Source organism: Typopeltis vanoorti, chromosome 4 (assembly GCF_054136105.1).
Source record: "Typopeltis vanoorti isolate ZY-2024b chromosome 4, IOZ_Tvanoo_1.0, whole genome shotgun sequence".
Classification (NCBI taxonomy): domain Eukaryota; kingdom Metazoa; phylum Arthropoda; class Arachnida; order Uropygi; family Thelyphonidae; genus Typopeltis; species Typopeltis vanoorti.
In genome coordinates, this window is record NC_143552.1 from 4718327 (window position 1) to 5629617 (window position 911291).

General features: G+C 36.4%; 2 protein-coding genes across 3 annotated transcripts; both read right to left on the reverse strand.

Moving 5' to 3' along the window:
- Positions 1-36097: 36097 nt before the first annotated feature.
- On the reverse strand, positions 36098-788742 carry SMC5 (structural maintenance of chromosomes 5). 2 transcript variants are annotated; one of them, XM_090391623.1, is made up of 25 exons: positions 788508-788742; positions 783439-783633; positions 743798-743897; positions 740174-740299; positions 724263-724475; positions 694401-694562; positions 630209-630280; positions 586292-586353; positions 550654-550732; positions 540896-541013; positions 517196-517350; positions 445723-445931; positions 415729-415909; positions 379080-379141; positions 341418-341484; positions 324229-324330; positions 293113-293304; positions 275716-275838; positions 246686-246808; positions 229569-229664; positions 176138-176365; positions 139208-139387; positions 94744-94839; positions 79037-79160; positions 36098-36946 (listed from the first exon to the last, which is right to left on the reverse strand). In XM_090391623.1, exons 1-24 carry the CDS (start codon positions 788597-788599, stop codon positions 79038-79040), a joined length of 3156 nt encoding a protein of 1051 aa, XP_090247749.1. In that variant the 5' UTR covers positions 788600-788742; the 3' UTR covers positions 36098-36946; position 79037. The 2 variants fall into 2 exon arrangements, with proteins under 2 accessions (XP_090247749.1, XP_090247748.1); XM_090391622.1 differs by having other exon boundaries at positions 36098-36950.
- Positions 788743-841797: 53055 nt separating this feature from the next.
- On the reverse strand, positions 841798-852520 carry LOC150107085 (uncharacterized). Its single transcript, XM_090390989.1, has 2 exons — positions 852179-852520; positions 841798-842726 (listed from the first exon to the last, which is right to left on the reverse strand). The coding sequence occupies exons 1-2, from the start codon at positions 852414-852416 to the stop codon at positions 841879-841881; spliced, it is 1086 nt and encodes a 361-aa protein (XP_090247115.1). The 5' UTR covers positions 852417-852520; the 3' UTR covers positions 841798-841878.
- Between the last annotated feature and the right edge of the window lie 58771 nt (positions 852521-911291).

Sequence of the window (911291 nt, forward strand, 5' to 3'; positions counted from 1 at the left end):
TCTTACTATTCCTAAAGTATGGGAAATTGTCATACAAAATTGTGTTAAATAATTATTATTTTTTTATATTTTTTTTAATTTTTTTCATTTTTACTTCTGTAACACGTTACGCGCGTTTAATGAGATTCTATTGTAAATATGCACCCTAACTGCATGTTATTCCTATTATTGTTTTAAACTACTGTATTGATAATGTCCTAAGATACTTAGGATGAAATATTTACAATTAAATAATTTTTACTGTGGTTATTATATATGTTTATTTTAATTATGATCGCACCACAGGTTTCGTTATTTAAAAAACTTTCTGCAAAGTCTCCCACCACTATCATTTTCCAGCCTCATTCGGGAAAACATACATCTCCCACATATCACACTGGACAAACTTCCTCACATTAAAGTTTTTGAATAAAGGCATCGTATTTTTGGACGCCATTATTTTTCGTATTGGAGCCATGTGCTATTCTATGAAACGTATCTATAAAATACTAAGTTAAATAAAACGGTATTCACACCAAAATCACACAGACACAACAAGCTACCAAAAATAAACAATACTACGTTAAGATTTAAACCAATATTCCAATTTTCTCTCAAAATTATAATTAGCTTTCGAGAGCTCTCAGAAAGCAGTCTAACTTAAGTACTAACCTAAACACTCTTAAGAAACGTTTCTTTTTAGTACTATCTACCTGTTGCAGATGAGTGCACGATTCAATCTGATTGGCAACCAAGTATTTCTGGTTGCCAATCAGAAATACTTGGCCTACTTTATAATTAGTGATAATCAGAGATTATCACTAATTATAAACAACATCCGATGAAGAGATGAGTTCACCATCTCGTGGTAACTAACCCTAACACCCTATGTTATTGTCTGAAATAATGTGGATTCTATGATCGATTGAGTTTACGGAACGAAAAATATGAGTTTCCTGAAACAAAACCTGCTTGACCGTGCCAGGGAACGAAATTCTTCGGTAAGTAGAAGAAAAGCTTTTTTTTTCCCAAGCCTTTCTTCAACACTAATTGATGGAGGAAAGACTTAGAAAAACTTCCTCTAGTCAGCGACTACAACCGAATTTAAGTCATTCTTCAGGCGGCCTACTGCAAAGAATGCAAATGCCACTTCACTGAGACTATATAATAAAACCAACAATAAATACATACATCATAGTAAATAATATTAACGATATATGCAGATGTTCTTACCTTGAGGGGAAGCAATATTAGTTACAATTATTTCATTTTATGAAATTACTTCAAGCTATTCTATAGTCCTGCAAACTATCATCGTTTATATGTAAGTTCATTCGTACTTTCATTTGATGAATTTTTTATCATTATTTTATATTTAAGATTTATTTTGATCGCATCTGTGACACGCTATGTATTTCCCATACTTATTTCTAATTACATGAGAATAGTTATATCACATAGAGCCTGTGTAGCTCAGTAGAAGTGGCGTTTGCACTCTACAGTACTTGACCGCATGTCGAAAGATTTTCGAATCTAGTCGCCGACTAGAAGAACTTTTTCTAAGCCTTTTTTCGACCGGTTCCAGAGTTAGTCAATCTCTGGCACGGGCTAGCGGGTTTTTCGTCCCGTAAACTCATGAAAACTGGCTGTCGAAGCCACACTATTTTCTGACATTAAATATAATGTGTTAGGGTCAGGGACCACCAGATGGGGGGGATTTACTAGCAGCCTTCTTCACTGCATGCCAAATAATTAGTGACAGCCTTTTGCCAGCTATCTTTGATTGGCTACTAGTGCTGATTGAACTGCCCACTCAGTCCCTAAAAGTTAGATAGGACTTAAAAATGGCCTCGCCTACTCCCTATATACAGGAACAAAAAAAGGCGTTAGCTGATTTTTTTTTTTTTAGTTATATCACATTATTACATTTTTCAAGTATACAAAACAATGTAAACTTCATCCATTTGTTTTCATGTTATTAATAATTTAAAATTGAACTGCACAACCCCTCATGCTCCAAAAGTTAGGGCTAATTATTTATTATTATATTATTATTACGTGACACCTCAAGGGAGTCCAAGGACTCATCGTGACAGGGCACACTACTGTACACTACTTCGCTAAACACATGTCATCCTCTACACTGCTAATTAAATTCTCCACTACTACTATCAACGCCATCTATCGCCCATCATCACCAACAACAAATAGTCTCACCTACTTCCTATAGGGCAGTGGTGTTCAACCTTTTTTACTACCGAGCTACTTTTCTATAATAAGTTATTAGGCGATCTACTCTCTTATATAGATCACGTTCCCCCCAATCTGATATCTGATTATGCACAAATAAACAACTAAAAAAAATACACAACTAAAAACTTCATTTGTGTATTTAAAAATTTATTTATCACTTTTAATTATTTTAATACAACAAAAGAGCCTGTGTAGCTCAGTGGATGTGGCGTTTGCCAACCACGGCGCTTGGCCGCACGAAGGAAGACTTGGTTTCGAGTCCAGTCGCCGACTAGAGGAAATTTTTCTAAGCCTTTTTTCGACCGGTTCCCGAGTTAGTCGATCTCTGGCACTGGCAAGCAGGTTTTTCCTCCCGGAAACTCGGGTTTTTCGTCCTGTAAACTCAAGAAAATCGACCGTAGAACCCACATTATTTCAGACATTAAATATATTGTGTTAGGGTTAGGGACCACGAGATGGCGGCACATTTGAGCCGTCTCTCTTCACTGTGTACCGCTTAATTAGTGATAGCCTTGGGCCATCTATCTCTGATTGGTACCAGTGGAGATTGAACTGCCCACTCAGTCTCCCAAAGTTAGATAGGGCTAAATGGCCTCGCCTACTCCCGTATACGGGAATAAAAAGGCGTTAGATGATTTTTTTTTTTTCATTTTTGATAATACAACAAATATTTTAATACAACAAAAAATATATATATTGGAATAAAATATTTATTTCTCTACTTTGGAAAACCAGTTATAAAAAACAACAGATTGATTACAAAGTCACAAGTTACAGAAAATGCTGGTTGATTAAAAAAAAGAAAAAAGTTAATGTGAAATTTGGCATTGTTTGGACTTCGCAATACTTTCGTAGTCAAGTTGATATGAAGAAGTGGCCAATCGCAGACAATCATACAAATGATTATTTGTAATTTGATTTCTTAATTGATTTTTTATGCCTGTCATATTTGTAAAATCGGATTGTGACAACTATGTCGATCCGAAACACGACAGAATTTTTCCCGCAATATCAGTTAATATTGGAAATTTTTCATGTGCATACTTCCAAATGACTTCATTGTTTTGATTTTAAATATAAACTATTCTGGATGTTTATTATCTCAAGTTCTACTACAGCTTGGTTTATATCAAACCACCCACTAATTTTATTTGAAATTTCTGTGATGTTCAAGTTTTCTTGAAATGGATTATTGATAAAAGATACGATCATTTCAGTTTAATTAAAATCTTTAATTAAAATTTAAATCTTGAATTTATTTCTTCCTCAACTAATTCTATTTCACCAATAAATTCTTTTAAATCATAGCGAAGCATTTTTTGATTTTGTTCAAAAAATGTTAATAAATATGGGAGATATCTAAATTCGCGGTCATTTTTTTCTTTAATAAAAGTAAGTATTGTTGAAAAGTTTTTATTGAACTTAACATGTCAATTAAATTTTTATCTCTACCTTGTAACTCTAAATTTAAATTGTTTAATTTCGTACAGAAATCTACTAAAAATGATAAGTGTAACAATCATCTTTTATCACTCAATTGTGGACAAATATCTCATTTTTTATTAAGAAATTTTTTAAATCGTTAGTTAATACAAGAAATATTTCAAAAAATTGACTTCTGCTGAGCCAGCGAACGTCATTGTACAACAGAAGTTCCCTAACATCATCTGCCTGTAATCCAAATAACCGCCGTTGCAGGGCTTCCTCGAACAGAATTTACAATTTTAAATGTAATATCCAAAACATTTTTTGTGTTTAATCTTTTACTACACAGTACTTGTTGGTGAATAATACAGTGGAACGTTAAAAAATCTGGATATTTGTCATCGTTTTTACATAATGAAATGAAGCCTGATTTAATACCTATCATTGCAGGAGCACCATCAATAGTATCAGACACAAGTTTAAAAAGCGGAAGTTTGTGTTGTTTAACAAATTCATCAAATGCCGAAAAAATGTTTTCTCCCCTGATCCTTCCCAATAATTGTATACTTTTCAAAAGTTCTTTACTTGAATAATCTTGAAATACCATTAACTGAGCAATATCAGTAAAGTCGTTTGATTCATCAAATTGTAATGAAAACGCAACACACCGGTGAATGTCTGACATTAACCTGGCCTGGAAACATTTCTCCGGCAATTGGAACTCTTCCTTTCGGCAATTTGAAACCTTGTCTGCGGTCTAGAAGTAGTCTCTCTCTAGCGCCGTCTCGAACCGAGAAGCTCCTTTCTGGAAGCAGGAAACTCTTCTCTCAAGCAACGTGGATCCGGGCAGTCTCTCTGACGACGACTCTGGACTGGGCAGCCTCCTCTCTGACAGCAATTCTGGAACTGGAACCCCTTCTGCTTGCTTCAGACCCTTTTTATTAGGCCTCCTCTGAGACCTCGCATCAAGTTTAGCAACCCCTAAAGTTTCGGTATGAGTCTTTCTTCTTAGGTTTCAAGTTCACCACGCCTTTTGTTCTCCAATTTCTTTGGATTGTAAGTTGTTGGCCATGGGAGAGTTGTTTGAACTCTATCTGACTGACTTCAGAGATGTTTACACTTAGAGCCTTCAAGTCTATCTCATACATACAAGTTTCAATAGAAATCTTTCTAATGCCTCCATGTACAGATTCGGCGACAAGAACATTGCCTTTGTTTTTAACACTCTAACATATTCTTATTAACACTTTCATTGCCAAGCTGAAAATTGGAATTTCGTGTGGTGGCCAAATTTTTTTTATTTTTTTATTTAGTTAGCGACGTCTGCGCGATAACGCGTGATCGGCCGTTTGGTGAGAACTCGCAAGGCGCGATATCGCGTGATTGGCAATGAACGTGTTAAAGCAGTATATACAGTTAGCTTCAAAAGAGTTATTTACAAACACATCAAATACAAACTATACCGAGACAAACAAAGTTTATTTTTTTACAATATTCACATGGAACTTAACCTAAGTAAAAAATAGATGTAATGTGCTTTGGAATATTTAATATTTAATATTCCAAATAGCGAGCCGAGTGAATACGATTATAAGCAAAGTTTAAAAACTCGATTGTAGCAATCAAGTTTTTACACTTTGCTTATAATCATATTCACTCGGCTCACTGTTTGACTTTCACTGATCCAAATTAATTCATTTACCCGGACTTATAAGAAAATTACTGATTTGAATAATTTTAACGAAAAATAAGTAAACAATAGCAATACACTTAAAGCGAATTAAAAATAATACAAAATAGTGATAAATAAATATTATGTTTTCAGTTTTAATTAAATTTGTAAGTAAGGAGGAATACATAAGAGATCGACCAAAAATCGCTCCGCGGTGTTCAACCCGTCGATCGCGATCGACGGGTTGAACACGCCTGCTATAGGGTAATAAAAGGGGTTAGCGAATTTTATTATACTTTTTATAATAATATAAATTTTAAATAATTCTAGTGCACTATCATTAAGTACACATTATAAGATCTTAAAGTTCATTTAGTATTCTAGATATTTTTAGATGATTTTGATGATTTGTTTTAGATAACCTGTCTCTCTCTTTATCACACACACAAGCAAGCATAATAAACATACAAGGTACTCCTCTTGAGCTCATTAGGTCTCCCATACTTTTGCAATGATCTTTTTCAAAAGGACAGCGTTCTTCATTGTATCCTGAAAGTTTGATGGAACATTATCGTGGTACCTCTACTGCCTATTACTTCATACATATAATCACACCTGTGTGTCCAAGTAGTACACATGGTTATAATAATTATGATTATATGTACTCTACTTAGCTTCTTCTCATTTAATCAAATTAGTACATTTTCATTTATTATAGGAATCTCTGGCATTCAATGTTTCACAAAACTCCAGATATCTTCACTTTTTTACAATAATTTATCATATGGTAAACTGTTTCTGTTTCTTTACAAAAGTGGCGAGTTGCAGGGACACCTATTAGTGTGCGGTTTGCCACAACCTCTGTTTTGGCAAAGCAGACATGTATGATGCACTATGACGAAAATATTTTATGGAATGGACTTATTAGAAGTCGAAATAAATACATTGTTTACAAATAGGCTTAATATGATCTCTCCTGATTATTGTTGTCAGTGCTGAGTTATAGGTATAATGATTCTACGAAGATCAGCCTATATTTTAGAGCTGCGTAGCTCAATCGGCGAAGCCTCCCTCCCGTCATTGATGTGAGCAAACTTTACATGGTCTCTTTCGATGAAAGGTGAGTTAGCCGGTCTCATGCCGTGGTAAGGTTTTTTTCTCCCGGAAACTGGGGTTTTTCGTTTTCCAGAACAGGCAGACCGGCCAAGTGAACGCATAGTCAGGAACATTTAAGACCTAGCCATAGGCCTGATTCGTCAGCTATGTAGTCCCGAGCCCAGATAAAATTAGGTGGTATTAAGATGGTACCGCACCTCCCCATGAAAGGTGCTCACGGCCGTTGTATCATCATACGAAATAAATAAAGGCATATATTTCTCGTGATTTAGTATACATTAACTTATTTTTACTGTAATTATCTTCTACAGATATGGCTTAGCCATTTCAATGAAACTCTAGGTGGTCTTTGTTCAATCGACCGAAGAGACATTTTTTGTATATCAGTAGTATGTTTTTTCACTGCAGTTATGGTTATCAGTGTATTCAAGTTTGCATTAACTAGGTATAGATTTCTTGCTTCTATTTCGTAGAAGGATTTTGCACGACACATTCTTTCACATGTCGGAAAAAGTCAACTGTTCGTGGTATGAGATGTTGTTGTGTGTTTTTACCACCAATAAGTTAAGTATATATTACAGATACATAATAATTTCATTTTTTGATCATACGATTTAGCAACTGAATTTACTTTAATTTATAATTAAATTTTTAATTCAAATTCATCAATTCATAGTACGGTGTTGTTACAGATCGAGTGGATAGGTTGCTAGCGACGAAGAAATGCATCACCGAAAGATGATGGGTTCAAAAAGAGTTATCTTAATGATGTATTTAATCCAAACATTGAATGAGTGGCAGAGAGATTTCACGAAAAGAATGAAACTGAATTTATTGAGCTGTTGCAAACAACTTCCTCAATCATTATATGAAAGAAGGAACTAGGGGTCAGTGAGCTCTGCTTACAATGTCAAAGGGGCGGTTTCAGCTAAATATGTAAATATCTGCCACCGGTTGGTAACAGTGATTATGCAGTAAAGACCTTTCTGATTGGAAATATTCCATTTAGAAAAGGTTACGTGCTGAATTTCAATGGGAGGAATTAGGACCAATTATTATTATTAAAAAATCTCCATGGAGTCAAGACTCATCGCGGGAGGTCCACTGTTATACACACAGTTTATCATACTGTGCCTTAAATATATTCACTGTCTCTGCACACGCCACACTCTCGGGCAAAGCATTCCAATCACTCACCACTCTCCATGCAAAAAACCTGCTCCTCACTCCCTTGCTCACACCCTCCTTATACAGCTTCCAGGAATGACCTCTTGTTCTCCTGCTATCCTCACCCATTCTGTGCAAAACCTCCCCGACGTTAATCTGGTAATAACCACTCAACAGCTTATATGTCTCAATCATATCCCCCCTCCTCCTTCTATCCACCAATTTCTGCAAATTGCATTTTGTCAATCTGTCTTCATACTCTACATTCCAGAGACCAGAAACCACCTTAGTCAATCGCCTCTGAACTTTTTCCAACGCAATTTCATCTTTTTGAAAACCAGGTGACCAGATCTGTGCACAGTAATCCATATGTGGCCTGATCAAAGCCTTATACAAAGGAACCATAACATCCTTACTTCTACAAGTCAATGTCCTGCGCATCATTCCCATTATCCGCTGTGTTGTCTTCACTATTTTAGTAACATGTCCCCGAAATTTTAGGTCCTTGGCTACAATCATTCCCAGATCTTTCATTTCCTCTACCTCTTCCAAGATATTCGCACCGATTGTGTACTTTACATCCCATCTCTGCTTCCCAAATTTCAAAACCTTACACTTTGAGACATTGAATTGACATCCCCACTTATTTACCCATTCAGACAGTGTATTCAAGTCCTCTTGCAAAGTTACGGCATCCACACTACTCCTGATAGCTCTGCCCAACTTTGCATTATCTGCAAACAACTGCACATCACCATTCAGACCTCTCCAGATATCATTTACATACAAATTAAACAGCAATAGACCCAAAACAGACCCTTGAGGTACACCCACCACTAGTAACTTTCCTCTTCTGGGATATCGCTCCTCCATATACAACTCGCTGATACCTATCAGACAACCAATCTCCAATCCAGTGAACCAATCTACTGTTCAGCCCCATCCGCTCCAATTTAATTACCAGCTTGTCATGTGGCAATTTATCAAACGCCTTTGCAAAATCTAAATATACCACTGTATATGCAATACCCTTATCCAACGCATTTGTCACTTTATTATAAAAAGTAAGCAGGTTGCTAAAGCATGATTTTCCTTTAGTAAATCCATGCTGGCCACCAAAGAGTATTTTTCTGTTGTCAACCCATTTCTGAACTTTATTCCTAACTAACTTCTCTAATACCTTGACCACAACTCCAGACACACAGACTGGTCTATAATTCAAAGCCTTACTCTTATCACCTCCCTTATGAATCGGAACAATTTTACCTTCTTTCCACTCTTTTGGAACTTGACCCAGTGAGAGACTGATGTTGAAAAGATATACAAAAGCTGTTGTTAACTCTCTGGCACATTCCCTCAAGACACGTGGTGAAATAGCATCAAGTCCCACAGCCTAATTTACATCAAGTCTATTCAATTCCTCATATACTTCCTGCTCACTTACTAGCAGTTCTTCCTCCTCCTCCTCTTCTCCCACTACTTTCAAGTTCTGCATGATGTCACATTCGCAAGAGTGAAATACCTTTAGAAATTGCTCATTAAATATCTCAACTATATCCTCCGCAGCGGTTATCATTCCTCCGTTTTCACCAATCAATCCCATTCTACCATAATCATTCTTTCTTCTACTGGCGGCATATCAAAAAAACTCCTTAGGATTTTTTTTGGCCGCTTTAGCTAACTGCTTCTCATACTGCATTTTTGCTATCCTTATCAAGCTAGTCACCTTCCTCGCCTGCTCTTTGTACTTCTCATGCAACTGGTTGTTATATATACTCATTTTGTGTTTCTTCCATAATACCTTCTTCTTCCATATTGCATACCTTATTTCTTGATTCATCCATTTTACACCCACTCTGTTTACCCTCTTGACACACGGAATACACTCTGATATTGCCTCAACCAAATAGTTCTCGAGTATGGCCCAAGCAGCATTGATATCCTTTCCATCAAGTTCTTCTTTCCAATTTATTATCGCAAGCTGTTTCCTGAGCTTTTCGTAATTACCAGTCTTATAATTCCACATATATCCCTTTCTAACAGACGTCCTCGAATGACTGGTCACCCTGCACGTGATCACCTCGTGGTCACTCTCACCAACTGGTGGAAGATTTGACACCTCATTTATAATAACATCATCTGATGAGATGATCAAATCCAATATTCTTGATTCTCGTGTACCCTTCGTTACGTACTGCCTAAGGTAATTATCTTTCAAAAACTCCAAAAATTCATTTTCTTTACCCCCAGATGCAGTCTCTTGCTTCCAATCTATATCACCATAATTAAAGTCGCCCATAATGATAACTCGTTTCTTGCTAGGTAGGCCAATTTGCCTATACATTTCTATCTCATTACCTTCCATATTACCAGGTCTATAGCAACACCCAACTAAATATTTCATCCTGTTAACTTCTACCTCACACCATACGGCCTCAAAACCGTGACCACTATTTGCACCTTGCAATTCCACCTTAGATGGGCACAACTCATCTGCTACCATTAACAGTACTCCTCCTCCCTTTCTTCCCTGTCTATCTTCACGAAAAATATCATATCCGTTCATCTCTATTCCTATCAGGATGTCATCGTCATCTAACCATGTCTCACTTATACCAACAATTTTGGGGCGAACAGACTCGAGCAAAGCAACAGTTTCGTTCCTCTTATTTCGAATACTTCTAGCATTAGTGAATAAACATAATAAATCATTACTGCTTAAGTAATGATTTATTATGCTACATAAATAATCATTACATTAAGGAATATGTCGGGTGCCATGGTGTCGGTTGTTAGAAGGGAAAGATATAAAGAATACGTGGAAGTGTTTAGAAAATACTTAAATTATGTAATATCAGAACGTTCCATAGAGTTCGAAGAATAAACATACATGTAAATTTCCATTATTTATCTATTTATTTACGTAAATAAACAGTACGAATGAAATAGATGTGCAATCTTTTTAAGCAAGGGATTCGTAAGAAAGAGATGATTAGGAAGGTATACCGTTTGTACGTGGGCTGTTCAATAAGTAATAAAACTAATTTTACTGTGGCGGAACCACTCATCACAATATTAATTTCTAATGGAATAAAGAAATGTTGCTGTATGTATTAACAAAAGAGGTTGATAGATGGCGTATACGGGCGGATGTGCCAGAGTGTCACGTGACTAAACGCAAGCTTGTTTCGGCGCGCCTACGAGCCGCGACCAGTCGTCAAAATGGAAGCGTCCTTGGAACAGCGTTATGCGATTAAATTTTGTTTGTGTTTACCAAAATCGGCATCGGACACTTTTAACATGATACGCGAAGCTTTCCACGATGAAGCAATGTTGAGGGCAAGTGTTTTTCGCTGGCGTAAAACTTTTAAGGAAGGAAGGCAAAATGTGGAAGATCTTGAACGTGAGGGAAGACCTTCAACGTCCATCACATAGACAACGATCAACAAAGCAGCGATTATCAAGCACGTCAAAAGGAAGCGTCCATTGCTGAAGAATGGCTTCTTATTGCACCACGATAATGCAAGGCCACATATTGCTGGTTGTGTAGTGGACGTTTTGCAGAACAACACAGATATCTTACCACACTCTCCATACATTCCTGATCTCGCACCGTGCGATTTCTGGCAGTGTCCTCAACTCAAGAAACCACTAAGAGGCCGCCATTTCGAAAGCAACAAAGCATGTGTAAAAACTGCAGAGGCGGTTTTGAAAGAACTCTCAAAAAACGGACTCTCACATGTGTTTAAGAAGTGGACGCAACGTTGGGACAAATGCATCGCGTCTCACGGTAGTTACTTCGAAAAAGACCATGTAAATGATGACGATTAAAGGTAACCTGTTTTCTGTATAAATATAGTCTTATTACTTATTGAACAGCCTACGTATGAGAATGATCTCAACGCATGCCAGTCGCATGGAAAGCTAAGTCTGAGTGTAAAAAGAAACTGACTGTAAACTAAAGCCAACCGAAAAGAATTCTATTGTTATACTGCAAGTAAAAGAAAGAATGGATATGAAACAACAACGCTACTGAATACAAATGGGATGCCAGTGAGAGATGTAGAAGAGATTGTTCAAAGACAGATTCGCAGTAAATCAGCCTGGATCCCATCTGTATTCAGTAGCGTTGTTGTCGTTTCATATCCATTCTTTCTTTTACAGATTGGCTGTAAATCAGCCTGGATCCCACGGGCAGCTTGTGCATAGGCACTGAGGAATGCAGCACCCCCCAATTTTTGTTGATATATAAATATATTTATTAATTTTTTTATATTTACTTGTAATATTTAATTTTATCATCAACAATCCTATACAATTATATTATTTTGTAAAAAAAAATAATAAAGGTCCATCATGCAGCACTTAGGAGGGCGAGGGACGCTAGCGGCACTGTTTTCTACAGTGCAATATTGTTACGCTCGGAAGCATATGTACGTCATAGCGAGATGCGAGCTATTAGCGTAATGCGGCACTGTCGGTCGTGCAGTTCCACTATTTTTTATATGCAATTTGCCCCAGTAGTAGAGTGTGTGTTAGTAGTGCTTATTGTTTACTCCGTTTCTTTAAATATTTGGACATTACAATTAAAGACATCACATTTGTTACAGTAATTTTTAAGTAATTTTGAATAATAATAAATTGTATAATTTTATCGATAATAAACAATACTTTTTCATGAAACAAAACAAGAAGAATGTATTTTATTTTTAAGTAATTTTGAATTATATCTAACTGTATAATTTTAACCATAAAGTTTAATCCTTCTTTTTTTAATTTTTACCATAATTTTGATATTTTATCCAAACACATATACACTGTACTTACAGTGTGTATGTATATTTCGAAAGTTGCAACACCCCCACGATTTCAAGCCACGAGCCGCCATTTCTGGGTCCTAAAGGAGTTTCAGCTGAAATGACTATTCTTTTGAACAGGCTATAATACCATGTCTCAGAAAAGGGAATATTAGAAGAGTGGAAGGAATAAATGGTAATACCATTGCACAAAGGTGTTGCTAAAACTGGTGTATCCAACGATCGATCTGTTGCTGCCTCTGGAGTGTCAGTAAAGATTTCGGAAAAGTCGATGAAGGCTCGCATACAAAACAAGTGAAAGAGAACCATGCTTTCCAATGAACAGCATGGGTTTACTAAGAGAACTTCATGTTTGAGCAACTTGCTCACATTCTACCTAATCTAGCAATAAATACTGTTACAAATTGTACAGCTCATAACCGTTAATCTATCAGTAATTGATCATTTACGAGTTCTCGGCCTCCAACATAGATGGTAACACAACCAGAAAAATTAATTTTTTCTAAATTGGTACATCTGTCATAAGCATCCATGTGAAATTCCAAGTCATTCTATCAAGGAGTTTTTTTATACAGCTGTCTGAAATCAAAGTGTTGTCTGTATCCCTTGAAATGGATAAAATTGAATATGGTGCGGTTATAAAATTCTTTGTGAAATGTTTAACGCCAAAAGAAATTCATGTGAAGTTCATAAAAATTTATGGACAATCTTCTTCTTCGTTTTCAAAAATTAAGAAATCGGCTGCCGAGATTAAACTTGGCCATACCAGCCTCGAAGATGAACCACGTGAAGGACGTCCAAAAAGTGTAAGGACAACTAAAATGATTGATCAGGTGCACGATATGGTATTGGATGACCAGCGAGTCAAAGTGCGTGATATTGCTGAGACTATAGGCATTTGAAAAGAACGTGTAGAATATATTTTGCATGAAGAACTGCAAATGAAAAAGCTATGCTAGATGGGTGCCACACCTGCTTACAGCAGATCAAAAATTCACTCGCATAAAAATTTCTGAACAGTGCTTGAGCTTTTTTTAAGAAGAATAAAACTGATTTTGTTTGTCGATTTATTACTATGGATAAGACTTCGATTCACCATTACACGCGAGAATCCAAACAGCAGTCAAAACATTGGACAGAAGCCGGTTGTTCTGCGCCAAAGAAGTTCCATCAGCAGGAAAGGTCATGGCGTCGGTGTTTTGGGATGCTAAAGGCATTTTGTTTATTAATTATCTTGAAAAGGGTAAAACAATAACCAGGGAATGTTATTCCGATCTTTTAAGCAGGCTAGACGAAAAAATTCGTGAGATAAGATCGGGTTTGCAGAAGAAAAAAATCATCTTTCATCAGGACAATGCACCTGCCCACAAAGGTGTGTTGACAACGGGAAAATTAAGGGATCTGCACTATGAATTGTTGGAACATATTCTCCAGACTTGGATTCCTCTGACTTCTATCTCTTCCCAAAACTAAAACTAGCTGGCCTGGCAGGCCGAGCGGATACGCTATCCGCTCGGCCAGACAATCAATAACATCCATTCCCAGGGCGGGTTCGAATCCTGCCCTGGGAATGGATGTTAGTGATTGTCTATGGAAATACCAGTAGTTGTCAGCGGTAGGTGGCGTTGGTGCAGTTGCCATCAGTTGGTGACTGAATAAAGGACACAAAATTTATAGGGCAGGTGCCCTCCCTCAATGAGTTATTGGACTCCCTGTAGGTGTCAAATAATAACCACCTTACCGGCCATTATGGATCAAATACGCATCCAGACACGCTTTGTATCAATCATATATTTCAATGAAATATCAATGGTATTACAATTTTAATATGCACTTCGCATCCATGGTAGCTTGGACGTATATATATGTCTTGGCCGGCAGCGTGGTTTTAATAAAAAAATAAAATAAATTAAAAAAACTCTTCCTCGCTGGTCAGCGTTTTTCATCGAATCAAGAGGTGACTGCAGCTGTAGAGGGATATTTTTCAGATCTTACCGAGAACCACTACAGGGACCGGATAATGGCTCTGGAGCATCGCTGAAATAAATTCATTAGTCTTAAGGGAAATTATGTTGAAAAAAAATTAAAAATTATAATTTTGAAATTATAAATTCGTTTTTCCGTTGTTAGGCCGAAAACCTTTCAGGCCTCCCTCTTACAGCTTTCAGCACATACGAACTAGATATGTTACGTGCATATAGTAGTAACAGTGTTCGAAATATTCCTCTTTTGCTTACACTTCTGTGAGGCCATATATCGATTTCATCACATATAAGCGGCAAAGGTTGGTCGATTGGCAGAGTCTCTGCTACTAATTGCTTAGTTAAATAAGTTTGAGAGCGGTTAGTAGTTGGAAGGGGACCAATCATTCGATGCTGTTGGCACATTCTTCGTTGATGAGTCTTTGGACTCCCTGGAGGTGTCAAATAATAATTTTCTTTTTATTTTTTTAATAATAATAATTTTTTTTATTGTTCTTTCAAATATTTACATATGTACAATGATCATCTATTCAGTATATTATTTTACAAGGTTCAGCACTTTGTGCTACATATAATGATATTTAAATAGTAATGATGATAACAGTTTTTTTTTATATAACAATCATAATAATAATTTACAATTATATTGTTCAGAGTTATATAAGTTGTATAATATTACATGTTGTGGTTTACTATTTTTTTTTTTTCAAGTTTGAAAAGGTGTGATTATACAACAGTATTTACACATATGCAATCTAAATATTATGTGTCCTTATTTTCACAAACATACGGTGTAAACTCATGATTTACTTTTAAAATAATTTTTTTTTTTTACATTGCATACATTTGTTACAGTTATTATATACATTACATACATTTGTTACAATTATTATATACATTACATTCATTTGTTTATATATGATACATTACTTACATTTGTTTACATGTGATATTTACATTACATGCATTTGGTTACATATGATACATCTTGGATGAGAACTAATTTTTTTTTCCTTTCATCCTCGAAGCTTAAATGTAAGCTTATCTGAGGATGACACCAGTTGGTTATTATGTTTTTTTATTTTTTTTGCTGTGTTAGGATGCTACGGAATTTATGATTGAGAAATTCGCGCGCGCGCACTCACACACACACGCACTCACACACACACACGCACCCCCCCCCCCACACACACACACAATAAATTGGTATGTGCTGATGCGTCGCTGAACTGGAAGCCTGAGCGAATATATTGTGTTTCATTAAGTTTGTATGGCGTTTTGGGTGCGTGTTTCTTGTTCGTAGTATGACCGTAGAGCTCTTTTCAGGCTATTGTAGTGTGTAAGGTTTCTGTATTCAAAAGGTAATTTGTTTATCATGTCTGGGATGTAGAAGTTTCGCGTGGCCTTTCCGTAGTGATTATTGTATTTATATGTGATATAATTAGTAGTCTGAGGTCTTGTTATACGGTATGTATTTCTAACTGTCCTGTAGTTGGCATCGAAATAATGTTTTAGCAAGGCTGCATAGTGACATAAATGTTTTGCTGTCAGTATTTTGTGTTCTGACATTGCAATGTTTATAAGGTCGTGATATTCTCTTTGTTTCCAAAAGATCAGTTTTGTCATTTTGTACTGTAGCGACATTAATCTGTTTAATTTGTAGGGTGCACAGAAAGCATACGTTGTTATAGCGTATCTTAGTATATTTTGGCTTAGTGCTTTGTATATTAGTGTTTTTAGGCGTATGGGAACTATGTCTTTTAATCTGTAGAGTTTGCCACTTATTGTTCGGAGTTTGTTGTGTAGATGTTTAATATGGCTATTTCAGTTCATATCTGCATCGAGGTAAATTCCAAGGTATTGTATTGTTTCAACCTGAGTGATTGTAGTGGTTTTGCTGTTCTGTGTGTTTTTTGTGTTGGAAAAGTGGATGTTGGATGGTTATATATTTGTTATCAACTGGTCGAGTCAGTGGATTTCTGAATATCATTAATTTTGTCTTTTCTGAGTTTAGGTGTATGGAGTTTTTCGTGAGCCAGTCTATGAGCAGATTTATGTCATGTTGCATATTTGTTTGGGCTATGCTTGCGTTATTATGGATGGATATTATTGCTGTATCGTCTGCGTATTGGAATATCTTACCTTTGAGTGGTAACTGATTAATATCGTGCGTGTAAATGTTGAATAGAGTTGGGGAGAGTACAGCTCCCTGTGGCACTCCACAGGTTACTGGTAGCTCTCTGCTTCGGTTTGATCCGATAGGTGTGATATGCTTTCTATTTTGAAGGTAGTTTGTAAACCACCTGCGAAGAGGCCCGTCTATTCCAACATGCCTCAGCTTTTCTAACAAGGTTTGATGTGTGAGTGTATCGAATGCTTTGGTTAGATCTATAAAGACTACCATGGCTATTTTGTTTTTGTCTAAGGCGGTATTAATTACGTCTGTTAAGTCTTCCAAGAGAGATGTTGTTCCCTTATTTTTCTGAAACACATATTGTGTTTTAAGGATAATATGAAAGATCTCAGTGTATGCTGTGAGTTTCTTCAGTATGATCCGCTCCATAATTTGATTGATAATTGGTAATGTTGCTATGGGTCTGTAATTGCTGATTAAATTTCTTTTCCTTGTTTGTATATGGGTGTAATTATGGCGGTCTTTACCATACTTGGTATCTGTCCTGTTTTAAATATTTTATTTATTAGTTTTAGTAGGATAGGACTTAAACTAGTTGCATGTTGCTTTATATCTTTAGGTCTGATACGATCTATTCCTGGGCCTTTGTTTGGTTTGATTTGATGTATTGCTGAGAGAAGTTCTGCTTCTTTTATGGTTGGGAACCATAATGTCTGTTTTGATCACGGTCCAAGTGGAGGATCTCGTTTTGTGATTGGGAGTGGGAATATTTCTGTGAAGTTCTTGGATGGAGTCCGCAAAGTATTGGTTAAAGTCATTTGCTAGTTGTTGGATAGGTTTTGCGTCTTTCATGAAGCTGTGTTTTATGGTTTCGGAGGCAGTGGTGTTGGAAACAGAATCTAGCATCTCATTAATCAGATGCCAGGTTTGTTTCATGTTGTATTGTGCGGAGGTTAGTTTATCTCTGTAGTAGCTTCTTTTTGCATTTCTGATTTGTGTTGTAAGGCGATTCCTTGTTATCTTATATTCAGTTTTTAAAGTTGTGTTATTTGGATATCGCTTTAATTCTTTCCATAAAGCGTCCTTTCTGTGTATTTCTAGGATTAAGTTTTGTATTATCCAAGGATTTTGTGTTGTTTTTGATCGAATTCGGTCTTCCTTTGTAGCTTTCTTATATATTTCCTCCAGTGTGAGTTTAATGTTGTTGTATAAGATATCTGCTGAATCTGATGCCAGGTGTTCCCAGTCTGTTTTTCTTAATTCGTGGTTGACTATTTCTTCGTCTATTATTGTTTTCTGTCGTTTTTCTTCTGTGGGACATTGCATGGGTATTGTCTTGGTGTGCAAGTTTAGAGCGGTGAAGTAATGGTCTGCTACTTTGCACTTTATGACTAATGCAGTGTAACTATTTGGTGATGCTCGGACGTTTATATGGTCTAGACAGGTGGCAGTGATAATATTTCCGAATATTTCTTCTCTAGTACATGATGTTATTGTTGGTATTAGATTGTACATGGATAGTGTGTCTAGGTATTGTACAGTGTTGTTCTGGTTTTCATTTGCAATATTTATGTTTATGTCGCCAATTAACATTAGGTGTTCGGTTGAGCATATTTCTCGGCTTAAAAGCCAGCAATTGAGTTCGTGTAAGAATTTTATCATGTTTAGGTTTGGTGGCCTGTAAATAGCATTTAGTATTATGGGATGCTGTGTATTCGTGGTATTAATGATTTCGAGGCAGAGGGGTTCAGCATGCTCAAACTGATAGGCCATTTCTTTTGCTATTAATTTTTGTTTCATAAATATTAGTATTCCACCCCCTCTTCTTGTTTGGCGGCATGATCTATGTTGTTGGAAGCCTGGAATTTGGAAAGCAGTCGCTTCGTCATTAGCTATGGATACTTCTGTAAGAATCAATATATCAATAATATCAGTGTAATTCCTCAGATAAGCCTGTAATAATAACCAATATTTTCGGATGCTTCTGATGTTAATATGCAAGATTGAGAGACCTCTCGCTTGTACTGTGTTTTGTTTCCATGCATCAAGAGATTCGAAAGTACAATTACTGATGTATTCTGGTGTAATTACATCTATCTGATGGTTCACATTCATTTTCGTTGTGTTGAGATCTTCTTATAGAACTAAGTTAGAGTCTTTTGTTTCACTCTGGCAACCTGTCTATATCTTCCGAGCTTTTTATTTGTATAGTCTTTGAAGTCTGTGACTTTCTCAGGAATATTTTGCCGTCTTTGATCCATAAAAATTGATACTTTTTTTTCTGTTTTTTCCTTTCTTGCTTGATACAAAAGATTCTGATTGAAAGGTGTTAAATATTCAGATAGAAAGATTGGTGTATTGTCTTGCGATGTATTTAAATCCTTGACTACTGTTTTTTTCAGTCTGCTGGCTTTTATGATTGTCTCTTGTAGCCTTGCTTGTCAGACGAACTATGACTGGTGCCGGTCGTGGCGAACCTTGTTTTCTGTTCTTCCTGGGAAACCGATGTATGGTCTGAATATCATTATGCTGTAAGGGGATGTCAATTGCATGGCCTAACTTTAGAACTACGTCTCTGAGATTTTCTGTGGATTCGGTTTCTGGAAGATCGTTTATGACTATGACAAGGTCTTCTTTATGTTGTTGTTGGTTTAAAACTTCGTATTGTTGTTTCAGGGAATTAAATTCTTGACGGAGTTCAGATGTGTCTTTTATCAATTTGTGCTGCCTCTCAGATAATGCGTTAATGCTGGTTTTAATGTCTTTTACCGTTTGTAAGACTTCTTCGACTTTTGAATTATTAAATTTAACAAACTCTTCATATTCGCTAATTGTTTTTGTTATTTCTTTATTCTGTTTATCAAATAGTTCTTGGACAAGCTCTACCAAGCTGGCTTTTATATTTTCTAAACCTTTTTCTAGTAATAAATTAACGGAACTCAAATTATAAGACTCACCGGTGTTTTGTTGTCTGTTCAGTTCATCGTCCGAGTCTGCCTCCGGCGTAATCAGTTGCGTCGTGGGTGGTGACGTTTCTTTGTTCTCTCTACAGTTCTGGCATTTCCATTCTTCTCGTTTGGCATTGGATTTGCGTTGCCAGGTTGTTTCAGAAAGTCCGGAGCATCTAAAGTGAAGATTCTTATGGCATTTCCTGCAGGTTATGTAACATCCGTCGGACGGCAATTCCTTCTGACACCTGTTGCACTTCATGACTCTCCTTTCTTCCTCTGGACAGCTGTAAAGATGGCGACGTCCTTTGTTCTGTACTCGTTAGCAACCGTGGTGTACGCTTCAATTTTTTTTTTAGCACACTCAGATTTTGGGTTCCACTTGGCCGATTTCGATGAATTATATGTCACTGTCTTCAGCGTGACAAGTAGAGTTTCTTTATGGCACTTTTAAATTAAAAACAGGAGTTAGAACTACATTAAAACTATAAAAACGGGACGAGCGATACGACCACGCAACCGTTCTTATGCCTACACAGCGCCCTCTGTGATATAATAATAATAATAATAATAATAATTACCTCCAAATGAAACGCTGCCAGTGTTTGCGCCAAATCCACCATCAGGTTGGCGATGCTGTGATATTCTTTTTTTGCAGGCTACTTCTTCAAGCTCCGACTACAATTTGAAGTCCAACGGATTGGAACTTCCAGACAACCAATCAGATGGTGATATGTGCCCTGGCATTCTCCTTCAACCACTCTTGTGTGGTCCTCGCTTTGTGTTCAGCAGATGAATCGTGTTGGATCATCCATTGCCTACCGTGAAAGGCGCTGTTCAGTGACTATACCAAAGATTCCATCACAATATCTTGATACACTCTAGGGGAGGTTTGACACCCGTTCTCACAAAAATGCAACTTTGATACACCTACTTGATATGTCTCCCCGCCAAACAAGAACTGATGCACAGTGATGTCCTCTCCAGATCCTCAGTACTACTATATGTGCTGTGTGACCATCTCGGTCATAAACGACTCTTTAATAATGAAAATCTCATCTTAGATATCTCTGTGTCTGATGTTCGTGTACCGCTGTAGACGTGCCTTTGATTTTTATCACCCTTTGCCACATAAATTGTGGTGTTTAGATGTGTCCAGTAGAATCACGTTTACTAACTGATGACAAGGGGTGAACGTCATCAGTTAGTAAACGTGACCTGGACCTCTACGTTCATCAAACGCTCATCTCTGGCAGCATCCCTTTTTGAATTCTCACAGGATAGCAACGGAGACATGCCTTCAGAAACAACACAAGCTGTGGCGTTCTAATACAGCATGGTCTATGTGTTCTTTGGCAATCAGATACGTCTTATGTATCGTTATATCAGTTAATAGTCCGATACACAAACATCTTCCTTATGTCGAGTATTTTCTTCTTCTTCTTCAACCTTCTAGTTCTGTCCACTGCTGGACGAAGGTCTCCCCCATGATTTTCCAGATCACTAGGTTTTCTGCCTCTCCCATCCGTGTCACTCCTGCAATGTGTTCCACTTCATCTCTCAACCTTCTTCTCGGTCTTCCACTTTGTCTCGTTCCATTCCATTGGTCTCCACTCTGTTGTTTTTCTAGTCACTGCTGAAAACAGTGACTAGAAAAATTTTTCAGCCCATCTCCACTTAGCCTGTTTAATGTATTTAACAATATCCATGACACCTGCTTGAGATCTTATCCAGATATTTGTCTTCCTATCTCTTAATGTTATTTTTAGTATACTTCTTTCCATACGATGTTGTGTTGTTCTCAGCTTTTTGTTTAGGGCTTCTGTTAAAGTCCATGTTTCTCCTCCATATGTTAGGACAGCAAGTATGCACTGCTCGAAAGCTTTCCTTTGTAGACTCACAGGGATGAGTCTAAAAAGGAAATTCTCTTTCTTCTGAATGTCTCTCATTTTCCCATAAGCAATCCATCCATCCAATGTCAGTATTTTAAGCATGTTTAAGTAACAGGTGGCTTGATTCCAACCTTGTCAATGTGCTATTACAGCTACACTTTTCTTATAATCTGTATGTTATCCTGTACAGCTACACACACCACTAACAGAGCCTGACTCATGCAATCCTGTGGACGTTGTAGCAGTATATATGGCAAGACTAGGTATAATAATGTTTACCTCTGATCATTTCGAATTTCGCTAAGACTTTCGATATAACACAGCGTTGAAGACTATTGCATTATTTGGAGTATATACTACATTTTTTGAATAACAGCTTCATTCATGTCAAAGAAAACTAAATAAAATTTTTATTAATCCTATATATGTCGCTCAATATGTGATTATTTTCTTTCAGGGAAAAGGCACAAAAGAAAAAAAAAACCAAAAAAAAACAAACAAACAAACAGGTAAAACATTTAAATTCTGAATTCAAGAAATATTTGTTAATATCATCCCTCTTCCAGACTGCAATGTGTTGTTAAAAGGATGAGTATTCTCTAACTTATACGAACATCTGAACAAATGCCAAGTATCCTTTGCAGAAATAATTTGCACACCACGTTCAAATCAGAACAGAAGCTGTCTTCTTTTATAACTCTTATAAAAGATACATTATCACCTTTATCCTTGCCCTGTTTTGTCTTCTTTACTACTTCGGACAGACTGTCCGTTCTGCTGCTATTAGAATCGACTCATATCAAGATTATATAAGATTTTTGGAATCTGAAGGTTTAGGCTTTGCTTCTTGTGCCATCAACGCTAGACACAAAGTTCAGTGGAACCGTATCAAGATGCTACAGTACAATATTAGTGTAGCATCTCAGTCCGCGCGGTAAGCCTAGTGTCTTTGCTCTTCGCAACCATATGCCTCGGAAAGGAGTGTCCCAGGTTCGATTCCATTGAAGACGTGAGGAACTTGAGGATCTTCCAAAGGCATAGCCAAGTTAGCCGGTCTTGGACGCGGGCAGTAGGGTTTTTTTCGCCAGTTTATCTGGCGTTTTTCATCTTGCACGCAGGCAACCGGCCGCGTGAACGTACGCTTCTACAGCCAAAAATATACCCCCCCCCCCAGCGGCAGACTAGGCGACAGGTCGGTTGGGAGTGGTACTAACAAGAAGTCGCATCTAAGTAACATGCGAACCCTGCATAGGAAGAGGGAATAACGCGTAGTGAAAGAAGAAATACTAGTGTTTGCATCTTGGTACAGACTATTTCTAAGATTTTCGGAGTGATTGCGGTTAATTTTTTATATTCTTATTTATGTATTATATTTAAATTAATTAATTATATATCTAAAGGCCTGTGTAGCTCTGTGGAAGTGGCGCTTGTATTGTCTTCGCTAAGTAATCTAAAGATTGCCTACCGGAGCAATTTTTTCCAAACCTTTGTTCGACCCTTTCCCGAGCGTAGTCTATTTCTGGCACGGGCGTTACAATGATAATAAGAATAATAATAATTAAACGAAAAAACAACTTGCAAGAGACACAGAAATTAACGTAGTGATTGAACTCACAGGAAATAATGTTTTATTTATCAGAATTAGGGTCACCTGGACCACATACACGATTTTCAATGCGCTGACCTTTCTTGTGTACAACAAATTGAATCTGGTGTGTGACACGCTATAGAGTTGAGCATAAGGAGTTGGATTGGATTTTCATAACAGCCCGTTTTATGTTCCCTTTCAAGACATGCAAGTTGGGAACGCCACCAACATACACAACGGATTTCAAATACCCCCACAGCCAAGTCAAATGGAGTGATGTCTGGGGATCGAGGCGGCCATGCCGTCAGAAAGAACTGGCTGATATCCCTCTCATTACTGAAATGCTGGCGTAAAAGGCGCTGTACTGTGAACGTGCAATGTGTGGCAGTGCTCCATCCTGCATAAAAATTATGGACAAACATTGTCTTTGCTGCAATGTATGGAGGTCGACTGTATCATATATCAAGTTTGCGAGCTTGGCACGAGCGCTTGGACTAGTACTGGTCTCCGTGTCGTCGAACACTGTAGTGGCAACGTCTATTATTGTCCCTTCTTGCACTGCTCTGCTTTTCGTCCTCTGCCAGGTCAGATGATCCAGTGATCCAGTTTCTTCAGATTTCTTAATGATAGCTCTCATGCTACAGCTGACATAGGACCTGTATGCAGGTTATGAAGCCTTCTAAATTCCCGAAGGGCAGCTGTTTAAGGTAAAACAACTTAACAAGTAAAGCACACTGAGGCAAAGTAGGACGCATATTGAGAACAATTCGTCAGTCATTCGAATAACTGCCTGAACGTTCCCAATTCCTTTTAAGTGAAATTTGTGGCGCTGCTGTCACGTACGTACAGTAAAATTTGCATAATCCTTTTTACCTGCGTTTACTGCAAATATTTGACTGCTTTCGGCTCCGCCAGCGCCAAAATTTCCCCTATTGGGACTTTTGACACTAAATCTTTTTTTTTCGCGGAATTCATCTCCCCCATGCCTTCGAAAGTCTCAATATAAAATGTGGTGTCATTCCGTGTATTAGTTTTAGCTACAGATACCTCCAAAGGAGGGAAGTTAATTTATGGCCACCCTGTACATTGTTTAACCCCTTAACGTACCAATTAAAAATCAGAAAGCGGTCGTTTTTCTGCCAATTTTTTGGGCGAGGGTGATTTGCTGGATCAAATTCATCATTATTTGAAAAATAATGATCAATTTGTGCAAACGCAAACGAAAAAGCCGATACACGCCGTTGGCAACTTTTCTTGGCTGAAAGGAAAAAGGCCAAGATTGTCCAGCGTCTATATTCGGTTGTATTTATATGTGAAACCAAAATTCAAAATCAATTTTGGTGCAATAAACAAAAGACGTGTCACAGACGTCTTTGTATGTTAAGGGGTTAAGAATGAACTTACTTTCATCGCTCATCTTTTTTTTGTTCTCGATGCTGAGGTATTGGGAAAATGGTTTTAGATGGGTTTGTGTATATATATATTGCTTTCATTTGGTATGTAGTAATTTCCCAATGCCGTAATTTTCTTATATGAACCGGTATCCTTTAGACATTTTAATGAACATTCTAGGTGGTCTTGTTTTGATCAAAGGAAGAAAGTTGATGACTTGGTCCAGAAGCACTTTTGTAGAAAAGCAATTGCGTAGTCGTGGTATAATTTGTTATATGCTTTAACTGCAGATATTTCTCTCATTATTAATGTTTTAGGTGTATATTATCTAGACCTCCAGCTTCTACTTCGTGGAAGAGTATTGGACGGCGCATTGGTTCATATTATGAACCCCATATGTATGTTACAAAGAGCCTATGAATTTTATCTGCCAATTGTCTGTGGTATGGAATGTTATGTATTTTGTACAACAGTCGAGAGGCTAAGTACATATTGCAAATTCTAGCTTTGCCTCTCAGAGAAAGGTGTCTAGAATTTTTTTTTTTTACTTGGTTAGACTATAATAAATTGCCTTTAATGCTTTAATGTATAATGCTATGCATTAAGGGAAGAGCCTTTACCCAGACCGGTTTCGACCTTTATTGAGGTCTCATCAGTGGGAGTCAGACCCAGAGGTGGTGATACTAAGGTGGCAGAAATGGAGAGGTCATATTTACCTATACAAGTTGCCAAAAGGTGTCTCACCTTATTATTAAATTACTCTGGATTTAGAAAAATATATAGAAAGATACCACTTCTGGGTCTGGCTCCCACTGACAAGACCTCAATAAAGGTTGAAACCGGTCTGGATAGTGGCCCTTCCTTAATGCATAGCATAATATACGTCCGCATAATGCTTTGAGATGTGCTTTGCATTATGGGAGATACTAAGACAAGTAGTGATGAGATCTTGGTCCACCTTTACCACGAGTTGCCTCAGTCCTGAAGATACTTCAGGTGCAAACTTTGCTTGCTTACACTTGAATAAAGGATTAAACTAAATTTATTATACATCTTGGCTCTTTATCGTATAAAGAGCCAAGAGGCTATTTTTTTTTTTTTTCTGGCGGCGTAAATTAAGTTAAGGGAATAATAAATCCCATATTATTTTAAAGCCGGATACGAAACTCGGAGATCGAAATCTAATTGTTTCATGCCGAAGAACTATCGGCGAGTCCAAGCGTAAGTCAACACCTGGGTAGTACAACACTAGGGCAACTCGGAACAAAGGTGGAGCAAGCTCCATCACTATCCTTAATATTTTCTCATAATGTAAAACGTAACTCTTAGGAGATGTATTACTGTTTTACATTATGAGAGGTCACTACCCAGACCGGTTTTGACCTTTATTGAGGTCTCATCAGTGAGTAGGTCGACTTGCATAATACCAAGGTTTAAGTGAAACGAACTTACATACTCCTACTATACGATTTGCCAGAACGGTGTACCCATATATTATTACTACGATAAAGAGCTAAGAGGCTATTTTTTTTTCTTTTTCCTGGCGGCGTAAATTAGGTTAAGGGGAAAACAAATCCCTCATTATTTTTAATCCGAATACTATCGTATAGTAGGAGTACGCAAGTTCGTTTCACTTAAACCTTGGTATTATGCAGGTGTCTACCTACTCAGTGATGAAATCGGTGCGGGCGGACCTGGCTCTGAGTGGCTCCGCTTGGAGGCAGGTATTTGCCTGTCTCTGAGTGGGGCCACCGCTGAGATTATGGCTCTACTTGGTGGTGGGGTGAGCCTGCCACTGGGTAGAGCCAATGCTGAGTTCTTCTTGGTGACGGGCTGAGCCTGTCACTGAGTGGAACAACGCTGAGATGGTCTTTCGGGATCGCCTAATTTTTAGAGCTTGCTTCACCTATACAAAGGTCGAAACCGGTCTGGGTACTGACCTCTCCTCATAATGTAAAACAGTAATACTCCTAGCAGCTGCGTTTTACTTTATGAGAAAATATTAAGGAGTGATGGAACTTGCTCCACCTTTGCTCCGAGTTGCCACAGTGTTGTAGTACCCAGGTGTTGACTTACGCTTGGACTTGCCGATAGTTCTTTGGCATGAAACTCTTAGAGTTTGATCTCCGAGTTTCGTATCCTGCTTTAAAATAATGGATTTATTATCCCCTTAACTTAATTTACGCCGCCGGGAAAAAGAAATAAAAAATAGCCTCCTGGCTCTTTATTGTAGTAATAATATATGGGTACACCGTTCTGGCAATTCGTATAGTAGGAGTATGTAAGTTCGTTTCACTTAAACCTTGGTATTATGCAGGTCTACCTACTCACTGATGAGACCGAAATTTATTATAGTCAAACCAAGTGGGAAAAAAAATTCCACCTTTCTCTAAATCGTGAGTAATTTAATAATAAAGTTAGACACCTTTTGGCAACTCATATTGATAAATATGACTTCTCCATTGCTTCCACCTTAGTATCATCACCTCTGGGTCTGATTCCCACTGACGAGAGCTCAACAAAGGTTGAAGCAGGTCTGGATAGTGATCCATAGCATTATTCATGTTTACAAGGAGATGTGCTTTGCATTATGGGAGATACTAAGACAAGTAGTGCTGAGAGCTTGGTCCACCTTTACCTCGAATTCTGTCCTGAAGATACTTCAGATGCAAACTTTGTTTGTTCACACTTGGATAAAGGATTAAACTAAATTTATTACAGAAAGGTGTCTATTTTGCCTATTATAAATAAGATAAATAAATCAGCCAATACCTTTTATTCCCTTACAGGGAGTAGGCAAGGACTTTAAACCCTATCTAGCCATTGGAGACTGAGTAAGCAGTTCAATTTCCACCGGTTACAAATCAGAGATAGCTGACCCAAGTCTATCACTAATTATAGGCTGGCAAACAAGTGCTGCCATCTCTTGTTACCTAACCCTAACAGGATGTGTTACTATCTGAAATAACGTGGGTACTACGGTCGAATTTCGCATATTATTATTATTATTTTAATATGACTTCATACAAATATTTCTATTGATCTACACGTCTAGGCCTCCAATTTTTATTCCTAATACTCACACGTATTTTTTTCAGTTCTGAACAATCTGGGTTCAGATTGTTCAATTTGGTTTCCCATTCTTGATTTCATTGTTTTTGTAGAGCTTCCCGGACTTGTCTATTTAAGTTATTCAGAGTTGTTTTATCTTGTGGGGCTTTTGTTATGGTACCTCTTTCTGGCTCTGTTTTTCAGTCTGATCAGGTCCATAATTTCCTCAGGGATCCAACCACTGGAGTGAAAAGCTATGGTTTGTGTAACTGAAGTTAGTGCTTTTTTAATGTGGTAGTGAAGTTGTTGATGGCCAAATCTATCTCCTCTTTGTTATGGATAATGGGTGCTGGGCCAATGTGGTCTGAAAGTTTTGGAGAGCCTTTCCCAAGATATAAAGGAGTGCAGATAAGAGAATTGTTCTTGTGCACAGTGTTTGAGCAGAATGGAGTTGTGATCAGAGGATAATTTGTTTAGCGTTTCCAGTTGGTATTGATAGCTGATTCCCTTATAAGGAGAAGGCAAGGCCTTTATACCCTATCTAGCTTTTGGGGACCGAGTGGGCAGTTCAATCTCCACTTGTAGTCAATCAGAGATTGGCTAGCACATGTCTATCACTAATTATAGCAGCCACAGATCAAGAGGCTGGAAAACAAGTGCTGCCATCTCTTGGTACCTAACCCTAACAAGATATGTTACTGTTTGAAATAATGTGGGTACTATGGTCGATTTTCTTGAGTTTATGGGATCTAATTCCTTCTAAGCTCTACACATTTCAGCTCAGAGAGATGGAGCTGTCTGTTCTGTGAAGTTTCAGGTACCTTGGAACACATATCTAACCTGTCCAGCAAACACAGCGATGATCACCTATATCCTGATACTGCCTCTAGCACCTGTAAATACGCAGGCAGCCAAGAAGATCACTGGAATTTAGTCCATACAGAAGAAAACAGACACAGAATATACAATTTCCTCTTCATCTGCTAAGGTCATCATTTACAGCTGCTACCTAAAACACACAAGAAATAACCAGCATCCATCCATCAAGGAATCGGCACAAACCCCCAAGTATAGTCTACGACGGAAACTACAAAGCAGGCTTTCACTGGAACTTGGAGGCAACTTTTTTTGAACTTTTCACCAGAGTCAAATCTGGGGAATAGGGTGGATATTCCTGCAGATCCCTTAATTTTCCCATTAAGGTGCACTGTCCTGATGAAAGATGATGTTTTTCTTCTGCAAACTGAGTCGTTTCTGACGCCTAGTCTGGTTAAAACATCGGAATATTCCCCAATTGTTTTACCCTTTTCAAGATAATTAATAAACAAAATGCCTTCAGCATTCCAAAACACTGATGCCACAACCTTTCCTGCTGATGGAACCGACTATCTTCTTTGGCACTGAACAACCGGCTTCTGCCCACTGTTTGGATTCTGGTGTGTAATGGTGAATCCAAGTTTCATCCATAGTAAAACATTGACGCACAAAATCAGTTCTATTCTTGTTAAAACACTCTGTTTAGAGATTTTCATGCAAAAGAAATTTTGATCTGGTTTGAGATCCAGCGCAAAGCTTTTTCATTTGCAATTCTTCATGCAAAATATATCCTGCACGTTCTTTTGAAATGCCTATATTGTCAGCAATTTCATGCACTTTGACTTGCCGGTCATCCAATACCATATCACGCACCTGATCAATGATTTCTAGTGTTACACTTTTTGGACGTCCTTCACATGGATCATCTTCAAGGCTGGTACGGCTCTGTTTAAACTCAGAAGCCCATTTCTTAATTGTTGAAAAGGAAGGAGATGCAAACGTTTATGAACTTCGAATGAATTTCTTTTGGCAGTAAACCTTTTACAAAGAATTTTATAACCGCAGACAACACTTTTGCTTCAGCCAGCTGTATAAAATAACCCACTTGATAGGACTTGCAATTTCACGTGGATACTTATGACAGATGTACCCAGGGCCAGGGGAAGCGGGCATTCAGAGCATGCGGGCGCCGCTACAATGGGGGCGCTGCCGCCAGGGAGCGGTTCATAAGTTAATTTTTAAGGAACAAAATTTTTATCATAAAAACAAAAAATTCTCAGAATGATCAATATTAAAATAAATAAGGCCGGATACACCGAATAAAAATTTAAAAAAAATGTATACTGCCGCCTCTTTGATCAGCCGGCTGTTTACAATTTGCAGCTAGAGCAGGCTAAATGCTTGCCTGCAGAATGTTGTCTACTGCAATCTATCGAAAGTGAAACGAAGAAACGGTTTTTATGCGCAGAAACAAATTTTCGTACAAAACATTTGTTGCTAGTTAACCAGTCATATGGTACGCATCTCAGTAGGCTACTGACAGTAGCGCAGTGCCGACTATTATTTCGTCTTTGTGTCGTGTTGTGTAATAATTTCTTGTGGGTATAAAATAGAAATGGAATCAAAAATTAAAAAAAAAAAAACTTATTCGGTGCACAAAATCGTAAGCGTAATGCTGCGAAATTTGTTAAAATATTAAAATATTGTGATGCAGATTGTTACCAACTCGATACATCAGAAATCAGAGTTAAAGAACCGTGCACATCATCCAGTTTTCATGAAAGTACTATTGCAACTATTGAACATGATTTAAGTGAAAAATAGTTAGGATTTAGTGAACTACAACAAGATTTAGTTGTAGTTGACCAAGAAACTAACACATTACTAGTCTCTGTAAATTTAGAAGATCCAGGTGAATGGGGAAATATTGATGAAAAATTACGAGCTGTTTTAATTGAAATGGGGCCTGTTCAAAAGAAAAATATATATCCCAGATACATATGGTCGTAAATTTGGCGACACATATTATAATAAAAAAATGGAAAACGGGAGCTCGTGCCAAGAACATGGGTCATTTATTCCGAAATTTTAAATTGTTTTTTCGCTTTTGTTGCAAACTTGTCACACCTACTAAATCAACTGAATCACCTACTGAGTCTTGTAGAAGGTTATAACGATTGGAGAAATGTAAGTACAACTTTACATAGACATGAGACTAGTTTAACTCACATGAAAAATTTCTTTAAATGGAAGGAACTTGATAAAAATTAAAAAAAACAAACAAAAAATTATTGATTTCCAGACTCAAAGCATTGGACGGGTGTTTTAGAACGCTTGACTGAAATTATAAAATTCCTTGGTAGTCGAAATTTTGCTTTTCGCAGATCATCTGATAAATTATATGAAAGGAATAACGGCAATTTTTTAAAATTAGTCGAACTGTTTGCTATGTTTGATCCCGTTATGGAAACTCATATTGAAAGGGCCCTACAACGAATACAATAGGGTACACTGTTTGAGTAAAGACAGTCAAAATGAAATATTGGAAACTTTAAGTAACGCAATCAGGGATACAATTTTATTATAAATTCGAAAATCTAAATATTATTCCATAATTTTAGACTGCACACCTGATGCAAGTCTAAATAATAAAGCGAATAATAATGGTCACAAATGACCATTATTATTCGCTTTGTTTCCTGTGACAATGGAATTGTCAAGATCAGGGAAAACGTTTTAGGTTTTGCAGATATATCAGATTCGAACGGACGTGGTTTATGTGCAACAATAATGGAACAACTGGAAAAATGGAACATTCCCATTGAAGACATGCGAGGTGAAGGGTATGAAAATGGGGAAAATATGAAAGGGAAAAAATATGGGCTCCAAAATTTGCTTTTGAACAAAAATCCTCGAGCGTTTTACATGCCATGTGCTGCTCATACTCTAAATTTAATCATTAACGATGCAGCCAAAGTGGATTCAGATACAATTAGTTTCTTTGCAATTATTCAAGAAATAAAAAATTTATTCTTATTCTCTTACAAACGTTGGACAATCCTTTTAAAGTTCGTAAAAAAACTAACATTGAAACAGCCATCAGAAACGCGATGGGAAGGTAAAATTAATGCAATGAGCCCTCTACGATATCAGTTAGGAGAAATTGACGATGAACTTTTTGAAATTTTAAATAATGAAAATTTAATAATGAAGCACAAACATTATGTGCTAAAATAAAGGAGTACAAATTTATTTGTTCTCTTATAATTTGGCATGATTTACTTAACAGAATAAACCCTGTGAGTAAAATGCTTCAAGACAAAAATATGAACATTACACTTGCTGTAGAATCTATCGAAAACTTAAAAATATTCTTACAAAAGTATCGACCAGATACAAATTTTAAAGAAGTTCTAAAAACGGCAAAAGAACTGAGTGAAGAGGTGGATGTAGAACAAGAATTTAAAACTGGTACGGAAGTTCGACGACGAAAGAAGACACGACAATTTGACTACGAACATCATGACGAAACGCCACAATTGCCAGAAGATAAATTTAGAGTGAATATGTTTTATACACTTCTAGATGTTGCAATGTGTTCGTTAATAGAACGTTTTGAACAACTAAAAACATATTATGATAATTTCAATTTCTTGTATAGATTACTACAAATTAATAACGAAGATTTACGAAAAAATTGTGACGATTTAGAGATTCTCTTGAAGGACTGAGACAATAAAGACGTAAATGCAATAGAACTATATGACGAGTTTTGTGCTTTCCGGGATATTTTTCGGAAGGATAATTTAAATATTCAAAAGCCCTTTCGATATTCTTAATTTTATTGTGTCCAATAATTTATCTTTCCCTAACTTTTCAATTACTTTAAGAATACTATTAACCTTACCTGTTAGTGTAGCGAGCGGTGAACGTTCCTTTTCCAAGTTGAAATTGATTAAAACCTACTTAAGAACAAATATGTCACAAAAAAAGGCTTGTTAGTTTGGCGTTAATAGCTATTGAAAATGATATATGTGCGGAATTAAACGTTAAGATCATTATTTCTAATTTTGTGAATATGAAATCAAAAACCTTGAAATTTTAATAAAAAAAAATGCAAGTATATTTTATGTAATTTAATTTATTTTCTGTTATTCTGTAAAGATGTCATTTTTTGAATACTTATATTAAATGTTCTAATTATTTCTGAATTCTTTTCTTATTTTCTCATCTATTTTGAGTTTCTTTTATTTTTCTAAAAGATAATTCCACTTATAAAAATTATTACAAGTTACTAAGAATTTAGTAACTTGTAAAATGCAAGAATTTTTTAAACTTTAGTTCAAATAAATTTTAACTTTAATTAAAATTCATTTTAATTTTGTTATAGATTCGGGTCGGTGAGAAGGCTATAATCCCTGTATCATTATATTCAACGATTAAAGTGAAGTGGCTTTATCAAAATTTGCTTTAACTTTTGAGAATTTTTTGAATATTCTGATTTTTAACGATTATCCCGCCTAGCCAACACCCCCGGTTCGTTACATTTAGCGAACCAACGTGTGTGTGGCTGTTCCGTCAAAATTTATTTAAGAAATTTCAAATAATTTAAATTTTTATTATTGTAAAAGAACCACACTCTCTCCCGGATCGTTACAAGGGGCGCTTAGATAGAAATTGCATGCGGGCGCCAAAGACCATAGCGTCGGCTCTGGATGTACCAACTTAGAAAAACAAAAAAATCGTGCTGATAGTATTGCCATTTATGGTCGAGGCTGAGAACTTTGACTACCCATGTATGATAATGGCATGAACTAAAAATTTAAAATCGTTACCAACAAACGCATCTAGAGAAAAAAACTTTATGGACACTTGATGTTAAGGAAACCAAGATCCAGAAATAGTACAGACAATGTAGAATTTGTAGAAATGTGAAAGTCAATAAAGAAATCAAAAATTACATAAAAACACAATAGAAAACATTTGGCAAGTTTAATTTAATTCTGATTTTGTATGTTCTACTAATGTACCCTCTCTTCAATAGGACTTTTATTATGTTTTGTTGACTTGAACTTCCTGTAATTCTATTATAGAAAGTTCAAGTGAACAAAACAATGAAAGTCCTAGTGAAGAGGGTATATATTAGTAGCAAAAATCAGAATTTAAATTAAACTTGCCAAAAAATTATATTCATATTTAATCCATTATCAAAGTTTGTGCATGAAGTATCTTCACAACATGACTACATGTATATAGAGGCTAATGACTTCACACTAACTGTCTTACTATTCCAACGTTTCCCGGAATTTTCCTACGACGGAACACTTCACAAATCCTGAAATTTTCACAGAACACCTTGGTTATTTTGTAATGTATTAATACTTAATTATGGCATAATCATAAAGAGTATTAGTACACTTATGTATACGGTGTGAGATGTTGACAAATATAAAATTACATGACTAATGAAATCTTGTAGTCAGCAACGTTTGGTCGATTGGTAGAGCCTCTGCTACTAATGGCGCACAAAAAAAGTTAAGCAAGTTTGAGCATAGTTAGTAGTTGGAAGAAGACCAATCGTTCGATGCTGTTGGCACACTCTCCCTCGATGAGTCTGGACTCCCTGGAGGTGTCACATAATAATAATATTGTAGTTTCCTCAGGCGAACATCATTAAATAAATTTGTGCTGATTTTCATTAACATATCCCATTCTGATCACCAAAAATTTATAATATCATTATAAGTACTTACGAGTGAATGTAGACTTTTTCTCCGGTGTGCTGGTAGTTTTCCCCTCCTTTTGTACATCCTGGAGATAGGCTTGAGGTGGATGAATCACTATTTGTTGCATCACGAACACCTTCAATACGAGAGATTTCTTAACACCAAAATTAAACAAAGTCCCTCACCTCTTATTCATATTAAAAATTAAAACTGTAGGCCTATTACTTTTAAAAAATCACGGCACTATGGTTTCGAAACAAGCATTTTCACCCTACAATACGAACTTGTGAAGAAAGTATTCAGTATTACTAGATTTGAGAACCAGATATTGACTACCTTGATCTTCAATTTCAGCGGAAAAATTTTCTTTATACTTCCTTGCTGCTTGGTCACTAACATTTGCAACACAGATGTTATTTTGCTCAGTTTTGAGAACAGAGGATACACTGCCCATTGTTGTAATCGGCTTGCAGGCAATTTTTATGACCAGTCATAAACAACGATATTCCCTTTCCCGAATTACTTCCATGCTTAAAAATACACGGCTTGGTCTGATATCACGGAACACAATTAGGGAAACCCTGTACTATTCCATAATAAAAGCACACATCCTCTTGGATGTGTTTAATGCTATGCATTATGGAAGAGCATCTACTCACCCATTTACCCAAACATTTACTGACATCTCATCAGTGGGTGCCAGACCCAGAAGAGATAGCAAGGTTGAAATAATGCAGAAGCTATATATTTTCCATATAGAAGTAGTGAAATTATTTTTGCAATACGCTTGATCACACAGTTGTAGAAAGTTTTTTTCACTTGGTTAGGAATTATTTTTAATTTAATTTATAACCACTGAAACAATTCTCTACAAAATCAGGAGTTTCACAGTTTCATAACATCATATTAGTTTAGGATATCTTCAATTTAGAGATATCAGATTATCTTACTTTTTTTTTTTAATTTTTAGCAATGGTGAATTAAAAAAAAATAATAAAATAAAAAGGAAAGGAAAAGTGTTAGTTTTATTATATATGTAAGCATTTCACCAAATGTATCAGGTAACCAAAAAAAGCTCATGCAGTTTTTCATAATAAAAATTAAACAACTGTAGAAATTTTCATAAAATGTGTTATTCATTAAAATAAGACTTGAATGCTAAGACTTGGAGACAAGCAGATTCCATGCTTTCAAAACAAGAAGCTGATAATTCAGCTTGCAGGAACAATGCTTTCACTGTTAACTACGGCACCATTGGTTCCTAGATTATTTTGATGAACAAAATATTCCTTAAATTTATAAATCAAGTGGATATTAAATCCAGCATTATTTCAAAGCCAAAGCAGAAACTATGAGTTTTGTACGAAATTTGAACAGAGAGCTTATGGGAATACACTCACTAGCATTTATGAGTTGCCCTAGCATGGACTTCATAGGAGACACGATCGCTTTGCTCAAGCATCCATATATTCGCCTTCTATTGGTCCATTTTGATAAGGTTTCACTGGCTTGACAGCTGTTTCGAACTGGTTGGTTCTCCTCAGAGACCAGGTGGACGCTTGGGCAAAGCGATCACATCTCCTATAAGGTCTGCGCTAAGGCAACTCATAAATTGTGGTGAGTGTATTCCCGTAAGCTCTCTGGTCAATTTTGCACGAAACTTTCACAGTTTCTGCATTTGGCTTTGAAATAATGCTAGATTTAATATCCACTTGATTTATATAATTTTGCTTCAGCAAAATGAAGCCTTTTGGCTCTTTATTTTATTAAATTCCTTAAATTTCTTCTTTAAACTGCTAAATAGAAATAAACCTATAACTGCAAAAATGAATTGCTGACATTATTAAAAAAAATCCTAAGGTCTGAAAAGAGTCTCTTTCAACGCCACCTTCATGGAATCAATACATTCAGATTCTCATAAAGATTGCCAAGCATACACTAATAGTTCTAAGCTGTACTTTCTCTCCTGCTCACAGAGAGAAAGAAACACACACACACACACACACACACACACACACACACACACACACACACACACACACACACACACACACACACACACACACACACACACACACACATCCTAAAGTCCAAATGGTAAGTTTAAACTTTGTTTTAATTAATGATACACACACAAAGCAAGCATGCTCCTTTTAGTTTATTATTTTCTGCAAATCATAAAGTCAGAGAATCATAACTAGGATGAAATTTAGAACTATGATGAACTTTAGAGAATAATTTTATATATCAAAAATACTGTCTCAGTATAAAAACAATTACATCATTCAATACACAAGTAATGAACCAATACTTTGGTTGAATAACAGTAGAATTAAAAAACCCACCGTCAGTAAAAGTTTATTAAGTTCATGTCTGAAATTATCTGCTTTGTTGAAGCAAACAGACTGCCAAAGGTGGTCACTTTTCTAGTCAATCAGTATTCACCACAAAGAAAGAGGATTCCTGTAACTTCACTTGAGGTAATTCATCTCATTCACAAACACACCTAAAACTACTTGATTCTGTATGAGAACTGTTAATTTACATGTTAATATGCAAATTTTGCTTTATTGTGAGTGCTTCTTTTGTTCAAAGTTAAACTAATAACTGACAACATGTAAGCAGAAAAATCAAAATACATCACACAATCTTATGATTCTTCCTACTCTTTGTAATACAGGCTGTTAAGAAGACAAAATTTAATCATAATAAATATTCTTGCTGTGATTATAAATTTAAACTGTCAAAAAAATAAAATAAATAAAGCTATTTTTTAATTTTTTATTTTTAAGTGCAATCTCAATCTTCGGTTCAGTTAAGCAAACCTGAGATTCACACAGGTACACCATACAACCAATAATTAGGATTAGGAACACAAGATCACCAGAGTTGGCTGCCATATTCTCGTGTGCTTCTATTCCAGAATCAACTATTACACCAGCCTGTTTATAGATTTCCATAAAGTCAGGGATATAAGAGAACTGCTTACTTCCTTAGGGGAAAGAAAAAGAAAAGAATTAGAGGATTTTATTTCTATTAATAAAATTACTCTATAGTAATTAAAATTAAATTAAACATTCTAAATTCTTCTTCTTCTTCTTTGGTGCTTCAATCCGAAGATTGGTAGTTATAACAGTACATCACAACATCCTGTTCTGTGATCTCCTCATAACTTCTAGCACCAGTTAGCATCATTATGTTATTTATATATGAAATTCTTGGTCTGCCTCGTGACCTCTTTCCTTCTACAGTCCTCTATATTATTTCTGTAATCAGTTCCCCATGCCTCAAATGGTGTCCAATTAGGCTTTTTCTTCTCTTATTGATGTGTTTCATTAATGACCTCTCTTCATGAACTATATTTAGAACTTCTTCATTACTTTTCCTTTCTATCAAACTAATTTTGATCATTTTTCTCCAGCACCAAAGTTCAACTATCTCCAACTTTTTGATGTCTTGTTTTGTTAGAGTCCAGTCCTCACAACCATATAATGATGCTCCATATGTATGTTTTCACTAGCCTTTTTTTTTTTGAGCTGGATGCCAAGTCCTTTAGTGATAAAAAATGTTTCTTCTGTTGTAGAATGCTTTTTTGCTAGAATTATTTGTGCTTTAATATCTGATTGGTTTCTTCCATCTTCTGTGATAAGACTGCCAAGATATTTAAAAGAGGATACCTGTTGTATCAGGTTATTATTTATTTCCAGGTTTATTTTCATTGGATTTGCTTTACTTGTAATTAATAATTTTTTTCTTATAATTAATTTTTAAGCTGTATTGTGTGAAAATTTCTTCAATCTTTGTCAGGGTGGTTTTCAGTTTGTTTTCATTATCAGCTATAACTGCTATATCATCTGTGAACCATAGCCAGTTAATATCAATTCCATTTATCTTAATTCCTGTTTCTATTAGTTCTTTCAATTTATTTATTGCATCTTCAATGTAGAGATTAAACAGTATGGGTGAAAGAGAGCACCCCCGTCTTACACCTCTATGTATTCTTGCTATTGCGGTTTTTGTCTTATTGTTGGCTGTTTCTATTAGAATATTTCCATTATTATAAATTATGTAAAATAAAACATATCTGTGTTCCCAGGATTAGGACAACTTATGCTAGTACAGTCTAAGTGGAAATCTGGCACTAAGAACATCAAAAAAACGTCCATATAAATGCACAAGAAGTCCACACAACCAATTTAACAGGCAGAAGAAACAGACAACTGTCTCTAAATAGCAAAAGTGATAGTAGCACTATCTGTATTTTTATCATACAAAACCTAGCAAAAAAAACCAGGTTTCTAAATTTAATTAATACAAAATTTCAAAGATGGTAACATCCACACAAAATATATAACACCAGACATACAAACCTTGATTAGGCAACATTAGAATTATCATAGGCAGATATCTGGATTCTAAGCCAATTAAGAGTTAGGAAATGGTTCAGAAAAGTGACCAAGGTAGTGTTAGGTCTGGCTAACTTATTATAACCAAAACAGAAAGAGGCGGTATGAAGGAATATCTATCACCAAATATCTTCTTGTATATGGGTATGAAATCATACTACCTAAAAGAGATCTAAGTACAATATATAGATCATCAAATGAAATGTTAATGATTTTTTTCCCTCTGCTCAAGTTTCTGTCCATTCGTGGTACTGATGCATGTAATACTTTAAAAACTAATTTTCTGATAATAATAAATTTAGTTTAATCCTTTATCTGACCGCGCGGTTAGCCTAGTGGCTTTGCACTTCGCAACCATATGCCTGGGGAAGGAGTGTCCCAGGTTCGATTCCCGTTGTAAACGTGAGGAATTTGAGGATCTTCCTCAGGCATAGCCAAGTTAGCCGGTTCTTGGGCGCGGTCAGTAGGGTTTTTTCCGCCAGTTTATCTGGCGTTTTTCATCCTGCGAACAGGCAAACCGGCCCCGTGAACATACGCCTCTACAGTCAAAAATATATCCCCCCCCCCAGCGGCAGACCAGGCGACGGGTCGGTTGGGAGTAGTACTAACAAGAAGTCGCATCTAAAAGTAACACGCGGACCCTGCATAGGAAGCGGGAATAACGCGTAGAAGAAGAAGAAGTTTAATCCTTTATCCAAGCGTGTGCAAACAAAGTTTGCGCCTGAAAGTATCTTCAGGACTGGGGTAAAGTGGTACAACACCGGGCAACTCCTTGTAAAGGTGGAGCAAGCTACCAAAACTCCTATCTCAGTATCTCCCATAATGCACAACATATCTCCTTGCGGATATGTATAATGTTATGCATTAAGGGAAGGGGCCCCTATCCAGACTAGTTTCGACCTTTATTGAGGTCTCTTCAGTGGGAGCCAGGCCCAAGTGGAGATACCAAGGCAGAAGCATTAGCAAGGTCATCTCCTCTTATAGGAGCTGCCAAATGGTGCGCCACCTTTTTATTAAATTACTCTGGATTTAGAGAAAGATGTTGAAAGTTTATTTTTCACTTGGTCAGACTATAATAAATTTAGTTTAATCCTTTATCCAAGTGTGTGCAAATAAAGTTTGCGCCTGAAAGTATCTTCAGGACTGGGATAAAGTGGTACAACACTGGGCAACTACTTGCAAAGGTGGAGCAAGCTACCAATATAGCATACTCCTATCTCAGTATCTCCCATAATGCAAAACACATCTCCTTGCGGATATGTATAATGTTATGCATTAAGGGAAGGGCCACTACCCAGACTAGTTTCAACCTTTATTGAGGTCTCTTCAGTGGGAGAAGGCCTGAGTGGAGATACCAGGAAGAAGCACCAGCAAGGTCATTTGTTTGCACACACTGATAAAGGATTAAACTAAATTTATTATAGTCTGACCAAGTGAAAAATAAACTTTCAACATCTTTCTCTAAATCCAGAGTAATTTAATAAAAAGGTGGCACACCGTTTGGCAGCTCCTATAGGAGGAGATGACCTTGCTAATGCTTCTGCCTGGCTCCCACTGAAGAGACCTCAATAAAGGTCGAAACTAGTCTGGATAGTAGCCCTTCCCTTGATGCATAACATTATACATATCCGCAAGGAGATGTGTTTTGCATTATGGGAGATACCGAGATAGGAGTTTTGGTAGCTTGCTCCACCTTTGCAAGGAGTTGCCCGGTGTTGTACCACTTTACCTCACTCCTGAAGACACTTTCAGGCGCAAACTTTGTTTGCACACACTTGGATAAAGGATTAAACTAAATTTATTATAGTCTGACCAAGTGAAATATAAACTTTCAAAATAATTTTCTGATAGCTTGACCACCTTTCCAGTAAACTTTATATGATAGCCATTTCAAAAGTTCTGTATGCTGTACTCCTGTTGTTAAGATAAAACATTTAACGAAATGTGTGGTTCTTCCATTCTGTCTTATAATTGCTAACTAACATCTGGCTAAGTCTATTTCTTTACAAACCCCCCCTTTTTTTTTTGTTGATGTGTCTTACAAGCTTGGGTCATGTTATCAAAAACCTTATCAGTTATAGTTCGCCCACCGATTAGAGATCCTTTGACACTTCTGCGCATGTCAGAAAAAGGAGAATCCATTCTGATAATAGGATAATCAGTCTATATTGTTTGATGAGTTGTTTATTATTACAGGTTGGAAAATTAACTTCTCTTTTATGATTATTGTAGTTAACTATGTTGCTAGTATAACAGTTGGAAAGTTTTATCTATAAAGCACGTGATTTCCCGTGTTGGCAACCTAATTCGTACATCCTTCATTTCTTTCTCCCCTTCAGCGTGAATTGACTATTCTTGGCAAGATGCCAAGCAGAGACCTACAAACAGTGGGCAAATAATATAATGAAACATTTTGTAAGAATGGTTCTTTTCATTTAGGGAATACATCAAAGTTTAGAGGATTCATTTCAGGACGGTGCAGAAGTGAGGAAAGCACTTCCCATCCATTATTTTCCATAAGATTAGATACTCCAAGTGAAATATCTGGCTTAGTTACTTTACAATACCTGACCCGAGTCAAATTCTTCTTCTTTTTCCATTTTGAAGTTGTCTTTCAGAAAACAAGGGTACTACTAATGATAGTGGTAGAACTGCTGGAGCAAAGATAAATTTTATTTTTTTGGAATAATTTTAAAGAATTATATGCATTTCTCCATAAATTTATTTAATTAGTGATAACGAGACTGAATGCATATTAATTATCGAGGGTGTTAGAAGGTTTTATAGCAAATTTTGTGTATAACAGTTAATGAAGGCAAAAATCACAACAAGAACCAGAACAACCAGATGCATAGTGTGAAAATCAAGTGTGTTGAGCCTGTCAGGAGTGTAATATGCATACAAGAGGCATGCACGAATGTGGTAGATGTGTCTGTTCAGAGATTAAACAAGAGAAGAGAGTTTGCAGAAAGTGTGCAAAATCCACAGCTAATATTAATTGGCTGTGGATTTTTGAATGAAAGTTGGGAACTGAAAGCGAAGAATACCAGATAAAAGGCAAAAGGCAGTGATGAGTGTAAGACTGAGAATGATAGCGAGAATATAAGTGTGGATGAATACAGACATGATGAAAAAAGGAAAAGTGAGCATAAATATGGAAACAGAAGTGAGCCTGACCAACAGAGAAAGATCTGATGTGACTGCAAGAACAGAAGAAAGTATGTCTGGTGTAGTGATAGTGGAACAACTGCTCAAATGCAAGAACTGAAGAATGAAATGATTAAGATGAGAAATGAGATGTGGCGTATACAGAATGAAATTAGATGGATGGTGGATATGAATGGAAGAATTTAAAGGAATAATATGAAAGATAATGGGGAGAAAGAGATAGCAAATAACTCAAGGGTTGCACTAACTAGTCTAGCCATAAATACTGTTACAATTTAAACAGCACATAAACCTTTAATCTATCAGTAAAGCATTTACAGCACTCAATGTTCAATATGTCCCACTTTTGCCTTCAAGCATGCCTGAAGTCTGTGAGGCCACATATCCACCATATCCGCTTGTTGGACATCCACCTTCAGGTTGTCGATACTGAGGTGTCAGTTCTTGCAAGTTACTCTCTTTCAAGCTCCGAGAACAATTTGAAGTCCAACGGATTCAGATCAGGATTTCCAGACAGTCAATCGGATGGTAATATGTGGTCAGGCACATTCTTCTCCAGCCATTGTTGCGTGGTCCTCACCTTGTGTGCAGGGGCTAAGTGCTGTTGGTAGGTCCACAGCCTACCATGAATCAAGGTGTTGTTCAAGGGCCATACCACAGGTTCCAGCACGGTGTCATAAACTTTGGCAGAGGTTTTGACCACTTTCTTGCAGAAATCCAATTTGGATATTCTCTGATACATCACCCCAACAAACCATAACTGACGCAGACTGATGACCCCCCCCCCCCCTGAATTCTTGGTACTAGGGCTTGTGCTGTGCAACCATTCGGGATATATATATCTGATCATTCTGGTTGTTAAATGACTCTTTAATGGTGAAAAGGATATCTGTGTGTTGTTTGCATACTGCCCGAGAAGTGCCTTTGATTTTTATACCTTAGTGTGGTGCAAGGAAGTGTCCAGGAGAATAACGATAGGCTCTTACCTGCAGGTTATCAGTTAGTACTTGTGACATCATTCTCTTTGAAACAGTCATTGCTTGTGACATCACTTTCTGAATTCTCCCAGGATTATGGTGAAGGCATGCCTTCAAAGTCCTTACAAGCTATTGCTTCCTAACGCAGCATGGTCGACCTGTTCTTTGGCAGACAGATATATCTTGTGTATCATTATAACAGTTAATAGTCTGATATAAAATGGTCGATCTGTTCTTTGGCAGTCAGATAAGTCTTCTGTATCATTATAATAGTTAATAGTCTGATATACAAACATAGTCTGATATACATCATACTGATCCTGATTATTTTTAGCATGTTGAAAATAAAAGGTGGCTGCATCCCATTCTTGTGAAGTGCTATTAGAGCTACACAGTTGTAATAATCTCCCCACTGCATGTTAATCCATACAGCTAGACACTCTCTTTCTCTCTCTCTACTGATGAACATGCAAATGTTGGATCACTAATGGAAGTGGACATTGTAAGATTCTATCATAAAAGATGTGGTGGATGAGAGGGTACTATAAAAATCTCACATAAATGTTTTGCATATTATGTTTATTTTTTTTACAGTTTTTACGTGTGTTTGGTGAGAATTTTATTTAAAGAAAAATACATTTTTTTTATATGATAAAAATAACCTAAAAGTATATTTGTGATTTGTTTCCATTTAGTAAATAAAGCAGTTATATGCTTAGTATTATCGGAGTGCCACGTGGTTAAGAGGTTAAGTAAAATAATTTAATAAGTCAACTTGCTTACTGTATATTGTAATCCTTAGGAAATAGCACAGAAATGTTTTATGTACATTAATTTTAGGTTTGTGTTATGGTAGTGTTTGTATGTCACTATTATTGTACAATGTGCAAGCACAGTAATAACGGCAGCCATGCTGTTACTTGAGTTTTACTTTGAATCTTGTTAATGGACATGGGCGTTAGTTGTTGTTTATAGAACAGCTATTGTTTGGTAACAGGAATGGTAGAAAGAATAAAAAAAAGAGTAGGCAATCAAGGAAGCAGAGCTGAAGAGGTTTCATAAACTGCCGAGTTAAGTTCTGAAATCTCAGAAAAGTTTTTATATGCCTTTTGAATTACTTTCCAAGGATATGGAACTGTGAAGCTAATAATTGAAGTACAATATAATATATCAAGCCTTTGTATATGGGAATATTTTATGCTTAATGAAAGGCAAGTGATATATGTTCCAAGGAATAATATGGAATCTATGGTAAAAAGTATTGGAAAATGAATTTGGAAATGCTACATTAATGTATTCCTGTTGTTTTTTGAGATTTTTCTTCATGCTTACTTCAGAAAATTGAAAGAGACATGCATTAAAGGAAACTTCTATATATGGCCAAATGAGACTACAAAATGTTTAACTGAATGCTATTTTTAGTTTGTTTTGTAAAATATTTCATGTATTCTCTCAGTAACTGTGAAAGTTAGAATACGAGAGCAAATTATTGAGCCCATTTATGTTAATTAAAAAATGGCCATTTAATTATTCTTTGTGTATATGTTGTATATTATCTGTTGTAAATAATTATGTTTAAAGTAAATATTTTACTTTATTTTTATAATTGTGCTTCATTCTTTAGAACACTACATGTGATCCTGAAGTCAATGCACTATCATGGATATGATTCTGGACCATTCTAACCAGTTAAAATAAAATTAAATATATTGTTATCTATACTCCACGACTATCTTTATAGGTTGGACTTAGATGTCGAATAATGTGGAGCAGATCAAGCTCACACATTAAAATATAACAAACAGTACAAACATCTGTGTTCAGTAGAGAGAGAGAGAGAATGAACAAGGTTAGGTGTAGGAATGTGCGAGGAAGTTAGTGGTTGTTGTTGGAACGAATGATTTGGTTGGGCATAAGAAGAATGCGAGGATGAATATCAGGAAATTACTGAGGAGAGTGAAAAACAGTGTGGCAGGTAGAGTAGTTACCCAGGTATGATAATGATGAGCTCCAGCAGAGAGCAATGATCTTGAATGAGTGGGATGAGTTTGAGGGATGAATGAAACTGTATAAAAGTGATGAACTGCATGGATGAAGAATGGCATCTGAAAAGGCTGCTGCTGGAAGGAAGTCTAATGAGTAATGTGAACAAGGTATCAATGGAAGTCAGAATTGATGTAAATGAGCAAGAGAGACTGATGCGACGGTGGATGGAGATAAGAATACTCAGAACAGAATGTAAGTTGGACAGGGAAATGGGGCCGGGGAGGTTGGAAACAATGTAAGAAGAGTGGATTCTTAAAGCAGTAATGAATGCACATATGAGAATTGTTAGCATAGGAATGGAATGGCCTGGAATAAATGCCGATGGTTGAGTTGGGGAGGGGGAGGCGAATATAGGACAAAGTGTGCAGACAGAAGCAAATATTGAGAAGTCACATGATTAGGACTTGTTATAGACTAAAAAAAAAAGGAATTGTTATGCTTATTTAGAAATGCCAGGAGTATCAGAAATAAGGGAGGTGAAACTGCTACATTGATTCAGTTTATCATCATCAATTTCGTGATATGTATCCTCAAGGGATGTTCATGCTGTTCAATAATTTTCCTCCAAATTAGTCTATTACATGCCAGCATTATAACATCGTTGTATCTAACATTTCATTTTTTTAAGGCACTTCTAACTGAATCAACCCACCTAGATCATGGTTATTCCTCTCGGTCTTTATTCTGGCAAAGAAAACTTGTATTGCTAATCTTTCCTCTCCTATTCTGTTTAGGTAACCATAACACCTGAGATTATCTCTGCTCACACATTCTTCAATGCTAACAATGTCAAGTTCCTTTCTAATATCTTCATTTTTAATATGATTTTGCCATTGCTGCCATCTGTTCAGTCTTCTAATTTTTCTCGGTACTCTCATATCTCTGGTCTATAGTCTGATCAAGTGTTATATTTCTAACTCAACTCTCAAATCCATAACTTAAAACTGGTTTGAACACTGTCTTATATACTGCTAGTTTAGTGTGTTGACTAATTTCTCTCTTATTCCATATAAATTTATTCAATTGGCAACTCACCATATCACCTTTGCTTATTGTCTTGCATATTTCCAAAATTAATTTGCCATCTTCACTAAAAATTATGCCTAAAATAGCTGAAATATTTTACTTGTTCTATACTCCACCATTCAGAATGCAGCTGAAGTTTTCTATGTTCCTGCTTATTTTCATAGTTTTGGTATTTTTATGGCATTTTCATACCAAATTTGTTACAGCTGGAGACTGCAATGGATATATTTAGAAATACATCATCTGCATAAAGCAAAGAGCTAAGTTTGATATCTCTGATTCCAATATCAGGTTTAAGGCCACTTTCTTTCATAATGAGATCCATATAGATGATGAATAAGAGTACAGATAATGTGTATCCTTGTAATGTTACCTTAATTTTACATCAAACAATCTTCCTGCATTTCCTTCAATTCTAAATGCTGATTTACAACTTAAATATAGACTATGTATTGGCATGTATAATGGTCTACTTCCCTATATAACTGTAGTGTTTTGAAAAGCTTTTCCCTGGGCACCTTGTCACATTCCCATAATTTTTCAACTATTTGTTGTAAAGTGAAAATCTGATCCTGACAACCTCTGTTTGGCCTGAACCCAGCTTGTTCTTCTCTAAGCTTCCATTCCACAATTTTTCTTAACTTTTTCTGAAATATATTTGCATAAATCTTACCAGGAACACCCAGTAGAGAAATCTGTCTGCAATTCTCACATTCAATTTTATTTTCTGTTTTATAGATGAGTACTATGAGAGATCTACTTTTACTTTAATCATCTGAAATTCAACCCTCTGACCAGGCCTTCTGAAATATGTAGTGTAGCCACTGCAAAACTTTTGTACCTCCATATTTGAGTATTTCTGGTCAAATATCATCTATTCCAGCTGCCTTTTGCCGATTTCAAGTTTTTGATTGGTTTTACCACCTCAAGTATTGATATGTACTCCTGTTTGCATTCCCCTTGAAAATTTTCTACAACGGTAATGTCACTGCTTGTTTTGTTTAAGTCGTTGAAAGTAATTACTTCGGACATGACATCTAGGAAAACTGTATTTCAGTTTTCATGTCACTTTTTATGATCTATATTCCTTTTAGAGTACACTTTCATTGGCACTTATTTTTTGATATTTATCTATATTCTTGTCAAAGTTCTTCCCACTTTTGTTTATATACTTTTACACATAGCTTAGCTTTTTTTATATATATATATATTTTTTATTTCTGTGATATTTTAGAGGACATATGCAGACTTATTTGCTAGGAACATTTGGTATGCTTACTTCTTTTCCAGGACTGCTTCTGAAAATTCTTGTGTCCACCATGGTGTTCTTAATTTTCTATCCTTACAAACAACTTCAATGCATACCTCCCTACATGAATGAATCAATGTTTTCTTTAGAGTTTGCCACTGAGACTCTATGGTTTTGTCCTTGTTTTCAGTTTACTTTTAAGAGATGCTGAAATTTAATTATTTCTAAAGCTTTCTTAAATACTTTCTTTTCATGTCCTTTGTACACACTTGTATCCTGAACCAGAATGAAGATATCTATCAACAATGGTGGCAACAGAGAGGGCGCTAGTGGGTCAAGCGCTACGAACGTGTTTTGAAGAGCTCCTGATTCAGATAAGTTTTACTAGGAATAATTAAGTATATATGCGTAACTGTTTAAGTAAGAGCGGCTGTAAACGTTGTACGCTACCAATATTATTAGTGTGGGTTTTTTTTTCTTGCTTAAACTAAATACGAAAACGTTAATACTAGACCTAGTAACCTGCAGAGAAAAAAAAAAAAAATGGCGGCGGCATTGTCATTCCATGATTTTAATTTGGATTTCAGTCGGTTCGTTAAGTGTGAGGTCTGTTATATGTATTCCTTCGATTACATAAATGATTTGTGGATGTTTAGTGCGGATGGAAGAAGGGTGTGTGCGAAATGTGACCTGAACGAGGAATTGATGAATGCGAATATGAAGTTGATGACAGAAAGTGCTAGTACTGATTGTGTTGCGAGTGCACGTTTGAAAGAGGATGGCGAGAAAGACAGGCGAAAAAATGTTAAAAAATCAGGAAAAAAGAAAAAGAGCGATTTGACAACCGTAACGGATGTTAAAAGGGACGAAAGTGAGGCGGAAAGAAACGAAATTGAGAGAACGAATGAAAGTAGAAATGGCGTGGTGCAGAAATCGCAAGTAAAAAAAATCGAAAGAATGAATGATAGCGAAAAAAGAATGACTGATGGCGAAAGTTGGACGCATGTTGGAACGAAAGTACTGAACCAAAGAAAGATGAATGACAGTAAAAGTGAGAAGAATGATAGCGAAAGTTGGACGCATGTTAGTCCGAAATTACGGAAACAAAGAAAGATATGTGAGAGTGAAAGTGAGAAGAATGATAGTGAAAGTTGGACGTATGTTGGACCGAAAGTACGGAAACAAAGAAGGATGAATGAGAGGGAAAGTGAGAAGAGGGGGTCGAGAGTTAGAAAGTTAGAAAGATTTAATGATAGAGTGAATGTGTCGCGAGGTTCAGAAGGTGAATTGGATTGGATGAAGCAAGAAATGAAATGGATGCGGAATGAAATTAAGAGAATTCAGGTCAAAACTATTAAAATAAATCATGATGGCATGAAAGAGTTAACAAAAGATGAGCGAGTGGCGTTGTATGGCGACTCCATTATTAAAGGTGTGCTAGAGGATAAAATGCACAAGGTATGTTTTCCAGGCGGTAAAATGAGTAGAGTGATTGAGGCATTGAATATGAGGCAGGAACGAGCAAAAGAGTTAATTGTATTAATTGGTACGAATGATTTGAGAGAGAACAAAGAGCATGTCAAAATGAATGTCAGGAGACTGCTTGGAAAGATAAAGGAGAATAGTGTGACAGGAAGGGTGGTCAGTGTGTTGCCTAGGTATGATTGTGGTGAAATGAGGCGGAGAGCAAGGATTATGAATGATATTCTGGCTGAAATGTGTGAGGAGATGGGAGTACAGTTTGTTAATGTGTGGAATGAGTTTGAGGGACGAAGTGAGCTGTATGGGAGCGATGGACTGCATTTGAGTGGTTATGGTGTGAGTCGCTTGGAGAGACTGCTGCTGGAAGGTAGAGAAGTGAATAGAGAGAATGAATCAGATCGAGAGGGGAGTGATGTGGAAGAGCAGGAGAGTAAGACAGGAGAGATTCAAGGAGTGGAAATGAATGTGGAAGTGAGTGGTATGAGTATAGAAAATGAGAGAATGGGTGTGCAAGAGGAGCAGGGAAACGGGGAGGCTCAGGGTGGACAGGGATACACAGCGTGAGAAAGGTGGATGCTCCAAGAGGAGGTGAGAGAATGTGTAGGCAGGAAAGTAATGGGATGATCAGGGATCAAAAGGAAACAGATGGAATTGCAAAGGGTTCTAAAATGAAGAAGCAGAAAGGGAAATGGCCCCAGTCCAGCATGGAGAGATCACATCGAGTGAGTGGTATCAGTGGAACTAGCTGTAGATCCAGAAACGAGTTGTTGTGTTTGTATACCAATGCTAGAAGTATAAGAAACAAGGCAGATGAAATGGTTGCACTAATTGCGTCTGTGCACCCAGAGATTGTCAGAATAAGTGAGACATGGTTAGATGAGGATGACATCCTGACAGGAATAGAGATGGAAAGGTATGATGTGTTTCGTGAAGATAGAAGGGGTAAAAAGGTAGGGGGAGTGCTATTGATGATAGAGAAAGAGTTATGTCCATACAAGGTAGAGATGCAAGAGGGAAATGGGGCCAGTGGTTTTGAGGCAGTATGGTGTGAGATAGAGGTGAATAGAATCAAATACTTGGTGGGATGTTGTTATAGACCTCGTAATGTGGATGGTGGTGATAGTGAAATGTATAGTCAAATAAGCCAAGCAAATAAGAAAAGGGTGATTTTAATTATGGCAATATAGACTGGAATGAAGAGATAGCAACTGGAAGTAAAGAAAATGAGTTTCTTGAGTTTTTGAGGGATAACTACCTCAGACAGTATGTAACAGGGGGCACAAGAGGATTAAGGGTCTTGGATTTGGTCATCTCATCGGAGGATGTAATTATCAATGAGGTATCAAATCATCCACCAATTGGTGAAAGTGACCATGAGGTGATTACTTGGGTGGTTGCCAGCTGTGCAAGGACCCCTGTGAAAAAAGGGTATATGTGGAACTACAAGGGAGGTGATTATGAAGAGCTCAGGAGACAGCTTGCAGTTGTAGCATGGAATGAGGAGTTAGCTGGAAAAGAGATCAATGCAGCTTGGGGGATTTTCAAAAAATATTTAGTGGATGCAATGTCTAAATGTATACCACGGGTGAGAAGGTTAAATAAGTTAGGTGTGAGATGGATGAATAAAGAGATTAAGCATGCAATACAGAGAAAAAGGGCATTGTGGAGGCAGCATAAGAGAAGTGGAAGTAACCAATTTCATGAGTTCTACAAAGACCAGGCAAGGAGAGTGACTTGGTTGGTGAGAGTAGCTAAAGAGAGGTATGAACAGCAGTTAGCTAATGAAGCTAAAAAGAATCCTAGGGAGTTCTTTCGATATGTAGCCAGCAAAAGAAAGAATGATTATGGAAGGATGACACTGATTGGAGGAAATGGTATAAAGACAGCTGTTGCAGAATGTGTGGTGGAGATACTTAATGAGCAGTTCATAAAGATCTTTCAATCTTGTGAATGTGATTTCATGGAGAGATTAAGAGCAGTTGATGGGGAGGAGAGACTGACTGTAAGTGAGCAAGAGGTGTTTAGGGAGTTGAGTAAACTAGATGTAAATAAGGCTGTGGGACTTGATAATATATCACCGCATATTCTGAAGGAATGTGCCAGAGAGTTGACACCTGCCTTGACATATTTTTTTAATACGAGTCTTGCACTTGGTCAAGTCCCTAAAGAGTGGAAGGAGGGCAAGATTGTGCCACTTCATAAAGGAGGTGATCGAACTCAAGCATCAAACTATAGGCCTATCTGTGTGTCAGGTGTTGTGGTTAAGTTGTTGGAGAAGCTTGTGAGAACTAGGATCCAGAGTTGGGTTGACAACAATGGTATAATCTTTGATGGACAGCATGGATTTGCTAAAGGGAGGTCGTGTTTTAGTAATCTACTTACTTATTACAATAAAGTGACTGCTTCCTTGGACAGAGGAGAAGGATACACAGTAATATACTTGGATTTCGCAAAAGCTTTTGATAGAGTACCTCATGATAAGTTGACAGTCAAACTAGAGCAGATGGGGTTGGATATTAGATTAGTGCATTGGATTGGAGACTGGCTATCTGATAGGTATCAACAAGTTGTGTATGGGGGTGCAATATCCAGGAAAAGGAAAGTCACTAGTGGAGTGCCTCAGGGATCTGTTTTAGGGCCATTACTATTTAAATTGTATATTAATGATATTGGCGAAGATTTGGATGGAGATATTCAGTTGTTTGCAGATGATGCAAAGTTGGGACGAACCATAAAGAGTAGTGAAGATGTTGTGGCCTTGCAAGAAGACTTGAATAAATTGAGTGATTGGGCAAGCAAATGGGGATGTGAGTTCAATGTTGCAAAATGTAAGGTTTTAAAATTTGGAAAACAAAGATGGGATGCAGAATTTATGCTTGGCGAGAATATATTGTTGGAAGTAGAGGAAATAAGAGATCTGGGAGTGATAGTGGATAAGGATCTAAAATTTAGGGGACACATCGCCAAAATTGTGAAGACAACACAAAGACTTCTGGGAATGATGAGGAGGACACTGACGTGTAGAAGTAGGGAGATTCTTGTTCCATTGTATAAGGCTTTGATTAGGCCACACATGGACTATTGTGCCCAGATTTGGTCACCTGGTTTTCAGAAGGATGAAGAGATGTTGGAAAGGGTCCAAAGGCGGCTGACTAAGGTAGTTTCTGACCTCTGGAATGTCGAGTATGAGGAAAGATTGAAAAGATGTAATTTGCAGAGTCTAGTGGAGAGAAGGAAGAGGGGAGATATGATAGAGACCTACAAGTTGGTAAGGGGTTGTTATAGGATCAGTGGTGGAGAAGTTCTACAGCGAATAGTGGGAGATCAGGGGAGAACCAGAGGTCATCCCTGGAAACTGTATAAAGAGGGTGTGAGTAGGGGAGTGAGAGGCAGGTTTTTTTCGTGCAGAGTTGTGAATGATTGGAATGCCTTGCCTGAGAGTGTGGTGTCTGCAAGGAGTTTGAATGTGTTTAAGACCCGGTATGATGAGATGTGTGTGAGATAAAAGGACCTCCTAGATGAGTCTTTGACTCCATGAGGTCTTGTTTAATAATAATAATAATAAACAGTCAATGAGACTTTTCTTATTTCTTTTCTCCATGTGAACTTGTGCACATCTTTATGTTGGAACATGATGTTAGTAATCACTAGTCTGCTAGTGATTACTATCATCATATCTGCTGGTCTTCTGCTCAGTGCGTTCTGAGCAGAAGCCCAGCAGATACTTCTTCTTATTCCTTCCTTCCTCTTTTACCTTGCAGTGTCAAGGAAAATATTGGAAAAAAGATACTTATTATTATATACCATTATTGTTAGCCTTATTCTTTTCTCCAAAACGTTATTATATTCCTGGTGGGATTTGTTTCCTCCTCTGCTGCTTAGATCTCCAATAAATACCACTTTTTTCATTTTCTTTATATCAGCTGCTCTAATGACTCAAAAAATCCTTCTACTTCTTTCCTTAAGAGAAAAATTGATGTACACACCTTCTTTCCTTAGGTGTGTACATCAATCTGTGGAACTATAGACACAGATTGAGTTTATTTGCCCAAACATAATTGGAATAAGTGAAACATGCTTGGATGAGAATGATACTTAGGTGGCAATAAAAATGGGAGGGTATGCTGTCTTTCATGAGGAAACATAAAGGTAAAAAAAAAGGGACAGGGGGAGTGTTGCTGATGCTATCAGGAGAATAATGTCCATACAATATTGAGATACAAGGGGAAAAAGTAGCAGTGGTTTCGAAGCAGTATGGTGTGAGGTGGAGGTTGAGTGTAGTATGAGAAGAGTAGCCATTCAAGCTATGAAAAGACAAATATGGGAGGGTGATGCTAGTTGATGGCAAATTACTACTCAAATTATTACTCACAATGAAATGGGAGTTATATTAATTTTCTGCATACATATGATCAACAGACCAAACTGAACAATGCAGGATTTCCAGTTGCAAAGAGAGAAAAAAATGGCTTGAGAAAAACTTTATTGTGCATTTGGTATAAAATTATGAGGTGGCTACTTCAGAAGGGCGTGTCATCAGTGTTAACCACGTTCTTACCATATCTGGCACTGGTCACGTTAGACTCCTTCCTCAGTCATCTCAATAGCCTACATCCAAGAATCCAGTTTACTATGGAAAAGGAAAAGAACAATTGTTTACCTATCCTAGACACCTTAGTCACACGCCTGCCTAATGATACACTTGCCTTCACTATATACAGAAAACACACTGGCAGATACATTCACAAACTCTCCCACCACCACCCCTCACAACAATATGGCATCATTAAAACTCATACCAAGAGAGCCCACAATCTTTGTTCCAGTGGAACCGCCCTTACTACTGAGCTTAACCACATACACAGCACTTTCCTCTCCAATGGCTACAGCGAACACAGTATCAAAAAAAAATCAGTTCCTCCCCCATTCCCCATCCTTCTTGTCAACAAGATTTTAAAAATGCCATCACCATACCCTATATCCGTGGCACATCTGAAAAAATAGCCAAGATCCTAAAAAAAGTACAACCTACACACAGCATCTAAGACCTACCGCAAACTTGCTACCCTTATCCGTTCTACAAAAGATCAGCTCCCTCCTCTCACGCTGCCTGGAGTTTACAAAGTACCCTGTTCCTGTAAGCTGGCGTACTTTGGACAGACAGGCAGATCAACATCCATCCGCCTGGAGGAACACAAGTCTTACATCTGTAAACACAACTATGGCCATTCAGGCTTGGCTGACCATGTTTTGGACACCACCCATAGAGTATCATGGAAGAAAACCACCATGCTCCACCACAGCAAATTCAAGAGAGACTTTTCTTAGAAGCAGCAGCTCTCAAAACCCAACCAAATCTTAATAAATACGGTTGCATTAAGCTTCCGAAGATTTGGGAAACACTCATCACCAGAGGTCCCACCTTACATTCTAGGCCACCACCCTTAGAGGGCGCTCCACCTAGATAGGACTTTAGTGTCACCCATGTGGTTGGGCTTAGTATTGTATGATATTCGTGTGCATGTTACATTAATTGTTTTTGTAATCCCCGTAGATGTCCTAGTGACTAGGACGAAATATAGGAAGTATTAAATTCTATTTTAATTCTTTTTGAGTGTTGTAAAAAATCCATTAAGCCTCCAACATGAAGACAAAAACTACTCAGAGAGAGAGAGAGAGAGATGGATCAAGAGGAGTGTTCTAGGGTCTAGAGTCATTGCTGTTGTTAACAATACTCATAGCATCCAGCTAGCAGTGAAAAAACACTTACCAAATTTGATTGTGTGGCTGCCTGTATCCCCAAAACACACATACACATCAACAACATCAAGAAGGAAAAAAATAAATCAATTATCAATTTACTGAATTCACTAATATTTTGCTAGTTTACTACCCAGCATCTTCAGAGCACAAATTTTAATTGTGACAAGCACACAGACACTACACTAAAACATTATAAACAATTCAATTTGTAATTGACACAGAGATAATGTTCTAAGCTGACCCTATGGGGCCAGTTAACCATAAAGTTAATTTAGAGAAGTCAGGTAATCTGTCCTGAGAATGATTGCCTCCAAGATTGAGATTAGGGAGATGCTTCATAGCAGATGCTAATTCTAAAAATAGTCTTTTGGAACTCTAGCAACTTCTGTATAAAACTAATGTTTTCCTCTATTTATTCTATGTGAGGGAGTATCCATAGCATGGTCTACTAGTCCATGATCACATGATCATGGTCTATGATCACAGATGGTATTTTTGTGTTCTTCAAGGAGGATGTAAAGGGGATAATTACTTGAAGTAGAAAGTAATGGAGGGAACTCATGGTATGAGAGTGTTGGATCTTGTTATAGGGTGGAAGACCTGTTCCATAATTAAGGCAGCTAAACTGCCTCCAACTGGAGAAAGTGATCATGTGGTCTTGACTAGGGAGGTAGCAAAACATGTGGTAATTCCAGTTAAGAAAGGGTATGTGAAACTTTAAGGCAGGTGATTATGATACACTTAGGAGACAGCATGAAGCAGTATCCTGGCATAAAGCTCTGCAAGGAAAGGATGTCCACAGTCCATGGGGGACAGTCAAGGGATATTTGTAGGAAGCAATATCACACTGTATGCCCCAAAGGCAGGAGGTTAAATTGGGTACGAGTTAGGTGAATGAGTAGTCTCATTAAGCATGAACTGCAAAAAATGTGGATATATAAGGAGAAACGTGACCAGCTAACTCGTAAACAGTACAAGGAACCTGCAAAACATGGGGGACAGTCAAGGGATATTTGTAGGAAGCAATATCACACTGTATGCCCCAAAGGCAGGAGGGTAAATTGGGTACGAGTTAGGTGAATGAGTAGTCTCATTAAGCATGAACTGCAAAAAATGTGGATATATAAGGAGAAACGTGACCAGCTAACTTGTAAACAGTACAAGGAACCTGCAAAAAAGGTGACCAGCATTGGTAAGGAAGGCAAAATTAGATTACGAGAAGAAATTATCCGAACAGGCAAAAGGAATTTCCAAAGATTTTTTTGTTATGTGAACAGTAGGAGGAAGAATGACTATGGAAGGGTAACTTTAATGAGTGCAGATGGCAGAGAGGTAACAGAGGCAGATGAAACTGTAAAGCTACCAAGTGATCATTTTGCAAGAGTATATCATTAAAGTGAAGATATTGTTATAACAGGAACTGATAATGCGAAAACAGAAGTTGATGAATTAGAGGTACTTAGGATATCGCAGATTCTGAATGCATATACAGCTGTTGGATTCTGAATGAAGAGAAATTAAAATTATTAATACTCCCTTCAGAATTCAACATAATCCACCATATCAAAGGCTACATTTGTAGATATTATTTAATGTAAATCTCTTATTATAAACTATTATTCTTATAATTACCTTTGAGTTTTTTAAATTTAATTATTTGATCTAGGATATGTGTTAATAATGGAAAGGACTCTGTATAAAAATAACGTTCAGATTATTTTATTTATTCCTAAATTAATAGTAGAAGAATTTGTGTTCATCATATTTAATTGTATATTATTTGAATTGAAAATTATCAATTTTATTTAGTTTCTGTATGTAAAGGTAAAGTGTTATGTAATGCTTATCTTATGTACTGCTCTAATTGTTGTCATGGAGACGGAGTTAAAAGTAGAAAGCGCGAGCGTAGCAGCGCGTGAGTTATGGAGGTGAGATGGAATTGATATGAGCTAGATGGTGAGAACAAGTTTTGGTTGGAAAAAGGAGTGAAGGTATATAAACAGAAAGCGAGAGTAAACAAAGAGCAGTGAGTCGACAGTCAGTCAGCTTTAGAACTGAGCAGTCAGTCAGTCACTAGAACTAGAGAACTAGGGACTGAGTACAGTTGGAGCACTCAGCACATGAACGGCACTCAGAACAGTACAATAGAGATGAGGAAATAATTTATTAGCAGCACGAAGTTAAATAAGAGGCTGTAGTACAAAGAATTAATGCTGTAATCAGATTATGAAGGATCGAGATGTAAATTGGCAACTCAGAATATTGACATGGAATTCTGAAGTCAATGTTGTATTCCAGAGCTTTCAAGGAAGGCAAAATTAGAAAGCTGATTCTATTGCAAAGTAGTATATGAGAAATAAGTAGATTTAGTAGTGAAAATGTAGTAGTACAGACAAATCGGCCCTTCAGAACACACGCAATTTACAGACAAAAAATACTAGTTGTGGTGGAGGTGGGCGGTAGAGAGCGTTGATGGAGATGATTCATAGTAGAGGTTCGGTGTAGTGGTTGAGATTATAGGTGTCCTCCTGCGATGAGTCTTTGGACTCCTTGGAGGTGTCACGAATAATAATAATAATGTGTCTGCATTTGTGATGTGCTGAAATTAAAGATTAAGTTAATTTAAAGAAGATTACTTTTGAAATGTGTAGCTCCAGTGTGATAATTAACTAAAGTTTTAAGTGTGCCTCAGTGAATAATATGTGCAAAGATTTATTCCGGTAAGAACAGTTGTACTTTATAGCATTTTAGAGTGAAGTTATAAGAATTATCTCCTTCTGTTAAATCCTACTTTTAACTGTGGTGTTTGTGCTGAATTTTGCCGAAGCTAGACGATTAATAGTCTTCCCCCCCCCCTTAAAGTGATAGCTATCACTTGACTGAACTATGTGATTTCTGACTAAGGGATAGATAAAGAATAAAATTTTTAAAATATTTGCTGTGAATTTCAGTGGTAATGAACTTTAGAACTATCTTTGATTATTAGGGAGAAATTAGATTTTGAAACTCAGTGTTTAATACCAAAAGTTAAAGGAAAGCTGTGAGTTGTTGAATAGAGTTAATTTTGCATTATCTTGTATCCAAAGTATACTTATGTATATATTATATAACAATTAAATGTTTTGTTTTATTGATTTCAATTTGTTGTTAGCCTGATTCTTTTCCACTGCACCGTTCATAAAATTATCGGACCTAGTGGGAACCTTAAATGTTAAATGTAAAATTCGGCCTATATATAAACATTAGACTGCTAAAGTTAATTAATATTTGATTACACTATTTTGCATAGACTAATCTGAATATAAGGTGGCGCAGTATAATAGAAATTTCCCTATATTTGGATTAGTAATCAACATACAATTAATTAACTTTAATAAAAACAACGTTAAAACAAGATGGCGGATCAAAAGACAGTAAGGACGATCCAACACAGCTGTGGGATTCGGCGGGGATATCAGAAGAGAATATGCAGGGAAACTGGTGATGACTTTCACTAGGCTGTTTAATTTAAGTCTCAGTTCTGGCAGAGTTCCGAGAGAGTGGAAGGAGGGCAAAATAATTCCTTTCCATAAAGGAGGATCTAAGTCTGTGGTAGCAAATTTTAGTCCAATCAGTATCTCAGGAGTGTTGGAAAAGTTGGACAAAAAGAGAATTTAGGAATGGATTGATAAGTATATGATACTCTATGAGGGGCAGCATGGCTTTATGAAGGATAGGTCGAGCCTTAGTAATCTATTAACTTTTTATAACATGATGATACTGCTGGATTTTGTAAAGGCATTTGACAGGATACCACATGGAACTCTAACTGCAACAAATAGGGATGGATATAAAACCTGGTGATATAGATAAAAGGGTGGCTGATGGACAGACATGAAAGAGTAGTATATGGAGGAATAGAATCCAGGTGACTTGTGGTGTGCTGCATGGCTCTATACTTGGACCACTGATGTTTAATTTATTTGTACATAAATGATAGGAAATAATTTGAAGGGATATATTCGGTTGTTTACTGATGATGTAAAGTGTTGGGGAGGAGTTAATCAAGGTGATGTAGAGAAATTGCAGGATGATTTAAACAGGCTGACATCATGTGCAAACATAATGGATGTCAATTTAACGTGGAAAAGTGTAAAGTTATGCAATCTGGCATACAAAGATTACAAGCTGTGTACTGCATTGAGGGAATTGCACTCCAGGAAAATGATGAAGCCAGGGATTCAAGCGTAGTGTAGATAGAGAGTTGAAGTTTAAAGGACATATTGTTTAAGTCACCAGGATAGCTCACAGGATTAGTTGGTAACTGAAGAACACACTAACAGGCAGAGATAAGACAGTTGTCATTCCTCTTTATAAAACATTAATACAACCACATCTGGATTACAGTGCTCAGGTTTAATCACCTGAGTTTCTCGGCAGATGAGGAAGTGGTAGAGACGATCCAGAGGCTCTCATTTTACACAAATTATGGACTCTACAACCGTGTTATAAATAATTATTTTAATTTCCTGGCAAAACAATTCTACCTACGAAAAGAAGGCACAGCCATGGACTCAATATTATCCCCTCCCGTTGTTAACTTTTACATGGAACATTTTGAGCAAAGTGCTCTAGATTCCTTTCCTTTAAAACCCAAAGTCTGGTTTAGATACGTTGATGACGTTTTCACTATCTGGTCCCATGGCCACCAGATATTTTCCTCAGTCACCTGAACAAACAACACAAACGAATACAATTCACAACTGAGAATGAAAAGCAGAATATACTTGCATTTTTAGACATTTTTCACACGTCTTCCTTCTGGTAGTCTTTTCCTTCACTGTTTACTGGAAACCAACACTTACTGGCCAATATATATACAAAAACTCCTACCACCACCACCCAACACAAAAACTAGGGGTCATTAATAGACTAAAAACCAGGCCTTTGAAGATTTGCTCTAATGAACAAGCACTTAAAGATGAATTAAAAGTTATCAGCAATAGATTCCTAAAAATGATTACAGCCAAAATGCTATCAACAAAATTCTGTACAAGACCTCACTTAAAAACAAAAATAAACAAGACTACAATAAAACTGTAACCGTTCCATACATTAAAGGGATATCAGACAAAATAAACAGAGTACTACAGAAATACAACCTTTAATGCCACCTTTAAACCTCTTGCAAAATTAAAGAACTTACTCAACTCATCCAAGGATTCACTCCCTCTGCTGGCCCACCCTGGAGTATACCGTATTCATTGCACCTGTAATTTGCCCTACATAGGGGAAACAGGACACACAATTCCTATCAGAAAAAAAGGAACATAAATGACATATTAAATACAATAACTATGGTCAAGCTGGTCTTTCTAATCATGTCCTGAACACTTTACATAGAATTGAGTGGAAAAGCACCTGTTGTTTACATCATACCAAAACATAGTATGAACGTAAATTTAAGAAAGCCTGTGAGATTGTTATCAATCACCCTAATCTTAACAATAATGATGATCTAAAAATCCTAAGAATATATAAGCCACATATTCTACCCACTTAACCTTTCTCCCTAAGAGTTAATTATAAATAGGAACATAGGTAATCCAGGATCTTAAATGTGATATAACAAATTAGGACATCATTTTTACTGTAACAAAACTATCTATATGAAAGAATGTTTCTCTGATGCTGTCTTAAATAGAATATAAGCTTTGATTGTAGTTATTTTATTTTATTTCATTTATTTATTGTAATTTTATTTTATTTTCACTAGAGGTCAGGCCAGTAAAATAACCATGATCTCTTCAGCATACTGTGTGAAATGTAATTTAGCTTGTCTCTGCATATATATGTGTATACTCTAGATGATATCCTTAATATGAAAGTCAAAACGTCGGGAAATTAAAATAATTATTTATAACATGGTTGCAGAGTCCATAATTTGTGTAAAATGAATCACTTTGGTTACAGTGTAACACTAAAGGAAAGGATCCAGAGGCGAGTGATCAAGATGGTGAGTGGTCTATGGAATGCTCCCTATGAGGAATGATTAAGGGCGTGTGGATTGCAAAAGTTAGTTATAGGCAAAAATGGGAAGAATATGATAAAAACGTTCAAGTTATGTAAAGGATTTTGCAGAATTGATGAGGAAATGCTTCAAGAAAATTTGGTGGGAAAACAGAACAAGAGTCATCCCTGGAAGTTGGGTAAGAGTGTGGTTAGTATGGGCATGAGAATGAGATTTTTTGCTCGGAGAGTGGTGAATGAATGGAATGTGTTGCCCGAGTCAGATGTGAGTTTTCTGTCTGTTATTGGTTTCAAGGAGAGGCATGACAGATATCGTGTTGATAGTTTGAGTCTTCGATAATGAGTTTTAGGACTTTGGAGGTGCCCATGCAGTAATAATAATAACAACAACAACAATAATAATTATAATAACAATAAAGTTAGTGTTTTAAGTTTAATCATACTAACTTAGGTGTGATAACTGTGGCCTTCCAATTATACAATATTTCAACTATGAACTTTAAAATGCTTAACTGCTGTACAGGCATCCCCACTCACACAACACATATTCCATACTACCATAGCATAGCAAATCACTGCATTTCTTTTTTTCACTTGTAGAATGCATGTGAGGGTATAATGTTTTTTTAAGCAGTCCTATACATGCATAAATGATGTAAATAAAGCACTTATATATGTCAGATATAAAAACAAAAAATTTAGAATCATTTTTGAAATTGAAAAAGTTATTCTGAATAGCCTGGCTTAAGGGCTTGCCAGCAAGTTGGGTCATCAATCTACACCATTAAAAGTTTTTCCAATTCGGAAATAATATTGTCATGTTAATGGATGACTGTAGTATTAACTCTAACAACAGCAACTGTTGCAATTATAACATCAGCAGTGAAAGGAAAGTTAGCTCATATCCTATCTCAGTATTTGATACACCACTGTCACCAAATTTAATAATTTTAATCTTAGTGTGTAAAGTAACAAGTTTACGTGACTTATTTTTTCACTGGCGCAATATCACCCTATTTGAATTTTATCTGCTATTATTAACAATAATAATGTAATAAACATTACTGTTGGTGCTTAAGGGTCAAAGCTATATAACTAAGAGGAGACCTCCACATAGCCTTTAAAAGGAATGTGGGGGAACCGATCAGGGGTTCTGACCTGATATCCAATCCTCACCTCCTCGTGGTGCACCCTGTTAGGTATCTACCTGGATACTGAACGAACGAGGATGGGCTTGCAATTTGGGATTTAGTCAAGCAAATTTTATTCTTATTCGTTTAAACCAAAATAAAAAATTATGGTACAACATGACAGAATTTCATGCTGGCTGGGCATCGTGCAGTTAAACAAAGCCCCCGTTGTTTTTGCCAGAGAACCAGGGCAAACAGAAAAAAGTCAGCTACTGGAACAAATCCTAAAACCCATCCCAACTCAATATCACAAGAGTTCAAGATTGGTACTATCAACATAAGAAGCCTGAATGGCAAAGAAATAGAGCTAGCTGAGGAATTAGATAAGTACCAGATTGACATAATAGTGGTGACTGAAACAAAAAAGATAAAAACTGGTGAGATCTTTCTGAACAATAAATACAAAGTGTTATATTCAGGAAATGACACTCAAGGAAAAGAAGGAGTAGCCATAGTATTCAACAGTAAATACGAGGCTAATATTCTTGAATGGCTGGCAATCTGAAGTAGAGTGATGTGGGCAAATATCAGAATGGGGAACTGAAAAAATGAGACTTATTTGTACCTATGGTCACACAAAAGGTTCTACTAAGGTAGAAGTGGAGGAATTTTTTGAGGCTTTAGAGAAAGCAACTGGCACAATGAAAAAGGAAAAGCTGGTCCTTGTTGGGGATCTAAATAGTAGAGTAGGAAATGATTGTCAGACATACAAAAATATTTTGGGAAAATTTGGAGAAAAGAGCAAAGCTAATAATAATAGCAAATACCTCTTGAATTTCTGCTAAGGACATGGCCTGCTTATTACTAACACAATGTTCCAACATAAAAATGTGCATAAATTCACATGGAGAGAAGAGGCAAGGAATAAGAAAAGTCTCATTGACTATGTATTGTTGATAGTGATGTTTTCTCCCTGGTGCAGGACACCATAGTGTACAGAGGATTTGAAATTGGAAGTGACCATTTAATCATGAGCAAGATAAAATTGAATTTCATAATGAAAAGAAGAACATGTAAGAAAGTTTTAAAGCGAACAAAAGTTGAGCAGCTCTCAGATTTCAACTGTAGACTAAAATACACAAACATGATTGAAGAAAAAATGAGAGTTTGAGAACAGGAACCAAACCTTGGAGATTCAGTGGCAAGCCCTGTAGAAAACACTGATTAATTCAGCCAGAGAGGCATATGATGAGGTTGTCTACAAGGATAGAAAAATCAGAACTCCATGGTGGACACAGGAAGTTAAAGAGACAGTGAAAGAAAATAAGAAAGCATATCAAAATTCTGTAGCAAATAAGTCATTTATGCTCTTAGAGCATACAGAGAGAAATGTAAGAAAGCTAAACACTGTGTAAAACTAGCTAAACAAAAGTCATGGGAGGACTTTTGGTAAGAACGTAGAAAATAAATATCAAGAAAATGGCCAGATATTCTGAAGGTTGTTGAATAAGCTCAGAAATGGAGGAAAGAGTTCTGTAAAAGGAATTAAAGATGATAAAGGGGACATGAAAACTGGAGAAAAAGATATCCTTGAAATATGGAGTAATTACTTCAAAAAATTGCTAAATGAGACAAGCAATGGCACAGTGGTAATAAACACTGTGCCAAGCATGAAATCAGGAATACATATTCATACTTGAAGTAGAAAAAGCAATTAAAAGCCTGAAATGTGAAAAGGCAGCAGGAGTAGATGATATTGAACCAGAAATGCTGAAGTATGGAGGTATAAAAGTCTTATAGTGGCTGCACTGCATAATTCAGAAGGCCCGGACAGAGGGACAAATTCCAGATGATTGGAGTAGAGCTCTCATAGTACCCATATATAAACAGGGGAAATAAAACTGAATGTGAGAATTACAGAGGTATTTCCCTACTGAGTGTTCCTGGTAAGATATATGCAAGTATACCTGAGAAACAGTTGAGAAGGATTGTGGAAGAGAAGCTTGGTGAAGAACAAGCTGGATTCAGGCCAAATAGAGGATGTCAGAATCAGATTTTCACTTTACGACCGATAGTTGAGAAATCATGGGAATATAACAAAGATCTGTATTTAAGTTTTTTAGATGTGGAAAAGGCATATGACAAGGTGTCGAGAGAGAGAGAGAGAGAAGCTCTCTCAAAATGTTCGACTCAATACAGAGGAGGGCAATTAGACTTATCAATGATCCATCATTTACCAACTCTCTCCTCCCACTTTAACACAGACGTTTTTGTCTCTGCAGTAAGTATATTCTACAAATATTTCTATGGGAAATGCTCATCCGAAATAACATCAATAATTCCCCCGCTCAGTACTAAGCTCATTGGAACATGTACGGCTGCTGCTGCACAACATCCCTTCACAGTACACCTAGAAACAAACAGAACAAATTTCTTTTCCTCTTCCGTCATTCTGCAACTGCTGCCCTGTGGAATAGTCTCCCACCTGCTGTGTTTCCCAACTAATACAATTTAAAGTCATTCAAATCAAATGTAAACAAATTCCTTCTTTCCCAACACGCACCACCATACACGGTACTACTGTACAATAGGTTGACAAATCAACCTCCTGTGTATGGGCCCAACATAAAAAAAATAAAAATAAAAAAAAAAAAAAAAAAAAAAACGCTAAAGTTATATGGTATCAGTGGGACATTATATCAAGCAATATTTAGTCTTTATGTGAGAAATCAGCAGTTAGAATTGAAGGAAGGAAGTAACGATGTAATAAGCATTTACAGGAAGATGGGTTAATGTTAAATCTGGTATCAGACAAGGATGTACGTTATCTCTTCTGTTATTCATTATCTATATGGATCACATTATGAAGGAAAGTGGTAGTAAACCTGATATCAAAATTGGATATGTTAATGTCAGCTTTTTGCTTTACGGATGATGTTATATTTCTAAATAAACCTGCTACAAGTCTGCAAGATTTACTTACTAAATTGAATAACTGTTGTAGTAGATATGGTATGACGGTCAGCATTAAAAAGACAAAGATAATGAAAATAGACAGAAATACTGAAGATATCAACTTCATTGTGAATGGAGATTCAATAGAACAAGTAAAACATTTCAGCTGTTTAGGCACAATTTTTAGTGAAGATGACAAATAAAGTATGGAAATAGACAACAGAATCAACAAAGCTGGAATGGTAGGCAGTCAACTGAATAAATTTATATGGAATATGAGAGAAATTTGCCAAAACACTAAATTAGCTATGTACAGGACAGTATTCAAGCCAATTTTAACTTATGGATCTGAGAGCTGGGTTAGAAGTAACTCAGCTCTCAGATCATTAACACTTGATCAAAGATTAGAGACCGCAGATATGAGAGTTCTGAGCAAGATTATGGGCATGAACAGACGGCATGAATGGCAATATCATATTAAAAACGAGGATATTAGGAAAGAACTTGCCACTGTCAGCATTTAGGAATGTGATCTAATCTCGGGTGGTATGGTTAAACAGAATCGGAGAGGAAAGATTAGCAAAACAAGTGTTTTCTGCCATTTTGGCAGGAAAAAGACCCAGAGGAAGACCAAGATATAGGTGGATTGATACAGTAAAAAGTGCCTTAAAAGATAGAAATATAAGATCTGATAATGTTGGAGTCTTGACAGGTAACAGACTGATTTGGAAGAAATTTGTAGATAGGAAGTTAGTAATGATGCCAATTTTTCATGTAGTACTATCATATCCTGTATCATATTGAGGGTATATATCAGGAATTTGATGACGAAGACGATGTAATAAGCATTTATAATTCTCAGCAAAACACAAAAATACAGAGATGTAGTGAGTAATCATGCTGTAAATGAAAAGTTAATGAAAACTGCACATCATGGGTCATAGTGCTAAAACTGTCTTATGAGCAAATGCAGTGTCATATAAAGGAGAACTGGTCATAATTGAGGAGTAGTGCATGAGCAGATCAACTTAAAGCAAAGCATCATAATGTTACAGTCATTTTCCTTTGAATAATACTGAGATGTCATAAATTGGCTTCCGAGTTTCATTCTCCACTGTAATATTGTTGACTCTGTATACTTGTTGTTTGCATATTGTGCAAATAGTTATATTATAGTTATATTCATTTTCAAGCAATCAAAGAGGTTTCTCACACCATGTAATAGGGTACCATATTTCTTACATATTATATATTACAACTTACATATTTCTGAAATGAATCTATGCTGCATCAGTTTAAATAATTATTTAAACAGTTTTAATAACCCAATGCACCTGTATGTCATAACCTTGTTTCATCATTCAAATTTGTGATATGCACTCTCAAGGGGATGTAGGATATTTGTTAGTATTATATGAAAAGTTTACATCATTAATAACTTGCTGTCAGCAATTTTCCTCCAAATTAGTCTAACAAGATTCCAGTATTGTCAAACTTCAGATTTCAACCTTCTACAGCAGTTTTAACTGCATCAACCCACCTGGATCTTGGTTTATTTCTTCTGGAACTTTTTCCTGTCACTCTCACAACCCATCATCAATTTCCTAACGTGTACCTTCAAGGGGTGCAGAGGATATTATTACAATACTATTATTATTATTATTTAGGCCCCCAAGGAGTCAAAAGACTCATCGCGGGAGGTCCTTTCTAGGAAACACAAGTCTATCAACACCACTCCTTAAACTCATTGACCATTCTCGCTCTCACCCTCTTGCTCAGTTTCCTTTCGTAACTTCCAGGGATGGCCTCTTGTCATCACTCCTTCCCACTGTTCAACCAAGTGAAAGTACTCCTCAGTGTCAATCCTATAACCACCTCTCAAAAGTTTAAAATTCTCAATCATATCACCTCTGCTATCCACCAAACTCTGCAGTCCACATTCCCTCAGCCGATCCTCATAACTAACATTGTACAATCCTCAAACCATCTTTGTTATCCACCTCTGTACCCCTTTCCACAGTTAATTTATCCCCTTCAAATCCTGGGGACCAAATCTGAGAACAGTAGTCAAAGTGTGGTCTGATCAGGGTCTTATACATCATCATCATCATCATCATCATCAAATTCCTGCCATGTACCCTCAAGGGGTGTACAGGATATGACAGTACTACATGAAAAAATTACATCATTACTAACTTCCTATCAACAATTTTCCTCCAAATCAGTCTGTTACTTGTCAAGACTCCAACATTATCAGATCTTATATTTCTATCGTCTAAGGCACTTTGTACCGTATCAATCCACCTATATCTTGGTCTTCCTCTGGGTCGTTTTCCTGCCAACCTGGCAGAGAACACTTGTTTTGCTAATCTTTCCTCTCCCATTCTATTTAAGTGACCATACCATCTGAGATTAGCTCTGCTAACACATTCCTGGATGCTGACAATGTCAAGTTCTTTCCTAATATCCTCATTTTTAATATGATATTGCCATTGATGCCATCTGTTCACGCCTCTAATCTTTCTCAGGACTCTCATATCTGCGGTCTCTAGTCTTTGGTCAAGTGTTTTACTTCTGACCCAGCTCTCACATCCATAAGTTAAAACTGGTTTGAACACAGTCTTGTATACAGCTAATTTAGTGTTCCGACTAATTTCTTTCTTATTCCATATGAATTTATTCAATTGACTTCCCACGATACAAGCTTTGCTGATTCTGTTGTCTATTTCTATATTTAGTTTACCATCTTCAGTAAAAATTGTGCCTAAGTAGCTGAAATGTTTTACTTGTTCCACAGGTTCTCCATTCACAACACAGTTGACATTTTCAATGATTCTGCCTATTTTCATTGTCTTTGTCTTTTTATTGCTGACCTTCATACCATATCTATTACAACAGCTATTCAATTTAGTCAGAGAATCTTGCAGACTTGTAGCGGATTTATTTAGAAGTATAACATCATCTGCATAAAGCAAAGAGCTGACATTAACATCTCCAATTTTGATATCAGGTTTAATACCACATTCCTTCATAATGTGATCCATATAGATAATGAATAACAGAGGGGATAATGTACATCCTTGTCTCACACCAGATTTAACATTAAACCATCTTCCTGTACTTCCTTCAATTCTAACTGCTGACTCATAACTCAAATAAAGACTAAGTATTGCTTGATATAATGCCCCATTGACACCATATAACTGCAGCGTATTGAATAGCTTCTCTCTTGGTACCTTGTCATATGCCTTTTCCAAATCGACAAAACTTAAATACAGATCTTTGTTATATTCCCATGCTTTCTCGACTATTTGTCGTAAAGTGAAGATCTGATCCTGACAGCCTCTATTTGGCCTGAATCCAGCTTGTTCTTCACCAAGCTTTTCTTCCACAATTCTTCTCAACCGTTTCTCAAGTATACTTGCATAGATCTTGCCAGGAACACTCAGCAGGGAAATACCTCTGTAATTCTCACATTCAGTTTTATTTCCCTTTTTATATATGGGTACTATGAGAGTTCTACTCCAATCATCGGGAATTCGTCCCTCTGTCCAGGCTTTCTGAACTATGCAGTGCAGCCCCTGTAAGACTCTTATACCACCATACTTCAGCATTTCTGGTCGAATATCATCTACTCCTGCTGCCTTTCCACATTTCAAGCCTTTGATGGCTTTTTCTACTTCAAGTATGGATATGTATTCCTGACTGCATGCTTGGTCAGTGTTTTTTATCACTGTGCTGTCATCACTGCTTGTTTCATTTAGCAGTTTTTCAAAGTAATTACTCCATACTTCAAGGATATCTTTTTCTCCTGTTTTCATTTCACCTTTATCATCTCTAATTCCTTTTACAGCACTCTTTCCTCCATTCCTAAGCTTCTTCAACAACCTCCAGAATATTTTGCCACCTTCTTGATATTTATTTTCTATATTCTTGCCAAAGTCCTCCCATGACTTTTGTTTAGCTAGTTTTACACACTGTTTAGCTTTCTTACATTTGTCTCTGTATTCTGTAAGAGTAAAAGCTGACTTATTTGCCAGGAACTTTTGATATGCTTTCTTCTTTTCCTTCGCTGCCTCTTTTACTTCCTGTGTCCACCAGGGAGTTCTGATTTTTTTATCTTTGCACACAACCTCACCACATGCCTCTCTGGCAGAATCAATCAATGTTTTCTTCAGAGTTTGCCGATGAATCACCAAGCTTTGATTTCTGTTCTCAAACTCTTTCATTTTCTTTTCAATAATATTTCTGTATTTTAGTCTACAGTTTACATCTGAGAGCTGCTCAACTTTTATTCGCTTTAAAACTTTCTTACATGTTATTCTTTTCAATATGAAATTCAATTTTATCCTGCTCAAGACTAAATAGTGATCACTTCCAATTTCAAATCCTCTGTACACTCTGGTGTCCTGCACCAGGGAGAAAACATCACTATCAACAATAACATAGTCAATGAGACTTTTCTTATTCCTAGCCTCTTCTCTCCATGTGAATTTGTGCACATTTTTATGTTGAAACATGGTGTTAGTAATAACCAGTCCATGTCCTGAGCAGAAATCCAACAGATATTTGCCATTATTATTAGCTTTACTCTTTTCTCCAAATTTTCCCAAAATATTTTTGTATGTCTCACAATCATTTCCTACTCTACTATTTAGATCCCCAACAAGGACCAACTTTTCCTTTTTCATTGTGTCAGTTGCTTTTTCTAAAGCCTCAAAAAATCCTCCACTTCTACCTTAGTAGAACCTTCTGTGGGACCATAGGCACAAATAAGTCTCATTGTCCAGTTCCCCATTCTCATATTTGCCCATATTACTCTACTTGAGACTGACTGCCAATCAAGAAGATTAGCCTCGTATTTTATGTTGAATACTATGGCTACTCCTTCTTTTCCTTGATTGTTATTGCCTGAATATAACATTTTGTATTTATTGCTCAGAAAGATATCACCAGTTTTGGTCTTTTTTGTTTCAGTCACCCCTATTATGTCGATCTGGTACTTATCTAATTCCTCAGCTAGCTCCATTTCTTTGCCATTCAGGCTTCTTACGTTGATAGTACCGATCTTTAACTCTGGTGATGTTGAGTTGGGGTTTGTTTTCAGATTTGTTCCAGTAGCTGACTTTTCGCTGTTCGCCCTGGTTCCCTGGCGAAAACAACAGGGGCCTTGTTTAACCGGGCGACGCCCCAGCCGGCATGAAATTTTGTCATGTTGTACCATCATTTTTTATTTTGGTTTAACCAATAAGAATACAATTTGGTCGGCTAAATACAACGGAATGATAACTTATTTCTGCAGGTCATATTGCAGCAATCCCCAGGGTTACCATCACCACCTTTGCAATGTCCCGTGAATTTCAGGTTTCTATCAGTCATCAACCCCAGATCTCTTGTCTCACCTACTTACTCCAGTACATCTCCTCCAACAGAGTATGCAGCGTCCCATCGATGTGTCCCAAACCTCAAGACCTAACCATGACTACCACATCTATACTATTACTAATAACTCTTCCCAGCTTCACATCATACGCAAACAACTGAACATCCTCCAGCAATCCACTGACAATGTCATTGATATAAGGTTAAACAATATAGGCCACAGTACTGAGACCTGTGAGACCCCACTTGTAACCCTCTGTCTCCTTGAAACTTCCACCATACACAACTCTCTGATACTTATTGGACAGCCAATCCTGAATCCAGTTGACCAACCTGACATCAAAATCCATGTGCTGCAACTTACATATCAGCTTATCACGTGGCACCCTGTCAAATGCCTTCACTAAATCCAAGAAAATGCAGTATATGCTTTCCCTCATCTACTGGTCTTGTAACTTTATTATAAAAGGCTACCATATTACTAAAACAAGAGCGCCCCCTCACAAATCCATGTTGACTCTCACAGATAACATTACCCTCATCTGCACAATGTTGTATACGGTCCCTAACTAATTTCTCTAAGATCTTAACAACTACCGATGACACACAAACTGGCCTATTATTAGACACTTCCAGTCTGCTACCGCTCTTATGCAATGGCACTATCTTACTTCCTTTGATTTCCGGGGCACCTTTCTTGCAGCCAGTTTCACTGAAAAATCAGGTTCAAAGGAGCTGTCAGTTCCTTAGTACATTCTTTCAAAACTAGTGGTGAAATACCATCGCTCCCTATAGCTTTACTGACATCTAGAGTACTCAGTATTTGGAACACGTTCTCCTCCTGCCCCTCTAAACCCCGAACCTGCCCTATCCATGTAGTATTAAAATTTACTCCTCCAGGATGAAATACACCAATCTTCTTCTACAGCTTCTCCCACTTAAGTGGGGTCACTGTTTGTTATGAGTCTCCTCCACACCTTCCTGTCTTGCGCTGTCACCACATCCAAGTTCTTCATCTTCAAGTCCTCTTCTACCAGCTCCCTCCATCTCTTCTTTGGCCACCAACGCTTCCGCCTTCCTTGCACATCCATCTGCATGACCATTCTTCCCACATATTCGTCCTCCCTCCTCATTACATGACCAAACCATCTCAACCTTGCCTCCTGTATTTTCGCTCCTAAGTTCGTAACTTTCACTGTTCCCCTGACATAGTCATTTCTCAGATGATCCTTTCTGGTCACACTGCACATCCACCTAAGCATTCTCATCTCTGCTACTTCCATCCTGCTGATGTTATTTTTCCTCAGGGCTACAGTTTCTATAGCATATGTCATAGCTGGCCTCACTACTGTCCTATAAATTTTGCCTTTCAGATTGATCAGCACCCTCATCGCATAACACTCCAGCCATCTCCCTCCAGTTCCTCCAACTTGCTTGTATCCTGCATCCCACTTCCTTCTCAGCTCCTCCATCTTCTTCCACTGTTGAACCTAAGTATCTAAAGTCTCTCACCTTCCTGATGACATTTCCATCCAGCTCCAGATCTGTCTCCTGGCCACCACCCACTGCGCAACACATATACTCTGTCCTACTTCTGCTCAGTCTCATACCTCTCTCTTCCAGTACTTTTCTCCATCTTTCCAGTTTAGTTTCCGCTTCTTCTCTTGAATCTACACACAGCAGGATGTCATCTGCATACAACATTGTCCAAGGAGCATCTTCTCTCACCTCCTCTGTTACCACCTCCATCACAATATTAAACAGAAACGGACTTAATGCTGACCCTTGATGCAAGCCAACTGTTACTTGAAAACTTTCTGTCTGTCCCAAACAGGTCCAAACACTTGTCTTCACATTTCTGTACATTTCCTCCCTCAGACACCTCCAGACTTCTTGCCTTGGCACTCTATCGTATGCTTTCTCCAGATCAATAAATACCACATGTAGCTCCCTTTGTTTCTCTCGATATTTTTCCATCATCTGTCGTAACCCAAAGATAGCATCTGTTGTTGATCTACCAGGCACGAAGCCAAATTGTTCCTTTGCAATCTCCACCTCCTCCCTCAATCTACCATCAAGAACCCTTTCTAGGATCTTCATTGTGTGGGACATCAACTTTATTCCTCTGTAATTTTTACAGTCTTGTGCATCCCCTTTACCCTTGTAAAGGGGATGCACAAGAGTATTATGGAGGGATATAGTTTCGGGTATAGTTTCCTGTTGGCAAACTTTCATGAACAGGTCCCACAGCAGGTCAATTTCCTCTTCCCCCAGTGCCTTCCATGCCTCCACTGGAATTCTGTCGGGGCCCACCGCTTTTCCATTCCTCATCCTCCTCATGGCCTCCATCACTTCCATTCTACTGATGTTCTGCACCATCCCCTCAGAAGGCTGCCCATCTCCTCTGTGAGTCCTTGCATTTTCCTCATTCAAAAGTCCCTCAAAGTATATTTTCCATCTGTTTCTTATGTCCACATCCCTCCATAATACTCTTCCTTCAGCATCTTTGATCTGCCTCACATGTAAGATGTCCTTAGCTGCTTTATTTCTACATTTCGCTAGTTGGTAAATTTTTCTCTGTCCTTCCTTTGTTTCTAATTGATCATACAGATCTTGATATGCCATGGCCTTCGCCTGTGCCACAACTCTCTTGGCTTCTTGCTATCTCTCTTTGTACACCTCTCTGTCCTCTTCCACTCTTGACTCATCCCACTTCTGCTTTGCCTTCCTCTTAGCTGTCACTGCCACTTGTACATCATTATTCCACCACCAACCCTCTTTCTGCTCTCTAATCTTTCCAGATGTCTCACCGAGCACCTCGATTGCACAGCTCAGGATAATTTTTGAATTATGTTTCCACCAATCTTGTACACTTTCCAGTCCATCCGAAATCCTCTCTAACACTCTCTCCCTAAAACGATTCCTCACACTCTCCTCTTTTAAGCGAAACCACTTAATTGTCTTCATCCCATGGCAACCAGAAGTTCTTATCTTCGATCTTATTTTAAAGCCTGTGCACAGCAGTCGGTGTTGTTGTGCTACTTGATCTGTTGGAATTACTTTACAATTTGTCACAACCTTAAGATGTTTTCTTCTAGTCAAAATGTAGTCAATTTGTGAGGTGTTGTTACCACTTCTAAATGTTATCAAATGTTCTTCCCTCTTGAAGAAAAACGAGTTCACAATTGCCAGATCAAACGCTACTGCAAAGTCCACAACCCTCTCTCCTTCCTGGTTCATTATTCCCACTCCGTGGCCACCATGCACCCTTTCACAGTCTCTATTCTGTCTTCCTATGTGATGTGCCGTTCAAGTCTCCTCCGACAATCACCATCTCATTTTCTTCCAATTCCCTCATTTCTTCATCTAACACGTTCCAGAACTCATCTTTTTCCTCTGCTGTACAACCAACTTGCGGGGCATATACACATAATACGACCACCCGCTCTTCTCCAAGACCCAATTTCATTTGCATGATCCTGTCGTTCCTTCTACCCACGTCCAGTACTTCACCCTTCATTCTGCCACACACCACAATTCCTACACCATTTCTTCCCTCGTTATTCGCTCCAGAATAGAACTATTTATATCCATCTCCCAGTTCCTTTGCCTTTCCCCCTTGTCTCCTGCACACATAAAATATCCAACTTCCTCTTCCTCATCATGTCTGCCACCTCTCTTCCCCTTCCAGTCATGCTTCCAACATTCAGTGTTCCACTCGCAACATCCTCTCCACCTGCTGGGCTCGCTTCTTTAACCGCACCCGCCCTTGATGCGGTAGCCCTCGTCCACTTCTCACAGCTGTAGGGCGATGTGGCTGCGCGTCGCTTAAGGGGTACGCCCTAGCCCTTATATCATTTTCTTTTCGACTCATAATCATAGTTTGAGTTGGCACTGAAGTTTTCCGACCAGATGCCCTTCCTGACATCAACCCTCGCATTTATCCGGGCTTGGGACCGGCACCTATTGAGGCTAGCTTGCCTCCTTCGGTGGCTGCATAAGACGAAATGACTTAGCATGATGAAATACACCAATAAAGTGTTCAATTGAACAATTCCACTATGTCCTCTGCATCAGTCACTCTATTCCCATTTTTATCCCACAATGTCATTCTTCCACAATCATTTCTCCTCCTACTGGCCAGATAGCTAAAAAATTCCCTAGGATTTTCTTTGAATCTTAGGACCAATCTCTTCTCATATTCCAGTTTCGCCTTCCTTACCATACTAGTCACTCTCCTGGCCTGTGTCTTGTATTCTTCATACATCTGCTCTTCTCCTGTCTCCTTATATCTCTTCCATAGCCTCTTTTTCAAATGCAGCTCCTGTTTAATATTGTTTGTTATCCACTTTACACCAAATTGTGTCCTCTTCTTCACTTGTGGAATACAGCTTACTATTGCTGCTAACAAATATTCCTTCACAATTTCCCAAGCACTAATGATATCCTGGCCTTTCAATTCCTTCCTCCATAAAACTTCCCCAAGTTGATGTCTAAGACTATTGTAATCATCACCTGCCTTAAAATTCCACATATATTCCCCTCTCTTTGATACTCCTGCATGTCTATTCATCTTCCATGTCAAAACAACATGGTCACTCTCTCCAACTGGTGGGAGAGATGTCATCTCAGTTATCATCAGCTCTTCTGATGCTATGACCAAATCCAAAACTTTTGAACTTCTTGTTTTCTCTATTACATGTTGCCTAAGATATTTGTCCCTCAAGAATTCTAGAAATTCCATTCCCTTTTTACTACATGCATTTTCCTCTTCCCAGCTTATACTGATGTAGTTAAAATCTCTAATAACTATCATTCTTCGTGCACTTGCCAAGCTCAACTGTCTAAACATCTCCTGGTTCCCACCCTCTGTGCTCCTTGGTTTGTAGCAACACCCCACTAAATATCCCGTCTTGCCTATCTCTACCTCACAACATATGCTTTCAAAATCATTAGTGTCACTGCCTTCCAAAGCCTCCACTCTTAGAGGACATAAGTCGTCACTTATCATAAGCAGTACTCCACCACCATGTTTTCCCTTTCTATCCTGCTGAAAAATGCTGTACCATGCTACTTCTATTCCTGTTATTATATCCTCTTCTGTCAATCACATGCGAGTGATCCCAATAATCTTTGGCCAGGCTGATGCTATCAGTGCCGCCAATTCCTCTCCTTTATTCCGAATACTCCTGGCATTAGTATAAAGCATAAAAATGCCACTATTTCTATACCCAGTATTATCCCCTCTAGACTCCACTGTGTTCAGTGCTACCTGAAGTTGTCTCCCTTCTCCCAAGTAATGTTTCACACAAGAGGCCATCCCTGCTACCATCCACCTTGAGCATTCTAGTTTCCCTGCATTGACACACTGACTCGTTCAGAACAGCAATCTCTCCAGATGCCTAAGTCCTTCCTCATTCAAATGGAAGCGGTCTTTCGCATACAATTCCTGTCTGTCCACAAACGCTGTCCAAGCATCCAGATATTCCAATCTTCTCTTCTGACACATTCTAGCTATTATGTTATTCAATATAACTGCTCTTCTGCTCAGCTCGTCACAATCATACATAGGCAACACACACACACACACTACCTTTCCTCTCTGCGTCTTCTTTCGTACTACCTCAAGCAAGACTCTCATATTTCTCGCTGCCCAATTTACATTACCTCTCAAGTCATTTGTTCCTACCATCACAATCATCTCATCCACTCTTTCACCCCTTTTAATTGCCACAGACACACTTTCTATTGTTCCTCCAGGCAAACACTCCTCACGCATCCTATCTTGCACACCACGGATCATTGAGTCACAGTACATTACACCTCTTACCATTCCTTCTCTCCTACTGTTTTCATTCTCTCCTCTTCTATCATTCCCATAACTCTCTCTCTCATTCCCTCTCTTCCACTTATCCTATTCTCTCCTCTTCCATCATTCCCATAACTCTCTCTCATTCCCTCTCTTATACTGCTCCCATTCTCTCCTCTTCTATCATTCTCTCTCTTGCACTTATTCTATTCTCTCCTCTTCTATCGTTCACATAACTCTCTCTCATTCCCTCTTTTCCACTTATCCTATTCTCTCCTCTTCTATCATTCCCTATCTTCTACTGTTTCTATTACTCTCCTATTCTATCATTCCCAAACCCCTCTCTCATCCCCTCTCTCTTACTGCTTCTATTCTCTCCTCTTCTATCATTCCCAAACCCCTCTCTCCTACTGCTTCCATACTCTACTCTTCTATCATTCCCAAACCCCTCTCTCCTACTGCTTCTATTCCCTCCTCTTCTATCATTCCCAAACCTTTCTCTCACTCCTACTCTGATTAGACTTGCATACATCTCTTCCATTCTCCTAATCTCATCTTTCACACTTCTCATCTCGTTCACAAGATATTCCACCTCCTCTTTCAGCTCATCTATCCCTTTCTGCATGTTAGTCACTCTTACTCACCATTCTTTTACAGAATCAAAACCATCTCTGTAAACTTCACAGTCATTCAAGCCTTCCACACTCCCGACTGTTATTTTCTCATTTATACTTCGCTCGTCATTCTCTCCTATCACACTACTCGTCTCCCGACATTCATTTCCTGTCCCTGAAGCAAATAGGTCGGTTATCAATATATCCAATTCATTAATTTCCTCCCACTGTCTGCATTTTGCACATATACACCCCCCCTTCTCTCACCTGCCACATATCCAACTCCTGGGAAGCATACATGCCGCAATCACTGCATGCCACAAAGTCCCTTATTATATTACATATAATAGAGTTCTTAAATGAAGGAGGACTCGGTGACATTCCATTTATGATTGCAGTTGTTTCCGCCATCATTCCTTACTGCCAAGTATGTAACTATTAAACTAACTGCAAAAAAAAAAAAAAAAATATACGAACACTGTACCACACACATATATATATAAATAAATAAACGCTAAATATAAACATATATATATATATATATATATAAATATAAAGCTATATAATCAACTATACTAGATAGTAAAAACTTATCTTCTCTTCCACCGCAATGGTGCCGACTGTTACCTGGGCTTCTGGGTAACCTAATTAAACTCGGTAACAACGAAACTCCAAAAGCAGAACCACTAAATAACGCTTGTGTTACTGAGAAAAAAAAATGCTGCACAATTCGCAAAAGAATTCACACTATACACCGTTTAAAAAACACTTTTCCCTACCACCGCTCCCGATACATGCTTCAGCGACCCTAGTGTACTCAATACTACATAATTAAATTTCCACTAACTTTATATTAATAATGAAAACTTTATTAATAACTTATTTTATATTAATGATGTATTAATAATCATTAATCTACATTAATAATGTAAACATAACAAATGAGTTTTCCTAACCTTTCTTCTTCCATTCTGTTAAAGTGAACCATATTACCTGAGATTAGCTATGTTCAATACATTACTGAATGATAACATTATCAAGTTTCTCCCTAATATCTTCAAGATATTAGGGAATAACTTGATTTGATTCTACCACTGATGTGATTTGTTTGTTTCCCTAATTTTTCTCAGAACTCTCATATCTGTAATCTCCAGTCTTTGATTAACTGTTTTACTTCTAACTCAACTCTCAGACCCTTATGCTAAAATTAGTTTGAAATACTCGTTTCAAACCAATTTTAGTTTAGTGTTTGACAAATTTCCCTCATATTCCACATACATTTATTTAATTGACTCCTCATGACACCAGCTCTGTTTATTCTATTATCTATTTACCTATTTAATTTACCATCTTTATTAAAAAATTATGCCTAAATAGCTGAAATGTTTACTTGTTATCCATTCAGAATGCAGCTCAAGTTCTCTATATGCCTACCTACCTATCTATTTATATAGTTTCCTCTCTTTACTGCTGTGTCTCTTTACAGCTCAAGTTTTCTATATGCCTACCTACCTATCTATTTTTATAGTTTCCTCTCTTTACTGCTGCTTTTCACATCGCATTTGTAACAGCAGAATACATATTTATTTATTTTAGTCAGAGAATCCTGCAGATTTGTGGTGGATTTTTTTAGAAATATAACATCCTCTGCATTTTAAAGTAGAGAGCTGGGATTAACATTTTCAAATGTATTATCAGGTTTAATGTGATCTCTGTCTCATATATGATTTTACTTCAAACTATCTTCCTATATCTTCTGCAATTCTAATTACTGACTTTACTTGCTAGCAACTTTTGATATGCATTCTTTTTCATAAGTCCCTCTTGAATTTCTTGAATCTGTCATGGAGTTGTTCTGATTTTTCTCTCCTTGCAGACTTCACCTGGATGAATCAATGTGTTTTCTTTGTTTTCTTTAGAGTCTGCCAATGAGTCTCCAAGGTTTGATTACTGATCGAAATCTTCATTTTCTCTGCAATAATATTTGTATAATCTATAGTTCACCCCTGAAAGCTATTCAACTCTGATTCTTTGTAAAACTTTCTTAGATTTTTTCTTTTCAATAAGGTATTCAATTTTTTTCTGCTCAGAACAAAACAGTGATCATTTCCTATTTCAAATCGCTGCATATACAGGGGATTTAAAATGTCCTGAGCAGTGTGAAGATATTGCTAACCACAAATAACAGACTCAATGAGAGTCCCCATCTTTCTTTTGAATCTTCTCTCCATGTAAATTTGTGCACATTTTGATGATGGAATATTTTGTTACTGATGACTAATCTTTCATGAACAGTAATTCAGTAGGAACCTATTATTATTAGTTTTGTCCTTTTCTTCAAATCTTCCCAACACATTTCTATATGTCTGATATTCATCTCATCTCATACTCTGTTGTTTCGATCCTCAACAAAGACCAGCTTTTTCTTTTTTCTTTAGTGGAGGAATTTTGTTTCAGTAATCCTAACTGAATGTCAGTGTGGTACTTCTCTATTCTTCTTTTCTGTTGATACCTTTTATTTATGGTACCTATATTGAACTCTACTGATGTGGAGTGTGTTTCAATATTTTTTGCTGTTTGCTATGATTCCCTAATGAAAACAGTGGGGAGACTTGTTTAACTGGGTGATGATCCAGTCAGCATTACTTTACATCTTGTTGGAAAGTAATGCTGTTTTTTTTTTGTCTTTTGGTTTAAGCAGATACAGGTCTGGCTAAATCCCAAACTTCCAATCCATCCTTGTTGATTCAGTATCCAGGCAGATAGCTACTAACAGGGTGCACTTAGCTCTTAGGTCAGAAGCTCCAGCTGGTTCTTTGCATTTCTTAAAAGGCTATACGGGGACCTACATAGTTATTTTCTATTTTATCCATAAGCAGCCTTGATTTTTAACTGATATACAAATAACATGAAGAAGAAAATGATTTACACATGTTTATAAAGTTACACAAATGCATTTCTTCAGACAAGTCCTTAACGACAACGTTAAACAATGGCAAATTTTTACTTCTCAAATAGTATCAACAAATGCCTCATACATAAATGTGGTGAAAAATACTTGCATTATATATTTTCACGTCGATGCTTGAAGGCTTCGATATTCCAGGTTTCATGAGATAATATATCAGCTCCATTGTGTACAATATGAATTTTCATTGTATCCGAGTAGTTCAAACCCTGAAGAAGCTATAAAAAAATTAAATAAAATACTTAACTATAAACAAATAATAATTTAAAAAAAATTCGATATGTAGCTAGTGGCAGGTATAAATGAAATGTCAATAAAGTAAATGTCAAAAATAAAATAAAACTAGTCATGGCAAATGGAATATTTTAAAATTTAGAAGCTATTTTGTCTTCTTTGATTAACTATGAAAAGTTAAAAATCGTGTTGCAATAATTTTACATTAACAGCTTAATAACTTATAATTTTTTGAAAAACAAATGAACAAAAAAATTATTATACAATGAGTAGAGTAGCCACTTTTTTTTCTTTTAGTTTTCCATCCAGGTCAACCTTTGTTCCATGCCTATCATATTGCATATTCCATACCTATCATACTGCTCCTTGAATCCACTCATGGTCAGGGAACTCACAACCAATTCTGGCAATACGTTCCACTAATTCACCACTCTCCACACAAAAAATCCACTCCATACACCCCTATTAATCATGCCATTATACAACTTCCACGGATGGTCTCTAGTTCTCTGACTATTTGTCATATATTGAAAAATTTCACTTGCATCAATTTTATAAACCCCCTTTAATATCTTAAAAGTTTCTATCATGTTCCCTCTTTTCTGCCTATCAATTAAACTTCGTAACCCACAAACCTTCAACTTATCCTCATAGGGAGTATTCCGCAGACCTGTCACCACCACGGTCACCTATCTCTGTATCTTTTTGACCACCTCCTGGTCCCCAAGAAACCTAGGTGACCAAATCTGTGTGCAGTAGTCAAGATGTGGCTGAATTATAGCCCCATAACCCAAGTTCCTAGCCTCATCAATTTTTTGCAATCCAATACCATTAACATATGCAACCTTTTCAACCCAAAGTGCATAACCTTACATTTTGTAATATTAAATCAGGGGTCACAAACTGGTGGCCCACGGGTCGGATACAGCTTGCACCTTAATGATTTCTTTTCTAAAAATCAATGTTTCTAACATCCTGTGGGGATTAAAACAGAAAAAAAATTCAAACTTCTAAATGTTTTATGACAGCTTTAAACAAAAGTAAAACTTATTACTACAATTCTTTGTACCATGTTTCAACAGAGGATATTTTCGAATGTTATCACAACAAGTGATGCTGCTGTTAAATGTAGTTACGTCATAAGTGAAAAAATTGCCTGGGCTTAGAAACTTTTTACCGATGGAGAATTTATTAAAAATTTTAAGTACAGTATTTTATTTTAAGTACAGTTGAAACTTTTATTTTAAGTACAGTCAAAATCATATGTCCGGAAAAAAAAGCAAGCGAACATTGTGAGACAGTTTTTGAGCAAAAACCAAGTTTGTGTGTTGGATCACTCGCTGTATTCACCTGATTTAACACCCTGTGACTTCTTTCTCTCTCCCCAGACTTCATTTGCTGACGAAAGGAAAGCGATACGACACCACTGAAAACGTTCAGGCGGCAGTAACCATGACCCTCAACAGTATTCCAAAAATGATATAAAAAACTCATTTAACAAATTAATTGACTGTGTCAAACGCTGTATCGAAGCTGAGGGAGAGTAAATTGATTGAAATAAATGATTTGAATAATTATAATTGGCCTATGTTTTATTTTCTATCAAAAGTTCGGTTTCTTTTTGGACGAAGGGTGTATTTCGTGTTTTTATTTATTTATTTCTTGCTGTTTCATAATTCAGAGTTTTAATTATCTTTTAATTTTTATAGTATGTACACAGATACAAGACCCTTCGACACTTCTGTGCATATCAAAAGAAGGAGAATCCATTCCGATAATAGGGTAATCAATCTGTATTGTGGGATGAGTGTTTATTATTACACATAGGAAAATTAGCTTCTCTTTTACGATCATTGAAGTTCTTAAAGTGGTAACTATTTTGCTTGTATAATAGTTGGAAAATTTTACGTATAAAGCACGTGATTTCACGTGTTGGTGACCAATTCGTACATCGCCTTATTTCTTTCTCCCATTCAACATGAATTGACTCTTTTTGGTAGTCTGCCAATGAGAGCTTTTGTTTCTGTGGTCGGACTAGATAATAACAAGATAATTAGAAAATAAGACATTAATAGCCTACTCTTTGTATTTCAATGGCAGCTTCATTTTATTGCATAAGAATGGTTAATCATATTTCTCCATCAAACTTTAGGAGCTACATGACACATCATCAGATTTTTTATATTGAACCTCAGTACCCCACTCTTTTTTATGAAAAGGCATTCTAATTTGTAGATACCAGATACTTCTAGGTAGTAACGTTGAATCATTCTAAACAATCCTACAGCTAGAATAATTAATACATGTTCTGTGAGACCTTACTTAAGACATTTCATCAGGTGATATAAGATGGGTGTTCAGACATGTCAATTAAAAACCGAATGGCCTGTTTATGCACAAGAGGATAAGATGCAGTTACATGGAATTCGATAGATGCCAAATAGCAACAAAAGAGAATATTTTTCTTAGGAGGAAATAAAGATAGGATAACTTGGTGATTTCAACTTACAAACCTAAAAATAGGTTTCTATGTGGCTATAATTTGAAATTTGTTATGACCGCAGGCCACTGACTCAGAAATTGGCAAATAAGTTTGGTTGTGATGATTGAAAGCAGCAGTATGCTTCATGGTAGAAATTTCTTGGTGAAGAGATAATATGCTGATGTTTGATGAAAATATGAGGTGCTACCCAAACATTCAGGGAATTTGAATAGTGTGCACAAAGTAATTGTAGTACAGCCTTCTACCACTATAAGGGGGTAAGCAGTACCCTTTTGTGAATCAGTATGCCAACAGCTGGCAAACTGAGCAGCTACATTCTTGGGTTATGTGTATTTTTTAACATCGTATTTTAGTAGTTTGGCAATTTTCTTCTCCATCTGAAATGGTGGATTTTAAGGAGCAAAGAATCTGAATCAAATTTTCCCCTCAACCTCACAAAACTACTGCCGAAACTCACAAAATATTAAGGAAGTATTCGGATAATGCTATGAGGCAAAACAAAACTGTTCTGTGGTACAAACAAAGGATGAATGAACATTTGTCTACGACATGAGTATTCTGAATGAACAGTCTGGACAACACCAGAAACACTGCAAAAGTGCATGAGGCTATCCTTGCAGGTCGTAGGACTGTTGCATTCACTGCATTTTGAACATGAGAAGCATTGGTGCAAAATTTGTGCTGAGCCTGACTGTCCAGTAGCACAAACAGATCCTTGCTTCAAAAATGCAACAGCCATTCTCCACACCCCTTCTTATTCACCTGACCTTGTTCTCCCCTGCAATGTTTCCTGTTTCCCAAAGATGAAATTCTGGCTGAAAGAGCATCGTTTTGACAATTGAGGAGATTCAGGAAGAATCGAGGAGGTGATCAACAGTCACACTTGAAGATTTCCAGGGATGTGTGGAATCATGAAACTGCTGAGATCGCTGCATGTCCAATGGGACCACTTCGAAGGAGACAGTGGAAACTAGGAGTGAGGGTCAGTAAATTTTTTTTTATGGTTAAATTCTCCAAATCTTTTGGTAGCACTTTATATTGACCAGAAAAAAGTAGGCTAGTAAACAGGACTGGCTCGTTATTTTGCTGGGCCCTGTTCAAGATATGAATATATGGGGATCCACCTTTCTTGAAGGAGGGAAAAAAAAAAAAAAGAAATTTTGGGGACTGAAAAAATTTTAATTCTCTTCTCAATTTGCACACATTTATATCACATTTTGGATAGAAAAACAAATATAATTCACAGATGCAAAAGTATATTTATCAAACCTTTTACATGTCATAACTTGCAAAGAGGCAAGTTAAATAGTTTTAATTAGTCGTACTTGTTTTTTTGACGTCAGTTGATATTATTAGCTTTTTCATATCCAATCAATATAATTGACAAATGAAAGATTGTAAATAATTTTGTTATATCCTCAAAATTTATATTTTTAGCTGTTTCATATCCAATTTTTAAGTAATATGGTATTTCTTTACTGAAATATATATCGGGACCTCACAGAGTCTATGCCCACACAATGTGCTAGATATGGTAAAGTATTAGTAAAGAAGGCTAAATGTATTAACAGAATAATATTCCTAAAGCACAGTAAGATAGTTCAATTTATTCCTACCCACTGTAAATTAAAAGAAGTTTTAAGTCTCAAAGAGCTGATTGGATTTATTTAAAGGCCAGTAGGTCACTTCTAAATTATCAGCTACATAAAGTAAAAAAATCTCCTGCCATCTTAAATAGAGAAATTGTTGATATCAAGAATGCTCTAGAATCTGTATTAGTGGTTGAAACTTTTAACACTATTTTGTGCATATCATCAACTTCATACCTAAAGGTTTTTAATGCTTCTTGTGATAAGTTAAACTGTAAGTCTGATGCACTGGTGAGCCTCCCTATATCCATTACTAATTTCTGTAATACAGATAGAGTAGTTATCAATGTTTCTGACCGTCCACTAACAGACAATGAACATCTTGTTTTATCAAAAGGACATAATTTAGCAGTTGCTCAGAATAAGGTACCCCTGATGGATTTTTTTCATAGCATAGACAGAGGTATTCGATCCTTATCCAAAAAAACAGCTAACAGGACAAGTTTTGAATGTGCAAAAATTCTTTTTAATGCCAAGCCTCTTCATCCTAATCTGTCTTACTCTGAATGAATGAAAAGCACTGAAAAATAATAATACTTGAATTATTATGAAAGATGACAAAGGGAAGGCTGTGGTTATTCAAGATAGAAGAGAATATGAGAGAAAAATATCTCTACTGCTCTGCAACTATTCAACTTACAGGCCCCCTCACATCGGATCCTACCAGTAGTCAAATTAAAAAGACTTAATTCTCTTAAAGATAATGTATCTGTATGTGATGAAGATTAAAAGAAAAAACTTGAAACCTCTTTTGGTCATCACCTAGATTGTATGGTCTTCCAAAAATTCATAAACCAGGCATTCCATTAAGACCAGTTGTAGATTGTATAGGTTGTCCCACTTATAAAATTTCAAAATTTTTATCAAATTTACTCACTTCTTCAACGAGAAGAACTGCTACTCATATAAAAAATTCTTTGGATATTATGATTAGTTTTAGATGTTGTTTCATTATTTACCAATGGCGTCAGATAAAGGATTATCTGACACTTGAATTACTGCAACAAGAATTTCCTTCAGACATCGTTAAAATATTTGATTTTGTAATGCATTCTGGTTATTTTTTCTTTAAAAACAAGTTATATCAACAAATTGAAGAAACAACAATGGGCAATCCTATTTCACCTGCTATTGCCAACTTCTATATGATGCACTTTGAACAGTGCTCCATATAGAAGTTGTTATCTGGAATGGCTCTTCTGATGAATTACAATAGTTTCTTTCAAAATTAAATGCACTTCATCCAAGGATCCAGTTAACCCTAGAAGTAGAAGTAAATAAGTTGTTAGCCTTTTTAGTTCTTTTAATTCTTCGCCAACCAGATGGTAACCTACATTTCTCAGTCTACAGGAAAGAGACTCATACAGGCCATTATATCCATTCTGACTCTCCATCCCAGTCAAAAGGCAGGAACTCTTAAAACACTGGTTCATCGAGCCCACTCTTTTTGTTCTTCAGAGGAACTATTACAGAAAGAATTGCAATATATTATTTCCTCTTTTCTATCTAATGGATATAAGAATTCTTTCATCCAAAGGGCTTTAAGTAGTTTTGATATATCTTCTTCTTCAAATAAAGAAGAAATAATGCACATTACTATCCCTCATGTGCAAGGCATCAGTGAACGAATAGCAAAAGTTTTAAAACCACTAAATATTTTTGTTGTCTTTTGACCCATCCTGCATGGTTAGCCTAGTGGCTATGCACTTCACAACTATATGCCTGAGGAAGGAGTGTCCTAGGTTCGATTCCAGTAGACGACATGAGGAGCTTAAGGATCTTTCTCAGTCATAGACAAGTTAGCCAGTCCTGGGCATGGATAGCAGGGTTTTTTCTGCCAGTTTATCTGGGAGAAAACACAGCCATAGGATATAGTACGGCAAGGAAGGCAATGGGAAACCACCTTGCTCATAATCATCTCCGTAGTATGGTAGCATATAGCTGCCCTCCTCCCAGCCGTATGGCAGAAGGGAATAGAATAGAATTCGACTCATCAGAAAACTCACCGCCTTTCTCACTTCTCCAAAGGACAAACTTTCATATCTAAGTCATTCAGACATCTACCAAATTCCTGCCTCTCGTGAGTTATCTTATTACGGACAAACAGGAAGATCTGCTTTTATTCGGATAGAAGAACATAAGACGTATATTCAAGACCTTGAACCTGAACAGTCTGGACTTGCAGAGCATGCCATCAACACTAGACAGAGTTCATTGAAACAGACAAGAGTCCTTCACGAAAGTTGGTTCCTCATGGAATGGTTTTATAAAGAAACATGTGAAACTTGACTCCCTCCCTCCCACTTTCACATAAACATTTAGTCTCTGCAATTTGTATATTCTACAAATATTTTCATGGAAAATGCTCATCTGAAACAGCATCAATAATTCCCCCACTATGTACTAAACCCATTGGAACACGTGCAGCTACCTCCTAACATCCCTTCACAGCACACCTTGAAACCCACAGAACAAGTTTCTTTTCCTCCTCCTTCATCCCTGCTACTGGGGTACTGTGGAACAGTCTTCCCCCTGATGTATTTTCCCAAGGAATACAATATACAGGCTTTTAAATCGAATGTCAACAAGTTTCTCCTTTCCCGTCCCACTACCCATATACCAGGGTTTTTTCTGCCAGTTTATCTGGGAGAAAATACAGCCATAGGATATAGTATGGCAAGGAAGGCAATGGGAAACCACCTTGGTTGGCTGATCAACCTAAAGGTTAATCAGCCAACCTCTCGTATATGGGCCCAACATAAAAAAAAAACAAAAAAACTCTCTCAACTTAAACAGATCTGATGGTCTACATCTATTCCTTTTGTGGGAGATAATGCAGCTCATCTTTCCTAACTTTTTTTTTTTTTTTTGTGTGTGTATATATATATATATATATATATATATATATAATGTTATTATTATTATTATTTTTTTTAAATAAGTTAGGAAACTTAATGACCTTTTTTTTTTTAGTTATCTTATGTGAGCTACTTAGGTGGCACCCTTTGGAATTTGTCAGTTATTGTTTCATTAACCTTATTACATGTACTGAAGATGGCTGTGAAACTCAGGCAAAAATTCTACTAATAAATAATATTTTACGTGATTTAATTCCGTTGTTATAATTTTTAAGTAATCTATTCGATCACAGAAGAAATTATGAAATAATTAAAACAGGAATCAGTAACAGAAAAAATTAAAAAATATAAACATAAATAAGTGAAACACATTGAAAGAATGAAACAGAAAGATTATCAAAACAAGCCTTAAATTACAAACCATTAGGAAAAAGAAAACCAGTACGTCCTCTAAAGAGATGCAATGATGATGATGTCTATGGCTGGAACAGGCCACTGCAGGCCTAAATCCTTGAAAAGCATGATGATGATGATGATTGTCTCAGTAATGGCAACTATGTTCTTTTGCAATTTTCCATAAATAGATAAATGTGCATAAGGAATGTAAGCTTTTACAAAGATGTGTGTCATGTAATGTAAACTTGTAGTGTAATGAAATGAAAAATTCATTATGTAACCCATGAAGAAACACGCTTCATTGATTTTTGAAGTTGTCTTTCAATTATCTTCATGTTGGAGTGACAGTAAATATGATTAGATACACACATGAATTAAAGAATAATCATTTTTTTTTTATTACACCAAAGTTTTTGGTGAAAAATTAAACAGCCATCATCAGTGCATCAGCATAATTGCAAGGTGAAGCTAAAACAAAAGAACATTAACCCCCCAATCGGCCACGACGTCTATAGACGTCGAGATAAATCTGGATACGAAATAGGTGAAACACATTGAAAGAATGAAAACAGAAATATTATCAAAACAAGCCTTAAATTACAAACCATTAGGAAAAAGAAAACCAGTATGTCCTCTAAAGAGATGCAATGATGATGTCTATGGCCGGAACAGGCCACTGCAGGCCTAAATCCTTGAAAAGCATGATGATGATGATGATTGTCTCAGTAATGGCAACTATTGGCTCACTAATGCCAACTCTAAAACCCACTGAATAACATGGATAAGAAGTGCAATTTGGTGTCACTATTTCATCCACCTTGGCCGGTAGGGAAGTTAATCCTTTACAGAACTGAGCCACATGTAGAAATGCCACCATATGATGGTTACAAAATTAAAAGATTTGAAATACAAACTTAACAAATTTTGATAAATAAGATGATTGAATGACACATCTTATTAAAAAAAAGTGAGGGAAAACACGTTATTCATCATCATAATCAAATTCCTGATATATACCCTAAGGGGTGTACTGGATATGATAGTACTACATGAAAAATTTACATCATTACTAACTTCCTATCCACAATTTTCCTCCAAATCAATCTGTTACCTGTCAAGACTCCAACATTGTCAGATCTTATATTTCTAACTTCTAAGGCACTTTTCACCACATCAATCCACCTATATTTTGGTCTTCCTCTGGGTCTTTTTCCTGCCATCTGGCAGAGAACACTTGTTTTGCTAATCTTTCCTCTCCCATTCTGTTTAAGTGATTAAACAGAATGGGAGAGATTAGCTCTACACATTCCTGGATGATAACAATTTCAAGTTCCTTCCTAACATCCTCGTTTTTAATATGATATTGCCATTGATGCCATCTGTTGAAGTCCCTTTTCTTTCTGAGAACTCTCATATCTGTGGTCTCTAGTCTTTGGGCTAGTGTTTTACTTCTAACCCAGCTCTCAGATCCATAATATAAAATTGGTTTCAACACTGTCATGTATACAACTAATTTAGTGTTTTGACTAATTTCTTTCTTATTTCCATATAAATTTATTCAGTTGACTTCCTACCATAACAACATTATTGATTCTGTTTTATATTTCCATATTTAATTCACACCATCTTCACTAAAAATCGTGCCTAAGAGTAGCTGAAATGTTTTACTTGTTCTATAGCTCCATTAACAATGGAGTTGATATTTTCATTGTATTTGTCTTGTTATTGTTGACTTTCATACCATACCTATTACAACAGTTATTCAATTTAGTCAGGGAATCTTGCAGACTTCTAGCGGATTTATTTAGAAGTATAACATCGTCCACATAAAGAAAAGAACTGACATTAACATCTCCAATTTTGATATCATGTTTAATACCACTTTCCTTCATAATGTGATCCATATATATAATAAATAATAGAGGGGATAATGTACATCCATGTCTGACACCAGATTTAACATTAAACCATCTTCATATACTTCTTTCAGTTCTAACTGCTGACTTACAACTCAAATAAAGACTAAGTATTGCTTGATATAATGCCCCACTGACACCATATAATTGTAGCATTTTGAATAGCCTTTCTCTTGGCACCTTGTCGTATGCCTTTTCCAGATCGACAAAACTTAAATACAGATCTTCGTTATATTCCGATGATTTCTCGACTATTTGTTGTAAAGTGAAGATCTGATCCTGACAACCTCTATTTGTCCTGAATCCAGCTTGTTCTTCACCAAGCTTTTCTTCCACAATTCTTCTCAACCGTTTCTCAAGTATACTAGCATAAATCTTACCAGGAAAACTCAGTAGGGAAATACTTCTATAATTCTCACATTCAGTTTCATTTCCCTTTTTATATATGGGTGCTATGAGAGCTCTACTTCAATTACCTGGAATTCGTCCCTGTGTCCAGGGCCTTCTGAACTATGCAGTGCAGTGCAGCCACTGTAAGACTTATACCTACACATTTGAATATTTCTGCATTTCAGGCTTTGGATGGCTTTTTCTACTTCAAGTATGGATATGTATTCCTGATTTCATGCTTGGTCAGTGTATATTACCACTGTGCTGTCACTGATTGTTTCATTTAGCAGTTTTTAAAGTAATTACTCTATACATCAAGGATATCTTTTTTTTCTCCAGTTTTCATGTCACCTTTATCATCTCTAATTCCTTTTTCAGCACTTTTCCTCCATTTCTGAGCTTCAACAACTTCCAGAATATCTTGCCACCTTCTTGATATTTATTTTTCATGTTCTTACCAAAGTCTTCCCATGACTTTTGTTTAGCTTTCTTACATTTGTCTCCGTATTCTCTAAGAGTACAAGCTGACTTATTTGTGAGCAACTTTTGATATGCTTTCTTTTCCCTCACTACCTCTTTAACTTCCTGTGTCCACTATGGAGTTGTGATTTTTCTATCTTTGCAGACAACCTCACCACATGCCTCTCTGGCTGAATCAATTAATGTTCTCTTTAGGGTTTGCCATTGAATCTCGAAGGTTTGGTTTCTGTTCTCAAACAACTTTCATTTTTTCTTCAATAATGTTTGTGTATTTTAGTCTACAGTTCATATCTGAGAGCTGTTCAACTTTTATTCACTTTAAAACTTTCTTACATGTTCTTCATGTAATTCAATCACTATAAAATTTTTAGTTTTGGGTTTAATTGTAATCTCATTTGACTTTGTAACCACCGTATGGTGGCACTGCATCATGTGGCTCAGCTCTGTTAACAGGATTTATGTTCTTTGTTCTAGCATCACCTTATGCTGATGCACTGATGATAGTTCATTAATTTCTGTCCAAAATATTTGCAATAATAAAAAAATATTATTCTTGTATCGAATTATCTTTAAATTGTGAAGTGAATTAACAACAATTACCTACTGTGGGAGGAAGCTGTTCAGTGACTGAGTTTAACTTTGATAGCAAAGAATATCTTGAGGAACAGCCTCTTCTTGAGGATATGGCCGAGATAATGTGCTTTCCACTCCTACTTATACCATTTGGACAAAAAAAGATTTTAATAAAAACAGGAAAGTGTCTCCTGATTCGAAGATTAAAGAAGTCTTTTAATATGCCTTATCTCCAGGCTGTGTCATAGGCTTTTTCCATGGCAAAGAACACTAAAAGCATATGTTCTCAATTTCAGGAAAGCATCTCTTATACATGTTTCTAAACGATATCTTACAAAGATGCCTGTGTTGGATCCATTCCTGGATTTCGGAATAACAATTGACTTATGTCAAGAATCTGGAAACTGTTCCTCTGTAAACATTTTGTTGTACAGTAAGAGAAGGAGATTGAAGTTGATTTCTCATCTCATAATGAATGTGATTAGGTCCTACTGCAGTGGAATGAGAGAGAGAGAGAAAAAAAAAACAGTTCTATTTTTAGTCCCTCCTTAACAAGTGGCTGATTGTACAAATATAGCCCATTTGTAGAAAAGTTTTGTCACTGTCCTTGGGTTCAGCAACAATACATCTATTATGATCCAGTGTAGACAAATGGTGTGTTTTATATCTAAATTTCATTTTCCAAATTCTATCCCATACAATTTTTGAACTTGTTTCATTACCAGATGAAATACATTGGCTTGAAGAATGCTTTTGACTCTGACATCTAACATAATGTACTTTTGCATGATCATGTTTGAAAGCAATGAGATAAAGATTATAGGTTCTATTGCACAATATGAGCAGGAAGGCATATGAAAGAAGATAACTGACTCTATTATTAAGAAGGGAGAGGTAATGATTGTAGACCATTTGCACGATAATACAATCTCGTCCATTCATGTTGCAACTACCCCGCTATATTTTTTGACTTGCCACCTTCTTGGCATAAGAGGATTTCAAAACAAGTGTGGTGGTGCCTAACTTTCCTTTTTCCTGCAGATTGTTGTGACCATTAAAGTTTGATCCATGAGAAGTATGGGCTGAGGCAGTTGCAATATAAGATTATCAAGTTCAATCTGATTAATTCATAACCTGATGGTAAATATATCGTGAACATACTGTAAAAAGAAATTGCATGGATAGGCAAACACTACTGCTTATAGAGCAGTATTATGGTGTATATGATGGAAAGGAGTATGACTGCTCACTAACATAGCTACTCCACCATGAACATCACCATCTCTAGTTCTATCCAGATGAACAACAGTGAAATTCTTTAAAGGTGGGAGAGTCCTCACTAGCCTTTAAATATGTTTCCAGCAGACAGAAACAGAATGACTTGTGTTTTTTGCAGCATAATCTTGACATCATCAATATTCTGCGAAACCTACGACAGTTCCATTGTAAAAATTTTCCAATTGTTTTGGCATTATAGACTTGTCCAATTTCTGAGAGGCTGAGAGTTCACTTTTGTCAGGTTTACATTCATCAACTGATTTTGAGAAATATGGATAGCTAGTCCATCTGTCTCTGAAAAAAATGTTCAATACATCATCTGATGTGCCAAAATCATTTGGAAGGTCTGATCTATTTTCAGTGGATTTTTCAGACCTTCCCTCCCCTGAGGAGAGAGGGAGGGTCTGGCAGTTTATCTTTCAGTGATATGCTTGTCCAAAATTTTTTCAACTACTGGGTTCTCATTGAATGGAACCATTTTTGGGACCATTGTTTCAGGACTTAGACCATAGATCATGCAACTCATGTACTTCACAGAGAAACACTTGTGATCATAAAGTTTGGGTATTGTAAAATTATCAGATGGCAGAATAGACATACAAGTTTGAGTAACTGTTGATATTTTTTGACTTGACACCTTCTCAGCATAAGAGGATTTCAACAAGTATGGTGGTGGTCAACTTTCCTTTTTTGCATCCTGGTATGACATATTTTGTTGTGTTTTAATTTTGTATTTATTTTTCTTCCTTCTACTTCTAACATACATGGGAGTAGGCTGAATGATTTCTGTAACAGTTGACACATTTAGGTTACTTTGCACAGCAAGATTTATCACCATGCTCATTACTACCACATCAGGTGTAGGTGGCAGAGCCATAACAGGCAGTTTGGGGATGTCCATATTTCTGATATTTAAAGCATCTCAGTGTATTATGGATGTGTAGCTTAACAAAACAATTGGGATACCCTACTTTTACAGAGACCTCTTATTATTATTACATAACACCTCCAGGGAGTCCAAAGACTCATCGAGGGAGGGCACCTGCTCTATGACTCTCCGTCTCCACTAACTGCAATTACCTTCATCATCTACATCAGTAACATCTACCGATGACCACTGCCACTAATTTCACAGACAATCACAAACATCCATGCCCACGGCAGGATTGAAACCTGCAGCCTTTTGGCTGGAGAGCAGATATGCTTACCACTCGGCCAACCAGGCAAGATTTATGGTTATCAAAAGTAAGATGATGTTCCTGGTCAGAACCAGGTTACCAGAATGCACTTCATGTCTGTCACTTTTTAATCATTGAGCTCTGAACATATCTCCTCATCTGGAACATCAAGTTCCCATTCTACTATCTCTCCTCTAGGAGGGTTTAGTGTTTTATGTTAGTGTTACCATTTATTCCACCTGTTAATGTTGCTATAAGTAGTATTTCTGGGTGTAGCAGACATTACAATTCCGCAAGAATAATATCAGAACATACTTTCTTAACTATTTGAAGAGATCCTGACAGTGTTTCTAAACCCTTCTGAATAGAGAAGGATGACATTTTTCCTATTGGCTTTTCACCTGTTGCATGGATGATCAAGAAACACTGGTACATTTATACTGGTATCATGTCTTTTGTTTTTTATTTTTGTTATCAAACAGTGTACCTGTGGTATATTACTGCTTGGCTGAGATCATTGGTAGGGCCTCTGAAAAATGTGAGAATGAAGAATTCATACTCAAGGGGGTTTTTATATTTGCAACCAGAACTCCCAAATCCACTGTAGAGCCACACATGGATGTACACTCTCCAGCAAGCAATAAATGAGCTTGGAAGTGGAACACCAGAGTTAATTTGGATGCTATACCAGCATCCAAATTAACTCTGGTGTTCCACTTCCAAGCTCAGGTAAGCCCACTAGCCAATTGATTACTGGATGGGTCATCCATCTTGCTGAAGCAGAGGCCAAAGTAGTGCAAGACTAACAGGATCTCCCTTTCTGGATGCCCACATGTCACAGTGCACAGCAGCACTTTGGATTTCAGTGGTGATATTCTGGAATACAGGACAGTAAACAAAACTCAGGAAAATTAGAGTGAAGAATATCAGAAGAAAAGCAAAGAAAAAGAGAGAAAAGGGCCAGTACCCACTACATTGGGAGGTCCCCTCTACCATGAACAGGTCTCCCACGTGAAGAGACCTCCTTATGGAGGACATCATGCAAAATAATTTGGACTGGTGAAATTTGGGCAGTAAGTTGTTGAGACTGCCAATTTTAAGTCTGGGAAAATAACAGGTCTGGATTGATACATATAAGTGATATATGTCATTAGTATGAAGGCTATGAATACTGGTCAAGTGAATTTTTATTTAATCCCCCCCACAAATGATTTTTTTTTTAGTCTATTTTCATTGTATGTCTAGTATTTTCTGTAACTTTTATAGAGAAAGCAGTGCTCCGTTATTCAACAATTACTACTACCGATGTATATCAATCAAAGTATAACTTTTTTTTTTTATTATGACAGGAAGTTTTGCTCTAATTTTAAGATACCGTTATTTATTTAAATTTTATAAAATTATTATTATTATTATTATTGTTCCGGGAAACTCCAAGGAGTCGACAGACTCATCGAGGGAGGCCCTAACATCATGTCTGGAACAACTATTCAACATTCACACAGTATCTATCATATCTTGCCTTGAACTCATTCACGGTCGTAGCACCCACAACAGACTCTGGAAGCTTATTCCACTCATTCACCACTCTTCAAGTAAAAAACCTAGCTCTAACACCCTTGTCAACCACGTTCTTGCCCAGCTTCCATGCATGGCCCCTAGTCCTCCCACCACCAGTCATATTTTCAAAAATATCTTCTGGATCAATCTTATAAAAGCCCTTCAGTAATTTGAATGTCTCAATCATATCACCCCTCCTTCGCCTATCGTCCAATTTCTGCAACCCACAAATCCTCAACCTATTCTCATAAGGTTCATTCCACAGTCCTGCTATCATCTTGGTCACTCGTCTCTGGACCCTCTCCACTTCCTCCCCATCACGAAGAAACCCTGGTGCCCATAACTGGGCACAGAAGTCCAGATGGGGTCTTATCAAGGCTCGATACAGAGGAACAACAACTTGTTTGTCTCTGCATGTTAAAGTATTTTTCATAAGCCAAGTGATTTGGTGAGCTGTTTTTGTCACTTTTGCAATGTGCCCCCTAAACTTCAACTCCCTATCCACCAGCACTCCCAAATCCCTGGCCTCATCAATCTCCTGGAGTACAGTTCCACCAATGCAATATACTGCTGCTGTTCTTTTCACCCCAAAGTGCATAACCTTACACTTTGCCACATTAAACTGACATCCATTTTTCCTAGCCCAGTCCTCCAAACTATCCAAATCATCCTGTAAAATTTTGACATCCTGTGCACTCACAATTGCTCTACCCAACTTTGCATCATCAAAATGGTACATTTAATCACCAAACACACCATAAGAAAAAATGGGAACAATTTACTCACCTTAGGTGTTAACAAAAAATACTGTGAATTACTTTCATAACATGATGTTGAAACCAACAATTCAAAAACTTTTCTTTCATTGGCTGCATCCATTCCCTGATATTAAAAAAAAAAAAAAAAAAAAAAAAAGGGAAAAGATACAATACATTATTTTATTCATTTTTCACACGATTATTCATTTTAATACAATATACATTTACTGCTCATTATATTATTATGACTGTTTTTAATAAGCATTAATTTCTTTTAATAAGCATAATTGATGAAAATACAAATGAGAAATAAATAAAAGAATCTGATGAAAAAGTTTATTTTCATTCATTTTTTTTTTGTTTCTCTGAAACAAACACTGTTCAGTATCAAAAGTATATTTAATTATTGTTATTTTTTTATTGCATTACTCTCTCTGGATCCCCTTTATGATATCTAGCAGTAATAAGTCATGATATGGATATTCCAGATTTCCTGGTATCCTTCCTCTCTCTCTCTCTCTTCATGCTATGCTGGATTAATGAAACCTTTTCCCCTAGTTCTATGCTAATAGCTTGAAATTTCAGGAAAGTACAGTGGTGTAGCTGGGGACTCTGTCTGCCCCAGGCGGCACTTTGAACCTTACCCTATACGTCATTTTGATGTTTTGTAGTATTTTTGGTGTGTATTGAGAGGGGCGGCAAACTCAGGGACCACTGAGTTTGCCGCCCCAAATGCTGCTGGGAAAATAAGAAATGAATTTTTCAACTGCAGTTCCAACTAAACACTGCATTTGTTGAGGCTGTTGTTAATTTGGATGCTTGCTATTTCCTACCAATGCTATTCCCTTGTATTCAGTTTGCACTTCTTTCCAACTTCACTGTTCTGTTGAACTTTTCTATATGAAATCAATTTCCTAATGATCTATGCAAACCCCCCCCCCCCCCCCATCCACCTTACGCTTGTTAAGTTTTGATCTGAATTTATTACAGTGACACTCAAAATAATCTATCTTTGCATAAGGGATTTGGCCAAATATGTGGAGTTAATAGGATTTTTCCAAGTCAGCACAACTTTCGTAATGAATGCTTTTGGAAACTACACCAGGGTAACTGACTCTTTGTGGTCTCTCTGGTATTATCCAGACTACATACTCTATTTGTAAGTGGACATGGTATATTCCGGTAATTGGACTACATTTTTTTTTTTTTAATAAGCTATATAAAACACAATGAATTAATAAAAGACCCGACAAGTTTCGTAAATCATTTGACTTACGTCTTCAGGGGTAAAAAGTAACTGAAAGTTAAAACAACAAAAAAAGAGATTAACAGATCTAATGTCTGTATCTCACACATGCATACAAAAAGAACTTCATGTATCGAGATTGTTAACTCAGTAATATGCAGATATGCAGACACAGTTGAAAATTGAAAATATTTAATCAGGATGGATTAATTACAGATATTTCGATTCACATATCGTGAATCATTGTCAATGTAAAACAGAAACCAAAATATTAAACAACAGTGAGGGTATGTGGAGAATGAAATCTCTCTTCTTATATGGAGTCACAAGACGGCCAGGGAAAAAGCAATACTAGTATGATCAATTGAAGTGTGCATGTGTGTGACTATAAAAAATTGAAATGTATGTGTTATTACATGTAACACATACACTTCAATTGATCTTAACAGTACTGTTTTTAACTTGTTGTCTGATGACTACATATAAGGATACATTCCATTCTCTATATACTTTCATTGTCGTTTAATTAAAAAAATTTTTTTTTCCTGAAAAGAGAATACAAATACACATTATATCTCAGTTATCCCTTAATGCTTGGCACAAAGGCCTGTAACAGACTGGTCATTTTGCTTCATAGACAAATAATTAATGCTATGATAGGGCAGTTTAGTTTTTTTTTTTTTTTTTAATTTACTATTCTCTCTCTCTCTCTATATATATATATAATGATCCCACATGTGAGCAGGTGGTTGCAATAGTTTAAGGAGAAAGAAGTAGTCCATTAATATCTTTCTTAAAAAGTTGTGGATTGTACTCACTGGAAAAAAAAAAAAACAGTATTGAAGAAAAGAGGTCAGCAGAATGAAAGAAGAAGAATTTTGTTTGGTATTCCCCCCACCCCCCCCCCCCCCCACCCCCCCCCCCCCCCACCCCCCCCCCCCCCCACCCCCCCCCCCCCCCACCCCCCCCCCCCCCCACCCCCCCCCCCCCCCACCCCCCCCCCCCCCCACCCCCCCCCCCCCCCACCCCCCCCCCCCCCCACCCCCCCCCCCCCCCACCCCCCCCCCCCCCCACCCCCCCCCCCCCCCACCCCCCCCCCCCCCCACCCCCCCCCCCCCCCACCCCCCCCCCCCCCCACCCCCCCCCCCCCCCACCCCCCCCCCCCCCCACCCCCCCCCCCCCCCACCCCCCCCCCCCCCCACCCCCCCCCCCCCCCACCCCCCCCCCCCCCCACCCCCCCCCCCCCCCACCCCCCCCCCCCCCCACCCCCCCCCCCCCCCACCCCCCCCCCCCCCCACCCCCCCCCCCCCCCACCCCCCCCCCCCCCCACCCCCCCCCCCCCCCACCCCCCCCCCCCCCCACCCCCCCCCCCCCCCACCCCCCCCCCCCACTTGGAAATATTTTATACCAGGGGTGTCAAACTGGCAGCCTGCGGGCGGCCCCCGACGCCTCAAGGAAAGATTTAAAAAAAAGGATGGTTGCTTTTTATAATAAAACAGAAATACCGTATTTACTCGAAAATAACTCGCCCTCACATATGACTCACACCCCTGAACTCTGATTTTAATTTATGAAAAAAGAAATTAGAAAGTTTTGCATGTACTGTACATCGCACACGAAAATAAAGTTTAGCCATTTGCACGTCGGGATGATAACTCGCTCCCCGCGGTAAACAACACGCCTTCCCCAACTGCAATTAGAGACAAATGGTATAAAAACGACACTAACGAATCACATGTCCCCTCCCACATTAACCATGCTGTTTAGACTTAAGCAAAACCATATGTTTCACCTGCAAACACAGTATCTAACTAAAATCTATTGTTTTTAGTTAGATGTGTGTGAGTGCCCCCACTAACTCAAACACAAAGCTGCAATAAAATTCGTAAACGTCTTAAAACTAAGACATATAGAGTGAATGTTGTTATGAAAGTTTCAGATATTATGGAATTTGGTTGAAGAGAATTAGCGTTTTGGCTCAATAATGTCGGCTTGACTTTGTATTTTGGTAACGCGATCTTTTGTTAATACTGCACCAATCATATACACATCTTCATAGCTGTTCTATCTCTATTGGCCTACCATTGCTGTCTATTTGATGTTCTGCTTTCACTTCTCAAACATTTGTGAAGGGTGTTCATTATGTATCTAAAATCTTGTAAATTACTTGGAATAATGGGAAAGAAGATGACGCTATTTGGATAGATGACTTTGACAAAGCACACAAGGAAACCGCTCTCGAGGTTGGAAGTAGCTATAACGAAGAGGAGATTCTTGGTAAGTCATTCCCATTTTCAGTTTTTTTTTCTGAAAACTTTAGTTTCTAAAAATCCCCGCATATATCTCGGATTTTTTAGCTTTAATTTTTGGGGAAAAATTGCGAGTTATATTCGAGTAAATACAGTATCGATTTATTCGTTTTCATAAGACATTTATGGATGCAATGACCTGTTATAATATAATTGCAGTAATAAAAATTTATTCACAATTTCAATCCGATCATAATCAATCGTAAACTATATAGTTACAATATGGATACAACAACATGCTATAATATAGTTGCAATAATAAAAATTTATGTCGCAATTTCAATGTTAGATCCGATCCTAATCAATCGTAAACTATATTTATGCTTTCATTATTAATTTACAGCACACTGCTGGTATTGTATTGAAAAAGTTGAATTCTATTGGCTACCAGCTGTTCACCTGAAAAGGCAGCATACGCACTCATGGGAATCCAGCTATGAGTTTATAAGTGCCTACTACAGTCAATCAGTGCACCTTCAGCGACAACCTAGCAGTGAGAGAATCCCTTTTATTATTATTATTATTTTTTTTATTTGTAATAGTATCGTGCACTGGTCTACAGTTTTGTGTGTTTTTATTGAAACATTTTTATAAAAATTGTTAATAATGTTTTATTCACCGAGGCAATGTCGCTTTCCAAGCCAACAAGAAAAAGAAAAATTGCTGATGAGAGGAGAAAATTTCAAGAAAAATGGAAATTAAATTACTTCTGCACTGAAACAAAGGACAAAATTGTGTGCATTATTTGTAAAGAAACAATTAGTGTCGCCAAAGAATATAATATAAAAAGGCACTACGATAAAATTCACAAAGAACAATATTCACGCTTTGAGGGTAAAACAGAGAGAAGAAAAATTTAAATGTATGAAGAATTCACTTCAAAGTCAACAACAAGTATTTTCAAAAATGATGAAAGATAATGAATCAGCAGTGAGAGCCAGTTATGAAATCAGCTATTTATCAGCAAAACATTCCGAATCTTTTGGTGACGGTTCCTCGGTTAAGGAGTGTATGATAAAAGCAGCCGAAAAAGTATGTCCCGAAAATGTGCAAGTATTTCGCGATATTTCTTTGTCCAGAAATACTGTGATCGAAAGAATAACCGAAATGGCAGATAATCTGCGTGACCAGTTGCAAGAAATATCTGCAAATGTACAGTGCTTTTCAATTACATTTGACGAAAGTTTCGATATTCATGACGTGGCTCAAGTTGCTTTGTATTATTATTATTACCCAAGACCTCATGGAGTCAAAGACTCACCTGGGAGGTCCTTTTATCTCACACACATCTCATCATACTGTGTCTTAAACACACTCAAACTCCTCGCAGACACCACATGCACCTTACAAGTCTTCTTGTAAGGCCACAACATCTTCACTACTCTTCATTGTTCGTCCCAACTTTGCATCATCTGCAAAACAACTGAATATCTCCATCTAAATCTTCACCTATATCGTTAATATACAAGTTACACAGTAATGGCCCCAAAACAGACCCCTGAGGCACTCCACTAGTGACGTTCCTTTTCCTGGATATCTCCCCCATACACAACTTGTTGATAACTATCAGACAGCCAGTCTTCAATCCAATGCACTAATCTAATATGTAACCCCCATCTGCTCTAGTTCGACTATCAATTTATCATGAGGTACTCTATCAAAAGCCTTTGTGAAATCTAAGTATATTACTGTGTATCCTTCTACTCTGTCCAAGGAAGCAGTCACTTTATTGTAATAAGTAAAACATGACCTCCCTTTAGCAAATGCATGCTATCCATCAAAGATAATACCATTGTTGTCAACCCAACTCTGGATCCTAGTTTTCACAAGCTTCTCCAACAACTTAACCACAACACCTGACACAGAGATAGGCCTATAGTTTGATGCTTGAGTTCGATCACCTCCTTTATGAAGTGACACAATCTGGCTCTCCTTCCACTCTTTAGGAACTTGACCAAGTGCAATACTCGTATTAAAAAAATATGTCAAGGTAGGTGTCAACTCTCTGGCACATTCCTTCAGAATACGCAGTGATATATTATCAAGTCCCACAGCCTTATTTACATCTAGTTTACTCAACTCCCCAAACACCTCTTGCTCACTTACAGTCAAGTCTCTCCTCCCCATCATCAACAACTCTCAATCTCTTCATGAAGTCACATTCACAAGATTGAAAGATCTTTATGAACTGCTCATTAAGTATCTCCACCACACGTTCTGCAACAGCTGTCTTTATACCATTTTCTCCAATCAATGTCATCCTTCCATAATCATTCTTTCTTTTGCTGGCTACATATTGAAAGAACTCCCTAGGATTCTTTTTGGCTTCATTAGCTAACTGCTGTTCATACCTCTCTTTAGCAACTCTCACCAACCAAGTCACCCTCCTTGCCTGGTCTTTGTAGACCTCATGAAATTGGTCACTTCCACTTCTCTTATGCTGCCTATACAATGCCCTTTTTCTCTGTATCGCATGCTTAATCTCTTTATTCATCCATCTCACACCTACCTTATTTAACCTTCTCACCCTTGAAATACATTTAGACATTGCATCTACTAAATAGTTTTTGAAAATCCCCCAAGCTGCATTGATCTCTTTTCCAGCTAACTCCTCATTCCATGCTACACCCGCAAGCTGTCTCGTGAGCTCTTCATAATCCCCCCCCCCCCCTGTAGTTCGACATATACCCTTTTCTCACGGGGGTCCTCACACTGCTGGCAACCACCCAGGTAATCGCCTCATGGTCACTTTCACCAATTGGTGGATGATTTGACACCTCATTTATAATTACATCCTCTGATGACATGACCAAATCCAAGACCCTTAATCCTCGTGTGCCCTCTGTTACATACTGTCTGAGGTAGTTATCCCTCAAAAACTCAAGAAACTCATTTTCTTTACTTCCTGTTGCTATCTCTTCATTCCAGTCTATATTTCCATAATTAAAATCACCCATAATGATCATCCTTTTCTTATTTGCTTGGCTTATTTGATTATATATTTCACTATCACCAACATCCACATTACCAGGTCTATAACAACATCCCACCAAGTATTTGATTCTATTCACCTCTATCTCACACCATACTGCCTCAAAACCACTGGCCCTATTTCCCTCTTGCATCTCTACCTTCTATGGACATAACTCTTTCTCTATCATCAATAGCACTCCCCCTCCCCTTTTACCCCTTCTATCCTCACAAAACATATCATACCCTTCCATCTCTATTCCTGTTATGATGTCGTCCTCATCTAACCATGTCTCACTTATTCCGACAATCTTTGGGTGAACAGACGCAATTAGTGCAACCATTTCATCTGCCTTGTTTCTTAAACTTCTAGCATTGGTATACAAACACAACAGCTCATTTCTGAATCTACAGCTAGTTCCACTGATGCTACTCACTCGATGTGATCTCTCCATGCTCGACTCTGGCCATTTCCCTTTCTGCTTCTTCATTTTAGAACCCTATTCAATTCCAACTGTTTCCTCTTGATCCCTGGTCATTCCATTCCTTTCCTGCCTACACATGCTCTCACCTCCTCTTGGAGCATCCACCTTTCTCACATTGTGTACCTCTGTTCACCCTGAGCCTCCCCGTTTCCTGCTCCTCTTGCACACCCATTCTCTCATTTTCTATACTCATACCACTCACTTCCCCATTCATATCCACTTCTTCAATCTTTCCTGTCTTACTCTCCTGCTCTTCCACATCACTCCCCTCTTGATCTGATTCATTCTCTCAATTCACTTCTCTACTTTCCAGCAGCAGCAGTCTCTCCAAGCGAGTCACACCATAACCACTCAAATGCAGTCCATCGCTCATATACAGCTCACTTCATCCCTCAAACTCATTCCACACATTTCAGCCAGAATATCATTCATAATCCTTGCTCTCCACCTCATTTCTCCACAATCATACCTAGGCAACACACTGACTACCCTTCCTGTCACACTATTCTCTTTTATCTTTCCAAGCAGCCTCCTGATATTCATTCTGACATGCTCTTTGTTCTCTCTCAAATCATTTGTACCAATTAATACTATTAACTCTTTTGCTCACTCCCGCTCAAATCCAATGCCTCAATCACTCTACTCATTTTACCGCCTGGAAAACATACCTTGGGCATTCTATCCTCTAGCACACCTTTAATAATGGAGTCGCCATACAACGCCACTCGCTCATCTTTCGTTAACTCTTTCATGCCATCATGATTTATTTTAATAGTTTTGACCTGAATTCTCTTAATTTCATTCTGCATCCATTTCATTTCTTGCCTCATCCAATCCAATTCACTTTCCGAATCTCGCGACACATTCTCTCTATCATTAAATCTTTCTAACTTTCGACCCCCTCTTCTCACTTTCTCTCTCATTCATCCTTCTTTGTTTCCATACTTTCCGTCCAACATACATCAAACTTTCACTATCATTCTTTTCACTTTCATTTATCTTTCTTTGTTTCCGTACTTTCGGACTAACATGTGTCCAACTTTCGCTATCATTCTTCTCACCTTTACTCTCATCTTTTTTTGTTTCAGTACTTTCAGTCCAACATGCGTCCAACTTTCGGCATGTTTTTTTCGGGCTTGTGACGAAAATATGAATAATACTGAAGAGTTCTTGGAAATGATTCCCATCCATAGAACCACTACAGGGGAAGACATTTTTGATGCTGTGTGGGGCATTTTTGAAAAATATCAACTTCCTCTGAACAGGCTCGTAGCAGTGACAACCGATGGTGCTTCAGCAATGATAGGCAAAAATAAAGGTTTTGTGTCGAGACTTGCAGCAAAGTTAAAGGAAATGTATCCAGGCATTCCAAAACTGCAATTGTTCCACTGTATTATTCATCAGCAGGTCCTGTGCTCCAAAGTGTTGGAAATGAGCAGTGTACTTAAGCCTGTGACAAATACAGTGAACTTCATTCGATCCAGAGGACTCGATCACCTCTAGTTTGCACAATTTCTAAAAGACTCGGAGAATGAATTTGAAGAGCTACTCATTACACTATTCGTTGGTTATCTTGTCATAAGGTTCTAAAAAGATTTTTTTTTTTTTTTTTTTTTTTTTTTACTTTTAGAGGAGATCAAATTGTTCCTAGAAATGAAAAATCATGATGTTGCATTTCTGAAGATCAGACATGGGAACAAGATCTAGCATTCTTAGTTGATATTACAGGACATTTGAATGATTTAAATGTCAAACTTCAGGGGAAAGATCAGTTAATAACACACATGTATGATGCACTGGCAAGTTTAGATGTAGGTTAGTTTTGTTTTAAAATCATTTAAAAGAGAATATTCTAAATTACTTTCCTATGTGTGAACAGTCGAACAATAAGAATCAAAGTTTTACCTTTTCACAATATTGTCCCAAACTAGAAAAGACAGAAGAATTTGATAGGCGATTTAAAGATTTTAAGGAGCAAGAAGAAGTTTTTTTGCTTTTTACGGATCATTTTTCCTTTAATTTTGAAAAAGCTCCTATTTGTATTCAAATTGAACTTACTGATTTCCAAAATGATTCCATTCTAAAAGTAAAATACCAAGAAGTTGGTGTACCAAAAATATACAGTTATTTAGGTCAAAAATATCCGGAAATAAAAAAGTTTGCAGCAAATATTCTATGTTATTTTGGAAGCACCATTTATGTGAACAATTATTCTCACGTATGAAAGGTAACAAAACATCCCACAGATCAAGATTAACCGACGTCAACCTTTCTGCCATAATGAAGGACGTATTCTCAAAATCTTTGAGTCCAAATTTTGACAGGCTGGTTAATAATAAACATTGTCAAGTATCGGGAAAAAAATAAAATACTGAAATTAAATTATTATAATTATATTATGCAAGTATATATATATATATATTTTAACCCGAAAATATTATAATTTTCTCCCAAAAATATTTTCAGTAACATTTAAAAATTTAAAATATAGTCCCCCCCCCCCCCACGCAAAAAAAAGAAAAATATGGAAGTATTTTATTTCAATGCAAACACAAAAAATTTCAAACTAACAGGAGGCTCTGTAAATTTTTGTGATGGTTATTAATGAGAGTTTATACTTTTTTTTAGAATGTATAAATATATAAATATTTGATTTATTCAAATAAAATTTAATTTCGTTTTAATTTGAATTAAATGCTATCTATTGTAAATATTAATATAATAAAAATATTCTTTATATTATTATTTTTTAATTTTTTTTTTGAGTTGTCATAATCATTATACTATTATTTTATGTCTTGTATTGCTTAGAATAAATAAAATTTTTGTTATTAATTTTCCAATTTATTTATATTCATTTTTTCACTTCCCTTCGATTCTAATTAGCGCAGGTTTTTTTAGTCTAAAATTTTTTGCAGCCCACTTCAGATACAGTTTTATAGCAAATGGCCCGCGGTCCAATTTGAGTTTGACACTCCTGTTTTATACTATTCTCTATTATCACCGCTATTAATATGAGAACTCAAATATCTTCTTTCATCGCATAGGTTCAAAATATTTTTGATTATCCAAGGTTTATTTTCCTTTTGTATCCAAGGATTTCTTCAGCTGTCTCAGTTATCTTTTGTGAGAAGTATTTGGTTTTATATTTGATATTATTATATTTCTTGAAGCTTGTGTCAAAAACTTGTTTTAATATAGTATATTTATTTCGTGATCTTTTAATTTTTTTATATTATATCTTTTACCAGTTGATTTTGTAGGTAATATTTCTCTAATTTTCATATTCACAGTTGTGATGACCATGTTGTGGTCGCTGCCAATGTCGGCTCCAGGAAATGATCTGGTTCTTGTGAGGTTGATGGAGTTTTTAAATCTTGTGCTTACAAGGATAAAGTCAATTTGGTTGTGTGTTTTACCACCAGGGGAATTCCATGTCCATCTTCTGGAAGGTTTATGGGGAAATAGAGTGTCAATAATGGTGAGTTCATTTTGTGAGTCAAAATTGATCAATTCAAAACCTCTTTCGTTTGTCTCCCCATAGCAATAGGGCTCGACAAATGGGAGATAATCCTTGCTGATGTCTGTTCCAATATCACCATATACCAGTTGGCAAAAGGTGTCAACACCTTATTAAAATTCTCGGGATTAGAAATAGTCGATGGAAGTTTTTTTGCTTGGCTATGCCAATTACATATTTGGTTTAATCCTTTATCCAAGTATAAACAAACCAAGTTTGTGCCTGAAATATTTTCAGGACTGGGGCAACTCGTGGTAAAGGACTTGACTTACTATCCCATAATGCAAAGCACATATCCTTATGGGTATGTAAAATGCTATATATTATGGAAAGGTCACTACCCAGATCAGTTTCGACATTTATTGAGGTCTCGTCAGTGGGAGTGATCCTTTTCGTGATGCATAGTATTTTACATACCCATATGCGCTTTGCATTATGGGATACCAAGGCAAGTGATCAGAACTTATACCACCTTTACCACGAGTAGCCTCAGTCCCAAAAATACTTCAGATGCAAACTTTGTTTGCTTACACTTGGATACAGGATTAAATCAAATATGTAATTGCTATATTCTCCACTCTTTGATCATGTGTTTTATTTCTAACCCAGCTTTCAGAACCGTAAGTTAACATTAGTTTCAACACTGTCTTGTACACAGCTAGTGTCTGACTAATTTCTCTCTTATTCCACATAAATTTATTCAGTTGACTTCCTACCAGACCAGCTTTGCTAATTCTGTTGTCTATTTCCATATTTAATTTGCCATCTTCACTAAAAATCGTGCCTAAACAGCTGAAATGTTTTACTTAGTTTAGTTGGTTCTCCATTCAGGATGTAGTTGATGTTCTGATTGCTTCTGCATGATTTCAACTGTCTTTGTCTTTATTGCTGATTTTCATATCAAATTTATAACAGCAGCTATTCAATTTAGTCATGGAATCATGCAGACCTGTAATGGATTATTTAGGTGTATATCATAAAGTAAAAAGCTGAGGTTAACATGTCTAATTTTGATAGTGGGCTTTGATAAAGAGAGAAAATGAACAACAGCTCAAATAATGTGCACCTTATCTCCCACCTGATTTAAGATCAAACCATCTTGTTGTATGTCCTTCATTCTAACTGTTGACTTACAACTCAAATATAGACTATTTGAGTTGTAAGTCAACTCAAATAGTCTATATTTATAATGCTTGATATGTCCATTTACAAAAATAACTATAGTATGATGAATAGCTTTTCTCTTGGTACCCTGCCATTTCCAGATATCATCATCATCAAATACTTGCCATGTACCCTCAAGGGGTGTACAGGATATGATAGTACTACATGAAAAATTTACATTATTACTAACTTCCTAACTAAAATACTCCTCCAAATCAGTCTGTTACTTATCAAGACTCCAACATTATCGGATCTTACATTTCTATCATCTAAGGCACTTTGTACTGTATCAATCCATCTATATCTTGGTCTTCCTCTGAGTCGTTATCCTGCCAACCTGGCAGAGAACACTTGTTTTGCTAATCTTTCCTCACCCCCATTCTGTTTAAGTGACCATATCACCTGAGATTAGCTTTGCTAACGCATTCCTGGATGCTGACAATGTCACGTTCTTTCCTAATATCCTTGTTTTTAATATGATATTGCCATTGATGCCATCTGTTAATGACTCTAATCTTTCTCAAGACTCTCATATCTGCAGTATGATTAAGTTAGTATCATTTTGGTTAAGTGCTTTACTTCTGACCCAGCTCTCAGATGCATAAGTTAAAACTGGTCTGAACACTGTCTTGTATACAGCTAATTTAGTGTTCTGGCTAATTTCTCTCTTATTCCATATGAATTCATTCAATTGACTTCATACCATACCAGCTTTGTTGATTCTGTTGTCTATTTCCATATTTAATTTACCATCTTCAGTAAAAATCATGCCTAAGTAGCTGAAATGTTTTACTTGTTCTACAGGTTCTCCATTCACAACGCAGTTGACATTTTCAACGCTTTTGCCTATTTTGTCTTTTTATTGCTGACCTTCATACTATATCTATAACAACAGTTACTCAATTTAGTCATGGAATCTTGCAGACTTCTAGCAGATTTATTTAGAAGTATAACATCATCTGCATAAAGCAAACAGCTGACATTAACATCTCCAATTCTGATATCAGGTTTAATACCACTTTCCTTCATAATATGGTCCATATAGATAATGTACATCCTTGTCTCACCAGATTTAACATTAACCCATCTTCCTGTACTTCCTTCAATCCTAACTGTTGATTTACAACTCAAATAAGGACTAAGTATTGCTTGATATAATGCCCCATTGACACCATATAACAGTAGCGTATTGAATAGCTTCTCTCTTGGCACCTTGTCACATGCCTTTTCCAGATCGACAAAACTTAAATACAGATCTTCGTTATATTCTCATGATTTCTCGACTATTTGTCGTAAAGTGAAGATCTGATCCTGACAGCCTCTATTTGGCCTGAATCCAGCTTGTTCTTCAGCAACCTTTTCTTCCACAATTCTTCTCAACCATTTCTCAAGTATACTAGCATAAATCTTACCAGGAACACTCGGTAGGGAAATATCTCTGTAATTCTCACATTCAGTTTCATTTCCCTTTTTATATATGGGTACTATGAGAGCTCTTCTCCAATCATCGGGAATTCGTCCCTCTGTTATTTGCCAGATTTTTGATATGCTTTCTTCTTTTCCTTCACTGCCTCTTTTACTTCCTGTGTCCACCATGGAGTTCTGATTTTTCTATCCTTGCAGACAACCTCACCACATGCCTCTCTGGCTGAATCAGTCAGGTTTTTTTTTAAAGGTTTGCCACTGAATCTCAAAGGTTTTGTTCCTGTTCTCAAACTCATTCGTTTTTTTCTTGATAATGTTTGTGTATTTTAGTGTACTTAGTCTATTTTAGTATTTTAGTCATCTGAGAGCTGCTCAACTTTTATTTGCTTTAAAACTTTCTTACATGTTATTCTTTTCAATATGAAATTCAAGACTAAATAGTGATCACTTCCAATTTCAAATCCTCTGTACACTCTGGTGTCCTGCACCAGGGAGAATATATCACTATCAACAATAACATAGTCAATGAGACTTTTCTTATTCCTGGCCTCTTCTCTCCATGTGAATTTGTGCACATTTTTATGTTGGAACATGGTGTTAGTAATAACCAGTCCATGTCCTGAGCAGAAATCCAACAGGTATTTACCATTATTATTAGTTTTGCTCTTTTCTCCAAATTTTCCCAAAATATTTTTGTATGTCTCACAATCATTTCCTACTCTGCTATTTAGATCCCCAACAAGGACCAACTTTTCCTTTTTCATTGTGTCAGTTGCTTTTTCTAAAGCATCAAAAAATTCCTCCATTTCTACCTTAGTAGAACCTTCTGTGGGACCATAGGCACAAATAAGTCTCATTGTCCAGTTCCCCATTCTCATATTTGCCCACATTACTCTACTTGAGACCGACTGCCATTCAAGAAGATCAGCCTCATATTTAGTGTTGAATGCTATGCCTACTCCTTCTTTTTCTTGACTGTCATTGACTGAATATAACATTTTGTATTTATTGCTGAGAAAGATCTCACCAGTTTTTGTCTTTTTTGTTTCAGTCACCCCTATTATGTCGATCTGGTACTTATCTAATTCCTCAGCTAGCTCCATTTCTTTGCCATTCAGGCTTCTTATATTGATAGTACAGATCTTCAACTCTGGTGATATTGAGTTGGGGTAGCTTAGGGTTTGTTCCAGTAGCTGACTTTTCGCTGTTCACCCTGGTTCCCTATCGAAAACAACGGGGGCCTTGTTTAACCCAGCCAGCATGAAATTTTCCCGATATGCAAAACTTAAATATAAATCATTCTTATATTCTCATGATTACTCAACTATTTGTCTTAAAATGAATATCTGATTTTGACAATTTCTATTTGGCCTGAACTCAACTTGTTCTTCTGCAAGCTTCCCTCCCATAATTTTTCTTAGCCATTTGTCAAGTATACTTGCATAAATCTTACTAGGAACATTCAGTAGGGAAATTTCTTCTATAATTCTCACATTCAGTTCTATTTACCTTTTTATAGATGGTACTATGAGTTCTACTCCAGTCATCTAGAATACAATCTGCTGGCCAGGCCTTCTAAATTATGAAGCATGGCCACTGTAAAACTCTATACCTCCATATTTTAGCATTGCTAGTTGAATATCATCTATTCCCACTGCCTTTCCACATTTCAGGTTTTTGATAGTGTTTTCTACTTCAAGTATTGATATTATTATTATTAGACACCTCCAGGGAGTCCAAGGATTCATCGAGGGAGGGCACCTGCTCTACAACTCCGTCTCCACCATTCAATCACCAACTGACTGCAACTACACCAATGCCATCTACCGCTGACCACCACTGGTATTTCCACAGTCAATCACAAACAACCATGCCCATGGTGGGATTTGAACCCTCAGCCTTTTGGCTGGAGAGCGAATACGCTATCCGCTCAGGCAACCAGGCCAGCTGTTGATGTGTATTCATGTTGTGTTTTTGTGTTTTACTAAATCTTTCAAAATAATCACTCCAAACATCTAGAATATATTTATCTTCAGTTTTTTATCATCACTAATTCCTTTTACAGCATTCTGTCTATTTTTAAGCTTTTTCAATAGTTACCAGAATATTTTGCACCTTCCTGATATTTATTTTATGTTCTTGTTAAAGTCTTCACTTGACTTTTGTTTATCTAGATTTTACACAATGTTTTGATTTCTTATCTTTTTCTCTGTATTTTCTCATAGCAGAACCTGATTTACTTTCCAGGAACTTTCGATATGCTTTCATCTTTTCAAAATAAATCAATCAATGTTTTTTTCAAGGTTTGCTACCAAATCTGCTGGGTTTGTTCTTGTTTTCAAAGTATTCCATTTTTTTCTGAATACAAGTTGTGTATTTGAGTCTACAGCTCACGTATAAAAGATGCTCAACATTAAATATTCATTTAAAAATTTTCTTACAAACACTCATCACTTCAATTTTATCTTGCTCAAAACTGTTAGCATTTGACTTGTGATGATGAATGGATCTTTATCCTCAAATCATTAATTAATGATGAGATCCCACAATGTCCTATTCTTTTATCTATAATCTTTCTGCTATTTAAATCAAAGACCTACTACAGATGAGTGCAAATCCAGTGTATAATTTTATTTGATGAAAGTACACTAACCTTAAGAAATCCATAATACTTCTAGAATATTACCTGGATGATTTTAATAATTCTGACCTCTAAAGTATTCTTCAATGTGTTTTTTCTGAAAGCTAATTTCAATACTAGTAAAACTGAACTGATTCATGTTTTATTTCTTGAAAAAATTCTTGCAGTCTTGCATCACTGATTTTTGGATAAGATTTTTTTTTTTTTTTTTGATATATTTGTTAGCATTTTCATATCACAAATATCACCTCTTTCAATATCCAAGAAATACAGTTTTTTTCCTTTCATGATGGAAGTTATATTTGGTCTTTTTTTAAGATTAACACATACTATTTGGATTACAAGACCATAGGTTTTAATACACATATATACAAAAATGTCCACTAGTTTCGCTAGCTGTAAGTGACTAACTTTGTCAAGACGAGAAGGTAAAAAAACTACTAGTAAATTCAAAAAACAACAACAACAAAGGAATGCAGAAAAGGTTAACAACCGTTAAACAAAATTGGGTTCGCGTGACATGATACGCATGAAGCATGAGGAGTCAGTCATTTTTACAAGTCGCATTACATAATTTTTGGCGAAATTTAGCTCTGCTAAACTTAATGAGTTAATCAGATTTTTCCACGTCCTTTAATATAACCTCTTGGTTATGATTAAGTTTACATCCTGTTCGTAGGACTACTGCAGCTTTTTTAAAAGTTCGACAACTGTAATCCTCTTCTATATATGGCATGGAGCTGTTATCCCAATCTATTGCGTGGTTTGAAGTTGAGAAATGATGTGCCAAACCTGAGGTCTGTTGTGATCGACATCTCCTACATGTTCCTTCTTTCTAATTTCTAGGCTTCTCGAAGTTTGGCCTATGTAGGATAGTCCACACGTGCACTGTATGATATAAATACCCGCATATTTGAAGAAAGCTACGTTGTCTTTAGGGATCGTAAAAACTGTCTTGTGGTACTCATCGGTTTAAAAACAACTCTAATGTTATAAGGCTTTGTAATTCTAGCTATTTTTGTGGAGACTGAGCCAACATAGGATAAGACAATGGATGAAACGTACTGAGTTGCTATACGTTGTTGTTGGAGGTTGTTACTGTATAGAATTTTATTGATTATGTTTTGAGGATTACCATTCTGTGATAGAGATTTAGATATAAGGGAAAGTTCTGTACATATGTCTTCTTGTTCTGTGATTATATTTCGGTCTCTGTTTCTTAGCATATGTATAATGCTGCGTTTCTGTGTATGGTGATGATTAGAAGAATAATAGAGATACCGTCCAGTATCTGTGGTTTTTCTATATATTGTAAGTTTGATATGTTCATTCATTTTTCTTTTAACTAGTACATCTAAAAAGGGTAGTTGACAATTGTTTTCCAATTCTAATGTAAATTGATTTTATGATGGAAAGAGTTAATTTTTTGGAGGAACTCATGTAAGCTGTCTACTTTGTCCTTCCAGATAATAAACACATCGTTGACATATCTCCACCAAACTGATGGTTTTGGGTTTATTTTAGCTAGAATGTCATTTTCCAATTTCTTCATGAATAATAAGTCCGCACGTGGTGGTGACAGGGGACTGCCCATGGCTAAGCCTTCTTTGATAAACTATATTGTTAACTTTGAAGAAATTGGTTTTTTTCTTTCATTAAAGGTATTACTATACCTCTGAAGGAAACACCTATCAACTCTACAATTACAAATCCATTCAATGATCAGAACTAACAAAGGTGACCCTGATGACTATCTCTACCTATCCTGAAACCTTAATTTTCTGCAGCTCAAATGGTAGAAAAATGAGGTCATCTTCCTTGGTTCTGCAATATTCACAATTCAGACTAGCTTCCAATTCCAGTGATGAAGAGTTTTATTTTATTTTGTTTTTATTATATATTGAATCTTAAGTCAAAGCTGTATAACTGAGAGGAGATCTCCACAGCCTTCAAAGGAATATGGAGAACCGATCTGGGCTTCTGAACTAATGTTCAATCCTCACCTTCTCGTGGTGTAAATTGTTAGGTATCTACCTGGATACTGAACGAACGAGGATGGGCTGGCAATTTGAAATTTAGCCAACCAAATTGTATTCTTATTGGCTTAAACCAATAAAATGATGGTACAACATGACAGAATTTCATGCCAGATGGGGGGCATCGCCCAGTTAAACAAGACCCCCTGTTGTTTTTGCCAGGGAATCAGGGCAAACAGCAAAAAGTCACCTACTGGAACAAATCCTAAAACACACTACAACTCAACATCACTAGAGTTCAAAATCAGTACTATCAACATAAGAAGCCTGAATGACAAAGAAATGGAGGTAGCTGAGCAACTGGGTAAGCACCAGATCGACATAACAGGAGTGACTGAAACTAAAAAGACAAAAACTGGCGAGATCTTTCTTAGCAATAAATAAAATGTTATATTTAGGCATTGACAATCAAGGAAAAGAAGATGTAACCACAGTATTCAACACTAATTATGAAGCTATCTTCTTGAATGGCAGGCAATTTCGAGTAGAGTGATGTGGGCAAGGAACTGGACAATGAGACTTATTTGTGCCTATGGTCACACAGAAGGTTACAAGTTGAGGAATTTTATAAGGCTTTAGAGAAAGCAACTGACACAATGAAAAATGCATAGCTGGTCCTTGTTGGGTATCTAAATAGCAGAGAAGGAGATGATTATCAAACAGACAAATATATTTTGGGAAAATTTGGAGAAAAGAGCAAAGCTAATAATAATGGCAAATACCTGTTGGATTTCTGCTCAGGACATGGACTGGTTATTACTAACACAATGTTCAACATAAAAATGTGCACAAATTCACATGGTGCAGGACACTAGAGTGTACAGAGGATTTGAAATTGGAAGTGATCACCATTTAGTCTTGAGCCGTATAAAACTGAATTTCATATTGAAAAGAAGAACATGTAAGAAAGTCTTAAAGTGTATAAAAGTTGAGCAGCTCTCATATGTGAATTGTAGACTAAAATACACAAACATTATTCATAAAAAAAATGAAAGAGTTTGAGAACAAGAACCAAACCTTGGAGATTCAGTAGCAAATCCTGATTCAGCCAGAGAGGCATCTGGTGAGATTGTCTACAAGAATAAAAAAAAAAAATATCAGAACTCCATGGTAGACACAAGAAGTTAAAGAGGCAGTGAAGGAAAAGAAGAAAGCATATCAAAAGTTCTGGCAAATAAGTCAGCTTGTGCTCTTAGAGATTACAGAAACAAATCCAAGAATGCTAAACACTGTGTAAAACTAGCTAAACAAAAGTCATGGGAAGACTTTGGCAAGAATATAGAAAATAAATATCAAGAAGGTGGCAAAATATTCTGGAGGTTGTTGAAGAAGTTTAGGAATGGAGGAAAGACTGCTGTAAAAGGAGTTAGAGATGATAAAGGTGACATGAAAACAGGAGAAAAAGATATCCTTGAAGTATGGAGTAATTACTTCGAAAAACTGCTAAATGAAACAAGCAGTGATGACAGCACAGTGGTAAAAAAACACTCAATAGGCATGCAAATGGAATACATATCCATACCTAAGTAGAAAAAGCCATCAAAAGCCTGAAAGGATGTAGAAAGGCAGCAAGAGTTAGATGATATTCAACCAGAAATGTCAAGTATAGAGATATGAAAGTCACTGCATAGCTCAGAAGGCCTGGACAGAAGGACGAATTTGAGATGATTGGGGCTCACATAGTACCCATATATAAAAAGGGAAATAAAACTGAACATGAGAATTACAGAGGTATTTCATTACTGGATGTTCCTGGTTAGATTTATGCAAGTATACTTGAGAAACGGTTGAGAAGGATTGTGGAAGGGAAGCTTGGTGATGAACAAGCTGGATTCAGACGAAATAGAGGCTGTCAGGATCAGATTTTCACTTTACGATACACCATTGAGAAATCATGGGAATATAACAAAGATATGTATTTAAGTTTTATAGATCAGGAAAAGGCATATGACAAGGTGCCAAGAGAGAAGCTATTCAATACCCTACAGTTGCATGATGACAGTGGAGCATTATATCAAGCAATACTAAGTCTTTATTTGAGTTGTAAGTCAGCAGTTTGAATTGAAAGAAGTACAGGAAGGTGGTTTAATGTTTAATCTGGTGTCAGACAAGGATGTACATTATCCCCTCTGTTATTCATTATCTACATGGATCACATTGCAAAGGAAAATGGTATTAAATCTGATATCAAAACTGGAGATGTTAATCTCAACTCTTTGCTTTATGCAGATGATGTTATACTTCTAAATACATCTGCCACAAGTCTGTAAAATTCCCTGCCTAAATTGAATAACCGTTGTATCAGGTAGGGTGTGAAGGTCAGCAATAACAAAACATCATCATCATCATCATCATCAAATTCCTGCCATGTACCCTCAAGGGGTGTACAGGATATGACAGTACTACATGAAAAAATTACATCATTACTAACTTCCTATCTACAATTTTCCTCCAAATCAGTCTGTTACTTGTCAAGACTCCAACATTATCAGATCTTATATTTCTATCGTCTAAGGCACTTTGTACCGTATCAATCCACCTATATCTTGGTCTTCCTCTGGGTCGTTTTCCTGCCAACCTGGCAGAGAACACTTGTTTTGCTAATCTTTCCTCTCCCATTCTATTCAAGTGACCATACCATCTGAGATTAGCTCTGCTAACGCATTCCTGGATGCTGACAATGTCAAGTTCTTTTCTAATATCCTCAATTTTAATATGATATTGCCATTGATGCCATCTGTTCACGCCTCTAATCTTTCTCAGGACTCTCATATCTGCGGTCTCTAGTCTTTGGTCAAGTGTTTTACTTCTGACCCAGCTCTCAGATCCATAAGTTAAAATTGGTTTGAACACAGTCTTGTATACAGCTAATTTAGTGTTCTGACTAATTTCTTTCTTATTCCATATGAATTTATTCAATTGACTTCCCACGATACCAGCTTTGCTGATTCTGTTGTCTATTTCTATATTTAGTTTACCATCTTCAGTAAAAATTGTGCCTAAGTAGCTGAAATGTTTTACTTGTTCCACAGGTTCTCCATTCACAACACAGTTGACATTTTCAATGATTCTGCCTATTTTCATTGTCTTTGTCTTTTTATTGCTGACCTTCATACCATATCTATTACAACAGCTATTCAATTTAGTCAGAGAATCTTGCAGACTTGTAGCGGATTTATTTAGAAGTATAACATCATCCGCATAAAGCAAAGAGCTGACATTAACATCTCCAATTTTGATATCAGGTTTAATACCACATTCCTTCATAATGTGATCCATATAGATAATGAATAACAGAGGGGATAATGTACATCCTTGTCTCACACCAGATTTAACATTAAACCATCTTCCTGTACTTCCTTCAATTCTAACTGCTGACTCACAACTCAAATAAAGACTAAGTATTGCTTGATATAATGCCCCATTGACACCATATAACTGCCAGCGTATTGAATAGCTTCTCTCTTGGCACCTTGTCATATGCCTTTTCCAAATCGACAAAACTTAAATACAGATCTTTGTTATATTCCCATGCTTTCTCGACTATTTGTCGTAAAGTGAAGATCTGATCCTGACAGCCTCTATTTGGCCTGAATCCAGCTTGTTCTTCACCAAGCTTTTCTTCCACAATTCTTCTCAACCATTTCTCAAGTATACTTGCATAGATCTTGCCAGGAACACTCAGTAGGGAAATACCTCTGTAATTCTCACATTCAGTTTTATTTCCCTTTTTATATATGGGTACTATGAGAGCTCTACTCCAATCATCGGGAATTCGTCCCTCTGTCCAGGCTTTCTGAACTATGCAGTGCAGCCACTGTAAGACTCTTATACCACCATACTTCAGCATTTCTGGTCGAATATCATCTACTCCTGCTGCTTTTCCACATTTCAAGCCTTTGACGGCTTTTTCTACTTCAAGTATGGATATGTATTCCTGACTGCATGCCTGGTCAGTGTTTTTTATCACTGTGCTGTCATCACTGCTTGTTTCATTTAGCAGTTTTCCAAAGTAATTACTCCATACTTCAAGGATATCTTTTTCTCCTGTTTTCATGTCACCTTTATCATCTCTAATTCCTTTTACAGCACTCTTTCCTCCATTCCTAAGCTTCTTCAACAACCTCCAGAATATTTTGCCACCTTCTTGATATTTATTTTCTATATTCTTGCCAAAGTCCTCCCATGACTTTTGTTTAGCTAGTTTTACACACTGTTTAGCTTTCTTACATTTGTCTCTGTATTCTGTAAGAGTAAAAGCTGACTTATTTGCCAGGAACTTTTGATATGCTTTCTTCTTTTCCTTCACTGCCTCTTTAACTTCCTGTGTCCACCAGGGAGTTCTGATTTTTTTATCTTTGCACACAACCTCACCACATGCCTCTCTGGCAGAATCAATCAATGTTTCCTTCAGAGTTTGCCACTGAATCTCCAAGGTTTGATTCCTGCTCTCAAACTCTTTCATTTTCTTTTCAATAATATTTCTGTATTTTAGTTTACAGTTTACATCTGAGAGCTGCTCAACTTTTATTCGCTTTAAAACTTTCTTATATGTTATTCTTTTCAATATGAAATTCAATTTTATCCTGCTCAAGACTAAACAGTGATCACTTCCAATTTCAAATCCTCTGTACACTCTGGTGTCCTGCACCAGGGAGAAAACATCACTATCAACAATAACATAGTCAATGAGACTTTTCTTATTCCTAGCCTCTTCTCTCCATGTGAATTTGTGCACATTTTTATGTTGGAACATGGTGTTAGTAATAACCAGTCCATGTCCTGAGCAGAAATCCAACAGATATTTGCCATTATTATTAGCTTTGCTCTTTTCTCCAAATTTTCCCAAAATATTTTTGTATGTCTCACAATCATTTCCTACTCTACTATTTAGATCCCCAACAAGGACCAACTTTTCCTTTTTCATTGTGTCAGTTGCTTTTTCTAAAGCCTCAAAAAATTCCTCCACTTCTACCTTAGTAGAACCTTCTGTGGGACCATAGGCACAAATAAGTCTCATTGTCCAGTTCCCCATTCTCATATTTGCCCACATCACTTTACTTGAGACTGCCTGCCATTCAAGAATATTAGCCTCATATTTTGTGTTGAATGCTATGGCTACTCCTTCTTTTCCTTGATTGTTATTGCCTGAATATAACATTTTGTATTTATTGCTCAGAAAGATCTCACCAGTTTTGGTCTTTTTTGTTTCAGTCACCCCTATTATGTCGATCTGGTACTTATCTAATTCCTCAGCTAGCTCCATTTCTTTGCCATTCAGGCTTCTTACGTTGATAGTACCGATCTTTAACTCTGGTGATGTTGAGTTGGGGTTTGTTTTCAGATTTGTTCCAGTAGCTGACTTTTCGCTGTTCGCCCTGGTTCCCTGGCGAAAACAACGGGGGCCTTGTTTAACCGGGCGACGCCCCAGCCGGCATGAAATTTTGTCATGTTGTACCATCATTTTTTATTTTGGTTTAACCAATAAGAATATAATTTGGTCGGCTAAATCCCAAATTGCCAGCCCATCCTCGTTCGTTCAGTATCAAAGTAGATACCCAACAGGGTGCACCACGAGAAGGTGAGGATTGGACATTAGGTCAGAAGCCCTGGTCGGTTCTCCGCATTCCTTTAAAGGCTATGTGAAGGTCTCCTCTCAGTTATACAGCTTTGACCCTTAAGCACCCCATAACAAAACATAGACAATGAAAATAAGCAGAAGCATTGAAAATATCAACTGCATTGTGAATGGATAACTATAGAACAAGTAAAACAATACATCTACTTAGGAACAGTTTTTATTGAAGATAGTAAATTAAATATGGAAATAGACAACAGAATCAACAAATGTGGTATGGTGGGAAGTCACAACTGAATAAATTTATATGGTATAAGAGAGAAATTAGTCAAAACACTAAATTAGCTATATAATCAGTTTCTCATGGAACGCCTTTATAAAGAAGCATGTGAAACTCTACTTCATTCTCTTAACTTAAACAGATCTGACGGCTTACGTCTATCCTCTTTATGGAAGATAGTACTTTACAAATCAGCTAATCTTTCCTAACTTTTTATTGTATTGATTTTTTTTTTTTTTTAGGAAAATTATTTACCTTTTTTGTTATCTTACAACAGCTACTTAGGTGGCGCTTTTTGGAATTGTCAGTTATTGTTTAATTTGAGCTTAATCTACTGAAGATGCCTGTGACACACAGGTAAAAATTATACTATTAAATAATCTTTGTATGTGAATTTTTTCCGTTATTAATCTCACGGTATACCTCTTTTAAAACTTATTGCTAGACTTCACGGAGAGTCTATTTACAAACAATCTGCTAGATACGGTAAAGTATTGGTAAAGAAGGCCAAATGCATTAACAGATTAATATTCCTTAAATGATGTAAGATGGCCCAGGTTATTCCAACCTGTTGTAAAATAAAATAAGTTTTTAGGATCCCCAAAAGCTTATCGGATCTACTTCAAAGCTAGTAAGTCTCTTTTAAATAATCAGCTACACGAAGCTAAAAAATATCTTGCGCTCTTAAATAGAGAAATTATGGATATAAAAAATGCTCTGGAATCTGTTTTAATGGTTGAAACTTTCAATACCGTAATGCGCATATCTTCGAGTTCTTACTTAAAGGTCGTTAATGATTCTCGTGACAAGCAAAAAAGGAAATTTGAATCATTGGTCAGCATACCTTTAACCTACTGTTAAATAATCTTTGTACATGAGTTTTTTCCGTTATTAATTTTGTATTGATATGTCTACTCACGGAATACCTATTTTAAAACTAAATTAGCTGTATACAAGACAGTGTGGATCTGAGAGCTGGTTAGAAGTAAAACACTTCACCAAAGACTAGAGACCGCAGAAATGAGAGTCCTTAGAAAATTTAGGGACATGAACAAATGGCATCAATGGCAATATCATATTAAAAACGAGGATATGAGGAAAGAACTTGATATTGTCAGCATCCAGGAATGTGTTAGCAGAGCTAATCTCAGGTGGTATAAAATGGGAGAAGAAAGATTAGCAAAACAAGTGTTCTCTGCCAGGTTGGCAGGAAAAAGAACCAGAGGAACACTGAGATGTAGGTGGATTGAAATGGTAAAACGTGCCTTAGAAGATAGAAATATAAGATCTGGTAATGATGGAGTCTTGACACGTAATAGATTGATTTGGAGTAAAATTGTAGACATGAAGTTAATGATGTAAATTTTTCAGGTGGTACTATCATATCCTGTACACCCCTTGAGTGGCACATGTCAGGAATTTGATTATTATTATTATCTGAGACCTCCATTGATTATTATTATTATCTGAGACCTCCAGGGAGTGAAGTTCTGATTGAGGAGGCTATAAATCACCCAAACCAGCTATCATACCTTCCCTTAAATTCATTCACACTAGGTGCACTCACTACCCCTATGGGCAAATTATTCAACTCACTCACTGCTCTCTGGAGAAAAACCTAGCTCTTACACCTTTCTTGAGTGCAAATAAATTTAACTTCCATGGATGTTCTTTCCCCACCTTCCATATAACGAAAAATTTCATCAGTTGATATCCTATAACATCCATTCAAAAGTTTATAGATTTCTATCATATCACCCCTCTTTCCCTGTTAACTCACGTCTGCAATCCACATACTCGCAATCTGTTCTCATAATCTAAATCCCATAATCCAGATATAAACTTTGTAACTCTGCTTTGCACCCTTTCACAGCATTTTTATCCCCTTGGAACCCAGAGACCAAATCTGCACACAATAATCCAGGTGTGGTCTTATCAAAGCCTTATAAAGAGGCAAAATTACTTCCTTATACTTACATGTCAAAGTTCGCTTGAACATTGCAATTATCCTCTTAGTTCTATTTGTAACTCTACAATAAAGGAAAAACATCATTTCAGAATTGTACTGGAAGACTATAATGCTAGAACTGGTATACAACAATCAGATGAAAGATCAATGGGAAATTTTGGATATGGCATGAAAAACGATAGAGGAACAAGGTTAACAGAATTTGCAGAAAAAGAAAACCTGTATATCACAAATTCACTTTTCAATAAAAAAACACATAGAAAGTGGATGTGGAGAAGTCCAAATGGAAAAACTAGGTGAAAATGACTTTATTCTCAGCAATAAGAACAACATCTTTCAAGACTGCTCTGTTATAAACACCTTCAACCAGTGGCGGACTGGCCAGGATGTCAACTAGTCCGATGGCAAGTGGGCACCCTTAAACATTAGATCAATATGTTAAAAATGTTAATGCCCTTTTAGTAGCTTGAAAATATAATAGAAGTTCCAATATTATAACTGTATGCAACTAAAATTTACATTGTATTGCTATTTTAATAAAAAAAAATTAATAAAATCATTTTTCGAGGATACTTTATATTTAAGAATATAATAAATAACTCTGAAAAAATACTTCTGATTCAGGTTATGCGAGTGGCTGATGCATATATTATATAGGCTTGGATCTTTAATAGTGTTACTGGGCAACGAAGCTTAGCTGGGAACCCAGCTTGAGATCGTGACGTGCAACTGGAGTCAACTTTGTATCGAGCTATTGCATACATTGCAAAGACAACAAATATTTTTCATTGCATTGGCCTCACTTTGAGTGTGCTTTGTCAGCTCTTCACCTCATTCTTGTTGTTTTTTTTTCAGATTTTCGGATCACCGTGTAAGTTTAAAAGAAAGGATTCAGATCATCCATGGAAATGATACCCACAAGCGCTGCAATCGCTATGGTAAGTTAAAGATTCGTATTTCCTTCCTGATCAATCAGGTGGCCTTTTTAAAGAGATGCAGAGACAATAACCTTATTCCTTTCTGCATCAGGCTAAAAGAGAAATTTACGTCTGCTAAGGCACTCCGTATTTATGACCGCACAGAAAAAGCAATGCTCAGAGAACAGATCCAAACAGCCTGCCAAAACCTAGCTACAACACAGAATCTGGTTTCAAAAATGCAATCCGAACTATCGAACTATATTAATCCAGACATTCTACAAGTACTGGAAAGAATTACAGACAATTCGGCCAAATATACCCTGGAAAAGAATAAAGAAAAACTCAAGACCAAATTCCACAGTTTGAAACAACGGCACAATATGGCGGCCAATCACAGGAATCCATCCAATCAGAACACCAACAATGAACAACAAACATGGGAAACAAGGAGTGACCAACCACCAGCAAGCAAGAACCACGTGATCAACCTATCAAGCCACACCCTGAACAACGGCGAACTTATGCTACTGAATAAAGGACTTAACTACGCAATAGCACCTAAAAAGGTAAACAAATTGGATTTTATCTACCACATAGAAAGAGGTATCAGATCCCTACCTAACAATATAGCAGATAAAATACGACTAGAAACTAGTAATGTCCTAAACACTAAGAAAACCAAACAGAACAATCTCACAAAAACAGAATTAGCAGCAATTAAGTCATTAAAAGCCAAACAAAACAAAATAATAACGAAATCGGATAAAGGCAATGCCACTGTCATCCTTGACAAGTCAACATACGTACTTGTAGCCGATAACAACACGTATAAGCTGGTAAATTATAACCCAACAAAAAGGATAAAACAGAGAAACTACTCAAGTCCGTCACTACTTGGCCACCAGACATGGTTAAAAAACTCAGACCCCACCACACCCCCCCCCAGAATATATGGGGTCCCAAAAATACACAAACAAAATGTGCCCCTTCGACCAATCGTGGAAGGAATAGACAGTCCCAATTACCACTTAGCCAAGAAATTAGCAGCAACACTCAAGGAGTTGGTAGGTCATTCCCCTTCCCCCCCCCCCCTCCTACATAAAAAACACATAACACTTTATAAACAAAATTAAAAACATAACACTTGACAAAGACGACTTATTAGTCAGTTTCGACGTCTCTGCCCTTTTCACTAATGTCCCCATCAATGACACAATTCTCCTACTACAGAACAAATTTCCGCCCGACATTACGGCCCTCTTTGCTCTAAAGTCCGGTTACTTCGAGTGGCAAAACAAATTTTACCTACAGAAAGAAGGTACAGCCATGGGCTCACCACTATCTCCCCCCCCCCCCCCATCGCTAGCTTCTACATGGAAACCTTTGAGCAAAGGGCTCTTGATTCTGCCACGCTAAGACCGACAGTCTGGCTTACATACGTTGACGTGTTCGCAATCTGGCCACACGGGCGACAAACGCTAAACGCATTCCTTAGCCACCTGAACAAACAATACGAATGCATACAATTTATCATCAAAATCGAAATCAAAATTCGCTCCTGTTCCTAGACACATTAGTCACACGTCTTCCTTCAGGCAGTCTATCCTTCACGGTCTACCGAAAACTGACACACACTAGCCAATACACACATGCTAATTCATACCACAACCCATCACAAAAATATGGAGTCGTTAACACCCTTAAAAACAGAGCTACAACAATTTGCTCTAACCAGCAAGCCCTGAAACAAGAACTAAAAATCATCAGCGACACATTCATAAATAATGGCTATAACAAAAATATTATTAATAAAATACTCCATAAAACAACAACAAAAACAAATCTAGATTACAGTAAAACCATAGCCATCCATACATTAAAAGGTTATCAGAAAAAATCAACAGAATTCTACAACATTATAACCTCAATGCCACCTTTAAACCACCCACTAAACTTAAAACCATATTCAACTCCTCTAAGGATCCTCTCCTCCCATTAGCACATCCTGGAGTCTATTGCATCCGCTGCACCTGTAACTTACCATACAATGGTGAAACAGGACGGACAATCCTTATACGCAAGAAAGAACACATTAGACACATTAAATATAGCCATTATAGTGAAGCAGGCCTCTCAGACCATGCGCTCAATAGCTTACGCCAAATCAACTGGAAAAGCACCCGCTCTTTATACCACACAAAAAAAACCCGGTATGAAAGGAAATTCAAGGAAGCCTGCGAAATCTTGATAAACTATCCAAATATCAACAACAAAGATGATGAAAATTCCAAGGATGTGGATGGCACACATTCAGCCTACCTAATTTATAAGATCCAGCATAAGTCAGGACTCTAGCCAATCTTCAACTAGTATTAGAAACCATTCCATACCAACTGGCTGGAATGTACAGGTATAATCATGATGTTAATATATGTATATAGATAGTTACTTGTTGTTGCGCCCAATGTATTTCTACAACCAACAGATAACACTAATAATAGGACTCTAGGCATTGATGTATAATTTTTTTTTTTTTCCCCACCAGAAGTCAGGCCAACAATTGTTGTAGCGGTTGGTCAGTATCTTTAACAAACCAGTTTGATTGTAGTGTAGCTTGTTTTCTATGTATAGTTGCATGCTCCAGAAGATGACCTTGACATAAAGGTCGAAACGTTGAATGTAGATTTTAGTTATATTAAACTAAAGTTTTTATTCAAACACGGTAGTTGTCTCCATAATTTTCAAAAATGCAATCGTTCTTGTTGTGTTTTATAAAAGATATTTATTTAATTAATATTTTTATATTAATTTAAATATAATGTATTTTCATTCTTTGTATAAAATTAATATAAAAATACTAGATAGTAAATATATTTAAGCTGCAGTCTCAAATAATAATATATACGCATAATGCAAGTTCAATAAATAATGATACCTTTTATTTACTCCATAGTTAAAATTACTGTGACTGTTAAAATTGTTGTTAATAATAGATGCATCTATAAAGCATATTTCTACTGATGTGTTCTTGCAGCATAATTGGAATTGTAGATGTTCATTTTTATCAATGTGGATTATTTTAATTAAATTTTAATTTCAGGAATATTACCCCTACCAGCATGGAAAAGAAAAAGCATAAATCTGGACCACCGAAACACAAAGCGCGACAAGAAGTAGAAAGGTAGGAATTAGCCAAGTGATGCTGGTCTATTATAGATTTTATAATATCACAACCACCATTCACATCAATGTATAGTTCCACAACAAATAATCAAGAGGCATGAAACAATACTCATGGTGATGACGCAATGACTTGTGAGTTATAATTTTTTAGCTACAGTGCAGTTGATGGCAAAATATGACCCCATTATGGCAGCTAACGTTTCTGCAGTGCAAAACATCTACACAAAGAATCAAACGATTAGAACAAGAAGGAAAGGCTCAAAGTAAAGGCCGTGATGGACGTTAAAAAGAAGTACCTGAGTAAAACAACTATTAACACATTAATCCAAATTATGGAGAATATGATAAAAGAAAGAATTAGTTGTGAAGTTTCTCAAGCAAAATATTATGCTATTCAAGTTAATTCAACACAAGATAATTCATCCATCAATCAGTTTGGCATTATTATTCAGTATGTGCTTAAAGATGTTATCTGTGAGTGACTACTTCAGTTGTGCCAAGTAATGATGGTACAGAACATTTTTTGATCTATTAACTGAAACATTACAGCATCTTAAAATTGATCCTAAAAATGTTTATCTGATAGTACAGATGGAGCTGCAAGCTACCATGACCAGTATAATGGTTTACAACGTACAATTACTGATGTGACTGATCAATATATTCATATATGGTGCTATGCTCATGTCTTGAATTTGGTGATAACTGAAACAACAAAATGTTGCATGCCTGCAGTTTCTTTTTTCAATTTGGTCCAGAATTTAGCAACTTTTGTGAAAACATCATACAGGAGAATAGCTGTGTGGACAGAAGTTGTTGGAAAACATCTAGGACAAGAAAAAAATGAAACAATCTAAGCTAATGGGTGAGACAAGATGGTCAGGAAAATCCAATGCAGTAACAATTATATGTGTGTGGACATTTTGATGATGCCGCTTTCACTACTTTTGTAAATCTATTGAGATGCTTATCAATGATACAAGATTCAGACAAGTTTGATGCAAAAACAAAACAAGAAGCAAATGTTTTAATTCAGAGTTTTCTAAAGTTTGAAAAATATTGACAGCATTTACTTGTGTATATTTGAAACTACAGCCCTGTTATCAAGTTATTAAAGACAAGTGGTTTAGATATGTTTACTGCATGGAGTTTAATAGATTCAGCTAAAACAAAGTTGAAGAACAAACATAGCATTCACAGCAAGGCACTGAATTTATAAATAAATGTAATGACAAGATTTCACAGTTGAATATGGATGAAAATCAAACATTGGAAATTGACTCTTTGGAACCAGCATTGTCAATTAAGAGGTAGAGGAAGAAGAAAAGAATGGCAGATGAGCTTAGAGATGATGAAGGAAATTCCTGAGATTCTCTAGCTGATTTTCGAGTAAATGTGTTTAACCTAATAATGAACCACATTGTCCAGTCACTAGATTCACGCTTTGTACAACACAAAAAGTTGTATAAAGATTTATCCATCTTGGACCCAACAAAGTTTAAAACTATTACATAGAAGGGCCTTGAAGATGAAACATTGGAAGGTATTATTAAGCTGTCTCCCCAAATCAGCAAAGATCAAGTAATACTGAAATTACTTTCTTTTCCTTCGAACTTTGATGTATTAAAGCTATTGCTCAATGATGGTGAGAATACGGATTTCAGTTGCAACAATTGTAACATTTGTAGCACTTGCCCATCGTGTGTACTAAAAATTCTGGCATCCAATAAACTTCATGACAAGGCATATGATAACCTTTATGAACTATGAAGTCATCTGCACACTATCAGTTACTCAAGTCCAATGTGAGAGGACATTTATTATTATTATTTCGGGCGACTCCAGGGAGTCCTTAGACTCATCGAGGGAGGCCCTAAACATCATGTCCACACAACTAGATGACATTCTCACAGTATCTATCGTACCTTGCCTTGAACTCGCTCACCATCATAGCACCCACAACAGACTCTGGCAGCTTATTCCACTCATTTACCACTCTAAAAGTAAAGAACCCAGCTCAAACACCCCTGCTAACCACACTCTTGCCCAGCTTCCATAGGTGTCCCCTAGTTCTCCCACCACAAGTCCTGATCTCAAAAATATCCTCTGAATTAATCCTATAGAATCCCTTTAGCAATTTGAATGTTTCAATCATATCTCCCCTTTTCCGCCTATCAACTAGTTTCTGCAACCCACAAATCTTCAACCTGTTCTCATATGGTTCATTCCATAGACCTGCTATCATCTTAGTCACTCGCCTCTGGATCCTCTCCACCTCCTCCCCATCAAGAAGGAACCGAGGTGACCAAATCTGGGCACAGTAGTCGAGATGAGGTCTTATCAAGGCTCGGTACAGAGGTGCAATAACTTGCTTGTCTCTGCTTGTCAAGGTATTTTTCAACAACCAAGTGAGTTGATGAGCTGATTTAGCTACTTTTGCAATGTGCCCCCTAAACTTCATCTCCCTATCCACCAACACTCCCAAGTCTCTGGCCTCATCAATCTCCTGGAGTATAGTTCTGCCAATGTGGTATACTGCTGCTAATCTTTTCACCCCAAAATGAATAACATTACATTTTGTCACATTAAAATGACATCCATTCTCCTTAGCCCAGACCTCCAATCTATCCAAGTCATCCTGCAAGACTTTGACATCTTCTGCATTCACAATTGCCATACCCAACTTTGCATCATCAGCGAACAAATGAACTGTTCCACTTAGATCCTTCCCTATATTGTTAATGAACAGATTAAACAGCAGTGGTCCAAGAACAGATCCCTGCAGCACACCACTAGTCACAGGCCGTCTTTTGGACTCTACTCCTGAATAAACTACTTTTTGATATCTCTCCATCAACCACCCACCTATCCATCTCACCAACCCAATATCCATTCCCATATGTTATAGTTTACGGATTAGAATTCCATGTGGTATCCTATCAAACGCCTTTGCTAGGTCCAGCAGTATCACCGTAAACCCATTTCCCTTATCCAATTCAGCCGTCACCTTGTTATAAAACTTGAGCAAGTTACTGAGGCATGATCTACCCTTCACAAAGCCATGCTGTCCCCTGTACAGTATCTCATTTTCATCAATCCATTCCTGTATTTTTCCCTTGACTACTTTCTCCAAGACCTTGACAACAACTCCTGATATGCTGATCAGTTGGTAATTTGCAACCGTAGTCTTGGATCCTCCTTTATGCAGTGAAACTATTTTCCCCTCTTTCCACACCTTTGGAACTAAACCAGACCTGAGACTCAGATTAAACAACATGGTCAAGGGCACCGATAATTCCTTAGCTGCTTCACGCAAGACTAGTGCTGGTATACCATCATCCAATCCCACAGATGTATTCACATTAAGGTTCTGTAATAGACTATTCACCTCCACTTCATTCATCACAATTCTCGTATAAACTAATGGTTCCTTCATTTTTTCAATGTCACCACCTGGATGGTATACTTTTGCAAAGTGTGCGCTCTAACTTCACTATATCGACTGATTCAGTGACCTCCTTACCATCGTCATTCCTTAAAATCATTTTGCCGTGTACAGTTTTTTTCTTGCTTGCAGCATATTGAAAGAACTGTTTGGGATTCTCTTTTGCTTGCATAGCTAGTTTCCTTTCATATAATAAATTTAGTTTAATCCTTTATCCAAGTGTGAACAAACAAAGTTTGCGCCTGAAAGTATCTTCCGGACTGGGGTAAGGTGGTACAACACCAGGCCAACTCGTTGCAAAGGCGGAGCAAGCTACCAACACTCCTGTCTCAGTATCTCCTATAATGCAAAACACATCTCCTTGCGGATATGTCTAATGTTATGCATTAAGGGAAGGGCCACTACCCAGACTAGTTTCAACCTTTATTGAGGTAGAATGGGAGTTCATATCTCATCATCATTGCCCTCTTTAGAGTCAAAAAGTTGTGCTGAGAGCCAGCTTTGATAGTAAGAGAGGAGTAGAAAAGATAGAGTTGATAGTAGTAGGTAGTTAAAAGAGGCTTCAGTCGATCTACTTGGCCACACTCAAGAGTCATCGCCAAGCAGATGTCTGACATTTCCTCCCTGCATCCGTTCTTTTCAGCTCTCGACGGCCAGTCATCTCTTCAGATGTCTGGCCGGCGAAAGGAGTGAAAAACAAATGAAAGAGGCCACTTAAAAAGAAGAACTGAGAAAGGACACAAGAAGTTACATATCACTAATAGCAAAGACAAAAGGAAAAAAACAACAACAACAACAACTGGGTGACATGAAAGACCAATTTAAACTGAGGAGAGTGGGGGAAGAGCCTGGCCTGGGTGAGGCAGCCCACAAGGAGCTGCACCGCCTCGGTGTAAGCCTTCGCAGCCCAGGTTCTCAGGATACCCCCTCCCGTGTGGACAAAATTTAAACGGAAACAAAACTTAAAGGAAAGGTTTTTTTTCCCTCCCTGGCAGATCGATACTAGGAGTCGACTGACTTGTTAGGCGAGGTTTAAATCCTCCTCCTCCTGTCTATTGTTGTGGGTTTTAATGATGAGATCTGCTAATTTTGTCTCCACGGACGTGGTTTAGCATGTAGAGGCCTCTGTGCAGTGCTAGTCCCATGTCGTCCTCTGCATCGATAATTTCATTGATCTCTTCAGGAGTGATTTCATCTATATTATCGACAAACACATCGATCCATTCTGCACTGACGACTCTTGGCCCGTTTTGTCCTGTGAGTATCAGTTAAATGTCTCTGAATGTTTCTATTGCTGTTCGTAGTATCGTCTCCTCCTCGGGGAAGTCTTTTAATAGATGCAATATAGGTGCATTGGCCTTTGCGTGAGGGAACTTTGTGGGTTCTGATATTGCCTGGAATTCCTCTATGAGATTTTTTTCCAGGATTGTGGGATTCTCCTATGGGTCTTAGATCGTCTCTTTGTTCCTGTTCACCTGTTTCTAAATGGGTGTCTGTTTTATTTCCTTTTTCTTCCTCCTCCTCTGAACTTGACGTTTCTACTGGGCTGTCATAATTTGGTTTGGTTCTTTTATTTTCTTCTTCTTCTGGTGTGATAGGTCGTTTGGTGGCATTGGTGTTAGTCTCCGTTTCCATTTCATCCTCGGTTTCGATGATTTTTCTAGCATTTCGTTTTTCTTTTTTCTCTGTTTTTCCTTCTGTCTTGTTGCCAGTGGGTGGTTGAATTTTGTCATTTGTTATCACCATAACTGGGGTTGTAAGTGCTGGGAAAATGTCAGGATCTATAGTGGTAGTTTCCATCACTGTCTTATCTGCAGTCAGGTAGTCATGACTTGTAGGCTCTGAACTCTTGGTTGAAATATTTGCTGGGATTGGCGAAATGGCACCTCCTATTCTCTCGGTGTGTGTCCTGCTAGGACAAATGTTGACTTTGTGGGTAGTATCCTTGCATTTCAGACAGGGTGCTTCACACTGGGCTAGCGCATGTCCTGCCCCCATGCAGTTCCTGCACTTGTTCTTGGGGCAGTCTGCGCCTAAGTGTTCCAGTGATCTGCACCGAAAGCACTGTCTTTTTACGCCTGGGTAACTGACCATTACCCTGGCTGACCCGATCATGACAAAGTTTGGGATTTCTGCCTTCATCATGATCGAGAACGAAACTTCTCCTGACTTCCACTGAGGAAAATCACCGTCCGTGCCAATTTTTATATCCCGGATGGCTCCCCATTTCGAGAAGACATTTACTATTACATCCCTGTCTTCTTCTAAATATTCAAGCGGGAATCGATCAATTTTAACTGTTTTGTAAATGCTTCCCACCACAAAAGGATGATAAAGTTTCCCTTTGCATTCTACTCCATTCAGCAGTTTCTCCCGTGTTGCAACGTCTGTGCAAACAACCTGAAATCTTCCACCCCCATAAGGTGTGAAACCAGAAATTTTGTCTGCCCCTACTTTATCAATAATGGTTCTAGCAAACGTCCTCTTCTCGATCTCTGTATCTATTTCGAACCCGAGGGTTCTTACCCTCGGTAAACCGAAGACATTATTTAACGAAAGAAAGGAAGAAGACTTTCCAAGGATAGTCTATTCCTATAAAATAGCGGAATGCCGTGTATAGGCCTAAAAAAAAAAACACAAAAAGAACAAAGGAATCTTACCAAGGCAGGACCTCAATCGGAGCTCTCTTTTTGGTTCTCCTAACCTGTTGCTGGAATCCGCTGGAACGGATTTGAAGGAGGACTGGAACATGGAGCTTTCTCTCGGGGCCGCTGAAAACAGGTCTCTTCAGTGGGAGCCAGGCCCAAGTTGAGATACCAAGCAAAAGCATTAGCAGGTCATCTCTACCTATAGGAGTTGCCAAATGGTGTGCCACCCTTTTTTAATAAATTACTCTGGATTTAGAGAAAGATGTTGAAAGTTTATTTTTCACTTGGTTAGAGTATAATAAATTTAGTTTAATCCTTTATCCAAGTGTGAACAAACAAAGTTTGCACCTGAAAGTATCTTCAGGACTGGGGTAAAGTCCTGAAGATACTTTCAGGACTTTACAGGACATCTTTCTCTAAATCCAGAGTAATTTATTAAAAAAGGGTGGCACACCATTTGGCAACTCCTATAGGTAGAGATGACCTGCTAATGCTTCTGCCTGGTATCTCAACTTGGGCCTGGCTCCCACTGAAGAGACCTCAATAAAGGTCAAAACTAGTCTGGGTAGTGGCCCTTCCCTTAATGCATAACATTAGACATATCTGCAAGGAGATGTGTTTTGCATTATAGGAGATACTGAGACAGGAGTGTTGGTATCTTGCTCCACCTTTGCAACAAGTTGCCCTGGTGTTGTACTACCTTACCCCAGTCCTGAAGATACTTTCAGGCACAAACTTTGTTTGTTCACACCTGGATAAAGGATTAAACTAAATTTATTATACTCTAACCAAGTGAAAAATAAATTTTCCTTTCATAATCCACTTTTGCTTTTTTTACCACACTCGTTGCCCTTCTGACCTGCACTTTATACCGTTTGTGTGCCTGCAGGTCACCCCCCCCCCCTTCTTTAAATTCCCTCCACAGTTGTTTCTTTTTTTGCAGCTCAAGCTTAATGGTGTTATTCATCCATTTAACCCCTACTTGTTTTACTATTCGAACCCTAGGTATACAATCAGCCATAACCTCCTGTAAATGCTCCTTGACCACTTCCCATGCTCTATTGACGTCCAGCCCTTGCAGTTGTACATGTCATGGCACTGATCCAAGCAATCTCCTAAGCTTGTCATACTTGCCAGCACGGTAATTCCACATATACCGTGTTTTAATCGAAAATTCCACACCTTTAGCCACCTCCCAGGTCAAGACCTTATGATCACTCTCACCAATAGGTGGCAACATGGTCATATTCATTACAGTGCTGGCAAGTACTGTAATGAATATGCATTCAAATGCAGGCCATCCATCTTGTATAAGTCCTTTCGCCCATCAAACTCATTCCACACCACACTGCCTGCATAACCTGCGCATAATGTCATTTGCGATTATGGCCCTCCTTCTAAACTCCTCTCTGTCATACTGCTGCAACAGACTCACCATTCTAACTCTGTCACTATTTTCTTTTGCTACCTTTAACAATACTTTCAAGTCCTCTCTCATAAAAAATTTATCACTTTTCAATTCATTCGTACCTGCCACAATTATTAATTCTTTCACCCTCTGTTTTTGCACTCTAATACTCTCACTTACATATTTAGGCCTGCAAGGATTGAAAAGACTCATCGCACGAGGTACTTCCTAGGAAACACAAGTCTATCATTGTGGGAAGTCCGTCCTAGAAAACACAAAAGTCTATCATACCACTCCTTAAACTCATTGACCGTTTTCGCTCTCACCACTCTATCATTCAATGCATCCCACGGTTCAACTGCCTTCCATGCAAAGAAACCACTCCTCACCCTATTGCTCACAGTTTGCTTTAGTAACTTCCTGGGATGGCCCCCTGTCATCACTCCTTCCTGCTGTTCAATCAAACAAAAGAACTCCCCAGTGTCAACCCTGTAACCACCTCTCAAGTTTAATAAAAGTCTCAATCATATCACCTCTCCTTCTTCTATCCACCAAACTCTGCAGTCCACCCCTCAGCTGATCCTCATAACTAACATTGTACAGTCCAAAAACTGTCTTTGTTGTCCGCCTTTGTACTCTTTCGACGGTTAATTTATCCCCTTTAAATCCTGGGGACCAAATCTGAGAACAATAGTCTAAGTGTGGTCTGTTCAGGGTCTTATACAATGGAATAAGAACACTTTTATCTCTGCAGGTCAGCATCCTTCTCATTATTGCAGCAATCCTCTGTGTTACCTTCACAACCTTTGCAATATGTCCCCTAAATTTCAGGTTTCTATCAATCATCAACCCCAGATCTCGTCTCCCCCACCTCCTCCAATAGAGTATGCAGCATCCCATCGATGTGTCCCAAACATCAAGACCTTACATTTTGCTGCATTAAACGGATACCTGTCTAGCTTATTCAAATCCTCTTGCAGAAACTACCACATCTTCACTATTACTAATAACCCTTCCCAGCTTCACATCATCTGCAAACAACTGAATATCACCCTGCAATCCACTGACAATGCCATTGATATAAAGGTTAAACAATACAGGTCCGAGGATTTAGCCCCGTGGGATCCCCACTTGTACCCTCTGCCTCCTTGAAATTGCCACACCATACACAACTCCCTGATACCTATCGGACAGCCAATACTGAATCTAGTTGACCAACCTGACAATCAAATCCATGTGCTGCAACTTAAACATCAGCTTATCATGTGACATCCTGTCAAATGCCTTTGTTAAATCCAAGAAAATGGCAGTGTATGCCTTTCATCTACTGCTCTTGTAACTTTATTATAAAAGGCTAGCATATTACTAAAACAAGAGTGCCTTGTCCAAATCCATGTTGACTCTCACAGATAACATTACCCACATCTGCCCAATGCTGTATACAGTCCCTAACTAATTTCATCAAGATCTTCACAACTACTGATGAAACACAAACTGGCCTATAACTAGACACTTCCAGTCTGCTACTGCCCTTATTGTAATGGCACTATCTTACCTTCCTTCCATTCCCTGAATACCTTTCACGTAGCCAAACTTTCACTGAAAAGCCAGGTCAAAGGAGCTGTCAGTTCTTTAGTACATTCTTTCGAAACTCGTGGTGAAATATCATCCAATCCCACAGCTTTACTGACATCCAGAGTATTCAAGTATTCGGAACACGCTCTCCTGCTGCACCTCTAAACCTCAAACTTGCCCTATCCCTCTAGTATTAAAAGTTACTCCTCCAGGATGAAATATACCAATAAAATGTTTATTGAACAATTCCACTATGTCCTCCGCATCAGTCACTCTATTCTCATTTTTATCCTACAATGTCATTCTTCCATAATCATTTCTCCTCCTACTGGGCACATAGCTAAAAAATTCCCTAGGATTTTCTTTGGATCTTTGGGCCAATCTCTTCTCATATTCCAGTTTCGCCTTCCTTACCATACTAATCACTCTCCTGGCCAGTGTCTTATATTCTTCATGCATCTGCTCTTCACCTGTCTCCTTATATCTCTTCCATAGCCTCTTTTTCTCATGCAGTTCCTGTTTAATACTGTTTGACATCCACTTTACTCCAAATTGTGTCCTGAATACAGCTTACTATTGCTGCTAACAAATATTTCTTCACAATTTTCCAAGCACTAATGATATCCCTGCCTTCCAATTCCTCCCTCCATGAAACTTCCCCAAATTCATGTCTAAGACTATTATAATCACCTGCCTTATAATTCCACATATGTTCCCATCTTTTTGATACTCCTGCATGTCTATTCATCTTCCAAGTCAAAACCACATGGTCACTCTCTCCAACTGGTGGGAGAGATGTCATCTCAGTTATTATCAACTCTTCTGATGGTATGACCAAATCCAAAACTCTTGAACTTCTTGTTCCCTCTATTACATGTTGCCTAAGACATTTGTCCCTCAAGAATTCTAGAAATTCCATTCCCTTATTACTACATGCATCTTTCTCTCCCCAATTTATACTGCTGTAGTTAAAATCTCCCATAATAATCATTCTTCTTGCACTTGCCAAGCTCAACTGTCAAAACATCTGCTGGTCCCCACCCTCTGTGCTCCTTGGTTTATAACAACACCCCACTAAATATCCTGTGTTGCCTATCTTTACCTCACACTATATGCTTTGAAAATCATTAGTGTCACTGCCTTCCAAAGACTAGCTAAAGATCATAAAGACAAGGCTAAGAAATTCGCCGTCTGAAGAGAACTTGGAATCATACATGTTGCTATCCACTGAAAAGGAATTGTTAGATGAAATGGATGCAGAAGCAATTATTGATAGATTCGCATAATCATCTAGTGAATTCAAAAGATTGCTCTTAATATAGTGGACTGGATGAAATATGCTTTTGAACTACCTGTTGATGTGTAAAATGTTCAGTACAAGAAAACTATTTAAAAATATCCACCATTTATTTAAAATTTAAAAAAATAATAATTTAAAAATTCAATTATAACAATCTGAATTTACATTTATTATCTACTGTATATTGCCAGTAATATGTACAATAAATATACACTGTAATTACTAAAAAAATATACATTCATTTCCGAAAAATTTTAATTGTACCTTATTTCCATAATTTAAATACATAATTCCACTTATGTATTTTTTAAAAATTTTATTTATTTCTTATAAAAATTAAATGATAGCCTTATAGTTGTGGGTGGGCCCCCTTTGTCTCATGGCAATCAATATTTTTAGACCCAGTCCTCCTCTGCCTTCAACATTGGAAGTGACTATTGTATGGTTCGCAGTAAAATCCAAATAAAGTGCCAAAAAGAAAGAAGAAAGATGCTTCAAAGATCAAAGCAAAACTGAGATGTTCACAAACTCAGCATTAAAAAAGATATATTCCAGCATGAACTAAACAATAGATTTAAACATCTTATTATAGATGACAATGCTGATCCACCAGAAAGTAATGACATTATTACACAAAACAATGCTCACTTGAAATAGCTGGTACCACAGAACAGAAACAAGACAAAATATCTGAAGAAACAAAACTGCTTATGAAAAAATGAAACAATCAAATAACCTACAGAATAAAATTGAATACACTAAATTGTGGAAAATGATCAGAAAACACATCACAGAAGAAACAAGAAAATTAAATTGTAAACTTATACAACAAGCGATTGAAAACAACTGTAGTCTCTAAAAAGCCAAATGCCAATTGATGAACAGCAATAAACAGATGGCTGCAGCCAAACTACAAGATAGGACCATAACCAGAGATAGATATGCTAGAACAAAAAGAATTGAAGAATTTTACTCAGTATTATAATTATATCAGGATGATAAATTAAATGAAGAAGAAGACAACTACGAAATAGCTGAAGTACCACAGATTCTAGCAGAAGTTATGTGAAGTATCCAAATCTTGCAAAATGGAAAAGCTGCAGGTGAGGATGGAGTTATAGCTGAACTTCTAAAAAACAGGTGGAGAAATAATCTACAAACTCTTAACAAAACTATTTACTTTATGCCTGAAGAAAAATGATGTACCAAGAACATGGAAGAAGGCTGCCCATTCTGATACATAAAAAGGTGAGTTAGAAGACTTGATGAACTACCGACCCAACATTTTATTATCAGTGGTTTACAGTCTTAGCTCATAGGCTTTGTACAATTCTAGACCAGCACATCAAAAGAACAGGCAGGCTTTCGAAGTGGCTTTAGTACAATGAACCACATTCAGCTGTACAGCAGATTATTGAACAGTGTAATGAATATCACAGTTACCATTATGTCTTGGTTTTATTGATTATGAGAAAGCCTTTGATTCACCAAAAACTTGTGCAATACTTAAAGCATTACGAAACCAACAAGTGGAGGAGCCATACATCAGAACCATCAAATCAGCATACACCAATGCCACAGCAGCAATGGAAACATCTCTACTGTAGAAATACAGAGAGGTATAAGACAGGGTGACACAATCTCTCCAAAATTATTCACATCATGCCTAGAAGAAATATTCAAACTTCTTGATTGGGAAGGGAAAGGTCTGAAGATAAATCGAAGATATTTAAGTCATTTATGCTTTGCAGATGACATAGTTATCTTTAATAAATTTAGTTTAATCCTTTATCCAAGTGTAAGCAAACAAAGTTTACACCTGAAGTATCTTCAAGATTGAGGCAACTTGTTATAAAGGTGGACCAAGCTCTCATTAAGGGAAGGGCCACTACCCTGACCGGTTTCGACCTTTACTGAGGTCTCGTCAGTGGGAGCCAGACCCAGAGGTAGTGAGACTAAGGTGGAAGTAATGGAGAAGTCATATTTACCTATACGAGAAGCCAAAAGGTGTCTCACTTTATTATTAAATTACTCTGGATTTAGAGAAAGATGTTGGAAGTTTTTTCCACTTGATTAGACTATAATAAATTTAGTTTAATCCTTTATCCAAGTGTAAGCAAACAAAGTTTGCATCTGAAGGTGGGGAAGTATCACCACCTCTGGGTCTGGCTCCCACTGACGAGACCTCAATAAAGGTCGAAACCGGTCTGGGTAGTGGCCCTTCCCTTAATGCATAGCATTATGCATGTCCATAATGAGATGTGCTTTGCATTATGGGAGATACTAAGACAAGTAGTGATGACAGCCTGGTCCACCTTTACCACGAATTGCCTCAGTCCTGAAGATACTTCAGGAACAAACTTTGTTTGCTTACACTTGGATAAAAGGTTAAACTAAATTTATTATAGTCTAACCAAGTGGAAAAAAAAACTTCCAACATAGTGATTTTTACTTCAACTGTGCATAAATTACAGAATTGTATCCGTGAACTCCAAATTGCTAACAAAACAGCTGGCCTAAAGGTAATCCTAAAGAAGACCTAAGTTATGTCCAACCAGAAGCAATAAAAATCAATAATGAGGAAATTAAATGAGTCGACCATTACTCGTGACAACAGATATCAATGCAACAAAATATCATGGACGAAATTAAAAGCCGCACGATGCTTGGGTGGAAAGCATTCGGAAAATTACATTCAATATTCAAAAGCCAACTACCATTATGCCTGAAAAGAAAAGTTTTTAACCAGTGTATTCTTCCTATATTGACATATTGCTGTGAAACATGGACACTAAATGCAAAGGAAATTCAGAAATTAAGAACAACATAATTTAGTATGCTTGGTATCACAAGACTAGATCACAAAAGGAATCGTGGTTGTTTTTCCTCTTGTGGAATACAATCCAATACTTGTTTTGTCCATCAATGATCTTATCTTCTAGCAATATGCCAGCCCATTGCCACTTCAGGTGCTTCACTCTTCCTATGATGTCAGAGACCTTGGTTTGGTTTCTTATCCATGTATTCCTTTTATGATCTAGTCTTGTGATACCAAGCACACTTCTTTCCATACTAAATTGTGTTGTTCTTAATTTCTGAATTTCCTTTGCATTTAGTGTCCATGTTTCACAGCTATATGTTAATATAGGAAGAATACACTGGTTAAAAACTTTTCTCTTCAGGAATAATGGTAGTTGGCTTTTGAATATTGAGTGTAATTTTCCAAATGCTTTCGACCCAAGTTTTGTGCATCTTTGAATTTCGTCCATGATATTTTGTTCCACTGATATCTACTGTCGTATATGTAATATGTACATAAAGAAGCAAGTAATGGACTACTTGTTTAATTTCCTCATTATTGATTTTTATTACTTCTGGTTGGACATAACTATTGAACATAACTTGGATCTTCTTTAGGTTTATCTTTAGACCCGCTGTTTTGCTAGCAATTTGATTTGTTGTTTTAAGGATACTTGCGACATAAGACTGAATGATATAATCACGTAATCACAAGAAAGATATTTATTTAACCAATTAAATTGTGTTGTTCTTAATTTCTGAATTTCCTTTGCATTTAGTGTCCATGTTTCACAGCTATATGTTAATATAGGAAGAATACACTGGTTAAAAACTTTTCTCTTTCAGGACGTTCTCTTGAAAAAAGAATCCAAGAACATCAATCATCCATTCTTCACAATAAACCTGAAAAGTCTGGTTTGGCTCAACACGGGATTGAAACTGACCACAGCATCCTTTGGTCCAAGATGCGCCTCTTACATAGATCCCGTTACAGGTTCGAACGTTTGTTCAAGGAAAGCGTGGAGGCCTTGCTCCATCATCCCAACCTGAATCGTAATGACTGCATATCTATATCAAAAATCTGGGAAAGCCTAATCAAGATTACTCATTAATTTTTTTTTTTTTTTTTTTTAATAGCAAATTCAATCATGTTTCTACTTCAAAATATTTCGTTTCATACTTAGTGATATAACATCACGTGGCATGTTCTAATTTCAACGATCTATTGTTAGTATTCTAGCTTGTATATTTTTTAAACTGTTCTTGTAATACCACCGACGATGGTCTGCTATTTCCAGACCGAAATATTTGGTTAAATAAATATCTTTCTTGTGATTACGTGATTATATCATTTAGCAATTTGATGTTCATGGATACGATGGTTATATATATATATATATATCTACTCTATATATAAAAAACAAAGATAAGCCGAAATTTGAAACGTTTTTATGTCACTTTTTTGTCTTACCAGCTCACCAGTCCGGAACTCGGGAGGGAGCACCAGAGGGGGGGGGGAGGTGCCCCCCCCTACCGCGCGTGTGTGTGTGTGTGTGTATATATATAAATGAAATGCTCAAAGTAAGCACACCTGGTTAATTTCATCAACACAGCGAAAAGGAACTTTTGTCAGTTCCTGCAGAGCAATAACATACAGAATAGTTGTTACACTGCACTCTCCTCCACTATGATATGCCTGGTTTAATTCTGTAAGCTTGTCAGCATCACGAAACTTAACCTTGAGGCTAATTCCATATTTATCAAAATCCTCCTATAATGGGAATAACAAATTAGCTAATATCTGAACAGTGAATTAGTCATAGATTCTCAAATAACAAGCTATACAATAAAAAAATAATATTAAGTATCCGTTATTTCAATTCGATAAAAGGATTAAACAAACATAGTTTAAAATGGAAAGTTTTTATTTATTTATTTTTTAAGTGTATTATGAAAAATGTGTAAGATGCAGATTTGAAACAGTTTTATTCATCCAAAGAGTGTTATGTATGATCTTTCAATAAAAGGATTTTTATTCGAATTCACTGATACGGATTTAACATGCTTACAAAAATTTGTTGAGACATCTCATTTTGAAAAGATTACAAGGAATAATCTTGTAAGGAGGCATACCTTCCACAGTGAATCATAAGACTCACTGTGGAAGGCCTAAGACAAAAGAAAGTATCACATTAATTCTTAAACTCATGGCTTGCGCTCTCACCATCTTTTGAGGCAATGCATTTCATTCTCTGTACAAATAAACCTTACTTCTTACCCTCTTACTCACCACATCTTATTGTAATTTTCAATACATGGAGAGTGGGGGAAAAACAACGGTCACACCTGGAAGTTGTCTACTAAGAATGTGTTTTCAGTAAGGGTGGACTAGGTTTTTTACTTTGAAAGTGATGAGTGGAATGGAATGCCAGAGATGGTTGTGAGGAGATCTATGATAGGTATTGTGTTAATGGATAGAGTGGGTCTGTTGCGATGAGTCTTTTGACTCTGTGGAGGGACCATATAAAAAATAAAATAATTTTTTTTTTTTAAAATTTTGGTTTAACCAATAAGAATACAAGTTGGTCGGCTAAATCCCAAATTGCTAGCCCAACAGGGTGCACCACGAGAAGGTGAGGATTGGACATTAGGTCAGTAGCCCTGGTCGGTTCTCCACATTCCTTTAAAGGCTATGTGGAGGTCTCCTCTCAGTTATACAGCTTTGACCCTTAAGCACCCCAAAATAAAATAACAATAATAATAATTTCCAGGGATAGCTTCATGTCTTTGTTTCTCTCCCTTGTTCTACTGCCTCATCATCTCCTTTCTACCAGGCTCTGCAGATTATCTTCCCCTGGTCCTCATAATGAATGTTCTGCAGTCACAGTATTTTTATTTTATTTTTTATAAATATTATTTCTGTAAATTCCTATTTTCCTAGAGAAATTTAGAGTAGTAATTTTCCTAAAATTACTACTCTAAATTGATCTTTTAATATTTATGGCTATTTTGTCTATTTTCTTAAGGAGTACCCCTTGTATAACGTCACTGTTTTTTTTTTTTTTTTCCTTACTATTATTTAAGACACTAATTATATTTTAAAACCATAAATGAAAAATATGGAAGGAATAATTTTGGACATACCTTCTGTAGGATGCTCGAAGTTGTCTTCTTTTGGAGCGGCATCATTTTTATTGTATAATGATAAAAATTATATAACAACTGCAAAATATAACTGAAAGGAAGGGGATGGTAGGGGCAAAAAATGTTTCAGTAGAAACATGTTGGAGCTAAAATGCAAAAAATCAAAGATACGTGAATTAAAAGACAAATTTCCATGGATGGATTAAAAAAATTTCTGGAAAGGGAGAAAGATAGAATATAACGATTGAAGATTAAGAGAGAATTTCCCTTTTTTCTTTTCTTTTTATCTCCCTCTGCACCCTCTCCACTGTTACTTCATCCCATCAAAAATCTCTTGACCAGATCAGAACACAGCAATCCAAACATGGCCTAATCAAGGCTTTATATAACAGTACTAGCCCTGTTATCTCTTCTGAGGTCAGAGAGATTTTAGAATAGACTTGCACTTAGCTGCAAAAATATGGTCACAAAAATAATTACAAAAAAAGTAATAAAAAATGCTGCTTCCCCCCCCCCCCCCCCCCCACCTTCTGCTATCTCCAGGGATAGGCGTACCACACTTTGGGAAACACTGGTCTAGTGAATTCCATTCCAAGTATACACAAATTACACAAGTATACTCCTAAGAATTCTCACTATCATCTCATTCATTATCACTCTGTTCTTGTTGCACAATCCCTAACATTAATCTTTTATCTCTCATTACCTAATTCGTAGTGCATCTCAGGTCATTTGTATCATTGAAAGTTTATTTTTATTATTATTTTTTTATTTTTTAGTCATTTGTATCAACTATCAAAATCGTCTCAACCATGTTCTCAACCTGCCATGTGTTTAGCAATCACCATGCCAGCACTCTTTTAACACTCTACTCTGCACGCTCTCAATTACAGAATCTCCATAAACATTTTTCTCTTAATGACATTCCTAACTGATTTCACACTTGCTTTCCTTTGTCTCACACTTTCCCTCCTCATCTCAATACATTGCACTTGCTCTCTCACCTTCCTCTCAATTTCTCTTCCTGTCTGCTCCACACTCTCTCCCACTATTATGTCTTTCTCTCACACCTACTCTTTCACTCTTGCAACAGTTCAACTCTGAATTATCCTAATCTGTCCTGACATCCAGCTTAATTAACACTTCAGGCTTTCCATTTCCTTCCTGAACATATGTATTATTTCTCCACATATCCTATGTTTACTCATACAAAGGCCATCTACTGAAAAACCTAAATATTTTAAATTTTATAAATACCTCAGTTACATGGATTTTAATAAATTTAGAATGAATGTTAGAATATGTCCACTTCGTTCAAATTTTGGTGTCAATCAAATATCATTGTAATTGGCAAAATGATTCAAATTAATATAAATAATTTGTAGTAACTGAAGAGATTTAGTGAATTAGTTATTTCATTCACAAATTTCATGTAGTATTAAGTGAGTACTAAATGATTCAGTTTGTGTTCTCAACTACTTTGTATCAACAATATTCTTCCAAAAACGACTGTTATGTATTCATAAATTTTAGTCTTCTAGATTTTGAACTTTCTCAGGGTCTTTTTTCTGCCATCCTGGAATCAAATGTTTGCCTCAACTGCTTTAAGGGAATGTGCACTAGACATATTTAGAGATACTACAGAGATAATACATGTAGAAAAATATAGAATTTTATTCAAAAATTCCACAATATTTCATCTATGGACATCATCTACAAGACTCTTCAATTTTTGCAATCCGATTTTCTAGAAGACATTGTTGGCTTATTTAAATTCAGCATTAATGTCAATTGGTTTTCATGATGAAAACGTTGTTCAAACAAATTGTAGGAACAGTAATAGGTAGTCCTATCTCACCAGCTTCAGATGATTATTTTATTCAGTATCCAGAAAATCAACTCTTTCACACTATTTTACTCAACCTCATATATGGCTGCATTTTATTGATTATATTGAAAGTTTATTTTTCACTTGGTTAAAGTATAATAAATTTAGTTTAATCCTTTATCCAAGTGTGAACAAACAAAGTTTGCGCCTGAAAGTATCTTCAGGACTGGGGTAAGGTGGTACAACACCAGGGCACTCCTTGCAAAGGTGGAGCAAGCTACCAACACTCCTATCTCAGTATCTCCCATAATGCAAAACACATCTCCTTGCGGATATGTCTAATGTTATGCATTAAGGGAAGGGCCACAACCCAGACTAGTTTCGACCTTTATTGAGGTCTCTTCAGTGGGAGCCAGGCCCAAGTGGAGATACCAGGCAGAAGCATTAGCAGGTCATCTCTACCTATAGGAGTTGCCAAATGGTGTGCCACCCTTTTTTAATAAATTACTCTGGATTTAGAGAAAGATGTTGAAAGTTTATTTTTCACTTGGTTACAGTATAATAAATTTAGTTTAATCCTTTATCCAAGTGTGAGCAAACAAAGTTTGCGCCTGAAAGTATCTTCAGGACTGGGGTAAGGTGGTACAACACCAGGACACTCCTTGCAAAGGTGGAGCAAACTACCAACACTCCTATCTCAGTATCAGTAGCAAACTTTGTTTGCTCACACTTGGATAAAGGATTAAACTAAATTTATTATACTCTAACCAAGTGAAAAATAAACTTTCAACATCTTTCTCTAAATCCAGAGTAATTTATTAAGGGTGGCACACCATTTGGCAACTCCTATAGGTAGAGATGACCTGCTAATGCTTCTGCCTGGTATCTCCACTTGGGCCTGACTCCCACTGAAGAGACCTCAATAAAGGTCGAAACTAGTCTGGGTTGTGGCCCTTCCCTTAATGCATAACATTAGACATATCCGCATGGAGATGTGCTTTGCATTATGGGAGATACTGAGATAGGAGTGTTGGTAGCTTGCTCCACCTTTGCAAGGAGTGCCCTAGTGTTGTACCACCTTACCCCAGTCCTGAAGATACTTTCAAGCGCAAACTTTGTTTGCTCACACTTGGATAAAGGAGTAAATTAAATTTATTTGTTGATTATATCTTTGCAGACTGGTTCTACTAGAAGTCAGAATTGCTTCACTTCCCGGAAAAAATAAATTCTTTGTACCTCCGTACATTCACTATTGAATGTGAATCTAACAACCACCTACCATTTTTTTGGATACCTTAATAATACTGTAATTCAAAAGAGTACAGATGATGTGCTCTTCTGATTCCCTTTGTTAGATGAATTGAATAAAATTAAAAGTAATATGATGTTTTATAGATACAATGAAACTACCATTCAAAAAATAATTGATAATTATCACCCGCCAACCAGACTACAATCTGATGTGAAAAGAATTTCAATACTCTACCTTAAACAAACCTCTGAACAAATAGCATGGATTCTTTGCAAATTCAAGCTACACACACTTCCTTCAAACCAGCCCAGAACCATCTTCCTTCTTACCATGTACAAAGGATATATTACTGCATCTCTCTTTACCAGGTGTCTATCAAGTATCTTGCTCATGTCATCTTTGTTACATTTGACAGACTTGCTACTTGTTTTGATTAGCATCCAGGAATATCTTGACTATATTGCATTTTTGGAATCTGATAAGTCCAGCCTTGCTTCTCTTGCTTCTAACACTAGGCACGTATTCTTTGGAATCAGGCAAAGATTCCAGTAGGTCCAAATTTGATAGTCTTTTCCTTGAAACATGTGAAACACTATGAAATCATTTGAACATTAAGTGCTCTGGCTGTATGCAAATTTCCAAGTTTTGGGAAGTGATGCTATTAATTGTTCATAATTTTTTATTTGTTTATTTATTTATTTTAAAATCTATGCTACTTTTACAAGTGTTCCTTTGAATTCAAATAGTGTAATCTATCAACTTATGAAATGGATGGTGGGCTGATGTATTGTGGATATAATGACCTGAAAAAGTTGGTTCTCAGTAGACAGCAGTGGAAATGGATCAATCTTGCCTACAGTGGATGTGTATATCTAGAAAGGAAATACCTTTTGATGGTTCTTTTCCTAGTGTGAAATTAATACGAGGATGTAGGGTGTTGATTTTTTGCAGAAATGAGTGTAGTTCTGGTTCTGTGCAACTCCAAACTACAAAGATGTTAACAATATATCACACCCAAATTGGTGGCTGTGGTACATCCATCTCAAAAATATGGCATCATAAAATCCCTAATAGCAAGAGCACACAATATTTGTTCTTCTGAATAATGCCTAAAACAAGAACTGGGAATTGTCAAAGAAACAGCCTTATTAAATGGATATAATCCAAGAATAACCCAAAAAACAATTGACCACTCTCTATACAGCAACCCAGACAAGAAGAAGCCTACAGGACTCCTATATTATATATTAAAGGCATCTCCGAAGATGTGACAAAAAATTATGAAAAAATATCAACTCATTGCTATCTATAAACCCATCAACCAAATTCATCACCTGCTATATTTCCAAAGGACAAACTCTCTGCACTGATGCTGCCTGGCTTATACCAAGTACCATGTTCATGCAACTTGTCTTACTATGGACAAAGGAGATCTGTCAATAAATGTATCTCTGAACATCAAGATTACATCTGGCTTATCAAACCTCACAAATCTGGCTGGCACAACATGGAACTGAAAATACTAGCCCGAGGATTCAATGGGAAACACCAAGCTGTTGCATAGATGCATATCTGTGTAGTGGTGGAGACTGAGAGTGGTACAGTAGGTGTCCTCCCACGATGAGTCTTCAGACTCCTTGGAGGTGTCATGAATAATAAATAAATAATAATACTCTTGCTAACTACCCTCTTACTTAGTTTCCATGGATGGCTCCTAGTTCACCCACCATACCTGTTCTGAAAAATTTTCTCTGAATTAATCTTGTAAAAATCCTTCAGTAAATTGGCACTAGTGAGCCAAGCGCTGTGGACGTGTCTAAGAAGAGCTCCTGATTGAGATAAGTTATTCCAGGAATAATAAACTAAGTATGCGAAATTGTTTGAGTAAGAGAGGCTGAAAACGTTGTGCGCTACTGGTATTATTAGTGTGGGGGATTTTTCTTGCCTAAACTTAATTACGAAATTGTTATTATTAGACCTAGTAACCTGCAGGGCAAAAAAAAATATGGCAGTGGCATTGTCATTCCATGATTTTAATTTAGATTTCAGTTGTTTCGTTAAGTGTGAGGTCTGTTATATGTATTCCTTCGATTACATAAATGATTTGTGGATGTTTAGCACGGATGGAAGAAGGGTGTGTGCGAAGTGTGACCTGAATGAGGAACTGATGAATGCAAATATGAAATTGATGACAGAAAGTGTTAGTAACGAGAATGTCACGGGGAACACGAGTACAGGTTGAAAGAGGGGCGAAAAAATGTTAAAAAATCAGTAAAAAAGAAACAGAGCGATTTAAAAAAAAACGTAAAGGATGTTAAAAGGGATGAAAGTGAGGTGAGAATGGTGGAAGAAAATGAAATTGAGAGACGAATGAAACTAGAAATGGCGTGACACAGAAATCAAAAGTGAAAAAAATCGAAAGAATGAATGATAGCGAAAAAAGAAGGAATGATGGCGAAAGTTGGACGCATGTTAGACCAAAAGTACGGAAACAAAGAAAGATAAATGAGAGTGAAAGTGAGAAGAGGAGGTCGAGAGTTAGAAAGATTGAATGATAGAGAGAATGTACCACGAGATTTGGAAGTTGAATTGGATTGGATGAGGCAAGAAATGAAATGGATGCAGAATGAAATTAAGAGAATTCAGGTCAAAACTATTAAAATAAACCATGATGGCATGAAAGAGTTAACGAAAAATGAGCGAGTGGCGTTGTATGGCGACTCCATTATTAAAGGTGTGCAAGAGGATAGAATGCACAAGGTATGTTTTACAGGCAGTAAAATGAGTAGAGTGATTGAGGCATTGGATATGAGGCAGGAGCGAGCAAAAGAGTTAATAGTATTAATTGGTACAAATGATTTGAGAGAGGACAAAGAGCGTGTCAGAATGTATATCAGGAGGCTGCTTAGAAGGATAAAAGAGAATAATGTGACAGGAAGGGTAGTCAGTGTGTTGTCTAGGATGATTGTGGAGAAATGAGGTGGAGAGCAAGGATTATGAATGATATTCTCACTGAAATGTGTGAGGAGATGGGAGTACAGTTTATTAATGTGTGGAATGAATTTGAGGGACGAAGTGAGCTGTATTGGGGCGATGGACTGCATTTGAGTGGTTATGGTGTGAGTCGCTTGGAGAGACTGCTGCTGGAAGGTAGAGAAGTGAATAGAGAGAATGAATCAGATCGAGAGGGGAGTGATGTGGAAGAGCAGGAGAGTAAGACAGGAGAGATTGAAGAAGTGGATATGAATGGGGAAGTGAGTGGTATGAGTATAGAAAATGACAGAATGGGTGTGCAAGAGGAGCAGGGAAACGGGGTGGCTCAGTGTGGACAGGGGAACACAGCGTGAGAAAGGTGAATGCTCCAAGAGGAGGTGAGAGCATGTGTAGGCAGGAAAGGAATGGGATGACCAGGGATCAAGAGGAAACAGTTGGAATTGAATAGGGTTCTAAAATGAAGAAGCAGAAAGGGAAATGGCCAGAGTCGAGCATGGAGAGATCACACTGATTGAGTAGTATCAGTGGAACTAGCTGTAGATCCAGAAATGAGTAGATGAAATGGTTGCACTAATTAACTGTTCACCCAAAGATTGTCGGAATAAGTGAGACATGGTGGGAAGAGGATGACATCCTGACAGGAATAGAGATGGAAGGGTATGATGTGTTTCATGAGGATAGAAGGAGTAAAAAGGGAGGTGGAATGCTATTGATGATAGAGAAAGAGTTATGTTCATACAAAGTAGAGATGCAAGACAGAAATAGTGCCAGAGGTTTTGAGGCAGTATGGTGTGAGATAGAGGTGAATGGAATCAAATATTTGGTGGGATGTTGTTATAGACCAGGTAATGTGGATGGTGGTGATAGTGAAATGTATAGTCAAATTAGCCAAGCAAATAAGAAAAGGGTGATCATTATGGGTGATTTTAATTATGGCAATATAGACCAGAATGATGAGATAGCAACTGGAAGTAAAGAAATGAGTTTCTTGAGTTTTTGAAGGATAACTACCTCAGACAGTATGTAACAGAGGGCACACGAGGATTAAGGGTCTTGGATTTGGTCATCTCATCAGAGGATGTAACTATAAATGAGGTATCAAATAATCCACCAATTGGTAAGAGTGACCATGAGGTGATTACCTGGGTGGTTGCCAGCAGTGCGAGGACCCCCGTGAGAAAAGGGTATATGACGAACTACAAGGGGGGGGGGATTATGAAGAGCTCAGGACAAAGCTTGCGGGTGTAGCATGAAATGAGGAATTAGCTGGAAAAGAGATCACTGCAGCTTGGGGGATTTTCAAAAACTATCTAGAAGATGCAATGTCTAAATGTATCCCAAGGGTGAGAAGGTTAAATAAGGTAGGTGTGAGATGGATGAATAAAGAGATTAAGCATGCTATGCAAAGAAAAAGGGCATTGTGAAGGCAGCATAATAGAAGTGGAATCAACCAATTTCATGAGGTCTACAAAGACCAGGCAAGGAGGGTGACTTGGTTGGTGAGAGTTGCTAAAGAGAGGTATGAACAGCAGTTAGCTAATGAAGCCAAAAAGAATCCTAGAGAGTTCTTTCGATATGTAGCCAGCAAAAGAAAGAATGATTATGGAAGGATGACATTGATTGGAGAAAATGGTATAAAGACAACTGTTGCAGAATGTGTGGTGGAGATACTTAATGAGCAGTTCATAAAGATCTTTCAATCTTGTGAATGTGACTTCATGGAGAGATTGAGAGCAGTTGATGATGGGGAGGAGAGACTGATTGTAAGTGAGCAAGAGGTATTTTGGGAGTTGAGTAAACTAGATGTAAATAAGGCTCTTCATGACTTATTTTTCACGGTATTAGCAACACCACAAACACTTTTAACAACAAAGATGTTTTATTAACGCTTATATTCTGCCTAGACGAACATGAAAGATATATTCGCTACTATTACTATGGCAAGCCGGGTCTGGCAGACCATGCTTTGGACACTCCTTCACACAGGATTAAATGGAGGAAAACAAATGTGCTATTTAGGAATCGTTATAGATCTGAAAGATTATTTTTTGAGTCAGCAATTGCTTTGAAGAATTCTCCTGACCTTAACAAATATGGTTGCAATAATTTGCCAAAAATTTGGGAGATGGTTATCCTAAGAAAAACTCCTGGATAATTGCTGTGGTTTTTTTTTTTTTTTCTTCCCTTCCTTTGTTAGAGGGCGCCAAAAATAGGACTTTCGATCTTTTGTCTTTTGCAATTATATTGTTTCACTCACTCACTGTCGCGTTTACATGTGTGTTGTGCTCTGATGATGCTGAGTTGAAAATCAGCGAAATATAAGCGTTAATAAAACATCTTTGTTGTTAAAAGTGTTTGTGGTGTTGTTAATACCGTGAAAAATAAGTCATGAATAACCATCAACACCTAAGCTTATCTGTTAGAATGTAAATAAGGCTGCGGGACTTGATAATATATCACTGCATATTCTGAAGGAATGTGCCAGGGAGTTGACACCTGCCTTGACATATTTTTTTAATACGAGTCTTGCACTTGGTCAAGTTCCAAGGAGTGGAGGGCAAGATTGTGCCACTTCATAAAGGAGGTGATCGAACTCAAGCATCAAACTATAGGCCTATCTGTGTGTCAGGTGTTGTGGTTAAGTTGTTGGAGAAGCTTATGAAAACTAGGATCCAGAGTTGGGTTGACAACAGTGGTATTATCTTTGATGGACAGTACGGATTTGCTAAAGGGAGGTCATGTTTTAGTAATCTACTTACTTATTACAATAAAGTGACTGCTTCCTTGGACAGAGGAGAAGGATACACAGTAATATACTTGGATTTCGCAAAGACTTTTGATAGAGTACCTCAAAATGGATATTAGTTAAGTGCATTGGATTGGAGACTGGCTGTCTGAGAGGTATCAACAAGTCATGTATGGGGGAGGGGGGGGGGTGCGATATCCAGGAAAAGGAAAGTCACTAATGGAGTGTCTCAGGGGTCTGTTTTAGGGCCATTACTGTTTAACTTGTATATTAATGATATTGGCGAAGATTTGGATGGAGATATTCAGTTGTTTGCAGATGATGCAAAGTTGGGATGAACCATAAAGAGTAGTGAAGATGTTGTGGCCTTGCAATAAGACTTGAATAAATTGAGTGATTGGGCACAGAAATGGGGATGCGAGTTCAATATTGCAAAATGTAAGGTTTTAAAATTTGGAAAACAAAGATGGAATGTAGAATTTATGCTTGGCGAGAATATATTGTTGGAGGTAGAGGAAATAAGAGATCTGGGGGTGATAGTGGATAAGGATCTAAAATTTAGGGGACACATCGGCAAAATTGTGAAGACAACACAAAGACTTCTGGGAATGATGCGGAGGACACTGACGTGTAGAAGTAAGGAGATTCTTGTTCCGTTGTATAAGGCTTTGATTAGGCCACACATGGACTATTGTGCCCAGATTTGGTCACCGGGTTTTCAGAAGGATGAAGAGATGTTAGAAAGGGTCCAAAGGCAACTGACTAATGTAGTTTCTGACCTCTGGAATGTTGAGTATGAGGAAAGATTGAGAAGATGTCATTTGCAGAGTCTGGTGGAGAGGAGGAAGAGGGAAGATATGATAGAGACCTACAAGAAGTTGGTAAGGAGTTGTTATAAGATCATTGGTGGAGAAGTTCTACAGAGAATAGTGGGAGACTGGAAACTGTATAAAGAGGGTGTGAGTAGGGGAGTGAAAAGCAGGTTTTTTTTGTGTAGAGTTGTGAATGATTGGAATGCCTTGCCTGAGAGTGTAGTGTCTGCAAGGAGTTTGAGTGTGTTTAAGACATGGTATGATGAGATATGTGTGTGTGTGATAAAAGGACCTCCCAGATGAGTCTTTGACTCCATGAGGTCTTGGGATAATAATAATAATAATAATATAAACATGAATGTTTATACAAAGAATGTGCTGAAACTCTTCTTCATTGACCTAACTTTGATCATAACAATTGCATAGCTATTCTAGAAGTGTGGGAAATTGTTATCCTCAATTGTATTAAATAAATCTGTAATTTCTTACATTTTATTTTTAACTAATTTTAATTATTTTCAACCTAATAGTTTCAATCCATGAACACACAACTGTACACAGAGGTATTCCAATTTAATACAAGTGTTATTATGTATTTGTTTATTTAATTCCTTATTGTTGTTTGCATTGATGATGTGCTACATAATGTTAAATGTGATATGCAAGACAAAACATGAAATATTTACATAATAAATTTATTTTTACTATGGTATATGTGTGATTCTATAGTAAAGTTATATTTTTCATACACAAGGAGTAGAAAAGTGCATCACCTAATTATTATTACAACACTCTAGATCAGCAAAAGTAGAAGAAAGTTTTTTTATTTGGTTTCAAAGTAAATTTTGTTTGACAAGAAATTATATTCTTGAGTAAATCCTTTATCCAAGTGTAAGCAAACAAAGTTTGCAGTGAAGTATCTTCATGAATACGATACTTGTATATAGAGGCTTGTGTCTTCCTAAGGCAAATGATGTGAAGTCAACACCAGCTATATATACAAGGAACCTAGTCTTGAAGATATTTCACATGCAAACTTTGTTTGATTATACTTGGATAAAGGATTAACTAAGAACACGGTTTCATGTCAATCATAATTTACTTTGAAATTGAAATGAAGAAAATTTCTCCTGCTTTTGTTGATCCAGAATATTTTAATAATAAAGTGATAAACCATTTTTACTACTTGTATATGGAAAATAAGTAGGCTATTCAATAAGTAATAAGACTATATTTATACAGAACACAGATTACCTTTATTTGTCATCATTTACATGGTCTTTTTCGAAGTAACTACTGTTAGACGAGATGCATTTGTCCCAACGTTGAGTCCACTTCTTAAACATATGTGAAAGTCCGTTTTTTGAGAGTTCTTTCAAAGCCTCCGCAGCTTTTACACATGTTATGTTGTTTTCGAAATGGCGGCCTCTTAGTGATTTCTTGAGCTGAGGAAACAGCCAGAAATCGCACGGTGCGAGATCAGGACTGTATGGAGGGTGTGGTAGGATATCTGTGTTGTTCTTCTGAAAAACATGCACTACACAACCAGCAATATGTGGCCTTGCATTATCGTGGTGCAATAAGAAGCCATTCTTCAGCAATGGACGCTTCCTTTTGACGTGCTTGATGATAATCGCTGCTGTGTTGATCATTGTCTCTGTGATGGACATTGAAGGTCTTCCCTCACGTTCAAGATCTTCCACATTTTGCCTTCCTTCCTTAAAAGTTTTATGCCAGCGAAAAACACTTGCCCTCGACATTGCTTCATCGTGGAAAGCTTCGTGTATCATGTTAAAAGTGTCCGATGCCGATTTTTGCAAACGCACACAAAATTTAATCGCATAACGCTGTTCCAAGGACGCTTCCATTTCGAAGACTGGTCGTGGCGAAACAAGCGTGCATTTAGTCACGTGACACTCTGGCACATCAGCCTGTATACGCCATCTATCAACCTCTTTTTAATACAGACAGCAACATTTCTTTATTACACAGAAATTAATATTGTGATGAGTGGTTTCGTCACAGTAAAATTAGTCTTATTACTTATTGAACAGCCCACGTATATGACTTCTGCATTAATTAAATCTTGGTATCGTCCCGGGTCTGGATCCAACTGACGAGATCTGAATAAGCTGGTTGCTGCTGCATGAGACTGGTGAGAAAGGAAAAGTGATAGCCTTTGGCTATATGATGACATAAAACAGATGAGACCTTTTTCTCTATCTCTCATACTATCTATCTATGTCTTTTCTTTCTCCTAATGCTATCAGGCTCTTTTGCAACTGTATAGCAAAAGATCAGCAAAAGTAGAAAAAAGTTTTTTTACTTGGTTTCAAAGTAAATTTTGTTTGACAAGAAATTATATTCTTGAGTAAATCCTTTATCCAAGTGTAACTACTCTAGGCCAATGATGAACTCCTATTTTTCACTCCAATAATCTGGCTCCCAGTGATGGTAACTTGCTTCCCATGGAGTAGAGGTTCTGCTCGGTGGCTGGGTTTTGCCTGTCACTGGGCAGAACCCACTGCTGAGTTTCTTGTCCTGGAGTGATTCAGGTCAAGAGTAATGAGTTTAGTAGTGATTCTTTAGTGTCATTCAGTGAGATGTAGAGTGATCTTATAGATCACTCAGAGGTTTTGGAGAGATATCCCCACACTTTTAACATACCTCACTTAAAGGAACACTCTGCATTATGGCATGCTAAGTCAATTAATGTGAAGTTAACAGCCTATGCATACAAGTTACCTAGGTGTGAAGATATTTCAATTGCAAACTTTGTTTACTTACAAGTGGATAAAGGATTAAACAAGAATATGATTTCTTGTCAAGTATAATTTATGTTTATGCTGCTATTTGGGATTATGCCCAAAACATTTTGCAGTGGATAGCATATCCGCTCTCCAGCCAAAAGGCTGTGGGTTCGAATCCTGCCGTGGACATGGATGTTTAAGATTGTCTGTGAAAATGGTAGTGGTGGTCAACAGTAGATAGATTTGGTGTAGTTGTGGATGGTGGAGATGTAGATTTGTAGAGTAGGTGCCCTTCCTCAATGAGTCTTTGAACTCCTTGGAGGTGCTACGTAATAATAATATTAACAATTAGACTTACGAAATCAGTGTATCGTGTCTCTTAATTGCACTTATTCTTCTGTATGGTTTGGTGGGATGAAACTGTGTAAATTTATATGGGGGACATTTCATAAACAGCAGAACAAATGTTGAAGTAGTGCTTTGATTTTTATAAAATACTACATCATCATCACCATCATGAACCATGGGCTCACTGCCCATTGGTGTCCAATGCCTCCATCACTATTTTCTTCCACCTTTCCTTGTCTGGTGCACAGTGTGTCGCAGTTTCTATACATCCATTCAACACCAGTCCTTTATGTCGTCTATCCATTCTCTGTAAGGTCTACCTCTTCTGTTCACACCATCCATAATACCAAACAAATGCCTTTATCTTCCAATCCTCACTCATTCTGCAGATGTGTCCAAATAATTGCATCTTCTATTTTATAATCTTCTGCATTAGATTCTCCTTTGGTTGTATCTTCCAATAGAGCTCCTCATTTGTGACTTTCTGTACCCATCCTATTCTTAGAATCTTCCTGTAACAAGTTCTTTCAAATGCCAAAATTCTTTTTCTTGATCATTATTTATTATCCACGTTTCAGATCCATACAGTACACCACTAAAGATGCATCTTTCCAGCACACTTAGTTTTGTTTGCAGGCTGATCACTTTACTTTTCCAGATGATATCCATGGCCTTCAGATTTGTTCTTCCTTTGCAATCCTGATCTTTATTTCTTTTTTACAGTACAAATCATGTCATCTTACTTCCCAAATACGTGAACTGTTCTACATTTTCTATATCAATTCCATCCACTTGTAGCCTTTGTTTCATGTTCTTCTCACCAAATACCATTGTCTGTTTTTTCCAAGTTCATAACAAGCCCAAATCTCTTTCCTTCCTCATTTAACAGTTTCAATGTTTTTTGTAGTTCTCTTTCTTCTTCTTCCATAATAACAATGTCATCTGCAAATCTCAGTTTGCCAATTTTCTCATCCCATGTACCGACATTCCTTTTGCACCTTCCTTCATTTTATCCAATTATATATTTGGTTTAATCCTTTATCCAAGTGTAAGCAAACAAAGTTTGTGCCTGAAGTATTTTCAGGACTGGGGCAACTCGTGGTAAAGGTGGAATAAGTTCTGATCACTTGCCTAAGTATCTCCCATAATGCAAAGCACATCTTGCAGACATGTATAATGCTATGCATTAAGGGAAGGGCCACTACCCAGACCGGTTTTGATCTTTATTGAGGTCTCATCAATGGGAGCCAGACCCAGAGGTGGTGATACTAAGGTGGAAGTAATGCAGAAGTCATATTACCATATACCAGATGCAAAAAAAAGTGTCAACACCTTATTATTAACATTCTCTGGATTAGAGATAGTTGATGGAAGTTTTTTCACTTGGCTATGCTACCAATTATATATTTGGTTTAATCCTTTATCCAAGTGTAAGCAAACAAAGTTTGTGCCTGAAGTATTTTCAGGACTGGGGAAACTCATGGTCCATCTAACTCCTATCTGATTAATCCTGCCTTACCTTAGATACACAATTTACTATTGCTTCTTCTAGATGACCCTTAACTATATCCCATGCGCTACTAACATCATTACCCTGCAGTGTTTTATGCCATGGCACAGATTTAACTTTCTTCCTAAGATTGTGATAATCACCTGCCTTGTTTTTCCCAAGTCGAGACGACACGATCACTTTCACCAATTGGAGGCAATGTGGTCACATTCGTTATGGATAGGTCTTCTGATCTTATGACCATGTTCAAAATTCTCCTGTCCCTAGTCCCCTCCATCACATGCTGCCTTAAGTAATTATCTCTTAGTAGGTGTATAAATTCTATTTCCTTCCTGCCATGTGATATTTCTTCCTTCCAGTCTTTATCTCCATGGTTGATGTCCCCCATAATAATCATTCGACCTGTATTCGTTGTACTAATTTGCAGTCTTCCAGATCACCTGTGGAACTCCCTGAAATATAGTAACATCCAACTGTATATTTTGTCTTACTGGCCTTAATCTCGCACTACACTGCTTCAAATAGATAGCTACCCTCCTGCCTGTCTCCTATTCTTTTTAGCTGCAATTCATCTGCTATCCTTCAGCACTATCCCTCCTCCTCCCATCCCATCTTCTCTATCTTCCCAGAAAATACTATATAAGGCAAGAGGATTTTATGACATATCACAACAAATCTTAAGGGAATGTTCCAGGAAATTGGCAATGGCATGCTTGTTTTTTTTTTTTTTTTAATGTTGTGCTTATACACAAGAGGTTGGTTGATCAACCTATAGTACATTAGTAGCATATATGAGTAGTGGGTTGGAAAGGAGGAACTTGTTTACATTTGATTAAAATGACTAAATTGTATTCCTTGGGAAACACAGCAGGTGGGAGACTGTTCCACAGTGCAGCAGTTGCAGAGATGAAGGAAGAGGAAAAGAAACTTGCTCTGTTTGTTGGTATCCGGAGAGTTTGCCGAAAAACAGTTAATCGAAAGACAATTTATCAAAAAAGCAATTTGCCGAATAAACAATTCATCAAAAATCAGTTCATTGAACAATAGTTAATAGAAAAAGCAATTCATCGATCAGCAGTTAATCGAAAACACAATTAATCGAAACTCAACTGATCAAAAAACAACAATTCATTGAAAATACAGTTCACCGAAAAATGAATTATAAGGCATGTGGGGTGAAGATGTGTGTCCATTTTTTTTTTGCTTTGAATTGTTTTGAGAGGGATATATTTATCAGGTCACTTATATATGGTAAACTACTATTTATCTGACTTCGTTCGGAAAGTGATTCTTTTGTGGGGCATACTGGTTACAGTGAATGATATCCACTGAGGCGGATATAGTTGAGATGTTAAATGAACATTTCATAAAGGTATTTCATCCTCGTGAAAATAACATCCTATTGTTGAATCTTGAATGAAAATTTTATTTTTAAATTTGGTTTATTCAGGATTCAACAAGAATTGGAAAACAATTAAGAGATACTTGAGCTTTAGTATAGAAACTGATTGTGAAAGGGGTATACGGAATGAATAATTTATGTAATGATACAAAGCATGAATCAAAAATGGCAATTATTCTGTGTGAAGAATTATGTTTTAGTTAATTGTAACGGCCATAATATGTTCTATGTGAAACGTATGTAATCTAAAGTTCAAGGTGCTTGGGTGAGCGCTACACTTGCAGCAGTGTAAATTATCGGAAAGCGCCTCGCACTCGAATTTGCTGACCTAAGGAAACGCGGTGACCCAGATGGACTAGAGAGAAAAGAAGGTGAGTGTCGGGCGAAGATTTGTAAGAAAAAATAGGGTGCTAAAGGTGCGAAATAAAAAAGGTTAGCTCCGCCTTGCAGAGCTTTTTGATCGTGGCACTTTCGTCCTTGCTTGAGTCATGACCGCTTGGTTTCTGACCTGCTCTTCTCGAACAAGCGGTTCTATCTCACCTTGTGATGGATCCAGGGTAGACCATAGATGTACTATATCGGCAGTCGTAGTTCCCATATTCGTGACCACGATGTGGAATAGAATCACCAGCCGTGCTGAAAGGGACAGACGAGAAGTACACCATATATGACCACGTGCGTAAAGGTAATTCTACAATGTTCTAAACTAAGTTTTCAAGGAAGGAGAACCCAGTGCTGTATGCAGAAAGCGGACTATCTTGGTAAAATAATGTTTTATTTTCCCTTATGTTAGAAGAGAAGCATGCTGTAAAATAAGTGTGAACTGCAGTTAAGTATTAAGTGTGAACAAACATTCTAGTGAGGAACTTTAGGTGATTAGCATTAACTGCAAAGGTCTAGCTCTAGAGGTATCTTTGTCTCAGATCGTGAGTTAGGTAGAGTGTGATAATTATGATTTGCAGCCTTTAACATAGCTTGATAGGATAAATTGAGAAGATTAGAGTTTTGATATATATGTATTGTGTACAGTCAAATGTACAGTTAAAAGGAGCCTATGCTAAATTTCCAATTAAGTTCTAAACATTAATGATAGCTCCTCACCTGAGTATGACTTTAATCTAATAGTGAGAATGAATGTAACTATGTACAATTTAGTGATCTTAATAAATGTTTTTTATGTTTTAACCTGAAATTAGCCTGTGCCTGCCTGAATTCAACTCATCGCTCATAAATTCGGAACCTAATGCGGAGAATAATTGAATATTTATAGGCCACGATTGCAAACATCACTGAGTATAATTAGTTAGATAAATCGGTGCTTAAGGATAAGTGTAGGGATAATCACCTCTGTATAATTTCTGAGAGAATTTCCCTGGTTAAGGATTCCTCCTAACCTAAGGATACTGGCTGGCACAGCAAAACAAATAAATTTGCCAATATCAGATGGGGAAACAACTCCAGACAGTAATTACAAGAGACTTGTCTCCAACAAGGAAATAGGCCCTTTGTCTGAGAGTTCAATACACTTGGTTACTCTAAGTAGTCGGCCAAATAGATAGATAGCCTTTGTAGTTTAGCACCATAGCTTGTGTTAAGATAGGATTATCAGGGTAATCAGTTTAAGGCAGAAATAAAGTAAATCGATTAACACAAGGATGAGATACTGAATATAGATATAGAATAAAAATAAAGAATTGTAGATATTGAAAGTAAAGAAAGTGAATAAAATATAAATACATTGTTAAATATAACACTATAGAACTGGAGGTCAGTAGGGAGGGAGGAGGAACACTGATGGTAAGTGAGTTGGAGGTATACATGAGGAATTCAGTAAACTCAATATCAAGCATGTAGGACTTGTTGATATATCGACATGTGTCTTTGCGATAGCTCAGAAGAGGAAGTCACTAGTAATGTGGTGAAAGGACCAGTTGAAAGTAACAAGCTGTATGAGGGGGGGGGATGGAAAGTTCTGATAAACACCTAGAACAAAAATGATGTTAAAGCATCTGATATAAACCACAAGGAAGCCCATATCTTAAAACCCGTTAACACCTATGTTTCCTGAAATTGTAATAATTATTGTTTTTCATTTAGGATATGTAAGAAAACATGTTAGTGGTTTTGAAGAAATTCAAAAACACAGAGGTGCAGGCCATCAGGTTTTTTGTGCTGCAAGAAAAGTCTGTAACTGAGATTCACCAAACATTGTGTGAGAATTTAGGGGACTGTGCCTTCCAGTAACCAACAATTCAAAGCTGGGCATCCTGAGACACAGATGCTCCCAGGGAGGACTGATAAAAATTATGTGCCTCATACATTTATTAATGGACAAATTTTACTCCGATTCGGTATTTGAAACTATTGCAAAAAATTGTCGAACTGTTCCAGTTTTCAGTTCAGCTATATTCGGGGCTACAAAGAAAAGTGTCGAAATTATGTATTATAATAACTCGCTGACTTAGCAGAATTCACAGAAGTTTTCAGTACAAGAAGCTGTCTGCACGGTTCAGTTTTAGTTCCAAATGGATCACTTTTATCATAACATTTCGGTAAAGAAGTTCTGAAATGATATTAGCAATTCCGCTCTGGATGGATGAAATTTAATGAAATTTTTAATTTCAGTCGGATTAGAGTTATTGTGACAAAATTTGGTAGAACAAAATGTCTTCTCTACAGATAAATCGCTATCTGCACAATGAATCAGTATGTACACTTACATTAAATGTTCTAAAATGCAAGAAAATAATTATTACGTTTCAATGACCACTTCCATATGTTGTCTGTATCATGAGTAACATTCCGTATTGTTACTGAACATTTTTAAACAATACTTTGCAAGAAAAATGATTTTTCGATGAATTATGAAAGAATTCATCGAAAAATTTTGGATGAATTGTTTTTTGGATGAATTGTCATTCGATGAATTGTTTATTTGGCGAATTGCTTTTTCGATGAATTTTCCTGTAACCCTGTTTGTTTCTAGGTGTACTGTGAAGGGATGTTGAGCACTAGCTGCACGTGTTCCAATGAGCTTAGTACTGAGTGGGGAAATTATTGATGTTATTTCAGATGAGCATTTCCCATGGAAATATTTATAGAATATACATACTGCAGAGACCAAACGTCTGTGCGAAAGTGGGGGAAATGAGTTCTGTAGGTTGAGGTGAGTTGTGTAGGGTAAGGTTTATCAAATGTAAGCGAGGAGTAGTGTGCTGTTGTCTCAAAACTGTGTACTCGGTTGCAAGTCAACTGTAGTAGGTTGCTGATATATAGCAGGAAGTTGCCGAGAGGAAAGAACCTTGTGGAATCCCAGCATTAATTGAATGGTGAGAGATAGGGAGCCATCCAACGGTCACATCTCGAAATAGAAAGGTCACTAATGGTGTGTACATGGGTCAGTTTTGGGGCCATTGTAGTTCAATTTGTATATTAATGATATTGGTATGAGTTTAACTAGTAATATGCAACTGTTTGCAGATTATTAGAGAGAGAGAGAGAGCAATGCAGAGTCAAGTGGATGTTATGGACTTACAAGAGGACTTGAATAGACTGCATGAATGGGCAGGTAAGTGGAACTATCAGTTCAATGTTGCAAAGTGTACACTTGGTGGGGAAGGAAGTAGAGGAGATAAGAGATCTCGGAGTGATGGTGGACAAGGACCTGAAATTCAGGGACAATACTGCACAAGTTGTGAAGACATCACATCGATAACGGCAATGATGCAGAGGACCCTGACATGCAGAAATAGAGAGGTTATGATACCACTGTATAAGACCTTGAACAAGCCTCATATGGATTATTGTGCACAGATTTGGTCGCCAGGTTTTCATGGTGACATGGTGAATATAAGCTAGTCAGGGGTTAATATTGCATCAACATGGAGAAGATTTTTCACAGAATAGAAGAAGAACTAGGACAAGAGGTCATTGCTGGGAACTGTATAAGGAGGGTGTGGGCAGAAAAGTGAGGAGTAGGTTCTTTGCATGGAGAGTGGTTGGCGAGTGGAATGCATTGTCTGAGCATGTTGTGAATGTGGACCCATTGAATAGTTTAAAGCATGGTTAGATGAGCATTGTGTGCAATAGTGTGTGCCTCCCATGATGAGTCTCCGACTCCATGGAGGTCAGATGTTAATAATAATAATAATAACAATAATACTAAACCCTTCACATTCTATCCCTGTAATTATATCATCTGCTGTTAGCCAAGTCTCACTAATGCCTATAACTTTTGCTAAGGTTGCACTGACCAATGCCAAAAACTCCCATGAAGGCACCCATGAAGTGAGTGAGTGTTAGAATGACCAAGTGAAGAATCTAGTCTCTCAATCAAAAATATTGAATAAGGTAGGTGCTTAAGTTTCTCTGAATTTGCACTTCAGCAAGCTCAGTGAACAAAGTTCTCTCTAAACACCTATCAACAAAACCATTTAGATGTAGTCCACGAGTATGTACAAATCCTTCTTTCTGTCAAAAACAGACCACAAAACCTACATTAATCCTCCTGCACAATCTATGTATAGACTAATTGGCTATCAATGCCCTCCTCACACCACATCGTACATGATCAGTGGAGATACTTGTGGAGACCAAGAATATTTATTAATCGAATCAAGTGGCTAGCACATTTCCCAGATCTCAATCCCATTGAACACATTTGGAGGAACACAACAGGGAGATGCATTACTACTCGAAATTCCCCTTCAGAAAACGAACAAGACCTTATCCTTGCTCTGAAGGAGAAGTGGGGCAGTTTGCCTCAAGAATTCCTGAATCACTTGGTGCTAAGAATGGTATGACATTGCGAAAGTTACACCACGGTTTGGGGTGAACATATTCCATACTGAAATGTCTCTTCACATAATTTTCTGTAAGCACTGTACATTAATTCCTTAACTGTCCTTAGGAAATTTGTAACTTTTGCCAAAAATGCATTGCTATTTAATTGCATGAAATTTATAACACATATTTGTGTAATATAATTTATTAGTATGCTGGCAATACATTTATGTCCACATTTGACTACAGTCATGAAAATTTTTTCATATACAGGTAAAAATGTAGTTTGTCCTTAGCTTTTGGACACCAGTGTATCTATGTCTGGTGTTCATTTCTTACTATGCTGTTTTAGATTGTCAACAAGAACCAGCTTTTTCTTTGTGTGGTGCCTTCTTTACAATGACATGAAAAATTCCCCTACTCCTTCCAGAACTATCTACAGGACCACAGTCACAAAGAAACTGTACTGCTCCATTCCTACTCTGAAATCTAACCACATCACTACTTAAAATTGTCTGTCATTCAAGATGTTTATCTTTAGTGTTCATTGCTATAGCTGCGTTTTATTTTCCTGCTCACTATTGCTGAACATAATATTGATGCAACTAGATATTTTAAAGAAACATGTTGTAGACATTATTATGAATAAATAACAGTCAGCACATGTAAATAAAGAAAAAAGAATGTAGAAGTTATTACTCCTATATAGTAAGAGTAACAAATGAGTAATAAACATAGCAGTCACGTATACACTATTAGAGTTCAAAAGGTTCAATGGTTAGTTTTTATTATTATACAGGGTATCTCCATTTCTCCATGGAGTCAAAAAGACTCACTGCAGGAGACCCACAATAACCATTATTTAATACAATACCTATCATACCTCTCCCTAAACTCATTCACTATAGGAGTACTCACAACCTACTGCTGGCAATCCATTCAACTCATTACTCTCTAAGCAAAATATCTAGTCTGTACACCTTTAACAGCCACACACACACACTTACACAACTTCCAGGGTGATCCTTGCTGTCTCCTACACATCATGCATTGAAAAATTTATTTTCTGTCAATCTTATTGAATCCCTTTAGTAACTTATAAGTTTCTAACATGTCCCCTCTTCTCTGCTTGTCTACTAAACTCTACAACCCATACACACCTTCAATCTAGCTTTGTAGGGAGCATTCCACAGATCAGTCACCAGCATTGTCACTCATCTCTAAATCCTCACCACCATAACCTCCTGATGCCTAAGAAACCCAGGTGACCATATCTATGCACAGTAGTTAAGATATGGTCAATTCACAGCCTTATAAAGAGGAAGATTAACCTTGCAATTTTACTTGTTAATGTATCCTTCAACATCCAAGTAATCCTTTGAGCTATTTTTCCAACTTATGCCATTTGAAATTGAAATCTCTATCCACCATCACCTTCAAATCCCCAGCTTTGTCAATTTCCTGCAATCCATTATCATCAACATAATATAAAGTATATAGTCTTTTCATCCCAAAGTGCATCACTTTACATTTGACAACACTGAATTGATAACCATTATCCTTTGTCCCCAATGCTGACGATGATAAATTTATTTAAATCATCCTGCAGGATATCTACATCATGTTTATGAACTATTATCCTCCCTAGTTTTGCAGTGTCAGTAAACAACCAAATATTCCCACAAAAGTCATTCCCTGTATCACTAATATAGGAATTAAAGAGCAGTGGCCCTAGCATAGAGTCCCCTGAGGTTTTCCACTAGTTATTCTTGTTCACCTTGATTTCACCTCACCATATACTACTCTCTGAAGTCAGTCTGCCAGCCATGCAAATGTCACCAGCTTCCTATCCATTCTGATTTGCTCCAGTTTACGTAATAGTTGAAATATCACAAGTTGAAATAATAACTATAATAATAATAATAATAATAATAATAATAATAATAATAACAAAAATCATAAATGACACATTTCTTATAAGCATACTATTTAATAAATAATAAGACAACATAAAATCAGTGCAGAAAAACAAATGTAAAATATGTGCATAAAACAGATGTAAAAAGTATAAATTAAAATTCATAAAACATGGATTTTTAAAACATATTTAACATATTTTCAATAACTTAAACCAAAAAGCATATACTTTATATAAGATGGTAATGATTAATATTCTATAAAAACTTAAAAACTAAGCTGATGAGACTAATAAAATCTGCCTAAGTATGTAGGTAGGGCCCATAGAGATTATAAAAGTGACTTAAAATAATGACAGTATTCATTTTCAAAATGACAGCAGTCAATTAAAATGAGTGATGGACAGTCCAGAGTCACAAAACTCATACATAGGCATGTCATCACCCCTCATATGGAAGGAGCAGGTGAGATGACTACGACCTATGCAGAGCCATGCAAGAATAACTTCTGCTGTTCAAACCCAGCACAGGCTACACTAACATAATTTAATTTCAGGCTTAATTTGGTAGAGCTTATTCTCTCCCTGTTCCAAGATAGCAGCTACTGGGATAGGAGTTTACTTTTGATAATCTGTGTACAAGCAAATAGTGGATGTTTGAGAAGTGAGCTGACCTTGCTGAAGTATCTGAGGCCTCATTTTCCTGAATCCCAAAATGGCTTGGAATTCAACAGAAGTGTACATTAAAGTATAGGTTCAATAACTAAATGAGATGGTACTGAATTCAAGAGAGCACCAGATGTTGCAGGAGCTCTGGTCTTATTATTGCCTGAAGAGAACTTAGCAAGTCTGAAGATATTATACACCTTTGATAGAGGTAAAATCTGATGTATTTTAGTGCAAGCTCTATTGAATACAGCTCTGCTGTAAAGCTATTACACTCTAGAGGGATTTGTGCAGATATAATATTGTCTGGAAAAATTGCTGAAGATCCCAGTAGGTCCTCCAAATTTCAACCATCTGTGTAGAATGGCACAAAATCAGAGTATTCAGTTCTATGAACTTTGAAGAACTACTGATAGACAATAGCAGGGTGGAAAATTTCGGTGAAAGAAAAGCTACATGCTGGCATGTATGATTACCATGGTGGAAGTGAGTTTGGCAGTTTCCGAGCTATATTGTCTACTGCTATTTCTAGAACTTGCAGGAGAAATTTTATAATTCTTTTATATGTGGGATGCTCGGGCAGGGATTTTATTTTAGTTACATATAGCAGAGACAGCTGCTGGCATTGAAGCAACAAAAATGCTTTGTGTGCCTTGACATACAGACTAATTGCAATTCTGATGGCTTGATGGTGAAAGGGTCTGGCCATCACAGTATACTACTCTCTCTGGAAGAAGCAGACTTGGGACTGATAATTAAGTACTCATCTTATCAATGCCCTAAATAACTGAAGCAATACATCTGTCAACACCCCCCAGAGGGTGGAAGATAGCATGCATAGAATGTTCCATGCTTTAAAGCACTTGTCTCATGTGAGGGAGGAAAACAAGTTTGTGGTCAAATATCAGTCCCAAGAACTTGGCTTCTGATGCAATTGGGATTAGTGACAGTCTTAGTTGGAGTTCTGAGTCATGATGAAGATCACATTGGCAAAAGTGAACACAAACTATCTTCTGCTGTGAAAATATGAAATCCCATGTAGAAAAGCGGGTATCACAGGGAAAGTGATCACTCCCAAATAGGTTGCCATCAGTTTCCACTAACAGATAGTAAGTCAATAACAGTAAATGTTTGGGTAGGCATGTGGTAGAAGGTGCTGTTGAGCATATGTTCAACAACTCTTCTGATATCTGCTTGGGTACTACACAGTGCTTTGTCCATTTAAATTCTCCATTAAAAGTATCAGGGGGGGGGTGATAACTGTGATATGACATCATCATCAAGGTCATCTTGAGAAAAATCTGTGACAGGAGGGAGGTAGATGCAGAATAATGTTATATCTCTGACCAAGAGTCTTACAGCAACTGCTTCTGCACAGATGTTAATTGGATTTGTTGGAAGGGGGGGGTATGGTTACCCACAAGGATGGTGACTTCTCCGTAAACAGGTCCATCTCTTGTCCTTGCCTTACAAATAATGGTAACATTATGGAGAGCAGGATCATCGCTCTGTTTCTGATATGTTTTCGTAAACAGAAGCATATTGGTTTATACTTCTGCAAGAGAGCCTTGATGTCATTTATGTTTTGTTGGAATCCACAACAATTCCACTGTAGGAATGTTTCTATTATTTCTTTTTGGTGGTATCACTTAGCTTGTTATGATGATGTATATGTGGTTTTGTTTTCATTGGTCTTGGATTTTTTTCTTTCATCTTTTTTTTTTTTTTTTTTTGAGAACTGTGGATAGCCAGTAATTCATAATTTCTTCTTCTTGAAAAAATTCCAACAAGACATTGTCAAATTCCACTTCCTCAAGGGATCTCAGTATACTGATTGTTTTATCTTCCTGAAGGGGAGAAGAGACATCAATGCTATCTGCTGATGGGTCAGATAATAAAAGGTCTGGAAGCATATATTTAATCCTCTGTGGTGCACATGCCAATGTGTTTTTTTTTAATAAGAGGATTTTCATGTAGTGGTACACTTTTTGGCATATTCATGAGTGATTCCATAATAATTTCTCTCTTTCATTCGCTCAAAAGAGATAGCAAGCAAATCATATGGTAGTTGTGACAAGGCAAGATTGACATCTTTGTCAATGTCCTGACTGAAACTTTCTTTACACTTGCCTTTTTAGTGTAAGAGGGTTTAACAGATGATGTTGCTATTGTTGTGGTATAACTGCCTCTTGGCCTCCATGGTATGTGATGCATTACTTTGTTTTCAACTTTTGTATCTCCTTTACATCCTTCCACCTTTAGCATGCTTAGGAGTATGACAGATGGTCGCCCTCATAGTTTGAAGATTTTAGTGTTTTGCTCTTACAATCTTTATTTTCATGTTCTTTACTGCCACATCAGGCACAGATAGCAGAGCCATGACAGGCAGCTTGAGAACAACTGTATCTCTGACATTTAAAGCACTATAAAGAATACAGCTATAAGAAGAATAAGACTCTTCTTATGGCTGTCCCTCCTTGGTCCGTGAGTTTGGAACATATCTTTTCATCAGAAACATCAAGGAGGTTTTTGATGAAGAGATATTATGCCTCTAGAAAAGTTTAATGTTTAGAGGGTGGTAAATGTAATCAGTATTCCCTTCTGATAGATGCTGCATGGAGTAATTTTTCTGATTGTGCCACTGTAGCTGCTTCAATAAGGATATCTCCTGAATGAAGTTTCTTTACATTTTTTGGAGATTTTGTCAACCCTTCCAAATGCTTCTAAATGAACAAAGGTGATATTTTTCCAATTCATTCACCTGTTGACTGTATGATTAGGAACAGTTTCTATTTTTTTGTTTCTTACTTAAGTTTTTTGTTGATGATTCTATGGTTTCTGTACCTGGTTGGGCCTTGGCAAGGAACCGTGATAAACAAGAGGATGAAGAAGTGGTTATTCACAGGAGTTAAATTCAGCACCAGAGCTCTCAACTCACTATAGAGCTACAAATGGACACCCACTCACCAGCAAGCAAGCAGACAGTGCTCAGGAGTGGAATGCCATAACTAACCCAAATGCTATACAAGCATCAGAGCAAGCCTTGGCCCTGTTCCTGAACCATAAGAAAGGAGAATTATTGCAATGTGCTTGACCCTTGCAGGCAAGCCCACTGGTTGATTGATCCTGGCCAGACCATCAAGAACCACCCATCTTTCCTAAGCAGATTAAAATAGCGCAAGACGACCAGGATTCCCATTTCTAGATGTCCATGGGTTGCATCATATGGTAGCAAGGCATTAGATCCCGGTGATGGTGGTCTGTAAGACAAGATAGTAATAAAGACTCAGGAGAAGTAGAGTGCAAAATATGGTAAGAAATGTATAGACAAAGAATAAGAATGAAAAGAGCCAGTACTATCACAGGTGCCCTCCACCACAAACAGGTGCCTCACATGGGGGAGGTACTCAGCAGTATCATGGCATAACCATTTCTTTTATCCAATTTTACTGTCACTTTATTATGAAACGTGAATAAATTACAAAGGCAGGACCTATTACAAAGCCATGGTGCCTACCACAGAGTTCACAAATCATTCCCGAATTTTACCTTTAACTAACTTTTTTTAATACTTTAACACCACTCTTGAGATATTAACTGGTCTGTAATATGTTACTTCTATCTTGAAGCAATCTTTATGTAATGGAACTATCTTACCCTATTTCTGTTCCTGTAACCTTGTTACAGGAACAGAAATAAACAACTCTGCCAGAGGCAATGCAGCATTCACATTGATATTTTTGCAATATGTTGAGCAGCTCCAATTTGTCGTTCTCATATCAGTAACTGCAAAGTCTCTACTTAGATGATACACTCTTGCAAACTGATCGCCTTGTAACACAATTAATTCTTCTACTTTCTGTCAGTTTCCTACCAAGTTATCCTTCCATAATCATCCTTACTTTTATTTGCTATATAACAAAAGAATCTCTGTTTTAAGGCCAAACTGCAAAAATGTCATCCATATATCTAACCCAAAATGAAGGTTGAGGGTATATAGATTTAAAAAAGGATGTCTTCTAAATTATTATTATGATGATTATTATTAAGAGACACCAGGGAGTCAGAGACTCCCTGGTGTCTCTTAATAATAATCATCAATTAATTAATTCTTCAATGTAACACAATTAATTCTTCTACTTTCTGTCAGTTTCCTACCAAGTTATCCTTCCATAATCATCCTTACTTTTATTTGCTATATAACAAAAGAATCTCTGTTTTAAGGCCAAACTGCAAAAATGTCATCCATATATCTAACCCAAAATGAAGGTTGAGGGTATATAGATTTAAAAAAGGATGTCTTCTAAATTATTATTATGATGATTATTATTAAGAGACACCAGGGAGTCAGAGACTCATCGAGGGAGGCCACATACTACATACACCAGCTATCATACTTATTCTTGAATTCATTCACACTGCTTGCACTCACAATATCCAATGGCAATCCATTCCAATCATGCACCATCCTCTGATAGAAAAATCTAGCCCTCACCCCCTTCTTTGCAGCCTTCATTCTCAGCTTCCAAGGATGCCCTCTTGTCCTTTCCCCACCCTCCATAAATTGGAAAATTCCATCAATTGAAATCCTGTATGACCCTTTCAGAAGTTTGTAAGTCTCAATCATATCACCCCTCTTTCTCCAATTTGCTAGTAGCTACAATCTACAAATTCTCAATCTCTCTTCATAATAGTATTCCACAATTCTGATATCATTTTTAACACTCTCCTCTGTACTCTCTCCAACATATCAGAATCACAATGGAAACCAGACCTGTGCACAATAGTCCAAGTGAGGCCTTATCAAGGCCTTGTAAAGAGGCAAAATAACATCCTTATCTTTATATGTGAACATTCATTTCAGCATTGCAATTATCTTTTGAGTTGTATTTGCAATATTGCCGGCATGGCCCCTAAACTTCCTATCTATTAGCACTCCAAGATCCATAGCTTCATCAGTTTCTTATAGCCTAATCCCACCGATATAATATGACATTGAATATCTAATCATGCCAAAGTGAATGACTTTACATTTACTGACATCCATTTTCCCATGCCCACAATTCCAGCCTATTCAAGTCATTCTGCAAGTACTGCATATCAGCAAATAGCTGTATGTCACTTGTCAAATCCTTCCCAATATCATTAATGTACAGATTGAATAACAATGGACCAAGCACTGATCTTCGTGGTACACCACTTGCTATTTTTATTTATTTATTAATCTTTGTACTGGTTATGGGCAGTACTACCCTTACATCATGTCAGACATCTCGTCCAGACATGATATAGGCCTAAGCCTTTACAAGTGTTTTACCCTATGCCTGTTCTAGTTATCATTGTAGTCATTCTCTAGTGGCAATGCCATGCCACCAGTGTGCCCTGTAGGGCCCTCAAGGAAAGAACTTTTATATCCTTCTGCATAAGTCCAAGCTGTTTTAAGTCCTTGTAACTATCTGCACTCCATACGCCATGTAAAGAGATGGTGGCACTGGTAAACGTCAGAGTTGCCCCATGCTCCTCCTATACCTTACTAACTAGATCTTGGTTATTTTTATAATAGTTTACTTTATTATTATGGCAATAGGCTAGTGGGCACCCTGTTCCCACCACCTGGGCATCAACTACCCAAATGTCACCATCTCTTTTAATCACTAAATATGGCTTATGCAAACCCACGGAGGTTCTATAACGTAGTTCCACCGCAGTCTCCCAACCTTTTGTTCTTAAAGCGGTTGTTCAGAATGGAGACCACGGCATCATGGCTCTGCATGTAGACCCCATGGGTGCGGAAGCAACACTCGGCTATATGAGACAATGTCTCACACTGTAGTGGCAGCCAGTCCTACAGTTTGAGTCGTCACTACCCCCATCGAGCTGTGCAGGCTCAAGTAGGCAGGGCATTGATCCTCGTCCTGATAAGGTCAATATACTCGAACTCAGGGAGGATCTGGTGCCATCCCCTACCCAATGATGCTGGGGAGGCACCAGATATGACTCTTTTAAAGGAGCACCATCAACAGAACAGTGCAACAGAGATGCCCACCTCTTGTGTTCTGCAGGTGCTGACTCGATTAAAGTACCTTGATAATAGGACCAGCCTTTAGCCAGCCTAAAGTCATCTTGTATTAATTGGCTATAGAAAGCCTCTCTGCAGATAGGGAAAGAAGATAGTTCTAACTGCGCAATTTTTGACAGCAGGCATGGGATCAGCCATCTAAGTGATGGAACCCTGAACCCACCATCCTTTACCCTTGCATGGAAATATGCAGTAGGAGTGTCAGGCGGCAGTTGGAGCCATGATCTCACGGCTGAATGGATAGCCCTGTCCATTCAGGACAGTACCGAGATATATGTCCTACCAACTTGTGGTAAAAGCGAGGTAAAACCTTGCAGACTCAGATCCCCTATATACCAATTTTTAATATCTGTCATTCAGCCGTCCTCTTATCCTTGCTAATATTGTATAATCCAAACCCATTTTCTCCAATGTATGCAACAGTCCACCATGCTGTATTCTGTCAAAAGCTTTAGCAAAATCCAAAAGTATCATGGTGTATCCATTCCCCTTGTCTAGTTCAATGGTAACATTGTTATAGAATGTGAGCAAGTTGCTAAGACATGACCTTCCCTTAGAAAACCTATGTTGTTCATTGCAAAGTAGAGATTCACTGTCAACCCATTTCTGAATGTGAGCCCTAACCAATTTTTCGAAAATCTTCACCACTACTCCTGAGATACTAATTGATTGATAGTTGGATACATCGGTCTTTGTACAACCCTAGTACAATGGAATTACCATACATTCCTGCAGAATTTTCCCTGTTCTGAGACTCATATTAAACAGCCTGGTCAAAGGCCAGTTCAGCTGAACACTCTTTTAGCACATGTGCTGATATTCCATTAGTCCATATTGCTGAATTCTTATTCAATTTTTGCAAATTGTAAAAATGCCCCCCAAAAAAGTTGGCTAGAGCAGGGGAAAGTGGACTTCCCACGGCAGTAACTTCTAGTTGGTTGTAGAATTGGTTTTGACACAAGAAATATCCGGAGTGCATTACGAATCAGAATAATTTTATGATATCTTGTAGGAAGATGTCAGTGAGTAATTGCAAACTATTTTTGGGAGGTACATTTATGAATAGAGATTCTACATTGAAGCTCACCATAAGATCAGTAGGTTGTAAGCCGACATTTTGGATAAATCGGATGTTCTATGAAAAAGAGACTACAAGAACATCAGTCTTATATTCTTTACAACAAATCCGATTAGTCTGGATTGGCACAACAAGGAATAGAGACAAACCAAAATATTCATCATCATCATCAAGTTATCTTTATAGAGGATATGATAATACTACATGAAAAATTTACATCTTTACTAACTTCCTATCTACAATTTTCCTCTAAATCAATTGTTACCTGTCAAGACTACAACATTATCAGATCTTACATTTCTATATTCTAAGGTACTTTTTACCATATCAATCCACTTATATCTTGGTCTTCCTCTGGGTCTTTTTCCAAGCAACCTAGCGGATAACACTAGTTTTGCTAATTTTTCCTCTCCCATTTTGTTTAAATGATCATACCACCTGAGATTAGTTCTGCTAATACATTCAGGGATGCTAATAATGTCAAGTTCTTTCCTAATATCCTCATTTTTAATGTTATATTGCCACTGATGCCATTTGTTCAAGCTCCGAATCTTTCTCAGGACTCCCACTACTGAGGTCTCTGGTCTTTGATCAAGTGTTTTACTTCAAACCCAGCTATCAGATTCATAAGTTAAAATTGGTTTGAACACTGTCTTGTATAGACTAATTTCTCTCTTATTCCATATAAATTTATTCAGTTGACTAAATGTCAATTTATTCAGTAGCTGAAATGTTTTACTTGCTCTATAGGTTCTCCATTCTTTTTCTTTATGTTGTGCCCATACACAAGAGGTTGGTTGTTCAACCTATAGTACATTAGTACCGTGTGTGGGTAGTGGATTGGGAAAATCCACTACCCATACACAATGCAGTTGATATTTTCAGTGCATCTGCCTATTTTCATTGTCTTTGTCTGGTTATTGCTGACCTTCAATACCATATCTATTAAAACAGTAATTGAATTTAGTAAGAAATTCTTGCAGATATGTATTGGATTTATTTAGAAATATAACATCATTCGCATAAAGGAAAGAGCTGACATTAGCATCTCCAATTTTGATATCAGGTCGAATACCACTTTCCTTCATAATGTGATCCATATAGATAATGAATAACAGAGGGGATAATGCACATCCTTGTCTGACAGCAGATTTAACATTAAATCATCTTCCTGTACCTCTTTCAATTCTAACTGCTGACTTACAACTCAAATAAAGACTAAGTATTGCTTGATATACGAAGGTGGTCTGAAAAGTTCTCAGCCTAACAATGAAAAAACTAATTTATAATTTCAAAATTATTTTTATTTTTTAACATAATCTCCCTTAAGACTAATACATTTATTCCAGCGATGCTCTAGCACCATTATCCCATCAGTGTAGTGATTCTCAGTAAGATCTGCAAAATAATCCTCTACAGCTGCAATAGCCTCTTGATTCGAAGAAAAATGCTGATCGGCGAGAAAGAGTTTTAGTTTTGGGAAGAGATAGAAGTCGGAGTGAGCCAAATGTGGGGAATAGGGTGGATGTTCCAACAATTCATAGTACAGGTCCCTTAATTTTCCCATTGTCAAAACACCTTTGCAGGCACATTGTCCTGATGAAACATGATTTTTTTTCTTCTGCAAATTGGGTCTTTTCTCATGTATTTTTTCATCTAGTATGGTTAAAAAATAATATTCCCTGGTTATTGTTTTACCCTTTTTAAGGTAATTAATAAACAAAATGCCTTTAGCATCTCAAAACACACCGATGCCATGAAATTTCCTTTTGATGGAACCGACTTTGTCTTCTCTGGTGCTGAACAACTGGCTTCTGCCCACTGTTTTGACTACTACTGTTTGGATTCTAGTATGTAACAGTGAATCCAAGTCTCATCCATAGTAATAAATTGACGCACAAAATCACTTTTAGTCTTGTTAAAACGGTCCAAGCGCTGTTCAGAGATTTTCATGTGTGAGTGTGTTTGGATCTGCTGTGAGCAAGTGCAGTACCCATCTTGTGCAAAGCTTTTTCATTTGCAATTCTTCATGCAAAATATATCCTACACGTTCTTTTGAAATGCCTATAGTCTCAGCAATTTCATGCACTTTGACTTGCTGGTCATCAAATACCATATAGTGCACTTGATCAATGATTTTTGGTATTGTTACACTTTTTGAATATCTTTCATGTGGATCATCTTCAAAGTTGGTATGGCCATGTTTAAACTTGGCAGCCCATTTCTTAATTGTCGAAAATGAAGGAGAAGAGTACCCATAAAATGTTATGAACTTCAAACAAATTTCTTTTTGCATTAAACTCTCTTTTATGAAGATTATAACAGCATGATACTCAATTTTAATTATTTCAAGGGATACAGCCCACACTTTTGCTTCACACAGCTGTATAAAACAAACTACTCGATAGAATGAAATAATTTTGAATGGATGCTTATGACAGATGTACCAACTTAGAAAAAAAAAATCGTGTGGATAGTGTTGCCATCTATAGTCAAGGCTGAGAACTCTTCAGACCACCATTGTAACGCCCACTGAGACAATGAAATTGTCAGGTTTTAAATAGCTTCTCTCTTGGCATCTTGTCACATGCTTTTTCCAGATCTACAAAACTTGAATACAGATCTTTGTTATATATCCCCATGATTTGTCAACAGTTTGTCGTAAAGTGAAAATCTGATCCTGACAGTCTCTATTTGGTCTGAATCCAGCTTGTTCTTCAGCAGTCTTCTCTTCCACAATCCTTTTCAACCATTGCTCAAGTATACTTGCATAAATCTTACCAGGAACACTCAACAGAGAAATACCTCTGGAATTCTAATATTCAGTTTTATTTTCCTTTTTATATATGGGTGCTATGAGAGCTCTACTCCAATCATCAGGAATTCGTCCCTCTGTCCAGGCTTTCTGAACTATGCAGTGCAGTCACTGTAAGACTCTTATACCTCCATACTTGAGCATTTCTGATCAAATATCATCTACACCAGCTGCCTTTCCACATTTCAGGCTTTTGATGGCTTTTTCTACTTCAAGGATGGATATGTATTCCTGATTACATGCTTGGTCAGTGTTTATTACCACTGTGCTGTCACTGACTGTTTCATTTAGCAATTTTTCAACTCCATACATCAAGGATATCTTTTTATCCAGTTTTTATGTCACCTTTATCATCTCTAATTCCTTTCACAGCACTCTTTCCTCCATTTCTGAGGTTCTTCAACAACCTCGAATATCTTGCCACTTTCTTGATATTTATTTTCTATGTTCTTACCAAAGTCTTTCCCTGACTTTTGGTTAGCTAGTTCTACACAGTGTTTAGCTTTCATACTTGTATTCTCTAAGAGTACAAGCTGACTTATTTGCCAGGAACTTTTGATATGATTTCTTCTTTTCCTTCACTGTCTCCTTAACTTCCTGTATCCACCTGGAGTTCTGATTTTTCTATCCTTGCAGACCTCACTATATACCTCTCTGGCTGAATCTGAGTCTCCAAGGTTTGGTTCCAGTTCTCAAACTCTTTCATTTTTTCTTCAATAATGATTGTGTATTTTAGTCTACAGTTTACATCCAAGAGCTGCTCAACTTTTATTCGCTTTAAAACTTTCTTACATGTTCTTCTTTTCAATATAACATTCTCTAGTCCAAAACTTGCCTACACAGATGTCGGTATAAATTCAAACGGCTATTGAAAGAGAGTGCTGAGGTCTTGGAATGACTGCCCATCCTTGTCAAAAATATGGGAAAGTTTGATCCGAATAACACATTATTATTATTATTTTTTTATTAAGACCTTCTAGATACTACATCTGTTTCTGATGATATCTTTAGTATGATTTTATGAATTATGTTTTTTGTATTACATTGTAAATTTATATATGTAATTTATTCTGCACTCTTATGTTTACCTTTCTTCAGTGAAATGATATCATGATTAGTGATGTAACGTAACTCGGCTCGCTCTAATTTTGAATGATCAACTGTTTGACTTTTACCTTGTAAAAAACTATTTTCTCTCAAGAGAGTTTTCTCTCTGATGATAGTGTGTTATTTTCAAACTGAAATATCTGGCAGTATATTAAATATATACTTTTCTTGTGCTAACGTGGAATGCACTGCCTGATAGTTGTGAGAGCATGAACGGTCAATGAGTGTTATAATAGACTTTGTGTTTTCTAGGGTAGGCCTCCCACAATGAGTCTTGTGACTCTATGGAGGCCTGAATCATGATAATAATAATATCACACTGTGTATGTACAGAGCATTTGAAGGGTTACAATGAACTAGTGGAATACCAAATTATTTTATTTCTTACACAGCAAGAACAGAGAATTTCAGATTAGAAAAGATCATAAAAAATCTTGAATTTCTCATGAAATATTTTTACCAATTCTGGCAATTGCAAATTTTAAAATTACAATTTTTTTTCCAGGAATTCTCAGGAAGCTATGGGGTACTCTATAATGATGAGGAAATCTGAAAAGTCAAGCTGTCCACCTGGACATATAGTGAATGACCAAAGAGGAAACTGGAAATCCAAAAGCGGATAGCTGACTATATGATGATAATTTAGTTAGTAGACTTTCTGTGTGCATTTATGGTATATTTGCCTATTTATCTGCATAGCTATACAAAATATTTGAGCAGAGATTTTATTTGTGTTAAAAATTTGGTTATCATTTTATTTTTCGTTATAAAATATAATAATCTGTAGTTCTTACCCTATATATATATATCACCCAGCTCTTGATGTTCTTAATGTTTTTCATATACCAACAGATAACTTTGAGTCTCAGTGGTTTGATAGGAAAACTCAATTTGCATTACAGACAATAATGAACTTTTTTTGTACTCTTTTCATAAGAATTATACATTTTTATAAAATATGTGTTCATATTTTCATTCATTTTTTTAAAGTTCTGCATTCTTATACCCGGCTTTTTAAGATGTGGGTGCTAAAGAAGCATTTGGCTGCAATAAGAAATCAGTTAAACAGAATTATAGAAAATCTTCAGGTAACTATTTTCAAAATTGTAAATTCCATAATTTTCAGTAAATGAATTTTCAGTTTATTAAATAAAAGTGATGGAATATATTGTCAGCAATCACAAGATACCTATGAATTATCAGTACACAGGACACTAACTGAAGTGAAAGCCAGATATGAGAATGAGAGAGAGATGTTTAAGTTCATAATGCTATAGTAGATGTGGAACTTACTGGATTATCACTTTTGTTGAGAGTAACTTCTCCAGCACATCCCATACTGGCAAAGAACCTAGTAAAATTATTATTTACTTTTGTAACTAAATTCTCAAGTGGGTGCAACCATCTTTCCTTCAACACTTCTATTTCTTTCTTCAGTTTTTTAATATCATTCTTCTTGTCATCTCTTTGCTTTTTCAAAATTTTTACATTCGATTCTGCTGATCGACATTCACTGATTATCTGAAATCAACAAATGATAGTGAACACTGCAATTAACAATTTGTATCTATTTTTGTGAAATCAGTTAAACAGAATTACAGAAAATCTTCAGGTAACTATTTTCAAAATTGTAAATTCCATCATTTTCAGTGAATGAATTTTCAGTTAATTAAATAAAAGTGATGGAATATATTGTCAGCAATCACAAGATACCTAAGAATTATCAGCACACAGGACACTTACTGAAGTGAGATTGCTTATAGACAAGAACAGAAATAATGTGCAGCAAGTGTAGTTATTTGATTTAGCATTTTAACAGTATTATCTTTAAACACATACTATGGAAAAAAATTATGAATTTATTATATCCATCTACTTGTAGTATTTTGCTGGATTGAATTATTTCCACTCTATATTTGTAGTGCTGCAGAAACATGAAGCACTATAAATAGTAGAGAATAGAAATAATTCTAAATGTTTAACAGAAGCAGCAAAAACTAAAGCCCCAGCAAGAATCTTCTAGAGAGAGAGAGAGAGAGAAAGAAATTATCCAATTTCATAATTAATGTGGCTACATTAATTATCCAATTTCTGGATAATTAATGTAGCCACATTGGTTGAAATCAAAGGAATAATGCACTGTTTCAGCCTATTCCAAAAATAACCATTCAGAATTACAGTGAATGCTTCACATAAGATCAGAGCCTTCGTTTCATTCTGTGTCAGGTGATGTTGAAAGGATAGTTGCTAAACTGACTTGTTGTAATCATTATATAAAGTAGAGTCAAAATATTATGACCATCCTTGTTATTTTACAAATGACCATCGTACCCTAGCAGGCAACATTTGCATAACACTGAAAACTATTATATATAATACTGGAGATGCGCAATGCATTATTCATTTCAAGTTGCTGACATGGGCAAAAGATGTCAGATTTTGAAAAAGTCATGATTGTAGGTTACTGGTTGCGCGGTGGCAGCATCCAGGAAATTCCCAATATTGTAGGTTGTTCACAGAGTGCTGTACTTAACTGTTCCAAGAGTGAAAGGATACCGGGCAGAAAAGCAGTTGCTGGACACTTATGCTACACTGATACCTTAAAGAGAATGCATATTGTCACACCAGGTGTGAGCACAGAGAAGAATTGTTGAATGGCAATGTTCCAACATATCTTCTTCTGTATGGTACTCTGAAGTAGGCACAGTTGATTACACCTGAACCCAAACACTAATTTCTAGCCATGATGTGTGAACAGGTAAGTGGTAAGGCAAAAACGTGGGGAAAGGAACTGCACCTATATCATGGTCCAGCAGAAACAGGCATGAGGTGCAAGAATTATGGTAATGGAAAACATTTTCTTGGTAATCTCTGAGCCCTGATACCTGTAGACCAAACTATGAATACTGTGAAATACTTATCCACTGTTACACTCCTGATAAGATACAATAGATAGGTGAGGGATGAGTCTTACCAGATAGCACAGGTGTGTTTCAGCAGAATAATGTACCTACTACATTGTTACTGGCATTGTTTTAGAAAAAACTGGAACATGACAGTGACTTAGTATTACCATGGCCACCAAATTCACTGGATATGAATTCCATATATATGTCCAACAAAGATCTTAAAGAGACAATACTATATGGTGTAGTGGCAGTTCTAGTAGTAAAAGGAGCCTACAAACTACTGGATGGTGGACAAATATCATTTTATACATTTCAGCATGTGTTAAAGGATAGAGGTTATTCACAGGAGCAAAGTTCTCCAAATGTATAGTTCCACTTTTTTAATAAAAAAACAACAACTTTTATTTCATTATTATTTTTTTTTTTTATGGGAACCCATCCATGAGAGGTAAGATAACCTATAGTGTACTGTGATGGGCAAGAAGGAACTTGTTTGCCTTTACCTTGAAAAGTTGTGAATTATATTCCTTGGGAAACAAATAAGATGGCAGACTGTTCCAGAGGGCAGTAGTGTAGGGGATGAATGAAGTAAAGGAGAAATTGTTCTGTGAGTTTGGAGATGCACTGGGAGGAAATGATTAGATTCTACATGCATCTGAATGGATTTGAAAGAGAGTGGGAGTATTATTGACACCGATTCTGATGAACAGTGGTGTAAAAGTCTTTCTAGAAGAGTTTTGCAGCCACTGTTCATCAAAGGCCATAGAAGTCTCTGTTTATTTATTTATTTAATGTTATGGCTCACACATGAAAAGTCACATTGCATTAATCCTTAACATATATATACATAATAATAGACATATGTACTACGATGAAGAGCCAAGAGGCTATTTTTCCAGCGTTGTAAATTAAGTTAAGGGCATAATAAATCCCTCATTATTTTAAAGCAGGATACGAAACTCGGAGATCGAAATCTAAGCGTTTCATGCCAAAGAACTATCGGCGAGTCCAAGCGTAAGTCAACACCTGGGTAGTATAACACCAGGGCAACTCGGAGCAAGCTCAATCACTATCCTTAATATTTTCTCATAATGTAAAACACAGCTCCTAGGAGATGCATTACTGTTTTACATTATGAGGAGAGGTCACTACCCAGACCGGTTTCGACCTTTATTGAGGTCTCAACAGTGAGTAGGTAGACCTGGAATACCAAGGTTTAAGTGAACAGAACTTACATATACTCCTACTAACGAATTGCCAGACTGGTGTACCCATATATTTTTATTACTATGATAAAGAGCCAAGAGGCTATTTTTCCGGCGGCATAAATTCAGTTAAGGGGATAATAAATCCCTCATTATTTTAAACCCAGATATGAAACTTGGAGATCGAAATCTAAGAGTTTCATGCCGAAGAACTATCGGCGAGTCCAAGTGTAAGTCAACACCTGGGTAATACAACACCAGGGCAACTCGGAGCAAGCTCCATCACTATCCTTAATATTTTCTCATAATGTAAAACACAGCTCCTAGGAGATGTATTACTGTTTTACATTATGAGGAGAGGTTACTACTCAGACCGGTTTCGACCTTTATTGAGGTCTCAACAGTGAGTAGGTAGACCTGGAATACCAAGGTTTAAGTGAACAGAACTTACATATACTCCTACTAACGAATTGCCAGACCGGTGTGCCCATATATTTTTATTACTATGATAAAGAGCCAAGAGGCTATTTTTCCAGTGACATAAATTCAGTTAAGGGGATAATAAATTCCTCATTATTTTAAACCTGGATACGAAACTTGGAGATCGAAATCTAAGAGTTTCATGCCGAAGACCTATCGGCAAGTCCAAGCGTAAGTCAACACCTGGGTAGTACAACACTAGGGCAACTCGGAGCAAAGGTGGAGCAAGATCCATCACTATCCATAATATTTTCCCACAATGTAAAATGCAGCTCCTAGGAGATATATTACTGTTTTACATTATGAGGAGAGGTCACTACCCAGACCGGTTTCGACCTTTATTGAGGTCTCATCAGTGAGTAGGTAGAGCTGGAATACCAAGGTTTAAGTGAACAGAACTTACTTATACTCCTACTAACGAATTGCCAGACCGGTGTGCCCATATATTTTTATTACTATGATAAAGAGCCAAGAGGCTATTTTTCCGGTGGCATAAATTCAGTTAAGGGGATAATAAATTCCTCATTATTTTAAACCTGGATACGAAACTTGGAGATCGAAATCTAAGAGTTTCATGCCGAAGAACTATCGGCAAGTCCAAGCGTAAGTCAACACCTGGGTAGTACAACACTAGGGCAACTCGGAGCAAAGGTGGAGCAAGATCCATCACTATCCATAATATTTTCCCACAATGTAAAATGCAGCTCCTAGGAGATATATTACTGTTTTACATTATGAGGAGAGGTCACTACCCAGACCGGTTTCGACCTTTATTGAGGTCTCATCAGTGAGTAGGTAGAGCTGGAATACCAAGGTTTAAGTGAACAGAACTTACTTATACTCCTACTAACGAATTGCCAGACCGGTGTGCCCATATATTTTTATTACTATGATAAAGAGCCAAGAGGCTATTTTTCCGGTGGCATAAATTCAGTTAAGGGGATAATAAATTCCTCATTATTTTAAACCTGGATACGAAACTTGGAGATCGAAATCTAAGAGTTTCATGCCGAAGAACTATCGGCAAGTCCAAGCGTAAGTCAACACCTGGGTAGTACAACACTAGGGCAACTCGGAGCAAAGGTGGAGCAAGTTCCATCACTATCCTTAATATTTTCTCAGAATGTAAAACGCAGCTCCTAGGAGATGTATTACTGTTTTACATTATGAGGAGAGTAATAATAAATTTAGTTTAATCCTTTATCCAAGTGTGAGCAAACAAAGTTTGCGCCTGAAAGTATCTTCAGGACTGGGTTAAGGTGGTACACACCAGGGCAACTCGTTGCAAAGGTGGAGCAAGCTACCAACACTCCTATCCTAGTATCTCCTATAATGCAAAACACATCTCCTTGCGGATATGTCTATTTTGTTATGCATTAAGGGAAGGGCCACTACCCAGACCGGTTTCGACCTTTATTGAGGTCTCTTCAGTGGGAGCCAGGCCCAAGTCGAGATATCAGGCAGAAGCATTTGCAGGTCATCTCCACCTATAGGAATTGCCAATTGGTGTGCCACCCTTTTTTAATAAATTACTCTGGATTTAGAGAAAGATGTTGAAAGTTTATTTTCCACTTGGTTAGAGTATAATAAATTTAGTTTAATCCTTTATCCAAGTGTGAGCAAACAAAGTTTGCGCCTGAAAGTATCTTCAGGACTGGGTTAAGGTGGTACACACCAGGGCAACTCGTTGCAAAGGTGGAGCAAGCTACCAACACTCCTATCCTAGTATCTCCTATAATGCAAAACACATCTCCTTGCGGATATGTCTATTTTGTTATGCATTAAGGGAAGGGCCACTACCCAGACCGGTTTCGACCTTTATTGAGGTCTCTTCAGTGGGAGCCAGGCCCAAGTCGAGATATCAGGCAGAAGCATTTGCAGGTCATCTCCACCTATAGGAATTGCCAATTGGTGTGCCACCCTTTTTTAATAAATTACTCTGGATTTAGAGAAAGATGTTGAAAGTTTATTTTCCACTTGGTTAGAGTATAATAAATTTAGTTTAATCCTTTATCCAAGTGTGAGCAAACAAAGTTTGCGCCTGAAAGTATCTTCAGGACTGGGTTAAGGTGGTACACACCAGGGCAACTCGTTGCAAAGGTGGAGCAAGCTACCAACTTTGTTTGCTCACACTTGGATAAAGGATTAAACTAAATTTATTATACTCTAACCAAGTGGAAAATAAACTTTCAACATCTTTCTCTAAATCCAGAGTAATTTATTAAAAAAGGGTGGCACACCAATTGGCAATTCCTATAGGTGGAGATGACCTGCAAATGCTTCTGCCTGATATCTCGACTTGGGCCTGGCTCCCACTGAAGAGACCTCAATAAAGGTCGAAACCGGTCTGGGTAGTGTCCCTTCCCTTAATGCATAACAAAATAGACATATCCGCAAGGAGATGTGTTTTGCATTATAGGAGATACTAGGATAGGAGTGTTGGTAGCTTGCTCCACCTTTGCAACGAGTTGCCCTGGTGTGTACCACCTTAACCCAGTCCTGAAGATACTTTCAGGCGCAAACTTTGTTTGCTCACACTTGGATAAAGGATTAAACTAAATTTATTATACTCTAACCAAGTGGAAAATAAACTTTCAACATCTTTCTCTAAATCCAGAGTAATTTATTAAAAAAGGGTGGCACACCAATTGGCAATTCCTATAGGTGGAGATGACCTGCAAATGCTTCTGCCTGATATCTCGACTTGGGCCTGGCTCCCACTGAAGAGACCTCAATAAAGGTCGAAACCGGTCTGGGTAGTGGCCCTTCCCTTAATGCATAACAAAATAGACATATCCGCAAGGAGATGTGTTTTGCATTATAGGAGATACTAGGATAGGAGTGTTGGTAGCTTGCTCCACCTTTGCAACGAGTTGCCCTGGTGTGTACCACCTTAACCCAGTCCTGAAGATACTTTCAGGCGCAAACTTTGTTTGCTCACACTTGGATAAAGGATTAAACTAAATTTATTATACTCTAACCAAGTGGAAAATAAACTTTCAACATTATGAGGAGAGGTCACTACCCAGACCGGTTTCGACCTTTATTGAGGTCTCATCAGTGAGTAGGTAGACCTGGAATACCAAGGCTCGTATCCGGCTTTAAAATAATGAGGATTTATTATCCCCTTAACTGAATTTATGCCGCCGGAAAAATAGTCTCTTGGCTCTTTATCGTAGTAATAATAATATATGGGTACACCGGTCTGGCAATTCATTAGTAGGGGTATATGTAAGTTCGGTTCACTTAAACCTTGGTATTCCAGGTCTACCTACTCACAGATGAGACCTTAATAAAGGTCGAAACCGGTCTGGGTAGTGACCTCTCCTCATAATGTAAAACAGTAATACATCTCCTAGGAGCTGTGTTTTACATTATGAGAAAATATTAAGGACAGTGATGGAACTTGCTCCACCTTTGCTCCGGGTTGCCCTAGTGTTGTACTACCCAGGTGTTGACCTAAGCTTGACTCGCCGATAGTTCTTTGGCATGAAACGCTTAGATTTCGATCTCCGAGTTTCATATCCAGCTTTAAAATAATTAGGGATTTATTATCCCCTTAACTTAGTTAGAGACATGTACTATAATAATATATAATACAGTAATAAAAGAGACATTCAAGAATAGACTACAACTGTATGTCTAGATTGATAATCCAGTCAATTGCACTTGGTATAGCATGGATAAAGTCCAACAGGTTTCTATTGTATGCACGTTGGGCACATTCTACTGTAATATGATTAATTGTCTGACAGGGTGATCCACAATCACACCTAGGTGAGGCAATCATGCCCCATTTGTAAAGGTGGCCTGCACATCTGCCATGATTGGTGCAGATTCTGTTAAGGGTTTAGTAGTTTTCCTAGGTAGGCCAAAACCCAAAGCCATCTGTGTTGGGCCCACTGATTCAAGGAATTCCCCTGTTGAAGTGTTATGCCAGGAATCTTTCCACTTCTTCTTCATGTTAAAACTTGCCTCTGCAAGATTTTTCTCCAAATCACTGTTAAGATTGACTTTAGCCTATTTATTTCTAGGGATGGGATGTGTTTGTGGATTGGGAGAAGGTACAAACAGCAGAAATTGAGCACCTATTTCAAAGTAAGCAGAGCATATATGTGAGTGAGTGAGAGAGAGAGAGAGGGATAGTTAATCAGTCTGAATGCCCTTTTCTGTATGGACTCCAGTATCCTTAGGGAACTCTTAGGACACCATGCTAGATTTGAGAGCAATGTTCAATAGTCAGATGGATTTGGAATTTGCCTAAAGTTAGAACTCATTTGGAGATAATGCCTCAAGAAAAAAAGCAAAAACAAAACCTAGTTTTTTGAATGCAGAGGAGGCAATGTTCGCCCAAGAGAGATTAATTTTAGTAAAAATAATCCCAAGAAAATAAATCTCACAGAGTACAGAGATTTGGATATTGTCAAAAGTAGAACTGTAAGAGAAGAATTCTTTTTTTGTGTGTGAAATAAGGCAGAGCCGAATTTTGCTATCACAAGGTTATCCAAAGGTTAATGATGAATGTTTGAATTTGAGATAGTAGTGGTTAAGATTCTGGTGGTTGCAGTGATTTTAGTGTGGAAGAGGTGGTTAATCAGTCTGAATGCCCTTTTCTGTACAGACTGCAGTATCTTTAGGGAGTTCTTAGGAACATCACTCCAGGATGTGAGAGCAACGTTCATTAGTCAGGCAGATTTGGGATTTGTATAAAGTAGCAGGAGCATTCGGAACAATCGAGGAATTTTTGGCATTAATTGGTTCATTCTGGCCAAAGGTTATTAGCATTAGTGAGACATGGCTAACGGAAGATGATATAGTTAGTGGGATAGAATGTTAAGGATATAGTGTGTTCAGTGAACCGGATTGAGGGAAAATAATGGGGTGAAGGAGTGTTATTGATGACAGCCAATGAACTGCAACCGAACAGAGTAGCAATTCAACTGCAGGCCAGTGAAAATAGCACATTTAAGGCTATCTGGTATGAGATTGGGGCCAGCAGAACAATATACACAGCAGGATGCTACTATAGATCAAGGGATGGAAAAAATGATGGCGATAGTATGCATTGGCAAATAGACTCAATGAGTGGAAAAAGGGTAATTATTATGGGTGATTTCAACTATGGGAACATAGACTGGAAGGAGGAGAGACACATGGGAAAAAGGAAATGAAATTTATGCAGTTACTAAGGGATAATTACCCAAGAAAACATGTGATGAAAAATACAAGGGGATAGAGAGTGCAAGATCTGGTAATTGCATCTGAGCATTTATCTATTAAAGACGCAACTATTCTACCTCCGGTTGGTGACAGTGATCATGCGGTCCTCATTTGGGAAGTGACTAAGTTTATGAATGTTCCATTCAGAAAAGGTTACATGCTGAACTACAAAGCAGGAAATTATGACCAATTGAGGAGTATACTGAGTTCAGTGGGATGGGACCGGATGCTGGATGGAAAGAATATTGACAGTGTATGGGAAGCATTTAAAAAATACTTAAATGATGCGATATCAGAATGTGCCCCAAGAGTTCAAAGAATAAATAGAGTAGGAGTCAAATGGATGTGTAATCTTATTAAGCAAGGAATTCGTAAGAAAAGGACGATGTGGAAGGATACCGTTTGCATAAGGATGACGTCCGTTATGAACGTTATTAAGCAGCAGGCTAGAATAGTCACAACTGTTGTACGTAAAGCAAAGTCTGAGTATGAAAACAAACTGGCTCTGCCTGCTAAAGACAATCCACAAGAATTCTATTGATATGCTGCAAGTAAAATAAAGAATGAATATGAAAGAAAATAAAGAATGAATATGAAAGAATAACTCTTATAAATCCAGATGCCGTGAGGGTTACAGATGCAGAAGAGGTTGTTCAGTTAATGAGTGCCCATTTTGTTAAAAGCTATCAAACCTGGTGATCGCAACATTGAGCTCACTATTACGTCTTCACTAGATGAAGAAATGAAACTGTGTGAAGCCGAGGTTTTAGAGCTGTTGCACAAATTGAATAAGAATTCAGCAATAGGGATTGATAGAATATCTGCATGTGTGCTAAAAGAGTGTTCAGCTGAACTGGTCATTCCTTTGACCAGGCTGTTTAATATGAGTCTAAGAACAGGGAAGATTCCACAGGAATGGAAGGAATGTATGGTAAATCCATTGCACAAGGGTGGTGCAAAGGCCGATGTATCCAACCATCAACCAATTGGTATCTCAGGAATGGTGATGAAGTTATTGGAAAAATTGGTTAGGGCTTGCATTCAGAAATGGGTCGACAGTGAATCTCTACTTTGCAATGAACAACATGGGTTTACTAAGGGAAGGTCATGTCTTAGCAACTTGCTCACATTCTATAACAATGTTACCACTAAACCAGACAAGGGGAATGGATACACCATGATACTTTTGGATTTTGCTAAAGCTTTTGACAGAATACAGCATGGTAGACTTGCATAAATTGGAGAAAATGGGTTTGGGTTGTTGTGGCTTGCACATCCCCTGAGACACTTCACAAGTTTGGCAGTAGGCGGCCTACTAGGGGCGATTCCTGGACACTTTTGGGTGACTGACTGGCCTGCTATGTTATTCCTCCCTTCCAGGGTTAGCAGTCCTGGTAGGGTTTAGTTTCCTTGCTTGCAATAATTCATCAGATGAAGGCTCTGACTCTTGTAAGGAAACTCGTCGAGTGCGATTCCAGATGTCTGTTTCTTGTTTGGAGGTGATAATGCCACCTGTCCCACGGCACTCTCAGGAAGAAAGTTAAAAGAAAGCTCTGCAAGGACTATCATCAATCCATTTCTTAAAGTTCTTATCATGCTTGTTACGAAGGTCAAGGAGTTCCAAATCTCAGACACTTCGTGTGTCAGGTCTGCAATCGTGTATTCTCCACAGCAGTTGGCCTTGATGTGCATCGCACCTCAAAACATCCAGCCGAAGCCAAAGCTGCAATAAGAACTGAGCGTGTTAAAGCATGTTGGACTGCAGAAGAAGAAAAGATCCATGCAACTCGTGAGATCGAGTTGACGGCTCGTGGGATAAAGAACATCAATGAGGCTTTATTTAAGGTGCTTCCATTAAAATCTTTGGATGCCATCAAGTGTCATAGATGGAAAGCCAGTTACAAAGCCTTAGTTCAAGAATTGGCAGCCTATCCGCCACAGGGAGGGACAGGTAATATGTCCTGTCCCTGACTCTCCATCTTCTAGCCACCATCCTGCTGTTGAAGAAGAGGCTTTGGTTCTCAGACTGACATCATTTCTAGATGATCTTCTTCTTCCGGAATATAACCATCAAATTCTTAAATCTCTCATACAGACTCACACTCTGGGAATGGATATCACAGATCAGTTAAATGACTACCTCCATGCTGAATTCTCCGAACACTTCATGCCTCATTAACATCAGCCTACATCTCATTCTAAAATGACTTTATCAAATAGGGAGCAGAGGAAGAGGGCCTATGCAGCTATGCAGGCCCTCTATAAAAAGAATAGAGGACAATGTGCCAAGACCATCCTTGATGGTGCTTCCCCTCTTCCTCTAGCAGACTTACATGATGATTTTGTTAAATTCTGGAGTGCAGTCTTTTCAGCTCCACCTCCACACTTCCCTGATGATGACCCACCTATGATATTGAGGTCCATTCCTGCCCTTCAAATATACCAGCCTGTCTCCATCCAGGAGATCAAAGAAGCTCTTCCATCTAATTTCTCTGCTTCTGGACCTAATAGCTTTCCTGCGGCTAGGCTTTGGAAGGTGCCGTTGAAGATTCTTTAAGACTTATTGGGCATTCTCCTCTCCAGTAAAGCAATACCACCATACCTACGCACTTCAAGAACTATCTTCATTCCGAAGAAAGAAACTTTAAGCTGTGCATCAGACTTTAGACCTATTACCATCTCCCCTGTGATACTTAGACTCTATCATAAAATCTTAGTTAAATGACTTCGGCAACATATACAGCATGATTATAGACAGAGAGCATTTGTCCCTTCGGATGGCTGTGCCGAGAATATATATCTTCTCTTCTCTCTGATTCCCGCGACCGCCTTAAGCCATCATATAGGCATCGCTGGATCTCCAAAAGGCCTTTGATAGCATCTCCCTTCCTGCTCTCCTTCGAGCGCTGTCTATTGCTGGATGTCCAGAACCCTTTCTTTATCTATGTTATGGAGCTATACTTGGATAGCTCCATCAACAGGATCCCGTGCGACTGCTATTCCCGCAGTGCGGGGTGTTCGTCAGGATGATCCTCTATCTCCCCTTTTCTTTAACTGTGTCACAGATGAGTTTCTTCACTCTCTTCCTAGCCATATCGTCTATTCTCTAGGTGATTCTTCTTTTAATGCTATGGCCTTTGCGGACGATCTTATTCTCGTAGCCTCTACTAAGGTAGGCTTGCAGGAAATCCTTGACCGGGCAGTTGACTTTTTCTCTATTCGAGGCCTTTCTATTAATGTAGAGAAGTCCTGCTCTTTAGCTCTTGTCCCCTATGGTCATGACATGCTTTGACCATCCTGGAAGAGTGGAGATGCCTCGGTATCATTTTCACCCCAAAGGGAAGGTCTTCTGTCCCTTCTATCCTAGAAGCTGGGATGGCTTCTTTGAGGAAAGCTCCTTTCCCCAGCAAAGACTGTTTCTCCTTTCCCACTATCTCCTACCTCACTTTTACCACAAGTTGGTGCTTGGTAGGACATATATCTCACTACTGTCCCGAATGGACAGGGCTATCCGTTCAGCATTGAGATCATGGCTCTGACTGACCCCTGACACCTCTACTGCATATTTTCACGTGAGGGTGAAGGACGGCAGGGTTCGAGGTTCCATCACTTAGATGGCTGATCCCATGCCTACAACTGTTCCAGAATTGTGAAGTCAGAACTATCTTCTTCCCCTATGTCCAGAGAGGCTTTCTATAGCCCATTAATACATGAAGACTTTAGACGGGCTTAAGGCTGGTCCCATTATTAAAGTACTTTAATTGAGTAAGCACCCACAGAACACAAGAAATGAGCATCTCTACTGCACTGTTCTGTAGATGGTGCCTCCCCAGCATGATTGGGTAAGGGATGGCACCAGACTCCTCCCTGGGTTCGAGTATATTGAACTTATCATGCCCACTCGAGCCCACACAGCTCGATGGGGGTAATAACGACTCAAACTGTAGGGCTGGCTGCCACTACAGTGAGGAAATTTTTTTTCCTCACTGTAGTAGCATTTAGTTTCATATAGCCCAGTGTTGCTTCCACATCCATGGGGGTCTGCAAGTGGAGGCATGACGCCGTGGTCTTCATTCTGAACAACCGCTTTAAGAACAAAGGTCAGGAGACAGCGGTGGAACCACATTATAGGATCTCCATGGGTTTGCATAAGCCAGACTTAGTGATTAAAAGAGATAATACATTTGGGTAGTTGATGCCCAGGCAGTGGAAACAGGGAGCCCACTAACTAGCCTATAGCCATAATAATAAGATAAACTATTATAAGAATAACCAAGATTTAGTTAGTAAGATACAAGAGGAACATGGGGCAACTCCGACGTTTACCAGCACCACCATCTCTTTACATGGTGTATGGAGCGAAGATAGCTATAAGGACTTAAAACAGCTTGGGCTTACACGACAGGATATAAAAGTTCTTTCACTGAGGGCCCTAAAGTGCACACTGGTGGCATGGCATTGTCACCAGAGAATGACTACAATGATAATTAGAATAGGCATTGGGTAAAACACTTGCAAAGGCTTAGGCCTATATCAAGTTTGGACGAGATGTAAGGTTAGTATAGTCCGACCACATAAGCGAGAGCTGTCGTTGGAAGACTACCAAGAAGAATCAATTCATGTTGAAGGGGGAAAAAGAAATAAGGCGATTACGAATTGGTCACCAACACGCGAAATCACGTGCTTTATACATAAAATTTTCCAACTGTTATACAAGCAAAATAGTTACGACTTTAAAAACTACAATGATCATAAAAGAGAAGTTAATTTTCCCACCTGTAATAATAGACACTTAATACGGATTGATTACCCTATTATCGGAATGGATTCTCCTTCTTTTGACATGCGCAGAAGTGTCGAAGGGTCTCGTATCTGTGGGCGTACTATACTGTCCATAACCAGTACAACAAAAAAAAAAGTGTATCAGTGCTTGGTCCACTGTTATTTAGGGTTACCATACGTCAGCATTTTTGCGGACATGTCCGCATTTTGATAATGAAAATATCTGCCGGTGTTGTCACAATGCCAGTGTCAAAATGCTCTTTTCACTAATACAAGCTCAGTGGACCAAGGAAAGAAATAGGCTTACCATAGAATCTGTGAAATGACTTCATCATCTTCAACAACCATGGGTCCAATGCCCGTAGGTGTCTGCTGCCATCCTGATATGATTCTTCCATTGCATTCTATTTTGTGCAAGATGACTCAGTTTGTGTATAGAGTTTCTGCACCATTTGATGATGTCATCGCCACATTCTCTGTTTGGTCTTCCTCTTTTGTTCTTTCCTTCAATCATTTCAAACAGCAATGTTTTTAATTTTCTCTCATCATTCATTCTACATATATGGCCAAATAGACGTAGTTTCCTTTTGATTATTTTCTGGATCAGGTTTTCTTTTGGTTGTATTCGTCTGTAGATTCCCTCATTGTTCACTTTCTGTATCCAGTTTATTCTCAAGATCTTTCTATAGTACTTCCTCTCAAATGCCAATATCCTCCTTTCAGATTCTCCCAGGAGTACACAAGCCTCACATCCAGACATTTTACATGTAAAAATATGCATGGGCTGCAAAGTTATGTAGTAAGTCTAATTCTTTTTCATGTTTCATAAGACTTATGATGACATTTAAAATCTCATATTTTTGTGTGTTCTAATAAGCATACTCATCACATCTAATTAATGAAAAGCTTACAAATGTAAAGATTTCAAACATATGTCTTTCTTTTTGTGTTAGATGTTCGTGTCCAGAACGAGTTGGTCAGGCAATGAGATGTCAGCATTTTGGCATTTAAGAATATGGTAACCCTACTGTTATTCAATCTGTACATTATTAATGATATTGGGAAGGATTTGACAAATGACATACAGCAATTGCAGAACGATTTAAATAGGTTGGAATTGTGGGCATGGGAAAATTGGTGTCTGTTCAATGTGAGGACACGTAAAGTCATTAACTTCAGCATGATTAGATATCCAATGTCGTATTATATTGGTGGGATTAGGCTAGAAGAAACTGATGAGGCTAGGGATCTTAGAATGTTAATATATAGGAAGTTGAAGTTTAGGAGCCATTGTGGCAAAGATTGCAAATACAACTCAAAAGATAATTGCAATGCTGAAATGAACATTCACATGTAAAGATAAGGATGTTATTTTGTCTCTTTACAAGGCCTTGATAAGACCTCACTTGGGCTATTGTGCGCAGGTCTGGTCTCCTGGTTTCTGTTGAGATTCTGATATATTGGAGAGAGAGTACAAAGGAGAGTGTTAAAAATGATATTAGGATTGTGGAATACTGATTATGAAGACAGACTGAGAATTTGTAGACTGCAGACACTAGCAAACAGGAGAAAAAGGGGTAATATGATTGAGCCTTACAAACTTCTGAAAGGATCATACAAGATTTCAATTGATGGAATTTTTCAATTTATGGAGGGTGGGGAAAAAATGAGAGGGCAACCTTGGAAGTTGAGAATGAAGGCCACCAAGAAGGGTGTGAGGGCTAGATTTTTCTCTCAGAGGGTGGTGCGTGATTTAAATGGATTGCCATTGGATGTTGTGAGTGCAAGCAGTGTGAATGAATTCAAGAATAAGTATGATAGCTGGTATGGTAGTATGTGGCCTCCCTCGATGAGTTTCTGACTCCCTGGAGGTCTCTCTTAATAATAATAATGAATATGACCATATTGCCACTAAATGGTAAGAGTGATCATATGGTCTTGACCTGGGATGATGTGGCTAAATGTGTGGAATTTTCAGTTAAAATGGGGTATATGTGGAATTAGAACTGGTAAGTACAGCAAGCGTAGGAGATTGCTATTGCATGAGAAGTGGTAAAGGAGTGTTCGGGGGAGATAATGACACACTGCATACCTAGTGTCAGGAGAATAAATCAAGTGGGGTTAAATGGATAAACATCATCATTAAGTTGGAGGAGCTGCAAAAAAAAAGAAACAATTGTGGAGGGAATTTAAGGAGAAAGGTGATCTGAAGACACAATGAATAGCACAAGGCACAGACCAGGAGGATAACTGGTATAGTAAGAAAGGCAAAAGCAGATTATGAAAGGAAGTCAGCAATGCAGGCTAAAGAGATCCGAAACAGAAACAGTTCTTTCGATATGCTGCAAGTAAAAGAAATAATGTATATGGCAGAATGATTTTAATGATTGCCGATGGTAGGGAGGTAACTGAATCAGTCAAAACAGTAGCATTACTAAGTGAGCACTTTTGCAAGAGTATATCATCCAGATGGTGATATTGCAGGAACGCGAGAAAGAGCCAAAAGCTTATACAGGAACTGAGGTAAATGAAATGGAGGGACATAGCATATTCTTCTTTTTTCTCAGCCCACTGTTGGAAGAAGGCCTCCCACTTTTTTGACCACTTCTTTCTATTTTTGGCAGTCTTCTTCCAACTCTTGTCCTTACCTTTCCTTTGTTTCTTCTTCTGATTGGTATCCAGTTTGTAATCTCCTTGGTCCAGCATCCATCCTCTCTTCTCATTACATGGCCTACCCACTTCCATTTTCTGGTCTTAATATGAGTTAGAATGTCATTTATCTTGGTTTGCTCTCTAATCCAAGAGTTTTTTTACTTTATCTTTTAAGGAGATCTCTAGTATGTTTCTTTCAAATTTTATTTGAGCAATCTTCAATTTGTTTCCTAGTCTGTTTTGTTAGGTTCCAGGTCTCACTACCATAAACCATACCTGGTAATAAGCACTGATCGATTTCTTTCCATTTTAGGCACAGTGAGATGCCACTCTTAAGAATGGAACTTAGTTTTCCAAAAGCTGTCCATGTCAACTGTATTCTTCTATTGCAGTGTTTCTCAAACTTCAGATATCCATGAACCCCTTCCTAAATTTTCATTATTACCAAGTACCCCCTTATCAAAATAATAATAATAATAATAAATAAATAAAATAAAGTATATTTTGTTGTAAATGTCTACTTGAATTTAGATGGACACGTAAATAAAAAATATGCTTTATTTTTAATAGAACAAAACTGATTCATATAACTACGTTTTTTATCAATCGCTATCGTATGCTCTTCACGTTGTTGTAAGCTTGCAATGTACGTTCATATACGAACTTGAAAGATGATTCACGAGTGATCGCCTGCGAATATGCAAACTATTCAAATGAAGCAGTTATCACAATTTCAGTAGGAGAATTTCTCAATATATAGTTTATTGAGAAATATATACAATAATTTTTTTTTTTTCTCAATAATGATTCCATGAGTTAATGATGCATAGTCGAAAATGCCAAGTACCCCCTGAAGACATTTCATGTATGTGAAAACGGTGACAGGGTGTCCCCTTGCCTAACTCCTCTTCTTATGTTGAATTTAGGTTTCTTGTACCACAGCATTATGGTTGTAGTAGAATTGTTATATAGGTTTTAGAAGTTTGATGTTCTGGGGTTCAACACTTTGTTTCTTTAGGCTGTTATTAGATCATTTGTCTTAACTGTGTCAAAAGCTTTTTCATAATCTATGAAAGCTAGACAAAGGGGAATGTTGAATTCATTACATTTATCTAATGTCTTAGTGTGTGGATACTGTCCATGGTGCTGAAACCAGATCTGAATCCAGTTCTACTGATTGATTACCTTCTAGTACATGTGTTATCCTGTTTGCTATGATTTTTGCAAGGAGTTTATAGAATGTTGGTAAGAGGCTTATTGGATGGTAACTTTTTTATTTCTTCCTTGTCTCCTTTTTTTTTTTTTTTTTTCTCAGTAACACAAGGTTGATGCTGTTTCATTCCTCTGGGGTTTGTCCTTCTTCTAAACTAGACATAGATTGAGAATATTCAAAATGTAAAGGGTATATTATCTCGCCTCCATATTTTATTAGTTCCATGGTGATGCCATCATTGCATAGTGCTTTGTTGTTTTTCATTTGTTTCAGTGTAGTGTTTCCTTTAGTTCCTTAATTGTTATAACTAAAATAAGGTTGAAGCTTTGTGTTGTGCGGTGTGGTACTAATTGGTATTTTTGAGTCATATAACTCTGTAAAATTCTATAATTCTATTGAGTAGTTTTTGTCTGTCCCTAGTGATCGTGCTATCTTTGTTTGTGATAGCAATGATATGTGTTCGCCCTGTGGTCATGCTCCTTCTTAAAACTTTCATGTTTTTGTTTTTTTCTATTGTTTCTTTGATTTTTTGTGTTATATTCACGTATATCTGATCTTATTTTCTTTCTTAAGGTTTTGCAAAATTCTGTATATTGGAGTGGGTTTCATGATTAAGAACAACATCTTTAAATCTGTAATGGGGTGTGGCACATAAATAAAAGAATAATACTTATTAAATACCACAAAGCCTTTTAACATCATAATTATCCAGGTTTATGCCCCTACATAGACTCACAATTATGAAGAAATAGAAGATTTTTATAATGACTTACAAAAATCTATAGAATATGTCAAATCAAATGAGATACTCATAGTGATGGGTGACTTGAATGCAAAGGTTGAAGAAAGGGAAGAAAATCTGGATTTGGATTAGGCAAAAGAAATGAAAGAGGTGAGAAATTGATACAATTCTGCATTCAACACAACTTACACATAATGAATACTTTCTTTCAACATCCAAAGCGCAGACTATATACTTGGACAAACCCAGATAACTCTATAAGAAACCAAATAGATTTCATAATGATAAATAATAGATACAAAAACAATACAACCAACATTAAAAACATACCCAGGTGCTGAAAAAAACATACAGGTTCAGACCATAATTCTGTTGTGTCTACTTTAAAAATTAAACTAAAAAATATTTCTAAAAACAATCATACTCATAGTATGATTGTTTTTAGAAATATGATACTCATATTTCTAAAATATGAGTATCATATTTTAGAAATATGAGTCTCATTTCTAAAAATGTTTTTAGAAATGAGATACTCATAGTGATGGGTGACTTGAATGCAAAGGTTGAAGAAAGGGAAGAAAATCTGGATTTGGATTAGGCAAAAGAAATGAAAGAGGTGAGAGATTGATACAATTCTGCATTCAACACAACTTACACATAATGAATACTTTCTTTCAACATCCAAAGCGCAGACTATATACTTGGACAAACCCAGATAACTCTATAAGAAACCAAATAGATTTCATAATGATAAATAATAGATACAAAAACAATACAACCAACATAAAAACATACCCAGGTGCTGAAAAAAACATACAGGTTCAGACCATAATTCTGTTGTGTCTACTTTAAAAATTAAACTAAAAAATATTTCTAAAAACAATCATACTGCAAGACTTGACAGCTCCGAATGTACCTGACAGCATAATGGTGTTTAACTCAGAAATTAGGAAAAAATTACATCATGTAGGATATAAAGCAGAAGACAATATACTTTGTAGCACAGGGGAAATTGAAAACAGGTGGTCATATTTTAGAAGTGCAATATATGAGACAGCTAACGAGGTTATTTAAAAAATTAAATACAATAAGAAAAAACCCTGGATGACTGAATCAATACTAGAACTTATGAATGAAAAACGAAAAAAAGAAAAGTACACAACAGCATAGAATTCTCAGTAAAATTATAAAAAATGAATGCAGGAAGGCTAAAGACAAATGGCTAAATGAAAAATGTAAAGAAACAGAGGAATTGGACAAAAAATACATTACTATAGAAATAAATAAGTCAATCCAAGCTCTGACAAATAAAAAGAAAAATTTCAATCATAATCTTTGTACATAGCATTAGATGTGTGCTTTTTTGTAGATGACCTAGTTCTGCTTAGCTCTTCCACAGATGACCTCCAGCGGACCCTGGATAGGTTTGTAGCTGTTTGTGCAGATGCCGGAATGAAGATCAGTGTCGCCAAAACTGAAACATTTGTGGTCTCAAGACAACCCTCCCAGTGCACTCTACATGTAAGTGGAGTCCCAATGAGGCAGGTGGAGAAGTTTAAATACCTTAGGTCCATATTCACGAATGATGGATAATGGGACGTAGAGCTAGATACTCGAATTGGCTTAGCAAGCTCAATATTGCGGGACCTTGGCCATTCGGTAGTAATGAAGTGGGAGTTAAGCCAGAATGCAAAGCTGGCTGTCTTCAATACAGTCTATGTCCCCATCCTCACCTATGGTCATGAGTGTTGGGTAATGACCGAAAGAATGCAGACACGAATCCAAACGGCCAAAATGCGGTTCCTTCGAGGGGTTGCGAGGCTGACAAGACTCGACAGAGTCAGAAGCTCTACAATTCGGGAAATCCTCAATACTCAACCACTGCTTCTCCGTGTTGAGAGATCACAGTTATGTTGGTATGGGCACCTGGTCAGAATGCTACAAGAGAGACTCCCTCAGCAGGCCCTCTTTGCCAAGCCAGAGGGTGGGAGGCCATGTGGAAGGCCAAGGACTCGCTGGATAGATTATATCCAAAACCTTCGGTGGACAGGTTTGGGAATCCCACCAGAACACCTGAGCTTGGTGGCAGAAGATTGTGACCACTGGAAGTTCCTCTTGCAGCTGTTGCCCCCACAACCCAATTAGGAAGGGTGGGCCTTGAAGATGTATGTATGTATCTTTGTATAAAAGATCAAATTGGAAAAATACTACTAGAGACATAAGATATCATAAAAAGATGGAAGGATTATGGAAAAGAACTGTTTAACTCTGTCGCACAGACGCACCAGATATACAAAATATGGATGGTGAACTAATTACATATGTAGAAATAGAATACGCTCTAAGTCAAATGAAAACAGGTAAAACACCAGGTCCTGACCAGATCCCTATCGAATTGTTAAAGAAAGTAAATGAAAATACACTTAATGACCTAAAGGTTATTTTTAATAACATCTATGATACAGGATACATCCCTGATGATCTAAGGAAATCCATCTTTGTCACTATTCCCAAAATTCCAAGAACTTTTGAATGTTCAGAATATAGACTAATAAGTTTAACAAGCCACGTTACAAAATTACTGCTGAGAATAATCCTAGCAAGAATAAAAAGCACCTTGTCAATAGAAATAGAAGACATTCAATCAGGTTTCCAAAAAGGCAAAGGTTTAAGAGAAGGAATTTTCAATTTGAAAATATTACGTGAAAGAAGCCGTGATAACCAGAAAAGCATATATCGTTGTTTTATTGATTACAACAAAGTATTTGATTCAATAGATCACAAGAAATTAATACATATCCTACAGAATAATGGGTTAAAAGGAAAAGATCTACGTATAATTACAAATATATACTGGAATCAAATGGTCTCAATAAAATATAAAATTGCATATTCTGACAACTTTGAAATCAAAAAAGGAGTAAGACAGGGATGTGTCTTATCACCCTTACTGTAATATATATAGTGAGCAAATTTTTAAAAATATTTCAGAACTGAAGGGTGTAAAAGTCAGGGTTAGGAACTTCAACAATTTCAGGTATGCAGATGACACAGTCCTTACAACTGAATCTGATCTTCAAAACTTAGTCACAAAAATTTACAACAGAAGCTTAAACATGGGATTAATTATTAACCCAAAGAAAACAAAGTGCATGATTATATCAAAAGAACCAATAAATAAGAAACTAAACATAACTGTTAACAAAAAGAAAACTGAACAGGTTTTTTTTTTTTTTTTTTTTTAACTATTTGAGACAAATGTTTATGGAGGAAATTCCCTTAAAGAAATAAAAAGAAGAATAGAGATAGCAAGAAAAGCCTTCATTGATATGAAAACTGTTCTAACATCCAGAGACATTAATATAGACACAAGAAAAAGATTAATAAAATGCTATATCTGGTCAAGCCTTGTCTACAACAGCGAAATTTGGACTCTAACTAAAGAAGCAGAAAAAAAAACTAGAAGGTTTGGACAGGGAAAATGAAAAATGAAGATGTTTCAAAGACAGCAAAAATGAAAAGAACATTAATAAAAATAATTAAAGAACAAAAACTTAAATATTTCGGACATCTAACTAGACAAGAAAGCATTCAGAAATTAATATTAGAAAGGAAACTGGATGGAAAAAGAGGTAGAGGTAGACCCAGGAGAATGTGGTTTGAAACATTAAGGACTAGACTGGCTTTAATTACCATAACTGTTTCAGAGCAGCAAAAGAGAGGAAAACGTTCCGTGGCATGGTTGCCAACCTCCTCCTTCTAGGGGATGACCCTTGAAAAAGAAGCTTTCTCCAAGTTCTCTTCAAATGCATTAATATTGTCTAACTTCCTTTAACAGTTCCATTTGAAACTCTTTTTGTTTGTTTGCAATTATGTTACTGTTAATTTGTTTTTTGTTAGCAGCAACCAGTTTCCTTCTTTCAAGTTCAGCTCTATTTCTGCTCTAATTAATCTATGATCGCTACCTGTTCTGAATTTGGGTATCAAACACCTTGGATGATATGTTTTTTGTTGTAAGCATATAATCTATTTCATTTTCTTGTTATGCCATTGGGGCTTCACCAAGTCCATTTACATTTGTCTGGATTTATTATTATTATTCAGGCCTCCATGGAGTCAAGAGACTTACTGCGGGAGGACCTTCCTAGGAAACATAAAGTCTATATACCACTCATTGAACTCATTAACCGTTCTTGCTCTCACTACTATCAGGCAATGCATTCCACAGTTGAACCACCCTCCATACAAAGAAACCACTACTCACCCTCTTGCTCACAGCTTCCTTTCATAACTTCCAGAGATGGCCCCCTTGTCACCTTACCGCTGTTCCGCCAATTGAAAGAACTCCCCGGTGTTAACCCTGTAACTGCCTCTCAAAAGTCTCGATCATATTACCTCTCCTTTTCTATCCACCACGCTCTGCAGTCCACATTCTCTCAGCCGATCCTCATAACTGATATTGTAACAGTCCTGAAACCATCTTTATTATTTACCTCTATACCCTTTCCATAGTTAATTTATCCCCTTCAAATATGAGAACAATAGTCTAAGTGTAGTCTGATCAGAGTCTTATACAACGGAATGATAACTCTTATCTCTGCAGGTCAGTGTCCTTCTCAGTATGGTAGCAATCCTCTGGGTTACGTTCACCACCTTTGCAATATGCTCCTTGAATTTCAGTTTTTCTAACAAACATCACCCTCAGATCTCTTGTCACCCCTACTTCCTCCAGTACAGCTCCTCCAATTGAGTATGCAGCCTCCCATCAATGTATCCCAAACTGCAAGACTTTACATTTTGCTGCATTAAACCGACATCCCCATTCATATACCAATCTGTTTAGTTTATTCAAATACCTTTTGCCGGGATGCCACATCTACACTATTACTAATAACCCTGCACAGCTTCACATCATCTGCAAACAGCTGAATATCCCCTTGAAATCCATTGACGTCATTGATATAAAGATTAAACAATAGTGGTCCAAGTACTGAGCCCTGTGGAACCCCACTTGTAACTGTCTGCTTCCTTGATATTGCCTCACCATACACAACTCTCTGATATCTATCAGACAGCCAATCCTGAATTCAGGCGACTAACCCGACATCTAAACCCATGTGCTGTAACTTAAATATCAGATTGTCATGTGGCACCCTGTCAAGTTTGTTGCAATGCCTTTTGCAAAATCCAAAAAAATGGCAGTGTATGCTTTCCCCTCATCAACTGCTCGTCACTTTATTATAAAAGGCAATCATATTACTTAAGCAAGAGTGCCCCTTAAAAAATCCATGTTGATTCTCACAGATAACATTACCCTCATCTTCCCAATGCTGTATATAGTCCCTCACTAATTTCTCCAAGATCTTAACTACTGATGTTACAAAAACTGGCCTATAATTAGATACTTCCAGTCTGCTATTGCCCTTATGCAATGCTATCTTACCTTGCTTCCATTCCCTGGGTACCTTTCCTGTAGCCAGACTTTCGTTGAAAAGCCAGGTCAGGAGAACTGTCAGTTCTTTAGCACATTCTCTCAAATCCCATGGTAAAATACTACCCACTCCCACAGCTTTAATGACATGCAGAGTACTCAGTATTTGGAACATACTCTCCTCATGCACCTCTATACCTCGAACCTGCCTTATCCCCCTAGTATTAAAACCTATTTCTCCAGGATGAAATACTCCAATAATGTCTTCAATACACAACTTCACTCTATTCCCATTTTTATCCCACAATGTCATTCTTCCACATTCATTTCTCCTCCTACTGGCCACATAGCTCAAAAATTCTTAGGATTTTTGAGCTATGTGGTGAGAAAGTTTAGCCTTTCTCACCATACTAGTCACTCTCCTGGCCTGAGTCTTATATTCTTCATGCATCTGTTCTCCACTCCTATCCTTATATCTTTTCCAAAATCTCTTTTTCACCTGCAGTTCCCGTTTGATATTGTTTGTCATTCACTTTACACCAAATTGTGTCCTCTTCTTCGCTTGTGGAATACAGCTTACTATTCCTGGTAACAAATATTCCTTCACAATTTCCCAAGCACTAATGATATCTTGCCCTTCCTAATCCTCCCTCCACAGAACTGTCCCAACTTGATATCTAAGACTATTATAATCACCTGCCTTAAAATTCCACATATGTTCCCTTTTCTTTGATACTCCTGCATGTCTATTCATCTTCCAAGTCAAAACCACATGGTCACTCTCTCTCTCTCTCTCTCTCTCTCTCCCTCCAACTGGTGGGAGAGATGTCATCTCAGTTATTATCAACTCTTCTGATACTATGACCAAATCCAAAACTTTTGAACCTCTTGTTCCCTCTATTACATGCTGCCTAAGACATTTGTCCCTCAAGAATTCTAGAAATTCCATTCCCTTATTACTACATTCATTTTCCTCTGCTCAGCTTATATCACTATAGGTAAAATCTCTCATAACAATCATTGTTCTTCTTGTACTTGCCAAGCTCAATGGCCCAAACATCTCCTGCTCCCCATCATCTGTGCTACTTGGCTTGTAGCAACACCCCACTAAATATCCTGTCTTGCCCAACTATACCTCACAACATATGCTTTCAAAACTATTAGTGTCACTGCCTTCCAAAGCCTCCACTCTTAGAGGACATAAGTCATCACTTATCATAAGCAGTACTCCACCACCACCATGTTTTCCCTTCCTATCCTGCCAAAAAACGATGTATCCTGCTACTTCTATTCCTGATATTATATCATCTTACGTCAACCACATCTCCCAATAATCTTTGGCCAGACTGATGCTATCAGCGACACCGATTCCAGATATATCCTTTATTGCGGATACTCGTTGCATTAGTATAAAGCATAAAAATGTCACTGCTACTACACCTATCATTATCCCCTCCAGATCCCACTGGACTCAGTGTTACCTGATGTTGTCCCCCAACCACCCATTCTCACAAGAGGCCACCCCTGCTACCATCCACCTTGGGAATTCTAGTTTCCCTGCATTGACACACCGACTTTTTCAGAAAACAGCAATCTCTCCAGATGCCTTCGTCCTTCCTCATTCAAAGACAAGCAGTTTCTCACATACAGTTCCTTTCTGTCCTCAAATGCCCTCCAAGCATCCACATATTCCAATCCTCTCTTCTGACTATTAAGCTATTCATTATTACTGCTCTTCTGCTTAGCTCGTCTCAATCATACCTAGGCAACATGCACATTATCTTTCATCTTTGTGTTTTCTTTTGTACAACCTAAAGAAAGAATCTCAGATGTCTCACTACCCGATTTACTTTTCCTCTCAAGTCATTAGTGTCCAGCATCACAATCATCTCATCCTCCCTTTCACCCCTCTTAATCGCCATAGCCATACTGTCTATTGTTCTTCCAGGCAAACACTCCTCTGGCATCCTATCTTATACATCACAGCTCTTATTACTCTGTTCCTTGATTGCTCACCTGCATCCCTTACTCTCTCTCTCCTCTAACTCTTTCTCTCTCTGTTCCCCTACTTACCTGCTGTCCTGGCATCACTCTATCCCCGGTATCAGCACTGCCTTGTATACTTCTCATTCTCTCTCTCTCTCTGACTGTTTCCACTCTCTCCTCTTCGATCATTCCCATACCTCTCTCTCATTCCCTCTCTTCTACTGCTCCTATTCTCTCCTCTTCTATCATTCCCATAACTCTCTCTCACTCCTCTCTGATTCACCTTGCATTCATCTCTTCCATTCGCCTACTCTCATTTTTCAAACTTCTATCTCATTCCTGAGACATTCCACCATCTCTTTTAGCCCACCCATCACTCTCTGCAAGTTAGCCACTCTTATTCACCATTCATCCTCCAAACCATGACCATCTCTGAAAACTTCACAATCGTTCAAGCCTTCCACACTCTCCACTCTTATTTTTTCATTCATATTTCGCTCGTTATTCTCACATATTACATTACTGGTTTCTCGAAAATCTCCCATTCCTGAAGCAACAAGGTCAGATATTTAACATCTAACTCAGTGAATTCCTCCCATTGCCTACATTTTACGCATATATGCACTCCCCTTCTCTCACCTACCATATATCCAACTGTTGGGATGCATACATGCCACAAAATCCTTTATTCTGTTACACAAAATAGAGTCCTTGAATGGAGAAGGACTTGGTGACACACCATTTGTAATTGGAGCAGCAGCAGCTGCCATCATTCAAATTGTGCCGAGGAACTACTACAACTAAATGCTAAATAGTACTACAACAAAACACTAAATACTATGTTATATGCTCTACTGTAAGCTAATTTACTTAATCGATACTATAAGTATAAACTATACTTAACTATACTAAATAATGAAAACTTAGCTTCTCTTCCACTGCAGATGTGTACGACTCTGACTTTGCCTTCTCGGGACCCAAAAATAACACAATATATAAGCAACAACTAAATTCCAAAAGCAGCACCACACTATACACCTTTAAAACTGTTTTTTTTTTGTACCACAGCTCAAATCCACCACCATGTTCTTTAGCAACTCTAGCGCCTAAGAAAAAATCTGCTAATAAATTTTTGCTTTTATTTCTATTTCCTAATCCAAATTTGCCTATTGCATCTCTTGTTTTTCCAATTTTGGCATTGAAGTTCCCTATTATAATCAGACAGTGGTGTAGCTAAGGGGGTAAGGAGTGGGCGGTCCGCCCCGGGCAGCACTTTGAACTTTTGCAGTTAATTCTAAAATACAGTCTCGAGAACTCATTTCCAAATATTGTAATACTACTGTGAACTTTCCTCACAATTGCAGTAAGTGTTGCTAGTTGTGAGAGGAGTTTTTTAAAATAAAATTTGATTAAGAATTACCTTTACTATGAAATAGACTTTGCCAATGTCATCGACGATTTTGATAGCAGAAAAGCAAGAAAAATAACATTTTAGAATGTTGAAAGAAAAGTTTTACTTCAAAAATAAACATAGTGTTTTAATTTTTTTCCCTATACGTCATTTTGACTTTCTGTAGTATTTTTGGTGGTATTGAGAGGAGCGGCAAACTCAGGGACTGCAACAGCTCTAGCTACGCCACTGTGATCAGATATTGCTCTTTGTTTTGATCTACCGCTGATTGTAATTGCTCAAAAAACATTTCAATCTCTTCTTCTGTGTAGGAGAATAGAATTGAATTAATTTAATTTTATATCTTTTGCTCATTATAAGCATAAGTGTCATGATTCTTTTGGAAATAATTTTAAATTCTTTTATTTTACTTTTTATCCTCTTGTTGATTATGAACCCTACTCCACTTGTTAGTTCAATCAGGTGCTCCCCTATTCTTTTTGTTTCACTGAGTCCTATGATATCCCAATTTATATCGTTGAGCTCTTCTTCAATCCAAAGGTTATTGTTGATTTTTGTCCTTTTCTGGTTGGCTTTTCCCAAATTTATTATCTGTTTTTATCCTACCTGGTGGGTTTGAGATAGTAACTTAATGTATTTGGGAATGATTTGTCAGAGTTGGCAGATTATGCCCATTTTGGCCTTGGCAAATACGGCTCCTCTTTTTCCTTACTGTCATTGTGGTGGTAGTGGGTTGGTCTAATCTTCCATGCTGACCGGGCATATATTTGGAGATGCATTTTATACCTACTGCCAGGTTTTTGATCTTTGTTCTCTCTTCACCTGTTACCATAGGCAGGGGTCCATGCCAGGAACTGTCAGCTGGACTGGCTGAGTCCAGGGGAAGAGGGCTTGGGAGGGGGAGGGGGGGTTTAAGAGCCCAAGCCCACAGATGTTCATAAGCTGAACCGTCCTGCTCAGTTTCACATTAATTAATGGTACTCACAGGGGCACCACGTAAAGGTGCAGGTAAGGTTCTGTAATATGCTATGCATATTACAGAACCATAATGTGAATATAGCTGTGGGATTGGATGGTATACCAGCTCAAGTTTCATATGAAGTGACAAGTGACCAAGATGGTAGTAGGGCTATGGAATGAACCTTACGAGAACAAATTAAAGATTTGTGGGTTACAGAAACTGGTTAATAAGCAGAAAAGAAGTGATATGATTGAGGCATACAAATGACTGAAGGGTTTTTACAAGATTAATTCAGAGGAAATTTTTCAGAATAGGTATGGTGATGGGAAAACTAGGGGCCATCCATGGAAACTGAGTAAGGGTATAGTTAGCAGGTCAGAACTAGGTGTTAGAACTAAGTTTTTTGCTTGGAGAGTAGTGGATTATTGTTATTATTATTGTTTCATAAATTCTGTGATATATATAAGTTTTTTACATTAGCTAGCATCAGCTTTTGTTTGGAAGAGTTTTGCAGCAATAGTGCATAGCTTTTGTTGGAAGTTTTTGCACTTGGTTACACTATAAATTAAAGATAGCATGAAATTATATACTTTGTTTAATCCTTTATCCAAGTGTAAGTAAATAAGTTTGAGCCTGAACTATTTTCAGTACTGGGGTAACTCGTATATAGAAGCTAATGACTTCACATCACTTGCCTTAGTATCCCATAACTGGGTCTGGTTCCCACTGATGAGACCTCAATAAAGGTCAAAACCAGTCTGGGTGGTGAACCTTCCCACAATGCATAGCATTATACATACCCATAAGGATATGTGCTTTGCATTATGGGATACTTGTCTGCTTACACTTGGATACAGGATTAAACCAAGTATATAATTTCTTGGTATTTTTCATTTATAGTGCATAGCTTGTTATGAAGGCAGACTATATGTTTAGTCCATTTAAGATAGCTGTCTATGTGCGGTGTTGTATTGTTGAGGTTCAGCATGTGTTACGAGTGTGATTGCGAAACAGTGGCAGATCCCGTGGTTAATGCAATGGTATGTGTTATTGTATATCGCCAGTAGTGTAGGGGGCATGATTCTTGGGTTCTTTATGATTAGCATTTGCATTTTAGTTTTGTGTACCATACCTGAATTGTGGCAGAAGTTGGTGGTTACTTTGTTTAGTTCATGTCGTGCTTCGGAGTGTTTAATATATGTTTGGACTGTTAGTAATGCTGAATCATTGACATACAATGCAAATGCAAGCAAGCTGTGTATGATGTAGCAGTGCCTCAAAAAAGGAGGGTAACCAGCAGCATGCCTCAGTGTTATGTTCTTGGGCATCTGCTGTTTAACTTGTTTGTAAATGATAATATATATCATCTAGGAACCTTCAGTAGTTTGCTGATGATGCAAGGTTTGGAAAAATGTAAGTAGCAGCAGTGCTGATGTTAATTCCCTCCAGGAAGATTTGAATAAACTTTTGACTTGAACAAAGGATTGGAGTTGTAGTAAGTTCAAGGTGTTGTATTTTTGGAGTGCAGAAATATAAGGCTGTGTACTATACTGCATGAAGCAGTGGTCAGATCACACATGGACTGTTGTGCTCAGATATGGTCACCTGGTTTTCATTGTGATGTGGAAACACTGGAGAGAATTCAGAGATGAGTTTTTTATTTTATTCATGTGGAGTTCCCCCAATTTCTCAACTGCTCCTTAGGACTGGTTGAGCTCTCCTAATGAGGGATTAAGTACTATATCCTATGACTGTAACCTGTGTGTTCAGGGGGACCAGTTTGCCTGCTTGTGGGATGAAAAATTCCATATAAATGGGGGGGGGGGGGAGACCCTACTGTCCATGCCCAAGACTGGCTAACTTGGCTATGGCTGAGAAAGATCCTTAAGCTCCTCGCATCGTCGCCAGGAATCGAACCTAGGACACTCCTTTCCCAGGTTGTGAAGTGCATAGCCACTAGGCTAACTGCACGGACAAAGATGAGTGACTAAGACAATATCAGGACTCTGATTGCAGAGTTTCGTGGATAGGAGGTAAAGGGGTAGTATGATAGATGTTCAAGTTAGTGAGAGATTTTATTGGATTGATCCAGAAGGGATTATAAAAAGAGTAGAAGGCTAGGAAGAACTAGAGGCCATCTCTGGAATTTATGTAAGAGGTAGTGAAGAGGGGATGTGAAAAGTAGATTTTTTACATGGAGTATTATGAGTGAATGGAATGCATTACAGGAATATGTTGTTAATGCAGGGAGTATTAAGGATTTTAAGATTCAATATGATAAATATGTCAGGAGAATGAACCTTCCATGATGAGTATGTCAACTCCACAGAGGGTGTACTACTACCGATAATATATTTGACTTTGTATGGCCAAGTTGTGGACATTGTTTATGTATATGTTAACACGTTCGCTGCCATGCCACTTTGGCATAGTCTGTTCCCCTACGCGAGCAATTTCACTTCTTCAAGGTCAGTACGGTAATCTCGTTGCCAGCGGTAAGCATCATACGAGTATGCTCATAGTTGGCTTGTGCAGAGCATAAACCATCTATGAGAATACACAGTTTTGATGGTAGCTCCACAAGCCAAGCATTTTCACTTCTTCAAGGTCAGTACAGTAATCTCGTTGCCGGCGGTAAGCGTCATATGAGTATACTCGTAGCTGGCTTGTGTAGCTGGTTTACCAACTACGAGTATACTCGTAGTTGGCAGCGAACATGTTAAATAGTGTCGATGACATTATTGCTCCTTGAGGGACTCTGTGCTGCATCGGTATTTCCCAGCTATGATGCATGCTTATTTTTGTTACTTGTGTTTTGCCTATGAGATAACTCATAAATGAGATATGCTGTGTGCCTCTTATTTTGAATGAGTATAGTTTGGGCATCAGTATTTCACGATCAAGTATGTCAAAAGTTTTGGTTAGATTGAAAAGTATGAGCATAGCAAATTTGTTTTTATGAAGAGCTTTATTTAGTGTTTGTAATATCCTTCAATAACATTGGTTGTGATTTTCGTTTTCTGGAAACCATACTGCTTTTGTGGGATAATGTTATATTTCTGTAATTAGTTTTGTAGTCTTATATATATTACTTTTTCAAGAAGTTTAGAGATGACAGGAAAATTAGCTACAGGTCTGTAGCTATTAATGTCATTTCGTTTTTCCTGTTTGTAAATAGGTGTAACCAGGGGCAGCTCGTCTATAGGGGCCAGGCCCCACCTACATTTGTATAACTAGCCCAATAATTGTAGTTTTAAAAAATACGTATCTTATAATTATTATTTTTTTTATCTATTTCCAACACGTTTTATTGTTTAATAAAAAAATTACTGTAGTATTTTGTGGCAATATTGTATAATGCGACTTAGTACGGTCTCTGGGGACAGCCACGACAGCAGACCCTATTTTATACGTGTAGAACACAGGGCATGTATGAGGCACGTGCACTAGCAATCATATTTGTTTACTGGGCGTAACGCTTATCTTGGGGCCAGTTTAGTCTGGCCCAGTCACTGTGTTGGCACGTAAGTACATAACACTTGCTTCTTTGATTGCGAAGCACGTGCACTAGCAAGCATGCTTGTTTACTGGGCACAACACTTATTTTGGGGACCGTTTAGTCTGGCCCAATCACTGCGTTTGTACGTAAATAGTGCACTATTCTTTCATTGTCTTATTATTTATTCTTGTTGTTGATCTGGTTTATTGTTTCTACTAAGTACTACATATTATGTTACTTTGTAAAAAATAAAATTTATGATTTTTCTTTGACTTTTATGTGTTTATATTTATGGGTTCTATTAGTCAATCTTAATTAAGCAATTTTAACTTTTTAAAATTAAAATTTCAACATTGATTTATAAAATAAATAATAGAAATAACTTTTTTTTTTTTAACACTTGAAAAATGAAAACTCGAAAATATTTTGCAGGGCGGCCAGCTGGAGTCGAATCAGCGTCTGTGGATTTCCGGTTTATTGATCCAGTCCGCTGAGCTATTCCCGCAACTGCAGATCTTTTGAGTTTTCGTGTTATTAATACGTTGAGCCCGTATATGTTACAGCCTACAATTTAAAAAAATTAATAGCTCAATGCATAAGTGGATTCTGACTAAACATTACTGTAATAGAAATAATAACTATAAACAATAATAGAACCCACTATATAAATATAAAAAAATTAAGTTGTTTTGGGCCCCTGGCCCCACTTGTTTCTATTGTCACCAGCCGCCGCTGGGTGTAACCATCACAGTTTTTAGGTTGTTTGGGAATAGTGATGATGCTGAATATCATGCTCACTTGTTTCAGGAATACAGGATTTGGTTGTTCAAAATGTGTTAAGGAGTCAGTGACTCAGATTTTGTCAACTGCTGGACTGGTCTTTCACTTTATTTGAGAAAGTGCATCTTTCAATTCTAATTTGGATATGGGAGGAAAACACATGCTTTGCTGTTGACTTTAGGTTAACAGTTTTGTGTTAGGCATAGTTGGGCAAAGTATATTTTTTGAATTGTGTGATGTTTGTGAAGGCATAGTTAAATGATTCTGAGTTCTTTTTGGTTCTTCTCTTGATTGAATTTTTTGGTCATTTTTCTGGGTTAATAGTTCATTAAGTAGAACATTTCTACTTCATATTGACACTGAATTTCTGAAATTAGCAGAGAATTTTTTTACTCTCTTCCATAGCAATTTTTTTGTGCAAAAAGGTTATCCTCATTTAACCATGGATTATTTAGTGCTTGTCTCCAGTTTATTGGGTGTTTTGTTGCCATTCTGCATATTTTTGTAAACAGGAATTTGAGACCATCGTATAGTTATTAGATCATATACATTAAGAAGTCTATTCCAGTTTGTGTTTTTTATACAGTCATCAGGGATGCTCTGGTGTTGAATTTTGCAGCATGAGTGGGATGTAAAGGTGGTATTGTAGAATGAAGTTGCAATAAAGTAGTGGATCAGTAATTTTGGTTGTGATTATTGATATGTGTTAGCAACAGCCTGTATGTTGATGTGATCTATGCATGATTGTGTTAGTGAATTGTTTAGTATTTCTTTTCTTGTTGGAGCTTAGGCCGGGCATATGTTTTAATGGCTTAATATGTCAAGATATGGGTTAGTGCAGCATTTCCCAAACTATGTTCTGCGGAACACCAGTGTTCCATGAAAAATTATGAAAATTAATATGAGCCTGGAATGGTTTTAAATGCTGTGACAAGTTCAAACATATTTGAAAATCAGACACTCCTCACTTTGCGTGTGGATTGTGCTATTAAGGCCAGTGGGCGCTGGCTTGACTCAACCGCCCGCGGCTGTCAACACCTCTGAGCATGAGTGAAGTATGGAGGTATCTATTCTAGGAAACATGCGGTCACAAGCAAGGTCAATGCTATGAGCTGCGACGCGGCACGTCTGTAGTGTGTGCTGGTGTTCCATTAAAATTTCAGGATTTGTCAAGTGTTCCGTTGTAGGAAAAGTTTGAGAAACCCTGGGTTAGTGGTTGGAGAGCCACAGTCAAGGATATTTATGTTAATGTCATTTAGCCATGTTTAATTCTTGAAGGAAGCTGAGTTGTTTGTGCCTGTGAGTCTGTACATCGTGTTTATCGTGTATTCATGGTTGTGTGTTGTTAGTAATTTCCAACAGTAATATTTCTACATGTTCAAAAGAGGTTATGGTTTTACTGATGAATGCCATAATGCCGGCACCTCTTTTTTGTGGTCTGTATACATAAGGTGCAGGACTGGTAATTGTTAATGTTATATGCAAGCTCTCCTGTATCACAAACTCTAATCCCTTCTCTTCACACAGCTCTGCCAACATACTAGTCATGATTTTTGCTCTCTGTCTGCACTCTTCACTAGCATACCATGGCAACACACTGACTATCCTATTTACCACATTGTTATCTTTTGTTCTCCTCAATAACTAACTATATCCTTACATTCTTCTAATGTCCAACAAAATCATTTGTCCTGGCAACCACAACTACTAACTTTCTTGCTCATCTACTTCTCATATCCGATGCATCAATTATGCTACTAATTCTCCCTCCAAGAAAACATACCTTGTGATGCTCTCATTTACCAGACCTTTAATTATGGAATTTCCATATACACCACTACTCCTTTGAGTAATTCATCACCTGTTTTTTTTCTGGTTTTCTTCTTTTTATTCTTTTGCACTATTTCATTCCTATCCACTATAACTTCTAATCTCACTGGACATATTTTTCATCTTATTACTCATTCTAGTCAACTAATTTTTCAAGTTTTGCTTCCTGGCAATTACATTATTGCTTACTCCTGCAATGTTGCTCCCTCTCAATCTGTCATTCATTTCTTTCATTTCCTGATTCCCACTTTCCTTCACTTCCAACAGTAAGACTTGCTTTTGTTTCATCAGCCATGCTCTTTTACTTCCATACTTTTGCTTGCTTTCATTCCATGGTTCATACAGCCTTTTGCTTTACAGTAATGGTTGCCTTTTTCCATCAGTAAGTTTCACATTTGGAAATAACTTTGAGTCCAACAAAATATCACAGTTTTGTGATTATTTATTTATTTATTTATTTATTTATTATTTATTTCATTTATTTTTTACATAGTCTGGAATAACTGTTCTCGAGTCCAAGCATTTCTATTCTCATCAACTTTTTAGTCTCTTTACATTCTGCTACATATGTGCTGCACACAACAATGAAATGTTTTTGAAAAATCCATGCTCCTAATTAAGTTTTTAATTTTTGTCCTACGTGGCATGCAGATCTCATTTGTACTGGCATTTTGTGGTTATTTCTCACAAGCTTCAAAAATTAATAAAAGAAACATTTGTACCAATCACATAATGCTCCACAATTCTGCAGTTATGATAAGTTACGAAAAATAAACAAAATTATACCAAAACAAAATCAATGTCGCTTATTGGAGGTGTGAAGTGTTTGAAAAAGTTCCATGTGTGGACTCTAGAACAGGGCTCCAGATTATGCAAAAATTAAATGAAAACTATAAAAAAATACAGATACAGTAGAATCTGCTTATTGTGATCATGGATAATATTATCAATCGGATATTGTTATCAAAATCAGTTGGTCACCGTTTAAAATGAATTAAAAATAATCTGCCTATAATAATCAAAGTTCCAGTTATTGTTATCAAAATCCTCAAATGTTTAGCCTTTTGCATTTCAGAATTCTAAGAAATAAGGGTTAATCAGGAGAAAATTTGACGAAGATCAATTGTCGAAATCTGACTTTTTTTTTGTTAATCTTCCTTTAATCTTATATCTTCCAGGCAAATGCAGGTGGGTAATCTTAATTTTCTGTAAATTTTAAATCATCTTAAATCTTCCAGGCAGGGTGAGGGGATATAAATACAGTCTAATTGTGATTTTTTGAGTTTATTTGCGCTCTCTTTCAGTAAGTGAATTTGACTTTAAATGCTCGTTAAAACTGTCCTTAGCATTATGGCAGAAGCAAGTAAAAAACTTAAAGATATATCTTTTCAAGAAAAGCAAAGAATTTTTTGTTGAGTGCTATGATAAGTTGCCCAAAATGAGTGGGCGTAGTGCAGCTGTATATTTAAAAATTTCCCAACCACTCTTGTGTAAGATCTTAAAAACAAATCAACATTGTAACTTGGCTCTTACTAATGAGACAATAGATAAGAAGAGAGCCTGATCTGGTAAGGATATTCAAGTTGAATCAGCATTAGAAATTTGGTTTAGTAAAGTTTGTGAAAAAGATGCTTCAATTAATGGTGTTACACCCTGATAACTTAAGAATGTGAAGATTTCAGTTATCATGATGTAACAAGAGAAGAAATAAAAACCCTGTATAGATAACTAAGTAAACAAGCTTGTTCCTAGGCAAATATCGTTAAGAGCCTTTGAAAGTAACGAATACAAAAAATAAAAAGAAAGAAAAACATGCTTGCATCCAAGTGAAAAATATAGCTGAAATTGTTTGTTGAACTAAATAAAAAAAGAAGGGAATTTTATTACAGTTGTGATATGATAAAATAAGGTTAAGTAAAGCAAAGAAGATTAGTCATAGGATTTTGTATGTGAGAGGCTAGTTTTTACACTTAAAATAAGAGATTAAAGATTCCAGTTAATTCTTAGAAAATTTTGGAAAGGGGATTAATTTAGTATAGATGACATAGAGGTTAGCTTAAACAAAAACTAAAGCTCAAGGTCATAATTCCCGAATTGAAACTTCGGCACGTGTCAATCGCGTGCACACGATGTTTTGGCAAAAAAAAAAGCCGCTCTAATTGGTCAGTGAAATCGACGGTAGGGATCATCGTATATAAGGGTTGTGTATCCTTGGTGGGGGGGAGGTTCCTAACCCTATAAGGGTTAGGAACCCCCCCCCCCCCCAAGTGGCTTTTTTCCTCAGAGTTTTCTTCATGAGTCTTCGTATAGGTCTCAAGCGGTTTTCCTGAGTGACAGGTTAGGAGTTTTCTCTGCCCGACACAATAAGGAAACAAAGTCTGTGGGATTTCGATTCCGTGTTCCTATTGTAAGAAATGAGGGATGCCGTTTAGTTAAAAAGAGAGCAGATAATGTCAGTGTGTTTCATCGTCCAGTGATCATAACGAGAGAAAGAAAATTCTATAAAGAAGTCAGTGCCAAACGTGGTGAATTTCATAGCCATAGAATAGATGATCCTATGTGTATCCTTGATTGAAGAATATAAGGTAAAGATTGTGAAGGCACATCAGCCAAAAGAACTTAGGAGTGATAAGTTATAGAAGAGTTCATCCTAGGAAGGTAAAATATCAGAAAAAGGTAGAGACCAGTGTAGAAGAACCAAGTCAAAGGGTACTGTAAAAATCTCGTGTCAATTCAAATCATATGTGACTGTAGTCATTGTTCAAGTACAGAACAGTTGAAAGGATTAATGAGAATTATACCAGGACTTTAGTACATGTCAAACTAGAATAAAAATGAGCTTGTTACTATTAATATGTATTCATGTGCCTAGAGATTTATGCATTTACATTGTATTTTAATTAAGAGAGTTTTAAAGGCCAAAAGTGTGTATTAGCTCAGCGAGAGGATAATTTTAATCCATATTGTCTTAGTGAGAAAATTAGAGTAACTGATTATATATGTCCTAGAAAATACAGAATTATAGCGTGATCAAACCAGTAAGGGGCTAGACAAAGGATCAACTAGTTCTAGGACGTTTGTATGTATGGAATCTGTTATGGCAATATGATCACAATTCTCATGTAGGATCTTACCTAATACTTGTGTTTAGCTAGTGAAAATTTGTATTATATATTCTTAGTATCGAAATGAGTTTTTATTTGATAAAGACTGAATTGTGCCATGTTTAAGAGTTCAATAAACTTTTATTCATTGAAAATACAGTTGTCTGAGATTGCTGCTCAATGCACCACTTGTAACAGCATACGAACCTAATCACGGGAGGGATTTTGTTAAGTTACGAGATAAAGGTCACGACTGCATATTAGTCTCACACTCAGACATGTTTTGGTAATTGCTCCTTGTTTTTGAATTTTATATCTTAAACTAAATGTTCTAAAAGGTGCAGTATAAAATAAATATTTAGGGACACTAAGGGGAGAAGAAGAAGCTCGAATAATTGTATTTGGGTGATATCTTGTATATAAATAAGATTTGGACAAAAACAAGTAGAGTTTCACATGTAAGGATAGTTGAAAGCCTAATAATCGTAAATTGGAACACAACAATGGGCCTTTGATGCCTCAAAAAGCAGAAGAAATTGCAAAACCAATGGAAAAAGAAAATTTCACCACAAACTGATGGATGGTTGAACAGGTGGAAAAAGTGAGAGAATATTGTGTACAAGCGTGCGTATTGATGGTTAAAGAAAAAATGCTGATTTTTTTATCAGCTGATGTATGGATTAAGACCAAGTGGCCAAAAATTATTGCTCAATATTTTCTCAAGGTTATTTATAAGTGGTGCTTAAGGGTCAAAGCTATATAACTGAGAGGAGACCTCCACATAGCCTTTAAAGGAATGCGGAGAACCGACCAGGGCTTCTGATCTAATGTCCAACCCTCACCTTCTCGTGGTGCACCCTGTTGGGTATCTACTTGGATACTGAACGAACGAGGATGGGCTGGCAATTTGGGATTTAGCTGACCAAATTGCATTCTTACTGGTTAAACCAAAATAAAAAATGATGGTACAACATGACAAAATTTCATGGCGGATGGGGCGTCGCCCGGTTAAACAAGCCCCCCCCCCGTTGTTTTCACGAGAGAACCAGGGCGAACAGCGAAAAGTCAGCTACTGGAACAAATCTAAAAACAAACCCCAACTTAACATCACCAAAGTTAAAGATCGGTACTATCAACGTAAGAAGCTTGAATGGCAAAGAAATGGAGCTAGCTGAGGAATTAGATAAGTAAGTACCAGATCGACATAATAGGGGTGACTGAAACAAAAAAGACAAAAACTGGTGAGATCTTTCTCAGCAATAAATACAAAATGTTATATTCAGTCAATGACAGTCAAGAAAAAGAAGGAGTAGGCATAGCATTCAACACTAAATATGAGGCTGATCTTCTTGAATGGCAGTCGGTCTCAAGTAGAGTAATGTGGGCAAATATGAGAATGGGAAAATGGACAATGAGACTTATTTGTGCCTATGGTCCCACAGAAGGTTCTACTAAGGTAGAAATGGAGGAATTTTTTGAGGCTTTAGAAAAAGCAACTGACACAATGAAAAAGGAAAAGTTGGTCCTTGTTGGGGATCTAAATAGCAGAGTAGGAAATGATTGTGAGACATACAAAAATATTTTGGGAAAATTTGGGGAAAAGAGCAAAGCTAATAATAATGGCAAATATCTGTTGGATTTCTGCTCAGGACATGGACTGGTTATTACTAACACCATGTTCCAACATAAAAATGTGCACAAATTCACATGGAGAGAAGAGGCTAGGAATAAGAAAAGTCTCATTGACTATATTATTGTTGATAGTGGTTTTCTCCCTGGTGCAGGACATCAGAGTGTACAGAGGATTTGAAATTGGAAGTGATGACTATTTAGTCTTGAGCAGGATAAAATTGAATTTCATATTCAAAAGAATAACATGTAAGAAAGTTTTAAAGCGAATAAAAGTTGAGCAGCTCTCAGATGTGAGCTGTAGACTAAAATACACAAAGATTATTAAAGGAAAAATGAAAGAGTTTGAGAACAGGAACCAAACCTTGGAGACTCATCGGCAAATCCTGAAGAAAACATTAATTGATGCAGCCAGAGGCATGTGGTGAGGTTGTCTGCAAGGATAAAAAAAACCAGAACTCCCTGGTGGACACAGGAAGTTAAAGAGGCAGTGAAGGAAAAGAAGAAAGCATATCAAAAGTTCCTGTCAAATAAGTCAGCTTGTGCTCTTAGAGAATATAGAGACAAATGCAAGAATGCTAAACACTGTGTAAAACTAGCTAAACAAAAGTCATGGGAGGACTTTGGCAAGAATATAGAAAATAAATATTGAGAAGGTGGCAAAATATTCTGGAGGTCGTTGAAGAAGCTTAGGAATGGAGGAAAGCGTGCTGTAAAGGGAGTCAGAGATGATAAAGGTGACATGAAAACGGGAGAAAAAGATATCCTTGAAGTATGGAGTAATTACTTTGAAAAACTGCTAAATGAAACAAGCAGTGATGACAGCACAGTGGTAAAAAACACTGACCAGGCATGCAGTCAGGAATACATATTCATACTTGAAGTAGAAAAAAGCCGTCAAAGGCTTAAAATGTGGAAAGGCAGCAGGAGTAGATGATATTCGACCAGAAATGCTGAAGTATGGTGGTATAAGAGTCTTACAGTGGCTGCACTGCATAGTTCAGAAAGCTTGGACAGAGGGGACGAATTCCCGATGATTGGAATAGGGCTCTAATAGTACCCATATATAAAAAGGGAAATAAAACTGAATGTGAGAATTACAGAGCTATTTCCCTACTGAGTGTTCCTGGCAAGATCTATGCAAGTATACTTGAGAAACGGTTGAGAAGAATTGTGGAAGGAAAGCTTGGTGAAGAACAAGCTGGATTCAGGCCAAATAGAGGCTGTCAGGATCAGATCTTCACTTTACGACAAATAGTCGAGAAAGCATGGGAATATAACAAAGATCTGTATTTAAGTTTTGTCGATTTGGAAAAGGCATATGACAAGGTGCCAAGAGAGAAGCTATTCAATATGCATTAATAAGGAAATATGATTTCCCTTATTGATGCGTTGCATTTGATAGCAATGCCATGGAAGCAAGTCTCAGAGAAGACTATCGAAAACTGTTTCCAAAAAAAGGTAGATTTTTTTAAGACAAACTCTGAAACTCCTTCTTCTGAAGAATTTGAATATCTTACAAATGAAATTTTTGATAAAACCCCAGACAGTATGTCAAAAGAGAAATTTGAAACTTGGTTGGATATTGATAACACCTCAAAGTGGTGACTACAATGACAGTTTCAGGAATATGTCAAGCTGCTTCTGATGAGAAGTTTAAACTAATAGAAGAAAGTGAATCTAATACAAGTATAGAAGAACAAATTTTAGAAGCTCCTCCAATCAATTCAAGAAGCTGTATGAATACTTCATCATGGTGTGCAACACAGAGCAACAAACATCAAAAGGCATTATGAGTATGAGCAATTTATTCAAAAACTACTATATTCAAAGACACGACTGACAACATTAGATAAGTTTCTAAAATAAATTTTAAGTTGTTGTTTATTAAAAAGTTGTTTATAACAAAAAATTAAATAATGTTCATAACAACAACTTAAAATTTATTTTAAGTTGTTGTTATGTTGTTATGCACTTTTCACTGTATCAATCCACCTATATCTTGGTCTATACCTGGGTCTTTTTCCTGCCAAACCTGGCAGAGAACACTTGTTTCGCTAATCTTTCCTCTCCCATACCACCCGAGATTAGCTCAGCTAACGCATTCCTGGATGCTGACAATATCAAATTTTTTCCTAATATCCTCATTTTTAATGTGATATTGCCATTGATGCCATCTGTTCATGTCTCTAATCATTCTCAGGATTCTCATATCTGCAGTCTCTAGTCTTTGGTCATGTGTTTTACTTCTGAACCAGCTCTCAGATCCATAAGTTAAAACTGGTTTGAATACTGTCTTGTATATAGCTAATTTAGTGTTCTGGCTAATTTCTCTCTTATTCCATATGAATTTATTCAATTGACTTCCTACCATACCAGCTTTGTTGATTCTGTTGTCTATTTCCATAATTATTTTACCATCTTCACTAAAAATCGTGCCTAAGTAGCTGAAATGTTTTACTTGTTCCACATCCGTTCACAATGCAGTTGACATTTTCAACGATTCTGCCTATTTTCATTGTCTTTGTCTTGTTATTGCTGACCTTCATACCATATCTATTACAACAGTTATTCAATTTATTCAGGGAATCTTGCAGACTCGTAGTAGATTTATTTAGAAGTATAACATCATCCGCATAAAGCAAAGAGCTTTACATGGATTAACATCTCCAATTTTGATATCAGGTTTAATACCACTTTCCTTCATAATGTGATCCATATAGATAATGAATAACAGTGGGGATATTGTACATCCTTGTCTGACACCAGATTTAACATTAAACCATCTTCCTATACTTCTTTCAATTCTAACTGCTGACTTACAACTCAAATAAAGACTTAAGTATTGCTTGATATAATGCCATATTGACACCATATAACTGTAGCGTTTCGAATACCTTCTCTCTTGGCACCTTGTCATATGCCTTTTCCAGATCTACACTACTTAAATACAGATCTTTGTTATATTCCCATGATTTCTCAACTATCTGTCATAAAGTGAAAATCTTATCCCGACAGCCTCTATTTGGCCTGAATCCAGCTTGTTCTTCACCAAGCTTCCCTTCCACAATCCTTCTCAACCATTTCTCAAGTATAATTGCATATATCTTACCAGGAACACTCAGTAAGAAATACCTGTGTAATTCTCACATCATCCATCAGGATGATAATTATGAGTAATGAGAAGAGAGGTAAAGAGTTTGAGTTTTTAGATAATTTTGATATGCTGATGGATGAAATTTTGAAATTCATTCTCTGAAATTATGCTGTTCAAAATGAACCACACAGAAATTGACCAGGTTTTTTGAAATAAGACTAGACATGGTTGCTCCTTCAATTTCTTACTATATTTTGTTTTGTATGTAAAATATCCAGATTACACAACTAATTCGATAAGCTTGTTATGCAATATGAGAGGTAAATTTCTTCTTCACAAGTTGAAGAGGGCATACTGATACACAATGCTGAAATATCAGAGCTCATCATTAAATCATTTTCGGTTAACTTGGTCATTAATTTTTTCAAAACTGGTAATTAGCTTACCAGTTTTGAAATTTGTAGTTCAGTTCTCCTAATGTAGGCTTCCCAAATTTGGGAAGCCTACATTATGAGAATTTCAGCCCAATGGCAAGTCAACCCAATTAGCCCACTAGGGGGGGGGGGCACCATTAGGACTTTAGGAACAATATTAGTTTCTTGCCTTCTTCCTCGTTTGTTTTTGTTAGTGCCTGCGTGCACATACCATATTTGTATGTTCCTGAAGATGGCAATGTGACGTTGCAGAAATATTGAAGGTATTCATTAAAGTTTGTTTTAATTAATATCCGTTGTTAATTCCTTAAGCTAATTACCAGTTATGTATGACCAATGTATAAGCCTTGCTACAATAATTTTTTCAAAATAAAATCAGTATTGTATAATCAAATATTAAAAGTATAAATTCAGGTAACCAAACATTATTTTAAATTTTGAACTTTAATAAGTAGGACCCCTGATACAACTAATAATAGAAATTCCAGCTAATGAACTTTCAAATCCATAATTTTAATTTCTTGGTGGTCTACCAAGAAAAGTATGGAGTTGGGCAGTCTTCTTATGCAAAGAAGTTGTCTAAAATTCTAGTTGACAAGCTCAGGTGTTGAGTGTTATTTATAACATATTTTAATGGTATTGCAACACCACAAAATTAATTTATAAAAGGATGTTTATTAAATGGCTTATATTTCACTGAGTTTCAAACAAGCATCTTCAGAGAAAAACAGCATGCTACAGTTTATGCATGAGTAAGTGAAATAATTCAAATTGTAACAGACAAAAGACGTAAAGTCCTAATTTGGGACTCTCTAATGTTGAATAAAAGAAGTATTACAGTTAAGTAGGAGCTAATCCTAAAATGAGTCTCTCAAATTTTTGGAACTTTAATGCAACCATACTGGTTAAGATTAGGAGAATGCTTCATAGCCATTGCTGACACCAAAAATAATCTTTTTGACCTGTAAAAATTTCTATAAAGAACACTGGTTTCTTTCCATCTAATATTATGTGAAATGTTGTCCAAAATATGGTCTGCCAGTCCTAACTTCACATAAAAATGGTAACAGATCATGTTTATCAATAGTAGGCTAAATCACAGGGAACTTTAGGATATGCCACAGGATTGAGTTTTTCCCTAAAAGAGCAGATCAGAGTTGCTAATTTGATATGTGATTTGAAAGTGGCATGAGGGTTGTTTGAAGGTGTGAAGGTTATATTTTATTAGTACCTTGGCTATCTTTTCAGATGCACCTCAGATATATAGAATAGAAATAGTGGTCCAAATGTTTAGGCTTATAATATGTTGATTCTCATGCATTATAATATATGTTAGATAATAATTAAATATTTTAATTATCACTTCCTATATTTTGGCAAAATTTAACTGACGTCTTCAGGGATTAATACATCAGTATCAAACATATGCACAAAGGTACACCTCAGTAACAAAGATGGAATAGCAGAGATGCAAGCTGGCTTAAAGTATATAATTACATCACCTATTGGCTTGGTTGGATGTTCTTGGTCGCTGGGCTGAATGTTTGCAGATGAAGGCTTCCATTTGAGAGGCAGTTTCATAGAACCACATTTGTTTAGGTTGGGATAGCTGGTAAGAGCTGCAGCAGATTCAATGAAAAGTCTCTCAAATTTAAATTTGCTTCGGTGGAGTAAGATGACTTTTTTCCCCAATGAATCATCCTGTGTTTAATATCCAGGAGAATGGTTTGTTAATCCTGAGTGGCCATAGTGGCAGAATCAGATGTAGTGTTCTGATATATGGATATTAGCTGTCCTGCCTGTTTGGCCATAGTATGAATGGTTACAGCTGCAGGTACCTGGTACATTTCAGGTAAATCCAGCAGTTGTAGTTGGCCTTCAGGGAAGCAGATAAATGTCACTAGTTTTCTTCGCAGTTCATAAGTGGTCACAAGATTGTGCTTTTTCAAAGATCTTGGCTACTTTTGCTGGGATAGCATAAACATAAAAGATGATGATGAATTTGATGTAATCTATATTTGAAGGGGGGGAAGGCATGGGTACGTGGTGTTAGAATTATCTTTAGCTGGCTTCTTTATTTGGCTAATGGCCAAAAATTTATGGCCATTAGTGTTTTTTTATATGGATACTGCACCATACAGCAGTACAGACTATACATAGCATTTAACCATGCATACTCTAAGCTTTAAATTTAAATTGCAGTTACACAGTGTTGATTTCATCAGGAAAATTTTTTTCTTGCCATTTCAATTCTAATTTTTATTTCCATTTCTGGATTGCATTCTTCCTTTAACTAGCATCGGAGATATATAGATTTCGCCACTCTTTCTATTTGTTTTCCATTTAAAGAAAGTGCTGAATTAAGAATTGGTTTCTTGCTTATGACCAGGAATTTAGTTTTGGTGATATTTATTCTTAATCCTATTTTTTCACTCTCTTCATTCACCGGTTCCAGAAGAGTTTGAAGATCCTGAATATTGTCGTGATTTTGAAAATCCTGATGAGACATCCGATATGCTGATGCATATCGGATGTTTGATGATTTCACTATTTACATTAATTCCTTCCTCTCTTCCTTTTAAGAGTTTTTGAAATATGGCTTCTGAGTATATGTTAAAAAGGAGAGGCAACAGCACACATCCTTGGATTGTGTGGTGAGAGCAATGTTTTGCTCAAATAAAATTGCACTCACAGAGAGAAATAGTGTCAGAGGAGAGAGAAAGTGAGGGAAGCAGTTGAGCAAGGATAGAACAGAGTGGTAAGAGGTATGATGTATGGAGATTCAATGATCCATAGGATGCCAGAGGTATGTTTACATGTGACTATGGCAAATTAAGCCAGGTGAAAGAGTGATGAGATGATTGTGAGTGATTAAGGGTTTGAATGACTTGAGAAGCAGTGTGAATCAGGAAGTGAGAGATCTGAGTTTAATGCTTGAGGTGGTAGGGTAGAATGAAACATGGAAGATAGTGTATGTGTTAACCAAGTATGATAATGCAGAGCTGAGGAAAAAAAAAAAAAAAAAAAAAAAAAAAAAAAAAAAAAAAAAAAATCAATGAATGACATGACAGCCACAATATGTTTAAAGAGGCCTGAATTATGCAGAGCTTGGAGTGCATTTAAGGACAGAAAAAAATTGTATATGAGAGACTGCCTGCATTTCACTGAGAATGGTTGTAGGCATCTAGGAAGAATGGTGTTCTCCGAACAAGTGAGAGTGTTGGTGCACGAAAATTAAAATTATCATTGTGTATGGTAGCAGTGATTGCCTCTTGTGGCAATAGTCGCTTGGGAGAAGAGGAAAACACATGGTGTCAGGTAGAATCCAGTGAAGTCTGTAGGGAATAATGAAAGGTATAGAAACCCTGAAAATGTGTTGATGGTTCTTTATACTAATGCCAGGAATATCTGGAAAAAAAGTAGAGGAATTAGTGGCACTTGATAGCAAATGCAAAAACTTGTAATGAATATAAAATGATCAATCTACTGAGTCATGTTCTCAAAATGTTTCTGAAAATATTCAAAAAAAGAATATACAGAAATTGTGAAGACACCATCAGTGATACAAAATTTGGTTTTAGAAATGGTTTGGGAATGAGAGAGGTTCTTTCCTGTTCTCAAATCTTATTCCAAAAATGTAATTCCAAAACAAGGAAGTATTCATTTGTTTCATTGACTTCAAGAAAGCATTTGAGAAAGTCCAACATACTAAAATGATCGAATTATTAAAAAAGAACTGGATTAGATGGTAAAGACATCAGGATCATTGAAAACTTATAATGGAACCAAAAGGCATCTGTTCAAGTTGATGAAATTATTACAGACTCCATTAACATCAAACGAGAAGTAAGGCAAGGATGTGCGCTGTTGCCTATCCTTTTTAACATAAACTCAGAAGCCATATTTAAAAAAATCTTAAAAGGAAGAGAAGAAGGAATTAACGTAAATAGTGAAATCATCAAAAATAAAATGAGACATTCAATATGCATCAGCATATCGGATGTCTCATTAGGATCCTCAAAATCAGGACAATATTCAAGATCTTCAAACTCTTCTGGAACCAGTGAATGAAGAGAGTGAAAAAATGGGATTAAGAATAAATATCGCCCAAACTAAATTCATGGTCATAAGCAAGAAACCAATTCTTAATTCAGCACTTTCTTTAAATGGAAAAACAAATAGAAAGAGTGGCAAAATCTATATATTTCCGATGCTAGTTAAATGAAGAATGCAATCCAGAAATAGAAATAAAAATTAGAATTGAAATGGCAAGGAAAAATTTTTTCCTGATGAAATCAACATTGTGTAACTGCAATTTAAATTTAGAGCTTAGAGTATGTATGGTTAAATGCTATGTATAGTCTGTACTGCTGTATGGTGCAGAAACTTGGACTTCGAAGACAACATCGATAAAAATACTTGAAGCCTATGAGATGTGGTTATACAGACAAATGTTAAAAATCTCATGGACAGCAAAAACATCCAATCAAGTAGTACTGGAACAAATGGGGAAATCACGAACTTTTAGATACCATAAAAAGAAGAAAAACTGCATATCTTGGTCACCTACTTCATAATGAAAAATATAAGAACTTCAATTGATTATAAAAGGGAAGATAAATGGACGAAGAGGACAAGGAAGATGAAGAAAATCATGGCTAGCAGACAGACAGTGGGCTGACGTGAACTCTCAGGGACTCTTCGATTGGCTGAGGATTGCTCAAAATTTGCCAAGGTGCTCATCAACCTGCAATAGGAATGGCACTCAAAGAAGAAGCAGATAGCTTCAGCCTGTTCAAAGATTATTGGGATCAGTGAGACATGGTTGATGGAAAATGATATACTGACAGTAATCAAATTAATCATCATCAGACTTTCACAGAATCAAGACTCAACACGGCAGGTGCTGCTGTCATGTGCACAGCTCATCATACCTTGATGTACATGCATTCATTACACTATCAGACAATGCATTCCAATCACCCACCACTCTCCATACAAAAATCCATTCTCCCCCATCCCTCAACTCATATCCTCCTTATACAGCTTACAGGGATGGCCTCTTATTCTCCCCTTATGTATCTAGACATTCTATGAAAAATCTCATCCACATTAATCAGTTAATTACCCCTTACTACTCACATCATTCTCTGCATTGTTCCCATAATCTGATGTGTTGTCCTCAAAATTTTAGCAAAATGTTCATGAAATTTCATATCCCTATCCACCACCAAATCCCAGATGTCATTTTCTCCACCTCCTCTAAAATAATCCCCACCATTCCTATATTCTACATCCTATCTTTTATTCCCAAATTTTAAAATGTTAAACTTTGCTACATTAAACTAACATCCCAACACAATCGCCCATTCAGACAGTGCATTCAAGTCCTCTTGCAAGGCTACATTTTGTTTACTTCTCATGACTCTCCCCAACTTTGCATCATCTGAAAACAACTGTATATCACAATTTAAGCCTCATCCAATGTCATTTACATACAAGTTAAACAACAGTGGCTCCCAAACCATATCCCTCAGGCACATCACTAATGATTTTCCTCTTCTGAGATATCATTTCCATATACAACCTGCTGAAACCTATCAGACAGCAAATCTCCAATCCAATACACTAATCTACTGTCCAACCGCATCTGTTCCAATTTAACTACTAGCTTGTCATGTGGCAATTCGCAAAATCTAAATATACTAGTATATGAGGTCTGACACAGAAAAAATGAGACTGTGCCTGTATCTCTTTTTAATTAACAAATTGAGAAAATCAATTATGATATCCTTCAAAATAGTTCTCTTCTGAGTTGACACAGCTCATATAATGCTGCCAACATTCAAAGCAATTGTGCAGATCATTTTCTGAAAGGCTGTCGATGATCTCCGTTTTTTTTTTTTTTGCTTTCACATCTTCTACCGACAAAAAAATGCATTCCTTTGAGCACCATCTTGATCTTTGGGAATGTTGTCATCGGTAACTGCTGTTCGTGGGTGGTCTGGGCGATCATCATCTTTCACGCTTTCTCTGACTTCCAAAAATCGTTTGTACCATTCAAAAATGTGTGCACAAGACATGCACTCTTCACTGTAAGCCTCAGTCAAAAATTGAAATTTCTGTCACGGATTTCTTCAATTTCACAAGAAACTTGATGTTAACTCGCTGTTCACTCTTGCATTCCAATATTTTCTGATTGAGGGTACGAAAATTGTCTATATCTGAACATGTGTCCAATCATACTAAGTAAAGCGATGGAGTTGAGCCTTGTCTCATGGTGAGAGGTTAGAACATGCTCTATAAGCATCTCTTTGTCTCTCCCCTCCCACTCTCCATTCCCAAGCTATACGATTAGTCTCGTTTTTTTTTTTTTTTTTTTTTTTGTGTGTGTGTTGGAGCTTGTATATGCATTTCCCTTGTCCAATGTATTTGGCACATTGTTATGAAAAGAAAGCAGGTTGCTAAAACACGATCTTCCTTTAGCAAGCCTATGATGTCCATTAAAGAGAATTCTGCTGCTGTCAAACCAGTTCTGAAGCCTTGTCCTCACTTGCTTCTCTTGACTAGAAGTCCAGAGAAGCAGATTGGCTTATAATTCGAAGACCTAGTCTTATAAACCCACTTTTATAAAGTGGAACAAATTTTCTCTTTTTTCACTCTTTTGAAACGTGGGTCACCAATCTAAAACTTACCTTTTTAACATAAGTTAAAGCTGTTGTTAACTCCCTGGAACATTCCTTCAAGATACATGGTGATATACCATCAAGTTCACCTTGCTGACATCAAGTTTACTTAATTTGTTACATACCTCCTGCTTACTCACCATCAGTATTTACTCCCACCTGTTCCCACTGATCTCAAGTTCTGCATTATGTTACAATCACAAGGATGGAACATTTTAATGAACTGCTCATTTAAAGCCTCTACTATACCCTCCTTAGTGTTCATCATCCTCTCATTATCAGTGACCTACACTATCCTCCCATAATCATTCTTGCTCCTGCTGGCTACATATAAAAAAAAACAAACTCCCATGGATGTGGTGTTATGGTGGTAGTGTATTTAGTGGCATCCATGCAGTATTCTCTACTGTGATATCTAGAGCTTGTAGTAATGCTTTTATTTGTAAATAAAAGATGTATGGTAGTCTGATAGGTATTGCACAGATGTTCCCACAATGGAGAAGAAAATAACTGGCTGCATGGAATGGTCTTCATGGCATTTTATTTTGGCAGGATCTAGTATGGACAGTTGCTAATGTTGAAGTGACAAAGATAGTCCATCTGTTTTCATGTAATGAGTAAGGATAGGTGATGATCAAAATGCTCCAGTTACAGTTTTAATTGCTTTTTCAACATCAGAAAATTAAAACTGCAACTGGAATATTTTATAAAAGTTCAGATTTACACTACAGAAAACCATTTGTATTATAATTATTATTAAGCGTGACCTCCAGGGATTTGTCAAGGAAGGCCACATATTACATGCACCAGCTGTCATACTTGTTCTTGAATTTATTTTCATACTACTTGTAAACACAAGTAGTATGAAAATAAATGGCAATCCATTCCAATCACACACCATTCTATGAGAGTGAAAATCTAGATCTCACCCCTTTCTTGACTACATTAATTCTCAGCTTCCAAGGAAGCCCTCCCGTCCTTTACCTGCCCTTCATAAAATAAAAAATTCCAATAACTGAAATCCTGCATGACCCTTTCAGAAGTTTGTAGGTCTCCATCATATCACCCCCTTTTTCACCTGTTTGCTAGTTTCTGCAGTCTACACATTCTCAAACTGCCTTCATAATCAGCATTCCACAATTCTGATATCATTTTTGACATTCTCCTTTGCACACTCTCCACTGTATCAAAATCACCAAGGAAACAAGTAGACCAGATCTATGCACAATAGTTCAAGTGAAGGCTTATCAAGACCTTGTAAAGAATCAAAATTATATCCTTATTTTTACATGTCAAAGTTCATTTTAGCATTGCAATTATCCTCTGAGCTGTATTTGCCATCTTTGCTATATGGCCTTGACTTCAACTTCCTATCCACTAAAACACCAAGCTCCCAATCCTGATCAGTTTCTTCTAGCATAATCCCACCAATATAATATGACATCGAATATCTAATTTGACCAAAGTGCATGAGTTGACGTTTACTAACATCAAACTGACAGCCATTTTTCAATATCTATAATTCCAGCCTATTTGAATCATTCTGCAAGTACTGTATATTAGCCACAGTTCTGATTACCCTGCCTATCTTTGAATTATCAAAAAATATTATTATTATTATTACTATGATTATACAGGCACCTCCATGGAGTCCAAAGACTCATCGTAGGAGACCCAATCTATCATACAAATAGGGGTATGTCACTTGTGAAATCCTTCCCAATATCATTAATGTGCAGATTATATAAAAGGGGACCAAAGACTGATCCTTGTGGTATACCCAACACTAGTTACCCTAAATCTCGCAGACTCACATCCCCTATATACCACTTTTTGATATCTCTGTCAGTCATTATCTTATCCACACTAATATTTTATAATCCACACCCACATTCTCCATAAGTATCACAGTGTATCTATTCCCTTTGTCTAATTCAATGGTAACGTTATTATAGAATGCGAGCAAGTTGCTCATCTTTTGTTTAATCAGTTCTCTCTCCCCAGATACACTGTAGAGGTTACCTCTCCTGTCTGTAACTCAGATCAAAATCACAGACTGTCCTCCTTCTACCTAATTCCTATCTCATCTCCTTTGGCACTACTTCATAGTCTAACAATATATTGCTTCCACCCTTCTGAACCAAATACATGCTCTGAGTGATTAAATTATCCTCTGGGTGCAAAGGCCTTTATCCACAATTTCACTCAAAATTCTTGTTCACTTTCCAAACACCGATTCAACAGATGTACGAAAAGAAGTTGAAGAAATAAACCATCTTATGGTAGGTGGCTTGCAGCAAGAACCTTGGCTTCATATTAAGCATATGCTGAAGCATACAATCATTGCAAAACATCCAAATCTGATTTTATTAAGACCAAAGCAGAAAACTTGGCTCTCCTGTATAAATGAAAGTTGTGTTTTCTGGTCCCTTGAAAAGGCCATCATTACTTTATCATACCAGAAACTCAGCACCATATGCTTCCTCTGGTTTTTTGGAACAATGAAGAATGCTAAATAACTTGGACACAAAAAGTCTACTAGTTCTGAGAGCATCTCTCTAACTGCACTCAAACATTGTGATCCAGAGCTAAGACGTCCTTTATGATCTCTACAAACTCCTATACTCAATTGGCATCCAAATGAATGGAGGGAAGCATATATCCATCCTATTTTGCCATCTTATGACCAATCACCACCACCTCGATCCTTTCTGAAATATTGGAGTAAGCAACTTCTACACTGCCTAGATGGCCCATCAATATAGAAGGGCCAATCTAGATCCACAGCTGACCTTGGCTTACATCACACCACCAGATGTGATATGGAAATGTTCTGAAAAACAGACTGTTGCTTTTGACATTTTCAGGGTTTCTGTATTTGGCAATGATCACCTACATTGCCATACTTCAGTATAGCAATGTAAGTGGCCTGGCTGGCCGAGTGGTTAGCGTATCTGCTCTCCAGCGAAAAGGCTGCGGGTTCGAATCCCGCCGTGGGCATGGATGTTTGTGATTGTCTGTGGAAAAACCAGTGGTGGTGGTGGTAGATGGCGTTGGTGTAGTTGCGGTCAGTTGGTGGAGACAGAGCTGTAGAGCAGGTGCCCTTGATGAGTCTTTGAACTCCCTGGAGGTGTCTAATAATAATAACTAGCTAGTCAGCTTTCTTGCTGGTCATGGTCATTTTCTGGCTGACATGTTGGATGCTCCCTTTCTTAGAGCTTCATCCTAAATGTTGTAGTAATTCAGGGCTCAATTTTATCATTTCCCCTTCTTTCTGATATACACAAACAACTTGTTCTCAATCACCACTACTCCTAACATTTTTGAAGAGTGGAGAACATGGTACAACATAGTTTGTCAAACGACAAAGTTTGATAAACTATGCAGTGTTCAGATCCCAAGCTTCAAAATCATCTGCAACCAGTGCCTGCTTTCAGATCAGTGTTTGCATGCAAACACTGATCTTCATACATCTTTTAATGGGGCAAGGATAAGCTGGTCACTGTCAATGTCACATCTCTGCAAAAGAGATCTTGGCTCACTTTCTCTTATCCTCAGTATACAGATCTGAACCTGTCTAAATCATTAGACAGGTTTAGATCTCTTTACCTGGATGGAAATTTATCTCCTGCTTCTTCTGGCATAAACACATCACATCAATTGCTTCCTCAGCTTCTAAAAACCTGGGATTTCTTTCACTCAAGATGCTAATTTTTTGCGCATGAAGCTGATGATTCCATACAAATCCCAAATATGCCTATCCTTAGAATACCACTCACATGTTTGTGGTCATGAACCTAAAACTTCACTAAAAATTCTGTGCTGTTCAGAGAAGTATAATTTGGCTCATAAAGGATCCCTCTCCTCACAGGCTCACTTTGATATCTGAGAAATGCACTTTTTCAGTGTGTTTCTTCTACAAGCACTTCCATGTCACTGCTTCAGTGAACTAGCAACCATCATTTCTACACTTTCTGTTCAGCCTGTTAAAACAACAGTAACCGTTGCCAAACATTTTTCTTCGGTACATGCGTTTGTGAACTTGCTTCCCCTCTTCCTCTTTTATTCCTCTGGACCAGCTTAAAGAATTTTCATGAAGCATTTTCCAACAACTTCAAAATATCAGCAGATTTCCTCTCTCTTAATTCTTACTTGCACCCCATACACAGCACTGATATGATATAAATTCGAAAGGCTGAAACAAGCTAATTTCATTGTGCTGATCTAGATATTCTGGGAAAATTAGCATCAATAATATATCAATATTTACAAGATCATTTTTAGATTAAATTAAAATTTAATCACCATATTCCCTTTGGCATTACATTTTTTGAATGTAATAGTGAACTCTAGAAGTTACTTTGTGAAAGATTAACAATAGTGTTTGCCAATCAAATTTAAGTATAAAATATTTTATATATATGTAACTTATGTCAAGTTACATATATATGTAACTTGACATATTAATAAGTTTGACAATTTTTTTTTTCATTTTCATTTGTTTTAGAGAGACTACTTTAAATTAACAACCACATATATTGAAAATAATTTGCTGCAGGGCTTAATTTAATGTCTAATGTTTCATGGTATTAGCCTAAATGTTAGTAATGTGTGGGAAGATAATTCTTCCTTGTCAAAACTACATTTTACATTGTTTTTAAAAGTAAACTTACTGCTCCATCTGTCTGAGCAAGACAATCAACTTTTGCTTGCTGTTCATGAATTTGATTGTCAATATCCACTAAGGATGAAGGCAGCTGCAGAAATTTCTAAAATGAAAATATTTCAAAGATTTTATGCCAAATAAGATTTTATAACAAATATAAAAGATAAACAGCAAGAAAATTCATGAATTCCTAAAGTACCATTAGTATATTTTTGAAAGAGATGTTTTCAAATTTATACATTTATAAACATTATTTTGGCAAATAAACAATGATATTCAATGTTATATAAATAAGTAATTAATAATATAAATAACTACAGGCCTGGATGATAGAATGATTAGTGTATCTGCTCTCAAACCACCATTCTACTTATAGGCGGCCAGAAGTGGCTTGAAAGTTCAATGATTAGTCTCTGGAACAGTTTCCAGATTATGAATAAAATATAAATAAAATTGAAAACAGTTCACACAATGTCTGGATTTAGTATATACTGAAATTAAGCGTGCATTTAATTAATCATTTTTTTTTAACAGCATTCAGGTAGCATTGCTCTGTCTCTCTTATCTTCCAGGATGGGGGGGGGGGGGCAAAGTCAGCACTGCATTTTGTTCCTGTAGCATTTAATACAGAATATCGCGTTCTGTGGATACTCAAAACGGTTCATCATTACAGAAAACAGTTATAGGTAATGGGTTTGGAGTAAGAGGTCTATACTAAAAGCTACTGAGTTGATATATAACTTATTTATTAAATGCAAATTTATTATATTTTAGAATTGCAGAGTAGGAAAAAAAAAAGTGTTGCATTTTTTATATAATTTAAATGCATGGAATTATACTAGATATGATATGCAATAAACACTAATTAATAAAATAATTCTGCCACTGAATAATCAACAAGTAGGCAAAGTTAACTTCTTAGAATGAAATGATTACTGTAAAGATATAATGGAGTGATATAACGGTAGGCTTGTTAGGCAGGTTGATTTCAATAATAATCAAACACAAAACTAATGTTATAAACAATAAATTATCTGTGTAAATAAATTTATATTAGCATAATTTGTAATGGAGGCCCACAGAGTCAGCAAATACTGACTGCAAGAAGCCTTACTCAATCAGCTGCATACCTATTATATTACACTTTAACCTCATTTACCATATTCACTTTCTCAACACTTTTCATTAATCAATGCATTCAACTCACATTTGTAACAACTTCTTGTCTATTATACTCAAAGAGATCCTCTAATGATTATCCCCACATGCTTTCTCCACTTCCGTCCTATGAATAAATCTTTCCATATATTACCTAAAAATTTAATGTCATACCATCACATTTATGTGTGGTACAAAAATTACGAAATTAAAAAATGTAAACATCATTAAATGCAATGAGTAGTGAGAGAACAGTGACAGAAAATAAGTGGAAGGAGTGCATCATGAATGCATTGAATTAATGTAGGGAAAAAAAAGCAGTCAAATCTAAAAATATTTAAAAGAAGTTGCAGAAGATGTTTGATGATATTTTTGACAAGAATTGCTCAAATATTATTAGCCTTGTGAGGAAATTTGTAGGATGAACCCTACAAATTACCCAGCTTTGTTCTGGTAGTAAGGCTTATACAATTAGTTATTCACAGTGCTATTATTTACAAAAGTTACAACATGCATGATATATTACTTGGAATAAATTTTATGATGGTGGTCTCTGAAATGTTCTTGGCCTAACAATGAAAAAGCAAATTTATAATTTCAAAATTATTTTTATTTTCAACATAATCTCCCTTAAGACTAATACGTTTATTCCAGAGATGCTCCAGCGCCATTATCCTCTCCCTGTAGTGGTTCTCAGTAAGATCTGCAAAATACTACTCTACAGCTGCAATCACCTCTTGATTCAAAGAAAAACGCTGCCCAGCAAGGAAGATTTTTTAGTTTTGGGAAGAGATAGAAGTCAGAGGCAGCCAAATCTAGGGAATAGGGTGAATGTTCCAACAATTCATAATGCAGATTCCTTAATTTTTCCACTGCCAAAACACCTTCGTGGGCAGGTGCATTGTCCTGATGAAAGATGATTTTTTGCTTCTGCAAACCAGGTCTTTTCTCAAAAGTGGCTTGCACAATTCCTTTCTGATATTCTGAAAACAGGAATCCTATTAAAACAGTTTAAAAAGACATAAATTACTGCTCTCCTAAAACCTGGTAAGCCAAAGGATCAAACCCAGAGCTACAGACCTATTGCATTACTTCGATTCACATATCCCTAGAAAGGCTTATTTTTAACAGAATTAACCATACTATTATGGATTGAATACCTATAGAACAGACAGGTTTTAGGCTCAACTGTAGCTGCTGTGATCAGGTTCTTTGACATAATTTATAGGAGCAGGCTTTCAAAAACAGCTGCAGCATTCATCAATCTCACAGCAGCATATGACACTCTCTGTAGGGAAGGTCCAATATATAAACTCATTAAAGGAAAACAAATCAGCAAAGAAGAAAAAAACCTAAAAAATGGTCTACCTCAGAGATCAGTGTTAGTCCCTAATTTCACTTGAATAACAGGCTGTCCAGCCCTGATCTTCAGGTATCACACTAGAATGCACACTATCCCAAGAAATACACGGAGAATACAGTAGCTAAAACCAAGACTCAAAACAACATCATTCATAAACTTAGTGGTCCTCTTAGGAATTCTCTGCTACCACTTTATGCTCATCAGCTCTAGGTTCAGTGTTCTCTGTAGCTAAATACTATTCACATGTTTGGCTGAACAGTCTACATACAGAGCTCATCAACACCTAGCCTTATAACACACTACAGCTGATGTTTGGTGCAATCAGAACAAATACTGATTTCCTGCCTTGTGCACCATCTTGCCATCGTATCTCCAAAGATCTCATGCTCCTATGAGAGAATCATCCCTGTGCATGAGGGCATTCCAGACTTGAGAATGAACTGATTAAAATCTAGGTGACCACCAATATGCAAAGTAGAAAATTTAGTCACCAATAAGATGAAAAGCCAAACGGCTATTTTTTTCTGGCGAGGTTGATCAGTTAAGGGGATAAAAATCCCTTATTGTTTTTCAGCCAGTAAGCGAAACTAAGATCGAAAACTACGATCTGAACATTTCATGCTGACGAACTGTCAGCGTATCCAAGCGTAAGTGACCACTTGGTAGTGCCACACCACGGAAACTCGTTGCAAAGGTGGAGCAAGATCCCTCACTGTTCTTGATATTTTCTCATAATGTAAAAACACACAGCTCCTAGGAGATGTAGTACTGTTTTACATTATGAGGAGAGGTCACTACCCAGACCGGTTTCAACCTTTTTTGAGGTCTCATCAGTGAGTAGCTAGACCTAGAATATCAGAGTTTAAGTGAAAAGAACTTACATACTTTTGCTATACGATTGCCAGAAAGGTGTGTCACTATATTATATTATAACCTAGTATAACTAAGATGAAAAGCCAAACGGCTATTTTTTTCTTTCTGGCGAGGTTGATCAGTTAAGGGGATAAAAATCCCTTATTGTTGAAATAATTAAAAATCCTCTTATTGCATGAAACGTTCAGATCGTAGTTTTCGATCTTAGTTTCGCTTACTGGCTGAAAAACAATAAGGGATTTTTATCCCCTTAACTGATCAACCTCGCCAGAAAAAAATAGCCGTTTGGCTTTTTTGACCTCTCCTCATAATGTAAAACAGTACTACATCTCCTAGGAGCTGTGTGTTTTTACATTATGAGAAAATATCAAGAACAGTGAGGGATCTTGCTCCACCTTTGCAACGAGTTGCCGTGGTGTGGCACTACCAAGTCACCACTTACGCTTGGATACGCTGACAGTTCGTCGGCATGAAACGTTCAGATCGTAGTTTTCGATCTTAGTTTCGCTTACTGGCTGAAAAACAATAAGGGATTTTTATCCCCTTAACTTAGTCACCAATAATTTCATCTCCAGAGAAGAATGGGCACTGCTGATCCTCAATGACAAATGGGTTTGAGATATTAATAACCAAACTCCCATTTTTGTTTTGTATTTGCTCACTTAAACATTAAAACTTGAGCTTGGTTCTTGGTTTTATTCGTTGACCAGATATTAATAAATGATATACACAAATTATCAATAAGTTTCGCCAGCTATTCTGTCTGGCTTCTTCAGGACAAGTATAACGGTACACACACACTAACGTTTGCTAGTAAAAAAGAAGAATGGAGAGTAGTGTCTCAGTCGTTGTTTATTGAGTGCGTTATATAGTTTTTAGCGAAATGAAATTCTTGTAAGCTGAGTGAATTTATTAGGCTTTTCCAGATGTCTTTCAAAATCATTCCTTGATTTCTGTTTAAATTTTCTCCAAATGGCATACAACTGCGGCTTTGAAGTTTCTACATCTTCTATATAAGGCATGGAGCTGTTATCCCAATCGATGGTGTGGTTAGAGATCGAGAAGTGATAGACTAATCCTGAAGTTTCTGTTCTGTTCTTATTCACATCCCTCATATGTTCTTTTTTTCGAATTTCCAGGCTTCTAGATGTTTGGCCTATGTAATTTAATCCACAGGAACATGGGATGTTGTATACACCTGCGTATATTTGAAATATTTGAAGAAGGCATTAATGTCCTTAGGAGATCTTAAAATGTGGCATATAGTTATGACAGGTTTGAGGACAATTGAGAGATTTCCTTACAAAAATAAATTCCTTCCACCAAAGTTCACGTTAGAGCTTGAAAAGAATAACCAATTGCTTTTTCTAGATACACTAATAAAGAAACAAGAGAATGGACAAATCCAGCTCACAATCTATCGAAAACCAGCAGACACTGGATGTTACCTGCACTTCATATTGTCTCACCATATTGCGCAAAAACTCAGCATAATACATAAGCTTAAAAATAGAGCGACCAATATTATTTCAGAAGAAAAAGATCTCCTTGATGAACTCACTCTCATATCTCAAACACTAGTAAACGATGGTTACCAAAAAAATATAATAAAAAAGATTCTTCATTGAAACCCTCCACAGCAACAACCTCCTGTTGCGCAATATACATTGTTCATCGTCATCCCTTATGCAGGCTCAGTTTCAACAAAAATAACCAAACTCCTGAAGTATTTCAACCTCAGAGTTGCTCTCAAACCTGTCAAAACTATACGGCACATTTTAAGATCTCCTAAAGACATTAATGCCTTCTTCAAATAAGCAGGTGTATACAACATCCCATGTTCCCGTGGATTAAATTACATAGGCCAAACATCAAGAAGCCTGGAAATTTGAAAAAAAGAACATATAAGGGACGTGAACAACAACATAACAGATACTTCAGGATTAGTCCATCACTTCTCGATCTCTAACCACACCATTGGCTGAGATAACAGCTCCATGCCTTATATGGAAGAAGATTTTCAATGTAAAAACTTCAAAGACACAGTTGTACTCCGTTCAGGAGAAAATCTAAACAGAAATCAAGGAATGATTCTAAAAGACACCTGGAAAAGCCTAATAAATTCACTCAGCTTACAAGAATTTCATTTTGCTAAAAACTATATAACGCACTCAATAAACAATGACTGAGACACCATGCTCCATGCTTATGATGTTACACGTCAGTTTTAATTTATTTGACTGTATTACTCCATTCTTCTTTTTTACTAGCAAACATTAGTGTGTGTGTGTGTGTGTGTGTGTGTGTGTGTGTGTGTGTGTGTGTGTGTGTGTGTGTGTGTGTGTGTGTGTGTGTGTGTGTGTGTGTGTGTGTGTGTGTGTGTGTGTGTACCATTATACTTGTCCTGAAGAAGCCAGACAGGATAGCTGGCGAAACTTGTTGACAATCTGTGTGTATCATTTATTAATATCTGGCCAACGAATAAAACCAAGAAAAAAGCTCAAGTTTTAACCAAACTCCCATTCTTCCCTGTAAGACATGCTTGACTGAACAGGATTCACATAAACCACTGAAGAAGTGCAGACTTGCTATTCAAGTGGAGAACATATGTTTCTCTTCAATTTTGCTGTAGTGCTCCTAAAAAGCCAATTAGTCACTTCATCACTAAATGCATCTGTGTGCTCATCTATGTGACTGATCAGACTTCCTCCAAGTTGTGCCACTGAAATGAATCACAAACTTGTAATTATAGTTTTTATACTTATGATCATGTGCTTTTTTTTTCTATTCTTTTTACTTAAACTGTATGAGCCAAATGCTAAGGAAATAATAAATAAATCTAAAAATGGATGTTATCTGATCCAACAGCAGTCAGGTGGCATTTAAGAAAAACAACTTTCATCACTTCTCTCATCAATGGATTGAAGTAATTCTTGTGTATCACAAAAAGAGAGAGCAAAATGTGTGGCTTTTTAGCTTTATATCTATCAGCAAGGAGATGAGGGAAGGAGGAAGGATTAAAAGATACTGCTCGTGTTTTAGCAAAACTCTTCTCAAGAGTGTCAACAATTCCTGCTAGGTTGTCAATTGTGCATTCATAACATTCAAAGATGGAGAACTGGTGGATGTATATCAGCCTTTCATTTTCAGGATTTTGTCCCAGACTTCTTTGCTATTGGGTGAAATTGTTATGGAAGATGTGTATTGCTTTCAGGGTTCCTTTTGACTACTTTATATTCTTCATGCAACCGTTCACTACACACTGTTTTGTAACTCCTCCATAACGACTTCTTTTGCCACACTGCTTTCTTGATTTAGATATTCATCCATATCACTTCTACTGTATTTATTTGCTCAACTCTTGAGGACTGATATATCTTCATCAGACTTGAGCACGTTTGAAAGCAGTGAAGTTTGTTGTTGGGAGTTATCTGTGAAAGATACTTAAGCCTTCTTTTTCTTCTGTGCTTCTTCAGCTGCTGTGCAATCAGCATTCCATTCTGATTTAGTGAAAACTGGAAACTGAATGGGTGTTTTGGGAAGTGCAGTTGTGAAGCCTGATTAATGCACTGTTGCATGATTCACTATATCACAATAGGAGATAGTGCAACAGAATTCTGCTGGAAGGAGAAGATGTGCCAGTCAGCTCTTGCTTAAATTTCCATCATGATATCTGGGATGTAGGAAGGGTTGCCCACATGCAAAAGTGGATATCATGGGAAAGTGTTTCATTAGTTACACTCTTAAACAGCGGGATGAGAGAGGTAAGCAGACAGTTAATTCAATAGCAGTGAATACTTGGGTAGGCCAGGAGAAAAATGTGTTGCTACTTGTATTCAAGAGAAAGAGATTACTGTTAAGCACACTTCAATAACTTTTCCCCTAATGTTATTTCAGGCAATACCCGGACAGAGTGTTGTGTCTGTTTAAATTCCCTCATTAAAAGTAACCGGATGATGTCACAGCAACGTGCAATCATCAAGGTTGTCCTGAGAGTTATCTGCAGTTGGAGATAAGTAGATGCTGTATACTGTTATAAGAGATAAGTAAAGTTTTGGAGAGACAGGGTTGGGGCAACAATCCAGGAGGCTAAGGTTTGTTTCAAACTGTAGAGCTATGGGAAGAAGGAGTTAGCATAATTATTATAATTTCAGTAACCTAAATGGAGTCAACACACTCATCGTGAGAGGCCCACTCAACCAGCAACACGTCTGTCATAATGAACTTTAGAGTTATTTACACTCCTTGGATTTGCAACACACTTAGCAATGCATTCCACTCAACAACAACTCTCCACGAAAAAATATACTCCCTATACCTTTCTTTGTCACATCTTTGCAGAAGTTCTAGAGATGGCCTTTCAGTCTTCCTATCTTAACAGACACTCTTTTTATAATTCTTTCTGTATTATCTGGTAGAATCCCTTAACTAATGAGATGTCTATATCCTACCTCCTGTTTCCCTGATATCTACCAAACTCTGTAATCCACATTCCCTCAAATGTTTTGCATAACCAACCGTCCAGTGTTCCAATATCACTTTGGTCATTCATCTTTTGACCCTCAGTAATGTTTCCACATCACAATGAAAACTAGGCAACCAAATTTGAGCACAATAGTCGATGTGTATGTAGTCAGACCAAAGCCTTATATGAGCCATTCACAAGCCAAATCGATTAACTCCACTTTTTAAATTTTTTTTTCAATTTTAGTGTCAAAGCACTTGATTGACTCCTAACTTTTTATATTCATAAAAACTAATAATCGGGATTAACACCACTAAATGACAAAATTTTTGTTGGCCATCGAATAATAAATAATTTATTTCGGAAGTCAATCTAATTAACTCCATACTCTAATGTAAATCGTTGCAATAATGCAATTCAAATGCAGAAGCAAGTACTTGATGATAACGGTAAATTGTTTAGTGCTGTCTCATCACAAAAAAAAGTAAAATAATTAACACGCTAGCTGCCACGCTCCTCGGGCGTAGTTTGTTACCACACGAAAAGCGCTTTCACTCCTTCAAGGTCAGTACGAATAATCTCGAAGCCGGCGGTAATCGACATGAGTATATTCATAGTTGGCTTGTGAAGCTCATATACCAACTACGAGTATATTCGTAGTTAGCAGCGAACGTGTTAATCAGTTACAGCCTAACTGCCACAGAAGTAAGTACTTGTGAATTTTAGTGTCAGTTGATTTTTTAAAAAAAGAAAAATTATACCGTTATGATATCAAGATGAATGAGACTAATAATTATTTGGATGTGGAAAATGATGAATCTGATGGTTCTTCAATACGATTTATCAGCAGAAAGCTCAACTCATGAAAACGTTTATGTATTTCTTCAGATTTGTCATCTGATTGTAGCAGTGAAAACATTACAACAAAAAATTCGATTGGGCGGAAAAGAAGTTGTAATCTCCAAATAACCAAAAGCATAGAAGAATAAAAGGTTTGGATACAGAAATAGAAGGGAAAATTTAATACCTGCAAAAACATTTGTAGATGTAATATGCCGATGTCGTCAGAAGTGCAATGAAAAAATTGCTTCGGATGAAAGAGAAGCTGCCATGGAGGCATTTTATAATTTAGACAGTCAATTTGATCAAAATATTTTTTTAAGAGGTTGTATTAAAGTTAACGAAATAAAAAGAAGGCGCCCGAAGGATAGCAGTAAAATGCCAAGATCACGTTCTTTCACATATTGTTTTCGAAATAGCTGAAAAAAGGATATTTATGTTCGCAAAAAATATTTTAAGGATACTTATCAGACTCAAACTTTATAGCTTATGAGAAAGTTCGCACAAGGATTTACCTACCAGAATTTAGTTTATGTGTCTGTCAGGATTTGCTTGTTGTCCCCTCAACATCCAACTTAAGCTCTCACATTATATTAGGAACAAATTTCTTGGCAAAGTATCAATTCTCCTGTAATTTTTCTAAAAGGGAAATATCCCTAATGAACAGGAAAAGAAGTATCAGAAGAAATAATAGTCATATATATGATGGAACAAGGCGACAGACAAAAAAGTTTTATTTACCAAATGAATTGGAACCTCCTACTAAGGTAAAGTCATCTGTAAGTAAATCAACTGAAAAGGATGGTGATGTAAATTCTGATGTGCTTTATCAGACCGAAACACAACTTCATAATGATGAACCATCAGAGCAACAAATATCCATGCCTGAATCAGATGTTGGCACTGAAAAATCAACTAACAGTTAAAGTTAATTTTGCCAAGGTAATTGCTTTACATAATAGAATTAGAAATTTGAGAAGTCAATGGAAATACAAGGAAATGAGTGATCACAGAAGGAATACCAAAAGAAAGGATTACCAAGGCGTGAGACAACCGAGACAAGGTGTTAGTGACAGAGAACAGAGTTTCTACCCTGAAAGGACATTACCTCACTATAAGCATAAAGAACAAATGTTTCCTTATGTTAGAAACAGCAAGGATCCAAAAGGAAATGCAGAAAGAAATAAAAATATAAAACATGATAACAAATCTGGCTTGGTTCAAACTAGGTACTATACTACTTAAGAACTCGAAAAGGAGAAGAGAAGTCTGATTCCTCCACCAATGAATCTTATGTGAAAAATTTTTCTTTAAAGAAAAATTTTTCAGAGAAAGAGTAGGCCTTTGTTAAATTGTGAATGAAGATATTTTATATATTATAATACTTCATTCACATTTAACATAATCCACCATGTCATAAGCAAGACTTGTAAATATTATTTGTTATTAGTCTCTTGCTTACAATATGTTATTCATATAATTGCTTTGAGTTTTGTTTGTTATTAATTAATTATATAATCTTAGGATATGTATTTGTAATAAAAAAGACTATATATAAAAATGCCATTCATTTTATTTACTTTTTTTGTGAAATTATTATAAAAAACTGTGTGTATATAAATTTAAATGTACCTTATGTGAACTGTGATATATATATATATATATATATATATTTTTTTTTTTTTGTTATTTCTGTAAGTGAAAGTAATTTTATGGAATTCTACTGATTGGCTGCTGATGGAGAAACGGAGTTATTTTTAGATAGCTCGTGCTGAGAGCATGAGCTACTGTGTATAAAGAGAAAAGTCAGTTGATATAAGCTGAACTGGTTAAAAACCGGATTTTGGTGGGAAAGAGAGAACGTAGTTGATTGGAAAACAAAAAGAGAAGCCCTGGAGGCATAGAGATCAGTAGTGAGTGGCAGAAGGGGAGTTGATATATGCCGAAAATCGTCTAGGAAAGGAAAAGGAATTAATAGGCATTTGGAATTACTTCTATAGGAGTTCTGATACTTCAATAATTTCCTAATGGTTAGTGGAAGAATAATGCAGAACTGAAGTCAATACATAGAAGAAAATAAGGAATCAGTAAAATAACTTAAACCAACTGCATCAAGACTTGTGTATTTCTGTGTCTATAATTCAGTTATTATAGTGGAAGATTTCTTTGAATTGTGTTGCCGTAAAGTAAAAGTCAACCAGAATTTGAAATGTGCCTATGCGAATTCGATGTGTAGAAGCAGTAATCCGGTAAGAGTTGTCCTTTCTATAATCTGTGAATCTATAACAGTTAACTCAGTCGGATATATTTTTATCTTAGCTGTGATGTTATGTCAAAGGTCGGATGTTAGATGTACTAAAGTACTTTCCCCTCGAAATAATAAGTGTTATGTCGATCTATTAAGTGTTAGCTGACTGAGAAAGAATATAGTGTAGCCTGTCATAAGATTAGTTATTGAACATTTGGAAGGTTAAACTTTTAAGAACTATTCTCAACTTGACTGACTGAGCATAAAGAACTGAAAAATGAATGTTTGATAGTTAATGGATTGTAATTATTCTGAATACTTTAAACTGAGCTAATATATTTGATTTAATTCATCTAATTGGGTAGAGAGAACTATATGTGAAAGAATTACTGATGCTTTAAGAATTAAGAAGTGTCAACATTAGCCATAATCCTCAAACCTAAATAAGAAGTTACTAATATCTGAATATGAATTTTTGTAATTGTTCAATTTGATAACCTTTTGCAGATAGTTATACTTGAATGTATATGTTGTACTATTCCACATTAAATGTTTTCTTTTGTCGAGTTAAACTTGGTGTTTGCCTGATTTTCTTTCATTGCACCGCTCATAAAATTAATCGGACCTTTGCGGAAGCCTTAAAAGCTATTAATAACCTCGGCCTGAAAATAAAGTGATAATATAAGTATAGTTGATGATTGATTCCTCTATATTATTTAGACTAATCTGAATATAGGGTGGTGCAGTATAATATAAATTTCTTTATATTCAGATGAGCATCAATCAACAACTAATGAATAAAGACGGAATTTAAAGAGGTAAAGATAAGATTAACAAACCAACAAAAATGGAACAGTCAGTTAGGTAGGACGTTCCAACAACGACTGTTGTTGTAAAGAACAAGCTTCGTCTTTGATTGATCGGCGCGGTCGCCATGTTCCATGCAATAAAATCGATGATACATGTTATAAAACATACAGACTCATTTCCTGCCTACACTAGTCACTACACAAGAGCTCACAATCCAACGTGAAAATATTTAAATTCAGATCTAAATATTAAGAAAATGTACAAACTGTAAATCGCGCAATGTGAAGATGAAGGTATAGTACTAGTGAAAGAAAAATATTACTACAAGGTATTCTCCACTAAATTTAATTTACATTTCAAGCAACCATCTAAAGATACATGCCAAACTTGTGATTGTTTGCAAATAAAAATTCATCTTCAGATAGTGAGGGAATTCGGATGGCAAAACTTGAAAAGTACACTCACTTACAAGAGGCTGAACAGGCTCGTAGTCATATGGCTGCATCCAAAGAAATTTTTGTTCGGATGATGCCATCAAATAACAAATTTGATGTTATTTTCTTCGACTGAGAAAAAGCTTTAGCCTTTCCTAAACTTACTACATTGGTAGCTTATTATAAGCGAAATTTATATGTTTATAATTTCGGTTGCCACGATTTTAATAAAAATATAAGTCACATGTTCGTTTGGCCAGAAACTGAAGGATCTCACAGGTCTCAGGAAATTTCATCATGCCTAATAAAGTATATAAAGACTTATGCTAAAAATTATGAAAAAATAATAACCTATTCAGATTCCTGTACCGGACAAAATAGAAATATCAAAACTGTCTCAAGTTTATCGAAATTGGTTCAAAGTACAGAAATAAGAGCTGAATCAATTCAAATGAAATTTTTGGTAAGTGGACATAGTTATTTGCCTAATGATTCAATTTTGCCATTATGAGTCATATGTGAAAATAATTCAAAACATTTTTTCACCAGATGATTGGTACAATATCAAAACCAGTAAAAAGAAAGCACCATTTACTGTGGTTCAAATGACTCATCAGGATTTTTTCTCAACAAATCTTTTATAGAAAATTCTATCATTAACAAAAAAGTAACAGTTACCAGTAAATTGGCTTAAAATGCACTGGATAAAATTAGAAAGGTCGAAACTCCACGTCATGCAATTCAAATATGACTTTAACGAAGATTCAGAATTTCATGCCATTAATATAAGAAAATCTGTAACAGGTAGATCACTGGGTCTGAAAAATGTAGACCAGCCTTTGTTATATCCTACAGGTAGAACTGTGACAAGAGAAAAGAGGAAAGATATGATGGACCAGTTGAAATTCATTCCTCCTATTAATCGACATGATGGGACCTCAATACAGCTGACAAAGAAGACATCATTTATATTGCTGATGAATCAATTTAAACAAACTAATAATAATAATTGTAACAGTAACAGAATAGTTATTATTCATTTGAAAAATCTTTAATAAGAAATGTATGATAATGAAGATTTTCTGTAATAAAAAAATAATTTGAAGACTGAATTTGATGTTATTACTTTTTTCACTTGCCAAATCGATTAACTCCCTTAGTCACGCAAAAATTGTAATAATAATAATGATTACTCCAAGGATATTCTATCTTATACATTTTATATGTCGTTAGATAAAAGCTACATGAAAAACTGGTAAACAACGTTGGTTATAAATAGAGAAGAAATTGGAGAGGTAAACATAAAAACGGGCATCTTTCAATGAGACTCATTATCTCCTCTATTGTTTATATTGTCATTGATCCCCTTAACTAGAATTTTAAATAAAACTGCTCATGGTTATCAAACTGCGCAAAAGAGTGCAAAGATATTTCAAATAATACCGTCTACAATGTTTATTTGAATTTATATTTTAAAAGGAATTTTAAAAAACAATGTATATTATTTTATCACTTTTCTTCACTTTTTGTTTTATGGAGTTAATCGATTTGGCAAGTGAGCGGCTCATATAGAGGCACCACTTCCTTATCCCTACATATTAATGTACTCTTCAACATAGCAACAATAAAATGTGCTCTCAGAACTTTAGTCCACTGTTTACCATCACTCAAATATCCCGAATCTCATCCACTTTCTGAAGTCCAGCTCCAAAATCTACTCAAAACCTGTCCTCTAGATAGCTAGTGCACCTCACAATGAAGAATGAGATCACCATATTCCAAATCGAACATTTCACAATATTCTCTGAATTCTCTTTTGTTTAATCCTCTTGCTGTAATTTTATTCACACATTTCGCAACTGGTAACATGACATGCTGCAAATTGAACATTTTTCCAAAAAGTGACTCTGCTGTATAATGAAGTGATATTTTAGTAAAGGTTGACAGAAAACGTTTTCAAGCAAAGCTGTAGTCCCAGTGGCTTTACCCATCATTCATAGTGCTCCATCAGTACAAAGACTGATCAGTCTACTAGAATCTACTTGTAGATTTTCTAGACATGATTTCACTTTCTCAAATATGTCTGATTCTCTTGTTTTTCCATGAAGCGATTCAAGACCAATAAGATCTTCAAAAATGTTAAAATTATCATCAATTCCTCTTATAAAAATGCTTAACTGAGTTACATTACATATATTATCAGATACGTCCAAAGCTAAAGAAAGTACAAGCAGCATGATTTTTTTTTCTAAGTTGATACAACCGTCATAAGCACCCATGTGAAAATGCAAGTCATTCTATCAACTGGTTTGTTTTATGTCTGTATCCCTTGAAAGAGATACAGACAAAAGAAATTCATTCGAAGTTCATAAAAGTTTATGGGCACTCTTCTCCCTCGTTTTTGACAATTAAGAAAGAGGCTGCCGAGTTTAAAAACGGCCATACCAGCCTTGAAAATGATTCACATGAAGGACGTCGAAAAAAGTGTAACACCACCAGAAATCCTTGATCAGTGCACGATATGGTATTGGATGACCGCTGAGTCAAAGTGCATGAAATTGAGACTATAGGCATTTCAAAAGAACTCGTAGAATACATTTTGCATGAAGAATTGCAAATGAAAAAGCTTGCGCAAGATGGATACCGTGCTTGCTCACAGCAGATCAAAAACGCACTCGCATGAAAATCTCTGAACAGTGCTTGGAGAACTTTAACAAGAATAAAATTGATTTTGTGAGTCGATTTATTATTATGGATGAGACTTCGATTCACCATTACACACCAGAATCCAAACAGCAGTCAAAACGGTGGAAAGAAGTCAGTTGTTCAGCGCCAAAGTTGGTTCCATCAGCAGGAAAGATCATGGCATCAGTGTTTTAGGATGCTAAAGGCATTTCGTTTATTAATTATCTTGAAAAAGGGTGAAACAATAACTGGGGAATATTATTGTGATCTTTTACAAAGACTAAAGAAAAAAATCACAAGAAAAGACCAGTTTGCAGAATTAAAAAATCATCTTTCATCAGGACAATGCACCTGCCCACAAAGGTGTTTTGGAAATGAGAAAATTAAGGGATCTGCATTATGAATTGTTGGAACATTCACCCTATTCCCTAGATTTGGCTGCCTCTGACTTCTATCTCTTCCCAAAACTAAAAATCTTCCTTGCTGGGCAGCGTTTTTCTTTGAATCAACAGGTGATCGCAGCTGTAGAGGGGTATTTTGCAGATCTTACTGAGAACCACTACAGGGAGAGGATAATGGCACTGGAGCATCGTTGGAATAAATGTATTGTCTTAAGGGAGATTATGTTGAAAATAAAAATAATTTTGAAATTATAAATTCGTTTTTTCATTGTTAGGCCAAGAACTTTTCAGACCACACTGGTATACGCGTATCCCGAAAACAGAAAGGTCACTAGTGGTGTACCGATGGGTTAGTTTTGGGGCCATTGTTGTTTAATTTGTATGTTAATGATATTGGGATGGTAACATGCGATTGACAGAGTCAATCGCATGTTATGGCCTTACAAGAGGGCAATAATCAATCCATATGACGCCTTGACCCCAAATCTGTGCACAATAATCCATATGATGCCTTGATCAGGCATCATATGGATTATTGTGCACAGATTTGGTCACCTGGTTTTCTTGGATATCTTGGAAAAGGTCCAGAGAAGATTCACAAAGGTGGTCAGGAGTGTTTGGAAAGTGGAGTACAAAGACAGATTGAGAGAATGTAAGTTGCAGAGCCTCATGAATAGGAGGAAGAGGGAGGGGATATCATTGAGACATAAGCTAGTGAGGAGTTGTGTCGTGTCAACATCGAGAAGATTTTTCATAGAATGGGAGAGGGGGCTAGGACAAGAGGTTATTGCTGGAAACTTATAAGGAGGGCGTGAGTAGAGGAGTAGGTTCTTTGCATGGAAAGTGGTTGGTGAGTGGGATGCATTGCCAGGGTATGCTGTGGGTGTGGATACACTGAATCAGTTTAAGTCACAGTTGGATGAGCATTGTGTGCAATAATGTGTACCTCCCACAATGAGTCTCTGACTCCATGGAGGTCAAATGTTAATAATAATAATAATTAAGATCATGTCTTTTATTATGTGAGAAAGTGTTTTCACAAACAATGTACAATGGTTTTCCCAACAGATTCACTATAAATAAGAACTCATTTTCCCACTGTCCACTGAATTCATGTTTACTATCAGGTCCTGTTTTTCTTTGGCTCATTTTCTTTTGCACTGTGATGGGTAACTGAATGTAAAAACAAGGTTTAGTTTTCAAAAAAAGTACAAACTGGCAAATGTTCATAAAGGACAAATAAAGCACAGCCCCGTAGCGAACGAGTATCAGTTGTAAACTGACCGACATAAACCTGCGATGCACTGCTGTTGCTAACACTTGGCATTTCAGGATCAAATAAGTGAATGTGCAAAAAGATGTGCATGAAACAATAAATCGCTGAAAATAATGACTAAGTTTTAGCTTTTTTTCTACAAATCTGTTTTTGGTTAATACTTTTGTATAAATAGCTACTTTTTATTATCACTGGGATCCAATGCACTACTTCTGATTATTCAATGTGCCACAGGTTGGCCACCCCCTGGTCTATAGCAATAAGCGCCATGTGTATGCAATTATAAAAACTAAAAGATAAAATTAGACAACAAACTTATGCATAGTTAAGACATTACAATTTACTTGTTTATTTTTTGAAATCATAAGCATGATAGCAATCTCAATTTGTCGACTTGATAGTTGAATGAAATATGAAATTAAAATTTGGCTCCAGTTGGTTGGAAAATAAACACAAAGTTGAAATGCCAGTTTTCAGACTAATGAGTGCTAAGATTCATTCAAAAGGAACTGTAAGTATATACTATATATAAACACAATCATTAAAGTTAAATCAAATAATACAAATATACCTGTTTCAAATGATCTGGAACATCATCGTTTATTAATCCACATTTTTTTTTAGCCATCACAAGTAGCTTCTCAGCATTAGATTTCATCTTTTTATGCAATATAGCATTTTCTTGAAGTTGCTCCTAAAGAAGAAACCATTTTTTTTTTTGTTACTATTACTTAAACAATAACAACAATAAGAATATTCTTTCTTTTTATTTGAATATTATAATAAAATATCATATACTATCATAAAATGAAAAAAAAAAGGATATTGGATTCATTTTTAGTGAATGAGTGTTTGCTTGTTCTTTCATGTACCTATCAGAGGAAAAAGCTTACTTGTCATGAAAGGTTATTCAGGGTGAATAAACATAAAGATAACAAGCAAAATGCAAAATATATATATATATATATATATATATATATATTGTTTTATGAAAAAATTGAATGACTAGAACCGAGATTTAATTAAAAAGGTTTTAATATAAACACACTACTAGTTTCGGCCTGTAACAGCCTTCTTCAGGTGACATTATAAAAGAAAAAACACTAAACATTGAGGATTAAAAGACTATGAACAACATAGACAGTCTTTATACATAATTAGCATGAAAACGTTGTAGTTGTATTTGAAGCTGTTCTTTCATTTGTTGCATTGTTGGAAGAGTGCGTGTTTGCTGCATCACGTGAATGCAATGCAACAAATGAAAGAACAGCTTCAAATACAACTACAACGTTTTCATGCTAATTATGTATAAAGACTGTCTATGTCGTTCATAGTCTTTTAACCCTCAATGTTTAGTGTTTTTTCTTTTATAATGTCACCTGAAGAAGGCTGTTACAGGCCGAAACTAGTAGTGTGTTTATATTAAAAACCTTTTTAATTAAATCTCGGTTCTAGTCATTCAATTTTTTCATAAAACTATGTATGTTAACCGAGTCAATGATCATTCTGTCATATATATATATATATATATATATATATATATATATATGAAACGTACTATTAACTCGGGGTTGGGATATGTTCATTTTTTAAATTAACTGACTTAAACCCAAGAATTATAACACAATGACATTTATTTGAAAAAAACGCAACATGTTTCGTCAAAAAATGTTGACGTGGTAGCACTCTTTACCAACGTTCCGACACAGGACGTTCTCCATATTTTAAAAAACAAGATTTCAAATAAAATGTTCTCTCTGTTATCTCACTGTGTAAACTCTGGCTATTTTGAATTCGAAGGTAAACTATACAAACAGGTCAAAGGATTAGCTATGGGAAGCCCTCTCTCTCCTGTGTTAGCCAACATTTTTTTCGAAGACTTTGAAGAAAAGGCGATCTCCTCTTTTACTTTAAAACCAAAAATTTGGCTTAGATATGTGGACGATATATTCCTCATATGGGAGCATGGTACTGAGAATCTTAACAAGTTCCTCGACCACTTAAACAACCGCCATCAAGATATAAAATTGACTATGGAGATTGAAGAAAATAGTTCCATCTGCTTCCTAGATGTTAAACTCACCAAGACGCCTGAATCAATTAAAGTCTCTATTTTTAGAAAGCCAACACACACAGACAGATATTTGCATGCGTCCTCCCATCACCATCCAGCGCAAAAGTTGGGTATTATATCAACTCTAGCGAATCGTGCAAGATCTGTACTGTCAGATGAAGAAGAACTAAAAAAGGAACTACAACATCTTAAATGGACCTTTAAAAACAATGGCTACTCTCTAAAAAGTATTAACAACCAATTATCCCGCCACCAACGTAACAACGTAGAGACACAGGACGACTCCAAAGGTCATATCGTCTTGCCATATATCAGCACACTATCCAAAAAGCTGAGCAGAATTCTAAAGAAGTTTAACATAAAAACGTGCTTCTCGACTCTGCCAAAAATAAGATCACGCTTCAACAACTATAAACAACCTCACAACCTTCTACAATTCCCAGGTGTATACAAGGTTACTTGTGAATGCGGAAAGCCTTACTATGGACAGACAGAAAAATCTATCTTACTACGTCTCGAAGAGCATCAGAGAGACATTGCCTATAAGAGAACCAGAGCTACTGCTCTGTCGGGCCATGTCCTGCTTTCAATAAACACGAACAACGAAGGCCACCAACATGAAATAGATTGGACATTGACTTCAAACCTACACATCAGCCATGATGAAATAGAGCGCCGCATTGTAGAGTCAAGGGAAATCACCTTAGACCCTTTTCATTTGAATAATAATCTTAGCTATAATTTGGCAGACTCTTTCAACTCTACTATTAGATACTGGAGATCGCGTGATTCCACACACGCACAGGTGTACAACAATAGAACTTTAACTCGGACTGTAGTTCAAGCTCATAACTGTAATTTACAGTCGAATATTATGGCTTTATAGTTGTATAGCTTTAGAGTGTGTCAATGTTAATTTAAGTGTCTTTTATTGTCTTTCTATGTTCTTATCGCCTGAAGAAGTCATTTTTGACGAAACATGTTGCGTTTTTTTCAAATAAATGTCATTGTGTTATAATTCTCGGGTTTAAGTCAGTTAATTTAAAAAATGAATATATATATATATATATATATATATATATATATATATATACATACACACATATAAACCCAGTACACAAATTTGGTCACTGGGTTTTCATGGCAATGAGGATATGTTAGAAATTATCCACTGTTTAACCACATATTCAGCCCACTTAGTATCTAGAATACTTTAGGAAATTATTCCATACCAATTGGTTGAAATTTATATGTATGATTACTTTTTTTTTTTTTAAATATATAAACTTGCTGCTCTCCAGCCCAACTCTTAGTTTTGTAACCTAATAGATAATAATAATAAGAAGACTCTAGCTTTGATGTAGTAAAGGTTTTTTTTTTTTTCCTACCAGAGGTCATGCCAATTATTGTAATAAGAGTTGGTCAATAACTTTAGCAAACCATGTAGATTGTAGTGCAGCTTGTTTCTCGGTATATATTGTGTATGCTCCAGAGGATGACCTTGATATGAAGGTCGAAACATCGAGTGTTGATTTTGATTTATATTAAAATAAAGTTTTACTCTATAACGGTAGTTGTCTCCATAATTTTTCAAAATGTATCCACTGTTTAAAAAAAAATAGAATTAATTAAAATTTTCTAGCACTGTTCAGAGGCAACTTGAAGTTAGGTATTTTAAGGTGATTTAACTGATGATTTCCTGACACAATTCGGGAAATCATTTAGTTCTTGTTGAGAGAGAGCCATGTGAATGAATGATAATGGTAGATTGTATAATCCATGAAAAGAGTTTTCAAAATAGAGCACAGAGGCTTTGTCTCTATTGATGTTGTGTGTGTGATGCGAGAGTGCAAGCTAGCAATGATTTTTCCTCTGTTAACCACACTGCTTAGATGTTCCATCTTTTCTTTTCTTTTTTTTTTTTTTTTTGATTTCTGCAAGTTTTATATGTGTAGGGATATTACAAGGATTTCTGCAGACCTTTGGATGGAAATGCTAGTGAACAATGAGCTGATCTCAAAGCTCACTAAGATATCAGTACCAGTAACAATTCGATTTTCAACAGAACTTTAAAAATAGGAAGAGTTTTTTTTTTATGTATGATGTGGTATTGGAGAAGGGGGAAGAGTTCTGTAACTGTTTGGATAATTATAGCAGGGAGAAGCAGTAGTATCTACTATGGGTCTTGGGGTAAATTGGACAAATGAATGGGGGATTCAGTTTAGTGCAGCTAGATGTAAAGACTTGAAGTTTGGGATACAACAATGGGAGGCTGCATACTCTATAGGAACTGTACTGAAGAATAGGGTTCATGAATTTCAGGTAAGCTGTATAAGAGTAGACAGCAATTGAAGGGTTTAAGTTTTTTTCTGATATCAGGAAAAAAATTTTTCTGAGTAGGCTTTTTATTTTTAATTTCTTGATATGATTAGTGGGATCATAATCTAAAAGTCTGTACTAGATACTACTGATTCTCCCTGCTATAAAATATCCAAACAGTTAATGAAATGTCTTTCCTCCTTTAGTAGTCATAAGACATCATAACATATAGAACTCTTCCCATTTTAAAAAGTTCAACTGAAAATCTAACTGCTAATGATTCTGACATCCTAGTGAGCACTGATATCACCTCACTGTTTGCCAATATTCCTTTAAATGACACTTGATTTATTTATTTATTTTTAAACATGATTCAGACCCATGAAAGGTTATTACTAAACTTATAGTACATTTGTACCATGGGTGAACTAAGGATTCCCACCCACCCCCATTTTTATCAATCACTTTTTGTAATTTTATATTTATTTTTGCAGTCTCTGGAAACCCCGCTCTCGATACCAAACATGGAACTTTTTCAAGCCGCTTTAGGCTTTCAAATAAGTGAGGTGTTGGTCATACACACTGGGTGATACAATTCATCTCTCAACTAACTATTTTAATCAATCACTTTTTTGTAATTTTTTATTTATTTTTGCAGTCTCTGGAAACCCCGCTCTCGATACCTAACATGGAACTTTTTCAAGCCGCTTTAGGCTTTCAAATAAGTGAGGTGTTGGTCTTACACACTGGGTGATGCAATTCATCTCTCAGCTAAAGACAATCTAACATTCATGCCCATGGCAGGATATGAACCCATGACCTGTTGTTGGAAAGTGGGTATGCTAACAACTTGGTCAATCAGGCCAGCAAATGATTACTTTTAAAAAAAGTTTTTTTTTCTCCCCTTGATTTAATAGACCTCTTTTTCCTCTGCTATTTATTCCTGTTATTTCTCTTGGAAAAACAAAAGTTATAAACAGATCTCAGCTCTCACCCTGCACTATCTTCACAATTTTTTTTTAATAGAAGATTTTGAAAAAAAAAAACATGCTCTTTATTCAGCTCTTCTCAAACTTTCTATCTCATTAAGATACGCAGATGATGTGTTTTCTATTTAGTTTCATGGTCCATAAACAGTTTCCTCTGTTACCTCAATAGTCATCATCCTAGATTCCAATTTACAATGGACAAGGAAGCTAACAATAGTCCAGCCTTTCTAGACACCTTATTTACCCCACCCCCAAGAATGGTTGTTTGCAAACCTTTTGTAGATTTTGTGCAGTGGATAGGCTAAGGATTTTTTTTTTTTTACTATTTCTATCGATAATATATATATATATATATCATCATCATCATCATCATCATCAAATTCCTGCCACGTACCCACAAGGGGTGTACAGGATTTCCTATCTACAATTTTCCTCCAAATTAGTCTTTCACTTGTCAAGATTCCAACATTATCAGATCTTATATTTCCATCGTCTAAGGCACTTTGTACCGTATCAATCCACCTATATCTTGGTCTTCCTCTGGGTCGTTTTGCTGCCAACCTGGCAGAGAACACTTGTTTTGCTAATCTTTCCTCGCCCATTCTCTTTAGGTGACCGTACCAACTGAGATTAGTTCTGCTAATGCATTCCTGGATGCTGACAATGTCAAGTTCTTTCCTAATATCCTCATTTTTAATATGATATTGCCATTGATGCCATCTTTTCATCCCTATGATCTTTCTCAGGACTCTAATATCTGCGGTCTCTAGTCTTAGGTCAAGTGTTTTACTTCTGAGCCAGCTCGCAGATCCATAAGTTAAAACTGGTTTGAACACTATCTTGTATACAGCTAATTTAGTGTTCCGACTAATTTCTCTCTTATTCCATATGAATTTATTCAATTGACTTCCTACCATACAGCTTTGTTGATTCTGTTGTCTATTTCCATATTTAATTTACCATCTTCACTAAAATTCGTGCCTAAGTAGCTGAAATGTTTTACTTGTTCCACAGGTTCCCCGTTCACAACACAATTGACATTTTCAACAATTCTACCTATTTTCATTGTCTTTGTGTCTTTAATGCTGACCTTCATACCATATCTATTAAAACAGTTATTCAATTTAGTCAGAGACTCTTGCAAACTTGTGGCGGATTTATTTAGAAGTATAACATCGTCCGCATAAAGCAAAGAGCTGACATTAACATCTCCAATTTTGATATCATGTTTAATACCACTTTCCTTCATAATGTGATCCATATAGATAATGAATAACAGAGGGGACAACGTACATCCTTGTCTCACACCAGATTTAACATTAAACCATCTTCCTGTACTTCCTTCAATTCTAACTGCTGACTTACAACTCAAATAAAGACTAAGTATTGCTTGATATAATGCCCCATTGACACCATATAACTGTAGCGTATTGAATAGCTTCTCTCTTGGCACCTTGTCATATGCCTTTTCCAAATCGACAAAACTTAAATACAGATTTTTGTTATATTCCCATGCTTTCTAGACTATTTGTCGTAAAGTGAAGATCTGATCCTGACAGCCTCTGTTTGGCCTGAATCCAGCTTGTTCTTCACCAAGCTTTTCTTCCACAATTCTTCTCAACTGTTTCTCAAGTATACTTGCATAGATCTTGCCAGGAACACTCAGTAGGGAAATAGCTCTGTAATTCTCACATTCAGTTTTATTTCCCTTTTTATATATGGGTACTATTAGAGCTCTATTCCAATCATCGGGAATTCGTCCCTCTGTCCAAGCTTTCTGAACTATGCAGTGCAGCCACTGGAAGACTTTTATACCACCATACTTCAGCATTTCTGGTCGAATATCATCTACTCCTGCTGCCTTTCCACATTTCAAGCCGTTGACGACTTTTTCTACTTCAAGTATGGATATGTATTCCTGATTGCATGCCTGGTCAGTGTTTTTTACCACTGTGCTGTCATAACTACTTGTTTCATTTAACAGTTTTTCAAAGTAATTACTCCATACTTCAAGGATATCTTTTTCTCCTGTTTTCATTTCACCTTTATCATCTCTAATTCCTTTTACAGCACTCTTTCCTCCATTCCTAAGCTTCTTCAACAACCTCCGGAATATTTTGCCACCTTCTTGATATTTATTTTCTATATTCTTGCCAAAGTCCTCCCATGACTTTTGTTTAGCTAGTTTTACACAGTGTTTAGCATTCTTGCATTTGTCGCTATATTCTCTAAGAGCTCAAGCTGACTTATTTGACAGGAACTTTTGATATGCTTTCTTCTTTTCCTTCACTGCCTCTTTAACTTCCTGTGTCCACCAGGGAGTTCTGATTTTTTTATCCTTACACACACCCTCACCACATGCCTCTCTGGCAGAATCAATCAATGTTTTCTTCAGAGTTTGCCACTGAATCTCCAAGGTTTGATTTTTGTTCTCAAACTCTTTCATTTTTACTTCAATAATCTTTGTGTATTTTAGTCTACAGTTCACATCTGAGAGCTGCTCAACTTTTATTCGCTTTAAAACTTTCTTACATGTTATTCTTTTCAATATGAAATTCAATTTTATCCTGCTCAAGACTAAATAGTGATCACTTCCAATTTCAAATCCCCTGTACACTCTGGTGTCCTGCACCAGGGAGAAATCATCACTATCAACAATAACATAGTCAAAGACTTTTCTTATTCCTAGCCTCTTCTCTCTATGTGAATTTGTGCACATTTTTATGTTGGAACATGGTGTTAGTAATAACCAGTCCATGTCCTGAGCAGAAATCCAACAGATATTTGCCATTATTATTAGCTTTGCTCTTTTCTCCAAATTTTCCCAAAATATTTTTGTATGTCTCACATTCATTTCCTACTCTGCTATTTAGATCCCCAACAAGGACCAACTTTTCCTTTTTCATTGTGTCATTGCTTTTTCTAAAGCCTCAAAAAATTCCTCCACTTCTACCTTAGTAGAACCTTCTGTGGGACCATATATATATATATATATATATATATATATATAATCTCAGCTTTAACCCTGCACTATCTTCACAATTTTTTTTTTTAATAGAAGATTTTGAAAAACATGCTCTTTATTCAGCTCTTCTCAAACTTTCTATCTCATTAAGATACGTAGATGATGTGTTTTCTATTTTATAAAAAGAGGTCTATTAAATCAAGAGGATAAAAAAACTTTTTTTTTAAAGGCAATCTCCTCAGCTACTCTTAAACTAAAAATTTGGCTAAGATTTGTAGATGACATATTTCTTATCTGGGACCATGGCACCGATAACCTTCAGTCTTTTTTAAATCATTTAAACAACTTCCACCAAGATATCAAATTAACAATGAAGGTTGAAGAAAATGGATCTCTTCCCTTCCTGGACGTAAGACTTACTAAGTCATCTGATTCTATTAAAATATCAATCTTTAGAAAATTTACACAAACAGATCGATACCTGCATGCATCCTCACATCACTATCCTGCACAGAAAGTGGGTATCATCTCAACCCTGGCAACATCGTGCGAGATCTATACTGTCAGATGATGAAGATCTAAAAAATGAGCTACAACATCTACAAAGAACCTCCACAAGTAATGGCTACTCGTCAAAAACTATTAATAAGCATCTATACCACCGCCATCAAAACAACTCAGAAACACAAGACAATCCAAAAGGTTATATCTCCTTACCATATATCAGCTCGCTCTCCACGAAACTAAGAAGAATTTTAAGAAAGTTCAACATAAAAACCTGTTTCTCTACTCTTCCTAACCTAAGATCGATTTTAATCAAATACAAACAAGCTCACAACCATCTACAATTCCCAGGAGTGTACAAAATCATGTGTGACTGTAGGAAGCAATACTATGGCCAAACTGAAAAATCCATCCTCCTATGTCTAGAAGAACATCAGAGAGACATTGCCTACAAAAGAACTATTGCAAGTGCCCTGTCAAGCCATGTACTGTTTTCGGTAAACACAAATGATGAAGGCCGTCAACATGAGATTAAACTGGACAACAACCTCAAACCTTCATATATGACATGTCGAGGTGGAGCGACACATAGTCGAGTCTAAGGAAACGGTTATGGACCCTCATCACATAAATAATAACCTTGGCTATAATCTACCGGACTCTTTCAGCTCTGCTATCCGATATTGGCAAACGCGTGAAATCAGATGCACGCAGCTAATTAACAATAGAACTTCAAGACGGACTGTAACTACAGTTCAAAGCTAACTGATTTTATAATAGTCGTTTTATAGTGATACGATGTTTCTTATAGTGTTTACTTGCTTTCTATGTTCCCACGCCTGAAGAAGTCCAACAATCCAATGAAACATGTTGCGTTTTGAATAAATTTAATTGTTATTCTAGTCTTGGTTATAGTCAGTATATATATAAATATATATATATATATATATATATATATATATATATGTATGTATGTATTTTTTTGTATTTTTAATTCATTTTTTACCAAACTGGGAATCCTGCTCTAGAGACCAGGCATAGAACTTTTTCAAGGCACTTCAGTATTTGACTTCTTTTAAGTTCATAGCTTAAACATCAATGTGACAAGAAAGTGTTTGCTTGTTTCCTTGGGTAGAGACAAGAAATTGAAGGATGAGAACTTCGAGTTTTTCCTGTACGACACGACTTGGCATTCTGGAGGAGTGGAGATAGTTTGGTGTTCTCTTCTCTCTGATAGGATGTTCCTCTTTTTCATCCATTCTAGGATCTTTTCTTTCATCTCTCTGTAAAGCTTCACTTAAAGTTTCACACAAAGGCTCTCCATTCTGAATTACTTCCTCCTTCTCAGTTTATCCGTGGCTACGTCTTCCTCACGATGTGCCACTAGCATTTTTTCACGCCACTGTAAACCACGGAGGTCTTGGTATTCCCCTGATGCAATGGTTAGTGCCTAGATTATGCCAATCCAGATTAGAGAAATTTTCTATCTTTTCTTCAGAAGTATGTCTTGCTGCTTCCAGGACTTCATATATTAACCACACTACCGGCCAAGACATATATATACGTCCACATTTCCATGGATGCGAAGTGAATATTAAAATTGTAATACCATTGATATCACATTGAAATTTATGATGGATACAAAGCGTTTGAGTGTGCATATTTGATCTTTAATGGCCGGTAAGGTGGTTAAGGATGATTATAAACAAGCCTCTGGATGGATGCTTAATGGGCTTTAATGTTCCACCATTCAGTAGATGGAGTTGCATTACAAAAATCTAAACATGTTCCCCTCTCAGATCAATGGATCAAGGATGGAACTCACTTCCTGCCTGGTTTTGAATATATAGATTTAAGTGCGATGGGAATTGATAACCTTCACTATAGGACTAACACTGGATTGAGGAACTGACCTTGTAGTCAGGAGAGGAGATGAGTCAGTCGTTACTGATGTACAAGTTGCGAGTGCTGAGCAACCACTCACTACCCTCCATCATGAGTAAGTTGCCTACTATGCTGAAAACCAAGACTTGGTACAGCTACTTCAGGAAGAATACAAAATTTACCCCTGCAACTGTATCTTTTAAAGATGTATGATGTTAGGGGATTTATGTGGACTTACTAAGGTTTTTGATTCTTTCAAGCTAATTTCAAGATACTCTCTTTTCATGCCTTGCAGGACACATTGTCAGCATGGAAGACTTACCAGGGAATGGCTTCTCGAATTCCCAGGTCTGGGAACGAATAGCATAAGATACTGTTGGGACCTAGGCCTCTTTTGGTCCTATATGATCCTATGTACCATAGTATGTAACACTGTTTCAGTGCAAAGTTAGAAAATAAAAGCATCGAATAAGCAGGTGTCATTCAAACACTAATCCATGGAGCCTATAACCTTTGTTCCAATGAGGCAAGTTTCGCAGCAGAACTCAATCTACAAAACACTTTACCTAATGGTTACAGTTTCCACAGTATCAAAATAAATAAATAGATAAGTAAATAATCAATCCTTCCCCCAATCAACGACCTTCTCTCCAGAAAGAATTTAGTAATGCTATCACAATCTCTTATGTTCAAGGTACATAAAAAAATTGCCAAAATCTTAAAGAAATAGCCTTTGCACTACTTTCAAGACCTTAAAACTAGCTATCCTTACCTGCTCCACTAAAGACAAACTTTTTCCACTCTCAGTTCCAGGTGTATATAGAGCTCTTTTTCCTACAAGTTGGCCTACTTGGGACAGACAGAAGAAAAGCTACCACCCGCATGTAAGAACATAAAAAAAAAATGCAACTACAGTAAATCTGACCTTGCATGACCAAAATGACCATCATTTTCCATCTTAGTAAATTTAAAAGCGAGAGATAATGTTCTCAAAAAGTAGCCTGATTTGAGTAAATATGGCTGAATAAAATTTCCCAAAATATTGGAAACACTAATACTTCAAGTCCCTAGCTTACATCCTAGGTTGCTGACAGGTGTCCACAGAGTGTACCTCATCCAGTTAGAAATAAAGTTTTTCATCCACGTGTCAACACTTAGATTTGTGTTGCCTGTGTGTGTGTGTGTGTGTGTGTGTGTGTGTGTGTGTGTGTGTGTGTGTGTGTGTGTGTGTGTGTGTGTGTGTGTGTGTTACAAGTCAGTTTCTTTGTATAATCTCAAATTCTCTGTATACTCTTGTGTCATGAACCACTTGGAAAATTTCATTACCAACAATAACATAGCCAATGAGACATTTTAAACTTCTTGATTCTCTTCATGTGAATTTATGCACATCTCTACACTGGATCATGGTGTAAGTAATAACTTCCATGTCCTGAAAAGAACCAGTAGGTATTTATCATTATTATTAGCTTTGCACTTTTCCTCTAATTTTTTCCAAAACATTTGAAAAAAAAAAAAAAAAAAATTGATTGAGAGTTGCTGAAGAACGTAGTAGCATATTTGAGCTGTGCTAAAAGAAAGTGTTTTTAAACGGTGTATAGTGTGACTTCTGTCACAAATTGTATTGGATTTTTTTCAGTAATATAAGTGGTGTTGCTTTTGGAGTTTAGTTGTTGTTTATATTGTATTACTTTTTGGGTTACCGAGAAGGCGAGGTCAGAGTCAGATGCAACAGTAGAGGAAGAAAAGAAGATAAGTTTTCGTTATTTAGTATAGTTAAATATAGTTTATACTTATAGATTCACATAAGTAAATTAGCTTACAGTAGAGAGTATAACATAGCATATGCTAAATACTAAAAGCTATACTATAACATAGTACAGCGTTTAGTATGTAGCATTTAGTTGTAGAAGTTCCTCCGCACTATTTGAATGATGGTGGCAGCCGCAGCACCAATTACAAATGGCGTGTCACGAAGTCCTCACCCATTAAAGGACTTTATTTTGCATAACATACTACAGGATTTTGTGGCATGCTGTGCTTGTCGTATGTATGTGTCTAGCAGCTGGATATGTGGCAGATGAGAGCAGGAGGAATGCATATATGCACAAAATGTAGGCAATGGGAGGAACTTAGTGAGTTAGATATTTGTGTCAGAGTCAGGAGAATCTCAACCTAGAGAGACGAGTAGTGTAACAGAGGGCGAGAATAATGAGCATAATATGAATGAAAAAATAAGAGTGGGGAGAGTGGAATGCTTGAATGATTGGGAAGTCTTCACAGATTGTCTTGATTGGGAGGATGAATGATGAGCAAGAGTGGCTAACTTGCAGAGAGAAATAGATGAACTGAAAGAGGAGGTGGAATGTCTCAGGCATGAGATGAGAAGTATGAAAGATGAGATTAGGCGAATAGAAGAGATGAATGCAAGGCAAATCAGAGTAGGAGTAAGAGAGAGAGTTATGAGAATGATAGAAGAGGAGAGAATAGAAACAGTAGAAGACACGGAATGAGAGAGAGAGAATTATGGGAATGATAGAAGAGGAGAGAAAAGAAACAGCAGAAGAGAGGGAATGATAGAAGAGTCAGAAATGGAAACAATCAGAGAGAGGGAATGACAGAAGAGGAGAGAAGAGTCAGAAATGGAAACAGTCGGAGAGAGGGAATGAAAAGAATGCAAGAGAGTGCTGGAATCAGGGATAGAGTGATGCCAGGACAGCAAGCAAGTAGGGGAACACAGAGAGAAAGGGTAAGAGGGGAGAGAGAGAGAGAGATGCAGGTGAGCAATCAGGGAAAAGACTGATAAGAGGTGTGATGTATGGAGACTCGATGATCCGTGGTGTGAAAGATAGGATGCCAGAGGAGTGTTTGCCTAAAGGAAAGATAGAAAGTGTGGCTATGGCAATTAACTGGGATGAAAGGGTGGATAAGATGATTGTGATGGTGAACACGAATGACTTGAGAAACAGCGTAAATCAGGTGGCGAGAGATCCAAGATTCATGCTTGAGTTATACAAAAGAAAATGCAGAGAGGAAAAATAGTGTGTGTGTGTGTTACCCAGGTATGATAATGACGAGCTGAGCAGAAGAGCAGTAATAATGAATAGCATAATAGCCAGAATGTGTCAGAAGAGAGGACTAAAATATATGGATGTTTGGAGGGTATTTGAGGACAGAAATGAACTGTATGCAAGAGACCACTTGCATTTGAATGAGGAAGGACTTAGGCATCTGGAGAAATTGCTATTTTCTGAACAAGTCAGTATGTCAGTGCAGGGAAACTAGAATTCCCAGTGTAGATGGGTGAGGGGTGGCCTCTTGTTGGAATGGGTGCTTGTGGGAAGACATCAGGTAACACTGAGTCCAGTGGGGTATGGAGGGGATAACCATAATTGGTGGCACTGATAACATCAGCCTGGCCAAAGATTTTTGGGATCTCTGAGATGTGGTTGACGGAAGATGATATAACAACAGGAAAAGAAGTAGTAGGGTACAGCATTTTTCGGCACAATAGGAAGGGAAAACACGATGGTGGAGTACTGCTTATGATAAGTAATGACTTATGTCTGCTAAGAGTGGGGGCTTTGGAAGCATGCAGTGTGAGGTAGAGATGGGCAAGACAGGATATTTAGTGGGATGTTGCTACAAACCAAGGAGCACAGAGGGGTGGGAAGTAAGAGATGTTTAGGCTGTTGAGCTTGGCAAATGCAAGAAGAATGATTGTTATTTGAGATTTTAACTACAGCAGTATAAGTTGGGAAGAAGAAAATGAATGTAGTAATAAGGGAATGAAATTTCTGGAATTCTTGAGGGACAGATGTGTCTTAGATAACATGTAATAGAGGAAACAAGAGGTTGAAGAGTTTTTGGATTTGGCCATAGAACCAGAAGAGCTGATAATAAATGAGAACATCTCTGGCTATGGGAAAGGTACCCAAGGGATGGAAGGAAGGTAAGATAGTGCCATTGCATAAGGAGTTAGCAGACTGGATGTGTCTAGCTATAGGCCAGTTTGTGTTTCATCAGTAGTTGTTAAGATCTTGGAGAAATTAGTGAGGGACCATATACAGCATTGGGCAGAAGAGGATAATGTTAACTGTGAGAGTCGACATGGATTTTGGTTAAGGGACACTGTTGCTTTTAGTAATATGATTGCCTTTTATAATAAAGTGACAAGAGCAGTCAATGAGGGAAAGGGATATACTGCCATTTTTTTGGATTTTCAAAGGCATCTGACAGGATGCCACATGATAAGCTGATATAGTTCGCCCACCATTTCTAGATCCCTTCTTGGCTTGGTGCCAAGAATAGTCGATTCATGCTGAGGGGAGAAAGAAATGAATAATGTACGAATTGGTCGCCAACATGCGAAATCACGTGCTTTCTTGTCTGTCGCTGTACTAGTACAGCGATTTTTGTTGTTCTCTTTTTGCATTATTTTTTTATTATTAATTTGTATGATGGATCCAGTACAATCAACAAGTTCTATTGTTACACGTTTCAGCAGCTCTAGCAAAAGAATATTGAATAATGTGCTGATATTCTGCGAAAAAGAATCGTCAGAAGGCCGTCTTCTTGTTCCCCTTTCTCAAGTCATAAAACATGCAAGTGCAATTGCAGGCGTATCGGGGTCAACTGTTAAAAGAATTCGTAGGGAATCAAAAGGTGAAGGTAAGCCAAAATTTAAATCTCCTAAAAAAAAAAAAGCGCCAGAGAAAGAAAACCATCGAAACCGTAGCTTTGAATGATTTTGATGTAGACATTATAAGAAGAGCTATTCACGAATTTTACGTGGTCGAGAAAAGAGTGCCAACTGTTCCGAAATTGATTCCTGTGCATAAAGAAAAAATTAATTTTCCTTGGAAAAGAGAAACTTTAAGGAAAATACTTCATGAAATCGGATTTTGTTTTAAAAAGTCCCAGAATAAAAGGAAACTTATCATGGAGCGAAGTGACATTGTTTTATGTAGAACGCAGCATTTGCACGCATTAACACTCTACGTACATTTTTCCAACTGTTATACAAGCAAAATAGTTACACTTTAAAAACAGCAATGTTTGTAAAAGAAAAGCTATATTTTCCGACCTGTAATAATAAACAAGCTCAGTTTGTTTATTATTACATCAATACTTGGACCACTATTGTTTAACCTTTATATCAATGACGTTGTCAATGGATTTCAAGGGGATATTCAGCTGTTTGCAGATGATGTGAAGCTGTGCAGGGTTATTAGTAATAGTGCAGATGGGGCAGCTGTGCAAGAGGATTTGAATAAGCTAGACAGATGGACGAATAAATGAGGGTGTTGGGTTAGCGCAGCAAAATGTCAAGTCTTGAAGTTTGGGATACATCAATAGGAGGCTGCATACTCGATTGGAGTAGCTGTACTAAGGAAGTAGGGGGAGACAAGAGATCTGGGGGTGATGATTGATAGAAAACTGAAATTCAGAGAACATATTGCAAAGGTGGTGAAGGTAACCCAGAGGATTGCTGCAATACTGAGAAGGACAATATTGACCTGTAGAGATAAAAAAGTTATTGTTCCATTGTATAAGACCCTGATCAGACCACACTTAGACTATTGTTCTCAGATTTGGTTCCCAGGATTTGAAGAGGATAAATTAACTGTTGAAAGGGTATAGAGGCTGATAACAAAGACAGTTTCAGGACTGTACAATGTTAGTTATGTGGATCGGCTGAGGGAATGTGGACTGCAGAGTTTGGTGGATAGAAGGAGAGGTGATATGATTGAGACTTTTAAACTGTTGAGAGGTAGTTACAGGGTTGATGCTGGGGAGTTCTTTCACTTGTTTAAACAGTAGGAAGGAGCGATGACAAGGGGCCATCCCTGGAAGTTACGAAAGGAAGCTGTGAGCAAGAGGGTAAGGAGTGGTTTTTTTTGCATGGAGAGCGGTTAAACCGTGGAATGCATTGCCTGATAGTGGCGAGAGCAAGGATGGTCAATGAGTGGTATGATAGACTTTGTGTTTCCTAGGAATGACCTCCTACACAATGAGTCTTTTGACTCCATGGAGGCCTGAATAATAATAATAATAATTTCCTACCCTGCTGTTTAGATCTCCAATAGGGACAAATTTTTCTTTTTTTTTGTATCAGCTGCCTCCTGTGGTACCATAGTCATAAATAAGTATCATTGTCCAATTCTACATTCTGCTATTGCCTGCCATTCAAGGAAATTATTCTCATATTTATTGTGGAATACCAAAGCTAATTCTTTCCTTCTTTTCTCTGACTATTACTGCCTGAATATAACATCTTATACTTATTGTCCTGTGTAGCTCTGTGAAAGTGGCACTTTCATCCTCTGTGCTATGCTGTCTGAAGATAGATTTAAGTTCAAGCCTAGTCGCTGACTGGAAGAACTTTTTCTAAGCCATTAGTCGAGCTCTGGCATGGGTAAGTGGTTTTTTCTTCCAGAAACTCAGGTTTTTTGTCCTGTAAACTCAAGGAAGTCAACCATAGAACCCACATTATTTCAAACAGTAACACATGCTGACAGGGTTAGGTACCAAGAGATGGCAGCACTTGTTTGCCCATCTCTTCATGGTTGCCACCTATAATTAGTGACAGCCATGGGCCAGCTATCTTTGATTGGCTACCAGTAGAAATTGAACTGCCCACTGTCTCCAAAAGCTGGATAGGGTTAAAAGGACATACTACTTCCCTTAAGGGAATAAAAGGCATTAGTTGATTACACAGGTCTGCGATGGAAAAGTTGTCTGAGAAGTAATAATCGATTCTTATAGATTTTTAGGTGCTGAGTTCAGAAAAAAATTCCATCTCCCACCAATCTTACCCAATTTCTAATTTTATCGTTTTATTAGTAGTATTTGGATTTAAATTCAGTGCATTGGTATTTATTTTCATTCTCCTTTATTTACAGCTAATTAGTTATATAAGTGCTTTTTGGAAGTGCCTTTTTTATAGTAAATAAAGAAATTTCCATTAAACTTCTCATTTTTAAGATAGAAGAGAGAGGGAGGAATGCAGATAAAAGTGCAGGTGGCTACTTTGAACCTGATGAGTTTCCTGTCGTCACAGGAAATAATGCCTTTTACCTGTGGTGTACAGATATATATACAATTAAAAAAGTTAGGAAAGATTAGCTGATTTAAAAAGTACTATCTCCCACATACAGGGATAGACGGAGACCATTGGATCTGTTTAAGTAAGGAGAGTGAAGTAAAGTTTCGCGTGTTTCTTTATAAAGCAGTTCCATGAGGAACCGACTTTTGTGAAGGACTCTTATCTTGTTCCAATGAACTCTGTGTCTAGTGTTGATGGCATGCTCTGCAAGTCCAGATTGTTCAGGTTCAAGGTACTGAATATAAGACTGGTGTTCTTCTAGCCAAATAAAAGCAGATCTTCCTGTTTGTCCGATAACCCACAAGAGCAAGGAATCTGGTAGATGCCCGGATAACTGAGATGTGGAAGCTTGTCCTTTGGAGAAGTGAGAAAGGTGGAGATTTTTCCGATTGGTCGAAAGGCAACAAAAGTATTTAGTGGTTTTAAAACTTTTGCTACATTCACTAATGCTTGCACATAAGGAAGATAAATAATTCTTCGCCAACCAGATGGTAACCTACATTTCTCAGTCTATAGGAAGTAGACTCATACAGGCCATTATATATCCATGCTGAATCTCATCACCATCCCAGTCAAAAGGCAAGAACTTTTAAAACACTGGTTCATCGGGGCCCACTCCTTTTGTTCTTCAGATGAACTATTACAGAAAGAATTGCAATATATTATTTCCTCCTTTTTATCTAATGGATATAAGAATTCCTTCATCAAAAGAGCTTTGAGTAGTTTTGATATATCTTCCTCTTCAAATACAGAAGAAATAATGTGTATTCCTATCCCTTATGTGCAAGGCATTAGTGAACGCATAGCAAAAGTTTTAAAACCACTAAATATTTTTGTTCCCTTTTGACCAATCAGAAAAATCTCCACCTTTCTCACTTCTCCAAAGGACAAACAGGAAGATATGCTTTTATTTGGCTAGAAGAACACCGGTCTTATATTCAATACCTTGAACCTGAACAGTCTGGACTTGCAGAGCATGCAATCAACACCAGACAGAGAGTTCATTGGAACAAGACCAGATTCCTTCACAAAAGCTGGTTCCTCATGGAACAGTTTTATAAAGAAACATGTTAAACTTTACTTCACTCTCCTAACTTAACCAGATATGATGGTCTACATCTATCCCCATTTGTGGGAGATAGTACTTTTTAAATCAGCTAATCTTTCCTAATTTTTTAAATTGTGTATATACATATATCATTTATTTATTTATCTTATATTAACTACTTAGGTGGTGTCTTTTGGAATTGTCAGTTATTGTTTAATTAGCTTTTTACATGCACTGAAGATGCCTGTGATATACTCAGGCGAAAATTCTACTAATAAATAATATTTTAAGTGAGTTAACTCACTTAAAATATTATTTATTAGTATAATTTTTGTAGAGTAGAGTAGACAATTAAAATATTATTTATTAGTAGAGTAGACAATAATTGAAATTATAATAACTCCGTTATTATAATTTCAATTATTGTCTACTCACAGTATTTCCTTACTGAAACATAAACTTTACTTAATGTTAAGCCAATTAGGATCATTTTAGCTGTGACGTTAAAGTGACATTAAAATGTCGCATTAATATCACAGCTGTCCAAGTGAATTTGTGATAAGTACCCAAAGAAACTAAAGATGACCACCCAGAATAAACTACAGATTGTTAAAACATAAACTGAGTACCATTTCTTGGAAAGAAATTAAAAAATGATATTAATTATTCTTAGTTCAAATTCATCAAAATATACTGAACTATATTTCCTCAAGGAAACAGAATCAGACCAATGTTACTGTAATTAATTTTTAAAATATGAAGGCAATGCCTGTGTTGGATTTTTCACACAGAGATGGATTATCAGCCCTCAAGTAAATAAGAATATGTAAAATGACTCTGACATACATGAAGCAAGAACAACTTCCTCTTTTCACACTGACTAGAATGCCAATGCTTAATTTCAAGCTGAATGTCATGTAATTTGTTTGTAAATGCTTCCTGCCATATGACTACCACTGGGCAAGCTTTGATTTTATAAAGTATCCATAGTCTGTATATCGTACTGTTAAACATTAACTGAAAGGTCTGATGAAAAACTGATCTAGTAGCTGCAGTCTTATTTCCCTTAATTCCAATGTGGCTGGGATTCCAGCACAACTAAACATCAAAATTAACGGTTTTCATTTTGTATAACAGGTGTAACCTCAAACAGCACTAGTGGTGAATTATACATAGAACAGATAGCCTGTAAAGAGCTCAATGAGTCTGTATCAATTACACACGTTTGGTAGCAGTTTTCTTTCATATGCACAAGTGCAAGCTGAATGGCATGAAACTGCTGTAAACTTACTGTGGTTAGGTGGGATCTGGTTGGAGATAGTAATGTCAGGAAACACAGCAGCACTGCCAACACAGCTGTGAGTTCTCAAACCATCAGTATACACAAGCATGAGATCATAGCGGACTGCTCTGTGTGTCTTTTCTCTTACTTGATGAATGGGTGCAAGATATGTAAGCCTCCTCAATGTCAAAGATGTCCCAAGGACTTGAGTTTCTGTTGCTATCGCTTGCTGAAGTTGTCTTTAAATTACCCTCGTGTTACAATAGTTACAGTAAATGTGAAGTCATCAACATTAAGAGCATTGTCTACAGTGGGAGGAAGCTATTCCATGATTGAGTTAACTTAGAGCAAAAAGTGTCACATTTATGACAGCACTTTGGGGAACACCCTGTTCTTGATGATATGGCAAAGATAGCATTCACTCTGATATGGAAAGATTGCCTGGAAAGGAAGTTTTTAATAAATACAAGAAGGTGTCCTCTCCGAGGACACCATAATATGTCACATCTCAAGGTTTTATCATTATATGTCAAAGAAAACTGAAAACACTTGTTCTTGTTTCAGGAATACATCTCTTATACAAGTTTCTAAATATACCAAATGGTCTAGAGTTGAACCACATCTATGAAAGCCACATTGTGTATTGGAATGAAAATCAGTGTATGAAAAATGGCTTCCACATTAACCTAGTAACAACCCTTTACCAACTTAAATGTTTCAATCATCTCCCCTCTACAGGCATGAGACTGCCAATAGTGATCCTCTCTGCACATAGTTCAGTGGGATATGGGTCAGGAACAACCTTCATTAAATGCTTCGGTGAACTGCTGCACACAGAACGTTCTATTTGTCTGTACAAGCCTCCTCAGAAGCCAGCAATCTCATTCTTGACAGATGGTCTTCGGACCAGAGTTATGCCTCTTATGAAAGCAATGTCAGTTATTTTTTCACTGATTAAACACCCAGGATATCTCACTTTGAGAAACCAGTCAGCTCTGCTGTTTTCAAAATCGTGGCTTCAGCCAGACTGGCACCCACACTAAGCCCTTTATGAACTCTGAAAGATCCTTTGCTTTTCCCATTGTGATCAATGCTATTGATGATTACTGATCAGCAGCATTCTTAAATAGTTGTCTAGAAAACATGGCCAAGTATTTTGTATACATGCCATGTTAGTAACATTTTACACATATCTGCATAAAGGTTTCTAATTCAGTGGCCAGTACGTGCATGACAAGAACCGGAAGTGAAACATCAAAGTAGGAACAATTCATGGAATCAATTATAAAGCAGGATTAGCAGTCAGAAAATCAAATTCTGCAAATAACCAACATGGAAACATGAATTCAAATGCTGCAAAGGGAAAGCATAACAGCAAACTTCACAGTTTCCAGATCCATTTCACAAATTCAAGCAGTCTTTCTTAATGTCGATCACTTTCTTAATGTCAACAACAACGCTGAACTCTTCAAATACTTTCTCTAAATGTTGATTTTGTTCAATCCAACATTCCTAACAATGAAGACATCTTCCTCAGAAACATTTGTTCATGACATCAGCTGGCTGACCTCTTTCCAACTGCACAGATTAAGCAGGTAGAGTGACTGAGACATTTGCAATCACAAATAATTTCATGCAAACTGTTCACATGCCCAACAGACAATCCCAACCACTCCCCAAACATCCTGGATCTTTCCTCACTAGTGACCCATATAAGTATGCTGTTAATGTTGTCTGTGCTCTAGGCAGATAAGACCACAATGTACTGCAAATCTCTTCCCACATGGAGCAACACATACACAATAGTGTTTGCCGGTTTTTTAAAAATCAGGTTTAAAAACCCGTCTTTATTTTTTTTTTTGGATAAATTTGTAAAATTCGAAAACTGGGTTTTAAATTTAAAAAACTGGTTTTAGATACTAGAATTATAAAAATTAATTATTTAATTAAAAACATTAACATTTTGACTTGAAGTCGCCTCGGGCGCAAGCATATTGTAGTAAAACTAATCTTCATGAGTCATGCTAATGTTTGACAAGCAAATACAGTTACTGATGTGTTACATAAAAATAAAGAAATTGCTGAAACCGATGTACATGTTACAAGTGAGGAATCTGAAGATGACTATGGCGAGGATTTTTTAAATTCTCTTGATCTAGATAACGAATGTAGTTTCTCTATGTGTCTGACAATTACAAATAATCAATTTCCCAAATTAGAAAAATTTGCAAATTTTTTAGAAAATCTCCTGTAAGAGATAGCATCCTTCAGAATTATGTAAAACAAGAAAAAAAAAGGAAAGTAATTAAGGCTGATTCTTGATTGTCAAATGAGAAGGAATAGTTTAGAGGTTATGAATGAAAGATCATCATCATCAAATTCCTGCCATGTACCCTCAAGGGGTGTACAGGATATGACAGTACTACACGAAAAAATTACATCATTACTAACTTCCTATCTACAATTTTCCTCCAAATCAGTCTGTTACTTGTCAAGACTCCAACATTATCAGATCTTATATTTCTATCGTCTAAGCCACTTTGTACCGTATCAATCCACCTATATCTTGGTCTTCCTCTGGGTCGTTTTCCTGCAGACCTGGCAGAGAACACTTGTTTTGCTAATCTTTCCTCTCCCATTCTATTTAGGTGACCATACCACCTGAGATTAGCTCTGCTAATGCATTCCTGGATGCTGACAATGTCAAGTTCTTTCCTAATATCCTCATTTTTAATATGATATTGCCATTGATGCCATCTGTTCACACCTCTAATCATTCTCAGGAATCTCATATCTGCAGTCTCTAGTCTTTGGTCAAGTGTTTTACTTCTGACCCATATCTCTGATCCATAAGTTAAAACTGGTTTGAACACTGTCTTGTATACAGCTAATTTAGTGTTCCGACTAATTTCTCTCTTATTCCATATGAATTTATTCAATTGACTTCCTACCATACCAGCTTTGCTGATTCTGTTGTCTATTTCTATATTTAATTTACCATCTTCAGTAAAAATTGTGCCTAAGTAGCTGAAATGTTTTACTTGTTCCACAGGTTCTCACAGTTGACATTTTCAATGATTCTGTCTATTTTCATTGTCTTTGTCTTTTTATTGCTGACCTACATACCATATCTATTACAACAGCTATTCAATTTAGTCAGAGAATCTTGCAAACTTGTAGCGGATTTATTTAGAAGTATAGCATCATCCGCATAAAGCAAAGAGCTGACATTAACATCTCCAATTTTGATATCAGGTTTAATACCACTTTCCTTCAAAATGTGATCCATATAGATAATGAATAACAGAGGGGACAATGTACATCCTTGTCTCACACCAGATTTAACATTAAACCATCTTCCTGTACTTCCTTCAATTCTAACTGCTGACTTACAACTCAAATAAAGACTAAGTATTGCTTGATATAATGCCCCATTGACACCATATAACTGCAGCATATTGAATAACTTCTCTCTTGGCACCTTGTCATATGCCTTTTCCAAATCGACAAAATTTAAATACAGATCTTTGTTATATTCCCATGCTTTCTCGACTATTTGTTGTAAAGTGAAGATCTGATCCTGACAGCCTCTATTTGGCCTGAATCCAGCTTGTTCTTCACCAAGCTTTTCTTCCACAATTCTTCTCAACCGTTTCTCAAGTATACTTGTATAGATCTTGCCAGGAATACTCAGTAGGGAAATATCTCTAATTCTCACATTCAGTTTTATTTCCCTTTTTATATATGGGTACTATGAGAGCTCTACTCCAGTCATCGGGAATTCGTCCCTCTGTCCAGGCTTTCTGAATTATGCAGTGCAGCCACTGTAAGACTTTTATACCACCATACTTCAGCATTTCTGGTCGAATATCATCTACTCCTGCTGCCTTTCCACATTTCAGGCCTTTGACGGCTTTTTCTACTTCAAGTATGGATATGTATTCCTGACTGCATGCCTATTCAGTGTTTTTTATCACTGTGCTGTCATCACTGCTTGTTTCATTTAGCAGTTTTTCAAAGTAATTACTCCATACTTCAAGGATATCCTTTTCTCCTGTTTTCATGTCACCTTTATCATCTCTAACTCCTTTTACAGCACTCTTTCCTCCATTCCTAAGCTTCTTCAACAACCTCCAGAATATTTTGCCACCTTCTTGATATTTATTTTCTATATTCTTGTCAAAGTCCTCCCATGACTTTTGTTTAGCTAGTTTTACACACTGTTTAGCTTTCTTACATTTGTCTCTGTATTCTGTAAGAGTAAAAGCTGACTTATTTGACAGGAACTTTTGATATGCTTTCTTCTTTTCCTTCACTGCCTTTTTAACTTCCTGTGTCCACCAGGGAGTTCTGATTTTTTTATCCTTGCACACAACCTCACCACATGCCTCTCTGGCAGAATCAATCAATGTTTTCTTCAGAGTTTGCCACTGAATCTCCAAGGTTTGGTTCCTGTTTTCAAACTCTTTCATTTTTTCTTGAATAATCCTTGTGTATTTTAGTCTACAGTTCGCATCTGAGAGCTGCTCAACTTTTATTCGCTTTAAAACTTTCTTACATGTTATTCTTTTCAATATGAAATTCAATTTTATCCTGCTCAAGACTAAATAGTGATCACTTCCAATTTCAAATCCTCTGTACACTCTGGTGTCCTGCACCAGGGAGAAAACATCAGTATCAACAATAACATAGTCAATGAGACTTTTCTTATTCCTGGCCTCTTCTCTCCATGTGAATTTGTGCACATTTTTATGTTGGAACATGATGTTAGTAATAACCAGTCCATGTCCTGAGCAGAAATCTAACAGATAGTTGCCATTATTATTAGCTTTGCTCTTTTCTCCAAATTTTCCCAAAATATTTTTGTATGTCTCACAATCATTTTGTACTCTGCTATTTAGATCCCCAACAAGGACCAACTTTTCCTTTTTCACTGTGTCAGTTGCTTTTTCTAGAGCGTCAAAAAATTCCTCCACTTCTACCGTAGTAGAACCTTCTGTGGGACCATAGGCACAAATAAGTCTCATTGTCCAGTTCCCCATTCTCATATTTCCCACATTACTCTACTTGAGACCGAATGCCATTCAAGAAGATTAGCCTCGTATTTTGTGTTGAATACTATGGCTACTCCTTCTTTTCCTTGATTGTCATTGCCTGAATATAACATTTTGTATTTATTGCTCAGAAAGAACTCACCAGTTTTGGTCTGTTTTGTTTCAGTCACACCTATTATGTCGATCTGGTACTTATCTAATTCCTCAGCTAGCTCCCTTTCTTTGCCATTCAGGCTTCTTACGTTGATAGTACAGATCTTTAACTCTGGTGATGTTGAGTTGGGGTTTGTTTTCAGATTTGTTCTAGTAGCTGACTTTTCGCTGTTCGCCCTGGTTCCCTGGCGAAAACAACGGGGGCCTTGTTTAACCCGGGCGACGCCCCAGCCGGCATGAAATTTTGTCATGCTGTACCATCATTTTTTATTTTGGTTTAACCAATAAGAATACAATTTGGTCGGCTAAATCCCAAATTGCCTGAATGAAAGATTTATAACATTAAAAGAATGTGTTGTTTTAGCTTTGAATGATATTGGTGATTCTCATATATGGAATGAAGCTCCATATCCTAAAATCATGGAGCTTCTTAAAGTGTTGTGACCAGTATATCTAGCAACTGAGACCTTAGGGCGAGATGCCAATTTATTAACAAGTGAAGGCATATTTGAATTTCTGTTAAATGAACTAAAAAATTTAAAGACTGAAATTAGTTCCAAATTATTAAATGCTTTAGAAGTATGAATTCAAGAAAGAAGACAAGTTGGATTGGTAACCCTTCTGCTACATTTGCAAAATCCACAAAACATTTCAACAAAGAAATGTAGTGTATTTTCACTAGCTTCAAACTTGATATTATTAAGTTATCTGGAAAAATATTGTCTAGAATATACCCAAATTCTTGTATGGAAACAGATTCCGATGATGAATATATTGGAGACAGAGAAACTATTAATTTTTTTTTTTTTGGGGGGGGGATGCTCTGAAAGAAGCCATGGAAAAATCAATTCATAGGTTTCTTGAGCACATTGAGGTCACTACCCAGATTGGTTTCAGCCTTTATTGAGGCTTCATCAGTGAGTAGCTAGACCAAATGGTCTGAGTAGTGACCTCCCACCATAATGTAATAACAGCATACATTTCCTAGGAAATGTGTTTTTACATTATGGAAAATACCAAGAATAGCGATCAGAACTTTACCACCTTTGCTGCGAGTTGCCCGAGATTGTACTATGTACTAGGACTACTTGCATTAGCTCACACTAGTAATCGCCGATACTTTTCTAGTTTACTATATTCGGCATGAAACTCTCCGATTCCAATCTTTGAGTTTCTTATTCGGTTTTAAAACAATGTGGGATTTAATATCCCCTTAATTTAAATAATGTTTATATCGCCGAAACGAAGCCTATTGGCTCTTTATATTTAATTATTATTTTTTTACTGCTTTAATTATATGATACTGGAATTCGAAAACCGGATTTTTCAAAAGTCGTTTTTTGTATAAACCCTAATACACAACAAATCACATCCATGCATGATACAGCATTGGAATAAAGTCAAGTGGGATGGTGAGATTACTGTTGCCTGCTATACAATCCAAACATATCTGTAGAATGAATCACCAAATTATTATTATTATTATTATTATTATTTTTTTTTTTTTTATCAGCATAGAAACTTTTATTCCCTCTTCCAGCCTAAATTTTTGTCCCCTGTTTAAGCACTGGTTCTCCCACTGGTGTGCCATGGCTGTACAAAAGAAGAATCAAGCATACTGCAACTGGCTTGCATCCAAAATAACATCTTCCTATACTTGTTACATCATGCTTAAGGACAGCTGCAAGAAAACTGACCACACTGACCAAATGGAAGAGCTAAAAGCAGGAAACTTGAATTCTTCACAAACAGCAACCATGCCTTCAATGCTCTATGCAAAGTTATTGGCCATAACTTCTGTCCAACACTACTCCCACCACTATTACTTCCAGATGGGATGTATCCCCCTGGCTTCCTACTTCACCTTCAATTCTTAAATAGCTAATCATGGTAAATGTACCCCAAACCTTCCAAACACATAATAGTCAATGCCACATTTGACCTTTCAACTAGAAAGATATCAGAAAAAGTTTGCTCAAATTGGATACCAAACAGTTTGTTGGCCCTGATGGCATTCTTCTGATTGTTCTAAAGATTTGCTACCTTCTTACATTTTCTTGATCTATTGGGATTTATCCTGCAGTCTGAAAATTAGCTAATATACAACCTTTTTCTAAGAAAGATGACAAATCTTTACTTTCAAACTACTGTCCAATTTCTCTCACCTCAATTCTTTCTAAAGTAATGGAAGGAACCATTAACACCCAACTCCTATGCTACCTTGAATATTATCATCTAATAAATGACCAACAGTATGGATTCTATCACTGTCTATCAACAGGAGATCTACTAATGTATTTCATCCATCCATCACTAGAAAAACACCATCGGCAGGTTACAGATGAATCTCAAGTGGTTGCCCTTGATCTATTCAAGGGTTTTGACTGAGCTCAAAGTTCTATTAAGTAAACTCGGATCATTTTCGCCACTAGACCAGAAATTGGCATGGAAGTGAAAATGAAAGTAGAGTCACTGCTTGTTATAAGCAAAACTACAGTTCCTGTAATTTCGAAACCAAATTAGAACTTTACATTATTTGTTATCTTCCCAATGAATAGAATAAACTAAATACTGCTAAAAAATATACAATGAAAATTACTTCAATAATAGTAAAACTATTACGATGAACAAAAGTAAGGTTAAAGAATTTAAATTGACCTTTTTCTTGAGTAAAGTTTTATATACAGGTCATCTTATTTCACAGGGAGGCCTAGAATTTATTCAGGTAATGTACTGTCTCTTTTCCTTCTCCAAAGATTGTTAAACAAGCTAGGCACTCTGTAGAAATGTTAATTTTTTAACTGAAAATTTCTAATTTTTCTTTTATTTGAACATTCTAACTTAAATTCTTACCTCATAAATCAGGATCTAGAAAATAAGTCTGTATCTTTATCTGTTTATTTTATATCAGATAAAATAAACAGAATATTACAGAAATACAACCTTAAAGCTACCTTTAAACCTCCTGCAAAATTAAAAAAACTTACTCAACTCATCTAAGGATCCACTTCTTCCACTGGCCCACCCTGGAGTATACCGAATTCACTGCACCTGTAATTTGCCCTATATAGGAGAAACAGGACGCACAATTCCTATCAGACAAAAGAAACATAAACGGCAGATTAAATTTAATAACTATGGTGAAGCATACCTGTCTGATCATGCCCTGAACACCTTAGATAGAATTGACTGGAAAAGCACCAGTTGTTTACATCACACCAAAAAATGGTATGAACGCAAATTTAAGGAAGCCTGTGAGATTAACAACCATCCCAATATGAACAATAATGATGGTCTAAAAATCCCAAACATATGGAAGGCACATATTCGACCCACATAACTTTTCTCCCTAAGAGTTAATCATAAATCCCTGCAGTGTAAATCCAGCAGTAGCGATGTCTTGTATTTGTGTTAATAGCACAAATAACTTTTGTTTCATTTATGGGGAAGTGATGTTTGCAAGCCAGAAAAAGGCTATCACTCCATTAGTGAAAAAGGCATATTAGCTTTATTTTGGATATAAGATAGGGTACCAGGACAAGGCCTGGGTCCCACACATATGCTATGGTACATGTGCTAGAAATCTTCCAAAGTGGCTGAAAGGTGCTAAAGTGTCGATGCCATTTGCAGTTCCTATGGTTTGGAGGGAACCAAGCAATCATGCAAATGATTTTTACTTCTGCATGATACCACTGGTTTCGTGAGGCATTACGAGGAAAAGTAGCGGAGAATAGTGAACCCAAATATACCATCTGCTCTCTGACTAGTTTGGCATGGCAAAGGACTTTCTGTTCCTGAACCTCCGAAAGAATTTTCCCATCAATTCTGCAATCACTGCAGATTTCCTCACGAACCGTAGCCAATTTTGCATTTTCATTATTATATTCGTGTTCATTTCTTATAGATTTCAGCACCTTGAAATCTATAAGAAATGACTCAATTAATCTGGGGGGGGGGGCATGACTGCTGAAAAATTTTGCTGTCTAGTGAGATAGCAAAATTTGAAGCAAAGATGGCAGAAAAACCCAACAAAGACTTAAGAGTAGGGACATCTTGATATATATATATATAAACAGACAATTTTGAGAGAAACTGTCTAACAAATGAAACTGATTATAAAGTATTATCCTGGATTCTCATAAAAGCTGGTACATTCCTGAAGAGTCAAAATTGCCAATGATGGCATACAAAAACATTTATCATTTTATATTAACTACTTACATGAATGAGCTGCATTTCTGAGGATTTTGATTCCAACTCTTGTTGATAGTTTAACTTTTGTCCAGCCAGTTCAGAGTAAAGGAAGCCTTTCACTATTTTCTTTAACTGAAGCTCAATGGACTCCTAACAAGTAGCAAAAAATAAAAAAATAAAATCATAAGGGGCTATGACATTAAGTCATATAGGGTTGACACTAAGTATAGAAACAGTATATAAACAATATATTACACAGCACTTCAGCAGAACTTTTTTGGGGAACAGATGAGCATGGGGTAGAGGAAATGAATCAGAAGATACATTTTCACAGAATATCAGGCAAAATAAACTTGTTTACGAAGGAGCATCCCAACGACATCAAACAAAGAACAGATCAAAGGAGTGTATCAACATATAAAACAAATACTTATTTCAGTACTGATAAACAGAAAATAAAAACAAGATCATGAAATTTAGAGAGAGAGAGAAATTCAGCTAGTGAATTGCACATGCAGTTTCTTCTTCTTGATAACATTAATGTGTATTTCTGGTAGTGGAACATTTCCATCATGAAAAACACAAGTTTGAACAAATGTTAATTAGTCCTCTAGATCAAGGAGCAGCAAATGGCAGCCCACATGCGGCCCAAACGTGCATTTTTGGCAGATCATAAAAGGTTGACAATACTTGCACGGCATGTGGCCCATATGTTGAATTATTAAATACAGGTAACCCTCATATAGCATGGATGTTAGGTTCCAAAATCGTTTTTTTTTAAAATTATATAAACAACAATGACATATCCAACAAAAACAATATTTTTATTTAATTCAGGTAATTCATGTAATTTAAGAAAACATAAACTATGAGACAAATACGTAGTATAAAATTATAAAAATTACAAATTGTACATAATGCATAAATGTTTTAGACACAATAAAATAAAGCACATATTTTAATCATCATCACTGTCTTCAGAAATAATGTTCCGTAGATGTTCTTTAAGTGGCCGGAGGTCATCATCACTTGAAATCTCTTGGACACCATTTGTATAATTCTCATTGCATACTTCGGCTGGTTTAGTCATCAAGAAGTCAGTAATAAGACTTTGCTTTCCACTATGCTGCAATTTTTTATTAAGTTCATAATATGGCGCTAAACAAATATACGATTGTCTCGTGAATTTTCCCGAGCACTCCAATGAGGGATCATTATCCGTAAAATAATTTCCTAACTTTCTTGCCAAGTCCAATACTTCTGTTAATTTCTTTAACACGTTCATTGCCAAGCTGAAAATTGGAATTTTGTGTGGTGGTGGCCAATTTTTTTTTACTTGATAGCGATGTCCATGTGAAAAAGCGTGATTGGCCGACCGACGAGAACTCGCATCACGCGATATCGCGTGATTGGCAATGAACGCGTTTAACTGAATTCTTTAGCGGATTCATCACAATCAGAATCTTCGGCAGAACTCCAGCTGCCATCTATTAATTGTACCAGTTCCTCCTCATTTAAATCTGTTTCTCCATCAATTAATTCACTAATTTCGTTTTCAACCATATCGCAAAAGCCCTCTCCACCAAAAATGTGTGCGACGTTTATTATATGACGTAGCTCGGCATCCACTGGAGGTACGAAATTTTGTTCCAAGAACGGTTTCAGGCCATATTTTTTTCCAGCAAGCATTCAGCGTAGAGGGTTGTAATTCCTTAAAGGAGGACAGAGAAATAATTTTTACACAATTCAATATTGAAAACTCTTCCCATGCTTGAGGCAGTGTCATGTTTGGATTAGATTCCATTTTTTCCAAAATTAACTGAAATGTTCGTCGAATATAATATGACTTAAATATTCATATTATTCCTTGGTCGAGTGGTTGAATAAGTGAAGTAGTATTAGGCAGCAAAAAAGTTATTTTAATATTCGGATGGCTTAAATTTGTTGGGTGGCCTGGTGCGTTATCTAAAATTAGTAGAATTTTGAATCCATATTCTTTTTCTTTGTGTAACTTTCTACATCGGGTACAAACACTTGAAAAACCAATTTTCAAACATGCTAGCTGTAACCCATGCCTTTTTGTTGGCCCACCAATAAACAGGTAAGGTGGACTTGTCAAGCCCTTTCATCGCACGAGGATTTGCGGATCGGTTAATAAACATTGGTTTTGTCGTGTAATCACCTGATGCATTACTACAAAACAGTAGAGTAATTCTATCTTTGGAAACTTTGAATCCAGGAGCTGATCTTTCATTTTTATAAATATAGGTGCGTTTTGGCATTTTTTTCAAATATAACCAAGATTCATCCGCATTGAGCACCTGGGCTGCACTGTAACCACCTTCTTTAATGATTTTTAAAAGTTCTGCTGGGTATTTCCGGGCAGCTTCAACGTCTGTTGATGCTGATTATCCCTGGACTTTAAGATTATACAAAGAAAACTGCTTTTTAAAGTTTTCGAATCAAACCTTACTGGCACAAAATCCATGCTGAGAGATTTCTTCTGAAGAATCTTGATCGAGTTCTTTTAAATGTTTATAAACTTTGAGAGCTTTTTGCTTAATAAGGTGACCATCCGAAGGAATTTTCTTTTTAGTGCAATCTTCTATCCAAATCATTAGAGATTTCTCAATTTTTTTTATTAGAATATCGTGAACACGAGCAACGCGCTTTGCACTTACCGTTGACCCAGCAATAACACTTTCTCAGATTTTATGTTCATTTTGTTTGATTGTTTGAATTGTTGATTCCCTTAAATTCAGAGTCTTTGCAACAACTCCTGGTTTTTCTCCAATTTTCAATCGATCCAAGATTTTAATTTTTTCTCCGAGAGAAATGAATTTCCTCTTTGATGTTGGTTTTTTCCCCTTTCGTTGCAGTTTTAGTGGCCATTACAATAAAAATAAACATTTACATAAAAAATAGCATTATATATGTATGTAACATACCAGAAAATAAACTGCTCAGCTTGAGAATAACACACTTATGATTTTAAATGTGCTTTCCTGGCAGAAAATGAAGACAATTTTCAACAATAAACACTTTATATAGTCAACCCTAGATGGCGAACCTATGGCACTCATGCCAGAGGTGGCACGTCTGAGAATTTTGCTGGCATGTCAACGATTTACAGGTGATATCCTTTTATACGCTTATAAATTATTCAAGTTTTTTTTTTTTAATTGTTACAATATGTACAAGCTGAATTTTGTTTTACACAAGACAGCAGCTATAAAGACATGCATATGATTGGTGCGGTATTAACAAAAGATCGCACGACCCAAAGACAAAAGCAACCGACAAGTGTTGGGTTGAAATGCTATTTCTCTTCAATCGAATTCCATAACATCTGAAACTGTCATAACAACATTCACTATTAGTTTTAACATATTCACAACAAGGTGTCATTTATCGTTCTGATGGAACTTCTCATCTGACTAGCTCAACTCACACAAACGTTTCAACCCTTGGTTGAATTTTATGGCTTCTAGGCAGGCGAACTCACAAATTAATTATATGGCATGTTTCAATTCTTTGTAGTCTTTTATTTTAAGTTAGCCTTTGTGATCTGACATCGAGAATTTCAAATGCAATAAAACAAACACTTATTTCATAATTGAAAAATTGGACAATAGTTTTTAGTTAGATACTGTGTTTTGGTGCAACATATGGTTTTGCTCAAGTCTATACAGCATAGTTTCTGTGAGAGGGGACATGTGATTCATTAGTTAGCACCGTTTTTATTCCAGCTGTCTCTAATTGCACTATTTGTTGAGAATAACACAGACTGCAAAAGCCTCTGTACAGTACCTTATTCAGTGATACAATAAAACCAAATTCGATACTTATAACTACTTGCGCGATACAGGCAGACACAAATTTAATGAAGATAAAATTTGATTTTGAAGTCCCACAGTGAAAAAATATTAAAAAAAAATAAAGGGTTACTAGAAATTGAAGACCGTGTTATATCGAAACAGCGTTGAACAAGGGATACTATAATTTGTAGACCGCGTTATATCGAAACCGCATTGTATAAGTACCACGTTATACGAGGGTTACCTGTAATCTATTTTTTATATTTATTATATATTTATATATTACAATATTATAATTATATTAATATTATAGTTATATAATAATTAATATAATTATTATTATATAATAATTATTATATATTAATAATATATTTATGAATAATAAATTTAAAATAATTTTTATACCTATATTTGCAACTTTGCATGAGTCAATCGTGTGAGTCATCATGAGTGGAGATAACAAAGGTGACTTCATCTGACGACAACAGAGATTTTGCCACTTTTACAGTTGTGTTCCCTGGTCCATCTTTTAATATAATTCAATAACATCAACTATTATTTTCAGAGGATATATATTTGTTAGAAATAATTTCAAAAATGGGTTCAAGAAAACGTAAAATTGCAGATGAGGGAAGAAGGTTTAATGATGAATGGAACAGCAAGTACTTCTTTATTGAAAATGGAGGTAAGCCTCTTTGCCTTATTTGTCATAAAAGTGTTGCTGTTATGAAAGAATATAATATTAGATGTCATTACGAGAATGAACATGAAAGCCAATAAAAGGATTTGAACTGTGAACTTAGAAAAAATCAAATTAATAAATTACAAGCTTCTTTGACTGCTCAGCAAAACATATTTCAGAAGCAAAGTATTCATATTGAATCGGTTGTTCATGCTAGTTATGATGTAGAGGAACTGGTTGTGAAAGAAGGAAGCCCTTACACAGATTCAGAATTTATTAAACAATGTTTATTAGCTGTAATTGAACAAATATGCCCAGAAAAGACATTATTTCAAGATATTAGTTTATCTGCCAGGACTTGTACAAGGTGAGTAGAAGAAATCAGTACCAATTTATATAAGCAGCTTAAATTTAAAGCAAAATCATTTGATCGTAATGCTCTGGCAATGGATGAAAGTACTGATCTAATATACACTATGCAGCTAATGATATTTATTCGAGGCATCGATAGTGACTTTAATGTTCATGAAGAATTGGTCAGTTTGTGTAGTTTAAAAAGATATTACAGCCAGCAATGATTTATTCATAAAAGTAAAAGAAACTATTGATTCTTTACAGTTGGACTGGAAAAAATTAAAAAGTGTGACAACCGATGGTGGAAGAAATATGTGTGGCTCTAACACTGGTGTAGTAGGTCAAATTTGTATGGAATTACAGAATTTAGGTTATGATAATCCAATGGTGTTCCATTGCATCATTCATCAGGAAGCACCATGTTGCAATATAAGACATTATGCACATTGCGATATCAACTGTAAATTACATCCGACGCAAAGGTCTGAAACACTGCCAATTTCAAGAATTCTTGATAGAAATAGAATCGGTGTATAAGGACGTTATCTACTACTCAGCTGTTAGATGGTTAAGTAGAGGTGCTGTGCTAAAAAGATTTTTTAATTTACGTGAAGAAATAGATATTTTCATGACGGAACATGAAAATACTGTCCCACAACTATCAGATAAAAAATGGATTATGCCTCTTGCATTTATGTGAGATATTACAAATACCTTAATGAACTTAATTTGAACCTGCCAGGCCAAGGTAAATTACTAGCAGAACTGTTGTCTGACATAAAAACTTTTGAAGGCAAACTATGTCTGTTGAAGAAACATATGATGGAAGAAAATCTACATCATTATATATGTTGCAAATCTGCATCTACAGTTGAATGGTAAACACAAAAAAAAACTTTTGTTGGTATTATTGCAGAGCGACAAATGGAATTTTCAACAAGACTTGTGGATTTTCATAAAAATAACCTCGAAATGCGATTATTTTTGAACCCATTTAATATTGACATTGATGATGTACCAAACCAACTGCATATGGAAGTTTTGGAATTACAACACAATAAAACATTAAAGAATGCATTTTCGTTAGAAAATATCCCAAAATTTTATCGACGCTTATCAAAAAAATTCGAAGGATTAATCAATTTTACAAAGAAGATGATAATTACGCATTTGGAAGCACATACATTTGCAAACAAGCAATTTCTGCCATGAGTTTTAGAAAAAAATAAATTTTCTTCTCGACTGACTGATGAATATATGCATGCTTCAAATTTGCACCTCAGGTTATAAAGTGAATATAGATATTTGGCTAAGGAATAAACAATCACAAAAGTCACATTAAGCAGGGAGACACATATTGTGATGCATAAACTATATTACTATCTTTTTACGTGATAATAATTTTTCATTAAGTTTCATATCTTATGCTTTAAATATTTCTGTGCTTTTTTAAGACTGATATAATAAAAATTGATATAATTTTTATTATTATATCAATGAGAGTGGGTCTTGGTTCTAAATGTTTCTATGAAGAATCATGTTGCAATCAATGCTCAGAACTCTGAATTCAATACGCCAGTCAAACAATGGCGTTTTTTACACATTATCCTATGCATCACTTTACGGTCACGTTTAGTGAGTGTGATGGGTTGTCCACTGCAGGTAATACTTGCAGTTGACTCACTGCACTTCCATCTCAATATAGTATCATTGACTGTTGATGGTATCACAATTTTTCAACAGATACACCTGCAACATGGCATCCTATCACAACGCCTGTTCAAACTCCGTCAGTTCACTTCTCACAGCCATTTCACCCAGAAACAGTTGCACTGACTTTGGAGCATCATAATCCTCCAATTTATACCAACTACAAACATGACTCGTTACTCACCTTGCCCATGGGGTTGCCACTGACTTCTTTCCAAGCAGTGATATATAAATAGTGGTCTTTAGATGTCCATCTTTCAATACATAGTATTCCTGCAATTATCTGAACCTAGGAAGAAATCAATTTGCAGGCTAGATAATGGAAGGGTTGGGTAACTAAAGATATAGTTACATAATGCTCTATCACAGCCGGTTAACAAACTAACCCATTCAAGGCTGGTTAATTAAAGGTTCAGTTATTTGTAGGTGAAAAAATTGAGAGCATGCTATATATATTTCATTTTTTTTTCTATTTATTGATTTATACATCAATGAGTATAAGTGCTTGTATTTTGATGCTTTTTGGTCTGCCAATTTTATATATACACAGGAAATGTTTCTCTAATTGTCCTGCACCTGAATATCCCCATTCAAACATCCCCTATCATAATCATGCAAATTAAACAGCAGCTGTCATAAAACAGAACCTTGAGGCACACCACTAGTGACTTTCCTCGTCTGAGATATTGCTCTGCCATACAGAAGTTGTTGATACCTATCAGACAGCCAATTCGATGCACTAATCTAATATCCAACCCAATCTGTTCTAGTTTAACTATCAACTTAGCATATGGCAATCTATCAAAAGGCTTTATAAAATCTAAGTATGCTACTGTATCCATCTCCCTTGTCCAATGCACCTGTCACCTTATTGTAATAAGTAAGATTACTAAAACACGTCTATTAATAAAGCCATGTTGTGCACCAAAGAATCCTAGTTCTCACTAACCTATCCAGCACTACTTTTAACTACAATATCTGAGACAGAGATTGGCTTATAACACATTCGCAAGGAGGAAAGACCTTTACGAACTGCTCATTTAATATCTCAACTATCCATGGCAGCAGTTATCCTTATGCTATATTTTTCAATCAATGTCATTTTTCCATAATCATTCTTTTTTTGTTGGCTTCAAGAAGAAATTCCTAGGCTTTTTTTTGGCTTCAATAGCTAACCTTACCAACTGAGTTAACGTCCTCGTCTTTTCTTTGTATTCCTCATGGAACTGATTATTACATTGATTTTATGTCTTCATAAGATGAGTATAATAATCAGTCTTCCTCTGTACTGCATGCTTAATCTCTGTATTCATCCATTCACACCTACCTTCTTTAACCTTCTGACCCCAGAATACATTTAGACATTGCTGCTACTGGATAATTCTTCAATATCACCCAAGCAGTACTTTTCACCTAACTCCTCATTCCATGTAACAACTGCAAGTTGTCTCTTGAGCTTTTCATTTTTACCAGCATTGTAGTTCCACACATATCCATTCTTCACACAGGTCATCACATGGCTGGCAGCCATTTTGAAGTGATTACCTCTCAGGTAATCACTTCATGCCCCCCCCCCCCACCCCCCAACCAGGAGATTTGACTTCTCAATTATGACATCCTCTGATGAGTTGATCATATCTAAGTCCCTCAATCTTCATGTGCCCTCTGTTACATACTTCCTGATATGTTGTCCTTCAAAAACGAGAAATTCATGTTCTTTACACTGAGATTCTATCTCATCATCCCAATCTATACTGCCCTATTGAAAATAGTCTTTAATAATTACTATTTTCTTGGCTAATTTATATATTTATATCCATTCATAGTGGGGGTTGGATGGCTCTGGTGGCCCATTCTGTAAAAAATGCCACTATGTAAAGTATCGGGTAGTCTCAATATGCCCGGAACGGTAGTGTCAGGTTGATGTAGCAGGCCCTGCGGTATTCAGTCCGTGACTGCTATAAAGAAACTCAGCGCAGAAATTGCTTGAATATTGCTACTTGGAATGTAAGAGGATTGAATAAATGTGGGAAATTGGCTAATGTGATGAGAGAGATTGAATATTAGTATACCAGGAATAAATGAAACCTTTTGGCAAGGATAATCAGATTTTGAGTCGAAATTTTCAAATGGCAAGATATATACAGTATATACGTCAGGTGGTGAAATATCAAGGAGAGGTATAGCATTCATTGTAGAGAAGAAAATTAATGAAAATATTATCCATGTCATATCAAAAAATCAGATAGAGTAATGGCAATTCTAGTGAAGTCTAAACCTAGAGATATGCTGATCATTCAAATATATGCTCCTACAGAATGGAATGAGGAAGCAGAAATAGATAACAACATGTATGATGAAATAGAATGATGTATAAAGGAAGTTGGAGGCAAGAAAGATTGAGTTATTTGTGCTTTGAGTGACTGGAATGCAAAAGTTGGATCAGAGAGAACATTTACACATTCGGGTCCATTTGGACTTGGAATTCAGAATGAAAGAGGACAAAAACCGATTGATTTCTGTAACAAGCACAATCTCATCATAACCAATACTTATTTTGAGCAAAAACCAACAGCAAGATACACATGAGAAAGTCTGGATGGAAGATACAAAAATCAATTACTACATTGTGGTCAGTACATGTTACTTCAATGGAATACGTAACTCAAAGGTGATGTCAAGTGCAGACTGTGAATCTGATCATAGACTGGTCTTAATGAAGATGAATATTTGCCTGAAAACAATAAAAATTAAAAGAAGTCAACCCCTAAAATGGGATCTGCAAATAGTACAAAATCCAATAGTAAAATCAAAATTTAACGAAAATGTTTCAGAACTGCTATTTGAACGGTTGCAAAATGAAAATGAACCCTCTCAGGGGAATAGACTACAAGCAGCTATCATAACATCTGCTAAAAACCACATCAATAAATAAGAAGAAAGAAAAAAAACCATGGATAACACAAGTAATCAACCTTATCGATGAAAGAAGAACGGGGAAAAGAGGAGCAAATGAAGAAAGATTAAGATATAAAACACTGAATAAAAGAATCAACAGTTATGCAGAAGATTGAAAGAAAATTGGATAAATTGGCAGTGCACTGAGATAGAAGAATCACAAAATAGGAACAAAACCAAAGAAGCATTCCTGAAAGTGAAAGAACTTAGTGGAAAAGCAAAGTGTACGCAGTCTAATAACATCAAGGACAAAGATGGAAACATAATCATTGATAAGAAAAAGATAAATGGAAGATGGGTGGGGTACTTATCAGATCACTATGATGATGATAATGGTAACACGATAGATGATTCACGACACCTTAAGTAAGACGTAACAACAGATACCACTCTACTGACAAGAAAGGAGAGAGACCACGTAATTAAGATTCTTCCTAATAATAAACCCCCTGAGGCGATAATATCCCAGCTGAGCTGCTGAAAGCTTTGAATGGAAATAATAACTATTTAGTGGAATCCATTCAGGACATCTATAAAACAATAGAATTACCTGAAGTTTTTACAACATCTATCTGCATACCATTTATAAAGAAAAATAATGCACAAAATTGTGAGGATTACAGTACTGTGAGCCTAATATCCCATGCATCTAAAATTATTTTAAGGTTCTTTCTAACAAATTGAAAGAGCCTTAACCAGTGAACAACAGAAAGGCTTCAGAAGAGGAATGGGAACCATTAATGCTATCCTGGAACTAAAAATACTAATAGAAAGATCACTTGAAAGAAATAGGAACATTTACATATGCTTCATAGACTTTCAGAAGGCTTTTGACCCAGTAAAACATAATAAAATGTTCAATATATTAGATAAATTAGACATAGAAGGTCGTGTACTTAAGATTATAAAAATGATTTACACTGAACAGAAAATGCAGCAGTTTAACTCTGAGGCTTCTGCAGTGAAAATAAAAAGAGGAGTTAGACAAGGTTGTATCCATTCACCAAATCTATTTAATATTTATAGTGAGATAGTGATGAAAAAGATTGAAAAACAAAAAACAGGAATTAGTATCAATGGTATAAAATACAACAATCTTAGATATGCTGATGATACCATTCTAATAGCAGAAAACAGAAACAAATTAATCAAATTACTGCAGCTACTAATCGTAGAAGGTAAAGAGTTTGAATTAGATATAAATGCAAAAAAAAGACCAAATTTATGAAAATCTCAAAAGAAAACAGATCCAACCAGAAATATTCATAAACAATATGAAAATTGAACATACCACAGAATACAAATATTTAGGCACCTACTTTACTGCAGATGGAAAACAAGATAAAGAAATAAAAATAAGAACAGCCATAGCTAAAGATGCCTTGTGGAAAAAAAAGAACATTAGTGTGGCCAGTTTTCACATATGGAAATGAGACCTGGATATTCAAGAAGAGAGTAAGACAATGGATAATGGCCTTTGAAATGTGGTGCTATAGAAGAGCTCCGAAAATCTCATGAACAAAACATGCGACAAATACAGATGTCCTACAGAGAATGAGACACAGAGATCTTTATTAGAGGAAATGATCCAGAAAGATGAGATTGGTGGAACATGTACTAAGAGGTTCAGTAGGACAGAGGATACTAACAGTTTTAGAAGGAAAAATTACAGCAAAAAACGAAGGACATGGCTTGAAGATATAAGACCACAGAGAGGATCACATGGCTATACAGACACAAAAAGGAAAGCCACCAACAGAGAGAACTGGAAGGAGGACATGGTGCTGCACCCCCTTCCCCCACTGAGGAAGCTACACGAAGAAGAAATTTATATATACATTTCATGGACACCACCCTCCCCATTTATTACTAGGTTTATAGCACCATCTGACTTCCACACAAGATGCATAATATTTTGTTGATTTGAGAATTAAAGTGTTTTTCTTACATGCTTAATTTTGCATGTAGTAAAATTTTATTAATTTCTTGACACACCATGCTGCCAAATTTCCAACTCTTGTTTCTATCTTGCACGGGCAAAACACCTTTCCCATCATCAACAGTACTCCACCTCCTTTTTTACTATTTCTGTCTTCTTGAACATTATCATCACAAACAATTTTTAGGTGAAAAAAAAATCGATGGAACAATCCGTTTCTTCCCCTTGTTTCTGATCCTTCTATAATTTGTATACAAACATAAAAGTTCATATTATTATTATTATTAGATCTCCATGGAGTCAAGGACTCATCGTGGGAGGTCCTCCATCAAAGACATAGCTCATTATACCATGATACGAATGCATTCACTACTCCACATTTACCACACTTCCAGGCTCTACACAAAAAAAAAAAAAAAAAAAAAAAAAAAAAAAAAAAAAAAAAAAAAATCCTCACAGCCTTCTTACACAGCTTCCAGGGATGGCCTCTTGTTCTCCCCTTGTTTCCATCTATACAATGAAAAATCTGATCCACATTAATCCAGTAATAATACTTTGTTAATTTCCATGTCTGAATCATGTCCCACTCATCCTTCTAGACTTCATCATCACTAGACTGCAATTTGCATTCCCTCAATCTGCCTTCATACTCTACATACCCATACAATGGGGTTCAGATAACCTCATAAATTTCAATGCCAATAAAACCCAGTTCTGTACTATTTTCCATAAAAAAGAACCATTTTCCACAGTATCCTTTTTGACGATACCCAAATTTCCAGACAGTCTGAGATCTCGCTTCTTGGAATCATCTTCACATCAAACCTCTCCTGGCATAAACATATCGCAACTATTGCATCCTCAGCCTCAAAACAACTAGGATTTCTCTTTCGCTCAAGACGTTACTTCATCCCCAAACAGCTATTAACATTATACAAATCACAAATCCGCCCAGCTATTGAATACTGTCCCACATATGGGGGTCGGGCCCTTAAAAGCTCTCTCAAAATGCTTGACTCAATACAGAGGAGAGCAAATTATTTATCAATGATCCATCCCTTACCAACTCTCTCCCCCCACTTTCACACAGACATATGGTCTCTGTAGTATGTATATTCTACAAATATTTCCATGGGAAATGCTCATCCAAAATAAGATCAATAATTCTTCCGCTCAGTACAAAGCTCATTGGAACATGTGCAGCTGCTGCACAACATCCATTCACAGTACACCTAGAAACAAACAAAACAAGTTTCTTTTCCTCTTCCTTCATCCCTGCAACTGCTGCACTGTGGAACAGTCTCCAACCTGCTGTGTTTCCCAAGAATACAATTTAAAGTCATTCAAATCAAATGTAAACAAATTCTTCCTCTCCCAACCCACTAACCATACACGGTACTAATGTACTATAGTTGACCAACCAACCTCCTCTGTATGGGCTCAACATAAAAACAAAAACAAAAAAAAAACATTCTTGAGACCATACCTTAGTCAATCATCTCTGAACCCATTCCAACATATCTTCATCCTTTTGAGAAGCTGGTGAACAAATCTGCACACAGTAATCCATATGCAGTCAGACCAAAGCCTTCTACAACATTATCATAACATCCTTACTTTTAATCTGCTATGCCTGTCCTCAAAATTTCAGGTCCTTATCTACTTATACCTACATACGATTTATATCATTTACATACAAATCGTATTTACATACGATTTGTATGTAAATGATATTGGGAAGGGCTTGGTGATACAGGTGTTTGCTTGTGATGCAAACTTGCATCCCATCTGCACTTTCCAAACTTTAAAACCTTACACTTTGCTGCAGTTAACAGGTAGGGTAGTCCCATTCATTTGCTCATTCAGAAAGTGTATCGAAGTCTACAACATCCATTGCATGCTACCTCACAGTTCTTTTCAACTTGCATCACAAGCAAACACCTGTAGATCATTCAGAAAGTGTATCGAAGTCTACAACATCCATTGCATGCTACCTCACAGTTCTTTTCAACTTGCATCACAAGCAAACACCTGTATCACCAAGCCCTTCCCAATATCATTTACATACAAATTAAATTTCACCTTAGGATACAACACTGGTGACTTTCTTTCTTCCAGTATATAGTCCCTCATACCAGTGCACTAAACTACTATCCAATCCCATCAGTTCCAGTTTAATTATCAGCTTGTTATGTGGCAATCTATCAAAGACTTTGACAAAATATAAATATACTACCATGTATACTTCCATTTGTCCAAAGTAGAGTACCTGTCACCTTGTTATAGTAAGTAAGTAGACTGCTAAAACATGGTCCTCCTTTAGCAAACACACACTGTCCATCAAAGAGAATGTTATTGTCATCGACCCAATTCTGAATCCTGGTCTTGATTGTCCTCTCTAACAGCTTTACAGTAACTCCAGACCAACAGATTGGTCTGTAATTTGAAGCCTTAGTCTTATCACCTCCCCTTTATGAAGTGGAACAATTATGCCCTCTTTCTACTCCTTTGGAAGTTGGGCAAATCTAAGACTCAGAGTTGAAGAGGTAAGTTAAAGTCATTGTTAACTCTGGATTCTCAAGTCATGTAGTGATATATCATCAAGTCCTATGGCTCTAATGGCATGAAGTTTACTCAATTCTTCATACACCTCCTGCAATCAGTGGCTTCTCCTCCTTTCCTACTGCTCTCAAGTTCTGCATAATGTTACTTTCATGAGGATGAAATAACTTTATGAACTGCTCATTTAACATCCCTGCTATATCCTCCATGTACGGGAATGATAGTGGTTATCATTCTGCCATTCTCTCCAATCAGTATCATCCTTCCATAATTATTCTTTCTTCTACTGGCCACATATTAAAAAAACTCCTTAGGATTCCTTTTGGCTTCTGTTACATACTGCCTAAGGTAGCTGTCCCTCAAAAACTCAAGAAATTCACTCTGTTTTCCCAGATGCTGTCTTGTCATTCCAGTTAATATTATCATAATTAAAATCACCCATAATGATCATCTTTTTCTTATTAACTAAACCAGTTTCCCTATACATTTCCTTCTTACTGCCCTCCACGTTACCAGGTTTACAGCAACACCTGACTAGATATTTCATTCTGTTCATCATACCATACTGCTTCAAAACCACTGCTACTGTTTGCTCGTATCATCTTCATCTTAGCTGAAGTTGATACCATCAACCCCTCATCTACCATCAACAGAGAAAACCCTCCCTTTTATTTTGCCTATCCTCATGAAAAACATATCCATCATCCATCTGTATTTTTGTCAGAATGTCATCCTCATCAAAACCATGTCTCAGTTATTCCACCAATTTTTGATGAATATACTCTTATTAATGCTACAATTTCATTTCCTTCATTTCGAATATTTTTGGCATTTGTAAACATACAAACTAACTTATTTCTGGTTCTATAACAAGCCTCCCCAACCTCAACTCCTCCATGGCCATTCATCTCTATCATCATTGATCTTACACTTCTCCTCAGACCTGTTTGTTTCCCCATATTTCTAATCATCCCAATCATTTTTTGTACAGCCATATTTGCTCCTGTAGCCATCAATCACGCATCTCACACAATGTCTCCCTGCCTACCCCAATCTCTCCAGTTTCCCTGTTTGTCTTATGTTCCTTCTCATTCATTCTTTTCTTTCATGTCAACTCGCCTCTGAATTCCAAAGCTCTCCTACCCTACTTACCTGTTTCCCCATGTTGCCTCTACCACCTGTTGTTTCCTCAGGTCTCACATTCAATCCAGTCATCATTCTCTCTTGCAGAAACAGTTTTTCCAGCTGACCCACACAAAATCCATTTAAGTGTAGCCCATCTCTTTTATATAGCTCCATCTATCCCTCAAATTCATCCCACGCATTCACAAAATGAATTCCTTTTTCTTCATTTATCTTAGCTAGCATCCCATTCATAATCCTCATTTGCCATCTCATCTCTTATCAATATCTGGGCAACACATTGAGTAACTTTCCTACCACACTGTTATCTTTTATTCCCCATAGTAACATCCATCCTTACATTCTCTTTGTTGCCATCCAGGTAATTTGTGCCTACTAATTATTTTGCTCTCTTCTTCCTCATATCTGGTGCTTTAAACACTCTGCTCAATCTACTCCCTGGAAAGCAATCCCCATGCAACTTCTCAATTACTACACTTCTAATAATTGAATTCCCGTACACGGTCACACTCAAATCATTGGAAACCTCTTTCACATTGCCATCTTTTATTCCACCCTTCCATACATATATATATTATTCTCCTCATTTTATTCCACGGTTATCTCATCTTCACCAACTCTGCTTTCATAAAATTTCCTAAATTACCTTCTCGCTGCTCTTCACTATCTATACCAGGTCAATAGCAATTTAACCTGTCCGTTTACCTTTCACATATGCTATCTTACTGCTACTTTCAATCACCTCATTTACATTCTCATTCACATTTTTTTCATCATCGTTTAACCTAGAACTCCATTCACCACAACACTTTGAGTTTCATGGCATTCACCATTAACTTCAGCTAGTTCATTTTCTCGATTCCAAGAAGTCTTGCATTTCTGGTTCATAAAACAACTATGACACACACACACACACACACACACACACACACACACACACACACACACACACACACACACACACACACACACACACTCTCTCTCTCTCTCTCTCTCTCTCTCTCTCCATTGTCACTCTCATATCACAATATCCATTTTCTCTTTACATGAATACATAGCACACACATGTGCACACACATTTCACAAAATCCCCCTATGTTAAACCCCCTACAAAATGTCTTGGCTCAATCTATTCATTGTTCTCATTTGCAGTGGCACCATAAATAACACTATGTATCATATGGTATAGATATATCAAAAAGAATAACACAAGTTCAACCACACACTCATACACAGGATACTACAACCAGTAATTATCAAAAATATGAATTTAATATTAAAACGACATATCTGCAAGCTCACGTTCATGTGGTCAGTCTACTTCGCCCCACCTGACAGAAACTTTCTGGATCTATAATAATTTGCTTATACCACTTTTTAGATGTGACTTCTCTATAGCTTCCTAGAGCCATTCTTTTCCCTCTCCTTACTCATCCCAGAACCCTCTTCAAACCAGATTGTGTTCCCCCCCCACATCCCAGGCCATTCCTTCTTGTCTACTCACATTTTCACTTTCTCTTTGAGCACTGATCTTTCTCATGCTGTGTGCTCTTCTGTTCACCCTGAGAGTCTCCATTTTTTCAGATTCTATAAAACTGTTAAATTCTGTAGGATCTGAAAAAGGATAAAATTACAGAAAATAGTATTACAGTCACTGTACCTTACGATCTTCTCTTGTAACAAATAATAATAGCTAACTAATTTGAGATACTGTGTGTAGAAAGCTTTAACTGATTTTGATTCAAGTATTAATTTCTGATGTTTAAATTCATGGCAATTCGGCTCACAGAATGAGGACGAATTTAATTTATTATCTGCAGCTATATCTACACTAATGCTTATAAAGTTTGCCGCAAACTATTGGCAAACAAAATTCTGAAATAGCTAGAAAACTGCATACACGCTTATCACATGTTCTTCAGTATTTTCAAAGTGGGATACAAGATGAAATCAAATTATTTCCCAGGCTCAATTAAAGTTACTGTAGTAAGCAAACAGACAAACAAGTCAAGTTTGCACCTGCAAGTGTTGCAAGTCTAGCTGACCCTGCACGTAATGCAAGACCAAGGCAACTCATGGTAAAAGTAGAAATAAGCTCTGATCATTAATCTTAATATTTACCCTTAATGCAAAGCACATCACCTGGAGGAGATGTATGATGCTTTGTATTAAAGGCAAAAAATTGGTTAAAAACAAAAAATGTCTGAAAAATTAGTATAAATTTATGCATTAATCTTCAATAAAGTAATCATACTCACTTTTGCACTCTGAGTAAAGTCAAACAGAAGTTCTGCTCTATTCCTATTTAACCTCTCGATAGTTTCTGTTTTCTTTATTTTCTCAGCATTAATGTCTAATTTCTGCTTTTCTAGCATAGCAATCCTAATTAACCTCTGTTCGCGTTTTGCAGCCAGAGTTTTCTTGACGTCACGTTTATACATTAATTCACGCTAAAAATAAATGCATTCAAATATGTTATAAATATTAAACTGCTCTGAATTGAAGGAGAGCAAGAGCATATATAATTGATAACTAATGGAAGTATTTACTGTGAAGGAACAAAATGAATAACATTAAGGAATATACTTCTTTCTTTTAGGGTTACACGGCGATCAGCACTCATATTTGTAGATTTAAGGACTCAAAAACAGACGTGTTGAACAGATTATTTTATTAATTACAAATAAAATAAAACTTGACGTTTCGACCTCTATATCGAGGTCATCATCGGAAGAATACAAGTGTATACAGAACCAAGCTACATGCTCATGCTTTCTATATCAGTAAACTAAATCTACGTAGTTAATAAATCTTTTTTCTAGCCTGACCTCTAGTGATAGAAAGGAAAAACAAAAATAAAGAAAGAAAGAAATAAAATTATATATAAAAAAAAAAAAAAATATATATTATAAATAGATAAATGCAACTACAATAAACTGTTAGAGTCCTCATGTATTAATATTCTGGATAGTTACAAAATTATTTCTTTCAGTTGCTATTGAATGTTCTAAACACTTCACCAGGTCAACAGGTTGTCTTCTTGTAGTGGGAATTTTTCTAATGCTAGTTTAGGATGTTATACAGGTTGTAGATGGGTCCTCCACATACTCCAAAATGATGGCCTCACCATTTCAAGAATGTGGAGGACCCATCCACAACCTGTATAACATCCTAAACTAGCATTATTTTGAAAGTTTATTTTCCACTTGGTTAGAGTATAATAAATTTAGTTTAATCCTTTATCCAAGTGTGAGCAAACAAAGTTTGCGCCTGAAAGTATCTTCAGGACTGGGTTAAGGTGGTACACACCAGGGCAACTCGTTGCAAAGGTGGAGCAAGCTACCAACACTCCTATCCTAGTATCTCCTATAATGCAAAACACATCTCCTTGCGGATATGTCTATTGTTATGCATTAAGGAAAGGGCCACTACCCAGACCGGTTTCGACCTTTATTGAGGTCTCTTCAACATCTTTCTCTAAATCCAGAGTAATTTATTAAAAAAAAAGGGTGGCACACCAATTGGCAATTCCTATAGGTGGAGATGACCTGCAAATGCTTCTGCCTGATATCTCGACTTGGGCCTGGCTCCCACTGAAGAGACCTCAATAAAGGTCGAAACCGGTCTGGGTAGTGGCCCTTTCCTTAATGCATAACAATAGACATATCCGCAAGGAGATGTGTTTTGCATTATAGGAGATACTAGGATAGGAGTGTTGGTAGCTTGCTCCACCTTTGCAACGAGTTGCCCTGGTGTGTACCACCTTAACCCAGTCCTGAAGATACTTTCAGGCGCAAACTTTGTTTGCTCACACTTGGATAAAGGATTAAACTAAATTTATTATAAACTAGCATTAGAAAAATTCCCACTACAAGAAGACAACCTGTTGACCTGGTGAAGTGTTTAGAACATTCAATAGCAACTGAAAGAAATCATTTTGTAACTATCCAGAATATTAATACATGAGGACTCTAACAGTTTATTGTAGTTGCATTTATCTATTTATAATATATATATATATATATATTTTTTTTTTTTTTATATAATTTTATTTATTTCTTTTTTTTATTTCTTTTTGTTTTTCCTTTCTATCACTAGAGGTCAGGCTAGAAAAAAGATTTATTAACTACATAGATTTAGTTTACTGATATAGAAAGCATGAGCATGTAGCTTGGTTCTGTATACAGTTGTATTCTTCCGATGATGACCTCGATATAGAGGTCGAAACGTCAAGTTTTATTTTATTTGTAATTAATAAAATAATCTGTTCAACACGTGTATTTTTGAGTCCCTAAATCTACAAATATGAGATTAAGGAATATAGTAAGTTGATAATATAGATGGATGTTTTAAATTTTGCTTTATATAAGGGAAAAAAAATTGAAAGATATATAATTCTATAAATGCAAGTGTGTTTCTCCAATAGTATCTGTTGCTTTCTTTAAAAACATGAATACAAAGTGAAACTATTAAGAAGAACAAAAATTTTCCCATAATAACATTAAACATTGCAGCATAGCTGGCAGAGTGAGTGTGTCCGTTATTCAAACAACAGTTTGTGGGTTAGAATCCCACTGTGGGAATATGGATGAGCTTCATAACACTGGTGTGAGTTTAACACCATCCTGCTTATTTAAAGTAATGGACTGGTTTGAAAAAAAAAACAAACAAAAAAAAAAAAACTCATTACTATTATGACCTTTTTCTTGACCACTAGTATTAATAAATTAAAGACTTAATTCTGTATGTTAGTCAAGTAAATAATAGTTTAATATTGGACGTTTCACTGACTAATATCTGTCAGCATTTTCAAAGGATACACTGGTAAGCAATAGAAAGTAACAAAAACTAGGAAACTAACCGACAATTCTAAAAATTATATAAAGTTATCACTGTGAATGATAACAATAAGACACGTGATACAATACGCGCGTCGCAAGTACAACGTTTTTTTTTGTTGAGATATTTATTGTAATTTTCATGAAAGTTCATTTCTTTTTGGTTAAATGATCTGATTAGTTTTCCATATATCTGGTAGGATTAGGCCTTGATTCTTATTTAAGTTACCTGTTGAACGAGCGACTGTAGCAGCTTCTTTGAATGTTCTGGAATGGTAGTTTTCTTCTATGTAGGGCATATGACTCATATCCCATTCAATATTATGGTTGGTAGAGGCAAAGTGGGAAGAAAGGCCTGATATATCTCGTCTGTTATTCCTTACATAGCCTACGTGTTCGTTCTTTCTTATTTCAAAACTTCTAGATGAGATGTCTGTCTAATGTAATTGATACTGCATGAACAGGGTATGCTATAAACTCCAGAGTATTTACAGAAAGGATGGCTATTGTTCGGTGATCTTATAAACTTTTGAATGGTCTCAATAGGTTTGAAGGTTACTCTGATATTATATGGTTTTAGAAGAAGAGCTAATTTTTTGGATATGGTACTAACAAATGGAAATGATGTATTGGGTTTCATCTCGTTGTCTTTGCGGTATGTCATTAAAGAGAATCTTGTTGATGATTCTTGTAGGGTAGCCATTAAGGGATAGATCTCTGGATATTTTCATTAATTCTTCTTGTAAGTCACCAGGATCTGTGGTACACTGTCATGAAAATTACAATAAATATCTCAACAAATAAAATGTTGTACTTGCGACACGCGTCTTGTATCACGTGTTGTATTGTTATCACACAGAGTGATAACTTTAGATAATTTTTAGAATTGTCGGTTAGGTTCCTAGTTTTTGTTACTTTCTATTGCTTACCAGTGTATCCTTTGAAAATGTTGACAGATATTAGTCAGTGAAACGTCAGATATTAAACTATTATTTACTTGACTAACATACAGAATTAAGTCTTTAATTTATTAAAACTCATTACTGTTTAGATGGTGGTGGGATTCACATAAAAAAATAAATAAATAATAAATGATTAATTTCTATGACTGCATATTCTGAAACATTAATTTCTAATGTTTTAATTAACATGAATTTAATCTAATTTCCTTTAAAAGGAAATTAGATTTAAAAAAAAAAGCGAAAACATTCATTTAAAAAAACTGCAGTATCAATGACATTAGCTAATTCTTTTTGACTTCCTAACTTCAAAGCTTGATTTCAATGTGCATAATTCTAATTGCTCCCTTTTTTGAATTTCACTGACCAAGCTGGAAGAGATTTTTGCTGCAAACAATGACTTAAAACAGGCCATTCATCTCCGTACCCAAATTCCCAACAATCCTCTTCTCTCATTCAATACTCTAGATCTTTTCTTAACTAGTTCTCCTTCCATGTACTCTCTCTTCAGGTGACTGCTCCTCTTGGCAATTCAGACTACAATCTCATTCATGTTTTTTCTCTGGTGGAACATCCTTCCTTCAGCCATTCATAACCTCATGTGCTCTGGCATCACAACAATGCCAAGTGGGAGGACTTGCATGACTTTTCCTTCTCTTTTCCATATTTAGACTATTGTTTTCATTCTTCAGATCCAATTACCTGTTGCGATCATGTTACAGAAATAATCCATACTGGAATGGAAACTTTCATTCCTCAATCTATTCAAATTCTCCAACCCATATCTAAACCACAGTTGTTCAAAAAGTGTGACAGAGCTGTCCAAGAAAAGTAAACAGACTTTCACAAGGATAAATTCAGAAAACTTACTGCTTCTGGCATTGGCAGTCACACCTTCTAGTCCCTCGCCAAAGCTGTTGGGCACAACTTTTGTCCACTTGTGCTACCTCATCCTAACGTAGCATTGTAATGCCACATAAACACAAAGCTGATGTCTTGGCTTCATTCTTCTCTTCCAACTCCTACTTAGATGACCATGACAAATTACCTCCTTGCTTGCCTAGTACATTGCATCTCATGTTTCCTGTGACCCTCCAGCAAAAAGACATCAAAATATTACTGAATAACTTGGATATCATAAAGGCAGCAGGTCCAGATGGAATTCCACCCATTGTGCATCAGTAATTTTCTTATAAGTCCGGGTAAATGAATTAATTTGGATCAGTGGAAGTCAAACAGCGAGCTGAGTGAATACGATTATAAGCAAAGTGTAAAAACTCGATTGTAGCTTAAACAGACTCTTTGTGAAGAATTCTGGCAATCCATTCCACTCACTCAATCCTTGTAGGGAGTATTCCACAAACCTGTTACCATCTTGGTCACTCGTCTCCGAATCCTCTCTACCACCTCCTGACCAAATCTGTGCACAGTAATTGAGATGTGGCAGAATCATAGTCTATAAAGAGAGATAATAACTTTCTATCTTTACTTGTTAGTGTGTTTTGAAACATCCAAAATCCTTTGAGCTATTTTACCAACTTCTGCAACTTCAACTCTTTGTCCACCATTATCCTTAGCCTCATCAATTTCCTGCAATCCAATATCATCAATATGATACACCATATGCAACCTTTTCAACCCAAAGTGCATAACTTTACATTTTGTAACATTAAATTGACAATCATTATCCTTTGCTCACAATGCCAATTCATTTAAATCATCCTGCAGGATATCTACCTCACCTTTATGAACTACTGCTCTCTCCAGTTTTGCATCATCAGAAAACAACTGAGCATCCCCTCTTGAATCTTTCCCTATGTCACTGATATACAAATTAAAGAGTAGTGGCCCTTATTACCAAACCCTGAGGTACTTCACGTCACCATTATTCTCCTAGATTCCACTCCACCATATCTACTCTCTGGTGTCTGTCTATCAGCTCTCTCCCATCCATGCTATTAGCCTCATATCCATTCCCATTTGCTTCGGTTTTTGTAATAGTTTTCCATGTGGAAAACTATTCTGTCAAATGCTTTGGGAAAGTCAAGCAGTATCGTGGTGTAGACATTACCTTTATCCAATTCTACCTCATTTCATTATAAAATGTGAATAAGTTACTAAGACAGGACCTACTCTTTACAAAGACATGCTGCACACTATAGAATATCACATCCATATCCACCCACTGTTGTATTTTACCTTTCACCAACTTTTTCAATACTTTTAACTACTTCAAATTTGCAAACGACTACTATTTCCACAACAGTTCAAGAAGAATATCAGCAGATTATTCTACTCCTGTCCACACATGGCAGTTATATTCTATAAGCTCTTCTACCTTTCATGTGTGCGTGTGGGAGAAATATAAAAAACTGTACTTATCCATCCTACTTTTCTTTACTTAATCCTCCCTCTTCTGCCTTTTATGGTGTCGAGGTTTTTTCAACTTATTAACTGCAACCATAACTCAAGGATAAGGTGGTTAGCCCTATGCCTCATGGTGTGTCCTATGTCTGTAGATGTGCATGTTCATGGGATGGGCTTGCCAGTTCTGGGGATGAAAAACCCAAGTTTCTGGGTGAAAAAAAAAAAACCCACCTCTGTATGAGACCAGGTAACTCACCTTTTGTTGAAAGAGACCAGAAAAAAGTTCCTCACATTACTGACGGAAATTGAATCCAGGTCTATCCGAAAATAGGGGCTTCGTCTATGTCGACTGAGGCTCCCTTAACCATCATAACACCTTATGTCTTCCCACCAACAAAGGATAAACAACAAGAAATGTCAAATGCTGAACGAATTCACATCATTGATGGGAATCTAACCTATTTCTTTCTGACCAAAGGGCTTCATCTGTATCGACTGAGCTACAGGGGCTCTCTTAACCATTATCCTATATCTTCCCACCCACAAAGGATAAACAACAAGAAATGTTGAAAATATGCTGAATGAATAAAAACAACGAAAACATATTGAATGAATGAAATTATGAAAACACATTACGTATTATTTAATAAAAATCAAGCACAAAATAATATTCTTTAACCAACTCCAAAATTATTAAAATGGCAGAGAATGTTAATTTATTTACTAATGGATATATGATCAACATCCTCACAAATGTTCTCATGGCGAGAGAGAGACACGAAATATTGGAATGCCTGCAAGGATAAGGTGTGGAGTGGAATCTTTGGGCCTTCAGTTACTATAGCCCCTCAATGCCATGTAGGAGCAAGCTGGATAATCTGGGCACTAATGAAATTCAGACAGAGAGAAGCTCTTATCAGTACTGGCTTGGGGGTGATAACAGTGTTTGAAAGGCTCAATTTTTGAAAAATTACAAGCATGATCAGAGTGACTGTAACAGCTATAATATTGCAAGATGGAAGATATTAAATCCTCATGATTTTATCTTTCGAATAGATGTAATGCATCACAGATTAAAGAGCTTTAGTCATGTAGAAGAAATTAGACCTGTTGTGGATTCTGCTGTAATATAACTACAGGGAAGAACCTACTAAAAACAATCATCTGTAAGATGAACTCCAATAATGTGCTTTATGAAGATGACTCAAAGAGACTGCAATAAGTCATCAATTCCACCTGACTCAATGACTGCAGTTCATCTGAATAGGATCAATCTAATAGCCACCAGAATGTTATATGATATTGGAAAACTTAATAGCCCCATTATGTCAATATAAATATTGACATAATGGGACTTAGTGAGACATGATGGGGAAAAAATGGAAAAATTGAAAACTTCATCTAGTCTGGAGGCTAAAGAGGTGTTGGAGTCATGAAGAAAAATAATGAATTTTCCAAACGAATTCATGGATACCTGTAAAACAACCACATTAATCAAAATTATTGGAAAACCTTTTAATACTAATATTCTCTAGATATATGCTTGTACTGACAGTCATTGTGATGAAGAGGTTGAAGAATTCTATGAAGAGTTACAAAAGCTAATAAAATAAAGAAAGAATATTCTATCATTATCGGAGACCAATATGCACAAGTTTAATCTACAGGAAAGGAAGTATCCTGGTAATTGGTAACTTTGGACTTCGTGATATAAATGATAGGTATATGGCTAATTCAGAACAAATATCTTCTTTCACCAACCAAAAGGATGAGTATATATACCTGAGAAAGCCCAAATGGTAAAACCAGAAAGCATGTCAATTATATAATGATTAGGAAAAAGATTTCAAAATAGTATTGTATAAACATACAATGGACCCAAGTAGTAGATGTAGCCTCAGATCACATTTCAGGTGTTTGCAAATTAAAAACACTAATAATAGAAATCATGAATATTTCCTGGTCTGAATTTTAATAACTTGCAGAATGATACAATCAAATATCAGTGTGCAACAAAAATTAAGTTGTTTTGAACACATTGGAAAGTCTAATTTAGAACATGAAAATGAAGCTGATAAACTAAAGAAAACAAAAAAGAATAACAGAAAAATTTCAAGGAAACTGTTTGAGATGCTACTTATGACTATATCCTGCAAAATGAACAAAATGGAAGAAAACAATAGATAGACAAATGAAAGTATATTAAATATGTTTGGGTAAAAGATGATAAGCAAAAAATAAACCAGAAAATAATAAGGAAAGCACAAAGGGAGACCAAAGCTACTTGACTTAACAAAGGTAAAGTAAATATATAAATAAAAGATATGACAAACAGGGAAATGAATGATCACACAGAACTTGTCTTACACCACATTTTATATCAAACAATCTTCCTGTTTACTTCATTTCTAACAGTTTACAGATTATTTATGTATGCATGTGCTATACACTGTTTGCTTAACATTCCTTTTACATACATTTAAAACAGATTTTTTCATTGAGACCTTATCATACATATGCCTTTTCTGCATCTTACAAACTTAAGTACAGACTCTGGTTAGATTAGCTGTCATCTTATCTGGAACACTGTCTAGTGAAATAACCCCTATAATTCACATCTTCCATTTTATTATCCTTTTCATTAATGGGTACTATGAGAAAACTAATCATCCAGAAGTTTACCTTTTGACCAGGATTTGTAGATTATGCAGCATATCAAAACTAAAACTACAATACCTCCATAGTTAAGCGATAGCAGTTCTCTATATTTATTAATTTCATCTACTGAAGCATCCTATAATATAAGATTGTGAATGAGATGAGAGTGATGGTACAAATAATCTGAGGAGTGTGAAACAAGTAAGAGATTTGAGATTAATTAAAGTTAGGAACTGCGCAGAAGAAAAGTGCAATCAATGGAAGATAGTGACTGTATTGTGCAGATATGATAATGTGGGTAAAGCATAATTTGGCAAGATAGGAAGGGCAAATGCCAAGAATGAGTGCAAGCAATGAATACTGCTTCTGATAAGTGATTAGTTGAGTCTCTCAGAGTGGAGAATTTGGAAGAAAATGGTCATGTGGAGATGGCAGGACAAGATATTTAGTGGGATGTTGCTAGAGGCTATGGAATACAGAAGGTGATGAACAGGGAATATTTAAGCAGATCATTTTGGTGAGTGCAAAGTGACTGATCATTATGGAAGATTTTCACTATCTGTCCCTCAAGAATTCCCAAAATTCTTGAGAAACAAATTTCTCTTGCAACATGTAGTAGAGGGAACACAAAGATCAAGAGTTTTGGATTTAGCAATTGCATCTGATGTAAGTGGAATGTCAAGTCTCCCCCCCCCCGCCTCCCACACACACATGACAGAGAAAGAAATATATGTCGAATTGTAAGGCAGGTGTCAATCTTAGAAATTAGCTTTGGAGATTCCATGGATGGGAGAGATACCAACAGTGCAGTGGGGCATAAGTGAAGAAGCAGTTATCAACAGCAATGGCAAACTGCATTATTATTAACATTTGACTTCCATGGAGTCAGACTCATCATGGGAGGCACACACTATCACACACACACGCACACAAAGCTCATCCAACTGTGCCTTAAATTGATTCAATGTGTCCACACTCATACACATGTGAGTGTATATGAGGAGAATGTTTTTAAATACAGTCATACCCCGACTTATGTGAATACGGAGTTACGCGGTTTCACATATGTACATATTTCTGTCCCGCTTCATGCCTCACCACGTATCTTTCAGGCACCGGCCGCATTCGCCAGTGTTGCACATGCCGTGAACGAGCATGGTCTCCATTCATACACGATTTTTATAGTTTACAAACCTTGCGATTGTTTAATGTTATGTTCTTGATAAAAATTTTATCACATAAAAAATAATAACGTCGTCCAAAGGAAGCAAGTCCGATTCTTCTATAGCTAGCAAGAAAAGAAAAACATCGACTTTGGAAACAAAACTCAACATTATTAAGGATTTTGAAGGCGGAATGAAAATTTGTGAGCTAGCAAAGAAGTTTGATCTACAGGAATCCACAGTAAGAACAATTATAAAAGAAAAGTTTACAGATTTTGGAGGACATAGATTCTAACGAGGAACGAATTGTAGCCACAAGGTAAGGAATAAAAAAATCATTAGCTTGCTATGAAGAAATTTTGCATGACAAGAAAAAGACATTATGCCGTCAGACAAATCTATTAGATTTTATGAAACCATTGACATCGAAATAACTTTCTTTTCTTTTTTTTTATGTACGAAAAACTACAATTGTGATTATATTTCTTAAAAAAATCTAGGTGTTTTTGTAAACCTTTGGTCCCAATTAACTAATATTTTGTATGTTTGTATGCAAAATTATACCCGAGTTACGCGAATTCGACTTTGCGCTTTTTGTTGGTCCCAGCTACTGCGTAACTTCGGGGTATGACTGTACTTGAAATAGGAAATGATCACCTATTAGTTTTGCGCAGAACAAAAGTGATTATCACACGAAAAGAAACTATCTGTGAAAGTCTGAGAAAAAGAGTCAAAGAAGAACTGTAGATTCAAAAATTATTATTGGAAAAGAAAATGAGCCTGAAAAAAAAAAACCAATGCAAAAATATAAAGAAAACATTGATTGGTCAGGCAGAGAAGTATGAAGCAAAGCTAAAGGAGGAAAAAAGTGTACAGGGACTGATTCGTTTAAGTGGTCTCTAATATGGAAGCTGCTAGACATAGCTCTCCACTTATTCCTATCTTGCACACCTCTAAACATCTATATGGTACTTTTGCCTATCCATTATTCAATGTCATTCATATAGTGATGTCTTGGTTTGCCCTTCTTCCTCTTCATTACTGTAGTTTTTCTGATATGGTCACCTTGGACAGTCCTCCTCTTAACATATGTCCAAAAGAATTTCATTTTCATCTTTCTGATCTCATTCAGTAATGATGTGCTCTATCAAGCACTTCTTTATAACCTTTTCTGTTCAGCTAATTTGCATCATTCTACTCAGTAACCACATCTTCAGCCATCAGTCTTTATTCCATATATTTTCCGAAAGTGCTATGCTTCTCAGGTGTACGTTAGTATAGAATATACACAGAAAGTCAATTGTATTTTTGTATTTATATTAACTTTTCTGTTTAACGTTAAGAGATGTTTTAGCTATTTGCATTCTTTTTATTTTTTGTTCACATTTTCCACCATCAGGAATTAAACTTTCCAGATATATAAATAATCTATCTATTTGTTCATTATAGGGTGGCCTTTTAAAGTTCAGAATTTCATCTGTTACTTTATTGGTGATTATCAATTATTTATTTATTTATTGTGTGTTTTTCTGTTCAAATTTATCATAGCTCTCTGATAGTTTATGAACTATATTTTGCAGATCCTCAACATTCTCAGTGATTAGTACTGTGTTGTCCGCATATCTTAAGTTACTTATGTTTCTTCCACCAAGTGAGATGACTCCATCGCTTCAATTTCAGACAATATCCCAAACAGTAATGGTGATAATATGCATCCTTGTCAGACTCCGCTTTTGTATATATTTAATCATTGTGAAAGTGTACTATCTATTTTTATTGAAGATTGTTGATTATAGTATATGTTTTTTCTTATCCTTAAATCTTTTGAGTCCAGACCAATGTTTTCAAAACTTCCAATAAGTTTATGAGATGAAGAGTGCCACATGTTTTTTTCAAAATCCTTGAAGCAGAGATAATCCTGCTTGTACAGAAAGTGAGTTTTTGTATATCCTTCTGAGGTTAAGTACTGCATTGATCGTGCATTTTCACTTCCGAGTCCATACTGTTCTCTGGTTATTACAGTGATCCTTGAACAATGTGAGAGTAAGTTGGCGTTGGATGGGTGAGTGACTGTTGAGCAAGAGTACATTGCTTGATGAGAGAGAGAAGGAGAACACATGAAAGAAGAGGTTGCAAGATTGGAAATGTAACTAATGCGTGCTGAACAAGAATAATAATGCGAGAGAGTTATGGGAAAGACTGAAGGAGAACCAAGAGATGAGAGGAAGGTCAGATTGTAAAGGAGCTTGGGTTGACTGGAAAACAGGTAAGCGAAAGTGCAAGAAAAGAGGCAGACAGAGTGAAAAGAGCAAGAGAGGAGTATGTAGATGATCCAGAAATGTATGGAATAGTGGAATGTATTTAATATATTTCTCCCAGTGTTCTAGGACATTGGATACTCATCAAACAGTACATTTCTCTTTTATGTTTTTTACACACATTTTCTCCCTTTTCTTTCCTGAGAAGTCTTTTATCTTGTATTCTGTAAAATAAAAATGTCTAAATTCAATTTCATTTCTGAGTTCTCTTTATTTAATTTCCTATACTTACAACATAGACTAGAGACTGCAAATATGAGAGATTGCCGAAAGATGTTGGAAATGAACATATGGCATGAATGTCAGAAAGGAACTTGATGCTATTAAAATTTATTAATGTATCACAAAGCTAATCAAAGACGGTACAGTCTGTTAAACCGAATGGGAGATAAAAGATTAGCAAAAACAAGGGTTTGAAGATCTTGCCAACTGTGATTTGGGATTCGGAGAGTTCAAGGATATTCGGTGAACATCATCAATTCTTGACTCTGTGGAAAGATTTTTTTTTCTTCAAATTTTTGTTAATAATACTGAGTGAATTTATTTTATAAGTGTGCAAGATAGACGAAAACATATTTCCTTAAATTAGATATAACTATATTGTTGGTATGGCACCAATGCATAGCAGAACAATGGTGGCCATGATTTCTTTGTTGGGTGAGCTAAGTTTGTGTGATTTTGAGCAGTGTAAAATTTGCACGATGTACTTGTAATGAAAGTTGAAAGACTTGTGGAAGGAGAGCAAAAACTGATGAGAGAGTGTGTAATAAATGATTTAAAAGTGAATATGGAGAGAACAATTCATGTGAAAGTAAAGAACATTTAAATTTTCTGGTCATACAAGACCAGAAAATGTAAATATCAGTGATAATACCAAGTGAAGTGGCAAACATTCAGGAGAAAGTAGAGGACCTGAATTAAGAAATTGTGGGCTTTGTATGTTGTCCTTCATAGGACAAAGTGTGAGATTGAAAGGCTGTAGAAACAGCAAGAGATCAGTCAAACTGAAAACAGAAAAAACAAAGGCCAAAGCCAAAAAGGAAAGTGTAACAATAATTGAGAGAATGAGCAAACAATGATTTACGGTGATTCTATAATAAGGGAAGTTCATGAAAGTGCTACAAAATTTTGTTTCGCTAATAGAAAAATGATTAGTAATGCTGTTAGAATGCAGAAAGTGAAGGTGAAAGAATTGATTGTTTTGAATGGAACCAATGATCTAAGAGGTGAGAAATACTGTTTGAAGGAGGGTGTCAAAGAGTTGTTGGAAGAGGCAAAAAAGAAGAGTAAAATTTGTGAGTCTTCTGCCACACTATGACAGAGGCAAATTGAGAAGTAGAGTGATGATAGCTAATGAATCAATATATAGGTTGCGCAGAAGGAAAGATGTAGAGTTTGTGGACCTATGGCCCGAGTTTGATGGATGGAAAAATTTGTACAATGCTGATGGATTTAAATGGATTTGGAGTTAGGTGTCTCTATTGAATTTTATTCAGTGAGGTTGTGGAAGCTCGAAGTCAGGAAAACTGAGGCAATTAGGGCAGATGCAGAGGAGTGTGTGTACGAAAGCACCTATGAAGGGAATGTGCATGTGAATAAACAAAAAAAATGGAATCTATTCTCTCAGGCAAAAATATTGAATGGGGTAGTCAATTCAAAATGTAAAGGTGCTTGGGGGGGCCACCTAAGGAGGATGTTACAATTTCTATATATACTAATGCTGCAAGCTATCAGGAATCAGAGGGAAGAGTTTTTGGCATTGGTTGTGCAAGTCATCAAAAGTTATAGGCATTAGTGGGGTATGGCTATAAGCAGATGTTATAGGAATAGAATGTGATGGATTTAGAATTTTCAGGGACGATAGAGTTGACAAGATGGGAGAGGGGAGGGGGAGAACTGCTGATGATCCAGATGAATTGCAGCCAACAAGATTAGGAATCATTCAATCAGATGGCAGTTTTTTGAGTTCAATCTGGTGTGAGATTAGGGCCAATAGGACAAAATATAAAACTGGTTGCTGCTATAGGCCAGAAGGAGCCAGGGATGATGTCAAAGATATGAATCAGCAGATTAGTAAAATAAGTGCAAGTCAATTAATTATTATGGGGTTCATCGATTTCAGAGACAGACTGGAAGGAGGAAAAGATCACATGGCAGGATGGAAATGGAATTTATACACTTACTGAGAGATAAATAATGAAGCAAAATGTGATGGATGGAACTCAGGGTATGAACTCAGTACTGGATCTTGTTATAGGGTCAGGAAACCTGTCCATAACTAAGATGGCTACACTGCCTCCAATTGGGGAGAGTGATAACATGGTCTTGACTTGGGAGGTAACAAGCATGTGGAAATTCAACTTAAGAAAGGGTATGTGGAACTATAAGGCAAGTGATTATGATACATTTTAGGAGGTGGCTTGAAGCAGTGCCATGGCATAAAGATGTGCAAGGGAAGGAGGTTCATAGTACATGGGGGATAGTCAAGGGATATCTGGAGGAATATCAGACTACATACTCAAGGTCAGGATGGTAAATCGGGTAGGAGTTAGATGGATGAGTAGTATTATTAAGCATGAGTTGCAAAAAAAAAAAAAAAGTTGTGTAGGATACATAAGGAAAAAGATGACCAGCTAACTCATGAACAGTACAAGGATCAGGCAAGAAAGGCTACTAGCATGGTAAGGAAGGCAAAATCAGAATATGAGAAGAGATTAGCCAAACATGCAAAAGGAAATCCCAAAGAGTTTTTCTGTTATGTGGTAAGTAGGAGGAAGAATGACTATGAAGGATAACTTTAATAAGTGCAGATGATGGTAGTAAGGTAACAGAGGTGGACAAAATTTGAGCTACCAAGTGATCATTTTGTGAGGGTATATCATCCAAGTGAAGATATTATGACAAAGGTGGCAGGGGATGAAGTGAGAACAGAGGTTGAAGAATTGGAGGTACTTAGTATATTGCATATTCTGCATGCAAATATAACTGAGTAATTGGATGGGATATTGGCTCGCATTTTAAGAGAATGTGTAGGGGAACTGGTGATGCCTTTGACTAGGCTGTTTAATTAAAGTCTCAGCTCTGGCAAAGTCCCAAGAGAGTAGAATGAGGGCAAAAACACAGGAGGATCTAAATATGTGGCAGTAAATTATACACCGATTAATATTCCAGGAGCAGTGTTAAAAGTACTCAAAAGGTTGGTCAAAAATAGTATTCAAGAGTGGGTCGATAAGAATATGATAACTCTGAGGGACAGCATAGTTTTGTGAAGGATCAGTCATGCCTTAATAATCTACTAACATTTTATACAGTGACAGCTGAGTGAGATAAAGGGAATACCTACATTATGATACTGCTGGATTCTGCAAAAGCGTTTGACAGGATACCACATGGAACTCAGTTACGCACAACAACATTTGGGGGATGGGTATGAAACTGGTGATATGGATAAAAGTGGCTAATGGATAGATACCAAAAGCAAGTACACAGAGGAGCATAATCCAGGAGAAGGTAGGTGATTAGTGGTGTGCCACAGGGCTCTTGGACCATTGCTGCTTAATTTGCATATAATTGATATAGGAAGTAATTTGAATGGAGATATTCAGTTGTTTGCTGATGATGCAATGTTGGGTATGATAGAGTAATAGTTAATAAAGGTGATGTAGAGAGCTTATAGGATGAATTAAATAACTGATAGTATGGGCAAACATGGAGTAACAGATGACCAAAAATTAAAACATTTCTGTAAAATGAACAAACACAATGGTAAAAATATACAACTTCACAACAAGTCAGCTTTTCCCAATGTGTTGCAAGATGCCTCTCATTTTTAAACTTACCTGTGCATATGATTATCTAGATAGGAAAAACAGCAGGATGAAGACAATATAGAGAATGGTAGTCTCCAAACCAAAGCTACTTGTCTCAGGTTTTACTTATCCATTGTGAAGCTCTTCACTTTTTCTGAAGATGCCTAATGAAATTGCAGGCTGATTTTGGATTAGTCCATTATCAATCTACAGATGTCCCAAGTTGATCCCCCTCCCATGATCATTTGGCCAGAATTATAGCAAACACATTGAAGATTTGCAACACTGGCTTACCAAATGATAACTGATAATGTGATTATCTGGTGTTGCCTTACATACACATTTTTAATCACAAAGCAACAACCAGTCCAAAAATGGCTTGTGTCACGATGCAGAAGCCACGACAACCCAAATGTAGTTGAAGTTTGCCAATAGTTGGTAGTATGTGTGGAATCCATCTGCCAATTTTTTATGTAACTAATGAATTTTTCCTTTTTTTTTTTTTTTGAGAGGTCCGAAAAACTATAACACATGTAGGCACTGTTGTGTTGTAAGCATAGGACAAAGTGATGAGAGACAAAGGAATCTTAATGTATGTATGTATGTATTTTTTTTGAACAGTTGGAAATTGTAGTCATGCAAAACTGTATGGGAAATGCTGTTCAAATAACACTTGGAATGAAAAAAAATAAGATGAGAAATTAGTTTGATAACATTTAAGACTCAACTATGTATGAGGGTGGTCTGACAAGTTCTCGGCATCAACCATAGATGGCAATACTACTGGCAAGATTATTTTTTTCTAAATTGGTACATCTGTCATAAGCATCCACGTGAAATTGCACGTCATTCTATCATGTATTTTTTTTTATACAACTGTTCGAAGCAAAAGTGTTGGCTGTATCCCTTGAAATGGATAAAATTGAGTATCGTGCGGTTATAAAATTCTTTATAAAAGAAGGTTTAACGACAAAAGAAATTCATTCAAAATTCATAAAAGTTTATGGGCACTCTTCTCCATCGTTTTCGACAATTAAGAAATGGGCTGCTGAGTTTAAACGTGGCTGTACCAGCCTCGAAGATGCATGTGAAGGACGTCCAAAAAAGTGTACCAACACCAGAAATCATTAATCAAGTGCACGATATGGTATTGGAGGACTGGCGAATCAAAGTGTGTGAAATTTCTGAGACTATAGGCATTTCAAAAGAATGTGCGGGGTATATTTTGCATAAAAAATTGAAAATGAAAAAGCTTTGTGCAAGATGCACTTGCTCACAGCAGATCAAAAGGACACTCGAATGAAAATCTCTGAACAGTGCTTGGAGCGTTTTAACAAGAATAAAACGGATTTTGTGTGTTGATTTATTACTATGGATGAGACTTGGAGTCACCATTACACACCAGAATCCAAACAGCAGTCAAAACAGTGGACAGAAGCGCAGGTTGTTCAGCACAAAAGAAGACAAAGTCAGTTCCATCAGCAGGAAAGGTCATGGCATCAGTGTTTTGAGATCATAAAGGCATTGTGTTTATTAATTATCTTGAAAAGGGTAAAACAATAACCGGGGAATATTATTCCAATCTTTTAACCAGACTAGATGAAAAAATTCGTGAAAAAAGACCCGGTTTGCAGAAGAAAAAAATCATCTTTCATCAGGACAATGCACCTGCCCACAAAGTTTGATTTGCCAATGGGAAAATTAAGGGATACCACCCTCATATGTTTGTTGGCTAGTAGCTGCATGCTTATTTTACTGTCCTTATGTGAATCTCATTCATGAAAGTTAAACCTGTAGCATATTAGAACAGTGGATGAGTTAATTATTAGTTCCATCAGGTGATGAAAAATGTCTACCACTTAACAACTTTCTCAAACATTCATTCTGCTGAGCAATCCAAACTCACAGACTGCAGATATGCAATCCACTTGGCCAATCAGGCTTGCCAGTTTAGAAGAATGGTGGAAGCCATTTTCTGGAGGCAAACCCTAGAAAACACAGAATAAATAAATATTATGAAGAAACAGAGCATCTATGATAAATGGATAATCTATCATGTATTATTAGAGATGTTTAGTCTAGTACTTAAAATGTGAGCACAGCAGCAGTTTAAGAGATTTTGGATCTATATATATATATATATATGCCTATTTCCTATTACCTATAGGAAAGTCTTGCAGAACCAGTTAATGCTAGAAGAGAAATCTGATATTCTGAATATTTTAAGAAGTAAGCCAGATTTTAAGAGAAATAAGTAAGACCTTCCTGATGAGAAGAAAATGGTTTCATCACTAACATGGAATATATTAGCAAGCATCCATCAAGCCTGATTGATATGCCCCCCCCCCTTTAATAAACAAATCCACAAGATGGCCTGGTGTTTAGCAGAAAAGCAATGAACACTAGTATGATAGCCATTATGATTATGAATGCATTTTACTGCATTCAACTAGGTAAAAAAAAAAAAAACTGATATAGGTGAAATTATAACTGTCCAACCTTTTGGATACCGAAGTCCATCATTGAGATTCAGACCTTTTACTTTTTTTCAGGGAGCTATTTTTTTTTTTTTTTTTTTTTTTTTTTTTTTTTTTTTTTTTAAAGTAAGCATCCATATGAAAGGTCTCAAGTCAGCACTATGTGTGAGCAAGTAATAAAAAACAAAACTGTTAATGTGTTTCTTGAAGAGTTGGAGGTTGTATAAATTAGGGAAAATCGTACAGGGAAGACGTCTACAGGACAGAGGTTTGTGAAATGAAGAAAAAGGATGCAAAGTTGGTTTGGTGAGTCTGAAGCTGAAAAGCATATGGATGTTCATCAGTAGTAGGCCACATTCATATATGATTAAAGGGAAGTGGAGTAAAGGATGTAGTCAGTTCTGAGCAGCACCATCCATCCACAGAAGTACACAAAAATGAGATAATGCAGAAAAGAGAGCATTTATGGAAAGGCAATTAGAGTATCATCTGTTAACTAAACAGCTCTCTTCTGGATACAATCTAGCATACTAAGAGAAGTTTTAGTGTGCCTCCTTACATACTTTTGTAAGAACAATATCTTGTGGTTTTACAGATTTGGGATATAAGAAGTGTTTGGAGTCAAGTAGAAGAGAAGAACAGAATGAAAAAATAATACCAAGTTTTTTTTTTTTGGAGGCTAAAGAGGCTACAGATGTGATGTGCTTATGCTAAGATATCCTGCAGGATGATCTAAATAAGCTGGCAGTGTGGACAGGATAATGATTGTCAATTTAATGTTGCAAAATGTAAATTGCACTAGATGAAAAGATTAGATACTTTATACATATGAATGGTAATGTTTTGTCCAGAAGTGCATCACCTCACATTGGGCAATATTAAACTGACAACAATAATTGACACTATCGTTCTCCAACACTGTCAAATTTATTTAAATCATCCCGTAGGATATTTCCATCAGCTTTCTCAACTATTGCTCAGCCCAATGCATTGTCAAAAAACAAAATCCTTAGTGTCATCAACTGTAAGTAATTGACGAGGCCAGGTATTTGAAGTGATGATACACACACACAGTTGAAGTCCAGAGGAAATAATGCAAAAGTTGGCAAAACAGCTCAAAGAATTACTTGGACATTGAAGAACACATTGACAAATAAAGATAAAAGCTCATTATCCCTCTTTATCAGACCATGATTTGATTTCTTGGGAGATCAAGGAGTGGTGGCGAGGATCCAGGGACGAGTGACTAAGCTGGTCACAGGTCTGTGGAATGAGGATAAACTGAAGGTGGGGGTTGCTGAGTTTACTTTACAGGGAAAAGAGAGAGGACATAACAGAAATACAAGTTACTAAAGGGGTTCTATAAGACTGACACAAAAGAAAATTTTCAATACATAATGAGTAGGGAGAGAACAAGGAGTCAACCCAAGGATGTCATGTAAGAGTGTGGTTAGTAAGGATGTCAGGACTAGCTGTTTTGCTTGGAGAGTTATGATAGGTACTGTGTGAATAATGGTTAGGGGTGGGTCTCCTGCAGTGAATCTTCTTACTCCATGGGGATTACCGTTATAGTAAGTAATGGCATGTCCTCATCACTGCATTCCTCCTGAATATTTTCAACAACCATTCTGCCACTTCTTGCTTAATTTAGCAAACTTTCTAAGTGATTATTCCAGACATCTAAGTTTTCATGTTACATTTATCATCAGATTCATTTGCTCTGTGTTGAGACTCCAAAAAGAGCCTTTTCATTTTCACTACATCACATGTCATCTGAAGTGACTCGAAAATATTGTATTTTTTATACTGGAAGTTTCCAATGACTGTAAGTCTAAACAAGATCGATGAAGATGTCAATTTTCCTTTCTGAAATCAATCTGCTTGCATTTTTTTGAAAAACTTCTTCACATTAAAATTCATCTTCATGTTCACCCAGATTATAATTAATATTCTCTAGTGCCAGAATAGGCACTAGATATCATTATCATAAAATTCCTGATATGTCCCCTCAAGGGTTAAAAAGGATATGATAGTACTACATTAAAAACTTACATCATTACTAACTTCCTATCTACAATTTTCCTACAAATCAATCTATTACCAGTCAAGACTCCAACATTATCAGATCTTATATTTCTATCTCGAGATGGAAGAGAAGCTTGATGAAGAACAAGCTAGATTCAGGCCAAATAGAGGATATCACAATCAGAATTTTACTTTAAGACAAATAGGTGAGAAATCATGGGAATATAACAAAGACCTGTATTTAAGTTTTGTAGATTTGGAAAATGCATATGACAAGGTGCCAAGAGAGAAGATATTCAAAACCTTACAATTGTATGATGTCAATGGGGCATTATATCAAGCAATACTTAGTCTTTATTTGAGTTGTAAGTCAGCAGTTAGAACTGAGAGAAGTACAGGAAGATGGTTTAATGCTAAATGTGGTGTCAGACAAGGATGTATATTATCCCCTCTGTTATTCATTATGTATATGGATCACATTATGAAGAAAAGTGGTATTAAACCTGATATCAAAATTGGAGATGTTAATCTCAGCTCTTTGCTTTATGCAGATGATGTTATACTTCTAAATAAATCTGCTACAAGTCTGCAAGATTACCTGACTAAACTGAATAATTGTTGTAATAGACATGGTATGAAGATCAACAAGACAAGACAATGAAAATAGGCAGAAGCATTGAAAATATCAACTGCATTGTCAATGAAGAAACTACAGAACAAGTAAAACATTTCAGTTACCTAGGCACAATTTTTAGTGAAGATAGTAAATTCTTCTTCCTTTTTACCTCTTATACCTTGCAGTGTCAAGGGTTTTCTATTCATTTATCACAACCATAACTTGAGGATAAGGTGGTTAGCCCTATGCCTCCCAATATATCTTATGTCTGTAAAAGCGCTGGGTTCTCAAGGACGGTTTGTCTGCTTGCGGGATGAAAAACCCCAGATAAACTGGAGAGAAAAATCCTGCAGTCCATGCCAGATAACTTGGCTATGCCTGAGAAAGATCCTAAGCTCCTCAATGTCAGCGATGGGAATCGAGCCCGGAACACTCCTTTCCCAAGCAAATGGTTTCGAAGTGCATAGCCATTCGGCTAACCGTGTGAACTCAAGAGTGTTAGCCGAGCTAATCTCAGATGGTATGGTCATTTAAACAGAATGGGAGAATAATGCTTAGCAAAACAAGTATTCTCTGCCAGGTTGGCAGGAAAAAGATTCAGAGGAAGACCAAGATATAGGTGGACTGATATGGTAAAAAGTGCCTTAGAAGACAGAAATATAAGATCTGATAATGTTGGAGTCTTGACAGGTAACAGATTGATTTGGAGGAAAATTATAGATAGGAAGTTAGTAATGACGTAAGTTTTTCATGTAGTACTATTATATCCTGTACAACCTCTTGAGGATACATATCAGGAATTTGATGATGTTATTTCTATCTTCTAACAATCCACCTATATCTTGGTCTTCCTCTGGATCTTTTTTCCAGAAAGAAAAGATTAGCGAAACGGTTTAGCTAATCTTTCCTTTCTCATTTAAGTGACCATACCACCTCAGATTGGCTCTGCTAACACACATTCCTGGATGATAATAATGTTAAGTTCTTTCCTAATATACTTGTTTTTAATATGATATTGCCACTGATGCCATCAGTTCATGCCTCTAATCTTTTCCAGTCTCTAGTCTCTGGTCAAGTATTTTATTTCTAACCAAGCTCTCAGATCCATAAGTTAAAATTGGTTTGAACACTGCCATGTATATAGCTAATTTAGTGTTTTGACTAATTTCTCTCTTATTCCATATAAATTTATTCAGATGACTTCCTACCATACCAGCTTTATTGATTCCGTTGTCTATTTAGATATTTAATTTACCATCTGCAATAAAAACTGTGCCTTGACAGATGACATGTTTTAGATATCCTTATAAATCTGTATTTATAATGATATTTTTTGATTGTGTTTTATTTGCTTCAATTATATCAATATTCTATTTGTCTAATTTCTTTGCTAGTTTGACTTCTTTTGGTTTAAGGTTCTTATAATGATTATGCCAATCTCCAACTCTGTTGAGGTTCTTCTAGTAACTGATAGTTTTCACAATTTTCCCTGATTCCTGACAAAAATGGAAAGGAGAAAACTTGTACTGGGTGAAGTGTCCCAATTGGCATGATATCTGATTATGAGGTACCATCCTGATTTGTATATAGTTTCAAGCCAATACTGAATACAGTTGGGCAGGCTAAGTTCCTCAAATTGTCTGCCCAAACTCATTCTTTCAAGAACCAAATGGTTACTTACTAACAAGGCACATCACTTGACGGTAAGGATTGCCGTCAAGTGATGTTAAAAACACAGTAGATTTTTTAATCCTTTTTTTTTTAATTCATCCAGAAGTCTCTTCTCAGTTTTGAGCCTTCATAGCATTGACCTGTAATCAATTTCGCATGGAAAATGCCAGGGCTATCGAGCATAACCAAAAAATAATGATGACAAGAATTTCTAACAGAATGTATAGTGCTCTTCCTAGTAATAGCAACTTAGAGAGCTCATGATATTTAAGTGACTAAGAGAAAATATATAACAGAAATTAGAACTAGTTAATTTTAATCTTATCAATTATTTTCTTCCAGCAAATATTCATCACAACCAAAAGGAATCATTCAGAAAGTGAGGTGAAGAATAAATCTTGTTCTACCAAACGTTTAACATGAAATTATTAATAAGTTTTCATATAATATGAATTTAACAAAAAAATTATCACATGACTGGAAGAGTATAAGTAACTGATTTAGATAGTATTAGTATTACTTCCAAGAACCTCTGGAGCCTGAAGACTTGTTGTGGGAAGTTGAACACTCACCAACCACAATACTTCCATACTTTGGCTTGAAGGTGTTCGGTGTTGGAGCACTCACAACCCATTTTGGAAGATATTCATTCCAATCACCACACACATACACTTCAAAAAATTTCCTTTTCATTTTCACACTCATATGATCTATGTACACTTTCCAGGAGGGATCTTTCATTCTCCAGTCGCCCATTATCTTATGCAATAATTCTCCTTTATCTGACAGCCTCCTCAGAAAACTTATACATCTCAATCACACCACATACAACACTATCCTCTACTAACCAAGTGATGAAGACACCACTCCAGTCTATCCTCATAGTTAATATTTCCGCGTGCTAAGACAGGTTTATTTATTTGCCTCTGCACTCTCTGTTTCCATTTTGACAATGCAGCCTGGTGACCAGATCTGTGCACAGGTTGCCTTATATAGTGGATTTATTATTATTACACGGGCACCTACATGGAGTCCGAAGACTAATCGCGTGAGACCAGGTCTATCATACCTCTCCTTGGACCCATTAACAGACAAAGCACTTAGCCCAGCGTTAGAAAGGTGGGGTGTCACAGACCCCAAAGATTTTAAATTGACTAACTTTTTTTAACAACACATGGCAGTGAGTCATGCCTCAGTATAGCTTCCCCACCCGTAACTTGATGACATAGACGACAGGCTGTTATGTGCAAGCAAGTTTAGTGTGCAGAGGTGTAAAGTGTGACTATATTTATTTCCGAAACGTAATTTGTTTTCATGTACTAAAATATCATTGTTACTACTCTGTCTTCTATATTTTTTACATACTAACTATAAGCAAATACATTTTTGTAAATATTTAGAGGGTATTTTGAGAATAATATCTTTTTTTTTTTTACAAGATGAGTTATAAGCAAGAAGAACAGAGGTTACGTCAACTTATAGTTGACGTAATTATAATAAAAGTAAAAATAAAGATGTTTAATTAGTTCAGTATTTTAGGGTAACAAAAATTTAATTTTGTGGATCTGTGTTTTTATTCTGTAAAATTACAGGACACTTAAAGAATACGTAATCTAATATTGATTAAAAAGATATGGATTTCTATAATACACTACATTATTTGGGTGGATCTGTGGGACCCATCTTACCACTTTTGTTACATTTTCATACCTCACCAGCACCGGGTTAAAACTAACTCTGGCAACCCATTCCACTCATTCACAACTCTACAAGCAAAATATCTAGTCCTCACACCCCTGCTAACCTACCTTTAATTCAACTTCCAGGGATGACACTTTGTTCGGGTCACTCTAGCCAAGTGCTGAAATATTTTCCCTGCGTGTATCCTATAAAACACTAGTCCTCGCACCCCTACTAACCGTACCTTTAATTCAACTTCCAGGGATGACACTTTGTTCCAGTCACTCTAGCCAAGTGCTGAAATATTTTCCCTGCATCTATCCTATAAAACCCTTCAGGCAACTTAAATCTTTCAATTATATCCCTTCTTTTTCTCTTATCAATCAACTTCTGCAATTCAACACTTTCAATCTATCCTTATAGGGAACATTCCACAGGCCACTCACCTCTGAATTCTGTCCACTGCTTCCTCATCCCCAAGAAACCCATGGAACAAGACGTGAGCATGGTAATCCAGATGCAGGCATATCAAAGCCTTATAAAGAGGAATAACAACTTCCTTATCTCTACTTGTTCAATAGCCAAAGTGATCTCCTAGGCTACCTTTGCAATATATCCTCAAAACTCTCTTTCTACAACCAACCCCTAAATCTCTAGTTTCATCTATTTCCTGGAGCACAGTGTCATTTATGTGATACATGTCAGGTAATCCATTTAACCGAAAGTGCATAATTTATATTTCTTGACATTAAACTGATACCCATTATCTTTTGCCCATACTGACAACCTATTTAAATCATCCTGTAAGCTCTCCACATTACCTTGATTAACTATTATTCTACCAAGAATTTCACATCATCATCAAACAACTGAATATTTCCTTTCAGGTTATTTCCTATATCATTTATGTACAAATTAAATGGCAATAGTCCCAGCATCTGTCCAGCAGCCACCCTCTTATCCACTTAACCAATGTCATATCCATCTCCATTTGTACTAATTTGCATAATAGAGTTCCATGTGGTATTCTGTCAAATGCCTTTACAAAAATCCGACAACCAGCAATACAGAAAATTATCTTGTAGCTCTTTTTTGACTGTTACTCTATTACAAAAAGTTAGTAAATAACTAAGGCATGACCAACTCTAGTTGGCCCTCATACAGTATCATATTTTTATCTACCCATTCTTGAATTCTCTTTTTTACCAATTTTTCTAGTACTTTTATCACCACACATGAGATAACGATTGGTCTATAATTTGCTACTGCAGTCTTAGAAACTCCCTTATGCAAAGGAATTATTTTGTTCTATTTCCACACCCTTGGAACTTGACTAGAGCTGAGACTTAAATTAAAGAGCCTAGTCAAGGGCATTGCGAGTACCATTGCACATTCTCGCAAAACCCTAGCTGATATCCCATCTAATCCCACAGCTGTATTTACATTGAGATTCTGCAATATCCTAAGAACCTCCAATTCGTCCACCGCTGTTCTCACATTAGTGTCTGTCACATAGGTTAAAACAGTAACCTCACTATTTTTTGGTTTTGTACCCTCATGACCATCATCACTCATTAAAGTTAACCTTCCTTATTCATTCTTCTTCTTACTTGCCACATAATGAAAGAACCCTTTGGGATTTCCATTTTCCTGCTTGGCTAGATTCTTCTCATAATCTGATTTTGCCTTCCTTGCCATACTGGTCACCTTTCTTGCATGAGCCTTGTACTGTTCATGAATGAGTTTGCTTGTCACCTTTCTCTTTATCCACTCTCGACAGCATTTTCTTCTTCTGCTGCTCATGCTTAATGATATTGCTCATTCCTCTAACTCCTAACAGATTAACCCTCCTTACCCTAGGTATACAATTTAATACTGCTTCCTCTAGATAACTCTTAACTATATCTCATGCACTACTAAACATCCTTACCCTGCAGTGTTTCATGACATTGTACAGATTTAAGCTTCTTCCTAAGCATGGCATAATCACCTGCTCAACAAATACATCTTCTTGATAGACTATTCCTCTTCTTTTATAATCTCCCATGTCAAGATCACATGGTCACTTTCACTAATTGGAGGTAGTGTTGTCACCTTCGTTATGGATAGCTCTTCTGATCCTATGACCAGGTCCAATACTCTCCCATCCCTAACCCCCTCCATCACATGCTGCCTTAATTATATCTTAGCAGGTGTATAAATTCTATTTCCTTCCTGTCATGTGAGCCTTCCAGTCTATATCTCCATAGTTGAAGCCCCCATAATAATCACTTAACCTGTACTCATTGTACTAATTTGGCGATGCATGCCTTCCAGGTCACCTGTGGTGCTCCCTGGTCTATAGGACTCTCCCACCTGTTACCTATTCTTTTTGGCTGCAATTCACCTGCTATCATCAGCAGCACTCCTCCACCCATTATCATCTGTATCTTCCCTGAAAGTACTAAACCCTTCACATTCAATCCCTGTAACTACATCATCTGCTGTCAGCCAAGTCTCACTAATGCCTATATCTTCTGTCTCGGTTGCACTAACCAATGTCAAAAACTCCTTCCTCCTGTTCCTGATACTTCTGGCATTAATATAGAGAAACAGTATCCCTTGATTTTCGCACAACAATCGCTACTTTCTGAATAATACTATAGTTTATAATACCATATCCTAGTTTCCTTCAAAGTACTGTCCATGTGAGTCAATGCACTCGTCCCAATGTTTTTTCACTGCTGGAAACAGTTCTGGAACTGTTTAACTGGAATACTGTTTATGGCCTCCAGTGACTTTTCTTTCACTTTGTCACATCAACGAATTACTGCCCTTTCATGGTTTTCTTTACTTGTGGGAATAAAAAAATGGTCACATGGAGAGAGAGAGAGAGAGATTGAGTAAGTAGGAAGGTTTTTAATCCTCTGTGAACAAATAAGGCATAAATTTAGTGGACAGACACTTCATCTGCAAATCTTCTGTTAATATTCGCTGGCACAAACTCCACGACAAATTTGTCTCCTCAGAAACTTGCTCAACGATCTCTCGACAATCTTCATTGATTGCCTGGAAACCTTTATGATGTTTTCATAATTTCTGCTTGTCGAAGGTCAGCTTTCAACTGACATGTCCCCATTTTTGAAACATGAAAACCACTCGTAGACCTGCGTTTAACCTAAAGCGTCATCCTTAAAGGCTTGCCGAAGCATAACAATAATTTTTGCTGCAGTTTTACCCCCACCCCACCAACAAAAAAAATTTCGCGCACACTCTGTTCCATGTGGTCAGCAATCACAAAATCACCAAACTTGCTCCTAAGCACTAACAAAAAAAAAAGCCAGAATAACGAACCAGTTCACACAGGATGACACCACTTGTCAGACTGGCATGGAAAACTGCAAACTCACAATGCCTTATGGCATCATCTAACTAGAAAATGTGCACGTACTAAGTTCAGATTCCAGTTCTTTTTGGGTACATACATTCACTATATCGTCAGCAGATATGATCAGTGTACTACCTCCAGTAACTGAAGTTTGTCTTCCATACTTATCCTTTCTTCTACTAGTGAATGTGGAATACTGTAGGGCTTTCCTTTACTGTTGCAGCCAATCTGCTTTCAAATGTTAATTTCTCCTCACTTGCTACACTCATTACCTTCCTAGCCTGCACCATGTTTATTAATTTATAAAAGAGATATTTATTTAATATTAAAAAAAAAAAACTTAAAATGTGACAAGTTACTTCGAATGATTCACAAAATCTATATACCACTCATTATTACTGCAGAAAGGCATGGCTGCTATACATAATGTTTGGCACATGTTTAACAGAAATAGCTTAGAGAGATAAACTACTTAGCTACAATGCATCTTCGATTATGTTTTTACTCATTTTTGGAGAAAACATATGCTTTAAGAAAATATCAGGACTTTCTATAAATTAGTAAATTTTAAAAAAAATGTAATTGCAGAAAAAATATTCTACAATTTGCCATAGGTGTCCTTTAATAGATTCAAATTTATATATTCCATGACAGATTTTCAGTCTTTTGTCCTGTTTCCTATTACTCACTACATACAGTGAGATTTTGTTTCTTTTCAAAAATATGCAGTAGATGAGGGAAAGGCATATACTGCCATTTTCTTGGATTTTAGCAAAGGTATTTGACAGGGTGCCACATTATAAGCTGATATTTAAGTTGCAGCACATGAATTTGGATGTCAGGTTGGTCAACTGGATTCAGGATTGGATGTTCGATAGGTACCAGAGAGTTGTGTATGGTGGGACAGTTTCAAGGAGGCAAAAAGTTACAAGTGGGGTCCCACAGGGCTCAGTACTGGGACCTATATTGTTTAATCTTTATATCAATCACATTCTCAGTGGATTGCAGGGGAATATTCAGTTGTTTGCAAATGATGTGAAGCTGGGAAAGGTTATTAGTAATAGTGCAGATGTGGTAGCCCTGCAAGAGGATTTGAATAATCTAGACAGAAGGGCAAATGAATGGAGGTATCAGTTTAAAGCAGCAAAATGTAAGGTCTTGAGGTTTGCGACGCTTCATACTCTATTGGAAGAGTTGTACTGGAGGAAGTACGGGAGACAACAGATCTGGGGTTGATGATCGATGGAAACCTGAAATTCAGGGGACATATTGAAAAGGTGGTGAAGGATTGCTGCAATCCCGAGAAGGATGCTGACCTGCAGAGATAAAAGAGATCATTCTGTTGTATAAGACCCTACTCAGACCACACTTACACTACTGTTCTCAGATTTGGTCCCCAGGATTTGAAGGGGATAAATTAACTGTGGAAAGGGTACAGAAGGAGATAACAAGGGAGATAACCGTGGAATGCATTGCCGGATAGAGGAGTGGTGAGAGCGAGAATGGTCAATGAGTTTAAGGAGTGGTACGATAGACTGTGTTTCCTAGGAAGGACCTACCGTGATGAGTCATTTGACTCCATGGAGACCTGATTAACAATAATAATAATAACATATATTTTGATGCTAAACATCAAAATATATGTCTTTGGGAAGAACATAGAAAATAAATATCAAGAAGGTAGCAAGGTATTCTGGAGGCTGTTGAAGAAGCTCAGAAATAGAGAAAAGAGTGCTATAAAAGGATTTAGAGTTGATAAAGGTGACATGAAAACAGGAGAAAAAAAAAATACCCTTGAAGTATGAAGCAATTACTTCGAAAAATTGCAAAATGAAACAAGCAGTAATGACAGCACAGAGGTAAAAAAACACTGACCAGGCATGCAGTCAGGAATATACATCCCTACTTGAAGTAGAAAAAAGCCATCAAAAGCCTGAAATGTGGAAAAGCAGCAGGAGTAGATGATATTCGTCCAGAAATGCGCTCAAGTATGGAGGTATAAAATTCTTACAGATTCTGCAGTGCATAGTTCAGAAGGCCCGGATAGAGGGACAAATTCCAGAGGATTGGAGTAGAGCTCTCATAGTACCCATATATAAAAAGGGAAATAAAACTGAATGTGAGAATTACAGAGGTATTTCTCTACTGAATGTTCCTAGTAAGATATATGCAAGTATACTTGAGAAACAGTTGACAAGGATTGTGGAAGGAAAGCTTGGTGAAGAACAAGCTGGATTCAGGCCAAATAGAGGTTGTCAGGAGCAAATTTTCAGTTTACAACAGATAGCTGAGAAATCATGGGAATATAACAAAGATCTATATTTGAGTTTTGTGGATCTGGAAAAGGCATATGACAAGGTGCCAAGAGAGACACTATTTGAAATGCTACAGTTATATGGTGTCAATGGGATATTATATCAAGTAATACTTAGTCTTTATTTAAGTCGTAAGTCAGCAGTTAGAATTGAAGGAAGTACAGGAAGATGGTTTAATGTTAAATTTGGTGTCAGACAAGGATATACATTATCCCTTCTATTACTCATTATCTATATGGATCACATTATGAAGGAAAGTGGTATTAAACCTGATATAAAAAATTGGATATGTTAATCTCAGCTCTTTGTTTATGCAGATGATGTTATACTTCTAAATAAATCCACTACAAGTCTGCAAGATTCCCTGACTAAAATGACATTGAAAATATCAACTGCATTGTGAATGGAGAAACTATAGAACAAGTAAAACATTTTAGCTACTTGGGCACGATTTTTATTGAAGATGGTAAAATAAATATGGAAATAGACAACAGAATCAACAAAGTTGTTATGGTAGGAAGTCAGCTGAATAAATTTATATGGAATAAGAGAGAAATTAGCCAAAACACTAAATTAGCTGTATACAAGACAGTATTCAAGCCAATTTTGATTTATGGATCTGAGAGCTGGGTCAGAAGTAAAAAACTTGACCAAAGACTAGAGACCGCAGATACGAGAGTCCTGAGAAGATTAAGGGTGTTTACAGATAGTATCAATGGCAATATCATATTAAAAATGAGGATATTAGGAAAGAACTTGACATTGTCAGCATCCAGAAATGCGTTAACAGAGGTAATCTGAGCTGGTATGGTCACTTAAACAGAATGGGAGAGGAAAGATTAGAAAAACAAGTGTTCTCTGCCAGGTCGGCAGGAAAAAGACTCAGAGGAAGACCGAGATATATACGTGGATCGATACAGTAAAAATCGCCTTAGAAGAAGACAGAAATATAAGATCTAATAATGTTGTAGTCTTGATAGGTATCAGACTTATTTAGAGTAAGATTGTATATAGGAAGTTAGTAATGATGTAACTTTTCGTGTAGTACTATCATATCCTGTACACCCCTTGAGGGTATATATCAGGAATATCAAATAATATAAACTCTTACCCTTCTTTTTCTTAAATCTTCTTGCTCAATATTTATTGTTTTGCCTTTTTCTAAATTTTTCTCGTAACTGGATCTAATTTCTTTCAACTCCTGCTGAAGAATCTAAATAAAAAATAATACAAAAAGAAAGAAACTGCATATTTTTAAAATGTTTATGAAAGAAACACAATGAAGTTAATAAATCATCGTCCTTCACAATTAAATATAATTCAGAGTAAATATAATTAAGAGAAATTCATGCCCACCATAGCTGTATTTCCTTCTCAGAAAAATAGAACCTAATGTGAAATCTAACTGGATAATCATTTTTTTTAAATTTTTTGGATTATTTGTTAACATGTATAAGTGAAGATTACACATACTTTTATGTTATGTCAGTTACTGCTCAATTATGGCAGGCTGGATTTAAAAATAAATAAATTAATTAATTACATAAAAAATATAATAAATTGCAATTTGCTGAGATGATTAAGGGTCAATGCCAGATAACTTGGAAAAGACAGACCTCTACATACTTAATGCCCAATCCTCACTTCTACGTGAGGCACCCCATTAATAGATTATTTATTTATTTAGCTTATGGCATCACACACAAAACTTACAAGATTTCTAAAGAGGACTTTTTTAAACTGACCCCAGAATCCCTGGAGTGGATCTAGGATTTAATGATTAAGCTCTGACTCCTGATTCTTAATTTTGATGTTTAATCATTTCAGCCTAGTGTACCCCTTTTAATATGATTTTTACAATTGTTTTATGTAATTTCTATATTATTCTGAGACCTGTATATTGTATGCTAAATAAATAAATTACAAAATAAAAACACAAGCCCAATTTTCGGGTCTAAATGTTGCAGCCATGGAATTGTCTCAGGAGATGCAGCAAAAAAGTCTTCTTGATTGCCTCTGAATACTCAAAGTGGACACTCATTAGTAATGTGATAGTCTGATTTTCTGACCCATAATTGCATCAATCATGGTTGTTCTGTCTTGCCTTCTTTTCAGTCTTCTGTCCTCCTTCATTAAGGATAATCCAGATGTTACAGGGGAAGCTCAAATCCTGCAGGTGTTTACCAACGAGGAGAAGCTGACACACCACAGGAGCCCTGTTAATCCATAACAAGTGCCATGCATTTACTCTTTGTAGTTAAGAGAAGCAAGTATATTAGTATATTCAACTGGTGAACATCTTAATTTTTAATCGATTGAATCCAGTATTAATATCACAGTGAATAGGAAAAGATACATCCTCCAATATGGTATTGAACTCTTGTAGTAGGTTCCGATTTCTCTTTACGTGAGGTGGTTTTATAAGACTTAAAACGGGGAACCAAAATAAAGATGTTGTCCTAATAGTATTGCTTATAATTCGCTTGTCTGATTTAAAACTGTATTGATTTTACTTGTGTATCGACTGTTCAGCCAAACTGCTGAACAGTATTTGGCTGTTGAATATACTAATTCCAGTGCAGCAATATAGTGAGTAGCATTTCCAGGATGTACCAGGTGACGTGATGAGAATATTGTTCCTTGTTTTCAGTTAAGCAGTCATATTCATAACATCTTTATTAAACTAATGGAGAAATTTGGAGAAACTCAAGTGGTAGCTATAATAAATTTAGTTTAATCCTTTATCCAAGTGTGAGCAAACAAAATTTGCACCTGAAAGTATCTTCAGGACTGGGGTAAGGTGGTACAACACCGGGCAACTCGTTGCAAAAGTGGAGCAAGCTAACATCACTCCTATCTCAGTATCTCACATAATGCAAAACACATCTCCTTGCGGATATGTATAATGTTCGTTAAGGGAAGGGCCACTACCCAGACTAGTTTCGACCTTTACTGAGGTCTCTTCAGTGGGAGCCAGGCAGAAGCATTAGCAAGGTCATCTCTACCTATAGGAGTTGCCAAACTGTGTGCCACCTTTTTATTAAATTACTCTGGATTGAGAGAAAGATGTTGAATATCCGCAACAAGTTTATTTTTCACTTGGTTAGACTATAATAAATTTAGTTTAATCCTTTATCCAAGTGTGAGCAAACAAAGTTTGCATCTGAAAGTATGTTCAGGACTGGGGTAAGGTAGTACAACACCGGGCAACTCGTTGCAAAGGTGGAGCAAGATAACATCACTCTTATCTCAGTATCTCCCATAATGCAAAACACATCTCCTTGCGGATATGTATAATGTTATGCATTAAGGGAAGGGAACTGAAGATACTTTCAGGCACAAACTTTGTTTGCTCACACTTTAATAAAGGATTAAACTAAATTTATTATAGTCTAGCCAAGTGAAAAATAAACCTTCAAAATCTTTCTCTAAATCCAGAGTAATTTAATAAAAAGGTGGCACACCATTTGGTAACTCCTATAGGCAGGTAGAGAAACTAGTCTGGGTAGTGGCCCTTCCATTAATGCATAACATTATACATATCCGCAAGGAGATGTGTTTTGCATTATGGGAGATACTGAGATAAGAGTGATGTTAGCTTGCTCCACCTTTGCAACGAGTTGCCCGGTGTTGTACCACCTTACCCCAGTCCTGAAGATACTTTCAGGCGCAAACTTTGTTTGTTCACACTTGGATAAAGGATTAAACTAAATTTATTATAGTCTAACCAAGTGAAAAATAAACTTTCAACGTCAAGTAGTAGCTCTCTATATTTCAAAGGCATTTGGCACAGGGACCTACTTAAATTGCCATTCTATAGTCTGCATTCCTCACTCTGCAACTGGATTGCCAACTTTCTCACTAGTCGCACACTGCATGTCATGGTGGACAATTTACTCTCCTCAGATTTCCCCACCAATGCAGGATTACCCCCAGGGTTCTGTTCTTTGACCTACTCTGTTGCTCTTGTATATAAATGACATGCTTTTTCAGACTTCCAATTCTATCCATAGCTTTGCAGGTGATAGTACACTCCATTCCTCCTTTTCATTCAACAAACCTTGCAGTGCTCAAGTATTAGAATCCTCAAGATCTACCATGAGCAGTTACCTGAACTCAGATGTATTAGCTATAACCCAGTGGGGCAAGGACAACTTTGTAAACTTCAGTGCGACCAAAACACAATACTCTCTGATCTCTCACAAGAAAGAGCTCGCATTCCTCCCCCTTACCTTCAGTAATACTGAGATATCCAAACATGATCAGATTTCTCCATTCACACTGATCTGCAACTCTGATATTTCCTGGCATAGTCACATTTCAACTATAACTTCTGCAGCCACCAAAAAAACTTTGTGTCCTTTTTTGCATGAGACACTACCTCACACTTCCACAGCTGCTAACTCTATACAAATCCCAAATCCATCCATTAATTATCCCTTTCTCACATACCCACTTCAATCCCTCTCTCATAGATGTTCAGTTTCTGCTGAACTGGCCACTATTATTCCTCTACTCTCTTCCAAAATCATTAAAACAAGAGACACTGCTGACCAACACCCCTTCACAATCCATCTTGAAACTCACCAAACCAACTTCACTACCTCCTCCTTCATAAAATTTGCTTCTGTCCTTTGGAACAGTCTTCCCCACTCTGCCTTCCCCAAAGATTATAACCCTCAGCTGTTCAAGTAAAATGTGAACAGATTCTTCCTTTCTTCTATTCTTCTTGCCCACAGAGCACTAATGTGCTATAGGTCTTGTGGCCTTTCATACGTGGATTAGATATAAAAAAAATTGCACAGTTCTATCAAAAATAATACTATGATACCTGGGATTAGGATCATAAGGTAAACATGTCCCATTTCTAGTCAAGTTATCCTTTCTTTTAGTGTTGCACGGTGATCAGCATTCATATTAAAAATTATGGACTTTACAACCGTGTTATAAAAAACTTTTTTAATTTCCCGACGTTTCGTTCTTCATATTAAGATCATCATCTGGAGCATATACAAATATACAGGCCAAGCTAAGTTACATTACATACAGTAAGCTAGAGAAACAATGATTACATCACAGGTTATTCTAATGGCATGACCTCCAGTGAAAAAAAAAAAAAAAATTAATTATTTAGAAACTACATCAAACTAAATTCTATTTATGATAACATGAATAAACATTCTTTCTTATAAATAGTTTTCTTTCAGTAACAATGATGTCCTATTTTTTTAGCATTACAATTGTTATTTTTGATTTATGATCCTGGATTAACTACAGTCCGTTATTTATTGTGTACTAACTACAGTCCTGTTTATAGTTACTCTTAGAGAGGAAGGTTCTGTGGGTCGAATATGTGCCTTCCATATGTTTGGGATTTTTAGACCATCATTATTGTTCAGATTGGGGTGGTTGATAATAATCTCACAGGCTTCCTTAAATTTGCGTTCATACCATGCTTTGGTGCGATGTAGACAACTAGTGCTTTTCCAGTCAATTCTATGTAAAGTATTCAAGGCATGATCAGAAAGGCCAGCTTCACCGTAGTTATTATATTTAATATGTCATTTATGTTCTTTTTGTCTGATAGGAATTGTGCGTTCTGTTTCCCCTATATATGGTATGTTACAGATGCAATATATACAGTATACTCCAGGGTGGGCCAGCAGAGGGAGTGGGTCTTTGGATGAGTTGAGTAAGCTTTTTAATTTTGCAGGAGGTTTAAAGTGGCTTTGAGGTTGTATTTTTGTAGTATCTGTTTATTTTATCTGATGTCCCTTTAATGTAAGGAACGGTTATAGTTTTATTGTAGTCTGGTTTATCTTTGTTTTTTATTGAGGTCTTGTAGAAAATAATATTGTTAATAGTATTTTGGCAGTAACAATTTTTTAGAAAATTAGTGCTGATAACTTCAGATTCATCTTTCAGTGCATGTTCATTGGAGCAGATTTCCAAAGGCCTGTTTTTTAGAGTATTAATGACACCTAGTTTTTGTGTTGGGTGGTGGTAGGAGTTTATGTGTATATATATTGGCCAGTATGTGTCAGTTTCCAGTAAACATGGAAGAAAAGATTGCCAGAAGGAAGATGTGTGTATCTAGAAACAGAAGTGTGCTCTGTTTTTCAATCTCAATTGTGAACTGTATGCGTTTGTGTTGTTTGTTTAGGTGGCTAAGGAAAGTGTCTAGTGTCTGGCAGTCAAGGGACTAGATCACGAAAACATCGTCAACGTATGTAAGTCAGACTTTGGGTTTTAAAGGAGAGGAATCTAAAGCATGTTGCTCAAATTGTTCCATATAAAAGTTAGCAATAGGGTGGACTAATGGCAAGCCCATGGCTGTGCCTTCCTTTTGTAGGTAGAAAGTGTTTTGCCATACAAAATAACCAGAACCTAATACATGCGCAAAGAGAGCTGTGATATCTGGAGGGAATTCGTTCTGTAAAAGAAAGATTGTGTCATTGATTTGTAAAGAGGGCAGAGACATCAAAACTGACTAATAAATCAACTTTTTGTAATGTAATACCTTTGATTATGTTATGAAGTGTTGTGTGTTTTTGATATAGGATGGGGAATGACCTACCAACTCCTTGAGTGTTGCAGCTAATTTCTTGGTTAGGTGATAATTCGGGCTATCTATCCCTTCAACTATCGCTGGAGTGGTGTGTTTTGTTTGTGTATTTTCGGAGCCCATAAATTCTCGGGGAACGAGCGTAGTGTGGAAGTAGTTTTTTGACAATATCTTCGGGCCATGTAGTAATTGAGTTTAGTAGTTTCTCTGTTTTTTTTTTATTTTTTATTCTATTCGTTGGATCGTATTTAATGAGTTGGTATGTATTATTGTCCAAGACTAGCAGATTCATTTTTTCTAAATAAGTGGTTTGGTTTATAATAATGGTAGCACTTCCTTCATCGGCTCTAATGTTCGGATTTGATTTTAATGATTTCAATGCTGTTAATTCGTGTTTTGTTAAGTTGCTTGTTATTGTTTTGTTATGATTTATATTGAAAATTTTGGCGATTTCCAAACATATTTTGTCTGCTATGTTATTTGGGGTGAATCTTAAGCCTCTTTCAATATTACAAAGATTTTCAATATTACAAATCCAGTTTGTTTATCAATCTGGGTGCTACAGCAAAATTTAGACCTTTGTTAAGTACCGAGAGTTCATCTTTGTTTAAGGTGTGGTTGGATACGTTAACTACATTACTGTTACCTGCAGGCGATTGGTTGCTCCTCTTGTTTCTTGCTTCTGGTTGGTTGTTACCATTCACTGTGGAGAAATCTGAATATGTCCATAGATTTTGTCGATCTTTTAGTCTACAAAATTTGAAAATGAGATTTTCTTTCTTCATTTGAAGGATATAGTTCGCCGTGTTGTCTGTAATCTTTTCGAGCATCATCCAAATATCTGCGTTCAAGTAACTTGAAAGTTCAGATTTTACATTTTGTACCTGGTTTTGAGTAACTGCTAAGTTCTTTCTAGTAGTCTGGATCTGTTCTCTGAGTAGTGCTTCCTCCATGTGGTGGCACATTCTTTGCGCCTTTGTTGAGGTAAATTTTCTCTTTAGTTTGATGTAATTCGGAATGATATTGCTTTCCCTACATCGTTTTAAAAAAGCCAGTCGATTGATCAAACCAGAAACATGAATCTTCAGCTTACCATATTGATTGCATCACTTGTGGATCAAATCTCCATGAATTATCATAATCCTTTCTTTTAGTGTTGCACGGTGATCAGCATTCATTTTAGAAATTATGGACTTTACAACCGTGTTATAAATAACTCTTTTAATTTCCCGACGTTTCAATCTTCATATTATAATCATCATCTGGAGCATATACGAATATACAGGACAAGCTGAGTTAGATTACATACAGTAAGCTAGAGAAACAATTTGATTTGATCACAAGTTATTATACTGGCATGACCTTTAGTGAAAAAAAAAAATTTAAAAAAATACAAATTAATTAATTATTTAGAAACTACATCAAGCTAAATTCTATTTATGATAACATGAGCAAACATTCTTTCTTATAGATAGTTTTCTTTCAGTAACAGTGATGTCCTATTTTCAGCATTACAATTGTTATTTTTGATTTAGGATTCTGGATTAGCTAATAATCCCAAACATATGGAAGGCACATATTCGACCCATGGAACCACCTTCCTCTTTAAGAGCAACTATAGATAATCTGCAGATAATCCAGGATTATCTACAGGACTATAGATATACAAAATAATAACAATTATACAATTGTAACAATTTAACAATTGTAATGCTAAAAATAGAACATCACTGTTACTGAAAGAAATCTACCTATATGAAAGAATGTTTGCTCATGTTATCATAAATAGAATTTAGCTTCTAAATAATTTATTAATTCGTAATTTTTTTTTCACTAGAGGTCATGCCAGTAGAATAACCTGTGATCAAATCATTCTTTCTCTAGCTTACTGTATGTGATGTAACTCAGCTTGTCCTTTATATTGGTATATGCTCCAGATGATGATCTTAATATGAAGATCAAAACGTCAGGAAATTAAAAGAGTTATTTATAGCAGAGTTATAAAGTCCATAATTTCTAAAATGAATGCTGATCACTGTACAGCACTAAAAGAAATGATTATTTTTTAAACCCATTCTTTGTTCTCACCACCCTGTTAGGCCATTCCAAAGGTCTAACCACCGTCCATGCAAAAAAAAAGGCCAATCTTCACACTCATGCTCACCATTTGTCCTTGCTACTTTCTTATCTTCTGCAATACAAAAAGTAACTACTTCTCAAGAGTTAACATGTTTAAATCATATCACTATCCTTCTATCTAACCATGCAATCTGCATGCCCTCAGTCTATATTGAAAGTTAACGCTGTACAGTTCTGATAACATTTTTGTTATCCAGCTTTGCAACCTTTATAAGGTTCATTTATTTTCCTCAAATCATGGTGATCGAATATGAGCACAACAATCCGGATTCGTCTTCTAATTAGTCTATTCCACAGATATCCATCCTTTAGTCTGGAAATTAGCCCATATGCAACCTATTCCTAAGAAAGGTGACAAATCTTTGCCATCAAACTACCATTGAATTTCTTTCAAAAGTAATGGAAGGAACAATCAACATACATCCAACTGCTACCTTGAAGACTTTCTTCTAATAAACAAACAACATTATGGATTCTGTCACTGTGAATCAACAAGGGTTAGCCAGTTTTCTGACCAAGACACTCACTTCAAGTGCTGGTGGATGGCTAATTATTTTCTAACTATAATAACACAAAGCTATGTTCTTTCACGCACCTTCTTCCCTCTATATACAAGCTGACTATCAATTCAGTACAGTTTTTTTTTTAATGATGACAGCACACTGTACTCCATTTCATTTGATAAACCTTGCAAAACACAAATCACCATAACCTGCAGAACTTTAACCTCTACTATCTTAAATTCTGATTTTCAAAACATTCATCAAATGAGTTTGGATAACCTTGTCAATTTGCCTTTTTTTCCAATCTCACTCTCGACAATACCCAAATCTCTACTCAAGGTGAGATTTACCTTCTTATAATATCTCTCTGCAACGGATATAAATGTTGAACAATATAGCTCCAATGGTAAGCCCTGAGAGACTCCACTTATAAGTTTCTGCTTCCTTCATAGTGCTCTCTTGTATGCAGCTCTATGATATCTAACAGTCAATCCCCCTATTAAATTCACTAACCTGATATATAAACCAATCTGCTCTGACTTATATATCTCTTTATCATGTGGCACCCTGTCAAATGCCTTGGAAAAATCAGAAAAAATGACAGTGTATGTCTTGCTCTCATCCGCAGCTCTTGTTACTTAATTATAAAAGGTAACCAGATTAATAAAACAAGAGTGTCCTTTAACAAAGCCATTGCTGACTTAGGCAAATAATATTGCCCTCACTGCAAAATTCTGTATATGAATTTTTATCAATTTCTCCAAAATCTTTACAACTACAGAGGAATTGCAAACAGGTCTATAGCTTAATACCTCCATTCTACTACGACCCTTATGCAATGGTACTATCTTACCCTCCTTGCACACTCCAGAAACCTGCCCAACTACAAGACTTTCATTAAACAGCCAAGTTAAAAGTATAATCAGTTCCATAGCACATGACCTGAAAACCCTGTCTCATTGACATTTAGTGTACTCAGTATTCAGAATACATCTCCATTCACTTCTAACGCTACACCACTCATTTACAAGGGAAAAAAAAGCCTACTGTACCAGGATGGAACACTAAAAAAGAGATCAATAAATAGCTCAACTGTCATCTGTTTTTGTCACATTTTCCCATCTCCATCCAGCAAGGTAATGTCCATCATAATTTTTCCTCCTAGCCATCATGTAGCACAAAAACTCCTTGAGATTACATAAGTTAAGGGATATTGTTTCTTAGCCGTTATTGTTTCCAAGCGTAAGCAAATACCTGGATAGTGCAACACCTGACCCATTTGGTAGTGCAAACTGAGGCAACTCATAGTAAGGGTGGGGCAAGCTCCGATCACTATTCTTGGTATTTACCCATGATGTGAACTTAGCTCCTAGGCGCTGTATTACTGTCCTACATTATGAGAGAAAAGGTTGAAACCCAGACCGGTTTCAACCTTTATTGAGGTCTCATCGGTGAGTAGGTAGACCTAGTTAATACCAAGTTTGTAGCGAACAGAACTTACATCCCTTCTATGAGAATTGCCAAGAAGGTGTCCTAATAAATTACTAATTATATGAAGAGCCAAAGTAAGTTCAATAATAAGTTCATGTCGCCGAATTGAAGCCTTTGGCTCTTCATATAATTAGTAATTTATTAGGACACCTTCTTGGCAATTCTCATAGAAGGGATGCAAGTTCTGTTCACTACAAACTTGGTATTAACTAGGTCTACCTACTCACTGATGAGACCTCAATAAAGGTTGAAACCGGTCTGGGTAGTGGCCTTCTCTCATAATGTAGAACAGTAATATACAGCTCCTAGGAGCTAAGTTCACATTATGGGTAAATACCAAGAATAGTGATCGGAGCTTGCCCCACCCTTACTATGAGTTGCCTCAGTTTGCACTACTAAATGGGTCAGGTGATGAACTATCAGGTATTTGCTTATGCTTGGAATCGCTGAACTTTATATAGTTTCTATATTTGGCATGAAACTCTGAGTTTCTTATTTGGCTAAGAAACAATATGGGATGCAATATCCCTTAACTTACATAAGTTCATGTCGCGGAATTGAAACCTTTGGCTTTTCATATAATTAGTAATTTATTAGGACACCTTATTGGCAATTCTCATAGAAGGGATGCAAATTCTGTTCACTACAAACTTGGTATTAACTAGGTCTACCTACTCACTTATTGCCAGAAGTTCCCGTTTCCAATTGAGAGAGTTGCAATTCACTCGTTCTTCTTTTTGTTTGTTTTTGTAATTTCTCATGCTATATCCCAGTTCTTTTTTTTTTGTTCACTTGTGTGTTTTCTTTGTATTTGTTGTTACCTCTTTCAACGGTCAGACATCTGAAGAGATGGCTGACCGACAAGAGCTGTGAGAACAGATGTAGGGAGATGATGTCAGAGATCTGCTTGGCCCAGACCTGTTAATAAGTTTAGTGTGGTCAAGCAGGTCGACTGAAGCCTCTTAAATACCTACTACTATCCTCTCTACCTTTTTCTCTTCCTCTCTCACTATCTGCTGACCCTCAGCACAACTTTTAGACTCCACAGGCTGGTGATGAAAGATATGAACTCCCATATTTACTCACTGATGAGACCTCAATAAAGGTTGAAACCGGTCTGGGTAGTGATCCAAGAATAGTGATCGGAGCTTGTTCCACCCTTACTATGAGTTGCCTCAGTTTGCACCGCCAAATGGGTCAGGTGTTGCACTATCCAGGTATTTGCTTATGCTTGGAACCGCCGAACTTTATATAGTTTTTATATTCGGCATGAAACTCTCCGAGTTTCTTATTCAGCTAAGAAACAATATGGGATGTAATATCCCTTAACTTAAATAAATTCATGTCGCCGAATTGAAGCCTTTGGCTCTTCATATAATTAGTAACTCCTTGAAATTCTCCTTGGATTGCAGCACCAGTTTCCTTTCATATTCTAACTTTCTCTCCTTATTATACTAGTTACTTTCTTAGCCTGAGCCCTATATTTCTCATGCAAACTAAAAACACAAATCACCAGCTGTGATTTATGTTTTATGTTTTCCATCTCTCTCTTTCTTTGTATGACTTCCATAATCTCTTTTATTTCTAAAATTCCACTTTCATTTCTCGTCATCCATTTGACTCCAAATCTTTATCTTCTTGACCCTTGGTATACAATCTGCCATGGCTGTCAACAATCTTTCTTACCCACTCCTATGCACTAATGACCACTCTTCTTTAAAATTCATTAATCAACTGTGCTGCTGCAAGCTCGTTTCTATGATAGTTACCTTGCCTTGTAACTTTTTATATTTGGTCACTTAACACTAAGAATGAGATATTTTCCTTTTGGATTTATTAGTAGACCATAGTTATTCATAAATATACAGTTGTCGACAAGTTTCGTCAGCTAATTCTGTTTGGCTTCTTCAGGACAAGAAAATAGGTACACTAACGTTTATTGGTAAAAAAGAAGAATGGAGTAACAACAGTTAAATTAATTAAAATTGAAAATGATGTGTAACATCAAGAGCATGGAGCGTGGAGTCTTAGTCATTGTTTGTTGATCGCATTTTATAGTTTTCTGCTAAGCTTAGTGAATTTATTAAGCTTTTTCAAATGTCTTTCAGTATCATGCCTTGATTTCTGTTCAGATTATATCCTGTCCAGAGTACCACTGCAGCTTCTTTAAAGTTTCTATATCTGAAATCTTCTTCAATGTAAGGCATGGAGCTGTTATCCCAATCAATGGAGTGGTTCGAAATCGAAAAATGATGGGCTAATCCTGAGGTATCTATTCTGTTGTTGTTGACATCCCCTACATGTTCTTTTTTTCAAATTTCTAGGCTTCTTGATGTCTGGCCTATATAATTCAGTCCACAGGAATATGGGATGTTATATACACCTGCGTACTTGTAGAAGATACGTCCTAAGGAGATCTTAACATGTGTCGTGTAGTTTTAACAGGTTTGAAGGCAACCCTGATGTTGAAAGACCTCGTGAGTTTGGCTATTTTTGTTGAAACTGAGCAGGCATAAGGTATGACAATGGATGATGTATACTGCATGACCAGAGATTGTTGCTGTGGGTTGTGTCTATGAACAATCTTTTGGATTACATTTTTTGGGTAACCATTGCTAACTAGAGTTTGAGATATGAGAGAGAGTTCATCAAGGAGATCTTTTTCTTCTGAGATAATATTTGTTGCTCTATTTTTAAGCATACGTATAATGCTAAGTTTTTGTGCATGATGGTGAGAAGATTTGAAGTGCAGATAACGTCCAGTGTCTGTAGGTTTACGGTAGATTGTGAGCTTGATTTGTCCATTCTCTTGTTTTTTTTATTACTGTATCGAGAAAAGGTAATTGATTGTTATTTTCCAGCTCTAACATGAACTTGATTTTTTGGTGGAAAGAATTTATTTTTTTAAGGAACTCATGTAAGGCATTTTCTGTCTTTCCAAATAATGAAAATATCATCTACGTATCTCCACCAGACTAATGCCTTCAGATAAATTTTGGAAAGTATGTCAGCATCTAGTTTTTCCATGAACAGATCCGTCGAAGGAGGTGACAAGGGACTGGCCATGGCTAAGCCATAAGTTGTTCATACATTATATTATTTATTTACTTTAAAATAGTTTGATTTGAGAGAATGGTGGGAAAAGCTGAGCAATGTCATGTGGATAGAGATTTTCTATGATCATGATAACTTCTTACTGGTACATTTGTGAATAATGACACTATGTCTAGGCTTGCAAGCATGTCTGTATTTGAGATGTTAATACCTTTTAATTTTTCAGTGAAATGCTTAGAATTCTTTATAAGAGTCCGATTTCTTTATATTATCTTTCAAAAGGCCAGCTAGGTATTTGGCTAGTAGATATGTTGGAGAATTTCTACTATCGACGATCGGGCAGAGCGGAACTCCAACTTTGTGAACTTTTGGTGCACCAAATAGGTGTAGTAATGGGTGTAGAGATTTTAGATTTCGCTGTAATTCCGAAGCCCACCTAGTCATGTTACGTATTAGGAGATTAGTCTCTTTTTGGTTTTTCATAGTTGGATGTGATAGATAGATGTGTCTGAAACTAAATCACAGATCTTCGTTATGTAATCCTTAGTATTCATAATAACTGTTGAGTTGCCTTTGTTTACTTTTATGATGATCAAATGCCCTCTCAAACTTTTTTTAGGTTTCAGAGGGCTCTTCTTTCAGTGGAGGTAATATTACATTTCGGTGGTTTTGATATAGAAAGGATAATGGTACTTTTTAATCTTATATCATTTGCTACTATTTCTGAGAATGAAGAAAGTCCTTTTCCAATGTTGCTTATGAAATCTATCTTTGGGATATGATTTGGAGCTATGGTGAAGTTGAAACCTTTTTTTAATATGTCCGATTCCTGTTTAGGAAGGGTGTAGTCCGAAAGGTTGAAAATAGCTTTATCATCCGGGAGACATGGTCTAGAGTTGCATTTTCTTTGATAAAGTCTATTGAATTTTTTAATTTGCGATTCTTTACTGGTTCGAAAAACTTTGTTGTAACTATTTTGCACCATGCTGTCAAGTATGTTCCAAATGTTATTATCAATGTTGTTAGAGTTGTCATCGAAGAGATCTAAGCATTTGAGGTCTATTTTACTAAGTACATAATCTGATGTGCTGGAATCTTTCACGAAGTAAGACTAAATAAGTTTTAAAGTAAATTCATTTTGCTCTTATTGATTTTATCTGCTCTTTAATACAATAATTAGGAACTCAGGAATGATATTAAACTGTCTGTATCTTTTTAGGAAGATTAGATGGTTTAACATTCTCGCTTTTTTGCCTTTTAGTTTTTCAAAAAAACGTACCTTGTGCTTTGTATAGCCATCTAGATGATTCATTGTAACTTTTTATATTTGGTCACTTAACTCAAGTATGAGATATTTTCCTTTTGGATTTATTAGTAGACCATAGTTATTCATAAATATACAGTTGTCGACAAGTTTCACCAGCTAATTCTGTCTGGCTTCTTCAGGACAAGAAAATAGGTACACTAACATTTACTGGAGTAACAACAGTTAAATTAATTAAAATTGAAAATGATGCGTAACATTGAGAGCATGGAGCACGGAGTCTTAGTCATTGTTTGTTGATTGCATTTTATAGTTTTCTGCAAAATTAAATTCTGCTAAGCTTAGTGAATTTATTAAGCTTTTACAAATGTCTTTCAGTATCATGCCTTGATTTCTGTTTAGATTATCTCCTGTCTGGAGTACCACTGCAGCTTCTTTAAAGTTTCTACATTCGATTCCTGTTTAGAAAGAGTGTGTTCCGAAAGGTTGAAAATAACTTTATCATCCGGGATCAGTTCATGGAAAAACTAGAAGCTGACATCATCTCCAAAATAAAAACAGAAAACAAAGAAAATGCCTTACATGAGCTCCTTAAAAAAATAAATTCTTTCCACCAAAAAATCAAGTTCATGTTAGAGCTGAAAAATAACAATCAATTACCTTTTCTCGATGTACTAATAAAAAAACAAGAGAATTGACAAATCAAGCTCACAATCTACCGCAAACCTACAGACACTGGACGTTATCTGCACTTCAAATCTTCTCACCATCATGCACAAAAACTTAGCATTATACGTATGCTTAAAAATAGAGCAACAAATATTATTTCAGAAGAAAAAGCTCTCCTTGATGAACTCTCTCTCATATCTAAAACCCTAGTTGGCAATGGTTACCCAAAAAATATAATCCAAAAGATTGTTCATAGAAACAACCAACAGCAACAACCTCTGGTCATGCAGTATACATTGTCATACCTCATGCCCACTCAGTTTCAACAAAAATAGCCAAACTCACGAGGTCTTTCAACATCAGGGTTGCCTTCAAACCTGTTAAAACTATACGACACATGTTAAGATCTCCTTAGGACAGTATTGCCTTCTACAAGTACGCAGGTGTATATAACATCCCATGTTCCTGTGGACTGAATTATATAGGCCAAACATCAAGAAGCCTAGAAATCTGAAAATAAGAACATATAGGGGATGTCAACAACAACAGAATAGATACCTCAGGATTAGCCCATCATTTCTCGATTTCGAACCACTCCATTGATTGGGATAACAGCTCCATGTCTTATATTGAAGAAGATTTCAGATATAGAAACTTTAAAGAAGCCACAGTGGTACTCCAGACAGGAGATAATCTAAACAGAAATCAAGGCATGATACTGAAAGACATTTGGAAAAGCTTAATAAATTCACTAAGCTTAGCAGAAAACTATAGAATGCGATCAACAAACAATGACTAAGACTCCGCGCTCTGTGCTCTTGATGTTACACATCATTTTCAATTTTAATTAATTTAACTGTTGTTACTCCATTCTTCTTTTTTGCCAGTATACATTAGTGCACCTATTTTCTTGTGCTGAAGAAGCCAAACAGAATTAGCTGGCGAAACTCGTCGACAACTGTATATTTATGAATAACTATGGTCTACTAATAAATCCAAAAGGAAAATATCTCATTAGTCACCTGCCTTATAATTTCACACAAATTCCTCTGTTTTGATACCCCAATAAGCCTATTCTCTCCAAGTGAGGGTTACATGGTCACTCTCATCAATGGGGGACAAGTATGACATCTCAGTCACAATCAGATCTTCTGATGCTATGAACAAACCCAAAGCTCTTGATCCTCGTGTTCCCTCCACTACATGCTGCATAAGACAGGTGTTCCTGAAGAAATCCAAAAATTCAGTTCCCTTATTACTGCATGCAGTCTCCTTTGCCCAGTTTACATAATTATAGTTGAAGTTTCCCATAAAGATCACTCACTTTGCACTTGCCAAAGTAATTTGTCTAAATATTTCCTGCTCATCACTTTCTATATTCCCAGGTCTATAGCAATATCCCACTAAATTAACTTATATAAACTTCTCTCTCACACCCTATATTCTCAATGCCATTAGTATTATTTCCATTGTGATTCTCAACCTTGAGAGGGTGCAAACCATCTCTTAACACAAATAACACTACATCACCATGTTTACCTCCTCCTTCCGAAATATGCTATACCCTTAGATTTCTAGCCATGTTAAAACAACTTCCCTATATAGCCAAGTTTCCCTGATACCAACAATCTCTGGAGACTGAATTAATCAATGCCACAAATTCATTCCCTTTATTCCTGATGCAACTAACCTTTCTACAGAAAAACCAGTGCATTTCCAGTATTCATAACAGCTAGTATTACTTCCCACATATCCCACCTGGGTCTGTAATATACATCTTCTCATTTCTGAGGCAGCTATTCCTACATGAGGCTATCTCTGCTACATTCCACTTGTGCAATTCTATATTCCCTCTCCCAACACACTCATTAGCCTATAAAACAGCAGTCTCTCCAAATGCCTATGCCCTTCTGTATTCAAACATAATCCATCTCTTGCATATTACTCTCTTTTATCCTCAATTATGATGTGTATATACATCCATACACATATGGATGCAATGTGTATATTGAAGTCAGTATAACTTTCGGATATTACAGAAATAATATGGATACAGGACACAAAGCGTATATTTTTGATTTATTTTATCTGTATGGCTGGCTAGATGGTGGTTAAACATGAATTTAATTTTTTCCAAGTATAATTTATTTTATATGCCGGACAATACAGATGTCCAAAAGGTAGTGTGCTGTATATTACTAGATAATTGGGCAAACTGATGTGAAATCAACAGCCTCTGTATAAAAGTAATTTAGATGTGAGGATGTTTCCCTCTTGATTGGGTAAAAGGATTAAACATACTATGAAAAACACTTACATGCCAGTGATAATCAGTGAAACAGTTGATTATAGCAGAGACTGCGCTATTTAATAAAATATAATTAAAAGATCACTGCTGTGCAGTTCTGATAAATCTCTTTCTTAGGTTGTTAGTGTGCAAGTTTATTACAATAATATTTATTGCCAGGTGTGAGAGAGAGAGAGAGAGAGATCACTATATTATTTAAAAAAGAGCAAAAAAAAAACTGCTAATTAAAGTAGATTCATGTCTATGAATCTACTTTAATTAGAACAAATTTAATAAACTCATATTCTTAATTAATAATATATCGTACCTGTATTTTTATCTTCAATTCTTCTATTTCTATCTGGTCAGTTGCAGAAGCAAGCCACTTTGGTTCCCTGTCAATTATTAAAAATAAACGTGATTTAATCTGATATCATCAAATTCCTGATATATACCTATAAGGGGGTGTACAGGATATGATAGCACTGCATGAAAAATTTACGTAATTACTAACTTCCTATCTACAATTTTCCACCAAATCAGTCTGTTACCTGTCAAAACTCCAACATATCAGATGTTAATATATCTATCTTCTAAGGCATTTTTTACTGCATCAATCCAGCTATATCTTGGTCTTCCTCTGCGCCTTTTTCCTGCCAACTGGGCAGAGAATACTTGCTTTGATAATCTTTCCTCTCCCATTCTGTTTAAGTGACCATACCACCCCTGAGATTAGCACTGCTAACATATTACTGGATGATGACAATGTAAAGTTCTTTCCTAATATCCTTATTTTTAATATGATATTGCCATTGATGCCATCTGTTCAAGCCACTAATCTTTCTCAGGACTCTCATATCTGCAGTCTCTATTCTTTGGTCAAGTGTTTTACTTCTGACTCAGTTCTCATATCCGTAAGTTGAAATTGGTTTGAACACTGTATTGTATACATCTAATTTAGTGTTTTGACTAATTTCTCTCTTATTCCATATAAATTAATTCACTTGACTTCCTACCATACCAGCTTTTTTGATTCTGTTGTCTATTTCCATATTTAATTTACCATCTCCACTAAAAATCAAGCCTAAGTAGCTGAAATGTTTTACTTGTTCTATAGGTTCTCCATTCAGAATACAGTTGATATTTTCAATGCTTATTCCCATGATTTCTCATCTATTTGTCATAAAGTGGAAATCTGATTCTGACAGCCTGTATTTGGCCTGAATTGGGCTTGAATTTCACCAAGCTTCTCTTCCACAAATCTTCTCAACAGTTTCTCAAGTATACTTGCATAAATCATACCAGGAACACTCAGTAGAGAAATACCTCTGTAATTCTCACATTCAGTTTCATTTCCCTTTTTATATATGGGTATCTTTCTATCTTTCCATATTTCAGGCTTTTGATGACTCTTTCTACTTCAAGTATGGATATGTGTTCATGACTGCATGCCTGTTGAGTGTTTTTTATCACTGTGCTGTCATCACTGCTTGTTTCATTTAGCAATTTTTAGAAGTAATTACTCCATATTTCAAGGATATCTTTTCCTCCTGTTTTCATGTCACCTTTATCATCTCCAATTACTTTTACAGCACTCTTTTCTTCATTTCTGAGTTTTTTAACAATATCCAGAATATCTTGCTCCCTTCTCGATATAAATTTTCTATGTTCTTACCAGGGGTGCTTAAGGGTCAAAGCTGTATAACTGAGAGGAGACCTCCACATAGCCTTTAAAGGAATGCGGAGAACCGACCAGGGCTTCTGACCTAATGTCCAATCCTCACCTTCTCGTGGTGCACCCTGTTGGGTATCTACTTTGATACTGAACGAACGAGGATGGGCTGGCAATTTGGGATTTAGCCGACCAAATTGTATTCTTATTGGTTAAACCAAAATAAAAAATGATGGTACAACATGACAAAATTTCATGCCGGCTGGGGCGTCACCCGGTTAAACAAGGCCCCTGTTGTTTTCGCCAGGGAACTAGGGCAAACAGAGAAAAGTCAGCTACTGGAACAAATCTGAAAACAAACCCCAACTCAATATCACCAGAGTTAAAGATCGGTACTATCAACGTAAGAAGCCTGATTGGCAAAGAAATGGAGCTAGCTGAGGAATTAGATAAGTACCAGATCGACATAATAGGGGTGACTGAAACAAAAAAGACAAAAACTGGTGAGATCTTCCTGAGCAATAAATACAAAATGTTATATTCAGGCAATGACAATCAAGGAAAAGAAGGAGTAGCCATAGTATTCAACACAAAATACGAGGCTAATCTTCTTGAAAGGCAGTCAGGCTCAAGTAGAGTAATGTGGGCAAATATGAAAATGGGGAACTGGACAATGAGACTTATTTGTGCCTATGGTCCCACAGAAGGTTCTACTAAGATAGAAGTGGAGGAATTTTTTGAGGCTTTAGAAAAACCACCTGACACAATTAGGTCCTTATCGGGGATCTAAATAGCAGAGTAGGAAATGATTGTGAGACATACAAAAATATTTTGGGAAAATTTGGAGAAAAGAGCAAAGCTAATAATAATGGCAAATATCTGTTGGATTTCTGCTCAGGACATGGACTGGTTATTACTAACACCATGTTCCAACATAAAAATGTGCACAAATTCACATGGAGAGAAGAGGCTAGGAATAAGAAAAGTCTCACTGACTATGTTATTGTTGATAGTGATGAAAGACCGGTGAATGAACCAGGAAGTGAGAGTGCATTAGTAAAAAATATCCAAGAAAAATGCAATCAGAAGTATATCTCAATACTTAAAGTATATAAAAAAAAAAAAAAAAAAACATTAACAAGCAGCTGAAGTAGATGATGTTGACCAGAAATTTATTTATCTGATACAAGGATACAATAAAAGATAAAAGCACGTAAGTGCTATGGCAGTTTCAGGATTGAGAAAGAAAATCTATTGACATTTTTCTTGAATAGCTGCAGATTGAGGTTGAAAGATTGAAAAAGAAGAAATTTACTGATATTTTTCTTGAAAGGCTAGAGGCTGAAGTTGCTGAGAAACATTACAAAAAAAGCTGTTCCAGAGAACAGAGGAAAATGGAATAACTGAGAAAGAGAAGCATGTCTTCAGTTGTTATAAAAATGGATATTTAGTAGCTACTGCTCTTGATTTAGCAGGACCAACAGAAAGCAGATGAATGATGTTTGCCAGTGAATTGCAAACAGTGACCATGGACGTACCAGTAGAATAGACACTTAGGTAAAATTTTGCATGAGATAGAGGTTGAAGTGAATCTGTGTTGGAAGGGGGAAGGTTCATCTGTGAGCCGAATTGCCTTCCTCCAAATAGCAAGCATTGAATATTTTTAGGGTGGTTTTAGAATCAGAACCCCTCAAATGTGCAAACAGTAATCTAAGAATGAGCAGATTTGGAATTTTCCTAAGATTAGTATCTGGGTGGGTGAAATATAGTTTCTTGAGCAGAAAAGAATACTTACTATTTATGTGATGTGTTTATGCGAGGAAAGGCTGGAGGTAAATGCCAGTCCAAGAGGGATATAATTCCATGTGGGTGAATTGTGTATTACTGAAGGCTAGGGAATGAGAGAAAAGGCAGGACTGAATTTTGGTGGCACTACAGGCGACCAGATTATTCTTTCCCCACTGAAGGATGATATGGAAATCAGTGTTTAAAGGATTGGTTACAGATGATCTTGAAACTTGGGATATCTGAGAACTATGTGGTTTGTCAAAACAGTAGGATTTATGGAGTGTACATTAGCAAAGTTGTGAATAGGATTAGTGGCAATTGAGAGTAGGTAGTTTTCATATAAATGAGAAAAAAGGTAGATGACAGAACAGAGCCCAGAGGCACTCCTGCACAGCCTTAAAAAAAAGAGAGGATGCCATTTGCTAAAGAATGCAGTGAACAACCAGAGAGAAAGCTGGCTACCTAATTACAGTTGTGGCAAGCAGACTGTAGGAAGGTAGTTTGCAAAACAGGCCTTGATGCCAAACTTGAATAAAAGCTGTGGAAATGTCAAAGGAAACAGCATGTTTCTCCAAACCTTTCCATGGCATGTATCCCACTGTGGGTGATGAACACTAAGAGATCAGCTATGGATCTAGATTGGCAGAATCTATACTGCTGGGTCTTGACAGAACAGAGCCCAGTGCCTCTGTTCTGTCACCTGCATTAACTTCTCTGGGTGGAGAAGTTGACTATTCATAACTTTCTCCATTATTTTTGAGAGGTCTGAGATGATGCCACTGGTCAGTAGTTAGACAGCAGGCTCTTATCTCCCTTTCAAGAAGAGGTTGGATATGTGATTATTTCCATGTATAGGGATAAATGTTGCTCAGTATAGAAGTGAGAAGGTAAATTAGTATTTTTCTCATGTCTTTTTGTTGAAAATCCACCCATGTGGTATGGAAGAAGGTACTTTGCCTTTATCTACAGGAGTATGAGGAAAGCGTGATGCATGCCAGATGGTCAGCTTTATTTTGGGTGCTACAATACTGGTACCAACTTGATGATAAGTGGAAGTGAAGATGAGCAGAAGCTGCATCTGATGACTTCTGCATGGGATCAGAAGCATGGCTTCCATTTGGAGAGAAGGCAAATATTAGTTTATATGAAACTGGATTTGCTGATCTGGTTTTCTTTTATTGTGTGTTTCAGCACATGCTGAGTATGAAGCTTTGGTTTCCACTGCATGACATCTGCAATTTTTTTTCTTCCAATTGCTGGCAAGCGAGCGGCTTGGAAAGTGGACAAGAATTTTGGGTAGAATTGCAGATGAAGGAAATGCCAGTGAGGATAATATCTTTAACTTGCTCATTGGAATCTGGGTCAGAATAGCAGAAGCAATAGTCAGACCCCACTTGGTACTTTTGTCGTACCAAAGAAAATCAGGAGTGTGGTTAGGGGAGGGAGATTCAAAACTTGCACAAGATTGTGATCTGAGGAAAATTGAGAGAACATGCAATGCTACCTATAAGGTGTATCTGAAAGGAGCAGTGGTTAAAAAATATCAATATCAGAGAAGGTTATCAGGAATTTGGGTACGAAGATATGCACTTTGTATCAAGTTACTGCTTATAACAAAAACTTCACGTATTGCTGGACCAGTGTTGATGAACAAGGGCAGCTAGTTTGAGTTGTGGATGTTAAAATCACATAGGAAGATGCTTTCACTATTTCAATAGCTGGATTATATCAAATAATTAGTCACATGGAGCCGATTTGACCCCAATTTAAAGTTATGATATTTCTTTAATTTCTCAATATTTCTCATTTAATGTTTTTTTATTTATCATAAAAGTTGATTATGGTGAGTGAGGCAAGTCCACATCTTCGTCGTGCTCCCCGGGACCTTTTGTAGGGTACACTCCCTACAAGGATGCTAATGGACCTCTGTGAAGAACAACAGACAAATCAGCGGAAGAGGATTCATACCCCAATGGTGAAATGTGCAGGAAAATTAGATTCAATCCTCTGATAAAGGGAAGCAGCTTTGTCAGTATTGACACAAGGTCGAAGTCAATATGATGGTAAAGTTTGTGATTAGAAAATTGCAGAAGGCAATACAGTTTGTTGTGTATGTCTGTAATACTGCAGAGCAGAAAGCGAATGGAGAAACTACTGCTCTATTATCTCCAGAGTAACCACTATGGCAAGCAAATCTACACAAATGGCCCCAAGTTCCCCGCATCCCTTAAATGTGGTGCGAAGGATCTCCAAGCTCAAAATGATGTGTCCACTAAATCTAGAAACCTGGAATGTCAGAACCCTGTATGAAGCAGGTAAAAAACAATATCAAGGAAATGAAAAGACTTGGAATTGGGATTTTAGGAATGAGTAAAGTTAAGTGGCCAGGATCAGGTAAAACCCAAGTTAATAACATGACAATGTACCACTCTGGAAGAAGTGAAAACAATCATCAAAACAGAGTTGGAATAATATTAAACAAAGATTCCAATAAATCGCATCTTTATCCCTGAATCAGACAGGATGATGTTATTAAAATTGAAAGGTCAACCACTAGATATTAATCTTATACAGGTCTATGCTCCTACTGCTGAACAAGAATGATACCAAGATTGAAGAATTTTATGATCAAGTAAAAGAGCTAATGAAATATACAAAGAAACATGATATTAACATCGCAATGAGTGATTTCTATGCTAAAGTTGCGAAAGGTAGAAATGAAGATATAGTTGGCGAACATGAACTGAGAACAAGAAATGAGAGAGGAGACCATCTAATTCAATTCTGCCAAGAAGAGGAACTAATAATCACAAACACATGGTTTAAGCCATCCTGAAGGCTATATATTTGACCATCACCATAATAATGCAAATATAGTCAGAAACCAAACTGATTACTTGCTAATTAATCAATGATTTAAAAGTTCCATAAAGAGTACAAAAACCTATCCTAGTGCCGATCATAATCTGGTGAGAGAGTTAAAACTTAGACTGAAAGCTATACTTAAGAAACATCAACAAAAAAGGTTTGATCTAGGAAAGTTAAAAATCCAAGATATAAGAAAAAACTGAGTCAAGATCTGAATCAAGAGATAGACTTATCAAGAATGATAATGTCATGATAGGTGATGAATCATGGGACAAATTAAAATCTCTCTTCATAGAAAAATGTACCAATACTTTGTGCCCTGATAAAGCAGTAAAAAAGAAAGATCAGATAATTGACGAAATTCTCTCTCTTATGGATCAACACAGATCATGTAAAAATCATAGTGCAACATAAAAAAAATAAAAAAAAAGGTTCTGAAAATTATTAAAGACAAGATCAAAGAAGCAAAAGAAATCTGGATGAATGAAAAATGTAAAGAAATAGAATTTCTACAGCAAAAACATGACAGTTTTAATCTACACAAAAAGCTGAAAGAGACCTCAGGTATTATTTTCTTTCTTGACTACTTGTATAAGAAACTATAACATATTTTAGGAATGTTAGTCAAGTGGGTAATATTTATTATCCTACTAGTTTCACTGATTTTTGATATCGGCATCTTCAGGGATACAATTGGTATGCGATATGAAGGTAACAGACTAGGTTTTAACTGAGAGTTCTAATTCATACAAAATTAGTACAGTGCGAGACAATGCGCGTCTTGGGAACATGATTTATTTGTTACGAGACATAATGTAATTGGCATGAAAGTTCATTTCTTTGATGTTTAGAGATCTAATTAAAGTTTTCCAAATTTCTGGCAGGAATGGACCTCGATTCTTATTTAGGTTTCCTGTTGAACGGGCGACCATAGCAGCCTCCTTGAAGGTTCTGGAATGGTAGTTCTCTTCTATATAGGGCATATGACTCTTATCCCACTCAATAAGATGGTTGGTAGAGGCAAAGTGGGAAGAAATGCCTGAGATATCTTGTCTGTTGTTTCTAACATAGCCTATGTGCTCCTTCTATCTCGTTTCAAAGCTTCTAGAGGTCTGACCAATGTAATTAACACCACAGGAACAAGGTATATTATACACTCCAGAGTACTTGTAGATGGATGAGGGTCTTTCGGTGATCTTAAAAATTTTCAAATAGTATTGACCAGCTTGAATGCTACTCTAACATTGTGTGGTTTTAGAAAGATAGCCAATTTTTTGGATATGCTGCTGACAAATGGAATAGTTATAATACTGATGTATTGGGTGTCATCACGTTGTCTTTGTGGTATATCCAAAATGAGAATCTTGTTGCAGTCTTTTAGGATAACCATTTAAGGATAGCTCTCTGGATATTGTAGTTAATTCTTCATGTAAGTCATCTCTGTTTATGAACATTCCAGTTGTGGAAGTCATCAACATCTTAGACAACTTGTTCCCAAGAAACATCACTACGTTGTTCAATCATTGTTTAACTTCGAACTATTTTGTTTGGCAAAAAACCGTCTACAAACAACTTACCAAATTAATCATGGGTAGCCCCTTCTCTCCTTCTTGTGCTGACTTATTCATGGAAGACCTAGAGATAAAATCTTATCTCAAATTACCCCAAAACCTGAAACTTGGTACAGATATGTAGATGACATCTTTATCATTTGGAATCATAAGAAAGAAGAACTAATGGATTATCTCAACCAAATCAATAGTTTCCGCCATACCATCAAATTCACATTAGAAATTGAAAAAGATGAAAAATTTCCATTCCTAGACATCCTTATAAAGAAACAAACCAATAACAGTACCAACCTGTCTGTGTATAGAAAACTTACGAATACTGGATGTTACCTCCATTTCAACTCGTCACATCATATATCCCAGAAACTTAACATTATCCATATGCTTAAGAAAAGAGCTATACAGTACACCACAGACCAAGATGACTTACAAGAAGAATTAACTACAATATCCAGAGAGCTATCCTTAAATGGTTATCCTAAAAGACTCTGCAACAAGGATTCTCTTTTTGGATATACCACAAAGACAACGTGATGACATCCAATACATCAGTACTATAACTATTCCATTTGTCAGCAGCATTTCCAAAAAACTGGCTATCCTAAATGCACACAATATTAGAGTAGCATTCAAGCCGGTCAATACTATTCAAAAATTTTTAAGATCACCGAAAGACCCTCATCCATTCTACAAGTACTATGGAGTGTATAATATACCTTGTTCCTGAAGGAGGCTGCTATGGTCACCCGTTCAACAGGAAACATAAATAAGAATCGAGGTCTAATCCTACTGGAAATTTGGAAAACTATAATTAGATCACTAAACATCAAAGAAATGAACTTTCACGGCAATTACATTATGTCTCGTAACAAATAAATCATGTTCCTGAGACACGCGCATTGTCTCGCACTGTACTAATTTTGTATGAATTAGAACTGTCAGTTAAAACCTAGTCTGTTACCTTCATATCGCTTACCAATTGTATCCCTGAAGACGCTGATAGCAAAAATCAGTGAAACTAGTAGGATAATAAATATTACCCACCTGACTAACATTCCTAAAATGTGTTATAGTTTCTTAGACCTCAGGTATATTTAAGAAAAAACAACGACGTAACCATCGAAACAAAAAGGGAGAAATAATATCTGAAAAGGATGATAAAATAAAATAATGGGTGAAATATGTAGAACTCTTTACTGATAACAGACAATACCCAGAAAATACTTATGAACAGATGGAAGGGCCATGCATTCTAAGATCAGAGGTAGAATGTGCACTAAACTCAGCTAAAAATGGTAAAGCCTTAGGCCCTGATAGAATACCAGTATAAATAATAAATTTAATATAAGGCAACAATATTACTATATTAGTAAAGCTATTTAATAAGATCTATGGAACAGGTATAATCCCCCAAGAATGGTTGCAGTCGACCTTCATCATGCTACCTAAAAAAAGCAAATGCGTAAACTTGTAATAACTATAACTATAATAACTATAGAATGATAGTCTAATGAATCATGTTTTGAGAACATGACTCATTAGAAACGTGTGGACAGACTTATGTGTTCGTCGAACATGTTGTTTATTATTTTAACGGTATAATAGAACACAGAAACTAAGTAAATAATTAATTTATTCACTTGATGCTGATATTTCGCTGGTATTATAACCAGCATCTTCAGAGCACAAAAACACTGTTTGTCACAATACGCGAGACTAAAACAACATGGTGTACATTAACAAAATTGTAGCAGCAACACAAAGACTAGAGTCCTGATTTTGGCGCCCTCTATCTGAAAAAAAAAAAAAAAAAAAAAAAAAAAAAAAAAAAAAAAAAAAAACGCTATCATATATTGCTAGAGTCCTAGAAAAGTGCTAGTTTCTTCTTAATATGACTGTCTCCCAGATCTTCGGCAAGTTAATACAGCCATATTTGTTGAGATTTGGGGTGTGTTTTAGGGCTTCTGTCGCCTCTAAGAACAATCTCTCTGATTTATATGGGTTTCTGTGTAGTACTTTTGTGTTTTTCCAGTTGATCCTGTGTGCAGGGGTATCCAGAGCATGGTCTGCTAGGCCCGACTTCCCATAATGATATTTCCGGACGTATCGTTTATGTTCGCTGATGCGGATATTCACAGTTCTTCCTGTTTGACCGTAGTAGGCTTGATTGCATGAGCAATCAAACCTGTTTGACCGTAGTAGGCTTGATTGCTCATGCAATCAAGCCTACTACGGTCAAACAGGAAGAACTGTGAATATCCGCATCAGCGAACATAAACGATACGTCCGGAAATATCATTATGGGAAGTCGGGCCTAGCAGACCATGCTCTGGATACCCCTGCACACAGGATCAACTGGAAAAACACAAAAGTACTACACAGAAACCCATATAAATCAGAGAGATTGTTCTTAGAGGCGACAGAAGCCCTAAAACACACCCCAAATCTCAACAAATATGGCTGTATTAACTTGCCGAAGATCTGGGAGACAGTCATATTAAGAAGAAACTAGCACTTTTCTAGGACTCTAGCAATATATGATAGCGTTTTTTTTTTTTTTTTTTTTTTTTTTTTTTTTCAGATAGAGGGCGCCAAAATCAGGACTCTAGTCTTTGTGTTGCTGCTACAATTTTGTTAATGTACACCATGTTGTTTTAGTCTCGCGTATTGTGACAAACAGTGTTTTTGTGCTCTGAAGATGCTGGTTATAATACCAGCGAAATATCAGCATCAAGTGAATAAATTAATTATTTACTTAGTTTCTGTGTTCTATTATACCGTTAAAATAATAAACAACATGACTCATTAGACTATATGTTTCTGAAAATAATTGAAGAATTAATATACAGAAAATGTGAAGACACCATCAGTGATACCCAATCCAGCTTTAGATATGGTTTGGGAACAAGAGAAGCTCTTTTCTTTTCTCAAATCTTATTCCAAAACTGTAGAGAACAAAACAAGGAAGTATTCATTTGCTTCATCAACTTTGAGAAAACATTTGACAAAGTCCAATATACTAAAATGATTGAATTATTAAAAAAGAATTGGATTAGACGATAAAGACATCAGGATCATTGAAAACTTATATTGGAACCAAAAGGCATCTGTTCAAGTTGATGACATTATTACAGCCTCCATTAACATCAAACGAGAAGTAAGGTAAAGATGAGTGCTGTTGCCTCTCCTTTTTAACATATACTCAGAAGCCATATTTCAAAAAATCTGAAAAGGAAGAGAGGAAGGAATTAATGTAAATAGTGAAATCATCAATAACATCCGATATGCTGATGTTACAGCTCTACTGGCTGACAATATTCAGGATCTTCAAAATCTTCTGGAACTAGTGAATGAAGAGAGTGAAAAAAATGGGATTAAGAATAAATATTACCAAAACTAAATTCATGGCCATAAGCAAGAAACCAATTCTTAATTCAGTACTTTCTTTAAATGGGAAACAAATAGAAAGAGTGACAAAATTTAAATATCTCAGATGCTGGTTAAATGAAGAATGTAATCCAGAAATGAAAATAAAAGTTAGAAAAGAAATGGCAAGAAAAAACTTTTTCCTGATGAAATCAACACTGTGCAACTGTAATTTAAATTTAGAGATTAGAGTATACATGGATAAATGCTATGTATAGTCTGTACCGCTGTAGTGTAGAAACTTGGACTTTGAAGACAACATTGATGAAAAACAAACACAAAAAAAACTTGAAGCCTTTGAGATGTGGTTATATAGACAAATGTTAAAAATCCCATGGACAGCAAAACCATGCAATCAAGTAGTTCTGGAACAAATAGGGAAATCACGTGAACTTTTAGATAACAACAAAAAAGAAGAAACTGCACATCTTGGTAACCTACTTCATAATGAAAAATATAAGATGTTTCAATTGATTATAAAAGGGAAGATAAAGATAAATGGATGAGGAGGACAAGGAAGATGAAGAAAATTTTGGCTGGCAAATAGACAGTGTACTGGAATGAGCTCTCAGGGACTGTTCAGAGTGGCTGAGGATTGATCAAAATTTGCAAAGCTGGTTACTGACCTTCGATAGGAGATGGCACTCAAAGAAGAAGAATGGTGAGTAAAATGAAATAAACAAATCATTAACATTTTTATTCAGTCTTAATTTTCTATACAATTATTGCATATTACTGAAGAATGCTCATGGCAACAAAGCTCAGACATTTTTTTACACTTTGACCATATTTTACGATCGTTAGATCTTGGACATATTACACAGCGGCCCAGAGGAATATCATATCACTCAAAAAATACATCAATAGTCACATGGGATGAGAACGTCAGAAATCACTCCTTACTCCACAACCCATTGCACTGACAGCCGGCATGTGACTGATTCAGCATGAAGGTAGCAAGAAACTCAACTATTCGAAATTGCAACAAATATTCATACTTAGCTTTGTCAGAAATTGAACTAGAATGACGACTGGGGTCAAATAAACCCCATGCGATTAATTAAATGTTAAATAAGCTAAATAACTACTATACATACTAAATTTGGTATGCAAATCTACAATAAAAAGAAAATGGCTATGAAAATAGACAAGATCACCAGAAACTATAACAGCATCTTGAATGAGAAACCTAAGGAATAATTAGAATATTTTACCTACTTCACTAAAAACTGTTCCTACTTTAGGAACAATTTTTAGCGAAGATGGTAAATTAAACAGGAAAACAGACAGCACATTAAGTGAAACTGTGAGAAGTTAACTGAATAAATTTATATTTTATAATTTATAGGAGCCTCTGTGCAGAGGCTCCGACAATACCTGTCATAAGCAGTATAGGTTCAAAAAAAAAAAAAGACAAGTTCAGCCATTACAGAACATTGAACCTAATACAAAAGAGAAAATCAGATTTATAATTTTTACTGGAGAAAGAGAGATATTAGTTACAATTTCTCTCTAATAACTTTTCAAGCTTAATTTATTTATTTATTCGTATGGAGTTAACTCCCTTTTTCTCCCCCATCCCTATTGGGGCGAGTCAACCCCCCCCCCCCCAACCTCATGGGGGATTAAGTATTTATGGCTGTAGATCCATGTGTGTTCACAGGGCCGGTTTGCAGGAAAAAACCCTACTGCCCACGCCCAAGACTGGCGCACTTGGCTATGGCTGAGGAAGATCCTCAAATTTCTCACGTCTTCGACGGGAATCGAACCTGGGACACTCTTTCCCCAGTCATATGATTTTGAAGCGCACAGCCACTAGGCTAACTGCGCCGACTTCAAGCTCAATACAAAGCAAAATTGAATCATATTTTAACTTATAGTCTGAGAGGTGGATTTGACTAAGAACTGCTAAGTTTATGACATGCAGCTCAGCACTCTAATTACTGCTTTTCACCAGAAAGAAAGAAAGAAAGAAGGAATACATTCATAAAATACAGTATTGGATCCAATTGGATCCATGACTACGATCACTACAGGTCAAAGTGAAACTGTTCTCTTCTATACGCATGCTAAAGATCACCTGGTGGGCTGAAACTACATATAAGAAGCAATTTCCTAAAGTTAAATGTTAAGCAGCAGCTTGGTGGAATGCAAACAGCTAGCTAGAAATGGATACTGGGCAGTAGATGGCGCTGTGTGCTGATGGTAGTGGTGTCGTGTAGTTGAAGGATTTACATAATGTCTACCATTATGTAAGGGAGACAGTTAATTGTAGTGGAGTAGTGTGCCCTCCTATGAGGAGTCTTTGAAGGTGTAACGTAATAATAAGAATACATCTTCCAGAATGGAAGGGTATGACCATATGAGGATGTCATCGACTGCAAAGGTTCACAGCACTTATAATCTCTTATGACATGGAAACCAAATGCCATAGTATTAAATTACCAGATTACCAATAATTTTTACTTTTTCAGTTACTTAGTATCAAGTCAGAAGTATCATGCTCAATTAGGTAATGTCTTTAACTGAAGAAATATTATTATAATTATGATTCAGGCCTCTGCAGAATCACAAGACTTAATGTAGGAAGCCCATCCTAGAAAACATAAAGTCTATCATACCACTCCTTACTCTCACCACACTATCAGACAATGCATTCCACAATACAACCACCTTCCATGCAAAGAAACCACTCCTCACCCCTCTTCACAACTTCTTCCAGGAATGACCCACTTGTCCTCGCTCCTTAACTCCATTCCACCAAATGAAAGAACACCCCGATATCAACCCTGTAACTATTCTCAACAGTTTGAAAGTATCAATCATATCACCCTCTTCTTCTATCTACCAAACTCTATAATCCACATTCCCTCACTCTATTTTCATAACTAACACTGTACAGTCCTGATACATTTTTGTTATCTGCCTCTCTCTGCACTCTTTCTATGGTTAATTTATCCCCTTCAAATCATAGGAACAAATTAGAACACAAGGGCCCAAGTGTGGTCTGATTAGTGCTTTATACAATGGAATGACAACTTATCTCTGCAGATCAGCATCCTTCTCATTATTGAAGTAATCCTCTGGGCTTCACCACCTCTGCAATATGTTCCTAAAATTTCAGATTTATATTAATCATAACCACCCCACATCCCCAGATCACTTACCTTCCCCACTTCCTCCAACAGAGTATGCAGCCTCCCATTGATCCATTCCAAACTTCAAGACTTTACATTTTGCTTTATATTTTGCAGGGAACTGGACAATGAGACTTATTTGTGCCTATGGTCCGACAGAAGGTTCTACTAAGATAGAAGTGGAGGAATTTTTTGATGCTTTAGAAAAAGCAACTGACACAATGAAAAGGGAAAAGTCGGTCCTTGTTGGGGATCTAAATAGCAGAGTAGGAAATGATTGTGAGACATACAAAAATATTTTGGAAAAATTTGGAGAAAAGAGCAAAGCTAATAATAATGGAAAATATCTGTTGGATTTCTGCTCGGGACATGAACTGGTTATTACTAATACCATGTTCCAACATAAAAATGTGCACAAATTCACATGGAGAGAAGAGGCAAGGAATAAGAAAAGTCTCATCGAGTATGTTATTGTTGATAGTGATGTTTTCTCCCTGGTGCAGGACACCAGAGTGTACAGAGGATTTGAAATTGGAAGTGATCACTATTTAGTCTTGAGCAGGATAAAATTGAATTTCGTATTGAAAAGAATAGCATATAAGAAAGTTTTATAGCGAATAAAAGTTGAGCAGCTCTTAGATGTGAGCTGTAGATTAAAATACACAAAGATTATTGAAGAAAAAATGAAAGAGTTTGAGAACAGGAATCAAACCTTGGAGATTCAGTGGCAAGCCTTGAAGAAAGCCCCGATTGATTCAGCTAGAGAGGCATGTGGTGAAGTTGTCTGCAAAGATAGAAAAATTAGAACTCCATGGCAGACACATGAAGATAAAGAGGCTGTGAAGGAAAAGAAGAAAGCATATCAAAAGTTCCTGGCAAATAAGTAAGCTTGTGCTCTTAGAGAATACAGAGACAAATGCATGAATGCTAAACACTGTGTAAAACTAGCTAAACAAAAGTCATGGGAGGACTTTGGCAAGAACACAGAAAATAAATATCAAGAAGGTGGCAAAATATTCTGGACGTTGTTGAAGAAGCTTAGCAATGGAGGAAAGAGTGCTGTAAAAGGAGTTAGAGATGATAAAGGTGACATGAAAATGGAAGAAAAAGATATCCTTGAAGTATGGAGTAATTACTTTGAAAAACTGCTAAATGAAACAAGCAGTGATGACAGCACAGTGGTAAAAAACACTGACCAGGCATGCAGTCTGGAATACATATCCATACTTGAAGTAGAAAAAGCCATCAAAGGATTAAAATGTGGAAAGGCAGCAGGAGTAGATGATATTCGACCAGAAATGCTGAAGTATGGTGGTATAAAAGTCTTAGAGTGGCTGCGCTGCATAGCTCAGAAAGGCTGGATAGAGGGACGAATTCCCAATGATTGGAGTAGAGCTCTCATAGTACCCATATATAAAAAGGGAAATAAAACTGAATGTGAGAATTACAGAGGTATTTCCCTACTAAGTGTTCCTGGCAAGATACATGCAAGTATACTTGAGAAACGACTGAGAAGAATTGTGGAAGAAAAGCTGTGTGAAAAACAAGCTGGATTCAGGCCAAATAGAGGCTGTCAAGATCAGATCTTCACTTTATGACAAATAGTCGAGAAAGTATGGAAATATAACAAATATCTGTATTTAAGTTTTGTCGATTTCGAAAAGGCATATAACAAGGTGCCAAGAGAGAAGCTGTTCAATATGCTACAATCATATGGTGTCAATGAGGCATTATATCAAGCAATACTTAGTCTTTATTTGAGTTGTAAGTCAGCAATTAGAATTGAAGGAAGTACAGGAAGATAGTTTAATGTTAAATCTGGTGTGAGACAAGGATGTACATTATCCCCTGTGTTATTCATTATTTATATGGATCACATTATTAAGGAAAGTGGTATTAAACATGATACCAAAATTGAAGATAATAATGTCAGCTCTTTCCTTTATGCAGATGATGTTATACTTCTAAATAAATCCGCTACAAATCTGCAAGATTCTCTGACTAAATTGAATAACTGTTGTAATAGATATGGTATGAAGGTCAGCAATAAAAAGACAAAGACAATGAAAATAAGCAGAATTATTAAAAATGTCAACTGTGTTGTGAATGGAGAACCTGCAGAACAAGTAAAACATTGCAACTACTTAGGCACGATTTTTAGTAAAGATGGTAAATTAAATATAGAAATAGACAACAGAATCAGCAAAGCTGGTATGGTGGGAAGTCAATTGAATAAATTCATATGGAATAAGAGAGAAATTAGTCGGAACACTAAATTAGCTGTATACAAGACAGTGTTCAAACCAGTTTTAACTTATGGATCTGAGAGCTGGGTCAGAAGTAAAACACTTGACCAAAGACTAGAGACCGCAGATATGAGAGTCCTGAGAAAGATTAGAGGTGTGAACAGATGGCATCAATGGCAATATCATATTAAAAATGAGGATATTAGGAAAGAACTTGGCATTGTCAGCATCCAGGAATGCATTAGCAGAGCTAATCTCAGGTGGTATGGTCACTTAAACAGAATGGGTGAAGAAAGATTAGCAAAACAAGTGTTCTCTGCCAGGTTGGCAACAAAACGACCCAGAGGAAGACCAAGATATAGGTGGATTGATACGGTACAAAGTGCCTTAGATTATAGAAATATAAGATCTGATAATGTTGGAGTCTTGAGAAGTAACAGACTGATTTGGAGGAAAATTGTAGATAGGAAGTTAGTAATGATGTAATTTTTTTCATGTTGTACTATCATATCCTGTACATCCCTTGAGGGTACACGGCAGGAATTTGATGATGATGATGACATTTTGCTGCATTAAACCGACACCCCGATTCATTTGTTCATTTCTAGTTTATTCAGATCCTCTTATAGGGATACCACATCTGCACTACTCTTCCCAGCTTTACACCATATGTAAACAAATGAATATCTCCATGCAATTCACTGACAATGCCATTGATATAAAGATTAAACAATGAGCCCTGTGGGACCCAACTTGTAACCGTCTGTCTCCTTGGTATTACTCTCCCATACACAACTCCCTGATACCTATCAGACAGCCAATCCTGAATCTAGTTCACTAACCTGACATCTAAGCCCATTGCTGCAACTTAAATATCAGCTTCTCATGTGGTACCCTGTCAAATGCCTTTGTAAAATCCAGAAAAATAGCAGAATATACTTTCCCTCATCAACTGCTCTTGTCACTGATAAAAGACAATCATATTACTAAAGCAAGAACATTCCTTAACAAATCCATGTTGATTTTCACAGATAACATTACCCTCATCTGCCCAATGCTGTATATAATCACTAATTTCTCCAAGATCTTAATGACTACTGATGAAACAAACTGTTTGATTCTATAGTTTGACACTTACAGTATGCTACCAGCGTTATGCAATGGCACTATCTTACCAATACCTTCCATTCCTTGGGTATCTTTCCCATGGTCAGACTTTCATTGAAAAACGTCAATGGATCTGGCAATCTCAAAACTACACTGTCACTCTCTCCAACTGAGGGCAGAGTTGCCAGATCAGTTATAATCAGCTCCTCTGATGCTATGACCAAATCTAAAACTTTTGAACCTTGTGTTTCTTCAAGTACATGTTGCATAAGACATTTGTCCCTTAAGAATTCCAGAAATTCCATTCCTTTGAATGCCATTTCCTCTTCCCAAATTATCCTGCTATAGTTTAAATCTCCCATAACAATCATTCTTCTTGTATTGCTAAGCTGAACTGCCTAAACATCTCCTGCTCTTCATCCTCTATGCTCCCTGGCTTGTCGCAATACTCCATTAAATATCTTGTTCTGCCCACCAATACCTCACATCATATGCTTTCAAAATCATTAGTGCCACTGCCCTCCAAATAGTTTAAATCTCCCATAACAATCATTCTTCTTGTATTGCTAAGCTGAACTGCCTAAACATCTCCTGCTCTTCATCCTCTATGCTCCCTGGCTTGTCACAATACTCCATTAAATATCTTGTTCTGCCCACCAATACCTCACATCATATGCTTTCAAAATCATTAGTGCCACTGCCCTCCAAATCTTCCATTCTGAGAGGACATAAGTCATTACTTATCATAAGCAGTATTCTATCACTGCTTTTCTCTTTCTATCCTGTTAAAAAATGCTATATCCTGCTACTTCTATTCCTGTCAGTATATCATGTTCTGTCAATCATGTCTCAGAGATCCCAATAATCTTTGGACAGACTGATGCTATCAGCACCACCAATTCATCTCCTGTATTCCTTGTACTCCTGGTATAAAGAATCAAGGGACTGTCACTGATTCTATACCTATCATTATTCCTTATACTCCTGTTATAAAGAATCAAGGGACTGTCACTGATTCTATACCTATCATTACCCCCTCTAGACTCCACTGGATTGAGCATTACCTGATGTATATACCCCCCCCCCTTTTCCCAAGCACCTATTCCCACAAGAGGCCTGCTACCATCCACCCTGATAATTCTAGTTTCCCTTAGATTGACACACTGACTTGTTCAGAGAACAGCATTCTTTCTAGATGCCTACATCCTTCTCATTCAAATGCAAACCATCCATCACATACAGTTGCTCTCTGTCCTCAATTGCCCTCCATTGAGGACATATGTATTTTGGTCTCATATGTATTCTCAATAATAATAATAATAATATGTAATATTTTCTAAAATAAAGTGCTAAAAGGCTTCAGTTTGGTATACTAATTTATATAAATCAGGTGGATATTAAATCCAGCATTATTTCAAAGCTCTCTTAAGGTTTCTGCCTGAGGAGAACCATCCAGTTCAAAACAGCTGTCATCATCATCATCATCATCAAATTCCTGCCATGTACCCTCAAGGGGTGTACAGGATATGATAGTACTACATGAAAAAATTACATCATTATTAATTTCCTATCTACAATTTTCCTCCAAATCAGTCTGTTACTTGTCAACACTCCAATATTATCAGCTCTTATATTTCTATCGTCTAAAGCACTTTGTACCGTATCAATCCACCTATATCTTGGTCTTCCTCTCGGTCGTTTTCCTGCCAACCTGGCAGAGAACACTTGTTTTGCTAATCTTTCCTCGCCCATTCTGTTTAAGTGACCATACCACCTGAGATTAGCTCTGCTAACGCATTCCTGGATGCTGACAATGTCAAGTTCTTTCCTAATATCCTCATTTTTAATATGATACTGCCATTGATGCCATCTGTTCACGCCTATAATCTTTCTCAGGACTCTCATATCTGAAGTCTCTAGTCTTTGGTCAAGTGTTTTACTTCTGACCCAGCTCTCAGATCCATAAGTTAAAACTGGTTTGAACACTGTCTTGTATACAGCTAATTTAGTGTTGCGATTAATTTCTCTCTTATTTCATATGAATTTATTCAATTGACTTCCCACCATACCAGCTTTGCTGATTCTGTTGTCTATTTCTATATTTAATTTACCTTCTTCAGTAAAAATTGTGCCTAAATAGCTGAAATGTTTTACTTGTTCAACAGGTTCTCCATTCACAACACAGTTGACATTTTCAATGATTCTGCCTATTTTCATTGTCTTTGTCTTTTTATTCTTGACCTTCATACCATATCTATTACAAGAGCTATTCAATTTAGTCAGAGAATCTTGCAGACTTGTAGCAGATTTATTTAGAAGTATAACATCATCCGCATAAAGCAAAGAGCTGACATTAACATCTCCAATTTCGATATCATGTTTAATACCACTTTCCTTCATAATGCGATCCATATAGATAATGAATAACAGAGGGGATAATGTACATCCTTGTCTCACACCAGATTTAACATTAAACCATCTTCCTGTACTTCCTTCAATTCTAACTGCTGACTTACAACTCAAATAAAGACTAAGTATTGCTTGATATAATGTCCCATTAACACCATATAACTGCAGCGTATTGAATAGCTTCTCTCTTGGCACCTTGTCATATGCCTTTTCCAGATCGACAAAACTTAAATACAGATCTTTGTTATATTCCCATGCTTTCTCGACTATTTGTCGTAAAGTGAAGATCTGATCTTGACAGCCTCTATTTGGCCTGAATCCAGCTTATTCTTCACCAAGCTTTTCGTCCACAATTCTTCTCAACCGTTTCTCAAGTATACTTGCATAGATCTTGCCAGGAACACTCAGTAGGGAAATACCTCTGTAATTCTCACATGCAGTTTTATTTCCCTTTTTATATATGGGTACTATGAGAGCTCTACTCCAATCATCGGGAATTCGTCCCTCTGTCCAGGCTTTCTGAACTATGCAGTGCAGCCACTGTAAGACTCTTATACCACCATACTTCAGCATTTCTGGTCGAATATCATCTACTCCTGCTGCCTTTCCACATTTCAAGCCTTTGATGGCTTTTTCTACTTCGAGTATGGATATGTATTCCTGACTGCATGCCTGGTCAGTGTTTTTTACCACTGTGCTGTCATCACTGCTTGTTTCATTTAGCAGTTTTTCAAAGTAATTACTCCATACTTCAAGGATATCTTTTTCTCCCGTTTTCATGTCACCTTTATCATCTCTAATTCCTTTTATAGCACTCTTTCTTCCATTCTTAAGCTTCTTCAACAACCTCCAGAATATTTTGCCACCTTCTTGATATTTATTTTCTAGAGTCTTGCCAAAGTCCTCCCATGACTTTTGTTTAGCTAGTTTTACACAGTGTTTAGCATTCTTGCATTTGTCTCTATATTCTCTAAGAGCACAAGCTGACTTTTTGACAGGTACTTTTGGTATGCTTTCTTCTTTTCCTTCACTGCCTCTTTAACCTCCTGTGTCCACCAGGGAGTTCTGATTTTTTTATCCTTACAAACAACCTCACCACATGCCTCTCTGGCAGAATCAATCAATGTTTTCTTCAGAGTTTGCCAATGAATCTCCAAGGTTTGATTCCTGTTCTCAAACTCTTTCATTTTTCCTTCAATAATCTTTGTGTATTTTAGTCTACAGCTCACATCTGAGAGCTGCTCAACTTTTATTCGCTTTAAAACTTTCTTACATGTTATTCTTTTCAATATGAAATTCAATTTTATCCTGCTGAAGACTAAATAGTGATCACTTCCAATTTCAAATCCTCTGTACACTCTGGTGTCCTGCACCAGGGAGAAAACATCAGTATCAACAATAACATAGTCAATGAGACTTTTCTTATTCCTAGCCTCTTCTCTCCATGTGAATTTGTGCACATTTTTATGTTGGAACATGGTGTTAGTAATAACCACTCCATGTCCTGAGCAGAAATCCAACAGATATTTGCCATTATTATTAGCTTTGCTCTTTTCTCCAAATTTTCCCAAAATATTTTTGTATGTCTCACAATCATTTCCTACTCTGCTATTTAGATCCCCAACAAGGACCAACTTTTCATTTTTCATTGTGTCAGTTGCTTTTTCTAAAGCCTCAAAAAATTCCTCCACTTCTACCTTAGTAGAACCTTCTGTGGGACCATAGGCACAAATAAGTCTCATTGTCCAGTTCCCCATTCTCATATTTGCTCACATTACTCTACTTGAGACTGACTGCCATTCAAGAAGATTAGCCTCGTATTTTGTGTTGAATACTATGGCTACTCCTTCTTTTCCTTGATTGTCATTGCCTGAATATAACATTTTGTATTTATTGCTCAGAAAGATCTCACCAGTTTTGGTCTTTTTTGTTTCAGTCACCCCTATTATGTCGATCTGGTACTTATCTAATTCCTCAGCTAGCTCCATTTCTTTGCCATTCAGGCTTCTTACGTTGATAGTACCGATCTTTAACTCTGGTGATGTTGAGTTGGAGTTTATTTTCAGATTTGTTCCAGTAGCTGACTTTTCGCTGTTCGCCCTGGTTCCCTGGCGAAAACAACGGGGACCTTGTTTAACCGGGCGCCGCCCCAGCCGGCATGAAATTTTGTCATGTTGTACCATCATTCTATATTTTGGTTTAACCAATAAGAATACAATTTGGTCGGCTAAATCCCAAATTGCCAGCCCATCCTCGTCCGTTCAGTATCCAAGTAGATACCCAACAGGGTGCACCACGAGAAGGTGAGGATTGGACATTAGGTCAGAAGCCCTGGTCAGTTCTCCGCATTCCTTTAAAGGCTATGTGGAGGTCTCCTCTCAGTTATACAGCTTTGACCCAGCGAAACCTTATCAAAATGGACCAAAGAAGGTGAATATATGGATGCGTGGGCAAGCGCTCATGTCTTCTAAGTAGTCCGCACTAAGGCAACTCGTGAATGCCGGCGAGTGTATTCCCGTAAGCTCTCTGGTCAATTTTTTATGAAACTTTCATAGTTTCTACATTCAGCTTTGATATAATGCTGGATTTAATATCCACTTGATTTAAATAATATGTAATATGTTCTTAATTTGAACTTGTTCATAGTTCAGTTGCTTCTTTCTGAAAGCAGATCTGAGCTCTGCTTTCAACAATCCTAAAATGGAAAAGTATAATCCAATCAATGAAGTCTGTGTCAGGTCAGCCTATTCATGTACCAAGAATTACTTATGGTTCTGAGTATCATGAATTTTTAACAAGCATGGTACTAAATTCAACATTCTAGAATATCTGTTCATCAAAAATTTTTCTTTAAAGGTAGCAGCTAAGTCAGGTGCTTCTCTAGTTAGTTTAAAGTTTTTCATGAATGTGTAACGTTTCCCTGCAATTTTTGATTTTATTATAATGAACAGTTATCATCAGAACTTTTCATAAATTTTTTACAGAATTAGCCAAAGTAAACTGAGCTCTAATATTTTCAGAAATACCTCAATACTAAGAATGTTTACACATTTCATAAATCTTTAATTTTGCCAAGCTGCACAGTGCAACCAATAAAAGTACCCTGTTAATAAAGTAGACAAAAATGCAAAATTCAAAAATGAATCTTTAAAAATTTTTATGAGGTGTATATATGTACTCTCACACCTACTTAAGAATTTTTAAAGATGAAAGCATGACAATCTATATTGCATTGTATCTATTAAAATCAACAATAAAAGTATGAGGGAGACATTTGTAGAACGTTTTTTCACTTGCTTACAAACTATAATATAGTAGGCAAGAAATTATGTTCTGGTTTTAATCCTTTACTCAAGCATAAGTAAACAAAGTTTGCTCATGAAGTATCTTCATAACTAGTGTACTTGTAAATGTTAAAAAATACCAAGTAATTTTAAACCTGGTTTTACTCCATTTCCCAAGTAAGCAAACAGACAAACAAGTCAAGTTTGCGCCTGAAAGTGATGCAAGTCTAGCTGATCCTACAGGTAGTGCAAGACCAAGGCAACTCGTGGTAAAGGTGGCATAAGCTCTGATCACTAATCTTAATATTTACCCTTAATGCCAAAACACATCTCCAAGGAGGGGATGGATGCTGTTTTGTATTATAGGCAAGGGGCCACTACCCAGACCAGTTTCGACCTTTATTGAGGTCTCATCAGTGGGCGCCAGGCTAGAAATACCAAGATTTAGTAATACAGAGCTTATAAGTATTTTACCAGAACAAGTTACCATAAGGTCTTATTAAATAAAAATCTCTGGAGAAGATATAAATGTAGAAAGTATTTTACCGTGGGTATAATAAATGTTAAAAAATACCAATTAATTTTCAACCTGGTTTTACTCCATTTTCCAAGTAAGCAGACAGACAAACAAGTCAAGTTTGCACCTGCAAGTGATGCAAGTCTAGCTGATCCTACAGGTAGTGCAAGGGTAGTGGCCCCTTGCCTTTAATACAAAACAGCATACATCCCCTCCTTGGAGATGTGTTTTGGCATTAAGGGTAAATATTAAGATTAGTGATCAGATCTTATGCCACCTTTACCACGAGTTGCCTTGGTCTTGCACTACCTGTAGGATCAGCTAGACTTGCATCACTTGCAGATGCAAACTTGACTTGTTTGTCTGTTTGCTTACTTGGGAAATGGAATAAAACCAGGTTTAAAATTACTCGGTATTTTTTAACATTTATTATACCCACGGTAAAATACTTTCTACATTTATATCTCCTCCAGAGATTTTTATTTAATAAGGTTAAAACACCTTATGGTAACTTGTTCTGGTAAAATACTTATAAGCTCTGTATTACTAAATCTTGGTATTTCTAGCTTGGTATTTCTAGCCTGGCTCCCACTGATGAGACCTCAAGTAATTTCTAGCTTAGCTCCCACTGATGAGACCTGCCAGTTACCAGAACCCGAGAGAGAGCTCCTATTCCAGTCCTGTTACAACGAAGGTGCCATTGCTTTGGATTCCAGTTGCCATTTACAAGATCCCGAGAGAGAGCTCCTATTGCAGTATCCTTCGGTAAGAACCCTTACAGTTTTTCTTTTGGTGGTTTTTCTTGCAGCCTCGTGCCAAACGGTACAGGCCTGTCTTAAGGTCTTCCCTTTTCAGAGACTCAACTTTCTTTTACTGTGGGAAAAGTATTTGCCTTTAAACAATGTCTAAATTCTTACCAAGAGTTCGTACTCTCGGGATCGAAATTGACCCAAGCATAGAGAAAGCAATGTTTGTGAGAGCTCTTCTCAATGTCATGAAAGCATTTACGGGCTTACCCCTTAGGGGGGGGGGACGATTCCAAACAACATAGAGACAAGAGAAACGCTCCTTAAAGGTGTAGAATGTGAAGGGAAAAATACCTACCCTTCCTAGTCGGGAGTATTTTAAAATCCGTAAAAATTGACAGGTTTCCTCTAGAATATCTAGAGAAAGGGGAGGAAATCATAAAAACCATTTTCTCCAAGTGGGGGACTGTCCGAAACGTAACAATCGGACAAGACACGGATATCCCAGAGTGGAAATCAGGGGAAATAAGCATTTCAATCGAGATGAAAACAGAGGTCCCCAACTTAATTTTTTTAGGCTCAGCAAGAGTAATAGTCAATTATCCAGGAGTAAGAAAACAATGTTTTCGGTGCACCGCTTTGGGCCACCTTAGCGCTCACTGCCGAAAAACAACACATGCCACAACTGCTTATCGACAGAACACACATTGAATCAATGCGAGTCACCGTGCCGTAAATGTGAGAACACATCCCATAAAATAGACGTTTGTCCTAACAGGACCCTTGCAGAAAGAGCAGGAGGTGCCATAACACCTGCGGCAGTAGCCATTCCAGTAATCAGTCCTAAGCTCACAACACAGGACTCTCGAGCTACCGGCCAAACAGTAAACGAGCCACAAACAACTGAATCAGAAGTTTCCAGCCCTACAACCCCCAGCTAATGCGACGACTATGTTAGGAAACCAGGCAATAAGCAGGAACAATGCAGGAGGAAAAACTAGGAAGAAAAAGAAACGGAACACTAAGAAATCTCACACCATTGAAATGGAAAGCAACAATAACAGCACAGAAACAGAGGAAATGGAAATCAATACCAGTTCAACAAAACGACCCATCACGCCAGAAGAAGGAGAAATGAAACGAAATAAACAAGACATTGAAAGCCCAATAGAAGCCTCAAGTTCGGAAGAAGATGAGGAAAGAAATGAGATAATAACGCGAAACAACACAGAAAATGAGGAAGAAACCTCATCAGAAGAGGACACAGAGCAAGGAAACGATCCAAAACCAGAAGATACAAATACCGGTTCTTCTCACCCCATTACAAAACTGGTAGAAGGAGAAAATCCTCCATACGAAAATTCAAATAACAAGATAACAATATAATTGTTATCTTGTTTCAATTATTCAAATTTTTCAATAATTCAAATTCAAATAACAATATAACAAGACGAATCCTACTCGATCTTAGGGACAAACCCGAGATAAGGAACAAAGTCCACACAGCTATACAGGAAAAAGGAGACGCTTGTTTGCAATGTAAAGGCGAGCTAGATAATCTTAGTATATGGATGAAGTGGGATAACTTCAATTACCACCGAACGAAATGGAATGAAAGCTTGAAGAGAATATAGAAACTAAATGATGAAGAGTCAGTACACGTACTCACAGTGATGGAAAACGTGGTAAAATACTTTGAGGTAGCGATTAAAAATTGGAGGGCAAATATGATCTAAAAAAAAAAAAGCCCCTTCTTCTAAGTTTTTTCTTTTGGTTTTGTTTCTGTGTATTCACACTTAGTCCAATTAGGAGGGGGCAGACCTAAGAACTTGAGCTGCGAAGGCCTACAGCGAGGCGGTGCAGCTCCTTGTGGGCTGCATCACTCGGGCCGGGCTCTTCCTCCAACTCTCGGTTCTCTGGTTGATAAAGTCCACCTCAATACGGATCCCGCTATCGCAGTTTTTTTTTTTTTTTTAATTTTTTTTTCAGTTGAAAGGTATAGTTTAAGAATATTCTAAGTTCCAAATTTTAACAAACATTTTTCTTTATTTTCTTAGGGGGTTACGAGATAACGTCTCCAGACACCTTGATTAATGTAATCGAAAGTTATATTTTTTCGGGTAAAATGAAATGTAAACTTTAAGTTTTTTTTTTTCGAACAGGTGTAAGGAGATTATGTTTTACAGACCTTTTAGCCACAACCTCTGGGTTATACAGCTAAACAGGTTGACTGAGGCCTCTTTTTACCTCCTACTATCCTACTCTATCTTTCTTTAACTTCCCCTATTACTACCTGCTGACCCGCAGCAATCTTTATACTCCAAAGGCCGATGATGAAAGACATGAACTCCCATTCTACCTCAATAAAGGTCGAAACCGGTCTGGGTAGTGGCCCCTTGCCTTTAATACAAAACAGCATACATCCCCTCCTTGGAGATGTGTTTTGGCATTAAGGGTAAATATTAAGATTAGTGATCAGAGCTTATGCCACCTTTACCACGAGTTGCCTTAGTCTTGCACTACCTGTAGGATCAGCTAGACTTGCATCACTTGCAAGCGAAAACGACTTGTTTGTCTGTTTGCTTACTTGGGAAATGGAGTAAAACCAGGTTTAAAATTACTTGGTATTTTTTAACATTTATTATACCCAAGGTAAAATACTTTCTATAGTGTACTTGTATATAGAGATTACCAACTTCACATCCATTGCCTCGATATCCTATAATGCAAATACAGTATGGGAAGGATTGCTACCTAGACTGGTTCTGATCTTTATTCAGGTTCATTAGTAAGAGCATGACCCAGGAAGATACTTCAAACACAAAGTTTGTTTGATTATGCTTGGGTAAAGGATTAAAACAAGAATATAATTTCTTGTAAAATATAAGGAGGTGGGTACAAGGTTTAATTGTGAAAAGATGCATGCGTGGAGTGGTGCAGAAAGAAAAGTAATTTTTTCAAATTTATTTAATGATATTAATCTATTGGAGCTTTTTTTTTTTTTTTTTTTTTTTTTTTTATATGATTGTGTGTAGATTGAGTTGTTTAGATTTTAAGGAATACTTATATGCATGGATTAAAGTAGATATTTTATGAGTCTTTGAACTCCCTGGTGTCACATAATATTTTTAGTATTGCACTAGTGTGTATAGTAGAACAATGGCAGCAGAGACAACTTTGCTGGGAGAAATTAATATGTGGGACTTTGTTCAGTGCAATATGCGTGAGATGTATTCATCATGAAATTCAAAGATTTTTGTGCAAGGAAAGTGACTGATGAGTGAATAGGTAGGAAGTGTTTTGTGCGGAAGTGCAAGCTGTGTGAAAAAAATAGTTTATCACAGTACACAAACAGCAACAATTAGGTAACAGTGGCACCAGTTTAAAAAAAAAAAAAATAGTAATGAAGAATACAAGAAATTAAACTCCTAATCAACTGTATTTAAGAAAGAGAGAGAGAGAGTTAAAAAAGTATTAATTTGAACCTAAAATGACTGTCTCCAAGATTTTTGATAAATCAAAACAGTCATGCTTTTGGGGAATAGTTTAAAACTGTTGCTGATTCCAAAAACAGTCTCTATGACTTATGACTTCTATGTAGTACTTTTTCTTATCTCCATTTAATTTGTGTGAAAGGATCCAAGGCATGGTCTGATAGTCCAACTCAGTAGCGCACTCTCAGGATTTAATCTTGGGGGAGGGGCTGAGTTGAGTAGACAATTTGAGAATTCACACAACATTGCATACGACCTATGACTGAACATCTGCAGTGATCACCAATACATGATACCCATGATCTCCTTTAACCCAGTTCGGGCAAACGAAGTAGTGCTCAGTCCTCAAGAGCACTACTTCGTTCGCCTTGCGTTCACAGCGGCCGTGATTCCCGAGAACCATACAGTATTCCCACCTCATGTGGCCGCTAATTCATAAGCAGTATAGAAATAGAAGACAGAACATAAATAAAAAAAAGAATTTTAATTAGGAAAAGATTTTTAGAAAATTTTCTAGTGATTTTTCGTTTTTCTTTTGGGGAGGGCCAGGGGCCCCTTGGCCCCCCTCCCTGGGTGTGCCACTGGTCCAACTTGCTGTAATGATGGTGCCGAATGTATTTTTTATGTTCTCCAAGATATCTGCTTCAGAAAACAGATCTCATTGTTTGTATATCTTTCCTTTACATGTGAAATAACCAGATGCGAACTAGATGGGACATCCATACCCTCCCCTTAAGCCAATTTCTATGTTGAATACTTAGAAAATCAAGCAATCAGTATAGATGTGCTTAAATCAGTGGTTTGGTCAGAGCCATACTTATGCACAGGTGCACAAAGCTCTAGCTAGGGATCCCAAAAATTAGGACCAATTTAAGGGTCCCAAACAATGAGATTTAAAATTATAACTAATTAAAACTGAACATAAAAAAAATATGATTGTTTTCTGTTAAATTTCCTATATCACTATAATATACGTATAGCTCAGAAAACGGATGTTATTGCTTCAAGTCAATATCTAAATAGATCACATGTCCCTCTTTTTTTTACAATGTTTAAAATATGGCAGGAAAATATTCACGTGTGCAAGCTAGTTTGAAACAGCATTTTAAATTCAGTGTGGCAGTCACGCTTTAAATTTAGTGGGAATAAATGCTGTAGAATCATGTTCTAGTACACTATTTAAATTTGTTCAAAATGTATATAATATCTTTTTTTCTTCTTCCAATAGAAGATGGAATGTATTAAACATTTGGGTGAAAAATATTTGTGACACATAATGAGGTGCCAGAGCCAATGCTGTTTCTGCTTGAAAAAGTAATTACAGATTAATTAAAGAAGCATTGATCAATCTGTTAGGTATCAAAAAATATGTATGGAGCTTAGAGTATAATAATTTGAACAAGACATTTGCTGAATATGAAACTTTATGAACATTACTAACCATACTATGGAATTCAATGATGATACAATTGAATGGAACCAAGCAAATCCTTACAGAATTCTAAAATTAACTTGTTGGAAGGTATAAAACTATTAAAGTCGTTAAATGGGTTCATTTTAGAAGTAAGAAATAATTTTGAATAAAATATTGAAGAAAGGGCCAAACTATTAATAGATGTGCATTAACTTAAAGATGAAAAAAGAAACTATATCATACATACATTTTCTTTTTATAAATGAAATGTATATATGATGATACAAATAAAAACCAAGTTTCCCCCTCAGGGAAAAGAAAGGTTTTTGTTAAATACATTATATGTAATTTGTGATAGATTGGTTACAGGGCTAAATCGTTAATGTGAGGCATATTCAGAAGCACAGGATAATTTTCAGGTATTTATTAAATTTAAAATTTGGCCGAAAATGATAAATTTAAAGATGAATTCATCCAGTTTCTTGAATACATACAAAGGGAGTGGGGGCTGGAAAGTTCTGATAAAAACCTAGAACAAAAATTAATTAATTTTGTCTTCTTATATACCCTAAAAGAAAAAGAACAAGTTATTATCATGTGATGAAACATGGGGGTTAAAGAGTTTGTTGAAGATATGTTCTTTCTTGTGGTTATATCAACTACTTTAATATCATTTTTGTTATAGGTGTTTATCAAAACTTTCCAGGCAACCCCCTCATATAAGAAATACTTATAATACATTAGACATGTACAATCATTGTCTAATATGGGAACAATACTGAAAATTTCACTAACAATGTCCATTAGTAATGATAGTAGCGATCATTCATTTGCTGTTCTTAAAAGGGTGAAAAATTATTTACGAAACTCTTTAAAATGTCAAATTTATCACTATTATTTATTGAAAATAACATGCATAATTTGAATTATGATATATTTGCAAAAGAAAAGTCTAGGAAAAAAACATTTCTAATGTCTTTATTTAGGGTTAGTTTAACATTTAACATAAGTTTTTTAAAATAAATATAATGAAAGTTTTTTGTATATTGATTGTTTTTATTTGTCTTTATTCATTTTGTGTGTGTGTGTGTGGGGGGGGGGAAATATTACACATGATGTACCACATTGATGGAAACATATTCCAGGAAATTGACAAAGCTAGGGATTTGATGGTGTTGGTAGATAGAAATTCAAAGTTCAGAGGGCATGTTGCTAAGGAGGCCAATGAATATCATAAGCTTACTTGATTATTGAATACAGTAACAAGCAGAGAATTATCATTCCCTTTTATAAGAATTTTGATATAGCTACATCTGGATTACTGCACCCAGGTCTCTGATCACCTGGGTTTCTTAGGTTACAGACAAGCCTAAGACAAGTGATTAAGATGGCAAGTGGTCTTTGGAATGCTCCCTATGACAACAGACAGAGTTATTGAATTGCAAAAGTTGGTTGTTAGGCAGAAAAGAGGAGACACGATAGAAATATTTCAAGCTACAAAAAAGGGTTTTAAAGGACTGATGTAGAGGAAATAATTCAGCACTTGGCTAGAGGCAGCAGAACAAGTGGTCATCACTAGATTTTTGTCAACTGCCTTCTCTAAAGACTTGAAAATTTTTCCACTTCTTTAGTTAAGATCTTTTGTGGAACTATTGGCAGAAATAGTTTTATTGTACAATGTTCCATTCTGAATCCCTTTGAAACCATGCCAATTCAGAAATATAAATTTGTGTTTAGTGCTGATAGCTATAACTAATGGTTCTTTACCCTAATCTCTATTACCCAATTATATTTATTATTTAGTAGAATCTCACCTGTTATCTTCTATGTCTTGGTAACACCAATTATGTCAAGATGATTCATCACCAGTTCTGAGCTGACTGTCTTCCATTAATACTTCTTAAGTTGATAGTGTTCACCTTAAGTTCATTAACATTTAGTTTGTTACAGCAGCTGATTTTTCAGTGTTTATCCTGGCTACCTGATGAAAACAGCAAGAGAACTATTTATCCTACTACATCCCAGAAATGATGGTACGATATGATACCATCATTTTCTTCCTTGGGTTAAGTCAATACAGAATACAGAATTTGGTTGGCTAGGTGCCAAACTGGCAGCACATCCTTATTCAGTATCCAGGTAGATGCCTCTTAATGGAGCACATCACACCACATGTAGGTTAGGATTGGGTGTTAGATCAAAAGACTCAATCAGTTCTTCAGATTTCTTAAAGGCTTTGTGGAAATTTTCCCACCTCTGTTCCCCAAATAATTTCCCTAATCTCACATTTTATATAGAATTACAACTGGAACTCAAAATATCTATCTCTACAGGTGTTTGACTAATGCAGATTTCATTAATTACAGAGAGTGAACTACCTTTCTCTTTACACTAGCCAATTTCGTGATTTTCTAATTTTCATAATAATATAATGATTATCAGCTGGTTGCCTCTTCAAGGTTTCTGCCTCAGTTATCAGCAATAACCGAGGCAGAAAGCCCAGCTATCAGCAAAATTATCACTAAAAAAGATTTCCCTTAATGCATCATCAGATTATTCAAGTTTACTATCAATGCCAATAATTTTACTTGCCATATATTTTTTTTTTCTGCTGAAAAAATGTTACAACATGCAGGTGTCAGCAACTATTCAATAATGGAATTAAAAATTTGTTGTCAGTAGTCTGGCTAACTTGTTCAAGTTGATCACAAATATAATTTAAACATAACTCTTTTATGGTTACACGGTGATCAGCACTCATATGTATGAATTTAGGGACACAAAACACGTGTTGGAAAGATTATTTTACTGATTAATAATAAAATAATAATGACGTTTCGACCCCTGTGTTGAGGTCATCATCAGAAGGATACATGTGTATAAGAACCAAGCTACATGCTGTTGCACTCTATACAGGTAAATTACATCTATGTTGTTAACTAATCTTTTTTCTTAGCCTACCCTCTAGTGATTAAAAAAAAAAAAAATTACCAATAAAAACTACAATAAACTCTGCTAAAGCCCTCACGTACTAGGATTCTTCTGGAATTATACAGTTTATATTGTTATATTACGATTATGTCTTCTGGATTTGTACAGCACAGGTTGCTATTGATTGTTCCGGGGAAAGAAAAAAAAAAAAAAAAAAAAAAAAAAAAAAAAACACTTCACCAAGTCTTCTTGTATTGAGATTTTTCTTCGTGGTTGCTATGAAGGTTGCAGATGGGTCCTCCACATTCTTGGAATGGTTAGACCATCATTTTTATTCAGATCATGTTTGAGCAGTTCACATGCTTCCTTGAATTTCCGTTCGAACCAGGTTTTGGTGCGGTGTAGGGACTTGGTACCTTTCCAATCAATTCTGTGATATGTTTGGAGTGCATGGTCAGAAAGGCCGGTTTTTCCAAAATGGAGGTATTTTATGTGTCATTTGTGTCCATCCTTTCTGATCGGGATGGTTCGCCCTGTTTCCCCTATGTATAGCATGTTACATGTGCAATCTATTTTGTAAACCCCTGGGTGAGCTAAGTGTGCCAAGGTATCCTTGGAAGAACTGAGTAGATGTCTTAATTTTGCCGGGGGGTTTAAAGGTGGTTTTGATGTTGTATTTGTGTAGTGTCCTATCTATTTTTTCTGAAATGCCTCTAACATATGGTAAGCAATAGCATTCTTGAAATCTTTTTTGTTATTAGTGGTATCTTTGTGGAGGATCTTGTGAATGGTTTTTATCCTGTATCCATTTTTTATAAAGGTATGTTTGATGGTCTCATATTCATGGTTCAGAGCCTGTTCATTTGAACAAATGGTTTGAGCTCTGTGTTTAAGGGTGCTTATGACCCCTAGTTTTGTGATGGGTGGTGATAAGAAGTTTTGTGTATGTACTGGCCTGTGTGTATGTGTGTAGGTTTGCAGTAAACTGAGAAGGAGAGACAGCCTGAAGGAAGACGTGTGACAAGTGTGTCTAGGAAAGGAAGAGAGTTGTTTTTTTCTATTTCAATGGTGAAATGGATGCATTTGTGTTGTTTGTCCAGGTGTCTAAGGAATGTATCTATTGCTTCTTGTCCGTGGGGCCAAATGGCGAAAATATCGTTGACATATCTGAGCCAAATTTTGGGCTTTAGGCACGCCAATTCTAGAGCTCGTTGCTCAAAGTCTTCCATATAAAAGTTCACTATTGGGGGGGAAAGTGGTGAGCAATGGCTGTATCCTCTTTTTGAAGGTAAAAACTGTTTTGCCACGCAAAATATCCGGAGTGGAGTATGTGGGCCAAGAGGGCTGTGATGTCATGTGGAAATATGTTCTGTAAGAGTAAGATAATATCATTGATTGGGACATTGGTGAAAAGGGAAGTTATGTCAAAGCTGACTAATAGATCTTGGTCGTTGAGCGTAATGTTTTTAATTTTGTTTATGAATTGTTGTGTATTTTTTATGTAGGAAGGGGAATGACCAACCAATTCCTTGAGTGTGACCGCTAATTTTTTGGCTAAGTAGTAATTCGGACTGTCGATTCCTTCCACAATTGGCTGTAATTGCATGTCTGTTTTGTGTACTTTTGGCACGGCATAAATTCTTTTAATTGTTTCTTCCGGCCACGTGTTAACTGATTTAAGTAGTTCAGTAGTTTTCTGTTTGTTGCGTTGCATGGGGTTGTAATTTACCATTTGGTAGTTGTTGTGGTCTGATACTAAATGGTTCATTTTTAAAATGTAGGTTGTCCGATTTAAAACAACAGTGGCATTCTCTTTATCTGCTTTTGTGATAATAATGTCACAGTTATTTTTTTTAGGGATTTGATGGTCAGTTTTTCCACTTTGTTTAGGTTGCTGCTGCTTAATTTTTTGGTTGAATTTAGCAAAACAAGCAGTTTCCATGCATATTTTGTCAGCTAATTTTTTTTTTTTTTTTTGTAAGATTCCTCCCTGCCAATTTAGCTGACAAAATATGCATGGAAACTGCTTGTTTCCATGTGTAAACAATAACCGGGGAATAATATTCCCCGGTTATTGTTTTACCCTTTTCAAGATAATTAATAAACAAAATGCTTTAGCATCCCAAAACACCGATGCCATGACCTTTCCTGCTAATGGAACCAACTTTGTCTTCTTTGGCACTGAACAACTGGCTTCTATCTCCACTGTTTTGACTGCTATTTGGATTCTGGTGTGTAATGTCAAATCCAAGTCTCATCCATAGTAATAAATCGAAACATTCCTTTTAGAATTAAAACATTCCTGTTCAGAGATTTTCATGTGAGTGTGTTTTTGATCTGCTGTGAGCATGCATGGCACCCATCTTGTGCAAACCTTTTTTTATATATCGTACATGTTCTTTTGAAATGCCTATAGTCTCAGCAATTTCACCCACTTTGATTTGCTGGTCATCCAGTACCATATCGTGCACTCGATCAATAATTTCTGGTGTTGTTACACTTTTTGGACGTTCTTCACATGGATCATTTTCAAGGCTGATACGGCCATGTTTAAACTTGGCAGTCCATTTCTTAATTGTCAGAAATGAAGGAGAAGAGTGCCCATAAACTTTAATGAACTCAGGATGAATTTCTTTTGCCATTAAACCTTCTTTTACAAAGAATTTTATAACTACACAATACTCAATTTTATCCATTTCAAGGGATGCAGACAACACTGTTTTATACAGCTGTCTGAAGCAAAAAAACTACTTCATAGAATGACTTGCAATTTCACATGGAAGTCATTCTATGAAATTTTTTTTCCTTAGGAAAAAAAAAAAAAACGTGCCGATAGTGTTGCCATCTATAGCAAGCATAATGGTATTATACTGTTTCCAAACTGAGGAGGATTGTGAAAATAACTTCACAATTAAATATTTATAATTGCAAAACTTTATTTGTTACATAGTAGGGAAATTTATATTGATTTTATCAAAAAGGTATATTTAAATTTCACAATTAGAACAAATGGAAATCTCGAGACCAGTGGCAGGGAGAATAGCATGATGTAATAACATTATTTTAAACAAAAATCAATGCCATAGTGAAATATACTGAAATGAATATATTCAGTGAGAAAGAGAGATAACAGGGAAACCAGCCAGCCTTAAGGACGATGAAGTATTCAAAATCACCTAGTATAGTAGAGAGGTTCAAGGAAGAGGATGGGTGTAATAAGTATAGAGAAATGACATTATCACATCATTGTTCATTTAAGAAACTCTATAGCTTTTACAAGTAGATTTCTCTGATGGCATCATTAGATTATTCAAGTTTAAAATCAATGCCGGTAATTTTACTTGACATAAATTATTTCAGCAGATCGAGGGTACTGCGATGGGTAGTCCAATATCATCTGCTTTGACTGATTATTTTATGGAGTATTCAAAGAAGCAGATTTCTAACACCATTTCTACTTTACCTCACATTTGGTTACATTTTATGGATGACATCTTTGCAATCTGGTCTCACTCTGAAAGAGAACTACTTAAATTTCTGGATAAAATATTCCTTATACATTTACATCAAGTTCAACTATTGAATGTGAATCTAACAGCAGTCTCCATCAATATCCACACATCTTCACATTGTCATCTTTCACAAAAATAGGTATTATTAAAGGCTTAGTACACTGAGCATGCACAATATGTTCTTCGAAGTCTCTTCTATTAGAAAAATGAAATAAAATAAAACTTACTCTATTTCTTAATGAATATGTTGGACCTTGATAGAGAAAATATTTGATAATTATCATCCCTCTCCCAGATTGCAATCTGATTTTAACAGGATCCACATACTCATCTTAAAGGAAGATAGAGTATGTGGATCTGAACAAAGAGCAATGACCCTTTCAAAGATATAATCAATATATCACCTTCAAACCGGCTTGGAAGATGTCATCTTTCTTACCAATTATCAAAGATACTTATCACTTCCATACTTGCCTGGCATTTATCAAACTCTCTGTTCTAATCATCTTTGCTACTTTGGACAAACTAGCCATTCTGCTAGGATTAGAAGAAAATCTAGATTATATGTTTTGGGGATTTTAGGCCTTGCTTCTCATGCCATCGATGATTGACGGAGTTAAATGAAACCATATTAACCTGCTACACTACAGTGGGTTCAAATCTGATTATCTATTTTTTGAGTATCGTGAAGCTTTATACCTCTGTCCTAATCTTATTCGGAGAGATTGCATACCTATCTCTAAATTTTAGGAAGTGATTGCTGTTAATGGTTTATAATTTTTAAAATTAATTAATTAATTATATATCTATCTCGACTTGTCTGAACTCTAATGTTTCCTCCTATTGAACAGCTGAGACACATGATATACAAATGTTGCATGATTCATTCTTGTATTCATATTTTAAATGTCAATTCCATTTCTTCTGTCTTCTTCCTGAATGAAGCTCATGACATATTGAGTTAAATATATAGGAGTAATAAATTGTATTTATTTTTTTTCTTATATGTGTGATGCCATTATTTAGAACATTATACTAGAGCTAACTTGACTATTTAGCCAGTACAGGAAAAAAAACACTCCCTCAACACAAACAAAAAAACAACCCAAACCATGAAACCAATATCAGAAATGCAGTCACCAAGAACCAAACACTTCTGGCCTATGGCTCTTGAGAACTACCCTAATATATATCTACTATCTACCTTCGTCATCTCAAAAAACCCACGACCTCCAAAATACAACCCCCTCCCCCAAGTCCCCACATCAGAAACGCATATTCACCTGACACCACCTCAAAAAGCACTCATGCCTTCACAAAATACTCACACACACATGCCCTCCTCAAAAAATACCTTCCCCCAAATATCCACACATATGCTCCACCTCAAAAGAAACACCAACATACAAGACCACATGCATCATAAAAAAAAATAATAATAAATTCCATTTCCTATTATAATATACACACATAAATAAAAAACAGGATAATAAAAATACAGTAAAATATACTATAACAGTAAAATATACAACAACAACAACACAATCAAAATAATATTGCAATAAATTTCCAATAATTATTTTGCCAAAAACAACATTAAAAAGTAAAATATGTTAATAAAATGAATGCCTAGTTTTGTACATCATTATTGTGTACTTCTTCATATTGATACAAAAAGCACAAATACAAAGACATATTAACAAGGAGATTTCTGAATTTCAAACTGTCATTTTTTAATTCATTCAACATGTGACACATGGATCAAAAAATCTTATGAAAAACAAATAAAAATAGCACAACATATAATATTACATTCGAAACATATCTATCAAAACAAACATAAAAGATCTTTAATGACATATACTAACCCAATTTCTGAACTGTTTGTTGATACATTGTGATTACCATATCTGGAAACTCTGGAAACATACTGAAAAAAAAAATAAATAAATAAAATAAATAAAATAATAATAATGAAAAGAATACTAAATTAGAAATATAGTCTTGATATACTGCTTATGTAGAAATGAAATATAATTTTAAAAATGCTCACAGTAATGCTAATACGAGGGTAGTCTGAATGGTCCTTGACCTAACAATGAAAAAACGAATTTATAATGTCAAAATTATTTTTATTTTTCAACATAATTTCCCTTAAGACAAATACATTTATTCCAGGGATTCTCCAGCACCATTATCCCGTTCCTGGTTCTCAGTAAGAACTGCAAAATGAATTTCGCAGATTTTACTCTACAGCTGCAATCACCTCTTGATTCAAAGAAAAACAGTGACCAGCGAGGTGGTTTTAGTTTTGGGAAGAGACAGAAGTCACAGGGAGCTAAATCTGGGGCATAGGGTGGATGTTCCAACAATTCATAGTGCAGATCCCTTAATTTTCCCATTGACAAAACACCTTTGTGTGTAGGTTCACTGTCCTGATGAAAGATGACTTTTTCTTCTGCAAACTGGGTCTTTTCTCACAAATTTTTATCATTTAGTCTGGTTAAAAGATTGGAATAATATTCTCCGGTTATTGTTTTACCCTTTTCAAGATAATTAATGAACAAAATGCCTTTAGCATCCCAAAACATCGATGCCATGACCTTTCCTGCTGATGGAACCGACTGTCTTCTTTGGCACTGAACAACTGGCTTCTGTCTACTGTTTTGACTGCTGTTTGGATTCTGGTGTGTAATGGTGAATCCAAGTCTCATCCATAGTAATAAATCGATGCACAAAATCAGTTTTATTCTTCTTAAAATATTTCTTTATTTCTACATCTAAATTAGAATTATCTCTTTTTCAGAAAGAGAAGTTAGTCTTGAAGTACAAGAGCACAATCCATTTGTAAAGCAATGATTCCAGTATACATTCATAATAATAATAAAATAAGAATCTCCCAAAAGCTTAGGAGATTCTTATCTTATGTAACCATTAAAGAAAAAGTTTTAAAGAATTATTTTATATTTTATTAAAATTAATTTCAAGCACACAGCAACAATTTTTAATTGATAATCCACCGACTGTTATGTACTTTGTATTCCATTTATTTGAACTGTTTGTTCTAAACTGTTGATGTACTGTTAATTTCATTATGAAATATTTGTACCTTTATTTCATTCAAGTTAATTACTGTGGTTATCGTGTAATTTATTATTTATAGTTATGCCACAGGTACCTTTAAAGATTAGACAGTATATATTCAGATATTTGATTATGTACTTGATTGCTAATGCACACCAGAATTATGAATTTAACTCCTATTCTTCACCTCCTCCTTTCGCTTTTGTCCCTTCCTTATAATTTCAGAAGAATGCTCAGCTGAAATATAAAATGAATAATAATAATACAAAAAAAATTATAATGGAGTAAAAATCTTGACAGCGTCAGCAATACACAATTACAACACTTTGAACTTAGTATTTGTTTCTTCAGCATGACATCAGAAGATTATATATGGCAGTCATTAATGAAATAAATTCTTCAATAAGCAAAATAAAATTTAAACAAAAAATAAAATGTGAATAAATAAAGCAAAATATAAAGAGAGAAACCCAGTTTGTTTTTGTGAAAGTGACACTATGGTTTGTCCTGGAGAAATGAAGTGCTATCCCAGAATTGTCTTCTCTGTTGTTTACATTGCCTACATGTTCTTGAGGTTAGCAGTTCATTTCTCCAGGACAAACCATACCATAGAATGGGACAAAAGCTCCATGCCCTATTTAGAGGAAGATTTCCGCTCCCGAATCATAAAAGAAGTCATAATAGTAATCCATTCTGAACACAACCTCAATAGAAACCAAAGATTAATTCTAGCTGATATTTGGAAGACCCTCATAAGATCTTTAAGCACGCCAGAGCTAAATCTTGCTTCCAATTACAGAACATTCCTACATAACAACAGTTGACTTCATACACGCTCCATGCATGTAATGTACGCATTCTTCTGTTTTTTGTAAAAAAATACAATTGTATTCGGTTCATTCCTTCATGAACAGTTTCAGTGTTTAAGTTGTTTTGTATCTATTTTATTCACCCTGAAGAAGCCAAACAGCTAAGTTGGCAAAACTTGTCGGTATATTTTACTTAGTATCAAATAAATTACTTCAACTAATATAAACACAGTTGATGTCAATCTTTTCCATGACATCCATTCTCTTTAGCCCGATCTGCCAATCTATATCCAAATCATCCTGCAAAATTTTGACATCATGTGTATTAACTATTGCTCTACCCAACTTTGCATCATCAGCAAATAACTGAACAGTTCCTCTCAGATTCTTTTCTATATAATTAATGAACAAATTAAAGAGCAATGGTTCAAGAACAGAACCCTGCAAAACACCATTAGTCAAAGGTCTTCTTTTTGGAGTCTACTCCTGAATAAACTACTCTCTGATATCTCTCCATCAACCACCCTCCCTATATCCATCCCCATGTGCTGCAGTTTGCTGATTAGGAATCCATGTAGTATCCTGTCAAAGGCCTTTGCAAAGTCCAGCAGTAAGTGATACTGCTGGACTTTGGAAAACACTTTTCCAAAATTTTGGTTTACCCCAGTGTTGAGAAACACTGGAGTAAAAACCCATTATGCCAGTGTTTCTCAACCTCCTTTCATGTGTGCCCCATTTTTTAATATAAGCTTTTGTGCCCCCCCAACTTTCCCCCTTTGCAATTCTTGTGTGGAGACACTGAAAAAACCCATAAAAGTTAGCAAAACAAAAAAAACTAGGAATTAAAATTTTTAAATATTCATACAAATTTAAATATGCGATCAAGTTGTTTGAAAATTGTATAGATCTGGCATCACTGTACAGACCGCTGAATTGTATTGGCCTTTCAGAAAAATTCACGATTTCATCATGAGAACTGTTGAAAATGCTGGAAATGTTTCTATGAGTATAAATAAGGCTTGAAATGGCAAGACGGCAGTAACACTGTAACAGTGACCAACACGAGAGTGAGAAGTCAATGGTCGGCATTATTTTACTCTTATTCGCAACGACTGTGATACCTGGTATAAAAACAATCTTTTCTAGTGTAGAAAAATTAATAAATTTTTAATTGGACATAAGCAGGCATCTGACGACTGTGGAGTGTAGACATCAACAAATTCAGGCTCACAGAAAGTATGCAGCAGAATATATAGATTTCTGTTTCACAAAAGACTGAAGTAAATGATAAAGAAAGACCACTGTGTGTTACTTGTTTGAAAATTTTGGCAGCTGATAGCATGAAACTGAATAAACTTAAGACATTTGGAAACACTTCATAAGAAGTATGTTAAAAATCCATCAGAGAGAGGTGTTTGCTGCCAAACTGAAATGTTTTGAAAAGCAAAAATCTAGCATTAAAAACACTTTGTCTGTAAATGAAAAAGCTTTACTAGCTTCTTACAAAGTTGCATATAAAATAGTTAGGTGCAAAAATGCCCCACACTATTGGAGAAGACCTAATTCTGCCAGATGTGATTGATATTGTGGAAACTATGTTTGGAGAAAGTTTTATTAAACAACTACAGTGCATACCTTCATTAAATGATACCATTGCTTGGCAAATTGGTGACATATATGAAGATATGCAGCAACAACTTTTGTCATAGCTTTGTGACCAATTATTTTCAATTCAAGCTTGGCAAGGCAACAGATAGAAACAAGGATTGTCATTTAATTGCTTATGTTTGATTTTGTTATGGATTATCAGCAGTTGAGGATTATTGTTTTGTAAACCAATAGAAAGAAGAGCCACAGCACCAATGTCCAATATTTTGAAAAATTCAAAATATTGGACGATTTTATATGCAAGGCAAATATACAGTGGAAAAATGGCATTAAAATTTGCAATGATGGTGCTTGAGTTATCCGGAAGGTTTAAAAGTTTACAAGCCCTTGTCAGCGAAAAATCCCCACAATGTATTTGGACACACTGCATGATTCATAGAGAAGCTCTTGCTGCAAAGGAAATAAGTCCTGGTCTAAACATTGTGTTAACAATAGTTATAACCATGGTGAATTATATAAAAATGAGACCCTTAAAATCAAGACTGATTTCTGAACTTCGCAAAGACATGGCTGGAGCAGAACATTCAGCATTACCATTTTACTATGAGACAAGATGGTTATCACAGGGAAAATGTTTGCAATGTGTTTACAAATTAAGAGATGAAATAGCACTCTTCTTGGAAGAGGAACACGAAGTAGAGAAGTTTAGAGACTACTTATTTGTAATGAAATTGAGCTACTTGGTGGACATATTCGAGAAACTATTATATTAAACCTGAAACTCCAAGAAAAAAATACACCCATCTTAGTGATATGCAACAAAGTTAATACTTTTTGTAAAAAACTAGTTATGGAACAAAAAGGTAAAGCAACAAAAATTAGAAATGTTTGCAAATGTGGATGAATTTATCAAAACCTACAAGGACGAAGAGCAACACATCCAAGTTTTATTTGCAACTATTGAAAATCATTTAACAATATTGACGAAGAATTTTAGAAAGTATTTTATAACCGATGACAACATAATGGCAATGTACGAGTGAGTTAGAAACCCATTTCAAATTTTCCTTGAAGGTTTCTCAATTGAAGAACAGGAACAAATTATAGACTTCACATCAACTGACAAAATCAAAAGATAATTTCCATCTAAATTGTGGTTTGAATTTTGGGCCAGCATTGATGAATTTTCTGCACTTAAGTCAAGAGCTTTTTGTGCACTTTTCCAGCATCTTATCTTTGTGAAATCAGGTTTTCTGCAGTGGCTATCTTAAAACCAAATTTAGATCTAAGCTAAATATAGAAAGAGAACTAAGGGTGTTAATTTCCAATGTATCACCATCATATGAAAAGCCTTGCTCTGCAACACAGGCCCAAGGAAAACATTACTTTTTAGATTCATTGTTGTTTAGTTTTAATTAGTTGCTTGGTATATTTTGCAATATTGATATGTTCCCATAAGCATAACTAGTTTATTCAATACAGTGGATTTTATACATTTTATAATTTTATTTTCAGTGTATTTTATGGTTTTGTTTTTATATTGTTTTTGTGTCAATAAATAGTTTCATTAAATGCTTTTGTTTCAATAAATAGTTTCATTAAAGGCTTTTGTTTCAATAAAGTAGTTTTTCAGTTTTCCCTTTGATTTCCACTTTCTTCACATCTCCCTTTAGGTATTTTGCACCCCCCCCCCCCAAAAGGGGGGTGCCTCATAGGTTGAGAATCACTGCATTACCCTTACCCAATTCAGCCGTCACTGTATATTATAAAACATGAGCAAGTTACTGAGGCATGATCTACCCTTCCCAAAACCATTCTGTCCCCCATACAGTATCCCATTTCCATCTATCCATATGTTTGTTTTGCTGGACTGTGTTATTACATAAATATTACATACATAAACTGTGTTATTCATGGTGTCATGGGGAACATGAAGAAAACTGAGATCTAGATATTGTGCAGGGAGTTTGACGTGGGAGATTTTGTGAAATAAGTGTGCGCGCGTGTGCACGTTATGTATTCATTGCCAAGAGAAAATAGATTGTGGTATGAGAGTGGCAGTGGGCAGAGTGTGCTGTAATGCTGTGAAGAGCTGAGAGTTAGATAACTACTATTATCAACCATGAGCTGCTAACAAAGAAAGTGCAGAGGATTGGATTTGTGGTTATATTGTGAATGGTCGTGTAATTTAGTACTCGGGTAAAATTGGCGATTTTGTGTGTTTTATTGTGTTTTTTCATTAGAACATTTGTGTATTAGTGTAGATGTTCGTGTTTTTTGAGTATTTAGGGTCTTTATAACATTTTTATTGTGATACTGTCAGCATGGCACCAATGTGATGAACAATGGCAGCAAAGACCATGTTGTCCAGTGATTTGAATTTGCAGGATTTTATTCAGTGCAGTGTATGTGAAATGTATTCATAAAAAAAATTAAATAATATGTGGAAGGAAGTTGAAACTGGAGAGAGAGTATGAATTAAGTGTTTTAAAAGTGGGTGTCTGTTAGGTGACGAGAATGCAGCAAATACCGATGGTAAGATAGAAAATTATGTTATTAATGTCAAACGTCAAGCCGTGGAAATAAAGGAGAACAAAATGGACATTAATAAAGAAATAGCACACTTGAAGGATAACGTTTATAGGGCAAACCGTGAAATTGAAAAATTGTAGACATGGCAAGAGATTAGCAGGGCTAAAAAGAGAAAGAACTGCTTTCTTGTGGTCCAAAGGAGTAATAAAGACCAATCCAACAAATTAAGGAGAAAATTATGTATGGAGACTCAAAGATCATGGGAGTATTTAACGAAAGTGCAACAAAATCCTGTCTCCCAAGGTGCAAAAATTCACAATATTAGCCACGGCATCTGGATGCAAAAAGGTAAGTCGAAGAAAATGATTGTCATGGTTTGTACAATGATTTGAGAGGCAAGAAGTATTCACTGTAATGTTCTTTTCGACTACTTATTATATATAAAACACATAAACTAGGTTTAACTGGTCAGAAGTTTTTTTTTAATGTAAAGTAATAGCCTACTAGTTTCACCGACTTGACTGTTGACTTCATCTAGGCATATAAGGTGACAAAACAGCTTAAAAAAGATCCAAAAACAAGCTAAGGATATCAGGTTAAAACATAAACGAATGTTAAATATTATCTAAATTCAAATAAAACGCTACACCAAACGCATGGAGTGTGTATGTTATCATTCATTGTGAGGGAGGATATAAAGGATGTTAGCAGAGGCAAAACTGAAGAGTGAGAATGTGAAGACTGTAAGCCTCCTACCACATCATGATCAAGGCGAACTGAGGAGGAGGGGATTGGTAACCAATGAGTCTATATGTAGATTGTGCAGAAGGAATAGTAAAAATATCATAATTTACAATTATGAATCTTTTTACAATTGTTTCTCTTTTCTAATATATCATTAGTTTTGGTTTCGTAACACGTATATCGGCACTTGCAAAGTGCCTGTTAGTGATATATTATTGTAAAAATGAAATGTAAAGCATTTGAAATTGATGTAGTTACTAGATTCTGATAGTTTTTAATAATTTTTAACTTTTTTTATTGTAATATAAAACTGTTAAGTATTGAAATATTTGTTGTGGTTTGTGAAGACATTCTGTTTACACTAACAGAGACAAATGTCAGCCATTATATGTAACTGCTCATCTGCCATTTACAAGGAGTCTGCATGCTTGCCAAAGAGATCGATGGGCGATTGACAGCTGACAGAGAGAGCGTTCGGTATCGGAGAATGAGAATGGCAACCAGAGAATGCTGTTCTTATGAAGTTTTTAAGTTTTATGTGACAGTCGGGAGAATATTAATAGAAGATTCCAAAATGGAATCGTAGAACTGTGAGTCTTTAAACTGGAGGAGTTGAGAGTGTTAACAAGTATTTAGTAAATAAAATAAGATATTGCAGTTGATGTTCTAATTGAATGTTTGAGGAAATGCTGAATAGAAAGTTTCATCTTCTGTCTTAAGGTCACCGGATTACCATGGAAAAGGCAATTGCTGAAATCTGAAACTGTAAAGAAGTTTAACATGAAGAGCTTGATTTAGATATGTTGTTTATGAAGAAGTAGAAGAAACTTCTTTTTCTGATGCATAAATTAGTAAATTGCATCAAATAGAACTACACGAGGTAAGAATATTTACACTTCAAGTGAGAGAGGAGGAATAATATTGTGCTACATAAGGGAGATAAAAAAAGTATCCCACAGAAAGGAAGAAGAATATTTTTCATTTTTAGAAAGGGCTTAACAAAGAAACTAACTCTGATGTACATTTTTGTTGTGAAAACAAGGTGTTTAGTCTGGTACATGTGATTAAGTATATGTCAAACAATCCAATAATAGAATGAGTCAGAGAATGAATGATTTTAATATTTTTGGATAAGAAAATCTATAAAGTGTACATTTATTTTAGAAGGACTTGGATCCAGTTAATTTTGTAGTTATTTATGTAATTTTATTTAAAATGTAAATATATTGATTTAGTTTCATTAAACGTATATTTTTTTTATTTGGTGTTGAGTTAGTGATTTTCCATACTCTAAAAGAAATATTTAAAATTCATTGCACCAATTCGAATTGAACCTTTGTGTAATTAATAAACACTCAGAGTATAAAAATCTCTTTACCGAGATAAAATTAATAATAAATAAACAAAATTATGTAGGATTTGTTGGTCTGTGTTTGATGAAAAAAAAAGGATTTGTACAATGCATATGGACTGCATCTAAATGGTTTGGTGTTGGATGCCTGGAGAGAGCTTTGTTTACCGAGCATTCTGAAGCATGAATTTGCGTGAAGGTATCCATGAGGTGAGTGGGTGTGAGAATAACCAAGTATGGAATTTAGTCTCTCAAGCAAAAATATGGAATAGGGTAGTCAATTCAGAAAGTAAGGTAGGTTGGAGCCTAAATGGATGCTGCAGTTTCTATATACTAATGCCAAAGTATCAGGAACAAGAGGGAGGAGTTTTTGGCATTGTTAGTGCAACCTTGCCAAAAGTTATAAGCATTTGTCAGATTTGGCTCAGCAGATGATGTACTTACAGAGATTGAAAGTAAAAGGTTTAGTATTTTTAGGGAAGATAGAGGAGGATAGAGGGAGGAGTACTGCTGATGATATCAGATGAATTACAGCCAAAAAGAATAGGAGACAGGCAGGAGGGTGGCTGTTCATTTGAAGCAATCAGGTGTGGTAATAAATCCAGTAAGATGAAATATACAGTTCGTTGTTGGAATAGGTCAGATAGTTCCACAGATGATCTGGAAGACATGCATTGCCAAATTAGTACCATGAGTACAGATCAAGTGATTATGCGGTCTAGACTAGGGAGACTGTAAAAGATGAGGAATATTCTATCAAGAAGGGGTATATGTGGAACTAAAAGACATGCTTAGGAAGAAGTTTAAATCCGTACCATGGCATAAAACACTGCAGGGTAAGGATGTTAGTAGTGCATGGGATATAGTTAAAGGTCATCTAGAGGAAGCAGACAATGTAGCTGGAATGTAACTCACTGAACGTTACATTCTTCAACAATCTGCACATTGTTGAAAGTTTATTTTTCACTTGGTTAGACTATAATAAATTTAGTTTAATCCTTTATCCAAGTGTGAGCAAACAAAGTTTGCGCCTGAAAGTATCTTCAGGACTGGAGTAAGGTGGTACAACACCGGGCACCTCATTGCAAAGGTGGAGCAAGCTAACATCACTCCTATTTCAGTATCTCCCATAATGCAGAACACATCTCCTTGCAGATTGCATATATATATAATGTTATGCATTAAGGGAAGGGCCACTACCCAGACTAGTTTCGACCTTTATTGAGGTCTCTTCAGTGGGAACCAGGCCCAAGTGGAGATAAGAGGCAGAAGTATTAGCAAGGTCATCTCCACCTATAGGAGTTGCCAAACGGTGTACCACCTTTTTATTAAATTACTCTGGATTTAGAGAAAGATGTTGAAAGTTTATTTTTCACTTGGTTAGACTATAACAAATTTAGTTTAATCCTTTATCCAAGTGTGAGCAAACAAAGTTTGCACCTGAAAGTATCTTCAGGACTGGGGTAATTTATTATAATCTGCACATTATACTTCTTAAAAGACAGGAATCGTAAAGTGTGTAATTCAATAAGCTAAGACTAATTGTCCAACTCTCAACTATCGAACAATATATGAAATTAAATGGCTTCTCCAAAAGGACTACACAGTATCTGTTTGACTCCTACAAACTAACCCAAACAACAAGGAATCAACATGTCGAGTTCCAATCCCATACATCTATGGCATTTCAGAACAGATTTCAAGAATTCTGAAGAAATATGATTTAGTAGCAACTTATATTCCTATTAGTAAACTCTCAACATATTTCCCCTCTTCTAAAGATAAATGCTCATCTATGTCTCTTCCAGGTGTATACCAAGTTCAACGTGACTGACATCTTTCCTACTTCGGAAACTAGATGATCAATAGAAAAAAGAATACAAGAACATCAATATATATTTTCCACAAAAAATCCAATAAGTCTGATTAGCTCAACATGAAATATAGGCAGACCATAACATTCTTTGGTCTGAAACATGCCTTCTACATAGATGTCGGTACAAATTTGAACGCTTATTTAAGGAGAGTGCTGAGACCTTGCTTCACTGCCCTAACTTGAATCAGAATGACTGCCTATCCTTATCAAAAATATGAGAAAGTTTGATTTGAATTACACATCATAATTTTTTTTAAAATTATATTATATATACATGTTTGATTGAAGATTTATTCAGCTTGATATCATATTTAAAAAAATTTTTTTAATGACTAGAATGAGGTTTAAATAAAAAACTTTAATTACACTCCTAGTTTCGTCTAAACTTAGATTTCATCACGTGTGAGATAAACATAAATACCAGTTACCAATCTAAAGGAACTGTTTTTTTTAAAACACAAAGTAACATATCTAACACTGAAAAGAATAAAGGCTAGAGTTTAAATAGAACAATGAACTCTGACTATCATTATGCACATGCGTGCATATAAGGTCTCGAGAGCACCAATATTGAATGGTAGAGCTGTGAGAGTCTGGCAGGTTGTGCTTAGGTTGTTATTAATATGGATGGGATTGATGACTATCACCTTAGACTCTAAAATTCTTCTTTCTAACTCGTTATGACATCTGTGTACGTTGACAGTTTCATCCCAGAGTATCTGATGTGGAAAACCTTCATCATTTGAGTTCAGTGAAAATAACACGACTTGACAAGGCACTGGCTCGAGTTCTGTTGTAGGTAATGTCTCGTTTGCGTTCCTCTAACCAAAGTTCGATAGATTTCTCTGTGCGATAGATTATTCCTTGAGACTGCAGTAAGCCATACTATGGACAAACAGAGAAATCTATCGAACTCCAGTTAGAGGAAAACAAGAGAGACAACATTACCTACAACAGAACTCGAGCCAGTGCCTTGTCAAGTCATGTGTTATTTTCAGTGAACCCAAATGAAGGTTTTCCACATCAGATACTCTGGGATGAAACTGTCAATGTACACAGATGTCCTGACGAGTTAGAAAGAAGAATTTAAGAGTCTAAGGTGATAGTCATCAATCCCATCCTTATTAATACAACCTAAGCTACAGTCTGCCAAACTCTCACAGCTCTACCATTCAATATTGATGCTCTCGAGACCTTATACGCATGCATGTGTATAATGACACAGTCAGAGTTCATTGTTCTAGTTAAACTCTAGCCTTTATTATTTTCAGTGTTTCAGTGTTAGATACATTATTCTGTGTTTTAAAAAACCAATTCTTTAGATTGGTTACTGTTATTTATGTGTTTATCTCGCAACTGATGAAGTCTAAGTTTAAACAAAACTAGTAGTGTAATTAATTTTTTATTTAAACCTCGGTTCTAGTCATTAAAATTTTTTAAAAAATATATACATATATACATACATATATTTAATACTAATTAAGACCAATAATGATATTATATGAAGATAGGTTTTCAAGAAACCAATGAGATACTACACCTGATGATCTGTTTAGCGCAGTGTGCCGGCTCGAGGGTATGTGGTGCCCCTAGGCCAGTTTTATCAATCCACTGTAAGACAAGACAGGCATCATAAAATTCTTTATTGTTAAAAGCAGTTTAGAGTTATTGCCAAAAAAAGGGCATATAAAGCATTTTGGGAGGCACTGCTCGTACCACCAATGCTTCGAATAACACTATTACTTTTTTTACGATGTTGGCGAGGCCGATGCCTCTTGTGCTTTAGCCTAGATCCGGCCCTGGTTTAGTATATTATATATGCATTTTATTTTACATTTTTATGATTAAGCTTTTCTTCGGTGAAAGCATAGCACAAGTGCCGACTTAACATCACACAGTTTGTTCTATTTTGAATAAATCAATTGTTTGCATTCTTCCTTGTAAAAATATATTTTTTAAGCCCCTGACGATAGTATGTAATTTCAGACTGAAATATATGGCAGTAATTAAATAAATAATACTTTTATCTTGTGTTTACATGTATATATTGTAAAGGATAAAATAGTTGAGTTACTGAGTGAACTTTGCAGGGGTATATTATTCTAGTGGTTACTACTTTTACCTATGTAACAGACATTAATGTGGGAACAGAGGTAGATAAATTGGAGGTTCTTAGGATATTGCAGTGGGATTAGATGGAATATTAGCTAGGGTTTTTTGAGAAAGTGCAAGAGAACTGACAATGCCTTTAACTAAGCTGTTTAATTTAAGTCTCAGCTCTGGTAGAGTTTCAAGGGAGAGGAAAGAGAGCAAAATAATTCCCTTTCATAAGTGAAGTTCTAAGACTGCAGTGACAAATTATAGATCAATCAGTATCTCAGAGATGGTGGTAAAAGTACTAGAAAAATTAGTCAAAAAGAGAATTCAAGAATGGACAGATAAAAATATGATACTGTATTAGGATCAACATGGCTTTGTGAAGGGTCGGTCATACCTTAGTAATTTATTAACTTTTTATAATAGAGTAACAGCTGAGTTGAATAAAGGAGATTACTACATGATGATTTTGCAAAGGCATTTGACAGAATACCACATGGAACTTTGGTATACAAATTAGAACAATGGGGAGGGATATGACGCTGCTTAAGTGGATAAGAGGGTGGCTGCTGGATAGATATCATGGAGGGGCAGAATCGAGGCAAAAACAGGTGACTAGTGGTGTGTCGCAAGGTTCAGCACTAGTACCAGTGCTGTTTGATTTATACATAAATGATATAGGAAATAACCTGAAAGGAAATATTCAGTTATTTGCTGATTATGCGAAATTAGGTAGAGTAAGTCAGTATGGGCAAAAGATAATGGGAATCAGTTTAAAGGCGAGAAATATAAAGTTATGCATTTTGGGATAAATAGATTACAAGACATGTATCACATTGATGGCACTGTACTCCAGGAAATAGATGAAGCTAGAGATTTAGGGGTAGTGGTAGACAGAGAGTTAAAGTTTAGAGGATATATTGCTAATGTAGCCCATAAGATTACTGGGCTATTGAACACATTAACAAGTAGAAATAAGGAAGTTGTTATTCCTCTTTATAATCCAAATCTGGATTACAGTGCTTTAGTCTGCTCCCCTGGGTTTGTTGGGGTTGAGGAAGTAATGGAGAGGATTCAGAGGCAAGTGACCAAGATTTTGAGTGGTCTGTGTTCTCTATGAAGATAGATTGAGGGTGTGTGTGTGTGTGGGTGGCAGAAGCTGGTTGATAGGAGAAAAAGATGGGATATGATAGAAACATTTAAGTTGCTTAAAGGGTTTTATAGAATAGATGCAGGGGAAATGTTTCAGCACTTGGCTAGAGGGACCAGAACAAGGGGGTCATCCCTGGAAGTTGAATAAAAGTGTGATTAGTAGGGGTGTGAGGACTAGATTTTTTGCTTGGAGAGTTGTGAATGAGTGGAATGGATTGCCAAAGTCAGCTGTGAGTGCTTTGTCTGTTAATGGATTCAAGGAGAGGTATGACAGATTGGGTCTCATGCAATACGTCTTCAGAATCCAAGTAGGTGCCAGTATAATAATAATAAAAGGAGAAAGGTGACCAGCTAACTCATGAACAGTTGAAGAATCAGAAGACTTGTCCATAACTAAAGTGCCTACATTGCCTCCGATTGGGGGAAACTGATCATGTGGTATTGACTTGGGAGATACCGAAACATGTGGAAATTCGATTTAATAAGGAGTATATGTGGAATTATAAGGCAGGTAATTATGATACATTTTTTTGGAGGCAACAATCTCCAGAGAGGATCAGATCTTCCTGCTTGGACTAACATTTACCCCTTGTGCTCTTTCATACCCAGCCAACTACTATCTCTATATAAAACTGAAATCTGTCCATCCACTGAATACTGCTCATAGGTTTGGGATGGTGTGCTTAAAACCATCCTTGACATTGTTCATATGAGATAAATTTGGCTTGCAGATGATCTCTCTTATACTGAATTCAACCTCACAGATGCAATGTTGAACCAATGTGGTAATTCTACAGATACTTCTAGGGTCACTGCTCCACTGAGCTGGTAACTATCATTTCTCCACCTGATGGCGGAGAAATGATAGTTACAAGAACAACTGTTGCACAGCATCCATTTTCGGTGCAACTGCAAGCACAATAAATCTACATAATCACTTCTAACCTATCTCTGTCATCTGGAACAGCCTTCCTCATGAAGTATTCACAAACAACTACAACTTGACATACTATGAAAAATATCAATAAACTTATCTAAATTCTTACCTGCATCTCACATGTGGCAATCGTATGCTTATAGGTTCTTAACCCTGTCATGTTATGATATCAACATAAAAAAAAATTTATGCAGTGCTATAGAATCATGTATTCTCCTTGAGGTTTAGATATCAGGAATTTGATAATTCTTGTACTATAAAAGATATATTCGTACTATTCTTCTTTGACTTCTGTCTGAAGAAATTCTATGTTGCTGAACGATACATTTTTTATCTGCAAGTGTGACAGTTGTGGTGCTGAGAGAGGAGGAGGGCACTGATACAACATGTATACTTGTGACATTGTGCTGAGTTTTAAATCATGCAAGAGGAATATAATAGATTTAGTTTAATCCTTTATCCCAGTGAGAGCAAACAAAGTTTGCGCCTGAAAATATCTTCAGGACTAAATATAGTGTTGTACTATCTTATCCAGTAAGTAGTGCAACACCAAGGCAACTCGTGGCAAAGGTGGAGCAAGCTACCAGGCACTTCTAACCCAGTATCTCCCATAATGCAAAACACATTTCCTATGTGGATATGTATACTGTTATGCATTAAAGGGATTGGCCATCTACCCAGACTAGTTTCGACCTTTATTGAGGTCTCTTCAGTGGGAGCCAGGCCCAGAGCTGGAGATACCAGGCAGAAGCAGTAGCAAGTCATCTGTGCCTATGGGAGTTGCCAAAAGGTTTATCACCTTTTTTTAAAAATTACTCTGGATTTAGAGAAAGATGTTGTTGCACTACTTACTGGATAAGATAGTACAACACTATATTTAGTCCTGAAGATATTTTCAGGCGCAAACTTTGTTTGCTCTCACTGGGATAAAGGATTAAACTAAATCTATTATAGTCTAACCTAGTGATAAATAAATTTTCAACATGCAAGAGGAAGTTCTTAAACACTAGATAACAATTCTATAAATTTTGTTTTAATAAGTGGAATGTAAGCCATGAAAATTAATTAAATTTGATATGGATTTTAGTTATAGTAATTTTTAAAAACATACAATTTTTGCAATGGTATCAGGCCTTTCTTCAAATTAGACATGCCATGTGCCTACAGCCTGTTTGGACGAACATTCATAGAGCCTTAAATGAGTGAAACAGCACTAAGAAAGAATTAAAAATGATATTTACTTTTTCCAATATTTTGTTTCAGTTACTGAGACATTGTCAGGGAGACAATATGAGACTTGTAAGAGACATAAAGGAAACAAAAAATTAAGTGAAACATGTGGAGCCTCACTGAGTTAGGACTCTAGTCTTAACTCTGTGGGCACCTATTGGTGGCCAAAGATGTAAACTGGGATCTCAAAGTATTAGTGATTCCCATATTTTGGAAAGTTTAATGCAACCATATTATTCAAATTAGGCTGATTTCTGAGAGCAGCTGCCAGTTAAAAAAAAAAAAAAAGTCTTTAAAATTTACTGTAATGGAGCATGGTCTGTAATGCTAGACTGACCATAACCATAACTGCAGATGCTTTTTGTCTGTGTGCATGTGTTCTTCCATGTAGATGTTGGCTGACCTTCCTGTCTGTCCATAGTGGACCAATTTGTAGGAACAAGGCTCTTTATATACTCTCAGCATTGAGAGCGGAGAGAGCTGATCTTTAGTAGAATGGATAAGGGTAGCAAGTTTGTGATGGGGTATGAAAGTCATGCAGAGATTGTATTTCTTTTGAGTTCTGCTTTGCTGTGGGTACAGCTCGCTGTTACCAACACAGTCATAAGCTCACTGCAGTTGGAGTTTTCAGATATACTGAACACTGAACCATTCTTTTCCATATTTCAGAAACCTATGCTCAGAAAGATTTCTTAAAAATAAAACATCAACACATTGAAAAGTACAACAGTCTTTTGGATTCTAAACCCATGCTTCTAGTTTGACCTCTTCATACAGTAGTTAATATGTCGTCAAAATGGCTTAGTGATGTTGCCATCAGTGTCAGCCATAATTTTGCTGTTTCTCTGAAGTAAGTACCAACATTGAATGCAATATCTGTAACTTAATTCTAGAGATGGCTAACAACATTAGGCTTGATGTTGCCATCATTCTTTCTAGATCTTCATCTATTAAAAAATAAAATAATCTATTACCTTGCTCTCAGAACTCTCAAGAAACTATGCAAAGGTAGTCATCACCAGAACTGATAAGGGGAATGCTACTGTTATTCTTCATACCAGTAAATACAACAGAAAAATGGAAATCATTCTCAAAGACCACTCTGCCTACAGACCTTTAGATTAAATTTCCACTAAATCACAGATCAAACAATTGAAAAGTCTGCTCAAAAAGTTTTTTCCTGGCATTTTGGTTCCCACCCACAAAGGGTTATTAGTAAACCTATAGAACATTTGTACCATGTGAGTTTTTTTCTTCCATTTTTATCAATTTCATATATTTTTTTGAATTTTTTATTTATTTTTACATAGCCTGGAAACCTCTAGAGAACAAACTGGCCTCCAAAATAAGCGTCTGAAATTAAGTGGGTGTGAAATTCATCTCCCACCTAAAGACAATTACAAACATTTGTGCGCATGGCAGGATTTGAACCCACAACCTGTTGGTCGGAGAGCAGGTATGCTAACCACTCAGCCAACCAGGCAAGCCCCAAAATACACAGAACTAATTTATCCCATAAGCCCTATTCCCCATGCTATAAAATTAGCAAAACAATTAGCTAGCTCTCTTAAACCCCTTCCTCTCACTGGTCCTACCACATCCTATATAAAAAACTCTATTTTAAAACTTCTATTGAGAATATAAGGTTAAATATAATACAGATATTTTGGTTAGCTTTGCACCTCACAGTTCACCAACATCTGTTATTAAATGACACCTTATCACTTATAAGAAAAAGTTTTTCCTCACGATATTACTGATCTCTTTTCCTCTGTGATTCATTCTAGATATTATTAAGATATGTAGATGATGTGTTTTCCATTTGGCCTCATGGATCACACACATTAGATACATTCCTCTATCATCTCAACAGTCTTCACTCTACAATAGGAACCTAATAATAGTTTAGCCTTTCTAGACACCTTGGTAAACATGTGTAGCCAATGGTAACCTGTCCATTTCAGTATACAGGAAGTCCACTAACACAGACACATACAAACATGAACTTTCACATCACCTCCCCATCACACACACACACACACACACACACACACACACACACACACACACACACACACACACACACACACACAAATTCAACAATACAGTATTAAAACACTACTAACAGAGCCTATAACCTATGTTTCAATGAGTCCTCTCTTACAGCAGAACTTAATAATATACACCACACCTTATCTCCTGGCTACAGTTAGTACAGTATTAAAACAAAAAATCAATCCTTACAATTCTCAACCTTCTCTTCAGAAAGATTTTAGTAATGCTGTCATTATCCCCTACTGAGGCACTTCAGAAAAAATACCCAGAATCTTGAGATAATACAATCTCTTCATGGCTTTAAAAACTAGCTACCCTTATTCTATTCTAATGATTAATTCTCTCCTCTTAGTGACTGGAATATATAAAGTGCCCTGTTCCTGCAAGTGGGCCTACTATGGATAAACAGGAAGATTAGCTAACACCCGCATAGAAGAACAAAAAAACTACATCTGCAGTTATGCAGATGTAGTATATGCAGTTATGAGTATGGTCAACTGGGCCTTGAAGACCATGTTCTGGATACAGCTCATAGAATCAACTGCAAGAAAATCACCCTGTTCCATTGCAGTAAATTTAGAAGAGAAATGTTGTTTTTGAAATCAGCAGATGCGCTCAGAAATTGGCCTAATTTGAATAAATATGGTTGTATTAAATTTTCCAAAATATGGGAAACACTAATAATTTGAGATCCCAGTTTACATCCTAGGATGTCAATAGGTGCCCACAAGGGCACCCCCACCTAGTCAGGATTCTAGCCATTCGTCCACATGTTTGACTTAATTTTGTGTTGCCGTGTGTGTGTGTGTGTGTGTACTACAAGTTTCATATTATACTCCTTTACAGTATCTCAGTGATTGAGATGAAATATGGAAGAATTCTCAGTGCTGTTTCACTCCACTAATCCTCTTACATTAGTTTCTCCCAGCACTTAAGCCTTAACGTTCGGATGAATAGTATATGAGTGCTGATATCCCACCTGTCAAATTGCCAAATCTTCTTGTGGTTAAGCAATAGCTCTAGACTCATTCTCTTGAACCTGTATCTCTTCATCTAATGCACTATGTTACATACATCAGATTGATAGATTCTGGGGAATCCTAGTCAACTGGCTCTGGTTGTTGGGACTATTTCATAGCTTATTAAAATGAGTGAGTTTTTACCACTACTGTCCAATTTATATGTTGATAATATAGTGCAATGTTAAAAGGATCTCTCTTTAAATTTTCTTTGGACTGAATATCAATTTCATCTGGAGACACTCATTTAAACAACTAAATATCTTTGGCCAGTAGGTAAGTGACATCCAGTAATAGCTTCTGATTAGAGTGCTCTGAAAGTTCAATTAAAACTAGATTTGAAAAGTCAGTTGTAATGAGATGTATTAGATGTAGTTTTCATTTAGATTAGTTTTAGTATTAGATATGTTAAAATCTGTGTATTGTATAACTGGTAGTGCATAGTTTACACAGCACCAATGTAACTAAAACAGCAGCACTTGAGTCCTCTTTATTTCAAGATTTCAAGATGAGTCTTTGTGCAGTGTGGTATTTGTTAAATATTCTTTAACCACCTTACTGGCCATTATGGAAATACGCATCCTCATATGCTTTGTATCCATTATATATTTCAATGTAATATCAATGGTATTACAATTTTAATATGCACTTCACATCCATAGTAACTTGGACGTATATATACATTCTGGCCGGTAGCAGTATTAACACGACTTAGAGCACTCTGGTTTGAAATCAAGATTAGCAAAAGAGAGAGAGAGAGTGTGTGTGTGTGTGTGTGCACATGCCATGCACGAAATCCTTTCAGAGTGAGTGCTGGAAGTGCGAGATGAGTCAAAAAAGTGAGTTAAGTGGTAGATGCAACAGAGAACAGGTGTAAAAATGTGAATAAATACAGAGAGAGAGAGAGAGAGTGTACAAGTGATTAGTTGGTTGTAATGTGAGAAAGACAGTACTGTTATGTGGAGTCCTGGATGAATTTAAATGAAGAGGGGATCTGGTGAGCTAAGAAAGATAATGGTACAGTTCGAAAGAGTAAGAATGAATTGCAAGTGAAGAAAAAGGAATGGCCAACTAAGCAAAAAACAAGAGTAAAGAGAGAATTTTGTGTGGTAATTCTACACAAAATTCTCTCTAAGATGTGACTGAGGCTATTGTGATCCAAAATAAAATGAAATAGATGATCAGTTATTATCAGTTATTATCTTTAGTAGGTAATAAGGAGCCTATTGTTATAGTAAACAAGAAACCAAAAATATGGAGAACAGAAACAGATCCTGGAAATGTGGAGATGATCGCCCACCAGGTGTACCAATGCACACAACACAGGTTATCAAGACCCTAAAACATTGTTATAGTTGGGAAGAGGTGAAGTGGCTTAATATCAACACTCTGTCCTTATGCATGCAATCACAGATATTACTTTTTGATTCTAATAGTGGTGGTTTCATTACGTTGAGTTCGTAGAACAACCTGGATGATTCTACAGATGGCTAGTTGTGATAATAATATCCATTACTTGTAAGATTACAGTTTTCCTAGAGCATACCCAGCACACAAAGGCAGGCTTAGGTAGTTAAGTTAGTATGTAAGTTAGCTTTAACTAGGTAAGGGTGGAGATTCATGTTTGGTCAAGTCTTTATCAGGTTAATGTGCATGTTAAACAAGCTGCATCAGTGGCTGGCACTGACCTAGTGTTAGTGAGGGATGTTTGGGGTCAGCGGTCAAGTATGAACTGAATGCCATTAGGATATCACACCATATGCATTGAAGACTGTACATCTTTAAGTCTTTAATGTAAGATGACTTAAACCCTTTAAGTCAGAATCTCATCTTGTCGCTACAGCAATACTGTACATGCCTCATTCAATGAAAGGTAGCACTAGCCAGAGTTGATTTTGTGTCTGGTATGGTGTGATCATTCTGGTGATGAGGTTACATGACTGCTACTTGCTACACTACACCACTTAGGTGCGAAATGAGGGAATCAAATCATCTACAGACAATTTAGGTATTGATCTGGATGGAATATTTAAATGAGCAGCCAACATCCTGTGAATTAAGTGTGTATTTTGTGGATATGTACCAGAATGAGTTTGATGAATGAAAGGAATTATTTTTTCGGTCATCTAGAAGGAGTCAGAGACTCATTGAAGTAGGCCCACACTAACAACACAATATTTATACCTTTCTTTGAGCTTGTTCACCAACAAGACACACATAACCATGCCTGGGCAGTGGGCAAAAGATCATGGATGTAGCTATGGGAGTAAATGGAGTTGAGATAGGTTGATTGGTAAGACAGTGTATGTAGATAGGAGTGAGTTAGCAGTGGTGAGCAGTAAGACATCGGACGACGTGCAAGGATGTGAAAATGTTTGGGGTTCAGTGTAAATAGCACTGAAAAACAATAAAAACATGACAGCAGAGTTGGCAAAGATGAGGCAAGAGATTAACTGTATGAGGAATGAACCAAAGAGAATTATGGATTTGCATAGGAATGTGAGGAAGAATGAAAGATTTGAAAGAAATATTGATTGATTTGAGAGTGACAACGTATGGAGATTTAATGGTAAGTAGTGTGTTGAGTGAAAAAGGTGCACAAGGTCTGTTTTCTGGGAGGTAGAATGAGCAGGATGGTTAAACCACTGGATAAGAGGAGTATGCAAGCAAAATGTTAGTAGTACGAATGATTTGACTGGTAACAAGAAGAAGAACATAAGGAGGAATAACATGAGGCTATAAAAGAAAGTGAAAGATAACAGTGTGGTTGATATGGAGTCAGTGCATTTGCACAGGTAATGATGAGTTGAGAAGGTGAGCAAAGGAGTCCATTTTGTGAATGTGTGGGATGGAGGAGCAGATAAAGTTGTATAAAAGTGATGGGCTATATTTGAATGGATTTGGTGTGAGCCAGTTGGAGAAACTGTTGCTGCAAGAGAAAATGACTGAAGTGAATATAAGACCTGAGGGAAGCAAGAGGTGCTGTGGAAGAGTAGGAGAGTAAGGTAGGCATGTTTGTGAACAGAGAGGTAAGTGGCACAAGTGAAGAGAAGGAACACAGAGCAGACAAGGAAATGGGAGAGGTCAAAGGGGACACAAAGACACTGCATGAGAAGTGTAGATGTTGGTTTAAGGAGCAGATGTGTGAGTGTGCAGGAAAGGATAAAGATAGTCAAGGATGTGGGAGGTGGTGATTTTGGTCTTGAAAGGAGTGTAATATTACATATGATAGATGGGGATGTGGAGAGGTCATATACAAGAAGTGAGGTCAGTGGACTTGTTATAGAAACAGAAACAAGATAGTGTGTATGTTTACAAATGCTAGAAGTACTTGAAACAAGGGAAACAAAATTGTAGCATATCATTCATCCAAAAATTGTTGGAATAAGTGAGACATAGTTGAATGAGGATGAAACTCTGAAATTGGAGGGATATGCAGTCTTTTGTAAAGACAGAGAAGGCAAAGGAGTTGTGCCAATTTATGAAGGAGATGCAAGGAGCAAATAGTGGCAGTGGTTTGAAGCAGTATTGTGTGAAGTGGAGGTAGACAGGATGAAATATTTAGTAGGGTGTTACTATAGTCCTGGTAATGTGGATTGGAGTGAGAAGGAAATAGATGAATTGGTCTGGCTAATAAGAAAAGGGCAATCAATATGGGAGATTTCAATTATGGTAATATAGACTGGAATTAAGAGACAGCAGGAACCAAAGAGAATAAATTTCTTGAGTTTTTAAGGGACCATGAAGTGATTACTTGGGTGGTGGCCAGCCCTATCAGAACTTTTGTGAGAAAGAGTTATATGTGGAACTATAAAACAGGTGATTATGACAAGCTCAGGAGGTGGCTTTAAGCGATATCATGGAATGAGGAATTAGATGGAAAGGAAATCAATGCTGCTTGGTCCCTACAGAGGCAATGACTAAGAGTATTCCATAGACTAAATAAGATAGGTTTAAAATGGATGACTGAAGAGGTGAAGCATGCAATCTGGAAGAAAGAGGCATTGTGGAGGTAGCACAAGATGAGTGGCAATCAATTACATGAGGGGTTCAGAAAGCAAGGAAGGTGACTCAGTTGGAAAGGGAAGCAAAAGTGCAGTATGAGCAACAGTTAGCAAATCAAGCTGAAAGAAATCCTAGGGAGCGTTTTTTTATATGTGGCAGTAGAAGGAAGAATGATTGTGGGAGGATGATGTTGGTCACTGATAATGGGAGAATGACGAACAGTGAAGAGGTTACAGTAGAGGCATAAAATTAGCAGTTCATTAAAGTATTCCATTCTTATGATTGTAATATAATGCAGAACTGGAGAGAGCAGTGGGAATGGAGGAGAAACTACTGATGGTGAATGAGCAGGAGTATGTAAGGAATTGAGTAAACTTGATGTCAACAAGGCCACTGGAGTTGATGGTATATTACCATGTGTTTTGAGGGAATGTTCCAGGGAGTTAACAACAGCATTAACTTAACTTTTTATCATGAGTCTTAGAGTGGCCCAGTTCCAAAAGAATGGAAAGAAAGCAAAATTGTTCAGCTTTATAAAGGGATGTCTAGGACTTCAAATTACAAGCCAATCTGCTTGTCTAGAATTGTGGTCAAAATGTTGCAGAAGAAAGTGAGAAAAAAGATTCAGAACTGGGTTGACAGCAGTAGAATTCTCTTTAATGGACAGAATGGGTTTGCTAAAGGAATTTCATGTTTTAGCCATCTGCTTGCTTACTTATAACAAGGTGACAAATACATTGGACAAAGGGGATGCATATACAGTAGTATATTTAGATTTTACAAAGGCTTTCAATAGATTTCCACCTGACAAACTAACAGTTAAATTGGAACAGATGGGGGTTGAATAGCAGATTAGTGCACTGGATTGGAGATATAAATTGGCTGTGTGTAGGTATCAGCAGGTGTGTGCATGCAGGAGTGATATCCCAGAAAATCACTAGAGGCATTCCCCAGGGGTCTGTTTTCAGGCAGTTGTTAATTTGTATGCAAATGTCACTGGAAAGGGCTTAAATGGTGATATACAGTTGTATGCAGATGATGCAAAGTTGGGGTGAGTTATGAGAAGTAGGACAGATGTAGCTTAGCAACGGGACCTGAATAGATTGTCTGAATGGGCAAGCGTTTTGGGACATCAGTTTAATGTAGCAAAGTGCAAGGCTTTAAATTTGGGAAGAAAATGTGCAATGCAGAGTATAGGATTGATGGGGATATTTTAGAGAGATTTGGAGAAGATGAAAGATCTGGGGGGTAATGGTGGATAAGGACATGAAATTTCATGGACATTTTGGTAAAATTGTGAGGACAACACAGCAGATGACATGGGAATGACATGAAGAACATGGACGTGTAGAAGAAGAATGTTTTGATTCTATTGTAGAAGGCTTTGATCAAGCGGCATATAAAGTACTCTGCACAAATTTGGTCCCCTGGCTTTCAAAAGGATGATGAGATGTTGGAGAGGGTTCAGAGAAGATTGATGAAGTTGTTTTCTGGTATCTGAATGTGTAATATGAGGACAGATTGAGAGAATGCAAATTACGGAGCCTAGTGGATAGAAGAAAGTGGAGAGACATGCCTGAGATGTATAAGTTGGTAAGGGGTAATTACCAGATTAACATGGATGAGGTTTTTCATCGAATATCTGGAGATGGGGAGAGAACGAGAGGCCATCCCTGGAAGGTGTATAAGGTAGGTTTGACGAGTAGATCTTTTGCATGGAGAGTGGCAGATGATTAGAATGCAATGCCTGAGAGAGTGCTGAGTGAAAGGATAGGGAATGCATTTAAGTCGAGGTGTGATGAGCTGTACATGTGAATGTGGGACCTCCCACGATGAGTCTCAACTCGGTGGAGATCTGTTAATAATAATAATTCATCACCTTCTAAGCAAAAAATCTAGTCATAGCACCCTTGTTAATATCCTACATAAAATAGGAGTGATTCCTTTGTTCCCTCCCTTGCTGCCATCTATTGAATAAAAAAGTCTTCATCATCAATCTTATAACACACCTTTAATAAACTATGTTTCTATCATGATCCCTCTTTTATTATTATTACGGGCAACTCCAAGGAGTCCTTAGACTCATCAAGGGAGGCCCTAACATCATGTCAAGAACAACTATTCGACATTTACACAGTATCTATCATACCTCGCCTTGAACTCATTCACAGTCATGGCACCCAACAGACTCTGGCAGCTTATTCCACTCATTCACCACTCTCCATGTAAAAAACTAGCTCTAACACCTTTGCTAACCATACTCTTACCTAGCTTCCATGTATGGCCCCTAGTCCTCCCTCCACCAGTCCTATTCTCAAAAATATCTTCTGAATTAATCTTATAGAAACCCTTCAGTAATTTGAATGTCTCAATCATATCACCCCTTTTTTGCCTGTCAACCAATTTCTGCAATCCACAAATCTTCAACCTGTTCTCATAAAGTTCATTCCACAGACCTGCTATCATCTTGGTCACTTGTCTCTGGATCCTCTCCATCTCCTCCCCATCAAGAAGAAACCCTAGCGCCCATATCTGGGCATGGAACTCACTGCATGGCAAACATGGTAGCAAGCTGTTGGATCCCAGTGACCTTGGTCTGGAAGACAAGATATTAAAATAAGAATTAAAGGAAGTAGAGTGAAAGCAAAAGGAATAAAAGCATAAATAAAGAATAAGAATGAATAGGTCTAGTACCATCACTGGGAGGTCCCCTCAATCAAAATTTGGTTCCTCAAATGGAAGGGCATACTCTAGGAAGTTGTGGTGGTAAATAAAGGAATCACACTTAAGACACTGCATCAATTGTGAAAGCTCCACATAGAGAATTGTTATCACATTTAGTATGATTCCAAGAAGCAGGGATAACAATTGTTGTGACAAACTATTTCTGGAATGTTAGGCACAAAGAAAGAGCAACTGTGTTCTGTACACATTTACAAACAGGTATTGTTCGTAACATTGAAATAGAAATAATAATTATGAAAAAGAAAGTTCATTAGAGAATCATGAACCCTACTTTGTATCCTGAGTGTGAGGATCAATAAAAAAATTTAAATGAACATGATATAATTAGATTTTATGATGGTAAGAAGTTGTTTATTCCTTCATTCATGTTTGAAGTTGAAAAAAAAAAGTAAAAAGCACACTTCACACTAATGTGTGTGCGTGAAGTGTGCTTTTACCAACTACCAACTATTCTCTTCATGGCCTGTGGCATAAGACTCATCCCCATGCTATAACATCTCTTGCAAGCAATTCTCTCCTTCCAGATCTCCCATTCAGTCACTTTCCTCTCCTTTACTATAAGTTCATTTCCAAGGTAGTTTGTTAGTTCAGACCTTTCTCTTTTCCGTTTTGCCAATCCACTTCATGCAAGTCTTTTTATTTCACTGGAAATACTGTTTGCTATGATATTGCATTGTTGTAGATAAAACATTCTTAGTCTTTAATGGAAGCTGCTTGTTTGAAAATTATTTTAATTTTTTTCTGCTTATTTGTCAATTTCCATATCTCTGATCCAAACAACAACAACAATGTCCTTGCATTGCTATGAAGATCCCTTAATTTGGCTACATTATAATGTTTGCATGATGTTCATATAAGAGGGTGGTCTGAAAAGTTCTCTGCCTAACAATGAAAAAACTAATTTATAATTTCAAAATTATTTTTATTTTTCAAAATAATCTCCCTTAAGACTAATACATTTATTCCAGTGATGCTCCAGCGCCATTACCCTGTCCCTGAAGTGGTCCTAAGTAAGATCTTCAAAATACCCCTCTACAGCTGTAATCACCTCTTGATTCAAAGAAAAACAATGACCAGCACGGAAGAGTTTTAGTTTTGGGAAGAGATAGAAGTCAGAGGGAGTCAAATCTGGGGAATAGGGTGGATGTTCCAACAATTCATAGTGCAGATCCCTTAATTTTCACATTAACAAAACACCTTTGTGAGCAGGTGCATTGTCCTGATGAAAGATGATTTTTTTTCTTCTGCAAACTGGATCTTTTCTGACGAATTTTTTTTGTCTATTCTGGGTAAAAGATTGGAATAATATTCTCCGGTTATTGTTTTACCCTTTTCAAGATAATTAATAAACAAAATGCCTTTAACGTCCCAAAACTTCAGTGCTGAACAACCGGCTTCTGTCCACTGTTTGGATTCTGGTGTGTAATGGCAAATCCAAGTCCCATCCATAATAATAAATTGAGCACAAAATCAATTTTATTCTTGTTAAAACGCTCCAAGCACTGTTCAGAGATTTTCATGTGAGTGCGTTTTTGATCTGCAGTGAGCAAGCATGGCCCATCTTTTGCAATTCTTCATGCAAAATATATCCTACACGTTCTTTTGAAATGCCTATAGTCTGAGCTGTTTCATACACATTCACTCTCCGATCATCCAATACCATATCATGCACTTGATCAATGATTTCTTGTGTCGTTACACTTTTTGGATGTCCTCCATGTGGATCATCTTCAAGGCTGGTACAGCCATGTTTCAATTTGGCAGCCTGTTTCTTAATTGTCAAAAACGAAGGAGAAGAGTGCCTATAAACTTTTATGAACTTCGAATGAATTTCTTTTGGCATTAAACCTTCTGTTACAAAGAATTTGAAAATCGCACGATACTCAATTTTATTCATTTCAAGGGATACAAACAACACTTTGTTACAGCTGTCTAAAGCAAAACTACTTGATAGAATGACTTGCAATTTCACATGGGATGCTTATGACAGATGTACCAACTTAGAAAAAAAAAAATCGTGCCAATAGTGTTGTAATCTATGGTAGAGGCCGAGAACTTTTCAGACCACAATCATATTAGTAAGTCTTCTGAAAGCAGTATTTCTGTGAATTTTTATGATATATCCGAGTCCATGCCATCTTCAGTCAACATTAGCTGCAAGGGAGATAAAATTCCTAACTTCTGCTGTGTGTTGGTCAATTTCAATTTCTCTTTGGCATTTGCTGTTCAACAATAAAAACAAAGAACCTTTGTTTTTTTTTTTTGGCCCAACTTTTTCTGCTGTCATATCAGTGTTTAGATGAAACCATAAATTATATCATCTGCATAGTCTAAATCTTCTAAATGTGACAAATGCCATTTTATTCCACTCTTTATACACGTAACCTTTTTCATATTTCAAATGGTGACTATGTTACAAGCAGTCCAGACATTATATAACCCTGTCTCAACACTAGTCTTTATCTAAAACCATTCTGACATCATTTGTTGTGGATAACACCATAGTTTTTACTTTCTTCATACAACTAGTTTATTGTTCTAACATATTTATCAGGAATTTCATAGTTTCTAATAATCATTTATAATCTCACTCTATTAATGCTTCCAAAAGTTCTGGCAAAAATCTATAAAATTTAGGTATAAGATCTAAACTATGCTCTGTTTAATTACAGGCCTTGAATTAAAAATGTGATGTACATTAATTCCAACTGTACATTGAAACTAATCTTCTAAAAAATGTCTTAATAACTTAAGTCTTGTAGAACTTGTGGTTCTATTATTCAAAATTTTACAAAACATTTCTGCAGACTAACTTCCCTCGAGTTAGTGAAACTGCCTATTTTTGGAATTATGGTTACTTCTTTCAATCGTATGGTATTTTTTCACGCTCCATTCTCATATTAAAGATCAATTGTAATTCATCAGCAACAACTTCTTTAGTTGTATTAAATATTTATATTGCTATATTGTCACTGCCACTTACTTCTCCATACTTCATCTAGTCTATTACCTTCTATATTTCGGTTTTATATATTGGTTCTTAAATACAAACTGATAGGCAGTTCTTGAATGATATAGTTCGCCCACCAATTAGAGATCCTTCGACACTTCTGTGCATGTCAGAAAAAGGAGAATCCATTACGATAATAGGATAATCAGTCCGTATTGTGGGATGAGTTGTTTATTATTACAGGTCGGAAAATGAACTCCTCTTTTATGATTATTGTAGTTAACTATGCTGCTTGTATAACAGTTGGAAAATTTTACCTATAAAGCATGTGATTTCGCATGTTGGCGACCAAATCTTACCTCCTTCTTTTCTTTCTCCCTTTCAGCATGAATCGACTATTCTTGGCAAGACGCCAAGCAGAGACCTACAAACGGTGGGAGAACTATATCAGTTAATTAGTTTTCCACACTACAGTACTGTAATGATCATCAACTATAATGCCGTGTAGTCCTAATATCCTTGCATTAACATTTAGTAGGTTTGAAATACATTTTAGAGGTTAGCAAGAATTTGTTAAGGGGAGTTTTGCCTTAGCAATTTACATTGTTTCTATAATTAACTGTAGACTTGGATAAAAAGTAATAACTATACACTGTTATATTTTTCAAAAGCATCTGACTGAACAACTACACTCAGTCCACCAACTACAATGAACCGCAACTACCATCATCATCTACATCAACGCCATCTACCACAGACAATCGCAAACATCCATGCCCATGGCGGGATTTGAACCTGAAGCCTTTTGGCTGGAGAGCGGATATGCTAACCACTCGACCAACTAGGACAGTACATGCAAATCTGTTAAGCTAAAGCTAAAACAAATGGGAATGCATACTGTATTAGTGAGATGATTAGCAAGTGTTTATCAGACAGGCATCAGAGAGTAATGTATGGTGAAGTAAAGTCAAAAGAGTGACCAGTGGTGTACCACAAGGCTCTGTTCTTGGTCCATTGTTGTTTAATCTGAAAATGATACAGGAGACAATTTTCAGTGATATCCAGTTGATGCTAAGATGGGAAGAGCTATAGTAAATGAAGATGATATAACGATCCTGAAAAATGATTTTAATGTGCTGTCACTGCAGCAAAAGGATAATGGTGTTTCTTTTAATGTACCAAAATGTAAGGTTATTCAGTTTGGAGTGAAAAAGTTTCAGCCTGTGTATTTTATTGACGGGGTTCCATTGCTGGAAATTGGTGAGGTCAAAGATCTGGGAATTATGGTTGACAGGGAAGAGGTTCAGAGGTCACGCTGCAAAAATTTGCAAAGCAGTTGAGAAGATCACTTGGATCCTCAAAAATACTCTGATCTGTAGGGGACAGAGAAGTAATTATTCCTCTTTATAAGACTCTGATATGTTCGTATCTAGACAATTTTGGTTAGATTTGGTTATCCGGGTTTCTTGGAAATGTGAAGGTGGTTGAAAGGATTCAGAAGCAGGTGACAAAATATGGTTTTGGACCTGTCGAATGTTCCATATGAGGATAGATTGAGAATTTATGGGTTAGAAAAACTGGCGGATAGAAAGAAAAGAGATGACATGATAGAAACATTCAAGTTGCTAAAAGTTTTTATAGACTGGAAGTAGAAGAACTTTTTCAATATATGCAGGTTGCCACAGAAAAAGAGATCATCATCATTGGAAGTAAAGTTTTAATTAACAAGGTTGCAAGATCTAGATTTTTTTTCTTCTTCTATAAGAGTGGTGGATATGAGTGGAATGAGCTGCCTGAGGTCGTTGTCAGTTCTTCAGCAATTAATCAGTTTGAGGAGAGTAATGATAGGTACTACTGTGTTAATAATAATTAGGTTCTTACTCCCATGGTGAAATTCTGGCTGCATTGTAGGTGGCACAATAGGTATATTGTCAATGATGTTTGTGGGCCTCCTAAAACAACTATTTGGACTCCATGGAGATACCCATTAACAATAATGTTTTCTTAGCGCCCATTCATATGTGTCTAGACCATGTATTTAAGTCTCATGCAATTCTTTATTATAATGCCACAGTCAAATTAATTATTCACAGGCACTATAATGTTATACGTATGATGAGTTTAACATCAGATTCCTTCTACACGTACTATCATCCAAAAACTGTGGCAGAATTCTGAAAATATTTAAGTTATGTTTTATACTGTATCAAACACCATTTTCATACTACACCATAACTCCTACAGAAGACGAAGCATAATTAATGATGTCTTGACAACACAGAATTAGGGAACAAATAACCAAGTAAGAAATTTTTTCAAAATGCTGTTAAATTAAAAAGATCACCATAATTTACACAGTGAATAATTAACATGCCTTAAAAGTCAGGTTCTGGAAAATTCAAAAGAAAAAATGGTTTTGCTAATCAGATTGCATTATTTAAGTTGAAAAATATGAATTAGTTCAAGAAAGGATTTATGAATTATATAGTATCTATTTATTAAAAGAACACGTAAGACCACAGTAATAACTTTTAATTAACAAAGGTACAGATATTTCATACTAAAACTAATAGTACATCTTCAGTGTCACACAAACAGTTATAGGAATGGAATACAAGTAACGAACATTCAGTGGATCACCTATTAAAATACAGTTGTTGCCGCGTGCTAGGAAATGATAGAAAATAATAATTAATCTTTAAGATAATTGGTTTTTTTATTGATTACATAAAATAAAAGTCTCCCAGATCTTCGAAAGAAAGAGACAATCATTTCGATTTAAATTCGCACGGTGTAAAATAGCTTCACAACTTTCTTTAAAAAGGCATTCATATTTGAACCTGCTATGGAGGAGAATAGCTTTATCCCACTGGATATTACGAGTAGTGTTAATACTCTGCTGTGCTAGACCAGACTTCTGAGGTTTGTTGTATTCAATATAATATTGATGTTCTTTAACACGTTCGCTGCCAACTACGAGTATACTCGTAGTGGGTAAACCTGCTTCACAAGCCAGCTATGAGTATACTCGTATGATGCTTACCGCCGGGAACGAGATTATTGTAGTGACCTTGAAGAAGTGAAAATGCTTGGCTTGTGGGGCTAGCATCAAAACTGTGTATTCTCATAGAACGTATATGCTCTGTACAAGCCAACTACGAGTATACTCGTAGGACGTTTACCTCCGGTAACGAGATTATCGTACTGACCTTGAAGAAGTAAAACTGCTCGGCGTAGGGGAGCAGACCATGCCAAAGTAGCATGGCAGCGAACGTGTTAATTCTTTTTTCCACAGAACGGCCAGTTTGTCCAAAATAGGAAACATCGCATTCACATGGTATTTGGTAAATGCCAGCCAAAGATAGAGATGACAGTTTATCCTTTGTAGAAGGCAATAAAGAGGAAATTTTGTTATTCTGTCAAGATACGGAATGCATGTAGGCAGGCTGGGCTGGTGGCGTGTGCGAAGTGTCAATATACACAGGTGCCGAAGAAGAAAAGGCGCCTAAAAGATGTCAAAAATATGAGATAAGAGTTTAAACGAACAATGAATGGTACATATAATTATGAATGTACATCGTCTTCCATTCGGGCCCCTTCAGATCTTCCAGAAACGAACAAATAAATTCTGAAATTGTATCCTGGACCAGATTATATCACTGTAATTTTTGATTAAAATTTACGAAAATATACATAAAATAGTTCTTTATTTTTAATGTATCATAAATCAACTTATGATTAATTGTTGAGTTCCATGTAAGGGCCGTATCCTAATTTTAATTGGATCGGATGCATGTGGTCCGGCCCTAAAAGTCGACTTACTACTGATAACTGATTCTTCTCAATATTCGAGCCTGTTAGAGCAGCATCAGCGAAATAATCGGCAAACTCTCGAGTCCAATGCAAAACATTCTTGTAAAATTCTCTTATCTATTTTCGTTGATTCTTCAAAATTAATTTATTTATTAATGCAAAATTAATGTAAAAAATATTTGAATAAATCTCTTAACTTTATATTACTATTTTATATTATTTTGAAAATTTATATAACTTGAAAAAATTTGTATAAGCAGGACTAATCCGTAGGTAACATCATATTGTAAAGCGGTTTTCATTTGCTTTTCATTTCCTGTTCGTTTTATTCACACTCTATTCAAAAAAAACATTTTTGGAAAGGCGCCAAACATTAATTGCACACACAAGAAAAATACTATGCGCTGGTCCTTCATGTAGGAATAACTGCAAAATCAAGGCCTTTTGTCGTTTCCATTTTCGTTTTCCCTTTTCCATTCCAGGGTCGTTTCCCATAGATTCAATCCGATTATCTTTTTCTGTCAGCTTACAAGTAGGATTATGTTCTCCATAGCAGGGGACTAGCCTGACAATGGAATAGTTCAGTGGTAGGGCTGCTACCTTAAGGCTTCTGAACTAGCCTTCTTCCGAATTTAAACCCATAGGAGGAATAGGGTATATTGAAGGGGAAAGAGTAGATTATAGAAGAAATATAGTAAGGTTTATAGAGAGGGCATAGTTGTAAGGCCAGAAATGAAAAAACCCCATGGCCCTCGAGTACTCTAATAGCATAAGGTCATAAAGTAAGAAGAGTTGGCTGATTAGGCCTTATAGGAAAGATTAAAGTAAGTGGATCTTCCTCAAAGTAGAAGAAGGAGAGGATAGATCCAGCTAGGGGTCCATGGGAGTGCCGCTTCCCTTACAATCAAGATGATTGCCCCTTATGGGGCAATCATCTTTCATATAAGAATGAAAACAGAAAGATTACCAAAGTACAAGCCATTAGGAAAAAGAAAACCAGGACGTCCTCTTAAACGATGACTTCTAAGGCTGGAACAGGCCATGCTAGGCCTAAATCCTTGATATGTATTATGATGATGATGATCAAGGCCTTTTGCTAAAGCACTGGTTTCGGCATCGGATAAAGGGCGATCAGAAATATTAACAATCCATTTATTAGTAGAAGTGATGTCAGAGGCTAAGTTTTACTTTTGCTTGTGATATAAAGAATTATATTTTTGCATAAGTCTGTGAAAATTTCTTTCGTAAGAACGGGTTAAAGATTGTTTTGGTAAACAAAGAACAATATCTAGTAATTCATCATTAAGAACAGCTGAAGTTCCTTCTTCGAGATCTGAAATATACTTAATATTAGAATCTAATTCTTTCTTGGCAGTACGAAGTTGGTTAAATTAAGGAAAAACTTGCACAAATGTAAATAGAGTTGTTTCTTTAAACCTAGCAAATATAGGAATAACTTTCGTGTCACGACATTTTTTGAGGAAGGCAATCCATGCTTGAAGCTTACCTTATAAAACAGATAGTTTTCATAACTTTCATGTTTGCTTAGTAAATTCTTCCCCGTGAAGGATGATGATTCTTATTTTTAGAGGTACCTGTGGCATAGTATAATTATTAAAAGAACACTTTTAATTAATAAAGGTACGGATATTTCATACTAAAAATAGTACATCTTCAGTGTCACACAAGCAGTTTATAGGAATGGAATACAAGTAACGAACATAAAATAAAAGGCGTTCATATTTGAACCAGCATCTATGGAGGAGAATAGCTTTATCCCACTGGATATTATGAGTAGTGTTAATACTGTGTGCTAGACCAGAGTCTGAGGTTTGTTGTATTCAATAAAATATTGATGTTCTTTAATTCTTTTTTCCACAGAATGGCCAATTTGTCCAAAATAAGAAACATCGCATTCACATGGTATCTATTAATAAAGAGATAGTAAATAGTATCTATTACTGCTGGTCATTTTATAATTTTTCTTTTATTGTGCCACCCAATTTGAAGACAGTATCCCAAGTATGAAAAAGTGCCCATGACAATCCCCCTAGCTGGAAGAACTATCCTCAGCTGCTTTATTTTACAACAGCAAAAAATTAAAAGGGATGGTCACAAGCAGAGAAAGTCCAATCTCATCTGTACAAGGAGTATGGAGATGCCATGAAACCACTAAAAGTGACTGACTTTAAACTTGGGGGAGAGAGAGAGAGAGAGAGAGTGGGGGGGGGGAGCAACATGATAAATTTTGACTTCTAAGTGGAGGTATTGAAGAAAATTTAAAAATGCATTTATAGAGCCTAACAAAAATATGAATTAAGTGTTCCTTTTCTCTGACAAGGTTGGACCTCACAACAGTTTGTGCACAAGGGATAGAAGGACAATATTTGGCAGGACCGATTGTCCTTTATATGCCCAAAGCACAAATCTGATGCTCTCTGACTAAAACACATGGCATATCAAATAAGCATATCTAAAGCATATCAAAAGTTCCTGGCAAATAAGTCAGCTTTTGCTCTTAGAGAATACAGAGACAAATGTAAGACAAATGTAACACTGTGTAAAACTAGCTAAACAAAAGTCATGGGAGGATTTTTGGCAAGAACATAGAAAATAAATATCAAGAAGATGGTAAGATATTCTGGAGGTTGTTGAAGAAGCTTAGAAAAGAGTGCTGTAAAAGGAAGTAGAGATGATAAAGGTGACATAAAATGGGAGAAAAAGATATCCTTGCAGTATGGAGTAATTACTTCGAAAAATTGCTAACAGGCATACAGTCAGGAATACATATCCATACTTGAAGTAGAAAAAGCCATCAAAGGCTTGAAATGTGGAAAGGCACCAGGAGTAGATGATATTCGACCAGAAATGCTGAAGTATGGTGGTATAAAAGTCTTATAATGGCTGCACTGCATAGTTCAGAAAGCCTGGACAGAGGGACGAATTCCCGATGATTGGAGTAGAGCTCTCATAGCACCCATATATAAAAAGGTAAATAACACTGAATGTGAGAATTATACAGAGGTATTTCTCTACTGAGTGTTCCTGGCAAGATCTATGCAAGTATACTTGAGAAATGGCTGAGAAGAATTGTGGAAGAAAAACTTGGTGAAGAACAAGCTGGATTCAGGCCAAATAGAGGCTATCAGGATCAGATCTTCACTCTACGACAAATAGTTGAGAAAGCATGGGAATATAACAAAGATCTATATTTAAGTTTTATCAATCTGGAAAAGACATATGACAAGGTGCCAAGAGAGAAGCTATTCAAAAATGTTACAGTTGTATGGTGTCAGTGGATCATTATATCAAGCAATACTTAGTGTTTATTTGAGTTGTAAGTTAGCAGTTAGGATTGAAGGAAGTACAGGAAGATGGTTTAATGTTAAGTCTGGTGTGAGACAAGGATGTACATCATCCCCTCAGTTATTCATTATCTATATGGATCACATTATGAAGGAAAGTGGTATTAAACATGATATCAGAATTGGAGATGTTAATGTCAGCTCTTTGCTTTATGCGGAAGATGTTATACTTCTGAATAAATGTGCTACAAGGTTGCAAGATTCCCTGACTAAATTGAATAACTGTTGTAATAGATACGGTATGAAGGAGAGCATTAAAAAGACAAAGACAATAAAAATAGGTAGAATTGTTGAAAATGTCAACTGTGTTGTGAACGGGAAACCTATGGAACAGGTAAAACATTTCAGCTACATAGGCACGATTTTTAGAGAATGGTAAATTAAATATGGAAATAGACAAAAGATTCAACAAAGCTGGTATGGTAGGAAGTCAAATGAATAAATTCATATGGAATAAGAGAGAAATAGGCAGAACACTAAATTAGCTGTATACAAGAGAGTGTTCAAACCAGTTTTAACTTATGGATCTGAGAGCTGGGTCAGAAGTAAAACACTTGACCAAAGACTAGAGACCGCAGATATGAGTCCTGAGAAAGATTAGAGGTGTGAACAGATGGCATCAATGGCAATATCATATTAAAAATGAGGATATTAAGAAAGAACTTGACATTGTCAGCATCCAGGAATGCATTAGCAGAGCTAATCTCGGTGGTATTGTCACTTAAACAGATTGGGCAAGGAAAGATTAGCAAAACAAGTGTTCTCTGCCAGGTTGGCAGGAAAACAATCCAGAGGAAGACCAAGATATTGGTGGATTGATATGGTACAAAGTGCCTTAGACAATAGAAATATAAGATCTGATATTGTTGGAGTCTTGACAAGTGACAGACTGATTTGGAGGAAAATTGTAGATAGGAAGTTAGTAATGATGTAAATTTTCATGTAGTACTATCATATCCTGTACACCCCTTGAGGGTACATGGCAGAAATTTGATGATGATGGACTGAATAACAGCTGTAAAATCAGCAATACCCCCCACCCCCAACTATGAAAAAAGGTATGAACACAGAAACAGTGTTCCAGAACACAGTTTCTGTGTTCATACTTTATAATATATTTATAATATAATTTTTTTAAAACTTACCAAGTAATTGTCGGCAAAGAATTTCATAAATTCTTTTTTAGCAGTTATTGCTTCTGCTTTCTGTTTGGTGTATGTATTTCCAACAGGTATGTTATGAATATTATAGTTCATACAGAGATAGCACATTACGGGATCTGGAGCATTAAAAAGTTCCTTCACATAGTTATAAAATCCGAAATGGCTGTAAAAATAAGACGTAAAAAACAGACCTTTCAAAAATAAATAATAATATAATACATAAAAGAAAGAAAGAATATCTTGATTCAATAAACTTACACTATGACTTTATGAACAGAAGAGTATCATTTACTCCTTTATTCACTCTGCACAAAATTAAAAACATTGAATTACTTTGGAAAACATTATTATTTAATTTTATAAATAGCTATCTAGAATTACTGAGAAATCGAGGAGTAATGATACTAATTCAAAATACATATATTTTTTAAAAACTGCTTGAGCAGTTCTTTAATTTTGTATGGTATTTAAAGATTGCATGAAGATTGCATTTGTGTAATACTCTGTGTAATATTTGTGCAGTATTTTTTCTATTCAGTACTATTTAAGAAATGGCTATGGTATTATTCTAATCTATATTATTTTTCTTTACTTTGTGAAGAATTTCATTGAGAAACATAGCCAGGCCAAACAATGATTACATCATCGACATATCTGAGCCAAATATGCCGTGTTCCCATTGAACGGTTTTTTTCATTTACTCAACTAGAAGATTATCTTACTCACTTTAATAATATTCGCCCTTAGTTAAATGTACTGTTGAAATTGGAGGTAAACACGTCTTTCTCAATTTTAGGCATACTTGTAGAAGTATTCCACTAGAGCCCACTCAATTTTTCAGTGCATATAGGAAGCCAACAAAATAGCAGGATATCTGCATGTCATATCCCATCACCACTGAACAAAAAAGTAGGCATCATTCGTTTCCTACATGAAAGATCTTACCAGTCTCCACAAATATAGATAAAAGAAACAAAAATCTTGACTACTTAAGAACAATCCTACCTACCCTAGAACAATTACAACATACTATTAGTCAACAAATTTCTATGTCTATCTCATAAAAAATCAGATTAACATGAAAAACAAGGCTTTAGAGGAACAATTCTTCCTTATATATATATACCATCAGTCACATCCAAATAACATGCCTCCTATGTCAACAATAGAGGTGACTTTTTACTCACTGAACAAGAGCTTAATCTTCTGAAACCTTGCCATCAACCTCACAGGATACCTGTTGTCTACAAGATCAACTGTACCTGTGGTTTGCACTACATAGGACAAACAGGCAGGTCGGGAGAAACACATGCTAAACCAAACACGTGGAGGACTTAGAGAAGCAAAGGAAACACAAATCAGGACTAGCAGCATATATAATTGAAATCAAACATCAAGTATTACAGCAGTAAACTAAAATGCTCCACGTAGATTAAAGATTTTAATCAAGGGCATTCAAGGAATCAGCTGAAATAATTAAACATCCTAAACAGTGGGGGGGAAAAAAAGATGATTGTACATGAAGTCTGGTCTTATTTAATTCAACATGAAACCATGCAGTTACTATCAGTTCAGTAGACCACAAACAAGCAAACATCATCATTACAATTAGGCATTTTACATTGTAATTCTTTTCTATAAATATTTCATTATGCACGTAATAACCTGGTTTTAGTTTATCCATGTATTTCTCTTGATGATGCGGAACAAGAATTTTCACAAAACAAGTCAGCTGATTAATAAAATTTATTATTAAGAGAGACCTCAAGAGGCAATGACTCATCAAGCGAGGCCACATACTACACTCACCAGCTATCATATTTATCCTTGAATTCACTCACACTGCTTGCACATAAAAAATCTAATGGCAAATCAATTCCAATCACACACCACCCTATCAGAGAACAATTTACCCCTCACCTTTTCTTAGCGGAATTCATTCTCAACTTCCAAGGATGCTCTCTGTCCTTTCCCACCCTCCACAAATTGAAAAATTCCATCAACTGAAGTCCTGTGTATATGACCTTTTCAGAATAAGTCTCAATCACATCACCCCCCCCCCCTCCATTCTCCTGTTTGAGAGTGTCTGCAGTCTAGAAATTCTCAATCTATATTCATAATCAGTTTTCCACAATCCTGAAATAACTTGTAACACTCTCTCCACTGAATCAGAATCACAACGAAAACCAGGAGGCACGACTTGAGTACAATAGACCAAATAAGATCTTATTAAAGAGGCAAAATAACATTCTTACCATTATATGTGAAAGTGTTCGTTTCAGTATTGCAATTACCTTTTGCATTGATTTGCAATCTTTGCTATATGGCCCCCTGAACTTCAATTTGCACTCCAAGATCCCTATCCTGATTGGTTTCTTCTAGCATATTTCCACCAATATAATATGATATTGGATATCTAATCACGGCAAAGTGCATGATGACTTTGCATTTACCGACATTGAACTGACATCCATTTTACCATGCCCACCACAATTCCAACCTCTTCAAATTATTCTGCAAGTACTGCATAACAGCAGTATTTTTGATTATCTACCTATCTTTGTATCATCATCATCAGCAGCAAATAGCTGTATGTCGTCTGTCAAATCCTTCTCAATATCATTAATTTACAGTTTGAATAACAGTGGACCAAGGACTAATCTTTGCAGTACACCACTAGTTATCTTAAATTTTGCAGACTCATATCCTGCATATACCACTTTTTGATATCTGTCAGTCAGCCTTCCTGTTACCCACGCTAATATTTTTAATCCAAACCCATAATCTCCAATTTATGAAACAGTCTTCCATGCTGTATTCTATCAAAAGCATTAGAAAAATCCAAAAGTATCATGGAATATCCATTACCCTTCTCTAGTTCAACGGTAACATTATTATAGAATGTGAGCAAACTGCTAAAACATGAACTTCCCTTAGTAAACCCATGCTGTTCATTGCAAAGTAGAGATTCATTGTCAACCCATTTCTGAATGCAAGTCCTAAACAATTTTTCTAAAAGCTTCACTGTCACTCCCGAGACATTGATTGGTCGATAGTTGGATACACTGGTGTCTGCACCACCCTTGCACAATGGGATTACATGCATTCTTTCCATTCCTGTGGAATCTTCCCTGTTCTGAGACTCAAATTATATGACCCAGTCAAAGGAATAGCCATGACTAAACATACACACGTAACCACAACAATAAGATTTTTTAATAAGTAAATATTTCGTCCTAAGTATTATCATAGGGCAATGTCAGTACGGTTAATTCAAACAATACTAGGAATCACATACAGTTAGGATGCATGCTTACAATGGAATCCTTCCATGTATGCAGTAGCATGTTACAGAACAAAAAAAATTACGTTAAAATGAGATAACATATATAAATTATTTTACATAATTTAGGATGACAATCTCCCAGAATTTAGGGACATCCTAAACTAAAAATCTGGAACTACACTTGTTTCTAGATAAAACCAACCTTCTTCATCCTCGCCTCAAATTCACGCTAGAAAAAAAATCTGCACAGTGTATCGCCTTCCTGGATGTACACATCCAAAGAAAAAAAGATGATTCTATCTCCACTTCTATCTATCATAAGTCGACATTTTCAGGTCACTACATTCACAATTCTTTGGCTCATCATCCATTTCAAAAATTTGGCATCATTAAATCATTAGTAACCAGAGCACACGACATCATTCTTGATTCAAATCTTGACTCTTTTTTTTTCTTATGTCTAGGTTTTTTTTTTTTTTTTTTTAGCTTTACTAGATAAAAACTTTTCTATTTGTAACATAAATGATGCCTAATTAGGATTTCAGTTCGTTGTGGATTCTGGTCCTCTGAAGAATCTTTAATCCAAGAATTGGAAACAATCGAAAATACATCCATACAAAATGGATATAATCCAAAAAAAACAACTCAAAAAATCATCTCAAAAAACAACTCAAAAAATTAGGATTCCATTTTAATGCCCTAGGCAAATCCTATGGGAAGTCCGTAGGATTCCCATACCTTATGTCAAAGGTTTCTGTGCTTGGGCGGTTATTATGTAATTTGTATATAAATGATTTAGGAAATGGCTTTAGGAGAGATATTCAGTTGTTTGCTGATGTTGCAAAGTTGGGTAGTGCAATAAAAAAATCAATCTGGCAAAATGGGCAAAAGGTAATAGATGTCAGTTCAATGTGGAAAATTATGAAGTTATGCATTTTGGGATTAAAAGATTACCAGCTGTGTACCACATTGATGGAACAGTACTCCAAGAGATTGATGAGGCTAGGGAATTGGGGTTGTTGGTGGATAGGGAGATGAAGTTCAGAGGTGTCCAAGATTGCACATAGGATTACTTGGTTATTGAAAAACACACTAACATCCAGAGATAAAGAGATTATTATCCTCTTTTATAAGGCACTGATACTTCCACATTTGGATTACTGTGCTTGAGTCTGGTCACCTGGATTTCTTGGAGATGAGGAGGTTGTGGAGCGGGTTCAGAGGAGAGTGACTAAGTTGGTGAGTGATATAAAAAAAATGCTCCCTACACTGATAGATTGAGAGCTTGTGGATTGCAAAGGTGTGTTGATAGACGAAGAAGAAGAAGAGGGGATATGATAGAAACATTTAAGTTAATAAAAGGTTTTTATAAGATTGATTCAGGGGAAATATTTCAGTTGTGTGATAGTGATGGAAGAACAAGAGGTCATCCCTGGAAATTAAGGAAAAGTGTGGTTAACAAGGGTGTGAGAACTACATTTTTTGCTTGGAGGGTGGTGAATGAGTGGAATGCATTGCCTGACTCAGATGAGTGTTCTTCATCTGTAAATGAATTCAAGAAGAGGTGTGATAGATATTGTTTTGATAGTTTGGATCTCCCACGATGAGTCTACCAACTCAATGGAGATACCAGTAATAATAATTTTGATATTGCATTGTTTAAGTATTTTTAAATGCTTCCTATGCACTGTCGATATTTTTCCTATCCAGCAACCGATACCATTCCAATGAACTCAGTATACTCCTCAGTTGGTCATAATTTCCTGCTTTGTAGTTCAGCACGTAACCTTTTCTGAATGGAACATTCATAAACTTAAGTCACTTCCCATGTGAGTAACGCATGGGCACTGTCACCAACGAGATGCAGAATAATTACGTCTTTAACTAAGACACCACCTGACACTATAATAAAATCTAGCACTCTTTGACCACATGTTCCTTCAGCCACATGCTGCTTGAGGAAGTTATGTTGCAACAGCTCAATAAATTCAATTTTATTCTTCTCATGAGATTTTACTGCTACCAAATCAATGTTTGGATAATTAAAGTTCCTCATTATGATTACCCTTTTTAAACCCATTGTCTCAATTTGGTGATGCATTTCTTCACAACAATCAACCAATCCACTAGGTTTGTAACAACACCCCACTATGTAACTGATCTTGTTAGATTCCATCTCACACTAGATGGCTTCAAATTCACTTCCCCATGAAAACCTGTTACCATTATTGTCATCATTGTTCTCAACACTTGATGGATTCAAGTCATCTAATATTAGCAAGATGCCTCCTCCTCTCCTATCCTGTCTATCCTTCTTAAAATACTATACCCTTTAAGCTCAATACCATTAAGTATGTCTCAATCTGATAACTAGGTCTTACTAATGCCAACAATCAGAGGTCCCAACATACTGATCAAGACAACAAGCTGCATGTTCTTTTGCATACTCTTGTCTGCAGAATGCATGACATAGTAGAACAACTTGCAGATTTCTATTCTCTAGTGCCTTATACATGTTGACATCTTTGCACATGTTTGATGGGTATGAACTCTAAGAACACAAAGTCAAAATCGTTCTCGTAATCATTTCCATGATAATGCCCATTCCTGTCATTATATAAATTTATTCTATCTGATCTGTTTCTTTCAAGTGTAATAATAACAGAAAAAAATTGAAGATTTTAACTACAACAGTATAAATTGGGGAGAGGAAGATGCATGTAGCAATAAGGGAATGGAATTTCTAGAATTCTTGAGGCAACATGTAATAGAGGGAACAAGAGGTTCAAGAGTTTTGGATTTGGTCATAGCATCAGAAGAGTTGATAATAACTGAGATGACATCTCTCCCACCAGTTGGAGAGAGTGACCCTATGGTTTCGACTTGGCAGATGAGTAGACATGCAGGAGTATCAAAGAGACGGGAACGCATGTGGAATTATAAGGCAGGCGATTATAATAGTCTTAGACGTCAACTTGGGGACGTTTCATGGGGGAAGGGGATTGGAAGGACAGGATATCATTAGTGCTTGGGAAATTGTGAGGGAATATTTCATAGCATCAATAGTAAGCTGTATTCTACAAGTGAAGAAGAGGACACAATTTGGAGTAAAGTGGATGACAAACAATATTAAACAGAAACTGAATGCAAAAAAGAGATATGGAAAAGATATAAGGAGACAGGTGAAGAGCAGATGCATGAAGAATATAAGAGGCAGGCCAGGAGAGTGACTAGTATGATAAGGAAGGTGAAGCTGGAATATGAGAAGAAATTGGCCCTAAGATCCAAAGAAAATCCTAGGGAATTTTTTAGTTATGTGGCCAGTAGGAGGAGAAATGACTGTGAAAGATTGACATTGTGGGATAAAAATGGGAATAGAGTGGCTGATGCAGAGGACAGTGGAATTGTTCAATGAATACTTTATTGGAGTATTTCATCCTGAAGGAGTAAGATTTAATACTAGAGGGATAGGCAGGTTCCAGGTTTAGAGGTGCAGGAGAAGAGTGTGTGTGTTCTATTGAGTACTCTGGATGTCAGTAAAGCAGTGGGACTGGATAGTATTTCAACACGAGTTTTGAGAGAATGTGCTAAAGAACTGACAGAGCCTTTGACCTGGCTTTTCAATGAAAGTCTAGCTGCAGGAAAGGTGCCCAGGGAATGGAATGAAGGTAATATAGTGCCATTGCATAAGGGGGGGGGGGTAGCAGACTGGAAGTGTCTAATTAGAGGCCAGTTTGTGTCATCAGTAGTTGTTAAGATCTTGGAGAAATTAGTGAGGGACCGTATGCAGCATTGGGCAGATGAGGGCGATGTTATCTGTGAGAGTCAACATGGATTTGTGAAGGGACACTCTTGTTTTAGCAATATGTTAGCCTTTTATAATAAAGTTACAAGAGCAGTAGATGAGGGAAAGGCATATACTGCCATTTTCTTGGACTTAGCGAAGGCATTTGACAGTGTGCCACATGATAAGCTGATATTTAAGTTGCAGCACATGGGTCTGGATGTCAGGTTGATCAACTGGATTTAGGATTGGCTGTCTGATAGGTATTAGAGAGTTGTGTATGGTGGGGCAGCTTCAAGGAAGTAGATGGTTACAAGTGGGGTCCCACAGGGACCAATACTGGGACCTATATTGTTTAACCTTTATATCAATGACATTGTCAGGGGATTGCAGGGGGATATTCAGTTGTTTGCAGATGATGCGAAGCTGGGAAGGGTTATTAGTAATAGTGCAGATGTGGAAGCCCTGCAAGTGGATTTGAATAAGCTAGACAAATGGGCAAATGAATGAGAGTTGGTTTAATGCAGCAAAATGTAAGGTCTTGAGGTTTGGAACACTGCATACTCTATGGAAGGAGCTATACTGGAGGAAGTAGGGGAGACAAGAGATCTGAGATTGATGATTGATAGAAACCTGAAATTTAGGGGACATATTGCAAAGGTGGTTAAGGATTGCAGAGGATTGCTGCAATCCTGAGAAGGATGCTGACCTGCAGAGATAAAAGAGATCATTCCATTGTATAAGACCCTACGTGGATAGAAGAAGGAGAGGTGATATGATTGAGACTTTTAAACTGTTGAGAGGTGGTTACAAAGTTGACACTCGGGAGTTCTTTCGCTGGGTTGAACAGCAGGAAGGAGTGATGACAAGGGGCCATTCCTGGAAGTTACGAAGGGAAACTGTGAGCAAGAGGGTGAGGAATGGTTTCTTTGCATGGAGGGTGGTTGAACAATGGAACATTGCCCGATAGAGTGGTGAGAGCTAGAACAGTCAATGAGTTTAAGGAGTTGTATGATATATTTTGTGTTTTCTAGGAGAGACTTCCCAAGATTAGTCTTGATAGACTTTGTGTTTCTTAGGAAGGACCACCTGTGATGAGTGTTTTGACCATGGAGGCCTGAATAATAGCAGTAATAAGCTCTTCAATGATATTTTAGTGAGTTTTGTAGTTATTTCCTTTTAATGTGACACTGTGACCAGCATACATTTTAGTAAAATTATGGAGCCTACTACCATGTTAAGAGTAATATCTGCAATTTTGCAATGTTTTGATCTTTATATTAAAGTTGTCTGGAAAATACACATATACTCAGAGAAACAAATTACATTACAATTCAAGTAGCAAGCCAAAATAACACTAATCTGGTCACACATTACTATACTGACCTGACCTCTAATGGTGAAAAAAAAAAAAAAAAAAAACACACATCAAAGCTAGATACTATTTTACATAGCCAGAGATCAAATTCATATTACCCATTAATAACAGAGCAACAGTGGTAGCCTAATCAATATATAAAACGGGGGCTTACACATAATAACAAATTATGTGCAAGATCATAGAATATTACACTCCTAATTATTATGAGCTGTTAAAACAAAAACGTTAGAGTCTGTAGCTCAGTAGTACCCTTTGGTAGGAAAGATGTGGGTTTGATTCGTCAAAAATTAGCTTTTGGCATTCCAATGATTTGGCATGAACCGAAAAATCATGTAGATGATTGCTATTTTTGTTTAGTTCAGACTTCTAGTTATAATAAGAAGAATAAGAAAAAAATTGTGTATCCAAATCTCGACTCAGCAATTCGGCCAGTTGCTCATTCCAATGAAACAGCCATGCCAATTTATAAAGGACTTCCTTTACTTGAGAACGAGCATGTTCGGGATATGCCAGATGTTCTTGAGGAGCAAGACCCGGATGTTGATTTAGACAATGAAAATTTAATTTCTAGTTCTGGGCCACAACGTTTTACTCAAGCGGAATTGAACGACTTAGTAAAAGATTTGGGCCTATCAAAGGAATCATCGGAATTGTTAGCTTCAAGATTAAATGAAAAAAAACTTACTGGAGCAAGATACAAAGATAACTTTTTATCGTAGCAGGGAAAGTAATCTTGTACAATATTTTAAACACGAGTGTGGGTTTGTTTACTGTAACAATGTGTCAGGTTTACTAACTGAAATGAGTGTTGTACAATATCATCCAAATGAGTGGCGTTTATTTATCGACAGTTCAAGCAGAAGTCTCAAGTGTGTCTTACTACACAATGGGAATGTATATGGCTCAATTCCTATTGGCTATTCAGTCCACTTAAAGGAAACATATGAGGACATTAAAAAGGTTCTGAAGTTATTAAAATATACAGACATTAACTGGATCATCTGTGCGGATCTTAAAATGGTGAACATTTTACCTGGCTTTCAAACAGGATATACAAAGTTTCCGTGTTTTCTATGCTTCTGGGATAGTCGAGCTAGAAACCAACACTGGAGTCAGAAACATTGGCCTCTTAGAATATCCATAAATGTTGGAGAACAGAATCTTATAAATCAACCTTGAATTGACAGAGAAAAAAATCATTTTTCCACCTCTACACATCAAACTAGGTCTTATGAAGCAGTATGTTAAAGCTTTAGATTTACAAGGTGACTGTTTCCAATACATATGTGAAAAATTTCCACGACTTAATTATGAAAAAATTAAAGCCAATGTATTTGATGGACCGCAAATTAGAACTTTAACGAGAGACCCAAATTTCATCAACTCTATAAACGAAATTGAGAAAGAGGACTGGACTTCATTTATGATGGTTGCGAATAATTTTCTTGGAAACAAAAAACGTGCAATTACAAAGATCTAGTGGAAACAATGCTTGAAAATTTCCAGCACCTAGGTTGCAACGTGAGCATAAAGCTTCATTTCCTATACAGTCATCTTGATAGATTTCCTGAGAATTTAGGTGCTGTAAGCGATGAACAAGGTGAAAGATTTCATCAAGACTTAAAAACTATGGAAGATCGGTACCAAGGAAGATGGGATTCTCATGATGGCTGACTACTGTTGGAGTATTCAAAGGGATTGCCAAAACAGAACACACAGCAGAAATTGCTACAAACAAAAATTTATTCCCTGAAACTCATGTGTAAGTAAAATTGTTATTTTTTTATAAATATCCTTGTAATTTTTAATGAATATTGTTAAGTAGTTATGTATCTAATTATTGGCCTCTCTAGCATTCAAAGCGCCAGTACGTGCCATTGCAGGTTCTTATGCATTTATTCGTTTACTAACAAGCAAGAGTGGTGAGCGCTTCGATTCTGATCTGCGCACCACTTTGAATAATAGGCTATATCTTTGGGAATTTTTCGAATTTCTTGATAAAAAGTTAGGAACAGATTTTTAAAAGTACATACTTTCAGAAAATAATATTAAAAAATCAATTTTTTGATCCTCTAAATAGTACTGCCTCCTTAAAACTATCAAAAACTTACAAATTAGCAAAAAGAAAATGCCATAGAGGAAAAACCTGATGTGATAGAGAAAAATGGGTTTGATATTTGAAATCAGTGAACCCAAATCAGTAAAAAACAAGTCTCATATAAAAGTCAGCAAAAATTGTGTTGGACTGTGTTATAGTAGGATGGGACTGATTGGTGAAAACAGAGGAATGATAACCGCTGTAGAGGATATACTTGAGATATTTAATGAGCAATTTATGAATGTATATCATTCTTATGAATGCAATATCATTCAGAACTTGAAAGCAGTGGGAAAGAAGGAGGAACTGCTAGCAAGTGAACAGGAGGTGTATGAGGAATTGAATAGATTTCATGTAAATAAGGCTGTGGGACTTGATGCTATTTCACATCAAGGGGAATGTTTTTGATTGAGGATTGAGGGAATGTTCCAGAGAGTTAACAACAGCTTTTGCATATCTTTTCGACATGAGTCTCTTACTCGGTCAAGTTCCAAAAGAGTGAAAAAAGGTAAAATTGTTTCATTTCATAATGGGGTGAAAAGAGTAGGGCTTTGAAATATAGACCAGTCTGTGTGTCTGGAGTTGTGGTCAAGGTATTAGAGAAGTTAGTAGGACAAGATTCAGAATTGGGTTGACAACATAAAAATACTCTATGGCAGCCAGCATGGATTTACTAAAGGAAGATCGTGCTTTAGCAATCTGCTTACTTTTTATAATAAAGTGACAAATGCGTTGGATAAGGGTGTTGCATATACAGTGGTATATTTAGATTTTGCAAAGGCGTTTGATAAATTGCCACATGACAAGCTAACAAATAAACTGGAACGGATGGGGCTGAACAGTAGATTAGTTCGCTGGATTGGTGATTGGCTGTCTGATAGGTATCAGTGAGTTGTCTATGGAAGAGCGATACCCAAGAAGAGGAAAGTTACTAGTGGTGTATCCCCAAGGGATTGTTTTGGGTCCATTGCTGTTTAATTTGTATGTAAATGATATTTGGAGAGGTCTGAATGGCGATTTGCAGATGATGCAAAGTTGGGAAGAGCTATCAGGAGTAGGGCGGATGCTGTAGCTTTGCAAAAGGACTTGAATATGCTGGTTGAATGGGTAAATGAGTGGGGATGTAAATTCAGTGTTGCAAAGAGTAATGTAAAAATAATGATTTTTGTTTTCTTTAATTTTTTATTGTATTACTTGATTCGAAATATATTCGATACTATTTCTTATCTTATTTAACTTCTTGTCAGTCGTAGTCTAAGTTGTAATATCATTGCTTGGTCTAGTCTTATCACCTTTTAATCTTTTAGTCTACAATTTATCCCCCCCCCCTCAAGGTTGTAACTATGCTACTTTAACGAGTGTGCAGTATAGATTTAGGAACTGCCTCTAGCTGGAGCCAATTCCTTTATCTAACTAACTGGCTTTCTCTCAAACTGATCTTTAAAAATTTATTTATATTAACTGTGGCTATCTTTAACTTTACGGACACAGAGATTCTACCTTTTTATGAGAAGTGCATTGGTTGGTCAAAATCAGGCAAGTTTTTTAACAAACAAAACAATTTATTCATACCAAGACATAGTAATTACAAATTAAAAGAGAAAAGATTTCATACATATCAAATTATCAGGCTCTTATCAATTCTGTCAAGTAACAAAGCAATGCATGTGTCTGGTTTTTACTTAAATCAGTACTTCTAGCCTTTAGCTTAGAGACAATGACAAATATTTACGTTCACATATATGTCAGACACGTGGTTAGTTTCATACACACTGCTAGTGGGAAAGATATCCCACTAGCAGTATTTCGACGATGATAGGAATACTGTATCGTCCCTGCCGTACAATAATCTTACTTGATACATTTCTCAGCCAGTTCAGCTTCCACGATCCTAGAGATCACGAATATAACCTTCTTCTTTCCCATTAGAACTGCAAACAGACATTATTCCACGGCAGTGATGATACGGCATTCTTGGAGATCATTTAAGTAACTTTGTGAGAGAACTTTCTGGAACAGGCTGATGCCGCTGTTACATATCTCCTATCATCGTCGACATACTGCTAGTGGGATAACTTTCCTCATCCTTGGAATGGTTGGATACGGGAATCTTCGTCAAAGCAACACCAGAATAAGTCAGGAACAGAGACAGCCAGAGCAAGAGCCAAGCTAAACTAAAAAGAGCAAGGAGCAGAGTGCCTTCCTTTTTATTCTCCCTTGACAGCCTTGGAACTTCTTTAGATCGACTTCCCCAGAAGTTCTTCGGGGTACCCCCCCCCCCTACGAAATCGCCGAGTCATGGTGGGAAAACTCCGTAACTTGCTGACCTTCGCACCTGGTTATAGCCTCAGGCATACATTCTAATTCTGTCTGGGCTATCTCTTTGTTTGTACAATATTGGCAGTCAAATAACTTAGCAATTAATTCAAATATTTTTACAGATTACATATTGGTGGTTAAATAATTTAACAATTCATTCTGATATTTTACCAGATTACATAAAATACTTATGAAAATATGTTAATTAAACTACAAGTATTTTGTGTTGACTTTCTTTCTCAAGTAAAATCGGTATATAAGAATTTTATACAAAATTCTTTCTATACAAGATTTTGAAATTTGGTAAGCAGAGATGGGATATAGAATACGCAATTGGTGGAAATATCTTGGAATTGGTAGAGGAAATGAAAGATCTGGGAGTAATTGTAGACAAGGATTTAAAATTTCAGGGACATATTACAAAAATGGTGAGGACAACACAGCAGATAATGGGAATGATGTGGACGGCACTGACTTGTAGAAGTAAGGATGTTACAATTCCTTTGTATCGGGCCACATATGGATTATTGTGCACAGATTTTGTCACCTGGTTTTCAAAAAGGTCAAGATATGTTGGAAAACGTTCAGAGACTAGTGATTAAGGTGGTTTCTGGTCTCTGGAATTTTGAATATGAAAAGAGATTGACAAAATGCAATTTGCAGAAATTGGTGGATAGGAGGAGGAGAGAGAGAGAGAGGATATGATTAAGACATATAAGCTGTTAAGAGGTTATTACCAGTCAATTTCGGGGAGGTTTTGCACAGAATGGGTGAAGATAGGAATAGAACTAGAGGTCATTCCTGGAAGCTGTATAAGGAGGGTGAGAGCAAGGAGCAGGTTTTTGCATGGAGAGTGTGGTGAGCGTAGAGACAGTGAATATATTTAAGGTGCGGTATGATAAACTGTGTGTATAACAGTGGGCCTTCCATGATGAGTCTTTGACTCCATAGAGGTTTTTTATAATAATAATAAACCCAAGTATCAAATTGTTGGAATACATCCTAGCAATTGTTTGTCAAATGTCTGTATGCAAATGAGTAAATACATGATGAAAAACAGAGGAGATAATGTGAACTCTTGTTGCAAATCTGATTTTACCTAAAACCATCTTCCTGTATTTCTGTCAATTCTAATTGTTGACTTACAGCTTAAATAAAGACTATGCATTGCTTGACATAATGTCCCATTTATACGATATAACTGAAGTATTTTGAAGAGCTTTCCTCTTGGCACCTTGTCATATGCCTTTTCCAGATTGACAAAATTTAAATACAAATCCTTGTTACATTCTAAGATTTCTCAACTATTTGTCTTAATCAGAAAACCTGATTCTGACATTTGGCTGGATTTTTGGTCAGAATCAAGCTTGTTCTTCACCAAGCTTCCCTTCCACAATTTTTCTTAGCAGTTTTTCAAGTATACTTGCATAAATCTTATAAGGAACACTCAGTAGTAAATACCTCTGTAATTTTCAATTTTATTTCCTTTTTTATAGATAGCTACCTATGAGAGCTCTGCTCCAGTCATCTACAAATCAAACTCTGACCAAGCCTTCTGAATTATACAATGTAGCCACTGTGAAACTTTTATACCTCCATCATTTCTGCCCAAATTTCATCTACTCCAGCTGCCTTTCCACACTTCATACTTTTGATGACTTTTTTTACTTTAAGTATGGATATATATTTCTCACTGCATCCCTGTTGGGCATTTTCTACCATCATTGCTTGTTTCATTTAGCAGTCTTTCAAAGTAATTACTTCATACATCAAAGATATCTTTTTTCTCCAGTTTTCATGTCACCTTTATCATCTCTAATTCCTTTTACAGCACTCTTTCCTCCATTTTTGAGCTTCTTCAAGAAAACCTCCAGAATAGCTTGCCAGCTTCTTGATATTTATTTTCTATGTTCTTACCAATTTATTTAACTAGTCATGGGAAGACTAGTTAAACAAAGTCTTCCCATGACTTTTGTTTAACTAGTTTTACCTAGTGTTTAGCTTTCTTACATTTGTCTCTGTATTCTCTAAGAGCACAAAATGACTTATTTGCAGGGACATTTCATATGCTTCCTTCTTCTTCTTTTCCATCACTGCCTCTTTAACTTCCTGAATCCACCAGAGATATCTGATTTTTTTATCCTTGCAGGCAACCTCACCACATGTCTCTCTGGCTGAATCAATCAATGTTTTCTACAGATTTAACAGGGATGCTTAAGAGTCAAAGCTAGATAACTTGGATGAGACCTAACATAGCCCATTAAAAGATGAGGAAAACTGACTGGGGATTCTGACCTAATGTCTAATCACGACTCTCTCATGGTGCGCACCTTTAGGTATCTGGTTCTAGGAAAATTCACCATAAACATTTATGCGGTAAGACATTTTGCATTAATTTTTGTAAATAATCAATGGATGATAAAGGGTATTATAAAATCATTAAAAAGGCAAATCTTTATTAATTTATTAATAAAACACATAAAGACCACAGTAATAACTTTTAATTAATAAAGGTACAAATATTTCTTGCTGAAATTAACAGCACATCTTCAGTGTTATGCCAACAGTTAAAAGAATCTTTAACTGTTTGCATGACACTGAAGATGTGCTGTTAATTTCAGCACGAAATATTTGTACCTTTATTAATTAAAAGTTATTACTGTGGCCTTTACGTGTTTTATTAATAAATATACTATGCCACAGGTACCTCTAAAGATCAAAATCTTTATTAAGGTGAATGTCAGTGACATAACATAATGAATTCATTTAAAAATTGTGCAAATTAAAAGAGATGCTGCATAAATAATTAACTTTTTGCTGCAGATCATCAGTTCAACAAATCCATCCGTAACATTGCTCACTGGAAGAAATTATTATTATTATTCGTGACGCCTCCAAGGAGTCCGAAGACTCTTGTCTTCGTATAACTGATTTGTTTGTATGAAAAACCCAAGTTTCCGGGAGAAAAAGCCCTGCTACCTCGTATGAGATCAGCTAACTCACCTTCGATTGAAAACATCCATAAAAAGATTCTTCTCGCCATGACGAGAATCGAACTTAGGCCTTTACCAATCGAATGGTGCAACGTACGGTCATTCTTCCAGTTGTGCTACGGAGGAGCTAATGCTTGAAGCATTTAATTTTCATGTTGAATTTAGCTTCTGTTTGATAGCGTAACTTCAAACCAATGGCAACAATGTTGCGATAAAGATTTTGTGCCATACGAAACAAGCAACCTGTTATAGTTGTTGTTGTTGTCAATATGTTAGAAAAAATGTTGATAGTTGCTTTCTCAAAGTCAATCATTAATGTTTCGGGATATAATGATGAACGTAAGCCCTTTAAGGCACTGAATAATTTGCTGTAAGTTAATTCTGATTTGCCAGGAGGCAAAGTAAAAAGCCGCCATGGAATCCTTAGGAGTCTCATGATAGTCCCAAGCCTGGATAAAGGAGGAGGGTCGGTCAGATAAGTATCGCTGCTCTGACTGTAAAGAAAAAACATGATTGTTATCTGATGCCTATACGATCAATAGCTACAACATGCAGGCTCAAACATCAACTGGATCACAAAGGTCCGCGCTACCAATCGAGCAATTGGGGTTGGAGCGTAAAGTGGGATACCGAAAGGAAACAGAAACTAACAGAACTAATATCAATAGGAACATGGAATGTACGGACACTTTGGATGTCAGGAAAACTAGAATTACTTCGTGAGGAAATGAGATATCGGTGTGATATACTAGGATTGGTGGAGATGCAATGGATCAGGAGAGATAAATGGATGCAAAGTCAGATGGTCAGGGCACAACACCAAGCATGCAGCAGGAGTTGGCTTCCTTCTTAACAAATGCGCTAGAGGCACTGTTAGGCTACAAATCAGTCAATGAACAAATCATAGTGGCAAGATTTCAAGCAAAACCATTTAAAATATCAATAGTCCAGATATATGCACCCACATCTGACAGCACAGATGAGGATAGAAACAATACCAGAGCAAGATGTACTAATTATCGAAGGAGATTAGAATGCCAAATTCAGAATAGATAATGATGGTTGGAAAAGTGTCATGGAAAAATATGGTTTTGGAGAAAGAAATGAACGAGGTGAAAAAATGTTAGAATTTGCTGTGGACGAGATATGATCTGTAACACAAGTTCCAGCAAAAGTAGTGTAGAAAATGGGTGCGGTGATCAAATAATAGGAAAACCAAGAACATAATCAATGATTATGATTAAAAGAAGATGGATGACATCACTACAGCAGTGTCGAACTTTTCAAGGAGCAGATAAGGACTCGGATCATAGTTTAGCGATTGCAAACATGAAGTTGAAATTAAAAAGAAAATATAAACCCCATCATCAGAAACGAAGAGACACCTGAAGAATAAGTGAAGCAGAAAAAGGAAGAAGGTACAGAACAGTGTTAGAGGAGAAACTTAAAAGTGTGGACAAAGAAAATCTAAAAGTGAAAGGAGTAATGAAGGCGATAGAAGATTCAGTTGAAGAAACAGTACCAGAAGAAGAGAAGATCAAGAAGAAACGGATTAGACAGGAAACACTGAAGTTAATACAGGAGAAAATAATGTTGAAGAGAAGAAGGGATACATCTGAACAAATAGAGGAGCAACATAGAAGAAAGTGTAATGAGGTGAAAAAGCAGTTAGAATGGATAAGATGAAATGGTTAGAATTCCGATGCAATAATATAGAACAGTACTATGGAGAGCATAAAACTAGGGAGGTGTACAAAATTATTAGAACCATTAATAGAAGGTGGCAACCAAAACAGACCCCAGTTAAAGATGAAAAAGGCAGTGTATTGATGAATAAAGATAAAATTGTACAGCGATGGACATACTGTAATGAGTTATATGAAGAAAAACTAGATTTAGATAGCATTGGGAAACTGACTGAAGAATTGAAGCAGATATCACCATCAGGTAATGAGTATGATATGAATATTTTAAGAAGAGAGGTAGAAAAAGCAACAGGACGGCTAAAACACAACAAGAGTCCTGTAATAACATCACTGGAGAAATGATTAAATATGGTAGTAAAAGTATGATGACAGGAATGCACCAACTGTGTAATATGGTATGGAAAGAAAGGAAAATGCCAGAGTAGTGGGTGAAATCGATATTAGTGACATGGAAATAGGCTAGAATGTAAAAATGATAGAACAATTGCCTGAGTCATCTTGGTAAAGTGATGATATTGACAGAAAGATTGGGAACACAATTGGAAGCATACATTGCAGATGAACAAGCAAGATTTAGAAAAGATAGAACTACAATTCAACAGATTTTGACAATGCAGTTAATTGCAGAGAAAGTTAGGGGGGAAAAAACATATATACTTGCTTTGTTGATTTTGAGAAGGCATTTGACAGTATCGACCAGAAAGTGACATTAGCAGTGCTAGAATCCTATGGGATTGATAGAAAACTAATAGCTATATTAAAAGATGTTTATCAGAAGGGATAGCAGGGTTTTTCCCACAGTTTATCTAGGGTTTTTCATCCTGGAAGCAAACAAACCAGCCCTGTGAACATACAGGCTACAGTCATAGGATATAGTACTTAATCCCTCATTAGGAAGGCTCAACCAGTCTTAAGCAGTGGTCCAGGAACATGGGAGGAACTTCAAACAACTAAAATAAAAATCAGAATGCTGCAACTGCATTCTGAACAGGTGATAATTTGAGAAAATGGTTTAGAACAAGCAGAGGTACTAGACAGGGGGACCCAATATCACTAAGCATTTTCATTGCACGTTTAGAAAGAGCAATGGATAAAATGAAGGAAGAATGCAAAAGGAATATCAGTGCATGGGATGAGAATTAAGAATCTGAGATTTGCAGATGACGTTAATATTGAAGAAGACCAAAGAGAACTACAAAAAACACTGAAACTGTTAAATGAGGAAGGGAAGAGATTTGGACTTATTATGAACTTGTATAAACAAAAACAATGGTATTTGGTGAGAAGATCATGAAACAAAAGATACAAGTGGATGGAATTGATATAGAAAATGTAGTATGGGAAGTAAAATGATGTGTGATTTGGACTGTAAAAAAGAAACAAGATCAGGACTGCAAAGGGAAGAACAAATCCGAAGGTCATGGATAACATCCGGAAAAGTAAAGTGATCAGCCTGCAAACAAAACTAAGAGTACTGGAAACATGCATCTTTAGCAGTGTGCTGTATGAATCTGAAACATGGGTAATTAATAAGAAATCATGTAAAAAGAATTTTGGCATTTGAAATAACTTGTTACAGGAAGTTTCTAAGAATAGGATGGGTACAGAAAGTCACAAATGAAGAGCTCTATTGGAAGATACAACCAAAGGAGAATCTAATGCAGAAGATTAGCAAATGGAAGCTGCAATTATTTGGACACATCTGCAGAATGAGTGAGGACCAGAAGATAAAGACATTCATGTTTGGTATTATGGATGGTGTGAACAGAAGAGGTAGACCATACAGAGAATGGATAGACGACATAAAGGACTGGTGTGGAATGGGTATACAGAAACTGCGACACTGTGTACTGGACAAAGAAAGGTGGAAGAAGATAGTAAAGGAGGCATCGGGCAGTGAGCCCATGGTTCGTGGTAACCAAACACTAAAATTCTCCCTTCTTCATCACTACTGTATAATAAAAACTGCTCACCATTTTCTAGAAATTTATACTCGTCTGGAACTATAAATCCACTTCTTTTAGTTAGGATAGAGAGAGAGAGCTTGGCCTTTCTTTTACCTCCATCTAATATTACAACACAAATTTGCTAAAGACAACATCAGAGATGAAGGTAAGCACACAAGCAGACTGTCAGTTAGAAAGCTTAATTTTAAAGAAATTACCTTCCTCTAACCAGTTGGTTGATAAGGTCACCAAACTGTTAGTTAAATTTTTACGGCAGAAACGTCTTACGCCGAATTTTCCGACCACATTAGGTATTTATAAGGATACTGAAGAAATGGGGATTGACTTGCAATTTGGAATTTAGCCAGCCAAATTGTATTCTTACTGGCTTAAACCACAATGTAAATGTATATTAAATATTTAGTGGAAACAAATGAAAGTGTGCAAAAGAACAGGATGAAAAAAAAAAGGTTAAAAGAGATGACAAGTGATTCAAGAACAGCGGTGTATGGAGAATCTAATGTTAGAGGATTTGTTAATGAGAGAGTCAATGGGGTCTACTATCCAGGAGGGAGAATGAGTAAGATAATTCATGCTTTAAACATGAGGAGGAAACGAGTAAGATAATTAATGGCAATTTGGGGAAAAATGATTTAAGTGGACATAAAGAGAATAAGGCGAATATCAGGGAGTTATTTAGGAGAGTGAAAGATAACAGTATAGTGTCAAAGGTTTTTAGTGTGTTGGCAAGGTATGATAATGATGAGTTGAGATGGAGTGCCAGAATCATGAATGGTACGCTAACAGAGCTGTGGGAGAAGAAGGAAGAGCACTTGTGTATGTATGACATGTAACTGAGGGAAGAATGGAATTATACAGATGTGACGGAGTGTATTTGAATGGCTCTGAAGTGAGTGAACTGGAGAAACTGTTGCTAGATGGAAGTGCAGTGTGTGATGCAAGCAAGAGAAAGAGATAAAAATGAAAGATCAGGAGAGTACTGAAGAGACAGAAGTGCTTAGCAATGGAAACAGTAATAGTGTGAAAGATGAAGAGAGAATGAGAATGCAAGAGGAACAGGGATATGGCATAGGAAGAGCGGATGTGGTATGAATGTATGCATGGGGTTGATCAGAATAGAAATGGAATACACTGGGATTTGAAAACATGTGGTAAGAGCAGGTGTGGTGGGGGAAATCTAAACCAAGAAGTGGCTTTGGTAGGACTAATTATAGACCTAAAATGAACTGCCATGTTTGTTTCCAAATGCCACAAATATTGGAAATAAGAAAGATGAAATGGCTTAATTGATTGAGTTTATTCGTCTCAAAATCATTGGAATAAGTGAAACATAACTGAATGAAGATGATCCTAATGGGAATAGAAATCGAAGGGTACAGTGTTTTCCATGAGTATAGTAAGGGCAAGAAAGGGGGGGGGGGGCTGATGACAGCAGAATATGTCCATATAAAGTAGACATGAAAGAGGAAAATAATGGCAATGCTTATGAGGCAGTGTGCTGCAGGTTGACAGGAAGACATATTTAACTGGATCTTTCTATAGGCCAGGGAATATGGAGAGCAGTGATAAAGAAATGTATAAACAACTTGGTTTAGTGAACAAATGAGGGGTGATTATTATGGACACTGTTAATTATGGTAGTATAGATTGGAATGCACAGATAGCATTTTGGAACAAGGAAAATGATTTTCTTCAGTTCTTGAGAGACAACTATCTCAGGCAGCATGTAGAGGAGGAGGGCACATGAGGATCGAAAGTTTTAGATTGATAATTTCACCAGAGGATATAATTGTGAGCGGGGTTACTCCAGTCGGATAGAGTAATCATGAAGTGATCACCTGGGTTCTAGCTATCCACATGCAGACATCCGTGAGGAAAAGATATATGTGGAAGTACAGGGCTGGCAATTCCAACAAGCTTAGGAGACAACAGATTGGAGCTATACCATGGAATGAGGGGTTCAGCGGTAAGGAAATAAATGTGGCTTGGGAACTGACAAAGAAATACAGAATAGAATCATTGTGTGAATGTATTCCAAAGGTTCAAAAGGGTAATAAGATAGGTGTAAAATGGATAAATGAAGGTATTAAGCATGAAAGCAAGAATTCACTTTGGAGGCAGCACAAGATGAATAACGGTAATAACCAGTTACGTGAAGAGTATAAAGAACAAGTCAGGAGAGAGAGAGAGACTCATAAGTAAGGACAATAAAAGGGCAGTATGAGCAGAAATTAGCAAAAAAACAGCTAAAGCCTTTTTATTTCCATATAGAAAGTAGGCAAGGCCGTTTTAGCACTATCTAACTTTTGGAGACTGAGTGGGCAGTTCAACCTCCACTGGTACCCAATCAGAGACAGCTGGCCCAAGGCTATCATTGATTAAGCAGCATGCAGTGAAGCCATCTCGTGGTCCCTAACACAACATATTTAATGTCTGAAATAATGTGGGTTCCACGGTCGATTTTTTTGAGTTTACAAGACGAAATACCAGCTTGCACATGCCAGAGATCGACTAATCAGGCCAAGAAACACCCTAGTTTTTCTTATATATATGAGAAGTACAAGGAAGAATGATTATTATAAGATGGTGTTAATGGGTGAAAACAATAGAATGGTAACTGCTGCAGAAGGCATTGCTGAGGTACTCAGTAACCAATTTCTAAGAGTATGGTTTAACTATGAGTGAACAGGAGGTATACGAGGAAATAAATAAACTTGATGTCAATAAGGCAAAAGGATTTAATGTCATATCACCACACATAGGAGGGTTCCAGGGAAATGGCAGTGGCACCAATGGCATTCCAGTTTAATAAGTCATACAACAGCACAGGTTCCATCATCATCAAATTCCTGCCATGTACCCTCGAAGGGATATACAGGATATGATAGTACTACATGAAAAATTTACATCATTACTAACTTCCTATCCACAATTTTCCTCCAAATCGGTGTTAGTTCTCAAGACTCCAACGTTATCAGATCTTATATTTCAATTGTCTAAGCCACTTTGTACTGTATCAATCCATCTATATCTTGGTCTTCCTCTGGGTCGTTTTCCTGCCAAACTGGCAGAGAACACTTGTTTTCTTAATCTTTCCTTGCCCATTCTGTTTAAGTGACCATTCCACCTCAGATTAGCTCTGCTAACGCATTCCTGGATGCTGACAATGTCAAGTTCTTCCCAATATCCTCTTTTTTTTTAATATGATATTGCCATTGATGCCATCTTTTCATACCTCAAATCTTTCTCAGGACTCTTATATCTGCAGTCTCTAGTCTTTGGTTAAGTGCTTTACTTCTGACCCAGCTCTCAGATCCATAAGTTTCGATGACCTAATGACTCCCTGGAGTTGCCCGTAATAATAATAAATAAGTTAGAACACTGTCTTGTATATCAGTGTTCTGACTAATTTCTCTCTTATTCCATATGAATTTATTCAATTGACTTCTTACCACACCAGCTTTGTGGTTTCTGTTGTCAATTTCCATATTTAATTTACCATATTCACTAAAAATCTTGCCTAAGTAGCTGAAATGTTTTACTTGTTCCACAGGTTTTCCATTCACAACGCAGTTGACATTTTCAACGATTCTTCTTATTTTCATTGTCTTTGTCTTTTTATTGCTGACCTACATACCATATCTATTACAACAGTTATTCAATTTAGTCAGGGAATCTTGCAGACTTGTAGCAGATTTATTTAGAAGTAAACATCGTCTGCATAAAGCAAAGAGCTGACATTAACATCTCCAATTCTGATATCATGTTTAATACCACTATCCTTCATAATGTGATCCATATAAATAGTGAATAACAGAGGGGATAATGTACATCCTTGTCTCACACCAGACTTAACATTAAACCATCTTCCTGTACTTCCTTCAATCCTAACTGCTAACTAACAACTCAAATAAAGACTTAAGTTTTGCTTGATATAATGATCCACTGACATCATACAACTGTAGCGTTTTTGAATATCTTCTCTCTTGGCACCTTGTCATATGTCTTTTCCAGATAGACCAAACTTAAATACAGATCTTTGTTATATTACCATGATTTCTCCACTATTTGTCATAAAGTGAAGATCTGATCCTGACAACCTCTATTTGGCCTGAATCCAGCTTGTTCTTCACCAAGCCTTTCTTCAACAATTCTGCTGAACCATTTTTCAAGTATACTTGCATAAATCTTACCAGGAACACTCAGTAGGGGAAATACCTCTGTAATTCTCACATTCAGTTTTATTTCCCTTTTTTTATATATGGATTCTATGAGAGAGCTCTACTCCAATCACCAGGAATTCATCCCTCTGTCCACACTTTCTGAACTATGCAGTGCAGCCACTATAAGACTTGTATACCACCATACTTCAGCATTTCTGGTCGAATATATTCTACTCCTGCCTTTCCACATTTCAAGCCTTCGATGGCTTTTTCTACTTCAAAAAGAACCTCAAAAAATTCTTCCACTTCTACCTTAGTAGAGCCTTCTGTGGGACCGTAAGCACAAATAAGTCCCATTGCCCAATTCCTCATTCTAATATTTGCCCACATCACTCTACTTGAGAATGCCTGCCATTCAAGAAGATTAGCCTCGTATTTTGTGTTGAATGCTATGGCTACTCCTTCTTTTTCTTGATTGTCATTTCCTGAATATAACATTTTATATTTATTGCTCAGAAAGTTCTCACCAGTTTTGGTCTTTTTTGTTGCAGTCAGTGCTTATCTAATTCTTCAGCTAGCTCCATTTCTTTGCCATTCAGGCTTCTTATGTTGATAGTACCGATCTTCAATTCTGGTGACACTGAGTTGGGGTGTGCTTTAAGGTTTGTTCCAGTAGCTGACTTTTCGCTATTCATCCTGGATCCCTGGCAAAAACAACGGGGGCCTTGTTTAACAGGGTGATTCCACAGCCGCCATGAAATTTTGTCATGTGGTACCATCATTTTGTATTTTGGTTTAAGCCAAGAAGAATACAATTTGGTTAGCTAAATCCCAAATTGCCAGCCCATCCTCGTTCGTTCAGTATCCAGGTAGATACCCAACGGGGTGCACCACGAGAAGGTGAGGATTGGACATTAGGTCAGAAGCTATGGTCAGTTCTCTGCATTTCTTTAAAGGCTATGTGGAGGTCTCTTCTCAGTTATACAGCTTTGACCCTTAAGCACCCCCGCACAGGTTCCAAGGGAGTGGAAAGTAGGTAAAATTGTTCTGTTACATAAAAATGGACTGTGGCTACATTCTTATAAGCCAAAATGTATATCTGGAGTTGTGGTGAAGCTACTAGAAAGATTGGTGAGAACTGATACAGAAAGGGATTGATAATGGTGGTATTCTCTGTGGTTGTCAGAATGGGTTTATAAAAGGGAGATCATGTTTTATTAGCTTACTTATGTACAATAACAAGGTGACAAATGTCTTGGACCATGGAGATGCCTATACAGTGGTATAATTAGATATTGCAAAAGCTTTTGATAGACTGCTACAAAACAAGCTGTCAAATAAATTGAAATGGATCAGATTAGATAACAGACTTCTGAGTTGGATCAGCAACTGGCTGTCAGATAGGTATTAGAAAGTTGTATATGGACTGAAATAAGAGAGCCAAAAAGGCTTCTCTTCGGCGAAGCACAATTATTCAAATTAAGTGAATATTGAATCTGACATTATTTAAAAGCCGAATAGAGAAACTACAAGAGTTTCATGCCGAATATAACTACGCTTGGATCCACTGAAACTTTTATAGTTCCTATATTCAACATGAAGCTCTTATAGTTTCTCTATTCGGCTTTGAAATAATGTTGGATTCAATATCCACTTAATTTGAATAGTTGTATATGGAGATGCAGTATTCCAAAATGGAAAAGCTGCAATTCTAGGAAATTGGCAGACCTGTTTAAAAAGAGTCTTACAACAGCAGAGGTTCAAAGCGAGTGGAAAGAAGGTAAAATTGTTCCAGTGTAAAGGTGTTGATAAGGCTGTGTAAGAAAGCAAAACAATATGTGAAATTAGCTAAACAAAAGTCATGGGAAGACTTGATAAGAACATAGAAAATAAATATCAGGAAGGTGGTGAAATATTCTGGAGGCTATTGATAAAGCTCAAAAATGGAGGAAAGAGGACTGTAAAGGAGAAAGGAAAACTGAGGATAATGATATTCTTGATTATGGAGTAATATTTTGAAAGATACTTTGATAAATGAAACAAGCAATGACAGTAGAAAACACTCAATAGAAATGCCAGTTGGAATATACAGGGTGTTCGGGATAAATTTGACAGTTTCGTAAGGAAAAAGAAAATCTTCTTTGTATCTATTAAATTTAATGAATTGACAAAAAACATTACAGGCAGAGTTAATTACAATACTATCAACAAGATTTACTCAAAATAACCACCATTAGCATTGATCACAGCTTCAATCCTGCTTCGGAACCTCGAACAAGCTGATGCTACAGTCTCCCTGGGAAGGGCCGCAAAAACTGTTTTAATTTTATCCATTAACTGGACTTTTGTATTACTGGAAGTGCGATTGGTGTCTTTTTCAACTGCGCCCCATACAAAATAATCCATGGGGTTAAGGTCTGGGGAGTTTGGAGGCCAAACATTTGGACTGGTGAAGTCATAGAAATTTTCAGACAACCATTTTTGACTTTTCCCAGAGGTGTGGCAAGGGGCCGAATCCTGCTGCCATACATACGGCCTACCATTGGCTACCCTTGTTATCCAGGGCTTGACTACAGTGTTTAGCAACTCCACGTAGCCATCTGAAGTCAACCTGAGGCCCTCTTGGAAAAAATGCGGAGGCATCACATTGCCTTCGGAGGATACACATCCGAAAACCATCACAGTTTGGGGAAATTTAGTCTGCATTACACGAGGAATGTCCTTTGTATTGTATGCAAGCCATCTGTTATTCTTCGTGTTGTGTTTTTGATCCTGGCAAAAGTTTTTCTCATCGGAAAAGAACCAGATTTTGATGGCCGGCACGAATCATCATGATACAAGTTATTCTCTTCCATGATTCAGGTGGGTTCCAGCTATCCATCCTTTCTGACATCTTGTATATGAATGAAGAAGGGTCCAACCTTTTAAATGAAGAGAAGTGTGTGTTAATACATGTAACTTACGGAAAAATATAATTAATTATAAATATGTCAAATTAATCCCGAACACCCTGTATATCTGTACTTGAAGAGAAAAAGTTAGCACAAACTTGAAATGTGCAAACGCAGCTGTAGATGCATGAGTAGATGAAATTCGACCAGAAATGATAAATATGAGGTATAAAAGTTTTACAGTGGCTGCACTGCATAATTCAGAAAGCCTGGTCAGAGGGTTGAGTTCTGGATGTTGGAGTAGAGCGTTCATAGTAGCCATCTATAAAAAATGGAATAAAGCTGAATGTGAGAAGTAAAGAGGAATTTCTCCACTGAGTGTTCCCAGTATTCTCGAGAAATGGTAAGAAAAATTGTGGAGAAGCTTTGAGAAGAATAAGTTGGGTTCAAGCCAAACAGAGGTTGTCAGGATCAGATTTTCACTTTAAAACAAACAGCTGAGAAATCATGATAATTTAACAAGGATTTGTATTTAAGTTTTGTAGATCTGAAAAAAGCACATGACAAGGTGTGTGCCCAGAGGAAGGCTGTTCAAAACGCTCCAATTATATGGTGTAAATGAGATAATGTATCACACAATACAGTCTCTATTTAAGTTGTAAATCAGCAGTTAGAATTGGGTATCAGAAGATCATTTGATGTTTAGTCAGGTGTATGACAAAAGTGTACATTATCTACACTGTCATTTATCATCTATATGGATGAATAACTACAGTAACAAATTTGGTATGAAAATCAGCATTAAATAGACAATAAATATGAAAATAGGCAAGAACAATGAAAAACAACCATATCCTGATTGGTGACCTATAGAACAAAGAAAACATTCCAGCTATTTAGGTACACTTTTTTAGTGAACATGGCCAATTAAATTTGGAAATAGACAACAGAATTAGCAAAGCTGGTATGGAAGGAAGTCAACTGAATAAATTTATGGAATAAGAGAGAGATTAGTCAAAACACTAAACTAGCTATATACAAGACGATTTTCAAACCAAATTTACAGTCTGCTAATCTTGAGAAAGATTAGCATTAGCAGACTGAACAGATGTATCAATGGCAGTATCATATCAAACACTAAGATGTTAGGAAAGAAATGGACATTGTTAGCAGTACTAATCCTTAACAATTGTTCTTTGCCAGGATGACAAGAAAAAAGATCCAGACTAAGACTAATATGTAGGTGGAGTGATACAGTAAAAGCACCGTAAGAAAGAAATATAAGATCTGATACAGCCATTCTGGGTTTGCTGACTATGCTCTAGATACCTGCCACAGAATACGCTGGAAGAAAGCCACTTTACTACACCTCATCAAATATAAATGCGAAAAGATTTGTTCATGGAATAAGCCTCAGCTCTAAAAAAACTTTCCAAACATCAACAAATTTGGGTGCATGACACTGCCCCAGATTTGGGAAGCTTGCATCATGAGATCAGCCGAACAGCCAATACAACCCAATTTAGCCTGCTAGGGGGCACCTTTAAGACTACAGGAACAATGTTAGTTACTGTAGTCTTAAAGTAACTAACGTTGTTCCTGTAGTCTTAAAGACTACAGGAACAACATTAGTTACTCTCTGTGGCCTCATTTTTTCTTTGTTACTGCCTGCATGCACATACCGTAGTTTTTATGTTCCCATGAAGATAGCAATGTAACATTGCCAAAATATAGGAAATATTGATTCAAGTTTTCTTTTAATTAATATTTAGTATACATTGTAATTTCCTGAAATAAGTTAATAGCCATGTGTTACCAATGTATAAGCTTATCTACAAGAAAGGAATAAGATCTGATAATATCAGAATGTTGACAGATAACAGGATAATCTGGAAGAAAATTTTTGAAAGGAAGGTTTGTAATGATGTAACTTTTCATGCAGTACTAGCATAAGATTCTGTACACCCCTAAGGATATATGTCAAGAATATGCTGATGATACTTAGATTGTTCAAAAGCTTTTGATAAACTGCCACACGATAAGCTGTTAAATAAATCGAAACGGATGGGAATAGATAACAGATTTCTGAGTTGGACTGATAACTGGCTGTCAGATAGGTATCAGAAAGTTGTATATGGGGGTACCACACCACTAGTGATCTTCCTCTTCCAGGATAGATCACTAGTAGTGTGGTACATGGGTCAGTTTTGGGATCATTGTTCAATTTGTATATTAACAATATTTGGATGGGTGTAATTAGTGATATGCAGCTGTTGGCAGATGATGCAAAACTGGGAAGAGCAACGAAAAGTCAAGCAGATGTTAGGGCCTTACAGGATGATTTGAATAGATTGCATGATTGGGAAGGTAAGTGGAACTGTCAGTTCAATGTTGCAAAGTAAAGGTTTTGAAATTTTGTAAGCAATTATGGGAAGCAAAGTATACATTTGGTGGGGAAACTTTAAAGCAGGTAAACGAGATGAGAGCAGTACTGGAGTGACCGTAATCAAGGATCTGAAATTCAGGCACCACATTGCACAAGTTGGAAAGATGTCATATCGATTAAATGGAGGACCCTGACGTGCAGAAATAAAGAGGTTAGGATGCCATTGTATAAGGCCTTGATCATCCCTCATATGAAGTATTGCACACAGATTTGATCAGCAAGTTTTCATAGTGACTAGGATATGTTAGAAAGGATGCAGAGAAAATTCACTAAGTTGGTCACTGGTCTTTGGAACATGGAGTACAAAGAGAGATGAAGAGAATATAATTTCAATGCTTTGTGAATAGGAGGAGAAAGAGATGGGGGGGGGGATATGATTGAGACATAGAAGCTAGTCAGGGATTGTTACTGGGTTGATATGGAAGAGATTTTTATAGAATGGGCAGCGGGGGAGTGTTGAACAAGATGCAATCTCTCGAAACTGTATAAGAAGGGTGAAAACAGAGTAGTCAGAAGTAGATTCTTTACACAGAGTGGTTGGTGAGCAGACTGTATCATCTGAGTGTGTTGTGAATGTAGATGCGCTGAATTAGTTTAAGGCATGGTTCAATGAGCTTTGTGTGTGTGTGTGATAGTGTGTAGCTCCCATGATGAGTCTGACTAAATTAAGGTAAGATGTTCATAATAATAATAAATTCTAATCTAATAAACCTACCATGTCTTTTGAATTCTTGTTTCTACTTCCATTTCTTTAATCATCCTGAGTCAACCAAGTGCTGAAGAGGCTAATAATGTTTGCTTAAGAAGATACATTGGCAAGAAATGTTCTTACTAACTTTAAAAAAAACTTTTTTTTTACAAGTTTTATATAAATTTTATATGCTTTACTTAAAACTTCAATTTATTCTAATTTTGGCAAGCAAAACACATTAAAGATCATACCTAATTTCAGTTAAAGATCTTCTTGGCTTGAATTTATTTATTTGAACTGAAGGTGCTAAGACAATATGAATGGGCAGTGCTTTTTCATCTCTAATTATTTTCATGAATAATTCCAAGTCTTCTTTATCTTCTGCCACAAATGATTTCATATCATTAGCAGAAATTGAATTTTCAACATATTTTGAAAATTTTCGATCAGATACGTTAACCTAAAAAATATACTAATCAGTTATCAAAAGCATCAGTATTCATTATATTTTATAAACTATTCAGTATTCACTCTGTAAAAAAATAAATAAAACAATCTTTGGATGATACATACTTTTTGTGAAGATTTTTCATGAAGATCCTCTAATTTAAAATCAATATAACATGGCATGCTTATTTTGTTAAGGTGCACCTCTCTGTTTGAACAAGGCTTTGGCCTGTGATTTAGTGATCAAGGAAGAGTGTTTGCATGGAGGAAAAATAGAAAGAGCTGCTATGGCAATTAAGTGAGGTGAAAGGGTGGATGAGATGATTGTGATGGTGGGCACGAATGACTTTCAGCATGAATCAGGTGGAAAGAGAGCTGAGGTTCATGCTCGAGGTTGTATGGAGGAGGACTGAGAGAGGAAAGATTGTGTGTTACCCAGGTATGATAATGTGGAGCTGCAGAAAAGAGCATTAATAATGAATAGCATAACAGCCAGAATGTGTTGAAAGAGGCTTGGAATACATGGATGATAGCAGAGCATTTGAGGACAGAAGATAGTTTAATGTTAAATCTGGTGTCAGACAAGGATGCACATTATCCCCCTCTGCTATTCATTATTTATATGGATAATATTATGAAGGAAAGTGATATTAAACCTGATATCAAAATTGGAGATGTTAATGTCAGCTCTTTACTTTATGCAGATGATGTCGTACTTCTAAATATATCTGCTACAAGTCTGCAAGATTCCCTGACTAAATTGAATAACTGTTCTAACAGCTATGGTAGGAAGGTCAGTAATAACAAGACATAGACAATGAAAATAGCTGGGAGCACTGAAAATATCAACTGCATTGTGAATGGAGAACCTATAGAACAAGTAAAACATTTCAGCTATTTAGGCACAATTTTTAGTGAAGATAGTAAATTAAATATGGAAATAGACAACAGAATCAACAAAGCTGGTATGGTAGGAAGTCAATTGAATAAACTTATAGGGAATAAGAGAGAAATTAGTCAAAACACTAAATTAGCTGTATACAAGACAGTGTTCAAACCAGTTTTAACTTATGGATCTGAGAGCTGGGTCAGAAGTAAAACACTTGATCAAAGACTAGAGACTGCAGATATGAGTCCTGAGAAAGATTAGAGGTGTGAACAGATGGCATCAGTGGCAATATCATATTAAAAACGAGGATATTAGGAAAGAACTTGACATTGTTGGCATCCAGGAATGCATTAGCAGAGCTAATCTCAGGTGGTATGGTCACTTAAACAGAATGGGCGAGGAAAGATTAGCAAAACAAGTGTTTTCTCTGCCAGGATGGAAGGAGAAAGATCCGGAGAAAGACCAAGATATAGGTGGATTGATACTGTACAAAGTGCCTTAGAAGATAGAAATATAAGATCTGATAATGTTGGAATCTTGACAAGTAACAGATTTCAGGAAAACTGTAGATAGAATTTAGTAGGGATGTAAGTTTTTCATGTAGTACTATCATATCCTGTACACTCCGTGAGGGTACATTTCAAGAATTTGATGATGATGAAGAAACTGTATGTGAGAAACGGATTGCATTTGAATGTGAAAGTACATAGGCATCTGGAAAGCATGCTGTTCTCTGAATGAGTCAGTGTGTCAATGCAGGGAAATTAGAATTATCAGGGTGGATGGTAGCAGGGGTGGCCTCTTGCAGGAATAGGTGCTTGGGAGAATACATTGGGTAATGCTGAATCCAGTGAAGTCTGGAGGGATAATGATAGGTAGAGAAATAGTGACATTTTATTCTTTATACTAATGCCAGGAGATCAGGAATAAAGGAGATGAATTGGTGGCACTGATAGCATTAGCTTATCTAAAGATTTCTGGGATGGTTGGCAAAAGATGATATACTAATAGGAATAGAAGTAACAGGATACAGCATTTTTTGACAGGATAGGAATTGAAAATGTGGTGGTGTAGTACTACTTATGATCAGCAATGGCACTAAAAGAGATTTAAAGCAGAATATATGAAGAATATAAGATTCAGACCAGAAGAGTGACTAGTATGTTAAGGAAGGTAAAACTGGAATATGAGAAGAGATTGGCTCTGAGATCCAAAGAAAATCCATAAATATTTTTTAGCTACGTGGCCAATAGGAGGAAAAATGATTGTAGAAGAATGACAGTGTTAGATAAAAATGGGAATAGTGTGACTAATGCAAAGGTCATAGTGGAGTTGTTCAAAGAAGACTATTGGGGTATTTCATCCTAGAGAAGTAGGTTTTAATACTAGAGGCATAGGGCAGGTTCGAAGTTAGAAGTGCAAGAGGAGCGTGTGTTTCAAATACTGAGTACTCTAGATGTCAATAAAGCAACTCCCTTGATCTGGCTTTTCAATGAAAGTCTGATCAAGGGAAAGGTACCCAAGGAGTAGGAGGACAAGATTATGCATTGTACAAGGGTGGTAGCAGAATGGAAGTGTCAAACTACAGATCAGTTTGTGTTTCACCAGTAGTCATTAAGATCTTGGAGAAATTGGTGAGGGATCATATACAGCATTGGGCTGATGAGGGTAATGTTATCTGTGAGAGTCAACATGGATTTGTTAAGGTACGTTCTTGCTTTAGTAATATGACTGCTTTTTATAACAAAGTGACAAGAGCGGTTGATGAAGGAAAGGTATATTCTGCCATTTTTCTAGATTTTACAAAGGCATTTGACAGAGTACTACATGATAAGCTGATATTTAACTTGCAGCATATGGGTTTAGATGTCAGGTTAGTGAACTGCATTCAGGATTGGCTATCTGATAGGTATCAGAGAGTTGTGTATGGGGGGAGAAATATCAAGGAGGCAGATGGTTACAAGTGAGGTCCCACAGGGCTCAGTACTGAAATTGTATTGTTTAACCTTTATATCAATGACAATGTCAAGGGATTGCAGGGGGATGTTCCGTTCTTTGCAGATGATATGAAGCTGGGAAGGGTTATTAGTAATAGTGCAGATGTGGTAGTCTTACCCGAGAATTTTGCTGGCACTTCAACGATTTACATATGGTATCCTTTTATACGCTTATAAATTACTCAACCTTTTTTTTTTAATTGTTACAATACGTACAAGATAAATTTTGTTTTACAGGAGGGAGCAGCTATGAAGACATTAATTCTATTGGTATGGTATTAACAAAAGTTCATGCGATCCTTTAAAGACAAATGGAACCGACAATTTTTGAGTTGAAATGCTAATTCTCTTCAACCGAATTCCATAGCATCTGTCATAACAACATTCACTATATATTTCTTAGTTTTAAGACATTCACGACGGGGTGTTGTTTATCGTTCCGACAGAACTTCTCATTACCGGCGGGCTCAACTCGCACAAAGTTTCAACCCTTGGTTGATTTTTATTGCCTTGTTTGCTTTTGAGCTGGAAGGGGAACTCACACAAGCATTATATGGCATGTTTCAATTCGTGGTAGAATTTTATTTGAAGTTAGCCTTTGTGATCTGTCATAATGACATCCAGAATTTCAAATGCAATCAAATAAACACGTATTTCATGTAACTGAAAAATTGGACAATAATTTTAGTTAGATACTGTGTTTCGGGTGCAACATATGGTTTTGCTTGCCTATACAGCATAGTTTCTGTGAGAGGGATACATGTGATTCATTAGTTAGGCTCCGATTTTATTCCAGCTGTCTCTAATTGCACTATTTGTTGAGAAATATATTACACACACTGCAGAAGCCTCCATACCTTATTCAGGGATACAATAAAACTATTTTTTTTTCTTGCATCGTATATGGCTGTTGGGGAGGGCGTGTTTTTTTTTTTTTTTGTGTGGGAGGTATATATGCAAAACCTTTGTTTTTTTTTTTGTAAAGTGAAATCAGAGGTGCCAGTTATACGCAAAGGCAAGTTATATTCGATGATAAGCTTTCACCTACAAGTTAACATCCTTCTGCTGCTTCCCCTGCTCCGCTGACTTCTATGGTGAGTTACAATGCATAAATATTTTTCTCCCTACCGTTTTTTTCTTCTCAAGCCAACATCATTAAAATCAATTTAATAATACAATCATCAATAATTTTATACTGAATAATATTATAAATTTTTGGTGATCAGAATGGGATATGTCAATGAAACTTACCAAAAGTTAATTTAATGATGTTGGCCTGAGGAAACTACAATATTGTAGCATTAGTCCTGTTATTGATAACTAATTTAAATGCGTACTTTTATATTTGTCAACATGCTACACCATATACATAAGTGTATTAATGCTCTTTATGATTATGCCATAATTAATTTTCTCCTCTACATATGCTTGAGTCATTATTTTCTGAAATGAATTTTATAACAGACAGTTTAAGAAATAGAATGATTGATGAATCTAGTTCCACATGTATATTACTAAAAGTGACAAAATATGAACCTGATATAAAGCATTTGGCATCTAATGTACAACAGCAAAAATCTCATTAATAAATTGATATATTGATATTGATAATTTAATAAATTGATAATAGGTTCATATTGATTTGTATGTGACAATGTGTATGTCAAATTATGAGTTCATTTTTAAGAAATTCTATGTTAATTTTTAAACTTGTCTCAATAAAATTCTGCAATTTATTTTGTATTAATTAATGTTAATTAATTGATTAGTGTTGTATTAATTAGTTGATGTGCCCGGCATGTCAGCAACTTGATTTGTAAATTTTTGGCACGCAGACATAAAAAAGTTCGCCACCACTGGGATAGGTGGTAAGCTGAATGGGGATATCAGTTTTATGCAGCTAACTGTTAAATCTTGAAATAATGGAATACATCGATGGTAGGCTGCATACTCTGTTGGAGGAACTGTGGAGGAGGCAGTGGATCTGGGGGGTAATGATGACAGAAACCTGAAATTCAGGGAACATACTGGAAAGGTATTAAAGGTAACCTAGAGGATTGCTGCAATACTGAGGACACTGATCTGCAGAGATAAGAGTTATCGTTCCATTGTATAAGATCCTAATCAGACCACACATGGACTATTGTTCTCAAATTTGGTCCCCAGAATTTGAAGGGGATAATTTAACAGTGGAAATGGTATGAAGACAGATATCAATTATGGCATTAGGACTGTAAAATGCTAGTTATGAAAACAGGCTGAGGGAATGTGGACTACAGGTTTTGCAGATAAAAGAGGTGCTATGATTGAGACTTTTAAACTATTGAGAGGTGGTTATAGGGTTCTCACTGAAGAGTTCTTTTGTTTTGTGGACTAGGGGAAAAGGAGCGAGGACAAAGGGTTTTGGTGGAACTCTGAGCAAGAGAGTGAGGAGTGGTTTATTTACATGGAGGGTGGCTGAACCATGGAATGCATTGCCTGATAGAATGGTGAGAGCACAAATAGTTAATGAGTTCAAGGAGTTGTGTAATAGACTGTGTTTTCTAGGATGGGCCTCCCACAATGAGTCTTGTGACTCCATGTAGGCTGAATCATAATAATAATGGATTTTGAAACTAATAAGTTTGGGTGGGCATGGAGTACTTCATGTTTCTATCTTCATAAACTGCAACGTAACTGTAATAATACTATTATCAATAAACTGTTTAAAAGAATAAGAAACAGCACAACCACAAAGAATTAAACATGACAACTGTAAAGCATTAAAATATGAAGGTTATAAACCAGGGGTTCATACATGCACAAAGTATTTCAAATTTTTTGAAATACTTTGTGCAGTATTTTACTGCACAAAACTTCCTATTCACGGATAATACAGTGGAAGGACAAAGTTTGGAAATGAATGATCTCTCTTGCAGAGTGCAATAAATCTGCTGATATTGCCAACCATTGCTGGTGCCCCATCAGTAGTTATTGCAGATAGCTTGTGCAAAGGGCATATCGAATTGGCATATATTCTGAATGCATTATAAATATATTCACCCGTTGTTCGTCCTTTAATGGGTAATATTTTCAGTAGATCTTCTTTTATAGTGAAGTTACTAAATACCATTCTCACCACAACTGCTGTGCTGTGTCTGATACATCTGTTGACTCGTCAAATTGTAAAGAGAACCAGTTACATATTTCCAAGTCCATTTTAACTGAGTTTGTATGTCCATTGAAATTACATGTATTCTTCTTGTGACAGTGTTATTTGACGATTGTAAATTTTGTATTGCTGACATAATCTCACGTTTGTTAGAAAATCCCTCAAATAAACAATCGGCACCAGTCAAAAATGCTTCTTTTAACAACTTGCCATCTTGGAATGGTTTTTTCTTATTTGCGAGCATGTGAGAAATTTTTAAAGAAGCAATGGTGGCATTTTTAGATGTTACCATATGTCTAGTGAAAAACCGACTGTTGGGCAGACAGGTTCAATTTTAGTTGATTTATTTTTTTCGTTCTTATTTCAGATTTAAGTGGATAATTCGTATTAAAGGTGGCATGCATTGTCTGGAAGTGACATTCAACATTATGTTTTTTTGGAATTGCAATGCTACTGTTGCACAACAAACAAACACAATTATCTTTAAAATTAACGAAACATGTCGCCTCCCAGTCAGTGTTAAAATTATAGGTTCGTTGTCTTTTACTTGATTCACTCATTTTATGATTAAAAATCAAAATATTTCAAAAATTTAAGTACAAGATACCATTAAAATTATGTATTCAAAGTGGCATATAACTAGCAACAGATAATGAACAACTTCGAATGCACATCTACTTTACATTGTATGCGTTTATACTCTTCATATGTCATTAACACATGTGTCATATAGCATGACATGAATTGTTGCGTGATGTGCACATGATTATTTCAAACTATACGGCACACGGTTGAACAGCGGCGGACACACACAAATTGGTTGACGGGTGCCATGGTGCCCGCGGGCATAGGGTTGGGAACCCTATTTTATGTCATTTGGTTTCTAATGCTTTTAAACAATTTATAAATAATAGTATTATCTCAGTTAAGTTCCAAGTTTATAAAGAGAGAAACATGAAGTACTGCAGAAGCACCCCAAGGCACATCTGCAAATGCATTATCTATGTCATAATAGTTTTAATCATTAAATCACAGGTCAAAGCCAGAGCATGCAAACATGTGATTATCTCGATGAAGTGAAACAAAAGAATTTCACAAAGATAGTTGAGAAAATCTTAATAGTTTCTTATTCTATGTGATGCTAGACTTTTGTGAAAAAATATGGAAAAATATTCCTAGCATGTCCTCTCTCCATAGAAGCCCATGAAATGATAAAGGAATTTAATTTTTTAAACAAACTAATGCTGATGAAAATCTGCTAGCAATAAATCACACATCTTTGCTCTTAAGCAGATAAGTTTAATAAAAACCTTAAGATTTTGATTTATTTAGAATATTAGTTTAAACAATTAATTAAATGCGAGCATGGTATCACTGTATTTTTATATATATTTTTATTGTTTTTAAATTTTTGTGTTGAGAGAATACATACTACACACATCCATTATTTTAACAAAATGGTGCAGCCAACACATATATACATGTATGCAAACTTAACTAAATGAAGCAGAACACAGTATGAGTTTAAAAATTTAAGAATAAATATACATCTTAAAAATTATGGAAACAACTACTGTATTAGAGTAAAACTTCAGTTTAACATTAACCAAAATAATCACCCAATGTTTAGAGTGATTATTTTACTTAAGGTCACAATACGATCATCATCTTAATGTTTCCATAAATTTTAAAATGTATTCTGATCACCATGTAAGCATGAAGGAAAGGATTAAGAATAAATATCATTCTGAAGTTTATTTCTCTAAACTTTTCTTTCCAATTTTATTTAATGTAAAATTTATTTCAGGAATTTTATTTAGAATAGCTAATGAAAATATAGGAAATTTTGCCCCATCTCTTGAAAAATGAAGAATTTTCAAAACTTCTAATTTGGAAAGATTAATCCATATCTTCAATGGTGAAGCTCAGGAAAATGTTAAGATATTTTATGAAACTGTTGATACAGTGCAGTCTCTTAGGAAAATTGTGAGATATATAGTTGCTAATTCTAAAAGCAAAATTACAAGTAAAAGCTAAAAGATTTGATGACATTTCCAGAAGAGTGAGGTAGGCTGTTGATTATGCATCCTTTAACTCTTTAATTGCTTCAGGATTTTTCCAGGAAATTGGATATTGCTCCTAACCTCTGGAAAATTCACTAGTATGTTCAAGAAGCAAAAGGAAACTGCATCTCAATTTTATGACAGGTTCACTGGCACTATTTATGGGTTTGATGTAAAGGCTTGTGACAATGACTTCTTAGAAAGAATACTTCCACTGTACTTTCGATTTAAAATGGTTTGAAACCTGAGTTGAAAAGAAGTGTCTATAATAAGGGTACTGATACAATAGAACAGGGATTAAATGCAACATAATCTGAAGAGAATGCTAATGAAAAATGTTACGCCTTCAAAATTACAAGAAATTTCATCTAACATTTGATAGAACATGTTGTTTATTATTTTAACGGTATAATAGAACACAGAAACTAAGTAAATAATTAATTTATTAACTTGATGCTGATATTTCGCTGGTGTTATAACCAGCGTCAAGTTAATAAATAATGAAATATCAGCATCAAGTTAATAGTGAAATATCAGCATCAAGTTAATAAATTAATTATTTACTTAGTTTCTGTGTTCTATTATACCGTTAAAATAATAAACAACATGTTCGACGAACGCATAAGCCTGTCCGCACATTTGATAGAACAATACAAGTGACAATACCGGATTAGTAAAATGTAATACTAGATGTTATAAATATATATATCTTTATAAATCTTCAGAAATAGAAAAACTAGAAAATAGGGATATTTCTGAATTTGTCTTAATTACAAGAGAAATATCTAATCTAAGAGAGGATTTGAATAAAAGAATGGACACAAAGTTAGAGTTTTTTGCAAAACTTCAAGGAGAGCTTCTGTCAATGATTGGAGATCTTTTCAAGAAAATTCTAAAAGGAATAAATGAGAGGAATATGATCTTTTGATAAGGGTAAAAGAAAGCAACTGAAAAGGAAGAATCTGTTGTTACCAATGTAATGAAAAAGGTCATAATTTTGCACAGCAGATTTTTCAAAATACCATAAATCAACAGATCCAATGTTGGTACATACATAGTTTATTCACAATATGATGCAATGTGAAAAGAGATTTATATTAAAAATTAAATATTGCAAATTATAGTCTTCCAGGTCTCTCTAGCTTGAGCTAACTGGTAGATATCAGATGGAGTTTTGCAGTTTAGCCTACTGATGGTTTCACATATGTATTATCAAAATTAATTGCATGGTCTTCCTCTACTGTGTTTGCCATCTTCTGGTTTGTACAGGATGAGGGATTCCAAAAAGGGCAAGACTTCAGGATGTCTGAGTTGATGCCCAAGCCATCTGAGTTGTAGTTTTTTGGCTATACTGACAAGTGGTTCTTGCTTAGCCAGATTTAGCACAGAAGAGTTAGTGACACGGTCCATCCAGGTGTATCCAAGGATCAGTCTGAGACATGTAGTTCCAAAGGAGTTAATTAGATCTGTAGTTTTTTTTGGTGCTTATTGTCCAGGTTTGAGAACCACACAAGAAGATGGATCTACTGGTTGCATGGTATAGTCTTAATTTTGAATTTAATGATACTAATGATGATTTTCAGATGGGTGGAGTTTGTTATGGAAGACTAGAGCCAGTGGTTTACGTTTTCTGATATCATTTTCTGCATTACTGATGTACGATCCAAGGTATCAAAAGTCCTTTACTCTTTCTAAGGGTTTATTGTTGATAAGAAGTATAAAGTTTTCACAACCTATTGAGAATACTTTGGACTTTTGGATGTTGATCTGCAAACCAATAAGTTTAGCCTGTGCCTCTAGTAGACTGAGATGTTTTTGTGCATTTGTTGGTTCTGCATCAATAAGTACATCGTCAGCAAAGCTAAGATAAGTTATTTGCATGGTGTGGGTGGATGTTTTAATGTTAAAACCAAGATCTTCTGTGTTGATGGTCCGGAAGATGTAGTCCAAGCATATTAAAAACAAATAAGGTGCAAGTACATCACCTTGCAGGACTACTCCTGTTGTCACTGGAAATGATTCAAATGTTTCTGTTTTAAAGATTACTGTAACATTGTAATCTTTATAAGGTGCTGAGATTGCTTGTATGAGTTTTGAGGGTAGACCATAGAAGATGAGTATTTTAAACATTGCTTCTCTATTAATGAAGTCAAAGGCTTTTTTGAAGTCTATAAAGGTTAAAATGAGTGGTAAGTTTTTTCACATGAACCTTCTATGACTCTTCTGATGCAATGTATCTGTTCTAATATACATTGTCTTTTTAGAAATCTATCTTGGTTTTTTTCTTAAAAGTGGTGTTAAGTAAGGTTCTATTCTACTGAGTATCATCCTATTGTAGATTTTAACTGTGGTTGATAGCAAAGTAATACCTCTGTAGTTATCCGTTCTATTAAGACGGCCCTTTTTGGGTATAAGGACAATAAGGCCTTGTTTCCATTGTTGAGGTATTATTCCAGTGTTTAAAGCTCGATTCATTACGGCAAGGAGATCGGAATATGTATTATACCCAGCATTTTTGAAAGCTTCTGCTCTAATTCCATGAATTCCTGGGGACTTTACTGCTTTGGTTAGATCTATTGCTATTTTTAGTTCCTTTTCAGTGAAGTCTTCACAATTTATTTGTAGAGTGGAGGTGTTAGATGCTAGCTGACTTGAACGTTGGGGATTATCAACATTCAGTGATTCTTGAAAGTAGCTTTTCCATTCTTTCATCAAGTTCAAATTTACCGATAGCTGTCTACCATTTTTGTCCCTGTGTGACAAATTTCCACTTCTTTTTGTCTTATGGTGACAGATATAATTTATCATTTGAAAAGTGTTTCTAGTATCCACAATTTTATTATAATTTTCAAGTTCCTCACAGTATTTATTTATTTGATTTTCTTTGTTTCTGGTCACTAGTTCATTGACCTTATTATTTAAAATGTCTCTAGTTTATCTTTATTTCATTCCTGTCTAAGTGGTAGAGTTTCCTTGCTTTATTTCTTTCATCTATATATTTTTCAGTTTCAGGGGTAATCCATTTTTCCCCGAGTCTTTTTTGTTGCTATTTTCAAGAATTTTGTCGGATGTTATGTTTATTGCTTCAATGATACCCTTATACTTTTCATTAACTGGATCTTTAAGAATGTTTTCCATACTGTCTTCTAATGTGCTGTGGAAAGATGCTGCAATTTGTGGGTTATTTAGTTTGTCCCAGTTATATTGTTTCTTTTTAGGCTTGTTATTTTCAGAGGCTTTTAGTGAAAGTTTAATGTGAGCACTGATTATTCTGTGGTCAGAGTTTAGTAAAACCATGTTATATGCTCGACAGTTCTTGATTGATCTGATCCACTTCCCATTGATTAGTATGTGGTCTATTTGGGAATGAGAACCATTTGGATGTTCCCAGGTCCATAGTCTTTCTTTTGGATGGGGAAATTTGGTTTGGGTGATTACCATGTTATGGCTATTGCTGAAGTTCACAAGAGAATGTCCATTATTATTTGTGGTTTCATGATAAGTGTATTTACCCATGTGTTTAGTAGTATTGGCAATGTCTTTACCAATTTGGGCACTAAAATCACCACCAATGAGTGTGATGATTTTCTATAGGCACTTAATACTTTAATAAGATTAGGTAATACTTGAACTCTGGGAAGGTTTCTTCGTACAAGAATTCTTCTGTACTAGGACTCTGGCTGGCACAGCTATATCAAACAAATTTTGTCAGAGTTCCGAAAGGAGAAGCGGCCCTAGAGAGATAGGTTAGAGATTTCAAGCTTGATAGGTATGACAGGGATAAGGATAGAGAAATAACAGAAAGGTAACGACGTAACAATGCTGCAGCAGTCGACAGGATGTGTTTGATCCATAAAATAAAAGAATTTGGTTGATCACAGTGAGTTGGTCTTAGTCTCATGCACAGCGATCAGGAAAATTTTGGAAGGAAACATTGAAAACTGAACTTTGTAAGATAGTGTAAACTAAAAAGTACAGGTATGTCTCTTCCGTCGAGCTCCAAGTTAAACGATTCAGAATTCTTTAGGACCATAAACCCCCAACAGATTTTTCCTCGATTCTCCGGAGACGACACAGATGATGTCAGGTCATTCTCTGAATATATAGAAGAGCTTAGAAAGATTGGGTGATGGAGTGACTTCCAGCTGCTTATTCTGCTTCACAGCAAGTTAGTTGGAAGGGCAAAAATTTTCCTCTACTCCTCACCAATCCTAAAAGAAACTTTGGATTACCAGAGGTTTAAGGAAATCCTAATTTCCCAATTTTCTGGGTGAAAAATATAGGACCTAACGTCTGGAAACTTCAAAGGATGATACAGAAGGAAAAGGAAAGCGTCTCTGATTTTCATAACACGTTGCTTACCCTTGCTAGTACTATGAGTGTGTCCGACGAGGAAAAACATCACTTTGATTGGGCTGTTTTTTTAACACTTCAGAATTGGCTTAAGGCGGGAACTGAGGGAAACAGCTTTTTGGGAAAGGGGTAAACTGTTTGAAGAGTTGTTACGAAGCAGTAAAGGAAAGAGAACAGCTGCTTGGGGATATTTGTCCAGCAGCTGCAGTAGGACCAGTTAATGTGATCAAAGAAAGTAGAGACACTGGTGGGGATCCAATCCTATAAAACAGGGATTGGAAAGGAAGGAAAAACAAAAAGTGCAGAGGAATAGAAGGAAATAGGACTGAACCAGTATGTAGTGTTGCTGTTGGTGCCTGTAATTTTGGCGAGGTTTGCTCCTTAGTCAGGCATGAGGTGGAGAAGCTGCAACAACCAGTTATAGAGCGTCTTGACTCGGCCATCAGTCAATTGACAGGTCCTCCCAAGGATCAGGAGACTCCTTCCTTTCAAGAAGATATGGTAACAAAACTTATTCACAGAGAAGTTGAAAGATTGCAACAACCAGTGTTAGAGAGAATGGATTCCCTGATGCAGAAGTTGACAGAACTATCTGCCAGGTGTGAAACGAACTCTCCTTTGTCCTTGGATGGAGAAGACAAAAGGGGTTTTTGCCAAAAAGTTCCTAGGTGTTACAATTGTAACAAATTGGGGCATCTTGTCCAAGACTGTTTTATTACACCAAGAAACACGAGGGAAAAGTATCAACCAGAAAGAACATCACATATTTGTACTAGGCAATTTGACAAAAAGAAGCAACAGGGCAAGGGACATATCCCTGGGATAGTAGTAAATGGAAGAATTTGTGGGAAGGATTTTGGGACACTCGTTGACACTGGTTCCCAAGCTTACACAATATCTGAGAGGTACTTCTCAGATATTGTGAGAGGTACCTCAAGGAACTGGAGCCCTATGTAAAGGGAAGAATAAAGCGGCTGAGAAAATCCATCATAACTCTTAGGGATATCCGCTTCCACAACGCACGTCACTAAGACTAAGGATAGGACTGCCGGAATTGGGTTTATATAAATGGCATAACTTCCTAGTCCTACCCAGAAACTTGCTCTCTCATCTAGCGTTGATTCTAGAAGACGATTTTCTGAAAAAACATGGTTTCTCATGCGACTATTCTAGAGAAGAAATTCGTTTCCATGGAAGAAGGAATATCGCTGTGACAAATCAAAACTATCGAGCCGTTCCTCTGAACAACAAGCATTCATGCATAAAGGATGCTGAGTTGAAAAGGAAAGAGGAGAAACATGAGGTTTGATCTCAACCAAGATCAAATGAGACTATCCCACCAAAGGAGAAGGAGGAACCTGGTGCTGGAAGTAATGATAAAGTCAGGGTGTCAGAAGATAACGAGATCACAAGCGAGGGACAGTAGGAGGTAACCACATCAGCGATGGTGACAATGCTGAGAGAGATCACAGTAGGGCAACAAGTGACACATATCGATATCTAGCAAGGCAGGACAAGCAGAGCAACGTGGTTTGCATATGTCAAGTGACCTCTGAGAGCTCAGAGAATGCATCCTGGCCCAAGCGAAATTTTGATTTGAGGCCCAGACAAAATGGAAGAGTCATCTCCAGAAAAAGGAGGGGAAACTAAAAGGAAAATTTTCTTGGGGAGAATTTTTTTAGAAAGGGGGGGGGGCTTCCTTAGATCTTGAATGAGGATTATTTCAACAAAAGAATCATTCATTCAAGATTTAACAAGAAAGACAATTCTGAGCTAGAAATACTTGTATTATTAGTTAAGAAAGCAAAATATAAAAGAAAACATGTCAGAATTACCTTAGAAAGAAGTAAAATAGAGGAGGAAATTTTACATCTAAATAGAATTATATTGTTTAAAGTTATTGAAGTCAAAATTATACTCTATGTAAGAATGTATGTCTAAGTGCAAACAACGGTCCAAAGGTTGCTAGCTAGCTGCGTACGATGACGTAATGTCCGAAGCGAAAACGTTTGTGGAAGGTGAGCTGAACTCGCGTTCGGAGAAAAGAGCGCTTTTCAAAAAGCAGAAGTGTGGTGCAACCATGTAGGGGGCGAATAGGAGAGTGCAATGAGAGAGATCCTCCAATACGAAAAGAGGGCACTATAAAGAAGAATAAAAGGCAAGTTCATGCGGTTTTTAAGCCCCGTTTGTTCTGTTCCTGTTTTCTCATGTGGACAAGCAGAGTGCTGCCCGATCGATAGTGCCGGAAGTAATCTCCTTCCGGGTTGCTAGCTGAAGGAGTTGGGCATGCTATACGTGAGTTGACGGCAGACATCAACTAGGGCCATCAGTAAGAGTTGACCGATGCGAGACAGCAGAAAAGTTCCCCCTCTGAAGGATGGCCGAGATGACGACATCGATCCGGTATATGAACGTTTGTCCAGCAAAGTGCAAGGAATGGCGATTTGTGTCGATCAGCGTAACCTCAATGTGGACACGACGCGATAAAGCAGAAAGATGTCTAACCACAAAGGATGGACGAAAGAAGCGTGATATCCTCTCAGGACACTGGTAATGTACAGAAATTTCCTTATTCATGTAACAATTAGTATTGGAGTAAAGAGAGAAGAAAAGATTTCTAATTGAAAGGAAAGAGAACTTTTAAGTGACTTTTGTGCTCAGTAATGTGTTAATCATATTGGACTAGTAGTCTGAAAGCTTGAGAGTATGCAACACTCAGTTGAACGTGAATTGATATTTGATAGTGAGCTTTAATTAGAATTTTGAACTAGTGTTTTATGATGAATGTGTACTTATTTAACCTAGAGATGTAAATAGTGTAATTGATATTTAGAATGTTCATTATCGCTTAGCTAGTGAATTAGAATTTAGATATGACATACCTTTGATGTGTGGAAGTTTATTTGTATGCAATTTGATATTTAATAAACATGTTTTTCCATGCAAGTCTGAGCATGAGACTGATTTTACTGCTCGCTAAATTTTAAACCTGTGAATAAGAAGAAATTAAGAAAGTTTAGAAAGTTTTTAGGCCAAGACTGCAAATGTTGAATTTTCTATAGGCACTTAATCCTTTAACAAGATTAGGTGATACTTGAACTCTGGGAAGGTTTCTTCATACAAGAATTCTTCTGTACTAGGACTCTGGCTGGCGCAGCTATATCAAACAAATTTTGTCAGAGTTCCGAAAGGAGAAGCAGCCCCAGAGAGATAGGTTAGAGATTTCAAGCTTGATATGTATGACAGGAATAAGGATAGAGAAATAACAGAAAGGTAACGACATAACAGTGACATTGTGAACTGGGATGTTCATGACAGTTTCAGAAAGATCTTTATAAGAAAGGTCTTTGTCTTCTAGTGGAGCATATGTGGATATTATTGTCAGTTTTGGGTTGGTACTTATGGTTATGAGGAGAATTCTTTCAAACACTTTTTCAATTGATGTTACTTTTTCTGCTGGTTCCTTCTTGAGCATTACTCCAACCCCTCCAGTACCATCATTGTTTGCCGAGTTATAAATAAATCTCCATTTTTTGTCAGCTGATGATGTTTCATTCACTTCATGATTGTCAGTTCTCCACCTATGTATTTGTATACATATGTCTATGTTGACTTTTTCTGCTCCTCTAAGTAGCTCATAAAATTTTTCAGTTTTCTTGAGTGTCTGTGTGTTATATGTTGAGAATATGAGATTAGATTTCCATAATTTAATTTGATCACACTTTCTTGTACCTTTATTCAACCAAGAACTTCCTGGAAGGCTTTGATCCTTGGTATGCATAGTAACTGTATCAGCAGTTGAGTCACAAGTTTGCGTGGAAGTAGCTGATGTTATCTCGTTTCCCTTCGTAATCATTTAATATCTACATATTGGGTGATTGGCCCTAATATGTTTTACCAATTTACCTTTTATCAATGTTGGTAAACAAAAGAACTCTCATTTGAATGTATTGCAAACTCATACACCACATAAACATTATTCAGAGAACAGCAAGAATTTCAGATCCTACTAACAATACTAAACGCTTCATTACCTTAGTGTCTTTTAACCCAGTGCCTCTGAATATTGTAGATGCAATTATTGTAAGAATTACATGCAAGGTACACTTGGAGGCAACATGGCTTTGTAAAAGGTAGGCTTTGCCTCAGTAATTTAATCATAATCAATTTCTATATATGTACCCTCAAGGGGTAATCCACTATGACAACATTACATGATTAACTTCACGTTATTATTAATCTCCTTTGCAAAAATTTTACTCAAAATTAGTCTACTACCTGTCAGCACTCCAATATTGCCATATCTAACATTTCATGCTTAAAAGGCATTTCTGAATGAATCAATCCACCTTGGCCTACCCCTGGGTCTCTTTACTGCCATCTTGGCATCAAACACCTGTTTTGCTAATCTTTCCTCGTCCATTCTATTTAAGTGGTGACATGTCCTTAGATTAATAACTATAAAGTATCACATATGCCACAGTAAATAACTATTTTTTATTATGTAAATATTTCATCTTATGTATCATAAGACATCATCAGTACAATTTTTGAGCAACAATAGGAACTGAATTAAAAAACAGTAGTGCACATACTTAGATTGGAATTCCTCTACATATGCAGTCTGTTCATGGCTTAAAACTAATAGGCTGAAATTAAAACAATTCTCCAAACTTTGGGAATAGTAAGAGAGTCATTTTGATTAAGATTAGGTCTATGAAGTAAGGCTTCATCACTTTCTTTATATAAACATTCATGTTTATATATAGATCTATATATAAACTACATTATATATATATATATATAACTACATATATATATATATATATAGCAGCTTAGTATCATTCCACTAAATCTTATGGTTAGCGTTTTCAATTCTATGTTGTGCAAGGCCAGATTTATGGGGTTTGATGAGATGGATGTGGTCTTGATGTTTTCTGAGATAAGTTTATTTATAGATCTCCCTGTTTGTCCATAGCAAGACAATTTACACAAACATGGTACTTTGTATATGCCAGGTAGCATCATTGGTGAGAGTTTGTCTTATAGAGAAGGTAACAAGTTGAGAATTTGGTTGATGGGCTTATAGATAGCAATGAGTTGCTATTTTTCATAATTTTTGCCAAACATTCAGAGATGTCTTTAATATATGGTATAAGACTCCTGTGGGCTTCTTCTTGTCTAGTCGATTTACAGGAGAGTGGTTGCGGCTGTTTCTTTGACAATTTACAATTCCTGTTTTAGAGATTCTTCTGAAGAACAATTCTTGTGTGCTCTGGATACCAAAGATTTTATGATGCCATATTTTTGAGATGAATGTGAGCTGATGTAGTGTGGATATAACGATCTGAAAAATTTGGTTTTCGGTAGACAGAAGTGGAAATTGATCCATCTTGCTTACGTTGGATATGTACATCAAGAAAGGAAATACTGTTTGATGATTCTTATTCTAGTGTGAACTACAAGAATGTAGAGTGATGATTTTTTGTAGAATTCGTAGAGTTCTGGTTCTGTGTGGCTAAAAACTGCAAAAATGTGATCAATATACTGCCGTCACATTGTTGATTTTGGATCAAGGGCAAAAATTCTTTCTTCTGGGTATTCAAGTAAAAAGTTGGCTAGATTAGGTGATAAGGGTGAGCACACTCTGTTCCTTCGTCTTGCTTATATATTTTGTCTTTTCACGTACTTTTCAAAAGTACGAAGTGATGGAAAATTTGAATAATAATTTCACTAAGTCAGATGGAAATTTTTTGGGTTAGAATTTCTATATTCTATATATATTATCTATCTTCTCAAAACATGCCATGCAACACTTCCTAGAATATATGGTTCACCAAAATTACATGAAAATAGCTGTCCATTTAGATCAATTGTGGATTCTATAGGCAGTCCCACATGCTATTACATTCTGTTATACCACAGAAAGTGATATAACAACAAATAGCAATGTTCCAACACACATACAGTAATGAATTTATCATTTGTATTCTGTTTTATCAATTATATTTAACAGTTTTGAAGTTATCGAAAAGATCTAATATGTGCAATTAATTGCTAATAGGCTTTTGTTTGTAAAACTTTCATGTACCACTACCTCAAATGATGCAAGTCTTACGACATACAAAACTTGTCGGGTTTAACTGCTTATTTTTTTATAAACTCCGTGTTTATATTATAATGTAGCCTCAATACCGAAAACTTCCCACAATTCTGGAGGGTACTGAAAAAGATGAAGGTAACATGAAAACTGAAGATAACATATTCACAGATGTCTGCAGTAATTTATTTTTTAAATATTACTGCCACACAAGATTGGCAGAAGGACCTATAACAAATCAATGCTATGTGTGGGCAACAATTACTTGGGAAGATTGTTAAATGAACAAGTAGTGGCAGTATGATGGTAGAAAACAGTCAAAAAGAATTCAAGGAGAAGGACATAGAAATAGTTGAGGTTGAAAAAGCCATCAAAACCGAAAAGAGAGATAACAGAGTAGTTGATATTCAAGAAATTATCAAGTATGGAGGTATGAAAGTTTTACAGTGACTACAGTATTCAGAGGGCATGGTCAGAGGGTCAAATTTCATATGAATAGAATACAGCTCTAACAGTACCCTTCCATGGAAATAAAACCGGAAGTGAGAATTTCAGAGAAATTCCCTTGCTGGATGTTTCAGGTAAGATTTTTACAATCATACTTGAGAAGAAGTTAAGAAAAAATTTTTAACATACGAGATTTGGCTATTAAATAATGAGACGTTGCAAAAATGTGGTTTACTATTACAATTGTACAACTTAATTGTTATCTCCTTCAACACACCCCGCTTATCTATCAATAGATGGTTGCATACGAATTTTCCATTGTTGGAAGCAGTGCTGCAAGTAAGGTGGATGGTCAAACACTGGGATCTTCTTATCAGCCAGATACTGCTTTACAGACAGTGCACTGTGGGCTGGAGCGTTGTCCTGATGGAGAATCGAAGCGTTGTTCTTCCACAGATCGAGATCTCTTTTTCTCTCAGCGTGGCCAGAACCTCAAAGTAATAATGTTGGTTAACTGTCTGACTCTCTGGTACCCATTCAACCATTACCACAGCACTGATATATATATATGTGTGTGTGTGTGTGTGTATATATATATACACATATATATATACATTAAAAAAAACGATCAGCATTGGCTTCGGTTTTGACTTGCTTTTTTTTTCATTCTCAGTGACATGGGAGTTTTCCAGCGCATCGATTGTTTCTTTGTTTCTGGATAGTACTAGAAAATCCACGTCTCATCACATATGATCTTCTCCTGCAAGTCCATCTCCGCTGTCAGCCAGACTTGCAGTGGATGAGGTAAAGGAGAAAACAGCAGTGCTACTGAAGCAGATAACATCTGATGACTTGCAACACTGCTTCCAACAATAGAAAATTCATATGCAATGGTGTATAGATAGAGGAGGGGAGTATGTTGAAGTAGATGACAATGTTGTACAATTGTAATAATAAACCACATTTTTGCACGTTATTTAATAGCAACACCTCGTAGAGCAATACAAAGCCTATATTTGATTTATAAGTCAGCAGTAAGAACTGAAGAAGGGAGAGAAAAATGGTGTGAGGTTACATCAGGTGTGAATCAAGAGGATATACATTATCGCCACTGGCCCCATTTGGTGAAAAAGCCAAGGGTGGTGAATCTGTATCACAAATGTCCATTTGTAAATATATATATATACAGTAAACCCTTGCCGAGCGCGGATTTGCAGAACGCGATTTTGCACATAGGTGTTATCTTAATCGTTTCCATTTAATTTGTCCAATGCTAGAATTTCATTCATACACAGTACGCTGCAGAGCATCAGCCAACAACCCTGCTTGGCGCTGCTTGCTAGCTGAGTCACCCAGGCCGAGTTGCGAACATTTCACTCACATTAGCAGAGCTGTAATCACGTATTTATCAGTGTTTATCCTCTTCTCTTTTTGCATTTGTATTTCTTTTAATTTCAAAAATTCAATATGACATCTAAAAGGAAGAATGAAGATGATAAAGCAGCAAAAAGACGCAAAGTTTTGACATTATCTCAGAAAGAAATTTAGACAAGTTGAAAAATGGTACACGTGTTTCATCGCTTGCAAGAGAACTAGCTATAAACGAATCAAGCATAAGAACAATACAGGAGAATGAAGAAAATATTTGGTCTAGTGTCAAAGCTTCAGACGATACTTCGGCAAAAGTTGCTCAAGTTTCAAGAATTCCACAATTGGAAAAGATGGAAAAATATTAATAGCTTGGATTGACAATCAAGTAAACGAAAAAGGCTCAGTTGTGGATAGTGTTGCTATTTGAAACAAAGCTTTAGATTTGTTTTCTTTCGTTTTAAATAAAGATGGCCAATCGTCAGAGAAAATTGACTTTCAAGCAAGCAAAGGTTGGCTTGAAAACTTTAAGCGTCGTTTTAATTTGCACAATGTAAAGCTTCAGGGAGAAGCTGGCTCTGCAGATAAAGCAGCAGCAGAGAAATTCAAACCCCAATTTTTGAAATTCATTGAAGAGAGGGGTTATGTTCCGCAACAAGTTTTCAATGTGGATGAGACTGGCCTATTTTATAAGCGAATGGGACAACGAACCTACATCAAAAAGACACAAAAGGTTGCCCCAGGTTTTAAAGCTTTTAAGGATAGACTCAGTTTGCTTTTTTGTGGAAATGCATCAGGCGACTTCAAGTGCTAGCCTCTGTTCATTTATCGAACTAAAACGCATGCAGGGAAAAAATTTTGAGCAATTGCCCGTTGTGGGAAGTGGAATAGAAAAGCTTGGGTAACAAAGCCCTCTTTAATAACTGGTTTGAAAATTCATTCGTTAAAGAAGTCAAACATTACTTAGAACAGCAAAACCTGTGCTTTCAAGTTCTCCTAATTCTCGATAATGGTCCAGGACACAATGCTGAAGCCCTCACAACATTGCACCCAACTGTAGAGGTTTTATTCCTCCCACCTAACACCACTTCCTTAATCCAACCAATGGATCAAGGGATCATAAAAACATTCAAAGCCTATTATGTCAGGCATGTTTACACCTCTGCAAATAAAGCACTAGATGAAGGAAAGCACGACACGCTAATGGCATTTTGGAAGCGATTCAACATAAGCCACTGCATAGAAATGATTAAACTTGCATGGGAGCAAGTGAATTCATCAACATTGAATGCTTGCTGGCATCAGCTCTGGCCAGAAGTTGTCAACAATTTTAAAGGATTTTCATCGATTGAAAATGAAGCCAAAGAAATCGTACAAATTGCAAAAGCTATTGGCGGTGAAGGATTTTCAGATATGGAAGAAGGAGAAGTCAAAGAATTAATTGAGAATGACGATCGAGAAATGACGAATGAAGAATTAGATTATCTTGTAACACCAGCCGACAGTGAAGAAGATAAAGTGCCTTTAACTTACAAGAAGTTAAAAGAATTGTTAAAAAAGGCACAGGAACTATCTGATTTTGTAATGGAGATTGACCCAAATGAAGAAAGAAGAGGACACTTTATGAAAGGCATTGAAAAACTCTGCACTCGTTACCGCGAAACTTTTAAAGAGCTGCGTCAGTAATTGTCCCAAGCAAAAATCACTAGCTTTTTAAAAAAATAACTGTATTATGTACCTACTTATTTAGCAGTAATAAAAATCCTTTCAATTAATATTTGTTTCATTTTTCCTTTTTAATTACAACATATTTAGGTTAGTTTAAATTATACATACACACTTTCTTAATTTGAACTATACCTAACACATTTTTTCATAGAAAGTTAACTTTGTGAACGAGATTTTGAGGTGCGCGCAACGTATTAATGATGTAACCCCCACGTTCGGCAAGGGTTTACTGTACATATATATGAAAAATTAAACTTGCGTAAAAAATATTAAAAACTCCTTCATAAAGATAACAGTTTTCTGACTTGTATATGTAGATCTACCACTGGCATCAGTCAAGCACTGTATTTTCAATGCCCACCCCCGAAGCAGCGATAGCTCTTGGCTTCCTTCACTTGTTCTGCCATTGCAAAATGAAACTGATCAAATTTCTGTTGTTGTTTTTTTTTATATCAAGAAAACAATTCCAATTATCAGATTCATTAAATAACTTACTTTTATTTTTATTCAACTCCCAATGATAAAAGATGGTAAGCCTATAGTACATTAGTACTAAGTGGGTTAAGCTTTTATAATTACATTCAATTTGCATTTTATATATAAAAATCCTTCTCCGTCTTTGGGGATACAGCAGTAAAGCAATTCATCAGGATGGCTTCCATAACATCAGCATATGGATTTGACAAAAGCTATCGACCTGGTGTATGCAACATTGAGTTCACTGCTACCTTTTCATTGAATGAAGAAACTAACTCAGGTGTATGAAGAGGAGGTATTACAACTGTTGCACAAACAGAATAACAATTCAACAATAGGGATATCAGCATAGGTGCTAAAAGAGTGTTCAGCTGAAGTGGCTATTCCTTTGATCAGGCTACATAATTTGAGTATCAGAAAAGAGAAGATTCTGCAGGAATGGAAAGAATGTATAGTAATCCCACTGCACAAAGGTGATGCTAAGACTGATGTATCCAACTACTGACCAATCAGTATCTCAGGATGGGTGGTGAAGATTTTGGAAAAATTGGTTAGGGCTTGCATTCAGAAATGGGTTGACAGTGAATCTCTACTTTGCCATGAACAGCATGGGTTTACTAAGGGAAGGTCATGTTTTAGAAACTTGAGTACATGTTATAATAATGTTATCACTGAACTAGATGAGGGGAATGAATACCCTATGATATTCTTGGATTTTGCTAAGACTTCTGCATAAATTGGAGAATATGGGTTTGGATTAAAAACATTAGCGTGGATAAGAGGATGGATGGCTGATTGACCAATATCAAATGAATGGTATACACGGGATGTGTCTGCAAGATTTAAAGTAGTTAGTGTACCACAAGGATTAGTCCTTGGTCCATTGTTATTCAATATGTATGTTAATGATATTGGAAAGAATTTGACAGGCAACACACACACAGCTATTTGCTGATGATGATGCAAAGATAGATAGGGTAATCAGGAATGCTGCTGATATACAGTACTTGAATGATTTGAATAGGCTGGAATTGTGGGCATGGTAAAATGGATATCAGTAAATGCAGTCATGCACTTTGGCATACTTAGCTATCCAATGTTGTATTATATTATATTATATTAAATAATATAATATTTATATTATATTATATTGGTGGGATTATGTTAGAAGAAACTGACCAGCCTATGGATCCTGGAGTGTTAATAGATAGCAAGTTCAATTCAGCCATGTAACAAAGATTGCAAATGCAACTCAAAAAATAATTGCAATGCTACAATGAACTTTCACATGTTAAGATATGGATGTCATTTTGCCTCTTTACAAGGCCTTGATAAGAACTCATTTGGACTATTGTACTCAGGTCCTGGTTTTGGTTGTGATTCTGATTCAGTGGAGAGAGTGTAAAGGAGAGTGTTAAAAATGGTATGATTGTGGAATACTGATTATGAAGACAGACTGAGATTTGTAGACTGCAGACACTAGCAAACAGGAGAAAGAGGAGAGATATTATTGAGATTTACAAACTTCTGAAAGGGTCATACAGGATTTCAGTTGATGGAATTTTTCATTTTATGGAAGGTGAGAAAAGGACAAAAGGGCATCCTTGGAAGCTGAAAATGAATTCTGCTAAACAAGGGGGTGAGGTCTAGATTTTTCTCTCATACAGTGGTGCATGATTGGAATAGATTGCCATTGGATGGGGTATGTGCAAGCAGTGTGCATGAATTCAAGAATAAGTATGGCAGCTGGTGCATCATACTTATTCTTGATATGTCATATCCTTGCAGACAAGTATAGTGCTTTGCATTACGGAATACTAAGGCAAATGATGTGAAGTCATTAGCTTCTATATATGAGTTGCCCCAGTCCTGAAAATGCTTCAGGCACAAACTTTGTTTGCTTACACTTATAGTATAACCAAGTGGAAAAACTTCCACCAACATGTTTCTCCAAACCTTTCCATAACATGCCAGTGGCGAGTGATGTAGGCTAGGATATCATCAATTGATCTGGATTAGTGGAATCCATAGTGGTGGTTGCTGATTAACTGGTGAGCTTCTAAGTAGTGAAGAAGTTGACCACTGATAAGTTCTCCATTAATTTGGAGAGGATTGAGGTGATGGCAAATGGTCAGTAGATGAATGGCAGGCTTCTGTCTCCCTTTCTTTGGAATTAGTTGGATATATGTTAGTTTCCAAATCTGTTTTAGATGCCAGCTGAGTATAGAAGATTGAAGAAACAATAGCAGATAGGTGCTCTGGAGTACATTTAAATACAATAGGGAGAGCCGCTATGAGGACCAGATGACTTTTTAATGTTCGGTTGTCTAATATTGTCCTTCTTGTCTTTCTGCCGAAAGGCCACTGGAGCCACATGGTGCACGGCTGCTGGTGAGAAAGGAGGTGATTTGCTTTCATCATCCAATCAGCAGTCAGAGGAGAAGAGTGATGCTAGAAGACCAGCTTTCTCTTTAAGTGCTGTAACAGTGGTGCCATCTGGATGGGTGGGAGCACAGGTGAGCAGAATTTGCATACAACTTTTACGAGAAACCAGAAGGGATGGCTACCATTTGGACAAGAGATGAGCTACTACCTGCCTTAATGAAGTTGGATTTGGATTTGTTGATAGCTGATTTATAATATTGCATACTTTGCACAGGCTGTATGAAGCTTGGTTTCTTGATGCAAACCACCTGTTTTAAGCTGAGTCCCCCCCCCCGAGTGCTTTCATACTACTTCCGTTGAACCAAGAATTGAAAACTGAAAGGGAATTTTTGATGGAATGAGTGTCGAATGCCTTCATGCCACTGAAGATGATTTCTGTGACTTGCTCAATGCAGGTGTCTTGGTCAGAAAAGCAGAAGCAATAGACATATCATGGGAAAGAAGAGTAGCAGTTCTGGAGATCATCCCCACTTTGTAGTGCCAGAGGATAGGAGGATGGGTGTGATCAGAGGAGTGGCATTCTATAATATTGGAAACTTGCACAAGATTTGTGGTCTGAGTTGCTGAGAGGAGAAGTAACATCTACATGTGTCTACAAGGGGAGCTCTGTAATAAAAAGAGCAAGGGTATAGGGAAAGTAGAGGGGATTATCTGGAATTCAGGTAGGTAGCTGTGCAAGATTTGCATTAGATGAGTGCTTGTAGCAAAAACTTCTGCATCAGGTCCAGCTAGATTGATAATGATAACAAAGTAGAGTCAGTTGGAGTTGTGGACATTCAGGTGACCTAGGATGATGACTTTGCTGTTTGGATAGCTGGATTGTAGATGGTAGAATTTCATGGAGAGGAAGGTGAAGAAGTCTTTTGGGATAGCTGTCCCAGAGTTGGAAATTTTATTGATTACTAAAGGAAACTTTATTGATTTGCGTTTGTACAGAAATGGATCCAATAATGTTCATTTTATTTAGGAATCTCAGTTTGGTACGCCATTTCTAACAGTTGATATGATTTCTTCAGAAGCTATCATACAGAAGGCAAAGGTGTTGGAGTTGTGAAAATCACAAAACTATAAAGGTTTTTAAGGAGAATGCTGATACTTTCATATAGAAAGTTAATTCCTTCTCAAGTGATGATATAATTTTTAGTGTCATATTCAGTGGAGTTTACTGTTACTTTCATATAGAAGTGCCTTGAATGAAGAACAAGATATGTTTTGATCAGTGTTCTGTGATTTTAAGATGCAAGAAGAATTTGCCTCATGTTGCTGTCATATAGAGAGCAGTTTTTATGTTAGTCTATGTCCTATGTGAGTTCAAGAAGGAATAATTTCTGTAGAAAGCAAAGAAAGTGAAATTGCAAAAGTTTTGTCCACAAGATTAGTTTTGGTTTATGCAATTGTAAGTTGTGCAGATTCAAATCGTTTTCTTATTGTGATTTGAAGAATACACTGACATTTTCGTAGTTAAGTGTTGATTTTATGTTGTGTGTGTATATATATATATATATATATATATCTGTGTTTTCCATAAATTAAATATTTTTATTTAGTTACAAAGAGTGCAAAGACTCAATCTCTTAATTACTTAAATAGGTTAATTTTAGAGGTTAAATTAGATATCCTGGGATACAAACCAGTGCACAAGGTTAATAAAGTTTGCTTACAGCTGTTTCTTTTTTATTTTGAATTTAAGAATTTTACCTACTCTGAGTGTGTGGAGGGAGAAAGTAAAAATAACCTCCTCCCAACAGATTTGGCAGGATTCCTTTGGATTATTCAAATCTTCACATGCATAAAACCAGTTATTAGCAGATTCTAACTTTTTTTAAATACATCCACTATGTTTTCTGTCATACTTGATGTTCCATCACAGAAAATTAAAATGATGTAAATTCATTCCCAATTTTTTCAGTTTAATTTATGTTAAGCAACAATACATTTTTCCAATTCAGTAAATATATCTAACCCAATTGTGTATGTACGCACACACACACAGATTTAAACAACACAACAAATCCTAATATCATCCATAATATCATCTTGCCACACACACATCTGGCATAAATTAAAAACATTGTGCAACTTGAAATAATCAGTGCTTTCATCAAGCTGCACCACAAAATCTATACCAGATTGTAACTCCTTAATAAGTACTGCTTCCAAAGTTTTTGCAATATTACATATTCAATGAGATGTGAAATTGTAGTATCACACAGAGGTATAGTTTTTACTTTATTAGCTGATTTATCATCAGCTGTGTTAGCCATTTTCTGTTTTGCCATATAGTGCAACTAAATACAATGATAATAAGGCTTGTTATTATTAATAGTGATAGAAATACTAAGAAACTGATAACTGCCTTTTTTTCAAAAAAAAAAAAAAAAAAATCAACTAACGCCTTTTTATTCCAGTATATATTGGGAGTAGGCGAGACCGTTTTAAGCCCTATCTAACTTTTTGGAGACTGAGTGGGCAGTTTAATCTCCATTGGTACCCAATCAGAGATAGCTGGCCCAAGGCTATCACTAATTAAGCAGCATGCAGTGAAGAGAGATGGCTAAAAAGTAATGCCATCTATGAAAATTTTAACAAAGGGCTCGCATTGTCCAGCAAAAAAAAAAAAAAAAAAAAAAAAAAAAGCCCTTATAATACTTATATTGCAACTTTGTAGAGCTTCTGACAGATATAATTCCTGTAGAATATCAATCATTAATGCTAGATCTTTTAAAAATTCCAAATTGAGAAGTCGGTTTAAAAAGCCCTTATATTTATCGTTCGATGCAAAATGCTTGCATAAAGCTGGGTAATTTCTCCACAAAGCAAGAGCCGTTCGTAAACTGCAATCTGCCCATCGTGGTCCAAACACATGGTCGATCTTTAAAATTTCGATACTAAGGTCTTTTGCAATCATATTTAATTCTCGTTGATTTTTTGGCGATTGATGATAAAAAGCATATAATTTAACCATAAATATTTCAAAATGATTTATTTCTTTAATGTTTTTTTTCTAAACCTCTAATGCTAAGTGTAAACAATGAACACAATGTTAAATCACAACATTGGGAATTTTTTTTTCAATATTGCCACTATTTACATTTCTAGATCCAGCAGTCCAACATTATTATTATTATTATTCAGGCCTCCAAGGAGTCAAAAGACTCATCGAGGGAGGCCCTTCCTAAGACATAAAGTCTGTCAAGACTCATCGAGGGGAGGTCCCCCCCTGAGAAACACAAAGTTTATCATACCACTCTTTAAAGTCACTGACCGTTCTCGCTCCCACCACTCCATCAGGCAATGCATTCCACGGCTCAACCACCCTCCACACAAAGAAACCACTCCTTACCCTCTTGCTCACAGTTTCCTTTCGTAACTTCCAGGGATGGCCTCTTGTCATCACTCCTTCCCGCTGATCAACCAAGCGAAAGAACTCCCCAGTGTCAACCCTGTAACCACCTCTCAACAGTTTAAAAGTCTCAATCATATCACCTCTCCTTCTTCCATCCGCCAAACTCTGCAGTCCACATTCTCTCAGCCGATCCTCATAACTATCATTGTACAGTCCTGAAACCATCTTTGTCATCCGTCTTTGTATCCTTTCCACAGTTAATTTATCCCCTTCAAATCCTGGGGACCAAATCTGAGAACAATAGTCCAAGTGTGGTCTGATCAGAGACTTATACAACGGAATGATAACCCTCTTATCTCTGCAGGTCAGTGTCCTTCTCATAATAGCAGCAATCCTCTGTGTTACCTTCACCACCTTTGCAATATGTCCCCTAAACTTCAGGTTTCTATCAATCATCAACCCCAGATCTCTTGTCTCCCCTACTTCCTCCAGTATAACTCCTCCCATAGAGTATGCAGCATCCCATCGATGTTTCCCAAACCTCAAGACCTTACATTTTGCTGCATTAAACTGACACCCCCATTCATTTGCCCATCTATCTAGCTTATTTAAATCCTCTTGCAGGGCTACCACATCTGCGCTATTACTAATAATCCTTCCCAGCTTCGCATCATCCGCAAACAACTGAATATCCCCCTGCAATCCACTGGCTATGTCATTGATATAAAGGTTAAACAATATAGGTCCTAGTACTGAGCCCTGTGGGACCCCACTTGTAACCCTCTGCCTCCTGGAAACTGCTCCACCATACACAACTCTCTGATACCTATCAGACAGCCAATCCTGAATCCAGTTGACCAATCTGACATCCAGACCCATGTGCTGCAACTTAAATATCAGCTTATCATGTGGCACCCTGTCAAATGCCTTCGCCAAGTCTAAGAAAATTGCAGTATATGCCTTTCCCTCATCTAATGCTCTTGTAACTTTATTATAAAAGGCTAGCATATTGCTAAAACAAGAGCGTCCTTTCACAAATCCATGTTGATTCTCAGAGATAACATTACCCTCATCTGCCCAATGCTGTACACGGTCCCTCACTACTTTCTCCAAGATCTTAACAACTACTGATGACACACAGACTGGCCTATAATTAGACACTTCCAGTCTGTTACCACCCTTATGCAATGGCACTATCTTACCTTCCTTCCATTCCCTGGGCACCTTTGCCAAAGCCAGACTTTCATTGTAAAGCCACGTTAAAGGTATTGTCAATTCGCTAGCACATTCTCTCAAAACTCGTGGCGAAATACCATCCAGTCCCACAGCTTTACTGACATCCAGAGTACTCAGTATCTGAAACACACTCTCCTCCTGTACATGCTGTGCTTTTCACTTCATCATTCTTTCTTCTTCTAATAATAAAATGATTCATTTTGAGAATGATTTTTTTTACTAGGTTGATGAAAATATTCTATTATCGCACAGTTGAAAGTTGTCACTTTCAATAGTCATTTCAAAAAAATGCACTGAAAATTCATAAAGGAGATTGACCTGACTGCTAAATGGATTTTTTTTAAAATACTTATGAAGACAGACCCCATAAGAAGTTTCTAGCAAAGGTCATTGTAACAAATTTCCCCTCAACTATTTGACCCACCAATGGATCCTGTCCCACAGGTTGAAACTGTTGCACTATATTATGTTCAGCTGGCATCCATCCAACATCATGGAAGCAAGCCCATATATGATCAGTACTTAAAAAAAGATGATATCTACCATTAAGCTATCAACAGTCAATTTTTTTGATATCTGGAGAGCTGTTAGCTAAGTAGTGATCATCGATATGGATTTTTGCCAATACAGATCCACAAGAGATCTCTGGGCTGACATCACCTACCCCTGAATACATGCCATGATAAGGGCTGGAGAAATCTGCACTGCTGCACTTCAAATTTCCAAAGCATTTTATGAAGTCTGGCACTATCTCAGCAAACTGCCATCATATGGACTTCCTTTGTAATTTTTCCTGAGTGAAAACTGGCATTCCTTTAGAATGCCAGTTTTCACTCAGGTTGTTTGTAAATGTTATGGAGAAGGAGTTCTCTATTACTTTAGATTCTAATTTCAGGAATAGAATGAGTGAAATGACCAAGTAACACTGAACATTGATCTCTGCAAAAACATCAATGGAATGAAAACAACCTAGTCAACTTCGAACACCTCCAAAACAGTTTTTTTTAAAAAACCTTAGATCTTTCCACTTACTTTTGATAATGTTCAGCTCAACAGTCAAGACCAGATCTTTCTTCTTGTACTGACTCTTACTCTAAACCTTTCCTAGCATAATCACCTCACATGTACAGCAGCCTCAGTTTTGAAAAAACCTGGCACCCTTTTTCAATCAAGATAGTACTTCTCTTCTGACCAGTACCCACACATGGCATTTATTTACTATAGGTCCTGGTGAGAGATTACTCATATGTGGTAGTTATTACATATATACATAAGTATTCTTTTTTTTTTTTTTTTTAATAATAAAGTAGAGGGGATGTAAAAAAATATTGTTAACTAAAATATAGTTATCTACATAGAAATATAATTAAATTTTTATTGCAGCAATTACTATCTTTGATATACATCCATATAAAAATTATACCTCTATTTCAAAAAAAAAAAACAAATCATTTGATATTTAATTACATGGAATGAGTATCTTATTATATGCCAGAAACAATTCTGGCAAATGTCATAAAAAAGGTAGGACCCCAATGATCCACGTGGATTGTATTATGAAGGGAAGTTGCATTAGGCCTGATATCAAAACTAGAGTTATTCAACTCAGCTCTTTATTAATGGAGATGTTATGTGAAAAACAAATCCATTGTAAGTCTGAAAAGACCACAGAATGAGCAAAGCCAATATGATAGGGAGTCAGCTGAATAAATTATATGGATTAAAAGTGAGAAATTACTCAACACACTAAGTGGCTGTATACAAGGTGATGTTGAAACCAATTTTAACTTATGCTCTTGATAGATGAGTTAGAAATAAAACACTTGATCAAAAGCTATTTTTCAAATAATGATTTCAAGCATGTAAAGAAATCTAAAATTTATTAAATACTCCTACATAGTTTGATTAATGTAACATTGGCATCATTAAGGGAGAAAACAGAAGAACTAGCTACAAAATTTCAAATATGAACACAAGAATGAGTCATTCAGCATGTGCATACTTCCACATGTCTAGGTCACAGTTGTGCAAGTCGGAGGAAACACTATTAAAATTCCAGAAAAACAGGTACAGTTGTGCATTTTAAAAAAATATATAAACAATTAATTGTAATTACTTCCCAAAACTTACAGATAAGCAGACAGTTCAATTAAGATTATGATGAAGTAGGGAAACCTAATGTAGTGCAACAGCTTTCATTTTGATTCCAATGAATTGTGTGGTATCAATGGCATGAAAAGCAAGGCCTTATTTATTTAGAATATGCTTCACACACATAAAAGTTACATTACGATAATCTTTATATATAATCATTTAGTGTAAAATAGACAAAATACTTAACCATGACATAAAACCTCTCAGGGGACCCTGTAACCCCTAGAGAGCGCGTCCCCTGGATGGCAGATAGGGGAAGCCCACCATGTGTGTGTGTGTGTGTATATATATGGTGGGGTGGTCCGAATATACTGAATAAGGACTCGTAGACCAACAGGGGGCAATCATCTTGATTGTAAGGGAAGCGACACTCCCATGGACCCCTAGCTGGATCTATCCTCTCCTTCTACTTTGAGGAAGATCCACTTATTTTAATCTTTCCTATAAGGCCTTAGCAACCAACTCTTCTTATTTTATGACCCTTATTTAGAGTACTCGAGGGCCATGGGATCTTTTCATTTCTGGCCTTACAACTATGCCCTATCTATAAACCTTACTATAATTCTTCTATAATCTACTCTTTCCCCTTCAATATACCCTATTCCTCCTATGGGTTTAAATTCGGAAGAAGGCTAGTTCAGAAGCCTTAAGGTAGCAGCCCTACCAGTGAACTATTCCATCGTCAGGCTAGTCTCCTGACATGGAGAACATAATCCTACTTGTAAGCTGACAGAAAAAGATAATCGGATTGAATCTATGGGAAACGACCCTGGAATGGAAAAGGGAAAACAAAAAATGGAAACGACAAAATATAATACACATAGCAAACTGGAATGCCTTTTCGTTTATCACTTTATTTTTGTACTTGCCTTAAACTTATTCTTGTCCCCCCTTTTTCTGTTGTTAGTTAGACCTCGTGTTGTAAGTGTATCTAATATAACAGTCCCTGATCAATCACACAATGTCAATTAAGAAATTTATTTATTCGTAATGACTGCACCACTTAATTGACCTTTATATGTTTGAAAGTCAGGGCGAGAAGATTACAAAATTAATTTAACACTTCTATACAATTTATTTACATGCTAGTCGTGGCTCTTTACTAAATTCTATTCCCGCAGGCTCGTTAATATTTTCGGGATAGTGCATTGGCTAAGGAATGAGAACCAGGTAGTTACAAAACAAAAACATATTCATTATCAAACTAAATGATGCGATACAGAGCACATAAAAGTTAATTAAAGATTAACTTAATCAAAAGCACTTTTACACAAAAATTTACTTGCTATCTGAGCAACAGAAACTATAGTGCTTTCACTAGCAGAAAATAACGTAATCACTTAAAAGATTAACTTAATCAAAAGCACTTTAACACACAAATTTACTTGCTATCTGAGCAACAGAAACTATAGTGCTTTCACTATCAGAAAAACTCTGGTTTGCCTCGATATAAAAGTGTCTTTTATGACACAACTTGGCTTACAAGTATACATAAGTATTCCAGGAGGGATTACACTCAACTTTCTTCCAATATATTCAAAACTTAAATGACACTAATTCAGACACTATCACAATCAACCTGTGAATTAGACATACTTAACAATACATAATTTGCCATTATTTCACATTCACTTTTTCTGCTAGTTAACAAGTAACCTCTCTCAATCCTTTACAATTTCGAGTTGCATAACATACTACAACACATTAACGGCTGACTTGCTAACAATCTCGAGAGGAAAAGTCTGACATACATTCCGTTACACATTGGAACTGGAACGTCCTTCATCCAGGAGATCCTCGAGAACTTTTGTTTGTCGGATGCGCTGGGGTTCTGCCATAGTTACCAGGAGCCTAGAGGGAGCTGGCAGCAGTGAACATCAGGTGACGACGGCGGAAAAATAATTCTCCTGGATTGCAGGAAGGAGCACCCGCAGACCCCGTAGGTGAAGAGCCAAGGACCAAAAAACCCAGAACCACCTGCTGCATTGTCTTTTATTCTATCTTCAGTCCTTTGTTCTTAATACGGAGTATTCCAGGATTAGAAAGAAGCAATGAAAGATCTGACGTCACTGCTGGCCGCCAGACCTTAGGATTTTGGTGGTATTCAGTGCTAATCCAGCTTAACTCCTATTAAGCTTTTTCAAACAAGTCTAAAGTGCAGGTGCATTCTAACAGTAATTTATTCTTTCATATTATTACAACTAACTAAGTACATGTTTTTCTTATAATTTCAGACAAAAAAAATTATAAAATATTTAACGAAAATTCTCTAAAAAAATTAAGTTCTCGCAAGATTTTACAATACACCTCAGCATGTGTAAGTTGTGTGTTTATGTATGTGTATACTTAAGTTTATGCATGTATGTATGTTTAGAAGTGAATATCCTTGTCTGTGTGTTTATACGTACGTAGATGCATTTGAGATGATGGATCCACGTATCTATTTTTATACGGACATACGCATGGTGTGTGTGTTGTGAATGGATTCACGTATTTATGTATATGAGTAAATATATGTTTATACATACTTATGCGTGGTTCCGTATATATGTTTATAGAAACATACCCGTTTGTTGTAAATAGATGCAAGTATCTGTGTATACACGTACGTAAGTAACGTGCATGTGTGTAATGAATGCATGTGTGTTTAGAAGTGAATTTGTGTGTGAATTATGTGAATACAGAAGTGCATGTGTGTTGGCAAAGTGCACAGGCCTGAACTTGTCAGTAATGAGTCAGGACGCTTCCCGATCAACTGGTGCATAATCCCGTTGCCACATACTCTGCCTAGTCATGCATGGAGACTGCTTTCTCTCTGTATGGATGTCATGTCTATCTACTCACTGCACATCCATAATTATGAAGACTCTCACAAACAATAACAGTGACACTGCAAATGTATCCCATCAAAAAAGTGACGTCACAACTTACAAACTATGAAACAATCTCTTCAGTAAAAATCACTTTCGCACCCATTTTACTGACATCCATGGCATTTACAAAAACATAAAGAATGTTCACCATCATATGCAGTCTTCCAGACCAGACATCTTATTCCTGATAGAAACTCAGATTGCAGCAACATCTACCACCAAAATCTGAATACGATGTATCTATGAATTGAAAGAATATGGATAAGAAGTACAAGCCAGCCATTATCTTCATTACTTTCCTTCACATAGCTGTACCTTAAAGATTATTAGCAATAGCAAAACATGCATCCTTGTCATATACTGGGTAACTGGAATCTTAAATAGCTTTTTGCACAGACAAAATGTATACAAAATGTTGTGAATGATAAAATAAGAGAACCTTTTGTACTGTAATATACAAATTTTATTATCAACAATAATAACAGATGGGTTATCAATAAGAGGAAATTTTAATAATTTTCTTCTCATAAATACTTTATCTCTGTGGAAAACAAATGTCATAATCAATGCTTTAGTGTTAATTGGATCTAATCACTTAGCCAATAATGCATTTTATTTCTTCTCAAAGAACTGAATGTTAGATAATGATTTTAGTGAAACAATTATTTTATAAACTAATCAAACTTCCAAATCTTAAATTTAAAAAATGGTTTTCATGTGTTCTAATTAAGTTTGGTTTTTTGTTTATCCATAAGTGTAGTTAGGAGAAATGCTTCACAGAAAGATTAAAATTCTGCACTTTTACAAAATTTTTTTACTTTATAAAGAAAACAAACATTTTTAGTCATAACATGAAAGATATAATAATTTATAATGTGATCTACAGATCTTTGCACTTCAGTTTTGGCAATTTCCAAGAATTGCTCATTTCAAACTAAAATAAAAGGCTATGAAATAAATTATTAATTTACTGCTAATTTAGATATTACATGGCAGTTTTGAAGTATATGGGTGGTCTGATAAGTTCTTGGACTCTACCATAGATGGCAACACTATTGGCACGATTTATTTTTTTCAAAGTTGGTACATCTGTCATAAGCATCCATCAAGCAGTTTGTTTTATACAGCTGTCTGAAGCAAAAGTGCTGCCTGTATCCCTTGATATGGATAAAATCGAGTATCGTGTGGTTATAAAATTCTTTGTAAAAGAAGGTTTAACGGCAAAAGAAATTCATTCGAAGTTCATAAAAGTTTATGGGCACTCTTCTCCTTCATTTCTGACAATTAAGAAATGGACTGCCAAGTTTAAACATGGCCGTATCAGCCTTGAAAATGATCCATGTGAAGAACGTCCAAAAAGTGTAACAACACGAGAAATCATTGATCAAGTACACGATATGGTATTGGATGACTGGCAAATCAAAGTGGGTGAAATTGCTGAGACTATAGGTATTTCAAAAGAACATGCATGATATATCTTGCATGAAGAATTTCAAATGAAAAAGCTTTGCGCAAGATGGGTGCCGCACTTGCTCACAGCAGATCAAAAATGACTCGCATGAAAATCTCTGAACAGTGCCTGGAGAATTTTAACAAGAATAAAACTGATTTTGTGAGTCAATTTATTACTATGGATGAGATTTGGATTCACCACACACCATAATCCAAACAGCAGTCAAAACAGTGGACAGCAGCTGGTTGTTCAGCGCCAAAGAAGACATTGTCGGATCCATCAGCAGGAAAGGTCATGGTTGGTGTTTTGGGATGCTAAAGGCATTTTGTTTATTAATTATCTTGAAAAGGGTAAAACAATAACCAGGGAATATTATTCTGATCCTTTAAAGAGACTAGATGAAAAAATTCATGAAGAAAGATCTGGTTTGCAGAAGAAAAAAAATCATCTTTCATCAGGACAATGCACCTGCCCACAAAGGTGTTTTGGCAATGGGAAAATTAAGGGATCTGCACTATGAATTGTTGGAACATCCACTCTTTTACTCAGATTTAGCTCCCTCTGACTTCTATCTCTTTCCAAAGCTAAAACTATTCTTTGCTGGTCAGCATTTTTCTTTGAATCAAGAGGTGATTGCAGCTGTAGAGGAGTATTTTGCAGATCTTATTGAAAACAACTACATGGACCTGATAATGGCTCTGGAGCCTCTCTGGAATAAATGTATTAGTCTTATGGGAGATTAGTATTTCAAAAGGTATTTCAAAAGAACTGATCATTTCAATTCTATTTCAACATTATGAAATAGAATTGAAAAATAGAAATAATTTTGAAATTATAAATTCGTTTTTTCATTGTTAGGCCAAAAACCTTTCAGACCACCCTCGTAGTGTTACTTTTGCTACTGTTTTTCAACCAAAATATGTATGCGTGCATGATTCAAAAGTGAAATTTCATTTTGAAAATGTTCACAACAGCAGATTTTTAAGTTATTTAAGGTAAGGGATATTATATCCCATACTGTTTCTTAGCCGAATAAGAAACTCAAATAGATTCATGCCGAATATAGAAACTATATAAAGTACGGCGATTCCAAGTGTAAGCAAATACCTGGATAGTGCCGCACCTGATCCATTAGGTAGTGCAAGCTCCAATCACTATTCTTGGTATTTACCCATAATGTGAACTTAGCTCCTAGGAGCTGTATTATTGTTCAACATTATGAGAGAGAAGGTCACTACCCAGACCGGTTTCAACCTTTTTTGAGGTCTCATCAGTGAGTAGGTAGACCTAGTTAATATCAAGTTTGTAGCGAACAGAACTTACATCCCTTTTATGAGAATTGCCAAAGAGGTGTCCTAAGAAATTACTAATTATATGAAGAGCCAGAGGCTTCAATTCGGCGACATGAACTTATTTAAGATAAGGGATATTATATCCCACATTGTTTCTTAGCCGAATAAGAAACTCAAAGAGTTTCATGCCGAATATAGAAACTATATAAAGTTTGGCGAGTAATTTATTAGGACACCTTCTTGGCAATTCTCATAAAAGGGATGTAAGTTCTGTTCACTACAAACTTGGTATTAACTAGGTCTACCTACTCACTGATGAGACCTCAATAAAGGTTGAAACCGGTCTGGGTTTCAACCTTTTTTGAAATTACTGTTCAACATTATGACCTTCTCTCATAATGTTGAACAATAATACAGCTCCTAGGAGCTAAGGTCACATTATGGGTAAATACCAAGAATAGTGATCGGAGCTTGCTCCACCCTTTCTATGAGTTGCCTCAACTTGCACTACCTAATAGTCAGGTGCAGATTATATCCAGGTATTTGCTAACGCTTGGAATCACCAAACTTTACATAGTTTCTATGTTCGGCATGAAACTTTTTGAGTTTCTTATTCGGCTAAGAAACAATATGGGATATAACCTCCCTTAACTTAAATAAGTTCATGTCTCCGAATTGAAGCCTCTGGCTCTTCATATAATTAGAAATTTATTAGGACACCTTCTTGGCAATTCTCATAAAAAGGATGTAAGTTCTGTTCACTACAAACTTGGCATTAACTAGGTCTACCTACTCACTGATGAGACCTCAAAAAAGGTTGAACCGGTCTGGGTAGTGACCTTCTCTCATAATGTTGAACAATAATACAGCTCCTAGGAACTAAGTTCACATTATGGGTAAATACCAAGAATAGTGATCGGACCTTGCTCCACCCTTTCTATTAGTTGTCTCAGCTTGCATTACCTAATGGATCAGGTGCAGCACTATCCAGGTAATTGCTTACGCTTGGAATCGCCGAACTTTATATAGTTTCTATATTCGGCATGAAACTCTTGGAGTTTCTTATTCTGCTAAGAAACAATATGGGATATAATACCCCTTAACTTAAGTAAGTTCATGTCGCCGAATTGAAGCCTCTGGCTCTTCATATAATTAGATTTTTAAGTTATATTTTCACCACAAAATCCCCGCCCCCATTCACCCAAAATAAAATTCTAGCTGCTATATAACCAATCTGTGCCTTTCTTTTATTGCTATTTTCCAAGATAACTGTACCAGATAATTTTTTGATATAGAAACTAAGTTGTGATTATTATAAATCAGGAAAATGAGGTCCTCAGTAAATGGAAAAAATTAATTTTTACAAAAATACTGTCAGCCTACAAAAGCAATATCATAATAAATGTCTACTAATCAAGCAGAAAGATGAAAAAATAAATCAAGAAATTTTATTTCTTGTTCTATTTTTATTTTATTTCTTGTTTTATTTTTATCAAGAAAGAAATGCATAAAAGACACTCAGCTATTCCTTGGGGCTTTTTAATGTGTCTAGTGAGACACATTCTTTCCTGTTACTCAACAGGTGGTCAGTAATATCTCTGTTAACTTTCAGCCTGTTACGCGAGTAAAGAGGAACATCAGTTAGTATATCAAAGACAACTGATTATAGACATGACAAGCAGCTGCTGTAGTAGCATTCAGGATAAAAAAGGGAAGTTTGAGAGATCCAGAAAAGTTGGAGTCTTCACCTATTCTGAAGACTACAATTTTGCCTGTAGTTTAGATGTCTTCATGCAGAAGATGGATAATCATCATTAAATGCACACTAGCTCCAACGTTTCCATTCATAAGTAAGCCGGGAACTGCCAAAAGTTGATTCCAACAACACTTTAGGGTTTCTAGATGATAATAATCTTTCCTTCATAGTGGAACAGACTAACCTTAATGGGTGTCAACATCAACAAGTTGACTACAGTCCACATTCTCATACTAAACTTAGGTATACTATTTAGTATACTCAATCCAATAGATATCAATATGCTACTAACATTTATAGCACTCTTAATTCTGCAAGGTATACTGAAAAAGCTCACTATCGAAATATAATGGTCTAAAGAATGGATGCTGAACACAATGTTTTTTGATGTCATGTCTAAGAAATAATTCAGTCTCATCATGAAGTATTTGCATTTTCAGAATAACAAGGGATATGATCAGGCAACACATCTTTACCCAGTGGGTAAAGATGTGTTGCCTGATCATATCCCTTTATAAAAGTCCTTTATAAAATTTTTGTTTTTTAATTTATTATAGTCCTTTATAAAATTTATGATTTTTCAAAGAAAGTTCATCAGAAATTTAGACATTCTTGAGAGAGAGAGACTTAAGTATCAATGAAAGCTTTATGCCATTCAACAGCACACTGAAATGTCAGCAGTATATTCCCCCAGATGAGAGCAAAACATGGGTATGCAGAAAAGCAAAAAATCAGAAAGGAAATATCGTGTCTTAATTTATAATTTACACAAAATTATTTCTTGAATGGTATGGAACAAAAAATGATCCTTTTCAGGGCAATAAAAAATACTCAACCTTTCAGAACAATAAATATTGACAAAGGGATGCTCGAAGGCATTGATTCTAGTTCTTATGAAAGGGATTTTTTTTTTTTAATATCTTCATAAAAGACACAGTAATATAAGGCATTGTTCTTGTTCCTCTGAAGTAATAGGACATTTTTCAGAGACAAAAATGCAAATTGAGATGGGGTACTTAATACCTAACAGGTGCAAACACATTTTTGTGTCACACCTAGAAAAGAGAATACAAGAACACCAATCTAGCATTAGCTACAGGAAATCTGTAAAGTCTGACTTGGCACAGCATGGAATAGATACAGACCACCATAGGATATTTCCTATGGTCTGAAACATACTTACTTCACCTGTGTTGCTATAAATTTGGAGTTTAAGGAAAGTGCTGAGGCCTTACTTCAATGTACAAACTTAAATCAGAATGACTGCCTCTCATTATCTAAGATAGGGGAAAGTCTTATTCTAATCACACATCACTAAAAGTTTTTTTTTTTTTGATACAGTTAATGAATAATTAATAATACAATGTTTCTTACATAAAGCAACACAATAACTGAAGAATCATCATCAAATCCATGATATATTACCCTTAAGGGGCATACAGGATATGATAGTACTGCAAAAAAAAAAAAAAAAAAACTTTAAATCATTACTTACTTCCTTATCTACAATTTTCCTCCAAATCAGTTTGTTAACTGTCAAGACTCCAACATTATCAGATCTTAGATAGAAATATAAGATCTGATAATGTTGGAGTCTTGACAGCTAACAGACTGATTCCCCTTGAGGGTATATATCAGGAATTTGACGATGATGATGACTCTTCAGTTATGCCATTGTGTTGCTTTATGTATAACAACATGCAGCTCTTATTGTTTAAATTCAATCAATTGTTCGTATTCTACCTTCTAGATCAATATCATTGCCACTTATGATAGTCTGTAATATTCAGGCAAAAATATATGGCTGTAAATAAATATTATTACATATTTTCTTTGTGTTTTTGCGTGAATTAAAGAAAAGTAATATACTAGCGTAAGGTCCCCTTCACAATGGACAAGAAGATGTCTGCACTAAATTTTGTGAGCATTGGAACAAATAGATTTATAGTGAACTATCCTGAAGTAGGGACAGTGCCTGCATTGCAGTTCTTCATATGATCACTTCAGTGGTAACTGCCCCAAGGCTAAATGCTTTAACTGTATGGTGATCAGACATATAGCTAATCAGTGTCTCAAAAAATGCAAAAGTTCTGAACATTTCATTACTACCCATCCTTTTACAACCTTTGCCGAAAGAGTGGCATCACCAAAAGAGCCAATTAGAACGGCATACATATTGGAGAGAAATAAAGAAGAGATCCGGATCTTCCAACAATCTAATAAATATGACACTTTCAAACAACCTATACTTAGCAAAAGCACAAAAAAGTGCATGAAATTATAAAGATGGAGATGGTTGTGGATAGTCAAATGAAAACTCCTCAAATTCAGAAGAGTTTATGGACTATGAAGAACCACCTCATTCTGATAATGGGAGAGCAAGATATACAATTAAAGAAATTTAATAAAGTTTATTGATGTAAAATTTTCTGAGCATGATTATCAATACATAAAAAGAAAATAAACTAACTTCCAAATCAAGAATGGTAGCGATGAAACTGAAATAATGGCAAGCAACCAGAAAAGAATTTACAACAAGCAGGCTACACAAATGCACCTTCATACATTGAGGACCTCATCAGGTTCATCCAAAATCTAGAAGTTAAAGATTTATCAGTGACACTTCACTAATCGTTATTATCATCTGACCTCCACGGAGTTAGAGATTCGTCGTGGGAGGTACACACTTTTACACAAAACTAATCCAACTGTGCCTTAAACTAATTAAATGCGTCTACATTCACAACACACTCAGGCAATGCATTCCACTAATAAACCACTCTCCATGCAAAGCACCTTCTCCTCACTCCTCTACTCATACTGTCCTCATACAGTTTCCAGGGATATTCTCTTGTTCTAACCTACCCCCTCTCCCATTCAAAGAAAAATCTCTTCCATGTCAACCTGATAACAACCACTGATTAAATCATGTCTCAATCATATCCCCCCCTCCACCTCCTATTCGCAAGGCTTTGCAATTTACATCCTCTCAATCTGTCCTCATACTTCACATTTCAAGGACCACTGACCACCTTTGTGAATCTTTTCTGGGCCCTTTCTAACATATCGTCACCATGAAAACCTGGACCAAATCTGTGCACAATAAGATTATTTATCTTATCTGGATAAGATATATCCAGAGTATTTTAGTAATAAGGTCCTTGGGTCATTCTGTAATATCTGAAGGGATGCAGAAGGGAGAATCTTGATAATAGACTGGAAATACTGTTAATGTGTAATGAGGTTTATAAATGTTTATGCTCCATCCAATGGAACAGTTAGACGAAAATTCTTCCAGGAATTGCAGTTATATGGTGCTCACTACATAATAGCAGCAGGAGATTGGAATTGTAATGAAAACCCTACATTAGACAAAATAGGAGGACATCCCAAAGTAGAAAAGTGGGATATATACACAGTTAAAAATGTCTTGACAATGCTCAACTAGCAGACATATGGAAGATTCACAATCTTAATCTCCAGGCTTACGATACATGAATCAAGGTACTGCTACCCATTTTGATCAAATTTATGTCTCCTCTTTCCTTAAAAACAAGGAAATTCAATAAAACAACCTGACATTAACATGTCATATCATAATCCATTTCTAGCTAAATTCAACCACATCAAACAAGTAGAACTAGTGGCTCAGATTTGATGGAAGAGGACTTTGCTGCAAGATCAGTTTTTTTTTAACATGTCCCATACATTCTCAACGGAGTTCAGATCTTGGCCAGGGAAGATGATGGAAGTTGCTGAACCACTGTGGAACAATAACTGCCCAATGGACACCAACATTGTTGTACTCAAAACAACCATCACCTGCAGGATAAAAAAGTCAATATTACAGGATGGACTTAATTGGCAGCAATATTCAGATATTCCATGGAAGATTCCTGACCTTCCAGCAATGTCAGGGAATCTGTTCTGTACAAACAGAACAAGTCCCACACCATGACAACACCTACAGAACCTTGAGCTGTGCTTACAAGGCAAGTGGGTTCATTACTTTATGAAGTTCTTGCCAAACTCTCTGCCTACCATCAGTACAGAACAAGGTTTACCTTGACTTGTTGGACCACATGACATTTCTTCCAGCATCCAGTCACAGTGTTACTGGCACCACTGCAGAAGCTTCCCAGTTCTCTGCAGAAATCAGTTTTTTTTTCCTTTTGCACACTTTGAGAGGTTGCCTAGTCTCAAAGCTACAGCAATATTTTTAATAACATGATAAATATGGAATGCCTTCCAGATTGCATGAGAGTTTGATCATTTCCTTCAGTGACAAAAATTACTTGTGAAAAAGTTCTCTGTAGAAAAAAACCTTAACTACTGCAAGTACTCCCTGATCCATCAGTTGGATCAATAAAGTAGTGTTTGGAGGAAGAAACATGACCTTGATCTTGGGAGTGAAGATCACCGATGTAAGGTGGATGACCTGGAGCATTATCTAGAATTAATAAAATTTTAAATTCCACATTTTTCTTTCACAGAATAGCTTTCCATTTCACTTGCATAACATTTAATTAAAGCATTCTCAAACAATTCTTAAGTCACCCACGGCTTATTGCTCTGATAATGAAGGAGTATGCTTCCCAATGTTTTCGAACACTCATGGTTACTCACTGTGCCATATCACAAATGGTTTCAGTTTATATCCAGCCATATTACCCCCCCCCACCTTCCCTTAACAGAATCATAATATGGTCTTTAAGAGCTTTGAAACCAGGTACAGATTTTAGCTTTTTGTGGATGAATATCCTCTCGGGCATTTTTTTTCCGAAAACAAGGTGGTCTCATCCATATTAAATATTTGCATGGCAAATAATTTGCCTCAGTAATAATTTTATCCAATTTCTCCACAAACTCCTTGACAGCCTCCTCATCGGCACTTGCAGATTCACCATACATTTTCACATTATGCAGCACAAAATATGCTGCTTGAATCTCATGAACCAACCGGAAGAAGTGTTGAATTCGTAGTCGTAATCGAGCCCCGCTTTCTCCTTCGACATGTTGACTTAGCAGTTATGGTCATAGTGCTAAGGAGTATGTGCTTTTGGTTAAGGTCCTCCATCCATGATGCAAGTAACTTTTCCATATCACTGATACAACCTTGTCATTGGTTTGTCACTATTGTCAATTTAATGGAAGCAGATCCTTTCACAGCCTCGATTTTATCCTTATTTTTCAAAATGATCGGCACTGTAGAATGAGACCATTCGAAGTCATGTGCAATCACATAGTTATAAAGCAACATGAAGCTTACCAGCTTCATGTTGCTTTATAACTTCCAACGTCATTTGAAGATCAATTGCTCACCTCTTTTTCTGTAATTCTTTACTACAGTTTTTTTATTGGGCATATAGGGGCCAATGTTACACAAAATATGCTGCCGCAGAATACGTTTTTGCCACTGCACATGATGCATTGTTGATAAATATAAACTTTTTACTTTATGCTTGCTTGTGTCTTGTTCGAAAGTATAGTGGAAAATGTTATTTATTCCCTTATGGGGTCATGTATGTATCTTCGAGTGGATGTAACACAAGCGGACATAAGTCAAGGGATGACCTGCACTTGCATAAATCTTAACAGGAACACTCAGTAGAAAAATACCTCTGTAATTCTCACATTCAATTTTATCAAATGTTTTGGTCTATTGCTGCACACAGGAATTTCTGTTTATCTGTATAAGCCTTGTCTGTCAGGAACAATGGCAATCTCATTCCTGACAGACTCTATTAGGACCACAGTTATGCCTCTTAGACAAGCAATGTGGACTATTTTTTCAATGATTAAACACCTGGAATATCTCACCTTTTGAGAAACCAGTCAGCTCTGTCTTTTTAAAATTGTGACCCCAGGCAAATGGGCACCCACAACAAGCCCTTTATCAAACTCCAAAAGATCCTTCGTTTTTCCCATTGTGATCAACATTATTGAAAAAATGAATGCCCAACACATTACAGATTATGTAATGTGTTGGGCATTCATTACAACAGAACAGGGGTTCTTTTTTTTCTTCTTTTTCTTTGAGTAACCTTGCCTGTTAGTAATGGGAAAACAATTTTTAGAATCAATGATTACTTGTAGAAATTTTATTGTTCAGACAGATGATTTTTGTATTTAAAAAGAAGGGGCAGCTCGTGCATAGGCACTGCGGAACTGCAGCACCCCCAATTTTTCTCGATATATAAATGTATTTATTAATTTATTTATATTTGCTTGTAATATTTAATTTTATCATCAACCATCCTATACAACTCTCTTATTTTGCATAAAAAAATAATAAAAAATCTTGTAGCACTGTGTTTACCACAGTGTCATACTGCTACGCGAGCAAGCATATCCACGACATAGTGAGATGCGAGCTATTAGAGTAATGTGGCACTGTCTGTCGCGCAGTTCCAACTGTTGTTTATATGCAGTTTGCACCAGTAGTAGAATGTTCATTGTTCTTGTTGTCTTGTCCTTTGAAGAGTCTTAGGTGTTTCCATGTGCTCCTTGAACTGCTTTGGCTATGTCGATTATTTTGTTTGTATAAAGCTGTTGTTCAGGATTAGGATCTATTTCTTGCAAGGTTGTTGTAATTGCTGGACAGGTAAAGATGTGAGTGGGTGCCAGTTCAGTATTGGGGCAGTTATTGCAGTTTCTATATGTTCTCATATCATCTGTATTGATCTTCATTCCTCTATAATGTCCTGATCGTAGTCTTGCTATCATGGTGGGGATCTTTCTGTCAGCACGGACTTCGGGAATTTGATGTTGTATCACTGATTTCAGTGTAATTAGTTTAGCTTTTGCTAATGCATTAGCACAGCAAGAGTTATCATGGTTGAGTTCTCTGGCCTCTTTTGCTAATTTATCAGCTGCTTCATTGTAATCAATGCTGTATTGATCTTCATTCCTCTATAATGTCCTGTTCGTAGTCTTGCTATCATGGTAGAGGTCTTTCTGTCAACATTGACTTTGGGAATTTGATGTTGTATCACTGATTTCAGTGGAATTAGTTTAGCTTCTGCTAATGCATTAGCATCAGCAAGAGTTATCATGTGAATTTCTTTGTTGAGTTCTCTGGCCTCTTTTGCTAATTTATGCTGCTTCATTGTAATCAATGCTTACATGAGCAGGAATCCATTGCAAAATGCAACTTTTTCCAAAACACTTTAGTTGATTCAAGGGTTTATGGGTGTCTTGTGCGAGCTTGGTATTGCCATTTTTGATTGCCTCCATAGCTGCTCTTGAGTCACTGTAAATTATAATTCCCTCAGATTGTTGAGATGATAATTTTAAGTAGGCTTCGAGTGCTTTATTTATTGCATAAAGTTTGCTGGTAAAATTGGAAGCAATTCTCCCAGATCCAACTTTTATTGAAAGTTTTTCGCCTTTCGGGAGTAGAAGGAGAACACCAGTGCCTCCATTAATCATACTGGTGTCTGACAATCCATCAGTATAACAAATAACCTGTTTGGAGGATGAAAGAAGGATGATAGTATTTAGGCCTTTTTCTTTGAGCATTTCTTTTGATTCTTTTTTTGTACAGAGTTTGGTAAGGTTTAAATTTATGGAGGTATTTGGATGTAAAAGACTGGAAAATAGAGGTTCTTTGTTTATGTGGGCATTTAGCTGCTCAAGACCTGTTTCCTTCCTAATAATGTCATTATATCGTAAAGTTGATGATCTATGAAGTCTGCATTTTTGATTCCAATGTTTATAAGTTTTTAGGGAGATATGATCACTTGGTAGCTTCTGATATTATTTATAAATTTTATGGTGGCAAATTTTCGTATGTCCTCCAGCATCAGAGCCCAACATTCCTGTTGGTCTCTGATGTTGTTAGTGGATGAGACTGCACCAATCATAATCTTGCATTCTTTTGCTTGTATTTTGACTAATTTTTCCTTTACTCATGAGGCCGAAGGTTACCAGATAGGTGCTGCATATTCCATTATTGCTCTTATTAATGTAGTGTAAGAAGTTTTGAGGATTTTTGGTTTTGCACCACAATTTGTTCCACAAAGCCTTTTTTTAGTATATTTAATTTTTTTTAGAGCTCTGTTGGAAGTGTTAGCGATGTGTTGTGCAAAACGTAATTCCTGATCAAGCATAATACTAAGGTATTTTGGATTTGCGACTTTTTCAATTAGCTTGTTGTTGATCATGACTCTGGGCCTGTAGGAATGTCTATTTCTCCTGTCTGTACTAAAGGTACTTAGTTTTGTTTTGTCTGGGTTGATTTTGAGTTTAAGTTCATCTGACCATTTTTCTAATCCTCTCATGGATTTGTTTAAAATTGCCTCTGATTCTTTGATTTTTGCACTTGTGTGCCAGATGGCTATATCATCTGCATAGCAAGTTACTTTGGCGTCTTCTGTAAGGTAGGGATGAATGTTATTGGCATATAAAAGGAATAGTAAGGGACTGACTATAGAGCCCTGGGGACACCAGCCCGGGTTCTCCGCTCTCTTGATATTGCTGTATTGATTCTAACATTGATCTTTCTTCCTCTAATGAAATCAGCAATCCAGATTAAAGCATTTCCTCTAATTCCAATATCATGTACTGTTTGTATTAATTTTTTGATCCAAACACAATCAAAAGCAGCAGTCATATCAAGGAATATGGCAGTTAAATTAAGGGGATAAAAATCCCTTATTGTTTTTCAGGTAGTATGCGAAACTCTAAAGATCGAAAACTATGATCTAAGCGTTTCATGCCGACGAACTATCGGCGAATCCAAGCGTAAGTGACCACTTGGTAGTACCACACCAAGGCAACTCGATGCAAAGGTGGAGCAAGCTCCCTCAATATTCTTGATATTTCCTCATAATGTAAAAACATCCAGCTCCTAGGAGATGTAATACTGCTTTACATTATGAGGAGAGGTCACTACCCAGCCCGGTTTCAACCTTTTTTGAGGTCTCATCAGTGAGTAGCTAGACCTAGATGATATCAAAGTTTTAAGTGAAAAGAACTTATATACCTTCGCTATATGAATGCCCGAAAGGTGTGCCACTATACTGTATTATAACATTATAATTAAGAAGAAAAACCAAACGGCTATTTTTTTCTGGCGAAGTTGATAAATTAAGGGGATAAAAATCCCTTATTGTTTTTCAGCCAGTATGCGAAACTCTAAAGATCGAAAACTATGATCTAAGCGTTTCATGCCGACGAACTATCGGCGAATCCAAGCGTAAGTGACCACTTGGTAGTACCACACCAAGGCAACTAGACGCATACTGGCTAAAAAACAATAAGGGATTTTTATCCCCTTAATTTATCAACTTCGCCAGAAAAAAAGATAGCCGTTTGGTTTTTCTTCTTAATTATAATATGTTATAATACAATATAGTGGCACACCTTTCGGGCATTCGTATAGCGAAGGTATATGTAAGTTCTTTTCACTTAAAACTTTAATATCATCTAGGTCTAGCTACTCACTGATGAGACTTCAAAAAAGGTTGAAACTGGTCTGGGTAGTGACCTCTCCTCACAATGTAAAGCAGTATGACATCTCCTAGGAGCTGGGTGTTTTTACATTATGAGAAAATATCACGAATAGTGAGGGAGCTTGCTCCACCTTTGCATCGAGTTGCCTTGGTGTAGTACTACCAAGTGGTCACTTACGCTTGGATTCGCCGATAGTTCATCGGCACGAAACGCTTAGATCATAGTTTTTCGATCTTTAGAGTTTCGCATACTGGCTGAAAAACAATAAGGGATTTTTATCCCCTTAATTTATCAACTTCACCAGAAAAAAATAGCCGTTTGGTTTTTCTTCTTAATTAGAATATGGCAGTTGCCTTTTTTGTTGGTTTATCCTGAAATGAGTCTTATTATTATTTGGCAGAAGTGGAATAATTGATCTGCTGTTGAATGATGGGCTGTATAGGCAGTTTGGTAGTAGTTAATTTTCTTATTTTTTGCAAGCCAGTGCATGAGCCTGGAGTGTATGATTCTTTCAGCAATTTTACAGAGTATGCTGGTTAATGCGATAGGTCTATAGCTTTGACATTCTGCAGCATTTTTGTCAGGTTTCAGGATGGGTACAATAACTGATTTTTTCCATTCTTTTGGAAGTTTGCCTGTTCTTTCTCCAGGAGGTCTTGAGAATTTCCAGAAGTTGTTCTTTAGCGATTTTGCCAAGGAGTTTGACCATGTGACCAAAGATAAGATCATTACCAGATTTATTAGGTGCAGTTTTCTTGATTGAGGAATTTAGTTCACTTAGTGTTAATTCTTCGGAGAAGATGTCATTAGTTTGGTATGTTCTTGCTTGTTTTAGTATTTTACTTGTGAGTTTATTGAGGGTCTTGTCCTCTCTGTTATACTGAAGTTTGGAGTTGTTGTAATAGGTTTTTGCCAGTGTGTTTGCAATTTCTTGATCTGTAATAGTTTGTTTCCCAGCATTTATGATGAAGTTTGTTTTCTGTTGGTTCTCTTCTTTGATATTGTTGTCTAGGATGCTAATAATGTTCCAGTGTTGGCTATCTTTTCTTGGGTCCAGGTTACTGCAAAGCTCTACCCATTTCTCTTGTTTGCGCTTCCAAATTTCTTGCTCTATTTTATGTGTTTTATGTGTCCATTAATTTCTTTCTGGATTCATCAGTTTTATTAATCCTGATTTGTTCATTGATATTGTCTCTTTCTGTAATCATTGAATCAACATTGTGATCTTTCCAGTATGGTATCCAGGTATTTTTCTGTTTGCCTCTTGGTACTGTTGCTTTGGCAGCTTTACTGATATGTGTAAAGTAAGGATTTGTAATTTTCTGTCAAGGTTTCCAGAAACAGGTTCATCTTGACAGAGGCTCTCCAAAATTTGAGTAAACCTTGTCCAGTCAGCTTTTCTGAAGTTCCATGTCCTTTTGATTTGCTGTTCTTGATCAATCTTGAAGTTTAGTGTTGTTATTTTGGGTCTGTGGTCACTGATGGCATTTTCCAAAATTTTCCATTGTGCACTTGATGCAATGCTATAATAAATAAATGTGATGTCAATAGCAGTTTCAGTTCCTGTAGTTTTAGAGAGATAGGTGCTCTCTCCATTGTTAATTGTTGTGGGTTCCAAATCTGTAAAGAGATCTTCTAATTGTTGACTTTTATGGTCTAAATTGGGGGAGCCCCACATTGGGTTTTTTGCATTTAGGTCACCAAGTATGAAGGTTGTATCAGTTGGAGCTTTGATTAGCTTTTCAATGATATTTTTATCAATATTTGTATTATCAGGTTGGTAGACATTTGTGATTGAAATAGAATAGTTTGGTAGACGAATTTCAACAGCTTGAGCTACCGTTGAACTGTTATTATTTAAATATTGATTTAGAGTGATTTCTTTGAATTTGATTTCTGGAATCTTCAAAAGGATAGCGAATCAGCTATCTACTATTTCCTCTCTATCCTTCCTAAAAACTGTGTATCCTTTGATGCTGAAGTTCAGATTTTTGTTCAGTTTTGTTTCTTGCAGACAAGCAATATGGATATTGTTTTTGTAAAGCATATATTTAAGTAGTGCTTATCGTGTTTACTCCATCTCTTTAAACACTTGGACATTACAATTAACCACCTTACCGGCCATTATGGATCAAATACGCATCCTCATATGCTTCGTATCCATCATATATTTCAATGTAATATCAATGGCATTACAATTTTAATATGCACTTCGCATCCATGGTAGATATACGTCATGGCTGATAGTGTGGTTAAAGACATAACATTTGTTATAGTTTTTATTTTAGAACATTATTGGGGTTATTGACAATTATGACCTAAGAAATGCAATCTCAAGAAATAAGTTCTGTCACATTAGTGACTAAGTGAACTACAAATTCTTCAACAGTCATACAAACATCAAGGAAAAAGTTATTGACCTTTTCACTCGAAACAAAACAAGAATGGATTTTATTTTTAAGTAATTTTGAATTATACCAAACTATAATTTTATCGATAATAAACAATATTTTTTCATGAAACAAAACAAGAAGAATATATTTTATTTTTACGAAATTTTGAATTATACCAAACTATAATTTTATCGATAATAAACAATATTTTTTCATGTTTAATTTTTTTAAAAAAATTGTCATAATTTTGATATTTTATTCAAACACATATACACTGTACTTACAAGGTGTATGTATATTTCGAAAGTTGCAGCACCCTCACGATTTCAAGCGATACAAAATGTTTTGCTATGTGGTATACATCACCACATCAGGCAATGTTCACCAAGGAGAAATAAAATTCTTTTCATTTTTAATGAGAGATTTTTTAAATGGTTCCACCCTCTTAGTTCACTCTAGTCTTATGGTCAACTGCAGGGATGACTGGAGAGCAATCCCAGGTAGCAAAGGCCAACTCAAGGCAGTTAACATAAATAAGAATAATTACCTGGGTATTAGTCATCTTTGCACTTTAGTTTCAAGTGGACATTTGGTTGTTTAGCTACATGAGACTGGTGAAAAAAAAAAAAAAAATGATAGCCTTTGGCTAAATGATGATAGAAAAGAGCAGAGACTTTTTCTTTCTCTCTCTCATACTATCCATGTTTTCTTTTCTCTCTCCTGATACTAGCAAGTGCTCTTGCACCTCTATACTAACTACTCGAGAGGCCTGTAATGAACACTCCTTTACTTTTTCACCTCAGTAAATATCAACCAGTCTGTGTAGTGGCCCTTCCAATAATGTTTAACATTATATACAGGGTGTTCGGGATAAATTTGACATATTTATAATTAATTATATTTTTCCGTAAGTTACATGTATTAACACACACTTCTCTTCATTTAAAAGTTTGGACCCTTCTTCATTCATATACAAGATGTCAGAAAGGATGGATAGCTGGAACCCACCTGAATCATGGAAGAGAATAACTTGTATCATGATGATTCGTGCCCGCCATCAAAATAAGGATATTACGACTGCTGCCCAATGCTCCCTGAATACAGTAAAAACAATCAGGCATGAACTAGAGACTTGCAATGGTGACTACGAGGATGTAGCAAGAAGAAAGATCCCTAGCAGACGATCTGATTGCGTTCGTACAGCAGAATTCCTCGCAAATCTGCAGGAACAGGTGTTGAAGAACCCTGGCATTGGAATTCGGGCTTTGTTCGTGGAGTTGCTAACTGTAGTCAAGCCCTGGATAACAAGGGTAGCCAATGGTAGGCCGTATGTATGGCAGCAGGATTCGGCCCCTTGCCACACCTCTGGGAAAAGTCAAAAATGGTTGTCTGAAAATTTCTACGACTTCACCAGTCCAAATGTTTGGCCTCCAAACTCCCCAGACCTTAACCCCATGGATTATTTTGTATGGGGTGCAGTTGAAAAAGACACCAATCGCACTTCCAGTAATACAAAAGCCCAGTTAATGGATAAAATTAAAACAGTTTTTGCGGCCCTTCCCAGGGAGACTGTAGCATCAGCTTGTTCGAGGTTCCGAAGCAGAATTGAAGCTGTGATCGATGCTAATGGTGGTTATTTTGAGTAAATCTTGTTGATAGTATTGTAATTAACTCTGCCTGTAATGTTTTTTTGTCAATTCATTAAATTTAATAGATACAAAGAAGATTTTCTTTTTCCTTACGAAACCGTCAAATTTATCCCGAACACCCTGTACATATCTGAAAGGATGTGTTTTGAATTATGAGAAACCAAGGCAGTTAATATGAAGCCAATAGCCTCTGTACAAAAATAGCCTAGTTCTTAAATTACTTCATGTTCAAACTTTATTTAGTTACACTTGGATAAAGAATTAAACAATATATAGTGTTTTGGCAAGTTTAATGTAATTTATAACCAAGTGATTCTTCAGAATTATATAAATATGAAGAAATAAGGTTTAAAGAAAGACTCATTATTTTTAAATTAAATCTATTCAACAAGTAACCTATACAGAAGGGAAAAAAGCAATAGTATCACTATCTTTAAAAAAGGTAATAGATATGATCCTAAAAATTATAGAGGTATAAGTATTCTAAATTCCTGTTATAAAATATATAGCAGAATTTTAAGTAACAAACTAATAAAATATTCGAAGACTTTATTTTAGAAGTACAACAACCATGTATAGACCTGGAATTTTGTCTAAAATTCATTTAGATAATAGAGAAAAGAAGAGAAAACAATTTAGAAATACATATCTCATTTACTGACTTTGAAAAAGCATTTGATAAAGTTAAAAGAAGTATTTTATTTATTAACATATTAAAAGAAAGACAAATACCAAATAATATTCTAAAAACTATCATAAGTATATATGAAAATAATCAATACAAATAAGATTAAATTATTAACTATCCAGTCCAAGAGAGAGATAAATCAAGGAGTCTGACAGGGATGTCCCCTTTCAGCAAATCTTTTTAATATTTATTTAATAAATTAAATAACAATAAAATGGAATAAAAATTTCCATCAAGGTAGTAAACTTTCTCCTACTGTGAACTTAAACACTCTCTTTTTTGCTGATGATCAAATAATAATTACAAATTCTGAAGACTAAATTTAAATGAAATAGCCAAAAGATTATGGAATGATTAAAAAAAAAAAAAAAAAAAAAAAATCAAAAACGATGGCCTTTAAAGGACAAGATGTAATAAGAACTAAAATAGCAATAGATAACGAGATTTTAGAACAGGTGAATTCGTTTAACTACCTAGGATGTATCATTACGTATGAAAATGAAAAAGACAAACTTAAAAATTGCAAAATATTTAAAAGTAACAGGTGTAATTAACTCTATATTTAAACCTATCCTAGTTCAAAAACAAACTAGACTAAAAGTATACGATACATTAGCCCTATGGAAGTGAAATCTGAACAACAAAACAAAAAGACAAAGATTAATAACAGGTGAAATGAAGTTTATGAAAAAAAATATGAAGCATACACTATTCGATCACAAAAGAAACAAAGAAATTATGAAAGAATTAAACCAGGAATTTATAATAGAAAAAATAAAAATATATAAACGTAAATGGATGGGAACATGTTGAAAAATGAAAACAGAAAGACTGTGTTCAGATCTTGAATGAAGGCTCTATTACGAATAGAACTGCTCCATTCAAGATTTAACAAGAGAACAATATCAAGCAAAAGCACACTTGTATTCTTGACAAAACAGACATAATATGCGAAGATGTAGATATTAACTTTGTTTATAAAGGAATTAAAATATAAAAGAAGAAGTTCAATCTTAAATTAAAATGAAATTGAAGGAGGAAATAAATATTAAATTCTACTATGTTTAAGGTTATTGTCTAAAATAGATAGAATCTTAAATTGTTAAAAAAAAAAAAACATCGATGTTAAACTATGCCATGTATAAAGTCGTGTATCATCGTGCGAACGAAAGTTCAAAGGTTGCAGTTTGACCACCAAAGATGATGTAATGAGCGATGAGTAAGCATTCGTGGAAGACGCAAGAAATTTGTGTAAAATTTCTTGCGTCTTCCACGAATGCTTACTTCACCAAAAAGAGCGATGCACATACAGCAAGGAGGTGACGTCACTCGGTGACAGCAAATTGTCTACGATGCTCTCATAAGAGAGCGTTGTAGACAAGTTTGGAGTGCAGAAAGAGGCGCTATAATGGGGGTTTAAAACGAATTGACATCATTGAGAGGGGCATTTTTTGCTTCTTTTACAATTTTCTCCTGGTTCCTGTGATGTTCCCCGGTCACGTATGCCCTCCCAGTGGTCTAATGCTTAATGTTCCCGAGCGGATCAGCATGCCTGATATCCGACAAGACGTGTGAAGATGACAATGCGGCAGCGTTTCCCATTACTGAGCGATGCAAATTGAAGAAAATATAGCACGAGATGACGGCAGTGTTCGAGTCATAGACCATTGGTGTGGATCTATCCGCTGAGAAAGCAGCAAAGGATTCCTTTAAAGGTAAAACATGTTAGAAGCGGCGATGCAAAAAGTTCGTAAGCCCAGAAGAAACATGTGGATAATTTGAGACGAGCACGTGGCGACAATCCATCGTACACAGGGACAATCTACAACAAAGAACAGACGGAAGGATCGAGAAATCATCGAACAAGGTGGTAATGTACAAATCTTCCCTTTTATGAGTTATCTACTGGTGACGAAAGTGTAAAATGGACAGAGTTTAGAAGAGAGAGAATTTTGAGACAGTTTCCTGTGTTATGTTAATCAAATTGGACTGGTAGTCTACGTTCGTAAGTTGTCTAGACCAAGTTTAATGTGTATGGGTCGATAGTAGCAGTAATCTAGTTTAATACCGACATTAATGTTTGTGATATAGATGAACATAAGATCTTCATGCGTATGTTTGAATTGTAATAATAATATGATTATTATTATTACCCTGCTTTACTTGTATTTTATTAATAACCTTGATTTGCTTGATTATATGTGTTGTTTAAATTGTAATGTTCTCAGATAAATAATAAATATGTTTTTCCCATGTATACCTGAGTTTGTCTGAGTAAGAGATGAATTTTACCACTCACGAAAATATCGACCCTATGTTTAGAGGGAAAAAGGGGAATTTAAGATTGTCAAGGCCATGACTGTATACTGAGATCTCAATCTACCTTACTTAATCGACATAAGATATTACTTGAATTCTGGGGAAGTTTCTTTGGATAAGAATTTCTATCCTAGAGTTCTGACTGGCGCAGCATACACAAATAAATTTTGTCAGAGCTCGAAGAGAGAAACAGCCCCAGAAAGTCAGTTTAGAAGCTAGATCTCATTAGGCACAAGGAGAACAATAGAAGTAAAATATTTAAGGAAAATATTTTACCTCTAAAATATAACGACGTAACAATTGCCAAAACAAGTTTTAAACGATGACTTCTAAGGATAGAACAGGCCACTCTATGCCTAAATCCTTGAAAAGTGTGATGATGATAACCAAGTGAAAAAACTTTCTACAGCTCTGACAAAAGTTCTCTAAAATATATAATCTTCAGAAAGGCTAGTGAGCAATGCTCAACAGATAAAGTTCATGTTACTGCATAATATTCAAATGTTGTTTTGCATAAAATCCCAGTTTTTTTTTTATCAGGAGAAAATCTGCTACAATTGAAAAGTGAATTGATTCACAGAAAAATCTCATATATATAGGTTCCAATATATATATATATATATATATATTATATATATAGGTTCCAATATATATATATATATATATATATATATAGGTTCCAATATATATATATATATATTATATATATAGGTTCCAATATACAGGGTGTTCGGGATAAATTTGACATATTTATAATTAATTATATTTTTCCGTAAGTTACATGTATTAACACACACTTCTCTTCATTTAAAAGTTTGGACCCTTCTTCATTCATATACAAGATGTCAGAAAGGATGGATAGCTGGAACCCACCTGAATCATGGAAGAGAATAACTTGTATCATGATGATTCGTGCCCGCCATCAAAATAAGGATATTACGACTGCTGCCCAATGCTCCCTGAATACAGTAAAAACAATCAGGCATGAACTAGAGACTTGCAATGGTGACTACGAGGATGTAGCAAGAAGAAAGATCCCTAGCAGACGATCTGATTGCGTTCGTACAGCAGAATTCCTCGCAAATCTGCAGGAACAGGTGTTGAAGAACCCTGGCATTGGAATTCGGGCTTTGTTCGTGGAGTTGCTAACTGTAGTCAAGCCCTGGATAACAAGGGTAGCCAATGGTAGGCCGTATGTATGGCAGCAGGATTCGGCCCCTTGCCACACCTCTGGGAAAAGTCAAAAATGGTTGTCTGAAAATTTCTACGACTTCACCAGTCCAAATGTTTGGCCTCCAAACTCCCCAGACCTTAACCCCATGGATTATTTTGTATGGGGCGCAGTTGAAAAAGACACCAATCACACTTCCAGTAATACAAAAGCCCAGTTAATGGATAAAATTAAAACAGTTTTTGCGGCCCTTCCCAGGGAGACTGTAGCATCAGCTTGTTCGAGGTTCCGAAGCAGAATTGAAGCTGTGATCGATGCTAATGGTGGTTATTTTGAGTAAATCTTGTTGATAGTATTGTAATTAACTCTGCCTGTAATGTTTTTTTGTCAATTCATTAAATTTAATAGATACAAAGAAGATTTTCTTTTTCCTTACGAAACTGTCAAATTTATCCCGAACACCCTGTATATATATATATATACATTTATCCCGAACACCCTGTATATATATATATATATATATATTATATATATAGGTTCCAATATATATTATATATATATATATATATATATATTGGAACCTATAGAATATCAGTGCTATACGTGAGGAAGCAAGTGGAAAAAGGTCGTGTATGAGATTTTTCTGTGAATCAGTTCACTTTTCAAATGTAGCAGATTTTCTCCTGATAAAAAAAACTGGGATTTTATGCAAAACAACATTTGAATATTATGCAGTAACATGAACGAAAAACACGAAGCTCCCATGTCAGTGCAGCTGCGTTTGGGAGAAATGTCTGTGAGAAGGGAACTGACTGAGTTTGAAAGAAGCATTGCGATAAGATGCCATGTTTCCAGGCCTGTTTGTTCAGTGAATCAGAGATACCATACTGAGATGGAAGGAGAGTGAAAACTGCTATCTTTAGCGGATGACCCAGCACGCTAACCAAATGTGACTGTAGGGTGCTACGAAATTCAATACATAAAACCGCCATTCGTTGGCTGACATGTTGAAAATTGAGTTCCAAGCATCAACCAGAACATAAATATGCACAAAATATTCAGAACAGAGGATATGAATATTGTATTTCCATGGTAGGAACACTTAAGCGATGTTTAAGGGTCAAAGCTGTATAACTGAGAGGAGACCTCCACATAGCCTTTAAAGGAATGTGGAGAACCGACCAGGGCTTCTGACCTAATGTCCGATCCTCACCTTCTCGTGGTGCACCCTGTTGGGTATCTACCTGGATACTGAACGAACGAGGATGGGCTGGCAATTTGGGATTTAGCCGACCAAATTGTATTCTTATTGGTTAAACCAAAATAAAAAAATGATGGCACAACATGGCAAAATTTCATGCGGCTGGGGCATCGCATGGTTAAACAAGGCCCCCGTTGTTTTCGCCAGGGAACCAGGGCGAACAGCGAAAAGTCAGCTACTAGAACAAATCTGAAAGCACACCCCAACTCAACATCACCAGAGTTAAAGATCAGTACTATCAACAAAAGAAGCCTGAATGGCAAAGAAATGGAGCTAGCTGAATAATTAGATTAGTACCAGATCGACATAATAGAGGTGACTGAAACTAAAAAGACAAAAACTGGGAGAGCTTTCTGAGCAATAAATACAAAATATAATATTCAGGAAATGACAATCAAGGAAAAGAAGGAGTAGCCATAGCATTCAACACAAAATATGAGGCTAATCTTCTTGAATGGCAGGCAGTCTCAAGTAGCGATGTGGGCTAATATCAGAATGGGGAATTGGACAATGAGACTTATTTGTGCCTATGGTCCCACAGAAGATTCTACTAAGGTAAAAGTGGAGGAATTTTTTGAGGCTTTAGAAAAAGCAACTGACGCAATGAAAAAGGAAAAGTTGTTCCTTGTTGGGGATCTAAATAGCAGAGTAGGAAATGATTGTGAGACATACAAAAATATTTTGGGAAAATTTGGAGAAAAGAGCAAAGCTAATAATAATGGCAAATATCTGGATTTCTGCTCAGGACATGCACTGGTTATTACTAACACCATGTTCCAACATAAATATGTGCACAAATTCACATGGAGAGAAGAGGCAAGGAATAAGAAAAGTCTCATTGAATATGCTATTGTTGATAGTGATGTTTTCTCCCTGGTGCAGGGAGAAAATTGAGGAATTGAAATTGGAAGCGATCACTATTTAGTCTTGAGCAGGATAAAATTGAATTTCATATTGAAAAGAATAACATGTAAGAAAGTTTTCAAGCGAATGAAAGTTGAGCAGCTCTCAGATGTGAACTACAGACTAAAATACACAAAGATTATCGAAGAAGAAATGAAAGAGTTTGGTGAAGAACAAGCTGGATTCAGGCCAAATAGAGGCTGTCAGGATCAGATCTTCACTTTACGACAATTAGTTGAGAAAGCATGGGAATATAACTAAGATCTGTATTTAATTTTGTCGATCTGGAAAAGGCATATGACAAGGTGCCAAGAAAGAAGCTATTCAAAACACTGTATGATGTCAGTGGATCATTATATCAAGCAATACTTAGTCTTTATTTGAGTTGTAAGTCAGCAGTTAGAATTGAAGGAAGTACAGGAAGATGGTTTAATGTTAAATCTTGTGTGAGAGAAGGATGTACATTATCCCGTCTGTTATTCATTATCAATATGGATCACATTATGTAGGAAAGTGGTATTAAACATGATATCAGAATTGGAGATGTTAATGTCAGCTCTTTGCTTTATGCAGACGATGTCATACTTCTAAATAAATCCGCTACAAATTTGCAAGAATCCCTGACTAAATTGAATAACTGTTGTAATAGATATGGTATGAAGATCAGCATTAAAAAGACAAAGACAATGAAACTAGGTAGAATTGTTGAAAATGTTAACTGTGTTGTGAATGGGGAACCTGTGGAACAAGTAAAACATTTCATCTACTTAGATTTTTACTGAAGATGGTAAATTAAATATGGAAATAGACAACAGAATCAACAAAACTGGTATGGTGGGAAGTCAATTAAATAAATTCATATGGAATAAGAAAGAAATTAGTCGGAACACTAAATTAGCTGTATACAAGACAGTGTTCAAACCAGTTTTGTGAGAGCTGGGTCAGAAGTAAAACACTTGACCAAAGACTAGGGACCGCAGATATGAGAGTCCTGAGAAAGATTAGAGGTGTGAACAGATGGCATCAATGGCAATATCATATTAAAAACGAGGATATTAGGAAAGAACTTGACATTGTCAGCATCCAGGAACGCGTTAACAGAACTAATCTCAGGTGGTATGGTCACTTAAACAGAATGGGCGAAGAAAGATTAGCAAAACAAGTGTTCTCTGCCAGGTTGGCAGGAAAACGACCCAGAAGAAGACCAAGATATAGGTATCCTGTACACCCCTTGAGGCTACACGTCAGGAATTTGATGATGAAGATGATGGTGGTAGGAACGCAATATGCAAGCAGCACATTACCTGAACTAACATGCAGCACCACCTTTAGTGGTGGAAAGAACATGAATGGTTGGACGTGGAAGCTCGGAAGGCTGTGGTTTGGAGTGATGAATCATGCTACATTCTACCAAGCAGATGGACGGGCACTGGTGTAGCGGATGCCCAGTGAACGTCTTTTACCAGAGTTGCAAAGTTCAAGTTCACCCTTTTTCCAGGGTGAACTTGATTCTGGAGTGTTGATTGTTCAAGTGTGTCAGAAAGGAGAGGAGTGTATCAGAGCCATGTGGCCAAATAGCGAACACATCGTCAACGTGGCGAAGCCATGTGGTTGGTTTTTGTGGGGCAGAGTTTACGGCTTTCTCCTCAAAAGTCTCCATAAAAAAGTTGGCCAAGGGTGGGGAGAGTGGTGAACCCATGGCTATCCCCTCTATTTGTTTATAGAATTTTCCTTGCCAAACAAAATAACCCACGTTCATTCATTGTGAATTGAAATAGAGCTGAGATATTGGGAGAAAATTTAGCTTGGATTAGCTCTAAGGTTTCTTTGAGTGGGACAATTGTGAATAGGAGGAGACATCAAAACTGACCATTATGTCAGTATGTTGGAGTGTAAGGTTTTCTATGCTGGCTTTGAAGTGGGCTGAGTGTTTTAGGTGTGATGGTGTGTTGCCAGCATAGTGTGTGAGCGCTTTGGGAAAATGTTTAGCTAATTTGTATGTGGGAGAATCAATGCCATCCACTATGGGACGTAATGACACATTTTCTTTATGTATTTTTGGGAGTCCATATATATGGGGGGGCGGGGGTTATGGAGTTCAACAGTTTTAATTTGTTAGTGACGTCCACAGGCTAAGAAGTGGCCTTCTTAAGGAGCCTGTGGAGTTTTCTAATTTGTGAGTTGGTGGGATTGTACTCAATAGAGAGGTAAGTAGCCCTATCTAATAGTAGAGCATTAAGCTTACCTGTGTAATCATTTCGGTTAAGTACTACTGTGGCGTTACCTTTATTTTAAGTTCCTGTGAAGATGGCAACATGACATTGCCGAAATATTGTAAATATATATTAAAGTTTAATTTAATTTATATCCTGTGTACACTGTAAATTCCTTAAATTATTTAATAAGCATGTTTAACCAACGTCTAAGCCTTTCTACGAGGATTTAATTATTTTATTTCATTCCTTGATGGGTAAAATGAAGTTACAGATTTTGGATACTGAAACATGAAACAAACTGCAAAAAGTTTCAAATATGAAATTAGACAAAAAAGTAGACATATACAATTTAGCTACTGTAACTGGTTATTCAGGGAGGAGAATACAGTAGTGAACAAATTAATCTGAACACTCACATTTTAAAGAAAAATTTTAATTCTGCAAGAAGTATAAAAATTAAACTCCAACTTTACCTAATAAATTATATGTGTTTCTCTGTTCCTAATAAGTTTATTAATTCACTTAGGCATGGACTCTACCAACGTAGAACATATTTTTCTTATTTCTGCATTTTGAAACTATCCTTTTATAATGGATTGTATTAAGTTATCCTTTGTATCACAATTTAATTTTCGAGGTCTCTTTCTCACTATGGCCCACAAATTTTCTATCATATTAATGTCAGGAGAGTTACCTCAATTGGATATTTGAGGAACTCTTTCACTTTTTCTGAAGTGCGGCATGGACTGAGATCCTGTAAGAGTTCTTTGTCTTTCCGGATCTGTGGGACAACTCTTTTCTCCAATATTTTTATGTGTTGGTCACTTTTCATCATGTGTAAAACAACACGAGAAGATCTATTTAGTTGGGTGTTTAGGATCTTGTTGGGCAGGAGAAGTCTTCTCAGCTGCTGATTTGCAAATGTAGAGTACTCATCCTTCTTGGAAAAAATGGCTCTCATCTGAGAATATGACTTTCTTCCATTTTTCAACAGTTCAATCTTTGGAGCCTCTTTTTCTGCCTAGTCTTCATGAACAGTTTCTTTTTTTGGTCTGTGGACAGTCCACCCAGTTTCCAACAATCTTCGATGGACTGTCATATCAGAAACATTAATCTCACTAACTGCCAAGTACAGAAGAAAATCTTGGATTCATTTCGCTTTTCCTAACTAGTAAACAATCTCGAGTAAGTGTGGTTTTCCATCATTTTTTGTTAGGAAAAGAGGTACCTGTCTGATAATGTTGGAGTCTTGACAAGTAACAGACTGATTTGGAGGAAAATTGTAGATAGGAAATTAATAATGATGTAATTTTTTTTCATGTAGTACTATCATATCCTGTACACCCCTTGAGGGTACATGGCAGGAATTTGATGATGATGATGTGTACCTGTCTCTCTTTATCAATCACATTAACTATACCCAAACCAACACCACACTCACTGGCAATTTGTCTTTGAGTCATGGATGTGCTGAGAAAAGAGTACATATTTTTGAACTCTTTCTTGGAAATGTATCCATTTTATAGTCACACAAAATGAATAAAATACTATGAATATCAATTTGTTTACACCATTAAAAATGCACAACACTATTAATAAACATCATAGAAAATGTTAAAACATGTAGTACTAAATCAAAATAGTGAACTGAAACCAAAACTGAAATTAATAAACCAAAAACCAAAAACTTGACAAAAATTCAACTTGGATTCGGTTTGGATTAATTTGTTCACTACTGTATGTTTAGAATACTTCAAAATAAACCTAAAATTTGAATAAATTCTGTATAGGATGTCTCAGATTTTTTTATCATGCATTTTACAGCAGTTAAGCAACAGTATTATTGAAAAAAGCATTCTACAAATAATAATAAAAATAAATAATAATCTTGATTCATTTTTCAACTCTTCATTCATTTGAAATATTACGGAATATAAATTATTTTAAAATATTTTGATATGATATTTTAAAGTAGCCTTGATATAACAATGTAATGAAATTTAACTTAATTTGTTGTTCAAAGAAGGGAATTAACAACAGATATTTAAATCTGTAATCATAGTTCCATATGTTGGAATTCTGCAAAAGTAGTAATGTTCAGTCACATTTATTTCAATAAATGTTGATTGATAACATCATTTTTTCAGATATTTTAAAGGGAATTGTTTAACTCACATTTTGGAAAATGGCGTGAAAATAATCAGTTAATCTTTTTTTTAATCGGTGAATAGTCCGCTTTTTCCCCCGTTTTTCTACGTTTTTGAGTGCGAAATTGTTTCTCTGAATACGAGTGTACTTCAGTGGTTGTTTTTTTGGAAGTTAGTTGCTGTCGCGATACAATACATGTTGGTACCGTCGGAATCGAACGCGTAACGGTGGAAGACAAAACGAAGCTAAGTTACTGTATTTAGTTATATTTCGTTTATTTAATTATATTTAGTACTTTAAATGTTCTGATGTTTGTACTTTTTTCCCCTCTTATTTATTAATTGAATAATTATTAAAGATTACGCTACTCGGCAGTAAGGAATGATGGTGGATTCAGCAGCAGTCGCAAGTGGCGTAACGCCAAGTCCTCTGCCATTTAAAAACTCAATTATTAGCAATATCATAAAGGACTTTGTGGCATGCAGTACTTGCGGCATGTATGCTTCTTGGGAATTACATATGTGGCTTGTTAAAGAGAGTGGAGAGCGTATGTGCGCCAAATGCAGGCAGTTGGAGGAAATAAATACATTAGATATATCGATATCCGACTTTGTTGCTCCAGGAACGGAGAATAGGAAGACAAGTAGTATGATAGGAGCGAATGAGAAAATAATAGTTGATAGTGTGGAAGGTGTGAGTGACTGTGGAAGTTTAGGAGATGGTTTTGTATGGGAGAGTGAATTTAGATTAAGAGTGACTGACCTGCAGAGGGAGATAGATGAGTTGAAAGAGGAGGTGGAATGTCTAGTGAATGAGAGCAGAAGTATGAAAGATAAGATTAGGAGAATGGAAGAGATAAATGCAAGGCAAATCAGAGTAGGAGAGAGAGAGAATTTAAGGAGTATGAGTGAGAGGTATGGGGGTGCTAGAAGAGGAGAGAATGGAAACAGTAGAAGAGAGGGAATGAGAGAGGGGTATGGGAATGCTAGCAGACGAGAGGATGGAAACAGTAGGAGAGACGGAATGAGAGAGAGATATGGAAGTGCTAGAAGAGGAGAGAATGGAAACGGTAGGAGAGATGGAATGAGAGAGAGGTATGGGAATGCTAGAAGACGAGCGGATGGAAACAGTAGTAGGAGAGACAGAATGAGAGAGGGATATGGAAGTGTTAGAAGTGGAGAAAATGGAAACAGTAGGAGAGAGGGAATGAGAGAGATGTATGGGAGTGCTAGAAGAGGAGAGAATGGAAACAGTAGAAGAGAGAGGTATGGGAATGAAAGAAGAGGAGAGAATGGAAACAATAGGAGCGAGGGAATGGTAAGAGGTATAATGTATGGCGACTCAATGATCCGTGGTGTTCAAGATAGGATGCGTGAGGAGTGTTTGCCAGGAGGAACAATAGAAAGGGTGGCTATGGCAATTAAGAGAGGTGAAAGGGTGGATGAGATGATTGTGATGGTAGGAACGAATGACTTGAGTGGTAACGTAAGTCGGGCAGCGAGAGATATGAGATTTTTGCTTGAGACTGTACAGAAGAAGACAGAGAGAGGAAAAATAGTGTGCGTGTTGCCTAGGTATGATAATGATGAGCTGAGCAGAAGAGCGGTGATATTGAATGGCATAATAGCGAGAATGTGTGACAAGAGAGGACTGGTATATGTGGATGCTTGGAGTGCGTTTGAGGAAAGAGAGGAGTTGTATGCGAGAGACCGTTTACATTTGAATGAGGAAGGGCGTAGGCATCTGGAGAGATTGCTGTTCTGAACGAGTCAGTGTGTCCCAGGGAGGATGATAGCAGGGGTGGCCTCATGTGGGAATGGATACTTGGGAGAAGGGAGACAATGTCAGGTAACACTGAGCCCAGTGGAGTCTAGAAGGGATAAGGCTGGGTATAGAAACAATGGCATTTATATGCTGTATACTAATGCCAGGAGTATCCGGAATAAGGGAGAGGAATTGGTGGCGCAGATAGCATCAGCCTGGCCAAAAATTATTGCGATCACTGAGACGTGGTTGACAGAAGAGGATATAAAAACAGGTATAGAAGTCGCTGGGTATAGCATTTTTCGTCAGGATAGGAGGGGAAAGCGTGGTGGTGGGGTGCTGCTTATGATAAGTGATGACCTATGTCCTCTAAGAGTGGAGAATTTGGAAGGAAGTGAGACAAATGATTTTGAGAGCGTATGGTGTGAGCTAGAGGTAGGCAAGACAGGATATTTAGTGGGGTGTTGCTACAGACCCAGGAGCACAGAGGATGGGGACCAGGAGATGTTAAGACAGCTAAGTTTGGCAAGTGCAAGAAGAATGATTGTTATGGGAGATTTTAACTTCAGTAGTATAAATTGGAGAGAGGAACATGCATGTAACAATAGGGGAATGGAATTTCTAGAATTCTTGAGGGACAAATGTCTTAGGCAACATGTAACAGAGGGAACAAGAGGTTCAAAAATTTTGGATTTGGTTATAGCATCAGAAGAGTTGATAATAACTGAGTTGACGTCTCTCCCACCAGTTGGAGAGAGTGACCATATGGTGTTGACATGGAAAATGAATAGACATGCAGGAGTATCAAAGAGACGGGAACTTATGTGGAATTATAAGGCAGGTGATTATAATAGTCTTAGACGTCAACTTCGGGAAGTTTCATGGAGGGAGGAATTGGACGGCCGGGATATCACCAGTGCGTGGGAAATTGTGAAAGAATATTTGTTATCAGCAATGGTCAGTTGTATACCACGAGTGAAGAAGAGGGCGCAATTTGGAGTAAAGTGGATGACAAACAACATTAAACAGGAACTGCATGCGAAAAAGAGGCTATGGAAGAGATATAAGGAGACAGGTGAAGAGAAGATACATGAAGAATATAAGGCACAGGCCAGAAGAGTGACTCGTGTGGTAAGGAAAGCAAAACTGGAATTTGAGAGGAGATTGGCCCTAAGATCCAAAGAAAATCCTAGGGAATTTTTTAGCTATGTGGCCAGTAGGAGGAGAAATGACTGTGGAAGAATGATATTGTGGGATAAAAATGGGAATAGAGTGACTGATGCAGAGGACATAGTGGAATTGTTCAATGAACACTTTATTGGAGTATTTCATCCTAGAGGAGTCAGTTTTAATGCTAGAGGGATAGGACTGGTACGAGGTCTGGAGGTACAGGAGGAGAGTGTGTTTCAGATACTGAGTACTCTGGATGTCAGTAAAGCTGTGGGACTGGATGGTATTTCGCCACGAGTTTTGAGAGAATGTGCTAGTGAATTGACAATACCTTTAACGTGGCTTTACAATGAAAGTCTGGCTTTGGCAAAGGTGCCCAGGGAATGGAAGGAAGGTAAGATAGTGCCATTGCATAAGGGTGGTAACAGACTGGAAGTGTCTAATTATAGGCCAGTCTGTGTGTCATCAGTAGTTGTTAAGATCTTGGAGAAAGTAGTGAGGGACCGTGTACAGCATTGGGCAGATGAGGGTAATGTTATCTGTGAGAATCAACATGGATTTGTGAAAGGACGCTCTTGTTTTAGCAATATGCTAGCCTTTTATAATAAAGTTACAAGAGCATTAGATGAGGGAAAGGCATATACTGCAATTTTCTTAGACTTGGCGAAGGCATTTGACAGGGTGCCACATGATAAGCTGATATTTAAGTTGCAGCACATGGGTCTGGATGTCAGATTGGTCAACTGGATTCAGGATTGGCTGTTTGATAGGTATCAGAGAGTTGTGTATGGTGGAGCAGTTTCCAGGAGGCAGAGGGTTACAAGTGGGGTCCCACAGGGCTCAGTACTAGGACCTATATTGTTTAACCTTTATATCAATGACATAGCCAGTGGATTGCAGGGAGATATTCAGTTGTTTGCAGATGATGCGAAGCTGAGAAGGATTATTAGTAATAGCGCAGATGTGGTAGCCCTGCAAGAGGATTTAAATAAGCTAGATAGATGGGCAAATGAATGGGGGTGTCAGTTTAATGCAGCAAAATGTAAGGTCTTGAGGTTTGGGAAACATCGATGGGATGCTGCATACTCTATGGGAGGAGTTATGCTGGAGGAAGTAGGGGAGACAAGAGATCTGGGGTTGATGATTGATAGAAACCTGAAGTTTAGGGGACATATTGCAAAGGTGGTGAAGGTAACACAGAGGATTGCTGCTATTATGAGAAGGACACTGACCTGCAGAGATAAGAGGGTTATCATTCCGTTGTATAAGTCTCTGATCAGACCACACTTGGACTATTGTTCTCAGATTTGGTCCCCAGGATTTGAAGGGGATAAATTAACTGTGGAAAGGATACAAAGACGGATGACAAAGATGGTTTCAGGACTGTACAATGATAGTTATGAGGATCGGCTGAGAGAATGTGGACTGCAGAGTTTGGCGGATAGCAGAAGGAGAGGTGATATGATTGAGACTTTTAAACTGTTGAGAGGTGGTTACAGGGTTGACACTGGGGAGTTCTTTCGCTTGGTTGATCAGCGGGAAGGAGTGATGACAAGAGGCCATCCCTGGAAGTTACGAAAGGAAACTGTGAGCAAGAGGGTAAGGAGTGGTTTCTTTGTGTGGAGGGTGGTTGAGCCGTGGAATGCATTGCCTGATGGAGTGGTGGGAGCGAGAACGGTCAGTGACTTTAGAGAGTGGTATGATAAACTTTGTGTTTCTCAGGGGGGGACCTCCCCTCGATGAGTCTTGACAGACTTTATGTCTTAGGAAGGACCTCCCTCGATGAGTCTTTTGACTCCTTGGAGGCCTGAATAATAATAATAATAATAATAATAAAACTAAGAGATTAAAGGTGAAGTACAATAATTACAACATAAAAGAGAAAGCAGGTAATCATATTTCATTCTTAAAAAATCTCAAAGGGATCACAAAAGGGACAAAGTCAGAATCCTAGAAGGAGACCTATATATCACCTTTAAGGAATACTGCATTATTTTCAGTAAAACATCTTCCAAAGAGAATTTGTCTTTTTTTAAACAAGGGCAAGCAGCATCTGCGAATTAGTATGCCAAACGCCAGCAATCTGAGTGGCTGTTGGCATACTCATAACTCTTAGGCTATTTAAGTGGTTCGCCAATATTGTTCTCTTGGAGAAGACTTCAACTTCATCTTCAAGCTCATAACAAGTGATGAATGGTTTACAGTTATGACCATGAGACAAAGCAAGCGACCAATCACAGTGGAAGTTGCCAATTGACTGTGGATGAAAAAAGCACGTCAAGTTTTCAGCAATGTCATGTTTTTTTTTTTTTTTTTTTTTTTTTTTTTTTTTTTTTTTTTTTACAACCAAGGCACTGCCAGAAGGAATTCTTTCCTCCTGGTCAAACAGCCAATTACAAGTTTTACTATGAGGTTTTGAAGCACCCGAGATAAAGCATTCAGCAAAAATCAACTAGAAAAATGGAAGAAAGACTGTGTTCTCCACCATGACAGGTGCACCTGTCATGGTGGAGAACACGTTATGTGTTGTTCAACAATTCCTGACTTCCATGAACATGATAATCCTCATTGACTCCACCTATCCTCCTATTTGCCTGACTTCTCTCCCTTCGATTTTTTTCCTGTTCCCCAAGATGAAATTCCAGCTGAAAGGGAGTTGTTTTTTGTTATGACTGATATGATCCTGACAGAATAGCCAGAGGTGCTTCATGCAGTCATGCTAGAGGATGTCCAGAGATGTATGGAATCATGGAAAAATTGCTTAAATAGCAGTTTTTCCATGAAGTAGTCCCTGTTATACATGCACAACAGGGACTACTTCAAAGGAAATGGTGGAAAAAACTAGGTAAGTAATTTTTTTATAGTCAAATTCCCCAAACCTTTGAGTAGCATCACTTACAGGAAATTCCAACTAACACAGTTAATCCATTAATGTCTCTAACAGTAATGGATTAAAGGAGGAGTACAATAATTACAAGATAAAAGAGAAAGCAGCTCATCACATTTTATCCTTAAAATATCTCAAAGGGATCACATAAGAGTAAAAGTCAGAAATCTGGAAAGAGAACTCCACATGACTTTTAAGGAATGCAGATAACCATCTGGGCATTCTGAGCTACTGTCCAATACTCACCTTCACATGGGGTGCCCCACTAGCAGTATTCACTGTGTACTGAATGAACGAGGCTGTTTGGAACTTAGCACACCAAATTATACTCTACTGGCTTAAACCAGAAATAGACATCATGGTACATAATGAGATGTCATGCTGAATGGAATGTCACCCAGTCAAACAAGGGCACCCATATTTTTGTCTGAAGACCAGGGAAAAGAGTGAAATGTCAGCTACTGGAACAAACTCTGACTTAACATCTAGAAGAAGAAATCAAACATAAAAAAAGAAAAAAAAAATTGAAGATGGGAGCCATCAACATAAGGAGTATTAATGGAAAAGAAAACTGAATTTGCAGAACTGGAAAGGTCCCATGTGGAGATAACCAGCAGTTTTGAGACACAAACAGGTGAGATCATATTAAATAAGGGTGGGGTGTTATATTCACACAAATAGCAATCAAGGAAAGGAAGGAGGGGTGACAGCATTCAAAACCAAACATGAAGATATACTTCTTGATTGAAAGCCAAGTTCAAGTAAAGTTATCTAAGCAAATTTCAAAATGGGGAAATGGACAAAAAGAACTTATTTGTGCCTATGGACCCACAGAAGGTTCTCCTAAGGAAGAGGTGGAGGTGTATTTCCAGGCAGGCAGATCACATAAAGACAATGGAAAAACTAGTCTTTGCTGAAGATCTAAATAGCAGAAATGAGATGAATCCTACCAAGCACATAGAAATATTTTGGAAAGATCTGAAGAAAAGGACAAGGCTAATAATAATAATAATGGTAAGCACCTACTGGATTTCTGTGTAGGATACAGATTATCATTGCTAACATCAAGTACTTACGAACAGTTGTGAAGGGTTCGCTAGAAGAGAAGACAAGAAATAAGAAAACCTTCATTAACTACATTATTCTTGATTGCAGTGATATCATCATGCTCATTCAGATACAAATGAACAGAGGATTCAAAATTGGTAATGAATATCAACACCAAAAAGAACAATACATAAAAGGAGGGAGAACATTGGATCATACCTTGAAGTTAACTAAGGATTTGGTCATTTCATACAAATTATGAAGACTACAACTGTGTTAGAATTAATTGCTTCAATTTCCTGACGTTTTGACCTTCATATTAAAGTCATTATCTGGAGTATAAACATATATACAGAGACAAGCTATATTACATTTCAAATAGTATGCCAAAGAAACAATGATTTGATCAATCATTATTCTACTGGCAAAACCCTTAGTTTAAAAAAAAAAAAAAAAAAAAAAAAAAAAACTAAATCAAAGCTGTTCTATTTATAACATCATCAGAGAGCAAATTCATATAGATAGTTTTATTACAGCAAAAGTGGTGTCCTAATTTAACATGAGTTGTTATATTAGAGTTATATAAGATCCTGGATTACTTACAGTCCTATTTATAATTACTGTACGCCCAAGGGTCTGGGTAGTGACCCTTCGCATAATGCATAGCATTATATGTTTCCACAAGGAGATGTGTTTTGCATTATGGGATACTAAGGCAAGTGATGGGAAGTCTTACATTCTTTATACAAGTTGCACTAGGTGCAAACTTGTTTGCTTACACTTGGATAAAGGATTAAACCAAGTATATAATTTCTTGGTATCTTTAATTTAATGTATAACAATCGTGTTATATCTAGGCAGAACAAAAACAGAAGAGTTTAATTATATCATAGCTGAGGTGTTGTGCCTAGACAGCAAATCTATTATCCTTCATTCCTGTAACTTTTCAAATCCCTTTCAAGAATTTTTATAATAATAATAATAATAATAATAAATATTTGAATACTAATTTCTATAAATGCATATTCATGTGAAATAGACAATAGAGTTCAACAAATATTGAAAATTATTTATTACCAGTGTCATTATAGGTTCATGAATTCTCTTTTTAAATTTATCTCTGTTCTCTCGTAACCATTTAACAGCTTCATAGGAGGGTTTATGCATCTTTCGCAAGATTTCCAATCGAAGAAAAGGGATATCTTCGAGGTTTTTAATTTTACGTTCTGTTACTATAAAAGTGAATAATTAAGAATCATTAGAAGACAGAAAAATTAATGAAAAGGAAGTATTACTAAAAACAAATTTAAACTGTTGATCAACTGAAAACACATTTCTATTAAACATTTATAATTTTTGCAACTACTGATAGAAGATTTTTTTCATAATGTAAAGAATTAATGAATTACAAGATCAGATAAGAACACATACTTTTTTCTTTGGTGTCAAAAGGCAAATAGAATCAATGTTGATAAGTAATTTCTGTATGTTTTTTCACAAAATTCCACATCATCTCTGGATCCTCCAGAGATGATGTGGAATTTTGTGTTACATCTATAGATGTAACCAACTGTACATAGACAAAATGTACAGTTTGTTGTAAAAGTGTCGGTTCAAAAGTGTGACTCAATGTCACACCAGACTTTCTCAAAAAAATGCTACCAAGTATATTGGTAGCATTTTTTTGAGAAACCTCTCACATATCTCCTATTCTTATTGGCTGCGATTAATCTGCTATCATCATTAATACCCATTCTTATCTTCACTATCCTCCCTGAAATTACTAAACATTTCACATTCTATCCCTGTAACTGTATCATCTGCTCTTAACTCAGGCTCACTAATCCCTATAACTTTGGCAAGGATTGCACTACCCAATGCCAAAAGCAGTTCAGAAATATAACATGAAATGCATAAAGCAAAAAGTTAAGTTTGATACCTACAATTCTAATATCGGGCTTAATGCCACTTTCTTTCATAACGCAATCTACATAGATGATGAATAAGAGTGGAGATAAAATGCATCCTTGTGATGCATCTGATTTTACATTACATCATCTTCCTGCATTTCCTTCAATTCTAACTGCTGACATACAACTATATATTGCTTTGTATAATCTTTCATTTACCCCACATAATTGTAATGTTTTCAATAGCTTTTCTCTAGGCACCTTGTAATATGCCTTTTCCAGATGTACAAAACATGTTCCCATTATTTCTCTGCCTTCAAAGCATCTATTGGGCCTAAATTCTGCTTATTCTTCTCAATGTTTTTTTCTATAATTTTTCTCAGCTTCTTTTTCAAGTATACTTATATAAATCTTACCTGGAACACTTAGTTGAAAAATTCCCGTGCAATTCTCACATGCAGTTTTATTTCAAGTTTTATAGATGATAACTATGAGAGCTCTGCTCCGATCATCTGGAATTTAACCTTCTAAGTAGCTCTGTGAATTATGCAGTGTAACCACTACTTTTATACTGCCATATTTGAACTTTTCTTCAACTACTCAAGTACACAAATGCCATCTGCTGCCTTTCAGGCTTTTGATGCCATTTTAGATCAAGCATTGATATGTAATTTTGTTTGCATTCCTCTTGAAAATTCTGTACTATTATTCTGTCACTGCTTGTTTTGTTTACCAGTCTTTAAAAGTAATTACTCCAGACATACAGAATTTTCTTATCTTCAGAATTCATATCTTTATCATCTTTGATTCCTTTTACGGTACTCTTTCCTCAATTCTAAACCTTTTCAATAGCCTCCAGAACATTTTGCCACCTTCCTAATATTTATTTTCTACATTCTTACCAAATTCTCCCCATGACTTTTGTTTAGCTACTCCACTCCAGCAAGTTCAAGAATTGAGCAAAATTCAGGACTACTAATTTTTCCATGCAGCTAACAATGATTTCTGGCACAGATTCAATCAATTTTGCCAATATTATCTTCCATAGTTCTTTTAATGTTGGCAAGACATTAGAACCAGTCCAATCACCATGAAAAATGTTTAGTTTGCAATGACATGCTGTGCAATGGTTGAAAAAATCAGGTGGGTGGTGGTAAAAGTGAGAAGTATGAAGATGTATGAAAAGTATTATTATTATATAGGGCAACTCCAAGGAGTCGACAGACTCATCGAGGGAGGCCCTAACATCATGTCAAGAACAACTATTCGACATTCACACAATAACTATCTGGGCACAGTAGTCTAGATGGGGTCTTATCAAGGCTCGATATAGTGGAACAATAACTTGTTTGTCTCTGCTTGTTAAAGTATTTTTCAGCAACCAAGTGATTTGATGAGCTGATTTAGCCACATTTACAATGTGCCCCCCTAAACTTCAACTCCCTAACCACCAACACTTCCAAATCCCTGGCCTTTTGGTGGAATTGGTGGAACACAAGTACGGTTCCACCAATGTGATATACTACTACTAATCTTTTCACTCCAAAATGCATAACCTTACACTTTGCTACATTAAATTGACATCCATTTTCCCTAGCCCAGTCCTCCAAACTATCCAAATCATCCTGCAAAATTTTGACATCTGCACTCACAATTACTCTACCCAACTTTGCATCATCAGCAAACAAGTGAACACTTTCTCTCAAATCCTTTCCTATATCGTTAATGAACAAATTGAAAAGTAGTGGTCCAAAAACAGAACCCTGTGGCACACCACTGGTCACAAGCCGTCTTTTGGACTCCACTCCTGAATAAACCACTCTAAACCATCAACCACCCTCCAATCTATCTCACCAACCCTATATCCACCCACATCTGCTCCAGTTTACTGATTAGAGTTCCATGTGGTATCCTGTCAAAGGCCTTGGCAAGGTCCAGTAGAATCACTGTAAACCATTATCCGTATCCAGTTCAGCCGTCACCGTGTTATAAAACGTGAGCAAGTTACTGAGGCATGATCTACCCTACGCAAAACCATGTTGTCCCCCATACAGGATCCCATTTTCATCTATCCAATCCTGTATTCTTCTCTTGACTAATTTCTCCAAGACCTTGACGATTCCTGATATGCTAATCAGTAGGTAATTTACAACAGCAGTCTTGGAACCTCCTTTACGCAGTGGAACTATTTTCCCCTCTTTCCATCCCCTCGGGACTAACCCAGACCCGACACTCAAATTAAACAAAATGGTCAAGGGTACTGACAATTCTTTAGCCACTTCATGTACAACACAAGCTGGTATACCATCCAATCCCACAGATGTATTGACATTGAGGTTTTGAAATAGACTACTCACCTCCACTTCATTCACCACAATTCCCATATAATCCATTGGTTCATTCATTTCTGTAATGTCACCACCTGGAAAATATATTCTTGCAAAGTGCTTGCTCAGTAATTCAACTATATCAACTGGTTCGGTTACCTCCCTACCATCAGCATTCTTTAAAATCATTCTGCCATATACATATTTTCTTTTACTTGCAACATATCGAAAAAACTGTTTAGGATTCTCTTTAGCCTGTATGGCCAATGTTCTTTCGTAATCCTTTTTTGCTTTTCTTACCACACTCGTTACCCTTCTGGCCTGTGCTTTATACCGTTCATGTGCTTGTCGGTCACCGTTCTCCTTAAATTCCCTCCATAGTTGTTTCTTTTTTTGCAGCTCAAGCTTAATGGTGTTATTCATCCATTTAACCCCTACTTGATATATTATTCGGACTCTAGGTATACAATCAGCCATTGCTTCATACAAACACTTCTTAACCGCCTCCCATGCACTATCAACTTCTAGCCCTTGCAGTTGTACATGCCATGGCACTGACCCAATTAATCTCCTAACCTTGTCATACTTACCAGCCCAATAATTCCACACCTTTAGCCACCTCCCAAGTCAAGACCCTATGATCACTCTCACCAATTGGTGGCAACGTGGTCATATTCGTTACAGCCAAATTTTCAGATGTAATTACCAGGTCAAGCACTCTCTGACCCCTAGTATTTTCCATTACATGCTGTCGCAGATAGTTATCCCTTAATAACCGCATAAAATCCAATTCCTTCCTCCATGTGTCCTCTCCTCCTTCCAATCAATGTCACCATAGTTGAAATCTCTCATAATAATTACCCTCCTTCCACTCATTTCTTCTATTTGCTTATGCATACTATCTCCGCCATCTATTCTATCACCTAGTAGCAGCACCCAACTGTATATTTAGTTCTGCCAGTTTCAATCTCACACCAAATAGCCTCAAATGTGCTCTTTTCTCTATCCTGCAGTTCCACTTCTATTCTTCTTGGCTGTAGCTCATCAGCTATCATCAATAACACTCCTCCCCCCATTTTATTCTCCCTGTCACTCCTGAACACACCATATCCCCTCACATTCAATCCCGCTAGCTGTATGAATCCCACTAGAAGTATGAAGATTGAACAGGAGGTGCCAAGACACTAGCCAATGAATGATCACCTGATGTTCAAATCAAATGCCTTGGGAGACATTTATCTGATGCTTTAAGAAGAAATGTCTCCTATTTTCAATAAACTTCTTAGTGTGTAAATATCTCTTTACAGCTTGTGCAAAATAATTCACAAACCAATAATGACAAATTTCATGAATCACCGCAGGCTTTCAATTACTACTCGCAAACATTATTGAGAATTAAGGCTAACATATTTCAGTGCTTCAGGGTTCCTGAATGATAGATAAAGAATGGCTTCATATGAAAGTCTCCCAAGGCATTCAATTTTAACATCAGATGATCTTCAATTCTTTCAATGGCTTGTGTCCTGGAAGCTCTTGTTGACTCTTCATGATGTACGAGGGTGGTCTGAAAAGTTCTCAGACTAGACTACAGATGGCAACACTATGGGCATGATTTTTTTTTTCTAAGTTGGTACATCTGTCATAAGCATCCATGTGAAATTGCAAGTCATTCTATCAAGCATTTTGTTTTATACAGCTGTCTGAAGCAAAAGTTTCTTCTGTATTCCTTGAAATTGATAAAATTGTGTATCGTGCAGTCATAAAATTCTTTATAAAAGAGGGCTTAATGCCAAAAGAAATTCGTTCGAAGTTCATAAATGCTTATGGCCACTCTTCTCCTTTGTTTTTGACAATTAAAAAATGGGCTGCAGAGTTTAAACATGGCTGTACCAGCCTTGAAAATGATCCATGTGAAGGACGTCCAAAAACTGTAACACCACCAGAAATCATTGATCAAGTGCATGGTATGGTATTGGATGACCGGTGAGTCCAAGTGCATGAAATTACTGAGACTATAGGCATTTCAAAAGAATGTGTAGGATATATTTTGCATGAAGAACTACAAATGAAAAAGCTTTGCACAAGATGAGTGACGCGCTTGCTCACAGCAGATCATAAACGTACTGGCATGAAAATCTCTGAACAGTGCTTGGAGCATATTAACAAGAAAATAACTGATTTTGTGCATTGATTTATTACTATGGATGAGACTTCGATTCACCATTACACACCAGAATCCAAAAACAGTCAAAATAGTGGACAGAAGCCACTTGTTCACTTCACCAAAAAGCCTCACTTTTTAGTGAAGATAGCAAATTAAATTTGCAAAATAGATAAAACAGACTAATCAAAAATGATATAGGCAGGAGTTAACTAAATAAATTTATAGGTAACAACAGAGAGATTAGGTAAAACTCTAAACCACTAGCTAAAAAAGTGTGCAAACCAATTTTAATTTATAATTTCTGAGAGCTGAGTTAGAAATACAACACTTGATCAAAGATGAAAGAAATACAAATATGAGAATTCTCAGAAAAAATATAGTTAACAAATATCATCAAACAGACCATATTAAAAATAAAGATATTAGAAAGGCCTTTGACAGTGTCAGCATTCAAGAATGTAAAAGGAAAGATTATCTGAGATGGTATAATCAAACAAAATGGGAGAAGAAAGGATAGTAAAACAGGCATTTGTTGCCAGGATGATAGGAAAAAGAATGAGAGGAAGGTCATGATCTAGATAGATTGTACAGAAGTGTCTTAGAAGACTGAAATATAAGAAGCAATAATATTTGACCTAATATGTAATAGATTAATTTGAAGGATAACTGTCAATAGGAAGATGATAATGAGGTGTTTACTGAACAGACAGCAATGTAGGTGCATTAATGCAGCTGAGTGAAGCAGAAGCCTGAAATACTGCATGTGACAATAATGAAGACCCAACAAAAAATAAAATAAAATTTGAAGAAAACTGTTAATAGGAAACTTTATGACAGTACAGGAAAACCTCTTTTAATGCAATTAATTAATCCATCAATTACTGCACGCTAAGCAAAATCATGTTAAGCGAATACAATAAACAACAGGAATAATTATAATTCATCCATCAGTTACCATAAATTTGGGAAAAAAATTATAGTATAGGCTATATTAGATGATAAAAATCATCCAAGTTAATAAAAAACCAATTGCTTAAATTTTAATTTAATGTCTAAACATTTGATTGAGATACTTTTTTTTTTACAAAAAAATTAAGTAAAGATGTATGAATAGTGCTCAACTTTTTCATCTTGTCATGGAATTTGCGATAGCTGGCAACTGCATTATCAAGATTTTAGCAGACTTCGAAGCTTCTTTCCATATCAGGATCGGCATCAAACAAAATTTCCTTAGCATGCTCAATGTGATTGAAAACTAGCTCAAGTTCTTCGGCAGTTAGCTTCTTAGTTGTAACATTCTCTTCTTGTTTGCACTCCTTATCTTCATCATATGCATGCTGTTCTTCTAGTTGAAGGAGATCATTCTCATTTAACTGTTTTGAATGGGAATCGAGCAAGTTTCTCATATCTTCATTATCCAGTTAATTAAATCCAAGTTCTTTTTCAATTGTGCTGATTTCTTCAATAATGTTATATCTTGGTAATAATAGATTAATAATAATAGGTTATATCTTGGTTTGATAATGTTAACAAAGCCTATGCATTGCCTCATATCTTAATTATCCAGTTCATTAAATCCAAGTTCTTTTTCAATTGTGCTGATTTCTTCAATAATGTCATCATCATCAAATTCCTGTTATGTACCCTCAAGGGGTGTACAGGATATGATAGTACTACATGAAATAAAATTACATCATTATTAATTTCCTACCTACAATTTTCCTCCAAATCAGTCTGTTACTTGTCAAGACTCCAACATTATCAGATCTTATATTTCTATCATCTAAAGCACTTTGTACTGTATCAATCCACCTATATCTTGGTCTTCCTCTGGGTTGTTTTGCTGCCAACCTGGCAGAGAACACTTGTTTTGCTAATCTTTCCTCGGCCATTCTGTTTAAGTGACCATACCAACTGAGATTAGCTCAGCTAACGCATTCCTGGATGCTGACAATGCCAAGTTCTTTCCTAATAGCCTGTTTTTAATATGATATTGCCATTGATGCCATCTGTTCATGCCTATGATCTTTCTCAGGACTCTCATATCTGTGGTCTCTAGTCTTTGGTCCAGTGTTTTACTTCTGACCCAGCTCTCAGATCCATAAGTTAAAACTGGTTTGAACACTGTCTTGTAGACATCTAATTTAGTGTTCCGAATAATTTCTCTCTTATTCCATATGAATTTATTCAATTTATTTCCCACCATACCAGCTTTGCTGATTCTGTTGTCTATTTCCATATTTAATTTACCATCTTCAGTAAAAAACGTGCCTAAATAGCTGAAATGTTTTACTTGTTCCACAGGTTCTCCATTCACAACACAGTTGACATTTTCAATGATTCTGCCTATTTTCATTGTCTTTGTATTTTTATTGCTGACCTTCATACCATATCTATTACAACAGCTATTCAATTTAGTCAGGGAATCTTGCAGACTTGTAGCGGATTTATTTAGAAGTATAACATCATCCGCATAAAGCAAAGAGCTGAAATTAACATCTCCAATTTTGATATCATGTTTAATACCACTTTCCTTCATAATATGATCCATATAGATAATGAATAACTGAGGGGATGATGTACATCCTTGTCTCACACCAGACTTAACATTAAACCATCTTCCTGTACTTCCTTCAATTCTAACTGCTGACTTACAACTCGAATAAAGACTAAGTATTGCTTGATATAATGCCCCATTGACACCATATAACTGCAGCGTATTGAATAGCTTCTCTCTTTTTGCACCTTGTCATATGCCTTTTCCAAATCGACAAAATTAAATACAGATCTTTGTTATATTCCCATGCTTTCTCGACTATTTGTCGTAAAGTGAAGATCTGATCCTGACATCCTCTATTTATCCTGAATCCAGCTTTTTCTTCACCAAGCTTTTCTTCCACAATTCTTCTCAACCGTTTCTCAAGTATACTTGCATAGATCTTGTCAAGAACACTCAGTAGGGAAATACCTCTGTAATTCTCACATTCAGTTTTATTTCCCTTTTTATATATGGGTACTATGAGAGCTCTACTCCAATCATCGGGAATTCGTCCCTCTGTCCAGGCTTTCTGAACTATGCAGTGCAGCCACTGTAAGAACTCTTATACCACCATACTTCAGCATTTCTGGTCGAATATCATCTACTCCTGCTGCCTTTCCACATTTCAAGCCTTTGATGGCTTTTTCTACTTCAAGTATGGATATGTATTCCTGACTGCATGCCTGGTCAGTGTTTTTTTACCACTGTGCTATCATCACTGCTTGTTTCATTTAGCAGTTTTTCAAAGTAATTACTCCATACTTCAAGGATATCTTTTTCTCCCATTTTCATGTCACCTTTATCATCTCTAATTCCTTTTACGGCACTCTTTCCTCCATTCTTAAGCTTCTTCCACAACCTCCAGAATATTTTGCCACCTTCTTGATATTTATTTTCTAGAGTCTTGCCAAAGTCCTCCCATGACTTTTGTTTAGCTAGTTTTACACAGTGTTTAGCTTTCTTGCATTTGTCTCTATATTCTCTAAGAGCACAAGCTGACTTATTTGACAGGAACTTTTGGTATGCTTTCTTCTTTTCCTTCACTGCCTCTTTAACTTCCTGTGTCCACCAGGGAGTTTTGATTTTTTTATCCTTACAGACAACCTCACCACATGCCTCTCTGGCAGAATCAATCAATGTTTTCTTCAGAGTTTGCCACTGAATCTCCAAGGTTTGATTCCTGTTCTCAAACTCTTTCATTTTTTCTTCAATAATCTTTGTGTATTTTAGTCTACAGTTCACATCTGAGAGCTGCTCAACATTTATTCGCTTTAAATCTTTCTTGCATGTTATTCTTTTCAATATGAAATTCAATTTTATCCTGCTCAAGACTAAATAGTGATCACTTCCAATTTCAAATCCTCTGTACATTCTGGTGTCCTGCACCAGGGAGAAAACATCACTATCAACAATAAAATAGTCAATGAGACTTTTCTTATTCCTAGCCTCTTCTCTCCATGTGAATTTGTGCACATTTTTTTATGTTGGAACATGGTGTTAGTAATAACCAGTCCATGTCCTGAGCAGAAATCCAACAGATATTTGCCATTATTATTAGCTTTGCTCTTTTCTCCAAATTTTCCCAAAATATTTTTGTATGTCTCACAATCATTTTGTACTCTGCTATTTAGATCCCCAACAAGGACCAAATTTTCATTTTTCATTGTGTCAGTTGCTTTTTCTAAAGCTTCAAAAAATTCCTCCACTTCAACCTTAGTAGAACCTTCTTTGGGACCATAGGCACAAATAAGTCTCATTGTCCAGTTCCCCATTCTCATATTTGCCCACATTACTCTACTTGAGACTGACTGCCATTCAAGAAGATTAGCCTCGTATTTTGTGTTGAATACTATGGCTGCTCCTTATTTTCCTTGATTGTCATTGCCTGAATATAACATTTTGTATTTATTGCTCAGAAAGATCTCACCAGTTTTGGTCTTTTTTGTTTCAGTCACCCCTATTATGTTGATCTGGTACTTATCTAATTCCTCTGCTAGCTCCATTTCTTTGCCATTCAGGCTTCTTATGTAGATAGTACCAATCTTTAACGGGTGGTGATGTTGAGTTGGGGTTTGTTTTCAGATTTATTCCAGTAGCTGACTTTTCACTGTTCGTCCTGGTTCCCTGGCGAAAACAACGGGGGCCTTGTTTAACCGGGCGACGCCCCAGCCGGTATGAAATTTTTTATGTTGTACCATCCTTTTTTATTTTGGTTTAACCAATAAGAATACAATTTGGTCAGCTAAATCCCAAATTGTTAGCCCATCCTCGTTCATTCAGTATCAAAGTAGATACCCAACAGGGTGCCTTTAAAGGCTATGTGGAGGTCTCCTCTCAGTTATACAGCTTTGATCCTTAAGCACCCCTTCAATAATGTTAGATCTTGGTAATAATAGATTAATAATAATAGGTTACATCTTGGTTTGATAATGTTAACAAAGCCTATGCATTGCCTCCTAATAAAAGCATAAAAATAAAAAATGATCTTTAGATATTTTGTATCCTACTTGAGATGCTTCAGTTATAGCTAGGAAAGTTTTTGTCGGCATACGCTTCCAAAACAGACCAGTTTCATCAATGCTGAATATTTGCCGATCGCTGTAATCACCCTCCTGAATTATCCTTTGCAATTCTCCAGGAAATTTTGCCACAGAATCTTTATCAGCACTAGCAGATTCCCCAGTTATTCTTATGTTATACAGTCTAGCTCGATTTTGAAAATGGTCAAACCATCCTAAACCCACAGTAAATCTTTCACATTGTCTTGGCAATTTCACGCCGGTCATCCGATCGAAGGTGAGTTAGCCAATCTCATATGGAGGTAGAAGGGTTTTTTCTCCCGGAAATTAAACAGACAAATTCCCTTCAGAACACACGCAATTTACAAACAAAAAATATACTACTTGTGGTGGTGGTGGGGGTAGATGGCATTGATGGAGATGATTGGTAATAGGGGTTCAGTGTAGTGGCAGAGACAGTTGTATAGTGGGTGTCCTCCTGCAGTGAGTCTTCAGACTCCTTGGAGGTGTCACGATAATAATAATACCATATTGTGCACTTCAATGATTTCTGGTGTTGTTACACTTTTTGGACTTCCTTCATATGGATCATCTTCAAGGCTGGTACAGCCACGTTTAAACTGGCAGCCCATTTCTTAATTGTCGAAAATGAAGGAGAAGAGTGCCCATAAACTTTTATGAACTTCGAAGGAATTTCTTTTGGCATAAAATCTTCTGTTACAAAGAATTTTATAACTGCACGATACTCAATTTTATCCATTTCAAGGGATACAGACAATACTTTTGCTTCAGACAGCTGTATAAAACAAACTACTCGATAGAATGACTTGCAATTTCACATGGATGCTTATAACAGATGTACCAACTTAGAAAAAAAAAAAAATCATAGCGATAGTATTGCCATCTATGGTCGAGGCCAAGAACTTTTCAGACTACTTTCGTAGAAAAAAGTTTACATTGATTGATTTAGATAGGTAGCTATGTGGTTAAGTTGACTGCAAGGATTAAAAAAAAAAAAAGAACATCATGGTGGACACAAGAAGTTAAAGAAGCAGCCCTGGAAAAGGAGAAAGCATACCAAAAGTTCCTAGTAAATAAGTCAGCAAGTAAGGATACATGTAAAAGTAGCTAAACACAAAAGTCGTGGGAAGACTGATAAGAATATACAAAATAAATATCAGGAAGGTGGGAAAATATTCTGGAAGCTATTGAAGGAGCTTAGAAATGGAGTAAAGAGTACTGTAAAAGGAATCAAAGATGATAAAGGCGACATAAAAACTGAAGACAAGGATATCCTAGATGTCTGGAGTAATTACTTTGAAAGTCTGTTAAAGAAACCAAGCAGTGACAGAACCATACCTAGAAAATTTTCAAGATGAATTCAAAGAGGAGTACACATCAATACTTTAGTAAAAAAAAGCCTTTAAAAACTTGAAATGTCAAGAGGCAGCTGGAGTAGATGATATTTGACGTATTTAAAGTATGAAGGTATAAAAGTTTTGCAGTGGCTACACTGCATAATTCAGAAGGCTTGGACAGAAGGTCGAAATGATGCGCTGACTATCTCTTCTGGTGATGAAAGTGATTTCACAAAAGTTGCCGAATATTGTCTAATAGTGATAATAATTCTGATAATAATCTTGTTATTTTTCAATAAAATTAAATGAGTAAAGCTTAAAAATAAATTTAGGCATTCTTATTTTCCTGAATTTTTATAAACTTTTTTATCAGATTTCAGGTTTATTTTAATTCATTGCTTCGTTTTTATGCGTTATTAGAAAATTAAGGAAAGTATCCTTAATTTTTCAAAGTAAGTTAGGGGTTTTTCGTGCGATTTTTTATATGTGGTTTTCTGTGGAACTTATCTACCACATAAAAAGAGACCCGAATGTGTGTGTGTGTGTGTATATATATATATATATATATATATATATTTTTTTTTTTTTAAATATAGATTTCATCAGGTATTCATAAAGGAAGAGAATAGTAATAAACATTGAAGTATCTAAAAAATGGAAATTACAGGTAAAAATTGCCACACATAATTGATACATAAAAAACTTATTTTTTCAAGTTGTTCTAACAGGCGTGCCATTGATTATTGTAAGTGTGCATGCAGGCTCACGTGAACGCCAATATTGAATAACTGCATCATGGCTATCTGGGATGTTATAACTCAAATTGTTGTTTAAATGGACAGGAAAGGAACAGGCCAGAGAAAAGCAGTGGTAGAGTGGGGAATATGACTGGAAGAAGACATGGGGTGGACATGGGGTGACACTTTCACTCACACACACAAAGGTAGTCAACATGATATGGTTATTGTTGCCACATTGTAAAAAATAGTTTTGAAGTTAGTTTGGTCTGTATTCTAAATGGAGGAAATAATGGGGGAGCACTCAATATAATTTTCTTTGTTTTTTTTTTCATTGCCAAATATTCCACATCCAAAACGAGACCGTTTTCCAATGATTACAGCTTTCTTCAATTGTAGGAGTGTGATGCAGGATTTCCCCTGATTCTACAATTTTTCTCTCAAACTCATCATCACAGCGAAAAATATTTTCTGATCTATCCCAGCAAACGGAGTGGCTTTGTTGATCATCATCAGGACTGTTTGAAAAAAGAACATGACTGGATAACGCAGTTGCATGTGATCTTTTGTAAGAGATGTCTCTCTTATGCTCTTCTATATGTTGTTCAATAGATTTGTTAGTTTGTCCAAAAAAAAATAATATATATATATATATATATATATATATATATATATAGCATAAATATGAAAAATAAAAAAAAGGAGGGAAGAAAGGAAGTCAAGAATGGAATAAAGTAAAAGGCAAAAAGAAAAAAGTAAATTACAACTGAATGACCAAAGTTGCACAACCACAAGGTACATACAAAAAATAATTGCTTTCTCCATACAGCTTCCAGAAAATTTTAATGAAAATCAGATCATGGTGTGTAAAAATGTGGAGAGATATGTATGGACACTGACAAAATTATAATTTGGACTCAGAAAATCTCATCATAATCACTCTCTGCATAAGTTTAAGGAAACCCAAAATTAGTACAATTATAAGCCTACCTACTTACACACGTGCAAATGTAAGAGGGTATGCATGCAATCTAATCATGTGCAGATAGCACTTCATAATCCTGAATATTGATAATACATTTCACATAGCTTTAACAATAACTTATGTTTATGACAATGTAAAGAAAATTTGAACTTATATCTAATAAATTGAACATTAATTGACAACAAATACTTCCAATCCATATTTTAATGAATTACAATTTAATTAAATCTAAATCCACAAATATATACACTTTAGAAAATCGATAAATTCTTTACGAAATATGAAAAAAATATATAAAATGATGGTTCATGGAGTCACGCCACGTATGGCTGCCTAGCGAATGATGCAACAACTGAACTGGACAAAACTCGTACGTCAGTATATTGTGGAGATAGACGGCTTGAAAATAGGATGTTTATTTCATTTTCTTATTACTTCTATTTCCTTCTTCAACCTATTGGTTCTGTCCACTGCTGATCGAAGGTCCCCCCCCATGGTTTTACAGACCACTCGGTTTTCTTCCTCTCCCATCCATCTCACTGGCAATTTGTTCCAGTTCATCCTTCCACCTTCTTCTCAGTCTTCCTCTTTGTCTTGCTCCATCCACTGGTCCCACACTCTGTTGTTTTTCTAGTCTATCTCTCGTCATTGTATCTGGCAATATTGCCAGCCCATCTCCACTTAGCCTGTTTAATGTATTTTACAATATATGTGACACCTGTCACATATATTGTTGTTCTCAGATCTTTGTTTAGGCTTCTGTTAAAGTCCATGTTTCTCTCCCGTACATTAGGACATGAAGTAGGCATTGGTTAGTAATCCTGAAAGGTAACAACTGTCCCAAATATACATATGGGTAACTTGTTCTTTTTCATGGTTTTCAAAGTTGAAAACCATGAAATAGAACAGTTTTTTTTTTCCCCTCTATTTATTTTTAATCCAATATTACTCTGGAGGCTTCATTTATCAAGATTATCTGCTATTAGGACAACATCACCTGCAAATTTCAAATGATGTAGCCTTTCTCCATTTATGTTTATTCCTTTTGTTTCCCAATCAAGGCTTCTAAAGACTTCTAATGCAGCTGTAAAGAGTTTTTTATTATTTGAGGGGAATCTTTCCTATTTTGCTGTGTCATTTCGTCTTGTGCTAACAGGGCATTATCAAACACTGTAACATGATCAGGCCATCAAAAAATGTTCATACCGCATCATCCGTCGTGCGGGTTGAGTATTGAGGGTTAGGAAACCCTCAATACTCAACTGCTGTTTCTCCGTGTTGAGAGATCACAGTTACGTTGGTTTGGGCACCTGGTCAGAATGCCATAAGAGAGACTCCCTCAGCAGGCCCTCTTTGCCAAGCCAGAGGGTGGGAGGCCACGCGGAAGGCCAAGGACTCGTTGGATAGATTATATCCAAAACTTTGGGTGGACACGTTTGGGAATCCCACCAGAACACCTGAGCTTGGTGGCAGAGGATCGTGACCATTGGAAGTTCCTCTTGCAGCTGTTGCCCCCACAAGTCAATTAGGAAAGGTGGGCCTTGAAGATGTATGTATGTCCTTATTATTACTAAAATAGTTGATAGTGTTTGTTTCTTTATTTGTTTCTGAATTTTTATTTGGTATTGCTCTACTTAATAAAATTTATTATATTAAATTAAAATATACAACTCAGCAGACGAAAATTTGGAAAAACCATCTGTCCTACTTGAAGAAGTAAAAATGGCTATCCACCATATGAAAAATGACCGATCACTAGGAATTGACGGTATAAAATCTGATGAATTAAAAATGGGTGGACAAATACTCTTTAAAGCTGCAAAAAGGTTTACCTGATATATACAATTAAGCAAAGTACCTACTGAATGGAAAACATCCAAGACCATAATTCTGCATAAAAAAAAGGTAATAAAGAAGACATCAGTAACTACAGACCCATCTTTCTATCAGCACACACACATAAAATATTTGCTAGAGTCATCCTAAACCGAATACAAACCTCCATCAACAAAAATAGCTGCAAAGAACAGGCTGGTTTCAAAAAAGGCTTTTCAACAATAGATCACATTCAAACTATTACTCAGCTAACAGAAAGATGCAGAGAATACCATATTCTACTTTGTCTTCTTTTTATAGATTTTAATGAAAGGCATTTGACACTGTTGAGCATAATGCAGTATTCCAAGCTTTAATAAAACAAAGTAGAAAAAGCATACATCCAACTCATAAAAGATATCTATAAAGAAGGCACAACAAATATCACCCTTTTCAATCACCCAATTAAAATTAACTTAAGTAGAGGAGTATGTCAGGGTGATGTCTTATCACCTAATCTCTTCACATCTACTCTGGATAGCATCATTCGAAAAATTGACACGAAAGATGGAATAAATATTGATGGTGAAATGTTAAATATCCTATTATTCGCTGATGATGTGGTATTAATATCTCTCACCCAAACTCTTAGAATCAATGCTGAATAACATAAGCCAAAACTGCAAAAAAATTGGATTGGAAATACACCCAGACAAAACAAGATGGATGAAAAACAAATACTCTAAAGATCATACAATCACTCTAGATTCTCACATCATTGAAAAAGTTGAAGAATACATCTACCTCGGCCAGTCCATAAAAATGAATAATGATATAACAAATAAAATAGCAAAGAGAAACAGAGCTGCTTGGATAGCCTTCAATAAAATAAAATCAACAATTACCAACCAAAACATAGATATAGGAATAACAGCTCATCTTTTCAATAGTCACATCTTACCAGCATTAACTTATGGCAGTGAAACATGGAACACAACTTTAAAAGAAGAAGAACAAAGCTTAATAACAACTCAACGTGTAATAGAAAGAAGAAGTGCAATATAAACAAAATAGACCACGTAAGACACACAGAAATCAGGACTCATGGATATAATAAAAGCAATCTACAACAGTAAAAGAAGATGGGCAGGATATCTCGCCAGAATGAGAGACAACAGATGGAGTTACAAACTGGTATATGAGAGATACCAAAAGGAAACCTGGAAGACCAATGATTATGAAAGTAGGAAGAAAATGGAAAAGAAAGGCCCAAGACAGGAATAGCTGGACTCTTTACGACCTGCACTCATGGAGAAATCCTGACTGAAATCACAGGTCCATCAAGGTAATACAACTCAGCAAAGATGTTGGATATGTATTTATTTATTTAATTATTTTTTAAGGTGAACGCTGGGGTTGCGTGCCAGAAAAAATCCAGTTGTCGTACCACGTTTGGTGCTAAGAACTGCCTTAGAAGAACGAAATGCTAGATATGACAATATTGTAGTGCCTACAAGTAATAGACTAATTTGGAGGAAAATATTGATAGGAGATTAATAATAATGTAAACTTAATCACGTAGTGCTGTCATAGTAACCTGAACACCCCTTGGGGACACATATCAGGAAATTGATGATGATATCTGAGCATGTCTAGGACCTGGAGTGCATGTTGCACTCCAGGTGTCATTCCACATTTCTGGGTGTTCACGTTACTATGACAGCACTACATGATTAAGTTTAGATTAATATAAATCTCCTATTCACGATTTTCCTCCAAATTAGTCTATTACCTATCAGCACTTCAATAGTGTCATATCTAACATTTCATACTTCCACGGCACTTCTGAGTGAATCGATCCACAGACCTTTTTCATCCTCTGGGTCTCTTTCCTGCCATCTTGGCATCAACCATCTGTTTTGCTAACCTTTCCTCATCCATTCTATTTAAGTATAGCAGGGATGAAAATTCAGGGTGTGGTAGGTATGAGCTGCACATTGAATACCTCGACTATGTCCTCTTTTACCACTCTCTCACTTTCATCCATTAACACCTTAATATAATCATTCTTCTTTCTACTTGCCACATATCAAAAAAAAACTTAAAGGTTTTTTTGGCCTGATTTGCTAAATTTTCTGCTTGTAACACATTTCTGTTACACATTATCATGCTTGTAACACATTACCAAGTGAGTCACTCTCCTGTCCTGCTCTTTATACTCTTCATGCAACTGATTATTACCATTATTGATCTTGTGCTGCCTCCAAATTGCCTTCATCCAGATTTCATGTTGAATCCCTTCATTCATTCATTTTACAGCTCATTCATGCACTCAGAATACATTTGCACATTCATCCTGTTATGCATTTCTTTGTCAGTTCTAAGAAGCATTTATTTCCTTACTGCTCAACTCCTCATTCCATGCTATAGCTCCAAGCTATCTCCTAAGCTTGTCATAATCACCAGCTTTGTAATTCTTCATATATCCTTTCCTCACAGACATCTTCATATGGCTAGCCACAACTCAGGTGATCACTTCACGATCATTCTCACCAACTAAAGAGAAGTACAAAATCCCACTCACGATCATATCCTCTAACGATGATCAGATCTAAAACTCTTGATCTTCCAGTGCCCTCCCTTACATACTGCTTGAGATAGTTGTCTCTCAAGAACTCAAGAAATTCATTTTCCTTATTCTCAAATGGCATCTATATCTATTCATTCCAATCTCATAACTAAAATCACCCTTTACTTGTTTACTAACCAAAGTTGCTTATACATTTCTTCATCCCCCCCCCCCCACCCTCCACATTCTCTGGTCTATGGCAACATCTAACTAAATATCTCTTTCTGTCAACCTCCACCTCACACCACAGTGCCTCAAAACCATTGCCACTATTTTCCTCCTTCATGTCTACCTTATGTGGACATAATTTCCCTGCTACCATCAGCAATACTCCCCACCCCCCTTTCTTGTCCTTTCTATACTCCTGAAAAACACCATACCCTTCCATTTCTATTCCCACTAGGATATCATCTTCATTCAACCAAGTCTCATTTACTCCAATGATTTTGGGGTGAATAAACTTATTCAGTGACACAATTTCATCTCCCTTATTTCTGATACTCATGGCACTTGTAAATAAACACAGCAGTTCACTTTCAAGTCTATAATCAATCCTACTCAAGCCACTTGTTAGTTGTGATTTCTCCACTGCACCACACCTGCCCAATCACTTTATCACTGCTTACCACATATATATGCTCAGTCTCAACTACTCCATTCCCATCGCAGTCTATTCCATTTCTACAATGAACAATCATCTCCATGCATGTATGCATTCTCTACTACTTCCAACTTCCACTCTCCCTGTTCACCCGGACTTCTCCCCCATTTCCTTGGTTTTTCTTGCATTCTAGTTTCCTCTTTAGCTCTCATACTACTATTGTTTTCATTGACAAGCACTTCAGTCAGTGCCACTCTCCTGATCTTTCATGTAACCTGTTACTTCTGATCTCATGTTTGCATCACACACTGCACTTCAATCTAGCAGATGTTTTTCCAGTTTACTCACTCCAAAGCTATTTAAATGCAATCTAATCATGTCTGTATAATTCCATTCTTCACTCAGTTCATGCCATAAACTGCACCCCATTTTCCTCACACAGCTGTGTCTCTGTCTCAAATCACTGTCATATCTCAGCAGGCAATACACTGAAAACCTTTCACACTCCTGAATAACCTACTGATACCTGCCATTATATTTTCCTTATGTCTACTTAAATCATTTGTCCTCACAACCACCACTAATTCTCCCTCCTGGATAGCAAACCTTATGGACTCTCTCATTAATCAATCCTCTATCAACTGAACCTCCATGCACTGCATTCTTGAATCATTCGTCACCTGTTTTTTCTTTCATTCTATTATTTTGCCCTCCATTTGTTTTCACCAAAATGTAATATCTCTCCACATATTCATCATTTCTTTTTCTATTTTGAGTAACTCATTCTTCAAATCCTGCATTCTAGCAATTTCATTCTCTGTTGCTCCTGTAATCTTGACACTTCTCATTCTGCTGCACCTTACTTTCGTTTCCTCTTTCTTTCACTTTTGTACTTTCTTTCACTCCCATATCATTTAATTTTGCTTCTTCTTTTTTGCGTTCAATTATAGTAATAGGAATTTGCTGTAGGTGGTTAATGAAGCTAGAGACATATGGATAATAGTGGACAGTGAATTTAAGTTCAGAACCCACATTGCCAAGTTGGTTAAGATATGATAATGAATAACTATAATGTTGAAAGGAAAAAACATTAACACACATGGCGATTAAGAAACAATTAAAAACGTCCAGTATCAGTTAACATCACATCTGGCTTGTGGAACTTTGCCTACAATGGAAGACTAAAGAGGAGTGTAGCCTTAAAAACTTGAGAAACACAAGGAGAGTATACGACAGAAACAAAACTAGGTGATGGGGGCTCTTACAGGATAGATACAGAAGAAATTTTGCATCTCGTGGCAGGTGGTATTTGGGAGGAAGAATTCGAGGTCATCCCTAAAGCTGAGGAAGGGTGTGAAAGTCAAGTCTAGGTTCTTTACATAGTGTGTAATAAATAAATGGTATACGTTGCTAGCAGACACCATGAGTGCATCTTTAGTGTTTTTAATAAATTCTTATGGAGCAGTACTAGTACCAAGGAATTACACTTCTGATGATTTCCCAACTCTCTGAAGAACCCTACATGTAATCTTCTTCTTCTTCTACAGCTTCTCCCACTTAAGTGGGGTCACTGTTTGTTATGAGTCTCCTCCACACCTTCCTGCCTTGGGCTGTCACCACATCCAAGTTCTTCATCTTCAAGTCCTCTTCTACCAGCTCCCTCCATCTTTTCTTTGGCCGCCCACGCTTCCGTCTTCCTTGTACATCCATCTGCATAACCCTTCTTCCCACATATTCGTCCTCCCTCCTCATCACATGACCAAACCATCTCAACCTTGCCTCCTGTATTTTCGCTCCTAAGTTCGTAACTTTCACTGTTCCCCTGACATAGTCATTTCTCAGATGATTCTTTCTGGTCACACCGCACATCCACCTAAGCATTCTCATCTCTGCTACTTCCATCCTACTGATGTTATTTTTCCTCAGGGCCACAGTTTCTATAGCATATGTCATAGCTGGCCTCACTACTGTCCTATAAATTTTGCCTTTCAGATTGATCGGCATCCTCTTATCGCATAACACTCCAGCCATCTCCCTCCAGTTCCTCCAACCTGCTTGTATCCTGCATCCCACTTCCTTCTCAGCTCCTCCATCTTCTTCCACTGTTGAACCTAAGTATCTAAAGTCTCTCACCTTCCTGATGACACTTCCTTCCAGCTCCAGATCTGTCTCCTGGCCACCGCCCACTGCACAACACATATACTCTGTCTTACTTCTGCTCAGTCTCATACCTCTCTCTTCCAGTACTTTTCTCCATCTTTCCAATTTAGTTTCCGCTTCTTCTCTTGAATCTACACACAGCAAGATGTCATCTGCATACAACATTGTCCAAGGTGCATCTTCTCTCACCTCCTCTGTTACCACCTCCATCACAATATTAAACAGAAACGGACTTAATGCTGACCCTTGATGCAAGTCAACTGTTACTTGAAAACTTCCCGTCTGTCCCAAACAGGTCCGAACACTTGTCTTCACATTTCTGTACATTTCCTGCACCAACCTGACATATTTCTCCGGTACCTTCTTCTCCCTCAGACACCTCCAGACTTCTTGCCTTGGCACTCTATCGTATGCTTTCTCCAGATCAATAAATACCAGATGTAGCTCCCTTTGTTTCTCTCGATATTTTTCCATCATTTGTCGTAACCCAAAGATAGCATCTGTTGTTGATCTACCAGGCATGAAGCCAAATTGTTCCTTTGCAATCTCCACCTCCTCCCTCAATCTACCATCAAGAACCCTTTCTAGGATCTTCATTGTGTGGGACATCAACTTTATTCCTCTGTAATTTTTACAGTCTTGTGCATCCCCTTTACCCTTGTAGATGGGAACAAGAGTACTCTCCCTCCATTCCTCGGGTATATTTTCCTGTTAGCAAACTTTCATGAACAGGTCCCACAGCAGGTCAATTCCCTCTTCCCCCAGTGCCTTCCATGCCTCCACTGGAATTCTGTCGGGGCCCACCGCTTTTCCATTCCTCATCCTCTTCATGGCCTCCATCACTTCCATTCTACTGATGTTCTGCACCATCCCCTCAGAAGGCTGCCCATCTCCTCTGTGAGTCCTTGCATTTTCCCATTCAAAAGTCCCTCAAAGTATATTTTCCATCTGTTTCTTATGTCCACATCCCTCCATAATACTCTTCCTTCAGCATCTTTGATCTGCCTCACATGTAAGATGTCTTTAGCTGCTTTATTTCTACATTTCGCTAGTTGGTAAATTTTTCTCTGTCCTTCCTTTGTTTCTAATTGATCATACAGATCTTGATATGCCATGGCCTTCGCCTGTGCCACAACTCTCTTGGCTTCTTGCTTTCTCTCTTTGTACACCTCTCTGTCCTCTTCCACTCTTGACTCATCCCACTTCTGCTTTGCCTTCCTCTTAGCTGTCACTGCCACTTGTACATCATTATTCCACCACCAACCCTCCTTCTGCTCTCTAATCTTTCCAGATGTCTCACCAAGCACCTCGATTGCACAGCTCAGGATTACTTTTGAATTATGTTTCCACCAATCTTGTACACTTTCCAGTCCATCCGAAATCCTCTCTAACACTCTCTCCCTAAAATGATTCCTCACACTCTCCTCTTTTAAGTGAAACCACTTAATTGTCTTCATCCCATGGCAACCAGAAGTTCTTATCTTCGATCTTATTTTAAAGTATGCGCACAGCAGTCGGTGTTGTTGTGTTACTTGATCTGTTGGAATTACTTTACAATTTGTCACAACCTTAAGATGTTTTCTTCTAGTCAAAATGTAGTCAATTTGTGAGCTGTTGTTACCACTTCTAAATGTTATCAAATGTTCTTCCCTCTTGAAGAAAAACGAGTTTACAATTGCCAGATCAAACGCTACTGCAAAGTCCACAACCCTCTCTCCTTCCTGGTTCATCATTCCCACTCCGTGGCCACCATGCACCCTTTCACAGTCTTTATTCTGTCTTCCTATGTGCCCGTTCAAGTCTCCTCCGACAATCACCATCTCATTTTCTTCCAATTCCCTCATTTCTTCATCTAACACGTTCCAGAACTCATCTTTTTCCTCTGTTGTGCAACCAACTTGCGGGGCATATACACATAACATGACCACCCGCTCTTCTCCAAGACCCAATTTCATTCCCATGATCCTGTCGTTCCTTCTACCCACGTCCAGTACTGCACCCTTCATTCTGCCACACACCACAATTCCTACACCATTTCTTCCCTCGTTATTCACTCCAGAGTAGAACAATTTATATCCATCTCCCAGTTCCTTTGCCTTTCCCCCTTTCCACCTTGTTTCCTGCACACATAAAATGTCCAACTTCCTCTTCCTCATCATGTCTACCACCTCTCTTCCCCTTCCAGTCATGCTTCCAACATTCAGTGTTCCCACTCGCAACATCCTCTCCACCTGCTGGGCTCGCTTCTTTAACCGCACCCGCCCTTGATGCGGTAGCCCTCGTCCACTTCTCACAGCTGTAGGGCGATGTGGCTGCACGTCGCTTAAGGGGTATGCCCTAGCCCTTATATCATTTTCTCTTCGACTCATAATCATAGTTTGAGTTGGCACTGAAGTTTTCCGACTGAATGCCCTTCCTGACATCAACTCTCGCATTTATCCGGGCTTGGGACCGGCACCTATTGAGGCTAGCTTGCCTCCTTCGGTGGCTGCATAAGACGAAATGACTTAGCAAGATAGGAAAGACTCACCCCTAGCCCTCGAATACTCTAATAGCATCAGGGGGAAGGAGCAAGGAGAGGAGAAAGAAGCAAAGAAAGAAGAGGAGGGACCAGTCTACAGAATAATATAACAGATATATATTACATGAAGTAAGGCATGGTCCAGCATCAGGTACCTCAGGTTTGCCATGCCCGTACTCTAAAGTGAGCCCTTGAGGAAAAGAACCCTACATGTAATAACAATGCTAAACAAACAAAATTAACAGAATATAAAAGGTCACTTTACACTTGATGAAAACCACTAAAAGAAAGATGAATAATCTAAAAAGGCATCTTTTATATATTGATTACGATAAAGCATTTGATAAAGGACATCATAATTTGCATAAATTTACTCATCTCCCCAAAATATGAGGATATGAAATGGAACAAAATTTGGAGCCAAAATGAATTTCTTTTAAATACAGTAAGACTATTCTTACTAGTTATACAAACAAACAATGCATTTTTGTGGTACTTTATTTTAATCTTACATTTAAACTCTTCTTCTTTAGTTTCCATTAAACCTCTTATTCCTTCATTTTCTTCTTCAACTATATCAAGCTTCTGACTTATTTCTCTCAGTTTTTTATCAATTTCATATATTTCAGACTGAAAAAGAAGGAAAAAAAAAAGGAAAAGTTAAAGTATACTTTTAAAAAGTTAAAAACATAAGATAGTGGGGGGAGGGGAAAGATTCGTGTTGGTGGGTGTCAGCAACTGAGCATCATTCCACCTGAACTTTTGATTACGTTGCTTATACACAGTAAATATCAGGACCTTCAAAACACAAATGCAAATCTATATGCACTTGAAAAATATAATGTGGAAACAAATTATTTAAAATAATTCTGAAGTCGATGCTTATTTCTTTTTTTATTTTTATTTATTTATTTTCCATAATTACTAACCTATCTTCAATCAATATCTAATAACAGCACATTCTGAATCTCCGATTCACATGAAAAATCAATCATTCCAATCTGTTTATTGACAGTTTTATTAATCCTACCAGTCAAAAAGAGTTACCATGTATCTTTTAGGATGGAATCTGAAAAATGAAACTTCAGTCTTGATTACATGGGGATTCCCATCATCATTTGCTGACAATGTCTTCTTTTGACCAACGTAAAATGGTTTGCAACTTTCTTTAAAAAGGCATTCATATTTCACGAAGACATAAGAACCATATATCTATTTTGAAAGTAGATAAAGGAAAAGCTGTAGTGGTAATGGATAAGACCAACTGTGAGAGGAAGATAGACTGCCTTTTACAGAATACTTCCACCTTTCAAGAAACTAGTCATAACCCTAAAAAAATAAATAAAAATAAAAAATAAAACAAGCTGCTTGATGAAGTTGTTATTTAGGATCAAAATACTTTGGATAAATTATGCATCCATTTTGGAAGAACTCCTTGTTTATATGATCTACCAAACATTCATAAAGGTTGTCCAGTAAAATCCATCATGAATTGTACTGACTTCCCCACCTACAGAATTGTTCAATTTCTCTCACATTTATTAACCATCCATATCAGATTATCTAGATCATTCATCAAGAATTCCACACATTTTCTTGAAAAATAAGAATTTCAAATATAAGAGTCAGATTTGTTAATCATCTTTGACATTGTTTCCCTCTTTACCAACATTCTGTTATCTGATAATAAATTAACAGTGTCAGTATACTATCAGATAAACTGACACTGTTTACCTGATTCTATAGCAAATTCAAAAGAATTTGCTATAGAATCAGGATATTTCAGCTGGAAAAACAATATCTATAGACAGGTTGAAGGCACTGCCATGGGTGGCCTGCTGTCTCCACCTTTTTGAAGCATCTGGAAGATACCTTTTTCTCATCCATTCATCCCCAACCCTCTCTTTGGTTTCGTTACGTTGATGATGTTTTTGCTGTTTGGTCTCATTCTGAAAATGAACTTACTGCTTTCCTACAATGGATCAACCACACATTCAATTCACTATGGAAAAAGAAAATGCTGGTAGTTTACTATTCTTGGACATCCTTCTTACTCACACAGCCTCCAGTATTCTTTTGTCAACCAGCGTTTATAAAAAATCTACATTTATTGGCAGATACATTCATCAAAAGTCTGCTAACCATACCTCTCAAAAAATTGGTGTTATCAAGTCTTTAATTAATAGAACACCTAATGTGTGCTCCTCTCTTTCAAGCTTACAACAAGAACTTCTCACTATCAAAATGTTCATGGAATTTAATAGTTACAATCCTAATCAAATCCAACAGATAACTGACTCCTATGTTCCAACACAAAAGGATTCAACAGACCACAGAGTTCCAATCCCTTATACTTCTAGTATCTCTGAACCTATTGGTAGAATTCTAAACAAGCACCACCACCACGTATTCCCACATATTTTCCTATCAACAAAATTTCTCATCTCTTACCGTCTATAAAAAGACAAGCTGTCACCTCTATCATTAGCTGGTGTTTACCAGATACCTTGTGAATGCGTTTTGACATACTTTGGGCAGACAGGTCATGCTGTGGAAAAAAGAATTAATGAACATCAATATTATACTGAATACATCAAACCTTAAGTCTGGTCTGGCACAATATAGTATTGACACTAAACACAGTCTGACCTGGTTGGTCGAGTGGTTAGTGTGTCCACTCTCCAGCCAAGAGGCTGAGAGTTCGATTCCACCATGAGCATGGATGTCTGCAATTGTCCTACACACTGTATAGAAAGGGAATCTGTGACCCTACCACTAATTCTTGCAGAAGACTTCACTCCCAAAACCCCAGTGAAGTATGGAAGATCAATACGGACATCTCCATAGAAGCAGTTTTAAATATGAATGCCTTTTCAAAGTAAGTTGCAAATTCTTTTACCTTGGGTATACATACGTTCAAGATACTGTACCAAACAATTTTATAAACTTGGTTTTAATCCTTTTTCCCAAGTAAGCAAACAGACAAGTACCTGAACATAGTTCAGGTCAGAAGCAACTTGTGGTAAAGGTGGAGTAAATTCTGGTCACTTTCACTTAGTATCCCCCACCAATGCAAAGCACATCCCCTTGCAGAGATGTACGATGCTATGCATTAAAGGAAAGTGCCACTACCTAGACCGGTTTCGACCTTTATTAAGGTCTCGTCAGTGAGAGCCAGACCCAGAGATGCCAAGGTTGAAGAATGAGAGAAAGATTAGAAGGTTTTTCACCTTGGGTATACTGTACGTTCAAGATACCAAGCAATTTTATAAACTTGGTTTTAATCCTTTTTCCCAAGTAAGCAAACAGACAACTAAGTCAAGTTTGCACCTGAACATAGTTCAGGTCTGAGGCAACTCGTGGTAAAGGTGGAGTAAGCTCTGATCACGTTTCCTTAGTATCTCCCCCAATGCAAAGCACATCCTCTTGCGGAGATGTATGATGCTATGCATTAAAGGAAAGGGCCACTACCAGACCGGTTTTGACCTTTATTGAGGTCTCGTCAGTGAGAGCCAGACCCAGAGATGCCAATGTTGAAGTAATGCAGGGCTTATAAATTCTACCTAAACAAGTTGCCACAAGGTGCTTTGATATTATCAAATAAAAATCTCAGGATGAGAGAAAGATGTAGAAGGTTTTTTACCTTGAGTATACTATACATTCAAGATACCAAGCAATTTTATAAACTTGGTTTTAATCCTTATTCCCAAGTAAGCATCATACTTCTCCGCAAGGGAATGTGCTTTGCACTGGGGGAGATACTAAGGGAAAGTGATCAGAGCTTACTCCACATTAACACGAGTTGCCTCAGACCTGAACTATGTTCAGGTGCAAACTTGACTTACTTGTCTGTTTGCTTACTTGGGAAAAAGGATTAAAACCAAGTTTATAAAATTGCTTGGTATCTTGAACTCATAGTATACCCAAGGTAAAAAACCTTCTAAATCTTTCTCTCATCTTGAGATTCAGGGTCTCGCTCCCACTGACGAGACCTCAACAAAGGTCGAAATTGGATGCTTGGGTGATAAATGGCAATGCTGTAGCCCATGAAGTTTTAACTGAGGCTCGGCTGTTGCTGTTACCCAGGTCCTGGGGGAGGGGGGGGGGTAATAAATGGCAATGCTCTAGCCCATAAAGTTAATTGAGGCACAGCTGTTGCCCCTTGTATGAAATATAAGCGAATGAGCAGCTCTGCTCTGTGGTGGGGTGAGCCTGCCACGGTGTAGAGCCAACCGGTTCTGAGAGTTCTCTGTGGCAGGGCTACTGAGGGGAACAACGTTCAAGTTTGACCTGTACTTGAACATTCAATAAAGAATGAAACCGGTCTGGGTAGTGGCCTTTCCTTTAATGCATAGCATCATACATCTCTGAAAACGGATGTGCTTTGCATTGGGGGAGATACTAAGAGAAAGTGATCAGAGCTTACTCCATCTTTACGAGTTGCCTCAGACCTGAACTATGTTCAGGTGCAAACTTGACTTACTTGTCTGTTTGCTTACTTGGGAAAAAGGATTAAAACCAAGTTTATAAAATTGCTTGGTATCCTGAATTGGAACGATTGTCTCCCCCCCCCCCCCAAAAAAAAAGTTTGGGAGAGTCTCATTTCATGTAAACATTAAAAACAGTTTTAACATTAATTATTAATATATTAATTTCTAGCATGCAGCAACCATTTTTAATTAGTAAATCGACTGCTGTATGTACCTTGTATTCCCATTTCTTTAATTTGTTTGTTTCTATGCATTGATAAAGTAATGTTATTTTTAGTATGAAATACTGTACTTTCATTTCATTCAAGTTAATTACTGTGATTATCGTGTAATTTGTTTATATATGTGTTCAGTTAACTCCTCACCAGTTTTAATATGCGCTGTTATCTATTTCAAATTTAATTTTGCATCTTCACTAAAATGCTACTTAAGGGTCAAAGCCAGGTAACTAGGAGGAGCATTTCACACAGCCTGCAAATAATGCAGAGATTGATAAAAGTTAATGACCTAATGTCCATATATTACATTCTAGGTATGCCTCTCGAGTAGACATACATTGATACAGAATGACTGTATCAAGGTATGTCTAATTTTCTGTTTAATTTTTTTTTTTAAATTTTTACCATAATTTTGATATTTAATCCAAACACGTATACACTGAACTATATTTCAAAGTTGCAGCATCCCCACAATTTCAAGCCACGAGCTGCCACTGGATCTCTTTTCCCAAAGGATCTCACATTATTATTAGTGTAATTCTGGCACAAACTCTTCATGGAGTGTCCATTTCAACCAGTAAGATTTCTAGAGCCTCCATAGCTCAGTTGGCATAGATGAAGCTTTCTGATCAGAGAGACTTCGGTTTGATTCCTGTCTATGATGTGAGAAACTTCTATCTCATAAGGAGGGTAGGTTTTTCACCTAGCAAATCAGGTTTTTCATCCCTCAGAACAGACAAGCTGGCCCGTGAACACACACACACACACACACACACACACACACACACACACACACACACACACACACACAGGTATATAGTCATAAAATGCATATTTAATCCTTCATTAGGAGGGCTCAATCTGTTCCTAAGGGACAGTTTAGGAAAGGGGGGAACCACCACATGAATAAATAAGTAAGATTTCTTAATTGCAGTATTCTTCTATCATGATGTGCACTGTTCACACTGGCAAGAGTCAGTTTTTGGATATGGGCTGGTCTTGTCTAATAAAAATATCATTGTATTAATTACAAGAAATCAAATGCAGTACATTTTGAACACAAAATTTTTGAGCCATTCCTGGAATTATGTTTCATTATTCACATATTTTTGCTGCAAGTAAGGAGGATGGGAGCAGTCATTTTATAAAGACTATTTGTTTATTATATTTTTATTCATGCTATTTCTTCAAAGAATTATTGTATATCTTATAATACAACCAGTACTGTGTAGGCCAGGCCTGCACAACATACAGCCCATGGGCCGCAATGCTATTTATTTTGGCCCGTCTGCCTGATTGAAATTAATTAATCATACAGGGAATAGGAACTTAGATTTGAATTAAATTTTTACTAGGACTCAGCATGTTTATGTTCATGCGATTAATGTCACAATCATGTTTCTTTCAACTTGACAATAAATTACATTTGCAGTTATTCCCACTGTCGTATTTAATAACAAATTATTACAATCGCTTCGAGGTTTTGTTAGAGCTAGTGTCGCTGACGGGAAATTCAAAGTTACATCTCCATGATAATGACTTGAAAACTCATTATTGCGAGTTTTTCATCATTAGTTTTTTGTAATTAATATTGTCAATCTCAACACAATAAGCTAAATTAAAAAGCATAAAATAGATTCGGAACATCGAGCATTTAACCATGAGTGGACAAACAAATATTTTTATAAGTTGTTTAAGGACACATTAGTGTGCATTGTTTGCGGGAATCTATTGCTGTGCCGAAAGAGTACAATCCAGAATCATTTTGAAACAAAATATCCTAACCTTGGCAAGTTAGATGCAAGTGAAAAACAAATAAAAGCAGCAAAGTTATTGAAAGTCTGCAGTGAGCAACAAGCCTTTAAAAAAGTGACATCTGCAAATGAAGTTGCCACAAAGGTAAGCTTAAAAATATCACAAGAAATAGTTTGTGCTTGCAAGTCATTTACTAAGGGAGAGTTGATTAAAAAAAGTGTCTGATGATTGCCGTTTCTGAACTGTGTGCTGATAAGAAAAATAATTTTGAAAATATCGGTTTATTCCGTATGACTGTTCAGCGCAGGGTGGCTGATGTTGCCGAGGATCTTAAAGATAACCTGCAAAAATCAGCTAATAGTGAATTTGTCTCTTGCTACGGATGAAAGTACTGACGTGAAAGATACTGCACAGCTTTTAATATATGTAAGAGGCGTTAATAAGAATTTTGAGGTGACAGAGGAGCTTGCTGGTTTGTGTTCAATGAAAGGAAGAACAGGAAAGGAAATCGCAGAAAATGTAAAGGTGTGTGTAACCGAAAAACTATCCTTAAATTTTAAGAATTTAGTAGCAGTTTGCACTGATGGTGCCCCATCTATGTGTGAAAAAAAATGTTGGTGCTGTAACATTTATTGAACAGTATGCAGGTAAACCACTGACAAAATTTCACTGCCTAATTCATCAGCAGGTGTTATGTTCAAAGGTTTTGCAGTTTGATCATGTGATTAAAGTAGTATTTGCTCTGGTCAACTATATTCGAGCTCGGGGTTTGAAACACAGAATGTTTCAGGCATTTCCAAAAGAAAATGATACAGAGTATGGGGATCTACCATACCCCACTGATGTACGGTGGTTGAGCCGTGGTAAAGTTTTGTCACTCTAAAAAATGAACGAGTTGAATTTTTGGAATCTCAAGAAGATATGGAAAAATTCTCAGAAATAATGGATGAAGAATGGAATCAAGATTTATTTTACTTGTGAGACATTTTAGGTCACTTGAATGACCTTAACTTACATCTTCAAGGAAAAAATAAGTTTGTTTTTCAGTTAATGTCTCCTATAAAGGCATTAAAAATGAAACTAAGTTTGTTTGAAAATCAACTTGCTAAGGGGGATATGTCACATTTCTTAACTTGTCGACAGAATATTCCATCAGAATATCATTCAATGGTGGGTGGAAAATATAAGAAGCACATATCACTTCTAAGTGAGGAGTTTCAGAAAAGAATGCCATTGGATAACGAAGATGAAATCCGCATAAAAGTGATTAAGGATCCATTTTCTGTCGAAACAGGAAATCTACCTTTCAAACTCCAGGTGGAAGTTATTGATCTCCAGTGTTCTGAAAACTATCGGGTCAAGCATAGGGAGAGTACTTTACAACAGTTTTATTCTATTTTGGATCAGGATAATTTAAAAGTTTGTTGGATACTGCCTACCAGGTATTTTGTATGTTTGGGAGCACATATACTTGTGAACAAATATTTTTGGTCATGAACTTGAACAAAATCAAACAGTGTTCATCTTTAAGTCATATCAATTTAGAGGCCATATTAAGAATGGCCACTTCAAACATGACACCAAACTTTGATAAAATAGTGGCAATAAAGAAATGCAATGTGTCACAATGTGACATTCAGTCACTGATATTTCACTGAGAATAAGTGCGATATTCTCAGTGAAATTATTAGTAAATTTTGTGTTTATGTTTAAGTGGTTTTTATTGAGAAATTTTGCAACTATATCTGTTTGTAAATAATTTTGATTATAATTTTAATTGTAACTCTCTAAAAAATTTAAATATGCATATTAATTAGTATTTACTGTAGACCTACTAACAAATTTACTTAAGTTTAGCTGCAGTAAACTAGTCTAAGATTCAAGGTCTGAAGTGATCTGGCCCTTGATCAGGTAATCCAAGTTGGGTTTGGCCCTCAAAAAAAAATCAAGTTGTGCAGGCCTGATGTAGGCTAAGGATTAGTGAATTCAGAAAACCTGGCTGTACAAAGTTTTCAAGCCATTTCGGCCTTTAATAAGCAAGGTAGTAAGATAATGCAGCAGGTTTAAAGGACTTTTTCCTCTATGCAGTAATAATTAGATTCATTTGAATATATCTATCGCATTAGTTTTATTTTTTTATTAATACAATACAATAAACATATGATGTGCAGCTCTCAGATTTCTGAATTTGTTACTGTTGCTTTTAATAGATATGTTCCTAACCTCTCATAAATAACCAAAAGGCCATGGTTAGAGAGGAAAGGGAGAAACTGAAACAAACTGCTCATCTTGATATTAGGTCACATTTATATTTGTTTATCAAGAAAATTCATCTGATTAAATTATCTATAGGCACTTTGTTTTATGAAGTGAACAGTTTTGCATATTATGTTTAATGACTGAACACATTAAAGTACAGTGGTACCTTGGATTGAGAGTAACTTGGTCTGCGAGTGTTTCGCAAGACGAGCAAAAATTTTTAATAAATTTTAACTTGATAAACGAGCGACGTCTCGCAATACAAGTACTGTATTACCTATACGCTTTGTCTGCCGAGAGTCACATGATCACAAGCCGCTCGGGATTGTGGGTAATCTTTTCGCATGCACGGTCTCAATCGGCATACCTCATTCATAGTCAACATTCGTGCTAGCATTGTGACCATGTGTGTGTGCGTAAATCATTTTTTTTATTTTGTATCCAAATGTAATGACCATTCTTTATTAACTGTACTATGACAATGGCCCCAATGAAGAAAAGGGTTGAAAGAAGTGGCATGCATCCATACTGTTGTGAGGCACGGAGAGGCTGCAAGTTCGGATGCAAAGGCAGCTGTGGCGTTCGTTGCCGAGTTTCAGAAGCTCATGGTTTCCGAGTGTTACCTGCCGCAGAAAGCTTTTAATTGCGATGAGACAGACAGCAGTCCACTGTATGCAAAAGAATTGCTAATCTAATGCCCATCTCATTCTGACTTTGAATGAATCATTCACTGAGAGTTTTTGCTCTCTTAAGTTTCTTCCAAATCTGGTTCCCAGTGAGGAGAGTTGATTTCGAAGGGTTTGCCTTTAGAGAGCATTTTGAGTCTCCAAGGAGACAGTTTTCTGGCGTGGCCGTGAGGGGACTTGTCGGTGGATGCTTATCCCTGGAATATGAGTGGTTCTGCTCAGTGGTGGGGGTGAGCATGTCACTGAGTGGAACCAAAGCTGAGTTGACAATCTTTTCAGTCACTCGTAGGGAGTGGTCCAGGGGATCACCTATTTTTTTGCCGGCCTGGTTGGCCAAGTGGTTAGCATATCCACTCTCCAGCCAAAAGGATGCGGGTTTGAATCCCACCATGGAAATGGATATTTGTGATTGCCTGTGAAAATACTAGTGATGGCAGGCGGTAGATGGAGTTGGTGTAGTTGTGATTAGTTATAGTTGGAATGAGTACTGGAGACAGCTGTGGAGTAGGTGTCCTCCCTCGATGAGTCTTTGGACTCCCTGGAGGTGTCACGTAATAATAAATAAATAAATAAATAATTTCAGTATGAAATAAGTAAAATATCAAATACACCCATATAACTAAGAGTTTTTATTTACAAAATGTTGATTTAATACTGTAATATTTTAATTAAAAGAGAAACATGCAACAATATAATGATGAAATTTAGAAGATACACTTTCTCAGTGAAAAAATTTGATTTTGCATATCAAAAAAGTAAGGATTATCATATATTTGGTTAAACTTTAAAAAAAATTTTTAAAAGCAGCATATCGGGAAATTAAAAGTAGTAAGAAGAAAATTAAACAATAAAAATATGCAACCTGAAAATTGGCATTATTTTCTTCTGCTTCAGCTAACTGTCTGTCTAATTCCAACACTTCTTGTTTCATATCATCTATCCTGTAAGAAAAAAAGTTTATCTTTAATGGCAAAAACACTATGTAACAAGACATGAATGAATATAAAAGTAAAATCATAAGAAGATTATTAATGATTTCAATATCATGTACCAAAATAGCCTTAAAGTACATGAACACGAATAAATACATTATATACATTATTAAAAAAAATTAAAAATACATCAAAAAAAAACATTTGGAAGAGCAGAGTAAATCAATAAGGCATAAGAATTTGCAATGCAATACTGAAAGGGACCCTGTTGCAGTAAGCTCTCTGAGTAAAGTATAAAGCCTCAAGAAAATGAATAATCCAACACACACTACTGAACAAATATCTGGCACAGTGGAGATTCTAGATGTATTATTACCTACTATTTTTAACTCAAGCAACGAGAAAAACATTTTTACTACAAACATATCAATTTTCATTCTGAGAATAATATTTACTAATTTTTTGAAACTTTGTTTTCAAATGCAATATAAGAATTTATACTGACACATAACTGCCAAAATTTTCCCTTTGTCTCACATATAATAACTTCATTGATGAGTGAAATACAAAAAACAGTTTCATTAAACAAAACACAGCTTTGCAGCATGGTGGAAAAAATTATCGCGATAGATCTACATTTATAGTTCAATGCACAGATACTAAGATAAAAAGAAAATACATTCACGATAATAAATTTAGTCAATCCTTTATCCAAGTGTAAGCAAACAAAGTTTGCACCTGAAAATATCTTCAGGACTGAGGTAAGGTGGTGTAACACCAGGCAACTCTGAGCAAAGGTGGACCAAGCTCTCATCACTCCTTGTCTCAGTATCTCCCATAATGCAAAGCATATTTCCTTGCAGACATGTATACTGCTATGCATTAAGGAAGGGCCACTACCCATATCGGTTTCGACCTTTATTGAGGTCTCGTCGGTAGGAGGCAGACCCAAACGTGGAGATACTAAGGCAGAAGCAATAGGAGAGGTCATATTTACCTATACCAGTTGCCAATAGGTGTACCACCTTATTATTGAATTACTCTGGATTTAGAGAAAGCTGTTGGAAGTTTATTTTTCCCTTGGTTAGACTATAGTAAATTTAGTTTAATCCTGTAAGCAAACAAAGTTTGTGCCTGAAAATATCTTCAGGACTGAGGTAAGCTGGAGTAAGATATTTTCAGTTAAGCACACTAACATCATTTTGTTGCATCTTTTTGATGATATGTTAATGACAACTTGTAGTGGCTGTTAAGAACTACAAAAATTACAATAGATTTCTGAGAAATATCAAACAGAATACTCCATAGTTCAGGTTTGAGAACAGAGGAGAGTTCAACTTGAAGAGAGCTAACAAATGTATTAATAGTAGATAATTTAGCATGAGTAGTGGCGATTTGTTGTATTTAATTTGCCAAAATTTGGTAAACTTTAATTCTTAAGCCTCCTGCCTAACATCTTCATCTCTCACAGGACTTTAGTCGGAATTTATTCTAATCTCATTTCTTCCATTTGTTTCACGTGTATTTTTGTGTGTGTTATTACAATTTTAACATTGTATTCCTGAAGAGGTCTATGACAGACAAAATATTGAAACAATTAACCCTGTTATTTAATTATTTCTCTTTGTGTTGTAATTATTCCATTTAAGTGTAAAAAAAAATAGTTTATTCATAAAATATCTCAAAGAAACTTGAATGTGTATTTTGCATTTCTATTTTCATTCTTTTTTTTTTTTTTTTTTTTTTTGTTGTTGTTTGTTTGGACCTTCAAGGGGAAGGAGAGAAAATATTTTCTTCGAAAGAAAATATTTTCTCTCCTTCCCCTTTATCGTAATGATCTGAGAGATGCTCAAAATTTGTGCTCTATAGTTAACTATAGTATCATCTTTATAGTTGGCCATACTTGTCAACATCACTCCTACAACATAAGTTGATATACATCAGCGGCGTTGCATGCCTATTTAGGTGGGTGTGCTGTCATGTGGCTTATACAACTCACACTACAAAAGTCACATCAATTTGATGGTATGATTGCATTTTTATCGATGTATGAAAGCTTTAAGATTACATGCCGCATCAGTACTCATCTTAATTGGCACAATGCAATTAACTGTTAGGATAACTTGAATAATGTATCAATTAATATGATTTTAAATATGGAAAGCAAATAGACAATAGCTATGCTTCTCAGTGGCATTTACGTGAGAAGCAGAAAGAGTTTAGGCTATGTGGCGAGATTAGATTATTATTGGCAAATACCAGAGTGACATGGATAATTTGAGTTTTGATAGTATTTTTCAATATAGCCCTATAATAGACACAGAAATCAAAAAAGTAATCACTTGGAAAATTATTTAGCCTAATTGAATCAAAGAAAGGCTGAAATAAATCATTTTACTTACACTCAAGTTCTAACCTCCATCAACTATAATTAATCATCCACTCCGGGAAAGCTCTGGTAGAAAACAGGACATTCAGTAGATCAGTGTCCTAAACACGTCAGTTCACACTTAATGCATGAAAAACAGATAAAACTCAGAAAAACTAAAACGCATGACAAATGACAATGTTTAGTTGCATTGGTTGACACAATAACCAATCACACAATCACAGCCACTTGATTTTTGGGTGCTGCTAATGTCTCAGCACACACCCTGACTCGCCTTCTGGGTAATTTAAAACTACTGGAACGCTAAGAGTTTGACCCGTGCACCATCTACACATGTGCTCAAAGGGCTCAAATGTGTCCATATTTGTGACTGCACAACCCAGGCTATTAAGACGAATGTGATGCAATGTTTGCGCATAGAAAAGTGTCCTCTTCATGAGGCATTGCATATTGCGTTTAATTTTAGGAATCACACGAAGCCAAGAAACAATTAGGGGATACTTTAACAAGAATAAATGTAAAAACATAATATTGGTGATATTGCTATTCTGAATATAACACTGAATATAAGTCCCTGATATATATATATATATATATATATATATATTGCTCATTCTAAAAAGGAGATAAAATCAATGATCAATTCACTCAACTGCTGTAACCTTAGTTTTCTCAAAAATAACAATTGTTAGAAACAACGGGTAATATTCCCTCTCATTTTTGCCAACTCCTGTGTGCACTAAATGTAACATTTCTCATCGTTAATGTTGCCCCTTTTTCATCTAGCTATGGCCTGTAAAATTGCAAGCAATAACTTAATTTGGTTACACCTGCATAGCTACAAAAATCCATCACAGTTTGATAAATTCAAGCAAGTGTACTGAACACTCTAAACCAGTGTTTCTCAAACTTCAGATATCCACATACCCCTTCTTAAATATTTATTATTACCAAGTACCCCCTTATCAAATAATAAATAAATAAAGTATATTTCATTGTAAATGTTTATGTTATTTAAATTTATATGTTCATGTAAACAAAATTATGATTTATTTTTAATAGAACAAAATTTGGAATAGGTTCCTCTTCATTTCCCGTCCATGAAAATCCACATTTCAAGTACAGTAATTCATATCATACTTACGAAGATTTTTCATCTTCTTCCTTGCTGGTTTTCTAGAGATGCTAGACAACACACCCTTATCAATTTCATTTGATCCAGATGCAATATCAACATATTCTTGTTGCTTACAGCTACTTGTATTTGCTATATTGCTCTTTTTTGTGGGTTGAATCCATATTTAATGATCCATACTTAAGAATTACCGTATTTACTCAAATAAAACTCTCACTTTTTTCTCCAAAATTAAAGCTAAAAAATTGTGGTGTGAAATACATGTGGGGATTTTCAGAAACTAAAGTTTACAGAAAAAAACTGCAAATGGTGTGATTTACCAAGAAGCTCCTACTTGCTATCGCTACTTTAGGCATAGAGAACAGTTTCCTTGTGTGCATCGTCAAAGTCATCTACTCAAATAGTTTCATCTTCTTTCTCATTATTTCAAGCAAAAATTACCAGTAATTTACAAGACTTGAGATACATAAAAGAGCAGCTATGAAGAAGTGCATATGATTGGTGCGGTATTAACAAAGGACTGCGGGAACCAAAGACAAATTAGCATTTCAACAGTTGAAATGATAATTCTCTTCAACCGAATTCCATAATATCTGAAAACATTCACTATATATTTCTTAGTTTTAACATGTTCACAACGGGGTGGTGTCAAGCAAAACCATATGTTGCACTGCCAACATATGGTTTTGCGTGAGTCTATACAGCAGTTTCTGTTGGAGGGGAGATGTGATTCATTAGTTAGTGCCGTTTTTATCCCAGTTGTCTCTAATTGCACTATTTGTTGAGCAATATAATGATTCCCTGCATTAATGATGCATAGCCGAAAATTACCACATACCCCCTGAAGACCTTTCGCATACCCCCCAGGGGTACGCAAAAGGTCTTCACGTACCATGCTTTGAGAAACACTGCTCTAAACGAATCCCTGTGCAACTTATTGATGTCAGTAGCCTTTTGTCCACACAGTAGATGCTAAAAGTAACTAATTAAACTGTATTATGTTGGAATGGGTTAGAGCACTTGTTCCCAAAGTGGACTGTACCACCCTTGGGGTGCTGGAATGATCCAGAAGGGCAGTAGTTGTCTCATGAGCAAAAGGAGATGTTGAATTCCAGTAAGGAAGTGGTGAAAGCATAATGGACAAAAATTAGGCGCTAAAAAAATTTATCATCAAAAATTTTGATGATATAACTGTTGTATAATGTAAGTAAAGTTCATAACGGTCACTTTATTTTCCAAGGAAACATACAAATGCAAGTTGCAGCCAATCAGTGTTGAAGTCTGATGACAGGTCTTCACAAGCAAAGTGTGGCGGGAGCACACTTTCAAGTGATCGGGATTTTACAAAGTCCAGTACACATCGGCAGGAACATGTGCATGTTATGATTTGTTCACTGTATAATACTATAAATATGTAAGATGTATGAAATCAGTTTTACATTGTTTCTGAATTGTGTTACAAGCATTGTAACACAATTCTGAAACAATGTAAAACTTATTTATTTCATGAAAGAATTATTTCATGCATTAGAAGAGTTTTTTAAAGAAAAGAAATCCCTCTGAAAAAATCTTGTGAGATGCTACCAATAGTGCTCCAACGATGGTAGGGTACCACCGCTGTTTTATTGCATATTTGAAGGAGGCAGTGCCAAATGCATTCACTATACACTGTGTGATTCATCATCAACATATTGTTGCCAAATACCTGAGTGATCGCCTACACAGGTAATTACACATTATGTAATTACAGCAGTCAACAAAATAAAAGGTCATTCATTGAATGACAGATTGTTTGGACAACTTTTTATTGAAAACGATGAAGAATTCAATCACTTACTGCTCCATACAGACGTCCACTGGCTATCAAAGGCTGCTTGAATCGATTTTATAAACTCTGACTCAGTGCTACAAGTTTTAGAAAACAGAGATGATTCTTTATGAGACAACTTGATTAATTTCAAAAGTGATATAGCTTATTTGACCGACCTGTTTAACAAATTTAATGAAACAAATCTAAAGCCTCCAAGACGATCAGTTGAATTTAATAAAACCATAAACTGTTATTTCTGTGTTTGTGTCAAAACTTCTCTTGTACAAACAAAACTTAGGATGAGAAGAATTCAGCCAATTTCCAAATCTATCAACAGTGGAAAAATGTGATGAAGACGTGCTCAGCACTTGGAGGCTCTCCATTGCGATTTCAACCAGTGATTTAAATTCTTGAAATGAAAATACTCGATTCGGTTTTGGACCTTTTTTCAAGTACAAACACAGAAGAATCTTTACAATTACAAGAACTGATAGAAGTAACAACAAATGAGGAATTGAAATTAAAATTCAAAAACAGATACCAACAGTTCTAGTTGCAAAAACAGATGCCCATACTTTATCCTGGATTGTGGGGCTGTAGTAAAAAAGTTTTTAATCGCATTTCAATCATCATATTTAGTGGAACGTGGGTTCAGAGCAGTCATAAATCTTAAGTAAAAAAAAAAGAAACCAACTGCAAATAGCGTTGATCGCAGCGATTTAAAAATGCTGCTGACAAATATAGAGCCAAATATCAATAAATTGGTAGCAGCAGCACACCAGGCTCATCTTTCTCATTAGGATTATTTTTAATATTACTGATTTATTTACTACTTTATGTGCAATACTTACATATGTGCAATTTGTTTGTTTTCTTAATATTTAATAGTGTTATTAAATTTTCTGCTCCAACTTGTCCTATGTTTACATGCAATTTATGTTTCTTTTGTTGATTTCAATAAACAGTTTTAAAATTTCAGTTCTAGGTGTCTTATTTCCAAACTTCAAAAATCTCTATTAGATGCATAATAAAACACAAATTTGTTTCTATATCTATCTGTTTGTTTGCTTAAAACTGGAGAACTGCCGATCTGATTTTCATATGTATCAGGTAGAGCTGGTCAGGTCTTGGAAAGTAGTTTCCAGCAGAATGCTGAATAATTTTTTTTTTTTTTTTTGAAAAAGGGAGCAGTCAGCCAAATAAGTTTGAGAACCACTGGGTTAGAGTGGAGACACTGGAGAAATTACCTGAGTAAAATAAGTGACAAGTGATTTGTCTAATTCGTTTTTATTGTACATTCACACTGTAAATAAGAAATTCTGAAAAGAAATAATTTGTGCATAGAGTTACTAATATGTGCACTCCCCTTCTGACTGGTATATGCATGCACATGTGCACAGCTTAGAGGGAACACTGACAACAGGCATTACTTCATCATCACTTAAGATAGATTCAAGGGCAGATTTCCTGGTCGACATTTCTCACCTAGCCCAGAAATTTGATTGGCAGAATGGATAGCAGCGGTGGATAATAAAATGCTCTTCAACCAATGGGTTGCATTGAACCGCTATGGACATAATAATTGTTTGTGAAGGTCTTTAGGTGAAAGATCAATTTCATTTTCCCCCTCCTCTCCTAAATGCCCTGATTGTAGAAGGCGAACAACAGAAAAGTATGCGAAGGCTTTAGGGGTGAGGTATGGTGGAGAAATCTGGACTCTGGGCTGCTATAGATGCTATGAAAGTTTGGTTGAACCCTGAAAATCTGGAAAACTTAAGCACTGGTGAATTTCTGATAGATGCAAGCAGCACTTTTTCATTACTAGCTTGAGAGTGAAGACAACTAACAGGACTCAATTCCTGAAACTTATAAACATAAACAGAATGGCCATAAAGGCTGTAACATAGAGCAATGAAGAGATTTGAGTCTCCCGATCTCATCTTTCTATTGCACATTATACAGTTTTAATCATACAAAAAAAATAGCCCCCCCCCACGGCAAATTCTGCCATATAGAACTTCAGGAAGAAGATGCTAAAAGTGAGAACCATGGGATTAACTCCAATAATGTAGTTTACAAAGATGACTCAAAGCAAATGGAAAGGTGATTATTGAATCAAGTCCATCTGAAAACCATGATTAGGATCAATATGAATAACAATCCAGAATGACAGAATGCTATACCAAACTGGAAAACTTTAGAAATTAAGAAAGATGTTACATTATGAATAGGCATAAACAGTTACAATACAAGACTGAGAAAGTTAAGAAACTCACGTGGTTTCCCTCAACATTTCAAAGACATTCGACCAGGTTTGGTACATGGGCCTAATTAACAAACCGCCATCCTCACTCTATAACTAGATTGCCAACTTTCTCAATGATTGTTCACTATGTGTCATGGATGATTTATTCTCCACAGATTCTCCCATTAATGCAGGAGTACCCCGGGGCTCTGTTCTTTCACCCACTCTCTTACTTTTGTATATAAATGACCTGCTCTCTCAGACTTCAATCTTATCCATAGCTTTGAAAATGACAGTACACCCCATTCCTCCTTTCCATTTGACAAACCTTGTAGTGATCAAATATTAAAATCCTCAAGATCTACCTACATCACAGATCAGCAAGGAAAGCCTTGTAAACTTCAGTGCCACCAAAACATAGTCCTGTTTGATCGCTCGCAAGAAAGAGCTCACATGCCTTCAATAATACTGTGACATCCAGGCACAATCAAATCTCTCTCTCTTCTTGAACTGATCACATTTCAACTATAGCTTCTGCAGCACCAAAAAAACTTAGTGTATTTTTTGAACAAGACACTACTTCAAACCTTCACAGCTGCTAACTCTATACAAAGCCCAAATCTGCCCAGCCCAAATATGGGAGTATTGCTCCCATATTTGGGGTGGTACACCAAACATTCTCTCTAAAATTGCTCAATTCTGTCAGAAGAGGGCAATCCAGCTAATTAATGGCCCCTCTCTCTCACAGATATTCAGTTTCTGTCTTGTGCCTCTTCTACAGAAACTTTCTTGGATAGGGTTCTGCTGAATTGGCCACTACTATTCCCATGCACTCCTCCGAAATCATTAAAACAAGAGCCAGTGCTAACCATCACCCTTTTACAGTCCATCTTAAAACTCACCAAACCAATTTCACTGCCTCCTGTTTTATTTCCTTTACTTCTGTTCTGTGTAACAGTCTCTCCCACTCTGCCTTCACCGAAAATTATTACAACCCTCAACTGTTCGAGCAAAAATGTCAACGGATTCCTCCTTTCTTTTATTCCTCTTACCTCACACATGGCATTAATGTGCTATAGGTCATGTGGCCTTTCATGTGTGAACTAGATAAAATAAAATAACATATGGAGTTTTAACAATATCATTATTATTCGTGACTTATTTTTAACGATATTAACACCACCACACAATTTTACCAAAGAGATGTTTTATTAACTGCTTATATTTTGCTGAATTTCAACTCGGCATCATCAGAGCACAACACACTTGTAAACGCGACAGTGAGTGAAACAATACAATTGCAATGGGCAAAAGATCTAAAGTCCTATTTTTTGGTGCCCTCTAAAGGAAAAAAAAAAAGCTATGCAGGAGTTTCTCTTAGGATAACAGTCTCCCAAATTTTTGGCAAATTAATGTAACCATATTTGTTAAGGTTGGGAGAATTCTTCAAATCCATTGCTGACTCAAAAAATAATCTTTCAGATCTGTAACGACTCCTAAATAGCACATTCGTTTTCCTCCACCTAATCCTGTGTGAAGGAGTGTCCAAAGCATGGTCAGCCAGTCCTGACTTGCCATAGTAATAGTAGCGAATGTATTTTTCATGTTCTTCCAGGCAGATGTTAACTGATCTTCCTGTTTGCCCATAATAAGCCAAGTCACAGTCACAGGGAACTTCATACACTCCTGGGTGTGCTAATCAGTGAAGTTTATCCTTAGGCGAGCGAATCAGAGTTGCTAGTTTGACAGGAGGTTTAAAAGTGGTGCGAAGGCCATGTTTCATTAATACTTTGGCTATCATTTCTGATGTACCTCTGACATAGGGAATAAAAATGGTCATGTTGTGTTCTTGTGTATTGGGAAAGGGCAGAGTAATGGGCCTATGTAGTATTTTATCTATTTTGTAGGGATTATAGCTGTTGGCTAAGAACGTATGGCGCAGATATTGGAGTTATGTGGTCAGAGCTATATCGTTAGAATAAATGGCTCTGTGTGTAAGTGTTTTTAAAATGCCATACTGTTGGACTGGATGATGATGTGATTGTTTATGTAGGTATCTTCCTGTGTGTGTAGGCTTTCTGTAAATGGAAAACAATAGTGATCCATCTAAAAGGCGGGTAAGTAATGTGTCAAGAAATGGTAAACAGTTATTAAATTTTTTTTCTACTGTGAAGTGGATTTTGGGGTATTGGCTGTTTAGGTAGGTGACAAACGCATCCAAAGTGTCTTGTCCATGGGGCCAGATGGCAAACACATCTACATAGCGTAACCACACTTGTGGCTTGTATATAGCTGTGGTAAGATTAATGGTACTGCATGGTAACTTTGCAGTACCATTAATCTGTTTGTAGAATTTTCCTCCCCATGTAAAGTACCCTGCATTCATAGTAAATTTAAATAATTCAAAAATATCAGGGTTAAATTTAGACTTGATTAAATCAAGAGTGTCTATAAGTAAATAAAGAGGTGACATCAAAACTAACCATTATGTCTGGATTTTTTAGGATAAGATTTTTAATCAATGTTTTGAAATAGACTAAATTTTTCACAAAAGCAGAGGAGTTGCCAGTAAGGGGGACAAGCGACTTGGCTAAATGCTGGGCCAGTTTATATGTGGGACTATCTATGCTATCGACTATGGGACGTAGGAGGATATTAGTTTTGTGGATTTTTAGTAATCCATAAATATGAGGTGGCTTAACATGAATTGGTTTTATTTTCCTGATGATTTCTTTGGGCCATGACATCACTTTTTTCAGTAATTTTCGATCCTCTTTCCTTTGAGACATCGTGGGGTCTCGATGTATAATTTGATATGTCGAACCATCACATAAGAGATCTTGCATTTTTCTGTTATACACTTCTTGATTCATGTTAACTGTTGCATTTCCTTTATCGGCTTTTGTAATAATAATATTTTTATTCTAATATAACTGTTTTAGGGCAGTTATTTGATTACATGGCATGTAGCTTTTTGGAGGTTTAGCCTTGTTTAGAACACTTGCTATATCTATCATGTTGGAGGCTTAATGGATTTTTTACAACACTCAGAAAGGATTAAAACAGAATTTAATACTTCCTATATTTCGTCCTAGTCACTAGGACATCTACGGGGATTACAACAACAACTAATGTAACATTAGCACCAATATCATACAATACTAAGCCCAACCACATGGGTGACACTAAGGTCCTATCTAGGTGGAGCGCCCTCTAAGGGCAGTTGTAGGTGGCCTGGAATGTAAGGTGGGACCTCTGGTGATGAATGTTTCCCAAATCTTCGGAAGCTTAATGCAATATTTATTAAGATTTGGTTGATTTCTGAGAGCTCTCAGAAATCAACCAAAAGAGAGACTATCCTAAGAATAGTCTCTCTTTCTTGAATTTGCTGTGGTGGAGCATGGTGGTTTTCTTCCATGATACCCTGTGGGTAGTGTCCAAGACATGGTCAGCCAAGCCTGAATGACCATAGTTGTGTTTACAGATGTAAGACTTGTGTTCCTCCAGGCAGATGGATGCTGATCTGCTTGTCTGTCCAAAGTATGCCAGTTTACAGGAACAGGGTACTTTGTAAACTCCAGGCAGAGAGAGAGAGGAGGGAGCTGATCTTTTGTAGAACGGATAAGGGTAGCAAATTTGGGTAGGGACTTATATGCTGTGTGTAGGTTGTACTTTTTTAGAATCTTGGCTATTTTTTCGGATGTGCCATGGATGTAGGGTATGGTGATGGCATTTTTAAAATCTTGATGACGAGAAGGACGGGGAATGGAGGAGGAACTGATTATTTTTTTGATACTGTGATCACTATAGTCATCGGAGAGGAAAGTGCTGTGTATGTGGTTAAGCTCAGTAGTGAGGAGAGTTCCACTGGAACAAAGATTGTGGGCTCTCTTGGTAAGAGTTTTAATAATGCCATATTGTTGAGAGGGATGATGATGGGAGAGTTTGTGAATGTATCTGCTTGTGTGTGTGTGTGTGTGAGAGAGTTTTCTGTATACGGTGAAGGCAAGTATATCATTAGGCAGGCGTGTAACTAAGGTGTCTAAGGAAGAGTAAACAATTGTTCTTTTCCTTTTCCATACTAAACTGGATTCTTGGATGTAGGCTATTGAGATGACTGAGGAAGGAGTTTAACGTGTCTGGACTACGAGGCCAAATAGAGAACACATCATCTACATATCTTAGCCAGATAGAAGGTTTGAGTGGGGCTTAGTCCATGGCTCGTTTTTCGAAATCTTCCATATAGAAATTGGCAAGAGGGGTGGGGGGGGGGGGGACCCATGACGGTCCCTTCCAAGAAAAATACCCACAATTAATGGCAAAGGAAAAGAGATCTAAGATGTCAGACGGAAAAATGTTTTCTAAGAGAAATAAGGTGTTCAGTTAAGGGAATATTGGTAAGCATAGAGGAGATATCAAAGCTTACCAATATGTCTGCATTATTCAAGGTTAAATTTTCTATGAGGGCTTTAAAGTGGGTCGAGTTTTTTATACAGGAAGTGGACCTTCCAGTAAGGGGGGGGGGGGGGGGTCAGAGAGTTGGCCAGCTGTTTAGACAGTCTGTAGCAAGGTGCATTGGTGGCATCTACTATAAGTCTGAGTGGGAAATTGGGTTTGTGGATTTTTGGTAAACAGTATATTCGGGGGGGGGGTTATGTTTTTTCATGATGTCAGGGGGCCAGGAAGAGACTTTTTTCAGTAAGATTTTTAGTTTCTTAACTTGTGTTTTTGTGGGGTCGTGTTCTAGCGGGATGTAGGTAGCGCAATTCGGGAGGATAACATTCATTTTACGATTATATTCACTAGTATTAAGAACGACTGTGGCATCCAATAATCCAGTTTACTATGGAAAAGGAAAAGAACAATTGTTTACCCTTCCTAGACATCTTAGTTACACGCCTGCCAATGATACACTTGCCTTCACCGAATACAGAAAAACCACACACACAGGCAGATACATTCAAAAACTCTCCCACCATCACCCCTCTCAACAATATGGCATTATTAAAACTCTTACCAAGAGAGCCCACAATCTTTGTTCCAGTGGAACTGCCCTCACTACTGAGCTTAACCACATACACAGCACTTTCCTCTCCAATGGCTACAGTAATCACAGTATCAAAAAAATAATCAGTTCCTCCCTCATTCCCCATCCTTCTCATCAACACAATTTTAAAAATGCCATCACCATACCCTACATCTGCGGCACATCTGAAAAAATAGCCAAGATTCTAAAAAAGTACAACCTACACACAGCATATAAGCCCCACCACATATGATATTTGTGCTAATGTTACATTAGTTGTTGTTGTTGTAATCCCCGTTGATGTCCTAGTGACTAGGACAAAATATAGGAAGTATTAAATTCTGTTTTAATCCTTTCTGAGTGTTGTAAAAAAATCCATTAAGCCTCCAACATTATGTCCTCACAGCAAAGCCTCTACACACGAATTGCTATATCTAGTCACACATTACTGGCCATTTCCAGCGGAAGATCGTGGATACCCGATTCTACTTTCATCATAATTTGTAATTTAGGAATTTGTTTGGGAATGACGGCAAAGTTATGCCCTTGACTGAAAGAGTTCTAGGCTTCTTCAGTGAGTGTTTCCGACGATAGGTTTACAACCACATGGTCTCATTGAAGTTGCGGTCGGGACTTTGTATGTTGGAGCTGTTGTAGGAGTTCATATTTCTTCAGGTGTCTGCTTTTTATTTTTGTAAATTCTTTTTTTGCTGCAACTTCGGAGATGTGATGTAGGACAGTCCACATTTCAGGATTTAACACGTTGAGTAGTTCTTGTTGTAGAGCAGTGATAGAGCTGTTTAGCTTACTAAGTTCTATGCAAGTAGTGCCAATTTGTTCTAGGAAAAGCGCTAATCTCGCCCGGCGATAAATACGATGTGACTTTCTGATTGTAACATTGCTTTAAATTTCAGAAAAGATGGAATGATATCGTTGCAGCGGCATCGTTTAAGGAAGGCTAATCTGTTCAATTTTCTGGACAATTTCAACTTAACGAATTGTCGCACTTTATATACAATATCTTCTCTATGAAAAATAATCAATCTAACAGATAAGTTTAGGTGGTGACGGATATTCGTTACTTATTTTTAACGGTATTAACACCACCACACAATTTTACCACAGAGATGTTTCATTAACTGCTTATATACATTCGCTACTATTAGTATGGCATTACTATTACTACTACTATTACTATAAAAATTTTGTGGTACAATTGCAATGGACAAAAGATCTAAAGTCCTATTTTTTGTCCTATTCTAAAGTCAGAAATAAGTCAGCTCCTAAGCTTATTTGTTAGATTTATCATTATTATTACGGGTATTTAAATGGAGTAGTAGACTCATTGCAGGAGACTCAAACAACCAAAACAATATCTCTTCTTGAATTAATTTACAGACGAAGAACTCACAACTGAGTTCTTCGTCTGTAAAGGCAATGTATTCCACTCATTCACCTCCCTCCAGGAGAAACACCTCGTTTTCACATCTGTGTTAACCACACTTTTTCTTAATTTCCAGGGATGACCTCTTGTTCTTCCATCACTATCACACAGCTGAAATATTTCGAAAAAAGGTGTTTATAAGATTAATGCAGGGGAAATATTTCCCCCTGCATCAATCTTATAAAAACCTTTTATTAACTTAAATGTTTCTATCATATCCCCCGTCTTCTACACTTATCAACCAACCTCGGAAATCTACAAGCTCTCAATCTATCAATGTAGGGAGAATTTTTTACATCACTCACCAATTTAGTCACTCTCCTCTGAACCCTCTTCACAACCTCCTCATCTCCGAGGAATCCAGGTGCCAGACTTGAGCACAGTAATCCAAATGTGGAATTATCATCATCATCATCAAATTCCTGCCATGCACCTTCAAGGGGTGTACAGGATATGATAGTACATGAAAAAATTACATCATTACTAACTTCCTATCTACAATTTTCCTGCAAATCAGTCTGTTACTTGTCAAAACTACAACATTATCAGATCTTATATTTCTATCGTCTAAGGCACTTTGTACCGTATCAATCCACCTATATCTTGGCCTTGCTCTGGGTCATTTTCTTGCCAACCTGGCAGAGAACACTTGTTTTGCTAATCTTTTCTCTCCCATTCTATTTAAGTGACCATACCACCTGAGATTAGCTCTGCTAACGCATTCCTGGATGCTGACAATGTCAAGTTCTTTCCTAATATCCTCATTTTTAATATGATATTGCCATTGATGCCATCTGCTCATGCCTCTAATCTTTCTCAGGACTCTCATCTCTGCAGTCTCTAGTCTTTGGTCAAGTGTTTTACTTCTGACCCAGCTCTCAGATCCATAAGTTAAAACTGGTTTGAACACTGTCTTGTATACAGCTAATTTAGTATTCCGACTAATTTCTCTCTTATTCCATTGAATTTATTCAATTGACTTCCCACCATACCAGCTTTGCTGATTCTGTTATCTATTTCTATATTTAATTTACCATCTTCAGTAAAAATCGTGCCTAAGAAGCTGAAATGTTTTACTTGTTCCACAGGTTCTACATTCACAACACAATTGACATTTTCAATGATTCTGCTTATTTTCATTGTCTTTGTCTTTTTATTGCTGACCTTCATACCATATCTATTACAACAGTTATTCAATTTAGTCAGGGAATCTTGCAGACTTGTAGCGGATTTATTTAGAAGTATAACATCATCCGCATAAAGCAAAGAGCTGACATTAACATCTCCAATTTTGATATCATGTTTAATACCACTTTCCTTCATAATGTAATCCATATAGATAACGAATAACAGAGGGGATAATGTACATCCTTGTCTCACACCAGATTTAACATTAAACTATCTTCCTGTACTTCCTTCAATACTAACTGCTGACTTACAACTCAAATAAAGACTAAATATTGCTTGATATATAATGCCCCACTGACGCCATATAACTGCATTGTATTGAATAGCTTCTCTCTTGGCACCTTGTCATATGCCTTTTCCAAATCGACAAAACTTAAATACAGATCTTTGTTATATTCCCATGCTTTCTTGACTAAAGTGAAGATCTGATTCTGACCGCCTCTATTTGGCCTGAATCCAGCTTGTTCTTCACCCAGCTTTTCTTTTACAATTCTTCTCAACCGTTTCTCAAGTATACTTGCATAGATCTTGCCAGGAACACTCAGTAGGGAAATACCTCTGTAATTCTTACATTCAGTTTTATTTCTCTTTTTATATATGGGTGCTATGAGAGCTCTACTCCAATCATCGGGAATTCGTCCCTCTGTCCAGGTTTTCTGAATATTGCAGTGCAGCCACTGTAAGACTTTTATACCACCATACTTCAGCATTTCTGGTTGAATATCATCTACTCCTGCTGCCTTTCCACATTTCAAGCCTTTGATGGCTTTTTCTACTTCAAGTATGGATATGTATTCCTGATTGCATGCCTGGTCAGTGTTTTTTCCGACTGTGCTGTCATCACTGCTTGTTTCATTTAGCAGTTTTTCAGAGTAATTACTCCATATTTCAAAGATATCTTTTTCTCCTGTATTCATGTCACCTTTATCATCTCTAACTCCTTTTATAGCACTCTTTCCTCCATTCCTAAGCTTCTTCAACAACCTCCAGAATATTTTGCCGCCTTCTTGATATTTATTTTCTATATTCTTGCCAAAGTCCTCCCATGACTTTTGTTTAGCTAGTTTTACACAGTGTTTAGCATTCTTGCATTTGTCTCTATATTCTCTAAGAGCACTAGCTGACTTATTTGACAGGAATTTTTGATATGCTTTCTTCTTTTCCTTCACTGCCTCTTTAACTTCATGTGTCCACTTCTTGTTTTTTATCCTTGCAGACAACCTCACCACATGCCTCTCTGGCAGAATCAATCAATGTTTTCTTCAAGGATTGACACTGAATTTCCAAGGTTTGATTCCTGTTCTCAAACTCTTTCATTTTTTTTTAATAATCTTTCTGTATTTTAGTCTACAGTTCACATCTGAGAGCTGCTCAACTTTTATTCGCTTTAAAACTTTCTTACATGTTATTCTTTTCAATATGAAATTCAATTTTATCCTGCTCAAGACTAAATAGTGATCACTTCCAATTTCAAATCCCCTGTACACTTTGGTGTCCTGCACCAGGGAGAAAATATCACTATCAACAATAACATAGTCGATGAGACTTTTCTTATTCCTTGCCTCTTCTCTCCATGTGAATTTGTGCACATTTTTATGTTGGAACATGGTGTTAGTAATAACCAGTCCATGTCATGTGCAGAAATCCAACAGATATTTGTCATTATTATTAGCTTTGCTCTTTTCTCCAAATTTTCACATAATATTTTTGTATGTCTCACAATCATTTCCTACTCTGCTATTTAGATCCCCAACAAGGAACAACTTTTCCTTTTTCATTGTGTCAGTTGCTTTTTCTAAAGTCTCAAAAAATTCCTCCACTTCTACCTTAGTAGAACCTTCTGTGGGACCATAGGCACAAAAAAGTCTCATTGTCCAGTTCCCCATTCTCATATTTGCCCACATTACTCTACTTGAGACTGACTGCAATTCAAGAAAATTGGCCTCGTATTTTGTGTTGAATACTATGGCTACTCCTTTTCCTTGATTGTCATTGCCTGAATATAACATTTTGTATTTATTACTCAGAAAGATCTCACCAGTTTTGGTCTTATTTGTTTCAGTCACCCCTATTATGTCGATCTGGTACTTATCTAATTCCTCGGCTAGCTCCATTTCTTTGTCATTCAGGCTTCTTACGTTGATAGTACCGATCTTTAACTCTGGTGATGTTGAGTTGGGGTTTGTTTTCAGATTTCTTCCAGTAGCTGACTTTTTGCTGTTCGCCCTGGTTCCCAGGCGAAAACAACGGGGGCCTTGTTTAACTGGGCGATGCCCCAGCCGTCATGAAATTTTGTCATGTTGTACCATCATTTTTTATTTTGGTTTAATCAATAAGAATACAATTTGGTCAGCTAAATCCCAAATTGCCAGCCCATCCTCGTTCATTCAGTATCAAAGTAGATATCCAACAGGGTGCACCACGAGAAGGTGAGGATTGGACATTAGGTCAGAAGCCCTGGTCGGTTCTCTGCATTCCTTTAAAGGCTATGTGGAGGTCTCATCTCAGTTATACAGCTTTGACCCTTAACCACACCATGTGGAATTATCATTGCCTTATAAAGGGGAAAAGTAACCTCTTTATCTCTGAATGTTAGTGTGTTCTTCAATAACCAAGTAATCCTATGTGCAGTCTTGGACACGTTAGCTATGTGTCCTCTGAACTTCATCTCCCTATCCACCAAGACCCCCAAGTCCCTAGCCTCATCAATCTCTTGGAGTACCATTCCATCAATGTAGTACACAGTTGATAATCTTTTAATCCCAAAATGCATAACTTTACACTTTTCAACATTGAACTGACATCCATTACCTTTTGCCCATTTTGCCAGCTTATTAAAATCATCCTGCAAACTCTCAACATTAGCTTGATTTTTATTGCACTACCGAACTTTGCATCATCAGAAAACAATTGAATATCTCCCTTTAAGACACTTCCTATATCATTTATGTACAAATTAAACAATAACGGCCCAGGCACACCACTGGTCACCTGCCTCATCCTGGTCTCTGCTCCTCCATACACTACTTTCTGGTATCTCACCATGAGCCATTCTCTTATCCATATCACCAGTTTATTATCCATCCCCATCTGCTCTAATTTGCACAATAGTATTCCATGTTGTAACCTGTAAAAAGCCTTAGAAAAATCCAGAAATATCGCAGTGTAGCCATTCACCTTGTCCAGCTCAGATGTCATTCTGTTGTAAAAAGTTAATAAATTGCTAAGGCAGGATCGACCTTTAACAAAACCATGCTGGTCCCTTATAGAATAGCATAAGCAATTTATAAGCAACATCACAATACCACAAAGGACATTGTGGCATGCAGTACTTGCGGCATGTATGCGTCTCGGGAATTGGATATGTGGCTTGTGAAAGAGAGCGGAGAGCGTATGTGCGCAAAATGCAGGCAGTTGAAGGAAATAAGTGCATTAGAAATATCGATATCCGACCTCGTTGCTCCAGGAACGGGGAATGAACGTAGGAAGACAAATAGTGTGATAGGAGAGAATGAAAAAAATATATATATGAATAAGAAAATAATAGTTGATAGTGTGGAAGGTGTGAGTGACTGTGAAAGTTCAGGAGATGGTTTTGTTTGGGAGAGTGAATTTAATTTAAGAGTGACTGACCTGCAGAGGGAGATAGATGAGCTGAAAGAGAAGGTACAATGTCTTGTGAATGAGAGCAGAAGTATGAAAGATAAGATTAGGAGAATAGAAGAGATAAATACAAGGCGAATCAGAGAAGGGGAGAGAGAGAATTTAGGGAGTATGAGTGAGAGTTATGTGGGGTACTAGAAGAGGAGAGAATGGAAACAGTAGAAGAGAGGGAATGAGAGAGAGGTATGGGAATGCTAGCAGACGAGAGGATGGAAACAGTAGGAGAGATGGAATGAGAAAGAGATATGGAAGTGCTAGAAGAGTAGAGAATGGAAACAGTAGAAGAGAGGGAATGCTAGCAGACAAGAGGATGGAAACAGTAGGAGAGATGGAATGAGAGAGAGATATGGAAGTGCTAGAAGAGTAGAGAATGGAAACGGTAGGAGAGATGGAATGAGAGAGAGAGGTATGGGAATGCTAGAAGACGAGAGGATGGAAACAGTAGTAGGAGAGACAGAATGAGAGAGAGATATGGAAGTGCTAGAAGTGGAAAAAATGGAAACAGTAGGGGAGAGAGAGAGGTATGGGAATGCTAGAAGAGAGAATAGCAGTAGAGGAGAGGGAATGAGAGAGACCTATGGGAATGAAAGAAGAGGAGAGAATGGAAACAGTAGGAGAGAGAGGTATGGTAAGAGGTATAATGTATGGTGACTCAACGATCCGTGGTGTTCAAGATAGGATGCGTGAGGAGTGTTTGCCAGGACGAACAATAGAAAGGGTGGCTATGGAAATTAAGAGAGGCGAAAGGGTGGATGAGATGATTGTGATGGTAGGAACGAATGACTTGAGTGGTAATGTAAGTAGGGCAGAGAGAGATATGAGATTTTTGCTTGAGACTGTACGGAAGAAGACAGAGAAAGAAAAAATAGTGTGCGTGTTGCCTAGATATGATAATGATGAGCTGAGCAGAAGAGCGGTGATAATGAATGGCATAATCGCGAGAATGTGTGACAAGAGAGGACTGGTATATGTGGATGCTTGGAGTGCGTTTGAGGAAAGAGAGGAATTGTATGCGAGAGACCGTTTACATTTGAATGAGGAAAGACGTAGGCAACTGGAGCGATTGCTGTTCTGAATGAGTTAGTGTGTCCCAGTGAGGATGATAGCAGAGGTGGCCTCTTGTGGGAATGGATACTTGGGAGAAGGGAGACGATGTCAGGTAACACTGAGCCCAGTGGAGTCTAGAAGGGATAATGCTGGGTATAGAAACAATGACATTGATATGCTTTATACAAATGCCAGGAGTATCCGGAATAAGGGAGAGGAATTGGTGGTGCAGATAGCATCAGCCTGGCCAAAAATTATTGCAATCACTGAGACGTGGTTGAGAGAAGGGGTATAACAACAGGAATAGAAGTCGCTGGGTATAGCATTTTTCATCAGGATAGGAGGGGAAAGCATGGTGGTGGGGTTCTGCTTATGATAAGTGATGACCTATGTCCTCTAAGAGTGGAGGCTTTGGAAGGAAGTGAGACAAATGATTTTGAGAGCGTATGGTGTGAGGTAGAGGTAGGCAAGACAGGATATTTAGTGGGGTGTTGCTACAGACCCAGGAGCACAGAGGATGGGGACCAGGAGATATTTAGACAGCTAAGTTTGGCAAGTGCAAGAAGAATGACTGTTATGGGAGATTTTAACTACAGTATAAATTGGAGAGAGGGAGATGCATGTAGCAATAGGGGAATGGAATTTCTAGAATTCTTGAGGGACAAATGTCTTAGGCAACATGTAACAGAGGGAACAAGAGGTTCAAGAGTTTTGGATTTGGTTATAGCATCAGAAGAGTTGATAATAACTGAGATGACATCTCTCCCACCAGTTGGAGAGAGTGACCATATGGTTTTGACTTGGAAAATGAATAGACATGCAGGAGTATCAAAGAGACGGGAACGCAAGTGGAATTATAATGCAGGTGATTATAATAGTCTTAGACATCAACTTCGGGAAGTTTCATGGAGGGAGGAATTGGAAGGTCGGGATATCATTAGTGCGTGGGAAATTGTGAAAGAATATTTGTTAGCAGCAATGGTAAGTTCTATACCACGAGTGAAGAAGAGGACACAATTTGGAGTAAAGTGGATGACAAACAATATTAAACAGGAATTGCATGCTAAAAAGAGGCTATGGAAGAGATATAAGGAGACAGGTGAAGAGAAGATACATGAAGAATATAAGACACAGGCCAAAAGAGTGACTAGTGTGGTGAGGAAAGCGAAAGTGGAATATGAGAGGAGATTGGCGCTAAGATCCAAAGAAAATCCTAGGGAATTTTTAAGCTATGTGGCCAGTAGGAGGAGAAATGACTATGGAAGAATAATATTGTGGGATAAAAATGGGAACAGAGTGAATGATGCAGAGGACATAGTGGAATTGTTCAATGACCACTTTATTGGAGTATTTCATCCTAGAGGAGTCAGTCTTAATGCTAGAGGGATAGGGCTGGTTTGAGCTTTAGAGGTACAGGAGGAGAGTGTGTTTCAGATATTGAGTACTCTGGATGTCAGTAAAGCTGTGGGACTGGATGGTATTTCACCACGAGTTTTGAGAGAATGTGCTAGGGAACTGACAGTGCCTTAACCTGGCTTTTCAATGAAAAGTCTGGCTTCGGCAAAGGTGCCCAGGGAATGGAAGGAAGGTAAGATAGTGCCATTGCATAAGGGTGGTAACAGACTGGAAGTGTCTACTTATAGGCCAGTCTGTGTGTCATCAGTAGTTGTTAAGATCTTGGAGAAAGTAGTGAGGGACCGTATACAGCATTGGGCAGATGAGGGTAATGTTATCTGTGAGAGTCAACATGGATTTGTGAAGGGACACTCTTGTTTTAGCAATATGCTAGCCGCTAGCCTTTTATAATAAAGTTACAAAGAACATTAGATGAGGGAAAGGCATATAATGCAATTTTCTTAGATTTAGCGAAGGCATTTGACAGGGTGCCACATGATAAGCTGATATTTAAGTTGCAGCACATGGGTCTGGATGTCAGATTGGTCAACTGGATTCAGGATTGACTGTCTGATAGGTATCAGAGAGTTGTGTATGGTGGAGCAGTTTCAAGGAGGCAGAGGGTTACAAGTGGGGTCCCACAGGGCTCAGTACTAGGACCTATATTGTTTAACCTTTATATCAATGACATTGCCAGTGGATTGCAAGTGGATATTCAGTTGTTTGCAGATGATGCGAAGCTGGGAAGGATTATTAGTAATTGTGCAGATGTGGTATCCCTGCAAGAGGATTTAAATAAGCTAGATAGATGGGCAAATGAATGGGGGTTGTCAGTTTAATGCAGCAAAATGTAAGGTTTCGAGGTTTGGGAAACATCGATGGGATGCTGCATACTCTATGGGAGGAGTTATACTGGAGGAAGTAGGGGAGACAAGAGATCTTGGATTGATGATTGATAGAAACCTGAAGTTTAGGGGACATATTGCAAAGGTGGTGAAGGTAACACAGAGGATTGCTGCAATTATGAGAAGGACACTGACCTGCAGAGATAAGAGGGTTATCATTCCGGTGTATAAGAGTCTGATCAGACCACACTTTTCTCAGATTTGGTCCCCAAGATTTGAAGGGGATAAATTAACTGTGGAAAGGATACAAAGACGGATGACAAAGATGGTTTCAGGACTGTACAAGGATAGTTATGAGGATCGGCTGAGGGAATGTGGACTGCAGAGTTTGGTGGATAGACTTTTAAACTGTTGAGAGGTGGCTACAGGGTTGACACTGGGGAGTTCTTTCGCTCAGTTGAACAGCGGGAAGGAGTGATGACAAGAGGCCATTTCTGGAAGTTACGAAAGGAAACTGTGAGCAAGAGGGTAAGGAGTGGTTTATTTGCGTGGAATGCATTGCCTGATGTAGTGGTGGGAGCGAGAACGGTCAATGAGTTTAAGGAGTGGTATGATAGACTTTGTGTTTCTTAGCGGGGGGGGGGGGGGGGGGGGACCTCCGCTCGAAGAGTCTTGACAGACTTTATGTTCTTAGGAAGGACCTCCAACGATGAGTCTTTTGACTCCATCGAGGCGTGAATAATAGTAATCATATTCTGACCAACCCATTCTTGAATTTTGTCTTTATCCAACTTTTCCAATACTTTTACCACCACTCCTGAGATGGTGATTGGTCTGTAATTAACTACTGCAGTTTAAGAGCCACCTTTATGCAAAGGAATTACTTTGCCTTCCTTCCACTCCCTAGGGGGACCATACCAGAGTTCAAACTTAAGTTAAATAACAAGTAAGAGGCGTTGACAATTCCTTTGCACATTCAAGCAACAACCAAGCTGATATTCCATCTAAACCTACAGCAGTGTTTGCATTTAAATTATGCAATATCCTAAGTACCTCTGATTTATTAACTTCAAATCTCACATTAGTTATTGCTACAAGTACAGAGATATCCTCACTTGGGTGATAGACTTTTGAAAAGTGATCACTCAGTAACTCTACAATTACATCTGAATTGGTCATTCAATACCATCTGCCCCCTAAAGTTATCCTTCTGTAGTCATTCTTCCTTTTACTTGCAACATAGTGGAAGAATTCTTTGGCATTACTCTTGATCTCCTTGGCTAAGGTCTTCTCATAATCTGATTTAGCTTTCCTTACTATGCTGGAAACCTTCCTAGCTTGAGCCTTGTACTGTTCATGGGTGTACTGATCACCTTTCCCCTTGTAAATTCTCCATAACATTTCCTTTTTTGCAGATCAAGACTGATACTACTACTACTCATCTATCTAACGCCTACTTTGTTTGTCTTCCTGACCATGGGAGAAACATTCTGATATTGACATCCTCAGATAGCCGCTGATTTTATCCCATGCACTGCTAACATCTTTCCCCTGCAATATGTTCTGCCATGGGATGGCTGTAAGCTCACTCCGAAGTTTGTTATAATTATCTAACCTGCAGTTCCATATATATATATATATACCCCTTCTTAAGAGAGAAATCCACAAATTTGGCAACTCAAGTCAATACCGCATGATCACTCTCACCAATTGGAGGTAACGAGGACACCTTACTTATGCATATGTTCTCTGAACCAATGGCCAGGTCCAACATTCACACACCACAAGTCCCTTCAGTTATGTGCTGTTTCAAGTAAATATCTCTTAGAAGGTGTATGAATTCCATTTCCTTTTTTTGCCACATGATATTTCCTCCTTCCAATTTATATCACCATAATTAAAATCCCCCATAATAATCACTGATCCTGCCATCATTGCACTAATTTGCTAATGCATGAATTCAATATCATCCCCTGTACCCCTGGCATAAAGCAGCAACCAACTGCATATTTGGTTGCGTTAGTCACTATTTAACACCAGACTACCTCAAATGAATATCATTCGCACGTCTATCCTCTTGATATACTACTTTCTTTGCTATAATAACTTTTGTTTAATCCTTTATCCAAGTGTGAACAAACAAAGTTTGCGCCTGAAAATATCTTCAGGACTGAGGTAAGGTAGTACAACACCAGGCAACTAGTAGCAAAGTGGCCTAGCTACCATCACTCCTATCTCAGTATCTCACATAATGCAAAACACATCTCCTTGTGGATCTCTATAATGTTATGCATTAAGGGAAGGGCCACTACCCATACTGGTTTCGACCTTTATTGAGGTCTTGTCAGCGGGAGCCAGGACCTGAAGTGGAGATACCAGGCAGAAGCAACGGCGAGGTCATCTTTACCTATAGGAGTTGCCATAAGGTGTGCTACCTTATTATTAAATTACTCTGGATTTAGAGAAAGATGTTGAAAGTTTATTTTGCACTTGGTTGGACTATATTAACTTTAGTTTAATCCTTTATCCAAGTGTGAGCAAACAAAGTTTGCTCCTGAAAATATCTTCAAGACTGAGGTAAGGTAGTACAACACCAGGCAACTCGTAGCAAAGGTGGCAAAGCTACCATCACTCCTATCTCAGTATCTCTCATAATGCAAAACACATCCTATAGGTAAAGATGATCTCTCCATTGCTTCTGCCTGGTATCTCCACTTCACAGCTTGGCTCCCACTGATGCCAAGTGGGATATAGGTCGAAATAAAGGTCGAAACTGGTATGGGTAGTGGCCCTTCCCTTAATGCATAACATTATACATATCCGCAAGGAGATGTGTTTTGCATTATGGGAGATACTGAGATAGGAGTGATGGTAGCTTGGCCACCTTTGCTACGAGTTGTCAGGTGTTGTACTACCTTACCTCAGTCCTGAAGATATTTTCAGGTGCAAACTTTGTTTGCTCATACTTGGATATAGGATTACACTAAAGTTATTATAATCTAACCAAGTGCAAAATAAACTTTCAACTTTCTTTGGCTGCAACTCATCAGCTATCGATAATCAACAGTACTCTTCCCCCATGTTCTATCTTCTCTATCCTCCCTGAAATTACTGTATCAATCACATTCAATTCCAGTAACCACATCTTCTGCTGACAGCCAAATTTCGCTAATGCCTACAACTTTTGGTGAGATTGCATTGACTAATGCCAAAAATTCTTCCCTCTTATTTCGAATGCTTCTTGCATTAGTATACAAAAATTGCAGATTCCCTCTTGTACCAGCTTTAGAACTGATACACATGTCCCTAATTAGTCCCATGCCAATTTTTATCTACTCTATTCTGCTATTTATTCTGTGAATAAGGATCAACAAATATACAATCACTGCATAAGTTTCTCCTTCTTACACTCAACCTTTTCAATTTTAGTTTCCCTGCCCAATTTCTACAACTTGTTCAAAAAACAGTAACTTCTTCAATTGCTTAAGACCTTCTTGTTTAGATGCAACCCATCTCTTGCATACTGCTGTCTTTTGCCTTCAAACACACTCCAGACCTCTTTTTTTGCACATTCTTGCGATCATATCATTCATTATCGTCACGTGTCTACTTAACTCATAATTGTCAAAACGAGGCAGCAAACGCACTACCCTCCTTTCTTTCAGTGTTGCATGGTGATCAGCATTCATTTTAGAAATTATGGAATTTACAACTGCGTTATAAAAAACTTTTTTTAATTTCCTGATGTTTAGATCTTCATATTAAGATCATCATCTGGAGCATATACAAATATACAGAACAAGCTGAGTTACTTTACAATACAGTAAGCTAGAGAAACAATGATTAGATCACAGGTTATTCTACTGGCATGACCTCTAGTGAAGAAAAAAAAAAAAATTATTTAGAAACTACATCAAGCTAAATTCTATTTATGATAACATGAATAAACATTCTTTCTTATGGATAGTGTTCTTTCAGTAACAATGATGTCCTATTTTTAGCATTACAATTGTTATTTTTGATTTAGGATCCTGGATTATCTATAGTCGTGTTTATAGTTACTCTTATAGAGAGAGAGAGAGAGAGGAAGGTTCCGTGGGTCGAATATTTTCCTTCCATATTCGACCCACGGAACCTTCCTCTTTAAGAGTAACTATAAACAGGACTATAGATAATCCAGGATCCTAAATCAAAAATAACAATTGTAATGCTAAAAATAGGACATCACTGTTATTACAGAAAGAAAACTATTTATAAGAAAGAATGTTTATTCATGTTATCATAAACTGTGATTGATAAATGGTGTTTGGTTGAGTTCAGATTGTATATTACTTCTAAGCGTTACACGGTGTGTGGAGGTGAAAGTAGAATAGTGAAAAAGATGAGATTAAGCAGTTTAGATGTTTCAAAAATGGTTAGTTACGGTGAATGTACTATGTACGCTTGAGATGCTGAGGATATATGTGTAGAAGGTGATAGCAGATATGGGAGAGTGTGAGTATTTAAAAAGTGTAACATGCTTATGGACTATGAGATAACTTTGAATGTGAGCAGCAGCAAACAAAAGGCAGATCTGAGATAATCACTGTAGATACAGAAGCACACCAAGCTGATGGAGAGATAGTGTGGGAAAAAAGGCAAAGTGGCTGACAGTAACAGCAAGATAACATTGCAAGAATGATGGCAAACAAGGGTATGCTATCTTGCTGTTGTGCAATAATGCATGCACTTGCTGATAAGATAGGAGTGTGAAAAGCAGAAAAAAAAAAAAAGGAGTGCAAGTGATAGCAAGCACGAATGGCAACAAGAAAGTGATTGAATAGATAGCAGAGCTGGTGAAGATGAGGCAAGAGATGAAGTGTATGCACAGTGTATGAGAATCAGATTTCAGATTTGCATGGAAGAGTGAGAAAGAATGGTGCAAAATATGGACACGTGAAAGAGACAATAAGTGAATCAAGAGTAGCTCTCCATATAGGGATTCAATTATTAGAGAAGAGGTGAATGAGAAGGTGCACAAGGTTTGCTTTACTGGAGGTGGAATAAGAAGAGTGACTGGATATGAGAGTTAAGCAAAGGAAAGAGTTGTTAGTGGTGGTAAGAAAAAATGAAATATTTGGTTGGGAACAAGGAAAATGTAAGAATGGATATCAGCAGGTTGTTGAAGAGAGTAAAAGATAACTGCATGGTAGGAAAGGTAGTCAGTATGTTGTCCAGGTATAACAGTGGTGAGTAGAGGTGGGGAGCAAAGATCATGAATGGTATGGTAGCAAAGAAGTGCAAGAAAAAAGGAGTACATTTTGTGAACATGTGGGATGGATGAAAATGCATAACAGAAATGGAATAGTAATGAGTGCAGTGAACAAAAGAGCTGGAGAATTTTAAGAGGTGATGTGCAAGACCAGAGAAGTAAAGCAGAAGAGCTTGTGAATGAAGAAGCAAGTAGTGTGTATGAAAACAATGAGAGGGCAGAAACATAAAACATACAAGGAATGAAGAGGGGTGATCCGGGTGGAGAAGGTGATACTGCATGAGGAGTGTGCATGCTGGATGCAGAAGTCGGACAAGAAAGGATTTAGATGACATAGGATATAGGGAAAATGTATGGGTGTGGTGAGAATTGTAGGATTGGTGGTGACAGAGAGGAACGGCAAGGGGGAATTTTGAGGAGGGTCAAAGAAGTGGTGTCCATGAGATTTCCTGTAGAACTGGAAATCTATTATGTTTGCATACAAATGCAAGAGGTACCCAAAATGAGGGGGGGGGAGACAAAACTGTTGCATTGATTGGTTGGATGGGGATGATATACTGACAGGAACACAAATGGAATGGTATAATGTCTTTATGAATCAAGGCAGAAAAGGAAGAGTCATGCCTAACTAAGGTGGAGATGCAAGGGGCAAAGAATGGCAGTGGTTTCAAGGCAGTAAGGTATGAAGCAGAGATGGACAAGATAAAATATTTAGTTGAATGTTGATATAGACCTGGTTATGTGGAGGGCAGTGAGAAGGAAATGTGTAGGCACATAGAAAAAGATGATCATTATGGGAGATTATTAATTAAAATAACATGGATGGATGAAGAGGCAGTATCTACTTAGGATATATGACCATCTCATCAGAAGAAATTATCATTGGAGTGTCAAATCTTCCAGTTGGTGAAAGTGACCATGAAGTGATCACTTTTGCGGTGACCAGCCATATGACAACTTCCATGAAAAAGGGATTATACACAGAGCTACGAAGCTGGTGATTATGACAAACTCAGTAGACAGCTTGCAGTTATACCATAGAGTGGAGAACTGAATGAAAAGGGGATCAATGCTGCTTGGGCCCTGTTCAGGAACTGGCAGAGACAATGTCTGAACAGAACATGTTCCAAATGGCAGGAGGTTAAATAGGACAGGTGTGAAATAGATGAATAAAGAGTAAAGGCAGGCAATCTGGACGAGGAAGAAATGGAAGGCAGTGCAAGATGAATGGTAATAAATTATTATTATTATTATTACGTAACACCTCCAGAGAGTGCGAAGACTCATCGAAGGAGGGGAACCTATTCTACACTCTGTCTCCACCACTAAATCCACCAACTACAACTACCGTCATCATATACACCAATGCCATCTACCACCCATCATCACCACTAGTATTTTCACAGACAATCACAAACATCCATACCCACGGCAGGATTTGAACCCACAGCCTTTTGACTGGAGAGCGGATATCCTGACCATTCAGCCAACCAGGCTGGCCATAACCAGTCGTAAGGAGCACAAAGAGATCAGGGAAGGTGACTCACTTGGTAAAGGTAGCAAAATTACAATATGAGCAGCAGTCAGTTAATGAGGTGAAAAAAATCTCAGGATTTTCTTTTGATATGTGGCCAGTAGAAGAAAGAATAATTATGGAAGAATGACACTGGTTGGTGAAAATGGCAGAATGAAAACTGCTGCAAAAATATAGCAGGTGTTTAGGAGCAATTCATAAAGGTATTTCATTCTGAATGTGACATGATGCAGAACATGGATGCATAGGAAAAGGAAGAGGAGACACTAATAGTGAATGATAACCGAGTATATGAAGAACTGACTAAACTTGATGTTAATAAGGCTGTAGGACTTGATGGCATATCATGTGTTTGTTTTGAGGAAGTTCCAGGAAGTACATTAAATTTTTGGCATAGCTTTATCAACATATGTTCATTAATTATTCTATATAAATTTATTCAGCTAACTTAATACCATACCAGCTATACTAATTCTGTTTATTTCCATATTTAATTTGCCATCTTAACTAAAAACTGTAGCTAAATAGCTAAAATGTTTTTACTTGTTTTATAGGTTCACCTTTCAGGATACAGTTGATGTTTTCAATATTTCAACTTATGTTCATTGCCTTTCTCTTTTTATTGCTGATTTTGATACCAAATTTATTACAACAGTTATTCAATTTAGTCAGGGAATCTTGCAGATGTGCTGGATTTATTCAGAAGTATAACATCATCTGCATGAAGAGCTGAGAATAACATCTCCAATTTTGATATCATATTAATACCACTTTCCTCAATGTGATCCATATACATAATGAATAACAGTAGAGATAACGTGCACTCTTGTCACACATCTGATTTTACCTAAAACCATCTTCTGTATCTACTTCAATTCTAATTGTTGAATTACAGCTTACATAGAGACTATGTATTGCTTGATATATTGTGTAAATGGGACATTTCAACTGTAGTGTTTTGGAGAGAGCTTTCCTTTTGACATCTTGTCACGTGCCTTTTCCAGATCTACAAAAAATGAATACAATTCCTTGTTATATTCCCAAAATTTCTCATCTGTTTGTCTTAAAGTAAAAATCTGATCCTGACAACCTCTAATTGGCCTGAAGGCCAAATAGAGGTTGTCAGGATCATATTTTTACCAAGCTATCTTTCCACATCTTTCTCACCAAGCTTCCCTTTCCACAATTTTGCATAAATCTTACCAGGAGCACTCAGTAGGGAAATACCTCAAATTCTCAGTTTTATTTTCCATTTTCTAGAGCTATACTCCAATCATCTGAAATTCGATCCTCTGACCAGGCCTAAATTATGAAATGCAACCAGTGAAAAAACTTTATCTTTTATACCTTCATACTTAAGCATTTTTGGTCAAATTTCATCTACTCCAGATGCCTTTCCACATTTCAGGTTTTTGATTTCTTTTTCTCTACTTCAAGTATGGATAGGTATTCCTGACTACATTCCTATTGGGAGTTTTCCACTATCATGCTGACACTGCTTGCTTCATTTAACGATCGTTAAGTAATTACTCCAGACATCTAGAATATCTTTATCTTCAGTTTTTATGATGATTTGAACAACATTGAAGAACAATAGCCTCCAGAATATTTTACCACCTTCCTGATATTTAATTTCTATGTTTTTACCAAGTCATACCAATAAAAGTCATGGTTTTCCCCATGACTTTTATTTAGCTAATTTTACAAAGTGCTTCACTTTCTTAGATTTTTCTCTGTATTCTCTAAGAATATAAGCTGACTTACTTGCCAGGAACTTTTGATATGCTTTCCTCATCCTTGACTGCCTCTAATTTCCTGGGTCCATCATGGAGTTCTGATTTTTCTATCTTTACAGACAATCTCACCATATGCCTCTCTGGCTGAATCAATCAATCAATCAACGTTTTCTTCAGGGCTTGCAATTGAATCTCCAAGGACTGATTCTTGTTTTCAAACTCTTTAATTTTTTTCTCTAATGATATTTGTGTATTTGAGTCTACAATTCACCTCTGAAACCTGATCAACTTTAATTCGTTTTAAAACTTTCTTATATACTCTTCTGTTCAATATGAAATCCAGTTTTATTCTGCTCAAAACTAAACAGTGATCACTTCCTATTTCAAATCCTCTGTATATGCTTGTGTCCTGAACAGTGGGAAAACACTGCTATCAACTATAACAGTCAATCTTGCATCTTCTCTCCATGTGAATTTGTGCACATTTTTATGTTGAGACATGGTTAGTGATAACTAATCCACATGCAGAATAGAAATCCACATAATTTACCATTATAATTAGCTTTGCGTTTTTCCCCAAACATTTCTATATGACTGGTAATCATTTCCTACCACTGTTTCATTTTATTCTGTTTCATTTTATTTGAACTGGACAATATTTTATTATATTGCCCACATCACTCTACCTGATATTGTCTGCTATTCAGGATTATCCTCATATTTAGTGTTGAATACTATAGTTACTCCCTCTTTTCCCTGATTGTTATTGACTGAATATAACATTTTGTATTTGTTGCTTAGAAAGATCTCATTTTTGTCTTCTTTGTTTGAGTCCTGCCTATTATGTCAATCTGGTATTTATCCAATTCTTTTGCTAGTTACACTTCTTATCCGTTGATGCTTCTTATGTTGAGAGTAAGAATCTTGAACTCTGCTGATGTTGAATTGAGATGTGTTCAAGTAGCCAACTTTGTGCTGTTCATTCTAGTTCCCTGACAAAAACAACAGGGGCTTTGTTTAAATGGGCAATGCCCCGGCCGTAATGAAATCCTGTCATGTTGTACCATCATTTTACACTGTGGTTTAAGCCAATAGGAATACAATTTGGTTGGCTAAATCCCAAATTGCTAGTCTATCAGTGTTCGTTTGGTATCTGAGTAGATATCTAACAGGGCTCATCATGAGAAGGTGAAAAACTGGATGTTAGGTCAGGAGCCCGGGTCCGTTCTCAACATTCCTTAAAAGGTTACATGGAGGTCTCGTCCTAATTACAGTGGATCCCCGGTTGTCGAATGCCTCTGTTCTCGAACAATTTGGCTCCCGAACATATTTTCCAAACAAAAAACACCCCGTTTCCAAACAGAATTTCGGTTCCCGAACATGCAAACAGCAATCACGTGCTAAGCTGTAAGGGAAAGCATCAGTTACGTGGCAGCTTTCGTTTAGTGCAGACACCTGCTGGAATTTGCAGTGAGTTTTCATGATTTTCTTTGTGTTGTTTTTTTTTCCCATAAATTATTAATTACGCTACCATGGGACCGCAGAAGAATAGTGATAGCAGCAAAGCGAAAAAAAAGTTGTTAGAACTACGATAGAGATGAAAAAAAAAATCATATCCAAACATGAAAAATGGCATTCCTGTCTCAAATCTTGCTATGCAGTTCGGTATGGCGAAATCAACGATATGTACAATACTCAAAAATAAATAAATAAATAAAATTAAATAAAAAATAAATGTTTTTATGGAAGGGGACTCGCCTTAGTCACATTTCCACTTATGCCATCAACTCTCCTCCGTACGTATAGTTAAAGTGAAGTTAAATTTTCGTTTTTTTTTAATCTATTTATTGTGTTTATTCTTTTTGTGTAAGATTTTATGCATTTTCATTATGATTGTATATGATCTTATGCATGAAGTACTGTTGTAAAGGTTTAAATAAACAATCATCCAGGGTTGTTCGGGAATGGATTATTCCATTTTACATTAATTCTTATGAGAAAATGGTTTCAGTTTTCGAACAGCCTTCGGGAACAAATTAAGTTCGACAACCGAGGCTCCATTGTATACAGCTTTGAACTCTAAGCATCCCCCCTGATAGTCAGCATGGGTTTGCTAAAGGAAGATCATGTTTTAAGCAATCACCTTACTTATTTTAAGAAGGTGACGAATACACTGGATGCATATATACTGTGGTATATTTAGTTTTTACAAAGGGATTTAATACATTACCACAGGACATGCTGGTAGTTAAACTAGAATGAATAGGGTTGGGTTGGACAGTAGATTAGTACCAGCAAGTTGTGTATGGAGAAGCTTTATCTCAGAAGAGGAATGTCACTGGTGGTGGTGGTATGTGTATACAGCTTTGTATACAGCTTTGAACTCTAAGCATCCCCCCTGATAGTCAGCATGGGTTTGCTAAAGGAAGATCATGTTTTAAGCAATCACCTTACTTATTTTAAGAAGATGACAAATACACTGGATGCATATATACTGTGGTATATTTAGTTTTTACAAAGGGATTTAATACATTACCACAGGACATGCTGGTAGTTAAACTAGAATGAATAGGGTTGGGTTGGACAGTAGATTAGTACCAGCAAGTTGTGTATGGAGAAGCTTTATCTCAGAAGAGGAATGTCACTGGTGGTGGTGGTGTGTGTGTTCCAGGGATTTGTTTTGGACTATTGTTCTTTAACTTTCATGTTAATGATACTGGGAGAGGTTTGAATGGCAACTTGTAGTTGTTTGCTGATGATGTAAAGTTTGGGAGAACTATGAGGAGTAGATGTTGTGGCTTTGCAAGAGGACTTGGCACTGGCTGAATGAGCAAGTAAGTGAGTTTAGGAAGTCAATGTTACAAAGTGTAAGTGTCAATTGGGAAGCAAAGATTATACAGTTAGTGCAGCATATACAATTAGTGAGAATATCTTAAAGGAGATGGGGGAGATAAGGAATCTGGAAGTGAATGCGAACAAGGAATCCAAAATTTTGGAGAAACACATTGCTAAAATCATGAGGACGGCACAGTGTATTATAGCAATGGTACAGAGGACACAGACGTGTGGAAGTATGCTGTGTTTCCATTGTATAAAGCTTTGATCAGGCTGCACATGAATTACTGTGCGCAGATTTGGTCATCTGGTTTTCAAAAGGATGAAGAGATGTTGGAAAGGGTTCAAAGACAACTGACTAAGGTAGTTCTGGGTCTCAGGAATGCTGAGTATGAGGATAGATTGAGAAAATGTAAACTGCAGAATCCAGTGGATAGGATTGGTATCTGAGTAAATATCTAACAAGGTTCATCATGAGAAGGTGAAAACTGGAAGTTAGGTGAGAAGCCCTAGTCTGTTCTCCACATTCCTTAAAAGGCTACATGGAGGTCTCCTCCTAAGTCGGTAAGGAGTAATTACAGGATTCATGTGGATGATTGTTCACAGAATGAGTGGAGATAGAGGAGAACAACAGATAATACCTGAAGTTGTATAAGAAGTTGCGAATAAGGAGGTGAGGAGTAAGTTATTTTGTATGAAGAGTTGTGGACGATTGGAATGAATTGCCAGATAACGTAGAGAGCAGAGACAGTGAATGCATTTAAGGCAAGGTATGATGAATTATGTGACAGTGTGACCTCTCACAATGAGTCTTTGGACTACATAGATGTCCGATGATGATGATAATAACCATGGGGTCATTATATCCAAATTTTGAAGAACATCTTCACAACTACACAGAAAAGTCAACTGTTGGATACAATGAGAAGTGACAGCACAATAAAGTGTGTTTCTAAAATACTGTTTTCAATCTTGGTTAGATGATAAGCGGGTTTTTTTTTTTTTTTTTTTTTTTAAATCATGTTTCATGAAGTTTGAGCCTTATAGATTATTTTCTCTTAGCAGATGACACAAACTTAAAAGCAAATCACACTAGATGCAATCTTCATGCCTGATCTCTTCACCATCCATCATTTAAAAAAAAAAAAGGAAAAAAATTCAGAAAATGAGCAGTTTTCATTTTAAAAGATGAAAAGAGATAAAATAACTTCTGCTCCAACTGGTTCTTAACAGGTATTCAAGGAGATGTCTGAAAAATATTTTTAATATGCTTCAAGAACATCACTCTGATGTTAATTTAGACTCCATTTTCCTGTTCTTGTAGTCTATACTACATAGGTGTCAGACTTGAAGAATTTATGAAATAAGAAAGAATGAACATCTAGCAATGTGTAATACAGAAGAGAAGAAAACTTGAGACTTGATTATCATCCTACACAAATAACACTGCTGAGAGAAAGCCACTATGTCCCATCTTGAAGAAAACTTCCTTTTAAGTTGTATGAAGGAATCCACTATCACCATTAACTCACACATTTCTCTCTCAACAAACAACAAACTAAGGATTCATCGTGGGTGATGTCTGGAAGGAAATGACTGATTAAATCTCTCACAACATAACTGAGTTCAACTTTTCAAACCATCACCTCCAAACAATCCTAGAAAACATGTGACACATGGCACACATCTCTAATTTCTCATTCTTTGACTTTTAATATTCGAATAATCTGATCCAAGTGTTTAAAAATTCATATTTAACTTGCAATCATTTACTTACATTACACCCTAAAGAAACCATTCATCCACTGTGGCATTAAAAGTTATAACCATACAAAAAAAATTCAAGTTTTTTTGTATGGTTATAACTTTTTAATAATTAAACAAAAGCCAATTCTTTATCAATGAACTCACAGTCGTAAAATTCTATTCTTAGACATGAACAAAGTTTCAACATTAATTATTTATGATAATATACTGTATGATAATATCACTGAAATGGCAGTCTAAATAAAAGAAGTGAATTACTGTTTATGCCTCTGAGTTTCTTCTTTAATTTTACTTTGAAACTCCTCTTCAGTTTCCAATACCTATAAAGATAAAGAATCAAAAATATAATAATGCCACAAAAATTACACATGCCTAGCTAAATCAGGGTAATCAACAAATAGGACTGGCAACCAACTTGCATGATGTAAAAATTAAGCACTCATAGAAACAATACAACACAATAATAGAAGATGCAGCCAGATTGTACAGATCTGAACAAAAAATAAGAGCAGAAAAGGCACTGAAAACATCATCATCATGCTTGTCAAGGATGCATAGATTTGCCTGTTCCAGCCTTAGAAGTCATTGTTAAATCTCTTAAGAGGACATCCTGGTTTTCTTTTTCCTAATGGTTTTGTAATTGGTAAAAAGCTTGTTTTGGTAAGCTTTCTGTTTTCATTCTTTCAACATGTTCCATCCATTTATGTTTATATATTTTAATTTTTTCTGTTACTGGTTTAATTCTTTTTCTTTTTTATTTCTTTTGTGATTGAGTAGAGTATACTTCGCAGTTTTTCTCATAAACTTCATTTCAGCTGTTATTAATCTTTGTCTATAAAGCTGTTATTAATCTTTGTCTATAAAGCTGTTATTAATCTACCCCCCCTTATTTGGAGTAAAGGAAACCGTGCCAGCGAAAGCTTTGTGGCGAGGAAGAACAGAGTGGTTGTTACTTTTCCTAGGGAGAGTTAGGTGGAGTTTTGGAGATACTAAAGAAATATACAGGGCCTGTATAAGAAAGCAGATTTTCAGTGGTTTGCAGTATTTGTTCACAAATTTAAAGTCGCCTAGTAGATGTCTCTCTTGCGCAAGAAATTTAGGAAGGTAAAAAAAGAAACCTTTCCTTATTCCTGCGTACATTAAATTTGCGTCCCGTACCTGGGATTTTTTCTGTACCTTCCAGATGTGATACTTTAAGACGTTAATTAAAAAAATGGCGAATTTTTGGGTCTTGTTGACTGGTGGCGGGAACTGCAGGTGTATGACCTCTTCTAGTGATAGCATCGGGATTCCTGTGCTGTGCTCAGTCTTTGCCAGACGCGTTGGGCTGGTGGGCAAAAATAAAGAAATGCTCCACCGTTTCCACGCCCCGGCAGACATCACAAAAGGGATCGCACGGACTGGGTACGTACCTAGATTTAACCTGTTTCACCGGGAGCTGCCCATAAGCTATTCGCCAGGCCAGATCCCGATGAAAAGGCTGTCCCCAGCTATTCTTGATGTTTTTAAAGAGAATTTCATTGTTTGTCCCGAGGTTTGGTGTATCACGCCTGGAGAGTTGGAAGAAATCCCAGTATACTGCTTTCGGTTTGTGTGTGAGGATTTCTGTTCCTTTGTCTCTAAGTACTGTGAGTGATTTTACTAGTGTGCGGTACCACTTGGGCACAACCCTTGCACGGGGTCCAGCATAGTCCATGGTTCCAGAGAGGGGGAGGAAAAGTCCTATAAAATATCTAATTAGGAGGCCTGAAATATGGTTTGAGTTTAAGGCCTTCCGTACGGTTTTGAATGTATTTGCATAAAGCAAGCTTTTGAGATCAGGCAGAGCGTACCCCCCTTCTTCATGTTTTAGTTGCAGGTATTGTTTTTTAACCTCATGTTTTTTTTCATTCCAGAAGAAATCTATGAGTTTTTTGGATAATTGGTTTTTTTGTAGCAGTGTGATGCCTGTGATATTGACTGTGTGCATCAGCATTGGGGTAATGATTGTTTTTATCACTGTGGCTCTGCCATAAAAGGAGAAAAAGGTCGGTTTGAATAGACTTATCTTTTCCGTACTTATTTCCTGTAATTTTTTAACTGGTAAAGCAAACAAAGTTTGCGTCTGAAAGTATCTTCAGGACTGGGGTAAAGTGGTACAACACCAGGGCAACTCGTTGCAAAGGTGGAGCAAGTTACCAACACTCCTGTCTCAGTATCTCCTATAATGCAAAACACATCTCCTTGCGGATATGTCTCATGTTATGCATTAAGGGACAAGGCACAAATTTTTTTTGCTCACACTTGGATAAAGGACTAAATTGAATTTATTATACTCTAACCAAGTGAAAAATAAACTTTCAACATCTTTCTCTAAATCCAGAGTAATTTATTAAAAAAAAGGGTGGCACACCATTTGGCAACTCCTATAGGTAGAGATGACCTGCTAATGCTTCTGCCTGGTATCTCAACTTGGGCCTGGCTCCCACTGAAGAGACCTCAATAAAGGTCAAAACTAGTCTGGGTAGTGGCCCTTCCCTTAATGCATAACATGAGAAATATCCGCAAGGAGATGTGTTTTGCATTATAGGAGATACTGAGACAGGAGTGTTGGTATCTTGCTCCACCTTTGCAACGAGTTTCCCTGGTGTTGTACCACTTTCAGGTGCAAACTTTGTTTGCTCACACTTTGATAAAGGACTAAACTGAATTTATTATACTCTAACCAAGTGAAAAATAAACTTTCAAGTATCAAAATTTAATAAATAAAAGAAAAGGAGAAGAAAGAGAGAGAAATGCTTCCAGAAATTACTCAGTACTTCACTAAAAAAGTAACGATGAATGACTCGGACCCAGTTCCTGGTTGCAGTAAGGATATTTTTGATAGACTCAGTCAGTTGGAAAAGAATTCCAGTGAAGATAGTGAACATGCTGAAGAAACTGTCACCCAAAGACAATATAGAAGAAACAATAAGTGAAGATACTGAAGACATTTTCGCTAATTCGGAACGTGAAGAATCTACTACAATAAGTGTGTTTAATTTTGATGATTCCGAACTTTGGCCGGAAACAATTTCTTATACAACAAGTCAAGCCATTTTAGAAACGGGTCATAAACAAATTAAAGAATTTTAATTTTCCACGCGATTCTTACGGACAAAAATTTTCATATACATATTATAAAAGGCATTTAAAAAATGGCGAAGAATACAATAGAAATTGGTTAATTTATTCAGTTTCAAAAAACGCAGTTTATTGCTTTTGCTGCAAACTTTTTGAACTTTACAATTCCGAACATAATAAATTTATTCTGGGATTTAATGACTGGCAACATCTTGCAATGTACCTGAATCGTCATGAGAAAAATTTATATCATTTGAACAATTACAAAAAATTGGATAGAATCGATTACATCCTTAAGAAATAAAACTTGTATTGATCATTTGCAACAAACAGTTTTAGATAATGAAAGGAAACGTTGGCATGAAGTTATAAAAAGAATAATTTTTGTAGTACAGTTTTTAGGCAAACAAAATCTGATCTTTGTGGTAAAAGTAATAAACTTTAAGATCGCAACAATGGCAATTTTTTAAAATGCATTGAGATATTAGAAAAGTTTGATCCTTGTATATCGGAACACACGTGATGTGTAGCTAATGATCCTGACTTTAAAAATATGCCCTCCTATTTAGGAGATAAAATTCAAAATGAAATACTCACTTTATTGGCATCAAATATTAAAAATAATATTATTAACCTGTGTCAACAGAACAAATATTTTTCAATTATTTTAGATTGTACTCCGGACGTATCACATACTGAACAAGTAAGTGTGATAGTCAGATTCGTCATTTCAATTCAGGATATAAAAGTGTTGAAATACATGAACACTTTTTAGCATTCTATCCAATTTTAGATGCTACAGGAGCTGGATTGACAATATTTCTTACTGATTTACTGAAAAAATTAAATTTAGACATAAATAACTTAAGAGGGCTATGATAATGGTTCCAATATGCGCGGCAAAAATATAGGTTTACAGAAAAGAGTTTGATTTAAATCCCCATGCATTTTATGTCCCATGTTCAAATCATAGTCTAAACCTGATAGTTAATGACACTGCGAATATCAATCATGAAACTATTGGTTTCTTTAATATATTACAAGAGTTATGTAAATTTTTTTCCTCTTCTGTTTACCGATGGAATATTTTAACTACTCATGTAACTGATTTAACCTTAAAGCCATTATCTGAAACACAATGGTCGAGCAGAATGGATGCCATAAAACCTCTTTATAAATATTTGTATGATGTACGATGCTTCATTTGAAATTTGCAATGACTCTTCAAAACTGGACGAACAATCCAAATATCAGGAAGAATGTCTAGTTGAAAAAAATTGCTACATTTACATTTATTTGTTGTATTCGAGTTTGGTATGATATTTTAAATCAAGTCAATTTTGTCAGCAAAATACTACAGTCTTCATCTATGAATCTCCAACTTACTTTAAGTGCATTGAATGATCTAAAATCAATTTTTAAATGATTATAGGTCTGATGAAACTTTCAAAGAAATTGTAAAAAGCTCAAAATTAACTGCAACAAAATTTGATGTAGAACCTGCATTTTACAGTAGTAGACCACTAAGGTGATGTAAAAAGACAACATAATTTGATTATGAACATGAAAGTGAAAATATAGTAGATCCTGAAATTTCATTTAAAGTAAATTTTTTCTCTGCATAATAGATCAAACATTAGAATCTTTGCAGGAAAGATTTACTTTATTAAAAGAACATATGAATTCATTTCAGTTGTTGTATTTGTTAAGTACTTCACAAAATAAAGAACATTTATTATCTTGTTGTAAAAAGTTACGACAAAAATTAACACGAGAATCATTCAGACATTGACACAGACAATTTATGTGAAGAAATTTTACACTATCAACCATTTATTTCTAATTTTAAAAACTATATATATCAGATAATTCAGTATATTTATTCAAACGACTTAATCACAGTTATCCAAACTTTACAATTGCTCTTCGGATTCTTCTGTCATTACCGGTATCTGTGTCCTTTTCTAAACTTAAAATTATTAAAAACTACTTGCGTACAAGACAGACTTTCAAATCTTGCCATTATATCAAAGTCAGATATTTTGGATCAACTTGATATACATGAGATTATTCGAGAATTTTCATTAATGAAAACTAGAAAAGTTCAATTCACTAAATGATTTTTCTTTCTGTTTAAATATTTATTTGCCTATTTCTTTACCTAATAATGTTTAATATGTTCCTGTTTATATTATTATTATTATTATTCCTGACACCTCCAAGGAGTCCAAAGACTCATCGCGGGAGGACACCTACAGCTGTCTACCGGCCACCACAAGTAGTTTTTTTTTTTGTCTGTAAATTGCGTGTGTTCTGAAGGGCCGATTTGTCTGTATGCGGGATGAAAAACCTGAGTTTCCAGGAGAAAAAATCCTGCTACTCCGTATGAGATCGGCTAACTCACCTTCGATTGAAATCATGCAGATAAAGATTCCTCCCATCGCGACGAGAATCGAACTTAGGCCTATTCCAATCGAAGGGCGCAATATACCGTCGTTCTTCCAATTGCGCTACGGAGCCACTTGTAAATTTATCTGTTTCTTATTTATACCTATACAAAGTACAAATGACAGTGATTCTTGCCAAATAAAATATAGCTAGTTTAATTTTGTACCAAAAAATATTTAATATTTTTGTTTTTATAAAACTGTAAGTTTATCTGTTAATTTACATAAAACTATATAAGGTGCAATTCGCAAATGATTTCCTTGCCAAATAACAAATTTCTTTATTTTTTTTCAAAATTATTTTTGCTGTTTTTGTTTCTGTATTCTTCTTGTATGTTTTTATACATTTTTTTTTGTAATTTCTGCTTTTGGTTCAATAAACTTATAATTAATATATTTTGTATTTCATTTTTACTCACTGATACGTTTTTTTAAAGTGATTTTTTATTGTGTGTGAGGGGGGGGGGGCAACTAAAGTTTTGCACACAGGCGCCAGACACTACTGGCGCACCCCTGTATAAGACTGAATTATTACAAGAAGATGGTGTAAAAATACTTTATCAAAATAGAATAAAGAGCAATTTCAAATAAATGTTATCATTAATGAAGAAAACATAGATTCTCATTTGGGGAAAAATTCAAAATGAACATTAAATGAATAACATATAAAGCACTGGGACAGAAACAAACTGGAAAATAAAACAAGTTGAATTCCTGGGTATACTGAAGTAGTAAAAGAACTATCAGAAACCAAAATAAAACTGCATTTAATAAACTTAAAAAACAAAACAATTTAATAAACTTAAAAAACAAAACAATTTAATAAACTTAAAAAACAAAACAATTTAATAAACTTAAAAAAAAAAAATTTAATAAACTTAATAAACTGAATAAACAAGATACAACTAATATAGCCAAATATAAAGAATATAAGAATAAGAAATGAAATAAATAACAAAATAAGACTCATAAAGCAAAATTATTATTTATATGAGTACTCCATGGAGTCAAGACTTAACGCAGGAGACCAACTCTATCCATTAACACAACACCTATCATCTTTCTCCTTAAACCTAATTTTTATTCAAAATTAGGTTTAAGGAGAAAGATGATAGGTAAATCTTATAGAATCCTTTTAGTAACTTAAGCTGTTATCATATCCCCTCTCTTCTGCCTGTCAGATAAACTCTGCAACCCAGACACACACCCTCAATCCATCCTCATAGGGAACATTCCGCAGATCTGGTCACTTGTCTCTAAATCCTCTCCATTGCCTCCCTAGCCCAAGAAACACAGGTGACCAAATCCGTGCACAGTAGTCAACATGTAGCTGAGTCACAGCCTTATAGCGGAATAATAATCTTCCTATGTTTACTCGTCAATGTGCTCTTCAGCATCCAAGTAATCCTTTCTTGCAATACGTCCTCTGAATTTCAAATCTCTATTCAATATCAACTCCAGATCCCAGCCTCATCAATTTCCTCTAAACTAGAACCATATGATATTTCAATATGATACCAAATGTGTAATAAGTGCATTACCTTACATTTTACAACACTGAATTGACAACCATTGTCCTTTGCCCACACTGCCAATTTATTTAAATCATCCTGTAAAATATCTACATTGTCTTTATCAACTATTGCACTCCATAGTTTTGCATCAACAAACAACTGAATATTCCTCTTCAAATCTGCAACTATATCATTAATGTACAAACTAAAGAGAGTGGTCCCAGTACAGAGCCCTGGAGCACTCCACTAGTCACTCTCATTTCCCCTATATTCCACTCCACCATATCAGCCATGCTCTATCCATGCCACCAGCCTCATATCCATTCCCATTTGTTCTAACTTATGTAATAGTTTTCCATGCAGAATTAATTCTGTCAAATGCCTTTGCAAAGTCCTGCAGTATCATGGTGTAGCTTTCCTTTATTCAGTTCTGCTGTCACCTTAATCATAAAATGCAAATAAATTACTGAGGCAGAACCTATCTTTACAAAGCCATGAGCAAGCAAGAAGTATAATTAGTATGTATGATATATGTATATATATCATATATACATCATATATTCCTATCTACCCATTCCTGAATTTTATTTTTAACCAACTTTTCCAATACTTTAAACACCACTAGAGATACTAATTGGTCTGTAATTTGCTACTTCTGTATTGGAACCACCTTTATGTAATGGAATTATCTAACTCTCTTTCCACTCCCTTGGAACCTTGCCAGAGCTGAGACTTAGATTAAGCAGATTCATCAGAGGCATTGCAAGTTTACTTGCACATTCTTGTAGCACATGAGCTGACATAACATCGAGGCCCACTACTGTATTCACATTAATGTTTTTCAAAATATACTGAGTAACCTCCAGTTCATGATGAGATGATGTGAGCATTGAGGTAGAGTAACCTCTACCTCAATGCTCACATCAGTCTCTGTCACCTCAGTAACTGCAAAGTCAGTAACTGAGGTGACAGAGAAATAGCTCACTTAGTAACTGAACTATTTCTGCTGCTTCTGTCACTTTCCCACAATCAGAACTGAGTAAAATTATCTTTCATAATTATTCTTTCTCTTACTTGCTACATAGTGAAAAAACTCTTTTGGATTTACATTGCCTGCTTAGCAAATTTTCTCTCAAAATCTGATTTAGCTTTCCTTACTATACTAGTCGCCCTTCTTGCTTGTGCTTTATAGGGTTCATGAGCATGCTGATCACCTTGCTGTTTATATTCCTTCCATGATACTTTCTTTTTTTTTTTGCAGCTCTTGCTTTATATTGCTAGTCATCTACTTAATCCCTACCTGGTTTATCCTCCTGACCATTGGTATGCACTCTGATACTGCCTCGTGCAAACAGTTCTTGATTGCTTTCCATGCAAATAACATTCATCCGCAAGCAAAAATCAAGTTAAGCAATATAGTATCTATATAGTATCTACATATAAATAAAGTTACAATATTACACATAAGTCAAACTAGCAAACAATATGTTGTTTATATCTTAACGGTATATATTAGAACGCAGAAAAATAAGTAAATAATTAATTTATTGCTGATATTTCACTGGTGATATAACCAGCATCTTCAGAGCAAAACAGTTTGTCACAGTACGCGAGACTATAACAACATGGTGTAATCAACGGACTAGTTAAACAAAATTGTAGCAGCAATACAAAGACTAGAGTTCTGATTTTGTGCCCTCTATCTGGGGGGGGGGGGGGGGAATGCAGCTATCACATAAGACTAGAGTCCTAAACAGAGAAAAAAACCAGTACTAGTTTTTTCTTAAGATGACTGTCTCCCAGATTTTAGGCAAATTTATACAGCCATATTTGTTGAGATTTGGAGTGCGTTTCAGGGCTTCTGTTGCCTCTAAGAACAATCTCTGACTTGTAAGAGCTTCTGTGCAGTACTTTTGTGTTCTTCCAGTTAATCCTGTGTGCAGGGGTATCCAGAGCATGGTCTGCTAGGCCCAACTTGCCATAGTGATAATGTCGGAAGAATCTTTTGTCTTCGTTGATGTGGATGTTCACAGTTCTTCCTGTTTGACCATAGTAGGCTTGATTATATGAGCAGGATACTTCGTAGACTCCTGGATGTGATAGAGGGGGAATGCTGTCCTTGGGTGAGCAGATAAGGGTTGCTAATTTGCCACATGGTCTGAACGTGGTGCATAGTTCATGTTTATTAAGAATTCTTGCAATCTTTTCGGATGTGCCTTTAATGTATGGGATGGTGACTGTTTTGTTGCAGTTCTCTGTGGTGGATAGTGGGAGGGGTTTCTTAAGAGCGTTTAATATTTTGTTTATCTTATGGGGATTATAGCCATTGGCCAAGAAGGTGTGGCGTAAGTGAGCCAGTTCAGCAGCAAGAGCATTGTCATGGAACAGATTGCTCTCACTCTGTGGGTTAGCGTTTTTAAAATGCCTTATTGTTGAGAAGGGTGATGGTGTGATTGTTTGTGTAAATATCTCAATGTATGTGTGGGCTTTCTAAAAACTGAAAATGATAAGGAACCATATGGAAGACGTGTGATAAGTGTATCCAGGAAGGGCAGACAGTTATTAGCTTCCAGTTCCATTGTAAAGTGGATTTTTGTATGTTGGCTATTTAAATGTGCTAAGAATGTTTCCAATGTCTCTAGGCCATGTGGCCAAATAGCAAGCACATCGTCAACATAGCATAGCCAAAGTGTTGGTTTGAGAGTGGCTGTATTGATTGCTAGTTTTTCCAGGTGTTCTATGTAAAAGATGGCTGGGGGGGGCATGGCTGTCCCATCTATTTGTTTGTATATTTTTCCTTTCCATGTGAAATATCCTGCATGTATTGTGAATTTGAATAGTTCAAATATATCAGGGGGGGGGAGTGTGACCTCAGTAGATTGAGGGTTTCTATTAGTCGTACATTTGTGAATAGTGAGGTGATATCAAAGCTTACTATTAAGCCTGAGCTTTTCATGGTATGGTGTTGAAAGATGCTTTTCAGGTGGGCTGAATTTTTGACATAGGAGGGAGATCCCCATAAGATAAACAAAATACTAAATGCCCCTAAGAAACCTCTCCCACTATGCACCACAGAGAACTATAACAAAACAGTCACCATCCCATACATTAAAGACACATCTAAAAAATTGCAAGAATTCTTAATAAACATGAACTATGCACCACATTCAGACCGTGTGGCAAATTAGCAACACTTATCCGCTCACCCAAGGACAGTATTCCCCCTCTATCACATCCAGGAGTCTACAAAGTACCCTGCTCATGTAATTAAGCCTACTATGGTCAAACAGGAAGAACTGTGAACATCCGCATCAGCGAACGCAAAAGATACGTCCGGCATGATCACTATCGCAAGTCAGGCCTAGCAGACCATGCTCTGGATACCCCTGCACATAGGATCAACTGGTAGAACACAAAAGTACTGCACAGAAGCTCTTACAAGTCAGAGATTGTTCTTAGAGGCAACAGAAGCCCTGAAACACACTCCAAATCTCAACAAATATGGCTGTATAAATTTGCCTAAAATCTGGGAGACAGTCATCTTAAGAAAAAACTAGTACCAGTTTTTTCTCTGTTTAGGACTCTAGTCTTATGTGATAACTGCATCCCCCCCCAGACAGAGGGTGCCAAAATCAGGACTAGTCTTTGTGTTGCTGCTACAATTTTGTTTAACTAGTCCATTGATTACACCATGTTGTTATAGTCTTGTGTATTTTGACAAACTGTGTTTTGTGCTCTGAAGATGCTGGTTATATCACCAGCGAAATATCAGCAATAAGTTAATAAATTAATTATTTACTTATTTTTCTGTGTTCTAATATATACCATTAAGATATAAACGACATGTACAACGAACACGTCTGTCCACTCGTTTAGCAAACAATATGCATGCACAAAAACCAAGCCAAGCAATGCAGTGTCTACATATAAATAAAAGTACAATGAAGGTGACAGCAATACACAAGATCAAAGCTACAGCAGTACATAGTCAAAAAGTAAATAATATGTATGTATAAAAATTAAGTTAAGTAATGCAGTATCTACATGTTACAATCAAATGTGTTTGTACAAATTAATTTTTTGTACAAGGTTGAAAACATCATGCAAAAGTGTTTATGGCTTAGCTAGATACTGTTGATAGGGTGTAGTGTAGAGGCAGCTTGTCTCACAGTGAGGCTTAATAAGGGCACTCATTCAGTCATTTTGCGGTAGGCACTATCGCTACGCTAACTATTCCTGTAGCATAGCAAGTGTAGAAAGAAGTTTTTCCAAGCTTAAACTGATTAAAAATTATTTGCGAACAACAACAACCAAAGAAAGATTGGTTGGTCTAGCAACTATATTGATACGGGCAGACATAGCTTATAATTTAAATTTAGAAGAGCTTATAAATAGTTTTATTGTGCAATATCCTCATAGAGCAAACATTTAATTAATATTATTATGTAATCGTTTTGCATTAATGTTTCTCTTGTAATAAAAACAAAATAGCAATTGGAGATTTTCTTATATTTTTGTCTTATAATCCATCAGGGGTGATATTTAATTGATTGCCACAGGGTGCAATCTAATCTGGCGACGGCCCTGCTAGATAAAATTTTATTCCTCTCTCGTTTAAAGTGGTGGCGCTCCAACAGAATATGATAAATAGTAAGATGCATATCAGTAAATAAGAATATGTAAAATGACTGTGACCTAGACGGAGCCTAGCAAGAACAACTCTCTCTTCTCTTTCTACATTGACTGGAATGCCAATGCTTAATCTACCCTATAATATAAAGTGATAAGCCTTTTTCTGTAACGTTTTTGTGTCACATTTTTTGCCAAGCTATTTGAAACTCAGGGGCTATCCTGAGTGTCGAGTCTTCAGAATTCAAAAACTGGCCTACGAGTGCAGAACTCGGGGGGATTTGGTGGCACAGGAGCCAGGCGGAACCCCCTTTTGAGTCATCAGAATTCAAGGGGAACCAACCTATCAGTCCGGAACCGCCCTTTCGAGTTTTCAAAATTCAAGGAGAACCGGTTTACCAGTCTGGAACTCGAGGGGGTTGGCGCTGTAGGTGCAAGGGGGGGGACCGCTTTTTGTCTTCAAAATCCGAGTCATCAGAATTCAAGGAGAACCAGCCTACCAGTCCACTGCCCTTTCGAGTTTTCAAAATTCGAGTCATCAGGATTCAAGGAGAACCGGCCTACCAGTCTGGAACTTGAGGGGGTTGGCACCGTAGGTGCAAGGGGACCCCTTTTTGAGTCTTCAAAATTCGAGTCATCAGAATTCAAGGAGAACTGGCCTAACAGTCCGGAACTGGGGGGGGGGGGGGGCTGATCCCCCTAGTGTGTCATATAATTTGTTTTTCAATGCTTCCTGCTATTGATCAATTAATTAGCTTTGATCTTATAAACTGTCTGTAATCTGTATATGGTACTGATGATTATTATGTGAGTATGATTGTGGAGGTGGAGTTGGGCGGTAGATGGCATTGATGGAGATGATCTGTAGTAGAGGTTCGGTGTAATGGTTGAGACAGTTGTAGGTGTCCTTCAGCGATGAGTCTTCGGACTCCTTGGAGGTGTCAGGAATAATAATAATAATTATATGGAAATTACTGAATGATTTTCACAATTATGTTCCCTACAAGTGAACTTGAAGAAAGAAGTAGTCATAATAGCTTTGAGGCCATCTGGAATGAAGCAGAAATTTTAGATATTTAGTAGGGTGTATACAGTTTTAGATATATACAGGCCAGGCGATGCATAGACAGATGAAACTGAAATGTGTTTGATGGATGAGACCGATAACAGAAGGGTGATAATTATGATTGACTTTAATTATGGAAGCATTGATTAAGAGAAGAAAATAATATGAAAGTAGGACTGAATTCCTTGCATGATTATTAAGTTACAACCACCTTATTTGGCATATAGTTGAAGTAACACATGGTACGTGAGCGTTGGATTTAATAATATCGTCTCATGCAATGATAACAGGAAATATAACCACAATGACACCAAATGGGGAAAGAATGATCATGTGGTTTAGACAGGTAGAGTGGCTAAACAGGTACAAGCTCCATGAAACAAAAGAGATATGTGGAATTGCAGTAGCAAGAGACTATGATAAATTAAGAAAACTTATTAGTGATATGCAGTGGCTTGCTCAATTGAAGGCAAGAGAAATCAGCAATGCTTGGTACTTGGTCTGGAATCAGTTACTTACAGCAACATCACATTGTATTTTTAAGATCATGTGAATAAATGAAGTAGGGCTGAAATGGATAATTCATGAAATTATGCAGGAGCTTCTGAGAAAGATGTGGAGCATATATAAAAAACAGCATATCCCTCAGCAGCATGAGGCATGTTAGGCACAGGCTAAGAAGGTGATGAGTGTAGTGAGGAAAGAGAAATTGGCTTAAGCAACAAAACAAAACCGTAGAGAATTCTACACTTAGGTTGCTCATAGAAGAAATGGTGAATATGGAAAACTTTAAATGTAGTAGAAATTTTCATTATTCTGTTAGCGTATTACAAGTGGGAGGTGGAGGAATAGGCATAGCGTTGAATAACAATGGAAAAAAGGACAGAAGGCACAGTTCTGGAATGGGAAATATTTAGAATATTAAGTAGCCTTGATGTTGATAAGGCTGTGGGACTCTATGTGATATCACCAAGTATATATTAAGGGAATGTGCAAAAGAGTTGGAGTGTCCTTGACTTTGTTGTTTGACAGGAGTCTGGCAACAGGAACAGAATTCTAGAAGACAGGAGAGAAGGAAAATTTGTGATAATGAATAAGAAAGAATCCAAGCTAGCGGTGTCCAACTATAGACCAGTGTGTGTACGTCAAGTGTAATGGTGAAGATGTTAAACAAACTGATTAGAGACAGAAAAGAAAGCTGGACTGAAACCAGATTTATGGTTTATTGGCATAAGGACAGCAAAGGTTATACTGTGCCATATCCAAGGTTACAGTGGTACATAAGGTAATAATAAATACTAACAAAGAGATAATTAGTGAATATATAATGTTAAAAACTATGTCTATATCTACATGTTAAATAGAATTTATAGACAAATATGTTTATATAAATAAATTCTTGGTAAAAATTTAAAAATGTCATGCAGTTTGTCTGAGTCTGATATGAGTGCGTAAATGGTTCAGGCAGATATGTAGAAATTTCCTTCCTCTCTCTCATGTGAAGTGCTGGCTCCACCAGAATATATATGGTGAGACACAGGTTGTATTAGTCATATAAAGGTAGGTCATCAACTCTCAGTAAATAAGAATGTGTAAGATAACTGTGACCCATGTGGAGAATAGCAACAACTTCCTCCCTTTTATTTTGACATTGACTAGACTGTCAGTGCAGTCTTGTGCAATACCAAAAGTTTTTTTTTTTTTTTTTTTTTTTTTTTCACATGGTTATACTATAAATTAAAGATGCCAAGAATTCTTGGTTTAATCTTTTATCCAAGTGTAAGCAAATAAAGTTTGCACGTGAAGTAACTTCACGGCTGGAGACTGCTTGTACACAGAGGCTAAATGACTTCACATCACTTGCTTTAGTATCCCATAATGCAAAGCACATATCCTTACGGACATGTATAATACATAGCATTATGCAAGTAATGTGAAATCATTAGCCTCTGTGTACAAGCAGCCCAGTTGTGAAGTTACTTCATGCGCAAACTTTGTTTGCTTACACTTGAATAAAGGATTAAACCAATAATATAATTTCTTGGTATCTTTAATTTATAGTCTCCTTCAATTTTTCGGCACTTCCTGCCAGGATGGCTACCATTGGATAATTGATCTTCTTAATTGCATGTAATCTATATATGTGACTGTTAGACAGCACATGAAATATGCATATGGGCTAATCTAGCAACTGCATTTGTTGTCTCATTTACTTTAAATCTAATGTGGCTGGGAATCCAGCAAAACCAAATATCAAAATTAAGGGTCTTCATTTTGTACGAGAGTCAAAAAATGTCACAAAGCACTGGATGAGGATTATATAAAGGATAAGATATAGAATACAAAGAACTCAATGAATCTGTATAAATCAGACATTTTTGGTAGTGGCTTTCTTTTAAATGTAAAAGGATAAGCTGACGTGCAACTCCGCTGTATTGAGATTTAATTAACTTAGATTCATTTAAAAAGCCTCTAAAATCATTTGCACAATGTGGAAGAATGTACTTCCAAACGCTCGCATATTGCTAGCAGTAATTTCTTTCGACTTTGTGACTATACAACCAGGCTGAGATTTCTTTGGTTTGGTTAGAAAAGTCTTGGAAGGCATTCGCTTCCAAAAAAGGCTGGTTTCATCGGCAAAGCTGCACTTGCAGCTTCGCCTGTGATTAGAACATTATGTAGGCTATTTCTCTTTTTGAAACACTCAAATCATCCAGCACTAACATGGAATTCTTCTTCTTTTCCATCATTGATAGCCCTTTCTTTCCAGGTTACAAAGAGACAATGCTTTTGATTTAATAAGGCCAGTGTTTAGCAGGATCCGTTTTTGGTTACAATGTTCGATCCATGTAAAAAGAAGTCTCTAATTCAATGATTATAATACTTTGATTTCAAGTGCATGCAGGATGAACTTGAAGCAGCCTTACCTTTCTCTTTGTATTCAGCAGTTGATTCACCCATTTTTGTGTTCTTGTCCTATCTTTGCTCTGAACTCACCATGTTCATTTTTCTTTGTTATTTCAAGTTTTTCTTCCAATCGGATTACTTTTCGAATAATTTTCACACTTCTATTTTTTGCTCACTAATTCTTTTACTCATGATTAAAAGTTAGGAAAATAATTTAAAACAAAAAAGTAAGGAAAACAATTGCACAAGATATGATCAGCAAAATACTATGTAAAGACGACATAAATTTTGGCCATAAATTTAGTATACATGGAAATAGTGTAGTATGTCATTAAAAATTAACTGTAAAATGTTTCAAATGGGTAACTAAATCAATTCATCCTGTGATTGATTTTTTTAAAATGGTTAGTCATAAAAAATGTATAGATCAAAAAATTTTAAAATCTTTATCATTTATTTTTAAGATGTATATAGGCACACTAATTGAATTTGGGTATCGAAAAAAAATGATGCACTAATCGGGGGCACATTTATCGAGGGATTGCTGTATTGCAGTCTGATGTGTGTAATATTGAGCTTCTCAATGTAGAGAAAAAATACTAGTCATGCTGGATGAGACTATTTTGAGTACATATTTAAGAAAAAACTGTTTGCTTCAACATAAAGACATTGAATGGGCTATGTGTAAAAATCCCCAGTAGCTATTCCTATATCTGATGAATAAGGTCCAACCTCAGAATGTGCTCTGCCTTGCAGAACTGTAAATTTGGTCCCAAATTAAGGCACAGCAAACAAAGTTGATCCGCACCCATTCTGTAGAGTAGTCTTTCCCAAAGTGTGGTATGCATATCCCCAGGGGTATGTGAAAGGTCTTGAAGCAGGTACGAGGGACTTTTCTTTAAAATTTTAATTGCTTTATTTTATTTATTTATTTTTTTTTAATATTATGTAGTCAAATTGTTGCAAATAAGTGCAAGTATATTCCATATTTAATTTTCAATAACTAAAAAATCTAAAGGAAGTTTTAAACAAAATTTCTCTCCTGATACATACATACTGACTGACCTCCTTGTTGGCTTGATGACAAAATCACATTCTAAGTTCAAAGCTGCTTGCATTAAAAGTTTAAATTCAAATTGTCTGAACCATGTGGTCAGAACTCTCTGCTATATTTCATTCATCTAATTAAGCTTTTTTTTTTTTATCATCAAATACCTGACATGTACAGGATATGATACTACTACATGAAAAACATACATCACCACTAACTCCCTATCTACAATTTTCCTCCAAATCAATCTGTTACCTGTCAACACTCCAACATTATCAGATCTTATATTTCTGTTCTTCTAAGGCACTTTTTATTGTATCAGTCCACCTATATCTCGGTTTTCCTCTGGGTCTTTTTTCTGCCAACCTAGAGAACACTTCTTTTGTTATCTTTCCTCTTCCATTCTGTATAAATGACCTTACCAAGTAATATTAGCAATGCTAATGCATTCCTGGATGCTGACAAATACAAGTTCTTTCCTAATATCCTTGTTTTTAGTATGATATTGCCATTGATGCTATCTGTAAACACCCCTAATCTTCTCGGGACTCTAGTATCTGTAGTTCTCTAGTCTTTGGGAGAGTGTTTTATTTCTAACTCAGCTCTAAGATCCATAAGTTAAAATTGCCTTGAACACTATTGTACACAGCTATTTCAGTGTCTTGACTAATTTCTCTCTAATTCTACATAAATTTATTCAGTTGAATTTCTACTGAAAGTTTTGCAATTCTGCTGTTTATTTCCATATTTAATTTACCATATTCACTAAAAATTGTGCTCGAGTAGCAGAAATGTTTTTATTGTTCTATAGGTTCTTCATTCACAATGCAGTTGATATTTTCAATGCTTATGCCTATTTTTATTGTCCCTGTCTTATTGTTGACCTTCTTACCATATCTATAACAACAGTCAGTGAATCTTGCAGACTTGTAGCAGATTTATTTAGAAGTATAACATCAGCATAAAGTAAAGAGCTCAGATTTATATCTCCAATTTTGATATCAGATTTAATACCACTTTCCTTTATAATGTGATCCATAGAGATAATGAATAACAGAGGGGATAATGTACATCCTTGTCTGATACAAGATTTAACATTAAACCATCTTCCTGTACTACCTTCAATTCTGGTGTCAGACAAGGATGTAGATGTACATTTGACTTACAACTCAAAGATTAAGTATTGCTTGATATAATGCCCCGTTGACACCATACTATTGTGTTTTGAATAGTTTTTCTCTTGGCACCTTGTCATATGCCTTTTTCAGATCAATAAAACTTAAATACAGATCTTTGTCATATTCCCATGATTTCTCAACTATTTGTTGTAAAGTGAAAATCTGATCCTGAAAGTCTCTATTTGGCCTGAATCCAGCTTGTTCTCACCAAGCATTCCTTCCACAATCATTCTCAAATATACTTGCATAAATCTTACAAGGAACACTCAGTAGAGAAATACCTCTGTAATTCTCACATTCAGTTTTATTTCGTTTTTTGTATATGGGTACTATGAGAGCTATATTCCAATCATCTGGAATTTGTCACTTTGTCCAGACCTGCTGAACTATGCAGTGCAGCCACTGTAAGACTTTCATACCTCCATACTTGTACATTTCTGGTCTAATATCATCTACTTTATACATATCCGCAAGGAGATGTGCTTTGCTTTATGGGAGATGCTGAGATAGGAGTGATGTTAGCTTGGTTCACCTCTGCTACGAGTTGCCCAGTGTTGTACTACCTTACCCCAGTCCTGAAGATACTTTCAGGCACAAACTTTGTTTGCTCACACTTGGATAAAGGATTAAACTAAATTTATTATCATCTACTTTAGCTACCTTTAGACATTTCAGGCTTTTAATGGCTTTTTCTACTTCAAGTATGGATATGTATTCCTGATTGCATTCCGTCAGTGTTTTTTTTACCACTGTTCTGTTACTGATTGTTTGATTTAGCAATTTTTTGAAGTAATTACTCCATAGTTCAAGGATATCTTTTTCTCCAGTTTGCAAGTCACCTTTATCATCTCTAATTCCTCTTACAGCACTTTTTCCTCCATTTCTGAGCTTCTTCAACAACCTTCAGAATATCTTGATTCAGGCCAAATAGAGACTTTCAGGATCAGATTTTCACTTTACAACAAATAGTTGAGAAATCATGGGAATATGACAAAGATCTGTATTTTCTATGTTCTTAGCAAAGTCTTTCCACGACTATTATTCAAATTAAGTGGATATTGAATCCAACATTATTTCAAAGCCGAATGGAGAAACTACAAGAGTTTTGTGCCGAATATAGACACTAAAAGTTTAGTTTAAGCATAAGCAAACATTTCATGACAGGGGGCAACTCATGGTAAAGGTGGAGTAAGCTCTGATCACTTTCCTTAGTATTTCCCATAATCTAAAGTACATCTCCTTGCGGACATGTATGATGCTATACATTATGAGGAGGAGGGGTGTCACTGCCCAAACTCATTTCGACCTTCGTTGAGGTCTCATACGTGGAGGATAGGTAGACCCCGATGTAAATACCCAGGTTGAAGTGATGCAGAAGTTATACTTTAAGTTTTAATAATGATAAACCATGAGCAGACATATAAATACAAAATTAATAACGGAAATCACGTAAAAAGATTATCTAATAGTATAATTTTCGCCTGCCTGTCATAGGCATCTTCAGTACATTTTAAGCTCAAATTAAACAATAACTGACACTCATTTCGGACAAACAGGAAGATCTGCCTCTATTTGGCTAGAAGAACACCAGTCTTATATTCAATACCTTGAACCTGAACAGTCTGGACTTGCAGAACACGCCATCATCACTAGACATAGAGTTCACTGGAAAAAGACAAGAGTCCTTCACAAAAGTCGGTTCCTCATGGAACGGCTTTATAAAGAAACATGTGAAATTTTACTTCACTCGCCTAACTAAAACAGATCTGATGGTTTACGTCTATCCCCTTCATGGGAGATAGTACTTTATAATTCAGCTAATCTTTCCTAACTTTTTATTGTGTGTGTGTGTGTGTATATATATATATATACACATGTACTGAAGATGCCTGTGACACAGGCGAAAATTATACTATTAAGTAATCTTTTTATGTAAGTTTTTCCATTATTAATTTTGTATTTATGCTGCACATGATTTGCCATTATTAAAACTTATTGCTAGACTTTACGGAGAGTCTACTTCCAAACAATCTGCTAGATACGGCAAAGTATTAGTAAAGAAGGCTAAATGCATTAACAGAATAATTTCCTAAAGCGATGTAAGATGGCTCAGGTTATTCCTACCTGTTGTAAAATAAAAGAAGTTTTTAGGTCTCCAAGAGCTTATCGGATCTATTTACAAGCTAGTAAGTCTCTTTTGAATTATCAGCTACACGGTGCTAAGAAATCTCTAGCCCTCTTAAATAGAGAAATTATGGACATCAAGAACGCTCTAGAATCTGTTTTAATGGCTGAAACTTTTAACACTTTATTGCGCATATCTTCGGCTTCTTACCTAAAGATCTTTAATGATTCTCGTGATAAGTTAAAGCGCAAGTTTGAATCTTTGGTCAGCCTACCTAGATCCAGTAATATTATTAGTGATACAAATAAAATAGTTATCAATGTTTCAAGATGTCCACTAACAGACAGTGAATGTTTTGTTTTATCAAAATGACATGATTTCGCCATTGCGGCGATTAAGGTGCCCCTGATGGATTTTTTTCATAACACAGACAGAGGTATTCGATCTTTATTCCAAAAAACAGCCAACAGGTTACGTTTTGAATGTGTGAAATTTCTTTTTAATGCCAAACCTCCACGTCCTAATCTTTCTTACTCTGAATTTAAAGCATTGAAATCACTTAAGAATAACAATAATTTAATTATTACAAAAGCTGACAAGGAGAAGGCTGTAGTTATTCAAGACAGGAAGAAATATGAAAGAAAAATGTCTCTATTACTCTGCGACTATTCAACTTATAGGCCTCTTACATCGGATCCTACTGGGAGTTAACTGAAGAAACTTGATTCTCTTATTGATAATGTATCTATATGGAATGAAGATCAAAAGAAAAAACTTAAAATCTTCTTCGGTCGTCCACCTAGATTGTATGGTCTTCCAAAAGTTCATAAACCAGGCATTCCATTGAGGCCAGTTGTAGATTGCATAGGTTGTCCCACTTACAAAATTTCAAAATTTTTATCAAATCTTCTCACTTCTTTAACTAGAAGAACTGATACTTATATAAAAAATGCTTTGGATTTCAAAAATAAAATTTCAGATCTTCATTTGGACGTTTCAGATATCATGATCAGTTTAGATATTGTTTCTTTATTTACAAATGTTAGTTTATCTGACAGCATCGAATTACTGCAACAGGAATTTCCTTCAGACATTGTAAAAATATTTGATTTTGTAATACATTCTGGTTATTTTTCCTTTAAAAATAAGTTGTATCAACAAATTGAAGGAACAGTAATGGGCAATCCTCTTTCTCCTGCTATCTCCAACTTTTTTATGGAACATTTTGAACAATGTATCTTTGACAACATTTCTCCCAGACCTACTCATTGGCTCAGATATGTCGATGACATTTTGGCTATACAGAATAGCTCTTCTGATGAACTTCAACAGTTTCTCACTAAGTTAAATGCACTTCATCCAAGGATCCAGTTTACCCTACAAGTAGAATCAAATAAGCAGTTAGCCTTTTTAGATATTCTAATTCTTCGCCAACCAGATGGTAACCTACATTTCTCAGTCAATAGAAAGAAGACTCATACAGGCCATTATATCCATGCTGAATCTCATCACCATCCCAGTCAAGAGGCAGGAACTATTAAAATACTGGTTCATCGTGCCCACTCCTTTTGTTCTTCAGACGATCTATTACAGAAAGAACTGCAATATATTATTTCTTCCTTTCTATCTAATGGATATAAGAATTCCTTCATCAAAAGAGCTTTGAGTATTTTTAATAATGTCTTACTCTTCAAATACAGAAGAAATAAAGCGCATTCCTATCCATTATGTACAAGGCATTAGTGAACGCACAGCAAAAGTTTTAAAACCACTGAATATTTTTGTTGCCTTTTGACCATTCAGAAAATTTGCCACCTTTCTCACTTCTCCTAAGGACAAGCTTCCACATCTTAATTATCCAGGTGTTTACCAGATTCCTTGCTCTTGTGGATTATCTTATTTCGGACAAACAGAAAGATCTGCCTCTATTCGGCTAGAAGAACACCAGTCTTATATTCAATACCTTGAACCTGAACAGTCTGGACTTGCAGAACATGCCATCATCCCTAGACAGAGTTCATTGGAAAAAGACAAGAGTCCTTCACAAAAGTCAGTTCTTCGTGGAACGGCTTTATAAAGAAACATGTGAAAACTTTACTTCACTCGCCTAAACAGATCTGATGATTTACATCTATCCCCTTTATGTGAGATAGTACTTTATAATTCAGCTAATCATTCCTAACTTTTTATTGTGTTTTTTTATTATTATTTTTTTTTTTTTTTAGGAAATGTATTGAACTTTTTAGTTATCTTACACTAGCTACTTAGGTGGCACTTTTTAGAATTGTCAGTTATTGTTTAATTTGAGCTTAAAATGTACTGAAGATGCCTGTGACACACAGGCGAAAATTATACTATTAAATAATCTTTTTAAGTGAGTTTTTCCGTTATTAATTTTGTATTTAAGTTATACTTTACCATACGAGTTGCCAACAGGCGTCACCTCACGAAAGATACCAAGAAGGTTTGCTTACGAAACTTTACTTGGATCTGCTGAAACTTTTATAGTTTCTATATTCAGCATGAAACTCTTGTAGTTTCACTATTCGGATTTGAAATAATATTGGATGCAATATCCATTTAATTTGAATAATTTCGCATCGCTGAAGTGAAGCCTTTTGGATCTTTATTTTCAGTCTTTCTATTGTCTAGCTAGTTTTAAAGTGTTTAGCTTTCTTACATTTGTCTCTGTATTCTCTAAGAGCACATGCTGACTTATTTGACAGGAATTTTTGATATGATTGCTTCTTTTCTTTCACTGCCTATTTAACTTCCTGTGTCCACCATGGAGGTCTGACTTTTCTTGCAGACAACCTCACCACATGCATCTCTGGCTGAATTGTCAATGTTTTCTGCAGGATTGCCACTGACTCTCCAAGGTTTGGTTCCTGTTCTCTCCTTTCATTCAACTCTCCATTCAACTCTTTCATTTTTTCTTGAATAATGTGTGTGTATTTTAGTCTATACTTCACATCTGAGAGCTGCTCAACTTTCTTACATGTTCTTCTTTTCAATATGAAATTCAATTTTATCCAGGTCAAGACTAAATCCTGATCACTTTCAATTTCAAATACTCATACACTAGTGTTCTGCACCAGTGAGAAAACATTGCTATCAACAATAACATAGTCAATGAGACTTTTCTTATTCCTTGCCTCTTCTCTCCATGAGTTTTTGTGCACATTTTCATGTTGGAGCACTGTGTAATTCTGGTGATGTTGAGTTGGGGTGTTGGGGTTTGTCCTGAGCTATTATAAAGAGTAAAACTATTATTAGTTTTACTCTTTTCTCCAAATCTTCCAGAAATATTTTCATATGTCTGAATTATTTCCTGCTCTGCTATTTAGATCGCCAACAAGGACCAATTTTTCTTTTTCATTGTGTCAGTTGCTTTCTCTAAAGCCTCACAAAATTCCTCCACTTCTACCGTAGTAGAACCTTCTGTGGGACCATAGGCACAAATAAGTCTCATCGTCCAGTTCCCCATTCTAGTATTTGCCCACATCACTCTACTAAATAACATTGCCCACCATTCAAGAAGATTAGCTTGTATTTTGTGTTCAATACTATAGCTAAACCTTCTTTTACCTGATTGTCATTAACTGAATATAACATTTTGTATTTATTGCACAGAAAAATCTAACCAGTTTGTCTTTTTTGTTTCAGTCACTCATATTATGTCGATCTGGTACTTATCCAATTCCTCAGATAGCTCCATTTCTTTGCCATTCAGTTTTATTATGTTGATAGTACTGATCTTAAATTCTGGTGATGTGGAGTTGGGATGTGTTTCAGGATTTGTTCCAGTAGTTGACATTTCACTGTTCACCACTTCCCTGGCAAAAACAACAGGGGGCCTTGTTTAACCGGGAGATGCCCCAGCTGGCATGAAATTCTCTCATATTGTACCATCATTTTATATTATGGTCTTAACCAATAAGAATACAATATGGTTGGCTAAATCCCAAGTTGCCAGCCCATCTTCGTTCATTCAGTATCCAGGTAGATAGCTAACAGGGTGCACCACGAGAAGGTGAGGATTTGACATTAGTTCAAAAGCCTTGGTCGGTTCTTCACATTTTCTAAAAGGCTACGCAGAGGTCTCCTACCAGTTATACAGCTTTGACCCTTATGAACCCCCTCCCTTTTTTTTTAATATTGACAATTTAAATTTCATAATTTTTGTTTCTACTCTGTATACTGGAACTGGATTAATATTAAAATGTGTTTAATAATTTAAAAAATTCATAACTTATTTTAACTGCATTACAATACCAAAGGAACTAAATTATAAAAAAAAAGATGTTTATTAACTGGCTTATATTCCACTTGATTTCAAACCAGCATCTTCAGAGTAAAACCTTCCCTACATATCAGAATGTCACTCATATCTGTCACTCCTTGATCTTTAACCTCTGAAAATGGATGAGAATGGAAATCTTTCAAGAAAGCAACATGGGTTTATCAAGGCGTGGTCTTGTTTTAGTAAGATGGTTGCATTTTACAATTCATGGAAGGCATTTGGAGTACTTAATAAACTACTGTTTAAATTGATTAGGATGGAGATGAACAGTCATTTGGTAGGTTGATTGGTAGGTTGAGTATATGAGTCAGTCAGTTGTTTATGGGAGTGCAGTGTCCTGAAAAATAAAAATTTAAAAAAAAATACAAAAAGATGACAAATGGGATTACCACAGGATTCTGTTCTGGAACTACTGTTTAATTTATATATTAACGATATAGTTCAGGATGTGAAAGGAGAAATTAGGAAGAGCAATGTCAGGAAGTTCTGTCATAATGCTGTTGCATGAGGATTTTAACAGGTGGATTAGAATGAAAAATGGGGATTTCACTTCAATGTTGCGAAATGTAAAGTTATGAGGTTTATCATAGTGGAGGAACTTAGCACCAGAAGATTGAGAAGATAGGTAATCTTAGTGGATAGGTAAATGAAGTTCAGGGAAGACACTGTGAAATTTGTACAGGTTTTTCAGAAAATTGCTGCCATAATGTGCAGAAACCTTACAAATACAGATAAAGAGGTGATTTCCATCAGGGCATTAGTCAGGCTACATTTGGATTTCAAATCAAAAATTCAGATTTAAAAAACATGATGGTGAGCTTTGATGTCACCACTTTATTTACCTATATCCCCTTTCTTACAATTTAACTTTATTAAAAAATGTTTTCTGCTGATCTCTGATCTCTTTAATTTTACCCTCTGCACTTGCTACTTCACTGGGAAGGACACCACATATAAAGAGACAGACGGTACCCAACCACAGACTCTCATCTCATCTACACAATTTCTATATGGAACATTTGATGAAGCAAGTTTTTGATACTGCCATTCACAAACCTTCTATATGACTAAGATATATTGATTATGTGTAATTTGTTTGGGTAAATAACTCAAGACCAGTGGTTAAAAAAAGTGGGGGTGACAGTACTTAATTCTTTCCTAGCAAGAAAAGTTGAAAATTAACATGTTAGGAACATAAAATTAGAATTATTTACTTTTAGTGTGATAATATATTTTTGAAAATAACAAATCACATATATAACGCAATTTATTAGGCATAAATATATTGCGTTATATATGTGATTTGTTATTTTCAAAAATATATTATCACACTAAAAGTAAATAATTCTAATTTTATGTTCCTAACATGTTAATTTTCAACTTTTCTTGCTAGGAAAGAATTAAGTACTGTCACCCCCACTTTTTTTAAGCACTGGTCTTGAGTTATTTACCCAAACAAATTACAGGCAGCTATCGGTTTACGACGGTTCAATTTACGCCGATTCACAATAACACTGGATGCCTGCAGGTGCTTTCTTACTGTAGTGTGGTCTGACTGAAAAACGACGCTAACAGGCACTCTAATGTTTGAGTGTTTACAAGCTACTACAATGTATATGTATCAAACCTAGTTTTACTGTTGAATCTACCTAATTGTTCTATTTAATGTTTTTAACATACATATATATTTAAATTGCTAAAATACATAATTACATACCATGACTATTAAATTATTTAAGGAATTTACAACGTATACTGGAATATTAATTAAAAGAAACTTTAATAAATACTTTCTATATTTCGGCAATGTCACATTGCCATCTTCATGGAAACATAAAAATATGGCATGTGTACACAGGCACTACAAAAAGCAAATGAGGCAGAAGATAAGAAACTGTTGTTCCTAAAGTCCTAATGGTTCCCCCCCTAGCAGGCTATATTGGGTTGTCTTGGCCGTTGAGCTGATGTTCTCATAACGTAAGTCTCCCAAATTTGGGGCAGTCTCATGCACTCAAATCTGTTGTGGTTTTGGAACATTTTTTAGAGTCGAGGCTGATTCTATGAATAATCTTTCGTACTTAAACTTGCTGCAGTGTATTATTTTGGCTTTCTTCCAACATATTCTGTGGAAAGTATCTAGGGCATGGTCTGCAGGCCCAGAGTGGCTGTACTGGTGAAACCAGATGTGGTCTTTGTGTTCTGAAATCCTGATATTCGCTATACTGCCTGTTTGGCTAAAGTAGGACAGTTTACAGCTGCAAGGGACCTGGTATACCCTAGGTAGGTCTAGGGGAAGTGGTTGGGCTTTGGTAGAGTGGAAAAGGGATGCCAACTTTTTTTTTATATGGTCTGTAACAAGAAGTCATCATTTTTTTTAAGGATTTCGGTTATTTTTTCAGAGGTGCCCCGGATGTAAGGAATGGTGATAGATTTAGTGTAATCTTTATTGTGAAGGGGGAAGGTTGTGGTTTACTGGTTTTAATATTTTTTGTGGGTTGTAGCCACTGGCTAAGAAAGTATTAAGAATGTGGTTTAGTTCTGTGGTTAGGGCACTGTCATCTGAATAGATTAATTTTGCCCTGTTATATAGTGTTTTAATAACCCCATATTGTTGTGGGGGGGGGATTGTTGATGAATGTATCTGCCTATATGGGTGGGTTTTCTATAAACAGAGAAAACCAAGGATCCATCAGGCTGGCGAGTGATTAGAGTGTCTAGGAAAGGGAGACTGTTATTTTTCTCTTTTTCCAAGGTGAACAGGACTCTGGGGTGTTGGTGTTTAAGTGTATCTGAGCCATGTGGCCAAATAGCAAACACATCATCCACGTAACAAAGCCAAATAGTGGGTTTCTCTTCAAAAGTCTCCATAAAGAAGTTGGGCAAGGGTGGGGAAAGTGGTGAACCCATGGCTGTCCCCTCTACCTGTTTGTAGAATTTTCCTTAAATGAAATAGACTGAGTTCATTGTGAACTGAAATAGGGCTGAGATATCAGGAGGAAATTTGGCTTGGATGAGCACTAAGGTTTCCTTGAGTGGGACATTTGTGAACAGTGAGGAGAACAGTATGTTGGAGTGAGAGGTTTTCTATACTGGCTTTGAAGTGGGCTGACTTTTTTATGTGTGATGGTGTGTTGCCAGAATAGTGTGTGAGTGCTTTGGTTAATTTATATGTGGGGGAATCAATGCCATCAACTATGGAAAGTAATCACACATTTAGTTTATGTATTTTTGGAAGTCCATATAATCAGGGAGGAGGGGGGGGGTCTAGAGTTAAAAGGTTTTAGTTTGTTGGTAACCTCCACAGGCCAAGAAGTGACCTTCTTAAGGAGCCTATGGAGTGTTCTAATTTGAGAGCTGGTAGGATTATATTTAGTAGGGAGGTAGGTAGCCCAATCTAATAATAAAGCATTAAGCTTACCTGTGTAGTCCTTTTGGTTGAGAACCACAGTGGCGTTTCCGTTATCTGCTTTGGTGATTACTATTTCCTTGTTTTTCTTCATTTCTAGTAGAGCTTTATATTCATCTCTGGATATGTCAATTTTTGGTGGTCTTGCTTTGGTGAGAACACCAGCTACATCCAGTCTGACATTGTTGGTGACATTTTTTGGAAGGTTGCGGATACCACATTCTATTTGGATCATTATTTCCTTGGCAGGTATTCTTTTAGGAGATAAGGCGAAATTGTGGCCAAGTGCAAGAGTGGCGAGTACTTCAGGCTTCAAAACAACGGAAGAGAGGTTGACTACAGTGTTGAGCGGTTGTTGTGGTACGGAGGTAGAGTTCTTTTTCAAGTTATCAAATTTCTTGATGTGCCGACTATATATCTTATCAAATTCTTTTGTTGCCAAAGAGCATGAGATATCATAAAGAATCGTCCAAATCGTTCAGCGGGCCTGAAAGCTCCTCCTCTAGAGCCCGTAAAGCTTTGTTTTCGTCAGCTAGGAGAACGCGGGTAGCAGTAATTTGTTCTCGTAGTAGGGCAAAGCTAGAGTGGTTATAAATCCGGAGAGTCTTCTGTGAAGAGAAACGGTGCTTAAATTTAACACAATTTGGGATTACCTCATTATCCCGGCAGCGTTTTAGGAAGGTCAAACGATTTAGTTGTCTAGATATCTTCAACTTCAGTTTACCATATTGGTGGGTCTTGCGTGCGATGGAATCTCCGTGGATGATAGTAATTCTTGTAGAAAGGCTTATACATTGGCAACACATGACTATTAAATTATTTAAGGAATTTACAATGTATACTGGAATATTAATTGAAAGAAACTTTAATAAATACTTCCTATATTTCGGCAATGTCACATTGCCATCTTCATGGGAACATACAAATATGGCACGTGCACACAGGCACTACAAAAAGCAAATGAGGCAGAAGATAAGAAACTACTGTTGTTCCTAAAGTCCTAATGGTGCCCCCTAGTGGGCTATATTGTGTTGTCTTGGCTGTTGGGCTGATGTTCTCATGATGTAAGTCTCCCAAATTTGGGGCAGTCTCATGATCTTTTGCCCATTACGATTTGAATTGTTTTCACTTACTCATTGTTGTGTATAAACTATAACATGCTGCTCTGTGCTCGGAAGATGCTGGTTTGAAATCCAGCGAAATATAAGGCAGCTAATAGGCCAGTTCAATTACTAAGTGATTACTTTGCAAGGGTCTGTGAATAAGTTACTCTGAACTAGTGCTTCTGCATTTTATTAATATCGTGAGTGTTTTTCATTCAAATTAATCATTAAACAGAAATCTTAATAGTCGATACCAAGGAGAGTCTCGCTGATTGACAAACCCCAAAGTGCCACAGATGCAAAATTGATGTAATGATAAAACGATAAAAAAAGTTTATATTGTGCAAAGTCTGTTGCTACTGGCTACACAGTTCCTGCACCAAAATAAATGAATCTGTGCACAAGCTATTTATCAACTTCAAACAGCCCTTTTTCTGTTCAATGTGCCTCCCTTCTGTTAAACAGCTACTGAACTTGGCAAATGAGTCGAAAACATCGAACAGCACCTCAATACCATAAATGAAAATTTTTCCTCCAAATACAAGTGCTGGAAGATAAAATAGAACTAACTGATGATCAGTGCTGTAACACAAGTTCACCCTTGCCTGCATATGAACTCCTCGACCTAAATGCCTCAATGGTACATCACTTGATGGAGGTCAAAAACAAAAAAATCCAACAGCGTTATTTTTAACTTTCCGATGGAAAATCACTAAAAGAAGATATCAAATTAGCAGAAGAATGCAACTTCAATTCCAAAAATATCATGAGTTGCCATCGTTTCTGACCCATAAATAAAGGATAGAACAAACTTTCCACACCTCGTAAAAGTGACTGGTGACACACTGACAAGCACATCTAAATTAATAACAGCAATCAACAACAAATTTAAGGACACTTGCCCCAAAATGTGTACATGCTCAACCAGACCTAACATTTGCCCAGAGAGAATGAAATCAACTTCAAAAACAACTAGAAGAAAACGCCAAAATGGAGAAAACAATTGGATGATAGACTATAAACAAGCTAAATTAGTGCAAAAATCAAGTGATGCCACTAGTAGCCACCATGGAAACTAGTATGCAGGCACTGCATAGGAAATGTGCAAGACCCTTGCAGTCAAATATATGCCTCACAGAACCTTTCATATCCACTTCACCAACATCCGTGGCCTTAACTCCAACCTTAACAGTGTTCACTACTCTTCAGTCTACCAAACCCCACCTACTCTTTTTGGAAGAAACTAAAATTCACCTCCTCCAGCATTATTCATCTCAACCTTCAAAACTATACACTCTTTAACTCCTTGCAACTGAAGGGTAGTGTCTGCACATACATCTGCTCTGACACAACTTGCAAGAGAGTACCCAACCTAGAATTGCCCAACTTAGACCTCCTTTGGTTGAAAATATCCCTTCCCCACTAAGTCAAATTCATTTGCTGTCTCTATCGCTCCCCTAATGCCACCAACCACTCTGAGCCTTTAATTTACTCTCCTTAAAAATGGATTTTCTCCAGTCCCACTTTCCCAACAGCGAAATCATCCTCCTAGGAGATTTTAATAACCAGAACACCAACTGGCTTTCCTCCTCCAGCTACACAGATCTTGCAGGTAGGGATGCTAAAACATTTGCCATCACTAATGACCTTACACAACTCATTCAGATGACAACCAGAATACCAGATAACCTGAACCACTCCCCAAACACTCTAGATCTCTTGCTTGCCAACAACCCCTCCAGATACACAGTATATGTAGTGGATCCCTAGGAAATTCTGACCATAATCTAGTGCTTATCTCCTCCTTGATGCAATAATGCTTATACAACCACTCTCGTACAAGAATAGTTTGGCATTATAACAGCGCCATGGGGGACAGCCTCTGTGACTTCTATGCCTCATTCCCATGGTTGGACTATTGCTTCCAGCCTTCGAACCCAAACATATGCACCAAACTTATCCACACTGGCATGGAACCATACATTCCCCACACTACTCTGAACTGCTGTTCCCTAACTAAATGCTAGTTCTCCAAAAGATGTGCAAAGCTGTACAAATGAAAAATCAAGCATTTTATCACTAGCTCAAATCAAGAACTACATCCTCCTTTTAGAGCTTGCACTCAAGTCCCCCCCCCCAAAAAAAAACAATTAATGCTTCCAAAACAGAGTTCGAAAAAGCAAAAAGCAGGAAACTAACAGCCTGTCCAAATGGGCAGCTGAGCCGCTTGGTCTTTCCCCAAATCAATTGGTCGTAACTTCTGCCCAACATTATTCTCATCCCTATCATACCCAGATGGCTCATTTGCATCATCATCCACAGAAAAACCAATCTCCTGGCTTCTCACTTTGCTTCCAGTGCATGCATAACTGATGATAAATGCTCCCGAACCATTCCAGATAGCCCACATACAATGCTCCCTATATATCCTTTTGCAAGAAAGAGATCAGAGAAATACTGTCCAAATTAGACATGAAAAAGTCTACTGGCCCTGATGACATTCCTCCAATTGTCCTGAAAGTTTGTGCACCAGAACTGACATCCATCCTACGTCGCTTGTATATGCTCTCTTACTCCACTGGTATCTATCACACAGCCTAGAAATTGGCCTATATTCAACTCATTCCCAAGAATGGCGACAAATCACTGCCATTATCATCTTATCTCACTCATCTCAATCCTGTCTATAGTAATAGAAAAATCATCAATTCCAAACTTTTACACTACCTTGAAGGCACTCACCTAATAAACCACTACCAGTATGGATGCCATTGCTATCGATCAACACCAGATCTACTCACATGTCACCCATCTCTGGACAAATGCCATACAGAAGTTTGGCGAATCTCATATCTCCAAAGCTATTGACCAAGTCTGGTATGAAGGATTACTAAACAAACTACCATTGTTTGGTCTGTCTCAGGACTTCTGTAGTTGGATTGCCAGCTTTCTGTCTGGACGAACACTATGGTTCCATATCCTCTCACCATTCAATTAATGCTGGGGTTCCATAAAGTTATGTCCTCTCACCAACCCTCTTCCTGCTATATATCAATAACCTACTTTCGTTGATCTCCCCTTTTACTCCATAAACTTTACTCTACAAAATTCACCTCAGCCTACAGAACATCAACCACAACTGCCCTCAATTCCCATTTCCAAGCCATCCTCCAATGGGATGGCTTGGAAATGTTCAGATAACCTTGTCAATTTCAATGCCAGTAAAAATTCAGTACTGTTTTATTTCTCACAAAAAAAAACCATTTTCTTCCAGTATTATTTTTGACAACACCCAAATATTCAGACAAGATGAGATTTGTCTTCTTGGAATTACTGACACTAAGCTTCTCCTGGAATAAACATATCACAACCATTGTATCCTCAGCTTCTAAAAAAACTAGGATTTCTCTTTCACTCAGGACATTACTTTGCCCCTGAAAAGCTCCCTCAAAATGCTTGACTCAATACAGTGAAGAGCAATTATACTTATTAATGACCCATCTCTTACCAACTCACTCCTCCCAGTTTTGCACAGATGTTTGGTTTCTGCAATATGCATATTCTATAAATATTTCTATGGGAAATGTTCATCTGAAATAGCATCAATAATTCCCCCACTTAGTACTAAGCTCGTACTGCTTAGTACTAAGTGGGGGAATTACTGCTGCTCAACTTCCCTTTACAGTGCACCTTGAAATCCACAGAACAAGTTTCTTCTCCTCATCCTTCATCTCTGGTACTGCTGTATTGTGGAACAGTCTTCCCCTGATGTGTTTCCAAAAGAATACAATATACAGTATTTTAAATCAAATGTAAACAAGATTCTCCTTTCCCAACCTGCCACCATAAATGGGTGGCAGGTTGGGAAAGGAGAATCTTGTTTACATTTGATTTAAAATTGTTGATCAACCTACAGTCCATTACTAATGGATTGTAGGTTGATCAACTAACTTCTCATGTTTGAGCTCAACACAAAAAAAAAAATAAATAAAATATAATAAATAAATAAAAAAGGGTATATCATCCAGGTGGTGACTTTGCAGTTACTGAGGTGACATAGTCTGATGTGAGCATTGAGATAGATGAACTGGAGATATTCAGTATATTGAAAAATACCCCACTGAAAAAGGCCCACTGCTGTGAATACAGCAGTGGGCCTGGAAAGTGTATCCAATCACGTGTTATGAGAATGTGCAATTGAACTGGCACTGCCTCTGATGAAGCTGTTATTAAACATCTAAGTCTCAGCTGTGGCAAGGTTCCTAGGGAGTGGAAAGAGGGTAAGATAGTTCCATTACATAAAGATGGCTCCAAGACAGAAATAGAAAATTACGGACTAATTAGCATCTCTGGAGTGGCAGTAAAAGTAAAACTCAGGGATGGGTTAACAGGAATATGATACTTTATAGTGGGTAGCATGGCTTTGTAAAATGTAGGTCCTGCTTCAGTAATTTATTCACATGTCATAATAAGGTGACAATAGAATTAGATAAAGGAAATGGTTACATCATGATATTGCTGGACTCTGCAAAGGCATTTGACAGAATACCTAATGGAAAACTATTACATAAGTTGGAGCAAATGGGAATGGATATGATGCTGGTGGCACGAATAGGGAGTAGCTGACAGACAGACATCAGAGGGGTGGTGTACGGTGGAGTAGAATCAATGTGAATGAGGGTGAAGAGGAGTGCCCCAGGGCTCTGTACTAGGACCACTATTCTTCAATTTGTATATTAATGATATAGAAGATTTGAAGGGGGGGGGAGCATTCAGCTGTTTGCCGATAATGCAAAACTAAGGAGGGGCAATAGTTGATAATGATGATGTAGGTGATTTAAACAAATTAGTAAGTGTGGGCAAAGGACAATGGTTGTGAATTCAGTGCTGTAAAATGTAAATAATGTGCTTTGGGATGAAAAGATTATGCATTTCGCATCATATTGATGAGGCTAGGGATCTGGAGGTGACATTGGAACATTCGAAAGAGATTTGAAATTCAGAGGACATATTGCAATAGCTGGCAAAATAGCTCAGTGGATTACTTGGATGAATACATTGACATGTATAGCTAGGTTATTATTCTTGCTAGGGGCAGGAATAATATGATTCAGCCGCATGTTGACTTGCACAGATTTGGTCACTTGTGTTTCTTGGGGGATCAGGAGGTAGTGGAGAGGATTCCGAGACAAGTGACAAAGCTGGTGACAGGTCTGTGGAACAAACTCTATGAAGACAGCTTGAGGGGTGTGTGTGGGTTGCAGAGTTTAGCTGAGAGGGGATATGATAGAAACTTATAAGTTACTAAAGGGATACTCTAAGATTTACACAGAAGAAATTTTAGAATACATGGGGAATGGGAGGAAAACAAGGGATCACACTTGGAAGCTGTCTAAAGTGTTATGTCCCTATCTTACGATTTTGTTTGTCTTACAAATTGCCTTCGTCTATATTCTTCTAACTTCTACTTTCAAGACATCACCAAAATTTCTACTAATATCTGAGTTATTGTTCCCCGTAGTATCCCTAGTATTTGTATTTTAACTGCGCCCTTTGGGATATTTAGTTTAGGATATTTTATACGTAAGCAGAGAAAAAGAACTCAAATATCTGAAAGTGTAACTATTGCAGTCGTGACACTATTTCTTGTTACTCAACATTAATTCCTTAAACTTCCCGTTTCTTAACATTAATTCCCCGCGTGATTAGGCTCGAATGTTTCTAAGCGGTGTATTGGATTAGCAAAATCAGACAACTATTTTATCATTACACATAATGTTTATTATTTCTCTAAGCATGATACATATCAATCACTGAACTAAATTACTTACACACTAAAATTTGCTTAACACAAGTAGTTGGGCTATGATTCGACAAAAGTTACTACGATCATGCCGCCACAAAATTTCATACAAAACATAAATTCACTTAACATGGACAAATTAGATTAACACACACTATTAGATTATTCAACTTCAAGTACACTAACAAAATCATTAACTACTCTAGCACATACTTATGACAATTCCGATTTTTTACAAGTCACACTAGGCATTCAAATTCCTCAGGATACTTAATTACTCAATTCACACTAATCAAACTCAATATTAACAAAACCATTTACTTCATTAACACACAACTATGTCATTAACTTTCCTTTTACAATAGAGTAGGCACTCAAGATTCTTAGGACAATTAATTATTCACAAATTATCAACACTAGCTAGCTTACTTTTAACACTCTCTATCAAATTCTAAAGTCCTATTATAATTTCTCCCTAATCACCTTAACAGTTCCGTATTATGACAATGGTACCTATCACAAACAACTTCTAGTTAACATAAGACAAAATTCATAATACCTTTCTTTAGCTTCACTTACGGGCCTTTACCTTCTACTGAACGAACTTGCTTGCATAACTTCTTGCAATTCAGGGCTATATAAACATCTGCGCAGTCAGCTGTACTATCCGAAACGAGGACATCGATATCTTCACAGCTTCCTATGACTCTATGGCATATTTCGCCTTCTACATAGGAATACGGGAATAGCTTTCCCGCTCACCTTCGATTCTTTGTTGTGGCATGAGGATATAAGCCATATCTCTCCACTCAGGAACACCGTGAAATCCACTAGAAAACCAAACTAAAACCACCGCGACTATCCAAACGTTTCTTCTCCTCTCGCAAAAGGCAATAAGGCCTCAAGCCTCCTTGACTATCTAAACGTCTTCTCCAAAAACCAAAGGAGCCTACTCTCTCCTCGAAAAAACCTCGAAGGGGGGGTTACCAACCCTTTTATAGCTGCTCCCCTAACGGCGCACTTTCTTACTTCTTTTTCCCGCCTCCTACTTGTTTTCCGTCTGTCTACCAATTGGGTAGCATTTTGCCACCATACATCATTTTGATCGGCAACTCGCAATGAAGTTTCTATCCGGGTACAGGCCCTAAGCGATATTCCGTTATTTCTCTTGTTAGCCTCTATCTTAACCCCTTTCAAATACCTTTCTCAGAATTCTACTTAATGCTTAATCTGTAGCCTCTCACACAGCGTATTCCATGACTCATTCTTTTCCACTTATGTACTTAACTCTTTCATTCTTAATCGCATTACTATATTAATTCTTAGTTAGCTACTTATTTAATACAAATTCCTTGTTTAGTCATAATACATCTTAATACATTCTTTTCTTTTGTTATCTTAACTAAACAATAGACCTTTACAATTTACTCAATTTACACTGGATGCAAGAATATTATATTAATTAAATTATTCCTTTTATGCAGGGGTTTTTATTTATGTTATTTATTTTTCATGTTACATCATGATAACTGAGAATATTTTATTCTCAAGATATCAGGTGTAACAAAAGAGTGTGGTTAGTGAAGGTGTGCAGACTAGGCTCCTTTCTTGAAGAGTGGTGAGTCCTGATGATGTCTAGAATGAGTGGAATCGGTTTCCAGAGGTGGTCAGGAGTGCCACAAGAGTGAATAGGTTTAAGGAAATGTATGATAGGTATTGTGTTAATGAATAGAGTGGGTCTTATATAATGAGTTTTTTGACTCCACAGAGTGCCCATATAATTAACAATAATAAACATTTTTTTTTTATAAAATAGTTTGCCTGGTGTTGTTAATACATTAAAAGAAGTTATGAATAACGTTCAACATTGAAGCTTGTCTATTAGATTTCTGTTTTGTTTTTTGTGTGTGTGTTATTACAATTTTAATATTGTATCCCTGATGATGTCTAGGACAGAGACAAAATATAACTATTAAACTTGTGTTTATTATTAAAATTATGGAAACAACTATCATATTATAGTAAAACTTTTACTATAACTGAAGTTTACTGAAATAATTACTTGACATTTCCACCTCCATATCAAGACCATCATCTGCAGTATACACATATATATAGAAACAAGCTACATTACAATCTACATGGTATGCTAGAGTCAGTAATTTGGTCAACTGTTAAACCACTGGCCTAACCTCTGGTGAAAAAGAAAACCTTACTAGATCAAAGCTAGAGTCCTGTTTATTATTATATATTTGGTTACAAATCATTATACTAAGTATACTAAGTTCAGTGGAATGGGATTGACTGCTGGATGGGAAGAATATAGACAGTGCATGGGAAGCATTTAAACAATGCTTAAATATTGCGATATCAAAGTGTGTCCTGAGCGTTTGAAGAAAAAATAGGGTAGGAGTCAAATGGATGTGTAATCTTATTAGACAAGATATTCGTAAGAAAAGGATGATGTGAAAGGAATACCATGTACATAAGAATGATATCCATTATGAAAACTATAAGTAGCAGGCTAGAATAGTCACAATTGTTGTACGGAAAGCAAAGTCTGAGTATGAAAAGTAACTGGCTCTACATGCTAAAGACAACCCACAAGAATTCTATCGATATGCTGCAAATAAAAGAAAGAATGAATATAAAAGACTAACTCTTCTAAATGATGATGGCAAGAGGGTTACAGATGCAGAAGTGGTTGTTCAACTAATGAGTGCCTATTTGGTTAAAAGCTATCAATCTGGTGTATAGATAGGTGTATTCAGTCTTTGAACATTGTAGCATACTGGTGTATGCTACAATGAGCTCACTGCTATCTCTTCACTGGATGAAGAAACTCAGGTGTATGAGGACGAGGTATCAGAGCTGTTGCACAAACTGAATAAGAATTCAGCAATAGGGACTGATAGGACATCAGCACGTATGCTAAAAGAGTGTTCAGCTGAAGTAGCTATTCCTTTGACCAAGCTGTTTAATATGAGTCTCAGAACAGTGAAAATTCCGCAGGAATAGAAAGAATGTATGGTAATTCCATTGCACAAGATTGGTGGAAAGACCGATGTATTCAACTATTGACCAATTAGTATCTAAGGAGTGGTGGTGAAGATTTCAGAAAAATTGGTTACGGCTCGCATTCAGAAATGGGTTGACAGTAAATCTCTACTTTGCAATGAACAACACGGTTTCACTACGGGAAGGTCATGTTTTATGACCTTCATGGTAAGGTCAATTCTATGTCTAGTTCAATGGTAACAATGTTACCATTGAACTAGACAAGGGGAATGGATACACCATGATACTTTTGGATTTTGCTAAGGCTTTTGACAGAATACAGCAGGAGACTGTTGAATAAATTGGAGTACAGGTAGTTCTCACATTACGAATTCCCGCTTTACGAATTTTTATCTTTATGAATTTCAAGCCACTTCATTCTTCATTCTTGCAATAACAAGAAGGGTGGTAGTCTCAATCTCACATATGGCAATGAAATTCATTCTATACTTTTAAGTATTTGGAGTTCTTCATGACTCCAAATGTGAGAATAGTATTCAATGGTTATGTGAATTTGTGCAGTGTTAACAGTTGTTCAGTCATGAAAAAACATCTCCCACCTAAAGAATTACAAACATATGTTCCCATGGAATTCAAACCGAAAACGTATTGGTAAGAGAGAGAGATGTATTAATCCTTCAGCCAACAAGGCTGGATAAGCCAAAACAATCAGATGCCACAACTTCATATATGGATAATAAATTGAGACGTGCATTTGTAGCATTACTTACAGTGAAGGACTTCAAAAGATTTGAGAATTTATCTGTGCTATCACAGATAAATACTGTGTCACTGTTGCTATCACAACAATGACACAGTATTTCGGATCTTCCTGATTATATTTTATGCAAGGTTCCTCTGATTAATTTAGAACATGAACATAAAACATAGCACTCACATCACAGGTTATTCCTGATATGTTCTTTTGATCATAACAGTAATAAAATAATTTAAAATAATAACTGAGAAATGGCAAATAGCAGATTAATTTTAATTATGATTAAACAGAAAGTTGAAACAAAAGGAGAAATTTGTCAGCATTGGACACAAAGTGTGTATATTACACTCTAAGAAATACATAAGAGGAAGAATGTTCTAGAAGAAAGCAGCATAAAGAATAAATAAAAAATGGAGGAGGGATAATTTTTGAATTTGGAGTTGAGTTCAGTTGCAAAAGTGTGCTTAATAGCTGCTGCATGATAGTAGGGAAAATGTTGATAGGGCAGACAGATCACAGAAACACTCTGAAAATGCTAGTAGCACAAACTAACCATATCAAAGAAAGTGGAGTGAATTAATGAAAGTTGAGTCATTAAACACCCTACTCATTCTTCTATACTGCTAAGTATTTGGAGTTCTTCATGACTCCAAATGTGAGAACAGTATTGAATGGTTACGTGAATTTGTATATTGTTAATAGTTGTTTGGTCATGAAGAAACATCTTAAGCATCAGAGGGGAAAAAAAAAAACTTTCCACTCTTACTTTTGACAGAGTGTGTGTGTGGGGGGGGGGGGGAGGTAAAAATAGGACAGGATTGAGTTGTACAAGCATTGAAATTAACAAAATTATCAGAACCTTAGGGAAAATTGGTTTGGTGATAAAAATTCAGGGTTACAGACATTGGTATCCCTGAAAGTTTTGGGAATTTGTGTAAGGGCTGTCAAATTAGAAGAAAGAACATAGGTTATCATCATCAGCAAAATGGTATATTATAATGTTAACTGGAGAAGGCTTCATATAAGAAGAAAGAATAGGGCATTTTGGATCATCAGCATTAATAACAAAGTCTCAGGTAAAAGAGCCATCAGCATTCGCATAAAATATTTCCAGATTAAAATATGGCAACCCCAACATGGAAATCAAAAGACCATGACAGCAGTTTATTTATTTACCGTATTTGCCGGAATATAAGACGCACCCCCTTTTTTGTACACATTTTTTCGGAAAAAAAAAACTTTATCACTGAATATTATAATGAATTTACAGTATTTCAAATATAAAATAATAAATAGGTCTACTTTTAACAAATACGTAATTTAACTAATGACGAATCGATGAAATTCAATTTTTTCTTCATATTCAGCTGCCATCTTTTGTGATATTTTTGTTTTAGTCCGCATACATAGCTGGTTTCTCTTCATGAATCTTGAACACCATGATGTTGATCAAGTAAAGTTGGCAATCCCTCTGTTAGTGGCTATCGCTTTCGCTTGATGAATAATCATTTTTGTAGACACTGAAAGTCCACTTTTTCTGTAGTCTAAAATCCAAATATTCAGTTCTTCCTCAAGTTCTGGCCATTTTGCATTTCCACTTCGTAGGTTATGTTTACTGTGAGTGGCTTTTATTAGATCCTCTTCCTGATTCCCCCAAGTTCTTATCATTTTCTCAGTTGGGTGGCCCAAAAGGCCTTTCTGCAACCCTGTTTCCATGTTCTTTAGCATACACAACCACATAGCTTGTATGCAATATTGCAGCAATACCGATGCTTTTCAGCCATAATTTGCCAAGAAATTTAGAGAAAATTTAACGGCAGATCTGTGATTTAACAGCTGTGATTGTCAATGACAGCGCATGTGCATCCACTGAATTCTACGTAACTGGAATGCTTCTCTCACACACACACACTCACACAAGAAAGCAAGAAAGAAATTGCGTAGCTTGGAACAGAGAAAATTTCCACAATTAAAGTAATAAAAAACTAAGTATTGGCGTATAAGATGCACCCTGTTTTTACAGACTTATTTTCAAAGAAAAAAAGTGCATCTTATATGCCGGCAAATACAGTAATAGGCTGTAGTGCCAAACTCAGTCAAATGTCTCCAAGATATGAACCTCTGGAGAACTCTCTCGACGTTTCCATGGTATATGTCCAAAGGTGAATGACTTAAACAAGAAGGTTCGTAGTGGCAATATCTTAACTTGTGAGTGTTTAGTAATCGAGAGAATTTGTCATCATCAAATTCCTGACATGCACCTTCAAAGGGTGTACAGGATATTATTATAGTACCACATGAAGAACTTACATCATTACCAACTTCCTATCAACAATTTTCCTCCAAATCAATCTGTTATCTGACAAGACTCCAACATTATCAGAAATCATATTTCTGTTTTCTAAGGCATTTTTTAATGTATCAATCCACCCTCGCAGAGATCACTTGTTTTGCAAATCTTTCCTCTCCCATTCTGTTTAAGTGCTAATATTACCTGAGATTAGCTCTGCTAACGCATTCCTGGATGCTGACAATGTCGAGTTCTTTCCTAATATCCTAATTTTTAGATGATATTGCCATTGATGCCATCTATTCACGCCTCTAATCTTTCTCAGGACTCTCATTTCTGATGTTTCTAGTCTTTGGTCAAGTGTTTTAGTTCTGACCCAGCTCTCAGATCCATAAGTTAAAACTGGTTTGAACACTCTCTTGTATACAGCTAATTTAGTGTTCCAACTAATTTCTCTCCTATTCCATATGAATTTATTCAATTGACTGCCTACCATACCAGTTTTATTGATTCTGCTGTCTATTTCCATATTTAATTTACCATGTTCACTAAAAATCATGCCTAAGTAGCTGAAACGTTTTACTTGTTCCACAGGTTCCCATTCACAACACAGTTGACATTTTCAACAATTCTACCTATTTTAATTGGATTTGTCTTTTTATTGCTGACCTTCATACCATATCTATTACAACAGTTATTCAATTTAGTCAGGGAATCTTGCAAACTTGTAGCGGATTTATTCAGAAGTATAACATCGTCTGCATAAAGCAAAGAGCTGACATTAACATCTCCAATTTTGATATCATGTTTAATACCACTTTCCTTCATAATGTGATCCATATAGATAATGAATAACAGAGGGGATAATGTACATCCTTGTCTCACACCAGATTTAACATTAAACCATCTTCCTATACTTCCTTCAACTTAAAACTGACTTACAACTCAAATAAAGACTAAGTATTGTTGATATAATGTCCCATTGACACCATATAATTGTAGAATATTGAATAGTTTCTCTCTTGGCACCTTGTCATATGCCTTTTCCAGATCGACAAAACTTAAATACAGATCTTTGTTATATTCCAATGATTTCTCAACTATTTGTCAAAAAGTGAAAATCTGATCCTCACAGGCATCTATCTGGCCTGAATCCAGCTTGTTTCTTCAGCAAGCTTCCCTTCCACAATCCTTCTCAACCATTTCTCAAGTATACTTGCATAAATCTTACAAGGAACACTCAGCAGAGAAATACCCCTGTAATTTTCACATTCAGCTTTATTTCCCATTTTGTATATGGGTACTAAGAGTTCTCTATTCCAATCATCTGGAATTCATCCCTCTCTCCATGCCTTCTGAACTATGCAGCGCAGCCACTGCATCACTTTTATACCTCCATACTTGAGCATTTCTGGATGAATATCATCTACTCCTGCTGCCTTTCCACATTTCAGGCTTATGATGGCTTTTTCTACTTCAAGTATGGATATGTATTCCTGATTGCATGCCTGTTGATTATTTTTTACCACTGTGCTGTCACTGCTTGTTTCATTTAGCAATTTTTCAAAGTAATTACACCATACATCAAGGATATATTTGTCTCTGGTTTTCATGTCACCCAATTCCTTTTACAGTGCTCTTTCCTCCATTTCTGAACTCCAACAGCCTCCAGAATATTCTGCCACCTTCCTGATATTTATTTTCCATGTTCTTGCCCAAAGTCTTCCCATTACTTTTGTTTAGCATGCTTATATTTGTCTCTGTATTCTCTTAGAGCAGAAGATGATTTATTGCAAAGGAACTTTTGATATGCTTTATTCTTTTCCTTCACTGCCTCTTTAACTTCACAGAGTTCTAATTTTTCTATCCTTGCAGACAACCTCACTATATGCCTCTCTGGCTGAATCAATCAATCAATGTTTTCTTTAAGGCTTGCCAATGAATCTCTAAGATTTGTTTCCTGTTCTCAAACTGTTTCATTTTTTTCTTGAATAACGTTTGTGTATTTTAGTCTACAGTTCACATTTGAGAGCTGCTCAACTTTAATTCGCTTTAAAATTTTCTTATATGTTATTTTCAATATGAAATTCAGTTTTATCCTGCTCAAGATTAAATGATGATCACTTCCAATATCAAATCCCCTGTACACTCTAGTGTCCTGCACCACTGAGAAAACATCACTTTTAACAATAAGATAGTCATTGAAACTGTTCTTATTTCTTGCTTGCTTATTCCTTACTTTTTTTCCAAGAGAGAGAGAATTCGATATAGTGTATAAGTTGACTACAAATAGCTTTCTCCATTATTTTGGAAATAAAGAAAATGAATAAAACTGGTTGGCAATTTAACGCCAAAATTTGTTATCCTTAGGAAAGGTTAAATATAGTCTTGTTTTCAGCAGGATAGATAACAGCAGAACAACAGGAAATTGAAACCTTTTATTATTTTAATATATCCAGGCAAAGAAAAAAGATTCTTCTGATCTCTTTATTGCAAAAAAAAAATAAATAAATAAAAAAAAGAAGTTAGCAGTATGAAAATATCTGAGGAAAAGTTACAAGCCAAGAAAATGATTTTTTAGTAGGTAACAATGCAACAAAACTATCTAAGGGAAAAAAAGGGGTAGAAGCTCTGGGCAAAAGTTAGGGCCAGTAGCAATAGCAAGTGAGAAAAACACAATTACTGTTGTTATAGTACATGATCCTGCTTTTAGTCCTTTAAAAATTCAGTTCTGGACACATTCATAATTTGCCTGCAGTTATTTCGGACTTTGGTATAAGCAGAAAAGAAGATATGATTATTAAAGGAAGTAAGAATTTTCTTCCTATCTGAAAAAAAATTGTTGATGAAAGAAGCTAATAATGATGAAAATAATCATATTTACAGAATAGCACTATCATCCTGTGCATCAAAGAATATATGAATTAGGAATTTGATGTTGATCAAATATGGTACTCTCTCTGTTTTTTTTTTCAAAGTTGATGTGCAAGAGAAAGAAACAGTGTGAATCACACACTTTTTATTGCAAAACAGAGTGCAATGCCAACTTTGAGATTTATGCAAAATAACACTTGTTTACCGTGTGTATCATTCTGAGTATATGATTGTTATCACACAAAATATTTTTGTTATGTAAATTACTCTATCAATTTTCCTTTCTTTACCCAAATGTTCAAGTTCGAATATTAAAAATTAACAAACATATTTTTGCAAATGGAATATAGCATTTGGACTCTACCTGAAAATATATGTATTTCAGGCAAACTGGATGCTGTATAATGATATGAGTGAGTGATTAGCAGGTTCTTTGCATGGAAGTAGTTAGTGAGGGAAAAATGAATAAGGACTTCAAGAAAAATGAATCAATATTCAGATTGAGATACTGTAATAAATGAATGAATTAACGTATATAACAAAAGCATCTAAGCTCCTGTATCCAATTAAAAAATAAAAATAATAACATAAAACATAGTTACCTCCCTACGAAAATTGCTTAACTGCTGTGATATTCCAGCTTTCTTTTTACCTGACTCCTGTAGAGAAGTAGCCTAATGATATTTCAGAGAGAAGAAAAAAAAAAAGATTTCTTTGAATTTTACATGTGGAAAATTTAATAGGTAATCAACAATATTGAAGAGAAGACTCCAAAAGTAAAACCAGATAACAAATTTATTTTAAACAGAAAACAACACTATGAGAAGTTTCTGAAAAGTAAGGTAATACATTTTTTTCTCTTAATAATGGTGAAAGGGAATGAGATAAAACATGGTGGACTGATAGACCCATTAATAACATTCAAAAAGAACGCCATTCAAAGCTAATTCCAGTTGCAAGATAGTGGCTATCATGTGTTAAATTGCGAATGAAGATATTTTGTATGTTTTAATACTTCATTCACATTTAACATAATCCACCATGTTATAAGCAAGACTTGAAAATATTATTTGTTGTTAGTCTCTTGCTTGTAATATATTATTCACATAAATGCTTTTAGTTTTGTTTGTTATTAATTAATTATTTAATCTTAGAATATGTAATAATAATGAAAAGACTATATAAACATGTCATTCATTTTATTTTATTTATTCCTGTGTTAATATCATAAGAAGTGCATATATACTATAAGAATTAGTATTTATCATATTTAAATGTATATTATATGAACTGTAAAATATCCTTTTATTTGTTTCTGTAAGAGTGATTTTATGTAATTCTTCTGAATGAATTTGATTGGCTGCTGAAGGAGAAACAGAGTTTGCTTTAGTCAGCATGTGTTTAGAACGTGAACGGCTGTGATATGGAGTGAAGCCAGTAGATGTAAGCTGAACGGGCTAGAATCGGATTTTGGCGGGAAGAATGAACATATTGAGTTGGAAAATGAAAGTAAAGAGGGGAGAAGCATTCAGGACAGCACAGAGTGAAGTAACGGGTGGCAGTAAAGGGAATTTGGAAATGCCATAAATAAATTAAGAAGGGACCGGGAAATTAATAGGCAATTAGGAATATTTCTACAGAATTCTAAAATTATGTCGAATTCCAATTGTTTTGATACAAAGCTGAAATTAATGCATAGAAGAAAATAAGGAATAAGTAGATTACCTGAAACGAGTGGGTCAAGACTTGTGAAGCTCTATGTTTAATATTTCAGTTATATAGTGAAGATTCCTTTTGAATAGTGTTACTTCAAAGTGATAATTAACTTAAGTTTTAAGTGTGCCTATAGTGAATCCAATGTGCAAAGGATATAACCCGGTAAGAGCAGTCCATTTTTTTATATTTCAGCGAGAAGAAATAAGAATTAGCTCCGCTCGATATATCTTAACATTAACTGTGGCGTTCTACTAAAATTAGCCGAAGTATGGAGCTTTAAAGTGTTTCCCCTTTGAAGTGATAACTGCCTCATAATTGTATTAAGTGTTTGTTGACTAACACTTAATTCAATTAACATTGAAGTATGTGAACAATTTTTAATTATTCGAAAGAATGTAAAATTGACAGCTGGATGCCTGATGCCTAATGTTTTATGTTTGTTATGAGTATTTGAACTAAGTTGATTTGCATTATCTTGTTTTCAAAGTTATACTTAATGTACATGTTATGTAACCCTGCATTACTTGTTTTGTTTTATTGATTCCAATTTGGTGTTTGCCTGATTCTCTTTCATTGCACCGTTCATAAAGTTTATCGGACCTTGCGGAAGCCTTAAATGATAATATTAACCTCAGCCTGTAGAAAAGTGAGACTGCAAAAGTTAGTTGATGATTGATTCCACTATATTATATAGACTAATCTGAATATAGTGTGGCGCAGGATAATATAAACTTCCTTATATTCGGATCAGTATCAATCAGCATCTAACAAAATAAAAACGGAATTTAAAGAAATAAGAATAGATCCAACTAACCAACATAAATGGATCAATTAGCAAGATGGACGACACAACACATGCAAGTGTGGTTCAAAACAGGTATCCATGAAGTTATTTTTTTGCAAGCGAAAGGGGCTTCACCAAGTGATATTTTCCATGAACAGATTGCTGTGTGGTGAAAAGGTGATGTCAAAGAAGCAAGTGTTTTTTGGTGTACAAATTTAAAGCAGCCCATGGCGACATTAAAGATCGACATCGCATGAGCAGACCTTCACAGAGCAAGACAGAAGACAACAGTTCATACATTAAGGGCATCATGGTTGAAGACTGGTGAGTGAAACTGAATGAAATTGCATAAGTGGTGAATTTACAAAAGTGTTCATGTTGTCCTTGGTTTTAGAAAGGTGGGTACCCCTACAATTCTCAGAGGAGCACAAGTCAACACACATGGGGATGTGTCTGGAGAATCGGTTATGATATAGCAACAAATGTAAAGATTTTCTTGCTTGCCTAGTCACAGGGGACAAAACATGAGTTCATCACTTGACTGGTGAGTGAAATTGAATGAAATTGCACAAGTGGTGAACTTAAGTCACATGTTTACAAAAGTGTAAACAGGCGACTCCCCCTCCACCTTTCTAAAACCAAGTTTTAGAAAGGTGGAGGGGGAGCACAAGGCAACACGCATGGGGGTGTGTCTGGAGAATCTGTTGTGACACAGCAACAAATGCAAAGATTTTCTCGATCGCCTAGTCACAGGAGAAAAAACACGAGTTCATCACTTGACTCCATGACCTGGAAACAACCACAATCTCCTGTGTGAAAAAATTTCAAAACTATTCCAACTGTCTGAAAAGTAATGGCCACAATGTTCTAAGATCGATAAGGTATTCTGTTATTGAACTTCTTGCCAAAGGGAGGAACAATCAATGCAGAGCTTAACTACTATGCAACACTGGAAAAACTGAAAGATAACATTCAACGCAAACAACCAGGACCGACAAGTGGTGTGATTTTGGTGCATGAAAATGCTACTCCACACACCGCTTGTGAATGGCTTAGCTATAATCATTGGAAAATATAACCCCTGTCACATCCTTCCCTAAGCCCAGATTTAGTGCTTTCAGACTTCCATTTGTTTGGCACCCTCAAGACCTTTCTGAAGGCATTTCACTATGGATGAGGAAGTTCATCAGGCAGTGTGATGTTGGTCATTGGGTGTGGGCATGGACTTCTTCAGTACTGGTAATGATCTGTTGTAGGACAAATGCATTAATAAATTTGGAGACTTTGTGGAGAAGTAATGCATCATCATCAAATTCCTGACATGTACCCTCAAGGGGGTGTACAGGATATGATAGTACTACATGAAAAATTTACATCATTACTAACTTCCTATCTACAATTTTCCTCCAAATCAGTCTGTTACTTGTCAAGACTCCAACATTATCAATCTTATATTTCTATCGTCTAATGCACTTTAATTGCTATATGAAACAAGTGGTAAAAAACACTCAACAGGCATACAGTCAGGAATACATATCCATACTTCAGTAGAAAAAGCCATCAAAGGCTTGAAATGTGTAAAGGCAGCAGGAGTAGATGATATTCAACCAGAAATGCTGAAATATGGTGATATAAGAGTCTTACAGTGGCTGCACTGCATAGTTCAGAAAGTCTGGACAGAGGGACCAATTCCCGATGATTGGAGTAGAGCTCTAATAGTACCCACATATAAAAAGGGAAATAAAACTGAATGTGAGAATTACAGAGGTATTTCCCTACTGAGTGTTCCTGGCAAGATCTATGCAAGTATACTTGAGAAACGGTCGAGAAGAATTGTGAAAAAAAAGCTTGGTGAAGAACAAGCTGGATTCAGGCCAAATAGAGGCTGTCAGGATCAGATCTTCACTTTACAACAAACAGTTGAGAAAGCATGGGAATATAATAATGATCTGTATTTAAGTTTTGTCGATCTGGGAAAGGTATATGACAAGGTGCTTTGCTAATCTTTCTTCACCCATTCTGTTTAAGTGACCATACCACCTGAGATTAGCTCTGCTAACGCATTCCTGGATGCTGACAATGTCGAGTTCTTTCCTAATATCCTCATTTTTAAATGATATTGCCATTGATGCCATCTATTCACGCCTCTAATCTTTCTCCGGACTCTCATATCTGATGTTTCTAGTCTTTGGTCAAGTGTTTTAGTTCTGACCCAGATCACAGAACCATAAGTTAAAACTGGTTTGAACACTCTCTTGTATACAGCTAATTTAGTGTTCCCACTAATTTCTCTCCTATTCCATATGAATTTATTCAATTGACTGCCTACCATACCAGTTTTATTGATTCTGCTGTCTATTTCCATATTTAATTTACCATGTTCACTAAAAATCTTGCCTAAGTAGCTGAAATGTTTTACTTGTTCCACAGGTTCCCATTCACAACACAGCTGATATTTTCAACAATTCTACCTATTTTCATTGGATTTGTCTTTTTAATGCTGACCTTCATACCATATCTATTACAACAGTTATTCAATTTAGTCAGGGAATTTTGCAAACTTGTAGCAGATTTATTTAGAAGTATAACATCGTGCGCATAAAGCAAAGAACTGACATTAACATCTCCAATTCTGATATCATGTTTAACACCACTTTCCTTCATAATGTGATCCATATAGATAATGAATAACAGAGGGGATAATGTATATCCTTGTCTCACCCCAGATTTAACATTAAACAATCTTCCTGTACTTCCTTCGATTCTAACTGCTGACTTACAACTCAAATAAAGACTAAGTATTGCTTGATATAATACCTCATTGACACCATATAATTGTAGCATATCGAATAGCTTCTCTCTCTTGGCACCTTGTCATATACCTTTTCCAGATCGACAAAACTTAAATACAGAGCATTATTATATTCCCATGCTTTCTCAACTGTTTGTTGTAAAGTGAAGATCTGATCCTGACAGCCTCTATTTGGCCTGAATCCAGCTTGTTCTTCACCAAGCTTTTTTTTCACAATTCTTCTCGACCGTTTCTCAAGTATACTTGCATAGATCTTGCCAGGAACACTCAGTAGGGAAATACCTCTGTAATTCTCACATTCAGTTTTATTTCCCTTTTTATATATGGGTACTATTAGAGCTCTACTCCAATCATCGGGAATTGGTCCCTCTGTCCAGACTTTCTGAACTATGCAGTGCAGCCACTGTAAGACTCTTATATCACCATATTTCAGCATTTCTGGTTGAATATCATCTACTCCTGCTGCCTTTACACATTTCAAGCCTTTGATGGCTTTTTCTACTGAAGTATGGATATGTATTCCTGACTGTATGCCTGTTGAGTGTGTTTTACCACTTGTTTCATTTAGCAATTTTTCAAAGTAATTACTCTATACTTCAAGGATATCTTTTTCTCCTGTTTTCATGTCACCTTTATCATCTCCTTTTAAAGCACTCTTTCCTCCATTTCTAAGCTTCTTCAACAACCTCCAGAATATCTTACCACCTTCTTGATATTTATTTTCTATGTTCTTGCCAAAATCCTCCCATGACTTTTGCTTAGCTAGTTTTACATAGTGTTTCTCTTTCTTACATTTGTCTCTGTATTCTCAAAGAGCAAAATCTGGAACTTTTGATATGAAGAAAGCATATCAAAAGCAGGAACTTTTGATATGCTTTCTTCTTTTCCTTCACTGCCTCTAACCTCCTGTGTCCACAATGGAGTTCTGATTTTTCTATCCTTGCAGACAACTTCACCACATGCCTCTCTAGCTGAATCAATCACGGCTTTCTTCAAGGCTTGCCACTTAATCTCCAAAGTTTGGTTTCTGTTCTCAAACTCTTTCATTTTTTTCTTCAATAATCTTTGTGTATTTTAGTCTACAGTTCACATCTGAGAGCTGCATAACTTTTATTTGCTTTAAAACTTTCTTACATGTTATTCTTTTCAATATGAAATTCAATTTTATCCTGCTCAAGACTAAACAGTGATCACTTGCCATTTCAAATCCTCTGTACACTCAGATGTCCTGCACCAGAGAGAAAACATCACTATCAACAATAGCATAGTCAATGAGACTTTTCTTATTCCTTGCCTCTTCTCTCCATGTGAATTTGTGCACATTTCTATGTTGGAACATGGTGTTAGTAATAACCAGTCCATGTCCTGAGCAGAAATCCAACAGGTATTTGCCATTATTATTAGCTTTGCTCTTTTCTCCAAATTTTCCCAAAATATTTTTGTATGTCTGACAATCACTTCCTACTCTGCTATTTAGATCACCAACAAGGACCAACTTTTCCTTTTATATTGTGTCAGTAGCTTTCTCTAGAACCTCAAAAAATTCTTCCACTTCTACCTTCTGTGGGACCATAGGCACAAATATGTCTCATTGCCCAATTCCCCATTCTAATATTTACCCACATCACTCTACTTGAGACTGCCTGCCATTCAAGATTAGCCTCGTATTTTGTGTTGAATACTATGGCTACTCCTTATTTTCCTTGATTGTCATTTCCTGAATATAACATTTTCTATTTATTGCTCAGAAAGATCTCACCAGTTTTTGTCTTTTTTGTTTCGATCACCCCTATTATGTCGATCTGGTACTTATCTAATTCTTTAGCTAGCTCCATTTCTTTCCCATTCAGGCTTCTTATGTTGATAGTACCGATCTTTAACTCTGGTGATGTTGAGTTGGGGTGTGCTTTCAGATTTGTTCCAGTAGCTGACTTTTCGCTGTTCGCCCTGGTTCCCTGGCAAAAACAATGGGGGCCTTGATACTAATAATAAAGACAACATGAAAACTGAAGAATATCCTTGACATCTGGAAGAATTACTTGGGAAGACTGTTAAATCAAACACTCAGTCACAGGACAATAGCAGAAATTTTTCAAGAGAAATGGCAAACAGCAGTACATATCAATATTTGAGGCAGAAAAGCAATCAAAAACATGAAACATGGAAAGACAGCTGGAGTAGATGTAATGTGACTAGAAATGCTCATATATAGAGGTATACAAATGTTCTTCAGTGGATACACTGCATAATTCAGAGATCCTGATAAGAAAGTTGAATTCCTTATGGTTGAAGTAGAGCTTATAGTTCTTATTTATAAAAAGGTAAATAATGCACAATGTGGGAACTGCAGAAGAATTTCACTACTGAGTATTTCAGCTAATATATATGTAAGCACACTTAAAACACAGAGAAAAGACACTTGGAGACGAACACACTGGATTCAGGTCAAATACAGGTTATAAAGATCAGATTTTCACTTTATGACAGTTAGTTGAGAAATCATGGGAATATACTGCAAAAAAGTGTACTTCAAGTTTGGTATATCTTGAAGAGAAAAGCTTTTCAAAACATTAAAAATTATAAGGGATATATTTAACAATATACAAAGAAAAACTAGTATATATTTAAGTTGTAGGTCAGCAATTAGAATACAGGAAGGTGGTTTTATGTAAAATCAGTTGTAAGAAAAGGATGCACATTATCTTCAGTCTTTATTCATCATATGGATTGATTTATGAAAGAAATTGGCATTAAACATGATATTAAGATTGAAGATATCAAACTCAGCCCTTTGCTTTATGCAGATGATGATGTACTCCTAAACATATCAAATGCAAGTCTCTAGAACTGTCAAACTATGAGGGTGGTCTGAAAAGTTCTCGGCCTAATAATGAAAAAACAAATTTATAATTTCAAAATTATTTTTATTTTTCCTTTAGTGTTACATTGTGATCAGCATTCATTTTAGATAAATTATGGCCTCTACAACCTGTTATAAATAACTATTTTAATTTCACGACGTTTTGACCTTCATATTAAGGTCATCATCTGGAGTATATTCATATATATATATATATATAGAGACAAGCTGAATTACGTTTTGCACAGTATGCTGAAGAGACAATAATTTGATCAATGGTTATTCTACTGGCATGACCTCTAGTGAAAATAGAACATTAAAAAAAATTAATTAAATACTACATCAAAGCTATATTCTATTTAAGATAACAACAGATAAACATATTTTCATACAGATACTTTTCTTACAGTAACAATGATGTTCTAATTTAACATGACAATTGTTATATTAGATTTAAGATTCTGGATTACTTATGGTCGTATTTATAGTTAACTCTTAGGGAGAAAGGTTAAGTGGGTAGAATGTGCCTTCCATATGCTTGGGATTTTTAGACCATCATTATTGTTATGATTAGGATAGTTGATAAGAATCTCACAGGCTTCCTTAAATTTACATTCATACCATGTTTTGGTGTGATGTAAACAACTGGTGCTTTTCCAGTCAATTCTATGTAAAGTGTTCAGGGCATGATCAGAAATGCCAGCTTCACCATAGTTATTATATTTAATGTGTCGTTTATGTTCCTTTTGTTTGATAGAAATTGTGCATCCTGTTTCCCCTATATAGGGTAGATTACAGGTGCAATAAATACGGTATATACTCCAGGGTGGGCCAGCAGAGGGAGTGGGTCTTTAGATGAGTTGAGTAAGCTCTTTAATTTTGCAGGAGGTTTAAACGTGGCTTTGAGGTTGTATTTCTATAGTGTTCTGTTTATTATGTACATCATTTTATTGATAGTATTTTGGCTGTAACCATTTTTTAAGAAATTGTTGATAACTTTAAATTCATCTATAAGCACTTTTTCATTGGAGCAAATCTTCAAAGCCCTGTTTTATTTTGTTTTTGTTTTTTTGAGTATTAATAACACCTAGTTTTTGTGTTGGATATTGGTAGGAGTTTATGTTGTAAAATCTTGTATGCAGAAAATAAGAAAAAAATTTTTCTATACCAATTTTACTTGGAAATAACAAATTATACAAAATACTTGTAATTGAATTAACGTTTACCTCAAATTTTTTGCTGTATAAAATCTGTTAAAATATTAGAGTAAGTTGTTAAAATATTTAAGAACCACTGAAATTGTACAAACAAAGAAATAGCTCAGACAGGATTAGATATCTTGACCTAAGGCTAACAAAAATCGTGTCAAAGGAGTACAGGGTTTTCCCGCCAAAACTCAGCAACAGCAGGGGTGGCAGAGAAAACCTCTCCAAGAATATCCAGGCGGTTTAATCTGAGGAAGTTCCAAGGTCAAAAGAATAGGATAAAAGGAGAAATCAAGGGGGAAAACCACTCTGTTCCTGGTTCTCATTTCCAGTCTCACTTTGAAGAGGTCCCTGAGTCCAGCCATTCTAACGGGGAAGTCACATCCTACCAGCAGAAGTCCGACGATGAGAGGAGGTTCGTAACAGCAGTGACGGTCTATTCCAGAAGTCCCACCATGAAGTTTCTAGATGATCTTCGAGAATGCTGTATCATCATTGCCGTGAACTAGTGCCCAAATGTGGTTTTTACCAGAAGGAAGAAGATCGTGATCTTTAGACTCTAGTGTACTTAACTAGCTGGCAGGTGACAAGTAATAATTTTGAAGAACTTTCCTAGATTGTGAAATTTAAGGCGAAGAATGCCAATCTCATAGTTAGTTAGGTAATGAACATTTTTGTGAAGTCGGAAAGCTACACTTCTAATTAATTGTGAACTAATTGTATACGGAGTTCAGAGATATTTGCTAATGTTATGTGATGAAAGGGAAATTGATCGTCAAGTTTAGTTATGCCTAGTTCTGTCTTTAGCCTGAGTTTTAGAAGAGATTCAACAATTTAGACACAATTCGGGTAGTGCAGAGCACCTGGCATAAAGTTTCTGAAAAATCTATGAAAGGAGTATAGTATAAACTTTGTCCTCAGTTTAACTGAGGACAAAGTTTATACTATACTCCTTTCATAGATTTTGAAGACACAACAAAGATTATGAATTCTAAAACTCAAGCAATCTTATGTATGGCTAACCAGTTGCAAATGGAAGTTCTGGAAAGTGATGTTAATGAGCTATTTCAATCTCATACTATGAAACTCCTACCCAATGATCTTCTTGAATTAGAGAGAACAAGATAATGAATATGAAGTGCCAACTTGATTTTTCACTTTAAAAGGCCTAGAAGAAGCATTTAAACTTCTCGAAAAAGCTCAAGCAATCTTTGAATCACAAGATTCGGACTTTGAACAATTTAGTTAATTTTCCCACGAAATGAATAAAGATACTCTTCTAAAGATAATGCTTCTGCTTGCCATCGAGATATTTTAAATGAAAAGAAGCGAAAGTCAATGAAGCAGTGGCACTCAAGATTTTTTAAAAAATTTTTTCAAAGAATCTTTTTTAATTAAAAATTTTTCTTATGTTATTTTTTTAAATCAGTAATTCTTTAGCTAAAGTTTTTTTCTTATCATTTAATATTAATTTTAAATATTCCTTCTTACGAATGTAACTCTTGCTTATAGCATTATTTCTAAGGCAAATAAACTCCCACTTTACAAACAGTCCCCAGGAACCAATTAATTCGTAAAGGCAGGAACTACTTGTATATGGGTTTGGATTATGTCTCTGACTGCCACCTGATAACCCCCTACTGCATATTTCCACACGAGGTTGAAGGACTATGGGCTCAGGGCTCCATCATTTAGATTGCTGATCCCATGCCTGTGGTTGTCCAGAATCACAAAGTAAGAACTATCTTCTTCCCCTATCCGTAGTATATATTATTATATTACTATTACTACTACTATTACTATCACTAGTAATATCACTGGTATTACTAGTGATATTAATAAACTATTGGTATTAATCACTGGTATTACTACCAGTGCTGCTCAACTCTTCAACATAGAGAAGTTTAGTTCGTGAATGACTAACGATTGAATTATAATATGTATGTTGATGAATTTTAGAACATTAACGCTCACTTGTATGTCGATGCGCAAAAATGAGACTGGGATCGAATACTTGTAAGTATCAGTAAATAAGAACCATGCACGTGTTGCAATCTCACTCCCACTGCGCCGGCCGGCAGGAAACACCAACATTCGTTTATTGGTAAATACGTCATTTTGGCCTACTTATTAATGGGCTATAGAGAGCTTTAGCCTAACTAAATGTAACTAACTGTATTAATGGGCTATAGAGAACTTTCTATAGCCCATTAATACAAGAAGACTTTAGGTGGGCTAAAGGCTGGTCCAATTATCAAGGTACCTTAATTGAATCAGCACCCGCAGAACACAAGAGAAACATCTAAACTGCACTGTTCTGTAGATGATGCTCCTTTAAAAGATTCATATCTGGTGCCTCCCCAGCATAATTGGATAAGGGATGGCACCAGACTCCTCCCCTGGATTCGAGTATATTGACCTTATCAGGATGAGGACCAATGCCGTGCCCACTCGAGACCGCACAGCTTGATGGGGTAGTGATGACTCAAACTGCAGAGTTGGCTGTCACAACAGTGAGACATTGTCTCATATAGCCCAGTGTTGCTTCCGCACCCATGGGGTACGAGTGCAGAGGTATGACGCTGTGGTCTCCATTCTGAACAACAGCTTTAAGAACAAAGGTTGGTAGACCGCGGTGGAACCACGTTATAGGATCTCCACGGGTTTGCGTGAGCCAAATTAGTAATTAAAAGAGATGGTGACGTTTGGGTAGTTGATGCCCAGGTGGTAGGAACAGGGTGCCACTAGCCTATAGCCATAATAATAAGGTAAACTATTATAAGAATAACCAAGATCTAGTTCAGTGGTCGCCAAAGGAGTCGATATCGATTCCCTGGGGTCGATATGACATTGTTAGGGGTCGATTCGGGCTCAGGGGGTCGATAGAAAAATATAAGACATCGTTGTATGGGTAATATTTAATTCGGTAAACTTGGATTACCTCCATGACAAAAGACATGGAGGTAATGACAACGCAATTAAGAGTGAATCGTGAATCAGTACCTCCATCTTACAGGTCCATGAATAGGACCTGTAAGATGGAGTAAGGTCATGAAAATAGTTACTGAGGCCAATCAAGTAGGCCAAAATGACGTATTTACCAATAAAAGAATGTTGGTGGTTCCTGCCGGCCGGCCCAGTGGGAGCGAGATTGCAACACGTGCATGGTTCTTATTTACTGATACAAGTATTCGATCCCAGTCTCATTTTTGCGCAGACATACAAGTGAGCATTAATGTTCTAAAATTCATCAATATACATATTATAATTCAATCGTTAGTCATTCACGAACTAAACTTTTCTATGTTGAAGAGTTGAGCAGCACTGGTAGTAATACCAGTGATATTAATACCAGTAGTTTATTAATATCACTAGTAATACCAGTGATATTACTAGTGATAGTAATAGTAATATAATAATATATACTATATTATACATACAATAAACACTAACTATAAAATAAACAATCTAAAACCTCACATAAGCGTCTTTTTTTTGCTTGTCCTATTATAATTACGTAATAGTAAAATATAGGGGTCAATAAAAAGTCAAGAAACTCTTGAAGGGGTCGACGGGCAAATAACTTTGGCGACCCCTGGTCTAGAGTATGTACATGTGAAAAAATAGCATACTTATGTCCTTGAGAGGGGGGGGGGGGTCAAATTATAGCCAGATAGGATTAAGAATGGTTGAATTAACTCAAGCAACAACTACAAACTTGGTGTTATAACTATTAAGGAACATAAAAGCACAGTTTGATGATAAGTATTTAAATAAATAATAATTATAAGTACAGAATATACATAAAAAGAAATATGATAAAGATAAAAGAGAATGATATTAATAATATTACAATGAGTACATATTGGCCAGTTAGTGTCGGTTTCCGGTAAACAGTGAAGGAAAGACTGCCAGAAGGAAGATGTGCGACAGGTGTATCTAGAAATGGAAGTGTGTTCTACTTTTCAATCTCAATTGCGAACTGTATGCATTTGTGTTGTTCGTTCAGGTGGCTGAGGAAAGTGTCGATTGTCTGATGGCTATGGGAAACATAGCAAAAACATCATCAACTTATCTCAGCCAGACTTTGGGTTTTAAAGGAGAGGAATCTACAGCAGTTAGCAAGTTGGTAGGTATTGAGACTATCAGATTCATTTTTTGTAAAGATGTAGTTCAATTTACATCCTGTGTCCAAAAACAAACCGAACTTTTGATAGAAAATAAAACACAGGCCAATTATAATTATTCAAATCATTTATTTCAATCAATATACTCTCTCCCTCAGCTTCGATACAGCGTTTGCCACAGTCAATCAATTAGTTAAATGATTTTTTTTTATATCAGTTTTTGGGATACTCTTGAGGGTCGTGGTTACTGCTGCTTGAACGTTTTCAGTGGTGTCGTATCGCTTTCCTTTCATTGACAAATGAAGTCAGGGGGAAGAGAAAGAAGTCACAGGGTGCTAAATCAGGTGAATACAGCGAGTGATCCAACACACAAACTTGGTTTTTGCTCAAAAACTGTCTCACAATGTTCGAACGATGAGATGGTGCATCATCATGTAAAAGTGACGAGCTGCCTGCATCATGATATTCATACCATACACGACGAATTCTCGCTATCAATTGCTTCTAAGCTTCGAGATAAAACTTACCATTGACCGTTTGACCTGGTGAAATGAATTCTTTGTAGATAATGCCCTTGGAATCGTAGAAACAAATCAGCATCTCTACTTTTGACTTCTCCAAACGACTTTTTTTTGGATGCCCTCTTCTGGTGTTCTCCATTCAGCACTCTTGTGCTTTGTTTCGGGCTTATACTCAAAACATCACGTTTCATCACCAGTAACGATCGTTTCAAGAAAGCCTGAGTCCTTATGAATGGTTTTAATGAGGTCCATGCAGTGTTCAATTCGATACATTTTTTGGTTGTCGGTCAACTTGTGGGGAACAAATCGCAAATTCAATTTATGAAGGCCCAAACTCTCGATCAAAATGTTGCACAGTTGATTTTGGAATCCCCAATTCATCTTCAATCAATCTAACGGATGATTTCGGGTTTTCTTTGATGAAATCATGCACTTTTTGGATGTTAACTTTGCTCAGTCCAGTTTTTGGACACCCGATTTTTCGTCGTCTTCAAGCATCTCACGACCACTTTGAAATTGTTTAAACCACTCGAAAACTTGAGTACGGGATAAGCATTCATTACCGTATGCTTTTTGAAGCATTTGATGCATTTCAGTAAAACTTTAACCAAATTTAACACAAAAATTAATCACAGATCTCTGTTTGAAACTTATTTTCCGACCGTTCGTCAAAACAGTATCACTCTTGGCACTATAACTCGGCTTCTAATGAAACAAATGCATAAACAGTTGACGCCACGTTAATGAAGGTGGCTGCTTTCAACAACAAAAAGATACAACAGGTGGCGCCACTAATTTCTTCTATTTTCAAAAATATCAGTTTCTTTTTCGACAGAGGGTGTAGATTAACTGTGGCTGCATTTATCACCGCTAGTAATTACGATGTCAGGATTTGATTTTAGCGATTTCACCGCTGTTAATTCGTGTTTTGATAAGTTGCTCATTATTGTTTTCTTATAAATTACATTTAAAATGTTAGTGGTTTCTAAACGTATTTTATCTGCTATTGTAATTGGGATGAATCTTAAGCCTCTTTCAATATTATAAATAAAATCCAGTTTGTTAATCGATCTGGGTGTGACAAAGTTTAAACCTTTGCTCAGTAGCAAGAGTTCATCTTTGTTTAAGGTGTGGTTGGATAGGTTGACTACATTAGTGTTACCTGAAGGCAACTGGTGGCTTCTGTTCTTCCGTGCTTTTGGTTGGTTGTTGGTTTACTCAAAACCAGGTACAAAATTTTAAATCTGAACTTTCAAGTTACTTGAACACAGATATTTGGGTTATCCTCGAGAGGATTACGAACTCGGCAAACCATATCCTTCAAACAAAGAAAGAAAATCTAATATCCAAATTTCATACACTAAAAGATTGACAACATTCGGAAAACCATCGGACATTTTTGAATTTCTCCACAGAGAACATAAACAACCAACCACAATCCAGCGATAACCACAACCAACCAGAAGCAAGGAAGAACAGGAGCCATCAAATGCTTTCATCTAACAGAAACGAAGTCAACTTATCCAACCATGCCTCAAACAAAGATGAACTCTCGCTACTCAGCAAAGGTTTAAACTTTGCCATAGCATCTAGATTGATTAACAAACTGGATTTTATTTATAATATTGAAAGAGGTTCAAGATTCGTCCCAACTACCATAGCAGATAAAATATTTAGAAACTGTAAACATTTTAAATGTAAATTATAAGAAAACAATAACGAGCAACTTAATGAAACACGAATTAACAGTGTTTCGTTAAGTGAAATCACTAAAATCAAATCAGGACATCGCAATTACTAGAGCCGATAAAGGCAGTGCCGCAGTTATTGTAAATCGAACTACATAATTAGAAAAAATAAATCTGATAGTCTCAATACCTACCAACTTGTTAACTACAACCCAACCAATAGAATAAAAAAGAAAACAGAGCAGCTACTAAAATCAGTCACTACATGGCCCGAAGATACAGTCAAAAAATTACTTCTGCACTACGCTTATTTGCTGAGAATTTATGGTCTACCAAAATTTCACAAACAAAACACCACTCCAGCCGATAGTCGAAGGTATAGAGAGTCCTAATTACCGCCTTTAACTTTACAAAGACAGGGAAAGAGGAGAAAATCAAAGGAAAGAATATAGTGGACAGAGACTGTGCATCATGAGGGAGGAATTGAATCTAGCAATTCAAAAGATGAAAGAAGGAAAATCCTCTGGAATAGATGGTATACAGATAGAACTTATAAGGAATATAGGTGAAAAAGGAATGGAAGTGTTTGGCAAATTATTAATGGAATTTATGAAGGACAAGAATGAAGGGTGAAGTACTGGACGTGGGTAGAAGGAACGACAGGATCATGTGAATGAAATTGGGTCTTGGAGAAGAGCGGGTGGTCGTATTATGTGTATATGCCCCACAAGTTGGTTGTACAGCAGAGGAAAAAGATGAGTTCCGGAACGTGTTAGATGAAAAAATGAGGGAATTGGAAGAAAATGAGATGGTGATTGTCAGAGGAGACTTGAACGGGCACATGGGAAGACAGAATAGACTGTGAAAGGGGGCATGGTGGCCACAGAGTGGGAATGATGAACCAGGAAGGAGAGAGGGTTGTGGACTTTGCAGTAGTGTTTGATCTAGCAATTGTGAACTCGTTTTTCTACAAGAGGGAAGAACATTTGATAACATTTAGGAGTGGCAACAACAGCTCACAAATTGACTACATTTTGACTAGAAGAAAACATCTTAAGGTTGTGACAAATTGTAAAGTAATTCCAACAGATCAAGTAGCACAACAACACCGACTGCTGTGCGCAGACTTTAAAATAAGATCGAAGATAAGAACTTCTGGATGCCATGGAATGAAGAAAATTAAGTGGTGTCGCTTAAAAGAGGAGAGTGTGAGGAATCGTTTTAGGGCGAGGGTGTTAGAGAGGATTTCGGATGGACTGGAAAGTGTACAAGATTGGTGGAAACATAATTCAAAAGTAATCCTGAGTTGTGCAATCGAGGTGCTTGGTGAGACATCTGGAAAGATTAGAGAGCAGAAGGAGGGTTGGTGGTGGAATAATAATAATAATTATTATTATTATTGTTCCGGGAAACTCCAAGGAGTCGACAGACTCATCGAGGGAGGCCCTAACATCATGTCAAGAACTATTCAACATTCACACAGTATCTATCATACCTTGCCTTGAACTCATTCACGGTCGTAGCACCCACAACAGACTCTGGAAGCTTATTCCACTCATTTACCACTCTCCAAGTAAAGAACCTAGCTCTAACACCCTTGTCAACCACGCTCTTGCCCAGCTTCCATTCATGGCCCCTAGTCCTCCCACCACCAGTCATATTTTCAAAAATATCTTCTGGATCAATCTTATAAAAACCCTTCAGTAATTTGAATGTCTCAATCATATCACCCCTCCTTCGCCTATCGTCCAATTTCTGCAACCCACAAATCTTCAACCTATTCTCATAAGGTTCATTCCACAGCCCTGCTATCATCTTGGTCACTCGTCTCTGGACCCTCTCCACTTCCTCCCCATCACGAAGAAACCCTGGTGCCCATAACTGGGCACAGAAGTCCAGATGGGGTCTTATCAAGGCTCGATACAGAAGAACAACAACTTGTTCGTCTCTGCATGTTAAAGTATTTTTCAGAAGCAAAGTGATTTGGTGAGCTGTTTTAGTTACTTTTAATGATGTACAAGTGGCAGTGACAGCTAAGAGGAAGGCAAAGCAGAAGTGGGATGAGTCAAGAGTGGAAGAGGACAGAGAGGTGTACAAAGAGAGAATGCAAGAAGCCAAGAGAGTTGTAGCACAGGCGAAGGCCATGGCATATCAAGATCTGTATGATCAATTAGAAACAAAGGAAGGACAGAGAAAAATTTACCAACTAGCGAAATGTAGAAATAAAGCAGCAAAGGACATCTTACATGTGAGGCAGATCAAAGATGCTAAAGGAAGAGTATTACAGAGGGATGTGAACATAAGGAACAGATGGAAAATATACTTCGAGGGACTTTTGAATGAGGAAAATGCAAGGACTCACAGAGGAGATGGGCAGCCTTCTGAGGAGATGGTGCAGAACATCAGTAGAATGGAAGTGATGGAGGCCATGAAGAGGATGAGGAATGGAAAATCGGTGGGCCCCGACAGAATTCCAGTGGAGGCATGGAAGGCACTGGGGGAAGAGGGAATTGACCTGCTGTGGGACCTGTTCATGAAAGTTTGCCAACAGGAAAATATACCTGAGGAATGGAGTGAGAGTACTCTTGTTCCCATCTACAAGGGTAAATGGGATGCACAAGACTGTAAAAATTACAGAGGAATAAAGTTGATATCCCACACAATGAAGATCCTAGAAAGGGTTCTTGATGGTAGATTGAGGAAGGAGGTGGAGATTGCAAAGGAACAATTTGGCTTCATGCTTGGTAGATCAACAACAGATGCTATCTTTGGGTTACGACAGATGATGGAAAAATATCGAGAGAAACAAAGGGAGGTACATCTGGTATTTATTGATCTGGAGAAAGCATACGATAGAGTGCCAAGGCAAGAAGTCTGGAGGTGTCTGAGGGAGAAGAAGGTGCCGGAGAAATATGTCAGGTTGGTGCGGGAAATGTACAGAAATGTGAAGACAAGTGTTCGGACCTGTTTGGGACAGACAGAAAGTTTTCAAGTAACAGTTGGCTTGCATCAAGGGTCAGCATTAAGTCCGTTTCTGTTTAATATTGTGATGGAGGTGGTAACAGAGGAGGTGAGAGAAGATGCACCTTGGACAATGTTGTATGTAGATGACATCTTGCTGTGCGTAGATTCAAGAGAAGAAGCGGGAACTAAACTGGAAAGATGGAGAAAAGTACTAGAAGAGAGAGAGGTATGAGACTGAGCAGAAGTAAGACACGGTATATGTGTTGCACAGTGGGCGGCAGCGGCCAGGAGACAGATCTGGAGCTGGAAGGAAATGTCATCAGGAAGGTGAGAGACTTTAGATACTTAGGTTCAACAGTGAAAGAAGATGGAGGAGCTGAGAAGGAAGTGGGATGCAGGATACAAGCGGGTTGGAGGAACTGGAGGGAGATGGCTGGAGTGTTATGCGATAAGAGGGTGCCGATCAATCTGAAAGGCAAAATTTATAGGACAGTAGTGAGGCCAGCTATGACATATGCTATAGAAACTGTGGCCCTGAGGAAAAATAACATCAGCAGGATGGAAGTAGCAGAGATGAGAATGCTTAGGCGGATGTGCGGTGTGACCAGAAAGGATCGTCTGAGAAATGACTATGTCAGGGGAACAGTGAAAGTTACGAACTTAGGAGCGAAAATACAGGAGGAAAGGTTGAGATGGTTTGGTCATGTGATGAGGAGGGAGGACGAATATGTGGGAAGAAGGGTCATGCAGATGGATGTGCAAGGAAGGCGGAAGCGTGGGTGGCCAAAGAAGAGATGGAGGGAGCTGGTAGAAGAGGACTTGAAGATGAAGAACCTGGATGTGGTGACAGCCCAAGACAGGAAGGTGTGGAGGAGACTCATTACAAACAGTGAGCCCACTTAAGTGGGAGAAGCTGCAGAAGAAGAAGAGGAATGAAGGACAAGAATTACCAGAGGAGTTTAGAAGATCAATTTTTATCCCCATTCCAAAAAAGACGAGAGTTTTAGACTGTAACAATTTTAGAACGATAAGTCTTATAACTCACACAGCAAAAATTCTGGTGCAAATAATTTTAGAGAGAATTAGGAATAAAATAGAAAAAGAAATGAACGAGGAACAGTTTGGATTCAGAACCAACAGAGGAACTAGAGAGGCTATAGCTTGTCTAAGAATTATTGGGGAGAAAACACTAAACCATGGTGGAAAGTTGTTTTTTGGATTTCTAGATTTTGAAAAGGCATTTGATACAGTGAAACATGAAAGGCTTTTTGTCATTTTAGAAAATACTGATATAGACTCTTATGATTTGGAAATTTTAAAGAGATTATATTGGTCACAAATAGCGTCAGTATGTGTAAATGGAGAGGAAACAGGAGAATTCCCGGTGGAGAGAGGAGTCAGACAAGGATGCAAGTTATCACCATTATTGTTTAACTTTTATAGTGAACAAATGTTTAGAGATGTAGAAGAAGGAATGTAGAAGAAGGAATAAAAATAAATGGAAGAATCATTAATAACTTAAGATAGGCGGATGTAGTAGTAGTGATGGCAGAAAGTGAAAATGGGTTACAACAAATTATTCAAAGAATTGAAAACTCTTGTAAAGAGTATGGACTAAGAATTGACACAAAAAAGACCAAGATAATGATAATGGGTAGAAAAATAGGAGATAATGTAAAAATAAGATGTGGAGGAAAGATTTTAGAAGAAATGGAAAGATTTCAATATTTAGGTAGCAGGATCTCCGTGAAAGGAACTTCAGAGGTGGACATTAGAAATAGAATAGGCAAAGCTAAATCAGCATTTTTGGAAAAGAAGAGAATTTTAATAAACAAGAACACTAAAATAGGCGTTAGAAATGGAATAGCTAAAGCAACAGTTTGGAGTATTGCAGGTTATGGAAGTGAGTCATGAACACTAAGAAAGAGAGATATGGAAAGAATTAATGCATTGGAAATGTGGTGTTATAGAAAGATGGAAAAGATTAGCTATACAGAAAGAATATCAAATCAAGAAGTTTGAAGACAAGTTGGGATGGAAAGAACACTGTTAAAGAATATTATGCAAAGAAAGACTAGATTTGCAGGACATCTTCTGAGAGGTTCTTCGGGACATCTGACAAGAACTATATTACAAGGGAAAGTTGAGGGGAAGAGAAGACGTGGAAGACAAACTAGAGAGTGGTTTAATGACATCATGAAATGGACTGGTTTAAGAATGATGGAAGCAACAGACAGAGAGAAATGGAGAAGAGCTGCTCATCTGCTGCAAACCTCCTGCTAGTGGATGCTAATGGACGACGACGACGTATTACCGTCTAGCCAAGAAATTAGCGTCAACACTCAAGGAGCTGGTAGGTCATTCCCCCTCCTATATCAGAAACATGCAACACTTTATAAACATAATCAAAGGCATTACATTAGAAAAAGATGATTTATTAGTCAGTTTTGATGTCTCTGTTCTCTTCACCCCATTGAATGTCCCAATCAATGACACAATCCTTCTTTTACAGGACAAATTCTGTCCAAATATGATCGCGCTCTTTGCACATGTATTACGTTCTGGTTATTTGGTGTGGCAAAACGCTTTCTAACTAGAATGCACAGCAATGGGCTTGCCATCAACCCCCCCCCCCCATTGCTAACTTTTATATGGAATATTTTGAGCAAAGTGCTCTAGATTTCTCCCCTTTAAAACCCAAAGTCTGGCTTAGATACATTGATGATGTTTTTGCTATCTGGCTCCATGGCCGCCAGACAGACACTTTCCTCAGCCACCTAAATGGACAACACAAAACACATACAGTTCATGACTGAGATTGAAAAGCAGAACACACTTCCGTTTCTAGATACACATGTCACACGTTCCTTCTGGCAGTCTTTCCTTCACTGTTTACAGGAAACCGACACATACTGGCCAATATATACACATAAACTGCTGCCACCACCAACACAAAAACTAGGTGTCATTAATACTCTAAAAAACAGGGCTTTGAAGATTTGATCCAATGAACAAGCATTTAAAGATTGTAAAGTTATCAGCAATACTTTCCTAAAAAATAGTTACAGCCAAAATACTATCAATGAAATTCTCTACAAGACCTCACTAAAAACACAAAGATAAACTAGATTACAATAAAATTATAACCATTCCATACATTAAAGGGACATCAGATAAAATAAACAGAATACTACAGAAATACAACATCAAAGCCACCTTTAAACCTCCTGCAAAATTAAAGAGCTTACTCAGTTCATCTAAAGACTCACTCCATCTGCTGGCCCTCCCTGGAGTATACCGTATTTATTGCACCTGTCTTCTTCTTCTTCAACCTTCTGGTTCTGTCCACTGCTGGACGAAGGTCTCCGCAATAATTTTCCAGATCACTCTGTTTTCTGCCTCTCCCATCCATCTCACTCCTGCAATTTGTTCCAGTTCATCTCTCCACCTTCTTCTGGGCCTTCCTCTTTGTCTTGCTCCATCCACTGGTCTCCACTCTGTTGTTTTTCTAGTCCATCTCTCATCACTGCATCTGGCAATATGGCCAGCCCATCTCCAGATTGCACCTGTAATCTACCCTATATAGGGGAAACAGGATGCACAATTCCTATCGGACAAAAGGAACATAAACGACACATTAAATATAATAACTATGGTGAAGCTGGCCTTTCTGATCATGCCCTGAACACTTTACATAGAACTGATTGGAAAAGCACCAGTTGTTTAGATCAGAACATGGTATGAACGTAAATTAAAGGAAGCCTGTGAGATTCTTATCAACCATCCTAATCTTAACAATAATGACGGTCTAAAAATCCCAAGAATATGGAAGGCACATATTCTACCCATTTAACCTTTTTTCTCCCTAAGAGTTAACTATAAATACGACAAGTAATCTGGAACCTTAAATCTAATATAACAATTGTTATGTTGAATTAGGACATCACTGTTACTCTAAGAAAACTATTTTCTCTGTTGTTATCTTAAATAGAATATAGCTTTGATGTAGTTTATAATTAAGTCATTAATTAATATATCTTTTTGTTTGTAGTTGTATTTTTTTTTTATATTCTATTTTCATTAGAGGTCATGCCAGTAGAATAACCGTTGATCAATTCATTCTCTTTAGCATACTGTGTGAAATGTAATTCAGCTTGTCTCTGTATATATGTACAGTAGACTCTTGACTATCTGGCTCGAGACTATCCAGCCTCCGTACTATCCGGAGCCCGGATTTTATCACGGAGAATTATAATAATACAGTAATTCTCTGTGATAAAATGAGGAATACATACTGTAATTTACTTTGCCAAGGCGTTGCAAGCGGGCGTCTGCTACAATCCTCCAACGTGCCGTATAAAAACATGTAGAAAAACATTTGAAAGACAACAATTCGCCGAGAAAAGCTGTGCTACTTCTTGACAATGCACCTTCGCATCCTGCCAATGACAAACTCACAGATGGAGACATCAAAGCTTTATTTTTACCACCCAATGTGACTGCTGTTTGCAAGCCGATGGACCAGGGTGTCCTTGAAATGCTAAAGAAAAAGTATCGTTGGCGTCTTCTCAGTTCGTTGATATCAGCGATTGATAATAATGAAAACTGCGTAACCACTCTGAAAAAGATTGACTTGCTAGATGTCATAAGGTGGTTGGCCGAAGCATGGGAAGAGATTCGAAACATATCAATTGTAAAGTCTTGGAAAATTCTTTTGGACCATGAAGGTGAACATTTCAACCTTGAACCCCGTGTGTGAAACCGAAGTGGAAGATGAAAATGATAAACTTGTTTCGTTGCTCAAAAATGTACCGAGCTGTGACGATATCAATGCAAAGGACATTACAGAATGGATGTCAAACCACGAAGTTGATGAAATAACTGACGATATTGTGGAAATGGTGACACGGGGGGGTCCTTAGATGACAGGAAAAATCTCATCCCACATTCAGAAGGGTTCAAGACTGAGGCAGCACTGCAGTACATTAGTGAGTAGGAGGAAGCGACGCCAGCTGATATCATCTGCTTGCGTAAGTAGAGGGACATTGCGTTGCGGAAGAGGGCTAAAAGGGTGAAGCAGTCATCGATCAAGGACTTTTTCAACAACTAAAAACTGTGAGTTTTGACTCTTTCATCTTAGTCACACCTTTTCACATTTGTGTAAAAAGGTAGGCCTAGAACTCTGGCTTTTGTGTTATCCGGTCTGCCCTTCCACCACATTAGGCCGTATAATCGAGTCTTCTGTATATACTCCAGACGATGACCTTAATATGAAGGTCGAAATGATAGTTATTCATAACACGGTTGTAGAGTCCATAATTTATCTAAAATGAGAATTTTTATTTTTAAAACATAATCTCCTTTAAGACTAATACATTTATTCCAGCGATGCTGCAGTGCCATTATCCTGGCTGTGTAGTGGTTCTCAGTATACCCCTCTACAGCTGTAATCACCTCTTAAATTCGAAGAAAAACACTGACCAGCAAGGAAGAGTTTTAGTTTTGGCAAGAGATAGAAGTCAGAGGGAGCCAAATCTGGGAAATAGGGTGGATGTTCCAACAATTCATAGTGCACATCCCTTAATTTTCCCATCGCCAAAACACCTTTGTGGGCAGGTGCATTGTCCTGATAAAGATGATTTTTTTCTTCTGCAAACCAGGTCTTTTCTCACGAATTTTTTTGTCTAGTCTGATTAAAAGATTGGAATAATATTCCACGGTTATTGTTTTTACCCTTTTCAAGATAAGTAATAAACAAAATGCATCCCAAAACACTGATGCCATGACCTTTCCTGCTGATGGAACCGACTTTGTCTTCTTTGGCACTGAACAACTGGCTTTTGTCCACTGTTTTGACTGCTGTTTGAATTCTGGTGTGTAATGGTGAATCCAAGTTTCATGCATAGTAATAAATCAATGCACAAAATCAGTTTATTCTTGTTAAAATGCTCCAAGCTGTTCAGATTTTCATGTGAGTGCAATTTTGATCTTCTGTGAGCAAGCGTGGCACCCATCTTGCACAAAGCTTTTTCATTTGCAATTCTTCATGCAAAATATACCCTACAGATTCTTTTGAAATGCCTATAGCCTGAGCTATTTCATGCACTTTGACTCTCCGATCATCCAATACCATATCGTGTACTTGATTAATGATTTCTGGTGTTGTTAGACTTTTTGGACGTCCTTCACATGGATCATCTTCAAGGCTGGTACAGCCACTTTTAAACTCAGCAGCCCATTTCTTAATTGTCGAAAACGAAGGAGAAGAGTGCCCATAAACTTTTATGAACTTTGAATTTCTTTTAGCATTAAAGCCTCTTTTACAAAGAATTTTATAACTGCACAATATTCAATTTTATCCATTTCAAGGAATACAGACAGCACTTTTGCTTCAGACAGCTGTATAAAACAAACTGCTAGATAGAATGAATTGCAATTTCATGTGGATGCTTATGACAGATGTACCAACTTAGGGAAAAAAATCGTGCTGATAACGTTTCTATGGTCGAAGCAAGAACTTTGAGACCACCCTCATACATTGCATAACAGCTGTAACAAATTTGGCATGAAAATCAGAATTTTTTTTTTTTTTAATTATCCCATGGTATTATTACCCCAGATCATAGAGATCAAATTCATGTATTTTATACAGTACCTTTTTTTGGGTTGTTATAAAGTTCACATTTGGAAATATTCATACAATTTAGTAAATGCATTGGCGATGCATACTTGATGTTACAGATTTTGCAGATGGGGAAAACTTTTATGTCAGTGGTCTCAAATTGGCAGCCCGCAGGTCGCATCTGGCCCCCAAAGCAATTTTACGCAGCCCTCGAATACATTTCAATTATGTATTTGTTGTAGATACGGTGCTTATAGTTTTAGAGACATAGAGATTTGGACTGAGCTTATGTGCACATAAGCTCAGTCCATATCTACAATTTACAATCAGTAAATTTAGTTCGCCAGCCGACAGTTGGTGGCGCTTCAGTATTCTGGTGTTTCCGATGCACAGCTGCGCAGTTCATGTTGCAATATAGATGGAGACAATCTAATGTACAGCTCATAAAACCTGTTTATTTGTGCTCGTTGTTAGATCTACATTATATCAATAGCTATCATTTAGAATTGTGCATAACTTTTGAGTGTTGTTTTCATACGAAAATTCATCTTGTTGAATTAAAGTTGTAAATAAAATTATAATTATGATTATTATGATTATGATAATTATGATTATTAATAGTGATTTTAATTAAGAGATTAAACTGCAAGCCATGTCTTTAACAAAGAGTAAAAGAAAAGTGGACGAAGAAGGATGTGTTTTTCAAGATAAATGGAAAATTATGTACTTTTTTGGTGTTGTTCGCAATAAAATTGTATGTTTCATTTGTAATAAGGGAATATCAGTTCCAAAAGAATACAATTTACGTCGCCATTACAAAATGAATTATGAAGAAAAATTTGAAATGTTGGAAGGTAAATTGAGGGAAGAAAAGTTAAGTTTCTGAAATCTGGCTTACGACGACAACAAATTTTTTTTACTGAAGCAAATAAATCCAGTGAAGTAACAGTTCACGCAAGTTTTGCTCTTGCGCACTTCATTGCAAAATGATCAAAACCATTTACTGATGGCGAATTCCTTAAAGATTGTTTGATTAAGTCTGCTGAACTTCTTTGTCCTGACAAACAACAATTATTTTAAAATATTAGTTTGTCAGCCAACACAGTAGCAGAACGTATTAAAGAAATCGCTACTGATTTATGATGTCAGTTAAAAGAAAAAAGTATAGATTTTGCAGCATTCTCAATAGCAGTTGATGAGAGTACTGACATCACAGATATAGCACAACTTACCGTTTTTGTACAAGGTGTTAACTGATGAATTTGAAGTAATAATTGAGGAATTATTGGAAATAATTCCTATGAAAGGAAAAACTGGTGCACAGGATATTTTTTCTGAAATAAAAACTGTAATAGATAAATATAAATTAAGTTGGGATAAAATGGTTGGATTTGCCAGTGATGGTGCAGCTGCTATGGTTGGTAAAAAAAATGGAGTAGCGGTAAAATTAAGAAATATAGTGAAAGAAGAAAAATTTCAGAATAAATTTTGCACTATACATTGCATTATTCATCAAGAAGCACTTTGTGCCAAAAGTTTGCAGATGGATAATGTTATAGAAACAGTAACTAAAACAGTAAACTTTATCCGTGGACAAGCTCCGAATCATCGAGAATTTGTTGCATTGCTTGAAGAAATTGAAAGTGAGTACGGAGAAATGATTTATTATAACGAGGTGAGGTGGTTAAGTAGAGGAGCTGTATTAAAATGGTTTTTGGATTTAATAAACGAAATCAAAATTTGCATGTCACAAAAAAATAAAACCATCGATGAGCTATGTAATGATACATGGATAACAGATTTAGCATTTCTTGTTGACTTAACTGGCCATTCAAATATTCTCAATAAAGAGCTGCAAGGAAAGAATAAACTTATCACTGACATGTATGCTTGCATAAAAGCTTTTAAAGTTAAATTGCAATTATGGGAAACACAACTGGAATCAAAAAATTTCATACATTTCCTACATCTTAAATCCTGCTCTATTATTTCAAATGAAAAATCTCAAGAATATGCAAGAAAAATAGCATTATTACGACAAGAATTTGAAGAAAGATTTAAAGGTTTTAATGATTTGGAGTCCGATTTTACATATTTTCATTACCATTAAAAATGAACGTGAATAACGCACCAGAAAATCTACAAATGGAGCTAATTAATTTACACTGTGATATAAATCTTATTCAAAGATTTGAAGATACAGATTTGATTAACTTTTATTCGTACTTGTCAAAAGATAAATACCCTCAGTTATGAATTTTTGCAATAAGAATAATCGCTTTGTTTGGGAGTACATTTATATGTGAACAGTTTTTTTCGCAGTTGAAAATTAATAAGTCTAAGAAAAGAACCCGATTGACCAATGAGCATCTACAATCCGTGATGAAGATAGTTTCTAGTAATTTTACTCCAAGGCTACAAACTTTATCAGAATCGAAACACCATCAATATGTCATTATAAGGTTATAAAAGGGTTTCATAATTATAAAGGTTATAAAGGGGTGGTATCAATACATTAGAGGTAAGTACAGTTCAATATATATGTATATATATTCACTCTCATTTTGTTAAAAAAAAAAAAAAATTCCTGCCTATCAGCTGCTTTCACATCGTGCATTCAGCACGCATGCAATTTGAGACCACTGTTTTATGTCATAGCTAAACTTGATTGTTCTTGTGTGACCAGTCTTGACGTGAGAGATCATGGTAGTGGCACAATCATTAAACTTGGAGTTGATGCTAGCTCCTGGTTTTTGTGCTGAATACCAGTGGTTAGTCATGTCCAGGAGAATCGTTCTTTTTATGTTTTCTTTTTGATGGTTTTAAAAATATTGAAATCTGTGGTATCACTGGATTTTGCAGCCCTTTTTGCTACTTCATCTGAAGTTTCATTTCACTTTAATCCCACATGGGGTGAGATCCATTGGAAAATTATTTCGGAATCCTTGTGTAGTTTGTTTATGTTTTTTGCAATGTCTCTAAATATTTCTTGATAGCTAGTGTAGCAGTCCTTAATAGCTTGAAGGGCTGCTAAGGAATCTCTAAAAAATATAAACTCCTTTGGGTTTTGTTTATCCAAACATTGCAGTGCTGTGTTAATGGCAATTAATTCTGCATGGTATGAGTTGCATCCAATAATGTTAGTTGTTTTTAGTTCCATATTTTGAGAGCCATAGATGAGTATGCCACTCCAGAATTGCCATTTCGATTTTTGGAGTCATCTGTGTAGATCTTTATTAAGTCAGGTCCATATTCCATTATTTTTGAAAGAGCTAATGATCTCAAGATTTCAGGGTTTTCTAGGCTTTTTTTCTCATGTTTCCTTATTTCAAAGTTGGTAACTATATTGTTCCTGTCTTGATTTGGAGGAAATGCTGGGTAGTTGGCTATTTTATTTGGATAATCCAAGAGAATTTAATTTTCCATGATTTCATGCATTGTTGATTTGTTTTGAAAAAGTTCACTTGTTCTATGATGTGCAAGGTTGGCTCTTTTTTCTACAAATTTAGTAAGATTTTCTTGCCACCTAATTTTTAAAGGAACAAGGTTGGATTCAAATTCTGCTATTTTTCCAGGAGTTGTATTCCTTAGTCCACATATGATTCTACTGCATTTTCTGAATTTTTATAAGCTTGTCTAAACTGGTTTGTGATGTTTGAATCCAGATAGGTGAAGCATATTCCATTATGGGTGGGATAATAGAGGTGTATGTGACTTTTAAGGTTTTAGCATCGGTTCCCCACTCTTTACCTGAGATACTTTTCATGATATTTAGTCTTCTTTTTGCTCTGACTGCAACACTGTTGATATGTTTAATGAAGCTTAGTGATGGGTCCAGAGTAACTCCAAGGTATTTAAGGTTTTCATTAAAGGTAATAATTAGAATTTAAAAGAACATAAAAAACTTCAGCTGCATTCTCAATGGAGAATCTATAGAACAAGTAAAATATTTCAGCTACTTAAGCACTGTTTTTTTTAAGGAAGATGGTAAATTAAATTTGGAAATAGACAAAAGAATAAGCAAAGCTGGTAGGGTGGAGAGCCAGTTAAATATATTTATATGGAATAAGTAAGGAATTAGCTAAAACCTAAATTAGCAGTATATAAGATAGTGTTGAAACCAGTTTTAAGTTATGGGTTGGAGAGTTGGGTTACAAATAAAGTACTTGGTCAAAGTTATTAAGTACTTGGTCAAAGATTAACATATATGAGTTCTTAGAAAGATTAGGGGTCTGAACAGATGGCATCAATGGCAGAATCATATTAAAAATGAAGATATTAGAAAGGAACTTGACACTGTTGGCATTCAAGAATGTGTGAGCAGTGCCAATCTAAGGTGGTATGGTCACTAATAGAATGGGAGAGGAAAGTTTTGTAAAACATGTGTTTGATGCCAAAATGGCACGAAAAAAGTCCCAGAGAAAGAGCAAAGTAGAGATGGATTGATTATCAGAAGTGCTTTAGATGAATGAAATGTTATATATAACAGTATTGGAGTGCTGACAAGTAATAGAGGAATTTAGAGAAAATTGTTGGTATAAGATTAATAATAATGTAAACTTAATCATGTGGTACTGTCATAGTAGCCTGAACACTCCATTAGGGCACATATCAGGAAACATACGATGATGACATCTGAACATAATGTAATGGAGAGGTATACTGTTCTTCATGATGATAGGAAGGCAAGAAGGGAAGAAGAATGCTGCTCATGATAGTGGAGGAATTATATCTGCAGAAAAAGATGAGACGACATTTAAGGATCACATGGCAAAATTGTAAGCGCATCACAATAGATTATGGCAAGGATGAGGTGGACATGTAGAAGAAAAGAGCTTTTGGTTTCCTTGTATAAAGCCTTGATCAGGCTGAATATAGACTACTGCATTCGGTCATCTGGTTTTTAAGGGGATAAGGATATATTACAGAGGGTCCAAAGAAGGTTCACTAAGTTGAAGTGACTGAGTCTCTCACACAGATAGAGGGAATGCGACTTATAAGGCATTGTGAATAGAAGAGGGTGATATGATTGAGAAATATATAAGTTGGTGAGGGGTTGTTACCAGATTAATGGGGAAGAGATTTTTCACTGAGCAGAGGAAGGCAATTATAGAATAACAGCCATCCCTTGAAGCTGTATAAGGAGTATGAGAGCAAGGGAGTGAAGAGCCCATTCTTTGCAAAGAGTTTTCGTAGATAAATGTGGATAAATGAAAAATGTGTTACCCGAAAAAAAAAAAAAAAAAAAAAAAAAAATGCGTGTAGCTTCATTCAGTTTCAGCAAGTGCAGTAACTGAATGAAAAACAGAAAAGAAACTGAATGAATGAAGACACTGAATTAGTGTGCAAACACACTACTTGGACGAAAGATCCGTATGGGATATCAATCTGGAATCTCGATGCAAGATACCATGACCATCAAATAAGTACATTGAAGAGTTCTGATGAAATGACACCACTTCTTTAAGCTAATAAAAACAAATTGGTGCTGATGATCTTCCTCGTTCATTACATCTAACCTGCCTTCAATGACTACATTCATTCCCCCTATGCACTTGTCCCCCCCCTATATATGATGCTGATGCATTAAGTTGCAAACCTCACATGCATAGAGTTCTTATTAATAAACAAAATATTGCATCCCCCCCCAACACACACACACACACACACACACACACACACACACACACTGTTAAATAAAGGAGTGGATTGCCTGTAAGGGAATGCTTCTACTGTTTTGCAAGTAGGAATAATCATGCTATCAACTGCCTGGATGAAAAGGGTAGAAAGAATTTAGGAAATACCAGCTATCTGGAGTGAAGCAAAGAAAGGTTTTAGATTCTTAGCAATTACTTTAAACCAAGAAGAAACATTTTGTAGTAAGAGTTAAAATGACATTAAATCACTTCAGGATCAGAATAATGCCAGGGTCAAAACTGAAGCGAGAATTACCGAAGTCAAAGATCAAAGGCAGAATTGCTGCTGCTAGCAGGGAGAGATACTATCTCAATGCTTCAGAAAAGAATGAAGAGTGGGTAAACTATACACCACTCAAATTCCAGTACAGCAAACTCTGTAGTAATAAAATTATTATTATGTGACACCTCCAGGGAGTCCAAAGACTCATCAAGGGAGAGTGTGCCAACAGCATCGAACGATTGATCCCTTCCAACTACTAACCGTGCTCAAACTTGCTTAACTTTTTTGCGTGAGCCATTAGTAGCAGAGGTTCTACCAATCAACCAACCTTTGCTGGCAAATTCATTCAATAAAAAAATAAAAATCACTTGTAATCTGCACTAACACAAATTAACATATGATGTAGTCAGAGTTACTGCAGATTAGAAAGTGTTTTTTTTTTCTTTTTTTGTAACAATTAAAATGTAAAAAAAATTTTTTTAATTAAAATTCACATTCAATGAAAAATTATCAATTTTGGAAAAAAAATACATGGTGAATTTGCAAAAAAATTTGGTATTCATCCTTCAATACTATAATTTTAAAAGATTATGAAAAGAGATTAAATACAAAATTAACAAAAAAAGCCTTTTTTTTTTTGTGGTTACACATCGTTTTATCAAAAAATATCCCAATCAGTAGTCTAAGAATAGCAAAAATGCATTGGGAAACTTTTACGATACAACATTCTCAAGCAAGTGTTGGAAGAGCTCAGTAGTTTTGAGAATGACATGGAATAGCTTCCAAGACAAATTGTGGAAAAGAGAATGATATACTAAATGATGAAAAGTTCACAAATAGTGTGCTGGTGAAATTAAAAGGGAAATAGCAGAATACAATATCAATATTATTTTTAATGTCGATGAGATGAGGATGCTCTATCATTTACTTCCACATCATACACTCACTGTTGGAGATCTAAGCAGAGAAGGGAAGAAATCAAAATAATGTTCGGATGTCATGTTCTGCTGAAAACTTCTGGAACAGAAAAGCTGAAACCATTAATCACTTGAAGTTATATAAATCCATGTTTTAAAAATGTTCACTTACCATACAAACAACCATGCTTGGATGACAAGCAGTATTTAACGAATAGTTGAAAAATTTGGATGCCCAAATGAGAACACAAAACTGAAAATCCTATTCTTAATTGCTCTTAACTGCTTAAAGGTGAATGTCTACCTTGTAAAGAAGTTCTCTAATGACTTAGGAATAATACACATCTAATCAAAATGCATTACGGGAGACAACCTATCAGGAAGGTATTACCAAAATTAGTTTCAGAGGATAATGAAAACACAGATATTAAATAAGTATATGAAGTATTATGGTCCCAAAATAGTCAATGACACAGAAATGCTGGTAGTAATTTCAATTCTTGCAGATGGTGATCTTGACACTACAGACAAGATGGTAGATACAGGGTGTCCACAAATGATTACCCTGATTTCAACTGGCTATAATATTTTAACAATGAAACTAACTGAATAAATTTGGTTGCAGGTAAACTTGGGCACTCATAAAGTTTCCATACTGGTATCTTCAGTATACTGAATTTGCCACCAGGAGTGCTGCTGCTGCTGATTTTCTTCAAAAATGGCTTCAGTACAGGAAAAAGTCCGATGTGTTCTGTGGCTAGTAGAATCAAAATCTCCAGTTACAGTGCAGCGAATGTTTAGGACACAGTATGAAAAGAACCCACCTGATGTCAAGCTCATTAAGTGATGGAAGACAAAGTTTTTAGAAACAGGTTCAGTTCATAAGGATACAAGCAGTGTCAGACCATTGGTTTCTGAGGAGACAACTGAAGCAGTTCAAACGTCCTTCACTCGGTCACCGCAGAAGTCAATCAGAAGAGCTTCACTAGAACTTCAAATGCAGGAGTACAGTCCACAAAGCGGTATGCAAACATTTGAAATTGTCTGCATACAAAATCCAAATTGTCCCCGAGATAGAGCCAGATGATCGTCGAAGGCAAATTCTTCAGAATTTGCTAACCTCATTTTGAACTGCATAGGTGAGGATAACGATTTTTTGCAGCGTGTTTATTTCTCTGATGAGGCAACATTTCACGTGAGTGAAGTAGTCAACAGACACAATGTAAGGATCTGAGGATCTGAAAATTTACATGCCATAAAAGAACACATTCGAGCTAGTCCAAAACTCAATGTGTGGTGTGGATTAATGCATGATCGAGTGATTGGCTCTTTCTTCTTTCTTGAAAAAGAAATTAATGCAAATGTGTACTTAGACATGCTCAATAATTATGCTATTCCCCAGCTACAGGAGATGCAACCAAATGTTATTTTTCAACAGGACGGAGCCCTCCTCATTGGTCTCGTGATGTTAACAATTGTCTTAATCGAGAATTTACGAATCGCTGGATTGGCAGAGATGGTCCAATCCTCCCCCCCCTCCCTTATGGAGTAAAACCAGGTTTAAAATAGCTTGGCATCTTTAACATTTATTATACCCAAGGTAAATCTCTCATCCCGAGATTTTTATTTAATAAGGTTAAAACACTTTATGGTAACTTGTTCTGGTAAAATACTTATAAGCTCTGTATTATTAAATGATGGCTCTCACTGATGAGACCTCAATAAAGGTCGAAACCGGTCTGGGTAGTGGCCCCTTGCACTTAATACATAGCATCATACATCTCCTCCAGGAGATGTGCTTTGCATTAAGGGTAAATATTAAGAATAGTGATCAGAGCTTATCCACCTTTACCACGAGGTGCCTTGACTTGCACTACGTGTGGGGTCACCTAGACTTGCAGGTGCAAACTTGACTTACTTATCTGTTTGCTTACTTGGGAAATGGAGTAAAACCAGGTTTAAAATAGCTTGGTATCTTTAACATTTATTATACCCAAGGTAAAATACTTTCTACATACATACATACATACATATATATATACAGGGTGTTCGGGATAAATTTGACATATTTATAATTAATTATATTTTTCCGTAAGTTACATGTATTAACACACACTTCTCTTCATTTAAAAGTTTGGACCCTTCTTCATTCATATACAAGATGTCAGAAAGGATGGATAGCTGGAACCCACCTGAATCATGGAAGAGAATAACTTGTATCATGATGATTCGTGCCCGCCATCAAAATAAGGATATTACGACTGCTGCCCAATGCTCCCTGAATACAGTAAAAACAATCAGGCATGAACCAGAGACTTGCAATGGTGACTACGAGGATGTAGCAAGAAGAAAGATCCCTAGCAGATGATCTGATTGCGTTCGTACAGCAGAATTCCTCGCAAATCTGCAGGAACAGGTGTTGAAGAACCCTGGCATTGGAATTCGGGCTTTGTTCGTGGAGTTGCTAACTGTAGTCAAGCCCTGGATAACAAGGGTAGCCAATGGTAGGCCGTATGTATGGCAGCAGGATTCGGCCCCTTGCCACACCTCTGGGAAAAGTCAAAAATGGTTGTCTGAAAATTTCTACGACTTCACCAGTCCAAATGTTTGGCCTCCAAACTCCCCAGACCTTAACCCCATGGATTATTTTGTATGGGGCGCAGTTGAAAAAGACACCAATCGCACTTCCAGTAATACAAAAGCCCAGTTAATGGATAAAATTAAAACAGTTTTTGCGGCCCTTCCCAGGGAGACTGTAGCATCAGCTTGTTCGAGGTTCCGAAGCAGAATTGAAGCTGTGATCGATGCTAATGGTGGTTATTTTGAGTAAATCTTGTTGATAGTATTGTAATTAACTCTGCCTGTAATGTTTTTTTGTCAATTCATTAAATTTAATAGATACAAAGAAGATTTTCTTTTTCCTTACGAAACTGTCAAATTTATCCCGAACACCCTGTATATATATTAGGGTTACCAAGTAATTTTATAAACTTGGTTATTTTACTCCTAATCCCAAGTAAGCAAACAACTTATATAAGGGCATGCTCTCGTTGACCTTAAACCCTACTTACAATTTTGCTGATAACACACTCCACTTATCCTACCCATAAGCCAAAACTCTGCAGTGCTCAAACTTCTCAGGCTTAAAAATCATCTACAATAAGTGCCCTAAACTGAAGTGATTTTGGAAGCATTACAGGCAACTTCACTGCTTCCAAAAGAGCATTAAAGAAAAATGACCTTAGTTCTTCTCTCCTTGCCTTTGATAATGCTCAACTTGGCAGTTAAGACCAAATTTCTCTCTCTTCCTGGATTGACTTATTCCTGGCATCTTTTCAGTCATAAGCACTTCTTAAACATCTTAAACTAACAAAAAAACTTAGCATCCTCTTGCACTCAAAACATTACTTTTCATCAGTTCAGTTAACTTCTCTGTACAAATCTCATATTTGAAATACTGCTCTCACATTTGGGTCAGTGTGCCTAAGGCCTCTAAAAATTCTTCTTGATGTGTGTGTGTGTGTGTGTATACAGTACTTTTTTTTGGGGGAAAAAGTAGGTGCTGGTACACGTACATTTTCTAGCAGGAAAAGTTGAAGTAAAACAATATAGCATCTGCATGTCACTGTTGATAGAGGTGCCAGTACACCATACCGTTGCATACCATCTCAATATACAGAGTCCACCAAAAAAAATTATAGACACTTTATCAGATGTCATCTATGGACTTTTTTTCGAAGTTGGATCAAATTACAGTAGCAATGTGTAGTATAATGTTCTCTCAAAAGATGTCCTTACTCACATGAATACTAGCATCAACACGTGACTGGTAGGACAGTCAAACAAAATGGCCAAGACACGACTGTTGTTCAAGGAACGCAAGACTATTTTAAAGTGGTATTTCAAATTTGAAAATGTTGTTGAAGTTCAACAACAATGGAGGTGTGAGTTTGCAACACAACCTTCAACACACCTGACAATTGCATGTATTCGTGATAAGTTTGAGACCCATGGTATTGTGTGATGTGCACAAGGGAAGATCCGGGAGGCCTCACACAGCAACAAGTCCTGCTTCCTTGGCTATGGTGTTGAAACAGTTTACACGCTCGCCACAGAAGTCTACCACACAATGTGCATGTGAGACAGGAGTTAGCAGTGAGCATACGGCGCATTCTTAAAGCAACTAAATGGAAAGTTTACATCCCAAGATTATTACATGCAATGAATGAAGACAATCCTGATCAAAGAATGAAGTATTGTGAGTGGTTTCAACATATGGTATATGAAGATGAGGAGTATGTGGGGAAGATGGATTGGTCTGATGAAGCACAATTTAAGCTTAATGGAACAGTGAATCGGCAAAATTTGTTTACTGGGCTCAAGAAAATCCGGGCATTCGTGTGGACATGGTCAAGTGTACCTAGACATGCTACGCACGTCCATTAATTTTTTTTGTTGCTGTCAGAAAGCAAACAAGAATGTGTTTTGGTAGCATAACAAGTTCATGGCACTCATTGAAGAATGGTATAACGATCTGTGCTTCAGGTAACAGAACTTGAAGTATGGATTGGATGTGAACTGGAAAGGTTCATCATGAGGTGGAATAGTATATTATCATTGCAGAACTATGGGGAGGCTCAATAAGAGAGGATAACTTATTTCTGATTTCCTCTACTGATACAGGGGATATCTAAAGCTGTCCACGATAACAAGTACCACTGACCATAGAAAAAACTGGATGGCAATTTGCTGAGCAGGACTCAAAAAGTTAGACCCAATCAAATGTTTTGTGAATATTTTATGTCTTTATGTGATGGATTAATCTCATGACCCAGTGTAAGACCAGCACCTCACTTATTGAAGGTTTGAAGTGGCTTGAAAATCATGTTTCTAAATGATTTAAGCCACTAATGTAAATGGTACTAATACTAATGTATTATATGCTAACAGCCTTTTCTGAGTGGTATTCATCCATTTTCTGATATGTACCCCCAAAGGGGTGTTCAGGTTAGTATGACAGCAATACATAATTAGGTTTGCATTATTATTAATCTATCAATCTATTGATTGTGAGCACTCCAATATTGTTATATCTAACATTTCGTGCTTCTAAAGCACTTCTGACCTAATCAATTCACTTAGACCTCGGTCTTCGTCTGGGTATCTTTCCTTCCATTTTAGCATCAAACACCTATTTTGCTAACCTTTACCCATTCTGTTTAAGTGGTCACACCACCTTAGATTAGCTCTGCTGATATATTCTTCAATGCTAATAATGTCAAGTTCATTTCTAATATTTTCATTTTTAATATGATTCTACCATTAATGCCCCTAATTTTTCTCAGAACCTTAATATCTGTGTTATCTAGTCTTTTATCAAGTGCTTTATTTTTAACCCAACTCTCAGATTCATAACTTAAAACTCGTTTAAACACAGTCTTGTGTACTGGTAGTTTGGTGTTTTGGCTAATTTCTCTCTCTTATTCCATATATTGCTGGCCTGGTTGGCTGAGAGGTTAGCGTATCCGCTCTCCAGCCAAAAGGTTGTGGGTTCGAATCCCACAGTGGGCATGGATGTTTGTGATTGTCTGTGAAAATACTAGTGGTGGTGGTGGTCGGCGGTAGATGGCATTGGTGTGGATGATGGAAGTAGTTGTAGTTGGTGGATTGAGTGGTGGAGATGGAGAGTTGTAAAGTAGGTGCCCTCCCTCGACGAGTCTTTGGACTCCATGGAGGTGTCATGTAATAATAATAATATATAAATTTATTCCAGCTGGCTACCCACCATACCAGCTTCGGTTATTCTGTTGTCTACTTCCAAGTTTAATTTGCCATTTCCCTAAAAACAGTACTTAAATAGCTGAAATATTTTACTTGTTCTATAAATTCTCCATTGAGAATGCAGCTGAAGTTTTTTTTTATGCTCCTGCCTATTTTCATAGTTTTGGTCTTTTTGTTGCTGATTTTCATGCCAAATTTGTTACAATTGTTATTCAATTCAGTTAGTGAATACTGGAGACTTGCAATAGATGTGTTTAGGACATCATTCGCATAAAGCAGAGCTATGTCTGACATCTCCAATTCTAATATCAGGCTTGATGCCACTTTCTTTCATAATGTGATCCATATAGATGATGAATAAGAGTGGAGATAATGTGCATCCTTGTCTTAAACCTTAATTTTACATAAAACAATCTTCCTGTATTTCCTTCAAGCCTGACTGCTGACTGATAAATATACATTTATTAATCAGTAGTCATTATAGTGCACTGTATCATTATATAGAGCACTATGCACTGTATAATGTTTCATTCACCCCAAATAATTGTGGAGTTTTGAAAAATCTTTTCTCTCGACACCTTGTCGTATGCCTTTTCTAGATCTACAAAACAAAACAAAGGATCTGCAAGAACAGATCCTTGTCATATTCTCAAGATTTCCCAACTATTTGTCTTACCATGAAAATCTGATCTTGACAAGCTCTATATGGCCCGAACCCAGCTTGTTCTTTTCCAAGTTTCACGTCCAAAATCATTCTCAACCTCTTTTCAAGCATGCTTGCGTAAGTCTTTTCCCTCTGAATTATGCAGTGTAGCCACTGCAAAACTTTTATACCTCCACACTTAAGCATTTCTGGACGAATATCGTCTGCCTTCAGCTTTTTCTACCTCAAGTATTGATATGTACTCCTCTTTGCATTTCTCTCGAAAATTTCTGTCACTGCTTGGATCGTTCTAATAGTCTTTTAAAGTAATTACTCCAGACATCTAGGATATCCTTATCTTCAGTTTCATGTCACCTTTATCATCTTTGATTCCTTTTATAGTACTCTTTCCTCCAATTCTGAGCTTCTTGAATAGCCCCAGAACATTTTGCCACCTTCCTGATATTTATTTTCTATATTCTTACTAAAGTATTCCCATGCGTTTTGTTTAGCTACTTTTACACACTGCTTAGCTCTCTTACATTGTTCTCTGTATTCTTTTAGGGCATCTGCCAACTTATTTGCTAGGAACTTTTGATATGCTTTCTTCCTTTCCAGGACTGATTTTTTAACTTCCTGTGTCCTCCATGATGTTCTCATTTTCTATCCTTGCAGACAACTTCACCACATACCTACCTAGTTGAATCAATCAATGTCTTCTTCAGAATTTGCTAATGAGACCCCAATGTTTGGTTCTAGTTTTCAATTTGTTTCATTTTTTCTTTAGTAATATTTGTATAGTTGAGTCCACAATTTACCTGCAAAAGCCTCTCAACCTCATTTAACTCCAACCCCCCCCCCCCCAAATACTGCTCCTTTCAATGCAACATCCATGCTCATCCTGCCCAGCACCTAGCAATGGCCACCTCCAACCTCAAATCCTCTGCACACCCCTGCATCCCAAACGAGCATGAAGATATCACTATCAACAATGATGCAATTAATGAGGTCCTTCCCACCTCGTGTTCCTCTCCATGCAAAGCTGTGCACATCCCTGTGCTGAAACATGATGCCATGAATGACCAGTCCGTGCCTCAAGCAGAAGTCCAGGAAACACCCATTACCAGCTCTGTCATTCTCCAAATTTTTTCAAAATGTTTCTATTTGCCTGTTGAGATCCATTTCCTATTGCTGTTCAGATCTCCAACAGGGACCACTTTTCCCATTTTGTTTGTCAGGTGTCTGTTCTAATGATAAAAAAAAATTCCCCCACTTCTTCCTTTAAAGAACCTTCTGTTTGACCACAGGCACAAATAAGTTGCATTGTCCATGTCCCCATTTTGAAGTTTGTCTCATAACTCTACTTAAAACTTCCTTCCAATCAAGAAGTTTATCTTCATGTTTGGTGTTGAATGATATAGTTACTCCTTCCTTTCCCTGATCATTTTTGCCTGAAAATAACATCCTATACTTATTATTTAGTAAAATCTCACCTGTTTCTGTCTGCTTTGTCTCAGTAATGCCAATTATGTCCATGTCATACTTTTCCAATTTTTCTGCAAGTTCGATTTCCTTTCCATTAATACTCCTCATATTGATGGTTAACCGGGCAATGCCCTAGCCGGCATGAAATCTCATCATGTTATATACCATCATATGCATTTCTGTTTAAGCCAATAGAGAGCACAATCAGCTTAAGTCCCCCAAATTGCCAGCTCATCCTTGTTCATTTAGTACCCAGTAGATACCAACTAACAGAGTGCAACGTGAAGGTGAGGATTGGACATTAGGTCAAAACCAGTCAGTTCTCTGCATTCTTGAAAGGTGATGTGGATGTCTCCTCCCAGTTATTTGGCTTTGACACTTAAATGCTCCTTTTAATAGACCAAAGACTGGCAATTTCCTGAGGACCCAAAATGTTAGAATAATGAAATGTTTTGTGAATGTTTTATAAATGTCTTTATGTGGTTAATCTCATGACCCAGTGTAAGATTTCACTTTTTGAAGGTTTGAAAATCATGTTTCTAAAGCATCTATATTATTTAATCATCAACCCACCAATGGTACTATATGCTAACAGCCTTTTCTGGGTAAGATTCACATGTTAAAAAGTTCTGGAAATATCACAAGAGCACATGTTTCTCAACACCTTTCCGTGACACACATCCAGATGAAGGCCTTAAGATCTGACACAGACCTAGAATGGCTATGTCCATATTGGTTGGAAGAAGAAGAATGAAGAAGCTAACATTAAATGAGCTTTACATAATTTTAGAGCAGAGAGACACATAATGAGATTGATTGTCAATTGTTTCAAGGCACAAAGTAGTACTGGTCTCACATGCAACAAAAATCTTTATCAACACCTAAATAATCATCTAAACATACACCTATATACCACAGTAATTAAATTCTTTATTAAGTAAATATTTTGTCCAAGTATCTTAGCACATCATCAGTACAGTTATTCAAACAATACTAGGAGTAGCATACAGTTAGAGCACATGCTAACAATGGAATCCCACTATGCATGTAGTAGAATGTTATAGAATTAAATTAAAATATCTAATAAAAATGGACATAATTAGAAATAAATTAAATTAAAATAAAATAACATACATAAATTTATTTTATGTAATCGAGGATGACAATTTCCCAGACTTTAGGGATAGTAAGAACGTCGTTACGGTTTAAACTGGGTCTGTGACATAAAGCTTCAGCATTTTCTTTATATAAACGCTCAAGTTTATAAGGATCTATGTAGAATTTTGGTGCTTTTCAATTTGATTCTATGGTTTGTGTTTTTAACTTCATGTTGTGTGGGGCCAGATTTGTGAGGTTTGATGCGATGGATATGGTCTTGATGTTCAGAGATGTGTTTACTAATAGATCTTCCTGTCTGTCCATAGTAAGACATCTTACAGGAACATGGAACTTCGTAAATGCCAGGTAGCATCAAAGGTGAGAGTTTGTCTTTAGGAGAAGGCATATTGTAGATCTAGTTTATTCATTTGTAGGTAGCAACAAGTCTGTATTTCTTCATAATTTTTGACAGACGTTCGGAGATGCCTTTGACATATGGTATGGGAGTCCTATGGGCTTGTTCTTGTCTAAGTTGATGCATAGGGAAGTGGCTGATGATTTTTTGAGTTGCTTTTGGATTGTTTCCATTTAGTATGGCTGTATTTTTAATGATTTCCAATTCGTGGTTTAAAGATTCTTCGGAGGAACAAAATCTGTGTGCTCTGCCTACTAATGATTTTATAATGCCATATTTTTGAGATGGATGGTGAGCCGATGAATTGTGAATGTAATGACCTGAAAACATTGGTTTACGATAGAAGTGAAGATGGATCCATCCTGTTTTCGTTGGATGTATAAATCCAGAAAGGATTTACACATCCAACACATACCTTGTGATGATTCTTTTTCTAGTGTGAATATGATGCGAGGATGAAAATTCTTGATCTTATCTAGAAACGAGTCTAGTTCTTGTTCAGAATGACTCCAGACAGCAAAGATCGACCATCTGTCCAACATGGAAGCCAACAGAATTCGTTTCGAAATAACCAAAGTAATCTATGATGCCAAACCTTCGGACTTGAATATCCCACCATCAGAATTGAAAGCTCTTAATTCCTTAAGATGAAATAAAAACATAGTCATAACCAGAGCCGACAAGGGAAATGCCACTGATGTCTTAGATACCAATTCATATGACCAAAAGATGAATTTATTACTTTGAGATCAAAATACATACACCCAACTTGATTATGATCTTACAAAAAGACAGCTCAAGAATCTCAACAAATTACTCGATGAAACCATTTCCTTAGATCAAGAAACCGTAAAATAAAACTCAAAATACCATGCCAGGCCTCCTAGAATATATGGTTCACCTAAACTACACAAAAACAACGTTCCACTCAGTTCCAAATTATCAAGAATTTTGTCCAACCTTCTCTGTCCTCTCATAGGCCACTCAGCCTCATCAATAAGAAATTCCACGGAGTTTCACATAAAAATAAAAGACATTCAACTGTCAGAAATGGACATGCTAATTAGCTTCAACATTGTCTCCCTCTTCACTAATATTCCCCACAAGGAGACAAAAGAATTGCTAACTCAAAAATTTCCATTTGATATTGTGGAATTATTCAAATTTGCCATTACATCTGGATACTTCATATGGAAAGAAAAAATTTACAAGCAAGAGGAAAGAACAGCAATGGGCTCTCCCTTATCACCAAATTTAGCCAACCTTTTTCTGCAAAAAGGTTGGCAAGTTTGGTGATAGTTCTAGGTGATGGGTTCTAGTGAAGAAAACATTTTCACACTAGAACCTAAACCAAAAATTTGGATATGATATGTTAATGAAATCTTTGCTCTCTGGAGTCATTCTGAACAAGAACTATACTCGTTTCGAGATAAGATTAACAATCTTCATCCTCGCATCAAATGCACACAAGAAAAAGAATTATCACAAGGTATCTCCTTTCTGGATTTACACATCCAACATAAACAGAACAGTTCCATCTCCACTTCTATCGTAAACCAATGCATTTTGTTCCTCCGAAGTATCTTTAAATGAAGAATTGGAAATCATCAAAAATACAGCCATACTAAATGGTTACAATCCAAAACAACTCAAAAAATCATCAGCCATTTCCCTACGCATCAACCTAGACAAGAACAAGCCTGTAGGACTCCCATACCATATGTCAAAGGCATCTCCAAACGCTGTCAAAAATTATGAAGAAATACAAACTTGCTGCTACCTGCAAACCGATCAACCAGATCTACAATATGCTACCTTCTCCTAAAGACCAACTCTCACTTTTGATGCTACCTGGCATTTACAAAGTTCCATGTTCCTGTAAGTTGTCTTACTATGGACAGGAAGATCTATTAGTAAATGCATCTCTGGAGAAAATAAAGTGGACTGAAAAAACTACCCATGAAGAAGTATTACAAAGAGTGGAAGAAGAAAGGAATTTACAAAAGACCATAAGACAAAGAAAGAATAACTGGATAGGAAAATTGAAGGAAAGCTACCAAGAGGAAGGAGACGACTAATGATGCTTGATCATATAATGGGCACAAGAGAATATCAAGAAATGAAGGAGAAAGCAAGAGATAGAGGAAACTGGAGGAAGAGAATTTGCTGAGATATACTATTGGGTCAGTCGAGACAGAACACTAATGATGATGATCTCTGAACATCAAGACGATATCCATCTCATCAAACCACACAAATCTGGCCTTGCACAACATGGATTTGAAAACCTAAACCATAGGATCAAATGGAAAAACACCAACTTCTACATAGATCTTTATATAAACATGAGTGTTTATATAAAGGAAGTGCTGAAGCCTTACGTCACAGACCCAATTTAAACCATAATGACATTCTTACTATCTCTAAAGTCTGGAAAATTGTCACTCTCAATTGCATAAAATAAATTTATGCATGTTATTTTATTTTAATTTAATTCTACAACACGCTACTGCACGCATAGTGGGATTCCATCTGATACACGCAGCCGTTGATTGAATACATCTGAAAACATCAGAGATTTCCCTTTCCTATCAGTACTATTCCAGCTCTTATACAACATGATATGCTATATCACATATCTGTTCTACAATTTCCAAATATAGAACTACAGCACTGATGTACACTCCTACAATAGTATTCCCAGGTATAATAGGATACATTAGTGCAACTCACCTCGAAACTGTCCCCTTGGAGAAGAGAATCTTTCTTCATATGTAAACACAGATGGCTTATCGCATTGATTGATGGTTAATGCTTACTTGAAGATTCCAATTTGATTCCACGCAATGACAAATGCAGTCATCGTGTTTAAGACTGGCTGCAGCCAGTCTTAAACACGATGACTGCATTTGTCATTGCGTGGTCGCATTTGTCATTGCATAACAACAAAAAAGAGCCAAAAGGCTTCAGTTCAGCAACAAAATTATATAAATCAAGTGGATATTAAAACCAGTATTATTTCAAAGCCGAATGTAGAAACTATGAAAGTTTCATATGAAATTTGACCAGAGAGCTTACAGGAATACACTTGCCAGCATTGAAATTAAACATCCTAGTCAGAGGCATCACCAGTTCCTCTGCACATTCTTGTAAAACACAAGCCAATAACCTATCCAATCCTACAGCTGTATTTGCATTCAGATTCTGTAATAAACCAATTACTTCCAATTTAACTTCTGTTCTGATATCATTTCCTGTCACCTCTGCCATAATAACATCTTCTTTTGGATGGTATACCCTTGCAAAATGATCACTCAGTAGCTCAACAATTTTGTCTGCCTCTGTTACCTCTCTACCATCATCCACACTTATTAAAGTTATCCTTAGTCATTCTTCCTCCTACTTGCCACATAATGGAAAAACGCTTTTGGATTTTCTTTTGCCTGTTTGGCTAATCTCTTCTCATATTCTGATTTTGCCTTCCTTACCATGCTAGTAGCCGTTCTTGCCTGATCCTTGTACTGTTCATGAGTTAGCTGGACAGCTTTCTCCTTATATATCGTCCACAACACTGTTTGTTTGCAGCTTATGCTTAACGATACTACTCAACAATCTAACTCTTACCCAATTTACCTTCCTGACTTTGGGGTTTACAGTGTGATATTGCTTCCTCCAGATACCCCATGCACTGTGAGCATCTTTCCCTTGCAGATCCTTATGTCATGGTAGTGGGTCGAGCTTCCTCCTAATTGTATCATAATCACCTGCTTTGTAATTCCACATATATATCCTTCTTAACTGGTATTTCCACATTTTGCTACCTCTCAAGTCAAGACAACATGGTCACATTCTCCAATCAAAGACAATGTAGCTACCTTAGTTATGGACAGGTCTTTTGATCCTATAACTAGATCCAACAGTCTCACACCTCAAGCCATCATATTCTGCTTCAAGTAATTATCTCTTATCAGCTGTATAAATTCCATTTCCTTCTTGCCATGTGATCTTTCCCACTTCCCATTATATTCTCTTTACATTTATTGTATTAATCTGCTGAGGCAAGTCTTCCACATCATTCCTGGCAACACCTGGCCTATAGCAGCAACCAATTTTATATTTTGTCCTATTGACCTCAATCTTGCCATACTGACTCAAAAGAACTAATATCTGCTTGACTCCTTTTTTTGGCTGCAATTCATCTGCTATAATTAGAAGTACCTCACCCTCTGTCCTGTCTATTCTATCCTACCTAAAAATACTAAATCCATCACAATCAATTCCTGTAACTACATCCTCTGGTATTAGCCAAGTCTCACTAATGCCTATAACATCTGGTGAGGTTGCACTAACCAATGCCAAAAACTCCTCCCTCTTATTCCTGATACTTCTGGGATTAGTATACAGAAACTGCAGCCACCCTTCAGGCCACCAACCACCTTTACTTTCTGAATTGACTACCCTATTCAATAATTTTGCATGAGACTAGATTCTGCAGCTGTGGGTTATTCTCACACTCATATGCCTCATCAGTGCTATCACACACTTGCTCAACATCTAACTCTGAATCTATTTAAGTGCAGTCAGTCAGCATTGTACAAATCTTTACATCCATAAAACTCAGACTATAGGTACACAAACTCAATATAATTCCTTCTGCACAACTTGCATATTCATTCATTAGCTATCATCACCCTCCTTCTCAGTTCTCCTCTATCATAGCACTTTTTACTTCTTCCAATAACTATTTCACATCTTCCCTCATGTAATACTTCTCAACTCTCAGATCATTGGTTCCAGTCAAAACAATCAGTTCTTTCACCTTCTCATTCTGACAGTATTACTAATATTATTAATTTTAGCACTAGGGAAACAAGATTTATTATTATTATTACCACCCCAAGACCTCATGGAGTCAAAGACTCATCTGGGAGGACCTTTTATCACACACACAGCTCATCACATACAGTGTTTTAAACACATTCAAACTCTTTGCAGACACCACATTCTCAGGCAAGGCATTCCAATCATTCACACTCTACACGAAAAAAACCTGCCTCTCACTCCCCTACTCACACCCTCTTTATACAGTTTCCAGGGATGACCTCTGGTTCTCCCCTGATCTCCCACTATTCTCTGTAAAACTTCTCCAGCATTGATCCTATAACAACCCCTTACCAACTTGTAGGTCTCTATCATATCTCCTCTCTTTCTCCTGTCCACCAGACTGCAAATTATATCTTCTCATTCTTTCCTCATACTCAACATTCCAGAGGTCAGAAACTACCTTAGTCAGTCTCCTTTGGACCCTTTCCACCATTTCTTCATCCTTCTGAAAACCCGGTGACCAAATCTGGGCACAATAGTCCATGTGTGGCCTAATCAAAGCCTTATACAACGGAACAAGAATCTCCCTACTTCTAGACGTCAGTGTCCTCTGCAACATTCCCAGAGGCCTTTGTGTTGTCTTCACAATTTTGGCAATGTGTCTCCTAAATTTTAGATCCTAATCCACTATCACCACCAGATCTCTTATTTCCTCTACCTCCAACAATATATTCTCACCAAGCATAAATTCTGCATCCCATCTTTGTTTTCCAAATTTTAAAACCTTACATTTTACAACATTGAACTCGCATCCCCATTTCTGTGCACAATCACTCAATCTATTTAAGTCTTCCTGTAAGGCCACAACATCTTCACTACACTTCATGGTTTGTCCCAACTTTGCATCATCTGCAAACAACTGAATATCTCCATCCAAATCTTCACCTAGCCTATATCATTAATATACAAGTTAAACAGCAATGGACCTAAAACAGACCCCTGAGGCACTCCACTAGTGACTTTCCTTTTCCTGGATATCACTCCCCCCCCCATACACAATTTGTTGATACCTATCAGATAGCCAGTCTCCAATACAATGCACCAATCTAATATCCAACCCTATCTGCTCTAGTTTGACTGTCAACCTATCATGAGGTACTCTATCAAAAGCCTTTGCGAAATCCAAGTATATTACTGTGTATCCTTTTCCTCTGTCCAAGGAAGCAGTCACTTTATTGTAATAAGTAAGCAGATTACTAAAACATGACCTCCCTTTAGCAAATCCATGCTGTCCATCAAAGATAATACCATTGTTATCAACCCAACTCTGGATCCTAGTTCTCACAAGCTTCTCCAACAACTTAACTATAACACCTGACACACAGATAGACCTATAGTTTGATGCTTGAGTTCGATCACCTCCTTTATGAAGTGGCACAATCTTGCCCTCCTTCCACTCCTTAGGAACTTGACCGAGTGCAAGACTCATATTAAAAAAATATGTCAAGGCAGATGTCAACTCCCTGGCACATTCTTTCAGAATACGTGGTGATATATTATCAAGTCCCACAGCCTTATTAACATCTAGTTTACTCAACTCCACATACACCTGTTGTTCACCTACAGTCAGTCTCTTCTCCCCCATCATCAACTGCTCTCAATCGCTCCATGAAGTCACATTCACAAGATTGAAAGATCTTTATGAACTGCTCATTAAGTATCTTCACCACACATTCTGCATCAGCTGTCTTTATACCATTTTCTCCAATCACTGTCATCCTTCCATAATTATACTTTCTTTTGCTGGCTACATATCGAAAGAACTCCTTAGGATTCTTTTTGGCTTCATTAGCCAACTGCTGTTCATACATCTCTTTAGCTACCCTCACCAACCAAGTCACCCTCCTTGCTTGGTCTTTATAGACCTCATGTAATTGGTTATTTCCACTTCTCTTATGCTGCCTCCACAATGCCCTTTTTCTCTGTATCGCATGCTTAATCTCTTTATTCATCCATCTCACACCCCCCTTATTTAACCTTCTCACCATTGGAATACATTTAGACATTGCATCTACTAAACAGTTTTTGAAAATTCCCCAAGCTGCACTGATCTCTTTTCCAGCTAACTCCTCATTCCACGCTACACCCGCAAGCTGTCTCCTGAGCTCTTCATAATCACCCCCCCCCCACTTGTGGTTCCACATATACCCTTTTCTCACAGAGGTCCTCACACTGCTGGCAACCACCCAGGTAATCACCTCATAGTCACTCTCACCAACTGGTGGATGATTTGACACCTCATTTACAATTACATCCTCTGATGAGATGACCAAATCCAAGACCCTCAATCCTCGTGTGCCCTCTGTTACATACTGTCTGAGGTAGTTATCCCTCAAAAACTCAAGAAACTCATTTTCTTTACTTCCAGTTGCTATCTCATCATTCCAGTCTATATTGCCATAATTAAAATCACCCATAATGATCACCCTTTTCTTATTTACTTGGCTAATTTGATTGTACATTTCATTATCATCGCCATCCACATTACCTGGTCTATAACAACATCAACCAAGTACTTGATTCCATTCACCTCTATCTCACACCATACTGCCTCAAAACCACTGGCACTATTTCCCTCTTGCATCTCCACTTTATATGGACATAACTCTTTCTCTATCATCAATAGCACTCCCCCTCCCTTTTTACCCCCTCTGTCCTCACGAAATACATCATACCCTTCCATCTCTATTCCTGTCAGGATGTCATCCTCTTCCAACCATGTCTCACTTATTCCGACAATCTTTGGGTGAACAGATGCAATTAGTGCAACAATTTCATCTGCCTTATTTCTTATACTTCTAGCATTTGTATACAAACACAACAGCTCATTTCTGGATCTACAGCTAGTTCCACTGATACTACCACTCACTCAATGTGATCTCCCCATGCTCGATTGGGACCATTTCCCTTTCTGCTTCTTCATTTTAAAACCCTTTTCAATTCCAACTGTTTCCTCTTGATCCCTGGTCATCCCATTCCTTTCTTGCCTACACATGCTCACCTCCTCTTGGAGCATCCACCTTTCTCATGCTGTGTACCCGTCCACCCTAAGCCTCCCCGTTTCCCTGCTCCTCTTGCACACCCATTCTCTCATTTTCCACACTCATACCACTCACTTCCCCATTCATAACCACCTCTTCAATCTCTCCTGTCTTACTCTCCCACATCACTTCCCACGCAATCTGATTCATTCTCTCTCTATTCACTTCTCTACCTTCCAGCAACAGTCTCTCCAAGCGATTCACACCATAACCACTCAAATGCAGTCCATCGCTCCCACACAGCTCACTTCGTCCCTCAAACTCATTCCACACATTAACAAACTGTATTTCTGTCTCCTCACACATTTCAGCCAGCATATCATTCATAATCCTTGCTCTCCGCCTCATTTCACCACAGTCATACCTAGGCAACACACTAACTACCCTTCCTGTCACAGTATTCTCTTTTATCCTTCTAAGCAGCCTCCTGATATCCATTCTGACACACTGTTTGAATCAAATCATTTGCACCTATTAATACTATTAATTCTTTTGCTCGCTCCTGCCTCATATCCAATGCCTAAATCACTCTACTCATTTTAGCGCCTAGAAAACAAACCTTGTGCATTCTATCCTCCAGCACACCTTTAATAATGGAGTCGCCATACAACGCCACTCGCTTATCTTTCGTTAACCCTTTCATCCCATCATTATTTATTTTAATAGTTTTTACCAGAATTTTCTTAATTTCATTCCACATCCATTTCGTTTCTTGCCTCATCCAATCCAATTCAACTTCTGAATCTCGCGCCGCATTCTCTCTATCATTCAGTCTTTCTAACTCTCAACTCCCTCTTCTCACTTTCACTCTCATTCATCCTTCGTTTCCGTACTTTCGGTCCAACATGCGTCCAACTTTCGCTATCATTCTTCCCATTTTCACACTCATTCATCTTTCTTGGTTTCTGTTCTTTCAGTCCAACATGCATTGAACTTTCGTTATCATTCATTATTTTTTCGCTATCATCCATTCTTTCGTTTTTTTCACTTTCGATTTCTGCATCACACCATTTCTAGTTTCATTCATTCTCTCAATTTCATTTCCTTCCGCGACTCTCACCTCACTTTCGTCCCTTTAACATCCGTTACGGTTTTCAAATTGCTCTTTTTTGTTTTTACTGATTTTTTTTTAACATTGTTTCGCCTCTCTTTCTCACCATCCTTCTCTTTCAAATGTGCATCATTTTCTCGCGACAATCTCACTAATAACACTTTCTGTCATCAATTTCAAATTTGCATTCATCAATTCCTCGTTCAGGTCACACTTTGCATACACCCTCCTTCCATCCTCACCAAATATCCACAAATCATTTATGTAATCGAAAGAATACATATAACAGACCTCACACTTAATGAAACGATGAAATCTAAATTAAAGTCATGGAATGACAATGCCGCCACCATTTTTTGCAGGTTACTAAGTCTAATAATAACTGTTTCGTAATTAAGTTTTGGCAAAAAAAAATCCCCCACACTAAGAAAACCGGTAGTGCACAACATTTACAGCCTCTCTTACTCAAAAAATTACGCATATATATTTAATTATTCCTAGAAAACTTATCCCAATCAGGAGCTCTTCTTATACATGTCACTGTGCTTAGGAGAGTACCACTGTATATATCTTGTAGTATATATTTTGTAGTGCTTTTCTGAAATATACCCCTTATCATTGAATTTCCATAAAAAAAATCTGCTTATGCTCTTTCTCTCGTTTATTCTTACAATTTTCTTTTTGGCCTTTTGCTTTTTTTCTGTTCTCAGTTCGACTGTTCTCTTGCTGTTTCTACAGCCTTTCAATCTCATGCTTTGCCGTGTGAAGAACTACATGCAAGCAAGTATGTAGTTCTTGATTCAGGTCTGATACAATTCCCTAAACTTCCACCATCGCAACTTTCACACACATTATCTTACCATTACATTTGCACTCACCTCATTTATATTCTCTGTCCTATTTCTTTCACCATAATTTAAACTCATAACTCTATTCACTCCAATACTTTCGGTTTCATGGCTTTCAGTACTAACTTTTACTACTTCATTCTCTTGCTTCCAACAACATCCATATTTCTTACTCATAAACTTTCTACAACACACTCCCTCCCTCTCCACTGCCGTTCTGATACCACGACCCAATTTTTTCTTTTGGCAACAAATACATAATGTGCATATACACACACACTACATTTCACAAAATCCCTCAAGTCAAACTCCCTGCACAATAATGTCTTGGCTGCCACTGTTCTTCTTCATATCAGCGCCATGAATAACACAGTTTATCTATTGCAGAGACAAACTTAGTAAATGCTCCCTTAGCATTTTATGTATGTAATTTAATGTCCCTGATGATGTTTCTTCTTGCCTGAAAAGCACTGGAATAATCTTTTCCAAACTCAGATCTTGATGGAATTCCTCTGATTTTTCTGAAGGCTTGTGCTAAAATTGAGTTGAAACCTACTTCACATCACTTATTAATGTGTTATATCACTACAGCTCAGAAATGTGTACATATTCAGTGATTATAAAAAGGATGGCAAATTTTGATATTAAGTTTTTTTTTTTTTTTTGAACTGACGTCATACATGAGAGAGTGAAGAACCTATAATACCAGTGCCATGTGGGAGTAAAAAATTAGTTGTGGACAACCAATGTTAATTTCTTCTTTATTTGGGAAAATATTTAAAATGTCATCAAACTGGATTCTCTCTAGGCACTTTGTATACCTATGTTTTATCTTCTTGTGGAGGAACAATGGTATCCATATTACCTACTGATGGATTATATTAAAGGGTTTGAAGGAATGTCTTAGATCATGTGTAGTGCATGTTCCATTCTTTTTAAATTAATGGATTCTTGGGCAGTGGGACTATTTTTGGCATAAAATGGTCTTGCTGCACAATAAAATGACTGAGGGCTAAGTGCAATAAAAATGTACACCCAATTCTCAATTTACATGGTAGATTGGTTCCAGAAAAAATTGTGTAAAAAAAAGAATACAGTGCATATAAAAAAACAGAAGAATAGTTCCAAATGTGAAAACCCAATAAAAACAATAAGTTATTTTCAAACAAAATATATGAAAATCATTGAATAAAACTCTATTTAATGGATTTTTTTTTTATTTTAAATACTTATTTAAAGTCTATACATATGTATCTTTCTTAAAGAAAAAAGTGTGTCACTAATAAAATAGAAATTTGAAAAGGGTCAAATACACCACACTTTATTTTATTTAGTTAAATTTTATTCACTGTCACTTTCTGACAGTAGCCGCATTCTTTTGTGCGAGACCGGAATAAAATCACTTCCATCACTTGAAACACTTTGGCCTTCTTGTTCATACAGCAATGGCAAAACATTTTCTTCAGTAAAAGGAACTAAATTACCATTAATTTCCAATAATTCTGAAGGTTGATTTTTTTTTATCATGAACTCTGTAATTAATCGTTGAGATCCTGTTTTGACTAGATCTTTGTATAATTCTTCATATCGCACCATACATGACTTCAGTTCACATTTAAACTGTTCAGCTCATTCAGTATTTGGATCATGTGTAAGAAAATGACTTCGCAATTTACTAGCTATTTGAGGCCCTTCTTTAATTAATCCTGCAGTGAGTGGAATCTCTTCATCATCACTTTTTTCATCAAGATTCTTAAGGATAGCTTCGATTGTTTCGTCATCACTAATAGCCTTGTCAATCATCAAATCCTTCTCTGCCAACTGCATGTGCTAATCTGATAATGTTGGGATATTCAGTTGTATGCAAAGGTATGGGAGTTTTTCTTTTTCACACATTCTGGCCAAATAGCTTTCTAGCATGCATTTAAAGTTGATGGTTTCAATTCTGATAACACCAACTTAGCAAGTTTGATACAATCCAAAATAGAAATTTTCTTCCACACATCAATAATTATCAGTAAATTATCCTTATCTAATTTATCCAAAATGTATTGGAATGTTCTTCTTATGTAGTAAGTTTTGAAAGTAGTGATCACACCCTGGTCTAGTGGTTGTATTAAGGATGTTGTATGAGGTGGCAAAAAACAAAATTACACATTCCGGTGTTTTAAAACAGGATGGCCAAGAGCACTGTCTATAATCAATAAACTTTAAAGTTCAGATTTTTTTTCCCATCAAATAGCATTTAACTTCTGGAAAAAAACAATGATGGAACCATTCATTAAAAATTTCTTTTGTAACCCAAAGTTTTTTGTTTGCATTCCAGTGCACTGGTCATCATCATCATCAAATTCCTGCCATTTACCCTCAAGGGATGTACAGGATAAGATAGTACTACATGAAAAAAGTTACATCATTATTAATTTCCTATCTACAATTTTCCTCCAAATCAGTCTGTTACTTGTCAAGACTCCAATATTATCAGATCTTATATTTCTATCGTCTAAAGCACTTTGTACCGTATCAATCCACCTATATCTTGGTCTTTCTCTGGGTGGTTTTGCTGCCAACCTGGCAGAGAACACTTGTTTTGCTAATCTTTTGTCGCCCATTCTGTTTAAGTGACCATACCACCTGAGATTAGCTCTGCTAACACATTCCTGGATGCTGACAATGTCAAGTTCTTTCCTAATATCCTCGTTTTTAATATGATATTGCCATTGATGCCATCTGTTAACGCCTATAATCTTTCTCAGAACTCTCATATCTGTGGTCTCTAGTCTTTGGTCAAGTGTTTTACTTCTGACCCAGCTCTCAGATCCATAAGTTAAAACTGGTTTGAACACTGTCTTGTATACAGCTAATTTAGTGTTCTGACTAATTTCTCTCTTATTCCATATGAATTTATTCAATTGACTTCCCACCATACCAGATTTGCTGATTCTGTTGTCTATTTCTATATTTAATTTACCATCTTCAGTAAAAATCGTGCCTAAATAGCTGAAATGTTTTACTTGTTCCACAGGTTCTCCATTCACAACACAGTTGACATTTTCAATGATTCTGCCTATTTTCATTGTCTTTGTCTTTTTATTGCTGACCTTCATACCATATCTATTACAACAGCTATTCAATTTAGTCAGAGAATCTTGCAGACTTGAAGCGGATTTATTCAGAAGTATAACAACGTCTGCATAAAGCAAAGAGCTGACATTAACATCTCCAATTTTGATATCATGTTTAATACCACTTTCCTTCATAATGTGATCCATATAGAAAATGAATAACAGAGGGGATAATGTACATCCTTGTCTCACACCAGATTTAACATTAAACCATCTTCCTATACTTCCTTCAATTCTTATTGCTGACTTACAACTCAAATAAAGACTAAGTATTGCTTGATATAATGCCCCATTGACACCATATAACTGCAGCGTATTGACACCTTCTCTCTTGGCACCTTGTCATATGCCTTTTCCAAATCGACAAAACTTAAATACAGATCTTTGTTATATTCCCATGCTTTCTCAACTATTTGTCGTAAAGTGAAGATCTGATCCTGACAGCCTCTATTTGGCCTGAATCCAGCTTGTTCTTCACCAAGCTTTTCTTCCACAATTCTTCTCAACCGTTTCTCAAGTATACTTGCATAGATCTTGCCAGGAACACTCAGTAGGGAAATACCTCTGTAATTCTCACATGCAGTTTTATTTCCCTTTTTATAAATGGATACTATGAGAGCTCTACCCCAATCATCGGGAATTCGTCCCTCTGTCCAGGCTTTCTGAATTATGCAGTGCAGCCACTGTAAGACTCTAATACCACCATACTTCAGCATTTCTGGTCAAATATCATCTACTCCTGCTGCCTTTCCACATTTCAAGCCTTTGATGGCTTTTTGTACTTCAAGTATGGATATGTATTCCTGACTGCATGCCTGGTCAGTGTTTTTTACCACTGTGCTGTCATCACTGCTTGTTTCATTTAGCAGTTTTTCAAAGTAATTACTCCATACTTCAAGGATATCTTTTTCTCCCGTTTTCATGTTACCTTTATCATCTCTAATTCCTTTTACAGCACTCTTTCCTCCATTCTTAAGCTTCTTCAACAACCTCCAGAATATTTTGCCACCTTCTTGATATTTATTTTCTATTTTCTTGCCAAAGTCGTCCCATGACTTTTGTTTAGCTAGTTTTACACAGTGTTTAGCATTCTTGCATTTGTCTCTATATTCTCTAAGAGCACAAGATGACTTATTTGACAGGAACTGTTAATATGCTTTCTTCTTTTCCTTCACTGCCTCTTTAACTTCCTGTGTCCACCAGGGAGTTCTGATTTTTTTATCCTTACAGACAACCTCACCACATGCCTCTCTGGCTGAATCAATCAATGTTTTCTTCAGAGTTTGCCACTGAATCTCCAAGGTTTGATTCCTGTTCTCAAACTCTTTCATTTTTTCTTCAACAATCTTTGTGTATTTTAGTCTACAGTTCACATCTGAGAGCTGCTCAACTTTTATTCGCTTTAAAACTTTCTTACATGTTATTATTTTCAACATTAAATTCAATTTTATCCTGCTCAAGACTAAATAGTGATCACTTCCAATTTCAAATCCTCTGTACACTCTAGTGTCCTGCATCAGGGAGAAAACATCACTATCAACAATAACATAGTCAATGAGACTTTTCTTATTCCTAGCCTCTTCTCTCCATGTGAATTTGTGCACATTTTTATGTTGGAACATGGTGTTAGTAATAACCAGTCCATGTCCTGAGCAGAAATCCAATAGATATTTGCCATTATTATTAGCTTTGCTCTTTTCTCCAAATTTTCCCAAAATATTTTTGTATGTCTCACAATCATTTCCTACTCTGCTATTTAGATCTCCAACAAGGACCAACTTTTCATTTTTCATTGTGTCTGTTGCTTTTTCTAAAGCCTCAAAAAACTCCTCCACTTCTACCTTAGTAGAACCTTCTGTGGGACCATAGGCACAAATAAGTCTCATTGTCCAGTTCCCCATTCTCATATTTGCGCACATTACTCTACTTGAGACTGACTGCCATTCAAGAAGATTAGCCTCGTATTTTGTGTTGAATACTATGGCTACTCCTTCTTTTTCTTGATTGTCATTGCCTGAATATAACATTTTGTATTTATTGCTCAGAAAGATCTCACCAGTTTTGATCTTTTTTGTTTCAGTCACCCCTATTATGTCGATCTGGTAGTTATCTAATTCCTCAGCTAGCTCCATTTCTTTGCCATTCAGGCTTCTTACGTTGATAGTACTGATCTTTAACTCTGGTGATGTTGAGTTGGGGTTTGTTTTCAGATTTATTCCAGTAGCTGACTTTTCGCTGTTCGCCCTGGTTCCCTGGCGAAAACAACGGGAGCCTTGTTTAACCGGGCGACACCCCAGCCGGCATGAAATTCTGTCATGTTGTACCATCATTTTTTATTTTGGTTTAACCAATAAGAATACAATTTGGTCAGCTAAATCCCAAATTGCCAGCCCATCCTCGTTCATTCAGTATCCAAGTAGATACCCAACAGGGTGCACCACGAGAAGGTGAGGACTGGACATTAGGTCAGAAGCCCTGGTCGGTTCTCCGCATTCCGTTAAAGGCTATGTGGAGGTCTCCTCTCAGTTATACAGCTTTGACCCTTAAGCACCCCCAGTGCACTGGTAACGTCTTAAAATCCACACCTTTCATTGCCCGTGGTCTTAGGGATCACTTAATGAGTAATGGTTTACAAAATAATACAGTCACACAATCCTTAGCTGCTTTAAAGTCACCAACATGTTTTGGTGATTTTGCTGTATAAGTTCTACTTGGCATTTTTTTCCAAAAAAGGCTGGTCTCATCTGCATTCCAAACTTGATCAGGAGTGTAGCCACCATTTTCAATAATTTTAGACAGTTTTGAAAGAAATTCCCTAGCTGCTGGCTCATCAGCATATGTGGATTCTCCTTTTATTTTTACATTATGAAGCACGCATCTTTTGAGAAATTTTGTAAGCCAACTTGTGCTTGCAGAAAACTCACAACCGTTGTTTGATCTTGTTGGCTCCTTTTCCTGAATGTGTTCATACAACTGTAATGCTTTCTCTTTAATGACATTTCCGTCTAAAGGTATTACATTTTTGTGAGCAATCTTTTATCCACATCAATAGGGGATTTTCCACCTTCACTTTTATAATGTCTCTCATATACGATGACGACTTGGTACCTAATTTTGTTCCATAAAGAGCAGATTTTCTAATGTCCTCTTCATTTTTCTTGTTCTCACCTTTGTTCAGTCCAAAATACTTCTCTAAGGATGTTGAACATTTTCCAGCTGCTAAATGATCTAAATTTGGATCTTAATTTCTAAAGAAATAGCTTTTCTTCTTCTGTCTAACTGAATTATCTGAAATCATGATTAATGGGATAATGTTATGAAAATATCATAAAATAATCAATAACTAATTTTGCTAATTTGATATTACAAAACTTCAAAATTTAATATATACCTGTATAACTCTGCTGTATGAACTTTCATGAACAAAACACAAGACGTGTAAACATTTCGAATTGTAAACAAGAAATGATTGTTTAGCGAACAGCTTAACTGCTTCCAAGCAGCTTTATACAGGCAGGCCTTCGGTAACGGACCAACTTAATTTTGAGAAATCAGCACAGCGCCCTTCTGCTTCCAGGAACCAACGGCAAGCGAATATAACAGATCATCTGCCAGCTTAACTTTGGGGAATCGTAATTACAAAAATTGCTTTTTTTTTTTGTTGTAGACACAATTGTCTACATTCTGTAGCATAGAGTAATCCCTGACATTTAAAACATTGGTGTGTGGGGGGGGGGGGGTTCCCCAAAATTCAAGTTTAAATACAATTGTTGTACCATTCTAGGAAATTATAATTATAATGGAAATGCCCTTTTTAATAGAACTGAATTCAAACAGAAATTTTAAAAAGATGCGCCGTTTGAACCATGTAAAAATAGAATTGCTTCGGTTTTCTAAACCGTGTTATTTCGAAATTGTGTAAAAAAAAGACCATGTAAAAAGAGAATTAGCTGCATGTGTGGCTTTCATTGCACTTGATTTATAGTCATATAATGATATTACTGTTGTCAAACTGTGAATGAAATTATTTTGTATGTTTTTATTCTTCATTCACATTTAACATAATCTACCATATCCTAAGCAAGACTTGTTATATATTATTTGTTAGTCTTTTGCTTAAGATTTATTATTCATGTATTTTCCTTGAATTTTATCAGTTATTATTTAATTATATAATTTTAATATATGTTATGTTAATGAAAGGACTATGTAGAAAATACCATTTATTTTATTGCTATATTCCTTCAGTAATATTATAAGATATTCTATGTATGTAACTTTTATGTGCCTTATGTGAACTGTAATATATGTTTTATTTATTATATTTGTAAATGAAAGTGAAGGAAAAATTAACTATAATATTTTTTATTATTATTTTTCATTACTGTATGTAAAAGGTATAATCTTATGTAATGCTTATGTTTAGTTTCGATCGTTGCCATGGAGACAGAAATAAAATAGAATGTGCGAGCTTAGGGCGTGAACTGCGGTAATTGGAAGCAAGCAATTAATACGAGTTGGACTAGAGAACAAGTTTAGGCGGGAAGAAGGAAGGTATATGAACGGAAGGTGAAAGTAAGCAAGGACACCCGAGGGCAGGACATTCAGGGGCAGGAGCATTCAGAACACTATGGAGATGAGGAGAAAACTTATAGGCAGCTGAGAGTAAAGTCAGTGGTGGAAGTAATAGGAATTTAGTGCCGTAATATGATTAACAAAAGACCAGAAGATTAATAGGAAATTCAGAATAATTTCACTAAGTTCTAGAATTACTACATATTCCTATATCGCTTTGAAGAAGGATTGTGCAAAGCTCAATTTGTTATATAGTAGTAAACATGGGACAATTATTCTGCCTTATAGCAAGTCCTTCAAGATTTGTGTAGCGCGATAAATAATAATTCAGTTATCTCCGTGAAGAATTATTTTGAATAGTGTTACATCGGAGTAATAAGTGAATATAATTTTGATATGTGCTCACATTGAATCTGATGTGCAAAGATTTAATCCAGTAAGAGCAGTCCTATTTTATTTTATTTCAGTGTGAAGATTTAAGTGATAGCTCCGTCACAAATATACTAACATTTACTGTGCCGTTTCGCTGAGTTTAGCAGAAGTTAGAAACTTGAAAGAAATTCCCCTTGAAGTAATAACTGCTGCCATTAATAATTTAATAAGTGCTTTCTGACTAAGTGTTAAATTATAGAGTGCAACTGAGTGATACTAGTAAATTTATTTACTAAGAAATTCCGAAGTTTTGAACTGTACGAACAATTTTTATTATTAGGAGAACCATGAATTTAGTATCTGAAGATATGACGTTTGATTCTATGTGAATGTTTTGACCTGAAGAACTAAGTTATTTGTATTATCTTATTTTCAGAGTTATAATTTTATGTACTTGTCATATAACCTTGTATTAAATGTTTTATTGATTTCAATATTGTGTGTGCCCGATTCTTTTTCATTGCACCGTTCATAAAAATTTCGAACCTTGCAGGAGCCTTAAGTGTAATATATTAAATTCGGCCTGTATGATTAATGAGACTGCTGAATCAATTGAAGATTGATTCTACTATTCTGCATAGGCTAATCTAAATATAGGGTGGCGCAGTATAAATATAAATTTCCCCATATTTTGATTAGTAATCAACCAGCAATTAGTTGATTTTATTAAGAACAACTTTACATCAAGATGGCGGATTCAAAACCATGATATACGATCCAACACTGTATAATATTTAATGCAAACACAAATTGATGTATAAAATAAGGAATAACATATTTAAAGCAGTCTTTAAATGGTTTCATTAATTTCTAATAAAATTCTAATTATTTGAAAGAATGTCTCATTTATCATTCTTTCAAATTTAAATTTCAAATTAATAAATAATTTATTTATTTATTACTGGTTGATAAAAAAAAGAAGTTCCATTAACAATAAAGTATGGCTTTTATTTCTAAATGATAAACACCAAATATACATTTAATATGGCAAATTAGAATTCATTAAATAAGACTGGAAATAAAAAAGAAGTTGTCCCAGGTAGAAGACCAGATGATTATATAAATATTTTTAATAATGAGCTCGAAAACCATTTCAAAATTTCCACATCATCTGGCAATTCTGAATAATCAAAAATAAAAGCTGGACTTCTTAAGTATTGTATTTGAATAAAAATATCAACATAGTAATTGCATAATTCAGTAACAGGGTTCGAGATGGCACGAGAAGCCTTGCTTCTCGTGCCATCTCAAATCCTGTGACTCTAAAAATCTTATGTAATCTATGTGTTTTTAGATTCTAATCTTAGCAGAAGAGTCAGTCTGTCTGAAATAGCAAAGTCTACAGGAATAGGGTAACTAATAAATCTAAGGATAGTGGAGGAAATTTATCCTTAGCATATGATAGAAAAGAAGATAATTTGTGATGGTTTGAAAGTGTACAGATTATATTGTATTTGCAGAGAATCTTTGTTGTTTTTCAGAAGTATCTGATATGGTGGGGAATGGAAATCCTCTTAACACAAGTTTGTGGTCTGGATAGTTGTTTCCTTATATCCATTAGATGACAACATAATTCTTATTTTATTCAATTTTTCTAATAGTAGGAAGTCTGAAGAACAAATTATGCATGCTCTGTGTACAAGACTTTTGAAAATACCTGTCTTTTGTAAAGAATGATGATGTGAAACTCGCAGATATACCTGCCAGTGAAGGAAGGTTGCCTTTAAACTGAAATTTCAATGTTGTCTGTAGAGTTACAGATTATTAAAGAACAGATTATCATCAACTACACTAAGCCAAATAAGACATTGAGGAAAAACGCCATTAAAAGTTGGATTTCCAAATAGGTCGATACTTGCACTTCACATCTACACACCACATTTCTCACAAACTAAGCATCATACACATGCTAAAAAACAGGGCCCCTCACATCACTACAGAAGATAAAGATCTCAAAGATGAACTATCTCACATATCAAAAAACCTCATAGACAATGGTTACCCAAAAAAATTGATTCATAAGATACTTTTCTGCGATCCCCTACAACAACACTCTGAAGAAATACGTTATAAATCCACCATCGCCATTCCTTATGCCGGGACAGTTTCCAAAAAGATTGCTACACTCCTCAAGCCACATGAAATACGAGTGACTTTAAGCCTTTACCATAGAATAGAATGGGACAAAAGCTCCATGCCCTATTTAGAGGAAGATTTCCACTCCCAAATCATAAAAGAAGCCATAATAGTAATCTGTTCTAAACACAACCTCAATAGAAACCAAGGATTAATTCTGGCTGATATTTGGAAGACCCTCATAAGATATTTAATACGACAGAGTTAAATCTTGCTGCCAATTACAGAACGTTCCCACATAACAACAGTTGACTTCATACATGCTCCATGCATGCGATGTACAAGTTCATCCGTATTTGTGAAAAATACAATTGTATTCGGTTCATTCCTTCATGAACAGTTTTAGTATTTAAGTTGTTTTGTATCTATTTTATTCACCCTAAGTTGGCGAAACTTGTCGGTATTTTTTACTTAGTATCAAATAAATTACTTCGACCAATATAAACCCAGTTGATGTCAATCTTTTCCATAATACACTAATCCCTCAATTATACAACCAAAAGAAATCAATTTGCTAGTCAGGCAATTACTGGATGGCTTAACCACATGTACACTTTACATTGTGCTATACCAGAAGTCAGATGACGTACGAATCAATTTCAAGGGGGGAGATCAGTTAACTGAAGGTGCAGTGTCTGAAAGTTAGATACTTGACTGTATTAATGTACAGGACTAACTGGGGATCTTTAGTTGTTTGCTGAAGATGCAAAGTTGGAGAAAATTATAAGTAGCACTGCTGATGTTAATTCCCTTTAGGAAGATTTAAGTAGCCGTTTGACTTCCACAAAAGAGTGGGGTTGTACTTTTAATATTAATAAGTGCAAGGTGTTGCATTTTGGAGTGCAGAAATATAAGGCTCTGTACTATATTGATACCACTATACTGCAGGAAGTGGATGAAATTTGAGATCTGGGAGTGTGGTTGACAGTAGATTGAAGTTTAAAGGGCAACTGTTACAATTAGCAGTGCCGCTATGATAAGAAGCACACTAACATGCAGGGATAAGGAAGTGATTGTGCCACTGTACAATGTAGACCAGTGTTTCTCAAACTTCTTTCGACGACGGAACACTTCACAAATCCTGAAATTTTCACAGAACACCTTGGTTATTTTGTAATGTATAAATTAATAATTAATTGGTAATTTAGCTGATTTTTTATTATTAATAATTGATGATTAATTATTAATAAATAATTACACATCAATTAAACCATCATTAACTTAATTTGTGCTGACAAATTCCAGAACTTCTCATGGAACACCTATTCACCTTCCGTGGAACACCAGTGTTCCCCGGTTAAGAACCACTGGTCTAGACTATTATGCTCAAATTTGGTCATCTGGTTTTCATTGTGATGTGGAAACATTACAGAGGGTTCAGATACAAGTAACTAAGACAATATCAGGCTATGGAGAGATTGAAGGAACGTGGATTGCAGTTTGGTTGATAGGAGGAAAAGAGGTGATACGATAGAGACGTATAAGTTGGTGAGGAGATTTTATTTGACTAATCCAGAGGGGATTATAAAAAGAGTAGAAGGCAAGAGAGAGGAAGAACCAGAGACTATCCCTGGAAGTTATGTGAGAGTGCAGAAAAGAAGGGTGTGAGTAGTAGATTTTTTACATGGAGAACTGTAAGCGAATGGAACACATTACCAGAATATGTTGTTAATGCAGAAAGTGTAAGGATTTTAAGATTCGGTACAATAAATATGTTGTCAGTTGGATGAACCTCTCACAATGAGTCTGCCAACTCCATGGAGGGTGTAATAATAATAATGTAGTATTTTACTTTGCATTATTTACTAAAGAATTTAAGGAAATTACAACGTCAACTAGGATATACATTAAAATAAATTTTAATATACTTCAATATCTCGGCAACGTTACGTTGCCATTTTCAAGAAACTTAAGAACAAGACACGTACAAGCAGGCATAACAAACAGTAAGTGAGGAAGAAGCAGGAAGCTATTATTTCTCCTAAAGTCCTGATGGTGCCCCCTAGCGGACAATGTTGGTATTCTTGGGCGACTGGGCTGAAGGTCTTCTGATGTAGGTTTCCCAAATTTGAGGCAGTCTCATGCAGCCAAATTTTTTGAGGTTTGGATTGTTTCTTAGGGCTGAAGCTAATTCCATGAAAAGCCTTTCATATTTGTATTTACTATGGTGTATTATCGTGGCTTTCCTCCACTGTATTCTATGGCAGGTATCCAGCGCATGGTCAGCAAGACCAGAGTGGCTGTATTGGTGAAACCGGATGTAGTCCTTGTGTTCTGAAATCTATTTTCACATTAATCACACTCTATTACTGTAAACACAGTGATAGAGTGTGATTAATGGGTGGGGAAGGGCTAAATCCAACTTAAGTAAAATTAGTGTTATATAAATGTTTGCAGAACCTAATAAATCTTAAGTCAGGATCTGTCTGTATCTGTATATAGGTTTACAGTCTTTTTCTAGGTGAGATTAATATGAAGAAAAAAAAAAAACTTGTTGGGAAAAATTTTATCCATAATCTTTCTGGGAGGATATTACAATTATTATCTGACCTGTATGGAAAAAAAAAAAAAAAAAAAAAAAAAAAAAAACACTAGGCTTTTCTTTTTCATTCTTGGCATTAGCAATGAACAGCTATCAACATTACAAAACACACACCTATCTAATCATTTAAGAGTTTTGACATCTGCTTGATATAGCCCCTTAAAAATTCTTTACTAGTACAAATAAATCAGAAAATCTACAAGAATATATGTTAGATACTATACTACTAATATTATAATAATATAAACTCTTTATATTTCAGTATATTTCTATGTGTAATATAATTAAGAAAAGGGACTGAAAAATACTAAAATTATGATTATCAATATATGGCTAAATAAAAAAAGTACTGGAATGCCCCAAAGGTTTGACTTGGGGCATACCAGTAGTCATCCCACTAACCTCTGTCTTCAACCTTTCAGTTTTATAGAATAAAAAATATTTTTGCAATATGAATATTTTGCAAAAGAAGGACCACATATTATTTTTAAAAAAATCTAGGTTTTAAAAGTTGGAGTGACAACCCAATGCACACTGGCTCCACTGATTATGATTTCAGAATATTTTGCATTTCAAATGTAAAAGTAGAGTAAATAATCATACCAATATCTTCATCTCCTCAATCAGTTTATTTTGTTTGCTACTAATATTGAGTATGTTTTCTTCACACAAATCATATGGTGCTTTCAGTTCTTGCTGTTTTCTCAATAATGATTGCTTATCCTCTCTACATTTCAAGAAAGCATCTCGTGAATCTTCATATTCCTAAAAGTGAAATGTGCTATTCAGAGTAATATTGTATTGATTTGTTATTTTCACTTATTACAGAGTAATACAATACAAAAACAAAGGATTATTAATATTATTGTGTTTCAATATTAATAACATATTAATACAGGGTGTTTCGAAAGGGAGTATACAACTTTGAATGACAACAGAAGGTAAATAGTGATAGACGAATGATTTTTATCACCATGCAAATGTAACATAACATCTAAGTAAATGGATGTTTCAATATGTGTCTGTGTTGACAGTTAAAGGTCGATATGAATGCCTCCAGTAATTCTGCAGACATCCCATCTGTAATTAATTTCCTGCCACATGTGGCAGAGCATATCTGGAGTAACTTCAGCAATGGTGGCAGTAATTCTGGAATGCAGCTCATCCAAATTGGCTGGTAGGTGGTAAAAACACTCAATCTTTTGCAAAGCCTCACAAGAAAAAATCTAATGGTGTAAGGTCGTGGGAAAGTGGTGACCATGCTACAGGTGCCCCTCCACCAATCCATCTGCCTGGAAAATGGGTGTCAAGGTACGACCTTACATCATCAGGTAATGAGGAGGTGCTCCACCTTGCCAGAAACATAAGCATCCATTGTGATCATCGTCATCTAATCATGGTATTAGGTACTCTTGTAGCATGTCCAGATACACACCACTAGTAATGGTAGACTCGGAAAAAAAGAAGTCCATACACATGCTTCTTGCTAATGGTGCAAAAAATGTTAGCCTTTGGGGTGCACCGAACATGTTCTATAATGACGTGTGGATTTTCGCTTCCCCATCCACAGCTGTGAGTGTTTACTTGTCCATTTATGCGAAAAGTGCACTCGTCACTGAAAACGACATGTCCGTACAGAAATCCTGGCATACATTCTTATCGTCTTTCTTCAAATGTTGCACGAGGATAAAATTGTAGGGCCTTAAATGTAGATGTTGTCATAAAATACATCACGCAGTCACATGTGGAATTCCAATTTGATGAGATACCCATCTGGTTGACTTTCCAGGGCTTCTCTGAAAACTTTCCAAAACTTCTTCCACAAGAGCACCAGCAGCATGCGGCCTTCCCATTGACCTTGGATTACGTACAAAACAGCCTGTTTCCACAAAATTCTTGTGCTGCTTGTAGATTGTGCGCCTACTAGGAGGTTCTTTGCCGTATTGCATGCAGAAATTCCTCTGAACTTGTGTTATAGACTTCGTTTTCTCTTTTCCCTTTTGAAACACCCTGTATATTCTATTAGTATTAATATATTTCTTCAATAACAAATATTATGAAAGAAAATATCTCCATAGGAAGCTAGTCATGATGTAAATGTATTCATGTAATGCATAGTCCTTTCTTTTAAAGACATAGTAATGAGAATTCATTTTGACAAAATTGCAGTGACTACTATCATTACTAAGAATAATTACTTTAATATCCCAACATTTCAACCTTCACACTAAGGTCATCATTGGAGAATATCCACAGAGTGACATCACAAATCAAACAGTATTCCAAAGTAACACTAATTTGATTGACAGTTATTCTACTGGCCTGATTTCTAGATTAAAAATAACCTACATCAAGCTATATCCTAGTTTTACATGACCAGAGAACAAATAATATCTTTTACACTTTTAAAACAGCAACAGTGATGGGCAAATCAATAATTTAGCCTAAGTGTTTATTATATTAAGGCTAAGATCCTAGAGTACTATAATCCTAATTATAATTTATAATGACCACTTAGAACAAAACTTTATGTGAGTAGAATATGTGTAATCCATATTCCTGGGATTTTTACACTATTACTGTTGAGATTACAGTGGTTGATTAAAATTTCACAGGCCTCATTAAAATTTATGTTCATATCAAGTTTTGGTGCAATATAACGCACAGGTGCCTTTCTTGTCCATTCCATGTAGAGTAACCAGCATGATAAGAAAGGTCAGATTTACCATAGTCACTAAATTTAATAGGCCATTTATATTCCTTTTTAAAGACAGGAATTGTACTTTGTTTGTTTGTTCTCTAAGAAATTATAAAAGAATCAGTAATAGAAAAAATAAAAATGGATGGAACATGTTGAAAGAATGAAAACAGAAAGATTACCAAAACAAGTGTAAATTACAAACCATTAAGAAAGAGAAAACTAGGGCATCCTCTAAAGCAGTGCTTCCCAAACTGTGGGCCACAATCCCCTTGGGGGCCATAAGTTTTGTTGATGGGGGGGGGGGGGGGGGGGAATAATGAAAACAAATTTAAAATGTTTTAAGACTAAGTAGATTTTTTTTAAATCTTAAAAGAAACGTATTTAATTTTTATTATTTATTTCTTTTTTGTTCTTTTTTATATTTCAATGGAAAAAATCACACGTTGATGTTGGTGCACAAATTTTGCTTCTTACGTATTTCAGTGCTTAATGAATATTAGTAAATATATACTTATTCATATAAGTTTCATTTCAAAGGTATTGATAAGAAACACAAAATCTTGAATATAAATTGTATTGAATATAAATACAATAAATATTATAATAATGTGTGTATATTACGAAGTTTTTTCAATGGGGGCCGTGAAATATTTTAATTTTTCCAAAAGGGGCCTTGGCATCCCTAAGTTTGGGAAGCACTGCTCTAAAGAGATTCAACAATGATGTCTAAGGCCAGAACAGGCCACTCTAAGCCTAAATCCTTAAAGCATGATGATTATTATGATTTGTTCTCTGGCCAAGTAAAAATACTTAATGCAGGTTTTTTTCGTTCCTCCTACTAGAAGTTAGGTCAGCAGAATAATAGTTAATAAATATAAGTATTATGTTATTCCTGGACAAGTATGAATTATAATAATGGAAAGAGATTATGACTATTAGCATTTGATCTCCCTGGGTTCAAAGAACTCACTGCAGGAGGTCTATGCTCTGTCTTTCTCATGCAAAAAAACACATCGCCAAACCGTGTCTTCAATCCATTCACAGTTTTGGCACTCAACACTTTAAGGCAATGCATTCCACTCAATTATTCTACATGCAGGGGTGCAATCCCAGCTCCCCTCCTCATGGTGCATTCTGGATAATGCTAAAGAGCTAGAGCGACTTGGCAACCAGACTATCTTCTCAATCTCCTGATTATAGCACACATGAACTTAAACAAATGAATTAGCTCTCTTAAGGGCAAGATGACTAGGAATATTGGACCTGTAGTTCGAATTTGCCAAATCAACATTGAGGGTATATGTAGAGCAAAATGTGAATACCTCTCAAAGATTTTATATGACAACAATGTCGACGTTGTTCTTATTCAAGAGACTCACTGTAAGGATGAGGATCAGCTCCACCGCAGGGGCTGAATTCCTGGTTACATTATCATTGGAGCCACTTACCATCATGCACATGGCCTTGCCACCTATGTACGTAATACCCTAGAAGATTCCCACCTTGTTACAACTAGCACTGTCGGCGGCATTCATCTGATAACAACTATGATAGGGAACATAACCATTACCAATGTGTATAAACCCCATGCCCTCTTGTGGCCTCCACAAGTTCTACCAGTGCATAACCACCCTGCGATGCATATGGGCGACTTTAACAGCCACCACATGCTATGGAAATATGCTTCCAACAATGAATGCGGAGAAACTTTGACTGAATGGGCAGAAATTCACAACATGCACCTAATTTTCGATGCAAAAGATAGATCTTCCTTCAGGTCAGCAGCTTGGAACAGGGAGTACAACCCAGACCTCTGCTTTGTCACTCAAGACAACAGTGGACGACCATTACCTACATCGAGAAGAGTTCTCTTCAACTTTCCCCGAAGCCAACATAGACCGATTATATTAGAGGTAGGTCTGCAGGTACCCCTTGACAGATCCATCCAACGTCCCTGTTGGAACTTCCAGAAAGCCGACTGGGATACATTTGCTGCCTGACTTGACAAATAAGTCCATTGGATCCCTCCAACCAGCAGTAATTACAAGAGATTCGCAGGAGCTTTCTTAGCTGTAGGTAAGAAGACCACACCAAGAGGCTTCTGGAAGGAGTATATCCCTGTATGGGATGATGATAGTAATAAACTGTATCAAGAATATCTAGAGTGTGGCGATCCTGACATTGCAGATGAACTCATTCACAGCCTTGACACCAACAGACAGAAGAAATGGACTGAAACAGTAGTAAAACTTAATTTTCGGCACTCCAGTAGAAAAGCGTGGAGGCTTCTAAGAAAACTAGGTAGTGGCACCCTGACTGTCCGGGAACAATCAGCTATTTCTCCTAACCAATATGCATCACATATTGTCAACACGTCAAGATATACCACCAAGGACAAACAACACACTCTTCAAATAAAAAGAGAACTTACATATTTGAAAAATAACAGACCATCAGACCTTCTATACTCACGGCCCTTCACTCTTGAAGATATTAACAGTGCTCTAATGGATATGAAACCAGGCAAGGCTCCAGGTTTCGATGGAATTCATCCTGATTTCCTGTTGAAGACAGGTCAAAAAGCTTGACAGTGGTTGGCTTGCTTTTTCTCTGACATCCTCCAGACTGGTAGACTTCCAAAAGAGTTTAAGAGGACAAAAATTATCCCTATCTTAAAACCAGGAAAAACCAACAACAAACCAGAAAACTACTGACCAATTGCCCTGCTTAGCACCTGCTATAAGCTCCTAGAAAGGCTCATCCTTAATAGAATTGCCCCTAAAATAATAGAACAAGTCCCAGTGGAACAGGCCGGATTCAGACATAAACGAAGCTGCTGTGATCAGGTTCTGTCCTCACCACACATATAGAGGCAGGCTACAACAATGCCGGAAAACAGCTGTAGCTTTTGTAAATCTTACTGCAGCTTATGATACAGTCTGGAGGCATGGCGCAGTTTGCAAGTTGCTCCGTGCAGTCCCATGCAAAACAATAGCAAAACTAATTAATAACATGCTAAGCAACTGCTGTTCCAAGTGTGTATGGACAAGAACAAAAGTAAACAAAGAACACTGGATAATGGATTACCACAAGGGTCAGTTCTGGCTCCTCTCCTTTTTAACTTATACATTGCAGATATGCCTCATATAGTCTCTAAGAAGTTTTGCTATGCTGATGACATTGCTCTAGCCACCAGACACACCAATTTTACTACAATGGAAGATACACTAACAAATGACCTTACAGTCCTAGATGAATACTTCAGCAAATGGAGATTATGCCCAAATCCTAGCAAAACACAAGTTTCATGCTTCCACCTGAACAATAACCAGGCTAACAAAGAACTCATGGGCTACTTCAACCACAAACTGCTACACTACAACAGATTCCAGAAATATCTGGGCATCACTCTAGATAGAACACTATCTTTTAAACCACATCTCATTAACACAGTATCCAAGCTAAAAACAAGAAACAATATACTGCAAAAACTGTGTGGAACAACTTTGGATGCCTCAGCAACAACATTTTGCTGCATTGCTCTTGGCCTCATTTACTCTACAGCTGAATACTGCTCACCCATATGGCTGAACAGCACCCATGTGTATTTGTTTGATGCCCAGCTTAACATCACTATGTGCCTTATTTCTGGAACTGTAAAATCAACCCCAACCAACTGGCTCCCAGTGCTAAGCAACATCCCGCCTCCACACATCCGCAGATCCAACTTTCTTCTACATAAATACAGCAAAATCATGGAAATCCAAAATCTTCCAATCCATGAAGACATCCCACCCCTAGAAATAAACAGGCTAAAGTCAAGGCACCCCCCAATCTTAGCAAAAAATCTTGCAGAGACAAGCTTCAACATGAAGGAGAAGTGGAAAGCGTCCTGGTGTAACACTTCAACAGGGATCTTCCATGAATTAGTGGACTCAACACAGATACCTTCGGATTTTGACCTACCTCGGAAATCTTGGTCTGCCCTTAACCGAATCCGCACCAACCATGGTAGATGTGCAGACCACCTTTACAAATGGGGCATGATTGCCTCACCCAGGTGTGACTGTGGATCACCCTGCCAGACAATTAATCATATTATAGCAGAACGTGTCCTACGTGCATACAGTGGAAACCTCTCAGACTTCATCCATGCTACACCAAGTGCAGTCGACTGGATAATCAACCTAGACATTCAGTTGTAGCCTATTTTTGATTCTTGAGGGTCTCTTTTATGATTGTATTATGTCTTCTTATTGTACATATGTCTATTACTATGTCCACATATATTAAGGATTAATGTAACGTAACTTTTCATGTGTGAGCCATACACTAAATAAATAAATAAATTCTACATGCAAAGAACCAGCTTCTCACTTCCCTGCTCACACTCTCCTTATGCAGCTTCCAGGGATGACCTCTGGTTCTACCCTTGCCTCTCTACTCCATGAAAAATCTCATCCATGTTAATCTAATAACAACCATCCCTCATCAACTTATGTCTTAATTATATCCACTCTTCTTTTATTCCCAATGCTCTTCAAGTTGCATTCCTTCAATCTCTTCTTGTATCTGACATTCCACAGACCTGACAGTGACTTAGTAAACTTTCTCCGGACCCTCTCCAATACATTCTGATCCCCTTAAAAACCAGGCAACCTAATCTGTGCACAGTGGTCCATATGTGGCCTAATCAAAACCTTGTACAAAGGAACTATAACATCTTTGCTTCTGCATGTCAATGTTCTCCTCATTATTGCTATAATCCATTGTGATGTTCTTACAATTTTAGCAATGCAACCTTTAAATGTCAAGTCTCTGTCCACCACCTCCCAGATCTCTCATCTGTTCCACCTCCTTCAAAATGTCTCCATTAATGGTATAATCTGCACACCCATAACCATGCCTATCAAAATTTCGAGCCCTTCCAAACTGCAACATTAAACTAACAGCTCCACTCAGTCTATTGAGATCCTCTAGCAAGGCCACAACATCTGCTTTACTAATCATAGTTCTTACCACCATTGCATCATAGCTGCATACCTGCAGATAAACCAGTCCCGATGTCATTAATGTACAAGTGAAACAATGCAGTCCCCAAACAGATCCCTGTGGCACTTCACTCACCTTCTTTTGGGATACCACTCCTCCATACACAAGCTGCTGATATCTATCTGACAGCCAATCAGCTATACAGCTCACTAGTCTATTATCTAATCCCATCTATTTCAATTTAACTATCAGCTTGTCATGTGGCAGCCTATCACTGGTCTTTAAAAAATCCAAGCAACCACTGCATATATATGTCCTTTACTCAATGAATTTGTCACCTTGTTCTAATATGTATGCAGCAGGCTAAAGCATGATCTCCTCCTAACAAACCTATGGTAACTATCACAAACAATATTGCTATTATTATCAACCCATTTGTGCATTCTAATCCTCAACAACTTCTCTAACAGCTTAACTACAACCCAAAGACACATCAGCTTATAATTTGTAGCCTTAGTCTTAACGTCCCCTCCCTCTCTTTGTGAAGTGGAACAATTTTTCCCGCCATTCCTTTGGGACATGCCTTGTTGAAACTCTTATTAAACAGGTGCACCAAAGATGCTGTTAATTCCCTAGATCATTCCTTTAAAACTTGACATATTGTGTCCTTTAAGACACAATATGTCAAGTCCTACTTGACAATATATCACGTAGGAGTTGACGTATTGTCAAGTCCTACTGCTTTATTAACATCAAGTTTACTCAATTCCTCATATAGCTCCTACTCATTCACCATCAGTCCCTCCTCTACCATACCCTCTACATTCCAGCTTCTCTTGATGCTGCATTCATGAGAATGAAATATACTGTTAAATGGATCATCAAATACTTCAATTATATCCTGCATCAATTACCAATCTGCCAGTGTCATCAACTAACATTATCTTAACCACAGTCACCTTTTTTCTTCTAGGTGCTTCACATCAAAAGAACTCCTACGACTTTTCTTAGCTTAAATGACTAAGAAAAGTCATAATTTTAAGAAAAGAAAAGTGAAAAGTTCTTCTCACAGTGCACTTTTGTTAATTGAGTCAAGTTTCAGGCCTACTCTTTGTACTCTTCAATCAACTAATTAATACCAATATTCATCTTGTGTTGCCTCCACAGTCCCTTATAAATTTCAAACTTAATCTCTCATTCATCCATCCATTTTACTCAAACCTTATTTAGCCTTTCAACTTTTTAAATAAACTCACACATTGCTGCTGTAAATGACTCTTGCTCAATGCCCAAACAGCATCTGTCTCCTTTCCACTCAACTCTTTCTATGCTGTAGCTCCCAGTTGTCTCCTTAGCTTTTCATAAGCAACAGAAGTTCTCATATGCTACAACTCAGATGATCAATTCATGGTTTCTCTCAGCAGGGGAAGAATAGACACTCCATTCACAATCACATCCTCTTGATGAAATAACCAGATCTAAGCCTCTAACCCCCCCTCGTGTGCGCTCTCCATTGCATACTGCCTAAGACTATTGTCCTTTAAGAAATACATTCTACTTACTCCTGACATCGTATCTCTACATTCCAATCAATACTACAGTAATTGAAATCATCCAAAATGATTATTATCATTTACTTGGAGACTAAGCAAGTTTCCTATCATTGTCTTTGTCTCCACACTGTGCATTTCCTGATCTGTATCAATACCCAACTAAATAGTACATTTCATCAACCTCCACCTCAGTTATTCAACACCAGTGCTAATTTTTTTCACCCTTATATTATTATTATATTATTATTTTACGGTATCTCTAGAGTCCAGGGACTCATCATGGGAGACCCAAATTAACCAGTATACATACAAATCCTATCATACCTTTCCTTGAATCCATTCACCATCAGGGAACTCACAACCAATTCTGTCAATTCATTCCACTCACTTACCATTCTCCATACAAAAAATATGGTCTGCACACCCCTACACAACTTCCACAGATGGCCCCTAGTTCTCAGACTATTTGTCATATATTGAAAATTTTCCCTTGCATTAATTTCACAAAACCTTTTAATATCTTAAGTTTCCATCATGTACCCTCTTTTCTGCCTATCAACTAAACTTTACAATCCACAAACCTTCAACCTATATTCATAGGGAGTATTCCACAGACTTGTCACCATCTTGGTCACTCATCTCTGAAGTATAATGCTATAGCCATTACCTTTATCCAATTCTGCTGTCACTTTATTATAAAATCCATATAAGTTACTAAGTCAGGACCTATCCTTCACAAAGCCATGCTGCCCACTATAAGAGTATTATTTTCCTATCCTCTCACTGTCGTATTTTACCTTTCACCGACTGTTCTAACACTTTAACACCCACTTCTGATATATTAATTGGTCTGTAATTTGTTGCCTCTGTCTTGGATCCACCTTCATTCAATGGTATTATCTTAGCCTCTGTCCGATACCTTGGAACCCTGGCAGAGTTGAGACTTAGATTGAACAGCTTTGTCAGAGGTAATGTTGATTCTCCGCCAGATTCACATAATCAATCTGCAGAAGAATTGACATTCACATTCAAATTTTTTAATATGCTGAACAGCTCCTGTTCATCTACCTCAATGTTGATATGCATCTCTAACATCAGCAACTGTAAAATTACCACCTGGATGATACACCTTTGCAAAATGATCACTCAGCAACTCAACTATTTCTTTTGGTTTAGTCATCTTCCTACCACGAGCTTTGTTTAAAGTCATCTTACCATAGTCATTTTTCCTCTTGCTATGTAAAAGAAAACTCTTGTGGGTTTACTTTGGTCTGTTTTGCTAATTCTCTCTCTCATACTCTGATTTGGCATTCTTTATCATACTAGTCACCCTTCTTACTTGCACTTGCTGAACACTTTTCTTTATATTTCCTCCACAATGTTTTCTCTTTTTTTTTTTTTTTTTTGTAGCTTTTGCTTTATATCCCTAATCATCCACTTAATTCCAAGTTGGTTTATCCTCCTAACCTTGGGTATGCAGTCTGATAATGCTACTCTCAAGCAATTGGACCACTTCTATGCACTACTGACATTCCTTCCTTGTAGCTTCTCAAGCCATGACACTGTTTCAAGATGACTCCTTAGTCTCTCATAACCACCAGCCTTATAGATGAATATAAACTCCTTCTTCACAGAGAACTCCACATGTTTGGCAACTTCCCAAGAACAAAATAGCATGTCACTCTTCCCAATTGGAGGCAGTATCTGCCTTGGTTATGGATACATCTTCTGATGCTATTATCAGATCCAACACAAACAAACCCCCTTGTCCCCTTTATAACATGTTGTTTCATGTAATTATCCCTTAGCAACTGTATAAATCCCACTTCCATCTTGACATGCCCCCTTTCCTACTTCCAAATCAATACGTTCCATAATTGTTCAGTCTACATTAATTGTGTTAATGTAGCTGAACATGGCATCTACATCTTCCTGTGGACCCCCACCTGGTCAATAGCAGCACCTAACAATGTATTTTGTCCTATTTGCCTCTATCTCGCACCAGACAGCCTCAAATGAACTTCTTGCATTCATGTATATGCATTTCAACATTCCTTTGTACCCACAATTACCCTTGTGTAATGTCATTACCAACCCATTCAAACCAGAAACTTGTGAAATCCCATTTGGTATTGCATAATCATCATATTCAAATCGGACACCTGTGAAATCCCATTCGGCATTGCATAATCATTACTGTGAACATGCTCATTTATCACAGGGGTGGAATTATTCCTATATCTTCCTTATATTCTTCCATCCGTTCCTTTTTTTTTTTTTTATACACCTCTCCACATACATATCATTGACTCTCAACTCTCTCAGACCTAAAATCCTATTTGTTTGTTGTTGTTGGTTGTAATTTTTCAGATATCATCAGCAATATCCCACCTCCAGTACTGTTCCTTCTAACCTCCCTGAAAATGCAATGCCCTTTACATTCTATCCCTTTAACTATATTATTTTCAGTTAACTAGGTCTCATTGCTGCCTATAATTTTTTGCCAACTCAAGCTGACCAAGCTTCTCACCCTTATTCCTGATATTTCTTGCATTCATGTATGCATTTCAACATTCCTTTGTACCCACAGTTACCCTTGTGTAATGTCATTACCAACCCATTCAAACCAGAAACTTTTGAAATTCCATTTGGCATTGCATAATCATCATATTCAAATCGGACACCTGTGAAATCCCATTCGGCATTGCATAATCATCATATTCAAATCGGACACCTGTGAAATCCCATTCGGCATTGCATAATCATTACTGTGAACATGATCATTTATCACAGGGGGTGGCTAGATATACTTGATTTCATCCTACCTAATATCTTTAGTTTCTCTGGTTTTGCACTACCACCACTCTCACTAAACAAAATCTTTCTCCACACATATAATTCCAAAACATTTAAATGTAGTCCACTGGGCATATATAAGTTCTTTTGTCCATCAAATTCACTCCACACATCAATAAATTACATACCATTCCTCCTGCACAATCTTCTCATTGATTCATTAACAACCGTGACCCTTCTTCTCAGTTCTGTTCTATCATACCAAGGCAGATTCACAAACATTACTTTCTTACTATTCATTTTTGCATCCACTTAACAACTCTTTTGTATCTTCTCTCATTGCATGTTCCTAACCTTTCAAATCATTTGTGACAACCAAAACAACTCATTCGCTTCTTTCTTCTACATACTTCAAGGTCTTCTAACATCCTTTATCTTCGCACCCGGAAAACCTGCTTTCATCACTTCCTCATTAAGCTTACCTATTTCCCCTTGTATCTCAGCCTTGTGTGGGCATAATTCACCTGTTATCATCAGCATCCCCCTTCCTTCTTCCATTCCTATCCTTACAAAAATCATCATATCCTTCCATTTCTATTCCCATCAAGATATCGTTCTCATCCAATCATGTTTCACTTATTCTAGCTATTTTCAGGCAAATAAACTCAATCAATGACAATTTCATCTCCCTTATTTCTGATACTTCTGATATTTCTGACATTTCTTAGTCTATACTGAGTCTTACCCAAGCTGTCCTTCATTTGTGACTTCTCCACACTTGCTCCTGTCTGCTCACTCTTTGTCCCATATCCCTCAGACTCAACCACTCCACCATGTATTAAAGGATGTTTAATTCCTATGCTGATCATTCCCACAAATGCATTCATGACTACTTTCAGAATCCCCCCCCACACACACACACATAGTCTCCCTGAGCTCTCTGACCCATCCTATTTCCCTGTCCAATTTGCAATCCTGTTCTCACATTCTAATCTCCATTCATAATCACATCTCACATTGCCCACTCTTCTACTAATTGACATCATCTCTGACTTCTGCTAATACCTAGTTTGCATCACTCATTACATTCCTTCCTGGCAAGATGAAACGGCTGACAAAATCATGGAGTTGTTTTTAGCTTCAGCTTGCTTCACTGGTGATGAGGTCAATGACCTCATCACTATTATTATTAACATCTGACCTCGCTGGAGTTAGAGACTCATAATGGGAGGTACATGTCCGTGCAGTTAGCCGAGTGGTTATCTGCTCAGCAAACATATGCCCGGGAAAGGAATGTCCTGCATTTCATTCTCGTCACCGATGTGAGGGGCTAAGGATCTTTCTCAGACATAACGACGTTAGCCAGTCTTCGTTATGTCTGAGAAAAAAACTTCAGATAAACCCCAGTTTATCTGAGGTTTTTCCTCCAGCAAGCAGGCAAAACGGTCTTAAGAACACAACACTTCACAGACAATTACACATGGTTGAGCACGGGGGTAATGACCCCACCTCGTAGTGAGTTATGAAATGCGAAAAAAATGGGAGGCCAAGGTCCTACATGGGGCTGTAGTGCCAAGGAAGAAGAAGAGAGAATGGGAGGAACATACTACATGCCTTAACCTGATTCAATGTGTCTATATTCACAATACACTCCACAAATCCTTTGCACACGCCTTCCATATACAGTTCTCAGGGATGGCCTCTTGTTCTATCCCATTTATGTTCTAACCCCCACTCTCTTCTATGAAAAATTTCTTCCATGCCAACCTGGTAACAACCCCTGACCAACTTATATGTCTCAATCATATCCTCCCCCTCTTCCTTCTCCTATTCACAAGGCTTCCACATTACACTTTCAATCTGTCTTTATACTCCACATTCCAAACTCTAGACAGTTTCTAACATATCCTCATCACCATGAAAACCCAGTGATCAAATCTGCACAATAATCCATATGAGGCTCTATCAAAGCCTTATATACAATGGAATTGTAACATCTTCATTTTGGCTTTGGCACATCAAGGTTCTCCACATCACTGTCATTATATGATGCAAGGACTTCACAACATGAGCAATGTGGCTCCTGAATTTCAGGTCCTTGTCATCCACCACTCCCAGATCTCTCATGACCTCTACCTGCAAAGTTTTCCCATCAAGTGTATACTTTGCATCCCATCGTTGCTTACCAAATTATTAGAGGATGTTTTGATTAGAGAATAATTTCAAAATCTTACAATTCGCAACATTGAACTAACATTTCCACTTACTGATTCATACAATTTATTCAAGATCTCCTGTAAAGCAATAACATCTGCTTTTGCACTTCCCAATTTTTAATCTTCTGCAAATAGTTTGCACATAACTAGTTAAACCCATCCCAATATCATTAATACACAAATTGAACAATGATCCCAATACAAACTCTTGTGGCATACCTCTTGTGACTTTCTTCTTTCAGGATACTGTACTCCTCTATACATCCTTCTGATAGCTATCTGACAGCCAGTAACAGATCCAACTCGCTAGTCTGTTAACCAATCCTATCCATTTCTGTTTATTTAACAGCTTGTTGTGTGGCAGTCTATCAAAAGACTTTGCAAAATATAAGTATGCTACTGTATATGCATGTCCCTTGTCGAATATATTTGTCACCTTGTTTTATGCTCACACGTAGACCTACACTTCACCATGTAAGCATTCGAGACCAAAATCCTACAGAATAGTCTATTTGGTTAATCTTATTCCAGGAGTGTTTTATGTCTGTAGATGTGTGTGTGTTCACGGAACTGGTTTGCCTGTTCTGAGGGACAAAAAACCTTAGTTTCTGGGTAAAAAAAACCCTCTACATCAACACGAGACCAACTAACTCACCTTTACTCGAAAGAGACCAGATAAAGATTCCTCACCTCATGGACGAGAATCAAACCCAGGTCTTTCTTACTTCATCTATACCAACTGAGCTATGGAGGTTCCTTGTTACGTAAGTAAATAAATTGGTAAAACATGATCACCTTTAACAAATCCATGCTGACAATCACAGAGAATAATGCTGTTATCCATTTACCTATCCCAGTTCTCACTAATCTCTCCAATACCTTAATCACGTATTAAAGCTTAAGTGTTGTGAGGACATCATGTTAGAGGTTTAATGGAGTACTGACAGTGCTAGGAAAGATTAAAAACTATTTTCAATGCTTCAAATATTTCATCTCATTCACTAAGACATTTTATGGCATTGCAACTAACAACTGTAACACACACACAAAAGCAACAGAATACTGAATGAAACAGGTGGCTATGACTCCAGAGTACTATCCAGGTGGTGTACCATCTATGGGGATTTGTAGGAGGCCTACAAAGGTTATAAATTGGGATCTCTAAGAATTAATGTTTCCCAAATTTTGGGAAGTTTCTTGCAACTGTATTTGTTTAAATTTGATTGATTTCTGAGTGCAGCTGCAGATCCAAAAGCAATCTTTCTTCCTTAAATTTACTGTGACATAGTATGGTGGTTTTCTTTCTGATCATGTGAGTGGTTCCCATACATTTCCCTTGTGATATCTTAGATCTTTTTTTCTGTGCCATCAATTCTGGATTTTTTTTTTGGAGGAACAAAATTTATAAACAGATAGAGGGAAATGCTATGGGTTCCCCCCCTCTCACTCCCCCACTTACCGATTTTTACATGGAAAATTTTAAAAAACATGCCATAGACTGTTCCCCCCTTCAAGCCTTTATCTAGCTAAGATATATAGATGATGTGCACTCTATTTGGCATCATGGCCCAGACACATTAGACTCCTTTCTTTGTCACCCCCAATAGCATTCCAAGAATCCAGTTTACAATGGAAAAGGAGAATAACAATAGTTTACCTTTCCTAGACATCTTAGTGATACATCTGAATGGTAACCTCTCCATCACTGTATACAGAAAACCTACTCACATAGGCAGATCCATTCATAAATTCTCCTACCACCACTCATCTCAACAATATGGCATTATTAAAAACTCTAAAACAGCCTACAATCTTTGTTCCAGTGGAACCTCTCTTTCAACAGAACTCAACCACATACACAACACCTTCCTACCCAATGACTACAGTTAGTAAGAAGAAAAAATTAATTATACTCTCAATCTGTGATTAGGATTTCAGAAATTAATTACACTCTCAATCTGTGATTAGGATTTCATCACCATCCCCTACATTCAGGATACATCAGAAAAAAATACAACATCTACAAAAGTTTCTCATCAATCCTTAAGTTAACTTAGGAAAACAGGAGCAACAAATTTTCTTGTACACAATCACAAAAGAAAATGACAACTCATACTTGTGTATTCAATTCATGCTTTACTTCTAGCATAGTCAGTTACTACTTAAAACAAGTACGCAAAACATTAACAGTATACTTCATAAAACTCTGCTATCCAGTACTAAAGCAGCACAAATAAAGAATAGCTTTTCATCTAATCTTCGCTCAAAATAAGACAATGAAGATATATAAACTTCTCAATAGGAAACTGAACAAAGGAATCCACAAAATACAGCCATTCACTCCTTATATTTTTTCCCTTATTTCTTAAAGGGAATTATTTCTATATCTTCCTTATATTCTTCTATTCATTCCTTTTTTTTTTTTATGCACCTCTCCACATACATATCACTATCTCTCATCTCTCTCTCTCGTGTGCATCAGCTGTTCATTTTTTATATCGATGTCAAGCATATGCTGTATTCTCTCAATTGCGACAGTGTGAGATGACAACACAACAGCCAGGTATCACAAACAGCAAATAGTGGTTTATTAAGTAATGGCAGATTGAATACATTTGTTTTGTGATGCAATGAAGTTTCTTTTCCACTTGATTATTTCGCTGCACTCAACATGAAAAACGTCTACAGATTTTATTTCCAATGGCACAGAAAGGTATGTACATCATGCTGCTGAATTAATGCAAAATTTCATTCTGTCTATGAAAGGGCTGGTGATGGCTGTTTCCAATGATGATACAGACATGAGGCACAGTTAGGCTTTACAGCCTCACTAGTCAACTACCAATTGCAAAACTACAAGCACTGCTGCTGTGTTCTTCTTACAGTAAAATATCATTTATTTTAACATAATTTTATCAACATAAAGAATTTTTGTATATATTTTATTTTCAATTATCTAAACTAGTGGTTCCCAAAGTGTATGGTACCGCCCCCCCCTGGGGGGGATGGAACAATCCAGAGGGCAATAGTGACCTCAAAATAGCGGATGAATAATTTTTTTTTTTTTTGAAAAAGGGGGTGGTAAGTCAAATAAGTTTGGGAACCACTGATCTCAATTAACAATAATATTTTCTATAAATAAAATCATGCTAAGATATTTAAATATCTTAACATTCTTGTCAGCTGAGAAATCCTTTTAAAGGTAAGTCTCCTTTGCAAACAGTGAAGATGCCTGTCAGATCTATTCAGCATGTTTCAGGTGATATTAGGACCTCTACCACAATCAGAAAGAAGAAATAAGTATATATTTCTGGTGGTTGATATGCTGACTAGACCCAGAAGCTTTTGCTGTTAAATATCAAAAAAGCAGAAACTTCAGCTAAATGTCTTATTGATGGAATGACATGTAAATAATGCAGGACTGATGAAATCAACAGTGTGTATTGGTGGTACATAATCTTAACTGGCACTTTAAGAGCTATAGTTATTAATTTCAACTTATTTACAAGAAGTACATTCAAAAATAATTAAATTAATTATGGTCCATTAATAGACTGCAAAATATATGGCCTTTCCCAGTCAGTTTAACATAATTTTTTGTTATTTGGTATGCCATTTCCAAAACATGACCCTCAAGAGGCAAGTACTGTTGACTTATATCTTACCTACTTGGCAGAAAAGTTAACTAGACCTATAGGTGGTAAGCGTCTTTCATTGCCTGGTGAAATACCTGTCCTGCTTATTGAGGGTGTAAGTTGCTGTTAAACATCAAAAAAGCAAAAACTTGAGCAAAATGTCTTATTGATGGAATTACATGTAAATAATGCAGGACTGCCACTCACACCCTCAATAAGCAGGGTGTGAGTGGCTACTGCCATGTTTTTACCCCAGAGTAGGGTCTTTGGTATGTCTCCTCCTCTTCTCAAATACAGTGATAGCCTTGCTGGGCATGCTCATCACACTCTTATTAATGAATTAAATGGCCAGCACATCCTTCATTTCAGGAAGAAGTAGCAAAGCAGTAAATGCAGGTTGGTGATTAGACATCTGCTAGAGGATTCAATTCTCCAGCTGACTTCTACTGCTGCTTACTCTGGCAAGTTGTGTCTGGAGAGAGAGAGAGAATGCAGAGTGCAAAGGGCATGGGCACTACTTGCATGGGAAGATGTATAATGATCTTGATAGGTGATGTACACACTTAAAGATGGAACAAATAATATTCTGATTTTCTTCATTTCCAAAAGGTCGCATAAGGCTACCAATAAAAACCCACCTATGAATACCCAACGATCTATATCATAAATATTTCAAAATTTTATTTTGTCTCCCACAACTTCTTTTTTGAAGGGGGATGAGGCTTCAAAAGTCAGCCATTTTTAATGTTTTTCATACTTCAAGGCACTTCATCATCATAGATTTCCTGATATATATCCTCAATGGGTGTTTGATGCGACAAGATCAAGTTTGCATTATTATCAATCTCCTGTCAATTTTCTTCCAAATTAGTTTGTTACTTGTCAGCACTAAAATATTGTATCCAATATTTCATTCTTCTTACTGAACTGAGTCAATCCACCTAGATCTTGGTCTTCCTCAGAAATTCTGTTTAAGAGATCAGACCACCACACAAGATTAGTTCTGCTCACACTTTCTTGAATGCTAAACAATGACAAGTTCCTTTCTAACATCACCATTTTTAATATGATTTTGCCCTTGCTTCCATCTGTTAACTTCCTTATTTTTTCTCAAAAACACTGATATCTGTGGTCTCTAGTCTTTGATCAAGAGCTTTATTTCTATCCCAACTTTTAGATCCAACTTAAAACTGATTTGAACAATGTCTTGTACACTGCTAATTTCTTGCTTTGGTTAAGTTTTCGTTTATTCCAAATAAATTTATTCAACTGGCTCCCCACCATACCAGCTCTGCTTATCCTGTTGCCTATTTCCAAATTTTTTTGCCATCTTCACTAAAAACAGTACCTCTAAATACCTGAAATAATTTACTTTTCTTATAGGTCGTGCATTGAGAATGCACCTGAAATTCCTGCCTACTGCAATAGTTATGAGTTTTTAACTGCCGATTTTATGCTAAATTTGTTACAACTGTTATGAATTTAGTTAGAGAATCCTGGAGACTTGCACTGGATGAATTTAGGAGTAAATTATCATCTATATAAAGCAGAGTTACATTTGATATCTCCAATTATCAGGGTTAATGCCACTTTCATTCATAAAGCAATTCATATAGATGATGAAGAGGTGCTTAAGGTGATAAAACTGTATAACTGAGAGGAGACATCCACATAGCCTTTAAAGGAATGCAGAGAACCGACCAGGACTTCTGACCAAATGTCCAATCCTTGCCGTCTTGTGGTGCACCCTGTTGGGTATCTACCTGAATACTGAAAGAACGAGGATGGGCTGGCAAATTTGGGATTTAGCTGACCAAATTGTATTCCTATTGGCTTAAACCAAAATACAAAATGATGGTACAACATGACAAAATTTCATACCAGCTGGGACGTTGCCCGGTTAAACAAGGCCCCCTGTTGTTTTCACCAGGGAACCAGGGCGAACAGTGAAAACTCAGCTACTGGAACAAATCTGAAAACACACCCCAACTCATCATCACCAGAGTTAAAGATCAGGACTATCAACATAAGAAGCCTGAATGACAAAGAAATGGCGCTACCTGAGGAATTAGATAAGTACCAGACCGATATAATAGGGGTGACCGAATCAAAAATGGAAATCTTTCTGAGCAATAAACACAAAATGTTATATTCAGGCAATGACAATCAAAAAAAAAGGAGTAGCCATAGTATTCAACACTAAATACGAGGATAATCTTCTTGAATGACAGGCGGTCTCAAGTAGAGTAATGTGGGCGAATATCAGAATGGGGAACTGGACAATGAGACTTATTTGTGCCTATGGTCCCACAGAAGGTTCTACTAAGGTAGAAGTGGAGGAATTTTTTGAGGCTTTAGAAAAAGCAACTGACACAATGAAAAAGGAAAAGTTGGTCCTTGTTGAGGATCTAAATAGCAGAGTAGGAAATGATTTTCAGACATACAAAAATATGTTGGGAAAATTTGGAGAAAAGAGCAAAGCTAATAATAATGCCAAATACCTGTTGGATTTCTGCTCAGGACATGGACTCGTTATTACTAATACCATGTTCCAACATAAAGATGTGAACAAATTCACATGTAGAGAAGAGGCAAGGAATAAGAAAAGTCTCATTGACTATGTTATTGTTGATAGTGATGTTTTCTCCCTGGTGCAGGACTACAGAGTGTACAGAGGATTTGAAATTGGAAGTGATCACTATTTAGACTGGAGCAAGATAAAATTGAATTTCATATTAGCAGCTCTCAGATGTGAACTGTAAACTAAAATACACAAAGATGATAGAAGAAAAAATGAAAGGGTTTGAGAACAGGAACCAAACCCTGAAGATTCAGTGGCAAGCCTTGAAGAAAACCCTGATTGATTCAGCCAGAGAAACATGTGTGAGGTTGGCTTCAAGGATAGAAAAATCAGAACTCCATGGTGGACACACGAAGTTAAAGAGGCAGTGAAGGAAAAGAAGAAAGCATATCAAAAGTCCCTGGCAAATAAGTCAGCTTGTGCTCTTAGAGAATACAGAGACAAATGTAAGAAAGCTACACACTGTGTAAAACTAGCTAAACAAAAGTCATGGGACGACTTTGGCAAGAAAATAGAAAATAAATATCAAGAAGGTGGCAAAATATTCTGGAGGTTGCTGAAGAAGCTTAGAAATGGAGTAAAAAGTGCTGTAAAAGGAGTTACAGATGATAAAGGTGACATGAAAACGGGAGGAAAAGATATCCTTGAAGTATGGAGTAATTACTTTGAAAAAACTGCTGAATGAAACAAGCAGTGATAACACAGTGGTAAATAACACTCACCAAGCATACAGTCAGGAATACATATCCATATTTGAAGTAGAAAAAAGCCATCAAAGGCTTGAAATGTGGAAAGGAAGCAGGAGCAGATGATATTCAATCAGAAATGCTGAAGTATGGTGGTATAAAAGTCTTTCAGTGGCTGCACTGCATAGTTCAGAAAGCCTGGACAGAGGGATGAATTCCCGATGAATGGGTACTATAAGAGTAGAGGTCTTATAGTACCCATATATAAAAAGGGAAATAAAACTGAATGTAAGAATTACAGAAGTATTTCCCTAACTGAGTGTTCCTGCAAGTATACTTGAGAAACGGCTGAGAAGAATTGTGGAAGAAAAGCTTGGTGAAAAATAAGCTGGATTCAGGCCAAATAGAGGCTGTCAGGATCAGATCTTCACTTTACGACAAATAGTTGAGAAATCATGGGAATATAATAAAGATCTGTATTTAAGTTTTGTCGATCTGGAAAAGGCATATGATAAGTTGCCAAGAGATATAATAACACCATATAACTGTAGCTATTCAATATGCTACAGTTATATGGTGTCAATGGGGCATTACATCAACCAATACTTAATCTTTATTTGAGTTGTAAGTCAGCAGTTAGAATTGAAGGAAGTACAGGAAGATGGTTTAATGTTAAATCTGGTGTGAGACAAGGATGTACATTATCCCCTCTGTTATTTATTATCTATATGGATCACATTATGAAGGAAAGTGGTATTAAACATGATATCAAAATTGGAGATGTTAATGTCAGCTCTTACTTTATGCAGACAATGTTATGCTGCTAAATAAATCCACTACAAGTCTGCAAGGTTTCCTGACTAAACTGAATAACAGTTGTAATAGACATGGTATGAAGGTCAGCAATAAAGAGACAAAGACAATGAAAATAGGCAGAATCATTGAAAATGTCAACTGTGTTGTGAACGGAGAACCAGTGGAACAAGTAAAACATTTCAGCTACTTAGGCACGATTTTTAGTGAAAATGGTAAATTAAATATGGAAATAGACAACAGGATCAAAAAGCTGGTATGGTAGGAAGTCAATTGAATAAATTCATATGGGATAAGAGAGAAATTAGTCGGGACACTAAATTAGCTGTATACAAGACAGTGTTCAAACCAGTTTTAACTTATGGATCTGAGTCAGAAGTAAAACACTTGACCAAAGACTAGAGACTGCAGATATGAGAGTCCTGAGAAAGATTAGAGACATGAACAGATGGCATCAATGGCAATATCATATTAAAAACGAGGATATTAGGAAAGAACTTGACATTGTCAGCATCCAGGAATGTGTTAGCAGAGCTAATCTCAGGTGGTATGGTCACTTAAATAGAATGGGAGAGAAAAGATTAGCAAAACAAGTGTTCTCTGCCAGGTTGGCAGGAAAATGATCCAGAGGAAGAACAAGATATAGGTGGATTGATATGGTACAAAGTGCCTTAGACGATAGAAATATAAGATTTGATAATGTTGAAGTCTAGACAATTAACAGACTGATTTGGAGGAAAATTGTAGATAGGAAGTTAGTAATGATGTAAATTTTTCATGTAATACTATGATATCCTGTACACTCCCTTGAGGGTACATAGCAGGAATTTGATGATGAATAAATGTGAAGTTAACATGCATCCTTGTCTTACCCCTGATTTTACATCAAAATTGGAGTGGTAATTCTTCCTGTATCTCCTTCAATTCTAACTACTGACATACAACTTAAATTCTAACTACTGACCTACGTATTGCTATATATAATGTTTAATTTATCCCATATTACTGTAGTGTTTTCAATAGCTTTAAATGTGTGCCTTTTCCAGATCTTCAAAACTTAAGTACAGACCCACATTATATTATTATTACATGACAGGGAGTCCATAGACCCATCGAGGGAGGGCACTTGCACCTCTCTGTCTCCACCACTCAATCCACCAACTAAAACAAACTGCAACCACAGCAACGCCATCTACTGCCCACCAACACTAGTATTTTCACAGACAATCGCAAACATCCATGCCTACAGCAGGATTCAGACCCACAGCCTTTTGGCTGGAGAGTGGATATGCTAACACTCGGCCAACCAGGCCGGCATATTCATATTCCCCGTGATTTCTCAACTATTTGTTGTAAAGTGAAAATCTGATCTTGACAACTTGAAACCAGCTTGTTCTTTTCTAAGTTCCTATTCCACAATTTTTCTCAGCCTTTTTTCAAGTATACTTGCATTAATCTTCCTTGGAACATTAAGTTGAGAATGACTTCTTTTTAACGGCATTAACAACACCAAAACGAAAACTATTTTATAAAACGATGTTTTATTAACTGCTTTATAAAGCAGTTACACCAAACAAACTATTCTTATAAAATAGTTCATTTGGTGTTGTTAATACCATTAAAAAGAAGTCATGAATAACCATCAACACCTAAGCTTATCTGTCAGATTTAGTAGAGAAATTCCTCTGTAATTTTCACATTCTGCTTTATTCTCTTTTTTTATAGATGGGAACTATAAGGAGCTCTAGTGAATCTTCTGGAATTCAATGTTCTGACCAGGCTCTCTGAATTATGCAATGTAGCCATTGCAAAACTTTTATACCTCCATATTTCTTCCATACTTCCAGCCAAGAGGCAGTGTGTGTCAATCCAGCATATGCATGGACACTCTTCCAATATGGACCAGGTCACCAACGGAAATGGTAGACCTAAAACCTTCCATGATGGGAGAGGTCTTCACCCCATAGTGGGTAGAAATATCGGCTGTTCGTTTTTTGCTGGCCTGGTTCGTCGAGTGAATAGCATATCCAGCCAAAAGGCTGCAGGTTCAAATCCCACCGTGGGCATGGATGTTGTGATTGCCTGTGAAAATACTAGTGGTGGTGGCGTGCAGTAGATGGCATTGGTGTAGTTGCGATTAGTTGTATTTGATGGATTGAGTAGTGGACATAGAGTTGTGGAGTAGGTGTCCTTCATCAATGAGTCTTTGAACTCCCTGGAGGTGTCATGTAATAATAATAATAATAATAATATTTGAGCATTTCTGGTCAAATACCATCTAATCCAGCTGCCCTTCCATATTTCATGTTTTTGATAGCTTTTCTACCTCAAACATTGATATATAATCCTCTTGAAAATTTTCTATTACTATTCTGTCATTGCTTTTTTTGTTTAACAGACTTTCAAAGTAATAAATCCAGACATCTACAATATCCTTATTTTCAGTTTTCATGTCAAATTTATCATCTTGGATTCCTTTTACAGTACTATTTCCTCCATTTCTAAGCTTTTTCAACAACCTCCACAACATTTTGCCAACTTCCTGATATTTATCTTCTACCATGTCTTGCCAATCTTCCAATGATTTTTGTTTCGCTACTTTTATACACAGCTTCGCTCTCCTACATTTCTCTCTGTATTCTTTTAAGGCATCTACAGACTTATTTGATAGGAACTTTCAATATGCTTTCTTTTTTTACAAGACTGCTTCTTTAGCAACTTGTGTCCAGGTTAGTGTTTTTATGTATATATATCCTTGCAGACTTCACCACATACTTCCACAGCTGAATCAATGTTTTCTTGAGATTTTGCCACAGAATACAAGGATTGGTTCCTATTTTCAATCTGCTTCATTTTTAATTTTCAATAATGTTTATCGTCAAGTCTGCAGTTTACCTGTAAAAGCTGTCCAACTTTAATTCTCTTTAAAATTTTCTTACATGCTGTTCTTTTCAATGTAACATACATTTTTAGTTCCTACTTAGAACTAAGTGATGGACACTTCTAATTTCGAATCCTTTGTACATTCTTGTACTGAACTAGCATGAAGATATCACTATCAGCAATGACTTAGTTAATGAGGATTCACTTATTTCTTGCGTCTTCTCTCCATGTGAACTTGTGCACATCTTTATGTTAGAATATGGTGTTAGTAATGACTAGTCCAAGGGTACCAAACTTGTTTTGCTTTGTAGGCTGGATTGAAGCATAAAACTAGATCTCGCTGACCAGATAAGGACCATTATTCCTAAACACCATATTCACAGTATTGGTACATAATAATATGACAAAAAAAAAAAAAAAAGTGATTATGATATTTTTTATGTAAACAAAAAGAAATGAAATAGAAGTTGTTTTTTCAATCTTAATTATTGCTGCAGCTTCCTGAAACTTGGCTTCGTTCTTTTCTACCAGAATTAAGTTTTCAGAGATATCCATATGTTCTGCATATGGATATCTCTTGATAATATTCCTTGACAATGATACATCAGAAAATAATTGCTGTTTTTCAGGACAAACTATCTCTGAAGCCTTCATCATGCATGTTTTACCAAATTTTCACCTTTTGAAAAGGAGTTATTTTCAATTACGTAGCTAGTTCACAAACTGCAGCATCACTCTTTTCATGGATGTTTTTAAAAACTGACTGCTGATTCTCTAATTGAGTGTATAGTTCATGAATTTTTTCTTTGCGAATCTTTCAACTATAATCTTTAAATTTGTTTTCACAATTAGTTTTATAATGTCGTTGTACATTGCAGCCTTTAGCAATAGAAATTTGTTTATTGAAAATCAAGCAGATTATTTATTATCCAATTCAATAAAAAAAATATAAATCTGTATTTTTTTTATTTTATTTTATTTATTTATTTTTTTTTTTTTTTTGTCCAATTCAGTATCAACGTTTCCTTGATTTGTCATAATGGGATTAGGTAGATATAAAACTTTTACATAAAATAATTTGTAAACCTAAAATTATCTTTAGCAAAAGCAGTACACTATCACTGAGAAGTGTATATATATATATATATATATATATATATATATATATATATATATATATACACACACACACACACACACACTTACTTATAGACTTTAACACAACTTTGTTAGCATGTCTGTTCCCCAGCGTAAACACAGCTCCGAAGTGAAAAGTTAAGTCTTAAAGTTTATCTTTAATCCTTAACTGCTAAGGGTTAAAGCTAAACTGTTTTATAACCTCTACAAGTATAACTATATTAACAGAATAATTTAAAATTAAGAAATAATTTTTTTATATAAGCTTAAGCCACAGACCTGATTGAATACGACCATGGGCCTGATCCAGCACCCAGGTCATATGTTTAACACCCCTGGACTAATCCATGTCATGAACAGAAGTCCAGCAAATACTTACCATTATCATTAGCTCTGCCCCTTTCCTCCCAATTTTCTCAAAAGTTCCTGTAATGCCTTGTAAATTCAGATATACACAAACCTTAGCTTTCTTACATTTTTCTCTGTAACTATTATAACAAAATGATTCTCTAATTTTTTTTGCCAATTCGATTTTTTTTTTTCATTTATACACTGATATTAGATATCTTCAATTCTACTGACAATGAATTTGTTACAGTATCTTTTTTCAGTGTTTTGTTCTAATTCCCAAAAGTAAATGGGGGCTTTCTTTGACTCAATGATGCCACAGAGAGCATGATATACCATGCTAAACCACCAGCACCTCTATTTTTTTTTTTTTAAAGCCAATTCAGAAAATAAATTGGTTGGCTAGGTCCAAAACTGACAGGCAGTTTTTCATTAATTCAAATGAACAGCTAATAACTACACACCAGAAGGTGAGAAATGCAAACTGCTCCACATTCATCCCTTAAAGGATATGTGGAGATTTCCTACCAATCCAGCTCTGACTGTTAAGTGAACCCAAAACAAGAATTATTATCATCATCAAATTCCTGCCATGTACCCTCAAGGGGGTGTAGATGATATGATAGTACTACATGAAAAAAAAATTACATCATTACTAAATTCCTATCTATAATTTTCCTCCAAATCAGTCTGTTAGATGTCAAGACCTCAACATTATCAGATTTATATTTCTATTGTCTAAGGCACTTTGTACCGTATCAATCCACCTATATCTTGGTCTTCCACTGGGTAGTTTTGCTGCCAACCTGGTAGAGAACACTTGTTTTGCTATTCTTTCCTCGCCCATTCTGTTAAAGTGACCATACCACTGAGATTAGCTCTGCTAATGCATTCCTGGATGCTGACAATGTCAAGTTCTTTCCTTATATTCACGTTTTTAATATGATATTGCCATTGATGCCATCTGTTCACGCCTCTAATCTTTCTCAGGGCTCTCATATTTGTGATCTCTATTCTTTGGTCAAGGGTTTTACTTCTGACCCAGCTCTCAGATGCATAAGTTAAAACTGGTTTGAACACTGTCTTGTATATTAGTGTAACGACTAATTTCTCTCTTATTCCATATGAATTTATTCAATTGACTTCCCACCACACCAGCTTTGTTGATTCTGTTTGCTATTTCTATATTTAACTTACCATCTTCACTAAAAATCGTGCCTAAGTAGCTGAAAAGTTTTACTTGTTCCACAGGTTCTCCATTCACAACACAGTTGACATTTTCAATGATTCTCTGCCTATTTTCATTGTCTTTGTCTTTTTATTGCTGACCTTCATACCATATCTATTACAACAGTTATTCAATTTAGTCAGAGAATCTTGCAGACTTTTAGCAGATTTATTTAGAAGTATAACATCATCCGCATAAAGCAAAGAGCTGACTTTTCATCTCCAATTTTGATATCATGTTTAATACCACTTTCCTCCATAATGTAATCCATATAAATAATGAATAACAGAGGGGATAATGTACATCCTTGTCTCACCCCAGATTTAACATTAAACCATCTTCCTGTACTTCCTTCAATTCTAACTGCTGACTTACAACTCAAATAAAGACTAAGTATCGCTTGATATAATGCCCAATTGACACCATATAACTGTAGCGTATTGAATAGCTTCTCTCTTGGCACCTTGTCATATGCCTTTTTCAAATTGACAAAACTTAAATACAGATCTTTGTTATATTCCCATGCTTTCTCGACTATTTGTCGTAAAGTGAAGATCTGATCCTGACAGCCTCTATTTGGCCTGAATCCAGCTTGTTCTTCACCAAGCTTTTCTTCCACAATTCTTCTCAACCATTACTCAAGTATACTTGCATAGATCTTGCCATGAACATTCAATATAGAAATACCTCTGTAATTCTCTGATTCAGTTTTATTTCCCTTTTTATATATGGGTACTATGAGAGATCTACTCCAATCATCAGGAATTTGTCCCTCTATCCAGGCTTTCTGAACTATGCAGTGCAGCCACTGTAAGACTCTTATACCACCATACTTCAGCATTTCTGGTCAAATATTATCTACTCCTGCTGCCTTTCCACATTTCAAGCCTTTGGTGGCTTTTTCTACTTCAAGTATGGATATGTATTCCTGACTGCATGCCTGGTCAGTGTTTTTTTACAACCGTGCTGTCATCACTGCTTGTTTCATTTAGCAGTTTTTCAAAGTAATTATTCCATACTTCAAGGATATCTTTTTCTCTCATTTTCATGTCACCTTTATCATCTCTAATTCCTTTTACAGCACTCTTTCCTCCATTCCTAAGCTTTTTCAACAACCTCCAGAATATTTTGCCACATTCTTGATATTTATTTTCTATATTCTTGCCAAAGACATCCCATGACTTTTGTTTAGCTAGTTTTACACAGTGTTTAGCATTCTTGCATTTGTCTCTGTATTCTCTAAGAGTACAAGCTGACTTATTTGTCAGGAACTTTTGATATGCTTTCTTCTTTTCCTTCACTGCCTCTTTAACTTCTTGTGTTCACCACGGAGTTCTAATTTTTCTATCCTTGCAGACAACTTCACCACATGCCTCTCTACCTGAATCAATCAGGGCTTTCTTCAGAGCTTGCCACTGAATCTCCAAGGTTTGATTCCTGTTGTCAAATTTTTCCTTCAATAATCTTTGTGTATTTTTGTCTAAAGTTCACATCTGAGAGCTGCTCATCTTTTATTCGCTTTAAAACTTTCTTACATGTAAATCTTTTCAATATGAAATTCAATTTTATCCTGCTCAAGACTAAATAGTGATCGCTTCCTATTTCAAATCCTCTGTACACTCTGGTGTCCTGCACCAGGGAGAAAACATCACTATCAACAATAACATAGTCAATGAGACTTTTCTTATTCCTTGCCTCTTCTTTCCATGTGAATTTATGCACATTTTTATGTTGGAACATGGTGTTAGTAATAACCAGTCCATGTCCTGAGCAGAAATTCAACAGATAATTGCCATTATTATTAGCTGTGCTCTTTTCTCCAAATTTTCCCAAAATATTTTTGTATATCTCACAATCGTTTCCTACTGTGCTATTTAGATCCCCAACAATGACCAACTTTTCCTTTTTCATTGTGTCAGTTGCTTTTTGTAAAGCCTCAAAAAATTCCTCCACTTCTAACTTAGTAGATCCTTCTGTGGAACCATAGGCACAAATAAGTCTCATTGTCCAGTTCCCCATTCTCATATTTGCCCACATTACTCTACTTGAGACTGACTTCCATTCAAGAAGATTAGCCTCGTATTTTGTGTTGAAGACTATGGCTACTCCTTTTCCTTGATTGTCATTGCCTGAATATAACATTTTGCATGTATTGCTCAGAAAGATCTCACCAGTTTTTGTCTTTTTTGTTTCAGTCACCCCTATTATGTCGATCTGGTACTTATCTAATTCCTCAGCTAGCTCCATTTCTTTGCCATTCAGGCTTTTTATATTGATAATACTGATCTTTAACTCTGGTGATGTTGAGTAAGAATTATTAGTTGCAAAATGAAGTCTGAATGATACACAATACCAAAGGCATTTCTGTTATTTGAACTACTGTATCACCTAATTTGCTACAAATTGAATGATTAAATTTATATGATTACTAACTTCCTATAAACAATTTTCTTCCATATAATTTTATTTTTTGGGAGTTAAATTGTCAGATATTATCAGATCATATATTTCAATCTTCTAAAAGGATCAATCTAAATATTGATCTTAATCCAAGTCTAGACCACCACCACTTAGCATTGTCAGCCAAGTGGTTAGCACATCCAACCAACAAACTACAGTCTGAATCTCACAATGGGCATGGATGTTTGTAAATGTTTTTAATAAGAGATGAATTTCATCACCCAGTGTGATACCCTCTCCACAGAAACTAATTAAAAGCCTTAAGCTCCTTGAAAAAGTTCCATATAAGAAAATAGGGAGAGAAAATACTTAGCCCATTCACACAGTACAAATGTGCTACAGGTTACAAAAACTTTAAACATTTCATGCATGGGAACCACATTAAAAAAAACAGATATGTGTTAAAATTTTCATAACAGTTAAAAATTTAACTTACAACCCATGGACGTTTCATTTTCAGTAGTTCAATCTCTTCCACAAGCCTTTCTTTTTCTTTAAAAGTATCAGCTTCCGACTGTAGACGAAATGCATTCTGTGATTCTGTTTCTAATTTTTGTTCATCAATTTTCAATGATGCCTCCAAATTACGTACTTCAGTCCTCAACTCTTTTAATTTCAGATGATCATGAAACATCTGTGGTGTGCAAACCTAAAGAGAAAATTTTAAATATATGAAATTTATGTCTCTTAATAAACCCCAAAATAACTATGCAAATTCATTTTCTAAAACATAATTTGTAATTTTGGGAACTCATGGATTATTTAACCATGGTGAGACATGCAATAGATAGGATAAGCCTTTATTAAGATATTTAAATATGTTACCATGAATTTGTTTATGGAAAATATTATTGTTAGTTTACGTAATTGAAAAAATAAAAAGATATACAAAATATTATTATATTGATACAATATTTGTTAAACGATATTGTACTATAAGAAAAACATAGTAGCAGTGCTTGTAGTTTTGCTATTAGTGGTTGATTAGAGAGGCCTTTAAGCCTAACTGCATCTCCTTGCTATGTTATCATGGTTTATCATTAAGCAGCATGAGGAAGTGGCAAGATATACATACAGTGACGTAGCTAGAGCTGTTGCTGACCGGGACAGTCCCTGAGTTTGTCACCCCTCAAATACACACCAAAAATACTACAAAAAGTCAAAACGACATACAGGGAAATAAAATAAAACGATGTTTATTTTTGAAGTAAAACTTTAATTTCAACATTCTAAAATGTTATTTTTCTTGCTTTTCTGTTATCAAAATCGTCGATGACGTTGGCGAAGTCTATTTCATAGTAATGTAGGTAATTCTTAATCTATTTTATTTAGAAAAACTCCTCTCACAACTAGCAACACTAACAGTAATTGTGAGGAAAATTTGCTGTAGTACAATATTTGGAAGTGAGTTCTCGAGACTGTATTTTAGAATTAACTGCAAAAGTTCAAACTGCTGCGCGGGGCAGACTGCCCCGTCCTAGCTACGCCATTGTATACAAACCTTCATACATCATTGAAATTAAAATGCCTGTAGACTTTTTTATTTTTATACTGAGTGCAATGAAATCAAGCAGAAAAGAAACTTCAAGCTGTAAATAACAGTATCCAAGTCCACATTACTGAAAAAAAAAAAAACTTCTCTTTGCTGCTTGTGATACCCATCTGTTGTAATGCGATTTCATGCAGTCGCTACTGAGAGAACGCAACATATTCTCTACTGCGATAAAAAAAAAAAAAAATAGCTGATGGACATGAGAGAGAGAAGATATACTAATATAGAGAGAGAGACGTATTAAAAAAATGGGACAGGAGAATATAAGGTAAAGTAATTCCCTTTAAGAAATGAAGAAAAATATAAAGAATGAATAGTTGTATTTTGTGGATTCCTTATTTGTTCAAGTTCGTTCCTCCTGAGAAATTTATGTATCCTCACTGCATGTCATTTTTTGGGTTTTTTGAGTGAAGATTAGATGGAAAGCTATTCTCTATTTGTGGAATTAACAGTTGTCAAGTGAAAATGTTGGAACGTTCCATATAGCTATTGTCTTTATTTCTTAAAGTAAACTGTTAATGTTTTTGGTTGACAATGTGTCAACTGACTAACCTAACCAACCTGACCAACCAATGTATCAACTGACTAACCCAACCTAACTAACCTGACCAACCAATGTATCAACTGACTAACCCAACCTAACTAACCTGACCAACCAATGTGTCAAATGACTAACCTAACCTATTTTTAGAGGTACCTGTGGCATAGTATAATTATAACCTAACATAACTAACCAATGTCTCAACTGACTAATCTGACCAACCAATGTGTCAACTGACTAACCTAACTAACCAATGTCTCAACTGACTAACCTAACGTGCGATGATGGACCATGCATATTTGATGTTTTAAGGATACTTGTGACATAAGACTGAATGATAAATGCATGTAAACACAAGAAAGATATTTAATTTCTCGTGTTTAACCAAATATTTCGGTCTGGAAATAGCAGACCATCTTCAGTGGTATTACAAGAACAGTTTTAAAAAATACAAGCTAGAATACTAACAATAGATCGTTAAAAATAGAACACGCCGCATGATGTTATATCACTTAAGTATGAAATGGAATATTTTGAAATAGAGACATGATTGGAAAAAAAAAAAAAAATTGATGAGTAATCTTGATTAGACTTTCCCAGATTTTTGATATAGATATACAGTCATTACGATTCAGGTTGGGACGATGGAGTAAGGCCTCCACGCTTTCCTTGAACAAACATTCAAACCTATAATGGGATCTATGTAAGAGGCGAGTCCTGGACCAAAAGATGCTGTGGTCAGTTTCAATCCCATGTTGAGATAATCCAGACTTTTCAAGGTTTGTTGTGAAGAATGGAGGATTGATGTTCTTGGATTCTTTTTTCAAGAGAACGCCCAGTCTGTCCAAAATAGGAAAGATCACAGTTGCAAGGAATTTGATAAACTCCAGGAAGAGATAAAGTTGAGCATTTGTCTTCAGGAGAAGGAAAATGAGAAGACAATTTGTTGATAGGTGAATACGTAGTTGTTAAATCATATTTCTGTAAAATTCTTGTGATAGGTTCTGAAATACTGGAGATATAAGGAATAGGCACTCGACGTATTGAAACTTTGTTGTTTTGTGGAGGATTATAAGAATTGAGAAGATGTTGAGTACTTTTTTTAGAAAAGCCATTGCGTTTCATGTGTTGGTGGATAGTAGAAAGTTCTTTCTGTAGATAATCAAAAGTAGAACAATTAGTTTTGGCTCTTCTGATGAGGCATTTTATAATTCCTATTTTTTGACAAGGATGATGGGCTGATTCTTTAAGAATATAACGACCTGTGAACATTGGTTTCCTGTATACTGTAGTTGTAAGAATATTTGAAGGTGACCGGATGAGGAGAACGTCTAAAAAAGATAACTGGTTGTTTTCTTCTATGTTTACTATGTTATAAAGTTTACTATGGAAATAGAAGAAAACAACCAGTTATCTTTTTTAGACGTTCTCCTCATCCGGTCACCTTCAAATATTCTTACAACTACAGTATACAGGAAACCAACGTTCACAGGTCGTTATATTCTTAAAGAATCAGCCCATCATCCTTGTCAAAAAATAGGAATTATAAAATGCCTCATCAGAAGAGCCAAAACTAATTGTTCTACTTTTGATTATCTACAGAAAGAACTTTCTACTATCCACCAACACATGAACTCAATGGCTTTTCTAAAAAAAGTACTCAACATCTTCTCAATTCTTATAATCCTCCACAAAACAACAAAGTTTCAATACGTCGAGTGCCTATTCCTTATATCTCCAGTATTTCAGAACCTATCGCAAGAATTTTACAGAAATATGATTTAACAACTACGTATTCACCTATCAACAAATTGTCTTCTCATTTTCCTTCTCCTAAAGACAAATCTCAACTTTCTCTCTTCCTGGAGTTTATCAAATTCCTTGCAACTGTGATCTTTCCTATTTTGGACAGACTGGACGTTCTCTTGAAAAAAGAATCCAAGAACATCAATCCTCCATTCTTCACAACAAACTTGAAAAGTCAGATTGAAACTGACCACAGCATCTTTTGGTCCAGGACTCGCCTCTTACATAGATCCCGTTATAGGTTTGAACGTTTGTTCAAGGAAAGCATGGAGGACTTACTCCATCGTCCCAACCTGAATCGTAATGACTGTATATCTATATCAAAAATCTGGGAAAGTCTAATCAAGATTACTCATTAATTTGTTTTTGTTTTTTTTTCAATCATGTCTCTATTTCAAAATGTTCCGTTTTATACTTAATACTTAGTGATATAACATCATGCGGCGTGTTCAATTTTTAACGATCTATTGTTAGTATTCTAGCTTGTATTTTTTAAAACTGTTCTTGTAATACCACTGAAGATGGTCTGCTATTTCCAGATCGAAATATTTGGTTAATTAAATATCTTTCTTGTGTTTACGTGCATTTATCATTCGGACCATGCATATTGTCTCGTGCCCTTCTCATTTGTGTCAACTGACTATTATTGCCAGCTGTGTCAAATGACTACCTACTACTGTGCCAACTAACTAACCTGACTAACCAATGTGTCAACTGACTAACCTAACGTGTGAGGGTGGACCATGTATATTGTCTTGCGCCCCTTCTCTTTTGTGTCAACTGACTAGGACATTTCGTCCAATTATTTTCAAATCGAAATAGGATTGGACGAATAACCTCAAACCCAGGTGCTTTCAGGCCATTTCGTCCAATTATTTTCAATTGTACAAATAGCATTGGACGAATAAGATTGCCCGAAATGTCCTACTGGACGAGAAAAGTAATGGACGAAATAGAGGAATGTACAAGATTTTGATTGGAAGAAAATAATTGGACAAACTGCCCTGAAACCTTTTTGGTACTTGTTTTAAGTTATATCTGAATATGCTTGAAGTAAGGCATATGTTGAATACATAGGTATAAGTTGTCATTTTTTTGTGTGATTGCGTGCAAGAAAATTTGTTGCTGCTTTTTACCTTAGTGAAAGGATTGGTGAAGAACATGTTTTCATGTTATATCTGAGTCTCTCTGACTAAAATATCTTAATTTCTGCATTAAGTTTCTTATTCATTAAATTTCTGCATGCACTATGGATATGGACAGATACAAAAAAGTTGCATGTTTGGTCTCTAAAGCAGGATTTCCAGACCAGGTAAAAATAAATAAAAATAAAAATCCTTAAGTCCACCCATATTATTAACATACTAAGGGTTTCACGGATAAGACCTTTCATGGATAAGAATCAAATAAAAATAAAAATAATTAAATTCTCTATTACAAGTATAGAAGTGGCGAGTGCAACATGATGTGATCAATGCCATGTGTTAAGTAGACAGAGCAAATTGTAATAAGAAGTCCTACTCTTCCATGTGTAGAGCTATCTGGTTTCTTATCCTTATAGATGATGGTCATATTCTGCAATATGGGATCTTCACCAGGTTTTAAGTACATCTCTCAAGCAAAAGCACACTGGCTTAGACCTCTGCAGGACAGTGCTAATATTATTGATGTTTTGGTGAAATCCAAGACAATTCCATTGTAGGAATGCTTTCAAGATTTATTCTTGGTGGATCCATTTGAATTCCATTGTTATGAGGCGTTATTAGTCTTGCATTTTGGAGGGAAGAAAGCAGGGTGTAGCTGTTGATGATCAGGGTCTATCTCTTCCTCCTCAAGTAAAATATCCAAGACTATTAAATTCAACTAGCCATGATAGTAAGTATCTTGATGGTTTTATGTTTCTCTGGGAGAACAAAGATATACACCTCATCTGTTAGTGGTTGTGGAGTTAAGTTTTATTTTTTCAATTATGCGGGTTATCATCTGGCCTCCCATACATGCCAGAGGTGGAAGGATAAGAAAGAGATTTAGAAGATCAGTATACAGCAGAAGGCAATGACAGTATATTACAACATCTAGAGGTTTTTTCCACTAGATGTTGTAATATACTGTTATTGCTTTCTACTGTATACTGATCTTCTAAATCTCTTTCTTAGCCTTCCACCTCTGGCATGTATGGGAGCAGGCCAGATGATCACCCTCATAATTAGTGCATAGAAGTATTTTGTTCTTCAATCTTTATTTTCATTCTCTTTACTGCTGCAGCAAGCACAGACAAAGCCACAACCAGAAGTCTCACCATGACTGCATTTCTGACACTTAAAGCATAACAAATGATTCAGTATGTATAGTCTAACAGACTATACATATTGAATAAGGAAATGGAATAAGTTAATAGAGTGGTAGAAAATCTATTGAAGTTGCTCTATCCGTAAGTGAATACAACCTCTTCTCTTCCACTGGTAGGTAAAAACCCCAATATCAATATCTAACAAAACAATAACTAAAACAAAGATCTGATATTTAAAGTTAAGTTGTGGTTTAAGTCAACAGAGAATACAGTCTGGTTAACAAAGCCTGAAACTGGCTTTGTTAACCACACTCATACTGGCAGTGAAATACCTCTGTTACAAGCACACAAAAGAACCTATTACAACTGTGTGATAGAGGGTGAGAATAACGAGCAGAATATGCATGAAAAAATGAGAGTAGGAAGTGCGGAAGGCTTGAATTATTGTGAAATTTTCAGAGATTGTCCTGATTGGGAGGACGAATGGTGAGCAAGAGTGGCTAACTTGCAGAGAGAGAGAGAGAGAGAGAGAGAGAGAGAGATGAGCTGAGCTGAAAGAGGAGGTGGGATGTCTCGGGAATAAGATGAGAAGTATGAAAGATTAGATAAGGCAAATCAGAGTAGGAGTGAGAGAGTTATGGGATTTGATAGTAGATAAGAGAATAGAAACAGTGGAAGACAGGAATGAGTGTTATGGGAATGATAGAAGAGGAGAGAATAGACACAGTAGAAGAGAGGGAATGAGAGAGAGAGAGAGTGTGTGTCATGGGAATGACAGAAGAGGAGAGAGGAAATGATAGAAGAGAGAATGGAAACAGTTGCAGAGAGGGAATGAGAAGAATGCAAGGGAGTGCTGGAACCAGGGATAGAGCGATACCAGGACAGTAGTTAAGTATGGGAACAGTGAGAGAAAGAGTGAAGAATGCAAGTGAGCAATCAAGGAACAAAGTGGTAAGGGGTATGATGTATGGAGACTCAATCTGTGGTGTGCAAGATGGGATGCCAGAGGAGTGTTTGCCTGCAGGAATGATAGAAAGAGTGACTATGGCAATTAAGCAGGGTAAAAGGGTGGATAAGATGATTGTGATGGTGGGCATGAATGACTTGAGAGGCAGTGTAAATCAGGTGGCGAGAGATCTGAGATTCATGCTTGAGGTTGTACAAAAGAAAATGCAGACAGGAATGATAGTGTGTGTGCATTACCCAGGTATGATAATGACAAGCTGAGCATAAGAGCAGGAATAATGAATAACATAATAGCTAGAATGTGTCAGAAGAGAGGATTCAAATATGTAGATGCTTGGAGGGCATTTGAAGACAGAAAGGAGCTGTATGCAAGAGACCACTTGCATATGAATGAGGAAGGACGTAGGCATCTGGAGAGATTGCTGTTTTCTGGCATGTCAATGCAGGGAAACTAGAATTCCCAGGGTGGATGGTAGCAGGGGTGGCCTCTTGTGGGAATAGAGGTTTAGGGGAAGGTGACATCAGGTCACACTGAGTCTAGTGGAGTCTGCAGGGGATAATGATAAGTACACAAGTAGTGACATTTTTATGCTTTATACTTAATGCCAGGAGATTCTGGAATAAAGAGATGAATTGGTGGTGTCGATAGCATTCAGCCTGGCCAAAGATTATTGGGATCTCTGAGATGTGGATGATGGAAAATGATATAATAACAGAAATAGAAGTAGCAGGGTATAGCGTTTTTTGGCAGAATGGGAAGAGAAAACATGATGGTGGAGTACTGCTTATGATAAGTGATGACTTATGTCCTCTACTCTTAGAGGCTTTGGAAGGCAGTGACACTAATGGTTTTGAAAGCACATGGTATAATGTAGAGGTGGGCAAGACAGGATATTTAGTGGGGTGTTGCTACAAGCCACAAGCAGGAGATGTTTAGGCAGTTGAGCTTGGCAAGTGAAAGAAGAATAACTGTTATGGGAGATTTTAACTACAGCAGTATAAGTTGGGAAGAGGAAAATGCATGTAGTAATAAGGAAATGAAATTTCTGGATTTCTTGAGGGACAGATGTCTTAGGCAACATGTAATAGAGGGAACAAGAGGTTCAAGAGTTTTGGATTTGGTCATTGCATCAGAAGAGCTGATAATAACTGAGATGACATCCCCCCCCCCTGTTGGAGAGAGTGACCATGTGGTTTTCACTTGGAAGATGAATAGACATGCAGGAGTATCAAAGAAAATGGAACGTATGTGTAATTATAGGGCAGGTGAATATAATAGTCTTAGATATCAACTTGAGGCAGTTCTATGGAGGCCAGAATTGGAAGGCTGAGAAATCATTAATGCTTGGGAAACTGTGAAGGAATATTTGTTAGCAGCAATAGTAAGCTGTATTCCATGAGTGGAAGAAGAGGACACCATCTGGTATAAAGTGGATAACAAACAATAACAAACAGGAACTGCAGGTGAAAAAGAGGTTATGGAAGAGATATGAGGAGAGGGGTGGAGAGCAGATGCATGAAGAATATAACACTCAAGCCTGGAGAGTGACTAATACAGTAAGGAAGGCAACAGTGGAATATGAGAAGAGATTGGCACTAAGAAGCAAAAGATAATCCTAGGGATTAGAAATATATACACGTTAACACAAGAATAATGTTTAATTTGCCAAATATTTCGGTCTGAATATTACGGACCATCTTCAGTGGCTACATAGGAATAGTTTAAAAAAAAAAGTGGAATATGAACAATTGATCATTCACACATAGAACGAGCTGCGTGATCTCATATCGCTAAGTATTAGAAGAGTAAACATTTTTAAAGTCATAATTAAAGATATTAATTCAGAAATTCATATAATAATCTTAAATAATATTAGACTAATATAAGAAATTTACAAAAAAAAAAAAAAAAAATTAATGTGTTATCCTGATTAAACTTTCCCAAATTTTTGATATAGATATACAGTCATTACAATTCAAATTAGGACGTTGAAGTAAGGCCTCCACACTTTCTTTGAATAAACGTTCAAAAGGATGTTGTGGCTTGTTTCTAATCCATGCTGAGCTAATCCAGATTTCTCAGGTTTGTTGTGCAGAATTGATGACTGATGCTCTTGAATTCTTTTTTTCTATAGAAAAAAGAAATTTACAACGTTCGTATAAAAAACAGAATCAACATCTTAACCACAAATATGATGTTCTTGTTTCTAAATAAATCAAGCCTTTCCAAGTTCCAGATAATTGGATCATCAACGTATCCGGTCGGCATGAAACACTCATCCTCTCAAAAGGACATGATTTCTCTATAGTCCCTAAAAAGATTCCATATCTAGATTTTCTAGTTAATATTGAACGGAACCTCTCTCATCTGTCAAGTCAAAAAGCTAATGCTCTCCGTCTAGAAGCTGCTTCTTCGCTACTTAAAGCCAAGCTTCCTCCTTCGAACATATCTCCTTCTGAAAAGAAAGCTATACATTCTTTAAGAAACAACAGTCACCTCATCATTACCAAAGCTGACAAGGGGAAAGCGACAGTAATTATGGACTCTTGAAACTATACAAGAAAACTTTCCCTTTTACTTCGAGATCGCTCAACATACCAAGAACTCAATTACGATCCAACCAACAGACAACTGAAGAAATTAAATTCCCTACTAGATGAGGTCATAAGTTTGGATGTAGACACTATTGAAAGACAAAAAACTCATTTTGCAAGTCCTCCAAGGTTTTATGGTCTACCAAAAATACACAAGACAGATATTCCTCTTCGTCCCATAGTGGATTGTATTGATTCTCCTACTCATTGCATAGTCAAATATCTATCTAAATTATTGAAATCACACATTGGCAACTCGCGCTCTTTTTTGAAAAATATCACTTTACAACCTACAGATCTTATGGTATTCTTTGATATAGAATCTTTATATACGAATGTACCTCTCAAAGAGACTTTAGAATTACCTGCTGACATCTTCCCACAAGATATTATAAATTTATTTGATTTCGTAATGCATTCTGGATATTTCTTATGTCAAAACAAATTTTACAACCAAGTGGAAGGAACAGCCATGGGAAGTCCACTTTCTCCTGCTCTTGCCAACTTTTATTTAGAACATCTAGAAGAAGTCCTGTTCTCATCTATATTCCCTCACCCATCCTTTTGGGTTAGATATATAGAAGACATCTTTGCTGTATGGCCTCACAACAGAGATTCCTTACCTTCCTTTTTAAGCAGTATCAATTCCTTACATCCTCGTATAAAGTTTACCATGGAGATTGAAAAAGACAACAAGTTATCTTTTTTAGACGTCCTTCTGATCTGTTCACCTTCTGGTATTCTTACAACAACAGTTTACAGAAAACCAACTTTCACAGGTCGTTATATTCTCAAAGAATCTGCTCATTATCCTTGTCAAAAAACAGGAATCATAAAATGTTTGAAAGTTTATTTTCCACTTGGTTAGAGTATAATAAATTTAGTTTAATCCTTTATCCAAGTGTGAGCAAACAAAGTTTGCGCCTGAAAGTATCTTCAGGACTGGGTTAAGGTGGTACACACCAGGGCAACTCGTTGCAAAGGTGGAGCAAGCTACCAACACTCCTATCCTAGTATCTCCTATAATGCAAAACACATCTCCTTGCGGATATGTCTATTGTTATGCATTAAGGGAAGGGCCACTACCCAGACCGGTTTCGACCTTTATTGAGGTCTCTTCAGTGGGAGCCAGGCCCAAGTCGAGATATCAGGCAGAAGCATTAGCAGGTCATCTCCACCTATAGGAATTGCCAATTGGTGTGCCACCCTTTTTTAATAAATTACTCTGGATTTAGAGAAAGATGTTGAAAGTTTATTTTCCACTTGGTTAGAGTATAATAAATTTAGTTTAATCCTTTATCCAAGTGTGAGCAAACAAAGTTTGCACCTGAAAGTATCTTCAGGACTGGGTTAAGGTGGTACACACCAGGGCAACTCGTTGCAAAGGTGGAGCAAGCTACCAACACTCCTATCCTAGTATCTCCTATAATACAAAACACATCTCCTTGCGGATATGTCTATTGTTATGCATTAAGGGAAGGGCCACTACCCAGACCGGTTTCGACCTTTATTGAGGTCTCTTCAGTGGGAGCCAGGCCCAAGTCGAGATATCAGGCAGAAGCATTAGCAGGTCATCTCCACCTATAGGAATTGCCAATTGGTGTGCCACCCTTTTTTAATAAATTACTCTGGATTTAGAGAAAGATGTTGAAAGTTTATTTTCCACTTGGTTAGAGTATAATAAATTTAGTTTAATCCTTTATCCAAGTGTGAGCAAACAAAGTTTGCGCCTGAAAGTATCTTCAGGACTGGGTTAAGGTGGTACACACCAGGGCAACTCGTTGCAAAGGTGGAGCAAGCTACCAACACTCCTATCCTAGTATCTCCTATAATGCAAAACACATCTCCTTGCGGATATGTCTATTGTTATGCATTAAGGGAAGGGCCACTACCCAGACCGGTTTCGACCTTTATTGAGGTCTCTTCAGTGGGAGCCAGGCCCAAGTCGAGATATCAGGCAGAAGCATTAGCAGGTCATCTCCACCTATAGGAATTGCCAATTGGTGTGCCACCCTTTTTTAATAAATTACTCTGGATTTAGAGAAAGATGTTGAAAGTTTATTTTCCACTTGGTTAGAGTATAATAAATTTAGTTTAATCCTTTATCCAAGTGTGAGCAAACAAAGTTTGCGCCTGAAAGTATCTTCAGGACTGGGTTAAGGTGGTACACACCAGGGCAACTCGTTGCAAAGGTGGAGCAAGCTACCAACACTCCTATCCTAGTATCTCCTATAATGCAAAACACATCTCCTTGCGGATATGTCTATTGTTATGCATTAAGGGAAGGGCCACTACCCAGACCGGTTTCGACCTTTATTGAGGTCTCTTCAGTGGGAGCCAGGCCCAAGTCGAGATATCAGGCAGAAGCATTAGCAGGTCATCTCCACCTATAGGAATTGCCAATTGGTGTGCCACCCTTTTTTAATAAATTACTCTGGATTTAGAGAAAGATGTTGAAAGTTTATTTTCCACTTGGTTAGAGTATAATAAATTTAGTTTAATCCTTTATCCAAGTGTGAGCAAACAAAGTTTGCGCCTGAAAGTATCTTCAGGACTGGGTTAAGGTGGTACACACCAGGGCAACTCGTTGCAAAGGTGGAGCAAGCTACCAACACTCCTATCCTAGTATCTCCTATAATGCAAAACACATCTCCTTGCGGATATGTCTATTGTTATGCATTAAGGGAAGGGCCACTACCCAGACCGGTTTCGACCTTTATTGAGGTCTCTTCAGTGGGAGCCAGGCCCAAGTCGAGATATCAGGCAGAAGCATTAGCAGGTCATCTCCACCTATAGGAATTGCCAATTGGTGTGCCACCCTTTTTTAATAAATTACTCTGGATTTAGAGAAAGATGTTGAAAGTTTATTTTCCAATTGGTTAGAGTATAATAAATTTAGTTTAATCCTTTATCCAAGTGTGAGCAAACAAAGTTTGCGCCTGAAAGTATCTTCAGGACTGGGTTAAGGTGGTACACACCAGGGCAACTCGTTGCAAAGGTGGAGCAAGCTACCAACACTCCTATCCTAGTATCTCCTATCCTAGTATCTCCTAGTATCTCCTATTCAACATCTTTCTCTAAATCCAGAGTAATTTATTAAAAAAGGGTGGCACACCAATTGGCAATTCCTATAGGTGGAGATGACCTGCTAATGCTTCTGCCTGATATCTCGACTTGGGCCTGGCTCCCACTGAAGAGACCTCAATAAAGGTCGAAACCGGTCTGGGTAGTGGCCCTTCCCTTAATGCATAACAATAGACATATCCGCAAGGAGATGTGTTTTGCATTATAGGAGATACTAGGATAGGAGTGTTGGTAGCTTGCTCCACCTTTGCAACGAGTTGCCCTGGTGTGTACCACCTTAACCCAGTCCTGAAGATACTTTCAGGCGCAAACTTTGTTTGCTCACACTTGGATAAAGGATTAAACTAAATTTATTATACATAAAATGTTTAATCCGACGAGCCAAAACTAACTGTTTAACTTCTCATTTATTACAGGAAGAACTCTCGGCTATCAAACATCACATGAAAGTAAATGGCTTCTCCGAAAAGAGTACACAACATCTTTTCAATTCTTACAATCCAACACAGAACAGCAAAGATTCAATATGACGAATTCCAATTCCTAACATTTCCGGGATTTCAGAACCAATTTCAAGAATTCTGAAGAAATATGATTTAACAGCCACTTATACTCCTATTAACAAATTATCCACCCATTTTCCTTCATCTAAAGATAAATGCTCAACCTTGTCTCTACCTGGTGTGTATCAAGTTCCTTGTAATTGTAATCTTTCCTACTTTGGACAAACTGGACGTTCTATAGAAAAAAGAATTCAAGACCTACACAGATGTCGCTACAAATCTGATCATTTATTTAAAGAAAGTGTGAAGGCCTTACTTCAACGTCCTAACTTGAATCGTAATGACTGTATATCTATATCAAAAATTTGGGAAAGTTTAATCAGGATAACACATTCATTTTTTTTTTTTTTTTTTTTTTTGTAAATTTCCTATATTAGTCTAATGTTATTTAAGATTATTATATGAATTTCTGAATTAATATCTTTAATTATGACTTTAAAAATGTTTACTCTTCTAATACTTAGTGATATGACATCATGCAGCTCGTTCTATGTGTGAATGATCAATTGTTCGTATTCCACTTTTTTTTTTGAAAAAAAAACTATTCCTATGTAACCACTGAAGATGGTCTGTAATATTCAGACCGAAATATTTGGCAAATTAAACATTATTCTTGTGTTAACGTGTATATATTTCTAATCATTATGTCGCAAGTATCGTTAAAAAATCAAATAATCCTAGGGAATTTTTTAGCTATGTGGTCAGTAGGAGGAGAAATGATTGTGGAAGAATGACATTGTGGGATAAAAATGAGAATAGAGTGACTGATGCCGAGGATATAGTAGAGTTGTTTGGCGAACACTTTATTGGAGTATTTCATCCTGGAGAAGTAAGTTTGAATACTAGACGGATAGGGCAGGTTCGAGGTTTAGAGTGTGTTCCAAATACTGAGTACCCTGGATGTCAGTAAAGCTGTGGGATTGGATGGTATTTCACCAATGGTTCTGACAGAATGTGCTAAAGAACTGACAGCTCTGTTGACTTGGCTTTTCAGTGAAAGTCTGGCTATGGAAAAGGTATCCAAGGAATGGAAGGAAGGAAGGTAAGATAGTGCCACTGTATAAGAGCAGAAGCAGACTGGATGTGTCTACCTATAGGTCAGTTTGTGTTTCATCGGTATTTGTTAAGATCTTGGAGAAATTATAGGAAATCTTGGACTCCCTGGAAGTGTTACATAATAATAATAAATTAGTGAGGGACCATATACAGTGTTGGGCAGATGAGGGTAATGTTATCTGTGAGAGTCAACATGGATTTGTTAAGGGGCACTCTTGCTTTAGCAATATGATTGCCTTTTATGAGGGAAAGGCATATACTGCCATTTTTTTTTTTGGATTTTGCAAAGGCATTTGACAGGATGCCACATGATAAGCTGATATTTAAGTTATAGCACATGGGTTTAGATGTTGGGGTTAGTCAACTTGATTCAAGAGATTGTCCGTCTGACAAGTATCAGAGAGTTGTGTATGATGGGCAGTATCAAGGAGGCAGAAGGTTACAAGTGTGGTTCCACAGGGCTCAATACTAGGACCTGTATTGTTTAACACCTTTATATCGATGACATTGTCAATGGATTGCAGGGGGATATTCAGCTGTTTGCAGATGATGTGAAGCTGGGACGGGTTATCAGTAATAGTGCAGATTCGGCATCCCTGCAAGAGGATTTGAATAAACTAGACAAATTGGCAAATGAATGGGAGTAACAGTTTAATGCAGCAAAATGTAAAGTCTTGAAGTTTGGGATACATTGATGGGAGGATCTGTACTGGAGGAGGTGAGGGAGACATGAGATCTGGGGATGATGATTGATAGAAAACTGAAATTCAGGGAACATATTACAAAGGTGGTGAAAGTATCCCAGAGGAGATAAAAGAGTTATCATTCTATTGTATAAGACCTTGATCAGACCACACTTACACTATTGTTCTCAAATTTGGTCCCTAGGGTTTGAAGTGGATAAATTAACTGTGGAAAGGGTACAGAGGTGAATAACAAAGATGGTTTTAGGATTGTACAATGTCAGTTATGAGGACTGCTGAGGGAATGTGGACTGCAGAGTTTGGTAGATAGAAGAAAGAGAGGTGATATGATTGAGACTTTTAAACTGTTGAGAAGTAGTTACAGGGTTGACACTGAGGAGTTGTTTCACTTGGTGGAACAGCAGGAAGGAGCAATGACATGAGGCCATCTCTGGAAGTTGCAAAAGGAAGCTGTGAGCAAGAGCTTCTTTGCATGGAGGTTGGTTGAACTGTGGTATGCACTGCCTGACAGAGAGCAAGAACGGTCAATGAGTTCAAGGAGTGGTATGATAGACTTTGTGTTTCGTAGGAAGGACCTCCCACAATGAATCTTTTGACTCCATGTTGGCCTGAATAATAATAATAATAAAAAAAAAAAAATTTTAATTATGAGTGGTAGTTCATTTGGAAATTGGAAATCCTGCACTAGAGCCAATGAAAGAACTTTTATTCTTTTATCATTCAGGCTGATGAAATTCCCCTTATATTATTATTTTAAAATAAAGAAATATCTATTTTATACCTTATATTACTGAAAATCATGATGATCCTAAAATGTTTACAACATGAATAAAAAAAATAATAAAAAAAAATGCTAAGCTATTTTTGGCTATGGAGCAGATCCTTTTTTAATGACTAGGCTTAAACAGTTGAATTTAATAAGATTCAAAAAGAAGGATATTAATTAATAATTTATATTTTATTTATATTTCTACTTTATATTTTTCCTAGTTTCTTAAAATATCCTTATCTAACCTCCTCCAGCCATAAAAAGAAAATGAATACTTTGAAAATCACATTGTAATGAAGTGAGACAGTAAATTACTAGAATGAAAGCTCCAATTCACCTTTCAATTTGTAGGCTTCCTTAATATTTAATATGCATCTTAAATTAATCAACAAATTCAGTTCAGAAAAGAGATCATACTCACAGCTTGCTCAGTATTTTCCAGAAGTTCTTGTTGTGACATCTTTGAGAACTCTGCCACTCGTTCTTGAGGTAAAAACTGGCATAAATTATTTACTTGAATATTATATTCACTTACTTTTTCTTGAACCTGAAAAATCATTACTAATTAAAAATCAGTGACCTGCAAATATTTTGGGTATGTATTTATTATACAGTGCTCTCTCAATTATCAGACCATCAAATGACCTGAACCCTCAATAACCTGTAAATGTGATTTTGTGATTTTGTGTATCAACCAAATTCTGGTACAGCACATGTAATAATATGAGGTGCATCCAGTAAGTAAGGTCCCATCAACAATTTAAAAAAAAAACTGGTAGAGAAGAAAAAAGTTTTATTATATACTAAAATACCTACATATATTCCTCATCTTCTTAGAAGTGCTGAGATGGGAGCCACAACTTCATATGCAGGAACAAGAGGTAGTCACTGGATGCGAGGTCAGAGATATAGGGTGGGCAGTCGAAAAGTTCCTACCCAAACTTCTGAATTCGGTGGAGAGTTCAGACTGCAGTGTGAACTCACACGTTGTCATGCAAAAACACAATCCCTGATAATGGCATTCCTCATCTTTTGTTCTGAATTGCTCGTCCCAGTTTCTGCAGTGTTTCACAATGAAGAAAATGAATGAGCAAGATCCCTTTTTGATCCCAGAAGACAGTGGCCATCATTTTTTTTTTTGACCAGCTATGCCTGTTTGAATTTTTTTGCTTTTGGAAATGATGAATGGCACCACTGCATTAATTATTGTTGTGAACTTGACATTTGTGTAAAAATCCACATTTTGCCACCAGTCAGAATATGAGAAAAAAGTTCATCTCCATCATTTTCATAATGCTTAAAACAATTTTGAGCTGATTCCACTTGTTAACATTCATGCATTGTTCAGCATTACTGTAAACCATTTGCCACACAATTTCATGAATGACTGAGCATGAAACTTCCAGGAATTTAAAAGAAAGTTCCATAATTGTGAAATGATGATTCTCAAAAATTTTCATGTTCACTCTTTCCACCAAATCATCTGTCACTACACTTGGCAGTCCACAGCACTCATCATGAAAATTGTTGCACCCTTCTTTAAACAAACAACATCACTGCCTAACTGTATTGTCACTCATTATGTTAGACCTATAAACCTTATGCAGTCATCACCGAATATCTGCAGCACTATTGTTTCCACCAAACCATAACACACCACAAACCTCAGAACTGGCAGGATCTTTTTAATCACACCACTCATTATAAATTATGAGTGTTGTGATAATAACTTAATAACTAGCTAATGATTCACTCTATGCTACCATGACCTCTCTCACATCTTATTTGATCAGTAAATTCTGAACAGATCTTACTTTCTAAAGGAGCCTCATACTTTGTTATCCAACCATTCAACTGGCAAATTGCTTTCCCACTGTGGTCAGATAACTGAGAGAGAATACTGTACATGTAAAATATCTAAAAACAAAGGTATACATTTTTAATTTTAAAAAAGCATCTAAACATCATCAATTTCCTGACATGTAAAGTGAAGGGGGTGTACAGAATACTATAACGGCACTACAAAATTAAATTTACATTATCACTCATCTTCTGTCAACACTATCTCCAAATCATTGACAAGAGATTAGTAATAATCCACTCCAATATCGTCAGATCTTATATTTATGTTGTCTAGGGCTCTTCCAACTGCATCATCCACCTACATCTTAGTCTTATTCTCAATCTTTTTCCTGCCATCCTGACAAAAAAAAAAAAAAAAAAATTCAAGTATTTTGGCAAATATACTATGTGTCAGGTCACTAAAGAGTCAAAACCAGATTAACTGGGAAAAAGCCTCCTCAAAGACTAGAACATTTGAAGAATCAACTAAGACTTATGGTCCATGTCAAATCATTAACTTCTCATGATGTACTCTGTTATTATGTATCCACCTGGATAATAAACAAATGAAGATAGTCTGGTGATTTCAGGTATACATGAAAAGGCTGTATTCTGTATGGGCTCACGCACACAAACAAAAATGATGGTATAGAATGTGAAATATCATGCCAGATGGGATATTGCCCACTTAAATAAAACCATTGCTGTGTCTGTCAGGAAACCAGGTCAAACAGTGAAATGTCAACTACTGAAACAAATCACCTGAGAAAAATTGAAGTTCGTCAAACATGAACATGATAATTATCAACAAAAAAGAATTGGAACTTTCAAAAGAATTAGTAGAGTGCCAAAATAAAGGAGGTCAAATGCTGCTAAAATAAATGTCTCATTCAGATTAAAATAATAACTATAAGATGAGGGTGATGAGGAAAGGGAAGGAGTAGTGATCAATATGAACATTTAACACTAAGATAAACTTGAAATGGCAAGCAATTTTAAGTAAAGTGATGTGGGCAAAAAAATCTGAAATTTTGAACTGAACTGAGAAATGAACAATGAGACTTACTTGTGCCTATGGTTCCTACAGAAGGTTATACTAAGAAAGAAGACTTTTTAAAGAAGTCACTAGTCAATATCATGTTGACTAATAACAAAATTGCCACAATATATCCATGTCGATCAGTCACAACTGATCAACATCAGCATGGTGGCCAGTTCAGTGGAAAAGTACCTGCAAAAATACCTGTAAAAAGACATCATGCAGAAATAGTGCATCTCTGAGAAATCAACTGGAGAGAGTTTGTAAATGGTTATCTGTTAAATGAAATGCGATCTTCCACATAGCAATGAGTATTAATAGGTTTTTGATGCACGCGCGCACACACACACACACACACACAAATGCCATCATGTGGTTTATATTTCTTCCAGAAGAGAATGTCAAACTTTGGTTATTTTTTTAAGCGCAGAACCATTTGAAACCATTTATGACCTTACATAATTTTTTTAAACTGGTTTCCACACATTGCTAGCTATTCACTCTCATCAACCACAGAAATGATGACACTGAATCATTGACACAATCAAATACTCTAATGCCACATACTAAATTTCTGACTCCTGATCTGGTATTTAATGTATGCTGCCCTCAAAATTCTTGAACTTGAATTACCATACTACCATCTGTTATTTCCTCTGTACAATCTATACTTACTACAGTAGCAAATCCCCATAATGCTCACCTGTTAAATTAATTTGCCTAAACATTTCCTGTTCATTGTCCTGTTATCAACACAGCACGAAATATCCTCACAATTCATCTCTACCACCCCATTCTCAAATCCATTAGTGTAATTTCCCTCCAGGTTCTCTACCGACACTGATATCATCTTGAAAATGTGCTATATTCTTGAATTTCTTTTCCTGTCAGGACATCTATAAGCCATGTTTTCCCAATAATTCATTACCATTATTTCTGCTAATACTTTTTTGCATTTGTATACAGAAAAACTAGTTCAGCAAATAATTACTCCAAACCCATTCTAGATCTCCTCAAATTTGGTCAAAAGACCCTTTCTTGATTCACCATTCTATATATTTTGTAATACTATAAAAAAAAGTGTATTGAAAATAGTAAGTACAATTATATTGCAAATGTGGTTTATTATAATTACACACAAACATATAAAATCAGAATACATACCATTTTCTTAGAAACTATTTTATCATTGATCTTCCAAGTAGAATTATTATTTCTGAATAATTCTCTGTATATGACACATGACTTTTCTTTTCCATCACAACTGGGGAAAAAAAAAAAGAAAAAAAAAAAAGAGGTGTTTGGTCAATAAATTCAAAACATTTCCTGCTGAACAATTATATCCATGACTAAAATTGCTCCTAAGTCTGAGAAGCAAAACATTTCAACATAATCTCAAATTCAAAATAAGGCGAAAATCTGCTCCTGACAAATGCTGAAAAAGAAAAATGTGTATAAAAGTTTTAAAATGAATCAACATAGAGCAGGCTTTCGAAGGTGAAATAGAGACTACAATATACAAACATTATTCAAGAAAAAATGAAAGATTTTGAAAACAAGAACCAAACCTTGGAGATTCAGTGGCAAATCCTGAATAATTCAGGGTTTGCCATTGAATGATTCAGCCATTTGTCAAGACCAGATTTTCACTTTAAAACAGGAATGTTGTGAGGTTGTCCTCAATAACAGAAAAATCAGAACTCCCTGATGTAGTCCAGAAATTAAAGCAGCAGTCAAGGACAAGAAGAAAGTGTATTGAAAATTTTTTCAAAATATTTGAATATTCCTTGTACTAAGAGGTATTCTTTTTTGGTTATAATCCTTATCCAGAGTGGTAGAAAACGCTCCATCTCGATCATTAAATGGCTTCTATTTCGGGATCTGCATGCTTAAAGAAGCAGTAGCAACTTTTCCTTGTTTGTATTCTTTGCTCTTATTTAATCGCTGTATCCCAGGTCTTGCACAATCATTGTATTACTAGCGCCACTTTCATGTTTCTTAATGACTTCCAGCTTTTCCGCTCACTACAGATTAGCGAAAAAAAATTTTGCAAAGCATAAAAAAAATCATATTAACAGATTGATCCCTAGCTTGAAGTGGGAAATAGTATCATTTCACTCAATTGTACTACCGATTATTGCGCATATCGAATTCGCATTAAGCGAGGTTTTCCTGTACTATCATAGTATTCTGTACACCACTTGAAGCTGGATATCAGGAATTTATTATTATCATCGCACCCTCCATGGAGTCAGCAAACTCATCATAGGAGGTTCATTCAAGTGGCAACATATTTATCATACTGAATCTTAAAATCCTTAATAATCCCTCCATTAACAACATATTCCAGTAATGTGTTCCATTCATCCATGATTCTCCATGTAAAAAAACTACTCTTCACACACTCTTAACACAACTTCCAGGGATGGCCTATGGTTCTTCCCTCTCGCCTTCTTCTCTTTTTATAATTTCCTATGGATTATTCTGATAAAATCCCATCACTAACTTAAACATCTCTATCATATCACTGCATTTCCTCTTATCCATCAAACTCAAACCCCTCTCTCTCTCTCTCTCTCTCTCTATAGTCAACAATCCGGAGCCCTGATACCGTCTTAATTATTCGTCTCTTCACTGTTTCCATATCACAATGAAAACCAGGTGACCAAATCTGAGCACACAGTCCAAGTTTGGTGATTTGATGATGAAACAGATTTCATTCCTAACAGGAGGGAACAGGTTGAGGGATTCTAAGTAATGGATGTATATGAAATATTAATATTCTGAATGGCAACAAGGTAGTGAGGATGGATGAGGTCTCACTGTATGTTACACAGAAGCATACTTCGGAACTAAGAGTCATTCACCTGGTTTAATGAAACTGCAACTGGTCATATCCCTTGTCAGGAAGATAGACAATTTTACTGTATAAAATTGGTGCCAAAAAAGGAAGCATCAAAAGACAGAACAGATTTTTTTTTTTTTTTAATGGTAGTTCAAACTGGAAAAATTAGTTTGGACCAATAAACACAATGGATGGATGAGTGTAGTATTACAGAGGCAAGCATGAATTCATTACAAGAACAGGTTTGTTTTAGTAATAACCTGATCATATTTTATAATAAGGTTATAAGAATAGTTGATCAAGAGAATTAATAGACTTATAGCAAACTTAAACAGCTTACATACCATTCTGTAAATTTGATTGGGAATGGTAATTTGTTGAAGTGAGTGAATGTGTTATAATATCTGTAGTTTGTTATTTAATTGCACATTGGCAATATAGGATATGTGGATCAAGAGAAACATCCCCTTGTCTGCTGATGATATTTAACTAGATAGTACAACAGTAAAGGTAATGTAAAAATCTAGTAGAATGATTTATATAGAATAAACTGTCATTGTAGGGATATGGATGAAATAAGGATGAAATATAGGATGAAATAAGATTAAGGATAAGATTATGCACTACAGGATGAAAAAATTATGTCATGTATTACACTGCTAAAACTAAGAGAAAAATATGTTAAACACAGTAAATAACTAATACAATTTAGCTTAAATATATTGTAAAACAAGTAGAAAGGTTTATGTGTTAGCAGTATATGTTAGTTTATTTAATGGTATTGATTCACAACACAAAATAAGAATATCTATTAACTGATATTTTGCTTTCATTACAACCAACATCTTCAGAGCACAAGAACAGTTTGTCACAGTACAACACTAGAATAAAAATAGATAGAGGTTATTTAACAATAATTGGTTTATATGCCCCAGAAGGAGGAAGAGAACAGGATAATACCAATGTATATAATCAGCTACAAAATATATATAAAATAAATAAAAATGATTATGTAATTTTAGCAGGAGACTTAAACGCAAGAATTGGAAACATGAAAATTAATAATAATATAGGAATATATGGAGAACATACTCTAAACAGGAATGGTAAAAAATTGATTGACTTTGTAGTTTATAATAACCTAAAAATAATGAATTCTTTCTATAAACATAAAGACATACATAAATATACTTGGGCAGCAAGAGGATGGAAGTCAATATTAGATTATTTTATCTTAAATGAAAAGACAAAGTTTTCGTTAGATGTCAGCGTTCACAGAGGATATGAAATAAGCAGTGACCACTTCCTCGTTAAAATAAAATTAAGATTACCACCTAAATGGCTACAAGTAACAAGAACAGAAAGAAAAATTGAAACATTTGTTTATAAAACTAGACTTGAATGACACAAATGTGCAATGGCTATATGAACAAAGAATTAACCAATATCTAGATAAAATAAAACAAAATGAAGAAATAGAAATAGAATGGCTTAATATAAAAATGATATTAAATGCAGCAGCAAATGAAAGCTTAGGAAAGACCAAAAAAAATTCAATAGAAAGGAAAAAACTGAAGATATGGGATGATACAACCAAAGAAATAATCAAAATGAAAAAAAGATGCCTATCATAAATGGTTAAGCAATAAAAAATTAGAAGACGAAATAGAATATAAAAAAATAAGAGCCATAGCTAAAAGAGAAGTCAGAAAAAGGCAGAGAATCATGGAACAAATTTGTTTCTAATTTAGAACATGATTTATATAAAATAAGACCCAATGTATATAAGATTTTGAAACACCTAAATGCAGATACTAAAGAAAACATAAAATTAAACATCGAATTGAAATTAGAAGAATTTCTAAATTTCTACACAGAATTGTGGACAGATAAATATTTTTAAAAAGACAACTGGCAAACACTTAATGAAAATGAAATAACTAAAGAAGAATTAGAAATCACCAGGAGAAGATAAACTAGGTTCAGAACTGTATAAATATGCAGGATCAAGATTCAAAGAAAGACTCCTATTATTTTTAAATAAAATTTACAACTGGTAACCCTCCAATAGAACAGAAAAAAGCAATTGTGATTCCTAACTTTAAAAAAGTAATAGAGATGACCCTAAAAACTATAGAGGTATAAGCATACTAAATTCCTGTTACAAAATATATAGCAGAATTTTAAATAGCAAACTAATGAAATATTCTGAAAACTTTATTTTAGAAGTACAGAATGGGTTTAGAAAAGGACGATCATGTATAGACCCAGCCTTTTGCCTAAAATTAATAATAGAGAAAAGAAGAGAATACAATTTAGAAACACATATTGCATTTATTGACTTTGAAAAAGCATTTGACAAAGTTAAAAGAAGCATTTTATTTAACATATTAAATGAAAGACAAATACCAAATAATAGCTAAAAGCTATCATAAGTATATATGAAAATAATCAAATACAAATAAGAATAAATCATGAGCTATCATATACGAGAGAGATAAACCAAGGGGTCCAACAGGGATATCCCCTCTCAGCAACTCTTTTTAATATTTAGCTAAATGAAATAATAATAAAATGGAATAAAAATTTCCATCAAGGTATTGATGGAAATTTTTATTCCATCATCAGCAAAAAGGAGAGAAACACTCTCCTTTTTGCTGACGACCAAATAATAATTACAAATTCTAAAGATAATTTACAGAAAGCTATTTTAGATCTAAATGAGATAATCAAAGATTATGGTATGATAATATCAACATAAAAATCAAAAACTATGGCCTTTAAAGGACAAGATCCAGCAAGAACTAAGATAGTAATAGATAACAAGATCTTAGAACAGGTGAATTCGTTTAACTACCTAGGATGTATGATCACATATGAAAATGAAAAAGGTATAAACGTAAAAATTGCAAAATATTTAAAAATAACAGGTGTAATTAACTTTATATTTAAACCAAACCTAGTTCAAAAACAAACCAGACTAAAAATATACAATACATTAGCCCAACCAGTCTTATTGTATGGAAGTGAAATCTGGACAATAAAACAAAAAGACAAAGATTAATAACAGCAGAAATGAAGTATATGAGAAAAACTGCAAAGTATACTCTATTTGATCACAAAAGAAACAAAGAAATTATGAAAGAATTAAACCAAGAATTAGTAATAGAAAAAATGTAAAAATATAAACATAAATGGATGGAACACATTCAAAGAATGAAAATAGAAAGATTACCAAAACAAGCCTTAAAGTACAAGCCATTAGGAAAAAGAAAACCAAGACATCCCCTTAAACGATTCAACAATGACTTCTAAGGCCGGAACAGGCCACGCTAGGCCTAAATCCATGATATGCATGATGATGATTCACAACACAAAATAAGAATATTTATTAACTGATATTTTGCTTTCATTATATCCAACATCTTCAGAGCACAAGAACAGTTTGTCATAGTACAACACAAGGAACTGAAGTCCTAATTGGCACCATCTATTGTTTGGATAAAGAGTGAGAAAAAAATAAGTATTAATTAGATCTTAAAATGACTGTCTCCCAGATGTTTGGTAAACTGATAGAGCCATACTTGTTGAGGTTTGGAGTATGTTTTAAAGCTGCTGCTGATTCCCAAAACAATCTCTCTGAATTATGACTTGTGTAGTACTTTTGTTTTCTTTCAAATGATCCCTGTGAAGTGGTATTCAAGGCATAACTACTAAAACCCGACTTGCCATAATGATAGTGTTGAATGCATTTTTTTGTTCTCCAAAGCAGATGTCAACAGTTCTTCCTGTGTGTTCATAGCAACCAGGTCACAGGAACAGGGCACTTCTTATACTCCTGGATGTGATAAAGAAGAGAGATTGTCCTTAGGTGAACAGATGAAAGTTGCCAATTTGACAAATTGTTAAAATATGGTGCATAGCTGATATTTATGAAGCATGACATATGTTTTCAGATGTGCCTTGAATGTATGTGATGGTAACAGTTTTGCTGCAGTCTTGTGTAAGAGGCAATGGAGGGGTTTTCCAGAGAGCCTTAAGTATATTTTCTATTCTATAAGGATTACAGCCAATGGTTAAGAAAGTGTGATGTAATAAGCGAGTTCAGTGGTAAGAGGATTGTCACTGGAACAGATAGCTCTAGCTCTGTGAGTCAGTTTTTTTAAGATACTATACTGTTAAACTGGATGATGGTGTGTATGTTTGTGCAAATATCTCCCTGTATGCATGGGTTTTCTATAGACAGAAAAAGATGAACCATCAAGAACATGTGTGATTAATCTCTCTAGGAAGGACAAACAGTCAATAGCTGTCCGTTCCATTGTGAAGTGGATTTTAGAATGTTGGCTATTTAAATGCACTAAAAATGTATCCAATGTGTCTGGACCATGTGGCCAAATTGCAAACACACCATCAACATAGTACAGCCAAATTACTGGTTTGAGCGTGTCAGAATTCATAGCTAGGTTTTCTGAGTGTTCTATGCAGAAACTAGCTAAAAATTTGGGGAGAAAGTGGGGCCTCACTGCTGTCTCATCTAGTTGTTTATCTTTCCTTCCCAAGTAAAATAACCTGTACATACCAAAAATTTAAATAATTCAAATATATCTGGAGAAAAATGTGACTTTGGCAAATCAAGAGTTTCAATTAATGGAACATTAGTAAATACTGGATTAATATCAAAAGTAATCATTATGTCTGAACTTTATGTTGTACCATCATTTTACAAAAGTTTGTAATAGTGTGACTTCTTCATGCAGTACTATCATAATTATCTGTACACCACCCCCCTGAGGGTACATATCAGGAATTTGATGATGATGATATCTGAACTTTTTAAGATATGGTTTTCTAATATACTTTTTAAGTGAGCAGAATTTTTAACAAAGGAGGAAGAATTATTTGTGACGTGGCACTAGTAATTTAGCTAGTTTAGCAAGTTTTTATGTGCGACTGTTTATAGGTCGGCAATAATATGAAGAGAGCAATATAATATTTGAAAATTACGGAGGGCTCATGACACAGGCATTTTTTCTCTCATTTCAGGCTTAGAGATTCTAAGCCTGAAATGAGATTAGTTGTTTTTAAGAAAAAATTAGATTTCAAATTTTAACATTATTTTATTTAACTAGCTTTTACAACATATTTTCCTCATATATGAATGAATATAAAATAAAATAATAAATGAATACAAAAAATATAAATTCAATAGGATTTAATGAGCCTTGTACTTCATCTGCTATTTTTTTATAATCAAGCATATAGTTTGAAGTACCTGTTCTTAAACAATTACATTTGCCATTAAGATTGATAAAGTAATACTCTTCCTCTCAATCGTCATTAAAATATTAAGTTCTTTTCCTTTCACATTTATCCATTATAAAGGGTTAAAAATATCTTTGTAAACAAAGTATTTTATATTTGCACTGATAGTGGGAGTGATTCAACAAACACCAATACTAAAAAACAAAGGGTTCTAACGTCTAGAAGTGGTGTGAATAGTGAGAGCGGTCGCACTGATAATTAGATGACGTCAACAACTCAAACTATTCATGATCAGTGGTCTCTCATCTTAATAGGCACAAATAAAGCAGTTTACAATAATTTCTCTGAGGACACACTAAAAATTCACTGCAGGTGCCATGATGCTCGCAGGCACTGCATTGACGACTCCTGGTTTATACTACCCACAATTGGGCATAGGGATGTACCTTGTTTGTGAATTTTTGGTGATCCATATATTCTAGGCTAGTAAACTCCATATAATCTAGATTAACAAACTCAAGCCATTTCATATTTTAACATGAAAAGGTTTGAGTTTGTTAACCATTTCATTTTGGCCAGGAAGTGATTTTCTTCAATAATTTGTGAAAGTTATTCTTTTGAGAGTTAGTAGGATCACAATCTATGATTTGGTATGTAGACTGATCTTGTAAAAGTATGTATTTTGCTTTCATATTCTACTAAATTCATCATCACAGTTGCATTACCTTTGTCTGCTTTGCAAATGCAACTAACCAATATAACAGCAAGTGACACATGCTACGAGGATCATATGAAATATATTTTAAATCATTTTTGATATTTACACAGGATAAGAATCTCCTAAAATTTCAGGAGAGAGAGAGAGCACGTATTCTATTTGGTGAGTCAAGCAGTGAAGAAGCCATTCATCATTAACTCCCCTCTCTATTGAGAACGCTGTGGTGAGAGCAATGGAACAATAGCTTGATGGCTGATTATCTTCCCTTTCTGTGACTGGCTTGATAAAGATTTAAACTTTATCCAGCTTAAGGGACTTAAGCTGGATAAAGCTTGAGTGCTGATGAAGACCTGCTTCAATACCACTGGATAGATGCCAGCCCACAGAAGCAATACAAGATGGGTATCAACTCTTAAAGCACAAGGCCATAGGCAAAACCAAGTACATTAGACCAGGAGATATATTAGGATCAAGTTGTTAAGATTTTCCTGATATCATTCTGATGAAAGATTCTAGGAGAGATGCACTGAGAAAATTTTGGGTAGAGTGGGAGGGCTGCCCTGTTTACTAAAAGTGAAGTCCTGCTCTTTAGATCTTGTCCCCTCTGGTCGTGACAAGAAGCTTAAGGTCGAGACTATAGAGTTTTCCCTGCACGGGAGGCCGTTGCATGCTTTGACCATCCTCGAAGAGTGGAGATACCGAAATATCTCCACTCTTCATGTATCATGTTCAGCCCAAAGGGAAGGTCTTCTGTCCCTTCTATCCTAGAAGCTGGGATCGCTTCTTTGAGGAAAGCTCCTCTTAAGCCCCAGCAAAGACTGTTTCTCCTTTCCCACTATATCTTACCTCGCTTTTACCACAAGTTGGTGCTTGGTAGGACATATATCTCAGTACTGTCCCGAATGGACAGGGCTATCCGTTCAGCCATGAGATCATGGCTCCAACTGCTGCCTGACACCCCTACAGCATATTTCCACGCGAGGGTGAAGGATGGTGGGCTCGGGGTTCCGTCGCTCAGATGGCTGATCCCACACCTGCGGATGTCAAGAATCGCAAAGTTAGAACTATCTTCTTCCCCTATCTGGAGAGAGGCTTTCTATAGCCCATTAATACAAGAAGACTTTAGGCGGGCTAAAGGCTGATCCCATTATCAGGGTACTTTAATTGAGTCAGCACCCATAGAACACAAAAGGTGGGCCTCTCTGTTGCACTGTTCTGTAGATGGTGCTCCTTTAAAAGAGTCATATCCGGTGCTTCCTCAGCATGATTGGGTAAGGGATGGCACCAGACTCCTCCCTGGGTTCGAGTATATTGACCTCATCAGGATGAGGATCAATGCCCTGCCTACTTGAGCCTGCACAGCTTGATGGGATAGTGACGACTCAAACTGTACAGCTGGCTGCCACTACAGTGAGACATTGTCTCATATAGCCCAGTGTTGCTTCTGCACCCATGGGGTCTGCGTGCGGAGGCATGATGCCGTCGCCTCCATTCTGAACAACTGCATTATAGGACCTCCGCAGGTTTGCGTAAGCCAGACTTAGTGATTTAAAGAGATGATGACGTTTTGGGTAGTTGATGCCCAGGTGGTGGGAACAGGGTGCCCAATTAGCCTATAGTCATAATAATAAAGTGAACTACTATAAAAATAACCACGATCTAGATAGTAAGATACGGGAGGGGCACGGGGCAACTCCAAGGTTTACCAGCACCACCATCTCTTTACATGGCGTATGGAGCGCAGATAGTTATAAGGACTTAAAACAGCTTGGACTTACGTAGAGTGATATAAAAGTACTTTCCTTGAGGGTCCTACAGGGCAATCTGGTGGCATGGCGTTGCCACCAGAGAATGACTACAATTAACTAGAACAGGCATAGGGTAAAACAATTGTAAAGGTTTAGGCCTATATCAAGTCTGGACGTGATGTAAGGGTAGTACTGCCTATAACCAGTACAAAGATTAATGTATTAAAAAAAAAAAAATGACAGCAGGATACCATCAGAAAACAAGGAAAGACAACCGAAGTTACACCCCCCCCCCAAAAGGGCATGCTTTACACAGCTTTTGGGTGAGCAGGAAACTTTATCTGCTCACCCAAAGTGATGCCAACAGGACACTATCAGTAAGCAAGAGAAAAAGAAACAAGGAAGGACAGAATTTACACCCAACAGCCCAAGCATGACCCAAAGGCTCAAATGCCACTTGAGCACAAGACAAAAACCTCCTGACTGCACCCATTTCCCAAAATTTGCTCTGTACCTCGATATTTTAATGCCACTACAGATTGCTGTGCTAGATGAGTTAAAAACCACGATTTTGGACCTCAGCCACTGTACTCTAAATCTCCATCCTAGACTACCCTTCATTTGCCAATGCTCATATTGAGCCTCTGGATATAAAACAGATAGTTTTTTAAATTGTAAAGCAGGTAGTTTTTTGGGAGGAAGTTTTTTTGCATTTATTTAGGCTTTTGTAAGTGTATTTTTGTTATTTTTTTCCAATTTTTGATATATTTTTAATATTTATTTGGTTAGTTTTAGCTCCACTGTTATGATGATGTCCTTTAAATGTAAAAGACATGCAGTGGGGACAAAGGGCTTCTTGTAGACTGATCTAAGCTGAACAACCCATCACCCTATATAAATACTCCTCTAGAACAGATTTTCATATGTAAAGAGAATGTTAGAAAGAATTATACTTCTTTGCCAAATTGACCAAGTTTCTTTCTGACCAGTCTGGATATTAAATTCCATCCTAGTCTTATTCCACCATCTTGGAGTTCATAGAATTCTATGTTCATGCAGCCTTTGTTATTAAGGGCAGAGAAGTCATTCAGCTCATGTTAGTCCAGAAGAACATCAAGATTATATTCTATTTCATAAGTATGATAAATCTGACATCACTATAGAGGAACTTATAAACTACAAGAATAGACAGGAATTTTTGGAACCATGCTAATGGAACGAAATAGGTCCTTGTTAATAGTATGGACATACCTTAAGATTTTACACATAACAATTTTCATAATAGTTCCCGAGCATTCTTTTGGATAAATGTAATCATGTCAAAGCCTTGTAGAATGATCAACATGATCAGTCTACAAGAAGCCCTTTGTTATTTTCTAGATGTCTAGACAGTATATACTGAAATGCATATTTTGTCCTTAATATTTACTCATCTACAAATGCCCTATTTTCTACCCCCCCCCAAAAAAAAATCTATTTATTTATATAATAAACCTCCATCAAACAGAAGAAAATTTAAACTACTACACATTTGCAATAAATGAAGGTCACATGGGTCAACTGTAGTGTGGATTAGTGCTGTCATTTCAATATGCAATAAATGAAAGTATGAACACTACCATAGGATACTCTATAATATCAAATATATCTGGGAAATGCTGAACCAGGTAGATTCGAGAGGTATCCTATCAGTATAATTCTACTTATATTCTTTTGATGAACCTTATTATTCTGTTCATTATATTCATCATAATCAAATTCCTGATATATCCCCTCAGAGGATGTGCAAGATACTATGATAATGCTATGTGAAAAGTTCACAATATTACCAACTCCCTATCAGCAATTTCCTCTGTGTCATTCTACTATCTGTCAGGACTCCAATATCATCTGTCTTATAAGGTATTTCTAACTACATCAATTCCTCTAGAGTCTAGACCTAGATCTTCCTCTGGATATTTTCCCCAACATTCTTAAATCAAACACCTGCTTGGCTAACTTTCCCTTTCCCCATTCTGTTGAAGTTACTAGAGCACTTCAGATTAGCTCTGCTCATACATTTGAAAATGATAACAATGATGAATTCTTCTGAATGTCTTCATTTTTAATCTCATTCTAACATCTGTTCAGTTCCCTAATTTTTCTCAAAACTCTGTCCAGTCTCTGATGAAGTTTTCTTTTTTTCCTCCCTAATCCAGAGCCACCATCTGAGATTTATAAGTTAAAACTAGATTGGACACTATCTTGTATACTGATTAAATTCTCTTTTATTCTATATAAATGTATTAAGATAATTCCCCCCACCATACTATCACTACTAATCCTGTTCTCTATTTCCATGTTTAATTTGCCGTCTTCACTAAAACTGTGCCTAAATCAAATAAACATGAATATGAAATTTTACCATAAACTATAATAATCTTTTATTATTAATCTCACAATCATCAAGATTTTCCTAGGTCCCTAGAAAACTAGGAAAATTTGCTAGCTGGTAAACAGGGGGTACAATTAACAATGTACAGTTACCTAGAGTTGTTCCAGGAGTTAGCATGTTAATCCATGCCATGACTGAGGATTTGGTTATTTGCAGGAGACAATCTTAGATTAATTTTGCTTTTCCTAACTAATAAACGATTTAAGTAAGAGTAGTTTTCCTTTTTTGCCCACATTTTCCTTTTCAGTCAGGAGAAAAAAGTACCTATCTACCTAAACCTCTTTAAAATTGCATTAACGGTATCCAAATCAACACCACAATTATTAGCAATTTGTCTTTGAATCATAGATGTGCGCTGAAAAAGAGTACATATGTTTGAATGCTTTCTTGGAGATGTATCCATTTTAAAGCTACACAAAATGAAAAAAAAAAAAACTACTAATGTCAAAACAGTTAAAACTAGGGCCTGCTTATCCAATGTTCGGTTCTTAAGGGCGCTTAAGAACCGAGTATGTTGAAATTTTTTTTTTTTAAATTTTGGATGAAAAATCTCTATTTAATTTGAAATGTTGTCAAAATTAAACAAAAATATTATTAGGATTTTTTATACAGCTAACTAAACAAAACATTAATAATATTAATGAAATAAAGAGCCAAAAGGCTTCACTTCAGCAATGTAAAAATTATTTAAATTAAGGGGGATATTTATTTATATGATTTGATGTCTATCTTAGAGTTTCTTATTCGGCTTTGAAATAATGTGGGTTTAAATATCCCATTAATAATATTTTCAATAACATTTTTAATCTTAACGATTGCTTGATTGCTTTTCTAAATAAAAGAATTTGTATTTATTTTAAAAATTGTTGACAAAATATACAATTTCATTTTCAGCTGCACCACTGGCATTTTATTATATAGATGTCTTTATACTCAGAAATGAGTATAGTCTGCGGTCTGCATGTTTAAGTAGTGCATTCATTTTACAATTATCATCATTCAATATTAACATTGTTTCTGGTTTGCCAATTGTTTGCCAATGATGCAAAGATAGACAGGGCAATCTGGGATGCTACTGATATTCAGCAATTACAAAATGATTTGAATAGACTGGAAATCTGGGCAAGCAAAAATGGCTGCCAGTTTAATGTTGGTAAGTGTAAAGTTATGCACTTTGGCATGATTAGAGTTCCGGCGGCATATTATATTAGCGGAGTTATGCTACAAGAAACTGAAGAGGCAAGGGATCTTGGTGTATCGGTGGAAAAGAATTTAAAGTTCAAAGGTCACATAGCAAAAGTTGCAAATACAACTCAGAGGATAATTGCTATGTTGAAGCGAACCTTCACATGTAAAGATAAGGAAGTAATTTTGCCTCTTTATAAGGCTTTGATAAGACCATGTCTGGATTTCTGTGCGCAGATTTGGTCTTCCGGGTTCCAAGGGGATAAAAAGCTGTGGAAAGGGTGCAAAGAAGAGTTACAAACATTATATCTGGATTATGGGATTTAGATTATGTGGACAGATTGTGAGTTGTGGATTGCAGACTCTAGTTAACAGGAAAAAGAGGGGTGATATGATAGAGGTCTATAAACTTTTGAATAGGTGTTATAGCATTTCAAATGATGAAATTTTTTGTTATATGGAAGACAGGGAGAGAACACGGGACATCCATGGAAGTTAAGTTTGTTCACAGTCAAGAAAGGGGTAAGCGCTAGGATTTTCTCCCAGAGAGCAGTGAGTGAGTGGAATAATTTGCCCGTAGGAGTAGTGAATGCATCTAGTGTAAATGAATTTAAGGGAAGGTATGATAGCTGGGTTGGGTAATTTACAGCCTCCCTTGATGAGTCCTTGACTCCCTGGAGGTCTCAGATAATAATAATAATATATAATTAAAATTGTGTTTCAATATAAGAAAAAATTATTTTATAATTTCTTGCAAGTGAAATGAATCCGCAAAGGAAAAAGAAGTCTGGCCATGAGAACCGACAATTAGCGAAGGAAACAAAAGCCAAAGAAAATGTATTATTAACAAAAATACCATCTTTAAATAAAAAATGAAGAGAAGAAATTTGTTGTAGAACAACTTTCGGAAATAGAAGGTGGAACACAGAATTTAGAATTGTCGGACACTGATCATGACATAGATCATGAGGTTGAAGAGGAAACAGATACAAGTATGACTATAAATAACTTTGATTACCATGATGCTGCAAAATGGGGGAAGTTGACCAATAACAAAATCAATGAAATTATAAAAAATATGGGAAATTCGTGTGGATGTTTACAATGTAGATTTCAGTGCATCAAAAGTTATAAAATGCAAAATAGATATGCAACTCCAGCAATTTTTTATAGAAATCTATTGGGTAGAAGAGGAGAGAAACGGAATTGGCTTTTGTACTCCAATTCAACAGGAAAAGTTTTTTGTTGTCCTTGCAAACTGTTTGAAACGACAGCAACAACTAATAATTTTATTAATGGTTTTAATGATTGGAAAAATGCTGATCTAATTTGCACAACACGAAAACTCTGCTAAACATCAACAAAATACACGGATTTATGCGAATCGACTAAATAGTCAACATGACTATTTTAAGAATGTTTCCTTAATAGAAATGAACAAAAATATAAATTATTGGAAAAGTATTTTGCAACGAATTGTTTTAGTAATTAAGTTTTTAGCGTCTAGAGGATTAGCTTTTAGGGGCAGCAATAAAATTATCGGGAATAACTCTATACATCCCAAACAATGGAAACTGTTTGGGATGTATAGTTACTAGCAAAATTCAATCCAATGTTACAACATTTACTGGATTACGCAAATAAAGGAAAAGGGACAGTTTCTTATTTTTCATTATTTCTGAATTAAAGAAAGCAAAATATTTTTCCACCATACTTGATTCTACCCCCAATATTTCACATTCCAATCAGCTAACAATTGTTGTTAGATAAGTAAACACTGCAGGAACTCCAGTAGAGAGATTCCTAAATTTCATTGAAAATGTGGAACATAACACCAAAGAAATGGAAAAATGTATAATGGAAGTATTTACAAATTTTGACATTGATTTACAAGATTGCAGAGGCCAATATTATGACAATGCATCTAATATAGCAGGAATTTATAGTGGTCTTCAGGCAGGAATTAAATCAAAAAATAATTTAACTATTTATGTACCATGTGCAACGCATTCTCTGAATTTGATTGGCAAATGTGTTGCAGAAAATTATTCAAAAGCCACGAAATTATTTTTTTTTTTTTTCGTTCAGAATATATATAATTTCTTTGCTGCTCCAACTAGCCATTGGGAAATATTAAAAACGTCGTTTATCTGCCAAATGTAAGGTACCAAAAACACTGAGCAACACTCAATGGCTAGCACGAGCAGAATCAGTTAATGCATTAGTTGTTGGATATGACTCTTTCAAAAACGGCACTAAATAATATTTCAACAGATACAACACAGAAATGTTCTACCAGACTTGAAGCAGACTGTTTGGAAAAACAATTTCACTTGATTTTTGAATCTGGAAAAACATTCACTTGAAACTGGTTTAATGCTTTCACTTTGGAATGACATTTTGAACACTATTGATAAAGTAAATATAAGCCTACAAAATACTGAAATAGAAATTGAAACAATTGTTAATTGATATCAGTCTTTGCAAAAATTTATTGAAGACCATTGGAATATACAAACATTTAATTATTATAGAAAGGAAGGAGAAAGATTATCATGAAGTTCTGAATTTAAAACTGCAAGAATTGTTAAGAGGAAAAAGCAATTTGATGAAGGAACATCAACGGACACACAATTTGATAAGAATACAGATTTCTGCATCAATACTTTCTATGTAATTATCGATACACTTTTAGCAGAAATAAACAAAAGGAAATCTGCATATGATCATATAGTCTCCAAATTTGGATTTTTAATCAATTTAGAAACTCGTGACGAAGCAATCATTTGAGAAAAGGCAACTTTCTTATATGATGAATATTCAATTGATTTCGAAAAAGGATTAGTTGAAGAATTTTTGCATTTTAAGCACATTTATTTATTTATTTACAAATTTATTAACCAATGAGATCAAAAAGATCAAAAAAAAAGATAAAAAGCTGAACACATACTAAAAACAATAATTGAGTCTCAAATCAAATGCACGTTCCCCAATATAACAAGCTGTACGGTTATATTTAAGTACTGCTTGTACCAATTGTAGTGGGGAAAGATCATTTTCTACTTTGAAACGAATTAAAAATTATCTGCAATCATCGTTAGGACAATCCAAATTAAATAATTTAAGTATTCTATCCATAGAATACAATATATTAGAAAGGATAGATCATAATGAAATTATAAATAGATTTGAAGAAAGTAAATGACACAAAAAAAAATTTAAGTGGAATTTTTTTTTAAGCTTTTTTCTATTGTGTGTATTTTTATAAATACAAATAAACTACCTTTATTATATTATAAATATTGTTGAATTAAATAAAAATGTGCATTGTCGATATATTTTAAAATAACATGTTTTGCAATGAAAATTATTTAATTAATTATATGTGTTATTTAATTATTGCTCAATCCAATATGATGAAGACACCAAGTTTTTTTTAGCCCAGGGCGCTCAAACTTATTAAGACAGCCATGGTTAAAATATGCAGCACTCAACCAAAATAGTGAACTAAATCCAAAACCAAAATTATTGTGAACTGAAACAACTGGCTTGTTTGGATTAATTTATTCGCTACTGTATATTACCATTATAAAATCCATACTACAAAAGAATATGTAAATATACATTTTAAGTAGCACATTCATAGTTAATTGTAGTAATGATAATTTTAATACAACACATCTAGCTGTGCTATTTATTGGTTGAAATTCTATTGATATGCTGGCATGCCTATGAACACATTCACAAATGCTCATAGCGGCAACATTTCAAATAGTCATAGCTCTCAGAACCTGAGAACTGAAATCTTAACAAAAAATTGGAGATTTGTTTAGAAGAAAGGGATACAAACCAATACAAAAAAAAAAAAGGTTTACTGCAAATGCACAAGTTTTATCCTATTTCATGCCATAGTAGTGCCACTTTAGTCTGCTGCAATATTACTGGTGTTCATGAGTATGCAGTTTACATTTAAAGAAAAGAGTGACATTCACCTAAAGTGGAATGTTAAACAAGGTCTGCACATTAACAATATGCTTAAAAACATTCCCAAATGTTTGCTACTACTGTGGGCCACTGGATCATCCATGATGATCCAGTGGCCCTAAATTATCATGCTGCAAATGTAATTGCAGTCAGCAGATGTAGATGAAGATTTTCTCAATGAGATTTAAAAAAATCCCAAGTTCCAGCAGTTAGAGGCTTTTCTTTTTTTATATATCTGAGTAGTTGGAAGGGGACCAATCGTTCGATGCTGTTGGCACACTCTCCCTCGATGTCTATGGACTCCCTGGAGGTGTCAAATAATAATATATAAAAGGTTGCAAAACCTACAGCACATTATTGCCACATGCAGATAAAGCTTAAATATCTATTAGGCTTAGCAACACACACACACACAGCCTATTTTTTCTGCTTTACACAGAGCACAGCTACATGCTTTCTACAACTAGTCAATACAATTACTCCTGCCTGATCATTTCACTCATTTACGATAATAATAGTTGCTCATAAGGCAGATGACAAAGAGGGGTCTTCATTAAAAGTGCTATGCTTTTCACAGGTTAGGCATTCTTTATGAGATGTGATCCTAACCACAACTCCAGAAATCCACAGGCAAGTCAGAGACAAGCAGCAAGTGAATTTTCAGCCTCATTCTAAATGCATTCAAAATATATTATTTTCTTCACATAATTTACTTTTCTTTTTCATTTTAAAGCATCATCTCATTCACTTTCAAGTTATTTGATCACAGTTGGCTGCCAACAAATTTATTAACCAACCAGGAGATAATTTATTAAATTATTTATAAGATTCTATTCCTTTAAGGCTGTTTACGCGAAGATGCTCTCAAAAGATGTCTTGCTGCTGGCTACGAAGGTGAAGTAATTCCAATCTATGTATGAATTGAAGCCTATGTGGCATTTTATGAGTGAATTCTGAAATACAGTATTCTGAAATTTATTTAAGTAAAATCAAACATTTGATTATGCAAAACTTGCAAATCATCACCATTCTTCCTCAAAAAATCAGATATACCTTTAAACAAAATAAAGTTGTTGTTTTTTAAAATACCAATTTAACAAGATCGATTTTCATTGTTTATAACATTCAACAGCAACCGAAAGAAATCATTTTATAACAACCAGAACTATCCAGAAGAATATTAATACATGAGGACTTTAGCAGTTTATTGTAGTTGTATTTATTTATATATATATATATATATATATATATTTTTTTTTTTTTAATTAATTAATTTTTTTTTTTTATCACTAGAGGTCAGGCTAGGAAAAAGGATTTATTAACTACGTAGATTTAGTTTACCGGTACACAGGGCATGAGCATGTAGCTTGGTTCCTTATACAGTTGTATTCTTCCGATGATGACCTCGATATAGGGGTCGAAACGTCAAGTTTTATTTTATTAGTAATTAATAAAATAATCTGTTCAACACATGTGTTTTTATGTCCCTAAATTTACAAATACGAGTGCTGATCACCGTGTAACCTTAAAAGAAAGAATAAAAGAAAGATTTTCATCTGTATCACTGCCAAAAGTAATACACATAAATTTATATTCGTCTGTAAAAACTTTTATTTTTTGAAGCAATCATGAAGACTGTACCAACAATTTGTCTCTCTCAGATGTGCTATCAAGTATTAAATTTCTATACTGAAAACGAAACACTGAATTATTTATATATTGCTCCATGTGATGTTCCCAAATTACACCATATAGCATTCTGAATGGCTCCCCCCGCCCTTGGTACTTTATGACATGCCATTTCCATACTAACTGAAATGCGTCTTCAGAACTGACTAAACAAGTATGCTCAAATTAAGCTAGCTCTTAGGCAGAAAAAAACTTTTTTAAGCTATTCTAATTGCTATATCTTAAAGTGCATGTTTCTTCCATTTGACTGCATCAGGACTTTTAAAAGTTTTAATTTTTTTTTTTTTAAAGTTCTCTTTCCCTTTAAAAGTAAAAACATTTACCCTGCTGAAAAGAAAAGTATATCATTCGCACTTCAATAAATTGCTTGAAAACTATAAATAAAATTCAGCAGTTCTAATATCTGATCTATCATCCCTTATGAATATGAAACATTCAAAATAATTAACACTGCATTATTTTGCTCATGTCTGCTTTCATATGTGCAGAATTTTCCTTCTGTGGAAAGGCATCAAAAACTCTGGAACACAGCTACAGATTTCTTATCCTTAATAAGAAAGCAAAAAGTTCAACTCTGGATCTGAAATTCTTAAAAATATCTTCACTTTCTACCATTCTGAACCTTTAAAGGAGGTTCAGAACTTCATTATTATTTCTTTCTACAGGAAAGACTATTAAAAAAAAAACAGATAGTCATTAAAAACTCAATCCACTTTATCTGATCACCCTGACAGCTGTCCTGTTGATAATTTTAAGCAATTTTCTTTCTACATAAAAGGCTTCACAAATATTGGTCGATTGGTAGAGCCTCTGCTACTAATGGCTCAGTTAAGTAAGTTTGAGCATGGTTAGTAGTTGGAAGAGGTCCAATCGTTCGATGCTGTTGGCACACTCTCCCTCGATGAGTCTTTCAACTCCCTGGAGGTGTCAAATAATAATAATAATAATAATATTCACTATCAAGTTCCAAAAATCCTCTCTCATTTCTCTCACACAGTTCAAGAAAAACAAGGAAGTTTTTCATACCAAATTAATGCATACTTGGGGGGGGGGGGGGGGCTTAAGGGTCAAAGCTGTATAACTGAGAGGAGCCCTCCACATAGCCTTTAAAGGAATGCGGAGAACTGACCAGGGCTTCTGCCCTAATGTCCAATCCTCACCTTCTCGTGGTGCACCTTGTTGGGTATCTACTTGGATACTGAACGAACAAGGATGGGCTGGCAATTTGGGATTTAGCCATCCAAAATGTATTCGTATTGGTTAAATCAAAATAAAAAATGATGGTACAACATGACAGAATTTCATGCCGGCTGGGGCATCGCCTGGTTAAACAAGGGACCCCGTTGTTTTCGCCAGGGAACCAGCAAAAAGTCAGCTACTGGAACAAATCTGAAAACACACCCCAACTCAACATCACCAGAGTTAAAGATCGGTACTATCAACATAAGAAGCCTGAATGGCAAAGAAATGCAGCTAGCTGAGGAATTAGATAAGTACCAGATCGACATAATAAGGGTGACTGAAACAAAAAATACAAAAACTGGCGAGATCTTTCTGAGCAAAAAATACAAAATGTTATATTCAGACAATGACAATCAAGGAAAAGGAGTAGCCACAGTATTCAACACAAAATATGAGGCTAATCTTCTTGAATGGCACGCAGTCTCAAGTAGAGTAATGTGGGCAAATATGAGAATCGGGAACTGGACAATGAGACTTATTTGTGCCTATGGTTCCACAGAAGGATCTACTAAGTTAGAAGTGGAGGAATTTTTTGAGGCTTTAGAAAAAGCAACTGACACAATGAAAAAGGAAAAGTTGGTCATTGTTGGGGATCTAAATAGCAGAGTAGGTAACGATTGTGAGACATACAAAAATATTTTGGGAAAATTTGGAGAAAAGAGCACAGCTAATAATAATGGCAATTATCTGTTGGATTTCTGCTCAGGACATGGACTGGTTATTACTAACACCATGTTCCAACATAAAAATGTGCATAAATTCACATGGAGAGAAGAGGCAAGGAATAAGAAAAGTCTCATTGACTATGTTATTGTTGATAGTGATGTTTTCTCCCTGGTGCAGGTCACCAGAGTGTACAGAGGATTTGAAATTGGAAGCAATCACTATTTAGTCTTGAGCAGGATAAAATTGAATTTCATACTGAAAAGATTTACATGTAAGAAAGTTTTAAAGCGAATAAAAGATGAGCAGCTCTCAGATGTGAACTGTAGACTAAAATACACAAAGATTATTGAAGGAAAAATTTGAGAACAGTAATCAAACCTTGGAGATTCAGTGGCATGCCTTGAAGTAAGCCGTGATAGATTCAGCTACAGAGGCATGTGGTGAAGTTGTCTGCAAGGATAGAAAAATTAGAACTCCATGGTGGACACAGGAAGTTAAAGAAGCAGTGAAAGAAAAGATGAAAGCATATCAAAAGTTCCTGGCAAATAAGTCAGCTTGTGCTCTTAGAGAATACAGAGACAAATGCAAGAATGCTAAACACTGTGTAAAATTAGCTAAACAAAAGTCATGGGAGGACGTTGGCAAGAATATAGAAAATAAATATCAAGAAGGTGGCAAAATATTCTGGAGGTTGTTGAAGAAGCTTAAGAATAGAGAAAAGAGTGCTGTAAAAGGAGTTAGAGATGATAAAGGTGACATGAAAATGGAAGAAAAAGATATCCTTGAAATATCGAGTAATTACTTTGAAAAACTGCTAAATGAAACAAGCAGTGATGACAGCACAGTGGTAAAAAAACACTGCCCAGGCATGCAGTCAGGAATACATATCCATACATGAAGTAGAAAAAGCCATCAAAGGCTTGAAATGTGGAAAGGCAACAGGAGTAGATGATATTCGACCAGAAATGCTGAAGTATGGTGGTATAAAATTCTTACAGTGGCTGCACTGCATAGTTCAGAAAGCCTGGACAGAGGGATGAATTCCCGATGACTGGAGAAGAATCCTCACAGTACCCATAACCCATATAAAAAAAGGGAAATAAAACTGAATGTGAGAATTACAGAGTTATTTCCCTAACTGAGTGTTTCTGGCAAGATCTATGCAAGTATACTTGAGAAATGATTGAGAAGAATTGTGGAAGAAAAGCTGTGTGAAGAACAAGCTGGATTCAGGCCAAATAGAGGCTGTCAGGATCAGATCTTCACTTTACGACAAATAGTCGAGAAAGCATGGGAATATAACAAAGATCTGTATTTAAGTTTTGTCGATTTGGAAAAGGCATATGACAAGGTGCCAAGAGAGAAGCTATTCAATATGCTACCGTTATATGGTGTCAATGGGGCATTATATCAAGCAATACTTAGTCTTTATTTGAGTTGTAAGTCAGCAGTTAGAAATGAAGGAAGTACAGGAAGATGGTTAAATGTTAAATCTGGTGTGAGACAAGGATGTATATTATCCCCTCTGTTATTCATTATCTATATGGATCACATTATGAAGGAAAGTGGTATTAAACATGATATCAAAATTGGAGATGTTAATGTCAGCTCTTTGCTTTATGCGGATGATGTTATACTTCTAAATAAATCCGCTACAAGTTTGCAAGATTCTCTGACTAAATTGAATAACTGTTGTAATAGATATGGTATGAATGTCAGCAATAAAAAGACAAAGACAATGAAAATAGGCAGAATCATTGAAGATGTCAACTGTGTTGTGAATGGAGAACCTGCAGAACAAGTAAAACATTGCAACTACTTAGGCACGATTTTTAGTAAAGATGGTAAATTAAATATAGAAATAGACAACAGAATCAGCAAAGCTGGTATGGTGGGAAGTCAATTGAATAAATTCATATGGAATAAGAGAGAAATTAGTCGGAACACTAAATTAGCTGTATACAAGAGAGTGTATAACTCTCTTGTATAACCAGTTTTAACTTATGGATCTTAGAGCTGAGTCAGAAGTAAAACACTTGACCAAAGAATAGAGACTGCAGATATGAGAGTCCTGAGAAAGATTAGAGGCGTGAACAGATGGCATCAATGGCAATATCATATTAAAAATGAGGATATTAGGAAAGAAATTGACATTGTCAGCATCCAGGAATGTGTTAGCAGAGCTAATCTCAGGTGGTATGGTCACTTAAACAGAATGGGTGAAGAAAGATTAGCAAAGCAAGTGTTCTCCGCCAGGTTGGAAGCAAAATGACCCAGAGGAAGACCAAGATATAGGTGGATTGATACGGTACAAAGTGCCATACAAGATAGAAATATAAGATCTGATAATGTTGGAGTCTTGACAAGTAACAGACTGATTTGGAGGAAAATTGTAGATAGGAAGTTAGTAATGATGTAATTTTTTTAATGTAGTACTATCATATCCTGTACACCCCTTGAAGGTACATGGTAGGAATTTGATGATGATGATGATGAATTAATGCATTAATTTAGTTCAATATTAACCATATACATATGAGGGGAGAGGGGTCTGGAAAGTTCTGATAAATACTTAGAACAAAAATGTTTTTTTCATATAAAAATGTTTAAGAAAGTATCTTTTATTTTAGGATATATATAAGATGACATAAAATTAATTTTTTTCTCTAGGTGTTTATCAGAACTTTTCAGACTCCCTGATATATAGAGTACGTAAGACATATGTAATAGATAATCATATTATTTAAAAAAATATATTGTGCTTTTCTCACAAAATAATTTTTAACAAAAAACTGGTTATTATTATTATTATTTTTCCTCCAGGAAGTTCAAAGATTCATCAAGGGAGGGCATCTACAACTCTGGTTCCACCACTCCCAACTGACAGCAACTACACCAACAGCATCTACTCCCAACCACCAAACAATTTTACCAAACAAACACAAAAGTTTGTTTGGTAGAATTTAATTAAATACGGTAGAATATCCATCTATATATCTTATTCTTCCAACTCCTTCAACTCTTAAGTAGGTTTGCAATTGTAATATAGCATTGTTCTAAACTTATTTCCACACTTAACATTAGCTTAATTAAGCTAATGTTGTGAAGCTTAATTAGCTTAATTAAGCTAATTAGCTTAATTATGGGGTCACCACCCAGACTGGTTTCGACCTTATTAGAGGTCTCGTCAGTGGGAGCCAGACACATATGTATGTAAATACTCAGGCTGTAGTGATGCAGAGCTTATACTTTACATATGAGTTGCCAAAACAGGTGTCACATCACAAAAGGCACCGAGAATTACTGAAATAAGAGAGCCAAAAGGCTTCACTTTGGCGATGCACAATTATTCAAATTAAGTGGATATTGAATCCAACATTATTTCAAAGCCGAATAGAGAAACTACAAGAGTTTCGTGCCGAATATAGAAACTATATAAAAGTTTCAGCGGATCCAAGCATAAGCAAACCTTTCATGACAGGGGCAACTCTTAGTAAAGGTGGAGCAAGTTCCAATCACTATCCTTAGTATTTTCCATAATGTAAAACACATCTCCTAGCAGACATGTATGATGTTATACATTATGGAGGGGGGGAGTGACTACCCAGACCGGTTTCGACCTTTTTTTGAGGTCTCGTCAGTGGGAGTCAGACCCAGATTATGTAAGTGATGGATATGGAAGTATGGAAGTGAAGTAGTGATGCAGAGCTTATACTTTTCATATGAGTTGCCAAAAAAGGTGTCACATCACAAAGGGCATCAAGAATTACTGAAATAAGAGAGCCAAAAGGTTCACTTCGTCGATGCACAATTATTTAAATTAAGTGGATATTGAATCCAACATTATTTCAAAGCCAAATATAGAAACTATATAAACGTTTCGGCAGATCCAAGTGTAAGCAAACCTTTCACGATAGGGACAACTCGTAGTAAAGGTGGAGCAAGTTCCAATCACTATCCTTAGTATTTTCTATAATGTAAAACATATCTCCTAGCAGATGTGTTTTACATAATGTAAAACACATCTCCTAGCGGATATGTTTTACATAATGTAAAACACATCTCCTAGTGGATATATATGATGTTATACATTATGGGGGGGGGTCACTACCCAGACCGGTTTCGACCTTTTTTTGAGGTCTCATCAGTGGTAGCCAGACCCAGATGTATGTAAATACTCAGGCTGTAGTGATGCAGAGCTTATACTTTAAATACTACTTGCCAAAAAAGGTACCAAGAATTACTGAAATAAGAGAGTCAAAAGGCTTCACTTTGGCAATGCACAATTATTCAAATTAAGTGGATATTGAATCCTACATAATTTCAAAGCCAAATAAAGAAACTACAAGAGTTTTGTGCCGAATATAGAAACTATATAAAAGTTTCGGCAGATCCAAGCGCCAGCAAGCCTTTCATGACAGGGGCAACCGTAGTAAATTTGCTCAGGGAATGTTACCTAATTTCTGGTTTCTGTGAATTTTATTGTTTTCTATTAAATCATTATTTATGGAAAATTTATATAAATTTGCCATTCATTAGGAACAATAAGTGAAAATAAATAAATAAATAAATAAATACACTGAAGTTTTGTGAAAGGTACTCGTTGTAAAGCACAACCTGAGTATTTACATACATCTGGGTCTGGCTCCCACTGATGAGACCTTAAGAAAGGTTGAAACTGATCTGGGTAGTAACCCCTCCCCATAATGTATTGTAAAAATAATCATAATTTAAAATTCTGAATATTTTTACGTACCGTTTATGTTAGAATGTTTATTAGTTTTAGTTTCATAACACACATTGTCGGCACTTGCAATGTGCCCGTTATTGAAATTATTTTGTGAAAGTGATATGTAAAGCATTTAAAAAATTTATGTACTTACCGGCTTTGAATAGTTGTGTTACTTTAAACAATTTTATTGTAGTTTAAAATATTAAGTTGTGTTTTATGAAGACTTTCTCTTGTCGCTAACGGAGACATGCATCAGCCATTCTTGCCAGTTTCATGGAGTGCGCATGCTCGCCGAGAAGCTTGATGTGTGATTGACAGCTGACAAGGAGAGCGTTCAGTATCAAAGTAACAGGGAGTAAACAAGAGAGCGTTTGGAAACAAATTAGAACACAGGCCGGCAGATATTTAGAATCGGAGGAACTTAAGTTTTTTTTTATGTGACAGTCAGAGGAATATTAATAGTATATTCCGAAAAAGGAATCGTGGAACTACGAAGTTTCAAAGTGAAATAAGTATTGATAAATAAAAGAAAATATTGCTATAGGTGTTTTAAAAGGAATATTCGAGGAAATGCTAATTGGAAGATTAGTAGTAGATTCTGAAAAGGGAATCACAGAACAGCGAGTTTTTTTAAAGTGGAAGAGTTAAGACTGTCAATAAGCATTAGTGAATAAAAGAAGAAATTGCTATTTACGTTCTAAAGGAATGTTCGAGGAAACGCTGATTGGAAAGTTTCACCTGTCTTAAGGAAGCCGGATCTAACTATTATTTCTACTGGAAAGGAGACAGAATTGAGTCAGGAAGAATTAATGTGTGCTACGTAAATGATGAGAAAGGATCCAATGAAAATGAAGAATAAAGTCATATATCTTCGGAAAAGGGCCTTGACAGAGAGAGAAACTATCTATAAACATTTTCTCATTGTGAAAACAAAGTCTTTAGTCTAGTCTTAAGTGTAAGTTTATTTTTAAAAGGCCTTGGATCCAATTGATTCTGTAGTTAGTTATAGTTATGTAATATTGTTTGAAGTGTGTATATATTGTTTTTGTTTTATTAAATGTGTTTATTCTGTATTTTGGTCTTCAGTCAGTGATTTTTTTGGATTCTGAAAGAAATAGTAAAAAAGAGGTCATTGCACCAATCTGAGTGAACCCTTGTGCAATAAACAAATAAAAGCACTTGGATATTAAAAATAATTGTTAGAAATAAAGAGATCAAATAAAAAAAAATATTTTCTTTTTTCAGTATAACATTATACATATCTGCTCGGAGATGTGTTTTACTAAGGATAGTGATCAGAGCTTGCTCCACCTTCACTACGAGTTGTCCCTGTCATGTAAGGTTTGCTTACGCTTGGATCTGCCGAAACTTTTATATAGTTTCTATATTCAGCATGAAACTCTTGTAGTTTCTCTATTCGGCTTTGAAATAATGTTGAATTCAATATCCACTTAATTTGAATAATTGGGCATCGCCAAAGTGAAGCCTTTTGGTTCTCATATTTCAGTAGCTTAATATAATTAAATACTTGAAAATTTTACATAATGAAAAGGCTGTTTTTTAAAAATATATATATATTTTTTTTTAAAAGTCAAAGACCAGATGATGTGGCTGAGTATATGGTGAAATGTGAATCAGGCTGCACAGGGAATGTTACCTACTTTCTGGTTTCTGTGAATTTTATTGTTTCCTATTAAATGATTATTTATGGATAATTTATATAAATTTGCCCTTCATTAGGAACAATAAATGAAAAAAAAAATAAATAAATAAATAAATACGCTGAAGTTTTATGAAAGTGAAAAGACTGAAGGCAAATTGTAGGGACTTCAGGTGATTGTGCTATAAAGACGAAGTTACATTTTGTAATGCATGTCAAAAATAAACTGTGGCTGCTGACTGTAACTCTGAATTATTACAGGGTTTTTGAGGACCTATCAAAGTGGAGACTTTTAGGTTTCATGAAGCATCCACTTCTCACAAAATATAGTGTACCATAGACTTGGCCAGAAATCACACAGAACACAAACCTCTATATGCTTGCCAAAGAACCTTTTTAATACAGTCTATTACAGAGCTAAATTCAATAAATCATTTACTGACCTCAAAAACTTGATAGCTCTATTAAAGCACAATATACAGATAGAGATCCGGTAGAACAGTGCCATGATGACATGAAATGTAAAGAATAAGTCTTAGTTATTACTGGTGTCATTAAACAAGAATTGGTAAGGAAATCAAGAATTCTAGTAAAATGAGTCTTCCTTCTAGATGCTTCTATGATATTTCTGATGAGGAGGAATTTGCCTCTTTTTCATTTTATTACTATTATTATTACAGGTATCTCCGTGGAGTTAGTAGACTGTAGACTCATCGTAGGAGACCCAAACTATTAAAACAATATCTATCATACCTTTTCTTGAATTCATTTACAGACAAAGAACTCACAACTGAGTCAGGCAATGCATTCCACTCATTCACCACCCTCCAGGAGAAAAACCTCGTTCATACAGCCGTGTTAACCATACTTTTACTTAATTTCCAGGGATGACCTCTTGTTCTTCCATTACTATCACACAGCTGAAATATTTCCCCTGCATCAATCTTATAAAAACCTTTTATTAACTTAAATGTTTCTATCATATCCCCCCCATCTTCTCCATCTATCAACCAACCTCTGCAATCCACAAGCTCCCCATCTATCAATGTAGGGAGAATTTTTTACATCACTCACCAACTTAGTAACTCTCCTCTGAACCCTTTTCACAACCTCCTCATCTCCAAGGAATCCAAGTGACCAAACTTGAGCAGAGTAATCCAAATGTGGAAGTATCAACGCCTTATAAAGGGGAATAATAACCTCTTTATCTCTGAATGTTAGTGTTCTTCAATAACCAAGTAATCCTATGTGCAATCTTGGACACCTTAGCTATGTATCCTCTGAATTTCATCTTCTTATCCACCAACACCTCCAAGTCCCTAGCCTCATCAATCTCTTGGAGTACCATTCCATCAATGTAGTACACAGCTGGTAATCTTTTAATCTCAAAATGCATAACTTTACACTTTTCCACATTGAACTAACATCCATTACCTTTTGCCCATTTTGCCAGCTTATTTAAATCATCCTGCACACTCTCAACATCAGCTTGATTTTTTACTGCACTATCCAACTTTGATTCATCAGCAAAGAACTGAATATCAACCTTCAAGCCATTTCCTATATCATATATGTACAAATTAAACAATAACGGCTCAAGCACAGAGCCCTGAGGCACACCACTGGTCACCCGCCTAATCCTTGACTCTGCTCCTCCATACACTACTTTCTGGTATCTCACCATGAGCCATTCTCTTATCCATATCACCAGTTTAGTATCCATCCCGATCTGCTCTAATTTGCACAACATGGTATCCTGTCAAAAGCCTTAGCAAAATCCAGAAGTATCACTGTGTAGCCATTCACCTTGTCCAACTCAGATGTCATTCTGTTGTAAAAAGTTAATAAATGCTAAGGCAGGATCAACCTTTCGCAAAACCATGTTGGTCCCTATTGAGTATCATATTCTGATCCACCCATTCTTGAATTCTGTCCTTAACTTTTGCAATACTTCTACCACCACTCACGAGATGGCAATTGGTCTGCAATTAACTACTGCAGTTTTAGAGCCACTTTTATGCAAAGGAACCACTTTGCCTTCTTTCCTTCCACTCCCTAGGGACCATACCAGAGTTCAAACTTAAGTTAAATAACCAAGTAAGAGGCATTGCCAATTCCTTTGCACATTCACTCAACACCCAAGCTGATATTCCATCTAAACCTACAGCAGTGTTTACATATAAATTCTGAAATATACTAAGTACCTCTGATTTATTAACTTCAATTCTCACATTAGTTATTGCTACAGGTACAGAGACATCCTCACTTGTCACTTGGGTGATAGACTTTTGAAAAGTGATCACTCAGTAACTCTACTATTACATCTGAATTGGTCACCTCAATACCATCAGCACCAACTAAGGTTATCCTTCAAAAGTCATTCTTCCTTTTACTTGCCACATAGCAGAAGAACTCTTTGAGATTACCTTTGATCTCCTTGGCTAAGGGCTTCTCATAATCTGATTTAGATTTTCTTACTATACTGGTAAACTTCCTAGCTTGAGCCTTGTACTGCTCATGGGTGTATTGATCGCCTTTCTCTTTGTAAATTCTCCATAACATTTTCTTTTTTTGCAGATCAAGCCTGATACTACTACTCATCAATCTAATGCCTACCTTGTTTGTCTTCCTGACCATGGGAACATTCTGATATTGCTTTCCTCAGACGCCCACTGATTATATCCAATGCACTGGCTAACATCTTTCCCCTATAATATGTTCTGCCATGGGATGGCCGCAAGCTCACTCCAAAGCTTGTTATAATTACCTAACCTGTAGTTCCGTATATACCCCTTCTTAAAAGAGAAATCCACAAATTTTGCAATCTCCAAGTCAATACCACATGATTGCTCTCACCAACTGGAGGCAACGAGGACCCTGTAATATCTTCTCTTGTCTGCGCCACTGTAAACGTATGTTATTTTTACGGTCTATATATTTAATATCTTTTCCTTTACTCTCTTCTATGTTTGTTCTATTAGTAATTCTTTATAACTTTACTCTAATGCACTTTTTCACTCTTAACCTTTCTCATTTACTCTACTGCATACTATGATTATCCATCCTCCGTATTTACTAGTTGAATGGCTATGAATACTGGAAATTTATTTGTCAGACTGCACCGCCAATATATCATTTAATTGACATAAAACTAAATAAAACTTCTGGTAGATCTCCTCTCTCTCACGAGCGAAGCTTCTTTTATCAATGTTTACTTTAACAGTCGTGGTTCGTAAGTAACTGAACTGCATTTTTATTGCCTTAAATTATTTCCCGCTCACAAGTCCGATTTATTTAAGAACAGTGCAGTTTAAAATAAAAGATCAGGCAACACTCTTTTAACAAATAATTAAAACACGTTTATTTACAAATTAAACATGAATTAAACAATGGGGAGATTGCTTTCTCTATCCATTTATAAAATCTTTAGCATAAATTAGAACCTTTTTTCTTTAACACTAATTAACTTCTTTAACTCACAATCTTATTTACTCTCTGCTTACAAATTCAAGTTATTAAACTTCTAGTTTACTTGCAAAGAGGTTAGCTAACTCTCTGTTAAGTTATCTTTACAATTTTTATATGAACTTCCAACATGCCAATCGATTCTCTTAATGACACTTCTTACTGCTATTAACCAAATTCTTAAAAGTCTTTCTATAACATACTATAAGAGGAATTGTACAAAAGTATGGCACTTACAAAGGCTCTGTATTGCACATTCACTCAACAGTCTTGCACAAAACGTTTTAAGGCAATTCTTTCATCTCAGATCTTGAGCTTCCACAGGAATGTCTGGCTTCAGTAAAATAGCAGGCTGTGGACTGCTGTACTCATACAGCTCCCGCAAAAGGTTGTTCTCCCACGGCGAAAAGAAAAACTTCCGAACGAAGCTGCCTCAGGTAATTTATGTCGCCTTTTCTCCTCTGCTTTGGCTCGCCAAAAATGCCTGGATGACTGCCGTCTCCAAAAGCTCGAACTGCTGCCTCAAAGATACTGAAACTGCCACCAACTCTCAACCGGGATCCCTCCCTCTGGCGTCTGGAAGCCTTTTCTTCTTCGGCAACGACTGGAAGCCCTCTCTCTCTCTCTCTCTCTCTAGCCTGGAAGCTCCTCTTTGGTGACGAATGGAACCAGGAAAGCACATTTTGCTCCCCTTGGTCTCCTTTTATTTTGCGATCTCACGGCCTTGCATTAAGGATAGTAAATCCTGAAGAATTCGGCATGACTCTTTCATCTTCATTTAAGTTTAACCCACTCTTTGTTCTCCTCCGTGCAATCTTTTGATTGTATTTTGCCGGGCACGGAAACTTGTCTCTAAAACTAGCGGACCTCTTTGATACTTTGCTTCTCTTTCGGGACAGCTGAAACTTCTCTAAACCTAGCGACATTCTTAGATACTATCTTTAAAGGTGTAAACGCAGTAAGCAACTCTTATATACAAAACTAGTAAACAACTTTTCCTGCGCTCTTACACATAACTATATACATATACAAAGTTCCCCTGGGAAAGCATTGCCTCTGTCTGTGATGTTAAAACAGTAAATACATTCACTTCCCACAGGGTTAACTACATTAATATTTTGCAAAATATACATAGAAACAAACAAGGTTATTTAGTTCTCATGGGACTTGACCTATGTAAAAAATCGATGTAAAGTGCTTTGGTATTTTTAAGCTACATTGAGATTTTAAAAAGGCCCATCCCTTCATGAAAAATGTTTAAGCCATGAAAAAGTTTTCCTTTTAATCTATTTCTGTATCATGTCTCAAGCATTCTCAGGGTCGGTTATTCCCTTCCGACCTCTTGCTCTCTTTCTATTTCTCCCGTTGCCTGGATGGTGAATTTCCTTACTGCTTCTCTCCATAATGTTTACTTCTACTACCTTTTGATTACCCTCCCTTAATTCCTTTTTCTTTACACTCTGATCATTAACTAATTTTACACTTGAGACGAGGTAAGTCTTAGATTGACTGTTACTTTCAGATGTTGAAGCTATTGAAGGATCAGTATGATTATTTCAAGACATTTCATTACCTCTTTCAGTCGGCCCGACATTTCTTTCATTCTGCTTTCTTGTTTCATAAATCTCGACTCTATTTTTAAATTTACGGTTCCCTTTTCTAGAGCGTTTATTACCCATTAGGAATATTTCATTTCTAGAGAAGTTGCATGAGAACCTGTATTTCTGTGCTCTTGTACAAATTGTCCTGGGAAGGACCAACTCTTGCCAAACACACAAATTAAATTCTGGCAAGCATATTTTTACCCTAACCTTCTTGGTTACATAAAAACACAGAAGATGAAAGTCCCGATAATCCGATTGGTCTTTTTAGCTTAGTAATGTCTCTCCATATCTTGGATTTTATTCCCTGAAAAAAAATCTTCAGTTATGATAGAGACGTGGGAACCAGTATCTAATAATACATCACAATACGATCCTTGTACCTCCCCCCCCCCTCTAAGATCATTTCAGACTTCCATTAGTGTTCTCGATTCCTGTTCTCTCCTCTCCATGATTTGTTTGCATAATTATGATGAGGGTGTCCAAAATTTGACCAAAATCCAAAATGCTGAGATAGGAGGGCTGGTAGCTTGCTCCACCTTTGCAAGGAATGCCTTGGTGTTGTAACACCTTACCCCAGTCCTGAAGATACTTTCAGGCACAAACTTTGTTTGCTCACACTTGGATAAAGGATTAAATTAAATTTATTATACTCTAACCAAGTGAAAAATAAACTTTCAACATCTTTCTCTAAATCAAGAGTAATTTATAAAGAAGGGTGGCACACCATTTGGAAAATCCTATAGGTAGAGATGACCTGCTAATGCTTCTGCCTGGTATCTCAACTTGGGCCTGGCTCCCACTGAAGAGACCTCAATAAAGGTCGAAACTAGTCTCGGTTGTGGCCCTTCCCTTAATGCATAACATTAGACATATCCGCAAGGAGATGTGTTTTGCATTATGGGAGATACTGAGATAGGAGTGCTGGTAGCTTGCTCCACTTTTGCAAGGAGTGCCCTGGTGTTGTACCACCCTACCCCAGTCCTGAAGATACTTTCAGGTGCAAACTTTGTTTGCTCACACTTGGATAAAGGATTAAACTAAATTTATTAAATTCCATAATTTGGTTCAGTTTAATAATAAAATTGATCAACACTTGATCTGCAACCAAATATCATTATTATACTAATTCCATAATTTTTTAAAACCTACTGCACAAGATCAGGGAATAATATTCATACACAAAAATTTATCATAAACAGGCAATGTAGGAAACTACCTACACTTTTATTCTTATCACACCTACACTTTTATTCTTATCACACCTACACTGTTAAAAATCAATTGCACTCTCTCTCAATTCATCAGTGCATATAAATACATGTTCCCAATGATTTAAATCAGGAAATTACCAACCCAAAGCAGATTATCTTAAACCATGTCTATCCCACAACAATTAAGAAATTATGTAAATTTGACAGCCAAAAAATAAGAGCTCTCTGAACAAGTCACGAAAGACACAAGCTCACCTCCATCTCCACAGCAGATCATTCCATATGGAAATTCCTAAACAAGCGCAAATCCCTCCCCTCTCGAGAAACTCGTGATTACTCTAGATCAGTGTTTCTCAACCTGTGGTCTGCGACGATGGGAACAGGTGGTCCGCAGGCAGACTTAATTAAATAAATATTTTTAAATTATCCAAACAAAACAAATTAAAATTGAATAAGTAAGTCAAAAATATTGAACTCAAATGGAGACTTAACCAACAAATTGCATCAGAATGTTCAAAGGCAGAAGCAATAAAACTATATTGTTGTTCACTTCACCTTCCCTTGTTGTTTTTTCAGATTTGAAGTGAACATGTGTTATCCACATTTCAACCAATTGCTTATTGTTTATTGATTTTTATTATTGAAGGTTTCTCTCCTTCAACCAAGGCTCAGTACATCTTCGGAAGTGCTAAGTGATACTTGGACAAAGTGTGTCATGAGTTAACCCCAGCATTTACATATTTATATATTTTTCAGAAACGTTTTTTTAATAATGGAAAAGTGGCTAAGAAAAGATTTTTGAAAAGAAAAGCAAATGAAACAGCAGATGCTCACCCTAATTGTAATACACATGTTCTAAGGGTAAATCTGATACTAATAAAGTAGAAGAAACAAGCAGTTCAAAGAAAAAATACAGCAGGAAATATAACAGTTCTTATTTGGAATTCAGGTTTACTTAGCGTGGAGATGAAAGTGAGCAGAAATCTCATTGTGTTTTCTGTTATGAAGCATTGTCGAACGAGTGCATGAAACCTGCGAAACTCTGACGATATTTAGAAACTAAACATTGCGATGTGAAAAATAAACCAATTGAATATTTTCAGCGACGCTTAGGGATATTACATCATGGGAAAGATATAGTTTCGGCCATGAATTCCATTAACAGCAAGGCATTGGAAATATCCTATTTCTTAAGTTTGCACATAGCGAAAACAGGGAAATCTCATTCTATCGGGGAAAATATGCTACAGCTATAAAAGATATGATAAAAACGATTTTTGGCAACAAGTTACTAAAAGATGTTGATTTGATTCCGCTTTCAAATGACACTGTCGGTCGCAGAATTAATGATATGGCAGGTGACGTAAAATCGCAGTTAATCGAAAGAGTTAAAAAGAGCCCTTATTATTCGGTACAAATAGACGAGACTACTAATGTTACAAGTGATGCGCAATTAATATGCTACATAAGATATGCGTATGATAACAACATTCATGATGAAATTCTGTTTTGTAGAACTTTGCCATCCCGAACAACTGGAGAAGAAATATTTGATACTCTCAATAATTACATAATACACAAAGGGATCCAGTGGGAAAAATGTATAGGCTTCTGTTTGGTTTGACGCTCTCGCCCTTACAGGCAGGCAGGCATAGTGAGATTGTTCCTATGGTCAAGGAAGAAGCTCCGGATACGAATTGGGAACATAAAGAAGCGTTAGCCAAAAGGAATGGCACCAGAATTTAAAACTGTGTTATACAACGCTGTAAAGCTAGTTAATTTTATTAAAGCTCGACTGTTAAATAACAGGTTATTTTCAGTACTCTGCGATGAAATGGACAGTAAATATATACAACTTTTGCTTCATTCTGAAATTCGCTGGCTTTCCAGGGGCAAAGTACTACGGTTATTTCAATTAAGGCACGAAGTTTAATTGTTTGTAAATGAACATAATTCTGATTTTGCATCACTCCTTGTCGACGAAGCATAGTTATCAACACTATGCTATCTCTCAGACATTTTTTCGAAATTAAATGAACTAAATCTCTCCTTTCAGGGAAATTCTTTAACTGTTTTTGATGCCTACGACAAAATAATGGCAGTCGAGAAAAAAACTGGTGTTATGGATTAGTTATGTAAAAGACAGACAATTTGGAACACTGGAATCGTTTTAGTGAAAAATTATATTTTTGTTGATTGTGTGTTTCTGGAAAGGGTTTGTGACTACCTCAAAACTCTGAAACAGAATTTTAAAACATATTTTCCGAATAACTTTCATAAGAAATTTCTGTTGGTTTGCGATCCATTTCAGGCTTGTAGTCACGAGAACGACCTTTCGTTATCGAAAAAAGAACAGCTAATTGAGCTTTCATGTGACAGTGGACTTAAAATGCAATTCCATGATCTTGGTTTGGCTCAAGTTTGGATCTCACCTTCAGTGAGAAGTGAATTTCCCGAATTATCTGAAGAAGTATTCAAAATCGTCGTGCAGTTTTCTACAACTTATCTTTCTGAGAAAGGATTTTCATCGTTCCTTCAAATAAAAAAATACAGACATCGTCTTATTGTGTGTGCTGATCTTCAACTGAAGTTGACCAATATTGAGCCAGATATCCATCAACTCTGCAAGGGCTGCAAGTAAGTAGTAACATAATTATATCGTATTATTTATTTGTTTAATAAAAAATAAAACTTTGTTCAGTGATGATACACTTTTAATCGTTTACTTCCAATTTAATTAATTATATTTCCATACGTATTCAAAACATGCTTTTAGATTTATTATGTTATAAATAGCACAGTTTTTCCGAAATGTTGGTAATTCCTACTTAGGTTTTTAAAAAAATTGCTGAAAGTCAAAACGACGTATAGGGAAATAAATTAAAAATATTATGTTTATTTTTGAAGTAAAACTTTAATTCCAACATTCTAAAATGTTATTTTATTTGCTTTTCTATTTGCAAAATTGTCGATGATGATGACATTGTCGAAGTCTATTTCATCACTGAGTTGCAGTTTTATAAACATAAAACAGCATTTTATAGAAATGCAGTTTTATAGGCAAGATTTCTTAAACACCAGAAATGCGCTGCTCTGGAGGATCCCCCCCCCCAAGCTATGCCTCTGTAACTTAGTGGTACATAGAATTGTTTTAGGCATTATACTGGTCCTTGGGCTTAGAAAGGTTAAGAAACACTGCTCTAGACCATCGGTTCCAAACCAGTGGTATGTGTACACCTGGGGGTGGGGGGGGAGAGTACTACGCAGTTCAGGGGTACACGAAAAATAATCAGTAATGGCGGAAAAACAATCATTTCCACTATTTTACAGTAAGATAGGCACTGAACAAAAGTGTCAATATTTAAAAACAGCTATTTTAAAAACCAGGGGTACAATTTATAGAAAATGGATTGGTTTAAAAGGAATACACAAGTGGAAAAAGGTTGAAAAACCACTGCTCTAGACATTTTCAAGATTTTCAACTGGATCTGGTCCACAGGCTTACTTTATCAATCATCATCATCAAATTCCTGATATATACCCTCAAGGGGTGTACAGGATATGATAGTACTACATGAAAAATTTACATCATTACTAACTTCCTATCTACAATTTTCCTCCAAATCAGTATGTTACTTGTCAAGACTTGTCAAGATAGAAATATAAGATCTGACATTATCAGATCTTATATTTCTATCGTCTAAGGCACTTTGTACCGTATCAATCACCTATATCTTGGTCTTCCTCTGGGTCGTTTTGCTGCCAACCTGGCAGAGAACACTTGTTTTGCTATTCTTTCTTCGCCCATTCTGTTTAAGTGACCATACAACCTGAGATTAGTTCTGCTAACGCATTCCTGGATGCTGACAATGTCAAGTTCTGTCCTTATATTCACGTTTTTAATATGATATTGCCATTGATGCCATCTGTTCATGCCTATAATCTTTCTCAGGACTCTCCTATATGCGGAATCTAGTCTTTGGTCAAGTGTTTTACTTCTGATCCAGCTCTCAGATCCATAAGTTAAAACTGGTTTGAACAATGTCTTGTATACAGCTAATTTAGTATTCTGACTAATTTCTCTCTTATTCCATATGAATTTATTCAACTGACTTCCTACCATACCAGCTTTGTTGATTCTGCTGTCTATTTCCATATTTAATTTACCATCTTCAGTAAAAATCATGCCTAAGTAGCTGAAATGTTTTACTTGTTCCACAGGTTTCCCCATTCACAACACAGTTGACATTTTCAATGATTCTGCCTATTTTCATTCTCTTTGCCTTTTTATTGCTGACATTAATACCATATCTATTACAACAGTTATTCAATTTAGTCAGGGAATCTTGCAAACTTGTAGCGGATTTATTTAGAAGTATAACATCATCCGCATAAAGCAATGAACTGCCATTAACATCTCCAATTTTGATATCATGTTTAATACCACTTTCCTTCATAATGTGATCCATATAGATAATGAATAACAGAGGGGATAATGTACATCCTTGTCTCACACCAGATTTAACATTAAACCATCTTCCTGTACTTCCTTCAATTCTAACTGCTGACTTACAACTCAAATAAAGAATAAGAATTGCTTGATATAATGCCCCATTGACACCATATAACTGTAGTGTATTGAATAGCTTCTCTCTTGGCACCTTGTCATATGCCTTTTCCAAATCGACAAAACTTAAATACAGATCTTTGTTATATTCCCATGATTTCTCCACTATTTGTCGTAAAGTGAAGATCTGATCCTGACAGCCTCTATTTGACCGAAATCCAGCTTGTTCTTCACCAAGCTTTTCTTCCACAATTCTTCTTGAGAAGAATTGTGGAAGTATACTTGTTTCTCAAGTATACTTGCATATATCTTGCCTGGAACACTCAGTAGGGAAATACCTCTGTAATTCTCACATTCAGTTTTATTTCCCTTTTCATACATGGGAACTATGAGAGCTCTACTCCAATCGTCTGGAATTCGTCCCTCTGTCCAGGCATTCTGAACTACAGCCACTGTAAGACTTTTATACCACAATACTTCAGCATTTCTGGTCGAATATCATCTACTCCTACTGCCTTTCCACATTTCAAGCCTTTGATGGCTTTTTCTACTTCAAGTATGGATATGTATTCCTGACTGCATGCCTGATCAGTGTTTTTAATCATTGTGGTTTTAATCATTTTAATCATCACTGCTAGTTTCATTTAGCAATTTTCAAAGTAATTACTTCATACTTCAAGGATATCTTTTTCTCCCGTTTTCATGTCACCTTTATCATCTCTAATTCCTTTTACAGCACTCTTTCCTCCATTCCTAAACTTCTTCAACAACCTCCAGAATATTTTGCCACCTTCTTTATATTTATTTTCTATATTCTTGCCAAAGTCCTCCCATGACTTTTGTTTAGTTAGTTTTACACACTGTTTAGCTTTCTTACATTTGTCTCTGTATTCTCTAAGAACACAAGCTGACTTATTTGCCAAGAATGTTTGATATGCTTTCTTCTTTTTCTTCACTGCCTCTTTAACTTCCTGTGTCCACCATGGAGTTCTAATTTTTCTATCCTTGCAGACAACCTCACCACATATCTCTCTGGCTGAATCAATCAGGGTTTTCTTCAAGGCTTGCCACTGAATCTCCAAGGTTTGGTTCCTGTTCTCAAACTCTTTCATTTTTTCTTCAATAATCTTTGTGTATTTTAGTCTACAGTTCACATCTGAGAGCTGCTCAACTTTTATTCACTTTAAAACTTTCTTATATGTTATTCTTTTCAATATGAAATTCAATTTTATCCTGCTAAAGACTGAATAGTGAAACATGACAAATTTCCTTTATCAATAAGAAGGCTGAAATTATTATTATTATTATTACCCCAAGACCTCATGGACTCAAAGACTCATCATACTGTGCCTTGAACACATTCAAACTCCTTGCAGACACCACGCTCTCAGGCAAGGCATTCCAATCATTCTCAACTCTGTACGAAAAAAAACCTGCCTCTCACTCCCCTACTCACACCCTCTTTATACAGTTTCGAGGGATGACCTCTGGTTCTCTCCCGATCTCCCACTATTTTCTGTAGAACCTCTCCAGCATTGATCCTATAACAACCCCTTAATAACTTGTAGGTCTCTATCATATCTCCCTATGAAATGTAGGGGTTTAACAAATACGAGGCCAATCAAGCTTGGAAACTGGTCATGAAACCATGATTGTGTTTAAATGTTATATTATGTGGCACACCACTTGAGGATAAATACAGAAAATCATAATGATTGAACTACCACATTAAGCAGACTTAAAAATGTTTAATAAAAATTTAAAATTTAAAGTTAAAAATAAAAACTTACAGTTCTATTTCAATTGATCCTTTACTGGCACCATGTCTTATGTATTCTGATATATGGGAACCTCTGTCAATCACATTAACCTGTCCACCAAGCCCAAGACACATGCCACAAACAAGAGCTGATTTCCCGCATCCATTAGGACCTACAATTAAATTCAAATGTGGGCCAGGCCAAAATTCTACTGATTTATATGTTCTGCAAAACAAAAACAAGTATGTTAATTTTATCTCATTACATAGAAATTATTATAAAATTAATATTTTTTTCACAAGTTGTCTGTTTGAGTGCAATAATAACTTACAGTAACCAAGTTTAAAAAAAAAAAAAAAAAGGTATGCAAACAAACTCAGCTAACTCATTTATTGTTGGTCCCAATGTATAGCATTCACAGTTTCTCTCTATATATTTCTCTACCCATTCAACCTACAGGTGCAACTTTCAATACTAACTATTATTATTATTGCACCCTCCATGGAGCCAGCAGACTAAATGTGGGAAGCTCATTCAACTAACATATTTATCATACCAAATCTTAAAATCCTTAACACATCATGAATTAACAACACATTCCATCTACTGATAATTCTCCATGTAAGAAATCTACTTCTCGCTGTTGGAAGTTTTTTTCACTTGGTTATACTATAAATTAAAGAAATTATTATATTATATAATATAATAATATATAGAAATTATATACTTGGTTCAATCCTTTATACAAGTGTAAGAAAACAAAGTTTGCACCTGAAGTATTTTTTCAGGACTGGGGCAACTCATATAAGGAAGCAAAGGCTATATGAAAAAATGACTTCTGCATTACTTCAACCTTAGTATCACCTCTGGGTCTGGTTCCAACTGAAATGACCTCAATGATGGTCAAAGTGGTCTGGGTAGTGATCCTTTCCATAATGGATAGCATTATACATGTCTGCAAGGAGATGTGCTTTGCATTATGGGATACTAAGGCAAGTGATGTGAAGTCTTAGCTTCCTTATACGAGTTGCCCCAGTCCTGAAAATACTTCAGGCACAAACTTTGTTTGCTTACACTTGAATAAAGGATTAAACGAAGTATATAATTTCTTGGTATCTTTATAATTCCAGGGATGGCCTCTGGTTTTTCCCCTCTCACCTAATACTCTTTATAATCCCATCTGGATTAATCTGACATAATCCTCTCACTAAACTTGCATCCTTCCTTAACTTCTCTCTATAGCCAGCATTCCAAAGTCTTGATATTGTCTTAGTCACTGATCTCTGGACTCTCTTCAATGTTTCCACATCACACTGAAAACCAGGTGAACAAATATGAGCACAATAGTTCAAGTGTGTTCTGATCAGTGCTTTATACAGTGGCACAACCACTTCCTTATCACTACATGCTAGAGTAGTTCTTATCATAGCAGCATTACGATGTGCAGTCTTTGCAACACTTTCAATATGCCCTTTAAACTTCAGTCTGCTGTCAACAATCACTTCCAAATCTCGAATCTCATCCACTTCCTGCAATATGGCACCGTCAGTATAGTTCACAGCCTTATATTTCTGCACTCCAAAATATAACACTTTGCACTCATTAATATTAAAACTACAGCACCACTCCTTTGTCTACGTTTATTCCTATCTTCCTGAAGGGAATTATAAGAAGAAGTGCTATTTAATGCTACATAATTCTTCCCAACTTGGTATCAACAGCAAACCACTGAAGATTCCCATTCAGTCCACATGATATATCATTTACAAACAATTTAAACTGCAGGGGGGGAAGAACAGAACCCTGGGGGCATGCCTCCGGTTACCCTCGTTTGTTGAGACACTGCTCCATCATACACAACTTGCTGGTATCAATCAGATACAAGCAAGTTGTACTGTCTATTCCATTCCTCTGCAGTTTGCACACCAACTTCTCATGTGGTAATCTATCAAACACTCTTGCAAAGTCCAAGAATATCACTTTACATGATTTTCCCTTATCTAACACTCATTACCTTATCATATAGTGCAAGTAAATTGCTAAAATAAGACCTACCCTTTATGAATCAATGCTGATCATCAATAGTGGAAGAGAGGGAATGAGAGAAAGTTATGGGAATGATAGAAGAGGAGAGAATGGAAACAGTAGGAGAGAGGTGAAAAGAATGTGAGGGAGCACTGGAACCAGGGATAGAGAGAGAGATGTCAGGAAGGTAAGTAAGTAGGGGAACACAGAGAAAAAGTGTTAGATGAGAGAGAGTGAGGGATGCATGAGCAATCAAGGAACAGGGTGGTAAGAGGTGTAATGTATGGGGACTCAATGTTCCATGGTGTGTAAGATAGGATGCGTGAGGAGTGTTTGCCTGGAGGAACGACAGAAAGTGTAGCTATGGCAATTTAGAGGGGGTGAAAGGGAGGATGAGATGATTGTGATGGTAGGAACAAATGACTTGAGAGGTAATGTAAATTGGGCAGCGAGAGATATGAGATTCTTGCTTGAGATTGTACGAAAGAAGACGCAGAGAGGAAAGATAGTGTGCGTGTTGCCTAGGTATGATTGTGATGAGCTGAGCAGAAGAGCAGAAATATTGAATAATATAATAGCTAGAATGTGTCAGAAGAGAAGATTAGCATATGTGGATGCTTAGAGGGCATTTGAGGACAGAAAGGAATTGTATGGGAGAGACGCTTGCATTTGAATAAGGAAGGATGTAGGCATCTGGAGAGATTGCTGTTCTGAATGAGTCGGCATGTCAATGCAGGGAAACTAGAATGCCCAGAGTGGATGGTAGCAGGGGGGTGGCCTCTTGTGGGAATGGGTACCTGGAAGAAGGGGGACGACATGAGGTAATGATGAGCCCAGTGGAGTCTAGAGGAGATAATGTTGGATATAGAAACAGTGGCATTTTTATGCTTTACACTAATGCCAGGAGTATCCGGAATAAAGGAGAGGAATTGGTGGCATGAATAGCATCAGCCTGGCCAAAGCTTATTGGGATCACAGAGACATGGTTGACAGAAGAGGATATAATAACAGGAATAGAAGTAACAGGATACAGCATTTTTCGGCAGAATAGGAAGGGAAAGCATGGTGGTGGAGTACTGCTTATAAGTGATGACTTATGTCCTCTAAGAGTGGAAGGCAGGGACAATAATGATTTTGAAAGCATATGGTGTGTGGTAGAGCAGTGCTTCCCAAACTTCTGGATGTCAGGGCTCCCTTTGGAAAAATTAAAATATTTCAAGGCCCACCTCGAAAAAAAATCATAATATAGACATATAGTATTATAATATTTATTGTATTTATATTCAATACAAAACGAACACAGAGAATATTGCAAAAATAAAATGCAAATATTACATTTTTAGAATCTTACATACACATGGCACATTATCTCATAATTTTATATAGATAGATATATTGTTATTTATATAGATAATATATTGTTGTGGGCAGTACAAGCACATGAAACGTAAAACGATTAGTAATAAAGAAAGAATTAAAAACATAAAAGAAGTTTAATAACAATTTAATGTGACGGATGTGTTTCAATACTGCTACACAAAAAGTCAATATCAAGTGAAATATCTGAAACTGCAATTCTTAGATTTCTGTTTTGAAATGAAACTTATATGAATAAACATATATTTCCTAATATTCATTAAGCACCGAAATATGCAGTAAGCAAAATTTCTGAACCCTCACCAATGTGCAATTTTTTTTTCCATTAAAATATAAAAAATAACAAAAAATAAATAATAAAAATTAAATATGTTTCTTTTAAGATAAAAAAATCTACTTAGTCTTAAAACATTTTCAATTTGTTTTCATTATTTCACAGACCCCCTCAACAAAAAGTCAATGGCCTCCAAGGGGGCGGTGGCCCACAGTTTGAGAAGCACTGCGGTAGAGGTGGGCAAGACAGGATATTTAGTGGGGTGTTGCTACAAACCAAGGAGCACAGAGGGGTGGGGACATGAGATGTTTAGACAGTTGAGCTTGGCAAGTGAAAGAAGAATGATTGTTGTGGGAGATTTTAACTACAGCAGTATAAATTGGGGAGAAGAAGATGCATGTAGCAATAAGGGAATGGAATTTCTAGAATTATTGAGGGACAAATGTCTTAGGCAACATGTAATAGAGGGAACAAGAGGTTCAAGAGTTTTGGATTTGGTCATAGAATCAGAAGAGTTGATAATAACTGAGATGACATCTCCCCCTGTTGGGGAGAGTGACCATGTGGTTTTCACTTGGAAGATGAATAGACATGCAGGAGTATCAAAGAAAATGGAACGTATGTGGAATTATAAGGTAGGTGATTATAATAGTCTTAGACATCCACTTGGGGAAGTTTCATGGAGGGAGGAATTGGAAAGCCAGGATATCATTAGTGCTTTAGAAATTGTGAAGGATTATTTGTTAGCAGTAATAGTAAGCTACATTCCATGAGTGGAAGAAGAGGACACCATCTGGTATAAAGTGGATGGCAAACAATATTAAACAGGAACTGTATGTGAAGCTATGGAAGAGATATAAGGATACAGGTGAAGAGCAGATGCATGAAGAATATAAGACAGATCGGGAGAGTGACTAGTATGGTAAAGAAGGCAAAACTGGAATATGAGAAGAGATTAGCCCTAAGATCCAAAGAAAATCCTAGGGAATTTTTTAGCTATGTGGCCAGTAGGAAGAGAAATGATTGTGGAAGAATGACATTGTGGGATAAAAATGGGAATAGAGTGACTGATGCAGAGGACATAGTGGAATTGTTCAATGAACACTTTATTGTTGTATTTCATCCTGTGGGTTTATGAAGGTGAATAGACTTTGTGATGTCCTAAGCGATCATCTTATGACGAATGTCATGATTCCATACTGCTCGTGGGATGAAAATAATAATAATAATAATAATAACGTAAAACACGACAAAATTATACTAAACGGGGTAATGAAAGTCATGTTGCGGACCAAAGCCTCCGAAAGTTTTGATTTTCACTGACAGCTGAAGAATCTTACATACTTGGCTAATTTTAAAAGAATATTTTCTTTTACACACACCAGTTTTTCGTAGTAAAATGAAATATCTGTAACCTACTTACAAAAAATTCGTAAGTTTCATCCTAAGAATCGCTCCATGTGCAAATAGTTCCCCAGGGCCACCTTTCGAACGTACTTTTGTTCTTCGTTTCATTATGGAACTGTGTGAAACTAAATTCACACAACAAATATATCTATCTCAGCGCGTAATTAAAAGCACTCATCTGAAAACAGGATACAAAACACAGCAATGAACGCTACCAAAATCCAATTCACACACACACTAAACGGATTAGGAAGAACGAAAACTGGTCTGCCATCTGATGAGCAATCCTTCCATTCTTAAAATGCCATCAATGAAATTTAAGTTCCCCGCGTGAATTGGAAGTCAAAAAATTTTGTAAAGTTTTTTTTTTTTTTTTTTTTGAACGTTCTGTTTGGACCGATTTCCTAGTCAGATAATTACTCAAAGCCCAGAAGTTAATACAAAACGAAATGAAATATTATAAAATAGAAAAACTAGAGCTGATTTGACCCAGTAGGCCCTCGTAAAGTAATGAAGTAAAAGATTTAAAACTTGATAAAGCTTTGTATACAATCTATTTATTAATATATAATTAATTTATAATTTAAGACATTTTATACAACAGCCTATGTAGCTCAGTGAAAATGGCGTCTGCCGTCCAGGGCGCTAGACAGCACGAAGGAAGAGCATCGCAAGTTCTATTCTAGTCGCCAACTAGAAACACTCTTGCTAAACATTTCTCCACCGGTTCCCGAATTAGTCGATCTCTGGCACCGGCAAGCAAGTTTTTTCTCCTGGAAGTCGGGTATAACGTCCATGAAACTAAAGAAAATCGACGGTAGACTCCACATTGTTTTGAGGCAAAAAAAAAAAACAACAACAAAACATAGTGTGTTATGATTAGGGACCAAAATAGCAGCATTTATCAGCCTCATCTCTTCGCCTGTTACAAGTATTGTTAGACATAGTATTTGGCCAGCTATCTCTAATTGACTACCAGTGGAGATTAACTTCCCCTTCAGTCTCCAAAAGTTATTTTATTCCCTATATGGGGAGAAAAGATGCTAGCTAGCTGACTTTTTGAGAACTTTTTATACAAATATATAGCGGAGTAAAAAGAGCATAAGCAACTATAATGATAATAATACACAAATCTATGAAGAACAATATTGAATACTACAACTACTGAACTGAAAGACTGATAGTCTTTATAATCAAAACATTAAGAGATCACAAGGCAATAATCAGGGGAAGATGCAAGGGGGAAAGAAGAAGAAGACAGTAAATATTTCATACGCAACTGCAGAAATCATAGATAAAACAAACAAAACAACTCTATTTACTTCACTATTAGCAAGGGATTTAAATGCTAGAATAGTAAAGAGGAAATATAAAAAGAACATGGGAAGATTTGGTGAAGATATATGTAATCAAAATGACACAGAACTGCGCGATTGTATCATTTTTAATAATAAGAGAATAATGAACTCAATATTTAAACAGAGATAATCATAAATAAAAATATTATTATTATTATTATTATTATTATTATTATTATTGCATGACACCTCGGAGTCCAAAGATCCATCGAGGGAAGGTATCTTCTCCACAACTATGTCTCCACCACTCAATCTGCCAATTACCACAAACCACTACTACCATCATCTACACCAACGGCATCTACCGCTTACCATCAGCAGTATCTTTCCAGACAATCACAAACATTCATGCCCATTGCGGGATTCGAACCCACAGCCGGCTGGAGAGCAGATATGCTAACCATTCGGTCAACCAGGCTGACCATCTATACATAACTATAGATGGCAAGCTAGACGATGTAAGTCAGTTATTAACTAGATTATCGCAATTTTAAATTCGCCAAATGAATCCTAGATGTAAGAGTACATCCAGGCTATAAATTAAACTCGGATCATTTTATGGTATTGGAAAAAATTCCATTTAAAACAAAATGGATAAAAATAAAGAAAGTGGAAAATTTTTCAAAACTGAGTTAAAATATTTCATCATTAAAAGATCTTCATGCACGATTTTTATTGCAAAATTAGTGCATTTCTGATATTGTTTAGTATGGGAATAAAATAGGAGCGTGGTCTGAAAAGTTCTCTGCCTCAACCATAGATGGCAATACTATTGGCAATATTTTTTCAAAGTTGTTACATCAGTCATAAGCATTCATGTGAAATTGCAAGTTATTCTATCAAGTAGTTTGTTTATACAGCTATCTGAAGCAAAAGTGTTGCCTGTATTCCTTGAAATAGCTAAAATTGAGTATCGTGTAGTTATAAAATTCTTTGTAAAAGAAGGCTTAACGCCAAAAGAAATTCACTCGAAGTTCATAAAAAATTTCGGGCACTCTTCTCATTCGTTTTCGACAATTAAGAAATGGGCTGTCGAGTTTAAACGTGGACGTACCAGCCTTGAAGATGATCCAAGTGAAGGACGTCCAAAAAGTGTAACAACACCAGAAATCATTGATCAAGTGCACAATATGGTATTGGATGACTGGCGAGTCAAAGTACCTGAAATTGCTGAGACCATTGCTTTTTTCTGGCGATATGTAGTACTGGCACCTTTTTTCTTAAGTTTTTAAAAATTTGCGATTTATTGACAGCATAATGTATTACAAGCAGTGGGGGTCGTGGCTTGAAATCGGGGGTTGCAACTTTCGAAATATACATACACACTGTAAGTACAGTGTATGCGTGTTTCAATTAAAAAAAATTGATTTCTGAAAAATTGGGGGTGCTGCAGTTCTGCAGTGCCTATGCACAAGTAGCTTCTGATTATAAATATTCCGGTAGATGGTACTGTTTTCACGACTTGAATTTTCAGTTTTATTAATCATAAGTTGGTACCCTGCTTTCCTGTTTCATCGGTTGGTACGCAACCGGAAACAGCAATTTGTGTTCACTTCCGATTGCTTCCAATATCAGTTTATCAGTTCTATATTCACTCTGCAACAAGCAAGTGTTCACGTGAGTTTTGAATTAATCTAAGTTAAATCAGTGCAATCATTGTTCAAAATGAGTAAAATAAGTAGTTCCGTTATGCCATTGAGTAAATGAGGAAGGCTGAAAAAGCAGAAATTGCTGAATATACTTGTGATCTTGTAAAACAGAAAACTACCAGCGAAAATACAATTGGTGAAGAGAAGTGGCTAAATTCTAAACGAATAAGTTCCGGGGCCCATATACAAAATAACAAATTGTATTTATCTTTGAATGCTCTCCGGAGAGCTCCAAACCTCCCCGTCCCTTTCATCATGCGTTTGAAATCAGAAGACTGTTAATATTGATTTCATATACACATTCAAAACTGTAAACAATTGTTGAATAATAACACAATCGTGTAGGAGTAATCCCTATAAAGGAAGAAAAGTCACAAACAAGAAAAATATTCCTACTAAATAACCAATTGTGTTTACCTTTGAATACGATCCGCTGATCGAGTGTCCAGTAATATAATCGCATTGCAACTGATGGGAATTCTGTGTTTCTGTGGATTCGTTACAGGCCTCTTTCTCTTCAGAACCTACAAACAAACTGTCATTACAAACTCGTTTTGTATTATCACTGTCATCTGAGCTATTTTTCCATTTAAAGAAGGTACCAATGTACTTATCCATAGTTGAATACCATAGTTACTCGAATATAACTCGCCCTCGCATATAACTTGCACCCCTGATTTTACTTTTCGAAAAGAGAAATTAAAAGGTTTCGCATATACTTCGTGATACATATATACCTCGCATATACACATGAAAAAAAGCTTAAATACGTTCACGTCGGGCGATAGCAACTCGCTTGCAATGGTAAACAACACGCCCTGCCCAACAGCCACTATACTGCACAGGTAAGAAAAATAAACAAGAAACAAACAACAAAAACAAGAAAAATATTATGTCAGTGAATAAGGTATGAGCAGGTCTGTGTAATATATATCTCAACTAATAGTGAAATTAGAGACAACTGGGATAAAAACGACACTAATTAATAAATAACATGTCCCTTCATACAGAAACTATGCTGTATAGACTCAAGCAACACCATATGTTGCACCTGGAAACACATTATCTAACTAAAAACTATTGTTATTAATTAGATGTGTGTGAGTTCGCCTGCCCCAAAGCAAGAATAAAATTCAACCGAACGTGTTAAAATTCGTAATCGTGTTAAAACTAAGAAATATATATGTATAGTGAATATTGTTATGGCAGTTTCATATATGGAATTCGGTTGAAGAGAGTTAGCATTTCAACTCAATTTCCGGCTATGCTTTTAACTTTCGGTCGCGCGATCTTTTGTTAATACCGCACCAATCACATGCACGTCTTAATAACCTGCCATTGCTGTCTGTTTCGAGTTAGGCTTAAATACCATAAATGTTGAAAAGTAAAAAAAAAAAAAAAAAACAGAGAAATGTTCCGAGTTCGGTGCATAAAAAATTTCTGTGGGCCAGGCCCCGAAGAGCTCCGGCTGAATTTCACCACTGGTGAACAGGATCACGAAACCAAGACCGATGATCCACGTGGTCAAAAAGAAGCAGATTCTGCTAATGATTGACCCGAATGTTGGATACCACAGAAAAATGACTTCTGCGAGAGAAACGAGTGGCTGTATGTCAAGAATAAAATGTTAGGCTGTAAAGTATGTCGTGATGTCGGAAGTCTCGTCGATAAACACATGGGAACGGAAATTTCAGCAGAGTGGGCAAATAGTAAAATCAGTCATTTTGGAAAATCTCGGAAGCAGTTAATGTCATTAAGAAAAAAGATTTACGATCATAAGGAGAGGGCAGCGCACAAAGCGTGCCAAAAAATAAAATCTTAAGTAAAAAACGAAACATTATAGAAAGTTTTCCTAAATATTTTGTCTCATAATAACAGGAAAATTGTCTCGAACTGCTTACAAAGTTGCTAGGAGAAATTAATAATTTAGCAACTTTGAAGACGAAATAAATTTTCAGGAACTTAATGGCCTAGACATGGGATATATTCTTCATTCTGTAAATGCTTGCATTAACATTGTTAGCCATATCGCAAATGAAATCAGATAAACATCAATAGAGAAAATAATGAACTCCAAGAAAAAAATACCGTTATTATTAATGAATCGACAACTGTGAGTAACATAACAACATTGATTGTTATTGTTCATGTAGTTCTTCCTGAACTTTCGGCTCCTGTGAGTCTTTTCCCAGATTTCATCGAATTATCAGATGTAACTGCTAGAGGAATTCTAAACTCTTTAATTAGTCATCTTGAGTGTTTAGGATTACCTGAAGATTACTTAAAGGAGTATATATTTTCTGTAACTTGTGATGGTGATGGTGCAGCCACGTTGTTGGGTGTGCGTAATGGTGTAAAAAGGATCAGTACCGTTTACAAGGTGTAGCATAAAGTCAGCCTGCCTGACGACGCGGCTTAGTAAGGGCGCTCGTTCAGCCATATGACGGTAGACTTCGTCATTACGTAGAAGAAAGAAGTTTTTTCAAGCTTAAACTGATTAAAAATTATTTGCAAACAGCGATGACCGAAGAAAGATTGGTTGGTCTAGCAACTATATCGATAGAGGCGGACATAGCTTATAATTTAAATTTAGATGAGCTTATTAACAGTTTTATTGTGATATCCCCGTAGAGCAAAAATTTAATTAATATTATTATGTACTGGTAATCGTTTTGCATTAATGTTTCTCTTGTAATAAAAACAAAATAGCAAATTGGAGATTTTCTTATATTTTTTTATACTCCATCAAGGTCAATATTTAATTATTTGCCTCAAGGCGCGATCTAATCTGGCGACGGCCCTGAGGAGGCTAATGCAAGAGAAGTTTCCTAGTGTTATTTTCTGGCATTATGCTAGCCATCTCCTTGAATTGCCTGTTAGCGACACAATGACCAATGTGGTAGGAGTGAATCGCCTTTAAGAGCTTCATGGGCAAAATTTATGCGTTTATCATGCTTCACTAATGAATGCTAGGGAACTACAGGAATATGCAGCGACTCTAGAACTTCAACTTCTTAAAATTGGAAGAATTTTACGTACTCGCTGGGTTGCATCTACCTTTCGCACGGTTTCTGCAGTGTGACAAGACTTTGAAGAGCCTTCGTCCATCATTTTCTGGATGCAAATGAAGACAGCAGAAGAAGCAAAACAGATCGCTTTCTTTATGAGGGCCATTTAGGAAAAATAACGTCATGCGAGTTTGTTCTTGATTTGGGCCTATTGTGTGATGCTCTCCAAGAACTTAGTGAAATAAGTCTAAATTTACACGAGAGAAAGATTGACTTGTAATATCAATCTCTCTCTTTATTGAACTGTATTCTTTATCTTTTAGATAAAGAATACAGTTCAACTTTCTGAAGAAGAATTTAAAATCCTGTATTTAAAATCTACAGTCAATTTAAATTTAAATTTTAAAATCTATTTAAATGTAAATTTAAAATCTACAGTATTTCTCTTCATGATACATGAAAAGAAATACTGTAGTACAGATGTATATGAAGTTCAAAGGGATTGAGCTCCACAAAAATGAAAGACACAGTTCTGCAATAAGTTCAATTGCTTTTTATAAAAGTCTGAAAGAAGCTGTTGGAAAGTGACTGCTTGAAGGAGATGATACAGATTTTCCTGAAAGTGCTAAGATTTTAGATTCCAAGTATTGGCCAGAAAATCCTGAGAAGCATCTGACATTTGATGAAGTTGAAATAAAAAGTTAGGACGCAAATTTCGCTTAAATGAAAGAGAAGCAGTTCATGATTTCCGTGAATATATTCACAAAAATAAAGTCCCGGACATACTACTTCCTCTGAAGCACACTTTGGGCACAATTGCGATGTCTCCCAGTGAATGTGAAAGGGGTTTCTCTGAGATGAATCTTAGAGTAACTTCATCTATGTTAACTCTGCTTGTACTGACAAATTTTGAACTGATGTTCATCAGGATAGTAGCACTTCCTATCATTCAGCTCAATCCTAGCAAATACATGGACTCATGGCTGCTCAGAGATCGTCATTTTGCAGTCTATACCAAAAGCAAGAAGGGATCTGGAGACGACATGAGTATATCGGACGTACGTTAAAAGTGTGGAAGTTGCTGTAATAACATGTTCATGATGAATACCGGCACCTTTTTTTCCTAGAAAAAAGCACTGGCTGAGACTATAGGCATTTCAAAAAGAACGTGTAGGATATATTTTGCGTGAAGAATTGCAAATGAAATTCTTCACGCAAGATTATGTGCCACGCTTCCTCACAGCAGATCAAAAACGCACTCACATGAAAATCTCTGAACAGTGTTTGGAGTGTTTTAACAAGAATAAAACTGATTTATTTTGTGCGTCGATTTATTACTATGGATGAGAATTGGATTCACTATTACATACCAAAATCCAAACAGCAGAAAAAACAGTGGATAGAAGCCGGTTGTTCAGCACCAAACAAGACTAAGTCGGTTCATCAGCAGGAAAGGTCACGGCATCGATGTTTTGAGATAATAAAGGCATTTTGTTTATTAATTATCTTGATAAGGGTAAGACGATAACGGGGTAATATTATTCCGATCTTTTTACTAGACTAGACGCAAAAATTCATTAGAAAAGACCCAGTTTGCAGAAGAAAAAATCATCTTTCATCAGAACGATGAACCTGCCCACAAAGGTGTTTTGGCAATGGGAAAATTAAGGGATCTGCACTATGAATTGTTGGAACATCCACCCTATTCCCCGGATTTTCCTCCGTCTAACTTCTATCTCTTTCCAAACCTAAAACTGTTCCTCGCTGGTCAGTGTTTTTCTTCAAATCAAGAGGTGATGGCAGCTGCAGAGGAATATTTTTCAGATCTTTCTGAGAACCACTACAGGTACGAAATGATGGCGCAGGAGCATCGCTGGATTAAATGTATTAGACCTGAGGGAGATTATGTTGAAAAATAAAAATAATTTTGAAATTATAAATTCGTTTTTTCATTGTTAGGCCGAGAACTTTTAATTCCACCCTCGTAACATAGAAGAGGAATAGGAAAATCTGAAAGAAATTGTGAAAAAAGCACAAAGCTTAGAATAAAGAGTACATCGAACAGAAAAAAGAGGATTATGCAAGTGAAACAATGAAATAGAAAAATAAATAAATAAATAAAGAGTTATTAGAAATTTTTCAATTCCAAGACAGTAGATGCAAAAATATAATTTAAAAAATGAAAGTGCAATTATAAAATGGGAAGGAAGGGAAAAACAGAAAAACAAAACAGTTTTGTAACTGAAATAGAAAAGGATATAACTAAGCCAGAAACAAAAACTTATATAATAATAAAATACATGAAGAAAGAAATAAAAGGAAAGGTAAAAATACAAACAAAAGATTTATAAAAATGGGTAACTTTTTTTCAAAATCTCTGGACTGATGATAATAAAGAAGTAAAAGTTTATGCAACAAAGAATGATATAACAAAAACTATTTTAAAAAATACAATAAATAAGATGAAAAATAGGAAAGCACCATGAGAAGACAATATTAACATATTGTCTTCTCATTGTCTTCTCAATATTACAAAAATGAAGGTAAAAATTTCAATTGAAGATTTCATTGTTTAAATGGGTATTAACAATGTTAAAATTCTTTAATATGGTCTGGATTTCTGTATAAACTACAAACTCTTTGAAACAAGCACAACTTTTTATCCGAATATATGCAAAAGGCTTGTGTAGCTTAGTGGAAGTGACACTTGCATCCTCTGCACAAGGCTGCCTGAAGGTAGACTTAAGTTCAAGTCTAGTTACCCACTGGAGATTTCTTCTAAGAATATCTTTTACTGTTTCGGGAGTTATGGGCAAGCGGAGTTTTTTTCACCCGGTAACTTGGGGTCTTCGTCCCGTAAACTCAAGAAAATCAATCATATAACCACATTATTTTAGACAGTAAAATATCATGTTAGGGTTAAGTACCAAGAGATGGTAGCACTTGTTTTGCCAATCTCTTCATCAGTGTTGTCTTTAATCAGTGACAGACAGACAGTGCCGCTCGAGGATATGTTGCGCCCCTAGGCCAGTTTTATCAATGGATTGTATGATAAGGCGGTGCAAGTGACACTTGAAAAGGCTTGTGTAGCTTAGTGGAAGTGACACGTGCATCCTCTGCACTTGTAAGACAAGGCAGGCATCTTAAAATTCTTTATTGTTAAAAGCAGTTTTTATTTATTGCAACTTTTTGTACCATTACTGTATATTGTACTACTGCGTCAACTAATACTATTAATTTTTTTTTTACGATGTTGGCTCTCCAAAGCCATTGCGACCCTAGGCCAGTGTCTCTTGTGTCGAACCCTGGACTGATAGACATGAGCTAGCTATCTTTGATTGACTACCGGTGGAGACTGAACTGCCCACTCAGTCTTATATATATATATATATAAGTCTTATATATATATATATATATATATATATATATATATATATATATATATATATATATATATATATATATATATATATATATATATATATATATATATATATATATATATAAGATAACATAAGAAAATTTTTAAATTAAAAATAATTCTTTGAAAAAAAAATTAGCTGATTTCTATATCACAGAGTGAATCGGTAGCCAACGAGCTAGTAGAGATATATTAGAAAGCTTCAGAGCATTTTTTTTTTTTTTTTCAAAGAATGTCTTGTGTATCATCTGCTCGTTAACTTTCGCTTCTTTTCGTTTAAAATAGCTCGTTAGCAAGCAGAAGCATTATTCATTTTGCTGAGAAATTTACTAAATCGTTCAAAGTCTGAATCTTGTGATTCAAAGATTGCTTGAGCTTCTCAAGAAGTTTAAATGCTCCTTCCAGGCCTTTCGAAGTGAGTTGGAGCTTCATATTCGTTATTTTCTTTGTCTTTTTTTCTTCAGTTCTTTCTTGTTCCTCTAATTCAGTGTTTCTCAAAGTGTGCTACATGTACCACCGCGGGTACGCGAAAGGTCTTCAGGGGTTAGTGGCAATTTTCAGCTATGTATCATTAACGTATGGAATCATTATTAAGAAAAAATAATTATTTTAAACGTTATATATTTCTCAATAAATTATATATTATGTATGAATTCTCCTACTCAAATTGCGAGTTACTATCGCCACGACGTTCGCGTTCTGGCGATAATAAATCGCTCCCTACGGTAAACAATGCGGCCTCCCTAATAGCATCACTTACTGAAGAACGCGTAGAAAAACAAGTAGTTTATTGTATCACTGAATAAGGTACAGAGACATCTGCAGACCGTGGCAATATATTTCTCGACAAATAGTGCAATTAGAGACACCTTGAATAAAAACGGCACTAAGGAATCACATCACCCTCCAACAGAAACTGCTATATAGACTCAAGCAAAATCATATGTTGCCGTGCAACATGCGGATTGCTTGACAACACCCAGTCGTGAACGTGTTAAAACTGAGAGATATATAGTGAATGTGTTTCAGATATTATGGACTTATATATTTTGGCTACAAATACAAAGGAGTTTCCTGAATTAACGGATAAAACTCTACGGTTCATTTTTCCATTTCCAAGTTCATGTTTATGCGAAGTTGGATTATCGGCCCTTGTAGATATTAAGACAAAGAAGAGGAACCACATTATAGATGTCAAACCACCTCTGAGATTGAAATTAACAATTACAGAGCCAAAGTTTGCTGAAATTTTATCCCACCATAAGCAATTTCACTTCTCTCGTTGATGTTAAATTATTTAAATTAAATAAAAATTTATAGTATCTTTAGAAATTTTATTCAGTTAAAAATAAAGCATATGTTTTGTTTACATGAATATATAAATTCATTTAAAATACACATTTACAATGAAATATATTTTATTTATTTATTTATATTTTGATAAGGGGGTAATTGGTAAGAATGAAAACTTAAGAACGGGTATGCAAGTATCTGAAGTTTGAGAAACACTGTTTAAGGAGAACATTAGACGAGATTGATGCAGCATATTAACATTACCTTCCAAAACTTCTATTTGCAACTGGTAAGCCATACCTAAGATCTCTTGAGTTTCAGAATTCAAAATCTTTGTTGGATCTTCAAAGCCTTCGAGTTATCACTAAACTGAGGACAAAGTTTATGCCATACTACTTTCATCGTTTTTTCGGAAACTTTATGCCATTCGCTCTACGTTACTCGAATTGCGTCTAAAATGTTGAATCCCTTCCAAAATCTCTTCCATTGGATGTAAAAGAGAAGTTATATTTGGAGATAAAAAGACTATTTTTACATTAGAGCAAATGTAAGTTACTGATGAGGGATGGCTGGATGCATTGCCAGTTATCAGAAGCACTTTAAAGGGAATTTGCTTTTTCTCACAATAAAGTTTTACTTCAGACAAAAAGTAATGCATAAGCCAATCTTCGAATAGGGAAACTGTGAGTCCAGCCTTCTTATTTGTCCTCCAAATTACCTGGAGAGAATCTTTACTAATTCCTTTTAAGCTTCTTGGATTTTCTGATCGATGCACAAATAAGGGTTTTAACTTGCAATCGCAAACAGCATTTCCTTCTAAAAGTACAGTCATGCGATCATTTGATGCTTTAAAACCTGGCATTAAGGATTCTTCTTTTGCAGAGTCGCATTTATCGCAAGCTTGCGACTTGTGGTAAATGCGACTGGGCCTCACTCTCTATGGGGCCACATTTTAAAACCTTACATTTGAACAAGCATTTGAAAATTCGCGAAAAAAAAAATCTTCTATGAGTTTATTGTAAGGAAAGTGAAAAAACATAAAGTTGCCTTTTCCTTTGCACTTAATTTGTAGATTAAACTTAGCAAATTTACTATTACTAAACTGATTCATTGAAAAGGCTGATGTGAGGTCATTTCAGAATTGATTATATTTATTTTCGCATATGTGAATTCGTTTTTATTTTGGGGAAGAGACACGATAAATAAATTGTGCAGCAGAAAAGGGTCAAATATCGTAGGACAGTAAAGGAAACTCCAAGTAACGAAATATACGTAAAGACACAAAAGTCGCTCAACCACAGTTAATCTGTTAACGGTTCTAACATCGTAGTTTGTACGCATGCGTAACAACTGATAGTCTAGTTCCCGTTATTTGTCTAGTATTTCTAAAGTGGTATACAAGTGTACATACATAATTATATGGTTAAAGTAGTTGTCGCAGTTGGTAAGAATATATTTTTCAACGAATTTATTTTTCTAATTTTACTGTTACTCGTTTATTTTAACAAAATCAAGATACTACAGTTTCTATTTTTGTACTTTTTTTTTATCTTTAACGTAATTATTTATTTTATTTATTTATATGTTCATTTTGGATTTAATAAATATTTGTTTAGCTTTTGATAGTATAATACACATAATAATGCCAAGAAAAATTGAATTCGGAGCTAGGTAAAAGAAAACGATTCAGAGAAAAGGAAAAACAGATAAATAGTCAAAAGGGCTATTGTCTTTCTTACTTTCTTCTGAAAATGAAGGAAATGAGGTACCACTTCAAACTTCTCAGAATGAAAGCGAAACATTGGTATCAGTATCAGGAAGAGGCGAAAGAGAAACTGAAGAAAATCAAAATAATATGGAAAACACAGAAGCAGAGAAAGAAGTAAATGAAACAAATCAAGAGGATTTTGAAGAAAAGTTTATCAAAAGTCTGTACTTACCAGGAAGCAAGCTGTCTCTTACCCTACCGATATAACAGTGGCCAATTAGTATTAATGAACAATTTATTGAGCATATTATAATATATATGCCTAAGAATATTGGTAAAATCGAAATTTAAAAAAAAAAAAAGAATACACAGAATGCAATAGAATATATGTCAGAAATGTAAATGAATCACACTTTTACTGTAATAAGGAACAAAGGAAAAACGAGAATGGCTAATTTTTTCAGAAACTATCAGAGGAATTTACTGCTTCGATTGTAAATTGTTTTTTAAGTCAAATAATAGCTTAATGAAGGCTTTTAATGACGGGAGAAAAATAACACAAACCTTATATGTTCATGAGCGTTCTACTGAGCATATACGAGCGATGTGCCATATCGCAAAAGAAAATCAGTTCTGTAAATAGTCGAATTGATTCTGAATTGATGCGACAAATACAATCTGAAGAAAATTATTGGAGTTTAGTAGTATGAGACCCACTTTGAAAAAGATCAAGATCAAGATAAGATAAGGAATTGTGACGTGATTGGCTGATAAGATCAGTGATGTTATTGTGTGTAATGCTGTGAGGGACGTCATGAATTTGGAATGTTTGGTATTTTTCTGGGGAACATGTGTCAATGACATCACGTTGTTTGTTTTGTTCGTGTATAGAATTGTTGGTGATAGTTAGAGATAAGGATTCATGTCGTGATTGGTAGGACACTATGAACCAAATAAGGGTAGGGTGAATGGGGGAAGCAACATCAATGGACTGGATGTGTGTTGTTATCAGGTGTAGATAAGTGACGTAATTTGGTAGTTGTAAATAAATGACGTTATTGTTTTGAATGGAAAAGGAAGTTATAGTTGTGGATAAGGATTCGTGCCGTGATTGGTGGGACACTTTAAACCAAATATGGGCACGGTGAATAGGGGAAGTGATGTCAGTGTTATAGATGTGTGTTGTTATCAGATATAGATAAGTAAACGGTTTGCGTATGGGATTGTGGGTGATGGTCAGAGATAAAATAGAGTATGGAATGTTTGGAATTTCGCCGGGGCCCCCGTCTGTCAGTGACATCCTGTTGTGTGTTTGGTTCACGTATTGAACCAAAGACACAACAGGAATTGAGGGTGTTGTTTAGAGATAAAGAATCATGACGTTATGAGTTTGGAATTTTCTGGGGAACATATGTTTCAGTGACAACACGTAGTATGTTTTTGTTTGCATATGGTACTGTGGGTGATGGTTAGAGATAAGATAGAGTATTGAATCTTAAAATTTCCAAGGGTGACACACACATCTGTCATCAACGTCACGTTGTGTTTTCACTTTTCTATAGTTGGCAGTATGAATTTTCCAATATAGGTTTGTGGTATTTCATTCCTGTTATTGAATATAGGAATATTAGTTTAGTGAAGAGATTGCAGCAGCATTTAGACATTTTCTGAATAATTTATAATAGACTATCATTGCTGTCCCCCCCCCTCAAACACACACTTATGTTTTTCTTGTCAATAGATGAGCATGGGAATTCTTAGTTTAGAGTCGAGATGTTGGCAGCATTTAGACATTTTCTGAATAATTAATTATAGGCTACCATTGGAGTCCTCTTCAAACACACACTTTTTTTTTCTCATATGCATGGCTCATCCGAATATTTTGATTTGTCTAAATTTTAAAATCTTAAAGTTCATTACTTTTTCTAATGAATGTTATCTTTATTACAAAAGATTTTGGCTATTGGAATTTTTGGTTTACAGTCAAAAGATGATGTCAGGCTTTAGAGATAAAAAATGAGTTCTCTTTTGAATGAAACACCAAACGGCATTTTTTTTTTTAAAAAAAAAAAAACATAATCTGAGATTTTAATGGATTACAAGAACTTTTGTGTGTAGTCTAGAAAAATTCTAATGACAATTTACATTAACTTACATTCTCTCCAGAATGGCTCTTCTGAATGCCAATAGATATTCCAAAATAGTTGAATTATAACCATATATCCACAGCACAACACGCACAAAATACAAGGGTTGAAAGACCGAAATTTCTGTAAATAACCTGAAAATCGTGACTCTTTTTCCTTTAGATTTCTGTCCGTTTGGTACTCTTCATTAATTTCATTCACACTGTGGCTCAAGCTATGTTTTTCCTGTGGTGGTGAGCGTAAAACTCAGTGTCTTTTCATGACTATTATCCACCAACGACCCGAAAATTCGCATTTCTCAATGCGGAGTTTATGATATCGTTCTATATATATATATATATATATATATATTTTTTTTTTTTTTTTTTTTTTTTTTTTCCCAAGTTGATTGGGTGTTTTTCTCTATTTTACTTTTAAAATTCAGTATAACTACATATTCTAACCAGCATAACTGAGCAAAATAAATAAATAAATTGTATGTGAAATACAATTTATTTTTTTATTTTGATTGGATTGGATTGGATCTCTCGTTAGCGATTTCTCATTAGAAATTTCTTTTGCCACCACAAATAAATAGTTATTTCAAATGAATATTAGTTCTGTAATATACTTTGTAAATTTCTATGTTAACTTTAATTTGACTGAAATATTATTTATAATATTGTATTTCTGAATCTAACATACAAAAATTAAATTTTATCATCAAATATGTGCAAATTGCAAAGAATGAAGCTGTCAACTCCTTGTTTGACTCATTTCCATTAGGTCCAATAGACTGTTGTCCTCTCATCCCAGCATTTATTTCGCAGTAGGGATATTTATATATATTTTAACAAATTATAATATTAGTTATTTTTTCCAATACAAATAAATAATTATTTATTCTTATTTCAACAGAATATTAGGTTTGGTACTATAATTTTCAACTTAATTCCTGTGTTAAATCTTCCAAATATTATACTTCAGTATCCCGTATTTTTCACCACTATTCTATTCTGTTAATTTCACAATGTAGTGAGACAGTTTGTACTAAGATTTGGCATTTGCACTCGTAGTTTTTTTTTTTCCAAACTGATAGATTGTTTTTCTCTATTTTTCTTTTAAAATTCAGTTTAACGACACATTCTAACCAGAATAACTGAGCAAAATAAATAAATAAATTGTATGTGAATTCACTGTGACTTCAATATATATATATATATATATATATATGTATGTATATGTAATAAATTTTTTTAACTTGGTGATATTGTATATTAGGATAACCAAGTTATTTTATAAACTTGGTTATTTTAACTCCTAATCCCAAGTATGCAAACAATTAAGTTTGCGCCTGAAACAAAGTTCAAGTCTAAAGATGGTATAACACCAGGGCAACTCATTGTAAAGGTGGGTAAAGATCTGATCACTATTCTTAGTATTTTCCCATAATGTAAAGCACATCTCACTAGAAGATGTGGCTCAAACTTAATTGTTTGCATACTTGGGATTAGGAGTTAAAATAACCAAGTTTATAAAATAACTTGGTTATCCTTATATATATATATATATATATATATATATATATATATATATATATATATATATATATATATATATATATATTGTAGTTCCTATTCACTCGGCTTGCAGACATTTTAAAAATAATCATATGCTGACTAAAAACCCCAAGAAAGGAAGGAAAAACTTTAATAAACACGACTTGTTTTGTCTGAACGCCGACTTCTTCAGGTGTGTAAATAATTATAAAAAACTGGAAAAAATAATAACAAATTAAATAACATGGACTTCCCACATAAACAAATTGAATATCGCAATAGTCAAATTTGAAACTGGTGTCTGCATGGTAGGTCTAGCGAGAGCAAGACTGAGTGACCACTGACTCGAGAGCGCCAGAATTGAATCGCTGAGCTGTGAGTGTCTGGCAGGTTGTAGCTTAAATTATTGTTCATGTGTGGTTGGTCCAGGACTATTTCTTGTGATTCAAGGATGCATCTCTCAAGTTCGTCACCGCATTTATGGATAGTGGATGTAAGATTCCAGTCTATCTGATGTTGGTGTTCTTCTAGATTGGAGTTAGCAAAGAAAAGAACATGACTTGAGTGGGTGCTTGCATGGGTTCTCTTATAAGAGATATCACATTTATATTCTTCCAGGCGTAGTCAGACAGACTTATCAGTTTGTCCATAATAAGGTTTACCGCACTCGCAGATGATTTTGTACACTCCACGAAATTGAAAATTTTTACCTTACTATTGAATTGCATAAACTCTGGCTATTTCACATTTGAGAAAAAATATATAAACAAACTAGTGACTTAGCCATGGACAGCCCGTTATCTCCTTGGTTGACCAATATATTTTTAGAAGATTTTGAAGAAACAGCTATTTCAAGTACAACATTAAAACCAAACGTATGGCTATGAAACATGGATGATATCGTCCTCATCTGGGAACATGGTCTAGAGGAGTTACAAACCTTCCTAGATCATTTGAATAATCGCCGCCAGGATATAAAGTTCACATTAGAAATCGAGATGAACGGCATACTCGCCTTTTTGGATCTAAAGATAACTAGGTTTTCTGACTTTCTCAAATTTTCGATTTTTGGAAATCTACTCACAGAGACAGATACTCACATGCCTCTTCTCATCATTTCCCTCTGCAGAAACTTGGTATTATTTCCACTCTAGCTCATCGAGCGAGTTCTCTTACTTCAGAAGAAGAAGATCTTCGAATTGAACTCAACGACCTCCAAAGCACATTTTTGAACAACGGCTATTCATCTCCAAGCATAACTAAACGTCTACATTCACGTCTTCATCCTCGGCCAGAAGATAACTTCAATTTTATTCTGCTATAATGCCTTCTATACTCACCCATAATGCCCTAAAATATATATACCATTTTTTGAGTAATAATAACCAATGTATTTAAAATAAGGGACACTGCTAAACAAAAACAGGCTATAATAGCCGTTATTATAATAAAACTTCAATCCTACTACTCACATTCAGTTGCTGTATATAAGCTCTCTATCACCAAAACTGTGAAGAAATTTAACATCAAAACTTACTTCACCATCCTACCAAAACTTCGTTTTTTCCTGAGTCAACCCAAACAAAAACACAACCAACTTCAATTTTCTGGAATGTACAAAATCATCCTCCAGTGCAGTAAACCTTATTATGGTCAAACCGATAAGTCTGTCTCACTACGCCTGGAAGAACATAAATATGATATCTCTTATAAGAGAACCTGTGCAAGTACCCTCTCAAGTCATGTTTTTTTCTCCGCTAACTCCAATCTAGAAGAACACCAACATCAGATAGACGGGAATCTTATGTCCTCTATCCATAAATGCACTGATGAACTAGAGAGATGCATCCTTGAATCAAAAGAAATAGTCCTGGACCAATCACACATGAACAATAATTTAAGCTACAACCTGCCAGACTCTCACAGCTCAGTGATTCAGTTCTGACGCTCTCGAGTCAGTGGCCACTGACTCTTTCCTCACGCTAGATCTACCACACGGACACTAGTTTCAAATTTGACTGTTGCGATATTCAATTTGTTTATGTGAGAAGTCCATGTTATTTAACTTGTTATTATTTTTTCCAGTTTTTTATAATTATTTACACACCTGAAGAAGTCGGCGTTCAGACGAAACAAGTCGTGTTTATTAAAGTTTTTCCTTCTTTTCTCGGTGTTTTTAGTCAGTATATTATATACTTGTATATGCAATATGCGAATTTATGCAATGTGCTGTCTGTGAGATGTATGCTTTGCGAAGAGCGGTGGGAGTCTGGTTAGATGGTGATAGCGGAGTTAATATATGCAGAAAGTGTAAGGAGAATGAGGATCTTAAGCATGTTTCGGGTGTGCGAGAGTGATATCGTTAACGGTAGTCAGAATGTAGAAAATGGCGGTGTGATAGAGAATTGCGTGGTAGTACCAGATAGGTGTGAGAGCGTCGTTGAAAGTGTAAATGAAGGTAGAAATACAGAACGAATGGATGATTTGATAACGAAAATGGTGAGATAAATGCGAGTAGTGAAATCGCATGTTTGAACGGAGCGATGCAAAAAGGCATCTGGAGCATATGGAAAAATATGTGCTGAACGTAACGACTAATAAACGGCGAAAGTCTGTGATGCCAAATAAGAGAATGTTCGAAAACGTCAATAAAATGAAGGAGCGAGTGCTGTATGGGGATTCGCTATTAAGAGGTGTGATAGTTGAGAGTGTGACGAAATCGTACCAGCCGGGTGCGAACATAAAGGACGTCAGCGAATCTATTCGAGTGCAAAAACAGAGGGTGAAAGAGATGATAATCGTGGTAGGAACAAATAATTTGAAAGAAGACAAAATGGAAATGTTAGAGGATGCGAGGGAATTACTTGAAGTAGCAAAAGAGAAGAGTGAGAGAGTTAGGTTGGTGAGTATTTTACCGCGGTATGACAGTGAAGTGTTTAGAAGGAGGGCCATAATTGCCAATGACTTTATGCGTGGGTTATGCATGGAGAGTGGTGTGGAATTTGTAGATGTGTGGAGTGAGTTCGATCTGCGAAAGGATTTATATAAGATGGATGGGTTGCATTTGAATGGAGTTGGTGTATGGAGACTTGAAAAAGTGTTGATGAATGATGTAGAAGTGGATGTACAGACTCAGGGAAACTAGATTTTTTAAGGGGGTGGGGGGTGGGGAGTAGACTTTAGGGAGGCAGTTGAGTGTATGAATGAGTGTATTATGCCCGAGCAAGTACGAAGCACAACAAATCAGAATGGGATAGTTAGTAAAGCATCAAAGTAGGGATGTGACTAATGGGCTTCTGCAATTCATGTATACTAATGCCAGGAGTATTAGGAACAAGGAGGAAGAGTTTTTGGCTTGGTTGGCACTTCCAGGCGACAGGTTGTTGGTACAAGTGAAACATGGCCGACAGAAGATGATAAAGCTAGTGGGATTGAATGCACCAGGTATAGCGTGTTCAGGAGAGACGGTAAATAAAGAGGGGAGAGGAGTGTTATTGATGATAGCTGATGAGTTGTAGCCAAGGAGAATAGAAGTTGAACTGCAGGATAGAGAAAAGAGCACATTTGAGGCTGTTTGGTGTGAGATAAAATCTAGCAGAACAAAATATACAATTGGGGTGTTGTTATAGACCAGGTGATGGAATAGATGGTGGGGATAGTATGCATAGGCAAATAGAAGAAATTAGTGGAAGGAGGGTAATTATTTTGGGTGATTTCAATTATGGTAACATCGACTGGAAAGAGGAGAGGGCACATGGGAGGAAGGAATTGGATTTTATGCGGTTATTAAGGGACAACTATCTGTGGCAGCATGTAGTGGAAAATACCAGGGGGAAGAGAGTGCTTGACCTAGTAATTGCAACTGAGAATGTGGCTGTAACGAACATGACCATGTTACTACCAATTGGTGAGTGACCATAAGGTCATGAATTGGGAGGTGAATAAAGGAGTGAAATTTACAATTAAGACAGGGTACATGTGGAATTATCGGGCTGGTAAGTATGAAAAACTTAGGTGTGTACTTGGCTCAGTGCCATGGCATGTAAAACTGCGAGACCGGATGTTGATATTGCATGGGAGGTGGTTAAGAAGTGTTTGTATGAAGCAATGGTTGACTGTATACCAAGAGTCCGAATAATAAATCAAGTAGGGGTTAAATGGATGAATAACACTATTAAGCTTGAGCTGCAAAAAAAGAAGCAATTGTGGAGGGAATTTAAGGAGAAAGGTGACCAGCAAGCGCAGGAACAGTATAAAGCTCAGGCCAGGATGGTAACAAGGGTAGTAAGAAAAGCAAAAGTGGGTTACGAAAGAAAATTGGCCATGCAGGCTAAAGAGAATTCCAAACAGTTTTTTCAATATGTTGCAAGTAAAAGGAAAAATTTTCATGGCAGAATGATCTTAAAAAATGTTTAGGGTAGGGAGGTAACCGAATCAGTCGATATAGTGGAATTACTGAGCGAGCACTTTGCAAGAGTATATCATCCAGGTGGTGGTGACATTGCAGGAATGGAAGAACCAACAGCTTATACTGGAATTGTGATGAATGAAGTAGAGGTAACTAGTCTATTACAAAACCTCAATGTCAATACATCTGTGGGATTGGATTAATACCAGCTCGTGTCGTACGTGAAGTGGCTAAAGAATTGTCAGTGCCCTTGACCATTTTGTTTAATTTGAGCCTCGGGTATGGGTCAGTCCCAAGGAGGTCGAAAGAGGGGAAAATAGTTCGGCTGCATAAAGGTGGTTCCAAGGCTGCTGTTAAAAATTACCGGCCAATCAGCATAACAGGAATCATTATCAAGGTCGTGGAGAAAATAGTCAAGAGGAAAATACAAGATTGGATAGAAGAAAATGGGATACTGTATTGGGGACAGCATGGTTTTGTGAAGGGTAGGTCATGCCTAAGTAACTTGCTCACGTATTATAACACAGTGACGGTTGAACTGGATAAGGGTAATGGGTTTACAGTGTTTCTACTGGACCTTGCTAAGGCCTTTGACAGGATACCACATGGAATTCTAATTAGTAAATTGCAGCATATGGGGATGGATATAGGGTTGGTGAGATGGATAGGAGGATGCTTGACAGAGAGATATCAGAGAGTGGTTTATTCAGGAGTAGAGTCCACAAGACGGCCTGTGACTAGTGGTGTGCCACAGGGATCTGTTCTTGGACCACTGTTGTTTAATTTGTTCATTAATGATATAGGAAAGGATCTGAGAGGAACAGTTCATTTGTTTGCGGATGATGCAAAGTTGGGTAGGGCGATAGTGAATGCAGATGATGTCAAAATTTTGCAAGAAGATTTGGATAGATTGGCAGTCTGGGCTAAGGACATTGGATGTCAATTTAATGTGGCAAAATGTAAGGTTATACATTTTGGGGTGAAAAGATTAGCAGCAGTTTACTACATTGGTGGAACTGTACTCCAGGAAATTGATGAGGCACGAGATTTAGGAGTGTTGGTGGATAAGGAGTTGAAGTTTAGGTGGCACATTGCAAAAGTGGCCAAAGCAGCTCATGAAATCACTTGGTTGCTGAAGAATACGTTGACAAGCAGAGACAAGCAGGTTATTGTTACCCTGAATCAAGCCTTGATAAGACCATTTCGACTACTGTGCCCAGATTTGGTCACCTAGGTTTCTTCTTGATGGGGAGGAGGTTGAGAGGATCCAGAGGCGAGTGACCAAGATGATATAAGTTCTGTGGAATGAACCTTATGAGAACAGGTTGAAGATTTGTGGGTTGCAAAAATTGGTTGATAGACAGAGGAGGAGAGATATGATTGAGACATTCAAATTACTGAAGGGTTTCTATAAAATTAATTCAGATGATATTTTTGAGAACAGGGCTGGTTGTGGGAGGACTAGGGGACATCCATGGAAACTGGGCAAAAGTATGGTTAGTAAAGGTGTTAGAGCTGGTTTGTTTACTTTTAGCGTGGTGAATGAGTGGAATATATATATATAACTCTATTTTTTTTTTGTTCCTTAATCTTCTTATTGTTAAATTGGCACTGTAGTTCAAAGGAATGATTAATACCCATGGTTGGAGAAATTCCATCACATGGTTTTCAACAATGTGACACTCATCTGAAAGTTTACTAATTTGTGATCGTGGGATTTTGTTGCTGTAGTAAAATTAAGGATTATATTTTTATTTTTTTTAAACCAATACATATATTTTTGAGAAGTTTTATTAGCATAGAATCTTTGGTTATGTTTCCAAGGTCATTTAAATCAACAACAGGTATGCCTATTAAATTCATAATGTTTTGATTTTTCTCTTCCTTTAGCGAGCAACATTTGATATTTGATATTTGCATGTTGATTCTATTATACATTCTCTTAGTTTGTCCAGAGATAGTGAACCAATTTCCCAGTTCAACTGATGAATATATTTTATTAACCAAGAATTCTGTTTTTTAACTCTCTCAGGTAATTCTTTCCAAATACGCAGTGATTTTGTCAAGGCATATCTTACAATAATTCCATCAGAAATGCAAATTTCTTCAGGAAATAAAGTTGAAGTCTAATTAAATGAAATTGCACATCAATAATACCAATGATAACTGAAACTTCGTATTTTTCACCCAATGTAGATTTTTCATATATCGTTTTCCTTCATTCTTACATTACTTCATTTGGCACCACACATGAATAGTTATTTATTATTATTTCAGTAATTATTAGCTCTGTCTTATATTATATGTTAACTTTCTGTTACAAAATTCCAAACAATTCGAACCTTACACAAAGAAACTTTCAAAGAATTTTGTGCTCACCCATTATTTTTACTTTATCAGACACAAAACACAACAAAACAATACAATAGCTTCAGTGGATGAATGATTACCTTAAGTCCAAAGTCACTCGAGTCGATTGTTTTTCCTTATAGTACTGTTTACCCTAACCTACCCTGACCGTTCCTTCAAAATGAAACTTTTGTGCAGATGAATCATGGACATGTTTTCGCATGCTGGTGGATTATGCTGTTGATGTGTTTTTATTTTACTTTGTGTGGGGAAAGCCAAAATTTGTATTTGTGTTATCTGCAGAGTACAAACCTTTATTCAATACCAAACTTTTTTAAGAGTTTAAGTCACGTTTTTGGGTTAAATTATCTGCTGTATCTTTTGATGGAATTATTGTAAGTTAAGCCTTGAAAAAATCACCATGTAGTTGGAAAGAATTACCTGAAAGAGTTAAAAAACAGAATTCTTGGTTAATAAAATATAATCAACAGCTGAACTGCAAAATTGGTTCACTATCTCTGGACAAACTAAAAGAATGGATAATAGAATCAAAATGCAAATATCAAATATTGCTCACCAAAGGAAGAGAAAAATCAAAAACATTGACGTTTTTAATAGGCAGATCTGTTGTTGATTTAAATGAAATTGGATGCCCAAAATGTGAAAACATAACGTGTACTTTTAGATGCTTTTGGAAACATAACGAAAGATTTTGTGCTTATAATAATGCGCAAAATTATATGTATTGGTTTTAAAAAAATAAAAATGTAACCCTTAATTTTACTACAGTAACAAGTTCCCAAGAACAGAAATGAATAAACTTTCGCACAAGCTTGGGAAATCATATCCTATGACCGCTAATGCTACAATAATAGTAAGGAACTAAAGAGAATTCACTCTTCACTTTATTTAATTTCTGAATGTTAGATTCAAAAAAGACAACATTTAAATAATATTTGAGTCAAATAAAATGTGTAAACGTAAATGAACAACTGGGTGTCATTGATGTGTGATGCAAATTTAAGTAAGACCATATATACAGGGATTACAGAAATAAAAAACATAAGATATAAAAATAACAAGGTAAAAAACATGGACTTTCCAGCTTAATAAAAAGCAGAATAGTAACAGTCATATTTGAATAGGTGCCTGCGTGGTATCGTTGGCATGAGTTGAATGTGTGAGACAGCTAATTTTAGAGCACCAGTACTGGATTACTGTGCTATGGGAATCAGGCAAATCTTCTTTCAAATTCATCCTTGCATATATATAAATTAGTAGTGCATTCCCAGTCAACTTGATGTGGCTGTTCTTCAAGGTTAGAATTTGCTGAGAAGAGGACATGACTGGAAAGGGCGCTTGCTCGTGTCCTGCAAAACTTTCTAAACCATTTAAATAACCAACATCAGAACATTAAATTCACATCAGAACTAGAGATTAATGACATTCTCCCCTTCTTGGATCTAAAGATCAACAGATTACCTGACTGTCTTAAATTTTCAATTTTTCGAAAAACCACCCACACTGATAGATATTTACATAGTTCTTCTCATCACTTCCCACCTCAGAAACTGGGCATCATCTCCACCCTCGTCCATCGAGCAAGATGTCTCACTTCCACAGAAGAAGACCTTCAAACAGAGCTTAACTTCCTGAAAAACACCTTCTTAAATAATGGATATTCGTCTCATAACATCAGTAAACGTTTGAGACCACGTCAACATCCTCGACAAGAAGATGATTCCTACCCTATCACACATATACAATTACCATTTATCAGCTCTCTTACCCCAAAACTAGCTAAGATTTTGAAGAAATTCAACATAAAGACGGACTATACTACTCTGCCAAAACTTCGTTCTTTTCTGATTCGACCAAAACCAAAACACAACCAACTGCATTTTCCTGGTGTTTATAAAGTTTTGTGCGACTGTGGTCGACCTTATTTTGGCCAGACAGATAAATCTGTTTCACTTCATCTTGAGGAACATAGACGTGACATCTCTTACAGTAGAACACGAGCAAGCGCACTTTCCAGTCATGTCCTATTCTCGGCAAACTCTAACCTTGAAGAACAGCCACATCAAGTTGACTGGGAACGTACTACTAATTTATATATATGCAAGGATGAATTCGAAAGAAGAATTATCGAATCAAAAGAAATAGTTCTGGACCCTTCACATTTGAACAACTATCTAAGCTACAATTTGACTGATTCCCATTGCGCAGCAATCCAGTACTGGCGCTCTAAAATTAACTGTCGCATACATTCAACTCATGCCAACGATAGCACGCAATCACCTATCCAAATATGACTATTACTATTCTGCTTTTTATTAAGCTGGAAAGTCCATGTTTTTTACCTTGTTATTTTTATATCTTATGTTTTTTATTTCTCACCTGAAGAAGTCGGAGCACCGATGAAACTAGTCGCGATTTATTAAAGGTTTTTGTTATACTTTCTCGGGTTCTAGTCAGTTAAATTAAAAAAAAAAAAAAAAAAAAAAAAAATCAGCTAACGCCTTTTTATTCCCGTATATACGGGAGTAGGCGAGGCCATTTAGCCCTATCTAACTTTTGGAGACTGAGTGCGCAGTTCAATCTCCACTGGTACCCAATCAGAGACAGATGGCCCAACGCTATCACTAATTAAGCGGTACGCAGTGAAGAGAGACGGCTCAAATGTGCCGCCATCTCGTGGTCTCTAACCCTAACACAATATATTTAATGTCTGAAATAATGTGGGTTCTACGGTCGATTTTCTTGAGTTTACAGGACGAAAAACCCGAGTTTCCGGGAGGAAAAACCTGCTTGCCCGTGCCAGAGATCGACTAACTCGGGAACCTGTCGAAAAAAGGCTTAGAAAAATTTCCTCTAGTCGCCGACTAGACTCGAAACCAAGACTTCCTTCGTGCGGCCTAGCGCGGTGGTGTGCAAACGCCACATCCACTGAGCTACACAGGCTCTTTTTTTGTCTTTTAAAAATCAGCTAACGCCTTTTTATTCCCGTATATACGGGAGTAGGCGATCAGTTAAATTTTAATCTCATAAATGTATACATCCCGAGTAAATCCTAATTTCAATAATATATATATATTATTGTTTCATTGAATACATTAACTTCATCAAGTATCACAAGCAAAGAATTAAATAAAAAATAACAGAGACATGATAAAATACATTAACAGATCTAGTATAAAACACACAAGTACATTTACATTTATAAGAGAGGAATGCGTGCTTGAGTTCCAACTGACGTTGACTATATGTGAGAGCTGGCGTGATGCACCAGTATTGGATAGTGGCAATGTATGCGTCAGAGATATTATAGCTAAGACTATTGTTAATATGAGATGAATCAAGCGATATTTCTCTAGATTCAATTATTTTTCTTTCAAGTTCATCATAGCACACATGGATATTAGAAGTTAATGGCCAGTCTACAAGGTATTGGCAACCCTCATCCAAGTTGATAGAGAAGAGAACGTGGCTAGAGAGAGCACTTGCTCTGTGTCTGTTGTAGGAAATGTCTTTTGTGTTCTTCCATTCGTAAAAGGATGGATGTAGCTGTCTGGCCATAGTATGGTCTGTCAGAATCACACAGAATCTTGTAGACTCCTAAATATTGAGTAGGGAGATGTTTCATTTTAGGTCTACTAAGTATGGAACGAAGTTTAGGAAACGTAGTGAAGCAAGTTCTAATGTTGAATTTCTGGAGCATTTTAGCAAGTTTTGGGGAGAGAGAGCTGATGTATGGTAACGGAATAAAAGCTCTTGGTGGAGAAGAATCTTCAGCAGCAGCAGTTGAGTGGCAGACAGAAATTTTTCATCTTCTTAAGAGAGAATCCATTGTTATCAAAAGACCTTTTGATAAAATTCAGTTCGTAATCAATTTCTGTTTCATCTGTAAGTAACGATCTGGCTCGATGTGCCAAGGTTGAAATGATACCAAACTTTTGTGGAGGGTATTGATGGGAGGAAGCATGAAGGTATCTGTCTGTGTGAGTGGGTTTCCTAAAAATGGAGATTTTGATATTTTCAGCGCATCTCGTAAGTTTTAAGTCCAGAAAGGGGAGACAGTCGTTGGATTCAAGTTCACAGGTGAAATTGATTTTCTGATGAAAATTATTGAGGTGGTCCAGAAAAAGGTTGAGGTTGTCAACGCCGTGTTCCCAGATGAGGAATATATCATCAATGTAACGTTACCATATTTTAGGTTTAAGACTCGAGGAATTAATAGGTTTTTCTTCAAACTCCTGAAGAAATATATCATCAAGTATCGGAGAGAGCGGACTGCCCGTAGCTAAACCTGAGTTTTGTTTATAAATTTTGTTATCACATTTGAAGTATCCTGCGTTTACACTGTGAGAGAGTAAGGAGAAAAAATTTTTGGATAGTTTCATCTGGAGAATATATATATATATATATATATATATATATATATATATGGCGTTCACGTGATACAGCAAGCATGCACTCTCCCAACAATGCAACAAATGAAAGAACAGCTTCAAATACAACTGCAACGTTTTAATGCTAATTATGTATAAAGACTGTCTATGATGTTCATAGTCTTTTAACCCTCAATGTTTAGTGTTTTTTCTTTTATAATGTCACCTGAAGAAGGCTGTTACAGGCCGAAACTAGTAGTGTGTTTATATTAAAACCTTTTTAATTAAATCTCGGTTCTAGTCATTCAATATTTTTCATAAAACTATATATATATATATATATATTTTTTTTTTTTTAAGTCACAGTGAATTCACACACAATTCATTTATTTATTTCACCAGACTAGAAGAAAACACTCGTATCAAATTCTAACAGCATGACTGTTAGAATTTGGTTATTTTACAGAGAGACAGTAGATATTTTAACTATCATGTTACTAAAACTCTTAAAAAGTTTTGTATAGAAAATAAAAAGGTATCGTACTGGGCAGATAACACAAATACAAATTTGGGGAGTGAGAAGAGAGGATAAATTAATGTCCATACAAGGTAACATGAAGAAATAGACAGAAACCTTTTATGCTGTTTTTAAAAATAAAGAGAAGGTACATTTTTCTTTTCTTTGCAAACATTTGTACATGATAAAAGTTTAAAAACATGTGACTGGCAGTCGAAACTTTTTTTTGTCAAAACTTAACACATACTATTCCATTAGGAGAACAAAAGAAAAAAAAGACAGATGTGATAGCTAATAATGTAATTGTGTCTTTTGAAATGAATAAAGTACAAATGAATTAAATAGTGACGATATCTGTAGATGTCCCCAACAGACAAGTATACTTGTTCATCAGTTTGTAATAAAAGTCCAACTGTAAGCATTTGGTGATTTAATATTCCAGCAATATAAAATATGCATTTTAAATGAACAAAGTTGTGTGTTGTTGTTGTGTTTTCCATAGTGAAACTTTACTCAGTTATTCTGATTACAAGCTGATATATAAATCCATAACTTTACACCTTAATGCAATTCTGTTTAATTATTGTAAAAAAATACGAGTGCAATATCAATTTCTGTAGATCAACGAGAGAGACAATAAAGTAGATTTTGAAAAGCATATTTTGAATTTTACGAGAAATGTATCTCTTATTAAGAACTATTTGGAAAGCAAGTTCAAAAGTAAATGTTTTCATGAAAACACTGAAGGTGAGGTTAGAAAAATGGTGTCATTAATATCACAGGAGAGCATAAACATCAAAAGGGAGGATATGAGTAAACAGACGTATGATACCTTTGAACAACACTGTGAGTCATCTACTAAAGGATGTGATTAATTATTTACAAACTGTCTAAACTAATGACTGTTCACAACATCAAAAGGGAAGATGTGAGTCATGAAAAGACAACAGTATGGAACTTGGTAACATGGAAATTAAACTAATTACAAAGTATACTACAGAGCTAATACTCATTTGAAATAATACGAAATACCTATAAAAAATGTTTGTGTGTGTTGTAGTGTTTTGTGAAGCCCGTAAAGTTAAAAAAATGTGTCCTTTTCACTTTATATTTAATTTCTGTATGTTAGATTCAGAAATACAATATTGAAAATAATATTTCAGTCAAATAAAAGGTAACATAAAAATTAACAAAGTATATTACAGAGTTAATATTCATTTGAAATAAAAGAAAATGCTAACGAACAGTTCCAACCCAAACACACGATTTCTCATCTAGGTACAACAAAATTTGTGGCTGGAAGTGAAACAGATTAAGGTGTCTCCAACAGTCATGAAAAGAAATGTTGAGTTGTACCCTAACCTAAACATGACATTTCCACCTCAACTGTATGATGTCATTTTGGACAGAAACCATGGGAAAATATAGCATGAACCAAAGTGCAAATGAAATTAATCAAGAGTACCAAACGGACATATCTAAAGGAAGAAATAGTCACCTAGATTTCAGGTTATTTACAGAAATTTTGTTCTTTCAACCCTTGTTTTTTTTTTTGTGTGTGTGTGTGTGTGTGTGTGTGTGTGTGTGTGTGTGTGTGTGTGTTGTGTTGTGTTGTGGTTTGGTTATATAATTCAACTATTTTGGAATATTCAGAAAACATCGCTAGTTCCAAGATGTCCCATTCTGGAAAGAATGTAAGTTAATCTTTTTTTTGTTTAACTTAAACATAACTATTAAATTCGTAATGTTTTTGATTTTTATCTTCCTTTGGCAAGCAATATATGATATTTGCATGTTGATTCTATTATTAATTCTCTTAGTTTGTCCAGAGATAGTAAACCAATTTCCCAGTTCAGCTGATGATTATATTGTCTTATTGAATAAGACACCTAAATAAAAAAAATAATAAATCAGCTAACGCCTTTTATTCCCTTATAGGGAGTAGGCGAGGCCTTTTAACTCTATCTAGCTTTTGGAGATTGAGTGGGCAGTTCAATTTCCACCAGTAGCCAATCAGAGATAGCCGGCCCTTGTCTATCACTAATTATAGCAGCCGCTGATGAAGAGGCTGGCAAACAAGTGCTGCCATCTCTTGGTACCTAACCCTAACAAGATATGTCACTGTCTGAAATAATGTGGGTACTATGGTCGATTTTCTTGAGTTTACGGGATGAAAAACCCGAGTTTCTGGGAGGAAAAACCCGCTTGCCCATGCCAGAGATCGACTAACTCGGGAATCGGTCGAAGAAAGGCTTAGAAAAAGTTCCTCCAGTCAGCGACTAGACTTGAAATTAAGTCTAACTTCAAGCAACCAAGTGCAGACGCAAGCGCCACTTCCACTGAGTATATTTTTATTAACACTAAAGCATCTATGTACAATCAAAATAAATATATATACAACTATTTACAATATATACATTTGTACATAGAATGCTTATTCTAATTGACATTTTGATTTACATTTCTTGAGGCTACTTCTACTGAGGTTATTTGTATCAACAACAGCAGCCGTGTACATTTAAAAATAAATATATATACATCTGTTTACAATTTGTACATAGGCTGCTAATTCTATTAGGCATTTTCATTTACTCGTTACAATATACTTATGACACCTGTTTTACAATCACTGTTTAAATAAGATACAACATCACATGCTCAATTTCTATTTTCCTTATTGTCCTATTGAATTGCTTGGGCTGTTATTTTTGTTGGTATATGTTACATAGTGATTTCAGTCTATAAGTTCCATTATCAGATCAGTCTATTCTCGTTTATATATATATATATATACATACACACACACACACATATACATATATACATACATATACACCCACACACACATATACATATACATACATATATATGTTAGCATTGACATTTTCCATATGTACAATTCGTTTTACATATATCTTCATTTTATATCTTTGTTCACATATTTTGGAAGACTATTTTATTAACTTAATTTAAATGCACATCTTATTCTTAAAATACATACATTGCTTATGTTTTTATTTACATTTATATATGCATATATTTTGGTAGTATCTCTATATCTCTTCCACTGAGCTACACAGGCCTATAAGACACCTATTGTATATTATTATTATTGGTCAGACAACATTTCCACCAACACTAACTTCACTCTCATACACACAAACATAAGTATAAAAAAACACTGGTTTACATTGATAATACAGCTCAATTATACCATGATAAACATAGATGCGCTAATACTGACCGAAGTTGCAATAAACGACACAGAAATTTACGCATACAACATAAATAATTATCAAACCTACAACTTATGTACACCAAATAAAAGAGGAGGTGGAATTGAGCCATTTATCAAAGAAAAATACAATGTGACAGAAAAACAAAGTCACTTCGAACATGCGGAAACACTAATTTTGGAAATCACAAATAGCCACAATAGTATCAAATACACAATAAACACAATATACAGACCCCCAGATAATAATCCACTCAGTTTTCTTCGCGAGTTAGAAACATGGCTAAGCGACATCGAACCGCGTACAACACACAGGCTCATCATAATAGGAGACATTAGGATGAGCCTGTGTGTTGTACGCGGCTGATGAGCCTGTGTATACTAACACATATCTTGATATACTAAGTCAGTACAACATAAACCCTACCATTAACTCCCCAATAAGAGAAGAAATACTAAATAACATACTAACACAATCATGCACTGATCATATCAACATACGGACTCCCATCCATACATATACATCATCGGTAATTAACGAAAAAATTGCCGATCACTACTTTGTCTCAACTTCGTTTTATTACGTTTCCTACCCCCCCCCCCCACCACCACCACAAAAAGCGACAAAACTCGATCATACTAAAGAGCATTGTCGATAACCAAGTAAAAAATACAGACTGGAATTCCCTACTTAGAATAAACGATCCTGTAACATTATACGAGAATTTTCAAATAAAGTTCACAGAAATATACAAAAAAGCAACAAAACCTAGATGGATAAATGACGACATACTAAATACTATTATGAAAGAAAATCTATGGAAAAAACTTAAAAAGTCACCCAGTAACACACATTTACAAACCTTATACAAAAACACGAGAAATAAACTAACAACAAAAATTCGTAGGACAAAAAGACGCTACTACTTCCAAAAATTCATGGAATATAATGACAACAGTAAGCACACATGGGCCACACTCAACGAATTAGTAACTCGAAAAAAGAAAACTTCAGCACAAGATTTTATTGCAAAAAGCTTCGATCAGGACACAAACCAAGAGGAACTAGCAGATTCATTCAACTGCTAGTTGAATGAATGCTTCCACAAACAATATTACACAACTCAAAAAAGACAAACTACCAACGATCAACAAAAAAACTACCAACACAAAGTCAACAACAACCGATGTATTTTCTACCAGTAACAAAACAGGAACTGGAAGAAGCACTCCTACAACTAAAACCAAAGACCACTCCAGGAATAGACAAAATAAGACTCACAGACTTTTAATATCCCCTTAATTTAAATAATGTTTATATCGCCGAAATGAAGCCTATTGGCTCTTTATATTTAAGTAACTTAATGGAGCACCTTTTTGACAACTCGTATAGCAGAGTATATAAGTTCTTTTCGCTATATCCTTTGGTATTAATTTGGTCAAGCTATTCACTAACGAAGCATCAATAAAGGCTGAAACCAGTCTATGTAGTGACTTCCTACCATAATGTAATAACAGCATACATTTCCTAGGAAATGTGTTTTTACATTATGGAAAATATCAAGAATAGCGATCAGAACTTTACCACCTTTGCTGCGAGTTGCCCGAGATTGTACTACGTACTAGGACTACTTGCATTAGCTCACGCTAGTAATCGCCGATATTTTTATAGTTTATTATACTATATTCGGCATGAAACTCTCTGATTCCAATCTTTGAGTTTCTTATTCGGTTTTAAAACAATGTGGTATTTAATATCCCCTTAATTTAAATAATGTTTACATCGCCGAAATGAAGCCTATTGGCTCTTTATATTTAAGTAAAAAAAAAAAAAAGCACCATTACTCTATTAAAAGACATCGCCGACACAATAAACAAAGCTCTCGACAAAAACAAGTACGCCGTCCTTATACTGCTTGACTTATCCAAAGCATTTGATACACAGGAACATGACATACTACTCACCAAACTATACTCAATAGGTATAAGAGGAACACTGCACACATGGTTCAATAACTACCTCTAAAACAGAACAAAAGTAAAAAAAAATAGGTACATGTCACAACCTGGGTATACAAATAAAACACGGTGTTCCTCAATGTGCCATATTATCACCCACTCTATTCAACATATACATTGATGTTCATAACAGGGCCATAAGAAGTCAAATATTTCAGTACGCAGTGACACTGCACTACTAGCAATTCACACACCTCTCTGCAAAGCTCAACAAGACCTAAATGAAATCACTACATACATCACACCAAAACGCAATTCTAATCAAAAAGCTAACACACAGATGTTGATAATACCCAAGAATCATACGCCCCGCATCACTATCGATACACTGTCACACATACCGCTGCATTAACAGCAAAAATACCTGCCAATGTTCCGAAATCAAACCTGTAACACACGCAAAATACCTCGGTCTCTATATAGATTCCCACCTTAAATGGACAAAACATATAGAATACCTACACATCATACTCCGGATCATCACAGCAAAACTCTTCCAAGTTAAAGACATTAATTCCATCCAACATAAAACAAACACCTATATCACGGTATCTGCAAATCCCTACTCAGATACGGAATAACAGTCTATGCAAACACATCAAACAGCCACCTAACAAAATTAGAAACATTACACAGGAAATACACAGGAAAATCGTGACAACAGTGATCACTGACAACAGTGAACATCAATGTATATTCAACATATACATTGATGTTCATAACAGGGCCATAAGAAGTCAAATATTTCAGTACGCAGTGACACTGCACTACTAGCAATTCACACACCTCTCTGCAAAGCTCAACAAGACCTAAATGAAATCACTACATACATCACACCAAAACGCAATTCTAATCAAAAAGCTAACACACAGATGTTGATAATACCCAAGAATCATACGCCCCGCATCACTATCGATACACTGTCACACATACCGCTGCATTAACAGCAAAAATACCTGCCAATGTTCCGAAATCAAACCTGTAACACACGCAAAATACCTCGGTCTCTATATAGATTCCCACCTTAAATGGACAAAACATATAGAATACCTACACATCATACTCCGGATCATCACAGCAAAACTCTTCCAAGTTAAAGACATTAATTCCATCCAACATAAAACAAACACCTATATCACGGTATCTGCAAATCCCTACTCAGATACGGAATAACAGTCTATGCAAACACATCAAACAGCCACCTAACAAAATTAGAAACATTACACAGGAAATACACAGGAAAATCGTGACAACAGTGATCTGGACACCTTACACGCAGCAACCAATATCCGACAAGCACATGGCGATACACAGAATTCTGAGCATTAAAAACCTGAAACACTACATGACATTAACAAGGAATTACTTCAACATCACCTGTCGAAACAACAGAGACACATATCATATAAAACGACCTGCAACAACTCTCTACATCCCCACACCCTTCAACAATTCATACGGTTCTTTTGTGAGATCACGTCAGATACCCACTCAACTCAACGACCTACAAAGAAATTTAAAACACATAGATAACTACAGAACATTAAAAAACGAACTCTGGAAAATATACCAACAAAGTTAATATACCATTAACACTAATATACACATCACAAATCACCAGCATCTAATGCCAACATCCCATACATAAACAGTAGCACCAACATAAATAGTGACGCCTAAAACCCACTCTCTTCACAAAAGCTAACCCAATCTTCGAAGTAGGTGGGATTAACTCGCCTCATTCAACCACGCGTAATCCTTATAACCAAAGAAGCAGATTATGTAATAAAACAGTTAGTAAAGTATACAACAATAAAGAAGATACTGAAGATACTGATTATTATGTGATAATATCATTAATATAATACTCTTATGTAACATGAAAAAATAATGTAATAAATTATTCTTATAATTAAAAAATTATATAAACAAAAACAATTATTATACAAAAAAGAATGAATAATCTTCATTGTTAATATTAGAAGAAATGTGTTGTAAATACATAATATAGAGGCAAAAAAATATTATTAAAAATTTTAGTTGAAATCAATGTAGAAAATGTAGGACTTAAGAGCTGAATTCTGTAAAATTATAAGATGTCTATTGTATGTGTAAATATTTTAGTAAACAATAAATTACTATTATTATTTAAAAAAAAATTAATTATTATTTTTATTAAAAAAAATTATTAAAGGTTCCTCCATGGAGTCAAAAGGCTCACCATTGGAGACCCAACATTGCATACTAACCATTATTCACACAATACCTGTCATACTTCCTCTTAAACTCATTCACATTCTTGAATTTGCAGTGCCTTTTCTTGATTTTCTTTTTTTTTGTAAATTATTATTAAATAAGCCACCGTGGGGACGAAGAAGGATAGTGATAGCAGCATAGCGAAAAGAAAAGTTGTTAGAACCAAGATAGAGGTGAAAAAAGAAATCATATAGAAATATGAAAATGGCGTTCTGTCTCGGCTCTTGCTATGCAGTTCGGTATGGCCAAATCAAAGATCTATACAATATTCAAAAATAAAGAGATGATCAATTTTCGCCTATATTTAATCTATTTATTGTGTTTATTCCTTTTGTGTAATTTTCTATGCATTCTCATTGTTTTGGTATACGATTTTATTTTCAGTTAAAAAAAAGAACGGTTACGAAGGTTTAAATAAGCAATTATCTTGGGATCGGGAACGGATTAATCCATTTTACATTAATTCTTAAGGGAAAATGGTTTCAGTTTTCAAACAAATCGGTTTCCGAACAGCCTTTTGGAGCCAATTATGTTCGACAACCGAGGTTCCACTGTACTTTACTGTTTTGTTACATAATCTGCATTCTTTGATTATAAGGATTACGTGTAGATGAGTGAGGCTAATTAATCCCGCCTACTTCGAAGCTTGGTTAGCTTTTATGAAGAGAGTGGGATTTAACCTTCACTATGTATGTTGTTGTTACTGGTTATGTATGGGATGTAGGCACTGGATTGTGGTGATTTGTGATGTGTATGTTAGTGTTAATGATGTATTAACTTTGTTGGTATATTTTCCAGAGTTCGTATTTTAATGTTCTGTAGTTATCTTTGTGTTTTAAATTTCTTGGTAGGTTGTTGAGTTGCGTTGGTATCTGATGTGATCTCACAGAAGAACCAAATGAGCTGTTGAAGGGTGTAGAGATGTAAAGAGTTGTTGTGGGTCGTGTTACACGATATGTGTCTCTGTTGTTTCGATAGGTGATGTTGAAGTAATTCCTTGTTAATGTCATGTAGTGTTTCAGGTTTTTAATGCTCAGGATTCTGTGTGTCGCCATGTGCTGGTCGGATATTGGTTGTTGCGTGTAAGGTGTCCAAATCACTGTTGGCAGGATTTTTCTAGGTAATGTTTCTAATTTTGTTAGGTGGCTGTTTGATGTGTTTGCATAAACTGTTATACCGTATCTGAGCAGGGATTCGCAGATACCGTGATATAGGAGTTTTTTGTATGTTGGATGGAATAATGTCTTTTACTTGGAAGAGTTTTGCTGCGATAATCGAGTTATGTAGGTATTCTATATATTTTGTCCATTTAAGGTGGCAATCTATGTAGAGACCGAGGTATTTTGCATGTGTTACAGGTCTGATTTCGGGGCATTGACAGTATTTTTGTTGTTAATGCAGCGGTATGTGTGACAGTGTATCGATAGCGGTGCGGGCCCATGATTCTTCGGTTGTGCATTATCAATATCTGTGTTTTGGTACCGTTGATTACAATTGCGTTTTGGTGGAAGTATGTTGTGATTTCATTGAGGTCCTGTTGTGCTTTGGAGAGAGAGCCGTGCTGATGTCTGTGTGGATTGCTAGTAGGGCGGTGTCATCTGCGTACTGAAATATTTGACTTCTTATGGACATGTTATGAACATCGTTAATGTATATGTTGAATAGTGTGGGTGATAATTTGGCGCCTTGAGGAACACCGTGTTTTATTTGTACACCCCGGCTGTGACATATGCCTATTTTTGTTACTTGTGTTCTGTTTGAGAGGTAGTTCCTGAACCATGTATGCAGTGTTCCTCTTATACCTATTGAGTATGGTTTGGTGAATAGTATGTCATGTTGAAGTGTATAAAATATTTTGGTTAAGTCAAGCGGTATAAGGACGGCGTACTTGTTTTTGGCGAGAGCTTTGTTTATTGCGTCGGCGATATCTTCTAATAAATTGATGGTGATTTTTGTTTTCTGAAAGCCGTATTGGTTTTGTGAGATGATGTTGTACTTCTGTAAATATTTCTGTAGTCTGGTGTGTGTTATTTTTTTTTTAGAATTTTTGAAATGACTGGTAGGGTATCTATTGTTCTGTAGTTCTGAGTATCGTTTCTTTTACCATGTCATAAATTGGAGTAATTATTGCAGTTTTTAGTTGTGGAATAATGCCTGTGTCAAATATTATGTTCACGAGTTTCAAAAGTATTGGATTTATTTGTTCAAAGTGTGTTATAAGGTCTGTGAGTCTTATTTTGTCTATTCCTAGAGTGGTCTTTGGTTTTAGTTGTAACAGTGCTTCTTTCAGTTCCTGTTTTGTTACGGGTGGGAAATACAGTTTGTTGTTGACTTTGTGTCAGTAGTTTTTTGTTGATCGTTGGTAGATTGTCTTTTTTTGAGTTGTGTGATGTTGTTTGTGAAAGCATGGTTGAATTAGTCGGCTAGTTCCTCTTGGTTTGTGAAATTTAAAAATACAAATAATAATAATAAGAAGAAGAATCCTTAGCCACCCACGGGACTGATGTATTCTTAGTCTCAAACGTTTCGTGGGCGGGAGATATTAAAAAAAAGTAATCAGTTTTCATAATGTTTCTGATTTCTTTTTCTAACTGACCCTGCATGTCGAACATACCCCAGCATTCCGATAATGAATATACTGCAGTCTTTGTGGAATGTCTTTTATTTTCCACAGCAGATTTTGTATGCTTTAAGTAACACTCTTTGTAATTGCATCCTTACCATTCGCATTTTTTTTTTTTTTTTGTCATTGTGATGAAAACGTTCATTATAACTTTAGCACGTGTTGCGAGAGCTTGAATGAATTTCCCCCCCACCGTAATTGCTTTGTTTGGCCAGAATAAGTGGATAGCGAAGTAACAAGAAGATTATTATTGTTAATTTTGTTTAGTGGAAGTGAAAATTTGTTAAAAGAATAGTTCTTTAATTTTATTCATTTATTCGCTTGCATCATCCACTCTCTAACACTAATTTTAAGTAGTCCCTGTTTGCAAAGTTTCTGACACCCAATGTGAAGGAAGAATAATTGTGTATAAATTTAACTCTCAGGTTTCTGTAAGTATTCAAGGGATTCAAGATGGCGTCTCGAGTAGTCGATGTTGAGAATTGTGATTTTAGAATTATCAGTCGAGTGTGTTAGTGTTTCGTATCGGGTATTATTGATGATGAATTGTGAATTTAATTGATATGTTTTAGCGATTTTTTATGTTTATTCATTGTAATAGTAGTTAATAGCTTGCTGTTATAAACAGTCGCTTAATTTTCGTCAGTGCATTATCCAGCGTCAACAGAGTGCTCGATCATCAGAGCAGGTAAGACTTTTATTTCATCTTCAAAAACATTTTTCAGGCCCTCTCCTGTTCCCTGCCCTGTGTAGCACTTGGTGGTTGAAGGGACAAGGCAGATCCTTCCCCCACTTCAAGTCTAGATTTAATTATGGATTCACCATATGAGGATCTCTCTTTCAAAGAACTTCTAGCTATTTTTCGGCAAATTGGTAACATTTTGCACACGAAATGGCCAGGAAGAGTTGAAATTCATCAGATTATGGAGGTCGAGACAGAAGACCCTCAAACCTCCGAAATTTCTCCTCACAGTACACATGACAATGTCACAACAACTGACATAGATTCCAATGATTATCAGGAAGTCAGCAGAAAGAAGAGAAAGAAAGAGTCTCTTGCTGCAGAACCTGAATTTGCACCTCAAATGGACACATCAGCACAATCTAGTGCAAGAACAGAGACAAATATACCGATACAGCCCAAAGAGAGGATCCCACCAGTAGTCTTGCGATCTAAGGAAAAATGGTCGTTGCTTGCAGAGACGATGAAGAAAAATAACATCAAGTTCTCATCAGCCAAAAACACAGATGACGGAGTCCGCATACAGCCTGAAGGAACAACGGACTACCGCCAGCTAACCAGACTTATGGACGATCATAAATTTCCATACCATACTTACCAACTCAAAAGTGAAAAGAACCTCAAGGTAGTGATCAGAGGATTGGTAGAAAACATAACATCAGAAGAAATAGCTACTGACCTTAGATTACAAGGCTTGGAGCCGATCAAGATTTCTCGAATGTATCGAGCAGACAAGCGTCCCATGCCTCTGGTCTTAGTAGAGATCAGTAAAGATCAGAGAGAAATTTATGATCTTAAAATAGTCTGCAACTTGGTCATCAAGACCGAGCCACTAAGAAGAAAGGCATCGGCTGGTCAATGCCATCGCTGCCAAAAATTTGGGCATGCGCAAATGTTATGCAAAGCAGACTACAAGTGTGTGAAATGCGGTGGCAACCATCCCTCGCACACTTGCGTCAAGCCAAAGTCCACACCTGCTAAATGTGCGAACTGCAGTGGCCCACATCCTGCTAATTACAAGGGCTGTTCTCTCCACCCATCCAACCTTCAAAAACCTAGACAGGAGTTAATTCAGCCCATGCAGAAAAATAATGTGAGATCTGTGCCTGAAATCAAAGCACGAAAAGTTACACCAGATAAATCTTATGCTTCTGTGGTTTCCTCACGTAACACTGAGGTACTCCCTGCAGCTAGCAGTCAAAATTCCTCAGCAATTCTCGCTGCCTCACTAGGGGAGATGCTAATGGCCTTCAGCAAAACAAATCCAAGCCAGGCCGATACCAACAAATTCCTTAGGAATACTCAAGTCATCTTCTCCATGATTAATGACTAATCCAGATTCAACATCAAATTCTATACAGATAATATTCTGGAATGCAAACGGTTTCAACAACAAAATTTTGGAATTACAGGAACTTATAGATCACTTACAAATTGATATTCTCCTCATTAATGAGACTCACCTACGTCCCTGCGATAATCCCAAACTCAGAAACTACTCATTACTTAGAAATGACAGACTCAATGCCAGAGGTGGAGGCACTGCCATCTTTGTCAGAAGAAGCATCCGCTATAATGAGATTAAGAAGACTAATACATCTAACCTCGAGGAGACAGGCATAGAAATTCATACCAACAATGCAGGCAGCTTAAAGATTTATTCTGTATACAACCCCCCTGGCAAACCTTTACTCCCCTCTGATCTCTCTCAGCTACTAGATACAAATGAAGCAATAATTGTAGCAGGAGATCTCAATTCTAAGCATCCTTTATGGAACAGCAAGAGTTTTAACAACAACGGAATGATCCTCTACAATTTTGCCTTAAAGAGAAATATTGTTATTGCAGGCCCAATCGAGCCAACTCATTATGGAGCGATCGGCAGACCTGATGTTTTGGATATTGCTATTTTTAACAATATTTGTCATCAATTTCAACTTCAAGTGGTTGACGAGCTCAGCTCAGATCACAATCCAGTACTCTTAAGTTTAGGGGGGGAGCCTGAGCTCATTCCCAACCAATCCCACACTAATTTTGCAAAATTCAAGGCTAAAATGAACTCTATCATAGACTCAGTACCTACTATCTCCACCTGTGAAGAAATTGACGTGGCAGTCAACAATCTTGAATGTAAAATACACGCTGGCTTATCCGCAGCTTGTTCTATTTCCACCCCAGCTCAAGTCAACTCACTTCCTGAAGAAATCCTTGTTCTGATCAGGAACAAAAATAGACTCAGACGCCGCTATCACAACACACTATCTCCGCAAGACCGTCGAGAACTAAATAGAGCATCCAACCAAGTTCGTTACGCATTAAAAGATCACAAAAACCAGCAATGGGAAAGAAAACTCTGTTCTCTCAAAGCTGAAGATAATTCTCTGTGGAAGTTGACTAAAGCTCTCCGTACAGATCGCTCTAACATCCAGCCCATTCACGGAGAAAGAGGTCTTGTTTACAGAGATAATGAAAAAGCGGAAGCTTTCGTTGATGCCCTCCAGCTTCAGTGCCGTCCTAATTATACGCATGCTGATCTGACCTTCATAGAGAGGATACACCGTCGTGTACGCTCTGTGCTTCGGAAACCTTGTAGCTGTGAAAATATCTGTCCCACCTCACCTAAAGAGGTCTATTCAATCATTAGGAAGCTTAAAAACAAAAAAGCACCTGGTCCAGATGAAATTACCAACAAAACAATTAAAGCCCTCCCACACAAAGCTGTCATGCATTTAGTAGCCATTATTAATGCAATTCTGAGATTAAATTATTTCCCCTCAAGATGGAAACAAGCTGATATATTCCTTATCCTTAAACCTGGTAAGGCACCACAAATGCCACAGAGCTATAGACCTATCAGTCTTTTATCATGCTTAGGAAAAATCGCAGAAAGAGTCATTCTCAACCGACTTAATGAGGAGGTGAATAAAAATAACATAATTCCGAAAGAACAATTCGGTTTCCGTACTGGACATAGCACTACACAGCAAATTCACAGACTGACTGAATTCATCACTACAGGCTTTAACTGGAAACAGCACACAGGAGTTATCTTTTTAGATGTTGCAAAAGCATTTGATAAGGTGTGGCACAAAGGTCTCATCTATAAATTAATTACAGCCAACATCCCTCTTTACCTTACTAAAATTATTAACTCCTTTCTACAGGACCGTAAAATCCAGGTCAAGTTGCGCGGAATTCGATCCTCACTGAAAAAAATCACTGCTGGTGTCCCTCAAGGCTCGCTGCTCTCACCGCTGCTTTTTAACATCTTTGTTTCTGATGTTCCTAGCACATCACTAACCACTATAGCTAGTTATGCGGATGATATGGCAATTCTTAGCAGATCTCTCAGGCCTAATATAGCTACTCAGCGATTACAAACTGCAGCAAGAAACTTGGAGGACTGGTTCAGAAAATGGAGAATATCTGTAAATGCCGATAAAAGCACTGCCATTCTCTTCACAAGAAGACAAGCATCTCACTCTGGAGAAGTTAAACTTTTTAACACAGCCATCCCATGGAGATCTAGTAACAAATATCTAGGCATTCAGCTTGATAACCACTTAAACTTTAACTCCCACATAGTTTATGCATGCAAAAAAGCAAACTCTGCAATTGCACAACTCTATTCTCTCCTCAATAGAAGAAGTCAAGTTAGCACTGAAAACAAACTACGGATCTATAAAACAATTATCAGACCATCGTTAACTTACGGATCTCCAGCCTGGGGTCACACTTCCCCCACCAACATCAACAAGCTACAAGTTATTCAAAACAAGTGCCTCCGTATGATTTTTAACGCTCCGTGGTTTGTCAGAAATGCTCTCTTACACCGTGATGCCGATATTCCAGATATTCCCACATTCCTCCATAACAGTGCTGCTGCTTATTTTGCCAAAGCAGCTGTTCATCCAAATCAACTCATTCGAGTCTTCTATGACGAACACGACAGGTGGAAACATAAGCGCCCGAAAACAGCTCTGCTTATCGGTTCAGGTGCCTCCATACAGCCCTAAATAGGGTGAGCCAAGTGCTCGCTAATCTTTAATGCAAGACTATTTCATAGAGACAAAGGGATTGGAGTCCTTGGGACTGATATCCATCATGCCACATCAGTTATCGTGTAAGTATTCAAATATGACAGAGTAAAATGCTTGTTTAACATTTAAATTATTTATATTTCAAATTTATGACTAAATATAGGTGGTACACTACTGTCCATCTGCAATTTTAAAGTTATTAGCCTTTGAGTAGCCAGAATTAGTGCTATTCAGTCCGATCATATTCTTGAACATATCAAAAATCCTATTTTTGCTGAAATAATCTAGAAAAATGTGTGAATTCATTTTCACACGTGCAGTAGATCGTGTATTCCAATCTCTGCTTGCTTTTGACGTCCATAGTCTGTAGTCATCGTTCCATACAAAAAAAATCAGCTAACGCCTTTTTTTTTATTCCCGTATACGGGAGTAGGCGAGGCCATTTAGCCCTATCTAACTTTTGGAGACTGAGTGGGCAGTTCAATCTCCACTGGTACCCAATCAGAGCCAGATGGCCCAAGGCTATCACTAATTAAGCGGTACGCAGTGAAGAGAGACGGCTCAAATGTGCCGCCATCTCGTGGTCCCTAACCCTAACACAATATATTTAATGTCTGAAATAATGTGGGTTCTACGGTCGATTTTCTTGAGTTTACAGGACGAAAAACCCGAGTTTCCGGGAGGAAAAACCTGCTTGCCCGTGCCAGAGATCGACTAACTCGGGAACCGGTCGAAAAAAGGCTTAGAAAAATTTCCTCTAGTCGCCGACTAGACTCGAAACCAAGTCTTCCTTCGTGCGGCCAAGCGCAGCAGTGTGCAAACGCCACATCCGCTGAGCTACACAGGCAATTTCGTTCCATACAAGATTATAATAATCATATGAATATTCCTTCAGATATTTTAGTTATTGAAAAATTAATTATAGAACAGACTTGCACTTATCTGTAACAATACAACGACAAAAAAATATAAAAGTAAAAAAAAAAAAAGGTAATCAAGTCTCCCGTATCTCTTAAAGACTTTTCCCATAGCCCTGTAATTTACGCCACTTTGAGAAACAGTTTTAGATCAACATGCTTGTTATAGAGAAATATGCAGAGAAAATAAATTAAAAAAAAAAAAAGATCTACCATTCAACGTTTCTAAGTTTTTCATTTACGAAAATTATTCTGAATTTTTCGTTTACTAACTGACACAAATAGATGCTTGATTTACATCAATTACGCACATATATGACAGCTTAAAATGCTGTTACTTACATCTATAAGTGTGGAGAGGGAGAGGAGTAGTGATTCACTTTACGATGTCGAAATTCGCCTTACGACGGTGGTTTGAAACCGATTGTGTAGTATGACTGGATTAAGTGTGTACTTTTTATGTTATAAACTATTAGATATTTGTAAAACTAAAAAAAAATCCACAAAACACTAAGAATATAAACTAAGATCTTTTGAAATTTCTATAATTTAAAATATAGCATGAAGTTTTTTCAAATTAAAAGGAAAAAACTTGAACAATATATTGTAAATTTTGCGAATATTAACTACATCGCCAGCAAGTAATATTTTTTCACAAGGCACAGAATATCAGAAAAATGAAAATTTACTTTGTGTGTTTGTAGAACATAACTAAGCACTTTTAAACTGTACATGTTAACCATTTATTCTTGTACAACACAAAGCAAGATTTAACACAATTTTTGTGATTTTTTTTTTTTTTTACTTCAAATTGTGTCTTCAAAGTAGAGAGCAATGAGCTATTTCTACTGTCAGTGCTGATATGATGCAGCTAATGCGAAGAGCAATATAGAACAGGTGGAGGGTTTACGGTATTACTGGCAGAAGCCGCATAGAGATACAATAATTGCATTCCTAGCAAGTGACGCATAAAGAAGCCACTCAGTTACGGGATTTCCATGCGTTACTTGATTATAACCACCACCTGCTTTCAAACCCCATTGTAGAATCGATGAATTTTCTAGACGTTTTCATGAAAGGATGAGTTAGCCATTCTCAGGCAGAGGAACATGTCTACTATTTTTTGTTTCTAAGAGAAAATAAAAAATAGCCGGGAGATTGATAAAATAAATGTTATTGTTACAAATATAATCAATCAGTTTCTCTGTTACGAAAGTAATAGAGAAACTACCAGGCTATGATTTTACTACCCTAGTTACAAAAGCCAATGGCAAATGGAACGATGACTACAAACTGCAGCAGGAAACACTCATACTTTGTATTAGTCATGGCTAACCAGTTCATTAGGTTTGGTCAATTGAAATAACAATAATAATAATAATTTTTTTTAACATTTTATTATTTCTCAGATAAATTACATACATTATATGTATGTAATTTATCTGAGATACAATAATTAATTATCTGAGATAATTAATATATTCTCTGAGATAATAATAATAATTATCTGAGATACAATTATGCATTACAAATACTTTCTCGTACATAAAGTTTTTTTAAAAAATAATAATAATAACAATAACTGTTTACAACGTATATTATTATAAGTATACATAATGACGATTATTACAGATTTTTTCTTTGCAATTTTGCACTCTATATATACAATATCAATGGATATAATCACTCTATATTGCATACTTTTGTTACAGTTATTACATACATTTGTTTACATGTAATACATACATTACATACATTGGTTTACATATGATATGTACATTACATGCACTTGGTTACATATGATGCATCTTGGATGAGAACTAATTTCTCTGCTTTCATCCTCGAAGCTTATATGTAAGCTTATCTGAGGATGACAACAGTTGGTTATTATTTATTGGTTTTTTTTTGCTGTGTTGGGAAGCTACGAAATCTGTGATTGAGAAATTCGCGCGCGCGCGCGCACACACACACACACGATAACTTGGAATGTCTTGATGCGTTGCTGAACTGGAAGCCTGAATATGAATATATTATGTTTCATTAAGTTTGTATGGTATTTTGGGTGCGTGTTTCTTGTTCATACTATGTTCTTAGAGCTGTTTTCAGGCTATTGTAGTTTGTAAGGTTTCTGTGTTCAAAAGGTAATTTTGTTTATCATGTCTGGGATGTAGAAGTTTCGTGTGGCCTTTCCGTGGTGGTTATTGTATTTATATGTAATATAATTAGTTGTCTGAGGTCTTGTTATACGGTATGTATTTCTGACTGTCCTGTAGTTAGCATCTAAATAATGTTTTAGGAATGCTACATAGTGACATAAATGTTTTGCTGTCAGTATTTTGTGTTCTGACATTGCAATGTATATAAGGTCGTTATTTTCTCTTTGTTCCCAAAAGATCAGTTTTATCATTTTGTACTGTAGCGACATTAATCTATTTAATTTGTAGGGTGCACATGAATTGATTACTTGGAGAGTAATCAATTCATTTTGAATATTTTCCCCAAGATAATGTTGGGCCGAACCACAAGCTACTCTCATTAAATGTTCAGACATAGCACTGTGAAATCTGGCAATCAGTTCAACAAGCTGTAAAAAAATTCCACTGTTAGGGTCATATGAATTATCAGATGTTCCACGAAATGGTAAGGATTGTTGGCCCCACTGATTGAAGAGAACAGGGAGAGTTTGCAAGTTAATGATTTTCTAGCTGAACGATCACGCATCAGTAGAAAAAATGGAAAAACCTGAGGGGAATGTTAATGTCATATGCTGGAGCATACATAATTTTGCACAAGCTTTTAATTTTTTTTCTTCAACCTACAGAACCAGACGTCGAAAGTTTTAGATTAGCTAACTCGCATCTAGACGATGTAAGTTTGCTAATCAACTGCCGATATTCATGCATAGTTTTCAACGTGATGTGACTAAAATGAGCAATTTTCCAAAGAAAATAAAGGAGCCATGTTTTTGTTAGTGTTAGAGATTATTAATAATAAAAAACAAACACCTTTTATTCCCCTTATAGGAAGTAGGTAAGGCCTTTTAACCCTATCTAGCTTTTGGAGACTAAGTGAGCACTTCAATTTCCACCCGTAGCCGATCAGAGATAGCTGGCCCATGACTATCACTAATTATAGGGGAACAGAGATGAAGAGACTGGCAAGCTACCATCTCTTGGTACCCGACCCTAATAAATTCTGTTAGGGTCGGGTACTGTCTGAAATAATGTGGGTTCTATGGTCAATTTCCTTGAGTTTACGGGATGAAAAACCTGCTAACCAATGTCACTGATTGACTAACTCGGGAATCAGTGGAAGAAAGGCTTAGAAAAAGTTCCTCCGGTTAGCGACTAGACTTGAACTATAAGTCGATCTTTGGGCAGCCTAGCACAAAGGATGCAAAAATTAAGAATTGTTATTCAAACAGATAATGTGCTTGTAATTTTGAATTTATCTCCTGATTTACTGAAAATAAAAGACATTTCTGAGTAAAAAAAAGTACTATTTTGTCAAAAATGAAACGATTACAAAACAACTTATGGAAATGGTAATATTTTATAAATCCAGCTAGCAGTCCACTGAGAATATTTTTCTTTTCTCATTGAACTTTACTGGATGACAATATTTGCTAGAGGATTTCTGTCTCTGCTTATGTGTAGAAAGGGGCATTTATGACAACTATTCTGTTAATGAAAAACTCAGATTAGGCTTCTGGCTAAAATGAAGACGGTGAAATATTGAAGGCAATACTGGTGGCAGAGATTATAGCTTGATTATGTGCTTCACAGAACTTTCACATTTAAATTACAATTTCATACTTGGATATTGCTAGAGCAGATTGGTAGGATATCACTTTAACATCGGTGTGTGGGGGGGGGGATTGATTTATTCTCTAAAAAACTTGAGTGATTTCCTCATGCAATTTTTGCATCTCTTTCTAGTCTTTAGCTGTTAGAATTTCTGAGTTGTGAAATCAACTTAATGTTTTTGAATCAGAAGGTTTGTGTGCTTCCTAACTTTCATAAAATATTTTTTGATAAGTTATTTTTTATTCGACTTCACATTACCTTTCAGTATGTTTTTAGAGAATTCACAAAGCCATGTGATCTGTGTAAAAGAATACACTTTCAGAGGGATGAAGATTGGGCTCTGCAAGAATATTGGAGATGTTGAAAGTTTATTTTTCACTTGGTTAGACTATAATAAATTTAGTTTAATCCTTTATCCAAGTGTGAGCAAACAAAGTTTGCACCTGAAAGTATCTTCAGGACTGGGGTAAGGTGGTACAACACCAGGCAACTCGTTGCAAAGATGGAGCAAGCTCACAACACTCCTATTTCAGTATCTCCTATAATGCAAAACACATCTACTTGCAGATATGTATAATGTTATGCATTAAGGGGAGGGCCACTACCCAGACTAGTTTCGACTTTTCTTGAGGTCTCTTCAGTGGGAGCCAGGCCCAAGTGGAGATACCAGGCAGAAGCATTAGCAAGGTCATCTCTACCTATAGGAGTTGCCAAAGGGTGTGCCACCTATTTATTAAATTACTCTGGATTTAGAGAAAGATATTGAAGTAACATCTTTCTCCTCTTTCATTCCTCTGTCCAAATCCAAATTTACCAATGGAGTTCAGATGATCATCTCTGCTTCCAATCTTGGCATTAAAGTCACCCATTATAATTATGTAGAATTCTTTAGAATTATTTAATGTGGATTCTAATGTTTCATAGAAATTTTCTATCTCTTCATCTAGATGGTCCGTAGTTGGGACATATATTTGTATAATTTTCAGTTGGATCTTTTATTTATGAAGAGACTTAGTTCAGCTATTCTTGATGTTATTTTATTAACAAACAGGACATTGTCCTTGATTGTCTATACACTTTAGCAATTTAGGAACTCTAGCAACTGTAAATTGCTAGGATTCTCCTGCTGATACCAGCAGGAGAACCCTAATATTGAGTATGTCCACCTTAAGTTTAATCACCTTCTGCACTCTTTGATGGAGTCTTTCCACCAATGTGCAGCAGACATCAGGTAGAACTTGTCTCCATTCTTCCATCAAAGTAGCACTGAGTTCAGTGACAGATTGAGGACATGCTGCTCTGGACCTCAATCGCCACTCCAGTTTGTCCCACAGGTGCTCGATGGGTTGAGGTGAGGACTCAGTGCAGGCCAGGGCAGTCGTTTAACATCCATTTCTTCATACAATTCCATAACAGCTGCAGCTTTGTGGCATGGGGCACTGTCGTCTTGATAGTAACACAGGTCCATTCCATAAAAACTCCAGTGTAGGCAGCACTTGATTATCCAGAATAATGGACAACAACCAGTGGTCCCACTTCAAACTTTACTGTGGATACAACACACACTGTGGTAACAAGCATTCACCAGGCTGCTTCCACACCCTGCCATCAGACTGAGAACAAGTGAACCTTGATTCATTGCTTCAGAGTATCCTTTTCCACTGGTTAATTGTCCAGTTCACATGATCTTTATACCAGGTCAAAAGCTGCTTTATTCATTTTTGTGATGTTCGGCCTGCGTACAGCTGTGAACATGGTTCACAGCTGTGCACAGGCCAAACATCACATGCATTTTTGCATGCCACCTGTTTTAGTACCCTCCTGTCCCTGTGAGAGAGGTGCCATCAGCCCACGATGGCACCTCTCTCGAAGTCAATGAGTTCACATCATGCCACCTGTATTCAACTGCTACGATGAAATACTGCTTCCTACTATCTGTATACCAGTTTTTGTTATTAACAAACCTGGAATGTTCCATAACAGATTCAAATAACAGGGGTGTCTGGACAATTACTGTTAGATAGTGCACATATAAATAAAATTACAGCAACGGTTATAGCAATATGTAAATAGTCAGAGAGAAATTAGTAAACAATATGCATGCACAAAAATTAAGTTTAATAATGCAGTATCTATATGTCAATAAAATTACTGCAAAGGTTACCACAGTACACAAATAGTCAAAGACAAACTAGTAAACAGTATCATAGTAAACCAAGCCAAGCAATGCGGTATCTACATATAAATAAAATTACAGCAAAGGTTACAGCAGTACATCAATAGTCAATGAGAAATTAGTAAATAATATGTATGTATGTACAAAAATTAAGTTAAGCAATGAAGTATCTAAACCAAATTAGTCAAATGTGTTTGTACAAATTAATTCTTTGTAGAAGGTTCAAAACATCACGCAATCTGTCTGATAACATATGCCTGTGTGTACATGGCTTGGCTAGATACCTAAAAATTTCATTCCTCTCTCATGTAAAGTACTGGCATTCCACCAGAAAATGACAAATAATACTGCATTTTTCACACAGAGGTGGGTCATCAGCCTTCAGTGAATAAGAATGTGTAAGATCTGTGACCTATGCAGAGCCAAGCAAGAACAACTTCCTTTCTTCTCTTTCTATATTGACCAGAATGCCAATGCTTAATGTTATATAATTTGCTCGTCAATGCTTCTTGCCATGATGACTACCATTGAGCAATTAGCTTTGATCTTATAAACTGTCTGTAGTCTGTATGCTACTGTCAAACAGTACATGGAGAAAGTATGAGCTGATGTAGCAGCTGCAGTCTCATTTCCCTTAATTCCAAATGTGGCTGGGAATCCACCATGAAAGGGTTTTTGTTTAGTGCAACAGGTGTAATGCCTCATACAGCACTGGATGTGGAGATAGCCTGTAAATAGCTTAGTGAGTCTGTATAAATTACACACTTTTGGTAGAGGTTTTTTTTATATGCACAAGTGCAAGGTGAATGGCATGCATCTGCTATATAATTATTTATAATTACTGCAAACAGGTGGGATCTGGTTGGAGATAGTAATGTCAGGAAACATAGCAGCACAGCCAACTCAGGTATCAGTTCCAGCCATCAGTATAGATGGCCACAAAACAGCTGCTCTGTGTGCATTAAACAATTGCAGCTAGACAGATGGAGTATGAAACTTCTGTAGCTGACAAAGTGAGAGGTCATAATACAGAGTGCAAACTTCCATGAAGGGATGCTGTTATGTTTAGTGTAGGCAATGTTGTTTACATTCATGCCAACACCTTGCACAGTCTCTTCAACATGCATACCAACAGGACATATGGCAGTCTGACGTGCGTGATATTGAGCTTCCTAATGCAGAAAAAAGAGACTTGTCCATGTAGGATGATCTGGAAGAGACTTATCTTTAGGGCACAATTAAGAGACAATTGTTTCCATTTAGTGATGGAGTGGATTCATTTGCTTAAGACTAAGTGGGTAATGTACCAAAAAGCACCAGTAGTCATCCGTATACCTTGATGATAGCTGGAATCCAACCATCACAGGTTATTCTGCCTTGCATAATCAAAGACTTGAGGCCCATAATCCAGCTTTGAATGTATAAGTGCACGATAAAGAGAGCAATGAAAATCGATCGGTACCCCCCATTCTCCTGATTCTGATGATTTCATCCACTTATTTGACTATTTATCTCTTAAATTCAATAACATTCAGTCCAATCACCAGAATAGCGAGATAATCATCATTAGTAATTTCAACATTCACAATTCACAACTGGCTTTCCTTCACTAACTTTACAGACCATGCTGGATAGAAAGCTGAGCTGTCTGCTGTCAATAATGACTTAATACAAATTGTTTACCAACCCACCAGAATTCTAATAATGCTATCATTCTCTCAACACCTTGGACCTTTTCTTAACCAAAGGGTACTGCATGTTAGCTCTTCTTTTGGCAAGTTTGATGATAACCTTGACAATACTTCCTTTTCTATTATCCTTCTTCCACTCCTTTTCACTCTCACATTCCGTGGCATACAATGGTGCCAATGGGATGAGATATGTTGATTATGCTTCCACTGTTCAGATCCTAGCACCTGCTATAACAACAAATTAATCTTTCTGGAATGAGTGCTTTTATTCTCCACTCTGCTCGAAACTCTCAATCCTTACTCAAACCATGGTTCTCCAACAATTGGGCCAAAGCAGCCTAAGCCAAAAATTCAGCATGTGCTCAATGGCTCCAGCTGCTCACATTATACATTACTGCATAACAGCTGCAAAAAAAGTAACAAATCTCTCCTCTTAAATTTTCCCAGAAGGCTATATATATATATAATACTAAAAAGAGTCTTGATACCACTAAGTTTCCTGGCCATGATGATATTCCTCCAGTTGTACTAAATGCTTGCATTCCAGAACTCGCACCCATCCTGCATGGTTTCTTCAAGCTGTTATTCTCACATGATATCTACCATACAGTCTGTTTTCAAAAAGGGAGATGTCAGCCATCCTACTACTCTGATCTCAAATACTCACAAAAAGAATTAAAAATGGTCATTATCAGCTGAATGCTTCACTACCTAGTAATCCACCAATTACTTTGCAATCATCGATATGGATTCCACCATTCTCGTTCCACAATAGATCTCCTAGCCAACCTTGCCCATCTTTTGGACTTCAACCATACAACAACATGGACAAGGTTAAGGACCAGCTTAAGTGACTCCTTCAATTATATGAATAGAAAGTGCTCTCCCACTGTGTCATTGAGGGATCACTGTATATCCAACATTATATTGTAATCCCTATCTAATTCTTGAATGTAACACCTCAAGGACATAACACTGGAGTGGTTTGGAGTAATGGTGAAGCCACAATTTTAAAACTCCACTTCCCTCCCTGAACCTTACAAAAATTTTAAGGTTATAAGCAGGGACATGCCAGTAGTGTCTGGTGCCTGTGTGCAAAACTTTAGTTGGCGCCCCCCCCCCCTCCAATAAAAAATCACTTTAAAAAAACGTTTTTTTTTTTAAGTATTTCCTTCTCTTTGGCACCTTTACTATCCTGGCACCCACCTGTGTGCATTGCACACATTCCACCCCTGGTTGTCAGACTACAGGGAAGAAGGAGGAATTAAAATTTGTGGCTGCATTGTGTTGCACAAATTTATTTTTCTAGATTTAGTTTAAATTCTAGCAGTCTCTGTAGTGACAGCTTTAGCAATGACTAAACTGATAACTCTTTCCCCACAATCCCTCTTCCCTCCCAGCATGCTTTTCATTTTATAGTATGAAAAGAATGCTATATTATTTTATATTATTTCTTTTGATCAAATGATCAAAAGAAATAATAATGTAGGAGTGTGCTGAGTATTATTAATAAAGGATAACTTGATGTGAAGTCAACTTATAAATATAAATAGTTAGGTTGTGAAGAAAATTCACAAAACTTCTATTTTCTTACTCCAGGATTAAAAAAAAAACATCGTCTTAACATACATATACATCATTTGGATAATGTGCTGAAACCTGATGCAAAGAGTGCTAAATAACATTATTACTCGGCTAAGATAGTTACACTACACTATATACATAAAAAATGAAAATAAATAAATTCCACACAGCATCCCAAAAGAACATTTTATCACTATGTGACTGCAGATGAAGAATATAGTAAATTTATCAACAAACCCAAGTCAATAGTGGTAATTCAAGACCCTACCTTAATATTATGCCAATTACTTTTTATGAATTATGAATGTGTACAACTTTGTACACATTCATAAATCAGCATGCGATTGCAGTTTTTTTTATACTGATTTGTATTTTATCTCATGAAAATGTTATCAGTGTGCTCAGAGCCTGAATCAGAAAAAACATTAAATACTTAGTATTATATTAATTTATTTTGTATCATGATATTACTAATTTCAAACAAACATTACGACAAAATTCATTTATAATACTACACTGCCCCAGTATTAAACATTACTCGAGCCTGCTTTCTTGACAAGTATCGTGCTTGAGCTTCATTAAATGCATCACCTACATTTCTTTTTGCAAATCTGGAATTTTCAACATTTTGTGCATTTTCAAGGGAGTCTTCTTTTTTTTCTTTTTTGTTGGTCTCAGATGGCATTTTGTGTTCTGAATCAGTACATTTATTTTGGGAATCAGAGAAACTTCCAGATCTTTTAGAAGAAATAATATGCATATTTGGCGAACAAACTATTTTATCCGGTTCTCTTTTTGACAGAGAGTTTGAAAGGTTATAAGATTTTCTATTTTTAGAACTACTAGAATTACTGTGAGTGACCTCTGTGTGTAATTTGCAAGGATTACTGTCCAACATTGATTGATGTGCTGTAACTAAAGTATCTTTTAAATGTGTAGTATGAGCGGTTTTGCCAGCCAAGGTATCAGTACCGGAGGAAATGTTGATGTTTCCATCTTCTTGAATGTTGTGTGAGGATGTAGTCCTTAAGTCCATTTCATCATGACTTTTGCCCATTTCCTTTTCATGACTATCCCTAGAAGACACTTTATGTGACTCTGGTGAGTTTTCTGACTTCCTTCTGAAATGGCCATAAAAAGAATCAGTGACTGTCGTCTCCCTTTTTTTCAAATCACCTTTTTCATCATCACTACTGAGATCGCTCACATCATGTTTGGTATATTCAGTTTCTTTTTTAATAACTTTAAATAAATTTTCTCGTTCTCCTACTTCTGGTATTCTTTCTTCTCCAGTAGTCTGTTTCAGAAGGTGCCTATAAAATCCACTCAAGTCTTTCTGCTTTGTCACATTCATCAACTCTAAAGTAAAAAAAAAACATAATTCAGAGTCAACTTAATCTACTAATTTGTACACATGCCAAATATATTACTAACTCTCACTAAGGCAAACTTAACCACTAAAACAAACCATTCCTATTGTCTCTACAGAGCTTGCTATAGTGAAAGATGACACTACAGTAGGGGTTTCTCAACTGAAATTCTATGAGATGTCACTAGAAGTTCCGTGAGAAATCACGAGTGGAAAAAAAAAAACAATATAAATAACATACAGTAGATCATACGAGGTGTGGCTATTAAATAATGAGACTGGTTGCAAAAATGTGGTTTATTATTACAATTGTACAACTTAATTGTATAACAAATTGTCTTGAAGAAATTAGTGAGGGACTATATACAATGTTTGGCAGATGAGGGTAATGTTATCTGTGAGAATCAACATGGATTTGTTAAGGGACACTCTTGTTTTAGTAATATGATTGTCTTTTATAATAAAATGACAAGAGCAGTTGATGAGGGAAAGGCATATAATGCCATTTTTATGGATTTTGCAAAGCCATTTGACAGGGTGCCACATGATAAGCTGATATTTAAGTTGCAGCACATGAGTTTAAATTTAGGATTAGTCACCTGGATTCAGGACTGGCTGTCTGATAGGTATCAGAGAGTTGTGTAGGGCTCAGTACTGGGATATTGTTCAACCTTTATATCAATGATAATGTCAAAGGATTGCAAGGGGATATTCAGCTGTTTGCAGATGATGTGAAGCTGGGAAGGGTTATCAGTAATAGTGCAGATTCGGCATCCCTGCAAGAGGATTTGAATAAACTAGACAGATTGGCAATTAATGGGAGTAATGGTTTAATGCAGCAAAATGTAAAGTCTTGAAGTTTGGGATCCATCGATGGGAGGCTGCATACTCGATTGAAGGAGCTGTACTGGAGGAAGTAGAGGAGACAAGAGATCTGGGGGTGATGATTGATAGAAAAACTGAAATTCAGGGAACATACTGCAAAGGTGATGAAGGTACCAAGAGGATTGCTGCAATGCTGTGAAGGATGCTGACCTGCAGAGATAAAAGAGTTATCATTCCGTTGTATAAGACCCTGATCAGACCACACTTAGATTACTGTTCTCAAATTTAGTCCCCAGGATTTGAAGGGGATAAATTAACTGTGGAAAGGGTACAAAGGCAGATAACAAAGACGGTTTCAAGACTGTACAATGTTAGTTATGAGGATCGGCTGAGGGAATGTGGACTGCAGAGTTTGGTGGATAGAAGGAGAGGTGATATGATCGAGACTTTTAAACTATTGAGAGGCAGTTACAGGGTGGACAATGGGGAGCTCTTTTGCTTGTGGAACAGCAGGAAGGAACAATGACAAAGGGCCATCCCTAGAAGATATGAAAGGAAGCTGTGAGCAAGAGGGTGAGGAGTGGTTTCTTTGCATGGAGGGTGGTTGAACTGAGGAATGCATTGCCTGAGAGAGTGGTGAGAGCAAGAACAGTCAATGAGTTCAAGGAGTGGTATGATAGACTGTGTTTCTTAAGAAGGACCTCCTGTTAATAGTTAGAGATTTACTTTTATTTATATATATAGAGAGAGGATATTATCATAATATTAATACTACCGCTGCACCATTATTTAAATGTAGGATTTTTATTAATTTAATCCTGTATATAGAAATGATCTCTGTTCAACAATTATTTTTAATTTTATTTCCGAGTGTACCTATATATTTATTTATTTGCATAAGGGTTCACTCCGATTGGTGCAATGACCTCCTTTTTTACTATTTCTTTCAGAATCCAAATAAATCACTGACTCAAGACCAAAATACAAAATAAACACATTTAATATAACAAAAACAATATATATACACTTCAAACAAATATTACATAACTACAAATTTAACTGGATCCAAGGCCTTTTAAAAATAAACTTACACTTAAGACTAGACTAAACACTTTGTTTTTCACAATGACAAAATGTTCATAGCTAGTTTCTCTCTCTGTCAAGGCCCTTTTCCAAAGATTATATGACTTTATTCTTCATTTTCACAGGATCCTTTCTCATCACTTATGTAGCACACATTAATTCTTCTTGACTTAATTCTGTCTTCTTTTTAGTAGAAATAACAGCTAGATCTGGCATCCTTAATACAGATGAAACTTCCTAATCAGAGTTTTCTTGAACACTCCTTTAGAACGTAATAGTAACTTCTTCTTTTATTCACTAATGTTTATTGACAGTCTTAACTCTTCCATTTTAAAAGAATTTACAGTTCTAAGATTCCCTTTTCGGAACCTACTATAAATCTTTCAATTAGCGTTTCCTCCAATATTCCTTTTAAAATGCCTATAGCAATATTTCCCTTTTATTTATCAATACTTATTCCACTTTAAACTTAATAGTTCCACGATTCCTTTTTCGGAATATACTATTAATTTTCCTCCGACTGTCACATAAAAACTTAAGTTCCGCCTAATCTAAATATCTGCCGACCTGTGTTCTAAATTCCTTCTGAATGCTATCTTGTTTATTTCTGTTACTCAGATACCAAACGCTTTCCTCGTCAGCTGTGAATCACACATCAAACTTCTCGGCGAGCATGCGCACTTCTTGAAAATGGCAAACAAGAAACTAAATACAGTAAACACTTGCCGAGCACGGCTTTGCAGAATACGATTTTGCACATATGCATTATCTTAATTGTTTCCATTTAATTTGTCCAACACAAGAATTTCATTCATATGTGGTATGCTGCAGAGCATCGGCCGGCAACCCTGCTTGGCACTGCCCGCTAGCTGAGCGCCCCAGGCCAAGTTGCGATCATTTCACTCACGTTAGCAGAGCTGTAATCATGTATTTATCAGTGTTTATCCTCTTCTCCTTTTGCATTTGTATTTCTTTTAATTTCAAAAATTCAATATGACATCTAAGAGGAAGAATGAAGATGATAAAGCAGCAAAAAAACGCAAAGTTTTGACATTATCTCAGAAAATTGAAATTTTAGATAAGTTGAAAAATGGTACACTTGTTTCATTGCTTGCAAGAGAACCAGCTATAAACGAATCAAGCATAAGAACAATACGGGAAAATGAAGAAAAGATTTGGTCTAGTGTCAAAGCTTCAGGCGATACTTCGGCAAAGGTTGCTCAAGTTTCAAGAAGAATTCCGCAATTGGCAGCGAAGGATTTTCAGATATGGAAGAAGAAGTCAAAGAATTAATCGAGAATGACAATCGAGAAATGACGAATGAAGAATTGGATGATCTTGTAACACCAGCTGACAGCAAAAGCAGCGATAGTGAAGAAGAAGATAAAGCACCTTTAACTTACAGGAAGTTAAACGAATTGTTAAAAAAGGCACAGGAACTGTCTGATTTTGCAATGGAGATTGACCTAAATGAAGAAAGAAGAGGACACTTTATGAAAGGCATTGAAAAACTCTGCGCTCCTTACTGCGAAACTTTTAAAGAGTTGCGTCAGTCATTGTCCCAAGCAAAAATCACTAGCTTTTTAAAAAAATAATTGTATCATGTACTTATTAAGCAGTAATAAAAATCCTTTCAATTAACATTTGTTTCATTTTTCCCTTTTAATTACAACAATATTTAGGTTAGTTTAAATTATACATACATACTTTCTTAATTTGAACTATACCTAACACATTTTTTTCCATAGAAAGTTAACTTTGCGGAACACAATTTTGCTGTGCGCGCAAGATATTAATGACGTAACCCCATAGTTCGGCAAGGGTTTACTGTACTGTATAATGGCTGACATGGTTGTTTCCGTTAGTGACAAAAGAATGTCTTCATAAAACACAAAACTTAATATTTTAAACTACTATAAAATTTTTTAAAGTAATACAACTATTCAAATCCGGTAAGTACACAAACTTTTTAACTGCTTTACATATCACTTTTGACAAAACAATTTCCATAACGGGCACATCGCAAGTGCCGACAATGCGTGTTATGAAAACAAAACTAATAAACATACTAACATAAACAATACGTAAAAATATTCAGAATTTTAAATTATGATTATTTTTACAAACCCAAGATGAGTCTCTTGACTCCATGGAGGATCTCTTTGTGTAATTTGCAAGGATTACTGTCCAACATTAATTGATGTGCTGTAACTAAAGCATCTTTTAAATGTGTAGATTATTCCCTTTAACATACTCCCCCTTCTCTATCTATACACCATTGCATACAAATTTTCCATTGTTGGAAGCAGTGCTGCAAGTCATCAGGTATTATCTGCTTCAGTAGTGCTGCTGTGTTCTCTTTTACCTCATCCACTGACTGAAAATGGGTGCCCTTCAATGCGGATTTCAACTTTGGAAAAAGTTGAAAGTCGCACGAAGCTAAGTCCAGCGAGCAAGGTGAATGGTCCAACACTGGGATCTTCTTATCAGCTAGACGCTGCTTTTACAGACTGTGCACTGTGGGCTGGAGCATTGTCCTGATGGAGAATCTAAGCGCTGTTCTTCCATAAATTGGGTCTCTTCTCCCTCACTTGTTCTCTCAGCTTGGCCAATCGGCGATCGTTGTGGACAATTTCATTAATTTTCACATTTTGTTCGGATCCTGCTGTGACAGGGTGACCTGGTTATTTGTCATCTTAAAAGCTTTCTCGACCTTCAGCAACTTGCCGGACTTAGCTCCATTCAACTTTTACCTTTTTCCAAAGTTGAAATCCGCATTGAAGGGCACCCATTTTCAGTCAGTGGATGAGGTAAAAGAGAACACAGCAGAACTACTGAAGCAGATAATACCTGATGACTTGCAGCACTGCTTCCAACAATGAAAAATTCGTATGCAATGGTGTATAGATAGAGGATGGGGTATGTTGAAGGGGATAACAATTAAGTTGTACAATTGTAATAATAAACCACATTTTTGCAACTGGTCTCATTATTTAATAGCCACACCTCATATAATATATAAATAAATAAACATAAAGGTAGAATTTTATGCAAGGGTTACCTAAGACCTGAAAAGTATTTTAAGGATTCTTCCTGGGTAAAAAACACTGAGAATGGTTTCTCTACATTATCTTTCAAACAATATTATAATGCAGATATGTACAAAATATTAGTATTACTATGGCTGCATATTCACTTATTTACACTTATTTACTAATATGAAGTAATCATTATGATGAATAAATAATTTCTATTTGTTTCCAATCATCTATTTTAAATGCCAAACGACCAACCAGGTTCATCTCCTATGGATATACTATTACTGATCTCAGATTCAAGTATTAACTTAATTCAAGGAAACTTAAATAATTTTCTATTATAGACTAAGTCAGTAATTCCTCCAAGTATGTTCCAGATAATTTAATAAATCAAATACTATTTACAGTAATTATATACACAACTCAATTTGTGAGCATATAAAAACAAGTCATTATATTGTGAATTATAAATTCGTCACTCTCACACACCTTCCACAGTGGGAGGCCAATAGAATATTGGTTGATCAAATCATTGTCACTTTGGCATACTGTTTGAAATGTAATATAGCTTGTCTTTGTGTATGTATATATATGTGTGTGTTGTGTGTGTGTGTGTACTCCAAATGTGACCTTAATATGAAGGTCAAAATGTCGGGAAATTAAAGTAAGTATTCCTAACATGGTTGTATTCTCCATAATTTTAATGAAATGTATGTATCCATCTATTCATTGGACATCATCAAATGCTGTATGGTTACTCCGTTCCTCGGAGATGTGCCACATCAGTCCTTGCCAGGTGTTCCTGTTGTATGCTCTTCTGGAGTTTTCAACTCTCTGATGATCAGTCACTCCAGACATACCATCCATCCATCCATCCATCCATCTCAATGAGGGTCCACCCTTCCTCTTTTCCCAGGAACTTCTATTATTGTTTTGAGAAGTCCTCCTTCCATCTTTCAGTGTATCCAGAGTACTTCAGCTTTCTATTGTCAATATCCTTAAGGAGCCTTAAAGTTCTATCAATCCTTTCTAGCACACATCCATTGGTCTACCTTTCAGTATATGATATCCTCAACAGTCTGCTGTAACACCACACCCAAAAAGCAACTACCCTTTTCCAATCAGCCTTTACGTTCCAAGTCTCACATCAATGTCATGTTGGAAAAACAGCTGCATCCAGAATCCTCAATATTCTTCGTATGAAGATAGATCCATCCTCTGAGATTTTAGACAAGTCTCTGTTGTTTTAGCCATTCCTAGTCTTCTGAACAGCAATTCTTCACATTAATAATGGATCCCAGGTACATAAACTTGCTGTTCTTTAATTCTTTCTCTGTTAAGGTACACTTGCTTCTCAGGAGTTTCCCTGTTTATATTTCTTTTGAGAATCATTATCTTTATCTTGCTAGGATTGAATTGAAGTCCTATGTTCTTACTGATCTCATTAACTTTGTCAAAGATTCATCCTAGTTCTTGTCATTACAAAGAATTAATGTATCATCAGCATAACTCATATTACCATCCTAATTTCTGTGTTAAGCTAATCCCATGCTGTACGTATGGTGTCCACAGCATAGATACTAAACAGGTGAGGAGAGAAGGTAATCAGTTAATGCAACATCTGTTCTTACTATGGCTTCTTGCTCACTGTACAAGATAGCTTTCAACTGTAATTCAAATGAAGAAATTTTTGTAAGCACCTGACATATTAGCATATATCAGTTACTGTCAATGGACTATATTCATGCACTTCTTGAATAAAACCTCATACATTTCATCCTTAAATTTATGGAAATTCTGGAGCCATATTATTCCATATTTCTTTCTCTCTGCATTATGCTCCCCTTCTCAGATGTTATTTTTTTATAATTCTCCACAGATAGTCAAAGAAATGCTACATGACATCATGCAGACTGCATCAGTCGCATCAAGATTCCTCGCTCTATGCTTCGCAATATTGCTGTGCCTTGGTCTTGTGCCTTGGTCCAGAGAAAAAAATTCTACTAAACATTTCACTGAAATATTATATATTTACACTTTAACGATAAAGTTTTAGTCCATATTTCCAATTACTCTCTGCCTGGAATTTCTCTCCAGTCATTCCTGCAACCGACCATAAGACCACAGTGAATTTATAGTTTGTTTGAAAGTAGCGTCATTTTTAGACTTGGAAGATCTGAGAACTCTTCTTCATGCCTCTCCGATGTATACGCTGTTCTAACTAGCTCTACCAGTGCTCTCACTCCTTCAGCAAAAGTTCTAAAAGGACAGGTGGTAATTCGATGTTTTGAACTTCATATTTTCAACTGGGTTCAAGACAATGATTATCGATATGTCCAATCTCTATAGAGTTAAAACAGTTTAGCTTTTTAGAAAGGTTATTATCCAAGTGATCATATGAAGCACAACACAGGCATGGCCTCTGTATTCTGGGATAGTTCACCACTCAAGTTGTATTAACGAAATTTGGCATAGATGTCTTCATATACATTGCATAGGTGACTACACCAGAAAACCAGTTTGGATCTTTGCTTGATATATTCTTTCATATGTTATTGATTTTAACCCATTTTGAGAATGTCTGGATAAGAATTTCATTAGTTTTTCTATACATTCAATTGGAAATCTCTCAATTTTTAACTGTTTTAAACTTGGCTTACTACCATTACACGTTTTGTGCTACTTTGGAATATAAAACTCTATAGTAGTTTATCCCTGGTTTCTACATTTTTAACTAGAATTAAATATTTTCCTCTGCTGCATGATATGAAAGAATAAATCTTGCTAGCCTCTACTATCTCTTTTAAAACTTTACTCACTTGTCTTGCTTCTTCATCTGGAATTTCAATTCTTAGGGTTTGCACCCTTGGAGGAATCGGTACCATTATCATGGGGAAAGGAGAGAAAACTAAAACTCCCGAGTTTGATTATAAGAAGAACCTTTCAGTTGAAAGACTGAAAATTTAAGTTGCAACATATGGATTTGGATCAGGTTAGCGAATTGGATTGGTAATTGGCTTTCTGACAGACAAACAATTGCATATGAGGAAGTTAAAAGAGTAAGAAGGTTGGAAAAGTGGAGTACTATGGATCAGTAGTGGCACCATTATTGTTCAATCTTTATGTCAACTGATGTCACTGGATTACAGGAAGATATTGAACTGTTTGCAGTGAATGTGAAAGTTATTTACAAATGTTTTGTCTCTTCAAGAGGATTTGAATAGACTGGAAAGGTAGGTAAAATGGGGATGCCAGTTTAATGCAACTAAATGTAAGGTTTAGAAATTTGAGATCTACAGATGGGCCACAACCCAGACCTCAATAAAGGTCGAAACTAGTCTGGGTTGTGGCCCTTCCCTTAATGCATAACATTAGACATATCTGCAAGGAGATGTGTTTTGCATTATGGGAGATACTGAGATAGGAGTGTTGGTAGCTTGCTCCACCTTTGCAAGGAGTGCCCTGGTGTTGTACCACCTTACCCTAGTGATGAAGATACTTTCAGGCGCAAACTTTGTTTGCTCACACTTGGATAAAGGATTAAACTAAATTTATTATTATGCTTCATATTAAGTTGGTAGAGCGATACTGGAAGAAAAAATAGATGGAGTAAGGGATGTTGGTGTGACTGTGGATAGAAATTTGAAGTTCAGAGGACATATTGGACAGGTTAAATTGTTAACTCTAATCAGACCACTTCTGCTCAGATCTGATCATCAGATTTGAAGGGAATGAAATAAACTTGGAGAGAGAGTGCAAAGGAAGTAGTAAGACAATAAGAAGTACACGTGTTTTCAGAGACACTTGTGTCATAATAATGAATATACTTTTAATATGTAAACACAAGCCATGATACATTTTTTTTACATACATTTCAGCTTGAAACTAACAAGTCATCATCAGTACAGGAATGTTTGTGCAAGATAGTATGATAATAATTATATCTGACATCCAAGGAGTTGTAAGACTCATCATGAGAGATCCACCTTAGACAAAAGGTTTTTAATATCATATTCATATCTCAATGTAGTCACATCGTATGTACAAGTGACTAATATCATTTGAAATATTTGTAAAAATGTTAGTAACATTTTTGTGTTTACGTATTAAAAGTATATTCATCATTATGACAGGTGCCTCTGAAAACATTTTTATTTGTTATTCTTCATATCGTATTCTCAAGTCAACAACAGAAAGTACAATTTTTTTTTTTTTTTTTTTGGAATGAGGCTGCAAATTCTAAAAATTCATGCTGCAGAAATAAATTTAACTAGCTTATAAATCGTTTTATTTTTAAGTCCTGAATAAAATGGCTGAACTCAGTCATTAAAACTAGGCAAGTTACACAAATAAGTCAGGGCAATTTTGGTAACATACTGCATCATATTATATATAGTGTTATATTATATATCGTGAAATGCCACGTATAAAATAAAGCAGAAAACGAGAATCTAATGGTTGTAATGCTTCTGCTACAAAAGTTTTTTTATAATTACCTTCAAGTTGTTTTTCTCTTTGCTCTCTTTCGTCTTCTTCTTGCATTTCTTGCATCTTTTGTCGATACGCTGATGTCACAAATGATTCTTTATCCTTATATTTATCACCTTCCTCTACCCTTTCTTTTTGGATCTTCCTTTCTATCCTTCGTTCATTTTCCCGCTTTCGTATTTCTGCTGATTTCAGTAGTGCAGCAATATATTTTGGCTGTAGTAAAGAAGATTTTAAGCAAAACATTTATATTAAACTTTAATTTCTGAAGAAAAAAATGGAGGGAATGGAAACATAAAATGAAATCAGTATGATGACAAATAATGTATTAGGAAGTAAAAAATAACCAGCTTTTAAATCATTTTTACTAAATAGCTTAAGAAAATTATAATGTACAATAGAATATACATTAAAATAAATTTTAATACACTTCCAATATTTCGGCAACGTCACGTGCCATTATCACAGGAACTTAAATAGAAGACACGTGCATGCAAGCACAACAGCACAGTAAATGAGGAACGAAGCTATTCTTTCTCCTAAAAGTCCTGATGGGCAATGTTGGTATTCTTGGCCAATTGGCTGAAGGTCTTCTCATGTAGGTTTCCCAAATTTGTTGAGGTTTGGATTGTTTCTTAGGGCTCAGGCTGATTCCATGAATAGTCTTTCATATTTGAATTTACTACGGTGTATTATCGTGGCTTTCTTCCACCATATTCTATGGCAGGTATCCAGTGCATGGTCTGCAAGACCAAAGTGGCTGTATTGGTGAAACCAGATGTAATCCTTGTGTTCTGAAATTCTGATATTAGCAGTCCTGCTGTTTGGCCAAAGTAGGACAGCTTACACCTGCAAGGGACTTGGTATACACCAGGTAGGTCTGGGGGGTTGGTCTTTAGTGGCGCACATAAGGGATGCCAATTTTTTATAAGGTCTGAAAAAATTACAAAAATTCTAAAAAAACATGACTTAACTTCTTGTTACAGACCTTATAATGGCATCCCTTAAGTCATGTTTTTTTAGAATTTTTGTAATTTTTTCTCAGGTGCCTCGGATATGGGGAATGGTGATGGATTTAGAGTAATCCTTGTTGTGTGTGTGTGGGGAGGGGGGGGGGAGAGGGGGGGGAGGGGGGTTGTGGTTTATTGGTTTCAATATTTTTTGGATTTTTTGGGGGGATAGCCATAGGCTAAGAAAGTGTTGAGAATGTGCACTGTCATTGAAACAGATAAGTTTAGCCCTGTTGTGTAGCATCTTAATGACTCCATATTGTTGTGAGGGGCTGGAATTGTTGGTGAATGTATCTGCCAATATGGGTGGATTTTTTATAAACTGAGAAAACTCTCCCCACCCTTGGCCAACTTTTATATGGAGACTTTTGAAGAGAAAGCCTTAAATTCTGCCCCACAAAAACCAACCATATGGCTTTGCTATGTTGATGATGTGTTCACTATTTGGCCAAATGGCTCCAATGCACTCCTCTTCCCAACACCCTAGAATCAAGTTCACCCTGGAAGAAGAAAAAAAAACATCCGCCTTCCTTTCTTAGACACACTAGTCACCCACCAGCCTGATGGAACCTTGGTTTTCTCAGTTTATAGAAAACCAACCCATACAGGCAGATACATTCGCCAACAATTCCACCCCCTCACAACAATATGGAGTCATTAAGACACTAAACAACAGGGCTAAACTTATCTGTTCCAATGACAGTGCACATTCTCAACACTTTCTTAGCCTATGGCTATCCTCCCAAAAAAATCCAAAAAAGATTGAAACCAATACCCCCCCCCCCCCCACACACACACAACAAGGATTACTCTAAATCCATCACCATTCCCCATATCCGAGGCACCTCGGAAAAAATTACAAAAATTCTAAAAAAACATGACTTAACTTCTTGTTACAGACCTTATAATGGCATCCCTTATCCGCTCCACTAAAGACCCCCCCCCCCCAGACCTACCTAGTGTATACCAAGTCCCTTGCAGGTGTAAGCTGTCCTACTTTGGCCAAACAGCAGGACTGCTAATATCAGAATTTCAGAACACAAGGAGACTACATCTGGTTTCACCAATACAGCCACTTTGGTCTTGCAGAACATGCACTGGATACCTGCCATAAAATACGGTGGAAGAAAGCCATGATAATACACCGTAGTAAATTCAAATATGAAAGACTATTCACGGAATCAGCCTGAGCCCTAAGAAACAATCCGAACCTCAACAAATTTGGTTGCATGAGACTGCCCCAAATTTGGGGAATCTACATGAGAAGACCTTCAGCCAATTGGCCATGAATACCAACATTGCCCATCAGGACTTTTAGGAGAAAGAATAGCTTCCTGCTTCGTTCCTCATTTACTGTGTGTTGTGCTTGCGTCTTGTATTTGAGTTCCTGTGATAATGGCAACGTGACGTTGCCAAAATATTGGAAGTGGATTAAAATTTATTTTAATGTATATTCTGTTGTGTTATAATTTCCTTAAGAATGTATAACCAATGTCTAAGCCTTTCCATGAGAATATAAATCATTTTATTCGTACATCAATGCCAGTGAGGAGGTTAATAGAGATAGCAAAGGAAACTTAATTATAATTATCATTATTGGAATTCCAGAGAGTTAAAAAGACTCATCATGAGTGATCCTGCTGTGACATACAAAATTTATCAAATTATACCCTAAATAGATTCACTGGGTTGCACTTAACCACACTCATAGACACAGCATTCTACTCATCTGCCATGTTACAGGCAAAAATACTTTCTCCTCACATGAACCTTTCTTACCTCCTTAAAGTTTCCAGGGGTCTTCTTGTTCTAAAACTTGTCTCTCCCCATTCTGTGAAAAAAGTTATCCTTGCATGTTATTACCAAACCATTCAGCTTCAAAACCTGGGAGACAACTTAGCCACTGATTTGCTCCATGGGTGGCTGGGCAAGTGCTTGAGTGCATCCCTATCTCCCAATATCTCTAGTTTCCTTGAGTTAGCACTTCCAATCTCTCACTGTACAATACATTCTTCAAACATCCAACTCTGAAATCCTTCTGATGCAGTTAATAAGGTAATTTTCAGTTTCTGGAATGCTGGGTATGAAGTGAGGAAATGCAATTTGCATAGACAGATGGAAGGGGGGGATATGACTGAAACATAGTAGTTGGTTTAGATATGTTGACATTCTTATTATCTGTCCATGTGGAAGAAAGTCTGCTTAAAGTTTAGAATTTTATCAAGAATATTTCCTCCCAGTGACACAGAAAATTAACAACAAACCACCACTTCCAGACACTAAACCCAATCACATGTTTCATTCTTGTATGTGGTAGAAACTGATTTGAAGCATGTTACAGAGTTAGGATAATAAACCTTTCTTACATTGGTCTGAATAATGCTATGGTATCTGTATTCAAAAAAGAGTCTTCCATAATCAAGGATGCCTTCTCAAAGATGTGATATATATATATTCAATTTAGTTGCATTATTGTTCTATTTATTATTAGTTTTCATTCATGTTAACTCACACAAAGGCCTATAACACATCAGAAAAGCAATTAAGAAGAAAGAAAGAAAGAAGGAATCTGTTCATCAGTTTCTTGAAGAGCTAGAGAGTGTATTCAGTGGGGAAAAACTGTTCTGAAGAACAGAAGGAGATGAAATAAAAGAAGTAGATGAGAAGTTAGTGTGATAAGTCTGGAGTGAACTCTATACAAATGCTGACTTGTAGCTACTCGGCTTCTTCCATGATTACAGGAAAGGAAAAAAAAAAATAGGGTGGCCAATCTGTTGAAGTAACACCATGAAAATGCCCATAAAAAGACAAAGCAGAAAACAACATCCATGAAAAAGTGATGGAAAGGGGGGGGGGTCAAATAAAGGGATCACCTATTAAGCAGACTGGCCTGTTTTGGGCAATGAATAGTGAGGTTTCTGGTGCACCACTCTAAATGTGGGAAGAGTATTCAAAGATGAGGAGGACTTGGGATATATAAAGGGTTAGAAGATATGTGAGTAAGAAGTAGTGTTTTGAACAACAGAAGATACCAATTTTTTTTTTTTTTTTGGAAGCTATGAATGTGAATAGATGTGAAAGAATCCAAGAAGAGAAAATCCATCTTGACTGGAGAGTAAAATATTATCAAGCATATGGAAAAGTGGAGTAATATCTTTCTTCTGAGAGATAAAGCAGGAAGGAAAAACTAGAAGCCTGAATCATTTTGAGTTCTGCAGAGTTTCTCGAATGAAGAAGAAAAATGGAGTGCACCGACATCAGTAAACTATGGATGAGATTTCAGGTTGATAAGAGGTCATTAATATTTATGGGAGAAAAAGTAGGTGAAAGTAAAAGCCATGGAGCACCATGGCATTGGCAGAGAAATGTGATGGACATGCAATGTCTGACCAGAGAGGGGAGCTGGCAATTCAATCATAATGGGCAGCGTTTCTTAGCAAGATAAGATGGTAGCTTCGTAAGAAACACTGTCGCACTCAACTGCTTTGGAAATAGCAGTAACAACCACATGATTTCCAATATTTTCCATGGCTTGTATTCAAAGATGAGTAAGACTTGCTAGGAGATCTACTGTGGAGCAAAAATGACAGAATCCATATTGGTGATCACTAATTAATTGGTGGGCATCCAGCCAACTACTTTGCAAGTGGCTGGCTATTAATGACCTTCATTACTTCTGACACTACTCAGGTGAAGTGCAATGGGCAACAGTTTGACTGCTGATTTTTATCTCCCTTTTTAGTTGGATTTTGGAAGCTATGAATGTGACAGGGTGAATAGATGTGAAAGAATCCAAGAAGAGAAAATCCATCTTGATTGGAGAGTAAAATATTATCAAGCATATGGAAAAGTGGAGTAATATCTTTCTTCTGAGAGATAAAGCAGGAAGGAAAAACTAGAAGCTTGAATCATTTTGAGTTCTGCAAAGTTTCTCAAATGAAGAAGAAAAATGGACTGCACTGACAGCAGAAAACAATGAATGAGATTTGAGGTGCAAATGCAATACATGATGGTTATTAATTCTTGGGCACAAGTTCTTAGTACAACTGGAAGGAAGCTATATGCACTAGGAGAATTATTAATAAACAATATTAAGGATTTTTCTAATGTCTTTCTGGAAGCAGTTCAGAGGGTGGATTTTTGGTCAATATAAGAACTGGAGGAAAAGAGATGCCAAGAGGTCAGCCTTATCTTTAGGTAATGTTGATACGATTTTACATGTATTTAAAAAACAAAATTTTATTATCCTGAGTGGATAACAGATATGCTATCCACATAACCAACCTCAGAAACTAAACAAATTGTGCAACTCTACTGAATGCCATATACCAGCCTCACTAAAATCTTTAAATTTAAGACTTTTAATATCATTTAATATATCATATTTCAATAATATTCTTTTCACTGGGAATGACTGGAAAATAGGCAAAATCTCCCCTATACATGAAAAATGATGTTCAAAAATAATTATAGGCCAATTACTCTTCTTTGCCTCCTTTACAAAATCTTTATAAAAATAATACAGTATCTAAATAACATTTATGAACAAGGGAAGAAAGAATATATAGTAGATATAAAGAATATATAAGTGAGGAAGAAAAAGGTGGCTTCAGAAAAAAATAGGTAAACAACTGACCACATCTTCATAGTCTGGGTGAAATTGCATGAGACAAGGGGAGAGACCTCTATTGCTGTTTTGTGGATTTTAAAGAAGCATTTGATTCTGCCAGTAGAAAAAACCTTATTCAGATACTAACAAAGAAAAACAGACGTTGAAAAATTAAGATTCATTTCAAACTACTACTAGAATGCAAGTACAGTAGTTCAATATAAAAATATCACAAATAAAAAACTTGAAATCAAATGTGGAGTTATGCAAGGCTGCCCCATGCCTTTTTAACATTTTCATTGAAGAATTTATTAAAGAAGCATTGTTCTCAACAAAAGGACTTAAAGTCAATTGTAGATCACATCATATATGTAGATGATGATGATAATCGTGTACTAATTATAACAAATTAAATCTCTAATACCAGATTACAAAATTACAAGAAACCTGCAGAAGCCATAATATGATTATAAATTCAAATAAAACAAAGATAAGTGAAAATTGGAAGATACCCAGAAGATATACAGATAATAGAGAACTTAATCAGGTAATCATACTGTACCATCATTTTGTATTTTAGGAAACAGACAACAGAATCAACAAAACTGGTATGGTGGGAAGTCAAATGAATAAATTCATATGGAAGAGAGAAATTAGTCGGAACACTAAATTAGCTGTATACAACACAATGTCTTGTGTTCAAACCAGTTTTAACTTATGGATCTAAAAGTTGGGCCAGAAGTAAAACACTTGACCAAAGACTAGAGACTGCAGATATGAGAGTTCTGAGAAAGATTAGGGGCACGAACAGATGACATCAATGGCAATATCCTATTAAAAACAAGATATTAGGAAAGAACTTGACATTGTCAGCATCCAGGAACGCATTAGCAGAGCTAATCTCAGCTGGTTTGGTCATGTAAACAGAATGGGCGAGGAAAGATTAGCAAAACAAGTGTTCTGTGCCAGGTTGGCAGGAAAATGACCCAGAGGACAACCAAGATATAGGTGGATTGATACGGTACAAAGTGCTTTAGACGATAGAAATATAAGATCTGATAATGTTGGAGTCTTGACAAGTAACAGACTGATTTGGAGGAAAATTGTAGATAGGAAGTTAGTAATGATGCAAATTTTTCATGTAGTACTATTATATCCTGTACACCCCCTTGAGGGTACATGGCAGGAATTTGATGATGATGATCAGGTAATCATAGAGCAAGTTAATGGTTCTAATTACCTAGGAGCATACTTAATTTCAAATTTAAATGACATAGAAACAATAAAATACAGTCTATCCATAGCATGGTCAATGATGAATAAATTTAATAAAATTTGGAAAAACAACAAAATTCCTAAAACTCTAAAAATAAAATTATGCAAAAGTATAATACTACCAACAGCTCTCTATGGGGCAGAACCTGGACCTTAAAGAAGCAGAGAGAAAATTGTTGGCTTTTGAAATGAAATGCTTCAGGAAAATTAACAGATCTCATTAGATATAACATAAGACTAATGCACAAGTGCTGCAAGATTTGAATATCCCCAAATCAACAATTCTTAACACATTTCTTTCTTTTAAGGTTATACGGTGGTCAGCCATTCATTGCGTAGAATTTATGGAGACAAAACACTCATGTTGGAGTAATTACTTTACTTACAATTAAGCAAATTGCACTCGACGTTTTGACCTCTTTGACTTCCTAATCTCAGAAAGAATGATAGATTAGTAATTCCAAGAATCTGGAGGATCCATCTACAACTGATACAGCATCCAGAACATGATGGCAAACCAAACACGAGAAAACCTCAAGAGAACGTCAGAGATGTGTTTGATCTAGTTCCATTGTAATTTTTTTTTTATCATCTCTATATTATTATGTTTATCATGAATATAAAAAGAAAATTTAATTTTGTTGATTAATTAAATAAGTATTATATATATGTAGAAAGTATTTTACCTTGGGTATAATAAATGTTAAAGATACCAAGCTATTTTAGACCTGGCTTTACTCCATTTCCCAAGTAAGCAAACAGACAAACAAGTCAAGTTCGCCTGCAAGTGTTGCAAGTCTAGCTGACCCTGCACGTAGTGCAAGACCAAGGCAACTCATGGTAAAAGTAGAATAAGCTCTGATCATCACTAATCTTAATATTTACCCATAATGCAAAGCATCTCCTGGAGGAGATGTATGATGCTTTGTATTAAAGGCAAGGGGCCACTACCCAGACTGGTTTCGACCTTTATTGAGGTCTCATCAGTGGGAGCCAGGCTAGAAATACCAAGATTTTAGTAATACAGAGCTTATAAGTATTTTACCAGAACAAGTTACTATAAGGTGTTTTAACCTTATGAAATAAAAATCTCAGGAGGAGATATAAATGTAGAAAGTATTTTACCTTGAGTATAATAAATGTTAAAGATACCAAGCTATTTTAGACCTGGTTTTACTCCATTTCCCAAGTAAGCAAACAGACAAACAAGACAAGTTTGCACCTGCAAGTGTTGCAAGTCTAGCTGACCCTGCACGTAGTGCAAGACCATGGCAACTCATGGTAAAAGTAGAATAAGGTCTAAAATAAGGTAAAACCAGGTCTAAAATAGCCTGGTATCTTTAACATATATATATATATATATATATATATATATATATAAAATTTTATTATTCTTTTCACCAGAAGTTAGGCCAGTGTAAACAATTTTCCAAGCATTTATATTTAGTTTACTTTAGTGTCATGCAGCTTGTATCCTATGCATATACAGGTATCCCTTGCTTAATGCAGGATTTGATTAACGCAGTGAAATTAATTGCGACACTCCCTTTATATACGCGGCAAGAATTTTAATTAACACGCCTTTAAATTTATTACACAAAAACATGCAAGCCTTGAGGAGTGTTTCCTGGCCGAGAGAAATGGTTGAAGTTTATTGCAAGAAATATAACTTAGCTTTCAGATAACGCAACTGATCATCCAAATTCTCTTAATGATCTGTGTGAAATCTGTTTTAGTTTTATTTTTTCCACCAAATACGACATCATTGCTACAGCCCATGGACATGGGCATCATTGCAACTTTCAAAGCCTATTTTCCTAAAAAGACATTCCAAAGGCAGTAGAAACAACAACGGGAGAAAATGCGATTATGCTCCAAGAATTTTGGAAAAATTTTAACATTAAACACTCAAGTCGAAAACATTCATGTCTCGTGGGAGAGTTCTAGCTGCATGAGAACTGTTTGGAAAAACCTTTTGCCGGAATCCGCTAATGACTTAGGTGGTTTTCAAAATCCTATGAACAATGTGGTTGAAGAAATCGTTGCAATTGGTGAAGACCTTGGTTTTGATGCAGAAGATGTTAAAGAAATATTGGATTCAAATTCAAAAGATTTCAGTGACAACGATCTTGAAATTGAACAACAATGTGCATGTTCAACCCAATTAGAGATATCCACATCAGACCCCTTATTTCTGAATTTACCTGAGCAATGGATCTCCTCTACATCTCAACTGTCTTAGCTACCATGGGGGGTAGAACTTTTCGCATTTGTATGGTCTTATATTCAATACCAAATAATGACAAATGTAGAATCCTCTCCTTCTGATCCTCACTGGCTTAAGGTTTTCAATGCCCCATTCTACAACATTCATTGTGTGTCCATTTGTTTCTAGCACTTTGCAGATTCTAAACATCATTTTGTCTTCTTATTTCTGAAGCAATACTTTCTGTAGTTCAACTATCCAAACAGCAAAGCTATAACACATTTTCTGATAAGAGGGAAAATAAATAAATTAAACCTGACAAGAAATGTTTTCGATTTCATCCCTATCATACCCAAGGGTGAGCAAAAGTAAGTTGTACATTAAATATCTTAATGACTAAGCTACTTGCTCACAGAGCACAAGCAGCTTAGTCATTAGTCTCTGTGAGGAGAGCAGATGATGTCACACCCCATAATGTATAACACACTTTCAATAGATGACTGAAAATGGAGTGTGCATTATGGAATGCTAGGGCAATTATGTGAAGTCAACTGCTCTCTTTATATACTAGCTTTCTCTAGACACACCTGAGAAGGAAGGGATACTAAGGCAAATGGATGTGAAGTCAACATCTTTCAGTATACAAGTGGCATAGTTGTGCAGATATTTCTTATAAAAACTAATATTTGCTCATCCTATGGTGAAATAAGGAATAAAATATAATTTCTGTCAAGTATAAACAGCAAAGTTGTCTTTCTTGGTGACTACAGTCCATAACTCTGAATCATTTCCCTTTACCATTTCCACTTAGCAATCTGGAAGAGATGAAAGTATTTGGTAAGCAGTGATCTAAATGTAAACTGCAAATTCACCAATCAATACCAGCCACTCCCCACCCTACAATTTATTACTATCTTAACCAATTTTCCTTCCAAATATGCCAGTCATTACCTCTCCTCTCAGTAACTCAGACCATACTTTTGTGCAAGTTACTTCTACTGTGTATCCTTCCCTCAGCCAATTTCAAGGTTTTTCTTTGACATTATAATGGTCAATCAGGATAACCTTTGGTACTTCTACTCATGGGCAAACAACTGTTTTCTTTCCCAATCAAATTATTAGCTCTGAAATTACAGATCTGTCCACAGTTTCCTCAAAATATCCAAAGCTGTGATTTCCCAAAAAGAGCACCAAAGACAGTCCAAGAAAAAAAACTATATGCAATAAATATTGCAATTGAGTTCAGGCAAAAACTCCAGCTTCATTTGGTGCTAACACTGAAGAATGCAAACTGCAAAACAACTATGAACAAATCTGAATTTGAGTGTTCAAGGCTAAAACTTGTACACGGAGGTAGCAGGGTTTTCCTCCTGGAAACTTTGGTTTTTCTTTCCGCATACAGACAAATTGGCCCTTCAGATGGTGATGATTGGTAGTAGAGGTTCGGTGGAATCGAAGAGTTGTAAAATAAGTGTCCTCCTACGATGAGTCTTTGGACTCCTTGGAGGCGTCAACAGTAATAATAATAATAATTAAAATGGCAGTCATGCATTCTGGTACCTTGCAGCAGCAAATGGACACAACTTTTGCTGATCTATGCTTCCACCTCTTCCTCATTCATGATTAATCTACACACATCCAGACAAAACTAAACTAAGCATTCTTCTTCTCAAAATCTCAAAATTTCAGCTTCATACCAGAAATAGTGAACTACATGACTCCAATGGAAAAATGACAAAGAAAGCTGTTTAGCAAGTGTCATCCTATGGCTTGCTTTTAATACTTCGTAACAGGGCAGCAGTCATTCAATGAAAAAATGCAGAGAAAACTTTTCAGATTTTTTTTTTTTAAACAATGCAGAAGCATCCCAGGACTCTATTGTGTCACCTATGCCCTTTCTCCTATATACTGTATATATATTTGATCTTTTCTCATAGACTTACGACCCTGTCTATAGATCTGCTGGTGAAAGTACATGCTATTTCTCCAACTCATTTGACATATTTTGCAAAGCATAATTCCAAGTATTAAGAATCTAAGGGTCAAAGCTGTATAATTGAGAGGAGACCACCACATAGACTTTAAAGGAATGTGGAGAACCGACCACGGCTTCTGACCTAATGTCAAATCCTCACTTTCTTGTGGTGCACCCTGTTGGGTATCTACCTGGATACAAAACGAACGAGGATGGACTGGAAATTTGGGATTTAGCCGATCAGCTAAATCCCAAATTCCAAATCCCAAATTTGATCGGCTAAATCCCAAATTTCACAGATCAAAGTGTATTCCTATTGGTTAAACCAAAATACAAAATGATGGTACAACATGACAAAATTTCATGCCGGCTGGGGCATCGCCTGCTTAAACAAGGACCCCGTTGTTTTCACCAGGGAACCAGGGCGAATAGCGAAAAGTCAGCTACTGGAACAAATCTGAAAACACACCCCAACTCAACATCACCAGAGTTAAAGATCGGTACTATCAACATAAGAAGCCTGAATGGCAAAGAAATGGAGCTAGCTGAGGAATTAGATAAGTACCAGATCGACACAATAGGGGTGACTGAAACAAAAAAGACAAAAACTGGTGAGATCTTTCTGAGCAATAAATACAAAATGTTATATTCAGGCAATGACAATCAAGGAAAAGAAGGAGTAGCCATAGTATTCAACACAAAATATGAGGCTCATCTTCTTGAATGCAGGCAGTGTCAAGTAGAGTGATTTGGGCAAATATCAGAATGGGGAACTGGACAATGAGACTTATTTGTGCCTATGGTCCCACAGAAGGTTCTACTAAGGTAGAAGTGGAGGAATTTTTTAAAGCTTTAGAAAAAGCAACTGACACAATGAAAAAGGAAAAGTTGGTCCTTGTTGGGGATCTAAATAGCAGAATAGGAAGTGATTGTCAGACATACAAAAATGTTTTGGGAAAATTTGGAGAAAAGAGCAAAGCTAATAATAATGGCAAATACCTGTTGGATTTCTGCTGAGGATATGGACTGATTATTACTAACACCATGTTCCAACATAAAAATGTGCACAAATTCACATGGAGAGAAGAGGCAAGGAATAAGAAAAGTCTCATTGACTATGTTATTGTTGATAGTGATGTTTTCTCCCTGGTGCAGGATACCAGAGTGTACAGGGGATTTGAAATTGGAAGTGATCACTATTTAGTCTTGAGCAGGATAAAATTGAATTTCATATTGAAAAGAAGAAAATGAAATAAAGTTTTAAAGCGAATAAAAGTTGAGCAGCTCTCAGATGTGAACTGTAGACTAAAATACACAAAGATTATTGAACGAAAAATGAAAGAGTTTGAGAACAGGAACCAAACCTTGGAGATTCAGTGGCAAGCATTGAAGAAAACCCTGATTGATTCAGCTAGAGATGCATGTGGTGAAGTTGTCTGCAAGGATAGAAAAATTAGAACTCCATGGTGGACACAGGAAGTTAAAGAGGCAGTGAAGGAAAAGAAGAAAGCATATCAAACATTCCTGGCAAATAAGTCAGCTTGTGCTCTTAGAGAATACAGAGACAAATGTAAGAAAGCTAAACTGTGTAAAACTAGCTAAACAAAAGTCATGGGAAGACTTTGGCAAGAACATAGAAAATAAATATCAAGACGGTGGCAAAATATTCTGGAGGTTATTGAAGAAGTTTAGGAATGGAGGAAAGAGTGCTGTAAAAGGAGTTAGAGATGATAAAGGTGACATGAAAACAGGAGAAAAAGATATCCTTGAAGTATGAAGTAATTACTTTGAAAATTTGCTAAATGAAACAAGCAGTGATGACAGCACAGTGATAAAAAACACTGATCAGGCATGCAGTCAGAAATACATATCCATACTTGAAGTAGAAAAAGCTATCAAAGGCTTGAAATGTGGAAAGGCAGTAGGAGTAGATGATATTCGACCAGAAATGCTGAAGTATTGTGGTATAAAAGTCTTACAGTGGCTGTAGTTCAGAATGCCTGGACAGAGGGACGAATTCCAGACGATTGGAGTAGAGCTCTCATAGTGCTCATGTATAAAAAGGGAAATAAAACTGAATGTGAGAATTACAGAGGTATTTCCCTACTGAGTGTTCCAGGCAAGATATATGCAAGTATACTTGGGAAACGGTTGAGAAGAATTGTGGAAGAAAAGCTTGGTGAAGAACAAGCTGGATTTCGGTCAAATAGAGGCTGTCAGGATCAGATCTTCACTTTACGACAAATAGTGGAGAAATCATGGGAATATAACAAAGATCTGTATTTAAGTTTTGTCGATTTTAAAAAGGCATATGACAAGGTGCCAAGAGAGAAGCTATTCAATACACTACAGTTATATGGTGTCAATGGGGCATTATATCAAGCAATACTTATTCTTTATTTGAGTTGTAAGTCAGCAGTTAGAATTGAAGTACAGGAAGATGGTTTAATGTTAAATCTGGTGTGAGACAAGGATGTACATTATCCCCTCTGTTATTCATTATCTATATGGATCACATTATGAAGGAAAGTGGTATTAAACATGATATCAAAATTGGAGATGTTAATGGCAGTTCATTGCTTTATGCGGATGATGTTATACTTCTAAATAAATCCGCTACAAGTTTGCAAGATTCCCTGACTAAATTGAATAACTGTTGTAATAGATATGGTATTAATGTCAGCAATAAAAAGGCAAAGACAATGAAAATAGGAGAATCATTGAAAATATCAACTGTGTTGTGAATGGAGAACCTGTGGAACAAGTAAAACATTTCAGCTACTGAGGTACAATTTTTAGTGAAGATGGTAAATTAAATATGGAAATGACAACAGAATCAGCAAAGTTGGTATGGTAGGAAGTCAACTGAATAAATTCATATGGAATAAGAGAGAAATTAGTCGGAACACTAAATTAGCTGTATACAAGACAGTGTTTAAACCAGTTTTAACTTATGGATCTGAGAGCTGGGTCAGAAGTAAAACACTTGACCAAAGACTAGAGACCGCAGATAGGAGAGCATTGAGAAAGATTATAGGCGTGAACAGATAGCATTGATGGCAATATCATATTAAAAACGATTATACTAGGAAAGAACTTGACATTGTCAGCATCCAGGAATGCGTTAGCAGAGCTAATCTCAGCTGGTTTGGTCATGTAAACAAAATGGGCGAGAAAAGATTAGCAAAACAAGTGTTCTCTGCAAGGTGGCAGGAAAACGACCCAGAGGAAGACCAAGATATAGGTGGATTGATATGGTACAAAGTGCCTTAGACAATAGAAATATACGGTCTGGTAATGTTGGGGTCTTGACAAGTAACAGACTGATTTGGAGGAAAATTGTAGATAGGAAGTTAGTAAAGATGTAAATTTTTCATGTAGCGCTATCATATCCTGTACACCCCTTGAGGTACAAGTCAGGAATTTGATGATGAAGAATCTAAAAAAAAATAGCCCCCACCCAAAAGGATCTTAATTCACCTTCCCTTACAATTGATACACAAATCACCCGATTTACTTTTACTTTTTATTTACTTTTCACTTAATACTGTTATCATATTTAGGGTGAGCAAGAAAAATTTCCCAAAAAATCGTGGATAACATCCAAAAGAGTGCATAGTTCAGCTAAGCTAACTGATGACATCTGTCTCTCTCACACACGCACACATGCTCAGTTCATTGTCTCGTATAGTCTATTTACCTTACCTTATGTCTTTTCCAAGGTGTAGGTGCTGTTTAAATGAACTGGTACATATCATTCCTACATATTTTTGCTAAACAGAACCTGTGATCTGAAATGGTAAGAGAACAGAAAACATCATATCCATAGTATGTTTATATCACAGTATGGATCACTAGTGAGGAAAAAAAAAATCAAGAGTTCTGGAGAGAGGTTAAGACTGATGTTCTACACCATATGAACAACTCAAGCAAAAGCACCGAGAGGTACTGACATCTCAAAATGGGAGCAGTTAGAGAATATCTTGATGGACCTGTGATTTCAGTCAGGATTTCTCCATGACTACAGGAGAAATCCTGACTGAAATCACAGTCCAACTATTCCTATCTTGAGCCTTTCTTCTCCATTTTCTTCTGACTTGCTTGATCACTGGGTCTTCCCACGTAAGGCTGGTCTTAAAGGTTTGTTACTCTGACTGTCCATCTGTTGTCTTTCATTCTGGAGAGATGTCCTGCTCATCTACTTTTACTGCTGCAGATTACTTTTATTATATCTTCGTGTCCAGGCTTCTTCCTGATTTCTGTGCGACTTACATGGTCTATTTTATTTATACTGCACATTCTTCTCTCTATTGCACAGTGAGTTGTTATTAAGCTTTGTTCTTCTTTTAAAGTTGTGTTCCATGTTTCACTGCCATAAGTTAATGCTGGTAGGATGTGACTATTGAAAAGATGAGTTCTTATTTCTACATCTGTTTTGGTTGGTAATTGTTGATTTTATTTTGTTGAAAGCCATCCAAGCAGCATTTTCTCTCCTTGATTATTTGTTTATTCATTTTTATGGACTGTCTGAGGTAGACGTAATCTTCAACTTTTTCAATGGTGTGGGATTCTAGAGTGATTGTATAATCTTTACAGTATTTGTTTTTCATCCATCTTGATTTGTCTGGATGTATTTTGTTGTGTCGGAAAAAGCGCTGATTCACTTTTGATGAGTCATCCTTTTTCCGACCCAACATAAGGTAACATCAAAAGGGATGGATAAGGACATGCTTATACCTCCAGATGAAAAATGTGCCTTTTTATGACTCAGAACATGTATATAATCAGTTTTAGTGGATATTAAGTGATGTTAGAGAAGCCCATAACCTGAACAGAGAATGTTTGTGAATTATTTAAGATAGGAAATCCATGTAAAATTGCTAAAAAGATGTATATAAGTTGATCTTTCTGAGCAATAAATACAAAATGTTATATTCAGGCAATAACAATCAAGGAAAAGAAGGAGTAGCCATAGTATTCAACACAAAATACGAGGCTAATCTTCTTGAATGGCAGTCAGTCTCAAGTAGAGTAATGTGGGCAAATATGAGAATGGGGAACTGGACAATGAGACTTATTTGTGCCTATGGTCCCACAGAAGGTTCTACTAAGGTAGAAGTGGAGGAATTTTTTGAGGCTTTAGAAAAAGCAACTGACACAATGAAAATTGAAAAGTTGGTCCTTGTTGGGGATCTAAATAGTAGAGTAGGAAATGATTGTGAGACATACAAAAATATTTTGGGAAAATTTGGAGAAAAGAGCAAAGCTAATAATAATGGCAAATATCTGTTGGATTTCTGCTCAGCACATGGACTGGTTATTACTAACACCATGTTCCAACATAAAAATGTGCACAAATTCACATGGAGAGAAGAGGCTAGGAATAAGAAAAGTCTCATTGACTATGTTATTGTTGATAGTGATGTTTTCTCCCTGGTGCAGGAAACCACAGTGTACAGAGGATTTGAAATTGGAAGTGATCACTATTTAGTCTTGAGCAGGATAAAATTGAATTTAATGTTGAAAATAATAACATGTAAGAAAGTTTTAAAGCGAATAAAAGTTGAGCAGCTCTCAGATGTGAACTGTAGACTAAAATACACAAAGATTGTTGAAAAGAAAATGAAAGAGTTTGAGAACAGGAATCAAACCTTGGAGATTCAGTGGTAAACTCTGAAGGAAACATTGATTGATTCTGCCAGAGAGGCATGTGGTGAGGTTGTGTGCAAAGATAAAAAAATCAGAACTCCCTGGTGGACACAGGAAGTTAAAGAGGCAGTGAAGGAAAAGAAGAAAGCATATCAAAAGTTCCTGGCAAATAAGTCAGCTTTTACTCTTACAGAATACAGAGACAAATGTAAGAAAGCTAAACAGTGTGTAAAACTAGCTAAACAAAAGTCATGGGAGGACTTTGGCAAGAATATAGAAAATAAATATCAAGAAGGTGGCAAAATATTCTGGAGGTTGTTGAAGAAGCTTAGGAATGGAGGAAAGAGTGCTGTAAAAGGAATTAGAGATGATAAAGGTGAAATGAAAACAGGAGAAAAAGATATCCTTGAAGTATGGAGTAATTACTTTGAAAAACTGCTAAATGAAACAAGCAGTGATGACAGCACAGTGATAAAAAACACTGACCAGGCATGCAGTCAGGAATACATATCCATACTTGAAGTAGAAAAAGCCATCAAAGGCTTGAAATGTGGAAAGGCAGCAGGAGTAGATGATATTCGACCAGAAATGCTGAAGTATGGTGGTATAAAAATCTTACAGTGGCTGCACTGCATAGTTCAGAAAGCCTGGACAGAGGGACGAATTCCCGATGATTGGAGTAGAGCTCTCATAGTACCCATATATAAAAAGGGAAATAAAACTGCATGTGAGAATTACAGAGGTATTTCCCTACCGAGTGTTCCTGGCAAGATCTATGCAAGTATACTTGAGAAACGGTTGAGAAGAATTGTGGAAGAAAAGCTTGGTGAAGAACAAGCTGGATTCAGGCCAAATAGAGGCTGTCAGGATCAGATCTTCACTTTACGACAAATAGTCGAGAAAGCATGGGAATATAACAAAGATCTGTATTTAAGTTTTGTCGATTTGGAAAAGGCATATGACAAGGTGCCAAGAGAGAAGCTATTCAATACGCTGCAGTTATATGGTGTCAATGGGGCATTATATCAAGCAATACTTAGTCTTTATTTGAGTTGTGATCAGCACTTAGAATTGAAGGAAGTATAGGAAGATGGTTTAATGTTAAATCTGGTGTGAGACAAGGATGTACATTATCCCCTCTGTTATTCATTATCTATATGGATCACATTATGAAGGAATGTGGTATTAAACCTGATATCAAAATTGGAGATGTTAATGTCAGCTCTTTGCTTTATGCGGATGATCTTAGACTTCTAAATAAATCCGCTACAAGTCTGCAAGATTCTCTGACTAAATTGAATAGCTGTTGTAATAGATATGGTATGAAGGTCAGCAATAAAAAGACAAAGACAATGAAAATAGGCAGAATCATTGAAAATGTCAACTGTGTTGTGAATGGAGAACCTGTGGAACATGTAAAACATTTCAGCTACTTAGGCACAATTTTTACTGAAGATGGTAAACTAAATATAGAAATAGACAACAGAATCAGCAAAGCTGGTATCGTGGGAAGTCAATTGAATAAATTCATATGGAATAAGAAAGAAATCAGTCGGAACACTAAATTAGCTGTATACAAGACTGTGTTCAAACCAATTTTAACTTATGGATCTGAGAGCTGGGTCAGAAGTAAAACACTTGACCAAAGACTAGAGACCGCAGATATGAGAGTCCTGAGAAAGATTAGAGGCGTGAACAGATGGCATCAATGGCAATATCATATTAAAAATGAGGATATTAGGAAAGAACTCGACATTGTCAGCATCCAGGAATGCGTTAGCAGAGCTAATCTCAGATGGTATGGTCACTTAAATAGAATGGGAGAGGAAAGATTAGCAAAACAAGTGTTCTCTGCCAGATTGGCAGGAAAACGACCCAGAGGAAGACCAAGATATAGGTGGATTGATACGGTACAAAGTGCCTTAGACGATAGAAATATAAGATCTGATAATGTTGGAGTCTTGACAAGTAACAGACTGATTTGGAGGAAAATTGTAGATAGGAAGTTAGTAATGATGTAATTTTTTCATGTAGTACTGTCATATCCTGTACACCCCTTGAGGGTACATGGCAGGAATTTGATGATGATGATGATGAAGTTGATACAAGTATTAAGCTATGTCAAAGACAGTTCGGAGCCACGGTAACCAATCGGCCACCGCTGTGTGCATGACGACACCACCAAGAGAGGGTGCTGACTTGAGGTATATAAGTTTCGGCGTGGAATTCAATCGGTCTCTTATTTGTCTGTTCCTGGTTTCCTGAGCGGAGAGCTGAGTAGCCGTGAAGCTTGCTGTCGTGTGCAGCAAGAATTTCCCCTTGCTGTACATGCCGCATGGATCGTAGCTACAACTAAAATGCAGCCAGAGTTCCAGAAGAAAGGGCCGCTGGTGAACCAACGCCTGTGTACAAGTCAGTGAAAGAGTGTTCTTTTCGAGTGGAATAAAAGAATAGCGGAGATGCCATTGAAGCATATGCGGTGAAGAGATCCGAGAATCTAGCTAAGAAGGTCCCAATAAACAGATAAAGCAGATAAAGAACAACCAGATAAAGCAAGAACGGTAAGCTGAAACCTTTTGTATTAAGATAGAGTAACCAGAGAGGAATAAGAAACTGAACGTTAAGAAAATAGCCAATTTCCATATCATGTTTAAAGAACTGTCTTCCTTTGGACATTTTGTCTACACCTAAGGAACAAGCGGCATCTTAGGCTCGAGCTGAGCTGGAAACCGAGGTTTCGGACTGTTTATATTGGAAAAAAATTCAATGTTATTATGTTAAGTTTAACTTTGGATACTAACTGAAATTTTGAGGGAGGGGGGGGGTAAAGCTTGAACATAAGAAGGAATGTTATCTCATGTAAAATTTGCCAGACGAAACACGTCTGATATAATCCATGCCAGGATTGTAGAATAAGCCTGTATATATGTGTATTTTTTATGTATGATAACTGAGCAACTCAGTAGAATTTAACAGAGTCTGAGAATAGATATATAAGGAAGAGTATGATTTTGATAGTATAAGAAATTATAGAGTAGAACCTTTTTTGGATGTGTTAACTTAAGAAGGGGTGGGGGGATCTCAGACTCTTTAGAATTGAAGATTTGACTAAAGTGTATCTCTATGTTTTGCCAAAATAAACGTATTTCTTATGTTTAAACCAAATGAGTCTGTCATGTTTCTGTGGATTGAATTACCGCTTGAAAAATCACGAACCATGCATTAGAGGGGAATCCATTATGAACTAAAGAAACGGGACCACGACTGCAAACCTCATGATCCCTGCATTCCTTTTTCAGTAATTTAAGATTGTATATCAGAACTTGGTTGCCGGCTGGCACAGTCTTAAAATAATTACAAATTTGTCGGCAAACAAATTAACTGATAATAACATAAGTAAGATAAAAGATAAAGGGCAAAGGATATTACAAAAATTAAATTTAAGTTTAGCTTAAAAGGGAACAAAAGGGAGACATAACAATTTCCAATCCAATTTTTTGGCAGTTTTGTTTTATGTCATTCACCATTGATTCTAAGAGTTTGAGGGAGTGAGATATTAATACCACATCATCGGCAAATAATAGAATATTTAACATTTTGCCATCAATGTTTATTCCACCTTTCATGTCAGTTGTTTGAATGATGCTGTCCAGAGTAGATTTGAAGAGATTAGATGATAAGACATCGCCCATTACTTCTTTATGTAAGTTAATTTTAATCAGGTGATTGAAAAGAGTGACATTTGTTGTGCTTTCTTTGTAAATATCTTTTATGAGCTAGAAATATGCTATTTCTACTCCTTGTTCTATTAAAGCTTGGAATACTGCTTGTTCAACAGTGTCAATTGCCTTTTTAAAATCTATAAAAAAGAAAACAAAGTTGCAAAGATTACATGGTTTTAATGTTTTTAGGGGATTGTAGTCATTGGCTAAGAAAGTGGAGTGAGAATATGGTCAAGTTCAGTAATTAGGGCACTGTTATCATAACTGGTTAATTTTGCCCTGTTATAAGATTTTTATAATCCCATATTGTCGGGAGGGTGATTGCTGGTGAATGTATCTACCTGTACAGAGATCCATCGGGCTGGCATGTAATCAGAGTGTCTGGGAATGGGAGACTATTTCCCTTTTCTAAGGTAAACTGTATCCTGGAGTGTTGACTGTTTAGATGTGTTCGTTGCAGAAATATTGGAAAGTATTAATTAAAGTTTTCATAATTAATATTTTTGTATATGTTCTTATTTCTGAAAAAAAATAGTAGTTATGTAGTAACTATAGAGGAATAACATTACTTTACCATTGTGCACAGATTTATAAAAGGACAGTGACAACAAGAATAAGAGAAAATAAAGGAAGGCCTAAGAGAAGGGCAGCCTGGTTTTAGAAATGGGTGATCAACTGTTTATCTCATTTTTGCTGCAAGAGAAATGATAGAAAGACATTGCAAACTTGGAAAAGCATGTTTATGGCATTTCTTATTTGGAAAAGACCTTGCACTGGATTTAATGGCTTGGCAAAAGTTACCATGACCCTGAAGTGAGTATCCAGTCAGAAAGATGGCAGTCCAAATGCAGAAGTCAGGGGATAGACCAGATAATGGAAGTTTGCTTAACAGACCTTTGGGACAAACTTAGTTGAAGGCCTTGGAGATATCAAGGGCAACTTGGGGCTTGCCAATCTTCTCCATGATATTTCTCAGGATGCAGGTGACACAAGTGAGTAGATCACCAGTTGAATGACAGTGAAAGAGCCCATATTGGTGGTCATTTATTAGCTGAGTCTTTGGGATAGTCTTTCCATTACTTTGGAAAGAACTGGAATAAGAGCTAGGGTATTGAGGGCATTGACTTGTCTCCCCTTTTAGGAATAAATTGAATATGAGCTAGGGTAGATACCAGTGGAATAAAAGAGTGTAAAAAGATGACACAGAATAGGAGTCTCTGGAGTACAGACCTTTAGGACAATTGGAGGGATGCTATCAGAAACAGGAGACTTTGATATCCAATTCTGAAAAAAATTCTCCTGATCACACTTTTGGGAAAGGACACATACTGGAGTGTAGGGTGCATGGGATGGTTGGGGGATATTTAGCAAAATCAGGAGTACAAGAATTGGAGAAGCAGGAAGCTAGGAGATTGGCTTTTTCTGTGGATGTGGTGGTGATACAACAGAGCCATCAAGATACAGCAGTGGTGGACAGAAGTTGTGGTTGTGACCAATGGTTTTGGCTAGAGACCAGAATGCATGGTTTTCTTATAGCTCTTCCAAAGTCATATTTTGACATGTGGATAGTTTCAGTGATATGTTCAACACAGAGGTTTGGGTCACATGGCTGGAAGGAATAATCAATTCAAGGATACAATGTGGCATAGTGGTTGTGTAAATCATCCCACTTGGGTTTCTTGTAATGCCATACAATGCATGGATGTGAGTGATTGTGTTAGTGTTGTTTCATAGCAGAAGAGATCAGCATGGGACTGTAGTTTGAGCTACCTAGGGTACAGACTACATTAACAGTGTACTTGGATGGTTTACTAGTGAGGAAGAGGTCCAAGGTATTTAGAGAGCGGAGTGGTTGGGGTTGTCCAGTATTTGGATAGGTATGTGTACTATTTGTGAAAGGTTGCTGGTGATGGCAAATGACAGTCTCTCTACCGGTTTGATCTGTGTAATTGGAGTAGGGGAGCCAGATGATGTTGTGAATATTAAAGTCTACAAGGTAATGTAAAATTACATAGGCAAAGTGGATACTATATCCAACATTATTTCAAAGCCGAATGTTTGTAAAAACTATGAAAACTTGGTTTGATGTGAGTGATGCAGGAAAGAGATCAGAGAGAGTAAGCGGTGAAGTGCAAGATCAGGAGAGTGAAATAGATAATGAAATGCTTGTTCATGAAAATAATAGGAGTGGATCAGGAGAATGAAATAGATGAATGAAATGCTTGTTCATGAAAATAATAGGAGCATAAAAGATGAAAGGAGAACAGGAATGCAAGAGGAACAGGGAAATTGAAGGAGTTGGGGTGGACAGGGAGACATGGCATAGGGAGAGTGGATGTTGGAAGTAGTAATGAATGTGTGTATGGGAATGACCAGCACAGGAATGGAATGGATTGGGATGTGGGAGAAGGATGATGAGACTGAGAAGATGTATGGGGGTAAGTAGTGATAAAGGTGACTGGGCAAGTGTAGTGGGAAATTACAGCCAACAGGTAGGTAGAACTGGTTATAAGACCTAAAAGTTAACTGGCACGTTTGTTTACAAATGCCAGAAGCATCAATAAAAATAAGAGAGATTAAATTGTTTCACTGATTGAGCTTATTTGTCCAAAAATTGCTGGAATCAGTGAAACACAGTTGAATGAGGATTATATTCTGACAGAAATAAAAATGAAAGTGTATAATGTTTTTTTAAGCATAGAAAGGACAAAATGGGGGGGGGGGACTGGAAAGTTCTGATAAACATCTAGAACAAAAATTCATCAGTTTTATGTCTCCTTATATTTCTGAAAAAAACATTTTTGAAAAAACTTTTTATATAACAAAAATTTTTTTATATGAAAATACATTTTTATTCTAGGAGTTTATCAGAACTTTCCAGACCCCCCCCCCTCGTATGTCCACATAAGGTAGACATGAAAGAGGGAAACAGTGGCAATGGTTTTGAGGAAGTGTGTTGCATGGGGTAGAGGTTGACAGGAACAGATATTTAGTTGGATGTTGCTGTAAGCAAGAGAATGTGAAAGATGATGATGAAGAAATGTATAAGCAACTTGGGTTTGTGAACATAAGAAGGGTGATTATTATGGGTGATTTTAATTATGGCAGCATAAACTGGAATGAAGAGATGCCATTTGTGAATAAGAAAAATGAACCTTGAGATGATTAACCCAGGCAGTATGTAAAGGAGAGCATGAGAGGATTGAGAATTTTAGATCTGATCATTTCATCATGGGATGTGACTGTAAGTGGGGTGTTGCTTCTATCCAGTTGGTAAGGGTGATCATCACCTTAGTTGTGTTTCCATGAGGAAAGGATATATGTGAAATAAAAAGGCTGGTAATTATGAGAAACTTAGAAGACAGCTTGGAGTTAAGCAGGAAAGAAATAAATGCTGCTTGGGAACTGACAAAGAAATACTTAGTAGTAAGACTTATACGTTGGTTAGACATAACTGGTAATTAATTTACGGAATTGACAACGCATATAAAGTAAATTAATTAAAGATAACTTTAATGAATCACTTCTATATTTCGGCAATGTCACATTGCCATCTTCGGGAACATAAAGATATGGTATGTGCACTAAGGAACTAACAAAGCAAATGAGGAAGAAAATAAGAACTAATTTTGTTCCTAAAGTCCTAATGGTGCCCTCTTGCGGGCTAATTTGGTAGTCTTGGCAGTTGGGCTGAAGTTCTCAAAATGAAAGTCTCCCAAATTTGGGGCAGTTTCATGCACCCAAATTTGTTGAGGTTAGGAACGTTTTTTAGAGCTGCTGAAGATTCTTTGAATAGTCTTTCGTATTTAAACTTGCTGCGATGGATTATTTTTGTCTTCTTCCAACGAATTTTATGGTGGGTATCTAAGGCATGGTCTGCCAGCCCAGAGCGGCTGTACTGGTGGAACCGGATGTAGTCTTGGTGTTCTGAAATCCTGATATTTGTTGTTCTGCCTGTTTGGCCAAAGTAGGACAATTTGCAGCTGCAAGGGACCTGGTATACACCAGGTAGGTCTAGGGGAAGTGGTTGGTCTTTGGTAGAGCGGATAAGGGATGCCAACTTTTTATATGGTCTGTAACAGGAAGTAAGGTCATATTTTTTGAGGATATTAGTTATTTTTTCAGAGGTGCCCTGGATGTAGGGGATAGTGATAGACTTGGTGTAGTCTTTATTGTGGAGGGGGGGAGGGGGGTTGTGGTTTACAGGTTTTAGTATTTTTTGGATTTTTTGGGGGTTGTAGCCATTGGCTAAGAAAGTGTTGAGGATGTGGTTTAGTTCCATAGTCAGGGCCTTGTCATCTGAGCAGATTAATTTTGCCCTGTTAAATAGTGTTTTTATCACCCCATATTGTTGTGAGGGGGGGTGGTGGGATTGCTGGTGAATGTATCTGCCAGTGTGGGTGGGTTTTCTGTAAACAGAGAAAACCAAAGATCCATCAAGCTGGCGGGTGATTAAAGTGTCTAGGAAGGGGAGGGTGTTGTTTTCCTCTTTTTTTCTAAGGTGAACTGGACTCTGGGATGTTGGTTGTTTAAGTGTGTTAGGAAGGAGTGGAGTGTATCTGAGCCATGTGGCCAAATAGCAAACACATCATCCACATAACGAAGCCAAATAGTGGGTTTTTGTGGGGCGGAGTTTAAGGCTTTCTCTTCAAATGTCTCCATAAAGAAATTGGCCAAGGGTGGGGAAAGTGGTGAACCCATGGCTGTCCCCTCTATCTGTTTGTAGAACTTTCCTTGCCAAACGAAATAGCCTGAGTTCATTGTGAACTGAAATAGGGCTGAGATATCGGGAGGAAACTTGGCTTGGATGAGCTCAAAGGTTTCTTTGAGTGGGACATTAGTGAATAGGGAGGAGACGTCAAAACTGACCATTATGTCAGTGTGTTGGAGTGTGAGGTTTTCTATACTGGCTTTAAAGTGGGCCGAGTTTTTTATGTTTGATGGTGTGTTGCCAGTGTAGTGTGTGAGCGTTTTGGCTAAATGTTTGGCTAATTTATATGTGGGGGAATCAATGCCATCCACTATGGGACGTAATGGCACATTTTGTTTATGTATTTTTGGGAGTCCATATAATCGGGGGGGTCTAGAGTTATAAGGTTTAAGTTTGTTGGTGACTTCCACAGGCCAAGAAGTGACTTCCTTAAGGAGTCTGTGGATAGTTCTGATCTGAGAGTTGGTCGGATTATATTCAATGGGGAGGTAAGTAGTACGGTCTCGTATTAAAGAATTTAGCTTACCTTTGTAGTCTTTTTGATTGAGTACCACAGTGGAGCTTCCCTTATCAGCTTTGGTGATTACTATTTTTTTGTTGTTTTTTAATTCTTGTAGGGCTGTATATTCGTTTTTGGATAAGTTGGATTTTGGAGGTTTGGCTTTCGTGAGAACACCGACTACATCCAGTCTCACGTTGTTGGCGATGTGGTTAGGCAGGTTGCGAATTCCACGCTCTATTTGGATCATGATTTCTTCAGCAGGTATCCTTTTTGGAGCTAGGGCGAAATTGTGACCACGTGAAAGTGCGGTGAGTGTTTCAGGCTTTAAAACTGCCGACGAGAGGTTGACTACTGTGTTGAGTGGTGGCTGGGGTACAGAAGTAGAAGTCTTTGTCAGGTTTTCGTATTTTTTCACGTGTCGACTACGTACTTTTTCGAATTCCTTTCTTGCCGATGTGCATGAGATGTCATGAAGTATCGACCATAGATCAAGGCCGAGTGTGTTAGAATCATGATCTACTAGAATCATGATCATCCACGGAGATGCAATCGCACGAAAGGCCCGTCAATACGGCAAATTGAGGTTGAAGATATCGAGGCAAATAAATCGTCTGACGTTCCTAAAACGCTGCCGGGATAACAAAGTGATCCCCAACTGTGTCAAATTAAAGCACCGTTTCACTTCCGAGAAAGCTCTACGCATTTACAACCGCACTAGCTTCGCCCTGTTAAGAGAACAAATTACCGCGACGCGCGTTCTCCTTGCCGACGAAAACAAAAACTTACGGGCGCTAGAGGAAGAGCTTTCTAACACACTCGGCCTTGATCTATGGTCGATACTTCATGACATCTCATGCACATCGGCAAGAAAGGAATTCGAAAAAGTACGTAGTCGACACGTGAAAAAATACGAAAACCTGACAAAGACTTCTACTTCTGTACCCCAGCCACCACTCAACACAGTAGTCAACCTCTCGTCGGCAGTTTTAAAGCCTGAAACACTCACCGCACTTTCACGTGGTCACAATTTCGCCCTAGCTCCAAAAAGGATACCTGCTGAAGAAATCATGATCCAAATAGAGCGTGGAATTCGCAACCTGCCTAACCACATCGCCAACAACGTGAGACTGGATGTAGTCGGTGTTCTCACGAAAGCCAAACCTCCAAAATCCAACTTATCCAAAAACGAATATACAGCCCTACAAGAATTAAAAAAACAACAAAAAAATAGTAATCACCAAAGCTGATAAGGGAAGCTCCACTGTGGTACTCAATCAAAAAGACTACAAAGGTAAGCTAAATTCTTTAATACGAGACCGTACTACTTACCTCCCCATTGAATATAATCCGACCAACTCTCAGATCAGAACTATCCACAGACTCCTTAAGGAAGTCACTTCTTGGCCTGTGGAAGTCACCAACAAACTTAAACCTTATAACTCTAGACCCCCCCGATTATATGGACTCCCAAAAATACATAAACAAAATGTGCCATTACGTCCCATAGTGGATGGCATTGATTCCCCCACATATAAATTAGCCAAACATTTAGCCAAAACGCTCACACACTACACTGGCAACACACCATCAAACATAAAAAACTCGGCCCACTTTAAAGCCAGTATAGAAAACCTCACACTCCAACACACTGACATAATGGTCAGTTTTGACGTCTCCTCCCTATTCACTAATGTCCCACTCAAAGAAACCTTTGAGCTCATCCAAGCCAAGTTTCCTCCCGATATCTCAGCCCTATTTCAGTTCACAATGAACTCAGGCTATTTCGTTTGGCAAGGAAAGTTCTACAAACAGATAGAGGGGACAGCCATGGGTTCACCACTTTCCCCACCCTTGGCCAATTTCTTTATGGAGACATTTGAAGAGAAAGCCTTAAACTCCGCCCCACAAAAACCCACTATTTGGCTTCGTTATGTGGATGATGTGTTTGCTATTTGGCCACATGGCTCAGATACACTCCACTCCTTCCTAACACACTTAAACAACCAACATCCCAGAGTCCAGTTCACCTTAGAAAAAGAGGAAAACAACACCCTCCCCTTCCTAGACACTTTAATCACCCGCCAGCTTGATGGATCTTTGGTTTTCTCTGTTTACAGAAAACCCACCCACACTGGCAGATACATTCACCAGCAATCCCACCACCCCCCCTCACAACAATATGGGGTGATAAAAACACTATTTAACAGGGCAAAATTAATCTGCTCAGATGACAAGGCCCTGACTATGGAACTAAACCACATCCTCAACACTTTCTTAGCCAATGGCTACAACCCCCAAAAAATCCAAAAAATACTAAAACCTGTAAACCACAACCCCCCTCCCCCCCTCCACAATAAAGACTACACCAAGTCTATCACTATCCCCTACATCCAGGGCACCTCTGAAAAAATAACTAATATCCTCAAAAAATATGACCTTACTTCCTGTTACAGACCATATAAAAAGTTGGCATCCCTTATCCGCTCTACCAAAGACCAACCACTTCCCCTAGACCTACCTGGTGTATACCAGGTCCCTTGCAGCTGCAAATTGTCCTACTTTGGCCAAACAGGCAGAACAACAAATATCAGGATTTCAGAACACCAAGACTACATCCGGTTCCACCAGTACAGCCGCTCTGGGCTGGCAGACCATGCCTTAGATACCCACCATAAAATTCGTTGGAAGAAGACAAAAATAATCCATCGCAGCAAGTTTAAATACGAAAGACTATTCAAAGAATCTTCAGCAGCTCTAAAAAACGTTCCTAACCTCAACAAATTTGGGTGCATGAAACTGCCCCAAATTTGGGAGACTTTCATTTTGAGAACTTCAGCCCAACTGCCAAGACTACCAAATTAGCCCGCAAGAGGGCACCATTAGGACTTTAGGAACAAAATTAGTTCTTATTTTCTTCCTCATTTGCTTTGTTAGTTCCTTAGTGCACATACCATATCTTTATGTTCCCGAAGATGGCAATGTGACATTGCCGAAATATAGAAGTGATTCATTAAAGTTATCTTTAATTAATTTACTTTATATGCGTTGTCAATTCCGTAAATTAATTACCAGTTAAAGAAATACTTAATAACATCAACATGTGGATGCCTTTTGACCTTTGGAACTGAAGGGCAAAAGGCTGAATAAGATAGGTGTCAAAATAGATGAATGAAGGGATTAAGCATGAAATTTAAAAGAAGAAGAGGCAGTAGAAGATGAATAATGATAATATACAGTTGCATAAAGAGACAGAGAGCAGGTCAGGAGGATGACCCAGTTTGGTAAGGGCAGCAAAAGTGCAGAAATTAGCAAATCAGGCCAAGAAAAAAAACCTTACAGAATTTGATATATGGCAAGTAGAAAGAAGAATGATTATGGAAAAACGAATTTGATGAATTCGGTAAGCAATTCATCAGGGTATTTCATCCCCATTATGGAATCTGGAGAAGCTCAGGTGTAGAGAATGAAATGAGAGAATACTTACTGTTGTATCAGCAAGAGATATCAGGAATTAAGCAAACTGAATATCAGTAAGACAAAGACTTCATGACATATCATCATGTCTTAAAGAACGTTCCTGAGAGTTAGTGTCAGTCTTGGCTTAACTGTTTAACAAGAGTTTTGCAAGCACAAGTCCCAAGTGAGTGGAAGAAAGGCAGAATTGTGCCATTTCATAAAGGTGGTGATAAGGCTACCAATTATAGACCAATATGTATATCTGAAATTGTAATTAAGGTATTGGGAGAAGTTGGTGAGAGTTAGAATACAAAAGTGGGTTGATAACAGCAGTGTTGTCTGTGCTTGTTAGCATGGGTTTGTTAAAGGGAAGTCATGTTTTACCAACTTACTTATATTATTATTATTCCTGATACCTCCAAGGAGTCCAAAGACTCATCGCAGGAGGACACTTACAACTGTCTATATAACATAACAAGGTGACAAATGTATGACAAGGGAGATGCATACATAGGGGAATACTTAGATTTTGTAAGGCTTCTGATATACTGCCACACCACAAGTTAGTAACTAAATTGGAACAGATAGGATTGAGTGACAGATTAGTGAGTTGGATAGGCAACGGCTCCCAGATAAGTATGAGTAAGTTGTATATGGGGGGGTGCAGTATCCTGGGAGAGGAAAGTCACTAGTGGTGTGCTGCAGGGATCTGTTTTCAGGCCACTGTTATGTAATTTGTATATTGATGATAAAAATGTCCGATCAAAAAGTACTGGGAAAAATTGGGGAAATCACGTGAACTTTTAGATACCATAAAAAGAAGAAAAATTGCATATCTTGGTCACCTACTTCATAATGAAAAATATAAGATACTTCAATTATAAAGGGAAGATAAATGGAAGAAGAGGACAAGGAAGACGAAGAAAAATCTTGGCTGGCAGACATCAGACAGTGGACTGACATGAGCTCTCAGGGACTGTTCAGAATGGCTGAGGTTCGCTCAAAATTTGCCAAGGTGGTCGCAGACCTCTGATAGGAGATGGCACTCAAAAAAGAAGAAGATATTAATGATACAGGGGGAGTTTAGCTGGTGAAATGCAACTATTTACAGAAGATGCAAATTTGGGGAGAATGATACAGTCAGGCAAATGTTGTAGCCTTACTGGAGGACTTGAACAGATTACATGAATGGTCAATTATATGAACTATATGGAACTGTCAATTCAATGTTGCAAAGTTTAAGGATCTCAAATTTGGTAGGCAACAATGGGATCCAAAGTATGCATTTGGTGGGAGAAATTTTAGAGAAGGTTGAGGAGACAGAATACCTAGGAGTGGTGAGTGGTGGTGGACAAAGATCTGAAGTTCAGAGGTCACAGTGCACAATCTGTGAAGTCATTACATCAGATATGGCAATGATGTGCATAGAAATAAAGAGGTTATAGTCCATCATATAAGGCCTTGATTATGTCTCATATGGATTACTGTGCACAGATTTTGTTCCCTGATTTTTATAGTGATGAGAATATATTAAAAAGGATCCAGAGAAGACTGACTAATGTGGTAATGGGTCTTTGGGATGTGAATTGTGAAGACAGATTGAGGAAATGCAATTTCCAAAACTTTGTGAATAGGTGAATAGGAAGGGAAGTGAGAATATGATTGAAATGTTTAAGTCAGTAAGGGTTGTTACTGAGTTAATGTGGAAGAAATTTTTCATAGAATGGGAAAAGGGGAGTAGAACAAGGGGACATCCCTGGAAACTATCTAAGGAGCAGATTCTTTGTATTGGATGGTGGAAGAAATGCAGTACCTGAGAGTGTAGTGAATATGGATACATTGAATGAGGACTGGTTTGATGGGCATTGTGTGTACTTCTTGAAATGCCCATCAAACATCAACAATGAAATTATTATTAACACCACATCTCCATGGAGTCATGACTCCATGGAGGTATGGTGTTAATAATAATAATAATTACCTCCATGATTATTTATATTTGTATCATTAACAGTTCATAACTTAGATGCTCTTATGCATATTTTTACCAATAACATTTTTTCAAGATTTCTGGTATCAAATACATTCAATTGTAAGTCATACCCGTGATATAAATCCATTCTTCTCTCAAATACACTCCATTGAGCATATAATCATTTACCATCACAGCCCTTCTTAATTCAGTACTATCATATAATGGTAATATAGATTTTCAGCCAGAAGGTCAAAATCAGGAGATTCCGGGTTGGATACTATTTGACATTGTATGTTAAAGTGAACTAGTGGAAGAAATTTTACAAGTTCTTGTTTCTCCCCACCCCCCCCCCCCCCCACCCCCCCCCCCCCCCACCCCCCCCCCCCCCCACCCCCCCCCCCCCCCACCCCCCCCCCCCCCCACCCCCCCCCCCCCCCACCCCCCCCCCCCCCCACCCCCCCCCCCCCCCACCCCCCCCCCCCCCCACCCCCCCCCCCCCCCACCCCCCCCCCCCCCCACCCCCCCCCCCCCCCACCCCCCCCCCCCCCCACCCCCCCCCCCCCCCACCCCCCCCCCCCCCCACCCCCCCCCCCCCCCACCCCCCCCCCCCCCCACCCCCCCCCCCCCCCACCCCCCCCCCCCCCCACCCCCCCCCCCCCCCACCCCCCCCCCCCCCCACCCCCCCCCCCCCCCACCCCCCCCCCCCCCCACCCCCCCCCCCCCCCACCCCCCCCCCCCCCCACCCCCCCCCCCCCCCACCCCCCCCCCCCCCCACCCCCCCCCCCCCCCACCCCCCCCCCCCCCCACCCCCCCCCCCCCCCACCCCCCCCCCCCCCCAGAACAAAAATTGCGCAGAAGTTACCAAAGCAGCTTGAAGAAAAAATGCAGTCCTTCCATAAATTTATCATAAAATTACTGAAGTGTCATGGATATGAACTTTCCCGAATTGGCAATATGGATGAGACGCCTATGTACTTTGATATGCCTGGGAATCGAACAGTAAACTCAGTTGGTGAGAAGGGTGTCTTCATAAAATCAGCGGGACATGAAAAAACGCATTTTACCGTTGTTCTAGCATGCATGGCTGGTGGAACCAAATTAAAGCCGACAGTGATATTTAAAAGGAAGAAAATTCCGAAGCATATGAAATTTCCACCAGGTGTAATTGTTCGCACCAATCAGAATGGTTGGATGGATGAAGAAGGTGTACAGTTGTGGCTGGATCAAGTATGGAACATACGTCCAGGTAGCTTGTTATGTCAACAAAGCATGCTAGTCTGGGATATGTTCCGGGCGCATTTAATGGAGGCAAGCAAAGAGAAAGCATGTGAGCTACGTACAGACCTAGCAGTCATACCGGCTGGTCTAACTTCCGTTTTGCAGCCGCTTGATGTCAGCTTGAATAAGCCGTTTAAATATCACTTACGTGAAAAATGGAGAGAATGGATGTCATCTGGTTTGGTGAAGATGACAAAGGGTGGGGATTTTCAGAAGCCTGAGATCACCCTAGTCACCAGCTGGGTTAAAGAAGCATGGGATTCGATACCATCTGAAATGATTCAACACTCATTTCTTAAATGTGGAATAAGTAATTCAGTGGATGGATCCGAAGATCACGTCATATACGAAAGAGAGGATGATGCACAACAAAATGGAGAGCATGAAGACAATGATGACAACTGCTACACTCATGATGCAATCCCTACAGATGAATTTATAAATGAAATGTTTGATGACTCGATGACTCAAAAGATGAAGAATTTAAAGGATTTTGACATTTTGTTTTAAAATAAATATTTCTTTCGTTAATTCGTATTGTATTATTTATAATGTTATGGAACAAGATTAACAGATCGCATTATACGTGGACATGGCATTTTAGGACTAGTTTTCAAACAAAATTTCTAGTTCGCATTATACGCGATAATATACGGCACTAACATTAAATTGATAGCCATTTTAATTGCCAAAATTTCCAACCTATTCATATCATTTTGTAAGTACCGAATATCAGTAGCATCCCTGATTGCCCTGCCTATCTTTGCATCATCAGCAGCAAACAATTGCATATGTAATGTTAGACCCTGCCTGATGTCATTAATGTATAGATTGAATAATAATGGCCCGGGACTGAACCCTGAGGTACACCACTAGTCACCTTAAATAATGCAGATTCACCCACTATGTACCACTTTTTGATATCTGTTTGTCAACCATCCCCTGATCCAAGTCAAGAGTTTATTCCAATCTCATATTCTCCAGTTTATCAGCATTTTGTGTGGTATCCTATCAAATGCCCTAGAAAAATCTGCCATTATCATAGTGTATTCATTCCTTTTATCCAATTTGGCCATAACATTATTATAAAATATGAGCAAATTTCTAAAACATGACCTTCCTTTAGTAAACCCATGCTGCTGCTTGCACAGTAGCTTGTTTGTCTACCCATTTCTGTATGCAAGTTCTTACTAACTTCTCTAAAATCTCCACTACCACAGAGATACATAGTTACACATCAGTTTTTGTACCATCCTTGTACAATAGAACTATCATACATTCCTTCCATTTCTGAGCTGAGATTCAAATTATACAAACATATGAAAGGCCTAGCCTTTCACATGTTTCAGCTGAACATTCCTTTAGCAAATGTGCTGATATTCCATCTGTCCCCATAGCTAAATTCTTATCCAGGTTAAGCAACAGCTCTTCAACCTCATTTTTATGAACCTCTAACCCTTCATCCAATGCAGTAGTATCACTGTGCACCATGTTGCATATACACCTGGTTGATGTATCTTAGCAAAGGGCACTCATTAATTGAACAATCTGAATCTCATTAGCTTCTGACACCCAAGTACCGTCTGCATTCTTTCTTTTCATATCCGATTTAGCTTTCTGCACAATACTTATTAGTTTTCTGGCCTGTGCTTTATATATTTGATAACTCCTCTCACTGTTATTCTCATGATATTCTTTCCACATCAGCTTCTTGTAGATCTCTTACTTAATAAGGTTGTACATCTATTTCTCACTCCAACTTATTTATTCTTCGAGCACTAGGGATACATTCAGATGTATCCCTAGTGCTCGCCTTAAATGCTGCCTCATTTAAGCACTTTTTCAAAAATTCCCATGTATTGCTAACATTTTTCCCATTCAGGAACTGATACCATGGGACAAAGATAGTATTCTCCTAAGTTGATCATAATTTCCACCTTTGTAGTTCAGCATCTAACCTGTTCTAATCGGAGCATCAATACAATTAGATACTTCCCAAGAAAGCATAGCATGATCACTGTCACCATCTGGTGGTAAAATAGCTATATATTTTTGACAGAGTCCCCTTCTGATGCTATAAACAAATTCAACACTCTCTGACCTCAAGTTCCTTCTTTCACATGCTTCTTGAGAAACTTGTCTCGCAACAATGTGATAAATTTGTTCTATACATTCTCTTCTAAACAATGAACTGTCTATTTAAATTATACATATTTGGTCGTAAAATACTTAAAAAAACAAGATTTTTTTTGTGGTTATGAGACCATAGGTTCTTTAATTAATACATCTCCTCTTCTTCTTCTACAGCTTCTCCCACTTAAGTGGGGTCACTGTTTGTTATGAGTCTCCTCCACACCTTCCTGTCTTGGGCTGTCACCACATCCAAGTTCTTCATCTTCAAGTCCTCTTCTACCAGCTCCCTCCATCTCTTCTTTGGCCGCCCACGCTTTCGCCTTCCTTGCACATCCATCTGCATGACCCTTCTTCCCACACATTCGTTCTCCCTCCTCATCACATGACCAAACCATCTCAACCTTGCCTCCTGTATTTTCGCTTCTAAGTTCGTAACTTTCACTGTTCCCCTGACATAGTCATTTCTCAGATGATCCTTTCTGGTCACACCGCACATCCACCTAAGCATTCTCATCTCTGCTACTTCCATCCTGCTGATGTTGTTTTTCCTCAGGGCCACAGTTTCTATAGCATATGTCATAGCTGGCCTCACTACTGTCCTATAAATTTTGCCTTTCAGATTGATCGGCACCCTCTTATCGCATAACACTCCAGCCATCTCCCTCCAGTTCCTCCAACCCGCTTGTATCCTGCATCCCACTTCCTTCTCAGCTCCTCCATCTTCTTCCACTGTTGAACCTAAGTATCTAAAGTCTCTCACCTTCCTGATGACATTTCCTTCCAGCTCCAGATCTTTCTCCTGGCCACCGCCCACTGCGCAACACATATACTGTGTCTTACTTCTGCTCAGTCTCATACCTCTCTCTTCCAGTACTTTTCTCCATCTTTCCAGTTTAGTTTCCGCTTCTTCTCTTGAATCTACACACAGCAAGATGTCATCTGCATACAACATTGTCCAAGGTGCATCTTCTCTCACCTCCTCTGTTACCACCTCCATCACAATATTAAACAGAAACGGACTTAATGCTGACCCTTGATGTAAGCCAACTGTTACTTGAAAACTTTCTGTCTGTCCCAAACAGGTCCGAACACTTGTCTTCACATTTCTGTACATTTCCCGCACCAACCTGACATATTTCTCCGGCACCTTCTTCTCCCTCAGACACCTCCAGACTTCTTGCCTTGGCACTCTATCGTATGCTTTCTCCAGATCAATAAATACCAGATGTAGCTCCCTTTGTTTCTCTCGATATTTTTCCATCATCTGTCGTAACCCAAAGATAGCATCTGTTGTTGATCTACCAGGCATGAAGCCAAATTGTTCCTTTGCAATCTCCACCTCCTCCCTCAATCTACCATCAAGAACCCTTTCTAGGATCTTCATTGTGTGGGACATCAACTTTATTCCTCTGTAATTTTTACAGTCTTGTGCATCCCCTTTACCCCTGTAGATGGGAACAAGAGTACTCTCCCTCCATTCCTCGGGTATATTTTCCTGTTAGCAAACTTTCATGAACAGGTCCCACAGCAGGTCAATTCCCTCTTCCCCCAGTGCCTTCCATGCCTCCACTGGAATTCTGTCGGGGCCCACCGCTTTTCCATTCCTCATCCTCTTCATGGCCTCCATCACTTCCATTCTACTGATGTTCTGCACCATCCCCTCAGAAGGCTGCCCATCTCCTCTGTGAGTCCTTGCATTTTCCTCATTCAAAAGTCCCTCAAAGTATATTTTCCATCTGTTTCTTATGTCCACATCCCTCCATAATACTCTTCCTTCAGCATCTTTGATCTGCCTCACATGTAAGATGTCCTTAGCTGCTTTATTTCTACATTTTGCTAATTGGTAAATTTTTCTCTGTCCTTCCTTTGTTTCTAATTGATCATACAGATCTTGATATGCCATGGCCTTTGCCTGTGCCACAACTCTCTTGGCTTCTTGCTTTCTCTCTCTGTACACCTCTCTGTCCTCTTCCACTCTTGACTCATCCCACTTCTGCTTTGCCTTCCTCTTAGCTGTCACTGCCACTTGTACATCATCATCATTATTGTACATCTTTAATTAATACATATATTAGTATAATCCTGCATACTAGTTTCGCTAGCGACTGTCTAGCGAAACTAGTATGCAGTACATATGAGTACTGCATACTAGTACATAGAAACGTTGAGAGAATACAGAAACGTTGCTAACTGTTAAGCAGTTAAGTTTGAACATATGTGTTGAGAAGCTTCAGTCAGTATCATGGATATGCATTGTATGCACACGCGTAACGTGATTTTTCGCGTATTGTAGTTCCATTAAACTGAGTGAGTTGATTAAGTTTTTCCATATATCTTTCCGTATGTCACCTTGATTTCCGTTGAGGTTGTTACCCGTTCTTAATACCACTGCCACTTTCTTGAAAATTCTGTAACGTGTGCATACAACATGTATCCATGATACTGACTGAAGCTTCTCAACACATATGTTCGAACTTAACTGCCTAACAGTTAGCAACGTTTCTGTATTCTCTCATATTTTCTTGTGTGTACTGTTTGAGCCTTGACAAAGCTAGACAGTCACTAGCGAAAGTAGTAGGTGGGGTTTTACTAATATATGTATTAATTAAAGAACCTATGGTCTCATAACCACAAAAAGTCTCGTTTTAATGAACTGTCTAATATCAGAACTATTTTCATCTCCAATGGTTATAAGGCAAAGCTGTCATCATTTTCCTGATATGTACCTCCAATGGTTGTTCAGATTACTATCACAGTACTACATGATTAAGTTTACATTATTATTAATCTCCTATCAACAATCTTCCTCCAAATCAATCTGTTACTTGTGAGCACTCCAATATTGTCATATCTAACATTTCGTGCTTCTAAAGCACTTCTGACTGAATACACCTAGACTTTGGTCTTCCTCTGGATCTCTTTCTTGCCATTTTGGCATCAAACACCTGTTTTACTAACCTTTCTTCACCCATTCTATTTAAGTGACCATACCACCTTAGATTAGGTCTGCTGACAAATTCTTGAATGCTAATAATGTCAAGTTTTTTCCTGATATCTTCATTTTTAATATAATTCTGCCATTGATTCCATCAGTTCACTCCTCTAATTTTTCTCAGAACTATCATATCTGTGGTCTCTGGTCTTTGATCAACTGCTTTAGTTTTAACCCAACTCCCAGATCATAAGTTAAAACTGGTTTGAACACAGTCTTGTATACTGCAAGTTTGTTTTGGCTAAATGCTACCTTATTCCATATAAATTTATACAGCTGGCTCCCCGCCATACCAGTTTTGCTTATTCTGTTGTCTATTTCCACATTCAACCTGTCATCTTCACTAAAACTGTGCTTAAATAGCTGAAATACTTTACTTGTTCAATAAGATCTCCATTCAGATTAGTTGAAGTTTTCTATGCACTGGCCTATTTTCATAGGTTTGGTCTTTTTATTGCTGATTTTATTCTTATTATTATTATTATTACGGGTATCTCCATGGAGTCAGTAGACTCAATGCAGGAGACCCAAACTAGCAAAACAATATCTATCATATCTCTCCTTGAATTCATTTACAGACGAAGAACTCACAACTGAGTCAGGCAATGAATTCCACTCATTCACCACCCTCCAGGCAAAAAACCTCGTTCTCACAAACCTTGTTAACCATACTTTTCTTTAATTTCCAGGGATGACCTCTTGTTCTTCCATCACTATCACACAGCTAAAACATTTCCCTTGCATCAATCTTATAAAAACCTTTTAGTAATTTAAATGTTTCTATCATATCCCTTCTTCACTGCCTATCAACCAACCTCTGCAATCCACAAGCTCTCAATCTATCAATGTAGGGAGCATTTTTTACATCACTCACCAACCTAGTCACTCTCTTCTGAACCCTCTCCACAACCTCCTCATTTCCAAGGAATCCAGGTGACCAGACCTGAGCACAGTAATCCAAATGTGGAAATATCAATGCATCATAAAGGGGAATAATAACCTCTTTATCTCTGGATGTTAGCGTGTTCCTCAATAACCACGTAAGTTTATGTGTAATCTTGGACACCTTAGCATTGTGTCCCCTGAACTTCATCTCCCTATCCACCAACACCTCTTAGTCCCTAGCCTCATCAATCTCTTGGAGTACCTTTCCATCCATGTAGTACACAGCCAGTAATCTTATAATCCCATATTGCATAGCCTTACACTTTTCCACGTTGAACTGACATCCATTACCCTTTGCCCATTCTGCCAGCTTATTTAAATCCTCCTGCAAACTCTCAACATCAGCTTGATTTTTTATTGTGCTACCAACTTTGCATCATCGGCAAACAACTAAATATCTTCCCTCAAGCCATTTCCTATATCATTTATGTACAAATTAAACAATGACCCAAGCACAGAGCCCTGAGGCACACCACTGGTCACCTGCCTCATCCTGGACTCTGCTCCTCCATACACCTTCTGGTCTCTCCCTGAGCCATTCTCCTATCCATATCACCAATTTAGTATCCATTCCCATCTGCTCCAATTTGCATAACAGTGTTCCATGGGGTATCCTGTCAAAAGCCTTAGCAAAATCCAGAAGTACCATTGTGCCATTTCCTTTGTCCAACTCAGATGTCATTCTATTATAAAAAGTTAATATATTGCTAAGCCAGGATTTACCTTTAACAAAACCATGTTGATCCCTAACAGTATCATATCCTGATCCATCCATTCTTGAATTTTGTCTTTAACCAACTTTTTCCAATACTTTTACCACCACTCCGAAGATGGTGATTGGTCTGTAATTAACGACCGCTGTGTTAGAGCCACCTTTATGCAAAGGAATCACTTTGTCTTCCTTTTATACCCTAGAGACCATACCGGAGTTCAAACTTAAGTTAAATAACCAAGTAAGAGATGTTGGCAATTCCTTTGCATATTCACACAACACGCGAGCTGATATTCCATTTATCAAACCTACAGCAGTGTTTGAATTTAAATTTTGCAATATATTTAATACCTCTGATTTCTTAACTTCAATTCTCACATTAGTTATTGCTACAGGTACAGAGATATCCTCACTTGGGTGATAGACTTTTGAGAAGTGATCACTCAGTAACTTGACTATTACATCTGAATTTGTCACCTCAATACCATCAGCACCCACTAAAGTTATCCTTCCTTTTACTTGTCACATAGCAGAAGAACTCTTTGGGATCACCCTTGATCTCATTGGCTAAGGTCTTCTCATAATCTGATTTAGCTTTTCTTACTATGCTGGTAACATTCCTAGCTTGAACCTTGTACCGCTCATGGGTGTACTGATCATCTTTCTCATTGTACATTATCCGTAACATTTTTTTTTTTTTTTTTTTTTTTTTTTGGCAGATCAAGCTTGATACTACTGCTAATCTATCTAACTCCAACCTTATTTGTCTTCCTGACCATGGGGACACAATCTGATATTGCTTTCCTCAGATACCCGCTGATATTATCCCATGCACTGCTGACATCTTTCCCCTGCAATATGTTCTGCCATTGGATGGCTGCAAGCTCACTCCAAAGCTTGTTATAATTGCCTAACCCAGGGTCGCCAAACTTCTTTGACCGTCGACCCCTTCAGGAGTTTCTTGCCTTTTTATCGACCCCCTCTATTTTACTATTACGTAGTTATAATAGAACAAGCAAAAAAAAAAAGACGCTTATGTGAGTTTTTAGATTGTTTATGTTATAGTTACAGTGTTTATTTGTAGAAAGTATTTTGTACCTTGGGTATAGTAAATGTTAAAGATACCAAGCTATTTTAAACCTGGTTTTACTCCATTTCCCAAGTAAGCAAACAGACAAATGTCAAGTTTGTGCCTGCAAGTGTTGCAAGTCTAGCTGACCCTGCACGTAGTGCAAGACCAAGGCAACCCATGGTAAAAGTACAATAAGCTCTGATCACTAATCTTAATATTTACCCATAATGCAAAGCACATCTCCAGGAGGAGATGTATGATGCTTTGTATTAAAGGCAAGGGGCCACTACCCAGACAGGTTTCGACCTTTATTGAGGTCTCATCAGTTGGGGCCAGGCTAGAAATACCAAGATTTTAGTAATACAGAGCTTATAAGTATTTTACCAGAACAAGTTACCATAAGGTGTTTTAACCTTATTAAATAAAAATCTCAGGAGGAGATATAAATGTAGAAAGTATTTTGCACCTTGGTATAGTAAATGTTAAAGATACCGAGCTATTTTAAACCTGGTTTTACTCCATTTCCCATGATGAGGTTTATGACTCCATGGAGGGAAAAATAATAATAATAATAGTGATTTTTGGAATCGCTTATCAAATCTTTCCTCGTGTTGGACTTCTTTTCAGCCAACTATATGTCACGATGCTAAACAATAGCTAATTCATGCCAGCTCTCGCGTTCCACATGATTTTGTTTTCAACTGATATTTTAATGGTTCCTACCTTTTTCATATATTTTAGTAATGTTGCAGTTCATGTTAGACTTTTATTGTATTTTTTATGTCATCCTAACCCAGAAGAAACCACAAATATTAGTGGTGAAACTAGTCAGTTTTCATTATATATGGTTTACCACCAAAAAAAGGCAGTGTATTTTCTTTTATGAAAGTACTTCGATTATTTGACCCTTCGGTTATCAGAAGAATGCTAAATTGCCTTTCCAGTTGTAGTTTGATGAAGGGTAGATTACTGTATATCAATTTCTATTCCTCTTGAAAAGTTTGAGTTCTAATTTTGAGGAAAATCTTGCAAGGAAATTTGTTCCAAAAGACAAAGGGATTGTGGAATGAAAGAAAAGAAGCAAGTTTAGTTGATTTGCAGTTTTATTGTGCACGGACTTTCATAATAAATTCCTTCAAATCTTCTTTGCATTCTGCTAGCAAGGTGGTATCATCTGCATACCTCAAATTATTAATATTTTTTCCACCAATCTGGAGACTCCTCCAGCCCTGCCATTCTTAAAACGTATTCGCTGTACAAGTTAAACAGGTACGGAGATAAAATACATCCTTGTCGCACCCCTTTACCTATTGTGAAATACTCAGTTTCTCCAAGATCTGTTCAGACAGTAGCTTCTTGTTCATAATAAAGATTCTTCAGAATGATAATGAAATGCTCTGGGACTCCCATTGTTCTTAACACATTCCACAGTTTCACATGAAACTAAAGCATACTGGCATCTTATTAACAGAGACGGTGTAATAGGGATGAAGCATATTTAGAATTTATTATTTAGAATTGCCTGGTATGCAAATAAGCTTAGTTATTTAACGAAATTTCCAATTTTCGCTACATCTATATGAAACTTTTATTTTTTAAATATTTACTAGATAAACTTCCTTCATTCTCTATACAGAGATATATAGAGTGGGTAAAAAGTTGGTTAAATGAATCAGTGCCCATGAAATACCTGTTTAAAAAAAAAAAAAAGCTGAGACACTGGGAATAGTAGTTACAGTGCAGCATTGCAAGGAATCATATATCAGCCACATGAAACTAAGATTGCATAAGATTCTTCTGATTACATTTTAGCAAAAAAAAAAAGCAAATCAAAGAGTACATCGAAGTTGGGAGTTTGGAATGGTAAGAGGTTTTAACACTGAGATCAAGAACACCAGAAACTTGAAGGAAAATAAAAAGCCAGTTTCTTTCTTTCCTTAGCTTCTTACTTTTTCTCTTCATTTATATTCAGATAAAAATTAGGACATTAATAAACTTTTCCTGTTGAGAAAATGCCATCATATATGCAAAATATGTACAAGTTATAAAGACTGATTAATTGGTTTTTCTTATAGACACAGCTTGAAATTCAAAAGGCACTTAATGAAGACCCAACAGTTTATGAATATGACAGCATTTATGATGACATTAAGAACAAAAATGTGATGAAAAAGTCAGGTGAAACTAAGGATCGTAAGGTAACTTGTATTAGATGTCTCTTTTCTTCTTCTTCTTAGTGAGGATATAATATGACTTCATTATCTCATTTTTATTTTCCCTACTTATTATTCTATGTTTCTTCCTTTTCTACAGAGGCTTGTTATTTTCTAGAATTATAATTTATTATTATTATTATTATTATTACGGGTATCTCCATGGAGTCAGTAGACTCATCGCGGGAGACCCAAACTAGCAAAACAATATCTGTCATATCTCTTCTTGAATTCATTTACAGACGAAGAGCTCACAACTAAGTCAGGCAATGAATTCCACTCATTCACCACCCTCCAGGCAAAAAACCTTGTTCTGACACCTTCGTTAACCACACTCTTCTTTAATTTCCAGGGATGACCTCTTGTTCTTCCTTCACTATCACACAGCTGAAACATTTCCCCTGCATCAATCCTATAAAAACCTTTTAGTAATTTGAATGTTTCTATCATATCCCCTCTTCTTCGCCTATCAACCAATCTCTGCAATCCACAAGCTCTCAATCTATCAATGTAGGGAGCATTTTTTATATCACTCACCAACTTGGTCACTCTTCTCTGAACCCTCTCCACAGCCTCCTCATCTCCAAGGAATCCAGGTGACCAGACCTGAGCACAGTAATCCAAATGTGGAAGTATCAATGCTTTATAAAGGGGAATAATAACCTCTTTATCTCTGGATGTCAGTGTGTTCCTCAACAACCAAGTAATCCTGTGTGCAATCTTGGACACCTTAGCAATGTGTCCTCTGAACTTCATCTCCCTATCTACCAATACCCCTAAGTCCCTAGCCTCATCAATCTCTTGGAGTACCTTTCCATCGATGTAGTACACAGCTGGTAATCTTTTAATCCCAAAATGCATGACTTTACACTTTTCCACATTGAACTGACATCCATTTTCTTTTGCCCATTTTACCAGCTTATTTAAATCCTCCTGCAAACTTTCAACATCAGCTTGATTTTTTATTGCACTACACAACTTTGCATCATCAGCAAACAACTGAATATCTCCCTTTAAGCCGTTTCCTATATCATTTATATACAAATTAAACAACATTGGCCCAAGCACAGAGCCCTGAGGCACACCACTGGTCACCTGCCTCATTCTGGACTCGGCTCCTCCATACACCACCTTATGGTATCTCTCCCTGAGTCATTCTCCTATCCATATCACCAATTTAATATCCATTCCCATCTGCTCCAATTTGCATAACAGTGTTCTATGGGGTATCCTGTCAAAAGCCTTAGCAAAATCCAGAAGTACCACTGTGTAGCCAGTTCCTTTGTCCAACTCAGATGTCATTCTATTATAAAAAGTTAATAGATTGCTAAGCCAGGATCTACCTTTAACAAAACCATGTTGATCCCTAACAGTATCATATCCTGATCCACCCATTCTTGAATTTTGTCTTTAACCAACTTTTCCAATACTTTTACCACTACTCCTGAGATGGTGATTGGTCTGTAATTCAATACTGCAGTTTTAGAGCCACCCTTATGCAAAGGAACCACTTTGCCTAACTTCCACTCCCTAGGGACCATACCACAGTTCAAACTTAAGTTAAATATCCAGGTGAGAGGGGTTGACAATTCATTTGCACATTCACGCAACACCCGAGCTGATATTCCATCTAAGCCTACCGCAGTGTTTGCATTTAAGTTTTGCAATATATTTAATACCTCTGATTCTTTAGCTTCAATTCTCACATTAGGTATTGCTGTAGGTATAGAGATATCCTCACTTGGGTGATAGACTTTTGAAAAGTGATCACTCAGTAACTCGACTATTACATCTGATTTTGTCACCTCAATACCATCAGCACCCACTAAGGTTATCCTTCCGAAGTCATTCTTCCTCTTACTTGCCACATAGCGGAAGAACTCTTTGGGATTACCCTTGATCTCTTTGGCTAAGGTCTTCTCATAATCTGATTTAGCTTTTCTTACTATGCTGGTAACCTTCCTAGCTTGAGCCTTGTACTGCTCATGGGTGTCCTGATCGCCTTTCTCCTTGTAAATTCTCCATAACATTTTCTTTTTTTGCAGTTCAAGCTTGATACTACTGCTCATCCATCTAATGCCTGCCTTGTTTGACCTCCTAACCATGGGGACACAATCTGATATTGCTTTCCTCAGATACCCGCTGATTTTATCCCAAGCACTGCTAACATCTTTCCCTTGCAATATGTTCTGCCATGGGATGGCTGCAAGCTCACTCCGAAGCTTGTTATAATTGCCTAACCTGTAGTTCCGTACATACCCCTTATTAATAGAAAAATCCACAGATTTTGCAACCTCCCAAGTCAATACCACATGATCGCTTTCACCAACTGGAGGTAACGAGGACACCTTACTTATGCATATAACCTCTGACCCAATAACCAGGTCCAACAATCTCACACCACGTGTCCCTTCAGTTACGTGCTGTTTCAAGTAATTATCTCGTAGAAGATGTATGAATTCCATTTCCTTTTTGCTACGTGATATTTCCTCCTTCCAATTGATATCACCGTAATTAAAATCCCCCATAATAATCACCAAGCCTTCACTCATTGCACTAAGTTGCTGATGCATGAATTCAATATCTCCCCCCGTACTCCCTGGCCTATAGCAGCATCCAACTGCATATTTGATTGCGTTGGTCACTATTTCGCACCAGACTGCCTCAAATGAACTCTCATTCACATGTCTATCATCATGATATACTACTTTCTTTGGCTGCAACAGATATCTGATTACTAATTTTTATGAGTAGATTGGGATCAAACATTGCTCATCTATTTAGCTGAGTGGTTATCATATCCACTCTGCAACCAGCATGTTCCAATTTTGAATCTCACCTTTGGCATTTATGTCTCAGAATGTCTTTAGGTGAAAATTGGATTTCATCACCTGGTGGGAAATCATGGTCACACTAATTAGTCTTGAATTGACTCACAAAAGTTCCATGTTTGTCTCAAGAGTAGAATTTATGGATTATATTAAATAATAATAATAAATATAAAATATATATATTTTATATTTTAAAATATTTTTTAAAATATATAAATAAACATAAAAAAAATCTAAAATAAAATTTAAAAAAAAATCTTTAGCCCATCCATAGTACTAATGTAATATCTGTGGAGTTACCATTCGTCGGTGAGGTTAACATAAATATACATGGAAGGTTGCTATTTATTGTCAACACTGAATTCATACAAAGTACACAGGTGCTTATTTTGTATACAAATCTTTACAGATGATTAGATAATGATATACACACAATAGCATTAATTGAACATCCATAAAAACAAATTTTTTAAAAGTTGAAAGGAAAAGATACTACATTTAAACAGCATATAACTGGATAAAGGTGGCATGAAAACAGAAGAGTTCTAGATGCCAGGAGTAAGTATTTTGAAAGACTGTTAAATAAAACAAGAAGTGATAGAATTGTGGAAGAAAATATTGGGAGTACCTATCAATCCTAGGTTTAGAAAATCCACCAGAACCTGAGATGGAAGAGGGCACCTCCTAAATGATATTTGATCCAAAATACTCAAATATGCAATAAATTAAAGATGCCAAGAAATTATATTCTCGGTTTCATCTTTTATCCAAGTGTAAGCAAACAAAGTTTGTGTGAAATAACTTCATGACTGGGCTACTTGTATAGAGATATATCCCATAATGCAAGGCACATATCTTTATGGATATGCATTATGGGAAGTCCACTACCCTCAACCTTTATTGAGTTGAAAAAGAAAAGGGATATTCATAGGCCTAGAGTAGTTAGTATAGATGTAGAAGAGACCCTGATAGCATTAGGAGAAAGAAAGAAGAGATAGATAGTATGAGAGGGAGAGGAAAGGCCTCAGCTCTTTTATTATCATATAGCCAAAGGCTATCAGTTTTCCTTTTACATCCATCTCATGCAGATGAACAAACAAAAGACCAATTGAAACTAAGTGCAAAGATGACTGATACCCAGATGGTTAGTCTGATCTGAGTTAACTGTCTTGAGTTAACCCTTCTCTGTCTGGGATTGCTCTCCAGTCATCCCTGCAATTGACCATAAGACCACATTGAACTAAGAGGATGGAACCATTTAAAAACCTCTCGTAGTAAAAACAGAATTTGATATCTCCTAGAATGCTTCTAAATACAAAAATCATCCGACTGAACAAAATTTCCACTACAATATTATAAATCATTTGTGTAATACTACTGGTTTTCAAATCCATGTTTCTTCCTAACCTTCCATAAATGGTATTTTAATTCATTAATTATAAAAATCAAAATTCTCATCCCTTTGCTGACAGGTGGTGGGTACTGCAAAAAAAAATAACCTGTTCTGTTGTAACTGATGGAATGCCAAACACATTACATAATCTGTTCCAAATATGCAGGGCCAAGAAGGCAGCTGTGGAATGCATGTTGTACTGTTTCCAATGGGTAACAGATGTCACAGATTGGATCTCTGGTGTTCAAATACCTCCATTTTGATGATATTGACTGGAAGTTGACTGGAATAAAACTGCTTCAGTACATTCATTAGCGGCCACCTGGGATCAATAACTTGACAGTTAATAAGACGATGTTTTAAAATGAAAGAAAAGTATAAATCATGAAAAAAATTTTAAATATTAATTTTAAATGCATTTAGAATGAGGTTGAAAATTCACTCACCACTTGTCTCTGATTACTCTCCTGTGGGGGGGATTTCAAGAGCCCACTCTATAAGTATACTGTATCTCCAAAGTAAATCTCAGTCTTCAAATTATGGCAGAAATAAAATGTGGCATCTACAGCCACTACCACCCATTGCCAAACAATTTAAAATCTATAAGGCCTCCAAAATGAAATTTATCTTATGCATTATAAATTCCAAAATGAAATTTATACTGGAATGTTATCATCACCAATGAGTGAGTAGATGAGAGTAATGTTACAGTAATACTTCATTGCTCTGAATATGATAAAATGTTGATCTCTCTTTCCTAATTGAGATCTATTCTACCCAAACAAAAAAAAGCTCTCTGGAATTCATCAGACAAAGTTGTATCCTGATCTCCTGAACCTATCCAGAAACTTTAAACGATATAATTCTAGGTTTCCCCAGATTTATGGGATAACAAAAATATAGAAACAGATGAGAATATAATATTCATTCCCCTACTTATAGAATAGCCAACACTTAGCCCAAGAATTTTTAAAGTCCTCTCCCTCTCATTTTTAAAGTTTTTTTAAAAGCTCTGCACTTCAAATCTTGCTTATCAGATATGATCGACAAGGAAAGTGATATTAAAACTGACATTATGGTCAGTTTTGATATCACTTCCCTGTTTGCTAATGTATACCTGTAAAAGAAACCTGAGTATTCATTCAAACTTTTTCCTCAGGGATATTAGCCTTATTCACTTACCATATACACTGGCTGTTTTACTGCAAGGAAAAACCTGGATGCAGATTAAAGGCATAGCTATGGGCTCTCTCTCTGTTCCCCCCCCCCTCCACACACACACTAATATTTTCTTTGTGTAGCATGTTGAAAGTATGGCCCTAAACTCTGTCCGTCTCAAACCCACAGTGCTACATTGGCAACATTTTCTTCATTTGGAAACATGTTGGAAATATTTTTAGCACACTTCAGCAGCAAACACCTGCAGATCCGTTTCATCATTCAAAAGGAAACCAATTACTGTATGCCCTTTCTTGACACTCTGATCACATGGCTACCCAGCAGATGCTTATTCTTTTTTTTTTTCTACAGTAAACCCACCAGCAATGGAAAGTACATCCATCATATGTCACACCACTGCTTGTCCCAGCAATATGGTATTATCAAAACCTTAGCAAATAGATATGAAATCCATTTGCTAAGGTTTTGAAACCAATATGAAATCAATCACATTCAAGACACTTTTTTACTAGTGGCTTCCCCAATCAACCAAAACCAAATCTCCTCTTCAAAATCCAGAACACACAAGATTCATCACCATCTCTTACATTTAGAAAAATTCTCATGCATTCTTAAAAGGTGTAAAATATAGACTTCCTTCAGGCTATAGCAAATATTGACTGCCATTATCTGCTCAAGAAAAGATTCTTTTCATCATCTAGATCAGTGTTTCCCAACCTGTGGTCTGGGGGTCCGCGGGATAGTTTATTTTTATTAAACTTTATCTTATCATGTTGCTCACACCTGGCCTAATTGATATGTTCATATTATTCTGAATATCTCCATTTATAACAGTATTGCATTGTCATAAATGACACATTTAGTGTTGTAAAATTGTAATTTGTTACTTCAACTTTATGATATGTAAAATATAAAAAATTTCTATATTGGATTTTATGGGGGCCCATGGTGAATTAACATTCGCTGCAGGGGAGTCCGCGACATATTAACATTCGCTACAGGGGATCCGCACCATATTAGCATTCACTACAGGGGGTCCGCGACATCAAAAAGGTTGGGAAACACTGATCTAGATCATCCTGATGTCTATTGCATCCTTCTCATGCATAATGAGCAAGGTTGCTGTAGAAACTATTTCCATTATTGCACTATGGAAACTATTTACAGAAACTATTTCCTTTCCATTATTGCACTACAACTGATCTTGGGCAAAGGATCAAGACATGGATACAGATCACCAAATCCAGTGCAGAAAAACCTTCCTTTTATAAGCAGTAGATATAAATCAGATTGCCTGTTCTTGCAGTAACCATATCCTTAGCATACACCTTCTATCTGTAGTCAGTCATTTTTTCCACCATGATAGCTGAGAAAACTAATACCAATGAAGTAATGTTGACAGAAATAAATATACATCATTAGGAGATGGATGAATTTCATTTTCATGTGAAGTACCACCAGTAATAAAGATTTTACTTGGCCTAAAATCATATCTTTCCCTCTTTCCTCCAGCTCACTATATGATTAATGTTTCAAGAATGATGTTCAACATAATGAGCCCAACTTGTTTTAGTTTTAATGGTACACCTTTAAAATAATTGTTCTATAGACTAACCACTAGGCATTCTATTGCGGCAAATCAATTGACACTGTTGGTTGAGCATCAGAATGCAAATAATCTTGGAACCATTGTTCTGTAATGTGTACCTGGAGCATACCCATGGAGGGGTCAGAATTTTGAGAGAATTTCAATGAAATACTCCAGTGTGGTTTAGCAAAGAATTTGTCTCTAAATTTCAATTCACTTTAAAGAAGTATCAATAAAAACAAAATCAAGCAAAGGTCTCTATCCAGTTTTTATTTTCATTGTACATATCACTCTGTAACTACTTTGAATTTTCCAGGTGCAAAAATCAATAATATAGCAAATGTAATTGAAAAACAAGTCTGTGCATTTAGCTGAGTGGTCATGCGCTCCGCAACCATATGCCTGGGAAAGGAGTGTCCTGTGTTTGATTCTTGTCACTGACGTGAGGAGCTAAGGATCTTTCTCAGACATAGCCAAGTTAGCTGGTCTTGGGCGTGGACTGCAGGGTTTTTCTCCCCAGTTTATCTGGGTTATTTCCTCCCGCAAATCAGGCAAACCAGTCTTAAGAACACAATGCTTCACAGACAATTACACATGGTTGAGCGTGGGGGTAACAACCCCACTTCATAGTGAGTTATGAAACCCAAAAATTGGAGGCCATTCCCTACATGGGGCTAAATGCCAAAGAAGAAGAAGAATTGAAAAACAAAAAAGAACCTTGTAGAAACAAGAACTTGTAAAATTTCTTCCACTAGTTCACTTTAACATACAATGTCAAATAGTATCCAACCCGGAATCTCCTGATTTTGACCTTCTGGCTGAAAATCTATATTACCATTATATCCCCCCCCCCACCCCCCCCCCCCCCCACCCCCCCCCCCCCCCACCCCCCCCCCCCCCCACCCCCCCCCCCCCCCACCCCCCCCCCCCCCCACCCCCCCCCCCCCCCACCCCCCCCCCCCCCCACCCCCCCCCCCCCCCACCCCCCCCCCCCCCCACCCCCCCCCCCCCCCACCCCCCCCCCCCCCCACCCCCCCCCCCCCCCACCCCCCCCCCCCCCCACCCCCCCCCCCCCCCACCCCCCCCCCCCCCCACCCCCCCCCCCCCCCACCCCCCCCCCCCCCCACCCCCCCCCCCCCCCACCCCCCCCCCCCCCCACCCCCCCCCCCCCCCACCCCCCCCCCCCCCCACCCCCCCCCCCCCCCACCCCCCCCCCCCCCCACCCCCCCCCCCCCCCACCCCCCCCCCCCCCCACCCCCCCCCCCCCCCACCCCCCCCCCCCCCCACCCCCCCCCCCCCCCACCCCCCCCCCCCCCCACCCCCCCCCCCCCCCACCCCCCCCAGTGATAGTGATGGAAGAACAAGAGGTCATCCCTGGAAATTAAAGAAAAGTATGGTTAACAAGGTTTGTGAGAACGAGGTTTTTTGCCTGGAGGGTGGTGAATGAGTGGAATTCATTGCCTGACTCAGTTGTGAGTTCTTCGTCTGTAAATGAATTCAAGGAGAGATATGATAGATATTGTTTTGCTAGTTTGGGTCTCCTGCATTGAGTCTACTGACTCCATGGAGATACCCGTAATAATAATAATAATAAGAATAAAATCAGCAATAAAAAGACCAAACCTATGAAAATAGGCCAGTGCATAGAAAACTTCAACTAATCTGAATGGAGATCTTATTGAACAAGTAAAGTATTTCAGCTATTTAAGCACAGTTTTAGTGAAGATGACAGGTTGAATGTGGAAATAGACAACAGAATAAGCAAAACTGGTATGGCGGGGAGCCAGCTGTATAAATTTATATGGAATAAGGTAGCATTTAGCCAAAACAAACTTGCAGTATACAAGACTGTGTTCAAACCAGTTTTAACTTATGATCTGGGAGTTGGGTTAAAACTAAAGCAGTTGATCAAAGACCAGAGACCACAGATATGATAGTTCTGAGAAAAATTAGAGGAGTGAACTGATGGAATCAATGGCAGAATTATATTAAAAATGAAGATATCAGGAAAAAACTTGACATTATTAGCATTCAAGAATTTGTCAGCAGACCTAATCTAAGGTGGTATGGTCACTTAAATAGAATGGGTGAAGAAAGGTTAGTAAAACAGGTGTTTGATGCCAAAATGGCAAGAAAGAGATCCAGAGGAAGACCAAAGTCTAGGTGTATTCAGTCAGAAGTGCTTTAGAAGCACGAAATGTTAGATATGACAATATTGGAGTGCTCACAAGTAACAGATTGATTTGGAGGAAGATTGTTGATAGGAGATTAATAATAATGTAAACTTAATCATGTAGTACTGTGATAGTAATCTGAACAACCATTGGAGGTACATATCAGGAAAATGATGACAGCTTTGCCTTATAACCATTGGAGATGAAAATAGTTCTGATATTAGACAGTTCATTAAAACGAGACTTTTTGTGGTTATGAGACCATAGGTTCTTTAATTAATACATATATTAGTAAAACCCCACCTACTACTTTCGCTAGTGACTGTCTAGCTTTGTCAAGGCTCAAACAGTACACACAAGAAAATATGAGAGAATACAGAAACGTTGCTAACTGTTAGGCAGTTAAGTTCGAACATATGTGTTGAGAAGCTTCAGTCAGTATCATGGATACATGTTGTATGCACACGTTACAGAATTTTCAAGAAAGTGGCAGTGGTATTAAGAACGGGTAACAACCTCAACGGAAATCAAGGTGACATACGGAAAGATATATGGAAAAACTTAATCAACTCACTCAGTTTAATGGAACTACAATACGCGAAAAATCACGTTACGCGTGTGCATACAATGCATATCCATGATACTGACTGAAGCTTCTCAACACATATGTTCAAACTTAACTGCTTAACAGTTAGCAACGTTTCTGTATTCTCTCAACGTTTCTATGTACTAGTATGCAGTACTCATATGTACTGCATACTAGTTTCGCTAGACAGTCGCTAGCGAAACTAGTATGCAGGATTATACTAATATATGTATTAATTAAAGATGTACAATAATGATGATGATGTACAAGTGGCAGTGACAGCTAAGAGGAAGGCAAAGCAGAAGTGGGATGAGTCAAGAGTGGAAGAGGACAGAGAGGTGTACAGAGAGAGAAAGCAAGAAGCCAAGAGAGTTGTGGCACAGGCAAAGGCCATGGCATATCAAGATCTGTATGATCAATTAGAAACAAAGGAAGGACAGAGAAAAATTTACCAATTAGCAAAATGTAGAAATAAAGCAGCTAAGGACATCTTACATGTGAGGCAGATCAAAGATGCTGAAGGAAGAGTATTATGGAGGGATGTGGACATAAGAAACAGATGGAAAATATACTTTGAGGGACTTTTGAATGAGGAAAATGCAAGGACTCACAGAGGAGATGGGCAGCCTTCTGAGGGGATGGTGCAGAACATCAGTAGAATGGAAGTGATGGAGGCCATGAAGAGGATGAGGAATGGAAAAGCGGTGGGCCCCGACAGAATTCCAGTGGAGGCATGGAAGGCACTGGGGGAAGAGGGAATTGACCTGCTGTGGGACCTGTTCATGAAAGTTTGCTAACAGGAAAATATACCCGAGGAATGGAGGGAGAGTACTCTTGTTCCCATCTACAGGGGTAAAGGGGATGCACAAGACTGTAAAAATTACAGAGGAATAAAGTTGATGTCCCACACAATGAAGATCCTAGAAAGGGTTCTTGATGGTAGATTGAGGGAGGAGGTGGAGATTGCAAAGGAACAATTTGGCTTCATGCCTGGTAGATCAACAACAGATGCTATCTTTGGGTTACGACAGATGATGGAAAAATATCGAGAGAAACAAAGGGAGCTACATCTGGTATTTATTGATCTGGAGAAAGCATACGATAGAGTGCCAAGGCAAGAAGTCTGGAGGTGTCTGAGGGAGAAGAAGGTGCCGGAGAAATATGTCAGGTTGGTGCGGGAAATGTACAGAAATGTGAAGACAAGTGTTCGGACCTGTTTGGGACAGACAGAAAGTTTTCAAGTAACAGTTGGCTTACATCAAGGGTCAGCATTAAGTCCGTTTCTGTTTAATATTGTGATGGAGGTGGTAACAGAGGAGGTGAGAGAAGATGCACCTTGGACAATGTTGTATGCAGATGACATCTTGCTGTGTGTAGATTCAAGAGAAGAAGCGGAAACTAAACTGGAAAGATGGAGAAAAGTACTGGAAGAGAGAGGTATGAGACTGAGCAGAAGTAAGACACAGTATATGTGTTGCGCAGTGGGCGGTGGCCAGGAGAAAGATCTGGAGCTGGAAGGAAATGTCATCAGGAAGGTGAGAGACTTTAGATACTTAGGTTCAACAGTGGAAGAAGATGGAGGAGCTGAGAAGGAAGTGGGATGCAGGATACAAGCGGGTTGGAGGAACTGGAGGGAGATGGCTGGAGTGTTATGCGATAAGAGGGTGCCGATCAATCTGAAAGGCAAAATTTATAGGACAGTAGTGAGGCCAGCTATGACATATGCTATAGAAACTGTGGCCCTGAGGAAAAACAACATCAGCAGGATGGAAGTAGCAGAGATGAGAATGCTTAGGTGGATGTGCGGTGTGACCAGAAAGGATCATCTGAGAAATGACTATGTCAGGGGAACAGTGAAAGTTACGAACTTAGAAGCGAAAATACAGGAGGCAAGGTTGAGATGGTTTGGTCATGTGATGAGGAGGGAGAACGAATGTGTGGGAAGAAGGGTCATGCAGATGGATGTGCAAGGAAGGCGAAAGCGTGGGCGGCCAAAGAAGAGATGGAGGGAGCTGGTAGAAGAGGACTTGAAGATGAAGAACTTGGATGTGGTGACAGCCCAAGACAGGAAGGTGTGGAGGAGACTCATAACAAACAGTGACCCCACTTAAGTGGGAGAAGCTGTAGAAGAAGAAGAGGAGATGTATTAATTAAAGAACCTATGGTCTCATAACCACAAAAAAAATCTTGTTTTTTTAAGTATTTTACGACCAAATATGTATAATTTAAATAGACAGTTCATTGTTTAGAAGAGAATGTATAGAACAAATTTATCACATTGTTGCGAGACAAGTTTCTCAAGAAGCATGTGAAAGAAGGAACTTGAGGTCAGAGAGTGTTGAATTTGTTTATAGCATCAGAAGGGGACTCTGTCAAAAATATATAGCTATTTTACCACCAGATGGTGACAGTGATCATGCTATGCTTTCTTGGGAAGTATCTAATTGTATTGATGCTCCGATTAGAACAGGTTAGATGCTGAACTACAAAGGTGGAAATTATGATCAACTTAGGAGAATACTATCTTTGTCCCATGGTATCAGTTCCTGAATGGGAAAAATGTTAGCAATACATGGGAATTTTTGAAAAAGTGCTTAAATGAGGCAGCATTTAAGGCGAGCACTAGGGATACATCTGAATGTATCCCTAGTGCTCGAAGAATAAATAAGTTGGAGTGAGAAATAGATGTACAACCTTATTAAGTAAGAGATCTACAAGAAGCTGATGTGGAAAGAATATCATGAGAATAACAGTGAGAGGAGTTATCAAATATATAAAGCACAGGCCAGAAAACTAATAAGTATTGTGCAGAAAGCTAAATCGGATATGAAAAGAAAGAATGCAGACGGTACTTGGGTGTCAGAAGCTAATGAGATTCAGATTGTTCAATTAATGAGTGCCCTTTGCTAAGATACATCAACCAGGTGTATATGCAACATGGTGCACAGTGATACTACTGCATTGGATGAAGGGTTAGAGGTTCATAAAAATGAGGTTGAAGAGCTGTTGCTTAACCTGGATAAGAATTTAGCTATGGGGACAGATGGAATATCAGCACATTTGCTAAAGGAATGTTCAGCTGAAACATGTGAAAGGCTAGGCCTTTCATATGTTTGTATAATTTGAATCTCAGCTCAGAAATGGAAGGAATGTATGATAGTTCTATTGTACAAGGATGGTACAAAAACTGATGTGTAACTATGTATCTCTGTGGTAGTGGAGATTTTAGAGAAGTTAGTAAGAACTTGCATACAGAAATGGGTAGACAAACAAGCTACTGTGCAAGCAGCAGCATGGGTTTACTAAAGGAAGGTCATGTTTTAGAAATTTGCTCATATTTTATAATAATGTTATGGCCAAATTGGATAAAAGGAATGAATACACTATGATAATGGCAGATTTTTCTAGGGCATTTGATAGGATACCACACAAAATGCTGATAAACTGGAGAATATGAGATTGGAATAAACTCTTGACTTGGATCAGGGGATGGTTGACAAACAGATATCAAAAAGTGGTACATAGTGGGTGAATCTGCATTATTTAAGGTGACTAGTGGTGTACCTCAGGGTTCAGTCCCGGGCCATTATTATTCAATCTATACATTAATGACATCAGGCAGGGTCTAACATTACATATGCAATTGTTTGCTGCTGATGATGCAAAGATAGGCAGGGCAATCAGGGATGCTACTGATATTCGGTACTTACAAAATGATATGAATAGGTTGGAAATTTTGGCAATTAAAATGGCTATCAATTTAATGTTAGTGCCGTATATTATCGCGTATAATGCGAACTAGAAATTTTGTTTGAAAACTAGTCCTAAAATGCCATGTCCACGTATAATGCGATCTGTTAATCTTGTTCCATAACATTATAAATAATACAATACGAATTAACGAAAGAAATATTTATTTTAAAACAAAATGTCAAAATCCTTTAAATTCTTCATCTTTTGAGTCATCGAGTCATCAAACATTTCATTTATAAATTCATCTGTAGGGATTGCATCATGAGTGTAGCAGTTGTCATCATTGTCTTCATGCTCTCCATTTTGTTGTGCATCATCCTCTCTTTCGTATATGACGTGATCTTCGGATCCATCCACTGAATTACTTATTCCACATTTAAGAAATGAGTGTTGAATCATTTCAGATGGTATCGAATCCCATGCTTCTTTAACCCAGCTGGTGACTAGGGTGATCTCAGGCTTCTGAAAATCCCCACCCTTTGTCATCTTCACCAAACCAGATGACATCCATTCTCTCCATTTTTCACGTAAGTGATATTTAAACGGCTTATTCAAGCTGACATCAAGCGGCTGCAAAACGGAAGTTAGACCAGCCGGTATGACTGCTAGGTCTGTACGTAGCTCACATGCTTTCTCTTTGCTTGCCTCCATTAAATGCGCCCGGAACATATCCCAGACTAGCATGCTTTGTTGACATAACAAGCTACCTGGACGTATGTTCCATACTTGATCCAGCCACAACTGTACACCTTCTTCATCCATCCAACCATTCTGATTGGTGCGAACAATTACACCTGGTGGAAATTTCATATGCTTCGGAATTTTCTTCCTTTTAAATATCACTGTCGGCTTTAATTTGGTTCCACCAGCCATGCATGCTAGAACAACGGTAAAATGCGTTTTTTCATGTCCCGCTGATTTTATGAAGACACCCTTCTCACCAACTGAGTTTACTGTTCGATTCCCAGGCATATCAAAGTACATAGGCGTCTCATCCATATTGCCAATTCGGGAAAGTTCATATCCATGACACTTCAGTAATTTTATGATAAATTTATGGAAGGACTGCATTTTTTCTTCAAGCTGCTTTGGTAACTTCTGCGCAATTTTTGTTCAGTGTCGTAATGTTAATGCTTTGCGTTCCATAAATCTGTTGCACCACCCAGGAGAAGCAAGAAAAGATGAAATACCTGGTGTGTCCTTGAATTTACCATTCTTGAGTTGTAGAGCTCGAAAACAAATTGCATTTTTTGTTACTATAATGGCATCTTGTCGTTGCGTCAAAATCCATTCATTTAGCTCTTCTTCTAGTTCTGGAAAGGATGCTACATCTCCACGACGGGCATGTTTCGTTTTGGGGATTTTTTCAAGACTGTCTTTTTGCTTATGCCAAAGTCTAATATTACTCTCTGCTACACCAAATTCTCTCATAGCAACACTATTATTATGTTCTTCTGCAAACTGCACGACACGCAATTTAAATCCTACTTCAAAAGATGAACGTTTACGTTTCTGTTGGCTCATTTTCAGGCTGTTTATTTAATGAATAATATTTAAAATGGACTGTGGTTAAACCGATATACCTAACTGTGCTCTATCATTCAGCAACCGAGAGCGTATCTGCACATAAAGCCAGTAATGTAAGTAGCTTTATATGCAGATACGATGCGCGCTCAGTTGCCGAATAGTTTTGTAGATTTGGTTGCATAGGCATTAGGTAGTATATATTGTGTGTGCAAGTCTAATAAGATGTTATATTTTTTAGGATCTGTATATAATGTGAACCCCTAACTTTAAGTAGTATTTTTTACCATAAATTTTTCGCATTATACGCGATAATATACAGTAAGTGTAAAGTTATGCACTTTGGCAAGATTAGATTTCCATGGCATATTATATTAGCAGAGTTATGCTACAAGAAACTAAGGAGGCAAGGGATCTTGGTGTATTGGTGGATAGGAATTTGAAGTGCAAAGATCACATAGCAAAAGTTGCAAATAGAACTAAGAGGATAATTGCGATGTTGAAGCGAACCTTGACATATAAGGAAGTTTTTGCCTCTTTATACGGCTTTGATAAGACCACACCTGGATTATTGTGCACAGATTTGGTCTCCTGGATTCCAAGGGAATAAAGAAGAGTTACAAAGATTATATGCAGATTATGGGATTTAGATTATGAGAAGAGAAGTATATGGATTACAGACTGACAGAAGAAAGAGGAATGATATGATAGAGGTCAATAAACTTTTGAATGGGTATTATACGATAGTGTCTGATGAAATTTTTTGTTATATGGAAGGTGGGGGAGGGGAAACACAGGGCTTTCATGGAATTAAGTTTAATAGTCAAGAAAGGAGTAAGAGCTAGGTTATTCTCTCAATGAGCAGTGAGTGAGTGGATTAGTTTGCCTTTAGAGGTAGTAAGTGCATCTACTGTGAATGAATTTAAGTGAAGGTATGATAGATGGTTTGGGTAATTTATAGCCTCCATTGACGAGTCCTCAACTCCCTGGAGGGCATAGATAATAATAATTCTAACTGGGGTAATGATATGAGTTAACATTAATGTATTTGCCAGTATGAGTTGGTTTTCTGTATGCAGGAACTGTAGGCTCCCATTAGGGTGATGCAGCGTGTAAATGTGATTCTTGGGTTTACTGAATTAATTTTCTCAAGAAATTCAAGAAGATCAAACGAAGAAGAATTTCAAACAGCAAAAACACCACCAACATATCTGGACCAAACGAATGGCTTCAGTGAAAAGAAGTTGAGAATATGTTTGTTCAAAATGTTCCCATAGCTGTTCCTTCTATCTTTTTGTATAACTGAAGTATCCTGAATTAATGGCAATATCAAATAATTTTACAATATCTAGAGGGAAATTATTATGCAGCAATTCAAATGCACGGAATCTCTCAGAGGGATGTTTGTGAAGAATGAGATTACATCAAAAGATCTGTGGGTTGTAAGAATAATCCTGCAATTTTTGAAATCTACTGAATTTTTAATGAAAGATGAAGAGCTTGTTGTAAAAGCAGAGAGAACATTAGATAGATATCCTGAGAGTTTATAAGTTGGACAACCTATGTAGTTCACTATAGATTTTAATGGAAAATTTGCATTATACAAATTGGGAAGACCATAAAGTCTGGGAGAAGCATGCTGAACTTTTTGCTTTTTA

Excerpts from the sequence above, each read along its gene's own strand:
- SMC5 (XM_090391623.1), bottom strand. The coding sequence starts at position 788,599 with ATGAAACGAAGAACAAAAGTACGTTCGAAAGGTGGCCCTGGGGAACTA. Across the intron at positions 517,351-540,895 it reads TAAAGAAGAAGAGTTTAAAT|TAACAGAACGTAAAATTAAA; the intron begins GTAAGATTAAAA and ends TCACTTTTATAG. Across the intron at positions 246,809-275,715 it reads CAGAAATGCAGCTCATTCAT|GAGCAACTTCAAGAAAATGC; the intron begins GTAAGTAGTTAA and ends TTTCTTCTTTAG.
- LOC150107085 (XM_090390989.1), bottom strand. The coding sequence starts at position 852,416 with ATGTTTTGCTTAAAATCTTCTTTACTACAGCCAAAATATATTGCTGCA. Across the intron at positions 842,727-852,178 it reads AAGAGAAAAACAACTTGAAG|AGTTGATGAATGTGACAAAG; the intron begins GTAATTATAAAA and ends TTTTTACTTTAG.